At 44.1% G+C, this 829030-nt stretch overlaps 1 protein-coding gene across 3 annotated transcripts; it reads left to right on the top strand.

Annotated features, from left to right (window-relative positions):
* Positions 1-77440: 77440 nt before the first annotated feature.
* MPPED2 (metallophosphoesterase domain containing 2) lies at positions 77441-667839 on the top strand. 3 transcript variants are annotated; one of them, XM_085648294.1, is made up of 7 exons: positions 77441-77765; positions 118805-119045; positions 249818-249999; positions 425431-425656; positions 597772-597887; positions 651446-651559; positions 666584-667839. In XM_085648294.1, exons 2-7 carry the CDS (start codon positions 118918-118920, stop codon positions 666700-666702), a joined length of 885 nt encoding a protein of 294 aa, XP_085504420.1. In that variant the 5' UTR covers positions 77441-77765; positions 118805-118917; the 3' UTR covers positions 666703-667839. The 3 variants fall into 3 exon arrangements, with proteins under 3 accessions (XP_085504420.1, XP_085504419.1, XP_085504421.1); XM_085648293.1 differs by having other exon boundaries at positions 77442-77758; XM_085648295.1 differs by lacking the exon at positions 77441-77765 and adding an exon at positions 101608-101754.
* The last annotated feature ends 161191 nt before the right edge of the window (positions 667840-829030 follow it).

An 829030-nucleotide genomic window follows, 5' to 3' on the forward strand; every position in this document is an offset into this window, starting at 1 on the left:
GATCTCATGTATGGATAACATTATTCATACAGTGGTAGATATCTTTCTGAAGCAAGTTTTGGAGGCCAAACAATCATGCAACACGGAACTTTGGATTAAATGTGAACCCATCCTAAGACAAGACATTCAAGGTCTTCTTTGTAGAAATAGGAAGGTGTGTATACCAAGTACAGATTTATCTCCGGCAGAGCGGTAGCAATTGCACCAGACAAGAAATTGATTTGAAAAGAATGTGCCTTCTATGTTGGATAAAGACTAAGGGGTATATTCACAAGAATGCGTGATAAACATCACCAAAAAATGCTAACGCAACTGTACACATCGCAGCCCATCGCGGGAAAATAACCCCATGTTAACGTGGAATTCACAACACGGCGGTAGCATGCGATAGTCTGCCGAAAACACGACCAATGTCAGTGATACAACCACCCAGACGGAGATAAAAACACAAACCACAACACCAGAAAACATGCGATGAGCCCATTTGGGATGAGGAAAGCAGGGATAAGCACAGCCAGGACCACAAAACACACGGCAGGCGGGAATAAGCACAGCAAAAGCCTGAAAAGGTAAGACAGACCAAACAGAAAACAACAGCCAAACACAATGGAGGCTACCCGAGCCAGCAGACAACCCCACCAAACTCGTTGGCAACAAAACATTGTACATGGCAGGCCATCTTGGACAAGATTAATGAATGCAGCCTGAGAGCGGAGGAGGACAATGGCAGAAAACCAGAACACCAGCAATGATGCGTAAGGCACAAACAAGCAGAAACGCGCCAACAACAAGAAGGCAGCAATGCACACCGGAGGTGGGAGTCCAGCGCCACACCTGGAGCTGGATGACATGGAGGAAATGGTGTCCACCACATCAGTCTGGAGATGGTGGCAGGACTCAGGGACCGCAAACTGCACCAAACAACAGACACAACAGCAACAGGGAGAGGAACCAGCAGGGACTGGGGGACGAGGGGAGATGGGCACAATGGCACACATGCACAACTAAGCACAGCACAACTGCAGACAAACCATTCCCAAGAGTAATAACACCAACCAGGAGCACAAGTCACACAACCCGGCAATGTCACACCACTGAACAAGCACAGAAGTGAAGACAACACCGCCTGAAAGGGATAAGGGTGAGCCAAATCATAGATGAAGGGACATCTCACACACAATGCAGCACACACACATAGGAAGCAGAGCACCCCAACATCCAACACAATGTGGTACAAACACCAACTTGTGTACAACCAAACAGAGGACACAAGTGCACCCGCCTGTGGCCGGTAAACGGCCATACGCCACTGGCAAAGCACGAAACAGGGACATGATAATGCACAAGTACAAACACACAGTCCTGATGGGGTAGCAATGCACGCATGGCAGGAAGCCAGAGAGTCCGTGACACACACATTGGCATACAAATCAAGACACAACACAGTTGGAGACAAGTGAAAGTGCGGAAACTTTATCAACAAGTGCGAGTCAGTATGGGCAAGAGAAGTGCCATGATATGCAGACAAATACAGCAGCATGTCTGAATGAGGAACGTAGGAAAGCGCCCATGTCCACCTCGGGGGAGTCCCTCACCAACACAAGTCAGTTCCAACCTGCGTTGGTTTTCCACGCCTGGAACATGAGTCCTGGCCAATGCAGCCATGTCCACTGTCGTCTTGGGACATGTGACCATATCCACAACATGCAACCATGTGTCGGGACACGTGCAATGGCTCACATCCAGTTGTGGCTGCAGGTACCGTGTCACTCGTCCATGAACGCGAGTGCAGCTGCGTAGGCCAGCATCTCCTATGAGCGATTTTCGTCCACCACATCTAACATGTCGGTGACGTAATCCATCAGCTGACCCGGACAGATGTGCTGACTCCAACCACTGGACCCAATGTGCACCAAAGCCCAATCGGGTAGTGGCTCAATGTGTTCACTGCACACTACGACTCGTGAGATCTTCCAGGTCCAGTTTCCAGCCTGCATGTCAAACATCTATGCATGCCATAAGCAGTCATCCTGGTGACACTCCTGGCCGTGGGCCAACAGGGGGCGCACACACACGTCGTAATCCAGGTCAGCTACTGTTACGTTGGAGAGACAAACATCCATGGACCACTCGAATATGCACGAGCGACAATGCAACACAGGCTGTAAGCAGGTGACGTGTGCAAGGCGGAAGCTCAGCCGGTAACTGATCCATGCAGCAGATGTGCACGGTACAGCTCCATGTGACTGAAGTCGAGCATGTGTCCGGGATGGTCTGCCATTGCGTCAGTGGCTCTGCTTGAAGCGGCACTTGCCCCGAGAGAGTCCAGTGGATGAAATGGCACAGCTCGGTGCAATGAGCAGTGTCTGTGTGCAATGGGTGCAGGCCTTGGGTGGGGTGGGAGTACGTGTGAAGGCCATTTCACGCACGCCAACTACGACCAAGGACTACTGCGTGTGGGATGTGTACACATTGGTCTCACGTCAGGCAGTGTGTAGTGTGTGAGTCGCAAGCAAATGCCATCGTATCTGTCAGGGGGTGCTGGGCATACGCAAGTTCCTGCTCAGAGCTGCAGATGTGCTACTGCCTGATAGTACAGACAAAGGACCTTTCAACCCTACAGTAACTTCAACAGCTGCATGCATGCCGGAGACGTACAGAGGCCGGTCGTGGGTGTGGTGGGACGTCTGCGACCCTGGGATTCATGGATGATATGCCCAGCATGATGCACATGAGCGGACTCACTGTGTGTCACTTTGCCACACAGCTGCTCCTCCCTGCCACGGGCACCCACACTTGTGTGTGCTGCACGGTTGCATCATGTGCACTCCTACGGGACACCATTCTAATGTCTGTCCATGCATGTCCAGCGCCATGCCAACAATGCTGCGACGCTGGCCTTCAAAGGTTTGCGCCCACTTGGGTGTAGGCCAATGGTTCGGACTGGGCGGACACAGGTGTTCAGCCCATGGCTGGCTGGGATCGTGCTGCAAAGGAGGCCAGGCAACAGACTCATGCATCCACAAGACTGATACACATGACACCTGGCATGCATGTGCCAAGAACCCGAGTGTCCTCGTGCTCCTACATGTCTCCGTCCCTGCAGGCCCGCCCTCCTGGTACATGCCACATTGCAACATCATGTACTGTGGCCCTGGTGGCGACAACACCCCAAAACAGAGACACACTTACAGTACTTCATGCACCGGCCCAGGTCCGGACCACGCCCTGCCCCCCTGCCGAACCAGCACACGCAGCCTGTGCATGCAGGGGGGGCAGGTGCAGGGCAACATGTCCAGGGTCACTGCCAACGCTTAGGTGACATGGCAACGTCCGCAGAAGACAGCACACTGTGATGTTGCAGGTTCCGTGCCCATCATGCCGACACAATGAACACATGGATACACTTGCTCAGAAAATGGCTATGGGCAAGTGCGCACAGCCAAATTTATTATCAGGCACACTTACCGAGTGACACCTTTGTTGGATGTGTGTGGGGTGTGTGCACACCAGCCGGCAAAGGCTGCCTGGTGCAGTCAGAGACCTACAACAGTGTACATCGTAAAGGACACCACCATTCAACCATTAAGGCCCCATGATTTGTGCTGCACAGAGTTAGTAGCCCCGGATGCACTGCGTCCTGCACGGGCCTGCCGCCACGGGCCACTGACTTGCGGTGCACTGGGGCAGGGTCACGGATGCAGAGCAGGTTCACGGGATGACAAGGGGCCTTGTCGCGGAGTGTATAGATGGACAGTGGAAGGTGTACCCCCAGGGCAGGATGCAGAGGGCCGGCCCACGCTGATACAGTCACCATGGTGGAGATGAATGGAACAGACACATGTCAGACACCAAGTCTGGTCCAGCCAGAAGAAGATGAAGAAAACCACGAGGCCATGGGCTCTGACGCCACCAAGGTCCAACCAGAGGGTGCCCAAGACTCACTGCGCACAGAGTTAGTGGCACCAGTGCTGTTAGGGTATGCCTCCTGTGATGAAGCATGTTCAGTGGTGTGGAGTCCTCCACATCTTACCCAAGACACAGTTCCACATGTGTGACCTAATGGACCGCAGTGTAGGCCTGAGGCAGCGGTCAGCACGGGCCATTCACCGAGTGTCGCCGGCATAGGTTGGATGGCCCCACAGGCCTGCGTAGTTCAGGTTCAGTGGCACCACGTGACGTGGACTTGCGATGAACAGGGTTGATGGCACCAGGTCAGGTGTTGATAGTGTTCGGTCACCTCCATGACTGTGACCTGGCTTTCGTCCGGACTGAGCTACATCTTCCTCTTACTCCTCTCCGTGCGACCACTGGTGTGGACTCTGCCATTCGTGATTCGCAACTAGGTGCTGGATGTGGGACCTACTGGTCTGCAGGGTAGTCCTGGTCCCTCATCCACCTGTCACCGGCTGGCGTTGAACAGGGCTAGTGGCACCACGTGTCGCCAGCTGGTGTTGAACAGGGTTAGTGGCACCACGTTTCGCAAGATGCCCATATGGAACTATGCCTCACTGATCGGGGGGGGGGGTCTGGTGCTGTGGCTGCTGCTCCGGCTTTGGGGTCACTGCCTTTCAGGACTCAGGACACAGTTTCACATAAGGGACCTACTGGGCCGAAGATGACCCCAGTGTAGTATGCGAATGAGGATGGAGTAATGTGGGCCAGCGTCAGGGGGCCAGCGATGGTCTGAAAGGCTGCCAGGTTAGCGGCCCTCGGGCTTGGAGCTAGCACCTGCACGTGGTGGGCCCTCAGTGACACACCCCAGTGTCGGAAGGTGATCAGTGTGGCCTGGCTGCGCAGAGGCGGGCCTGACGGGTTCCGGGTCCAGCGGGCCGGGGTACGGCAGGCGCACAGGATCGCAGGCAACTCCGCTCACATTGACAGCATCGGCCTCATGGCGTGGTGAGAGGCGCCACCCTGGCAGAGACGTTGGGCTTTCCGGAAGTGGACTGCGCCCAGGGCTACGTGCTTTTTATTCACACCCCTACGCTGGCCTAGCGTACGCCGGGGCATCCCACTCTGTGCCGGCTTACGGGGGGGACGCAACAGGCAACATTTCCACGAACTCCCCCAATGGCCGGGGTGACATGGTTGCGTCCACTGTCTGCTACACTCCATACACCATAGGTGTATGTCGCTATGAATATGGGTGTGTTCTGCATACTGCGGTCTGTCCAGCACATCTCCGCCACACTTGGCATTGTGTACTTTCCCATTCATGGTTCTCCTGCCTCCTTCACACATGCCTGGTTGCCACTTCTCCCCACATTCGGCTAGTGTGTGGCTGAGGTGCCATGCCGTTGATGGCTCATGTGCAGGGCTTGCACAGGTTACTATTGTGAGTTGTTCTGTTATGTCTGGTGGCTGGGCATGTTGTTTTGCATGTTATTTGGGAATTGGTGACCTGTACATTGCCAGGGTTGTGACTGTAGTTGGCAATGACATTGTCAGGTGTTGGGTCTGTGAGGCTGGTCCATTTCCTGGGGGTCTGCTGTCTTTGTCTGTGCTGCCTCTGTGGTGGTCCGGGTGGTGGCGGTGGGTGATGAGGCCCTCTTGGGTGTCCGGGCCACATGGCATCTGTTGCCCTTCCTATGTGGCTGTGGGCTGTGCTCCCTTTTGTGGTGCAGGCTGTGGTCTGACTTTGCACCAGGTCAGAGCAGGTGTTATTTTCCTGCTGCTAACGCGCCTTATCGCCTGTTTTGTGTTCTTATCGCAGTTCTGTTTGGTCATTGTAAATGTTGTGGAGTGGTGTTGTCGCCGATTTTGGCACGGGAATGCCTATTCTGTATCTCATTAGCGATAGTTGCGAGGGTCTTCTGTGGTGATGTTTTTTGAGGCTGCTATCACGGTTGAACTGGTGCTGTGGGCTGTTAACACCAGCTTGTGAATGGTGAGATAAATTTATCGCAACTTTGGCTGCGATAAAGTGGCGTTAACTCCGCGATAGCTCCTTGAGAATATGCCCCTAAGTCTGGGCGGTGAACACCGCTCCACTGTGGAGTGGAGCGGAGTTTTTTTCTCGCTTGCTAACGTCAAGTTGGCAAGCGCAAGCGAGGAGATTCAACCTCCCAGCAAGATTTTTCCTCATTCACGATCGTCAACGTCAAGTTGGCAAGCGCGAGCGTGGAAAACGAACCTCCCTGCGAGATTTCTCAATGCGGGCAGTCAGATTTCTAATTGCGAGTGGTTGTGAATGCTCGCGACCGCTGGCAACCGGAGAAACCATCTGTTCGCGTTGAGAAAGCTGCTGCTCAAGTAAAAAATCTACTCGAGCGGCAGAAAGGAAGCAGTGCCCGCTAGCGCTGTGCATGGTGCTGTTCGCGATGACGGCATTTATCTAACACACTCCACCGCTTGCAGATCTCCATGTAGCATGGCGGAGTGTTTTTTTGCCCAGGCTTAATAAAGACGATGAAGTACCATTCCAGAAATTAAAGTAAAAGGCACATTATGCTTTGTGCTAATTCAGCAACAATCTCAGAGTTCTTAGGAGGTGTTTTTCAATAGAGATTATAATATTCACCAGTGCTCTTAGAGGTTCAGAGAACTGACTTGTGTATCCAGAAGTATAAATCTAGTTATGCGCTACTCTGTCTTTATCCATGAACTTCAAAAAGGGAACGGGCTTGTGGACAATGTAGGTAGTGAATCTGGAAGAGTAAGAATTGTCTTATGGAAATATCAGTGATTACAGAAATGTTGTAAAAGTTCAGACTCTGATGTGTGTTAATCAGATAAAAATAAGATGAATGTTCTTTTTCTTAAATTTAAGTTTATAACTACTTTTTGATTTGGACATGCACATTAAATTAAGACGCTCTTTGGAGTCCATGCAATGAAGAAACTTATTATAATAGTATCAGTGTCATTGCCAATCACTTTTGTGGATGGATTACTTAAGAAACTGGCACCTATCATTTATGTAAACAAGGTAAGAAAAAACCCGTTGCAGAAGAAATGACAGAACAACGCCGGAGTTAAGCTAACACACATAGCAGCAAAGGATATGCAAAAAGTAAATTCCAAACGGGTTTATGACAGTTTACTTGTTGGGCTTGCAGGTGACTAAAATCCATTCTATTTGGTTGATTTATGGCTTTGGTGGCTCAGAATGAAAAAAACTGGAGTATGTAAAATCTTGGGATCTATCTATGCAGCATAAATCATACTTAGAAAAGCAGAGTGGGCTATGGACAATACGGCCGTCTCCTAGATTAATGTAGAATTTAATATAGCATCACACATGTAAATGTAACATAAATTGATACTTGTATAGCACACTACTCACCCGCAAGGGTCTCAAGGCGCTTGTACGAATACCACAGTGGAACCCATCCTGGCTTTCTCTTTGAGGCATCCACTCCTGGGCACCCCCAAGGTGGAGGCCAGGCATCCTTAGCGTTGTGGGGGCCGTTGTGGAGATTAAGCAAGCTATTGCCCAGAGTTGCAGAGTGGGACTCCATGATTGGAATGGCACCGAGGCGAGAATTATCAGGTCCGTGGAATTTTTGAACCCAAGACCCACCGAGGCAGGGAATTGAACCCTGGTCCCGGGCTAGACCTCTGCATCAGGGTCTGCCGCTCTAATCATTGAGCCACACTTCTCCACTCCATCACCACAGAATACTGATACTTTGGTTGAGGTAAATTAATTTTCATAGATAGTGTCTGTCATTGTACCCCAGCAGAGTTATTTTTGCACTTCGCAGAGTTCCGCATCATCATTGTATGTGACCCACATTTGAAATAAAACATGTAATTACATATAATTTCACGTGTGTTGGTTAGTGGCCAAGGATCGTAACTCTTGTGACCATTCTGAAAGTCCTCAGTAGGTTACTAAAGATGGGTTTTGCATTTATTTTGTGTTTCATTCATATCTCGAAAGACAGATGGAAAGAGCAAGCAAGACTCTTAGGAAATATTTAAATAGGCATCCGGAAATTGAAGTCATTTATTGGCCTGATAAGGTTTACCTATCATACTGCAACACAGTACCTCAGGAGTTCCTCAGGGCTCTGCATTAAACCCCACTTTATTTAATATGTGTCTGACTACTCTTGCCCTACTCGCCGAGGCCCTTGGAGCAACAATAATCTCTTATGCTGATGACACACAGTTACTGGTCTACTGGGAGCAGGATGTAGATTAACCTGGCGAAAATATCAGAACCTCTCTGACAGTCGTTTACCAGTGGCTCCCACACCATCTGCTTAAATCAAAATATTGAGCTACTGTTTTTTGGTGTAAAGGCTCTGGAAACATGGCAGTCTTTGTGGCCATCAGACGCCCCCTCTCCAGAGTGCTAGGTGAATTTCGTGAGTAACATAGCCAAGCAGATTTGATGACTGTCTCTCCTTTGTTCCTTAGGTGAATGCAGTAGTAGGGATCTGTTTTGGACTCTTGCACGTTCTAAGAAAGTGTCTCCCCTCTCTGTCTTTTGATGCCAGGAAACAGGTGATTCAAGCCTTTTATATCCTCTAGACTTGATTATGGCAATGCTTTGTATTTGGGCCTTCGGGATTATTTTACTAATAAACTACAGGTGGTCAAGAATGCAGCTGCACTCACTCTCTTGGGCTTGTCTCTGAGATTCTCTGTGTCTGCTCATCTGCCGGCTCTGCACTGGCTTCCAATAAAAAAGGAGACTTCTATTTAAGACCCTTGTCTTCGTCCACTGGACCTTTAACCAGACGGGCGCTCGTTATCTCAGGACAAGGATGGGTTTCTATGTTCCATTCAGATGTCTTCGCTCTGCCAGTGGTTGTTTGGCCAAAATTCCTAGGATACGGGGTGTTAAAGCCAGAGGGAGATCCTTTTCCTTTCTGGGGCCATCTACTTGGAATAAATTCCCTCCTGAACCCCAGACCATCACAGACACCTCCTTGTTAAAAAAAATAAAAGCATGGCTTTTTAACCAGATCTAAACAGCCTAGGTCCCCTGTGCAGTGATGTCAGAAGTACAGAGCGTCAGGACACTCTCCGGAGTAATAGTGCACTATACAAATGCCCTTTCATTCATTCATTCAGTCTACCCTATCAACTTTCTCCATTGTACTGATTTGAAGTACACCATCTGTGCATTGCTGTCATCAAACATGTTGTCTTAGGATAGAGGTCTGTTTCTGCAATGGGAGCTCTTGCCAGGGGACTCCCATTGACCTTGGATTGATCAGTTTCTGTTGCAGAAACTAGGCCCAGCAACACAAGTGGGGCATTGTTTTTATGGGCACAAGTGGGGTAATGGTGGGTGGTGAGAATTTTGTACATTCCTGTGGATTCCAGACATTTCTATCATGGAATTTTAAGTAAAATACATTGATTCAGTAAAACTTTGAGGTTAGCAGAGCAACACAGGTAGGAAAAACTTGTGGTATACACACAAGGCACACAAGCCTGGATTGCCCTGCTGATCTAGTATTTAAAAATGTCTGTGGTTTGCAGGTTTGAATGGGTGGCGCCACAGCACGGCCCCAAATACAGCAGCTACCCTATTCCTTACCTCTCAATGTATCGCATTACGGGCTTTTGAGTCATGGTCTTTGGGCTCACCCAAATAAGTGAGGAACTGTTCTTATCGGGAGATGTGGGAACTCAGCATAGTAGAAAAATTGTGGCTCCCTGAAGATTCCAGAACTTTCCACCACAGAAACGTGAGGAAAATGTGTGTTTCTCACCAAAGTTTGTCATTTGCAAAGGCTTCTGGGTAAAATTGTCTGGTGAGAGCCATGAAAGTTACGCACCCCTGGACTCCCCTGCCAGCCTAGTTTTCAAAAATGTTCAGGTTTGGTAAGTTTGCCTGGGTTCCGGATGAAGAGCGGTCCAAAATCCACAGCTACCCACATGCAAAAAAGGGTCAATTTTCGGTGTAAACATGTAATGTGTCTATGTTGTGTTTTGGGCTATTTCCTGTCACTGACCCTAGAAAATGTGTTTTTGTAGTCAAGCTTTGAGGCTTAAAAGGGATTCTGGGGAGAAAAAAAACCAGATGAGAGCCTTGCAAGACACCCCACCCTGGATTCCCCCAGGTGTCTAGTTTTAAAAAATGTGCAAGTTTGCTAGGTTTCCCTAGTGCGGGCTGAGCTAGGGTCTAAAATCTACAGCTACCCACATTGGAAAAAAGGGTCTGTTTTCAGTGGAAAAATGTGATATGTCCATGTTGTGTTTTGGCCTGTTTACTGATGTGGGCACAAGGCCTACCCACACAAGTGAGTTACCATTTTTATCGGAATATATGTGGGAGCATAGAATAGTAGAACATTTGTTATTACCAATTGGATTTTGCTGTATTTGTGTCTTTCAAATGTAAGCCAGTGTATAAGAAAAACATTTAGAAAAATATCATCTAAATCTTATGCTATTACGGTTACCCACAATTCCAGAGATGTACAAATAACCACTGCTCCTAAACTCCATATCTTGTGCCCACTTAAAAAATACATAGGTTTCCTTGATACCCATTTTTCACTATACACCATTTGAATTGGTCTATACTCAGTACACAATGAAAAACCAGTGTTCGGTGCAGCTCGGTTATTGGCTCGGGGTACCTTGGGTCCTTGGAGAACCTATTTACCCTATATATCCCCGCAACCAGAAAGGTCTAGCGGACTTAATGGTACATTGCTTTTGTAAATTGGGACCACTGGGACCACTGCCTGCAATTAAAAAATATTTATGCATGCATTCACAAATGGGAAGAGGTCCCCTGGGGACCCCTTCCCATTTGCGAGTGCTTTACCACCCTTCTAAGAAGGGGGATAAACTGCGATTGTTTTGCGACCACAATTGCGTTCGCAAAACATTCTTACATAGCTTAAGGAGTCGTTATAGGAAGGGACGCCCTTGGAATGCCCATTCCTAATAGCGAGTCACTAATCCTATTTTCCGAGTCGCAAATTGATTTGCGACTGGAAAAATGGGATTAGTACATGGGCCACAGGTTTTTTGTGGGCGCAAACGTGTCTAACATCCATTTGCACATGCAAAAAACCTTTGTACATCTGGCCCTTAGTTCCTTTAAAAAAATTGTAATATGCATTTGTATGGTTTTACATTATGACATCTAATTAGGAGCTTCTGTGTTTCGGCAATTTCTCACCTAAGTATTATGTGGGGTGTTGACTTTTGTAGTAAGCATGCAGAATGTTACCCTGCCACCATTTTACCTATCTTCCCCTGGTGAACTGAACTTTTGTTGGTCTAAGTGAAGAAAAGTTTTCCTTAACTATGCCCGTGTCTGTGGGGTGTCTTTAAGTGCAGAAAGGAAATCAGCTTTGCTGATGCACTGTTTAGGGCCAGAAGGCCAAGAAGTATTTGAATTCTGGGTGAGAGTGAGTCTGAGGATTTGAATGAATTCGACATGTGTTTAAAAACATTAGACAAACATTATTTACCGAAGGTGAGTACCATACTGGAAAGATATCACTTTGGGAGGAGATTTCAAAAGTAGCAGGAGTCGGTTGAAGTGTATGTGACAGAACTTCGTAAGTTGGTGGCCACGTGTAAGTTCGAAGGATCCTTAGAAGAAAGGATCTGTGACCAATTCATGTTGGGATGTAATATAGAAAAAATAAAGGATGAGTTATGGTAGAAGGACGATCCTAAATTAGATGAAGTTGTTATGATTGCAAAAAGGATTAAACATTCCCTTGCGTGTGTGGAGGTTATAAAGTAAGAGAACGGCCTCATGACTGAGAAAGTACAAAATGTGAAAAAAACTGTCACAAAACATACAGAACATCTGAACCTAAATACCCCTGCACGTAATATTAAGAAAGGATTTAAAGGCAGGTGTTTTTGTTTGGATATGATTGGGCATTTGGTGAATGATCAAATTTGCCCTGCTCTGACATCTAAATGCCATACTTGTGGTAAAGAGTGACACCTAGCCAAAGTTTGCAGGTCTCAAAAGATAAAAAAAAAGACAAACAAGTAAAAGATGTGATCCTAGAAGGTGATTGTGAGTTTGGTGAGCTACATTGTGTAGAAGTAGTACTACAGATTGGACAGAATAAGGGTAAGAATCCTATTGATGAAGTTAAGGTGAATGGAAATAGTATCAGAATACTATTAGATTGAGGAGCAAAAATTTCACTCGTCCAAAAAGATTTTTATGACAAGACTGTGAAAGGGAAAGTAAAAGTATGTAAACCTGACATCAAGCCCCTGACATTCGGGGGCCAGCCTAAAAAACTGTTTGGTTAATTTGTGGGTGACATAGATTAGAAGGGCAGGTTGACAGCAGGTAAGGTTTACATTTCTTGCAGAGGTGATAGTATTATCAGCTGGATACATCAGGGTGATCTGGGTGTGCTGATGCAGCGTGGAATTTTTAAATCCTCCCTTCGTCACAGATCAAATATCACACTAGCACATTCACTCAATACATTCATTGGTGGGGCCCATAACACCAACACTCACACTTCATTGATCCGTTCTCACGGGAGAGATAGATTATCCAAACGCTGACATGAAAGGAATATCTTTCAATTAAAAGAACCTAATTTACCTGAACATACATTAAGTACTTTTATTAAACTCAGAGCCTCGAGAAATTCCTCTCATTTAGTAGACAGATCAGTTAGTTGATTTTGGATATTTGGTGACTCAATTCTTTAATCTACATTTAATCTTATTCTAATTTCTCTAAATAAATCACCCGACACATTTGTTTGTTAGAATAATCATTTTGTTTATCTAATCAATTTCAATTTCAATAAGTCATAAACCAAATCACCGAACATCATATTTACCTAATCTGGCTATTAGTCGTCCTCTAAGTCAATCAAGTCGTGGAAAAGTCTTTAATTCATCAAAGTCAGGCAGCTATTCAGTCTTTCAAAGATTCAGGATAACAGCTGTCCAGCAGTGTCACCATCCTCTTCGTCAGCATAACGTCAGGAAAATGAAGGTTCGCTCAAAAAGAAGGATTTTCTATTCGCTTTGTCTACCCACTTTTACAATGAAACTAACGTCACAATGTAACAAAAATCAGTTCTAGAAAGTCCTGATTGGCAGGTTTGGGGTCATTCGGTAAAGTTCTCACATAGTCCGTTAGTTTAAATCATCACACTTGCTTGTTCTTTTTACAACAAATACACCCTAATCTTATCATTAGTACTATAAAAATCACTCATGTTAATGGAAATAATATCTTTCCTAAAAAGGTACTACCTAATTTTACTAAGAAATTTTTAATAGCTGATACTTTCCTTCCAATCTTTTCCCATACACCTTCAACCTCCAGTGGTACAATTTCGTCATGCAATTCTGTAATATTTTTAATATAAATTTTCAAATCTTTACTTTTGTCAGGAATGTAAGTACAACAATGTTAAACTTTCAGCATTCCACAGACTCCACCCTCTTTTGCCAATAAGATATCAAGGGCAAGTCGATTTTGCATTACCATAGCCCGCATGGCAACCATTTCAGTGTTTACCAATAAAAATCCTTCAGCGGTGCTTGTTGACAAGAGATCCACTACTGTTGAAAGTCTTCTAATTTTGTTTGCATTCAGAGATATTCCCACTGCCGGTATCAATGCTCCAAAATATCACCTACAATTTCTGCCCAAGATTCTCTCTTACTACGTACTAAATTACTGCTTAAGTTATGTACACCATCTTCACCTCTATCCATGTGAAAAATCTTTGGAAAAGCCAGGCCTACATAACATGTGCCATAACAATGGTCTGGCAAATGATAATATGCCCTGTTCCCACAAATGAAATATAGTCCAGGAAAAACTGGATCTTTTCCACCTTTAAACCCCCATCCACCCATGATTGGGTATGTATCAATACACTCGCTATTCCCTACAAAATAATTATCATATGCAGTTTGATTCCTTCTAATACACTATTTCCCTTTCTGAGACCAGTCTAAAGCCATAGTTGGACTCGTTTCCCCTCTCAAGTGGTTTTCCATCTCTATATTCCATACTGTTTTCTCTACCTTTCCTTCTGAAGCATTTCTTTACATTTTCAGTCTCCTTTCTTCAACCATATCTAAAAATTTATTTTCCTCTTTCTTTGAACTGCAAGTCAAATTATTTTTAAATATATATTCTAATGTTAGTTCTTTAGTCTCTAAGAAAAATTCACCTAACACCTTTGCAGGTTTTACCTTATTTAACTTGTTAATTGATGGTACTTGTGAAAATATAGTATCTACATCTGAAAAATAATATTCTAATTTTCCTGTCTGATAAAATAAACTAGCTATTACACTACCTGTTATTCCATAAGTCACTGGAAGGTGATGATAAGTCACTCTCTCCGATACAGAAGCAGGTAACTGCATATAGATGTAGCAGTCCCTTACATCCATTGTTTTTACATATTCATACAACAGTTTCGAAAACACATTATTAGAAAAATTAGTTATAGACCTGTCTTTATGTAAATAGTTTTTATCTATTCTAGTTGGAACTACTTTTTGAATCTTCCCTATATTAGTTATGTTTTCACTATGTCCTTCTAATGTATCTATATTAACTTTAAATAAGATCAGTAGAGCAAGTATACTCCATAGAAGCATTAATAATCCTGTACAACAACAACACATTTTACACCATCTCTTCAAACATTTACATCTAACTTTTCTACTATCTATGTTTGCCATCTTCGCTAAAATGGACTGTGTCTTTTGACTTAGCCTCTTCTACTTCACAACTAGTTTTCTAACCCAAGGCTCTAAGCACCTACGTGGTTCTACCAGTTTTGTCTTTTTCAGTATTTTATTCTTTCTCTCAGTCATTTTCTTGTCTCATTCAGTTTGGCATTTCATCATTTTTCACTTTTCCTTCGTGATCAGTATACAGAATGTCCTGAACATTCGCTTCTTCTCTAATATCGGACAAGATAACTCTCAGGATTTCTGATTCTTCGTCTTCCTCAACCACTTCCGATACAACCACCTCTGGATTTCCTTGGCTATCTGCCTCTTCTTTTACTTCAGGCAGGGCCACATACGTCCATTCTGGTGATTTATTCTTCTGGTTAGGTTTTCTGGTTCTTTTGCTCTTTTTAATTTCAGTGGTTACTTCGTCTTTTGATTTCACCTGACTTGTCACTTCATTCACCTGTTCAGCTCTTGGTGAACTTACTCGTGTCAGTCGGTATCTCAACCTTTTTATTTTATTCGGCCAAACATCATCTTTCGCTGCTCTTTTCAATCTACTTCCTTTATCATTCTTTTCAGTACTCCAAGCTCTCTTTCTTAGAGCTCGAACTTCAGGTATTTCATCTTTGCTTTCTTATGACTCGGTTTCAACTTGCTTTTTATTTTCAACATTTTTTTTTTCACCACTTCTTTAGTTTTCCCTACTTTTGTCCCTCCTCGAATCTCCATAACGCAATCTTCCTGCTGACTACTTGTCCCTGTTTCTAACTGGATGTTGGAGTTCCCTACACCTCCTCGGGGGTCTTCCGCAATAATCTTTCCCTCTCTCTCTGTATCTGGCACCTGTCCATCTAAACGTGTTGTTTCAGGTGGAATTTCTCTCAATATTTCATCTGGCACTTCCTTCTCATGAATCTCTTTTATTGTTTCTTCACTGTCTTTTTCTCGTGTTTTCCCTTTGAACACTTCGCTCCTTGTTCAGTCTCTGAGTCTGAACTGGTATCAGAAATCTGTAGCCTTCTTGTCAGGGAAATACTTCTTGGAACATGTGTTAGACTTTGTTCTGCTTCCCCCCTTTCATGGTTTTCTTTTGTTTTTGGCTCTTCGTCATCTGACCCAGTACTGGATTCTGATTCATCAAAATACTCCTTTTCTGTGCTGTCCACTGGATTTGGAATTCTCAATGTATGGCTTGCATAGATCCAATTTTTCAATCCAGCACACTTTACAGCTGTTGTTGTGGTCAAGATGACTTGTCTTGGTTTTCCCCACCTCGGGACCAAACAGTTTCTTCTTCTGTGTACTTTTATTCTCACTCAGTCCCCTGGGCTTAGATCATGGGCTGGCTTCTTTTCAAGGGTGGTGGCATCCACTCCAACCTGATGAAACACAGAATGAACTGCGTCAGCCAAACCTTTACAGTATTCCAACACCATGTCATCAGTTATAGTCATCAGCTTGTTGACTGGTATAAACACGTGCCGCATGGCTCGTCCCATGATGATTTCATGAGGATTTAACCCTGTAGTTCTATCTGGAATTGATCTAAGAGTCATGAGTACTAGAGGCAAGACATTAGGCCATTTCATACCTGTGGCTAAACAAATTTTCCCTATCCTGTTTTTGATAGTACCATTCATTTGTTCCACCACACCAGAAGCCTCTGGTCGGTAGGCACAATGCAGTTTTGTGTTGTACATTCAATGCTTCACAAATCAGTTTTATGATCTCATTATGAAAATGTCCTCCTCGGTCTGATTCAATTGTCACTGGGAACCCAAATCTAGGGATGAATTCCCTCAAAAGTAATTTTGCCACTGTCATCCCATCTTTTCTTCTTGTTGGAAATGCTTCTACCCATCTGGAAAACAGACAGACCATAACCAAAACATACCTCAGTCTGTTACAGGGAGACATTTCAATGAAATCCACGTGCATTCTGGTAAAAGGCCCTCGTTCTCGACCTATTATTCCTAGACTCATTACTGTCTTTCTTCCTGGATTGTATTGCTGACATATTAGGCATCTCTGACAAACACTTTCTGCTACAAGTCTGAATTTTGCATTGTACCAGCTTTGTTTAAATGACCTGACGATAGCATCTCTCCCTATGTGTCCCTGTCCATGATACATCCGTGCCATGGCAGACATCATGCTATCAGGCATGACTGGTCTTCCATCTCGATAGACCCACACATGATCTTTCTCTCTGGGTGCACATCCTGCTTTACCCACTGCTTCATTTCCTCTTCTCCTGCCTCTTCCTGCAATTGTCTTACTTCTTCCCATGTTCCCACAGTGTTAGTAAACATCAAAGAGCAAGAAATCACCTCTCTTTCCTTAGCCCAATTAATTGAATTCTGATTTCGTGCACAGTATTGTGCCATTTCATTCCCGTATTTGTCACCAATGGCGATATAATCACCACTTTGACTATGGGCAGCACACTTCACAACAGCCAATTGCATAGGCAACTGCATCGCCTCAAGCAACTTTCCAACCACTTCAGCATTCTTAATGGGAGTTCCACTCGATGTCAAAAAGCCTCTCTGCAGCCATATTTGACCGAAGTCATGTACGACTCCGAATCCATACTGGTTGTCAGTCATCACAGTCACTCTCACACTCTTTCCAATCTTACATGCTCTAGTCAAAGCGACAAGTTCAGCTACTTGTGCTGATTTTACTCCTTTCAGATATGACGCTTCCATCACTGCTGCAACTGTACATACCGCATAGGCTGCACTTAACACTCCATCATCTGTTCTCAAACAAGACCCATCCACAAACAGAACAAAATCACTTTCTGGTAAGGGTACATCTTTAATGTCAGGTCGAGGTTTTGTACAGAAATCAAGTACATCCAGACAGTCATGAGGCAATAATGTTTAAGGATTCACATTCAAACATCTCACAAGACTTACGTTTGTGGCACCTAGTATAACTTTCTCATACTTAGTCAGCCGACTATGTGTCATATACTGAGTGCGACTCCTTGTTAAAAGGATTGTCACATCATGAGGTACGAACACTTTCACAGGATATCCCATCACAATTCCCTCACTCTGTTCCAAACTTCGGCATGTAGCAGCTACTGCTTTCAAACACCCAGGTAATGCTACAGCTACTGGGTCCAACATTGATGAAAAATATGCAATTGGACTCCTTAGTTTTCCATGCTTCTGTATTAGCACAGAGAGCACACATCCATTTCTCTCACTGCAATACAACTCAAACTCGTTTTCATAGTCAGGCATACCTAATGCAGGTGATTCACACAACCCATCTCTCAATCTTTTGAATGCTGCCAATTCCTGTTTGTTAAAATCAATGGGATCTTTCACATCGCTTCTTGTCAATCGTACCAAAGGTTTTGCAATCAACGAAAAATTGCTAATCCATTGACGACAATATCCAACCATTCCCAGAAACATTCTCACCTCTCATTGGGTCATGGGTGCACTCATTCTTTTTATGATCTTGATCCTATCTATCGTTATTTTTCTCAGTCCTTTTTCAATGTGATGTCCTAAATATTGTACTTCTTTCTTGCAAAATTGTAATTTTGATGGTGACACTTTAAGTCCTCCATCTGCCAAATGATTCAGCAAGGTTATCGTGTCAAGCTCACAAGCCTCACGGGTTTTCGACGCCACAAGAAGGTCGTCGATGTACTGGACTAATACTGAATTTTCTGGCATTTCTAGGCTTTCCAAAGACTTCTTCAATAGCTGATTAAATATCGAGGGGCTTTCTGTATACCCCTGTGGAATTTGGCACCAAGCCAAAATACGCTCGCTGAAACGAAATGCAAAAAAATTGCTGACTGTCATGGTGCAATGGGATGGAAAAGAAAGCATGGCATAGATCAATTACTGTATACCATTCTGCGTCATGATGAATTTGATATAGAATCACAGATGGATTTGGTACAATGGGACAACATGACACAACAATTTTGTTTATCTTTCTCAGATCTTGTACTATCCTGAATTTCCCATTAGGCTTTTTCAGTCCCATTATTGGTGAATTACATGGACTACTCATTATTTCTCTCAAAATACCTTGTTTTATCATTTTATCAATCACAGGAGTCACTCCTTCAATCATTTCAGGTGTCAATTTATATTGGGGAACATTTGGATAACTTACTCCTTCTTTTACTGTTATTTTTACTGGATCTACATTTCTCATTAATCCCACATCTTTTCCTGTGAAATCCCAAACTTCTGCCTTAACAGATTGTTTTAATTCTTTAGGTAATTCATTAGGGTTAAATACAGGTTTTAATAACCTTATTTTCCCTGCTTGTCATTGTCATTTTATACAGCACATCTTCACCTGGGGTTTCAAATGCTATCCCATCCGGGGTACAAAATATAGTGCAGTTCATTTTACACAACAAATCTCTACCTAATAGATTCACAGAACTGGTATCGCACACGACAAAGCCGTGCATTTCAGAAAATTTCCCTATGCTAACTTTCACTGGGTCTGTAAGGTAAGTTTTAATCTGCCTGTTGGATACACCAACTACTTGGATCGTTTCATCCGAGAGAGGAAGATTCTTAACATCAGCTGATCTTACTGTTGATCAAGTAGCACCAGTATCAACTAGGAAAGTAATGCTTTCATCATTAATCTCTCCATCTACAAATGGGCCTGACTGGTCTACTTCTAGAGTTGCGCCAAGTACGCACTCTTCTTCCTCCCTTCGGCACCGTCAATAACTTTCTTCTGAATCACTCTCATCGCGTTGCAGCCAATACTGCGAAACAGCGCTAGCGCGCGGCGGTTTATTTACCTGTTCTCCATTGTAGAATCCCGTTTCATTACTATAATTCTGGGAATTTTTGCTCTGTGGGAAAGGCAGTTTTGGCACCTGATTCTGTTGGGTAACAACCTGCTGCTGTCGCTGCGGTTGACCACTCACCTCATTCTGCACCTGTGGATTCAATGATGCATTTTCATCGTTAGTACTTGGGGGAAATTTACACTCGGATTTCCAATGCCCTATTCTACCGCAATTATGACACGGGAATTTCTTCTTAGCTTCCTCTATATTTCCTTTACCTTTCCCAGGACTAAATTTTTGTCTTGATTCTGTATTATTCGCTTGTTCTGCTAATTGAGCTTCCTGTCTCTCTGCTACCTTCACTTGTGCCCACATAGCCTTCTCTTTCAATTTTCGCTGTTTAGCTTCAATCTCATCACTGAAATATTTAGCATGTCTCAGTACTTCGTCTATTTTCTTATTTTGCCAGTCTACAGTATGCTGTTTTATCATCTCACTAATTTCTGGACGAAGACCATATACAAACCTGTATACAAAGTGACTTAGATCCTTTTCACTCAGATTTTCATCTCCACTAAACTGTTTAAAGGCCAAAATTAGCCTCTCATAATATGCATGTACTGATTCTTTGCTTTCCTGATGTGTTCTGTCAATTTTTACCCAATCTGTCTCTTTAGGTGAAACCTTATTTTTCGGAAAGGCTATAACCTGTTCGTATTTCTTCATTACCTCGGGGTCTGGAGCCCCTGTTTTTGGATCCCTTGGGTATTCTTGTGTTGGCCAATCTATCATGATTTTGCACTCTGTCCTTAGATCTGCTGGTACTATTATGTCAAACAAGCTGTTTAGATCAATCCACAATACTTTGGACAATTTTACAAATCTGTCCACCTATCTATACTACTCGACGGGTTTTTCACGTAGTCGAGGGAAGTCATTTGTAAATGACAACATATCTTGCCTAGTCCATGGGACATGTACATATCCTCCTCCTGGAATTTCTCTCATAGGGCATTCTGTTACTACCTTCTCTTTTTCTCTAACAGGGAAAGCCGAAAAGGTTTTATCTGAAGCATCATCTCGTTTTCGATACCATCTACTTTTCCATTTGTCCACATCTCCCCATTTTCTCAACAAAATAATTATTTCCTTAACCTGACTCACTCGTGCTGTGGTATTCATATTTTCAATGTCCTTTTCAGTGAAATCTATTCGATATGGTTTCTGTAGGGCTTTTACCTTTTCAATATCTATTCCCATTTCATTTGCCACTTCTTCTAATCTTTCATGGAGACTTTTTGCTCTCCAAGTTATGCTTTTACATAGGAATAACAACTCCTCATTCTGGTAGGTTTCTAACTTCTCCGTAGGGATAGTTCCTACAATTAACTCTTCCAGTACCATTCGTAGTTTGGCCACATCTATTGACTGAGATTCTTTATCTTTCTTTTGCAAGCTTCTCAACCATTCACTTAAATCCTCTGTAGATGGTCCTACTGACTTCTCTACATTACCTTGTCCAGGATCCTTTTATGTTTCTAATATTGACTCCACTGTTGTTATACGTCTTTCTGCATAATTCTGGCCTACAAACGGATTATTTGAAACATTTGGTTCAATCATACTTATTGTCTGTCTCCATGGATTATCATTTTGACTCGGTTTTGGCTGTTCAACCTGTTTATTGCTTTTATAAGGGACCGTTAAACAATGTTTGACATCTTTTTGTTTATCGAAAATAGGCATTACTGGACCTATTGTTACTGGAACTGTTACAGCTTCAAGATTTTTGGTCAATTCTCTTATTTTCTCTGTTAATTCTAAGGTTGTCTTTGCTAGTTCCGCTGAATTCTCACCATTTATTCTACTTCCAGATTCCCTTTCTACCTCTCTAATGGAATTGTTTTTTCCCAAATCCTGGAACTCTGGTTCAGATTTTATGATTCGTAAAGTGTCTTTCATTGGGGCACTTGGTGTTAATATTTCTGGTTCTGGCCGATATGGGGGTGGATTTTTATAGAACATGTCATCTAGAACATCGTCCTCTGATTCATTCACTCCATACCCTCTCGTTTCCACATTATGCCTCTTTTCTGTGCATTTTCTTCCTTCATTTTCTCCTGCAGTTCGTCCGGGAAACAAACCCTCAGTCATACTCGCATTCCGCCACCTTCTCATTTGATCATCATGATTTTCATGTCCGTATGACCTTCCAAACATGTATCTATACCTTCCGCCACTTCTCTGTCTTTCTCGGTCATGCATCTCATCTTCCCATTCTGTCAATGCTTCAAATTGTGTCGGTCTAGGTCTTGGTTCTAAATTCATAATTTTCTCTCTTAAATTTCTCAAAACTGCCAAATTAAATGAACCATGTTCTGAAAGAGCCAAAACTCCGTCATTTTCAGTATACTTGACCCAATTGTCTAACCAAATGTAGGTGTGATATCCATATTTCGCAACCATAAAGGATGCAGGGGTTTTCGGTGGAGGAAGTAATTGTCCTTCCCTAGTTACAATCGGTTTGTCCTTCTTAAACCACTTTTTAATTCTACCGAACCAGGACTTCTTCTCTTTTTCTGGCGGATCGTAATACATTTTTTTTTCTGTCTTTTCGTGTCTCACTAGTTTCTCCTCTCGATCGTACCGCTCTTCTGTCCAACTGTAGCGCGACTCACACTAACGCACCAATCCAGAACATCTACGTCACGCTGTAATTCTCCAATCCCAGCGTGAATCACACTAACGCCCCAATCCGGAGCGTCTACGTCACCTTGTGATTCTCCACTTCTAGCGCGGCGTACACTAACGCACCAATCCGGAGCGGTCTACGTTTCCGACTGACTAGCCAATCCCAGCGCGGTCGTTCTGACGTCAGCAGCCGCTGCCGCAGCTCCTGCTCTTTTCTACCCCTCCTTTACAAAATTCACTCGGTAAGGTTTGTTTCAAATTTACAATTCTGTTAGTAACAACACAAAAACACCACTATTGTCCGCTTCGCTAACCAAGGAATAGCAATAGACTTTTCTCACAACAATTCCGTCTTTCCCGAGAGCAGCACTTACCTCTGCCCTACTACGGAATTGTTACTTCCGTTTATAAAGTAGCACATCCCTCTACCTTACCCTTCTAACAAGCATTAGCTAATCATTTCTCCAGATTTAAGACACTTGGTTGGAGACCCAATGCTCCTGAGAAATAAAACTAGAGTTTCACAATTAACCCGAATGCCTTCACATTCACGCACTTTCACACGAGAAAATGTAGTACATTCACACAGAATCCTGTCTTTCCCGAGAACAGCGAACAGTCTGTCCTACTACAGAATTATGACATACGTTGATAAAGTAGAACTTCCCTCTACTTTACCCCTCTTACAAGCTTAGGGAGCACCTATTACCTTTCTAGTGATAAGCGTTATCGGAATGCCATTTGGACTCCTGGTACCCAAGACCAAAACTTCACAGGTGACCTTCGCTCTCATACACACTTCTCTCAAATGGAAAATGTCTCTAATGGCAACACACGACGATGTCATCGAATCGAACCCAGACAATGCGTCGTGCAACTTCAATCTTTACACGTTTCTCCCTGTGTACCTACAGGGCAACAACAATTCCGTCTTTCCTGAGAGCAGCGCTTACCTCTGCTCTACTACAGAACCGTTGCAAACTTCCGACTTCCTACATCCCAGAAGCCGTGCAAACAACATAGAACTCGGCTCGACTCACATAGAGTGTTAATACATAAACCAATATCAATCAATAACCAATAATCAATAAACAATTTACAAGCTTTATTCACCAAACTAAAACAATAACAACCATCATCCTGCTACCAGAAAAAATGATGTAGCATGGAATTTTTAAATCCTCCCTTCGTCAAAGATCAAATATCACACTAGCACATTCACTCAATACATTCATTGGTGGGGCCCATAACACCAACACTCACACTTCATTGATCCGTTCTCACATGAGAGATAGATTATCCAAACGTTGACATGTAAGGAATATCTTTCAATTAAAAGAACCTAATTTACCTGAACATACATTAAGTACTTTTATTAAACTCAGAACCTCGAGATATTCCCCTCATTTAGTCGACAGATCAGTTAGTTGATTTTGGATATTTGTTGACTCAATTCTTTAATCTACATTTAATCTTATTCTAATTTCTCTAAATAAATCACCCGACACATTTGTTTGTTAGAATAATAATTTCGTTTATCTAATCAATTTCAATTTCAATAAGTCATTAACCAAATCACCGAACATCATATTTACCTAATCTGGCTATTAGTCGTCCTCTAAGTCAATCAAGTAGTGGAAAAGTCTTTAATTCATCAAAGTCAGGCAGCTATTCAGTCTTTCAAAGATTCAGGATAACAGCTGTCCAGCAGTGTCACCGTCCTCTCCGTCAGCATAACGTCAGGAAAATGAAGGTTCGCTCAAAAATAAGGATTTTCTATTTGCTTTGTCTACCCACTTTTATAATGAAACTAACGTCAAAATGTAACAAAACTCAGTTTTAGAAAGTCCTGATTGACTGGTTTGGGGTCTTTCGGTAAAGTTCTCACATAGTCCGTTAGGTTTAGTCATCACACTTGCTGGTTCCGGTTTTAAAGACAGTCCTTTGTTTCGTGATTTTGGCGAAACTCCCAGGGTGTCCTTGATGGGTACTTCTTGCCTGGGGTCAGGATGAGGCCACTGTTGCTGGCGGTGGCGCAGGCGCCCTTCACCCGAAACCTCGTGAAATGGTAGTAGTCACGTCGTGTGTCTCAGTCAGCCATCTTTTCTTAGGCCCAAATGGTCAACTTAAGTAAAACAAACACAAAACGTAATTAAAACATTGAAATGGCTAATAAAATGTTAAACCCTCACTAATTCCCTTATGTGTAAGTAATTATCTAGCATGATAGCAACATTCAAAGTATTTATATTCACCCAGTGATGTCATCTGGGGCAACTTACAATTACGTCACAAAAGCAACATATATCATGCAATATTCTAATTTTCTACCATTAGTATGCGTACATATATTAGTATAAAGTTAATTTAGCCATGCAAATGCAAATCCCACGTGTAATTCTTTTGTTAATATAATTGGTGAGTTATCACTTCAAACAGATTAATAATATTACAATTAATAGATTATTTGGATTAATATAAACATGCAGAAAAAGGGGGGGTATACAAAGTTTTGTGTGCTATTAATTCCTGGTGGTGAAACATGCATAGTTCTCAAAGACATTGGTACTTGTAAGCATTCTGTAGATACCTTCTCTCATGATACTAATAAAACCAAGGATGAGCTGGACTTACGTTGTGAATTCAAACAGGTGTTTGGTGAGAAGTTGGGGTGTCTCTTAGACTACACTTATAGAATCACACTTAAAAGTGATGCAACCCCGGTCACATGCAAAGTGCGAGGTGTGCCTTTAGCTTTGAGGGAGTCAATGCGTGCTGAACTTAAGAAATGAAAGGATGAGGGCATTATTGTAGAGAACAAGGCAACAGAATGGCTTGCTCCAGTAGTCCTTGAACGGAAAAATTTGGGAGAAGTGAGACTGTGCGTCGATATTAGAGCTCTCAACCGGGCAGTTGTCGCTGACAAGTATCCTCTCCCGAACATTGCCGAGATGTTAACCCAATTGGAAGGTGCTGTTGTTTTTACGACACTGGATCTTAAAGCAGCATATCATCAGATCCGGCTTAATGACACATCTACAGATTTGATGGTGTTCATAACTCTGTTTGGGATTTTCAAGTTTATTAGATTGCCATTCAGCCTAAATTCAGCTGCCTCTGTGTTTCAGCGTGCAATGGAGGATGTCTGGAGAGGACTCCCTGGAGTTAAGGTCTATCAGGATGATGTCTTAGTGCATGGTTCTTCACAGCAAGAACATAATTGCAGGTTGAGATCTGTTCTAGAGAAGTTTATTCTTCAAGGTCTCGCATTGCTAGAGAATAAATGCAGGTTTAATCTTTCTGAAATAGAATATTTTGGTCACAAGTTAACTAAAGATGGGATTAAACCCAAGGAACAGCTTGTAAAAACCATTGAGGTTCTTCCAGTTCCAGGGTCTAGAGATGATTTGGTAACCTTTTTGGGTATGGCCGAATATTACAACAAATTCATGCTTCAGTTTGCCAGTCGTACTTTTGCATCGCGGGCTTTGTTGTAAAAAGGTGTAAAGTTTCAGTGGACTCCTCTGTGTGAGGCAGAATTAGTTGTATAAAGAAAGCCCTTAGCAATGCGCCTTCCTTACAGAGTTTTGATACTTCCGCTCTCTCTATTTTGATTACTAATGCAAGTGCCAAAGAGTTAGGGGCGGCTCTCAAACAAGTGAAAGATGGCAAGGAGGAAACCATCACGTCCTTATCCAGGGCCCTGGTAGGCCCTGAAATCCAATATTCAGCAATTGAAAAAGAAGCTTTGTGCATGTTTTGGGCTATCAAGAAAATTAAGAAATTTCTCTGGGTAAGTTACTTTGTTGTCACGTCTGACCACAACCCCTTGAAGGGTGTTTTTTGCAAGAAGAGACTGGAATCCATTTCATCTAGGATATGTAGGTGGGTGGTAGCCCTACAAGATTTTAGTTTTGCAATGGAGTACATACCTGGTACTGAGAATAGAGTTGCAGATTGCCTTTCCCTTCTGGTTACTGACCAGTTTGGTACTGGGATCAATGATCAGGAGACGTTATGGGAAGATGATGACTACAAGGTCTGTGAAGTCACGGAGAAAGCAGTCAGTGAAAATGAATGGAGGAAGTCTGATGTCGAAATTTGTGAAGTCTGTAAAATGGTGACTGAAGGATGGAGTGGGGAAAAGGATGTAAAGGACGAAGTTCGCAAATGCTGGATCGTGCAGAATCAGTTGTCAGTGAGTGGGGGCTTGCTTCAGAGTGGCACTAAGCTTATTCCTCCCGTATCAGTCAGAATGAAAATAATTCAGTTAGGACACCAAGGTCACCAAGGTTTATCGAACACCAAGGAGAGAATCAGGTTACAATTCTGGTGGCCGGGCATTGATGTCCAAGTAGAGTGTGTGGTGAGAGATTGCTTGGAATGCAGTGTGTGTGACAAAGAGTGCAACCTATGGAGATAGGAGAAGTTCCAAAAAGGAGTTGGCAGAAAGTGGCACTAGACATTTTAGGGCCTGTCACCTGCAGAACAAGTCAGTCATATGTTATCGTTTTGATGGATATGTTCGATAGGTGGCCGGAGATACAAGTTACACAGAGCATTGAGACCAAGGATGTCATAAAGTTTGTAGATGGTGTCTTCAGCAGAGAGGGTCTACCTGAGTACTTGTTAAAGGATAATGGGGCTCAACTGGTCTCAAGAAAGATGGGAGAGTTTTTGCTGAAGAGAGGTATCAAACACAAGCGTTGCTCTCTCTATCATTCCAAAACGAATGGCATGGTGGAGAGATTCAATAGAGTGTTAAGGGTGAAGGTATACTGACTGACACCTCACTCGGTCACAGGGAAAATGCCCTGTGAATTGTTCAGAGACAGAAGGCCCAACACACTTATGTTTCAGTCTTGGATAAGAGATAAGGAAAAGAGTGTGGATGACTCTAGGGCAGAATCGTGGATGGCTACACAATTCTTAAAGACCATCAAGAGGAAGAAGAGTTTTGATTTAAGACATGCTACTTCCAAAACTGATGTACAGGTGGGCTACAGTGTGAGAGTGAGGCAATCGCAGACATCTGGAGCTTCTAGGTATTCACCGCCTTTCAAGGTCATAAAATTGTTTCAGAATGCCGTCAAACTAGATGATAATCACATCTGGAGTCTTGGTAGGATTGTGGCGATTCGACCAGGGGTACAAACTAAGTGTGACTCACCTGTGGGAAGCTTTGATTTACAGTCACCTTTGCGTAGAAACACACACATCTGTAAAATCCCGAAAGCTTTGCCCGATTATGTCATGGACTAAAGTGAGCCTTGATTTTATGTTTTTTTCATGCTCTGATTTATAGTTTTCTTGTGTATTATTATAATATTTACGTTATCGTTTTTGTTCTGTTGTAGGGTTGTAGACCCCTTTCCTGTGAAATACAATCTTAAATGTTTGTTGGGGGGAAGATGTGTGGTATCCTGTAGCAAACTTGTAAGTTCTTAGAATGTTAACATCTGAAGAGTGGTGTTTGTACTAGATCTCCATCGAGTCAGTTGCTTGTTGGACTCCTTATGGATGGGACATTTTATATATCCAGAACCTCATCAATCAAGAAACTCTTCTACAATCACGTATGGGCCATCATCTGTATGTCTTCACAAAGTGATTGATGCAATCACATTTGTCAATTGACATGTTGGATTGGGGGTTCTCTGAAAGGATTGACATTGTTCTTAACAGCTTTGAACATTGCTTGTATCTGTTTACATTGCGAAAGGTAGTCTAATTGAGGTTTGCTGTGTCTGTTGTGGCGAGGGATCTGTACACAGATAATTGTAAGACTTCCCTTCATCTAGTGTGTATTATATCTTCCATGGGTGGACTTTGGCAGCGTCTATGTTCTGTGTTTTGCTCTGACTCCAGAAACCCCCTCGCCCCTGTCGTGATAAGTCTGCCTTTAATATCTGTGTTTTCTCCTCTGGCCTCTTCCCCGACTACTCCCCCCTCTTTAACATGTGTCCTTCTTTTCTAGACTTTCCTTTTGTTCAGGCTCAATCGCCACATGACCTCACCCCTCCTCTCCAGGCAATTTTATTTTTGCTTGATTTGTTTCTTCACAATGCCATGGGAAGAACGTATGAAATCGGGATATTGGTTGAGAGGGGGGCAAGCCCCACTCTGGCAACAACCACAGTCCTTATCAGGGTGAACCAATAAAGTCACCAAATTAACATGTGCCATGTGCTTAAACCTCTGGCAGCTTAGCTCAAAAGTAGTCTGCTTAACTTAGGGGCAATGTGTAAAGCATTCATGCAGCACACAAACAGTATTAAAGTGAAAACACAACACAAGAAAAATCACAAACCAATTGATAACATTTTACTTTATTTTTCGAAATAAAATGAAACCAGAATGACAAAAATCCAACCTTTAGAATCAGAAACATTTGATTTTAAAATTTTAAATGAAAGTAGCGCTTAAAAGTACAGACTGCTACTCGCGGCCATATAGTCACGCTAGATATGGGGAAAGTCACAAATTCAAGCCAACCGTGATAGAGATCTGGTCAGATAGAGGGCCCAGGTTAGTCCAGCTGAGAAGTGACCTTCTAAGTTTGGTGCAAAAAGTTTTGTTCTCTGTGGAGGAGGTTGCAAGGAGAAGGCTGAGTGCAGCGGACTGTTGTTGCTGTAGCATGCAAAGGAGGTCAGGTGTTGAAGGCATTCGTTGCTGTAACTTCACATTGACAGTTGTTGCAGGCTGTTAATGCTGTAGAATTAAGGTCAGGTCTGACATCGTCATAGACAGTTGTCGTCGGCACGAAGAGCATGCGCCACCGGAATTCATGTTAGCAGTCGTCATGAGCAGCAGAGTCTTGGCCAAACTTCAGGATTTTCAAATTCACTTAAGGAGGGGTACACTCTAAAGTCAGCCATGGGGGGGCGTGGCCAGGATGGTGAACGAGTGAGACGTCTTTTCGAGCCTCTCCGTCCACTTGCACTGTGTTATATTCTCAAGTTAGGCCCATGTTGCGAAGCAGCTTATTTCTTACATTGCCCTTGAAAATAACATTTCAACTGTGAACTTTTGCACACATTTGCATGCATGACAATGTTGGATTAGTTTCTCTGAAACTACTTTGTTTACACATCCAGCTTCGGACAACATTATCACGATGCCTTGAACATTATGTAGTAGGCCTCTCTATGCACTGGGCACAAAAGTCATCCTATCTTCAGCCATGAAGTGACAATACTATCTACATATCTAGAACATCACTAAACTAACCCGCATATCGAGAAGCCGCCTTTTATTATAAATAATAGGCATCGCTATAGATAAGCAGAGGAGGTATTTACGCTGACACTGAGGGTCCGTGCATGCTGAGAATCCACCAAGCACCGGTCTGACATTCAGTGAGGGGTGTCAAACTCAAGACCAAGACGAGGTCCTTCACTCTATCCCATCAGGTAATAGGGTTGGATCATCCCTTGAGGGTATTCTTGGCTCTACACCTACACACACTCTAGGTACCCTTAGAGTAGGGTTCACATAGTAGGAATACACTAGATTACTGCCTTGTTTATATGCTTTCATATATACAACTGTTTAGAACCATGGTAGAACTATATCTACTCTGTAGGTGCATGTAATCAAGTTTATCTGCTTCTGTCTACTAATCAGTGCAGCATACGTATTTTATGTAAGAATAACGTTGGTTCAAAAATATTATTGAAAACGTCCCACTGTGTATTCTCTGTATATTCGTCTGAGAATAAGTGAGCACGAGTGACTGAGCGAAAGGTTCTGTACTATTTCCACGATTCCTGAGAAATCAGGGTTGTCATGTTGAGTGGATGCCAGAAACTGTTTGCTTCCTGGTAGTTTAAGAGGGCTTATGGTGGCACTGTGTGCTAGCTGGTCTATACGCCAACATATCCTGCGGTGGTGTCTGGAATCAGTCTTAACACCAAGCCCTTAGTTTATGTTGTCCGAACAATGTGCAGATCCTACGGATTGGTAGGAACTACACGACAACTGCTTCACACCTGAGTAAGCGGCCCGACCAAACACAGAGGTGCACTGCCAGTAAAGCAATGATCACATCCGGAGAGAGGAGCAGCCTGTGACAAGATGGCGACACCCTGGCCTGGCACCTCCCCCGCCTAGCACCCAGGGCCTCTGCCTCCACCCTTGAAGACAGCGCCGAAGTAACCAAAGCAGGACCCTGCTACTCTGACAGCCTTTGGGGGGATGAATACTAAATGCACACTACACCTCCGTGCAGCCCAGCGGGGCCTACATCCAACTGGGGCCTCCCCTGGCTGCATAAAGAGAGCCACACTGCAGGCATTCGAGGGCCTGGGGGAGCAAGAAGAGTGACCTGCATCTGTACAGCTATGGTCCCTGCCCACTACTGTGACCATCCTGGGCCCTGAAGCGACTCCTGTGGAGGGCCCTGGCTGAGGTCCTTGTGAACATTCACCCCAGCGGAGGCCTGGCACAGCCATCGTCGGCCTCTGGGGTTGAAGAGAGAGGGCAGCTACCCTTGGACCGCGGCGCCGGAGCCTAGCAAGCCACCATCCCAACCTGCTGTGAATCCCTAGGGGGTTCCCCGTCGGGAAGCTGAGTCACCACAGCGACTGGGGTGACCCCCCACAAGCTGCACAGCCACAGGACAGGCTCAGTCCCCGAGCCTTCCCTGCTTTGAAGTGGTGCCGAGTTGCCCAGGCCAGGAACAGGCTCTGCCTCACTGGTGATTCACCAAATTTAACAAAGGGGCTTGATCTTTCTCCCCGCCCTGTTTCATGCCATTAGACCTTCAAGGGCCCTGATTGACAGCCTCTGATGTTGAGCGTCCCGCAATCCTTCATCAATGCGCAGCTGTACGCTTACACACAGACTGGAGGGAAGAGATGAGCCCTAAAACACCACACATTAAAGAGAGATCATCATTTCTGGTACTGACTCGGTCGCTTCCCCAGCCTTGAACCTCAAGGGCCTTGTGAGAATAGCCTGCACGTGCACGCGGAAGAGGCACGAGGCACCATAGAAGCACCTCCTTAGTCTCGGTGCTCCTTCCAACAAGCCTCGAGCCACAACAGCACAACCTGCCTTGAGTACAGCCTTACAACTTGAAGACCCCAAAGCTGATGACCTTGAACCATTGCCAATTTATCTCTGGGCATACCACCATACGAGTCCTCAGGGTTTGGAGGGGTTAGCAGATCTTTCCCTCCCTATTGGCGGCAAGTCCCCAATTGACAATAGAAGCTATGACCACCGGACAGAGGAATAAAGATCACATGCTGAAAAACATGCTCACTAAGCCAAGAGGGTCCCAGACTGGCAATCCTATACCGCCCTCTGGCTTGGCAGCCACGGCAGATATTGATGAGGTGGACGCCCTGGTCACTCGTCCCTTTCTGGAGGCCCTTTTTGCTTCAGATCTCCAGACCCTCAAGAAAGATCTCTCAACTGACGTTAAGCAGGTTCACTGAGACTTCGATAGCATGAGTGACAGAGTCTCCTCACTGGAAGACCAGGAAACAAGCCGAGTTGAAGAGATTGAACTGAAGATACCGATATAACACTATTCCATTTTATCCTGGAGGATTCATCAGAGACAGACATTAAACTTGATAGAGCACATAGAGTGAATACAATTCAAAGGTTTAAGCCAATGCTTTATCAAGACTTAGTTGCTTCCACACTCCAGAAGCACTGGGCATTTCGCCCTGTCACCTCCCACCTTAGATATGAAGGCATCTTTTACTCGTGGGGACACCCCTTCCAACTTATTTTTCGCCTGAGTGGCAAACTCCATCAACTTCGAAGCCTGTTAGCTCCTGGGCATCAAAGACAACCCACCTGATGCATCCCAATCTGGCCAGCATGAGGGAGAGGCAAACAGACGCCAATGATGAAGGAGTGCTGGGGCCTGGTCCACAGGGATTTGCCCTGACCTGGCGACTATGGGCAAAGAACGACAGGCAGTCCTAGAGACGCTATCCAGAGACTCTGCAGGCATAGCTGTGGCATGATCCTGGCCGTGAAGTTATTGCTCTATCAGGTGGATTGGGTGGGGGCCGGCGGCCCGGGGGGCTGGGGACTCCGGCCCACTACATACTCCCCCATACCTCTTTCCAGTAGGGTCTCTGACACTGGACACTGACTCCATTTGACAATGTAATATTGGTTGTTAACTTTGTTTCTCTATCTTTTCTGCCCACTTCAGGGGAAACCTACAGATAGCGGTCTCACTCTACTACCCGAACGAGGCCTTCTCTTGCTTGCTCACGCTTCACACCACAGAATGCATACGATGACCCACACTGTGTCACATAGTAGCCCCACAGAGAGCTATTTACCTCAGTACTATGCAACATAACCTACGGATTCTTACCTTTAATGTGAAGGGTCTCAACAACTCTGTTAAGCGCCGGGCCATACTCTCATTTCTAGAGCACTCTGAGGCACACATCTGCCTTCTCCAAGAAACACATTTACTCACCAGTGACTGGCACAGAATGCGCTAAAAGAGCCTTCCCGCACCAATTCTTCTCCTCCAATACCTCTAAAACTTCAGGTGTAGTGATCCTCATGTCCGGATCCTTTTTAGGTAAGATAGGCCCCAAACAGACTGAGATCAGAGCTAGATTATTAGCTCACTCTTTGTCACTAGGCAGCTACACTTTAACACTGGGGACTACATACATTCCTAACGAGGGTCAGGAACACTTTATTCTCCGCCCTGTGGCTAAGGTTATGGCTACACAGGATCGTCTGGTGCTCCTGGGGGCTGACCTAAATCTGGTTTTTAATAATAATCCGGACAGATTTGGCCAGTGCCCAGGGCAAACCGAGGCTCTCTCACAAGAAGGTGTGCTATGGCAGGGGGACTTAGGCTTTGGAGACATTTGGCGTACTCATTATCCACAGACACACAACTACACTTCCTATTCCCATGTGCATAAAACATACACCTGCATAGGTTATCTCCTAGGCAGACCAGGCATTCAATCTATGGTCACGGCCCAGAGATAGAGCCTCGCTCATTGTCGGACCACATGGCAGTGTCCCTCACTTTAACTCTTCTGCCATTGCAACCTCTACCCAGAACTTGGATGCAAGAAAGTCTCCTGCACCGACTGGCAGTCATTAGGCAAATCAATAAAGTGATAGTGGATTTCCTTGAACTAAATTATACTCCAGATGTCTCTATATCTACACTATGGGAAACCATGAAAGTGGTAGTTAGAGGGGAATTAATTGCAATCCCCGCAGCAAACAACAAGCTCCGCCAGGACAAGTGGGAGCAATAGTCCTGCCAGGTTTTGAAAATTGAACGTATTCACAAATGTACTGGGACCACTGAATTTGGTGTCAACTGGAAGCCACACAGTCACAACTGGTGGGCATCGATCATCGACTTTGCCACTTCTTCTATGTTGCCAGAAAGAGATGTGGACACGTCTTGGCTATTAGATTAAGAGTGCACAGATAGGCCACAGGAGTTCAGGCTAAATTAAAGGCAGATGGCTCAGAACATACTGGCGATGTCCACATCACTTCTGCCTTTCGAGAATTCTACAAAGAGCTATACACAGGGCAGGACCTACCTGAAGATAGCTCAGGTCTATACCTCCAGGAAGCCCATACCCCAAAATTGACACCGGCACAGGCGTCTGACCTAGATCGACCAATTTGGGTTAAAGAGGTTATCTCGATCATTGCCAGGCAGAATATAATAAAATCAACGGGCCCTGACAAATTGATTCTCTGCGTTCTTCTACAAAATATTCTGCATGACCTTGGCACCTCTCCTAACCCGACTCCATCAAGAGCCCGGCCTCGATCTTGCACTCTATGATGGAGTCTGCCATTATTGTCATCCCGAAACCAGGCAAAGATAAGAGCCAGTGTGCTTCTTATAGGCCAATATCCCGTGTAAACATCAATATCAAGCTTTTCACTGGCACTCTGGCAGCCCACTAAGGCCTCCTTCTACCAAACCTCATTGCTACTGACCAGGCGGTTCTTGTTCCCCATTGCCAATATGGCGATCATACGAAATGGACCCTACACTTAATTGACAAGGCCCAGTGATCAAAGCCTGACTGATTGCTATAGACACAGAAAAAGCAGTCAATTAGATCCATTGGCCATACCTAGAAGCTACACTTAAACTCTTCTGACTCTGTGAGTGCTTCTGGTCATGGGTTTTCAGCAAACAAGGGTGTTAGACCTGGCATCTTTGCCATGGTTTGCCCTGACTTTTTGCCTCTACCTCCTGTATTTTTGATGCTGTGCTGGATTTCATTTTTGCTGCCTTAGATCCTTTGGGCACTTTACCACTGCTGATCAGAGTCAAAGTGTAAGTGCTCCCTGTGTATATCGTTATTACAATTGGTTCTCCATAATTGGCATATTTGATTTACTGGTAAGTCCCTAGTAAAGTGCACTGAGTGTGCCAGGGCCAGTAAATCAAATGCTACTAGTGGGCCTACAACACTGATTGTGCCACCTCAATGAGTAGCCCTGAAAGGGTATCTCAGACCTGCCATTGAAGCCTGTGGGCAGTTTGTTAACCTGCCAGGTCGACCTGAAAAATGCACCCAATTGCCAGGCCCTAACCTTCTCTTTTCTGACATGTAAGACACTCCTATGGTACGTCCAAGGTACCCCCCTGAGCAGGGTGCAGTGTATGTGAAAGGTAGGTCATGTACTGGTGTGTGTGACATGTCCTGATAGTGAAATACTGCCAATTTCGTTTTTCACTATTGAAAGGCTATCTGTCACATAGGATAGAATGGGAAATACTTTGTAACACCTTACAAGTATAACTTCCCATTGGGACTAGAAAGAGAAATAAAGTTTAGGCTCTCTGAACTTAGAATTTAATAACAAATCTTTTAGTAAAGATGGTTTTTAAATTGTGTGTTTGAAAATTCCACTTTTAGAAAGTAAGCATTTTCTTGTTTAGCTATCCTGTGTGCCTCTGCCTGTTTGTGGACTGACAGTCTGGTTTTGGAGTGACAGGGGCTGGGGATATACATTCACTGTAGACAGCCACTGGGGGTTGGGTGGTTTGAGGTGTGCTTAGACCTTCCTGGATGACTCAGAGCTGAGCTGAATAGACCTTGGCTGCATTTAGAGTAGTGGAAGGAGTTTTCCTTGCACTTGAATAGAGCCTGTCTCCCTTGCACAATGCTGTCTCCACCCCCTGTGGTCATACTGCACGAGTGAGGACAGAACTGGGTTTGATTGGGCTCAGAGACACATCCGCACAAACAGAACAAAGACAAAATAGGTTATAAGTAGTAGACCTTAAACCCCAGAACTTTAAATCACTTCTGGACTCAAGAGGAACCTTTGCCAAGGAGAAGAGCTGAAGAGCTGTGAGGAGGAGTACTGCACCTTTGCTGTATGAGGTTGGCCTGCAGTTACTATTTCTGCCAAGGAAAGGACAAAGACTGGAACTTTGCTGTGAACCTGCTTGGAGTAGATCTCCAAGGGCCTGTGTGTGCTCAGGGACATAAAGGCTTTTCCCCCAGCTCCCCTGAACTCTGCTGCTGAGAGTTCTGACCTACCAGGAGGGGCCTGTTCCTGGCCTCTGGAGGTTGTTCCTGCTGTAGGGAGCTGGAAGAAAAGAAGAACTGGAGAAATTGATGCACTGCTGTTCTTACAGCTGTTTTTCCTATACAACACCGCTGTGCGAGAAGAATCTGCACGCATCGCCGCTCCAGAACTATCGCAGTGCCTGTCACAGCTTCAAGAACCGATGCATCGAGTGATCGCAGCTGAAGAAACTGACGCAGTGCCACTCGACGCGACCAAATTGATCGCCGACGAATCCCAGATTTCCACGCAACGCACCCATGCGTCAAGTTATCCTGACACATCACCCGCAGACCAGAATCGCCATGGAGTCGACGCATCACTTCTCCTGTGTTCAGCAGAACTGTTGCATCGCCTCCCCAAGGTCTCAGGAGCTGACGCATCTCTTGGTTTTCGACGCTTCCAATCTCTGCGGCTATTTGGCCTTGTGAATTTTGACGCACTGATGAAATGAAAATGTTTTGCTATTTTGTTTGTGCTTTGCTCTCGTGTTAATTTAGCATTCGCGGCACCATTTTATGTCCAGCTGCCATTTTGAATCATGTTGTCAGCCATGTATTCCCTGACTCAAAAAGCAGGCTGTGGAAATTTTCGTTTCTCCAAGGTTAGGCCTTGCTCTGCTAATGAATACACTGTTCTTATTAACGCATTCCTCTCCCATAGATAGAGGCTTTCTCCGATTAGCCTAACCGTAGACATGAACAGAATGACCTTGGTATGAAGAAAATGTGTGCCCGGCCTCAGAGTCGAAACTCATCTTACTGTACTCCTTTGTTTTAGCTGCACCTTCTAGCAAATATCTATTATGGGAGGGACTTTCTTGGTTTAGAACTGTACATAATGTATCTCTATGTGGGCTAAATTCAGTCCCTCTGCAGCAACCCTGGGAGGCTGGTCAGACTGGACTCCGCCTGAGTGTACCTGAATAATATATATACTTGGTTTGTATTCTCTAATGTCTGACCGACTCTTCCTTTGTATGGAAGGCTGAGAGGTGTTCGCTAGTGACCCGGGTGGCCCTAATCGGGTCACTTCCTTCAGTTGGCGCCCGAACAGGGACTCCATCAGGTGACCCATCCTCGCCCTTGACGGGTGTGAAGGTCAGGGTCATCGTCGGGTCAAACAGGCAGACCAGAGATCCCTGCACGAGAGAGTCCTGAACTCGCAGCTGCCTCATCTGTCTGACCGGTTGGTGCCTCGCCCAGCGGCCATCCCGACTGGAGTCCTGCATGGCGAAACCCTTGGATCTGACCGTTTGGTAGGAAGAGTCGGAAGTGGAGAATAAATTTGTGAGCACCAGGTGAGTTTGTTTTTGTTCTTTGTGGATATTGTACCATTTTGGTTTGTCTTTGGTACGGTCTGAGGACCGATTTTGGTTTGCATTTGGTACAGTCTGAGGACCGATTTGGATACAAAGTGCTTGGGAGCACTTTGCCCCGCAGCATTACGAATTTGGCTTACTTTTGAAAATGCCAGTGTTTAGTCGTTTTTTGGTTTCTTGTTGTCATTGTTGTTCTGCTGATGCTCAACTGGAAGAAAGTCAGCCAGCGCCTCCGGAAGGCACTCCAAATTTTGGTATGTATGTAAAACATGGCCGTGGCCCTATTATGTTTAGTACGTTATGCCACAAATATACAAGGGGCAATGCCGAGTTGCAGTGGCCATTGAGAGGGAACTTTTGATGAACAAAAAAATTGTTTTTTAGAGGAGAAGTTGTTTGCAAGAAGAAATAGACAGTCTGTGTTTGATTCCCTCAGAACATGGCAAAAGGAGGCTAAACAGCGGCGAATGAAAGCAGAGAAAGATGCCCGGAAGGGGAGAATCCAAACATTGACTCAGAAAGCTGGAGCACATGATAGAGAGAAGCAGGGGATAGGAATTGAACATGAAGATAGGTTTCAACTGAATATTGATATATCTTTTGTCGCCCAAGAGGAAAATTATGCTTTTGTGGAAGAATTGCTAGATGCTCGGCTCTCACCTCCGTATGCCCCGCAGAGGGTATATCCCATTCTTCCCCCACAGGCCCAGCTTCCCGGTTTTTCTGTCTCTGCTGTTTCTGCTACAGTTGCTAAATCTGCCTTGGCCACGGCACCTCCTGTCCTTTCTTTGTCTTTGCCGTCTGTGGCAAATACGACTGTTAGCATTCCTGCAACACCTATTGCTTCGGCATCCCTTTCACCAGCTCTTACACCCACGATCCAGCCAGCAGCGACGTTAATGCCCACTACCTCTGTTATCACTCCCACAGTGTTTTGGGACTCCAATTACGTGGCCCTGAGGATAGAGACTGGATGAAATTTAAGGAACGATTAGGGCGAACGTTGATACGATCTGACATGGGGGAGGCAGAGGAACAGGCAGTGGCTAATCAGGCTGCGCAGTGGGCCTGAAATCCCATTTATGGTGTGGAGGATTTGTGGAATGTGATGAAAGATTATGAGCCTTTTGTACAACAGCATGCCCTTAAACACATGTCGGCTTCTTTGATTAGGCTTTGGGAGTAGTGTTTCAATGATGCAGCACTGTAGATTATTTATGATATTAAGGATCATGTATATGTTGCTGATATGGCGCCTGGTCAAGTTTTTGGTAATGTTGCAACGTTGGTTGCTTATCGGAGTAGGCTGCTTGAGAAGAGCCCAAAGACGGTATCTCAGTTTCTAATGAGGGAGGTCCACCCAATATATCACCCTGAAATACCAGAGCTAATTGATTAGCACGATGTTGTTACTAGACCTGGGGTAGCGGCCCGTTTCCAAGAACAGTGGGTTTATACTCAATGGAAAAGGAGTGAGGTTTTGTCCCTTAAGACTCAGTTACCTGACCATAGGAAAAATACTACTGCATATTACAAAGAATTGACTGAGGCTGCTTCTTCAACAGTAATGACGCTTGCGGATATTGAAATGTTCTTTGGATTGTTGGTTCTGGTTGATATTTGGAGACAGGTACACACACAGGATCACGTTGCAGAATTGGGTGGTACCTGGGATCAAATTATAGTATGGGACCAGTAGAGGAAGCCTGTTGAGAAGCCTAAGGCAGAGATACTTGTTTTGCCTGGCAGAATTATCACATATATGCATTCTCTTATTCCACCCCGAAAGATTGATTTGGACAAGCTATCGGCTTGTCGCCAGAAGAAAGATGAGTGTGTCTGATTTTTTCACCCGGTTTGAAAGTGTGTTTCTTGATTATAGTGGACAGGACTTGTCGATTGAAGGTGGTGTGCGTTTGTTTGTTAGCAGATTTGTTTCAAACTAGCTCCCAGAGATCGCGACTCGATTACAGGCTTCCGAGAGTACTTGGTCCACCTCTTCTCCTTCTGTTATCTTGAATGTGGCGCATTATTATGAGCACTAAGAAAATGAGGATAAGGAGAAGATGGAGAAAGAGCATAAAGATTTGAAAACCAAGTTGTTGTTGCAACAGGCTTCTTGAGGGAATGGTAGAGGATGTGGTGGTATGGCCCGACAGCTTCCCCGTACTAGCAGGAATACTATGCCTGTAGGATCGAATCAGTGTGCATACTGTAAGGAGGAGGGGCACTGGCTCAGTGAGTGCCCTGTGCTTTTGCAGAAGGTGGCGGTCCCAAGAGGACTAAGGTCTCATGGACGAGGTCGTTGAGATGGTGGCCAGGGAGAGGCTCAGACCGTTGGGACATCTCAGGGTTGCACTGATAAGAACTACTTTGCCGACCCTCAGGGCAAACAGTATTATCATGATGACTATGATACGGATGAGGTGACTGGGATGTCTTACAGCTAGGACAGTCGGGAACATGCTGCGTGACCAGTTTTGATACATTAAGACCAGCGAAGTTAGTGAGGATGTGCATGGTTCGACTAAGGAGTTTTTGGTGGATACAGGTGCAATGGACAGCTCTATTTCTCGTCCCTTGGTCCCTGGGGTGGCTAAGTCTGGCCATAATAATGTTTCGGTAGGATTTTCTGGTGTACTGGTTGTGAGCCCCATTTCAAAAACTCTTGCGTTGACTATTGGTCCTTTCACTGTGGATTCGCCATTCTTATTGACGTCCAATTGTGGAGAGAATTTGATGGGTTTGGACTTGTTGAAGAAATTACATGCTATGATTTACTGCTCCCCAGCCGGCGTCTGTATGACGATGGGACCTGATGTGGTGTGCGCTAAACAGTGTCTATCCAAAGATGCGCCCCTCCCTACTGAATTTAAAGATGTGCCACCCACACTGTGGGCAATGGGCGACACAGATGTGTGTTTGTTGCAGATATCGCCTGTTTCGATACGAGTCAGGGGAGGTGCTATTTACCCCGTATTCCTCAGTATAAGATACCGCAGGCAGGTGCACGAGCTTTGATACAAATTGTGCAAGACGGATGCCTTCGGGTCCCTCTGAGTATCACGAAGATGTTTATCGTTTTGTGATTGATTTGCATGAAGCTAACAAAATAGTGATTCCTCAGTTTCCAGTGGTCCCTGACATTGCGACTTTCTTGACGATGATTCCTTCTTCTGCCAAATTCTTTTCTGTCATTGACTTAAAAAATACATTCTTCAAATTCCCATTCATCCTGATAGCAGATATCAGTTCGGGTTCACCCTTGCCGGTAGAAGCTTTAGATTCTGTTGCGCTCCTCAAGGCTATACAGAGAGCCCGAGTATCTATAGTCAGGCTTTGAAAGGTCAGCTGGATTCCTTGTCACTTCCTGCAGGTAATGTATTGCTTCAATATGTCGACGACTTGCTCATCGCCTCGGATACATGACAAGGTTGCAGAGACAGTACAGTCAAATTGCTGCTACATTTAGCTCAACATGGCCATAAAGTATCCCTTTCCAAATGTCAGTATTGTCAACAGGAGGCCACCTCTTAGGCCACCTAATGTCGAAGGAGGGTAGGAGATTGACCCCTGAGCGCATCAGTAGCATTGTTAAAATGTCTGTCCCGCAAACTCAGAAAGATGTGCGTGCTTTCATAGGTATCACTTCCTATTGCAGGCAGTGGATACCTGGATATTCGTTGCTTATTAAGCTCCTGCTTGCTCTAACAATAAAGGATGTGCATGAACCCCTGCCTTGGACGCCAGACTGTCAGCAGTCTTTTGAGCAATTAAATACTGTGCTTTGCTCGGCTCCAGTGCTTGGTACCCCTAATTACGCAAAATGTTTCGTATTGTATGTCCATGAGCTGGATGGTTGTGCGCTTTCTGTTTTAAAACAAAACTTTGGAGATAAGCATCACCCGTGTGCTTATTTCTCTGCTGTGCTTGACCCTGTCGCCTGAGCCCTCCCGAGGTGTCTAAGAGCAGTCGCGGCTGTGGCCATCTCAATAAGATAATCGGCGGGACTTATACTCGATACTGACCTTACAGTTATGGTACCCCATGCTGTGGATACATTTTTTAATAAGACAAGGATACAGCACCTCACCAGTGCACGTCTGACAGGTTACGAGCTAACACTCTTTCAAAAGTACATTAGGTTCAAACGATGTGCCACTTTGAATCAGCCACGTTTCTACCCCTCCCTTCTGAGAATGAGGAGATTGACATACTTGATTGTATCTTCCGGACAGAAGAAGAGACAAAAGGACGGATAGACCTGACTGATGTTCCCTTATCTGACCCCCAAGGGGAACTATATGTCGATGGCTCTTGCTTTAAGTTACCAGATGGCACTACAACTGCTGCATACGTAATTACAACACAGTGCACCGTAGTTGAGACATCACAAGTTCCCTATCAGACGGCCCAAGCTGCAGAGCTAGTCTCCCTTATTCGAGCCTGTGAGTTGAGCGAGGGACTGGTTGTTAATATTTATATTGATAGCCAGTTTGCATTCGAGGTCGCCCATAATTTTGGGTGGCTCTGGGCAAAGAGAGAATTCCTTACTTCCCACGGCACACACATTCAGCATCTCCCTCTCATGTATAGGCTTTTGTCTGCTTTGACACTACCTGAGAAATGGGCAATAGTGAAGTGCAGCGCCCATAAGAAAGTTACAGACCAGACTGCTAAGGAAACAACCCGAACAAAGATTAAAAGAATGTTTGTAGCAGGTCCCGCAACGTGGGTGGCCGAGTTCTCCATGCTTGAGGATACACTCAAAAATGTGACAGAGATACAGAGTGAGGCCACGGTGGAGGAATTAGCAGTGTGGCAAGAAAGTACAGCAAACCTGAACGATGAGGGATGTTGGATTGACAAGTCAAGGAAGCAGAGATCTATGTTGCCAGATGCATATGTTCTTCCTGTAGTCACTATGGCTCATGGGCCAGCTCATATCAGTGCTAAGGGTATTTGTAAGTTGTTAGACCTCGTATGGCAAAATGACCTCTCCAAGACAGCTCCACATTTAGTGAAATACTGCATGCAGTGCATGATGCATAATCCAGGCAAGGGTACCCACACACCACCCAATCAGTAAGTAAGTAATAAATGTATTGTTTTTGATTAATTAAAACCATTACAAAAATACACTCTGATAAAACATTTTTGGTAAGTTAGCCTTTTCTGTCAGTGCTCTTTTAAAATTCTTATATATTATAAAAATGCAGAAATGTTTGAGAAGAGCAGCGTTCCCAGTGTGGCAGTTTTTTCTCTGAGCCTCCCGAGTCTGTGCACAGATTACACTTCGGAAAGGTTTACGTTTTTTGTTGTTTTTTTACTTACACAGGGTGCCACCGGGCCTTGCTTGGATGCTACTAGTTTCAAGAACTTGACTAGCTTCCCATTTAACTGCGGGTCACTTGGGTTGAAGCAGGTAAGTACTCCTTGTATCCGGGTCCGTATGCCTCATTCATTAAAGTGCCTTTTTAGGATATCTGCCCTTTTCTCTTTTAGCTTAATGCAGGAGCATATTAAATGTTCGATATCTTCATTTCCAACTCTGCATAGCCTGCATAATTTCCCGCAATTCTCTCTCAGCCACGGTGGAAGATGTTTTATAGCTGAAAGGATTCCTAACCTGTATTTTAAAAAGGATTCTTTTGACTTCCTGGAATACCCCAAATCGAGGTATGCCTGTGGCCCAAATAGTTTGTAGCTGCTCAGAGTCATCCATGCATGGTTCCTATGTGATAAGGTGGCCTTGTCTTCTATGAAGGAAAGTCTCTTGATAACCTTATTTACAATATCCTTAAAGTGCAAGTGCGTTGTTGGAATTTCCCATAAGTCGGCTAGTCCTGTAGTGGCCAGTAATTCCTCCAAGTAGGCTTTGGCCTGTGAGATGGATGTATTACTCAGTTCCTGCCAGAGCCGGTGGTTCAGTGTGCTCCTGGGCGAATTCTTGATTTTATGCCAGCACTTATTGTACGAGCCCTGGCTTGCAAGGAGTTGCTTTGTTAGTCCAAACTCGAGTCGGATCTGTGCTGGAGAGGAATATGACGGGATGTTCAGCATAACTCTGAATGCCTTTGCCAAGGAGGTATCCAGCAGTAAGGCGTCCCTGCCTCTCAGCACTTCGCTGCCATAGGTGATTGAAGGTGGAATTTTTGCTTGTGCAACACGTAGCATTGGTGAAAAAGTTGGTCCAGTCAGTTTTGTTTTAAGTTGTCTTAGCGGTGTCGCGATCCTCATCCCTTTCCTTTTTATGTCCTCAAGCTGTTTCAAAAATTGGCCACCCTTGTCAATTTTGACACCTAAGTATTTATACTCGGTGGTATTCATAATTTGAGTTTTGCCCAGGGACCAAGCATGAGACAATCTTTTCCCATTGATAGTCAGGGTTTTAGTTTTGTTGATGTTAACTTCCAGGCAATGTGCAGCTGCATATTCAAGCAATGCGTTAAGTAGCCATTGCAGTCCAACTTGAGTATGGCTTGCTAAAACAACGTCGTCCACATATGACATACTGGAGATGGCTTCTCCTCCTAGTCGAGGGGCATGCGCATTGCAGGCACTTTGGGCTGATGTCATATCTGCTGTATAAAGGTTAAAAAGAGTTGGTGGGAGCACACAACCCTGTTTAAGACCTTTAGTTGTTAATATGCGCCTCGAAAGGTGGGAGCCGTTGCCTAGCTTAACCTGTAGCCATGTGTTGGAATGTAATTGTATCAGAAGATTCAGAAGAGATGGAGGAATCCCCCAGAGAGCCAATTTCCTCCACAGGTTAGCTCGGTTGGCGTCGTCAAACGCCGCCTTAAAATCCACAAAGCAGAAATGCAGAGTTTGTTTGGTTAATTTCGCCTCGTCAATAATTAGTGACATCGCTAATAGGTTTGTTGTTGTACCGGTCTCTCTGAAAAACCCTGTCTGACAAGGGGGAATTATGTTATGCTCTGACGTCCATTCTTGCAGCTCTGTTAGTAGAATTCCGGCAAAATATTTTGCCTTAACATCTAACTGTGCGATCAGGCGTTTTTTTTTTTGTTTGGGTTTTGTCTCCAGCTTTATAAATTGGTGAAATAATGGAGCCCTTCCATGATGCGGGCAGGCACCCAAACTGTCTAACAGAGATGAAGAGAGGAGTCAGAATTTCTGACCAGTATTCTGGAACTTGTTTAAAGAGAGCTGGTGGAAACCCGTTAGGCCCGGGTGCTCCTTCTTTCCTCCCTTTAGAAATGTGTTCCCTGACCATGGCGGCGTCGATTTCATTTGTTTCGACCACATCAGTCATCACAGTTTGGGTAAAAGGGGCTGGCTGGTTATCCTTGAGAGCGGGTAGTCCAGATACCTGTTGGAGAAAGTGAAATTCTAAATAAGATGTTGTAGTGAGGAGGTCCACGCAGGAAGGTTGTAATTAAAGATGATTTATTCAAGCAGGTAACAAGTAGTATAGTTCCAGACAACAGTTAGTTAAGTTGTGAAGGAGAGCCCGACCAGGAACAGCCTGTCTGCTGCTCAGCCCATGCCCAACTGTCACATCACCTCTCTGTGTCCCAACATTCCAAGGCTCATCCAGACTCCAACATTCTATTGAGTTCAGAGCACAGGCACTGGCTGAGCAGGTGGTGGAAAATACATTACAATATATATGCAGGATACTACAGATGTCCAAGTGTTTTCTGTGATATGCGAAATCAAACCGCCGTGTGCTGGTTTTAAATTTTGTTTATCGTTAACCAGAATCGGGCACTATTATTTCCTTTAGAATCGTAATAAATTTTGGCCCAGAATTCATTTTCATTTTGTTTGTTTCTGTCCCACTTAAATTTCCTAAGTTCGGCCTTGCTATTACGGAGCTGTTGGAGTAGGCCCTTATCCCCCGGCTGTAGCCTCAATGATCTCAGTAGTTTATTCACAGATTTTTTGAGGCATTTCAAGGTGGACCTCTGTGCACTTGTGGCCTTCCTTCAGCCATGGGGTCGTTAAACGGAAGGTATCGGACTACAGATGAGATGGTGTTCGCAAACAAGGCCGTGAAGGTTTCCCATATACCGGTAGGATTTCCAGTTGGAGAATCAAGCTCGATTAGCTGTTCTTTTGCTACCAAGAGCACCTACCCAGAATTTGCTATGGATGACTTGATTCTTTTTAAATGTATGCTATGGCATGCGTACATACCTGCTGTATTTGGAATTGATTTGTCTGGGAGTGCTTAGATTAGGACTTCCTGAGGCCGATGATCACTGTCTCCTTTATCTCCTAGGCAGTAGCCTATTATGTGTTGGAAAAATGGAAGAGACACTAGGGTGTAGTCAATTGTGGAGGTCATGTGAAATGAAGCGGCCGGCGGAGAGTCATCTATAAATCTTCCATTTAGCACCCTTAGGCCAATATGCTAGAGATCTTCTAGCAGCTCAACATCCCACTTATAGGTTTCTTCGATGATCGCTATGGGCTTGAGTTGGAATGATCCAGTGGAAAGACTGGACCTGGATATCTTCATTTTGAATGGTGCCTAGGAGGTGTTGATTGAATTCGCCGGACAGAATGAGGTTTGGTGTAGTATGTGAACTCATTTGTTGAAGCGGATGTTCAATTAGACTTTTTGATTCCTCTTTTTTGCGTTTCGGGTTTAAATATATGTTGAACCACAGCACCTCCTCTGTTTTTTCCTCTAAAGTTGAGTTGAGCCTTTGTGGAGTTTGCGGCTGGGAGGGGAGAGGGCAGTTCCTGCCCCCTATGAATTTTTGTTATTTTAATGTATGTGGCTATGCCGCAAGATAGACGCCCATATTTACATTTCCTTTGAGTGGGAGTGTAAAAGCAACTACATCCCTCTAGTTGCAAAGGCTCCTCTAGCCATGTTTCCTGCAGAAAGAGGATATCAAAAGATTTTAGGTAAACAAGGAGCTTGGCATCTCCCGCCTTGTTAGTCAGCCCATTGATGTTCCATGAACATAACCTCAGAGGTGATTCATCGGGATTTCCTCAATTCCTCATTAGGTCGCTCTGTCATTGTCGATGACTGGATGTATTGACGATTCTAGTAATCCAAAGATGATCGGAGTCAACGAGGTTGTTAAATGAAGTCCTCATTTGTGGGTTTGACGCCTGTTTACTATGAGGCGACCGTCCTAAGCTCCCCTGAGCACTGAGGTTCTGTTAACTCTGTGGCAGGGCGTTCCTTCTCATGATCTAACAAGCAAGGGGTGTGGATATCCTATGTTGTGATACACAGAAGATTGTATCCTCCAAGCTTTGAAGGTTTCCTGCTCTTCCAGAACTTTGTTTGCGATGTAAGTGGACCTCCAGGTTGCTTTAGTGGATTCCCTGCCTTGTGCTTTATTCGACTTTATAAATTCTATCGCACACCACCCAGTAATTTTGCACCTCCCACTTTCCCCTTTTAGGTCCTTCAAATGGACTTTATTGAAATAGACAAGGTCAATAATTTGAAGTATGTGTTGGTGGTTGGTGCTGCAAAGATACTCCTGAAGGATTTATTTCCTCGTTTAGGCTTGCCCTGTTTGATCTGGAGTGTTAACGGAAGTCATTTCAATGCCAAGGTTATTCAGCTAGTTGGTGAAGGACTACGTATCAGACAGTAGTTTCATGCTGCAAATTACCCAAAGTCAGCATGTTTAGTTGAGAAGTACAACGGTACTCTCTAACTGAAATTGGCAAAGATTCAGGAGACCACAGGGTTGCGGTGGCCAGATGCTTTACCACTAGCTCTTTTGTCTACAAGAACAACAGCACACTCCTGGACAGGATTGTCACCCTACGAGGTCGTGTTCGGACGCCCAGCAAATGTCTGGGGCGTCCCGCGTCCGTGTAGATTCTCTGAAATTGAGTACCCTTTATTGACTGATTACCTGTACCAGTTAACTGAAAATGTGCGCTCTATTCACCAACAGATCAAGGAATTGCTTCCACCTGTTCCAGAGGGTCCTGGTCATAACATCCAGCCGGGTAACTGGGTGTTGCTTCAAAATTTACAGCAGAAGAAGAGCCTGGAGCCCCGTTGGACAGGATCAGAGTTAGTCCTCCTCGTTACCAGGACAGCTGTGAAAGTCACTGGCCTAAAGAATTTGATTAATTTCAGCAACTGCCACCACGTACCCTTGCCCTTATCCTATGACCAATGGGTGAGGGATGGTATTGGGGATGCTGAGGGAGAAAAGATACCTCAGTTCGTCCCCTTCAGCGACGCGCAGCTTATATGGACCCAAACGGAGGCTGGGAATGATGACGTGCTAAATGCAGCAGTGTCCACTGAGATCCAGGCAATAAAAGAGCCCCTCTTCATTGACCCCTCTGTGCCTGGAGTTACCAGGTACAATTTGCGCCCCCGGTTGAAGAACGGTGCACCAAAGGAGAAGTCAGATTAGTAGGGATGGACTGTGCAAGTCAGGGTGTACTTTGTCGATAGTACCAACGGTGTTAGTTTAGGGTGAGGCGAGATTGGTGCATTGTTCTGACATTGGACAGGATAGATCGAACGTGCTCCCTTGGAGGGGGTACAATATCCTTTGAGATGTGGGATTCTTCGAGAGTTAGGACTGACCAGCTCCATCGCCGGTGCTCAAGAGCGCCAATGTTGATGAACAATAGGAGCCTGTACCAGTGAGGCTCAGGCGGACACTGGGAACAATTGCCTTTGCTATTTTTACTGCATTCCCCTTCTTGCATTGTAATGTATCCATTTGGTCGGTCTATTACTGACGAGAAACAGCCAATTGCACCACTGTGTCCAGTGCGGGGTTGGTCCACAAAAAAGTAAAATAGTTTTTGCCTCAATAGTTGGGATTGGGTTAATAATTGTTTTGGGAATATTCTGGTTTCTAGAGGAGAAGTATTCTGTGCATTCTTTGGTTGGTACAAAACCCATTCCCCCTGAACACATGTTTGTTACTTTGTCCCCTCACAAAGGACAGCACCGAAAGTCTTATACAGATAATGTGTTTATACAAATGTTGCACCAGGCTCATGAGGTGCCCAATAAAACTAATTGCTGGATTTGTGGATTGCTTCTCTCAGTGACTCATAAAAGTGATAATTTGTTGTCCATGCCACTGTCATACATCAGTAGTTGCGAGGGTTGGTTTGAATTGCTCAGTATGGTGCGTCCCCATCCCCAATTCTCTACCCTGGATGGGACACCTGCTGATCTTCGCACTGTGGTACAGAATGTACATTTCCATCACAGGGTTCCACCCGCAGGACCGAAAGGACAAGAGACGTCTGGTAAATTGTTCTTAAAGTCCTGTATGAACGCATACAAAAAAGTAAAGAACGAGACATGGTTTCGCATGGAAATGGCTGATTTCCAAGGGTTTAACACGTCAGAATATTTCCAATCTTTCCAGGCTCGTAATGTTACCGAGAACCAGCCAATACCAGTGTCAGTGGTAAACACAACCGCTAGTTTGTGTCCTGGGGACAAGGAGGATAAAGGTGGGGGAGAGCAGATGCAATTCCACATAAAGATGGAGAACGACCAATAGTCTGCCCTTAATACCACCCCCTAATGTCTATTTTGTCTGTGGATCCCAAGCTTATGTCTGACTTCCTAGGGGGATGGTTGGGCCGGTGTTATCTCTCTTTTCTCCTTCCCCCTGTGTATATAGCTCTGTCCAACTACAATAAAGATCATCGGTTGCAGCGTAGGAGTGCTTACTTGCCCCGAGTCAGAAGGGTCATTGACACAAAGGAAATAGATCAGACAGATACCACTGTACAACAGTTTGAGGATGCCATGAAGGGTATTTACCCTTTTGGGGCCCCATGTCTAATAGCCTTAACCTTTGTCAGTTAACAAGGGTTGTTGAAGGGGTTATTAATACAACAGCTGGTATACTGACAAACATTACTGCTGAGCTTCAGGCTATGAGGTTAGTTACCTTGCAGAACCGGATGGTGTTAGACGTCATACTTGCAGATAGGGGTGGGCCCCGGCGCGTCATTGGCAGTAGCTGTTGTGTGTACATACCAGACCACGCCCCTTATGTGTCTGCTGCCATACAGAAATTGCATAGGCTTTCATCTGACAAACCCCAAGAAAATGGTACTTGGACCCTCTCTGGATGGTTCTGGGGTATGTTCATGTCCTGGGGTTGGAAGATCCTTATCTTTCTAGCTGTGATTGCGGGTATTATCTTCACATGTTGTCTTTGTATACAATGCCTCCCGACCTGCTGTACTTATTGTATAAGTGTTCTCACCCCTAAACCGAAAAAGCCAGTCCCTGACACTAGTGCTGCCATCATGTTGCAAAAAGATATTGCCGACATGATGCAGATTGATGAGGGCATTTTTGATTCCACATCATCCCTTGCCACTTCTTTTTCTGATACTGAGTATATGTTGCTCCAAGTGTTGATGTCCTTTGGTTTTCAGAATGCTACACCTCTTTCCCCTCACAGATGGTTTAGCGAATGCTAAAAGGAGAGTCTGATGAAATGAAAAGGTTTTGCTATTTTGTTTGTGCTTTGCTCTTGTGTTAAGTTAGCATTCGCAGCACCATTTTATGTTCAGCCGCTATTTTGAATCATGTTGTCAGCTATGTATTCCCTGACTCAAGAAGCAGGCTATGGAAATTTTCGCTTCTCCAAGGTTAGGCCTTGCTCTGCTAATGAATACACTGTTCTTATTAACGCATTCCTCTCTCATAGTTAGAGGCTTTCTCCCACTAGCCTAGCCGTAGACACGAACAGAATGACCTTGGTATGAAGATAATGTGTGCCCGGCCTCAGAGTCGAATCTCGTCTTACTGTACTCCTTTGTTTTAGCTGCACCTGCTAGTAGATTTCCATTATGGGAATGACTTTCTAGGTTTAGAACTGTACATAATATAACTATGTTGGCTGAAGTCAGTCCCTCTGCAGCATTCTTAAAAAGCTGGTCAGGCTGGACTCCGCCCGAGTGTACCTGAATAAAATATACTTGGTTTGTATTCTCTACTGTCTGACTGACTCTTCATTTGTATGGAGAGGTGGTCGCTAGTGACCCGGGTGGCCCTAATTGGGTTACTTCCTTCAGCATCTACAGGTACTTTGTGTAGAATCACGCACCCATAGTTTTCTACGGACCCAGTTATTTGAATCCTTTGAAAAGTCATATTCTTATTACATGTATGTTGGATTTTTGTCATTTTGGTCTTGTTGAGTTTAGATAAAGATACTTTATTTTTCTAAAGTGGTGTAGTGTCCATTTGTGGTGTTATCACTGTTTGTTTTGAGTACAAATACTCTACATATTGGTTTTGGGATAAGTCTGTCGGCTCATGCCAAGCTACCCAGGGGGGAGCAGGGGTTATCTAAAGTGTGTATCCTCCTTACCCTGACTAGAAGCAAGGATCCCTATTTGGACAAAGGTACCTACCTCTGCCAACTAGAGACCCTCATGTCTAACAAAGGGCCATCCTGTAGTCATTGTTACAGTAGATGGGCAGACATCAGCTCCATTCCCTATATGCAGAGGCGCATGCCAGGTGTGCCCTCTCTCACCCCTGCTTTTTGCACTCTACATGGAGCCACTGGCCCAGAGAGTTCACGATCACTCATGGATTAAAGGGATCCCTTTTGGTAGGGAAGACCATAGCATCAGCCTGTATGCTGATGACATCTTAATGGCTCTGGAAGAGCCCTTTACCTCACTCCAAGCCTGTTTGACCAAACTGGAGGCCTTTGGGCGAGCTGTGTGAACATGCATAAATCCCAAGCCCTCAATCGTTCCCTTTCACCGGTCACACAGCTAGCCCTTTCATGTAGCTACCCGATACAATGGGCGATGACCCCCATCCACTATCTGGGTATATAACTGGCTTCTACTTCTAAGGAGACTGTTTCCCTCAACTATAAGATCCTGTACCAACAGATTAAAACAGACTTAATCAAATGGAGGCAATATCGCCTCTCCTGGCATGGCCCAGTGCCGCCCTGAAATTGAGAATCCTGCCTAAAATCCTATTCCTTTTTCAGGCTCTGCAAGTTGAACCTCCCACCGGTACCATCTAGGCCCTACAACGTGAACTGAAACACTTTGTGTGGGCAGACAGCCGCTCTCGCATGCAGAGGGAACTGAGCTACAGACCTTCAAATGAGGGAAGATTGGGCATCCCGAATCTTTTACATTATTACAAAGAAGCACCACTTCAGTACCTACTTGAATGGTCTCAGGAGGAATCTGAAAAACAGTGGCTGTTCATGGTAAGAGTGGTGGCAGAACATCACCTCTGCAAAATTCCCTTTTTGCATAATACAGCCACTGCAAGAAGCCTTTATTCGTCCCACATCACCAAAACCTCTGTAGAGGTCAGGAATCGAGTGAGTGAGCGAGGAGGTCTGACTATGTTCCCTTCTCCATTGACGCCGATAGTCGGCAATGTGGATTTTGTTCCAGGGCTAAATTCCACAGCATTTCAACACTGGCAACGAGTGGGATGCAAGCCCATAGGTCATTTGTTTGACGAGGAAGGTCCCCTACCCTTTGAACAACTCTGACCCGACTTTACAGTCCCTGAAACAGAGCGGCTACATTATCTCCAGATTCGACATTGGGTGATGTATCCTACTATCCACCCCAAACCACAGCACCCCCTTATCACCTTTGAAGAGTGGTTGGTGACCAAGGCATCAGACAGACACATCATCACCGAACTTTATGGCCTCTTGGGCTCATGTGCCCCGGAGGTCAAATCAACAGGTCAGCGGGGTTAGGAACTGGCAATTGGGCGCTCACTGACCCAGAAAGAATGAGAGGAAATATATTAGTGCGCGTGTCACAAGGGCCGTAATATATCCAGTATTAAAACAGCACCAAGATTGCCACATACTGGTACTTCACCCCAGTCCGCCTACACCGAGGGCATAAACCCGAGTGCTGGAGCGGCTGCAGTTCCCCTGGCACCTTACTGCATTTGTATGGGAGTGCCCAAAACTCACTGCTTACTCAACACAATTATTAGACAATGTAGACACTCACCTCAACACCCAGCTTCCTCCATTTCCTGCCTACACAATTCTTGGGTTGCCTGAGGCTCTCACCTTCTCTCTCAAATTCTGTAGAGGACGACAGATCGGACTGGCCTTGGGAGCAGCCTTACAGAACATCGTGACACATTGGGGGACAAGACAGATTCCTTCTTACCAGGGCTGGTTCCACTGCCTCTGGTACATACTAGGGATGGGGAGGTTAACCCTCACTCTCCCAGCACAGGGCACTTCATATTGTCTGAATTTCGTGAACTCACTTGCCCCAGATACATCTGCTTGCTCCGACAAACGAAGCCTATGGTAGACTTCAATCAGGAGAGTACTCAATAGGGCCATATGCTAAGACATGAGAGACTACATTTTCACCATACTCCATTATGCTGGGGTTTCCGGAGAGGAGAGGGGAGTTGTGGATTGTTCTGTTTCCTCATATATGTACTATAGATGGTTAGCGCTCTGAGCTCACATTTACGCTATATTTTTCTCTACTGAAAATTAATAAAGAGAAAGGAACTTGAAAGTCAGCCATGGGTCCAGGACCTGGGGGTCACCTCTTTGGGATCAGTACTCACTCCAGCAGCAGTCTGGCAGGTCCATTTGCAGTAGGTCAGCTGGGCAGTTCCAGGTTGGCCTCTGAAGCATGTTGTGTCTCGGTAGCTCACACAGGAGGTCAGCCAACTGATGATTGGAGTCACTCTGGGTAGCTTTGGATGAAGGCAAGCAGGTTTCATCTTGCTATTCAGACAGCAAGGTAGTCCTTCAAGAAGCAGGACAGTCCTCTGGCAGCAGGGCAGTCCTTCTTCTGCAACTTCCAATGCCCAGGAGTGTTCTGATATGTGGCCCTGGAAGTCCCAATATATATACCTCGTGTCACACTCTGTGTGGAGAAATCCTTGACCTTGCCCCAACACTGGTTCTGGAAAGCTTTTCCCCTTTCCCTGGTCAAAGCTTCATAGTGTCTGTGGTGACAAAAGGCAGGGCAGGCCTGGTGTCAAGTTTGTTTGTGTGTGCTGTAGGCAAAACCCTTTGAAATGTAAGTGAGGCTACGATGGACCATCCTCTACACAACTAAGCCTTTTTTGTCTCACTGTCTGTAAGTCATACACAAACTTCAACAGCAAAGTCATGTACAGTCATGAGACCCAGGATACCGGCAAAAAGGCATAGTTGGTTGGGAAAAGAACATGCCAAATACTAAAATAGGCATTTTCAGAATTGAGACTTGAAATCCAACTTTCTCATCAAAGAGAATAAAATTACAGTTTATTTATGTGTATATTGTATATCTCCTCTGCTCTCAATCTAAAGTTGCCACTCATTTAAAGTCATAAGATCACCCAGTGTTACTCCATTGGACAGATAGGCCTTTCAACAGTGAGAAATGACTTTAACAGTTTTCAGCACCCCTTGGACATGTCAAACTTAACCACATATGTCCTACTTTTTAAATACTATGCACTAAGCTCTATGATCCTTTGAAACAACCCTAGGGGTGACTTATAAGTATTAAGAAGGAACATTAAGTCCTGACCAAAGGCTTATTTGGCCAGGTCGAAAGAGCAGTTTGAAACTGCACTACAGGCTGCAATGGCAGGCATGAAACATGTTTTAAAAGGCTTTTTTAGTGGGTTGCACAAGTAGTGCTGTTACAAACTAGTAGTGTTTAATTTTCAGGCCCTGGGAACATGTAGTACCATATACTAGGGACTTACAAGTAAATTAAATGTAACAATCGTAGATTCCAACTATACCATGTTATAGAGTCACAGCACACACACTTTACCAGCAGTTAGCAGGGTAAAGGGCACAGAGTCTTAATGCCAACAAAAAATGGTTCAGCCACTGAAGTGAAAAAGCTGGGGGTGTGCCTCAAGGCGTAGTTATGGAAGAAGAATGGTGTGATAAAGTTGTTAATGATGAAACATTGTTAGAGGTTAGGGAGATATTGAATGGAAAAATATAATATAAATACTATGTCAGTGAATAAGGTAAAAATGTTTGGTTCATTAAGAAGTGCATTGTCTAAAGTAGGCAGTTTCATTTTTAGAGGTTCTGGGCTAATTCTGCTGGAAAAGGTTAAAGAATTGTTGAATTCAGTCACGGCCAGCATGACTTGCGGTGGGAGGGGTTGCGGGATTTAATTTAAAATAGAATTAAAAAAGTGAACTTACCTTCACCGGCTCGATCCCACGTCGTCTCTGCTCCTCTCCTACTCTCCGACCTGGCAGGAACCGGAAGCAGGCAGCCTCCCTCCCCTCCCCTAAGCCAATCACAATGCTGCAATGGCAGCGTTGTGATTGGTCGGGACGACGACCAGCCAGTCGCTTATGGGGAGGCCATTTTCGCCATGTAGGCTACATGGAGAAAAGGCAGAGTGCGCATGACTGGTTTAGCTGGCCCCAGAGGGCCAACCAAACTGTCAGTGCCTTCAGCAGTGGGAAAGCCACACCTCCCCTGCCCACCCCCAACCAAACCCTTCTGATTTCTCGCAGTGCGAGAAGCAGAAACATGAAATGGTATTTTTACCATTTCATGTTTCTGCTCCTCGTACTGGGAGAAAGCAGGGGGCAACACTCCTCGGCCCTAGTGAAGGAGCCAAACTGGTTGAATTTAACTCACTGAGGGCATTTGTGAATTGAAAAAGACTAAGGAATGTTTGAGAATCTATTTTTGGGGGCTAGGAATAGATCAGGAGATAGAAAGAACTGTGAGAGAGAAAAATAAGTGTTGTAAAGGTGATAAGATTCACAAAGTGTGAATGCTTCCCATGATTTGTAGACATTTACCATCAAATCTTTGGGAGGAAAGAGACCTTCATATATTAGGATATGTACTGGGGGAGAATGAAACAATGCATATTGTTGTTGGTGTTGATTGTTTTATTTTCTTGATGGCCAGAAATTAGGTGTGTGTCTGACAGAACCACTAGCACTGTCATAAACTTCTTGAAAGATAATTTTGAGAGGGAAGGGTTTCCGGATTAATTATTTTTTCTTTGTGTCATCATTTTTTATTATTGCAAGAGAGGTGTACAACAGAATTGCAAATGTAGGTACACAACAGTATGTCAAACATAATTGGAATACTATATTTACAGATTCATTATTAACTAACAGTGGTGTAGACTTAACCTCAAAGGAAATGATGTAATTTGTATGTGATAGAAGCATTAAGCACAAAACATCTGTGCTCTATCACCCAGTAACTAATGTTGTAGTAGAAAGTTATATTTACACTGTAAGGGAAGAAATACACATGAAAATGAGCAATGGAAGAAATTGGGTAGGATTTCTAGAAAAAGAAGATTGTGGAATCAAAAGGAAATCCTCATCCTGCCACAGGAGTGACACCTTTTGAAATAGCGGAAAGCCAATAGCAGGGTTAGTTTGGGTGGATGAGTTGGACTAAAAAGCTGAGTACTGTACGTTTAAGTTGTCATGTGGCTGAGAGAACAAAAAGACAGAGATCAAAACTATGGGGTAGAAAATTTAAATATGACGTATTGGAGGCAACTAAAAGAGTTGATTTTAAAGGAGAAAATTTGGCAGTGAAATGACTAGCTAAAAAAAAAGAATACAGTTTTCTGATTTTCAAACCAAGAAAAGCCATCTCTTTGTTTACAAATGCTACAAAATCTGGGTAATGAACAGAATTCCCGAAAGGGAACAAGACAGGGAGAAACATCTGGTGATATTAATAGAGGAAACATAATTCTCAAGGAAAATGTCTGGCAGAGAAGAGTACCTAATAATGGCATGGAGAGCAGACAAAAATTAATTGATTGATGAATTGAAAGTAAGAAAAAGACACATGCTTATCTCAAGGACTTTATTTTGAAGTGTCTCGTGTTAGTGCTGTATTTTCTAGTGTTCTTGTTTATAAAACTTTATAGTATGTTTTATTTATTTTTGTTTCATAGATGTATTTGTATCACGGTCTCTGAATTGTTTTTATTCTGTAAAGAAAGTTGTGTGCCATCTAAGCTACAAGGAGAATGTAGTGACCTTCTATCATTAAACGTAATGTCACAGGATGATAAGAGACAGTTGAGACCAGGTGATGCCTGGATGGTTTAAGTGGTTAGGAAGCTGTTCAAAATTAAAAGAAATATGCAAGCCTTCAATGTGTCTGATGTACTTTACATCTTCCCCAGTAAGGTTGTGTGGGGCTTTGGTTTGTTTGCTTTTCCTGTATTGTCGTCAGATGGCGCATTTTTACTCTGAGAGATCTGGAGAGCACAAAGAAATTGACTGTTTGGAGGATCGTGGTCTGTGTGGTGCATTGAGGCGCACGTGTTTTTTCATGCGACTGTTGTCTAAGTCATAGACTATGTTCACATCTGATCTATGACGAAGGGAGTGGGATAGCCTGATTAATGCGTCTTGGAGAGACTCCATGGGGAGTGACATGGTAAATGGAGGAAGGGATGACAAGATACTTGTCTAGTCCAGGGTTATCAAGGACTTTCATCACATTGAGGGTGAGATAATTATGATGAAGGTGATGGTGTTGTCTTTGGAGTGTGTAGGCTTGGTGATATGTTTTTTGATGTACAAGGTGTTGAGAGAGCAATGCGTTTTTGTTATCTTTGTGGTTGAATCTTAGAGGAGGCTATTACCTCCAAAGAATGTGGAATGGGTATTCTGCAAATACACAGATGTGATTCTTTGGTGAAGTTCTTGCTGTGCCTACGGGTTCTGTGCTTAAAGTTGAAGATGGATATCTTGGATGTTGGCAACGGCGGCTCCTCCGTAATGGCGGAGGCGCGTTTCCCCACTCATCAGAGTCATTCACAGAAAAATAAAATGATAATAAAACAATATTTTAGACTTGGCATCTTTTGCTGGGTTTCCCCTGAGTTTTTTTCTTTCTAATCTCCCGGTTCTGACTCTGCTTGTGCTGGCTTAGTGTTTCTGCGCACTTTTCTCACTGCTAATCAGTGGTAAAGTGCAAGTGCTCCTGTGGTAAAATGTGTTATGGATTGGTGTTTCTATGATTAGCCTGTCTGATTTATGTGTCAATCCCTTTTAAAGTGGCCAGTGCACACACTTGCCAGTCCCTCACCTTCCCTTTTCTTACATGTCAGCCACCCCTAAGGTAGGCCCAAGGTACACCTGTGGGCCAGGTGCAGTGTATGTGAAAGGTAGTGTTGAAAACTAAAACAGCGATATGATTAAGCATTCACTAAAGACATGAATTCTCTCCAGTTAAAGCATGTTTTTTGTCTTATGCTGACTAAAGTCTGAACTCCATTTTGTATTGTCATGTCTCCACGTGTTTTGCACGAGAAGAGTCCTACCTTTTCGCTAGTTGCTCATGTAATCTGTCTAGTAACAGCCTATAAATAGCTCCTTTGTCCGTCTGGCGCATGTCCAGACTTGACCACATCTGTTATCAGTTAGTCCTTGTTTGACCATGTTTTCGCGGGCTCAGGAAATTGTTAACTCCGCCCACATATTGATCCTGTATCGAAAATGTCCATAAATGGTAATGAATTTTGCTCTATGTTGTATCCACCCACTTATGAGCCCCTCTATTGTGTATAAAAGGGGACCACGTACGCAAGTTCTTTGTGCTACTCTACGAAATACTGAAGAGTGTTGTGTAGGTTGTAGGACCACCCTTAAGGGTTAATAAACTCTGTCTTTGTATTTGCAGTTTCCGTGCCAACTTCCTTCTAGCTTTTGTTACAGGAGAGCCAACCCTTGTATTCTGCGGTCCTAGCTGGGGTCTGTACTCATCAATTGGCGCCCGTCACGTGGGGCTCATCGGCGACTCGTATGCTCGAAGGACTGGTCGTGACGAAGGTGAGGAATTTGGCCGGGGATGTGATCACTGCCAGCGGCGTTTTTTTAGTCCTGGCATCCCGAGGTTTTCTTCCTTTCCTTCCGAGCTGACCATCTGGGTGGCGCCGGTCCTCGACTGAGACCTCTTCTGCCGGTTTGCCGTGTGACAGCCGTTTGGGCGAATTTTGGAACTTGGCAGTTGGAATCTGGACACTCTTGATTGGTAAGAACCGTTGTACGGTACTTGCTCCGAGTTTTGAAGCCTGGGTTGGCTATTTGAGTTTGATTTGTGATGACCGGTCATATTTTGTATTGATTATTGTGAGAATATATGCGTTGCAACACATATAGGCAGGTAATGTGGAGATATTTCTCCGGAGTTGTTTAAATTTGAACGGCGCAAAGTTTAAGTGCCATTTTTGATAATACTGCATATTTTGCATTATTTTTGAGCATGCCTGCTTTGAGCGCACTCCGTAAGTGGTGCTGCTGTTTTGGAAACCGGTTAAATCTCGAGGAATCTGCTCCAGCCCCCCCAGAGGGGACTCCTAATAGGGATATGTATGTGAAGCATGGTCTTTCCTCTATAATGTACAGCACAGTGTGGAGGAAATATACCAAAAAGGATCCTGAGTTACGATGGCCTTTGTATGGATTGTTTGATATGCGTAAGATTGAGTATGTGGAACAGTGTATGTGTAAACGGCGTGCTCGGCAAGATATGTTTGAATGTGTACAGTTATGGGTGAAGGAAGTGCGTGAGCGAGAGAAACGTGAGAAAGCGCTGATTGATAAAGAGCAACGGAAAAATGATCATGTGAGAGCACAGGAAGCGAAGCGTCGGGAGGAAAGAGAACTGGCGGAGAGACAAGAGAAAAAGCGTAGGTTGCAAGTCTCGGGTCAATATGCTGTCCGCCAGCCACTTTATCCTGTCCTTACTAATCTTGAAGATGATTTTCATTTATTAGATCGCTCTCCGCCCCCTTATGTTGGCGCGTCTGCCCCGAGGTCACAGGATTCTGGATCGGTTTTGGATAAGGTAGACACGCGGTCCATGTTATCAACTGAGCGTATGGGTGAGCTTCGGAAAATTTCTCTTCGTGCGCTTAAGGGCAGGCTATCTCTTACTGAATTATTGGAATTTTTGGAAAGTTGGCGGGATAGAGAAAAGTTGTATTTTGTTGAAACTTTTTCTGATGAAGTGATTACTGCCTTTCGGAAATATTCTGATGTTTTTGAGCCTGATGATGTAGTATCAGATTCTAAAGCATTACGTAATGGTGTCTTTTCTCCCTCTAAGGTACCCGATGCGGTCCGACGGCTGTTCGCATTGCGGGACGCGGCGTTTGAACTTAAAGAGAGAGCACGCCAAAAGACAGGGGAGAAGGAGCAATCGGATTCACACGTCGGCGGAAATCAATCATCTATCTTCTATTCAGATAAGAGCGAACTAGTGCATGCTAAACCAATGCGAGAGGCGGCACCTTTGTATGTTCCTCCTAAAGGAGCAGGAACTAGTCTAGACATGTCTTCCCTCGATGCTAAGGGATATTTTGTGTATAATTGGGTTTATACTCCCTGGCATAGGACTGATGTTATGGCATTAAAGAATGCATTGCCCGACCCCCGCAAGAATCCAGCGGCCTTTTATGAAGAGGTCGAAGGGGCTTTGAATTCTTGTACTATGACTTTGGCAGATATAGATTTGTTCTTCGGGCTTATTTTACCACCGGATATGTGGCGATCTGTGCGGAAGGTGGATGATCAAGCCGCTTTTAAGGCTAAATGGTCTGAGATTGAGGATGAGGATAGGGAGAGAAAACCCGCGCAAAAACCGCCCCAGCTTATTTTAGATCTTCCTGCTGCTATCTTGACTAAGTTGAAAACGATTATCCCCCCTAAAAAGATTGACTGGAATATGTTAGCCTCATGTAAACAGAAGGTTGATGAATCAGTTTCAGACTCCTTTACGCGCTTTGAGGAAACATTTCATGATTTCAGTGGTCAGTCGCTTACGGATGATACGGGTCGACATCTTTTTGTTGATAAATATGTGGCGAATTTATTACCGGGAATAGCAGCTCGATTGAAGGCGAGGGAAAGTTCTTGGTCCATCTCGTCTCCAGCATCCCTCCTGACTATGGCTCAGTATTATGAGCGTCAGGAACAAGAAGCGAAGGGGAATGAGGAGAAGAAATCGAAAGATTTGAAAACTAAGGTGATGCTAGCACAAGTGTATGGTCCGCCTCGTCGGGGTGTCGAAAGAGGTAGAGGAGGATTCTATGGTCCCCCTTCGGGTCGGTCAGATGTTAATAGAAATCAATGTGCGTATTGGAAACAGCTGGGTCATTGGGCCAGGGATTGTCCGGTACTATATGCACCCCGTCAGGGACGTGGTCAGGGACCGTCGAGAGGTAGAGGGGGCTTTTCGAATTTCAGAGGGAATTCCAATGATCGTGTTCGTTTTGAGCCTAACGTGCAGCAACGAGATAGACCTAATGTATTTGATCGGCAAAATCAGTATCAAATGTCTGGGAACGATCGCCCTGGGTACCATGATTCGCAGCATGCATAGGATTGCGTTGGGTGGGGGTTGGAATCAGTTGAAGTGCCGGTTGATCAGAGGGGTCCTTATGTTTCAGCAAATGTTCTGGGTTCTACTGATCAGTTCCTAGTTGATACAGGAGCTACTCGCAGTGCGCTGTCCAAACAATTGGTTCCGAGGGCTCCCCCATCTGGCTTAATGGTTACATCGGTAGGGTTTGATGGTACACTCTCTCGAAGCCCTCTATCCCGACCCCTTGCATTTCGTGTTGAACAACTTTCTGCACCTTGTCCGTTTTTGCTTGCCCCGAACACGCCTGACAACATTATGGGTCTTGATATGCTTAAGCGCTTCAGAGCTACGATCCGCTGCTCCCCTACTGGAGTATGTGTGATATTAAATGATAATCACCCTATGGCAGAACGGATGTGTGTGGTTGCAGAGGATGCTGTATTAGCTTCTCTCCCTCGTACTTTGTGGGCCACTTCGGATACTGATGTGGGACAGATGGTGATTCCGCCTGTCCACATTAGTGTCCAGGAGGGTGCGGTGTTACCACGCCTCCCTCAGTATCGTATTTCCCAGGAGGGGGAGGCGGCACTCATACAGATTGTGCAGGATTTGATTAAGGTGGGAGTAGTGGAGGAAGTTCCCTACAACGTCTGCAACAGTCCTATTTTACCTATTTTGAAGAAAGATACCGATACTAGGGTTTATCGTTTTATTATTGACTTACGGGAAGTGAATAAGATAGTGATACCTCAGTATCCGGTGGTTTCTGATATCACGACGTTACTTACTCTGGTCCCACCAACGGCGACCACATTTTCAGTTATAAATTTGAAAAATGCTTTCTTTTCGATTCCTATTCATCCTGATAGCCGGTACCTCTTCGGCTTTACTTTGAATAATAGGTCTTATAGATTTTGTAGAGTCCCTCAGGGTTATACAGAGAGTCCTAGTATTTACAGTCAAGCATTTAAAAGACAATTGGATTCCTTTGTTCTGCCTGATGGTGTCACCCTTATACAATATGTCGATGACATCTTGTTGGCGGCCGACACTCCTGAGCTGTGTGAGAAGTGCACGTTATCCTTGCTTTCCTTTTTGGCATCCCACAATCACAAAGTGTCGAGGAAGAAATTGCAATTCTGTAGACCAAAGGTGACTTATTTGGGTCACCTTTTGTCTAAGGAGGGGCGTGCACTCACACCAGATCGTATTCAAGCAATTTTGGACACGCCAGTACCTTCCACCCAGAAGGACGTGCGTGCATTTTTGGGTCTTGCTTCTTTTTGTAGGCAATGGATATTGGGGTTCTTACACATAGCTAAGCCATTGTTAGCACTTTTGACAAAAGATACCCCAATACCTCTTCCCTGGTCAAATGAGTGTGAAATTGCCTTTCAGCAATTGCGACGAGCCCTTTGTTCAGCACCAGTGTTAGGGACCCCTGATTATACAAAGCCCTTTACATTGTATGTACATGAGAAAGATGGATGTGCATTATCAGTTTTAGTGCAGATGCACGGCGACAAGCAGCGCCCTTGTGCATATTTTTCGGCTGTACTTGATCCTGTTGCCCGAACATTGCCTGGTTGTTTTCGCTCGGTTGCAGCGACAGCTGTGTCAATACGTCAAAGCGAGGGAATTGTGTTATCTCATAAGATGTTGGTATTAGTTCCCCATGCTGTTGATGCTCTGCTTAATCAGACAAAGACGCAGCATTTGACCAGTGCTCGTTTAACGGGATATGAGTTGACGCTTTTGGCTCCTCATATTACGTTAAAGAGGTGTGCAACGTTAAATCCAGCCACATTGTTGCCATTTCCGGAAACTCAGTCTGAAGCACGAAAAGCACATGACTGTATTCTTGTGACTGAGGAACAGACAAAGGGTCGTATTGATCTCCAGGATACGCCCTTTACAGATGTAGATGGAGAACTGTGGGTGGACGGATCATGCCTGAAGCTACCAGATGGTACGACTTCAGCAGCGTATGCAATTACCACATTACAAACAATAGTGGAGACAGCACGCATACCGCAGAAATCAGCTCAAGCAGCGGAACTGATAGCATTAACACGAGCATGTGAGCTCAGTGCAGGATTGTGTGTGAATGTTTATACAGAGAGCCGCTATGCCTTCGGAGTAGCGCACGATTTTGGCCTACTCTGGAAGGAGAGAGGGTTTCTAACGTCACATGGAGCACAGATAATGTACGTGGAGTTAGTTCACAACCTTTTGACTGCATTAACATATCCAAAGAAGATTGCTATAGTTAAATGTAGTGCCCATAAAAAGGTGGTTGATAAAGTTGGAGAAGGGAATGCTTTTGTAGACCGGGTGGCACGAGAGACGGCGATGCAGCCTGGCTCTACTGCAATGTATGTTGTAAAGTCACAGGCAGAAAGATGGCACGATGCTAGGAGAGAAGTGCTGGAGATACAGAGGACCGCTTCCGATAAGGAACGGGAGCAGTGGTCCAATGATGGAGAATTTGATGACGAAGGGTGTTGGAGAAGTAAGCAGATGGATAAATGGAAGTTACCCACAGCTTTTGTACAACCTATGGTTCAGATGGCACATAGACTAGCGCATGTCGGAGCTTCCGCAATTGTCAAATTACTCACACGAGTTTGGGAGCATCCGGAGATCGCTAGTACGGCGAAGAGGGTAGTGCAGACCTGCATGATTTGCCTGAGGTACAACCCAGGAAAGGGTACACGAACTCCAGCAGGAGGATTTGCAACACCCACTGCACCCTTTGAGGTTTTGCAGATGGATTACATTCAGCTTGAGCGCTGTAACAATCTGAAGTATGTTCTAGTAGTGGTTTGTGCCTTCAGCAAATGGGTTGAGGCATACCCTACGAAAGACAATACTGCAATGACTACAGCCAAGATGCTATTGAAGGAGTTCTTCCCTCGATATGGTGTTTGTAGATTGTTGTGGAGTGATAACGGACCTCATTTTATAGCAGACGTTATCAAGTATGTCCTGAAAGGACTGGGAATTACCCAGAAATTTCATGCAGTGTTTCACCCTCAGTCTGCGGGATTGGTTGAGAAATATAACGGTACTTTGAAGCTTAAGATCGCGAAGATCCAAGCTTCGACTTCTTTGACTTGGCCAGACGCTTTACCGCTGGCATTATTGTCAAATAGATCGATACCGCATTCTCGGACCGGTCTCACACCCTATGAGATTGTGTTTGGACGCCCAATGAATATTTGGGGTCCACCGAAACCGAAGTCAGTGTATGATGTACCTTGTGTAATGATGAATGATTATCTAGCACAGTTAACGGATAATTTGGTTTCTATTCATCAGCAGGTTCGAGAAGCGCTCCCTGATCGGTCCACAGGTGAAGGACATAACCTCCGGCCTGGAGACCATGTTATGATCAAGGTGTTTGAAAGGACGAACAGTCTGGAGCCGAGATGGGTTGGTCCTGAGCAGGTCTTGCTCGCAACGAGGACAGCTGTGCGAGTCTCCAATCGGAAGAACTGGATCCACTCCTTGCACTGTCGTAAAGTGCCGCCTGGATTAGTGGAGCCTGCTGTATTGACCGACCATCGAGAAATCTTGACTGCAGAGAAAGGCCGTGCTGTGGAACCGAACGACACTGAGGAGCTTTTCCTGGACCAAGCGATTCCTGGAGGAGGAAGATATCATCTCAGACAGAGGAAGTGATTTTTTTTCTGTATCCAGATACGTTGTCAGAACAGCCCTTAGGTTAGTGAAACGGAGAGCCAATGAGGCAAGGGGGGGGGATCAGCCCTGCATTAGTGTAGTGACACCCGTCTTGGCCCGCTGGTGAAGAAATCAACGGCTGCCTAAGGGGAAGAGTTCTGACAACCTTTTAGTTTCAGGAAGATATTGACTTTTACTGTAAAATGGAGAAGAAGAAGATTTTTTGTGCGACAAGTTTTATTATCATTGTAGCCATTGTTGGTACAACCACGTGGTTTGTTGAGGATGAGACTCCTGCCCGTGAGTTGCTTGTTTTGACTACTCCAGTGCCTGAGGAGCATTACTTTTATACCCTTCCGTATCAAGAATTGAAGCATCGTCAGTCTTATTTGAATAATACTTTCATCCAGATGTTGCATCATACCCATGTTGCTACAAATGCTACGAACTGTTGGATATGTGGTATGATGTCAGCTCATCAGAAGAAAGGAGGAACGCCGTTTATGCCTCTTCCTTTCTCTCATAATGGCTCTTGTAGAGCATGGTACACTTTGCTTTTTGCCACACGGAAACCTACAGTGGGACGACTACTTTTTAGACTTAATAGGGAATGTCATCAAGATAAAGAAGGCTATCCACAAGCGAATGGGACAATATGGGAGTGGGAAGAATATCGACCAGACAATGAATCAATCCCCTATATCTTCACGAACACCAGAGACACTGCTGGAAATGAACAATTTGTGATTCAAGTGGCACAAGCTCAAGCGGACCTGTGTGTTCAGAGTGTGGGTCATATTCCTGTTGGTGTTAGTGACTGTATTATTGTTTTGAATATAGATGGATTAAATAATAGTACTTTCTTAGCTTCCCATAATACATACTTCGTATGTGGGAATAAGGGTTATTATCGCTTACCAGCCCGCTGGTCCGGAGTATGTTATGTAGCGTTCTTATTACCCCCTGTATTCTTAGCGCCTGCATCCTATCATAAAGATTTGAAGTTATTGAACAATGTAACTGTAAATAGGTATAAACGTACTCTATCTATTGATGATGTTGATCAAACTGATACTAGCTTACAGCAGTATGTTGATTTTAACTTAGGATTGTTTTTCTTTGTTGGAGCTGCCCTAAATAGTAGGAAGGTTCGAAGACTAACAAGAGTTGTAGAGGCTGTAACGAATCAAGCTGCTGTTGCTCTTGGGAATCTTACGGAAGAATTACAAATCACTAGAATTGTTGCGTTACAGAATCGTATGGTATTAGATGTTATGTTAGCTGACAGAGGTGGAGCATGTAGAATTATCGGAAGTAGTTGTTGTGTATTTACTCCTGACCACACGCCATCAGTCTATAACGCCATTGATAAATTGCATAAAATTGCAGCTGAACTCCATACAGAAACTGGCACTTGGACCTTTTCTGGATGGTTTTGGGCATTGATCACTACATGGGGATGGAAAGGTTTAACTGGTCTCTGTATTATTGTAGCAGTTCTGTTTTCCTGTTGCATCTGTGTTCAGTGTGGTCCTTTACTCTGTTCCTTATGTGTGTCATTCTGTATTCCTGATAAGAAAGCTATTGCCAATGTCACCTATCAGAAACATTTAAACAAAGAGGTGGAAGAGATGATGAAAATTGACATATATGATGATTATCCTAATAAGCCGAATGTCTTCAGTAAATGCTGAAAGGGTCGCCTGTTGAAAACTAAAACAGCGATATGATTAAGCATTCACTAAAGACATGAATTCTCTCCAGTTAAAGCATGTGTTTTGTCTTATGCTGACTAAAGTCTGAACTCCATTTTGTATTGTCATGTCTCCACGTGTTTTGCACGAGAAGAGTCCTACCTTTTCGCTAGTTGCTCTTGTAATCTGCCTAGTAACAGCCTATAAATAGCTCCTTTGTCCGTCTGGCGCATGTCCAGACTTGACCACATCTGTTATCAGTTAGTCCTTGTTTGACCATGTTTTCGCGGGCTCAGGAAATTGTTAACTCCGCCCACATATTGATCCTGTATCGAAAATGTCCATAAATGGTAATTAATTTTGCTCTATGTTGTATCCACCCACTTATGAGCCCCTCTATTGTGTATAAAAGGGGACCACGTACGCAAGTTCTTTGTGCTACTCTACGCAATACTGAAGAGTGTTGTGTAGGTTGTAGGACCACCCTTAAGGGTTAATAAACTCTGTCTTTGTATTTGCAGTTTCCGTGCCAACTACCTTCTAGCTTTTGTTACAGGAGAGCGAACCCTTGTGTTCTGCGGGTCTAGGTGGGGCCTGTACTCATCAGTAGGACATGCTTTGGTGTGTGTGGCATGTCCTGATAGTGAACTACAGCAAATTTTGTTTTTCACTATTGCAAGGCTATCTGTATATATCCATAGGGCAGAATGGGGAGTTTGTTATAACATCTAATAAACATAACTGGCCCGGGGAATTGGGTGGGAAAATAAGTTTAGTATGCCTGAACTCAGAATCTAAAGATGCATCTTTTAGTGAAGGTGATTTTTACATCCCGTGTTAGAAAGTAGGTCTTTTCTTGCTTGGTCATCCCGTGTGCCTTTGCTGGAATTAGGATTGTGTGTCTGGTGACAGAAGGCTGGGAGCAGGAGTGGCTCCAGATAGTCTAGGTGGGTCAGGACAGGGCTGAATAGACCTTGGCTGCAATTGGGGAATGGGGAGGAGATTTCCTTGCACCTCAAAGGGACTGGTCTGCCTCTGACCATGCCGTCTCCAACTCCTACCAGGAAGTCACACCAGAGAAGGCAGAACTGGTTCTGGCTGGGCACAGGCACTCTCTGCCTAAGAGATCAAAGGATTTTGGGATATAAATATTGGGGCCCAGACCGCTGACTTTTAGAACTCTTTTGTATCAAGAAGACTGCCAAGAAGAAGAGCTGGAGAAGCTGTGAGGAGGAACTACCACTTTGCTGTGTGCTTTGCTGTGTTGGCCTGCAGTGGCTGCTTCTGTCTTGGGCAGTGAAAGGACTGGACTGAACTTTCTGCAATCTACTTTTGTGGGTTTCTCCAAAGGCTTGAGGTAGAGCTTGCCCCCTGTTCAAGACGTCTCAGGAACAGCAAAGACTTCAAGCTCTTCTGCCCTCAGCACTGGGGACTGTGTGTTTTGTGCTGCAACAGAGGAAAAAGCAACCTGACGCCATCTACGAGGCCGCTGCTTACTCCGTGTCCTGAAGGCACTGCAGAGGGCACCGCCGCAACGCGACCCTGGTCTCACCGACGACACCTGCTGACGCTGCCACCAAGCCGCTGCTCGCACCGCGACCTGTGGGCACCGCACTCCGCCCTGCCTCAAGACGACGCCTTGGTATCCCCGACAACGGCGCTCCACGCCGAAATCTACGCCGCTGCTTGCACCGTGGTTTGAGGGCACTGCTCGGAAAGTTACACCACGCACCGCCCTCATCCCGCACCGCAGCCTTGGCCTACCGACGCCGGCACCATCGACTCCAGTTCGTCGACCGACGACAGTGCTTCAGCCACGTCGACGACGCTGCTTGCACCGTGACCTGCCAGCACCGCCTTCACCTCGCACTGCGACCCTGGTCTCATCGACGATGCCATCTGATGCCACCATTAAGCCGCTGCTCGCACTGCAACCCGAGGGCTCCGCACGTCGCACCGCTGCACTTCGCACCAGAGCACCCGATGCCTGCCGACGCCAGATCTCCCGACTTCAACAGACGGGAGTTTGACCTGCAATGCTTGGGACCTCAAGGGCCCCGACGACTCCTGCACGGACCTCCGGACCTGCGCCTGCGGACGCTGTGCTTTCGGAAGCTCAACGAGAGGTCGCCGACGCCCTGCATTTCTAAAAGGTAATGTTTGCAGGTCTTACCGACACCATAGCTGGCCCACGACGCTGTAGTCAGCCAGAATTGTTTGGATTTGTTTGCTTAAGACGCTGTGATAGCCCCGGACAGAGCTATCGATATCAAGGAACTATTTTTCAAGCATATTTTGATAATTGAAGATTTTTAAGTACTGTATTGTGGATTTTTATCATTTTTGGTCTTGTCTTAAATATATATAGCTATTGGATATTTTTCTAAACTGGTGTGGTGTCCTTTTGTAGTGCTTACACTGTATTACTGTTGGTTATGTGCAAATGCTTTACACACTGCCTTTAAGATAAGCCTGACTGCTCGTGCCAAGCTACGAAGGGGGTGAGCAGGGGTTATTTTAGGAGTGTAACTCCCTTATCCTGACTAGAGTGGTGGTTTCTGCCTGACTTTGGCACATGCCCTAGCCGACCAAAAATCCCATTTCTAACATTGGTTGTCAGCGGTGAAGATAGGACTTACGTTTGCACTTGACTTAGTGATTGGTGTGCACTACTACCATATCGCAGACCATTACGTACCACATACTGGTTCTTTTTCTTTTTGGCCTATTTTTGATCTTGCCGGTTTGAACTTGCTACTTCATCATGCCTGAATCAAGAGCATCATCTGTTGCATCCCTGGAAATTGCCTTTGAGGAGGATAGGTTGGAATCCTACAATGTTAGGGAATTAAAATCAATTTGCAAAAACCTAAAAGTCCAAGTCAGAGGCATCACTAGGAAGGAGGAGCTACAAAAGGCGCTGAGGGCCTGGGTAGCAGCCAGACATGCCAGCGAGCAGTCTGGTGATCGCAGTGGAGAGATGGAGAAGCCTACTCCTAGGGTAGATATTTTTGGGAGGGGGGAACCCTCTAGGTCAGGCAGCAGTGGCCTGTCCCCAGAGGAGCTGGAGGACAGGCGGGAAGCAAAGAAGTTCGAGTTGGAGAAACTCAGGCTAGAAAGTGAAAGGGAAGAAAAAGGAATAGCCATGGAGGAAAGGAAGATGGTCTTAAATCATGAGCAAAGTCTTAAGGAGCTGGAGCTAAGGAATAGAGCCAGCTCTGATGGTGGCAGCAACTCATCAAGACAGGCAGACAGAATTGTGCACATCCCTAAGAATGTAGGCGAGGAATTCAAGAAGTGGGACGATATACAAAGGTGGTTTCAGGGTTATGAGGCAGCGATACACATGAATGGGGTCCCTGAGGAGAATTGGGGATCAGGATTGTGGCCTCTGTTTCTAGAAGAAGCAAGGGATACTTTAGTAGCTTTGGGTAAGGGGTATAACCTCACCTATGCTGACATGAAGGAAGCCCTTTTCACTAGATATGGTCTCACTCCTGAAAAATACAGGGATCAGTTCAGGTCCAGTAAGATGTCTGATGCCAACACTTGGTTGGAATGTGTAGATATGTTTTGCAGGTCACTGGATGCCTGGGTGAAAGGCAGTAATGTGACAGATTTTCAGGGGCTCTACAATTTGATTGCATGGGAGCACTTGTCTAGTCTATGTTTTGCAGATCTGCGCCAGCACCTAGTCGATAGTAAGCTGACTGACCCCAGGAAGCTTGCTATGGAGGCGGACCACTGGGTGACTACCCGGGTCCACAAAAAAGTAGTTGGGGGAGACTCAGCCAAAGGTGGGCAGGGTCCACAGCAGAAAAGTGGGGGGGAACAAGGGTAAAACACAGGAGTTCTCTAAAGGCCACCAAACTAACACCCAGGGTAAAGGTTCCCATCCCCTCGGAGATAAGAAGCAAGGGGTCCCTTCAGGAAAGCCTGCTGAGACTGGACCCCGCAAATGTTTTTCATGTGACCAGATGGGCCACATGAAGGGGGACCCCAAGTGCCCTAAGGGGGCACAGCCATCCACCGGTGGGCAGTCCATGGTGTTGACTAGTGTAGCGCTTGGGGAGGAAGAGTACCCACAGGAGGGTGGGGATCCCGCAGAAACCACCCTCGTCTCACTAGGGGACAGTGAGATGGTCCCAGAAAACCAGGTGCCCCCTAACACAAAAAAATACAGCACCTGGGTGACCATCAATGGGAAAAGGGTAGAGGCTCTCAGAGATACTGGAGCCAGTGTGATCTCAGTCCGGTGTCACCTGATCTCTGAGAAGCATTCCACCAAGTAATTGCTGTGGACAATTCAGAGCGCCAGTGTCTGGTGGCGCAGGTTCCCTTCGAGTGGGGGGGTCTAAAGTCCCTTGAGGGTGGTTGTGAGCCCTTTCATGCCTGTACATTGTCTTCTAGGTAACTACCTGGAGCAGTCCTTATGGAAGGATGTTGAGCTCAGGTCTCACTTGGAGATGCTTGGGTTGCCAGAGTGGACATGCATGTCCACTCGGTCAATGACGGCCAGAGAGGGTAATCAAGAGGACTTCGAACCTCAAACAGTGGCCCAAATTCCGGTCAAGAGAAAGGGCAAGGGGCGTGGGAAATGGCCCCTGATGTTCCCACAGACTGGGAGGAGGCGGACCTTGAGGGGGACGCCCCGGTGCCTACAGGGGAGCAGATAGCTGAACTGGGGGACATCTCGGAGCTGACCCATTGGCAGCAACAAGGGGGTCCCACCAGGGAGGAATTCTGCAAGGTGCAGAAAGAGTGCCCTTCTCTTGAGGGTCTGCGGCGGCAGGCTGCAGACCAGGCAGCTGGTGATCAGTACGGATCACATTGGATCTACTGGGAGAATGATCTCCTGTATAGTGAACCTAAGGTCGCTGATCCTGGGTCAACCTGTGTGCTGGTGGTACCCCAGCGTTTCAGGACCTTCCTACTGGGTCTGGCTCATGAGGTGCCTTTGGCAGGACATTTGGGGCAGGACAAGACCTTTGACAGGCTTGTCACCCACTTCTTCTGGCCCCAAATGCGAAGGCAGTCAGATGGAGATTGCAGGTCTTGCCAAACTTGCCAGGCAAGTGGTAAGAGCGGGAGGAAGGTCAAAGCTCCTCTCCAGCCTTTTCCAGTCGTTGGAGCACCCTTTGGAAGGGTAGGAATGGACATTGTGGGGACAATGGATCCCAAGACAACCATGGGCAACAGGTACATCCTGGCCTTGATGGACCATGCCACCCGGTACCCGGAGGCAATCCCTCTCAGAACAACGACGGCGTCAGTGGTGGGCCGGGCGTTAATGGGGATATTTTCCTGTGTGGGGTTCCCCAGAGAGGTGGTTTCTGACAGAGTGACCAATTTCATATCCAAGTATATGACATCCCTGTGGAAGCAGTGTGGTGTAACCTACAAGTTCACCACCCCTTACCACCCACAAGGTAACGGTCTGGTGGAGAGATTCAACCAGACCTTGAAGGGCATGATTAAGGGTCTAACTGAACCCATGAGGCATAAGTGGGATGTCCTCTTACCATGCCTTCTCTTTGCATACAGGATGTTGCCACAGAAGTTTTTTGGGTTCAGTCCCTTTGAGCTTCTGTATGGTCACCCTATGAGAAGACCTCTGAGTTTGGTGAAGGAAGGCTGGGAGGCAGCTTCCAGGAAAACTCCCCAGGATATGTTTAATTACATGCTGGCCTTCAGAAACCAAACTGCCCGCTTCAGGAGACTCGCTCATGCGAACCTGGAAGCCAGCCAGGAAGAAATGAAGAAGTGGGATGACCAGAATGCTACTCTGGTCGAATTTCAACCTGGGCAGAAAGTGTGGGTTATGGTCCCAGTGGAACCTTGTGCCTTGCAGGACATGTGGATTGAGCCATTTGAGGTGGTGGAGCGCAAAAGTGATGTCACCTACCTGGTGGATTTACAGGTTCCAAGGAAACCTTGGAGGGTCCTCCATGTGAACCGCCTCAAGCCCCACTTGGTCCGAAGTGAGCATGCTCTTGGTGACAGGTGATGGGGTGGAAGAGGAGAGAGAACCTCTCCCTGATCTCCTGTCTGCCAAGGAGCACGATGGGTCCGTGGAAGGTGTGATCCTCTCCCCTACCCTGACCCCCAAGCAACAGAGCGACTGTCGCCAAGTGTTGGGTCAGTTTGCCCCACTGTTCTCTCCGACCCCAGGTGTTACTCACTGGTGTACCCATGACGTGGACACCGGTGACAGCCCTCCTGTGAAGCACAAGATTTACAGGTCGACTGACCGGGTCAAGTCTAGCATCAAAGAGAACGTCTCTAAGTTGTTGGCGTTAGGGGAGATCGAGCCTTTCACTAGTCCTTAGGCCAGCCCAGTGGTCTTGGTTCCAAAGGCCGCTGCACCCGGTGCCACTCCAGAACTGGGGCTTTGTGTGGACTACGGCGGGCTCAATGCCGTCACCAAGACTGACACACACCACATCCCCAGAGCTGATGAGCTAATTGATCGGTTGGGAGCTGCCAAGTTCCTCAGCATGTTCGATTTACCATCTGGGTACTGGCAGATTGCCCTAACCGAGGGGGCCATGGAGAGGTCAGCATTCTCAACCCCCAAAGTACATTACCAGTTCCTGGTGATGCCCTTTGGGTTGAAGAATGCCCCTGCCACCTTTCAGAGGTTGGTCAAGCAGGTGTGGGCTGGACTCGAGGATTTCAGTGCGGCCTACCTGGATGGCATCGCAGTGTTCAGTTCCACTTGGGCAGAGCACTTGCAACACCTCAGTGAAGTGTTGAGAGCTTTGCAAAGGGCAGGCCTCACGATCAAGGACAGTTACTGCCAGATCGGGCAGTGTTCTGTGGTGTACTTGGGACACCAAGTAGGAAGCGGGCCAGTGGCGCCCCTACAACCCAAGATCGACACCATCCTGGCTTGGGAGCCCCACAAGACCCAGACAGAGGTGAGAGCCTTCTTAGGTCTCAACGAGTACTACAGGATGTTTGTTAAGGGCTATGGCACCATTGTTACCCCCTTGGCAGAGCTGACTTCCAGGAAGCAGCCCAAGAAGGTGACCTGGACTGAGTCCTGCCAGAAGGCTTTTGATGCCCTTAAGGCCGCCATGTGCACGGCACCCATGCTCAAGGCACCCGACTTCTCCAAGGAATTTGTCATGCAGACTGATGCCTCAGAGCATGGTGTGGGAGCGGTGCTCTCACAACTGAACGAAGAGGGCCTAGACCAGCCTGTAGTCTTCCTTAGCAGACTACTCCCCAGGGAACAGAGGTAGAGTGCCATCGAAAGGGTGGCTTTCGCTGTGGTCTGGGCACTAAAGGAGCTGAGGCCCTACCTGTTTGGGACTCACTTCCGGGTTCAGACAGACCACAGGCTCCTCAAATTGTTAATGCAAATGAGTGGTGTGAGAGGTGAGAATCCAAAACTGATTAGGTGGTCCATCTCCCTACAGGGAATGGACTTTACGGTGGAACACCGTCCTGGCACAGAGTACGCCAATGCAGATGGTCTATCCAGGTTCTTCCGCCTTAGTGAACAGAACTCCCAAGAGGGTGGGTAGTTCTCCCTACTTTCAGCTGGAGGGGACATGTGTTAGACTTGGCATCTTTTGGCATGTTTCCCCTGAGTTTTTTGCTTTCTGACCGCACGGTTCTGACTGTTTGTGCTCTTAGTGTTTCTGCGCTCTTTTCTCACTGCTCATCAGTGGTAAAGTGCAAGTGCTCCTGTGGTAAAATGTGTAATGGATTGGAGTTTCCATGATTGGCCTGTTTGATTTATGTGTCAGTCCCTAGTAAAGTACACTGCATATGCCGGGGCCTGTGAATCAAATGCTCGTTTGTGGGCTGCAGCACAGGATTGTGCCACCCACACGAACGGACCATAAAAGGTAACTCAGACCCGCCATTGCGGAATCTGCACGCAGTTGTAACTGCCATGTCGACTTGGCCAGTGCACACACTTGCCAGTCCCTCGCCTTCCCTTTTCTTACATGTCAGCCACCCCTAAGGTAGGCCCAAGGTACCCCTGTGTGCCGAGTGCAGTCGATGTGAAAGGTAAGACATGCCCTGTGTGTGTGGCATGTCCTGATAGTGAACTACGGCCAATTTAGTTTTTCGCTATTGCAAGGCTATCTGTTCCCCATAGGACAGAATGGGGAGTTTGTTTATAACATCTTATAAACATAACTGGCCCGGGGAATTAGGTGGGAAAATAAAGTTTAGTATGCCTGAACTCAGAATCCAAAGATGCATCTTTTAGTGAAGGTGATTTTTATATTCTGGGTTTGAAAATACCACTTTTAGAAAGTAGGTATTTTCTTGCTCAGTCATCCCGTGTGCCTCTGCTGGAATGTGGATTGCATGTCTGGGTTTTGGATGACAGAAGGCTGGGGAGCAGGAGTGGCTCCAGATAGTCTAGGTGGGTCAGGAAAGGGCTGAATAGACCTGGGCTGCAATTGGGGAAGGGGGAGGAGATTTCCTTGCACCTCAAAGGGCCTGGTCTGCCTCTGACAATGCTGTCTCCACTTCCTCCCAGGAAGTCACACCAGAGAAGGCAGAAATGGTTCTGGCTGGGCACAGACACTCTCTGCCTAAGAGATCAAAGGATTTTGGGCTAAAAATATTGGGGCCCAGACCCCTGACCTTCATAACTCTTTTGGCTCAAGAAGACTGCCAAGAAGAAGAGCTGGAGAAGCTGTGAGGAGAAACTACCACTTTGCAGTGTGCTTTGATGTGTTGGCCTGCAGTGGCTGCTTCTGTCTTGGGCAGTGAAAGAACCAGACTGAACTTTTTGCAATCTACTTTTGTGAGTTTCTCCAAGGGCTTGAGGTAGAGCGTGCCCCCTGTTCTCAGGAACAGCAAAGACTTCAAGCTCTCCTGCCCTCAGCACTGGGGACTGTGTGTTTTGTGCTGCAACAGAGGAAAAAGCAACCCGACGCCGTCTATGATGCCACTGTTGACTCCGTGTCCTGAAGGCACCGCAGAGGGCACCGCCGCAATGCTGCATCGCGACCCTGGTCTCACCGACGACGCCTGCTGACGACTCCACCAAGCCGCTGCTCACACTGCAACCTGTGGGCACCGCACTGCGTACTGCACGATGACGCGTTGGTATCCCCGACGACGATGCCACACGCCGAAATCTACGCAGCAGCTTGAACCATGGTTCGAGGGCACCGCTCGTAAAGTTACACAACGTACCGCCCTCATCCCACACCGCAGCCTTGGCCTACCAACGCCGGCACCATCGACTCCAGTTCGTCAGCCGACGACAGTGCTTCAGTCACCACGACGCCGCTGCTTGCACTGTGTCCTGCCAGCACCACCTCGAGCACTGCCTTCACCTCGCCCCTGGTCTCACCAACGATGCCATCTGATGCCACCACTGAGCCGCTGCTCGCACCGCGACCTGAGGGCTCTGCACGCCGGACCGCTGCACGTTACACCGCAGCACCCGACGCCTGCCGACGCCAGCGCTCCTGACTTCTACAGAGGGGAATTCGACCGGCAACGGGTGTGACTTCAAGGGCCCCGACGACTCCTGCACCGACCTCCGGAACCGACGCCTGCGGATGCCGTGCTTTCGGAGCTCATCGAGCGGTCGCCGACGCCCTGCATTTCTAAAAGGTACTGTGTGCGGGTCTTCCCAACACCGTAGCTGGCCTACGACGCCGCGGTCAGCCAGAACTGTCTGGATTTGTTTGCTTATGACGCCGTGATAGCCCAGACAGAGGTATCGACATCAGGGAACTATTTTTCAAGCATATTTTGATAATTGAAGATTTTTAAGTACTGTATTGTGGATTTTTATCGTTTTTGGTCTTGTCTTAAATATATAAAAATATTGGATATTTTTCTAAACTGTTTTGGTGTCATAGTATGAGAGCAACATCCGGATTGACTGGGGAGCCTGTGCTTTCCCAGAGACTGCTGGGATTGAAGGATTGAGGCGGCCATCGGCATCGGAGGATGCGAAAGGTGCATTTTTGTAATCATTATTTTCTCCCGGCTGTTCCTCCGTCCCCCTTTCATTTTGTGGCCGCTGCCACTGGATGTTGGCAGAGGGACATAGCAGGTAGGGAACGGGCCATCAATTGTTCTTTTTGCATTTGTCACCCCGAGTGGGACAGGTATGCCCAGATGTGAGTTCAATGCTCTCTATGCCACTGGAGACAAGCTAGCCTGACTGATGAAACCGGCCACAGGATGTGTGTTTCTGGTTCAGGGAGGACCTGGCCTAGCAGTTCGGGCTGGACTGTTCACATGGGGAGTAGGGTCAAGACTGATTTGCATATGATGTGGTTTAAACTGGAATGGCATGGGAAGCAAAATAACAATGGATTTAGGCCCAGATGTATGTACTGGGATGAATGTTTGACACGGTTCAACATTCTGCCTATCAATTGTTCTTTTTGCATTTGTCACTCCGAGTGGGACAGGTATGCCCAGACTTGGGTCCCATCCTCTGGATGCCATTGGAGTCATGCTAATCTGGGTGATGAGGGGTGAAACCCCAAAACTAGTCCCAGGATGCTTGTTTTCGGTCCAGGGGGATCTGGCCTGGAAATTTGGACTGGACTGTTTGTAATAAGGGTAAATAAGCCCATGTAGCCGAGGTGTAGATAGAAGATGAAGGTTTATTGTAGATCATAAGGTGAGCCCCACCAGGAGCAGCTCCCCCCATGGGGAGCAGGGTCAAGACTGATTTGCGTATGGCTGGGTATAAACTGGAATGGTATGGGGAGCAAAAAAAGATGTATTTAGGCCCAGATCTCTGTACTGGGGTGAATGTTTGAAATTGCGCAACATTTGGTCCATGAATTGTTCTTTTTGCATTTGTCGCCCTGAGTGGGACGGGCAGGTCCAGGCGTGCTCTCCATGCTGGTCCCAGGATGCTTCTTTCCAGTCCAGGTTCTTTTTGGTAATTATTCTAGGCTAAAAAACAGGCTTGGGGTTAGGTATATTTCAAAGCACCAAATCTAAAACACAGACTATAAATTCCACATGCATTCCTTACTGTAAAGAATAGAAAACGCAAGGAATTGTAAAGAAATCAGGGTTAGGGTTTATGAATAGATGTAGGGATCAGAGTATGTGTTTACAGTTGGGGTTAAATTTAGGGATAGGTTATTGGATTAGGGTTGGTTCTCACCGTTTAGAGATAGGGTGTAAATGTAGGATTTATGTTTGAGGTCGAAGACGGATTTAGATTTTTGGTTGGATTATGTGTAACTTGTGGTAAAAAAAAAAAAAAAAAAAAAAAAAACACTTGACTGTTACGCTTTCATAATACCTAAAAAGAAAATGGTTAAAGTCTGATCGTTTGGAAAAACCGCAGCTCGTGTTTCATGAACAAATTTCTTTTTAGAGCACACTGGATATTCTGATACTTTGAACTTAAATTTACTAATCTTTTGAAGCCTTGGAGAGCTCATGGAATCTGTTCTGGTGAAGTATGTGGTGATTCTATTATTTAAAATGAGTGCGGCTATAATGTATCATGGAGTTTTTTTTTTGTTTTTTTAACTGGTCCAATACCTCTGCCGAAAATGTGCTATTGTTTTTTTTTTTTAATAAGCGTTACTGGAGACAGCACGGACTCCTATGGCTCTCTCCGCCGAATTCTGCCCTCGCCAGAACACAGGAATAGATCACACGAGAAGCAGTTCTGCCGCTGACAGAAAGAAAAGTTATTGGCCCTTTTGCCCTGTCAGAGGGATGGTTCTCCGTAAGGAGGGGCAGAGATGCTGCATGCGTGAAATGAAAGGGTTGCAGCAGACGCTGCCGACTCCCCGAGGAGGCTGCAGCAGGCGGTGTGTGCAGACATTTCCTGGAGTTCCCGGTGCTGTGCTCCCTGACCCCAGTGGCAGTCCCCTCGCACTGCACCTCTCTCTCTTTCTCTCCACAGCTGCTGATGCCAGCGCCAGAGCGAGGCTGCTCCATTCTCTCTCTCATTCCACTCCGACCAGCCGGGGGACCTTCAGGGTCGAAGGTTTCGCCCTCCCGGCACCGACCTCCACCTCCAGCCGACCCCGGGGCGCAACCTCCCATGGAGGAGCTTCTCTAGCGGAACACAGGACATCGGGTAAGAGGTAACCAGAGAGAAGGGGAAATAAATCACAAGAGGGGAGGGGGAATACAAGCAGAACACAAAGACTTGGGTTAAGAGGTGGCTGCTTGTCAAAGAGGGCGCAGGCAGGGGCTGTCCCTGCTGCTGCTGCTGCAGAAACAACAAAAGCACGGCTGGGGCATGTAGTGTCTGCTTCTGAAATATGATATTCCGGATTGTATTTTTCATTTGGAAAGCGTTTATTAAAAGCTGGGACGTCCCCACGCACTCTCCCGCCTCGTTTGTTGTTTTTTCTTCTGCGTTTTTGCCGGAGGGATGCTTTTTTCTGTTGTTTACAGAGGCGCAGCCGGCAGTAGTGGTTGATGCCTGGTGAGGCGAAGGCCAGAGACCCGGATGAAGGAGCGGGGTCAGGCTGAGGGGTGCCCAGGGCTGTTGATCCGAGGCTCGCAGCCCGTTTGTTCCAGCAGCCTTCCCCAGCTCTGCGTGCACTGGTGGGGGCGGGGGTGACATCTCAGCCCGCCTCTGCCTCACAACCCCGGCTCTCCTTTGCACCCCGCGTAGATGAGATCCAGAGGCCGGGGGATCACGATCTCCGAGGCCCAAGCCTGCCGAGGGGGCGGCTCGGGGGTCACGGGATGCGCCTTGGCGGTGAAGCGTGGGGTGCGGGGCCAAGGGCAGCTCTCAGCCAGGGCTGCCTCTGTGCGAGGATGAGGGAGGAGAATAGATGCATTGCGAGCCGTTCAGAAAGTGAAACTAAAAGGGTCAGGGAGGGAATCCAGGACAGCGATGAGAGTGGGTGCAGGCGCTACTGCCGCTGCCGCCTCATTGTGCCGGGCGCCGTAGGAGCTTCCGGCAGGCGACGCAGTGTGAGGGGTGCTACCCCCTCAAACTGCAGTGCACGCGGGGTGAAGCAGCACGGAATACGCACCCCGTCTCCTCTCCGCGCAGTGCACTCGCGGTGGACCAGGGGATATAGGCAGAGTGCTCCCGGTCATCTCCTTGGAGTGCACCCGGGGTGAAGCAGGGCTAAGCACTGCTCTCTCCTCACCGTGCACTGCACCCGGGGTGATGCAGGGGACACGCAGAGTTCCTGTTCGCCTCTTCACGGTGCTTCGGGGTGAAGCAGGGCTTGAACCGGGAACTACAGCTTCCTCATTGTGCAGTGCATTCTGGGCATAGCAGGGGGCAGGTGGGTGCTTCTAGTTCCTCGCTGCTCTGTGCACCCGGGGAGATGCAGGGATGTCCTGTGCTCATCGGTACCGTGCAGTGCGTTCAGGTGAAGCAGGGGGCGGTCACCTGGTTCTTGTTTGCTCTTTATTTGGAAGTTCTACGCTGATGCTGGGAGCCGCTGCCTCGGAGTGTAGGGCTCTCGGGTTGAGGCATAGTGCTGTTTCCTCCGCATTGAGTGTGCAGGGGTGAGAATCGAATGCCAGTGACAGGCTTGCACTGAGTGCCGCTGCCTCTATTGATATATGTGGTGCCTCTCATTGCCTGGTGCACCATGAACAGCCCAGAAGGCACACTAGGCATGGGTGATGTGCGCCGAGTGCCGTCTTCTGTGCACTGTGCAGGGCACCAGGACTTCCTGTGCCGTCATGCAATGGATGGAAAAAGGGCCCTGCTGCACCTGCGCTGTGTGCCATGGCTGCACTGCACGCCGTCGGCGCCGCACTATCCCAAGACCGCCAGAAATGCTCGAATCAAATGCTGTGTGTGTGAGGTCGTACCCTGCACGTACTCTTACGTACCCTACGTTTGTTGGGCTTCACGAGAAGGGATGTGAGATCCCTGCTGCCCACGTCACTTAGGGCTGTGAAGCAGTGCTGCAAAAACTGCCCCAGGTGTGCCAGGGTAGACATTGGGCGACTGCCTTTACTGTATGTGTGCCGGGCTACCGAGAGAGAGTTTGGCTTGCCTGGTTATACAGTGGGGAGTACTCCTCGTTGTGTTTTGTGCTACGGGTGTTCCCCCAGTACGTCGTGGGTGAAAGTCCTCTAGGGTTGCTTAGACTGTATTAAAGCGCGGGGTGAGTGATGCTGAGTTCTTTGATGCACTAGAGGCAGCCAGGGGGGTGTATAGTGGGAGATACCAGTAACGTAGCCAGTATGTCCTGGACCCTAGTGCAAGAAAGAAAAGGGACCCACTGGCTGCTGCTTGAATGATAAAATAGAGCAATATTCAGGGTTCAGTGGGTGGCTCTGTATCTCGGTGCCACTGCACCTGTTGCACCCGTGGAAGCTACGCTCCTGGGAGAGACGCTTCTCTGCACTGTGTGCCGTAGCTGCCTTTATGGTGCCCGGGTATAACAAAAGTCCGTGATACTCGTCATTGTACTGTGTCAGCGGTACTCAGTGCCTTAGGCTGTGCCCACGTGTAGGCAGACTGGTTGATGCTCTGATCAGGTCGTGTGCCAGGCTAAGGCTGTACCGGGTTGTGATAGGGCATATAATGGGCGAGGTTCCTCATTTGTGTTATGTGGCAGAATATAGTGTGGTTCATACGCCGCATCCCGTTATCGTGAGGCTTGCCAGGCCTACTTAGTATGGGGAAACACAGCCTTTACAACAAGGTTTTTACCACGTAGTGACTTAACCATGCATTTTTAAGTACACGTTTTTACAACGTGTATGTTTTTACAATGAATGCCTTTACCACGCATTTAAGGTAAGTTGGGGGCATGAGGGGTCTCCCCCCCACTAATACATTGTTTTTAAATAAATAAACAATGCGTGGTAATGGCATCCATTGTAAAAACATACACGTTATTAAAAAAATGCGTGATAAAAAATGCGTGGTTAAGGCTTGAGACGTTTTTCCCTGCGTTGTTCCGTCATCCAACCCTTAGTATGACCAGCTGCCCCAGGGCACACAGCTGGTGATATGTCTCATTGTGCTCTGTGCCAGGGTTATCTAAAAGCGAGAGGCTGAACCAGGGCCGGTGGGATAAGATTCCTCACTGAAGTTTGCGTCTTTACAGCCTGGAGGGTATAATGCTGTGCTTCTCCATTGCATTTTGTTCCAGGTTGTCTAGATTGTGTCAAACTGTGCCAGGGAATTAAGTGGTGGATACTCCTTAATGTAGTGTGTGTTAGGGCAGCCTTGAGTGCACCAGGCCGTGGCAGAGTGTTGATTAGGTGAAATTCCTCTTTTGCTTTGTGTGCCTGGATTTAGTGTCCCATATGCCACATTGTGTTGTGATCCATGGAATGGAGCCCGTGGTACCCCTCACTGTGTTGTGTACTTGAATACGGAAGGGTTCACACCACACATTGTGTTGGGTAGCATGGTATGAAGTACGTGATACCCCTCGCTGTGTTGTCTGCTTGGATATAAAATGGGTCATGGACTCATTGTGTTGTGTAGCAGAGTATGGATGGGTGATAACCCTCATTGTGTTGTGTAGCCAAGATTTGGAGTTAGTGATACCCCTAATTGTGTTCAGCAGATTACCAAGTGGGTGATACCCCGCATTGTATGGTGTAGCAGGGTATGGAGTTAGTGAAATCCTCTTTGTCTCTGTAGCAGGGTGTGGAGTGGGCGTTACCTCTCTTTGTTTTGTGCAGCCAGGATTTGGAGTTAGTGATACTACTCATTGTGTTGTGTAGCAGGGTATGGAGTGGGTGATACCCCTCACTGTTGTGTATTTGGGTATGGAGTGGGTGGTACCCCTCACAGTGTTCTGTAGCAGAGTATGGAGTGGGTGGTACCCTTCACTGTGTGCTGTAGCAGAGTATGGAGTGGGTGGTACCCTTCACTGTGTTCTGTAGCAGAGTATGGAGTGGGTGGTACCCTTCACTGTGTTGTGTAGTTGGCTATGGAGTGGGTGGTACCCTTCACTGTGTTGTGTAGTAGGCTATGGAGTGGGTGGTACCCCTCACTGTGTTCTGTAGCAGAGTATGGAGTGGGTGGTACTCCTCACTGTGTTCTGTAGCAGAGTATGGAGTGGGTGGTACCCTTCACTGTGTTCTGTAGCAGAGTATGGAGTGGGTGGTACCCTTCACTGTGTTGTGTAGTAGGCTATGGAGTGGGTGGTACCCTTCACTGTGTTGTGTAGTAGGCTATGGAGTGGGTGGTACCCCTCACTGTGTTCTGTAGCAGAGTATGGAGTGGGTGGTACTCCTCACTGTGTTCTGTAGCAGAGTATGGAGTGGGTGGTACTCCTCACTGTGTTCTGTAGCAGAGTATGGAGTGGGTGGTACCCTTCACTGTTGTGTAGTAGGCTATGGAGTGGGTGGTACCCTTCACTGTGTTCTGTAGCAGAGTATGGAGTGGGTGGTACCCCTCACTGTGTTCTGTAGCAGAGTATGGAGTGGGTGGTACTCCTCACTGTGTTCTGTAGCAGAGTATGGAGTGGGTGGTACCCTTCACTGTTGTGTAGTAGGCTATGGAGTGGGTGGTACCCTTCACTGTGTTCTGTAGCAGAGTATGGAGTGGGTGGTACCCCTCACTGTGTTCTGTAGCAGAGTATGGAGTGGGTGGTACTCCTCACTGTGTTCTGTAGCAGAGTATGGAGTGGGTGGTACCCTTCACTGTGTTGTGTAGCCAGGGTTTGGAGTTAGTGATACCCTCACTCTGTGCCTGGATATTGATATAACCCAGCTACACAGTAGAAATCCACCAGCACTCACAGGAGCAGTTGCCCAGTATTTTATTGGGATTCGAGTACAAAGTGTACTCGAATCCCAATAAAATACTGGGCGACTGCTCCCGTGAGTGCTGGTGGATTTCTACCGCGTAGCTGGGATATTACAGCGCGATTTTCGCCTTTGCGCATAAAGCACCCGCCCACGAGTGAAAGGACACAGGTGATGTTCAGCAGCGAGATCTATCTATCCATCTATCCATCCATCCATCCATCCATCCATCCACACCCTTGTGGGCTTGGGTAGATAAGTGTCGGGTAATGGTGCCAACAAGGGAAATATTAGAAAATGTATTTAAATAAATTTAACGATTACATTATAGATGTCAAGCAATAACATCAACACTTAATGAAAAGCAAATTACTGTATATATACTCTAGAAAAAGAATGAAACAACACAAGCAGGTGTATTTCTTGGTTCATTATATTGTATTAAAAAAAATAAGATTGCATTTTGGGGTTCAAAACTAGGAAGATACTCCAGGAGCATTGATAATAGATCACAACCAATGTTTACACTAGAATTCACTAGTCATCGATGCATGTAAACCCAATACCAAACGTAAACAGAATGGAGAGACTGCCCTAAACATAGGATCAAATTCTGCCAAAAATATTCTTACCAACACTAAAAATAAAATGGGTTGGGGCGTTGACGTTTCAGTCTCTTCTGAAATGAATCTATGAGACAATCATCAGGACCAGATGTTTGAAGGAAGATCCAAGACCCCTCGCACATAAGTTGAGGAATCTGTAGAAGTATTCATATCGTGCACAAAACATGGAGAGGACAATTGTTGCAGGACTTCGTTTTATTTGTCATCGGTGCATTCAAAAGTCCATATAAAGAAATGTTGGTAGAAAACGGCTGCAATTCACCTGCGGCCCCTGTATGCATTCACTTAAGGTTGGGAGTAGAATTGGTCCCATCCCACGTTGGCTTGTGTGACTGGACTGGCTAGAATAGATCCGTGGTGCGAGGATAGAGTAGGGGGCTCCTCGTTGCATGGTGGGGGCCTGCTTTCCGGTACCTCGGAGGGCGTCGGAGGGTAGAGTGATGAAGTTTCTCGTTTGCGTTGTGTGCCTCTCTGAATACAGTGTGTGTGTTATGTGCCGGAGCCGCACAGAGAGGACGGGATGTGTGGTTAATGCGCCCTAATATTGAGTCTACCATGGCTGCCTTGTGTGAGTTCATGGTTTGCCAGGTTTTAATATATCACACCCTCAGTGTGCTGTGCTCTATGCATACACAAATGCCAAGTGTTGGGTCAAAGTGGGCGGTACTCCTCATTGTGCTGTGCATCGGGGCTCCCTGGTGGGCACATGCACATCAAACGACGTCCTCTTCTGTGTGCTGAGCATAATTCTTGCACCTGACAGCGAGTACATCAGGAACGCTTCTACGCCTTCCTTGTGCAGGGCACCAGGGCTGCCTGAGGGGCACATCGTGCATGGATGGTGCTGCGGCAGTCTCCTACTGCACGGCGGGGGTACTTTACACTAAAAGGGCCACAGTCAGGAGGCATGACGTGGATGCTGATCTCTACCTGGTGCGAAGTATGCCTGGGCGGTGGGCGCCGTCATGAGCACAGGGCAGGGATGGGGTGTGTAGGGATCGGCCGCTTCCGGGTGCTGGCTGTGAGGGGGGGGGGGGTGTCATGCTGCTCACAGCATGCGCGCGGTGAGCTCCGCGGAGACCACGGCAAGTAACGTGGATGCAAGCTGTCAATCTGCCTGGGAGACCTTAATACAAACAGAAATCAGACAGGTGGCAGGCAGCCCTGAGCCGCAGCCAGGGAAAGCAGGCAGCAGGGTGCCTCGGTCAGCGGAGGTGGCAAGGAGCTCAGGCTACTGGGAGGGTCGGGTACCAGGCATTAGGAGCCGCGGAGCAGGCAGTGGCGATCGAGACAGGCACAAGACGCGGCGGTGCATCAGGCGGAGAGCGGAAATTCAGGGGTCCGGAGCGGAATGGAGACAACAGGCAGCGGTGTCATGATAGACAGGTGTTCATTAGAAGACGGGGGCGGGGGGTGCAACTGTGTGTTAGGGGGTTGTGGAGAAGGCTGGTGTGCACTGCTGCATGGTGGAGCAACCAACTGTGCATGAAGAGTGGGAAGAGGCGGCAGCTGTGCATAGGGAAATGGGCGGAGCAGGCAGGTGTGCAGTAGGAGACAATATAGCAGTCACCTATCAAGAGATTAGTGGAGCAGGCAGCTGTGCTTTAGAGGATTGTGGAGCAGACGGGTGTGCGTTGCTGTATGGGGGAACAGGCAGCTGTGCATTAGGAGAATGGCGGGAGCAGGCAGCTATGTATTAGGAGAGTGGTCGGAGCAAGCAGTTGTGCTATAGGAGACAAGGAACGGAGGCAGTTAACTTTCTAGAGATTGGGGCGCATGCAGCTATGCATTAGAGTGAGCGCGGTAGGCAACAGCGTATTCTGTTAGAAGGCGGTGGAGCAGGCAGCTCTGTATTAGGACACGGGTGGAGCAGGCAGCTCTGTGTTAGGGGTTTGTGAAGAAGGCTGGTGTGCACTGCGAATCAGTCAACTGCTAAAAGATTAGTGGAACGGACAGTTGTGCATTGGAGGATAGTGTAGGAGGCAGGTGTGCACTACGGCATGATGGAGCACGCTGCTCTGCTTTAGGAGAGTGGGCAAAGCAGGCACTGCATTAAGTGATTGGTCGCAACAAGCAGCTGTGCAGTAAGAGGCAAGGGACAGGGAAGCATGCAGCTATGCATTAGGACACGAGGGAGCAGGCAGCGGGGTAGTAGAAGATAGTGGAGCAGGCAGCGATGTATTAGAAGATGAAAGAACAAGCAGCTATGCAGTTGGAGACAAAGTAACATATTTGGGGAGCTGTGATTCAGGTTTGGGGAGCGTGCAGCTGTGTAGCAGATTCTGGGAGGTGGCAGCTGTGTGACATATTTAGGGGGCTCTCACCTGTGATCCAGATGCTTCCAGATGCTGGGAGCGCACAGCTTTGATACAGATACGGGGAGCTCTCAGCTGTGATCCACATTCAGGAAGTTTCTTTGATCCAGATGCAGGGAGCTCACAGCTTTGATCCAGATGGGGGCAGCTCACAGCTTTGATCCAGATGGGGGCAGCTCACAGCTTTGATCCAGATGCGTGGAGCTCTCAGCTGTGATCCAGATGCGTGGAGCTCTCAGCTGTGATCCAGATGCGTGGAGCTCTCAGCTGTGATCCAGATGCGTGGAGCTCTCAGCTGTGATCCAGATGCGTGGAGCTCTCAGCTGTGATCCAGATGCGTGGAGCTCTCAGCTGTGATCCAGATTCGGGGAGCTCTCAGCTGTGATCCAGATTCGGGGAGCTCTCTGCTGTGATCCAGATTCGGGGAGCTCACAGCTTTGATCCAGATGCGGGGAGCTCTCATCTGTGACCAGATTCATGGACCTCACAGCTTTGATCCAGATGCTGGAAGCTCTCAACTGTGATCCAGATTCGGGGAGCAGTCAGCTGTGATCCAGATCCGGGGAGCTGTCAGCTGCGATCCAGATTCGGGGAGCTTTCGGCTGTGATCCAGATTCAGGGAGCTGTCAGCTGTGAGTCAGCTTTAGGGAGGTGGCAGCCCTGTATTTGGAAGCAGGGGGTCTTGTCGCTGGCTTTCAGGAGCTAGGGGAAGCAGGCAGAGATGTTTCAGGGTAAGGCGGTAGCAGGCAGCAAGGAGTCTGCAGCCAGAAGACAGCAGACTGAGAACCTTCAGAGTAGGAGCAGAGGCAGCGCGGGGAGCCTGGAGACACAAATAGCAGACAGTGGAGTGTCAGACTTGGGAGTAGGGACAGAGAGTAGGGTGTCTGGAGCTAGAGGAGCAAGGAGCTTGGAGGTGAGTCTTGGGAGTAGGAGAGACTTGGTGTAGGGGGTTGGGAATCCCAGGTAGAAGACAGTGGTATGAAAGCCTTGATGGCAGGGGCAGAGAGTAGAGTTTCTGGTGCCAGAGATAGAAGACAGTGGAATTAAAGCTGGGGGTGGCGTAATAATTTGTGTGGGGGTGGGAGGGGAAGTCTGGAACCAGAGGGAGTAGGAGCAGGAGTAGGGGTCTGGATTCAGAACAGAAGGCCCGAGAAATGAGCCGTGGGAGTAAGAGCAGGAGTAGAGGGTGTGGAACCAGAACCATAAAAAAGTGTAATGGGACCTGGGGAAGTAGAGCAACAGTAGAAGCAGGCAGCAGAATGGGGGCTGGAGAAGTATGGTCATGGAGTAAAGGGCCAAAGGAAGAGGTGTCAGAATGGCACCCGTGGAAGTGGGGTCATGAAGTAGAGGGCCAGAGGAGGAGGCAGAGTGACAGAAGCAGGAAAGTAAGGTCATTAAACGAAGGGCCTGAAGTCAGAGGAGGCAGCAGAAAGGAAGCCGGGAAGTAGGGCCATGGGCTACTGTGACCGAGGAAGAGGCAGCAGAGTGGGAGCCAGGGAAGTGGTGTCACGGAGTAAAGGGTCTGAAGCCAGAATAGGAGGCAGCAGAGTGGGAGCCATGGAAGTAGGGTCATGGAGTAGAGGGCCAAAAGAGAATGCAGTGTGATGGGAGCTGGGAGAAGAAGGGTCATGGGGTAAAGGGCCAGAAGCCAGAGTAGGAGGGAGCAGAATGGAGGCTGGGAAAGTAGGGTCACTGGGAAGAGGGTCAGAACCAGAGGACGAAGAGGCAGCAGATAGGGGACTGGGGAAGGAGGGTCATGGGGTAGAAGGCCAGAGGAGAAAGGAGTGGTATGGGGGGAGTGGAGTAGGGTCCTCAGTCAAAGTGCATTAAAAAAAGGAAGAGAGCTGTGATGCTGTGCACACTGAAGGCAGGGCAAGGAAGCGTGGGGGTGGGATGAAAGTAATGGCTAAAACAAAATATGCTGTAACTTTTTTCGGTCTTTCATCTTCAGGTCTGCACATATAAAATAACACACAGCTTAAATGTAAAATAAATGCAAGTTAAGTTAACCAGTGGGAAATGCACTATCGTACTTTATGAAACCTCTGTTAGTTAATGCACTGCAGAGGTCTGCGTCTGTAACCAGAAAGCCAAAGAACTGAATCGTGGTTGGAGCAGTGGTGAAAAGTTGGGGATGCCACAGGCCCCTGTGGCGCAGAGGCCTGTGTTGCACTCCTTTCAAAAAGCACACACTTCACAGCTCAGTTGGTAACTCCTCTCCAAATCCATTAAAAAAGAATAAATCTGTCATCAGGAAGTGTCAAGTGAGAGGGACATGGCTTGGCGCCGATGTGAGGAGAAGCGGACTCCGGAGCTCCGTCCGCGCCGCACCCCTGCCCGCAATGATCCTGACACATTGAAGGGGGCCCTTACTGGAATCCTGGTGGCGGAGGCTCTGCTACTTGTGCTGGGCGACGGTGGAGACTCGGCGCTGCCTTAACAGCGACCAAAACGCTGTTGTTGTCGCCGGGCGACTCCAAGGGCCGCGAACCAAAGATGGCGGCTGGGAGATGAGAAAGAGGAGGTTGCCGAGTGCTCACAAAGAGATCTGGGAATCTGAGAGGTTTTCTGTCTCCGGCGGCTGAGAGGAGCGGTGACTGAGAGCGTGGCTGGTGAGTGCGGAGCACCATGGCTGCCAGGAACCGGGTGTGCTCTGCTGAGCTTGAAGTTGCGCTCCGCATACAAAATGGCGACGCCCACTGATGGGGCTGGGCCCTTATGCCCATGGTGCAGCGGGACACTAAGCGGAGGTGAGGAGCGCGGGGCTCGGCAGTGGAACCCCCTGCTTGCAGACACAGCAGACGTCTAGTGCCCAGGGCCACGACAGGCAACAATATTAAGCTGGGCTTGGGGCATTGAGAGCACTGACCCGAGGTCTTCTGCGACGAGGGAGTGGCTGTAGGCGAGGTGGTGGGAGCCCACCGAATCCGAGAGGGATATCGACCTCGAAGCCCAATACTGTGCACTCTGACTACCGAGGAGGTTGACCAGTGCAAGCGGCGTACAGAGCCTGAATGCAGTTACCTGGTGGTGACAAAGTGCCCATACAGCACATGCGGGAGCCTTGACGTCCCCTTCCTGACTGCGAGTGGCCGCGAGGTGCAGGTGAGGGGGAGACCCTTCTGGTCGCCACCAAGGGCTGGTTTGGAGGACACAAGCGGTGGAGGCCAGTGCTGAGCGAGAGAGGTCAGAACTATAGAATTCACCACTGCGCTGGTTGAGAGGTGCGGGGGCATCATCACTCTGATCAGGAGGATTGGAGGGCCTCAGGAGTGTGCACTGAGCTGCCTGAGGGGACGACCACCCTGTTCCCCCTCCGAGCTGGCGATCTCGAATAGCGCTCTCTCCCTGCTGTGAAGACCCAGGGGAACGGCCTACTGTGCCGGCGTGCACTTCCTAAACGTTCCTGTGCTCCCTACCTGGAAGATCCGCGTGACCCATCGCAACCAGCCAGAATGGGCCGAGTATCCCACCGGAAGGGCTTCACGGCCTTGCATGTGGAAGCAACGGGGCAACAATCTGAGGATGAGGAGGAAGTGGCATAACGATGGAGGGACGAGGCAGCAGGGGGCCCCACACTGGTGGACATAATGCAGGCCATCACCTTCTAGAGAGAGGCTTTGGAGACCAATATGGACGCCATAGGGGTGGATCTCAACCTACTGAAGGACGACCATCGCAAGCTCAAAGAGCGGGTGAAAGCTAATGAGAAGTCCTTGGAGGAGGTTCTGGACGCAATCTCTACTTTGCAGCGCTCTCTAAAAGTGGTGGAGGACAGGGTCAGGATCTTGGAGGTGAGAGCGGAGGACAGTGAAGGGCGCTCTCGCAGGAACAACCTGCGCATAGTGGGGTTCCCAGAACGGCAGGAAGGAGACGACGCTGTTCAGTACATGGAAAACTGGCTTTGGGCTGTGATGGCTCCGGAGGGGCTCTCCCCCTTCTTCGCCCTTGAACGCGCACACAGGGTCCCAGCCGGACCTCCAAAGCCGGGTGCACCCCCGCGACCAATGGTTGTGCACTTGCTCCAATACCGCGACAGAGACCACATCTTACAGCTATCGCGGGGGAAGCAGAACCTTCAAATCACGAACGCCAGGGTGATGATCTTCCTGGACTTCACCAGGGAGGTGCAGAGGCAGCGCACTACCTTCCTTGCACTAAAGCGGAAACTCCAACAGCTGCAGGTACCATACGCCATGTTGTTCCCAGCACACCTAAGAGTAGTAGACGGGATCACTACACATTTCTTCACTACCCCGCAGGACGCATGGCAGTGGCTGGAGGCGCGAAAACCGAGAACAAGGAATGTTTCTCCGTCGAGCACTGCGGAAAGAGGATCACCTGCACATTTGGGGTCACAGAGGTCCATAACGCCGCCGGGACTCCAACTTGAGAGGGACAGGGCTGTGCAGGCGGTTGCAGAGATCAGCCAGGGTGAGACTAGCCCGAACTCTAATGTTACTAGCCATGGCAGGGGCAGACTTGAGACTTCTCCTACCAGCAGCACGAATGGGGACTCTGAACCTGAACTTCCTGAGATTACACCCCAGACGGCGGATTCACTCATGTGAGATGGGTGCTCAAAGTTGGGTGAGAAAAGACTAAGCTGGCGCCAGGGATTGGCTTCTGAACGTGCTGAACTCCGGGGGAGGAGGGAAGGTGGCACCAGACACGAGCTGTAGATGGGAGCTCCCCTGTTTGATACGGGTGGGGGCGGTGGCCAGGAGGGCTCTGGGTCCTATTGGGTCAGCACACGCCTCACCACGTTTAGTGATCAGTTGATTGTTGCACTAGTTTGGATGGGAGCTAGTTCGACTGTACCTGTCCTGGGGAGTGGGAGTTGGGGAGTTTAAGGGGTTGACGGGGTTCTTATCGAAGTCAGGCATGCCGCTAGGGAGGTTCAGGATGGGAAGACACTGAAGAACGTGCTATGGGATCCACCTTAGGTATTAAATGTATGACCTGGAACGTCCGGGGAAAGCACACTATGTTACGTCACCATAAGATACACGCTTACCTTGTGAGGAGAGGGGTGCAGATCGCACTATTACAGGAGACGCATCTCACGAAACAAAAGTGGGTGGCTCTACAACGCATATGGCGTGGGCTGGTATTCTGTACAGCTTATTCGGCCTTTGCAAGGGGCACTTTGATATGGATTCGTGCGGGGGTCCCATTTCAGAGTACTAGACAGCTGGTTGACCCAGACGGAAGGTAGGTGGTGGTTGCGGGGCGCCTTGACGGTAGGGACATTGTGTTGGGCAGCATCTATGCCCCCAACATAGATCTAGCTGCATTTTTTGCACATCTCTCGGGGCAGCTGGCGACCATGCTGATGGGATCGGTATTACTGGGGGGAGACTTCAACTGTACTGCGGACGTTGACCTGGACCACTCGCACCTCTTGCGGATGTCCCAGCAACCAGGCTGGCGGCGGCGGCGGGACAGGCATGGCAGCAGCAGTGGGGACTGACAGACACTTGGAGAGCTTCTCCTCCAGGGGATAGGGACTACTCGTATTTCTCTTCGTTGCATGACTTACATGTTTGCCTAGATTCAATCCTCTGCTCGCCTTACATACATGGAGGGATTGTTCACAGTGAAAACTTAGCTAGAACGATATCGGATCACAATCCGCTGTTGGTATCGCTGAATTGGTTGCGGGGTTGTCCATCTATTCCCACTTGGAGGCTAAGGCCGGAGGCATTGGAAGATCCAGTGTTCCGGGACACAATAGGCGCAGCGATAGAAGGTTATTTCAGGGTCAACACTGGGTCAGCGGCGAGTCCACTCTTAGAATAGGACGCCTTTAAGGCGGTGGTCAGGGGGCGCTGCATAGGGGAAGTGGTGGGAGTGCGGTAGGTGCTGTTGCAGGATGTCCAAAGCGCAGAGCATAACCTTAGGGATGTAGAGAGAGACCAGAACGACCTGATAAGCAGGACGATCTCCTTGCGGCTCACGAGGCCCTGGCGGTACAAATAAAACGATTGCGATGCTTTGACTATAAGGCCTACACTGCTCGGGCGAATGCCGACCGGGACAAATCTGGAGCACTACTGGCATGGCTGGCCAATCCAGCGAGGAGGGGGACGTCGATATTGGAGTTGAGGGACCAAAGAAGTGACGCAGTGTAATCTCAGTGTGCCATTAATGAGCAATTTCTGCAGTACTACACAGGTCTCTACCAGAGTAAGCTTGCCCCGGAGCTCCCCGGTGATGGGGATTTCCTGACCGATGTGGAACTCCCAAGGATTGAGGAGGTGGCGGCGGAGGAACTTGGCAGGGATATTGAGGTGGGGTAAGTGCGTAGAGCCATCAAGCACATGGCTAGGAACAAGACGCCGGGGACAGATGGGCTTCCAGTGGAATTTTATTCTGCATACGTTGACGCCCTGGCCCCGCGCTTGGTAGCCCTGTATAATAGCACGAGACAGGAGGGTTTCCTCCCGGCCTATACACGAAAGGCAATAATTGTCCCCCTTCTGAAACCGGGGAAACCGGCCTGGGATCGGACCTCCTGTAGGCCACTGGCCATACTCAACTTGGACTACAAGATACTGAGTCGTGTGTTGGCTAGTAGATTGCCGACTCATATGCCGACCCTAATTCACGTGGACCAAGCCGGATTTATTCCATCTCGGAACACAGCGATGAACGTTCGGAAACTCCTGCACATTCTAGGAGCAGATACTTATTGCAAGGAAGATGCCTGTATTTTCATGGTCGACATTGAGAAGGCTTTTGATAGCCTAGAATGGCCGTACCTTTTTAAAGTCCTGAGGGCGTTTGGATTGGGGGACCGATTTGTGGAGTGGATGGAGATCTTGTACAATAACTCCACTGCCAGGGTCAGGATGGGAGGACTGATTTCTGCTACCTGTCAAGTGGGCAGGGGTTTGAGGCAGGAGTGCCCGCTGTCCCCTCTGTTATTTGCCCTGGCAATGGAGCCCATGGCTGTCCTTGCCAGGACGGGTAGACACTATCAGGGGCTACTAGTGGAAGGACAGGTGCAGCATATAGTGCTTTATACAGACGACCTGCTTTTGTTTCTAGCCAACTGGGATGATGCGCTTCGGGGAGCTAAGGACTTGTTAGGCACATTGGGGAGGATTGCAGGGCTCCACGTCAACTGGACCAAATCGTGCCTGTTCCCTGCCAGCCCTGGCAGAGTCGGTATGCAGAATGTGGAGGGGGTTCCATGGGAGTTCAGCTGCTTGCCGTATCTGGGGACCCGGATCTACCACGACCCCGCGGATCTCCTGAAGGGTAATATAGGGCTGGCGATGGGCAGCGTTAAGAGCTGCTTCGAATTCTGAAGAACACTCCAGCTTTCTGTGGCAGGTAGAGTCGAACTTGCGAAGATGGTTACCTTACCCAGGCTTCTTTATCTCTTCGGGACGCTCCCCATCTGGATCCCGCGTAAGATCTTAGTGCAGCTCAACACCTTGATCACGGGGTTTCTGTGGGGCAGCGGGAGGCGGAGAGTGGCACTTATCACTATGCAGCGGCCCAGGGTGGAAGGGGGTTTTGCTCTGCCGGACCTTGAGGCCTACTATCACGCAGGGCAGCTCCAATGGTTTACGAAGTGGGAGGCGAGGCGAATCCAGGATGCTGAGTATTTAGGTGGTCAGGACCCGAGTTTGACCCAGCTTTCTCAGGTGCTGTTACGGTTGCCTGTGAGAGATAGAATGATTCCCCCTGATTTGCGTACAGTGAGACAGTGTTGGAATCGCCTGGCTAGAAGGGCACGGGTACGGATCCTGTACACGCCTGAGATTCCGCTACGGGTGTGTGAAGCACTGCCTCATGGGGGCGATTGGAGCAAGTTGCGCCAGTGGGAAGAAGCAGGGGTCGTCATTATTGGAGACTTGTTTGAGGATGGTAACCTCCTCCCCTTCGATGACCTCTTGGAGCGCCATGAGCTCCCACGGGGGGAAATTCTCTTCCATGCTGCTTTGACAGCAACCATTAGAAAGCACTGGCGAGAAGGGTTGTTGGAACTCAAGACGTTCCTGGCATGTCAGTACGTAGTGATGGCAGCGGGGATTTTTAAGTCGGTTACATGTCTCTATAGGCAGAGCACGCATGACTTGCGACAGCCTCTGGTAGCTTTACGTCTTAAATGGGAGGCAGACTTGGGGGAGGCCATCGGGGAGAGATCCTAGAACGGGCTTGGAAGGGCACTAGGAATGCGTGCTTTCAATGAATTCACTTCTATGTATTGCATAGGGCCTACCTAACACCGGGGAAATTTAACGTGTACTTTGGTGGATCGTCCACCTGCCCAAGGTGTAACCTGGAGGGGGCAGGGTTCCTTCACATGTTTTGGGAGTGCCCACACTTGGGAGAATACTTGAGAGTAGTGACGGCTGGACTGGCCACAGTGACGGAGAGAGAGGTAGCATTGACGCCTGGTTGTTGCCTGTTGCATTGGTTCCCGCATACTGCTAAGACAAAAGATACTAGTAAATTTATCGACTTGGGGTTGGTATTGGTAAGTGGGATCTTACTATTCACTGGAAGTCAAAGAATGCCCCCAACCTGCTGAGATGGAATAGGGAACTAGTGAAATGGGCGGAGAGTGAGGGGACCTGCAGACTATGAATGGCTACGCGCACTGGGAATGAAAAGTTGATGGCAATGGCGCGTGCATGGGTGGCACTGGTGCACTTGGTGAAGCACCCGCTTGAGGACGCAGAAGACCCGCTGGAGGAGGTGGGTGCAGCACTGGGCGACTGAATCCAGATGTTCCTTGCAGGCTCGAGCACAGCGTGGGGCCTGGGAAGGACTAGTTGAGGGCTTCCTTCCACTCTCTCCACGATATTGACCCCTGGGGTTTGGGATGTAGGGGACATGGAACACGGTGGATGCGGTAGGTGGCTATGAACTGACATTTTAATGAGGCAGCGGCATGCCTGAGGGGGCAGGATGGGTGGTGGGAGTTTCTTAGGGAATTGGGGAGAGGAGAGGGGAGGCGGGCAGAGGGTGACATTCACATGCGGAATCCTTCTGGGATGACCACTATGAGGAGGTGCTCAGTGATATTTAGATAAGGCTAGGCATGGGGAGGAGAGGTGGAATGGGGGGGGCTTACCTGTTGCCTACCCAAAGGGAGGATTGATAGTGGGAGGGGAAGAAGGACCTTATGACAAAGAACGGGGGGATAACTGCACTGGGCTTTAATTGCACTGTTTGATCATCTGTTGTGCCCTCTGGGCTGTTTTTCCTATGATGTCACCTTGAAAAACCAATAAAAATCTGTTAACAAAAAATGAGGAAGTGTCAAGTGATTCCATTGATCCAAGCCAATACCATCTTCCAAGAACCCTTTACATTTGCAGATTGACTCGTTGTGCACATTTACATTTCTTTCAGGCAGCAGGCACCCTGGAAAGAAGGCTTGTTTAGCTGTCCGCTCCAACAAGTAGATGGGGGACTAGGAGCTAGTTATGGTCCAGCCAGCACCCGTGCTCCTGATGCTAATCATGAAACCAAATGGGGGGTAACTGTTCCAAAATTGGGGTGCTGAAAGTCACCCACTCACCAGAAGTAGGGGAACAATTGGTGAAAGGAGGTACCTAGGTTAAGAACCCACTAGTAAGAGGCAAGCGCATGTCTTGTCTCTTGTTGCCCTCACACACCCCAAAGGGTGTCATGATTCATCATCGGGCATTGGCTCCTCGTTGGGCCGGCGCTACAATGCCCTATGGGTCTCCCGAAGGGTCACTTTAGCAGAGATCTTTTATAGAACAGCCGTCTGATGTGTGGGGTGAGGGGGAGTCCTATGTGAAGGGTAAACAAGTGTGTAAAAAGTTAAAACTGGCTACGCGATACCAGGAGTCAATATATTTATTTTGAGGGTACCCTTGTCAGAATAAAAGACCCCAAAGGTTGTGAGTTACTCCAACAGGCGTAATGTGGCCAAGTAACTAAAAGGTCAACATGTTTCGTGCCTCGTTGGTCACAACGATCGGTGGCGCTTCATCAGGACCAAACAAGCTCTGTTATGGTGGTGCAAGTGAGTGAAGGGGTCGAAAGGCCCTTGCTAAATCAGGGTGGGCCAAGTCTGTGAAACACTACAGCAAGACTGCAACTAGATAGTTGAACCGCTCCTGAAGGAACCTAAAATCATGAGGAGAATTTCTCCATGGGCTAGCGCGCAAGGTACCCTGCACCTAAACGGGAGTTTCCGCTGGTGTGCTGTCTCTCAGCACCTACCCGTCCTTACGTCTGCCAGCATACTGTTTGGTCCTGATGAAGCGGCACGGGCATTGCAGCGCCGGCCCGACGAGGAGCAAATGCCTGATGATGAAGCATGACATCCTTCGGGGTGCGTGAGGGCAACAAGAGACAAGACATGTGCTTGCCTCTTACTAGTGGGTTCTAAACCTAAGTACCTCTTTTCACCATTTAAAAAAAACAAAAAAACATTTTAAGTTGTCTGCCCCTCCATTGGTATCACAGGACGAGAGACTCCCTGCCTTACACTTCAGCTGAGGCATGTCACCTCTCGGAATTAACCGTCCCGGGGCGGTTATATTTTCATAGAAAGTAAGGAACTGTTTTCCTTAAATTAAAAAAGTATGGGCACTTCGTGCCCCGCTGATCACTCTCACTTCAGCCACTGAGTAGGGTCATGAGGTAGAGGTACAAAATTCAGAGGAGTACATACAAAGAATGGTCCCAGTATGCAAATTAGTGTGTATTAAAGAACAAAAACATTATATACATTTAGAACAGAATCGTGGTATTCTTTGACGAGCAGTGTTGTTTAATCACACTGAACAGCCTGTATTCCTCCCTGAGGAATAATTGATTTTGTGAATCATACCTTGTTCCACTCCTTTATCCTCACTTCATTCACTATACCCTCACCCTTCCCTCCTGGGGCACTGCTTTAAAAATTGTGTTAACAAATGTTATAATAATACAGGCTGTTCAGTGTGATTAAACAACACTGCTCGTCAAAGAATACCATGATTCTGTGTCTAAATGTATATAATGTTTTTGTTCTTTAATGCACACTAATTTGCATACTGGGTCCATCCTTTGTATATAGTGCTCTATAACCAGGTCCCAGTGACGTCATTTGGGTTTAGGTAACAAAATTCAGAGGAGACATCAGAATGAGAGAGAGGAAAGTTGGGTAATGGAGCAGAGAACCAGAGGAGAAGGTAGCAGAATGGGACCGGGAATTAGTGTCCCTGCGTAGAGGGCCAGCTAGAGGAGGAAGCAGCAGTATGGGAGCCAGAGGAGTAGAGTCACAGAGTAGAGGGTCAGAGAAGGAGGCAGTAGAATGGAGCCAGGAAGTAAGGTCACAGAGTTGAAGGCCTAAAGCCAGAAGACGAGGCAGCAGAATGGGAACCTTCAGATGGCACCACTATGGGACAAAGCAAACACATGGAGATAGTGGACGGAGCGCTGAAACTTTTCAGACACTCACCCCCAGTCACAGATCTGGGTTGAATCCATCCCCGTTCTTTAGCTCACTTTGCCACCCCAGTTCTCCTTGTGTTTACTTTGTACGCCCTAAGTTGGCAGGGTATGCCTGAAGTGGATCCCTTGCTCACTTTGCCACTGGATTCAAGCTAGCGTGGCTGATGAGGGCTGTTAGCCCGAAACTGGTCCCAGGATGCTTATTTCCGGTCCAGGGAAGACATGGCTTGGCAGTTCGGGCTGGACTGTTCCCATGAGGCACAGGGTCAAGACTGATTTGCATAAGGCTGTGTCTGAACTGGGGTTGTGAAGTGAAGTAAAGAACGATGATGGATTCAACCCAGATCTGTGACTGGGGGTGAGTGTCTGAAAAGGTTCAGCGCTCCGTCCGTCATCTCCTTGTGTTTACCACTATGATACACACACACACCTTATAAGTACTGATTACCACTGGCCCGAAATCAGACAGTACCTCCCAGTGGTACCCCACATATAGGAATGGCACTTTTGTTATACCCTGTAAGCAGGGATGGACACTGCTCTCTCGCCCTCCCTGCAGGCTATGGAAGTCACTGCTTGAATTTTCTACATCAGACTTTTCTAATACTAATACTTGTGAGGGCTGAGTGAATTATTTTCCTTTTAAATTTGATTCTTATTTTAGACATTTTTAGTGTAGCCAAATCGGCTATAATCTCCAGCTTCTCCAGACATTTTTTCCAAGAAATTAGTTAGTAAGTTTATTTGCTAGAAATGCATTTGCCAGTTGCAAGTCACTATGGAGTAGTTTCTGCAACGTGTTAAATAGGGACATTTCCTTCTTCCCTGAGACCGTGCGTTCACCGCGGTCTTCCAAGGCCATGGGAAACTGTTCCTCGTTGGGGCACCCTCGGAATACGTCTGCAGCCCCCCTTTGCACGGACAGCTCATCTTTTCACAGCTCAGGGGTATTCAAGGCGCACATGACTTGTGATCAGACATGCCCGGACAATGCTTTTTCACCAGCCTTCATCGGGCCATCGTAGCCCTAAGGGCATGGCCGGCTGCCGCCAGGTCTGTCCTGGAAGATGTGTGTGCTTCTGGGTACCATTAATTTATAATAAACCATATTTTCCAACCTTTTTGTATCATTGTTTCAAGCTCCGTCGTGATGTTGTAGCGCAGTCAGTTAGTTTGCTGTCCGTAAACGTGTTATTGTGAGTTGCTAAGTGTTGTGGGTAACATCTGTCCAAAGGTGGGGCGCTGCCGGCATTTCCTGAAGTGAATTAGAATTAGGGGCCAGTGCTTAACTGGTGGTGTTGAAGGAAAAGTCCCCTTCAGTGCCGGGGTTGGAGAATATCAAGCCAGTCGAGTGTTCTCTCCCTCAAACCTTTTTCTTTCACAACCTTCGCGCGCACTTTCCTTCTCTTCATGTCGATCTTGCAGGGGCTCTCTTTTTCATTATCGCAGTTTCCTGTCCTTTTGTGTTGTTTCTTTTCTCCCGCTTCCGCTCTCTTTCTCTCGGTCAGACTCTGATGGTGACAATAAGCCCAGCCACCTAACAGCGGTGCTCAGCACCTGCACAAATTAAGCACCGGAGAGCGCACTGGGTGGATTGGAACCCACCTACGTCGACTTGTCGTGGTGTTATCCCTCCCTCGGCGGTGGTGTGAGGCGCGAGGGTATGAAACAAACTCAGCCACACGTCGCTCACAAAAAGCACCGGCTCCGCAGTGTACTTTTTGAAATATGTATTTACTGCGCATTGCTGCAGTTCCAGACAGATTCCAAGATTGCTGTGATGGGGGTAGAGGGGCGATGCCGGGTTACTTGAGTTCAGAGGCGCACCCGTCGACGCCATACATATAATTCTGGGATCTTCTACTGTCAGGCTTGTAATAGTTGCTTTGGAGTTTTTAGGGTCCTTTCCGTGACGTTGCCGGGAAATATAACTAATATAACAGGTTTTTTTTTATTAAGGCTCGGGCTTGGGGCGAGAAGATCTGAACCGACAGCCACAAAGGAAGTGCCCTTAGCACTGTTCGAGGGCAGTGTCCCCCGTGCCCGGTGCAGGCATCAAGAAGGCTTCAGCCGCCTTACTTAGCATAACCAGCGTTTCATCTCTTCCTCTTTACTACTAGGTACACGTGAGTTCTTTTAAGTTGTAGTCACTTTTCATGTTCTCAACGCTTATCTGAGAGCATTTCAAAGCGCAGGTTTTACCATCACTCTCACGTTGCTAAACTGTTCCTGAGGCGCGTGCTTTGAATTTCGATTACGTGGACGCGCACCCGCTGCAGGTGCGCAGACCATCAGAGCTGCACGATCTCGGTTTGTTCCGAAGTCGTCCACCTGGGGAACTCATTTCTACGCGGAGCTCAGTCTCCGAGCAGTGCTTGGGGCTGCTCTGTACATTCGGTGCAGCTCGGGGGCAGGCTCTCGGGTTACAGGGGCCACGACCCCAGTCAAGGGCCCCTTTCATCTCCGTTAAAGGTCAGACGTGTCTGTATAATCGTTACTGCCCGCAGTGTGCTGAGGCGGGAGGTGTCTGCTTGCCCAGGAGGTTGACGGTTTCTCGTAAGGAGAGAACGCGTGCAAAATGTAATATTTTTATGACATTTGAGACCCAGCCCACACTACTATTTGATCCCCAATCGCACGGGGACAGAAGTGTCTGTGTGTGCAACTTCACAAGTGCCGTGTAATTCCGTGGTTCAAATATAAAGCACAGACCATTTAAATGTGTTTGGCAACGGTGGACAAAACTGTGTACAGGATAATAAAGCGGTACCTTGCGTCATAAGCGGCCGAACGGTTCCAGAGATTAGTGGCGGAGGTGACTGGTGACGAAGGAGACAGTACAGTAATCCCGCAAGCGTGTTGATTATAGATGGGGCCACTATAATTATGCGGCAGGGGCGAACTACATTTTGTGGCAGGACTGACTTATTTATGTGACAAGAAAAGGCAAATTATGCAGCACAATACAGCACATTTTGTGACAGTATAACTAGTTTGCCCAGGAAGTGTTTTGATAATGACAAAGGTTTCCCCTCTTTAGTATCAGTTTAACACTTTAATGAAGCAGCAGAAAGATGACCAATTAATCTTTACAAAGCCGTCCTACCACTGCGAGGCACACAATTGGCTGCGTTTTAGTATCCTTGGATCCCTTGGACAAGAAACTATTTTTTTGTTAACATCTGCAAATTATGCAATAGATGGATTATGTGGCAAGTGCAGCAGATCCATAATTCTGTGGAAAACATCGTAGCCACAGAATCTCATAATTGTAGTTGGCCTGCATATAGAGTTAATTGCAATCATTACTTCTACATTACACATATTTACTGTTTCAAGCACCGGGATTGTGCTCAGAATCACACAATGTTTGCTCAAGCGGCAGTGCAGAGTTTGCGTGGGCTTCAGATTCCAAGATTTTCAATTTAACCTCTAGCCCACACCTCCTCCTAATGCTCCAGAGTCTAAAAAATAAAAGGGATGTCAGATAGGTTACTATTATGAATGTTTGTATTTCCTGCCCTGGGTTTGGCATTGGAAGATATTGTCACCACCCTGGCTGCCTGCACTGTAAAGAAAAAATGAAGTAAAACCATTATTTTGAGCTATTCCACTCGACCACAGGAGTAATGAGGCTTGATTAGTGCAAAAAGTACTGACTCCGGGTTCTATTACAAGTGCCCCAGTCAGGGGATACACACCCGTTAAAACCAGATACCCCAGGGTTCAGAATTTCATGGCTGCAATAAACATTAACTATTACAGGATTTCTACCTTCAAATGTGGAGTAACATGCAGAATTTGGTGCTTTCTGCACCAAAATCCGTCTATCTCTCTTTCAAATTCTGGAAGGTTTGGCATGCTGAAATTTCTCCCCTACAGCCCTCCCTCGTAATGATTGGATCACGCCTGGCAACTACGAGGTAACTTCTGGCCTCCTTGGGGCCCTCAATTACTGAGACATTTGTCACAGGTCCTGTGTTATTGCAGTTTTCACTGTGATGACCAGCTCACTCCTGGCCAGCTCACTCCTGGCCAGCTCACTCCTGGCCATCACAATCGCTGTCTCCAGTCATGAACCTTTTACCCACAGTCATGGTTTTCAGTTGTGGCCAAACTTGTTCGATAAAAGCAAACCAACAGTGTAACATCCTTAATATATTAGGTTATCACACAAAGATCCAGAAATGGGAACAGTAATGGTAATACTTTTGATATAATTGGAGGAGGTCAGCTTAGTTTTCATTTGTGTGATCCGTGGCAAATTATTTCATCACTCTCTGCCTCCGTTCCTTTAAATACCGAGCCCGTTAAAGAGTCTGCAACCGGATTATGTAATATTTGTGGTCAGTGGTTCTTAACCTTTTGACTGCTGTGGACCCCCACTTAATCATTACTGGAACCCTGAGACTCCCACCGAGTCACTATTGGAAGCCAAGACCCCCCTGCCTAAGCAATTTCCATGATTTGAACCTCAAAACAATACACAAAAATGCAAAAACAAGTATAAACCAAGCAAATGCTCAAATATTGCAATATTTTGTCAAATTCACAATCAAATACAGAAAAAAGGTTTTTATATTATCAGTTTTGCTTCTCCATTTGGATATACTTATTTAGATATTATTTAATTTTGTAAAACATCTGCGGAGCCCCTGAAGAGGCCTCGCGGAACCCCATCGGTCTCCAGACCACAGGTTAAGAGCCACTGTCTTGGGTGAAATATTGTGCATTTGATCGTTTACATTGTTCCCACGTTTGTACATAATATACTTGTTGTTTTATTTACCCACGTCATATCTAGTTGCCATCACTAGCTGTAGCCACCCTCCTGGATGATGTCCTTATGCAGCCAGACATGTGTTCCTCTGTGCAGCGTCCTCACTGGAAAGAGTGATGCTCAGAGTTCTCAGATATAATTGCCGTCTTCTGGTTCGTGTCTGGAGGTCCTTCAATATTGATTGTGCCCGGTTCTAATCTACTTACTCCATTCATGATTTGTGAGTTAGCCTTACGTTTTATTGCTGATTGTAGAAAAGTGTGCTTACCGTCGCTGCACCTGTTCTTGCTGTCCTGGCTTATAATATGTACCCCGCTCATGCTGTCTGGGCGTAGCTTGTATGTCCCTGGAAGCGCCATGAAGCACATCTTTGTGAGGTACTCAACTGCCTACAGGATACCCATAATGGCCAAGTATCGTTTATTGGCACAGACTCATTTTACCTAAACTAACGGCCACATTATGGAACTGGCGCCAATGGCAGGCAGCTTTGCACCAACATGTCTACTGACTCATCATCAGTGCTTGTTTATTCATTAGTCAATTGGTGCGAAATTGTCTGGCGCGTCTGATATTTATTAAAGACACCCAAACCACCTAGAACCACATCCCTCTGCTCTTTCAATGTACATTTTGACAGTCCCGTATGTGCCCTCAACATTCCCGCTCTTAGCTGCCTGCTGTACAACTTCCATGCTGCTTCTTATGTATTTTTCCATGATTCTTTCTATGTTTTTTAGGAGCTTGTGGGACCTGTTATCTCTGTCCTTTTTGTTAATAACAATCTCTGTATGTCATTTGTTTTCTGTTAGTATCTTTTATTTAATGAACAACGTGTGTGCATTGGCATAGTGCCGGCCTTTGTGTGGTTTGTGGTAGGTCCATAAGATTACCACATTTAAAGTCTCTTGGATTGAAAGGTCCTGCATGACTCCACATTGAAAGCTCACCTTGCCTCGTCCTACACATCTATCTAATCCGCTTGTCTCTGCCACATTCTGTTGTTATTGGTTTGCTTCCTGATTTACTTGCAACACGGGTTCGGCGGGTGTTATTTATCAGAGTGCAGTTTTCACAGCCCATATTTTGCAGAACTAAAATGTCATTTACATGAATTATCGGATTTACTCCTGCATGTGCCTAGTGATTGAATTCAACTAGAAACCAACCGAAGTTTTGTTGTGTTTTTTTTTTTACATCTAAACACAATATTTAATTAATGGTTGTCATTTAAAATCCTCCTGGGCTTCAGTTTGTACTTTACGACTGCCTTCTAAGAATGTGATAGGCTCACGCCTGCAACAATCGTCTAAAAACCGGCCTCTAAAGTCCTGATCGCAGTTTGGCTATGACATCCCTACTCACCAGTCACAGGAAAGTGCTATCAGCACACTATTGTATTATTTATTGTACTTGAGTTGTGATGTCAAGTGCCTCTACCTGCTGCCAAAGCAAACTAACCAGCATTACAACTGTTGCTTACGAAAAGAGGTGTGGAACCTTTCAATGATACTTCTGAGCTATTGTTTCTCTGAAAGTCACTTTTTGGGTCAGTTTTTCCTAAAATGTGGGTGGGTAGCGAAGTAATAAATAATGATGTCTTTAAATTCGGTGTTTATCATGTCATGTTTTCTGCAGAGACAGCGGTCAAATGTCACGCTGTGTCTTCTGACAAATTGATGCTTATTTTTTTTTTAATCGGCTTTGGTGTTTACAAACTCCTCTCACTTTGCAGTCAGATAAAGAAAAGTACAGTTAATTATGTTACAATGTTGCTTTGGTACAGGTGTGTGAAAGGAAAGGCTGTAGACTGTCATCTTTTTGTAGCACTCAACAAAATGTATATACCTGTAAATGAACTGCGCAAGTTGGTTGTATGACATTAACCACTCATGCCTATACCATGTATTTTTTACAACGCATGCATTTACCACATATCTGCCTTTACCACACATACCTTTACCCTGAGGGTTAGTATAAATAAGGCAAGTGAAATATATATCTTACCTACTGGCGGTCACCAGTAAGTAGCTAATGTTAGGACCTAGTTTTCATAGGAAAAGCGTTTTTTTTGTTTTGCTGATAACTTTGGAGCAGTTTGATAAATCTTCACAAAATTTTTGAAACTAGTTTGCAACTTTCAAACTATAAAATCCTTGTAACCTTTGTTGTTTTAAAGGTTACAGAGACTTTATAGTTAGTAAATAAAATTAAAAAAAACTTTGAAATTCACTAAACACCAAAGGTTATAGGGATGCTATAGTTAGATTCAGATTTTACACACACACACGCAAAGCCATATAAATTGAACAGTTATAGTTACTTCAAGTGCCCTAAGGTAACTATAATTCACACCCTCGCCATGCACAGTTGTCTCATCAATAATTTCACTGTAAATCTTGCAGTGATATTATCAATGAGTCATAGAAGATGTCATAAATGATGTAATATGTGGGATAATTAGCATTTACCTTAGGGAACGGGTTATAGTTACTTGAGATAACTATAACTGTTGAATTTCTATGGTTTTCTGGGTGTAAAATCTTGACCTAACCATAACGTCCCTGTAACCTTTTTTTTTTTTTTGTGAGTTTCTAAGGTTATTTTTTTAAATTCTATTTCCCTGTGATGTTTATCATTTAGGATACACCCCTAACCCTCATTTAAAAAAAAAAAATATGGGGGGAACTCTCACAATCCCCTCTTTTATTAATTACCCATACCACCCTGAGCCCCTGCCCCTAAAAACCCTTACCACCCTGTACCCCTACCCACCCCATAAACCACAATATGCCCTTACCACCCAAGACCCCTAACCACCCGTAAACCCTGAAAATGACTTTACCACCCTGCGCCATTACCCACCCCTAAATGCTAAAATACCTTTACTACACTATACCCATACCCACCCCTAAACCCTAAAAACATCCTTACCACCTAATACCCATACCCTCCCTAAACCCTAAAAAAATAACCTTGCTAATCAATTCCCCTGCCGGCCCCTAAACCCTAAAAATACCCTGGCCACCCTATACCCCTACCAACCCCTTAACCTTAAAACACCCTTACAACCCAATACCCTTACCCACCCCAAAACCCTAAAAATACCCTTACAACCCAATACCCTTATCCATTCCTAAACCCTAAAATACCCTTACAACCCAATGCCTTTACCTGCCCTAAACCCTATAAACACCCTTACCCACCCCATAACCCTAAAAATACCCCTACCAACCTATACCCCTTCTGGTGGAACCAGCAGTGTCTGGTTGGCTGAAAGGATGCCCCCAGCCAGGCAGAATTACTACTCCCGTCAATGGCAGGTGATTACCCTCGATGTGCAACCTGTGCTCACCCTAAGGGTAGCTGGGCACTGAGCAGTCAGGCTTACTACAGAGACCATGTGTAAAGCAAAGGCACAGCAGCTACAGGCGAGAAATACACTGAGCATCACAAAAGAGACTTCACACAGGATGTATGTAATTTTTTTTTATATTCATCACACATATTCAATCATTATAACATGACCATTATATACTTTTGGGCATAAAACACATTCGGAAATATTACTAGCAGTACTAGGCCCGCTCATATTGTTGTGATATCACTATTATGCACACTGTGGACAATTCCTAATGTGGTCCTGTGTGCACACCTCAGTCTGCATTGGCAGACCAGCCTATGTTCTGTAACAACATGTCAGCGCCTCTTCTTAATGTGTAAGAAGGTGCACGCACTTCGACACGGGCTTGGCAGTGAGGACGTGTGCAGGGCCCTGAGGCTACTCCAGAGAATCAGCAACACCCCCAGCGTATCCAAGGGTGAATCCGAACTCTAAGGCAGGAGAAGCCCCGTGTGGGGGGTTCCTCATTACCAGGGCAGGGAGCATCCATATGTGACCACGCAGCCTTCATGCCTACCCCCCCCACCCCCCCCCCCTTGTGCCCATCAGGGCTTCTCTGAGGGGTTGCCCTCTGGGAATGGGACTGCCCACTCAGGGTTCGCTGAGGCTAAAGTGATGCCAAAGTAGGCAGGGGCGTTTTGGCACCCTGCAGGCCTGTCCTGGCAGACCCGATATAGGGTTGACTACTATCCAGTGAGTGGCACACTCAGTACTACATCCCACGCCTACCCAGTGCCGTACGCACCCTGGGTATATGGTGTACCTGTTTACAGGGCACACAGAGGTATGGCACCTAGAACCCATCGTATATGCACCCCAGCCCAATGCAGACGAGGCGGGTGCACACACCTTTCCTCAGCTGTACAGGGGGAAGGTGCCCAGATTCCTATGGTTATGAAGAAAGTCGGCAAAGACTAAGAGAAAAACGCAAAATGTTTTGGGTTATAAAGGCTGTTTCCCATGCAAATTCAATAGTTAAGAAAGCAAAATGAAGCACTGTTTCCTTTTAATTCTGAAGTGTGATGGAAACCAAGATTTTAATATGATCAAAACAAATCAAGATACTTTACTTGGTGAAACACAAAGGATAAATATTCATTAAAACCCAATTTCCACACATTATCGTTTGTGTGCAATGCAGTTTAATCAGTGAAACTGTATGCCTGTGGAACTTTAGTGGCCATTTCAGTAGAAAATGTGCTGTCTGTAAATGACAGTGAACGACCACACAATGCTTTAGTTACATTATAAAATTGAGAGCGTTTATTTTTTGTTTGGAACAAAAACTGTTGTGGCCCCCCCTATTGAGTATTGGGCTAGCCGTCGTCCTTACCAAGTATTCCGGGCATCGCACACTGATCCCTTCTCTCTGTGGAACATGGCGAGACCCGAAGAGCGGCCATTTTGCCAGGTTAGCGCTCTAGCAGTTGACGGGCACAAGCCGTTTAATGTGCCTGCCACTGTGGCCGCATAGCCGATGCACCGCCGTTGTGCCAAAGGCAAGCCCGTCTGCGCCCGGATCGCTGTGAGCACCAGGAATGCTGCCCAATTCAAACCAGGTATACACCTGATATAGGATCACTTACTTTCTTTTAATCAGTGTCACCACAATTGTGGTTTTTATCTAAATGTTGATCAATGGGCAGGCCTCATCTCTTGCAATAAATGCAGACTATCATTGAGCCCATTTACTATAGATGGTGAGGCGGATGTGGTCTCCCCTAATGTGACGCAGGGTGGGTTGATCAACGTGCGCTCTTTCGGCATGCACACACAAAACTTTTTGATCTGATCCTGGAATCCCATTTAGATGTTCTTTTTATTAGGGAAACATGGTTTAAAGACGGGTTTAACCCCGACATTGTACAGGCTCTTCCTCCAGGCTATCTAATTCACAGACAGGACCAGACTGAATCACGGGGAGGAGCATTGGCCATAATTTATCGCAACACGATGAAATGCTCCCTGTTTGAGCTCCCTGATCTAAAAGGAGCAGAAAGTTTAGGTTTTTACTTCCAAATTGATGGCTTACTTTCATATTCTGGAGCACTGATTCATTGACCACCTGGCCCAAATTGATCATTTCTTGAATCATTGGGGGATACATTAGGGTCCCTAATTTTAAGATATTCAAATTTTACACTATTAGGGGATTTTAACCTCCACTTAGATTGTATGAAGGAACATGGAGTTAGAAAATTCTTGGAGGCCATTGAGACTCCTGGCCTAGAACAGATGGTGTGTGTCCCCACACACTGTGCTGGACACATCCTGGATGGAATTCGCTCTAATCTATGCTCCGTACCTGTCAACACCCCGAGTCCGCTGCCTTGGTTACACCATAAATGTATTCTATTTAGAATCACATGGGCCCCATGTTAATACCCCACGGCCACCTACTACTAGCTCCCCCAAAACATTACGCAAATGGGGCAACATGCTAAAGGACCCAGATTTAGTTAATCGTGCATTAGGGCGTATACCCACCTTTTCAGGGATCATCTCTCAGGATAACCACAACTTTAACCATTGGATGATCACTCTTAGTAATATATACGCCCCCCCCCTAATTCGTTGAAATTGAAATCGACTACCAAAGTATCAGCCCCCTGGTATACTCAAAAACTAACTGAATTATATCTTCAGTGTAGACAATCTGAGCATTGAAAGGATACAATTCAGAAGACTTAACTCAGTTCAAAACAGCGTTGAAAGCATATCATAAACAAATTACAGTGGAGGAAAAAAAGTATTACACAAATCTAATTACATCGGCTGAATCAGATCAAAAATGTATTTTTAAAATCATGAAATCGTTCACCCATCCTAAAGTATTGAATCAAGATATCCCTCCTTCTCAAACATCATGTGACAATATTGCTAACTCTTTTTAACAAAAAATCCAAAACTTACAAATAGACTTTAATATGGGATATGTTCTTCTGGTAGACATTTTGTCTGTATCTCATAAGGCCACCTCTAATCCTCAAACCTTCCATACCATTAGCCTAGAAAAGTCATGCCAAGCCATCCTTTCCAGCAAGTCTGAGTCGTCCTTCGACACTTTCCCGCCGGAAGTGCTCCACGATATCATTGATGTTTTCAACCCAGTTATCAATTATATAATCAATTCTTCCCTGTTAACTGCAGATGTTTCCACTGATTGGAAAGTTGCTGCTGTAAAGCCCTTTCAAAAAAAGAGATTAAGGGATCCTACTACTCTCGCCAATCTACAGCCCATCTCTTTGTTTCCTTACCTTAGTAAGATCACAGAGAAATTAGTCAATAGTCATTTGACCACGTTCTTAGAAAAGATCAACATTTTGCACCCTCGCCAGTCTGGTTTTCGACCTAACTATTCCACCAAAACGGCTCTCCTAGCAATCACTGAGACCCTCAAATTTGCCTTGGATGTTGGGAAAAATGCTGTTCTGATCCTATTAGATCTATTTGCTGCATTTGATACAATCTCCCATGATATTCTAGAGCATCGCCTGAAGACGTGTGGCATTTCCCATCTAAGCTTGGCCTGGGTAAAATTATTTATTACTGATCGCAGGCAAGTGATTATGCCTGGTAATTACCAGTCAATTGAAAAGCCACTCAAATCTGGCATTCCACAGGGATCCGACCTCAGCCAGGTTTTATTCAATGTATATATGTCTCCCCGCATTGAATTAATATCCTCCTTTAAAAATTGAAAACACTTCTTATGCTGATGAAACTCAGTTGAACTTAGTGCTGGACAAAAATTCTACTGTTGCAAAATAGCAATTTCAACTTTGTCTCACAGAAGTCATCCGTTGGTTGCAATTTAACCATCTTAAATGTAACACTGAGAAAACTGAAGTTATATTATTAGGCAAGGTCAACTATTTCACCCCCAGTCTATGGTGGCCAAAAGATATCCTCCCCCCACTGGATACGGTGGAGGTGATAAAGAATTTAGTAGTAAAATTTGATACCTTACTTTCCTTTTGTCCACTAGTGCTAGCAGTAGCTGGGAAGTGTTTCTAGCTGATTAAAGCTCTCAAAAAAATGTTTTCACTTACTTTCTCTTACGGCGAGAAAATCAGTAGCCATTAGCCTTATCGCCTAGTGATTGGACTCCTGTAATAGTATGTATGCAGGGACCAATAGGACAACTCTGAAAAAACTACTGACAGACCGGTACAACATGCGGCCGCTTGACTGGTGCTGAATTTACTTCGCCGATCCTCAGCAACAGCAGCCCTCAAATCACTACACTGGTTGCCTATTCATAAAAGAGTGTTATTTAAAATTCTGCTCATCACCTTTAGAGCGAAAATAGCATTCGGTTCTAAATATCATCTAGCGGCCAGGTTTACTTCACATGTCGCATCGCGATCGCTTAAATCTTCTACTGCAAATCTTCTCATTCCGCCCCATTTCAGATGCAAAACCAAAGGTGGTAAATCGGTTGTGGTCCTTGGAGCTAAAGCCTGGAACCTACTTCCTGATCATCTTAGACACACTCACTGAGGACCCGCCTTTAGGAAACTGCTGAAAACCTGGGTCTTTGCAGCACTGGACTCCTTATGCTTTTCTCTAATCAGATCCCCAAATAGGTTCATATTAGCCTAGAGCGGGCATCTCCAAACTCTTCTGCAATAAGAGCTACTTATGTTTGATGAAAATCATGCTTAGATGCCAATATTACTAGTGTTGTATAGACAACATTACGTTTGTGGCCACCCCATGCAAGACTGCCAGCGATTACTACCTCAGTGCACCATTTAGGGTTGCCAGTAGTGAAGAACAGTTTTATCAGCTTGGAATGTAGATATATTTTGGAACTTCAACCATTTTTCCTCAAACATTATCCCATGAAAATACACAGTTTCATCTTGAATACACACTTTTCAATGTTGGTATGCATATGTTAATTCATTCAAGCAATTGCCTCTGATTTAGGAGGCTGGGCTGCACATAGGAGAGCTACTTACAGGTAGCTGGAGAACTACCAGTAGCTCACGAGCTAATTGTTGGAGATGCCTGGGCTAGAGCCTCCTTTGTTCTCCTTTTCGTATTGCGCCAAAATGCTCCTTGGATTGATAGTGGGCTTTATACATTTTTCATAACATAAAATTAAAAGCCTGCCTCATGTCCATTAAAGGGGAGGTGGGTTACAAAAATGTGTTGTTCTAAAAATTGGGTTGTGGCGTAAAAAGTTTGGGAAGCACTGCTGTAGGTGTTAAGGTGACATTTGTGGCAGCATGTTTATGTGTTGTGCTGCTCTAGTGCGCTACATGAAAGCTGGCATTTATCTGCACGGTGCCATGCTCTCTGAACTACAGTCACCATTGAAAGTGCCTTCATATGTTTTTGAAACAGATTAGAAGCTGCAAGTTATCGCGGTCATTTCACAGTACAGATTCCACATTTATTCTGCACATTCACGCGCACAAGTTATTCCAGTAATATGAGGGAGCAAAAGAACAATCATTCATGTGATCATGTGACCATGTATTCTAAGGATGTGGCCTTATGAAGGAACTTGTCCTTTGGCCTTGTTGTCTATGTGATCACAGAGCTGAGTGTCTTGAAATATCCGTGTAGCGTAAGGCTGGGGAGACTTTACTCAAACATTATATCAGATGTCCATTAGTTATTTTGTTCTCAGTATATTTAAACACTTTTTTTCTTTCGCTGATTGTCTGACCTCTAGAATTCACGGGTCTTACTTTATAGCCTTGAATTACAGGAACACATTTTGCACTGTACAATAATTCCTGCATAGCGCAATTATTTAAGCAAAATAGCCACAGTTTTATAAATCTTGTAAAATGCCCTGTAATGCCAATTGAAGATTTTGGTGACATTTACAAACCACTGAGCTTTCTGGACTAGTATATATGTTGCCTGAAACCCTCGATGGAGTTTCTAGTAGCTGCATTTGTACATGTGGTATTGTAGCATTTACTGGGGAGGCCAAGACTAGCGCCGTGTCATGGGGGCACTCAGTGAGGGTTATACTATCCGACAGTTGAGGAGTCTGTATGTATCCCTTATAATAAAAGAAATGCACGGGTTTTCGCTCTGAGGCATTAAGCGCAGCCATGTATTTGAATGCACTTTTCTGACTGTGAACAGCATTGATTTTCTTCCCTGCGCAATAGGGCAGTGGTTAGGTCTCGACAGCTATTATTTTATAATGAATATCAAGAGAATTGGTATAAGCCAGTGATGTTTACACGTGAGAGCAGACCCTTGTCATAGCCTCAGTCTTGCAAGCCCTGACACCAAGATGTCCAATCAGCTGTGCTGAGGGGGCACGGCCTGGATGGGGAGTGAGGAGGCCGCTGTCCCGTGCCAGCAAGCTTGTATGGCAAGCTCTGGTTTGGACAGTGCCAGTGGTTGAAAAAAATAGTACTTAACATGATAGTACGGTATAGTTTACACAGCAGTATCAGTTGAGATATTAAAGTGGTAGTTAGTACATCAGGTGTTGTATTTTGAAGACAAGAGTGTTCCATTTAGTTGGTAGAAGAGATCTACTCACCAAGGTTACTGAAGAGGTAATGAGTGGAGCAGGAGCCAGGCTTTTAGGTTGATATGGGTCAAGGGAGGGACCTTGTGACATGTCAGGTGAGGAAGGGTAAAAGGCCTCCCATTTTAATCTTCATTTTATTTAATAAAAACAGATTTAGAACATCTCTCCCTACGAAGATAACATCAAAAATAATTTCCAGAAAGCTACATGCCATTACTTTTGTGTGTGTCGGTATTAATAGGGACCGACTGCAAAAGAAAATACATTAAAAAAGGCGCTTACTAGTTTACAATCCCTAGATTTTCAAAAAACAAAACATGAGCAAAGCCTTTATTCTTTCAAATCTACCGTTCCCAAAATGTAAACTTGCGCCGTGCTGAATGTAGTTCTACTTTAGAGCGAGAAGAAATGGCCAGGAACGCATAGTGGGGAGGCCACTGGGATGTCACCACAGCACTATTATTAATTATAGCACTACTCTAATGTCATAAGTGTGATAACTGCTCAATTGATACCATGGCTCTGCAGTATATAGAACATTAGAGCGCAAAACCACATTTAGACTTCAAAACCTAGGCTACCAAAATATACACCTTTTTAAAATATTACCTTAAAAAATATTGACCCTCTACTCCCACTGTCGAACACAATAGACCCCTGATAACAAGGGCTGTAGCTAGATTGTTTTTTAATGTGCCCCGTCGTAAAAATAAGTTGGACATGTCTTTTGTGGTATTTAAAGGAGGTCGGCGCATTGAAAGGATGTTTATTATGTACGGTCGACATTTCGGAAGACTATATTTTAGCGTCTGTTTTTGCATATTTTTGTTCTAATGCAACCCACAAATGTCTTACTTATTAATATCCCGCATATAAACCTGGCGTTTCGGCCCTTGCCCCTGACACCCCTCTGCAGTGATTTATAAATCATCTTCTTTTCACGGTATTCCATTTTGCTTCCTATTTGCGTACGGCTTATTTATTGAATTATCATGGTTACTCGCCTCTATATTTGGCTGAAATGCGCCCTTTTCACACCGCACACAACCGCATTGTTTAAACAAGCACCTCCCAGCACCGCACTCCTTATTTTAAACGCTGTGCTCAAACTCTACCTCAGGTTGTTGGAATTATGGTCTTCCGACGGAGGAGCGGCCGTTTGCATTCCGCCTCTCGGAGAATGGGAGCCCTGTCGAGGTTCTTCGAGTCTCCATGGGTCCGTTTTTTCAAGCGAGAGCCTTGTTTAAAACGCTACTTCCACATTTTTTTCATGTGCGCCGTTTCGTTTTTACGATGTTTTATATCTGCTCGTGATCTTTGGGACGCACCAATCAGTTTCCTGGTTTTTATTCCGGCGCACTCGCCGCGCGCTCGGGCACGGGCCGTTAAGTGCCCTCGAATCACGGAGCAGAACAAAATCCGGAGCGGCCTGCGGTCCTCGGAGCAGGTGCTCGCGCTCCGCAACAAAACCCTAAAATATAGCTGCAGGGGGGATGCAGAAACCCATAACAATCCACTGCAGGGTAACTGTGTCGAAGCCCTTTAACATTTATACTGTATTACATAAACTTTTCAATATGCAAAACGTAGAAAACGCTCGTTGGCGCTGTCTAGCATGAATTGATGCAAACGTGTCTTCCTTCTACCTGCACTACTTAAACATTTTTTTCTGGGTAAGAATTTAGATAAAAACAGGTTTTAGCAAATAACGATTCGTGAATGACAAAAAAATGAAGCGACCGTTTATTTGCCTAATGTATGCTTTATTTTGTAGTAAGAAAGGGAGCTAAGTGATTTAGCCTCACGCTCGGTTTCAACTTGTAGATTTTAGAAGTGATGAACACTGCGTGTTCTGTATCTTTTAACCACTTTGAAAAAGGAGCACTTTTGGTTTGCTGCTTTTTCTTCTCATGCTTCGAAAATCTTCCTGTAATATTTCCTGCCAGTTTTGCGCCATTCCATTTCATGTAAGTAGGAAAATGGTGCTGAAGAACATTTTCTTTTGTTTTTGCAACAGGAAGCTGCCTGTAATCCAGCACAGGACTTGTTTTTGCAAACTGCAGTGGAGTCGTGCATTTGTGTGCAGGGAAATTTGGGTCTGTTTGGAAATTGGTCATTTGGCTATTTCACGACAGCATTTGTTTGCGTACGTTCCCCAAATCGCCATGATTTTTTTACCTGCCCCTACAGGACAAACTCTAACACGTCACTGTTGAAATTCCAGCCTTTTTTTTCTCCTTTGGCAGAACGCATTTGGTGCTACCTGCCAACATGAATGCCAGTGGAAGAGAAATAATCTCGCAGGCCTTCTAAGGTGGAACATGAACATCCCTCGCACAGTTATACAAAAGCGCACCTGTAGCCTCGGTGTTGCTGCGTGTACAGCATGTGAATTAAAAGCACCTAAATATGCTTTCAACTTAAATTTTAAATTCTGATTGCTTGCCCTGTCGTTGTTCACTCTGTTGTTTAAAATCCCCCTGCTGCCTCGAGTTTTCATCGAAACAGGTTCAACAGAAGGTACCACATCAAAGAAAAAGGTCATGTGACTTAACTTCCTGTGACTACATTGGCTGACAGTTCATCAGGGATAAATGTTATGTGATGTCACTTCCCTTTCCTCGCCTGGCGAATGGCAGAGCTACCCAGGCATTTCATTGGAATGTGTCCTTTTCACACACATACATTGCCGATGTTGAAGATCATATGTTCCCATACTGTATGATTATATTTCCATAGTGAAGTGCCATAGCACCTTTGTTAAGCATGTGCAAATTCAGTATGAGCACATACCACATACTAAATATATTTCCCCAAAAGACGTGGCACTGGAGTTAGAATAATTCCTTATCCTGTGTTGAGATATTTAAAGAAAAGTGCAGAGCTGTCAGAAAAGTAAGGTACAGAACAATATTTCTAGTCTTTTCTTTGTTCATTTGCAATCATTCGAGGCGTTCATGTTGACATAGGAAAACAAACCCGTCTCCCCATTTGTCTTTAACTGCTATAGAGACATCACAGACTAGACCGTCCTCCTTCTCAACATTTAAAATGGTGGCATGATTTGAGCGTAACTTATATATTAAACCTTCTTTCCTTACCACATGTGAGAAGTTGGCCTGGCATATGCTGGTCACTAGTTAAAGTGGCCACCTTGCACCAGTCCAATTCGACTCTTATGGTAGATAGGTTTAAGACAACCTTTTTAAAGAAAGCTATCCTAGTGGTAGCTGTGGAGAGCAGCCTTCAGGCTAAGTCTCAGAGGAATGTAAAGCAGTTTGTTTTACCTTATAATCTCTTGAACTACCAAATGAAAGGACACCACACAGGTATATATATATATAAAATATATATGTATTTATTTCTAGACAAACTCTACTAATCTCTTTGAGATGAGAAGTCAGGAACATATGCACAAATCAATGTTTCACAACAAATTAAGCACTTATATGGCTGGGTCCTAGGGGCGTACCAGACCATAGACTAAAAAAGAGGTTTAGGAATGTCGACTTGCAAGGGGACAAGGCCTAGGGCCTTTAGAATCGCTGGGGCCTCACAAATCCACCCAAGGCAGGTAAGTAAAGGACCCACGGGAGACGCGTGCAGTGTGACAACACAGCCATGGGTTCCCTATTGATTTCAATGGAGCAAGTCGCGGTTGGATTTTTAAAGTTTTAGGGTACTTCGGGAGAGTCTACAAGCAAGCCACTTACAAGGTAAGTACTTCGAGGGCCAACACCCACAGGAGCACTGGCGTGCACAAGTTACCTCACCCAGGGAAACCGGGTGCATAGGTGTCTTTTGGTGTCGGGTCGCGGCGTCGTTTTCAATGGAAGCCGAAGAAGATTTGCTGTTTGTGGAGACTGGAGAAGTGTCCGGTGGAATCCAAGGCTGGATTCAGAAGAAGGAAGACCTGAAAGCAGAAGGGACAGTGTTCAGTCACTTGCCAGTGACCCGGAGCCAGGAAGATGGATGCCTTCTGAATGTTATTTTACTGAATTGGAGCGGTTGAAAGTCCTTCTTTTCGAGTAGGCTGAAGTAAATGAACATTGAGGTGATAATGCTGATATGAAATCAGCTGGTTAGAAATGAGGAAGGAAGTATGGATTTGTTTTAGACATGTAGCACATAATGTGGCTTAAAGGGCTACAAATAACAAAAATAAGACAAATTCTTACCTAAGTCCAGTATCCTCATTCCACATCAATTTTCTCAGACTATCCATCCTCTCTGTCAATTAACAATGTTTTTTTGATTTTCCATTTAAGTGTATGACAGTGGATTGCCAAAGAGATGCAGGAAGCTATTTGCAGACTTATCACATATTTAAAATTAATATATTTGTGCTCCTGTTGGTAGTAAGACCCTTTAAATGACTGTTTGGACATTTAATTTTCCTTTTCATTTTTTTCCTCTTCCTTATGTCAGTAGTTGCACCTCCCTGCATGATTTTCCCCTGACTTAAATTCATTTTATTGTGAGTTAAAAATAAGAAAAACATGTTTAAAAATATATATTTATTTGCTATAAATACGTTACACAGTATACCATATAAATGGTTGCATTCAACGGTATTTAATGAAAACATATTTTAAAATAGGTGTTACTGGAAATGAAACTGAATGGCGAGGCTACTGTTTTAAAACAGTCAAATCTGCCATGAAATACACAATTTTCACAGATGTCAGTATATAATATAAAGGAATGGACAGAAATGGCTTCAAGAGCCTCATTTGTCTTCTTCAGCATCAAGTTTCCGCGTATCCGCACATTCGGTGAGGCAGGTGAACATTTTGGTTCTTTATTAGAACCATGTGGTCCTCTCAGGGCATAGTTATGGAAAGAGGGGGTAGTGATCTGTGGGTTGATGCTGTAATGAGGCTTGTCTTGCGTACTGGATATGAATCTCCTGGGTTGATATCAAACGGCTAGGAGATGATACAAATGCAGCATTTTAGCTGTGTACAGTTCCCTGATTTATAATATCCGGTAAAGCTCTTTCAGAACATTACTATGTGATGAGCCTGTATGTGCTAATGTTTGGATTTTTACATAAGTTATGCATACAAAACAAACATAACAGTGGACCCCTGTTGGATGCATCAACAATTTCCCACTTTTACCACCAGAACCAGCATATGCAGAGTTGATAAACACTTTCTAGTTACTTCATGGGCTCTGATAACCTCAACTTTCCACATTGGAACCCAAACTTAGCCATATTTACCTCAAACCATCTTAACAACGTAAGCTCCTGCACTGCCTTGCGCTAAAGCGAAAGAGAAACAATGCACTATATCTACTATATATGGCACATTTTTCTCTCCCCAGGACTGGCACACTTTTGGCTGCCATCCACCAATGCACACTCCCTTGCACCATAGTGCAGGGGTGTCCACAATGTCTAAAGTGCAGATTTTGTACCAGTATAAAACCTGTCCTTTAAGACATTTGCCACTTTGTATGTGTGTTGTACAATGCAGCACAAAGGCAAAACTGGAAAACGAAGGAGAAATTAAAACATTTTGCCTCATTATGGCTGCCTCAAGGAGGGGTATGGCTTTGGCTTCAAATCTCCATCTTTGAATGTTAGATAGAGATTTGCATCAAAATCTATGGAAGCACCCATGTACCACCCCCTTAACACAAAGCAGCATATAGCAAAACTTTGCTTTACTTTGGGGAACTTTCCAACGCAAATCTAGGTTTGCATTCAATACTAAATCCCACCTCAACTCTTCTCACCGGGTTTCTAATGTAAACCTGGCACACAGCGTTAGTAGATCTTGGCCTGAATTGCTATTCTCATTTTACTCTTAATAACACTTTGGTAAATTGACCACTGTGACAACCTTTCCTAGATGTTTTACCACTAGCTGAGCAAAGCTTATATCGCAAAATGAATGGCACGCTCCTATTTTGTGTAATTATCTCTGGGATAAACTGTATTTCTCCTATGATGTTACGAGCAATTAAAACATGTACAATAGAGCTGTCATTGTTAATCTATTTAAAAAACCTGAGTCTAATCTGAAATGTCTATTTTTGTAAGTTTCCTGATGTTTCAACTACTTCTGTCCATAATCAGTTGACCTCACATAACCTCTTTCTTGAATGCTCCAACCTGACAAGTGATAGCTGCTTGTCTGATGATAGCAACCCACTCATCAATGGCCACCTTGTATCCCTTCCTATCACCATAGCTGCCTGCGCAGACCTGCAGTGTACAGATGGAAGGAGAAGTTATGAGTGACCCAGAGTTCAGATAACATGTACCCTTCTTCTCCTGATACCTTCAACCCCATCCCACTCCTTCTGACCTTTAAAGTATGCGATCTGTGATTGTTATCCTATAACCTGTGAAATCAACCACATCTGTCATGTATTTGAAATAACCACACCTGCCTCACCCAACACCTTTCTAAAGTTGCCAAACCCTTTCTGCCCTTTATTAATGTGAAACTACCTGGTGTCTATAGACCATGCCTGACGTGCTGAGGCTGACCCTCAGCGCATGCTGCTGCATGCACTTGTAGCAACCACTGCACTTGCCTGCAGGTCATAGAATAATGGAGCTGCTGCTGCTGCTGCTGCTCAGAAGGGTCACTTGTCTCCTGCTCTGATTGGTGGAAATCTAAGTGGAGGTGGTAGCTACCGCCTTCCCTCTTCTTCCCTTGAGTCTGTAAAACCTGAGGACGGCAGCATCATCCTTTCTCTCAGCTACCCCAGGTGTGTTGAGACCTGGTGAGCTATGGGAAAGAGGCTGCAGGCCCTCCTTCCTCCTGAGAACAGAGATATCCAGTGTCCTCTATTGCAATGTCACAGCAGTGTACTAAGGCCCTTAGTTTTCACTCTTGGTTTCCACTGGAGGATAGGGAATGATCTCATCATGCTGTTAATCAGCCACTGCTTCAGAGGGTAGAAAAGGGAGGGAACTCTACATATGTGATGTCGCCAGGAGAGCTAGTCCCATAAAGTGCTCGTCACGCCAGAAGATGATCATCACGCCACCACACGCCTTTCAAACTCTAGTGAAACCTGACCAAACCAATCTTCATATATTCCTCTTAAACACACTGTTTTATGTGCAGTCTACCTGCCTGCTTTACAAATGAGATCAATAATTGTTACATATGGCACCAGCATTGTGGATCAATGCTCGTAGGGGCAAATTGTTAAGCAGAGTACTGTAAATAAAATTAGAAAGTTGCCAGTGGATGATGAACCTGTGCGTTCGTTGCTATGAATGACTGGAGCTCACTTAACCTTCTTACGGCCTGTGATGCAGATGTTATTAATAGGTTCTCCTCGCTCACAGCACTATTTGTGTCTTTCCTCCATTCTTTTCTCCAGCCTGTAGAGCTGATGACTTGACCGCTGGCCTCCAACCTCAGCGGAAGCACGATGCGCCCTTCCCTCCTTCGATCTGGAGATTTGTAGGTCGCTCATGTCTATAAGGCGGAAGCATGGCTCATGGAATTCCCTCACAGGGCAAAGTTACCATTTCAGTGGATGAATACAGCTCCAACCCGACGCAGGCATTTACCCACTACAACATTAACCAGAGCCGGTTCCAGCCTCCGCATGTGCACATGTAAGTACCGCCATGTCATGGCAATATTTTAGAAAACTTATATTCAAATGCAGCCAATATTGTCTCTTTGTAAGATGTGATAAATTGTTGGAAAGCAATTGAAGCTTGTGATATACACAGTTTATGATGACCTCACACTGCAATAACTAGCAGAGGAAGATTTGATCCTTTGATTACAAAGAAGCCAGCCACATATTAATCAGATTTCCGTTTGTATTTCCAGGTAATAGTGTGAAATTTGTTATTGTAAAACTTGATTCTTTTCCCAAAATTAAAAAAATATAATTCTTTTATTACAAAAAGCTGACAATTCCATAGAATTTTCTGAATGCAACAGTGGTTAGTCGGGAAATAACAAAGAGAGATTTTTTAGAACTTATCAGCAACTTCTTTTAGTTCAGAGATTTTAGAGTAGATTTTGTCTGTAGGGATTTACTGGAATATCTACTGTCAGTATATATTTTCCACCATGAAATAGCACTGATGTTCTTGGCTCATAAACATGTTTATGGGAGAAGCAGGACTGTGTATTCAACTGTGTATGGAAGGAGGAGAAAACACCAGGTTGATCAACTTTATGCCGTGTTAACACAAGACCAGGGACACATTTTGGATAGAATTCTTTTAATATTATTCCTCAAAGAGTTTTTGTGGCAGCTAGACTGCTGGGAGTATGTGGGCTCGGTTCTTAATGGTCAATTAAGCCTCTATTTGACAAGAAATGAGGGATTTCTAAGGTTCTGACCAAATGAAATCTCAAATTGTATTGTACAAAATGTAAGTGCTAAGCAAATTCCTAGTAGACGGACAGCGATTGTAGAGGTCTTCCTTATTACCTTGGTTGAGCAATTTGTCCCCCAAAGCGTGTCTGGTAAATGAGAAGAAAATAAATCAAAGAATTTGTGATATCCTTTGAAATAAAAGCAGATCTAATCAAAATGCACCACCATCTGTGTCGGAGAGAATGCGCAGGCTAATTTAAATCATATTATTCAGTCAGTGCATTTAATAAAGGGGTTGGCACCCTTCTTTCTATCGCCATTGACCGGACTGGGGAACAGCCCCCTTTTATTAAGGATTTTTTTAACTCCAGATGTGCTCTATTACCAGTGTTTGAAAGAAGCCTGGGCGACCTAAAAATGCATACTGCCCAGAACCCGTGTAAAGTCTTATAGGGCATAAGCTCCAGTATGGAAAATCCTAAATAATGTTGCCACCATCCACCTTCGTATGCACCTTGATGAGCTAAAACTCCCCAATATTTTGCCAGACTTGCGGGGTATTGGACCACAGAATAGTTGCGATACATTTTTAAATGTAGGCAGAAGTATCTGGTGTGTCTTTTTTTTAAATGTATATACGCAAACGTATAGCTCAACGAGCTGAAGCAAACGTCTCGCTTTGAATAATCTTCTCGATGTTTGTGTTCAGCAACCAAAGCAGCGCCAATTCCTCTAGTGCTGGATCTTTCATTTTTACAGTTTACAGAACTGAATGTAAGATTTCTTTCTGGAATTAGTATGTACATTTCCTGTGTTTTTTAAATTTTTTATCTGATTCTGAGGAGCATTTTGCAATAAACTGTTTTTTTTTTCCCGGTGTGTCCCTGATTAGCAGACCGGTAATTTTGGGGCTGCGCACTGGCAAAATAGTAAAGCTGGAAAAGGCATGCACTAAAGCATGCACTAAAGTTCCTGCGTTGCCAAGTCTGCAGCCGCTGATGACTCTATGGTTAGAGAGCTGAGTGGAGAAGCGGCATGGAGAACAGTAGTGAAGCCTGTACAATGGTGCCGCGCCCAGTAGGAGCCACTGACATCCAGTGGAATGGGCGCACTCCAGAAAGGCTGCTCCTAGTTGCTGATCACTGGCTTCTGCAGCTCCTTCAGTCGACAGGTGTCTATAGTCACATGCACTGAGGGGTTTGGGAAGGAGAGCAAGGTAGTGGCGTGGGCGTGAATTGGGTGAAGGCCATGATGGTGACAGCAGCATGTGGAGGCCAGTAAACCAGCACTGCCAACAGCCACTGTAGCTCTGATCAGGAGTCGGCAGGTCCAAAAGTTACCCTCTGAATGAACCTTAGTGAGGTTTTCTCTCAATGACCCAACAGTATTTCAGGGGCAGGGTGCGTGCCTGGTGCTGGTTTCATCATAGGAGATTGGCTGATTGGCTGCCAGCACTCGGCGCTGCTGCAGCATCATGTTTTCCAACTGCCTGTGTTTATCGTGTGGAGAACAAAACTCTCCAAGTGGGGTTTGAGTGAGGGCAAATAGAACCTTCCCCCTCTGTGATTCTACTTGCAAAGGGGAGTGGGTGAGCATCTTTTTATGAGCATTGTAAAAGCTTAACATACACATATATATATATTCACGAAGAAAATAAAAGTTAAAGTAACGTTATAGTTAGATGTATTTGTCAGTGACAAAATTAACGTTTTGAAACTAAAAGAAAAATTCAGAAATTCACCAGTTATTGTTGACATCGCTAACTATAACTTGTGCCCCGTCATGCTCTGCTTATGGCCTCACATATTACATCACTCATGACAAGTTCTTTGACATCATTTATGATTTCATTAATGACATCATTGATGACATTATCCAAGCTCCTTTTGTACACATAGCTCTATAAATGGGTATAGCATTAGATCTCTGACTGTGAGTCCAAATAGCTCAGAAGAATATGAGGCCTCATTAATGCCAGCACAGAAACGACTTCCTTAGGTGTAGAAAGCATGGGTATGTGCCACATTGACCTTATACCATACACTTCACGGGTAGCATAGTTCACATTAACAATCAACCACAGATAAATGGGAACCCCTCATTGCATATGGTGTTTAATATGTATACAACTGTTCAGAGAAAGCTCAGTTCCTAAAAATACTGAACGGCTGTCCCAAAAGGAATGCCCTACTATGGACAGGCTTTATCTGTATCAAATCCCTGACAGTCACCAAAACTACATTGAGAAATTAAGTTGATATGAGTAGAAAAGCACGTTTTTAGTAAGTGTCATTGAGGTTTATCAAACAGGGCCAAAGTTATTAGCAACACAAAAAACGCTTTCCCTATGAAACAGGTGACCAGATAAAACTACCTCGTGGCAACCGTCAAAAATGTAAACAGTATTGACTGCATGGGGTAAGCTTACCCTTTACCAGACTGTTTGCAGGCGGTGAAACTCTCATTAGAAATACACTACAGAGTATTAAAACGTATTAACTAAGAACAGTGTACACTCTATGCAACACTTGGCAAAAAAGACACTATTCACTTAAAATAGGCAAACGCTTGAAGGTGCTAAAGATTATACTAAATGCAGCCTTCATACTGTGGTTTACAGATAGCCCATGATCTGTAGCAAAACAAGCACATGTACATAGCTTGATACCTGGTGGACACAGTCTTCTATGTTAAATATACATTTTCATGGTTAGACTATTCTATAAACTCAAGGCTGCTAACAATACTTAGTATGTGATATATAGAATATTTGCCCTGCTGGAATCTTTTATTACAGTACCAATAAAAACGTGTATGGAACATAAGGAGCACAAATCGTCAACTGTTACCTACACATAAAGTTACTGTTCAATGCAAAGAATTATAACATGTTCAATACCTCTACACACCTATGAGGCATTAGAAGCACATGCATTTTGTAAACAGTTACACCCAAAAGCTGGTCACAGGCTATACAAGATTAGATAGAAAAGTAATATGGCATTTATCCGCCACTATGTAAACTATAAAACAAGCTAGCACCATCGTAAATTATGTCATAGAACAGGCCATGAGTGGTAATAATCAGTGCACGGCTGCGGCACAAGTATAGCTATCTATGCTATAACGCTACTTTAACCTTTGTGTTTTTTAGGTTTAGATTTATTTTATTGATTTCAAAGATAAATAAATCCACATATAAAGCCATCAAATGCTGTGGCCATCAATATAGAATCCTGCGGCAGGGATATTGCTGTGGCAAAATATACAGTAACACATGCAAAGAAACAACCCCCCCCCACCCTCCTCCAGAAACAAATGGGTAATCGTACGGGTGCGTTTCGTGTTCTACCAAGAGGTGACGCAGACAGAAGAGTTCCTATTGTGAAGCATGGGCGCTCGAGTCTGTTTGTGGGAGTGGGTCCGCTAGCTGCAAGATTCTCAAATATTTGGGGCTGGTGAGTTCTGTGAAGTCAGAGGTTAACAGTGTGAGGAAAGGTTCCCACAGATCATGAAAGGAGGCTCCTGCGCGAGCAAGGGGTAGCGAAATTCTCTCCATTCCTAATATAACCCATAGCCTATGGAGCCATCCCAACCGAGTAGGGACAGTCGGGGTACCCCAGTGGGAGAGTATATTTTGCAAGGCCGCCCCCAAGACTAATGCCTGCCCCTCTGGGACTTGAAGGGGAAGGTGAACCTTTGTTTTTTTGGGGGAATTTCTACGTTTTTATTTTTCCATTAAACAAAAACAGATCTTTTTTCGCACCTAATTATAATGCTACTTTAACCATTGGTTTTTCAGTGAATTTCCATTTATTTTTTTATTTTTAACATAAAGTAATATTTTATTACCATATGTAGGGATTCACCATATGGCTTTAAGTTTTTAAAGGGAAGGGATGCCCATGTGGCCACCCTCCCTGAGCCTAATTAAGCCCATTAGGCCCTGGGAACCTCTGGCTTTATGTTTATGTTTTTTAAAGTGGATGGGGGGTCTTATTGGGCCTGGGCACTCCGAGCCTTATTGGGCTGCTGGGTACTCTATTCCCCAGGATATTTTTTTTAATTTAAGGGGAGGGAGGACGTGTGGTCCCACCTCCCCAAGACCTATTAGGCTGTGGGAATCTCATCCCCTTGGACCATACCTATAAGTTAAAATGGGCGGGGAACCATGCACCCCCTCTCCGCGCCTCTTTTGGCCCTACGGATCCCTTCCCCCTGGGCTTTTATTTTATTAAAGGGAAAAGGGGGTTGCCATATATATAAGTTAAAATGGGAGGGGGGCTTCGCAGCTTCCTCCCCGAGCCTCTTTTGGCCCAGGGGACCCCATCACCCAGGGCCGTTTAACTTTCTAAATTAAAGGAGAGGGGGCCATGTCATCCCCGGGACCCTGAACACTTATGGTAGGAGCCCTGGTGGACACCCAGGGCACCCAACTATTAGTCGCTGGAGACCGCGGAGGAAACCCAAGGCCACCGGTGCCTCAACCGGCTCCCATTATGCAGCAGGAGCCAGCATTGCTCCCACCTGGAGGAAGCTGCTCCTAATGCTGCTCGCTCTGGGCAGGAGCAATATTTTGATCTGTTTCTCTGCCACTACAGTGCAGGCAGGAAAAACAGATCAAACGTCTGCTCCCAGTGGATGGAGGCATTTCTAAATCTCCTGATGTTTGCTCCTGCATGGTGCAAAATTAAAAAACGCTCCCGCCAAGTGAGAGTAAACACTCCTCATTTTCAATAATTTACCTAGGGGATTGGGTCCCCAGGGACTCTAGAGGCTTGGGGAGGGGGCCACGCATCCTCCTCCCCTTTATAAAGAAAATCAGCCACGGGTGGATGGAGGCTCAGTGAGGGGGGGGGGCTGCGTGGTCCTCCTCCCATTTTTTATGATTTCGGCCCTGAGGGTAGGCTCCCCGGGGCCTATAGCTTATAAATGTGGGCCAGCTGCCCTATTTTTTTTTAATTTACCTTTATCCTGTGAGAGTCTGGCAGGACCGCCAGTTTTTTTTGCAGATTTTGTTTCTTCCTTTTTGGAGCCAGAGGAGTCTCTCTAACTCCCCGCCCACCCCATGAAGCCTCAGGGGTTAAGGTATCCCTACCCTGTCCCCTTATATTATCATTATTTTTTAACTTCAGGACAGGGGACTAATTCCAGAATCCTGTAATGGTAGCCAGCAGCATTTATCTCATGTTGCTGGCAGCTTGTCGGAGCTCTCTCTCCCACGGTAACCTGATGACCCATGGTAAATACAGCTGGGTAAATCAGAATGCTCTAATTTTAAATTAGCACTTCCAATCGTCCAGATATACAATTATTTTTCAACCATAATTTCTCAAAAACTACTGAATGGATTTACACCAAATCATAAAAAGCACAATCTGCGAACCAAGATCTAGCTTCCTGACAAATTTGGTGCAATTCTGTTTAGCAGTTTTTGCTGTAGCCGTACCTAAAGAAATCTATGGAAAATTCGTGGAGATTTTGCGTAAACTTTCTATGCACAAACTAGTCTAAAAGTAGCACGTTTTTAGTAAGTGTCATTGAGGTTTATCAAACAGGGCCAAAGTTATTAGCAACACAAAAAACGCTTTCCCTATGAAACAGGTGACCAGATAAAACTACCGTGTGGCAACCGTCAAAAATGGCTAGCTATAAATATCTATATATCTATGTGTTTTTGTTCTGTATGTATATCTATATCTCAATCTATATGTTCACTGAAAAAAGCAAACTTTAAAGTGACTTAATAGGTGAAAATTTCAGTGACAATGTAGCGTTTTAAACAAAAAAACACCTGTTATAGCTATATCTAGTAAGCATCACTTGTGCCATAAAGTAACTCATGCCTCATGGACTCACCATCCTGGGTGAAACAGAAGCTGGCATTGCTTCTGCCCGACAGGAGCAGCTGTTTAAGCATGCTCCTGCCAGGCGTGAGCAATCTGTGTTTCTGTGCCCGCAAGAGCACGGGCAGGGAAACAAATGACTGCTCCCACCTGACTTGAACGTTTTTGCAGAAGGGGCAGACTAGTGTTCCCTGCCTGTGCTCCTGTGGGCAGTGAAACAGTGTTCCAGGGATGGTCTTTCTGGGACACAAAGAGAGCCGTCACCAGAGAGGGGGTTCTGGGGGCCTTAGTGGCTCATGGAGGGGGTGGCACCCCCTCCCTTTTAAAAATAAATAAATATTGGAGCCTGTAAAGGGTTGGGAGGAGGACGCACACCCACCTCCCCTTTAAAATGAATACAGCCCTGCGGGATTGGGTCCCCATTGCCTGCAAAGGCTCAGAGAGGGGGGTCCACACTTGCCCCTCTCCCCTTGAAAATCCTTACAGCACCAGGGAATGGGGTCCCCAGGGCCTGCATTATATTTTTACCCCAGTGGGTGGAGGACTCTTTGATGCTCGGGGGTGAGAGCCTTGTGACCCTTTCCCTTTCTTTTACATGGGAAATCCCGGGGTATGGGGTGCCTGGGGCCAAAATTTGCCATGGGAGGGGGGAACCCATGCATGCCCTACTGCCCAAATAATAATTTAAATTGACCCCCGGGACCTTGCCCACCATGCAGGTCACTTAAAAGTAAACAATACGGCGGCCACCATTTTATTTTTGTGTGTGTGTGTGATCTCGCTGTACAGAAAAACATAGGTTTTTTTGTCCCCCCCACAAGGTCTGGGGGCAGGGTATTCCTACCCTGGCCCATTATATCTTTTTTGTTGTTTTTTTTTTTAATACACTTTCAGGACAGGGGACTAAGTCCCCGAGTCCTCTTCTGACTGCAGCAACATTTTTGTTTATGTTGCGGCCAGCCAGTCTGAGCGCTCGCTCCTGCTGGAGCCTCATTCTAGTGTGAGCCTCACTCCAGCAGGACTGAGATTGCGCAAGGGGAAAAAAGGTTGCTCGTCCAAGTAGAATGCTTTATTTTTTAAGTTGAGCTCACCAGTCCAGATATACAAATATTTTTTTACCTTAATTACTCCCAAACTACTGAACGCATTTAAACCAAATCACAAAAGCATGCTTTCTGGACCAAGACCTACGTTCCTGACACATCTGGTGTGATTCTGTTCAGCCGTTTGGACTTCATTAGGGTTTTCAAATAAAAGTCTAAGGAAAATACATAGGGAAATTTGATTTTTAGACCGCCTTTTTTTACAATCCCTCACTTCACAGATCATCCCAAAACGTTTCAGGAAGCAGCTGAGAAGCATGAACATTTTTGGGAAAATTTCAGGAAGATGTGTCAAACAGCGCCAAAGTTATTAGCAAACAAAAAATGCTCTTCCTATAGAAACGCATACCTTACTATAACTTCCCAGTGACAACCGCCACTGGGTATTTTATATATATAAATTTAAATATATGGGACTCAACTTCGTTAATGCTGTTGCATCTGATCCTTAGGTTAGTCTCCCATAAAATCGCTTCCTCTTGCTCTACAGTATGGTAGAGATCGTGAGAGTGTCGAGGCTGGGGAGTGGTTTAGATGCTTTTATTGTAATATGGATAAGTAGGTCTGTGGACCACATGTCGTCTGAAGTTTTAGTCATCTGTCAGATTGCCCAGGGCTCTTCTTTGTCTCTGTTACTTTTGAGTTTCTTTTTTTATAAATGCACAGATGATACTCAAGTGATATCTAGGCTGACTAGTAGTCCGGAACAAAACCTGCTGGTTAAAACATTTGTATTTGCGGGGTTGGATCCTGGTTGACTTCGTACCTGCTGAATTGAACTGCCCCCAAAACTTTCTTATGATGACACTTGTTGGTGTAACACAGCAGCTGTAGGGTAATGCAATCTAAATTTCTCTGCAGAATGTGTCCATTTGTGTAGGAATCTCACCTTGGCATGTCGTTTCTCAAATTGATTACTGCCTTGTATTACTGAAATTAACATCCCAAATGCTGCAAGTTCTGCAATTTTTTACCACAATGGCTGATATGGTGAAAAGTAAGTGTGAACAGGAGGGGTGTGCGAATCACCAAAGTTGTGAGAATTGAAACTTAATACATGTTCTTTATCTTCTCCGTCTTTGAGAAGGTGCAAAATTTGGGACAAGAAGTCATCTTCAGTAGTCCCCAGAGGCAATTGGAAAATGTTCCCACGTCTGATATTTGCTCCTAAGGGGAGTGGTGGACTGGTGCAATTTGGCAACACACTCTTGGAGCCGCACTCGCCATGCCCCCTACCCCACCACTGTGTCCCCATGGCTCCTGATCCCCCTCACAGCATATATGATGTTTTCAATCATAGGATGACCTGCGCTTCACAGGCAGGACATCCAGGAACTGTAAAACAACCTAGTTTGAGCAGTGAGCGGGTAAACTTCAGCACAGACTAGTTTCCTGAGTTCATACAGCTTCCTTGGCAAAGATTTTCTCTTCGGCCATCTGAAGTGAACACGTTACCCCACACTTCAAAACCTATTGTGTTTGGGAGTCCAAGGACTGACTGGTTGTACGACTTTGACTATTCGTACTAAGATAGGTATGGTCAAACCCAACAGCCAGAATTCTCAGTTTGGTGATGGACATCCTATTCAACGTGTGAGTTCAATGGATGCAAAATTGCTAACTGGTGTAGTGTGCAATTCTCTCCTTGCCACTTGTGAGATGTTGGGAAACAAAAAAATGTTTTCGCTTCTCATTCATCTCATGTCTTTGTTTCGTTTGTACGCACTCAGGTGCTCATTATGGGTTTGTTGAATACCCTGTAAGAAACCCAATGATGAGAAATTGCAAAGTTGAATTTTCTTCCTCTTTCTGTTGTATTCTCTGCTTCATGAAACTGACCTCTGTGCAGTTTTTGCACTTGGTGCACAGTTTAGTTCCACCAAGATGAAGTGTTTCCAAAGTGATGGAAGCACTTTGTTTGTGTTGTTTTTAAAGTGTCGCCTATAGAAGTGGTAGGCAGTGCGCAGAGGCTGACATTGCAGAAAGATATTTTTTAAGATAAATAAAGCATCTTTTTGCCCAGGTTCGGTTTCTCAAATCTCTGGGGGCAACAATTCCACACATTTTGCCACCTTAATTGTCTTCAAATCACATCACCGTTTCCTCGGATGCCTCGCTTTGGATTTAGGTGATTGTCTCCTGACAGAGTCCTGACTCTGGTCTTTTGAGCGTGACTAAGCAGTTTGATTGCCTGACCGGGCAGAAGTTTTTCAATCTGACGGTTTACTTCTGCTCAGACTGTTCATTACTCTGGTCCCTAACCCGTGACATGGGATTGGAGAACTATTTAACACCAGATATGGCAGCGCCGAGAAACAGAAGGTCGTGTCTGACGCTTAAACGAATTGTGCCGAATATGGTCAAGTCAATTAGGTTTGTAAGGCACCTGTCCCTGCACAGGTGAATGGTTGAGGAGGCGCCGGGAATCTATGGTTACACAGTCACAATAACTCATTAAAATATGCATCTGTAATATGTACCACCCCCCTTGGCAGTCTCAAATGGAACTTGTAAACTAGAATGCACAGTTTAATTATGAGCCTGCCACCACGAAACGGGTGCATTTTGCATCCCTGTCTTTGTCAGATGTGCCTTTTAAAGTCCATCCAAGCTGTGCCTATGCATTGTTCAATTCTCCTATGCCCGGGTGTCTTGGATTTGGTTGTTACTGTGTTTGTCCTCGGCTGCAGTTGGGGGTCACTCTGAATGAATAGATAGGTGAGCACATCCATGCCGTGTGCATCAGGCACTCCCTGTTACAGAAGGTATTGAGGTCACTCACTCTCTTTGGGGTGCTGCAGGGACCAGATGGCTCTAGACTATTGTTGCTGTTCATATTGAATGAATGCATGAATTAAGGATGGATTCTATACGTCTAATGTGAGCCTGGCCCATCTGTTACAAAGGATACGAAGGTCACACGCCAAGTAATGGCAACGCAGGGATCACAGACAATCCTAAAAAGTATTTATAAAACCTGGTAACATTTAGGGAAAATAGGTTCAGAATTAGAAAGTTACACGCAATTTAATAAGTGGAATTACAAAGAAACTGCAAAATGCAAAAACACAGCACAGTGACACCTGTACAGGGACAACCAGAATTTGACAGAAGAAAGTCAAACTGGCCAGTACATGAAGTCCAAGTGTGCAACGGAAAACGAAATGCGAATTTAATGGAAAGAACGTGGATGTGTGCTAGAGACACTGCGCAGCAACTGCAAGTGGGGGGCTCCTTCTTCAAACAACATCCCTGATGACGTAAAGTCTTGGTGGAGGGCCAGGACTCGTAAAATAAAACAGAGTTTCTGCAAAAACAGACGAGAAGCAAAATACGGGGAGAAAAAAACACCAGGGCAACAAAGATGCCATTCTTCACAGCATCGTAGCAGCTGATGGGTTTACATAACTGGTATCGTTTTACACATAATTCCAGTACCCCCGGGTCAGATTTGTGTCCTGTCATTTTTTCCTGGTATGGTTTTGTTACAATATTTCATATCTTTTAAGTGATTTGCAAATTGGAGTAAGTTGCAAAATGAAATGAATACTTAGATGCGTATTACAGAAGAGGGAAAAGGCAGCAATACTTTAGATATGCAAACAAATATATATATTTTTTAATAAACGTGCACGTGAGCAGTAGGGTTCGTGAAGTCCCCGGGAATGTGACTGTACATCAGTACATTTCTCTGGGTAGGTTTGTCCCTGTATTGAAGAAGAGACGCTTCAAATGCTCAGATTCGTTATGTGGATATTGAGGGTTGTGCAAGTTTTAGTTTTTTTTCTGTGCTTCATTGTACGATCTCTTTCACACCAGAGTGTGTTGTAATCCATGGACACACATTACCAGGAGGTTACTTGTATGTGAACAGTGTGTAGCAGTTGCTGTTTACTCTGTTTCAGTTTGTTTCTGTGTTGTTGGGTGTGATTGTCCTTCATGTGCACTCGTGGATTTTGCCCGATTGTGGTAGTTAGCTGTATTTTTTGTGTTGCATTGTGTCACTTTCTTTTCAAGATGGCTTGCTAGCAATGGAAACTACCTGGATGTTGGAATGTGGTTCCAGTGAGTAGCAGTTGGTTTTTGTGTATTCTGTTCCGGGCTGGACTGGGAACTAAGGGCCAGATGTACAAAGTATTTTTGCATGCGCAAACGGGTTTGCGACCCGTTTGCGCATGCAAAAATACCTATGGGCCATGTACAAAACCTTAATAGTGAGTCGCAATTTACTTGCGACTTGCTAATTAGGATTTGCAACTCACTATTAGGAAGGGGCGTTTCAAGGGCATCCCTTCCTAATAGCAAGTCTGAGCCCTATGTATGACTATTCTGCAACCGCAATTACGGTCGCAAAACAGTTGCCATTTACCACCTACTTCAAGTAGGTGGTAAAGCATTCTCAAACGGGAACCTTTGGGAATGAATGGGAAAATAATTTTTAGGGGAAGGCAGGGGTCCCAGGGACCACTGCTTGCCCTTAAAAAATGAAACTAAAACTTTTTATTAAAAAAAAAAAAAAGCATCCCGTTTTCCTTTAAGGAAAATGGGCGGCATTTAAAAAAAACTGCTTTATTTAAAAGCAGTCCCAGACATGGAGGTCTGCTGAGCCCAGCAGGCCACCATCCCTGGGAGGGCCAGCCATTCCCAATGGGGTCGCAAATTGCGAATGGCTCATTAATATTCATGTGCCTTGCATTTTACGACCCCATTGGGAATCGCTAACAGTGTTTCTGACACTGTTGGACATTTGCTTTTGCGACTCACAAATTGCGAGTTGCAATTGTTCGCAATGTGCGAGTCGCAAAAGCAAATGGTCGTACATCTAGCCCGAAAACCTTTCGAGTTTTGCAGCTCAGAAAAAACAGTCTCCAATGGCTACAGCCCCCTGAGGAAATGCCTTATGGAATAAATGGCCAGTCGGGCACTGGTTCTATTGTGTGTCTGCTTCATTATAACAAGTCATCATAAAAGCTCTGATTACCTGCCCTTTGAGGAAGTTTGTGGCTTTGTAGTTGGAAATCTGCCTAACAAAAGCAGCCCATAATCCTGATCCTTGCCTGGTCAGTTTCCCTTTCATATACTTTCACTGAAGTATGGGCGTGAGGCTTGCAGCACATTTGTCCTGTTGGGTGAGTGGTTTTATACGGGTTTAAAAGCAGGCACACGTTGGGCAAGCATAACCTATTATATTAATATGGCTTGTTGATAAACCTGATCAATGACGTTCACTGGAAGATGCTGTTGCACTTGAAACCATGTATCTAACACTGTAATGTATAGGTGCTCCCCTCATGTTCCAGATTATTTAATTAATTCTGTCATGCAGGTTTTTGTTACTCCTGAAAACTGTTTCTGATCCTCTTAAGAGGGATCCAAAGTGCAACACCCCTGCCCAGTTCCAAATACTACTGCCTTGTTTTTTTTTGTATTCTCACATTTAGAAGTCGATTGCGATGTCAATAGCAAAGACTCTGAATGGCATTCGATTCGTCCCAATCTGATTCGGAATCCACCTTTCCGGCGAACTCTGACACATTTCTCAGCAACTGATTACGATGGCTGCAAAGCGTTTGTCCTGTCCGACTCAGTTCCGAATGACATTGGGAGTAACCGAGTTGTTCGGAGTCGAATAGTAGTTGTTTTATGACCGCATTTCCTGCCACAGGGTGCAAGGTTTTCTCCAACCACCCATTTTGATACTGGGAGCCAGTCACTCTTGTTCTGGACACAGGCTCCCATTGAAGTCAATGCAAGTTCGACCGAAGGATGTCCGGAAGCATCGTAATCGTTCAGTAGGACTAGCAGAACCCGATTCAGTCGGAAACGATTCCGTAACCGATTCGGTTGGAAGAGTTTCCAGATGACATCGTAATCGGCCCCATAGTAAAGCACAGCCAATTTATCCAAGCAGAACAAACAGTCACACGTCAAGTGGAAATATGAACACATTTTTATTAATAGCTCCACGAAAATTCAGTAGGTTGTCAAGTGGAAGCATTTGGATAACAATTCGTTCAATTCCTTCCCATGTTGGAGTCAGTACTGCATGCACTGCTTACTTTGAGCCAGTCATTGCCGGTGGAGGACACCGGCACTCATTTTTGGGGACCGGCACTTCTTACTCCTTATCAGACATTTCCAAGTGCAAGAGAGAGAAAAACATGTTTACGCTTAAAAAGGAGGAAGAGAAAGAAAAAACGCTACTAAGGGAGAAAGCAGGAACCTGCAAGAGTGAGATAAACGGACGGGGAGTGTCCGGGAGTGCATTAAAGAGGCCTTCAGGACTATGCAGTCTTTCTCATCAGTAATCTGGCAATCAATAGCTCCTGGCGCAGACACCTGAGCAGCACTTTGGAAACCGGCACTCTATAATTCACAAATTAAGCACTGATGCATGCTTGAATATATGGGTTCTCACTACTTTGCACCAAAGAAGTAGGTGCACTAAGCGATGTGCTTAAATGAGCTGCTTGGCTTTAAGTGCATATTTTCACATGAAAAACAGTGTTTCTTTCACTCTTAAAGGAAGACAGTAGTCAGTTCTACTCTTTGTTGATTTGCCGAATGAGCAAAGTGTCAAAGAAAAAAGGTGTTCACTGTTTTTCTGTAATAGAAATATGAATGTTGAGACAGTAGTGACCTCTTTTTTCACTGATAAAGATTCGTTTAAGCTCACTAGAAAGTGTCAAGCTGTGTGCATCCTTGTGAGGCGGCCTTGTACTTTAATCCCTTCCTTTGCAACGGCACTTCGGCGTGTTCATTTTATTTTTGTTCGTATTTTAGCTCTTTCAGGAGTGTGTCAGCTTATCCTAATAGAATATGATGATAGGTCTGGCTGTGCTTCGGAAGAGAAGGCTGTGCAGCCAGTGTGGCGGGAGGTATAATATCGACCCTCATGTGTTTGTGTCAGCCACCCCTTATGTCGATCGATCTTTCTGTCTGTCTGTCTTATGCGACTGCACAGAGAGTAACTGGCTTTTTGTTACTTTTAGTGAGAGTTGGGGGGGCCATGACCCGAAAGAGGTGGAGGTTCAAGTGGGTCACAATGCCCACTCACTGCATCAACATTCGGAATGAATAGTATATGATCTGCACATTAGTGTATATGGTTTGCATTGGTATGTGTAGTGTGCATTTCTTTTAACCCCTTCGCCGTGGCACGAATTTTGCCGCGGTGCTTGGGGGGTTTGGGGGCAGCGCGGCGCCGCCATGCTCGTGACGGAACCACTCCGTCATGAGCCACGGGCGCGCTGTGCTCACGACGGAGTTGTTCCGTCACGACTCCGCCCACTCGAGCTAATCGCCCGCACAGGCGGGGAATCAGCGCCGTGTGGGCGGAGCGGCCGCCAACGGCCGCAGCATGACGGAACCACTCCGTCATGAGCACACGGCGCCCGTGGCTCATGACGGAGTGGTTCCGTCATGAGCAGGGAAGGGGTTAAAGAAAAAACTAAAGGACTAAAGGAGATAGATATGTAAGTGCAACGAGGTCAAATCCCAGTGAGGAGGTCTTGTGAGGATTAGCACCGTTCTTTCCCTGTGTGAATCCATTGTAACATGCAGCCTCTGAGGAAGTGAAGCATGTTGTCTCCATGCCAGTTTCGCTGTACTTTGGGAACTGTGGTAATAACATTGAATTCCACCTTTGCACTGTAGTAGTAAATATTTGCATGTTACTTTATTAGTACAGTTGCTTTAAACAAAATGCATCAGTGGCCCACTTTTATTTTCACTATCAGGGCATAATTGTATATCTTACGTGGCACATATAGGCTGCATTCAGAATGCCAGGTTGTGCGCTGAGACATCGTTCATCAAGTCTAAGTTTAATTGGTGATGGTCCATACATATTACAGCCTCTACGTCACTGAGGCCAAATGCACCTCCACATTACGCCAGTGCAAATACTGTATCGCACGCTGTAGGAAATATCTCCGGATACAACAAGCAAAATCTAGTATGAGCTGGTATTGGCAATAAATATGGTTGTTTTTTAAGTGACAAAAACCTGAGGTTGCTTCATAGCAGTTTTTTTCATTAACTCATTATTGTTATCTTACATAATTAACAGTTAGCAATCTGAAACCTTCGAGAGCGTGCCAGTTGGCCTCAATATTTCCAATTTGCCCACAAAATGTCACCTCCTCCTCCCACCATTTTACTCGTTTGTCTGCCACGTGGCAGCAGACTGGTCCTCAGTGACCGGGAGCTGGTGGCGTTTGTTTATCGATGCTCTGGGCAGCAAAGCCATTCTGCATAGAGGGCTCAGCAAGATGATTCTGCGACCTCTATGATCGTCCAGATGGACACCGAAAACCAGTGTCGAGTAATTGCTAATCACATATTCACCATAGAGGGGACAATTCATAAATCCTTTTGGGGAGGTATTAGTCTGACACTTCATTAATCCATGAGTTACTCATGCATGATGTATGTGCTGCCCTGCTGAACCTGCCTACTTGGGGAGGAAACCTTGGACTGCTGCTGTCTTCTGGGTACCAATTCAGGTTTGGGGGAATCTGACTTTTGACCCATTGTTATACATAATATACATAGAGAGGTCTTCGGCTCTGCCAAGAGGAGTATTTCTCTCTCACATCATTCTGTTGGGTGTGTGAGGTATCGTTCCACTGTGTGAGGTATCAGTACTTGCACTGTGAAGCGCGAGGGTCTAGTTATTCTCCCAAAGGTACACTAAAGCATCTTGCACTAACTCATAGATGTATTGTATACAAAAACAAATAATTCTAAGGTTTTTTCACTGCTGCAAGATTTTTATGTTTTAGTCAGGACTCAAAATGCAATCCAGTTCTTTTGGCTCTGCCAGTGCTTAGTTAAAAGAAGCTGGCACCACTGCTCCCTGTGCTTTACCTGTCCTGTTGTGAGGCCGCAGCCCATGATATGTTGGTATTTGTGAGAGAAGGTTGGGCTGAGGCAGGTCATGTTGCCCTTGTAGTTTGTGTGAGAATCTTGTGCTGCTGCTGGCCACATGGAACATCAATCCGCCTCTGTTATTTAAGTTAAAATTCCGCCACAAAAGCCCAAGCTTTTTGGGGTTAGCTGAGAGGCCGCTTTATCACCATCCTCATATCTCCCAACCAGTCATAATAAAACTTGCATATGCACATGTATGTGTGTGTACATACCCATACAGGTCAACCCTCTCCACCTTTTTGTCTAAGTGGAATTCCCTTTTTTTTCCATCCACCTCAGCATACAGCTCTTAGCCCAGTTTTGCTATTGGGTCTCTTTAGTGTGAGTGAATGCATTGAGAAGGTGCACATCTTAAAATTGGTTCACTTAAGTATCAGCGCTAGTAGGTCAATTGATGCTTTTATTTTAGCTTTCATATTATATATTTTATTTACTTTGTGATGGGTCATTTTTATGTAGTTGTTTGCTAACATATGCACCTATCATTCACATACCAGCGTCTTTGTCTCTATGGGAGCCTGTGTTACAGCAGTAAACCGGCCATAACACATGCTCCCATTGAGAAATGGGAGATTGAATTAATCCCTGCACCCCGTGGCAGGCACCTGAGGGTGCCTGATACAAGGTGCAGGGATTAACAAGGGGGCACCTAGTGCAGTCTCCGCCCCCAAACCGGAGGCCACAAACACGCTTTCCGACAGGCTTTCCATGTCAGAAAGCCCGGCATGGGAAGCCTGCCGGAAACCATGCATCTTAATCCGGACAGCATAATACTCCATCCATATGGTTTATGGGCCGGTTCCGACTGCCGGGTGGGTTCCTAGAGTCGGACGCCAGCTGGAATGACCGGCCAGTTTCAATTCCGACTGGCTGTATTGTAATCAGCCGATCGGAATTGAAACCGAGGATGTCGGTCGTAAAGCCTCCGACCAAAGGTCGGAGGCTTTACGACTGACATCATAATAGGCCCCTTATAATGTTTACTGCATATATTTGCAAAACAAATACAAATAAATCACAGGCTTATTGCCTTTGCCAATGCTTGCTTACAAATTGCTTGAATCATACTAGGCAAGACGCTTATTAAGAGGTCTACTGAGTTTTAATTTGTTTTTGGGTTCCACTGATTACTGTATAACCTACTGATCCACCTGTAAGCATGGGTCTGCAGTCTGTGCAGCTTCATATCCTGGCACCGGCCAAGTATTTTAACTGTGTTTTGAAACCCTGTTAGGAATTCAGGAAGAATGTTTGTTTGCTCTAATTGGAAGGCTTCCAAAGTAAGTGACTTCTACACGATGATTAAACAAAGAGGAATTCTCTGTAAGCTGGTTTAATTTTCAGACATTTTTGATTATGTTTTAAGAACTTTTGAACGTAAACATGTGAAATCCTATGTGATTTCCCAAATTGTTACAGTACCTGTATGCACAGTTTGGTATATCTTATTGTCATCTAATGTACGTGTAATAAAACATATATTACATCACAAATTGAAAGTGATGAAAGAAATTCTTTCTGCCCCTGACCTAGTGGGTTATGGTAGATTCCTAGGGCTAGATTTACTAAGTTCTCATGCAGCGCAGTGCAGGAGCCGTAAATGCCGCTCTGCGTGAGAAGGAGAGAGCAGGAGAGCGCCAAATTTACTGAAATAAGGTGATCTACTCCCCTCTCCCTAGCGCCGTCGCTGAAATCAGCAGCCGTGCGCCATGCAGACACCTTTGCGTCATGGTGCAACGGTTTTCTACTGGAAGATTACCCTTCCAGTACAAAATACCATGCATAGATTGACTTCAACCCTTTTCCGACTTTGTATGTGTGCTTTAAAGTGCAGCACACATACAGTCGGAAAAGGAAGGAGAAATGAAAGCGTTTCTCCTTTTGTGCGCCTACTTTAAAAGGACGCCGTTTTCTGATGCTAAACCCTGTCTACTTTCTTTAGTTAATTGGGTTTAGCGTCAGAAACTGTGGGTGGTTGCATGGGCACGCCCATGCTCCGGCCCCTTGACGCTAAGTAATGCAAGGCAGGGCTATGCACTGCTTTAGATTACTTTCATGTTATTTCCAGGGCGAAACAAGTTTAGCGCTGGATAGTAAATCCCCAAAAAGATTTTGCACCGTTTTGCATCACTTTTGTGACTCAAACACAGCGTAACATCTCCGCAAATCTCCCCTCTAGTATTCTGAAGGGGTAATGGCTCAGTGGGTTACTGCTCTTGTTGTTATTATGCATAACCTTAAGGAGACACATTTGGATCCTGGTTGGCTGAGTCTTTCATCCTTTTAAGATGAAAAGCATATAGCGTTGTGTGAAACAATACTATACATTAGTACAAAGGTGCAGCTTATTTTGTGGAGTATTCTTTACAAAAGGCTTCCATTATACATAAATATGTGCCTGATATTGGGTCCTACAGATGCCTTCCCTGTTGCATCCCCTATAACAGAAAACAGTTTGTGTCCCAGAAAACAGGTTGTGTCCCTTAGTGCACATGGGATCTCATTGACCACCTCTCATTAGTGAACGACAGTCAGGCTTTCCCCCGTCACAGGCCCAGCCTAGCAGTAATGTTCCTCCATTTACTGAGTATTGGACAAAATATTGGATCAGAAATATCGAGTTGCAGAAATATCGGGGAAAACCTATCGTGATGCAAAAATATCATGATGCAGGAATATCACTGTTATGAATATCGATTCAATAATATTGTTGTTTTAATATTGTTTTCAACAATATAGTTGTAAAATATCATGTTTTAATTATCTTTGTGTGTTAGATCATATATGAATTAATTTTATGAATGATTGTATAATTGTTAATCATATTTTTAATATAGTTTGTAGTTTTAAGTGATTTATAAGTTTTAATTTAATTGCTAATAGTAATTTATATTGCTGTAGCGGGTTGCCAGGTTAATAGGGTGGAACATTAATTATAATTATTTAATAATTGATGATTAATTTATTATTAATTTAATTGAATAATAAGTATGTAAATTGTGTAATAAATATGTGTTGAGGTATATATTTGGTGCAGGCTGCTAGGTTTGTATGGGTACAGGGTGGGAAGTTAATTTAAGTAATGATTAACAATTTATTATGAATTTAATTGTGTAAGTTGTGTAATAATTGCATTTTTAATGATATATATGAGATACAGGCTGCTGGGTTTGTAGGAGTATAGGATGGGAAGTTAATAAGTTATGATTAATTAACAATTAATTATTGATTTATTTTAAATTATTTAATTGATTAATAAATATGAAAATTGTGTAATAATTATAATTTTTAAGTTATATATTAGGTGCGGGCTGTTGACTTAGAGGATATGGTGAGAAGGATTTGGCCTAACGGCTAGGTCGCTCGACCTCCGACCTGGGGTACTGGGTTTGAGTCTCGGTAATGACGCTGAACATCCTGTGATTCTGGGCAAATCACTTAATCTCCGCGTGCCTAACAAAGAATGAATGTGTTTCCTAATGTAACGTAACTGGTGCTATGTGAAGCTCTCTGATACCTGATTGGATTCGGGTCAAGTTTGTGCTATTTAAAACTCTGGAAAAAAAAAAAAAGTTAAATAGTAATTAACAATATTAATTGACAATTATGTAAATTGTGTAATAATTGTATTTTTTACATTATCTATTAGTTGTGGGCTGCTGTGTTTGTAGGGGATTAGGGTGGGAAGATAATTGTAAGTAATTAATTAAATTATTAATTAATATTTAATTGAATACTTATTAGGTTAATTGTGCTACATTTATTTATTTTACTTATATTTTATGTGGGCTGGTAAGTTTGTGGGGTTATAGTGTGGTAAGTTAATTAAGTAGATAAAAAGTCAAATTTTTAATTGATAATTTGTTTACTAATCATGTTAATTGTTTAATGTATTTTTATATTATATATATTTTTTGGGGTTAGACAATAAAGTTCATATTAAGAGTTTTATATTTGTTATAAATACGTAGGGTTATATTTCATATATGTTAAGTCTTTGAAGTGTAGTACTTTCCCTACTGCTGCACAGACTGGAGTGGAATTAGTAATTGTTACCCCTCCGAAGTCCAACACTTTTCCTACTGTTGCACAGACTGAAGTGGAAATAGTAATTTTTACCTCTCCGTAATCCAACTCTTTCCCTACTGTCACACACACAAGAGTGGAAATGGTAAATGTTGCCCCTCCAGACTGGAGTCCGAATAATAATTTTTACCTCTCCAAAGTCCAACACTTTTCCTACTGTTGCACACACTGGAGTGGGAATAATAAATGTTACCCCTACGGAGTCCTACGCTTTTCCCTATTGTTGCACAGACTGGATTGGGAATAGTATTCAATTCAATTCAATTCAATTCCACTTTAATCGATTACTTAAAATCATAAAAGCACAGAACAACATTTACATTCATAAACCCATACAGAATACAAAATACAATAAATAACACTATTGAATTCATCATACAACCAGTCATAAAAATTAATTCATTGCTCACATAGCTAAAGTGCATAAACAGGGATGATCACATGAAGAATAATAGGCGATAAAAACATACCATGTCTAGTCAAACAACAAAGATCTTGTGAGTCTGATTCTACCCCTCAACCTAACTGCAGCCACCAGAAAAGACGCTACACAAAAAAATTCCCAAGTATTGGATAACAATTGCAAATAAAGTAGGGCGGGTTTGGCCTGAGAAAAGCCCTTCTGTCTAAGTAAGGGAACCAGGAACTTCTTCCGAATCATAGCATAGTGTTTACAAAATACAAAGTGTAAAGTATCTTGAATAGAGTAGTTATCACAGGAGCATAGTACAGCATCCTCAGGTTTAGACCAAGACGGGTAGTCCCCCAAAGTAAAATGTATTAAGTTGAATCGGAATCTTGTCAGGAGCCAACGATGAAATGGTTTAGTGACTGTTTGCAAATAGGGTTCTAATGACAAAGTAGTTTTTATTAAGCAGTGAGCCCTTACTGAAGGTTTTTGTATTTCATTCCCTTCCCTTTCTATCATCATCAGTTTTATAAAGTTGATTTTTACCCATTTCAGATCAACCTTCCTAATGTTTTCCGGGTGATCATATAGCTCCTGACGTCCCAATTTGATAAACATATATTTGACGTAAACCAACCACTTGATATTACTAACTCTATCCAATTTAACACAGTCCCCTAGTATCTCTTGGTTGAGAGTTAAATCTGGATTAAGCCACACTCTGAGCCAGCAAAGTAACGGCGCCAAGCTCAGAGTGTCAGATAGAAATCCCAATCCTTGTTCCTGATGTAGTGAAAAATTAGGGGTAGATTGTGGTAATGAGAGCAGTTTTCGCAAAAAGCTATTTTCCACAACCTGTAGATCTAATTGGGGTTTATAACCCCAAATCGCGGAACCATATCCTGCTATGGCCAGACACTTAGAGGTGTATATTTTAATAATCGCCTCCATTGGTCTAGCCCCCAAACGTTTAACAAAGCCCAGAACAGCAGAAGTTGATCTGATTACTGCGTTCTTTTTTAACTTTTGTTGTGGGACCCAAGTGCTCCTTTCATCAAAAACTACCCCCAAATAAGTAAAAGAGGGGACCGAAGACACTATACCCCCATTACAGTAAAAAGTTCTTGGTTTTGTAGCTCTACGGCCTGTTGACAGAACATGCGATTTACCAATATTTACAATTAGGTCCAGGGACAGCATAAATTCGCCAAAAGAATCTAATAGACGCTGCAGACCTACCGCCGTCCTGGCCAATAAAACAGCGTCATCCGCGTATAGGAGAACTGGGATTAAAGTGTCTCCTACAAGCGGAATATCCAAACTTGCTTTAACCAGAGTTTTGTCCAAAGCATTAATGTATAGAGTAAAAAGCAGGGGTGCCATAATGCACCCCTGTCGGACCCCTCTCCTAGATTTAAAGGGTTTAGAGCATCTACCATCCTGGGACAACCTAATCGAGGCAGTGAGATCACGATGGAGATCCACCAGAAAATAGACCAAAGACGAATCCAGACCCATTTCTAGTAGAATAGACCACAGCTTTGACCTGTTAACCAGGTCAAAAGCTGAGGTCAGGTCCATAAATGCTAAGTTCAGCGTACCCTCCTTAGCCATAGTATATTTTCCTATGAGCATAAAAAGGTTCAAGCATTGATCCATAGTGCCTCGACCTTTGCGGAATCCATATTGTAAGTTACTTATAATTTTATTATCATCAGCCCAATCTGTAATCTTGCTTAAAATAACTTTGCCTAATACTTTAACGACCGAATCGATCAAGGAAATTGGCCTGTAGCACCTTGGATCACTCCGTTGGCCCTTTTTAAAGACCGGAATAATTGTTGAATGACTCCAAGATGGTGGAGGCCCAATCAAAGCCACGGCATTAAAAACATTGACCAAAATCTTTACCCAAAAACTGGGATTATGCTTATAAATGTCCGCTGGGACATGATCTGGGCCTGGCGCTTTATTGCTAGATGTGTCATTTATGGCTTTTTCTATATCCTTGATGGCAAAAACAAGAGGAGGTAAACCTTGCTGCGAAAAATTATTAAGCAGCAGCTCACAGGGATCATTAGATCCGTAGATCCCTTCAAAATGGTTCAACCATTGAGCTTCCGTAACATTATTTTCCTGGCAGCTGTTATCCAGACGTGTAAAGAGAGGAGTATTTACGATGGACCAGAACTTGGCGCTATCTTTTAATACATTGACCGATAGCAGAGCATCCCAGGTGACTGCTTTAATTTCCGATTTTCGCTTTTGAATCGCCAATTTATATAATTTCCTACAACTCGCTATCGAAGGCCTATCTAGCGGGGAGGTTTTCAAAGCTAGAATTAAGGCACGATGTGCTTGCGAGCAATTTTTATCAAACCATTTTTCTTTCGGTTCCACATATCCCTTAGATTTAGTAGATTTGGTAGACAGATCTATAGCAATCTGCGAACAGATACCCACAAAGGCTTCCAATATGGTAGCCTCCGAGTTTAAGGGATCATTACATAATGTTATGAATAGTAAATTTAACTGCTCTGAAGTCAGCTTTTCCTACTGTTGGAAGGACTGGAGTGGGAATAGTAACTTTTACTGCTCCAGAGTCCAATTCTTTCCCTAATGTTGCACATACTAGAGTAGTAAGAGTAAATTTATCCCCCCTCAAAGTCCAACACTTTCCCTACTGTTGCACAGACTAAGGCGGGAATAGTACATTTTACCCCCCGAAGTTCTATGCTTCCCCTACTGTTGCAGAGACTTGAGTGGGAATAGTAAATGTAATCACTCTGAAGTCCAACTCTTTCCCAACTTTTGCACAGACTTGAGTGGGAATAGTAAATGTAATCACTCTGAAGTCCAAGTCTTTCCCTACTGTTGCACAGACTGGAGTGAGAATAGTAAATTCTACCCCTCTGGAATCCAATGCTTTCCCTACTGTTGCACACAGAGGAGTGATTATGGTAAATGTAATCCCTTCGAAGTCCAACACTTTCCCTACTGTTGCACAGATTGGAGTAGGTATAGTATCTCTATTATTCCCAGACTTACATTTGTTTTTTTAATATTGTTAAACTATATGTAATATTATTTGTTTAATGTTATATTATATGTGTGTGTATTTATATTTTATTTTGTGTAACATTTATAAATATTTAATTTGATTTGTTAATTATTTTGTTTTATGTGTATATATAAATATGGATAGATTCATATACGTATATATATATATATATATATATATATATATATACACACACACACATTACCTACTGGCAGTCGCCAGTAGGTAGTTATAGTTAGGACCTATTTTCCATAGGAAATTGGCAACATTCTATTTGGAATAACGGTGGCGCCGATTGACGAATCTTCGCGAAATTTTCCAAATTTTTGGCCAGCTACGGTCCGCTCCTATCCTGAAAATTTCACGGTGATTAGTCAAGCAGGGGCCGAGAAAAAAAATATATATTTATACACATGTATATATGCATTTTATAGTAGTAAATAAAAAACACCTAAAATGTAATATAATATAAAATATATTTTTTATACTAGTGTTTTATTATATATCTACATATAAATATACAGATACATTTATATTTGTCTCAATGTTTATATAAGTACAAATGTATATATAGTATTAAATGTTACTTACCTTTATTTAATTTAGATTATATTAATGTTGTACATTAAAATATTTAGGATTTATTATTTTAAACTATGTGTGTGTGTGTATATATATCAAAAAACAATATTTTGTATGTCATATATTAGTGTGAAATTATATATTTTTGAAAATAATGTTGTACTTCTCTTTATAACTATAGGGAAACTATATTTTTGTAATCGATATTTTTGGCACAATATTTCTGTGTCACAATATTGTTGTGATCAAAATTATGTCAGAGATCCCACTTCATTGATGGAAACTTGTCCTCCCAAACCCCCTCGACTCTTGCTCGACTAAGGAAGCAGTCACGGATTAGCTCAAAGAAGTTTGGATGAAGGTTGAAACTAGATACACTACAACATAAGTATTACAGTAACAATGAAAACAAAATGTGCAGCCAGGGGTCTTTTTTTGCATCGAAAGAGCAACAACCTGTCTGTATATAAATATTTGTGCAGTAAGAAGTAACTAAACAGTGGACTAATATGGATTGAGTAAAGATCATGAAATCACACAAGAAAATACATTTGCAATTCTTGGCGTCCATGTTGCATGTAATATATACTGTCCATTCACACCAACGTATTTAGAACCATGTGCTACTTGTAGTACAATTGAGAATGCTCAGAATATCGATAATGTAGCAAAAATGGTAACTTCTAAAACATTGCAAACTTGTGAGAGTTCCAGTGGCATCATCTTGATGGCCGCATGTCCCTTCTGGGGAGGACTGATCTCAGTACTGATGGGAGAAAGACGGCAGGCTAATTCTCAGTGGAAGTTGTGGTATGAGCCCCAAGCTCAAGGTCACCTTCTCTGGTCATGAGGGGCCTCTCTTAGTTTCCTAGACCAGACTATCAAGCAAGTCATCCAGGAGCAGGAGCTCTACTCCACATGGCTTTTCCTCGGACCCAAGTTGTGGCTGGGGGACACTTCTTCTGGCACTGAGCTGTTGATGGGCTATTGATGGGTCTAGATATTGGCAAAGGGTCCCAGAGAGGAGGGAGATAGTCACAAAGTGAACAGTGGCTCAGGGAGGAAATGTACTCTTCAGGGAGCACCCCCACTCTGCTCACCTGCACTCTACCTTATAGGCACTCTGTGTCTTATTGCTCCTTATGCTCACTAAAGGATTCCACAATTAAATAAAAACTTGGGGATTTGGCTGCTCCTGTGGTTTTCTTTGGCCAAAGAGCATTCTACTCACATTCTTGCACTTCTTGTTCATACTAAAAAGATGTTTCCGGTCATCTAAAGGCAGCCCTAACAACAGGTGTACCAAAGATAAAGATAATCAGTCTTTCGTGCAGGCTTGCACTGATGCTCATGATCAGTATGGCCAAGGCAACCTATATAGTATTTGTGAACTTTTACATTCATAAAAGATAAACATAGGAGGTTCATTTTACTCAAGGGCACTGGGTGCAATAAACAGGTCAGTAAACATCTCCCCTGAGCACAGCTGCTGAAACTAAAAAACGAATGAGTGCTGCCACCACTCATGAACTGGGCAGAGACATCAGGACTTGGGATTCGCCTGTAAAACAGGTTTGGTAAAGGAGCTGAGGAGATCCCCACTCTTAGGGAGCAACAAGGCTGTCCCTAGTTAACACTAGATTTCTAGTTTGGTGAGTGCCATGGAGTCATGGGCTGCTGCAATTCAGCCAGAATAGGAACATGTCAGTGTTCGTGCAGGAATAAAGTTTAAACGTTGCTGTACATTTACTGCTGCAGTCTGTCTGGGGCTTTCATGATTAAAATGCTGGTCACCATTTCTTCAGACCTTTATTCTGGTATCACGGAAAGTATGTTTGTATCACGGATAGCATGTTTGTGTCATATTTTAGGCCATCTTTCCTTTCCTTCTTTTACCTCAGACTGAATTTAAGAAGACAGACGTAGGAAAAATCAAAAAGAAGGAGAAAGGCTAATCTCCAGTGTTAGTTCTTATTTCTGAAATAAAATATTTGAGGTCCTTGACATACTACATTTTGTTGCACTGCATTAAATAACCTAAACAAAATGGCATGTTATAAAAAGGACAAATAATCTAAACCATAACATGAATTAGAAAAAATATAGAACACATTTTTATTGCATATAACGTTTGTCTGTCTATTGCAGCCTCTTAATGTGGGATTATATCCAAGTATGAGAAAGCATTTGAAATTAGAAGCTTTCCTGTTGCTCCATTGGAAAAACTCATCAGCTCTTACAGCTTTGCCGTCGTGTCATATGCGGATGACACTGAAATGTGCATCTCTTTTGATGCCGATGGAGTAGCTATCAAATTTGAGGAATGTCTACTTAACATTGTCATTTGGATGCAAGACAATTATTTAAAACTGAACTCTGATAAGGCAGAGGTAATCCTCTTTGGTTCTAATGCTTCCTTCTGGAACACATCTTGGTGGCCTTCTTCGTTGGGTACCCTCGCTTGTCAGGTTCAGAAAGCAAAGTTCTTGGAGTGTGGTGCGATGGACACCTTTGCTTTTCAGATCAAATAAATACGATCACATCTTCATGCTTTCACCTTCTCAGGGTTCTGAGGAAGGCGTTCCCTTTTATTCCAGTAGATCTGCAGAAGATAGTCATTGTTGCATTAGCTCTATCAGAACTAGACTATTGCAATGTCCTTTGCTTGGGCATGTAAAAAAAGGTACACCTGAAACCTCAGTCACTCTAGAATGCGGCTGCTTGCCTGATCTTAAGGTTTCCTACAGTTTCTTCAATCTATAAGGGCCTTTGTGACTAAGCGTGGGTGTAGTTTGCGGAGTTCCGCGAAGTGACAAAAAAAGCCCGCCAAGCTACGTGGAGTACCACGAGCGTCAGAGTGGGTTACCTCACGCCATTCACACTGATTTTTAGTGCCAGGTGTTTGTTCCATGCTGTAAAATCAGTGCGGACGGCATCTCGCACAGTGCAAGAGGGTGCTGCTTCTTTCTGCTGCTCGAGTAGAAGTTCTAGTCGAGCGGCAGCTTCCTCAACGCGAACGGAAGGTTTCTTAATGTGAACGGTAGTGACCATTCGCGACCGCCCATATTGAGCAATCTCACAGGGAAGTGGTCTAGCATTGGATTTTCCATGCTCGCGCTCACCAACTTACCGTTGGCAAGCGTGAGCGAGGAAAAAAATCTGCTATGCTTCTCAAGAGTTTTTCGGAACTCTGCGGATCGCCGAGTGCGAAAAACTCAGCAAACTCCGCGAATGGAGCTGAGTTCACCGCCCAGGCTTATTTGTGACCTTCATTGATTACCGGTGACCGAGCGGGTCAGATTTAAAGCCCTTCGCATTGTTCTTTAGGCTTTTTATAGTGGAGGTCCTACATACTTTCTGCAGTCTTTTTCCTGGTATTTGCCGAACCACAATTTAAGATCCGGTACTGCTAAAGTAGTAACTGTTCCCAAAATCAAGAAAGCAAATTTGGGAGGAAGAAACTTTTCTTTCTTGGCCTGTAGGTTGTGGAACTGCCTACCCTTTGCTTTGAGATCGCAGTCCAATATATCTTCTTTTTGAAAATTGTGAAGGACATAGCTTTTCTCTGTTCATTATTAGTAGATTGATTACAGTCTTTTGGCAGGAATGCTTAGCACTAAAACGCCTTGGCAATTATGCCCTTTGTAAAAATGCTACTTACTTTAACCATGAAACAAACACCTGTGACTTCGACGAAGTGCAAAAACTAGGGAACATGGTCCACAGAGCTGGATACAAGCCAGATTTTCATTGCCTTTGTAGCTACGTTTGTGAGATGATGAAGGGTCACGCTAACAGAGCCACTTAGACACCGGAGAGGGTACAATAATCAGCCAAATGGTATTTGTCCCTGTTTTCACATTAGCGCTTATTTACAGCATGGCTCAAAATGCTTTTGCTTGTAGTTTGTGGTCCTACCTACCACCAACTCTTAGATAGTGGTAAGCACAAGTGCAAAATTGGAAACCAAAGCAAATAACTTGCACAATTGGGATGAATTTGATTTATGTGTGGTAAAACATTTCTTTCTGATGTAATAACATAATGCATAAATCAGAAAACGCCTAGTGAAATTTGCGGCAAGGATTATTGCCTGGGTTTCGTATCATATTTTAAAGGAGGCCCTAAGCATCCTGAAGGTGGGTCATTATATTGTGAGATAAAGCAAGAAAACACCTGTGTCCTAATGGGGGCTAGGGCAGCTGAAACAACGAGTAGCGTAAGTGGTGCGTCTAGCAGTGTGCGCTGGATCTGTCCACACATCTATGCATTAAGGACAGAAACGCAGGCGCATAATCCACCTCAGAGTCCACAACAAAACATCTATATCACTTAACCTGAGGGTACTCATTCAAGAAGCAAGATCCTGACAGTGGGGCTCAGGAAGTGAACTTTTTTAGGTGTGGGGATGGATCCATCTTGTTTTCCTTGCTGGAAAATTTGATTATGCACAATTGATTTAAAATATTGCTCTATCTCTGAAATGATGAAAATTATTGATTTAGTGGGTGGGGGTATAGCTTCCTTTACATTCTTTATCACGTCCCTTTTTACTGCTTTGTGTTTTTCCTATTCTGTTGATTCCCCTATTTAGAACATTTTTATTTAACATGTGTTGTGGCCTCTGTACCCTTCTCCCTCCCAAGTGCGGCACCAGATTTGCACTGCGGAGATTCAGTGGCCGAAGTACCAAAAGACTCCATCCTCAAACCAACCACCAACGTAATCGGATCAATGTTTTTTTTTGTATCACAATTCTCTATCAAAAATGTTTGTTTTTCAAAAGTACATAAGCAATTAATAACTTGTACAATTTTAATGTCAAGGAGTCTATCACCAGTGACTTCTCTGATTAGTTCAGGTGCCGCTTTCCTGCTGTTACTCATGTTCACATTGTGACAGTTCCGTTTATTCCACACCTTCCTCTGCGGTTCCCAGCCCCTAGAGCAGGCTGAGCATTGCAGGCTCCTTCAGAAACAAATGGCAGTGTTTGAAGAGCTTGTACCTTGCAGCTGTCACAGGTAGGACATTCATGGCTGCCGGAGCTTGCGCTGCTCTCAGCCAGTCACTTTAAGTATTCATCCCAATGAATTAAGAGCCGTCTTAGGACATTTTATGACTTCTGACTATCCTAAGTAATGCAGTGTCCTGTAAATCTGCCTTTATTGGTCTTCCTGAAACTGATTATGTGCCCGTGCGGCTGCCTGCCGTGATGCCGTAGATGCTTGTGTGGAGGTTGTGCCCAGTGGTTGTGAGTGTAGGTGGCAAATGCCAGGGGCGTAGCTTGGTCAGTAAGATTGGGGGATGTGAGCTTTAGATTTTCTGACAATCAGGCTTGCATATTCGGATGTCGGAGATTGAATCTTTTCTTCTCCTGCCTCACTTTCCCAGTACTGCTTTTTCATGATAAAAATCAATAACATTTATTGGAGAGAAAAAAAATGTGTCAATACATTATATGCCAAGAAGGGTGCATGAGAGGGGCTTAAGGGGCAGTGGAAAGGGAGAGGAATGCAGATTGCTAAGAGTACTAAGAGAGAAAACACATTATTTTGTAAAAGTCTATATTTTGAGGACTTTCAAAACAGAGTGTGTGTTTGCCTTTTTGTCTGTGTGTATGTAAACATCCCTGGTAAAATCCCACTGATATCTCATAAAACCTGACTGAAAGCATCTGTACCCAACTATTTATCAGAAAATACATTTATTAAGGTGGTGTAACTTCCAAACGCCGACCCCCAAAACTACGCCCCTGTTTGTATCAAGATTTTACCCTTGACAGAGCCGTGATCCTTATTCTGCCGAGGCTTCCTTGAGATGGAGGGTACTAGATTTCGGCCCTCTCCCATGAAAGAGCAGACTGTACCCCCTCTGCTGTGCTCGTGACACTGGTGTGGAACATTCCTCTGCAGTGAATTTTAATAATGTTGGCTTTGTAGTTTCTTGAATGCTTTGTTACCAATTATGCTTTCTGAGGTGTGTTTTTTTTTCTTGAAACTTCAGTGAGTGTGCGGACTAGAAGGAGACGGTGCGAAGTGTTTTTTTTGCTTCTTGAATAAGTTACGCTGATTTCACAACTTGACTCCAGGAAAAAAAACAGCATTGGCAAACCTAAAAGGCATGGCCTTGACAAGCTGGCGCAATGGTTATTTATTGCCGCAAAAATGAAAACAAGAAAAATGTAATGCCCCGCCTAACGTAATGGCCATAAGCTTCCAATAAAAATTGAAAATTAAAAACACAGCCAATGGCTGACTCCTTTCCTTATATTGTGGCTAAGCTGGGCAGAAGCAGATTGAGCATAATAACATTTGAACAGACCAGTGGCTGAAGAGTGCTGACTCAAGCCACTCTATATGTTTTTTTTTTTTGTATTTATGATTTTTGTAACTGCATGTGGTTTACAAGACCGCTAAACCAGTCTCTAGGCCATACCAAAACTAATGGCGTTATCTAACATAGATTTGGATATTTGGCCTTTGTTCTCTTTGTTGCTCCAAGGGGTTTAGTGGAGCTCTTGCATGACCATTCCTTTGCCACTTCTAATTTAAAAGAAGAGTTGGCAAAACCAGTAGGTCTGGCATTTGACTACCAGACAATTTGCTTTGGCGATGTTTGTTTTCTTGTCACGACATGGTTTATGCAAAACTTTATTGTTGCAAGAGGTGCCAGGACCTCGCTAACATAACAAGCAGTTGCTAGAAGCAGTGGTTAATTTGTAATATAAAAAGTGCCGGGGCTCTCCTCAGGAGAGAGCGCCAGCAGGAGTAATGTGCTGGTGCAAAATGCCTCCTGACTAGAGCCCCGGCGCTTATACTGGAGAGGACTTGGCCTAATGGCTAGAGCTGCAGATTTCGGAGCTGGGTAACCCGGTTCGAGTCTCCGCGTGCCTCAACATTCTGTGATCATGGTGAAAATCGTTTTACTTCCAAATGTGTGTGCCCTTAATTGGTGCTAGAAGCTCCGGTGCTGATGATTAGGTGCCGGTGCTGAGCACCGGAAAGCTCCAACTCAAATTAAGCACTGGCTAGAAGCAAACATATTTTGTTTGGTCTCAAACAACACACATTGCCATCGTAGTCCCTGGCACTGGAGGCATCTACATCGCGGACGGATGTGCTTCTTCTGAAAGAGCAGAACGCTATCACTCACAGTCAGTGCTTGAAATGGAAATATAAAAGTGCAGGAAGTCCTGGCCCCAGAGGACTGGTTTGCTGGTGAAAAGTGCCTGTGTAGCTGTTACGCTGCCTTCCAGTTTATATTGGCGCGAAGGTTTAATACAGAAGGAGGAGCACAATCATCCATCACAGTGTGTGTTGAGGGAGGTGTTCAGCAACTCATGGACAGGCTTTAGGGTATAGCTTCTGCACAAGAGTATTTAAGGGAGAAGTCCGCCCTTTATGGGGTGCCTTGACAGTGATCTGGGCCCACAGTGGCCTGAGAGTGGTCGGTCACACAAAGACGATCTGAAGGGAAGGTATTGGTCATATAATGGCCATAAACAAGACTGGCCAGACATTGGAAAATGTGCGAGGAGAGTAGTGGAAACAACCGCACCTTGGAGAATGAAAGATAACATAGGTCGCATAATTGTGGGACAGTATTAGCCACACATGTGGTTGAAGGGAGTAAACCGACTGCACATTACTTTGTGATGCAGGCTCAATCACACAAAGGGATGCTTTCAAGATTGATCAACCACACATTAGATGTGGGTGTCTGATGCCCTTTCTCCTCCGGGCAAATTATTTTGATATCCTAAAACATTAAAAAGAATTATCTGTTAAACTTTGGCAGCATGATGCATATAGACGCAACACTCTTAATTGGCCTTATGATAACTGTGCAGAGGCTTACCCCATAAATAGAGAATTATATGCAACGTACCGCACTCTGGTCGAGTCGCAATCCCGGCGAATTTTGTCCACCTGACCATGCCCCTGCACCCCCTGCTCATAAAAGCATACAGCGGCATATGTCCCCCTATTCCCAAACGACGACAGAAGGAGCTCCAGACAGCCCGAACGAACTCATTCCAAGTTTCAACCACCAGTTAAGCACACACACCGGTGGTTTTTAAATGACCAGCTCTTTGTCTCTCAGCACAGTCTCCTATTAAGCAAGCATTGAGACGCACGACGGCATCACATGTTCGCTGCAAGACATGCACTGACCAAACGTATATTCTCAACATGGATTTCTATATCCTTGCACGAACCAACAAAATGCAATGTATGATTGTATTGTTTCAACTAACTGCCATGCTTACAAATGCCTATGTGTATGCAAAGTAACATAAAAATGCCAATACAAATTATTTAAAAAAATAAAATAAAAATGATGACTGTGCAGGGTTCTCAATGGGACTCTGCTGGGAAGCACTGATGTTAACCTTGTTTTATGTCCCAGCTCACCCATTACAGGTTCATGCCTGAAGGAAAGGAGAATACAGGAAAATATTGTAGAATAATTCTGCCTCAGTTTATTGATAAAAAAAGGAATTGTTGAGGATGGATCAGAGGAACAACCCCAAATATCTTTTAATAGCAAACAAGAAAATGCCTCAGTTTTAGGCACTACCATGACTAATTTTGTGGCAGCTGATTAATTTAGTGGGGTAAAGTTATTTTCACCAGCATTCTAGTGGAGGGGCTGTCTCCTGACACTTTGGTAGATACATGTAGTAATTTATGACCATACCAGCGGACTTCCCCATTTGTACATAGTGTGCAGAAGATCACATGCGTACACAAGAGGAAGATACCCATGAATTCTTCATCGAGTTTAGTGGCATTCAGTGCTGCTGTGTTATTCTCTCCATGCTTTCCATCCTCTCCCCAGTACATCTCACCTAATTTCCCACTCACTTTTGAATTCTTTGTTGTAATGTTAAGTGCTTCTGGCTGGCTTTGTTGTTAACCATTGACAGCATGATGCATATAGACTCAACACCCTTGATCGGCCTTATGATGACTTTGCAGGGTTCTCAATGGGACTCTGCTGGGCAGCACTGATGTTTACCTTGTTTTATGTCCCAGCTCACCCATTACAGGTTCATGCCTGAAGGAAAGGAGAATATAGGAACATTTTGTAGAAGAATTCTGACACAGTTTATTGGTAAAAAAGAAATTTTTGAGGGTGGATCGGAGGAACAACCCCAAAAATCCTTTTATAGCAAACCAGAAAATGCCTCAGTTTTAGGCACCACCATGACACTGCTAATTTTGTGGCAGCGATTAATTTAGTCGGGTAAAGTTATTTTTACCAGCATTCTAGTAGAGCGGCTGCCTAGTGACTCTTTGATAGATCCATGTAGAAAGTTATGACCATACCAGCTGACTTTCCCAGTTGTACAAAGTGTGCAAAATTTCACATGCTTGCACGAGAGGAAGATAACCATGAATTCTCCATCGAGTTTAGTGGCAGTCAGTGCTGATGTCTTATTTTCTCGATGCCTTCTATCCTCTCCCCAGTACTTTTCTCCGAATTTCCTAATCACTTTTGAACTTTGTTGTCATGTTAAGTGCATCTGGCTGGTTTTGAATTCCCATCCAGTGAATAGAAGCTGGAAGGGCCTTTTGTGCTCAATGCCCCTAGACCAAACCAGTTTCATCAGGTCAGTTTGTGGCCTGACATGAACAACATGTAAACGATGAATGTAGACAAAGAGTTGCACACCTTCAGCTAAAGAGATCGGCTACCTGTCCATCCCCACATCTTATTTTCTGCTGGGCTGGAGGAAGAAGGCCCAGCAACAGTACTTGATTGGCCAGCAAGTATTCTGGATGACAATAACATGTATTTGTAAAGCGCATGTGCACGTAGAAGGGTATCTTAGTGCTGAATAACAGATGTTTATGGTTACCCAACAGTACTCATTTTATCAGTCACAGAAGGATGAAAGGCTAAGTGGACCCATCAGGATTTGAACCCGTGACCTCGAGGTCAAACACAGGCCCCTACAGTGGACGCATTAGTCCACTAATCCACCAGACCCGGGAGGCCTACGGGTAGCCATCGCGCTTTACAAATCCCATTTCATTCATTCATTCATTCATATGAGAGTGTCTGCTCATCTGTTGCAAGTATCCATTGAGCTGCAGCACAACTGAAACTAAAATGTACCTTGTCAAGTTTTGTTGCCCCCAAACGTTTAGGGCTACTGTGAATATGAGTGGTCAAACACCCATGTACTGGATAAAATAAGGCCCTTTTAAGTTAGTCACTGTTCTCCCTTTACTTCAAGAACTAAAGTGTGTAGTTGGAGGCTGGAAGCAGAGGCAGAATATTTGGCTGGTCTACTTTGAGGGTTGATTTGAGGAGTAAGGACTGTACTCTCTGGACTTTGCTTCAGCTATGCCTACAAGAAAAGAGCCTCATTGCCCTGTAAGAATCTGCCAAACTCTGTCTGAGTTTTATTGTGAGGAGATCTGAATCTTCGAATATTTGGAGCCTGTGAGCTCTGCTTAGCATGACCCGAGATGAAATGAATGAAATTATTATTTGTATAGCGCACGACTGCCCAAGGGCTCCTAGGTACTGCCTGCTGTAGAAGAAAACGGAGGGACACAGTACATACAAGGAGCCAGTCAAAAGAGAAGCTATTGAATGAAAAGCCATGTTTTCAGGCCTTTTCTGAAAGCATGAAGACCTACCTGTACTTGCCCTGAGGGAGGAAGGAAGTTCCATCTTTTTGCATTGCAATAGAAAAAACTTCTACCACCCTAATTAGCTCTTTTAACTTTGGATACCATAACATTGCAAGCTGGAGGGGATCGCAAGGGTCTGGACAGCTGGTACAAGGTACATTTTTGTTTCAAATATTCGGGGCCGATACCGTTAAAAGCTTTGAAAACAATGCAAAGAGATTTGAATACTATCAGCTTACCAAGCGGTAGCCAGTGAAGCTGAGCCAGAAGGAGAGAACCAGAAGGATATTTGGGAATTCTTAGTACTATATGTGTGGTGTTGTTTTGCAGGACTTGTAAGTTTTTTTTTAAAGTCTCTGCTGTATGTTGACATAAAGTGTGTTGCAATAATCAGGTTTTGAAAGTGCAAGAGGGGTAACCACCAGTTTCTGTAGATCTTGGGGAATGAAGGGAATAATATTCCCCAGAATTTTAATGGTTGAAAAAGAAGAGGTCCGCGCATTGATGTTTTTTCTCGAATGTCAATTTATCATCAATGATAATGCCAAGTTTTTAACTTGGGAGACTGGTGTAGGCAAATCACCCAATTCCTGTGGCCACCAAGTAGGGCAGAATGATAACTGAGAGAAGTCCAATTTCAGTGTGAGAGCCTGTGTGCTTCAGCTCTGTTGCTGCCCCTTCATAATCTGTAACTGTGATCCACTGCATGTCTGCATTCCACACACCTTTCTTCAAGTGATTGACTACTGTTAAAACCGATGACCTTGTGAGGTGTGCCACTCTTGCACTGTGTCTGCTCCTATGCCATTGTCCACTTGACACTCCTTTTTCTACTCCCCTGAAATGGTAAATTCACCTTCCACAAGCGACTTTGATGCCCGAGTGAGACCTTAGTGCTGCACCACCAAACAGTGTGAGAGGCCCGGTGTACCTCCGCTGCCACTTTTCTGATTCCCAAACCCGACTGCCATGTTTCACAGACCGTTCATCAGTGCTGTGAAGCCTTGTCAGGGTAGCTTGAAGAGATATTATGCCAGAAATCTGAAACTGGTACAGAACTGTAAACATCAGGCACAATGAAAAGCAGATGCTCTAGTTTGCTATAGTCTCCTGATAATATCAACTTTATTTCTTGTTAAATGCATGCACTCCTCATGCATAGCACCACAGAGTTAGAGTAATTAGATGCACCATCAGAAGGGTTGTTAATGTTATAACGTTTTTTTCTCACAATTCTTTATTGAAAGAATTTAAGATGCATGAAAAACATGAATTCATATAAAGTAACAATAAAAAGGAAATTCTTCAATATTATAGGGAAATAAAATAAGGAATACATTTAGTCCAAAGAATAGAAAATGAATGACATGAATTGAAGATGAGAAGAGGTAGGGAAGTGTGATAAAGGATTCCTAAATGGATAAACAGAAATTAAAGATATATATATATATATAGATAGATAAAAGGAAAAGAATTTGAAGAGGGTAGAAAAGAGTAGACTCCTTACCCGGATAAAGTAAGAATAAAGGAAAAAGAGGAAAGCAAAGATATAGGGTTAAAGGGGATGTGAGAAGAGTGGGAGGAATTCAGGGATCACTGAGAAAAGGAGCCCACACTTGCTGGAAAATATGCTCTTGATCCTGCTATTGGTATATAATATGTTCATAGGAAGCCGTTTGAATCATTGCTACCATCCATTCTTCCTGCGAAGGAGGACTGGAAGATTTTCAGTGTATTCGAATGCAGATTTTAGCTGTGGAAAATGCGGTGTGCAAAAGACGACGTTGCGGACGTGTAATGGTAGGAAGAAGACTTCTAGAATCATGTAATAAAATGATGGAAGGAGTGAGATGAGTACTAAGGGAAGAGACTAAACCCTGCAGAGTGTTCTCTATATATGTCCAAAAACTCTGAATAGAGGGGCATTCACAGAGTATGAGGAAGGTCACAATTGACTCCAAGACATCTCCAACATTTAGAGTGTGGTATTAGTCCTGCTCTTTGCAATTATAGAGGTGTCCAGTGCCAATCGTGCAAAGTTTTGAAAAGGCAGAACTTCAAAAGAGCCTCTCGGGTTTCGAAGGCTTCTAATATATCCGACCAGTCATCTTCTTCAATAGTGATGTGTAGACGCTCTTACCATTTCTCTTGCAGAGCTTTAAGAAATGGTTGTTTAATATAGGCGATGAATCAAAACACAATATAGACCTGCCAACACCCCTTTATGTCGACCCCAAGTAAGAAGATAATCTAGAATTGGTAAGCATTCAAAGTCCAGGGAGGGGAACCGAGACATCTTCTGAGACAGTGCTGCAACCGCAAGTGACACGTGGTTTGGTGTGGTGGGAGACCAAACTCTTCACTAAGTGAATCAAAAGAATTTAGCTCTCCATGTAGGATAACTTGATCAAGTGTATGGATGCCTCTTGATTTCCAAGTAGACCATTGGAGCGCTTGACCATTTATTCGGATACTCTCATTGCCCCAAAGTGGAGCTTTATAGTGTAAGCAGTGAGCGACTCAGAGAAGACGATGTGCACGTTGCCACGTTTGATAAGTAGCTTGCATTACTGGATGTGAGGGGTGGAATGTGGAATTGGGGATCCATAAGGGAAATAAAGGCCATCGCTTCGGTTAATTAAGGAGTGTTCCGTTGGAACCCACTTTGGAGGATCAGTCATACTCGGAAGTGAATAAACTAATTGTGAGAGGTGTAAAGCTAAAGAATAATTTTCTAAGGATGGTAATCCCAAACCATCACAAGAGCGGCGAGCCAATAATTTAGAAGCAGCTAGACGAGGGCGTGTGAATACCCAGACGAAAGATTGAATTCGGGTGTCTACTCTATGAAGTGTAGATAAGGGAACAAGAATTGGGAGCATACCAAGTATATAGCTACAGCGAGGTAAGGTAACCATCCTAACGTCTTGTACCCTTCCCCACATGGAAAAACCCAAGAGAGACCATTTTGCGAAATCAGTTTCCATTTGCGTTATAAGCGGTGAGATATTGTCTGAGATCATACTTGACAAACCTCTATTGACCAGAACTCCCAAATATCTTAATTTGGATGATTTCCAACAAAAGGGATACCCATCAATTGAAGCTTTGGTGGTACCGGGAGAAATCGGAAGAGCCTCACTTTGATCCCAGTTCACTTTGTAACCAGAGTTGGTTGCAAAACCATCAATGATCTAAGTAAAGCTGGTAAAGAGTGAGGGAGATCTTTTAACGTGAGGAAAATATCATCGGCATACAAGTATAGCTTAGAAGTACCACCTGCTATAGGTATGTCTTGGAGGTGTGGTGAATGCCGAATGAGTGAGGCAAGAGGCTCTATCACTAGCAAAAATAAAAGGGGGGGAAGAGGGCAACCTTGTCGGGTACCCCGTTGGATTGGAAAAGGACCAGAAAGAAATCCACAACAATTGACTTGGGCTGTCGGAGTGTCATATAAGAGACAAACTTTAGAGATAAATTGATCACCTAGGCTAAAACGTTTCATAGCTGCAAAAAGTTATTTCCAGTCAATACAGTCGAAATCTTTTTCTACATCCAGTGAGAGGGCAGCAGCATCTTCTGTCATCTTATTTGCAGACCATAAAGTGGGAGCTAGAGTTCAGAGGTGTTTTCTGGAGGAGCGACCTGGGACAAAACTAACCTGTGAGTGATGTATAAGAGAGGGAATAACTTTATGTAGACATGCCGCTAAGATACTTGCTAAACTTTTGACGTCACTATTTATGAGTGAGATGGGCCTGTAACTACTGCAAGCAAGCGGGTGTTTACCGTGTTTAGGGATGACCTCGATCAACGTTTTGTTAGAAATAGGGCTAAGTGAATGTGTTTGAACCGCCTTATGAAAGGCAGAAAATAAAGTATTAACTGTTTCTGTCCCGGTCCATTTGTAAAATTCCACAGGGAAGCCTTCTTCACCTGGAGATTTGTGATAAGGCAGTTTGGTGATGGCTGCAGCAATTTCTTCTTTGCTAATATCACCACCAAGCAGGGCTCTACCTTCATCCGTGAGGCAAGAGAGGTTGATAGCAGCCAAATAGGAAACCTTTTAGTCCTCAGTTACTGAAGTTTCAGGGGTGTAGAGTTTTTTTTATAAAAGGATGCAAAAGTGTCTCTACAATATCCTGTGGTCTTGTAAGAATCTCACCTCTTTCTGAACGTAATGCAGGAATGGGCATAGCTGCCTCACATTATTTCAATTTTGCTGCCAGCAAACAACCTGCTTTTTCTCCTTGTTCATAATGTCTGCCCTGTAGGCGTTGAAGACCATACTCCGCTTTGGAGGTGTCATAAAGCTTTTGAAGTCACTGAGCAAATTATCGTAATAAAAATGAAGTCTTTCTATACAAAAATAATAAAAATGAATTGAGAATTATATTTGTTTGTAACACATGCACTGTCTTAGCTATATATTGTACACCAGACTTCAAGCGTAACCCTTAACTCTTTGACCTTGCTACAACATGAAAGTTAAAATCTAAGAACGAGGTACTTCGCAGTTCGAGGAGCTCACAGTCGTACTTGGTTCCTATGTGTCTAAGGACAAAAACGCAGGCTGCCTTACTGCCTTTACGTAAAGCAGGTTGTGGTTGTGCAAATAGTGAGTACCACTGTGTAAGTATTGCCCTATATTAAACCCATAGGCAAAGAATATTTTGCCTGTAGTTTTGTTGCCCTAGGAAGTGGTCAGATTTACTTTTGCCCCTGCAGATTTAAAAAAATAAAAATAACACATACATAGGCAAAACATACAATTTGAAAATATTCAGCAATTTAAACTTGTAAAAAACAAAAGAATATAATAAATTATACATTATTATATTAAACATTAAACAATTAAAATTGATACAATTAATGAATATAAAATGAATTACAATTAGAAAAATAAATACATTGATCAACTAATTAACAATTAATTAAAAATCAACAATTAAAATATCAATACATTAATTTATTTAATTATCAATTTCATAAATGGAATACAAAGAATTCTAAATTAGTAACAATAATTTACATATGAAAACTCTTCCTACCCATATCCCCTTACATACGATTATATTAAACAACAATAATAATTATAACTGTAAAAAGATGATAATCTTACCTTCAGTATTAATTGGCACGATATTCAGACTGAAATATTTGTGACCAGATATATTTTTGATTCATTATTTTGATGGAATACCCTACCTGGGCAATAAAGGCGGGTCTTCAGATATCCATCGCAATGTTAGTTTTAAATTGGTTCTGTCAGTGCAGTTCTGGGGAGTGTTGGTTATCATTAATGCAACTCACTTTAGTCTGTGGTGATTACTGACCTATACTTTTCTGTTAGTGTTTGATTGAATGACAGTTTTTGTGTTTATGCAGTGCCTATGCAAACCTGGTAGAGATCCCTCAGCACAGATTTGTTGGAAGATTACATTTTTTATTTGGGGCACTGTCCCCACCTTGTAGATTTCTATGTTAGTGGTAGTTTGGGTTTACAGATTCAGTGCCTTAATTCTAACTCCACATGTTGGCACTGCTGCTTAGTGCTGGATTTGTTCAGTGCTGGCCCACAATGTTCCAGCTTGCGGTCTATGGCCATCTAGTCGAAACCTCCTATTCATTCCAAACCACCTTCAGCAGGTTCCACCCTCCATTCTTTCAGTTTACATTGCCCCATGATTGAAACTAGCTTCCTCTTGACATGTGTATTCATGTCACTCCCTGTGTTCAAGACTGTATTCAAACTTACCTCTTTTTACTTGAATATCATAACAGCTGTCATCCTCCGTGTAACCCTCCTCATTAAAATGGGCAACCCTACCCTCTCCATCAAAATTGAGTTCTGGAAATATAGATAGTTTATGTATATATCATGTGTGTCTGATCACAGCTTAATTTGAGCCGGTGGTTTCCGGTGCTCGGCACCAGCACTTTATTGTCAACACCAGCACTTATGACTTCTGCCACATGGTGGTGCTGTTTAGAGATGAGCACAACAACAGTTATTTATTAATAGGATACTGATTAAAATGACTAATTCTGATTAAAATGACTAATACCTTCCTCCCAAGCCTTTCCTTTAGATTTGGTGGCCTTGAATAGTCTCAATTGTCACACATGTAGGAGTGTGATGCTTAGTACTTGTGTTGGTACTGTCATTGGCAGTGATGGGTGGTGTAAGCTGCAGTGTTGTCTGGACGAGGGCCCAGGCACTTTTTGTTCCTACAAAATAAGTACTGTGTCTGATCTTCTTGTTATCGTCCAGGAAACCACACATGTTCTTAACAAGTGTACTAAACAAACCTGATAATAGCTAATGGACAGTTATCATGGTACTAAGTGCAGCTTTTTCAGAAAAATGGCTATTTTGCTGAAATACTAAAAACAAAATCTAAAAAGTTAGTATCTAGCTTGGCAGGGTTTGTATTTGTTGGTTTTTCAGTTGTGCTATTAGTGTGACTCCATTACATTTCTATTTCTTTACTGGTTGAGCACCTTTTTGTCATAAAATTGGATCTAATCTCGACTTTGCAGTGCACATGCCAAGCCAGTGCACTTTTGCACAAAAAACAGGTTGGGTTTGAAATTAACTGCATATGCAGATGACATAGCAGTTTATATCATCAATCCTGAAGATGCTAATAACGAGATTACACTAGAAGCCCAATGATTTGGTCTTTTTCAGGCTATAAACTCCATTTAAACAAAACTCGGACAATCTTGAATTATCAAACCAATATGGCTCCAGGAGCATTAGGCATTACACAAACAACAACATACTTAGGAGTATGTATTAGTAGTCCCGTAGCGGAAGTGATTACATAAAATTATGAACCGTTACTTAAGAAGGTGGTTGCTAAATTTCGTAGTTGGCATCGCCTCCCTATTAGTATAATTGGTAGGTGTAATATCGTTAAAATGGATATTCTCCCCAAAATGTTTGTATTTATTTCGTACAATTCCATTGAGGGTACCATTGGCATTTTTCAAACGCTTAGATAGTGCAGTAGGTAGTTTTATTTGGAGCTATCGACGTGGAAGGAGAGCGCTATGGTATATTAAGCTGTCATACAAGCAGGGCAGTTTTAAACTACCAGACTTTAAACTATACTTTTGGGCTGCATTTGCTGGACAAATACAAAGCCTGCTTCGAGGACCTAATATTGGGACAACTTGGTTCTCTTATCAGGTGTCTGTGGCCCTGACACAGGGTTTTTGTTATATAAAACGGCTGACCCCAACTACTATAAGAGGGTTCGTTTTAAGGTAGTTGGGGACATTGTCAGGATATGGAAGGATGTCGCTAAGGCATATTCCTTTTCAAAGCTACATGTGTATATTAGGCTTTGGTGGAACCCCACACTACCAGAGATATTTCACGACTCGGTTTGGAAAAAGTGGCAAAGTAAGGGTTTAGCACTGCTTGGGCACCTATATGATGGCCAAGGGTTTCGGACATTTGTCACTCTGAAAGAAGAGTATGGGATACCGTACAATACATTTTTTAAGTATTTGCAAATTAGAGATTACTTTAGTCGGGGACTTGGTTTATCACAGATGCCCTTTTCATCTGAGGTTTTGTCCGCATTTTTTCAGATTATAGGACGAGGGCACATAGGTAAAATCTATCAGGCACTGATAGCTTATGCAAGTGATGATGGGATGCAGATTGCACTAAAGCTAAATCGGATGTTGAATACAGTTATAACCAAAGAAGATATACAGGAAACATTGGAGACTATAGATTTAGCATTCGCATCCGTGAATTTGAACCTGCATCAGCATCGGGTTACCTTTATATACTCCTGAATTAATTTCTAAATGGGCTTTGAATCAGTCATTATCACCTAAACCATATTGCCCGAAATTTCAGGAATTCGCAGCCGATTTAAGACACATGTTTATTAGTTACCCAAGGCTGAGCACATTTTGGGTTGGTGTTAACCATGTTTATTCTATGTTAGTGGGTCATGATATCCAGATGACTGAAAGGGAAATAATACTGGGGACGATTGATGAACGGGGATGTCTTACTGGATTATCTGTTTCAATTATAATTGTATGTGCTCGCTTGTATATTGCTTGAGTTTGGATAGAAACAAGGAGCCCTAGCATTAAGGATGTTTGGGCCCTGCTGAGAGATATATATGAAATGGAGATGGCGCTTGCCAAAGCAAGATGCCCACGTTCTTGGTTAAAAGTTAAGCGAGTATGGTCCTGTATTCATTGGGATTAATGTCTGTGTTTATGCTAACAAATTTATTTTTCATGTTTTCTTTTTTTTGATTGTGTATTGTAAGCTTTTACCCTGTGTGCTCTCTCATTTTTATGTTGGATTGCGTTAATTGTAACTACTTATGTGTTTGTTTGTGATGTACTGAAGTATACTTATGGCTAATAAAAAAACAAAAAACAAAGTGTAAGTTCAAAATATATTTAATGCCTCATTGCAGCCATTCTTTGCACTATGGTTGGAGTCTTTGTCCACAGTCATTTTTTCCCTTTTGTGGGTCCTCTAATCCACTGTCTTCTCACTCCCAGTAGACCTCGCGGCTGTCTGCACCTCTAGGCTTCTGCGATGTGAGGGAGCCAGGGACTCAGTCACTAGGGGAGCAAAATGGCTGCAGGCAACAGCACATGTTCATGTTACCCAGTGACTGGAGGTACAAAATGGCTGCAGGCAAAACCACATATAACTCGGGCACCGGAGGGACATGGTGTCTACAAGCAGAAGCTCGTGTTAGACAACATACTGCATAACAAGTATAATGTCAAGTTTTAACATTGCAGATGCAAACACGCACGGAAGTACAGTAATTTTTCAGAACGTGTGTTAAGAGGGGCATGGGGGGGCTAAGAGTCTGCGTTGTATTGTTGGATGATTAGCTTTCTTGAAAGATTAAATTCGTTAAAAGCAGAAGTGGGCTAAAAGGGCTTTTTCTGTACATTTTTATTGAGATTTTATAAAATGAAACAATAAATATTTAATATGCTTACCATAACATGTTGAGAATGAGGGAAAAATGCAATATCAATAGCTACAAAATAAGACTTGAGTAATATACCTTGTAGCATAATATGAATACGTGTAGTTTACGGACAAAACGGTCTTTTAAAGCTACGTTACCTGAAAAATAATTCAACAAATTAAACAGGACGTTTTTCATGCACCAATAATCGGGCGAAGTGTTGCAACTATGGTTTTGTGCAAAAGCAGCTGTAAATAAGTGCCTTAACTAGGGCTGCCTTCTAGAACTCCCTCCCAGATACATCATCAGGAGTTAGAACAATTATAGTGAACTTCTCAGCACATCCACTGTGACCCTGGGCAAAGACCTGTTTAGTTCTGGACCGTGCATGGAGAGACCCTCAGATAAGTGTGGGATTCCTTCACTGTTAGGTACCTTTTGCTTCATCTTTGGTCTGTTGGATGTTGGTTCTTTTAATATATGTTCATAATAAGGACCCATATTTTTTATTTAAGCACGAGTTGGGCTTCCAGAAGAGTATATGTGCAGTACCAAATTTGAACATAAAACTGGGTGGCGACAACCCACTGCTGTTTAATTACAGCTGTCCATAAATTTTCCATAATTGATAAGCCCATTACCGCAAATTTTCTAGTAACAGTTTAAAATGGCACTGTTTATCACACACATATCAGTTCATAACCTGCAGCCTCTGCCTGTTGTGAAATCTAATAATGATGACTACGCATTTTACCATTTTTTATCAAACACCTGCTGCGTTTACCACAAGATGCCACTGACAGTACCACTTGGCACAGAAGTGATCTCCGCAGAGTAGCAAGTGGTATTTCTACCAGTATATGGCGCCTAATACTGCGTTGAAGACCAAGAAGAAACTGTGGCCCTATTTATGGCAGAGAAACAGAGCAAAACATTGAGGATCAAGATGGCGTGCATTAAATTACAAAACATCTCCTATATACCAAAAGCAGAAATACAACTGAGAAAAAAAAGAGCTTTTTAAAAGTTAAGCATCTGAGAGGCATGTCTTTGGGGCAGGACCACAGCTTTGCCTCAGCAGCCAAGCATTATATAATTTGCACAATGTCTAGTGTATTCCCGAGGGTATCAATGCAGCTTGTATTTATGGCACAGATATGAAGTGTGCCCCTTTGTCCAGCAGATGTATGCTTAGGAGCAAGAGGCACTACTCTTGTTTTATTGTGCTGAAAACCTAAGGTATTAACAGTTGCTTCTGTAATCCTCCTTTTGTGATGTCACCCGGAGTAGCGTACTTTACTTTTGAGGCAGCTTCTCTTTCATTTAATTTTATTCTCACTTTAGCTGCTATATTCAAAAACATGTTTTCTGCTACTGCATTGTTTAGGTTTCTTTTCCCAATAATACCTTGCAGACACTTAGATGTACTGAAGTGTGCATGCCTAGGAATCCCTAGGACAGCCACCCTTCCCATCTCTCAGCTGACCTTGTGGTCTCCGCAACCAGTGGTGGCTGGCATAGATCCAGGTGGGGGGGTGGGGGGGGGGGGGGGGTGTGAGGGGTTGTAAACAAATTTAACTTATCGCTGCATCTCTCCTCCGCGTCGAGCCGGAAAAGGAAGCACCCAGGCTCCCCTAAGCCAATCACAATGCTGCCAAGCAGCGTTGTGATTGGTCTGATCGCTATGGATCGGCGCTCAGACAGGGAGCACTGTCTGCAACTTTATTTCCACCCTGTGGGATGAAGCACTAGGGTCAGAACTTGGCAGCTAATTATCAATTTGGGCCTGATTACGAGTTTAGGTGTTAATTAAAGCACCTGGTAAATAACAATACCACAGGGTATGTTATTTATCGACTACGGTAAATAAAACCTATTACGAGTTTGTGGGGGATAACATGCGGACTTTGATGTTTAACACACCAAAATTCACATGATACGGTAAATGCCATATGATTTTTCCACTGTTAAATTTCAGCAGGTTTTTCCTCCCAAAATGTAACAACAGTTGAGGTATTTAACGCATCCGATATTTATAAGATGCATTAAATACAGCCACATTTGTAATTCCGACCTGTGCATAATCAAGGGTTTACTCACAGGTCAGAATTAACAGACCCACTTGTAATCAAAGCCCACAGTGTTTACTAGTTGTTAGCACAGGCTGGTGACGGAATCAACTAAGGCATTTTCATTAACCGATCACCAGATGTCCCTTTCAGAAGTGATGCAGTATGATGAAATATTAATATAAGCTAATCCCCAAAATGTTTCTGGAATCTATGGATGTGTCAACTGGGACTGGGAATCTGTCACATTATTCAGCTTTTAGTAGTCGTCCTGTTGGTGAGGAGAGGTCTTCTTCTCCATTGACACACTCACACCAGGGTAGCAGACTACCGGGAACCAGATGATTCATTCACACAAACATCATTCTGAGCACTTCGGGACTTGGAAGAGGCTATGGCACTTCTCTCCTAAAGCATGGTGCTCCTTGGCAGATCCAGGTGCATTGCCTGTTTCTCCTATAGTGGTGAATTCCCCAGCACAACTTAAGGGTATGATATATTACTTCAGAGGAAGCCTCACAAGATATTAGAACACAGGGTGTCTGGTGTCAGTACGGTAGGGAGGCCCTTTAGCAACAACGAAAACTCTCTTCCTCCATAGTTTCCAGTTCCACCTTCTGATAAACCTGTTCCAAATAGGATTGATTGTTAAGCTCTGTCATCCAATCCTCTGACAATACTGTATTTGTAATAAAAGCTTTCTCTGTACTCAGTCTTGGGAATTCCCCTAACATGCAAAACATGAGGCATAAAATACCCAAACTGATCATTAAAACTGGTAATACCTTCAAGCACATCCACTTTGAAGGGTTGTTTTTGTTCACTGTGCTGTTATAGGGAGTGCTCAACTATATACAACTCTGTGTTAGCCCCACCTCAAAGAGGCAATCCAACCCAATCTTCTGGGCCATGTTTCTTTTGAACACAGCCACCCATCTTCAGCACAATACTCACGATAAAGTATCAATTGGATCTTACAGAGGACGTGGACTTGCACTGATGTGTGTACATACTCAAAAGGATATGAAAATTATTTTGGCCATATTGGGAAAATCCTTCAAACTAATGGCTTCTTAACAAATCAACATTTTCCTTAGGAAGGTGGTGTTGCTAGAGGCCACCAAGTCAGCCCATAAATGTCTCTGGCTTCAAAATTCTATTTCCTTCAGAACTTTACTGAGATTTTTTACAAGGTATGAAGGTGCTCCATTCTCCTCATACTTTCCTGGATTATTTTGGGATTTCCATGTCAGCCAGAGCTTTCTACTCAGTTGCATGTTTCAGTTGGTTTCCCTCTCTGAAACTGAGGACATGTTACTGCATCTGAATATGATGCTTTCAATGATATTTTCCATTAATTGTACCAAAAAGATCAGAATCTATAAGGCCCTAATTAGGATGTCGGTTGGTAAGCCTCTGACCACTCGTCGGAGACTCACCGACCGACATCCCTGGTTTGAATTCCAACAGCTGTATTACGACTACAGCGGTCGGAATTCAAACCGGCTGGTCAATCCGGCTGGCTTCTAACGGGCTCAAGGAGCCTGTCGGCCAGTCGGAGCCTCTAACATGATCCCATACCGATGGCATTTCCCCCGTCGGGATGATGATGCTGGTTTCTGACAAGCTTTCCATGTCAGGCTTTCCAACATAGAAAGTCTGTCAGAAAGTGTCTTTGGGGGCCCCTAGCAGGGACCCCCTTCTTCAGCAGCTTCCAGTTGGTGGCCAAAGGGGCATCTATGGAGCCTTGAGGTGCTTGCCACATGATGCAGGGATTTACAGTGACTCCCATTTCCCTATGGGCGCTTGTGTTGTGGCCGTTTGTAATAGCGCAGTGTGTGTTCATACTTGACCGATTCCTTACTTCTGAAGTATTGATCCAGAAATGTAATTACTTATGACGATGTTTCTAAGGTATTATATGTCCTGTTTGCTCCTGGCTGCAGAGAGTTTCCAAGACACGGGATTAAAATACCACCCGTCACACAACACACTACCACTTATGGATTTCCGCGGACACTCAGGCTCTTAGTTGGCTAATAAATGGCATACCTATCCCTCCTTCCACCTTTGAGATCTTAATGTGTTTTCACCTTTTTATCTGCGGGGGATACTTTTCTTTCCACCTTTGAAAGAAAGAACCTTTAGTGAGTTTTGTTTTCAAGTTTTCATCTTTATGTACAAGGCACTTAGAACTATTTGTCAGTAATTACTTTTAATTTAATTTTGATCCTTTCTTCCCCTGTAGTTTTGAACAAGGTACAAACCCATTTTGTCTTCCTTTCTGACATTCTGAAACAGGCCACTTGGGCCCAAGGAATTATTTGACAAGTGAGAGACTTTGTCAGAAAAAACATTATGATCTTTTCCATCTGGTATTCCTGTGTGACCCGCAGTGAGGTGCACCCTGCTATTGAAGAGCCCCCAAAGGGTTTCAAAGCTACTGTGTTTTTTTCCAAACAGACTTTGCCTCCCTCTATCAAGCAGGTGCTTTTGTGGTTCTCAGTATCATTGTTTGTTGCAGCAGCATATTTAGCAGAAGTCTAGGCATAGGCACCTGGCCTTCCCTTTGACCCCGTTCATCTTATCACGTGCACATCGTTCACTCCAAACACAGTCTTGTCTGTCCTCTTTCCCTGCCTCTTCAAGAGGGCTCGATAAAATGTGCTTTTGTCAGAGACCTATAATCCCTCACCCTAGAGTTTGGATAAGATCACATTTATGTGTGCTTATGTAAATTAAGACGTACTCACCAGAATTTTAGACTTTGTCCGAATTGTGATGCAGATTTGTACTTCCCTTTATCCTGTCTTGAAATATCATTTGTCTACTGAAACTCTGGTTATCCTATCAGAATCTTTGTAAAGAAGGCTGGGCGCTTTGGGCTGTCAACACCATATTTGTGAAGAGATTGCACCAAACAATATATTTGCCAAAACGAGATTAAGAGAGTAGTAGTGAAGTTAGAAGTGTCCTAATAGTATCGTGCTTTCCAGGTTTCAAACTATATGAGGCAAAAAATAAATGAATCAAGCAAGGGGGGGCCTTGTTTATGAACTGGTGAGGCAACAAATAAATGAATCAAGCAAGGGGGGGCCTTGTTTATGAGCTGGTGAGGCAACAAATAAATGAATCAAGCAAGGGGGGCCTTGTTTATGAACTGGTGAGGCAACAAATAAATGAATCAAGCAAGGGGGGGCCTTGTTTATGAGCTGGTGAGGCAACAAATAAATGAATCAAGCAAGGGAGGCCTTGTTTATGAACCGGTGAGGCAAAAAATAAATGAATCAAGCAAGGGGGGGGGGGCTTATTTATGAACTGTTGAGGCAAAAAATAAATTAAACAAGCAAGGGGGGTCCTTGTTTATGAACTGGTGAACTATGAAAGAAGCAGAAACACCAGTGAGAAAAAGCAAACAACCTGTGCAATAAAGATAGAGTAAAACTCTAAGCAATAAACAAGAACCACCGATCACATAAATAGATGATCTGTTAACCTTACCTGCCTAACTTTACTTACACTCTATTCGTGTCATATAGTTGAGTCATTCAACACATAAAGTATATGTAGAGACATCAACAGAAGACATTAATCACTTAAACTATTAAAGTCGTACTATACACTTTTTTGGAAATCATTTTATACAAGTGGTCCGTAATTTTTAGTCATATGGGTGGTAAAATGTTTACAGTTTTATTTCTATATTTTTATGCTATTTCCAGCTGTTCGGCAACCTTTCAGTCCTAAATATTCATGCACACAGACGTAGAACTGTCTCAGAATAAAAAGTCTTCTCAGATATGTTCACTTGGTGCATCTTCTTTGTAAAGCAAACTGCAAGTGGGATGAATATCGTTGTTCACCGGTACAAATGTCTTGCACCACCTTGAAGGACATTTGTTTTGACGAGGATTGTGCTTTTGAAGTTTAAATTTGAGTACACCTTGTTAATGAATTCGTGGCTTATTGTTGCGGTGCCAGCATCGTTTCTATTTAAGGGTCCCCGATGACTTAATTATGCGAGAATGCTGTACCCTGTAATAGTTTGCGTGAGCTCAAACCATTTCTTACAGCCCACCTGTGGTACTTTCTGGACCTTCGTAGGGCTTCTTGTCTTTTAACATTCTCGATGTACAATGTACATAGGCAGAAGACAGAGCGAGCTCTGTTTTCGTAGTCTTTCTTCATTCTTAATTTTTTTAACGATTTTTTAGATAGGTTAATTTTGTATTGTTACTGTGTGTTCCTGTAGCTCCTTCACATATATCTTCTGGTGTCTATTAATTATCAGAGTATGTTTGAAAAGTATGAAATAAAATAATGCATTTGCAGTTATTTGCGTGCTGAGTTCAGCTCCTGTTGCTTATTAGTGTATTCAGTTATTTGTTGGGGACAAAAGAGCTGGAATAATGTAACCTTTGTGGCTCTCTCATTTAGAAGGATTAAGATAAAACAAATGAAATAGTTACTTTCTGTAGCAGCTTTTTTTAAAAAACACATCACTCTTAGTGAATGGATTTAATGGATACCTAAGCATAATGCTCCTCCCTGATATTACACACACGATATACCAAATATAAACATTGTTACGCTTTTCTAATACTTTTTTCATCTGTTTGTTTTCAAGGCTGGATTTTGACAGTGTAGCTGTCAAACAAGCACATTTTCTAAAAAATAGTAAGAGTGGGCTTTGAGTCCACCCCTTTTCAACCATTGGCTTTTTTTGACCAGCCTCTCCTAGTGATTGGATTGACACTGGGTTCATCCTTTCTTGGCTCACCCAAGAGGAGCTCTTTCACCTGATGCTATTGTCTCCTACGGTGTGTCTATCTACCTTGTCAGGAGTGTTTGCAATAAAGTTCATAAGACTGTTTTACAACTGCACCCCTTTCTGTTCCCATCCCTTCCACTTTTGCCCGTGTGTGCATGCTTCCCGACACCTCTCCCTGTTTCCTAAGTGAGTAACTCTTCCAAACCTCCCACTTTAATCCTCACTTCTTCCCCACCCTTTTCACCTAGGATGTCACTCCTTATTGTTTCTCCCTCCATTTCCTGTGTATCGCTTTTTGGTCCATCATCCAATTATTCCTTTTGTTCTCCTTTTCCCACATCCGCTTTCTTTGTGTTGCTACTCATTCCTTGCTCCTATCTCTGGGTGGCCTCAGTGCATCAGAAAAGAAAGTCAATCTGCAATGAGGGCTTATTTGCCTTCATTACATTAATGTTTTTTCTTTGCGAAATGAGCATCCGGTGGCAAAAGAAAGTGCATTATAGAGCCTCTGCTATTACAAAAATAGAGAAAGAATCAAATGAGTTTTATGAAGGCTCTATTACTGTCTCACTTTCATTTCAGATATAAACAAAAACAAGTCTGTAATAAATGCAAGCTTTAGTGTACTGACACTGTGTTTCAAAACACATTAATTCAGAGCTACTGGTTTTTAGCTATGATTGTTTAATAAATTACCACCTTCTAAGTTTTCAATAATTGCCACTTTATAAATTAATTATAAGTTGTACAGAGATAACAGTAATTGTTTAACCATTTGATGTTGCGTAAACTGACTCTCTGGCTCAGCTCTACGAGGTTTGCTTTCTCACCCACGAGTAATACAAGTGAACTTCCTTCAATGCACCAATGCTTGCATGTTAAAGGCAGGTTTGCATAGCCCTGCAAAACTCCACTCAATGCATAGCTGAAGTAGCATCAGTGTTTATGGGTTACTAACAGTTCCTAAACCGAGATCCAGGGACACCGTGGTGATCAGAAAAAAACCTTTTTCGTTCTCTTCAAACACACACAAGATGTGCTAAGGAACAGACACCTTAACGAAAAAGCTTGTTTATTGCAACTGGTGCTCCCTGTTACTGAGCTCATCTACAATAACTACACAGAACATGATTAAAATAGCACAAATGCATGTTGTGAAAAACTAAAATAAAATGAACATTTCTAAAATGGTTAAAATGTCATGTAAAAACCTAACACCCTAAAATCTACTTCTACGCGCTACGCTAAGAGAGCATGGAGAGTAGAATAACTTGCATCTAAATTTTCTCAGAGGGAATTAATGCACTGCATACCTTATTTGCAGCAAAACACTGTAACTATCAAGAAGACCGTGCTCCCTGCAAAAAGCTAGCATGCTTTCAGCATCAAATCCTCCCAGGCTCAGCCTCGATATCAGCTTTCAGTAGAAAGTGTGATACGGCGGCAGCATCTCTGGCAGGCAGGATCGTTTTCTGTTCTGGCAGTATCTTGCTTGTGATAATCTGAGGCGAAGGACCTCTCTAGACAGGTGGTCCTTTTATATTGTATCTTATCTGAGATGGAATTTTCAACTTCACCTTAGGAATTTTTATATAATCAATGAGCGTCAAGATGCTGGTCTAAGATGCATTCCTTTAAACTTTTAAGGTAAAAGTATGACAATTCAGACTACCCTGTTTAGTTCATATTCTAAATTGAGATCACAAGGTACTTGTTCCTGACTAATATCGCATCAGGTGTTTTGTTTATGCCTATATCTAAATGATTTTACCCTCACAGTTTTTGGAAATATAAGGACAGATTACATCTCAAAAGTACGTATGTTGATGATTCTGCAAAAATACAGAAAATTGAGTTGCGGCCTATTTTAAATGGAGTCTGACCTATGTCTTTATGTCACTTTGTGGATTTACTTATTGTATATTATTTTACTTATTCTACAGCACTCTGTAGACCACTGGTCTAGCCAGCACTTTTCAGAACAGTACTAACTAAATGATATACCAAACATACTTTAGAGCAGTTGAGAAAAGTAAACCATACATGTATAAAAAATAAGATAATGTTACTTTGTGCCTGGTTAGTCAAATATCAAAGTAAAAAAACAAAAGCAGATGTTTCTCCCGCTTACCTCTGGTGAAGAACATTTGTTCAGCATAATTTGACATGTTCATGATAGGCTTTCCTCAGGACACAAAATCTTAATACATAATATAATCTGTAATGCACCTTTTAGAAGGTGGTATTATTAACTGTGAAGTACCAGCTAACCGTTTGTAAATCAGTTGTGCAATATTCAAAATCTTTGGAGAGAAAATAGTGCGACTGCCAAAACTTGTTTATTCTAAGTTTTTATTAGTGCAAAATTATCATATATTAAGAGGAAAGTTTTTTAATGTAAGTTATGGAAACCTGTTAGAGAATACACTACTTCCTATTGAATTAAAAAATGGCAGTGCTGTGCTCTTGGTGATTTCAGGAATGACTTCTTTAAATGAGATTATTTAGGATGTGTCCGTGCATAAAGGAGTAATGTGAAGTTCAACAAGGTCCCAATGGTGTCTGATGTTCCGAAGTCCATTTGGTGAATAACTGGTTTACACCCATAATATGATAGTGCTTTTGTTCCTAGTGTACACAAAACAGTGACATGTGTGCTTGGTTAATTACAAATAGAGCATTCTTTAATGATACAATCCAAAGGAAGTACTTTGAATAAATGGATTACTTTTTTAAATGCTCAAGTCTACTGCCAGGACTGACAGCTCAACTTCAAAATGCCAATCTAGTGTTTGTATTTATGTATCATGAGCCAGTTGAGAAATTCTGTCCAGTCATCTCCCACTCATGGATTAATTTTTCATACTAGCACCAGATTAGTTGCAACTGTGTGAATTCACTTGTTGTATTATTTTATTTATTTATTTGAGGAGTTTTATAAAGCATGAACATGACCCTTCAGGGTATCAAGGCGCTGAACAAATAGCCGACAAGTTATACTTATAAATAAGGACAGAAAAACTGCAAAGTAACCATCGGTTTGATAGATTTATAATCAAAATTATCAACATAAAAATCATCCAGATGTATTTCTCAGGGTTGTTAATTGAGACATTTGTTCATCAGAAGCCTTTACATTTCTTTTTTGAAGGAGGTCGTTAAGGAGGTTGGTCCTGATTATGAGTGGCAGTGCATTTCCATATTCCAGGGGCTAAGCCAGTAAATGAGCGGTTGTAAGTTTTCTTTTAGTTGAGCTTTTATGGTTTCAGCATTAGGGAGTTGGTGCTTCTTAAGGAGCAATTGCCCTCGACAGTTTTAGTTTATTGGGCAGATATATGGGAGTGTAGTGGTGAGGAAATATGAATTTTGTGATCAGTTATGTCCCCTATCGTAGACCCCAACGGCTCCATGTACATGCTATAAGTACATGTATGTTCCCTCCTGCTCCAGTTTTAAAGACGCAAATATATGTGCGTCCACCGTCAACATGTCCTCTTTCAGATCCACCATGAATGGGTCAGATATTCCTTTTCTAAGTATGAAAGGCCACCGACTTTATGTGGTTCACTTTCCACATTTTACAGATTCAGGCGAGTAGGCCCGAATTCTGTCATCAAGCCTTTTCCTGCCTTCTGCCTCTGAAAGCTCCAGTCTGAGCCTGCATCTGTGACCATGAACTTTGTCTCACTCCCTGCGCGGCTAACGGTGCCTGATCCAGCCCGTCGCCTGCCAAAAACTGTATTTCACCTTCAAGATTATCTCCTCCGCCCCTCATCCGATGCATTCCTGTCTAGCAGTTTAGGTAAACATTCCTCCAGCTACCGTGCAAAGGGCCAGGCCTCGCTGTCCTCATGCAAGTAATTCATAGCCCTGTTACCATGGAATATTCCTACCCCCTCGCATCTAGTGTAGACACTTAGACGCTTGTACACGCACTAACAGTCAGTATAGTCAGTATAGAATAAGATTCTATCCTAAGAGACCTCTCTTTTTGGATAACACAGTTCTTTAAACATAGGATATTAGATATGATTTGGGATTAGGTTGACATAACCCCAGACTTCTGTCTCCACATGTAGAGCTAAATGTCAAGTCCCCTTCTCCCTCTAGTTGCACGTCAATCACACGTCATGCGGCTGCGCACGCATCTCTGCCAAATATTTCTGCTGACATTGCAGGATTCTCTTATGAATCCACCCACTTGTGACATCATGTATAATGACGTTTTCTAGTTACGCCTATTCTAGTTACGCATGCATATTTTATTTTTCCTTATCAGTTGATACGCCTACTGCATTTGTTTTACTGTAATGCCTTTTCTATAAAAATGATTACCTGTCAATAATATATGCCCTTCCTTCCTGAACTTTCGTGGTGATGGAATAGAACGCCTACAATTCGAATTGTATTCCTTTGTATAGGAATAAAGCCTTTTTAAAACCTCTAATACCACGGATTCTGCCTCTCATTTTACTGAGTTGTTCTTAATAGACTTTACCGCATAAAAAATAGTACCGGTAACGAAATATTTACCACAGTGGTGAAGGACCTCGTGTGTCATTTAGGCTATTTTCAGATGGATCCTTGCTTCGAACGTGAACCAGTGTAGAAGTTTTAGGTCTGGAATGATGTGATCAAATTTTATGGATCCCGTGACTAGTCTAGCTGCTAAGTTCAGCATGGCTCTTAGTGGGGCTAGCCTTGCGAAGGTCTGCAAGACTTGCACTCCTGTAATCTAATCGGGAAATAACTAGGGATTGGACTGCCAAATGAAAGTTAATTTAGAAAGCATAGTAAAGTTTATTACAATCTGTTTGAGATGCAATTTATTACTTTTTTATGACAATTGTAAAACTCTGTCGAGTACCTGAACTGCCTATAATATTGAAATTATGGCACATTATGGTGGCAAACCACTCAACCTTAAGTGTGGCGTTACACTCTTTTTATCGTCATTAGTTTATTTTTATTGTGAGGTATTACCTTAAGTTAGGAGGTCATCAGTAAACATTAGAATAATTAAAAACAACTAGAACATCCCCTTCCATAAGATTAAAAAAATAAATCTAAGGAGTAATGCCTTTCATTTGAGCTAAAGAAGTAATGGCCCTTGGGAGGCACCTTTTCAAATATTAAAAGGTCTAGCATAATGAAATTGAAAGTAGTTTATTCAAAGCAGTTTATTATCATTCTTTAAGGTTTGAGAATAAATGGTAAATATCATTTGGTTATGTAAATGGTTTTAGGACTATTTTTAAATGGCAGTAAACTGATTTAATGATGATGCTAATTGCCCTTATGCCTAAATAACTAATATTGTAACTTACCTTTATGATACCTCTTTTATTGACCTCATAAGAATAAAAGCCTTAATCTAACTGCTGTCATTCGAAATTGAAACCTGCAGGTTAAATATGCAGTACTGTGATGACCGGTTAACCCACTGAACTACCTTGTTGAGCTGTCTTTACCTGAAAGGAAAACTATTTATTGATCTAGCCAAGGTAAAAAGAGAATTTCCCTCAGTAACTGCAAAGGCAGGAGTTACCTTGGAGGTGAGGTACTGTAAACTTGATAGTTCAGTGACTCCAGTTGCATACAGGAGAAAGAGTCCAAAATAGAGACTCAGTTTCCAGACACTGACAACTAAAAACGTAGCCAAATCAAAACTGCTAGTCACCAGTTGTTACAATGAGGTTAAACACAGTTTTTCTCTTTTTGAACCTGGAGATGCTTTAGTAGAGATTCCTGGTGGGAACACAGTTCTTCTTGTGGGGCCATAAGTCAGCAGGATTTTAGTAGTAAAGGTTGCAATTTCTGCTAAGAGCAGGTGAGGGCCAGATGATAGTGTAACTCAATTACAAGATTGATAGAGCGCCTTAATTTTGTGTACACATGCTCACAGTGATAGCAATCCAGGATGACAGGTGCTCAGGAGAGAAAGCGGAATGAGGAAAAAATGGGACTGACACTCAATCTTCATGTGTGGCAAGAAGTCTGTCCGTACTGCATGCGTCAATAGTAAATGGATAGAACCATCACTAAACCAACATAATATCACTACGTGAATTACAAAACTTTGTGTGAACCAGCACCACAGCAAATGAAGAGGGGCTGATATTACAAGAGTCTTGGAAGCCATTAGGGGCTTACTTGCATGGAAACAGCAATGGACAATCATACATCTTACATTAGGTTGGCAAATAAAAGAGTGTAAGGCTATTTTAGTGAAAACAACCTTTTTATCCATATGTTCATCTAATGAACTGCTGATTTCTATGGACATTTTAGGAGATGCCTCAGTTACTGAAGGAGTTGAGAGTGGGCGTTGGTATTTCCTACCAAAGAAAATGTGTGCTTGGAAGAAATGCAGCTATTTCACCTCTCCTGTTGCATTATATTACCAGCACACTTTAAAAAATAAAGAGGATTATGGCTGGGGGTTCGAGATCTTGAATACCAATGTTCACTTGGTGTGCTCTGAAGTTGTTATGCAATGTTCTTGTGTGGAAGTTGTGAGGGGAAAGGTGAGCTATTGGAAGACAAATCCTACAAATAAGTGAGGGATGGGCTCTGGCACAGTAAGACTGGAAGTAGCACAAGCGTAGGTTGAGGGATGGTGCATGATTATGTTTTGCTATCATGTTCCGTTGTTTTTATGTAATCCACAGTTTATATTGACTCATAGACCTCCATCTGTGATTAGAAGAGATTTCCATAATATGAGAGCAGGCGGGAAGTGGGATCACATAAAGAATACTGTGAATTAGGACTGCAGTCAAGTATTGTGCTGCTGCACACATTTGCAAAGGGTACTTTACCCCTTGCAAATGAACCATCGCATATTGTGAGGGAGGACCCTGTTCACCACAGTGTAGTTTGATGTGTTTGGGGTGTTTCTCATGTCACAACAATAAGGGGAAGTGGGGTAAGGAGCTAAATGTAGGTCCAGTGATTCGTGGTCCTGAAAATGTGAATCAAGTTCTACAAGAGTCACAGTTCCTGTTAGAGAGATGTGGAGTGTAGAAAGAAAGACTGTAGTCGTTCTCAAATTATAGTGTCCGGGGACAGTGTGTCCAGGTCTTGGTGCCCTCACACACCCGAAGGATGTCATGCTTCATCATTGGGCAGTGCTCCTCATCGGGCTGGCGCTGCAAAGCCCTACGGGTCCTCCGAAGGGTCACTCTGTCGGAGATCTTTTAAGAGATAAAGCTGTAAGGGTGCGTGCGGGTCTGGGTGGCAGTGGTGTCCTAGTGTAAAGTTAAAAGATGGCTGAAGGGGTAGCCGGAGAATTTAATAGTAAGTAATCCCTCTGTCATCGGTAAAAAAACAAAAGCTTGTGCTGTTTGAGGGAGATAATGGCCCTCAGTAGCTAGACAGATAACATACCCCTAATGGCCATGTCGAAGGTCAACGTGTTTCATGCAGTAATGGTCTCAGGAGGAGATCCCAAGCGCTTCCTCAGGACCAAGGTAAATGTGCAGTGAGTAATAGTGTAGTGGCCTTTCAAAATAGATGTAGCGCCACTAATCAGGAGAATAATCTGGAACGACAAAAGCAGACAAAAAATAATAATAAAGATGTGGCACCCTATTAGAAGGGTAACATTAAAACTGGGCCTGGGTCCCCCATTGGTCAACCATGTGAACATGGTATCTTTCATTTACAGTTACTGTACAGTAAGTGATTCCAGTCGTGGGCTACACAAATCTAGTAGTATAGAGCTCAAAGTCACCTGGAGTGACTCAAGGGCCTCAAGGGGTAGATCATCGCCTCTTGTGCTTTACCACTTAATTCATTAAGATGCCTCTGCTCACTGTGGAGTTTCTCTAAGTTTGCAGTGGCACAAAGCATTCTGAATTGGCCTTAATGTGGCATGTTAGTGCAGTATAGAACTCCGCAAGGAAGTGTAATGGTGATACAAGGACATTCACAAAAACAATAGGTTTATATGCATGATAACACTTCATGATATTTAAAGTGCAGGTTTCAATTTGTATCTCTGAAATACAAAAATAAGTAAAATCGTATTTGCACACATAAACATGAGAATGTGATTACTCAGGCTTAACAAATGGCATGCCCATAGAGGAACATAAAAATTATTGTTAAGCTCAAAACTACAGGAAGAAAAAGAAAAGTAGCCCCACCAGTATGTTCATATACTAAAAATTCAGAAAGTGCAGCAGTATGTAAAGAAGCCAGTTATTTTATGTGTCAAACATAGACCTCCATATTCTGCTCCTAAAACAAAGAAATACCTCAGAATTATAGTTAACATTAAAATAACAGTGTACTTGGTTTGTTAGAGGCATTTAAGAGTATTCTAACAGCGTCAATATTAATTATTCCGTATACTTTTCTTCTGAGATATTTGTACAGAGGATGGGTACATTGTGTGATCCTTGACCATGTATATTCTTTTATCTGTCAAATGGTTGGTTTAAGGACATGTATAAACATCTGGGCCCAGAGTTACACAGAAATCACACCATGTAGCGCAGCAAATTAAGTGGCTGCGCTGTGTTGTGCGAACAGGAGAGAGCAGGACAGCTCAATATCTACTAAGGTGTGGCACTGTTCGGCTCTCTCACTGATGCACTTTAAGCTGCCATGTGCCAACGCAGCCACCCTTACACTGTAGGGCAAGGTTGTCAGCATAGTACTAAGCATAGGTTTTGTGCAGGAAGGGATCCCTTCCTGTACAAAAACTATGCTTTAAGGCATTTCCCTCTTTGTATGTGTGCTACCGTAGGATGCAGCATGTGAAATTGGTCAAAAGACTGCACTTAACAGATTTAATAAGTAAACATAAGTGCAAGTTTAACAACACCTCATCCATTAACATCCAAAAGCAACTGCCCATAGAACATCAGTCAGGACAACTGACATAGAATGTATGGCATCATTACAGTCTTCATTTATTTCAGATGAATGCAATTCAAAGTAGGAACCCTCATGCTGAAGGCAGCACACATGCAAAGAGGGAGAAATTCAAATATTTCCGACGTGCACTGGATTTTGGTGCAAATCCCTGCCCCCAGTTCTCCGTATAGAGGGATTTGCTGCAAAACCCATGGCTGGTTGTTGGAAGGGGGCATTCCATGTGAGTGCATGGGCGCTCCAATGCAAAGTGGTGCAAGGCAACACATTGCACAGCTTTGCTTTACTTGTTGTTATAATCCAACGTAAATCAAGATTTGAGTTGGAGTGTAAATCCCAACCTAACACTTCATATCAGGGTTGCCTCTAAAAAGTAAAGCAAACTCAATGCAAAGTCCTTGTAACTCTGGGCCCTAGCATTTTCTGTGGTTTCTCCCTAGGCGCTCTGCTTTTAACTGTTTTAAGCTGTTTTCATTCCCTAAGGGGGTCAGTCTTCTTTGGATGCCTCATACCAGTTCTTCTTCTGCCTGCCTCCTTATCCTGTTTGCTCTTGCACTTTCTCCAGGGCCGGACTGGGAACTGAAACCAGCCCTGGCAAGCAGCTCGACCGGCCCACAAGGAGCGTGGGGGGTGCTAGTGGGAAATAACATTCCCGCTGCCACTTTTGACACAGGCGGCCAATATTGCATCACTGCTGCAAAACCGGCCACCTGTAACAAAACCGACCCCCACCCTTCTGGCCCACCGGGGAACCGCCTGGTGCCCGCTATGGCCAGTCCGGCCCTGAGTTCCTCCCTCCTATCCCTGCACTTGTGCATCTGCCTTTATGGTATCCATGTAAGCTGGCTGCATTGTCTTTACAATTGCACATTATATTGTCTGTAACTTGTTCTCTGGATGCCACTTCCATATGATCCTGCAGCTGTCATTTGTGTTTCTCCTTTTTATTGAAAAGCATACTGAAAGTTATATGGGAGCAGCTGTCACTTTGAGATGTTTTAGCGAATTGTTATCCTTTCTTTTTAAATTCCTTCAATGTATTTATTATGAAACAAATCATTTCACAAGTGTACCTTGTGGCTCCTCGTTTCTGTGTTCCTCCTTCCTCTTCCCTCTTTTCTCCTCTCCCCTCATTTTCTTATTTACTTTTGCTACACATTGGACAATCAGACGTCTTGGTATATTTTTTTTTAATAAAAGTGGCTCTGGACCATTTTCAGGTTTTATAGTTGACCTATGTACAAAATGTGGAACTTTTTATATATCTACTCATGTCATAGGTTCAATGCTTTTGGATGTAAATATCCAGAGTAGAATTTGTAGTTTGTGCTTCAACGAGGAAGTCCAAACATAATTTCAACTAAATATTATATATAAATACTTAATATGTACTCTTCAAAAATAATTTCATACTTTACTGTGTTTGATTATGTTAAGGAATGTGTGTCCTCAGTGCGGAGTAAGATGGCATAAATTTATAATTTCACTAATAAAATTGGAAAATGTGTATTCCTCTATGCAAGTACTTTATGACTGGTTATGCTGCGGCAATTTTCAAACATTATAATGCAAAGTTTGGTAATGAGATGATCATTAGGTCTCGCTTAAGCGATCGCAAAGCGAGACTATAGGGCCTTTGAAAAGGGCTCCCAAAAAGCGGATTGCATGGCTAGCACGCGCACAATCACGCGCATCGTGCCGCCATGCAATCCGCTTTTTGGGAGCACTTCAAAGGGTCCGCTCCCCGCCCCCAAGCGCGCGTGCGCCACGCTCTGCCGGGCTTGTCTTGTTTTCCTCTTGATTGAAATCATCTGGTTTCACTTCCCTGACAAATGTATTGGGATACCCCACCCACCCCACCTTCCATAGCCCTCCCTCCGACCCCACTCTGCTTTTGTGCTCAGGCAGCTTAGCGAGGTTGTGAAGGAAAGAGCTGGTTAACAATGACTGGTTGCGTAATTCTGTGCAATGAATTGCTGAAAAAAGATCACAACGTTGTAGTTCCTTGGGTCTCAACCAGGCAGTGCACGCCGCCTCCACAACGCGGAACCGAAGCAGCGCCCATCCTTCCAACCAGCTACCTCCACTGTTCCCTGCAAATGCTCACTTCTCCCCAGCCAACAGCACGCCCTCATCCCTACTTCTCCACTCCGCAATCCCCGACGAGGACCGCCCCAGCACTTGCGCTCCCCCTCCCCACGCCATCCACCACACACGTGAGTACTCACTCCCCACCGGACCCCACGCAGCTCACCCCCGAGCCTCGACAGCAACGCACCCCCAACCACAATGAACGCAGCCTACCCCGCACCCTCCAGCCGCCTGTCCCCGACCACATAAACTTCTTGGCCCGCTTCTCCTCCCTGCCTTCCCCCCACCAAGCAGCGTTCAGTTGCAGCACCTCGCACCAACCCTCAGCCGGGAGCCTCCGGTCTCCACGCTCAGGCAATGGAATTAAGGAACTACTTAAAAAAATATAAAGTCTCCCATTCAGTTTCAACAAGAAAATGATAACCTACTACCTGGCAGCTCAAAGTTGTTTTTTTCATAGCAACATAGTTTGATTAAATAAAACGCTATTTGCATTTGTTTAAAGCAATTCAATAAATAACATTCCGAGCTTACAAATAAAAAAAAAAACTACTACTGCAGACATATTGAGGGACAGTTCCCTGTCGCCCAGGACTTTAAGTGGGATTTAAAAACTGGGAGCTCTAAGGGGCGTGGCCAATGTAATTAAGGGCGGGGCTTCAAACACGTGATTAAAACACGTAAACTAAAAATCTGTGTTTCGCATAGTGTGCGATACTACTGGTATTTTGCTATTTCTGCTAGGCAGCCAGATATATAATACAACTACTAACATTACACCTACAATAAACTAGGACTATTAACTTTGTCAATCGTTCTTAGATGCACATGCTAAATAAACAACCACTTTGGCTTCCTTATATATAATATTGCAAATGCTTCAGTTGTGAATTTATGAGACAGTGAAAGAACTAAAACGAGTCCCAGGAACATTGATCCTCACGCAAGATTGCTACCAAGCGTTGCTTTTTATTTTATTTTTTATTAATGTAAGTGAGTGAAAGGGAGCACTGGACACGCAGTGGCCCAAGCTTCCCACTTAAAGCACCAGTACCTGCAAAAATCCACCCAGGAAAAATAAGCATTGGCAGTGCCAATAGGTCTCACATGTGGGAGAGCTATAGGCTATGTACATTTACTTTATCAGTTTTGTACACCTGATTAGCTGCTGTGCAGCATGGCTGAAAGTTAGAAAAACAACAAGCATTTGCAATGCAATAGGTCTCGCAATTATGCAAGTTTGAGCTATTGGCACTGTAAATGACAATGCCTCTTATTTATGTTTTTGTTTGTAGAACATAAATAAAACGCATTGTCAATTACAATGCCAATAGCTCAAACTCCCGTAAATGCGAGACCTATTGCATTGCAAATGCTTGTTTTTATAAAGGTTTGCAAGTTATCTCTTTTTAAAACGTATATAGATTTTTATTGTGGATCACTAGTAAACCGTCTGTTTTTAACCTTGAATTCTACATTAAAATAACTAACTATGGGATGCATATTCTTAAGAATCTATGCATGTTAGTTGTGTGAAGTAGCAGAAAATGTCTGTGTGAGGATTTCCCTACATTGGTTGGTTGCATCAGCTTTTTTCAAAATCAACATTTTTGTCATAAATATACAGGTTGCAGTTTTGATTACGTGTAAATGCCCCAATGTACATCGCTTTTCCGTGGATGTTTTTATTAACTATCTTGGTGATAAGATATCCCGGCCACTGATGTGTATGCCACTGGCATTCACATGCTGTTGTCCATTGGCTATTCGCTAAGCCTATCATGTTTCGGAGGTTGATTAAATGAGTACCATTAAGTTGCATGATCACATCTAGCAGTGAACATCAAAAAGAATTTCTTTTGTTATGTGCTGTGTTTAAATAGTATCATTATTAGTTGTTTGGGATCTAATTGTAGATAGGAACAATTGAGTAGGTCTGCTACATAATTTGAATAATTATAAATTATTTTTTAATTTCATTTGCTTAATATTGTATATATACAAATGCATGCTACTGACCCCTTCTGGGATTCTCAGCGTAATACCTGTCTCTGCCTTATTCTCTAATGATGTGGTAAAGGATCAGTGTTCCTGTAATGCAGCATTGTTTTTGAGGTAGTTGTGTAAATACATCTTCCGAAATAAGTCCCTTTTTTAGAGGTTGATGATTCATGGACATTTTAAAAAGTAACATACACTCTTTGTATGTTCTTATGTTCCTTTGCAGTCAGGGTTTGCAGATCTGTATTGGTGTTGTAGAACTTAAACATTTCCCCAACAACAACTAATTCAGTATTTTCTTTACACTGGAACATAATTGGATGATCTCTTTTTGTTTGAAATATCTTATCAACTCCTGCTGCTATTTCAAAATGTGAGCAGAGTTCTTCATTAGCTCTGTCATTCTCCAAATCTTTACAATATATATTTACTTATGAGTGTATTTGTTGGTATTTACATAAGGGTAACCTGTCTGGGGACCAAAGGATCATTGTTTCTTTCTTTGTGTGGGATGGTTGGGGTGTTGCACAGTTATGTTAGTTTCTGTTTATTAACTGGAGATGAAGGGCTGTCTTCTTTGCTGTTGGTGGATTGAAGCCTGTTTATCCTTGACAGATGCACTATTCCTTTAAAGGGAGTGTGTTCAACTGTTTTCTGAACAAGACTTGCCCAAAGAATTAACATTTTGCATTTCTTTACTTTGGGACAGATTTAGAATTGGGCAGACAGGTTACTCTATCACAATGTGACCGATATCGTGTCCTACTTGTTGCAAGTGCATGATCTGGTTTAGCAGTTGTAATAAGGTTGATGGATATCCGTCCCGTTGTGACAGGATAAACCATTCGCCAAACTTTATTACATGCTCCATCACGTGTCTCGCTGACTAAGGGCCTGATTTAAAGTCCTCTAGCAAATATTGCTATCTGTGCTCTTTGAATATAATAATCAATACATAGTTGTCAGAAATTTGGTAATTAGTTGCGAAGGTGTAAAAGCCCCACAAGGACAACAAACACAGTCCATGCCAGGCTTAACTTAGAAGCAATGTGTAAAATATTTATGCAGCACACAAACAGCACTACAATGAAAACAAAACACAAGAACATTTCCAAACAGATTTAGATTTTTTTAATAAATAAAATTATAACAGAACGACAAAAATCCAATCATTAGATCCAGAGCTTTTGAATTTTAATTAGAATGGCTCCTAAAAGCACAAAGTGCCACTCACAGCTGTGTGTCACTCTAGACAGGGAGAAGTCACAAGTTCAGGCTGACCACCATGGGCAACGGATGGGGTAAAGGGACCAAGTTAGTCCAGCTGAAGAGTTGCCTTTTTAAGTCTGGCAAAAAGATCTCGGTTCATGTTGGAATAGGCCGCAAATAGGCGGAGGCTTTTGCTGCACAGAGCAGCTCGAGGGCGCAGTAGGTCAGTGATGTAGCGTGACGAGTCAATTGTCACCAGAGCTTCACGTTGGTGGTCGCCGTGGGCTGTTGTCACTAAAGCACGAACTGCAGGTTTTGCGTTGCCGGTCATCATGGATGGTTGCTGTTGGCATGAACTGCAGGTCTCGCTGAAAGTTTGCTTTGGGAGTTGTCACAGGTGGCAGAGTCTTGGTGCAAATGGGCCATTTGCAGTCCCAAAGAGCCCAACTTCAGGATTTTCACCTTTTTATTCTTGGAGGAGCTTCCATGGATGCCAGACGAGGCTCCAAGACCTGGAGAGCACCTCTTGGAGATCAGGGCTCACTCCAGCAGAGGCCAGCAGCAGGGCTCAGGGAGTTCCAGTTGCAGCTGGGCAGCACGTAGTCCGCTCTGGTGGTGGTGGTGGATGAACTTAAAGCATCATTAGACCAGGGGAAATCAGCGGCCTTACTCCTCTTGGACCTGAGTGCTGCCCTCAACATGGTAGACCACCACATATTACGAAGGAGACTCTCGGCCATCGATGTACAAGGTAATACGCTCAAGTGGTTGGCATCATTGGCATCTTTTCTGCACCACCCTCTCTAAAACAATGTCACTAAGGTGTGTGGTACCACAGGGTTCCTCACTTAGCCCTACACTATTCATTGTATATATGGAACCACTAGCGGAGATTGTCCAAGAGTTTGACATCTCCATGACGTCTTACATGGACGATACTCAGCTGGTGATTTCCCTGGACCCAAAAAACAATAGGGACTCCGAGATATTATCATCCTGTATGGAAAAAGTCAAGGATTGGATGACAAAAAGCTGCTTAAAATTAAAGGGAAACAAAACAGAGTTAATGGTCCTTGGGAACAAGCAAATTCCCAGGCCCTCCATAAGCTGTCCGGAATTTCTAGGCAGCCCTCCTGTGCCTAAAGAAATATTTAAAAATCAGGGGTTTTGGCTAGAAAAGGATCTTTCTATGGCGACACAAGCAAAGAAAGTCGCAGCCACTGCTTTGGACTAAGAGATCTCCGAAAAATCCTAGATCGAATTCCTATGCAGTGCAGGAAGATGGTAGTCCACTCCCTGGTCACTTTGCGGCTAGATTATGGAAACATGTTATTCCTACCGAAATATGTGACCCACAGGCTGCACGTGGTCCAGAATTCAGCAACAAGGCTGCTGTGCAATATCTCTGCTCGGGAGACAGTAAAAAAAAAACCTAAAAGGGCTACACAGGCTTCCAGTAGAGGCTAGAATCAAATTTAAGATTCTGGTCACGATGCACAGAGCTTTACATAATAGGGGCCCTCGGAAAATCAAGAGTCTAATATCCCTTAAGACCCCAAATAGGTATTTAAGATCAAGCTCAGAGGGACTTCTAAAACCAACTAGGGCCACAAGAGAGAGGTGGCGAGGAAGACCTTTTTCCCACCTACCCCCTAAACTCTGGAATTCTCTACCACTGGAATTTCGGACATTGGACAAAGTACTACAGTTTTGCAAAGCAATTTAAAACATGGCTGTTCAAGCAATACTTTTAAGGTCTCTCTGATTTCATTCAACTACGTGTCCCTTAGCGCTGGGAAGCCCTACGGCAGCCATGCGCTCTATAAATCCATATAATAATAATAGGCCTCTGGAAGCTTATGTCTCGCTGGCTCACACAGGAAGTCAGCTGACTGACCCCTGGAGGCACTTTGGGTAGATTGTAATCAAGGCAAGCAGACCTAAACTTCCTTCTTCAGACAACAAGCGAGTCCTTCAAGCAGCAGAGCAGTCCTTCTTCTGACTCTTCCACAGGTCCAGAAGTGTTCTGAAGAGTGGGTCTGAAAGTGCCACTTTTATCCTCTGTTTCGGCCTGTGGGTGGGAAATTCCTTCTTTATGTAACCTTCCCTTTTTCCGGGGTTTGGCACCAAACTGGCTATGTTCAATAAAATGACAGGTAGGCCTAGGTGTGACCTGCACTGTCAGTGACAGGGCAGGCAGCCTTTAAAAGTCAAGCGGGGGTGTGCAAGCCCGGAGGTTGTTTCTTTGAAGCTCAGGAGGGTTGAGTGCCAATACCCTAGGATATCCTGCTCAGGCTAGCAACACCATTCCCCACACCCAAGGCCCTTGTGTGACTGTGTCTGGGAGGAATATGCAAAAAACCACTGGAGAGCCATTGACAGTCATGTGACTGGACACTGACAGAAAGACATGTTTATTTTAGGAAAATGAATGCCAACTTTCTAAAAGTCCAATATTTAGATCAGTTTCTTAAAATCTGACTTTAACACTAAAGTGGATTTCAAATGACAATTTCTTTGAGTGTAAACAGTATTTTCCTATCTGCTCACAAACTGTAGTTAGCACTTATTAAATGTAATAAGGAAACTGAGTGTTAGTTTATGCGAGAGGCAGGCCTTGCAACACTGAGAAAGGAACCAGAACCAAAGCAAGGACATGTAAACTTAAAACCGTGTGTCTGACTTGTTAAGTATTAAACAACCTACCATAGGAGCTATTGGGGTCTACCTTAGTGTGGAAATGTGCCTAAAAGTGGGTCACCCTCTTGTCCACGGGTCCAAACACTAACAAAATAGAGATCGACACTGGAGTTGGAATAAATACCAAGTTTATTAATCACTCATAAGTGGGACCACATCCACACAACACTCTCAAGTGCTGCAGGAGGTAGTACACTGAATTCACAAACCATCGTGAACAGAAATGGAAAGAACAGTTTTAGAAATAGCTATCAGCAAACAAGGGCAGATGAATAACCACTTGGTCAGCAAAGTGAGAGGGGGAGCAGGAAATGCTTATGGCAGCAGTAAAAGGTCGACAATTAACATCTGAGACCAGGTGCACTGGCAGCTCCAAACCCCCAGCACGTACATTGCTTTAGCTGAGTCATGAAGTCAACTAAAATAGATAACACAAGCAGAGTGAAAAAGACGAGCAGCAGAGGACGGAAGAATTACGAAGGAAACTAAAATGGACACCACAGCCAAATTGGCTGTCGCTTATGCTAAGTAAAATTTTACACATTTCCACATTAGGGGGACTTATTCGTTTTAGAAAGGAATGGTGGCGCAATCAGTGCTGCTGCCCACGAGTAGCATTTAATTTACCAGCCCTGGGTACATGTAGTATCATATACTATATACTTGTAAGTGAATGAAATGATGTGCCAATTAGATGTATATTAATTTTAACATGTTTGAGGGAGTGATCACTAGCAATTCAGAAAGCAGGAGCAGTGAAGGCAAAAAAGTTTTTTTGGGGGGGACCCTGCAGAGAGAGTTTTAAGTCCAACACAGCTCCTCCAGATCCCTCTCCTCCATTGATAGAGATGCCCTTGCCAGTAGCTGCATCTCCTTGGTTTTTGGTCACTTGCACAATTTGTTCAGCAATAACAGGCTAAGAAGGCGAAAGGTTTGGGGGAATACCACATCAAGAATGTCAGGTCTAACAATTGTGCAAGTTAAAGGCTGAGCTGACGAAGAAACATAAGACATTACAAAATGCAAATTCATGAATACTAAGGCACATTTGCCATTTCCTGTATGTGGAATCAGTCTATGCTGGTTAGCACTGAAGCTCAGCATCTATCTTCAGATGATCTTGAAAGTACACCCTGAGCATGCATGTTTTCAGAACTAAACTACTACAACTTTTAGCCAAAATGAGCCACTGTTTACCAGTGCAGTGGACTTCTTCACCTAAAAGCTGCAAATAACATTGGCAGCCATGCACTAACTGCTATAAGTAACATGACAATTGAATATATGAAAATGTCCTTATTGTTTAGTCAGATGTTTATGTAGTAATCAATGTGGAAACAGATATAAATACACCTAAGTATTTATTTGAACTACATGGTCATGGAGCCAGTAGAGAACAGCACCACCAGGCTCAGCAGACAGGACCAACTGAACCAATACAGAAGATGCACAATTAACACTACAGCATTACTACAGTCTAGTCTTTTAATGTGCCAAGTATTCACCTTAGAAAGGAGCAAGTAAAGACTTGCCAGAGACGAAATAGAAATGTGGAACTGACTGCTTTGAATACTAAGAGACACAAATGTTTTTTTTGTTTTTGTATCTAAATTCTTTATTCTATTTTTCAAAGTTGAACAATTAATGATCATCAATTAAATGCCTTCATATAAACATAAAGTGACTGATAAATTCTAAGATATGAGCAAAAATAATAACAGAGCAAAAAAAAAAAGAAAAGATGTTACAAAAAACAAAGAATGTTATGTAACCAATATGTAGTAAAAAAGTGTAAACCCGTCAACATTAAGTATATATTTTAGAATCAAAATCATCGCGAACCTAGAACAGGGCCCTATATATGATCAAAATGATGTACAGTCAATTAATTTTTAGATCATTTTTTCAAAGTTAGCCACTTCAAATATATCTTCAATCCAGGAGTGGAGCGTCGGAATAACATTGGTCCCTTAAAAATGTAAGATATTAACTTGGGTAGGCTGAGAGCGGTGGAAAGCCTTTCAAATGTATGAATGTATATAGGCGGTAACTCTGAAGTGTCATGCAGAAGTGATGAATGCTTTGTGAAAAAGAAGTTAATAGAAGAGTGAGCCTTCAAGAAATTTTCATTCTGAAGACAAAATGTGCAAATGTGGGGGCATCCCCACAAAATATGAACTGTGTCGGGGTCCGTACTCTCCGTCGCCAATGGAGGAAATCAGGACTACGTTTAGCTGAGTGTAGTTTAGACCAGTGTCAACTGTGCAATATTTTGAAGTAACTGAATTTAAGATGGGAAGCCCTTTGTTATAGTTTTCTAATATAGTATCCCATTCTTTGTCCGTAAGTTCCATAATCAAACGTGTGGAGACCACCATGATCTTAAATTAGTGGAGGTTTCGGTAGAAAATAAAGAGTCAATTTGAATGCCATAGAGGCCAGAGACAGTACCCTTGAAGTTTTTCCAAGTGTGAATGTACCGTGCAGTTGGGCAATGGGATGTAATAGCTTCAGTTTTTGCCGCACTTAAAGCTTAAAGCACGAACGGATGAGATTTGAATTTATCTAGTCATTTGCGACAAAAGGAGGTTAAATTCTTGTAAATTTGAGAATAATTTCAAAGATTGTTGTTGTTTAAACACAGCAGCTACACTTATCTTATATTTACCCCTAGTAGACCAGTTGAGTTCAGCACCTTTGTATGTGATGTCTGCATTGTTCCATAACAGGACTTGAGAGTGAAGATAAGTATGAGTATTCGTAAGCTTATGTGCTTTTTGCCAGGCTAGTTGTGTGGAATAAAGGATGGGATCGGTAGAGTTTGTAAACTTCAGGCGTTTTGTGTAATAAATTGCTAGTTCCATATCAGATTGAAAAATAGATTGTTAAAGTTTAGCCCAACATGGAGTATACCTATGAGTGAGCAACATATAAATAGAATGAGCCAGCTGTTGTGCAATCCAATAATATTCTGAATGAGGAAGACGCAAGCTCCCTTTTGCTGATGAAGAGTGTAACTTTGAACCATTCAAATGAGGTCTGTCACAACCCCATATGAATCGGGAAATAGTGGATTTTAATGTTTTAAAAGTAGATCATAGGATCATTCCAAAGATATAGTTGGATTTTGGAATCATATGTTCATAATCTGTACTCTGCCTCACAGTGATAAATTCAGAAACTGCCATCATTGAAAATCTCTTTTGGTCTGCTGATACATAGGATTTAAATTATCTGCAATCATATCCGTCAGGTCACTAATAAGAAATATCTCTAATATTTTAACTTTGAGTGTAGACATTTAAACGGGAGGTCATTGATGGCATCAAGAGTAGTGACAGGAGTCAGTGTTAGGGCTTCACATTTTGTCCAATTTAATTTTATAATCAGAAAAACCTGAGCATGTGTTTCATTGAGAAATTAAATAATTTGATGATTTTTGATGTGAAAGTCAGAAGTATGCCACCTGCAAAATAAAAGGCTTTAATTGCCCCAGCGGTATTGTCAATACCCTTAATATCAGTATTAGACCATATGGTGATACCTAGAGGTTCTAAAGCCAAGAGGAACAATAAGGGAAAAAGTGGGCAGCCTTGCCTAGTACTGCGATAGATGTTAAAATATGAGAATGTAAACCCACCGCAAGTAACATCCGCAGTGGGAGAATGATACATACCATACTTTGCCAAAACCAATCCTCTCCATAGTATTGAATAAGTAACCCCATTGTCTACTCTATTAAAAGATTTTCTGCATCTAAAGAAAGAAGAACTTTCTCCTCTTTGTCGTTTCGCAGTTGCCATAGTAAATGTGAGATATTGCGGTGGGGATTAGTAGATAAATGACACGGAACAAACCCAACTTGGCAGGGATGCATTAAGGAGGTAATAAACAAACCAAACGATGTGCTAGAATTTTGGCTAGGATTTTAACATCTGAATGTATTACTTTATTAGTGAAATTGGTCTATAACTAGAGCATTCTAGAAGATCTTTATCTTGTTTAGGGAGAAACATATTACGGGCCATTAAAAATCAGAATGTAAATGTCCCAAGCGCAGTGCCTCGTTAAAGATGGATACCAATATCTGGACAGTGTAATTTCTAATAATTTTGTAAAATTCAATGGGAAACCTGGTGCTTTACCAGAGGCCAACGAGTCAATTGCCTTAAGTATCTTGTTACTTGTGATATCCCCTTCTAACTCTTTTTTTCTTTTCCTGTGTTATCTTTGGAAGACTAAGTTTGGAAAAGAAGGTATTTTCTTCTGAGTAGTCTGAACAATTTAAAGATGTATAGAGAGTTTTGTAGAATGTCTGAAATTAGGATAGAATCTCTGAAGGGCATGTAAGTAGGACACCATTAGGATTTCTGATAGCAGGGATCACTCTAGAGGATTCTTGTTGACGTAGTTGATAAGCTTACAGTCTGCCAGCCTTTTCCCCCTGTTCATGGTGTCGTTGACGAATACGAAATAGACATTTCTCGGCATGAGAAGTATAAAGATTGTTTAGAATGAATTTTGCTGACAGCAATTTCTTCAATACTACTGGGGATTGTGTTTGAGAATAGGTGGTTGTGAGAGTTATTTTACTTTTTGAGGTTGACCCTTGCGCTTTTTGTTAATTTTTTAGAAAGGGCCATATCTCTCATTATCAAGCCTCTCAATACTGTTTTTCCAGCATCCCATAGTGTATGAGCATTAGAAAACAAATGTTCATTATGTTTTGAAAATTGTTTCTCATATGAGCATAGTATAGGTTGCTCTTGGGGGGATTTATATAATGAGAAATTGAGTATCAAGGGAGATTTTGGGGCTCATGAAAGACCCAAGTGTATGCTAATATTGATGAGATATAGATCTGATAAGCTGCATGGAACTGTACTGGCTTGGGTCACCAATTGTAGAACAGAAGAGAATGCCAGGAAAAAAACAATTGTTGTACATATTGAATGTGGACAGGAGATAAAGGTATAGTCTCTCTCATTTGGCTGTAACAGGCTCCAGGGTTCCTGTAATGAATGATCATTAATGAAGTCCGCAAGCACATCTCTATCTTTATTATGATAAATGTCAGGTTTGCCAGATCTATCAATGAATGGATCAATAGTGATGTTCCAGTCTCCCTCCAATAGTACTTGTGTGGACCCAAACAATGTTAGTAATATACTATGATGTGATATAAAGTTAAGTATTTGTAGGAGCATATACTGGTCCCACTATTACAAATGAGTTACAGATTTGAAGTTTAACAAAGATACATCTTCCCTCAGTATCTTCCCATGTTTGCAATATTTTGTAGGGTAAATGTTTATCAAAGAGAATGGCAACGCCACATTTCCTTGTTGGTGCGGAGTCGCATGTATAACTTGGCCTACCCGGTCTCACTGTAACTTTTCACTTTCTTGTGGGGTATGGTGGGTTTCTAGCAGAAATGTGATATCGAGTTTATTGTAACCAATGTAAGTTAGTATATTTTTACTTTTGAAAAAGTGTGTCAGACCATGTACATTTTCCCTGCTCTCGCTCCAATGAAGCAAAGCAGGGTTTGCTGTGGCAGGGTGGGAGCTGTGCTCCCGCCCTCCCTAGCAAACAGCAATGTCCCGGGGGTGGGCACCCCGGGACATTGCAGGAGCCAGCCCTTGGGGGTGGCAGTCCCCAGGGTCATCAAGGGCTTCAGGAGGGGGGCCCCCTCCCATGTGTTTAAAGCCCTGAGGAGGTGGTGGTCCCCGGGGGTCCACAACCGACCCCCACATTTAATTAAAGAGTGACCCGGGGAGATGGTGGTCCCCGGGTCAGTATGGGGGGCAGTAGCTCCCCACTTCATTTTTTCGATTTTTTGCCCCAGGGAGGTGGTGGTCCCCGGGGCTTGGGGGGGCCCGCGTGGCCCCCGTACATTAATAAGCATTGCCCCCGGGGAGGTGGTGTTCCCCAGGGCTGCGAAGGGGGCGCGTGCTCCCCGCGCATTAACAAGTAAGCCCCGGGGAGGTGGCGGTCCCCGGGGCTCTGGGGGCCCCCACTACATAAATAAGCATTGCCCCCGGGACCTGGCCCATCCGGGGGCTTCAAAAAATAAAAAGCACAGGAGCCCGCGCTTCATTTTTTTTTTTCATGTTCGACAGGGTTTGCGCACACAGCACAACCCAGACGAAATTTTGGGCCTGGGGGTCCCTGTGGGACCCACTGAGCAGGCCTGGGGGTCAGGGTGTTCCTACCCTGCCCCCTTCTTTTGTTTTTTAACATTTCTCTTACCTTTTTACCCTCTCACGCGGCCTGAGGCACAAGATGGCTGCCAACACTTCCTGGTTTGAAGTGTTGGCAGCCAATCAGAGCCAAGCTCGTGCTCAGGTCAGGCTCTGCCAATCAGATCTCAGAATTCTCAAATATGTACATCTGTAAATCTTTAAATAACTCAAAAACTACTGAACGGATTTATACCATTTAAAAAAAAAGCATGCTTTCTGGACCAAGAGCTATCTGTGCCACATTTGGTGTAATTTGTTTCAGCGGTTCAGGCTGTAACCGTGTCTAAAGTTTCCTATGGAAATTAACATGGAGAAAACAGGTTTTGGGACCCCTCTTTTTTCTTGGCCCCCCTTTGACGAATCACATTGAAACTTTCAAGACAGGAGCTGACCTGAGTGAACAATTAGATTTGAAAATTTCGTGCAGATTCGTCAAACGGCGCTAAAGTTATTGCCAAATCAAAAACCGCTTTTCCTATAGAAACTAGGTTCTAACTATAACTACCTATTGGCGACCGCCACTAGGTTATATAAATTATATTTTTAATATTTTAAAGTTCTTTAAGTAAAGCATGCAATGCTGTTTCAGGAATGTCTTGTGAGGCTGCCATATTGGAAGGGGCATCGCTATTGGTTGGAGCGGTCAATAAAGCATTGCTGTATGATTATGTGTCTAATATGCTTAAATTTTGACATGGAACTAGAAATGATTGTAATAAAAATAGGGATAACTTTCTCCCTTATTTTAAACCTAATCCAGAATGGATTTTTTGAGGAGTGAGGTAGATGGAATACAATTATAAACCCTGCTGTTGATGAGACCAAGAAAAGAGAGGGCAAGGATGGGGGTAGAGTTGATCGCTCACCGTGGAATAGGATAGTGAAAGTTCATGGTTCCCTACAATTTACAGTGTTGTCCTCAGTTTCTCAGTAGTCACACACTATTCATATTATCTCTTCATTAAATTAATTAGATAAGTGAAGTAATCTTCATTCACATCTCTCTCCTCTCAAGTTGCTCCTTTATCAGTCCTCTGTGCCTCCCCACTAGTCATTGCTGGTCAACATCATTGCAGTGTACATTATCATAAGTCAGTGTGAACGGAGGAAGTTGAGGTTGTTATATTCTGCATCTATATGATCCAGTAGTGTAAAGCCATTCAATAGGCAGATATCAGTTAAGTCTTGTGGCGCGGGAGAAAGAAAAGTTCCTTGACAAATCAGCCATCAGCAACAATAAAAAGAGGAAGCAAAATATATGAGAGGATGAAAAAACTAAGATAATTACTGGGGGAATGCTCGAACAAATCAGTATGCAAAGGGGTACAGTAGGGAGACAGAAGTGCTCCCTCTTTAGCGCCTTGTTTCCTTTGTATCGGATGTACACAGGGAGTAGCGCAAGACCAAATTAGAGGCAAACAATGGAGCAGGACTCCGATGAGTCCTCTCTGATGTGATGAATGCTTGTGCATGAGCAAATTCATGCCAAGCACCAAGCTACACAGCAGTGCGCACTATGGCTCCTCAAGTGGCGTTGTATGGCCAAAATCAGAGTATCAGTTGAATGAGCACGTTTCCAATAAAACAAATGTTCACCGCAGAGTCAGCTTAGTTTCCGGTCTATGAAACCCACATCCAAGCATGGCCAGGCACGTCAAGGAGTCCAATAAATGGCTCACGTCTTGCTGCCCTCCTCGGAGCCTCAGAGGAGAGCCGCCATTGCCTTCAACACCAAGCTCCGCCCCCGAAGGGACACAAATGTTAATTAGAACAGAAAAGAACATTGGTAGTGACCATCTTAAGTGGAAAGTCACCCACATTAGTATTATTTTTCCCACTCACTTCTTTTGTTCACTGAATGAAGGGAAATCGTTGAGTCAAAAGCTGGGATAAACAAGAGTCTCTTGAAGATTTTAAATCAGAATTTCTTAGATCAATCCATACAAGGACGAGTGGTCAAAAAATAAAAGAACAGTACCCAATTAGTAATACCGTGATTTAATTTATTTTTCTTTTCGGTGGATTGTGTGGTATATAGTATATCTTTTATGAAATGAATGTTTTTTCCTGATCCATGTTTTACAAGGAGTTTTTGATCAAGGGTTGCACCCATTAAACAGAGCAATCAAAGTTCCTATTTCACTTCCATTAAATGACAGTGTCTTGAGAAAAGTGTGTGGTAAAAATGTACTATCATACTACTTTTGATACAAACATCAATAAATTGAACGCACAGGTCAATGAACAAAGAGGCTCCATTGTCATGACAGCTTGATTTCTGAATTATGTTGGTTTCACTAAATGAATTATATATTTATGAGAAGAGAAATAGAGTCCAGGCTTGAATACAGTCCATCACAAGATAGATTAGATATTGAATAGGAAACTTGACTGCTCGTTCCCCCAAATCCTCCCAATGGATTATTGCACATCATTTTTAAAGGCAGCATCACAAGACAGGAAGTTGCACCTTTGCTGCCTGTGCCTTTGATTACTATAGTCCTGTGTGAATTGGAGCTGTTTGACACCAATCTCCCAGAATCTTAGAATTCTTACCATGTTTCATCTGCGCACCAGGATAAATTATTAAAGGCCTTTATTTGGATACCTTGGAAGTAACATTTCTATTTTCTGGCTACCTTGGTGCAAGGAGGTTTTGATTAGCAGTTTTCACAGCCGATATTGATGCATTGAGTGATACTGCTAGGACACTGGATTCAGTGTAGGCAGAAGTGTATCTTAGCAGGATTGCACCACAGCTCACATGCGGAAAGTGTTAACATTCTTGAGGTGTAGGCTGATAAACTCACAACAAGTTCTTACTGGTGCTCAAAGAAAAGCTAGGAAGAGGACATTTAGACATTTCCCTCTTAAGTAAACTATACATCAGTATATGAATTTTTTCGCGATGAATTGTGGTTAAAGTGAACACTTTTCCTTCCAGCTGCTGCAAATTAATACCACATCTTTTATGGAGATTCAAATGGGTCCATTAGCATAAAAGTGCGTGATGTTGCTTCATCTGAAGCTAGTCCAAAATCATCTTTTTGTTTCCTTTATTACATTTACACAATTGTTATTTCCATCACCATTACCGTGTTTTACATGAGACTTGCAGGGCCCTACAAACATTGCCTTTGGAATAACCATTAAAGGCATTACTGATACAACTTGCTGGTATTTAAGGTGCTAAGTCTATGTGCAGTAAGACGTTATATAATAAAGGTTGCCTGATGACGGGAGTGTGTTCTTTGAAGGAGCTAAGAAGTGTTGTCCTCTCTAGAGCAGAATGCAAAGTTTTAGAGTAAAGTGCTGGATGTCCCTCCTGCACTATTACAATGTTGCTATTATTCCTTGTTAGGTTGTACATTGCTGACTATATTCCCTTTGATGGATGTGCAAATTATTAAAATAACGTGCAGGGTTACTCCGAGAACAGTCTGCGTTAATTATCAGGGCGTGTTCAATCAGCATCTACCAGCTGTCTGGGGCAGGTTCATCTTTCTTATCTTCGTTGTTGTTGCGTTGCTTGGATTCACTCAGCAGAGTTCTTACTTCTAGCATAAATGTTACTTATTTCGCCAAATCTGATGGGGCAGTGCTGGAGAAAAGAGCTGATATTGCCTCTGCACATGTCTGTACTCTTATGGACAGAAAGATCAATTTTAATAGTTTGCATTGTAGTAGCAGGGATGGGCGACATCATTTGGGGTGCAACAGGGACTCCTCTCTATTATTGCAAAGTCTGAATTTGATGATGTGTGCTAGGGATTTCCACCCTGGATTTAACTCTTTTGTCAGCTAAGGCACCAGCGGGCCCACTCGACTTCTTTTAGGTATTTCTTTCCCAGAGCATGATTTAGATATGTCTTTATTTTGTGCATCCCATATGATGCGGTAAGCGCTGACTGCATTTTGTTGCCCTTTTATCTGGCTATATCTGCTTCCCACAATAACTGGTGGATTTGTTTATTTAGTGCATTCTTCATGGCCATGCAACTTATGCCATTTGTTGCCCAGTTTTCGCCTTTTGAATATAGCTGTTCCGGGGCTGTTTTTTCTTCATAGATTGATTTAAGTACTGCCTTCATGGATCCTGCTGGAGCTTCCAGGCCTAATAGTAGAATTTCGCATTAGTGTCCAGACACTAGAATATTTGCTGTGTAAGATCAATCTCCAGGCAAATCAGAGTGTTGCACATGTATTTTGGTAGCCTGAAGATACACCTGTAGACCTGGCACTGGGTTTTCACAGCACACCATCTATTTGGCCTGGAAATGCTTGTTGTGCGTACTCTGCTATCGCCAATAATTTTACTTCCTTGGTATCATAGTTGGGTGACAGCTTCCCATAGAGTTTGCACAGAGCATATGTTGTCACATGGGCATTTATTTTCATCTTATGGTGGTGAATTGACAGCTTTCCTGTGCCGCTAATCCACACCCCAAGGTAGTTGTAGGTTCTTGCAGTTGCTATGGTCCAGGGTCCCAATCTACATCTGTTTGAGGCATATTGACCAAAGATCACAACTTAGGACTTTGTTTGGAGGTTAGCCACCAGGTCGTTGCATTGGTTGTAAATGTGTAAGGCACTCACTCCTTCCGTAGACCTGTTTTTGTATGGTCAGATATTACCAGGTCGTCTGCATACAGCAATAAATACACCTTTTTCAACCCTATTTTTAGGGCTCTTTGCAGATCGTTGCCCAAGTCGGCCGTATATAAATTGAAGAGTGTCGGTCAGTCCCCGGTCTGTGTGGAGTTTTTGGGAGACCGCATCCTACGCCAATTCTATTTTTACTGAGGTCCTGCTACAAAGTGCGATAATGGCGTTAAGGAGGTTGTCTGGGATCTCCCAGTTTTTAGTTTCCTCCATAGCTTTTTACGAGTGACCTTATCGAATGCAGTGGAGTAGTCTACAAAGCATGCAAACATTGGCATGCTATTTTTTCTGCTCCCTTGCTGTGCAAAGTAGGATAGAGAAACTGTATTATCAATTGTTGATCAGTACTAGCAAAATCTAGTTTGGTAAAAGGGTAGTATCAATTCTTCTAAAATCCATCTGGATAGTTCTGTTAGTAATGTGCTTGCGTTCACTTCACTTCCAATGTCAGAAGAGCAATTAATCTATTGTTTTTGGGGTCAGTGTTTTCGCCTTTCTTGAATATTGCCTGTAACAAAGAGCCTCACCATGAGCCCTGGACAAACACTTGCAGCCTGCATCCTGTGAACAGTGTGGAGAGAATCCCTGCCCAATATGCTGGATCCTGCCTAAACATTCCACCAGGGAGTCAATTGGGGCCCCTAGCCTCATCCTTTCTTATCTTTTTTATGATTTTATAGCTGTCTGCTTGTCCTGTGTTTTACATCCTTTGTCCTCAGTAGGCTCACTTTCCTTGGTTTTCTGTCAACCAACGGCCCATTCCTTTTTCCTTGTGGTGTCCCAACTGGATTTTCTGTGTGTAAATTTGCTACATGGGTTAATCATGCTTCTGTGGTCACAGATTTACGGCGGTCGGTTTTATCGTTTTCCAAGTGGTTGATATATTCCCTGAATTGTTGCTGTTTATTTTTTTGGGACAAATTATAGACGTCATCCTGAGATTCCATTGACAATGTAATGGAATCTCAGTGTGGATACCGAGAGGGCTGAGCTGTGGTGTGGATGTAAAGCTGACTGCTCTATTTTGTCATAGAATAAATACTTATCAACACCCTGCACCTCATGGTGGATTAACACATGACACTAATGTCTGTCCTAATATTCACATCCCTACTATGTACTATAATTTCGTTGCTAAAATAGCATAATTATGCATAATTAGACATTCCAAGAGGTAAAAGACATATTACATTTTCACTTCTTTCCAAGTATTTAAAATGTTGCCTTAAAGCTGATTACGCAATGCAAACTAGACAGCATGAGTTTGAGATTAAGTATGTCTGGAGGCAAGAACCTGGTTGTACACTCCTCTCAGATAAATACCGTCATTAGTTGAAAATATATTACTTTCATTGTGTCTGCTATTCTGAGATATGGGTTGGAAGGTTATTGGCCCAGAGCACTTATGATACCTGCACAAATCGAAGTTACAAGTCTCTCCTTAAGAACTAATACACACGTGAATTTAAATTAAGTTTTGTTAACCCAAACAGCTTTTTTGAGGATTGGAGAATACTTTGATCTCCATATGGACACAGAAAGACATATATTCATTCACAGTTTATCACACAGTGCTTGTGTGTGTACATGCAGGGAGATACAAACACACACATACAACTCACCTCCGTTGTGATTCAACAAGACAGTGTAGCCAGTATTCTGTTAATTTAGCTGACCATCTTCAAAAATGCAAATCTTTGTTCAGCTCTTTATTTGTTACAACAGAATATTGTGTAACTGATTTAGTTTTTGATATCTTATCTGAGTTTGGTTAATTGTCTTTTTGCAAAGCCATTTTGAACTCAAGTTCTAAGTACTAAAGTTCGATAAGTCCAGACATCATTAAATATTTTAAATGTAGCCAGATATCTCGCAGTAACAAATTTCATTGATGATTAGAAAACATGTAATTATATTTTTTTTGCCTACCTACCAGCTATCATTAAATTGTTGGGTTCTAATTGACATGTCTCTCTATCCATATCTGAAAATGGAACTTTCTTAAAATGTCAGTCTTGCCAACATGTGCTCTTTTTACATTTGCCTCTTTTCTTTTGATTGCCCCCAAGTAGGTTTATTTACAAAGTATAGCACAAGAACTAACATTTCAATGAAGCACTTATGCATTATGTTACCTAAAGGTGACACTGTTAGGTCCCTGCCTTTAAAAAGAAATTGATGGTTCCTTGTTTGCATGTCCTCTCTTATCTGCTACGACCTGCTGATTTGTAGAGAGGTGTGGTGCAGCAGCCAGGGCAGCTGACTTCGGAGCACAGGGTTCACGGTTTGATCCCCGGCTCTGGCGGCAGCTCAGCTCAGCTCAGCACCATGTGACTCTGCTCACTTAATTTCCACAATGGCCCCCAGCGCCTTGAGACCCGTATGGGTGAGTAGTTTGCGCTTTACAAATACAGATTTATTTCTTCTCCTTAATGTTTATATGTACAAGATTGGATCACTTCAACTGCTGATTATTACCTGTCTTATTTTATAGATTCCAGTTGTTTCAAAGAATTGACTTAAAATATTATCCAAAATTTGTTTTACCTTTTATTTTTTAAGAACATATTTTAGTTTTCCAAGTTTCAGCAGATACCCACCTACCTGCTTTAATGGTAAATTTTATGTATTCTCATTCAATTTGGTCACTAAAGTTTCAGAAATTGGTTCTCAACTATTTCTTATGCCAAATCAGACAGGAATTTTCAAATTTGGTTCCATTCCTTTCCTACTTTATATTTTTCTTTCTATTTATTTGTTTGCCTGTGGCTTCTTCTATAATGAATCCCCACCATTTTCCAGAGTTTCTTTTGCATAGTACAACATTCACAAATAATTTGGTGTTTCAGTTTTATGCTGTTTTAAATGAACTGTTGAGCCATGCTAGACAGAAGGAAAGCATGTGCAAAACATGAGTAGTGGTCTAGGAAGAGGTTTGCAATTGTTTACGTAAGTGGGATAGACTGATCAAAAGTTTGATGTTGGAGGACCTTTATGAAGAGGAACGGAGATTCACCCTCATTGTTGAATGAGGTGCTGTACAAGAGGTGTGTATGGAGAGGTTTCTGAAGTCATGGTGTGAAGGAGAGGGTCTGGCATTTGGAAGGATGTAATTGTAGTTCCTCAGTCTAAAGTTTGAGAAAGTCCCTTTCTAGCTTTTTTTTGCATTAATTGATTTCAATCTGGCAGTGTGTTGGCATCATGAAATGCTTACTATTTCTTCCACGTAGTGTGTTTCATAGGTAATGCAGGTGGTTTTGCAGATGGAGACTCTCAGAGACAGCCAATGCATGTCCACCAAGATAATAATGTAGTTGTACTTTTGCAGCCCTTACATCTTGGTAGCAGTATGCAAGACACTGCAGCAGAGTTGCTCCTGATTGGCTATAACTTTATTTAGTAAGCAGCAATCAGAATTCATCTTGGTACACACTCAAGATCAGAAGGTGGATGGGAGCACACTGCTTCACATCCCAGCAGAGTTCACCTCTTTGCATTATGGTGAATGCTGGTCACAATTAGCACTTACTTGACTATTAGTAGTAGTATTTCACCAACGTTGGTGCAGGTAGTGCTGTTCATCTCCAGACACGTCTCTGGATGTTATCCTTAATCAGTAGAGATCTAAACAAAGTTTTAGCAGGTGTTGCTGAGAATATTGTCACAGTCCTATCAGGTCTCAGTACCGCTCACAGGTGCACAGATGCCCAGATGCATCTCCAAAAGCTTGTTAGCTCACTGGCTCCAGGTAGCCTTTTCAAACAGATGGGGGATGAGAGCACACTGCCTCACCTCTCAGCAGTGTTAACCCCTTTGCATTATGGTGAATGAAGTTCACAATTAGTGCTTACTTTAATATTAGTAGTAGTATTTAACCAACGGTTGTGCAGGTAGTGCTGTTCATCTGTAGACACCTGTTTAAGGATTTTATCCTTCATCAGTAGAGATCAAACACAGATTTTATATGGGGAATTGTTATCATCAGTCTCTAGAAGGATTGAGCTAGTGACCTCTTCTGAACCCACACTTAACACACACATGCTGGTATCTTCATTATCAATAGATTAATTATAAGAATCCTCTTCTAGAACCTTTACTAAAACCTTCCTGTAGTTCATACTGTTCATCCTACCTTCTTTTTTAAAATGCCCGACGATTCCACATCCACAGCATCTTTGATAATGGACTGGCCATTATTTGTCTTTGGCAAAATGCCCAGCAAAACTGCACCTATAACATCTGAAATCCTGGAATATTCTGTTTGTTTTTTCCTGAAACTAGGCTTGGTCTGACTCAAATTATTTCCTCGAGGATTGTCTGGTCTCTTACTTGACTTAATTGTATTGACCACATCCTTACTATCCTGTTTTGTATCCAATTCAGATGTTTTCTTATTATCCGCCAGAACAGCTTTTGCACATCTGTCAGACAGTTCCAAATCAGGAACTTCCTGTAATGGAGACTACGCCCACGGCCCATAGTTTCTCTTGTATAGACGTATCTGCTGCATGCATAGCTATCTGGTCTCTGATTAGTTTGTCACTCAACAAACCAAACCAACACATCAAAGCGAAGTTCTTCAAGGCCGAAACATAATCCTTAATACCTTACTCCTTAGACTGTTTCCCGTGATAAAACATTTACCTGTCTATGCCTAGACATATGGTAGGGGCATATTACGCATCCAAGTCATCTATAACATGAAGAAAAACATCACCTTGACTTGGTTTTTTCCCTGTACGATTATTCTCATTTAATCAATTGGGATGTAAAGAATGTAGTAAAATGTTCTTCTTCCTTTCCGGTGTGAAGTCATCATCCTCATCCAAGGTAGAAATATAATTCATAAAGTATTCCTTCCACTCTCTCCATGTTATAGAATTATTACCAGATGTTGGTAAAAAGGGCCGTGGGGGCATGAAATTCAAGGTAACCGATGCCATATTGATTTGCTACACTGTACGTAAAAATGTTGAATGAATTTTGCTTCCAGAATACAGGCAGTAGCTGCAAAGTACACGGTGCACGTAGACAGATACAACTGTACAATATGCAATGTGTGTGCACATCGCATATTGAAACTTTGTTGGTGTGTCTTTGTAAAGCAAAGGCCGTATAGCGCGTCATAATTAGCAAAAGACTAGCCTGAAGCAATGTGATGCAAGAGAAAATCAGAATAGTCTATCGATGTTGCAGAACACCAGAGTGCACAGCTCAATTCCTCATTAACAGGCTGCAATGTATTAGGTGTACGATTACACTTAAAATGGCCAACACATTGTGCGTCAGTACGTGCCCTCAAATGCCATTTCCAAATCACCTATTATGGCCGCTGCAAAGTACATCAATACATTGCTGTGACGTATAATTAAACTTGAGGCAAAGAGCACTGTCACGGAACACTCAGGAAAAAAAAAACAGTTGACACTGGTGAAGCTAAAAAAAACGTTAAAGATGTTGTGTTTGTTGTAACAGTTTGGAACACTATAGCTCACCCAAATTTCGATGTTAAATTGTTTCATCCATGTATTTCCTCAGATGTCGAGTTCGGATACTAGCAAGTGCTATTACATTGTCATTAATGCGTGCCACCGCGAAGGTTCAATTCCAGGGCCACTCGTCGCCAAATTTGTAGTAACGAGTCTATAAATAAATGAGTCTAAAGCGTAATTTATTCTTCCAATATAGGCCCCAGCATGACTGAGAGCGAGAGTATACAGCTGCTCCTCTTATAGCATCTTATCCTCCTTTTCCTCATTTAACATTCAATATTACATCACAATATAGCTGATGACATAGGAAATTAACACTAAGGCAGCCTATATGGGACATGCTTATAACTAATATTACATTTCTAAATACCTCCATTACAACCCAGTGCATCTACAAAAACTCTTCAGCTGACTGCCTCAAGGGAGCCTTTTTAAACAGAAGGGGGATGGGAGCACACTGCCTCACATTCCAGCAGAGTTTGCCCCATTGCATTATGGTGAATGCAGTTCATAATTAGTGCTTACTTGAATATTAACAGTAGTATTTCACCAAGGTTGGTGCAGGTAGTGCTGTTCATCTCTAGACACGTGGTTCTGGATTTTATCCTTCATCATTAGAGATCAAAAACAAATTGTATCAAGGATTGCTGAGAATGCAAAACAAATTGTATCAAGGATTGCTGAGAATGCTGACACAGTCCTCTCACAGGTGCATCTCCAAATGGTTGTCAGCTTACTGGCTCCAAGGAGCCTTTTTAAACAGAAGGGGGGGGTAGCACACTGCCTCACTTCCCAGCAGAGTTCATCCCTTTGTAATATAGTGAATGCAGTTCATAATTAGTGCTTACGTGATTATTAGTAGTAATATTTTACCATTGTTGGTGTAGGTAGTGCTGTTCATCTCTAGACATCTATTTCTGGATTCTATCCTTCATCAGTAGACTCAGGATCAGTCATTCTTCAGATTTTGGTCTTGTCAGTAGTCTCCTACAGATAAAACATTATATCCAATGAGTCCATATTTGCTGGGTAATGACAAAACATGATTATATACAATTTTACACAATTAATTTCTTCTGCTAGGTGTCCAGTGTCTGGATACCGAGATGCAGAGGGTCCTCCCATTTTCTTCTCCTGCCCTGAAGTAGACTGTTCTTAGACAGACATTACTAATTGTAAACTCTGAATGTAAGGTTGAATGAAGCTCAAACCTCGCAGCTGTTGAACAGTATTTGATATTGCAGAGTGACTAATATTTAGCACATTCTTTTTTAAGACTTTGGAATCTGGCCACATCTTCAATTTTTTGACATTGACCAGATGAGGGTTTTAGGTTGAGGCTGTCTCAGTCTAAATAAGGCTTCAGTTTTGCTGTGTGTCCTAATAAGGGCAAAATAATTTGGAGTTGGGTTGTTGCAAATTTATATATATTTCCCCTTTAATGCCTTTGACTTTTAATTTCACTATTCCATTTTGTCTTCATCTTTTTTCTCTTTGTATTTTTCTTTTGTTTATCGATTTATTACATGATGAATTGTTCTATGTTTCTTGTTTCTCTTTTCTTTGGTTAGACTTGATTTAAAATGAGCTATTTGTACAAAAGTGCTTTTCTTATTTTTTATAATGCTGTTTATAATTTTACATTTTTCTGATTATTTGATTGCATGTGGTTCTGTTGTGCTGTTTAATTTTTAACCCAGTGTTGGTTGCTATTGAAGGGTACCAAAAATTTCTCTTGGATTAATGCAGGGATTATGATAACTGTTTGACTGACTGTGTATTGCAGGCACAAGAATCTCACTTCATATAAGAAAAATTATGAGGAATTGATTAAGTTTGTACGTTTTATACTAGGTGCTTAGAAAATACTTAACCTTAAAAAAATCTGAAATGTTGTCACATTCTTGTGGGAGCACAATGTGTTCCATGCTTTCTAACATCTTGGTGGTTAAATATAATAAACAGGACACAATCTTATTGACAACACTTGAGACCTCATTATTGACATTTTAAAGTTGTATGACCAAACCCATGCTAATGAAATGCAAAAGAAATGTAGTCTTGTCTTCTAAGTAGAGATTAGATACTTCACTAAAATCATGTGTTCCAGGGTAACCACGAACGGTCTTATTCACAAAGGTAAATTACTTCTTAAACTAATGTTTATGAAGGAAATTTACCTTTTTAACACCTGCTACTAATTCACAAAAATATTCCTGGCAGGCAAACGCCATTACATGAACCATTACATGAACCGAGATCTCCAGCACAAGTATGGAGTTCTCTGAGCCTGTAAATTCAACTCAAGCGATGGGAAAGTATGTGCTCCCAAGCGTGGCTAGCCTTGAATGTTTGTGAGTGGGATGTAATACGGAACCCTGCATGCATTTCCAATGCATTCCTTTACTCTGCAGTCAGTACCCTGACTGCAAAGTTACCACGCATTCCTTTACCGCGCAAGTTGTCGCAACGTCTTGCCTTAGGGGGCGCTGGAAGTAAAAAATAGTATAAATTACTATTCCAACTCTGGTCAGTGTATTAGTAGGGAAGATGTTATACTTAAAATCCAACACCAGTCCAACAATGCGCCCCCTAAAGCAAGTAGTTGTAACGACTTGCATGGTAAAGGAATGCATAGTAACGCCGCAGTCAGGGTAGTGACTGCGGAGTAAAGGTAGGTCGTGGTTTTCTATGCGGGGTAAAGGATGTTTCCCTTGTGAGTGTGCACAACCTGTTTGTTAGTCTACTTTCACAAACTCTTCTAATTCCCTATGGCACCCTGGAAAGGGTAGGCTGTAAACATAGGGATCCACCCTCAGATATATATGTACGTCAAATCCTCCCAAATTAAGTATGTATTCCTACAGTGGTGGAAAGTACACACAGGTTGTTTAAATACCTCTCACACACCAAACGGGCCCTTGATGTCATGCTTCATCATTGGGGTCTTCCCGCCCCTCTACGGGACGGGGCGTGCTACGACCTACATCTACGTGGGAGCACTGTTGTTGTTAGATAACTATGTGTCGTGTAGGGGTGTGAGAGGAAGGGTCAGGAGTGGATATGAAAGTGAATTAAAAAATACCTGGCTCGTTGGTCAAAAAACTTTAATATACCTAAGAGCTGGTATTATTAAAATGTGGGGAAGGAGGTGTATATGCCTCAATGAGCTATGCCTTCTATATCTGCCGACATGTTTCAAAGCTCCCTAAGCTTCTTCTTCAGGACCATAAGGATCCCTTCCTATACTCACATTTATAATAGTGGTGCGTGATCTATTAATCCTAATGGTGATATATGTCAAGTGTGAAGAGTATGGTGCAAGTGAATTCACTGCACGCAGTCATGAAGCCTCAATAGGTCGTAGTAGTCGTAGTAGTCGTTTACCTGCAAAAAAAGACGTACTTTACAAGACATATACTTTGTCCACGGTGAGCAATGGTGACCTGTAAAAAATGTGTGACTTTAGACTTTATGAATTTAGTTTTAGTGAAATAATGGTGATGGAGTGTCCTGGTGTAAAAATAAACAAAGGACGATAACCTGAGACAGACACACACAGAACATAAAGCACACACTCTTCAGGAATGGCGGTGAGTGGGACCAAAGAAGTTTCACTAACTGCAACAGTAGGAATGTGGTGTACATGATCACCTGTCCGTGTGGCCTGGAATATATAGGCATGACTACCAGACCCATCAAAGTACATACTGGGGAACACAAGAGTAACATCCATTGTGGGAGGAGTACAACGAAGACCCATTACCTGACCAACACACATGGAGTCGAGGATTTACAATGGACAGTGATAGAACAGCTTAAAAGGGAAAATGGCCTGTTTGAGAAGGAACAACAGTGGGTGTTCTGCCTTGGAACGCACATCCTCGGACTCAACGATGAGATACCCTGGAACCAGTTCCCCTCATGAGTCTGACATTTTGTGTGGACTTGAACTACCTTCACCTTTAGTTCCATCTAGTGACTTATCCCGATTCAGGGGTTTGATACTTTCCTCTAAAACCACTGGAACTTTTTACTGGCATCTCCTCATGTATCTTTCTAAACATTACCTCCTCTCTCTTTTGTCTACAGTATGACCTCTCTAAAACGTGTGCATTCCTGTTCCTTTTTAGTCAGCAGCAGAACACCTGCCCTTAATTTTTATCATGAGCATGTCTTTGGCACACCCCACTTTGTATTTTGTAAGTAAACTTTGCTCAACCATGCATTTGGAATTATCCATGGGCGATTGTATCCCCCCATATGCAATGACCACCCGGGTTGAGGTTGGGTGAGCGCTTCCTGTATTATTCACCCATCCTGACCCTGCTGCAGGTAGCGTGACTATCACATAAGACCCAGTATACTAACTTACCATGACCTTCGGTCTATTCCGGGTCGCCTTGAACATTTTATGCGCTAACTTTTTTTTTTACGCGGCCCTTCTATCTGAACCGCACTGTGGTATTTACGCAGGTAGGGGGTCTAGTCATTTTTGCACGCCTGAATCTTTATTCTCCTCACTTCCGGGTCACGCCCTGTTCACAATATGCGGAATTCGCATACAAGACCCCCCTTTTTTTGACCACCTAGTTGCTTTAAAAACCGGGTCCACTTTGCAAATATTCTATTCCTAAATGTGTGATCCTTCTGTTAAAAAGATCTTCCTTTAATTTATTTCTCTTCCGGTTCCCCATGGCAGAGCCAGCACAATCCTCCGAGTGAACATGCGGCCACACACAGGTGCTGCATACTAGCGATTCTCGCCACGTTAATTGAGGCAGGAACCTCAATTAGCTGCCCTATTTAAACCCCTCAGCTCAGTTATCCAGCGGAGCCATCGGACTACTCGATATTCCTCTCTTGTAATACCCATATATTTTTTCTCCTAGATAACCTATTAGGCACTCCTTCCACCCGGTCAAGGCTCAAGGTGCTTTATTCCTAAAATTTTCAAGTAGGTTGTTTTCCTTGCCTTGACACCGCTACAACGCAACAATATGAGCTGTGTTCTTTCGTAATCTCTATGGGCTGATTATAACTAGCCCTTTGGAATAGAGTGTGTGCTTTATGTTCTTTGTGTGTCTGTCTCATGTTATCGTCCTTTGTTCATTTTTACACCAGGACACTTCATCACCATTATTTCACTAAAACTAATTTCATAAAGTCTAATGTCACACATTTTTTACAGGTCACCATTGCTCACAGTGGACAAAGTATATGGCTTGTAAAGTACGTCTTTTTTTGCAGGTTAACGACTACTACGACCTATTGAGGCTTCATGACAGCGTGCAGTGAATTCACTTGCACCATACTCTTTACACTTGACATATATCACCATTAGGATTAATAAATCACGCACCACTATTATAATTGTGAGTATAGGAAGGGATCCTTATGGTCTTGAAGAAGAAGCTTGGGGGGCTTCGAAACATGTCGGCAGGTAGGAGGCATAGCTCATTGAGGCATTTACACCTCCTTCCCCACATTTTAATAATACCAGCTCTAAGGTATATTAAAGTTTTTTGACCAACGAGCCAGGTATTTTTTAATTCACTTTCATACCCACTCCTGACCCTTCCTCTCACACCCGTACACGACTCATAGTTGTCTCAGAACAACAGTGCTCCCACGTAGGTTGTAGCACACCCCATCCCGTAGAGGGGCGGGAAGACCCCTATGATGAAGCATGACACCAAGGGCCCTTTTGATGTGTGAGGGGTATTTAAACAACCTGTGTGTACTTCACACCACTATAGGAATACATACTTAATCTGGGAGGATTTGACGTACATATATATCTGAGGGTGGATCCCTATGTTTGCTAACTTGACTTTGGGAGGGTGTATCCGCCTCCACTACTCGTGCTGAGTAGTACCTTTCTACTCCCCATTTTGTTTCTTTTGATTTGAAGGGTAGGCTGTAGCCAGGAGCTGACATAGATCCCTTTCCAGGGTAGAATAGAGATGGATCAATCCCAGATTTTATGAGGGATATAGGGAAGGAAAACATGTTTCCCATGTAAGAAAGAAGAAGTGCTTTGCACAGTTGATAGTATTCACCTCTGTGCAGCGCTCTCTGTCTTTTAGAACAGTGTTAATATGATCCCACTGGAAATGTCAAACAACCTTCCAAGATGTGCACCTGGAAACCTGCACCTGCTTTTTTCCAGGTATACTTCAGGTAATATCTGAATTCCAGGAAGCTTGGAAAATATGTTCAGGTTGAGATCTCTGACAATATTTGTTCTTCGGGCTCTAAGTGGTCCTGTGCAAGAAATTCTATCTGCATGTAATATAAAGAAAATACGGGCAATGTTAAAAAATGCATATTTGTGCAGTGTAAGAGTGCTGCATTATACATCCCATTACAATCTGGTTCCCATGATCCACGCATAGGCTTGCTCCACACACTAACAAGTTTGTATGTCATTTTTGGGACGCTGCTGTAATTTTGATATAAAATTGTTGTCTGCTTTTGGGGTCAGAGGCATGCACATGCCTCTGTTTCAAATCAAGTAGCTAAAATACATGAAAAATTAAACATCAAGCATTAAAAGTATTTAATTTGTGTTAATCAACACTGTGGCATCATATGAGCGCTATCAGCAGGTCATGTGTTCAAATCTCTGCTAGGCCGATTTAACCTCCTTTTCTCTAAAAGGGAATATTATTACTGCTTTTGTTATTATTATTAATATTACTATTAGTAGTAGGAATAGTAGAGGTCGTAGTATTTATAAAACATCTTCATTGTAATGTACAGGACAAAAATACACATTCTCGGTGATCATTTATACATACCCCTGGCCTATCATTATATGTTCCTTGATATATGAATCAAAGTGATATAACTAGAGTGGTGTTTCTTTTGAGCACAACACATCCCAAACAATTAAATTAGAATGGCATCTCCCCAGGAAGTTCATCAAAGAAATAAAAGAATCCCACTTGGGATCTGTCGTCCAAGGAATGGAAAGACTAGCACAGTGTCTCTCACTGGGTATAAAAGTGCCGGTGGCTAAAATTGCAGCTTGCCCAGAAACAACTGTTAGAAACCGAAGACTTCTATGGCAGCTTGCAAATGTAAGCAGACCAGGACGTAGGGCGTGTAATAACTACAAAACTAGAATTGCACTATTAGGAAGGTTAGTAAGATTTGGGTGAGAGCATCCATGAGTACTAAGGTAAGCTGCATATATTTGTTTTCAACTGAATATTTTAGTTTTGCTGAACCCCGTTTACGCTCTGGTCTCTTCTAAGGACATTCTAAGGACAAATGTCTGTTTATTTGTTGATTATTTTGTGATGATCTCTTCAGCAGCAGCTGGTACAGTATCTCATAGGGTATATCATAAATTCTAGTTTTGCTAATTTTTTAAGTACAAATATTGGTTCAATTCTTTACTATTCTGGAAATATTCATTTGGAGTTAGATTTAGTTTCAGTTTTTTCACTTCACCCTACAGTTGTGATGGTCACTTTACTCCTATTCGTTTAATAATTCCATGGAACAAATGTGCACCTGGGAATTTTGATTCTTTTAGTTAGGGTAAGGAAAATGTCTATAATTTGGAAAAGAGTAGTGATTTTCACAGAACCAGTTTCCGATTGATCAGGGAGTAATAGCTCTCTTGGGTTTCTATTTCTCTCTTATGATTGGTAACCTAAGTGGAAAGTCCAATGCTCGATAGCCGATGATTTGCTTTGGGGCTAAAACTATTCCCTCACTACCAATTACGAATTCATTATATTTTTCTGTGAATATAAATCATTTTTGTTACGATTATGCTGATTCAGTATGACCACCATGCTTTAGAACTTTTCTTTAGCTGTTTCATTCTCCATCGGTTGAGAAATGCATTCACTTTTCAGCATTTTCTTCCTCAGAGGGTTTAAAAATCTACTGTTAGTTAACATTATCTGATTCAGCAAAAGTAGTAACTAATCGAGCATTGATTACAATATTGTTAATCCCTTGTAATCATACGGAGTCTTTCCTTCCCACCTCAATAAGCATAAACGCCATGAGCTCCATTGCTTGTTGATTCTTAACTTGTACTCCGTTTTTTTCCAACTTTTTTTTCATTTGCACCTCAGGCTCTAGGTTACCCTGTCTGACCAACCATGCCTTCCGCCCATGAAATCCCTACATTTCTTTGGTTTACGTTTTATAGTACATGCAGTTGTCACTTCCCCTTCTATGCTTCCGGTGGTCTACTTGCATTAATCTGTACAAATATGTTATTTCATGTCTTATCTGGTCCTTGCCGTAATTCATACAGTGATTGGTTTCACAGGTTATCAGCTACTTAGTTAACAACATTGTTTGATTCAACTGAATTCTTTTGTACTTTGTGCCTGATTTGTGCATGATATTGTATTGTTTTATGGAATTGCATGAATGTGTACATCCTTGCCTCCTGAACTCCTGGCACCATAGACTGGAGTGTTATTTAGTTAATTCATGATGCCATTGGTCGAAGTGCATTAAAAAAAGTTTAGGATCTGTGATGCTATGCACAAATGGGGGTGGGGTAAGTGTGCGCAGGGGCTGGGTAAATGGCTTGGCTGAAAAAATCTAAATATTCTGTAAGCTCTTTTGGTTTTTCACCTCTAGGTATCTACATGTAAAATACAGCTCAGCTTAAATGAAAAATAAATGCAATTTAAGTTAATCAATGGGTAATCCAATATCATACATTATGAAACCTCTATTAGTTAATGCATTGCAGGGGCTGTGTCTATAACCAAAAAACGACAGAAGTGAATCCTGGTTGGTGCAGTGGAGAATAGTAGCTTGTGTATGTTTAGTGCTATGATGTCCCAAACTGTGGCAGAAAGCACTGTAATAGTTTATTTTAAATGTGCAATACACACAGTTTAAGACAGGCTGTCATAAAAATGTGCAAAAAGGATTAAGATAGAAAAGTGCTTCCAACATACAGTTTTTAGTAACACCCAGTTTGTACGTGGTGCAATTATTTTTATAACTATCCTATAAGTACACACTTCACAGTAGCAGCTGGTAACTCCCTTGCCCTAGAACTCTAAAAGAATACATTTGTATCATCCAGACATTTCAAGAGATTCTGTCAATTAAAGCCAATATCGTCTTTCAGCACCCATTACATTTGTAGATTAACCAGCTTTGTACTTTTACATTTCTTTCAGTCAAGCAGGCACCCTGGCAAGAAGGCTTGTTTAGCTGTCTGCCTATCCCTTGGTTTTCACAGCACAAGCGGCTCCCTGCCCTTACACTTCAGCGGAAGTATTTCAACTGTTGAAATTAACCAAAGCTGTTGTCTTTTCACAAAAAGTATGGGAACTGTTTTTCTTACATTTAAAAAGTATGGGCATGCCGTGCTCCTCAGATCCTGTCCACTTCGACCACTGCATGGTGCCCAAGCCCTATGAAACTGGTCAGTTTCCAAAAAGGATGTGATTTGATACACCTGTTGAGCTGATTTCATGGTACTTCCAAAACTCACTCCTGATTGGTCCGCAGATAGAATACCAAGTTTGTGTGATGTGTCTTTATACAGTGAACAGAGGAAGCTTCTATCATTTGTATTTGGTTTCACCTAAGCACCTTGTATTCACATTTTTTTCAAATGTATTCTTTTTTTGTGTTGTGCTAGTTGAAGTAATCACATCTCCATCATTACTCAGAAACAAAAATGGCCCTGGCAGATAGACTGGAATCGCATCAAATCGGAATTTTGTATAATACCCCCCCAAAAAAACATTTAAACTCAGCCAGACAGGAAAAGGAACAGTTTGGGAGCAGGGTTCAATTTTGAATAATCGAGATCTCGGAATGTGAGTGTGTAGTCAATGAGCAAACTTAATCCTTAAGTAACTTTATTGAAGGTCCATCTCTAAAACCTAACGACTATTAGTCTGTGTCTGCAGAACTTTATTCCAATTTTACCTACTTCTTAATTCATTTAGAAACGGGAAGTGATTGCTTCCCATTAATGGTGTGTTTTCACCTTTGCCTGAGAGAGGATAGAAGATGGATTCTTGAACCTAGCATTTGCCCAGTGAAATATCCCCACTGTAGAAATGCTACCACTTTGGAAAAATGTAAATCTGTTCAGTAGGATGTGCCAGAATATGTCGTCTATAAAGGATGCAGTAACCCTGCAGTTTGGCGCAACAGTATTAATGGCTGTATTCAATCGACATAATTTAAATAGATCACTCTTGAATATTTAAAAAAATGTTGGTTTGAAGAGGGGTGGCTAAAGGTGAAAAGGAATGCTAATGCCATTCAGAGGAAGGCTAATGTATTTAATTCACCTCACCTTCTTGACAAAACTCAAAATTTGTAGGGAGGAATAAGAATCTGCATTTTCTTTGTAAGAATCAGGACTTTTATACTGTGAGTTAAATCATCTAGAGTAGCTTTGCACTGGATGTAGTCCCACATGCTGTTCAATGCACAACACTCAAATGGAGGTGGAAGGATACATCCACTGGCGGCTGCCACTAACAAAGGTGGGTGGGGAGGGTGAGGTGGGCAGAGAGGGAGAGTGAGCACGGTGGGGCGGGATGATAATTTTTAAAACTTAGCTGACGCCGCCGCCTCCCACGTCTCATCGCTCCTGCTGGCCTCTTCTGGGTCCCAGCAGCCCTTGGACAGACTCCCATCCAATCACCGTGCGGCAAATCAGCACTGGGATTGACCTGAGGGGGCAGGAAAGACGCTCCGCTCAGGTCATGGAATCTGTGGGGTTTCTCCAGCCCGGCTGCTGAATGCAGTTGGGCTTTAGAAACATAAGTGCGCATGTGTGTTTTGGTCAGCCTGAGATGGCTGGTCAAAAACACATGCATACTTTGGGAGTGCACTAGCACTCCTCCTCCCACCTCCCATGCCCCGCCCCTTCATGCACAAGCTGGCTCAGAGCCGGCAAACGAAAAATAAAACAATGCTATTTTTCGTTTGTTGGCTCTGCACCAGTGGGGTGACGCTCCTCAGCCATTAAGGAGGAGCCGTAACTGCATACATCCAAATATTTTATAGCATTAGCTGAAAAGTGAGTACCACAGAAGGCATTGTTTAAGCATATCTCAACCCCTTGGCTGACATAGACTGGTCGAAGAGAGCCAGTGGTTGATGGGGATAGACGCAAAGCCCACTGCATGCATATTGTAAACAAAAGATCTTTTTTATGCTATACTGTCAAAAAACAATATTAAAATGTGTATACCATAAAATTGAGAGCTTTAATTATAATATTCTAAATGAATAAATACCAAAAGCTACCTCAATTAGTACTGTTTTCTTTACGTTGTTTTTCATTTCATCTTAATTCTCTAGAAGTGTGATTTGCTCCAAAACTCTAGTTTGTTTCGGAATTAAAATAAGATGGCTCTACTTTTTTACTCTGAGCTCGTCTTTGATTACACTTGGTACTGGGTGCTGTGTGGTAATTTCCCGAGAAAGCAAAAGAGACACAATTGATGGACGGAATGCAGAACAAATCAAAACATTCACTCCCAGTCAAGAGATCTGGGTTAAATCCATCATTCTTTTGCTCACCATGCCACTGGAATCAAGCTATCCTGGCTGAAGAGGGGTGAAACTCCAAAACCGGTCCTAGATGGCTTGTTTGCAGTCCAGGGAGGACCTGGCTTGGCAGTTCGGGCTGGACTGTTCCCATGAGGCACAGGGCCACGACTTATTTGCATATGGCTGGGTTCAAACTTGAATTGCATGGTGAGCGAAAAAACTATGGCTTTAGGCCCAGATCTCTGTACTAGGGTGAATGTATGACATTGTTCTGCATTCTGTCCTCAACTGTTGTTTTTGCATTTGTCATCCCGAGTGGGACGGGTATGCCCAGACATGGGTCCCGTACTCTCCATGTCACTGGAATCAAGCTATCTTGGCTGAAGAGGGGTGAAACCTCGAAACCGGTCCTAGGATGCTTGTTTCCAGTCCAGGGAGGACCTGGCTTGGCAGTTTGGGCTGGACTGTTCCCATGACGCACAGGGTGAAGACTGATTTGCATATGGCTGGGTTCAAACTGAAATGGCATGGGGCGCAAAAAACGATGGATTTAGGCCCAGATCTCTTTACAGGGGTGAATATATGACATATATATGACATTGTTCTGCATTCTGTCCATCAACTGTTGTTTTTGCATTTGTCATCCCAAGTGGAACGGGTATGCCCAGACGTGGGTCCCATGCTGAAGAGGGGTGAAACCCCGAAACCGGTCCTAGGATGCTTGTTTCCAGTCCAGGGAGTATCTGGCTTAGCAGTTAGGGCTGGACTGTTCCCATGAGTCAAGGGTCAAGACTGATTTGCATATGGCTGGGTTCAAACTGGAATGGCATGGTGAGCAAAAAACGATGGATTTAGGCCCAAATCTCTGTACTGTGGTGAATGTATGACATTGTTCTGCATTCTGTCCATCAACTGTTGTTTTTGCATTTGTCATCCCAAGTGGGATGGGTATGCCCAGACGTGGGTCCCATGCTGAAGAGGGGTGAAACCCCGAAACCGGTCCTAGGATGCTTGTTTCCAGTCCAGGGAGGACCTGGCTTAACAGTTAGGGCTGGACTGTTCCCATGAGTCAAGGGTCAAGACTGATTTGCATATGGCTGGGTTCAAACTGGAATGGCATGGTGAGCAAAAAACGATGGATTTAAGGCCCAGATCTCTATACTGTGGTGAATGTATGACATTGTTCTGCATTCTGTCCATCAACTGTTGTTTTTGCATTTGTCACCCCGAGTGGGACGGGTATGCCCAGATGTGGGTCCCGTGCTCTCCATGCCACTGGAATCAAGCTATCCTGGCTGAAGAGGGGTGAAACCCCGAAACTGGTCCTAGGATGCTTGTTTCCAGTCCACGGAGGACCTGGTCTGGCAGTTCGTGCTGGACTGTTCCCATGAGGCACAGAGTCAAGACTGATTTGCATATGGCTGGGTTCAAACTGGAATGGCGTGGTGAGCAAAAAAACTATGGATTTAGGCCCAGATCTCTGTACAGGGGTGAATGTATGACATTGTTCTGCATTCTGTCCATCAACTGTTGTTTTTGCGTGTAGTAATTTCCCAGCATAAAAGTGGTAACCGAACATAAACTGGTAAGATTTTGAAGACCGTTTCCCACCGTTTGTGGAGTAGTGTGGCTCACTGGTTAGAGGCAGCAGACCCGGAAGCAGAGGACGGCCCGGGACCAGGGTTCAATTCCCGACGCGGCAGGGTCATGGACCAGGACCAGCGGACTCGATAATTCTCACCTCGGTGCCTACTCTAACCAGGGATCACACTCGGCAACTCTGGGCATTAGCTTGCCTCATCTCCACAACGGCCCCCCACATTCGCCAGGGATGCCTGGTTTCACCTTGGAGATACCCAGGAGGGACCATCTCACAGGGATAGCCAGGACGGGTTCCCCAGTGGTCTACAGCGCCACGACGCCTCGGCAGCAGTGCGCTTTACAAAAAAACACAAAAACACATACATACCCTGCAGAGTTCCTCATGTGACGTGCCAGAATAAGTGGGCCCTTTAATATTTAAAGTAGGTGTACTGTAATGGAGGTTCTGACCAAAATTGTTTATTCTCCAGCCTGCAAATCTGTAATTTGTACTGATTTCCATTGCATATTATTTGGAATGTCGTGAATGTTAGAAAATGCATACATTATTGTAAAGTGTAGACATATATACTGTGAGAATGTGTTCCTTTTTAGTGAGATGGGCCCTAAAATAGGGGATGTGCATGACTGGGTTTGGGAGTGAGACTTTATTCTGTACATACTGTTGCAGATTAGTTAATACATTTGTTAGGCCTTATAATTTTTTAATTTCACACTTTATGTAGGCTGCGGTTAGACATGTTTTCTTCATGCGTCCTTAAATTGGAAGCTTCAAAAATAGCACGAGTCCCCGTTTTATAGTTGTGCCTCCACGATTGCTAATTTTCTTCACCATGGGATCCTTTTTATGTCCCAGTGTGCTCTGTGTTTTCTAAGATTAAACTCCAAAGTGTCGCTATGCATGAAGCAGCACTGGCACTGCAATATCAGTGGGTTTTATTGCGCGAGTCATGGAATTAGACTGTTGTGGTAGTAAGGTGTAAAACAGCTATCTGTTGTGTAAAATTAAAGTTAATGATAATCGGGACAAAACTCCCTGTGCATATTTTAACATTTTGAAGGGGGAACACGGTATGCCAATTTCCGAATTGTAGCCTGTGATGCAACTTGTGTTTATTGGAAAAGTTCGATCAAGGTAAACCTAACTCCAGAGTCTAGGAGCCACACAATTAAACATTTCGGAATGTGGAGGAAGGTAATGCCATCCTCAGAAATATAATCTTTCCTTCACAGTAGGATTCCAAGTCGTCGGATTACAAATCTTGTCCATCAGTGCACTTCTTTCCAGCATGCCTCTTCACTCACATGCGCACGTGTCACTCGGTGTCCGCATCCTTCTCATGGGCACAGGGTAAAGAGAGCTTCTCACACTGAGAACACTACACTGATGCTGTGTCGAAATCCTTCCAGAGAGTACTTTTCCAGTGTATGTGAAGAGGCTCTTGCGATACATTGTGGCCTTTGCAACCACCCAATGGATAACAAGCAGCGCCATTTTACATCCACTACTTATGCCTAAAAACCATGCATGCCTCCACCTTTAAAGCCCCAACCCACCTTTCCGGCACCTTTCCCCTCCAGGATCTCAATTTTGGAAATGATTCCAGTTTTGGCAGGTCTGCTTCATGTCTACCCCCTGGAGCCATTTTGAGTGGCACTTATCAGCAGTGCTTCTTCTGTGTTTGGAATGCGGCACAAATATTTTTTGTGTCGCCTCACAATGCTGTTTAGGCAACGCACAGATCCTATACCCTATGCTCAGGTTGTCTGTATTGCAAAGATACCTTCTCAACTTTAGATGTTACATATTATTTGCACAGTATGAGTTGTTGTTTGCTAGCCTTAAAACCTTCATCTCTAAACCATAAAATTACTAGTTTTCACAGTTAATTATATATTTTTTTTATCTTGTCTGTCCCTTTTTTGTGTTTCATTCCTATGATGGTCAATGACATTTTTAATATTTAATCAAAATAATATAACGCGCAGCACGTGGACCGAAATCTCCGTAGCTCCCCTTCGCAGTTTCCAGTTGCCTTACCACACATGACAAATTAAGTTACAATGTCTGGGTGAACACTGGCCGGAAGTCATCATCCCCCGTGCACAACGGCGGCAGGATACCGACAGGGCTGTTGAGCGCGATCTGGGGCAGCTTCTTATAGATTTAGCCCTTCAACATAGAGAGAAAACTGACACGAGTAACATATGTACTGTTTTCAGTATTAAATGCAAGGGCTGTTCGACAGTTGACAGTCATGAAACCATAAACCAGTATTACAGGAGGAATAACTGGGCTGAAGGCAAGGCGGCGAATCAGTGTTTAGAATGTTGTATGTATTTTTGTCTATTTTGAACCTATTTTGAAATCCAGGAAGAGCTCTCACTTTGGCTCTGTGTTCTGTAGAAAAGAGACTCGCCGTCAACACATATGTACAATATATGTATAAATGGAACATTAATACGAAGATGTATATACATATGGTGTATTACGCCTCGTTTTCATTTGAAATAAATACTATGTGAGTGTCTTCCGTGGTGCTGTGATCCTTACCTGCGACGAACCTTTGAGGAATCAAGGGAGAAGTGAGAGGAATCTTTTATATATATATATATATATATATATATATATATATATATATATATATATATATCCAGGGCACAAGTCCTAAAAAAAGAAGTACGGGGACTGACCAGGTTAGGCAGTATGCAAGTGAGATCATGATGCGTGCCATCACAGCGCATGTTGTCACGACGCGTGACATTGCACATCACAGAAAGTGACGTCACTGGAAGTGACATCAGATATTAAGACCTCACACACAAGTTTATCAGGTATATCATGAGTACATTTAAGCATTATGAGATTTAACATATGAGATTTGGTGTTGGGGTTGTGCCAAAAAAGTGGCACAATATCTGGGCCTCAACTAATATATTTATTTTTTTAAACCCTGCCACAAAGAAATTGGCAATAAGGAGATGCATGGTAGCAGATCTGTTATGCGTAGTTGGTTGCAAAGTCCACATTTTAAAATATTTGATTGGGTTAAGGCATCTGCTATGAAGGTGCCCAGTAAATCTCAGGGATTTGTAATAATGGTGAGATAACTCTTGTGGTTAATGCACTTGCTGGAAAGATCTGTGTTTTGTTAAGTCCCAGATTTGAATCAAAGTAGTAGAGAAGGTAAATGGGTCTCCTGCACAGCACATCATCTAACACGCAAATGACAGGTTTTTATTTTATTTGGATAGTAAAGTGGGTTACTGCTTTTAACACATAGATTCTTTTGTTACCTGCAGTCCATAAATTGTATTCCTTCTAAAAGACCACAGAGAGGTATGAAGGACATGCAACTCCTACATCTTGTAACCCTCACTGTCTCATGTAACTCATCTTGTACATTGATTTACACATGTACTTGATTTATTGTCAATGTATAATGTATATGTCACGAAAAGAGCTCTGACACCCTGCGTTGGGTTGCATAGCGCTATAAAAGAAATAAAATAGTGCTATTGAAATTGTTATTTGTGTAACAGACCAAAACACATGACATTTTTACAGTGCATGCATCTATTATATACAGGTACTGAACAAAGGCAAAAGCTGCCTCTCTTAAGTTCTTGTGAAGAGATAACAAGCTGTGTGCCTTTGTTTCCCCTCCGTGGCATTTACATTTAAGTTTAAGGTTCCAGGCCGCCTCCAGTCAGGGTAATCAAACAAAAGGAGGCCTGATGGCCCCTTAACTTCGGCCAAACTAGAGGTGAAAATAACCTCCCTCGCTGTCTACACGTTGCTGCCTGGAATTGAAAGCAGAAAACGTGCAGGTGCTGCTGAACGTGTTCCAGTGTCTGAAAATTACACCGGGACAAGTTCAGCATATTTCTGTGGGGCTCAAGTTCTTGGCAGGGTTGCAGCGTCCACCATGTGAAAAGAATGGGTGGATGCCGTGTACTTGTGTGTACCCCCGACTTGTGCCGTATGTGTGTATGTGCGTGTGTGTGTGTGTGCATGCGCGCGGGTGTGTGTGTGTATATATACATATATTATCTACTGGCGGTCGCCAGTAGATAGTTATAGTTAGGACCGTGTTTCCATAGGAAATCCGCAACATTCTATTTGGAATAACTTTGGCGTCGATTGACGAATCCTCGCGAAATTCTCAAAATAGGTGGGGCGCTCCGCTCCGCTCCTACCCTGAAAGTCTCGGGGGGATTCGTCAAGCGGGGGCTGAGAAAAAGGGGGGGTCCCAAAACGCGTTTTCCCCATGCATTTTTCCATAGGACCGTTAGTCCGAGCTACAGCCCGAACGGCTGAACAGAATTACTTGAAATTTGGCAGAGAGGTAGCCCTCAGGTCAGGGATGTGCCTTTTGAAGGTCTCGTGTAAATCTGTTCAGTATTTCCTGAGAAAATAGCATTTAAATCAATATATATATCTATGGGCGCGCTCCGAGCGCGTACCGTAAGCTTACCGTACGCGCACGCTGCCGTGCGCGAGCGCGATTCTGATTGGTTGTTAGATCTCAGTAAACATTCGAATCGGTCGAAACCAGGAAGTGTCGGCCGCCATTTTGTCTCTCGCAGTCTGAGGGGGTGAAAAACAAAGGTGGATAACGTGAAAAGGGGGCAGGCTGGACAGTTCCTGACCCCCTAGCCTTTGTCAGGGGGTCCCAGAAGGACCCCCAAGGGCAAAAATTAATTTTAATTTTTTGTCGAAAAGTCGCCGAATGCGCGTAGCGTACGCGCACGGCGTAAACTGAGAAATTCCGCGAACTTCGCGTAATTACGCGTACCGTGCGCGCACGGCAAAAACATTTTTTCAAAAAGGAAAGCTTAAAAAAAAATTAAAAATTTGTGAGGTAAGGTTGGCTCTTAAAAGAGCCGTTGGGTTCATACAGGGATGGAGGAAAGAAAGAATGGGAATATTATGAGCGTCTACAAACGTGCTGGTCTATCTTATTGTTAATAAGAGAAATACTGGTCTCCCCAAAAACAATAAGACCACAACACCTTGTACACCTCATTGCAACCCTCCCAAATCGAGGGTTAACGTCCAGAGGAGCAGAAGAAGGTGATGCTCCCACCTCAGAGGAAGGGCTCAGCTGAGCTGCCGATGATGTACTCGGCTGAGCTTCTGAGGTTGGGCTCTGGTGACTTACTGAAGAGTTTTCTCCAGTATGTCGAGCAAAGGTCCTGGGATGTCTATCCCTAAGGTGTCTCATCATAGAATGATTTCCAAAGGAATACTTCTTCCTTGGATTTCCTCTAGATAAAACACGGTCACAAAGTGTGCAAGTGACCAATGGAGCATTGACCTTTTTCTCCCCCTCTGGAAAAGTAAAATACTCCCATACAAAAGAATTCTTTTGTTTCCTCCTTCTCTGGATGATGGTGGTGCTGCTAGCCTCACTCTCAGAAGAGGTCTGCTGTTCTGCCATTGTATCTCAATGTCAATTCAGCTCCTTCTCCTAGGGGATCTCAAGCAGTAATGAGGGGAATGGGTGTGGTGTGGGAAGTTTCTGGAACTGAAAGTAGTTTCAACCAATGAAAAGTGTTCTTTGTGGATCACATGACCTACCGTGCGCGCTCCGTAAGCTTACGGTACGCGCTCGGAAACAAGAACGCATGCGCGAACGTGACGCTTACGGAGCGCTTACGGAGCGCGTACGTAAGACGCACTCACGCATGCGCATTACACGCCCCTGCGTAACCGCGACGTTGCTTCCGCGTGTACGCGTACATCATGTACGTATCACGTAAGCGCGCTGTACTTATGACGTACGGAGCGCGTAGCGTCAGCTTACCGTACGCGCATCGTATCACGTAAGCGCACCGTACTTATGACGTACGGAGCGCGTAGCGTCAGCTTACCGTACGCGCATGGAAAAAAATGCATTAAAAAAAAATTAACCATTCCAAAATGCAGGATATAGTACATATATTATTTTATACATAGGTTTACCAAAAATCTCAAAAAAAAAATTGCATTTAAAAAACCGTACAAATTCACTGAAAAAACCATAGGTTTCACACACGTTATAGTTAGGAATTAGCATTTAAAAAACCTTGCAAATTCACTGAAAAAACCATAGGTTTCACATATGTTATAGTTAGCTGGACATTTCACTCGTAAAAAACCAATGAAATTCCCCCGTTATAGTTAGTGCAGGCAACTATAACTCACGCGACCGCAATCCTCTGCTGATGATGTCAGATATTACATCACTGATGACATATGTGTCTTTATGAAAAATAAATATTTGTAATATATGTATAGCTAAAGATTAATGGAAGAAGACATGGGTAAATAGGTGTCTAAATACAGTGATGTAATATCTGACATCATCAGCAGAGGATTGCGGTCGCGTGAGTTATATTTGCCTGCACTAACTATAACGGGGGAATTTCATTGGTTTTTTACGAGTGAAATGTCCAGCTAACTATAACATGTGTGAAACCTATGGTTTTTTCAGTGAATATATATATAAATAAAATTAAAATGTATATATATGTATTCGCTGAAGGGGGCAGTAGACTTGTTTCTGTTGCGATGCGAATATACCCATAGGATAGCCAATACTCGGAATGGAAATGCCTTTCTCGGTCATTATCCGCATCGCTTTTTTACAGGGCTGGGGAGACTTCCACAAATAAATAAAGGTGTGATGTGAAATTCAGTGCATGGAAAATACACTACACGTGATCGTGTTGTGCCACAAAACAGAAAGCTGCTGACCGTTTTTGACGTGCATTCACCGCTTGCTAATATGATCCATACTACAGGAATTTGCATGTTGCTTTTGTAAGATCCGAAGGAGCTTGTGTACGAACGAAACGAGTACATAAATAACTATAATTGCATCCTCGCTTCACCCAGGGAGCTCTCATCCTGAGTGGATGAGTGTACATTTACTCCTGAAGATGCCAGCCTCCCAACATTATTTTCACGAGAAAGCACTTTAACTTCATTTCACGAAAACATACAGAAATCTTTGATTTAGGCACATGCTTGCCTCACATAACCTCCTCCTTCTGTCTGTGTGTAAACTAAAGGTCACAATTTAGGGTAAATTCAAATGGTTTTTCTCTCCACTGACACATTTTATTTCCAAGATGATTGGAAGACACCACCTCCCACCTTACTAGTGCATATACATAAATAAATGTGAACATATAGGCGCAGGGGCCCAAAGTTTGTCTTAGGAGTCTACTGCGGGTGCTAACAGTACCAAGGATGCCTGTTTATAATCCACCTCACATGCTGCTTTACACCCGTTTTTAGGTTTCCCCTGCACATCGCTTGTGCTGTGCTTGAGAAATCTATTGTTTTTAATATGAACTTAAAATAAACTTACATCTTGCTTCCTCTCTTTCCTGGCTTTGGTCCCTATACATGCTACTACCTTTCCTTTATTTCTATTGGCTGTAGCATATTTTCCTTCATCTGCCATTGCTTGTTCCTCGTCTGCTTCTCCTATCAGTTTCCCACCTCCGAAATAATGTTAACATCCACTTTGGTGGATCTATATTTTCATAGATTTTTGCCTTTTACTCCTGCAGCATATTTATATAAAAATGTATCACCCGAAGAGATTAAGTGATTTGCATAGAATCACAGCATGTTGCGCAGCACCGCAGAGACTCGAACCAGGATCCCCAGTTCTCGAGTCAGCAGCTCTGGCCATGGCGTCACATCCTCTGCACTCCCATGTTATCTGTCAGGGAGCTTTTTCTTTCTCCTGGATGATCATTGATGAAGACAGCTCTTTATTCATTGCATAGGCGAAACTGGTGCATTACCAATGTTGGTCTCTCTTTGTCACTGCTTTCCTATATTTATATTCTTCTTCCTTTTTTTCTGCTCGTGCTTTGGGACAAAGCCTGATTATGAAAATTACGTCCTGGTCCTGAAAAATGAGTGCCAATGCCCAACACCTGGACCCACCTACAGAAATTTTAAAAATGACCTGCAGAAGATGTGTTTTAGACTCATTTGCACTCTTGATGCTCATCTGCTTCACACCGCTCTGGAGTACATGTTTTTTTTACAGTGAGAAATGCCATTTGGAATGTCTGTGGATGATTAAAATGTTGTTACTTTGTCTGTGTTCTGAAGATCCCCACTGCCCATCCTCTGAGTTTTTATAGTGCTCAAGTGTCACATGACGATATCTTCGGATTACATGACTTCTACATTCGAGATTCAACAGTTTCTCTTGGCCTCAAGGTACCATAGTTGAGGTGGGTGGGGGTCCAATGTGGCTGGAGAATATGGCAAAAAACATTGACATTGTAGCAAGAGCACTTTCACCCTATCCATCCTACAGACCAACACCCTTTGTGGGTTCAATATAAACTATACTGCTTGAATTGAGTTAGAGACTCAATAATATTCATAGTTTCAGTCTACAAATATCAATACCTCCTAGCAGTGCTGTTGTGTGACACAGTGCAAGTGTTCTTAGCATCTGCCGAATCATTGGCTAAATGAACATCATGAGTTGTTTCTCCTTGTTAGGTCGAGCCTAGCGCAGCGCACATGCACTACTCTAGGAGAAGGCCTCTTGGAATCACTTCAGACTTTCTGCAAACTTGTGCGTGTGGGGTTCGATTTTCTGCACTTGCTATTGGCCTTTGCGTGTGGCTTTCAAAAATGAAAGCACGTAATTGGCCAAAGGCTGGTGCATGTCCCACCTTTTCTGAAAATGTTTACTCCCACAGCGTCTAGCTGTTGGGAGCGAGCAGCGGCGCACAGTGTGCCATCTGTTGTGGATCTTGTTTCATTTCAAGACCTTGCAGCTTTCCTTACAAGGCGTGTCTCCTCCACCCTGGCCAAGGGACAGACCTCACTGCCACAAGAGTGCGCGCTTCTTTTCCAGCACTCGCATTCATGACAATAAGATACTAACAAGGCGTGTCCCCTCCACCCCGGCCAAGGGACAGACCCCACCGCCACAAGAGTGCGCGCTTCTTTTTCCAGCACTCGCATTTAATCTATGTCTACTCTCTTCCTGCACCATTATCTTTGTATTGGTATGTTATTGTCAAGACATTTGGCTGTACTCTGTAGTTGGGATCTATAGTCGCCTCTTTTTCTGTACCATCTTAATAATTGACTGCACCTTTTAACATTAGCGTTTTTTTCATCACTGTGGTGCGTGCTTCCTTTTACACCTCTGTGCAGCTGTGGTGCGTGCTACCTTTGACATCTCTGCACAGTACACAGCTGTGGTGCGTGCTTCCTTTCCCCCATTGCACAGTACACAGCTGTGGTGAGTGCTTCCTTTCACTCCACTGCACAGTAGTGGGGCGTGCTTCCGTTCACAACACTGCACAGTGCAGATATGTGGTGTGTGCCGCCTTTCACCCCAGTGCTCAGCTGTGCTGTGTGCTTCCTTTCACCTTATTGCACATTGCACAGCTGTGGTGCGTGCTTCCTTTCACCCCACTGCACAGTGCACAGCTGTGGTACGTGTTCCCTTCACACCACTGCATGTGCCCCCTCCATCAGACCCACGTGGTTCTCTTGTTTTCTGTTTAATAAACACATTTCAGACACAGATACCCAGGTTTCCGATGTTAGCATTTGTGAACTCACTGAACCTCGCAGTTTTTCTTACAAGCGGCATCCCTTCCTCCCCACCCGAGGGACAGACCCCACTGCCAAAAACTGGATTATAAAGCGCCCTGACAGAAGCACCAAGGCGCTGGACCTTGCAGCTTTCCTTACAAGGCGCGTCCTCTCCACCCCAGCCGAGGGACAAACTTCTCCGCCATAAGCTTCTGTGATAGTATGATAAAATTATTAATTTTCATTATTCCTTGCAACTTTGGCATTGACATTATTGCCCTTTATTTGTTAGTTTTTAAATCATCATCAGCAACATTTGTGCCCCTGTGCTGCCCAGACAGGAAGCACACCAGTACCACCACTGTAACAAACGTTCACAATGCTCTACAACACATATTAAAAATGTTAACAAAGCCAATAGCTCTGTCTAAACACTTATAACGCCCCAAAGGCGAGACCTATTGGTTGGGCCAATGCTTGTTTTAATATCTTCAATTTCTGCACAACATTAGTAAAGGTTTTGCTCGATATTTTACTGTAAGTTTGGAAATACATTTAAAAAATATTTATACAATGTCAATCATGTACTTTCTGTATGTAGAATATATTGCAAAACTTTAAAAACGTGATGGTTACTTTGTCCTCAATGATAATAATCTGAAATGAGTGTTATGAAAGCATCAGTGAGATGTTGTCTCCTGAACGGGATGTTAATATATGTTATTTTCTGTTACTATTTCTGTACTTAGAGATGAACTTGTTCTTTTTTCAAATTTACATTTCAGCACAATATCAGAGTTCCCTTAAATGAACCCCACTCTCTGATATCAGTATCTTTATTGTTTGGCAAATGGTTTAAAGCTTGTGGTTAATAGGTTTGTCAATTGTACGGGTGATCTGGATCTAGATACAAATATATTAAAGACTCATTATTTGGTTTGCAGGAAGAAGGCTGCAAAAGCAAGACCCATTGATTTCAAGGGACAAAAAATTACCAGCGTTCCCACCTTTCCCTATTTAGGTGTATTATTTGATCAACAGAACCTCTAGCTCTCCTGTAAGAGCAGGGTAATCCAGCAAGAATGGGACTGATTCTGCAGAAAACTAGTTGGGGCTAGGTCCACATAGTGCCTCTTTTATTATCCACGAGGAACTGGGCTTAGATTATATTGAAGATCAGGTTAAACTGGCTCCAATGTTACTTTGGCTTTCAATTTGGGTTGATGAGAGACCGTGGTTCAACAGGAGCATGATTGAGGACTGTTTGGAGTGCACCAAAAGATAATGTGGATAAATTATATTAAAACCACTGCCCGTTTCCTAGATTGTATAGATATCTTTAACAGGCCACATATTCTTAATAAGGCTGACCGGGTTCTTTTTAAGAAGTGGATTTTAAGCATATTTAAAGATGAGAGGGAAACTAGGGTGCAGTACTCCTACAGATCCTACTTGCTCCTGAAATCCTTTGTCGGCACTGAACCTTATTTTTCAGTAGTTAAACATCCTAGGGACATATCATTACTCCCAAAATTTCGTTTGGGTTCCATCCGGACAATGATCTGTTTCCCCCCAGGTCAGTTTGATCCCCACACCCTTTTAATCTGTCATTGTGATGATTGTTCTCCCCAAACCCTAATACATCTGGTATTATCCTGTAAATTTTATAAATTCCTGCTTAAAATGTACTTATTTCCACTTTTAAAAGAAAGGGGCTTTATGCAATTTCGACCTGCATTATTACATTAACAGCTTTTAATTGATCAGGTGGTGATGTTTGCGGTTACCGTATATTTAAAAGGAGCCTTACATTGGAATAAAATAATGTGTGCCTAAGATATAATGTTGTGAAAGATAGGCTGGTTCGTTATTTTTTAATTGTATTTAAACGTACATAGATTGTGTAACTTGAATGAAATGTACTTCATAGTATAGCAAGGTTTTTAAAGATTTTATGTGGCTATTTATTTTTTTATCTATTATGATGCATAATTGCATAAAGATTGAATTTGAATTGTTTGGTTAATTAAACCAGTAACAATGTTACATATGAACATTTAATAATTAAATATCAATTAAAACCCAATAATTCATAGTAATCATACCATAAAACCATACATTACCTCTCCCTGATCTGAAAACCGATGTGCACTCTTTTTCTGTTTTACTAGTCGTATGGGCCTTAGAGAGGCACAAGTAACCTTTAAAGGTGGGAGAACGAGAGCCTCCTGGGTAGCAGACCAACACCACCCAAGCTTCAACCATGTGCATCTATTTCGCATTTAATCCTCTCTTAATCTAACAAGAGAGCACTATAATCTTTGGCATTTTCTTATGTTGTTCCATGTCCGATTATGTTTTCTTAAGTTATGTTATGGGCATGATATTAGAATGTATATTTTGCACAGTATTTCCATTGTTACAGCCTCATAGCACTGTTGCCCTCTAATAATGACTTTGCAAACGGTTCCGAGTTTTCCATTGCAGTCGGGAAGTCAGAGATGGCGTTTGATTATGTTAGTCATTATGCTCGGGTTCACCTCTTGCCTTTGTTGTCGTTTCTTATGCACTGAGTTGCACATGTATGATTGGTGCCTGAAACACGAGCAAGAGAGCGTTAACAGTTTACAGACAGACGTTGGCCATCGTGTTTCAATCATACCATTATTAATTGCATCTGTTTCGGAGGAAGTACAAAAAGTAGATTTTCGTTTTTCTTACATGGTATTCCCTGTAACGAATTCCTTATTTTTGCTTTTTACCGTACTTTTATTTCTCTGAAATGCTTTGAACGTTTTAGATTTCCCAGAACATTATCAGAATGTCTGTATTTCTTTTTGAAAAACTACCAGAATGGTGGAATGTGAGTTCCTCTGTTTAGCACAGTGAATTATTGCTGTTAGTGAACAGCATGTCTCAGGATTTCATGGCAGAAACGCAGTGTTGTTGTCATCCTAAACTGAGTCTTAAGGCTCCGGTCAGAATTGTGTGGAGCTGTTTAGTACACTGCGGAAGTAGAGCCTACTTTTCTGTTCTAAACCTGTTTAAAATTGTTCTTTAACGTACGTCATGGTAGGAATGCTGTGTTTGCATATATTGTCTGCATATATTTTGTTGCCAATTGAATCTTTAATACCAAAATTCTAACGTTTGTTCCTTATTCAACATTGAGGGGTGCTGAGAAAGCACAAAGGCAAGAGACCAATACAGAGCGCAGTGAAGGAAGAAAGAAAGAGAAGTACATGGTGGAGACAGCTGGAAACGCATGTTTAACCCCCAAAAAAGTAGTCCCTCAAAAGTAAGGAGTGAAGGACACAAGAAATGAGGAAATGTGACAGGAGAGAGGAACAAAGTCAACAAAAGGAAGGAAAGCCCACACAAGTTGACAAGTTTCACTGTCAACTCTCTCCATAGAGTAAACACTGTTTACAGTACATACTTTTCAACTCATAGCAACTTACTTTCTCAATGTAGGTTTGTGACTATGAGCACTTTGGTGATTCCAAGGTGAAAGAATTTGTAAGTAGAGCAAACAAAATGAAAAAAGAAAATATCAGGTATAAAATGCAGAGGTAGAAATTAAAGAAAGTAGCAAAATGCTCCATTTTCTTTGATACCTATCAATTTGATTTGCCATCTTCTATGATTCCATGTTGGCGGGATTGCCTCATAAATTCATTTTTATCACTAATATTTTATGACACACACGCACGCACCCCCCCCCCCCCCCATTACTATTTCCGCACATTGCACTCTTAAATTAGGTCACTCTACTGTAAAAGAGCTTTAAAAGATGGTTTTCGCATGGGCCAGTTATAGGCAACCTTCATCACAGGATAGGCAAGTAAGACACTTCAGTGACTTCATCACTGGTCATTGAGCCGTGTTTCTAAGGATCTAATCTCACCAGTGTCTCTTTTGCTTTTTGCCCTTCCAATGGTAGTTACATGAGTGCCTTTAAAATAGGTGTCTCCGGTTATTAACTGCCTCTTTCCTGATGGTAAGAGAGGCATTTCATGGTAAAAACTCTTAATCCATCATCTGCTAGAACTCCTGCGCAGGGAGCAGAATTTTGTCCTTTGGAAGAAGCCTTTCTCCTTTTCTGACCATTTCGTTAAACATTATGTGAAAATGAAGAACCCCATAATGAACAAAACAGTGAATAAAAGGGAAAATTACAAGTTCTGAAATTAGTGACCCCTATGGATCAGGTAAACCCAATAAAAAATAGAGATTTTGTGGTTGACACCTGGAGGATGCTGGTAACCATGGCATTCTGTTTTGATTTTGGTCCTGGGTGTCATTAATAAAATGTGAAGGCTTTCAAAATCATGATTAGGTGTCAGTGAGGGCTGAGTGTTATGGTTGTGGTTCTGTTTTATGGTTGCGGTGTTGACACTTTAGTGATTTGTCAGCACTTGTTTTTTACCTTTATTATTAATGAAATGTAGAATACATTTCTTATCATACCTTCCAATTATTGCATTCTTTTCTTTCACAAATACTGTTGACACGTTGACAATGTAAACCTGGAAAAAAGGCTGCTCAGTTGTAAGCCTCATGATGATATTTAAGACACCAAATCCTGTAGCCAAAAAGTGTGAGCATAACTATGCTTCTATAGTTTGACATGGAGCTCACCCCATCTGGGTGCCTCAAAACTCTCTTGCAAGATCTTGCAGCTGCCTTCACCTTTGGTCCTATAAGTTTCTCCCACTCCAGCTTGTGTATATTCTGCCACATGACACAGTGCCTTAGAAAAAGTTGAGTTAATTGTAGTAGTTTTGCCTGATTTGAATGAGTTGCAGAGGTGTGCATCTTTTAAGCTAGTATTCCCCTGAACTTCTCCCAAATTCACATATGTATCTTTGGTGATATAGTTGTGCATTTACTCACTTGCAGCTGAATAGTTAGTGCTGTGTATTATTGCAATGCTGATTCCATTTTTTTAGTCTAAATTCAGTGATATGTCTGAAGGTGTTTTTCTTGGTTTTTATTGAGTTTGCTACTTCAATTATTATAGTATTAAAAAAACAAATAATCAGGCTTCATAGTTAGTTAAATACTTGACCTGAGGTGTGCCATTTGATTGAATACCATTTGGTTGTTGATGACACATACAGGTTAGTAACATTGCTTACATAATTGAGCGTAATGATGTGTATGACTGTGATTTGCACATCTCGTGGATAGCACAAATTCTAATTTCTTGTTATTGGTCCACATAGTCACATCAATTAATTCTCACTCCAGAGATTCTTTTGTTTCCCTCCTGTGGAAGGTGTCATAATGAATGCAGAAAATGAAGAAGGCCCACTCAGGTCAATAAAAGCACCAGCAGAAAGACGTGATCACAGATGTACGTGTTAAAGGAGAACTACAGACCTAAGCTGTCTTTGGTAGCAGATTTTTAAAAAAGAGCATAGGATGTAGTCAGGCCACATTGGGGGAGGGGGGGTAAGTACATAAGAGCTTTAGTAGAATAGAGGAATATAATTAGGCACAGTAGAAATGGAAGGTCACAGTCCTGCATTGCGAGAAGAGGTATCTGAGAAAATATATAGAAAAGGCAGCACAGAGGCGCAGAATAGGTGGAAGGCTAGGCTTTGCCAAGCAGCATATGTGTAGGAAGTAGAGCATTGTTAGGCTTCAAGTACAAGACAAGCCAAGGACCCCGGTGGTGTAGCGGTGGTGTCCAAGCATAACTAATGATTACATGTGCACCCGAGTCACATTTAGTAAACATGTGACTGGCTGTTTTTGCAGAAGTATATCCTTTTGACAATAATCTTATGCTTTAGCAGATGTTAATTTAATATTCAAATGTATGACATATTCATGGTTACACGAATATAAAATAAACTGTTCATCATATTGTAAGTTGAAGCTCAGATTTCAGTTACAAGGAGCTTAGCGACCTTTGGCATGTGCACTTGATTTTTAAATAAACTCTGCTATATTGTCAGCGGAAGTCGTTTCTTTTTATTTTCCTTTTGACCGGCAGCAACGTGCTGTGGCCAATAATATGTTTTATTATAAGAGGTGACGGATAATGCTCATAAAGAAATCATGAAATATTACATGAATCTTGAGTCAAAATAAAAGATTATTTTTATTGTACAGGGAATATACTTGATATAAGATTTTTGTTGAATATTTTAACCTGGCAAAACCAAAAGTATAGAATTCCAAACATACTGAAGTACTACGAATGTTGTGCACCAGAGGGGGACGCAAACCAGTGCAAGGGGGAGTGCAATATTGTAAATAATGCCATTACCACTTAATGTGCCAGCCAGTTCAGTAACTTACTCAGCTGTCTCCCACATCCTAGTAGGAACGGTTCAGTGGGTTCATGTACTTTTAGAGAATCCTGCTTGACTGTCCCATTTGCAATCCTTCAAAAAAATGTGCTGAATTGCTTTAAGGACATGGTTCCTCATATAACCTGTTGGCCATCTTACGCTTTGCCACACCGTAGGCTTTGGGTAATGTAGTAAAGTATTCAAGGCATTATTTTAAAAAGAAGTGTTCTATCTGAACCTCAGAGTTCTCCCTTGCTTTGGGTGCAAATATACAATTTTTCAGAAGTCTCAATATATTAATCATTTAGGTTTAGAAACGTTTGCCAGCTGCAGATTTCAAGTCTCAAAATGTTCATCGAGTAGACCTGGAAGTGTGTACCAGCTGCAGATTTCCAAGAGCAAATCAATTACCCATGTGTTGGCATTTCTGCTGGTATAATTGTACATGCTCAATGATGCCTGCTGCAATGCTATTGTTTGTTTTTGTATAATTGCCCTTTTTTACCTTCAGCAGGAACAATATATTCCTCATGGTGAAGTCCCCTCTGGTATAATCTTGCTACTTTCAGAAGTGCTACCTTTCCCTTCCCTCCATGGAAAGGGTTATACTCTAGGCCTCTTTAGTGGTGAATTATTGACCATTTCCATGGCTGTAGGGGTTCAGAGAAGAGAATTATTATTATTATTATTATTTGAAAGTTTTATAGAGCGCGGACAAGACCCTTGCGGGTATCAGAGCGCTTAACAGTACATCAAGTATTATACATAAACCAAAGACAAATTGAAGCATCTATATGCAAAACATGTTACAAAAGCAAGGTGATCAGGTACAATAGGACGCTATTCTCATGCGACAAACAACAGGAAGATGGGATGTCCAGATTGCTTAGTAGGTCCCTTGTCCTAGTCAGGGTAATGGCCACGCTGTATTAGTTCGTCACAGAACCATGGGCCTTAATCAGGTGAATTTGGCCATGAGAATTGATTTTACTTCCTTTTTGAATGAGACAATAGAGGGGTTAAGTCTGGTTTCGGATGGTAAAGCATTCCAGATTCTTGGTGCCATTCCTGAGAAGGTACGGTTGTATGTTTTTTTCTTGTTGAATCTCTGTGGTTTTAGTAATAGTTTTTCCGCACTTCTGGAAGATCTGAGCCCACCAGAGATAGTCAACTTCTGTGTTAGATATCTAGGTGCGTTGTGGTGCAAGGCTTTGTGTGTCATACACGCTATCTTCAAGTGAATTCTGGCTTCCAGGGGAAGCCAGTTCAGTGATTTGAGGTCTGGTGAGATGTGTACATTTCTTTTAGAGCCGGTGATGAGTCTCGCTGCGGCGTTGATTGAGGCTCTTAATGGTGCCGTAGTTGCTTTGGGTAGGCCGCAGAGGGAGACGCTACCGTAATCCACTCTGGGGATAACTAGTGCTTGTACTGCTTGCTTGAAGTCCTTGCTTGGAAGGAAAGGTTTCAGCTTCCTCAGTGTGTTAATCTGGTAGTTAGCTCCCTTTGTAGCGTTGCTGATATGTTTTTGCATATTGAGGCTACTGTCGAGGGTTATTCCCAGTGATTTGGCTGAGTCAACGATGATTGGTTGAACATTGAGTGCCGTCAGGTGTTTTATCCACTCTTGCAGTACAGGGACTTGGGCGGGTGGAGCTATAAGCAGGAATTCAGTTTTTTGGGCGTTAAGTTTGAGATGGTTTTTTGCCAGCCATATCTGGGTGTCCCCCAGCGTTGTGTTGAGTAGTTTGATGTCTTCTAAAGTGTTGATCTTGAGGTATAGTTGTGTGTCATCCGCGTACATGTGGTAGTGCACGTTAGATGCTTGAAGAAGTTCGGTGAGGGGTTCCATGAACAGGTTAAACAAAGTCGGGGATAAAGAGGACCCTTGCGGTACTCCTAGTGTAACTGGTACGGGTTTTGACATAGAGTTGTTGGCCTTGAATTGTTGTGTCTGGTTTTGTGTGAGATGTGGGTGTTCCCAAACTTCAGGGCGAGCCATGTCCTACACTGTCTATTTCCCATTTCTTGAGTGTAATTTATAACTATGCTGTATAATGTGACTGTGGTGCAATGTTGTATATATATTTAAAAGCCTACATGAATGCAAGGTAACAGTTTGCGAATACTTAGCAGATGGAAATTAATCTATTTGCATATGTAAGTGAGATCTAAGCTTTAACCGTGATGCAGCAGATCCACTTGTAGCTCAATGTTCTCGTGTGGTCACTATACTCCACTGGTAGTATGGGCATTTAATTGTTAACTGAAAGGAGCAAGCATCAGCAATGTATTACAAATTACAGTGAAACCAATTCGGCTCCACAGAAACGACTGAGAGGATAGTGTCCAAACCAAGAAGGTTTTGTTAACACATTAGTCAGAGTACGAAGCCATCAAGTAGAAAGTCAGTTTATCCAAAAAAGAATGTATATTAATATGGTGATGCAATCTAAATTTGTATAATATAAAGAAAAAGATGGAAAACAGGGCAAGGTAACGAGCAAAGAATAGGAACTAAATTGGTTCCATAAAGCAATTTCCATATTCTACATTAGCATTGAAAGTGGCAAGGGCCAGTTCAAGAAGAAGGTGTGAGCGTCATAAGAACCAAGTTAAGGTTCTTGGGGAAAGAGAGGGCTATTCAAGCTTTAAGCTCAATAACTGGGCAGGAGAAATCAGCAGAGATGAAAAAGGTATTCTCTCAGCGAGGTCAGGACAGGGCAGGGTTATCTAAAACTAAGCTAAGAAACTCATAACAAATAAGTAATTGAAAGTTCTGGAAGATTCTTCTTAACAGTTCCCACCAACCGGCCCAATCAGAAGAGATTCTTCTCTTGGAGCAGGTAAACTCCCTGTTTTCCCAGTGCTTGACAAATAAGGTACGCATCTGCACGGCCTTGAGATTAGCAACAGTGCGATCCATCTGGTAAAGGAGGATCTCTCCCATCCCCAAGCATTACATGTTCAAGCCAAATTCTAATTAGTTATAGCTATCCCACATTCAATACAATAATAATAAGCCTATTCTAACTAGCAAGATCTTTGAAAAAGCATCTACAGAAAGACAGAAACATGACACAGTGCATTTAACAATAAACAATTTGTATGACTCAGGCATGGTTACAAGTTAGGCCAACATTTGAACAACATGGCTTTCAAACAAGTGCAGTTAGCATGAGTAACTACATTGATTAGACGTGGTTATATATATTTGTGGCTCTCACTATGCTTAAATGCAGCCTCCTAATGTTATTCAATCCAGTATGGTGCACACAGATTAGTAAGGTTATCGTATAATGCGTACGTGTGATGTACGCATGCATGAAACGCTAAATTGCGCTGCACCAATTGTGACACATGCCCTCAATTTTGATTTCCTCTGAGCCATCTGCCAGGAGTGAGCAGCCCTCAGTGTTGCTTTATCCTACGAAAGAACTATGTTAGGAAGCCAATAAAAGCTTAATATTAAACCTTAAGTATGGTTTCATTGGACTTTGAATTTGATATAATAAAATTGTTGACCTTCATTAATGTTGCTTTGAAATACAATTTTGCGGTATTAAAAATTCATTTTAAGCCTTGTAAAACTGTACTGCTCTAAAGTTAAAGAAAATTCTTAGTGGACCTTTAAAATGATGGGTATTAAAATTAATGAACTAATATTTTAGAATCTTCAGGTTCAACCGAGTGTTCCTTATTCTATCCTTGATAATAAATTGCATTACTTTTGTGTAGTAAAACACATAAAAATGACACTAATTTGAACGATATTGGAATAGCATTTAATTTCCAAGTTAGTTTAAAAAAAAAAATCCACCTTCTTGCAAATGTTTAGGGGGGCAACTATCCTCATCCACCGTGATGGGCACTTTACCATTACTAGGAAGTTTCTTCAAAAGGCTGAAGTCCTGCATTTAAAAACACTTTGCAGTTTGAGGAGACAAAACCTACAGACATTCAAGCAGTGCATCACCTGTACTATTAGGCAAACATCCTGCGGACCATTGGGACCTACGTTAAAGTGGTTGTGTCTGCATCTTCCAGAAAACAAAAGCAGACACATATTCACATGTCTCTTCTCCACACAGAAACACCGACAACAAAGGTAAATTTCCTCCAATGAACTTGTACTGTATCAGGCAGAATAGTACATATGAAATGATGATTCCATCCAATGGCTGGATGGATATCCATCCAGCCATTGGCATATAGAGGTTGTGTGTGTGTGTGTGTGTGTGTGGGTGGGTGGGTGTGTATATGTATGTGTCAGTGTGTCTGTGTATATATATATATATATATATATATATATATATATATATATATATATATAATCTACTGGCGGTCGCCAGTAGATAGTTATAGTTAGGACCGTGTTTCCATAGGAAATCTGAAAATTCTATTTTGAATAACGTTGGCGCCGGTTGACGAATCCTCGCGAAATTTTCAAAACTAATGGGGCGCTCCGCTCAGCTCCTACCCTGAAAGTCTCGGGGTGATTCGTCAAGCGGGGGCTGAGAAAAAAGGGGGGTCCCAAAACACGTTTTCCCCATGCATTTTCCCATAGAACCTTTAGTCGAAGGTACAGCCCGAACGGCTGAACAGAATTACTTGAAATTTGGCAAAGAGGTAGTCCTCAGGTCAGGCATGTGCCTTTTGCATATATGGAGTCAATCTGTTCAGTATTTCCTGAGAAAATTGCAGTTAAAAGTACATAAATATCTATAGCCGCGCACTGTGCGCGCACGGTGCGCGCACCCTAACGTGCGCGAGCGTAATTCTGATTGGTAGTTACATGTCAGTCAACGTTCGAATCGGTCGAAATCAGGAAGTGTCGTCTGCCATTTTGTTTGTTTTGGGTGCGACAGTGAAAAAGAGAGGTGGCGAACGTGAAAAGGGGGCAGGGTAGAGAGTTCCTGACCCCTAGCCTTTGTCGGGGGCCCCTAAAGGACCCCGAAGGGTGAAAAAAACATTTTATTTATTGTTAAAAAAATCGCGGGGTGCGCGCACGGCGCGCGCACGGTGCGCGAACGGTGAAAAACCTTAAAAAATATAATAGTACATACATAACTTAGCATTTAAAAAACCGTACAAATTCACTTAAAAAACCATAGGTTTCACACACATTATAGTTAGGAATTAGCATTTAAACTATAACGGGGGAATTTCATTGGTTTTCTCGTGAACAAGGTCTCAGTGGAGACCGAAACGCGTAGAGTTAACAGAACTGGCATGCTGAAGAAATAATATGGAATAAAAATCAATTTGCATCACTGCACAACTGTCTCCTGACTCGTGAGTGCGCGGGGAAACCCGTTGTGGGAAAAAGGACAATTAGTAACGGCTTGGCTCTGCTGTACCTTTGACGCACCGTCAACAGAGCGCCCAGGAGCCGAAAAGTGGGCCGTTTTGGAAGAGAATATATATATATATATATATATACATATGTATATATATATATATATATATTACCTACTGGCGGTCGCCAGTAGGTAGTTATAGTTAGGACCCCTTTTCCATAGGAAATCCGCAACATTCTATTTTGAATAACTTTGGCGCCGGTCGACGAATCCTCGCGAATTTCTCAAAATAGGTGGGGCGCTACGCTCCGCTCCTACCCTGAAAGTCTCGGGGGGATTCGTCAAGCGGGGGCTGAGATAAAAGGGGGGTCCCAAAATGCGTTTTTCCCATGCATTTTTCCATAGGACCTTTAGACAGGGCTACAGCCCGAACGGCTGAACAGAATTACTAGAAATTTGGCAGAGAGGTAGTCCTCAGGTCAAGGAAGTGCCTTTTGTAGGTTTGGTGTAAATCTGTTCAGTAGATTCTGAGAAAATAGCCTTTAAATCAATATATATATCTGAGCCAGCTTACGGTACGCTTACCGTAAGCTTACCGTACGCGTACGGTGGCGTGCGCGAGCGCGATTCTGATTGGCTGTTACATCTAAGTAAACATTCGAATCGGTCGAAACCAGGAAGCGGCGGCCGCCATTTTCTCTCTCGCACTCTGAGGGGGGGGCAGTAAATAAAGGCAAAAAACATATAAAGGGGCTGTTTAGACAGCGCCCATGCACATAGCCATGTTAGTTGAGTCCTCAAAGGCCAAAAACGGTAAATTTTTATTTTTTGAAAATTTCGCCGATTACGCTTACCGTACGCGTACGGTGCGCTTACGCTAAAAATTTTAATAAAAAAAAAAAAACTCTCTGTGCATGGCATATTATTGTCATCACTTACAAATTAAATTTAACAGATTACCTATCACAAGGAAGCGCATAATATGTCCTCCATGTGCGCACGGTGCGTAACGTGGGCACGCGGTGCGCGTAGCGCACTGCGTGCCCACCTTGCGTGTACGGCACTAACTGCGTAAAGTGGGCGCGCGGTGCGCGAAGCGCACCGTGCGCGCACGCAACGAACTGCGTTAAGTGGGCGTGCACGCCACGAATGGCGTAAAGTAACTTAGCATTTAAAAAACCTTGCAAATTCACTGAAAAAACCATAGGTTTCAGACATGTTATAGTTAGCGGAAATTTTACTGATAAAAAACCAATGAAATTCCCCCGTTATAGTTAGTGCAGGCAACTATAACTCACGCGACCGCAATCTTCTGCTGATGACATATGTGTCTTTATGAAAAAAAAATATTTCTAATATATGTATAGCTAAAAATTTATGGAAGAAGACATGGGCAAATAAGTGTCTAAATACAGTATTAGCATCAGCAGAGGATTGCGGTCGCGTGAGTTATAGTTGCCTGCACTAACTATAACGGGGGAATTTCATTGGTTTTTTATCAGTAAAATTTCCGCTAACTATAACATGTCTGAAACCTATGGTTTTTTCAGTGAATATATATATATATATGTGTATATATATATATGTGTGCCAATTGTGTATGACATATCCTTATTATGCACTAACAAAATGGTTCTCTACAAATTTTGCTTTTGGAAAAAAGTTATATTCTTCTGCTTTGCAATGCCATTGGGTATAAGAAAGCTAAGCAAAATGTACATTTGTGTATATAAATTCTGCAAACGTTATCTATTTTGCATAGATCAGACTTGCAAAAAGTAAAATTGTACATATAAAATTCTGTATACATTTTTCGGCCTTGTAGGTTAGGGCTCGGTTAGAATAAAAATGCCTCGGATTTGTGTTTTTAAACGTATTTAACAATGCAGCAAAGGATGTTGCTGTCATAAAGTTAAACCTGCAAACTTTGTGAAGAATGAAAATCGTGAATATTACAAATGTCTGCAGAGGCTGTAGAAAAGCTTTGCACACCCCTGGAGCAGCCTGGAAATATGGGCCCCAACATCGATGCATTTATGAAAATGTTAGCTGATGGATGCAGAACTTTGGGTTAAATGGTGTTCTGTAGGTTTATGGCATTTCCACTGTAAACAATGGAGGAGCCATCTCACTAAAATGTGGCTAAATTGGTATCACATGCCCTTTCAACTAATGTAGAGAAAAGTACCATCCCATGATATTAGGAAACAATGACTGCCCTGGGTCCAATTTTAAATTGGTTGCTGAAAACTTCAGGCAGCTACTGGTGGATAAATAGTTATTAGCAATGGGCTAAATACAGTTTCAATCTATCTTCTATTGCATACTATATTCATATCTGACTATCTCATTCTGTCTTCTCATCTATAAATCTATTGCTGCCTCTCTTTTATTTAAAAAATAAATCTCTCAGAGGATTCTTCATGTTCCATATATCAGCACAGCTCCTTACTGCATTTTGTATCTAAAATCTTTGAGCATGCCATGCATATTCAGGTGAAATCTTATTTTGAAACAACGTACTTTTTGCTGAATGGTTTGGCTTGGCTTGGACCCTGGCTATGAAGAAAAGGAGAGGGACCCCTTGAGACCAAAGGAATAGGGTGCAATAAAGCAATGCCAACAAAACGATTTCCCTTGGACTATTCTATACAAATGAAATTGGCTACTAGTCATGTCTACTCATAATGGTCTATGCCATACGATCTCTAAACCACCTCACATACACTATACATTCCAAGGAGGTAGAATAGTAAGCCCAAGGTCACAATCAAAGTGTTTAGAAAAAATTGATCTATTTATTTTAAATTTATTTTAAAAAGTACACATGTTTAGTAAACTTAAAAGCAGAATAAAGCTATATTAAAAAGACTTGGTTAATTGTGATATTGAGTTAAAAAGCAAGGCAACATATAGCAAACATATAATTGGTGATGTTCATATGTCCCAACACTCAACTCATCAATACCTAACATAAAAACACACAATAGCGAACCTACACTTACTAACATAGAGAGTACACACAAAAGACAGTATACTTTGTCATTAACAGGTTACATACACATCCATAAAGAACAATGTGAGGCACTAGAACCCGATACCTCAAATTAATTAGTTGTCTGTGGTTCCAACCTTATAACGGATTGTGTCATGTAGCGTCGACATGTTTCGATGAAAGTTATTATAACACCATCTTTATCAAGACCGTATCTGTGACTCTCTCGGTCAAATGAATTTTTGAAGAAACTTTAGCTTCCTATTAAGGTGAATGGTAGAGCCTTTCTTAATTTAAATTCTCTCCAAATTGTTCGTGGAAAGAAGACTTGGGGAGTAAGTACCTCCGTCCTCCTATGTCGTGTCCTGTCGTTTAAGTACAGAGACTTATCTCAATCTCTATTCCAATCGGACGAGAAAATGTTTCTGGGACCAAGTCGTTAAAATCACTGGTGTTCAAATCACACACTTCCAATATAGTATCATGCTCTCTATCATTTTTTTAAAATCCTACAAGAACCGAGACGAAGACGGGACGTTTAGCTGAGGTAACAAGACCCAATTGAAGAAGGGTTGCCGGATCCTTGTACTAGCACAGCCAGGGACTTAGGACGAGTGTGGCAGGCTCCGCCCAAGAGAGCATGATAATATATTTGAAGTGTGTGATTTGAACACCAGTGATTTTAACGACTTGGTCCCAGAAACGTTTTCTCGTCCGATTGGAATAGAGATTGAGATAAGTCTCTGTACTTGAACGACAGGACACAACATAGGAGGACGGAGGTACTTACTCCCCAAGTCTTCTTTCCATAAATAATTTGGAGAAAATTTTAATTAAGAAAGGCTCTACCATTCACCTTATTAGGAAGCTAAAGTTTGTTCAAAAATTAATTTGACTGAGAGAGTCACAAATACGGTCTTGATAAAGATGGTGTTATAATATCTTCCATCGAAACGCATCGACGCTACATGACACAATCCGTTATAAGGCTGGAGCCACAGACAACCAATTAATTTGTGGTATCGGGTTCTAGTGCCTCACATTGTTCTTTATGGATGTATAACCTGTTAATGACAAAGTGTACTGTCTTTTGTGTGTACTCTCTATGTTAGTAAGTGTAGGTTCTCTGTTGTGTGTTTTTATGTTAGGTATTGATGAGTTGAGTGTTCGGACATATGAACATCAGCAATTATATGTCTCCTATATGTTGCCTTGCTTTTTAACTCAATATCACAATTAACCAAGTCTATTTAATATAGTTTTATTCTGCTTTTAAGTTTAGTAAATATGTGTACGTTTTTATATAACTATTAATAAATAGATCTATTTTTTCTAAACACTTTGATTGTGACCTTGGGCTTACTATTGTACCTCCTTGGAATGTATGGTGTATGTGGAGTGGTTTAGAGAACATATGGCATAGACCATTATGAGTGGATGTGACTAGTAGCCAATTTTATTTATTTAGGATAGTCCAAGGGAAATCGTTTTGTTGACATTGGACCCTGGCTATTCAATCCTTCTCTGTCTCTAATTTTCTACATTAAGATTGTCATCACAATCTTTCTTCTGGTACTGTTGTACTAGACATTTCTACAGTATTCCACTGGTGCATCATTCCACTACATTGACTATTGTTTCCCTTTGAGAGTCTTGTGTCCTGCTTGATGATAATGTCAAATTTTATCTAAAGGAATTTAGTAAGCATTCAGCCTCTATGTCATGCTAGTGTCTTTCCATGCTGAAATCCAGTAGCGGCTGCTACCAAACGGGCGTGGGTGGGGGGGCAGGTTCAGGTAGCGGAGGGCATTAGGAAAACGATTACCCGGCCGCCACCTCTCCTCTGTTCTCTTCTATTCTCCTGGGGCCGCAGGAAGCACGCAGCCTCTCAGACTCCCATGATCAATCATAACACTGCCTTACAGCAGCGTTATGATTGGTCTGAAACGCTGCCTTACATCAGTGTTGTGTTTGGTCTGAGTGCCATAGTGTGGTGCTCAGACAGGGGCTGGGAGGCTGGGCATGTTCTCCACCCCAGCTGTAATGCAGCCTGGTTGGAGAACATGCAAAGTGCACATGACATTTTGGCCAGTCCGAGATGGCCGGCCAAAATGTCAAGCACACTTAGGAAGTGCCTAGAATTCCTCCTCCAGCCTCTAAACAGCCCAGCCCTGCCCACCCCCAACCAACTGAGCCAGTTCGCTTAAACAAAATGATAATAACATTAAGTTATTATCATTTTAGTTTTCAGTTTCCAATTACTCAGTGGGGCAACGCTCCTCTGCCTTAGAGGAGGAGCCACCACTACTGAAATCCCTCATAATATATGTTCTTAAACATATTGTTTTGATGGAGTGTTCTTGTACTCTATTTCCAAATAAATGCTGTGTTGCAGTCATGAGTGACATTCCACACTTCCTACTTCCTCCTCTTACCCTCCCTGAGCCTTCAATGTATTCTGTGGCTGCCGTGCTGCTTGTCTGTTTTTTTTCCTGCAGCTTGGCTCACAGGTTATATTTCTCTGTCACAGCTCTCTACTTTAGAATTTCTTTTTTCTGGGTTTTTCCTGGCAGCTTTAGCCTGTTCTTTTTGTCACTGCACTACTACAACGAAAGAAACAGCAGTGCATATCCGGGTGGTTGGTTACATATAGTAGTAAGTTCAGTTCTATCTGTCAGGTAGCACTCTTTTGGTCTCCTAGAAGGATTCTCTTTCTAACTCATCCGCTGTTTACATGGTGTACCTCAGGGCTCTGTACTAGAAATTATCCTGTTCTCTGGCAATGCCATCTACCTGGGCTTGCCAGAAGGCCTTATCTCTCGGCTACAAACCATCTAGTATGAAGCACCCAGGTATATCTTAGGACTGACTAGGACAATGTCTGCATGTTTTTATCTGTAGAAGCTACAAGGGATACCACTCCATGAACAAATTATTTTTGTCTGTCTGTCAAAGTTTAGAGTCATTGGTGCAGAAGCCCATGCTTTCTCCTTATATATGCCTCCCCATTACTACTTACATTTCTACTTGGTATGTTAAAATTATCTCTAAATGTGAGTCACGTATCTTCATCTCATAAGGATTGTGCCAAGTCATGAAAAGAATCAGGGTATGAATTGAGAGCCCACAACACCACTCCGCGGTCAGTCTGCCACTACAATTATTGAAGATATTCATCGCATTGATAGATTTTTGTATCTTTCTGTAAAGAAATTGATTGGACTTTACCAGACATTGTATCTATTCCATATAGGGAAACTTTCGAACTGATAGATATTGTTATTACCAAAACAATACTATTGTTCACCTTTTTTGCTAGTGTGTGATGGGTCTTTTAGCTGTTGATAAAAGGTGGTTACATTCATCAGGTTTTCCTGGTTAAGGATCAGGGGCCTGATGTACAAAGGATCTGTTGCAAATCGTTGTAGCAAATTGTGCACCGACCACTAACACCTGTCACTGGTTTTTGCAATGTGTCTTATGTACTATTGGGTCATATTGCAAAATCTTGAGGTCTTGTAGATTGCAGAACAACCTGACTAATACATTTTATTCAGGCGTGTCACTATGTGCAACACCCAAGTTTGGTCACAAACACAGGCAAGATGGCCTACCAGAAACAGCAGACCACTATCCCTGCATTTACATTCTTAAACAGCAACTTTGCTTTAAAGTTGCCTTTGTTTCATAATGGAATCAGTGCTGTTTTTGGCACCACATCAGGGCTGGGGGGTGGAGGCAGTGGTCCCATTGACCACCACATGTCTCCAGCGCTTAATTTGTAAAACAATACTTGCCAGGCCCAAACTTTTGCTCTAAAGCTGTGTTGCACTGCAGAAGGTTGGGTGGTAAATGGCAAGGCTGTGTAGTCTGGATTCCCCCTTATGCATTTTCAATCTATCATCAAACACTCCCTGCCCCTCTATCTCACTCTTACATGTTCTTTTTTGTCTCTGTGTTCTCCCGTTGTCCCTGTTTTCCGTCTTTCTTTATTTCTCACCCCCCCACCCCTTTATGTGCTTTTCTCTCTCTCTCGCTCTTGTTCAGGGTCAAAGTCTGATGAGGAAAAATAATTGCCAGTGGGCCCCACATGGGCTTGTGACTGCATAATGGCTTTCTTGATCTTGCCCTAAATTATGTTTCCCAGTGAATAATGAGCCGTTGTGGTTTCCCAGTTTATAGTATGCCTGTACTATTTTACCAGAAATCGCCGGCCTCAGTTTCTGAGAGAATGGCCTGTTTGTTATGGAATTACTCATGGTGGTGTGATGCTGCATTTTCCAGCCACAATAAGAAAAAAAATACATTCAGATTCACACATAGTATTCGGTTATCACCTGTTTGCATTTGCACACAGTGCTACATATATCCAATGGGAAAAGTGAATCAATTTACTGGTTAAGAATAAAAGACCAATTTAATCTAATGGGGCCTGCTAGACATCAAATAAAAGTTGCAAGGTTTATTAAGAATCAACTAAATGGTTGTGTCTTGTAATTCCTTAGCTATCCAAAAAAAACTGTTGCTTACAACAGGGCAGCTAGGAAGCCTTGTGAACTGAAATTTTAACCAGGTTTGCTCACTAAAGTTAAAAGTGTCTTACTAACTATAGAAATATTATTTCCTCAGAAATGTGCTGAAGCAGAGGATAAAAACCTTTTTTTCCATTTTAAATAAAGTAATTAACAGTAAAAGCAAACCTATATTTTAAGTCCCTGTCTTTTCTTTAATACGTTATTAAAATCTGCCACTTCATACCACCTACTTATATACATTTGTATGAGGACTACAGTTCCCACAGTGGATGCAGTTTTTAAAAACAAATCTATAACTAAAAACTTGGTGATGCAGTGACATGGAGTCGGTTTTTAACCACTTGTGCACACTTTATGTGGGTGCCCTAACAAATCAAGTGCCCCTCAACCCGTCATGGGTCCCTATTAAATCCAAGATCAATGAATACCTGCGAGAATAAAGGCCGCTCATCACATTTTGCATGGGTGGGGCCTGATCATTTTCCATTTAGCCACTGCATTTTTGGTCCCATGGATGCACCGGAAACACCTATATTTTAGAAGCAAGAAGAAAAAAAGCATTCGCAATGCAATAGGTCTCGCATTTGCGAGAGTTTGCGCTATTGGCATTGTAAATGACAATACCTTTTATTTATGTGTTTTGAAAACCTGCAAGGGGTGCGTAAACACACGCTTTGTACTTAAAGACTTAAAGTTGTTGCTTACGAGACGCAAGGGTGGCAGTAACTGTGCCGCTTTCATTGCCAGCCTTGTTTCTCGTATGCGAAGACTATAAGTACAAAGTGCGTGTTTACGCACCGCTTGCAGGTTTTCAAAACACATCAATAAAAGCCATTGTTATTTACAATGCCAATATCTCAAACTCTCGCAAATGTGAGACCTACTGCATTGCAAATGCTTGTTTTAATTACATCTCGTATGTAAAGGTGGATGGCCTAGGTCTTTAAGTGGGCCGGGTCCTGCTGGTGCTCAGAACTGGCAGTTCATAAAAGCAGGTGCTGAGGCAGGTTTCTATTGGGCTCTCCATTGCTGCCTTTACCTTCAGGATGAACATTTTGTTTACTCTGCAACACTTCCACCCATCTCTGATTTGGTGTACCTTCAAAGAGACATGTTATAGTACTTTCATCCCCATCATTTCAGAATTGCAGCTTTTTCAATATTCTATACAACCAAGCCATAGTTGTAGCTTATTTATCTTATGCAACTAACAACCATTGGCAAAGCCAATAGTCCTAGTTATAGGTGTAAGGTTACTTGTTGTATTATATATTTAGATGCAATGACAGAAGCAGCACATTACCAGTTGGGCGGTACACTATACTAAGCACAGATTTTTAGTTGATGTTAAAGCCATGCCCTAATTACATCAGCCATGCCCCTTTGAGAGATATCCCCCCCCCCTAGTTTCTTTCTTAAAGCTTTGGTAGAGGCGATACTGCAAAAAAAATGTAATTACAGACTAACCCGAAGCCGAATTGCAAGTAGTGCAGACACAAGGAAGACATCTCTAGGGAAATCACCTTCTTGATTATAACATTATACAGCAATACATGGTGACCTGCACAGATTATGGGATCTACCAATACTAAACGAGCAGATATTGATCACTACAATGATGGTAAAAAGGAGTACTAACTCGGCACCGCCATATATGCACAAGCATATATATATATACCATTACACAGTTAAAGGTTAGTAGGTATCATATGGTGGGGAGGTGTGGTGCAGTGACCAAGGCAGCTGACTTCGGAGCAAAGGGCTCTCGGTTCAATCCCCGGCTCTGGTGGCAGCTCAGCTCAGCACCATGTGACTGTGGGCAAAGCTCACTTAATTTCCACAACGGCCCCAAGCGCCTTGAGACCCGTAAGGGTGAGTGGTTCGCGCTTTACAAATAATGATTTACATTTTACATTTATATAATTACCATAAAGTGCAGGCACTTTCGAAAATCCCAATAATAGCAGCAACTTTTTACCCTGTTCAACAGACCAGATAACTTGGCGCTTGGAAGGATAAAGGTGGGTAAGGTTCCAACGGGATTCAAACACAGTTTGCGAAGAAGCCTAGGCAGGCAGGCACTGTACTGTGCCCAATAAGCTGACTTAACCTACAACCCAGCCAAACACGAGAAGAGTAAGTGGGTTGTGAGAAAAAAGGCAGTAGGCTAGCAGAAGCAAAGGTGTGGAACGATACCAGTAGGTGATTAACAACTCCAAAAACACACAACTGCTAAACACTTTTTTGGTCTATCTCTATTTAGACAGATCATTTTTGGAGATCAACTGATGTCAAAAAGCGTAAAGTTATTCCAGTGTAGAAATTTTAAATGCTTAACAGCGCAAAGACTGCAGCGCTGTAACTATTCCAACTATTTGTGATGCTAGCAAAGACTGACGAGACCTTGGCGTGTGTGTACAATGAATAAATACTTCTGGGCAGGCCTACACCGACAGGGGGCAAAATAATAAAAGTGAAAAAGCCTACAACAAATTTCCCTCCGTCACCATGTCTAAAATTTCAATAGCTGTACATTGATGTGAAACCAAAGACCCCTCTAGCAATGCAGCCTGCGGCAGAGCAAATCAGTGGGATAAGAGCATATGACAAGAACAGACCCCCAGAATGTCAACAGGCTCTTTGAGTGAAAGTTCTCCGCTCATCCCTTTTCTTTCCTGCTCCCATGCAATGCGAGAGCTATCGCATTGCAAATGGATTGCAGCATCCGCGCTTTAGCTATACACATCTTAAGCTAATGCACGGATGCTGCGATTGGTTCAAACATGTTTTTTTCTATTTCTTTACTTTTGGACCACTCGCGGTACCCGTGCTTTAGCTTAAGATATTTAAAGCTAAAGCGCGGTGCCATGATTGCAACCAAAGTAAACAACTAGGGAAAACAATTGCAGCCTAGAGCTTTTTTTTCTATTTATTTGCTTTTTTTTACAATGACGGCACCCGCAATTTGTGTTAAACATCTTAAGCTAAAGCACGGCTGCTGCGATTGCTTCAAAAGTAAAGTAATAGGGAAAAAAAAGATTTTTTTTCGATTGCTTTACTTTTAAAGCAATCGCTGCACCAGCACTTTAGCGTAAGATGTTAAAAACTGAAGCGCGGGAGCTGCCATTACATAGAAAAAAACCATGTGGCTGTGTTCCGCGCCACAAATAAGAAAAGAAAGATGCAGTCAGCATGCCGTGCTGGTTATATAAAAAAATAAAGTGTTGTGGGAGAGCGTGTCCTACCTGCAACATCAGTCAGGAGAAAAACATTTAACAAAATAGTGCTCATCCGAGGCTGTATTTACAAAGTACCGAGTAACAACAGATGTAACAGGGGGTGTCTTAATGGAAGGTTACAAGAAGAGAAAAGGCGTTACTACGGAGGGACTACTAAGCCTATTGACCAATGAAAAGCCACCATTTGTAAAGGACAGTGACTGGAGCCAATTAAAAAGATGGGAGGATCTTCAAGTCCATACCTCAATACAGCATTACTCAAAGAGACGGTGCAAGTGCTGCCTAGGAGAGACCTAAAAATGCAATTCTTTTAATGTTGATTAAAATGTTTTGTGTTACTTGTTTTGAAATTAAGGCAGTTGAAATGACTGCAAACTCTAAGTAGTGAACAGTACCCAAGTAATGGTAAAGCAAACTACTACTGAATATTTTAGATCCTACACACATGCAACAGTTAGAATTTCGTTCCTTATGTTTTTTCACATGCAAATGTTAACCCAATTTCATGCTTTCATGTACTATAATGGGAATCCCCTTTTATAAACCCGGCTTGTTAGGTCTCGCCTGACCCAGCGCATGCGCTGGTCTGGTGAGACTTATTGAGAGGGCTCCAAAAAGTGCTACCAGGCCAGCCTGGAGCTACAGTGCACGTGTGCGGGCGCGCGCGCCGCGCTTTACCGCGATTACTTTCACTTTTGTGGCCGCAGGGCCGCTTTGATGTTTGGTCGCAATCGCGATCCCTTTCACTTTCATGGCCGCTTGGCATAGCCAGTAGGTCTCGCTTTTGGGACCTTATAAGTGTTTAGTTATGCAACTGTTGCATGGCTAAACACTTATAAGGTCCCAAAGGCGAGACCTGTTGGCTATGCTAATGCTTGTTTTTTGTATGGCGATTGGGAATAGATCAGAAAACCTGCGTGCACCTGTGTTTATTTCTTACATTTGTGAGGTTTGTAACAACGCGTCTCCTCCTGCACTGTGACCTGCCTCCAGGCCTGCGCTCCAGCTGCGCAGTGCTGTTCCCCGTAGTGCGTGTTATAAATGATTCTATTTTCGTATTATTTTCTCTGTCTGCAGTTTCAGCCTGAGAGACGTTGTTGGACTATTTGACGGTTAAGTGGAGATATTTTCCCCTGTGGTTTCCATGCTATGCCTTTTTAAATTGTAACTGGCCCTGTTTAACTGTCACGGGATATGTTTTGTCTGCCCTAGGGTCGACCCCATCCCATATGACACGCCGAAGCCAGCGGGCCACACACGCTTTGTCTGCATCTCGGACACGCACTCCCGGACAGATGGCATGCAGATGCCGTACGGCGACGTCCTGCTGCACACCGGCGACTTCACCGAGCTGGGCCTGCCCTCCGAGGTTAAGAAGTTTAATGACTGGTTAGGTAAGTGATTGCTGCGCGGCGCTGACCCCAATTAACCTTTTCTGCGGTCCAAGTGTCATTCCAAGCCACCTAATTGAATTTAAGCGCGCGGAAACCGTGGCTCGCTGCCGCTCGTGCACTGCCCGTCCCCTTGTTTAAATATCGGTCTATTAATATAAGGGGACTTGTGAAGTCTTCGAGTGACGACGCTGCGCGTGATCTCGCTGTCACGGGGCTGTTTATTCGAGAGAGGAATTCATAACTTGCACTGCCGCCCCGTAACAGGGTAACAGCACGAGCATGCTGCTAGGCTCTGCTCACTCGCGCTAAACAAAGATTATGTTATGTTATTGTCGGTGAGTTTTATTGCACTGTCGTGTTTTATTCTTTATTCTATTTTGATTTGATTATATGTTGTGGGCGTCTATTTCCATATCAGCGGTCGAAGTGCATAAAAAAAAGTATTGGAACTGTTATGCTGCATGCAATGGGGGCGGGTTCAGTGAGCGTGGAGGCGGGGTCAAATTGTGGTTAAAAAACTAAATATTTTGTAAGTGTCTTTGGTCTTTCACCATCTGGTAGCTACATATAAAAAAATGCGCAGCTCAAAAGAAAAAAACATTTGAAAAAGATTTTACTCAGTGAGAAATGCACACAGTACACTAAGAAATCCCATTAGTTCATGCACTGCAGAGGTCTGTATGTAACCAGAGAGCCACAGAATTCAAGCTTGGTTGGTGCAGTGGAGAATAGTGACTTGGGTATTTTTAGTGCTAGGAAGTCACAGTCTGTGACAGAAAGCAGTGTGAATATGTAAGTCATTATTTAAAACTTTGTGTAACACACAGTACAAAATGCGCAAAAAGGTTTAAGATAAAATGGTGCTTTTAAAAATTAGATTTTAGTAATACCCAGATCGTACTTAACCTCTTCCGTGCGCATTACGGCCGGAAGCCGTCACGTGTCACGGTGGGCGTGTGCGCACGACAGCTCCCGGCCGTCCGAATCCCCGCCCACTAATACAAACGCCCGCACGGCGCAGGAATTCCCCGCGCATGGAAGGGGTTAATGCAATTTTTGTTTTTACATAATTGTCACTTCAACACCTCTAAGTGCTATATAAATCCAATTGCAATTAAATGTAAGCACTTCACAGATGAATTGTTAACTATTTGCGCTACCACTAAAAAACAATATATCTTTGTCATCACAAAGCTTCCAGTGATTTGATCAATTAAAGACAGCACTATTTCCAGAGCATTCTTTACATTTGCAGTTTACCCTTTACATTTACAGATTAACTTGCTGCACACATTTCTATTTCTTTCAGCAAGCAGGCACCCTGGCAGGAAGGTTTGTTTGGCGGTCTGCACCGGCTTCGGTTTTCCAGCACAAGAGACTCACTGAATGACACTTCAGATAAAGCATTTTAACGATTGACGTTAACTGTCCCAGGACGGTTGTTTTTCTCCAAAATTTAGGGAACGGTTTTTAATAAATCCAAAAGTATGGGCACGTAATGCCCCTCCGATCCTGTCCACCTCGACCTCTTCACATGTTATATAGCACAAACTATGTATGATTCATGCAAATCGGCACACTGGATAGTAGTAGCATGAAGCAAACATACTCCCTTACCTCATCATGTGGCTCTGCTGCGTTCTTAACAGTGGCGTCTACCTTCCTTTTGGATCAAAGCATAAGCTCTGACGATGCCCGAATATGTATTGTTCTATTTCCCATTTTACGCTCGCTCCTCTGGTAGTTGTGTTTGAACTTCATCGTTATATTGTAATGAAAAGGCGACCTCTCCTGCTGATTTTTTTTTTTTTACAACAATTTTTTATGTCATACACATACAGCGGGGCCTTATTTGCGCCCAAACATATACATAGTCGGCATTGTACAGTGAACCACTGTAGGCAAAGGTCCCTATCAGGACAGACCATAATAGTGAGAAAATCAAAACAAGTACACAGAATAACATGGCCTAGAACTGTACATCTTAACTGCTCTTATCATAGATGGTCCACACGAACACTCATCGTTAAACTACAAGAAAAATCCAGGGTAGAGTTAACAAGCAGTGCATTCCAATAAAAGCATCCCATCCCCCCTCCCTCGCCTACGATGTCCATGCCAAACCTCCCCCCCCCCCCCAAAGTAGCCAATGGAGGTGAGGCAATCCACGCCCCCCCCGAGCCGGGCACTCTCCCCTGTTGGCCTTCGCATGTCAAGCAGGCAGTGAGGGCAACAGCCTGTATCAAGGCTGTGTCATCTTTTAACCACAGTGAGGTGCCCGACCCAGGATAACTAAGGCAGCTCATTAGAGGATCTCCTAGACAGAGGCCTAGTCATCACCCTCAGTCTCGCCCCCCAGTAGATCAACCTGTATCATATTCCACGCTCGAGCAAACGCCATAGGTCTCCTACTGACGTGCCTCCGGGAGCAATGCAGCTCGTTCCCATGACGCCTAGCACAGCAAATCCACCCTCCCCTTCAACTTGGGGACCCATTGGATGTTTCCAGTGGAATGTGATTCTGCACTTGGCAAGCACCAGGGCGAGGTCAATGAACTGGGTAGTGACATTGTGCTTAGCAGGTCGTGGAAAAAGGCCCAGGAGACAGAACCGGGGCTTAGGGGACTTTTCTGTTGTTTATTGTGAAATTCACCAACACACAATTAACGGGCAGTGTGGGGTGAGGCTACTCAGAAACATAAAGTTAGTAATATATAAACATATAAAATTCACAGGAAAATTCAATTTTAGAAATGAGAAGATAAGAGAGATTTTAACTAAAATTAAAGTAACAAATGAAGCAGTTTTTACATTTCCTGTGAAATTCCACTTTCATACATGAGGCATTTTGAATCAGAGTACTGAACATGCATTGACTATGCTAATCGGTCAGACTTATGAATTCAAGTGCCTTTTGTGTCATTGATGGGTTTAGACACACAGTAAGTCCTAATACATGCACTCTATTACTCCTCTTTGGTCTTGTGCATCCTTTCATCCATCCACTGACTCATTCCTGCTTTTACCTTTTTGACACAACCATAATACAACACACACAAACTCAACAACTTATGCAAGATATATTAAAAAATACAAGTAGGACAAAAATAGCATGCTGAAGTCTAAAAATGTTGGGCATAGGCTTGCAATAACGAAATTAAACATAGTAGCCGGTGTCCTCCTTGCTGAGGTATTGTAAATAGTATATATTTGTTTTATAGTTCTAGCATGGCCACCACATTTAGAAGCAACTCATTGGCTTTCTTGGATTGGTAAAACAGTGGTACACTATGGGCAAAAGCATTCCATAATGACCTCTTGGTTTAGAGGAAGTGGCCACGTGGAATGCGACACACTGCAGATGAAATGAGCAGCAAGCTAGCAACCCATTAGCAGTGCCTGGACAGCTGTAGTATCCGCATAAGAAACTAATTAAAATAAAAAGAGAAGCAAGGAAATGAAAGGAGGGCTATACAAGGAGAAAGTTGATAACTAAAGGATTAGCCAACCAGCCCTGACTTGAAACACATTAATTTTCAGGTGAATGTACATTTGATCAGAAAATAGTGCCATTCACAGGCCAGTGAATGATGTTGAATTAACAATGTCCCCATGCAGTAAGATGTCATAGTTGGAAGCAGAGGGCACCTAGATAGTTCAAAGGCAGAAGACATCTGACCCAAAGGCCCTCTGTGTATCAATATTGAAATGTATATTTATATATCTATATAGGCGGATATTCGAGCTAGAATTATTGCAGTGTAAATTGTCTACCCCTAGGGTTTGTCAGAGGTGCTAACCAACACCAACATTCTTCCCTACAAAGGTAATCTGTGACATTTAATGTAACAAAATACCCATCTGTATGTAGGCTTTAATACAGAGAAATACCAATCCATCCAAAAATGCTTATTGACTTTGACATGTGGTTTTCTAAATCAATATGTCTAGCCTACTGATTTTATCATAACTTTTCATAATAAACAAATCAGCCATTTGGCATCAGAAATATTTTTTTCCTAGTGAATCAATCAGGCCTCTAGCTTTTATCCTTGGCTTTTCACCGTAGCCAACTGAGGCCTCAAGTACTGAGCTTCAGCTTTGCCACACGGCAGCAGTCAGGCATACAGTCATCAAATTACACAGCATACAGAAGTAAAGATGGAAAAGCAAATTACAAATATGTACAAAACACAGTTGTCAAAACAATTTAAAATCCCTAATATTAGAGCCTAAAAAGGATTACCATAGTGCAAATCGTTTATTCCCATGGTTTGTTCAGGTGGCTCAGCTACACCAAAACCCTTGCCTACTATGGTAATCTGCGAGATTCCATGTAACAAAATACCTGCCTACAGGCTTTAGCACAGTGCAATAACAATCCATACTTAAAGGTCTGCAAAGCCTGCAAAAGTTGCCATTGATTTATCACCATAACAAACTCATGACTACTGTACTGAGCTGAAGATTTCCCTCAAGGCAACCATCAGGCATACAGTCATAAAATTGCAAATTTATAGAAAATTGCAGTTGACAAAGTAAAATACTTTTCCTCCTAACAAGGTATAACAAGAATTCTCACACTGCAAATCCTTTATATCCAAAGTTTGTCAGAGGTGATAACTAATGCCAAAAACCTTGCTATTAAGGTAATCTATGAGTTTCCATATAGCAAAAAAACCTATATGTACGCTTTTATTCATAGTAATAACAATCTATCCTTAAATGCCAATTGACTCTAACATATGCTTTTAACAGTCAAGATGTTAGGCCGACTACCTTTGTCATAACTTTTTGTAATAATACAAATCTTTTAATAATCAGACCTATAGCCATCATCTTTGGCCTGTGACCTCAACCAACTCAAGACTGCTGTACTGAGCATATGCTTTCCACAGGCATAAAGACATAACAAACATATACAAAATTACAGTTGGCAAAGAAAATATATTATCCACCTAAGAAAGCTTAACAAGGATTATCTTAGTGCATGTCTTCTATCTCCACGCTTTCTTGCTTTTCATGATAAGTAGATTGGGCCTGCTGGCTTTGTTATATAATTTCGTAATAAAGAAAGAAACCTAGGGAATGTGGCATGACTTTTCCCAATGCATCGATGATGCCTACGCCGTTAACCATTGGATTTACCAATTACCCAACAGTGGCCTACTCAAAAGCACACAAACTGGCAACCATTATGCATACAGTTAGAGAATTACAAATATATAGAAAAACACAGTTGGTAAAACAATATACAGCCACTCTCAATAGAGCGTAAGAAGAAGAATCGCAGTGAAACCCCCCACGGTTTGTAAAAGTGGGTGGCCAACGCTAAAACACTTTCCTAGTATGGTAATCTTTCAGATTATATATAACAAAGTATCTACCTATAGCCTGCAACACAATGCGACAAGACCAACTTTTAAAGGCTTACTGGCTGTAACAATTGCTTTTCACAGTAAATAAGCTAGACCAACTGCCTAGGTCACGACGTTTCGTAATAAGCAGGCAAGACCAACGTTATTGGACGTAACCTTTCCTAGTGCACCAATCAGGCCTATTCATTGTCCCCACAACCAACTCAGGCCTACAGTATTGAGGATAAGCCTTTCCACAAGGCAGCCTTAAGGCACACTGTCTTAAAATTAAAGAGGTGTACACATTTTCAGTTGGAAATGCAAAATAATATCTCTTCTAAGAGGGCCTATAAAGGATTCTCATAAAGCAAACCTTCTTTAGCCGTATTTTCTCGCATGGGGCAACCACATCAAAACCCATGGCTACTACAGTAATCTACGAGACTCTGTAATAAAATACCTATCTGTAGTCTTTCATATAGATTTGAAATAAAAAGAGAGGGGTCCCACTCTCCAAAGGGACAGGACACCAAGATAAGACACTTCTGTCAAAGGCAAAAATCCCTTTGGGCACCTTTAGTAAAGCATACAAATATCCTCAACCATTAAGCATACACTTAAAATACCTATCTGTAGTCTTTCATATAGAGTAATAGCAATCTACACTTAAATATCTATTAACTTTATCATATGCTTTTTACAATAAATACGTCAGGTCTAGTGGCTTTATTATAGGTTTTCATATTAAAAAGTTCAGTCCTATCGCCATGATCATTGGCTTGCTACTATAACCAACTCAGTCCTGCTGTAGCAAGTATAAACTTTGCCACAAGTGAAAACATACAAAACAAGTAATATTTTAGTGGAAATATGCAAATTAGACCAAATCCTATCCTGTGCCCTGGGGAACCAAAATGTGGGATGAGCCTATGCCCCTTTCTCAGTAGTACTCTGAAAAGTTTTTTTTGTGTACATAAGGTCAGGCGACAGCTGCACTCTCATGCCAGACCTAAAAATCCATGTAGATTAGTGTAGCCCTGGGCATTCAATACTGCTTTCATACACAAAATAGCACTCTAGAGTCTAAAGTTAATGATGAAATTTGAGGATGCTGGTGCTGCAATACATTCCTCATGACTAATCGCCCCCGCCCACAATCTGTGTTGCTGCCAGACAAAAACAAACACTTAAACTTTCTAGTTATCTAAGACTAACGGTATTACAGTGTCATATATGTGCCCCCTGAAAATTCAAGCTCACTCAGCCATACTGCTGGTGGCTCAGGCCGCTCGATAAATAAATAAATGCAGCTTCGTGGAGGGGAAGAACTTTTTCTGTGGAAGCATACAAGTTCTGCCCAACAAAACATGTACTTCTGGCTACCAACGTGTGGGCAGAGTCAAAGTCATTTTCTGTAGTACTCCTGAAAGCTTTTTTTAGGTCGAGCCTAAACAGCGATTGCGCTGTCAGGCGATCTGTTATATGTGCTTTGTGGCGATTGACTCCTCCTTTGCTTAGGATTGGCTTTTGTCTGTGTCATTAAAAAATGGTAGCCTGCAAATGGCTAACAGTTGCTGCATGTCCCACCTTTTGTCTGAAGTTAACGCCCATGGAGTATTGGCTCGGGACGAGCAGCGAAGCGCACGCTGATTGTGTGCCTTGTTTTCTAATCGAATCCATTCATCGGACATGGCCGGGCATCAGCACAGATGTCAGGAGGGTCAGTGTGAATTTGCCCAATGAGACAACACTTCTGTGTCATACAGAGACACACCTGTAGGCGGGCCGCTGCAGTGATCATGTTTTAAACAGGTCAGCTAACTCCCGCTGCTGCTCAGCCCTTGGGTTTATTAATACATGTGCACTGCACGCCTGCCGAGTTCTCGCATCCTTCTCTGCACCGGAACGAGCTTGGCACCAGGTGAACAATAATGTAGACTAGTCCCTGTTCAGCACGCGCCACACTGGGGAACACAGTCCCAAGCCCCTGTACGGTGTATGGCTGGAAACGTCATTTTAGGGTAATTATGCCAATAAAAAGCAGTGCTGACCCTCTCTTCACTCCTGCGCCCCCTTCCTTTCTAAGTCGGTACTTTTTTCAACTTAATGCTGTTCATCCAGTGTGGGAATCATCTCTTCGTATTTTCATTATATCTCCGCCTTCTTTTTTCTTCCATGCCCTTTCTACCTTACAAGTCTCTCTCCTCGCGGTAGTGCACCTTGTTCCGGTTAGGCTCGTCACATTTAATAGAACCCGCTTCTTCCTACTCTGTGTCCCTAGCCTTATATTTCGCCCCACCTAACAACCCTGTGCTACTTTCTTTCTTTAGCTCTACTCTCTAACCCTTAAACTTCCTCTCTGTAGTATTTCAAGTACTTAGAGCCTCTGCTGTGTGCGAGTAGAACATGTGTCTGCCTAGAGCACAGCTCTCCAGTAGGAGGGATGTGACAATCCAATGACCAGGGTGGGGATGAGCGGGTGCGAGCTCAGGATACCTTCCAGCCATTTGCCCCGCTGGGGCAGGTTGGGGGCCGGAAGAGCAAGTGCGAGGCAGGAGGGTGGGGTGGGGTGCAAATAGTCAGGACACTTGGAGGGAGGGGTGGGCCTGTCATGAAGGAGTCTGCTGCCCGCCTTTGTTGCTAGTGCAGCATGTGTTGACACATTTATTATCTACTTAAAAGTATCACTAGTTCTTTTTTTGGAGGAATACCACCATCCAAAGCCATGGACTCGTCCACCACTGTGTAACCATTTACACCAATTTGGAGGGCGAGGGTTATCTTTAGAAACTCGTAATATGTTTTACGCAACTGCAGTAAATTACATTTTATACCGCTGTGAGCTGTGCAGAGGTTTATTAGTTGTTGCTTCCCAGTCACATAGGAGACAGAATGACTTCTGTTTAAATGTTTGTCTGACCAGATTAAAAAAATCCAGCTTTCTCGTCTTTTGTATGTCTGCCACATAGGATTCTAGGCAGGTGTGGTCTGTTCCTCCCCCCCAAAAAAATTGGGTTGGTATGACTGTACTTTCTAGTTCAGTTTATACTCATTTTCTTTTGAGCAGTTCACAAACCATGTTTAACTTTTCTGTAACCTCTTTTGAGGATTATAATATTCTCTGTATTCCAGTGGGTAGGTTTTTTGGTCTTCAGTCATATGTGTCATATGCCATTTGGAACAATGATTTGGTGACAACATTATTAACAACCCAGCTTTCTTCTGTTAGGCGTGGCTTTATCAATGTTGATTCCTGCATTCACATGTCGAAGCCCAACGAGATTGGCCTGGATAGTGGCAGGCAATATTCTGTTGCTGGCTTTGCAATTGGTTAAGCAAGAGTGTACACGAGTACCATGGCCTCGCGCTACTTTAATCTGATGCTCGCTGCATCCAGGTTCTGTATTGGCATTATATTAATGCACTTTCCAGTTCCAGGTAATAAGACATGCATTTCAGAACTCTTTCATCTCTGGTTTCTCGTTACAAAGATGTGTTGCTGGTGACCCATTGACAGCAATTAATGTCAACAAACACATACAATGCATTGGTTCCTTCTGTCTAGTGGCTTCTTTTGGCTCAGTTGATGAATAGGGATTTATCCAAGAAAAGCACTACTGCATACAGTGCAGCTTAGCTGGAGCGATCTGACACTGCTAAATGTCCGTTCCCAAGAGAAGCATGTACTGTACAGCAAAGAAGGCACTGACACCATGTTCACGTGGGGCTCAGCGTATTCAGAGGCCAAGGATAGAATGAGCGTTGAGAGAGCACAATTGCCTATAGGTGACCATTCCCTAGAGAGCAAGAAGTTGGAATTCTACTTCTCACAATGCCACTCTGCTATACGCCACTCTACACTACTCCACTCAGCACCACTTTATGCCACTCCACTTTACCCATTCTCCCTATGCCACGATACTATATTCCACTCTGCTCTATGCCACTCCATTCCACTCTACGCCACTCAACTTCATGCTACTCTGCGCCACTTTCCTCTATGCCACTCTCCTCTGTGCCACACAGCTGACTTTTAGCAATGCCAAGCAGCAGACAACTTGCTGTACAACATAGCTAAAAGACATTAGGAAAGCCAATAGCTCTTTCATAGGTGAAAACCTATTTGCTTCTCCAATGCTTTTCTTTATTATCGCGTATGAAAGCACTTCCAAGTATGTGAGTTAAAACTACCAGTTGTACAAAAATAGCACTTTAAACAAGCCTATTAGTGTCCAAGCTTCCACGTTAAAGAACTGTAGATGGTGTAGCACCCAGGATAATGTGCTGCATGGCTAAATACGCATAAGGTCCCAAAGGCGAGACCTAGTGGCTATGACAATGCTTGTTTTAATTCGATGACATTACGTCTGGTGGCAGCTGCATTGTCAAGCCAGACCCAAAAACGAAGTGCTCTCACGTGCATCAATTAGGCGTACAGGGCCTGGAGTGAATTAATCTTGCCATGACTCTGTGGTGATACAATCTGCTCAGGGTGAAATGTCGAGTGAGTTGTCTTGTCTGATGGCTGTGAAATTATGTCTGTGAAGATTGGCTTTTAACCTAAGCTGGGACTTGAGCCCAGGCAGGAATTATGGTTGTTCTGAAGCTCTCGCCAGCATGTTAGTAAGGTTTTTGTGGTATGCATTAATGTCAGCACAGGGAAGCACATTTGTTCGCTCTATATTTTGTAGTAATGTGAAGGTCCAGTTTAATGTTAATGTGGAAAATTTTGTCATTTGTGCAGTTTTTTGACAATAAAAGGACTGAGGCACAGTGATTTGCCCAGGATCCGATTACATGATTCGGTCTGATTATTACTTGTGTTGTGTTATGTATTTGTGTTATGTTACTTAGTCTGCGGAGCACAGAGATGCAAATATAAGATCTCTGTGTGTGCCACTTAAAATAGCAATGAAGGATTAAAATATCTCAGTTAACAAGACTGTTGAGGAATCGGGAGCAAAGTCATCTTTCACCATATAAAGTTTTACTGGCAGACCACATCTCCACCCTGTGCATCGTTTTAAGTGTTCAACAATGTGGTATATTTTTTATTCATAATTATTTTGCTAATTGCATTTTAGATCAGAAATGTATTAGAGCACCATCCTACAAACCTTTCACAGAGGCTCTGTTTTTAGTGAAAGAATCGAGCAATGGTTAATCTGAGAATAATTAACAAATTGTTTGTGTTTTTATATTTTGAAATCAGAGGCTTCTCTTCATTGTCTGAAGAGAGTGACATGTGAAGCAGCACTAATCACAAATAATAGTTCTCCGTGTACCAGGGTTTGTGGAATGGTGTCCCACCAATGAGATAAGAATGCTATTTACATACAAAGTAACAGCATTTCTACTACATTGGTACTTTCGTTACTTTTTTCCCTTCCCAGATAGATGCCGTTACGTGGTCCCTCTCAAGTTAATGTGGTATTAGGATGTGTAGCTCTTACGCGTGTTATTTAATTACTACCATCACCTGTACATACACCACACATGCTTACTAGGTCTTTCTTTAACTTAATAGATAAGTCCCAGAGGGAAGGAGTGTCTGGCAGTGAAGTGACTTTCACACTTGGAGGATTAAACCTAGGGAAAGGCAAAAAGCATACATTTGAGGTGGACATATTTGCAAAATGATTGTGTATGATAAGCTGCTTTTGAGTTCCAAGGTTGAAAACTTAATAAGAAGCCTCTATTGTATGGGTAAGCAGTGCACCTTCAGTAATCTCTGAGTGACTTGGTCTGATTCAGTTAAGAAACAAGAATGTACGCTGCAATGTGTTGGTCTTGTACTTTACCCCTCGGACCATGCTGAGCGTGCCTCTTGGTGAGTGCTGCAATAGTCGAGTTTAGCTTGAAGGAAAGGTTACCCTGCTGTACAAAGCTCTACCATAGGATTAAAGTCCTCCACCAAAGTACCAGGTCAAGGAGAAAGGAGCTGTTGGCAACCACAGGGTTTATCAGAACTCTTGAAAGATAGTGTTGTCAAAAGGTCATGCATTCTGAACTCTGGTAGTAAACCAAGTATCAATACTATAGATAGGTGGAGAGAGGTGATCAGCATAAATTATGGATTGGATGCTCTTCAAGAAAATACTTATGTGCATTGAATTCCCCAAAGGGCATTTAAGGTTCAGAGAACATAAATTATGTGAGTCCAAATTCTACTTAAGTCCAACTCATGCACATTTTGCAGTACTTTCTGGTGAATGACAAGGACACTTGCAGGTCTCTGCAAGTCTTGCTTAACATCCTTTTATAAGCATTTAATTTCACTGAAAATGTCAATTTATGATTTTTAGACTGGGATCATAATAATTCCCTTAAACAGTGGTTATAAGTCTTGCATTGGTGTGTGGGCTGGCTTCCCATTTAGAAAATAAAGTTTAATACTTTGTGTCTGGTACTTAAAGCAATTGATCTATATCAACCCAATTTAATTCCTAGAGAATCCTATAGAATCCAACCTCACCTACCTGTTTATCATTTCTGATCAGCTGATACAATCAGCCTGTTAAATCCCGCCTTCAGTAAGTCTTCACTAAATGGTAGAGCTCTCTCAGTCCAGGCATCAATGTTCTTACTCACTGCCGTTTATCGAATGTATAAGTTCGAGGCATGTGGGCTGCTGAATTCATATCTGTGCATAGATCGCCGCCTAGTGTTGGGTCCGGATGTTTGCACGTTGTTGTCCTGGAAGAGTCTTCGAAGTATCCTGAGATAGGTGACTCCTCCCCTGGACCACAGTGCGCATGGGCATCCTCTCCATCCTCAGATTGTTTTTTTCCGCCATTTGGTTCGGATGTGCTTATCTTGACTCAAGTTAGGAAAATTTAGTTTTCAGGCCAAAAGGCCTTTAGTTTTCGTCGGTACTGTTCCCGATCGGTATCGACAGTTTACTTGCTAGTTTAGCGACCTTAACAACTTTTTCGGATCCGTTTCATCCGACCATCGACCTAACATCGACGATGGAATCGAGGACCCTATTCAAGCGGTGTCTTGTTTGCCACGCGAAATATCCACATATCGACGTCCACCCGGTGTGCAACAAATGCCTCTCGCCGGATCACGACGAATCGAAATGTATGGCCTGTGCCTGATTCAGATCCAAGAAGACTCTCCGGAATCGACGAGCCGCGAGACTAGAAGCGCAGCAAGCGGCACCGGCCCCGACCAACATCTTCAGCACCGAGGACGAAGATGTTGAAAGCGTGAAAAACATACACTCCAGCCCCGCTTCCGAACACGGTTCCAGATCGGAAGACGTAGATGAAGAGCTTTTCCACAGGGAAGAAGCCGACGATGAGGTAGGAGACTACGATGAGGCCTTAGGGGCCGAAGAAGGTAGCTCTGGTGACGAGCAGGGCCTAACCGTCCAAACGGAGGCTATCACAGTGCGTCAGTCTACGGCTCCGGTCGAGGGATCGCCTTCGGGCCTTACCCGAGATCAATCCCGCAGTTCTTTGGCCCCGCCCTCTGGCCCGGCCTCGGACATCCAGCGAGAGCCATTATTACCCAAAAAGACTGGTTTCCCTTCCACGAAACCGAAACCAATCGTCGCACCGGTTCAACAGAAACCGAAAGTGAAACTGACACTGGTCGGCTCGAAGACCACCACTCCTTCGACGCCAGCCAAAACCGTCGGCTCCGACCTCACCAAAAGGGACTTCGGTGCCGAACTCGCTGCAGCCGATGTCGGCGCCGATCCAAAGAGAAAGGCCATCGATACCACCAAAGCGCCTCGGCCCCCGGCACCGAAACAATCGGCACCGACCATCAAGGTTAAAATGGCCGCTCCATCGGAATCCACCTCGAAAGCAGCGACTACGGTCCAATCATCGACGCCGTCGACAGCTACTGCCTCTCCTCGACTCGATGAACCTGTGGGTCCAAAGAAGTCCACACCTACCTCTACAGAACCACTCGGCGCCAAAGAACCGTCGGCGTTCTCGGTGCGACAAGTTGCAGCGTCCTTGCAACGTATCAGAGAAAAGGCAGCCCTCCAGGCCACGTCGGGCTCCGAGACGAAAAAGGCTCAAAAGGCACCTTCGGCACCAACCAACATCACCTTTGGTTTGCCGCCATCCACGGCGCCAAAACTATTCGAGATCAGAACACGTGTCACCCAGACAAGGTCCCCATCTACTGAACACTCTCCTACTGGGACATCACCGTCCCACTTCATCGACGCCGACACCGGCAGGCTCATGCTCCGAAAGCGGAAGATCACTTCCGAGCAGGCTTTGGACTCTTACAGAATCCCGCTAAAGCAAAAAATCCCGGCGGAATCGGAACCAGTTCTTTATGAACGCCTCCACACCTCCTATCCAGATCCACAGTCCTTCTCTCCGACGCACTCCGACACGGACGCAATAGAGGACTACATGGGTGACGACACCACCTACCCCAGGGATATGGACCCTGAGGACCAGCAGGACCCTGATCAAGCTTGGGATGACCCTGTAGACCCGGGTGCCGCTATAGATACCCAGGACACGCAGCTTTATGGCGCAAAAACATCTCCCACAGAGGACACTGCTGAATTCAACGCCCTCATTGAACGTGCCGCAGCCAATCATGGAGTGCAACTCCACTCAGACACAATCGAGGACGATTTCTTGGTGGACACTTTCGCATCCTCAGAGAGGACTGTAAGGACTCTGCCCATGTTAAAAGGTGTCCTCAAGCCAGCAAAGGACATTTTCAAGGAAACAACCAGGGCACGAGTAATAAACCCCAGGATCGAGAAAAAATACAAGCCCGCACCTGGGGACCCTACGTACATTAGAGGCCAGTTACCTCTGGACTCCATCGTAGTTGCTAACGCTCGCAAACGGGCACACTCGCAGACAACTGGTGATGCTCCTCCCCCGGACAAAGAGTCCAAAGTGCTAGAGTCCTCCGGCAAAAGGATTGCAGCCCAGGCGGCAAACATATGGCGCATTGCCAATACACAGGCGCTCCTAGCTCACTACGATCGCTCACACTATGACACGTTAGAGTCCCTACTCCAACATCTACCAGACTAGTACAAAGAGGCAGCGGAGCTCCTCATCAGGGAGGGACAACTTCTCACAAACGCATCCATTAAGTGTGCACTGGATGCCGCCGACACAGCTGCGAGAGCAATAAACACCAGCGTCATGCTACGACGACACGCCTGGTTACGAATCTCCGGATTCAAACCTGAGGTTCAAAATAACATCCTCAATCAGCCTGTCAACCCCGACTACTTATTCGGACCAGAGGTTGACACCACCCTAGAAAAGATCAAAAAAGACACAGACACTGCAAAGTCAATGGGAGCTCTGCAAACGCAGACATTTCGTAGTGGCTCCTTTCGTCGCCCCGGAAATAGAGGAGCGGGTAGAGGACAGGGGTCACAGCAAACCTACAATAAAGGGGGCACACAGAGTACCTACGATAAAAACACCCGAGGTGGATATCGTGGCTCCAGCACAAAGGGCAGAGGACGCGGTTACGGCAATACCAGGTCCTCCCCCCAAAAAAAACAGTGACGCCCTCTCCCTTCCCCCCGACCACATAACACCTGTCGGGGGAAGACTCCAGCGGTTCCTGTCCACATGGAATACCATCACCACGGACAGGTGGGTCAAAGATATTATCCAACACGGTTACTGCCTCGAATTAACCTCCACTCCACCCACAATACCGCCAAAGCACCGTCCTATGTCCTCAGAGCACTTAGCATTATTACAGCAGGAAGTACTAAGTATGCTGCAAAAAGGCGCAATAGAGGTCGTGCCTGTCCACCAGCAAGGGACAGGGGTGTACTCTCTGTACTTCTTAATACCAAAAAAGGACGGGTCACTCAGACCTATACTAGACCTGAGACCCCTCAACCACTACATTCTCTCAGAGCATTTCCACATGCTCACCCTACAGCAGGTTCTCCCGCTGCTCAGACAGGGAGACTTCCTAGCCACGCTAGACCTCAAAGATGCGTATTTCCACATACCCATACACCCGTCACACAGAAAATATCTCAGGTTCACTATTCAGGGGCAGCACTACCAATTCAAGGTCCTCCCCTTCGGCGTGACAACAGCACCCAGAGTTTTCACAAAGTGCCTAGCTACGGTGGCTGCACATCTACGCAGGCAACACATTCACGTCTACCCTTACCTGGACGACTGGCTTGTTCAGGCAAAGTCAGCCCAGTAATGTGCCAGCCACATGTCCCGCACCATTCACCTTCTTCACAGTCTGGGATTCTCACTAAATTACCCAAAATCACATCTCCAACCCGCACACGTACAACAGTACCTAGGTGCGACCATAGACACTCTCGCAGCCACAGCTCAGCCAAATTTAGTGAGGATCAACGGCATGCAAATGCTGATCTCAAAGTTCAAACCCCAACACTCCCTTCCTGCGCGAGTGTTCATGCAGTTGATAGGCATGATGGCCTCCTGCATTTTCATAGTCCCGCACGCGAGACTACATATGCGCCCGCTTCAGGAGTGCTTGGCACGTCAATGAAATCAGGCTCACGGGCAATTAAAAGACCTAGTGTTGGTGAGCGGTCGGGCATACAACTCTCTGCATTGGTGGAATCCACAAAACCTTTGCAAGGGCCGACCGTTCCACGAGCCTGTTCCACAAATAATACTGACAGCGGACGCGTCTCTCCAGGGATGGGGAGCTCATGTACTCAATTACACAGTGCAGGGACTATGGACAATACAACAAAAGAAGATGCACATCAACCTTCTCGAACTGATGGCAATCTTCCTGGCAATGAAAGCCTTCAAGGTACACTTGTGCAACAAAGTCGTGTTGATCCGGACGGACAACATGACTGCCATGTACTACATACAGAAGCAGGGAGGAACGCACTCTCCACAGTTGTCTCATCTGGCTCAGAGCATGTGGAAGTGGGCCATTCAGAGGAACATATTCCTCATGGCGGAACACCTCCCCGGCAAGGACAACCAGATGGCGGATCTGCTCAGCAGACACAGCCACCAGATGCACGAGTGGGAGCTACACCCGTCAGTACTCCAACCGTACTTCCAACAGTGGGGTCATCCAGAGATAGACCTATTTGCCACAAGCGCAAACGCAAAATGCCAAAGCTTTGCCGCCAGGTTCCCACATCCACAGTCGCAGGGCAATGCGATATGGATGAACTGGTCCGGCAGATTTGCGTACGCTTTTTCCCCAGCGCCGCTGATACCGCTGGTGGCACGCAAACTGCGACAGCACTCACTGACACTCATCCTGGTTGCTCCAACATGGGCACGCCAGCCATGGTACACCGCCTTTCTGGAACTTTCCGTGGTGCCGCATCAAAGGCTGCGGATCAAACCCGCGCATTTGACGCAGAACCATGGAGAAATTCAGCACCCAGATCTGCAACAGCTGAACCTGGCAATCTGGCTCCTGAAGTCTTAGAGTTTGGCTACCTAAACCTGCCACCTGACTGTATGGAGAGTATTAAGGAAGATAGGAGACCCACTACCAGAGCTTGCTATGCAGCCAAATGGAAGAGGTTTGTCATTTATTGCAATAACAATGACATTAACCCGCTAGACGCATCCATTCAAAACATAATCTGTTACCTCTTACACCTATACCGATGCAATCTCAATACGTATCCATTTAACCGCAATAGCAGCCTATCTCCAAAACAAGCAGCACCTCTCTTTATTCAGAGTGCCTGCCATCAAAGCCTTCTTGGAGGGACTTAAACGAGTAATTCCCCCAAGACACCCGCCAGCACCAGTGTGGAACCTCAACCTGGTCCTCACCCGACTGATGGGTCCACCCTTCGAACCTCTCCACTCATGCGAGATTCAATTCCTCACCTGGAAAGTAGCTTTCCTAGTGGCAATCACTTCGTTGAGAAGAGTTAGTGAACTCCAGGCACTAACCATTCAAGAGCCATTTATACAGGTTCACGCAAACAGGGTCGTACTACGTACCAACCCCAAATTCATGCCTAAAGTAATATCGCAGTTCCACATGAATCAAACTATTGAACTACCTGTTTTCTTTCAGAATCCACAAAATGTCGCTGAAAGAATGCTCCATACACTAGATGTCAAAAGAGCCCTCATGTACTATATAGACAGAACTAAAGGCTTTAGGAAGACAAAACAACTTTTCGTTGCCTTTTCTCCACAACACAAAGACAACGCCATCTCCAAAGCAGGTATAGCCAGATGGATCGTTAAATGTATTCAAATTTGCTATCAAAAGGCTAAACGCACATTAACGATTCCCCCACGAGCCCACTCAACACGTAAGTTAGGGGCCTCCATAGCTTTCCTGGGAAACATTCCTTTACATGATATATGTAGAGCAGCCACATGGTCCACTATACATACATTTACCAAACACTATTGTGTAGATGTACACTCAAAACAGCAGGCAGCTGTAGGACAGGCTGTTCTCAAAACTCTTTTTCAGACCGCTGCAGCTGGCACTGGTAGCCGCCGCTAATGGGAGGTACTGCTATGTATTCTATGCACAGATATGAATTCAGCAGCCCACATGCCTCGAACTGAATATGCTACTTACCAGTATGCATCTGTTCTTGGCATGTAGGGCTGCTGACATTCATATCGCCCACCCTCCTCCCCGGCGCCTGTAGCAGCTGCAGCTCTCAGAATTACTGTATAGCATGGTCATCACTTTCTGTATCTACTCCATCACTGCCACAATGGCGAAAAACAATCTGAGGATGGAGAGGATGCCCATGCGCACTGTGGTCCAGGGGAGGAGTCACCTATCTCAGGATACTTCGAAGACTCTTCCAGGACAACAACGTGCAAACATCCGGACCCAACACTAGGCGGCGATCTATGCACAGATATGAATGTCAGCAGCCCTACATGCCAAGAACAGATGCATACTGGTAAGTAGCATATTCAATTGCCCTCCTTTTGTAAACTAGCCAAATCTTGCCTGGTCCCCAAATACATGGTTACTTCACTAAATCAACATTCTGGTTTCCTACAGCTCCAAGAACGCTTTGGGCGTAAGTTGCTCTTTATAAAAAAAAATATATATATATAAAAACAACTTGAGCCTCAAGTTCTTCACAAGCACAGTACGGAATGTTGTGCTATAAGGCTACAAACACCTACATCAAACGTTATCGTATCCATGTCTTGAGCTCTGTTTTTAAAAGGGAATGGTGAAATATTTGTAGGGAACACCAAAGGCACTTCTTGGGGTCTCTGAATGTAGCACCAATACTTTTCCAAGAGCACAATAGAAATGAAAAGGTGGTACCAAGACAAAGTACTTCACTGTTTTAAGGGCCAAGTCATGCATATCTTTGTAGAATGGTGTCTTTCAGTTATCTTTCCTTTTCTCACATGGAAAAGATTTAATATTCCAGTAAAACCTTCAGCAGAAAAAAAAAACTAAAATAATTTTCACTTCTAATTTATTTTAGCTTTATAAGCTAAACAAAAATACATGATATTTCAATTATTTACTAAGAAGAGATGAGAAAGCTATATTATAGTTTGGTAGAAAACTGCAGAGCAAAAGATATTCAGTTCCGTAAGCAGTTAGCTCAATATAGCATGGCTCTCTGTGGCCATGTTGCCAGGCATAATTAAATGGATAGGAAAAGGCAGATGTACAGTGAGAAAATCTCAAAACTAGAAATGAGTTAACTTCAATCATATTTATAATTATTAAACATGTCTACTTTTTGTTGTTAGGTGAAGCAGATGGCCATGAATAGTTCTATGTTATTTTTGTATGTAAAAAAGGAATTGAATGCACAATCCTGTATGCAATACAGTCTTAATGCTGAAACATATACAGACTTTAGATGATGATGTTCACTATTCTGAGATTGTTCGCTAGAAAACTGACAGAAAAAGTAGTTGCACAGCTTTCTGTTAATTGCCATCATTGGTGTGCAATTGGTATTCGAGAAGCTAAGCCTTATATTTCTCAAAATGTAAACATCACCGCTTCTCCTAGGAAGCAGAATTAAGCATCCAGGCTGCTTATGTACTGTCGTTTGATGAAAGAATGCCATTTGCCATTTTCACCTTTTGTCCACACCCCTTACATGTACCCCAAGGTCCTCTCAGCTTTAGATCTTTAGCAACTGTCAGATAACACAAAACTGATATGTGGGTGGTACTGTTTCATCCCAGAAAGCCAAAGGGTGCAAAGCTTTCCTCCAGTCATCGAGGTAAGCACCATAGTCTTCAACAGCCGGCTCCAATACCGCTACCCCAATTGAGTGCAAGCAAACAGCCACAGAATACACAATGCATGTACATTAAACACACATGCACACCAGTCAGACTGATCCACTCCCTATGCAAAGCCCTTGTCAAATTAACAGTTACTACTCTGTTATCTCAGTGATGCTCATGTTCACCTGCTACCTACTCAGACACTGATCCTAAAAGCAGTCCTCATCATCCACAACAATCTAGATTACTTCTTCATCACTGTAATATAACTAACACCTTCATCCTGGACAGCTGAGTTCCTCCTAGATGAATGCAGCACACTTGACTGGACTGCCATACACTCATGGTGGCATGGCCATCACCCACAGAAACAGCTCATTATACAAAGCACTTACGTAACATCTACTACCACCTTTCAAAGCCATTGCTACCACTCTGAGTCCCACTTAACATCTCTTTAGACACTCAACATATATTTCTTTATTATGGTCTAGACCAGAACTCAAAGGGCTCTGTTCTTGTATATCTCAGCAAACAAATATTCTACATAATATAATGAGGAACCTCTGTACCTGGGACTATGAGGATTGTTGCTCCATTATGTAATGTAATCATTCACAAAAATACACCCAAAAGCCATCCAGATGCACACTGCAATGAGTTCTCTGTAAGTAATGTTTACATATACCTTTTTGGCTAATTACTTTATAACTCTATTAAACCCTTTTTTCAAGATGTATACAGTCCTGGTCTCATCATTCCATATTTAAATTCTTAGATACACAACAATCTCAGATACAATTTTCTAGGAGACTTAAATCTTCTGGGTTAACCCTGCTAATTCTATGAATACCTTCTTCCAAATATCACTTTCTTGCATAGAAATCACCTCACATGAAACTAGATCCACTGACTCCAAAGGTAATACACATTTCCTCATCATTTCCGCCCTCCCCACTCTTACCTAGTTGTATGTAGTTCTGTAGAAAAACAATTTCATTGACTGTCATTACAGAGAAACAAATTCATCTAAATTGTTTCATGTTTTTTTTTTAGATGAATCCAATTGATCATTTTATTTAAACCAATCATGGAATACCAGTATTCCAAAATTGCCTTTTGAGTGTTATATTATAATTTTTTTATTAAATTCTACTAATCTTAAAAACGCATTTACTCTGTTGGTTCTTTCATAAGGTTTGCATCTACTCCTGTATCCCTTCTTATATATGTATATTCACTGAAAAAAAACAACGATTAAAGTGATGTTAAAAGAGGTAAAACCTTAGTTTACATACCACTGTGATGTTCTAGCTGGGTGACAGTCCCACAAAAACTGAGAAACCACTGAAATTCGACAGTTATAGTTCAATGCGTTTACTGCACATTGCACCTTTGTCATGCACTGCTTATGATTGTACATATTACATCATATTACAACACTGATTACATCTCACATTTCTTTGCTTGTAAGTTATGGTCATATTTCTATACCTATCTGTAACGTCAACTTAATCTTTGTTTTTTCCAGTGAATTTCTGGGTTGCTTGGATCATAATCTAATGTAGGATGTGTAACTCCTTGTGAGAGATAGCCCCACTGCAGATTATACATAGTGAAATGCAGGAGAGCCTTGTGCAAAAGACCTTGTTTCTGACTAGACCAACTTTGTGAACTCATCCAAGCTGACCCTGTGTACACTACACCTTTGTTTGTTTGTCAAAGAGATTGGATGTACAGTTTCTCCTTGGGATATTTTAATTTGTGGTGTTTTGACATTTTTAAAGAAAATGCAATTTTGAACTACTGTTTTTTTAACTTTGTATTTTTTTAAAGTTTATACATTTTCTAACAACACTTTTTATATCTTTAAATTTTGCCACATCCATGTGTTTGTGAGATGTTAATCTACCATGGCTTGGCAAATATTATTTTATTTAGTTCTCCAGAGCTCACAACCTTGAGGCAGTGCCTGCAGTACATAGCAAAATGCCGCATATTGTCATAATGCGATCCAGTGGCAAAGTGAGCAAGTGACCCATGTCTGGGCAAACCCTGCCAACTTAGGGCGAACAAAGCGATACCAAAAGGGATGACGGACGTAGCATTTGAGCAAATCAAACACTCGCCCTAAGTTGGCAGGGTATGCCCAGACGTGGGTCCCTTGCTCACTTGTCCACTGGATTCCAGATATCCTGGCTGATGAGGGTTATGAACCCGAAACCAGTCCCAGGATGCTTGTTTCCGGTCCAATGAAGACATGGCTTGGCAGTTCGGGCTGGACTGTTCCCATGAGGCACAGGGTCAGACTGATTTGCATATGGCCATGTCTGAACTGGGGTGGTGGAGTGAGCTAAATAATGATGATGAATTAAACCCAGATCAGTTGACTGGGGGTGAGTGTTTGATTTGCTCAAACGCTCCGTCCATCATCCCCTTTGGTATCGCTTTGTTCGCCCTAAGTTGGCAGGGTATGCCCAGACGTGGGTCCCTTGCTCACTTTGCCACTGGATTCAAGATAGCCTGGCTGATGAGGGTTATGAACCCGAAACTGGTCCCAGGATGCTTGTTTCCGGTCTAGGGAAGACATGGCTTGGCAGTTCGGGCTGGACTGTTCCCATGAGGCACAGGGTCAGACTGATTTGCATATGGCCATGTCTGAACTGGGGTGGTGGAGTGAGCTAAAGAATGATGATGGATGAAACCCAGATCAGTTGACTGGGAATGAGTGTTTGATTTGCTCAAACGCTCCGTCCATCATCCCCTTTGGTATCGCTTTTTCGCCCTAAATTGGCAGGGTATGCCCAGACGTGGGTCCCTTGCTCACTTTGCCACTGGATTCAAGATAGCCTGGCTGATGAGCGTTATGAACCCGAAACCGGTCCCAGGATGCTTGTTTCCGGTCCAGGGAAGACATGGCTTGGCAGTTCGGGCTGGACTGTTCCCATGAGGCACATGGTCAGACTGATTTGCATATGCCATGTCTGAACTGGGGTGGTGGAGTGAGCTAAAGAATGATGATGGATTAAACCCAGATCAGTTGACTGGGGGTGAGTGTTTGATTTGCTCAAACGCTCCGTCCATCATCCCCTTTGGTATCGCATATTGTCATAATGTCATCACCTCCAACATACTTTTTGCTCGCATGTCTATGCGATGATGAGGCGGTGGTGCCCAGGATGCAATAAAGGGGAGAACAGAGCAGCCTTCCATCCATCCTTCACAGAGTTTATAAGGGGGAATTGAAGTTCATACACAGGATCTCTTCTGGCTAAGGAGGAAACTTGGTTGAAGGCAGTAAGTGATAGTGTAACATCTCGCTATGTAACTTAAAATAAAAAATGTCACCAGGTTTATTGTATGATTTTAAAGCTGCTGTTCACCCTCACCCAAAATCCAGAGCACTCAACAAAACTGCACACGCCAAACTACATAATTACACTTCATGCCACTTAATTACACTCTACATATATCCACTAAGCTCCTAAACACATAATTACACTCAACAAAATTCAACTTCGCAACGTGCCCTATATTTACACTCCACATAATTCCCGACCAAAATATTCCTCTGTGCCATTGACACCTAGATTATTTTCACATTTGACAAAGGGGTGCCAGTTGAACAAAAGGATATAAAACCATGCCTTTTGGCTGTTTTCCATTGGATGAGCTTCTTCCAACTAAAGTGTAATACCTACGAATGCGAAGGTGCTCTTTGTGGGGCATAATTTTGACCTTAAGTTGGAAGTCCACTGGTCAGAGGGAACACCTCCACCCAATAGGCATATGGAAACAGTCAATAACCTGGGTATGAAATTTGATAACAAATTGCCCTTCCATAATCAAATTAATTCTGTGATTGGCAAGTGTTTTGGCATACTATGCATGCTCAAGAAACTCTTACACTTTTTGTCGGTCTCAATACAGATCAAAGTGGTCTTGGCACTATATATATATATAATCCACCAAACGTCCAAGCTTCTAGGGGCGCACTCCCAGCAGACTGCACCATCTGTTTTTCATTTGAGGAAAAACTCACGTTACTGCTCCTTGGTGCATTCTCATATGACCTGACGTGTTGTAAAAGCGCGTGCGATGTAATGGCATGCATAGTAATGGCTACGCGTTGTTACACCGCATGCGTTGTAATGCATGCAATGTAATGACTTGCAGGGTAAAGGTCGTGTTGTAATGGCTGTTAACCCCGCCTCCTACGTCACTGCCTTCATTAAGGCCGGTCAGGTGCCTCAGTGCCTGGTCAGTAGTGGTGGTGGCGGCATGGCACCGAAAGAGTATATGGGCGCGGCCTGTGTGCACCCTGCCCCTGTGCAGTGTGCAGGTAACTTGGGCTGTATTTAGTAGTGCGTGTGTGATGCACATGCACTATTAAATTCAACCCAACTACTGCACCTCTGTCTGTGTGTGTAAAAAGCACCACTGTCATTAGTGAGTTGAGGTCACCTCACCAATGGCAGTTGTGCTTTTTCTCCGCAGAGCAGAGGTCAGAATGCAGAGGTCAGAGTGCACTGTGCAGAGCAGTGAGTCTGACTCTGTCTCTCTGTCACAGACGCAGCCCTGGCAGGATGGCCTTCTAATTTTGTTGCTGGGTGCCGATTTTAAAAAAATTGGCCCCAGTAACAAAACCGGCCTCCTGTGAAGAAACCGGCCCCCACCTCTTCTGGCCTAAAGGGGGATTGCCTGGTGCCCGGCATCACCAGTCCGGCCCTGATCATAGCTCTAGTTATGTCTAGATTAGATTATGCTAATGCTATTACCTGGGTCTCCCTAAATTCCCACCAGCGCAGGCTCCAGCTTATTCAAAATCAGGATTCCCGGCTGATTTACACCCTGCCCAAACGTTGCCACATCTCTCAGGTTATGATGGACCTTCACTGGCTTCCACTTGTACAGAGATCAATGTTTAAAGCTTGTTGCATGGTTTTTAAGTCCCTGTACTTGATCTACCGTGCCTTCGTGAAGTCGAGATTTATTGAATACTGCCTAACTGGAGCTTTAAGATCTAGTAACTCGAACCTCCTGATGATTCCACCCTGGAAAAACAAAGGATTGTAGGGCGTAGGTTTGCCATTCTCGCCCCTCGGGTATGGAATAGCTTGCCTTTCGACCTAAGGGCCTCAATGGACCTTGCCATATTTAGGAAACTTCTGAAAACACAGCTTTTTAGATAGGCTTATTGCTAAGAAAGGTTGAAGGTGACTGGTTACCTAGCTCCAAGAGACCGTCTGGCAAATGTGCAGTAACATAACATAACATAGATCTAGCCAGACGAAAAGTCTTCAATGGTTTGCCTGGTACTGTGTTTCCTATAATAGGATCACTTTTGATGAGATGCCAATGTGTGGAAAATATTCTTCCTATTGTTTGGTGTTCTCTACTGTACCTTGTGATTGTTATCAACTCTTTCTGATTTTTGTTCAAGTTTTCTTTTCTCTTTGAAATGCTCCTCACAATCTTTTTGATTGACTTTACTAATGGCGCTACCCAATACTATATTGCTATAGCCTGGCTTAAAAACCTTTTCTTCAGTTCTTCTTGGAATCCTCCTAGTGTCTCTCTATGACTACAGTTCCTCAGCATTCTAAGGTTGAATGCATAGGGGATAGTATATTTAAGTTTATCCAGTTGGAAGCTATAAGCATGCAATAAATAGTTGTCCACTGTGAGTTTTCTATTTTAAGTTTTAGTATGGATATTGCCATTACTGACAAAGACTGTTAGATCTAAAAAATGTACCTCACTCTTGCTCATGGTGGTGGTGAAATGCAAGTTAAAATCGTTGTTAAGACTCTGCAAATGTTTTCACTGTCGCTTATGTCCCTCTCCATATGACCCAGAGATCATCAATAAAAAGGTTCCACAGTACCATGTTTTCAGACCATTTCTCAGAACATTCATTGGTAAGCATCTGCTCCTCCCACCAGCCCAAATTCAGATTTGCATAGCTGGGGTTGAAACAGGTTCCCATAGCTGTCCCTCTCTTTTGTCTATAGATCACCTCGTCAAAAAGGAAGAAATTATTGTGCAAACACCAATAGACCATTGATAATATCATTTTTGAATGCTGTATAAGGCCTAATGGTCTGTCAACCAAAAAGTGTTCGATTGCCCTTAAACCATCACCCTGGGAAATACTCGTATAGAGTGATGCAACATCCATCATGATAAGAATATAGGATTCTTCCCAATTTATATCATATATCCTTCTCAAAAAATTCCCAGTGTTTTGAATATATGAGGATCGATTCTGCACATACTCCTGTAAAAATACGTCTATATATTTGGACGTGTTCTCAAACAAGCATATTTGGCCTCCCAGAGGGTTGATAATGACACTGTGAACTTTAGGTATGAGGTATAGAACTGGTGTTATTGCATGTTTTACTTTGAAAAACAGGTACTCTTCCTGTGTAATCAACCCCAGACCTTGCCACTTTGCCAAATCCGCATTGTAAGATACTTTCACAGCTGGCACACATATATACATTACAATTTTTTATCCATTTTTTGGGGGTGAGGCTGTAAATCCCTAAGGACGTGTGGATCCTTGTTGGTCTCCCACATTCCTGCAGGGCTTGCAATCCTAGATCCACGTCCGTAAATCCGAGGGGGTGGGGGACCAATATTACTTTATTGCCCACTGTACAGGGATATACCCACTATTATTGCTGGTATAGCCCAGCTACGAAGAGCTGTAAGGCTATTAGAACAGTCTACCATTAGAGGCCAGAATGTTCTAACAAATAAAACAAAGGCCTTACAGAGCCCAAGGGGATTACCTCGGGCTCCGTGAGACTTTTGTCCACAGCAACAACTTTGGAATGTTGGAGCTCCGGGCTTCTACCGCCCATTAGAAGCCTGGAGCACTCCATTGTTTTCAGTAGAGCTTCCAATATTCCAAAGTTCTAATAAGGGTACTAAAGCTCTTGCTTGGGCTCAGCAAACCAGTATAGGGGCTTGTGAGCCTGGGGATCTTGCGGAGACCAGCAGAACTATGATGTGGGAACTGCATACACCACATAAAAAGTTCCTTCTAAAACTACTATTTGACAATTGGGGGTTGCTTTTTAACTCCCCTCCACACGAGCCAGTGGCCAGGGAGTGCCCTTGTCGTCTGTTCTGGCTCTATTCAACTTTTTTTTCTTCTTTTTTTTAGGATGTGGGATTGCATCCTGAAATAATGGTTGCACCAGAAGATGTGTTGTAGCCAGTCATGTGGAGCCTTCGGGTCCATGGACCCAGCTTTAGGACCAGGGACCTGAATGGGACGCCAATAGCATTAAGCTCCTTGATCCAGTGACTGGCTTTTATTTTTCAGATTTAGGTCTGTGGACAATCTGCGAACCCAGATTTGATGACTGTCTGGAGAATGAATAGTGGAGATACCTATACCTTTTAACCCCTTCAAGCCCACTCTACACATTTTTGTAATGCTTATTATTAACTACTAATAAGAGTTACACCGAACCATGCAAAGCCACTTCCATGAAAGTTCTAGTTTCATGCAAAGTTTGATGTGAGTACCTTCAATATTTTTCTATGTTAGTAATGAAAGGTTACCGACCCGCTCAGCTCTCCTGCGTTCATACTCCATTGTCTGCAGTCTCAGTACCGAGTTTGAGGACTATGGTCAAAGCATGAAAAGGATGTCACTGGGAAAGCTCAACTACTCAAGCAGAGTACATTTAGATTCTGCTAAATATACCTGCTGAGGTGCTGCAGAATGTTGAGAAGGAAATCAATCTATGTCTCAAAATCTTCACACTGTCCTGCATGTAGTGCAAAACAAACGTATGATGAAGAGAGCATAACTCTAGAACTGGTACAGCAAATATGGAAAACATTCAAACAATATCTTTGACTGGTAAAAATAATAAAAAGAAACAAAACCTGTTCCTTCAAGAAGAATCAGGAAAGCTCAAAGAGTTTGTCTCGATTATTTCATTGACTCTGCACGGCTGCCCAAAGCCAGACCCTATTGATGAAGGCTGTGCATATTGGGGATTGGATGCCATTGGCTCCTAGAGCTCAGCTACAGGCTAGTCCCTGCAGCCAACTCCTGATGCCCGTGGCCTAAGCTAGTGGACAGCAAGCAGGTTTGGCTGCCCCCATCGGGATGGCCGCTGGGTTTTGCCTCGTCTGGCCACAGACTAGCTCCTTCACCCAGCTATTCTGCAGGGGCAAAGAATCATTTCAATGAAGATGGATGTAGTTCGTTATCAGAAGAAACAGGAATTCACACAAAAAACTATTTAAGTTATAGCTGGGTTTAGGTTTGGTTATTACACTTAATACAATGGCCTCCTCAGAGCTGAAATGTCAAATCCAAAATATCTGCTCCTGCTATACAGGAACTGAACAGCAGCAGTGTAGAAAATGGTGAGCAAGAAAAACTTAAGCATAAACCTTACTCACATGAAACTCTCTGCTTTCAAAGGAATGCAGTCTGCTACTGCATCTGCACACTCCCACCTTGACCCTTCTCACATCATCTCCTAGTGATATGATTTCATAAAAAAGATTAACAGGATGCAATACAATGTAGATTATACTGTCAACCTTTTGCCACCTCCTTCAGATATACCAGCATTATATTAACTTCAACCTGACTTTAGCTGACTGAGATCACTGACTCTTTAAAAACCATCATACATGAAGACCTCATGTCAGCTATCATTTTCAAAATATTCCCCCAGTACCTCCAAATCTATATCTGAGTGTTATCACTTTACACACAATAGGCGAGCTCTCACCGAAAACAAATCAAATTCTCTATCTCCTCAAAGCATCTCAGTGACGCACAGTCACCTGGTCACCTACTACAGAACCCTTTCACCTTCCTCTGAAACATAGTAGGAAGAATCTAATAGGACTGTGATATTAAACAATTTCATTTGAGTAGGTTGAGTGGACAGGAGAGTTTAATGGTGAGTGATATTCAATGCTGTAGCAAAAATAAGAGCAACTATCATGGTTGGTGGATTTTTCTGTGCTTTGTCACAGGGAAGAATTTTGTCTGCTAGGACCGATGCAAATATGTGTGAAAAGGGGCTGTAACTCAAATGGATTTTTCTTCCCTAGTCTTATCAGGGTTAATATCCCTTCAAATTGACAGAGAGTAGATTGCCAATTTGTAGATATTCTGGTACACCCTCTTGCTGTATCACTCTGTCTATTGGGTCAACTGTTTCAGCCATCCGTCTAAGATTCGGTGTGCAAACAAGACATTTCCAGTCAGAATTTTGCCTGCAAAAGCTGAGTCTATTACAACGTATCATCAGTCACCATTACATGTAAAACATGGAATGTGTGTTCTAACATGGATTTAGCAACTGATTTATTTATTTATGCATTTTTATATAGTGCGAACTTTACCCAGAGGTGTCAGAGCGCTTTACAATAGAGGGAAGTATATAGGATCAGACATTATGGTTACATATTTACAGAGTGCAAATTCATAAAAAATTACAAAGTGCAAACTAAAGCACTTAGGGTTACAAAAGTACATATTCCACAGTTGAACGGCAGGTTGAGCTAGTTCTCCGGTGAGGAACATGAAACAGTCAAAGTCAAAGAATTTCTGTTAGCAGTGTTTTTAACCCCTTCGCTGCTAGGCCTTTTCCCCTCCTGTGCTAAGCCTTTTTTGGGCTATTTGGGGTAGTGCGCGCTTAGGCCCCTGTAACTTTTTGACCACATTAGGTATCCATGCCAAATTTGCGTCCTTTTCTTCCAACATCTTGGGGATTCTAAAGGTACCCAGGGTTTGTGGATTCTCCTACAGGGTTCCCAGAAATTAGTCAAAATACAGCAAAATTTTGTTTTTTTTGTGAAAAATTGGAAAAACGGACTGCAAATGAAAGCTTCTGGGTTTTTCTCTGCAAATGGTATCAAAAAAGGGTTTGTGGGGCTGAAATCACCATTTCTCCAGCTTTTAGGGAATGACAGAATTTTGTTAGAAAACCAACATTTTGTACACAGTTTTGGCATTTTTCTGGGACATACCCTATTTTTGCTATTTTTTGTGCTTTCAACCTCCTTCCAGTTAACGGTAGAAATGGGTACAAAAACAATAATGGATCCTGGAAAGCTATACATTTTTGAAAAGTAGACAAAATTCTGAATTCAGCAAGGGGTCATTTGTGTAGATCCATCAAGGTTTCTTTATAGAAACTTACAGGTAAATATAGGAAAAATTAAAAATTTGTTGAAAAAAGCAGCATTTTGAGTCAACGTTTTCACCTGTAACTTCTTCGAATTATGACATCTCTTTGAAAGCAATGTACCGTTACATCCGGTGGACCTTCCTGGTTGTGGGGACATATAGGACTTGTAGGTTCACCAAGAGCCCAACGAACCCAGAGTAGAAAACTGCGCAGCATTTTGTAATGTTTTTTTTTTTTGTTCCGGGTATATAGCAATTATTGTGGGAAAATGTATACATGGAAAAATCGGTATGAAAGACACCTATGTATTTCTGAAATGGGAACAAATTACAGAGTTTAGAAACAGTGCATATTTGTACATTTTCGAAATTGGGAATACTCATATTTGCATGACAATTATTGGTCATTTTTCAAAATGATTTTTTTTTTACACAATGTCTTTCATTTGGAAGGGAGAAATGCATCAAAAATCAATAGGTAATAACAGTTGCTTTACAAATCTGAACTACCCTAAGTCTCCCGATAAAAATGGTACCTCACTTGTGTGGGTAGGCATAGTGCCCACGACAGGAAGTGGCTCAAAACCTAGGGTGAACGCACCACATTTTCACACTGAAAATTTACACTTTATTTGCGAAGAGTCTAGCTGTAGTTTTTGAACCTTAGCCCTGCCGGCACCTAGGGAAACCTAGCAAACCTATACATTTTTGAAAACTAGACACCCAGGGGAATCCAGGATGGGGTGACTTGACTGCCTCCCACCATGGTCTGTTACCCAGAATCCCTTGCAAACGGAAAAAATTGACAAAAAAAACACATTTTCCCCACATTTCTGTGATGGAAAGTTCTGGAATCTGCGTGGATCCACAAATTTCCACCCACCCCGCGTTCCCCAAAGTCCTACGAGAAAAATGGTACCTCACTTGTGCGGGTCGGCCTAGTGCCCGCGACAGGAAACGGCGCAAAACGCAACGTGGTTTTGCAGTGAAAAATGACCCTTTTTTTGGCAAAGTGACTAGCTGTAGATTTTGAACCCTAGCCCTGCCGGCACCTAGAGAAACCTAGCAAACCTATACATTTTTGAAAACTAGACGCCCAGGGGAATCCAGGATGGGGTGACTTGACTGCCTCCCACCACGGTCTGTTACCCAGAATCCCTTGCAAACGGAAACAATTGACAAAAAAAACACATTTTCCCCACATTTCTGTGATGGAAAGTTCTGGAATCTGCGTGGATCCACAAATTTCCACCCACCCCGCGTTTCCCAAAGTCCTTCGAGAAAAATGGTACCTCACTTGTGCGGGTCGGCATAGTGCCCGCGACAGGAAACGGCGCAAAACGCAACGTGGTTTTGCAGGGAAAAATGACCCTTTTTTTGGCAAAGTGACTAGCTGTAGATTTTGAACCCTAGCCCTGCCGGCACCTAGGGAAACCTAGCAAACCTATACATTTTTGAAAACTAGACACCCAGGGGAATCCAGGATGGGGTGACTTGACTGCCTCCCACCATGGTCTGTTACCCAGAATCCCTTGCAAACGTAAAAAATTGACAAAAAAAACACATTTTCCCCACATTTCTGTGATGGAAAGTTCTGGAATCTGTGTGGATCCACAAATTTCCACCCACCCCGCGTCCCCCAAAGTCCTACGAGAAAAATGGTACCTCACTTGTGCGGGTCGGCATAGTGCCCGCGACAGGAAACGGCGCAAAACGCAACGTGGTTTTGCAGTGAAAAATGACCCTTTTTTTGGCAAAGTGACTAGCTGTAGATTTTGAACCCTAGCCCTGCCGGCACCTAGGGAAACCTAGCAAACCTATACATTTTTGAAAACTAGACACCCAGGGGAATCCAGGATGGGGTGACTTGACTGCCTCCCACCATGGTCTGTTACCCAGAATCCCTTGCAAACGTAAAAAATTGACAAAAAAAACACATTTTCCCCACATTTCTGTGATGGAAAGTTCTGGAATCTGCGTGGATCCACAAATTTCCACCCACCCCGCGTTCCCCAAAGTCCTACGAGAAAAATGATACCTCACTTGTGCGGGTCGGCCTAGTGCCCGCGACAGGAAACGGCGCAAAACGCAACGTGGTTTTGCAGTGAAAAATGACCCTTTTTTTGGCAAAGTGACTAGCTGTAGATTTTGAACCCTAGCCCTGCCGGCACCTAGGGAAACCTAGCAAACCTATACCTTTTTGAAAACTAGACACCCAGGGGAATCCAGGATGGGGTGACTTGACTGCCTCCCACCATGGTCTGTTACCCAGAATCCCTTGCAAACGTAAAAAATTGACAAAAAAAACACATTTTCCCCACATTTCTGTGATGGAAAGTTCTGGAATCTGCGTGGATCCACAAATTTCAACCCACCCCGCGTTCCCCAAAGTCCTACGAGAAAAATGGTACCTCACTTGTGCGGGTCGGCCTAGTGCCCGCGACAGGAAACGGCGCAAAACGCAACGTGGCTTTGCAGTGAAAAATGACCCTTTTTTTGGCAAAGTGACTAGCTGTAGATTTTGAACCCTAGCCCTGCCGGCACCTAGGGAAACCTAGCAAACCTATACATTTTTGAAAACTAGACACCCAGGGGAATCCAGGATGGGGTGACTTGACTGCCTCCCACCATGGTCTGTTACCCAGAATCCCTTGCAAACGTAACAAATTGACAAAAAAAACACACTTTCCCCACATTTCTGTGATGGAAAGTTCTGGAATCTGCGTGGATCCACAAATTTCCACCCACCCCGCGTTCCCCAAAGTCCTACGAGAAAAATGGTACCTCACTTGTGCGGGTCGGCATAGTGCCCGCGACAGGAAACGGCGCAAAACGCAACGTGGTTTTGCAGTGAAAAATGACCCTTTTTTTGGCAAAGTGACTAGCTGTAGATTTTGAACCCTAGCCCTGCCGGCACCTAGGGAAACCTAGCAAACCTATACATTTTTGAAAACTAGACACCCAGGGGAATCCAGGATGGGGTGACTTGACTGCCTCCCACCATGGTCTGTTACCCAGAATCCCTTGCAAACGGAAAAAATTGACAAAAAAAACACATTTTCCCCACATTTCTGTGATGGAAAGTTCTGGAATCTGCGTGGATCCACAAATTTCCACCCACCCCGCGTTCCCCAAATTCCTACGAGAAAAATGATACCTCACTTGTGCGGGTCGGCCTAGTGCCCGCGACAGGAAACGGCGCAAAACGCAACGTGGTTTTGCAGTGAAAAATGACCCTTTTTTTGGCAAAGTGACTAGCTGTAGATTTTGAACCCTAGCCCTGCCGGCACCTAGGGAAACCTAGCAAACCTATACATTTTTGAAAACTAGACACCCAGGGGAATCCAGGATGGGGTGACTTGACTGCCTCCCACCATGGTCTGTTACCCAGAATCCCTTGCAAACGTAAAAAATTGACAAAAAAAACACATTTTCCCCACATTTCTGTGATGGAAAGTTCTGGAATCTGCGTGGATCCACAAATTTCCACCCACCCCGCGTTCCCCAAAGTCCTACGAGAAAAATGGTACCTCACTTGTGCGGGTCGGCCTAGTGCCCGCGACAGGAAACGGCGCAAAACGCAACGTGGTTTTGTAATGAAAAATGACCCTTTTTTTGGCAAAGTGACTAGCTGTAGATTTTGAACCCTAGCCCTGCCGGCACCTAGGGAAACCTAGCAAACCTATACATTTTTGAAAACTAGACACCCAGGGGAATCCAGGATGGGGTGACTTGACTGCCTCCCACCATGGTCTGTTACCCAGAATCCCTTGCAAACGTAAAAAATTGACAAAAAAAACACATTTTCCCCACATTTCTGTGATGGAAAGTTCTGGAATCTGCGTGGATCCACAAATTTCCACCCACCCCGCGTTCCCCAAAGTCCTACGAGAAAAATGGTACCTCACTTGTGCGGGTCGGCATAGTGCCCGCGACAGGAAACGGCGCAAAACGCAACGTGGTTTTGCAGTGAAAAATGACCCTTTTTTTGGCAAAGTGACTAGCTGTAGATTTTGAACCCTAGCCCTGCCGGCACCTAGGGAAACCTAGCAAACCTATACATTTTTGAAAACTAGACACTGAGGGGAATCCAGGATGGGGTGACTTGACTGCCTCCGACCAGGGTCTGTTACCCAGAATCCCTTGCAAACATAAAAAATTGACAAAAAAAACACATTTTCCCCACATTTCTGTGATGGAAAGTTCTGGAATCTGCGTGGATCCACAAATTTCCACCCACCCCGCGTTCCCCAAAGTCCTACGAGAAAAATGGTACCTCACTTGTGCGGGTCGGCCTAGTGCCCGCGACAGGAAACGGCGCAAAACGCAACGTGGTTTTGCAGTGAAAAATGACCCTTTTTTTGGCAAAGTGACTAGCTGTAGATTTTGAACCCTAGCCCTGCCGGCACCTAGGGAAACCTACCAAACCCACGCATTTCTGAAAACTAGACACCCGGCGGCTTCCAGGGAGGTATGGCTTGCGTGGATCCCCCAACATTTCCTTACCCAGAATCCCCTGCAAACCTCAGTTTTTGCTCAAAAAATCACTTTTTTCACACATTTTGGGGTGGGAAAGTAGTGGCATCACCGGGCTCACACAAATTTACCACCACCCAGCGTTCCCCCAGGTCTCCCGGTAAAAATGGTGCCTCACTTGTGTGGGAGGCCCAAGTACCCGCGGCAGGCAAGGGCCCAAAACGTAGTGAGGCGACATCAAAATGGCCTATCGCCAAACCACCTGGTTTTGCAAGGGGGGTCACTTTGGTTTTTGGCCCGGTGCGCGGCGGCCATCTAGGGAAACCTACCAAACCCACGCATTTCTGAAAACTAGACACCCGGCGGCTTCCAGGGAGGTATGGCTCGCGTGGATCCCCCAACGTTTCCTTACCCAGAATCCCCTGCAAACCTCAATTTTTGTTCAACAAATCACTTTTTTCACACATTTTGGGGTGGGAAAGTAGTGGCATCACCGAGCTCACACAAATTTACCACCACCCAGCGTTCCCCCAGGTCTCCCGGTAAAAATGGTGCCTCACTTGTGTGGGAGGCCCAAGTACCCGCGGCAGGCAAGGACAACAAACGTAGTGAGGCGACATCAAAATGGCCTATCGCCAAACCACCTGGTTTTGCAAGGGGGGTCACTTTGGTTTTTGGCCCGGTGCGCGGCGGCCATCTAGGGAAACCTAGCAAAACCACGCATTTCTGAAAACTAGACACCCGGCGGCTTCCAGGGAGGTATGGCTTGCGTGGATCCCCCAACGTTTCCTTACCCAGAATCCCCTGCAAACCTCAATTTTTGCTCAAAAAATCACTTTTTTCACACATTTTGGGGTGGGAAAGTAGTGGCATCACCGGGCTCACACAAATTTACCACCACCCAGCGTTCCCCCAGGTCTCCCGGTAAAAATGGTGCCTCACTTGTGTGGGAAGCCCAAGTACCCGCGGCAGGCAAGGACAACAAACGTAGTGAGGCGACATCAAAATGGCCTATCGCCAAACCACCTGGTTTTGCAAGGGGGGTCACTTTGGTTTTTGGCCCGGTGCGCGGCGGCCATCTAGGGAAACCTAGCAAACCCACGCATTTCTGAAAACTAGACACTCGGCGGCTTCCAGGGAGGTATGGCTTGCGTGGATCCCCCAACGTTTCCTTACCCAGAATCCCCTGCAAACCTCAATTTTGCTCAAAAAATCACTTTTTTCACACATTTTGGGGTGGGCAAGTAGTGGCATCACCGGGCTCACACAAATTTACCACCACCCAGCGTTCCCCCAGGTCTCCCGGTAAAAATGGTGCCTCACTTGTGTGGGAGGCCCAAGTACCCGCGGCAGGCAAGGACAACAAACGTAGTGAGGCGACATTTGTTGATGTCGCCTCACTACGTTTGTTGTCCTTGCCTACCGCGGGTACTTGGGCCTCCCACACAAGTGAGGCACCATTTTTACCGGGAGACCTGGGGGAATGCTGGGTGGTGGTAAATTTGGGTGAGCCCGGTGATGCCACTACTTTCCCACCCCAAAATGTGTGAAAAAAGTAATTTTTTGAGCAAAAATTGAGGTTTGCAGGGGATTCTGGGTAAGGAAACGTTGGGGGATCCACGCAAGCCATACCTCCCTGGAAGCCGCCGGGTGTCTAGTTTTCAGAAATGCGTGGGTTTGCTAGGTTTCCCTAGATGGCCGCCACGCACCGGGCCAAAAACCAAAGTGACCCCCCTTGCAAAACCAGGTGGTTTGGCGATAGGCCATTTTGATGTCGCCTCACTACGTTTGTTGTCCTTGCCTGCCGCGGGTACTTGGGCCTCCCACACAAGTGAGGCACCATTTTTACCAGGAGACCTGGGGGAACGCTGGGTGGTGGTAAATTTGTGTGAGCCCGGTGATGCCACTACTTTCCCACCCCAAAATGTGTGAAAAAAGTGATTTTTTGAGCAAAAATTGAGGTTTGCAGGGGATTCTGGGTAAGGAAACGTTGGGAGATCCACGCAAGCCATACCTCCCTGGAAGCCGCCGGGTGTCTAGTTTTCAGAAATGCGTGGGTTTGCTAGGTTTCCCTAGATGGCCGCCGCGCACCGGGCCAAAAACCAAGGTGACCCCCCTTGCAAAACCAGGTGGTTTGGCGATAGGCCATTTTGATGTCGCCTCACTACGTTTGTTGTCCTTGCCTGCCGCGGGTACTCTGGCCTCCCACACAAGTGAGGCACCATTTTTACCGGGAGACCTGGGGGAACGCTGGGTGGTGGTAAATTTGTGTGAGCCCGGTGATGCCACTACTTTCCCACCCCAAAATGTGTGAAAAAAGTGATTTGTTGAACAAAAATTGAGGTTTGCAGGGGATTCTGGGTAAGGAAACGTTGGGGGATCCACGCGAGCCATACCTCCCTGGAAGCCGCCGGGTGTCTAGTTTTCAGAAATGCGTGGGTTTGGTAGGTTTCCCTAGATGGCCGCCGCGCACCGGGCCAAAAACCAAAGTGACCCCCCTTGCAAAACCAGGTGGTTTGGCGATAGGCCATTTTGATGTCGCCTCACTACGTTTTGGGCCCTTGCCTGCCGCGGGTACTTGGGCCTCCCACACAAGTGAGGCACCATTTTTACCGGGAGACCTGGGGGAACGCTGGGTGGTGGTAAATTTGTGTGAGCCCGGTGATGCCACTACTTTCCCACCCCAAAATGTGTGAAAAAAGTGATTTTTTGAGCAAAAACTGAGGTTTGCAGGGGATTCTGGGTAAGGAAATGTTGGGGGATCCACGCAAGCCATACCTCCCTGGAAGCCGCCGGGTGTCTAGTTTTCAGAAATGCGTGGTTTTGCTAGGTTTCCCTAGATGGCCGCCGCGCACCGGGCCAAAAACCAAAGTGACCCCCCTTGCAAAACCAGGTGGTTTGGCGATAGGCCATTTTGATGTCGCCTCACTACGTTTGTTGTCCTTGCCTGCCGCGGGTACTTGGGCCTCCCACACACGTGAGGCACCATTTTTACCGGGAGACCTGGGGGAATGCTGGGTGGTGGTAAATTTGTGTGAGCCCGGTGATGCCACTACTTTCCCACCCCAAAATGTGTGAAAAAAGTGATTTTTTGGGCAAAAATTGAGGTTTGCAGGGGATTCTGGGTAAGGAAACGTTGGGGGATCCACACAAGCCATACCTCCCTGGAAGCCGCCGGGTGTCTAGTTTTCAGAAATGTGTGGGTTTGCTAGGTTTCCCTAGATGGCCGCCGCGCACCGGGCCAAAAACCAAAGTGCCCCCCCTTGCAAAACCAGGTGGTTTGGCGATAGGCCATTTTGATGTCGCCGCACTACGTTTGTTGTCCTTGCCTGCCGCGGGTACTTGGGCCTCCCACACAAGTGAGGCACCATTTTTACCGGGAGACCTGGGGGAACGCTGGGTGGTGGTAAATTTGTGTGAGCCCGGTGATGCCACTACTTTCCCACCCCAAAATGTGTGAAAAAAGTGATTGTTTGAGCAAAAATTGAGGTTTGCAGGGGATTCTGGGTAAGGAAACGTTGGGGGATCCATGCAAGCCATACCTCCCTGGAAGCCGCCGGGTGTCTAGTTTTCAGAAATGCGTGGGTTTGCTAGGTTTCCCTAGATGGCCGCCGCGCACCGGGCCAAAAACCAAAGTGACCCCCCTTGCAAAACCAGGTGGTTTGGCGATAGGCCATTTTGATGTCGCCTCACTACGTTTGTTGTCCTTGCCTGCCGCGGGTACTTGGGCCTCCCACACAAGTGAGGCACCATTTTTACCGGGAGACCTGGGGGAACGCTGGGTGGTGGTAAATTTGTGTGAGCCCGGTGATGCCACTACTTTCCCACCCCAAAATGTGTGAAAAAAGTGATTTTTTGGGCAAAAATTGAGGTTTGCAGGGGATTCTGGGTAAGGAAACGTTGGGGGATCCACGCAAGCCATACCTCCCTGGAAGCCGCCGGGTGTCTAGTTTTCAGAAATGCGTGGGTTTGCTAGGTTTCCCTAGATGGCCGCCGCGCACCGGGCCAAAAACCAAAGTGACCCCCCTTGCAAAACCAGGTGGTTAGGCGATAGGCCATTTTGATGTCGCCTCACTACGTTTGTTGTCCTTGCCTGCCGCGGGTACTTGGGCCTCCCACACAAGTGAGGCACCATTTTTACCGGGAGACCTGGGGGAACGCTGGGTGGTGGTAAATTTGTGTGAGCCCGGTGATGCCACTACTTTCCCACCCCAAAATGTGTGAAAAAAGTGATTTTTTGAGCAAAAATTGAGGTTTGCAGGGGATTCTGGGTAAGGAAACGTTGGGGGATCCACGCAAGCCATACCTCCCTGGAAGCCGCCGGGTGTCTAGTTTTCAGAAATGCGTGGGTTTGGTAGGTTTCCCTAGATGGCCGCCGCGCACCGGGCCAAAAACCAAAGTGACCCCCTTGCAAAACCAGGTGGTTTGGCGATAGGCCATTTTGATGTCGCCTCACTACGTTTGTTGTCCTTGCCTGCCGCGGGTACTTGGGCCTCCCACACAAGTGAGGCACCATTTTTACCGGGAGACCTGGGGGAACGCTGGGTGGTGGTAAATTTGTGTGAGCCCGGTGATGCCACTACTTTCCCACCCCAAAATGTGTGAAAAAAGTGATTTTTTGAGCAAAAATTGAGGTTTGCAGGGGATTCTGGGTAAGAAAACGTTGGGGGATCCACGCAAGCCATACCTCCCTGGAAGCCGCCGGGTGTCTAGTTTTCAGAAATGCGTGGGTTTGGTAGATTTCCCTAGATGGCCGCCACGCACCGGGCCAAAAACCAAAGTGACCCCCCTTGCAAAACCAGGTGGTTTGGCGATAGGCCATTTTGATGTCGCCTCACTACGTTTTGGGCCCTTGCCTGCCGCGGGTACTTGGGCCTCCCACACAAGTGAGGCACCATTTTTACCAGGAGACCTGGGGGAACGCTGGGTGGTGGTAAATTTGTGTGAGCCCGGTGATGCCACTACTTTCCCACCCCAAAATGTGTGAAAAAAGTGATTTTTTGAGCAAAAATTGAGGTTTGCAGGGGATTCTGGGTAAGGAAACGTTGGGGGATCCACGCAAGCCATACCTCCCTGGAAGCCGCCGGGTGTCTAGTTTTCAGAAATGCGTGGGTTTGGTAGGTTTCCCTAGATGGCCGCCGCGCACCGGGCCAAAAACCAAAGTGACCCCCTTGCAAAACCAGGTGGTTTGGCGATAGGCCATTTTGATGTCGCCTCACTACGTTTGTTGTCCTTGCCTGCCGCGGGTACTTGGGCCTCCCACACAAGTGAGGCACCATTTTTACCGGGAGACCTGGGGGAACGCTGGGTGGTGGTAAATTTGTGTGAGCCCGGTGATGCCACTACTTTCCCACCCCAAAATGTGTGAAAAAAGTGATTTTTTGAGCAAAAATTGAGGTTTGCAGGGGATTCTGGGTAAGAAAACGTTGGGGGATCCACGCAAGCCATACCTCCCTGGAAGCCGCCGGGTGTCTAGTTTTCAGAAATGCGTGGGTTTGGTAGATTTCCCTAGATGGCCGCCACGCACCGGGCCAAAAACCAAAGTGACCCCCCTTGCAAAACCAGGTGGTTTGGCGATAGGCCATTTTGATGTCGCCTCACTACGTTTTGGGCCCTTGCCTGCCGCGGGTACTTGGGCCTCCCACACAAGTGAGGCACCATTTTTACCAGGAGACCTGGGGGAACGCTGGGTGGTGGTAAATTTGTGTGAGCCCGGTGATGCCACTACTTTCCCACCCCAAAATGTGTGAAAAAAGTGATTTTTTGAGCAAACATTGAGGTTTGCAGGGGATTCTGGGTAAGGAAACGTTGGGGGATCCACGCAAGCCATACCTCCCTGGAAGCCACCGGGTGTCTAGTTTTCAGAAATGCGTGGGTTTGGTAGGTTTCCCTAGATGGCCGCCGCGCACCGGGCCAAAAACCAAAGTGACCCCCCTTGCAAAACCAGGTGGTTTGGCGATAGGCCATTTTGATGTCGCCTCACTACGTTTTGGGCCCTTGCCTGCCGCGGGTACTTGGGCCTCCCACACAAGTGAGGCACCATTTTTACAGGGAAACCTGGGGGAACGCTGGGTGGTGGTAAATTTGTGTGAGCCCGGTGATGCCACTACTTTCCCACCCCAAAATGTGTGAAAAAAGTGATTTTTTGAGCAAAAATTGAGGTTTGCAGGGAATTCTGGGTAAGGAAACGTTGGGGGATCCACGCAAGCCATACCTCCCTGGAAGCCGCCGGGTGTCTAGTTTTCAGAAATGCGTGGGTTTGGAAGGTTTCCCTAGATGGCCGCCGAGCCCTGGGCAAAAAATCAAAGTAACCCCCCTTGCAAAACCAGATTAACTATTGTTACTACAGCGTGAGAATTTAGGAATAATACTGCAAAGAAAATGTGGCAGACAGTTTGAGGTTTACAGGACAATGGGGATAAAAAATATTTTTCAATTCACTAGAGAGACATCACCATGAACTCCCAAGGGTTTTCGACAATATCTACAGTTGGTGGGTTATTCTTACATGGAAAGTGTACCTTGGCAGAGAAACTAAAGACAAAGATTCCTGCACAACCATCTATTCCTCAAACACACACACATACTGGTTGGATTTGGCACGAGGGCGAGTCATGGTTCAGTGTATTAAATTTTATTAACAAGAGATTTCACAAAAATGAAATGCACTGTCAATAATTAAATTCACAAAAAACCAAACCAATGACTCGCAGCTCGTGAGCTGTAAAGCCACGTCAAGGCACCAACCACTTTACAGGTCATTCACACACCTTTCATACGTGATACAAACAAGACCATTCGCACCACCAGGTACAAAAGCAACACAGTACAAAAATCACCAAAAAGGGACAAGGTACACCCTGCTTCAGAAAGACAAATATTACTGCACAGCCATCTAACCCGCAAGCACACACACATACTGGTTGGATTTGGCACGAGGGTGAGTGATGGTTCAGTAGATAAAATTGTATTAGCAAGTGATTTCACAAAACATGAAATGCACTGGTAATAATTGAAAGGGCGAGAAACTGAACCATTGACTCACAGCTCGTGAGCTGTAAAGCCACGACAAGGCACCAACCTCTTTACAGGCCATTCATACACCTTTCATACGTGTGAGACATACAAAACCATTCACACCGCCAGCCGCGGGCCCATCACATAACAAAACTCACACCAGCACACAGCGCCATTCAAGGGCCCATCACTTTCACACGCCCACAATCCAGACACAGCAACTACACAGGCTGAAGGATTGCGTGGAGTGGCACTCAGCTAGCAGTGAGTGTAGTGACCAGCAGAAAGTCACTGCTCACACACAGCCAGCCAAGCACCAGTCGACACACACCGCTAGCCAAACGCCAGTCAACGCACACCGCTAGCCAAGCGCCAGTCCAGGCACACCGCCATCCAATCGCCAGTCCAGGCACACCGGCAGCCAATCGCCAATCCACCTACACCGCCAGCCAAGCTCCAGTCCACGGACACCACCAGCCAAGCACCAGTCCGCACACACCACCAGTCCACGCACACCGCCAGCCATGTACCAGTCCACGCACACCGCCAGCCAAGCACCATTCCACGCACACCGCCAGCCAAGCTCCAGTCCACGCACACCACCAGACAAGCTCCAGTCCACGGACACCACCAGCCAAGCTCCAGTCCACGGACACCACCAGCCAAACACCAGTCCGCACACACCACCAGTCCACACACACCGCCAGCCAAGTACCAGTCCACGCACACCGCCAGCCAAGCACCATTCCACGCACACCGCCAGCCAAGCACCATTCCACGCACACCGCCAGCCAAGCACCATTCCACGCACACCACCAGCCACGCACCAGTCCACGCACACCGCCAGTCCATGCACACCGCCAGTCCACGCACACCGTCAGCCAAGCACCATTCCACGCACACCACCAACCAAGTGCCAGTCCACACACACCAACAGCCAAGCGCAAGCCTACACACACCGCCATCACATTTTGGATTTTTTTAGAAAAAAAAAAAACACAAACAAATTGCAAATAGATACAAATCTTCTAACAGAAAATCAGCAACTAAATACATTGCACTAACACCAACCTTGAAACAGAATCATATTTTCCAAAGAATACAGACCAGGCAGTTCACTTTACCACTCATGAATGTTCCCAGAAATGTTTACGCGTGTGGTACGCTCTGAAACAAGCAGGGAGACACAGTGCAGGATGAGAGGGACAATCGTGGCAGTACATACGACTCTCCTTCCGCAAACCTCTTCGCCAACAGACTCTACATCTCCTACTGGGAAAATCTTTTGCGGGTGTGGGAGGAATGTGATCTGGAAAGTGGCGTTCTTTCAATCTAGCAACATCCTCCACCAGTCCAACTCTAGGAACACTTGCCTGTTCCACTACAACAAGGCTGCCTATTACAGACTCCTGAAACTTAGCAAAAGTCATCTTTGACTCAGGGCAAGAATCCTGGAACACAACAAAAGCATTAAACATTGCCAAGTGGAAAAGATGGATAGCCAACTTCTTGTACCAAATGTAAGCCTTACGAAGAGCAGCGTAAGGTTCCAACCTCTGATCTACTCTGTCAACACCACCCATGTGCCTATTATAGTCTAAAATGCACACAGGTTTGCGCACTTCAGCGACCTGACCCCAAACAGTCACAGGTGCAGTGCTTTCATCATGGATGGAAGTCAGCATGTAGACATCTCTCCTGTCTGTAAACTTCACAGCAAGAAGCTCCTGGCAACGCAACGCACTGCACTGTCCCCGCACAAGCTTTTGACAAACAAGTTCTTTCAGAAAACCTTTACGGTTACAGCGGATTGTGCCACAAGCAAAAGTGTCCACTTTGGCCAATTCCCTGAACAACCGCACACCAGTGTAGAAGTTGTCTACATATAAATGGTGGCCTTTGTTAAAAAATCCTCTACCAAGTTCCCAAACAATTTTCTCAGTCACTCCAAAAGTGGACGGACAACCAGGGAGGTTAAACCTAGATTCCTTACCGGTGTACACCCTGAAATTAGAGACATATCCAGTCCTACTGTCACACAGCATATACAGCTTTATTCCATAGCGTGCCCTCTTACTAGGAATGTATTGCCTAAAAACCAAGCGGCCCTTGAACAACACCAAAGACTCATCCACTGCAATTTCTCTACCAGGGGCATAAATCTCAGAAAATCGATCAACAAAGTGATCAAGGACAGGCCTAATCTTAAAAAGACGGTCACAATCAGGGTGATCTCGTGGCAACGCTAAACCATTATCAACAAAGTGCATCATCCGAAGCAGAAGCAAATACCTGTCACGACTCATGACTGCCGGAAAAATAGACGTTGCCATCAAGGGACTGCTAGACCAATATGAAGCCAATGATGGCTTCCTTAGCAAGCCCATCAAAAAAGTTAAACCCAAGAACTTCTTCATCTCTTCAACATTTGTGGGAGTCCACCGGGTAGCTCTAGAGTGTGGCTTAAGACTGGCACTGTTGTCCCTCAAAAACTGTTCGGCATACAAATTAGTCTGCTCAACAATCTCTGCCAAAAACACATCGTCCATAAACAACTGAAAAAAATTTACAGGCAAAAAGTTCTCAGTATTCACTCTAGACCCTGGAACACCAGTAAACTCTGGAAATTCCGGCTGCACCATGCCAGGGGCAACCCAGAGGTCATCACTTTCAACGGGAAGACTTGCAGCCCCAGCCTGCAGCCCAGATGCCTCTTGCCGCACTACACCAACGGGAAGCCTTGCAGCCCCAGCCTGCAGCCCAGATGCCTCTTGCCGCACTACACCAACGGGAAGCCTTGCAGCCCCAGCCTGCAGCCCAGATGTCTCTTGCCGCACTACACCAACGGGAAGCCTTGCAGCCGCAGGCTGCAGCCCAGATGCCTCTTGCCGCACTATCGGCACATCAGTCTCCTCCTCTAACACAGGCACTTCATCCGCACTAAGAGTATCTTCATCATCCGATGACCCCATACGGAGAGAAAACTCACTGCCAGAATCGTCCCCTGCCTCCTCTCCCTCAGAAGCAGAGTCAGTCTCTGAACCAATATCAGAGGAAGACTCAAACAGCAAACCAACAACCTGCTGAGCAGTCATCCTGCGGCTAGCCATTATACTTACTAAGATAGAAGACTGCACAAACAAGTCAACAACAACCAACAATGTGCAAACCAAGTAAGTAAAGAAATGTGTACCTTTTATCACAAAGATCAATGTACTCAAAAACTATACAATCCAATTACAAGAGACAGCTGCACTCACCAGAAACAAACTCTGCAGTGACACAGCAAAGACCAACGATATCAAACTAGAAAGAAGAAAAAAAAACAAATTAATGACAAGACAACAAAATACACATCGAGCACCAATGCAAATAGTTTTTGACACTCAAAAACCAAACATACTGCTATTATTACACCATTTGCAAAAAAAAAACAGGCAGAGAAATCAAACACATTTACATTGTACAAAAAAACAGTCTCTTACCAAACTACACAAACAGCAGAACCACCAGTAACAAAACGTCAACGTGAAAAGAAGAAAAGCCTTCACCTAGAACAAAAAAGTAAACAAAAAAAAACATTACAATTGGAAATCACAAAAAAAATAACAATAAACATTATAACATGCCATGTCACTACCCAAATGGTCAATCGGTTTGTGTGCCAGGTGGGGCAGAAAACACCAGGGAAAAAAAGGCTACTCAGTCCCGGGGCGGGTGAGCCAAATACATATAACAAATTGCACCCTGGAAGCGAGGGGTCACTTCTATTTCTAATTGAACTAATTCCCTGGTGTCTAGTGGGCTTTTCTGCCCCCAATGGGAGCAGAAACGGCAAAAAAATAAAACCGATCTGCCCCCAGAGGGGGCAGAAAAGTCTTCAAAAAATTTAGGGGCCCAAGGAAGCGACCCTTGCCCAAGGGGTCGCTTCCTACAATAATATTTATATCCCTGGTGTCTAGTGGGCTTTTCTGCCCCCCCCCCCCCCCTGGGAGCAGAAACGGACAGAAAGACGACCAATCTGCCCCCAGGGGGGGCAGAAAAGTCTTCTAAATAATTAGGCCGCAAAGGAAGCGACCCTTGCCTAAGGGGTCGCTTCCTACATAAAGAAAAAGACATCCCTGGTGTCTAGTGGGCTTTTCTGCCCCCCCTGGGGGCAGAAACGGGCAGAAAGACGACCGATCTGCCCCCAGGGGGGGCAGAAAAGTCTTCTAATTATTTTGCCACCCTAGGAAGCGACCCTTGCCCAAGGGGTCACTTCCTACATAACATAAAAGACATCCCTGGTGTCTAGTGGGCTTTTCTGCCCCCCCTGGGGGCAGAAACGGGCAGAAAGAAGACCGATCTGCCCCCAGGGGGGGCAGAAAAGTCTTCGAATTATTTGGCCCCCCAAGGAAGCGACCCTTGCCTAAGGGGTCGCTTCCTACATAACATAAACGACATCCCTGGTGTCTAGTGGGCTTTTCTGCCCCCCCTGGGGGCAGAAACGGGCAGAAAGACGACCGATCTGCCCCCAGGGGGGGCAGAAAAGTCTTCTAATTATTTTGCCACCCTAGGAAGCGACCCTTGCCCAAGGGGTCACTTCCTACATAACATAAAAGACATCCCTGGTGTCTAGTGGGCTTTTCTGCCCCCCCTGGGGGCATAAACGGGCAGAAAGACGACCGATCTGCCCCCAGGGGGGGCAGAAAAGTCTTCTAATTATTTTGCCACCCTAGGAAGCGACCCTTGCCCAAGGGGTCACTTCCTACATAACATAAAAGACATCCCTGGTGTCTAGTGGGCTTTTCTGCCCCCCCTGGGGGCAGAAACGGGCAGAAAGACGACCGATCTGCCCCCAGGGGGGGCAGAAAAGTCTTCTAATTATTTTGCCACCCTAGGAAGCGACCCTTGCCCAAGGGGTCACTTCCTACATAACATAAAAGACATCCCTGGTGTCTAGTGGGCTTTTCTGCCCCCCCTGGGGGCAGAAACGGGCAGAAAGAAGACCGATCTGCCCCCAGGGGGGGCAGAAAAGTCTTCGAATTATTTGGCCCCCCAAGGAAGCGACCCTTGCCTAAGGGGTCGCTTCCTACATAACATAAACGACATCCCTGGTGTCTAGTGGGCTTTTCTGCCCCCCCTGGGGGCAGAAACGGGCAGAAAGACGACCGATCTGCCCCCAGGGGGGGCAGAAAAGTCTTCTAATTATTTTGCCACCCTAGGAAGCGACCCTTGCCCAAGGGGTCACTTCCTACATAACATAAAAGACATCCCTGGTGTCTAGTGGGCTTTTCTGCCCCCCCTGGGGGCATAAACGGGCAGAAAGAAGACCGATATGCCCCCAGGGGGGGCAGAAAAGTCTTCGAATTATTTTGCCCCCCAAGGAAGCGACCCTTGCCCAAGGGGTCACTTCCTACATAACGAAATAGACATCCCTGGTGTCTAGTGGGCTTTTCTGCTCCCCCTGGGGGCAGAAACAGGCAGAAAGAAGACCGATCTGCCCCCAGGGGGGGCAGAAAAGTCTTCGAATTATTTGGCCCCCCAAGGAAGCGACCCTTGCCTAAGGGGTCGCTTCCTACATAACATAAACGACATCCCTGGTGTCTAGTGGGCTTTTCTGCCCCCCCTGGGGGCAGAAACGGGCAGAAAGCGGACCGATCTGCCCCCAGGGGGGGCAGAAAAGACTTCGAAAAATTTTGCACCCCAAGGAAGCGACCCTTGCCTAAGGGGTCGCTTCCCAAATTCAAAGAAACAAATCCCTGGTGTCTAGTGGGGCATCCCTACTCCACGATCGCGACGCTGTGCGCGATCGTGGAGCAGGAATGCCCTGTATTGAGACATCGGGGGAGAGGAAATACTCTTTCCTCTCCCCCGATGCCTCAATACAAAAGAAATCACCCCCGCGGCCCCCACCGGACAAGGGAACCTACCTGCTGCTGCCTTGGACGCGCTGGAAGAAATGGATTCCAGCGCGTCCAACGCTTCCTGATGACGCCGGCGCGCGCTGTGCGCGCTGACGTCATCAGAAAGCGTGGGGGGGCTCGGGGGTGGCAGCAGAAGCTCTTCCGCTGCCGACCCCGTAAGTGGGGGCACGATCGATGCACAAGGGGGGGAGCGCCAGCGCTTCCCCCAGGGGCTGTCCTCATGACGGAACGGTTCCGTCATGAGCACAGCCCAACCGATGCTCATGACGGAACCGTTCCGTCATGAGCATCGAAGGGGTTAAAAGAGAAGAGTTTTAAGGTCCTTTTTGTAGATGTGGAAAGAGGTGGTAGTGCGAAGTTATGGAGGAAGTGAGTTCCAAATTCTGGTCGCAGTTCCTGAGAAAGATTGTGCCATAAGACTTTCCCTTTTGAAAGTCGGAGGTTCGAGCAGTAGGTTTTTGGCATTACGTGAGGGTCTGGATCTACCTGAAACTTTGAGTTTGTTAGCTAGGTAGCTAGGGGTGGAAGTATGAATGGCTTTGTGGGTAATACAAGTAGTCTTCTATATTGATCTGGCTTCAACAGGAAGCCCGCGAAGAGTTATCAGCATAAACATGATATGGTTGTTTCTTTTGGCCCCATAGACAAAGCGCGCTCCCAAATGAAATATGTATTTTAAGGGTGAAAGGTGAATCTTGGGGAGGCCTGCAAGGAGGGAATTACAATAGTCACGTCTCAAGAGTACCAAAGACTGAACAATGTTTTTAGGGTCTTGTTCGGAAATTAAATATCGGATACCCCTGCAAAGGCATAGTTGGTAGCGTGCATTTTTGGCCATAGTGTTGATTTGAGACTGGAGGTTAAGTCTCTTGTCCAGGATGACTCCTAGGGATTTAGCACTCTCACCTATGGTAGGTTTGCAGTTAAGAATGTTCAGATTATCCATCCAAGATTGTACAGGAGGTGGGGAGTTTGAGTTTGAGATATGAAGTAACTCAGTTTTCGAAGGATTTAGTTTTAGGTGGTGAGATGTCATCCATTCATTTTTTTTCACAGCTCATTTTCAGCAAGAATGGCACCAACTCAGTCTTAGATAGAAAGCTGTTTGTCTTTCTGACCCTTTATCTAAACACTTATGCAGTAAAAATCAAGAAGATGATAGTTTTCGAGCTTAATATACCTATTGCCTATAAGGTCCTAGTATATAGTACCCAGTGTACCCATGGCCAGTAAGGTAAATGTCACAATTGGACTGCAGCACCTATTGTGCTACCACTAAAGTGATGTGACAACGCAAAACCTGTCTTCAGGCCTGCCAATGCAGCCTAAGTGTGCAGTTATAATCCTGCAAATTCGACCTTGAAATATAAACCTTTTGTGAGGCCTAAAACTACATATTTAATACTTAAAAGACACTTCTAAGGTAGGCCCTAAATGCCTATAGGGCAGGGTGCATGGTATTTCAAAAGTATGCCATGTGTTCTTCAGTTTGCGTGTCCTGGCAGTAAAAATCTCCAAAGTCATTAATCACTATAGCAAGGCTGGCTCTCCGATTGGAAGAAACTGAGTTACATTATAACATCCTATAATACATGGAAATAGCTAAACAATGGTACAAGGAATCAAATTAATAGGAATGTAAAATCCAAAATGATGGTGGGTGGATTTAAAATTACTATTTTGAAAATGCAACTTTTAGAATGATGGCATTTTTCCAGCCTAAAGCCTCTAGTAGCTTTTTCAGAGTTATTCCCAACTGTCACCTGGCAGCTTGCTGGAAGGTGTGAATAGCTCCCAGCAAAGGGAATAAAAGGGCCTTGGCTAGGAGGAGGGTTGACCTTCCTCTGACAGGATGTTGTTGTTGATGTGCCCACCAACTGCACAAGGTTCAAAGGGCCATCCCCTAACTTACACCTATATCTGACCCTGCTGTTGTCCAACTAGACAGAGTGGAGCCAATCCCAATGAGGGGAAACCTGTCCTAGACTAGTTTGTAGAGTTTGTTTCCCATTTCCCTAGAGACATGTTAGGAGTGTGCCCAGAGCTATCACCAGGGGAGGAAAGATTCTGCTATGTTGGATTGTTTAGGGCCAAACTCCCAGAAACTAACGTCAAAGTGGATAGGGTTTCCCCGTGGACCTTTTTCTCTATTGAAGAGGAAGTTTCCTCCACCCACAAGCTTGTCCAGGCAAAAATGTGGCACCCTTGGATACTTTCTTCAAACCATTACTGTATCTGAGGAAAATAGAGAACTGCACTTGCTGAACCCTTTGAACTTCAGAAAGAGGACACTGCCTATTGCTACCTGTGGATAGAAACACCAAGATCTGGACTTGCTCCTACTTGAGGCAACAAATGATGGACGTAATGCTGAATAAATCAAACATTCACACCCATTCAAGAGATCTGGGTTAAATCCATCTTATTTAGCTCACTACGCCACCCCAGTTTAGACCAAGCCATATGCAAATTAGTCTTGACCCTGCCCCTCATTGGAACTGTCCAGCCAGAGCTGCCAAGCCGAGTCCTCCCTGTACCGGAAACGCCTCTCGCATGACCATCAATCACTAGCTGAGAATAATTGGATGAAATTAAATCATATTGACAAATATCATACAGTGCAGTCTCACTTGATTAGCTTGTTGCTTTAATACGTAATGATATCTTAAAAACCTATTACTCAGTGGTTCATGGCATTATGTTTAGTAACCTAATTAAATGTCTGGATTTTCCTTGGAGTGAACCTGCCTCTTCTACCTCAACCAAAACTGAAAGTTTTCATGGAGTCACCACAATCATCCACATGTCTAGTAGAGTGCAAGAGGAACATTTACCTTTCACATATGCCCTCTATTACAGGTGTGGGAGAGGCATTGGCTACAACCTTAAATGTATGCAAATGACAATAAAACGTACCTCTAACTAGGAATGACCCATTGACGTCACGTAAGCGAAATCATATGTCTCAACCATGTGCATCATTAGTTGAAATAGTGCTTCATGTGTCTGAATTGAAACTAGACTGCCATCCAAATAGTGTGATAAGCTAATCCCTTTTTGACCTAGACCACATTTCCAGGACAAAATTCACTCATTTTTCTATAGAGTAAAAAAAAACCTGTGTAATATTTAATAGGAATTTTTTATTGAACCACAAATGAATGCAACACTGTGGCATCACCCTGTCACTTGTACAAGACATTTCTAATCTTTCAATTTAATTATTACGTGTAGCTAATCTGAAAAAGGGCATCATCACGCTGCAGATACTGCATTATCAGGTTGCCACAATGTGTCTGATCTTATTCAAACAAATTGCCTTGTTTTATTTTTACATCTAAAAGTGTTCAAATTAGAGCTATTGATAACATGTACAATCCTCTGTACTGTTCAGAAGTTCCATTAGAGCAGTGCCTTGGCTACATACAGCATATTATACCCATTACATGCCTCTGCATTCAGCCATATAACATGTGATCACAATTAGAGCATATACTGACAATCAAGCAGGAAGTCAAGGGTTCAGGAACTAGATCATAGATCACGTCTACATAGGCATCAAATGGCTCCTCAAACTAGAATCATGCAGACTGGCCTTAATTTTTGAGAACTCTGGATCCCAAGGGTAGCTACTGGATAATATCAAATAGGAGTTCCTACTTGTCATTTAGGCACATTCTAACTAGCTTCAAATCTGTGCTAGCATCAGTCTAACAACCTTCTGTTGATCCATAAACTTAATCTGGATGTTGCAGCCCCTGGCATGGCTGGAAGTTGGTAGCCGACATGCTGTAAGGTTCCTAAGTAATAATACAAAGGAGAGGTATTTATCAAGAATGGTGTGTGTGTTCCATATCCAAATTCCAAATAGCTGCAAAGACTATTTCAGAGTCATTGTTGACTAAAAACGTGACTCGCACAATGTGGAAATGTACCCAAAAAGTGAGCACACTGGTGCAGGGTCACCCTCTCGTCCACGGGTCGAAAGACTAACAAAAGAGAGATCGGCACTGGAGCTGAAGTAAAACAGCAAGTTTATTAATCACTCATGAGCGGGACCATGTCCACACAACACTCTCAAGTATTGTAGGAGGAGGTACACTGAACTCACAAACCATCGTCCTTGTATACATTTTTCTTGCAATGTAAGCATATGGACAGAAATGGAAAGAACAAGTTTAAACACAGAAATAGCTATCGCCAAACAAGGCCAGATGGATGACCACTTGGTCAGCAAATAAGGAGGGGCAGCAGGAATGCTTATGGCAGCAGTAAACGATCAATAGATAGCCTCTAAGACCAAGTGCACCGGCAGCTACAAACCCCCCAGCACGTACATTGCTGAGCCATGTCGAAAGAGGTCAACTAAAGTTGATGACACAAGCAGGGTGAAAAGGCGAACAGCAGAGGATGAAGGAAACGAAATGGAAGCCACAGCCAAAATGGCTGTTGCTTCTGCTAATGTAAAATATTACACGTTTCCACAGCAACACTGTTCTAATAAATATATTCATAATTTCTATTTAGCCATTTATGAATCTACTTGAAAATGTACCCAAATGGTGAAGCGTAAGTGCTCCACTATGCGAAAAACCATTGTGCAGTGCAGCCGCTGTCAGAAATGACAAAAAGACGCCCTTTGTAGGGTAGCCCCTCTTACACCATTCAGGTTGTGTTTTTCCTGTCTTGTGCTGTGATATTCAACAGGAAACTACTAGACAAGAAGAATGCTCAAATGTCTCCCATCTATTAGAAGAAAACTACCATCCATGCGGGACATTGGTATTTAATTACTGGACAGAGACTGCCTTAAATAGGGGGCGGGTTTTTGATTTCAATGAAAAAATAAAGTGCAGGTTGCCACCAAGGAATAGCGGACCAGTTAAAGGTTTTTTTTTCTCACTAAAGCAAGTATAGTTAACTAGTGTTGCCAAAATTAAAACACTGATTTTGTGCAAAATGTAAAGGTAGTGAGCTGTCACAGCTGAGGTGGTGGAAGTGGTGCCAACATGCTGAAGGAAGTGGTACCCCTGCTGCACCAGCTGTTGATTTTCCAGACTGCCTACCGAACCCTAAATGATTGAAGAGGATCTGGAAGAGGGATCTCTTCCCTGACCTAGTATATTCATCCTTTCCTCTATATATGGAGGTCTATCGCCCTGGTATTGTCTCTAGATATTAATGCAGAAAACATTCTGAAACGCAGTATGCTGTGCTTCTTATGTGTGGACAGCTATTAAATGGAGGCAGTAAGTATATGACTTGTTAAGAAAGCCTGGAATAATGTTCGGATAAATAGGTGACTGGATATTTTCTGTTCGACAGCATTAAAAACGATCTCCCATATTACCAGGTCTTTAACGGTGGTAAAGTATACTATGCGGTGTTTGACCTCACCAGAGGAATGGAGTTATGTCCAACAGAGTATTGTTGCTTGAGCTGTCACGAATTAATGATATTTGGAATCCGTGTTTTCCCCAGTTATTTTTCATGTTACTGAGCTTGATTATGAATACATCAGTAATGGCTGGCAGTGGCGGTATTACCAACCAAGCCCTTTCCGCCATATTTACGGCTCCTTTCTGACTCGGACCCCTATGGAGATAGCAGCAGAATATTGATTGTGTTTTGCTGCATGCCAAGCGTGTTAGCCCAGTGTTCTGATGTATGATGCTACTAACCCACATATCACCTGAAAAGCCAATGTTTTCGACTGGAATTATGTTTACAGTGTATGCAGACTACAGCACCTAAACAAGCATTGCCTAAAAACAGTAGGTCCAGTTTTACTGTGCCAATGCATGATTAGCACTTTAAAGCCAGAGAGTGGACGGCGTGCGCTATAACTGTAAAGTAGTCCCCCCTGCAGTTTATTTCAAGCCCGACAAGTAGAGGCGGAAGGATGCACTCAAATAACCAGTAAAATTAGGTGAGAAGTGTATACTCCAGTGGCCTAAGCCAAGAAGTGATTATCAAAGTCTCAAGTGAGTGGGTGAAAGTCTCTTGTTGAAGATAACGAGTGGGTAAAAGTACTGAAATAAATAACAGAAGGAATGCTTTAACAAAACCATACCTTAAAGCCTTACAATAATCACAGCAAATTAGACCACGTGCAATATATAATCTAAGATGTGTTAAGATTTTTTGTGTAGTGCAATGATGTCTTTTGTCAAATACTTTAAATCATGTCTTTCAGTGCTTTTGTGACTTTGTTTTTAAGTGGTCTATTTTTTTACACATTGTAACATTAGCTCCCCGTGAAGATGTTATTTTTTCAATTAAAATGAATTGTATGTATTAATGGGCGCAATCTCTACCTGTCTTTTGACATTTAGGACTTTGTCTTATTTTTGCCCTCCCCCTAGGCATCTAAGGCATGGATATGTATGTCTAACACCCTTTAACTCCATACTTTTGGAGCACACGAAGGACCAAAGTCTGCCTCTTCTGTGCCTAAGCATTACCCAAGCCCATAAATACTAAAAATACCAATTTCTTTGTATTATTACAGAAAGGTTGATTTGTTGTAGAGATTTGAGCACTGATCAACACCATTTATTTCAGCAATTCAGTTCAGTGATCTTGGTCAGGATGACTTTTCCATGCGGTTTCATGTGCATGTGCAAAACGGGAAAGATCTTTTAACATGGCAGATTAGAAGTTTTTCCTCTTTTGAGGAGTTCCTCTATTTTGACCCTTTCGCCTTATTAGTCTGACCATTAAAGACCTACACAATCATCTAACCCATACCCGAGGGAAGTCTTTACAGGGCTTTGGTGGAATTGTATATCCTTTTGGAGCTGGTACAGTCATTTTTATCTAAAACATTTGTGACTGTTAACTATGAAGACTAGTTTTACTTTCCATTATGGGAGCTTGACTTACTCCTATATTCAGACTCCTGTCCAGGAAATATACTTTTCACGAACGTTTGCATTTACAGCTGCTTCAGAGCTATAATTCATTTTTACTCCCAAATTGCCACTACAGGGATTTAGTATATTTGTTGTCCATTGTTGTTAGTAATTAAATCAATCTAATGTCCCTTCCCTGTGTGCTGTTTTCTTTTCCATGATCCCTTTGGTAAAATACCCTTGAACGTCTGATGCTTGTTTAGTTTAAATAGCTCCTAAAACAGTTCAGACTTTTTATTCCTGCATCCCATGTGAAACTAATTTAAAGGTCTTTATTGACCCATTTTCATATGGCTGCTGAACTGAAACAGCACAACGCCTACATATTCCTCCAGGCACAGTTCCAGCATCTCTACAAAACTGACATCCTGTGCAAGTGCTATGTTAGTTACCCAAGCAAGAAGTGCTAGTTCTGTTCTATAAATCTTGAAAGGCTTGGCGTGAGGTTTTGTGTGTACTATATGATATGGCTGGGGGGCCTTACCATGGAGTACACTCACATATAGCATCCTGGGCCCAGTCAGTATCATTTACTTAACCTTATCTCAACCCTGGGTAGTTGTGGCTGCAGCAGTACGGCTTGGCAAAATAACTTAGTAAGGTAGTTGACAGCACCAAACAACAGAATAAGAAAATTACACACCAATAAGGAGACACAACAACAATTTATAAATATAGCGCCTATTACCATACATTTTTAGAGAACTTGGCCATCAAAGTCCACTGGAGGGTTCAGGTGATACAGATTTTGGAAATTTTTATCAGTTTTAAATGCAACCGCAAGCAAGCAATTGTCAACAAAAAGTTTGTAAACTTTTCAAAAGATTGAAAGAGTCAGTGTGAGTACACCGGCCTGGTTTGGGTGACTAAATCCGGCAGGGAAAAGGTTTGCGTGGTCAGAAAGGATACTTTGGGAAGTTACCAGGCCACCACAGAATTTTTGAAGCAAGTACCAAATTCTATAGGACGACGTCCATAGACTTCAATGGACTGGTCTTGATGCTGAAGATGCAGGTAAAAGATGCTCAAAGCTGCTTGGCTCGCAGCCGACAGGTGTGTCTCTGTGGTGGGTCCTTAGTCCATAGGTGATGTGGGGCAACTTTGACCTTGTGGATCAGGGTCCCTTGAAGTCCTTTATGTTGCTGTAGTCGAATAACCAATGCTGCCCTACTGGTCTCGCGGTACCATGTTTGGAAGTAAAACCTTCGGTGGTGTCCCTTGAGTGTGATGAAAAGGACTCTGTCCCTTTCTGGATATGCATGCGAAGAGCATGGCCCAGTTGGTAATATTGAAACACTTGGGTGGCAGCCAGGTCGTATTCTCGCCTCAGCGTATCAAGAGTAATAAAAGCGACATCCCTGAGGACGTCTCCCAGATGTTCAATCCCTATCAGTCCCCAGCGTGAAAACTCTCGTAGGTTGGAAATCTCTGCCAGGTGATCGCTATGCCACAGGGGTATCATGGTTCTCGATCAGTTCTGCCGCCCTTGGTACATCTCGTCCTCAGTCCAGCACTGAGCCACTGTGGTCGTGTGGTCTGGGAGGACTTTCCTCGATGAGCCTGTGTAAAGGAGTGTCTCGAAGTTGTAGGACAGCATTATGTCTCTATCAACCCTATAGGCTGGTTCCTCCCAGCTTGAGTAGACCAAGTCATTGACCACCAACAGCTGCGAGGCCCAGTAGTATTTCTCAACATCTGGATTCTCTAACCCTCCATCATACACTCCCCTCTGCAGCTTGTGCAACGCTATGCCTGGCTCACCGCCTTGCCACAGTAGCAGTCAGAGCTCTTCCTCAATTTGCATAAAAAAGTCTGGATGAATGGAGTAGGGTGTATAAGAAGCGTGGTAGGGATATCATTTTATATAACTGCCCTTCCCATCAGAGATAGGGGAAGGGTGCACCAGTGCGCCATGTAGAGTGCCCCATTCTTGCCCCTTCCAAAATGGCATGACTTCTTCCTTGGTTGTCAGGAGCAGGGTATTCCACGCTTGAATGTGGCTACCAGTGGGCTACATTCTCACGGGAAAGCTGGTGTGGGTGCAGGTTTCCCTTCCTTGGCTCTGTCTCCTAATTGTCTGCAGGAACAAAAAGCATCCTGCTCATAGGTGTGGTCACAGGAAGCCCTTCAAAGGCTGCTTCCCCTTTGAAGCTCGCCTTCTGGGACATCGTGGGATAGGAGGTAACACCTCGCTCTGCGGCAACTGCCTCTGTTCTTGGGCAGTCAGAAATCCATCTGTGTGTCAGGGCCTTTGTGAGGCCACTGGACCAGCTGGAGTTCAGAGGATCAGCTTTCTAAAACTTTAATAGTGACTTTAAATCTGGCCTGGGCATCAGGTCTGATTTAATGCCACAATTAATTTGATACCTTACTCAACCTTGTTAGGTAGTCCCATTCAGAGGTTAGCCAGGCTGGGATGCCAGATGGTAACCCTCTGATAGCCTATGGGGCTACTAACGTTTCCACAGCAAAACAACAATTTGGAAGTGTAGCTGCTAAGACATATTGAAAATTATGCTGCAGTGGGAGGGGAGGATTGTGCAATAGATCATACCATGGGAAGGAAAGTCAGAGTGTGCGTGACATATGATGCGGCTAATTGTCGCATCGGGGTCTTCGAGGAGAAGAAGGGGCTTGTGCCCTGCAAAAAGTTGGTGGTTGTTAAATGTTGATGTGTTGTTGCTGGATTGGAGGCGGGGATGCTGTATCTACCACAGACGTTGTGTCAAGGCCACCCTCCACTACCTTGCAGGAGCAATGTCACGTTAATGATGCGGGCACAGGGCTTTAAGTAGTATGAAAAATGGGGGGGGGCCTAAGAGGGGCCAGCGAGAACCACTAAAAGGAAAGGATGCAAACAATGTCTCTTTCGGGACAGCTTAGGGCTGGAAGCACCTCAAAAATGGAGGGCAGTAGTCAGAGACGGCTCACAGCCAAAGAGAAGTGAGGGTCTCCTGGGGCTGTGATTGTTGGATCGGCAGACTGGGCTTTAGGGAAGAGGTACGGAAGAAGGATCATCTGAAGTAAACAAACATGCTCCCGCTGTCTGCCATGTCTGCAGAGACTCTAGGGATCTAGGAGCTATGTCCAGTGACACAGGTCTCGGCCACAGAACAGGGCCTGCACGCTCCAAGCGACAAAAAAATCATTAGGAAAGATACAGCTAATACACACTGACTACTATGCTCAGCAGGAGAGGGGCTGTGGAGTAACATTTAGAGTTGCTGACTAGGTTTGAGCTGCTGACTAGGTTTCAGTCTTGGCGTCGATAAAACTGTGCCTAAAAAAAGAAAAGAATGTAAATGCATAAAGTTTGTTACAAAAAAAATACATGATGATCATTACTAAAAAAATTAGGAATGCTGATTAGGAAATTAAACTGCTGATTAAGCGAACTGTAAACACCAGCTAAATCAAACTAAATAAGAAAAAGAGTGCGACGAAACAACCAAATAGGCAAGGAAGCAATAATACACATAACAGGGGCAGTCTCAAGGTCATCAGCAAAACAGCAGAAGGAGGAACGACTGAGAAGGATTCACCAAACAAGACACTGGAATTTCCACAAGTACACGGAACAACAAATGAAACGCATGGACGTGCCAAAAGCCCCCAGAACAGATGACGGCATGTCTCGAAGAGACAGCGCATGCACTGCCTAGGCGATACCTACAAATGTGGGACAGGCAATAAGAGACCAAGGGCCTTATTATGGATGCAGCGCATTTTCCTGGATTGAGCTGGGTGCACCTTTCAAAAGGTGCGCCCAACGCGATCCAGGAAAATGTGCCACATTATGATGAATGCACTGCCCCCAGGGTAGCCTCAAACTCATGCTGCGCTGGGTGCAGCACTTTCATGTGAAAAACTGAGTGGCTGCTTTAAAGCTGCTCTGTGTTTTCACAGTGCAGGCGGCAACACACCTGTACCTTTGAAGGGGATTAGAGATCCCCTTGCAGGTAGGTGTAGTGACTGACTTCGATCACCTACAAGGGGATGTCTGGGAGGTCCATGGGACCACCTTTACCCCGGCCAGAGGGCTACAATCAGGGGACACACTGACTGTGTGCCATTTTCTAGGTGGCGCACTCTCTGTGCGCCTACTGAGAGCTTCTTTGCCTCTGCGCCCATGTCTGTATTACTGCGTGGGTTCAGAGGCAAAGGGATTTCCTCTTGTTCACGGCCCCATGCAAATGAGGGAACGCCTTCTTGAGGGCGCACTGGTGCTGTATGTGCGCCAGCTCTTTCAGTATTACATACGGGGATACGCAAGCATCTGCGGCCCCTTCTGTAATACCAAAGTGCCCTGGTGCGCGCAAAGCAGGCGCAAACGCCCTTTGCGCCCCCGGTGCACCTTGTGTAATACGGCCCCAGATCCTGAAGGGTTCTACCAATGCTAAAGCGTCTTGGAAGTAATTCCAATAAGATATGGGACTGATCCCATATAGGGCATATATGTGCACTAATAGGGCCTATGCAGCAAACACAATTCAAAGATCTGTGTAGGGCGGTCATGAATATGGGTAGTAGCTTTATTTTTTGCATTTAGTTTACATAGCATTTATGGGATTCTGTAACGAAACTCGTATTTTAATGAATATTTGTGTGTTTTAAGGTATAATATCGTACATACAATTGTGGGGTCCTCTGTTGCTATAACAAAAAATCTATTATCTTCTTAGTTCATTAAAGTGAGCACAAATTAAAGCATGGTTGTTAATGTAATTAGAGGAAGGCTCAGCCACGAGAAGGAAGGATCACAGAGGTGCCACACTGGTTTAACACTCTGTGGTACCACTGATCAACAATCCTTGGTATTTTGCATAACTCTGAGCAGGCCTACTTAGAAACACTTTTCAAAGTTAAACTCAATTAAGTGCCTAGAGCAGTTAATACATTCTGGCCCTGCCACTTCAAATACACATTTCAACCCTGTATATCATTAGAGCCCATGAAAAGGTCCAATGCACTTCACAGGGCCGCAGACATCAGTGCTTGTTGAAACACAGGGGCAGCTAAATGAGCTTCTCGTCAGCGGTGTGATGTCCGCGGTAACAAGGGCTCCTGCTGCTCTGCTTTGTTCAGGGTACGGAAGGTGAACCCCCGCAGGCCGCCGAGCCGTAAATGAACTTTAATAATGAGCATGTGTTCATGAAATCATTTTCACCAGCGATGCTCTGATGCCCTGACTCGAAGCATTTACTTTTTGGTAGATCATTTGCACACGCCAGCCTTGGAAACCTCTGAGGGAAAGATCACGGGGTCCTTCTTATGTTATATGGCGACACAATTAAATAAAAAGGACAGGGTTTATGATATTATCTTGAAGTGTCTCAAAGCTTGCTGCATCCATGTGGGTTTTTAAATTAATGTGGAGGGCTTACAGTGGACATTAGTGTTTTATTTCCATGTACTGTTTAATTTTAATAGCACAGCTGCCCAATAGCCTCATGATATCTTTGACAACTTGAGTCAGAACTTCTTGCAGTTTAGCCAATCGCACTGGGCATGCTGGGATTCTTGAGCCCATGCTTGGTGTTAAAAGTGAAACTACAGATGCAAAAATGCCCTTATTACGGGCTAAAACGTCAGGTCTTGACTGCAGGTGTCAAATATGACATTGTGAGGGGATGAAAGTCGTCAGGTTTTTGTTGGAGCTGTGCAGTTTGTGACATTTCTGTGTGCACCTTATCTGAGAGTGCGCACATGCACAGTCCTTGGCTGCTTCTGTGGAAGAGGAAACCCTTTCACATGCTTACAAAAAGTTCTAGAGGGGGCATCCCCTTAGCTGTCATTACTATGAGGTTGCTGAATAGAGTCAGTAGATGTTCATGTTGGGAGTAGGGCAAAGATGGGGTCTACCGAGTACCCTTTTTGAAGTCCTACACACCCCGAGTCTCTTTGCCCCAAGTGTATGAGGGTACGGCAAATCTGCAGTCAACCGTTCCCATGAAAATAGGGGTGCGCCTGTAAAACGGTGGGCGTATGCGGGTCAGAAAGTACAAGAGCATGTTCCCTCACTTAGCTTCCTTCATCCTAATGGTCTGTGCAGAACACACACATCTTGTACAGGTAGCTTCCATGATTTGGAGGCCCCATAGCCTGCACACTGACAAGTACCGTTGGCATCAGAAGCAATATGATGGAAGCACACAAAGCGGTGTTCTGGCCAACAGATTATCAATGCTTGTGATGTCTGATCTGTGATTACAGATTCTGTTTATTGCAGTTGAATAACTCACATAGGATATATTAAATGCTATATATGCTACGCAGACTAAACCTCAGTCTTTCAGCCGTTGGTTCTAAAAGCAGCAAACTGGAGGTCACATATTCTCACTTAAAATGGGATTGGCCCAGCATAGCGACGTACTGGAAAGCGGTGGTGGATAGATACAGAGAGTATGCATCAGTCTCAATACCGTCACCTCCACAGATCTGCTTAGTGGGCATAGATTCAATCAATACAAATTATAAAGTAAAGAAGAAATGTGTACAGTTCACACTGTTGCTAGCAAAGAGACATGTAGCAATTGGTTGGTTGGGAGGCAGGGGTCCTCAAATAAAGAGTTGGATCTGAGATGTTCCTGAATAAACACCAGCAGAAGAGATCAAAATGAAGTTGACTACAACCAATGAAAAACTACAGGAAGATCTAGACCTCTGGAAAATGCTACCACAAAACTTGATTTTCACTACCAGATAACAGACTCCCATGAACCTCCTGTGATTTTGTATGTTGGTAAAACAAATAGATTGCGTATTGTTCTATTACTGCTTGGTAGCACACGTTCTGTGCTGACCTGTATTTGTGTGATGTTAACCTTACTGTAACCACACCTCCTGTAAATGCATGACAATCTTGCAGTGTTCTGTATGCTGTGACTATGTTATAACAAGGAACAAAAAGAAAATATAAATTGTTTTAATAGAAAAAAAAACAAGTATTGTCAAAACAACCAGATTCCACATGTGCAACATATTGGCTTTGCCAATGCTTGTTTTATTTATTCATCCTACATTCGAGTCTATTGATCATCATTTGGACCTCCATATTAGTTATATCGCAAGGTAAGAATATTACGGTAGTACTACTGCCTTATATCAGGTGGTAATTAAAATATTGAATTTCGTTAACAATAAAGAGTTATGATCAGGTTTTCTTAGCATAATGAAAAACTGAATTTCTAACATGAATTTGGACATATAAGGTGCTGTGTGGTCTCTAATGTCCTTTCATGAGAACTGAGAAAGATGCTAGAAAGACTTTAGCAAGGAAAAGTTATTTAAGTGAGGCGTATACATTCTTGTGCCAATCACTTAGGGGGGGAATTAATACCTTTTATATGCAAATCATACAGATATGTGCCAAGATTATGTTTGCAAAAGTGGTGCATGTAACATTGAGGCTCGAGAGAAATAAACATTTACAAGACCATGTAATGAAAATACATAGTTCTAAATATTGTTTTCACAAGAAAGCATTTCCATTTTACTCTGTAGTGACAATTGGTCACCGCCACCTGTTAATATCCATATGCACTAGTTTGACATTTTGTTAGTTGCTTTTAATTTTGAAAGATGATCTGAAGGAGCGAAGGGTCGATCTTAACTCTCCAAGCAGATATTGGGATTTAGTGGGACTTCTACACTCTCAGAAGAGAAATAAACATCTTGACAGTAGTACTGAGTTTCATCAAGCAATATTGTTTGATATTAGTCATCCAGATTCCAGGACAAAGATAGAATTTTTTTATGATGATATATCTCAGAAGGTCCTATTTATGTAGCAGGCGGTGGATGTGTGCATTGTACACGTAGATGTGTTACTAATCTAATGCAGAACTGAATGAGAAGATGCCTTTCTCATTTGCACCCTAGTCTGATGGAAATATCGTTCAAGATTTTAACCTCATATGCTAACAATATCTATCAGCTGCTTCAGAGACTCTGAAAGACAGCTGTTGCATGCCAGAATCCAATATGGAATCTGATACTCAATTTATTGAATAAAGGGGCAAGACATATTTTAGAGACAAAAGTGACTTCCTCAAATGTTCTTTTGTGAGGTATCTATTGCAGTCCAGGATATCTCAGTGTCCGACTCTTGCTGCAATGACTCAATAAAGGTGACTGGCCAGAGCTGCGGCATGAATTATTTATTCTTGGCTCACTCATGCTCAAACATGCACTAATGCTAGCCGTGGGCCTCAAGCAAGGTAGAACTCCAAAGAGTTCAAGCAGCAAGAGGTTTTCATTTTCTAAATGTGTATTCATAAACATAGTAATATACCTTTCATAGGTGCAAAGCTATGCAGCAGAAAGGGTTTGAAAACCTGGCACAAGATCTGAGCCCCTCACAGGGAATAATTATGACAGAGGGTGAGAAATTTAAGAGACGCAGAGCAGATCTCAACAATATTTTCATTTGCTAGACACATTATTCACCTTATGGGACTTTTTTAATCGGAAGCCATTCCACCCTCTCTGAACACTGATGTTTTATCTCACAGTATACCTCTTAAGTAATCCGATAAAACACACTAGTTGGGGCCCAACAATCCATGAATGTCTTTTAGCTTCTTTCTCTTAATGACCAATGCCTTTCTATTGGTAGAGGAGCAGCATCGCAGCTTGATCACCCCACCACCAGTCTTTATGGTCACTCTCAATGCGGTTCTCAAGGTAGGGCTTGGAGTCGTGAGGGAGCTTGATTTCACACCTTCCATAAGCCTTAATTGATCCTTGGGATGTCAGAACCAGTCTCGAGGCCTAGCCCTGTCTGCACAGCAGATGGATGCAGGCCTTTGTTGCTGCTCAGTCTTTCCACTCTAGCATCTTTTACAGATCTTCTTTGCCATCATGAATGGCCCCAAAAGGAGACTGCTCGAAACTCTATAGAGATTCCTCCTTGGGGAAAAGCTACCAGTCATCAGAGCCGACCATATTGCAGAGAAAAGGAAGGGATGTTTCCCTAACCACAGGTATACCACTCATCACTGTGTTGGTATATTCCCTAATTTTTGTTTTCGAAATTTCCACTAATATTGGTTAAATGCTGGAAGAATAATACAGTCTAACCTGGGTGCCACCAACCAGTCAATCGTAAGCTACCAGTAGCTCGCAGACACTTCTGAGTGGCTTGCAGCCTTCAGTTCATTTTTAAATAAGTGGCACTGGGTCAAAAAATAAGTGTTGTATTTTCCTTTTAAAGTTAAAGGGAGTCTGTGTTTCCTTTACATTATTATCATCAGGCTGCAGATTGCAGGGCCTGATAGTGAGCAGCCTTGATTCAGCTCTATGACCCTGGGTGGGGCGCAGAGGTGTGTCACTGAGGTATTTAAGCCATAAAATAAAGTCCTTGTCAACTCGATTGGAGCAAGAGAACAAAATTATGTTACTGAATGCTTTTAAATGGGAGAATCTTAGAATAAAGTGTTAACTTAGTGTTAAAAGTTAACTCTTAATTTTCATCCTCTCCCTTTCAAAATGTCCAATTTACAAACATTAGGCCTCTTGCTCCCAGTGCCCAGAAGACATGGTGCCACATTTAACACTAAAATATTTGTTAGTTTTTTAACTGGTAGACATTTAAATTGAAGAAGAATGTTTCTGTGAAACATTGTCTTAATATTTTCTCCACTTTCTGTTAAGCTATTTTACACTTTAAATTCCTTTCATGTGAACAAATGGCTACATTTTTTGTTATAAATGTGGCACCATCCCATGCTCGTTTTAGATTTCCATTGAAAATAGGCCACTTTAGAGACAATGGAGGTACAGCCCACTGTCGCGGGCACCCCCTGGATCTTGAGTGTTTAATGTGTGAGGGATGCTGTCCTCTCCCCACATGGTTTCCCCCGCCTTGTTCACCCTTCTTCTCTGCACCCCCCCCACACCCTCAGGGAATATGTACTGTACTCCTACCACTTTTACACACGCTGAGAGATAATAAGCAACAATGCTGTTGTTACACTGCTTCATTTTGTATCGTATTCTGAATTTATAAGGTCATTGACAGGCAACATTTGAGTGGTTCCTACAGAGGCTCTGCTCATGTATTTTATACTCCTACACCATTGTCATCGTATGACATGTATTGTGTTGAAAAAATGAATAAAACGGTTTGGGTTTTTTCCAATGTGGCACCATGTCCACAGACCACTGGGAGCAAGATTAATTTTTTTTCCATTTATAAGTGTCGCTATAACTTACAGCAGGCATCTTGCTCCTAGGCTGGTAGACACAGGGCCATCTTTATAGCTGAAAAATACAGATATTTTTTTTTATATGCGAGACATTTAAAATGCAGACATTTTTTCCATGTTATAAACATTTCCTGTACTTTAAATTTCTCCAATTAAAACAAGCATTGGCATAGCCAATAGGTCTCGCCTTTGGGACCTTATAAGTGTTTAGTTATCCAGCACAATATCGTTGGTGCAACAAGATCAACTGATGCATGGCTAAACACTTATAAGGTCCCAAAGGCGAGACCTATTGGCTATGCCAATGCTTGTTAAAGATTCCTCCCGATCAACCACCCAATTTATGCCATGTTTCGTTTTGACCATGTTCGTATTGTAATTTTATTGACCAGGACCAGTGCATCACACACAACACCGCTCAGACATGCCATAAACAACTGCCCTGGGCCCTCAGCAGCACACAAAACGACCATAGCCCTTTATGGCATGAAACAGTTACAGAACTCTGTAGAAGCAAACAACGCATGCAGACATGCCACACAGATGGGTGTCAACCTGGTAGCAACAGCACTTACAATAACCTACATGAATTTACAACACAACTTATCAAAGGAAGCACCATACACAGTACACAATACGCAGTCAATATACTACTTAGGTATCTTTATACTGACAACAGAATTCACCCATACAATGACCACATATCAATCACTAACACAACCATCCATATCTAACCAGAATTCATACCTATTTGCAATGACTTCACACACATACAAAATCACTGGTCAGTGCAGGAGCTATAGATGGCAAATAAACACTTTGCCAGACTTGCAGCAAAATCTCACCAGACAGTAGAACATCTAATTATCAACATCAACACGATAACAATTACTGCATTTCACAACGGATTCACGTCTGTGATGGAATTTTCAAAACCTGAGCATAATTATACCAAAAGCAATGCCATCGCAAGGCTATACGACTAGCAGAATGAGTGCCTTATATATACATATAACATTATAACATATCTGGAAACCTTAAAATCATCAGCTGCGCTACCAGACCACTGTACCCTGATCAAACGGCCACTGCCCAACTAAAAACCAGGGATAGTCAGAATCTGTCAAGCAGATGATAACTGGATGCTGGCACACTGGGCGCTATACGCAGGCTTCTAGCATATTTACTTCAATGTCTTCACAATCCTACTCACAGTACATGTCCACGTCGGTTTTGGTTTGGCGGCTCTCCGACCCATATGAGGCGAGGCATATGTACGTCTGAGCATTATCAAAGCCAACAGGGGCCACGGTGAGGTTGGACTGGTGCTCCACTGTGCTGGTGGCCCCACCGAGGGACGAGTCTCCGGTCCCCCTCCAGACGAAGAATACAGGCTTGTCGGGCTCGCAGCAGGTTACGGTGCAGACCAGCACCAGGGTCCCTCCATAAGAGACAGCAACCCAGCTCTTCGGCAGTAACGTGGCCTTAAAACCTTCCGCTAAAAGCACAAAAAAGTACCGAAGATTGAATGCACACGTCATTTTGTCTTGCACGTTTTTTTTTCAATCTCTTTGTTTAAAATAAAAATAAAATAGAACACTAACCGGAAAACATAAAGGGAAAGGGTGATGCAATCTAAGAAACTAAAGCTAATGCAAAATACAACAAGCGCGCGCACGCCTCGCACTCAAAGTAAAAAAAATAATTTAAAAAAAGGGAGGCAGCGTCCCGCAAGTGGTGCGCGCGAGAGCGAGCACCAGGCCATTTGTTTTGCATTATCGCACACGCGTCTGGGCACGATAATTCAAAACAGATGGTGCCTGTGTGGGTAACCGCAAGCAATAGGCCACACGCACAAGCGTGTGGTGAGCTTATTGAAGCCCCCTTACTATAAGTCTCGCCAGAGCAGCGCACGCGCGGTGCACTAGGCTCGACCTAAAAAGGGCTTGGTCAACAAATCCGAGTCAGATGACTCTAAACATAGAGGTCTGAGAATAAAATGGGCTAAGGTTGATCCAATGGCTTTTAAACAAGAAATCGTTAATAAGAACATAGATTCTTTGTTAACTTGTTTAACTGAGGAAGCCAATTGTACCACCATACAAGCTGGGTTTAAAAATATTTTCAGGTCTATCGCAGATAACTTGACTTCAAACAGGGTTATCTCAGAGATTCTGCTACATAGATGGTTTAATTCAGCATGTACTTAACAAATGTGATAAAGACTACTGTGATGGGCCGCATCTCAGATTCCTGGAGGTCAGCAACGATTGTCTCAGTTTTTAAAAAGAGGCAAGAGCACTAACATCATGCTAAAGTCCAATTTCCCTGCTAGATTCTAGTGTCAAGATTGAAGGTCATGTGCTTCTGTCCCGACTGGAAACCTGGGCTGAATAAAGTAATATTTTGACACTGGTATAATTTTATTGCAGACCTGGAATTTGCACTGTAGGTCAGTGTGTAAATTTGTATCTTATAGCAGGTAAACGTGCCATGGCCGAGAAGGGAGCTTTACATTTGACCTTTACAAGTGTGATCGATTTAGTAAATAGTTCAAAGTTATGGGTCATAATGGAAAAATGGGGATGAAATTTAACTCCTTACCCTCAAAAAACGCTTGCTTCAGGATTTAACAGTAAAACAGGGTTGTGGAATTCTTATAGCCCGATGCTCAGGATATTGTTTGGGGTCAAGGACAAGAAGTTTTCATTTTTATTCTGTTCTTGGGACAAGTAGGCCCAACCCCTTGCAGCACAAACCCTTTGGCTTCCAGATTACACTACTGCATTATGGAGCATGGAAGGGCATTGTCTGCAGTTAAGGGAATAGTTGTGCCCATAGGTTAATGCTATTCAAACTAGTAATAAGGTTTGTTAATACAAAGCGTTTTCTTTTTAGGGTGAGCGATCTAAGGAAATGTAAGTTCAGCCTGCACTACTGATAGTGGTTCCAGAACAAAAATGTTTACACACACATTTGCAAAGTTTAACAATACAAGGCTATGTATAATGCTTCCAGGATGCTCTCGGATTAGATGCAAATATATGCAAAAGCATGCAATCAAGACAGATGATTCTTTGCTTTATAAATGAGATAGCCATTAAAAAAATGCATCTAGGAAAAAAACGTTTTGCTAAACTACTGTGAAATTTTAAGTACCATTTCTTTGAGGCATCGTTTTGGAAAATGTGTTGATGCATGCTAGTATTTCCCAAAAATATTGATAATGAAAAAATCAGTGTAACCAGCTGCAACAAAATTATAGGTAATATGAAAATAAACAAGCATTCGCAAAGCCAATAGGTATGATTTTGGCGGCCAGCCTTTTGGCGTCAATGCGTGCCTTGTTTTGACATAGGTTTTGTAAAACTATTGTTGTGGGAGCAGCCGGGCCCTCATCATTATAACAAACATTGGGAAAAGCAAAATATTTTTGTTAAAAAAAAAAAAAAAAAAATTGCCACTGTAGTTGTTGTCACTGAACTAAACTACTTTCCGTGCCAATATGCTCCTTGTAAGAGAGCAGAATATTGTCACTCACAGTAATAGATAGCGAGAGAGAGAATTTTATTAAAAACAAAACGCCAGACCTAAATAGGGGCCCAATTCTTTGACAAAGTCACAAAGGGCACCCATGGTATATGTCCTTGCAGTAGCACAGATTTACGGCTTTCATAAATTCACAAGATTTTACAAAAGAAGGTCAGAAAATTCTACTCCTAGAAAATATTTGTGAACTGCATTTTAGCACTGGCAAATAATCAAGTGTAGATTTCCTCATGCGAAAATCTGTTGCACTGTAACAAGTTCACTTTCTCACCGACCACTTTTTTCCCCACGCCTGGAAAAAGTTTTACCTCTGAACTTGTCAGGAGTAAATTTCCAACCTTTCACTATATGGGAAAATATTAGAGACAAGCTGATGTTAACCCAAAAAACATGCAAGTTGGTAGGTTTGCACAGACTCAAAAGGGCTTTCCAACCATGGGGAACTATTGCTTACCGCTACTTCCAGCCCCGTATGTAGATCTCTGGAAAGGTGGCAAAACAAGGTACTTGCTATTATTCAAACCCTACTATGGTATGAGCTCTTGCATAATCAGAGAACCTATTATCAGAGCTCTTACATAATGAGACTGCTGCCATAATTTGTCGCAACACTATATGACAACAGAGGGACAATGTGACAGGACAAGTAGTTTTATGAACAAACCTGTCCCAATGACAAGTAGATATCTTATTAAATTACACACCCCTGAAAGGTCCGCTTTGGCCCCCACTGTGAAAACACATCTTAAATTAGATCTACATGAGGTGTTAGACAGGGATGCATCTTAGCTCATTTCCTCTTACTACCTCATATAAATGGGATCACCAATCGCTTAGTTGGCACAGGAAAGGATATGTCCCCAATGGGAAGCGTTCATTCCCATTATGCCTTATGCGGATGATGCGGTGTTGTTTGCACGCACACAGAAAACGGCCTACAGGTCTTACTGGATTCCTTTTCTTCCTAAATTGATTTTTTTTTGTGTTTGAAGATAAGTATGAATAAATGTTTGTAACTTTCTAACTGTATGCGAATATTTTATATATTGTACTTTTTTTTGTTACTTCTTGACTTTTATTGCTTCGGCCGAATAAAGATTTGAACTGAACACACAAACTTTTACATTTGTAGGTGTGCAAAAAATCAAATTTAATTTCAGTTCTGGAACACACATTTTGGCAGTAGATTTACTCACTTTAAATAATCTGAGTAAATCCTTTAACAAGTGCAAAATCACCTTTTGCATGTTTTATTAATTTTACTCCTAAAAAGAATCGGACAAATAACATTTTCACTCGGACAAACACTTGCAGGATTCAGCTTGTTGTAAAATTATATTATTGTCAATTTTTCTAGCATTTGGTATCTGCTCACAATGTTTGCAAGCAACAGAACTGAGGCATACTGAGGTGAAGCACTTAGCTCAAGATTACACAGTGTGGCCAAGTACAGAATGCCAGATTGTGGATGGTTTTGCTGATACGTAGTTGGTAATTTAGGCATTGGACCACAAGTGTAATCTTGGTTTATTAACAGTAACATTTTGGAAAATCGAATAAAGGGTTTGGAAAAAAATATGCAAAATTAATTCATGAAATGCTTCCTCTGAACAAGGGAATAATAACTAGAACACTGGCTTATCCAGAATTCTGCTATAATATTTTTCGCACAACTGTGTATGTTTTAGGCAATATCTGGCCGCAAACACTCTTCATAAGAAAAACGACAATAAAGACATGAGAACCACGGCAATGCTGATATGCCATCTAGATACTTTCCAAAACCATAGTACTTTGAAGAATTAGAGGGTGGCAACAAACAACATAACTCTTCCCTGCGGGTGTTTTAAAACAATTCCACTCAAATCTTTCTCCATTTACAATCTAGGAAGCCTTGAACAATGTTATCTGTTCCTCCCAATGCATTCACAAAGATTACTCACTTAACTGTTGCGTATAGTATTTTCTGTCACAAGTAAAACATATAAACTACTCACAGTTCGATCAGTCTGCTGATGCTGCCCAAATTCAGAGAGAAGTAGAACCCCCATTGTTGATGTTGTAGAGTCACCAAAGTGTAAACAACCAATGGACTCCACTTACAGGTTAGCAGAAACTCGAAAAAATGGAGAGGCAACCAATCCTGTCAAGCTGCTTGCTTCCAGTTCTATGAAGCGCGAAATTTACTGAATCCATTTTGAAGGAAGGGTGCACAAGGTACCAGGTCTTGTAGCTAAATCAGTGACTTACAACAAAGACCAGAGTTTTGATCGTTAATCCTCCAATAGGACAGTTTAGGTGTTCATGGCAAAATCACTTTGATAATGGCCAACTGGCTTTGTCTGTTCAAATGCTGTCCCATCCGCACGATTGAGTGCATAAAATAGACCTAATCTATATTTTTTTTCATTCTGAAACAAGGTGTCACTACGGGACCATGTCATTTTTACGACTATGGTACCGAGCCTCACAAACTTATGTTCTAAATCTCGCATGGAGCTAAATCTATTGAAGATTACAAAACATATTTTGTTTTAGTTTAATTAACAAAGTAATTATGTTAAGTTTAGAGGTTGATTATACCACGGGCACCTCTAAACAAGCATTGGCATAGCCAATAGGTCTCGCCTTTGGGACCTTATAAGTGTTTAGCCATGCAACAGTTGCACAACTAAATACTTATAAGGTCCCAAAAGCGAGACCTATTGGCTATGCCAAGCGGGCGTGCGGCCGCGAAAGTGAAAGTAATCGTGGTAAAGCGTGGCGCACGCGCCCGCGCACATTCACTGTAGCCCTAGGCTTGCCTGGTAGCACTTTTTGGAGCCCTCTCAATAAGTCTCGCCAGACCAGCGCATGCGCTGGGTAAGGCGAGACCTAAAAACTGCTGTATGTTTGTGTTGTACATGTACAGGTGCTACATATGGCAAAAGGTATGTCTGTTCCACAAGTACAAATGACACAGTCTCTTGGTCACCCATGCACATATATCACATTCATACTCACACATGTTCATACATACCCACAGATCACGCTCTAACTGACACACATGGCAGTCCTGTCATAGTGCCCCAAGTCAAAGAATTTTGTTCAAACCATAGTATCTGGCTCACCGGATATTAGGCTTAAAGTCGATGAAGCTGGGCGCGGGGGTGTCTGGTGACAATGCTTGAGTTGCTCGGCCTTCAGTGGGTCATATGATTTTCCTTAATCAGAAGTAGCACTTACTACAGAAAACGCTGGAGATCCCTGCATTAACTTCTTCCCAGCCAAACTTTTTTCTGCGAATGCTAGCATCATTTCTACCAAAAGAAGAGTTCCATATTGTTAAGCTATCAACCTGCCAGAATTCTTTGCTCCACCTCACCCCTCTAAAGAGGAGGACAGGCTCCATAACTTGTATCCTAAAAGTGTGCTCAGCTTTTACATTAACCATACCAAGAAACACTGGGTGAATGATCAGTTCTTTGTGGGGTTTTTTCAAGCGAAAAAAGGTAAGGCAGTGCAGAAAAGTACCATCTCCTGCTGAATCATGCCCTGCATTATGATCTGCTACAGAATGGCCAAAAAAGCAGCACCTTAAAGGACTGTGTCCTTATTCTACCAGGGTCAAAACTGATACCACTGCATTGGCACGAGCAGTCCCTGTTCTAGACATATGCAAGGCAGCTACATGGGCGTCCTGCCATATGTTCAGGAAGCAGTATTGCCTGGACAGACTGGTTCACCAAGAGGAACATTTTGTCCAGACTTTCTGGTTTGAGTCCATTCATAGACATGCCTCCAAATATGCTTTGGTATGTATTCAAAAGGAGAGGAATTCGCGGCTAGAAGTCTCTACCAGAAAGATCGTTACCAAAGGTAAGTAACTTGTCCTTCTGATAGAATGGGGAGGAAGGGAGGGCCGTTGGGGAATCTGCAGCTGAGTAGAGTCTCTGTGATTTGATTCTATCCATTAATAAAATCCCAAGTCTAGGAAACCCTTGAAACCAACTTATGTCAGCACATAGGGGTTACACCTACATAGGCCCTGCACATAATTTCCAGTGCAGAACGGCATCACTTAATACGCCGAACGGTGCCACCTGGCAGCACACTGAGGTACTGCTGAAAAGTTTCTGGATACAGTCTAATGCCTGGGGAACATTCAAAAGTTGAGGAATATGTGGTTAGATAGTCTCTACCAGAAAGACCATTACCAAAGGGAAGTAACTTGCTCTTTATGGGCCAGTCAGAATTCTTTGCACACATAAACCAAACTGGCATGCAGTAATTCCAGATCTTGTTTCCAAGAATCTACAGAATTTTCTTGTTGCCGATCCATGGCTGTGGAAAGTATTCTAGGCGGGTAGATTTTCCTCAATCACCTGTGTGATAATGTTTTGTCATATAACCTTTTATGGAGCACATTTCCATCAATTTGTTGGTCCTCTAAGAGCGTCACTGGAGTAGGCTTCACAAATGTGGTGTGCTTCCACTAAGTGGAGCTTTTGTAGGTTTTAACATTTATTTGTACTGTTGTTTTCCAAACTCAGTGTACTTATGAATTTACACCTCCCTCAAGTATTTTTTATTTTACTGTAGTTCTTATAATGTAGCTTACACCGTCACATGGCTGCCTCATAGCTTTTGAGAAGGGGAAATAATGCATGGAAGCAGTTCACACATAAGGGTCTGTGAATCGAATATTTGGACATTATATCTGTAGGATATAGGCAACCTAGAACAGGTGAGTTTGTGGACCTTAAGAAAGTTGTCTTGTGCCATTAAGTCCAAAGTAAGTAGTACAGTAGTTCCACAGGCTGCAACACAGTATGTATACATGTATATAATGTATACAATATAAGCCTAGCAACAGAGCTCTGTACATGCTGGGAGAACAAGTAACAGGCATACAGCATCCTGGGCACAGGGGTTGCAGTAATGTAATGGGGATGACTGCTTGGGCGAGGCTAACAGGGAAGGTTGGAGGCAGCAAACGGAATGGGAATACCGTGGCAAGTGATGGAAGAAGGAACTCTTAAACAACAAACCAGCTGTACCCTAACAGCTGTTGTACGCACCTTATCAGAGGGGCTGGCTTTAGGTTTCCTGACAACCGATAAAGGCAGAGGCAGCCTGGAGCTTTCCATAAAAAAAAGTTAGGCAGGTGGGCTTGATGTTTGAGCTATCTCTAATGCTGAGGCACTGTAAGGCAGTCAAAGCACGGGTGATGCAGTGGGTATGTTGAAGGCCAAGGACAGTATACACCGTTGGAATTTTGCGGCCTTTGGATTTCCTGATTGTATTGGCTCTGAGATACCTATAGATAGTGTTGATATTGCCCAGGCTTGATGTTTCTCCTTTGGTGACACTGGAGGAGTGTCGCCCAGATTTGATTTTCATTCTGTTTTTATAGGCCAAGGAAGGGGCACAAAGAGGATGGTCATTAGAATGTGAGGGTGGAAATATCAGTTTGCATCAAGAGCAGTTTGTCCATGATTGGTCCACTGAGACAGGGCAAACGGGACTGGATAGGCAACTGAGCATTCATGAACTCCACGTTTATGGTAGTCAGACATGTTGCAATAAGAGTAACAAAGATTCTTAAACACTCTAGTTGTAGAGGAAGAGTTAGGGATTTTTTTACATTAAAATAGGATTTCAAAGGAATAGAAAACAATTGACAATTAAGTGGGCAGTCGCGCTGTAACCTAAGTCTACACTTGAAGATTTTCCACTCTGCTGACAGTCTCCAGTTGTAAGATCAAGACTGATATGATACACTGTAGACACTACTAAATTCTGGATTATGGTAGTAAATTCTGTAAATCCCAGTAGTTGAGGAAAAAACCTTCTCAAATCATACAAGGATGGCTATCCCCAGCTGTACTTCCATATGCTGGTAACATTCCACTTTTAGGAATACCGATTGCTGGGGGCAGACACACGAAGGCCCGGCTAAATGATTGGGCAGATGCTGGTATAATGGAGGTTGGGTCGCTGTTTGGCGACGGTACCCTCCTTGATCATGACGCCTTTGTACAGACCACTGGTGTACCAGACCGACTTTATTTAACCCATGCAGCAGCCTCTCATTATGATAAGACGACATGGCACCTCAATGCACCGAACCCCTTCAACACAAGCTGGTACTATCTCTCTATTATATGGGGGAGGGGAGCCATCTTATTAAATGGTTATACGTTGGCATCCGGGCGCAAGCTTCCATTCCACTCACCGACCTTAGAACAAAATGGTCAGAGACAACCGACGTTGCACTGACCGATAGAGCTTGGGCGAGTATTCTAGAACATCCTAAGCGTGTATCCCGCAATGCCAGACTGAAATTCATACAATCCATGGTGTTACACAGATCCTACTTAACCCCGAAAAGAATTCACTGCATGTTTCCAGATGCCCAACATCACTGCCCACGCTTCAGACACGAGGAAGCAGGCTTTACTCACATGGTATGGGCCTGTCCCCACCTTTGTGTCTACTAGGGGGGGTCCCCACGGCCCTTGGGAGATTACACACTTACAGCTCATGGATAATATACTGGAGTGTCTGCTGGGCCTCCATAAGCACACAAGTGCTTTGAGGGCTCCACTGCGTTTCCTTGACCTTGCCCTCATACTGGCCATACGAGTGATCACCATGAGATGGAAATCCCCTAGATGCCCTACTTTACATGCATGGCAAGGTGAGGTGGTATGGTGCTGAAAGCGTGGCAATTAGACGTGAAGAGCAGCCGTGGCCAGTGGAGGAAGTTCTGTGGGGCAGAAAGGCGGGGCGGGGGAGGGGCAGGGTGGGGGGGGGTTACTAAAAACCAGAATATGGATAATTGGAGGTAAGTAATCTATTAAATAAATAAAACGAATTTCGTAGCGCGCGCTGCATCGCATTTTGCAATGCAGGGCGCGCAACTAAATTAGTTTTATTTATTTTATTGTTTACTTACCTCCAATTATCCATATTCTGATTTTTAGTACCCCCCACCCTGCCCCTCCCCCGCCCCGCCTTTCCGCCCCACGGATCTCCCTCCACGGGCCGCGGCTGGTGAAGAGGCCCGCAGGCTGCGTAAACATCCCATTTCTATGGAATGGGATCTCATGTTGGAAGGTTGTAAAGCACTAAATCTTCACCCCCCACATCTCACTCCTAGCCCGTAGTGTACCCAGTGTTCTGCGATCCACGGTTTAAAGGGATGCTCAGGGTCCTATACTCGCTTCTGCTGCACTCCAGTAATACCCCGCGGCTGGGAGCCCACACACATAACCAGGTCGAATACTATATAGGAAACGACAGGCCAGGAGGGAGGGTGGTGGGAGAGAGGTTGTATGTTAATGGGGTTGTTTAGTTATATATGTCATTGAACTACACTATATTGTATATTCTGTTTGTGCACCCATTTTTATTCGCCTTGAGACTGCCCTCGCCTAGTTTGGCATGTGCTAGCAGTTTTCTTTAAAAGTACATGAAGGAAATACGTGCACACGATTATAAAAACTCAGAAAATACCATGTTGCATTTTTCATGACATTCTGTATTCACTTGGTGGTGCTCAATAAAGTTTGTTATAAAAAAAAAAAAATACAAGGATGGCTATGCCTTTGTAGTCCTCTTTTGTGAGCTGGTTAAAAAATAACAACTGCCAACTATGTCATGGTAGCTAATTAATATTTTACTCCATGCTTTTAGATCCTGCAGCCCCAAACCTTTAGAAAAAGAGCTGTATTTTCCCTGTCAAATTATTTTCTGCCTTTATCTAGAATGTATTTTGTCCAGTCTCGGTAAATAATCAAGATTAAGTTTGCTTCAGGATTAGCTGGCATGTCCACCGTGTGGCTTGTGTGGCCACTTAGTGAGTGCATGTGTCTACTTAGGTAATATATTCACATTATTTTCGTGTGAACAGGTCCCCTGGGTTTTGTAAGTGCTGCAGCCACTTGGCCCTGCCGGCTGCTGATTGCTTTAAACTCTGTTAGTTCAGATGTATAATTGTTTTTATTATGAAGCCCTTATTGTAACTTCCATGACCCCGTACCAAGCAGGAAATACTAGATTATGCTGACTTTGCTGGCAGCCTAGCTGAAAGTAAGACAGGGATGGAAAATGCCTTTATCAGACAAGCTAGGGGCCCTAGCAATGCAGGTGCTGTATTGTGAAGGAAAACAATTGTACAGATGTTTGAAAGGGCATGTGCAGGGCTGTGTTCCAGTGCTTGAGCGACCAAGCAGAACGAAGGATTGTGCTTATGCCAGGCAAGCCTTTTTACTCGTGAGTTGTGTATTGTGCTACTGCCGTTCTGTTTGAAACCTTCATTTAGGGAAATACTATCATTTTCATTAAAACCGCATTTGTGTGTTTTTCCTGTCAAACCCTCTTCTGTAATAGAGAACATGACGGCTGCCGGGCTATGTTACATTTTCTTGCCTGTTCTTTTTTTTTAATAGCTATAGCTACACAAACTTTTAGTAAGTGTATTAACATTTTTAGATCTGGCATTGGACAAAACCTTTTAATGGTAATAAATTATATATACTACTATTCTTGGGGTTTTATCCAACACTCTTCGTCCGTTGGTCTGCTTTTGTGTCACGTTTCTTCCACCCACTACCAACGGGCGAAGTACATTAAACAAGTATGAGAACTGTGATGCTGCATACAAAAGGGGTCAGTGAGTGTGGGTCCGGGGTCAAAGGTGTGGCTAAAAACCAAAACACGCTGTTAGGTTTTTTTTTTTGTTCTTTCACTTTCAGGTAACTACGTATAAAATAACACATAGTTTAAATGAAAAATACATTTTTTTAAAGTTGCATTAATCAGTGGGAAATGTACTATAGTACATTATGAAACCTCTGTTGGTTGATACACTGCAGAGGTCTGTGTGTGTAACCAGAGAGCCACAGAATTGGATCTAGGTTGGTGCAGTGGAGAAAAGTGACTTGTGTAGTTTTAGTGCTACCAGGTCCCAGCCTGTGACGGAAAGCACTGTGCATATTAGTGCTGTGAGGTCCCAGCCTGTGACGGAAAGCACTGTGCATATGTAAGTCATTATTTTAAAGTTGCATTACACACAGCATAAGATAGACTGCCACAATATTATCAAAAAGTTTTAACATAATAAGGTGCTTCCAAAATATACATTTTAGTAATACCCAGACTGTATGCAATGCAATTATTTTTTATGTAACTCCCTTAAAAGCACGTACTACACAGCTCGCCTGGTAACTTCCGTGCAATACCACTCAAAATTAGTAAATCTTTGTCATCCCAAAGCTCCAAGTGATCCCATATAATAAAAGCCAGTAACGGCTTCCGAACACCCTTTACATTTGCCGATTAAACATTTGCGCACATTTCCATTTCTTTCAGACAAGCAGGCAACCCTGGCAAGAAAGCGTGTTTAGCTGCCTGCCCCTCTTCGGTTTTTACAGCACAGGAGACCCCCTGCCTGACGTCCTCAGCTGAAACATTAAACTATCTGAATTAACCATCCTGGGACGGTTGTCTTTGAACAAAAAGTGGTGGAACTCTTTTTTTTATAAAATAAAAAAAGTATGTGCACGTCGTGCCCTCCTATCCCGCCTACTTCGATCTCTGTCTGCTCCAGCATGGGACTCTCCGCCATTGGGTATCTTTACTGTGAGTGATGGCATTCTGCACATCCACCCACAAGGTAACTCCCTTTATCCCCTGAGACTGCGATAGCAATGGGCGATTGATGAGATCAAAACATATTTTTGCTGTTAGCCAAAGTTTATATATTGGCAAGGGTCTGACAGCTCCTCCAAAAATAAAGTTTAAAATAACAAGCATTAACAAAGCCAAAAGGTAGATAGCCTATATCAGATGTATGGACTTTGCGTGTGATAGTTTTAACTATTTTGGTAACTAATATAAAACGTGGATGCATTTAGGGCTTTTTAAAAGTCACCATTGCTCAAAAGCCTCATGATTTGATATTCCAAGAGTAGGGTGGCATATTTGAAAGAAACAACAGGACTGAACTTTCCTGAAGTCTGAACATAACTTCAAGCACGCTGAAGCCTCCACTGAATTCTAGGCACAATAATGTCTGAACTGTACATAAATCATGCCAATATGAACTTTTGTAATGTATGACAATTGAAGACAGGACCTTTTAGATACATGACACAATGTTTCGCTGCCCGTGACAGACAAGATCAATTAAGTTTAATTGAATAACGGATCTGAATTCAACTTCATTAAGGGTTTCAATTTGTCATTGTGTGCAGCCTACTTCCCAAAAACCTAGCATTGTGTAATATTTCTGATGATACAATGGCTTAAGCCATCCGTAGTGCCAACACTCTAATTGGCCAAGCTTAAATCTGATAAAATACTGAAATCCATGACTAATACTGAATGACATTCCTTCTAGCTTTCTCACTTGTCTTTAGTTATTGTTTGTGCTACATTCAAATATGTTGGGCCTGAATCACAAACTGCATTTTGTTGTATGTTAAGTAGTACTACATTTGTATTATTCACGTACTACAAACTGCTATTAATCCACAAAAGAGTTACTACTACCCTTAAGATGACAAAACAGTAGTAAATGTACTCGAGCCCAGCCTTGGAGTATATCAAGCACCACACATGTCCACTCACAGGTGCTGCAACACACTCCCATATAAATAGGGCTCCCGGTTTTATGGTATTTAATTGTTTTAACATTTCCATCTGTATTCATCCATATTTATTTTTTGGCCGTTTTATCTGTATTTATCTATATTTATTTTGTGTTTTGAGTATAAATGTATTTGTAAAACTGTACATTTCCATATTTATTTAAATGATAGATGTGCACTTATATTTTGATGTCTGTCATGTTTTAGCTATGCAATTTGCCAAATATTGCTTAACAGTACATCCACTGGCAAATATTAGCATTATACCACACATGTTTGTTGACACATGCAGTTATTTAACCCCTCCTGTGCCCATGACGAGTCCAGCTCGTCATGAGGCATTCCCTGGGGAATCCCTCTGGTGCGGCACCAGAGGGAGTCCCTTTAATTAAAAATAGCCTCGGGAGCTGGGGAAGAGCTTCCCCAGCTCCCGAGGCCCCCCCCCCCCCCCTTCACTGTAATGACGATCGCGCGCACGTCACGCCAATGTCATTACAGTGAAAGTGAAACTGAAATGAGCCAAGAGGCTCATTTCAGTTTCACTTTCTACGTGCTCAGGGGGCTATCTCAGCCCCCTGAGCACGTAGAAAGACGGAAGAGGTATCGTTGGAAAGGGGATCGTACCCCAGTGGATCCCTGCTTGGGGATCGCAACAGGAGGGCGATCCCCAAGCAGGGATCCACCCACTAGACACCAGGGAGGGGGGAGCGGCCCCTTGGGCAAGAGCCTTTGCTCCCCCCTGGTTATTTTGGCGCAATTTAGTCTTTTTGCCCACCCTGGGGGGCAGATGGGGGCATTAGCCCCAAATCTGCCCCCCCCCCGGGGGGGCAAAAAGCCCACTAGACACCAGGGAATTAAAAAATAAAATAAAAAAATAGGGGTGGGGGCTGCCCAAAACAGGCAGGCCCATGCCCCACCCCACACCCCAATTACTACAGTGTTTCTGCCCCCCACGGGGGGCAGATGGGGCATTGGCCCCTAAGCTGCCCCTTCGGGGGGGCAGAAAGCCCACTAAATACCAGGGAATAAAAAATATAGAAAAAAATAGAGGTGGGGCTGCCCAAGACGGGCAGGCACATGCCCCCCCCCACTGGCAAGGATCCAAAACGTAGTGAGGTGCACTACGTTTAGGACCCTTGCCTGTTGAGGCGCACTACGTTTTGGACCCTTGCCTGTCGCGGGTACTTGGGCCTCCCACACGAGTGAGGCACCGTTTTTATCGGGAGACCCGGGGGAACACTGGGTGGTAGGAAATTTGTGTCAGCCCGGTGATGCCACAACTTTCCCACACAAAAATGTGTCAAAAAGGTGATTTTTTTCAGCCAAATTTGAGGTTTGCAGTGCATTCTGGGTAAGGAAACGTTGGGGGAATCCATGCAAGCCATACCTCCCTGGAATCCCCCGGATGTCTAGTTTTCAGAAATGTGTGGGTTTGGTAGGTTTCCTTAGGTGGCCGCCGAGCACCGGGCCAAAAACCCAAGTGACCCCCCTTGCAAAGCCAGGTCGTTTTGAGACAGGCAATTTTCATGTCGCCTCACTACGTTGTGGGCCCTTGCCTGTCGCGGGTACTTGGGCCTCCCACACGAGTGAGGCACTGTTTTTATCGGGAGACCCGGGGGAACGCTGGGTGGTGGGGAATTTGTGTCAGCCCGGTGATGCCAAAACTTTCCCACACAAAAATGTGTGAAAAAGGTGATTTTTTTCAGCTAAATTTGAGGTTTGTAGGGCATTCTGGGTAAGGAAACGTTGGGGGATCCATGCAAGCCATACCTCCCTGGAATCCCCCGGGTGTCTAGTTTTCAGAAATGTGTGGGTTTGGTAGGTTTCCTTAGGTGGCCGCCGAGCACCAGGCCAAAAACCCAAGTGACCCCCCTTGCAAAACCAGGTCGTTTTGAGATAGGCAATTTTCATGTCGCCTCACTACGTTTTGGGCCCTTGCCTGTCGCGGGTACTTGGGCCTCCCACATAAGTGAGGCACCATTTTTATCAGGAGACCCGGGGGAACGCTGGGTGGTAGGAAATTTGTGTCAGCCCGGTGATGCCACAACTTTCCCACACAAAAATGTGAGAAAAAGGTGATTTTTTTCAGCTAAATTTGAGGTTTGCAGGGCATTCTGGGTAAGGAAACGTTGGGGGATCCACGCAAGCCATACCTCCCTGGAATCCCCAGGGTGTCTAGTTTTCAGAAATGTGTGGGTTTAGTAGGTTTCCCTAGGTGCCGGCAGAGCTAGGGTTCAAAAACTACAGCTAGGCACTTTGCCAAATAAAGTTCATTTTTTACTGCGAAATTGAGGTGTGTCCACGATGCGTTTTGCGCCATTACCTGTCGCGTGCACTAGGCCGACCCACACAAGTGAGGTACCATTTTTCTCTGAAGACTTTGGGGAACACGGGGTGGATGGAAATTTGTGGATCCACGCAGATTCCAGAACTTTCCACCACAGAAATGTGGGGAAAATGTGTATTTTTTGGCAATTTTTTAGGTTTGCAAGGGATTCTGGGTAACAGAACCTGGTGGGAGGCAGTCAAGTCCCCCCATCTTAGATTCCCCTGGGTGTCTAGTTTTCAAAAATGTATAGGCTTGCTAGATTTCACTAGGTGCCGGCAGAGCTATGGTTAAAAAACTACAGCTAGGCACTTTGACAAAAAAGGGTCATTTTTCACAGCGAAATTGAGGGGTGTCCACGTTGCATTTTGCGCCGTTTCCTGTCACAGGCACTAGGCCGACCCACACAAGTGAGGTACCATTTTTCTCGGAAGACTTTGGGGAACACGGGGTGGGTGGAAATTTGTGGATCCACGCAGATTCCAGACCTTTCCACCAGAGAAATGTGGGGAAAATGTGTTTTTTGGGCACTTTTTTAGGTTTGCAAGGGATTCTGGGTAACAGAACCTGGTGGGAGGCAGTCAAGTCACCCCATCCTGGATTCCCCTGGGTGTCTAGTTTTCAAAAATGTATAGGTTTGCTAGGTTTCCCTAGGTGCCGGCAGAGATATGGTTCAAAAACTACAGCTAGGCACTTTGCCAAAAAAGGGTCATTTTTCGCTACAAAATTGAGGTGTGTCCACATTACGTTTTGCGCCGTTTCCTATCGCGGGCACTAGGCTGACCCACACAAGTGAGGTACTATTTTTCTCGAAAGACTTTGGGGAACGCGGGGTGGGTGGAAATTTGTGGATCCACGCAGATTCCAGAACTTTCCACCAGAGAAATGTGGGGAAAATGCGTTTTTTGGGCAATTTTTTAGGTTTGCAAGGGATTCTGGGTAACAGAACCTGGTGGGAGGCAGTCAAGTCAACCCTTCCTGGATTCCCCTGGGTGTCTAGTTTTCAAAAATATATAGTTTTGCTAGGTTACCCTAGGTGCCGGCAGAGCTATGGTTCAAAAACTACAGCTAGGCACTTTGCCAAAAAAGGGTCATTTTTCACAGCGAAATTGAGGTGTGTCCACGTTGCGTTTTGCGCCGTTTCCTGTCGCGGGCACTAGGCCGACCCACACAAGTGAGGTACCATTTTTCTCTGAAGACTTTGGGGAACACTGGGTGGGTGCAAATTTGGGGATCCAAGTAGATTCCAGAACTTTCCACCACAGAAATATGGGGAAAATGTGTTTTTTTTGGCAATTTTTGAGGTTTGCAAGGAATTCTGGGTAACAGAACCTGGTGGGAGGCAGTCAAGTCACCCCATCCTGGATTCCTATGGGTGTCTAGTTTTCAAAAATGTATAGATTTGCTAGGTTTCCCTAGGTGCCGGCAGAGCTATGGTTCAAAAACTACAGCTAGGCACTTTGCCAAAAAAGGGTCATTTTTCGCTACGAAATTGAGGTGTGTCCATGTTACGTTTTGCGCCATTTCCTGTCGCGGGCACTAGGCTGACTGACACAAGTGAGGTACCATTTTTCACAGAAGACTTTGGGGAACGCGGGGTGGGTGGAAATTTGTGGATCCACGCAGATTCCAGAACTTTCCACCAGATAAATGTGGGGAAAAAGTGTTTTTTTGGCAATTATTTAGGTTTGCAAGGGATTCTGGGTAACAGAACCTGGTGGGAGGCAGTCAAGTCACCCCATCCTGGATTCCCCTGGGTATCTAGTTTTCAAAAATGTACAGGTTTGTTAGGTTTCCCTAGGTGCCGGCAGAGCTAGGGTTAAAGAACTACAGCTAGGCACTTTGCTAAAAAAGGGTAATTTTGCATTGTGAAAATGTCGTGTGTTCACGTTGGGTTTTGAGCCATTTCCTGTCGTGGGCACTATGCCTACCCCTACAAGTGAGGTACCGTTTTTATCGGGAGACTTAGGGTAATTCAGATTTGTAAAGGAACTGTTATTACCTATTGACTTTCGATGCATTTCTGCCTTCCAAATGAAAGACATTGTGTAAAAAAGAAGTCATTCTAAAAAATGACTGATAATTCTCATGCTAGTATGAGTATTCCCAATTTCGGAAATGTGCAAATATCTACTGTTTCTAAACTCTATATTTTGTTCCCATTTCAGAAATGCATAGGTGTCTTTCATACCGATTTTTCCATGTACACATTTTTACAGAATAATTACTATATACCCGGTACATAATAAAAAACCATTGCAAGTTGCTGCTCAGTTTTTGGCTCTGGGTTCGTCGGGTTCTTGGTGAACCTACAAGTCCTATATATCCCCACAACCAGTAATGTCCAGCGGATGTAACGGTATATTGCTTTCAAAGAGCTGTCATAATTAGAACAAGTTACAGGTGAAAACGTTAATACAAAAGGCTTTTTTATTCAACAAATTTTCAATTTATCCTATATTTAACTGTTAGTTTCTATAAAAAAAACCTTGATGGATCTACACATTTTGATAACACTTGCAGGGAAAAACCCAGAAGCTTTCATTTGCAGCCCGTTTTTCCCATTTTCCCCAAAAAAACCTACATTTTGCTGTATTTTGGCTCATTTCTGTGACCCCTCCAGGGGAATCCACAAACCCTGAGTACCTTCAGAAGCCCCATGATGTTGGAAGAAAAGGACGCATATTTAGCGTGGATACCTTATGTGGTCAAAAAGTTACAGGGGCCTCAGCGCGTACTACCCCAAATAGCCAAAAAAGGGCGTGGCACAGGAGGGGAAAAAGGCCTGGCAGCGAAGGGGTTAAAGAATTTCATCCTGTTTTTTAATTTCCCATACTGTCCATCTGCTCAGCTGTTGGGCTATAATTCGTAAAAGACAGCACGAAAAGTCACTTATAAGAAGCAAATTTTCTGTATTTATCCACTTTTCAAAATAAATGCAGACAGAAAACCCATTGTGTACCTGCAACCCCAACTCTTCATAAGTGCATGTAAGGGTATTCCTTTTGACCCTACTGCGTTTTTTGCCCCACATTCATATATTTATTAATGACCGTAGTTGCTTGATATATAGGTGTGGTATTGTGTATAGACTGCAGTGAAACAAAGACAGACATCTGGGTAACCCAATCGTTTTAGCTATTTCTATTCTCCCATCTACTGATAAAGGAAGTGATACCAGAATTCTAATAAGCTCTGTTTACTACGAATCAACTGTAGAGTGTTCAGTGTGTGCCATTGTTTCCCTGAGTTTGTCACCGTTACATAATCTATTCTCTAGATTACTGAGCATTTCTGTGTGCATTGGTGGAGCACCCATCTTTAAGTCATTTTGATGACTGCTGCACGTGTGCGTGCATGCACCATAGGCTTCTTGCAACGGTATTCCTTGTACTTTAAGAAAATTAATTCAGCGATGTCTGCCACAATCACATGTGTGGTAGTCCTATTTGAAGACAATTATTCAAAGATAGCCATTGCACATGTGTGGCTTCTGTCTTTGAATGTATTATTTTTATACTTTAAGGAAAATCATTCAAAGATGGCCACCAAGAGAGCTCATCCCTATGCAACATCATTTTTTAATGCATTATTTTGAAGAAAAAAGAATCGAAATGGGTGGCATACATGTGTCTGCCATCTTTGAATTTTTAAAACATTGAAGATGTTGTCATCTTTAAATCATTTTTTTTTTAATAATTAAGAAAATGGCCACCCCAAATATTTGTGAATGCACATGTGTGGGCAGCCTTGTCTGACAGTACAGAAATGGGTTGCACTTAGAGCAAATTGTGCTTGGGTGTCAAGCATTTGTTGCAAGATATTATATAATAAAATGACATACAGTAGGGAGGTTGGAGAGAGAAGTGTAAGAGCAGGGCAAGAGAGAGAAGATAGTCCCTTGTATGCATTGTATTACAAAGACTGACATCAGCATTATGAGGGTACATGCCATGCAATCAAAACCTGGTGAGACTGAATGCACTATGGGCGGGACAAAGACAAGAACTGGGAGTGGAGCCATGTAATCAGGAACAGGCTAGTAAAGTAAACAATAATTGCATCAAATCATGAAGGGGCTCACCAACGCCCAATCTATGTAATTTAGTGTTCACAGTAGGTCTTTGACCAAAGACACCAAGGGCATCTTGGGTGTTTGATCTGCAGTGAACATGGGACAAGAGATACATGAACAGCAATCGTGCTGTTGCACAATGTCTCTTTGAATTATATTTCTTTTGTTCCCAGAGTATGGTATTTTATGATTTCTCTCCATTGATGAAGGATCGGTAAGCTTTTGATCAGTAGGGAAATATCTGCTGATTTCAAATTTCATTACAAAGCAGACTCAATACTATTCCTGTTTTTCCACTTGGATCAAAAAGACAAGAGAAGCACATCAACAGTGAAAGTCCAACAACAGTGGTAATAAAAACCATGAAGAAATAACAATTGTTATTAAGAGGTTGCATTTGGGATGCTCATGTTGCACAAAAAGCACGTAGTAACTTTAAACTTAGAGTCTATTAATGTAAACATTTGCTCTTAGTCACATCATGCATTCTCCACTATCCTTAAATAGAAACATTAGGGGAATTCACTGCTTCCTTTTCTCTAACATCTATAATGCCGTTTTCCATTCCTCTGAAGGACATACCAGACCAATAAGGTATATCTATTTCTCTCTAAAAAACATTTAATTGAATTTACCACATGGGACTACTTTCCGATAGAGATCTGAAGTGATGAAACAATGTTGTCCTCTGAACTGTGAGGGTCATTTGTCTCCGAGGTTAGAAGTGGTTGTATACATGCTTACTTGTCGCTTATATTAAAACTCTAAAGTCCAATTAAGATATATTAGCCATTATCATTTATTTTTCAAGATGCAACGATGAGCAAGCACTGCAGAAAGGTCCTTTTTAGGTCCTGCTTGACGCCTGATTGTTCTGAATTATTCCCAATTTACATAAAATGGGATTTGGTTCCGCTCAGAAGAGCGTTTCACTCTGACCTCATGCTGTTAGCTGTTTCATATATTATTTTGCATCCTATATAGGGGGCTCCTATATATCTCAAAAAGTAAATTAAACCATCACACATTCAATATTTTATCTCACATTTCCATTGCAAAAGAATTATTTCTTTTCAGTGCAGAAGCCTTTTTATAATATTTTACCCGGAATTAAAATAAAATCCAACCCTATTGGCTTTGTCAATGCTTGTTTCATCAAGGGACAATGGATTGACCACTGGCATGTACCACATAAGTTAGCTGAAATAGTCAGTTGTGGTGAGTTGGAGTTATAGATAATAGGTTAACTGGCGAATGATATAGTTTTCTTTGTTTAATGTACTGCTTCTTCCGTAGGTCTAGTGAAAAACAAGGAACAGGTGCCTTGGGGAGAAATTAGCCAATGTGAGCTCAGCATTTTGCCACAACGAAATTAGTGGAGTCCTGTCAGGAGTTCATGTACAATTTGAGCCTCTATTCTATATTTTCAAGCTGTTTATACAGCTGTTGTAGTTAAAACTGGATGTTATTGATTGTTTTTGTATTACAGTTCATATTATGTGAATACAAACAATCCAGACATTTTCCTTAAGGTAATGTTCTTGTCAGGTAAACTTGCTATGTCAGAAAGAGGCGTCTACAAGTTGAACACACTTGAACCCTTTAGGCTGCCAGAGCCATTGTTTATAGAGTTCTGTACCCCTGTCTCTCTAGAAACCTTACCTGTGGAACAGATGCACTGTCAGCAGACAGGAAGAAGAGTACGCTGGAGCTGTGCCAGTGCTCGCCACCTTGAAGTCAAAGTAGAACAAGCTTGTGCCCCCTCAAACTACAATTGAGATCAGGCTGGTTGTGTGGCTGGAATCAGTGATTTATACTTTCACTTACTCTTGCTTGTTTTCTACTTCAATTATGGCCTAACCAACACACTCAAAAGAAAGAACATTTGTTTCAGAGCTCAGTTAATATTTGTGCATGTCACTTTTAAGATTATGAAGTAGTTCTTTAAATCCTGCCCCTTAACCTAATGATTCGTTAGTGCGGAAGGTAGCACATGCCTAATTTTGACTCAAAGCAGGAAGAAATCCATTATAAATCCAAACCCTTCTAAGTTGCTGTCCAATTTGCAATAATTACTGTTCAAAGATGATTATAGACTGCACATTATTAGCAGGAATAGCTGCCTTTTGTCCCCCCAGAGATCCTCTTGTGTGCTGCAGACATCATTTGCCATAATTTCCTTGGTTCACTCCAGTGACCATGGGGCTTGGGTGGGGGGGATGCAGGGAGACATTTCACAACACTTCTTGTGTAATTCATTGTTTCTTAGGCTCAGTGTGTAAGGGCATTTACCTACATAATGCAATTAATGATTTTTGAAAATCCAAAAGTGTTGTGGATTTGTAGCAGTCGTATGTTTAAGTTGAAATCAGGAATGTGGTATTCCTTGGGGAGGGGCGGCCTGGGAAAGTAGCACACTGGCAAAGCGTTGAACCTTTGTGGGTGTTTGCAAACATTACAAGTAGCTTACCTTACCCAGTTCACACACTTTTTATTAGTGCTGAAAAGGCCATACATAAGCAATGTGCAAATTAGTTTAAAAAAACATCCAAACATCCCATATCTGCATATTTATTTGGTAGAATGGGAATGGATTTCTTCACTTGGAGGTGGAAAACATGTTTTCAGTGCTTACGTACATGTCTGCAATGTCCTTGTGGACCGTCCGTCGTGTAGTGAATTTGTAGGAGAAAATCTATGGTAGTAGGACTCCACATGACAATTAGCGATTTGGGTAGATAACCTTATTTCATGTTTCAGGCATTTCTGAGCATACCGTAACAAACAAAACCTGAGATATGTAGTTTTCTGACCTTTAAATATTCCTTTGTGAATCAACTCCTAGTCTCAAGCGTAAAGTTCCATTGTATGAGGAGTTTAATAACGGATTCTCTACCTTGATGAGAGTCCTCTGATTGCAACTTTAAACATAATTGTTTTCCTACTGGGTGCAGAGCTGATATATAACTGGCTCCTGTCTGCAGGAGCAAATCAGGGGCATGCTTGTGCTGTAATAGGATCTAGGCACCACCTTTAGCCCCTCATATTTAAAACCATTTGTTTTACATTTCAGACTGGTATTTTCCTTCTCTTTGATTTACTACTTTTAGATAGGCAGTCAGTGCGTGTATCTTTTGAACCAAATACCTGTTTTTCATTGGGGCTATATGGTACAAAACCTACCAGATAATTGCTAGTTACCTTATCACATATTTTGCTATCAAGTGTATAATGATAGACTCTTATGGGCCCAGTGAAGGTTTTGCATAAAATCCAAAATCAGGTGAAAGTGCGCCCAATTTCGGATTCCAAGAAGATTGAAATTTGCACTTAAAAGAAATGTGTTTCCGTAGGCTAATGTCTCCAGATGCTACCTGCAAGAACTTGTGTGGGCAGCAGGTTAGAATGGGGCAAAAGGTGTGTAGTTCAGCATATGAAAAAACTGCAACTTTGATAAAACTACAACTTTACCACATTTTCTACTCGTCCCTGGAATCTGAAATTGGGAGCAAACTCCACCTGGGGTAAAGCCACAACAGTCTGACATCAATATTTCGCTAGAGTGGTTTTTATGGTCACAAAAATCATACAACCCAGAGTGTGTCCGTAAATGAGGTGTTTGCAGCTCTCGTCCTTGAGGGCTGTTAATGGGCCAGGCAAGATACCTACTGGGAGGCAAATGATGCCCGTTTTGAATGTTGTATGTAAGTTGTCTTATGAATATTTATGATGGATATCCTGTGATCCTGACCTCTTTGGGAACCACAGATACTTCCTGGTGCAATCTCTTGCTTCTCAGTTGCCTTCCACTGGTTTCTCGTTTGCAGCACAGGCCTAATTAGAGTTTTCTCAAAAGTAGCTGTAAAAAGAGTTGTGCAGAGAAGGTTCAGAGGAATTCTTCATCCTTCATGTGACTGTACATCCACCCTGAAATCCATTTGCTTTTGTTTCGAATTTCTGCTTTGTAAGACAGTTGTATGGAGGATTAATAACTGCATGGATTCTGGGGGATGGGGTAGCACGGCAGGGTTTAGTACTGTATAATGTGTTCAAAGAATTGTTATCTAGTCGTAAAGATTAGCAGGCTGTGTAATTCAATTTAAAACTGGTCGGCAGTGTCCTATCTGTTACTGTGCTGTCTTGTTTTTTATTGCCAGCGTTATTTTATGTCATCCGACTGTACGCCCCAGAGTCCAAAGCCCATACTATTTTACTAGCTTCACAGTTTGGAAAACATTGTTGATGAAATTAAAAAATTAGTTGCGACGAGTCAGAGCGAAAATCGCTTCGTGTTTGCACCACAGAAACCTGTAATGTCTTTGTTTCCCTGGGAGGTGGTGTTTGCATTTACGCTGGTATGGAGGGCACGCCTGTTCGGTGTGGGTCACATACAGCACCCTGGAGCGCATGCAAGTGTGCCAGACCCTAATTCTGCGTTAATTACCCATTCCGGGGTCTTGGCGAGTGCGCGTGTAATTATTGCGGTTTCTTTCCTTTATCTACAAGCGCGAGTGAGCCCGGGGAGCAGCGCTCCATGGCTTTTACTCCCTGGCGCGAGGATTTCCTAATTAACCCCTGTGGCGTCGGTGGCCCGCGCCCCGCTGAGCAGCGCAAATGATTCTTGCATTAGTGTTCAGGCTCGGAAAATGCCCAGCCCCTGGCATGCGGGGATGGAGCCAAGATGGAACAAGCATTGGCATAGCCAATAGGTCTCGCCTTTGGGACCTTATAAGTGTTTAGCCATGCAACAGTTGCATAACTAAATACTTATAAGGTCTCAAAAGCAAGACCTATTGGCTATTCAAAGCGGCCGTGCGGCCGCGAAAGTTAAAGTGATCGCGATCGGGATCACGATCAAACATCAAAGCGGCCGTGCGGCCGCGAAAGTGAAAGTAATTGCGGTAAAGCGTGGCGCGCGCGCCCGCGCACATGCACTGTAGCTCTAGGCTGGCCTGGTAGCACTTTTTGGAGCCCTCTCAATAAGTCTCGCCAGACCAGCGCATGCGCTGGGTCAGGCGAGACCTAAAAATAGCCAGTGTAAGTAAAGGGCACCGTTGCCCCTGACAGTACTTAAGGGTATTTCCGGGTCAGTATGGTCAGAGTTTTTTGTATTTGAACAGTAATGCATCATTTATGACGCTCATGTAACATTGTTGAATCAATACCTACACCTAACTTCCATTTTTTGTTTCTTGTGGTATTGTGACTAAAGGTAATTTAGCTTAGTAGAGACTTCGGAAAGTAAACATCGAGGAGCAGATGTCTACATATATGAAATGAAAATGCAAGCATATGAGAATGTATTTATCGTTGGTTAAACCTATGACTTTTAGTCAACCACCAAGCATCACCTCTCCTCACACTACCCACTGCTTGCTACAACTCACAACCAACAACAGACACAGACCACGAGGATGTGATCCTAGTCTTACATCAGCCACAATCCTGCGAGGTGGCAGATGAAACAATTTGCAGCGGTAACTTGTGCAGAATAGCTGGAGTGATACACTAGGACATGTGGTCGAGAAGGCATTTACACCAGGTGCAAGGGATAAACACATCTTGAGTAGTTTAGCATCATGACAAACTTGCAAGTGTTAACACGGTGAACAGCTTGGCTTAACTTCATTCTGTTAACTACGTTGTCAATTGATAAACAACATGCGCATTATGTTATTAATACTTCAGATTGTTTCATATTGGGAATTTAAAAGTTTGACGCCAAATGACCAGAGAGATCCACCTGAGATAAAGCCAGATCACAGACTCCCAGCATAGGGAGACACCATGATGTAAGGGAACCTAGAGGGAGAGTTAGAGGGCAAAGGTCAGCAGCAGGTCACCCTTCCCCTGAGAGCCACTGCCCAAGACCGCCTTTAGGCCTTGCAAGGGGCATGGAAAGTGCTATATACGTAACCAAACAAATGGAGTCCTCAAACCTTGGCAAGAAGAGACAATACCGGGCTGGTGCTGCAAGGCCATACCAATGGCTGAAAGAAGGTCATACAGACAGACATGTGTCGCACAACATCATTCTGTTTGATCTCTGTTGCAGTCCTCATTGGCATTAATATAACACCACATAGTGTGGAGTGCAGTAGTTCTGAGTGTGACACATTGGTAATATCTCACGAGCCACGTGCAGAAGCTGGATTGTTCTGAGTGTGAGACTTTAGTGATGTCTCAAGAACACTGTGCAGAAGCTGGGTGTCTCATAGAAAAAAGGTTTTATGTATTGCACACCAGAATGGTCCTGCGACATAATGATAGCGTACAAAAGTCTTTTTCGGAGTTCTGTGTGTGAATTCTAATCCTTACATAACAGTTCAAAGATAGCCAAGTAACTCTTTGTGTAGGAGTAAACGAATAACTGGAGACTAAGGCCCCCACTACAAGTGACCCATTGTTTTGAGACCCCCTGGTCATTCACAAACCATGGGTATTGGTCATACTGGGTTCCCGTTATTAACTTTGCATCACAAGTTGGTGCCCTGTAGTCTCCTACATAATGAGGAACAACATGCATTAATATGTGTTTATAGCTTGAGAATTTGTTCCTGGTAAAAAAGAATATGCTTTGACCATACTCAAGAATTCAAGGTGTGGTAACACTGCTATTTGTAATTCTTTTTTGGTCATTTTAAGTCAAAACAGGATTACCAGGTCACTTGTAATGAAGGCCCAAGTGGAGTTTGTAGTGTGGGAAATGGGCAGACTGCATAGGCTGGTAGACATTCTGTGCTGCGAAAATCTGCTTTGCTGTGCGTCACAATGTATACGTTTATTCAAACTTTTCAGATAACCTACGCTTAGGAATTCTACTATAAACTCTGAATGAAGAAACCACATAGGCACACACTACCATGCAATTGTTGTCCTCACTCTTTCTTTCTTGTTAATACTGTATGGGAAACAATGCAACTGTGAATGAGTAACTTGTAGGATATCAAACTGTTGGAACAATAGAAAAAAAAGGAAATTTGCCATAATGAATAAAAAAAACTTTTGAAATGTATAGTTGAATTATCCGTACAGTTTTTAAGAAACATTCTGCGAACTAAACATTCAATATTTTGTTTTTAAATGTGTAAAATATACGGAAATTAAATTGGGTCCTCAGGTAAAGTACTTCTGCCTACCAGACCAGTGTAAGAAGAAAGCCTGCCTTCTCCACTGACTGCCTGATCTCATGCTTCCAGTATGCAGAGAGTAGACTGGTGTTAGCCCGCTTTGGCTATTGACAATGTATGGCCGTCCCCTTCAGACATTACTTTGAGGCTTTGTCAAACACATCTTGGAGCACCCAAGAGGAGTGTACATTTCTCACTATGGCTGTTTGATGTTCCATTCTCCCTTTTGAAAAGTGTTTCCATAGCAACATATCATGAACTGCTTTACACTGAGAAGTCACTCAGTCATCACGAATTCGGGGCAAGATGTATTAAGTTATTTAATTGTCCCAAACCCTACGATTCGCTAAGTCACATGGTTTGTGTTGTAGTATGAAAGTCCACAGGAGACCAGGTTGTAGTTCCAAGTAGTAACTTTATTCAGATTGTAGTTACAAAGCTTTAAGTATGGCCAAGATGGTAAGTAGGCCTGTATGTACGCTCCACCAGGAGCAGCCTCCTAGCTGCTCAGCCTGCTGACACTAACTGACTCACATCAGGCACCCAACATTCCATGACTTAATCAACATTCCACTCATACTCAGGCTGAACAACAAGGGGAAAGAGGGAGCATAGAAAGAAGAGGAAAAGTCACCTTACTACAGTTTGCAAACCTTAAATTGCATTTTAATATGTACTAAACCCGTTTTATAATTCAGTAAGCGCTTACCAAATCGCTAGTTGGATGTAGAAATGCACACTGAATCTTAGCTTGGCAGGGTGTGGTCATGGATTCTGAACCCACAGTTACATTTGCAAACAGTTACAAACTCCTCAAAGGAACCCATTCGCGTAGGCGAAAAGGTTCTTTTGGGTCCTGTTCCCCTTTTGATTGTAAAAAAAAATATTGGGGGAGTGGGCAGTGGTATAGGGGACCATAGCCAACCCTTAAAACATTTAAATAAAGTATTTTTTTTAAATCCAGCCCATTTCCTTTAAGGAAATGGACTGCATTCAAAAACGTTATATTTAAATGTAATTACAGGCAGGGCGGTCTGCTGGCGCCAGCAGGCTACAATTCCTGCAATGGCATCCAGTCCGGGTGAGTCGCAATTTGTGACCCACTTCATGAATAGAAATGAGATTAGGTCAAATTACGAACCAGTCTGAATGGTGATTTTGCAAACTGAATAGTACACAGGTGAGTTCACAAAATGTTCATGTTATGTTAATAAGATTTATAGAGCAGATAGCTACCCCATCAACGGGGCTTCCCAGCGCTTCCCTCAGAATAAGAGTATAACACAACAGAGTGAATCAGTGAGAATAAGTACAACGAGAAGGCAAGGCAGTAACATAGTTAGCAAAAGGCAACGTTTTAAGCTGTTTCCTAAAGCAAAGATGATTCTGCGTATCCCTTTATTCTGGGGGCAAACTATTCCAAAGGGCTGGGACCAGGACCAGAAAGGTACGGCCACCTATTCTTTCTTTTTTTAAACTGAGGAATCATCGCCAGGTTTAAATTGGCTTAGCAAAGAGCTCTTGTGGGTGGATTGTATTGCTTGAGTCCAGAGAGAATGGGGGGCTCCTGATGCATTCTTGATCTTAAAGGCTGTACTTAGGACTTTAAACTGTATGCACTTCTCAACGGGCAACCAGTGGAGTTTCTCAAGGAGTCCAGAGGCGAAACAAAACTCGGATAGGGAAAACAGTAATCTGGCTGCAGCATTTTGGACTGACTGCAGGCTCATAATAAACAATTTCTTGCCACCTAGGTACAAGATGTTACAGTATTCCAAGTACGATTGAATAATCAGCTACCGAATTTGAGGTTGAAAGATACTAATACTAGGTTTGAGTTACCTCAGAAGGCCGAAGCAAGTTCCTGCAAGAGTTCTCACTTGGGTCTCAAACAAAAAGGTATCATCTAAAAGCCCAAGTTTTTTATGGGTGATTTAGGTTTTGGGGAAGGCCCACGGCCTTCTTGCCACCAGTGGTCTCCCCAGGTCTGAGTGTGCTTCCCTAACATCAGGATCTCGGTTTTACTAGTATTAGGTTTTAAGCAGTTTTTCCTATTTAATTGACCACTGCAAGCATACATCCCTGGAAATTAACTGTCTCTGGATACATCTGCAGAAAAAGTGACGATAAGTTGCATGTCATCTGCGTAAGAAATTATAGACACCAAAGGGCTCCACAATCTCTGCCAGCGGCCTGACATAGCTATAGAAAAGAGTGTGACTCAGGGAGGAACCATAGGGGACACCATGCTCCAAGGGTCTTTGCGAGGATAAACAGGTGGGGAGATTACCTGAAATGAGCTGTTGCTAAAGAAAGAGGGAAACCATGTCAAGGCCTTGCATCGTATACCTATAGCATGAAGGTGTTGGAGAAGCACCTTATGCGATATGGTATCAAAGGCAGCACTCAAGTCGAAGAGGGTAAGGGCCAAAGCACCACCTTGGTCCGCAGTTATACGGAGTGCCTCCGTCGCCGCCAAAGGAGCTGGTTCCATACTGTGGTAGGGCCTGAAGCCATTTTGAGGTATATCCAACGTATTGTTGACCTCTAAGAACTCAGTCAAGAGACTGTTGACGAGCTTTTCCACTACTTTGGCTAAAAAGGGAAGCAGGGAGATGGAGCAGTAGTTGTCAGGTTTAGTTGGATTGATAGATGCTTTCTTCAAAAGAGGAATTATTTTCTCATACTTCCAAGCTCGAGAAATGGTAGCCAAGGTAAGAGAGTGGCTGGCAACCTCTAGGAAGGATGGAAGAATGGACTCATGAAGCTTTAGAACTGTTTCCGAGTTGAAGGGCCATTGTGAGAGCCAGATTTCAATTGATTGCATAGGGCTGTTAAAGAGGCGAAGTCAAGTGAAGCTAAATCAGAAGCGAGTAGCAGAGTGCACCATTTATGCCCACTTCTTGCCTAACAATTCTTAGTGCAGCTGGCATAAGTTCTTAAGCACATACATGCATTAAATATTGAAAAAAAGAAATCCTTTTTTGTATTTTTTTCCACTTCGGCAGGCTCTTAATTCTTTGTTTTGGTGGGGGGGCCAGGGGCGGTGGGTGAGATTTTAAAGTGGTGGGGCGCAAACGAATTAGCATACAGCACCGTAGTGAGCGAGCGCAGCGAGCGAGCCCGAACCCCAAAAGGGGGTTTTGGGGGGTTACCCCCCCAAGAAAATTTTGGAAAAAAAGAAGAAAAAGCGTGCATTTTCAAGCAAATTTGAGAAAGCAGGAAGGTTAATAAAGCAATTGTGAAAGTGCAGTTATTACATTAATAGATGGCATAACATAGGTAGCTGCTTATTGAGTATTACCACAGAGCTTCATACATTCTGTCCTATTATGCTCAGGTGCTGAATTCAGACTATAAGACTCATGGAAATCTCAGCTCTAAGAGTAGATGTGTCCAACATAGTTCCAGGAGGGCCAAATCCACGCCAGATTTTCAGGATAAAATAAGTGTCGGTAGAATTAATCTAAATGCTACTCATTTACATACTAATTAGATATTTTGAATCTGTGATGATGGATCCGGCTCTCCTGGACCCCTGCTTTAGAAAATGGCAATTTTGTGTAACGTGTGTTGCTTTTTGCTGCACCCTAAAATGGATACCTTAGCTACCGTTAGGGAAGCACCAGCCTCAAATCAGAGATAACATCTAATAGAAAAACATAATAGTAAAGGGTACACTTATTTAAAGAGACAGCATGCATTTTACACAGGGCCGTCAGACAGAAGGGGCTTTTGATTTAGGACTGTACTTTACAAGGCCCTTCGTTGCTGCTTCAAATGTATACATTATAAAAACAGGTCTTGCTTGCTTTTGTGGCATAATCGCAACATGGCAGATAATGGCGGCCGCCTATAAATGGCACCATATATTAGTGTAGCCTTCAAACTTACATAATTTATTTCTAGTCTGAACGACATGGTCATGCTGCCGGAAAACCATCTTACTGCCTGATTTTACTGTCTTTATGATTACCAAAAGCACACGGTACTCCTCTGTGAAGGAAGATTTCAAATGGAGTCCCATCTCTGCTCCCAGAACCCTCGGAATATTTGTGTTGAGTGTCAAGCAATGAAACGTTAGTTGGCATGGTGCTTCAACATAAAACAAAACCAGCATTTGTCACTATGTTTCTGGCGTTTAGCACTAGGGAAGAATAGAGCAAAAACTGGAAACCCAGTGGGATTATCCTGCTAAAAATGTCATCTCCCAGACCCTTGTGTGTTAAAAAAAAACAGTAATAAATACATAAAAGACTTTAGAAAAATTGTCTGACAGAAAAATAAAATTTAAAGTCCTCCTTCCCCTGCTTTGTTTATCATGTCTGCATGGTGGCCAAAAGCATCTCAAAGTAATTTCCTCTGGCTCATTACATTTAATTAAATGCTGCAGGAGGTGCTCAATATTTAGTATAAAGGCAGAAAAAAATGGATGAGGACGCAATAACCTTCATGTGAAGAAAAAAAGAAAATTAGAACAACCCATACGCTGGCGAGGCATTGTGCATTTTTGTTTCCAATCGCCAACGTGCAGAGATGCACATGGAAAAAATTGCCCACCAAGCATATAGTTCTACTCATGTCCATCCGTTTGAAGTATAAAGTCGAAAATAAAACAAACAAACACTCAAAGAAAAATGTTCGTCATTCCATATAAAACATGTAAGAAAAACAAAGAAATTATACATATGAATCAATTGCCGCCATGAGACTCACTGAATCAAAGGGCATAGCGAAAATCCTCCTGTTCCCGACTCGCGCAAACTCGTGTCAATATCCAAACATTGCATTACATGTTGCCGGCCTACATTTTAAAAAATTCATTATAGCAGCCAAATGCAATTCCTATCACGTGCATTGTGCGCAGCATTCAGTGAAGTTTCCCATGTGGCGTACAGCTCGATAGCCTGGTCACATTAAAAAATACAGGCAAGTACCGCAACATGAAATGCGATGCTTGGATATTGACATGAGTCAAAAGGGCCATGTGAGCCAACACCAAAGTGTCTTCGAACGTTACGTAAACTACTGCTGTGGAGTGGCATGTAAAAGGCTTAGTGAATCAGGAATACAACACCCAGAATGCAGCAGAATGCAATAGGTAAATCCAGGGCCGGAGTTCAACACGAGATAGAAGACAACCAATCCCAGGTTCAAAAGTCAAAGGATTGAAAGCCAATGGGCTCAATGACTCAAAACAATGCCTACCACCCAAGCATAAACAAAAACGCCAAATTAACAAGTCCCACACTCAATCCAAAGACAGATGGCATACATTCAATCAAAGACCACGCGTAAGAAGAACCAATACCTCAGAAACCCACGGACAAACCGCAACTTTGAACGCTCCGGAAGAAACACCTCGCTGCAATAAAAAAAAAACATGAACTGGAGTCACTCTTGTCTGAGTATCTGTTAAGGAGTGCAGACATTAAAGACCATCTGTCTGGTTCAGAAGGGTGTGCCTGATTCCCGCTCAAATATCCTGTTCCCAACATAAAAATACTTGTCTAGGAGGAACATTCTTCTATTTCCAGAAAACATAAAATTTGGAAAGGCCCTAAGGACCAGTCTTTAAACATACTGACTGATTTCAACTGTTTAGTTCTGGTCCCACTCAATATAGCAGCAAAATGTCCACAGGCACACATTTGCACTTTCGAAAGCTCAAGATAAATATATAGGTAATGAAATGGTCTGAGGTAAAAAAAAAAAAACAATATTAATTACACCTGGGGTGCGGTATAATAGCTTGGGAGTGGAAAGGGATATACGGTGTGGGAAATGTAAGTGAAGGTGACAGAGGGGAGAAACAGATATGGAAAAACATTACAAAAATCCCTGACCACCAACATTCCTATGGTCTAAGGCTCACAATAAATACAAGCGAACATTTCCGACATGGTTTTTATGCAATAGCACACCTGTCCATCCCTCAATAGCCTAACAACAATCTGCCCAATATTGCAACACTTGTTCAGTTAATTGTTTTTCAACATGTCACATGAGTAGACGAGGGGAAAGAATAAGCTGGGAAATATCGAGTCTTTTTGTATTTTCTTACCATTGAATAAAAGTCTCCTAAAAACGAGTACAAATAACTGAATGCAAAATCAAAGTGCTGTCATTTCTCATAAGTCCGGAAAAATATGGTTTCGTTAAAATTATTTTATGTACTGCAAGGTTACAAAGTCCGTTCTCTGGTCAGTCCATGATTTTTCTAAAAACTGCCTTTGTAATAGGTAATCTAACCACAGTCGCGGCACTCGCGGCACGCAATTCTCGGGGGCGGGGGTTGGGGTTTAATGTAAAATAAAAAACTTGACTTACCTGATCCCGATCCCGCGCGTGCCACCTCTGCGTCCAGTTCCTGGGTCGGTTCGGACTCCGGAGCAGGAGAAGGTCTGGGCAAGTCCGTCTGCAGCAGGAACAACTTCAGACTGCGCGGCAGGTGTCTGCAGCGGTTGGATTGGCTGGCGCCACTGGATTCATTGGCTAGGGCACAGATACGGCCCGCCCACTAGGAGACCGGGGGGCTGCGACGGCCTCTCGGGTCCCCCCTCCCTCGCTCTCCTACTGAACCTATACTAGTGGCTGACAATGCGCATGTTCTGGCTGGTCACAACCTAAACCCGAGCATGCGCACTACGTTCTGCTATCAGATACAGTGACTGTCTGTCACTCAAACCTTGTTGAGTGCTGCTGCAGCCCCGCCCCCACCCCCTTCAGCGGCCGATTGCCACGCATGTTTAGAATAGTAGCGTCTGCCGTCTTTTATCAGCGGCAGCACGAGAGTGGTGCTTGCACGAATTAGGGCGATGTGTCTAGTGGGGCTACGCCCCAGCGCCCCAATGGACGCACCGCGGCTGGGGGGGGCTCACCTGGAATCCTCATCTTAAAGTGGCCCCGCAATTGGGTTGTCCCTTTGCAGATCAGGACTGCCTGATCCCAACATGGCCGGCCAAAGTTGCCATCCTTGTTAAACAAAAATGCATTTAAAGTGCAACACCATGCAAACGTCTGAGCAGAAGCCCTCCTCAGTCGGAGAGCAATAGTTCCAAAGATCGTGATTGGATGACAGCGAGCCATACCTGTAGTGACTGATTTCTTGTTCCTTGTTACAACTGAATAGTGTAAAAGGCTTTTTGACCAATTAGATGACAACAGCACTCCAGTCACGAGGAAGCACAAGCAAGAATGGTATGTGGAGCGATTGTAAAAAGAATAAAAGTGAACACTTTGGCTACTTAAAACACAGCATTAAAATATATGTGAAGCATATTACCCACTATATATAAATATTTGACCAATTATGTAAACCGAAATAACATAACAAAGGACTTTTCTGCAAAATTGAGGTTTAAAATGAGTTGAAAAAAGTGTCATTCTCTATGTAAGACAAGGCAACAATGTAAAAAATAATGTTCCCATTAACCAACAAGATGGCTGACCGAGTTGAGTTATCTCTTCTGACATCTGATGTACGTATTGTTCATACGTTTGTATCCCAGCAAGGCCAACACAGTCTTTTACCCTTTTGAGGGTGTTTGAGTTCCATTGAATTTGGTGATAATAACACATGTTATGATTTCCACCATTTTTAATACATCAAAAACAGCTGTATGAAAAATACGGTAATCACGTTACATGCATTAAAACTGATAGATTGGTCTTGTGGGGCTGGAATTCTGCAGGATGAGTGTGATGACATCATGCAATCAAGAGGTGATTACACAATGTTTATTACATAACGATGGATACGTTCTACTGTATACAACCAGTAAGAAAGCCTGTAAACAGAATGGTGTTTGTATTAAATGGTACGGATATTTTATATGCGATAACAAGTGCAGTATAAACCAGTTCTATGTGCACCGTTGTTGGTTCATGCTTCAGGAAATGTTGATATTGTTAGGTAAGTATTTTAAATAATTTCATGTTTGTTAGTGTATTATTTAAGCAGAATGATCTATTTTTATGGAGAGGCCTCAGAGTTACTGTGTCATATGCAGTGGTGTAACGTGGCATTTTATTCTTTTATCTCTTGTGATTACATCAACATTTATGAATGCTCAACTTGAGCAAAAATAGCTTACAGTCTAGCAGAAACTTAGTCTGGGGTACCGGCTGATGATAAATTGCAAATATGAAAGAAACAAAACTATCCTGTTTCATTCATTTTAGTGATCCTTGTTGTAGATAAATATTGGGCAGCCGGCCAAATATGAAAATGCTGAAGTACATGGCTTTTGAGATCATACAGGCCCGTTTTTGAGATGTTACCAGTTGATAAGGAGTGGACAAGATGGCATAGAATCAACGCTGAATTTATTAAAATGTTATTAATCTCAAATTTCTAGAGGATATTGACTGGAGCTTGTGGACAGCTATTCAGTACATCGTATTTTTTTAAGCTTGTAAAACAAAGGAATTTCCAAATTAGTATTGAGAGGGAGATTTGTAAATCCCAAAATATAAATAAACAACAACAGGGTCAACAGGGTAGACGATCTTTTGGACCAAAAGATGTCTTTGATTATGCCACTGATGATGTGTTTGTTATTATTCGTTATGTTAACCATGGTCATTGGTGATATTATGTGAGAAAGACCATGTTTCAAGACAGATGTATAGGGTGGGCCCCTGTACCAAGAGCTGGGCCTCACCACTTATTGGGGGTACTTCTACACCAGGGTCTACTATATTTGCTAGGGAGTGCAGACAAATTAAAGCTTTGAGGGCCATTACCAAACTGCGCAGGGGGCTCCATTATTTTGAGTTACATCACTAGTTTGGGGATCTGTTTAGGGTAAGGGTCAGAGTTGTTTGCCAACTACCTTCATTGTTAAATGTTATGTGTATTTGTAAAGTGCACTATCACGTGCTAGGGTATCCTTGCGCTTAGCAGGTGAGATTCTAGCCTCGCCTAGGGTAGACCGAGCTAGTCGAAGTGCCAGGTCTTCAGCTTCTTGCGGAACTTGAGAAGTGCGGAGAGTCTCTGATGTGTAGAAGAATGCACTTTCTGAGGTTTCAGATCCTATCCTTAGGTGCAAATAAATGTTTGTCATAGGGTTTTAAAGATTTTTGTACAAATGTTGCATGAACATGGTGCTAGGCATTAAACCCCAAATGTCTCTTCTGCTAAGTTATTTCGCAGTAAGTGTCATTGGTTATGCCTGCCCATTAATGTTTAAAATATGGGTAAAGTGGAAATTGCTTACTGTGTGTGACCATGGCTGAACTCAAGGAACTGGTTACAGCAAGAGGGGAGGGAAACTAGCAGCCCATCAGACGCCTCTCATGCCTAATTCTTTAAGGGCATATTAGTTGATATATCTGCAGCATCCTCAGCAGGGCCGGACTGGAAACCACAACTGGCCCTGGCAACGTGTTCCCCCGGGGAGGGGTGCCGCCGAGCTCTTTGCCAGGGCTGGTTTTCGGCCGATTTTGTTACAGGGCCGATTTTGCAGCTATGCCCCCAGGGGCCCAAAACCGGCCCCCACCCGTGCGGCGCACCGGGGGATTGCCCGGTGCCCGCTACGGCCAGTCCGGCCCTGATCCTCAGCAATAACCACCCTTAACTTCATGATTCTTCCCCTCAGCCATTAAGAATACCTAGATTAGGCCCCTCATCAAGAAAAAGAACTTAGACCCACTAGATCAACTAACTTCTGATCAATCTTGAGTGACTTCTTTTTAGTGTAACTGGTTGAAAGACCTGACTTCACTCAGATCTGTGACTCCATAGAAAGAAGCAGCATTTCTCTGACCACAAATCAGTCTTATGCCCAGGCAGTGGCACTGGTTCCACCATGTTCTCAAAATGACCTCCGACCGAAACAGTGAATGCACCACTACAGCAAGATCGATCATCTGTCTTTGACACAGTGCTCCATCAAACCCCAATAATAAGACTGAAGGATCTGTGCATCCCAGGAAGCATCGTACACCAGATTTAATTTGGGATTTGACAGGTCTGGGATCATCTCATTACCCGCATTCATGAATGCACCTTTCACCACCAACTCGGGCGTACCTTAAGGCTTCATCTTACCACTCCTGTTCAAACTTCACCTGACACCACTACTGGAACTTACAAAGTACTTCACCCTATCTTACAACAACTATGTAGATAACGGAGATCATCCTAAAACTGGAAAACCTAAAAGGATCTAGATTCATGAAGCCTTGACTACTACCTCCGAGCCATTAGTGAATTGATGCTGAATAATCACCTTAAACTTAACTCTTCACAACTGTGATCTGAACCTTCAGACAATGGAAGAACTGCTATCCTACAGCCAGCTGTCCTCATAAACACAATTCCCCATAAGCAACATCAAAAGACTTAACAAATTTGGGAGTGATTATTGCTTATACACTGTTTCTAGTCCCTCAAAGGAAATGAATCAAAAGTAACGCCTTCTGCGACAGACAAACTCTTGGATACAACTTCAATCATCCAAGCTACCTTAAGGAGATCAAGGTCATTATCACCTTTGTCATTGATAAACTAGATCATTATGTAGGAACCTGCTCCTCCTACTATGCAAATTGAAAAGAATTGTTAATGTTGAGGAGGGGTTGGCCTCACATATACAGGTTCACAGTTACACCAGTGTAACAACGCAAAAGGATGTTGCTACATCTGGCTCTGGCCCAGCTGCAAACTGGACTCATGCAGAACAGGATACAAATACCGAGCCATGTAAAAAAGGCCCCGTTCAGACACAGGCAGTTAGTTATTCACCGACCCCCGCTTTCTCCTAAACAGCCCTAACAAGCCACTGAGAGAAAGAGAAAGGAGAAAATTGGTTGTAAACAGTGTGATTTTACACCTCACACGGAAGGAGGAGTATGTCCTTCCTGCAAAGTGGACCCAGTCGGGGGGCTCAGCAGGTCACAATCGCCTTCTGAGAGCTTTCATCTGAAGATCGAGAAGCTGATAATAGAACTCCTCGAGCCTATCTCCTCCGGGCTGGACAAGATTGAACAACTAATTATAGACTATACAAGGGATGCCTCGTTTAAACTACCTAGTTCACAGATAATTACGCAAGGGGGGCTCGTCAGTTGGCCAGACAAACATGTTCCATCTGGGAGTGAAGCACTCACTCAAGAACCTACTAGACCTGCTACTGTCTCGACCTCACACCTAGGTTAGGTTCTGCAACATTGACAACTAAAGAGGTGGGCGAGCCAACTATTATGGGCAGATTGAACAGGGAGACCTTTGTTAAACATCCTCAGTCTATGCAATGAGGGAATTCCAGTCCCGAACTGCCCCCAGTGAACCAGAGCGAATCTACTGATAACTTTAAGTCCCAAAGTTATCATCAACTTGCCCCCGAAGGCAACTCCTTATGTTGTGGTACTGGGAAACGTACCTCTTCTCCACACTAACTCTTTGGAGAACTATTGGTTGAGGGCTCATACTTCTATGGGAATGCATCTTGCAGCCTGGATCAATATGGTCAGACAAGTGCACTAGATTGGAAGCACCCGAATGTCCCTTCTGGAAGACTGTGATTGTTAATTTTAATAGATCTGACATACAAGAGCGTGTTCTTGCTCAATCAGACAGACACAAGTACAACAATTTCAGCCTTGTCCTTGGGGTTTATCTATAGGCTGGATCATTTACCCCAAACTCCAGTTTCTGGACACATTCCCCCCAGCCTTTTTTGAATCAGAACAAGGGGTCAGCAGTATAATTCCTCATGGAAACCTCCAATCGCTTTTTACCACTTAGCCCCCTGTACACATCTGATTGACTGATTCAATATGACCCTGTTGTGAGCTCTTCACCCGGGACTTGCACTCCACCTGCTCTGGTTACAACCAATGGGTCCTCCAAAGTTTTAAGGCTCATCAGCTGGTACATAGCAGGCCTTAAATCCAAACTTAGTGACCCAGTGTGGACTAACTATGTGAAATAGTTTGGAGTTATATGTTTGCAAGAGCCCTGGGCATTATCCATTTGTTATTTGGAGGGATATAAGTCTACTTTTATTCCAGCATGTGAATTTTGCATGGGTTGGGCGAAAGGTGGACTAATAGTTTTTCTATAACTAGCTGTCCAAGGGGTTGTTAGTATCTTAGATACTAGGTCTCCCAAACTGCAAGCTCTTCTATTTTCTTTTGTAAGTGCACCCAAAACCTTGTTGTTAACTTTTTATAATGCTAAAAATTCCTCCCAGGATGCTGAAACATTTTGGATTCTGCATTTGGACCACACCCCTCAAGGCAATCTATACATTATATCCTTGATAAGTACTATTTAGTCCTCATTTTGGATAAATGTGTCCACTCTGTGGGCGGTGAGTTGATCTCGACCTTTACTGGTAGAACGTGTACCTCATTTATAGAATTCATCTTTGTTTTCTCACTCATTTTCTCTAACATTTTAGAGGTTAAAATCGGGTGTAGCCCCTACCATGACCATAACCCTAAATGTATTTCTCTATGCTCGGGTGAGGCAAGAAAGTAGAGCTCTCGGAGAGCCAGGGGGGACATTGATGCTCACTAGTCAAGGTAGAAGGCTGTTTCCACCAAATGTTCAAAAGAGATGGCAATATGTTTAAATGGGTCTTCTTATTCCAGAAAGATTTTGGATGCTTTCTCCCATATTGCCTGTGTAGTCTCCAAGTCTCTTAGTTGCCCTGCAGGCCCTAGAGCCCTAGTTGGCCCAAAATGGTTTGGGAAAGGGTGTTCACATGACTCGAGAGAGTTGAAAAGGGCCCTTAGGTCGCCCTTAGGGATGCTTCTCTGGTGGTTCAATGCCATCGTAACTATAATGCCATAGTGAGTAGGCTAAAAAATGAGATCAGGGATGCAGCATGGGATAATTTGCTTGACCCGTATTATTTAAGGGACAGTACCATGTTTTGGGCCACCAACAATCAGCCTTTTTTTGCTCAGGCAGATGCTCCTGCCCTAGTGCATCACTTTGAAGCAGATTGGGTTTCCCACTTCAAGGGGGTACTTAATGCTGGCTCAGTCTTAGCGAACTGCAAGCAAGTAGAGTTTCCTCAAGGGATATCCCACCTAGTTTTCACCAAACCTGAAGTAAAAAAGAGAATCCTTGACCTATCCAAAATCAAGGTGCCTGGACCTGATGGGATTCCTCTAGATCTATACTTGAGTGACATTGACAGCTGGGCCACTGTTTTAACCAACATCTTGAACGCCTCTGTAAAGGAAAGTCCTCCCCCTCCCTGGCTTCAACAGTTATCTACCCAATATACAAAAAAGGGGACAGGGATAGCCCGTTGTGCTACCCTGCTTGATGCTGTATTTAAAGCCGTAGGGGTGTCATGTTGGAAAGACTAACAGCCTGGTCCTGGGATCATAACATCCTTTCTAAGCTCCAATATGGCTTTAGACCTGGAAGATCTACTATCGATTAATGTTAGATTCTTTATCTAATCTTGAATAAATACACAGTGGCTTGAAAGGGATCTAACCAGTTAGCCTTTAGGGATTTAACCTTGGCCTTTGACTGGATTAATCCCGATAAACTTTGGAGAATTATCTTGGACATGCGGGTAAACCAGGAAATAGTTTACTTCTTGAGGGATCTTCATGCCCATACCACAGCTTCGGTCAGATATACCTCTGAATCCCACTGTACAGAGAGTTTTCATGCAAAGCGTGTTGTCAGGCAGGACCCCTTTCTATTCACCCTATATATAAATAAACTTGAACAAATGTTGGTGGAGTGGGGAATTGATTGCACGCAAGTAAAAGGTTGGCCCCTACTTTTTGCAGACAACTCGGTGCTTATGGCTAAAACGGCCAGGGGCTTGCAAGCCCTTAATAATAATGGGCTTTATGGAAGAGTTAGATCTCAGCTTCAATATCAGTAAATCCCATACGAAAGTAATTGACCCAAGAATTCCAAAGACTCAACCCTTGAAGATAGGCATTCAGACCCTCACAAGGGTCAAAGTTTTTCCGTACCTGGGTGTCCTGTGCAATGCCAGTCTACCCTGGAGGGCCTTATCTGACAAGGTGTCGAACCTTGGTTGGACCAACGCAGCTGTTTGGAATTTTGCTTTCAGACTGGGTAGGAGACTGATCAGCGCCCTGTTACAAGTCTATTGATCTAAGAGCTTCTCCAAAGCATTTTATGGGAGTGCCATCTGGGACTATACAAAGCATGACTCCCTGCAGGTGGCCAAAAACACATTTCTGAGACATCCTATTTGTGTTCCTCATAGTACCACCTCTTATATAATACATGAAGAGCTGGAGTAAGATATCTTACCGATAGTATAGCTCTCTGCCCCCTTTAATGTTGAGTTGATATCTGGGCCAAAGGAGCTCAATTAAATAGAGCAATACTGAGGGATTGTCTGTCTCCTAATTTTGTTTGCAAATTCCATGGTTAAAGTATATTAAGGTATCTTTTCAGACTTTAGGAAGGGGGGGATCTATTTAGCTGTCCTAACAAGATTGTAAAGACAGATCGTGGCTGGGTTAGTGCAAACCTTTTGAGACACAGATTACAGGGAAGAGAGTCTCTGGCTTTCCAGAAAGTGTTGGGCAAGGATATTTGCTTTTGAAAACCACCTTATGCATAGAACCCTACCTCACAGTTGTCACTACTAGTCATGCACAATTTCTGCTCAGTAGGTTTGGGCAAAATTTGCTACCTCAGTTACTTGCATTCCCTCTGGGTTGGCAAGAAACATCCTCCGTAGCACCCTGCAGCTGTGACCATGTGTCTCCACAGGGTACTATGCATTTTATTGTGTTTTGTAAATTTGATGGGATTCAAAGAAAGGCCTTTTTAGCTCCTCTTTTAAAAGCACAACATTTTGAACAAGCATGGCTTGCTCTCCTATTACTACATATGCTCTGTGTGGACATTGGTTTTAATGTTGCTAGTTTTTTAAAAACTGTAGTAAGATCAATAATTTTGATGAGAGACTGACTGCAGTCTGATATAGCTGCATGATCTGTATCTCTGCATCTTAAAGAGTTTAACTATCTTTATGATCTTTATCTGAGTGTGTATTTCTTGTATGCTTTTATGGTTTTTCATTGTACCCGAATAAAGTTTATTATTTATTGATTGAAAATGGACCCAAATTCTGTAGCATGACAACGCCATCACCTTCGTCCTTAGGAACGCATCACTCTAGTACTCCCAGTGCTTGATGGGCTCTCTATTGTCAGTTACACCACCTTCAAAGAACTCTCCATGGTACACAGGACCATTCAAGCAGAGTTGCAAGGATACTCTGAAACTGAACAATCCACTCTAGACATGCAACTCCACTGATCCTTCTCTTGAAACTACAAGAAAAAACACATCAGTGAATCATTTAAATCTACAAAATTATTGAATTCTCTCCTTCCCGCCCCTACCACCAAAGATCAGAAACATCAAAGATTGCTTGGAGTTGAGGAAACAAATAAAGAACTGACTTGTTTTAAAGAATTTACAATGATGGGAGTAAAGGCCCAATTCTCCCAACAAGAGAGAGCACATCTGGGGAACCTCCCTCTCCATTCTGACTGCAAATTATGGAATGCACTTGCAGCTAAAACAAGACGTAGTTATGCTCGCTTGGAATTCAGGTAGTAAAGACGCGACCCTTCTCCATCATACAAGGAAAAATAAAAAGGAGTAACAAATTGTGTTGCCCACAACAGGAACGTCTTCCCAGTTGAGGATTGTAAGCACATCTAAATGCATAACTATCTCTCATTTAATTATTTCTATTAAAGGCTAAACACACACAGCAACAAGAAGATTGAACTCCTATTCATATCATTAATGACACAAACACTTCCCACATAAGTCATACACATAACATAGACCCTTCCAACTAGATATAAATACATTGAGCACATTTGATTTAAAGTTCTGTATTTCACTTCTCTGCACTAGTCACTTAAGTCTGATGACCAAAGTCAGGATAAGAGCACAAACCAGGTCACCGGCTAGAACACCAAAATGCTTCTGACATACACCATACTGCAAATCAAATCCTACCAGACATGCACTCCTTTAGGCGTAGCATTCCATTTATCCTATACTGCACTTCTTTGCATCATCTGGATCGGACGTGACATACAAATGCAAATACCGTACAGTACAAAACTCATGGATTACAGTTATTGGCTGTGCCAGTCCTAAAAATGGCTCACGGTGACGGGTCTAGCTCCTTCACCATTGAGATTCTCGAAACACAGATCATTTAAAACTATATCTGGAGCAGCTGTGTGGTGATAGACTTTCTGGCTGGAGGAGAAAGTGGAATTATTGAACCATGATGCACAGATTTTTTTTTATGTGTTCCCATTTTGAAGATGAAGTATCAGTCCACAAGATACATTTACAAAAAGATGAAGAAACTTAAGATAAGCTACGATATTAAGAAAAAGACAAACTTGCCAAAAGAGGCTTGTGCATAACATTGCCGTTCACTGTGTAAATGTCCCGTTAGAAAGTTTAAGGGGCTTTTACATTTTATTTAACGGTTTTAAAGATTTATACTGCACAAAAAGGTATTAATGTTCTTTACAATGAAATAAAGAACAAATACAATATTCACAATATAGCTAGAATTAGTGGGTAAAATGCCAAACGGAGGATTTGTTTTAAAGTAAAGTTTTGTTGACTGTCATCTCAGGTGTGAGACATCAAAAATGTATGTCACCTGGACTGGATCTAGAATCGTCTCTTACATACTCTATGTGTTACTCCAAGTGGGAGGTTAAGGTTGTAAAGTAGTATGCCATCGTGTTCAGCCAACATTCAAGAATCCCACGTTGTGCACTTACTTGGAAGCAGGGGTGAGATGGCGACGACTCCATACTGTGCTTGTCTTCTGATGTACTGGTGTAATAGCAAGAATAGCCACAAATACATGTCATGTAGCCACACCGAGAGGTTGCTGTCTATCTAGGAAAGGCTAGATAAATTGTGGCGCTGTTTTGTACCGCCATAGCACTAACCAGATAGATGTAGGAAATGAATACCAACGTTTCTCTGATGAAGAGTGAAAGAGATTGGTTGAGCTTTCCTTAGTAATGATTTATGCTGAACATAAGAATCTTTTTCCAAAGGAGGGTTTGTTTACCTGAATACAGTAGAATGAGGTAAACAATTACTCGACAAGATAGGAGTAAATGTCGGTCATCTCGAATTTTAAATGTTCTTGATTAAAGAGATGATGTGTTATCCACCCCATCATTGTAAACTTGGGTGTTATAGAGATTGTTGTGTACTTTCATTTTGCTTAGCACAGTCTGAGATGTTTTATTCAAAACCACACTCGCACTTATTTTGCTAAGAGAATTGTTAACAATTAGGGAGGCATTACTGATATATTTGCATACTACTGATAAAACTGATGAGAGGGATGAAATTGGTAGCGTAATATTGGAGGCTGAATAAGTGAAGCTATTTTGTGAAATAGCCTTGTGGAGGACTGAAGCCTCCGAATGCGCCAAAGTGCTTCTTTGCATATTTTATGCCAATGATTCTAAACTAGGTCTTGATATACAAATGATATGATCTTAAGATTTATAGAATGCGTGATGAAGTTTAATTTTGTATATTACATAATATTATTAATTGTGTTTATTAATGATCGGTGGTGGGATCTGATTTATACCATTATTTTGTAAACATGAAACAAAACAACCCTTCCATTTATTCTGATGTTTTCTATGCGTTTTCATTTTAAAAGGTGATATGTCACAGCCAGTCCCTGGGAAGTTGCAAAAAAACACGAGGTTCAGAACCATGCACACCTTTTTCTTAGCAGCAAGTAGGAAAAAAACTCAGTGGACTAATGCTTCCATAGTAGAGACCAGTTGGTAACTTGATAGGTGCAAGATTGATCCTTAATGGGGTAAGCTCAGCCTCTCATTTTAAGTTTATTAAAATGAGTATAATTCAGTTATATATTACTAATGCAATGGGCCCTATTCACAAAAGTAAATTTAGCCATAAACCTAGGTTTACAATTACATTTACCTAATTTACACCTGCCAGGAATTCACAAAAGGATTCTTGGCAGGCACAAACCCATTTATCTATGTTGAGATCTCCACCACAAGTGGGATTTCTCTCCACCTGAAAATTCCCCTCAAGGGGTGGGAATGTGGGCGTTCCCTAACTTGGTTAACCCCAGACTTTTGAGAATGCTCACAAACAAGTAATTGTGTGAGCATTCACAAACTATTCTTTGTCCCTTTTCTAGTGTGTAAAGAAAAAACCTATTTACAACACAGTTGTAACCACATAAAGTCTTTACCACTCAGCATTTGCAACACAAATCTTTACCAGTCATATGCCTTTACCACAAATGATAAGTATAATTAAGGCAAGTGTGTGTGTGTATATATATGGGTTGGTAGGGATATAGGGTGGTAAGCATCGTTTTAGGGTTTAAGGGATGGGTAGGGGAATGGTATGGGTAGGATTTGTTTAGGGCTTAGGGGTGGGTAAAGGTATTGGGTTAAAATGGTATTTTTAGAGTATAGGGTGGTAGGAGTATTTTAGGTTTTGGGTAGGTAAGGGAATAGGGTAATAAGGGATTTTTTAGGGGTGGGTTGGGGTGTAGGGTGGTAAGAGTATTTTTAGGGTTTAGGAGTGGGCAGGAAAATGTGGTGGTGAGAGTATTTTTAGGATTTAGGGTTGGATAAGGGTATTGGATTTTAAGGGTGTTTTTAGGGTTTAAGAGTGGGTAAGGGTATTGTGTGATGAGGGCATTTTAGGGGTTTGGGTGAGTAGGGCTGAAGGGGCATAGGATGGTAAGGGTAATTAATTAATGGAAGTTTGGGGGTTGCCCCTAAATACATTTTTTAAAATTTATTTTAAAAAGTGTGTGAGGGAGGTTTGAGGAGTATGTGTATATACAAGGTCATAAATTATATAGATTCATGGACTTCAGTAATTTGACTGACTCCGGCAGTGAAATCTTTTGGAAAATCCAGTGGCAGGCGAGGAGTCCTGATATGCATAGCTTAAGGGAGCCCGAGAGTGGCTGTAATTAATTATGGTAACAACGTGGCAAAGAAGTGACTTTTCACAAATTGGGGTGAGTGTATTTGAGGCCGCTGAGTCTTAAGAACAGTATGGTAAATGCTGTACAAGTTTTAACCCACTGTGGCAGCCGTGATGTCTATAAAATCAGGGAAGTCGTTCTTTTATCATCATGCAGTGAACCTACTAATGAAAACCAGGTTCTGAAAATTTTAATGAACCCACAATGCAGTGTGTTTTTAAAAATGTGTGTAAAGCACTGAGAAAGGTGATCTTTGTGCCGAAAAGCGTCTGCCGCAATATTAAAGCAATAAGGACCCCATGAGTGCCAAGAATGGACATCTTTGAGCTGGAATATATATATATCAGCAGCGGGCCCCCTCCCGACCAGAGCAGGCCGTGATACATCCATATTAAGTTGCTCACAACATTAAGGGTGCCACACACAGCGTGTTATTTTCATTCTTTATTGCAGGACTCGCGGGGCAAAAACATCGCTTTTCCAGCATTTCAGTGTGCCAAACGTTCCTTGCGCGTTTCGGGCGTACCTTCGCCCTTCGTCTCAGGAATGGCTCAGTGGGGATGAAGCAGCAATGAGTGACATCGCACTCACAATGAATTTATAGTTTCCGCCCCACTGGGCATGTACATTTGATGCATGTTGGTCTTTGAAGTTACATACTACGTTAAATCCCAAATGGGTGTTGCAACGTGTTCCCCTAAATTGGAATTTCATACCGCAGTGGGTTTCTGTGAACTGCCAAAGTTGTTGCTCCGCTTATTCTCATGTCCATGCAATTCGACACGCTGTTCCAGGTGCGCCATGTCAGTCAAGGAGCTAGAGCTGCACCATCAGCAGTGGGGCTCCCTCCTGACCAGTGCAGCCCGTGATATATCCATATGAAGTTGCCCATAACATTAAGGGTGCCACAAACAGCGTGTTATTTTCATTCTTTATTGCAGCACTCGCAGGGCAAAAAACATAGTTTTTCTAGCATTTCAGTGTGCCAAAAGTTCCTTGCGCGTTTCGGGCGTACCTTCGCCCTTGGTCTCAGGAATGGCTCAGTGGGGATGAAGCAGCAATGAGAGACATCGCACTTGCGAGGAATTTATAGTTCCCACCCCAATGGGCGTGTGCACTTGATGCATGTTGGTCTTTGGAGTTACATTCTACGTTAAATCCCAAATGGGTGCTGCAACGCGTTCCCCTAAATTGGAATTTCATACCGCAGTGGGTTGCTGTGAACTGCCAAAGTTGTTGCTCCGCTTAATCTCATGTCCATGCAATTCGACACGCTGTTCCAGGTGCTCCGTGTCAGTCAAGGCGTTGGAGCCACACCGTCAGCAGCGGGGCTCCCTCCCGACCAGAGCAGGCCATGATATATCCATATGAAGTTGCTCACAACATTAAGGGTGCCACACACAGCGTGTTATTTTAATTCTTTATTGCAGGACTCGCAGGGCAAAAAACATCGCTTCTCCAGCATTTCAGTGTGCCAAAAGCTCCTTGCGCGTTTCAGGCATACCTTTGCCCTTGGTCTCAGGAATGGCTCAGTGGGGATGAACCAGCAATGAGAGACATCGCACTTGCGATGAATTCATAGTTCCCGCCCCAATGGGCGTGTGCATTTGATGCATGTTGGTCTTTGGAGTTCCATTCTACGTTAAATCCCAAATGGGTGCTGCAACGCGTTCCCCTAAATTGGAATTTCATACCGCAGTGGGTTGCTGTGAACTGCCAAAGTTGTTGCCCTGCTTATTCTCATGTCCATCCAACTCAACATGCTGTTCCAGGTGTGCCGTGCACCATCAGCAACGGGGCTCCCTCCCTCCCAGACAAGGCTGTGATATAGCCATATGAAGTTGTCCACAACATTAAGGGTGCCACACACAGCGTGTTTTATTAATTCTTTATTGCAGGACTCGCGGGACAAAAAACAACCCTTCTCCAAAATTTCAGTGTGCCAAAAGTTCCTTATGCGTTTCAGACGTACCTTCGCCCTTGGTCTCAGGAATGGCTCAGTAGGGATGAAACAGCAATGAGTGACATCGCGCTCGCAAAGAATTTATAGTTCCCGCCTCCATGGGCGTGTGCATTTCATGCATGTTGGTCTTTGAAGTTCCATTCTACGTTAAATCCCACACACATATATATATATGTCCCTAAGCAAGCTGCAATATATATATTTATATATTTCACTTACCTTATTTATACTTACCTGCGTGGTAAAGGCATATATGTGGTAAAAGCATGCGTTGTAAAAAAAGTATGGTAAAGGCATGCGTTGTAATGTCGTACAACCGTAGAAACAATAGTAATTTTATTCCAGCACAGTTGCTAGCTTAAATCGCTTTCCAGGATAGGGAGGGGAATGATTTACCCCAAAATATGGTGAGTTTGTTGTTGTTGTGAACTGCCAACAGAAGTGGGATCCCTATGGGAAAATGGCAACTTCACAGGAATCTTCCTGGAAACCTGCATCTGGCACAGCTTTCGTTGTAGATTACTGGGAATTTTGGTGAATCCCTAAAAGTTGTAACACTGCACTAGCACATAGGTGCAAAGTTAGATGTGCAGATATATGGCTTTATCTGTAAATTAGGCCCTTGGTTTTCACAGTGCTATAAGACTATATTCCAAGGAATAACGCTATTCATAAAAAAGTTGTTGTCACTTATTCCTACTTAATGGCTTTTACTTCTCTAGGGATCTGTGTACATTCTTAATTTTGCATCCCAATATGAATCGCGCTCACAAAAATTAATTCGAAGCCATTTGCATCAATATTAATGAGATTTTCGCCTCTTCAGTAGCTTTCCTTTAAAATGTCTGCTTTAAAAGGGGAGGTTGAAAAATGGACATCCTTTATGTTAATAAATCATGCTTCAATATAATTAGGCAGAAGTGCACCAGAACAGAGCGATGAGTGATGGGGTTAAATGTGCGTTAGTTATGTATGTTTTCTCCATGACATCATTGCGGCAACTAGCATTCCACAGAACAGAGGGCGAGGGAAACAGAAAACTGATTTTCATCAGTCTGAACTCCATGCCAGCTTCAGGACTAGCAACCAGATTACCATTTCTAAACGTAGTATATTACTAGGTGGATGTGCAGCTAGTTAAATAGACTAGGTAAACTATCGTAGTATAATATTACCAATTTTGGACCCATTATACCATGTTATTAAACGTTCATGCCGTCACTGTTACCGCACAGGGTTTTTGAAACACCACCACCAAGATACAATGTTAGTGTTTGCTTGTGGTATGGCGGTTGACTTTATTTAACTTTAATATACTGGGTAAATATGTTATTTCCTTATGTGGCTATTTATAGGGCCCGATCATACGCCATCAAGCATCTTTAAAAACGGGACACAGGAACAGCCATGGGGACTCACTTAGCTCAAGAGCAGGTTTCCAATTTTCCAGGATCCACCTGGCATGGGTTGTGAAGGAATTGCATCCCTTTTCTTCCTGGACGACGAACAGTCTCCTGCCCATTGGACTATGACTCTTTCCTCAATGTTGCTGCTAGGCCCCCTAGCTAGAGAAGACTGCGTGAATAAATGTATTCGAGATTCCACCGCACAAAGCAAAATACTTTGAAAATAATTCTCCTCTTAACTGGGAACAATGACAATTTTGGGAGCTTAAAAGGCACGTTGTGGGAACGTTTTCAGGAGTTCCAGGGCAATCAGGTTTATTTGGATTAAATTGTAACAGTGAGATGCTTTTACCTGTGTGGTCCTGGGGCTTACCTTACTTTGAACTCAAAACTGCACAGCAAGAAAACCCCCTTAGCGCTTAACCCTCAGCATAGCATGAGAGAGTGGTCCACTTCTTAGAGCGATTGTGTGGGGGTGGAGCTCTCAGCACCCAATAAACATATTATAATAAACAATAAAATATAATCCAGCCGGTGCTTTTACTTAAAAGGAAAAAGTTGTTTAATTATGACACGCTGTCAAGTACTACACATGAAATTCAGAGTGCAAAAATAAAATACACATTTCTCACTAGGGAGTGGTGGGGGGGCTGGTGGAGGGAGATAGCCATGCTAATAGTGGACTACTCTCAGATTCTTACAGGTGGTATTAGAAGATCAGTGTAAAACACATTTAGCCACCCCAGTGTTTAAGAGAACAATCTATTTTCACTTTCCCCAGGACAGCGATGCAACAGTACAAGAGTAGTAAGGTCCCGCTGTTTTTGAGCTGCTTGCATGGCCGTTATATTCTTAGTGCATTATATCTTAAGGCACTTGAAAATGGTGGATGGGATTTCTACCACGTTTGAACTGGAGTATCCCATCTGCTAAACTCTCAATCAGGCCCAAAGACTGTAAACTGAAAATGATAAGGTGGGACAAGAAAAGGACCCAGCTCCTTGGATAATTAATTGCAATGCCAGAATAAAAGGTTGAGCAGGTTATGAGCCTGATGTGGAGAATTATGGGCACCCTGAATGCCAGTAAGGTTAATTCATCCCTGCACACTTGCTGAAGCATATTTCCAAGGATGCGAGGTACTAAAAATATGTTATCAGCTCCTTGAGATTTATTTTGATTTAACACTTAGCAGTTAAGTAATTGATATTTATTATTGATTTGCAAGAGCAATCGTGGCAGGAGGAGGGAAAATGGGGAGGAGCCAAGAGTTATACACTGAGGTATATTGCAAATATATATTTTTTTGTAATCGGAGATTAAAAGATGTCAAGATCAGAGAGTGCTATATGTTGTTCTCCTTTAAAAAATACATGATTCGTGCACCTGACTGTTTAGCTAAATGGAAGTGAACTTCATTATCCGAAATTCTGAAAAACAGGTTAACATACTTTTAAGAATTACCTAATGCCATTATGGCTTAAGAAAAGTTGAAGTACAAAAACCGTACACCAGTTATGTCTACACATGAAAATTAAAGGAAACGTTAATACCTATGTAATTGGTAAGTAATTGTGCTGCAGACTTGGTTGGTGCAGTGGCACAGTGGACACTTGCGTGCACTGTCAAATGAGAAATAGCCACCCTATTTCTAATGCACCAAGTGCGGGATCAGTGCAAAGCCTTTGGGTTGGAGTCTTCCGAAACAGTTTGCAGGGGATTGCGATGGCCTGGTCGGCTTCAGGATGGGAAGGAACAAACGAGAAAGGGGCACTGTGGTCAAACTGTGTGGCAGCATACTCTGTCATAAACCCCCTAACATCTTAGTTTTGTGGCGTATGTTGCTCTTGGAGAAGGGCTGCAGAAATAAGTGGGTACTTGTTTCATTGGATTGATGCCCAGTTAAGTCTGAAGCCATAATCATGTACAACATAAGGCATTACCCACACCTCAAAATTTCCTCTGAAAATGAAATAATTCTTAGTTTATAAGATGAAGACCTTTACATTAACATTGTGAGTATGATCGTTTCAATAACTTAAGTACAGTTCAGTACAGTGTTCTTTATTGGTCATGAATGCTGCACTTTACATTTAACCGTTGTCGGGAATGCCTTAAGCAAGATATACCCTTAATATGTTGCACTCTAGCCGAGAAAGCATATGAAGCTACTTTTAACAATCAAAAATCTGAGAGGAAACATTTTATTTTATGACTTGCAACAGTAGATGCATCAGCTGAGGGAATAGGGAATAGACATGTTCTTTTGCTTTCAGTTGCAATCGACCTATGTTGATCACTGAATCCCTTTTTGAGGCAAGTCTCTTGCACATCTGGTGTATGCATCTGCAAACCCCTCCTTACACATGGATACTCTCATGAACGCTGTGGTCTCTTTTACCTCTGTCTACCATCTCCTCTGCCATTTCTCCTCTGTTCTTCTCTCCTGTCCATCCAACTGTGTGAGCCATACTTCTCTCCAGTTCTCTTTCACCGTTCTGTTTGTTGGAACTGCATGCACCACTCACTGTATTCCCTCTTTCAACCAACATAGTATTTATGTCACTTCTGCTTTCTTCATGAACTTAGTAACTGTGCTTGTTCCTGAGACACTTTCCTCATTGTATCTGTGCCCTTCTCTCTCCTGCTACTGATCCTGCTCCTTTTTTAGCTTGAAGCCTACCAGACAGCACAGCTGTCTGGTTTGCTAACCAGACACATCGAGACAAACCTATGCATCATTCTGGACAACAAGCTAACCATGACGACACAGATCAACGCTGCAGCCAGACTCGTCCTGGATCTCCCTAGATGAACCCACATCACCCCCTACCTCAGGGAACTCCACTGGCTCCCTGAACAGAAAAGATGCCAGTTCAAGCTCCTGATCCATGCATACAAGGCCCTACACCACTGCAGACCCGCCTACTTGAACTACCACCTGAACTTTTATCAGCCCAACAGACACCTCTGCTCCGCGTCCCGTTCTCAAATCCTCACTCTAGCATCCGACGTAGGAGATCCGGAGATCATTCCTTCTCCTACCAAGCAGCAAAGACATGGAAGGAGCTACCCTTTTATCTGCGGACCTCCCCATCTCTTTCAGAGTTCTGAAAATCCTTGAAGACCAGACTATTCAGCTAATCAACTAAATCCTGCCAGTGCCTGTATACCCTCACGGGTGACAAGAAGCGCTCTACAAAATCAACTGATTGATTGATTGATTGATCTTGGGGCATTCGGAAAACTTCCTGGGAATGTGTTCCACTCATTGCTTACCATTGGCTTTGTGACTTGCATTTTCTGGCAATCTACTTGCTGGCTTTATTTGTTTTAGGCTGTCCAGGATGGGTTTGACCCGTCCCTTGCCCAAACCGTATTTACTATATTCTTCCACCAGTACTGGATTTCTGTAAACAGGCCTTTAAATCGTGTTCTTATCTTGTCACATTTACTGTGCAGTCAAAGAAAGAGGTTAGAAGTCAGGCTCTGTCTTCCAAAGACCTTTGTGTTTAATATTCTTTCTCTAATTTCAAAGTGATACGTTTTGTGTGACAATCAGGATTGCTACTGATGGTGTGCTAGACAAAAGGCTGTACAATGCTATTTTTCTTTAGCACACAACAGAATTTAAATGTCTGTAACTGTACTGTGCAGATATTTTAGACTATATCCGAATAAGGACAGCACAAATGAAACACATTTTTTGGTACTTCTGAAGTGTGGTGGAAGCAAATATTTTAATTTGATTAAAACAAATCATTACACTAGGTGATGATATTTTCACACATTCTCGTTTGAGCACTGCATACTTTCAGCAGTAAAACGTTATATCTGTGCATATGTAATGGTTATTTCAATTGAAGATGTGTTGTCCGTAATGGCAGTACGCTACCACACCATGCAAACTCTACTTTATCCTGTTCCACTCTACTCTGCACCACTCCACGCCACTGCACTCTACTCTGCTCCACTCCTCTCTACTCTACACCACTCTACGTCAATGCACTCTACCCCACACTAATGTAATATACACCACAGCACTCTTCGCCACTGCAATTTGTGACAATATACTCAACTCTGTACCACTCCCCTTTATGCCAGTGCCCTTTATGCCAATCCACTCTTCGCTACTGGACCACTGCACTCTATGCCACAGTACTCTACAGTGCACCACGCCACTCTACTCTGAAACAATCTATTCTACACTACTGCACTTGGTGCCTTAGCACTCTACTCTACACCACCCTACTCTTCACCACCTAATTATATGCCATAGCACACTACTCTAACCACTGCACTCTACGCCAATGCAATTTGCACTACTTTTCTCAAAACCAATGCACTCTACGCCATTGTACTCTTCGTCACTGCGCTCTACACCACTCTACTATACACCACTGCACTCTACAACAGTCTGCTCTGTAACACTGCCCTTTCTGCCACTGAACTCTATGCCACTGCACTCTGCTCTGCCCCTCTCTACTCTACACCAAAGCACTCTATGCCACTACACTCTACAACACTCTAATCTGCATCACTCCCCACCACTGCACTCTACCCTGCACCACTTCACTCTATGCCACTCTACAACGCTGCATTCTCCGCCACTCTACTCTGTACGATTGCACTCTACTCTGCACCACTCTACTCTATGCCACTCTACTCTTCACCACTCTACTGCACTCTATGCCAGTGTACTGTACGCAAATGCACTCTACATCGCTCTTCTTTACACCACTGCACTGTAGGCTAATCCACTCTACTCTTGACCACTGCACTCTGACACTCCACTTTATGCCTCTGCACTCTATGCCACTGTATTCCACTCTGCACCACTCCCCTCCATGCCACTCCACTCTGTGCCACTGCAGTCTACCTTGCACCACTCCACTCTACACCACTCTATTCTACACTGTTGCACTCTATGGCAATGTACTCTACACCACTTTACTCAAAACCAATGCACTCTATGCCAATCTACTCTGCACCACTGCACACAATGCCACTATACTCTACTTTGCAACACTCTATGCCACTGCACTGTACACCAATTCACTCTACGCCACTCTACACTACTGCACCCTATGACACTCTACAGCACTGCAGTCTCTGCCACTAAACTCTACACGGGTCTACTCTGTGTCATTCTACTCTGCGCCGCTGCACTCTATGCAACCTCACTCTACTTTGCACCACTCTACTCTTATGCCACCTATTGCACTCTATGCCAATGCACTCTACCACCAAAGCACTCTATGCCACTACACTCTATGCCAATCCACTCAACGCCACTCTGATTTACTGTGCACTACTGCTGTCTGACAATGCACTCTACACCTCTCTATTCTGCACCATTCTACTATATGCTAGTGGAGCCTACCCCCCTCTACTATGCACCACTGCACTCTGGAGCACACCAGTCTAGGACAGTACACTCTACTCGGTACAATGCCATTCTGTGTCAATCTACTTTGCCCCACTGCACTCTTCACCACTACTCTATGCCACTGCACTCTACCCTGCACCACTCCACTCTATGCCACTTTACTCTACTCTGAAACAATCTACTCTACGCCACTGCACTCTGTTCCACTGCGCTCCACTCTACATTGCTCCACTCTACACCACACCACTCTACTCAAAACCAATCCACTCTACACCAACTACTCTGCACCACTGCACTCTATGCCAATGCACTATGCCACTGCACTCTACGACACTCTGTTCCGCAAAATTGCACTCTGGCCACTGAACTCAACGCCACTCTACTCTGCACCACTGCACATTAGTCCGCAGCACACTACTCTGCAACATTCAACTGTGCTGCACTCTACGCCACTACATTCTACATCACTCCACTCTACACCAGTCTAAATTACTCTGCACCACTCTACGCCACTGCACTCTACACAACTCTACACCTCTGCACTCTACCCTGCACCACTCCACTTTATGCCCCTTCACTCTACTCTGAAACAATCTACACCACTCCACTCCACTCTACGTTACTGCACTCTATGCCAATGCAGTCTGCACCACCTTACTCAAAACCAATGCAATCTATGCCACTGCACTCAGTACCACTGTACTTTACGCCACTTCATTCTAGGCCACTCTACGACACTACACTCTACGACACTCCACTCTATGACACTCTATGCAACAACCTCTATGCCACTCTACTCCACTCTATTCTAGGACACCCTATTCTACTCTGCTCCACCTTACTACTCCACTCAATGCCGCTCCACTCTACACCACTCGACTCTCCTTCTCCAACAATCTACATCACTCTTTGCCATCCCACTGTCCTACACTACTCCACTCTATGCCACTCCACTTTACCATAGTATACTCCACTCTTCACCACTGTACTCTACAACACTCTACTCCACTGAACACAACACCCTTTATGACACTTCACTGTTCTGTTCTACACCACTCTAAGACACTCTATGTTACTCCACTCTACGACACTCTACAGCATTCTACTCCCTCTGCAACACTCTACCCCACTTCACTCTACTCCACTTTATGTCACCCCACTCCACCCCACTGTCCTATACCCCACCAACTTTGAGCCAGTGCTGAACAGCAGCCATGCTGCAACACCATGGCTAAAACATATTGACAAAGCTCATTGTTCCTGCATCGGGGAGACGTATTCGCTTTGCCAATGCGTGTTCATCTCCCCGCAATGCCCACCCCATCGCTTTCACCCATCCCTCGTCGCACTTTCCCTTTTCCCACCCATTCAGCACTAATCCACTGAACTTGCATATTGGAAAGTAACATCATACATCATGAAAAGAATATTGCACTTGCAGGTGAAGGCAGGAAGGAGCCCTGTACAGCTAGAACACTCCTTTCTTTACATTTAAATAGTATGCAAAACTATTTTAAACAAAGCAGACTTGATTTTTATATCTTTATTTCAATAGTCTGAACATTTTACGTGTAAAAAAACAGGAGAAAAAAATGCTGTTAAAGAAAACATTCTTTTGTAGCATAACCTAACAACCATATGTTTCACTGTCATCGACCAGAGCAATGGACATCCAGCGTAGATTTATATACATGGAAAAAGGAGAAGATTGCAATGGGGAGAGATTCATTGTATGGATCGTTGTTTCTGAAGATTGCCTCCTCCTTTTGGACCGCAATGCATTTGATTATAGCTGTAAATAATATAGAAACAGAGAGATGGTTTGTAGGGACGGAGGAAGTGTGCAGTGTGGGACCCTGCTGATTGGTTTGCTCGCATCCCTGGCAAGGTACAAATCATTCAAATTGACACTGGATGTGCGAGGTTGGTAATATCCACTTCTGTGGAATGACTCTAAAATCAGGAGATTTCTTTTAAAGTAGATTGCATTATACTGTGAGAGAGGCTATGAAAGGAAAATAGAATTGCTTGGTGATGCCTGTGGAAATATTGTTTGATGGCAATAAAATGTTCTTTGGAAATTCCCTTCTGAGTGGAGAAAATGGAGTTTGTTTGCAGTAATTGCATTTTTGGGCATTCGCTCTCACACTTTTCAATATGGATTAAATCAATTGGAGCCCATGATTTAGTTTGGATTTGGAGAAAAGAACCATGGATATTGATTTGTGCTGCACTGAAAGAAAAAGCTTTCAAAGTTTAAAAATCGAGGTAGCTTCAATTTATTGGGTTAGTGTCAGCTTCTGTACTTTAGACTAGATATATGTTGGCAAATCTACTTTAGACGAAATGTATGGAGGTTGTATAAATGGAAAACATTTACCAATCTCTTACAGAAAAACAAACAGGAAAGAATTACATTTTAAATGTACTGTCCTATTTCTGATCGCATTTCAGTTTGTGGTGGTGAAATTCATTGTTTCATTTACTGAAATGTTCAGGTTTGCTATCTTTATTTTTTTTAGGCTGACTTTAGTAGATAGTTCCTCCCGAATAAGAAATTAATATTGTGTAACCTAAGAACTTATTTTATTTAATGTGTCTTTTATATTGCAATCAATATACTACGAACAAAGACATACTGGTGCATAGTCCACACAAATCTATGAAAATCTAGAACACTGATTTGTTTATTCTTAGGCTAAGTTTAGAGTAATAGGCAGAAGTACAGTACACCACCTCAGAAGGGAGATTTCACAACAAGCATTGGCAAAGCCAGTAAGGCTCGGCAATCCGAGAGCTTGTTTTGTATTTGATTAAAAGACAAAAGAAAATCATCAAAAGACATTGCCTCCATCTATTCTACTATGTCTGGCGAACTTTCGCATTACCTGAATGCGTGTGCATAGGAATTGACTTTCGCATTTTGGACCTTTTGGTCCCAACTTTGAGGGTTTAGGGGTTTCTCTCTCACCTGTGGCACCGCAATAATTATTTCTGTTGATTTACTGTACACTCTAAGCTGAGCGCCACTACTTCCTGTGTTAGTTAATACCCCCATCTTGTAGTAGTAAATGTATTTGTGTATGGCACTGGGGCTGTTTTTATTGATATACACAAATTCATTAACATTGCCCACGCCTATGGCTCTCAGATTGCTGAAACCTATTGGCCTTTCCAATGCTTTTTTTTTTAGTTCTGCGTGCGTGCGATGAGGAGCGTCTTTTGCTTAAAAGAACCTTGTGCGGCTTTAGAACAGGGCCGGACTGGGAACAGAAACGGGCCCAGGCAAATTGCTCAGCCGCCCCCTCCCTGGGATGAGGGGGAGTGCAGCTGAGCAGTTTGCGAGGGCCGGTTTCGGCCGATTTTGTTACAGTTGGCCGATATTGCCGACCCCCGTTAACACAAACGGCCCCCATGGGCCCAAAACCAGCCCCACCCTAGCGGCCTACCGGGGAAAAGCCCGGAGACCGCTATTGCCAGTCCGGCCCTGCTTTAGTAGACCGGTCAGTCTTTTCAAAGTGGCTCGAAAAAAGAAAAGGAGTGCAAAGGGGAGTTGCTAGTGGCACCTCGGTTACAGACCTGTTAATAAAGAAATTATAATTCTGAAAGTTCTAAGCATTTCGGGGCTCAGTGTATAACAGAAACAATAAAAAATATACAAATTGGGTTTTCCTCTTTCCAGCAGTGCCACATCTTTCCTGTACATTGCATGGATGCATGGTGCAATACTTTGCTGGCTCTATAAAACAATGGACTAGAGGGAAAATGGACCAATTTACTGACATTAGTTCTTCTTCAGAGCTACAAGAGACAACAGTCAAGCGCTTTGGGAGAATGTGTTTAATGCACCGCTGACGACTTCATTATTATGTTCTGTCTGCACTGACACCACTTCTGACATTTATTGGCAGGTGCACACACATGGCCGTGTTACTTGAGCAAGCACCAGCCCCGCCACCATCTTCCTTTGCAGCTGTTGGCCCTAGCAGGACTGTGGGACCACCTGGGGTGCAAGGGTAGAGGTGCAATAAAAAAAATGCTTATTTGAAGAACAAAATCACTACTCGTGAGTTGAGGCAAGACACAAACTTATCACTGCACACTAGAGCGACACTTAGATTGAGGAGCGACATTCTTGTTAACAGGGTCTGCAGGGCCGTCACCAACGAGCAGATGTTGACCACCAGAAGTTAAATAGGGGATGCCATAAAAATGTTGTTCCAACGGTTGTTATCTCGGCACACGTTCGTGTTAGGCTTTCGGGATTCTGAGACTAAGGTTGCTGAGCCACAAGAAGGCGTGTATTGTAGTATTGTGCAACAGACTCGACTAAATTATGCATGAAGACAGTGCTTAATTTGAGCAAGTGGTTTCCAGTTCTCAGCACCGGTACTTAATCATCAACACTGGCGCTTTTCATGAGCACCAGTTAAGGACACATTCATTTATGGTAGGCATGGGGAGATTAGGTGATCTGCAGGGCCGGCTTTAGCACTGGTGGTGCCCTGTGCGACAATGTGTGTTGGCGCCCCCCACTGACTCCCTCACTACCACCCTTTAACAGTGCCCCCTCGAGTCTCCATAACCACTCTCTCTCAGATGTATTTAATTAGTTAAATTGTGCCTCCTATGCCAGTGTAGGGTGTCCGAGTACATTACATCACACACACACATTACACAGAGACAATCAATCATAGGTGTGTAAATCAGTGTATAGGAAATGTAACAGAAGCCAGAAGACTACAAGGTGAGTCACATGTCATCCATACTGGTAGACATTGTAGTTTAAGAGTGCTTGGTCTGGAGAAGCACAAACTCATAATTTGAAACATAACCCCATGGTTTGGGGGTTACATTTAATAAGGATATTTTTTTTCTACCGAAATGAACCCTTTTTGAAACAGTAGAATAATGAAAGACCGGGGAAAAAATCATAACGCTCTAATCTATACCTTGCAGTTTGCATGCAGCTCTTTGATGACAGTTATTAGCTCACCGTTCCATGTTAGGATTTTAACATCTACACTGTTAGTAACAAAAGGATCTCTCTGACAACAGCACTGACCTATCTAAACTATATGCACTTTCTGATCTGCATGGTACACATTCTTTGCAGCAGGCATATTAACCCTCTGTGCTACCATAAAATGAGTTAAACTTCCACTAGACAAAACAACTTCTCTCTCCAGGAAGAACATTAATCACTGTAGTTATCTTGACATTTTTATTGTTGTATGAAAATTACAGGAGTCCGGCAATTCAGCAGCAGGTGCTTTTAAAACCATTAAATACTTCCAAGCACGGCACTCCCTCGAAGAGTCAACACCCGGTGCGATGGCACCGGTCGCACCGCCCTAGAGCCGGCCCTGGTGATCTGCCTAGAATCACAGGATGTTGAGCCGACGCCGAGACTCGAACCTGGTTCCCCAGCTCTGAAGTTGGCAGCTCTGGCCATTACTCCACATCCTCTCCCCACCTTCATGGTTAGTAGTTGGTTCTGCTGTAGGAAGCACTAACAGGAGAAATGGGCTGGTGCAAGCTGCCTCCTGACGAGAGCCCTGGCACTTATTTTATTTTACAAATTAACTACTGGGTGAAGAACTTAAATTATACAGGAACAGTTACAGCCAGAGAATTGCATAAATCCAGTAGCCCTGACTGTAGCATGTTGTATTTTCTACTCAAGCACAGCAACAAATTAAGCATTTGAAAATAAATTCACAGAACATTCCTTTCATTTCTTAGTATGGAACCCATTTGAATTGGGTTATAATGTCAATTTTAGCAGTTTGAGGAGAAATGACTTTAGTTTCCGGGGACAAGCCGTCCAGGTCGTACATGGCGGAAAATGTATGTTTTCCTGCCACATAATTGAATCAATCCTGCCATATAGTTTGGTCCTCCACTGCTGCATGAGCAGTGGCTCTGCCTTTAATGCATAACTTATAATATCCAGGTAATATCGCACCCAGAATTACAGATGACTCCCAGATATTGGTAGTACCAGGTGCAATATTGACAGCCCCCTAATACTGCAGTAATCGTGGTGGGACTGTGGCCGCCCCATTTGGGGCATTACAAATCACCATCAAGATTGTGTCTTCGGCGAGGCGCTGCCACAGCATCAAGATGGCTGCTGGTGTCTAAAAGCGAAACTACAAGCCCCAGAATACTTCGCATTGGACCCTTAAAATCCTGGACTAGTTGAATGTCACACTTATATAGGAAGTTGGCATTCAGGTTTTAATTTAACTAGTAAACAGTAACGTTTGCACAATGATATTTAGTTTTCTTGCATGAAAATAACACCTTATGCCCAGGTTATATTTAATGATCATTCAGCTGCACCAATGTGGACAATTTATCCTGTGATTTTTTTTTTCCAATTAGGCGAGATATGTTTACTTGCCATGGCTGCAGGCACAAACATCCGAACTGGCGTTTCAAACCATGCTGATTAAAATCAATTTGTTAAAAAACATTCATATTTCTATAGCACTGGGTGAAACAACGCTTTTCGTAAAAAAAATAAATAAATAAGTCTTATCATTTTTGTTACACAATACTACCAGCTAAAAAGAAAAGATCCCAAGGTATGCCCTTTATTGCTGCGCCGCGTTGCCCCAGTATTCAAAAGGAAAACTAAAATGAAAATAACACAGTTCCATCATAAATGGCTTCAAGACGGTGCCAAATTGAAACAAATTGTGTAAAATGGTCTTGGTGATAGCGGAGGTGGGGCAACTAACCAGTAAAATACAATTTAGTTTGGGGCAGTAAATAATCCATGTCCTCTCACACTGGATTTAATGTGGCAACACAAGCAAAAAGCATTTGTGCATGACTCGGTTTGCATGATAAAGCAGTGGTCCCCAACTTGTAGCTCTGCCCACAGCGCTATGAAATGCTGCTCGCTTGTTGATCCTTACCACTATATTGTTTGTCCGTGCTACGCTGAACAGGTATTTATTTTCTTTTATGTACTGGGCTGAAGAGGCCGTCTCAGTTGGTTTTTCTCTTTCCAGTTATTCTCTTGTCACGTGTCTCCTGGTTAAGTGTCTGGCAGAATCACAAAGGTTTCTTGACCCCATGGTCTGAGGCATTCAAACCAGGTTACCTTTAATGGCCAGCATTCATTTTAAAAAGGAAGCTGTAAGCATTCTGCTAAAGTCAAGCGCAGGAGCCAGCGAAAAGCCCAGTGTAAATACACAGTGACCCAAACCAGCATGCTGGGCAGCTGCATGGAGTCTGGTGTGGGAGAAGGGTGGCACGGGAAGGTGGCGGGTGAGGCAGGGGGGTTCTGCAATGTGGAAAAGCAGCTTTTCTCATGCAGTGGAAGCAGAGCATTCGAAGTGAGATGGGGAGGCAGCCTCGTCAGATTGAAATAAGGAGGGAGGAGACGCATGGGATATGTAAAAACCAAAATCAGTGCTAATGAGAACACTAGTGCTCCTGAGGAGGGCTCCTAAAGGAAGCAAAAAGAAGTTCCTAAATTAATCATAAATTGAAGGATGGTGGAGGGATACTGTACTTGATCAGTGCGTGTGGGTAGTGGAAAACACAGGAAGAGGCATGACAAATGCATGCCATGGACAAATGGGGGAGAGACTGCGAGAGCGACGATGGTGCCTGCAAATGGAAAGCCTATGGGCGGGCTGAAACCCACAAAGGAGTCACAGCATGTCCATGTCTCGGTTCAAGACAGCACATGTGCACCATCTAGAGCCGAGACCTAAAAATGGTGAATACGTAGGGGCAGATTACGATCTCATCCGGAAAGCATTCCTACCTAATCAGTTCCGGAATGCTTTCCGAATGACTCAAATTGGGGGTGTCCGACCGAGCGATTTGGATGCTTCCAGATACAATTCGGTCGGACTCCCATTGACTTCCATGGGAGCCTGTGTTCTGAACGACAACACAGACTCCCATTGAAGAAAGCGGTGGCTAGGGAAAGTCGTGCACCCTGTGGCAGGCACCCCCTGGTGCCTGCCACACTGTGCATGGTTAGAAAGGGGGTCCCTTGGGTAACCCCACTGGCCCCATTTGAAAGGCCCCAGGTGAAGGAGGGCATGCTATGGGACCCCAAAGACAGATTCCGGCAGCTGATTCGTTCCATAGAAACCGATTCAGAATGGCTATCCGAATTGGTCAGCGCCATTGCTGGCTCGGAAACCGAGTCCATAGAGCTGTACGATTCGGCTCCGAAAGATGTGAACTGTCTGAATGCCTTTTGGAACTGAATCGGACAGCCCTAACATTTTCCCAGCATCGTGATCAGTCGTTGGAAACTGTGTCAGACACAAGGGTTCTGAATTGGTTGGAAACAAAGGGTTCCGAATCGGATTTGGCTAACCTGAATCCAATTCGGAGCCCTTCCGAATGGCATCATAATTGACCCCTTAGGGCCCAGTTGTGATATCGGACGGACCGGAGTCCATCCAACATCGCACTGGAATTGGAACCGAATTACCTCATGTCGCCAGTTCCAGCCCAGCTATTAGCTTGCGATCGAACCCTGTTCGGTTGCAATCCTATACTTTGCTATGGGAGCATGCATTCCGAACAGAATGCTGCCCTTATAGCAAAGAGCAGAGGTGCAGTTTATCCCTGCACCCGGTGGCAGGCACCTTGAGGTGTCTGCCACCAACTGCAGGGATCAACAGGGGGGCATCTAGGCCGCCAGTCAGTGGCCTTGCACCCATGGGGGCCCTAGTGGGGCCCCCAAAGACAGTTTCCCAATGCCTTTCTGTGTCGGAAAGACTGGCACAGAAAGGCAGTGGGACGCAGGCATCGTAATCACTCGGCTGGAAAGAGCTGGCCGAGGGATTGCTGAAGGCCATCCGAATGAGCCCATCGTAAGCCATTCAGAACTCCTGTTTGGAATCCTTTCCGACCGACTCCATCAAAATGGGTCAGCCAGAAATTATTTCAAACAGGAGATTACGATGCGGTAAGAATGGCTCCGACTGACGGTCGGAGCCATTCTTACTTCATCGTAATCGGGCCCTTAGTGTTCAGAGGTGTCAGACAGGCCATGCAGTTGTTATTTAGAAGCAGACGTACTGTGGCAATTTATCAAGAATCAGAGTGGATACAGCTGCTGCAGTCCTGTTTTGGGCAACAATGCTATGTTTATACCAATAATGGATTTTTGTTTTCTAATATTTCGTGGCTATCTAAGCTTTTTGATTAAAACATTGCTAGATCCACCGGCGTCTGCAGACTCTCAAGTTAGATTTATGGTTGGGGCTACTGGTTGGACAGAATGGGCTTCTATCTTGTTATGGCCATGTTTTCCTAGTGTCGCTGGATAACCTGATAATTCATGGTAGGGCTTTTGATCAACTTGGTACAGTCATTACATTCAGGGGCCCTGGTGGTACTTTGGATCTTGACTACCTTTTCGTTATTGCCACCAGGAAACTGCAAATGTCTAAATCTTGGAAGCTACCAATCATGGTAGGGTTTTTCATCTACTTGCAAATTCCCAATGTTGGTGATCGCCCTCTGCATAGGGATTAAAATACTGCCTACTTTCTAAATAAATAAATGCATGATGTCAGTATTTTTCTAGTAAGGCTTTTCTTGCCATGTGCCCGTGCTGTCGTATAAAAAGGCTCACCTAATCTTGTTTCTACTTCATGCCTCTTAATTCCATCACCCTAAATTTCCTCTTTCTTTAGCTCACCCTTACAAGTTGTTTTTAATTCAGCTTTTCTTCTTTTCTCAGTGTTTTCCCTTCTTTCCCTTTCTTTTTTTTTCTCTTGGTTTGGGTCAAAGTATAATAATGTAAAATACATTGTGTTCTGGGGGTTGATGCCATCTTTTATAATTCAAAGTTTATTATGAAAGTAGCGTTTCATAAAACCATAACACATTTTAAAGTAATACAATATGCAAAAGATGTTATAAGAAATAAATAAAACTTACATTAATTATGGAATTGCAAATTAAGGCAAATGAAAAAACAATTGATACTTATACCTTGGTATCCCCTATATCTCAGCATCCCTCATAATTTCACATTTTAGGTCATCAAAAACACTGCTAAATGTATCTCCTCTTTGCAGTTTTTAAACGCACACACCCTGCTTGCTTAATCTAGTTTTAAGCAGAATAAACAACTATAGATGATTTAGTTACATTGATTTTCTTTCGGGCGTGATAGCATAACTAGCTATTAAGCTTCCTAGGAACTGTAACAGCCATGTCTCTTTTTAAGCCCAACGAGCACTGCAAGAATACGGAAAGGTGACGGTCGTTCAGCACTTTCAGCACAACTCCAAAACGTGTTTTCCTTCTATTTTACTAACAGGGTAAATGTTTGTTGCATTTTCCCAGAATCGTAAGAGGGCAATGTTATGCAGCATAACTGAATATGGCTTAGACACGGAATCGCTGTTGACTTTTCCAGTTTAAGAACAACGCACTACAATCTTTCCTCTTGTTTCGAAATATGCACCCTCAGAGGTGGACTATAGTCTCATCCATACAAGGCTGGGATCCAGTCCAGGTAGGTCTACTACACGCGACCAGCAGCGTTTTGACACAGGTGAAGGGCACGTTAGTGGAGACATTCACAGGAGATTTACAGAGTTACACGCAATGTGCAGAGCTCAGACGTTATGAATTATAAAGACATTTCACAGCCACTCTTGCCAAATATACATCCATGGCTTGCACCATGGTCTGACCTCTGAATTCTCTCTTGAAATGAGAAGCTGCTTGGTAAGAATAGATGAGTTTATTTAGAGATGTCCTTATCTAGGGAACCTGTGATAAACCTGCTGCTGTTTTCAAATCCAGATTTTCCAGGTGTAATCCTCTGCATTGGCTCCTCAATAAAATGGAGCCTTCTCTTAGATGTGTTTATACCTCAGACCTAAATCTTGGTTTTGTTAGAATTTCCCTCTAGCTTTTGTCATTGCACTAGGTGTAGGACATTTTCTACAGTTTTGCTATGTTCTTTGTAGGGGCTAGGAAAACATTATCTTCCTTGAAACTCGAGGATGAAATAGGTAGTTGTCTTGCCCACATTTCACGAGGGAAATGATTCCATTCTGCAAGCAAACACTCAAATGGCAGACAGACGCCTCAGAGTAACCGCGGCCAGATTCCAGGAACTTCCGCTAGATCGGTCTGAGCTGGTGGGCTCAAAGAAGCAATATAACTCCTTGGTCAGGTAGCACTAATCGAGGCGAATGCGTATTATGTTCTTGCTCTACAAGTTTCAATTCACAGTACTCATGTTAGAGAACCAGGCTCCCCAGTCCTACTCGGCTCGTGCACTAGCTCATGCCCTGTAGTGAAACTGGGGATCAGTTGATTGACCCCGAGAGGAAATGAATTAAAAACCGGTCAGGAGAGAATTGTTTCAACGTAGACAGAGCCTATGACAATGGGATTACTGAAAAGACTCAGCAGCAAGATTCATAGACTATTGAACAAGAACCTAATCTTTGGTTCAGGTTGGACACAAAAACTAGAGAAAATCAAAGGCTGTTCTAGGCAACCTAAGTTCTTGTATATTCCTACGTCAAAAATGCTAAATATCTTGTGAGCTCAGACTATAAGACCAATTCACTTACAGGACTATCCTCTTTTAATGACTTTATTCAGTATACCTAATATTACTATATGATCCTTACTGCTGCTCTGTGGCTACTGCTAGTACCAAGACTTGAAAATTCAATAAGACGTTGCAGCAGCTTTACAGTGTGTTGGGTGCATAAGGAACAAGTATGATATCTAAACAGGTAGCTAGGGTACCATTTTTTTTCACTTTCAAATGACATTAAGAGGAACTGCTGAAATTCCTTGCATCTGCACTGGAGGCCTCTTTTATGTCCAGCGTGCGCTGTACTAAGATTCCTGATGGGCTTGCAGTGAACCTGGAGCTGATACGGGTATACAAGAGCCGTGGATCATGCCGAAGTTTCAAGAGAAGCTCTAGGGGGCTGCAAGTATTGAAAGTGGGCTACTATCCAAAACTGAAAGAGGGCTTCTGAAATTAGGAGTCCGGGGCAGGAGTTCTGAAGATCCCGCTCTGAGGTGTTTCTTGTTGGCATCAACTACATGAATCCAAGCATGTACTTAATAGTGCAGCCAAAAACAACAACAAAATGTCACTGCTGGAACATGCAGTCCCTGAGTCAAGACTGCACCAAAGCAATCTCTTAAAACAAAAAGGAAGTTTAAACCTGTACTATTATGTACAGTCAGTGGCAGCACAGGATCAGAGGACTGACACAAGAAATGACAAAGGTGGAGAAGGCTAAAACAAGCAACCAAACAAGAACATTAAAGTTTGGGGCCGTTAAGCAAGAGAGAGAAGTCCCGAAAAGAGAACGAAGGTTGAGAAGTGGTCCTATTATAAGGAGGAAGAATTCCAAAATTGATCACAAGCCATATGGGAATGCCCATAAATGGGATCAGCCTTGGAAATGGATGTAGCCTAAAAAAACAGATTACTGGCTGAAGTTGTGCAGTGTTTATTAATTTCTGGAGGGGGTTGTCCGGTGTCCAGTTTATAATTAAATATTCGGAAGCAAGCACCAAGGAGAGAGGGTCCTTAAGCCGGATTTCTCAAAGATAAAATGTGTGTAATAGGACTATATTTTAAGAAATATGTCTTTGACCACCAAGTCAGACATCTTCTCAAATTCTCTAAATTAATTTAAAGATGGTAGTCATAGCTTGTTGGAAATCAGTTGCATATGAAGGTTTGACCCTCCAGTGGGGAACTGTGCTATAAAAAGCATCCCATTCATCGAGTCTGGACTAGGCATGCATTAAATAAGTCTATCTACAAATACATAGTCAGGAAGAAGGGCCATTTACGGGAGACAGAATAGGTTTTACTACCGTGGTTTGGTGTAGCAAAAGGGCCATATTCCAATTAGAGATAGACTGTCCCCAATCTTAGTCTCACCATAAATAAATAATGGAGTAGACCCACTGTGATTACAGTAAGGGGCACTTTCAATTTTCCTTTTGTTAATCCGGATGTCCCAAACTTGGCAGGGGAAGCATAAAAAGCTGTTACCCTGATGGACAGTGTACAGGTGAGATAACTGTAGCAAACAGATCCTGATTTTGTCCCTATCATACCTCGCAATAATTCCCAGAGGCAGATCCCATTCATTTCGCTTCTCATATCCACCTCCCCACTCACCCCCAATCAATGCTTGTTCTTCACTTAATCTTTTTTTTCTGGAGGGAAGTGACAGAAAATTGTCATGACCTCTCTGCTCATCATTTGCTGCACTGGAATGATGTTCTATTAATAAACGTACAATGGACAGTTGTTTGAAAGATAGCTAGTCCCAGAAATAATTAAGCAGTATTATACAATAGGGAGGGATCTTCCACATTGTTATTTATCAGGTGAAGTCAGAGGACCCTGTTTGGAGTCAGAGAGCTCGAGGCAAAGCCATGTGCTCTGTGCCACCCTGTCAATAACCACCTGAGAGCGCTCGCTGCCTTGGATAACATTGCTGTGGTAAATCAAAGACTTAAAATTTTAGGTGTTAGATGGTCTAATGTTCATGGAGCTATTTAGGTTGAATGCTACAAGAAGCATAATGCTTGGATTTTTGGGGGGTGATAAGGTGCCACAATTTTTGTCCCATTGACATGCATTGTAGTATATGCCTGGCTTTGAGGATGGCAAAGAGGGACAAATATAAATGGTAATAACCGATTTTAGTCCCCATATAATTAGTTTGTTGGTGGTATCATACTAATTTTAGGAACTATGGTGAGTTGGTAAGGTGCTTTTTTTAATTTATCTTTCATTTTTTTGTGTTTCTGCATTTTTAATAAAACTGTGACAATGTATACAGGCACCACTTACCATTTTTAAAACTGCTTGAGAGTACACTATGCATTGTTATATCAAAATACTTACTGGTCATACTAGTCAGGGCTATTGTAACAGACACCACCGCATCCCCCGCAGTGCAGGGGCCCCCAGTTTTCTATACTTAAATGAGGCCCCCTCCACTTCTCAGCTCGAGATAATGGGAATTGTGAGGGGCCCCTCACCTTTCCTTGCAGGAGGGCCAACTAAGGCTTCCTTACGTCACTGGTACTGGTCATATTGTATTAGCTCACACTTGCACCATGTACACTGACCAAAACGAGAGGTCCGTGCCCCACAGATTTTCCAGTGTTAGCATGTGCCTTGTGAATTTTACCCTATGAAAATGGTGATCCTCTGCTGGAATTTGATGGACCATGTTTGAGAGAAAACAGTTTTCTCTCATGATTTTCTCGTAGAAATCATAGAAGGTGCTTTAGAAGCTAAAAAAAACCTCTTTATTTGTAAATTCACAAATATCTTCCACAGCCATGTGAGACAAAAAGGTGACACTTAACTCCCAAGTGTTCTACTGCAGCCTCACCTCAGAATTCTAAAAAACAAGTAGTTCACATTCGATATTCTTGAGAAGTATGAGCCACACCTAATGCCATGTTGTTAAAATTGTAATGGCAGAATTGAAGGCATTAATTTCCTATGGAGGCGACTTTAGTAAGTAAATAAAATGAGGGGGTTCGTTTTGTCATAGAAATGATAGTCTATTAAAAGATAAAACGAGGGCACTTTTTTTTTTTATAGATTCCCAAATATTTTTCTGGCCCATGTAAGAAAAAATCGGCATGCTGAGTAAACCATACTTCCAACATCATCCGCAGTCTCTTCGTTTTTAATTTTTTTGTATTTATATACCATAACAGCAGCATATAGCAAGGATTATCACAGCAACATGTTCACCTCCGTCAGACCTCGGAGTAATAAAGTGCACTGTTAGAAAAACATACAAAACTACAACTTCAACAGTGGAATCACCAGATCTATCTCAGTCTATCATCAGTGGAGGACCTGTGAAAAAGACATTTGGAGGGTACTCTGTGGCACAGCAACGCCAAAACAATGAAGCGGATCCTATGTGCAAATATGGATGCAACATTTGCATTGATGCCTGTATATGTTTACTCACCCTCGCGGTGCCTCCCCCCTTGGGACACTGGGCAGGAGGGAGAGGGCAGCCAGTTGTGTACGGGGGACAAGTGGTCTTAATGGGATATACGGAGTCATGTGACTGTTCACCTAACACAAACTACAGCAGTCTCTTAGTTGACTCCCCATTGATCTAATGTTGCTGCACCACAGAGTTCTAATGAACTGCTAGAGTGCTTACATTCTATGTTCAAAACACAAATGCGGCATTCCTATGCATTATTTTTTTTTAAATAGGAGATGCTGAATTGAAAGCCTGTCCTGTAGAGCAGACACACTTAAATTAGCACTGGTGTGTTAATGGAGATAAGAAACAGCTGATTAAAATAAAAGTGAGGGTTTAAGTCATTGAAGGCATTATTTCTTTTTAAAGAGGATAACAATAGTTAAAATGAAAGAGATCAATTCCTACATCCAGAATCTGCTTTCCACATCTGTTTACTCAGGCTACTCATCTTCTCTGTCACTTAATTCCTCCCTAATTTTAAAATACTAACATTTGCTTAACCTTGTTTCATCATAGTTTTTTTAGGTCTCGCCTACGTAGCGCGCATGCGATGCATAGGAAAAAGACCTTTAGCCATCGGCACAGCTTTGCGGGCAAAAATGTGCACGCGTTGCATTGCTTCCAATGGCAACGCGTGCACGTCTGGGGTTTCCTTTGAGGGAGCGAGCTATCAAACCATATGTTTGTAATTAACTCGCTCACTCTCGCAAGGGAAACAGGCCCAGGCTCCCTCCTCTATCCCCTCCCCCTGCTGCTGCGCAAGGCGCGCACGCTTGTTTACATGGTAACAAGTGAGGTTTTTGATTGACAAGGTGCACACGTTTCTTTATTAATTCAAGCCAAAAACTTAAACATGGAAGCTCTGAATTTGATTGTAACTAGTTTTCGCACTTGCCTGGTGTCATTTGGGCGTTACTTCTTTATTACTTGAGCAAAGAGAAAACCTCTCCACGTGTAGTGGAAGTAAGTTCGTTGTTTTTACGTGCCAAGTCGATGCTGTTTGTTTATGTTGTTGACTATTTGTTGAATGGTTAAGGTGTGGCGTGCGGTTCACATTCCTGTCAAGCCTTTACAGCTGGTCATTGGGAGTGACCGATAAGGTTGCAGTGCTCCCGAACCGGCGGAATCAAAGCCGCTGCCATGTCATTGTTTCAATAAGCGTGTGCTGTTTGCTAGTTCTTGTGTGCGTTGCGACGGTTGGTCTTTTATTACTAGCACTGCGAAGGGATTATAATTACCGGCGCATACGAGCTAATTCCACAATCATTGTTTGAAAATAAACGGCACGTCAAAACACTTATCCAAGTTCACCTAGTTATCAGTTTAGAATGCGGGCTTTTTTGCTTTCTCACATATCAACCATACATTCAACTATTACAACAGATATTATTTTATACTGTGCCATCAATTCATCAGTTTATATATATTTTTTAACAAATAATCTCTCTCTCGCTCCCCCACCCCTCTAATCTATCTATACTAATCTGTCTATTTATCTCAATCTATCCTAACACCCGCCCTGGTTCAGTTTCCATATTGCAAGTGTTGAGAATAGCATGTACTGTTTGTTGTCATTGAATAACGGTCACAGTGTTTTGTGTTTGTTTCTTTTGTACTAGTTCAGTTTCCACATCATATTTTTGTAAAATACATTGTGTATTTTAAATCAAGGACATTGTAGAATTCATAGGTGCCTGCTTTCACCAGAGGGAGATCATGCATGACCACTGTAATAGTTTCCTTTGTGATTTGGGACATTGATAAACAAGCATTGGCATAGCCAATAGGTCTCGCCTTTGGGACCTTATAAGTATTTAGTTATGCAGCACAATATCATTGGTACAACAGCATCAACTGTTGCATGACTAAACACTTATAAGGTCCCAAAGGCGAGACCTGTTGGCTATGCCAATGCTTGTTTATCTTGCATTTAACTGTATGTGAGTAGCTTTTTTAGATTTTCAAGAAACTAAAGCCAAATCTCATATTTCAATTTTAATAGATTTTTGCTTCAATGGGTAGTAAGATCCTCTGAAGTAGATGCCATTTGGCCTTTTCTTGTTTTTCTTCACTTTTTTCCACTTTGTTTTGTCAATAGTTGCATCTCCTTCCATGTATATGCCCTGGATTCAAAATTGTGAGTTATATATAAAGAAATTATACAACACATTTAAAAACATACATTTATTGTCTATAAAAAAATTTGCTCTGCATAACTTAAAACTACTGCTTGAAGTAGAATTGTAAATCAGACTGAATATTAGTTTGCCATTTTAAAACAGTGAATATTGTCATAGACTGCACAATTTTCAGACTTGGATCAACTTAAATAACTATTTCAATCAAATGGAATGGAATTGTTTTGAACACTCAATTACTTCAAGAACGTGAGCAACAGACGTAGTAAACTTTTTCATGTACCCTTATGCACATGATAGTGAATTATTCTAAATCTGCCTTCTCCAGTGCAGGCCATTCTGTGCACTAGGTGAACATTTTAGTTCTCATTAGACTCCTGTATTGTTCACCAGCAGCTGTTTTGGGAGGAAGGTGTAGTGATATGTGGGTTGATACTTAAATTAGGCGTGTTTCAGGTAGTTATCTACTGACTAGGCTTCTCCGATGAGTATCTCGTGAGCTACTGGTAGCTCTCCAGCTACCTATGAGTAGCTCTCCTTTGTGCAGCCCAACCTACTTAATCTTGAAGCTTTTTGCTTGGTTGAAATAATATATGTATACCAAAATTGAAAAGTGAGTATTCAAGATGAAAATGCATGTATTTTCCAAAACCATAATCCCCGTACTATATTTAAAGTGGCTATTCGAATGACAAATCATGCAGCTTTGGGAGAATTATGACTACGGTTATTACCTTGGTGCCAGGGGCGTTGCAGCTGTGGCTGTTATGTAGTACCCTTGTAAAGGCATTCAAAACTGAAAAAGCATTTTTTAAATTAGTACTAGTAATCCTGCACCGAGGTGAGCACGGCTGGTAATTTTACATAGGGTGCCCACTAATATAACCTTTTCTTATGTGAATGTCACTAATATGAGTAGTAGCTCTGGGTGATTTTCCTTGAACAAAAGTAGCTCTTATCACAGAAACGGTTGGAGACCCTGAGCATTTTTGTAGTGTTAAGGTTTCCGAATAACAATTCTGTTTATTGTGAGCGTTGACACTTTTAACTGTCGTAAACTAAACTACAAGGTGGTGTAGTGCCTTAGATTCAAGCTCACGCAGGTCCTTTTGGCTGGTGTGGGCTCACTCATGAAGGAGAGACCCCTGCGCCTGTCATATCTAATGTGCTATAACATTTTTATAATGTAAAGCCATAATCTTCAGGGTAGAAACCACGATATAAATACAATGTAATACAAAACAGAAACATAAGTTGTATGTGCTACTTGCGCATGACCTGGGAAACCGGGTCCCTTTGAGAGAGACCTGTTTTTTATTTTCATGCATCTACCTACCTCTAAGCATTGTGCTGTGTATAGTGTATCGGCTCCCAGTATAGTTATTGGCATCCACGTACCAGCATGCTTGCTGCTGTTGAACTGAAAAGCAGGAAAGGGTCCAGCTACACAAGTGTGACTACAGTGTTCGGGGGACACCATCGCCGGCAACAGAGCATTTCTAAACTGCTTAGCTTTTCTGAAAGAAAAAAATAAGGGGCATATTATCAAGCAAGGAGTTAAAATTATCGCCGCACTGCGGCTAAAGCGGCGATAATGGGCTTGATTATATAGACTTGAGAATTCCAATAGAAGCCGCTATTGTCACCAAAACATGGGCTTCTATGGGAATTCTCAAGGGCATATTATCAAGCCCATTATCGCCGCTTTAGCGGCAGTTTTCTGCCGCTAAAGCGGCGATAATTTTAACTCTGTTTCTTGCTAATATGCCCCTAAGTAACTTATGTGCTCTGGTTTAAATAATAAGCCAATTTATGGTTCTTGTTAGAAAGGACCTACAGCCACCAGGCTTCGCGTGTCTGATTTCCCAACCATTTTTGTATTTTTCTATTTGTGTTTAGAGCTGGCTCCCCTGTGACGTGTGTTCTGCAGCCCGCACCTGCCGGCTCCCGGTGACCGCACGTGGCGCTCCTCGGTCATTGATTAACCCGTAATTACCGCGGTTCGGAGTGATAAACGAGCGCGCGGTTCACCTGAGCGCACATGGCTGCGCTCCCAGGGTTGAAGTCCCGCGCCGCCCGCCCCCTCCCGCAGACACGGGCCAGGCCCACAAAGTGCGGGTCACTCGGACGGGGCAGTGCATTAGCGGCCTCCGCTGTGAGCCTTCGCCAGCCAGTGTGAGCATTAAGGCTTCAGCTGTCAGGCCTCCGGGAAATTAATGAGGCCTGACTGTTTTGGAGTGAAAGGTCACAGGCAGAGCTTGCTCTTGTGTAACGTTTCTGTTTTTTGTTGTATCTAACAAGGTTTTCAACAAAAGAAACAAGTCTTTTGTGCTGCTTTGAGGTTCGTCGCGGGCCAGGCAGCCGGATCCGTGGACGGAATGTTAGGTTTTACAGAAGCAAACATTGCAGTATAGAAAAGCTTCCCAGCCGAAGGAAGGTTATTTACCCAAGTTCTGCACTTGCGTTTTTACAGTTATTTGATCGCATTTGTAGCACTCAGGGTTATTGGTTTATTAAAAGCGGGCTGCAGTCTCCGCTTCTTTTTCCGGGCATCCCTGCGGCACGCAGAGTAACAAAAGAACCGCCAGCAGCGAACTTTAAAAGACCATTCACAGGGGGTAGGAAATGAGATTACCGATAGAAAACGCGTTCAAAGTCTCATATGAATTTGCTTTTCATGCATTTTTTTCAAGGAGGGCTCTGCAGACACCTGTGCGGAAATGCACACGCTGTTTTTCCCCAATAAATAAAGCTCGAGTCCTCGTCTAATTTATTAGCTGTAGCTTGTCCTCCCCTAGAAGAAGAGAAAACGCTGCAGTAGATCTTGGGCCATCCGAATATTTTACACGGTGATAAAGTCCGCGTATATATTTTAAAGGACAAGCAGTGGCATGGACTGTACAGTGTAGTTCGGAAGCGTTTGCGTGAACCGTGCACACTGCGAACCGGACTTATTCATTTCCAGTCTTGACTTCCAGCTGTAGACCCTGGGAGCCGGCGTTGAGGTGTGATAAAGGATAGGATTCCCAGCTGCCTTTATGTCGCCGAGGTATTAGGATTGTAGTCCGACTCCGGAGTCGGTTTTTACATAACAATGCATTCTGGGAGCCGTAGTCTCGATAAGCCGCATTTGATAACTGCAAGAACGCTAATAACCGAGCTCCTATGTTTACTAGGTCCACGCGCATGTAGCGCATTGGCTCAAGGTTTTTAAAAACTAGACTTAATGAGCTATTCCTGCTTGGGATGTAAGTAATAATAAATCGTAAAAGGAAAAGCCTGCACGAGACACGTTGTTGCCTAGTGATATGAAACGTCTGTGTTTTTCAGTAATCAGTTTTGTGATTTCACACAACAGGAGCGCTGGTGAAGGGGAGCACGTGCACATTTTAGTGGCGGGATGCAAGCCCAATCGATCCCCTCCAAAAACCTGAACGTGTATTTAAGGTGGCCAAAGGTGCCTTGGGACACAGGGAGAGATCACAAAAGGCTCGGACTGTCCCGGCCGGTCCAGCATGTGCCTATCAAACGAAACCTTTTAGTTGCCCTGGCAGTGGAGCTCAGGCATGCCGAAGTGTCTACCCGACATTTCCCAACATAGAAAGCTGTACCTGTGTCATGATATCAAGTGAGTCACTGCCAATGGAAACTGTTCCAGTTTAAATGATACATTGCATAGTTTTAAGCGGTCATCCTGAAGATCTGTCAAGAATCTGGTGCTCCTGGACCTCGGCTGAACAACCATAATCCATTTCTATCTGTGTCAATCCCAATACCACATGATAGTCCCACTACCCCTCTCGCAATCATGTGGCAGTCCATGATCTAACGGAGGACATTCTTCAACAATGACAAAGTTGTGATAGCCCCAAAACCACTCACACCACTTGTCCTTGCAAGGTATCAACCCACAAGGTGTACATGCCAACTCCCCAGAGGCCAGCGGATCCCCTTTGTGGAGGAAGCAGCATTGGATACAATTCTCTCCTCACTGCAAAAAATGACAGGGATTTCATTCTAGTGATGGGTGAGGTTTTGAAAGACAAAGAAATTGTTTTACATCAGTGCAGAAACCCTCTATCGCTGTTGCACAGGTTAACAAGTAACTGGATGTCCTGTATGTTCAGTGAACCGGACTTAAAATCAAGACTTTACAGGTAGATGTTTCTGTTGAAGATGATTAGTCACAAATTATAGCCTGACTAATACCTTGCTTATGTGGCCTCTTCCATCCATACCATTGTTTTAGTACAGGAACACTCCCTTTGCTGCTGATGTGCGATGGGGAAGAAGCATTGCTTGGCACTCCTCGCTCTGAGTGGCATGTTGATCCTCTATAGAAAGCCCCATTCTAGCAAATGGATATATGAATTGGTGGAGACCTCCAGTTTCACCCTTCAAAGCCCTGTGGTACTCATTCACAACTTGTTGAAGTCAACACCGTGATCTAACGTAGGAACATGCCCATGCACTTAAGTGATAGCACATACTTTAGTAGCTGAATTAGGTCTCACGGAGCCAGAGGGGATTTTAGCACCGTCGGGATCTGTGAGGCCTTTGTTTTACAAATTAGAAAATTCTGCCCCCAGGAGCGGAATGCTCTAATAGCCTTAGAGCTCTCTGTTACGGGCTCTACTGGCCTTTAAAGGCCCGCTCCCTTGTTAAAGGCCTTTGTCTTCAGCTCCTACCTTTAACGCTGGAGCGGGCCTTTAATGGCCGGTAGAGCCCGCTACGACGGGCTCTAAGGCTATATTATTTTCTAAGGAGCAGGAGAAGATAACCACAACACATTTTTTTCCGACGGTCCTTAAGTAACATCAGGACTCCATTCATATTGATAGCACCCAGTAATCGCCTGTCAATGGCAATTATTTACACATCTCTTTTTTTCCCAGTTGTTCCAGGAAAGCTCTAATGTTATAGAAAATAAATAATTGTTGCTCCCTCCTGGTACCTCAAGTAGAGAAAATAATTGTGCAGGGTAGTTTCATGTGTTCTCTTCACTGGGTACCTGTAGTTGATAACTCCAATTTGCTTTAAGCATCCACCTACATTCCCTGAGTGAACCTTGGAAATTAATTAGGAAGGTGGATAACAACATCTTTGATTGAGAATTTCCTTTCAGGGTAGAGTCTTCCAGGAGTGCAAAAAGGTCCAGTATAAATTAGGCAAGATTTCCTTGTGTTTTTTTAACCCCTTCAGTGCCCGCCCCTTTCCCTGCCCTGTGCCGGCCGTTTCATTAGCGGGCGGGGTTTATGACGAGCTGGTCTCGTCATGGGCACAGCGCCACCGCGGCCCATGACGAGACCAGCTCGTCATGGGCATTGAAGAGGTTAACTAACTAGAATGTTGGAATGTGCTTACCCCGGTAAATTGGAGGTCACAAATTAGCCTCCATTTGAAGTGAAAAGGGAGACCACTGGCATCTTCTTGTTTCCCCTTTCCCCAAAATGCCAGGGGTAGTGGAAGGGACATCACACACCATTTGACCTTCACTCTGAGTCACACACACATATGCTTAAACCTCCACTCACATTTACACACTCTCAGGTAAACTCACTTCCCTACAATCATACATTCAACATACTTTTTAAAGCATTTTCTACGTACCTTAGCTGTCAGATAGGTTCATATTCCAGTTAATTAGACTACATTTTTTATTACACTAATAGTGAATATTACTACTCACTATTAGTGTAATAAAATGTTTATAGAAAACCGTGAAAATCGAACTCCAAATGACATCCATTAGGGTGAGCTGCTCCTGTGTTCCAGGCACTGATTTTGCCACCTCTGAAGCCAGGGGTCGCAGATGCAGTGCCAGGTGTAGCAAAGGGCAATCCAGGGGTTGCAGCTGCGACCCGTGGTGACTCCTAAATGACATACATGTCTGTGTGGCCCAAGTAAAGGATCAGCATGCCTGGAGCTATGGTGACTACTGTTAACCTTAACCATTCAGAGTGTCATCTGTATGCCCCCAAAACGCCCCCAGAGTCCTGCTTGGTCCTCCCTTCATGCCTGAAGGTGCTTCAGTGGGATACACTGTTGTGAAAAGACTGACCGTTGTAGTGTTTGCCTAGAAATCACACATGTTAACTTGATTACAAATTTCCCTACACAACATTTTATGAGAGTAAGTGGAGGGTTTGAGTCAGATGAGGCCATAGGAGTGTTCATCTGGCAGCAGCCAATGGCACGCCTTTCCCAAATACTAACGTTAGATATTTTGGACACATCAGAAACTAACACAAAGTACTTACATAACCCATAGGCAGTGGAGCTCAAATAGCAACCCAGGTGTATTAAGACTTGAGGCTGGTCTCATATAATGTGACCTCTTTTGTTAACGTTAATGAACAGTGATTTATTGTGAGTGAAAACCCTTGGTTAAGGCCAGTAAGGGAATGCTTATTGATTATGAAAAGATTTTGTTAAAACAGACAGGCAGTGCCTATTTATTGTGAAACCCTTTTATCAAAGCCCTTAAGTAGTGACTTACTGATGATGAAAACCATATGTCAAAGCCAAAAAGTATATGTGTTCATTTATTTTTTCACGTGTAGTGATTACTTGTGAGTAGAATAAAGTACTGTTTCTTTCTAAACACTTAGCCCTGAGCGGGGAAGAAGGCTGGGGTGGCAATCCTCTTATCCACGCAGTTCCAAGGGACAGTGATAGGGGTACAAGCGGAGGTAGCAGGTAGACTACTGGCACTGAGGATATCGCTGGGGGAGCGCATAGACACAATAGCCTCTGTTTATAGTCCCAATGAGCAACAGGAGACCTTTCTCTGAGACACGATACACACAATCCTGGAGTCCCCAGACGAGGATTTGGTGAAGGGGGGGGACTTCAATTTGGTTCTGAATGCCCATCTGTATAGATCAGCTCTCCGGGTGGGGCACTCCGGACCCATTTCTGGCACACTGCTGCAGAGGCTGGAGGAGGTCGGGCTCAGGGATGCCTGGCGACACCGCTTTCCAACAGCTCGGGAATACACCTTTTCTGCGGCACACCAAACGTATGCCTGGATAGATCTATTTTGGACCTCGCCAAGGGTCACGGCGGCCACAATGGATGTGTCTGTCGGGGCAGCGGCATTCTGGGACCACTCCCCAATTGTTTCATCTCTGCTTCACCCCAGGGGCTCCCCCCGGCAGAGGTCGTGGTGGTTGAACCATAAGTTGCTCACCTACGATGCAGACATTGGAGAGATACGGGGTGCTATCAAAGCATACCTGGAGGTGAATGATGTAGGCACTGTTGGGGTGGACACGCTCTGGGGCGCCCTGAAGGTGCTCACCACTCCCCTGGGCAAGCATTAGATTGCTCTGCTTCATAGGATTTAGTGCTAAAGTAGTACACAGTCCTCAGTTTATGGGGCCATTAATATGGTAGTCCTAGAACATCTGAGGGAAAAGGCTAAAATTGGAACCCAGTAACCCCTGATTTCCATGAGATACCATAAATCCATTACCAGAAATGTTTTAACAAAATCTACTTGAATTTAAACATTTTAAGTGTAGAATTTATATAATAAGGCTGTTATCACGAAGCACATTAACATACTTTATAATTGAATAATGAACTATATAAAATGTCAATGCAACAAAATATTTCTCCAAACAAAATAACAGACCGACTTGCGTGAGAAATCTCATAAGAATAAACACCAGTCAAAGTAATAAACCACCATTTACCCATGACATGACAGTGGCTCTCTTAAGCTGTAGGTCTGGGATCTCAAATACCTCATCAGATCTTATCCAGGGTTGTGACATAGAGGCTGTTGCACTCGTAAAAATCTGGTTTTTCCCAGCCCTCTATTTCACTAGTCCTACCAAACATGGTAACATCCGTCATCTACACAAAGCTGAAATAACTGTGACGTTGGGGATGTAGTCTTTATCTACAGTAAATCCCTTTAGTGCAAGCTGCTTGTCTCTAATAACTCTTCCTAATTCTAACACTATACAGTGGAGATTCTATGTAACTTCAATCTCCAGTGGGATAAGGAAGAAAATACTCACACATGCTCAAATCGTTTCTAACCAATAACAACTTACTACAGTATAGCACTTCCACTTCACATAGTAAGGGCTTCACCCTTGACCTCATAGCAGTAAAGAGGGATTGCATTAATGCCTCCCACACTCTCACATGGGGCTGGTCAGATCACTGACTGATTATTTTAAAAATCATTGTGAGAGCACTCACTTCTCATGCCAAACCTAAAAGTGTAATCATGTAATCGAGAGACGTCAAATACAGTGACAAAAATGCTTTGATGATACTTTCTGCACAGTTATCACAGGTGTCTAATACTGGCACTTTTAATTTAGCTTAGCAGTATAACAACATTTCCATCTCTATGGACAAACTGATTGCTTCTGAACTGAATAGATTGTATAATACTTCTAATTGGTTCAACAGTGATTTAAACAAAAGGCAGAACATCTTAAGAGGCACTAAAAGAGGATGGGAAAAAAACCCAAAATCTTTCACCTGCTCGAACACGAAAGGAAATTATATAGGTACATCCTATACAAAGCAGGATCCTCATTCCTAGATTTGTAGCTTACATGGGTGCTTAACCACAAAGGGTAATTTGTCTAGATTACACAGAGGTACATCACAGAAGCTGAACCACTTACACTGACTGAATCTATATATAATCAGATCAGGGCATTTGGGGCCAGCATAACCAAATATACCCCTCTTTAGTCCAGAGAGTATTGCATTCAGTAAGAAAAAACACACGGCAACCTGGAATTTATTCAACCCATTACCATAGATACATTTGAGAAAGTCATTAATAGCACCACACCGTCCAGTTTATAATCGTATCCTATATCAACTTCATTGGCTAAGGAACACTAGGATGCCCTTTCCCATCTATGGTTACATATCATTATCTCCTACTTAAATCAGGGCTCTTCACCAGGATCTTTTCAAATGGGACATATGTAGCCTCTCTGGAAGAAACCAAGCGCCAGGCCTGATGTGGTGGCCAACCCCAGACCCATCGCAGGCTTCTACTACTTCACTATGGTTCTGTAATAAAGTGTCACTAATCAATAGGAGTGCTGCACCAAAAATAATCATCTCCTTGGAGACCTCCACTTAGCTTATATTTTGCTGACAGAACTGAAACCTCCCATTTCAAAATTGCGGATGATAAACATTTTCTCTTTATTGAGGAAACCTCCTCTTTTCTGGGCCGCATTTTCTTTTTTTAATTGTCTTTATTGATTTTCAGCAAGTTATACATAGTTCCGACTTTGATAGCATTATTATGCATAATATAACCTTTACATTTAACAGAACAGTGTTGGTGGTGTGTCAAGCAGTACCACACACAACTGTCACAGAATGTAGTTAGTATTGCAAGCATACTATTCAAAAACATTGACACTAAACCGACATAACTTTTCTGGTCTTTCTAAACTCATTACCCAAACTTTATAGTGTTGTCAATGTAATAAACTTAAAACTCTTAAATGACAGAATGGATGTTGAAAGAACAGTCCTCGGATACTTTCGTTTATTTGCCATACAATTGATTATTCCTTCCATCTCACTTTAAAGTTCCATTCTGGGTACTTCCTATTTAATCTTTGTGAAGTCAATGGGTGATGTCTTGCCACATCAGGGAATCCCCTTTCTTCAATATATTAATCACATCATGCTATGTGGATATTAAAAATGAATGCTTGATTAGCCTCAGTCCTGTCCCTATAAAAAAAGAATTTTAGAATTGAATCACTGACATGAAATTTAAGATGGATTCATAAAAAAAAGAATTCCTTCTGTGCCCCACTTGATAAAGCTGCCACTTACCTACAATGGACAAACCAAATTAAGGAATTAGGCTTATCTCTTAAAACTCCCACATTAGCAAATCAAACATATCTTACTATCAATCTTGGGAAACTACTGTACCTTGATTTCCATTTTCATGTCAATATGACTTAATGATCTTGTTTGGGATGGAGGTCACCTAGTCCAGGCCAGGGTATGACTTGGTGATTCCAATATGGTTAAATTGTGGAGAGGCCGGTCCCAGCTGTATAATGCGTAATCAGGATGATGAAAAGACATTAACATGCCTGTTCTGGCGTGGTTATGCTATTGCTGAGTAGTTCAGTAAGCAATGTTGTGTGCAGAGGAATGCAGTGGAAAGAACTGATGGTCAAACAAGTAGAATGGTTTTACGTATCCAATTATTATATTTACAAATTGTGCATCAAGTGTAAAAAACAATAGAACAAGTTTATTGAAAAGGGTTTCTAAGACACCACATGTCAATTGAGTAACTAGATTCAGGCTGTGGTAATGTATTTTCGTATTTAGGTATATTTACAAGATCTTGTTCACACAATTTACAACTCCAAAAAGCTGCATTACAAGGATTAGTATTCCCAAATCTTAGTCGCATAAATCAGGATTTGAGTCTGAACCTAAATCCTTCATGCATCTGTTAAAAGTATGTGAGGATCGAGGAGTCATAATGTCAGGATTAATCTTGAGAACTTGGGAGTTACCGAGGATGGATAGATTAGTGGGCATTGGAAATGTGGCGAACAACCACAAATGTAAGTTTGTTTGTGTCCAAATAATAGCGCATGGCTTTTTTACACCCAATTTATGAACTTAATGTAGGTGGTAAAATAAGTGATAACACAGGACTAAATCTCCAAATTGCGCATGCATTAAGCATTCCCATTTTCGGGTTACTAGGGAAGGGATTTCTCTACACGGGAAGGGATTTCTCCACACAGAAATCCATTTTCATTGTGCAGCAAAAAGCAAAATATTAAAAGATAATTTTACCCAGTACATTCCGCTTCTGCGGACAATCTACTGATGTACACCTGGAAATGTAAGAATTGGATAGATTTCTGAAAAAGTCCTTTGGGGATCTTATGAATCCCAAAATATAAGGAAATCTATTCCAGTGTTTCCTGGAATACCTTTTGCTCACAGTCCTGCCATACTTTAAGCACTTCGAGAAGACTGTACATGCTCCCTGTAGGAAATTAAGTTATTTGTTGAGAGGGGGGAGATCCCCACTCAAATAAAAATAATAAACACCATTGTTATCAGGCTGAACCTCTAAAGTCCCTAAATGAACCTGTGCCTAACCCTCCGGTGGCTTAGGACAAAAGCAGTCAAGTAGAAGCAATGTATAAATTATTTATGCAGTACTCAAACAGTAAAAAAGTGAAAACACAAGAAAATTCTAAAACCAATTGAGAAAAATAGAGTACATTTTAATTTAAAAAAATAAAACAACAACAATCGAATAGAATTGGAGTTATACATTTTTTAAGTTTTACAGATAGCACCAAGAAGCACAAAGCACTAATCTCAGTTATCTGGTTGTGTTGAACTGGGTCATAGTCAAGAGGTTAGGCTGTTCGCAATGGAGCATCAGTCGAATACGGGGACGAGACTTGTCCCAGTAAAAGTTTACATTCTAACTTAGTCCAGTTCAGCGCCGGAAGACTCAATCGGAACTTTGTGTCTGCAGCAGACCACCAAGTGATAGTTATTGGTGTGAACACTAGGAGATGATGGACGGAGTGCTGAAACTTTTCAGACACTCACTCCCAGTCACAGATCTGGGTTGACTCCATCATCGTTCTTTAGCTCACTTCGCCACCCCAGTTCAGACACAGCTATATGCAAATCAGTCTTGACCCTGTGCCTCATGGGAACAGTCAAGCCCAAACTGCCAAGCCATGTCTTCTCTGGGCCGGAAACAAGCATCCTGGGACCGGTTTTGGGGTAACACCCCAACGTGGGTCCCTTGCTCACTTTGCCACTGGATTCAAGCTAGCCTGGCTGATAGGGCTGTTAGCGCTGGCTCTAGTCACACTCTGCTGAAGCAACACGCACACGATGATGATAAGCGGGCAGCATGGTTTGACAAAGTGAGTAGTTATCGAGTGCAGGTGGGTTCCGCTGTTCCACGATCTCACTTAAACAAGGTACGTGTTAAAAAAACTGCAATGATATCTAGTTTTTCCTTCCACATAGTGTAACTAGAGCCAGCACCTCTCCCTACGGTTTCCATGAGGCATGACTGAATCGAGTCTCTAGTAAGCTTGATCTCCCCACTACATGTCCGACAGTCTAGTAGCGCTAATTATGCATGCACACTTTTATTAACTCCTACTACAATACTTGCTCATTTCAGTTTTAGCAGCGAGACACCCACCATTAAAAATGTTGTGTGCAGCTTTTCACCCCGGGTGAATGATGCTTTATTGACACCATCAATGTGTGGTTTCACAAACGCACTGTACGCCGTGCATGGAGTGTGTGTATCACAGTGCGCACCACGTTTGATGACTCATACTGGAGCCCCGTACGAGAGGATCATAATGACCAACCTATGGTCTAAGCACACGTTATTAATTAGAACTACATGTGATTTGTTCATTTCTCTTTCAGATTTTTTCCTTTCACAGAATGCTGAGAGGGTACCATACTGTAAGTACACAATGTGGTTTATAATTGACTCAGAGTAGGGTACACCTTAGCGTGTGTATACCACTCGGGTCACTGATATAGGTCCTGAAGAAAACCTGGTAATATCGCCAATAGGTTGAAACATGTAGACCACGATCACCTTTTATTTGCACATAGATCCCACAGGTCAATTTAGCCTTCCGGGTATCTCACGTTGTTTTTAACCTTGTCTTATTGCCCCATATTAAATTCTTAGGGAGTTAAATAAAGACCATTTTAACTCACTATTTCACTCACCTGTACCACTGTTACGACTTACCTGCTCCACTGTAATCAGGTGTTGAAGCACACACGGGTAGCATTCAGCTACTCGGTGGGACCCCTATGATGAAGCATGTCACCAACTAGCTTGGTGAGTGAGGGGTCTTCCTAAAAAGGAGAAACTTTTTCTTTTTTGTATCCTCTTTATACCACGTCGATAACTGTTGTCTTCAGGGTATACTCCTTCATTTGTTTAATATTTAGGCAGAAAAATACCAACTTTTTGATGTAACTTTTTAAAGTGTAATTTTCGGAATAGTAATTTATGGAAGTAAATGAAATGAAAATACATTTAAAAAAACGCTCGAATGCCCAAGGACGTCTAGGTGCCAGTAGCACAGCAGAAGGATGGTTATGACAACTAGTTTTGGAGCTATAAGTTAACAAGCCAGGTCTTAAGATTCTTTTGAGGGGTAGGGCATTCCACCATTTGGTTGTGCCATACACAAGGCTTCTACCCCCCCATTCCTCAAAGCCTGCTTCTAAACATGGGCACTTTAAGGTTGGCTGCTGAGGATGATAGAAGTGGCCTAGCGGTAATATCTGGCCAGTTTATTTTTAAAATAGTCAGGGCCTTCTCTATGTAGGACCTTAAAGGCGATGCACAGTGCCTTAAAGTCTATCCTCTTATCAACTGGCAGCCAGTGAAGCGCCACTAGAGCCGCAGCCACTGAGCTTTGTCTAGATATTCCCAGCAATAGGCAAGCTGCAGAGTTCTGCAGAATTTGTAGTTTGCTAAGGGGCCGTTTCTGTAAATTGATTTACAGAACATTACTCTAATCTATTTTGGATAGAGTGAAGGCAGTTACCACTAGTTTCTTCAGCTCCAAGGGAATAAAAGGTAAAATCTTTCTCAGAATTTTTAACGTAAAGAAGGTGCTTGAAGTAATGGCATTTACCTTTTTGTCGAACAAGAGCTGGTTATCAAAAATCACCCCCAGTGGCCGGGGTTGGAATGGAGCAAAACTCCTCCGGCCACCAATCTGGTGACCAGAACTAGGTATTTCCCAGCAATAGCACCTCGGTTTTATTGGAATTCAACTTCAGACAGTTGCACGTCTGCCAGTTGTTAACTTCTTGCATGCAGTTGCTGAAGGTGCTTTAAAATCAGACTTTACAGTTAAAGAGGATTTAAAATTACTATTCAAAGGAGTGGAAGAAGTAGTTTTCTATCACTTCCCAAACGGAAGTTATAACTTATTATGTGTAATAAGGTACACCAGTGTTAGTCTATGGGAGAGCTAGCCTTGCTACAGGGGGGTGGTTCACTGCTAGGCAAGTATAACTTAAGTACACATGTCCTACTTTTTAAATACTATGCACCATGTCCTATGAGCATATATGGCCTACATTAGGGGCAACCTATAAGAATTAACAAGCATTGGCATAGCCAATAGGTCTCGCCTTTGGGACCTTATAAGTGTCTAGCCATGCAACAGTTGATGTTGTTGCACCAAGGATATTGTGCTGCATAACTAAATACTTATAAGGTCCCAAAAGCGAGACCTATTGGCTATGCCAATGCTTGAAGATACAGAAAAACAAGGTACTGTTTAAACATCAACTTTTGCCTAAAATGCTAAACAACTGAACAGCAACACCAGCTGCTTGGATGTTCACTGCATGGGCGTCACACTCAAAAGCTCTCAAAGCACTCAGGAAAGAAAACGAACAAGTGATGCAGAAGTCTGAAGACTGCCAAAGGAATGGGAGGGGCGAGGCAAACAGACCTGAAAGAGTTTGAGAATAAGAAGAGAGTGCAGAAGAGAAAATGAGGTGCAAATACTTACTTAGAAGCACCCACCAATTTAAAGCCATACCTCGCAGTTGAGGGTCTACATGGTTTATAAGTGGTTGATTTCGGGCAAGCAGTTCAGAGTTTTTGGCTTTCCCTCCTTCTGCACGTAGGAAGCAGAGCAATTCTTCTTCACTGAGCTCCTCCATTGGATCAAGGCAGAGTCAATGATCTTGCAGAGCCAGTTCTCAATACCAGAGGGAAATCTGCCTGATTAAATGGAGCAGGTGGCAAAGGAGTTCTCCTCCTATTTCCAACAGATGGAAGCCTCGGGCAAATCACCAAAAACATCTACTGCTCAGCAATCCATCCCAGGTGCAAAGGGGAAGACCTCAACCATCGGTTCCAGGCTTCAGCAGTCAGGGTGGGGCTTCAGGGCACTGCTCTAATTCAAAGTTGTGCCAGCTTAATGTAGAAGGAAGAATTTGTTTACAATGGTGTCCAGCTCTAAACTGCCATAGATAGGTTCAGCCACAAACCACGGAATCCAATCACTATCCAGGACACATTCCAAAAAGTGGTTGACAACGGGCAATCTCCAAATCTAAACAGTAAATTCAGTGTCCTGCAAAGATATGAAAGAAAAACTTCACAATCAGATCCCCACACACTGATTAACGAGAACTGCTGTATCAGTTATATGCACAATAATTTCTATTGTTGCAAATTTCTTGGTGTATACATGGGATTAACCAAATTGAGAGTCCTAAGTAAGAACGTGTACCAACTAAGTACTAGGGTCAAAACCATAAACCAGCTCATTCCACATCAAAACACGGGTCAGGTGAGACCCATTTACCAGTTAAACGAGGTTTCTCATAACCCTCCACGAGCTACCTATGCGCACAACAACACATGAGCAGATAAACCTAAGGCTCAGGACCCAAGACGGCAGATTACCCCTATGAGGGAAGATCCCTGGCCCAGACAAACAAGAGTAAGTCAGTATCATGGGCTGGCTTTCCACGGAGAACCATGTGGGCTCTAAATACGATTCTGCAGCTAGGCCCTGCTGGTCAGTATCATGGGACAGACACAGAATAACAAAACCGTTGGTTGATTGCTTCATGGGTTGGGTGTGCCTATAGAGTGTACCCAATCCATTTAAGGGAGTACTACGTCAGCCATGTACGTTCTCGGGGTCAGAACCACAAGGCAGCAAAACACCATGGGTCAGCTCTCAGGCTAGGTCAAAATCATGGGCCTTGAATCAGAACTATAAATAAAGCAAACCCCTCCGAGTCACAGCTATCAATCAGTTAAGCCCGCAGCTCGCCCTGTGGGTTATAAGTATAGTTTATTCAACCCTATGAGAGCAATAATCACTGCCAGTCAAAACCTCCGGGCAGCTAGCCCGCTCCCATGAGTTTATAAAACTTAACGCTGCGGGTCAGAACTTAAGACAGGCTGACTAGCTCCTCTCTCCGACAGTTGGTGCTCCCGGACATACCTCAAAGTCGCAGATCAAAACCCAAGCCCCAGCCAGCCCCCTGCCCGCCTCTGTTACAGGTGACTCCCTCATACCGGGCACACGACATCACTGAGGTGCCCTCATGCATGCGTGGGAGATACGTATCACTGCTGAAGCTGCTACAGTGAGGCAACCAGCCAGTGAGGTGGCAGGGATATTGCGCATGCGCGGGAGAGAGGATTCTTCACACGGCATGCGCAGACGGAGGACTCGGTCCTATGGGAATATAACCAGCTAGTTCCAAAAGGAGAGCGGATACAAGTTTGTGGAGAGAGAGAGAGGGAAGAAAAGAGTGTGAAAGTTAAGAAAGAAAGAGTGGAATATTGAGTAAAAACTGAAGATAATACAGAGAAAGGGTATTGAAAAAGAGGGAGAACAGAAGAGGGAATGTGAAAGGTGGACCAAAGAGAAAACAAGCGCGGCCACGCGGCCACGAAAGGAATGTGAGGTATGCAGCTGGCACCCGGCCACGCTGCTGCTCGCTTCCGAGCTCCTTAGGCGAGGGGAGAGAGAAGGCGGGACATGCAACCGTCTTTGGCCAACTGGGTGCTGTCTTTCTTAGAAAGACGCACACCAAGGCCAATAGCGTGTGAGCCAAAAAAAAAACACACGCACAAGTGAGTGGTCCGAGTTCGAAGTGCTTACTAGAAGCCTCGCAGGGCAGCGCATGCGCGCTGGCTTAGGCGAGACCTAAAAAGGAAGGTTTAGGCCTGTCAAAAGATTTATTTTGCCTGGTCGAAATTACAGTTCAAAACCTCCTTACAGGCTGCAGTGTTACTTTAGAGGGTGGCACAATGAGTGCTGCAGCCCATTTGTAGCATTTAATTTACAGGCCCTGGGTACTTGTAGTACCATTTACTAGGGACTTAGAAGTAAATTAAATGTGTCACTTAGGTGTACACCAGTTTTACCATGTTTGTGAAGGAGAGCTCAAGCTCTTTACCAGTGGTTAGTAGGAGTAAAGTGTGCAGAGTCCTAATACCTATAAACACAGGTTCAGCAAAAAAAAGAAAAAAATGGGTAGAGAAGGCAAACATCTGGGTGCCTACCATGCAAAAGATAGTAATTTCCAACACACCTTTATTTCTAGAGCAGCACGCTTCACAAAAAATAGAGCAGTGCAGCATTACTTAATACCCTGGAATATCCGCAATCAAAAATGGGTCACTTAAAAGCGACAGAAACTGAACTTAACAGGGACTTACTTCACAATTGTAAAAATTGTCAGAACTTCATGCTATGCCCGAAGTATGCTGTAAAAATAGCTCATTGTTTGGTTGCCTGTGAAACAGATTTCTTATTACCACTACACTTATTATGTGTTACCACTCTAATTGGGTGAAGTGAGTGCATTTTTCTGCACTGAACTAATTTTCAGAAGGTGTGATTGTGGATAAGATTGTCAAAAACCATTCCAGAAGCTTCAAGGACCCTAGAGTTATAAGCTTATTCTAATTTGTGCCTCATTTCCTGGAGCCACACAAAGTAAATACATTTCAGTATCTTATATAAAGAGTGATGGCGGAGGTGTATGTGTGTAGTCCGCTGAAGTGACAAATGCCCCTCAGCGTCCTATGTCGCTTTCAGTTTATGGTAATGCCAAAGATAGTTATTAATATGTATGGGGTGCATTTTGTTCAAGCATAAACATGTAGGGCCATCTATCCAATTTATGTTTGCTCTATATCTTTTCTTAGACGTCCACGAGTTCTCATTTTAGATAAGGACCCGTTTGAATGAGAACAAAGAGGTTTCGATGTATTTTTCATTAAATAGAAGCTGGGGCTACATTTTATTATTATTATTTTTAATAAATATATAAACCTGGCCTATTGGCAGGATTTTCATGCAACAGTTAATGAAAAAAGTCAAGAAAAATAATTAAGGTCAGCAAGACACTACAAGATAGTTAATATTTTGTCAGCATAACATAGAAGTTTGGGGAAATTATTGCATAAGAACTGCACAAACTATACTGGATCTCATAAAGAACTCTTCTGTGCAGTCACCGTCGGCCTTTTATCCACACGTGTTAAGCCACAGCAAAAAGGGAATTAATAAGGCCTTTAAAGTTTCAAGTAGAATCTACGTTTCCCATCCATATCTAGTGAGTTAGTTTCGAATGGGATAATTCTGCATCACGCAAACCTAAAAATAAAGCCTTTCTGTGGTCCATGTGTGTGGAAAACATCCTGTGCTCCCAGATATCATCCATATGCCCTGTATGAATGAACTTTCAGAAGTGAGATGGCTTAGCCAGCTTGATACCAGAACATTACGTGGCCATCTCAATCCATCTCGGTCTGTGAAAGTTTCATCAGAGCCTGTAGCGTAAAGAGGTTGGTTCAGTTATTTGGAGCTGGGTCCATGGTGTTGCCCACTCTGAAGGAATACACTATCAGAGGTGCCGTGCCTGGATAGATAGATGCATCAGACCCTATTTATAAGTGTTGACTTTACCGTGGCTAGCTGCAGAGTATGCCAGCGAGTCTTATCTGTAAAACTGCTTTATTTGTCTTGTGGAGTGGTTACTTTTACTTGTAGTGTTTCGGAGCAGTAAAAAAATGCAAGAGATGACCAAGAAGACGCAAGTCATTAAATCGCTCTTAAATTTCTTCCATTGATGTACATTACAATTTGATAAACATCAAATGTAACTGGTATGACTATTTAGAGAATAAATTGTGGAAGAAGCGACTCTAATGTTTAGAAACAGTTGGATACCTGTTGCAGCCTGGCCAACCTGTACCTTTTTGAGTATGGCTCATTAATTTAAACTCACACGCCCACCCTGAGGTTTATTGTGAGATCCTTAGGCTAAACAGTGTTCCATTCCACCTATTGATCACAACTGTGGTTCCAATACAGGATGCATGTCTTGTACATATACTCATGCAGTCTCCTCTCCCCATCCGGATGCAGCATGAGTGATGGGCCTTCATAGACTTTACAAGTAAAAGCTCTCTCACCCTTTAAGGAAAGCAGATCCCTTTGTGTACCAAAGCCGAACACTGGCGTATTAAACCTCAGAAACTAAGTGTTTCCCTTCCAAAAGATAATCTAGTACCCTTGAACGAGTAAAGGTACATACTCCTCACATTGGTACGGTCAGTCGTGTCACATAAATGTCAGGATGAGGAGGAGGGGGAATACAGCACGCATGAGAACTTGTTATCGATTGTGGTACTGTTGGTTGCAGCGAGTTCAGCTGCATGTGAACGGCATGTAGGATATTTTTGGCAGCATCCAGAGCTAAATTTAGGTTAGTTTGGGGCATTTCAAGTCAAACAGGACTATACTTATGCCAATGTATTCTGCCACTGGCAGCCTTTAACAGGACCATGGGGCCCTGGGTGCATTCAGCGCCTAAGTTTGATGGTTCTTTGCAGTGCTTAATTTGTAAAATATGAAGTGCAGGTGCTCAAATGTTTTTGGGAGGCCACACCTACTTTTCTTCGGCTCCACCCATTTCCTCCACTGGATCCACCCATTCGATTAGCTCCTCCCACATCCTCAACTGCCACTGCTAAAAGTCAGATGTAATACTCAATCGATCTGAATTTCAGCAAGGGAGCCTTCCTCATAGTAAGGTTTTGAGAGGAGGTTCTCCTGCCCTGTGAACATTTTGAAAAAGATTAAACCAAAAGTGCATTTAATGCAAGATTAAGTAAAGCATGTGAAATGTAAGCAGAAACAACATGGTTACCTTAACGATCTCTCACTCACTATTCAGAAATCAGCAAGCGGTTTTACTTGAAAACTTAAGAAGATGACTACAGGGCCCTGAAGGGAACCGTTTCACTGCCCATTGCTTATATCCTTGCAAAACATGAGCAGTATGGTTTAAAAAGACCACATCCATAAACACAGAGCCATTGTACACATTTTGTTTTCCAATCCACCCATCAACCAGGTATTGCAGTACCTCCAGGAATGGTACACTTTCCCACCTGGGGACAACAATGCTGTTCACAGAAAGACGAAAGTAGCGCTTCAATGCAAGTCTGTAAAGTGAGGCTGAAGTTTTTGGATGTGAATGAAACCAATCTGGCCATATTGCAATCCTCTGTCTTGCTTTATTTAGTTATGTATTTATTTTTCATATTTAAAACCTTTTATTTCTCTCCCTCCCGAGGCTGCACTTTGGAATAGAAAAATGTTAGAAAAAGGGCATTTCCCGCAATATTGTTTTTCTTTTTTGGATCCATTTCACTGGGAAGCAACTAAATGAAAGAAGGAAAAAAAGGTTGTGAACCGTGTTTTCAAGTCACGGTTTTCAGTAAGTGAGGAGCAAGACAGAAAGAGAGGGAATATTAGGAAGAGGGGGGGGGGCAGCTGCCAGCAAAGAAGAGGACATTGTCTGTGTCTTCTCTGGGCAGTAATGAAGAGACAGAGTCCTTTTCCTTCTCTGCCCTCCCCGAACGTCCAAGAAAGCAAGCCGAGCCTTATCTGAAGGCCTTTACTATTTCTGCTGTCCTGGGACACAGTTTTGAAAAGAAAAAGTAGGGGAACGGAATCCTTTTAATAAAAAAAGTAGGGGCACGGTGTGCCCATCCGATCCCGCCCACTTCGACCACTGTGTGGAAGCCATCAGCAAGCATAAAAAGTTCTGCAAAGCAAATAAGGCACCCGGCTGGAAGCACTCTTCTCCCCACACCAAAGCCCAAAAAAGGGCTGCATGAAGTTCCAACATCTATAAATATAGGTGAGCTGAGTATGAACTCTTCCTCGTGAGAACACTTCCCTCCATCCATCAACTTTCATTTGTTTTTTTGTCATCCTTTATCCCTCCATTTGTCCAGGCGTCCAGCACCCAGTTGGCCTGCATGTTCACTGGAGCCAGAAAAACCTAGCAATGGACTGAGTGATTCCAGTCTGTGCTGTCGGCTCGCACACCTTTTGATTCCATGGATCAGACAGCAGCCTGCCACCTTTAACAAGTGCTGTCCTATGGGATACGGAGCTGCTCATCCGAAGTTACTAGATTTTAGCTGCAGGATTGCAGATCTCCATTTTACAGCATAGAGTTCATAGTCTAGGAGTGATCAGACACATGCTGAGAACATTTGGCTATGGTGTTGAATCCTTTTACCGGTTTAGGTTTTACCCTTTTTAAGTCATTGCATCATGTTTCAGGAGTGTTCACAATCATTTAGTATACAGGCCAAGTGAAGAACACCAGAAAGTGAAACCAAACCAAACTGCATTTTGTGGGGAACGGCCTGAGAAGTGAAGAGTCAAGACAGAGTGCAGTCTTAAGCAACCAATGTCAACACTATTTTGGGAAGTACTTAATAAACATGGCAAAAAAACGTAAGTCACAAAGGTAGGTCAGGCGTTTGGATAGCATCAGATATTTTTCAGTGTTAAATGCTTTATGGTAAAAATTGAGACTATTAACTAAATTGTAACATAGCAACTCTACTATCATCTTGAATAAAAGCCATATAATATGTCTAATAAAACAATAAGGAAAAGCATTATTGTCAAACAATTACCCCAGCTTATATCTGAAATTTGGTAAAAATTGAATAGAATATCAACATATAGCAACACCATAAGAACCTTCAGGTGAGGCCTGCATTTTGACCAGGTGTAGGCTGCTACTGAGAGATAACCTCAAGCTATTCCGATCCTACTGGATAAGGCAAAAGCTTCTTTATGGCTCACAGCACCATGGGACATGAACAAGGACAGGAGTTTTTCCTTCACAAAACAGCATAAAGCAGGTAGTCGCTTCCATCCTTCCATTCCTTCTATTCCTCCCAGGTTGTTCCATTTCATCCCTCCCATATTCTAATGGCACACACCATCACTGTTCGCTTTGGTGTACCACTTTGAGAAATAAGCTTTTATTGGCAACACCCTAAGTCTAGGCTTTAATTACCAACAGCGTCAGCTCTTTTGAGGAACTAAATATTTTAAGAATCAAGATCTCTTTCAAGTGAGATAAAAGGCTTATGTTGTGCAGTACTGTGGATTTGAACCTAATTCATCCTGCGTGGCCGCGGCTGCTGTGCGCCATGTTTGGACAACAAAGCGACTGTGCGTACACGCCAGGCAGGGCCTTGGCTTTCTCTCTACTCGAGTCGTCTCTCTACATACAGTAGCGGCAGGCAGGTCCGTACTGCGGCAGGCCCCCACCCCTCCCCTTATTAAAAATCACATTGTACGGATTGGCATTGGTTTAGGTTAGGAACTTGAACCCGGGGACGGTCAAAGACAAAAGTGTGTGTGTCCGATCTACTGCCTACTAAGGCTCACCATAATCACCAGCAGCAGTACACACAAGCTGCTGGCTGGACTTCCGTAGGACTTCTAGCACTGCCCAGTGACCGCATTATTTCTCTCTGGGCTCCACTAGCTAGACAAGGTGGAAAACTAACAGAAGCTACTGCAGCAGAAAGCCCGGCCCTTGGAAGCTGCGGCTTTAAAGCCAGGCCTGCCCATTTTTTCACCTTCTAGCTCCATTACAAGCTGTCCCAGACGCTTCAGTGACCTTCACTTAACAGATTAGCACTTGTGACGCCCCCCAATGCCACACCCACGTGGTAGAACGCACTACTGGGACCTATGCGGATGCCCTGGAGAAATCCTGGCTCAAGTAAACAAGCATTGGCATAGCCAATAGGTCTCTCCTTTGGGACCCTATAAGTGCTTAGCCATGCAACAGTTGATGTTGTTGTACCAAGGATATTGTGTTGCATAATTAAATACTTATAAGGTCCCAGAAGAGAGACCTATTGGCTATGCCAATGCTTGTTTTATTTTGGGTAGGAGGGGGTATCTCGAGGGTTGTGCAGTGGGAGTAAAGAGGCCCAGTTTTTAAGTTTTTCTTTTTACATATGACATATAGCTCCCTCAATGCTCCTCTCCCCTGCGTATATGTTGGGAGCAGGGTCAGATGATTAGGGAGGGCCATATAGAACAAAAAACTATAGAGTGGGGAAAATATGAATAACGGTGATGTTTTTCACTTTAGGGTTACTGGCATCCAGTGGTCGAAGTGGGTGGGATCTGCAGGGCACGGCGTGCCCCTACTTTCTTTCATTTAATACAGTCCGTTCCCCTACTTAATTATTTTAGATGTGCGTCCCAGGAAGGCCGAAATAGCCCGGCTGTTCAAGGATGGGCAGGCACAGAAGGAAAAGGGCTGTTGTTTCCTTCTTGCCCAGAGAAGTCAAGGACAGTGTCCACTTCTCCTGCTCCACCGCTAGCAGCCGCCCCCTCTCTTTCTCTTATTCTCTACCTTTTTGTCGTGCTCCAGGTCTCTTGTTGAAAACCGTGACTTTTCTTTCCTCTGCTTTCCTTCATTCGTTCCTCTGCGAAATGGATCCAAAAAAAGAGGAAACACTTTTGCTGCATATGTCTTTTTCTGACATTTTTCTATGCAGCCTCGGGAGGAGAGAAAAAAAGGTTTAACATTTGAACAATAAATACATAACTAAATAAAGCAAGAGAGAGTGGTCGCAAATTGTATTGAAGCATTAGATGACGTGCATTGTATGAGCATGTACCCCTTTTTCGGTTTGCTTCCTGGCCTCAAAACACCAACAGTTGCTCAGGAGACATTTGAACTGCATTTACTTCACGAAGCACGAGCGCGTTGTAACACATAATCAGAGTGACCTCTATGAGAGAGATTCCAATCTCCCTGTATGTGCCCGGCTGTGTGTCTGGCTAAATGTCGTTCCGCACTTTCCATGTGATGCGGTCCCTTTAGAATGCAAGGTAGCCGGTAGCTCCTACACATTAAATGCCCCCGCTTCTGGGCGCCGAACACGCTGCTGGCTATGAAAGGCTCGCTGGAGGCTTGTGTGCTTGGAGAGGCTTCCCGAAGAGGACTTGTGTCATGTGGACAACAAAACGCACACTAAATTTTATTTATGCGTTTTTATATAGCGCGGGCTTCCCGAAAGTGTCAGAGCGTTTCACAATCGGAACAATAACGTTAAATGAGGAGAAAATTACAAGTGTGCATAATACAAGAGCAAACGTTACGTTACATGAGGAAAAGTGACAATTGTGCAAGTAACAACAGTAAACAGGATACTGTGTCGGTGTCATAACTACTTAAGTTAACCTCAGTCTTACCCGTTTTCTGCTGTGGTGGGCCGGCCGGCAGGGACTCGGACACAGCCGGCTGCGATTAGGCCTGGTCCGAACGGGTGCAAATACTGCTGGCCTGCTGCTGCTTAATTGTACCAGACACAGTACTACTAGTAGTCTAGTACTGGCTGATCGATGCCCTCAATTCAACCGCGCCACCAAGGTCGTCGGGTCGGGCGCCATGGGCGCCGGGGCCCACTTGAAGAGGATGACTCATCATGGCGAGTGAGCTCAGCTGCCTGTTGCGCGCTGCGGTGGTTATGCTGGGGCGTGCCAATGTGTAAAAAAAATCTGGCACGTTGTCGCACAGCCCCTAACCAAAATCCAGCCCAAAAAACGCCCAAACCATTGTCCTCCTCCGGCCCGCCCACAGCAGCAAGTAAATGGCTAAGGCCGGCACGGCACGCAGTACGATGATGCCGCCATCATGACATCATGTGATCAACACCGTTTAATTTGAATAATAATACAAACTACAGTGTGTGTGACTCTGTGACTGACTCACTCACTCCTCGGGAGATGCATGCAATGCGTAAAACACGATGAGGCACGGAACGAAAGTCTAACAGTGAGTACAGACACACATTAATGTACGTTTAAGTTAAATTGAAAAATGTGACGTGCGCCTGGTGGGCGCAGTGCAGCCGAGTGTAGACCCGGCCCTGTCAAGTAAGTGCTAAGCACCGGAAAGCACCGGCACAAATTAAGCCCTGGTTCTTTGACTGCTGCATACGTTGATGAACTCTATAGTTCTGGGCGCTATACATAATGATGTCTTTGATGCGGATGTATGACGTTACAACGCACACTTTTACAACGCATGCACTTACAACGCATTTTTTACAACGCATAATCCATTACAACGCATGACATTACAACGCATGACACTACAACGCATTTTTAAAAAATACCTTTACAACGCATTACCATTACAACGCATACTACCTTTACAACGCATACCATTACAACGCATAATATTAAATTACATTTAAGGTAAGTATTAGATAGTATAGGGGTAAAAATTACTATTCTAACTCCAGGGGGTGCAACAGTAGGGTAAGTGTTGGATAGTGTAGGGGTCAAAATTACTATTCTAACTCCAGGGGGTGCAACAGTAGGGTAAGTGTTGGATAGTGTAGGGGTAAAAATTACTATTCTAACTCCAGGGGGTGCAACAGTAGGGTAAGTGTTGGATAGTATAGGGGTAAAAATTACTATTCTAACTCCAGGGGGTGCAACAGTAGGGTAAGTGTTGGATAGTATAGGGGTAAAAAATTACTATTCTAACTCCAGGGGGTGCATCAGTAGGGTAAGTGTTGGATAGTATAGGGGTAAAAATTACTATTCTAACTCCAGGGGGTGCATCAGTAGGGTAAGTGTTGGATAGTGTAGGGGTAAAATTACTATTCTAACTCCAGGGGGTGCATCAGTAGGGTAAGTGTTGGATAGTATAGGGGTAAAAATTACTATTCTAACTCCAGGGGGTGCATCAGTAGGGTAAGTGTTGGATAGTATAGGGGTAAAAATTACTATTCTAACTCCAGGGGGTGCATCAGTAGGGTAAGTGTTGGATAGTATAGGGGTAAAAATTACTATTCTAACTCCAGGGGGTGCATCAGTAGGGTAAGTGTTGGATAGTATAGGGGTAAAAATTACTATTCTAACTCCAGGGGGTGCATCAGTAGGGTAAGTGTTGGATAGTATAGGGGTAAAAATTACTATTCTAACTCCAGGGGGTGCATCAGTAGGGTAAGTGTTGGATAGTATAGGGGTAAAAACTACTATTCTAACTCCAGGGGGTGCATCAGTAGGGTAAGTGTTGGATAGTGTAGGGGTAAAAATTACTATTCTAACTCCAGGGGGTGCATCAGTAGGGTAAGTGTTGGATAGTATAGTGTAATATTATGCGTTGTAATGGTATGCGTTGTAATGGTAGTATGCGTTGTAATGGAATGCGTTGTAAAGGTAGTTTTTAAAAATGCGTTGTAGTGTCATGCTTTGTAATGTCATGCGTTGTAATGGATTATGCGTTGTAAAAAATGCGTTGTAATGGTAGTGCGTTGTAAAAGTTGCGTTGTAAAGGTTGTTCCCCCTTTGATGCAAGGTGGGGGAAGCCTTGTATTGATAGGATTAGAAAGGGAATACATGGCATTAAGCCATAAGGTCTCTAGGACTCAACAATTTTCACAGATTATGATACATGAAAACACTTTTTGAAAGTTAACTTTTCAGTCAGTTTAATTTAAATATATTCAGTTTGTTAATTTAAATATATTTTTGATTTAAAAACGGATGAGAGCCGGTTCTCAAAGCTATGATGAGAAACACACGGTTGGCCCCATTGAATGTTAGCTTGCTGAATACCAGGGCTGGTAGTCTTGTACCCACCTCAGGCCTCTTTAGTCCACTGCCAAACACTCCCTGTCCCTTTCTCACTCCTGCAGGTCCCTGCTTTCCCCCGTTGGGAAGGTTCCCCCATCTTTCCTCTTTGTGCGTTTTCTCCCTCTTGTTCTTGGGGAAGTGTTTTATGACAAAAAATAACTGCCGGTCTCCAAAAATGAGTGCTTGTGATCCCCACCGATAACCACCAGCTCTAAGGAATGGCTTCAGTTTTCACAATTTTTCCCTTAAATTGTGGTATCTGCATCAAGTCCTCCTGGCCATGCAAAACTGCTGTGCGTTATATTGAGGGAGCAGCGGGAGAAAATGCTACACAGCAGGGAGCATATTCAGGTACTAGGTCTGCACCTATAATGTGACCGACACCACATTCTGCCACTGGCCATGGAACACAATCTTGGGTGATCCTGCAGCATAATCTTGAGAAATTGCACTTGCGGCAACACATGATCAAAATCTGCCTGTATGAAGAGAGGCTGAGCTGTGAGGTACAAACTGAGGATGGCCGCTATGTAGAGAATGTGACATTAATCACAGACCCCATAATAATGAGTGTACTGCATTCAGCCCTTAATATGGTTCAATATCCATTAATGATGTGAGCGAGTTCTTTATGCTGTACGTCAGTGTTTCAGTTATTTTATTAGTGCAGGACACGGTCCTTTATGCAGCAGGACAGGTGATTGGCCAGACCAACTGATGATGAAAATGTGACTGTTTAATGGTGGGTGTGTGATACAGGGAGCTCCAAGCTTTTCTGTAACTAGAGCTACATCTGATCGATGAAATTAGCCCTGAGCTACTTAAAACTTTGGCAGATGTTGCAGTAGAGATCACACCAGAGACAATTCCAATAGCGGCCGCTCCGTGCAGGATTACTAATAGTGGCAACCCACTTGTATGTCACATGATTGAGGGATGCTAAAATATATCCAGATGTTTGAATAATGGAGAATCATAAAGATACAATTATAGGTGAGTGTAAATTTACTATTCTAAATTCCACATCTACGTACATTAAATCTATCTATCTATCTATCTATCTATCTATCTATCTATCTATCTATCTATCTATCTATCTATCTATCTAGATATGTATATATAACTTCAAGATAAGTAGCTGTGGCGTTACGGATGTAATAAAACTTTAATTACCTTTATATACTTACTTTCATGATATTGTTAGTTTATATTCTGAATGCAATATTTTGGCTGTACGGTATTTAAAAATCGATGTTGTAGTAGAACACCAACCATGCCAATGCATATTAACAGCAGTGTTAGGAAAAGCATTATCGTAACAAAAAGCTTCCACTGGACTAATGACATAACAGTCATAGCAGTAATTACCTACTGGCACAAGCAAAATACTGTAAGATACAATCTCCACAACTCGATATGATCAATGTGTTTTGGTCATTTTGTTTTCAAATATCAGCAAATCTTCTCAAAATACATTGTTTTCTAACAAATATGCACTTTACATTTTTTATTAAACCCACTTAAAGAAAACCTCTTCTTTTCTTTCCAAAGTGACCTTCTTCAACGTAGCTAGAGTAGACTACATGAACTATGTACTGTGCTGGGCTTCATTTCAGGGAGCTTCTTCCAGGGTATTGGCACACTGTCAATGACTCCTGCGATACCTGTTTGATTCCCTTGTGAGAAGCCCCCTTGCCTTTTGGCTTTCCAGAAGGTTATTTGTCTGGATCTGCATCTCCTTCCAACCTCAGTGTAGGGTGTTGGTTATGTTCATTACAGTTATAAACTTGATACAACTGCAACACCTTATAATGATTGCTGTGTTTTTTTTTACTGACACACTTGTTACTTAAGAAGCACAGGGGGTGTGAGGTTTGTTTTATTTTTCTGTGAAGGGGGCAAGTCCCTCTTGGACATATGGAAGGCCGTCTCATGGGCTGTGTCCTTATCGTTTGTTTCCCATTACACCATGATTGCTAGTGAGCGTGGAACCTTAGCTTTAGGGACCAGAGGTTACCCTGTGGGTTGGATCTTGATTATGCACTTTGTCTCAGATATATGTTGTCTGGCTGTTACAGATGTGTGTTTGTAGTGGGATTAGGGCAAACATGCTGTTGCTGTATACTCTAAATAAATTATGGACTGGGGTGAGGAAGGAGAGAAGTTGCTAAATTTAGCATTACTTGCCGATTATCTTAACCACTCCAATGCATTCTTCGTAAACTCAGTCAATACAATCCACATTCCCACAAAGAGAATTCTCTTTATTGATCTCAACTATGCCATGGTAGGCACATACTAGTTGACCAGTCTATACTATGATAGGGAAGGGGCCTGTTCAAGGGAAATTTGATTGAGCTTTTTATGTGTACTGTGGTGTGATGGTCTTGAAAGGTGGACATTTCTCACTGAAGTAAGGAGTAAATGAGAACTGTAATTATGAGGATTACCACTAAGTAATCTGAGTTTTGCCTGCTTAATGTGAGGACAGTCAAAAAGTGTGTTAAAATTGTGCTACCATGGGACTGCACCCACTAGCACTGCACTTTTCTATAGTTAGAAGAGGCTCACAGAGGAGCGTCAATGGGGGGAGAAGGAACTTGCCAATGTTGATCACTTTGTGCCTACAAAATAGGAACATTCAATGTAGGATTTGTGAGGCAAAGGGAGACATTGATCTGCACATTACGGATAAAAATACATATCATCTAAGTGACAGTGTGGGTGGAATAGATATCTAACCCCTTTCAATTTAATAAATGCAGGAATGGTGCCCTTCTGAGTGAAATCACGTCAGTACCATGCGGTTCAATGTGCATGTAGTGATACCTTGTCATCACAGCATGACAAATTCAGGTTTTAAATAGGGCACACAATTATCAGTGAGAGGCATGTTCTCTTGTACCCAATATTTTATATGATCACTCATATGTATTTTGATCTGGCAGGAATAATGATCAGTTCAGCATAAGTCTTCAAGGAATGAATACTTAATATAACTCATGCCTTTTTAGTAAGCGATGGGCCTCTAAATCGGTGCAGGGCTAGTCATCATTTAGTCAATATGAGTGCAAAGCCAAAAATATCTAAAATCTGGGTGAGACCTCGTGATGTACCTGGCAGAGGCAGAAAAACGTAATATGATAATGTAACTTCAGCCATGAATTCTATAGATTCTAATATATGTTACTAAAAATACCTGCTTGGGTAGCAAGACCAGGCTGGATGGATGAAGTCTGCATTCCAAGTATGTCAACTATTACAAGCATCCCCAATGTCGGGAGACATCAGTCTTGATTTCTTAGGTGTCTAATATACAATAGCCAAAATATTTAAAGGGGTTGTAATTCGATGTTTGAGACTTGTTTGGCTGTAGATACACATGCTCTGCATACTTCTGCCATCTAGTGTTGGGCTCGGATGTGTGCAAGTTGTTTTTCTTTTAAGAATTTTTCTTGAGTCACAAGGTAGTCTGACTCAAACTCTTTCTTGCAATGCACACAGCTCCATTGTTAGATTGTTTTCTTTTTCAGCCATTGGGTTTGGACTTGTGCTTCTGTCTCTGCTCCAAATCGACTCCATCACGGTGATCGTTATCTAGTTTTCTTATTCCCTATCTCTCGGGCGGTATTGTTTACAATCGCATTGCCCCTCTTCTCGCGTATCGGGTCGACATTTCCAGTTACCGCTGGAAGCAGTGTGGCGGTCAACTTTTGCTCCCGGACGGGCCTTGTCCATCGGGGCCATGCCTCTCGGGGCCTATTTTTCCTTCAGTGTGGTTTGTTCTTAACATGCCTTCTCTATGATGGAACAGACCCCATTTTGATACTGCCTGTGGCGTTGTGCCAAATACTCCTGGGTCGATCTCCACCAGGTCTGCTATCTCTGCCTCTCACCGAAGCATGATAGGCCTCTTGTGATGCGTGTCCATTTTTTCCATCTAGGAAGACCATTCAAGACTGCTAGGCCCGTCACCTCGAGATGTCACGCAGGAGTGCAGTAGATATCCCAGACCTCTTCGGGACCCAGGATGTTCAGAGGGAACATTATCCAAGCCTTCGGCTGCTGACAAGGAGGCTTTCACGCCTGAAGAAAGTTTGGCTCTGACTTTGAGATTGAAGCTCTCCCACTGGCTCAACAGGTCGTGAGTACAGCTCCTCCTCCCCCTCAGCACCGCTCTGAGTTTCTATTCAACAAAAGGCATTCAGCCATTCTGGAACCACAGAAGCAGGCTTCTGGGCTGCCAGTGCCTTCAGGCCGTGGTCCGCACTGACAGTCCACTTCGGATACCATGCCCAGCGGCAACTTGGCCCGAAGAAAATCTCAAAACCGAAGCGCTTGACGCAAGCTGACCCCGTCTTGGCACTGACCTGACTATCAGATCTGAAACCATTTGTCTCGAAGCACAAGTCGACGTTGGTGCCGAAACACTTGCCTCCGATTGGAAGAGCATCCCACGAACCAGTCAAACAGGTCCTTTAGAAATTACAAGAGCAGCTCAATGCCCGAAAAAACAGATTGTCATCCACTCTCAAACAGGCCGCATTTTCACACAGCCTCCAATGCCGGATCCGAGGCCTTCCAAGAGACAGCTCAGTTTTTAAGAAGATCTTAAGCTGTCTCCTCTTCCGAAGTAGCAAAAGAAAAATATAAAGCAACCACCTCTTCCGGATACCGGACATCTTCCACCCTCTTATACTGCATCCAGATCCCCATCATCCTCTTCCCCTCCACCTCCTTTACCTAACCTACTATCCTACACTCTGACACAGGAAGGCACACTGGGGGGACACTTATGATGAACCCCTACACGGAGACCCTTCAAACTCATATGATGTAGTTCCACCTGCAGATACTGATCCAGATGTCTACCCTATCTGACCTTCTCCACCAGATAATACAGCCTCTTACCATGAGGTTCTTTGTAGGGCTGCTGCTTGTCACAACATAGAAGTGCATAAGGAGCCCATTGAGGAGGACTTCCTCCTCAAGACCCTGTCCTCTGCACACCGCTCCATGCAGTATCTGCCTATGCTTAAGGGGATGCTCAAGCCAGCCTCTGATAGTTTCAAGGAGCTAGTTAAAGCGTAAGTCATTACTCCACAGGTTGATAAAAATACAAGGCCTCCCCTTCAGACCCTCTATATATTAGAAGCCAGCTCCCACCAGATTCCCTAGTAGTTCATACCACTACTAAGAGGGCGAATGCTCAGGGCACTGGTGTTGCTCCCCCGCCAGACAAAGAGAATAACAGAATAGATGCGACTGGTAAGTGAGACAGATGTTTAACAGCATCTCCTCAACCTGCCCTTTAATGGGTAACATCTCTTTGGCCTCAGGTTGTAATGCTGGAGAAAATGTTTCAAAGATAGAGAAAAAGCAAAAGCCATGGGTGAATTACAGATGACTTCCTCACGGAGGTCCTTTCACCACTTTGCTTGTCGCGGAGGCTTCAAGACCACCTCCCCTGAAGCCTGCACGTCTTTTCAGCACCAGCTTGCCCTACCAGCTTCCACCAGGGGCTATTTCAGAGGTAAACACAAAGAGATGATGGACGGAGCGCTGAAACATTTCAGACACACACCCCCAGTTACAGATCTGGGTTGAATCCATCATCATTCTTTAGCTCACTTCGCCACCCCAGTTCAGACCCAGCTATATGCAAATCCGTCTTGACCCTGTGCCTCGATGATGGATTCAACCCAGATCTGTGACTGGGGGTGACTGTCTGAAAGGTTTCAGCACTCCGTCCATCATCTCCTTGTGTTTGCTATTTCAGAGGTGCCTATTGTGGAAATGGCATTAAAGGTAGAGGCAAAGGTAACATCTCCCAAGGAAGCCACTCCATCCAAACAATGACTTGCCACTCCTTCCCCCTGATCACACAACACCTGTCAGGGATGTCTGCAGATTTTCTTCCCCGCTTGGCAGCATGTCACCTCAGACCAGTGGGTGCTAGAGATCATCCAACATGGTTACCACCTAGAGCTCACCTCCACACCATCCAACATACCAATGTGCAGATACACCCTCTCCCCAGAACACCAACATCTGCTTTAGGAAGAAGTTCAAACGCTCCTCCTCAAGGTTGCCATAGAACCTGTCCCACAATGCTACAAAAACAATTAAAGGGCTCAGGCGTATATTCCCTATGCTTCCTCATTCCCACCATAGAAGGGTCCCTCTGGCCCATTTTGGACCCCAGACCCCTAAATGAGTACATCCTATCAGAACACTTCCACATGGTCACCCTTCTGTATGTCATACTTCTGTTGCAGCAAGGTGACTTCATGTTGGCACTCGACCTCTAAGACGCCTGCTTCCACGGTCTGATTTATCTGGAGCATCGCACTACCTCAGGTTTGTGGTAAGTGGTCAGCATTACCAGTTCAAAGTGTTGACTTTTGGGGTCACCATTGTACCCAGAGTCTTTACAAAATGCCTTGCAGTAGTAGCAGCGCATCTGCAAAGAGTTGTATTTTCATACTTGGATGATTGGCTGAAAAAGATGTCAAAGCAACTAGAGTGTTGTGCCCACACTCAAGCCACAATAGACCTACTGTACACTTTGTGCTTCACCATCAAAGCTGTAAAGTTCCATATCCTGCCCCTTCAAGCTCAAATGTATCTGGTAGCTATCCTCAATGCAGAGATTGTCAAGGCATATCCCAGCCTTGCAAGACTACAGTCTTTCTAAGCGTTGTTGTCTCTTTTACAACCAAATCAACAGGTCACAGTAAGGACAGTCATGCACCTGCTAGGGATGATGGCCTCCTGAATAGCCATAGCATCTCATGTAAAATTGCACATGCGTCAGCTGCAGGAATGCTTAGCACAGCAGTGATCTCAAATGTGGACCGTTGGGAAGACCTAGGGGCCGATTCTGATCCTGGAAAAACGCTGTACAAATCGTGGTATGGAGCGTTTTCTCCATACAACTCGTACTTGTAAGGATTCCCCTACAACCTAGGAAGTACGATCCGTACAAATAGACGCTCTCCATACAAATTGTAAAAAAGACCATACAACTCGTAAATACAAGCGATTCCGATTCGGATTGCCCTGCACGCGACGTTCACATGTATTCCCGGCAGCAGTTTACAACCCGTCAAGTACGATTCGTACAAATGGCACTCCGTACGGCTCTTTTTTTACAGGAGCCAAAAAGTGCCGGGAAAACATTGTACGCCCCCAAAACAGTACGAGACGAACCCCCCATGTACGCGTCGTACAGCCCATGAATACAGGGGTACGGTGCGTATGTACGGTGCGTACCGATGACACGGAAAGTGGGGTACAGTGCGTATATACGCGCTGAAGGGGGTACTGGTCATGTACGCACCATACAAGCACCGTACCCCAAAATCGCTTGTGTACGCACCGTACCCCAAAAGTGCGTATGTACGGTGCGGACCCCAAAATCGTGTATGTACGGTGCATACATTCCCGATGTTGGGGTATGCGCCTTGCATGTGGGGGACCCCTGTACGCCTCATACCCCTATACGACCCGTACCCCAGTACGAGTCGTACCCCCAGAACGAGTCATACCAGGGTACGAGGCGTATAGGGGTTCGCTTCGTAGCCCGGTACAAGTCGTTTCCCATATACAGGCCATTTTCCATACAAATCGCATGCTGACAAACCGGTACGAATCGTACTTGTCGGGTTGTACTCCCTTTTTACAAATTGTATGGTCTTTTTTACAAGTCCGTGTCGTACAGCTTTTCCCGATCCGATTTGTAAGGATCGGGCCAATCTGTATGTATTTTTCCCGTACAAATCGTACTACACGGGTTGGAAGGGACTTGTACGATTTGTATGGAAAAAAAATACGGATCCGATTTGTATGTAAAATAAAAGTCCAGGATCAGAATCGGCCCCCTAGTGTTGATCAACCCTGGCACCCATCACTCTCAGCAATGTTGAAACACCAGCAACTTGCTTCGGGGCTTCCCTTACTTGGCCCAGTTCCGCAGATCACTGTCACAATGGATGCATCTCTCAGTGGATGGAGGGGGCACGCTTACAAAATCTCACTGTCCAGCACCAGTGGGGTCCCACTCAAGGAGACTTCCACATCAACAATCTGGAGCTGATAGCTGTGCATCTAGCCCTCAAGGCCTTCCTTCACCACTTAGTGGGCAAGGTAGTCCTTGTACGGACAGACATCATGACAGCCATGTACTACAATCAGAAGCAGGAGGCACCTGCTCCCCTCAGCTTTCTCAGCTCAGGATCCACCTTTTAGCTGCATACCTCCTGGTAATGGACAACAACCTTCTCAGCAGGATGCAGCAACAAGTCTAAGAGTGGGAACCCGAAGCTGCAGTCCTTCTTTGCTACTTCCAGCAATGGCTGTTTCTGGCTGTTGACCTTTTCACCACAGCAGAAAACTCAAAATGGCCAAACTTCGGCTCCGGAATCCCACACCCACCGTACATGAGCAATGCACTATGGATGAACTGGTCAGGGATATTTGCCTACGCTTATCCATCTCTGGAAGTTGATATTTTTTAGTTTCCACTTCCAAATAAAGAAGCCAGTAGTCTGAGGTCTGCCAAAGCAACTTGTATTTAATAGTAACTCGCGGGCACACATCAATCACAGAGCACGGGTGGCTAGTACCATAGTGGACAATTTACATCTTTCTGCAAGAGTTTTTATACAGTTTGGCATGAGCTGGGGTTGTACAGAATATTTACAGACTAAACAATCCTTAATTAGGTAACAAGGTTAAGATTTGTTTCAGATCCTCAAATACTAACATACAATGAATCAAATGAACACAAACATTATCAGTGGACATTGCTAGTTCCTTAAGACATTGGCAGATAATGACACAGATTAGCATAAACTTTTACAAGTTGACATTGCTTGTTCCTTCTCCTACAACTGCAGACAATTGAACAATCAAGTATAAATACTGCTAGATTAGCCTCAGATGAGCAAAGGGAAGGTATGTCAACACCAGGTGTGCGAAAACATGAGCAAAACAAGTCTGTTTGTGCTGGCTTGAAAACACATCAGCAAGTTACAAAAGTTTGTGATCAGAAATATTCAGGGAATTACAAATGGAAGAACGGATGTTCATAATAACATATAAAAATATGTTTTTCACACACTTCTCCCCCTCATTCCATTCCTGGTTCGGAAGCTGAGGCAGACTTCTGTCACTCTCATCCTAGCCACTCCCACCTGAGCTAGACAACACTGGTCCACCACTCTCCTCGAACTTTAGGTGTTTCTGCACAAGAGGCTCCCCAGCAGGTCAGACCTTCTAATGTAGAACCATGGAGCAATCAGACACCCCAAGAGACTCAACCTTGAGATTTAGTTCCTGAGGTCTTAGAATTTAGCTATCTCAATCTACCCCCAGAATGCATGAACATTCTTAAAGAAGTGTGCATGTCAACTGCTTGTGCCTACTATGCTGCCTAGAGATGTGTTTCCTACTGTCTCCCAAACGATATTGACCCACCAGCAGCCATAGTTCAGAACATCGTTTGTTACCTTCTTCACCTTCAAATGTGTGATCTAGTTTTCATTCCATTTAGCTACACCTGTCAGCTGTAGCTGTATATCTCACAAATAGACAACATGTGCTGCTATTCAGAATTCCAGCCATCAAAGTTTTTGTGGAGGGACTCAAAATAGTAATTCCTCCCCGGGTAACCTCAGCTCCAGTGTGGGACCTTAATACTGTCCTCACAAGGCTTATGGGTCCCCCTTTAAGCCCCTCCAGTCACGTTCCTTACAGTTTCTTTCTCAGAAGGTAGCTTTTCTAGTAGCCAGCACAACACTTAGAGATATTAATGAGCTCCAGGCTTTAACGTTAGAAGAGGCTTTCTTTCATATAAATAGAGATAGGTTGGTCCTTCTTACCATCCCTAAATTTCTTCAAAAGGTGGTTCCACCTTTCCACCTTATCCAGTCTAGAAAACTTCCAGCTGTCTTTCCACAACCTGACTCAGCTGCAGAGAGGGCTGTTCATACCTTAGATGTCAAATGGCCCCTAATGTACTATATAGATGAGCAAAACCATTGTGAAAAACTAAGCAATTGCATATTGCTTTTTCTGAAAAACATAAAGGAAAGGCTTTATCAAAATCGTGCATAGCAGATGGATAGTCAAATGCATCCAAACCTGTTATGCAGAAGCTAAAAGAGTTTTTCCTGCTCCCCACTAGATCCCATTCCACCAGAAAGAAAGAGGCCTCTATGTCACTGACATTTGTAAAGCAGCTCCTTAGTCTACACTACCCACTTTCACAGCTCCTCAACATGCATATATAGGACAAGCTGTACTACATACCCTTTTTCAGTCTTCTGCAGCACCCACAGACTAGCCACTACCAGGGCCAGACTGGGTACCGAAACCGGCCCTGGCAAACTGCTCGGCCGGCCTCCCCATCCAGGGTGCTGGGGTTGCGGCCGAGCTTTTTGCTAGTGCAGTTTTCGGCCGATTTTGTTACATGGGGCCAATATTGCCGGCCCCGGTAACAAAAACAGCCCCCAGGGACCCAAAACTGGCCCCCACCCTGGCGGCCCAACGGAGAAATGCACAGTGCCCGCTACGGCCAGTCCTGCCCAGACCACCGCTTAGGAGAGGACTGCTTTCAGACTATGCACAGCAGGTGTATCTACAGCCACACATGCCTCAAATGGAAACTGTTACTTACCCTGTGAGCATCTGTTCCTGGCATGTAGTGCAGTAGATTCACATGCTCTCACCCTCCTCCCCAGCCTCATTTGGCTGTAGCACTTACCATTACTTTCTGCTTGTCTTGCGTGGCCATCTGTCTCTATTTCTCTAGCTTTCTTGTGGCACTCTGCTCCAGTCATCCTCGCCTGTCGTGCATAGTTCCTTGTGAATTGAGAAGAATTCTTTGAAGAAAAACAACTTGCACACATCGGAGGCCAACACAAGATGGCAGGAGTATGCACATCATGTGAATCTATAGCACTTAATGCCACAAACAGATGCTTACAGGTAACATTGTCCTTTCTTCTGCTCGTCCAGTGGCATTTACTCCAATTCTGTCATATGTTGGTCATCAGTTTCCATAGCAAATTCCTATGGGGCACTTATAGAAGGACAGAAGCAAAGCTCATAACATTTTCCTTAAGTGTATTCTGTAGATGATGACACCATATGGTGATGATGGATGTGTTTTTGTTGAACCGTTTACATTTTTCAAGAGCTACAAGAAGTTATTGAGGAGGGGAAGGTGCCCCAATGGGGACCAAACCATTGTGTGATTAAATTGCAAAGTAATTGGAAAGTCATATTATTCACCTACGAAATCGTGCTGCTGCTTTACATTGGAACACATTTGCAGAATGGATAGACTCCCCAATGGGGTGCCCGCGGCAGCTTGTCAGTTTTACTTTGAGAATGTGCTTAAGACAGCCTCCTTGAGAGAAGCGCAGTGACAGGTATGAGCTGTGTGCCTCACATTCGTATCACAATTGTGAAAAAAATTCCTCTGAGTGAGCATAAGCACCTGGGCTTGACTAAGTGATAAGATTTTAAAATCTGTGATGAGATTCTATTTCTGTAAATCTGGGATTTGTTGCTCGAATGTTATATTTAAACTATTTCATCAGCCAGCATATGTTGTGATTTAAGATATACATTTCTAATGTGTAAAATGACAGGCGTACTATGGTTTGCAGTGCCAGCTTTCATTACAACCAAACATTCCCTGAATAGAGAAACTTTTGTAACTGTCCCATTTAAACCATTTCAAGGAAGGGGGCGTCTTTCACGGGGTCTAAATGAACCTGCCTGGTGCCGCGAGGCTGCTGTGTTCCTGTAAACTCAGAAGGCTTCCCTTTGCTAGCGTTTCATTTCCAAAGGAGACTAGTAGTTATTTTTCTCATGTTCGCATCTCTAGACAAGGATGCCTAACTAACCTCAGCACTGTTTCTCCTTTCAGGAACCCTGCCCTACGATTACAAAGTGGTGATCGCCGGGAACCATGAGCTCACCTTCGACAAGGAGTTTATGGCTGACCTTGTTAAGCAGGACTACTACCGCTTTCCGTCGGTCTCTAAATTGAAACCAGAGGACTTTGACAATGTTCAATCACTCCTGGCAAACAGTATATATTTACAAGATTCAGAGGTAACGGTCAAAGGATTCCGAATATATGGCGCGCCCTGGTAAGTTTGTGATAAGGGTTCCTTATTATGTATTAAACTGAAAAATAAGTATTTTCTGCGGAGCTGAGTGTTGCTTTTGTGAATTACTTTTGTGGACAATATCTTATGATGTGTCAGTCCTTCTGGAGAAAGTTGTTAATTTCATATCAAAGACGACATGAACTACTGTCCTGTAGCAGGAATGACTATTGTGAGTGTTTATTTTTGACACAATTATTATTTTTTCAAATATTCTAGAATTGTCTTTCTTTGTCTGAAGACTGAGAACTAAAATCTGATATCCCTCAGTTCGGAGAGTGAGAGATATTGCGTGCGCACAGGTGTGCAAACTCAAAAAGGAGGGGCAGCAGAGACAATGGAAGTGATGCATAGAAGCATGCAAACACTGCTCTTACAGTGGGCTTTGAACTCCGCATCCAAAAACCCCACAAAGACGAGAGGATAATTTTGATACGTTGTAAGTTAAATTCTGCTTTTTAGGAGAGAGTGAAAATTATGAATAGTAATTGGTCCACATCCCGTTGGCCCTGTACAGCAAATAGGCCCAGGCGCCAGAATAAAAGTAGCCCCCATTTGCAAATCAGGTAGTTAAAACAGAGGTACAGGATTGCAAATTGAGGCAGATTTCAGCTTGTAAAGTCATGCTGTATCAGTATTTTGCAAGGTATGCAAGATTTCAGGCTGCTGCAGAAAATCTTTGCTTTAATACCACTGAAATTAACAGTACAAGCTGGCACAACAGATCATAACACAAGTCCACAAACAGACACAAAAATAGCCAAGGCACGGACTTGTCAGACCAGCCCGTCGGGTACTGCATGACTGACCTATAAGCCAGTCCAACCCTGCAGCGGCTCATTTCATGCAGGGCCGTAGCTTCCAGTGGTGCAGCCGGCGCAATTCACCGGGGCCCAGAGGTGGTAAGTGGCCCAACTACAGCAGTCCTTTGAGCCCTGAGAGGGCACCTAAATAACCATGCTGGAGTTACAAATCTGAATGAGGAAGAGCATTAACGATGACTCTACATTTTGTTTTTATCTTGTAACAATTGCTTTGTGTTCAAACACGGAGTTCAAATGTCAGTCTAGTCGTCTGACAAATTGCTGCTTATTCGTTAACATTGCGACTGGTGTTTACTTTTATTTTGCTTACTGCAGTGTGTGTGGATTTTGTAAAGTGAACTATGTGGAAATCTTGCAGACAGGTAGCCCTGTTGCGATTCTCTGTGGGTGTAGCATCTTGCACCATCTTACTATTCTCATTTGTGGGGCTCTTTTAACTGTCTTAACCTTGAGAATACTTTTTTGATATGTTTTTAGAAAATTCTGTGAGGGCAATATTGTGGGGAAAATCTGTTTCCGCAATCTTGTTTGAAATGAGTCAAATCTGGTTTTAAATGTTGCACCTTGCACTTTAGAGCTTACCTATCATTTTTAGGTCTCGCTGAGCCCAGCGCATGCGCTGGCTCGGAGAGACATTATGTAGGTGACATTTTTAAGTGCTGCTGGCTGGCCTAGCACTTGCGTGCACATGAGCGTGCACGCACGCAGCTGCCATGGGCTAGGCCAGCCAGCAGCACTCAGAAACGCCTTTAGAGCGTCATCGCGAAGACTTTCGCTTTCACAGCGATCGTGATCGCGATGACTCGTGGTTTTTTGGAAAGCATTGGCCGTGCGCGCACACAACTCCTGCTTCTCCCGCTGCGCGCGCGGCCAATGCTTGTTTTCTTTACCATGTGCTGTGCATGACGTGACACCTTCGTTTAAATGCTGTTTCCGCATTGCATGTGTACCTTGTGTGACTGCCGAAGTTCTGGCACTTGTATATTATCAGACTGCGGTGATGTGTGCCGCCCATGCGATAGCACCCTCATTCAAGTGAAGTTTTTGCAGTGAGTGCTGAAGTTCTGGCACTTCTGGTGGTGTATCTGATTGAGGAGGGCGGTACTATGCACGCTGTGTCCTCTTCATATAAATGGTATTTCTGCGTTGCTCGTGTTCACTAAACGACTGTGGGAGTGGTGGGAGTGTTGCGTCACATGACGGCCACCGACCCTGTGCTTACCCCGCCGCGTCACCTTCCTGTAAGTGCAGTTTCTGTATTGCACGTGTGCACCATTTGACTGTGGAAGACTCAGTGCAGTGGCACGTCACCGGACGGTAGTGGCCCCGCGCTGTCCGTGCCACGTCGCCTTCCCGTAAGTGCTGGCTCTGCATTGCACATTTTCACTATCCGACTGTGGCAGTGGTGGCAGTTGCACGCCACCGGACTGCAGTGGCCCTACGCTGTCCGCGCTGCGTCAACTTCCTGTAAGTGCTGACTCTGCTTGCACGTGTGCACTATCCGACTGTGGGAGTGTCACGTCACTGGACGGCAGTGGCTCCGCGCTGTCCGCACCATCTCCTTCCTGTAAGTGCTGGCTCTGCATTGCATCTTTGAGCTGAGTTCTGGGCCTTTCTAGTCCGGTACAGACTCCACACACATTTAAATATCTATTTGATTGTGGAGTGAATATGTGCACAGATGCTTTGATTGTGGAAACCGTGATGCAGAAGCGGACGCCGCGGGGGCCTCCTCTCCCAGCCCACGCGCTGCGGCGCCACAATGAGTGTACTGATTAATGGCACGGGGCTGGGACTTCCGGCGTGCACGCGGTGGAGAGATATTACTATTAGTGTTATTAAAATCAACCCTATAGAAAATGCCTACAGTCAGTTCACGGCGGGTGCTAGGAAAGCAACTCCGAAAACTCACAGCAAGAACAAATGTTAGAAAAATACCAAAGAAATATAAAGCGCTGCTCTGAGGGCTGGCCCCAGGGAGTGTCCCAGGACCCCATGTATCAAAGGGGTCAGAGACGTTATAAGGGATGGGCAAAGTGGGCTCTGGCCCAGGGCGCCAGGCTTACAGGTGCCCCTCATAGAGCCAGCTCAGTTCTGCAGAGTCTTGCCCTGAGGACCATGAATTATTCTTAAATATATATTTTTAATATTGTTTTCAATGTGGGTGATGTATGAGAGTCTATTGCAGCCATATTTGCAGATAAATGTGTTTGTTTCAGGCAACATCCATACAAAAGTTCTTTTAAATCAAAACAGGACCTCGTATATCTACAGGCTCTCACATAGGAGAAATGGGTTCATTAATATTACTGGCAACAATCTATGTTACAATATTAACAAGCATTTGCAATGCAATAGGTCTCGCATTTGCGAGAGTTTAGGTTACTAGCATTGCAAATAACAATTCCTTTTATTTGTTTTAAAAACCAAAACATAAATAAAAGACATTGTAATTTACAATGCAAATAGCTCGAACTCGCGTAAATGCGAGACCCGTTGCATTGCAAATACTTGTTCCTTTTACATCTTTGCTCCTCCGCTCCCGGTCTGCTGAGGGTTTCCCATTTGTGCAGTGGGAGCTGGGACACGTCTTTGCTTGTTCAGGGTGCCCTGACGGCCACCATCTTGGACAGCGTGCAGCACAGCTGAGTGGCATTTCAGTGCTGTCAGCGTTTAAAGGCAAGTGGGAAAAAAAAAGTAGGGGAACTTTGGGTGGAGAATTAGAGGGCGGAAATAACCTGTGGATTGGATCAGTGGGCGGAGTTAGAGGTGTGGCCAGGATGCGCAAAACATCCCAATCTTTAGTATTTGTTTGGCATTTCACTGACCAGTTACAGCTTATTATGTTATTTAATTCAACCAATGGATAACGATTAATATGAGTTATTGACATTAAAATAAATTCACAAAGTGGGATATGTTTCTAAACACAGAATGTCCCAAATATGCTTAAAAGTGGAAGCACAAGCCGTTTGTTTCCGAGCCATGGAGTTTCTGTCGTCAGCAATATACACAGAGACAATCAATTTTACGTGTGTAAATCACTGTATAGGAAATGTTACCTAAGACAAAGGACTACAAGGTGTAGGAGTTACATGATAACCATACTAGTAGGCAGTATAGTTTAATATTGATTGATCTGGAGAAACACAAACTCAGAATTAAAAAAATTAATACCATGATTGGGGGTCCTCTTTAATAATCGTAATCGATTTCTATCCAAATGAACACTTTTTGCAACATTAGGATAAACAAAGGCTTAGGGAAAAAAACATAACGCTCTAGTTCACACCTTGCAATTTGTATGCAGCTCCAAGATGACAGTCAATAGCTCACTGTTCTTTGTTAGGATTTTAACTTATAAACTGCAAGTAACAAAAGGATCTCACTGACAAAAGCAATAACCCACTGACCTATTTGCATTATGTGCACTTTGTGATGGGCATGGTACATTTGCTTTGCAGCAGGCACATTAACCCTCTGCGCTATCTTTCCATGAGTCAAAACTTCCACTAGACAAAACTCCGATCTCGTTCTAGGAAGAAGTTTATTCACCGGCGTTATCATGCCATTTTTATTATTGCGGAAAATTGCAGGAGGCCAGGAAGGAGGCAGCAAGTGCTTTTAAAACCATAATATACCACGCCCCCACTCAAAGTCAGCACCCGTTGCGGTCACACCGGTCGCACCGCGCTAGAGCCAACTCTTCTCAGGGGTCCTGTGACCTCAGTGTCAGAGTCACTGTTGCTCTAGGGTCTCCTACTTCGTAGGCCTGCCCGCAAGACTGGAGGTGAACATCAGTATGAATTGTGGTGGGCAAGCCTTCAAGGTGAACCCACATTTGACACTGCTAGGGTCCACCTGCTAGGGCTAAGACACCAGCGCTTCTATGGTCTTGCGGGGCCTTCTAAGGTCTAGCATGGGAATGTGCTCCGTCAGGAGGATGGTCTGGGGGACTGGTCATGAAGGCTGAACCTGGTTCCCTAGTTCTAAATTCGGCAGCTCTGCCCCCAGTGCTACATCCACTCCCTCACTGAACACCATACTGCCCCACTGAGAGAAATTCACACTGCCTTCAACTACAATCCAATTTGACCTGCTATAAACAACTGGTGGCGACTCAATTCAAATTACGCACTAGGCAAGAGCAATATGCTGCCTAAAAGAAAAAGTAACAACATCCAGGAAAGAACAAACACTCGTGGGGTATGAAAGATTAGATAAAGCATGTGAAATGTAAGCAGGAACAACATGGTGAACTTAACGCTTTTACAGTCATTATTCAGAAATCAACGAGTATTTTTGCCTGAAAAGTTAAGGACATAACTACAGGGCCCAGAAAGGACCCATTTCAATGTCTACGGCTCATATGCTTACAAAACGTTAGCAGTATGGTTTAAAAAGACGAAATTAGTGAACACAAAGCCGCCGTACACATTTTGTTTTCCAATCCTCCCATCAACCAGGTACTGCAGTACCTCCAGGAATACTGTTCAAAGAAAGACAAGAAAACAAAAGTAGCGCTTCACTGGCATACTCTGTAAAGTGACGCTAATGTGTTTGGGTGTGAATAAAACCAATTGGCCACTTTAAGAACACTCTGTCTTGCTTTTAGTTATTTATTTTCATATTTTGAACCGTTAATTTCCGAAGCTGCACTTTGGAATAGAAAAATGTCAAAAACGTCATTTCCAGCAAAAGTGGTTTTCTTTTTTGCATCTATTTCACAGGGGAACAAATGAACGACGGGAAGAAAGAGGGTGAGAACCATTTTTTGAGTCACGGTTTTCGGTAAGTGAGGAGGGACGAGACAGAAAGAGAGGGAATAAGAGTAAGAAACCGAGGAGGGAAGGGGACACTGTCCTTGTCTTGTCTGGGCAGGAAGCAAGAGACGGAGACCTTTTCCTTCTCTGCTCCCTGACTGTCCCTGAACAGCCTCTAATGTCGAGCCTTCTCTGCAGGCATTGGATATTTCTGACATCCAGGGACACAGGTTCAAAATAAACAAGCATTTACAATACAATGGTCTCGGCATAGTTAAAGTTAGAGCTATTGGCATTGCTCATGACATTATTTTTGTTTATGTTTTTGTTTTTAAAACATTTAAAGAAACAGCATTGTTATTTACAATGTCAATAGCTTAATCACTCAAATGCGAGACCTATTGCATTTGCACCCACACAGAGCCACCCACCCACCCACACACGGACCATCCACCCACAGAGCCACCCACCCACACACACACAGAGCCACCCACAGAGCCGCCCACCCACAGAGCCACCCACCCCCACACACAGAGCCACCCCACACACACAGAGCCACCCACCCCCACACACACAGAGCCACCCACACAGCCACCCACACACAGAGCCACCCACACAGCCACCCACACACACACACACACAGCCACCCACCCACACACACACAACCACCCACACAACCACCCACCCACACAACCACCCACCCACACAACCACCCACACAACCACCCACACAACCACCCACACACACACACACACACACACACACACACACACACACACCCATGGGTGCTGGTGTGCCCTACATGCATTGTCAATAACTGCTGCAACACTCTGACAGGGGCAGTGGCATTGAAAGCTGCATTCTGGTGCCTGGGGTGCCCAGGATTGTGAGAGATCGACAGCGGCCTGTATCATGGCTCTCCTAAAATGGCGGATTGAGATTGTGTGTGGGGGGTGGGAGGGGCCTGGGTGAGAGAAACCGATATTACAACGAACATTGAGAAAGGCACGACTCCCTCCCTAGAGGGTCAGGTGCCTGTCAGTAAAAATGCAGTATTTATCTAGCGCTTACTGCCAAAGGCTTGTGGCTTCGAAGCAGTGAAAAGCAGGTGCTGTTAGTATGACATCGCGATTCTGGTCGATTTATCGACATTGGAAGTATGAAACACCTTAGTGATTTAAATTACGGATTACGTCAGACATAGAGGAAGGCAATTTTTTTAGCCGGAGGTGTACTTTTTGAAGGGGACACTGTCCTTGTCTTGTCTGGGCAGGAAGCAAGAGACGGAGACCTTTTCCTTCTCTGCTCCCCGACTGTCCCTGAACAGCCTCTAATGTCGAGCCTTCTCTGCAGGCATTGGATATTTCTGACATCCAGGGACACAGGTTCAAAATAAACAAGCATTTACAATGCAATGGCCTCGGCATAGTTAAAGTTAGAGCTATTGGCATTGCTCATGACATTATTTTTGTTTATGTTTTTGTTTTTAAAACATTTAAAGAAACAGCATTGTTATTTACAATGTCAATAGCTTAATCACTCAAATGCGAGACCTATTGCATTTGCACCCACACAGAGCCACCCACCCACACACACACAGAGCCATCCACCCACAGAGCCATCCACCCACAGAGCCACCCACCCACAGAGCCACCCACCCACACACACACAGAGCCACCCACAGAGCCGCCCACCCACAGAGCCACCCACCCCCACACACAGAGCCACCCCCACACACACAGAGCCACCCACCCCCACACACACAGAGCCATACACACAGAGCCACCCACACAGCCACCCACACACACACACACACAGCCACCCACACACACAACCACCCACACAACCACCCACCCACACAACCACCCACACAACCACCCACACACACACACACACACACACACACCCATGGGTGCTGGTGTGCCCTACATGCATTGTCAATAACTGCTGCAACACTCTGACAGGGGCAGTGGCATTGAAAGCTGCATTCTGGTGCCTGGGGTGCCCAGGGTTGTGAGAGATCGGCAGCGGCCTGTATCATGGCTCTCCTAAAATGGCGGATTGAGATTGTGTGTGGGGGGTGGGAGGGGCCTGGGTGAGAGAAACCGATATTACAACGAACATTGAGAAAGGCACAACTCCCTCCCTAGAGGGTCAGGTGCCTGTCAGTAAAAATGCAGTATTTATCTAGCGCTTACTGCCAAAGGCTTGTGGCTTCGAAGCAGTGAAAAGCAGGTGCTGTTAGTATGACATCGCGATTCTGGTCGATTTATCGACATTGGAAGTATGAAACACCTTAGTGATTTAAATTACGGATTGCGTCAGACATAGAGGAAGGCAATTTTTTTAGCCGGAGGTGTACTTTTTGAATTTTTAATACCCACCTGGTGAAGTGCTTCGCTCACAAAACTCTCCCGTAGGTGGAATTTGCAAACTCCGGCTGTATCTTGGCCTGGTTCTAGAGCTGTTCTGGAGCTGTTTGTGGGGTACTCAGCTGCGCCGTTGGTGAAGCGGTGCTGCCCAGACAGCCAACCTTTACACCCCCCCCCCCCCCCGAATGTGGAACCCACATCCTCAAGGGTGGTAAACACACCACACGCCCCACACTGTCCTTTCCCCGCCCCAGCCACACATCTGCAGCGACAGCCTCTGCCATACAAGCACACCCCCTCGCACGTAGGGCACACTGCGCCCACCTCTACTCCAGGCCTCAGCCGCCCACTAGGCTGTCTGTCACTCCATGCGCATCACTGCACGCCAGTACCCACACAGGCAGGCCACATCACAACCATAACCTACTCCTCCACCCGAGTCTTCCCAAGGGGTGGCACGCTATCACCCATAAAAGCGCTCTGACGCATCGTCAGGAGTGGAAAGCGCTTTATAATTGTAAATTTCGCTATAACACAAGTGTTTCTCCATTGAACCAGTGCCCTCAGCGCGCACCCGTTCTGTCGCATAACCAACCAATCTGACGTCACTTCAGGTTTAGAGCCATTCTCAGACATCTCTTCATTTGAGGTCATTTGTAAGGCGCTAACTCGTCTCCCCCTTCACTTAGGCACTCTGCCTTGAAGCCGTAAACATCTCTTTGTACATATTTAGGGCTTTTGCTCCTGCTCAGAACGCCCATAAATAATTAAATACACGTTTGTTCGTGCTCGGCTTGTTTTCAGTTAATGCAGAGACCACTTTCCCACAGGAAACGCTTGCAGCCCCTGCGCAGGAAGTGGGCCCACTATGGAGTGCAGCGCGAGCCGAACAGTCTCTTCTCAGGAGAGCAGGGATTGGTTAAAAGCGCTCTGACCGTGAACGCTCGCAGCTGCACGAGTGACTCCGGATTTCACCTCCCTGAAGGCGGTGAAAGGAGGGACAGTGGAATGTGAGATCCGGGGGCTTCTATCGAAAGAAATGGTGGAGATGCCTTTTGATAGAAACGTTTTCTTTGAAAACTTTCCGTTCTAGATTTAACTAACTGTTACTAGCATTTTGACTAGCATTCTGTGGGGAGAGCCCGGGGAAAGACACGGCAGGGGAATCTCAAAAGTCGAAGTATCCTGGCCCTGACAACTCATGGGTGTTTAAAGGCCACACAAAGGAATAAGGTGTAACTCCTCCCCCAGACACAGAGCCATGAACACCGCCGCCTTTCTCCGAGGTCAAGCAGAAATGCCTCGGAGAAACGCAGCGGCATTTTCGGATTCGGGGGCGTGTTTTTCTTTCTCTCCTCTTGCCATTGGCTGGAATGTTTACATTCCAGAGGAGAGAAAGAAAGTAAAAAACGCGCCCCGAATCCGAAAAAGACGGGGCTTCTTTGGAGAGACAAAGCTCTTCTCCAATGGCTGACCAGCATTTAAGAGGCCAGCCAAAGGAGAAGAGGGAAGAAGAGGGGCGGGTTAAAGCCCCACTTCTAAAACATTAAATCTCGCGAGCGAGACTGCGCAAGCGCAGCCTTCGCTAGCCGAGACCTAAAAAGTAGGGGAACGGAATCTATAGATCCCACCCTCTTCGACCACTGGCAGCCTGGCACCAACACACAGCAGACAGTTAGCCCAGTTTTGATTATATCTGAGGCTAACGTGTTGCACCTTCACACTGTGCTCCTTTGAGGGACCCTTTTTACTCTATTAACCTTGAGAATACTATTTTTTGTATGTTTTTAGAAATCTATGTGGGGGCAATATTGCGGGGAAAATCTATTGCTGAAATCTTGTTTGAAATGAGTCAAATCCGGTTTTAAATATTGCACCATGCACTTTGAGGCTTACCAATCGTGTTTGCCTTTGACCTCTTTACTCCTCAGCTCCCCGGTCTGCCATGGGTTTCCCATTTGTGTAGAGGGACCTTTGATTCGTCTTTGCCGGTTCAGTGTGCCCGAACGGCTGCCATCTTGGACGGCTTGTGGCACAGCTAAGCGGCATTTCGATGCTCTCTGTGTTTAAAGGGCAGCCGCTCCCCAGAGGCAAGCCCATCCAATCCCGAATGGGACCAGGGGCCAGGGACCCGGCCTGTTTCAAGTCAGATAGTATAGCCCTTTCACCTGACCAATTAAGAGCACTGCGTCCAGTTTGCCCAGAGGCATGCCAGCCATTGATCAACCTCTTGTAAACATTCTCTCGTTTCATGCATTCTCACAGACTATATTGCTGGTGCTGACATTATTAAGAATGCATGCATCATTAATAACCCCTAAGTAGAGGAGGAGCCTAGCGCGCAACCAAGATGGCCGCGTAGGTGCGAGGCTCCCGAGGACCTCCGCGACCTCCTATCACTATCCTGAACATATCCTGTCCCAGATGAGGGGACTGTGTTGGTGAGCCCGAGCTGAGGTGGCGCCCGTTTTCCGCTTCCAAATCGGACCTCGGACACCGACTTTAACACCGATTGAGGTTTGCGGCCTTCTCCTAGCCGAACCCCGGATTTGCGTTGTGGGGCGATCCAGTGACGAAGTGAATAACAGCGGCGGACAGGGCTTGGTGGCTCGCGTAACCCGCACTTTCACTTTCGCTTTCGTACCCTCCTTGCTGTCTATGCGAGGTTGGGTCACGGGGCTTGGTGTGTTGGTGTGGCCTCGCTGGGGGACCCTGCCTGCCCGCCGGCTGTGATCCGCCCCGCAGATCTGGGGTGGCACCCCCCCGGAGCCCGTGGACCGGCTTGCCCGCCCTTCACGACGTGGCTGGTGCGATCGGGAGACTGGGACCATGGCCACGAAACAAGATGGCGATCGGGCAAAGGTAAAATCGACCCGGCGTGGCGCAGCCCATCAGTCCAACAGCATGGATCGCTATACCCTCCAGAAGGGATCTCCTGAGGTGCCACGTAGGTCCCCTGAGGGCCCTACTGATGCCCCCGATCTGCCCACGGATCTGACTCTGCGGGATGTCATGGGCGCCATCGCCGAGATGAAGGCCTCTGTGGGCCAGCGTTTTGACACACTGGCGCAGAAGATCGACTCGGTCCTCGTAGATGTTGGCCTGATAAGGGCCGATCTCTCCAAGACCAACGACCGAGTCGATTCTTTGGCCCACACCGCATCGGGCCTTACGACAGATGTGGCGGCCCTGCAAACGGAGGTGCGCCGACTTGCTCGGGCGAGTGCGCTGATGGATCGTCGCCTGGAGGACTCCGAGAGTCGGGCCCGGCGGAACAACATCCGTATCATCGGGGTGCCTGAGGGATGTGAGGAAGCGGCGGCGGACCTTTTCGTGGAAGACCTGATCGTTACCCATCTCCAGCCACGGGGGCTGAGTAAATTCTTTGCTGTGGAGAGGGCCCACAGGGTTCCCGGGGGAAGGCCTAAGGTCGGAGCCGCTCCGAGACCTCTCATCGCCCGGATTTTTAATTTTCGGGACAGAGACGCTATCCTGCAATCTTCCAGACTACAGGGACCGATTAGACTTGATAATATGGACATTAATTTCTATCCTGATTTCACCCCTGCGGTCCAGAAGCAGAGACTGAGCTTCCTTGGTGTCAAGCGCCGTCTTCGGGACCTAAATCTCAAATACGCCATGCTCTTCCCAGCTAAGCTGCGAGTGGAGGTGGAAGGTCGCACACACTTTTTTGATCGTCCCGAAGCGGCCGGGGACTGGCTGGATACTCTGTCTGGAGATCTGGATCGGGGTGGTGGGGGGGGAGCGGCCGGGGGAGAGGGCTCGCCGGATCAAGACTGAGGGACTAATATTAGGCCTCGCTCGGGACAAAAATGATGCCACTTTTGACTATACGTCGGATTGTTTAAGTTCCCCTCCTATGGAGGTTGTGTGGGGTCTCTTGGGGGTTCTCCCTCCTCCTCTGGGGGTCTAGTTAGTTTAACTATCTATGGGGCGACAGGCACACTGCACGTTGGGGGGGCTGTTTGGGCTCATGCAGGGGTGCAGGGAGGGGGGAGTTTTGTTGGGGTGGGTGGGCAGGGATGGGGTGTTGTTCGTTATTATCACAAGGCAACCCTTTTTTTGTGTTGGTTCTACTGTGCTCTCGGGGGGACGAATGATGGTTTTTGTGTATGATGGGGGGTAGGGAATTAACTTTGTTGTCTTGGAACGTCAATGGACTGGGGGACAGGATTAAACGAGGTGTGGTCCTACAGTATCTGAAGCGACTCTCGCCTGATGTGGTCTTCCTGCAGGAGACACACCTTATTGGCAATTCCTTCTGCGCCATGAATCGGCGTGGCTACCGCCTCGTGGCCCATTCGGGCTTCACGTCAGGCTCAAGGGGTGTGGGTATCATGGTAAAGAACTCGCTCCCGTTAGAAATTGATGAGGTGCTCCACGACGACAGGGGACGTTACACTGTCTTGGTGGGGAGAATGGAGGGCAAAGTGGTTGTCTTTGTGTCAGTGTACGTCCCACCGGGGCTGCAGTCGACCACCTTTGCAGATCTGGGGCGCCTCCTCCTTGGCCTTCCGGGGGGGCTTCTGGTGGTGGGGGGGGATTTCAACGCGGTGGTTTCTGGGACTGTGGATCGTCACCCCCCTAGGGACCTCCCCCGGGCACAGGCGTGGCTATCCGGCCTCTTGGATACACTGGGATTGGTGGACTGCTGGCGCTTAAAACATCCCACGCAGCTGCAATACACTTTCCACTCGGGGGCCCATGGTAGTCTCTCACGGCTTGATTATGTCCTTGTCCCGGCGGCCCATGTCGGGAGGGTGGGGGAGGTGCGCCATTTGGCACGGGGTATCTCGGACCACTCCCCGCTATTGTTGCATTTTGATGTCTTTCCGAGGGCTGAGAGTAGGGTGGTCCCAATCAATTCCTGGTACCTGCGCGACCCCACCATTCGCGCTGACTTGATTAAATCCCTCCAGCGCTATTTTGAGGAGAATGTGGGGTCAGTGCCTTCAGCTATCTCCCTGTGGGAGGCCTTCAAAACAGTACTTAGAGGGGAGGCCCTGTCCCTTATTTCCCACGCCCGGAGGCGCGAGTGGGAGGAGGTGACCCGGGTGGAGGCTGAAATAGCTGAGCTGGAGGGTAATCTAGAAGATGGGGTGACGGATGCTGCATTACATGTCCTCCAGCTCAAGCAGGCGGCTTATAGGGCCCTCGTTACGGAGGCGGCCAGGGGCCTCAGTAGGGAGCAACAGGGGCGACTGTATGATGTGGGTGATAAGGCTGGTAAACTGATAGCGTGGTTGGATAAAAAGGAGAGAGCGAATCGTGTGGTCCCGCTGATTGAGAAAACGAATGGTGTATGTGTAACTGAGCCAGAAGAAATTGTCTCCTGTTTCGCGGAGTATTTCCACGAGGTGTATTCCCCGGTCTCTTCTTGCTCGGAAGAGGATTCCCGTGCTCTGCTCAGGGATATCGCGCTGCCTTCCCTGTCCGGGGAGGACAGGGTGTCGCTGGACGCCGCTCCCACCTCCGACGAAATCGCCCTCGCCATACGCTCGGTCGCTTCTGGCAAGGCCATGGGCCCGAACGGTATCCCTATCGAGCTGTATAAGCTGCGACCGGATACATTGGCGCCTCACCTCCGCGCAATGTTCCTCGCGGCCCACTCGCTGGGCTCCCTCCCGCTTGACCAACGTCTGGCTACAATTGTGGTGATCCACAAGGAAGGGAGACCTCGGGATCGGGTTACTTCCTATCGGCCTATCTCACTACTGAATGCGGAGCCCAAAATTCTCGCTAAGGTACTCGCCAATCGGCTGGTCGGTGTGGTGGGAGATCTGGTTCATCAGGACCAATCTGGCTTTATTCCCCATCGCAATACAGCCCTTAATCTGCGGCGTTTGCATGGGGTGCTTGCGCGCGTCCCGTTTATACGGGAGCCGGCCATTTTGGCGTCCTTAGACGCCACCATGGCGTTTGACACGCTTGAGTGGCCATACATCTGGGCGATGCTTGCGAAGTTCGGGTTTGGCCCAGGATTTATCAGTTGGGTCAAATTGTTGTATGCGGGCCCATTGGCGCAGGTGGTCGTGAACGGAAGAGTATCGGCCCCGTTTGAGCTGGGCCGGGGCACGCGACAGGGCTGTCCCCTGTCGCCGCTTCTTTTTGCGCTTGCCTTGGAGCCCCTGGCGGAGTGGCTGCGGTGGGAGCCTTCCATCCGTGGTCTCCGTTGGACCCCCGAGTATGAGGACCGCGTATCCCTATACGCTGATGACATCCTTCTGTACCTAGCCTCCCCACGTAAATCGCTTATAGTCCTCGTTGATGTTTTACACTCGTTTGGTCGTAACTCCGTTCTCGTCATCAACTGGGCTAAATCGTGTGTGTATGTTCTCTCTGGGGAGGCTCCTATTCTCCCGCGGGGCTGTCCGATCCAGATCGCCCCGCAGGGATTTCGGTACCTGGGTGTCTTCATTACTCTGGACCCGGAGGCCCGGTATGAACGGAATCTGCTCCCCCCCCCTCCAGCGTTTGCGGGTAGATGTCGCACGCTGGCGGCGCCTGCCGCTTTCGCCGCTCGGCCGGGCGGCACTGTTCAAGATGATGTCTCTGCCGCGTTTTCTGTACGCTCTGCAGAACACTATGGACTTGGTCCCGGCGCGCTACTTCCGTGAGGTGGAGAGTCTGCAACGCCGCCTGTTCTGGGACGGGAGGCCGCGTATTGCTCTGGCTAAGCTGACGCTCCCATGGTTTGACGGGGGGATTGCCCTCCCGGATATTAAACGGTACTATTGGGCCTCCCAGCTCGCTGCCATTAACCACGGCCTCTATGGGCCCGCCTTAAACCCGGCATTTGAAATGGACAAGATGCTCCTGCCAGGTGGCGATTACAATCGAGCGCTCTACTCTAGCGCGCCCGACGCTCGTCTGACGGGCCCCACGCGTGTCATGGTGCAAGTCTGGCACGCGGCCAATGCAGCTATGGGGTGGAAGGACCGTTTGACCCGGGCATCACCACTATACGCGTCTGAGCAGTTAGGTTCCCTGTGGACCTCTAAGGGCTTCGAGAAGTGGGACATAATAGGTATCAGTAAAGTGGGGGATCTTTGGACGAGGGGAGGATTTAAAACGTTCGATATGCTGCAGACGGAATTTCAGTTGCAAGGCAGTGAATACTTCCGGTATTTGCAGGTCCGACATGCGCTGGGCTCCGTCTTCTCGGACGTTGCCTCCATCCCGGAATATTCCCCCCTGGAAGATAGAATGCTGGATGGGCACGTCCCAGACAGCACGATCTCACTTATATACAAAAAGCTGATAAACGACCGCTCGGGCCTGTTGACTGCCCTTCGTGCGACTTGGGTTGCCGACGGGCTGGAGTTGGACGACGAGGACTGGACCTCCGCGGTGGCCTCCCCGAAGGAGGTGGCCATACCGGCTCGCCTCCGCTTCGTCCAGCTCAAGATACTCCACCGGGTCTACATGACGGGGCCAAAGCTTCTGCGTATGGGCTATGCTGGAGATGGGTTGTGTAAGCGTGGGTGTGGTGCTTTGGGGACCTTTATGCATATTTTGTGGGAGTGCCCGGAGGTAGAGGGGTTCTGGTGTGGTGTACATGAGGTGCTGCGACGGGTTACGCATGTGGCGCTGTTGCCTGAAGCGAGGAGATGCCTGCTGAATGTGTGGGAACCGACTGATTACTCAGCGCCGCAGACGTGGTGGGTGACTCTGGGATATATGATAGCCAAGCGTGATATTGCTCAACTGTGGGGATCCCAGAGGCCCCCGACGGTCTCGGCCTGGAAAGAACACATGGACTGGTGCATGTTTCGCGAAAAAGTGGTGTATGTGGCGAGGGGTAAGCCTGGGACATGGGTGAAAGTATGGGGCCCCTGGAACGCCTACCGAGGGGGTATCTGCGCGCCACCGCTGCTGCCTGATCCCTCGCCAGCCCCATCCCCTTAGCCGACTCGTTCCCCCGCTGCCGGGCATTGGGTTCCCCCAGTCCTCGCTTTGCTCTCTTCCCCCTCTTCACACTTCTGTGTATAGTTGGGATCCCCCCTCTTGGGGAGCACGTGCTGCTATTTTTGATTGTGGGTTGCCTTGTGGGTGTGGTTTTAATTTTTGTTGTTCTTAATTTAAAATGAAACCGCATAATGGGGCCTGGATGCTGTGGCTTTTGACATTGTTATCTACTGAGAAATGCTCCTCCTGTAATACCACGTGTTCCATAACTGTATGTCGTATGTTCCTACCATTGCTAGCGGCCGGCCGGAAGGTTGTGGGCCCATACTTGTATACTTTTAAGACCTGTAATAAACGGTTTCAAAAAAAAAAAAAAAAAAAAGAATGCATGCATCCCAGAGATAAAGAATAAGCAGACGCTGACAAGGAGCTGCCTGATTAACAGCCGCTTCCATTGCTTCAACATAAATTGCCACACTCTGGCTAGCCATCAGCTTCACATCCATGATTTTCTGTTGTACGTGGCCCTTGATGCCCTGTTCCTAACATAAAGTTGGCTTCATGAGGCATCTCTGCCAGATGTCATAACCGCTCTCCTTCCTAACTAGGATCCTCAGACGGGATCGTAAAGATAATATAGGAGGCGGCATAGGGATTGTCTATAAAGAAATTTATCAGTGTAAGACAGAGAAGCCACGTTTTCTGGTTTGCGAAGATTTTTTTTTTTCCCATGGACTCACACCCAAATATACGATCTTTGGCATCCTATTTTAATGCCCCCCCCAGCCATGCTGAGTATTGGTCTTATAAAATCCTCAATGCAATTTCTCCTTTTACACTTAAAAGTGGCAACTTCACTTTGCTTGGATACTTTAATATGCATCTTCAGGGTGCCACCTAAACACTCATTCAAATGCTCATAAAGGACCTGGATGCCATGAGTCTTGACCTAATAAATTCTTTCCCCACTCATAAAGCAGTTCATCATTAGGTATGCCCATTCCGCTATTGTGATCCGACCACTTTGCAGTGCCTTTCTCTATATCTTTTCTCTCTTCACCCAGTTGGACGGTAGCTAGGCCCATAGTTATGACCAGAAACTGGGCTAAATTTGATATCTTCATCTTCAATTCATGACTCCAAAAGATCCCACCTCAGCTAACGCAGAAGGTCGATCTAGATCAACCTTTGATCGATTACTGGCTCCGAAATTCCTTAGATCCTTAGATACAACTTTGCAAGCCATATTGAAACCCCTGCCCAAGCAGCACCCCCTGGTTCAACGAGTCCTTACAGGCAGAAATGAAACTCTGCAAGTCATTAGAAAGGATCTGGAGGAAGCAATATGACATAAATTCAAAAACAATATACAAATTAGCTCTGAACCGGTACCATTCGTACTGCAGGAATGCACTCACCTTGTTCTACTCAAAAAGGATTTTCAAGCACAAAACTGCCCCTTAACACTTTTAAAAGTGGTCCGAGACCTGTCTGACCCCAGCAACACCGCTCCTTCTCCCTCAGTGACACAAGTTCGTTGTGAGGAGCTTTCTGGCATCTTCATTAAGAAGATGGCTGGCATTCAGTTCACTCTGGCCATGACATAGAATGACTACACCCACCTCAGGATCAATAGACTTAGCCCTAACTTTAGTTTAACCCACATAAGGGAAGAAAACCCCTCAGTGATAGGCAGTTTACCTGCTAGACTATAGTCCCTACTTCCATTGGACTACCCCCATTTGATGGACTTACTCCAGTAAATCAAATCAGGTTTACCATTAGATCCTCTTCTCCCAGCCAAACTGAACATTTTAAACCCGCTTTTAATTCAGCTGGTGGTCAAACTCTTAAATTCATCCCTACGTGATGGGCATTTGCAGAAAGCATGGAAGCATGCCATGGTCCTCCCCCTTGCTAAATAAATCTCACTTGGATATGGACAATTGGTCCAATTATAGACCCATTTCATTGTTACCCATCTCCTCTAAGATGCTAAAAACACATGTAAAGCCCAGATTACTTAATTTGTGGAGACCCAGGCCGCTCTTCAACCTTCTCAGTCATGCTTCAGAGCTGGGCACAGCAATGAATCCCCCATTCTAGGAGTCACATCTAAGGCAGCTCCTGTACATGGGTGGCACAACAGTGCTTATTTTATTAGATCTCAATATTGCTTTCGATTCTTTGTCCCATGATATTAGTTGAAAGACTGACCCAACTGGGCCTCCAAAGCATGGCGCTTCCTTGGTTATCCTCCTTCTTGTCGGATTGCACTTTCCAGGTCTTTTTGACAAGTGCAGTGTCTAGATCACACCCACTCACCTCATGAGTTACCACAGGGATCCTCCCTCAGCCCTATGCTTTTTAACATCTATATTCGCCCTCTGGTGGACCTGGTGGAAAGCTGTGGACTGACACTGTTTTAATCCGCAGATGACATCCAGATTACCTTTCCTGTAACATCCGGCCGGAAAGTTAACTTGGAGGATTTTAACTCCTTCCTCTGTCTTGTCTCCACTTGGATGAACATCAACTCCCTGAAATTAAATGAGGAAAAGACCGAGGTGAAGGTACTGGGTAACAACCCCCAGCTTTGGGAGCCCCACCATTGGCCTGCCATGCTGAATATGCCACCCACATCCACTGAGAAAATTAGTGGCTTAATTCCACCTTGCCCATGAAGCCACAGACTTCCAAAGTTGTCTTCACGTGCTTTGCCGCCATGAAATGGCTCAAGAAGATACTGTGGATACTTCCTTTTTCTGCTCTAAGAACAGTTATCCTAGCCTTGATGCCATCTAGGCTTGACTACAGCAATATCTTGTCCCTATGGGCAGATAAGGCAGTGAGTGATAAGATGCCTCCAGGTGGTCCAGAAACTGGCTGCAAGGCTCCTATTTCACCTACTTAATTACTCCCCTGCATCTGTATTCTTCACCAACTCCACTGTCTCCCAGTGGATAAGCGTATAAATTTCAAAGCACTCTGCTTCATGCACAAAATCAATGCCAGCATGGGACCACGGTACTTGCAAAAATTGATAGTTCCCTACCTTCCCTCTCGTGCCTTGCACTCAAGCAACCAACATATTTTTACAGTTCTGAGAGTCAAAGGAACCTGGATGGGCCGCCGCTCCTTCTCGAATCTGGGACCCAGGTTATGCAACTTCCTTCCCGAGACGCTATACTTGCCTATCTGTCTTTCTCAAGGAAATAAAAACCTGGCTTTTTTAGTCTCTAAAAGCTGCTCTACCTGTCCCCTAAGCACTAGAAAACCCTCCAGGTAGCCATGCGCTATACAAGAACGCAATAATAATGTGAAATGAAAGGCTGTAGGATGTTGTTTTCTTTTTAAACACAACAAAATGTAACCACCTATAAATGAACTGTAAACGTTTTGTGTAATAACTAAACAGGAAAGTACAAACAAAGCTCTTGTTCATTATTCTAAAGTATCATTGGAAATAAATATTTTAACAGGATCAAAACAAATCGAGACACTTTACTTGGTCATGCTCAAACGACAAATATTTGCTGACGCCCATTATCATTTGTGCGCTGTGTAGTTTTATCAGTAAAATTGTATGTCTGTACAAATTTAGTGGTCATTACAATGGAAAATGTGCTGTCTGTTAATGTCAGTGGCTACCACACCATGCTTTAGTAAAATATTTTTGACAGTGTGTTCCTAAATGCAGCAACATTTACATATTACACCACTACCTCTCTCATGCTGAGTGGGCGTGGTTTATTTGCAACAATTGTTCCTTGTGTGATGCTTGGATTTTTCAGAATCCCTATGAGTTAAGTGATGTAATATTGGTGGCAACATCATTAGTCTGAAAATTGTTCCAGTGTCATTGCCTACTAGGGCCACAGAAGCTCTTACAGCACTGGGAGCTTGCTCTTAGCTCCGTCCGATACCCTCAGGTGCAGGAGTTAGACTCTGCGCAGCAGAATATACTGAAGCACCTGCAGGGGCACTACGTAGGACTCATTGAATGGCTGAGTGGTGCACAAGCTCACTTTTTCAAATGCAGAGTGTACCATTCGGCCCTGGCTCCCTGATACCAGCAGAGGTCAAAGAAGAAGTCATACTCATACTGCTGGGTGGCTTCTGAAGTCAAGACAGTCACAGTAATCACTGTGCTCACCCTGACGGATAGAGGGCAGACAATGGCATTTAGCAAAAGAACATAGACTTATTAAGGACAGAGTGCTGGAACCTGGAAAATGAATGATTTGAGAGTTGTTTGTTTCATTTTATGATGAAAAATATGCAAGTAATTTTAAGCAACTTCTTGGAGTAGCTAATGCACAATTCCTCCTTATTAAAACCAGATGTAGATATTCTTCTGAAATACGTGGAAACTGACCAGAATCTTGGAACACAAGATGTTGCTCCCTAGAGGAAGCAAGATAATGAGAGAGGTGGAACTCGAGTAACTGGTATACACATTACGTTAGTAGAGTTCGGCGAGCCAACTAGTTTACCGGGAGAGCCGAGTTAAGGGTCTGTCTTGGCTCTAAGAGCCCAGGCATGAGCTGAGCCATGGGAATATTTGGCATGGAAATATTATTCAAAAATATGATAAAATGTCTTCAAAAATCAATAATGCATATTTCTTTGCAATAATTTTTACCTCAGTACTTCAAATTATATAACTCCATTTAGAGGCATTTATTAAAAGTGATCATTTTTTAAAAATTCATGTTCCCAGCCCCCATTACAATGAAAATACCATTAGTGCTCTCAAAGGCAAATCAGTTGTCTTGTGCACCCTCTGTGTGGGTTGCATTTCTATTTTACACGGAGCAGCATCATAGTCCATTAAGTCAAACACACGAGAGATTTTTGTACAGCACACATACTCATGTATTTCAAGGTTTTCTCTTATGCAATAATAAAAAAAAATAGGACGCAAAACAAAATCAATTGCCAAGGAGCACGCAATTTGGTCATGTGGTGACGTGGATTGATCCCAGGTTTTCTGGTCTCATACTGTGTAGTTCAGCCACTAGATTGGTTCCCGTTCTCACTCCTGTTTGATGTTAAAGTTTAATGCTTTGTCTTTCCTTCTTGGTGCACGAGGGAAGAGTGTGGGTAGCAGGCAGAAGCTAAGCTCATTTTGGTCTTGAAGGTACAAGATGAGTTTGAGCTGAACCAGAGTCTGGCATCCAGCTTGAGCCTTCAGTGGCTTTACCACTTGTTGACTTTACTTTGGGTATTTTGTATCTGAAATAAGCTTCCAGAGTGACCCTTGTTGTGTATGTGAGGATATCTTAGCTTGCTCTGCTGATGACCATCTTGTACCTGTGCTGCATGGAAGGGGAGCTTATGATGCTGCCAAATGTGGCACATTGTGTGTGTGATGCTTTCCATGTTCTGCACATGTGAGGGAAGCTTACATTGTTTCTGACCAGATAGGTATGTGTGCTGTGGATATGAGGGAAGCATGAACTCCTTCCAGGTGAGGTACCTGTTTTGTGTGTGGAAATATTGCTATGTGTGTGATTCAAGCATGCACTCATACACTCCAGTGCCTCTTTACTTTGTACCTAATTTAAAATGCTACATCTTCATTGCATCTAAGGGATGCATTAGATGGTTCTGCCCAGTGCCATTCTTTTATCCTGTCTTCAAAGGAAGTTTACAGTGGCCCTTCAATACCACACTTGTTCCAGGTCTTTGAAGGAAGTTTGAACAGGCTGGCCCTGTAGTACCACACTTGTTCCAGGTCTTTGAAGGAAGTTTGAACCGGCTGGCCCTGTAGTACCACACTTGTTCCAGGTCTTTGAAGGAAGTTTGAACAGGCTGGCCCTGTAGTACCACACTTGTTCCATGTCTTGGAAGCAAGCGTGCACTGGCCCTGATTACCACATGTGTTCCATGTGTTGTAATGAAGCTTTCACTGACTAGTCCTGCAGTAGCATACTTGTTCCAGACTTGAATAAAACTTGCACTGGTTGGCATTGCAGTTGCATCCTTGTTCCATGTCTTTACTGGAAGGTTTTGATGCTCTTGACCAGTGCTTTTTGTCTTTTGCATATGAAACATGGAGTCCATGCACTCATGCTCCCTGCGCTCTATCGTTTTCCATGTGTTCCAGCTCTGACCAAAAGACTGGATTAGAGAAGAGCTATTAATCAGACCGGGTCATTCACATATTCGTTCAGCCCTTCAAAACCGCAGACACACAACTTTGCAGTGGATTTGCCCTGTTCAGCCATTGACTTTGTTTAGTAGACAACCTCTTGCATTTAGAATGTCAGATAGTCTGAGTAACAGTAATTTGCCTTCTTACTCTGTGTTACTCTGGACCTCAGGATATATTTATTATAGTTCATCCCTCAGCAACTCACCTGCAGATGCATGCTAGTGATAATTGAGTAACGAGAGTACCAGCAGCCGCACTGCCAAATAAAAACCACAACGTTTCTTACACCAATTATGTGTTAAACATAGTGGGGAACCAATAAGGGAAGTAGATTTCTGAACTTGTGCCAATGACAACAAGTGCCAAAACCTCGCTTTTTAGATCCAGAGGTATATGATACCTTTTATGTGCCTAATGTGGCTTACAATCGGTTATTAAAACAAAATTGTATAGCACAGAATTCAGTGTTTGGCAAGCACTATAGCAGGTACATTTATATTTTGCTTGGGGGTTGAAAAGTCCTTGCACCATTTCTGGTATTTACCCATAGTGTATTTGAGCTAAGCAGTGGTGTTGTGATCTGCGGTAGATTGTACCTATGTGTTTAACCCTGGTGGATATATTTTGGTGTGACCGTACTTTCTCTAGATCCGTACTTTCTCTAGATCTACTTGATGTGGGACCAATAGGCTGTTTGTTGCAGTTTAAGTTGTATGGCCAATTTGTATTTTGCTTTCCCAAGGACCGTGCTTGATTCCAACCCCACAGTACCTGAAGTTTTCATAACAAGTACTTTTGACCCTAAACCCTATTGGCACGCTGGCATCGATGCATCCTTTGATCCATCTTTGTACATTCAGCACCAAGCGTTAAGAGCCTCAGGAATTGAATTGCATGTCTATCAACTGGACACGTAAGAACATCTTCACCAATACTCTTAGCCCTTTTAGTACAAGCTGCATTACAACATTCTTACTCTCTTACCCTCAAATTCCAATACATATCGAGTTGAGCCCTTACAAAGAGGCACATTTGCTGGTGTCTCATTATTTTAATTTCAGTTCACTTGTTATTCATCTTTGCTTCCAAAATAGCAGTGCAAGAAAGTTCCAGTTTGTAGCTGTGTCCCCAAACATGGAAGACTGTGCAAGAAAGTATTAATTATTATAGTGGGATGTGAATTTGATATTGCTGATTCTTCTCTCATGCTGGACTACAAACTTATGATTTTATGTGTTTCCTTAAGTGCCTGGTCGATGTGGTTTTCACACATATCTAGCATATGGGTTAAATACACACCAGCCGATGCTCTCCCTTCCCTGTTAAGGAGAAATATTCCCATAATCATATTCAGCCGGTCTCTACCATTCTGTGGAGTGAGGTGATGTCATCACAGATATCACACAGCCGAAGACCTGCCTTTAAGAAAAGCCAATAATTCTACCAAACATACACTAACTAAAATGCTGCTAATATAGAAATAACATCTGACTTAGTTAACAGCAATTATTCATGCACTTAGAAAACTCACATTGACACCATATAGATCTCAAGAAACAAATGCCTTCCGTTGCATGACATTGCCATGCTGTCTGTGACATGTTAAACCAGAGATCTCGAAAGTCATTTTCTCTAATTGTCTTGCATGCGGAAAAGTAACACACAGGATTTACCTGTGTGCCTATATGTGATTGGCACTATAGTGTAATGTAGGCCCCCAGCTGCTGTCATGCAAAGGGCCCCAAGTTGCATTTTGCCTACTTCTCTCAGTGTGGTGGTGTGGCCATAGGACATTACGCTGCAACCCAAAGCCAAGTTTGCCAGAGGGGTTTATTCCTCAGGATCTAAAAGGTGTTAATGTGGTTGTTTCTTTTGTGTTCGGATCAGTTAATAACTGCTTATGATCAATCTTGTGAGTAACGATTCTTGCCGAAGCGAGGAGTATTGCTTTTAATGTAGGCCTTTCACATTGCCACGTTAGTTACAGCTGGTTCACAAAGCTGAGAGACAGTGTGTGCTCTCACAAATACAAAAAGAGAGGCCCTAAATGGGCTTGGCCCTACTAACATCCAGGGCCAAGCAATCGGCTGCCTCTCGTCTTATCCACTGACACCACTTCAGTGGTCTTAAACTGGCTGAAAGTTCCTTGGGAGTCCATCATCCTAGATCCTGAACCATGATCGGTGCCAAGCTGAAGGCAACTAACTTGAGTTCAGGAAAGCTGAACTTGTGAGAGCGGCGTTAATTGATACCAAAAGCGCCAAAGCCGTTTCTGGGGTCGTGCGCAGGCTCGGACTGGCCCAGGGCACTCTGGCAGTGCCCGAAGGACTGGTCTCGCCGATCAGTGTATGGGCTGGTTTTCTCGCAGTATGTATGTGGGCCTGTTTTGTGGACTTCTAGGTCGGTTTTTACTGGTGATTTCCCTATTATGACCACAAACATGGCCTACAGCAAGCCCAAATGCATGCAGTCTCCCATACCTTGCAAAACACTTTTATAGTGTGTCTGTAGCAGTTGAACCTGCCCTGTTTTGGAAACACGGACCACGTTTTTAGCTCTCTGAGTCACCAATGGGGGGCACGCTTTTATTTCTATTTGGAGCCTGGGCCCATTGTCTGTCCCAGTTCCTTACTGGTCATCTCTCCATCTTTCTGAATCCCCCTTCCGGGCGCTCAGAATTCATTCACCCAGGTGCTAAATGAATGTCAGATTAGATGCTGGCTAGAAAGCACGCTGTTTGGACAACAGTCGATCCAATGGACGTTCCCTCGCTTCCTTTGTGAGAGATTGCATTGATGGCTGTGCAAAAGAGTAAATACAAGCACATGCATCGCGTGTTCACGCTCGCCCACTTTGCTCTAAACGTTTTAAGTGCAGTTTACGTCGGTGCCTGGTATATCATTCAACCACCGTGGCCACTTATGTGTAGCGTTTGCTTAAAAATGAAAAACTTTTTTTTTATTTGTTGTCAAGTTCGTGGAAAATGCTCTCTCTTCACCTTTTCCGTGCCTCCCCTCCCCCGACTGCCTTCCGAGACAAGAGGAAGGGGCATTGTTCCTCTGTATCCTGCACCTTTGTCAAGTTTAAGCCCCCCGAAGAAGAGAGGGTACAAAGCCGCCCCTCCCCTGCTTTCCATGAATGCTGCTAAGCGCTTCCCAGAGGTGGAATGTGATACACCAGGGTGAGGCGGAGGTCAAGAACAAACGGCCCCTCTGACCTTGCGCTTAAATTAGACTCCGAAGCAAGCTGGAGTCATTCCGGAGGAAATGTCCAACATGCCGGAGCTTAAAAAAAAGACGAGATAAAGTGACCTCTGGCTGCAATTAGATAAAGCACAGCTAAGGGGGTTTATTAATGCTAGTATTCTTCGACAGGAGGCCGTCTTCACCGGATCAGGTTGCGCTGTCTTGGCTCTGGGGATGCTGAGCACAGGTGATGCATGTGTGAACCTGCATGGGATATTTTGTAAACTCATTGATCGGTTAATCTTATTTCTGGTCTCTTTTTCGATCAACAGACTGGCTGGTGGGGACTTTAGTTCCTGCTGAAGTAGTGATCTGGCTTTAAATTACTTTTAGTTGTCAGTAAAGTGATTCCTCGCCATGCTTCTCACTTTGGAGCTGACTGTTAATGCAGCAGGTTCAGAGGTAGTTGAAGGGCCCGCTTGCCTCAATGGATGACTGTTTTTTGCTTCCTTGTCGGTTGCACGGGGCCATACAGATGTGCTTTCACTAAGACCCATGCCACCCTGGCTATAACAATGCCCGAGTATCTCAACAAAGTGTTACAAACCCGTCAGCCAATCAGACTGGTGCCTGACATTCCAGGAGTCTTCATCCCAAGAACTCACAGTTTATAGGCAAATCACTCTAACTCCGGAATCTAAAATGGTCTGAAACCGACCTGTCCTGCTCCATTCATGGCTTGTAACTTCTCTGGCAGATTTCTGCCAGAGAAGAAGTGGGTGCCACTGAAAGGCAAGTACTGCATGGTCTAGTCTGGAATTCCAAGATGTCTATAGACTGTTTTGTCTGACCAAAAATGGACGTTTTGTGGTGGTGGGTCCGAACAGGAGAGACTTCTAATCTTTGACATTATGTTCTATGAATTTTCATGATTTTAAAGATTATTGTATATTTTGTGTTGCTAATGGTCTTATTATGACTCTCTTCTCTGCACATTTTTAACTTGTTTGTTGTTGTGTCTTTGTGCTTTTATGGTTACTATGTCATCCGAATAAGGTTTCTTTGATCTTGAATTTGAGAGACTTCTATTAGTGTATTCGTTTATGTAGTACAAGTTCAGAGTTCTGTGGGTGAATGTCTAAACTCCACTCCTGCCCCTATATTTCTCAGAGCAGAACGTGCTGATGTGTTTGTCTAAATAGCTCCAAGGCTAGTCCCGATAAGTGATTTTTTTTTAATATTTTCTCTTTAGCCTGCCCAAAATGCTTTTTGATGTGTATTTTCCAATTACCAGCTCTTCAATGCATCACAGGGTTTTGCTGACAGCCCTCAAAGTTTTTGAATTGGAATACAAATTAAGAGGAGATATTGAATGTGATGATAAGAAAACCAATTGGCAGTTCCATGGATCGAGATACTCATTGTTAAAATGGCCTAATTTCTTTTATTTTCATAGGCTTACTTGGTAATTAACTGGGCTTTAAAACGGAACAAAATTTCCCTGCTCAGCAAAAAAGTTGTTTCGTGTTCCTCCTATGTAGATGGGAAAGCGCTTTCTAGACCCAGAGGGTCGGTAAACTTGGTAGCAGTGGGGTGCCCGAGCCCACAAACACAAGGGGCTCTGAATTCAGTAGCATAAGTCAGCAATTGAGACATATCTTGGCAGCGGGTACACATTTCTGCCTGTGCGTTAAGTCAATAGTCAAAGCTGTAACATGGCTGTGTTTAAAAGCACAAGCTCGTGTTCCGTTTTTCTTGGCACCTGCTCCTGCGCCTTCCAAAATGGATGGCTCCGTTTTCCAGGTCTAGAATTGCCAAGTCTTGTTTACATACTGAACTCTTGGGGAATGTCATTCGACTTTCTGTATTAAGTCAGTTGACATTGTACCCTCGTGTCCCAGGAGACTCTTCCATTTTACCCTGAAATGGAAGCCTGTGTTTTGATTAGACGAACTTGAACCTCTGGTGTGTCGACGTGCAATGCATTTCCCAAATAGATTTGTTTTCTCTGTTTTTGCTCCTGAATAATTCGTGAGTAAAGGAACGTTTTCGTTGCCCAGTCTCCACTTGTGAAGGGTTTTGCATTATAAAATGAACTACAGTATAAATATCTGGCATGATTTTATGGAAACAAAAAGGGAAAGAAAGCAGTACATTCTCAAACACACACTTATCTGAACAAACTTTTATCAAAAAAACATACTTTAATAGATTTTTGATCATTGATGCTTTGGCATAACAGAAATGCCAAAATAAAAGCAAGGGCATTGCCCCTCATCTCTTGGTTTGGTTGTTAAATCTGTAGCATAATTATCAATAGTGCAGTAGGTGCACCTGCACCGGGGCCCACTCCACAACAGTTATTGGCTGTTTTTTGAGTTGAAGATTTGTCTTTCAATTATTGTGGTGACATGGGCTGTTTATTTCATATTTGATGCAGTGCAAAGCTATCCTTCCGGTGTCACCTACAAATGGTCACGTTAACACAATACACATTACACAGAGCCTCACACACCATCCAGCTTCCAACACAACTGCGTAGTCTTATACTTGATGGATCACACCCAGATCAGTGAGTAGTACAGTCTAGCACAGTGTCAACATACCGGCTACTATAAGGCAGGTAAACCTAACACAACCTTAAACCGACAACACACAAACAACATTGCCTGATATAACACCAACATGGGTTGTGATGCATATACAAGAATACTATGCCAACGCAAAGCATTAAATAATTACCACCATTACAAGGGAAAAGTCCTTAACCACACTCACCCATGCACATAAAATATAACACAAAGTTCTTCTAACATCAAATTCACAATATTTTCCCACTAAATCGTATGCAAATTGTTGACGCTTGACACTGTGCACATACGCTTTTAACTGCTCATAACCAGGTGCCAAGAAAAAAAATGCATGGTCAAATACTGTTTTCCAGGTGTGATTGGATGGCTTTCCCAGAACTGCACCCAGATAGTGAAGGCGCTGCATACTCTCACAGTAGAGGCGGGTGCTATACAAAGTCAGATAACAAAGAGCCAGTGGAGCTCTTTAGTGAGATGGTTTTTTAGAGCAGAAGCATATTAAACATGCAGTGCTGTGAACACAAAAGTCTTGTGTGTGGGGATATTAAATGGAGGACAAGAACTGATGATGCGAGGGGAGCTGGGTGGAACATAATGTGACCATACTGGATAGCACGTTGGACAGTTGGTTCTCACATTGCACCTATTACAAGTTGAGGCAGGGGGAGTTAAAACCACTTGATTCTATTTGGATCAGCCGCCCACCGCGGGACAAAGACGCCAGCCACAAAGTAAACCATTGATACTTCGCGATTCAGATAAAGGGTGTTAGAACAGTGCTGCCCATGTCATTTTGTTTGGCTCTAAGGTCGACAATGAGTTGTTGATCAGCTGGTCTGTGTTGTCTGGCCTTGTGTAGCGATAGTGTATTTTGGATCTTGATGCCAGTGGCCCCGTATGTTGACATCTGTCAATGATGTAAAGTACATGTCCAGCAGATCAGCACCTTCAAGCTGAGGTAGCGTTAGTTGGTGTCCTGTTGATCCTCTGTGATTTCCGCCTGAGTTTGCCAAGATACCATCTAAGCATGAAGGCAATCGGGTAAGACATGCACCATTCCCACTCATTCTTCCCCTGCTTCCTCTCACACAGTGTAAAATGTTGAGTACCCTCACCATGTCATCTCTGTTGACAGCTGGACATCAGAAATTAGCAGCAATAATTCTGGTCAGATTGCATACTGTGCGACAGAAACCGCAGCAGCAGAGTATGGGCAGTGAAGCCACAGGCCACACTCTCTAGTAGGCATAGAAGATTAGATTCAATAAAACCTGCATCTTCTGAAGGGAGAGCAACGGTATAGGAAGGTGAAATCATGTTGTTTGGACCTTTGAATCAAATCTTACTTTACCTTTTTATTACAACTACTGAAGCTGCATTTTAAGATGAGTTCTTCTGCCTTAAATTACTAACAACGCATTTGCTGAGACATTAGAGAGGTTTTGGAACCAGCATTTACCAACCATCGAAGAAACATAATTGCACAGAAATGTTTCCATGTGGCTATGTGAAATCATGCTACAATAGCGCATCTGGTTCTTCTCTGCCACTAACTAGTAGCATCTGCCAGTCCCTCATGGCAGCAGTGAGCACTGATCTTTAAAAAGTTACCCAAGAGGTCCTGGGTTGCTACCACGAAGGCAACGTGTGTGTCCATAGTGTATAAGCCTCTTCATGGTAAAGCTGTATGGTTATCTCTGTCCATGTCGCTGCCACATATGTGGCCTGTGTACTGTTTTATACATGACTGTTGAAGTTAGAGGATACGGTCTTCATACAAGAGTCTGTAGCCACTAGGGTCGGAATTTCTTTTAATGATTGGTCTTTGAGACGCACTGTTCACATCCACCTAAAAATAAACACTTTTTACAGTAAAATAGCTGGTTCAAAATGCACTTTTATTTATTTAGCTATTTATTTATCTTTCAATAACTCCTGTTTAGCTTGCCTGCACTTGGGTGATTTATTTTGAATAATGATTTATACACTCAAAATGACTGCCAAATGTGTCGATGCCAAGCATCAGAAACCACCAGCTCAAATTAAGACTTTTTCTTTCTACATTGTTTCTAACATATTCCGATTGCTTACCATCACAGAAAGCCTTCTCTACTTATACTTCTAAAACCCTGCACTGGTATTATATAATCTATCACAATGTAAAAGAAGTAAATGCATGCAATTGTTTCTTGAGAGCACAAGATTGATGGCAATTAACTAACAATAACCACCAGATTAACCACTAACTCTGGGTTACAGATTAGTATGCTACTCACTGTAAAACACTTCAACTCCTCGTCAGGGGCAGTAAGCACTATATAAATCCAATTACAATTATGCTCCCAGGATACAGCAATAGGAGGTAGCTCCTTTAAGGGCTCTGTAACTCCCTCTGTGCTTTCAATCCAGACCACACACCAACATTCTATTACGTCATTCATTCTCAGTATTCCAGACATCAGCTCACGCATATAAGGGTTGGGAACACACACAGGATATACTACAATGAGTCCTTATTATCCACCCAGAAAGTGGCAGTTTACTTAAAGGTCACACAGTAGGGTTCAATAGATACTCCTTCATACCATGAGAATGATCTCAACTTGTTTCAGGTGTTCGCCCATATAGAGGGCTTCTTCTTTTAGTGGATCCCTAAAGTAGGCATTTCTAATGTGTGCTCTCTGCTAAATTGACTAGGATTTATCGAGTGAAAGAAGCTCGGCCACAGTCAGCGTTCCTTATTGTCATTATGGTTCTGCAGGAGAAAAAACTAAAATTGTGGTCAGTGGTAGAAAGAGGTAGGAAAGCATCCCCTGACCTAGGGAAGGTTATGTTGGGCATGGGACCTAGAAAGGTAGATATTGCCACCCAGAAATGATTGAATAAAAAGCTCATGGTTATCAGTGTGTTATTCATGGTGGTGCCTCTGGGTATGAGATCCAATGTAGACATGAATTTTGATTATGCCCTCTTCAAATTTACATCAGGCCCATTGAGTGAAGCCATTCACCACAATAGATTTTCTGCACCGTTGTGGCTCTGTCCAGAACAGTGGATTCAAAAGTCACAACTTCCACTGCAAATGCACAGAGCCAAAAGTCCATGCTGAGTTCTGTGGACATATAGCCTTGGGGCTTAATAAAAGGCAAGGCCACGCGCCCGGCCCTTGATGTGCATCACCAGCATCAGTGCAATGTGAGGTACACCGATGGGTATAGGTGCATGACCTGATCCTGTATGTCCATAATGCCACATGCTTTCAGTAGATAACAGATAGGTCAGCAAACAGTTTGCAGCCCCAGTAAAGTCATTGCTGATGCCAGTGGTGTTCTAATATGTGATGACACAATGATGTCATTAGTTATGTTTGTGATGGTGTGTGATATGTGTGAGGTTATAAGCAGTCTCAGAAGGGAGAGGTATGATTCTGTTGTAATAACTGACACATTTGTGCATTTCAGTTTTAAACAAAACATAATGTTTCTTCAACTATAACATTTTATCAATGGTATGTGAGTGATTAGCCACAGCTTGAGAACAAACTCGCACATAGGTGTGTGTGTCATGGGCCCAAGAGTTAATGAGTCGCATCATTGTGCTCTATTTTGTGACTACTGGTCCCACTATGAATTTTTTCTGTGATAATAGGATAAGCATACAAGTGGTCGATTTGTTTGTAATCGGTAGGGAAACATGCTTTTTAATTAAAAGGCAGCTGACTGATGTGACGGTGAGGATGGCTTGTTTCTTGTAAACGTGCAGCTCAGAGTGTAATGAATGTAGATCTTTGTGGATTCAAGGCGCAGGTGCATAAGACAGCCAGAGTTGTGTTGGTCTCACCTGCCCTTTTCACCCGCACAGTGATTGATGCCGTTGTATGACTTTTACCGTGTGCATCAGCACTTGCCTGTGTGCACGCCATCTGGCAGCCGTGTGTCTGTGGAAAAGCACTTGGAGCTTTTAGAAACCCATCCACGTCATCAGTCGCCAACAGAAAGACTCGGAAACTACCTCTAGTAATGCATCATTCCGCTGGAAGATTCTGTTTCGGTTTTTAATCGGATTGTTCTGCGGGCTCACAGAGAGATTGATGGTCCTGATATCCGTGGACTGATCAACCTTTCAGAACCGCACCTCCTCTCGTGTTCGGCCGAGGGACGCCGCTTTGATTTATCTGCAGAGTCCTACAATTGGGGCGCAAGCACCCGCTGTTGTCTCCTCGTGCTTACAATCCGGCCAGGATCGTCCCCACCTTTGCCTATTTGTATTCGGCGGCGGCTGCCGGCGCTCTGCCCTCGTGTCTTTGTGCCATTAATCTGCCCCGCAGGCCTGGGCCGGCGATTACTCCGAAGAGGCGATTTCTATTAATCAGACCACGGCTCTGGATGCTCTCTGTTGTAGCAGCTGGTGTTCTTCTCATGCTGGGGTTCATAGCAGCTGTTCAGGGTTTCCCTGTGTACAGATCAGCCCCTCGGGCGTGTACTGAAGTGTGTAGCGGAATTTAAAAAACATTTAAGGAACTTTGCCCTCCAGTAGTCTTTGAACGCCAGGGTCGTGACATTTTTTTTAAATGGTGAAACTGATGCATATGGTAGGTTACCAGGGAGCTCCACATACATTGAAGATCATATATCAATATTTTATCTTTCTTTATAGCAGTGGTTCTTAACCTCTGGTCTGTGTAACTCTGGGGGGTCCGAGACGCCAACTCTGGGGGTCTGCGACTGATCAAATAAATATCTATATATATATATATATATATATATCTCCACCTTCATGTTTAGCTGCACCCAAGCCTCTTCCACGGCGGGCACACAGCAGGGGTAGCTACCCCCATAAATCCACAAAGAAACCAATGCGCAACTCCTCGGTAGAGGCGAAAATCAACACTGGAGCCATGGCCTCTGTTCCGAAGTGTGTTTATTTAGTCAACACTAGGTCAAACGACATTCGGAGTTACCTCACTCCTTCACAGGCCCGTGAAAAAGGAGTGATGTAACTCCGAAACGCGTTGGGCCTAGTGTTCACTAAATAAACACACTTCGGAACAGAGGCCACGACTCCAGTGTTGATTTTCGCCTCTACCGAGGATTTGCGCATTGGTTCCTTTGTGTGTATATATATATATATATATATATATACTGAAAGGTTGCCTTTTCTTGAGATACACTCTCGAAGTCGCTTCGTTGGAAAAGCACAAGCCGTGCTGCAGGACACGCGGTACAGGTTTCTGCCTATGCGTTTCGGGCACACACCCTTCTTCCTGGGCAGTTCATATAAAAATCAGCAAGCGTGAGGCCACCAAGTAAATCCTCATTTAATTAGCACCAAATGCGGAGCATGGTCACACTTTTTTCCTGTTGGAAGGAGAGAGACTGGTAACTATGTTCTACCAGCTAGCAGGTGCTGGCTATGTGACCGCCCTCTCGGTCTGGTGCTACGCGATTTTCCTGCGAACATTTTGGTATTTTGCTGGACACAGCATTCGCGTCGCCCCCCTGGTGCTGACTCAGCGCATGGGGAGAGAGGAGGCAGTATGTATCTGCCTGATAAGGGGGACCTAAGAGGACTTTGTTACCTGCCTTCCGAACAGCAGCGGCTGTGGAACGCCGACCAACCGGAGTTGGAAGCATCACTTGGTGTTCAGTGGGTCCCTTCACTGCATGTGTCCCTGCGGCGAACTACGATGACCAGCATGCAGTGGGGGAGCAGGCACAGCACAAGGAGCTTCGCACCTGTGAGGCAGAGGAGGGGCGTGATCACGTGACTGGGAGTGGTCACAGCTGATAAAACACCACAGTAATGGACCCCTGATAAGGATACAACTGAAACGAGCACGGAGAACTCCATTTGAAGGAAGAAACGCGTCTGCCGAGCGTTTCAGGGACCCTTTTTTATGCTTGTGCATTGACAAAAAACAAAGCCGCTTTTAAGTCCCCCGGAGCATGGTCACACTTTTTTCCTGTTGGAGGGAGAGAGACGGGCCCGTGAAGAAGGAGTGAGGTAACTTCGAAATGCGTTGAACCTAGTGTTCACTAAATAAACACACTTCGGAACAGAGGCCACGACTCCAGTGTTGATTTTCGCCTCTACCGAGGAGTTGCGCATTGGTTTCTTTGTGAATCTATATATATATGTACATGTATCTATATATATATGTACATGTATATATATATATATATATATGTATATATATATATATATGCCTCTATGCCTGAAAGGGTATTTTTTTGACTTATACTGGGTGCTCCCTTGTGTCTGGACAAAGCTATACCTCTCTGAAGAGCTCTAATTAGAGCGAAACACTGTGTCAGGGGTTGCTTTTACTCATTTCAGGTTGGCTTGGTTGGTATTTTACCAATTCAAAGCTGTAATACTGTGCCTGGAGTGGTAAATGGCTTTTGTCATTTTACAGCTCGGCAAGGTCAGTACTGTGCTAGTCCTATGCTTAAAGAGTTTGCTGTAGAAATGGCAAAAGACTTTGTCCATTTCTATATCGGCGTGGATAGCACTGTGCTAATCCTATGCTTAAAAACTTTGATAGAAAAGCAGACATTTGAGGTGAGCAGATCTAGAGTGTCGCTGGTGTTGAGAGTGCTCTATACAGGAGCTGCTTTCCACCTAAACTTGAGAACTACCCAGAGTTCTCTACTTCTTTTTTGCATAATTTATTCATCACTCTATGCCTGAAAGGGTATTTTTTTGACTTATACTGGGTGCTCCCTTGTGTCTGGACAAAGCTATACCTCTCTTAAGAGCTCTAATTAGAGCGAAACACTGTGTCAGGGGTTGCTTTTACTCATTTCAGGTTGGCTTGGTTGGTATTTTACCAATTCAAAGCTGTAATACTGTGCCTGGAGTGGTAAATGGCTTTTGTCATTTTACAGCTCGGCAAGGTCAGCACTGTGCTAGTCCTATGCTTAAAGACTTTGCTGTAGAAATGGCAAAAGACTTTGTCCATTTCTATCTCGGCATGGATAGCACTGTGCTAATCCTATGCTTAAAAACTTTGATAGAAAAGCAGACATTTGAGGTGAGCAGATCTAGAGTGTCGCTGGTGTTGAGAGTGCTCTATACAGGAGCTGCTTTCCACCTAAACTTGAGAACTACCCAGAGTTCTCTACTTCTTTTTTGCATAATTTATTCATCACTCTATGCCTGAAAGGGTATTTTTTTGACTTATACTGGGTGCTCCCTTGTGTCTGGACAAAGCTATACCTCTCTGAAGAGCTCTAATTAGAGCGCAACACTGTGTCAGGGGTTGCTTTTACTCATTTCAGGTTGGCTTGGTTGGTATTTTACCAATTCAAAGCTGTAATACTGTGCCTGGAGTGGTAAATGGCTTTTGTCATTTTACAGCTCGGCAAGGTCAGCACTGTGCTAGTCCTATGCTTAAAGACTTTTCCTGTAGAAATGGCAAAAGACTTTGTCCATTTCTATCTCGGCGTGGATAGCACTGTGCTAATCCTATGCTTAAAAACTTTGATAGAAAAGCAGACATTTGAGGTGAGCAGATCTAGAGTGTCGCTGGTGTTGAAAGTGCTCTATACAGGAGCTGCTTTCCACCTAAACTTGAGAACTACCCAGAGTTCTCTACTTCTTTTTTGTATATATATATATATATATATATATATATTACCTACTGGCGGTCGCCAGTAGGTAGTTATAGTTAGGACCCCTTTTCCATAGGAAATCCGCAACATTCTATTTTGAATAACTTTGGCGCCGGTCGATGAATCCTCGCGAATTTCTCAAAATAGGTGGGGCGCTCCGCTCCGACCCTGAAAGTCTCGGGGGGATTCGTCAAGCGGGGGCTGAGATAAAAGGGGGGTCCCAAAACGCATTTTTCCCATGCATTTTTCCATAGGACCTTTAGACAGAGCTACAGCCCGAACGGCTGAACAGAATTACTAGAAATTTGGCAGAGAGGTAGTCCCTAGGTCAAGGAAGTGCCTTTTGTAGGTTTGGTGTAAATCTGTTCAGTAGATTCTGAGAAAATAGCCTTTAAATCAATATATATATCTGAGCCCGCTTACGGTACGCTTACCGTACGCGTACGGTGGCGTGCGCAAGCGCGATTCTGATTGGCTCTTAGATCTTAGTAAACATTCGAATCGGCCGAAACCAGGAAGCGGCGTCCGCCATTTTGTCTCTCGCACTGAGTGTTATTTATCAAACATGATGCCCAAAAACATGTTACGGGGCTGTTTTGACAACTCCCTCCCACATAGTCATGTTGAGGGAGTCCCCAAACATCCCCCAAGATCAAAAACGCTTTAATTTTTTTTTCGGCAATTTCGGCGAGTACGCTTACCGTACGCTTACCGTAAGCGTACGGTAAAAAAATATAAAAAAAAAAAACACTATCCACACTTTCCCCACCCCCTGTGCTTTTTGTGGCCGCAGGCCACCAAATGTACATGGCATATTACTTGTGTAAAAAAACTATATTTTGGCAACATGCAATTATAAAATCGAAATAAAAAAAACACTATCCACATTGACCCCACCCCCTGTGCTTTTGGTGGCCGAAGGCCACCAAATGTACAGGGCTTATTAAAGTAGATAAAAACCGTGCACGGAACGAACTGCGTTAAGTGGGCGCGCACGCCTCGAATGGCGTAAAGTAACTTAGCATTTAAAAAAACGTACAAATTCACAGAAAAAACCATAGGTTTCACACACGTTATAGTTAGGAATTAGCATTTAAAAAACCTTGCAAATTCACTGAAAAAACCATAGGTTTCACACATGTTATAGTTAGCGGAAATTTTACTGATAAAAAACCAATGAAATTGCCCCGTTATAGTTAGTGCTGGCAACTATAACTCACGCGACCGCAATCTTCTGCTGATGACATATGTGTCTTTATAAAAAAAAATATTTGTAATATATGTATAGCTAAAAATGTATGGAAGAAGACATGGGCAAATAAGTGTCTAAATACTGTATTAGCATCAGCAGAGGATTGCGGTCGCGTGAGTTATAGTTGCCAGCACTAACTATAACGGGGCAATTTCATTGGTTTTTTATCAGTAAAATTTCCGCTAACTATAACATGTGTGAAACCTATGGTTTTTTCAGTGAATTTGCAAGGTTTTTTAAATGCTAATTCCTAACTATAACGTGTGTGAAACCTATGGTTTTTTCAGTGAATATATATATATATATATATATATATATATATATATATATACTGAAAGGTTGCCTTTTCATGAGATACACACTCGAAGTCGCTTCGTTGGAAAAGCACAAGCCGCACTGCAGGACACGCGGTACAGGTTTCTGCCTACGCGTTTCGGGCACACGCCCTTCTTCCTGGGCAGTTCACATAAAAATCAGCAAGCGTGAGGCCACCAAGTAAATCCTCATTTAATTAGCACCAAATGCGTCTCAGGTGATTTTCATCCACAAGGTTTTCTGGGACTGGTAGTAACAGTTTAAAAACCCTTGTGGGCTGCCAGTCAACCTTTATAAATAAAAATAACAGTTCTCATTGGCACCAAAGCATGACACATGCAGCGCATGCTTAGAATAATCCAGCAACTCCGTTCCGATCTCGCTGCTCCAATAATTCAGCACGGACCCACAAGGGTATAGTGGCGGTGCATTCTCGTGGATGCAGGCAGGGCCACATTTACATAACTGAAAGGTTGCCTTTTCTTGAGATGCACTCTCAAAGTGAACTGCCCAGGAAGAAGGGCGTGTGCCGAAACGCAGAGGCAGAAAACTGTACCACGTGTCCTGTCATACAATAGATTATTGTTCCAATGTGTACCTATGTACTTACTCCTTGAAAACCTAATAAAGATTTACTGTGAAAAAAGGGAAACAAGGGACACAATAAAATCAGTGAACTTTCTAAATTCAAGAAACCCTTCCTGGTCTTTTGGCCACGATAAGCAGGACATTTACACAATATTTCCAGATGCTATTAACTAAGGTATGACATTTCTGAATTTGAGAATCAATGTAGTACAGCTGTAGGGAAACAGCAGAAAAACCTGTTTAACTAAAAGCACAAAGAAAGATGTAAGCCCCAAGTAAGTGTTAGATAGTTAATTAATGTTTTTTAATATGAATCCATTGCATTGATGTTCTCAGCAATAGTTTCTTTACAGAGTTCTTTTTACCAGTCAATGTTCAGACACAGTAATATTATAAATGTTTAAGGCAAAAATAGAGTGACCAGATGCAAAGCCAATGAAAGGAGGATTAAAGTATTGTATAGTTAACATAATATGGACATATGTTTGCATTTTTTTTATATCGTGGCCATTAACAGATAACTGGGGGAAGGCAAAGGAAGTGTGTAAATGTTTCATATAAAACTCACTATTAAGCGAAATAAATTCTTTAAATTCAGAGAGACAACGTTATTTTTCATTGGGAACTAGCAAATGCAATTGTTTTTAAAAACATTTCTTACTTTTAACAATCTTTGCACTGAACCTCAAAGGAAGCTCAATAGTCAGCTAATATTCAGCTCCTATTTTATTTGCTCAGTCCAAATCTTGACTTAGATCCAGAAAATAACTTGTTTTTCTGGTAAGTAGAGCAGAGGGTTAAGTTTACTGTCTACAAGTAACAATCCACCATCATGCTTGAGGCTGGCCTTCTTTGAAAGTGATGGTCTGTTGATCTTTCCTTGGCTTTTGGGAGCTGTGTTATTAAGCTCTGTTTTGATCTGGCTGACATTTCAGGTTTAGCATGAGGTAGATATCTGCCTCCGCTAATCCCTAAACTACTTGTGAAACGTTCCAGATGGAGCTATCTGTATTGTAAATAAGGTGTTATCAGTATCTGCTACTGTTGTTCGAGGGGTGCAGAAAATCTGTTAAGTGCATCAACCTCTTTCACAACTATTTGAGAGACAAGCCAGGTACTTTTCAGGTTATATCAATCCATAGAAGCTTGTGAGAAGCTGGGCTCTTATTTGTAGCAACTTTTCAGTCATATTTTTTTTCACTCAAAACTGCTCTCTTTTTAATTTATATTTATATTCTCTTCTTATTTATATCCGACCCAAATGCAATTGGTGAAAAGTTATTTTTGGTGTAAAAATCATAAACAGCTGCAAGCTTGCATGTGTTTTACAGCCAATTATACACTAGGAGGTTATTTTCTAACTCCCTTGCAATATTTTTCTGGCAGTTGTCAGACTCCGGGGCCACGGGGCAGTCAGGGTCTACGAGGTCCCAACAGTGGTAGTTGAGGTTGTTTTCCACGTGTCTCCTAGGATTTCTCCTACTATGCCTCTACAAACTGAGCCACGTATTACTCGTCCTGCACTAGGCTCTCAAGGTACTGAGGGTGAGCAGGCCAAGGCTTCTCGGGGAGATTGTGTGGGAACAAGAGCTCAGAACTCAACAATCAACCAACAGTCGCACTAATTAAGTTCACCAGCTCAGTGTTTGTCTTTGTAAAAACGACTTTATTACTACAGCAAAACGCATTATGATCAAGTCTGTCTGCTCAGATGCACAATTGTATTGACCAGGCACAGGTGTAGTTTAGTAGGTCTCATCAATCAGAGTTCAGCTCAAGATTTAATTTCCAAATTACAGGGATTGCTAGGCAGTAGTCACAGTTGCTGCTGCAGAACATGGCCTACGCAACTGCTTAAGGTTTTTACTTATTTATGCTATCACAATCAGCTGGCACTAGCTGGTGCTGCTGTTTTTGGTGCTCTCATCAGTGCCTCCCCCAACAGAACAGCAGGTGTGTTTTTTCATAGGTTTGGAGCTGCAGCGAGGAAGCAGCATAACAAGATGCTCGGTGGGTCAAGGCAGAAGTAGCCTCCAGGTCAAGATTTGATGGGTGTTCTTGATGTAATTGCGGACTCCAACCCAGGAATCACACCGGGGGTTGTACTTCTTAGGTCAATTGTTGCCTCCAAATGAGATCGGTTCCTGCTTCGGTGGAGACAATAGCTCAACCTCAGTATTCACAGAGGGGATCGTCAGCTTCTACAGCAAGTTGTGCATACCTCAGGTGATACCCCCCCCCCCCCCACTTCTGGGAGGCTGACTGTCATGCTCATGCATACTCCAGAACTGCTCACACAAGAGTCCTTAGAGTACTCTGCAAATTACTAGTTTTCCGAAGAACTACATCAATTAGTACCAAATCTCACAGATAAAGGTTATAAATGGCTCCTAAATTCAAAGAAACTGGCATTTCTATTTGTGGCACATTTTACTTGTCCAAGTACCTTTACACATTGACAGACTGATATAGATACCCCTTGTGTTCAGGCAGGAAATGGTCTTCAATTCAATGGTTCCTTTCGGATCGCTCCACATTCAGAAGAACCAATGATGACCACAGAAAGCAAAAAGCAATGGACTCCTATAATAGAGAGAAATGTGCCTATGAGGATGACCTATCAGATACTATGCCAGTGCGAACGAGGGTCACAGACCCAGTTGGCTTCTTACTGAAATACAGTGGTAAGTCTCTACCAATCAAAAATGTGTTAGAAATTCAGTGCACTCAAGTGAAGTTTGCAGGATCGGTGTGAGTTCTGAGAAGCCACTAAGAAGCCATGTATGAACTATTGCTTCCCAACACCTCTACTTCCAGTCATTGCTTTTTTAACCTGCACTTAAAACATGATGTGTTTTCTTCATACGTGTTAAAAGGGATTGAGGATAGTTCTACTTATCTGATGTTGTTCATGCAAGAAAAGAACTGTTTGCTCTTTCAGATATTTAATTTCATTAAGTCCCAGCATACCGTGTGTTGGATCCTTTTCTTGTACCAGTGCACCTCTGACATCTGCACTGTTCAAGGATGCCTAAAATTGAAACCTTGTACATAAACGTTAGTACACCCTTGTACTTTGTAGGATTGTTATCCAGGTTTTCGTTGCTGCGTTGAGGCAGGGCTTTTAGTGGCATTCCTGAGTTTTTGGAGGTTTGGGGGAGATGGTTATTCAGTGCTGCTATATGGGGTGAATTATCAGGTTAGGTGGTGTTTGCCTGAACATCTAAATGTTCTTGGGGTTTTTGGCGCTCTTCCTGTTGCAAGCCTGTATCTCAGCTGATTCATAAAGCAACAGGCTCCTATGTTCCAGCGAAGATGATAAACCATTTCTGGTCTTGTATTCTTGGAAAATTGAAGAAACCTTCAGACCTAGTGCTCAGTAATCAGATAGAAGAGAAAACATAGAATTTGCATGTATGTGTGCAATGTATGTAATGGTCACTGTAAATCACAAATCTGACTAGAGTGGAACACAGAGCTCCACAATAGAGGGCACCCTGAAACATGAATCCGGATAATTTATGATAAAGTAGGGGGTTCATGGTTGATGATTCTTATTCTGTGGGTAAACGTGTTCAAAGAAAAAGAGATTGGAAGTATCAAAGATGCTTTTATTTTAGAGGAAACTACAGAGAGCTGGCAGAAGCTGCCATCGTGCAGTGATTGTGCCCTAAAACACATGTGCAAAGACGGGCATGAAGACCTTCAAGAAAAAGCCTGAGATAAGCCAGGTGTTCTTCCCCTGAAATATGAGTTGGTGCGAAAAGAAGAAAGAGAATACATGAAAGCTGGTTTCTCTGCCTCTCACCAGCAGAAGCATACAGCAAGAAGATGATGCAGAGTCACAATGAATGCAGAGGTGGATATTCAAGAAGAAAAAATGCATGAAGAAGATGGGGATCTTAATGTGGCTAGCAAAGTGAAGAAGATTGAAAAGGGCAGCCATCTTCATGATTAACCTTGTTCCAAAACATACATCTTTGCCATATATCTACTCTGCAGCAAAGGCCGCACCATAACACCAAATGTAACTACCCCACTATGGATTTAATCTCCACTCCCAATAATGTAATTATATCAGTGAAAGGACCTGCAGTTTTCTGATGCACCATGGAGACAGCAAACTCCTGCAAGATGATAATAAAAGCTGACAAAGATTTACCAGAAACTGCAGGTCACCTAAAGAGGAAGTCACCTAGGTAATGGATGACATGAAAGCCTGAGTTTGTGGGAAAAAAAATCCCCTCAGCACTTGAGCTAAATTATTGAAAAAATGCCAGGATATTTATATTGCACAGCCCATGGAAATGCATTTGTCAAAGTAATGAGTTATTATATTTAAAACCCCCACCAGAATAGACAATCATCTGGGTGGAAAGCAGGCACTCTAAAGGACAATTCAATGCCGGCCTTGGCCAGCAAAACGCCAAACCACAACTCCCTTAACTTAACGAAGGCCTGATCTAATGAAACGGAACACACCGAACAAGCCTTGAGATCAATGACATCATTAAATGAAGGGTCTTTTGGGGGCAGAGGGATTATGGAACAACCAGTACAGGCCCTTGTCTTCCTTATGGACTTTGAATGCACAGTGGCCAACACACAAAACACTTCAGTGGTGAAAAATCCAACGAATCAACAATTCTTTTGCGACTTTAACACCACAACTTCTCGGTGCACTAACACGGATAGCGGATTCCTACAGTATGCACAAATAGTTTCTGAAGCTAGTTTCCTAAAACCTTGGGAAAAATGCATGACCTGCCCTTTTCTGTGTTTTGGGTACATATTGAGCCATGGCAACAGTTTTTCTGTCTTTAATGGCGGGGGTAATGGATTCCTAATTTGTGGACTTGCTGGGCTCCTTTCTCTTTTTGTTTAGCCTTTTTGAAGCACTGAAATTCAGGGACCCACAAAACGAGCAGATGCGCTTGAACTTGCAAGAGCCGGCAGGGTGGGTTAACATGTTTGTATTGATGGCCCATCACAACCTCCTTTTTGCCCCCTTCTCTATTTGGTGCTTGTGAAAGGAGGGTTGATTGTAGGTGAAAATCCTGAATGAGACAGATTCTAGCCACACTGTATCTCTCTGTTGATAAACTCTCACAGGAGAATAAGAGCCCTGGAGGAGATCACTATCGATAACGACTTCGGCCCAGTCGACTCTGCTCTTAAGCCAGGGACATACCCAGTCTGGATCCCCCCCACCTTCAACTCAACTGAGTCATGACAAGACATAACTAAAACACAAACCATACTTGAATTCACACATTTGCTAGAATACAGTTATCAAAAGTTACAGTTAATTCAGAAACTTTTTAATAAGTCACATTTACAACCTTATCTATGAAAGCACCACTCTATATTATTTACACTTGCTCGTTAACTGTGTTTCACAGTTACTTACAAATTCCATTTCATCCTTGCAGGAAGGCAAAACTACCCGCTTCTCAAGGGACAATTCCAAACCTTCCTCTCCTGGGCCCTATCATGGTACCGCTCCTCCGAGCCACCAGGTTATAGGGAGCCTATCCTTTCTATTCCTTGCCATGAGATCATTCGCTGCAGCGCCTTGTCACTCACAACTCTCTGGTATGGCATCTCCAAAAGTCCTGGAGCGAGATAAAGCATTAGCTGGATTACTATGAATAATGAGTACGTGCCTCACTCGAAACAAGATATTGTCTGAGCATTGCTGCAGGTCTCTGCCACAAGTGAAGCCTGATCCCCAAGAGTTTCCCCCCAGGTCCAGGACCCTTGGCTTGCATCAGAGTGCACTCCTCCTGCGTAAGTTATGGTTCCACTAGAACACTGCAGCGTGATACAACTCAACCCAGGGCCTCACCTTACAACTGCTTACAGCTCCCGAAAGGCGGCCTCATCGGAACTGATGCATTGACACAACTTGATGCAGGACCGTGCATTGCAGCTCCAAATTGGAAGCCTCATCGAAACTGATGCAGCACGATGCAACCCGATTCAGGACCTCATATCACAGCTCCCCTTTGAAACCAGTGCAGCACAGCGCAAAGCAACACCTCGCATTAAGAATATAAGGTACTATTCTCGGCAGAACTAACCTGTATCCGGCCCGCACTCCATCACGGTTTGCCTGAACTTGTGACTTTGTTTGTTCCAGTGTGACCAGATTGCAGCAGTGGGAGCTTTGGGCTTCTAAGAGCTATTTTTTTTACCAAAAACTTTGCCATTTCATATCTCCGGTTCTACCAAGTGGATATTGTTGTTTGGGTATTATTTTATTTATTAGAACTCTATTTTCCTAAATAGGCTTGTGATTTTTCATTTGTTGATTTTTAACATTATTACTGTTTGTGTGCTGCATAAATACTTTGTACATTAGCCTCTAATTTAAGTCTGACTGCATGTGTGTATTGCTATCTGGGAGCTGAGCACAGGTTAGTTTAGTGCCCTTTGTGGTTCACACTGACAAGGATTGTTGTTGCCCAAGTGAGGCTTCCATCCCCTCAACCAACACCCCAGTTTCTTATGCCACCTGCTGCCCATATCTGTCTGTAAAGCATTGTGCTACTGATGTGTTCCTTTTCCCTCGGGTGGGTGGTGTACACATATTGAGAGTACACATTGTTAAAATAAAAGTGATTGAGATATGACCAATTTCAGAAGTTCTTTCAATGTCTTTATAACCAATACAAGACGTTGTTACTGCACTGAGGAAAGGTCTGTACCTAAGGGCTAGAATAAACACATTGTGGCTAAGGGATACAGTAGTTGCGGATCATAATTAAAGGTGTCATCTAAAAGATTTAGCAAGAGTGCAGAAATTATCCTGAGTACTCTCCTGAAAGGTCTGGGAAGGCAAATGGACCAGAGACTGGTCACTGCATTGCTCACGAGGAATTTCCTTAAGTGTGCCTTTGTTTATGAACTTGATCTGGAAAGGTATCAGTGAAAGCTTAGTGGGAAGGGAGTTCTATAATTTTAAAAGTCACTTCAGAGGGTTACAGTGTATACTCATAACTGGTCATGCTACACAATTTGGGTGGGGGTGGCTGGAAGGAGGGGTTGAGCAGTATAGTTGACGCTCCTCGCACGAGTGTGCTTCGGAGTGGTTCTATACCAGATTAAATATAAGCAACATTTCCAGCATCCTCAAACGCGACCGCCTCTTCCTTTTGAAGAGTGGCAAAAAAATAGCAACCTATGTTTCCAGGAATACACGGAAATGCCAGCACTGGCTGTACCAGGTGATGGTGTGTACTTGATATATAATATTTTCATTTATTGGTTTATCTCCTCTGCTCTCTGAACATTGTAAAGCGTACCCTCCCTTTTCTGGGTACTACCCTATCGAATATGATAGTATTGTTATTTTTGCTCTGCACTCTGTAAATTTGTAAAGCGCTCTGACACCCACAAGGGTCATTTTTGCGCTATAAAAACTATGTAAATAAATAAGAAATACTTCTTTACTTGTGAGTTAGTGCAAATGTAAGAACCGAAGTTGCCAGACTGCATTGGGAATGCATGCTGATCTGTGGTCACTGCTCTCCTCGCACCCACAGTATGCCACACAGGGCATTGGATGCCTTCCCATGTGTTCAGATTATATTTTCATACTCATAACTGCCGGGCATCTAGCTTCCTGAACCTCCATTTGAAAATGAGTCTTATTTACTGTAGATGATCAACAGTTAGGCTTTACACGCTGGCATCACCACATTATTTTAAAAAAGCTTTATAAATAAATGTTATGCATTTTTTTTTTATTTGAGTGAAATGCTGCTGAGTAGAATGAGAAATCCCAATGAAAGATTCATTTAATTATCAGGTAGTTTACCCCACAACATTGCTTATAATTGTCCATATTTTAAGTTTTTTTCTTTACATCAAACAGAAGTGCTCCAAGTTTTCTTGGTAGAAATGAAATCACAGAAGCAGCACAGTGGTAATAAGAACAGACTTGAAGCATTATCGAGCACCTGAGATGTAGATACAATAAACTCGGGGTTGATATCCTGAACCACGACTATCTGATTTTAAACCGCATAATTATCCAAACATTTCTTCAAAACAATCCGGCTTAAATCGGGTATACATCTCCGAGACTGTGGCTTATCGATCAGACATGCTTAAATATCTGGGAGATGTGATGGGGGATCAGCCATGCTACGAGGTTGAAGCACCAGCAGTCCTCATGGGAAAAGAGGTAAAGGATTAAAACCGCATAATAAATCCTGATTTGATTCAGAAGTGAAGGAGGGCAAATTTTCTCGCAATATAATATGTTGTTTTAAAGCCTGGTTTAGGATAACAATGAGACCTGCCTGGCGCCATTGGTCAGAAACGCATGTTTATAAAATATGCTTTTAAATGAAAGTCCTTGGCTATGTTCAGTGAAACATTCACTCTGACGGCATTCTTTGCATCAAAGGTTGCGTTGAAATACAGGGCTCGCATTGTATATTTTTTCAGGCATCAATCACGGCCAGGCTCCTTTGTCGGGACAGGCATTGTGATCGTATTTTTATCATTTCCTTCCTGCACGCCAGACTGTTAAAATAGTACACGCCGGGGTCAGGAATATCTTAATGGATTGGGTTCCCAGAGATATCGGTGACCGGCGGAAGAGTTGTGCAGACATTTCTTCCTGGGCTGATAAAGCAGATAAGCATTGGCAAGGTGTGGAAAGAGAGCACGCAGCCGAGAGCAGGCCCCGGCCCCGGCCCCGGCAGGAACAGCGGGCGCATTGTGGGGAGCCGAGATGCGCAAGGGCACGGAACATCATCCAAGCAAGCAGTTAAACACATCTTAACCTCTGCCGAGAAACCATTAGTTCTTGCCGATTAGGGACGTCACGGACACCGCTGTACATCGCTTCCTCGGCTGCATGCAGGGCTCGCGTTTGCGGCATCTCTTGTGTAAAAAAAAAAAAAAAAACTCTAATAAGCAGCCGTGTCATTCTGCTAGGATACGGTAGTCATCGTTTGTTTTGATTTAGAGTGAAACCACTTTAATGGCTTAAATATTCAACCTAACAATACATTGCACTGTTGCTAAAAGTAAAAACTGTGGGGTGGTATTTTTCTTATTGATTTCACATATTCCTACTCTAACCGCGTTTTTAAAAGTACAAATGCTCTGCGATAGGGAACTTTCTTATGGGGGAGAGGCGCTGGGTGCATTTTTAACTGCTGTTCGGAGTGTGCCATGGACCCCATAACCCTTTACAAACCCCCACCTGGGCGTGATTTAGTTCTTTCTTTTGTTTTATTGGAGAGATTTTTTTACGTTTGGATTAAAGCCCGGACCATTGTATATGTTAGCAAGGAAATCAAAGTACTTATTTGTCATGTACATTGTGCCTCTGCCTAGGAGGGCGGTGCATTTTTTTTAACATATTGCTAACCCCAATCCGACTGGCTCCCGCTATGTTCCAGCACAGTACAGTTCTGTTTTTTGTTGTTGTTGTTTTTTTTGCTGCGTAATGACAGGAGACTTGATCATCAGTTTACAACTAACATGAGACAGCCCGAGTTCCCGCAGGGTTTTCCGTGGTGATATAGAAACCACCTGAAAACCACAACCCTCAGCTTATCGCGCTACAGGTGGCCTTTCAAAGGTAATGCATCAGACATCACCACTTTCCTTTTTAGTTAAATTGTTGATCTAGTTAAATTACCACCTGCAATTATTTGACCGCTTTCCTTTTATGTATGTCTTTGTAGTTTAATTTCTAAAATATTTCATATAAGTTAAATGTTAAAATAGGGGCTTTCGCTCTGCACTGTTTTGTGGAAAATAACCATTCTCAGGCACTTGAAGATTTTCACCACCAGATACAATGCAAGTAATGTGAAAATTGTCGCTGAGACACTCGCTTTCAAAGTTTTAAAACATTCTTGAATAGACAATTGAACAGAAGGCTATTGGGAGTGCTGGACACACGCAAATCTCTCCAGAAAGGTTTCTCAGCTCCTTTCAGAGTTGTCTATCCAACTAATGCACTTTGTTAGCAGATGTAGCTATTCAGATAACTCACTGAGCTAATACTGACTGGATTGCATACCATATCTGCTTCCAGGGTGGTTGTGATGCATAGAAGGATAGGTGGGGCCGGTCACAAGAACTGTATTTAATTTGAAAGTTTTATGTAGCGTGAACATGACCCTTGTGGGTATCAGAGCGCTTTACAATTGTTCAGAGAGCAGAGACAAATTAAACCAGTAATATAGTGGGGAAAAATACAGGATAAGGCAGCACCCAGATGAGGGAGGGTACGACACAATATCAGGACCAATAGATAAAATACAGTATGTGTTGACATCAATCAGATTGCTTTTACACCCGGACACACATGGTGCTGTTAGCTGACATTTGCGACGCATTAGAAGATATAACTGAATGTTATAACTCTTTGTTACCTGTGGTGCACCTCAGTAATCACCACTAAGGAATAGGTTCTGTGGCAGACCTATAAAAAGTAAAAAGTTCCTAAGGAAGGCAGTAGTAACTCAGTCAAGAGAGTAAGCTAGAGCTAATGTGGCTAGATTGGCTTCGTGGCTGCAAACAAGATGGTCCCCCCAAAAGTGAATCCCCAATAGCCGTTGCCCTGCATGGACTGTAACACACCATGGCAAATTTTAAGATGATGCTGTTCATAGTTTAGGCCTTAATATTAATTGTCAAGCATCTAAATAGAGCAAAGTCTATGATCCTGGATGTTTCAGCAAAGGTTTTGATTTTGGAGGCCTTAGTTTATGGATCTTTCTGCTGTTGTGAAGTCGCTTATGGACAGTACAGTGTTCTTCCCGGTAGTGCACCTGGGGCCTATGTAGAGGGCTTGGAGGGCATTTCAAATGGTGCTAATTTATGACTGTTGGTGGTGCTGAGGCTTGTTGGACATGTGCTCCTTTCCACCACAATCCACAGTTTCTGAGGTAGGGACGTTGTTTCTTCTGACTCTTCCTGCTTGGTCATAGTGTGCAAGGCTTACTTACAGGCTCCCTACCAAGAATGTGACGAGAGTTGTGGAATCAAATTAAACTGTGATCACTCTGCAGGTGGCGTGTAACGTAAAAAGAAATTGTTGGATCTGAGAGTGACTATTATGTGATTGAGTGCAACACTCAGTGGAGTGAAGATACTAGTATTTCCTGATAACAACAAGTCGATGCAGGAGAAGTGACTACAACTGCGTGTCAAGAAGGAAGTGTTTGCACTAAAACTAGATATATCCCTGGGTACCAAGTTAAGTGGAAAGTGTTATTAAGGATTATGGTGCGTGTCTTTACACAGTTTGAGGCAGCAGAATCCTTAGTGAATATGATGTAGATATTCATATCCAACCTCAAAAGGAATAGTTTAGTTACTGCTCAGTTCTGGGAAAATATGAGAGGGACATGGGAGGAGATTTTGTGGAAGCTAAACGAAGACGTATATCTTACTATTACTTTTCCACTAAATCTTATTTACAATGTTCATCAGGACAACAGTATGTAATTTTATCATATTTTCTTAAATTACTTTATTTTTATGCTAATCTGTAGTCTAATCTTTGTTTATAAGATGGCTGCCATGTTCAACTATTGTCAGAGGCAGCAGTCCACCAAAATTATACCGCTGACATATTTTCTCTTTTTCCATAGAAAGTTGTTTCTCATTGACATCGGCAGTGAGGGGCAAAACAAAAGTGCTTTTACGTCACTGGTTGAGAGGAACGATGGAAGGGCCTTTGATGGCCTGTGCCATGGCGATGGGCTCTTCTCTACATGAAAGTGGGAGTGATGCTGGACATTCTTGACAAACGCTCGGTGTGGCTTCAGCACCAGGTTAACAGCAAGCATAAGCAACTCCACACTTATAGCTGAGCTTCTCCATGGCAGCAATATGCAGGAGACAGCACAGACTTCACCCTCACTGGTAGCGAGGACCCGCATCCAACACCTCTTCCCTCGAAGTGTCTGTCATCACCATGGAACTATAGTAATAGAACCCAAGGAAGGGTCAGCACAGCATAGCATCATCACAATTAGAAAAGAGGTGTGCTCTGGCCAGCAATCGGGCAGTAGGATCAGATGAGCCACAAACTCCACATCACTGCCTGGTCACCATACAACTCTGTAGTCTACGACTGGCATAAGCAGCTGGCATTAATGCATGGATCATCAAATACCAGAATATCAGCTGAGGTGCAATGCCAGCAGGAACCAGACAAAGGTAGCTGATGGAGTCAACAGGTGGACTGCAATGCGCGTGGTTTTAAAACTGCAGATGCAGGCATTAAAAGCACACAGCCAATAATAGGTCATAAATGGAGGAGTGTACATGGAACATACATTGACAGTGTACACTTTATTTTATTTTATTTATAAAGCACCTGAATCATCCCTAAAGGGGTATCTCCGTGCTGAGGAGGTGCTGCGGTAGGCCGTGATGAGGGACATATTAAAATAGTGCAGTTTTAAGGAGCCTTCTGAATTGGAGGTGATCAGAACATTGCCGCAGATGGATGGGAAGCTGACTCCAAAAGAGAGGGGCTAGATGAAAGAAAGCTTACCCACCCATGCGCGATTTCTTGAACTACGGTACTAGAAGCAGAGATTTGGTTCCCAAACGGAGTGACCTAGGATGTCTGTAGTGGTTGAATTTTTTTGCAAGATAGCTGGGGCCATTGCCGTTCAAGGACTTGTGCACAATACAGCAGATTTTAAATTTGATTACATTTGAGATTCGTTTGCGTACAGGGAGCCAGTGAAGTTGTTGGAGGAGGGAACGGGAGGCAGTTATAGAGGGGGCGTTCGTGATGAGGCGTGCCACAGAGTTTTGGACCACCTGTAGTCTGCTCAGTGAGGCCTCATTAGCTGAGACCAGAAGAGCGTTGCAGTAGTCCAGGCAGCTTAGTACCAATGCCTGGATGAGAGTTTTCCTTGTGGATATCAGGAGGGGAAGACTCGGTGTAGTATGCCAATCACATGAAAACAGGAGCCAGCGGTAGTTGCTGTATGCTCTTTCTTGGTCAGATCCTGATCTAGGCATAAGCCGAGGTTCTTGACTACAGTATTGGGCTCTGGAGAGTCACCTAGATCCGTCGGCCACCAATCTGGTGACCGCATCAATGGTGTATCACCAAACAACATATTCTTGGTCTTCCCTGCGGTTAGCTGGAGGAAATTGTTCCTCGTCCAGCTAGCTATGGCTATCATACCTTCCGAGAAGGAAGACTGGGCATTAGATACCATGCCACTTGATGCCTGAGGCTTGAGCCGGGCAGATGCTTTTACTTGATTCTTAAATATTCTTGTGTGATATTACTCCCTCTGTGTCCTACCCCCCCCCGCACAGCGCGCGGATTTATCGCAGCGCGTGTCTCCACCAATTGAGGGTGGAGGCATAGATTCGTTTAATTTTTTAAAAATTACCTCCTGCACCCCCCCGAATTCCGCGCTGCTTGGACAGCACCTCAGCCTCCCCCCAGAGCAACCGGCCAGTTCAGGGCGGTCTTGCCGGGACACGGAAGGAATACGGCGGCGGCCATTTTGGGTAGGGCTAGATAGTATAAAAATAGTAGAAGGACTCCGTTCTCGAGATACCATGCCACTTGATGCCTGAGGCTTGAGCCGGGCAGATGCTTTTACTTGATTCTTAAATATTCTTGTGTGATATTATTCCCTCTGTGTCCTACCCCCCCCCTGCACAGCGCGCGGATTTATCGCAGCGCGTGTCTCCACCAATTGAGGGTGGAGGCATAGATTCGTTTAATTTTTTTTAAATTACCTCCTACACCCCCCCGAATTCCGCGCTGCACGGACAGCACCTCAGCCTCCCCCCAGAGCAACCGGCCAGTTCAGGGCGGTCTTGCCGGGACACGGAAGGAATACGGCGGCGGCCATTTTGGGTAGGGCTAGATAGTATAAAAATAGTAGAAGGACTCCGTTCTCGAGATACCATGCCACTTGATGCCTGAGGCTTGAGCCGGGCAGATGCTTTTACTTGATTCTTAAATATTCTTGTGTGATATTACTCCCTCTGTGTCCTACCCCCCCTGCACAGCGCGCGGATTTATCGCAGCGCGTGTCTCCACCAATTGAGGGTGGAGGCATAGATTCGTTTAATTTTTTTTAAATTACCTCCTACACCCCCCCGAATTCCGCGCTGCACGGACAGCACCTCAGCCTCCCCCCAGAGCAACCGGCCAGTTCAGGGCGGTCTTGCCGGGACACGGAAGGAATACGGCGGCGGCCATTTTGGGTAGGGCTAGATAGTATAAAAATAGACGGCTATGACTCCGCGCAGCGGACGCGCTCAGCGGGCACGCCGCATTTACGCCGGAGTCAAGCCAGAGTCCAGCCCGTCTGCGCCCGTCCGCGCACAGGCCGGGCACAGGGCCAGGGACCCTGTGAAAAATGTCATACCCAGGTGCTATGATAGACAAGATCTGCTTGCCTTACAAACAAAGCCCTGCTGTGACTCAAATAAACTCGATCCCTCATACTGGGCAGGCCCAGTGAGCTGCCAGGCCTGTCGCCACACTTTTCTGTGGTCTCAAGTTTCGGCCTTCTCAACACCCCAGGACAGCTTTAAAGCAGCTCTAATAAATGCCAGATCGGTACCGAAGCATGCCCAGCATATCCAGGACTTATTGATAGATGACAATTTAGATTGTCTCTTCATTACGGAGACATGGCTTAAACCCTGGTGCACCCCTGATGTGGTTCACACCCTGCCTCCTGGATATGGTATACAAAGAGTAGATAGAGAGAATGAACAACGTGGTGGAGGAGTGGCCATTATATATAGGGACTCCCTCAGCTGCTCGACGATACCACTGCAAGAGCTAACAGATGCAGAAGGGATGGGTTTCATAATTAAAATTAATGATAACTTCTCCTTCTCGGGGACTTTGATCTATCGCCCACCAGGACCCTGTGCTGGCTTCCTGGGTAACATCGGAGAGGTGCTCAGCCCATTGATACTTAGGTATTCTAATTTCACTCTGATGGGTGACATAAACATCCACCTAGAGTCCACAACCGATGCACCTGCTGCCTCCTATCGGGAAACCATGGAGGTCTTGGGCCTCACTATTCGAGACACCCTAGCCACCCATGAGGCAGGGCATACAATAGACTGCATTGCCACTAACCTAGACACTTTGACAACTAACCCCCTTAGACCCCAAATTTGGACTGACCATATGCTGATTCCTTTTATGCTTCCCCTTATGTCCTACCGAGAAAACGATCATAAAAAGGAACACAGCAAGGTCACAAGGGATGAATGGAAAACGATACTATCCCACCCAGAACTTATAACTATAGCCAGAAACTGTAGACCTCAGCTGGTAGTACCTGCAAATCCCATCAGTTTCAGAACATGGATGAATGATCTGAAAGGTACAGTTGGGCAGGGAAAAAACAGAACGAGGCAGGGTAGAAAGAAAACATCTGCACCCTGGTTCGATCGAGATCTCAAAGATAAACAAGGGGAGCTTAGAAGAGCTGAACGAAGCTGGCGGAAAAACTACTCTAGCCTAGAACGTAGCAAATACAAAAGGATAAAAAATGCCTATCATGCGCTAATTAAACAGGCTAAAAAAAGGTACTTCTCGTTGGCAATAGAAACAGCCAGCAGCAAACAAAAGGAAATATTTAAAATTGTAAACGGCTTTAATAAGCCTAAATGTTTAGCGCAGGATATCCCGCCCTCGCAGGCACTCTGTGACAAGATCGCAGATTTCTTTGAGGGAAAAGTACAGGGGCTGACGAAGGATTTCGATGTCCCTATATTAGAGCCAAGAACAGAGGATGATATAGTGAGGCAAGGGGCCACGCAATTGACAACTTTCCTTCCAGTTAGCCTGGAGGATACCAAAAGAGGAATTCTGGCAACAAAATCCGGATCCCCCTTCGACCCATGCCCAGTTAGACTTTTACACCTCATTGTGGACATTGCCAATCCAATAATAAATGCCATTGTCAACTCCTCACTGTCCACAGCCAAAGTCCCCCCAGAGTGGAAACTGGCAGCGGTAAAACCACTGCAAAAAAAAACAACTCCCTGACCCCACCACATTGTCGAACCTACGACCCATCTCACTTCTTCCGGCCCTGTGCAAAGTCACAGAGTCAATTGTAAATAAACAACTTACTCGTTTCTTGGAAGATAGTGATGTATGGCACCCCAACCAGGCAGGTTTCAGGGCCCAGCATTCCACCGAATCGGCCCTCCTGTTCACTACAGAAACTATTCGCTCAGCCCTAGACCAAGGCAAGAAGGCCGTCCTGATTTTATTAGACCTATCGGCGGCCTTCGACACGGTCTCACATGCCATCCTATTAGACCGGCTAATAACATCTGGTGTCACAGGGACAGTGCTTGAGTGGATAAGAAACTTTTTAAGTGACAGGAGGCAAGTGGTGACCCTGGGGGAATTCTGCTCCAGTGAAAAAGCGCTGCTGACGGGAGTTCCGCAGGGTTCGAGCCTGAGCCCGACCCTGTTTAATGTTTATACTGCACCCCTGATAAAACTGATATCGTCATTTGGCATAGACGCTATAGCCTATGCCGATGATACACAACTTATCCTGGTAATGGATAAGGATAACCAAGCCTGGGAGGAAAAGCTCAAAGGTTGCCTAACGGTCACCTTTGAATGGATGCGCCTAAATCATCTGAAATGCAACACAGGTAAAACAGAGATCATGCCTATAGGCCCAAAAAATGAGTTCATCCCACGATTATGGTGGCCAGAAAAAGCTGAAATACCACCTCATACAACCAACTCGGCCCGTAATCTGAGGGTGCATTTTGACTCTGACCTGTCTTTTAGACAACAGGCAGCTAGAGTGGCAGGCATGTGCTTTGGGGTAATAAAGGGACTGAGAAAGTTCTTTGATCTTTTGCCCTTTGAAGCAAGGAAAACAGTTACGGTTGCACTTGTAACATCGCGCATCGATTACTGCAACAGCCTCTATGCTGGTACAAATAAAGCTGTCACATACAAACTTCAGATGGTGCAACATGCAGCAGCGAGGCTGGTTCTAAAATGGCCGAAAAGATCATCTGCAACTAAAGCCCTCAAGGCATTACATTGGCTGCCCATTATAAAAAGGGTTTTGGTTAAAGTACTGTTAATTACTTTTAGAGCTGTTCACAACCTAGGCCCGTCCTATTTGAGGAAAAAATTCAGCAGATACTGTCCAACCAGAGCATTGCGTTCTTTAACGGCCAACCTGCTTACCGTCCCGAGTTTCAGACTCAAAACTCGAGGGGGCAAATCCCTGGCGGTACTGGGAGCAAAAGCATGGAATACTCTTCCCCCCCAGTTGAGATTACTGGATAAAGAAATAGATTTCCGTAAACATCTAAAAACCTGGATCTTTAATCTCCAAGATATAACTGCCAGAAGCCTAGTGTAATTCGGGTCTCGGTCAAGTAAGCATAGGGACTACCTAACATCTGGTGGTCCTTTCTGGGCGCCTAGATGCTCCTTGGAGCGATTGCCGCGCGATACAAATTGGCATTTACATTACATTACATTACATTACATTAGGGGCAGATTTATTGAATGAGAATAAAAGCTGAGTGTTGTCAGCGTATTAAATTGGTATGAAGCCTAGTGTTCTGAGTAAGTCCGCTAGGTGGGCCACATAAATGTTCAATAAAGTGGGACTGAGACCTGAACCCTGAGGTACTCCCTTAGTTAGTTCCATAGTCTTTGATCGAAAGGGACCTAGGTTGCTAGACTTAGTGCGGAGGGAGAGAAAACTCGCCATCCACTTGAACGCCTGTCCTCGGAGTCCGATTTCTTTGAGTCTCCTGATTAGGATCGGATGGGAGTCCATGTCGAAAGCAGCTGATAGATCCAGCAGCATGAGAAGTACCACTTGTCCGCTGTCCAGGGACTGGCTGATGTTATCAGTGACAGCAATCAAAGCCAACTCAGTGCTGTACCTAGGCCTAAAACCGGATTGTGATGGATCAAGGCATCCCGTGGATTCGGCATGGTCAGATAAGTGTTTGTTGATGTGTTTTTCCAATATCTTACCCAGAGGGGTAGAAGAGAAATAGGGCGATAATTGGATAAATCGTCCATGGGGGCCTTGATATTCTTGCGGATGGGAATAACTTGTGCCCAATGTTCCCTCTAATTATTTTCCTCTGTGTGCGGCAGAGTAATGTCTCTGTGCGCTGCAGCCAAGGCTATGTGCGCCAAGAACCTGACCACGCGTGTAGACCAGGGCTTTGAGTGGGATCAAAATACTGGGGGATCTTTCAAAGGGGCGTAACCAATGCAATTAAGGGTGTGGCTTAAAAGCAATTAAGCTAAAAATATGTGCATTGCATAGTGTGCCACCCTACTGATATTTTGCTGCTTCTGTCATTGCATCCAGATATACAATACAAGTAACATTACACCTACAAGAAGCCAAGACTATTGGCTTTGTCAATGGTTGTTTTTTGCATCAAGTTGTATATAATATTGAAAATGATTCCGCTCTTGTGGTTAGGGTTGTGGCTTAATACTCGAGCTGTCGATTTAGGAGATGGGTTTTTAGTCTCGGGTCAGCCTAACATCCTGTGATTCTGGGCAAATCAATTAATTTCCCCATGCATACAAAAAAATATATAATAATAAATCATGTAAAGCACTCCCATACTTTTGGGTTGAGTTCGCACTATATAAAAACTTGCTGCATTTCTTTTCTAAATGTGGGGTAGAAACCATAACCGATGGAGAAAGAATTAGGAAAATAGTGGGAAAGAGAAAGGGAGAGCAGAAAGGAAGAATGAAATATAGGAAATATGAAAAGAAGGAAGAAACTGTGACAAGAAGGAGAGGTCAATTAAAGGGACGGATACAAAGGTGAAAGGTTTGAGAGATGGAAGAGTAAAGTTATATTTGCATGGGTGGGTGCACGTAGGAATGGATTGAAGGATGAATGTTTGGGTAGATGGATGGAAACCTGGATGAAAGGGTGAAAGGATGGGTGATTGATAAAAGGTGGTTGAAATGATGGATGGGTGGATGGATGGATGGATGGATGGAATGGTAAAGGAAGGATGGATGAATTAGATGAAAAGTCAGACGGATGGGAGCATGAATAGACAGGTGAAATGGACTCTGGATGAAAGGCTTAAAGGGTGGAGAGATTAATAGATAGGAGGGATGAAAGGACCTCTTCTAGGGAGGACAAACCTTACTAGCTTCACTCTCCTGATGGCATTTGAGGTACCGATCAAATTGGGGGGGGGGGGGGGTATTTTAGTTTGCTTTTTGCCTACCCCTGTGTCCACAACATGTCTTCGACAACGGCTAAAGGCTGTCTATAGGCAAGACCTGGCATTTTAAAAGCGGGCGGCGGCGAGAACGCGTGCGCGCTTCACACGGGACCCTGCGTGCTCGGTGCCTTAAAGGTGCGCAGGCGCGTACGTTAGAGGGAACACTGGTGACCACACTCTGTGGCCCAGCACAGATGAAAAGCACTATCTGTCTTCCTCTTACTTTCCTCTGGCGTGCAGACTCACACTAGCAAAAGCTGAGGTCCGGTTTTCCCTGCTTGGTGTGATTCACTCTAGTCTATGCCACTCCACTCAAATAAACTTCACAACACCCCAATCTACTTAAATTCACTCGACTCTAGTCCACTCAAATCCATTCCACGCTTCTCTTGTCCTTGCCACTCCACTCTATGTACTTCAATCTACGGCGCTCAACCTCACTCTGCAACACACTAACTTTTAGCCATGCTGAACAGCAGCCACACTTGTGTACGTCACGGTTAGAACATATTACCCTGCATAGGTGAGAACTATTGGCTTTACCAATTAATGTTTTGTTTGTTTCTAACCATAAAAATGGATCAGTCTAAGGTTGGCATACACAAATTTACTAAAATAACCCATCCCAAATATCAGGGGGGAAAATGAAATAAAAGCAGACTACCTTTTCCTACTAGTTATGGCCCTGAAGTGAGCTACTTTGTAGGCAGGTGTGCACTGAAGAGAGACCACGGCCGAAGTGGGCTGACTCATTCTGTGTTTTTCTTTTTTAATTGCTGGCTGAGTAATCACAAATCTGCTGCTTCTTTTCATGTCAGTGTAAGGGAAGAAATGATTCTGAACATGTAATCGATGCGTTTTATAAAATCCTGCACAAAAACAATTACACTTCAGTTTATCGGAGTCAGGGTTACATTTGTTTGGGCGATAGCTAAGGTAACTGCAAAATAAAAGCAGCAAACACTCTGTGTCTGTTTGAACACTGATTGTTTTTCTAGTGTACGGGTTCAACATCCATGTAAGAAATTTGTATCCTTGACTGCTGTGAGTACTGGGCTAGTTCTACGCCATGTTTGAACATTTGAGATGTTTCTGATCCAGAAAGGAGACAGCAGGGAGGCCGCTTGGAGGAGGAATGTAATTTTTTTTTTGAAAGTGCACTGTTAGCACATTGTATCCTATTTCTGCCCGAGAGAAGGGCCTGTGCGAAGCTGCAGCGGCCACAGTGCCTATGTTTGGTCGGCCCGTAGCCAGTGCACGGAGGCAGGGTGATGCACTTTTTTCCCCCTCGTGCTGCTTCTCTGACATCCTGCTGTTGTGGTGTGCAGTGTGTATTATCATCAGAGACAGAGCCTCGGCAGGCAAAAGCAAGCTGTTAGGAAGCAAACTTTGTATTATTAAATGTATATTGCGCACACTGCGTCCTAGCAGTCCAAGTGCCCGTGGCAAGGTGTCACACCGAGCTGCGGCTGTGATGGTGGCTTCTGGAGCAAGCATGACCGCGCTTTGTGGCCCCTCCGTAGGTTTCTAATACACGGATAATCTGTCGCTTACATTACTGATGTGACCACTCTACATTGGAGACCTGGGACTGTGCTGAGACCATGTCTTTGGGAGTTCTGCATTGGCAGAGGGTTGGCTCCCTAGCTAACCAAACACGCGATCAGAGACGGACAATCGCATCAAGATTCACAAACACACAAGTAAACCGTGGTAAGTAGCAGTACAAGGTTCCCTGCCGGAAAATGCATGTGCGACACAAACCCACACTCGTCCACCCTCCTCCACTCAACCGTGCAGCAGCGATGCCAGTTCACCAAAATCCCAGTGGAGACGGAAGTGACGTCGCGCCCTTTAACAGCCCCCCCCCCCCCCATGACTTCACCTGATTGAGCCTTTATTCCAGCCTCCCCTGTACTGCGTAGGGACATGGAGAAGGAGGAAACAGTAAACGTGGTGTACTCTTTTCTGTTCCTTCTGCTGCCTCATGACCTTCGAGTAAGGGTAATGCAAAATGGGCAGTGCCAGCCCAGGGTACCAGCTGCTGCCCTTCGGAATACAAACTCATATCACTGTGAGAAAAGGGAGTGCCTCAGGCAACCGGGAAATTGCCGTTTTTCACCGCTCGCATTTAAAAAGCGGCCGGCGACGAGAACGTGTGTGCGCTTCACAAGGGTCACTGCGCGCTCGGTACCTTAAAGGTGCGCGGGCGCGCAGCCGCGCGGGTTAGAGGGAACTATGCTTGTGCCCCATTCCATTCCACAGGGAGATGTCCCTCTCTCAATGAGAGATTGAGAATAGAGTGAATATGAGCATAGTGGAGATTTTGGCTGGAATACAATCCAGCGGGGAGCCTGATTTTACTGTGAATAGCAGTGATTCCACTTCATCATCGGTAAGAGGAGGAAAATGTTCCAACAGCTGTACCTTAGTTTGAGCGGAAGGGCAGCAGGGAGCCAAGACCTGCTGCTAATTCCCGGCTGCGGTGATTTTAACATAAATCAGCTCAATCTTCTGTGTAAAGTGTGTTGCAATTCTATCACAAAGTGCTTGAGAGGGAGCCTCCTTATTGTCGCAGGCCTTTAGATTGGTGAAAGATTTGAGGATTTGGTATAAGACTTTAGGGGCATTCCCTGCCTGATTGAGCTGTAGCGCGATAAGAGCCCATCAGGCTATTTTTATATTTTTGTGGTATTGGGTCAGAGCAGTCTTTATCCTGGCTATCATGGGAGCGAGTCCAGCGTCTTTCCAGAGTCTTACACCACCGTTTTTCCGGCCGTAAATCGTACAAAACCCAGGCTGTCTGGGGACTCCTGTCCGGGCTAGGGTGTCGTTTCAAAGGTGCAAGATGGTCAATGGCTATTTTTATAGTGGAATTGTAACGAGTCAGGCATTCCTCTACATTATCAGACTCCAGGTTCCAAGTAGTTGGAATAATATCCTGAAAAAGGTTTGGGGTGATTTTATGCCATTGTCTGCGATGGTAGGGAGGGGCAGGCAGGGGAGCATCTTTGACCCTTGGGCCCTTAATATGAAGATCAATTAGTGCATGGTCTGTCCATATAAGTGGGCAGGGGGGTTCACAGAAGATATTGGGAGAGTTGGTGAGAATAAGGTCTAATGTCAGGTTCGTGGAGTTATGCTACATTATGTGTAGTTGTATAACGCACAACTCACCCGGGAGGGTAGTCTGACAGGGAATTTGATCAACAAATACGACTTTTTTTCAGGAGGACAAGGAATTAAGAAAATGTCAGCTACTTTGCCTGCTTGCCCTTTGCATAATTAAAAAAAAACCAGCACTCAACCATTTCACATAATATATGTCACAATATGAGAGTTTGTAGACAACTCACAGTTATTTTTATTTCACTGTTAAGAGAGAGACATGTTGGGGAGAGTGTTTGGGGTTAATATCAAGTTAGTCATGAAGTTGGTCCATCAGTCGTGAAAATTAAAAAATAGGTACAATTGTCATGAGTTTGTTGCTTATTTCTGTTTTAAATTATTTGTTAGGTAGATTTATTGCAATTTTTATAAAGCATCCTCCATCCTCCTCTTGTGCAACTAAATTCACTTATTTTTCAGCAACATCTTTCCACGCTCTTATATATACCAATTAGCCACCCTTTTCACTCCCAAGCCATATAGAATCCCCTTCTTCCACCTGCCACCCTCCCTTGGAAGGGCCACCCGTTAAAAATAAAACACAGCAGTTAATAAACCTAACTGGCTTTTAATGGAAAATAACAGACAACATAGCAAATGATCAAATACTATTGTCATTTCAAGTGGTGCTGTATCAATTTTCAGATTAGGGGTGCTGCCATCAGTGTTATATAACTGAAGTCATAAGGATTGTGAAAAATCAAAGCATCACTCAAAGTGGAGCATATGAGGCACGCAGATTTAGCAGGAGAGTGGTACGTGTGCTGATGGTGTGTTTTGGAGCACACTTTTATAAATATATTATCAAAGCATGGTGTGGTAGTGCACTGTCATTTACAAACAGCACATCTTCCATTGAATGGTCAGTAATTTTGCATAGATCTTTAGTTTTACTGCTAAAACTGTAGAGTGCACATACAATAATGTATGGGAATCGGGTTTCAGCGAACACTTTCACATCGCCAGTTTAGTGTGTTGATTCGCTCACACTTCAGATTTACAAAATATAGGTTTCATGTGTGTTTTCCTAAGTGCTGACATATTTTTAAGTATTTGTACAGATTATTTACAGGTATAAATATTGTTGTGTGTTACAAACAATCGTCCCACTATAGCCTTTCCTTTTACACGCCCTGTACCGCAGCAAGATTGTCGCATAGTTCACTTTATATAATTCTCCCACTTTGCAGTCACAGAAAAAATGTAAAAGTCACTCTCTATGTTGAAAGAATAAGCAGCAGTTTTTCAGAAGACATTTGAGCTCTGTCTTTGAAGGCCCAGCAAATGTGACAAGATAAAAAGAAACTTTAAAGGCATCTTTACTGCTCATTCATCTTCTGAACTCCAGCATGGTTATTTTGGGGTGCTGCAGCACTCCCCACATCCCTTCTTTTAAGCGACTATGGTCATTTTAACTGACCAGGGCTTTTGCTAGAAAATGGTCATTTGGAGCATAAAGCTCAAATTCAGTGGAAATTAGACCGTACGTGTGCGCTTTTCCCAATACAAGACAGTGGAGGTTAATCACTTGATAGTAACTTGTTACTCTAAGTGAAAACTTATCTAAGGAGCAGGTGGGAAGATATTCTCCCAGAGGAAGTGTGAGAGGTTTTGAGGAGAAGATATCATGGATCTATTCAATACTAGGTTCATTATTCTCCAAAGTCTTACTTCCACTTACCAAGTCTGAAAGCAAGATTGCGCTGCGAGGAATTGTGCAAAGGCACACCCTAAGCCACGTGGTTTCCAGGCTTAGTACAACCATGAAAATTAGCAAACATATTCAAGAGAAGCTTTAAACAGCTATAAAATGACATTCAGATTCTATTAAAATTGTTGACATTTCTGGGTTATGTCTGTGAATACAAACCCTATATTACGAAGGAGTATGTGAACATAAAACTGCCCCATCCTTTTCCCCAGAGAAAAAATTGTTTATAGCAGTTTAATCGAATACAGTGTGGTAGTGTGTTACTATGCATCTCAATCTGATGTGTACAACTATGAAGTCAATTGACCGTGTGAGTCAGATGATTGACGTTTGACACAGATCTCCTGGGATCTTTTTAGCAGCAACGTCTCATATTTACAGATTTACAGATTTGGTGACTAGCTGTCTTGGACCCTTCCAGGATTTCATATCAACTGAGCTACTAAACATCTACAGATACTGCTTTTTGATAACATTTGCTGCTGTACTGTGGGGCTACACTGACCTTTTTCAATAGGCCCAAGGATTGTTGTGCTAAGGTGGGGAGGGCAGCCTTATCTTAATTTGAATGTTTCTTTTGCAATTTCATTTATAAGCACTAGCCATTCATTGTGGTTTGAGCTCCCCTGGGCACACTGAAACGTTAACTTGCACTCATCTTCTCCAACACTCCCTGCCACTTAACACCTATGCACGTGCATCAGCGGTTTTTGTAGCAATGGTTGCTGACCTTCAAGACACCGCCGTGTGTATCAGTTGTGTTCTCCGACGTGTTCCGGCTCTTCACACTCATGCACACATCAGCTGATTGTGTAGCTATATATGCTGGCTTTCAAGACGTCGCTGCGTAACAGTGCCGTATTAAACCCTGTGGAGGCCCCTAGGCAGTTGAAATTTCGTGGACCCCCTCACAAATTATCTCCTAATGCGCAATGCACCGGCTTTTTATAAAAACTGACAGCTGCCAGAAGATAAGTGTTTAAGAGACAAAGAAACTGTTAAGTGAATCTGATGTCTCTGGTTTAAGTACTTTAAGTTGTATTTTTATCTGTTGTCGCGGGGCCCATAGGCCAGTACCTACTTTGCCTATTTGGTAATCTGGAACGGCTTTGTCAGTCAGCTGAGTTTAAGGAACCCAGTCATGCGTTGGGATATTGTGACTGTACAGTCTGGATGCAATGGTGCACACTAGCTAATGTTCACGTCTAAGGACTCACCTTTTCTCTCCTTGATTGTGTGTTTTGCCTCCAATCCTCTCAGGAATATCTTCAAGAGACATATCTTCCTTGTTTGACTAAAGCATCTGTGTTCTGTTTCTGTGCTTTGGCACCATCTACTGGATTCAACATGGATTTGGATTTATAGCAGTTAAAGCAGTAATAAGTACCAACAGCAATTGGTACCCTAATTCACATAAAGTACAAGAAGAAAAAGAAAGTGACTGTAATAAAGAAGGTATCAACGGTAAATGGATATAAAAAAAGAAATTCACATAACGTATAAGATAAAAAGAACGTGGCTGTTGAAACAGTGATTAGCACACTTAAAAAAAATATCTAAAGTGCTGAAGATCAAATGTTATGAAAGGAAATGTTTAGCACGTAAATACCGGGTAACACCGTATTGTTTAAGGGATGTATGGCAATGCAACCCATGGCTTTACCACGCATTGCCTTTACCACGCAGTGCCTTTAAACCGCAAGGTAACTATATGGTAGGTAAGTGAAACTCATATGAATTTATATATAGATTGACATCTTTCTTTTTTGGGACTCCCCAAACCAAATGTTTTTACATTATTTTTATTCTGCCTTTATAACCTTACTAACTTAAGCCTCAACCCACCTGTAAACTGTAAAATATATCCCTAGCACCCTTTGCCCCTACCCACCACAAACCCTAAAAGTTCCTTGCCACCCTGTATCTCTACCCACCCCTAAAACTTCCATACCATCCTATACCTCTACCCACCCCTATACCCTAAAAATTCCTTACCACCCTATACCTTTACCCACCCCTAAACCCTAAAATAAAATTTCAACCCTATATGGCTACCACCCCTAAAAATGTCCATGCCATTCAATAACTCTCTCCACCCTAAACACCAAGAAATACCCTTACCACCCAATACCTCTACCCACCTCTAAATCTTAAAGATCCATTACCACCCTATACCTATACCCACCCCTAAACCCTAAAATTACCCTTACCACCTACTCACCCTAAACCTTAAAAATGCCCTTACCACCCTATACCCCTACCCACTTAAACACTCTAAAAATGCCCTTACCACCCTATACCTACATCAACCCTGAACCCTAAAAATCCCCTTAGCACCCTCTAACCCTACCTACCCTATCCCTAACATGCCCTTACCGCCATGTACCTCTACCACCCGATACCTCTACCACCCTAAGCATTTTAAATACTCTTACCACCCTATACACCTACCCATCCATAAATGCTAAAAAACACCATATTCTATTACCCACCCCTAAATCATAAAAAATACCCTTACCCCCTATACTCCTACCAACCCATAACCCTTAAAACACCCTTACCACCCAATAACTTTACCCACCCTTAAACCCTAATTTATACACATATATATATATTCACCGAAAAAAACAAAGGTTACAGGGACGTTATAGTTAGACTCAGATTTCACTCGTACAAAACCAGTGAAATTCAGCTGTTATAGTTAGCTGAGCTTGCTGTAACTTACACCCCCGGAATGCATTGCTTATGACCTCACGTATTACATCACTTGTGACATGGTCAGTGACATCAGTGATGACATCATCCACAGAAGCACTTACACACTCACACACCTATACAACTTCTCATACATCCACTCACATGCCCACACAAACTCACCTACTCATTCCCAGACCTATACAAGTACTCACACAACCACTCACTCATCCATAGAGCTATTCATACACCCAGTCACTTACCCATACAGCCACTCACACAGCCATAATGTTCCTGTAACCTTTGTTTTTTTCAGTGAATTCCCATGTTTTTTATTGTTGTTTCCTGGCTATAACGCCCCTGTAACTTTTTTTTAAAAGTATATCTCTAAGGAATTAAAACATTTATTGCCTAAATGTAACCACTAACCTTTGACACAGAGTGTGTGAGTGATGGCATGAGTGTCTCAGTAAGTCCATGAGTGGGTGTGTGATTTTCTGAGTGGATTTGTCAGTTAGTGTGAGAGTGTCTAAGTGTGGTTGTGTGAGTGCCTGAGTGCTATCTGTTTTGCCCTCTTCTGCTCTGTCTTGCCTCTTCTGGCCTCTATTTTGCCTTTCCTGCTCGTCTTTCTGCCCTCTGTTTTGCCTCTATCTGCTCGTTGCTGACCTTTATTTTGCCTCTCTCTGCTAGTTTCTTATCTTTATTTGCCTCTTGCAGCTGGCTTCTGACCTCTATTTTGCCTATTTCTGCGTGCTTCTCAACTATATTTTGCCTCTTTCTGCTTGTTTCTGACCTTTATTTTGACTCCTGCTGCTGGTTTCTCACCTCCATTTTGACTCTTTCTGCTCATTTCTCACCTTTATTGTGCATCTTTCTTCTCGTTTCTCACCTTTATTTTGCGTCTTGCGGCTGGTTTCTAACCTCTATTTTGCCTCTTTCTGCTAGTTTCTCACCTTTATTTTGCCTCCTGATGCTCTTTGTTGAACTTTGATTTGCTATTTCTTTCATTTCATCTTTCGGCTTGTTTCTGACCTTTACTCTTACTCTTTCTGCCTGTTTCTCACCTTTATTTTGCCTCTTGCTGCTGGTTTCTGTTCTCTATTTTGCCTCTTTCTGCTCGTTTCTCACCTTTATTTTGCATCTTTCTGCTCGTTTCTCACCTTTATTTTGCCTCTTGCTGCTTGTTCCTGATGTTTAGTCTGCCTCTTTCTGCTAGTTTCTGCCAGTTTCTGCTCATTGCTCACCTTTATTTTGCCACTTTCTGCTTGTAGCTGACCTTTATTTTGTCTCTTTCTGCTCATTGCTGACATTTATTATGCATCTTTCTGCTTGTTTCTGACCTTTATTCTTCCTCTTTCCGCTTGTTTCTCACCTTTATCTTGGATCTTCCTGCTCTTTGCTGATTTTATTCTGCCTCTTTCTGCTAGTTTCTGACCTTTATTCTGCCTCTTTCTGTTAATTTTTCATAGCCGGCTGCCCGCCTCCTGCGGGAGCTGGCATTGCTGCTGTATGGAGGGTGCTGATGAAAAGACAGCTTCCTCCATGCAGGAGTAATGGTTCATCTCTTTCCCTGCCCTCAGGAGCACTTTGACAGCTCCTGCCCGCTGCAACCAGAGTGTTTGCTTTTGCTTGGCGAAAGCAGTCAAAGCTCCCGCCTAGCAAAAGCAAACAGCTATGTCCCTGGTGTGGGCACCCCGAGATATAGCAGGAGTGATGTCACTGACCATGTCATGAGTGATGTAATATGTGACGTCATCAGCAGTGGATTGCGGGCGCGCGAGTTATAGTTAGCTGAACTAACTATAACGGGGGAATTTCAATGGTTTTGTACGAGTGAAATGTCCAGCTAACTATAACATGTGTGAAACCTATGGTTTTTTCAGTGAATATATATATATATATATATATGTTATCAAGCCCGACATGGAGGCGAGTAAGGGACGCTAGAGGAGTATTCCAGCTCCTTGAGCGAACACTGGGACTGTATACTTTTAAAATTGCACTATTGGGGCGCAGTACCAATAGCTCTTCTGAAGTGCATTTATTTTAATAGAGGACTGTGATGCAGTAAAAAACACACTGGCACTACAGCTCGAACTTACCAAAATTGCAAAATACTTTTGAAGTGCATTATGGGCAATGAAGGAATAGTGAGCAACACGAATTTGCTTGCGCAGAAAGTATGCCCTTCCAATGATTAAGGCTGATTTAGCAGCTGAAACGCGTCTGTAGATGATTAAAGACTGCCGCCCCTTTCAACTAATAAAAGCATACATGTTTCCGGAGTTGGGCGTCGGCTCATTTTTTCCTTTGGTGTTGCCACAGCAGAATGCTCTGAACCTGTGTCGCTGATGCCGCCCTGCCAGGGTTGGAGGCCCCCCGTATCAGAGGAATTTGGTTGGATATATATATATATATATATATTACCTACTGGCGGTCGCCAGTAGGTAGTTATAGTTAGGACCCTGTTTCCATAGGAAATCCGCAACATTCTATTTTGAATAACTTTGGCGCCGGTCGACAAATCCTCGCGAAATTTTCAAAATAGGTGGGGCGCTCTGCTCCGCTCCTACCCTGAAAGTCTCGGGGGGATTCGTCAAGCGGGGGCTGAGAAAAAAGGGGGGTCCCAAAACGCGTTTTCCCCATGCATTTTCCCATAGGACCTTTAGACACAGCTACAGCCCGAACGGCTGAACAGAGTTACTTGTAATTTGGCAGAGAGGTAGTCCTCAGGTCAAGGAAGTGCCTTTTGTAGGTCTGGTGTAAATCTGTTCAGTAGTTCCTGAGAAAATTGCATTTAAATCAATATATATATCTGTAAGCGCGCTCCGTGCGCTTACCGTAAGCTTACCGTACGCGTACGGTGCCGTGCGCGAGCGCGATTCTGATTGGCTGTTAGATCATAGTAAACATTCGAATCGGTCGAAACCAGGAAGCTGCATCCGCCATTTTCTCTCTCGCACTCTCAGGGGTGGAGGAATAACAAAGGCAAAAAACATGTAAAGGGGCTGTTTAGACAGCTCCTAACCACCTAGCCTTGATGAAGGTGTCCCCAAAGAACCCCCAAGGTCAAAAAATCAATTTGATTTTTTTTTGAAAAATCGCCGGTTACGCTTACCGTACGCGTACGGTAAAAATTATTTAAAAAAAAAAAATTATCCACACTCTCCCCATCCCGTGAGCAAATGGTGCCCGAAGGGCACCACTTGCGCATTGCATATGCATATTTGTGAAAATTTAAAAGATTTCCTTTCACAACGAAGCGTATAATATGTCCTCCATGTGCGCACGGTGCGCGAAGCGCATCGTGCGTACATGGCCCATCCAGCGTAACGTGGGCACGCGGTGCGCGTAGCGCACCGCGTGCCCACCGTTCGTGCACGGCACTAACTGCGTAAAGTGGGCGCGCGGTGCGCGAAGCGCACCGCGTGCTCACTGTGTGCGCATGGTGCGCGAAGCGCATCGTGCGCGCACGGAACGAACTGCGTTAAGTGGGCGCGCACGCCACGAACGGCGTAAAGTAACTTAGCATTTAAAAAAACGTACAAATTCACTGAAAAAACCATAGGTTTCACACACGTTATAGTTAGGAATTAGCATTTAAAAAACCTTGCAAATTCACTGAAAAAACCATAGGTTTCACACATGTTATAGTTAGCTGGACATTTTACTGATAAAAAACCAATGAAATTCCCCCGTTATAGTTAGTGCAGGCAACTATAACTCACGCGACAGCAATCCTCTGCTGATGACATATGTGTCTTTATGAAAAAAAAATATTTGTAATATATGTATAGCTAAAATTTAATGGAAGAAGACATGGGCAAATAAGTGTCTAAATACAGTATTAGCATCAGCAGAGGATTGCGGTCGCGTGAGTTATAGTTGCCTGCACTAACTATAACGGGGGAATTTCATTGGTTTTTATCAGTAAAATGTCCAGCTAACTATAACATGTGTGAAACCTATGGTTTTTTCAGTGAATATATATATATATATATATATCAAACTGCTCCTGCAGATCTTCCGACCACATCCACCATGCGGGGTTGGTGCTGGTACAGACGCCCGCAGGACCCTTGTATATATTTTCCAAAGAGCCTCGCACAGCAGCGGAAAGGAAAGCCGCACTCCAGGGTTTAAAAGAACAATGTTTTAATGGACTGGCACGTTTCGACCAGTGTGGTCTTTGTCAGAGTCACTTTCCCAACACAAACGTGCTCTATTTTCTACTAAAACAATGGGGAAACAATAATGGACATGGTAAACAGACTCATGGGAATTTGTTATTCACATGATTACATTTCCTAGTGGGAAAAAAGACTTGTGTTAGACCGTAAAAAGTTGTGTGTAAAAATATACAGAAAGTGCATGTAATCACTTCATAATAATGCTTGGAAAATAAATTACAGCTCCCTTATTAATTGTAAATCTGATTCAGGCACAAAAAACAGGGTAAGCCAAACTCCGTGTTGCCAGCCAGTGCCGGATTTCACAATGTAACGTCCAAACTTTTGATAGACAAAAAGCACTTTCCATCTAGACACATATTTGGTACTTGATACATTACTCAACAGTAGCTGCTAGGTGGTTAACGTCCTCTCTTCCAACATAAACTATCCCCAAAAGCCCAAGGTCTTTACCAAAAAAGACATACAATGTGCAAGTACCCAAATAAAGGTGAAAAAGGAAAATCAACCTATTAATTATTTAGAGAATAAAACACAAGCGCTAATCTGGGTGCAAATTCTCCCTTTCATGACACACATATAATGTAAAGTCCCTTTCTGGTCTTGAAACCAGAATCGGGGTCTTCCATATTGGACTATCCTAGGTGCACGTGGAGCACCTCGTCGTGGTTGATAAATGTTGTGATTTATCAAGTGCAGCTTCCTCTTAGGTCCTCGCCATCTCTTTTTGCTGCCTCACATTTTATTATATACTGTTTTTGTGTGTCTCTGTTTACTAACACCCAAGCACAAATTTGACGTCCAGGTTTATCTATATAGCTATCAAAATTAATTGGTGGGGCTTTTGGGAATTTCTGTAAGCGGATCCCATGTCTCTGTTAAAGATTACAATGCACATATGATTTTTGTGAGTTCTCGATTTTCGAGTGCCTCTCTTTAAACAAAGTAAACATTCTCGTTCTTCTAAAGAAAGAACCTCTGCGCGTTCTCCTTAGTTTATTCCATTTCCTGTCTTTCCCATCCGTGCACTGCGGAGCGCTGTAAAGCAGGTGGTGCGGGGACGGTCTAAATTGATGACCTTGATGAGATGGAGAATCTCTTTTCATAGTACCGAGGGGACACCTGTGTGACACAGGTGCATGTGTACACAAAGACATTGAAAACTCAAGGCACAGGCCTGGCTGTTTGGGTATTCCTTAAGGATTTAAATTGAAAGGAATAAACTCAATTGCACAGACTTTAAATGCATCTCAACAATCCAATTTCCCCGAGTAAATGCAGATTTTTATGTGAAACCCAGTCTCGCACTCTGCCATCTTAACTTAGCAGTGAAGTATACGCTGTCATTTTCCCAGACTGCCTCATTTCGTGAGGATTTTTCACCTCATTACCAAGCCCTTCATAACCCTTCACATTGCCAGCTGAGTTCTTCCAAGATTCATTTCTCCTCCTCCTCCCTTTCCTCCGCGCCTCAACCTTTTCACCGAGTATTCAACCTAATTATTGTACGCTGGATTGTGATAAATTAACCCCGAGAATAAAAGGAAGAGCTGGACTAAAGAGTTTTTCTGTAAAAGAAATTCTTCTATTAAGAACTGGTCTGCTCATATGTAACTACTTGACCTTTGATAAATGTGGTTTAGAAGCTGAGCTCAGACAATTGATTACTCTGACAAAATTGGACTAGCTGGCTTCTGAAAAATAGAGGGGAAACATTAGGTTAGTTCTTTATGAAGCTATCTAAAGAGTTGTCATTTTTCACTTGCACAGCATCTCAGAAATGTGCTTTAATGTCCAAGCAACAGTCTTCATGGTTTTCTTGAATTCATTAGTATAGATTTTTTTCAAATTATTACTGCTGTTTCTCTCTGGTTACGACTGTGTATTTTATTGTGTTTCAAGAATAGTTTTTCATTAAAGTTGGGGGAATGATCTCAAATGTAATGATATTTTTTTTATGTGGGCTTCAGTTCCGGCATTTAACATTTTATGCATTCAGGCTATTCTGAGACCTAATATTGTTGTTGAGTGGGATTCTGTCTAATATTCCCGTTTCTATCACATCACTTACTCCTACTGATCCTCATTTCTTCCTTTACCTTTTTGGTCTTCTTTTCTAGCCTATCATCTTGATATTGCCTTATTGGTCTGACTTTGCCGTTACCATACCTGTTAAATTTGGTGAGCCAGAGTGGGCTTTGGTTCAGCCCCCTACCAACAATTGGCTTGCTTGTTTTAGCCCCATTCAGCTATTAGGTTACAGCATTGTATCACGCATCTTGGGTCAGTCCTCAGGGACATTTCAGTGTCACCGTCGCTCTATTTGCTGTTGGGTGTATCTTTCCCCCTTCATCAGATTGCATGATGGTATATTTTACATCTGAAAGTACTCTGTCCATGCACTTTTTGCCTTAATCCATTCTTTATCTTATACATGCATTCACTAAACGAAGCCACCCTTTTACATTTCAGCAGGCTTTTTATAATTGCATTTTTCAGTGCTCCTGAGCCTACTGTGGTCACACACTGCTCTCAATAAACAAGTCAGATAAGTGCAACACAACATCCCATCTGCAGATGCTTTGCTTGTTTCCTTTAAGATTCATAGCCCCTGGAAACCAGTTCTTTCCTCTGCTACCACCATTTTTATTGCCACTGGGCTATTTCTTTAGCCACTGCCCCGTCAGTGCATGTTGCACCTGGTTTATCCCCTTACCTGTTATTCACTTTCAGGAGTTGAGAACTAGCGCCTGCCCGAACTCGATACCTGAAGATATAGTCGCTGTAATCCTTGGAGGCCTGACTGTAACACAATTTTTTATATTTAGCATAAATACACATCAATTTAAATAAAAATAAAAAACGCACCTCATTCAGACTCAGTAAGAGAAACCTTCCTGTAAGGCTGTCACTGTCAGCTTTCTGTATACTCTAGCTATTTATGTGCTCCCAAAATATTTTCTTAACAAGACCTGTTTTTTTGAAGGGTTGATGGCAGAATGATTGGTCCACTGAGCTTCCAGACCTAGCCTTAGGAGCCATTATTTAATATGAGCTAGACAAGGAACTATTGTGTCCCCATACAAAAGGATGAGTTCACAGAGGCATTGCCTATGCGATTCAAGCTCAGGGCATGATCATAGCCTAACCCAGTTTACCAACGGTCTCACAGTGGCTAAATTGCCAATCCCCTTAAAAGCTAAGTCAAAATTCAAGAGGACTAGTGGTGTGAATTGGAGGAGAGATAATATGGACCTTATAAAATGTTTTTCTGGACCGAGAAACAGTCCATAGTACCTGTGCCTCAAACCTCAGCCTCAGAAAGTGTAGCCGACTGTACCGCAACCTTATAAACCTCCGCTACTGGAGAGACTGCGCTCTGGTTATAATCCCTGTGCATCGTACTGATAACAGCTGAGTTATGCAATAAAATAGCCCTGGACTTCTCGATATGGGATGACCTTGTCATGGACCTGCTGAACTTTATACCAAGATAATCGAAGTGTTTGACTTCCTCGAGTACCTAAGACCCCAGTGTCCCTACAAAAGGACCTGTGTGGTCTTAGAGTCATGAATTTAGTTTTCTTGAACACCCTTTTACTACAGGACTCCTGCAATTTTTTTAACAAGTTCTGAATCCCCACGGGTGTTCTGGAGATCAGAAACGTATCATTGGCAAACAGCAGGCCAGGGACGGGGACACCACCAAGTTTAGGTGCGTCATTTATGCATTCATGGAGATAATTAAACACATAGTTGACATAGACGAAAACAGCGTTGTTGCTTATACGCAGCCCTGGCACACCCCTGTGTTATGCTAATTCTCTGTGTTAGTGCCCCATCCCTACCCCAGTGCATTTGGGCAAAGTCACTCTCATGTAACCTCTCCCAGATCCCTACCAGGGTTGGAGGAGCCCTGATTGACTTGAGAGTGGCCCAGAGATTAGCTCTAGAGACCAGTTAGAATGCTGCTCTCAGATCAATGAAGGTAACATATAGATGATTATTTGCGATCTTAATGCTCTTCCGGAGTATCAAGGAAAATCCTAAATATTTGATTCACAGTAACTACCTTGGATCTAAACCCAACCTGTAACGGTGAGAGGACATCAAAGTTGGTAGCCCATGCCCGGAGTTTGACTGAGACCTAGCGGCAAAACACCTTCTGGAAGATGTCAATAAGGCTTATAGGCCTATAATTGCTTGGATCTGATCTGGCACCATTTGTAAAAAGTGCAGTAATCACTGCTTCTCTCCATGAATCAGAGATTGGAGCGCCTGACATGATGCAAGTGGACAGGATGTTGGTGTGAGGGGCCCAGGTCTAAATCTCAGATTAGTAAAGGTCGCCAGGAGTAAAGTCTAGCCCCTGTGCTTTCCCCGGTTTTAGAGCTAAATCAATTCCTTAGTATCTTCTAGAGAGAAAGTAATAGTATCAAGCATCACTAGATCTGTGTTAACCTGCGCGTGCAAGACCGGGCTAGAAGGCAGCTGGGCTTGGTAAGGTGTGCAATAAAGATTACCAAAATGTTTGAACCAGATCTGCGAATGAATATGATGGGCAGTAGGAGTTCAAACTTTCAAGCTGCCATGGGCAATTATATGCCAAAAAGAGGGAACATACTTTCTTTTGGGAGCTTCTACTAGATCCTGCCAATTGTTCTCATCCCAACTCTTCTTACTGGCCTCTGTTACCTTTTTGTACATGTCCCTTGACTCGCAAATCTGCTGGGGGCATAATGATCTAATAGCAGTTAGTAGATTTGATTTGAACTGTCTGCAGTCTTTAGAGAACCAGGGGGTAGATTCAGAGGTGGCCCTCTTATGATTGCCAGCGCCCAGATGCACCACAAAAAGAGAGCTTAAGGAGGAGAAGAAGTGGCCATGAATAATAGTAATGGGCATGTGTGAGAGGCTGGCCTGGTATATGATTCCCACTAATGGAAGTGGGCACCCTGCACCAAGCCAGACAACCCTTGTGTTGGTTTGAGAGGTCTAGACAACCTTAGAAAGCTCTCTAAGTGGTAACTGTGGAGAGCAGCCTTCAGGCTTAGTCCAGAAGGAGTTTAAATCAGCTTGTTTTACCAGAATGCAGTCTTGTATGCATAGATTAAGTGAAAAAGAACCACACAATGTTTTTATAAAAATATGTATTTATTATACAATACTCTCTAACACATACAGATTTTGCTTACTTGGAGATATGCACAATGCACACAATACTTTGCATAGAAATCACATAAATAGCCCAAAATACACAGTAGACCCCGTGGGTGGGGGAGTGGGAAGCCAAACCATATACTAAGAAAGTGGTATAAGAACCACGACTCGTGTCAAAACAATGTCAAGAGGATGTAGAAGTGCCAGGGACCCAAGGAACCACCCAAGGGAAGTGACTTGTAGCTCCACAGAGATTGTGTGCAGCGTGGGAACATGACAGCGTTCTCCGTACAAATCAACATGCAAGTCGCGGTTCGAATTTTGAAGATTAAGGACCCTTCCCAGTGGACCCTGAAGAAACCCCGTGGAAGACAGAAGGTTGGAGAGCCACCCCACCTGTGGATACCCTAGTACCCACGTTACCTACAGCAGGGCAGCCGGGTGTATAGGTGTGAAGTAGTGTCGGAAACCGCCGTCGAATCCAATGAAGGACTTCATGAAAATGCTGCTGCTGGAGAAGGAGGAAGTGTCCGGTGGAATCCAAAGGTGGATTGTAGTTGAGAGGTATTTGCAAGCAGAGGGGACAGAGTCTATGTCACTCAGGAGTGACCAGGAGATCTGGAAGACGAATGCCCACCGATGTCAAAAGTTGCAGGAGAGTTGACGCTGAGGAAGACCAGGAGCTGTGCACGAGCTGTCCCACGTCGGATGTCGAGAGTTGAGGGGTCGGTGTCCGGCTGGAGCACCAACCATCCTTGGCAACTGCAAACAATGTAGAAGTCGATGAAGGTGCAATGTCAGGACCAGCAAGGTACAGGGGACTCACCACAAGCAGGGGAGTCAGGGCAGTCCCGAGCAATCAGAGGAGCCCAAAAGAAACAAAGGTGAACCTCAACAGGACCCCCAGTCCAAAGGCACTGGAGTCGCTAGAGGACCTGAAACAGCTGAACAAAAGATGCAGGCCACAATGAAAACTGTGGATGAAGACTTTGGTCACTGGAGATGCTTGGATGCTTGAAGTTGGGGCTACTTGGATCCCGAAGATCTTGGTAGAAGGAAGCCAACAAGCCTTGGCAAAGGCAAGTCTACGCAGGGCACAGGTGTACGGTTCTTGCGGCTCACATGAGGGATACTGGCTTCAAACTTGGTGAGAGGGCAGGGCAGGCCACGAGAGCTGTGGAAAACCACCACCTGTGTTGCAGAACCTTTTGGAGTCCGTAGGATCTCAGGATCAGCAGACCGGTCCGCTTAGTTGCGGTACCTGCAGATGCAGGGAAGTGACTCCTTCACTTAAAGGGAGATTCCTTCAGGTGTTTTGGATGCCCACCAGCCTTGGAAGGTTCCTGTATGGTGCACAGTCATGGCCGATGCAGCAAACTGGAAGGGAGACAAAATCACGCACAAACGAAGTCCAGAGTGCCCAGACGGTAGAAGTAGAAGTGGTGTCTGACTTGAAACTTGTCCCGTGACGAATCTAGGGACCTACACCCAGGTAAGCCCTTAAGTACCATAAAGAAAGGGTTGGGACGATTCAGGGGACCCTCCAAGGGCAGGGTCTGGACAGAAGGGAGGTTAGTCCCATGTCCTTAGTCCAGTTTTGTGCCAGAGTGGGAGCTAACGGCCTCCCAGAGCTAGTTTGAACTGGACTATGCACGGAGGCACCAAATGTGCCCCTCATCCAAACTTAGTGGCGCTGGCAAGCGCACCTACCTGACCCAATACTCTAAAAACTGTCTGGGAGATGCTCACACCTCCCTGTGACAGGATACCTATTGTTCTGCCTTCCCCTGCTCGAGCTTGGCGCAGCAGGAGGGCAGAATCGTGTCTCTGGTCAGCAGCAGCCATGTTGTGCTGTCCGGGTCTAAAAAGACTGCCACCGGGAGAACTGAGAGCCTAACGAAGGCCCGTTCCAGTGCTTGGAATCATACCTCCCACATCGGGAAGTATGATTCCAACATGTTTGATACCAAACATGATAGGATTTGTTTCAGCCAATTTTGAGATGGTCATCGCTTAATTATGGGGTGCCTCTCTATATGGTATATGGCTGCTTCACTTACAACCCAGGAGAATGGACTCCATAGGCTGTAGGGGTGTCCTGCTCATACAGGGGCACCCTCACACTTAGAACCAGGCACCATGCCTTCAGGATTGCAAAGGCCCGCTATAGCAGTGACTTATAGGTTTTAAGTGCAGTGACCTTAGATATAGGAAACCTCTATCTTTAGGTAGTGGTGCTAGCACCAGCTTACACAGGCTGCAATGGCAGGCCTGTAGTTACATTTTGAGTGGTCTCCCATGGGTGGCATAATGCATGCTTCAGCCCATGGTGGACCTCTTGGTTACCTATGTTCTGGAAACCTTAGTACCAAATACTAGGGACTGATAAGGGTACCCCAGTATCCAATCTGGGATGTACCTAAGTACTGATATAACAATTTGGGGAGAAAGGAGATAGACTTGGGTCCTGATTAGCAGGATCCCAGTCAGACTAGTCAATAACAGCTTAGCACCAGGCAAAAAGTAGGGGTCCCCATAAAAGCAGATCCTACTTTCCTACAGGATGTCATCTATATCGACACCTTCATATGGAGTGAGAGCTAAATCGTACCGATTATGGATAGAAGCAAGCTGCAAATGGCAAGAATTAATTGTAGGCAACTTAAGGGCCCTCCTGGAATTCCCAACAATTACATCCCAAGGTAATCAGGGCTGATCCAGAATTTCATACAGCTCTTCATTAAGTGTTCGGTGGAGAGGATTGTGATCCCTCTCTGGTCTAACAGGAACATAAAAGTCCACCAATCATTCCCATAAGTCGAAAGATAACAATATGTAGTTGAACCTACTTTTGTTTAGGCCCCTGATGAATGTATACACCCTAATCTAGTCAGAATCTGCCTTGTCATTACATGCCTGAACCCTATGGGCAATAGTGAACACGGTCAATTGCGCGGCCACTACAGGGCATATTTTTAAGGAAGGGAGCGTTCAATCCCAGAATACCCAGGGCCAAATCCCCTGCTTTAGTTAACAGCAAGTGGTGGTAAAATTGCCCGATGATGAGATTAGGTTTGTTCATCAAGGACTCTAGGTGATTGTCATAGACAGACAGTATAGGCGAGGGACAGTTGTAACCCGCACTACGGCTGTAGATGTTATAAATATTAATAGAGGGCCATTTACTGGCCCTTACAGACAACCTTTAGATGTTGGCGACTCGATTTGGAGAAGCTCAATATTCCAGTTAAGGGAAATTTTGACCCACATCAAAAGGCCCCCAGAGGGGCGACCAGAGGAAGAAGGGAGTGCGTCTACTGAAAAGTTTGCAAAGCTGGATGTATGAACTGACTCTAAGGCCCAGGTCCCTGGAAGAGGCAGAGATGAAAAGAATCGATAAAATTGCCCCATAATGGGTTGCTAAACTTACTTTGTAAGCCTGCCAAATCCCAGGAGAGAATCTGCAGTTGTCCTCTGGGTCTTGATTGATCCAGTGCAGTGCTCAAAGGTCCGTCCCTACCCTCCAGAACAGCGTTTTGCTCTGCTGCACTTGGGGACAGCAAAACTGCAGGGGCAGTCTTGATTTGCACCACAACAGGGTTACCGTGAACGACTGCAGGTTACAGTCTGTCCACACCGCTCAACGGTCGTTCTCTTCTAGTGGCACCCTCCCTTGATCGTAAATCACAGACTCTTCCATTTGTGTCACCAAACACAAGCTGAATCCCAGTGTCTATGATGCGCATATCTTGCGCTTCAATTGCCAGCAAACCACCGAGGATCTCCCTGGAGCCCACTGAGATGATAATGGTATCATGCGACTCAAGCTCTAAGGAGTATCTATGGGCAGTCAGAATATTTTGCATAATGATTGACTTACACTGGTAGTGGCTCCTTAAACAATGTAAAACTTTATTGTGTAGAGATTGCCGGGCCTCGAAGAGTTCCCTACCCAATTTCAGTATATTAATTAGCTTGAAGTTGTAGCGGCCCTCGCCTGAGCTGAATTGGTATCTCTGGACAGGTAAAGCCACAAGTGTCACTAAACATGAATCCCGCCTGAGCCCCACTTCTAAATGGCAATCCAGAAAAACGTAGGGCAATAGTTTTACTAGGACCTGCTAGACTAAAATGACCAGGTATATTACAGCTACGGCTGCAGGCCCCCTTAGCAGGTGGTCCAAGTTCCCCTCTCTGAAGCCTAATGGTCAGAGGTAAATGATCGGAACATACTGGTGCTTACCTTGCAGTATCCAGAGGTTCCTTGGTTCTAAACTCCCCAGACATATCAGGCATGTGGGTGGAGGGGAGAGACTAAGACAGGGTCAGACCGGCTACGGTTCCCTACTGTGAATTGCTCGGAGCTAGCACTCGAGTTGCAATATTCAGTTTGCATTCCAGGGATTTGACCACCTCTTTTAAACCAGCTATTTCATCATGCAGTGCCATAACTATTTATACAGGTTAGATGTTGTGTTGTGTGATCAAGTAGTTATGTGAGCCTCCGTGCCCCCACAAACAGCTATGGAAGACCCTCCCGTTGCACTTTCCATCAGAGGGGTGTACCTGTTGGAACAAACCATTACCGGTTCTAGTGGGGGGCAGGTGGCACACCAGGGTGGGGTCACCATCTGTGTCAGTAATAGGTGCAGAGTGTGGGTGATTTGTTTCTGGCCCTAAGTCCCCTATTGGGCTTCTTTCCAAAAATATCGGAAAGGGTAACTTTAGCACTCTTCCCTGATCCGCAAGTCATACTATGTGCGTGATGGTTCAGTATTGTCTCAACCTCCTCTATCAAGTTGTTAATTTGACTGAGGGTACTGGAACCTCTGCCCTCCTAGCACACTTGTTAGGTTTGTTGAAGGGAGGGGCAGCACCAGAATCTTTCCGTTTGCCCATAGCTACCAGCTGGTCATCAAAAGATGTGATAGCAATCAGTTCGCACCCGAATGATTCCAAGAATCACTATTTAAACCATTCCCCAGGGCTAACTGGTCCTACCTCCCAACTTATAAGCAGAGTGTGCTCCTCCCAATAATCCAAGTGTTCCCCCAGCCTAGATGATAATGCTGATGGTGTGTTACCAGGGACACCCTTGTGTTTTACTAACGTAGGATTTTGAATGATGCGTAGTGGACAGCAACGTTAATCGGTGTGAATAGTCAGGCAATAAACCAATCTTTATAACCAATGTACTTTCCCCATTTAGGCCTCCACAGACACAAGCAGTCTATGTTACGTTATGTTATGTTAAACTTTGTTTGTAGAGTTCACGCACACCAGGTTGGTTTCTTGGCGCTACTCTGACGGTGTTGGACTGAGATGTTACTAGAATGCCTGTCTAAATAACCATGTTTTTAGGAGTTTGCGATAGGTCATGAGGTCTGTGCAAGATCTGATCTCGAGGTAGGGAGTTCCAGCATTTGGGGACTAGAGTGGCGAACCTTGTCCCACCAACGTGTTTTAGTCTAAAGGGAGTTATGGTCCGAAGATGCATATAAGCATTTCATAAGGTGCGGGTCGGAGTGTACCTGTTGATCAAACTGTTGATGAATTTTGGGGTTTTGCTATTCAGGGATTTAAAGATAATGCATCCTACCTTAAAGGCGCATCTCTGGGTTATTGGAAGCCAGTGTAACATCATCAAAAGAGGGGAAATATGTTGGCGCCTGTTTTCTTGAAAAATCAGTCTGGCCGCCTGGTTCTGAACCATTTGAAGACGGTGGGTGAGATAGGCCGGGATGCCAAAGTATAGTGAGTTGCCGTAATCGATGTGGGATATCACCATAGCGAGTACTGCCTGTATTTTTGCTTCCTGTGTAAGGAATCTGCTGATTTTCTTTATTTTCCTTAGTTGAAAACAGCATGTTGAGATCAAGGATCCAATTTGAGTGTTCATGGTTAGGTCATTGTTGATTATGACTCCCAAAGTTTTGGCAGAAGTGGAAGGGATGGGAGGCTGTCCCAGATCTTTAGGCCAGAAGTGGGAGCTCCAGGGGTTCAGTGAGTTTCCCGTAAGGATCACTTCCGTTTTGTCCAGATTTAACTTTAGGTGGTTGCTGTTCGTCCAGCCCAGTATACCCTGATAGCTCAGCAAGGCCAATGATAACACAGATAATTAAAATGTTAAACGATGAACACAACAGAAGGTATGGGAAAACACACCACTGGAACAGTGCACAACTAGTTAGCGTTTATGGAGCATGGGTAAAAATGCACTTTAACGAGTCATTCATTGAAATCCATGAAAAGATGTACATGACTCTGCAAAAGCGAATAGTCCCACCTTGACCAAATAGTGACCCAAAAGGTAGACATGGGGAGGGGATATGTCAGATAGAAAATGAGGACAGTACCTGAAGATGTAAAATATAATGGTCCTGGAACTGCTGTCAACACCTAGTCGTAGGACCAAAAGGTGTGACCCAGCCCCCTCCGGGCTCCGACGGGCGTGGACAGCCCTCCCTTGGCGCGGACTTAGCCCGGACACAGCCCGTGCACGTCCCGCGGTGCAGAGGTGTTTTAAACACTGCTGGAGGAGGTCCCACTCCCTCAGGCACCGGTATATGGGCTTGCCTCCTGGCACTTGGACTGTTGGGGGATTTAGTCCCCAGGTCCTGACAAGGTTCACAGGGGTTAGTGACCCCAAGCCTAGTCTCCACTGATGCCCGTGAAGCCGAGAGGCAGAGGAGTTTTTAATGCTGCCGGAGAAGGCTCCACCCTGTAAAACACCACTATGTGGGCTCGCCTCCTGGCATGTGGATTGTTGGGGGATTGCGTACCCAGGTCCTGACAAGGTTCACAAGGGTTAGTGACTGCAAGTCTGGCCTCCAATGAGGCCCTACATTCACAACAACATTTGAGAAGAGTTTGATCAAAATACCTTTTTGTTGATTGTCCTTGCAGAATAGGATGAGGCCAATTCCCACACTCCACTTACTAGGGCACAATAAAAAGAATGCTTATTAAAGAACAAACCCTCTCAAATGAACCTCCTCCCAGCTGCATCCTAAGTCTTATGTTCATGCTGTCCAAAGAGAACATTGAACCAATGCACCTCTGCGTTTTAGTGCATTGTAATATTAGCAGAAGTGGATTATGTGTCCTTACAGTTTAGCCATGGCATGACAGGGTCGGCATAATATCAGTGACAGGTAATTTTTAGGTCTCGCCTATGCGGCGCATGCGCTGTCTCTCCGAGACTTAAAGTAATCTATATTGTTGAGTGAAACTCTGCCTATTGGCGGCTAATATATCCTGCTGCTCGCCATTTGTTTAACCTTGCATTGCTCTTCTTATCTTGCTTATGGTTGGCTCGCGATGTGAAACGTCACTTCCGTTTTTCTCCCTTTTTGCAGGAAGCGGCACCGACCAACTACTGTTTAGTTACGCTGCTGGGCTGTTATTATGCCATTTAGGGACTACTTCCTTGTTATCATTCTGCTAAACAAGCGGCTGCCTTTGCGCAATGGCGACTGGCACGCTTATTGCTGTAATTCTCCTTTCTCTCAGCGCGGCTCCAATTTCACGGCCGCCGTGCTAGTCAGCAACTTTTTTTCTCCTCGGTCACACCAAACTGCCAGCGCCCGCGACAGTTAGTTGTCTCTTGGGGATAAAAATATTCTCTACCAACGGAGCGAGGCACAGCAACTCCGAGCAGTGCTCTAGGGAGCCGGAGCCATCCGCTGACGTCAGAGGCCAGCGGCATTAGCGGCTAAGAGCAGCAGCTGGAGGTGCCAGGGCCGGTGCAGGGCAGAAGCGGAGCTTCTAGCAGCACATCACCCGGGGGCTGGATCCCGGGGCCCATTGGTGGCAGCGGAGGAAGGTGCGCGTCCGGCCACACCGGCATAGCCAGCATGGGTACTGCCAGATAAGTCAGCTGAGTGAAGACAGGCTCCACACAAAACGGTGAGTGAGATGTAGCTTGTGGTAGGAGACAGCGTGCAGCCTGGTGCGTGTCTCTGCAGCTTCCCGTCTGCTTTAATGCGCTCCATGTGCTGCTCTCTGGCCTCTTCATCCTGTGAGCCGCGGGTTGCCACAGAAACGTGTGACATGTGGCTTGCGCACAGAGCCAGCCGGGGCTGCTGCTGTGCATGCCCAGTGCCGGCTGCATGGTGTCCTGTGTCAGGAGCGGAGCAGCGGTGCACACCTGGGACTGCACAGAGGACCTGAGCACGGGACTGCACACGGGAGCTGCGCGTGGGCCTGCTCTTAGGGTCTGCCCAGCACGGGCTGCTCTGGCGAGGAGCTGCCCTCTGAAGCATCGCACAAGAGTTGAGCACACAGAATTCAGAGGCAGTGACCCGGGGACAGGTACAGAGATGCACACAGGAGCTTGTGAGGTTGTTTTCGTCGGGGCAGTGAGACGCTCTAGGCTTGGATAAGGGTGTCCTTATGGCTTGGGCACCAGGACCCATGAAGTGGTTTTAGGGCCGGTGAACGGCCCCTGCCTGCAGGGAAGAATGCTCGCCTAGCTGGCAAGCCGCAGCTTACAGGAAATCCTGCAAGAAGGCTTCACCGAGGTAAGAGGTGCTTCACCTGTGAATGCATGTTTGTATAGCAGCATATATGTCCTTACCCCACAGCCGACGTGCCTCCAGCAGGCCATGTAATGTGTACTCATGAATACATGCTACAAAGACTTCAGGCAGTCACATTTTGTACCAAGTTGTGCCACAGTCATGCCATATTATAGCATGCTGTACTTTTTTTATTATATAGTTGAGCATTGTCGTACTATGCTACTGTACGCTACAATGTGATATGTTATGCTAGGCAACTTTGTGTTATACTGTGTTGTTATGTAACGTTAATCTGTGCTTCGTCTGGCTGTGCTAAGCTACACAATGCCTTTTATTTATGTGTTGATTTTTAAAACATAAATTAACCCCTTCAGTGCCCATGACGAGCTGGACTCGTCATGGGCTGCGGTGGCGCTGTGCCCATGACGAGTCCAGCTCGTCATGAACTCCGCCCGCTAATGGAAGGCGCGGCACTGGGCGGGGAAAGGGGCGGGCATGCAAGGGGTTAAAGGCATTGTAATTTAACAATGGCAATAGCTCAAAATCTCGTAAATGCGAGACCTATTGCATTGCATGTGCTTGTTACTCTGGTTTCTGCACCGTCATCCTTTTTCTCGTGCAATTTTTTATTGCTGTGCTTGACTGAATATCCCTAATCATGTAACCTTGTGTTGTCGGTATTAAGATTTTGAAGTTAGAGCACAAGATTTGCAATCTAACTGTACCATTAACTTAACCACTTCGGAGTGCAAAACCCGTGCAAGACAAGACCCACCACAACTCATCTGATCATTATCCACAGCAAATAATACAACGAGAAAGACATCCGAAAGGGAATGTATCATGGTCATGCTGTGGCAGCCGTGAATAATAAGTAGTTTGTTCAGTTTGAGGCATCAGACAGCATCCTAGTATCCTAGACACGGGGATGATGATCCATGAGTGATTAACACACAACTACTGAAAAATGGATGGTAACGATTTGCTTAAAGCAGCCATCAAGCAAGAAATTACGCTGAGAACTACAACAACCACAAAGGTTTAGTCACGAGTCATCAAAAAATACTACAAGAAGCAACAAAACGCTAATACATCTAAGAAAGTAAATCTTACCCAAAGGGCTAGACTAAATATGAATATCGATAGGAGCACCGCAATTCTGCACAAACAAGATCTATATTCTGAACAAAATTAGAAAGATATACAAAAAAAGAAAAAAATCTGTAAATCTTTAGCAAAATGTATATGCAGTTGAGAGCAAAAGCTAAGAAAATAAAATAAGGAAATACTGTCCATGAAAGCGACGTGGAAATGCTGCTTTATGCAGACAGGCAAAGTGGGTAAAGAGCAGGAGGCGAATCACTATCAAACCACGCAACAGGTGACAATGAAAGGTGGTGTAACTCAGTCAAGTGAAGTCAAAACCGGCTAAGCACTTGCTCTATAAAACCCTCATCTCAGCCAGCAAGGGGTAAAGCAGTTGAGAACTGGCAAAGTGAAACGGGTGCAAGCAAACACTTTCACTTTCAGGGACATCCAAGATAACCTGATACTGCAGCTGAGGGCTCTACAACAGAATATGGTGACATTGGAAAATGTTTATCCCACCATAGGTAAACAATGTGGCTGTGCTAGTGTTTGTAGGACTGCTTATAGATTCCACTTCCACCATTGTACTATTCTACCACCTGAAACCTACTGTAGTAATTATGTTTTATTTCTTTTTATATGTTCACATTTCTATATTTCTTTTAGAATGTTAATTTATACTTATAAAGTAGGAATGAGTGAACTTCTGAATCTGGTTCGTATAGTGACCTCTGGAAAAGTCCTGTTGTTCACAGAGTAGAGCGCTGAGAATGGGTGCACCTTTTAACGATGCTATATACCGTCTCTAGAGCAGTTGCTTGTATCTGCGCCCCTCATTTCAAGGGGGCTTTATATATGGGCATACAGGATCTATAACACCCCAGGTTCTATGTGCAACAGGTAGATATTGTGTTTTTGCACCCAAATCTACTAAGTAATAGAGAATAGACTGTTAATTCTGGTTTGTACCCATTTTGCTTATGTCAATACCATTTGCTCACAGGTTTGCGCAAGAAATGAAGAGCATGTGGTCCTCTTGGAAGGAGCACAATTAACTCAGAAGAGCAGTTTGCACTCTCGTCCTAATGAGAGTGCTTAATTTGAGCCACTGGTTTAGGGTGCTTGCCACTTAATTGTCAACACCGGCACTTATGACAGCTGCCACAGAGTGGCGCTGTTTGTGTCATTTAAAGATGAGCAGAATAACAGTTTATTAATTCATTATACATTAAAACAACTAATACCTGCCACCAAAGCCATTCTTATAGCTTTGGGGACACCAGACAGTTTGAATGGCCTCACTTGTAGTCGTATGATTGTTAGTAGTTCTGTAGGTTCTGTGATTGGTTGCGCTGGCAGTAGCAATGGGCGGTGCAAGCTGCGGTGGCCTCCTGAGGAGCGCCTTGGCACTTTTTTTTAAAATAAATTAAGCGCTGCCTAATGGTTGCTGATTCGAAAACTTGTGCAAGTAACACTAGCATATTATTCTATATAACTGGGCGATATATTTATGGGTAACTGTAAGGAAATACTTTTTGACACCAGTTGTACGTTAAAAAAGAGCATTTTAGAAACAAGGGCCCACAAGAAGTACACAAGGAAGCAGCAGAGCAGACATGTGGTGCACTTAAAATACTTTGCAGAAGCACACTAAACAAACCCTAACCAAACTCAATATTACAGCTCGTTGGCTTTCCTGTCTTTGTGCAGACCACACAATGAGTGTTTCCATTCCCACACAAGAGCCTAGACGCTGGCTCGTACAGTGCCTTTGTGAAAGCTGGTCCTCCTAGGTGGTATTGTTTTTCTTCTCAACAAATGCCCTATCTTGTGGACTTGAGTGCAAATAAATGACATCATGTTTTAGTTATGTTTTCTTTTGTTGAGAAGAATCAACCATTAGTTGTTTTCGCACTACTCCGTTTGTGAAGCTGCTCTGATATCCCTGCAACAACATTGTTACATGTGTTACCGTCCATATGTACTGATGTGGAAGGAGAGGTCTACAGTAGTATATATCCTAACTGGCCTATTGAGAGCAGTGTTCCAAATGTAGACTGTGCTAACAGTTGAGGTTCTTTATTCTGAATGTATGTTTTTAAAATGTTCAAAGATAGAAACATTCATCCGTATTAGTCAAAGACTTATTTTTAGATCCTTTTTGGAAATATTACTAATAAAAAGTAATGGGAGAGGCACAATTTGCAAATGTAAATATTACTGCACATTAAAAAGGTTGGGGAAAAAACAGCCTGCATCCACGTAGAGCTTAGAAATACGCCGTCTTGACCACTTTTTGAATAAATTCATTCTAGACAGGTTCTTTTCAAGTCTGGTTTAAAGTAAAAGTATGTTGTATCATATGGAAGCTGAAGTTCCTATCCTACCAATGTGCATGCCCTATGACCGTGATTGCCAGTTACATCAGTTTTCACTGGTAATATCACCTTAATAAAAATCTGTGGTACAGAAAAACATCAAGGCCTTCAACAAGATCCAGAATATACTTTCTTTATTTTATTTTTTACCTCAAACCTGAGAAATCTACTACCAAACAGGCACCCTTACAGTAAGTACCCTCTACATCTGAATTCAACTGATAATTCCTAAGTGTACTTTACTTAGGAAGTTTTCAAATGCTTTGTTTTATACATTGATTAGTGCATCTAACCACATTTTACTGACTGGGTTCGATGTTTTTAAATGCATTTAATGTTTGGAACTTTATGCTCAAAGTATTTTAAACTTACCTTGTGACCCAAAGAAAGCTGTCCTGTAATGAAGGCTTTAAAGGCAGGAAGAACAGGTGTTGGCAGGTGCCAAGTAATTTTGTGAGATCAGTAACTTATTCCTAAGGACTTGAACCTCCCAGGGGCATGCACAGGTCCTGTTTCACCAAGGTTGCTCCAACTGCAATCTAAGAATTCCACATAGGCATTTACAGAATCAAGTTTTGAGACAAATTTAGTTCTAAAGTTAATGTGTAAACATGGATAATCCTCCATTATTGTGGAGCCAGGAATACATGGCAGGTCCTGTGCCAAGGAGAAGAGGATGCCCTCTGCATGGATATTATTGGGAAGGGTGAAAAGTGATGTGATGCGCGTGACATAGGTGGCTGCACTGCAGTTTCATCGTTCATCTGACTGTGCAGGAATGATCGGTTTACACTTTCTGTGCAATTGTGAAGGCTGCATATATGGAAACTGATGGTGGCCAAGGTGGAGGCTGCAGTAGCAGCACAGTGGGCCGCGGGACAACTGCCCGTGGTGCCTGAAGCCTTCAGCATATCCTGGAGGGCAGCATCTATGGACCTCCCCACAGCAGTCATCCCACAATGGAGATTGTGTAGACCAAGTTGGTGAAAGAAGTGCAGGGCATAGGATGGAAGTCCCCTTTTGGGAGAATCCCCTGCCTCGCCATAGCTTTTCAATGTTAGTCATAATACTGAAGAAGGCAAAAGGCAAACTTCAACCAATTCAGAACCTGTCCTGGCTGCCAGGTGATGCAGTGAATGCCTACAATAAGGTGTCCTGCTCAGTAGTGTTTGCTACCATGGACAAGAACACAGCCATGATCAGATGATGTGGTGCCATGCAACTGATAGAGCAGTGTAAATGTTATAATCATACACATTAACCCTACCATATCATATATTGGATTTTTCCACTATAACCAAAGTTTGGGCCCATGGAAACTCAATAACCACTTCATCAAGTCCTCCGATAGAACTTTGGTAGAGCTAATAGGGACTCGACTATAAGAGACGGGTGCTATTTCCTTCATGAGGACCTATAATTAAGAAAATGCCTAACTAACAACCATAGACACAATATGCAATATGTCAATAATTCATCAATAAAGACAAACTCCGAATACTTATCAAGTTACTTTTATCTAAATATTTCAAATATGAATGGTCAATCCACAAGTACAAAGGAATCATCAATTCAGTGTCATTTCAATGTTACAGGTAAGTACACAATAAGGAATTACAGTTCTTTGACATATACATCATATAATCAATAACAGCACGAGAGGAGGGAGAGAAACAAAAATAATTATTTCATTGCAATATCAATATGCAAATCAGATTTTCATACGAACTTAGATCAATTAAAACTAATGCACAGAATGCAATAGTCAGAAATAGCTAACCCTTTGGCTGAAAAGGTATAGCTTGAGCAACATCAGCAGCTGATGAAGTCAAAATTAATCAGTATAGTCTCTCTCAGGAATTGCATGGATAATAGCCAGCCAGCGTAGCATAGACAGTACAGCAGCAAAGTCTCTCTTCTCATATAAACAGCTACTGCCAAATTCTTTTCTCACAATAATAATTACAAATGTTCAAGAATCCAACCCCCTTAAAGTTTCCATTTTTACAATTAACTCGATGTTTTTGGTCAGGCTTATGAGGTGACCATCTTCCGAGCCCCTTCATCCGGATTTCTCTGTTAAAGTTCATTGTTTAAATTAATGTCATCATCCCTCTTCGAAAGCAGGAAAATAAATTGTTGTTACTTCATGTCCTCATGCTCGCTTCCACATCAGCTTGTTACATAGTCAACACAATCATTCATAGAAAGAAATACTTGAATTGTAGGAAGAAAAATTCCTAGTGATACGCTTACATTTGTGCACAACTAAACAAATAAATCAGCTTTTGTGGAAATTATGAGGACAAAATACATTTCTCTAAGGCCTAAATTAGAAAAGAAAATACTTTAGCAGGATTTGAGGCCTTCTTGGAGAAACCATAAAATTGTTGTTTTTTCTAAAGAAATAAACACACTTCGGTTAAGGGAACACAAGAAAATACATAAGAAAATCGTTTTTAAAGATTTTTAAAGATTTATTATTCTAATTAAGTTTGTAGGCATAATCTAATTTCTTAATGCAGACTTATTATTAATCAATATTTTCTTGTTATGAGAAAAGGATAAACATTCAAGAAATAATTTTCTGTAAGATTTTCTATTACTATTTCATTGTTCTATTTGTAAGGGTTCAAAGCATATTTATCAAGTCTCTCCTTCATACTATTTGTCTTTACATAAAAACTCATATTTTCATTTGCTTTCTACACAGAAATCATTTCAGCTTTTGATTACTAAATGTGTCATTTCTTGCTTGCACATTTTCACGTTCACGTTATTTCTTTTAATGTTCCCGTGTTCATAATTTTCACACTGTTATTCATGTTTTGTTAATAACACACTTCTGAGCAGATTTGATCAAGCAAGATTTTATTCGCAAAAATCATGCTCCATCACAACTAAGAAAACTTGTCCAATAGTGGCTTGTGGTCAATACATTGAAAGAAGGGCAAGGGGCCACGTAGAGCATTCAGTAACTGGGATGGTTGTGCAGCCTCGAACAGACAAGTATTGTCAGTGTTGAAGAAGTATTTGCGGAACAGTGGTTGGTCTGGAAGGTGTTGTGTGACACATTTGTTTAGCACAGATGCTGTGGCAGTTTGGTATAGGTTGGGTGATGAGAGAACAGGTTCAATAAGTCGGGCAGAGGGAAGTTGAGGCATATGTGAGGTTATGGGAGGCCATGGGAGGGTCAGGTATGAGAGTACTAATGGATTTAATTTTGACCGTTAAGGGTATGGTGAGGCGATAAAGAGGGTGGTGTGGCTGTGCGGCCACTCAAATATGAAGTGGGCAGAAGAATATGGAGGGCAGTCATATGAGCAGCAGCTGGGATTGTATGATAAGGCTCTGGTCAGCTGCTATAGCCTGAGGAGATCTTGGGGCCAACTTTCCTCGACTGTGGGAATCGAGAGAGAAGGGACATTAGATTGATTTACCTACTGGAGAATTACCTAATTCCGCTGACTGGACTAAAGTTTCTGAAAATAACGAAAAGCACATAAGGATGTTTAGGGACAAACAGAATGGTATGGAAACTGAACACTTTATTTCCTAGTGATGGTCTGGAGAGGGGCCCTTAAGGTATCAGCCAGTAACAAGGCTTGCAAGGAGGTTAATAGTGAAAGATTTGGTCTTTGTAAAGCACTAGAAATAGACATGTTGATATTGGATACAGATACCTCATAATGATCAAGCATGAAGGGGTGCATATGTCCTTGCTGGCGAATAGAATTTATTTGATTAGAGTCATGGGGGTGTTTGAAGAATGGTCAGGGAAGGTAGTCAATAGAGGGAAACGAGGAGACAGAAAAAACAACCTAGAAAACAGTTTTTCTGGTGGTGATAGAAGAGAGAGCTGCCTTTACGCCATTGGGAGAACAGGAAAGGCCAATGGCTGGAGCACTAAAACAAAGTAAAAAAGCATTTTAAAGAATAGAATTGTAAACAGCCTGGTCCATGTGCGGGCCGACTGAGCAAGAGGTTGATGGAGATTTTGCATGAAGGAACATGAAGTTAAGGGTGGGACTTGATAGTAGGGTTAGTGTTATCGGGGGATTTGAGTCTTAAGCAGCGGGTAATATTTAAGGGAGGGTGAAATCCTAGAGTTTATTAGGCTGTTATGGATATTTAAGGTGCACGGCTAAGTCAAAGGCTGGTATAAAGAGAGTCCTGCTTGGTTCCAAATAAAATGACCAAATAAAAAAGTGCCACAATGACAAAGCAGGAGCACAGAATACAAATACCTAGTAAGACAACACAGCTGCAGCCTTTTACAGAGCCCCATGCCATGGATAGATTTCCTTGAATCAATGTTATCACACAAAATCTACCCATACTCACACTGACAGGAACAATAATCGCAGAATAGGAACATTTGTTCATTTGATTTGTGCATCCTGTTTTTTCATAATATAACTAAAACCTCATAATAATTTCTCAGGGCACCAGTAGCTACCCTATTGGAAAAATACGTTTATTCATATGCCAGTATATTCATTTCACCACAGGGTGACTAGTTAGGGCTTGTTTTCGTTCTGTTGCCATCTCCTTTATCTTGTAGCTATTCCGTTTCAACAAACATTCCTCTCTTAACCACGCTTCCAAAGACGACCTGGAAAATCTCAAAAATGTTGTTTTAAATCTTAGTTTTAGTGAATATTTGCTTACTGAATGTTTGTGTTTTGTGTCACTTAATTTACGCTATTATCATCAACTCTATTGAAGCTCAGGCTGGGTTAATACAAATTGTGATCATGACTGAGGTCACCCTGTGTGTTGTTGAATGCTGTTATACAGCTGTTTATCCCAGTAAACCTATTGTAAATGTGTCTAGCTCTTTAAATGAGGCTGATATTTAATAGGGCTTGAACTATGGAATTGCTTATTTTATCAGCTGTGGTCTTGAATTTGAGGTGCATATTTTCTTGTTCATGCTTTAAAGCGGTTTTAAAGCCATTCAAAATCAAAGATGCACCGTAAAACACCATGTCCATTTTTAAATGTGTTTTTTATTTGCTGTATTAAAGAGTGTGCTTTCAGAAAATGAGTAGAGACAAATATTTCATTCTATTCCATCGGTCACACCATGAATGATGATGTCAAGCATCTAAGGCTGTCTACCGACAGCTACAGCTGTCTAGAAGGACTCATTCAGACATCCTTTAAAACAGAATAAGAAGTACAGTGAGCGGGCTTTGGGTCAGCCTCCTTCAGCTACTGGCGTTCACATGTTTTTATTGGTTTGCCCATTGCTTGGATAGGCTGTCCATCAAGCAACAGGCAGATGAAAGCAATGCTTCAATTCCTCTCAGCCACTGGTAATTGCTCAGTGCTGCATTCCAATTAACTATTTTTCACCCCCTGGAGAGGGACCAGGCCATGCCTCCTCCAGACAAGAACACAAGCAATCACAGACTGATTTCAGCCTTGTAATGCCCCTTCAATGAGGAATACTTTGAGGCATGTGGATTCGATTCCTTGAAATAATCTCAGCCAATGGCAATCGATTAGTGCTGCATTCCAGTCCATCATTTTGCACCCAGTATGCCACTCTGGACAAACACCAGATGTCCATAAATCTGTGTTGGTCCTGTTCCAATAGGAACAGTCCATCCCGAACTGGCAGGTATGGTCCCATCTTGATAGGAACAAGCGAGGTACAGCTTGATTGCTGTTGCTTAGTGGGCACGGCACCCATGTGAAGCAATCCCTGTTGACGTCATGGATGATTACAGCGCTCCTTTTGTATTCCCACTGTGATTTCTGTGATGGTAGTCATTTTTTTTTAGAACAGCTAGTGTGTGTTCTTTAAAATTACCGTGAGTCACCCCATCAGCCTAAGTGTTAAGTGACATTGCAAGGGTGCCATGGGCTCGAAGCAGTAAATGAAAATAGCCTGCTTCCCTTTGGGTAGTAAAATGCAACCGTAATGGAGATGCTAACTGGGCCATCGCACCTCTGAGCTCTGGTACCTCCTAATCTTTGTACTCAGTACACTCATGATAGCTACACTACTGGCAGTAGTAGTAACGATACCTAATTTGTGATATCAGTCATACAGCTAGCTATTTTGCTAGTAAGATCTTGAATGCTCCCAACAAATCTGAAGAGATTTTAAAAACTGTCTCTGAACTTTCAAACCCTGATAGAATCACTTTACCCATCACATCCTCTCAAAATCTCTGTGATTCACTCAATTATTTCTTTATCAATAAGATTGAGACCGTCAAATAGAGTAGCCTCTTTAGCCTCCTGCACAATACTTTGCCATCTGACAATATAAATACAAAAATCTTAGATCCTTCCCTGAGATCAGTAAAGAGGACCTAGTGGACTTAATGACAAAAGTCAAATCGGGGTCTCCCAATTATTCCTGTCCTCTAAATGTCTTAAAAAGGGTATTTACTCAGCTAGGGGAGGGCCATAAGACTGCAACTGTGTTTTGCTGTCGCGTAGTGGCACGGACGCCATACCCTCACATGCGGATTGGACACACAAGCTCTGGGACTTGTTAGCCATGGAAAAATTAACAGCTGTAGCAGACCACACACTGCCCAAATTTGGAAAAATGTGGGGACCCTGCCTGAAATACCTGTCTAATACATTTAGGGAGCTTACCTGCCTGATATATTTGTGGGTGCTCCAACTTACGGCGGAGCACGACTCATAAGAACTACACATGAAGGGAGGGACACATGGTTCATTAGAGGTACCATATGTAAGAACATGGAGTGGTTACTTGGTTTATATGCAACTGTTTATGTACGATTTTGTCCCCCTACCCCCCGTTTTCTCCCCCCAGCCAGTTGTGCGCTGCCAGTTATTGGATATCGGCAACTGTACTTGTACCTTCTTTTCAAATGAAAATAAAAATAGATACAATCCTAAAAAGGGTATTTACCCATTTTCCAGACCTGGTTTTATCTTTTCTTAATCGGTCTCTCAATCAAGGCATAGTCACTAGTTCCTTAAAAAAGGCAATTGTAGCCCCCTACAAAACCCAGCCTGAAAAACTATTGGCCAATTTCTCTCCTCCCCTATTTGGCAAACTTACTTGAGGGACATGAAGCTTGTCATCTCTGCTCCTTTATAGAGGACTCAGACTTCCTTGATCCCTTCCAAGTGGGCTTCTGCCAACCTCACTCAATAAAAGCAGTGATCCTCTCGGTAGTTGATGACATGCAAGAGGAAGTGGATAAAGGCAACACTCCAGCCTAGTACTCCTTGACATGGATGACTACAATCTGTTCTGCTGACTCTGTCATAGCTACAGGGCTTCAGGACTCCGCAATCAGCTGGATCATCTCTTTTCTCAAGGACAGATGTCAATCAGTTCGAATTTCCCCAGGGCCGGACTGGCCACTGCAGTCACCGGGCATTTCCCCGGTGGGCTGCCTGGGTGTGGGCCGGGTTTGGACCCCTGTGGACCGTTTTTGTTACAGGGGGCCGGTTTTGCAGCATTGCTGCAAAACCGGCCCCCTGTAACAAAAGCAGCAGTGGTGAGACGGAAGTGGTGCTGTTCGCTATCAACCGCCCCCTCCCCCACCCATGGGCCGGCCTAGCTGTTTCCCAGGGCCGGTTTCGGTTCCCAGTCCGGTCGTGGCTTTCCCTCTTCAATTCTCCTGAAGTCCAATTGAATTGTGGGGTACCACAAGGCTCCTCTCTTTCCACTCATCTTTTTAATTTATATATCTGCCCCCGAGCTCAATCTTTCCAAAACATGAAAGTCAAAACTTTTAATTATGCCGATGACATGCAAGTCCTCTTTACGATTGACAACACTCCTAATTCCAAGTTGCATTTACAAGCCACCATGCTGTTGCTCAGGGATTGGATGAACACCAACCATCTAAAACTAAACACTGACAAGACAGATAGTAGTCACCAAAAATAAGTGCGACCTTTGGAGTACCTCCTTTTAGCCCAATTAGATGGGATTCCCCCCCTCTTCAAAGAAGTCGATTAGCTTCAATATTGACAAGAAGCTATCTCTAAAAGTGAAGCTTGGTTCATGCTTCTTCCAACTTCGCAGTATTAAGAAGATAAAGAATGTTCTTACTAGTGATGCCTTGGCCCAAGTTATAATAGCTCTGGTCATGTCAATTCTTTCTACTTGGGTCTCCCCAAACATCTTATGTAGAGGCTCCAGTTGATTGAAAATCAGGCTGCTTGGCGGATCTATCAAATTTCCAAACACTGCCATATTTCTCAACTCACAAAAGTTCTTAGCTGGCTCCCAGTTGCACAGAGATCTACGTTCAAAACATGGTACATTATTTTCAAAGCTTTGCACACAAAAAGTCCAGATTTGATCAAATCTTGGATTCATAAGTACTCCCCCACTAGAGAGCTTACATCCACTCATTTATACTTGTTTAAGATTCCCCAATTTAGGAGGTAATAGGACAAGTGGAGTCAGGCTCTCAGTCACTGCTCCTCATGCCTGGAACTCCCTGCCTTGGGAAATTAGGACCACATAAAATTATGGGAAGTTCAGACAGATGCTGAAGACTTAGCTCTTTAAGCAAGCATATTAATAAGTATCCTGAGCTGTGTGGAGACTGTTACCTAGCTCCAGAAGATGGTTCGGTGTCTGTGCACTTTAAAAGCTACAGTAACATAACATAACATTATTAAACTTGATGTGTTACTTTGTTACTGTGGTGTTTGTATTTTTCACATTGCTGACCTTAATGCTCACACCATTCACTGGCATTGTACTTCCAATGACTAGGCCCACTGCTCCCTTCTCCACCGCCCCCCCCACACACAGATGAACTACTAACAGAGTTGTTTTACCTTACAATCTTGACCTGTAAGGGGGAGAGGAGTGAGGAATTTACCAGTGAGGGTATCTTGATTTATAATTGTTGCCATCATATTTTTATAGCCACCATTTGCCATTATCCCATGTCATGCTATTTAAATGTTTTAGGACGAGAGCACACATGCAGAACTGTCACAAAGTACAGTGTTTTGGATGTGAATATATTGATTTTATAGAGATATGGATAGTGCAGGAATGTGACCAATCAGAATCTAGACTAGGCGTTAAGCTTGTCTTTAGCAGTATCAGTGTCTTCTGTAATTATTCGAAGAAAGGCAGTCAGTAGGTCAGATTTCCAGGAAAGTGCCAGCCCTGTCAATCAGAACTGTAATGGTCTTCTCCAAGTCCAGGGTCAAGCAGAGAAGTAACATCTCATTGTCAGACACAGACAATGTGTGACAGATGCAGGCACAGTGATGTGGTAATACAGCTTTGAAAGTCCCCAAGTGAAGTTCCACGCATTATATTGTATTGCAAAATAGAAGCTGCCTGTTACTAAATCTGTAAGGTGAATGAAAGCAAATTAGGAAAGTTGGTATATGTCGGGCCATAATAGATAATGGCACTGAACTTTACTGCAGTAACATCAGAGTAAATAGGCGGTGGTCTGCAGACCAACTTAATCGACTGTGGAATAAATCCATCTTCTACGTCACATTTCACTTCCATTATACAATACACAACAAGCTTAAACTTTAATGAGCTTGATGAAAAATAAGAGTAAGCTAATCAAATATGAGCATCTAAATGTTCACAGATTGGTGTTTCCATCAATCATCAACCATGACTTTCTCATGGTTAATCTCAGTGGCTCACCAGAAAGCTACAGCATGAAGTGTTGATTCGGCGTAGAAGTATCACTTGGTGACATAGCTATGGTGCCACTCATCCCACCAGTCACAGTGTTTAGTGGCATAGCAAGGGTGCCATGGGCTGCAAGGAGTAAATGAAAATAGCCTGCTCCCCTTTGGGTAGTGAAATGCATCCGTAATGGGGGTGCTAACTGGGCCATCACACCTCTGAGCTCAGGTACCTCCGCATCTTTGCACCCACTGCGCTCATGATAGCTAGACTACTGACAGCAGTAGTAAAGATACATCATTTGTGGTATAGTTCATACATTATTAAACGTGATGTGCTACTTTAGCATTGTAGCGTTAGTCAATGATATTGTAGCTCCGGTTGCCAAATGCGTCTGAACTTGCCATGCTTGCAACACAGTGGTCTGGGACAGTGCTTAGCAAAGTACATAATTTCATATGTTATTTTGACAATTTGTCGCTTTCGTCAAACATCCAAAATTTGGGTCATAGCTCTTTGATTGTGATTATATGTATGTTTGCTTCAATGCAAAAAAGTTTTGTACCATAACTCTGCAAGCGGTATAAGGCACTGTATTTTATTGTGGCATGAGCTGCTGTATTAATAGCTAAAATGTGGTGGGAAACATGCCCTACATTTTGCACTATTCACCAGATTTACCTTGATCAGGCTTTGCATATATTAAAAAGATGCATTTCACCACTGGCTCAGCCCCATATCAGTGCCGCAATTATTGCATTTATTCTGACATGTCATACTATTATTAACTTCTCACAAAAGAAGGGCAAATCCATTTGTCATCAGGCCAGATGAGGTTAGAGTGGTGCAAAATGGTGAAACATGTTTTGTTAGAGGTATTTTTTCACTAACAAGTGCACCTTTCACTATATTCATTGGACCGTATCACGTCAAATGTTTGGGGTCGATTATTGAAAGTTGCACAATGTTAGCACCATGTAATGCATTTCCATTGTTGCCACTGTTAATTCAAACAATCTCTGTGCACTAAGAGTTAAAGCTAATAAGGTTGGCATCTGGGACGTGATGGTTGGCTGCAGAGGGGCAGTATCCTCCCTTCTGAATTGCAGGTATTTGTATGTCAATGTTTAAAGTATCCAAGGCAGAAAAGCTACTGACCTTGTACTAAAAGCGGTAACAACTCTCAAATCTAGGTTAGGATTCCTACATGCCATGCGATATCTCGAACCGAGGAAGAATAGAAAAATGACAGTGTGAGACACTGCAGATCGCAGGATATACAGGATGCGCACTAGTGGGTAACAGCCTAGTAGTAGCATTGGTATAATGCCTCATTAGGAAAGGTGCAATGGTGCCCAAAACACGATTGCTATTTTACAAAATGCCTCACATATGTTTGACAGATTGAAATTAAAAAATGAAATATAAATATGTTTTTCAAGAGAGATCTTTAAATATTGATCTCAATTTCGGCATTGAAACTGTAAAAAAAATCTACAAAGATCATTAACAATGTAGACTGTGAATAGACTGCGCATGGTAAAAGTATGTCTTGTGCCTTTAAATGGAATATTTAAAGAATTTTGCTAGCCTTTCTCCTTTGCAGGGTAAAATTAATGGACTTTGCGGGCAGCAAAACAAATAGATACAGATCAGATCCCAGGGTGCAGCTTAGGTGTGGGTAGACTGGGTGACGTAGAATGCGCCCCGTGGGGCCCAGCTCCTGAATACTATAAATGCTTAAGCTCCTTTGACGAACTCGACCACATCTCGTCAAACGTTTAACTTATTTCATGATTTTCTTGCATTGTTAAAATGTATGAAACACTCATTCCCCTGTGGCACAGATGTTGTGTTTCCATTGGATCAACAGCGTGATGCATCTATGAATTTGCTTCCGCATTGAAATAATGTAAATGAGCCTGTTAAAGACTTAAGAATAGAATTAGTTCATGAGCTCGTCAAAGAATTTTTTTCGAAAGCTCAAAGTTTTTTAGGTAGTAGATTTGGGAAATATGTTTTTTAAAAAGCATTAATTTTACTTTGCCAAACCCCAGTCAGAAACTTCCCTTTCATGGGGTTAGTTTGTTTATGCATTCAGGACAGGAGAGACCGGACAAAGGAGATCGTGCCGCACTGAAAGAGGGTGGCAGCTTCATCTCCCCCAGGAACCTATGGGACCCTAAATGACACTATAAAGCAGAGAAAAGTGTTCTCTTCCAATCCGTAAAGAGTCAAAATGGAACATAGCAAAAAAAACAGGGGACAGTGTTCGACCTGACTTGGGAAACTCCAAAAAAGGGACCCCACATACCATTAGTCCTGACAAAAGCCAATGACCCGGAGAGGGCGCAGGTGGGCTGAAACATGAAGACCATTTTTATGGTGATCAGGTTTCACTACTTGACGTGAGGGACACATTGTATATCCCAATATCACATCTACCTTTCATTTTTAATCTTACCCTTATCTAAAGTTTTATTAAAGCACTTTTTCTAGATAAGAGGTAATTTTAAATTACGATTCCACATTTGTATCTCACACAATCTCTCGACCAGTGAGATCACCTCCTGGTGGAGGAAATAAGACTCAATGATGACGCTATCAGCTATGAGTACGTCGATGGCCAAGCATATACCATTGACCGAAAATAGCTGTTGAAGGTCCCACAGAATTTTTCCTATTGAGATCCCTCCAGCTGAAACGGTCCCACTCCCTACTTTGAGTTTTTGCTACAATTTACTTGGGAGCTGAGTGGGATTACAACCATACAAGGCTTCTCTTTCCCTCTGTTGATGAATTTTATAAGTTTGTTTATCTCACCTCGAGCTTGGAACTAGTTGCAGCCTTAATGGTTTCTGTCAAATGATGTCATTAGGTCAGTTTATGCAATGGGGTCACAACCAATTCTAATGTAAGTAAAGTATCTTCTTCATGTAATCTCAACATTGTGAAGGGCTTGATCAGCCTTATGCTGATCTCCAGGCATGTCACTTAAAAGTCACTGTATGTTTTCTGGATCCTTACCTCATTGAGCCTGAAAGTCATGCACGTCTACTGAGGGGTCTCCCTGTTTACGTAGTTGAGACCATAAATCTTGGCTCTGAGGTCGAGGATGGCATGCATAGTGCACCCCTACTTCACAGAGTGGCTACTGCCCTCTCTACTCAGATTGTGGTAGACTCATAGTGGGGGCAGCATTACATCTATTATCAGGGGTGGGCTACTAGTCACCCTCATGCTCAAGCCTGTGCAGACTCTCTTGCCTGTGGTCCTGTTACCCTTGTCTACCTTGGATGTGTGTTTGGAAGCTAGTTGGTTTCCTTGGGGAGGATGGTGACTTGAGCCATTGAATGTAATGTGAACAGAACTGTTATGGACATTCCAGTTCCTCCATGCTGTTCCCTATTGCTTGGAGAAGCCTGGTTGGCTGGGAGTAGACATGTGCTCTTATGTGTGTTTAGCTGCACTAACTCTGCTATGAGAGACCCTTCCCCCTTTCTGTTGGTTGATGGCCAGGGCCGCCTGGCCCGGAGTTAATTAAAATTCCTCTCTTGGGACTAGGCCGGGCTGGTACAATGGGAGACAGTAAATCATCCTTTGCATGCCTTGAACACGTAGTGAACATGCCACAAATGTGCCTCACAATTGAAGGGGAACCCAGGACTCAAAAGTCGCAGACCCTCTGATTGGATCAGCCAATCAATCATACGTGATTAAAGTCTGGCATTAGTGGTCAGCTTTTGTTGAAGACTTGAAGACAAGATAAGAAGCTTGCTCACCATGTCTGAAACTTGAGGAAATTTTTTTCTGTGACTGGTGGATTATGCTGCAAAGGAATCTGCCCGTTTGACAAGAAGCAAGGGCATCATTCAGCAACATCCGTCAGACGACCATCAGTCTGTGAGACGTGTGCAGCTGCTGGTTTGCAGGACAAGGAAATTGCAAACAGGTGCTCAAGATAAGGAGGCTTGCAGCACATCAGCGGAGGCAGAGGGAGATGGGGAAGCTTCTTCTCAGTCTTTGAAGGTGAGATCATTTTACCCATACCCCTCCCTGTACTGTGGAAGCCTGTGTGGTACTTCCAGTTACAATCTGTAGTTGGTGAAGAGTGGCCTGTGGAACAGGACCCACCTTTCTTTTTGTGACATCTATGGGTATCAGGGTGTACTGCCACTCTGGTCAGCCATTACTCTCCTACAGCTAGCCAGTGGCTACTGGATTAATGGAACTCCAGTAAACTGTGCCAAGACATCAGGCACCTGTAATCAGATCCCTGATGCCAATGGGTCCTCACTCAGGGCTGGAGGGCACTTCTTTTTTTTTTTGGTGGCAAGTTAGGAGCCGACCAAAAACATTTGACTTAACATCAAATGCTGAAACTACCTCATTTCAATACAACAATTGGTATCATGGCTTTAATGAATGAGAGCACCTCTGTGCAACATGGTCTTTAATTTGCAATGCTAATTGTGTGTCTACATGTTGACTGTGTTTTTATAGTGCTTAGTGTCTAGATGCTATAATACTGTTTATTCCAGAGGGTTGTAGAGACATTTGGTTTTCACAGTTTATCCTAGTTTTATGTGTAGTATTTTTCTCTTGTGTGTACTTTTCCTTTTACAAAGTAAAGCACTGACTGTGCTTTGATTTTATCAGCTGGTAGTACGGTGTGCACCGTATTCTGAATGTCCAAAACCACCTCACCTCCTTGAGAAAGCCTTGGACTGCTCTGTCTCACTACCCAGAGAGAGTCAAGTGCCGGAGAGGAGTACTTGGTTATCCAGTTTTGGGTCCACTAGTACTGAGGCCCCAGGACACCAGAGGGGAACATTCCAGTTGATGCGATTGAAGCACAGAAACCCTGAGTGCTCTGGTGCCCGGGAAGCTGGTTCTAACACACTTATACCCAAGAGCTATCAAAATGTATGTGTCCTGGACATACAAATAAAGAACACCTATGTACCTGCACCCCTAAATCTGATTTTTTCCCAAAGTGTCTTAACTCAATTAGAATTGAGCATGTCTATAACAGCTGTGCTTCTCCCCTCAACTAAATGACCATCGATATAATATCAAGACACCTTTTATGTCTATACACTCGAAAGATAGTACTCCTACTATGTTTATAGCAACAAATAGTTTTAATTAATTGTAAATGCTGCACTGCAGTGAGGGGAAGGGATTGCCCATGGGACTTTGAAATAAAGCAGCCCTGCCCTTTAGTGGTGTTGTCTCCATTGCCAGTATTTACTGTTGGGTAGAGGCTCCTGCCCTCTGGCGCAAGACTTTACTCTAGCCTTATAGCCCACCGTAGCGGGCTTACGGCTATTAAAGGCCAGCTCCAGGCGTTAAAGGCCCGAGCCGAAGGCGAGGGATTTTAACAAGAGAGCGGGACTTTAATAGCCACTATAGCCCAGCTACGGCAGGCTATAAGGATATTAGAACATTCTGCCACTAGAGGGCAGAATGTTCTAACAAATTGAACAAAGGCTTTAGAGAGCGCAAGGGGATTGAAATTCCCTCAGGCTCCCTGAAGCCTTTGTTCAGAGCCACAGCTGTGAACAAAGAAGCATTGGAATGTTGGAGCTCCGGGCTTATACCAGCCATTATAAGCCCGGAGCTACTCCATTGTTTTCAATAGAGCTTCCAACATTCCAATGTTCTAATATAGCCTTATAGCCCGCCATAGCGTGCTATACCGGCTGTTAAAGGCCCGCTCTCGCGTTAAAGGCCCAAGACGAAGGCGAGGGTACTTTAACAAGGGAACGGGACTTTAATAGCCGGTATAGCCCTGCAGCGAAGGGCTATAAGGCTATTAGAACATTCTGCCACTAGAGGGCAGAATGTTCTAACAAATTAAACAAAGGCCACATTGGCATGTTGCTCTGCGGGCCTTTACCAGCCCGTAGAAGCAGGGAATACTCCATTGTCTTCAATGGAGCTCCCAGCATTCCAATGCTCTAATAAAGAATAGTCAGAATGTATGGGGGTAGGGATGTGTAATATAGGTACTATTGTGGTGTGATTTAATTGCCCAAATTTAGCTGCCAGTATTTTGGGTTCACTTAGCATAGGACTGAACGTATTTCCAAAATGCTAAACGTTTCCTTTCCGCCTGAGCTCAAAGGCAGAACTTGTAAATAAATAAATGTCTGCAGGGAGCTTCACTTAGCTTATCACTCATGTAGACTTGTGAGAGGGATCTCTGTGGGGTCTCCAGACACGTCTGTGTAAATGCTGTTATTAAGTTGTTGAAGCCCTCCCATAATCATCCAGTTTTTGTTAAGTGACAGAATCCAGTAACCTTATCACACAAATAAAGTGAGCTCAGGAAATGTTTGTCTTCTCCTTTCCCCTGCAAAATCAATACATGGACTTTGGAAAGATAAGTGGTGGATTCAATATTTACATCATCCATGCTACAAGTCACTGGCACATTTTTAGGCTGGAGCAGCTGGAGATGCCCGTTCTGTTCCACATAATTGCAAAACATTGTCCTCTTGATTCTAAGTGAGAAAAAGAAAGGAATATGCAGCCAGTCACTGTATTACACCCTGTGCTCACTGGAACACTTCCCCCTGATCCTGGCTTCATCATCTGACCAGATTGTAAAGCGCTGTGATACCCCTCGGGTAGTGACAGCACTATATAAAACTCTAAAAATAAAATAAATGAAAATAAAACTCTATGATCCTATGCAAACCACTTTAGTTCACTGTATCTGATGTTCCTTTCCAGCGAGTATCTTGAAGTAATTTTGTTCTGTATGTGCACTATGTAAACTTAACTAGTGTATGGTTAGTAGGCAATATTCCTTTACAAATAGTAGCGATTTTGTGCATATATATTACCAGTGCACACGACCAATTCCTTCTCTTGGTTCACTCATGGCATGGGGTATTCTTGAATTTTTCCAAGTTCATGTTTAGAAATTATACCATATAATAAATGTCATTCACTGAATGGAAACAATCTAATGTACCAAATATAACACAGATTTTAAATAATAACATTTTTTAAAACGTTTTATACATGAAGCTTAAAGTGTGAATTGCAGACCAAATATTTCAATGTGGTGGCTCGCATTTTGTTTCTTGAGGCCAATCCATATCCCTGGTTCAGCTCCTGCTCTGCTTTCCCTCTGTATTGACTTATCCACATCTATTGTGCAGGTTACTCAGACGTGTCCGAGGTGATCACTAAAATATTTGAAAGTAAATCTGGAGGAAGATTGTGCATGCTACCATAAGAATCAAATAAGCATTGCAAAGAGATTACATTTGTGGAGGGTCATTGCAGGATCAAAAGGCAAACATATGTGAATGGGCACATAGGAAAGTTTTACTAGAAGCGTTTTTGACAAAGTGGAGGTTTAGAGAGAAGAATGGACCAAAATCAGTTCTGGAGTGTACCCAGTACTTGGAAAAGCAGAATCTGGTGGATAAAACAAGTGAAGCATGTTAAAAATATATCTGCAAACTTTTAGAGAATAGTAAACACGGGCGTAGTATTCTTGGCTTGGTAGTTGCCCTTGGTAGTAGGAAAAGTATCTGCATCATTTAAAAGTGGTGTATTTTACACATCCTTAAAGGCATGCCGGTAGCCTGGTAATGCAGCCACCCTAGAGCCTAGTGGTCAAGTGTTTCAAACAACAGGCACTCCTTGTTACTAGATGCCCCTAGACACATATAGTATCTCGAACCAAAGTAGTTATACACTGCTTCTCAAAATTGCATTGAAGAACACATATGCCTCATAAAATGTAAACTGATTACCACCACAGACTCCCACAGTTAGGCTCATCATGGTCCCTGAAGTTTACTTTTGTTTGCTGGACTCAGTGCGCATGGTGAGGGTACCAGAGGGAGCTCACTGTCTAGGAGGCACACCTCGTCCACCTTCACCACTAGAAGAGTGATAAAAGGACTAGTTTCAAATGGGCATCTTAACCGTTTATTGGCCCATTGTTCAGATACTTGAAACACCAAGGCCCGGTTTTCTTGCTAGAGAATCGAAACCACTTTAATTCTTACCAACAGTCTCTTGTGCCTTTGGCGTGTATGATAATGGTGGTTAGGTTGCTTTAAACCGTCTGGCGGCATTTTGGGGTCTGCCTACTGTTGTGAAGCTTTATAAAAATGTACAAAACAATGCAACATGTATGATTAAAGAATGACTATCAATACATGTCTCAATATGAGTTGTGGAAATGTCTAGCGCAGCCCTCAATAGTTGCTCTACATGCCTTGAACTCTTCTTTCTCATAAATGGTCTAATATGAATTATATCAGTTGTCTCTGGTCTGAAAATCTTAAATACTGTATAATATAGCATCACAGTGTCCAATAGTGTACTCTATTCAAGCTGTTGTGATTCTATCCTGGTAATCCTAAGCTAAAACATGTTTTGGTACAAACACCAGACTTAACATTTTATTGTTCCATAGTTACAGAAATGCCTACAAAATTCTTGTCATTGTGCACTGTGTTGTGTGACGCTCTAGGGTTCTGTGTAGCGCCGCAAACTTCCTTAGGATCGGTTTTGAAAACAAAATCAGCCCTGGCAAAAAGTGCTCAAACCAGCCCACGCTGCAGGAGTCAATGCCTAGAATGGGGCCACAGGGACATGGTGGCCTTTGGGTCATGACAACTCAACCTTCTCTGAAAACAACCCTTTAGCCCGTGGACTATTGTGAAAATGGCAGAGCGGCAGAACGGCCAGTCCGGCCCTGCCTGAGGGTCTGAGAACACGAATGAAACCCTGGTTGCAGCAGTCTGGGCCATGTGTATTTTTAGGAAATTCTTACACATTGAGAATTGAATATTTCCCATTCTTGCTATTATTGTCAGCTTGCCACCTAAGGACACATTCCAGGATCCATGCTTGCTAATTAATTTACTTTTATTTATTTGTGTTTTATAGAGCATGGACATGACCCATTAGGGTATCGGAGCGCTTCACAGGGTTAGCAGGTTGTATACAAATAAGACAAAGGTAGGGGAGTGGGACATTTTGGATCAAAAACAAGTACCAACATTTTACAAGTCGAAATGTAACGAAGGTCCAAGAATATAAGTGTGGAGTGCCAGGAGGTGCAGGGTAGATAGCATCTGGTCAGTCCAGTCTGAATGTTCACAGATTGGTGTTTCCATCAATCATCAACCATGACTTTCTCATGGTTAATCTCAGTGGCTCACCAGAAAGCTACAGCATGAAGTGTTGATTCGGCGTAGAAGTATCACTTGGTGACATAGCTATGGTGCCACTCATCCCACCAGTCACAGTGTTTAGTGGCATAGCAAGGGTGCCATGGGCTGCAAGGAGTAAATGAAAATAGCCTGCTCCCCTTTGGGTAGTGAAATGCATCCGTAATGGGGGTGCTAACTGGGCCATCACACCTGAGCTCAGGCACCTCCGCATCTTTGCACCCACTGCGCTCATGATAGCTAGACTACTGACAGCAGTAGTAAAGATACATCATTTGTGGTATAGTTCATACATTATTAAACGTGATGTGCTACTTTATCACTGTAGCATTAGTCAATGATATTGTAGCGCTGGGTGCCAAATGCGTCTGAACTTGCCATGCTTGCAACACAGTGGTCTGGGACAGTGTTTAGCCCAGTACATAATTTTTATATGTTATTTTGACAATTTGTCGCTTTCGTCAAACATCCAAAATTTGGGTCATAGCTCTTTGATTGTGATTATATGTATGTTTGCTTCAATGCAAAAAAGCTTTGTACCATAACTCGGCAAGCGGTATGAGGCACTATATTTTATTGTGGCATGAGCTGCTGTATTAATAGCTAAAATGTGGTGGGAAACATGCCCTACATTTTGCACTATTCACCAGATTTACCTTGATCAGGCTTTGCATATATTAAAATGATGCATTTCACCACTGGCTCAGCCCCATATCAGTGCCGCAATTATTGCATTTATTCTGAAATGTCATACTATTATTAACTTCTCACAAAAGAAGGGCAAATCCATTTGTCATCTTGCCAGATGAGGTTAGTGTGGTGCAAAATGGTGAAACATGTTTTGTTAGATTTACTTTTTCACTAACAAGTGCACCTTTCACTATATTCCTTGGACTGCATCGGGTCAAATGTTTGGGGTCGATTATTGAAAGTTGTACAATGTTAGCACCATGTAATGCATTTCCATTGTTGCCACTGTTAATTCAAACAATCTCTGTGCACTAAGAGTTAAAGCTAATAAGGTTGGCATCTGGGACGTGATGGTTGGCTCCAGAGGGGCAGTATCCTTTCTTCTGAATTGCAGGTATTTGTATGTCAATGTTTAAAGTATCCAAGGCAGAAAAGCTACTGACCTTGTACTAAAAGCGGTAACAACTCTCAAATCTAGGTTAGGATTCCTACATGCCATGCGATATCTCAAACTGAGGAAGGATAGAAAAATGGCAGTGTGAGACACTGCAGATCGCAGGATATACAGGATGCGCACTAGTGGGTAACAGCCTAGTAGTAGCATTGGTATAATGCCTCACTAGGAAAGGGGCAATGGTGCCCAAAACACGGTTGCTATTTTACAAAATGCCTCACATATTTTTGACAGCTTGAAATTAAAAAAAGAGTACCAACATTTTACAAGTCGAAATGTAACGAAGGTCCAAGAATATAAGTGTGGAGTGCCAGGAGGTGCAGGGTAGATAGCATCTGGCCAGTCCAAGGTGTAGTAGTAACAGAATAAAAACAAGGCCGCTGAGGGTGAGTGCAATGCAAGAATTAGGAGAGGAATTTGCCCATTAGGAAGGTTTTGGCTTCATTTTTAAAACGTGCCAGAGATGGAATTCTTCTAATGGCGGGCGGGAGTGAGTTCCAGATTCTTGGTGCGGCCCCAGAGAACGCACAAATATAGGTTTTTTCCTTTTGAAAGCGCAGAGACTGCAGCAAGAGGTCTCTGGAGGACCGGGAGTTTCTGGCTCCTCCAGACACCACGCTTTTTTGTAGGTGAGAAATGCAGGGGATTTAGTGTATAGAGCCTTGTGAGTGATACATGCCAGTTTGAGTTGGAGTTTGGCGGCGGCGTTGAGGCAGGCTTTTAGGGAGGCCAGGTGTTAACACGCCCAGCCACAAGTGTCACTTGTTCGCCTGGCCAGGATGGCGTACGTGGTGCCCACCCCACCAACAACTGCATCTATACGGGACTCTAAAAAAATATTGTGAGAGACATTCCTGTTGTATGTGCCATGCATTGTGGTTTTTGGTAGAAGTCCATTTTTTAGCTGCTTGCTAAACTTTTCACTCGCCCTTGCGCTTTGTGCATCTGTGTTTAACAGGCCTTTCTACTTATCAACTCCCCACACAATGACGTCGCCCCTCGCGCCTCGAGACTGGCCGCTTTCTGTGGTTTCCTCAAAACCTCGCACTTCATCAAACTCGGGCTGCTTGACTCGCTCGCGCCAGTCTATCGCCACTGCTAATAAACAGCAACACGAGCAGCATATATCCTGGTTCCTGTCAAAGCCCTGCATTCCTGGGTGAAATGAAAGTCCCATTAACATGCTCCTTCTCATTGCCTGTGACAGCTTGATCAATTAGGTCCCCTCTTTAGATGACCTCCGCACCGCAATGACAAGAAGGTGAATGGGAAATGAATAGTCTGCCTAGATAATGGGTTACTGTGCGCCTCGGATATGATCAGATCGCCCTGGCTGATAGGCATGCAGGAAGCTGATAACCTGTATTCTGTTCCTGCAGAGGGCTGTGAATAAAACATATACAATGCACAGCACTGTACGGAAATTAATGGCTATGGCAGTGGACAGTATGTTGTAAATAATGTGGTGATTTGGTGCATGCTGCTGATTAAAGGAAAACATACAAATAGTGGAATACAAAGGCAACTAAAGGGATTTTCATGCAAGCCAAGTCTTATTTTTTATATGTACAACATTGTTTATTCCCACATCTTGAGAGATGGAGCTCCTGTATTAACCACCTACAGTTGTAGTACCCCAGAGCCTTTTGTAACAAGCACTGGCAAAGCCAAAAGGTCTATCTCATCACTGAAAGGGTCTCCACCATGGCATCCCACCACATGCAATAGGTTGAGGCGGGTGAGCAGATATGAAGCGTAAGGAGCCCGCTTCACAGGTCATAGTGCCTTTTCATGCAATGAGCCAGTCAGCTGCCCTCCGCCCGCTGCTGTCATAGATTTAATACTCTAGCAATCTGCAGGACATTACAGTCATCGCCATCATCTCCCTGCTCTACGTAAAGATGTGTTTGGTAGGCATCAAAAGCCGAACAAGTCACTTGAGATGGTGATTGTACAACACAATGACCACCTGACAGAGACGTCATTTACATAACGAACAGCTGTGCAGAAACGGCGAGTTAAGATGAACGTCCTTCATATCCACCAGCAATACCCTTTTGCCAGCTGGATCCCGAGGCAGTCACTCTTGAGGCTGGCACTGTCACGTTGGACTGACAGATGTGAGCAGTATCCCTCAGCCTGACACTGTCTTCACCCAATGAAATGATGGTCACAGGCACTGAAGAGACTCCGGGTCAGCTCCACCAAAGTACTTGGAAATCCGGCACAAGAGACTGAAGCAAGAAGGTTCTGGGGATGACTTTGAAAAGGCGATAAGAGGCAGGCAAAGTACTCGAGCTAAGTTAATCAGAAGAATAATGTCTAACTAAAGTGGAACTTGCCAGGATTGTGCAAACTTAAAACACGAAGCTGATGGAGACTGATGAAAAAGTGGGATAGCTGGACAAGACAAGGATCATGTAAAAAGCTACACAGGAAAGAAAAGGTAAACCGAGGAAGGGATATCTGGAGCAGGGACTAGATAGTTGGAAAGTGGATGCGAGGAAAATAACAAGAACTCCATACTGGAGCTTCTGAATGCTGGATAGCAACTGAGAAGCAAAGTGGAGGAGTTACAGCTTCCTTATGCAGCAGAGGCCTAACTAGAAGAGCCTCTGTGCCAGACTGAAGCCCTTCTCTTGTTCACATGGTCAGTTGATACAGATATGGTGAAGATGGTGACTTTCTCTCTGGTGCTGTGGGCCACGAGAGATTAAAACAAAGAAACTTCTGCCAGTGCTGCTGTCTTCCACAATCAGGAGCACTGACCTACTCCATGGACTCGAAGACATACACAAGTCATCGTGCTGCTCCTGCAGCTAAGACTTCGGACCTGGTACCAGACAGGCGCTGTTGTACAATGTGCCCAGTCAGCATGAAACTCCTTCACTGTACAAGGCCTCTAGGCACATCAAAGGGTGAAAGGCCAGAGGAGGAAGACTTTGGTGTAGAGTGTCAAGATGGGAATGATGGGGCCAGCTGGTAGGTGCAAAGTCCTACTTGATAAATGAAACGGGACACACTACTGCCAAGACAGGCCTTTGAGCTGTCGAGACTGAGGCGAAGTAGCATTTTTTGAAGGTTTACATCCATTTGAAGTTCTTGTAACAATTGTTGCAGTGGCAGTAGATTGAAATTAATCCAAAATAACCTGATTATATTTTGGTACAATTAGGCCTGCAACAAACAGTTGAACTGGAAACCCGCTGAAATGCATCTGCCAAATGAACATAGAATGCTACTATGCCTGTGTCATATTGCAATATAAAAACCTGCATAATCTACATAAGATTGAAACAAACATAAAACATTTGTGTCAAATATCATTATTTACTTCATATATGTATTGCTGTGTATATTGGTGACTACATGCTGTCTGGTGACGCGTATGTGAAAGTTTCACATTAACAAAGGTGTGTACGATGGAAGGATCCACGGTAGTGTTGTCATAATGATGCACACATGAATGTTAACATTCTGTTTGGGGCGGTAGTATCCGGTAGAACAGCAGTCACAGACGTGACCGTGATCCACAGTCAGGGCCGGACTGGCTACCGGGCGTTTTGGCATGCTGCCGAGCTTGGGGCTGATTTCGTTGATGGGGACCTGCGTGTGCTAAACGAAATTCGTTTTGCTTTGTTTATTTCGAAGCACACGCAGGTCTCCATCAACGAAATTAGCACCCACCGCAGTGACATCAGCCCCCAGCTCGGCAGCATGCCAAAACGCCCGGTAGCCAGTCCGGCCCTGTCCACAGTTACCTCCCTTTTAGTGCAGGCAAGGTCTTTATCAACCACAGAAAGCTCCATGTGAGGAGCACATCTGTGGGAAGCACGTGACAGTGCCAAGCTGCCAACATTTATTGTGTGTTATAATATAGTATGATAGGTACAATTTTCACACTGCTAGGTAGCCCTGAGAATCCTGGCTCTATGGGCAACACAGTCTGAATTAATATATAGGACAATGAGGAAGATGGCTGTGAATTATGGCATCTTTGCATCAAGGACATGACAGTAGCATGCCAGGGCATTAGTCTGCCAAATCACTTGGTGTTGTGAGCTAAAAAGGGTGTAACTGGCACAAACTACGAAGTGCCAAGCGCTTTGTACTGCAGAGAAGTGAGAGGAGCAGACTGTGCCCCAGATCATTTGAGCTAAAGGAAACAAGAGATGTGGGGCACAAATAGAAGACAGGCACCCATCACCAGTTCAGGGAAGTTGGGCCAACAGAAGAGCCAGTGGGCTTGAGAAGGGTAGGGGTGCACAGCATCCCAAAGTTAAGAGTAAAAGAAAATTTACCAGGTGTCGGCATTCTTGGAGTACATTGAAGTTCAGAGGAGGGTTGTCTGGTGCACTGACTATAACGGGAGCAAACGTGGTGTTTCACCACAATAGTGAAAGAACTATTGGCCTGATGCATCAAAGGGTTTTGCCTATTCTGTGTCTATGGGAAAATGTGTTCATGCATATGGCCCTGTCTGCTTACAAAAAAGAAACATCATGCTGCAGATGCTGACATCCGCAAACAATCAAATATTACAAAAGAACAGTTTGCTCTTAAAAAACAAAATCTTGCTGCCAATGCCAGAGCATGACAACAGAAGGCTTCCTTTACAATTGAAGATGGAAACTGCTGCTAACAAAATAAACATTTGCAAAATAGCATGGGTTGATGCCAAACCTTTACGGGCAACACAGGAAGCTAATGAGTGAAGCTGGTTCAACCACACAAGCCAATGGCTGAAGAGGGCTGACACAAATCCCCTTTCCATATATTGTATGTTGTGTATTGTATTGACATGAGGTCCTGCACATAGCTAAAACTGTCTGTAGCCAGATCTAAAAATAACTAAAAACGAAACTGGCACATTGCGACGTCCACATAATATAATCTGAGGAGCGAATTCCCCACATGATTAGCATGTTAATCTCACACCTCATCATCTAATATTTGTGTGGCCAATCAACAAGCTTACATTCTTCCCAGTATAGTTTCCAATATGCAGCATCTCATTTTTGGGCATGGTACTCCTTGCCCACACTTGCTTTGGATTGGCATCTGACACTTTTGCATATTTGCCAGATGTGCGTTTCTGGCTTCAGGAGTTCTATAATCCATTCAGTGTTTAATGTTGGCAATGACATTCTTGGTGTCAGAGAAGAACATGCAATGAAAATACTTTCTTTACCTTTGGGAGTACCATCTGGCAACATCTTGTTGTTTTTGGTTTAATTAATCTCTGCCTATGTAGAAGGGAATCCAGATTCATGAAAATCCCTTTCACAAAATAAGCTGCCTATCTTGTACCTAATCAGCATAGCCACAAGACAGGCAATGTCAAGCAACCCCAGGCATATTTTGGACACATTTGACTGACCATTGAAGTGTAGAGTGGGGCTTCAGGCATTTAGAGATGTTTGCTAAGAGTAGGTGATTTTATTGTTGGCGTTAGTCACGGTACTGATCTCAGGACGAAATCGGAATGTGGAGACCATAATGACAGTCTGTATACTGATCGTATTCGATCGGTGTCTGATCTGTTGATGGGTTTGTGCAGAGTTTCAGCATGGAATGCAAATGGACTTCATAAACCTCAAAATCTTAAAAAGAAATACACACCTATATCATTTCTTTAATTATTTGAAGCCATTTTAACTCCTTATTCGGTGCATTTATGTGACAGGGAGAAACAAACAATCGACAGCAAGACACTGAACACGAGATTTTCTCCACTGCACACAAAAATGAAGACCTTGTGATATACTCATCTAATACCTTCAAATCAAGGATTGAAGCACGTTCTTTTGATACCTTTGGCAGGTCTGGACTTGCTCCTATTGTGGTCAAAATGTCATGGGTAGATACATTTCTACACAACACATCCGTTGGCTTGATTCTCTGAATGAGAACACCAGCAGTCTCCTAGACGAGACAGAACCTGGTGTGGTTTGTGATGGAGGGATTTCGCTTCTCCCTGTTGGTGCTGTAATTTAAATTTCTGTTTAGATTTTCATTTCCTAAACCCTGATTATTCCTTCCAAGAGTTTTAGTCCGCTCAAGTCTTCAAAAGGGAATCTTTCTCCTGCGGAGCCTTGCAGTCTACAGGGATTTAGATTTTATCATCTATCCTAGACTCCCAAATCTTTCTCCAGACCCAAATACATATGCCGTACTCAGCTACACATCTCTCAAAGACTATAGGAAGTATTAGCACTCAGGTTTTTATTTTTAATCAGGCAGTTTACTCGCACATCTAACTGAAAATCAGGCATTGATTTTGAGGGTGATGTGAATTGTGGGTAGATATGAAATTTACTAGGGATGCTTAAAAAATTAGATAAGGATTTTGTTTTAAATCATTTTGAAAGTGTATTTATTAGTATTGTTTAGGGTGTTTTTAACCCAGAAATTAGAGGCAAATTAGCCACGTAAATGACCGCATTTAAAATTTAGGACCTTTAGATCAGTTGAAATGTTTGAAATCAAATACATTCAGACCTGACACAATGTCATCAAACCCTAGGTAAAGAGATTAAACTATTTCTGAAGAACTGAGCACTAAAGAAATATAGTTGGGAATGGTAACATATTCCTGAAAAAATATTTATTCGTAGTAATGAAACCTTTTTCATAGTATGTCAGATTTGTGTGAAAAAATGTGTATTACATTATTATTGAATGTGCATGAAGGTCCCACGCCCAGTTGTCACAACACTGTCATTTAAATGGCAGAATGTGAGCCATTTGTAAATATGCATATCATAGATTAGATAAAACACCACACACTATATGTTATAGGTCTATTCCAAGTCACCATAACGTTCTGTGAATTTACACGGTAATGCTGCAAAAGCTTTCAAGATTCTTTGAATGTGCAAGGTGGAATGATGTACCCCATGTATAATGTTTTTAGGTCGTGCCCATACCACAGTATCTAGGAAGTAAAAATAACATTTGTTGTACAGACTAATCCTAAAAATAATTTAGATGCAGATTTTTTACACACTCTTTTTTCGATGGCTTTTTAAAAAAAATATGTAATTTAAAAGTTAACACCTTACTCTTGGTCTAATTAAAGCTACAGACCAGGCTCTTGCGATGGTGTTTCTTATTGATGAATGTAGTATAGACCTAAGAATCTCGACAGTTCCAAAGCTGCATGTCATACAATGGCACTTATGTATGCAACAATAGTGCTCTATTGAAGAGAGTGATGTATTCAGGGCCCTACTGAGTACACAATGAGTTCGAAGATGGGGCCAAAATCTGTTTCTTTTCACATCCATACAGGACAGGTCATGTAGAAATGCATCCTCTCTAGGCACAAGAGCAGTCTCGGAGAAATGGGTTTTATTTTATGTCATAAAAGATAGACTAAAATCGATGCTTATTTAGCCATAATTCAATTGTTTGCAATATGAAAGGATTCATCTGGTTCTAATGAAATTATTGGGATTATTATACCGTGCACCCTACAGCTGAAAGACATTGCTTTGGTGCATGAGTCACTGAACTGTTCTATAAATAGTTTTCTGCAGGATAAAATACAATATTTATATTTTGCTCACCTGTACTGATTTCAACACATGGAGCTGGTGCTGTTGTGCAGGCAAATTTAGTTAGTGAAGTTGCAGAATGACACATTTCAGAAATGTTTTGGGCAAGGCAATAAATATTACCGCATGGGTGAAAATAATATAGAAAGCTCTCTTGTACATAATTCAGTGGATAAAAAGACATTTTAGAAATCGTATTATATTGCATTTGCATGGGTGATGTATAGTTGCTGTCAAATTTATGCTGATGGTTCTGTGGCTTTGACTTTGATTTAAAGATAGACACTTGGGTAATTGGTTCCTTGTCTTTAAATTTGATTTCCTTAATAGCATTTCATTCTTATTGCATTCTTTATGAATCGTACAAGCTTTAGAAAGGAGGTCACTCAAAGTATTTCAAGGTATTATCGGCGGCAGTGACTGGATGAGTGTGGGGAGCATCTGCTTTCAGTTTTATTTCTGCGGTTGAATTTACTTAATGCAACACGGGTCTACAGGGGCCCTTGTAGGCCATATTTCTCTTTTGAAAGTTATCAGTAAAATGCATAAGGGTGCTGATGTGAATGCTGTTAAAGCTATGTCTGCACCACTCTAGCATCCTATTTCATGCAATGCTTTATCATCACAGGCCACTACGTATATTTGGCTGGAGAAACCATGTCTACCCAAGTTTTGTTCTCATAACTCCCCATGGCAACAGGTCATCTTTGTTCTCAAGGCGCCTGGACCATGGTGGGGCGCTACACTGGCTTACATGGGTGCAGCTGCAATGCTAATGGCAGGTCCACCAGGCAGCCTTTGAGTGCCTGGAGAACCTGGAGTTTCAGCCACCAATGGGTTGGACATGCCCGAGTTTGACCACACATTATTCATGTGCCTCCAGCAGTAAAGGAGTAAAAATGGAAATCATATCAATCACTGGGGACGGAGATAATCCTAGAGATTATATGCCTCGTTGAGTGCTGTCCCCATACTTACAATTCCCATTAAAGAGGACATCTGGGGATTCAATGAACCCCCATTATGAACATGTACTAGATCTGGCAGTAGTGTCACAGATTCTCTCATGCCCATATATGAAGATGACACATGGAGAGAGGAAATACCTAGAACAGACATGCCCCAGGAGTGATTGGCACCATTGTCCCTATCCCAGCTGAATGAAGCTTCTCAAAGAAATAATGCATCGTTGAAGAGTGGTCTCTGGGGAAAAATACACAACCGCCTTGGCGTCTTTGCCATCCCTAGCCACAAAAGTGCTTGGGCAGAGGAAGCAGCAGAGGTTTGGCTAGCAGAAGTTACAGCCTTTTACTACCCAACCCTAACCTGACCTTAGTGACCTCTTCAAATTGTCTCTCTATTCCTAATTGTTTAGACAGAAACGTGCATGTGATGTTGTAGTCATTAATGGCACATTCACCTTGTGGTGGGTGCAAAAAACACAATTCTTGCCACACACAACTCCGACTTGAGTTCTGCCTTTCATTTTGTACAACTATTAAAACCTGTGTACGATTACCTTTTAGTAATTTTCCAATCTCCAGTTTCTGTGTACGTTATGTTATAGAAGATATTTGTGCCTTCATTGCATACAGCAGCAATACACACTTTCCCCTAATTTATAATTACAGCCCAATATATAAAAAGTGTATCTTCCATATGATCTCTCAATCGTCAGCCTAGGATTTAATGGTAAATCTACCTTTTGAAGACTATTTTTAGAGGACAAACACACCACCTTGCTGAAATCTGCACTCAAACGGAAGTCTTCTCTTAATGGTTGGTCCATTCGCACACTGAGCAAACTCACTATATAAGAGTTCTGATAATAACCTCTCTGATTATACCACAGAGGATTCTATAGTAGGGTTTGAATAATAGCAATTTCCTTTATTTTGCAACCTTTCCTCAGATTTACATACTGGGTTTTGAGGTGGCAGTAAACAATAGTTCCAGGATTGGAATGCCCTTTTGAGTCTGTGCAAACCTACTAACTTGCATGTTTTAGTGTTTTTCACCAGCTCATCTCTAATCTTTTCCCCGTTTTGAATTTTGCTCTTTGATTTTTTACCCCTGACAAGGGCTGTAGTAAAACTTCTTCCAGGGTTGGGAAAAAAGTGGTTGGAGGGAAAGTGAACTTGTAAATGCTTAACAGATTTTCATATAGTCAACTCTACACATGCATATTTGCTTGAGCTAAATATTTTCTAGGAGTACGATTTCCTGGCCTACTTCTGTAAATTCTTGCGGATTCATGAAAGCCACAAATCGGCACTAATGCAAGGACATGTATGGGCGCACTTTTGTGAGTTTCCTAAAGAATTGGGGCCCTAATTATGTCTGGCCTTAACCAAGAGCTTTTGTTTTACTTAAAATTTTATTTTTCTCTCTCTCGGTTGGTTTCGCAGTGAGTGGCAGCATTCTGCTCTTTCACAAGGAGCATATTGACACACCAAGTAGTTTTGTTCAGTGCTAGGAACTATTGATGCAATATGTACTTTTTAACCTCAAAAAATATGTTTGCTTTTTGACAATGTTTGTTCTACTGGTGAGGACCCAACAGCTTCCACAACAATAATGTATACAAAAACCTTGTCAAAACAAAACACGCATTGAAAAAACAAAAGTCTGCCCGCCACTGTCTGATCTTTTGGCTTTGGAAATGCTTGTTTATTTTCAATTTTCCCATAGTCTTGTTAAAACGGGTTGCATTGATGTTCCATTATAAATATTTTTGGGGATATACTAGCATGCATTACACATTTTACTAAATGATGCTTCAAAGAAATGGTACCTAAAATTTTGCAGTAGTTTAACAAAATGTTTTTTCCCCTAGCTGCATTTTCTGTCAACATTTTAATGTGTGTACACATTTTTATACAGGCACCACTGTCAATGGTGCAGTGTAATCTGGCAAAAGGTTTGTGTTGCAGGGGGTTGGGCCTACTTATCCCAAGGACAAAATAAACATGAAACTTTGTTGTCCTTGAACCCAAACATTATGTCCTGGACGTTGAGCTATAGGAATCCCATATCCTTGTCAAAAGATTAGACAAAATTGAAAGTGGAGCCAGTGAAGTGAGGTAAGGGGGGGAGATATGAAAGTAATTGGTGGGTGAATATAAAAAGAAGTAAATGAAAGGGTTGAAAATAGACTGCGGTGGAGGTGGAGCTAGGTAGTAGCAGGGTGGTACAGACAGAACTAGATTAATAGTAATATATCTGAGAAAGAACAAGAGCAGTAATTAGAATTTTAAATACTTGAAAGATTGAAAATGAGACATTCTACATGTGTATATGTACAAGCAACAGAGTAGATGTGACTGGAGAAAGTGTGGAATATGGCTAATGAAAAGGAGAATTAAGACCAGGAAAATTACATTTAGTCAAGGAAGTAAAATTAGAAAAGAACGGAATTCCTGTTTCAGCTGGATTAAGAAAGAAAATAAAATGGCATCCAGTCCTTCCTTAACTGAAGAGAACAATTCAGAAAAAATGTCATTGTTTGACGTAGGATTGGTGGAAGAGAAAACAGCAAGAATCTAGGACTCATGTTTTAACCAGCTAGATAAAATTATGTCAAAAGTGGTAGAATTAAAAATGGGCTTATGAAAGGAGGCTTGTCTAGGTTTGTGAGCCAAGGTTATATGATTTACTACCTAGAGACCAGTTTCAGTGGAATCAGTGGTGCTTATACCTTAATTGACACTAAAACAGAATAGAATATACATCAATATACAAATACCAGCTGTTTATGGACAACATGCTTAAGAACGGGAAATCTGAAAACAGCTCAAATATGAGGAGGATGAGAGGTCGGAGAAAAGATTTTTTATGAATATCGACAATGGTGACATCAGAGAAATATTCCGGATAAAAGAAAGAAGAGAGTGAACTAGTCTTTGGGGGAGGGGGATTTACAAAGAGGACTAAAGTGGGTTAAGAGACAATAGTGGTCAAGATAGTGGCTGAGATGAAAGATTAAAAAGATGAAAATAGGTAAGAAAATACAAAGAGAAAAGGAGAGAAAGATGAAAGAGATGTGAGCCAGAATATCAGTGACTGTAGATCCCATAAAAAGAAGGTGGAAGAAGGAAGGTGCAGGAGGTAAGGCTATAAGTTGGAAATCTAAAGAGGAATGTATTCATATATTTCAACTTATGTAGTTGAGTATATAGGAGGGAAAATAAATGATTTTAAGACACTGGGGTTTTAAAAAGAAGAGGGAGATCCACAAAAAGTGTTGAAGAGGGAAAAGAGGAGTGACTTGCAGCTTTGGGTGAAGATTTGGAGTTCAAAGAGGTTATGTTTTTGATGTAGCTCGTTGGTTGAAAACAATAAAAGTAACAAGTAAGTTCAGTTTGGTGGATAAAGAGTTGTGTGTCTGTCCTAGATGTTGATGTACCTACAAGGGATGAGGAGGAAGATGAATGAGGTGGGGCATGACAATCGTTTGTGCCATGGTTACAAGAAAGTTAGGTGAAATACTAGTACTTTTAATTGACATTGACAGGAAATTGGATACGTTTGGTAGGCATTGGTGTGCCCACACCACTAAACCTATTCGGTGGATTCCAATTTCGTAGCTGGCAGAGGGGACATAGTAAAAACTGTTGTTGGATATAAATGGCCATTCATGTGTTTTATATGTATATTCCAATTTTGCACAAGTCATGGTTCATAATTGTTCAGTGTGGGTAGCTAGAGGTGGCGTTTTTTCCAAGTGTTAATACCAACATGGTGGTGAGGAATTTATTTTATGGAGATAGCACACCTAACCATAACAGTACATAATCGTGCCTTGCAGTGTTGTGCCCTGATTGTGTCATGGATCAAGCAGGTCATTCTCATCATGCTCAACAAGATACTCCTCCAGGAAATCCAGAATCAATGAGCTAATGAAACATCCAGATAGTATATAGAAGAAAAACATTCAAGTGGCGTTAGAAGGCTAGTTGGGATGGGAATGTGTGATAACAGATGTTTTGGGCATCCAGCACTTCCAATGATATTGTCACTTCACCTATAGTATATGAAGTGATGAGAGGTGGAATCGAAAGAAGCAAATTGAAGCACAGTAGAGGAGCAGTAGAAATTTACGAGCATGATTTGTTCAAGAGAGTGATCAGAAGGCATATCAGAATAGAGGAAGGTTTTGGTGTTCGGGAAATGAGTTTATGAAGTTGTTGTCAAGAATGGGGATTAAATCAAGTTATAAAGGCCATAGCATCTGCATGAAGATTGTTGGAATTTGAATAAACATTAAGAGTTAAGTAGGTCAGAGTAATTCATCCACCCACCTGGAGGTTGGCAGTAAGTGGAGTATTAAATATATGTCAACAATGAAGTGTTATCTGCGTTAGTGTAGTAGGGGAATACAATATATGTGTGTTGCAGTGATGGCCTAGGTTTTCCGGTGAAGTAATTGGTTGATGTTAAGCAGTTGGAGATCATGCTGCAGTCTAACGGAGGGAAGTGCTGTGTACACTTGTTCTTGCAATACAAGCATAAAACTGTACAGTGAGCCCCACATTCTTCCTCATGACACAACACAGATTAACTAGTTTGTTCCTCACTAAGAATAAGTGAGTAGAACTGTTGTATATGGGTTCTTTTAAATATATTCATGTTTTATGGAAAACATTTTTTTCCAAAATAAACATGATGATGAGTACCCTGTGGAATATTGAAGCATTACTTTAAGAAACACAGCTTTAGAGAACAAAATGCTCATCGCATAGAAATTAATTCTCAGGAAAATGTATCCTATTCACATCTACATACCAAGTGTAAAGTAAAAAGGAATTCTTCATTCATATAGTATGAATCACATTAAACGTGCTTTCAAAAATTAAATCCAGATTATCAAATGAAAATGTAATCAATAATTTGAAACATTCCTGCTTCTGTTGCTTATAGCTGGGCAGATATTTGTTTGAAAGCTACTTAAAGATTTAGGAGGTTTGCCAATGCAATGATTCCTGCATCTGTGGAAATTCATATTTTCTTAGCCCTAATGGTTTATTGCTGAACCAAATCCAAATCATTACAAGACAAGTATGAGTTAAGTCCAGTTTATTCAGTTAAGCGTAGGAAAACTCTCCGTCTTTTTAACTTCATTTAAAATGAAAGTGTTGTGGTACTTTTATTCGTCATTTTAGTTACCCTATTTATATTGCTCTTACCTGGACATTGCAGGACGCGGGAGAGTCCGGGTCAGCGGCAGTATCTCGGGGGCAGCACAAGTGAAGGCCGACATCGCCAAGAGTCACCAGTGCCCGAACTACTCGCGCCGCCGCCCCGGGACTACACTTACCGGTAGGCTAAGCGGCGGCGCGCCCCTGTGACACCAGAAGAGCGCCAGGAGGCGCATTTAAACAGCGCGGCCCCCGGCAGGAGCGGGGGTGCTTTTACCTGGACATTGCAGGACGCGGGAGAGTCCGGGTCAGCGGCAGTATCTCGGGGGCAGCACAAGTGAAGGCCGACATCGCCAAGAGTCACCAGTGCCCGAACTACTCGCGCTGCCGCCCGGGACTACACTTACCGGTAGGCTAAGCGGCGGCGCGCCCCTGTGACACCAGAAGAGCGCCAGGAGGTGCATTTAAACAGCGCGGCCCCCGCGTCGCGGGACGCGAGCGGAATGCCGGGCGAAGCCCGGGCAAAGGGCGGGCCTTTTGTGGCCCTCAGAGGCCAGAGGTGGCTGGGCTGGGCCATGGACCTTGGCTCCGTCTCAAAGAATTTATAAACTAAGTGAGTCTCTTATATTTCGTCACTAGAGTAAAGTGCCTGTGTTTACCTATTGTGGTTATTTGCGTTGTATTGTGGCATATAGGCAAGTTGGACCATGTCTAAGTCTAAGACCGACAAAACTGTATCTGGGCTAGGAACATGGACAACTACCTGGTTAAAAAGGTGAACCAAATTAATAATGAGCGTAGGGCCTCATTAGGTCGAGGAGATCACCCTGTTCCACACGAAGAGGTGCCTTTCCCACCGATGGACCAGGCTGTAATTGATATCCTGGGGGGGGCATTAGGGGCACTATTACGGCTGAAGCACAAGTCCATGCTGATTTAAATGATGTCCTACCTGAAATAATTAACGAATCACCAGAAGAAGAAGAGCTACCACACTCCCCTAGGCCAGTGAGACTATGCAGAAAGGCACAAACTAAACGTGGGGGGAAGAATAGCAAAAAAAGAGCTGAAAAAGGCCATTCTGTCCCGAATAGCGCTGTGACTTTAACTGATCGACAGGAAGGTATAAGTGTGGTTGGCACAAATCTAAACATAAATACGGAGCAACTTGCCCTTTTAACTCATTCCATAGAAGCAAAGATAGAGGCAAAAATCATAGAGCTGATGAAACCCCTGATATCTAAAATAGATACAGTGGCACTAGAAGTCGAGAGATTGGGTGGGCTGCTAGCAACACACCTGGCCTCAGCAGCGTCAGGAAGATCTAAGGTGGTGGACAAGAGACCAGTTGCTGAGGGGCAGGGAGCTGGTAGAGCAAACTTACAGCAAACCATCCAACCAACATCTGTAATTGAGCCAGCCCCACTTGAGTCTATCCCTACAATCACTCAGAATAAAAAGGCCTCAGTAGATCTTGAGGGAACGCCAGCTCCCAGGTATGCAAAGAAAAACCGCTATGCTAACCTCCCTCCTGATTGCGCACCTTATGTGGTTGTTCTTACAAATGTCCCCCCATTGTGTGTCATCCTCATCAGGCCTATGAGGAACCCCATGATTCATTAAAAAATAGAACAGTATCATGGTTGAATAAAAACTGTGGGTTTCCAGTCACATTTGCTGACCAAATATTGTCAACAAGGAGGGTGAACTGGATTGGAACATCCAGAAAATCAACAAATGGAGACTGTATTATTGTTAATTTTAAGCATCCCCAACATGTTGCCACAGTTTTATTAAGAGCGGCATCCTTAGTTTATAATGTGAATAGTATATGTGTACGCCCACTTGGTTACTTCTATACCCATCTGATTAAAGACCCTCTGAATTCTGGGTCATTTCGACCATTCACTCCTATTCAGCCACCGACCCCTAACGGAGCATATTTGTACAATGTTGGTAATCAGTGTGGGAAAGGGCTCAATATTGTAATGCAGAATAGATTTGATACTCTCTCAGGTCTAGAGTCATGCGATTGACGTGAGGAATTTGTGGGACAGGAAAATGGGAGATTGGAGGAAGTGGGATGCGCAGAGACAATCCAGGCAAAAATGAGTCAGTATAATGTAATCTCATGGAACATTGCGGGTCTGGGCACTAAGATGGAGGATTGCATTTGGATTAGGTACATTAAGCAGTACCAAATCATCTGCTTGCAGGAGACTTGGTCTATTGACTGTAACCATTTTCCCGAAGGGTACAAGGCTTATTATGTCCCTGCAATAGCATCTATTAGGGGCAGGCCCAAAGGGGGATTGGTTACATTCATCTCGGTTGCATTATCCTGTAAAGTACGTAGAGTCTCAACAAGCAATACTGGAATTATTGGTCTAGTTTTAACGGGGGAAAACTGTATGGCCGGTGTGGTTAATTTTTATAATGCTATTAATTTCTGCTCAGCTCCTAGCCAGATAGCAGCATTGAATGTTTTCATCAGTAGTTCTATGAAAGACTGTGCCCATAATCTTCTGATTATGGGAGATTTTAATGTTCATCCCTGCGGGGACCCTCTCTTTAAAAGTATCACAGATTTGAACTGTCCACGATCCGCGATTTTCATTTTGAACATATAACTGAGGGGGAACACTTAAATGATATGCTTAATGATCTGGACTTAACGGCGACAATGGCATTGACTGACCCTACTATGCGTTTTGAGATACCGACCTTTAAGGGTCATGGGAGGGGTACCTTCATTGATTATGTATTATTAACATCATCAATGCAGTCCTTTGTGGGTTCCTTTACTATTGAAGTCAGTGAGTTCAGTGATCACAACCCACTCACTGTACACTTGAGGGGCCCGTGGTTAGTCAAAGAAGGAATGAATCTCTCTCCAGGTAGGGGGAGTACGACAGATGGGAGACGTCGTTTAAGATGGTCCAAGATCACCCCAGATTTGCTGTACAAAGAGATTAAAGTCGCCTGTGCAGATGAGATTACGGTTTGTACGCAAGAAGGTGCACAGCCACACAATGTTCTTAATGCTTTCCAAAGTTTAGCGGATAAGGTTTCAAAACTGCTGTCAACTGCAGCAAAGAAGTTGGAGATCAAGGGATCTAAATGGTTTAATCATGATTGCTCAAAAGCTGCTAGAAATTTAAGAATAGTACTGGCAGCCAAACCAAGAATAAAGGCAGAAGTTCAGCTATGTCGCAAGATATATAAAACTTCTATCGCCCGACACAAGGAATTCCTTAGGGAAGAGGCATGGAGTGAGATTCTTGATCCCTCTACTCTGCAGTGTAGCACTAGATTCTGGGCAGTAATGAGGAAGCCTTTTTTGGTCCAGGAGCCGGGTGACGGCTTAGAATGCCATATTCCTAAGGAGGACTGGGAAGCACACTATAAGAAATTGTACTGTTGCTTGATGGATGAGTCTCTTAGCTCTGCCTCCTCTGTCAGTGGTGAAACAATTAGCTTTAATAGAGGTGAAGTTATTGAGGGCATTGTGGGTCTAACAGCTGGTAAAGCACCAGGGCCTGATGGGATCCCTCCGGACTTGTACAAGTCCGAGCCTAACTTTTGGGCACCCATATTAGAGTCTGTTTTTAATGCTGCTGTGAAAGATGGGTGCCCGCAATCATGGGGTGTTTCTACAATTGTCCCGGTTTTAAGAAGGGGGGACAAAGGTAGTCCACATTGTTATAGACCCATTTCACTAATAGATTCTATGGTTAAAATTGTAGGAAGAATTCTATTGCAGCGACTCTCTGACTGGGCAGAGGCAAAAAACATCATGTCCATTTCTCAGTATGGATTTTGCAGAGGTCGCTCTACAATAACTCAATGCCTTAACCTCTTTTTAATATTAAGTAAGTACACTGTAGTTCAAAGGGGTACCATCCATCTCGCCTTCATGGATTTGTCCTCAGCTTTCGACAGGGGAAAGCTGTGGCAGTCCATGAGGGAGAAGGGGTAGACAGTGGTGTGGTTGATTTTTTGGCTGATCTACATAACAACACCAGAGCTAACGTGAGATACTCCCAAGATCTGAGTGTAACGAATAACTTAAGTATTAGAAAGGGCGTTCGTCAGGGATGTATCTTAGCCCCCTTCCTTTTTAATTCTTATATTAATGAGCTAGATAGCGTGCTACAGAATGTCCCGGCTGACTGTCCTAGAGTCGGTAGGCGGGGAATTCCTATACTTCTGTACGCAGATGATGCGGTTTTAATTTCGAGAACTGAGAAGGGACTTCAATCTCTCCTAGATGCTTTTAAATTGTTCATGACAGATAGAGATGTTTTGGTTAACAATTCCAAATCATTTGTCATGCAAGTAGGTCAGCAACCAAGGAGGACATTCACATTTAAAATCGATGAAGCTATAATCCCCTTAACAAAAACGTTTTCTTACCTTGGGGTCCTCTTTGATACCAAACTTAATTGGGCCCCTCACCTTGCAAAAAAGAAAGGAGAATTCGTGAGGGTTAATGCTTCTATTTTTAATTTTGCTGCCAAATTGGGGAAAAAACCCATTTGTGCCATGTTAAAACTGTATAATGCAAAGTCAGTTTATGGCAGTGAAATTTGGGGGTATGTTGGTGGTGAGCAACTGCAGATTGCTGATAACTCTTTTTTGAAGCGTCTTCTATGTGTCCCTGCAGGCACGTCTAACCTTGTCGTACATAAAGAGCTAGGGGCGCAGTATTTAAGTGACATGTTCTCTTTACGTCCCTTGACCTGTTGGCTTAAATTATGGTTGAATCAGGATATACCACTAATGCATTTGATTGTGAGGGATTTTCTGGGTCAGGATAAGGTAACGTGTACCCCTTGGATAAAATATCTGAAATCCAACTTTGCTAGGCTTGGCCGACCAGAACTGTTTGAATACCCGAGTAAAATTGTAAAAGGGGACTTGGAGCTCATTAAACGGGCCTTCCTTATGGATAGGAGGACCCGGAGGGAAGGTGTGGAGCTCCAGAAACAAAGTGTGAGGAAATTTGCCATGTTGAAAACCTGTGAAACTATAGAACCGTACCTGACCGGCTCACTGACCTCCAATAAAACATTTTTGCTGACGAGGTTCAGGTTAAATCTCTTCCACCATCTGTTGATCAGACCAAAAACATACATTTTTAATAAAGCGGCAGCATCCTGCGGCTGCGACGGAAAGTCTCCGCAGGACATGCTGCATTTTATATTTTTATGTAAGTTTTATGAATTCCCACGCAAGCGCTATTTGGTAACTCTTTTAAAAAAACTTGATTTTACACAAATCAGACCGGCACTAATGTGCTTACAACTCCTGCATAGTGACAGTATCCTACATATGAAGGAATTTTTAAAATTAACTGTCAAATTGAGGAACTGTCTGGACCAGTAATGATTCACTGTGTATTTTGCACTATCTATGTCCTCATCTTTAGTAATGACTCTATTTTGGGGAAGAAAGTATAGATATTCACTTTTGGCACTTTACCTGAAATGTGTTTACTTTTTTCTTGTGACATATATTTTAAATTGTATATGCTCTTTTATGGTTTGCAAAAGAACCGAAATAAAGTATTTTATATATATATATATATATATATATATATATATATATATATATATATAGCTCACTTTTTTCTTTGTCTACTTTGCAAAAACATTATATAAAATAGTATTTTATATTTTCTGTACACTGAGCCCCACCTCTTCAAACAGCTGTTATGTCACTTTCCTGTCCTGCTCTTGCAAATAAGTAATTCAAAACCTGATTGTGAAAAATAGAAAACTTTGTTTAATGTAATACTCACATCCTCAGTAGTCCATTGTGTTCCCTTGTGAATGCCTGGATATCCACCCCTGTCACAATACAAAGAATCCTGATTTAAGGTTAAAGTTCATTTTGTGGACGACTAATAGTCATAAGCTGGTCTCCACAATGCTAATTGATTCATGAAGGATCTCTTCCTGTCATAGCCCAATGGACCTGCCTGTAGGTCCAGCAATGGAAGCAGTCTACCTCTGCACTGATAAATGCAGACTTAATTCGGTGCTTGTGAATAAGTGAGAAAAGTAGTGCACTTTCTGATGCTGTGTCAGTACATTGAAGAAACACCAACACATGAGTAATTGGTAGGTTTCCAGTTCCTGCGTTGTTGTGTTTACAGAAGCTCTTACACAGTCATGCTTCCTAACTGGGTGAACCCGGTGCACAGATGTCATTTCATTTGCTGACTGATAGCTGTTTGTAGATGGAGCAATTGAAAGTGCCTCATGGGATCCATTATAGAGATGGTAAAGGCAAATAATTGAGTAGCCTTATTTAGCACATGGAAAATGCTAATATTTAACAACATATCATTCAATTCCCAATTATATTCCAGAATAAAAGGATGTATGACTTCCAGAGCATTGTACATGATCAAAATGATTCTTCAAAAAGGCAAGTACATTCTACGCCAATGTAGAGAATGTATGCCATTACAAAGATGAAACTCTTTGGTTGTACTGTGAAAGACTAACTTAAAAATATTCGCATGAAAGGTCATTTAAATTTCTAACATTAGAGAGGACCTAGCGAGCAAGCAGGGAAAGCACTTTTAGGATTGAAAAAGAAATTTGAAATGGTTACTAAGGACCATTTGAATGAATTAGGAAATACTAAAGATGAGAATTGACCATAAATTATTCAGATTTGTGTGCTGGAGGAGGAGAAAATAGGTGTGCAGGTTTTGTAAATTGGGCAGCTCAAAACACCTCTGCCATTGTGCCTTTGTTTGGTCACTTAGAATGCTCTCATGGTGAAGGTGGCAATGGAAATGTCCCCAGACACTCGTGTCCTAAAAATTAAAAACAAATAGGATAAAACAGGGCAGGTTAGGGATACCCTGCCCCTGGACCTTGTGGGGAATTGTAATAATCCTGCGGGAGCCAATGACATCACCCATCTGAAATATCATTAGCAACAGTAGATTGCATGGTGCAGCCGCAAGTTATAGCTACTTGAAATAACTATAACTTGTGAATTTCAGTGCTTTTTAAAAATTTAAAATGTTACATTTAAACCGACATTTTCACCTGACTATATCATCATTTTAACCTTTGGTTTTCAGTAAATATATGTATTTGCTGTGTGTATGTAAGTATACGTGTGTGTGTGTGTGTGTATATATATATATATATATATATAGTCAGTCAGTCAAATAGCTTTATTTCGATATAAATATCATAAAAGCATCATGATTCAACAGTATTACAAAGAAGAAGATACAATTTATTAAGATTAATAAAATGTAGCAATGCTGTATTTCAAGACAATTAAAATGTAAAGCTATTTCCTCCATATAAAAGGATTTAATTGTATAATGTTCCTTATCGGGGACAGAATATAACATTGCAGATTACAATTGTTCGGTATACATGCTTGCAGGTTTTCTGGATCAGTTTTCAAGGTAAGTCAGATGTACACCATACATTACCCTGTGCTCACCCTCTGGTTGCTTGGCACAGTGCAGGCAGGCTTAACTTAAGAGGTAACGTGCAAAGTATTTGTGCAACACTTCAAACAGTGAAAACAGCACAGAAAAAATACCACACTTAGTTAGAAAAATAGAGCTTAATTTAATGAACAAATCAAGACCACAGCAACAAAAAGTGTGTATATAGATTGAGAAAGGCTGCTGAGTCAGCCGAAACGCATCTCTCTCATCTGCTGGGTCGGAGGAGGTTCTATCAAATAAAAAACCCTAAACCAGCAACCCTCGTCTGCGTGCTCTTTTCCAGTTGGAGTAAGGGGTTGGTTTGGATATTACTCAGCGTTGGTGGTTGACACTGTTCACGCACCACCAGTCGTTTTGGGCTGTCAGATGTAACAGTAATCTGGATAGAGCAGCATGGCAAGTGCTATACTGATAGCCCCTAGATGAGCCACCAGGAAGAGGATTTGAGGATGACAGCAGTGTGGGAGGCTTGTCCTTGACGCGAGGAAGTCTGCTGACATTCAGCGCAGGGTCCAAGTTTCTTGATATGCCTCACTTAGCATATCGGTGGTTTTCTGGTGACTGGGCACCGTTGAAGCAATTGTTGTAGCGGCGAGGACTGTTCTGGCTTACTAATTTGTGTACATGGAACTCTCCCGACTTACATATTTGTTTATTCTGTGCTATTTTAAAAATGGAGACTGTTTTACATTGGACGCCTGCAGGCCTTCAACTGATGTCATTAAGCCTACACGGAGCTTCTGTCCGGAGTCATGAAATGAAGCATTGTAACTTTGAACTGGCATTATCTCAAGTCAGATCCAACTGCTTCCAATGTCACAGCGAGTGTTATTACATTATACTGAGCATGTCTTTTGTGTCAGTTTTGTGCGTAATATGAACTACAACAGTGCAGATTACTAAAATAAGGCATTATGGGACTGGCAGTCCGTGCCGATCGAAATGCACAATAATGTCGAGGTTGACAAAAATACGCACTTATGCGTTTGTTATGTATTTGCTATAGTTCATTTGAACTGTCAAGCAATGATTTTATAATGTAATTGAAAGGCGGTGCTTGTGTGTTTAAATTCAGTTCGGGACGTGATGTAGCAGTACTTTGTTACATTGCTAAGCCAATGAGGCTCTGTTGATAAAGAGTTGCCGTGTTGTCAGGCTCCCAGGGGGAGAAAAAATAGCAGTCCAATCAAGTCCCTTACATGGGTGGTATTTTAGCATCACTGTTTATTCATTTTAAGATGTGCTACCTGAGAGGGTTGGCGCTATGTTTTTTTATATAAAATGTTATGTTACAAAAATAGCGAATGTTCCTAACACAATGAAAGATATGGCAATGCATTTCTTGTGTTTCAATACATTTTCAGTTGTATATAATCAACAGTGGATTGTTCATGCATTAGGCAGATATATAATATACCTCAATGCAGTATGCATTCCGAAGATCATTTGTTCCACTGGGCACATATATATTGACTGTATTATATGCTTAATGTATTTAGATACATTTTAAGTGTTCGCTATTTCACACCATGTGATCAGTATTTCTTCCATGTTTGTTAATTGGGACATGCTATATATGTTGAAACAAGATGGCGCCCACTAGATTGAGAAAGGCTTCTGAGTCAGCCGAAACACGTCTCTCTCATCTGCTGCGCTAATGAGGCTCTGTTGATAAAGTGTTGCTGTGTTGTCAGGCTCCCGAGGGAAAAAAAAGAGCAGTCCAATCAAGTCCCTTACATGGGTGGTATTTTAGCAGCACTGTTTATTCATTTTAAGATGTGCTACCTGAGAGGGTTAGCGCTATGTTTTTTTTATATAAAAAGTTATGTTACAAAAATATATAAATATAAAATATATACATGCTACTGGCGGTTGCCAATGGGAAGTTATAGTTAGGACCAAAGTTTCTATAGGATAAGCGTTTTTTGTTTTGCCAATAACTTCCGTGCACTTGACGAATCTCCACAAAATTTTCGTCAAACTTACCCATTTTGGTTCAGCTGCTGTTCTGAAAGTTTCAGGGTGATTCATGAAGCTGGGGTTGAGAAATATATATATTACAGTTAAAAAAAACACATAATTGCAAAAGAATATATATATATATATATATATATATATATATATATATATATATATATAAAATATATATATATATATATATATATATAATTACCTATTGGCGGTCGCCAGTAGGTAGTTATAGTTAAGACCTTGTTTCTATTCAAAAAGCGTTTTTTCTTTTGCCAATATCTTTGGCACCGTTTGACGGATCCACACAAACATTTCACAAACTTAGGTCCCCTCTGGTCAGCTCCTGTCTTGAAAGTTTCGGGGTGATTACTCAACTGGGGGCCGAGTAAAAAGGGGTTCCCAAAACACGTTTTCCCCATGTTAATTTCCATTGGAATCTTTAGACAAAGCTACAGCCCGAACTGCTGAACGGAATTGCACCAAATTGTCCTTGGTTTAGAAAGCGACCTTTTTTTTTAAATGGTGTTAATCCATTCAGTAGTTCCTGAGAAATTTAAAAAGAAAAATATTAATATCTGAGCACCGAGGAGGGTTCGCGAACCCTCCCGGGCACGAGCTTCACTCTGATTGGCTGCCAACACTCCAAACCAGGAAGTGTTGGCAGCCATCTTGTGATGGTAGAACCGAGTCACAAGAAAATAAAAAAAAGAGGTTAAAAAAAAATAAAAGGGGGCAGGGTAGAAACACCCTGACCCCCTAGGCCTGCTCAGGGGGTCCCACAAGGACCCCCCAAAAAATGATTTTTTAAATAATTTCGGCAGAAATCGCGATGGGGTCGCGAATCCCACTGAATTATTATTTTTTTTAAATGAAGCGCGGGCTCGTTTGCTTAGTTTTCAATAAGTCCTTGGGTGGGCCAGGTCCCGGAGGCAATGCCAATTAATTAGTGGGGGCACCCGCAGTGCCGGGGACCGCCACCTCCCTGGGGCTGTGAACAAAATGCGTGGGGGGTCCCAATCCCCCCACGCTGCCCCAGGGACCACCAGCTCCCCGGGGCACTAAATATGGAAAAGCGGGGTCCGCTACGTACCCCCGAGCCCCAGGGACCACCACCTCCTGGGGGCTTTGTACTGGTAGGGAGGGGGGCCACGCGGTCCCCCTCCTGGAGCCCTTGATGGCCCTGGGGACCACCACCCCCAGGGCCGGCTCCTGGTGTGCCCGCCCCAGGACACTGCTTTCTGCTATGGCAGGATGGGAGCCATGTGGCTCCCGCCCTGTCATAGCAAACTCTGGTTTGGATTTTGGAAGCGAGAGTAGGTTTCCTGCTCTCTCTTCCAAAATCCAAAGCAGATTGCTTTTCCACAAGGGGAGCTGCATGGAGGTACCTGGTGGGCTAGTTGGCCCCCAGGGACCTTCAGGATTTCAAGGGGACTTAATCCCCGAACTTACAACGCGCCAAGGGGCGCTTTTGCACACTTGTCACATCAGGCCCCACCCCCTCCCTTCACCACTGTGCAAACGGGCCCTCTGGCACGTTGTAAATTGGGGGATTAAGTCCCCTTGAATCCTGAGAGTCCCTTGGGTCCAACTAGCCTACCCGGTACCTCCAGTAAGCGCCACAGAGCTGTGTTGCAGAGAGGTGTAAAAAGGGGCGTGGCCTTGGACCACCTCTCTGCAAAGCAGCTCTGTGCCACTTACTGGAGGTACCTTGTGGGCTAGTTGGTCTCTGGGGACCCTCAAGATTCAAGGGGACTTAATCCCCCAACTTACAACGTGCTAGGGGGCACGTTTGCACAGTGGTGCAGGGAGTGGGTGGGGCCTGATATAAGAAGTTAGCAATCCTGCTGTGTGGGACTTACTGGTGGTAATAAAAGGGATAGTTGGCCCCAAAGGTTGACGTTGGAGGCTAACCACTCCTCCTGTTACCTCCAGTAAATCCCATACAGTGGGATTGCTAAGAGGTGTTTCGGAGGCCACGCTCAACCTTCTCCACCACTCTGGAAACGCGACTGGTATGTTATAGTTAGAAATTAGCATTTAAAAAAACCTTTGAAATTCACTAAAAAAACATAGGTTTTAGGGACGTTATAGTTAGAAATTAGCATTTAAAAAACCATTGAAATTCACTGAAAAAACCAAAGGTTTAAGGCACGTTATAGTTAGAAATTAGCATTTAAAAAACCTTAGAAATTCACTGAAAAAACCATAGGTTTCAGGGACGTTATAGTTAGTTGGACATTTCACTCGTACAAAACCAGAGAAATTCAGCTGTTATAGTTAGTTCAGCTAACTATAACTCGCTCCACCGCAATGCACTGCAGATGATGTCACATATTACATCATTCAATACATATATCTTCCCCCAAAAATATGTATATATATATTTTTTTTGGTAGAAAACTGCACTCCCATACCGGTAGCGAATCAAGCTCCATCACCACACGAATCCTATCCGCCATATTGCTAAACTCGTAAATGATGCGCATTTTGTATCCAACGAGTTTGGGGCACCGCGTCCCGCGTAACATCATATACACATGAAGTCACCCCAGGTACTACTTTGGTATCCAACTGGTACGCAGTACCAAGCCACGCGTTACGTCATGTACGTATGGGGTCACGCCTGCTGCGCGTTGCGTATTTGACGAGTACACGCTGCCAGGCCCTTTGTTATGTCACAGACGTATAATATCGCGCCGGGCACGCCATTCCCTTTTTTTTTTTGTCTCAAAGTTTATCTAAATAACTTTAAACAGTATATGAGAGCACGCGAAAATCGAAATAATTTAAAACATTTATATATTTCTTTTTTTGAAAATTTTTATTGTGCAGAAAGAAGGGTACAAGCACGGGCCTACAACCACCGGGGCCGGCCGCTAGTAGGTAAAAGTTCAGACAGTGCAAACACAATGACTGGCCCACCGGGGCTCCGCACCCTACAGAAGATCAGACTGCACATAACGGAAATCAGGATACACCCTTTTAACATAAATAACAACTTAGAACAAAAGCGAGGCAAGAAAACATGAGATGGGCGTCGGGCCACAGCAGGGGGCACTTCCATACCCGACCACCCGATGGCAGTCAAGAAGAAGGGGAACTAAGAGGTAGGGGGGGGGGAGAAACGGGAATACCAAATCTATACTCAAATGTGCCAGATAAGTAAGGAACCATCAAGGATCAGGGGGACAAGGCTACCTCAGACGTTTCCACCAGGGGGGGAGCACAAATACTTCCACGATACACATTCCACTGCCCCAAATTCTGCTCCAAGCCCCGGGTTTACCACGAGCCACATACACAGTCTTTTCCCTGAACATGCACCAGTCCATGTTCTCCTTCCAGACAGACACGGTGGGGGCCCGCTGCGAACCCCAAAGCTGCGCTATGTCCCTCTTTGCTATCATGTTCCCCAGGGCCGCCCACCGAGTCTGGGCCGCGTTATAGTCATTGGGCTCCCACACATTCAGAACACAACGACGCACCTCCGGCAACAGCGTGACCCCGGTGACTCGCCTCATAACCTCATGCACCTGACGCCAGTATTCCACCACCTCGCGGCACTCCCACAGGATGTGGAGAAAGGTGGCACTGTGCCCACAGCCACGCTTACAGAGCCCGTCCTCAGAAAACCCCATCGAGACCAATCGGGGACCCGTCACGTAAACGCGATGGAGGATCTTAAGCTGGACCAAACGGAGACGGGCTGGGATGGCAACCTCCTTAGGAGATGACAGCGCGGACTGCCAGTCCTCGTCGTCCAACTCAACCCCATCCCCCGTCCATGCCTCCCGTAGACGCACCAAGAGGTCAGCCCGATTATTTATCAATTTTTTATAGATCAAAGAGATAGTGCTATCGGGAACGTGACCGTCGAGTATGCGGTCCTCGAGGGGCGAAGAAACAGGGACCGTGGTCCCTTCCCCAAAAACCGAGAGCAGGGCATGCCGAACCTGAGCGTAGCGGAAAAACTCCCTCTCACTAAGCTCATACTCGCTCCGGAGCGCCGCGAAGGTCTTGACCGCGCCTTTAACCCACAGATCCCCCACTCTGCTAATGCCGATCGTGTCCCAGTGCTCAAAGCCTTTCGTCATCCAGAGGCTCCCCAGGCGGTCTGAGGCAAACAAGGGAGTAGCACACGTTAAACGCTCACTCCAGCCCATCGCTACATTCGCCGCCTTCCACACCCGTACCGCAATCCTAGTAGGGCCCGTGAGGGTCCTACCAGCAGATCGGGAGTAAAGCGCTCTGTTATAATTACCGCCGGGAAGCAGGAATTTATCCATCTCATACGCCGGGTTCAGACCAGGAGCATACGTGGCATGGTTAATTGCCGACAGTTGGGAGGCCCAATAGTACCGTCTAATGTCAGGAAGCGCGATGCCCCCGTCATACCAGGGGAGAGTAAGCTTTGCCAGAGCGATACGCGCCCGCCCGTCCCAAACCAGTCTCCTCTGCAGACTCTCCACCTCCCGAAAGTAGGCCACCGGAATGACATCAAAGGAGTTCTGAAGTGCGTAAAGAAATCTGGGAAGGGACATCATTTTAAACAGGGCCGCGCGACCAAGCGGAGACAGGGGCAACCTACACCACCGAGCCGTATCCACCCTCAAACGTCGGAGTGGAGACAGGAGGTTCTGCTCATAGCGGACCGCCGGGTCCAACGAAACATATATCCCCAGGTACTTAAAGCCGGATGAAGACGTTTGGATAGGAAGTAGAGGCGGCAAAAGGGGAGGGCCACCAGAGATAGGGTACACGCAAGATTTGGACCAGTTAATTATCAAACCCGAGTTTCTCCCAAAGGAAGTGAGGACATCAAAGAGAACATTAAGCGACTGTCGCGGCGAGGTGAGGTACAGAAGAATATCATCCGCGTACAGCGAGACCCGATCCTCGAAGCCCGGGGCCCACCGGATCCCTCTGATAGAGGGCTCCCAGCGGAGCCAGGCGGCGAGCGGTTCCAAGGCAAGAGCAAAAAGCAGAGGGGACAACGGGCACCCCTGCCTAGTGCCCCTCCCGAGAGCAAAAGGCTGAGAAGCCCGCCCATTGACAACCACCTGAGCCATTGGTCCGGCATAAAGAAGCTTCACCCAGCTAATGAATCCCTCCCCAAAGCCAAACTTCTCCAAGACAGCCCAGAGGAATGGCCACTCAATGGTATCAAAGGCCATCGTGGCGTCTAAGGAAACCAATACGGCTGGTTCAGAAAAGTACTCCGCCCTAGCTAGGACGCCGTGCAGACGCCGCAGATTAAGAGCGGTATTACGGTGGGGGATGAAGCCGCATTGATCCGGATGAATCAGATCACAGATAACGCTCAGCAAGCGGTTGGCAAGGACTTTAGCAAGGATTTTGGGTTCTGCGTTTAAGAGGGAGATAGGCCTATACGAAGCACAGCGGTCACGTGGTTTACCCTCCTTGGGAATCACGACTATAGTCGCCAGACGCTGGTCGGCGGGAAGGGAACCCCTCTCGATCGACTCCTGAAACATACGACGAAGGAAAGGCGCGATTTTATCCGGGCGTAGTTTATATAGTTCGATCGGCAGGCCATTGGGGCCCATGGCTTTGCCCGAGCGAAGGGAGCTAATCGCAGTAGCAATCTCATCTACGGACAAGGGGGCATCCAACTGCTCACGGTCCTCGACGGATAAGCCGGGCAGGGCAATATCCCGTAGTAGAAGATGAGAGTCGTCTTCATCTCTATCAGACACCGGGGAATACACCACCCGGAGGTGGTCAGCAAAGCACTCCACAATCTCGCCAGGCTCAGTCACACACACTCCATCCGCAACCCGGAGCTCTGGGACCACACGATTCACTCTCTCCTTCCTATCCAGCCAAGCAATCAATTTACCAGCCTTGTCCCCAGCATCATACAACCTACCCTGCTGCTCCCTATACATGGTCTTGGCAGCGTCAGTGACAAGGGACTTATACTCGAACTGCTTCAGGCTGAGGGCATGTAGCCCATCCGGAGTGACACCCGTCTCCAAGGCCGCCTCCAACCCCAAGATGTCGGTCTCCAGCTTCACCACCGCCTCCATCTTAACCTTCTTAGCCGCCACTATCTGGGATAAGGCCTGCCCACGGAATACTGCCTTAAAAGCTTCCCACAGGGACACTGCGGACATCACCGACCCATCATTCTCAAGGAAGTATTGGTCAATCGACTTGACCAGACTATAGCGGATCGTGGGGTTCCGCAGGTACCAAGGGTTAATAGGAGCGATCCGCCCAGCAGACCGCGTCCCAGTGTCAAAAAGCAACCACAGTGGGGAATGATCAGAAATACCCCGGGCCAGGTGCTTAACCTCTCGAATCCGGGCAGTCTGGGCCGCGGGCATAAGAAAGTAATCCAATCTGGAGAGACTCCCATGCGCCCCAGAGTGAAAGGTGTACTGACACTGTGTAGGATGCATTAACCTCCAGCAATCGACCAGACCGAAGGTCTCCAAGAATCCGCCAAGCCACGCCTGCGCAGCAGGAAGGGCCCTGGGCGGGTGGCGATCCCGGTCGCCCGAGACTACCGAATTGAAATCCCCACCCATAAGCAGAAGACTGTCAGGAAGCTCAAGCAGCATTCGACCCAAGTCTGAAAAGGTGGAGTTCTGGAGGCCCGGGGGAACATAGACAGAGACCAAGGAAAGGGACTGCCCCTCCCACCGCCCAGTCAAAGCCACATAGCGCCCTCTATCGTCCGGGACTACCCTGGTGATCTCCAGCGGAAGTGAAGAGCGCAGGAGAATGCCAACCCCTCTAGAGCCAGTGGTGAAACCAGAATGGGCAACGAGTCGGTACCCCCCCCTGTTCATGGCATGACAAACGTTACCCACCAGATGCGTCTCTTGTAAAAACACCACATCAGGAGACATACGTCGCAAATACTGCAGCACAACACCCCGTTTGATACGGTCCCCCAATCCATTGACGTTCCATGACATCAACCTCAACCCGTCCCCCCCCATCCCCTCCAATCGATCAAGGGTCCCCCAGCAGATAGCGCAACGCCCGAAACTGGAACAGAACAAAGACCTCGCATTAAAAACAAAACACACAAATCAAAACCTCCCAACCCCCCCCAACTTCCAACTCCCCCCACCCTGCACCCCTGCGACCCGAAAAACCACCCCAACTTGCAGTGTGCCTGTCGCCCCATAAACCCCATTCTACGGAAAGACCCCGGAGGAGGAGAGGGACCCGTCCCCGACCGCCCCCCACATAGATCATAATGAAACAAAATGCAAAAAAGAAGTTGAACCCAGCCGAACAGTACAAAATGGCAAAGTCAAGGACCAAAGTCACTCCGAGGGAGACCCGCCACCCTCGGTACCATCAAAGGGCCCAGGCCGGTCCCCGCGGCCCGGCAGCGAATCAAGCCAGTCACTCACAGTCGCGGGAGAGTCAAAAAAGGTTGTCCGATCGTCGTGTTCCACTCGGAGCCTAGCAGGAAAAAGCATGGAGTACTTGAGACCCAGGTCGCGGAGGCGACGCTTTACCCCCTGGAAGCCCATCCTCTGTTTCTGGACAAGTTGGGTGAAGTCCGGGAAAAAGTTAATAGACGCATTCTCATGGCGGACCGGGCCATGGGCCCGCGAGGCCTGCAAAATCACATCTCGGTCTCTGTAGTAGAAAAGTTTGGCAACAATGGGCCTCGGGGGGGCCCCCGGCCGCGGCCGACCGCCCGGAACTCGATGGGCCCGCTCCACGGCAAAGAACTTACTCAGGCCGGCGGGGGCAAGCTGCTTGAGGATGAGCTCCTCCACCATGAGATCCACCGGGTGGTTGTCGGAGGTCTCCGGGACGCCTATGACGCGGATGTTATTGCGGCGGGCCCGTCCCTCAAAGTCCTCCAGCCGCCGGGCCATCAGATCGTTGGCCGACTTGAGGTCGCCGAGAGTGGCCCGCTGGTCCGACACATCCGCAACCAGGGTGGACGTCCGCACGTCAAGCGATTGAACCCTCTCGTTGGTCTTAGAGAGATCCGCCCGAATCAGTGCGACATCAATAGCCACCGTGTCGAGTTTACGGGCCAAGGCCTCGTATTGCGTAGCAATAGTCTCCTTGATGCCGTTGATGGCGCCCATAATGTCCTGCAGGGACGGATCCGAAGAAATGGACGGGCCACCACCAGCTTCGTCCGAGGGGGCTCCGGCCGCTCCAGGGGACCCTCTTCCTTGAGTATAGCGGTCCATGTTGTTCGTCTGGACCGGTCCCCCGCGGAGGGATGTCTTAGTCTTACGCCCCTCGGGGCCCCCCTTGCCACCCATGAAAACCACGCTCACCAACGGGGACCACCGGCCAAGCGTCAAGGGGGCACCGGCCACTCAGTCAGAAGCCGCACCAGATACCATGATGCGGCCGGGCGAGGAAACCAAAGTCAACGGGCACACTGGTGGCAGGCGGAGACAAGGGCATCCAGCAGAGATAAACACCCAGCCGCTCCAAGCAGTTACGATCTCCAGCCCCTCAGGGATCCAAAAGTGAAACCGAAAGTAATGGAGCGGCCACTGGCACAGGTCCGCTGCCGCTGTTGTTCAATTACGCCCCGGCTCCACAGGTCACCCTCGCACCGGGCACAGCCATCGATTGGGCCTCGAAAGTTCAAACCACCTTAGATCAGGATTCCCAGGTCCGATTCGGTTTCTGAAAGAAGGTCAACGTTCAGCCAGAATTCGCCTTCCAGTTTCCGTCAGCCAAGTCAGGATAAAGTCAGGATAAATTCCGAGGAGCAGCGAGGGTCCGGGGAGCCCTGTGCTCACGCGACCATCTTGGATGCGCGCTAGGCTCCTCCCTCCATTTATATATTTCTAACTGTAATAAACTTATATTATGATAAATATATTTTGTCAAAATCGCGTCGGGTGCGGCCTCCTTGCGCGCTCGGTGCACGATTGCCATGTGACCTTAAATAAAAGCATTTGATTGTTTCATAACATTTCCCATTGCAACAGTTGTACAACCCCACCCATTTTACTCATTCTCTCTACAGCGTTTGATGAGAGACACCTCTTCTGCTTAGAAAGCTTTTTTGAAAAGTGTTTTCCTATATACACATATCTTTTACTACACACAACATGCAACGATCATCTAGATCAATATTCATGCTCTGTACATTAGCCTTCCACGTGTGATTGCCATGCATCTGAAACGTTCCATCAAAAAACAAATATGTGTTACATAATGCCCCTGGTGTGTGTGTCTGCACATTATTGTGCTGCCTTTCGGCCTGGGTATTGCTGGCTCTAAGGAGCATCATCAGCCATGGGCAGACTGCACATCCTAGATCACATGCCATCTCATTAACGATAGTTTCCGCCCTCCCGACACATGCTACACTAATCTAAATTGCACACTCTGCGAGGTCAAAACTACAAAAGAAACACACATAAGTACACTTCCTGTCCAGGCAGGAACTGAACAATGCCCAAGTCCCCGGAATACACACCCCTACGCTGGCCTGGCATACGCAAGCCCAGCCCACTTTGCGTACGTATAAATAGGATAACCACGACGCCACACGTCCCTCTTCTTCCACACTACCTCAAATGATTTGCCGCATCCACCTCGCATATCACAATGCGCAATAAAAAAAAGAAATGGATCCATGAGGTGTACTCCATCCTGCCAATAAAAACGGGCTCTAAATTGTGAGCCCTACTGCCCGTCACCTACGAAAGGGATCCATGAGGTGTACACTCTCCTGCAATCAACACTCCATCTGAATTGTGAGCACTCCTGCCCGTAGTGTCTGCTCACACAACAACGACAGCAGGTAAGCAGAGCGGCCTGGGTGCACAGGGCCTCCAATTGAGCATGCGGCGGCGAGAGGGGTGGGGTGCTTCAGCCGAGCTGCGCAGGTCCGAACAAACGATATTGCCATGTGTTATGATGTGATCTTTGACCTCATTCAGTCACATCTCTGTCTCATTTTAAAGACCTGCTGGACTGTACTGTAGGCCTGAGCTAGCGGACAGTGCTGCCCTACAGATGCCTGTTGAGGGTGGTTCTGTGGGAGGGGTGGGTTTCATCACCCTGAGTGCACACGTGCGAAAAAGCGATTTTGCAGTGCGTAAGGATGTGATCTCTGACCTCATTTAGTCACATCGGTCTAATTTTAAGGACCTTCTGGACCGTACTGTAGGCCTGAGCCAGCGGGCAGCGCTGCCCTACAGACACGTGGCGTTGGCTTTTAGGACACTGTAGTGAGCTCATTACTAAGTGTACATGCACACAGGCTCCTGTCACTGCATTACCCGCGCACATTATGCTTCTAGCATGCGCTCTGTTCCTTTGTATGTGAACGTTGGCATAACATATTATTATTTAACCTTGTGTATTCTCGTGCACTCCAACTCCTCTTTGAACCACGATTACCACTAACAGTTGGTAGATCGTACTTCAAAAACGAAGGATGCATTCAACTCCTATTTTCTATCAAGTTTGAAATAAACCTTCATTTACCCCCAGACGTTTCCACCATTAAATTGTTTCTCCCTTTTCACACATTCCATTGATTGCCACAAGAAGGGCAGAGCGGGAGTGGACCCCGCAATGATGCCCTGGCATTCTGACACCTTCCATCGTGGTATCAAGACACCTTCTCCGACCGGAGACCTGGTCTATCGGACAAACCTACCCCGGACTAGGAGCTTGCACCAACACGTCGTGGGACACACCAGTGGTGGCAGGTGAGCAGTGAAGCCTCGGTGTGCAAGACCTACAATTGAGCACAGTGCGGGGGAAGGCATTGGGGTGCAGCACCCTGGGTGCACAGGTGCATGCACGTGATTTTCCCGTAGCTAATAATGTAGGACTATATTATCAAACCACGGCGATAACATTATCACCACTTTAGCGACAGGAAACTGCCGCTAAAGCGACGATAAAGGGTTGATAATATGCCCTTGTAAATTCCCATAGAAGTCCAGGTTCACACCAGAACCTGGGCTTCTAAGGGAATTCACAAGGGCATATTATCAACCTCTTATTGCCACTTTAGCGGCAGTTTCCTGCTGCTAAAGCGGCAGTAATGTTATCGTCCTTCCTTCATAATATGGCACATAATCTCTGGCCTCATGTATTTAATTTTAAGGACTTGCTGAACCACACTCTTTCTCGCATACCCCAGCGTCCTAGACAAACGGGTGACGGAGGGTCAATACTAAGGGCTGGGTGCAATAGTCCAACGCTCTGTCTCCTCCCTCTCTTCTTTTGACTCTCCCTCCCCTTCTACCCGCTCCCCCTCCCTTCCATTCTCACTATGGTCCTTTCATTAGGACTACCTTTCTTTACCTCTTCCACATAGCACACATACTTATGTTTCATTTTTGTCTTGCAGGTTTCCTACGCTGCTTCCACTGGAGTCCAACCCAAGTTTTTTTATTATACTGTTCAATTAAAGTTACATTATTATTTATTTCTGTTTTAATAAAGGATACTTATTTTTTCAAATAAATAACTGAGTGTATAGGTCTTCTTTTTCTGACGACACTTGTCTATTGTGAAAATCATCTGTTTATAGGAGATTTTAAGGACCTACCAAACATAATCTAACTGACTATTAGACACATGAAGCCTGGGTAATTGTACAACTGCAAGAGTTCTATGAGTGTATAACTTTATAACACCATAAGTACTGCCCGTGTGATTACAGGACAAATAAGGCACTAACTAGGACCACCGAGGCTTCAGGGACTGCCGAGGCCCACCCTGCATATTTAAATAAAGACCCGGAGTGTGGCGATCCCCGGACTTCAGTTGGCCTTGAAACCCCGAACAATTAGTAAACAATACCCGGGAAGGTGCCGCTCCCCTAGGCTGCAAAACGTCTCTGTGCCCTTCAGCACCTAATTTTACATGTGACATTAAGATCCCCAGTCCTACAGAGACCCCGCAATATAATAATTGGATTGGCCACGGAACATTACCCACCCACCAGAGGCCTCATTTAAAAGAACGGGTGAGACCCCGCTTTTTTTGTTTTTTGTTCTTTTCTCTCCATTTTTACCATCCGCATCCCCTCTATTACAGCGATACAAGGTTTTCCTCCTCTTGCTTCAAGTAGTCGAACAAGTATTTGCTATCACAGGGTGGAAGCCATGAACCACCCTCTAATAGCAAACACAAATGTCCAGCGAAAGCACACCCCGGGACATTGTATGAGCTGCGCCTGAGAGGTCGCCCTCCCTACTACCATGATGCATTTGTTAGTATAAACACATACTGACACTACTTACACACGTGTAGTACAGCGACCAGAATGTAGTGAAGAAGTAGAGGAAGCGCAAAATCTAAAAATATTAATCCTACCAGAAGTCGGATGACATAGTTCAATGAGCCGACAACCCTGGCATGAGTAGAAACAGGTACATGAACAAAACAGGTCTTCAGCACAACGCAAGCAATTTTGAAATATTGCTGAGTGGTGCCTTCTTTTTGCCTTCTCCCACTCGTCGCCAAATTTATGAAGTGAAGAGGCAGACAGCAGTGAATCCAATAAGTAGATTTATTACAAGAAAACAAGACACCTGAAACATCCACCAACAGGAGCACACAGCAAAGCAACCGTCTAATCCAGCACCATGTACAAACTCCGCAAGGTTCCCCTCATGACAGCCCTACATTCTAACATTACATACTGAGGGCCATATTATCAAGGAACGGCGTTAAAATTATCGCCGCTTTAGCGGCAGGAAACTGCTGCTAAAACGGCAATAATGGGCTTGACAATATGCCGTAGAGAATTCCAATAGAAGCCCATGTTCTCGTGTTAACATGGGCTTTTATTGGAATTCTCTACGGCATATTATCAAGCCCATAATCGCCGTTTTAGCGGCAGTTTCCTGCCGCTAAAGCGGAGATAATTTTAACACCGTTCCTTGATAATATGCCCCTTAGATTCTAGTAGAATTACATACTAACATTCTACTATGACTTACAATGGAATACTACACAGAGCACATGACTTTACAGCAATGAGCTCATAGTTTAATCCACGAGTCTTGACACCGGTAGGGGTAAGCCTTTCGCTTCCCACTCCCTATATTGTATAAACGTAAACTAACACTTCTTCCACAAATATGCTACAGCGCCCAGAGCACATCACTTTACAGCAATGAGCTCACAATTTAGGCTCATGGTTTAATCCCCGAGTCTTCACACCAGTAGGGATGAGTAGTTCGCTTCCCACTCCCTATATACTATAAACGCATACTAACACTACTTACACACTTATACTGCAGCGGCTAGTATCCTACACTGCCCAGAGCCCATCACTTTACAGCAATCAGTAGGGGGTAGGCGTAACTACTTCGCTTCCCGCTTCTAGTATACTATCAACACACAGTAGCGGTCAGTAGTTCGCTTCCCACTCCCTGTATGTTATAAACACCTACTAACACTACTTGCACACGTATGCTACAAACACCAGACCACATCACTTTACAGCAATGACCTCATGGTTTAGACTCTTGGTTTCATACCCGAGTGTAGCACCGTATCATGTCACCACCATGCCACTCTGAGCAACACCGCACTTTCAGACCGTTAACAGTGATAACTACCTACTGTCGACTGCCAGTAGGTAATCCAGAACAAATTACAATAGTTCCTTGATTCTTTTAGCTTTCAAAAATTCTCTCTATTACCATCTGTCTACTTTTCCATATAAATAGTTTTTTAAATATTCAAGTACACATCTAAGTCCGAAATGCAACGTATTCTATCAACAAACTTTCTAGAACATTCTACAACATATGGAGGTTAAAAGTTCATCAATTTTTTTAAACCTAACCATATTTTTTTGCAACATTTTCTCGAACATTTAATGGCACGTGCAGGTTAAAAGTTCACGATTGTTTTAAGTTCGAACAGTGCCTTCCAAATGCAAGTAGCAGGTGTGGTTGAGATGAGCAAAATTTATCCTATAATATGTACGTGCAAACTGCTTTTTCTTAACCAATCACAAACATACTTTTCCACAAAATGATTGTGCACCCTACTTTTAAAAAACAATGATGTTTATCTCCCAATCAGGTACCGTTTTGTATGCGAAAAGAAACTAGTTCCCCATCTTTAAACATATCTCTTATTCTACGAAGGAACTGCATGAGCTACAGACATCTTTCCATACCTTCCAGCCATACCTTCAAAATGCTAGTGTGGATCGTAGGACATAGCTATGTTTTCTGGTGCAAGAGGTATGCAGAACAGAGACGTATTGACTTAGACCTAGGTTTACAAAATGTGGACATTAAATGGTTTGGACAGAGAGGATTGAAGTGGCACCAATTGTTGCCTTTGGTTAAAACCTGTTTGCATCTCCAACACCCTGACCTCATGATTGTGTACTGTGGTGGAAACGACCTTAGCACATTGACTGGGGTAGATTTGGAAATGCTTATGAAGGACACCTTTGGACAATTGATGTTACTTTTGCCTCAAACTGTCCTTGTATATTCCAATGTATGCCAAAGACAGAAGTGGAAATGGTCCAAACAATTTTGTCCTCAGATTGAAAACTCTTGGAAAAAAGTCAACAAAGCGATCTCTGCACACCTCAAGAGACCACAAAATGGGGTCCATATACAACAACAACATACGTTTTGATATGGCGGATATATACAGAAGTGATGGAGTACACTTCACAGATCAGGGAAACCGAGTTTTCCTGAATAACTTGAAGCTGTGCATCCGCACTTATATGTAGCTCCAACTATTGAACACAAGGGCTCTTTTTAGAGCCGCCCTATAACTTACAACTTAGTTCCGCTATTTTAGGGCCAGATAACGCCAACTCCCACACCCTTGCCAAAATGTATTCTCCACACAGCTGTGTCGCAGCGGCCAGACCATCTCACTTTGCAGCACAGACCTCTCGCTTTGATCCCCAGCTCTACTCACCCATAGGGGTGAGTAGTTTGCACTCTAAGCACCATACACAAGCTGCAATGTTCTAAACAAAAGTTCATCCAAGTACCTATAACTACATGCTGACACTACTTGCACAGATGTGGCACAGCGGCCAGAACACATGACTTCACTGTGTCACACAACATCATGGCCACCAGGCTAGTTAACATCGGCCTGAAAGACGTGGCTTTAGCCTGGCTGAGGAGTTTCCTAACAGACCGCACCCAAAGGGTCACATTGGGGATATATCGGTCAGAGGAGAGGGGGATCTCTAAGGGGGTGCCACAGGGCTCCTGTTTGTGCCCATCTCTCTTTAACATCTACGCAGCCCCCCTAGCTGACATCATGAGATCCCATGGCTTTATCCCCGTGTCATATGCTGATGACACCCAACTCCTCTTTCCCTTTAAAATCCTCACTGCGGAGGTTAGGAATGCTTTTGCCCAGGGGATGAAATCTGTGGCTCACTGGATGGCGTCTAACTTCTTGCAATGTAATGTTGCAAAGACAGAAGTGATGCTATTCGGGGAGGCCAAACTCCTGTGGACTCCTGACTGGTGGCCTCAAGACCTTGGCCCAGTTCCTGAGCCCAGACAGGTAGTGTAAAAACCTAGGAGTCCGACTGGACCAGGAGCTCTCCCTAAAACATCACGGCAATCAAGTGGTGGGCTCCTGTTTCCACATTATTGGCCTGCTGCGGAAAGTGTTCCCTTTGCTGCCAGACTCCACTAGAAAAACCTTGGTACAGGCTCTAGTATTAAGTCGTTTAGACTATTGCAATGGACTACTATTGGCGGCAAATGAAGGAGTAACTTCTAGACTCCAGGTGGTCCAGAACACCGCTGCTCGCCTGGTCTTAAATCGGCCCCCTCGTACTCCCTCCAAACCTCTTTTTAACAAGCTTCATTGGCTATCTATCAAACAGAGGGTGAAGTTTAAAATCTGTTGTGTCATACACAAATGTCTGCATGGGAGAGGCCCTATTTATTTGTCTAACAAATTCTCTCCCTATGTACCCATCCGCTCTCTGAGATCCAGTGAGCAGGCTCTGTTATGTGTACCCAGAGTGAAAAAAGCAAGACAGGGAGACAGAGCCCTATCAGTTGCTGGTCCAATTCTATGGAATAGCCTCCCAATATTCTTAAGGCTGTGTGATGATCACCTCCCTTTCAGGAAACAATTAAAAACTTTCCTTTTTCAAAACTAACACGATATACTGCTTGGATCCTCTTTTTTTCCCTCTTTGCATTATGGCCGACCAAAGGCGCGGAGATACTCCTTTGGGAATCGATTCCAGCGTGGTACAAACCCACAAATAAATAAAAATAAATAAATAAATATGACACACAAATTGGGCTCAAGCTTTAATTCCCGACTCCGGCAGCAGCTCAGCATAGCAACATGAGACTCTAGACAATACCTCACATATATTCCGTACCCCAGGACTTTCATACCAGTACGGGTCAGTAGTTCATCCTAGTAGGTATAAACACATCCGGACACTACTTCCACAACTGTTGTGTAGCGGCCACGGCACATGACTTCACAGCATAAGACACACAATTTGGGCTCACGCTTTAATCCCCGAGTCCCTCACCAGCTCACCTTATCAGACTCTACCCAATACCTCACTTAATTTCCGTAGCCCACCACTTACACACCCACAGAGGTTACAGTGCTCCTACCCTCCTATTTCCCACTTCTTTCCCCCTTTTTTCACCTTACTCGCTTCAACGGAATCACAAAATGGCGGCCAACACTTCCTAGTTGCAACCGCTCACACCCCTCGCAGCCAATCAGCAACAAGCTCTTGCTCGTAACGCCTCAGCCAATCAGATGGCAGAATTCCCAAATATCGATATCTGTAAATTTCGATATCTCTCAAAAACTACTGAACGAATTTACACCAAATAAACAAAAGCCCGCTTTCTAGACCAAGACCCTTCTCCCTGCCAAATCTGGGGAAATTTCGTTCACCAGTTGGACCTGTAGCCTTGTCTAAAGTTTCATATTGAAATTAACATGGAGAAAACACGTTTTGGGACCCCCCTTTTTTCTCGCCCCCCCTTGACGAATCACCCCCAAACTTTCAACATAGAAGCTGATCCCAACAAAGAATTTGTTTTGAAAATTTAGCGAAGATTCGTCAATCGGCGCTAAAGTTATTGGGAATAGAATGTTGCCATTTTCCTATAGTAACTAGGTCCTAACTATACCTACTGGTGACCGCCAGTAGGTAATATATATATATATATATATATATATATATATATATATATATATATATATATATTCACTTAAAAAACCATAGGTTTCACACATGTTATAGTTAGCTGTACATTTCACTCGTAAAAAACCAATGAAATTCCACGTTATAGTTAGATCAGGTAACTATAACTTGCGCGCCCACAATAAACTGCTGATGACGTCACATATTACATCACTCATGACATGGTCAGTGACATCACTCTTCACATCAATGATGACATCTGAAATGACACATTGTGGATTGCGGTCGCGCAAGTTATAGTTACCTGATCTAACTAAACGTGGAATTTCATTGGTTTTTTACGAGTGAAATGTACAGCTAACTATAACATGTGTGAAACCTATGGTTTTTTAAGTGAATTTGCAAGGTTTTTTAAATGCTAATTCCTAACTATAACGTGTGTGAAACCTATGGTTTTTTCAGTGAATTTGTACGGTTTTTTAAATGCTAAGTTGTGTATTTATTATTATTTTTTTTTCTGGTTTTTCACCGTGCGCGCACCGTGCGCGCGCTGTGGGCACTCGGTGCGCATCGCGCACCGAGCGCCCACATTGCGCAGTCCATACCGTGCGCGCCTCGCCTTTTTTTGCACAGTAACAATTTTTTTTTCTCCCTTGCGGGTCCTTCAATTTATTTAATAAATTTGATTATTTCTTTTTTTTTTTTTTTTTGCCGTGCGCGTTCGGTAAGCTTACCGTACGCGCACTCGGCGATTATTTTTTAAAATTAATAAATGTATTTTTCGTACTTTTGTGTCCTTCTTTGACCCCCTTTCAAATGTTATTGGGTTTATAACTCACTTCCTTGCCCCCTTTTCACGTTATCTCCCTTTTTTTTCTGTGTGAAACACACAAAATGGCGGCCGACACTTCCTGATTTCGTCCGATTCGAATGTTTACAGTCATGTGACAACCAATCAGATTTGAGCTCGCGCACGGCACCGTACGCGTACGGTAAGCTTACCGTAAGCGCACGGAGCGCGCTTACAGATATATATATTGCTTTAAATGCTTTTTTCTCAGGAACTACTGAACAAATTTACACCAGACCTACAAAAGGCACTTCCTTGACCTTATGGCTACCTCTCTGCCAAATTTCAAGTAATTCTGTTCAGCCGTTCGGGCTGTAGCTGTGTCTAAAGGTCCTATGGAAAAATGCATGGGGAAAACGCGTTTTGGGACCCCCCTTTTTTCTCGGCCCCCGCTTGACGAATCACCCCGAGACTTTCAGGGTAGGAGCTGAACGGAGCGCCCCATTAGTTTTGAAAATTTCGCAAGGATTCGTCAACCGGCGCCAAAGTTATTCAAAATAGAATTTTGAGATTTCCTATGGAAACACGGTCCGAACTATAACTATCTACTGGCGACCGCCAGTAGATAATATATATATATATATATATATATATATATATATATATATATATATATATATATATATATATATATATATATATATCCTCATTACTCCGTCACCACAATCCGTTGGAAAGACGAAGATAGACCCGGAAATCGGTGCACATTAGAAGTTTATTTTCAAACGCCCTACACCACCATATATATATCTTTATATACCTCTATATATATATATATATATATATATATATATATATACTTGGTATAAATACATTCCAAGTTTATGTAAGATTATAAATACATTGATTATTTAGGCGCTTAATTAGCACCTTCTTGTTTTAGGATTAATTTTTTTATTTTATGTAAAAAAAAAATCTAAAATGTTTACTTTTCATGCACCTTGCTCTTTGGTATCTCAACTTTGCTTACCATTTCATTGCTTGAATATAGTTCTCTTAGAAAATAGCCAAAAAATCCTTGGAAAGCATGTGTTAATTTTGTATCAGGTAGTTTTTGACAAGTGATGTATGCATAGGCTGCTTCATAGCTGATACATGAATTGAAGCTGTTACCTTGTGTGTTGTGTGTTTTTCGAACCACATTAGTTGGACGTGGTTTGCCGAAAAGCGTTGTTGCAGGGTGCTGTAGAGCCCTGTTTAAAAATGCAGGCACCTTGGAGAAAACATGGCGCGCTGTGTCCTCTAGGGGACATCTTGTGTTTGACGCTCTGTAGGCTGGTGGACACGCCTGGCCTAGATGATGAGGGGAGAGCTGAGCTGTTACGAGCGCCAGCGGCCGGAATGACAGCTGCATGGCATGTGGCAGACACTGAAGAGCAGAGAGATTCAATTCGATCTGAGCAAATCCGTTCTCTTTGATTTAGTTTGATGTGCAGGATAAAATAGGCTCCGTGTCCTTTCCAAATTCTTGCCTGCAGTAGACAGGTGGTTTCACGCCAAAGCAGCCACACATCAAGTTATTCTAGATGTACATTATACTCGAGTTCATCTGAGTGCTCATTCGCTGTAGTTTATTTAGGCATACCACATTGATTAAATTAATGGAGTGACTGATGTTAGTTACTACGAATGTTCAAATTTTGTTGTTTTCCTGACTAACCAAAGTTGAAAAAATACTTCGCACTTTGCTTTCGCAATCCACAAAGCCACCTTATCAAAAATCCTTTGCAGTCTTTCGAAATTATTTATGTCTGCTTGTGTAGGCTTATTTTAATAGCAATGGCACAGTGATTGGCTCTGTTTGCTCAATGTAAAGGCTATTATATGGCGCTGAGATTGAAGGAGAAACCCTGCTCTTCTGATCTGATCTTCTCATAGATTGCAGCCAGTGTGCAATGAAAACATTTGGTAGATGATAGATGCCTTCAGTCGTGGCCACCTTAAACAAAAGGTGGTGGGGCGGGGGAGGAAGGAAAGGGTGGGGTGGTAATAATAATAATAAAAAATAAACTTAGCTTACGGTGCCGGCCACCTGCAGCGTCGCGCTTCTTCTTCTCTTCCTGGTCCCGGCAGCCTCTGGGGCAGACTCCCATCCAATCCCCGCCCTTCTCTCTTGCTAGGAGAGCAGCACGGGGATTGACCTGAGCGGGCTGAAAAGATGCTCCGCTTAGGCCAGGGAGTCTATGGGGGTTTCTCCAGTTGTTCAATGTAGCCTGGCTGGAGAAATCTTAGTACATGTGTGTTTTGGTCGGCGTGAGATGGCCGGCGAAACACATACGCATACACATAGTACTCCTCCCATGCCCTGCCCGCCCCTCCCTGCACAAGCTGTCGCAGAGCAGGCTAATGAAAAATAAAACGATGCTATAGAACATCGTTTTATTTTTCATTGGCTGGCTCTGAGTCAGGCAGTGTAGCAATGGTCCCCTGCCATTGCGGAGGAGCCGCCGCTGGATGCCTTTGTGTACCTGCAGCATGGATTTTGAAACTCTTGTTCAAAGACCTTCAACGAGGAGAATGTTCTGGACCTGATTCTACGTTTGTTACCTGCTTACATCAGATGCTTTTACGAGTTTTCTGACTCTGACAGGGTTGCTGGGTTAAACTAAAAGTTCTGATTAAGCATATGGTCATAACGTTTACAGTCTTCTAAACATGGGTCTGTACCATGTGCTCCCTACCCTAAATATGATAGACAGGTGCTATACGCTGACTTAAAAAGAAAAGAAAAGCTTGAAACTAGGGATGGGAAGAAACAACTCTCACTTATTCAGCGCCATCCATCTATGATTACCAGTAATAATATTAATAGTTTTAGCCATATTATAATGTATTTAGCCGGTCCTTAATAATTTCTGATATCATAACAGACCTATTTTTTAAGGTTTTTGATGTCAGCTATTTGTTGGTCTAGCCTTTTATATTGCTTTTTATTTCTGCTTTTTAACTGAGTATTATTATCAGTCATTTGCACATAATTCAATGGCATGTTGGTATTTACATAAGAGTCAAGTGCAATCATGTTTTAAATTTTACCAATATATGTATTTTGCAGTTTTTTCTGGTGCTTTTATTCGGTCTATATGGACCGAATAAAGAAATACTGACTGACTATTTACCAGTATTACGTACCACGACAGAATAGCATTGTTGTAATATCCAAAAATTTTGATCTTTCACAAGTAGACAATGGGTTGCGGTGAAGCTTTTCTTGTGCCTTGATTCTTGTTGATATAGCTTTTTCATAGGAATATGTGCATGGTCAAGTCCCATGGGATTCTTTGATTCTGGGCACATGATTCACTTAATTCTGCAGAGACACTCTGGAGCTTCCAGACGTCACTCTCTCAGAGCTGTGCAGGCCCTTCACTAGTGGCGGTGTGAACGGCTTCCTTTTATTTTGCTTTGGCTTCTATACAGGCCTTGTCCAAATGGCAATTGTCTTTTTCATGCAAGAAGACATCCAATCCCCCTACTCTCTCTCCCTCAAAGTAGGGTCCAAGCAGCATCTCCTCTCAGTCTCAATTGAGGTTTCCAAGTTTCAAGTTCCGCACCTAGCGATGGGAGTTGGCAGCGTGTTGTGGCCTCTGGCTATATTATGTATTCTTCCCACAGTCTTGACGCTCCCTGCTACTCAACCAGTGAGGGAGGTCATTATATGGCTGGAATGTTGAGTGTTTGTGCTTGGCTGAGTGGACAGTTGGAGTGAGAGGGGCAGAGCAGCAGGATGCTGCTGCTGGTGGGTCTTTGTCTGTAACCTACAACTAAGCTAATCATTTTACATCTATATGACCTACAAGAATCCATCTTCATTGTATTTTAATTGTAACACTGAAAAAGTGCGGAAAAGAAACTGTGTGAGGAACAAAAAACTAAGAAGAAACTAGTGGAACTGCTGAAAAAGCTAAGTATGACAAAGTAAAAATGGATGTATGACGTTACAACGCACACTATTACAACGCATGCACTTACAACGCATTTTTTACAACGCATAATCCATTACAACGCATGACATTACAACGCATGACACTACAACGCATTTTTAAAAAATACCTTTACAACGCACTACCATTACAACGCATACTACCTTTACAACGCATACCATTACAACGCATAATATTAAATTACATTTAAGGTAAGTATTAGATAGTATAGGGGTAAAAATTACTATTCTAACTCCAGGGGGTGCAACAGTAGGGTAAGTGTTGGATAGTGTAGGGGTAAAAATTACTATTCTAACTCCAGGGGGTGCAACAGTAGGGTAAGTGTTGGATAGTGTAGGGGTAAAAATTACTATTCTAACTCCAGGGGGTGCAACAGTAGGGTAAGTGTTGGATAGTGTAGGGGTAAAAATTACTATTCTAACTCCAGGGGGTGCAACAGTAGGGAAAGTGTTGGATAGTATAGGGGTAAAAATTACTATTCTAACTCCGGGGGTGCATCAGTAGGGTAAGTGTTGGATAGTATAGGGGTAAAAATTACTATTCTAACTCCAGGGGGTGCATCAGTAGGGTAAGTGTTGGATAGTATAGGGGTAAAAATTACTATTCTAACTCCAGGGGGTGCATCAGTAGGGTAAGTGTTGGATAGTATAGGGGTAAAAATTACTATTCTAACTCCAGGGGGTGCATCAGTAGGGTAAGTGTTGGATAGTATAGGGGTAAAAATTACTATTCTAACTCCAGGGGGTGCATCAGTAGGGTAAGTGTTGGATAGTATAGGGGTAAAAATTACTATTCTAACTCCAGGGGGTGCATCAGTAGGGTAAGTGTTGGATAGTATAGGGGTAAAAATTACTATTCTAACTCCAGGGGGTGCATCAGTAGTGTAAGTGTTGGATAGTATAGGGGTAAAAATTACTATTCTAACTCCAGGGGGTGCATCAGTAGGGTAAGTGTTGGATAGTATAGTGTAATATTATGCGTTGTAATGGTATGCGTTGTAATGGTAGTATGCGTTGTAATGGAATGCGTTGTAAAGGTAGTTTTTAAAAATGCGTTGTAGTGTCATGCGTTGTAATATCATGCGTTGTAATGGATTATGCGTTGTAAAAAATGCGTTGTAATGGTAGTGCGTTGTAAAAGTTGCGTTGTAAAGGTTGTTCCCCAGTAAAAATAGATTGAATCCTGTAAAACGCCTGTAAGGAAGAATTGCGCCTGGTAGCCCCACTAGTGTTTATGTACATCAGGCAGCCAGCAGTCCAATGCATTTTTACAGGCCAGTGTAATGTGTGCAGCAGATTCTGAGGGCAGCTGCTCAGTTAATGGGACTTTGGTGTCAGCTAGATTAAAGATGCAGGATTTCATCATTGGGCCAGTCATGCTGGAGGGGAATGAACTGGCAGTGTTGCATTGGAAGAATTTGTGGTGAACCAGCAGCACTGTTATACAGATTTGCAGCAGTTTATGAAGTTAACTGGCAGATCTAGCAATGCTTATTTTGCAAAGGCGACTTTGGCCCAGTGCGGTGGCACACTCATTTGGACAGGAATTACGTCTAAAGGTAATTTCATGAACTGTATTTGGGTGTGCCGTTGCATCCATACTTTGAAACTGACTCACCGCAATGGCTTGACTCGAGTAGCAGGACTATACGGTGACTGCGTGTTGCAGCACTGAATGGTTGGGGCGAGCTCAGACGTCGGCTCATGCAGTGAGCTCATAAGCCTGCAAGAAGCCTGCTTTAATGTCCCTGGATTGGTCTTTATGTGACGCGTGTCAACTTGTGCACGTCACACTTCAGGGTACTATGTGTCCTATGTGTCCCTGCTCTGGATTGGTGTGACATGCGTCGCCTTGGCACATCACACTATGATGAAGTCTGAGCTGCAATTCCTGATTGGCGTGATGCGCGCCACCTGTACTTCCCAGGAGGCAGCTGTGGGAAGCTGTGTCTGAATCTGCAGTGTCCAGGAATCGACTTATGTAGGTGTGCTGCTGTCATGAGGAGTTAGTTGACAATGGAGCCGCATACATGTCATGAGCAGCACATGGGTATAGAGCCCTATGTCATGTCGGGCGTTTGAGGGCACGTACACTCAGACGTGTTGTGGAGCGCATTGCCATGGAGAGTCTGAGCAGCAGTGACTTTGAAAATCACTGAAAGACTAGAAAGACCAGGAAGGAGCTACTCAGCATTTGGGAAGACAGTATGGCGAGTCTGCACAGTGGTGACTATTGATGTCACTGAAGGAGTAGAGTCATCCACAGACCGCAAGCAGAGAAGTGAGATGGTTACTGACAATTGTGTTCAAGTATTTGTAGTAGTGCGTGATCCTCAGCGCTCATGTGTTTAGTTATTTGAGTGCTGTTGCTAGGTTATTCTTTGTCTGTAACCTACAACTAAGCTAATCATTTTACATCTATATGACCTACAAGAATCCATCTTCATTGTATTTTAATTGTAACACTGAAAAAGTGCCGAAAAGAAACTGTGTGAGGAACAAAAAACTAAGAAGAAACTAGTGGAACTGCTGAAAAAGCTAAGTATGACAAAGTAAAAATGGATGTATGACGTTACAACGCACACTATTACAACGCATGCACTTACAACGCATTTTTTACAACGCATAATCCATTACAACGCATGACATTACAACGCATGACACTACAACGCATTTTTAAAAAATACCTTTACAACGCACTACCATTACAACGCATACTACCTTTACAACGCATACCATTACAACGCATAATATTAAATTACATTTAAGGTAAGTATTAGATAGTATAGGGGTAAAAATTACTATTCTAACTCCAGGGGGTGCAACAGTAGGGTAAGTGTTGGATAGTGTAGGGGTAAAAATTACTATTCTAACTCCAGGGGGTGCAACAGTAGGGTAAGTGTTGGATAGTGTAGGGGTAAAAATTACTATTCTAACTCCAGGGGGTGCAACAGTAGGGTAAGTGTTGGATAGTGTAGGGGTAAAAATTACTATTCTAACTCCAGGGGGTGCAACAGTAGGGAAAGTGTTGGATAGTATAGGGGTAAAAATTACTATTCTAACTCCAGGGGGTGCATCAGTAGGGTAAGTGTTGGATAGTATAGGGGTAAAAATTACTATTCTAACTCCAGGGGGTGCATCAGTAGGGTAAGTGTTGGATAGTATAGGGGTAAAAATTACTATTCTAACTCCAGGGGGTGCATCAGTAGGGTAAGTGTTGGATAGTATAGGGGTAAAAATTACTATTCTAACTCCAGGGGGTGCATCAGTAGGGTAAGTGTTGGATAGTATAGGGGTAAAAATTACTATTCTAACTCCAGGGGGTGCATCAGTAGGGTAAGTGTTGGATAGTATAGGGGTAAAAATTACTATTCTAACTCCAGGGGGTGCATCAGTAGTGTAAGTGTTGGATAGTATAGGGGTAAAAATTACTATTCTAACTCCAGGGGGTGCATCAGTAGGGTAAGTGTTGGATAGTATAGTGTAATATTATGCGTTGTAATGGTATGCGTTGTAATGGTAGTATGCGTTGTAATGGAATGCGTTGTAAAGGTAGTTTTTAAAAATGCGTTGTAGTGTCATGCGTTGTAATATCATGCGTTGTAATGGATTATGCGTTGTAAAAAATGCGTTGTAATGGTAGTGCGTTGTAAAAGTTGCGTTGTAAAGGTTGTTCCCCAGTAAAAATAGATTGAATCCTGTAAAACGCCTGTAAGGAAGAATTGCGCCTGGTAGCCCCACTAGTGTTTATGTACATCAGGCAGCCAGCAGTCCAATGCATTTTTACAGGCCAGTGTAATGTGTGCAGCAGATTCTGAGGGCAGCTGCTCAGTTAATGGGACTTTGGTGTCAGCTAGATTAAAGATGCAGGATTTCATCATTGGGCCAGTCATGCTGGAGGGGAATGAACTGGCAGTGTTGCATTGGAAGAATTTGTGGTGAACCAGCAGCACTGCCTCATCTCTACAACGGCCCCCCACAGACGCTGGGGATGCCTGGTTTCACCTTGGAGATACCCAGAAAGGGACCATCTCACAGGGATAGCCAGGACGGGTTCCCCAGCGGTCTATAGCGCCGGGACACCTCCTCGTGAGGTAGCTGTTCGCGCTTTACAAATATCAGTATTATTATTATTATTATACAGATTTGCAGCAGTTTGTGAAGTTAACTGGCAGATCTAGCAATGCTTATTTTGCAAAGGCGACTTTGGCCCAGTGCGGTGGCACACTCATTTGGACAGGAATTACGTCTAAAGGTAATTTCATGAACTGTATTTGGGTGTGCCGTTGCATCCATACTTTGAAACTGACTCACCGCAATGGCTTGACTCGAGTAGCAGGACTATACGGTGACTGCGTGTTGCAGCACTGAATGGTTGGGGCGAGCTCAGACGTCGGCTCATGCAGTGAGCTCATAAGCCTGCAAGAAGCCTGCTTTAATGTCCCTGGATTGGTCTTTATGTGACGCGTGTCAACTTGTGCACGTCACACTTCAGGGTACTATGTGTCCTATGTGTCCCTGCTCTGGATTGGTGTGACATGCGTCGCCTTGGCACATCACACTATGATGAAGTCTGAGCTGCAATTCCTGATTGGCGTGATGCGCGCCACCTGTACTTCCCAGGAGGCAGCTGTGGGAAGCTGTGTCTGAATCTGCAGTGTCCAGGAATCGACTTATGTAGGTGTGCTGCTGTCATGAGGAGTTAGTTGACAATGGAGCCGCATACATGTCATGAGCAGCACATGGGTATAGAGCCCTATGTCATGTCGGGCGTTTGAGGGCACGTACACTCAGACGTGTTGTGGAGCGCATTGCCATGGAGAGTCTGAGCAGCAGTGACTTTGAAAATCACTGAAAGACTAGAAAGACCAGGAAGGAGCTACTCAGCATTTGGGAAGACAGTATGGCGAGTCTGCACAGTGGTGACTATTGATGTCACTGAAGGAGTAGAGTCATCCACGGACCGCAAGCAGAGAAGTGAGATGGTTACTGACAATTGTGTTCAAGTATTTGTAGTAGTGCGTGATCCTCAGCGCTCATGTGTTTAGTTATTTGAGTGCTGTTGCTAGGTTATTCTTTGTCTTTAACCTACAACTAAGCTAATCATTTTACATCTATATGACCTACAAGAATCCATCTTCATTGTATTTTAATTGTAACACTGAAAAAGTGCGGAAAAGAAACTGTGTGAGGAACAAAAAACTAAGAAGAAACTAGTGGAACTGCTGAAAAAGCTAAGTATGACAAAGTAAAAATGGATGTATGACGTTACAACGCACACTATTACAACGCATGCACTTACAACGCATTTTTTACAACGCATAATCCATTACAACGCATGACATTACAACGCATGACACTACAACGCATTTTTAAAAAATACCTTTACAACGCACTACCATTACAACGCATACTACCTTTACAACGCATACCATTACAACGCATAATATTAAATTACATTTAAGGTAAGTATTAGATAGTATAGGGATAAAAATTACTATTCTAACTCCAGGGGGTGCAACAGTAGGGTAAGTGTTGGATAGTGTAGGGGTAAAAATTACTATTCTAACTCCAGGGGGTGCAACAGTAGGGTAAGTGTTGGATAGTGTAGGGGTAAAAATTACTATTCTAACTCCAGGGGGTGCAACAGTAGGGTAAGTGTTGGATAGTGTAGGGGTAAAAATTACTATTCTAACTCCAGGGGGTGCAACAGTAGGGAAAGTGTTGGATAGTATAGGGGTAAAAATTACTATTCTAACTCCAGGGGGTGCATCAGTAGGGTAAGTGTTGGATAGTATAGGGGTAAAAATTACTATTCTAACTCCAGGGGGTGCATCAGTAGGGTAAGTGTTGGATAGTATAGGGGTAAAAATTACTATTCTAACTCCAGGGGGTGCATCAGTAGGGTAAGTGTTGGATAGTATAGGGGTAAAAATTACTATTCTAACTCCAGGGGGTGCATCAGTAGGGTAAGTGTTGGATAGTATAGGGGTAAAAATTACTATTCTAACTCCAGGGGGTGCATCAGTAGGGTAAGTGTTGGATAGTATAGGGGTAAAAATTACTATTCTAACTCCAGGGGGTGCATCAGTAGGGTAAGTGTTGGATAGTATAGGGGTAAAAATTACTATTCTAACTCCAGGGGGTGCATCAGTAGTGTAAGTGTTGGATAGTATAGGGGTAAAAATTACTATTCTAACTCCAGGGGGTGCATCAGTAGGGTAAGTGTTGGATAGTATAGTGTAATATTATGCGTTGTAATGGTATGCGTTGTAATGGTAGTATGCGTTGTAATGGAATGCGTTGTAAAGGTAGTTTTTAAAAATGCGTTGTAGTGTCATGCGTTGTAATATCATGCGTTGTAATGGATTATGCGTTGTAAAAAATGCGTTGTAATGGTAGTGCGTTGTAAAAGTTGCGTTGTAAAGGTTGTTCCCCAGTAAAAATAGATTGAATCCTGTAAAACGCCTGTAAGGAAGAATTGCGCCTGGTAGCCCCACTAGTGTTTATGTACATCAGGCAGCCAGCAGTCCAATGCATTTTTACAGGCCAGTGTAATGTGTGCAGCAGATTCTGAGGGCAGCTGCTCAGTTAATGGGACTTTGGTGTCAGCTAGATTAAAGATGCAGGATTTCATCATTGGGCCAGTCATGCTGGAGGGGAATGAACTGGCAGTGTTGCATTGGAAGAATTTGTGGTGAACCAGCAGCACTGTTATACAGATTTGCAGCAGTTTGTGAAGTTAACTGGCAGATCTAGCAATGCTTATTTTGCAAAGGCGACTTTGGCCCAGTGCGGTGGCACACTCATTTGGACAGGAATTACGTCTAAAGGTAATTTCATGAACTGTATTTGGGTGTGCCGTTGCATCCATACTTTGAAACTGACTCACCGCAATGGCTTGACTCGAGTAGCAGGACGGTGACTGCGTGTTGCAGCACTGAATGGTTGGGGCGAGCAGGGCCGTTTCTACCATTAGGCAAGACTAGGCGGCCGCCTAGGGCGGCAAAAGGGGGAGGGCGGCTAAAAACATGAGATTAATGTTATCCTTCAAGTGCAGTCATACCAGGGGGAGATAGTGATGGAAGTAAAAGGGAGGGGGCGGCATTTTTCAATTCTCGCCTTGGGCGGCAAAACACCTAGAAACGGCCCTGGGGGCGAGCTCAGACGTCGGCTCATGCAGTGAGCTCATAAGCCTGCAAGAAGCCTGCTTTAATGTCCCTGGATTGGTCTTTATGTGACGCGTGTCAACTTGTGCACGTCACACTTCAGGGTACTATGTGTCCTATGTGTCCCTGCTCTGGATTGGTGTGACATGCGTCGCCTTGGCACATCACACTATGATGAAGTCTGAGCTGCAATTCCTGATTGGCGTGATGCGCGCCACCTGTACTTCCCAGGAGGCAGCTGTGGGAAGCTGTGTCTGAATCTGCAGTGTCCAGGAATCGACTTATGTAGGTGTGCTGCTGTCATGAGGAGTTAGTTGACAATGGAGCCGCATACATGTCATGAGCAGCACATGGGTATAGAGCCCTATGTCATGTCGGGCGTTTGAGGGCACGTACACTCAGACGTGTTGTGGAGCGCATTGCCATGGAGAGTCTGAGCAGCAGTGACTTTGAAAATCACTGAAAGACTAGAAAGACCAGGAAGGAGCTACTCAGCATTTGGGAAGACAGTATGGCGAGTCTGCACAGTGGTGACTATTGATGTCACTGAAGGAGTAGAGTCATCCACGGACCGCAAGCAGAGAAGTGAGATGGTTACTGACAATTGTGTTCAAGTATTTGTAGTAGTGCGTGATCCTCAGCGCTCATGTGTTTAGTTATTTGAGTGCTGTTGCTAGGTTATTCTTTGTCATTCTGAGTTTGTTGCCCATGTTTATAGGTGTATTGGGAAGGTGTAATGTGCTTTATTACTGTGCTAGAGTCACTTATGCTGAGTGACATGTTAGTGTCTTGAGACTAGTTTTCTCTGTCTTGTTTGTTATGCAGAAGGAGGAGACTGGGTTGAGTGACATTTTAGTGATGTGAGATTAGTCCTTTGGTCCTTCATTGGGACGGTATTTTTGGCCTTCCTTCCTAAGGGGTTTAGGATGTAGGGGCAATGTGTTAAGCCCTGAGGTTAGATTGCCATACTTCCTAAGGGGTTTAAGATAAAAGGGCAGTGTGCTTAGCCCAATGTTTTAGGGGGTATCTTTTACATCCCAGTGATATGTCAATCCTTCCTAAGGGGTTAAGGATGTGGGGCAGTGTGTTAAGCCCAATGGTTAAGGGGGTACGTCGTTTCATCTCCAGTGATATATGTCAATTCTTCCTAAGGGGTAAGGATGTGGGGGCAGGGTGTTAAGCCCAGTAGTTAAGGTAGTAAGTTGTTACAACCCAATGCAGTAGAGGGTAGGTGAAACCCTGGTCCTGTTTAAGTGAATAGTGATGGGGGTACGTGGTTACACCTTAATGAGTGTGGAAGAAGCCCTGGTTCTGCTTGAGTGTTTTGTGGGGGGTAACCGGCTGGTCCTGATAGAGTGTATATGTTGTGGAGGGGAATGAGTAGTTTGTGTTCCCTGATGAAAGAGTAGAGTGGTTTTGGGTTATCTGTACTTGTATTGTAAATTTGTGAGATGTATTGATTGCTGTGGATTTTACCATCTTACATCCCATTGAAGTTATGCAGAGAGTGATTGTTTAACTTTTTCTGTTTATTTTGTTGTATGGTATTTAAAGATTTGTTGAACGTTTTGTGGGTGGGATTTTGCTGTCTTTCGTCCTGCTGAATTTTCAGTTGTTTCCATAAGGGGGAGATTTGTTGTGGCCTCTTGCTATAATATGCATTCTCCCCATAGTCTTGATGTTTGTTTTCTGCTGCTCAGACAGTGAGTGAGGTCATTGTATGGTTGGAATGTTGAGAGTGTTTGTGCTTGGATGAGTGGACAGTTGGAGTGAGAGGGGCTGATAGCAGGATACTGCTCCTGGTGGGCCTTTATCTGTACATCTAAGCTAATAAACCTACATCTATATAACCTATAAGGATCCAACTTCATTGTACCTTGATTGTAACACAGTATTTACCCTAACCCTGGAACGTTAGAGAGCTTCTTCATCACTGCTGGTGTAGAAACTTCCTTACTTGTAGAGAATTCGAGCAAAATCCTGGACCCCTGACTGGAAGTTGCAGACAGTAGCTCTGAGATTTTTTGTGGGCAGTTCTACAACTTTTGCTTATTACACTTAGACTAAGCCAGCCAGGGTCTTTGTTACAAGGTGCTAGCAGAAAGGTACAATGCAGCCTTTCAAGAAAGACCCAAAACGATGGTGCAACAGAAAGTGAGGGTGTCACTCTTCCTCTTAACCTTTGTGGGGGTAGTTCTTCTGTTGAACAGTGGGCTTGGAAAGGTCTGAGAAACTCCTGAGTGCCCCTTGGTCACCAATCCTGTAATCCAAAATGTCTAACACATTACACAGTATTGCGGTAATGCCGCATAGGGGCCCTGCAATTCATATTTGCTGTCTGAGCTTTTTCCCACAAACCTTTTAAAGGACCACTTGGACATAGAAAAAAACAAAATTGATTCTGGCGTGGCAATGGCCACATCTATCACACATACCACACCCTTCTTCTACCCATACAAATAAGTATACACACCCTGCATCTATGTCACAAATAGACAGATGAGGGAACCTGTTGCCGGGAACTGGCATACCAGAGGCGAGAAGGTGACTCTCCATGGCACAAGCAGGTAAAAAGACTTGCCATATCACAATAATCTTTATCGCTGCTACCACTGTCAATCCTCTGTAACCTAGCGAGATGGCAGTCATGATTCTCATTGCCCCTCCAGTCAACAGAGCTCTGCTCAGTCTCTCAATCGTTGCCACAAAGGCCTCACTACACTCATCATTGTCATGTGTGCTGGAGTGGGGGATCAGACATTTATGATGATCTTGAGGCAGGATAGCACATTGTTTTAAGCAATGCAGGGTACCTGTCTCAATCCCAGCACTTTATGTCACCACATAGTCTGTCAAAATTCTTTCTTCAGTCTCTCAATTTAGACTCGAAAGAGATGGTTCTTTCTTGGACCTTGCTGCTTCTTGACCTATTAGCCTATTTTGCATCCAGGTTGGTAGTGCCTTGTGCTTTTTGTTTTCTTCAATTCTCAATTAAAGATCTTGAAGAAGTTGAATGAGACCATGAGTCACAGGCTGGGTAATGCTTTGCTGCAGACAAAATAAAGCCATAGATAGTTTTAATTTTGAAAAAGAGATATCTCTTTTATTAGTTATTGATGTTTCTGCACGATATGCGCAACCTCTTGCTTTCTTTCGGTGAGGATTATTTTTCCTTCAGGCAGGAGGGAAATGCAGGGTGTGGGAAATTATCAGTGAGATGATAATAGCTCCACAGTGGATGGGGATTGCCCGATTACTTACCAGTCATGTTTATTTCTCAGAGTCCAGGTCTTACATTTGAGAAGTTCTCTGCTCCACAGAAAAATAGTTAATCGGTTGCCCGTTTACCCAAAAGTCACTAAAAGGGAGGAACTTACACCAGCACTTCTTGTTGTTTACCAAACCTTGAGATAAGAGAAAACACAAATCATCAGCCCCCTGGGCCTGGTGGAGGGGAAGGAGGAAAGTGGGAGAGAAGGCTCAGGATTGTATTGGGGAAGACCTGGACTCGAAGTAATGTAGATTACCATTAGGTAACCAGTCTCTTACCTCCTCGTCCATCTTCCTCTGACAGTTCTTACATTTGTGCCAATACTGAAGCAGAAAATGATTATTTCATTTCCTCTCATACAAATATTCTTATAATATATCTTCTCTTCAATAAGAGTTCTTTACCACTTTTATGACATAATATGAATTAAAAATAGAAGACAGTACATTCGTGTCAAAGTTTGATGAGAAACCTCCACTCAACCATAAATGATAATGTGAAAAGAAGGTATCTGAAGATTTCCATGTAGCGCACAACAGATGTCTCTGGGTGATGCACCTTTGAAGGATCCGCAAGAAGTCAACATTCCTTTGTGGATCTTCCCTGAACCTGATTTGTGAATTCTGAATCTAAAATATCATAACTCATGATGATGGCTTATTTGATCCAACTCAACATGGTTCATGAGGGTGGTTGAGTATCCCTATTGGAAATGCAATGGTAATAAACAGAGATTCTACCTTTTGAAAAAGAATTGCTCTATGCGGGTAGATGGATGAGCCTCTGTGCAGATATAGTGTGTGTAAACTTGCCTCATTAATTGAGGAAGGATTCAGATAAAACACAGGAAAGACAACGTCCTCTGAAGAATGAAAGGTAGATGGCATTTTAGGCAGGAAGAGGCGGCTTGGACGGAGCACCATATTATCTGGGGAAAAAACAAGTTAACAGAGAGAGGGAAAGTAATGCTACACCTCCTCCTGAGTATATTGCTACCTAATATACCGTCTTAGGAATTAGGAATTTTAACTCGAAGGAATCAAGCGGCTCAAAGGGAGGACATGTTTATGCATGAAGGACTAATGACAAATCAAAATAGAGGACTGAAGAATGAATTTTTGTTTGCCAGAGAAAAAACTCCTTAACAGGTGAGATGCTAGAGGAGCCACTGGAGAAATGTTTTTCCCCCCTGAAAATCTTAATAGCTGCCTATTGGCTTCTGATGGTAGATACTGCCAGCCACAACAAGAAACCTTCCCATTAGAAATACAGAATCTTATCAGCATCACAAGTAGTAGGGAATAGATTATTGCTGTGGCACCATGATTCAGGGTCAGGGATGACTGTTTGAGTTACAAGCTGAAGGCCTCTTGGAAATCTGAATAGATTCTTCTACTTCAGCTAAGCTAAGATAACAGGTTTAGTCTCTGAGCAGCCATTCGCCCAGATTGAGATGCCTTTTAGAAACCTGATGTTAGAACTGGAGGTCTCTAGTTGGCTGAGGCAGTTACCTTAGTCCAAATAGGGACCCTTGCTTCTAGTCAGGGAAAGGAGGGACATCCTCTTTGCTAACCCCGGCTCACCCCTGGTAGCTTGGCACGAGCAGCCAGGCTTATCTTCAAGGCAATGTGTAAAGTATTTGCAACCACACTCCCAGTGACACAGTGATAACACCACAAATGGACACCACACTGATGTATGTAAATAGAGGTATCTTTATTAAGAAGAAAAAAAAGGTAAGAACAAACAATAAGTATACAACATCTGCGTATTCAGTATATTTCACTTTGCCGGTTATTAGACCAACAAACACTTGTAGGTTCTTGCGGTATTAATGAGCAGTTCACTATGTTCAAATGCAGTCCTAATGCAATGTTATGCAGTTCGTATTGTCAGACTAATGCAGTTCGTAATGCAAGAATAATGCAATCCTCAATGCAAGTAATCAGGCAGTTCATGATGCAAGAATAATGCAATCCTAAATGCACGTAATCAGGCAGTTCGTAATGCAAGAATAATGCAATCCTTAATGCACGTAATCAGGCAGTTTGTCATGCAAGTATAACGCACTCCTTAATGCAAGTAATAAGGCAGTTTGTAATGCAACAATAATTCAACTTTCAATGCATATGATCAGTCAGTTCGTAATGCAAGAATAATGCGATCCCTAATGCACCTATTCAGGCAGTTCGTAATGCTAGTATAACGCACTCCTTAATGCAAGTAATAAGGCTATTCGTAATGCGAGAGTAAATCAATCCTCAATGCACGTAATCAGGCAGTTCGTAATGCAGGAATAATACAATCCCTAATGCAAGTAATAAGGCAGTTCGTAATGCAGGAATAATACAATCCCTAATGCAAGTAATAAGGCAGTTCGTAATGCAGGAATAATACCAGGCCAATCGACACGATTAACGCGGGCACCACTAGGCCCCAACCACAGACAACTGTCCTGAACTTCCAAGGGCAGCCCTGGAACTGCCGGGCAGGTAAGGGCCGATCGAGGAGTCAGCGCTTCTAACGCAATGCAGCGGGAGAGAGACGGGAGCACTCCTGTACTCCTCCTGCACGCCTCCCCAGGCCACACAAGCTAGCGGCTCCCGACCGGAGTCCAAGCCTTACCTGGGGGATGCGCTACCTCACTCTCTCCCCGCTCATCGGACGTTCTGCTGGGTGGTCCCGATGACGACGCACCTCCGATGCAAGGCGACGCTGTAGCCGGACAGGTTACGGCACTGCCTTCTCCGTTGCTGACGATCTTGGGCAGATTCCTCTTGTTTACAACGATCACAATTACTTCACAACTTCCTTAGCTTTATGAAATCCTTCAGCACGTTGTGGCTCGGACCAGCGGCGATGATCTTGATCCACAGCCTCCTTTACGATGAGGGCTCGGGCCACAAACAGCTACACAGCAGGATGGACGATGATTCACGCTACAGGGGCACTGCAGTCACTGTGCACTTTCCAACCAGCACCACGGACCCCACGGCAGTCTCAGGCTGCACACGCACAAAGCTTCGCTGTGACTTGGATGGGCTTCAAATCACACAGTCCCGGGGCAATGCTTACGAAGGTCTCAGGCTGCAAAAAGCACACAGTGACGCTGAGACTTGGATGGGCTTCGGGTCACACAGTCCCGCGGCAATACTTACGAAGGTCTCAGGCTGCAAAAAGAAAATGCACACAGCGCCGCTGAGACACACTTGGAAACTTTGATGTTCCTGAGTTTCCACAACAGGGAGCCAGCTCTCCTCGGTTCCTTGGAGACAAGTTACTTCGGGACACTGCACACACCAAAGTCCTTTCAAGTAGGGGGACAGAGCACACAGCAAAGTCCCTTAGCTTCTCCTTAGTTAAATCAGCAAACTGCAGGCCAGCCCCAGAACACACAGCAAGGGTCAGTCCTTCTCTTCAGTCTCTCCAGCTGTTCTTCTTTGGCAGAGTTTTCTCTTGACCACGAAGTAGTTTCTATCCTTTTCAGTCTTGATCAGTCCAACATTCAGGGGTTTCAGCTCTCATAGTTATATCCCTCAATGTCTTTGAAGTCTTTGCATTCAGGGGGCACTGACCCCTGTCCAAACCAGTTCTGGGAGTCTTCCTGCCAGTGGCACCTTCTCCCTTTGATAGTGAGGGTCAGGTTCCTCAAACACTCGGTAGGAGGCGGAGTCATTGTTTTATTGCAGCAGCCCAGGCCTCCTCACCTCCAGGTGGCTACTCATCCCCCATACACTCCAGATGCAGGTCAACCTGTTGCTGTCTCACCTACCCCTCCCCTCGGTAAAGACACTTCCCCAGATCCTATCACTTTCAAATCCAGACAGTCAATCCACAACCAGGCAGAGACACACAGAAGTGTTAGAACAAAAAAAACAGCCACTTCTAAAATCGTGGTTTCTAAACACACAATTCAAAAACCATTTTCACAAAAAGATGTGTTATTAAATTGTGAATTCAGGCAAACAAAACTTCACCTCTCCATCTTAAGCCCTATGGGAAGATAGGCTGGAAACCTATCACACAGCCTTCCCCATTCTGTCCTATGGGCAAGATGGCCTTGCAACAGTGAAAAATGAAATGGAGAGTATTTCACTGTCAGGACATGGTACACACCTCAGTACATGTCCTACCTTTCAAAGACACTGCACCCTGCCTAGGGGGGGTACCTTGGGCCTACTATAGGGGTGTCTGATGTGCATGGAAAGGGAAGGGTAAGACCTGGCAAGTGGGTGCACTTGTCAGGACAACATGGCAGTTAGCAAACTGCGCGCAGGCACTGCAATGGCAGGCCTGAGTTCTCTTTTGAGGGCTACTTATGTGGGTGGCACAATTAGTGCTGCAGGCCCACGAGAAGCATTTGTATTGCTAGCCCTGGCACACAAAGGGCACTTTACTAGTAAAACAAATATACCAATCATTGAATCACTAATCCATACTACTTTATACAGGGACCACTTGCACTTTGACATTGATCAGCAGTGGCAAAGTACCCAACGCATCTAAGTTGGAAACACCATGTCAGAAAAAAGGTCTAGGGGGAAGGCAAAAAGTTTAGGGAACCGTAGCCAAAAAGGGCCAAGTTCGACACCTGAGATAGGGTTGGACAACTCAAGAGGGGAGGCATAAATTAGTAGGGAGGATGGATGCCATGTTCTTAACCATCTTTGTACAGTCAAGAGCACCTTAGCCCCAGCCTCTCACATATTCTTTTTAACCCAGGGAATTAGCTAAAAAGCACTCCAACAGTAAACAATTCCCCAGGGCCAAGGGAATGAAAGAGTATATTTTGCCCAGGTTGTTGTGCAGAGAACCAGGGAACAAAACTTTGGTAACAGGGAGTTGGACTCTGGTACAAAGAGGTCCAGTCAAGGATGTCCTGAAATATGAGAGGAAAGAGGCATAGACAGAATGACAATGGAAATATTCAACTGGGCAGGTCCACTCTTCTTCCCTGGAAGATAAACTGCTGCCAGAGGGTCGAGATTCTGTTGTGCCACCAGGCATAACTCCTGTGAAAGGGGAAAGATAGGTTGCTGCCTCCCCCCAGGCAGTTTAGGTAAGCTCTGACCACCTGATTGTCCATCTGAACATAGACTGCTTGGTTCTTGATCAAGGGGAAAATGAAGCTGTGCTGCTCAACCTGCACCTAATTACTTCCAGTTGGAGGTAAATCTCTAGTCTGCTCTGAATTTTAGAAGTTCCCAGAGGTGGCCCCAACACACTTAAAAATGCTCACTAGAAGAAGTGGGTACTAGCTCATGAACTCTGTCCAGATTTGATGAAATGAGCAACCACGGAAGGCCTAGAAGAATATGAGGAGTAACTGGGTTCAAAGTCTCATAATTCTGGGGTGTAGGACCTGAGTGCTGGAGAATATGTGCGCAATAGGGTGGAGATGAAGACAGCTCCAAGGAAGATTAGAAAGAGTTGAAGTCATCGCCCCTTGACTCATGAATCAACGTCTTGCTTAGTCTGGGCCTTCCTAAGAAGGCATGTTAGGTGCCTGTCCCTTCTTTTCGTTGTTAGGAAAACCTGTCCTAGGTGCAACATAATGTTTTCCATTCATTAGCCACCACCTTAACTCATCTACAAACATATTAAAACACTCACAGCAAATGCACTCTACTCATTTACTACAAACAAATACTAACTATATGTCATTGTCTCGACAGTCACTACAAAACCCCACAAACCACATCTATACACCCTTCCACCTCAACTACCACACAATGACACCTTCACCTTCACTCTCACACAAAACATCAATCTGCCCTATACCACTAACAAATTTACCCATCACAAACTCAACACAAAGCCACACTATACATACATTTATCCCATCCATCCATACACTCCCTGTTCCTACAAAATACCCCCTTTCTGTCACCATCAAATCTATACTCAGCCCTCCATCATATCATCCACCAACACCCTCCTACTCTTTTTACCAAAAATGCATAACCAAACATTCCTTATATTCCACTACACCAAACATATTACCTCTTCCAGGTATTAAATCTAACGCAAAAATAAATAACCCTAACCCATCCCCTTTCACACACCACATACACTCTTTCTCAAAACACGTCACTACCCCCTTTACCATTCAGCTTCCACTCACCTACAGTACTTTGCATAAAAATCCTTCTCAGAAAACCACTACATCAATATCTCCTATAATTACTCCACAAAAACAACATATAACATACATACCAGCACAACAAATTCTCTCATGCACAAAATTTCATAGTACATTTTGTAACAAATTAGAAACATAAACCCATTCCCACCCTCATGACTACAAAAATAATTCATATCCTAAACCATATTTACTCCCAAATTCTCTATCTTCACCAACACCTACCACAAATTCTCCAACACAACTACTCACGTTCACCCGTCTCGTCCATTGCACAATTTAGAGCCTTAAAACATGACCCATATGCTCCACCACCACCCCTAACCCATACACCTTCCACCCTAAACAGACCCAAACAAAATAAACAACATGCCACTCTTCACAACTCTGCATCTCCATGTAAATTACACAACAAGGCTACTCTATAAAAACAACACAGCTTACCAGCTCGCTTTCAACCACCATCTCCATCACCCGCAGATGCAGACTCAACAAAGTGCCTTCTAAGTCTGCTGGACGAGGAATATGATATAGAAAAACAACACTATTGCTACCCTCCTACAGTTAATACCAGCACTAATGACACACTTGCTACAAGTTCAAAAAAATACTGCTCACTCTTCTTGACTGCAAAGTCACACTACCAGCAAAACACAATCGCTAAACTGCTTACTAATAAATGCTTGATCACTGTTAAAAATCAAGCACCACATCTACGATCTACTCACTGACACACTCTTCATAAATGAATCATGGTTGGCAGATGAAATAGCTCCAGTGTTGCATGAAGCCATTGCTCCAGGCTATCAAACTATCATAGAAATTGGTATAGGCAAAAGAGGAGGTGGACTAGCTATTATATACAAGCAAACAATAAAGCTCACCACAGCTGACAACATTTCTATACAAGATTATGGGGCCCTCATCACCAGATTCAACCCTATACAAACTTCCTCCTGCTTTACATACCAATACTTAGCAATGCAACATTCCCAGACACATTTCTAGATGCAGTTTCAAACCTTACAACACTACACTCCACCCTATGCATTCTTGGTGACTTAAAGATTTGGTTTGACAAACCCAATATGCCCCATCCCAAAACTATCTTCACTGGCCTAGTCTCACTGAACCTACATCAGATCGTACACAAACCCACACACATTGCTGGACACATACTAAATGCAATTTTGGCAAATCTAGAACTAGTTACCTTTCAAAAGATTACTTCAGTCACATGGTCAGACCACCATTTGGTAGCTTTCCAACATATAACACTACAAATGAACACCCAAGACCACCTTGCATGCATCCATCTATCAAGCGTGGAACAAATTCAATTTTGATTACTTAAAATCAGAACTAACAGATCTATACAATAAAGCAAGACAGCAGTGACACATCCTCATAAAAGGAGGAGATTGTTATAGCTAATTTCCATTGGGGGAAATACCATATATTAAGTATAAAATACTATTAAAAAACAGAATTAAAATATCTTACTTGTATATCAGCTAAGGTAACATTCTGTTTAAAAAAATAAAAATGCAGGAAGTGCTGGTGTAAACTCCTCTTTTTTCGAGACCGGTGGGAACAAAGCAGCTATGATGGTGCAATTTTTTTCGTCAGCTAGGGAACTTCTCAAATGTAAGGACTGTTCAGGAAGACAGGCGAGGAGTTAATGGACCATTTGTTTCAATAAAGTATTCTGGTATATGAAGCTATGCTTCCAAAGCTTCATTCCCTGCAACAACCTTCTTGACTCCCTCTGTTTTATACAGGAAGTTTATGGCACTTGAGTTTGCTGATGCTAATTGTGAGAGATTGCAGAGCATTTTCAAAAAGCTCAGTGGGACCATTGAATTGAGAATGGGACCCTTTAACCTGCTTCTCATACTGGAGTAATGACACACCGGGGTTGAAAATCATAGCTTCAGTCGAAATTCATGGGTAGCAAGTATCCTGTAAACAATCCTGATAATCCTTTCTCAAAACATCATCTGGTAGTCAGTCTGGCCTCTGAAGCTGTTGGTGTCTCCAGTTTTCCTAAAGAACATTTCTCTCTTGTTGCTAGCGATTAGGGATAGTTTCTTCCATCACTGAATTCTATTTGTGTTAATTTGTTGTAACCTGTGTGAGTACATTGTGTCCATCTTTCAATCCTGCTATGTTTCTATTCTGTATTCCATTAGAGCTCTCCAAACCACATTCTGGTAGTTCTTCCATTCTGTGACTGCCATTGGGTTGCTACTTGTATTAAGCTAGAGTAGTTTGAAACTACTTTTCCACCTAGCAAAGACTGGAATCCTTCCTGAATTCTAACAGCTCAACAAGTTTATTTCACAGACAAGACAATACCTGGACAGAAAATAATGGTGTCAGTCGGATAACAGGTTTCTGCTCAGTAGATTTCCAGGGTTCCAACTTCCAATTGCCTTTTTTGGGGGGGGGGGGAACACCAGAGAGACCATGCATTTGTGATAGGGGCAGTACTGTCCGGGTAATGGCTGTGTTTTGATGGATTGCTATTCAGAAGGATTTCACAAAGTTCCATCAATCGTGGATGTTGATTCGGCGTCTATAGGGACCTATGTTTATTCATATCAAAGCGATTCGGGTTTAGTCTTGCCAGTTGGCCCTTTTCAAGCTGCAGAAAGATTGTGTCAGAACATGACCAGTAATTAGTCCATGTCAACAGCTAAAATCCTTGTTGAAGTCCTCTTGCTGTTTAGTTTATAAGGGTTGTGCTTAAAATGCTACAGAGCCTATTGACCAATTTCCTAGAGATAATACACCCCTTGCATCTAAAAAAGTATATTCCTTTGTTTCAGTACATCAAATTAAATCTATATAAAATGGGGTAGTGCTTGGGAGGCTGGATAGGGTTGAAATATTAAGACCTGTATCTTGGGTCAAGACCACGGAGAGCTATGTGACCTCTGCAAATAGGCTTTAGTTGTGATCTCTATATCTTCTTCGCCAAAAGCAATTTGGGTACTTTGAAGGTAGGTGGCATAATGCCAGGTTGATTGAGCTAAAGTTAAGTCTATTGCAAAGGTTTGGGCGTTTTGTAATTTGTTAATTTGTCCATTTGGTTATTGACATCTGTCCTCCAAGTATTGAGGCATTTCTTGCAACCATCACAGACTGTACCAGATCACAATACTGCATGGAGTTGCTTAAATTCTCTTGCAGGGGTTGTGACAAGAACATATTCTGACGTACCCATAACTCAGCATTGATAAACCTCAGTAAATTGGCCCCTGAAAATAGCTACTGCACAAACATTGTATCCTCTTTGAATTATATGTTCCCATCAGCCCTGCAAGGAAGCGGTTTTTACATTGAAGGACTGGTATTCAAAGTCCATTAGGGAGCAGGCTTATAAAAATGTCCAGTGATTTTGTGCACCTAAGCACTGCTAAAATGTTACTTGTTACGGCATGGGGCTTGGTCTTGCAACTTGTTTATTATATTATGGCATTTTTCCATTAACTTTTATCATAACTTTAGGGATTTTGAAACATGATAAATTTGTATTGGTGGACTGCAATTGTCAAAACGAGTCTGTATGTTTTATTATATTTCTTCTTTTAAACGGTTTTTTACATTGTACCTCATATGGTTCTATTGAACCGAAATAAAGGAAACATGATGATATGGCATTTTTTTCTAGCCCATCCACAAGGTGTGCAGCAGATGTGTTGTTTTTTTGACAGTTTGATAACAAAGTACTAATGAAGTGAGAGTGTAAAGGTCACTGCATGTCTGCAATATTTTATAAATGCTATGAGGAAACTGACCCATTAAGTTGGATGAGAACTTCAAAGTTTTGCATAGTTCATCCTGTTTTTTCCATGCACTGGTTATTTTGGGTACTTTTAGAATTACATTTTGCTGTCTTTTGAAGCACGTTTAACTTTAGAACTTGTGCAAAAACAAGGTGACGGTGGAATGCTTAAATTAATCGCAGCCACTGGCAGTTGCTCGAGGCTGCATCCCAATCCATTGTTTTTGCCCACCATGCTACCCCAGTTTGGACCCTGCCATATGCAAATCAGTCTTGACCCTGCTCCTCATGGGAACAGTTCAACCTGAATTAATCTCTACCACTGGCAATGATGGACTGAGATGCGACCCTACCGATAGCCAGTGGCTGAGATTAATTAAAGCATTTTATCTAGTACCTTGTTTTTGTTGCAGCTGACACCTCAAGTGCGATGGGTATGCGCAGACGTGGGACCCAGGCTCACTGTGCCACTGGAACCAAGCTATGCCCAGCTGGAGAGCCCATAACCAGGGTTAAACCAGTCCTGGGTTTCTTATGTTCTGGTTCAGGTGGTGCCTGGCAGTTCGGGCTGGTCTGGTTCCTCGAGGAACAAGGTCAAGAATGATTTGCATATGGCTGGATCCAAACTGTGGTAGCATGGTGGGTGAAAATTGATGTTAGGGATGCGGCCCAAGCGATTGCCAGTGACTGAGATTAATTCAAGCATTTCATCCACCACCTTGTTTATGCTTTAATTTTAGAACTACCACCTACCATTTTGAAACTTGCTTGATTTTCTATTCAACTAAATATAGAAGCATTAATGTTGGAATTTGTATACCATTTAAGCAAGACATGTATAACATTTTAGTTTGTTGTTTTCTCCCCCTTAAGGACACCTTGGTTCAATGGATGGGGCTTTAATCTTCCAAGAGGCCAGTCGCTACTAGACAAGTGGAACCAAATCCCAGAGGGAATTGACATATTGATGACACATGGACCTCCTCTTGGTAAGTGTGGCAAAGAAGGATATACACATTGATTTTAAAGTGAAAATCACCTACTAAAAAATGGAATGACACATGAAATATTTAAATATTTTATTAGGGTGTATGTTAGTAATTGAGCTGCCAGGGTTCTTTTGAAAAATTATGATCTATTGATTCTTGGGGCCACAATATGTAACTGTCCTCTATGGCTCTGCATGAAAACCTGATAACTGTTTAATGGTTGAAAAGTCGTGTTCTGTTATGCAAATGTTCTGAATTGAATGTTGACTCGTTTCTGTGCTAAGTAAATTTACCACTTCCTGCATTAAATATTCCAGTTTTATTTTTTAACTGTAGGATTAGGGTCATGAAATAATGAGTAGATCAATGGTCCCTACTTTGTAATGAAGCATTGATGATTATGCCCTATGTTTCACTTGAGCAATAATAATTCAGGTGAAAGTTGCTATCTGACATTTATGAGCAGGTTTCAACAGCAAAACACCACTTTTCATACCTGTTAATTCTATTTTTTACCAGAACTCTGTTTGTGAAAAGATTGTTATCATGTTAATGTGAATTATATTTATAGAGCACACGTTCACCCATGGTTTCTTGGCGCTGACTGATAGAGAGCGGTGGATGGTGCAATATGAGAGGAGTAATCAATTAGAAACTAAGAGCCAAAGGCTTGTATAAGTAGCCATGTATTGAACACTTTCCTGAAAGACACCAAATCGCATTGGGAGAGGAGATCAGGTGGTAGGGCGTTCAATCATGCTGGTGCTAGCACAGAGAATGTTTCCCCCCCCCCCCCCCCCCCCCATTTAGCAGTATGAAATATTGCGACTACTTCTAACCTTGCTGAAGATGATCCGAGTGTCCGTGAAACTAGAAACTCGTTTGGATACAAACTGAGGGGCCTGGCCATGTAGTGCTTTGAAAACTAAGCAACAGGTTTTAAATTGAATCTGTTGTTGGATTTTAAGCCAGTGGAGTTTTTTCAACAAAGGTTCAATATGGGTTCTCTGCAGGGCTTCAAAGATGACATTTAGGTAGGCCAAGATACATTGTGTTAGAGTAATCTAGCCTTGAACCAATGACTGCCACCATAATTATTTCAATGCCAACAGTGAGAAAAATATACATAATATAAGTATACTTTTAAATGGCTGTACTGATATGTGTTTTCAAAGAGTTTTGATGGGTTCAGGGAGACGTCCCATCTCCATGGACCAGAACTGGTTGGTCCACAGTGCCTAATTTTTATTCATCACCACCATTTCAGTTTTGTAAGCGTTTAGTTTAATCGGTTGTTTCCCACCTAAACATTAATAAAATTCATGATAACCTGACATTTTTGCTGTCAGGGGGCATTGTCATCTAGACAGAACAGAATCTGGGAATCGTCATCATAGTTCTACATATGACAGCCTCTGTGAACCAGCTCATATATTAGAGGTTGAATATATATATTGAATAAGTGTAGTGATAATGGCCATCCCCGTAGTACGCCACATCTATGCTAATTGCCTCTTCCAAAAAAAAGGATAGCAGCGCTGCCCGTGATCTGTTCTCCAAATATGATGTGAACCATTTACATGGAGTCTAAATAATACCCGAAGCTTGGACATGTTGTACGATGTTATGGTCTATCAAAGTCTGTGGATAAGTCAAGTAGTATCAAGGCTGAGGTAAACCTCTCATCATGATCCGATCTAAGATCATCAATGATAGATAATATCATGTTTCAGTGTTGTGTCTGGGACACAACTGATCTTGTTGTTTTTGGAGATAATGTCTTGCATCTCCTACCACATGTGCCTCCGATAGTTTAGCGCAGTATGGCAACAAAGAAAAAGGATGATGGTTCTTCAGTAATTCTGGGTTGTCTCCATGTTTGCTCAAACAGACTCTGCGACCAAGCACTAATCCATAAACCCAAATCCCACTGTCAGTGCTGTATTCAAGAAGATGTTGCATGTCATCTAAGTAAGAACTTAGCAGCTCGAATTTCAAACTTAAGCCAAGATTTACTAAGGCTTTGCACTGATACGAAGCGGCACATACTGTTTACTGTGCAATTCTCAAGGTATTTGTGCTGAAATGTGCCCCTTTCTTACTGCAGATAGCAATTTGAGCCGCTTGGCACACTTTGCATCAGGGGGGTGTTACTGAGGTGCATCAGCACAAAAACCCACAGGTGTTGAAGCAAAGCCTGACCTACTGAGATAGACTGCCTGGGCTCTGCTTCAAACAATAGGCAGAAACAGGGGGAAATGTGTTCATTTCTCCCCAAAACGGGCACATTGTTTATTGACTGAGGTGCACAAAACACATAAAGTGTCACACTTGCTGGATGAGTTTGTCTATGCAAATGAATTTGTACTGTAAGGGTATGCTTTCTGACATATCCTCTGCTTAACAGCTCACTCTCACCTCTGCACCATGGTGCAGGAGTGTGTATGAAAGCCAAAGCAGGGAATGACAGTCGCATCAGGCTAGTGTGGGTAGATTAGGCTCTGTGTTTTTTTACTTTTGTGCAGTGCAGGAAATGTGGCTGCTGTGCTGCATGAAAAATGTGTAAACCTGGGCTAAAATGTTAAAATTAATTGTTGATTATTTCTTGTGTTTAACAAAATTAATTTTTATATTCAAGGTAACGGAAATGAAAGGGTTCAAAGTAGAAAACCCGAAAAAGAATCCAAGGATAAAAGAGTAGAGATTATAAATAGTGCCCATTAGAGACCTTAAAGGTCGCAGATTCACCACAGGCTCCTGCTGACTGGCACTTCCTCATTCCAACCTGGATACCTGCACTAAGCTTGAGAGTACATCACTCCTCCCTTTGTTGATCTTAATTGACTTATCATGCAAGGTCGTGTCCTATTCAAATTCTGTTGTACCATATACAAAATCATATTAAATAATAAAAATAGAACATATCAGTGATAAACTCTCTAAGGGGAACTGCTCAGCCCACAGCCAAGGCTGTAAAAAGCTGGCGATGCCAAGCTGCAGGTATGAAAGAAAGAATTTGGGGAGTGAAAGTGGGGTACAAAGATCGTCCGGAACGTACAGGAGTCCAGCATGAAGTAGGACTGAGGCTGTCTGAAACTTCGGGAAAGTGTCTTTTAAAAATCAATACTGTTTTGGCTACGCACCTGGTACAATGCGCCTTTAAAGGAGAGGAGTGGACATGTTGCAATGTCTAAAATGACAACAGTCCTGCTGAAGCTGCTTCTTGATTTTGTCTCCCTTGCTCACCATTTCATTGCAAATGCTTCTTCGTTCCAGTTTTTTCTTCAAATATGCTTCTCCCTAGTGCCTTTGAATCGTATGACTGTCCTACAATCTTTGAATTGCATCTGTCCACTGTTAAAACTAAATAAATAAATAGTTCCACTGATATCATATACTCTCCACTTGTCTTAAGACATGCTCGCAACCTCTCCTGCTGAATATTAGCTCATATGTAATTTCAACTCGTCATTTATTAATTGTGATGCAATACAGCCAGGTGGTGTCATTTGAGCAGGGGGCGTTCAGCCACAAAGAGCTTAAGGTCCACTGATATAATTTGTGTCACTGGAAATCTGCAAAATCATGAAACTATCATGTAGTTTTGCAAGTCCTGTAATTTATTCATGGCGAAGTGTGCAATTAGTGAATGCTTTCCTTAATATCAAGACTTCTACTTTATTCCGATGTTAGAGCATATTCACAAAAACTTTCAGGTGGGCAGGAGGTAGTACTTCAGGAGTTCTCTTTTACATACTCCTAGATGCCTTTGTACCTAAGCCTTGGGACTTCAAATTCCCTATTAGAACAAGCATTTACTATGCAATAGATCTCGCATTCACTCGAGTTTGAGCTATTGGCATTGTCAATGACAATGCCTTTTATTTATGTTTTGGGTTCTAAAACATAAATAAAAGGCATTGTCATTTGAAATAGTAACAGCTTAAACGTTCGCAAATGCGAGACCTATTGCATTGCAATAAAGGGCCTTCTCAACCGATTGTTAGATTGTAAATATCAGAGGAAGAGACCGGCCTGAGACGTCTTCAAAGTAGTGATAAATAGTGCAGTGAACAAGATGTGTAAGTGTTGTAAATTACACAGACACAAAGTGTCAAATGGGACTTACATATGATAAGAGCTATAAACACTAACAAAGCACTCCAACACTTTTCACTCTGTGATTACACTGTCGTGGCTCAGACGGAAGAGCGGAAGGGGGTGGCTATTTCCTGCCCTCTTCGTGATTTGAGTGTGCAGTGTGGCATTGCATAATTTCATTGCTATCTTTGGCCTAATAAAAAAACACTCCAGCTGTAGTAGGGCCCTTGCTTCATCTCCTGGTACAGGGCAGGCCGTGCTTTATGGCAGGCATGGATGGAGGCATGGATGGAGAGAGCGATGGCCTCGGCTGCATCTCCGGTCTCGTACAGTGCCCCTGTAATTACTAGTGAGTGAGAGGCGCTGATGTGGTGGTATTGGTATTGGTCGTGGTGGTATTGGTATTGGAGGTGGTGGTGGCATTGGTATTGGTGGTGCTGGTATTGGTGGTACTGGTGGTGGTAGTGGCATTGGTGGTGGTGATATTGGTGATGGTGGAGTTATTGGTGGTAGCGGTATTGGTGGTGGTGGTGGGGTATTGGTGGTGGTATTGCTGGTGGTTTTAGGGGTGGTGGTATTGGTGGTGGTATTGGTATTGGTGGTGATTTTGGTGTTGGTGTTGGTGGTGTTATTGGTGATGGTATTAGTGGTGGTGGTATTCGTGGTGGTGGTCATGTTGGTGGTGATGGTATTAGTGGTATTGGTGGTGGTGGTATTGGTGATGGTGGTGGTATTGGATTGGGGGTGGTATTGGCTTGGCGGTGGTAGTATTGGTGGTGGTGGTATTGGTGGTGGTGGTGGTTTTGTGGGTGGTGGTATTGGTGGTGGTGGTATATTGGTGGTGGTATCGATGTGGTGGTGGTATCAATGTGGTGGTGGTATTGGTGGTGGTGGTATTGGTAGTAATGATATTGGTGGTGGTGGTAGTGGTGGTGGTATTAGTGGTGGTGGTATTGGTGGTGGTATTGGTGGTGGTATATGTATTGGTGGTGGTTGTGGTATTGGTGGTGATAGTATTGGTGGTGGTATTGGCGGTGGTGGATTGGTGGTAGTGGTATTGGTGGTGGTGGTATTGGTGGGGGTGGGTGAAAGTGATTGAAAGCAGACGCCCATGTTACGAGACGGCTGTGCTGCTTAAAAAAACACAAGCGGTTTCAGCTGAAGCAGCGCATGTCTGGCCTACAGTAAGAGAAACTCAATAAAGTAAATAGTGCTTTCAGACTAAATAACCGGTCCCGTGTAACAACTGAAGTAAAAGGGCTAGTCGCCATGGGAGGGTACAAATGAAGACAAGGCCTTTTAAGGAGGGACTAAGAAGCCTATTAATGAATCCGAAGGCAGCATTTTTGAAAGACAATGACACAAGCCAATACAAAATATGGGAGGAGAGTGAGCGATATATACAGTCAATAAATACTTTTCTGCTTCAAATAAAATCCTGCTGAGTGCGACTGTTTCCTGTGTTGCCTGCAGCGCGAGATATCGACATATATATATATATATATATATATACTGATGCATACATGGGCCCCCTTTGCCTAAAGTTTTTCCTACCCCCACAGGTCCCCTTCAAATGGGGGTGCCACTGCACAACTGAAGGGTTCCTGGGACTCCAAGGCACATTATGGTGTACCATGCCACCCACCTGAGAAGGGGTTTGGGTAGGCGCACACCAGATTGATTTCCTGCCTGGAGCGGGCAGGAAGCTGCCAGCTTTCTGCTTGCCAGGACGTAGGTTTTGGAAGGCAGGGATACGGCTACCACAAGATTTTTTAAAAAGGTGATAAGTGCCTAGGGAGGGACCGCGGGTCCCTAAATAAAAATAAAAGTTTGTACTGCAGCATGGGAGATGGTTTTCCACGCTGCCCTTACAAAAAGAATACATATATATATATTCACTTAAAAAACCATAGGTTTCACACATGTTATAGTTAGGTGGATATTTCACTCGTAAAAAACCAATGAAATTCCCCTGTTATAGTTAGTTCAGATAACTATAAACATTTTTTTTTTGTTTTTCACCGTGCGCGCACGGTGTGCGCACCCCCGCGATTTAAAAAAAAAAAATTCTGCCTTCGGGGTCCTTCAGGGACCCCCTGACAAAGGCTAGGGGGTCAGGAACTCTCTACCCTGCCCCCTTTTCACGTTCGCCACCTTCCTTTTTCACTCTCGCACTGAAAACAAACAAAATGGCGGCCGACACTTCCTGATTTCGACCGATTCGAACGTTGACTAACATGTAACCACCAATCAGAATTACGCTCGCGCACGTTAGGGTGCTCGCACGGTGCGCGCACCCTGCGCGCGTATAGATATTGATATGCTTTTAAATGCTATTTTCTCAGGAAATACTGAACAGATTTACACCAGTCCTGCAAAAGGCACTTCCTTGACCTTATGGCTACCTCTCTGCCAAATTTCAAGTAATTCTGTTCAGCCGTTCGGGCTGTAGCTGTGTCTAAAGGTCCTATGGGAAAATGCATGGGGAAAACGCGTTTTGGGACCCCCCTTTTTTCTCGGCCCCTACTTGACGAATCACCCCGAGACTTTCAGGGTAGGAGCTGAACGGAGCGCCCCATTAGTTTTGAAAATTTCGCGAGGATTCGTCAACCGGCGCAAAAGTTATTCAAAATAGAATTTTCAGATTTCCTATGGAAACACGATCCTAACTATAACTATCTACTGGCGACCGCCAGTAGATAATAAATATATATTCTTTTTTTGTGAAGGCAGTGTGGAAAGCCATCTCCCATGCTTTAGTACAAACTTTTTATATATATATATACATATATATATATATATCAAAGCTCCATCCGTAAGGATATGAAGCACGCAGATATTTATTAAACAGTTCTCCAAATGCATTTCGGCGTGATGCCTTCTTCAGTGTTTGAACTGCTCAAACATGGTACTTGGTGTCCTATCTCGGTCACGCAATATGCAACCACTAAATCCTAGAGCCACGGGTAATACCTTAACCCTTCCCCTTGTCCTGAGGAGGCCAAGAAGAATTTAAAGGCTGAAACGCGTCCGCGTCGACAATTGAGTGAGGAGTCTTTATAAAAACAAAAAGTGTGATTTAAACCATTTTGTGGCACAATAGAGCAAAGGGAAAAGAGGCTTCTTCCCCTATGTGCTCAAAAGACTACCTCTAAGTGTATCACTCAGAATCAATGAGTGAACACTATTTATATAAATATTAGTTGGGTATTGGCAACGTAAAGTTGATGTCACAATTGTTGTTGTGTTGTTTATACATGTATTTTCCTCCGCACCTATCTTTGTTTGCATGTGATAGTGTTCTATACCCAGGTTTAAGAGGGTAATTTGGGTAAACCCCTTGTGTATTGGTATATCAAAAAACAAATGATGCAGCACAAGGATGGAAACCTGGCCACCAATAAATAACCTCAAATGATACATCAACGCAGGATGAGAGCCAATACCTACAGAGTAAGGCTGAGACCCATAAACATGAGTCAGCTTATCAAACACAGTTTGGATATGGGCATTATACAAAACATATTTTTATCATTATGGGCACCCAGGACACCACCAGCATAGGGATCCACTCTTCTGTGCTTTGATTTGTTTAAAAATAAAAACAACAATAAGTGCCAGGCCCTTTTCGGGTGGCCTTGCAGCTTATGCACCACCTATTGCTTCTGCCAGTTCTTCCAATGACAGTACCAACATTACTAATAACCATCTAATTTCTACAAGTGTGACAATTCTGACTACTCCAGCCCACCCACAGCTATAAGAATGGCATTGGTGGCAGATGTTCTTTTTTTAATAGATATTGAATTATTAAACACTGTGCGTCTGCTCATCTCTAAATTTGATAGCACCCCCAAGTGGTAGACTGTCATTAGAGCCAGTGTTAAAAATAAAGTGTTGGTGCTGAGCACCTGAAACTACCAGCTCAAATTAAGCACTGCCACTCTTCTGGAAAATGCTAGCAGTGTTAGAATTCTTAGCAACAGGCACCACAAGCAGATGGTAGGAATGGTGGATGCCATTACTCAATCAGCCTTTAGCAAAAACGTATTCCTGGGCACACTTTTTAGCAACTCTCTGGCTCATGAGCTAAGTTTGCAGTATGGAAGAACCCTTATAACATAAATTACAAATAAAAATCCAGTTCAGAATCAAAATGCAGTATTGCACTTTTGCCGAGAAGTGAAATAAATCACTTTCATTGTACCTAAACTGTTCAAATCATCCAAATTCAGAATATGTTAAACTTTTAAAACGCCTCAACACTGTTTAGTAATGCAGCAGTATACGTAAGCATGGTTCCACTTTAGTTTTCAAATGCACATCTACATTACTGCTAAATATATGGGGTCTAATTAATGAAACAATTTATACATTTATACCAATGACATACTCCTAGTTACCGATGTAGATGTAAATGTATGACTTTTAGGAATTCACAAATCTGCTTTCAAGATGTGCTTCCAAAAATGTCATTTGACTTTGTTGTTTCCCCAAAAAGCAGCTATCAAACAGTAGAACTCTGGAACGTCAGCCCGATTTAGAAAAAAACATTTATTTATTTCAAAATCCTTTTCTGAAGGAATAAACCCTTAACCTACTCTCAGGCCAGGTGGTATTGTCCATGAAAGGTACAGCAGACAGTCAATCTTTCAGAGAAGTTGGCTCAGCATAGGGTGAATGTGGGCTCTTCAGAGAGCAAGCGTAATAACACTAGGGGTCTCACTTTTAGGTATCTTGCCATATGTAACAGCAGAAATAGAACATCTCCTTTTCTCAGCCCTTGTGGGTCACCCTAGAACACTTGTCAGGGCTCATTTCTATAATAGAAAATGCTTATTTTTTTATATTTTGTGTTTTTTCTTATTTTTAACAAAAACTAAAGTGGTATTATGCATCTACATAATCACTCCACTCCACTATATACTTCTGTTTGGTGATTTCTTTTCATGATGGGATCTTCATTCAACAAATAGTCCCTGCCATATGATAACATCTATGAACCTCTTGCATTTCAAATGAAGCACTCCTTCAGAAGCTTAACATTATGCCTAAAAGCATGTCAGTGAGAGGGAAAGACTTCATTAATGAAGTCCATTAGAGCATTTCCATAGTCCAGGCGACTGATAATAAGGGCCTGGATAATTGATTTTCGAGATCTGAGTAGAATCCATCGAAACACTTTCTGTAGGTCGTGCATAATGCCAAAACATGTACCTGAAATGTGGTTTACATGTTCCTTCATTGACAGTTTCTCATCTACTATAATTCCTAGATTTCTTACTGTTGCCTTTGGAATGGGAATAGGACCTAAACTAATGGGCCACCAGTCATCTGACCAGAACTCATGACCTTTCCCAAATTGTACAACCTCTGTTTTAATTGCATTGAGTTGTAGACAATTCTGATGCATTCATTTGGCAATATGATTCATGCAGTCTAGGAATCTTATTTTCGTCTATTCCAGCTTGAGTTCCATTGTGATGACCAACTGCATTTCATCTGCATAAGACATGACATCAAAGCTATATGATTTTATAACTTGTGCAAGTGGTGCCACATGTTGATTGAAAAGAGTAGGGCTCAACGCCGATCCCTGAGGCACTCCCCTGTCCAAGGATATGATTCTTGAGACATACGACTGTAGCTACACCAAATGTGTCCATCCATTCAGAAAGATCTTTAGCCAGCCAAGGGCTTTCCCTCCGGCACCTATCTCTTCTAGTCTTTTAGTTAAGACTACATAGGAGATGGTGTTGAACGCGGATGACAGATCCTATAGGACAAGCTTTGCAGAGTGTCAATCGTAAAGAGAAAGTCTTATGTTGTCTAGTACTTCCACTAAGGCTGTGTCAGTATTATGCATGCACGGTAACCTGACTGGGAAGGGTCGAGCATTTGTCGACTTTCTAAGTATGGCATCAATTGTGTGTTCAACAATGTTTCCATCACCTTCCCGAAAAAAGGAAGTATGGAGATCTATTTAAAATGTCCTAATTCTCTTGGATCTGCCATTGGTTTGTTAAGAATATATTTGACCCTCGCCGATTTCCATTTTACTGGATATACTTCCAGATTTAATGACAGACTGAGCAGGTTTGTGAGGCTGTGCAGTAATACAGGGGCCAGGGTGGACATAATATAGGTAAGAGCGAGGTCTTACGATGATCCATACCTAACCCTATTTAGCACTAACATCCTCTTCTGTTACCATCGTAAACTCCTTCAATAATACTTTACGGGTAGTTTACATCCTCCTACACTCCCTATTCATTTATTCTTCCTTCTCCTTAACAAAGGTGTTGTAGATTTTTGTTATTTTGTCCTCAAAGAAATTTGCCAACTCTTCTACCAAGTCCTTGGAGGCTGGAATAGATGCCTCACAGGATTTGGGATTGATAAATTCCTTTAGAAATCTAAACAGTTGTCTATTGACAATATGCACTTTCCTGGCACAATTAATGTTTTCAAGGTATTGTCTGTGGCCCCTTTTGTAGGATAATCTATCCTCATTTTTTTCCGATGACCTCCATTTGCATTCTAATTTCGTACACATCGTCTTTTCTATCCTCAGGGTATCCGTAAACCATGGGGCCAGCTTAGTCATATGCTTAGTTTTTTCTTTGTCCATCGAGACAGGAGCTATCTTGACCAAGGCTTGAGAGATGGCACTTTCAGAGGCTTCGAGGGCCTCATCCAGACTATTGTGACCTGCTAAAGAGGGAGGGCAAAAATGCGAGGTGAAAGTGGCTAGAGGATTTGTTTGTTTCTCCATGGCCTGCTTGGTTTTGGGGCTGGGACCAGCCCCTCAACTTGAAATCCTGACTGAAAGTGGAATTTGATAGCGTAATGGTCAGACCACAACAGTGGGGAAGTGGGATTGACCCTGATGTTTGATTCATTGGTGAACAGTAGGTCTAGGGTGTGCCCTGCAATTTATGTAGGTCCAATCCCCTTTGGATATAGACCTAGTGACTTTAGGTCTGTGATTGGACTGGTAGTGTCGGGGTCAGATGTTAATTCTGTGTGATAGCTAGTCTCTGACCATTAAGAAGTTATCTGCCATGAAGATATGTGGGGCTATAAATTCAGTCAAATTTTTACTAAAGTTTTGCTCTGGTTCCGAGGGTCTGTACACCCATGATCTGACATGTCCCCAAACAATGGCCGAAGCCAAACTCCCTCCATCTGAATCTGGGGAAGAATCGTTGACTAAATTACCTGACAGGTGGCTGTAGCTAGATCTCAAATGTTTCTATGCTTTAACCCCTTCCCCGCTCATGACGGAACCACTCCGTCATGAGCCACGGGTGCCGTGTGCTCAGGACGGAGTGGTTCCGTCATGCCGCGGCCGTTGCCAGCCGCTCCTCCCACGCGGCGCTAATTCCCCGCCTGTGCGGGCGATTAGCGCCGTGGGCGGAGTCATGACGGAACCACTCCGTCATGAGCACAGCTCAACCGTGACTCATGACGGAGTGGCTCCGTCATGAGCACAGCCCCACCGCGCGGCCCCCAAACCCCCCCCAGCGCTGCGGCGGAATTCCTGCCGCAGCCAAGGGGTTAAAACTCAATTCTCATCACTTTTTGTTTATTTTGACCATTCTTGGGATTTTATTAATTTATTTTGTCAATAGTGATATCTATTTCTATAGTCACTCTTTCCAATTTTTTTAATTTCCTTTAATTGGACATCGCTTTTTAATCTCTTCTGCCGTATTAGTTATACTGTTTTTTGTTGTTTTTTTTGCTTCCCAAATGGTTCAAGCCATGAGGTTGTTCATGTTATCAAATAACTTAGTTGTACTTGAGCCATGTTAGTTAGCGCAAATCTTTGTCTGGGTGCAATAGGACATTTTATATAGCATATTAGGCATTTTGTTTCTTCCCACTACAAGAAAGGTCTATCAAAAAGTGTCTTCAAATATGCGTTATTTCAAATTATACACCTCTCTCCAATCCAAGTAATAAGAAGGAAGAGGTTTTTGTTGTTAAATTCCAGCTGACTCATTTTATTTTCATTATTACAAACTCTGTTTCATTAAAGGCACACAGAACGGATTGCCTAGGCAAGTACTCCAATGCTTTTGCTTCCAATTTGTTCCCTGGATTGCTAAGTAAACACCATTTCACTTCCAAGGGAGCGTTTTTTATTCATAACTTTTTTTTAAAAGATCGCTGAGCATGACAGATCCATATTGGCTCGTAGGAGTTAAGAATTAACCTTAGATAATTATGAAAGTCACACATGATTCTTGAAAAATGTATGCTGATGGAAAACCTCTTATGCTATTAATACACATTTCTGGGGTCGTCATCATGTGATATTTGGCAGCAAAGTTATGCTTCTTCAGAACTAAGGCACTTAACGAGGGTCAATGACAAATATCTTTGTTAATAACGTATGTAATGTTCCTTAATGCGATTAGAACATACTCCCAGAGAGCACCAGGGTTTTGTAAAACTACTTCACTGTCATACTATTTAATATGAACAAAACCAGGTGCATGTCCTGATGTACCTGTTAAGAATGTTGTTTGATTGGCATTATATTATTATACGATAAGTACCTTAAGACAAATTAAGCAAGACTGTGCTGTGGGTAGACCATGGCTGTGAAGCTAAAGCAGAACCTAAATGTGATTGATGGTCCTTTGGGTCAGCAACAGATGAAAACTATATTATTTATGGATCTTTCACTTAAAAAAAATAATTATGATTATTATTATTGGAAGATGTGTTATGGGGTGATTTAAATCTCTAAGGTTGTTCGTGATATATTTAAATTTCCCATTTCCATGTCATCAGAGAAGCATTACTTGCCACTTACTATTTGTTTATCTTATAAGTTCCATTCAAGGGATTACAAAATGTGTGCCAGACTTCATTTTGTCTATTGACAAATTAATTAACATTTGCAAAAACAACAATTGATGGACAGAATGCAGAACAATGTCATACATTCACCCCAGTACAGAGATCTGGGCCTAAATCCATCGTTTTTTTGCTCACCATGCCATTCCAGTTTGAACCCAGCCATATGCAAATCAGTCTTGACCCTGTGCCCCATGGGAACAGTCCAGCCCGAACTGCCAAGCCAGGTCCTCCCTGGACTGGAAACAAGCATCCTAGGACCGGTTTCGGGCTTTCAGCCCTCGTCAGCCAGGATAGCTTGATTCCAGTGGCATGGAGAGCAAGGGACTCACGTCTGAGCATACCCTTCCCACTCGGGGTGACAAATGCAAAAACAACAATTGATGGACAGAATGCAGAACAATGTCATACATTCACCCCAGTACAGAGATCTGGGCCTAAATCCATCGTTTTTTTGCTCACCATGCCATTCCAGTTTGAACCCAGCCATATGCAAATCAGTCTTGACCCTGTGCCCCATGGGAACAGTCCAGCCCGAACTGCCAAGCCAGGTCCTCCCTGGACTGGAAACAAGCATCCTAGGACCGGTTTCGGGCTTTCAGCCCTCGTCAGCCAGGATAGCTTGATTCCAGTGGCATGGAGAGCAAGGGACTCACGTCTGAGCATACCCTTCCCACTCGGGGTGACAAATGCAAAAACAACAATTGATGGACAGAATGCAGAACAATGTCATACATTCACCCCAGTACAGAGATCTGGGCCTAAATCCATCGTTTTTTTGCTCACCATGCCATTCCAGTTTGAACCCAGCCATATGCAAATCAGTCTTGACCCTGTGCCCCATGGGAACAGTCCAGCCCGAACTGCCAAGCCAGGTCCTCCCTGGACTGGAAACAAGCATCCTAGGACTGGTTTCGGGCTTTCAGCCCTCGTCAGCCAGGATAGCTTGATTCCAGTGGCATGGAGAGCAAGGGACTCACGTCTGAGCATACCCTTCCCACTCGGGGTGACAAATGCAAAAACAACAATTGATGGACAGAATGCAGAACAATGTCATACATTCACCCCAGTACAGAGATCTGGGCCTAAATCCATCGTTTTTTTGCTCACCATGCCATTCCAGTTTGAACCCAGCCATATGCAAATCAGTCTTGACCCTGTGCCCCATGGGAACAGTCCAGCCCGAACTGCCAAGCCAGGTCCTCCCTGGACTGGAAACAAGCATCCTAGGACCGGTTTCGGGCTTTCAGCCCTCGTCAGCCAGGATAGCTTGATTCCAGTGGCATGGAGAGCAAGGGACTCACGTCTGAGCATACCCTTCCCACTCGGGGTGACAAATGCAAAAACAACAATTGATGGACAGAATGCAGAACAATGTCATACATTCACCCCAGTACAGAGATCTGGGCCTAAATCCATCGTTTTTTTGCTCACCATGCCATTCCAGTTTGAACCCAGCCATATGCAAATCAGTCTTGACCCTGTGCCCCATGGGAACAGTCCAGCCCGAACTGCCAAGCCAGGTCCTCCCTGGACTGGAAACAAGCATCCTAGGACCGGTTTCGGGCTTTCAGCCCTCGTCAGCCAGGATAGCTTGATTCCAGTGGCATGGAGAGCAAGGGACTCACGTCTGAGCATACCCTTCCCACTCGGGGTGACAAATGCAAAAACAACAATTGATGGACAGAATGCAGAACAATGTCATACATTCACCCCAGTACAGAGATCTGGGCCTAAATCCATCGTTTTTTTGCTCACCATGCCATTCCAGTTTGAACCCAGCCATATGCAAATCAGTCTTGACCCTGTGCCCCATGGGAACAGTCCAGCCCGAACTGCCAAGCCAGGTCCTCCCTGGACTGGAAATAAGCATCCTAGGACCGGTTTCGGGCTTTCAGCCCTCGTCAGCCAGGATAGCTTGATTCCAGTGGCATGGAGAGCAAGGGACTCACGTCTGAGCATACCCTTCCCACTCGGGGTGACAAATGCAAAAACAACAATTGATGGACAGAATGCAGAACAATGTCATACATTCACCCCAGTACAGAGATCTGGGCCTAAATCCATCGTTTTTTTGCTCACCATGCCATTCCAGTTTGAACCCAGCCATATGCAAATCAGTCTTGACCCTGTGCCCCATGGGAACAGTCCAGCCCGAACTGCCAAGCCAGGTCCTCCCTGGACTGGAAACAAGCATCCTAGGACCGGTTTCGGGCTTTCAGCCCTCGTCAGCCAGGATAACTTGATTCCAGTGGCATGGAGAGCAAGGGACTCACGTCTGAGCATACCCTTCCCACTCGGGGTGACAAATGCAAAAACAACAATTGATGGACAGAATGCAGAACAATGTCATACATTCACCCCAGTACAGAGATCTGGGCCTAAATCCATCGTTTTTTTGCTCACCATGCCATTCCAGTTTGAACCCAGCCATATGCAAATCAGTCTTGACCCTGTGCCCCATGGGAACAGTCCAGCCCGAACGGCCAAGCCAGGTCCTCCCTGGACTGGAAACAAGCATCCTAGGACCGGTTTCGGGCTTTCAGCCCTCGTCAGCCAGGATAGCTTGATTCCAGTGGCATGGAGAGCAAGGGACTCACGTCTGAGCATACCCTTCCCACTCGGGGTGACAAATGCAAAAACAACAATTGATGGACAGAATGCAGAACAATGTCATACATTCACCCCAGTACAGAGATCTGGGCCTAAATCCATCGTTTTTTTGCTCACCATGCCATTCCAGTTTGAACCCAGCCATATGCAAATCAGTCTTGACCCTGTGCCCCATGGGAACAGTCCAGCCCGAACTGCCAAGCCAGGTCCTCCCTGGACTGGAAACAAGCATCCTAGGACCGGTTTCGGGCTTTCAGCCCTCGTCAGCCAGGATAGCTTGATTCCAGTGGCATGGAGAGCAAGGGACTCACGTCTGAGCATACCCTTCCCACTCGGGGTGACAAATGCAAAAACAACAATTGATGGACAGAATGCAGAACAATGTCATACATTCACCCCAGTACAGAGATCTGGGCCTAAATCCATCGTTTTTTTGCTCACCATGCCATTCCAGTTTGAACCCAGCCATATGCAAATCAGTCTTGACCCTGTGCCCCATGGGAACAGTCCAGCCCGAACTGCCAAGCCAGGTCCTCCCTGGACTGGAAACAAGCATCCTAGGACCGGTTTCGGGCTTTCAGCCCTCGTCAGCCAGGATAGCTTGATTCCAGTGGCATGGAGAGCAAGGGACTCACGTCTGAGCATACCCTTCCCACTCGGGGTGACAAATGCAAAAACAACAATTGATGGACAGAATGCAGAACAATGTCATACATTCACCCCAGTACAGAGATCTGGGCCTAAATCCATCGTTTTTTTGCTCACCATGCCATTCCAGTTTGAACCCAGCCATATGCAAATCAGTCTTGACCCTGTGCCCCATGGGAACAGTCCAGCCCGAACTGCCAAGCCAGGTCCTCCCTGGACTGGAAACAAGCATCCTAGGACCGGTTTCGGGCTTTCAGCCCTCGTCAGCCAGGATAGCTTGATTCCAGTGGCATGGAGAGCAAGGGACTCACGTCTGAGCATACCCTTCCCACTCGGGGTGACAAATGCAAAAACAACAATTGATGGACAGAATGCAGAACAATGTCATACATTCACCCCAGTACAGAGATCTGGGCCTAAATCCATCGTTTTTTTGCTCACCATGCCATTCCAGTTTGAACCCAGCCATATGCAAATCAGTCTTGACCCTGTGCCCCATGGGAACAGTCCAGCCCGAACTGCCAAGCCAGGTCCTCCCTGGACTGGAAACAAGCATCCTAGGACCGGTTTCGGGCTTTCAGCCCTCGTCAGCCAGGATAGCTTGATTCCAGTGGCATGGAGAGCAAGGGACTCACGTCTGAGCATACCCTTCCCACTCGGGGTGACAAATGCAAAAACAACAATTGATGGACAGAATGCAGAACAATGTCATACATTCACCCCAGTACAGAGATCTGGGCCTAAATCCATCGTTTTTTTGCTCACCATGCCATTCCAGTTTGAACCCAGCCATATGCAAATCAGTCTTGACCCTGTGCCCCATGGGAACAGTCCAGCCCGAACTGCCAAGCCAGGTCCTCCCTGGACTGGAAACAAGCATCCTAGGACCGGTTTCGGGCTTTCAGCCCTCGTCAGCCAGGATAGCTTGATTCCAGTGGCATGGAGAGCAAGGGACTCACGTCTGAGCATACCCTTCCCACTCGGGGTGACAAATGCAAAAACAACAATTGATGGACAGAATGCAGAACAATGTCATACATTCACCCCAGTACAGAGATCTGGGCCTAAATCCATCGTTTTTTTGCTCACCATGCCATTAATTAACATTGGCACTTACTGACTCAACGTTTTGTGGTTTGCAGTTTGAATAATCAGTTTTAACTGTAGTTTAAGACTGAGACTGATTTAGAATTTGGTGGATGCCAGACATCTGCCAAAAAAGCACTGCATTACTTGCCTGCTCTGCTAAAACTCTATACGGTCTTTCTGCACTCTAAAGAGGGTGGATGGGACTTGCTCTGTGTTTTGGCGGCTGTTCCACATCCGCCAAACTCAGTTTAAGGCACTACATATATAACTGCTGGGTATCACTGTGATTCCACAAAGTGGTGGCGACATAATTCCTCTTGCTCTCTTTAGTAAAAGCTCCTGTTTTTGACCTGTTATTTTATTTCAACCTAATTATTTTCTTCCCCTTCCTTCTCGTCCAACATTTTCAGCCTTCGACTTTTAGTCAAAGCACAAAGACAAAGAATTTACCTGATGCACTTAATTAATGAAGTCCGATTTCTCAAAGGATTTCACTCAAAACATACAACTGTAACTGTTTTAGAAGCATCTTTATATTTTTCAATATGAAAGAAGCATCTGTTATATATTTTTAAAAGCTCTGTGCATGTCTAAGTCATATAGCCTTAATTATATCACTTAGTCAACTTTCTGTGTTTCTATTTATGTATCTGATTAAATTTGATAGAAGTGGGGTAGAGCTATCTTTAATAAACGTTTGTGGATTCAGACGCATCTGGGGTGCCATGTGGCATTTAATTCCCAGCCCCCTACCGTTTACCTGTGCACCAGGCTAGTAATATTTTTATCGTGGTTAAATATTTTAAGTTTTGCTACTCAGTGCACACCCCGTCCGCCATCCATTAATGGAAGCCTTGCACTCAATTGTAGTTAATTGTGGTGCTATTACAATACAACGAATGTTAAAGCTGTGTCTCCATCAATATAGGTTAAAATGTTATCTATAACCATTGCTTATGGGTTGTTAGGCTTGATATTGTATCAAATCTTGGATGAAATGAGTTCCATACTAATAAGCTTCATGGAATTGAAATAGAGGTGTCTAGGTTTCAATTTTTCTGGGTGCACATTGTGTATGGTTACTGGATGTAGTAGCTCTGATTGCATGCAAGTCACAATATTTGATATTTGATGCTTGGGAAGGTTTGAAAAAATAATCAGCAATATAAAAACACTAGGATTTTCAGTATTTCTAATCCAGTGATTACTGAGCCACTTACTTCGATCTCAAAATATTTCTTTACGTAATGGAGATCGCTCTACAAGAGCAAAGAATGATCCACTTTAACCTGTTAAGTCATCATCAGTCTTTGTGTTAAATGGTATTGCACATTTGTTTAGCTTTTAAGTCCCTTAATATAATCCACAAAAGAGGATGTTATAGTAGAGGTAGGGAAAGAATAATGCTCAGAGCGTGGTTTGATAAAAGTGTTGAAGCTAGAAGATTTCTTGCAGCTTCACAGAGCTCATTTGCATAGCAAGAGGTATAATTTCAGAAGGAATGTACACTAAGAAGAATTCTAATGTTATATATTGAATGCACTCAGTTGATGAGTGGTAAGACAGTCCTTTCAAAGAAAATACATTATTACTTTGAATGGGCCACAATCTTTGCACAATGCAAGGTCTAGAAGAAAAGAGCTTGTCATTTAACCCAGCATCGAAACATATGTGAGGTATGCTTGCTTTTTTCAAAGTAATTCATAATATTAATACTATTGCTTCCAATATATACCGGTAAGGGTAAGGCATTTAAAAGAAATGATCATATGTAAGAAATTGAAAAAATATATCATGACATGGAGTGACCTTTCTAAGGCTAATTTTAGTGAATTTGTTGTGTGTGTTTTAAGAGTTGGTGTGCTAATATTTGTAAACAGAATGTTTGGTTCTTTCTTTAGGAATGTTATTCTTTTCAATTTAAAAGATCTTAATGGTGTCAATGGTGTGATATGCTTGTCCTTGGAAGAAATACAGAATCCCTTAATTCCCTTAATTCAAACTAGAGAGCCAGGTATAACTTAGTTGTACTTGAGCCATGTTAGTTAGCGCAAATCTTTGTCTGGGTGCAATAGGACATTTTATATAGCACATTAGGCATTTTGTTTCTTCCCACTACAAGAAAGGTCTATCAAAAAGTGTCTTCAAATATGCGTTATTTCAAATTATACACCTCTCTCCAATCCAAGTAATAAGAAGGAAGAGGTTTTTGTTGTTAAATACCAGCTGGCTCATTTTATTTTCATTATTACAAACTCTGTTTCATTAAAGGCACACAGAACGGATTGCCTAGGCAAGTACTCCAATGCTTTTGCTTCCAAATTGTTCCCTGGATTACTAAGTAAACACAATTTCACTTCCAAGGGAGCGTTTTTTATTTATAACTTTTTTTTTTTAAAATCTCTGAGCATGACAGATCCATATTGGCTCGTAGGAGTTAAGAATTAACCTTAGATAATTATGAAAAATACATTATTACTTAGAGGTATGCTTGCTTTTTTCAAAGTAATTCATAATATTAATACTATTGCTTCCAATATATACCCGTAAGGATAAGGCATTTAGAAGAAATGATCATATGTAAGAAATTGAAATAACATGACATGGAGTGACCTGGAGTGACCTTTCTAAGGCTAATTTTAGTGAATTTGTTGTGTGTGTTTTAAGAGTTGGTTTGCTAATATTTGTAAACAGAATGTTTGGATCTTTCTTTAGGAAGTATTCTTTTTTAATTGAAAAGATCTTAATGGTGTCAATGGTGTGATATGCTTGTCCTTGGAAGGAATACAGAATCCATTGATTGACAAGACTGTTCGAAGGATATTTTCTAAAAAAAAATTCAGCACTGCATCTGCCCTTATTTGCTGCTGTTTCGTATGTTTATTCTCTTCCTAGGATTCCGTTTTTTCTACTTTTTCATTCTTGCTTTCTGGGTAATCTTGTGTCACCATAAATTATGAATACGAGCTCCTTGATAGACTTTTTTCTGCATAACTAAAGGTAGCATTTTAATGCATTGGTTGGCATTTTTACTTTTTGGTTCTATTGAATTATATGTTTTAATAATACTATTTTACATTGATTACTTATTTGATGTAATCCTTTAATGCTAAAATGTAATGCTATGGTACAGTGAATATTATAGAAATATAGATTCCAGAAACATGAAAGGCTAGGTAATCTAGTTTAAAGTCAAAACATTTGTACCACATTCTTCAATATTCATTGTTCTTCTTTAAGAATCCTATTTCTCACCAACTGATAAAAGTAAGACATTGGATAGGTGAGGTTTTTCCCCATCTGCATGTCTCAGAGGGGGCCTAATTATTTCCGTATGTAACCTAATTGATGGGATCTTCAAGAATCAGTTTGCAATCTATACATAGCCACTTTCTAAAAAGCTTTCAGTACTGTTTCAGGGCTATACCTAGATTTAGTGTAAATTCAGGCATACACTGACTTAGTCTCCTGTGATGATAGCGTTTTCATGGGACCAATTTAGTCCAACCTGCAATAGACACACAGCAACAACAAGGATTCGCTACAGCCAGCTCCCTACAGGAGATCAACCCCTCCTGTGCTCAGTGTCTCTGTCTTTGGCACACTCTAACTCTGTAATTTATTTCTCTCTCTCTGCCTCACAACCCTCGTCTTTTTTTTTAACCCTTTGTAAAAATCACAAATCACATTTTATCAGACTGGCAGACAAATCCCTACATAAAAGGATGGATGATAATTTGATTTGCAAATTTCACTAATCTCTAAATAACATGTTATTGGGCCATGTTTATTTTCACTGCATGTGTGTGTGTGTGTATCAATATTGTGATGTTCCCCAGAATTCTTCCCAATCTGTTTTGCTGGTTGAATTGGTATACTCCTGATTGGTATATATACATTGTCCGTAAACTACTATATGGTACAAAGTATACTCCAGGTGCGGAAGTTAAATGCTACTCGTGGATTGCAGCACCGTTTTTGCAATCCACTACAATGGTAGTACGAGTGTCAACATGGTTTCAGGTGTACCATTGTAGCCTGACAGCAGCAGTACACAAATTGCAGTTCACCCTGTTAAAGTAAACTCTTTTGGCAGGTCAAAACCTTCCTTTTAAATATTAATAAGTCACCCCTATGTTGGCCTTGTTGCCCACAAGGCGGGGTGAATGGTATTTAAATGTAGAAATGTAATGTTAACATGTTGTTACAGTGACTAGCACCCAAACTGCATTTTCACTGCAGGAATGCGGGCTGGCTCATAGAGAAACCCTGGGAAGGCATACTAAATATTAATTCTGCTATCTCAGGGTAGGGACCAGCTAAAAATATGTCACATTTTTAATACGCTTTAAGGAAAAGTAACTTTTAGAAGGTTTCCTTAGAGATATAATCAGAGATGTCATCAATGATGTAATTGGTCATGTCATGAGTGATGTAATATATGAGGTCATAAGCAATGAATGGCGGGGGCGCAAATTATTGTTAGAACTATAATTGACTCATTTCAGTGTTATTTGGCTTTTAAACCTTTTTCTTTCCACACCTGACTAGAACATTACTATAAGCCATGTTTTTTCAGTTCTTTTTTTTTATGTAATGGAGGATTATATTACCATACCTGACTATTTACATTAGTTTTTTCTTCACAGAATTTCTATATATTTTTTTAACATACTCAGACAACACCTCCACTGCACAATGCAATCCCCTGCTGGTGGCGAACCCATTGCAGCCTGCCCTCTGTGGTCAGCTTTCTGCCCCGGCTCCCCTCCTGCTTGACCTCCATTTTCCATGTGTGTGCCGCTGCCCTCTGTGGTCAGCTTGCCACCCCTGGCCCCCTCTCTACTGCCCTCTGTACTTCATGTGTGTGCCCTGTCCACTCTTGCTATGCCTTCTTATTCCATTTAGCTGTTCATGCCAGCCTGCCCTATGTGGTCAACTTGCTACTCCTGCCCCCCACCCAGCTCTCCATACACTTGTCCTTCCCTCCTGAACTCAATGGTCTATTGTGCTGACCCAGCCCATGCCAGCCTTCTCCTTGTGGTCAGATTGTTGTCCCTGCCCCATTCTGGCTACCTTCTGTTCACCATCTGTATTTCTGCCCCCCACCCAGCTCTCCATACACTTGCCCTTCCCTCCTGAACTCAATGGTCTATTGTGCTGACCCAGCCCATGCCAGCCTTCTCCTTGTGGTCAGATTGTTGTCCCTGCCCCCTTCTGGCTACCTTCTGTTCACTATCTGCATTTCCTGCCCCATCTTGCCAGCCCTGCTTACTGCTGCTGCCCATGCCAGCATGCCCTACATGGTCAGCTTTCTGCCCCTGGTCCTGCCAACCTCCTCTCTGCCCTAAGTTCTCTGGGTGCTTGCCTCGGCCCACTCCCCCGCCCTCCATGGTTCATTGTGCTGCTCCTGCCCATGCAGACCTTTCCTTTGTGGTCAACTTGCTACCCATGTCCCTCCTCCTCCCTCCCCTTTGCTGTTTGAGTCCCTTTTCTTGTCCCCTCCTGCCCTGTGTAGTCTGATGTGCTGCCACTGCCCCTTCCACGTGCCCTCTGTGGTTTGTTTTTTGTATCTGCCACCTTCCCCTGCCGGCTGTTGTCCGAATCCATGCCTCAGCCCAGCCCTGCTTGGTCCGTTGTGCTTCCACTGCCCCTCATGGTTAACTTGCTGCCCCTGCCCTCCTACGTCCTCCTTTGTCAGTGTACATGCCCCTGCCCCCTCCTTCCTGCCCTGCATGGTCCATTAAGCTTCCACTGCCCCCCACCTGCCGTGCATAGTCTGTTGTGCTACCACTGCCCTTCCTGCCTCCCTTACATGGTCAGCCCTTCTCCCACCACCTTCCATATATCGTGTTCACCATGCCACCCCAGTTTAGACCTGGCCATATGCAAATCAGTCTTGACCCTGTGCCTCATGGAAACAGTCCAGTCCAAGCTGCCAAGCCAGGTCCTCCCTGGACCGGAAACAAGCATCCTAGGACTGGTTTTGGGGTTTCACCCCTCTTCAGCCAGGATAGCTTGATTCCAGTGGCACAGTGAGCCCAGGACCCACGTCTGGGCATACCTGACGCACTTAGGGCGAGAAAGCAAAAGACACACAATTGATGGATGGAATGCAGAACAAATCAAAACATTCACCCGCAGTCAAGAGATCTGGGTTAAATCCATCATTCTTTTGCTCACCATGCCACCCCAGTTTAGACCTGGCCATATGCAAATCAGTCTTGACCCTGTGCCTCATGGGAACAGTCCAGCCCAAACTGCCAAGCCAGGTCCTCCCTGGACCGGAAACAAGCATCCTAGGACCGGTTTCTCGGTTTCACCCCTCTTCAGCTAGAATACCTCAATCATGCCCTCCGATGTCCGTGCAACGGCTCCCTCCAGCTCTTCATTTTCCGTTATGTTGCCGCTGCTCCTCCAACCAGCGTTGTGTGGTCTGGTGTGCTGACATTGCCACTTCCGCCAGCCCTGTGAGGTCGGCTTGCTGCCCCTGTATCCTCACCCCTCACCCCTGCCCTCCATTGTCTCATTCATTGCCCCTACCCCTCCATCCTGCCCCTGTAGTCCGTTATGTTGCCACTACCCCTTTCTCCTGCCTTACATGGTCTGCTTTACCGCCACTCCCCCTTCCACTTACCCTGCATGGTCCTTTGTGTTGCCTCTGCCCCTCCCGTCTGGCCTGCACAGTCAGCTTGTAGCCCCTTCACTCCATTTTCTGAGTCTGTGCCCCCTACTCCCTACCTCCTGCAATGTTCTAAATGAAACTAATAACATTATGTTTTTAAGAGAAAAGTGTGACAGACATGAAGTCATCTTGATGGAATCGATACTGTAAAACCTAAAGAATTTCCTCAAGAAATGAACAAAATAAGAGGGTTCTTTTTCTGACAGAATTTATGGTTAGTGCTCCAGAAAGCTAAAATGAGGACACATTTTCTGAGTTCTTGTTTAGCAACAAAGGTCTTTTAAACAATTTTCTATTTTTATGTTTTTTTATCCAATTGATAACTTGATTATTTGTTGCACAAGTTTCTGGAGTGTTTTGTGCACTTCTATCATTGGGAAACATTTGGGTGATATTTGAGCTGTATTTGGGCTCTCTTTCTCGGTCAGCCACCTTGGGAGACTTTTTGTTATCAAGCTCCCTCATTCTTCATTTACTGTCATATTCTCTATACAAAATGCTTTTCATATTTATAGCTTTGATTCCATCAAGATGATGATCAGGTGTGCCACACTTTTGTCATAAATGGAGAATGTTAGCACTCTAGTTGCTCATTATATCACTGCTGTAAATGTGCAGCTGAGTTAACGTATGCTGCTGCTGGTATTGAAAGTACATTTCAGTCTGCTTGTCAATGTTGTACTCATGACCCTACTTAGAAAATGTATCCTCATTTTGATTTTTACAGCACTAACCTTTATTTTTCATGACACAAGAATGCCCCTGATTTTGCTAATTTGTAAAGGAAATGTTTAAATGTTTTGGACTTTGTGTGTTTACTGCCAGTTTCTGCTTTTGAGGTAAGGCTGCTGCGATTCATCTAAGGTAAGGGGCACTGGGATGGTTACAAGTGAACCTGTGTGCACACGCATGTGTGCAAGCTGCGCATGAGAGACAACCGTTGTACGCAGCCTGGTAGCTGCATGCAGATAGCATGCCTGGAAGAAGGTTATATATAACCTACCAAAATACCCCTTTTGACAGTCCTAAGCCTTCCTTTAAATATTAATAAGTCACTGCTAAGTAGGTCTTATTATCCACAAGGGCATGATATTTAAAAGTAGGACATGTAGAAATTAATGTTGGGTATGTCCTTACAGTGAAGTATCCCAAAAGCTATTTTCACTGAATCAAGGCTGTCCACTTCTGTAGGGAAGCATTGGGCTCCATTGCTACATGTAAATAAATGCTGCATTTGGATAAGCCGCAGTTAGAGAAACAATTCAAGCACTCATTTTATAGGTATCCAGTTTAATGGGGAATTCTGTGCACCTATTAAGCAACGGGTATTTTTAAAAAGTTCCCATTTTTCTGCCAAACACTTGTAAGTATTCAACTGTCACCTGGATGACAGCCATGCGGTGATAATAAGAAGCCCATAGAAAGAGAAAATGGCATGAAGCTCTGCAACAAAAACAAAGCAGCATTCATGGAAGCACCCCATAATGTCCTGCTAGGGCCTATATGCAAAGGATTCTTTCGTTGTGGGTGCCTAAAGGAGGAGTAGGGGCACCACTAACTTCAAAAGTGTTGTGGAGGGTGGCTTCAGGAGTTGCAGCAGCCCTCACTGTTAAGTGGTATTCAAGCATTTCCAGAGCTGGGGCTTGGTTCTGTTCAGCTCGTGAGTTAGTGGTTGATGTTATGGCTGCATATGTGACCTGAAGGTATAGAAGAAAGATTCTGACACACGTCATTGTGATTTCCATTGCTTTGTTTAAAATATGTTGCTGACAAAGATTTTTTGTGAACATTACAATGCATGTAAACTAATGATTGCTTCATGTGGTTACGGTTCTTATAATTTGGTGACCCTTTAGCAAAGCCAATAGGCTTGCCTTATATATTAATGTGGGGGCCCCTTGACAAAGCCAATATATATGCTTTATTTCAAATGACAGCCTCTTAGATTGTGATGTTGCACCTGGTATAGATAATGGGGTTTGGAAAATTGGGTTACTGTTTGACTGGGGTGTGAGCCCTGGTCAAGCAGTGACCACAATCCTTGTCAGGGTAAGGCACAAGCAAACCCCTAATGAACCTGTTCTCAACCTCCTAGTAGCTTGGCACAGCGCTGTCAGGCTTAACTTTAAGGCAATGTGCAAAGTATTTGTGCAACACTTCAAACAGTGACAACACCACACAAAAAGAATCCCACACCAGGTGAGGGAAAAAAAGAGCTGGAACTAATAAAAAAATCAGAAATAAAATGACAAAAATCCAATTGGTACGACTGGACTAATGACTTTTTAAAGAATAAAGGGTAAAATAGTGCCTAAAAGCAAACAGCGCAAACTGTAGCTATCTGGTCAGGCTTAACCAGGTCAAAGTCAAAAGTTCAGTCCGAGTGGAATGGAGCACCGGTCGGATGCAGATTAGTTCGCTGAAGTTTTACCTTCTCAAGTTTTGTGTCAAGATCCCAGCTCACATTTGAGAAGGCCGTGGAGAACAAGCCGAGTGTCGTGGTTGGGCGAGCTGGTGCTTTGCGTTAGCGGGTCCCCCACGAGCGTTCGATGCTGCTGTGTGAAGAGAAGGGCTGGCAGCAGCCTGCCATGCTTTTTGGTGCAAGTGGTGTGGTCTCTGTGAAAATGAGCCTAAAAGCTTGATTTGAGCATGCTGAGCCACACCAAGGGTCCAGGACCTGAGGGGCACCACTTGGGGGTTAGGAGCTTGCTGTAGCTGGGATCTGGAGGTGTTCCTTTTATGTCTCTGAGGCTCAGATCTGGAGGCCATCAGGCTAGCCCTTGCAGTCACTCTAGGGTCCTGGGTTCAAGATGAAGTTGCATTCCAAGTTATTTTTCCCCAGGAAAGAGGGCAGCAGGTCATTAAAGCAGGGCAGCCGTTTATTCAGAGCAGTAGTCCAACAACGTGGCAGCCCAGCAGTCCTTCTTCCTGGCAGAGTATCCACAGGTACAGAAGTGTACTGAAGAGGTGGTGTCTGAGGTCCTGTATTTATACATAGGTGTGCCTTTGAAGTGGGGAGGAGGTTCTCGAGGCAGGCCTTTGAAGTGCATAAATGTCCTGCCTTCCTGGCTCCAGACTAACTACAAGGGGTATGCAGCCGCTTGTGTGGAGGCAGGATACAGCCTATTCAAGTGTGAGTAGGGCAGTGCTGTGGGGGTCGCGACCCACCAGGGATCAAATGTAATTGGGATTCTCATCAGAGGTACTGTCAGTTGCCTGATGTATATATTTGTAACCTAATGCATGTCATTTAGTAGTGTATGTATAATAAATGTGCCTTTCCTTTTTCAAAGAAAAAGCACTCAATGTTATGCTAGCAAATGGAAATTACTAGCCCACACCAGCTCCTCTTAGTAGGCTTTGGGGCTTTGGACTGCTATGCATCACTACCCTGAGAGAGTCAAGTGCTACAATGGGGTACTTGGTTCCCATTAAGGAGTCTATTTTGGACCTGCTACTTATGTAGGCCTCACATATTACACAACTAATTACCAGAAACTTACAGCAGCTTTGAGTCTATTGAGATAGCTTGAGGTGTGCCACGTGTTGTCATAATTGACAATGTTAGTGCTCTAGTTGTTTATTATAGCACTGTGAGAGGCTGCAGTAGAACACTAGAGATTCAACTGTTAGATGGTTCCTAAGAATGTAGTAGAACTGTGGATTGGATCAACAAAACAAGGACTCAGTCTTCCTATATCATCAGTAAATTTTGAACCAGCTAGCTCACAGTACAGCATCTAAACTCTGAAACCTCCAGAGCTCTAGATGCAGTCAGCAGCCTCGAACCTGACCACCCTTATTCCCAAGGAATTTGTGGAAACAGATCTAACCCTTTTGTTTGTCACTTTTGCATCCCCAAGGTTTCACAAAGAGAAGAGACAACAATAAAGTTCCAAATGTTTATTCAAAAGACTTAATCCTCGTATATAAAACAGGAACTGCAATTATTAGACGGATGAGACACATCTTAATAAGCATTATTAGTATGTTGAAAAATATGAATAATACGACTAAGTTCATTATTCCTAATATTACTCCTGGCATCCTGCTTCAGATGAATGTTGGGGCGCAACTCATTCACAGCTCTCTGCAGCATCCATAATAACGCCAGTGTGTTGTGCCTCTCTCCTCAATTCAAAATGGGCACTGTTTAAATATTTAAACACCGGCCATATCTCATTCTGCACAAGACTCAGAAAAATAGCTTTACTTAGTCTGGGGAAAAGAGTTGTCTCCTGTGAACACAAAACAAATCAAGGACATCGCGTTCTAGTATGTTTCCCTGAATCTAACACTACAGACTACAATAATGTCTAACTATAGTGGCATTTTGTCATGTTAGTGAAAAATATGTTCAAACCACCATAGCGGAAAGTTGCTAAGTTAAACCAGAAAACTAAAATGGATATAAAATGTAATTCCTATAATAAAACTGGCAGGTTGCTACTGTTGGAAGTGCATGTTTAACTCAGTAGGTCATACTTTATTCTACATGGCTGAGGAAGATAGTGTGAAATTACAGAAAATATGCTTCCATTTTAGCTTCTAGAGCACCTTCTGTAACCTAGTGCTGAGTTGTTCCCGGAGGACTTTATACTCAATGTGCTATAGCCCAAGAGGCTATCCAACTTTTTTGTGTGTAACGGGCTCACAGGGCACCTGTCCCCCTCCTGAGACCCAGGGTGCCTCCAAAAACAATCCTCACTTGCATCTGCAATTGCAGGGATGAGAATGTGATTCTCCAGGCCACCCATGCCAGGGAAACACTCCAGTTTGAAAATGCAAAGATACAGATTTACCCCTACTTCACAATTAAGGTCCAGCTACAGAGACAGAGTTTTTGGGAGGAGAAGAAGAAACTGCATGCAAGGGAAGTGAAGTACATGATGCTGCTCCCTGCTTACCGCAGGGAGCTACATGAGGGAAAATTCCTGGAATTTTGGTACACCTGAGGAGATGTGGGGCTAGCTTGGGGCTGCTGCACGGTCGTAAGTCGTCGAACTGGGGATACCAGGAGGGAACGGCGACCGATGGTTCTGGGACCAGAGGTGCGACCGTGCATTGGAGGGAGTACCTGGGTGGAGGGTGGCAGGTTTGTAGGGTTGAGACTCTTGATACCGACGGAGAAGCAGATGAAGTCTGAGGTGAGGATGCTGATGTGCTTGCGGATATGGGGCACATGAAGCCTCTTCACTCCCCTGACTGCACCTCGACTGCTTGTTATGATGCCTGGCTTGGCCACATTACAGACACATGGTTGCCTTATGTAAGTACTGTGCAGGTTCCTAATCAAAACAGCAGGAGGATGCCTGCGGATGCAGTAGTTATTGCTGTCAAAGAGGATTGTGACTAGTCACACGAAGGAGGTCTTGTTAGCATGAGGGATATGCTTCTGATGGAGCGACAGTCACCCTGTAAATTGAGGTTGACATACAGTTTGAAGCCTGTCTTGCCTGGGGGTTCGTTGGTGGGGAGTTAATGTTACCATGTCATTAGCACGTCTATGCTTTATGATACTGGATTCACTACATGTCACTGTGGGCACTCCATGCCCTGGAACTTTGCGGGCTTTCTCTTCAGTGCCTTTTTTAGCCGTGCCCCTATGATGGTGGAGAGTGATGCATTAAATTTATGTCCTGGAATGAAACTCACATGAAGGGTACTGAAATTAAAATGTTGAATATACAGGGATATAGAAGGTCAACTCATGCAGGCTGTATCTCAGATTCAAGAGGGGTGTGAATCCTGTTGAAAAAATCTACACCGTTCACCCTGCAGCATACTTGGATTGATAACCAAGAGAGATACGTGGCCCAAAGTGTCACATGGATAGGGTTGACTTTGAATGTGTGTACAGTATATGTTCCACCTACAGTGATGGCGCAGCCCCTTAGGAAGTTGGGGGAGATCCTGCTTCCCGAAAGGGGTTCTTGTTCTGGGGGTTGACCTTAACCATATCCTGGACACTGCAGTGGAACATGGCACTCCAGGAGGTGGGTTCCCTCTACGTGGGGAGTGGCAGCTTTTTTTCGATGCCATGGGTCTGGGAGACATTTGTAAGGCTCTTAACCCCAGAAAGAAACACTTCACTTATCACTCTGGGTATCACCACTCCTCCACGAGAATTGACTTTCCTTACCACACTGCCTGGGTTCCGTGATGCTAGGATTCTGGCGCTCTGTATCTCGGACCATGCACAACTCTGGGTGGAACTCCGAGGCCCGATCGCAGAGCCTAGGTGTGGATGGAGGCTGGACCCCTGTTGCCTAGGTAAAGAAAAGATTATGGACTAAATTAGAAAAGGTACCAAATCATATTTCCAAGAAAATGCGGGTATGGTGCAGTCTGTGGTTACACTATGGGAGGCCTATAAAGTAGTCCTGCATGGTGATACCATGTCCTTGATAGTGGGGGGAAAAAAGGAGGAAAAGGGAGTTGGGCTGACAGACTTGAGGAAGAAATATTGACTCTGGAGACTAATGGGAGCGCTCCACTTACACCAGAGCAGCGTCATAGGCTGAAGAAAAAGGAATTTAGGGACAGGGCAGAGAACTCGAGTTGCAGCAATGCTTTGGCTACACAGAGAAGGGTACACGAGGTGGGCGATTAGGCGAGATGTCTACAGGCATTATTGGGCATGAGAGAGAGGGAGAGGAACTGGGTCCATGAAATGCGAACAGCGACAGGAGAGGTAATTAAAGGCACGGGGTAGATTGTGAATGAATTTGCAGCCTACTACTATTCCCTCTACAGTAAGTCCAGTGCGTGGTCTGATATTGATATTAGGGAGTTTCTGAGAGGCCTGAAGGCAGAGGAGCTTATGATGGAGGCACGGCATGATATGGGGGGGGGACATTTGCGATGACGAGGTTGTATTAGCCATCAGGGAAATCAGAGGGCCCAAACGGCCTACAGGCAGAGCTATATATGAAACTGGTAAGCAACCTGGCCCCACATCTATGTAATGTGTTCCGGGTTGCTAGAAAACAGGTTGTCCTTCCCCGTGACCAGTGGCTGGCTACTGAAGTAGTGATCCATAAGGAGGATAGGCCATGACTCCTATAGATCAATCTCACTCTTAAATATGAAGTTCAAAATCCTTGAAAAAGCTCTTAGCCAACCAGCTGGGGAGGGTGATACAGGTGGGTTGAGTGACGCTATCCAAGGCTGGTTTCTTTTCACTTTGTGGGATCTATTAGATATTAATTTATAAGGCATAGGGGATCATTTCAAAGTTCATGAAACAGAATTACTGATTCAAGGGAAATAGATATATACATTACATTGTGAGCGATCCTACGTATTTACAGTAGTAATTGATGAAAAGTGCCGCCCATTGCCAGGTCTTTTGTGTTGGATGATAATGCGAGTGGAGGGTGGCCTGGCATATACTACCCCTCTATAGCTCCTTGTTGGATGAGAGGGTGATACAGGCACTGGTACACCCTTATCAATCTGGCTTTATGCCTCATAGAAGGACACAAATAAATTGATGGCGATTATATGCTTGCATTGAGGGCACGGAGGCCGGGAATAAGCCAGCGCGGTTCCTGTCCTAAGATGCAGCCAAGGCATTGGACACCCTGGAATGGGATTTCTTCTGGGGCGTCCTGGTGAGAATGGAGTTTGGCCCTAATTATATCGGGTGGATCTAGCTACTTATTGCGAACTGTTGGCACAGGTAAAAGTCAATGAATTATGCTCTAATTTGTTCCTGCTACTCCAGGGCATCAGACAGAGGTGCTCATTGTCGCCGACGTTATTAGCCGTGGAGCCCCTGGCATGTTGTGTATGGGCAGACCTGCTGGTAAGCGAATTGGACTGGGGAGGAAGCTGGGAGGACAGAATATCCCTTTATGCTGATGATATCCTCCTCTATGTGACTTGTCCTGGGTCTATCTTTCCCCGGGTAAATTCATGTATTTCATCTTTATGAGACCCACTCAGGCTTTTGGATCAATTGGGGGAAGTCCCTCCTTCACACCTTTTGTGCATGGGCTACAGGTCAGCACTTCTTAAAGGAACTAGCAGTGGAGCATATGGGCTTTAAATATCTTCGCTTTTATGTTATTAGGAGCCCTGATCACTTGCTTTCTGTCAATCTGTAATCTGTACTAGATTGCTTCTGAGCTAGCACTGGAGGAGGCTTCTGTTATCGCTTCTTGACAGGGTGGCTATGTATAAAATGATGAGCTTGCTAAAGCTCCTATATGTTCTCCAGAATTAGCAATATCGGGTTCTGCCCAAGTACTTTGGACAAGTTAACCAGACTGTTAGGTCTGAACAGCTAGGATACCACTCCTTAAACTCATGAGGGGGTGGCATGATGGAGGCATTGCCCTTCCTGATGTGGAGAAATACTACAGCGCTTCCCACTTGATCCTGATCAATGAGTGGGTTTGTTTGCCCATCAGGAGGAGCCCTCGATTCGGGCAGTTGGTAGAGCACTAGGGGGCTATCTGAAAGCACTATAATCCAAGGGAGGCTACAGGTCGCTCACTCCCCAGGGTTGCAGCATCAATATGGTGGATGGCTACTAGATTCCCCAGCTGACAGGGGAAACCCACGTCGATGACACCACTCTGGGACAATGATATGTTGGTGGAGGTGAGGAAGCTCAAGGGCTTTGCTAAGTGGGACTTAATTGGGATCAGTGGCATAACAAAAGCCCTGCAGTCTCTGCGGTGCGGGTGGCGCGCGAGATCCAGGGCGTCCCCTATGCACTATGCACGGGTGGTGGCTGAGAGCTCCTGACTGGGTCCTTAGCTTGGGGGACCCTCTATGTACTTTGCAAGGGGGACCCCTCAAGTTTCGTTATGCCATTGATCGGGATTTTTGTTCTGAGAGACATGTGGAGGGGGAAGCATGGCATGTTAATTCACTCCTCTCAGACTTCCTGACCGAGAACGACACACTGGACCCCTCTCAGAATGGGTTTCGACCTGGTCACAGCACAGAGTCTGCTCTCTTGGCCGTGACAGAACATCTCTGGTCTGTGTTAGACGCTGGCAAAACGTCGGCACTGAACCTGCTGGATCTCAGCGCCGCGTTTGACACAGTGTCTCATACCATTCTGCGATCATATACAATATATAATGGACCAAAGAAAAGAGATATTAGGAACTGTAGCACCACGAAATTGAAATGTATTGTTATTTTATTAAAAATACCTGTATCAAAAATTGTTTACAACATTGTATCCATTAAAAACACTTTACACATCATAATAAACATTTACATAAAAGACAAGCATTGATAATAGTATTTGTTCACAATGATTCTATTAGCAATTATTGTCGATGATCATGAGCGTTATATGAAATCAAAAATTGAATAAAACAAATTAAAATTAAAAACTGTGTCCTGTTGTCGACGCGTTTCGGTGTAATTTATGGTAAGCAACACCTTCTTCAGGACCCACACCTTAAATGCAAAAAACTGCTCACTATATCAAATTTGATCAATCTACGAAAGAAGGATACATACAATTAGATTACATCCGCGTGCTCAGAAGGACATTTTTTCTTTGGTTCAATATAATTGATAACAATGATCTCACGCAGTGTAGATACACTCAATTATCCATGTTGAGCGTAAGAGTACAATTTCTAAAAGTAAACTAATAATATTACAATATTGGAAGTAGAATAAATAATAATATGCCTAATATTGCTACACCCCGTCTCACCGGTCAATTATTGCAATCATCAGTGAGAGAAGGTCTCAAAGCCAGATATCTCTTGAAATATGCCACACCATTAACTTCAAAATAAGAATATAAGGATTACTCTATTATCATTGTGGTAATCCCATTGTATATCTCTTCCCTTTATCCTGTATTTCTCCAATTTATGTATATAAAGGTCTCATGGATTGGAACTCGTATATAATTAGAGTTTAGACTCATCCCATACTCTTAGATGTACTTATATAAGGGATATAACTTCTTCATTCTTACCCTTTGCGGACCAAGAGGGGATATCGATTTCCTCCGTCCTATTTAGGCAAATAGATAAATAATATACAATGTATTTTTTATTTTTTATTTAATCATGGTAATTAGTATACATCTGAACCTATTGTTTAATCAACTATTTTTTGCTCTTAACTCACCCGTAGTCATACATTTATTTCCTCTCTGTTTTCTTATCGATGCTTTACATATTCGATATGTGATTAGTAGAGGGTATCGAGTTCATGAACCCTATTAAATCAAGGAGTATATGTACTAGAATTAATATACATAGAACAATTCGGGCCTATTTGCTAAAAAGTAATTTAGATGAATTAACTCACCATGCAAACACAGATTTGTATTGTATATTATTCTTAGCCTTCCTTTTAATGTCGAAAGCTTCCGGTGCATATTTTCACTTTTTATAATACCGGTAATACTACTGCCTTTGTTCAATTCAAGCAGAAGTTAATTCCTAAAATTAAAAAATATAAATAAAAATAAAAAGTCTATATATATGAATGATAAATTCAAGTATATTCATCAAGGACTGTTAGGTTAACAGTATACGACCTAACATGCCAAGAATTCCTCACTATTTACTTAATGTTTTTACAAAACTCCCTTGAGCCCAGCTGTCTGTGAATCTATTCCTGTTTCCTAACATTAAATATACCGTCAATGCAATTTATTGAAACAAAGGCATTGCACTGTAATATCGTTCACTAACACTACCTAAGTGACACCCCTTCCATGAACGACTACTACATGTCTATCTAATGAGTGCTCGACTAGAAAAGAGTAATCTATTTATTAAACACTCTTTCTGAAGCTCTGTGTCGATTTTTAAAAAACAGACTGTTCTGACTAAGAAAAGAAAAAACCCTGTTTTTTTTTTTTTTAATTGTATTCATAGTCTATACAGAAAGTATCTGCCTTAAGATTTTAAATCAACCTGAGCCGCCGAACTATGCATACTACGCCTAAACTCCTTACCGTATAAGATGCGCAGCGTCTCTGCTACCGGGATTCACGATGGCTCGTCAAAGACGGCGTCTCCATGTCATTTCCGTTTAAATACTGTGTCACTTCCGGGGATATGCAAATTTTCGTCTCGTGCGGCCATTTTAGTAGTTTAAGCCCAAATATTTTACCGAAACTACTCAAAACTTTATTAAATCAGAAAGAGCGTTCTAAACAACATCTAGTTGATATAAATGAGCTCTATTTGGAGAAATAATTCCAAACGTTCTATTACGAATAGCCAAAATAAATATATCCTCAATATGGTTTCTAAAACGGAAGCCATCGCGTTATAAAGTCGTTCACTAGCAATATCTAGATGGTAACCTTTAAAAGGAACTACTCCTGACAATCTAATTAGGAAATACTTGACTAGAGGCTGAGAATCTAATTCTGGGACACCCTTACTAAAGCACCTTGTCTTTCTAGATCACAAACTGGGTTGGCTTAAAAAAGAAAGAAAGAGAATGAACGGGACAATACTCCTGTTCTTAAGAATACTCATGGTGTATAAAGAAAACTATTATCAGCCTTAACACTTAAATCAATGCACACAGGCGAACTATGCGTTATTTGTCTAGACTCCTTACCTTATTGGACGCGAAGCGTCTCTGCTACCGGGGTTCACGATGGCTTGTCATAGACGATGCCATCGTGTGTCAGCCATTTATATACTATGTCACTTTCGGGAGTTTACGTGTTTGCGTCGCGTACGGCCAATTTAGTGTTTTAACCTCTTGAGTGCCCATGACGAGATGGTCTCGTCATGGGCCGCGGTTGCGCTGTGCCCATGACGAGACTATCTCGTCATGAACCCCGCCCGCTAATGAAAGGGCCGGCACAGGGCGGGAAAAGGGCGGGGCACTCAAGGGGTTAAGACCACCTATTTACCCGGAACCGCTCAGAGCTTTATTCAGTCAGAGTGAGTATTCAAAAAAATCTAGGTATTTTTAATAAAATAACAATACATTTCAATTTCGTGGTGCTACAGTTCCTAATATCTCTTTTCTTTGGTCCATTGTATATTGTATATGATTTCATCACAGGAGTCTTTGAACAATACAAAAGGGAAATCTTTATTTTTTAACACTATATATACCCGGTCCCTTTTGGCAATACCTGGGAAACTCTCTTCTTCTTTTTTTCATACCATTCTGCTACAACACTTGGAGGAGGCGGGGATTATAGGCTCGGCCTTGAAGTGGTTCACATCGTTCCTTAGTGAGAGGTCTTTTAGAGTTTTTGTCCCCCCTTTTTCCTCAGGCATCCATTCCATCAAACAAGGTGTTCCACAAGGTTCCTCCCTCAGTCCCCTTTTATTCAATCTCTATGTCCAACCGCTGGCAGCGGTGGCTAGAAACAGGGGACTGACCATGGTCTCCTACGCCGACGACACTCAGCTGGTGGTAGCACTCTCTAGCGACACCAAGAGGGACGCCCTGAAATTTCAGGGTGACCTGGCGGTGGTCGCTGAATGGATGACCGCTAACTGCCTCCGGTGCAAAAACAACAATTGATGGACAGAATGCAGAACAATGTCATACATTCACCCCAGTACAGAGATCTGGGCCTAAATCCATCGTTTTTTTGCTCACCATGCCATTCCAGTTTGAACCCAGCCATATGCAAATCAGTCTTGACCCTGTGCCCCATGGGAACAGTCCAGCCCGAACTGCCAAGCCAGGTCCTCCCTGGACTGGAAACAAGCATCCTAGGACCGGTTTCGGGCTTTCAGCCCTCGTCAGCCAGGATAGCCTGATTCCAGTGGCATGGAGAGCAAGGGACTCACGTCTGAGCATACCCTTCCCACTCGGGGTGACAAATGCAAAAACAACAATTGATGGACAGAATGCAGAACATTGTCATACATTCACCCCAGTACAGAGATCTGGGCCTAAATCCATCGTTTTTTTGCTCACCATGCCATTCCAGTTTGAACCCAGCCATATGCAAATCAGTCTTGACCCTGTGCCCCATGGGAACAGTCCAGCCCGAACTGCCAAGCCAGGTCCTCCCTGGACTGGAAACAAGCATCCTAGGACCGGTTTCGGGCTTTCAGCCCTCGTCAGCCAGGATAGCCTGATTCCAGTGGCATGGAGAGCAAGGGACTCACGTCTGAGCATACCCTTCCCACTCGGGGTGACAAATGCAAAAACAACAATTGATGGACAGAATGCAGAACAATGTCATACATTCACCCCAGTACAGAGATCTGGGCCTAAATCCATCGTTTTTTTGCTCACCATGCCATTCCAGTTTGAACCCAGCCATATGCAAATCAGTCTTGACCCTGTGCCCCATGGGAACAGTCCAGCCCGAACTGCCAAGCCAGGTCCTCCCTGGACTGGAAACAAGCATCCTAGGACCGGTTTCGGGCTTTCAGCCCTCGTCAGCCAGGATAGCCTGATTCCAGTGGCATGGAGAGCAAGGGACTCACGTCTGAGCATACCCTTCCCACTCGGGGTGACAAATGCAAAAACAACAATTGATGGACAGAATGCAGAACAATGTCATACATTCACCCCAGTACAGAGATCTGGGCCTAAATCCATCGTTTTTTTGCTCACCATGCCATTCCAGTTTGAACCCAGCCATATGCAAATCAGTCTTGACCCTGTGCCCCATGGGAACAGTCCAGCCCGAACTGCCAAGCCAGGTCCTCCCTGGACTGGAAACAAGCATCCTAGGACCGGTTTCGGGCTTTCAGCCCTCGTCAGCCAGGATAGCCTGATTCCAGTGGCATGGAGAGCAAGGGACTCACGTCTGAGCATACCCTTCCCACTCGGGGTGACAAATGCAAAAACAACAATTGATGGACAGAATGCAGAACAATGTCATACATTCACCCCAGTACAGAGATCTGGGCCTAAATCCATCGTTTTTTTGCTCACCATGCCATTCCAGTTTGAACCCAGCCATATGCAAATCAGTCTTGACCCTGTGCCCCATGGGAACAGTCCAGCCCGAACTGCCAAGCCAGGTCCTCCCTGGACTGGAAACAAGCATCCTAGGACCGGTTTCGGGCTTTCAGCCCTCGTCAGCCAGGATAGCCTGATTCCAGTGGCATGGAGAGCAAGGGACTCACGTCTGAGCATACCCTTCCCACTCGGGGTGACAAATGCAAAAACAACAATTGATGGACAGAATGCAGAACAATGTCATACATTCACCCCAGTACAGAGATCTGGGCCTAAATCCATCGTTTTTTTGCTCACCATGCCATTCCAGTTTGAACCCAGCCATATGCAAATCAGTCTTGACCCTGTGCCCCATGGGAACAGTCCAGCCCGAACTGCCAAGCCAGGTCCTCCCTGGACTGGAAACAAGCATCCTAGGACCGGTTTCGGGCTTTCAGCCCTCGTCAGCCAGGATAGCCTGATTCCAGTGGCATGGAGAGCAAGGGACTCACGTCTGAGCATACCCTTCCCACTCGGGGTGACAAATGCAAAAACAACAATTGATGGACAGAATGCAGAACAATGTCATACATTCACCCCAGTACAGAGATCTGGGCCTAAATCCATCGTTTTTTTGCTCACCATGCCATTCCAGTTTGAACCCAGCCATATGCAAATCAGTCTTGACCCTGTGCCCCATGGGAACAGTCCAGCCCGAACTGCCAAGCCAGGTCCTCCCTGGACTGGAAACAAGCATCCTAGGACCGGTTTCGGGCTTTCAGCCCTCGTCAGCCAGGATAGCCTGATTCCAGTGGCATGGAGAGCAAGGGACTCACGTCTGAGCATACCCTTCCCACTCGGGGTGACAAATGCAAAAACAACAATTGATGGACAGAATGCAGAACAATGTCATACATTCACCCCAGTACAGAGATCTGGGCCTAAATCCATCGTTTTTTTGCTCACCATGCCATTCCAGTTTGAACCCAGCCATATGCAAATCAGTCTTGACCCTGTGCCCCATGGGAACAGTCCAGCCCGAACTGCCAAGCCAGGTCCTCCCTGGACTGGAAACAAGCATCCTAGGACCGGTTTCGGGCTTTCAGCCCTCGTCAGCCAGGATAGCCTGATTCCAGTGGCATGGAGAGCAAGGGACTCACGTCTGAGCATACCCTTCCCACTCGGGGTGACAAATGCAAAAACAACAATTGATGGACAGAATGCAGAACAATGTCATACATTCACCCCAGTACAGAGATCTGGGCCTAAATCCATCGTTTTTTTGCTCACCATGCCATTCCAGTTTGAACCCAGCCATATGCAAATCAGTCTTGACCCTGTGCCCCATGGGAACAGTCCAGCCCGAACTGCCAAGCCAGGTCCTCCCTGGACTGGAAACAAGCATCCTAGGACCGGTTTCGGGCTTTCAGCCCTCGTCAGCCAGGATAGCCTGATTCCAGTGGCATGGAGAGCAAGGGACTCACGTCTGAGCATACCCTTCCCACTCGGGGTGACAAATGCAAAAACAACAATTGATGGACAGAATGCAGAACAATGTCATACATTCACCCCAGTACAGAGATCTGGGCCTAAATCCATCGTTTTTTTGCTCACCATGCCATTCCAGTTTGAACCCAGCCATATGCAAATCAGTCTTGACCCTGTGCCCCATGGGAACAGTCCAGCCCGAACTGCCAAGCCAGGTCCTCCCTGGACTGGAAACAAGCATCCTAGGACCGGTTTCGGGCTTTCAGCCCTCGTCAGCCAGGATAGCCTGATTCCAGTGGCATGGAGAGCAAGGGACTCACGTCTGAGCATACCCTTCCCACTCGGGGTGACAAATGCAAAAACAACAATTGATGGACAGAATGCAGAACAATGTCATACATTCACCCCAGTACAGAGATCTGGGCCTAAATCCATCGTTTTTTTGCTCACCATGCCATTCCAGTTTGAACCCAGCCATATGCAAATCAGTCTTGACCCTGTGCCCCATGGGAAAAGTCCAGCCCGAACTGCCAAGCCAGGTCCTCCCTGGACTGGAAACAAGCATCCTAGGACCGGTTTCGGGCTTTCAGCCCTCGTCAGCCAGGATAGCCTGATTCCAGTGGCATGGAGAGCAAGGGACTCACGTCTGAGCATACCCTTCCCACTCGGGGTGACAAATGCAAAAACAACAATTGATGGACAGAATGCAGAACAATGTCATACATTCACCCCAGTACAGAGATCTGGGCCTAAATCCATCGTTTTTTTGCTCACCATGCCATTCCAGTTTGAACCCAGCCATATGCAAATCAGTCTTGACCCTGTGCCTCCAGCAGAACGCCAGTAAATCTGAGGTATTTTTGGTGGGAAAGGACCATGGACTTTGGAGTGAGCTTTGGTGGCCAGAAAATTTGGGGAGTGCCCCTCCTCCTAAGCAAGTTGTCAAAAACCTGGGGGTCTGGTTAGACTCATCGTTCAGCTATCAAGCCCAAACGAAAAAGGTAGCAGGGACGTGTTTTGGGCTCTTGTGGGGGCTTAGACCCACATTGGGGTTATTTGACCCCCCCGATGTGCCAGACTATTATCCAGACAGCTATAATGTCCAGATTGGATTATGCCTGTTCCCTGTATTTAGGGACAAATAAGGCCGAAATTGCTCGGCTACAACGGGTCCAGAACACAGCAGCCAGATCACTGATTGGCTTGCGCAGGTCTTGTCCGGTGTCACCCACAATTCACCGACTTCACTGGTTACCGGTGGCCAGGAGAATAGAATTTAAGGCCCTTTGTATTACTTTTAAGGCCCTGAAATTTAACACTCCTAGTATTCTGGCCAACCTGGTTACTCCCTATGTTCCTACACGCCAGCTCCAGTCACTTGGACAGCACTTGGTGAGGGTCCCTAGGTTCCAGAGAGTGCGGGCAGGAGGCCGTTCCTTCCACAGCAGGACAGCCCTCCTTTGGAACTCACTGCCCACTCACATTCGAAACCATACTAACTATTTGACATTCAGAAAGACCATAAAAAACCACTTATTTCCCAGCGTGTAGCTCCTGTCTCCTTCCGCGTTAGTTGCCTTGCTGACAGCACCGGGACGCCCCTTTGCTGGGGCAGCTGTTGCGCTATACAAATGGCAGTAACATAACATAACATAACCTGGGAGACATTACGGGAGGAGTATGACATGGCACCCGAGGAGTTCCTCCAATTCTATCAGTTGAGGCATGATTTGATGGTGCTTCTGGAGCAGAACACACTATTGGAGGATGCCTCTCCTCTTGAGGATATGTTGTTGAGTGAACTGCTGTGTACAAGGGCGATCTCCCTTACTTACAGTAAATTGATCCCCTGGTGAAGCTTCAGGAGACCTGGGAGGTCGATGTAGGATCTATGGAGTATAAGGAATGGGAGGAAGCGATTCGGTCACCCGGGGAAATGGCCATAAGAGCATGCATTCGATTAGTGCAGTTACACTTATTGCACAGATCCTGTACAAGTGTGCTTACGCATAGGATGGGGTACGCTTCCTCTGACAGGTGTAACAGGGGGTGTGGGTTACTAGGGGGCTGCTTGCACACACCTTGGGACTGTCCGAAGCTGAGGAACTTCTGGGACAGGGTTTGAGAAGGGCTTAGACAGGAGGCAGGTCTCTGTACCGGGACCACAGTTAAAATGGTCCTGTTGAACGTGTGGGAGAGGAAACCCCAGGCAAGTACCCCAGATTGCTGTCCACTCTGGGATTTGCAGAGGCAAAACAAAATGTTGTATGCTTATGGGATGCGGCCGAACCACCGTTGGTGGAACAATGGCAAATGGATATGGATTAGTGCAGGGCTGCAGTATGTCAGGTCTAAGTGGGAAAGGATCTGTCAAATGTGGGGCAGCTATAGGGGCCTTAGTGATGTACGGAATTAATTTTAAAACAAATGCAGACCATATTAGAAGTGCACTTTAGAATACATTTAAACCATTGCAGAAATGTTTTCACATAGAGAAACAATAACACACAGGAAAATGTGCTTGCTTTAAACATGAAAAACAATCACTTTAGAATGCATTTCAGTTTTAATAAAATAATACTTTCACATAGAAAATAGCACATAGGGAATATATGCTTACCTATATATGAAAGTAGCGTAAAGAAACCTTTTGTACTAGGCTGTCATTCTTAAATGTGCTTCTACATTTAGGCCCCAGCCTTTTCTTTTGGCTCTTGCTCATAGCTAAGTAGACGTTTATTTAGAACATTTTGCCTAGCACCAGCATCCTGCTAAAGAATGTGCTGACTTCAATCTTATGTTTCCTTAGCTTCATCACACCATATTAGTTAATTTATATAACGTTGAACCTTGCTGTGACTTCATAATTAATAGACTATTAAAATGAACAATAATTTAGATATACTTTATGTATGCTTAACTAGAACATCATTGATATATTTGTTTCAGAGCATCTAACTAGCCTTTGTATTCACAATAGACCCTGAACGCAGCTTTTAGCTTAGGTAAGAAGGTTCTCATGAGAACTTTCCTCCATGTTACCATTAGCGGTAACAGTGTTTTACTATATACCGGCTTGAATGTTTGCTGTGGGCTTCGAGAAGAGAAACAACAGATGTTGACAGCCCCAGCGGATGAGCAGTTTCCTTGGATGAGAGAATCGGACACCTACTTAGTTTTGTTACATTGATGTATAATTTTATATTAATGAGTATTCGTAGTGAGTTATGAGAGATTCCTTCTGCCCGCATTCTGACCTTTGAGTTCTACTTGGAGATATTTTTCCTACATGGCTCTGCTATGGGAGAGTCACTCTATTTCACCCTCATCCTTTGTTGCCGACAGCTGCTGCTAAAAGTGACTTTATTCTGGCTTCTCTGATCAATGCTACTGCAACGATCATTCCTCTATCAATGATATTCTGACAGTTGCTACTAGAGCCGTGGGGACCTTTGCTGAGATTCCAGAAGGACTATTCATGGGAAGTTCTAGTCTCTGAAAGCTTGCACTTTTCTGAAAAGGAACTCTTCATAAGTTTCTCTGCGTAGAGTAGGTTAGGCTCTTTGCTAGTTAGTGACAATGTCCTTTATGGAACACTCACTATTGGTTTATGCTGTCACTAATCAACCTCTTTACTCTATATTTCTGTACACTGGACTAATCTGAGTAAAGATGACAAAACCATAATAATCCTTTAAGATGAATACAGCTTTTAAAAACAAAACGTATCCAACCTCTCATCTTTGACTGAACATTAAGAATCTGGCAGTTGATGATATATGCATCACTTGTGATTTGTTTCAGCTCGATTCTCACCACGGTGGCAAAGGTCCATCTGATCTGTCAAGCACCATCAAGATTTCCAAAGGCCGAGATCTGTAGGTCAGGGTGTTTAGTCTGAAATACCATTTGGCCAATTCAGGCGCTAACAGTGACGATCCTTTAGTGATGGAATGAGGATATGTTTTGTTCTTGTACATTGTGGATGTAGTATATATGTTGTATGTGAGGGGATGTCTGAGGGGTTAGAACGGTGCATCCAGGGAAGTTGCCAGATACACTGTTACTGTATCCTGCATGATACAAAGTGCCGACATGGGGTTTTGGTTGTGTATTTTGAAAAAATAAAAATTCTTTTTCAATACTTTATGGAGAATATAAACATTATTGGCACTTAATATCCTATTTTGAAAGAAGATATTTTGTCACAACAGCCCCAGTGTTGCATTTCTTATATAATTGGGCTTGTAGATTTGCACAATTAAACCTTAGATTCAGAGTGTCTTTTAAAGCCATACTGTGTGAAACAAAATTACACAGTTTATTAGAATCCATTTGCATTTTCTTTCATTTTGCCCTTTCAGTTTATGAACAGAGTAAAACGCTGTTTTTATGTGCACAAGGTTTTGTGAAATTCTTAAAATCTCTGACAAATACAGTCAGCACTCAGGTTGTAAAAAACACATAAGTGACGGGGCTCTTGTCAGGAGGTTACTGCAGCTTGCACCACACATTTCCCCTGGAGGCAATGATAGTAACAACACAACTACTGGCCATCACACTCCTACAAGTGTGACAATTAGAACTAATTCAGGCCCCCAAAGCAATATGAATGGCTTGGGCGGAGGGAAATAGTAATTTTTAAAAATATATTGAATTAATAATTAACTGTTGTGCTCATCTCCCTGTGGTAGAGTAGACTGTAACAAACGCCGTTGTTGACAATTAAGTGCCGGTGCCGAGCACCAAAAGAAAACTGCTCAAATTAACCACTGAATACAGCCTACCTCTGTATACAGTCGGCCGCATTCTGTCTACTGGTTGCTCACTGGGACATATGCACCACAGTTTTCAGCTCCGTTGCAAGGATGTTCAGAGCCATAGGGAAAATTACACATTTACACATGGATGAACGCCTCGTCGGTGCCCGCCATATCCATCCCGGACGGCTACAAGATCACCCGCAGGGACCGAAACAACAAACCAGGAGGAGGAATCGCCATCGTCCACAGGAACACCATCAGAATCTCGACCAACACCAAACACTCCCTCAGCATGGCCGAACACCTACACTTCCAGATCCATGTCAATCACAACACCACCCTCAGAGGAACCCTCGTCTACAGAACCCCGGGACCCCGACCGCAGTTCAGCGACTCCATCACCAACCTCATCAGCACGCACGCCCTCGCCTCCACAGACTACATTCTCCTTGGAGACCTGAACTTCCACCTCGAGACCGCAAACAACAGCAACTTCACAACCTTGATCTACAACCTCACCAACCTCGGACTCAAGCAGCTCATCTCGACACCCACCCACTCCGCCGGACACACCCTCGACCCCATCTTCTCCGCCAGCAACCAAGTCGCCTTCAGCCACACCACTGAACTCCACTGGACCAACCACCACTGCATCCACTTCTCCTTCGACAAACACACCGCACACAACCAATCGCAACGAATCTCACACCGCAGCTGGAACAAAGTCTCCGAAGACCAGCTCATCACCACCCTCGCCCAAGGCATTTCATCCGAGCCCTCAGACACCAACGCAGCGGCCAACAACTTCAGACAATGGATCGATGACTGCGCCGACACCCTCGCCCCGATCAGAAAACCCTCAAATAGGCGCACCGACACGAGAGCCATCTGGTTCAACGCCGACCTCCAAGCAAACCTGCCGAAGACTCGAGAAGCAGTGGTGCTACGACCAGACACCAGACAACCACGCAGCCCTCAAGAACGCCAGACGCAAGCACCACCAACTCATCCGATCTGCCAAAACGACCACCTTCAAGGAGCGCATCGATAACAACGCACACAACAGCAAAGAGCTCTTCAACATCATGAAAGAACTCGCCAGCTCCAATGACATCCCGCCGTCGCAAGAACTCTGCGACTCCCTGGCCACCTTCTTCCACCGCAAGATCGCAGACATCCACAACAGCTTAGACACCGACGACAGATGCCGACACCCCCAACTCAACGCCCACCAAACACACTGACCTCCTTCTCTCCTGGAACAACGTCAACGACGAAGGCACCACCAAAATAATGAACACCATCCACTCCAGCTCACCTTTAGACCCCTGCCCCCACCACATCTTCAACAAAGCAAGCTCCATCATCGCACCCCAACTCCCGAAGATCATCAACAGCTCCTTCGAGACCGCTACCTTCCCGGAGAGCTGGAAACACGCCGAGATCAACGCCCTACTCAAGAAACCCAAGGCGGACCCAAAAGACCTCAGAACTTTCGACCCATCTCCTTGCTCCCGTTCCCAGCGAAAGTCATTGAGAAGACCACCAACAGACAACTGACCCACTTCCTTCAGAAGAACAACATCCTGGACTCCTCCCAATCCGGCTTCCGAAGCAATCACAGCACCGAAACCGCCCTCATCGCCGCCACCGACGACATAAGGGCCCTGCTGGATAACGGCGAGACCGCCGCCCTCATCCTCCTTGACCTCTCGGCTGCCTTTGACACCGTCTGCCACCACACCCTGCGCACACACCTCCACGACGCAGGGATCTGCGATAAAACCCAAACTGGATCACCTCCTTCCTCACCGGCAGAACCCAGAGAGTCCGTTCCCCCTTGTTCCTATCTGAAGCCACCACGATGACCTGCGTCGTATCCCAAGGATTATCCCTCAGCCCGACACTTTTCAAAATCTACATGGCACCTCTCGCCAACATCGTCCGAGTGCACCACCTCATCATCTTGTACGCCGATGACACCCAGCTGATCCTCTCTCTCCCCAATGACCCGGCCACCGCCAAATCCAACCTCCATGAGGGAATGAAGGCCGTCGCAGAGTGGATGAAGACCAGCCGCCTATAACTGAACTCTGAGAAGACGGAGGTCCTCATCCTCTGCTAAACCCCCTCCGCATGGGACGACTCCTGGTGGCCGGCCACGCTGGGAACTGCCCCGACACCCACCATCCACGCTCGCAACCTGGGGTTCATCCTGGACTCAACGCTCTCTATGACCCAGCAAGTAAACGCGGTCTCCTCCTCCTGCTTCAACACCCTCCGCATGCTCTGCAAGATCTACAGATAGATCCCCACTGAAACCAGGACAGTCACCCAAGCCCTCGTCAGCAGCAGGCTGGACTACGGCAACGCCCTCTACGCGGGAACCACGGCCAAACTCCAGAAAAGACTTCAACGCATACAAAACTCCTCCGCACACCTCATCCTCGGAATCCCTCGCCACAGCCACATCACCGCCCACCTAAGAGAACTGCACTGGCTCCCGGTCAATAAGAGGATCACCTTCAAGCTCCTCACCCACACTCACAAAGCACTCCACAACGCCGGACCAGCATACCGCAGCAAACGACTCACCTTCTACACCCGAACCGCCAGCTTCGCTCCGCGGACCTCACCCCCACCACTGTCCCTCGCATCCGCCGAATGACCACCGGCAGCAGATCATTCTCCCACCTCGCTGCCAAGACATGGAACACCCTCCCCACCCACCTGCGACAAACCCAGGACCTGCTGACCTTCAGGAAACTACTCAAGACCTGTATGTTCGATCAGTAGCCCCCTCTAGCACCTTGAGACCCTCACGGGTGAGTAGCGAGCTTTACAAATGTGATTGATTTATTGATTGACACATTGGTGTTTGAGTGCTCCTTTTCCCCTAGCAAATAACATTTTAAGACATTTATTTTATTCTCTGTACCCTCTTGTGGTTGCAGTGTAAGGCTAGTTCCTATGTTGCCCTGGCCTCGACTCTTGTTGAACTTCCTCTATAGTACATATAACTATAATAGGATCATCAAATTTCTATAGCGCCCAAGTATCTCTGTACTGTCTCTTTGCATCAGCTAGCCTCACATGCAATATGTAACCATTGTCTATTGCACTTGGCACCCAAAAAAGTATATTGTGCCCAATAAGCCATATGTTAATGACATTTGGGCAGTAAACGGTTGATGGAGTTTCAAGAGTTCAACATATATACCTGTCCAAGCTGGAAGAAATCTGTATGTGAGGACTTTCTGGAAGAAACAAGGTTGTGTGGAGACAGTAGGTTGTCCAGATGTGAGTTCAACAGTGTGGTCGCAGCACTCGTGAATGACCCTTGTTAAGTTTTAAATATTATTCTGACTTCTGCGGCAGACGCTCTCTTATCGCATAACCCCCACATCATTTCTCCCTTTTAATCCGTTGTTTACATTACTACTTATTTTTTTATTGAGGAAGGGCATGTCCTCCAATGGACCAGTCACTGAGAGCGCATCGCACAGGCTACGAATATTCAAGTTCCTTTGACTTTATTGCACAAGCTTTAAGTGGGTGCTGGGCATCCGCAGCATTCCAGTGCTTGATAAAGGAATGCTGTCCCAGCTCAAGGCCACAAACATCCTGTTCTCTCAGTCAGTCCAGCTTTCATTGTGGTGAAAGCAGTAGTTATGTGTCTTACGTCCGAGACCAATAAACTCCTTCTGGTTTTACAAGTGAAGTACGCAAAGGAAGTCTTTAACAAATGAGTGGCTCGGCACCAAAAGGAGCGATGTTCACGTTGTTTTTCTGGCTTTACAATATTCGGAATGTTCTTGTTTATGTTGTTCCGTCTCCGTATTGCAGAACTTTTCAAAGTTTGCTCGTCGGTGAATTTATCTTGCTCTCTGGTACTTCGCTTCTAACTTAGTTGTCATCCTTGACCGAACCACTTTTTTTTTTAAGTAGAAGCTTTTATACTTGCTGGCCCCTCTCAGATCACAAATGAAATAATTTCTACCAACCTTGTCCATCTTGCTTTCTTAGTGGAGCCAGTAAATATCTACTAAATATATAAAACTTATAGAATGGGTGGCATCAAACTTCCTTGGGCATGTATGTTACTAAATCGATATCTATCGAATCTACCCAGAGCCATGTTGCAGCAAATGTATCATCTCATTCTCCCCTTTTAAGCTAACTTTTACCACTGTCAAGACCGCCACTGTTTCGATCTTACAATGCACATATAAAGACAGGGATATTTTCTTTTTTACTTTACTCGATTTATTTTTATCCAGGTTATTATCCTAGTCTTATTTTGATATTTGACCTTTAAATTATTTTAAATTATAATTAATTTCATATACAATTTGAACAAATGAGGGCCCTAGCCAGTGGGTGTTTGGCAACCAGTGGAGGCCATGACTTTGCAGGTTAAAATTGCAACAGAATATTTTTGATTATTTGGGGTATATGTGACAAGGGACAAAGGGAGCTTTTTTGAAGTCATTTGGAGACACTGCTGAACCACTTTAGAGCCGAGGTAGTATGTTGGAGGACACCCTCCCTAGCTCTGTTTGGAAAACCAGCCCTTTTTAAAATGACTGAGCTGCCCTTCTTCCTATATGCACTGCGTACTGTGTGGGTGCCGGAGACATATTATTACAACTTTGAGTGATAGCCCAAGTATTCATGTGCGGTTGGAACTCACAGAATTTCACTGATTGCCTTTCATAAAGGAGTGTATGATGGTGGTATAGATCTTCTGGATATGCATTACTATTATCTATTCAAGTCGTTGTGGGCTCCCTCCGGGGCTAGCTATCACTTCTGGGTGTCTGGGGTGATGGGCATCATAGAATATTTGTTAACTTGTTGTTGGTGATAGCAAAATGAGGTATGGCTCAGGCAGGCGGCAGTCTCGTGGTACCTTTGTAGGATTAACGGAGCCGGAATCTAGTCAAGTGTATGGAGGCAGATAAGGTGATCTAGATGCTTCCCAGATAAATTTGATAACGCATGGGGAACATAAAGACAGCAACCTGGTCTTTTGCTAACCTAAAGTAATGTAGGACAATTCTTTATTGTTGTTTAAGGGGTGGGTGTGTATGACGAGATGTTATCGAATTTGAGGGGGACAACACTGACATTCTTAATTATGTTATGGCCACAAGAAGGCTATATATAGCCTGAGGTTTTGAAGTTTGGTTTATTTTTACGTACATTAAAAAGCAAAACCTTTAAAAGATGTCATTAAACAAAACAAAATATTAACCCAAACATTTAATTGAATGCCTTCATTTAGTTTAATTTATTTGTTTCAATAAACTAACCTTTAAATGTAAGTTTATGTAATTTATTTGCAGTTATTTTGAGGTCGAAATCTAACTTTAATCTTATTATTTAAAATTAATTCAAATACCTTTCATTTATTTGTATTGATTTATTAAGCAAACTTAATATTTTAAATAAGCAAATCTAATATTTTGGGGGAAGGGGCAGCCCATTTTTTTATTTAAATTTGTGTTTTTAATTCTAATAGCTTTGTTATTTTAATTGTATTTTTTATTTAATTTCAGTCTCAATGTAATCATGTTACTTACTTTGGTGATATGAAATGTAGTGACCAAGATGAAAGGTCACTACCCAGTAGTGGTCACATGTTGTAATGATGAGGATCTGCTTGTGGTGCAATCACTCACTGTAAGGAGAAAGTTGTGTCTGGATAATCGTATCCATCATTGACAACCTTTTCAGCTACCACCTCATCTTGGTAACAGTTGTTTCTTGGAGACTGCAGTCAATTTTTATTTATTTTATTTATTGTAAATTGGATGTAAGAGCCTGTGTAAATGAGTGCTGTAGAAAACGTTAGGTAAATTATTTATTATCGTTATTTTCAACTTTAATCGAATAAAGCTTAATGAGCCTTTAACCAGATAAAACTAGAGGGAAGTCCAAGAGATCACTGTCTTTCTCTCCTTTGATTAAATGATCATGACCTCCTCATGACCTCTTCAATTTGAAATATGTACACCCTGAAGATAATTCGGATTTAGTGTTAGACAATTGTACACAGTTCACCACTGCAGTTTCAGCATTTTTTCATGAAGTTGGTATATTCTAAAGGCGACCTCGGACTTTGAGTCTCTGGTTCGTCACTTGATTCCAGTGACTTTGTATTGCAGCGCTGCACTCTATGAAGAGCCTTCCATTGGAAAGACCTTTCAGCTTGAGGGTGAAGGACCTATTTCCACAAAAGGCATTCTTCTCCACTCTCTGTAGTCCCACTGGCTCCCAGTGATGATGTTTGCAGTTCCTTAAAGCCAATGATGTGTTTTATATTTCTGCCTTGATTTCTTCCTCGATATTTAGCCTTCGCTTCATCAACCTGTCCCTTTTGTTGTCCTTCTGGGAAGCATGCCTGTCCCAAGGTAGCATCAAGATTTGGGAGCTATCAGTGGAAGCGCAGAGTGACCAGTGCTTCTGGAGCATTGCCAAACTGGAGCTAGTAGTTACTTGCCCCTTTCATTGCTCTCTGCTTTAAAGCTATTGATGCCTTCTTCATTGGATAGTGGTGGTATGGGTCCTAAATGAGTGTGTGGTTGTAACTAGCGATTGAAGGGTAAACTCTGTTTTATCCAGGTCATATCTCTTTTCTTTGAATCTGCTTTCAGTAGCTGTTACCCAGATATCTACCTAGAACTCTTCGTTGGGGCACAGTTCCCTGCCCTTATTAGAACAGAGCTGTCTGCTTAAGTCCACTTTTTAGTTCTTTAATTTTACCTCCAAAACGAAGAGTTTTGTTATCAGAAAGTTGAATGTGAACTCTCGCAATTTTGAGACCCTCCTTTCCTCTCCAACCCCACACAGGTACCTCAGGTGGAAAGGGCAGGGCAGAAAGGGGGGCTGCGGGGGCTTCTCTTTAGAAAGCTGTAGTTCGGGGGGAACAAATCAGGGTAGATATGCGCTCACTACTCAATTTGTTTAGCGGTTTCTCTGATGGGATTCCGTCAATCAAACTATGGTGCAGCTTTTAAAGGGTTTTCACTGTTTCCTCGTATCCCTCCGTATCAGATTCCTCATCCCCTCCCTTACATTTTATGCACCTCACTTAAATAATCCAGGCAGAAGACATTTGCTGTAATTGATGTTCTTTTTTATGGCTGTTCTATTTTAACTGTAAAACTAAGTGGCTTTTACTATAAAATGGTGAATTAGCACCGACCTGCCTGGCTGTGCTGCTGCGCTCTTCCTGCAGCTGACTGAGGAGCTGACAGAAGCCTGGTGCTCTTAAGAGTTTTGACCCTGTATAAAGGGCGCACATTGTAACACGAGAGGGTCAGATGCGCTAAAGGGCTTTGGGTGTCAAAGGCAGCCCTGCTCCCAGGGGCAGGTTTGACCAGCACCAATTGCAACGCCAACAATTGGCTTTGCAATTTGTCACAGCGCATTGCGGTTGCACCATTGTGATTCACAAGGGCGCAGGAGACGTGGTATGCCACCTCCATGCCTTGTGCAACAAAGTGGAGCATCGCTTAGTGAGAGCTCGTGCGCTCCTGAAGCAGAACGTGATTCATAGCTTCCCAAGCAGACAAGGGCCCTGTGCAGAGTGCAAGTAGAGGATGGCGTGAGCATCTGCGAGCATGGGGAAACAGGCACGGCTGCCCTCAGCTGCTGTCTGCCTTCCTAGACGCGTCTCTCAGTGTGTCTCGTTGTCACTCTGCGCCCTCTGGTCCTTTTGAGGATAGGTGGTTCAATGCCCGCACGAAAAGCCGATAGAGTGGTCTGAGCCAATGATAAGCCGCACAGCAGTGCTGTTCTAAGGCCACCTCATGTCAGACCCGAGTGCCCTGTATATTGAACATGAAAACCGCACTAGTCACACTGAAAATGGCCTTTCTGGTTCCTAAAACGGAGGGAAGGTGACATGAAATCGTGGCAAGAAATTGTATGGATATTGCAGTGGTAGGAAAAAAAACTTTTATCATTGTTTTAAAATATCAATCATATTTTATTCATCAGATAGGTCCATGGTTACCAGGAATCTATCCAAGGCTCAAGTGGGACACACCTAGGAAAGATTTTCAGAATGACCAAATGATTTTAGATTTAAGCCACATTTTAAAAAAAGAATTGAAATGTAAAAACGTACGTAAATATCCTATTTGGGTAATTTGGATATCCTGAAAATTCGATTTGCACCCATCCCTCCAGGGCCTACACTGGACAACTCTGGCCTAAAGTAATGATCGCACCATAAACTATGGGGCCGATTTAGGAGCCGGTTTGTGCCGCTTTTGCACCACGGAATGTGGGGCAAGAGTAACAACATTTGATTTATGAAGCCAAGCAAGGCCCCTTTGCGTGGCCCTAAGTGGCTCCATAAATCTGGAGTAAGGCAACGCAGTGCAAATCGCTGTGTTGCCTTACTCTGTCCTTGCATTTTGTGGGCGTTCCCATGCAACTCCCATGGTTTTCGATGCATTTCTGCATTTACCAGAACTGGTAGACCTGGAAATGCGCAAAAAAGAAACGTCTTCCCAGGATGGGCATAACCAGGAGAAATATCTGTTTTTGCCTCTATGTGCGGTGCATTCGGCAGCACACATAGAAAGAGGAATGTGCCTCTCAGGATTGTTTTTGTGCCGGAAGGGGCCCCTTTAGTGCACAAAAACAATCCTGCATACAGCACAGGTACCCTTGCACCAGATTGCAAGGGTGCCTGCAGTAGTGCTAGGCTGTCAAAAGGGCACCAGCGCAGGAGAAAAGGTAGGAGTGTGCGCTGTATTGCCTTAAATACTGCACATGCCTGCTCTTTCCTTGTCACGCAGTGCAGCGTCGCATGGTGAATTGCTGCGCTGCACGGCATAACAAGTTCGTAAATAGGCCCCTATATATTTTGCACGCTGCAACGCTAAATATGGAACTTGGGTAACTGTGCTTTCCTTATAACTGTTCGGACTGAAATGTACAGTGTAGATTTCCCCTTATCCTGCCCTTGATGGAGTACATAGGACTTATTTGATCCATAATGTAGAGTAATGTTTCCAGCACACGAAATTCTTCCAGTATCCCCTTGGCCAGAAAGGGACATGGAGGGGAGCAGGGTTTAAGCATTGCACCACTGCCGGGAAATAACGCTCTGGACCTTCTATCTACGAAAATACGATTCTCAGCCTGTAGCTTAATCAATCAGACGGCCTACGGAAAAAATGTTAATTAGAGAAGAGAATAAAAAAAAAAAAAAAAAAGCGCACGAACCCTGGGAAGATAAAGTGGCACAGAAAAGTTTCTTAAAAGCAATTGCAGGCTTTAATGGGGAGGTTAGGATTACAGATAACGCAATAAACCTGCGGTGAATTATGGCTTCCTGAAAGCCTAAACGAAACCATACCTGAATAGAGAAAATTAACAATATCGATTGCATTTCGCCTTAGGTTTTCGAGACTGGGTTCCAAAGGAACTGCAGAGAGTGGGCTGCGTGGAGCTCTTAAACACAGTGCAGCGGCGAGTGCGACCCAAGCTGCACGTCTTTGGTGGAATTCACGAAGGTAAGAAAAAAATGCCCGCTGCCTCTCTGAATAAATGCACTGACGCAATTTTAAGACAAGCATTTGTATTTTCTCCACTAACAGCATTGAAAGGTACTTTTTATGTGTAAGTTATATTTCGCTCTCCTTAGCTCTTTTTCATATATACACAATCTTAAATACTACATTCCACCTCCAATATATGGCACCATTCCTCTCCATACAACACGTACCATGAAAAAATACACAGAACAGCAGTTAATCACACAACCTGGTACAATATCAACCACAGTGTGCAGCTGTACTCCTTACCACTCCTGTGTAAACTGCTCCACACCACACGATGTCACACCATATGACCTCATGCTTGCAACACAGCACCCTCCACAGTACTGCATCACTTAACACCCTGTGTCCATTTATCCCATCAAACTGCAACATAAACTGTGTTATCACACAATACTATACCATACAGTGCACCATTCCCATCACATCGTAGCAAACCAGATTTCATCATAACTGTACGTACGCAGACGCAGTGTGGAACGAAACCAAGTGCTCGACTGGAAACCAAAATCAGCCCTGGCTAGAATGTTCCTATCAGTCCACTCTTAAAGAGGCCTTCACAACGAAGTGGTAGAATGGCCAGTCCAACCTTGACAATAACACAGGACACTAGATTGTACAGACTTTCAAGGGAATATAACTAAGTCGGGCCAGTGAACTCTGCTCCACTCATGGAGTTTGCGGAGATTTCCGCACTCGGCGTTACGGAAGCTCGTGGAGTTTCGAAAAACTCGGAGCAGAGTTTTTTCCCTCGCTCAGGTTCGTCAAGTTGGCGAGCATGAGCGAGGAAAATCCACCTCCCAGCGAGATTTTCCCTCGTTCGCGATCGTCAACATCAAGTTGGCAAGTGCGAGCGAGGAAAATCAACCTCCCGGTGAGATTTCTCAATGCAGGCGGTCAGATTTCTCATTGCGAGTGGTCGTATGCTCTCGTCCGCTCGCGTTGAGAAATTGTCCACTCGCGTTGAGAAAGCTCCCGCTCCAGTAAAAATCAACTCAAGCGGCAGAAAGGAAGCGGCACCTGCTTGCGCTGTGCATGGTGCTGTTCGTGAAGATTGCACAGTGCAGACAAGCACCTGGCACTGAAAATCACAGCGAACAGCATTTATCCAACGCACTCTGTCGATTGCGGAGCTCCACGTAGCGCGGCTGAGTTTTTTCCACGTAGCTGAACTCTGCGAACTCTGCCCAGGCTTAAATATAACACTGTTGAATGCAGACAACATTTTGGCTGGGCTGATGCTTGAGCAAGGACAGTGAACTATCCTCGATGATGCTTGATTTAGTATTTTGCTATGGTAAGATGGCTTTTGGGCCAAGGTGACAGGCTGGGAAGATAAAAAGGCAGGGAAGACTCACAGGTTGGGAATGGATCTTGATTTTGGGCAGAGGAGAATTAAACAAGTGAGGTTCTGTACCTGTGTGGAAAAAGGGGGCACTAAGGATGTCTCCCAGTGGTGGCTAGCTTTACTTGAAGCTAAGGGCAATTTTTTAGGCAAAATCGGACAGCCATGTTCAGCTTATTTATTTACGACAGAGAAGATGAGGGGAAAGGAAACAAGAGTTTACAGGACAAAGCACATGATATTTTGTAAGAGAATACGTGTGAAACACATATAGGTATAATTGCAAAAGGAATTTATAGTAGCTGGTATTGCACTGGGACGAAGATGTGCTTGACCCTCCATAGTACAGACACATACATACATCAACTAGTCTAAATACCCAAACCACCAAAGTCCCCTGGCCTACAGCTCATCACAATCACATACTTACCCCTGCTCATGCTTCTACAGCGTCTCAACAGCCAGATGCCACTCCTACAGAAACCATGTATTCTCAAATAAAATTCCACTACATTTTGTGATCATGTAGTTAAATATTGTATTAGTTTATGCTGAGTTTTATTGATTTATCATATTTGAGGTAATCGATCAACCCCCTACCTATGTATGTATTGTTTTTATATTCTACCACTTGCAGCATTGTTGTGGTTTTCTGCTCGGCTAGCTGCCACAGAAACATTTAAGTTGTAGTCGCCGTTGCCCAACATGGTGAGCCGAGAACCGTGTTTGGGGAAAAAGAAAACCGGTGTAGTGGGAAGGGTGAACCTACCACCCGCCCATGTGGGACCCTCTGCAATAAAACTATTATAAAAGATATTTTAAGTATTTGTATTTGAGAAGTATTTAGTGCCGTACTGCTCCACTTTGCAATCAGACAACCATAGAGACTGGACGCAGGGCTTGGCTAGAAGGCAGGTCCTGTGCCTAACTATGCTGCATACAGCTGAAGGCCGTACACACAGAGGGTAAGGTGCCTTGAGTCCCTGCATCCTACCCATGCTGGACATAACTAAATATCATTTAGTTTTCTGCCTGCAAAGAATAGGGCGCGGGGCTTGTCCAGAAATCTGGAGTTGTTGCCAACCCCTGCTGATCACGTCTAAAGACCATGCGCAGTGGATGTTGGCTGCCAAACGAGGGTTGGCTGCAGGGCCTAAGGCTGTGTGCAGTGGTGTTGGCCGCCTGCATAGTTTTAGGCATAGGGAGTTCTTGGGCGTAGTATGTAAACAAAAACAAAGTACACTGAAGAATGCAAAGGTTAAATTTAAGTTATATGAACGTATGGTTAAAACACCTCTGCTTAAAAAAACCTTAGAAATTCACATATATAACATAGTAAAAATGCTGCTATGGTTATGATATTAAACTGAAAAAACACTGAAATTCAGTTATAGTTTGAAGCGCAATCCATACCCCACACAACAGCTTTGCAAACCATAACTCGCATACCAAATGCAATGCTTATGACCTAACAATATATATACCAATAAATAACACCTAGAAGGGAAATGTAATTAAACACCAACATATAGTTGAACCAGTTAATGATGTAATATTCATAGTCCTCTCTGTCAAAGTGGTAAGGGTAGTATAACGTTATTGAGCAAGGGATTGCCTTCGCTGTGCCAGAACTCTCTTAAACGTTACTCCGTTGAAATTGAAATAATATACTCTTTGCTGCTTCTAAGGTGTAGGTAAAGAGAAAACTCTACGATAACAATCTGAAATTCTTTATATGCTACCGAAATCACAAACATGACAATGAGCTCTGGAGTGGATGTTAAACAGTAAAGTGAAACAATATGCAAGTCTAGGTAAAAGCAAAGCTCTGCAGAAGTGAAATCTGATCAGTCTATGACAACACACTTTATGTCCTGGGCCACTGAAATTATGCGATTCTGCTGCCTTTTTTTTTTTCATAATTATGGATTTGCTGCATTTGCCACATAATCCATCGTCTGCTGCATAATCTGCCGAATTAAACAAAAAGAATATTTCTAATTTAAACAAATAAAAGGTACCCAAAAATGTGTTTGCATGCAGTTGAAGGCCATGCACAAAGATTAACTAGTCATCATCCAGTTTCCTATATCTGTATATGGCTTTTGAACTGGCCCTAATGAGGTAAAATATTTGCCCAGACAGTATTACAACATGTACAAATTCCCCAAAATGTGCGATGTTATGCTCCATAATTTGTCTTTCCTTGCTGCATAATTTAGTCAACCCTGCTGCACAATTTGGTTCTCCCCTGAAACATAATTCCAGTGGCCTGTCCAGTGCTTAATTTGAGCCGGTGCTTTCCAGTGCTGAGCACCGGCACTTAATTGGTTTCCGTGTCTCGGCACCAGCACCTTATTGTCAACACCACACTTAGGGCAGTCTGCCACAAGGTGGTGCTGCTCTTGTAATTTAGAGATGAGCAGTATAACGGTTGTTCAGGAAAACAATGTAGATTAAAAAATTGCTCAGACATGCCTCCCAGCCATTCCTTTAGCTTTGGCGACCTGGAATAATCTGAACTGTCACATTTACATGCAGGAGAGATGGTTAGTAGTTTTTTGGCAGCGATGACTGGGGCGATGGGGGGTGCAAGCTGCAGTGGCCTCCTGGCCAGAGCCCTGGCGCTTCATATTTTACAAATTAAGCACTGGGCCTGTCTATGGCTCAGCTGACAAATGAGCCCACATGGACCTGTATACCCACTCCCTCAATGGTCATATCTATACAGTCTGAGTCATTGGTGTGACCCCACCTTTCGGCAAATTAAAGAAGATTTTGCTTTTTGCTTCTGTCATTAGACTTATTTTTGTATTTCTTTCCCTGTGCCATTGTCTTTTGTTTACACTGTGAATTGTATTTGTAATTGATTGTTTTGTGTAACTTTGTGATCACTAATTATATATTGCATTTTGTATTGTTGTATCTTTATGTTTTTCTTAACATTTTGCAATAAATGATTTTTCAACTAACTGTTGTGGGTACCATTTCATCATTATCTTTTCTGTCCTAACTGTTGAGACTTATTTGTATGTAGTGACAGTGTTTTTTGTTCTTTTTTTGTATGAATTAATTTCCTGAACCATTGTAGCTGTTATACCACCTTTCAAAGGCCACTTGCCCCACATTAAAGTGCCATCTGTAGCTTACCAGTGAAGAATCTATAGGTGTACTAAGCATTTTTCCAGTCGCAAACATCCTGATTCACAGAATTGGGCCATTTGCGACTTGATAAATGCTTTTTCAGATGTACAAAATGCAATTCGGTGACTTATTACTGAATTCCATTTTGCATTTGTGATTCGATATTTGGAAGGGGTGTGTTTAGGGCGTCCCTTCCAAATACTGATTCAGTATGGTATATATTACAGTTTTGCGACCGAATTCCAGTCGCAAAGCCGTAATAATTTACCACCAGTTGACAGCTGGTGATAACCCTTTCGCAAAGGGGAAGGTGTACCTAAGGGACCCCTTCTCCTTTGATAATGTAAATAAAAATATTTGTTTAAGAGCAGGCAGTGGTGCCACAGACCACTGCCTACTATTGAAAAATGAAACTTCAATGTTTCATTTATTCTTTTTAAATGCATCCTGTTTTCCTTAAAGGAAAACGGCCTGCATTTAAAAAAAAAAAAAGGATTGCTTTATTAAAAAGCAATCACAGACATGGTGTCTGCTGACCTCAACAGGCAGCCATCCCTGTGACGGTTGTGATGCCAAATGGGTCACAAACTGCGACTTACCGCCTTAATATTCAGGAGGTAGGTCGATTTTTTAAAAAAAACTAAAAAACAATCCAGTATTTGTAAAGCGCAAACAATTACCCGAAGGTGTCAAGGCGCTGGGGGCCATCGGGAAGATTAAGCAAGCTATTTCCCAGAGTCACATGGTGCTGGGCTGACCTGCCGCCTGCTCTGGGGATCGAACCGTGAGCCCCCGTGTTCCGGTGTCAGTAACCCTGGCTGCTGCGCCACACCTCTTCCGTCCCGCAAGTAATCCCTAAATGAAATTCAAAGATTTTTTTACTTTAGGAATACAGATTTCCGAATTGTGATTCGTAGAGAATCGCAATTAGGAAATTGGTATTCCTAATACTTGTACATCTGGCCCATAGTTATCTCATTACAGATAAAAATAGCATACACACAGACCAGCAGTTTGTGGGGCAGCCACACAAAGAGCAGTTCTCTCCTGATACACAGCCATATGCTAAGACCAGAAACCATGACACGTGTTTCTGTGTTTAAAAGGCCTCAATGTTTTGGCGAGGTGAAGTGGAGTTGAGCATTTGGCACAATAGAAAACATGTTTTGTTGAAGTGTACAGCGGTAGAAATTAGAGTTCTCATGATAAAAGACTGACAGCCACAGAGTGTATTTGAGAGATGTAGTCTGAATAGGCAGCAGATTGAAAGCCTCCATTATAATGCAGAATCTTAATTGGTAAAACACAGCTGAGACAATGTAACACTTTGCAGTAATTGCACAATATGCAAATGCAGTTTTCAGGCAAATGAAGTCAAACAAAGGAGCCAACAGTCTGTGAATAACAAATATCGCTGCAGTATTCAGCTTTAATATGTTATGGACTTAACATTTTGTAATGAGAAATAAATACATTTTGGAAGCTCATTTTCTTATGTAATGTATATGAAAATGGTGACAGTTGTCCTCCAATAACCCCAGGCCAATTAAAGAAGACACAGGAACAGCACCTTTTGGATGCTTACTGCAGACCTAGCCAATACTATGCAGCCCAAGTCACCCGTTGGGCAGCTTAATTGCAGGTAGCTAAGTCTTGTAGATGCTTACTCACTGAGGGTGTGTGTGCTAACCACAGACACTTCTGCACACATATGTGTGTCCACGCATGCATGTGCAAATACAGTTGCAGGCTCCATTGTTACATGCTGGTGGGTTGGCAGGGACATAGTAATGTAAATGGCTCATTTGTTATGCAGAAATATACCACGTTGTGCTAAATGCTGTTAATCCAAAGTACAGGGGAGACTGTGTTGTGAACCCAGTCTATCATGGAATTCTTCGCCCCAAAATGTCTTCCAAAGGCTGAGCCTGTGCATCATGAATTGTGGTCTACTTTGTTTCCGTAGCACATGACTGCTTAATATATATATATATATATAATTTTTTTTGCATGTGTCTATTGAGCTCCCGTAGAGTTTGATGACATTATACAATTAAGTACATTATAAACAATAAATATTAGCTTTATAAGGAGTCTTTTGCTAGTCATCGTACGCATGACCCCGCTACTCTACCATTTTTTTCTGGCACCAATGAAAGGGCAGGTGCACAGGAACTTGTACATACTGATGAAAGATGCCTTTCTCAATGTACAATCAGCCTTAACTTTCCATGCAATATGAATTAATACACACAGCGGAAAATTATTTTTGAAATGTTTCTTGTATGTCCCTCAAAGCATCCCTACATTCCCGGTGCATGAAGAACTGGGTGTGGGTTACATTACTGGTGTCAAGACCTTTTGCCCTCTTTCTCTGTGGCTGGATATATAGTTAATTCCCAGGATTAAACTAAGTAAGGAGATTTTAAAGGACTGTTTGTCCCTTGATGACTCACTTCACATTGCTTGGCTTAACTCCATAAGGGACTCCCGTCAGACTTAAGGCAGGGAAGACTTATTTAGTTCCACAGATGGGATACATACAGCAGACCGCACATGTGTAAGAGAACATTTCTTTAGGCAGAGGTTCATGGCTACAGCAGAGATTGTCCTAACGAAGCCCTGTGCCTGATGACACATTGTGTTGAAAACTGTGGCAATCACAGAGCCATACCACCTCTTTGTTAAAAGTATGTACGATCGCTTTTTGTTAACTAGGTTCTGGCTGGACATATCTACTAGCTTATCCACGTGGCAGTGGGGTAACTTAAGTTGAAGGGGCCCCCCTGCAAGGTACACAGAGGGACCCCCGCTCCAGATTTAATCCAGAGCTCTCCGGTGTGAGTACAGTGCTGAGCGGGCCCCCTGCAGCTCGGGGGCCTGTGTTACGCCCCTGCCACGTGGCAAGAATAGGGATCCCAAACTTACATCCTGCGGCTGCGACAATAGGTCTCAGCAAGATACCTTGCTTTGTAGCATGTTTTGTAATTTTTATGTGATGCCCCGGTAGGCAGATATCATTTGTATTCTTAAAAGGGCACATTTTTCACAAGTTCGACTGGCCCTAATGTGTCTACAGTATGTTCTCTGGAGATATCATTTTTAACGTACTTCGTACTTAGTTTTCTCAAAGTTGCTGTAAGGTTGAGAAATAGCTGTGAGTAGGCACCCTATGAGACTGGTAACCCCTCTTAAAGATATACTGTATTAATTGTGCCCACCTATTTTGAATTGCTTTTATGCTTTTTATATTGCATGTAAATTTTTAACTGTATTTATTGTGATTGGATTTTGCCTGATGTTTTATCTTATGGGGCCCTGCTTTTATGTTTTTTTCCCCATAAAACTGAATAAAGTTTTCTTTGGTTGATTGATTATACACATCGGACATTCATGGGTACTTGTTCATTGTAAATTTGAGTTGTTCTTATTTCTTCAACAGTACATAACATAATGGATCTGGGAATCAAACCTATGTCTTTCTAAGTGAAACCGCTTTTAAGAACTACAAGACTATATCACCAGTGACAGTATTAGCATCCTGCAGTGCTATTTTGCATTAAAATGCCGACCTAGACAGATTTATTGGAAAGGCTTCGATGCCACAATTATGTAGCACACTCTGCACACGCAACATCTGATAGATCGGGCCGAATGCTCGCATGGCTGTTACGTCAGGAACAGGCTCGCCAACCCATACACGTTCTCCGTGACGACATGGGACACTGTTATGCTGGCAACGTGAAATACACACAGCAATGGTGAGACACTAAACATTACAAAAACCGTCAAGTCGCTGTGACAGAGACCAATTGAATGGCTTTCTGAAATCATTGAACCTCCCTAAGATAACACCAGAACAACGCATGACGATCCAATCACCCATGAGGAAATCCGGGACCCTATCACAGCTTTAGCGACAGGTAAGACCCCCAGACTGGACTGGCTCCCTGCTGAATATTATAAATCATACTCCACGACACTGACCCCACACCTACACGTCCTCAACAACACGGCCGTAGAAGAGTCAAAACTCCCTCTATTGATGTGTGAGGCAAGACTAGTGTCTCTATTGAAACCCCACAGGGACCCCACTGACCTGGGCTTCTACAGGCCATTAGCCATCCTGAATGTAGACTTCAAGATACTGGTGAAAAGTCTAGCTGACAGGTTAGCTCCTGTAGTCCCTACCCTAGTCCATACTGATCAAAATGGGTTTGTACCCTCACGGAGCACCTCCTTAAATCAGAGGTGCTTCTTCAGAGGCGCTATATATGCAGCACACCACTGGCCACACTCTGTATGTTCAATATAAGACCTAGAGAAAGCCTTTGATTCCCTGGAGTGGGAATTTTTGTTTGCTGCGCTAGCTAACTATGGTCTTGACAAATACATTACCGGCATGGTTAAATTGCTGTACAGAGAGCTGACGGTACAGGTGAGGACGAGCCCATATATATCAGAGCCAGTTGTGGTGGGACGGAGAACCAGGCAAGGATGTCCGTTATCCCCTCTTGTTTTCTCTCTAGCCATAGAACCCTTGGCAGAGGCCATCCGTACGGAAGTGGTTGGGGGTATCCCGCTCGGAGTTGGAGTACACACATTCTCCCTATATGCGGATGATATCATGGTGTACATCAGGGACTTCCGATCGAACCCCCACACCACTAGCGTGCATCTTGAGAGATTTTCTGGCCTCATTGGGACTGAAGGTCAACGCGGCCAAGTCCTGCTTGTATCCCTTCACTGTTGTATGTCGGGACCCGATATATATACTCAATGGAGTACGTGTGCAGTTTAAGCTGATACCTTTCGCTACCTAGGCATGCGTATTTACCAACAACAGGCAGACCTACTAGACAGCAACTTAGGCAGAGCGTTGGCTGCCATCTGCTCTCAAGTATCCTTCTGGGGCACACTTCCACTATCAGTGACAGGCTGGGTGGCCCTCACTAAAATGGTGATCCTACCACGACTCCTATACTACTTTGCAAATTATAGCCCTTATACATCTCTCCATTGTTCATTTACACCATAGAAAAGATAATCAGAGACCTTATTTGGGTAACAATCGTCACTGGGTAGCTATCAAAAGCTTTATCTGCCTAGAGATCAAGGAGGTCTAGCAGCGCCAAACATGGAACAATATTATTTGGTGGCGCAGCTGCAGTGGGTGGCCAGATGGCTAGCTGAACACCAACTCTGCAATACAGCAACCACACAGGGGAACAACCTTTACAACGCAACTTTTACAACGCACTACACTTACAACACATTTTTTACAACGCAACATCCACTACAACGCAATCCATTACATCGCATGACACTACAACGCATTTTTAAAAACTACCTTTACAACGCATTCCATTACATCGCATACTACCTTTACAACGCACACCATTACAACGCATAATATTACATTGCATTTAAGGTAAGTATGCACCCCCTGGAGTTAGAATAGTAATTTTTACCCCTACACTATCCAACACTTACCCTACTGTTGCACCCCCTGGAGTTAGAATAGTAATTTTTACCCCTATACTATCCAACACTTACCCTACTGTTGCACCCCCTGGAGTTAGAATAGTAATTTTTACCCCTATACTATCCAACACTTACCCTACTGTTGCACCCCCTGGAGTTAGAATAGTAATTTTGACCCCTACACTATCCAACACTTACCCTACTGTTGCACCCCCTGGAGTTAGTATAGTAATTGTTACCCCTATACTATCCAACACGTACCCTACTGTTGCACCCCCTGAAGTTAGAATAGTAATTTTTACCCCTACACTATCCAACACTTACCCTACTGGTGCACCCCCTGGAGTTAGAATAGTAATTTTTACCCCTACACTATCCAACACTTACCCTACTGTTGCACCCCCTGGAGTTAGTATAGTAATTTTTACTCCTATACTATCCAACACTTACCCTACTGTTGCACCCCCTGGAGTGAGAATAGTAATTTTTACCCCTATACTATCCAACACTTACCTTAAATGCAATGTAATATAATGCGTTGTAATGGTATGCGTTGTAAAGGTAGTATGCGATGTAATGGAATGCGTTGTAAAGGTAGTTTTTAAAAATGCGTTGTAGTGTCATGCGATGTAATGGAATGCGTTGTAGTGGATGTTGCGTTGTAAAAATTGCGTTGTAAGTGCATGCGTTGTAAAAGTATGCGTTGTAACGTCATACATCCACCACACAACCACACTGCTCTCTAGCCGCCCTGACCCATCTATTTTACCCATGTGTTAAATCAAAAACACCTGAGCCTTTGCTACTCAATATGGCATACAGATGTTATAGCAGGTGCTTATATATCACCCGCTCCACCACACTGTACTCGTCAGCATTAATGCTCCGAGCCAAACCCAGTGGACATGCCATACCCTCAGCAACTGAACTGCGCAGCTGGTGGGAGACTGGATCCAGAACAAAGGAGACATGTACCCAGATGGTGTCCTACTACCATATGCCGCATCGGTCAAAGAAGACGGGTTACACCCAGGCCAATTCCTGCTACTTCAATCCCTCCTGGTAGCACTCACTGCTGAATGGGGCACATAACTAACAAACCTCCAACACACCTCACGATCCAATACTTGCGCATGATAGGACGTGGTGAGCACCTCACCAGGTGGTTTGCCGTTTTCCTTAGGCAGCACACCACAATCACGCTAGCACCACTGAGGCTCCAATGGGAGGGAGACCTAGACCGTTCATTTGCGGACCCCAAATGGGCTGCTGTCTTAGAAGGTCCCACGCGCATCCTCCAAAATATGCTCCATCGCCACATACAATACTACATCACACAGAGAGCATATCTCAACCAAAATCAACAGATATTTCCATCGAGTTGATGCCGCCTGCCCTCGCTGTCGCCTTGTTGTTGTGGGGATGCCCCTGTCTTCGAATATAGTGGCACACCCTCCAGACGATGTATGGATCGCTTCATTCCTTTTGAGTGGGAGATTTACATCCTACACCTTTATAGGAGAAGTAAAAAACAAAGTGACATCTCACTTTCTAGACTTAGGACTGGCAGTAGCTAAGCGGCTGATCACTAGGAGATGGAAGACCCCTGAGCCCCTACATGCACTGGCTTGGGAGCATTCCTTATTGATATGGGCGGAGAGTATAGCGATACACCGAGAAGACATATTAGGGATCCGTAATACCCCACTTGCTCCAAGCTGGGACACAATATTAGCCGAGCTACACAACGTTCATATCACTGAGATAGGCACGCCAGTGTCCAATGACACTACACCGTAGAACATACGCCTGGGGAGGTCTGAGGGGCCTAAATGGACCCCAGACGAGAGTGTATGACTGGTGGGTGCGCTCATGCAAAGCTTAGTGCTGGTCCCAGAGCATGCACCCCAATAGCCTAGCATGACACACATAGGAGGAGCGTAGATACGGGGGACCAGGACGAGCTCCAGTCTGACACACAACCCCTGTTATGTTTTACTTTGTCCCTGTTCATTCCTACCTGCCGCCGCAGTTCGCAGACCACCACATAAGGGACACTCACTGAAATCACTAACAAGCTGAACTTGGATGCTAAGTGACCGCTGACTGCACCCCGAAGTTAATCTGTGATACATATTTAAGCCGGGCATGTGCACTCGACTACTGTTCTTGGAAGCGCAAACATGTCCTGGTTGTATTTGCATCAATGTACACCGCTCACCACTGTATCCATCCTTTAATAGCTGATACAAAATGTGATTTACACTGTATGTGTTAGTTTTATTAATCGAAAACCAATAAAACAGATTCAATAAAAAAAAAACAGACCTATGTAGTTTAAATATTATCTATTCTACATCATTGTGTTAAAGGCTGTATGATGCTGTATATCCATTATGTAATATTTAGTAAGAGACATGGAAATGTAATTGCCAATTAAATGCCTCCAACTATTTTGGTGTTCTCACTCTACAAATAAAGGGCTCCTCCAGGGCCTCTTTGGATCCAGGCCAGTAAGAGTGGGGTTCCTAGGAAAACGCTGCAGCATGTTTCTAAAAGATCTGTTGCAGCCATTTGTCGTACCACAACATATTCCATATTGTGAATGTCTTAGCATCTCCCAATTCAGTACATTAAAAGGAGATGTAGACGTATGAACAATTTATATACTAAACAATAGTGACAGAAACCCCAAAACTCCTCGAAAGTTAAAAAATCACATCCATACTCGTGTCTGCTTCACTACATGCACTCTATCGCATTCATACCCAGACATATTAAAAACATGACATGATATACCACCAAATTAGGGTTCCAATGAATCACTACTGAAAGCCAAGTACCCCCGCCTTAGCAATTTTGTACGACTTAAAACTCAAACAATACAGAAACAAGAATACATCGAACAAATATAGATATGTTGAAATATACAATTTAGTTCACAAATATAAAAAATGCATAAAATATAAATGTTATTTTAATGGGAAGGTTGGAGCTTTTCAAAATGTACTTTTATTTCTGAAAGATGAAGTGCTCTGCAAAGTAACTTTGTGCCTGATTATGAGTTCAGCGGACCAATCCCTGGCACTGGTGCGGAGGTCTTGAGGCAGCAATATGCTTGGCATGCTGCTGCAGCAATGCCAAGCATAGTACGAGTTTCCTCACTGTGATGCCTAACCACAATGGTGAGACCACATTTGTTAGGGTGGCGGTGAGGAAACAAAGGGGGTCCCACAGGGCCCCCTCGTGCCTCATGACCCACAGGGATGCAGGCAGGGGGGCACATGGTGTTCCCCCCCTGTGTGCATGCACCTCCTTTCCTGCACGGCATGGACTTCATAGTCCATGCAGTGCAGGAAAGGGCTTTGACGTTCCCATTGCGGTGCTGCCGTGGGTATGCCAAAGGACCGCCCACCAGACCAGGAGAAAACGCCTAATCTGACCAGCAGTCGAGTTTGGCGGTGAAGGAATTGGCGTGCTGTCCCGCGCCTGTACCGGCAAACTCGTAATCAGGCCCTTTGTATTTTTTGCTTTAATGCATGCGCTCTCTTTTGTTGGTGCTCACCAGGGGTTCATTTGAGGCCACCAGTCTCTCTTCTAGATTGTGTTTGCTGCATTTGCACTACTCCCACAAATCAAGATAATGAAACAAACTTACTTTTTAGCATACAATTTCAAATGCCTTTGCATTGACAGAGCGTTTTATAATATTCAATTTTGCTTTTTTTATGTATGTATAATTTATTAGTATGCTAATTTTGATTAATTATATAAGCAGTCATCAGCCCTGCTGAGTAGGTATAAGGGATCCCAGGGGTCCATGGAACACGGATTAAGAACAACTGCACTAGGCCTTTGAAGTGTTGGTTCCATAATTCTGTTTTCATATAAAGATCTGACAAGGTGAGAAGCCTGCACTTTTTCTGTATGGGAAACCCTCCCAGACAAATCAGTCCCCGCCTGTCCACTGGCATAGCAGTTTGGTGTAAAGCTGACGAGGACATGCCTTAAACAGAAGCCCCTGCCTGGCAGTTCAAATCATTTCATAATGCGGCAGAAGTTTCTTCCAATGTGTAGTTCCCTACACTAAGGTGAAAACGTCTCGGTGTCATATCGCTGAATGAGGTACCTTCAAAATGAATACATGGATTGATGTTTGTTCAGTCATTTTAGTTTGAACTAATTTTATTGAGGGTAACAAATATGCTGTTTATATTCAGATGTCTCAGTCCCCACAGTAGTTCCCTGAGTGCTTGAAAGACAGCTCACAAGGTTTGGAGTACTGTTAAACTATTGCTTCTCCATCCTGTAGTTTCTTGTGTTTGCCTTCTTTTAGCAGGATGAAGAGGCAGGCAGTAAAGGAAACTTGAACATCATATGTTGTTTCATTGTAGCCTATAGAACATCACCCCTCATCCAGCAGCATTTTGGGCATTTTTATCATCCTCACAGGAAATATTCCCAAGATGACGGACACCTGAGTGACCACAAAAGTCTCTTTCAGTCATCATAATTATCAAGCCTTTTGTTAATTCGAGCACTGTCCCTGCATACAGTATAATTGCTTCTCTATGTGCAACTTCTCGGAAAACTGCATTTCCCCTTGCTTTGGGCCTGCTTGCCGTTTTGTTGTTGTTGGTTGATAATTCACTGGGACCAAAGCCAAGGCATATCAGGATGAATTTTATGCACAACATCAGTGGCCTCAATGTACAGTTTTGAGCCGTGATATGCCCAGTGAACGTTTGCTAGAAATTACTTTTATTTTCTGAGATTTTGTCTTTTATTTTTGTGGGTTTTTCATCTTTGCAAGTCATCGGAACATCACCATTCTCAATGGACTAGCACCACAGAAGAGTTATTACTGATTTTGCAGAAGGTTTCTAGTCAAATGATACATGTTGTATGTTATAGCAGACAGACTGCCACTATATCCAGTCTTTCTATGATTGTCATTTGTAATTTTCTTTTTACTTTACAGTAAATGTGTTGTTTTCTGCTCACAGGTTACGGTCTTATGACGGACGGCTACACAACTTACATCAATGCTTCTACGTGTACTGTCAGCTTCCAGCCAACCAACCCACCTATTATTTTTGACCTTCCAAACCCTCAAGGTTCATGAAGCACTAATGCTGCCAGAAAAGGTGGGCGGGGTGGGTGGGGTGAGTCATTAAACTGCCAATTTTCTAATCATAAACTTACATTCTTTTTATTGTACGTGTTTATTTCCAAAATCGGTGTTACTTTGCTTCTTTCATATTTTATATCCTGGAACCAGCATTTTAGAAGTTGTGCTTTAAAAAATGCATCATCCATTAAATGAAAAGGTAAAGAAAGCATTTGGAAGTTGTAAAAAAATAACATTTTTGTTAACAGAAATATAATCGCCATTGTAAATTGTTAGTGGTCTGTAAAGGACAGCCAAGCTTTCTTTCATGAAGTGAGCTAATATACATACAAACATAAAATGTACATATAATGCTAAAAATGCAGGTAGCATTACAAAAACTACCCACATTTGCACAACTGTTACCTTGTTTTGTAATTGTTAATTTTTTATGTGTAGTATATATTTCATTTTGAAATGTTTCTTTCAGTGATAAAACAAACTTTATAAGGGTGGAACTTATTGCCTCATTTTAAGTGTCTTTTCTTTCACATTATGTGTCATTTTTGTGATATCTTTTTTTATAAATTATTTTAGCTTTACTGAGTACAATGCTGGACAAATTTAAAAAGCAAATGTGTCATGCATTACAGCGTGTAAATGCAAACTTTTTAAATATGAATTTATATAAATATATATAATATGTATTTTTTGTGCATTGTTGCAAGACACGGGGGACAGCTTATTGGAAGTGTAGATGCTGTACATCTCACCTAAATTATGAAGGATGCAAGATATTTCCAATAGTTTGAAGCCGTGAAGAGCTTGAGCTATCTGTGTGCGGTTTCTAGCATGTAAAGAATGAAACGAAAACAATCAAGTCGAATTTAAGGCTCTATTGTCCTTTGTATTTCAAACTTTTTACATATGTATTTTTTTCATTTTTATTTTGCACTGTGTGTAAATGCAATCTTCTAGCACAAAATGATTTTGCAGCTAGTTATTTCTGTCCCAGCACTGTAAATGCTATTTTGCTTCGTTATGTTTTTCGTCATATTGTTAATGGATTTTAGAAAAGCGTTTGATTCCTTAATCTTATTGTGATATATATCTAGCGGCCTTTATATGCAAATAAAATTGCAGACTTTTTAACTAACGTGGCATGTCTGGTTCTTGGCATTTGTGTGCAACGTTATTAGCCCCGCGAGAGGTGATTAGAATAATTGACACCTTTTCTAATTTTCCATGAATTTTTATTGCCGTTGTTCACCGTATGGCAGTTGGTCGATAAAGCACTCAGTGGACTTTTCCTTCCATCAAACGGCCATCTATCTTTTGTCAGCTTTCAGAAACTGGAGATTTCAGCTACAGACACTATAATTCAATGTGAACTGAGTTTATGGCAGTTAAAGTTCATGCTATAGTGTTCTGACTACTGTGAACAATAATTGATTATGCAGTAAACTTTGGCACTTCTAGGCTGATTCAGTGTGTATGCGTCTATGAGGAATTTTCCAAAGGAGATTACTGAAAACATTCTGTGTGGTGTTTTCTTGCGAGTGCTGTCATTGAAGCTCCCCAGTATTTTATGTTTTGAATAATTACTTGACATTACTATTAAAATGTTGTCTTGGGTACATATCAGGCACACGGCCAGTCTCCAAGTTCTTGGTCATTCATGAGGACATCCAGTGAGCGATTTCACGGTAGGTGTCAAAGTCCAACTAGTCACCACTAACCAAACAGACGTTCTGAAATTTTTTTTTTTAGTGGATAGACCCTTAAGGTCCTTTATATTCCTTTATTAATTAGCTAAGGAAATCCACAATCAAATGATACGATAAAAAAGCTGGCCTTCTTATCTAACAGGTATATCTTTTACTAAAAGCTTTTCTTATGCGGGTAGCAGCACAGCTATTCGACTTTCCAAGTAAAACCCAATTGCAATCTCTATAAGTACTTTAAAGTAGCACCAGAATGGTAAGAACCTATTTTATTGTCACCATACACCAATGTACACTTAAGAATTTGGGCAATTCGAGGTGTATTTTAATGAAAAACAATTAAGAATAATGTGATATGCTATTATTTTCAATTGATTATTGTAAATGTTCAGTATATTGGCTAGGATAAAAAGCGTGCATAAACTTTCCCAAAGCTATTTACTCCATGCTTGAGAAAAGGAATTTTAAAATTGAATCATTGACCTGTCTCTGGTATTGTGTGGCTCAAGTGAGAGGCCTACCTCACAGAAAAGCGTATAAAATATTTTAGCAGCAGCAAAACAACATTACAGTCAAAAAATCAAACAGCAACATTGCTGAACCAACTTAGTAGAATGAAGACTGCTGTAATGTTTAAATAGTTGATACAGAGGACAAGAAATGATGTTATATGGTTCCTATGAATTAAGTGGACAACATAAGCTTCAGAATATTGGAACTCCGTTCACACGTACTATCAGAAAATCTTGGCCTGGTTCCTAGCTAGCTCACAGTGCCCCTTCTGAACTACTAACCTTTTCAGGGTACCAGATGGTATCAGCAACCTTAAACATGACCACTCTTTATTCCCCAAGGAAATCTTGGAAACAGATCTAACGTTTCATTGATGATTTTTGCATGCCCAAGGTAAAACATAAGAAATGTCTGACTATGACTTTTCAAACATTTATTGAAAATTGTATTGTTGTTTAGAAAGAGTGAACTGCAACTATTAGGCAGAAGAAACAAAGCATTGTATCTAGCATTACAAGAATGGTGAAGAAGATGAACAGTTCAACCATACTCCTACCTAACACTATCTATACTATTGAGAGCATAGGGGGAGTATTCTTTGCCAGATCCATTGAGATAACCTAACCCCCTTACCCAAGTAGGATGTGTCAGGAAATCGGCCTGTGCAGAAAAAGTTATTGTCCTTTGCAGGATAGAGGTAAGAGTCCACAGGGCTGCATCTCATTCACAGTGCGTCGTGTTCCATTACATTCCCAGCAGAAGTGCTCCTCTACCGACTGTAGCACAGAGGCCTTTTATATAACTAAATCACTGTTCTAATAGCACTGTGTTAAAGATGCAGAGCTGATGCGATGTTCTGTCTGGAGTCATAGAGCTGTCTCCAACTGGGCAACCAAATACAAGGGCATCGCATTCTATGTGCCTAGCCTTGAACAGAGTGTACAAATAACATGATAATGCTGGCTAAGATATGAACTGCATGTATAACAGTTTCTCAGTACATTATGGTGTAAGTGTAAAACAGGTACAAACATCACCTTTAGAAAACGAAGTCCAGCTAAAACATGCTACTTAAATGGAGACTCTGTTCTGGACCTGTTGTACCTTTCCCAGCACCTCACAACACCCTTCACTTGGCTGAAGAAAGGCTGAGCTAAAAGCATAATAGCTAGCCTAAAATGTTAATTAAATGCTAATAAAATATACTTTAATAAAAAAAGCATATGAAAGCCATAACAAATGACAATTAAAAACATGCAAATACTAAAAACCATTAGAGGTCAAATTGATTTAAGAACAAGGGACTGAATTAAATATCTAGGAGGATCCTGAAATGTTTCCCATGCTCTGAGTGTCCGTCGGGTCCAGGAAGGAGCCTGCATCCACAGTCACCTTAAGAGCAAATTCCAGGCAACAAACCTGGTTATATTCAGCCCAAACAGTAGATGCTGATGGTGTAGTGTAACCGCAGTAGGAGAGGTAGATTCTAGGAATTCATGAGCTGAAGGAGCCATGCTGGCTGGAGATAATAGCTTAAAGTAAGCATTCTGCAGCAATTACAGTCTCATTGGACAGCACTGAAGGTGAGTCTTAATGGACGTACTGGCAGATCCATATCTGTAGATTGAACCAATTGCATGTGTGGGTAGAAATAACACATTACTACAACAAGTCACGACCCTGGAATCCATCACCACATATAGCACTCCCAGCTTCATCCCATAACAACCTTGGTCATTCAGTATCAAATAGCTTCCATTTGTACGCAATCTGAACACTAGCCGAATTAAGGAGACTGGGACACCCTTCAGATGACACACCAAATTGGCCATGGATGCATGGCATGCCCCATGAAGTGCAACCTATTTACAAGCTAATTTAATGAGTGAACTAAGTTTCACATTCATTTCTGCTAATGAAACTTCAATTTCCCCACTCAAACATTTGAAATTGGAGGGTAAAACCCAAGTTTCGTGAACAAAACTCTCCCCTAAAGCTTCATATCTGCCTACTTGAAAGTGTTTCAGACAAGATGTAAACTGAAAAGTTGATATAGGTAATGTAATAAACCCATGGATCAACCATACAGCAGATGGTGTCTTGGCTACTGTGAGAGACAATTTTCATAAATGCTCTATGTTCAGCATTGTGTAAGTTGCATCTCTCTTTGCCATCAGTCTTTATGTGTGTGTTAAATAAGGCACAAATATTCTGTTGCATTTAGCTATTTCCATGACACACATCTGCAAGGTGCAACTCAGTTGCATAATAGATCTCATTTGAATGCCGGAGAAGGGATGTTTCATTTTGTATTTTATTGAATGCAGATGATACAATATTATTCAAAGAATAAATGTGAGTCGACAATGTAGTCATGCAATTATCTACAACTGTCGATGCTTTCTCCAAATTAACCATGTCAATTTGTTTTAAGCGTTCAGCAGCTTCTTGCTGAGATATTTTCCAAAGTTCATTGTAAGTGGCATATGTGAACCATTTAGAACGTGGTGACCTAGAACCCAACAAAAAATCTTGTAAATCCATGTCATCGGAAAGAAGTCTACTTTAACTGCAGATAAAGTGGAATGCTTTAACCCCTTGTATGCCCATGACGAGCTGGACTCGTCATGGAGCACAGTCGTGCTTTGCCCATGACGAGTCCAGCTCGTCATGAGGCATTCCCTGGGGAATCCCTCTGGTGCGGGCACCAGAGGGATTCCCTTTGATGCAAAATAGCCTCGAGAGCTGGGGAAGAGCTTCCCCAGCTCCCGAGGCCCCCCCCCCCCCTTTCACTGTAATGACGATCGGCGTGCACGTAGAAAGATGGGAGAGGTATTTTTGGAAAGGGGAGAATCTTCCCTTTCCAATGGTACCCCTCCCCAGTGGATCCCTGCTTGGGGATCGCTACAGGAGGGCGATCCCCAAGCATGGATCCACCTACTAGACACCAGGGAGGGGGGAGCGGCCCCTTGGGCAAGGGCCTTTGCTCCCCCCAAAAAATGTGGGCATTATTTAGTCTTTTTGCCCCCCCTGGGGGGGGGCAAAAAGCCCACTAGACACCAGGGAATTTTCCCCCCCAAAAAAATAGGGGTGGGGGCTGCCCAAAACGGGCAGGCCCATGCCCCCACCCCAAATTATCACAGTCTTTCTGCCCCCCCGGGGGGCAGATGGGGCATTGGCCCCTAATCTGCCCCTTCGGGGGGGCAGAAAGCCCACTATACACCAGGGATTTGTTTTCAGTTTTTTTAGGGTGGGGGCTGCCCAAAACGGGCACGCCAATGCCCCCACCCACCCGCCACCATTACAGCCTTTCTGCCCCCCCTGGGGCATTGGCCCCCAATCTGCCCCCCGGGGGACAAAAAGACCACTAGACACCAGGGAATTGTAAAAAACAAAAAGAAAATAGGGGTGGGGGCTGCCCAAAACGGGCTGGCCCTTGCCGCCACCCCACCCCCCAATTATTACAGTCTTTCTGCCCCCCCCCAGGGGGGCAGATGGGGCATTGGGGGGCAGAAAGCCCACTAAACACCAGGGATTTTTTGCGCAATTGTGTTTAGGGTGTGGGCTGCTCGAAACGGGCACGCCAATGCCCCCACCCTCCCCTCCACAAAAATGACAGTCTTTCTGCCCCCCAGGAGGCAGATGGGAGCTGTAGCCCCCAATCTGGCCCCCCCTGGGGGCGCAGAATGCCCACTAGAAACCATGGACTTTTTTGTTTTATTAGTGATGGGGTAGGGGCTCCCCAAAATGGGCATGACAATACCCCAACCCCAGAGAAATTCCAGTCTTTCTGCCCCCCCGGGAGGGCAGATGGTGGCAGTGGCCCCTGATCTGCCACCTGGGGGGGGGGGGGGGCAGAAAGCCCACTAGGCGCCAGCGAGTACGCAGGCTTTTTTTATGCGTGGTCATACCAGTGTCCCCACCCCCACAAAAAATAGACAGTCTTTCAGCCCCTTTAGGGGCATATCAGGATGAAACCCCCTTCCCCGATTCCCCCCCAGGGCGGCAGAAAGGCCACTGGGCTCCGGATTTTTTTTAGCAATGTGCATACCTGTGGATTTTGGGCCCTAGCGCAGTTGGCACGTAGGCAAACCTAGCAAACCTGTACATTCTTTAAAACTAGACACCGAGGGGAATCCTGGATGGGGTGACTTCACTGGCTCTCACCAGGTTCTGTTACCCAGAATCCATTGCGAACCTAAAAATGTGTCCAAAATAACACATTTTCCTCACATTTCTGTGGTGGAAAGTTCTGGAATCTGCGTGGGTCCACACAATTCCACCCACCCTGCGTTCCCCAAAGTCTTCAGAGAAAAATGGTACCTCACTTGTGTGGGAGGCCCAAGTACCCGCGTCAGGCAAGGGCCCAAAACCTATTGAGGAGACATCAAAATTACCTATCACAAAACAACCTGGTTTTGCAAGGGGGGTCACCTGGGTTTTTGGCCCGGTGCTCGGCGGCCACCTAGCGGAACGTACCAAACCCACACATTTCTGAAAACTAGACACACGGGGGATTCCTGGGAGGTATGGTTTGCGTGGATCCCCCAACGTTTCCTTACCCAGAATGCCCTGCAAACCTCAAATTTAGCTGAAAAAATCACCTTTTTCGCACATTTTTGTGTGGGAAAGTTGTGGCATCACCGGGCTGACACAAATTTCCTACCACCCAGCGTTCCCACTGGTCTCCCGATAAAAACGGTGCCTCACTCGTGTGGGAGGCCCAAGTACCCACGACAGGCAAGGGCCCACAACGTAGTGAGGCGACATGAAAATTGCCTACCTCAAAACGACCTGGTTTTGCAAGGGGGTCACCCGGGTTTTTGGCCCGGCGCTCGGCGGTCACCTAGGGGAACCTACCAAACCCACACATTTCTGAAAACTAGACACCCGGGGGATTCCAGGGAGGTATGGCTTGCACGGATCCCCCAACGTTTCCTTACCCAGAATGCCCTGCAAACCTCAAATTTAGCTGAAAAAGTCTACTTTTTCACACATTTTTGTGTGGGAAAGTTGTGGCATCACCGGGCTGACACATAATTCCTACCACCCAGCGTTCCCCCGTGTCTCCCGATAAAAACGGTGAATCACTCGTGTGGGAGGCCCAAGTACCCGCCACGGGCAATGGCCCAAAACTTAGTGAGGCGCACTACGTTTAGGACCCCTGCCTGTTGAGGCGCACTACGTTTTGGACCCTTGCCTGTCGCGGGTACTTGGGCCTCCCACACGAGTGAGGCACCGTTTTTATCGGGAGACCCGGGGGAACGCTGGGTGGTAGGAAATTTGTGTCAGCCCGGTGATGCCACAACTTTCCCACACAAAAATGTGTGAAAAAGGTAAGGAAACGTTGGGGGATCCACTCAAACCATACCTCTCTGGAATCCCCCGGGTGTCTAGTTTTCAGAAATGTGTGGGTTTGGTAGGTTCCCCTAGGTGGCCACCGAGCACCGGGCCAAAAACCCAGGTGACCCCCCTTTGCAAAACCAGGTCGTTTTGAGGTAGGCAATTTTCATGTCGCCTAAATACGTTGTGGGCCCTTGCCTGTCGCGGGTACTTGGGCCTCCCACACGAGTGAGGCACCGTTTTTATCGGGAGACACGGGGGAATGCTGGGTGGTAGGAAATTTGTGTCAGCCCAGTGATGCCACAACTTTCCCACACAAAAATGTGTGTAAAAGGTGAATTTTTGGGCTAAATTTGAGGTTTGCAGGGCATTCTGGGTAAGGAAACGTTGGGGGATCCACGCAAGCCATACCTCCATGGAATTCCCCGGGTGTCTAGTTTTCAGAAATGTGTGGGTTTGGTAGGTTTTTTCTAGGTGCTGGCAGAGCTAGGGTTCTAAAACTACATCTAGGCACTTTGCCAAAAAAGGTTCATTTTTCACTGCAAAATTGAGGTGTGTCCACGATGCGTTTTGCGCCGTTTCTTGTCACGGGCACTAGGCCGACCCACACAAGTGAGGTACCATTTTTATCGGAAGACTTTGGGGAACACGGGGTGGGTGGAAATTTGTGGATCCACGCAGATTCCAGAACTTTCCACCACAGAAATGTGGGGAAAATGTGTTTTTTTTGGCAATTTCTTAGGTTTGCAAGGGATTCTGGGTAGCAGAACCTGGTGGGAGGCAGTCAAGTCACCCCATCCTGGATTCCCCTGGGTGTCTAGTTTTAAAAAATGTATAGGTTTGCTAGGTTTCCCTAGGTGCCGGCAGAGCTATGGTTAAAAAACTACAGCTAGGCACTTTGCCAAAAAAGGGTCATTTTTCACAGCGAAATTGAGGTGTTTCCACATTGCGTTTTGCGCCGTTTCCTGTCGCGGGCACTAGGCCGACCCACACAAGTGAGGTGCCATTTTTCTCGGAAGACTTTGGAGAGCGCGGGGTGGGTGGAAATTCGTGGATTCACGCAGATTCCAGAACTTTCCACCAGAGAAATGTGGGGAAAAAGTCTTTTTTTTGGCAATTTTTTAGGTTTGCAAGGGATTCTGGGTAACAGAACCTGGTGGGAGGCAGTCAAGTCACCCCATCCTGGATTCTTCTGGGTGTCTAGTTTTGAAAAATGTATAGGTTTGCTAGGTTTCCCTAGGTGCCGGCAGAGCTATGGTTCAAAAACTACAGCTAGGTACTTTGCCTAAAAAGGGTCATTTTTCGCTACAAAATTGAGGTGTGTCCACGTTACGTTTTGCGCCGTTTCCTGTCGCGGGCACTAGGCTGACCCACACAAGTGAGGTACCATTTTTCTCGGAAGACTTTGGGGAACGCGGGGTGGGTGGAAATTTGTGGATCCACGCAGATTCCAGAACTTTCCACCAGAGAAATGTGGGGAAAATTCGTTTTTTTTGGCAATTTTTAAGGTTTGCAAGGGATTCTGGGTAACAGAACCTGGTGGGAGGCAGTCAAGTCACCCCATCCTGGATTCCCCTAGGTGTCTAGTTTTCAAAAATGTATAGGTTTGCTAGGTTTCCCTAGGTGCCGGCAGAGCTAGGGTTAAAAAACTACAGCTAAGCACTTTGCTTAAAAAGGGTAATTTTGCATTGTGAAAATGTGGTGTGTTCACGTTGGGTTTTGAGCCATTTCCTGTCGTGGGCACTATGCCTACCCCTACAAGTGAGGTACCATTTTTATCGGGAGACTTAGGGTAATTCAGATTTGTAAAGGAACTCTTATTACCTATTGACTTTCGATGCATTTCTGCCTTCCAAATGAAAGACAATGTGTAAAAAATAAGTCATTTTGAAAAATTACCTATAATTCTCATGCTAGTATGAGTATTCCCAATTTCGGAAATGTGCAAATATCTACTGTTTCTAAACTCTATATTTTGTTCCCATTTCAGAAATACATAGGAGTCTTTCATACCGATTTTTCCATGTACAAATTTTTACAGAATAATTACTATATACCCGGTACATAATAAAAAACCATTGCAAGTTGCTGCTCAGTTTTTGGCTCTGGGTTTGTCGGGTTCTTGGTGAACCTACAAGTCCTATATATCCCCACAACCAGTAATGTCCAGCGGATGTAACGGTATATTGCTTTCAAAGAGCTGTCAAAATTAGAAGAAGTTACAGGTGAAAACGTTGACACAAAAGGCGCTTTTTTTCAACAAATTTTCAATTTATCCTATATTTAACTGTTAGTTTCTATAAAGAAACCTTGATGGATCTACACAAATGACCCCTTGCTGAATTGAGAATTTCGTCTACTTCTCTAAAATGTATAGCTTTCCAGGATCCATTATTGCTTTTGTACCCATTTCTACCATTAACTGGAAGGAGGTCGAAAGCACAAAAAATTGCAAAAATAGGCTATGTCCCAGAAAAATGCCAAAACTGTGTAAAAAATGTTGGGTTTCTGACAAAAGTCTGGTATCCCCTAAAAGCTGGGAAAATGGTGATTTCAGCCCCTCCAACCCTTTTATGATAACACTTGCAGGGAAAATCTCACATGCTTTCATTTGCAGCCCGTTTTTCCAATTTTCCCCCCAAAAAATGAAATTTTGCTGTATTTTGGCTCATTTCTGTGACCCCTCCAGGGGAATCCACAAACTCTGAGTACCTTCAGAATCCCCATGATGTTGGAAGAAAAGGACGCAAATTTGGCGTGGATACCTTATGTGGTCAAAAAGTTACAGGGGCCTCAGCGCGCACTACCCCAAATAGCCAAAAAAGGGCGTGGTACAGGAGGGGAAAAGGCCTGGCAGCGAAGGGGTTAAACATTGCTAGTATAACTTTCATGTGCCATAGGTGATAACCATCCATGAATGTTGTAACTGCATGTATCGGGGATCTGGTCTCCTAGCTTCAAAACCCATTGAGGTGCTTAAAAACATGAGTTACAACTATTAGTGGCCGAGTAGCGATGCGTCGAGCGCAAAGTAAGTTGTTTAATTTATTTATTTATTTAATATTACTTATTCCGTCATCTGTCGACTTCCACCACCCCCGCCCTGCCCCACTGCGCCACCGCTCTTACTTGTGCAAGCCTCTGCTGTGCGTAATTGAAAACTGTATATGGAGTACTAGCTCTGTATAAATAGTGATGGGCATAGTGATGATAACTACAGATTTCACCGTAATTCGCAGAATTTTAAATACAAATCTTCAGTTTCAAATATTGTATAAGATTTTAGTTTAGAAAGCATGGATCCATGAGTAATTATTTCATATATAGCAAACTTAAACACATATGGAATCTGCAAAGTTTTTGTAGTACTGAAAATATCAAATGGGACCTTATCCTGAACAATAACATCAGAGACGAGAAATTGAGAAATGTTCACAAGACACAGGGCTCTTTGCACTTTATGTGAAGAAGAATGAGGCTTCAGTACCTCAGCTACCAGTTCTGCAGTACAGCGTTCTGAAAGGTAATGTCTATTCAGAAGCAAGAAAAAAAAGTCAGTCAGTCAGTCAAAAGAGCTTTATTTCGACCATATGGTCATAAAAGCACATAAAAAAATACAATACATTTTGATAAAAGAAAAAAACATTAAAATATGTCATTATAGAGTTTGTGTACATTGGTGCTATAATAATAAAAATAAAAAATAATAGTACATATCTAGTTTGTGCACAATGTTCTAATTCACACTTAAGTGCGCTCCCTCGCAACAGCACTCGGTATTAGACATGGATACAAAACAATGATCACAAAGGATATGTGTTCTACCTTGAGTGCGGGAGGGGTCCAAGTATCGCGTATTAAAACAAATAGCCAATTCATTAATATATATAAAACTCCTGTCAGTTGTTAAAAAAGCTTTTGACTTTATCTATCAGATGTATTTAACAATGTTAAAAAGCCACGTTAAAACAAGTAATATAATACATTTAAAAGAAAGAAGAACCCAGAAGAAAAAAAATTGCGGTAACAATGAACATACAATGGATACGTGCAAACATGGCATAGCAGCGTGTATAAAGGGTACTGGGAACTAGGAGTTTCCTGCAATAGTTTTTTTTAAAATAGCTCTGCGAATACACCACATCGAGAAGAGGCACCTAGAAATGGCGAATACAATAAGTGTATCCGTTTCATACTTGAGGAGCCTGTACACCTCTATGTAGTGTCTGATCCCCATATTTCTGCAAAATTGTAACACCCACTTAGACCTTGGCCTTCCATAGAAGAAAAAATAGTAACAAATCCAATCTAAACGAATAGGAAAAGTAGTGAAATTGAAATCCAAATATAAGACCATGGAGGAATCAGATAAATCTGGTCAGCCAAAGAAGACATGCACGTGCACTATGCAGTGAAGTATGCAAGGACTTTGAAGAAAAATCATCAATGTTGGCAAAGTAGCCAGAGGCGGTTTGTGCAAAACCAGGAACCTCACGTGGTAATGGAGAACTAGTAGACACCTCCAAAGGTGGTTGATAATAAACAACTTCATTGTTAGGAATAGCAGTGGAAAACTGTAAATTCACATCTGATGTGCATCCTGTATCAGCAGTAGTAACAGCATGTAGTAAAACTTAAGAATCTGAAGTCCTCAGCCAGGGATTAGCAATATTTATATTATTTAATCTTTTTAGAGGAATTTTCTGTATGGTAGCAAGAGGAGACCGGTAACTACCAAGGTGCCCTCGTGGCATACTGTGTAGGACTGGCTACATGGTGTAGCTTGACCAAATCCATTGAATTGAAATGTTTGTTTCTAAAACCAGCAAGCTGTGGCAAAATCACAGTTTGGGTACCATGAATGCCAAGAACTTGCACCAGTGCTTGGTATGATGAGCCAAATTCCTTTATGTTCATAATCTTCTCTCAAACTAGATTCCTAACTTCAGGAATCCTGCCAGAAGCTGCTGGTTGTTCTTCACTTCGTCAGTGGCAGAACATTTGGAAATTTAATTTTAGCGCCTATCCCAGAAGTCCTGTAGTTCCTGTAAGATAGCAAAATGTTCGTTGATGTCAAAAGGCGTAATTGCTGCCACTGTGCCAGGGTTATCGGGGTATGCCAGGGTCAAGTGATGGATCCAACTACGACCTGAACCTAATACTCTAGCTGTTAAGGACTGCTACAAGCCATGATTTTTCCTTTCCACTATCGAATTTTCCTCAGGATGATAGGGGGAGGAATAATGCACACCGACACCCAGTATTTCCATGACATCGTGGTAAGTCTCAGAGGCAAATGGCAATCCCTGGTCCGAGTGGAATGCTACTACTGCATATGTCCCGATAAAGACTTGCAAATCTTTAATAACATTTTCAGCGTCAGCAATTGCTTTGGCCATCCCCATAGAAATCTAGAACTTGAATCTACGGCCAGGAGAATAAATTTAAACGCACCAATGCAGAGGTCCACAGTGATCCAAATAGACATATGTTAGGGGCTTGTTTTGAAATCAGAAGGGGTGTCTGCAGTGGGCGAGCTGCGGTGGAATCTGTAATTTTCTCGGAACTCCTAAAGTGCAAAACACTGTCAAGTCTCTGCTTTCAGGTGCTATATTTTGTCATAAAAAGCCATTGGAAATTTCCATAATTGTTTTATATTTTTTTGCACTATGTTGTTTATTAGAGCGGTGCTATGTGAATTTTGAATCGCAAATGTGTGTGTATGACTGTTAAGTGTCTGTAGTCTAAGACTAAGTGATAGGAACGATCCAGTTTGGCTACCGGAAATAATGGATTGTTCATTGCTGAAATGTAAAGCTCTACTACGCCTTGATATTCTAATTGTAAAATAATTTCCTTAACCGGCCATTTTGCTTCATGTTTAATCGGATATTTTGGTTGCATCTGTGGGCTGGACCTTATGGGTAGGAGGTGATAAGGCGAGTCCTTATCCCAATCTACATGATTGCAATATAATGCTGGGGCATGTGCAAGAGCCCATTCTGTGGCCTATACTTGTTTTACAACTTCAGGAACAAGAACAGAGAAGGAAGGTATTATGACATATTCTTCTTGTGGGACTTTTCTAACAAACTCAGACGGCCAATCCATTTCAGCCAAGAGATTGTTATAGGTGGTGTTAGAAATGGGATTTCTGGTTGGCTAAGGCTTGTGCCAAAGTCAGGCAGAAACCACCACTCTAGTCAGGGCAAGGAAGTTACACGCCAAAGATAACCCCTGCTCACCCCCTTGGTAGCTTGGCACGAGCAGACAGGCTTATCCCTGAGGCGATGTGTAAAGCGTTTGCGCGCGCACCCAGCAACAACACCCAAGGCCCACCACAAAGGAAACTCCACACAAGGTATTCTATAAAAATAGCCTTTGTATTATACACAACACATCAGATAAAAACACACACTTTACAATGTGCCAACAGGCACGGGCAGAATTTACAAGGGATTATATATACAGGGGACAGGGCCACATGGACCACTGTCCGGAATTAGCACTTTGTAGAAAATAGCACTTAGAACGTAGGAATAATACTTTTAGAACATAGCACATACAATCACTGTAGCACTAACTAGAAAATGTAGCCCACAACCAGTAACTACTGGTATCAGGTAAGTACCACCTACGCAACCCTAACCACCTTAGGAAAATATTGCGCAGGGAATCAGGACCTCACTAGCACCACCTGTACTAGGGAGAAAACAACCACCTAAGTATCACAATACCTGTAGGGGTCTAAGCACATAAACACATGATGCATAAAATACATTCAGAGGTGTAAACACAATTTAGGAAAGAAAATATCATGAAGGCATTGCGCAGGCGCAAAAGTACGTATCTGAAAATCACCAGGTACCCTAGGGGAGGGCACAACACAGCAGAACTGTCCCCAGGCCAACTGGCCTCTGAGGGGTGCAGAAATGGCCAATATCCAACTGTCAGGGCGCGACTGCGCAAGCCAGGTGCACAATGCACAGGGGCACAACCTAAACGATGCAGCTGCCCACTAAGTGCTGGGCAGCTGTAGGGACTGGGGCCGGGGCACCTCTGGGCCCTTAGCACTATTAGGGCATATGTTAGAGCCTCTCTGGGCTCTGAATCAAGAATATGGCCCAAGATAACGCTGGAGCGGCCCGCTGCCTTCCGGGGCCGCTCTGATGATGAACAAAATGCCCCCGTTACCGTGGGAGTCCTGCTCAGGGACTCAGCACAGTGAAATGCCGCCTTGGAGCCTCGCAGGCTCTATACACTGCCCGTGTCCTCGTACGTTGGAGTGGCCCGCTGCCTGCCGGGGCCGCTCTGGACATCAAGGGACTGCCACGTATGGGTTGGAGTCCCGCTCGGGACTCTGAAGCAACAATGGCCCCAACCGTTGGAGCTACACGGAGCTCTACACAACAAGGCTCCTCTTAGGTGGGGGGCGGCCCACTGCCAGACGGGGCCACCCTGCCTTCGTGCCTCCGCTACCCTCGCTCTCGAGCCCCACTCACCTGGGCTCTCTGGCGGGACGTCTCCGTGGTGGTGGCGTGGCTCTCCTCTTCCGCGTCTCCCGGGCGCTTCGAGACCCTCGCGGTGGGAACCAATCGCAGCGCGGCCGCTGCAATGACGCGGCGGAACGGGAACAAATCCCGGCGCAGCTCCAAGGATGACGCGGCGGGAATCCCCGAGGCCTGGGACCAATCCCAGCGCGGCTGCTGCAGACGCCGGAGAGCCCGGCACTTGGAACGAAGCCCCCGGGCCAGCGGCGGTGAATTCTCTAAACTTCGGCAAGAGGGGTGGGCTCCCTCGAGATGATGAAAATAATATCCCGCGGGGTGGGCACCGGCGAACAACGTTACCTGCGGGGTGGGCACCCGCCAACGGTGAAATATAGTCAACAACGGGGTAGGCTCCCGTTTAAGCACATAAGCAAAACGGCAAGGTCCCTGGCGGGGTGGGCACCCGCTAGGGATATTAATCTCCTTAATAAGCGGGGTAGGCACCCGCCAACGGCAAGGAGGAAATAAGCGGGGTAGGCACCCGCCAACACGGCCACAGCAGGGGAATCCCTATGTCGGGGTTCCCTCGTGAGAGATCGCAGCTCAGCGCTGCTGGGGTCCCAAAGGAAGCGCTCCTAGCGCTGCAAGTAAAATGAAAGCGCTTCCAGGCGCTTTGGGGAGAATAAAAGAAAAAGAGAAGGTCCAGCAAAGTTTTAGGAAGGGGGCAAGGCTGGGCCAGGGGCCAGCTCACTGGGCCCTCCAGGGCAGGGAGGCAGTCCCAAGTGGCGGTTCCTCCCAGCCTCCAGCAGCAGCAGCCCCCTCCTGTCAGGATCCAAAAAGCAGAACAGCCTCTGTGGGGACCCAGCCCCATTTTTATACAGCAAAGCCCTTTGTTCTTGGTTCAGGGTGAGGGGGAAAACCAGTCGCAGCTGGTTGGGGAGCACCCTTGATGTGCTCAGCCCCTCATTCTATTCACTGGCAGGGCTAGGGTCGTCAGTCGCACCACAGGGGGCGGAGCCAGCATTGTGTGGGGAAAACCCTGCCCTATTCAGGACCCAGGTGTACTCCTCCCACCCATCTAGCTGCTGATCTCCCCATTCACCACTGGGTGACTCAGCCTGACTCTGGGGAATCCCTAGCCCGTCACATGACCTCAGCCAGCCAATCATGCGACAAGGCACACATTTCACACTGCACACCGAAGTGCCGACTTCTAGAAGTGGCACTTCCACACTAGGTACATGCACGCCGCACACATCATCGCGCAGCATTCAATCACACGAGTCCGCACATACCAAACTCGGGCCTGCACACCCCACGCATCAGGAACTACTAGGGACACATACATTCCCCATGCATTCCTATGGGAGGACAGGCCTATCTCACCACATGCACTCAGAGCGCGCACGCACTTTACCCTGGGACACAGGGAAAGTGCGCAGAAACCAAAAAATCACCACACCAAGTCACCAGTAAAAAGCAAAAAAGTTCAGGGGTGAACCTGCCAGAAGGGCCAAGTCCAACACAACCCCCTTCCAGCCAAAACGCAGGGCAGCCCAATCACCACCGTGATGGACTTCCCTGCTTGGGGCGATAGAACACGGACGCGGGCCCGCAACTGCAGGGACACCCTCCGGTTCTACGCCACGGTGAACCCATGGAATTCTTTTTAAAACCACTGTCTGGACCAACTGGGCTACCCCACTGGTACTCCCAAGCTGTCCGCGGCCAAGACCAGGCCCTAGGCCACCCAGGTGCCACCGGTCTTTGCCTAATCACAGAGTGGGGGGTAGTAACCCCTGGCACATAGCGGCCATTCTCCACTCTTCCTCTCTGCAAGACAGGACTAGACTGCCACTGGTTCTCCAGCCTAGGGTCTACACCCTCAGGCGGACCAGGAGTCTCAGGGAAGGCTCTCCTCCCCCCACCTCTTCTCCTAGGGTTCCTCCTCCTCCGGCGAGGGGTACACCTAGAATGCCATTCCAACCCAGGGTTTAACCCCTCAGGTTGTACCGGGGCCAGAGGTGGGCTCTCCCACCCTCTGCACCCCCTTCCAGAACCCTGCTCCCTACCAACTGGGGCCGTACCTCTGGAAGAAGAACCGGTCGGGACGCTGATTACAGACGTCCCACCCTTCAGGTCAGGCTGATCCCGAACCTGGCCTTCCAACCTCCGGCGTAGAACCTTTGGTGGAATAATCGCCTGGCACTCCAGGACTTTGGGGGATTTACACTCCATCCCCCTGAGGCTATCAAATGACACATATGTCGAGCGACTGTCTGTCTGGCACTGATCTCCCGTCCCCTGTCCACCTGACAGTGCGCGGAGATCCCCCAGAACAGAAGTGGTGTCACCCTGGTCACTACACGGGATCCTAGCCCAACTGGGAAGTCCCTGACCCACCGGCTCTTCCACTGGGGAACTCATCCCCCAATCACTCACACTGGACTCCTGTACCCTCCCTACCGGAGCGGTACTGCCAGACTCTAGAACCACAGGAGCCCTGTTTACAGGCGCTCCAGGTCCTCTACTCACTAAGAGATCTTCCTCAAGTGGACTAACAGGACAGCCTAGGTCCCCAACTTGGTGTTCCCTCATGAAACCAACCAAGTCCTGAGGCAGGGTTTCGGGTGTCTGGGGACCCTCGGTCACCCCCTCACTCCTGCTCCACTGAGCAAGGCAGTGAGCCCCTACACCCTCCTCGCTATCCTGGGACCTAGCTGGGCTACACTGAGCCTCCTCCACCACACTGGGCTGGAGGATCTCTGACCCACTATTGTTGGAATCACTCACTAATGACTCTAGAGAACCTCTGGCCCTTTCCCAGCGGTCTGCTTCCTCTGCAAGTTCAAATGGACAAAAAGAGTTATACCTCAACAGGTGTTGGCGCAACCCTTGAGAACAACTACTGAGCATCTGCTCTTTGATAATCAGACTATACAGTCCTTTAAAATTCTGTTTCGTGTTTACCCTTACCCAATCATACAGTGCATCATCACATTCCCCCACAAACTCCTCCCAAGAATGGTGGGACAGCTGCCTACTGGCCCGGAACGTCAACCTATATTCCTCCTCCTCTCGGGAACAAGGTACCACACTCGGGGAACTGGGAATGGGACTCTCTGTACTGCACTCTATATCGCTGCCACCACTGGACTCCACCCTCACTGGGGAATCCAGAAAACTACCACTGTGCTCAGGGGACAGGGAAAGGGATGAGGCGCTATCTCCTACGCTGGACCCAGCAAGGGACTCCCTACCTACGGGGTCCTCACTCTCTACTGGCGTCCAGGTACTGTCATCTTCTTCTGAATCTTCAGGGCTCCCCACAGACCCACCACCCTCCAGGTGTGTGGCCCGGGCCCTTTCTTCCTCACTGCGCTCACGTTTCCATTCAGCTGCTTGCCATCCAATCATGTGGTTCCTCAGTTCGTACACAGTGTCTGACTCTCTCACCCCTATGTTTCTCTCTCTACAGAACCTTTCCAACTCCTGCATACTGTAATAAACTAGATCACTGGGATCAAAAGCAGGCTCCATTCTGGCAGACGTTCTAGAGAAAAGATCACACAGGGAACCTAGGGGTCTGCGTTTAACACAGGAGTACACAATTCACAAAGGATTCAGCAAGCTCTCTATCCCAGAGAACTCACACTCACTTGCCTAGTGCCACACACCATTCATCCACACACAACCCTCCCCTCGGACTGGTAAGGCAGTTTCTACCACCCCTGATTCCTCAACCTGACCACCACGTGACACAGGTACCAACTCTGGGCGCAGGGCGGGGGACAAATGTACAGGACACTATTACGCTGCCACCACTGGATCCCACCCTCTGGTGAATCCAGAAAACACAATGCACTAAGGGGGATGATCTACCCTCCCGAGCTAGGGACACCTAACTCACAGTGCACAAGAAACACATTTCCAAAGAAATGACATTTAAAAACAAACTTAAAACAATAATCCCTATACCATGTGATTATCTAAATGCAGAGTTTTGTAGTGCGGCCAGTTGCCACTGCGGTACAGCGCAAACGCAAGTCCAAATCCCACCGCTGATCACCAATGTTAGAAATGGGATTTCTGGTTGGCTAAGGCTTGCGCCAAAGTCAGGCAGAAACCACCACTCTAGTCAGGGCAAGGAAGTTACACGCCAAAGATAACCCCTGCTCACCCCCTTGGTAGCTTGGCACGAGCAGACAGGCTTATCCCTGAGGCGATGTGTAAAGCGTTTGCGCGCGCACCCAGCAACAACACCCAAGGCCCACCACAAAGGAAACTCCACACAAGGTATTCTATAAAAATAGCCTTTGTATTATACACAACACATCAGATAAAAACACACACTTTACAATGTGCCAACAGGCACGGGCAGAATTTACAAGGGATTATATATACAGGGGACAGGGCCACATGGACCACTGTCAGGAATTAGCACTTTGTAGAAAATAGCACTTAGAACGTAGGAATAATACTTTTAGAACATAGCACATACAATCACTGTAGCACTAACTAGAAAATGTAGCCCACAACCAGTAACTACTGGTATCAGGCAAGTACCAACTACGCAACCCTAACCACCTTAGGAAAATATTGCGCAGGGAATCAGGACCTCACTAGCACCACCTGTACTAGGGAGAAAACAACCACCTAAGTATCACAATACCTGTAGGGGTCTAAGCACATAAACACATGATGCATAAAATACATTCAGAGGTGTAAACACAATTTAGGAAAGAAAATATCATGAAGGCATTGCGCAGGCGCAAAAGTACATATCTGAAAATCACCAGGTACCCTAGGGGAGGGCACAACACAGCAGAACTGTCCCCAGGCCAACTGGCCTCTGAGGGGTGCAGAAATGGCCAATATCCAACTGTCAGCGCGCGACTGCGCAAGCCAGGTGCACAATGCACAGGGGCACAACCTAAACGATGCAGCTGCCCACTAAGTGCTGGGCAGCTGTAGGGACTGGGGCCGGGGCACCTCTGGGCCCTTAGCACAATTAGGGCATACGTTAGAGCCTCTCTGGGCTCTGAATCAAGAATATGGCCCAAGATAACGCTGGAGCGGCCCGCTGCCTTCCCGGGCCTCTCTGATGATGAACAAAATGCCCCCGTTACCGTGGGAGTCCTGCTCAGGGACTCAGCACAGTGAAATGCCGCCTCGGAGCCTCGCAGGCTCTATACACTGCCCGTGTCCTCGTACGTTGGAGCGGCCCGCTGCCTGCCGGGGCCGCTCTGGACATCAAGGGACTGCCCCCGTATGGGTTGGAGTCCCGCTCGGGACTCTGAAGCAACAATGGCCCCAACCGTTGGAGCTACACGGAGCTCTACACAACAAGGCTCCTCTTAGGTGGGGGGCGGCCCACTGCCAGACGGGGCCGCCCTGCCTTCGTGCCTCCGCTACCCTCGCTCTCGAGCCCCACTCACTTGGGCTCTCTGGCGGGACGTCTCCGTGGTGGTGGCGTGGCTCTCCTCTTCCGCGTCTCCCGGGCGCTTCGAGACCCTCGCGGCGGGAACCAATCGCAGCGCGGCCGCTGCAATGACGCGGCGGAACGGGAACCAATCCCGGCGCAGCTCCAAGGATGACGCGGCGGGAATCCCCGAGGCCTGGGACCAATCCCAGCGCGGCTGCTGCAGGCGCCGGAGAGCCCGGCACTTGGAACGAAGCCCCCGGGCCAGCGGCGGTGAATTCTCTAAACTTCGGCAAGAGGGGTGGGCTCCCTTCGAGATGATGAAAATATTATCCCGCGGGGTGGGCACCCGCGAACAACGTTACCAGCGGGTGGGCACCCGCCAACGGTGAAATATAGTCAACAACGGGGTAGGCTCCCGTTTAAGCACATAAGCAAAACGGCAAGGTCCCTGGCGGGGTGGGCACCCGCTAGGGATATTAATCTCCTTAATAAGCGGGGTAGGCACCCGCCAACGGCAAGGAGGAAATAAGCGGGGTAGGCACCCGCCAGCACGGCCACAGCGGGGGAATCCCTATGTCGGGGTTCCCTCGTGAGAGATCGCAGCTCAGCGCTGCTGGGGTCCCAAAGGAAGCGCTCCTAGCGCTGCAAGTAAAATGAAAGTGCTTCCAGGCGCTTTGGGGAGAATAAAAGAAAAAGAGAAGGTCCAGCAAAGTTTTAGGAAGGGGGCAAGGCTGGGCCAGGGGCCAGCTCACTGGGCCCTCCAGGGCAGGGAGGCAGTCCCAAGTGGCGGTTCCTCCTAGCCTCCAGCAGCAGCAGCCCCCTCCTGTCAGGATCCAAAAAGCAGAACAGCCTCTGTGGGGACCCAGCCCCATTTTTATACAGTAAAGCCCTTTGTTCTTGGTTCAGGGTGAGGGGGAAAACCAGTCGCAGCTGGTTGGGGAGCACCCTTGATGTGCTCAGCCCCTCATTCTATTCACTGGCAGGGCTAGGGTCGTCAGTCGCACCACAGGGGGCGGAGCCAGCATTGTGTGGGGAAAACCCTGCCCTATTCAGGACCCAGGTGTACTCCTCCCACCCATCTAGCTGCTGATCTCCCCATTCACCACTGGGTGACTCATCCTGACTCTGGGGAATCCCTAGCCCGTCACATGACCTCAGCCAGCCAATCATGCGACAAGGCACACATTTCACACTGCACACCGAAGTGCCCACTTCTAGAAGTGGCACTTCCACACTAGGTACATGCACGCCGCACACATCATCGCGCAGCATTCAATCACACGAGTCCGCACATACCAAACTCGGGCCTGCACACCCCACGCATCAGGAACTACTAGGGACACATACATTCCCCATGCATTCCTATGGGAGGACAGGCCTATCTCACCACATGCACTCAGAGCGCGCACGCTCTTTACCCTGGGACACAGGGAAAGTGCGCAGAAACCAAAAAATCACCACACCAAGTCACCAGTAAAAAGCAAAAAAGTTCAGGGGTGAACCTGCCAGAAGGGCCAAGTCCAACAGGTGGTTGTTAAATTTTCCCAGAAAATTACTTTGATTGTAAAGTTAAAGTTAGAGAAAAGCTCACCTGTAGTGGCTACTGACAAGTATCACAGTGAAATAGTCTCCTGTGGCCCGCACGGTGGCTCCATCCTTATGAGCACACCCACAGCCACATCAACATAGAGAGCGGAGTGAGAAAATGAAATGTGTACAGAACCATGGGCGCCATCTTTAAATGGTAAAGTGTTCCAAACCCATGGAAATGATGCAAATGAAATTGTATATAAGACAAAGCATGCAAAATAATAAATAAGTAAGTGGGTAAGTCGCATCAAATAAATATTGATTAGGCAAAATTACTGTGACGTTGCCGGTTAAACCCCACAGCCGTAGTGATGATAAAAAATTATTTGCAATAAACATGTGTTAAAGAAGACAGTTTCGTCAAATGGACCTGTCCCTGTGGGCATGGCAATTGTTACATGATTCACATGCATGTAAGTTTCAAGCGACATATTTGTTGAAATCAAACATTATTATTATTATTAATTTATAAAGCGCCAGAATCACCCAATCAGGGTATCTCCACGCTAAGACTGCCATAATCAACCAAGGAGAGACAAATCAGAACAGTGTATTTTTTAACAGCTTTCTAAACACCAGATAGTCCGTACATTGATGAAAATGGATGGATTCCAATAGAGTGGGGCTAGGTGGTAGAAGGCTTTGCCACCCAAACAGGTTTTTGTGAAGAGCGGGATATGGAGATGTGCTTTAGACCCAGAACGGAGGGGCCTGGAAGGAAAAAAACTGACAAATTAGTCATTTAGGTAAATGGGACCCAAGTTGTTTATAGATTTGTAAGCAATACAGCAGATCTTAAATTTGATCCTCTTCTGCACCAGTAACCAGTGCAGTTTTTGAAGAAGGGGAAGAGACGCTGTTCTAGGGGGGGCATTGGCCACCAAGCGGGCCGCAGTGTTCTGGACAACCTGCAGTTTGTTTAAGGAACTTTCATTAGCTGAAATTAGCAAAGCGTTGCAGTAATCCAGACGACTTAATACTAAAGCCTGAATCAGGGTTTTCCGTGTGGAAAGTGGCAAGAAAGGGAAGACTCTTCTGAGAAGAATAAGCTTGTGTAAACATGCTCCAGCGTTAGAGGTGATATGCTCCCCCAATGTTAGTTTGTGGTCTACTCGGACTCCTAGGTTTTTTAATAACTGTTTCAGACTTGGGGCAAAGCCACGTTCCTCTGGCCACTATCTAGGGGACCACCTTACTGTTGCTTCTCCGAACAGCATTATTTCTGATTTTCCTGCATTGAGCTGAAGAAAATTATCTGTCATCCAGTCCGCGATGACTTTCATACCCTCCGAGAAGGTGGTCTGAATGTTGGAATTGGCTTTATCAAAGGAGAGTAGAAGTTGGGTGTCATCAGCATAGGATATAGGAATGAATCCTAACTTCCTCTTTAGTCCCGCCAAGGGAGTAACATAAATGTTGAATAAAGTAGGGCTCAAACAGGAGCCATGTGGTACGCCCTTGGTCACTGGTGGTCTGCGAGCAGAAGGGGCCCAGGTTAATGGTCTGGGTTCTATCGGGCAGGAAGTTAGACATCCATTTCAAAGCATTCCCTTTAAGGCCTATGTCCCCAAGTCTCCTGAGTAGAGTCTGGTGGGAGATGGTATAGAACGCTGCAGACACGTCAAGCAGCACCAAAAGTACCGCTTGACCATTATCCAACAGCATTCTGATATTATCAGTGACTGCCACCAACGCAGATTCTGTACTATGTCTGGGTCGGAATCCAGATTGAGAGGAATCCAAACAGTTTGAGGATTCAATGAATTCAGACAAGTGCTTGTTGATGTGCTTTTCCAGGAGTTTGCTCTGTAAGGGGAGCAAAGAGATGGGGCGATGATTGGGTACATGGGATTGGTAAATGTTTTAAAAATCTGGTAGAGAGTTCTCGGAGTGTTCCCTGCTTGTTCAAGTTGCGATGCAATATGCGTTTTGCGGGCGTTTTTCAGGTTTTTTTGCTACTGAGTCAGTGCATACTTGAATCTTTCTTTATCTTGCGGGTCATGTGAGAGGCGCCAGTGACGTTCGAGTTTTTTACACTGACTTTTTTCCATGTTGACTGGTGGCGTTTAGTAATGAGAGGCCACAGTTTCAGACGGACTAGGTGGTCCATAGTGGATATCAAGCTGGTATTAAAGGAGGTTAAGTGCCCCTCTACACTATCAGAGTCCGAGTTTTGTGGTGGAGTAAAAATATCTTGGAACTGTGTGGGCGTGAGTTTATGCCCCTGTCTATACTACCTTTTTGAGTGTTGTTTAGGAACAGTATGTTCCTTGGGACCGTTAATTCGGAACTCAATCATTGAATGATCTGACCAGGTCAGGGGGCAGGTTGCCCCATAAAAAATGTTGGGGGAGTTAGTTAGAATTAGATCTAGCGTATGTCCTGCCAGATGAGTGGGCTCATTATTTATTTTAATTAGGTTGAGTGTGGACAGATCAGTCAGAAGTCTGGAAGCCTCTTGATTAGCAGGATTTTTGCTGTGCATGTTAAATTCACCAAGAAGTAAAAAATTCCTAGTTGCGATAACATGTGGGGAGATGAGTTTCATAAGTTGTAGAGTGAAGTTAGAGAGTGGTCCCGGACGACAGCTGAGTCGTGAGTGTAAATCAATTCTGAAAGCTAAGATCTCCAGCATGTCATTGCAAATTTGGTGTAAGATGGAGATATTGATGGGGTCTCTATAGACGATGCCTATTCCCCCCCCCACCCTATGCGGTCTGTCCAGTTTTTGGATGCAATAGCCATCTGGAAGTGCCACTGCAATTGCGGGGTTAGAGCAGGGTTTAGTCCAGGTTTCTGTCAGAAACCCTATATAAGGGCTTGTGGAGGAAAGCAGATCCCAAATATTGACTGCATGTTTGGGCAAAGATCTGACATTAGCCAAAAAACAGTTCCAGCCTCCGTTGTTGTGGAGGATCTGGGGAGAGCATTTCTTCACGCTGGTGCAGTGGGGTTTATTTATTCCCTGATCAGTAGTAGTTTTATAAATCTGGGGCTGTGCTTGTTCCATACTTTGGAATCTGCAGGATCTACATGAGAAAGGTCCTACTGCTTCTGCGGATGTGATGCATGCCATATTTCCTATGTGTCTAGAGGAATAATCGTCTTTAATCCCGACCAGCTCCTGACTAGTTTAGGTATTGAGAACATCAGTCCTATTTGTTGGATTTGGGGCCAAACCAGCAGGGGTTCCTGCTTCTGGCGATGTCCGGGCCTTTGGCACGCCAGCGGCGCGTCTGCTGCGCAGCGGGCCATGCATCAGTTTATTTAGAGAGGTGGGCAGCTAGACTGCTAACCTCAATTTTGGTATCCGGTGGAAGTGCTCGTGGGTCACTTCCGAAAGGTGGCACCTCCCTCCACACAAACGGAACAATCCACGGTGGAGCGGAGAGGGACACAATTTAATTACAGTGCATACAGGTCAGCAAACTGAGTAGTTTTACAATGTTAAAAGTAAAATTTGAAACATGCAAGCTAATGATCATCAAAATTATGAGCCCTTTCCCAGGCGCTCCACAAATTACAGTACCTAGCGTACTGAACTAATTAATTTAAAAGAATGCAGGTAAAATCAATGTAAGAGTTAAAGGAACCCTTTACCCGGGGCTCCACGAGCTGCGGGGTTGAGTGTACTGTTCAAATAACCTTGGTAGCCTTAAGCACGTCCCCTGCGCGTCGGGCCAGGCATCAGTTTATGTTGAGTGGTGGGCAGCTAGACTGCTAACCTCAATTCTGGTATCCGGCAAAAGTGCTCCTGGGTCACTTCCGGTAGGTGGCACTGATGGAGCAGGGTTTTTACTTTTAAACCAAATACCTGTTTCATTTTCGTATGTCATTATTAAAAGTACTACTGATTAATTAGTAATTACTAAAGATTTGTCGAGTCTTGTCTAACCAACCTTATTAACAGAAGAATTACATGTGGGAATGCTATTGCATGGCTAAAATAATAAGTGAACTAAGTTGGTGAGCAAATTGACAATATAGATGTTGCTTATGTGATGTTATTGTGTTTTGCGCTTATAATTAATATGCATTAATGGCTTTTGATGTCGCAAATGGCTAGATAAATACATACACATAAGGGTATTAGCGGGGGAATAACACTGTATAATCATTTCCATGCAGTAATTATGTTTTTGTGTTTCCTTTACTTAAGTTGACCATTGTGGCCTACTGTAAAATGGCTACCACCCGCAGCCTGTATTTGAGTAGACGAAAATTGAAAGGAGGCTTTGCGCTGACTGCGACCTTGTCCTCCGATTAAACTGAAAAGCCATGAACATGACGACACATCTGGGAGTGATGCCAGATGCCCCTGAACATGAAGAATTGTTGCAAATCCCAAATCCGACCTGATGAACTTATATTGGTCCCATGGATGAGATACATTTTATCCCAAAGAGACATCCGTAGAAGTAACAAATTAGTTATGGACTTCTAATTTCTATTCATTATTTGAGACTATCAATACGTGAGAAAATCCATCGTTGTAACCTAATGTACCAAGACGACATAATTTCCGGCATTCGACTGTTTTGAAAAGATATGTTTGCAACATTTGGAATGTAAATTTGGTATAAATATTAGTAGACTAGAGAGGTCTAGCGCCACTTCTTCCCGAACCAATGATCAGAGGTCCCGACGCTGACGGAGAGGACGGTGACTCTACATGACGGCTAGAGAACTTTAACTATTTGATGAGGACCGTTTCTGACTTAGAAAACGACTTTTAGCCAGAATAGGTAAATATGGAGAAAATGATCTTGCATTTAATTGGCTTTTCTTACAATTTTTAGATAAACAATATTCTGTTTGAATTACTGTGTCGGGTGGTTATTTTATTGTCATGTTTATTGAATATTTAGAGTGTTAAGATGTTTTCACCAAATCTATAGCAACTAGTTGATGCCATTGACCTCAGGGTACATGCAGATTGGTTAGGTATTGAAAAGTGTTTCCCCTTATACATGGCACGGATAGAGTGGTAGGATGAATGTTGGTGTTATGGGCCCCACCAGCGTGTGATGTGTGTGTCCGCGTGTGACTGCGAAATCACTCCGTCCGTGGAAGTAGAGGGGATTCGGAAGCTCCGATCTGCACCAGTTTCTTGGTAGCAGAATGATGGTTAACTATTGTCTTGATCTGGTGAATTTGCGTGTATATAATCTCATTGATTATTGATTGATATTGATATATGTACTAACACTATATGTTGAAGTTGTGTTGAGTTTTATGTAGTGTGTACGGCTTCTGGGATGTAGGAAGTCGGTGACAGTTCCGTAGTAGAGCAGAGGGAAGCGCTGCTCTCGGAAGAGGCGGGATTGTTGGCCCTGTATGTAGACAGGGAAAACGGGTGACAATTGAAGTTGCGCGTCGCATTGTCTGGGTTCGATGAGGTAGCATCGCCGTGTGTTGCCATTAGAAACGTATTTTCTGTGTGAGAGAAGTGTATATGATAGCGAAGGTTATCTGTGAAGTTCTGGTCTTAGGTAACAGGGATCCTTATGGCATTCCGATAACGCTTATCACTAGAAAGGTAATAGGTATTCTCTGAGCTTGTTAGAAGGACAGAGCAGAGGTAAGCGCTGTTTTGTTAACGTGTGATACAGTGGCGGCTGGTGCATAGGGGTGAATGCGGCGTTGCCCCACCAGCCTCTGGATGAGGATCGGGGAGGAAGACAAGACCCCACAAGCAATGCAGCAGCACAACAATAGACAATAGTCACAAACTACAATACAAATTAAATTGTCTGTCTGACTGACTTTTTTTTTCCATGGCACGGACGACGACGAGTGCTTGCATGTGCGGGCCGGGGCGAGGAATATTGCTCGCCCTGGAAGCACATGTGGAAAGAGTGATGTCAACATGAAGGGAGTGGCCAAAGAAATCGGAAAATGCCTGGTTTCAAATGGGGCGCCTGTGCTGCGCCCCAGGCGTCTTCAGCATTGCGCCACTGAAATCAATGGCAAGGGGCAGGGCAGTGGGCGGCCTCACCGGAGCACGCCCCTTTCCTTCGCGCCAGTCCCAGGCCTCCTGATTGGACAATGGATGGGAGGCGGGAGCTTGTGCATTGCTCAGGACGGACACCGGCACCGGCGGCCACAGTCACAGCCCCGCACTGCACCACACTCTCCCTCCAGCCTCTCACACGCCACAGATTCGGATCGGATGGATCATTCGGATGTGTTTCTTGAGCAGAGATCGATCGATGTCACTTGGTAAGTGGAATCGGATCTTGTAAAATAAACAGTGCAGTGGGTGGCGCAGAATATTCACGAACGTGCGGAATAAGTATGGTGTCTACCAGCGCAGCAGATATCCCCGCCACGGCCGCCGTGCCCCCGACTCAGAAGCCACTGAATCCAAAAGTCCGGCTGGACACATAGGGCGGCACATCGACCCGAGTAGCTGTTCACAGTCCTCGCAGTGAGCCCAGCCAGGGCCGTGATAAGTTCACAGGCACACGTGTAAGTGAGCACTTACGTGTGTTCTTTCTAGCAATGGTTTTCAAGGGCGCATAGAGGGAAATTTTAAACAAACTAAAAGTTATCAGACTGCATATACTGCTCTCCTGTGACGGGGTGAGCTAACCTGTCTGGAGCCCGGCGGCGGCGCTGCTGCTGCACCGCGAGGACACCTTCTGGGTCCATATTTCAGAAGGCGCGCAGAGTGAGGCAATATGTTTTCATTGAATGCCTCTTCCTGGTTTTGCAATCAGCTGCAGAGCGGAGCAGGCAGATGGGAGATGCGATGAGTAAAGCCGGGCGATTGTGTGATATGGATCACGGATGGCACTTACAGACTAACATACGTCTCAGCAGCAAGCAGCCCCTCAGAGTTGCTGTCGACCAAGATACAGGGCTGTTTAGGATTTCCAGGGCAAACCGCACAGAGGCACACTCCTGGCAAGCCCCGATGCCACAGACTAAACTGGATTAATGTAGGATAAAAAGCTCCGGCATGCGGAGCCTCAATCAGTGGCAGCGCGATCTCAGCTCTCTAGCACCCCCAATGCACTTATATTTGAGCCCAATTTTGGTGACCCCACGAAACACAAATTCAAAGGGCTCTCTTATCTTGAAACAAATGTTTCAGACTTGGGTAGATCCCATGAATTTTGAGTCTGCCTTTAACAAACACTCACAGGAACGTTATCTGCATCCGAAAGGTTTCACAAGGGAGACGAGGACGACGAGATTGGCAGCGTAGGGCAGCAGCACCCCGCCCCAGGAGCCAGCGCCTCCTGGGCATCCTCCGCACACCAGAAGCAGGTGAGCTTTTTCCAGCCTCGGGAGTCTGCCAGTCACAGTCTGCAGCTGCAAGCAACTCCTGTAAGTAAGGCACTACCTGCTGGGGGCGCGTAGATAATGGTGAAAAGTGACTTATGTGGTGTCTGACGAGGCTGGCCTTGTGTTCCTGAGGAAGGTAGACCCCCTGTAATAACAGACTAGCTGCGACTTCATTTGCAGATTGTCTTCCACTGCCGAGCATCTGAGCGTAGGTAACTTAAATTCCAGTTTCCCTTACTCTTCTTTGCCTGTCTCCCTTTACCATTCTCGGTGTTTCTAAACCCCCTCTCGTTGTCACCGCTTCTGTCAAAGTGTCCTGTTACCTGATACTTGCCTTGAGTGCTAACTCGTGACCAACCTGTTGTCAGGATGCACTGCTTAACTCGTGGCCTGTCAGAGGTGGCAAGGATTATCTGTCACGATATATTACACCTCTTGCAGCAGGGAGCCGGGTCGTATACAACATTGCACGTCCCACAGACCTGGGTAGTGCGTAGCTGTGGTGCTGGATTCGGTGCCATTTGTTTATGAACGGGAATCAAATGCATGTCTGGCAGATGCTGTTAAATTGGTAATCAGTGGGAGGCGGTGACTGAACAGCAGTTTGATGCTCCTTTTCTGTTTGTTCCTTTGGCCCCCCTGTCCTGCATCCCTCAATCAAGAACGGGACAAACTGTGTTTTTGTTAGAGGGAAATGTTCGCAGAAAGAAATCGGTAAAGCAGCCACTTGTAGGGAGGGATGTGACTTTATTGCATGGAATTCACTTGGTATTTGTTATTTTTAGGTCTGTGATGGGCTGTCTATGGTTCTAAGGTGAAATGGTGGGCTAAGCGGTGTTTATTCCCAATTATTATGAGACAAATTGGTTTACTGAATCAGTATCGTATATCAATATTCATATTTTTGTGTTAGGGCATGGTGCCGGCAGAAGTTCTTGAGGTTGGTTGTTTGGCTGCCTACACACAAAATGAAAGCAGCAGCTAAAAATGTGTAATCCCAGTGTTTGAAGAAGCCAGGTGTATGAGGGTAGTGAAACAGGCTTTCCAAACATGAGGGTTGCTAAGAAACCTGCAACAGGTGTGGCTGGCGACTGCACACCAAGCTTTGTCACCCAAGTATCGTTATTTCAGTTTCCTTTATTTAAATTCAGAATATATTTTTCACAGAACTGTACTACATTTGCAGTTTGCAATTCTGTTTTGGGCATTCACTAATTATGATAACCATATTTGGCCCTTTGACTTTTGAGGTTGAATGCTTTTCAGTCGAGCATCTACAGACAATTTGAATTCTAGTGAGTGCTACGTAGTCACTAGTAATTTGCTTTAAAATGCACCATTTGTCCACTCTTTTTTCAAAATTTTCTCACCCCCGTAGGTTGTTTGAGCTCGCTAGCTACGCTCGCGCGCTGCAGTGCAGTACAATTATTATTTTACGCCCTACCACTTTCAAATCTCACCAGCCGCCCCTGGTGTGATATAATTCTGTAGTAGGACAGACTGTTCGCTGTTCTCGGGAAAGACAGAATTCTGTGTGAATGTGCTACATTTTCTGGTGTGAAAGTGCGTGAATGAGAAGGCATTCTGGTTAATTGAGGAACTCTTAGGAGCATTCCGGAGAAAACAGTTAATTGGTGCTTGCTAGAAGGGTAGAGTAGAGGGATGTGCTACTTTATCAACGGAAGTAACGATTCCGTAGTGGGGCAGAGGTAAGCGCTGCTCTCGGGAAAGGCGGAATTCTCGTGGGAAAGGTCTTTTGCTGTTCTGTGGTTAGCGAAGCAGACAATGGAGATGTTTGTATGTTGTATCTAACAGACTCGTAAAAGTTGAAACAAAGTCTACCGAGTAGTTTTGTAAAGGAGGGGTAGACGAGAAACAGGAGAAAGGAGCAGGAGCTGTTGCAGCGACTGCTGACGTCAGGAAGACCACGCTGTGATTGGACAGTGGGTTAGAACGGTGGAAGCACGGTGATTGGTGTGCTAGTGTACGCCGCGCAAGGATTGGGAGACATACAGGGTGACGTAGGCGCTCCAGGATTGGTGCGTTAGTGTGAGTCGCGCTGGGATTCGTGGACTGAGTCAGTGACGTAGACGCTCCGGATTGGTGCGTTAGTGTGAGTTGCGCTGCAATTGGACAGGAGATCGTACCGTTGGAGAAAAGACAAAAGGGTTGCGGGAAATAAGAAAATGTATTACCACGCTGAGGAAAAGAAAAAGAAATCCTTGTTTAGTAAGGTTAAGACCTGGTTTGACAAGGATAAGAGTATTGTGACTAGGGAAGGACAGTTACTTCCTCCGATAAGAACACCCGCATCCTTCATGTTTGCAAAATATGGGTACCATACCTGTATTTGGTTAGACAATTGGGCAAAGTACACTAAAGAGGATGGAGTTTTAGCTTTCCCGGAACATGGCTCATTTAATCTGGCCATATTAAGAAACTTACCGGAAAGGATGATGAGTCTAGAGCCTCGGCCTAGGCCGACGCAGTTTGAGGGGTTGACTGAATGGGAAGATGAAATGAATGAGCGAGAAAAGCAGAGGAGTGGAGGAAACTACCGGTATATGTTCAGGCGAAAGTATGATCGCGAAACTCATCATGATCGGATGACAAGATGGCGAGATGCCAGTATGACTGAGGGATTATATCCTGTAAGGACTGCAGAACAGACAGAAGGGAGAAAGTGTACAGAGAAAGAACATAATGTGGAAACAAGGAGGTATGGGGCGAATGAGTCTGATGATGATGTCTTAGATGACATGTACTACAAAAGACCACCCCCGTATAGACGAGAACCAGAAGTAGGAACACCAGTTACCCCAATGAGAGACACCCTGCGGATTATAAAGATAGAGGTTACAACCCCTGAGTTGAAAAGCAGTAGTTCTCTTGCGGAAAAAGAGAGAGAAAGAGAGAGAGAAAGGGAGAATGAAATTGAGGATGAAAAGACAAGAGAACTAGCAAGAACCACATTTGAATTGACAGAGAAAATCAGAGAACTGACTAAAAATCTTGAAGCAGTTACGGTGCCTGTAACAATAGGACCGGTTATGCCTATTTTTGAAAAGCAGAGGACTGGTGAAGGTGGCTTAACAGTTCCATATGTAGGCAACAGACTGGTTGTTCCTCCAGAAAAGATAGAAATGAGATCGGGAGAAAATCAGTGGAGATCAGGAGAAAATCAGTGGAGACATACCATATGTGGAGGAGAGTTGAATGAGCAGACTAACTCGGGTTTGAATTCTGGTTGTGTGGAAGGGACAGAAAAGAAAGAGAGGGACAGATTGCGGAAAAACCCCGAGGAGGTGTAGGGAACATCGACAACAAGCTAGGTGAAGGGACAAGTAGACAGCAAAAAGATTGCGTGTCGGAGACCCGAGGAGGGACAGAAGTAGGGAAATCTCAATTGGTGGAAAAAGAGACTGTTGGAGAAAAGGAAGTTGTTGGAGAAGGGAAGATTGTTGATGAACAAGAGGCAACTGAGACAGAATCTGATGAAAGTGAAAATGAGATACATGGAGGACGAGTTCTGAGAAAGAGAACTTGGATTGGAGAGAGAAACAACAAAGAGGGAAAACAAAAGAGAAATGCTAAAGGAGATCTTTGGCCCAACAAGATAAAGAGACTGAGATATCGACTGACACGAGTTAACTCTTCGAAAGCTGAACAGGTGAACGAAGTGTCAAGTCAAAACCAAACGAAAGAAGAGGAAACAAAGATATCTGAAGGAACTAAAAGAATCAGAAAACCAAACCAGAAGTATAAGTCACCAGAATGGACGTATGTGGCACTGCCTGAACAAGGAGAAGAGGCAGACAGTCAAGGAAGTCCAGAGGAGGCTTTACTGAAAGTGGTTGAGGAAGAAGAAGCAGTGGGAATCCTGAGAGTTATCTTGTCCGACATTGGAGAAGAAACGGATGTTCAGGACCTAATACAGTTTGATGATGATGAGGAAAGAGTGAAGAGTGATGAAAATCCAAATTGAATAAATCCAAGAAAGTCACTTGAAGAAGAAAGTGAAGCAGTAAATTAAGAACTAATAGATTGTGATAATCTGGTGGGTACTTGCTGCCCTAAGAAGTTCAGTAGTGGAGTAGAAGAGGCTAAGTCAAAAGACACGGTCAAATTAACAAGATGGCTAACACTGAGAATAATAAAAGTAGATGTACCTTCATGAGAAGATGGTGCAAGATGTGCTGCTGTTGTACAGGATTATTAATGCTACTGTGGAGCGTGCTTGCTCTACTGATCTCTTTTAGAGTAACAATAGACACTTTAGAAGGACATACTGAGAACAGGACTAACATAGGGAAAAGTTCACAGAAGATAGTTCCAACTAGAACTAGCAATGTATATATACATAAGGATATGTCTATTAATGATTTTTCTAGCAATGTGTTTTCAAAATTATTGTACGAATACGTAAAGAGAATGGATGTAAGGGATTGCTACATCTGTATGCAATTACATGCCGATGTTTCGGAAGGAGTGACTTATCACCTTCCGGCTACGTATGGAATTTCATGTAGTGTGTTGATTAGTATTTTTTTATCAATTAGGGAAATTAGATTATAACATGTCTAATGTAGATAATATTCTTGGGCAACTGCCTATGAATAAAGAACTGAATCCTGCTAAAGAAGCTAACACTTTAGGTGAGATTTTTATAGAAACTAGAGAATTAACATTAGAATATGTTTTTAGAAGTAATTTAACCTGCAGTTTGAAAGAAGAAGAGAAAACTTTCCTAGACATGGTTGAGAGAAGAAGGTTCAACATGCATAAGAAGGCAGAAGGACATAAGATGAGTGAAACAGTGTGGGACATTGAGAAAGAAAAAGAGTTGAAAAATGGAGCCAGTCCAACTATGGCTATAGATGCACCGCAGAAAGGCAAACTATGCATTACCAGGAAGAGATCCCAGTATGATTATTATTTCATAGGGACTAGTGAGTGCCATGATACATACTTTATTGCAACCGGATGCGGATTTAGAGGAGGAGAGGATCCAGTTTTCCTGGGAGTATATCATATTTGTGGGAACAAGGCTTATTACAGGTTGCCTGACCATTGGTTTGGCACATGTTATGTTGGCCTGGTCTTTCCAAAGATTTTTCACATGGATAGAGTAGAAAATGCTGAACAAACTAATCCATTAACACACTACAGAAGAGAAACATGGACAGAAATTGTAGGAGATATTTTTGGAGCTTTAATTCCAGCAGTGGTAATTTCATTGAATGCATTTGGCATTCGGAAGCTGTCAACAGTGGTGGATCGCTTGTCAACAAGCACCGCTGGAGGCTTTCTTTTGGTAAATACTGAAATGGTTGCTTTACGCGCTATGGCGATGCAAAATCGACTTGCCCTTGACATTCTATTGGCAAAAGAGGGTGGAGTCTGTGGAATGCTGAAAGTTAAACATTGTTGCACTTACATTCCTGACTAAAGCAAAGATCTAAAGGTCTATATCAAAAATATTACTGATTTGCATGAAGAATTAGTACCACTGGAAGCTGAAAGTATCTGGACTAAGATGGCTAATAAGATGATTGCTATTAAGAATTTTATAGCTAAAATAGGTAGTACTATATTTGGTAAGGTATTATTTCCATTAACGTGTGTAATTGTTGCATTATTAATTCTTAGATTAGGGTGTATGTGTTGTAGATACAGAAGAAATAAAAATAAAATAACACAAGAAAATGTTAAAAAGAGACAAAAGAAACCAGAAAGAGATCCACAAGAAATAGAATTAGAAGAATTGAGAGAAAGTATGTATATAGAAACTAAAAGAGAAGATGATAAGGAAACAAGAGTTTAAAAATGAACAAGAAGACATTTTGAATTTCTTCTAAAAGGGGAATTAAATTGATTTTGGGTTTTGATTTTTGTGGTGATAAGATATCACCAAAGGGGGGATTAATGGAGCAGGGTTTTTACTTTTAAACCAAATACCTGTTTCATTTTCGTATGTCATTATTAAAAGTACTACTGATTAATTAGTAATTACTAAAGATTTGTCGAGTCTTGTCTAACCAACCTTATTAACAGAAGAATTACATGTGGGAATGCTATTGCATGGCTAAAATAATAAGTGAACTAAGTTGGTGAGCAAATTGACAATATAGATGTTGCTTATGTGATGTTATTGTGTTTTGCGCTTATAATTAATATGCATTAATGGCTTTTGATGTCGCAAATGGCTAGATAAATACATACGCATACATACGCATAAGGGTATTAGCAGGGGAATAACACTGTATAATCATTTCCATGCAGTAATTATGTTTTTGTGTTTCCTTTACTTAAGTTGACCATTGTGGCCTACTGTAAAATGGCTACCACCCGCAGCCTGTATTTGAGTAGACGAAAATTGAAAGGAGTCTTTGCGCTGACTGCGACCTTGTCCTCCGATTAAACTGAAAAGCCATGAACATGACGATACATCTGGGAGTGATGCCAGATGCCCCTGAACATGAAGAATTGTTGCAAATCCCAAATCCGACCTGATGAACTTATAATGGTCCCATGGATGAGATAAATTTTATCCCAAAGAGACATCCGTAGAAGTAACGAATTAGTTATGGACTTCTAATTTCTATTCATTATTTGAGACTATCAATACGTGAGAAAATCCATCGTTGTAAACTAATGTACCAAGACGACATAATTTCCGCCATTTGACTGTTTTGAAAAGATATGTTTGCAACATTTGGAATGTAAATTTGGTATAAATATTAGTAGACTAGAGAGGTCTAGCGCCACTTCTTCCCGAACCAATGATCAGAGGTCCCGACGCTGACGGAGAGGACGGTGACTCTACATGACGGCTAGAGAACTTTAACTATTTGATGAGGACCGTTTCTGACTTAGAAAACGACTTTTAGCCAGAATAGGTAAATATGTCGGGTGGTTATTTTATTGGCATGTTTATTGAATATTTAGAGTGTTAAGATGTTTTCACCAAATCTATAGCAACTAGTTGATGCCATTGACCTCAGGGAACATGCAGATTGGTTAGGTATTGAAAAGTGTTTACCCTTATACATGGCACGGATAGAGTGGTAGGATGAATGTTGGTGTTATGGGCCCCACCAGCGTGTGATGTGTGTGTGCGCGTGTGACTGCGAAATCACTCCGTCCGTGGAAGTAGAGGGGATTCGGAAGCTCCGATCTGCACCAGCACCTCTCTCCACATAAACGGAACAATATGCAGTGGACCGGGCAGGGACACAAATTAACTACAGTGCATACAGGTGAGCAAACTGAGTAGTTTTACAATGTTAAAAGTAAAATTTGAAACATGCAAGCTAATGATCATCAAATTACGAGTCCATTCCCAGGAGCTCCACAAACTACAGTACCTAGCGTACTGAACTAATTAATTTAAAAGAATGCCGGTAAAATCAACGTATGAGTTAAAGGAGCCCTTTACCAGGCGCTGCGGGGTCAAGTGTACTGTTAAAATCACATTGGTAGCCTTAAGCACGTCCGCTTAACTCTGAAAATGCATTTTACCTCAAATATAGGCAGGTTTCTCTACTTCAATAGAGCCACAAGGTACACAATGAACAAATTATTAATGCATGTCTGATGTAATCTATCACTCGCATTTGGCAATAACAACCAGTTAATATGTCTGCTAAGTTGGGAATTATGGATGCTAACACATGGTCATAGATTGTAACTTAGACCATCTCTAATTAAAACAGTCAGCACAAATAGTTAGCACCCATATTGTGTCACCTTGTTCAATCTTTTAAGAAAACAAACAGTCTCTGTCTCTAGGCTGAGAGCTACTGACCTCAATTTAGTGATCCAAGTGGCTTCAAGTTTCCGCAAGGAGTGTGCCTGTCTCCACCTCTAGGGTGGTCTACAGCCACCCCCAAGCCATGAAATCTGATTTGTGGTAAATCCACTAATCCATGACTTGTGTTTAAATGAGCCGCCATTGGATAGTTAATATTGCCATTCCTAATAGCTCTTATACGTCCTTGAATACTTTCTTTCAAAGGTCTAACCGTACTGCCAATATGAATACTGTTACACACACAAATGACACATTAGACCACAAATTTTGTATTGCAGTTCATGAACGTTTGAATTTTACATTCCATGGTAGTATTATATTTAAACTTTTTGATCCTGTCTACAGTGTAAGGGCAAACATTACAGTGTCAACATCTATAAAAACCCACTGGTGGAGAGCGTAACCAATGTGTCCCTTCCTTTCGTTTTTTGGGATTAGAGAAACTTGAACAAAGTATGTTCCGTATTGTTTGCCCCCTTTTGTAAATAATACTGTGTCTGTTTGTGATGACATTATTCACGATAGGATCGACTTTTAGAATATACCGATTTTTGCTGAGGATTTTGAACAACACGTGAATCATGGAATTATAGGGAGTAATGACTGACACCATTTGTTTGTATCATTTTTCTTCTTAGTTTTTTTGGTCAGTAAGCAGTTAGGGTCCAGAGCCATTAGCCTTTTCTTAGCCTTCTCAGTTATCTCCTGGCTATATCCTCTGGCCTTAAATCTCATCAATACCTTACTCATTTCTGATTTAAATACCTCTTCCTCGCTGCAGTTCTTTCTTATGCATGTTAATTCTCAAAAGGGAATAGACTGAATCTGTGATTTAGGGTGTGCCGTGTGAGCTTGCAGTATTGAATTGCAAGCAGTCAGTTTCCTATAACGAGCAGACATAATTGAACCATTTTTGACATACAATTTGAAGTCCAGAAACGAAATCTCCAGATCATAAGAACATCATCTATATAGTGGCTCCAGAATACCACATCGTTAATCAGTATATTGGTGCACTTGGACCCTATAAAGGTTTTTTCCAGCCAACCCATAAAAAGATTTACAAATGAAGGTGAAAATGTGGACCCCATGGCAACTCCTTGATATTGTTTAAACTACATACCATTGTGTAAAAAACATTATTATCAAGAACCAAAGTGATCATCTCAATCAGCATAGTTGTATGTTCCCATAGTGGGGCATCCCTAGTGGAAAGAAAATATATGACAGCCTCAATCCCTAGTGCAATGGGAATTGATGTGTAAAGGGAGCTGATGTCTAGTGTAACAAACCAACATTCCTCTGACCAATTAGAATCCATAAGTTGGTTCAGAAGATCTTTAGTATTATGCACATACGAGGGGAGATTGACCACCATAGGTTGTAAAAAATGATCAATATATTCAGAACTATGTTCAGTGGGTGAACCTATTCCTAAAATGATAAGTCTGCCCGGCAGAAAAGCACCCGGTTTATGTATCTTAGGCAGGACATAAATACATGGTGCTACTGGATATGGCACAAACATGTATTTATATTCTGAGTCCTGCCCTCCAGGTGTTGCCCGCCCCGTCCTGGACCCTTGTAAGTGGTCCTAAAGGTGCACAAATAGCCTAAATCTAAAACATGCGTCTTTTAACTTTTCCAGCCAAAAAGTGCCCTGAGATCCGAGAGGAGACCGGGACCTAGCTGCTTGCCTATCCCACCAATGTGTAAATCCAGTCAGTCAGACGTTGGTGTAACTCCCAATACCTTCTCCCCAGCAACAAGTCCTGTTAAGTGGTTCCTCGCAGAAAGGGTATCCGGCCGCATGAAGCCCTTGTCAGCTACAGCCTGCAATTTCATCCTGCTGGAGATTTTTGTCTTCCCAAAAAAGAGACTAAGGGCCTGATTTAGATCTTGGTAGACAGGTTACTCCGCCACAATGGTGACAGATGTCCTGCCCGCTGAAATATAAATCCTATAGGATATAGGGGTATTTATATTTCAGGATACGGGATATCCATCACCATTGTGATGGAGTAACCCATCCGCTAAGATCTAAATCAGGACCTAAGTCTGAATGTAGAAATCTTCATCGCAACTTCTTCTAGTGGCTTCCGGATGATGACAACTCCTCCTCGGACTCCGCCGATTGCCTTACATTCTCAAACATTTTTATGCCAATTTTTTCCAAGTCCGAAGGTAAGCGGAGACCGGGCCCAATCCACCCAGTGTATCCGAACCACCCATACCTTTTGATCTTGCCCCGGTCTCGCACAACTAGATTCTGCTGGTGGAAGTTTGATCTTTTATGTACTAGTTTTTACTAAAAACTGTAAAAACTCATAACTCCCGGTCTATTATTGGGTTTTTGGCATTTTGGTGTAAAATAATTGATTACATTTTCTATTTTTTCTCTTTTTCCAAATTGATGTGGGATTTTTCCTGTGTTGTCACTTTATTGCTTTGTATGTGCTGTAAAAATACATTACACATTGCCTCTGAGTTAAGCCTGACTGCTTTTGTGCCAGACTACAAGAGGGTTGAGCACAGGTTGATTTAGTGACTTTTTGTGGTTCACCCTGACAGGGATTCTGGCTGTTGCTTGAGAAGGGTTCATACGCCCCTCAGCAACAAAAAACTGTTTTAACCTCTCTTGAAATGTGACCCCTCTCAAATCCGCTGGGGTAGGAAATGTCATAGGTGATAAATGGGAGTGTGAAATATACAATAAATTGCAGAGTACATGAACAAATAGGAAACCTGAAAAGAAAATAATGAGGTATGATTAGGTGATGTCATTAGTGATGTCACTGAGGATATTGTTTGTCATATCACTTTAGGAGTAGACATTGATATAGTCAGCCTATGTGATAGCCAATGCTGTGGTTGTTTAGGACTTCCACTGAGGGCACCACATACATATTAAAAAAAAGCTGAGACATTACTGACCTCCAGGAAGAAGAACTGGTGACAGTGGTAGTCACAGGGAAGAATTATGCCTTCTTGAGGTGGTGTGTAAAGTTGGAGCGATAGCAGCAAACCAACAATTCTTCATTTTGTCGTAATGTACAAACATGATGTGGTCTGCAGAATCAAAAATTCAATTACATATTTTTTTCTCCGGGAAAAGCACAATAGGTAAGAAATAATCATTGCCATTTAGCATCAGGATTGGTACCAGTATGGTACGTACCAATTAATTAAAAAAATCCTAAAGTATTCTTTTACTCCTAGGGTCTATGATACAAGACCATAATTAGGTCAGTGTTTGTCCTAACAATGACATTTTTTTGTAATTGATGACGTAGACAGGATTGTACTTTGTAGCCCCTTTCATTCAAAAGGCATTGCTCTTTAGAAAACCATTATTCGGATAGTGATCTGGCTGTACATGGTATTGCTCTCTCTTCTTTCTTTGGATTAAGTTCACTCTGCATCTTCCTAATTTGGCCCTTGATTGTGCTTCTGCTCTTCTACTAAAGTTATCTTCCTTTGTCTGAAAAAAGGAGTAGTATCACCTTTTCAGTGATTCAACTGACCATTTGCAGTTCTTTGCCACTGGTACATGGTCTCTCACTCTGTTTTCAGCAAGAGGCAGAAAACCTGGCTATATTCTTCTCTGAATTGACGCAACTAGTTCCAGTGGTGGCTGGTGAGATTTGAAAGTGGCGAGGCGAAAATAATGATTGTACTGCATTGCAACGAGTGAGCCCGACAACGTACGGTGGGTTCGGGAGGGTTCTACCCTGAGAAACATTTGAAAAAACAGTGGACAAATGGTGCCTTTTTAAGCACATTTGAGAAAGCCGGAAGGTTAATAAAGCAATTGTTAATTGCCTTGCTATGTCCCTGTCAAACACCAACACAACCTTGTATGTCTCTCTTCTATGTTCATCACCTTGCTATGTCCCTATCAAACAGAAGCCGGGCCCTGCATATCTCTCTCTGTTCTGTTCATTGCCTTGCTATTTCCCTGGCAAGCAGCAGCACAGCCCTGTACATCTCTCTTCTATGTTCAACGCCTTGCTGTTCTACCAGACACGGATAAGGGCAGTAAACAATTTAACCTGTGAATCCGCTAAGATCCAATGCATGTTTAAGTCAATCCATTTGTTCTGATCCCCGGTCACTTGTATCTCCACAAAGCAAAAAAGAGTTAGTCTCCCACGGTATGCCCTTCAACGCTGATTATTATCCAACTCAATGGCACTCCTTTTATCACCTTTGGAATGATGTACATTTGAAAGTTGGTGTTCTCCACTCACAACTTTTTTCTAAAAATACTGTAGATGTGTTTTTCCAAGTAGCAGGCAGCCTTTGAGTAGTAAGTTCCATTTAAAATCTAAATTACCAATTCCAGCAGACTTTGCCTGAAGAAATTTAGCGAAAGGTGAAGTATTTAATGCACCCAGTAATTGGTTTTTACCAGGTCCGTTAAATACCACCTACCTCAGAATTCTGTCCCCTTTGCAAACAGGAGTTTGTCTAGGGCATGAAAAACAGCTACCAACTCGAAATCCGAGCCAGAGAGTCCTATTTCAGAACTTCTCTTGCTTCACTGTATGCCAGGGTAAAAAAAAACACACGTTGTGCCCACAGTGCTTGTCCTTACGCACATCAGCAGAATTCCAGTACAGCCCACCTCAGAGTCCAGACTCCTCCAACCAGGCATGGCCACGGAGTAGCATGGTACCATCCGCAAATGCACCTGGTGTGACGTGCCATATAAATACCACCAATGCACCTACCAAAGAAAGATAATGTCAAAAATTAGAGTGTCAATAACATTAAAACCAAGCTGACAAGTTACCACAAATTATGTCTTTGAAAACACCATTACGACATGAAATCTGCCAGGCTGTATCGGAGGTTGCATCTGGTTGTAAATACCTCTGCCGGGTGTCTGCACAAGCCTGTACTGAACGGCACTGCATCACCTTTTAGCGTTACACGTGCATTCAGGGCATTTTTTTTTATTTCTTATTCTGGGTGTTGTTTTGTGTGCGCAGAGGCATGTCTTTCAAACACGCGCCTCTGTTTGTTTGAGGACGGGGAGAGGGTCAGTCCCTTTACACCCAGCCCATCCCAAGGGATTTGGTTATACTGCCGTTTTCTGAGTGGAACGGGTGTATTAATTTAATCCTTCTGTCAATTATCATTATAAACAGAGTGCTTCTTTTACCACATCCGCCTTCCACATCCCGCCAATCAAAACTTCCGGGACACACAATGCGCAGCTATGCAGAACTTGTGAGTGCAAGTTTAATAAGCTATATTTTGACCCACGAAAACATAATGTGAAAATTTGGCCTACACTCGCGCACAAAGAAAGTTGCAGTACTCAAGCTCCTAAGAATATCAGTACAGTTCCCTGAACTCCTGATACTTGTAAAGCCCTCTTAATGCTTGTGCTACATAAAACAAAGAAATAATGAAAAACTAAAGACGAGGCTCGGCCGACTGAGACTCGTTACCCAGTACCCAGCAGCTGCCAGAGGGCAGGGTCCGAGAAGACGTCCAGGAGGTCAGTCACGGCCGGCATTACGGACGGGTGGGGGGGTGAAATGGGGTTGTCGCAGGAGGAGGCGGGAGGGGTTTAATTAAATAAAAATATTAAATAAACCTTACTCGGCTTCTGGATGGGTCAGACGATTCTTGACTCCCGCCGTCCTGCGCCAATTCCTGCAGCTCCTCGTCATCAGGACACTAGAAAGGCAGCCTCCCTCCCTCCCCTCTGCCAATCACAACGCTGCAATGGCAGCGTTGTGATTGGTGAGGTGCAGGGGAGAGCGCCCCAGCCGTGCCATTTTCTTCTGGATTTAGAAAAAGGGAGTGTGGGCGGTCGTGTTCGAGGGCAGGGGGGGAGTGGCTTACCCACTGTTGTGGGTACTGACTGTTGGGCCCCACAACAGTGGGTAAGCCACTCCCCCCTGCCCTCGAGCACGACCGCCCACCCTCCCGCCCCCAACCAGGCACTTCTACTTTCTCGCAGTGCGAGAAGCAGAAACATAAAATGGTAATTTTTACCATTTTATGTTTCTGCTTCTCGCACTGCGAGAAAGTAGTGGGGCGACGCCCAAACGCCCCAATGGAGCAGCCGCCACTCACTAATTCTATAGGCTTTCAGAAGACTTGGTTTCCTCTTTTCACCTTTTTCTGCCAAGATGCCCATGATGCAAAAGAGAACTCTATAACTAGCATTTGCAATACATATATATATATATCTTCACTGAAAAATCTAAGTAACGTTATAATTGGGGGAATATGTCAGTGACAATTTGATCCTACACTGAAAAAAACACACTTTGCATTTTAAATGTCCATATAAGTCCTTTTTATTGCATGTCCTTCTTAGGAACACTTGAAACAATTCATCTCCAGTTTGTATGATATTCACATCATAAAACCTTCAAATACTTGATTAAAAATCTTCATCAACATGCAGTGGTATAAACAGCCAAGCCAACACGTGTTTCGCAAAAGTTTAGCTTCTTCAGGGCTGTTGATAAGAAAACACACCACTATTAGCAACTAAAATTACACATGTAGTGATCCAATAGGACTTGTTACATGTAGGACACTTGTTTAAACGTCAAGGAAAATACATAATTTCGGATGGAACAACAAAAGTATAAGTTTGTGAAAACGAGGTCTTAACATATATAAAAACAACAAGGGGAGGAAAAAAAACAACAAATGCCTAAGTCAACAGACTATGGTATAGGGAGCCCAGCCTTGTGCACTGTAAATCCCATTGAACAACAGAACATACAAGTTCATTAAGTGTGGACATGTGAAATTATAATAAATTGAAAATTCCATCTTACATATTTACATTTGTACACCTGAATTATTTTTTAAAATATTTTACATAGGGTTTTCACCCAAATACAATTATCAATTTTTCACATGGCATACCATCCTTATTGCCTCAATAATCACAATATGTATACCAACACAACTCAAAATTTAGATCTTTCGAAATCCTCACCTAAAAAACATGAAGTGGTTTGCCCTTGGTAGCAGTAAAGATTGCCCCTAACCTAGTGCTTCATCAAATAGTTTCCTCCAATAGCTTAAAAAAAAAAAAAAAAAAAAAAAAAAATATATATATATATATATATACATACATTTTACTTGTACAAAACCAGAGAAATTCGGCCATTATAGTTAGTTAAGCTAACTATAACTTGCGCTCCGCAATGCACTGCTGATGATGTCACATATTACATCATTCATGAAATTGTCAGTGACATCACTGATGACATCAGTGATGACATCTCAAATGACAACAGAAGTCCAGAAAGACGAAGAAAAGTTCAGAAAGAAGTAAGAGATATGCATAAAGAACCAACAGAGGTGCAGAAAGAGGCCTTGTTTCAAAGTCATCCTGTGCCCCAAACTTTTTACTGACTGGTACTGGAGGTAACTGACTCTGACTAACCAGGCCCGGAGCCAGTGCTATGCTGAAGGACACTTAGAATACAGCATGACCTCCCTTGTAAGGCCCTAGTACAGAATAGCAAAAGGCACACAATTGATGGACGGAATGCAGAACAAATCAAAACATTCACCCCAGTCAAGAGATCTGGGTTAAATCCATCATTATTTTGCTCACCATGCCACCCCAGTTTTGACCTGGCCATATGCAAATCAGTCTTGACCCTGTGCCTTATGGGAACAGTCCAGCCTGAACTGCCAAGCCAGGTCCTCCCTGGACCGGAAACAAGCATCCTAGGACCGGATTCGGGGTTTCACCCCTCTTCAGCCAGGATAGCTTAATTCCAGTGGCACAGTGAGCCCTGGACCCACGTCTGAACATACCCGGCACACTTGGGGCGAGAAAGCATAAGACACACAATTGATGGACGGAATGCAGAACAAATCAAAACATTCACCCCAGTCAAGAGATCTGGGTTAAATCCATCATTCTTTTGCTCACCATGCCACACCAGTTTTGACCTGGCCATATGCAAATCAGTCTTGACCCTGTGCCTTATGGGAACAGTCCAGCCTGAACTGCCAAGCCAGGTCCTCCCTGGACCGGAAACAAGCATCCTAGGACCGGATTCGGGGTTTCACCCCTCTTCAGCCAGGATAGCTTAATTCCAGTGGCACAGTGAGCCCTGGACCCACGTCTGAACATACCCGGCACACTTGGGGCGAGAAAGCATAAGACACACAATTGATGGACGGAATGCAGAACAAATCAAAACATTCACCCCAGTCAAGAGATCTGGGTTAAATCCATCATTCTTTTGCTCACCATGCCACACCAGTTTTGAACTGGCCTTATGCAAATCAGTCATGACCCGGTGCCTCATGGGAACAGTCCAGCCTGAACTGCCAAGCCAGGTCTTCCCTGGACCGGAAATAATCATCCTAGGACCAGTTTTGGAGGATTCACCCCTCTTCAGCCAGGATAGCTTGATTCCAATGGCACAGTGAGCCCAGGACCCATGTCTGGGCATACCTGGTGCACTTAGGGTGAGAAAGCAAAAGGCACACAATTAATGGACGGGTATGCCCAGACGTGGGTCCCGTGCTCTCCATGCCACTGTAGTCAAGCTATCCTGGCTGATGAGGGCTGAAGGCCCGAAACCGGTCCTAGGATGTTTGTTTCCAGTCCAGGGAGGATATGGCCTGGCAGTTCGGGCTGGACTGTTCCCATTGGGTGCAGGGTCAAGACTGATTTGCATATGGCTGGGTCCAAATTGGAATGGCATGGTGAGCAAAAAATGATGATGGATTTAGACCCAGATCTCTGTACTGGGGTGAATGTATGACATTGTTCTGCATTCTGTACATCAATTGTTCATTTTGAATTTGTCACCCAAGTGGGACAGCTATGCCCAGACGTGGGTCCCGTGCTCTACATGCCACTGGAGTCAAGCTATCCTGGCTGATAAGGGCTGAAGGCCCAAACCCGGTCCTAGGATGCTTGTTTCCAGTCCAGGGAGGACCTGTCCTGGCAGTTCGGTCAGGACTGTTCCCATTGGGTGCAAGGTCAAGACTGATTTGCATATGGCTAAGTCCAAACTTGAATGGCATGGTGATTAAAAAATGATGGATTTAGGCCCAGATCTCTGTACCCGGGTGAATGTATGACATCGTTCTGCATTCTGTCCATCAATTGTTGTTTTTGCACTTGTACATAATAGGGCAGGGGGGATTAAAAGTACCTCTAACTCAGAGGTGCAGAAAGAGGCAATAGAGGTGCATAAACAGGCAGGAAAGGTGCAGAAACAGAGAATAGGGGTGCAGAAAAGACAAGCGAGGTGCAGAAAGAAGAGCAGTGCAGAACAAACCAACAGAGGTGCAAAAAGAGGCAAGAGGGGTGCAGAAAAAGGTAGGAGGGGTGCACAGAGGCAAGAGTGTTACAAAAAGAGGCAGGAGGGGTGCTGAAAGAAGGAAGAAAAGTGCAGAAAGAGGCAAGAGAATTACTGAAAGAAGTCCCAGAGGTTTAGAAAGAAGCAAAAAAAGTACAGAAAGAGGCAAGTGACGTGCAGAAAGAGGCAAGAGATCTGCAGAAAAAATCAACAGAGGTGCTGAAAGGCAAGTGAGGTGCAGAAAGAAGGAAGAGAGATGCAGAAAAAAGGAAGCAAAGTACAGAAAGAGACAAGAGAATTGCTGAAAGAAACAACGGAAGTGTAGAAAGAAGCAACAGCAGTGCAGAAAAAAGCAAGTGTGGTGCAGAACGAAGCAAGAGCAGTGTAGAACGAAGCAACAGAGGTACAAAAAGAAGCAAGAGGGGTGCAGAAAGAGGCAGGAAGGGTTCAGAAAGACGGAAGAATAGTGCAGAAAGAGGCAAGAGAATTGCTGAAAGAAGCAACAGAGGTGTAGAAAGAAGCAAGAGAAGTCCAGAAGGAGGCAAGAGAATTGCTGAAAGAAGCAACAGAGGTGTAGAAAGAAGCAAGAGAAGTGCAGAAAGAGGCAAGCGAGGTGCAGAAAAAAGCAAGAGCAGTGCAGAAAGAGCCAACAGGTGCTGAAAGAGGCAAGTGAGGTGCAGAAAGAGGCAAGAGATCTGCTGAAAAAAAGCAACAGAGGTGCTGAAAGAGGCAAGTGAGGTGCAGAAAGACGGACGAGAGATGCAGAAAGAAGGAAGAGAAGTGCAGAAAGAGGCAAGAGAATCACTGAAAGAAACAACAGAAGTGTAGAAAGAAGCAACAGAAGTGCAGAAAGAGGCAAGTGTGGTGCAGAACGAAGCAACAGCAGTGTAGAAAGAACCAACAGAGGTGCAAAAAGAAGCAAGAGGGGTGCAGAAAAAGGTAGGAGGGGTGTGGAAAGAGGCAAGAGAGGTACAGAAAGAGGCAGGAGGGTTGCAGAAAGAAGGAAGAAAAGTGCAGAAAGAGGCAAGAGAATTGCTAAAAGAAGCACCAGAGGTGTAGAAAGAAGCACGAGAAGTGCAGAAAGAGGCAATTGAGATGCAGTAAGAAGCAAGAGCAGTTTAGAAAGAACCAACAGAGATGCTGAAAGAGGCAAGTGAGGTGCAGAATGAGGCAAGAGATCTGCAGAAAAAAGCAACAGAGATGATGAAAGAGGCAAGTGAGGTGCAGAAAGAAGCAAGAGAGGTGCAGAAAGAAGGAAGAGAAGTGCAGAAAGAAGTAACAGAGTGCAGAAAGAGGCAAAAAGAGTGCAGAGGGGTGCAGAACAAGGTAGGAGGGGTGCACAGAGGCAAGAGTGTTAAAGAAAGAGGCAGGAGGAATGCTGAAACAAGGAAGAAAAGTGCAGAAAGAGGCAAGAGAATTGCTAAAAGAAGCAACAGAAGTGTAGAAAGAAGCAAGAGAAGTGCAGAAAGAGGCAAGAGTGGTGCAGAACGAAGCAAGAGCAGTGCAGAAAGAACCGATAGTGGTGCAAAAAGAAGCAAGAGGGGTGCAGAAAAGGTAGGAGGGGTGCAGAAAGAGGCAAGAGAGGTACAGAAAGAGGCAGGAGGGGTGCAGAAAGAAGGAAGAAAAGTGCAGAAAGAGGCAAGAGAATTGCTGAAAGAAGCAACAGAGGTGTAGAAAGAAGCAAGAGAAGTGCAGAAAGAGGCAAGTGAGGTGCAGAAAGATACAAGAACAGTGCAGAAAGAACCAATAGAGGTGATGAAAGAGGCAAGTGAGGTACAGAAAGAGGCAAGAGATCTGTAGAAAAAAACAACAGAGATGCTGAAAGAGGCAAGTGAGGTGCAGAAAAAAGCAAGAGAGGTTCAGAAAGAAAGAGAAGTGCAGAAAGAAGTAAGAGAGGTGCAGAAAGAAGCAAAAAGGGTGCAGAAAGACATAAGAGGGATACAGAAAAAGGCAAGGGAGGTGCAGAAAGAGGGAAGAAGGGTGCAGAAAGAGGCAAGAGGGATACAGAAAGAGGCAACAGACGTTCACAAAGAGGGAAGAGAGGTGCAGAAAGTTGAAGAGATTTGCAGAAAGAGGCAAGAGAAGTGCAGAAAAAGAAAGAAATGTGCAGAAAGACACAACAGAAATGCAGAAAGAGGCAAGAGAGGCGCAGAAGGTAGCAATAGTGGCTTGCACACCAAGAGTACCAATTTAACACCTAAATGTAGCAATAAGTAACAGGTGACCATTCTAGGTTTGCAAAGGGCCTTCCACCATGCTGTAACACTTGTTGCTGCATTTTTGGTAACATTTGAACCTTTTGAGCTAGAAACAAGGCTTTTTTTGCTCAAATCTGCAGATTAGGGAGCAGATGAAGAATTATGTGGCTAAAGCAGAAAATGTATAATTGTTCGAAAGTCGGTGCAGCCAAACAATCACATAATTCCATTGGCCCTACTCATACCTCTGACTAGGTCCACAAGTGCTCCTCAGTGATTCCTTTTTTTTTCGTCTCACTGAGTTCATAGTTGAGCTTCTATGGAAACGAGGAAGACTAAACCTGAGGTTACCACTCCACAACACAGACTACCATACCACATAATTACTCTCCATAACACATAATCCCACTCTACACACATACTTCTATCCACATAATTTCACTGCACAACATACCACATAATTCCACTGCACACAATGTACATCCACTCCACTCCAAAAAACATTAGTAAAAACTTTTACATTTACAATGCCAATAGCTCAAACTCTTTCATATGCGAAACCTATTACATTGCAAACACTTTTTTAACTAGTGGTCACATTTACAGAGTGGTGGAGAAAAGGTGGTGGGCCTCCGACCAGCACTCAGGAATTCCGCTGCGTAGGATTTACAGGAGGTACCAGAAGGGCTTCTTGGCCCCCAAAGTAGTAAAGTGGACTTCATCCCCATTCCGTAGTCTGCCAGGAGGCATGTTTGCAGAGTGATGTAGAAAGGGGGCATGGCTTCCGAAGACGTCTTAGCAATCCTACTGTGTGGTACTTAGTGGAGGTAACAAGAGGGGTACTTGGCCCCCAAGGACATCCTTGGGGGCCAACTACCCCTCCTATTACCTCCAGTAAGTACCACACAGCAGGATTGCTAAGTTTTCATAACAAGCCACACCCCCTTTGCCCACCACTCTGCAAACGTGCTCCCTGGCGCGCTCTTGGATGGGGATTAAAGTCCCCTTCGCTGCTGGGGGTCCTTTAGGAGCCAACTAGCATACCTCTTACCTCCAGTAAGCCCCACACAGTGGGATTGCTGAGAGGTGGACACAGACCACGCCCCCTTGCTCCACCACTCTGCAAATGTGCTCCCTGGCACGTTCTAAGTGGTGGAATTAAGTCCCCTTGAATACTGAGGGTCCCTGTGGGCCAACTAGCCCACCATGTACCTCCAGTAAGTGCCACACAGCTGGATTGCAGAGAGGTGGTCCAAGGCCATGCTCCCTTTTTACACAACTCTGCAAACGTGCCTCTTGGTGCACAGCTGCTCGGGGGATGAAGTCCACTTGTGTCCTGAGGTCCTCAGGACACAAGAGGACCTCATCGCCCCACCAGCAGTGCACCAAGAGTTGCGTTTGCAGACAGACCTTGTGCCACTCCCCTCGTGCAGGTTTCCTGCTCTCGTTTCCAAAAGCCAAAGCAGAGTTTGCTATAACAGGGCGGAAGCCGTGCTCCCGCCCTGTCAAAGCAAACAGCAATGTCCCTGGGGTGGGCACCCCGGGACATTGCCGGAGCCGGCCCTGGGGGTTGGGGTCCCCAGGGCCATCAAGGGGCCCTGGAGGGGGGCTGTGCGGCCCCCTCCCATCATTTGTAAAGCCCCAGGGAGGTGGTGGTCCCTGGAGCCTGTAACGGATCCCCAAATTGAATATTTAGTGACCCCAGGGCTTGGGGGGCCTGTGAAGACCCCCACCCAATTTTAACAAAACCCCCGGAGAGGTGGTGGTCCCCGGGGCTTGGAGGGGCCCGTGACGCCCCCTGCCCTTATTTGATCAAACCCCCCGGGGAGGTGGCAGTCCCCGGGCTGCGGGGGGCCACGTGCCCCCAGCACATGAAATATGAAGCCCTGGGGAGGTGGCAGTTCCCGGGGCTGTGGGGGCCCCCATGGGCACCCACACCTTAATTTAGAATTGCCCCCAGGACCTGGCCGACCTGGGGGCTCTTTAACAGACAAAGTGTGGGAGACCGCGCTTCGTTTAAAAAAAAATAATTTTGGCTGGATTCACGCACCCAGCGCGAATTCGTCTGAAATAATTTTTTTTTAATGATTTTGTTAGGCCTGGGGGTCCTGGTGGGACCCACTGAGCAGGCCTAGGGGGTCAGGGTGTTTCTACCCTGCCCCCTTTTCTTTACTTTTCACTTTTTTCTACCTTTAGCTTGTGACTCGGTTACCTAGTCACAAGATGGCTGCCAACACTTCCTGGTTCGGAGTGTTGACAGCCAATCTGAAGTCAGCTCGTGCTCGGGAGGAGTCGCGACTCCTCGGTGCTCTGATATATAAACTTTTATTTTTTAACTTCTCAGTAACTACTGAACGGATTTACTTCATTTAAAAAAAAAAAGGTCGCTTTCTGAACCAAGAGCTACCTTTTTGCCAAATATGGTGTAATTCCGTTCAGCAGTTCGGGCTGTAGCCTGTTCCAAAATTTCCTATGGAAATTAACATGGAGAATATATATATATATATATATATATACACTGACGAAGGCCAGGGTGCCGGAACATGTGTGTTAGTTTTCCTTTTGGAAACAGAATTAAAATGATTTTTTCGATCGAGCTGGAATGCGCAGCACGTTGTCTTTGATGGGACGTGGTGATTTGGAATAGTAATTGCGGTATCGTCCACGCGATCGGCGCACCCGCACTGTGGAGAGCGAGGGATCTGGGCGGTTTCGTGTGTATCTATATATATATATCTACATGTATATGTATATTAACACAATCCCTTCCTATCCTCCAAAACATTGGGCACAATTACCAATTTTACTGCTCAGAAAAATGTATTTAATAAAATGCTGTTATGACGCATTTCAGGCAGTCCTGGCCTTGATCACATATGCGCTACTTTTTTAGAAGACAGACTTAAATACACTACATGGTGAGTAAACATAGACAAGATACTGTGCAAATCACTTCAAAAGTGCAAAATCTTTTTTCAGTTTTCTTCGTTTTGTTTTGCAAAACATAAAATATATATAAAAGTGTTAATATATATTGGTACATCACTGTTACCATATTTAGAGGGCTGGTTAAATCGATACACAAAAATCTTATTTAAAAAAGTTACTTCCTATTGGATTACTGTTTTGAAATGCAAGTTTAGGTAAATTTAAGGAGTTTGAAATTTTCATCTCGACATGCCAATAATAAAGGATCATTTTCCATCAATCTTTACTTACACCCTTTATAGATTGTTATCATTGATTAAAGGCTATTGCTTTTTCTCCGTATGTACCCCCATACAACTGTGGAAACCATTACCACGATAATTTACAATCTTACTGGATTGATCCATTTATGTTAATTTATTAATGGGTCACAGTCAAAAATCAGTATAGCCTCCGTCACTTATGTATAACAGCAATGTTCAATTCTAATAATCAATACAGTCCACATCTCAAAATTCAATAAAATGGCTTTCAAAACCCAAACTATTAAATAACATTCAATTCCAAACATAATCAGTTCTAAGATTCTACAATCAAATCACATCTAAAGCTGTGTTAATTTCAATCACAGCCGTCATGTAAAGTGCTTAAGTGCAGAGAGCAAAATAAACCCACATCATGTGATTACAGTGCTTAATAAAGAATTAAATGCATATGGAAACGAAGCGCTGATATTATTTAAGGGAGAGACTAATTCATCTAGTGAACATTAAATTGCCTATACCTTATATCAAGGCAGTAATAAAAATGTGTAAAAGTCATATTCTTGGTTTAAGCCATTGGGAGATCTAGAATCAAGATTAAAAATATATTTAGTCCCCAACTGCCTCAACATACGTTCTCAGTTACCACCCCTTACAAGTTTTGAGATTGTGTCATGACAATATATTTGATGTAATTCAGATTACTATTGTGTTTTTCAGTAAAGTGGTGTGCAACAGGGTAATTCTGGTCCACATTCGTAATCGCTCTAAGATGTTGATTGAAGGATTCTCTGGTGGACCTGTAATTTGAGTCTTCCTACATATTTCAGTTTACAGTCGCACTCCAAACCGTAAACTGCATATTCAGTTTTACAGCTGAATGTGCCTCTGATTTTCTGTGGTTTTTCATTAAATGATGTGGAGTACTCATGGATGTTTTTACCAGATTTACAGGCGCTGCATGTCGAACATTTATATAAACCATTTCTTGGTTGTAGCCAACTTCTTTTCTCTACAACCTCTAAGCTACTCTTTATTAGGGCATCTCTCATAGGTGGAGCCTTCCTAAATGCAATAGATGGTTATTTATATATATTGTCACAAAACTTTCCAAAAATAAGGAAATTCACTTTAGCTCATTCCTGGAACTTTTTGGAGAGACCAGTCAAGCGGCGGCTGAGGAAAACGGGGGTCAATAAAGCCAATTACCCCATGCATTTTTCAGGAAGCTAGATCTTGGTCCGCAGATTGTGCTTTTTGTGATTTGCTGTAAATCCGTTCACTAGATTTCAAGAGATTAAAGTTAATAAATATTTGTATATCTGGATGGTTGGATCTTCAAGAGTCTCTCGAGGGTCTTGTGGGAGTGGCAATTTAAAAACAGAGCATTCTGATTGACCCAGGGAGCTTTATTACCCTTGGGCCAATTCGTTCCCATGGGAGTAGACTCCTGCAGGGGAGAGTGCTCTGACTGACTGCCAGGAACATAAGAAAATGTTGCTGATAGCCATTACAGGACTCAGGTACTTAGTCTCCTATCCTGAACTTAAAAGAAAAATTATATAAGGGGACAGAGAAGGGATACCCTGCCCCCACAGTCTCCAGTGGAGGACCCAGAAAGGCCAAAATTGTAAATAAAATAAAAATCAGCACCCTTCCCCAAGCATTTTTCAGCCCCCAGACCTCATTCCCTGGGGTCCAGTTTATTTTTTTAGGGGAGGGGGGCGTGCTGTCCCCTCCTCGAGCCATATTCTGGTCTAGGGACCCCAGTCCACAGAGCCCAATGCTTTTGATATGGTGAGGGGGGCAAGCGGCACCACTCCGAGTCATTTTTGGCCCGGGGATCCCATACCCTGGGGCCCAATTTCATTATTTAGGGGAGGGCGGCATACAGCCCTCCTCCCCGAGCCTTATTCGGCCCTGGAGACCCCATTCCCTGGTGCTCACAGTATTAATCAAGGGCAGGGGGCCACGTGGCCCCCTTCCTGAGCCTTCAAAAGGCCCTTGTGACCCTATCACCAAGGGGCAGCTCACTTGATGTGTCCCCGGAGCCCATCTCTAAGTTAGATTGGTTCCCCTGCCTGCACTGGCATTGCTAGGGAAACTTGTGTTTGCTCTCGCCTGGTGGAACTAATTTTGAATCTCTCGTCAAACGGGAGCAAACACAAAGTCTGCTCCCAGCAGGCGGGAGCTTCAAAAATGCTCCCACCAGCTGAGAGCAGACTTGTACTCTGTTTCCCTGCCCGCAATGATGTTGCCAGGCAAACAGAACAAGATACTGCTCCCACCCAGAGGAAGCAGCAAATATATCTGCTCCCTCTGGATGGAGCAATGCCGGCTCCCGCACCACACAGGTAGCCGACTGGGGTCGTGGGACTCCCCCCCTCCCCCCCCCCCCAGCCCCAACATGTTCATTGTGGGTGCCATAGGTCTTAATAATTGCAGCCCATGACCAAGGTCCAGGAGACCGAAATGCGTCGGGCGCGTTTGTTAAGCAGACTCTGCTTTGTGAATAATCAGGAATTTTTGCCACTTGAGAGTGCGACCTCATTTCTTTCACCGTACGAGGAGGGAAGTTGGCAACTTACAGCGGCGGAGCCCTGCCGAAGAGGGATGAACCACCACGAGGCAAGTTTTTAAGTGCTCCAAACTAGCCCGTAAGAGGGTTGCATCAGGGGATGATATATATATTAATACACATATGCATGTGTAGTATAAATTCAGAGTTATTGAAAAAACCAAAGGTTACAGGGACATTATAGTTAGGAAATAGAATTTTAAAAACCTTAAAAATGTACTGAAAAAAACTAAGGTTACAGGGACATTATAGTTAGGTTCATATTTCACTCATACAAAGCCAGAGAAATTCAGCAGTTATAGTTTGTTGAGCTTACTATCACTTACGTACCGTAATGCACTGCTTATGACCTCACATATTACATAAGTCATGACATGGTCAGTGACATTACTGATGACATCTCAAATGACAACACTGGTGACATCACTGATGTCATCATCTTACATCCCCATACAACATCTCATACACCCACTCCTACCCAACTATTGACAATAGGGGAGGAGGGCACCCGCTCTGCACTAGGACTACAGGGGGAGTTTAAAGGCCCCTGCAGTGTCTGCCAGCTCCTCACCTCCTGTGGGAGCCGGCAATGCTTTCACACACAGGGAGTGGCTAAACATACAGCTCCTTCTGTGTGAAAGCAATTCGTCTCTTTCCTTGCTCGTTTGACAGCAGGTAGGGAAACAGACAAATGCTCTGCTTCCAGCTAGCAAGAACATTTTCACTGCTCTCGCTTGCTGAAAGCAGAGGGTTTGCTATCACTTGGTGGGCGCGGTTAAAGTTGCCACCAGCCAGAGCAAACCGCTATGACCCGGAGGTGCACACCCTGGGAAATAAAGGAACAGGCCCTGGAGGATGGTGCTCCCCAAGGCCATTATTGGGTCCATGATGGGGGCCACGTGCCCCCCTCCTTTCATGTAGTAGGGCCTGCCCTGGGGAGGTGGTGGTCCTCAGGGCCGAGAATGGCCTGGGAATGGGGCAACGCAGCCTTTACCCATTTTGGTCCAGTGGAGGTGGTGGTCCCTGGAGTGTCTGCAAGACCCTCCTATTTCTTTTGTATTAGCCTCAGGGTGGTGGTGGTCCCCGGGGGTCCGCGTGGTCCCCGCAACACATACAATATTAGCCTTGGGGAGGTGGTGGTCCCCGGGGCATAAGAAAGGGGACCCAGTGTGCCTCTCCTTTAAATATCATTTTACCCTGCATGCCCACGGGACCTGGCCCACCTGGGAGCTAAATAATAGAGAAGAGCAGGAGCCTCTGTTCTTTTTTATTCGGCCAGAGCTGTGGCTCCTGTGCAACTCCCGCCAAAATGATTTTCTTTTTTTCTTTTTTGCCCTGGCCAGAGGCCTTAGGGGTCAGGGTATCTCTACCCAGCCCCCTTCTCTTATTTCTAAAGGTTTTTCTTTTGGGGACCCAGCTGAAGCAGAGTCTCAAAATGGCTGCCAACACTACCTGGTTTGAAGTGTTGGCAGCCAATCACATTTGAGAAACTTAATCCAAAACTACTGAACAGATTTACGCCAAATAACAAACAGCACTCTTTCTGGACCAAGAGCTAGCTTTCTGCCAAGTTTTGTGTAATTCCATCCAGGAGTTCAGGCTATAGATGTCTTGAAAATTTCCAATGTAAAGAAATATTGTAAAAACACCTTTTTTGACCCCCCCTTTTCTCAGCAATGGCTTGATGAATCACCCCAAAACCTTTCATGCATAACACTTTTTTGGGAAATGTTTGTGAAGAATTGTCAATGCGGCGCCAAATATATAGCCATGTATATGTATGTACTGAAACTTGCTTGCTGTAATGAAGCATAATACAGATAGACCAATGTTTGATGATTAAGGAAATCACTTTTCTGTTAGATGATCATCACTGTACCCTTTCTGGGTGTTGTCCATTAATGAATAATTGAGGGCATCTTGCTTTGCCTTTAAAAACATTTGTGTATCACAATATACATTTCTCCTGCCCGTTTTTCTGGTTTCTTGATGTTATTGCTTTGATCAAAATGTATTGAAGGAAGCCTACTTGTTAACATTAATGTTTTTTTAAAGGGAGGACAAGGACGGGATAATACAAGGAATGGAGTTCTCTATGGTTGCGTTTTGAAATGTGCATGAATTATTTGTCTCATTTAAAGTTACTGGCAATATTGATTTATTCTAAATTTAAATTAATCTACAGATTGACATAATAGAGGTTGGTTAATTTAGGTTTGGAAGACCAGAGGCACTGGAAAAATCTGACTAACCTCTATTTAAAAGATAAGTGACATTTTTTACATGTGCTCTGGACTTGCCCCAAGTTGTTAAGATATTGTCTACCAATGTTCAATCTTTGTAAAAAAAATATAAAGAAATAACTTTAAACCTTTAATATTTATACTTGTCTTATATCAGATTTGAAATTGAAAAAGCGCAGTTTATTGATTTTTCCATAAATGTACCTGATGCCAAGCACTCTAATTAAATTGTTTGCCACATTTGAAAAGCCATACCACAAGTGCTAATAATAAAAGGTGGTATTTGTTTTACTGCTTGTGGCCTGATCCCTTTTTCTGAGTGTACAAGTGAGGCTGCACTCTGCAATGTCTTGACTGTTTCCTTTAATTTCCAATTCAGACTGTACTTGTTGTGTTTGTTGCAGTGTGTGAATTTGAGCTACCATAATGTTTCGCCCTCCACACAGGCATCTATTCCGTTTGATAGGTGGAGCCCATTATCTCTGTTTCTGTATGTAATTATTAAAACTGAATGTATGTGAGCTAATTTAAGCTCAATATCTGTAAGAGCTACATATATGTACTTCTGTCACTTATATGCATATTTAATTATAAATGTAGACTGACCCCAATCAGAAAAAGCAAGCAGTGTAGCAAGACTGTTTGTTTAGCTTTTCATAAAATGTCTTCTATCATTGTGAGCAGTTTACCAGTGATACTTAGACTTTTACCTTGGTGTGAGCACACCTATTGTTTTGCTCTCTCTCTCTTTGTTGTTGCCCTTTGATGTAAATCATAATCAAAAAAACAATTCTCTTATCAGAACAACAACAGTAGAATTAAGATTAATTGATATATCAACCCCATCGCCTTTGTGGACGAAAGATGTTTTTGGCATTCACTCATAAGTAAGATTAAATTGACTACTTGGCTCTGCTCACAGTTCCAAAACCTTATATGCCCAGTAACCTTTCAGACCTACATATAATCAAATCCATCTAAAGGGTAGCAATTTCTCAGTCCTCAACAATCTATATATTCATACATTTTTAGAAGACGAGAAATCACAATAAAATTACATTCCTTCTTGTATTTAACAAAACACATTTATATTTATTTACAGATATAAAGAAATATACTTTCTCATACATGTATTACACATTCAACCTTATAGGAGAACATTTGTGTAAGTATCTTGCATGCAATTTTAGCAAAGTCTTTCCAATAAATGACCCCCTCACCCCCAAAGCAACATCTGTTAATGTTTTCTGGCCAGAAAGTTTATTTTTTTAGGGGTCTATCTGATGGAGATTTGATTTAAGAGCAAACTCACTTCACTAGTCCATTGTTACATTTCAATTATTTAAAATCAGTATGTACTCCTCAGATTACTGTTTACTTATCTATGTACACACAGTAGCTTATCATACATTTGTACAATGTAATTTAAAAGGGTTTTTAAAAGGAAGGTGGTCATGACATCATCACGGTATCCACCAGAGTGGCAAATACTTCTGAAAGGGTCAGTTTCTATCACAGAATCACAGATATGGCAGACTTGAAGGAGTGTGTTGCTGCGAGTGCTTCAAAGGCTTATGGATGAGGGAACCTTGCAATTTTCCGGGGGTAAGTTAAGCTTGTTGAGCTCATCAGTTAGAAAGAACACAACTAAGGTATGACCTGATCATAAGAGATTCCTATAATCCAAATTAAGAGTTTTGGAACCTGGGACAAAACACACAAAAAATGTCCAGCCCCATATATAATGCTAACATTATTCTTTTATGAAACACTAAACATTAGGAAAATTCGAACTTATGTTTTGCATAGAGTCTTTACCCCCTCCCATTGATCAGTACTCCAATCTGGTCTATACTATTCTTTACAGTTAGAGCATGCCCACTGGCAAATGCTTCTATATTTGAGCTCTGTTTTATGGTTTAAAATTACATTTTAAAAGATTAAAAAGATGTACACATTTAATATAATATAAACACTAATTATTATGGTAGAAATCTACTACGCTATTGATTATAGAAACCTGTTTTTAGGTTGAAGCCTACTAGGCAGCACAAGCACTGTCTGTTGCTAAAGATATTGTAGCTCATCAAGAACATACAGGGGCTTGGAACCCACCCATTGATCACCATTGGTTGGCTTTCCTTAGCCTTATTTGCCTGCTTGTTATCCATGTCCCAGCCAGTCAATCTTGTGTTTGACCCTACCAGGAGGTATTGCCTCTCTACATCTCTTTTGACTGGGTGCCTTTGCTGCTTCCACTGCTTGCTATTAAAGAGCTTCTTGTTTCTTTTAAGGTAAGCAGTCCATCAAAGTGTGTGTTTTCGAGATGTATTCTTTGTGTAATTCTCTTCCCCAGTACTCTGTCACATGTCTGCTTCTCTCTACCCCTTCCATGTTGTGCTTTTTCCCTGTTACTTCCCCCACCCATGACCTACATGCACCCATGACCATCACACCCTCCATCTCTCTTGCCCATTGCTGCTTCACACATCGGTGCCCTCTATGCTGCTTCTCCCAACCCCAGTGTTGATTATGCCCACCACCCTCCCAGGTTTGCTTACATTCCCCTGCCCTCCCCTGTGTTGCTTTTGAGTTCCCACCCAGACCCGCGTTTCCCCTCACCTGCACTCATGTTGCTTCTGTGGCTAGTGTAGCTTCCACCCTTGTTGCTTCCACTCCCACCACCTGTTTTTTAAAATATTTTTTTTCCACGTTTCATGTTTTTTTCTTTACTGGTCCAACTCGGAACAGTATCTAAAAAGAAGAAAAAAAAACACCTGCATAATTTTGAAGGTGTGCAAAGCATGCCGTAAACGCCTGCATAATGACATTGGCACCTGTGTCAAAGGCCTTTTTCTTTAAATCTTTAGCCATGCTGCAAAGCATTGGGTATGCTGTGCAGCCTAGCTACTAGAAATTTGTAAAGCCAGCAGGCCTCAATGGCGAGACATATCAGCTTTGCAAATTCATGTTAAATCTGGGGTTTGCCAAGTTCTTTTGTTTTTCGAAACAATCATTAAAAAATGCTCACATGCTTGGGCTTTCATCCAGTCCTCTTTGTGCATTGGTACATTGTAGAGTTGTATACGTTTTTGTGTATTTAATATTAAATTTGCATTATTAACAATGTGCAGAATAGGAAACTTGAATTTGCATACACTTATATGATGCTATTGCCTTTGAAACTTTTTTGATATGACCTGTTAAGTGCATTTTCTTGGCTTATGCTAATTAGGCCATGACGCCAACCTGGTTCAAAATGGATGTTTCATTCTGCTCCTGCTCATTCACTGTCTAACATTTCTGCGAAACGTAGTCAAGCAAGTCATGTTTGTTTACTACCAAAAGACACAGCTCTCAAAGAAGACTCCCTAGCAGGGGCTCAGTAATGTAACTTTCCTTCATGGTTTCTTCCGCCTGCATGCAGTATTGCATTTATTCACAATGGTTCACTGTTGTTTTGTAACTAGTTGGTTCTAACATCCCCAGATGATATTAGCACAGAGAGGTTGAATTCATATTCATATAGTGGAATAGTGCTTAAGTTGTAAGGCATTCTTTTGCTCACACCATCATGAATCTACACTCTACATTATTGCTTTATGAGAAGATTTTACATGTAAACCCTCGAGTTTGGGGGCGAGTCAGAAGATTTTGCATGCTACTAGGGATACTGTCCGATTTCTTCCTGATTTTTCTGCTCATTTGGGACTTAGAATATTTTTCATTTTTCCTATTATTCTCTAGTGCCCTATTACTGAGAGCCTTCATGGCAAACACGTTATGCATTTGGAAATTGAAAGGTTTGTATTGTAGCTTTTGAATGTTTGTAATAAATTCTTTAAATTTTTCCAATTCCACACTAGCACTCACTCATTGTCTATCTTTAATAAATTGACTATATATTTTATATGCTGTTTTGTACCTTCATGGGACACATTGCCTCATGAAATTGAGATTTTACACCATCCCCGATCCACCTACAGGTGTGTGTGTTAATAAAGTGCTTCTTGGGGAGTAAGAATTTAGGGGTACCCTGCGCTCACAGTATCATTCAGATTTTGCTTCCACACACCACAGCATACAGTCTGGACAATGTGTAAGTCCTCTTCAGGCATTGGTTCCCGTTTTTAGGTCTCGCCTAGCATTGCAGCGCGCATTCGCTGCACGCTCTGCGAGGCATATTGTAGTAGGGTATGTTTTAGAAGTGGACTGGAAGCCCCACCCATCTTTTTCATTGGCTGGCATCCTCGTCCATGGTAAATGCTGGTTTCCCATCAGGACTGGATCGTTTACTTGTGGCTTCTGCTGCTGCTGCGAGAGCGCTTGCGCGTTTTTGCAGTAAAACTGCTGTTTTAAAAACGTTATATATTCTTCTTGTTTGTTTTGGTCATTTTGACCCTTTTTTAAATTGCCCCTTACCTGCACCATAAATCGTGCCCCTTCACCGCCGTTTTGGCGGGTCTGGTCTTGGGGTGGGTGCCTGGTTCGTTTTTGGCGGACATCTTGGAGTGGGGTGAGTGGATTGAGGCTTTTCCAGCTGACAGCGCTTGAATGCACATGTGACGCCTGGGAACACCTATTTAGGGCGAGTCCCTCCTGCTTTCAGCCCCTGACAAGGCGGCTGCTGCTGCGAGAGCGCTTGCGCGTTTTTGCAGTAAAACTGCTGTTTTAAAAACGTTATATATTCTTCTTGTTTGTTTTGGTCATTTTGACCCTTTTTTAAATTGCCCCTTACCTGCACCATAAATCGTGCCCCTTCACCGCCGTTTTGGCGGGTCTGGTCTTGGGGTGGGTGCCTGGTTCGTTTTTGGCGGACATCTTGGAGTGGGGTGAGTGGATTGAGGCTTTTCCAGCTGACAGCGCTTGAATGCACATGTGACGCCTGGGAACACCTATTTAGGGCGAGTCCCTCCTGCTTTCAGCCCCTGACAAGGCGGCTGCTGCTGCGAGAGCGCTTGCGCGTTTTTGCAGTAAAACTGCTGTTTTAAAAACGTTATATATTCTTCTTGTTTGTTTTGGTCATTTTGACCCTTTTTTAAATTGCCCCTTACCTGCACCATAAATCGTGCCCCTTCACCGCCGTTTTGGCGGGTCTGGTCTTGGGGTGGGTGCCTGGTTCGTTTTTGGCGGACATCTTGGAGTGGGGTGAGTGGATTGAGGCTTTTCCAGCTGACAGCGCTTGAATGCACATGTGACGCCTGGGAACACCTATTTAGGGCGAGTCCCTCCTGCTTTCAGCCCCTGACAAGGCGGCTGCTGCTGCGAGAGCGCTTGCGCGTTTTTGCAGTAAAACTGCTGTTTTAAAAACGTTATATATTCTTCTTGTTTGTTTTGGTCATTTTGACCCTTTTTTAAATTGCCCCTTACCTGCACCATAAATCGTGCCCCTTCACCGCCGTTTTGGCGGGTCTGGTCTTGGGGTGGGTGCCTGGTTCGTTTTTGGCGGACATCTTGGAGTGGGGTGAGTGGATTGAGGCTTTTCCAGCTGACAGCGCTTGAATGCACATGTGACGCCTGGGAACACCTATTTAAGGCTCCTCCCCTAGCGCAGCGGGATCGCGCAGCGGGCGCGTCCTCGCGTGGCCGGAGTCGTGCCAGAGTCCTGCCCGTCTGCGTCCGTCCGCGCCCGGTTGCGCTGGCTTCGCGGCGATATTTACATCAGGTGCATCTCTAACCATGCTTATGTATACCAGGGAGAGTCTCCTGGCATTTAATACCTGTCTGCCTCCCTGCGCCGAAGTCCGCGGTGACCCTTTGTGTGGCCCCCATCGCTGTGCTTGTGGCGGCTGGCTACTCGAAGCCCCTTCCTGTCTGGGGTCTTGTATAGTGCAGCCTGCCATAAGCAGTAAGGTCTCTTCGCGACATCTCACCATCTGGAATTTAAACGTCAGATCGGCGGTCAAGCATTATCAGGATATTGCTGATCTTGTGGACAATGACCCCCCTGACATCTTTTGTCTGACAGAGACATGGCTGCAAGACACCGATTCTACGGTATTGAATCTGGCGTTCCCCGTTGAGTATTCCATCTACACGCTCAACCGCTCTTCGAGAGGGGGTGGCGTCGCTCTTGCTGTTAAATCGTGCTATTCTTGCGCCTGGAGTGTGCAGAACATCACGGGCTGCGAAAGCGCCCTGTTCAAGGTTGCGGTTACTCCGCATTTTACCTTGTCAGGATTGCTGATTTACCGTCCACCTGGTAGCTCAGTGGCATTTCGAGAGGCTCTCCCTGAGGCGGTTAGTTCACTAGCAGTAGGGTCTGCCAATTTTTCTATCATTGGTGATTTGAATCTCCATTTTGACACTTTGTGTCTTTCTTCTGTGGGAGGGATGGTGGCGGACCTTGAGGCCCTTCAATTGTTCCAGCTGGTCTCGGACCCCACTCATAGTGGTGGCCACACTCTGGACCCCTTTTTTTCTAACTTAGAAGGGGTTACAGTGGCCCCCCCCCTCCCCCTGACCTGGTCAGACCACTCACTCGTGACCATTCACTGTAGTCTTGATGAAGCCCCACTTAAGGTGCCACTGCGAGCCATGCCCAGACGGCGCTGGAGCAAATTAAAGGCGGAAGATCTCCACCGCCTTCTTACTGACGACCCGCTGGGTGCAGTGGAGAACGTGGAGTCTGGTTATGACCATTTCTGCGGATGGGTAACCAGGGCCCTCGACTCCCTTATCCCGATGGTTTCCAGTAAGTGTGGCTCCCGCGCCCCCAGTCCCTGGTATGATGGCAATCTGAGGGCTCTGAAAAGTGTCTGCAGACGTACAGAGAGAGACTGGAGGAAGAGGTATGACAGCAGCAAAAAAACCCTGTATATGGCTGCGGTCAAGTCTTATCACCGCGCGGTTTGTAGAACCCGGGCTGAATACTACGCTCTGGAGTTTCGCAATAGTGGGAATCCTGTTAAAACCATCTTTAAGGCCCTTAAAGACCTTGTGGCAAGGAAGCCGGCCGGTAACTCCATCAGCTCCAATACTCATTGTGAAGCGCTGGCGGCTTTCTTCCTGGAGAAGGTCCAGACCATATATAGGGCCTTCCCCTCCTCCACTGCACAAACCAGTATGGGGCCTCCCATCCGGTTGGATCAGGTGGTGCTAGACTCTCTCCCCTCTCTCTCTTTGGAGTCTTACACGGCCTTGGCTCTCCGAGTTAAGTCGGGGTCGCCGGACGACCCGCTCAAGCCACCTATGTTCAGAGACCAGGTTTTTGCTCGCCCGGTTTGCGACTTAATCAACACGTCGCTATCATCAGGCCAAGTGCCTTTGAAATGGAAGCATGCGGTAGTAATGCCCATTTTGAAAAAACCATCTCTCGACCCTACAAAATCGGAGAACTACCGCCCGATTTCACTTCTCCCGTGGCCAGCCAAACTCGCGGAGGCGCATGTCAACACCGCCCTCTCTGGTCATCTGTTGCGTGCCAACATTCTGGACGACACCCAGAATGGTTTTCGGGCTGGCCACAGTACGGAGACAGCACTGTTATCTATGGTCGAGCACCTTCGGGTAGTTCTGGATGCAGGTCAAACGGCGGCGCTTGTTTTGTTAGACCTAAGCGCCGCCTTTGACACGGTCTCCCATGACATTCTCCTGCAACGTCTTGAGGAGATAGGGGTGATCGGCACTGCACACCAGTGGTTCCGTTCGTTTCTCAGGGATCGTTCCTTCTGTGTGGCGTCCCCGCCCTACCAGTCCAAATGTCATCGTCTGTCTCTTGGGGTCCCACAGGGTTCCTCACTGAGCCCCACGTTGTTTAACATCTACGTGAGGCCGCTGGCTGAGGTTGTGAAGCTCTGTGGTATGACCATGGTGTCGTACGCAGATGACACCCAGCTAGCGGTCACGATCAGCGGGGACTCGGGGGTGGATGCCCCAAGATTCAGAGAAGGACTCAGGGCGGTGGCTGGTTGGATGACGTCCAACTGTCTCCAACTTAACGCCAAAAAAACGGAGGTGATGATCTTTGGGAAGCGGACGGACCTATGGGGAGATACTTGGTGGCCCTCTGAGTTGGGGCCGACCCCCACTCCGGTTGCGGAGATCAAAAACCTTGGTGTTTGGCTGGACCCTTCCCTCAACTTCGTTGGCCACACCAAAAGGACGGCGGCTTGCTGCTTCGGCATCCTGCGCAATCTGCGCCCTGCCCTTAAATACTTCGATGCCGCAACTCGTCAATTGGTGGTGCAAGCAACGGTTTTGGCACGGCTGGACTATGCCAGCTCCCTTTTTATAGGATTAAACCAGGCTGAGTTAACCCGACTTCAAAGAGTGCAGAACGCTGCGGCCAGAGCGATCATAGGTCTTCCTAGGTTTTGCTCGGCCGGTCAATCTTTGCGAGCCTTGCATTGGTTACCCGTTAGGCAGCGGATCCACTTTAAAGTTTTGTGCCTTTCCTTCAAAATTCTGAAGGGCCTATCACTTCCCTTACTGCACCAACTCTTGCGCCCTTACATCCCGGGCCGCACTCTGCGCTCGCTAGACCAAGAATTAGCGGTAGCCCCTCGGTTCAAACTCAGTCGGGTGGGGGGTCGCTCTTTTAAGGTGCGGGCAGCCGCACTCTGGAACGCTCTCCCTTTGAAACTCCGGACCTTTGGTGACCTGCTCTCCTTCCGCAAGGCCGCTAAAACTCATTTATTTTCTGAGCTTTGTTAAATCCTGCACTCCCCAATTTCTTAATAATTATTTCTGTTCCCCAGTTGTGTTGTGTTCGCCACCTTGTCGGTGCGCCGGGACGCTCCTTCGCTGGAGCAGCCGTGCGCAATACAAATAGCACTAACATAACATAACATAACATTTACACGGTCTCCTTCATTAGTCGGAAGACACTATGTTTTGTCAGTCGCAAGTTGAACAGCTTGAAAGGCGGACAGTGGTCTTAAACCCACATGCTGGTTAAACAAGCATTGTCTGAACAATGGCTATCCATGACAGCCCTGTGCCTCGCATCTCCTGAAGGAGAGGGTAGGAGCGCGCAGGCACATGACAGCGTCTTGCAGCCAGCGCTCCCCGCGGAACAGCACTTTTTATTTAAAGAGCCATGCGAAATTATTTTACTTAGTAAAATACCGGCTCTTATTTGTTTAAAGAATGGTATATATCACAGTTAAAAAGGTTAATACCCTAATCAAACACGGAACTCAAGTGTATTTTAGGCAATGCGGTTTTAGGCGCAGCCTTCTTTGGTGTGTGGGAATAAAAACCCTTCATTTCTAAAATGTGCAGCAGTGCATTCGCCGACCGAGACTTGGACTCGCTTTACTTGCTTACCTCAGATATATAGTTTTGAGATTTCAATTTTAAAAAAAGAGTTCCACAGAGCTGACCAGGGCAGGTCTGAAACACAGATGCAACAAAACCGGTACAAGAAAATCATTATTAATTTTATTCTTAGTAACTTTGTTATCACTGTTCGTTATTGTTATTACTCACATTAGTAGCAGGGGCAGTAGTATTATTTTTGTTTTCTTTTTCTGTATTATTATTGTTATGTAGCTGTTGCTTTCCAGGCAGACTCTTGTTCCTACACTATGTATGTGAGTACTGTTGCCCATTAACGTGCAGCTCCTCCACCCTAGCTGCAACAAACCTGCTTGCTCCTTTGGGCTGGAGGATGACAAACAACATATTTGTACAAAATAAAATCGAAATGAAATTGTGTTTACAAAAAAGAATGAAAACAAATGTTGCTGATAAAGGCTGTCCGAGCATTGCGTAGTGCTTGAGTCACAACGTTGTGACCCAGGAGTTCAGGGAGGCTGCGTGTACGCGCCTGTGTGTCTGTGCACCTGGGACAATCAAGGTAAGTAGGTATTAGTCAGGGCCGAACTGGCCATAGCGGGCACCGGGCATTTTTCCTGTAGGCCGCTAGGGTGGGGGCCGGTTTTGGGCCCCTGGGGGCTGTTTTTGTTACCGGGGGTCAGCAATATCGGCTCCCTGTAACAAAATCGGCCGAAACCGGCCGTCGCAAACTGCTCGGCTGCACTCCCTCTCACCCCAGGGGGAACCAGCTTGTAGTGTTCGGCACGCGCGAGGTGTTCTAGCCTTCCGCGCTGCCGAGGTGCGCTAGCGCTGACGCGTGACGTCAGACGCTAGCGAGTTAATAATAAAGGGGCGTGACCTCGGCGAGTTAGTCCGGAGCCGCGTGAGTAACACAACGATACCGGCTCCCGTGTATTATTTAGCGCGCTCGCGCTGCCATGCGTTCTAGGACCTTAGAACCATTACACTGGCGACGAGGGGTCAATTGAGCCCTGCTGTGCTATTTTGGGTGCCCCACATTGCACACCTTGTCCTCCCATGGTGCCTGAGCCTATGTGTGCTGCTCCCCTCATGGTGCCCTGCCTGAGCCTACTGTGAGGCCTGGTGGGGAACACTGCAGGTGCCCGGAGGATCCATCCTGACATCGGAGGTGACGCTGGGTGTGCCCCGGTGCCCCAATCCACAGCCTGGAAGGAGTATGTCTCGCCCAGGTGATGCCGCACCTGCCCCCACGAGGTGTTTGACGACGGCCGCGCCCTCCTCCTGATCCAGGCCCATGCCAGGGGTGATCGCCTCGAACCAGAAGCGCCTGAGGGTCCCGCGGACGACGCTTGGAGGTAGGCGCGCCCACCAGTTGGTGCAGCAGCGCGAGGAAGGCCAACACACAACGCCCGGAGGGAGTGCACGCCTGGTGGCGTCGACGCAGAGGAGAGGAAGCTAGCCTCCACCGCGTGCTGCGCACGTGCCAAGATGGCGTTGATCCCCGCCATTGAGCCGTTTGTCGTTGATGGTGCCCCGTCATCCCTCGCCCCGCGCTGGAAGGATTGGACAGACCGCCTGCAATTTTACTTCGAAGGGGCTGGCATCGCGAGGGAAAGGCGCAGAGCACTGCTGCTCCACCTAGGAGGCAAAGACATCCACCGCATCTACAAAACTCTCGTGGAAGCCACGCCGAAAACGTACCACACACTGCTGAACGCGCTCAACGCCCACTTTGAGCCCATGGCGAACAGGGACTATGAAAGGTTCATCTTCCGTCAGGCCAAACAAGAGGCAGACGAATCTCTGGATGCGTTCCATGGCCGGCTGAAGGAGCTAGCCAGCACGTGTGGGTTTCGCGACGAACAGGAAGAGATCCGAGGGCAGATCATACAGGGGTGTTACTCGTCTAAGCTTCGCGTCACGGTCCTCCAGGAAGAAGGAAAGCCCCTGGCGGACATCCTCACCCTCGGACGGTCGAAGGAGCTATCGCAAGCGAGAGCCTCGCACATGGAGGCAGCCCTACATCGCCCTGTGAAGACGGAGCAAGTGCAAGTGGCGGAAACGGTGAACGTAGTGCGGCCAAAAGGGAGGCAAGCCGGAGGAAAACGACAGCCGGAGGCAAAGAAGAAAGACTGTGGGTACTGTGGCGGGCAACCCCACCGCATGCAAGACTGCCCGGCCAGAGGGAAAAAGTGCGGCGCCTGTGGGTGGCTGAACCACTTTGCGGCGGTGTGCCGGTCCACCAGAGCCAAGAAGGAGGCGGCCCATGCGGTACGCGAAGAGGCAGACAGTGAAGACATGGACGACGACACCGGGGAGTACCCGGTCCATTATGTGTTTGCAATCCACCAACCACAGACGAAGAAGCGCAGACTTCCGAAATGTCGCATACTAGTCCAACAACAAGAGGTAAAGGCGACAATCGACACTGGGGCCTCCATCGAGCTGATGGCCGCCAACGTCTACCACCAACTGCGAGCCAAACCCCCGCTGAGAGAGGCGAAGATTAGGGTGTTCGCATACGGCCAGAAGACACCCATTCCCCTCATCGGGTGCTTCCAAACAGAGCTTCAACATGGCGAGAGGAGCATCAAAACCACTGTCTATGTCACGGAAGAGGGCAGCGGGATGCTGCTGAGCGGGCAATCGGCCGAAGAGTTGAGTTTAATATCATTTGCCATGGCAGTTCTGGATGAAGAACTGGACACCATCCTGGAAGAGTTTGGGGAAGTCTTCAAAGGCATCGGATGCCTGAAAGGAAAGGAAGTATCCTTACACATCGACCCGCCAGTGGCGCTGAGGCACCAGCGGATTGCTTTCCACCTGCGGCAGAAGGTGGAGGAGGAGCTAGAGGCCCTGGAGAGACAAGGCATCATCGAAAAGGTCAGTGGGCCAACCCCGTGGGTATCCCCGATCGTCATCGCCAGGAAGCCGAAGCAGCCAGGACAAGTCCGCATCTGTGTGGACATGCGCCTCCCCAATGCTGCGGTCAAGCGAGAGCGACACCTGACGCCCACTATTGATGACATCCTGGGAGAGCTGAACGGGGCCAGATGGTTTTCAAAGATGGACCTACGGTCAGGCTACCACCAGCTACCACTTCATCCGGACTCGAGGTACATCACTACTTTTTCCACCCATGTGGGCCTCAGACGATATCGGCGCCTAAACTTCGGCATTTCGAGTGCCGCCGAGGTATTCCAAAATACCATCAGAGAGGTGCTCAGTGGGCTCCCCGGTGTGCTCAACGTGAGTGACGACCTGCTCATATACGCGTCAACCATAGAGGAGCACCACCAGCGATTGAGAGGGGTCCTCAAGAGGATTCGGGAGTCAGGCCTGACCCTGCACCGGGAAAAGTGTCAATTCCTGCAGAATAAGATCAGTTTCTTCGGGTATACCTTCTCGGACCAAGGGGTGGCCCCAGACCCGGAGAAGGTGAAGGATGTCCAAGATGCCCCAGCTCCGACGAACATATCGGAGGCCCGGAGTTTCCTGGGCATGGTCAACTTCTGCGGCCGCTTCATTCCGGACCTCTCCAACCTCACCAAACCCCTCAGGGAGCTGACCAAGTCGTCCACCACGTGGCAGTGGGGCCTGGAACAGGAACAGGCGTTCCAAGCGATGAAGGCGGCCCTATCCGCGGACACTACCCTGTCATACTTCGACCCGGCAAAGCCCACCAACATGGCAGTCGACGCGAGCCCGTTCGGGCTGGGAGCGGTCCTGACACAACGCCAGGACAATGAGGAATGGGCCCCCATCGCCTACGCCAGCCGGTCCCTGACCGAAACAGAGCAGCGGTACTCTCAAATCGAGCGAGAAGCCATCGCCATCCACTGGGCATGCCGGTACTTTCATGTGTACGTGTATGGACATCATTTCACGGTGACAACCGACCACAAGCCGCTCATTCCTCTGTTCCAAGGGTCGTCCTCGAAGCCGCCGCCCCGGATTGAAAAATGGATACTCCAACTGCAAGGGTACGACTACCGGGTGGAGTACAAACCAGGGGCCACGAACCCAGCGGACTACCTGTCACGACACCCGCGGAAAGCCACGCCAGAGGAGAAGGAGGAGGCCGAGGATACGGAGGAGTATGTCCGGTATGTGACGGAGCGGTCACGACCCCTTCCAATGAGCCTGGCCACAATAATAGAAGCTTCAGAAGGCGATGAATGCATGAGAGCAGCAGCGGAGGCCGTCAGATCGGGGGATTGGAGGACAATTCAAGCCTCGCTCAACAGACGGACACCCCAAGCCAAGCTGACACTAGAGTCGTTCCTGAAGGTGAAAAGTGAGCTGTCCGTTGACGCTCAAGGATGTCTCCTGCGGGGTCCAAGACTAATCATGCCGGCCAGCCTCGCTCAACAAGCGGTGGACCTCGCCCACCGGGGACACCAAGGAGTAGTAAAGACAAAGGGCAGGCTCCGAGCCAAAGTATGGTTCCCAGGCATGGATGCGATGGTGGAACAGACGGTGAGAACCTGCACGTGGTGCCAAGCCGCGGGACCGCCGGAGCGCCCGCACCCAGTGGCGACCGACGACAATCCTCAGCGACCTTGGGAGTGCGTGAGTGCCGACTTCGGACATCTCCCCGATGGGCGGTATGCGTTGGTCATCATTGACGACTTCACCAAATACCCAGAGGTCGAAATCGTGGGGAGCCAGACAGCCACGGAGGTGATTGCGAAGTTTGAAAAAACCATCGCCACTCACGGCATATTCGGGGTGGTCAAGACCGACAACGGACCGCCTTTCCAAGGACAGGAGTTCGCAGAGTATCTCAAGAGCTGGGGGATCACTCACCGCAAGATAACACCACGGTGGCCCCAGGCCAATGGAGAGGTAGAGAGGTTTATGAGGACACTCAATAAAACCATTCGCATCGCCATGGCTGAGGGATCTCCACTGGAGAGAGCGATCTACAGTTTCCTGCGCGAATACCGTTTGACCCCCCATGTCACGACCGAGGCAGCGCCAGGAACAGCCACCATGGGGAGAATCGTAAGTGACACGATCCCACACCACCCTACTTGGGTTCCGGCACAAGCCACCAACGAAAAGACATTAGCCAACCGGAGGCGCTCGAACGACCACGCCAGCCTGCGAAGAGGAGCGAAGGAGTCCAGGATACAACAGCAGGATCGAGTATACGTGAGGGACCGCTACCCAGGCAGCAAGTTCAGACTTCCTTTTGAACCTCAACCATGGGTGGTCACCCGCCGGACAGGCACGATGGTGACCGCTCAAAGAGGTGCGGAAACAGTCACGCGAGATGTGTCCTTCTTTAAAAAAGTCCACCCAGGAACACCACCACGTCCCGGGGCCGAGCCCGAGGGGCCGGATCCCGACCAGCCGAGAGGAGATCAGGAAGCGGAGGACGGTCGGTGTGAGGATGGGGGTTCCCAGCCCGTCCCAGCCACCCCAGGGGGTAACCCGCCTGGCAGCTCCCCAGCCCGGGTAGAGCCGAACACCCCAAGGCGCAGAACCCCCGAGGTGGTCCCTTCCAGAGGCGGCCCGTCCCGCTACAACCTGAGGAAGAACCCGGCACCGTCATCCCAGCTGGCGGACTATATGGTGTGACCCGTAAGGACTGGCGGACTGGTAACAGATCCATCGTTTTGCTTTAATGTTTTGCTTAATGTTTATAAAGGTTGGAAGGAGTGTAGTGTTCGGCACGCGCGAGGCGTTCTAGCCTTCCGCGCTGCCGAGGTGTGCTAGCGCTGACGCGTGACGTCAGACGCTAGCGAGTTAATAATAAAGGGGCGTGGCCTCGGCGAGTTAGTCCGGAGCCGCGTGAGTAACACAACGATACCGGCTCCCGTGTATTATTTAGCGCGCTCGCGCTGCCATGCGTTCTAGGACCTTAGAACCATTACACAGCTAAGCAGTTTGCCAGGGCCGGTTTCTGTTCCCAGTCCGGCCCTGGTATTAGTAACTGGTGACGAACGGACTCCACCGAAGCCACTCATCCATAGCGCCTTCGAAGCCTCGAGTGAAGCGCCTCATGGGAAAGATAACAAATAACCTGTGTAAGTACCGGAGTGGCGTAGCACCAGTGAAGGAGGGTGCGTTTATTCGATGCTTCCAGCCATCTCAGAGACGATACGCTATAGAAATGATAAGGCACACACTTTCTGGCTGAGGCTTTCTTTACACTCTGAAGAAATGTTAAAAAAAAAAGATGTTGAATAAATCGTTTCAAAGGCGTTTGTGATCCGATGTTATGTGTGAACGATCTAGGTAAATAGAGCAAATGATTTTACATCTACGGTAAACAGTTTTGGCTCGCAGCCCCAGCAACAGCTCCATGTTCACCCGCTGCCCCGGTGAAGTCACACAAATGAGCGAGTTAGGCAGCTCAGAATAAAAGAGCCGTAACACAATTCCAAATCGTAAAAACTGCAAACCTTGTTTCCGAGTGGTACGTACAACGTCACTGGAAATATCTTTCTGGGACTGCACAAGTGCACGCCGTTGTTGTGGGTTAAGCTAATAACTTCGGTGGCATGTGGCTAGGCGCACAGCACATATGTGTGCATGTACATGGGGTATGTGGCTGCACTCATGAAACAGACACTTGTACAGTAGTAGACACCAGGCGCGCAACGCCCATTGGGCTCAAAGGGCTTCAGCCCCCCACCCGTCGTGTGTGTCAGCCCGGCTGAGACAGCTTCCCAGGCACACACCCAGCCGCACCCGAGTACTTCAAAGGTCTTTAAAAGACAATTCACTTGTTAACAAGGAATTTTTGTTCTTTTACCCCTTCTAGAGCCCCTGCATCTTCACTCTTCCGATTGCTGAAAGAATTAGCGCCCCCCCCCGAAATTTTTATTTCGCCCCCCCCTCCTCCCCCCACCCCCTGGAAATTTCACTCTAGTTGCACCTCTGGTAGACACAAATATCCGCACACAATTTTTGCGTGTGTATGCGGGAATTTCTATGTGCGATTGTCACTGTGACTTTGTATTACAGGTGCAATGGGTCGCTTAAAACATACTGCAATTATATCGGACATTTAAATAATTGCAATATTTATAACAATCCATTCAGCGCCCAGAGATGGTGTCTTCCGCTGCCAGCACTATACCATTCTCTCATTCCCTCCCTCATGAGGTCGCTGAGCCTGGTCCTGTGATCTACAAATTATCAAGCATTTGCAGTTCAATAGGTCTCGCATTTGCGAAACTTTGAACTACTGGCATTGTAAATGACAAACCTTTTATCTATGTTTTGGTTTTGAAAACATATAAATAAAAGGCATTGTCATTTACAATGCCAATTGGTTAAAATGTTGCAAATGCGCGACCTATTGCATTGTGAATGCTTGTTATAAGTCAGGGCTTTCTGCCTCAGCACAATGCTGCCATTGTGTCAGAAATAGTTTAGTTCACTGCTAGTGGGAAAAATGTGTCTTTTTTTTTTTTGCAAGGCTGTCTCATTATTCTCTTATTAATTATGTTCTTTTCCTTCACTTCTCTACTACTAACTTTCCCTGCTCAGCCTGAATGTGAGCTCTTTCCTTCTGCTTCCTTCCAACAGAAACCAAACTTTTTTACATCCAAAATGAACCTGCAGTGCCCTCAAAGTTCATTTATCCTTTGAGCTGATTAAGATTTCTCAAAATGTAGATGTCCCTAGTTAAATAGTTTTTTTAACTTAACATTTAAAAAAAAAAATATTAACTGAAAGATATATGAATGCCAATATGTGCTTACACTCTGAGCCAAGCGGTAGGTAGCAAGCGCTGCAAGAAAATTAATATTTCAAAGACTCTTATAGCGGAGTTTTCAGCCTAAAATATTGGGGTTACCTGGGGGTGCTGGAGCACCTCTAGGTCCATTGCCACTGTCAGATTGTTTTTTAGGTCGAGCCTGGGCAGCGCATGCACTGCTCTGCGGGTCATGCTGTATTTGAGTGTGGACTTTCAGCTCCGTTCACTCTCTGCTCATATTTTTCATTGGCTTTTGTGATTGTCCTTTCTAAATGCTGGCTTCTGATTCGCTAATAGGCTTGTTAGTCCCTCCTTGGTACTGCCTTGTCTTCATTTGAAACCTCCCATGAGAACTGGCCCTTTTACTTCAGTTGTTACCAGGTACATCTTCTTTAGTCTGTAAGCACTATTTCCTTCAATGAGTTTCACCTACTGCAGGCACAACATGTTTTCCTGCAACATGCTTTCACTTTCCAAGCAGCCTGGGACAATGGCAGCCGCTTCTTTCAACTGGAATAGGTCTCGCATTTACAAGAGTTTGAGCTATTGGCATTGTAAATAATAATGCCTTTTATTTTTGTGTTAATCATCAAAACAGATAAATAAAAGACACTCTCATTTACAATGCCAATAGCTTATAAACTCTCGCAAATGCAAGACCTATTGCATTGCACATGCTTGTTTCTTTGGGTGTGGGGTTCACACAAGTCACCATTAGATGGGGTGGCGGGGGACCCCGTTGGTCTGCAGCTCTGACCCACTCTTCATGCGGTGTATTAATACTTCTTTCTCTAGGCTGGATCATTGGCAAGGCAGGGCCAGCGATAGGTGTCCGTGGAGGAAGGACAGGTGATTCCAGAGGCGAGCGGGGTGTCCTTGGTGTTGGGGTGGTGGGGATCCAGTGGTGCAGTGTCTCCTCTACTCTCGCAGACATTTGAAATCTCTCATTGCTTCCTGACTGTGTTGCTCTTTCCTGAGGATACATGGAAACCTCTGTAATATTTTCTGACTTTACTCCTATATTTGCGTGAATAATATCTTTTGGTAATGCCTTAATGTTTACATTGAAAACATGATGCAGCTGCGTGCTTACAGAGAGAGCAGGACATGTCCTTTTAATGTCTGCAGATGGATTTAGTCTCCTTACCTATATGAACTAACACTGGGTGGGAGGAGGAACACAGCTTGGCTGCACCAGTGATTTAGAGCACGCTGCCTTTATACGGGACAAACAGAACAAGACTGTTCTCAAACGCCATAACAATCTGTCTCGGGGATTCCTTTCCGGCCCAGCGGCTTTGAGAGATTGTTTTGAAAGAATGTTGTGACCAGAGTAGATTTTTCATGGGCAGTGATTTCTGTGTCTCCAGAGCAGTGACGGCATGCAGTCAGTCAGTTGTTGAATCAACAGAAAATAGTTTTGAAAATACGAATACTTCTATGCATGACATACAGTAAATAGGGAATGCACTAACATATCAAGCATATCTGGTCAGTGGTGCATACCTCCCTGATATGCAGCCTCACAGCACAGTGTGGATGCCTGCTTTCTTTTAAATTCAATAGTGTGCACTAGAACTCCTCGTAGGTTTTTATTGTTACTTCAACGCCTCCCCAGGGGTAGGAAGCGCTATAGAAATGCAATGTCATTTAAATTCAATGGGGCAGATTTATGTTTGATTTGCGCCTCATTTACGCCGCCGTTGCGTCCCTTTTGTGACGCAGCAGCGGCGCAAATCCTGCGCCATGGTGCGGGGTATTTACAACGTGACGCATCTTTGAGATGCGTCACGTTGTAAAGCCCTGCGCCACATGTAGGCGTTCCAGGGCAGGTGGGGGCGTTCCGGCGCAGGAACGCCTCCTAAAAGTGGCTGAGTGAAATCTACAAGATTTCACTCAGTCACTTTTGAGCCCATGCTGCGTCAAAACCCTGCGCCTGCTTGAAGCAGGCGTAAGGATTGACGCAGCATTGTGAAGATATGGCCCCCCAGAGCATTGCTGGAGCTGCGTCGCACTTGCGACGCAACTCCAGCAATGCGCCACTTTTACGGCACAGATGCGTGACGCATCTGTGCCGTTTTTGCCCCATGGTGCGCCGCATTATAAATGCGGCGCATCCATGGGGGCGGAGCTGGGGCGCAAAATAACTGGCGCATCCCTGCTGATATGCAGGGATGCGTCAGTTATTATAAATATGCCCCAATGTATCGCGTATGCAGCACGCAATCTGCCGTGAGTTGCATGAAAACCTGATCGTATACGTTTGTTTTCAAAGCCAATCGATGCGTCTTTCTGCAAGTGGCATTTTTTATGGGTGTTGTATACCTTTGTTTTCAAAACTGACTGATGTGAGAGACATTTCCTTTGTTTGATGTCCATTCTGCAAAGCGTGTTTGATGCCTTCTGTCTCTGTGGTGTCTGTCCTAGCCTGCCTCTTTCTATTGTAACTTTACAAAACAGGACAAAGGGGGCATTATTGCTGGCATCATTGCCAGCAGTAATGCCGGCATCTTGGCACACCGATAGCTGGTGTAATATCTCAGTGAGTTAACGCTCATTTGTGCTTTCTGCAGTATTATGAATGGCACAAGTTTGAACACTAGCAGTATATCCGTATGCGGTTGGCTAACCGAGTACAATTAGATTAGGTGATTGTAAAACCTAGTAGAGGACCTAGAAGCATAAGAGCGGCATGACGAACAATATATAACAGTAGCATCAGAAGGGCAGTGTAAGGCACAACATATGAAACAAGTTACATTTATTTATAATATTATCAGTGCTAAGCAAATGGATCGCCTCCAGCAGCAGACAAAAGCATTTCTTCAAACAAGAATGTACCAAAGGATGTTAGTCTGCTTTAGGAAGGACAGTTTTATTACTACCTACCCTGAAAATGTGTCAAACGGTTGCAGATTTTAAACACCAGCAAAGGTCTTGGGATAACGAAAATCAGTCAGTACTCCATGGAGGCAATCACATGCCTCACCCCAAGAAGCTGCCATGACCCTGGTGAACCTGCCCTGGTCCCCCGAGGAACTAAAATCCCCATGGAGAAACAAGTATGCTTGGAAAATGCCAAGACTGACCCATCTAGTGCAGGGGATCTTTGGGGCTTCTTTCCCAAACTAGCACCAACACAAGAAACCAATATTCTGAAGAACAAAGCATCTTGGTTTATTCCAAATAATATGTAAAGTGTGTCTAATGTGCACAGAAGATATCCCAATTCTCCACTGTCCTCAAGATCGAATACTAGCAAAATAATGCCCTATGAAACATAAAATTGAGAATGCACCCTCCATTCTTAATTTCATGTGCCCCCAGACCAGGTCACAGAACCACCCTATCCAGAACAAAAACTATAATTAAGGGGAAACAAATCAACAAATATTCTACTTCCGCTAATGCTCTAATGAAAGTTATAGCACTTAAAAAACGACGTTAGCTCTAAACCAAGACAAAGAAGCAGAAAATATAGTTTCAGATGTAATATTTTGGAAACCTTGCAGGGCCACAGAAGATCCCCTGAGGGAATACAATAATGAACAATTGGTTACCAAATGTGAACTTTTTAAGTAGCATGGAAGCCTAAAGGAATTACAGAAGCGTCGGAACACCAGCATTCTCCAACAGTATGAAGGGCAGCACTGTGCTCCATTTGTTTGGTAGGAGAGAAACCTTTTAAACAACGTCTCTGAGGTAATCTAGAATAAGAAAAGGATCACAAGACTGTGGTAAAGGGCTCCCGCCTTACACCAGGCTTCACAGTCTGTAGTTGATGGATGACAGGACTCTTGAATGTCTAGCTTTATCCCACTAGAACATCCCTGCAGTTGAAGCCCCCTCCTTGCAACTTCCAAGTCTACAGTTGAAGTCAGAAGAGAGCGTGGTTTCAGAAAAATAGGAAATGCAGGACATAAGGGAACAAAGACAGACAAAAGGGAGGTCACACAGCCATTCGAAGAATGACTGGAAACCAACTGCGGTGTGCTGCCAAAATGGGGCCATTAAGACACTATTATTGCCTCCACCTGAAATATTGTCCAGCACCATCAAGAAGGAATTCTGAGGAAATGCTTAGATGAAACTCTGAGGCCAAGTTAGAGACAGGGCATCCACTCTTTTATGAACAAAACGTCAGAAGGAGAGCTGCTTCTATGTGGGAACACTATGCATAGATGTGCCAACAAATTTCCCTCTCCCAAAAGAAAAGTGCAGAGAAAGCAGGTGGATTCATGTCTAGTAAAAAAGCTCTTGAGCTATCTGAGCCAAAACAGGACTCCTCACTCCACCACCATGAAGATTTATGTATGAGTTGACTACTTTAGTGTTAGACCTGGTATCATTGGCATGGGTTTCCCCAGTATTTTTGCCTTTGCTTCCTGTTATTTTGCTGTGTGTTGGACTTCATTTTGCTGGTTTAGATGCTTTGGGCACTTTGCCAATGCTGTTCAGTGCCAAAGTGCGACTGCTTCCTTGGTCAATTGTTGTTATGGATTAGTGATTCCATGACTGGCATGTTTGATTTACTGTGTTGTAAGGAAACAATGGCTCGTGTGGATTAATACTTGTTAATATAATGTATAATACATGATAACAATCCAAAGAAGAGGATTAAATGTGATGTCAGAAAGAAAAGCACAGCCATACACATTAGATCTTTTGTAGAAATTTTTTTCTTTATATAATAAAAAGGTTTTGTAGGAAGTGGACATAAATTCACAATACAAATTGACAATATTTATACGAATTTCAAATAGTGTCCCAGTGAAAAAATTAACCTAAACAAACAAGTAACATAAAGTGCAACATACAGAAAGGTTTAAATTTTTCATTACAAAGGCAATCAAAAACAATTAATAAATCCAATTATCAACACTCAATCATTTTAAGTGTCGAAAGAATGATTCGCCTTTCACGTCAACGGCGTTTCGACCCTATGACAATTAGAGGGTCTCGTCAGGACAGTCTAATATAGGGACACCTACGAAAGAATAATAACGAAAAAATCTTGTCAGAAAAAATGCTCTTTTATCTCTAAGAAAAAGGGTTTAGAGGAGCATTGATATTAAGTCTCTCTACCTGGTCGTCATAGATGATATGTAACGTTTTAGTGTGCAGTGTCACCGTGCTCAAAGTGAAATAAAATACTCACAGGGACCCAGCCGGGTGCTGTGTGAGAACAATGAAAAAACTATTAGTGCCAAACTCGATATCGTAAAAATGCATGATTATCAGGGTGCTCAAGCTTTCTACTTACCCCTGTGAGAAGGGACTCACGAAGAGGCAGTAGCCCAATGGTTGGATATCTAGTGTTAAATGTACTCAGCGTGAGAGTCTGATTACATAGAATAACGAACTGGAGCCACAAACGCGAGCTGCTGGATAGCTGTCGCTTTTGTTCAAAGATTCCGATCGACTGTAACAAAGTATGAAAGGGAAACATAATAAGCTCCTGGGGTAAAAAACTAACCAATTGTCTGCAGAAAAAACCTGTATAAAACGACAAAACAGAGCTGTCCCTACCTCTCTTCGATGCTTCTGGGTGTACGAATCTCCCATGTAGTGCTGCAGCAGGAGAACGAAGTTCAGTCTGCTAGGTACGGTCGCATTGATTGGTGGGGATACTTTAATACTTAAACATGATTGGCTGGCGGTCGGCCAATCCGGAATCCACATATACAATGAACCAGTGGAAGAAAGTGTGTCACGTTGCTAAGTGACCAGCACATTTTGTCGTTCCAAGTGAAAAACGTCTTCGAAACATTGGCAATAAAGTTGTTAGTAACTCGATGACTCGAGGTATAGAAAATGATGTCGCGTTGGAAATAACAAAGGGTCTCGTATTGTTAAACTAAATGTGACACATATTGGTATGAGTGGATGAAATATCTGAAGACTCGTAAGAAAAGTGCTGATATCAATAAGTGGTTATTGTAGAAATGCATCTAGACAAGAGTATATCGTATAAAGGACCCGTCGTCAATGCTCCATTAAATCAGGTGAGAACATTACTCTGCCATGCACTGCTGAGTAACCAAATGCATTATATTAAAAGACGTACCGAGTCCAAACGTTTGTGGGACTTTGTTAATAAAGTTGGCACTTTAGTGATTTAAAGAACAAAATTTAGACCAGAGAATAAAAAATAAAAAAATAAAAAAAATTTTTGCGTTAACAATAACGAATTTCTCGTATCGTTAACCCCAATGTAACTCATACTGGTATAAATGGAAGGGGTATTTGAAAAGCGTGAAAGAGTTGAAGTGAATATTTGGACGCACGTAAACAACAGCAAATTTTATAGGAAGCCCAACGCCAAGTCTCCATTAGATTATGTGAGAATATTATGATACTATACACTTTATGCATTCTTTCAATTGAGGCTGACAATTAATTCATACATGACGTTTGATACAGGAAGGCTAGCTTCATATCTTCAATAAAAGAAAATATGTATATCAAACAATTGTTATCTGTACAAAAGATATGTTATTTTATATAAACCATTATTCCTTTATACAAAACATTGTCTTTCTTTGTAACAGTAAGTCATCAAAGATAGAATATCTTTGATTATACATAGAACCTGTGTCAGTAGATATCATGCCCTACAGGTATATCATCTCATATATATACACAATCTAGGTTTACACATTGCTGATTACTCAGTTTTAGAGACACAAGACGTTCTTACAAAAAACCTTTTAGGACTTTGTTCAAGACTGTGTGGAAAAGTATGAGGCGTAATGTATGGGCCAACGGCACTTTTAGGTGAGGGTGGTAATGAACCCACGCCATTCCTCAGCTGAATTCAATCCTTGCATTATAGAGTTAGTACGTTCGATCCATCGGCATTCTAATCGTTGTAATATCTGCGATAGATCTCCACCTCTTTTAGAAGCGGTCACTTTGTCTATCACTTGCCAGCGGATGTCGTTTGCTGTATGGCCCTTCTCTAAGAAGTGGTTAACTAGAGGGGCGTTGAGGACCGAATTCCTAATCCTGCTACGATGTTGCCCTATCCGTGCTTTAACAATTTGTTGGGTTTGTCCGATATAGGGTAACCCACACGGACACAGTATGCAGTAAACCACATTTTTTGTATTGCAATTTGCAAAAAAGTCTAGCTGCTGATCGACTTTGCCATGTGAGAATTTTTTAGTATTAGCCGTAAATTCACAAGCAACACAGTTGCCACACTTGTAGTGGCCTTTTACATCTGGCAAACCCCAGGCTGATTCCAATGATCTCATACTTTGGGATGGACTCTCCATTGATGACCTAACGAGATGATCCTTGATATTCTTGCCTCTTTTGAAGGCAAACATCGGAGCATCAATTCTGGAATCTATGTTTTTAATGATGTGCCAATTTTTTGTGATTAACTTACGAATTGAATTCGTATGTATACCAAAGGTGGTAACACAAATCAGTTTGTCTACTTTGGATTTCGCTTTTGGAATGAGTAGTGTCTCCCTTGGGCAAAACCAAGCTCTTTTCAGAGAGTTCTTAACTAATTTTTTCGGATAACCCCTTAATAGCAGTTTATCTCTCAGAATATATGCCTCTCTCATATAGTCCTCTTTTTTGGTACAGTTGCAACGTATTCGCAAAAATTGTCCATGGGGTAGTCCATCTCTAAGGGCACGCGAGTGGTGACTGTTGTAAGCAAGTAATGTATTCCGCTCGGTGGGTTTTCTGTGTAGTGAAGTGTACAGTTTCCCATCATCATGTGATATGTTTAAATCTAAGAAAGCAATGCATGAATCATGTATGGTGGATGTGAACTTCAAGTGTGGTTGGACAGAATTTAAATAAAGAACAAAGTTGTTAAACTCAGGAATAGTGTCAGACCAAATCAAAAAAATGTCGTCTATATACCTTTTCCAACAGGTAATCTTGGAATGGTATATATTGTCGTTATTCAGGACAAACTTATGTTCTAGATTGTCCATAAAAATATTTGCCAGATTCGGTGCAAAAATTGCGCCCATGCTGGTCCCGGAGCATTGTTGGTAATATTTGCCCTCTGACATAAAATAATTGTGTGTCAGTGCAATCTGTAGGAGTGCAATAATGAAGGAAGTGGGAACCCGGTGAGGTTTTGATCTTGTCTCTAGTAAATCCTGGATCACCTGTATACAATCCTGCTGTCAAGAACGGCAAAACGTGTTCCTGCACGGTTTCCCCTGGTTCTGATCGCAAAAGAAAACTTTTCAATTACCCTTGGAGTCGGCTGTTTCACTTCCCTTCCTTCAGACGTTCCCAAAAGAAGACTAGTCAGTTAAAAACTATTACCAACAGGGCGCCCGTTCTCAGGGCGGTCTGTGGGTTAGCGGTCTAGTGTTTGACAGGCAGATGTTTGAACGTGCGCGCGTTCCCTGACCGCGGCGCACTTCAACTGTAGAAATTTGTGAGGAGGCTGTGTCTTTCGAGTCTCTCACAGAACTTCAGAAAGTATTCGTTGGGGGTTGAGAAGGATATTCTTCGCTGCTCAACAGATTCCGGAGGTGGAGTTAGAAGTCTTCTATCTCATCTCGTGTCACAAGAACTTTCCTGTTATTTCCAGTGAGTGGAAATTCTCCAGAGTCTCTACCAGCGGTGTCTTGTGGAAGGTCTTTCAAGGCAGGAACTATTACCGAGAAAAGGTCAACAGTCATTCCTCGGTGAGTGGCCTAATGCTTAAATGCGTATTGAAGCATTAAACAATTTGAGACTGCCAGGCTACTGATATTCCCTACTACGTTCCTGGTAGTAGAACAAGAAGCAGTCCCCATAGACTTCCTAAATCATTGTTTGGGGTTCCTGACAGAAATTTCAAGAGAGTACAATTCAGTCTACTGGCTTTTAGTTTCCATGAGGAACTTTCTTCTGCAGTGCCGATAACAAGAAAAGAATCTACTTCATCTCGTTGTATGTTAAATATATATATATATATATTGCTTACCACCAATTGCCGCAGCAGTAATCATCAGGTGCAGCAGTACCATCAAGCGCAGGAGCACCATCAAGCGCAGCAGCAGTCATCAAGCACAGTAGCGCTTGCTTAGCGCGGAGCACAAAAAAGGCAACTAAAAGAGAGGGGCAAATCCACAGTAGAGATCAGGTAAAGGTCAGGGCGTAGGGAGTGGGTAGGGAGTAGTGAGGGCCTTTAAGGGGACTTCCACTAATTCTCTGTTAACTTAATTCACAGATGCCAGAGTAACCACCCTAGTCCAGGAGAAGCAGGCATACTAGCCCGGGAGAAACAGGCATCACAGTGGAGTCTCTCTATTATCCCATTCCCCTTTCCCCCTTCTTGCTGGAAGTGAATTTTATTCGCTGTAGCGAGGCAGGGGAGCTGGGAAATTCTCGTCAATTGAGTCCAGGTCTTCAGTCCAGCTGTTCCCGTGGAGGAAGGGAATTTCAGGTGCGTGGTACCTTCTTTCGCTTGTCTTGACAGATTGAAGTGCCATTCAACTAATCCCACCTGAGCAGTATGGCTGAGGGTCTGGATGTTAAGACATTGGCAGCAGTGCTAGAAAGAATTCAGGAACAGTTAAATGTCACCATGGAGGCAAATAAGACTCTCAGTGAGGAGGTCAGGAAGTCTAGTCAGGAAGCGAATTTCCTTAGGCAGAGGGTGGAAGAATTGGTTTCCGGAGATAGTGCTGAGTTTAAGGCCCCTAAATCTTTCCATTTCTCGCCCACGTCATCTACGTCTGAACTGACCACTCAGGTTATCCATGCCATGTCTCCCACTATACCTTTGGCAGCCCCAGAAAGATTTACAGGTGATCCCCATAAGGCGCAAATTTTCCTCACCCAATGCTCTTTGCATTTCCTTTGCAAGCCTATCGTTTTTAAAGAGGACCAATCCAAGGTGGCCTTTGTACTGTCTTACCTGAGCGGAGATGCGGCAGCCTGGTCTATGCCGCTTGTGAGTTGCAATGACTCAATTCTGTATAACTTTGAGGAATTCAAGGAAGAATTTCTTCGCATCTTTGATCGGCGCACAGTGTCACAAACGACAGACAATGAACTTTTGGATCTCAGACAAGGGAGTCGGGAGTTAGTAGCCTATATTGCCCAATTCAATAAACTAATAGTGGAAACCAAGTGGCCAAAGGAAAAGAGGGCGGCCATTTTTTATCGAGGACTGAAAGATGAAATAAAAGATGGGTTGGCACAAATCCCTAGGAGACCCACAGATGTGTCAGAATTAATGGACCTTGTACTTCAGATTGATTCGAGGCAAAATGAGAGGCGGAGTGAGCGTCGCAAGGAGGTACGGCCTTTCCTTCCGCGTTTCGACAGAGCCAGGTCTGATCCGGTTAAGTCATCTGAGACAACTTCGGGGGAAGAACCAATGCAAATTGGGTCAATTAGAGGCCCATTAACTAAGGAGGAAAGGGAGAGGCGACGTAATGGAAAATTGTGTATGTATTGTGGAACTGCCGGGCATTTTGTCAAGGAATGTTCACGAAGGCCTAAGATTAGCACAGTGCCAAAAGACAAGCCCCACCAGTAGGAGGAGTTGCTCTGGTGGGCGCAGAAGAGAAGTCAACTCCAGATCCACAAATGCTTGCTAATACCCTTCAGTCCGCGGCCCCTCATTTGATTATCCCCTGTGGGATAAAATTTGGAATAAAAGCAATGGAGAACATTTCTGTCATGATTGATTCTGGGGCAACAGGGAATTTCTGCGACATAAGATTTGCCAAATCCCTAGGAATCCAGTTTGTCCGCAAAATCAAGCCAGAACCGGTGCGGGCTGTTGATGGAACAAATCTCTCTTCTGGCCCCATCACTTGGGATACTGAAGAGATCATCTTGGAAGGTCCAGGGAGCCATAGGAGCATTTTAAAGTTTGCCTTGATTGATGCCCCTCAGTTTCAGCTCATTTTGGGTTTGCCCTGGCTCACGGAACACAACCCAAGGATTGACTGGGCAAGAAGATCGGTGGAAATGAGCTCGGATTATTGCAAGGAACATTGCTTTCAAGGAGAGGAAACCCATCTCCAGCCCTCCCAAGCAACGTTATTGGCAGAGCCGTCTTTGGTGGTCTGTGCTTTGGAGGTTCCAGCGATTCCCAGCGAATATCTGGATTTGAGAGATGTTTTTGATGAACAGGAGGCCAATAAATTGCCCCCACATAGGGAGTATGATTGTACCATAGAATTGGAACCAGGGGCACTCTTGCCGTGCAGTAGAATCTATGCCCTCTCTGAAGCTGAGAATGTACATCTGAAGGAGTATCTGGATCGATATCTAGCTAATGGATTCATCCGACCCTCTCAGTCTCCGGCATCTTCTCCTTTATTTTTCATTCCGAAGAAGGATGGGAAGCTTCGCACATGCATAGACTATCGTGCCTTGAACCAGGTGACAAAGAAGAACCGATACCCGCTACCACTGATTTCGGAACTTTTAGATCAGGTGAAGGATGCTTGCATCTACACTAAGTTGGACCTTCGCGGAGCCTACCATTTGGTTAGAATGGCTGAGGGGCATGAGTGGAAGACAGCTTTCCGGACGCGATTCGGCCTCTTTGAGTACCAGGTAATGCCATTCGGCCTGTGCAATGCCCCAGCTGCCTTTCAGCATTTTGTAAATGATATCCTTCGAGAATTCCTTGACCGCTTTGCAGTGGTATATATTGATGACATCCTTGTTTTCTCTGCTAATATGGAAGAACATGTACAACATGTGCGCGCCATTTTGAAGAAGTTGCTAGATCATCAGCTTTTTGTCAAGTTGGAAAAATGCGTTTTTCACACCACAGAGGTTGAATTTCTGGGATTCATTTTGTCCCCTGAAGGAGTGGCCATGGACGATTCCAAGGTAAAAGCAATAAGAGACTGGCCCCCTCCACAAAATGTCAAGGAAATACAAAGATTCATTGGATTTGCTAACTTCTACAGGCGATTCATTTCAAATTTTTCGGAGAAAGTTCGTCCAATCACTCTCCTTTTGAGGAAGAAAGAACCTTTCGTGTGGGGACCAGTGACTGAGGAAGCCTTTCAGTCTTTAAAAAGGGCCTTCATTTCCGCTCCAATTCTGCAGCATCCAAACATAGAGGAAGCATTTTATGTGGAGGCGGATGCTTCTGATCAGGCGATTGGAGGAATTTTGTCGCAGAGACATCGAGAGACTGGCCAACTTCATCCCGTTGCTTACAGGTCACGGAAGTTAACAGCGGCTGAAGTCAATTATTCCATTGCAGACAAGGAACTTTTGGCAGTGAAAGATGCTTTTCAGGACTGGCGACATTACCTATTAGGGGCCAAGCATGAAGTAACAGTCTATACAGACCATAGAAATCTGCAGTTCCTGAAGTCAGCGCGAACACTTTCGCCACGACAATTGCGATGGTCGTTGTTCTTCGCAGATTACAACTTTGTTTTGACATACAAACCTGGAGCAGACAATGGAAAGGCGGATGCCTTGTCCCGGCTAAATTCAAGTGAGCAAAGAGAAACTTCCCGAGAAGTTCACATAATTCCTGAGGAAAAGATTATTGGGGCGATACTCTACTCAGAATTGGAAGAGAAGATCAGAGATTCCATGTCACAAGAAGATCTGGCAAAGTGGTTGAAAGAGGACCCAGAGAGAGAAAGTAGAGATGGGAAACCCTATCATCACGGAGTATTGTTCGTTCCACAGGCTGATCTACAAGAAAGAGTCATACAGCATTGTCATGATGATCCTTTGGCCGGCCACAAAGGGGTCACGAAGACCATTGAATTGATCAAACGAGACTTTTGGTGGCCCGGTCTGGAAGCTCAGGTGAGACAGTATGTGGCATCTTGTGCTAGTTGTGTCAAGGGGAAGGCCATAAGACAAGCCCCACAAGGGTTACTTCAACCTTTGCCCATAGCACCAGCTCCTTGGCACACCATCTCAATGGATTTTATTGTGGATCTTCCTTCTAGTCAGGGGTTGTCCGTTATATGGGTGGTGGTAGATCATTTCACCAAGATGGCTCATTTTGTCCCATTGAAATCCCTTCCAACTTCAACTCAGCTTTCCACTCTGTTTACTCAACACATAGTCAAGGCACATGGGATTCCAAAGGTGGTCATATCCGATAGGGGTCCTCAATTCATTTCACGATTCTGGAGAGCCTTCCTAGGCAAATTAGGGGTGGACTCTCGTTTGTCCACCAGTTTTCACCCACAGACTGATGGGCAAACGGAGAGAGTAAATCAAGAACTGGAGCAATATTTGCGCTTGTACTTGATGGATCAGGAGGGAGATTGGCCTGAGTTAATTTGGGCAGCTGAATTTGCGTATAATAACGCAGTTCACTCTTCTACCGGATTTTCCCCGTTCTTTTTGAATTCAGGTCGACACCCCAATACCTTAGTGAATAAGTCTGAAAGTCTAGTACCAGCTGTGGAAGAGAAGGTGCGTAAATTACAAGAGACTTATAAGGTAGCAACTCAGAACTTGATTAAGGCAAAGGCAACACAGAAGGTGCAGGCAGACAAGAAAAGAAGGAAGAATCCCGTTTTTGAGCCAGGGGACAAGGTTTGGCTATCCACTCGATACATGCGCCTCAAGGGGAATCGTAAATTCCAGCCTAGATTTGTAGGTCCATATGAGGTAGAAAGGATGATGAACTCAGTTACAGTGAAACTCAAGCTTCCCATTAGTCTAAAGATTCACCCAGTGTTCCATGTATCATTAGTAAAGAAAAACCCCGTGGGTATGAGAATGGGTTTGCCTCCAGCTCCAGTTCACAGACAGGCTGGAGAAGAATTTGAAGTCAAGAGGATTCTAGACTCAAAACTGAAGAAAGGAGAAGTTTTCTATTTAATTGACTGGAAAGGGTTTGGTCCGGAGGATCGTTCTTGGGAGCCCAGTTCAAATATCCATGCCCCCAGATTGGTTCGTGAGTTTCATAGGACATATCCCAATAAACCAAAGGAGAGCGGAGGGGAGTTCTTGGTGGGGGGTACTGTCAAGAACGGCAAAACGTGTTCCTGCTCGGTTTCCCCTGGTTCTGATCGCAAAAGAAAACTTTTCAATTACCCTTGGAGTCGGCTGTTTCACTTCCCTTCCTTCAGACGTTCCCAAAAGAAGACTAGTCTGTTAAAAACTATTACCAACAGGGCGCCCGTTCTCAGGGCGGTCTGTGGGTTAGCGGTCTAGTGTTTGACAGGCAGATGTTTGAACGTGCGCGCGTTCCCTGACCGCGGCGCACTTCAACTGTAGAAATTTGTGAGGAGGCTGTGTCTTTCGAGTCTCTCACAGAACTTCAGAAAGTATTCGTTGGGGGTTGAGAAGGATATTCTTCGCTGCTCAACAGATTCCGGAGGTGGAGTTAGAAGTCTTCTATCTCATCTCGTGTCACAAGAACTTTCCTGTTATTTCCAGTGAGTGGAAATTCTCCAGAGTCTCTACCAGCGGTGTCTTGTGGAAGGTCTTTCAAGGCAGGAACTATTACCGAGAAAAGGTCAACAGTCATTCCTCGGTGAGTGGCCTAATGCTTAAATGCGTATTGAAGCATTAAACAATTTGAGACTGCCAGGCTACTGATATTCCCTACTACGTTCCTGGTAGTAGAACAAGAAGCAGTCCCCATAGACTTCCTAAATCATTGTTTGGGGTTCCTGACAGAAATTTCAAGAGAGTACAATTCAGTCTACTGGCTTTTAGTTTCCATGAGGAACTTTCTTCTGCAGTGCCGATAACAAGAAAAGAATCTACTTCATCTCGTTGTATGTTAAATATATATATATATATATTGCTTACCACCAATTGCCGCAGCAGTAATCATCAGGTGCAGCAGTACCATCAAGCGCAGGAGCACCATCAAGCGCAGCAGCAGTCATCAAGCACAGTAGCGCTTGCTTAGCGCGGAGCACAAAAAAGGCAACTAAAAGAGAGGGGCAAATCCACAGTAGAGATCAGGTAAAGGTCAGGGCGTAGGGAGTGGGTAGGGAGTAGTGAGGGCCTTTAAGGGGACTTCCACTAATTCTCTGTTAACTTAATTCACAGATGCCAGAGTAACCACCCTAGTCCAGGAGAAGCAGGCATACTAGCCCGGGAGAAACAGGCATCACAGTGGAGTCTCTCTATTATCCCATTCCCCTTTCCCCCTTCTTGCTGGAAGTGAATTTTATTCGCTGTAGCGAGGCAGGGGAGCTGGGAAATTCTCGTCAATTGAGTCCAGGTCTTCAGTCCAGCTGTTCCCGTGGAGGAAGGGAATTTCAGGTGCGTGGTACCTTCTTTCGCTTGTCTTGACACCTGCTGTGGTATGTTCGTGTATAGTGAAGTGATATCCAGAGTCGCTTGTCGATCTTTTATGATGTCATATGGTCTATCTTCTAAGATATTGATCATATGCATAGAGTCTCTGACATAAGTTTCTTGTAGAGGAACATAATCTTTGATAAAGAAATCTATGTATTGACCGATAGGTTCAAGAACTGAACCACATCCTGACAGTATAGGACGGCCAGGAGGGTTAGTGATATTTTTGTGTATCTTCGGGAGAGTGTACAGAACCGGAGTTCTAGGGCAGTCGATATTGAGGTATTCAAATTCCTTTTTGCTTAAAAAGCCTTCTTCAAGGCCCTCTGTTGTTATTCTTAGTATCTCTTTTTTAATATCAGCAAGGGGATTCATGTCTAATCTTTTGTAGTGTTTTTCTTCCCCTATTTGTTTCCTAATTTCAATGTCATAGTCGTCTCTGTTCTGTACAACAATCCCGCCGCCTTTATCAGCAGGTTTCAATACAATTGATTTGTCATTTTTTAGTGTCAATAAAGCTTTACGTTCATCTAAACTGATATTGTATGGGATGAATCGTTTGCTCTCTTTTAAATTATCAATCCCTGTTAGAATTACCTTCTCAAAAGTTAACAATTCAGGTGGCATCATACCATTACTGGGATAAAAAGTTGAAGGTGTTTTGAGGCTTGTACCAGAATTTTTCATGGGCATATCCTTCTCCATAAAAAATATTTTTAAACGAATTTTTCGGAAGAACTGGTAGATCTCTGTCTTCAGATTGAAAAAGTTGGTACGTTCGGTTATTACAAAAGATAATCCCTTACTCAATAATGAGATTTCTGAAGAGGATAGGAGGTGCTGGGACAGGTTAAAAATGGGAATACTTTCTGCCCCTTTATTTACTGACCCTAGTAAGGTTGGGGTCCCCATTGATAATGTTTGTTGCGGGTCTGACGTTCTCCTGCATATTGATGCCATGTTCTCCCCCTTCCTCTCCTCTTGTTTCCTCGGTCTAAAAAAGGCTGACCAGGGTGATTGTCACTGCGGCTTGGACCGGGTTGCACGTCAGAATCACTTGATCCTCCGGAGGACTCTGAAAAAGTGATTGGTTGATTCCTTCTAAACCTACCCCAAGTGTTCTGTCTGTTGAGGGTACCAGTCGTATTGTAGTAATCCTCTTTCAAATAAGGATATATCCTTTCCTTTGAAAAGCTTTTGATGTCTTTTGACACTTTCTCGGCTTTTTTCTTTATTTCAAATGAATTAAAATCCTCTAATGATTTATTGATCTTGTCTAGAAGGTTTTTAGTTTCCTCTAAATTGTCGGCCCCCAATAGTTCTTTTTCTAATTCCTCAATTTCTTTTAGTTCTGTCTTAGCGTGATCAAGTGCCGTTTCCACCCCCAGCACCATCCAATGGCGGGAGCAGGTTGTGGAAATACCACTGAAACCACCTTTAAATTTAGGATCGTCGCGGAAAATGCCAGGAACGTTTCTAACCACCAATCCTTGGGGAATTATCCCAGCCTTCAAGTATTCGGTCAACATACGTGCATGTAGTTCTGTTCTCACATGTTTCTTTTTTGCTTTCTCTATCTTTTCTAATAACAGTTGGCGGGGACTTAAGGTAGAAGAGACTTGATTAGAAAATAAGGAAGGTCCACTAGTCAGTTTAGCAATATATTCTTCAGTGTATAGGGGTGCTTCTCCCTCTGACATCTTAACCCAAAAGAAACGTGTAAACCCTATGAATCATAGGGTGTAGGAAAAAATCTTGTGTAAGGATAATGTCCTTGCGGTGCCACCACCGCTCTAACTAATTAATTAGGAAACAAGGAAACCCTACCCACAAGGAGCCTGGGTATTATGTGTTGTAAGGAAACAATGGCTCGTGTGGATTAATACTTGTTAATATAATGTATAATACATGATAACAATCCAAAGAAGAGGATTAAATGTGATGTCAGAAAGAAAAGCACAGCCATACACATTAGATCTTTTGTAGAAATATTTTTCTTTATATAATAAAAAGGTTTTGTAGGAAGTGGACATAAATTCACAATACAAATTGACAATATTTATACGAATTTCAAATAGTGTCCCAGTGAAAAAATTAACCTAAACAAACAAGTGACATAAAGTGCAACATACAGAAAGGTTTCAATTTTTCATTACAAAGGCAATCATTAACAATTAATAAATCCAATTATCAACACTCAATCATTTTAAGTGTCGAAAGAATGATTCGCCTTTCACGTCAACGGCGTTTCGACCCTATGACAATTAGAGGGTCTCGTCAGGACAGTCTAATATAGGGACACCTACGAAAGAATAATAAAGAAAAAATCTTGTCAGAAAAAATGCTCTTTTATCTCTAAGAAAAAGGGATTAGAGGAGCATTGATATTAAGTCTCTCTACCTGGTCGTCATAGATGATATGTAACGTTTTAGTGTGCAGTGTCACCGTGCTCAAAGTGAAATAAAATACTCACAGGGACCCAGCCGGGTGCTGTGTGAGAACAATGTAAAAACTATTAGTGCCAAACTCGATATTGTAAAAATGCATGATTATCAGGGTGCTCAAGCTTTCTACTTACCCCTGTGAGAAGGGACTCACGAAGAGGCAGTAGCCCAATGGTTGGATATCTAGTGTTGAATGTACTCAGCGTGAGAGTCTGATTACATAGAATAACGAACTGGAGCCACAAACGCGAGCTGCTGGATAGCTGTCGCTTTTGTTCAAAGATTCCGATCGACTGTAACAAAGTATGAAAGGGAAACATAATAAGCTCCTGGGGTAAAAAACTAACCAATTGTCTGCAGAAAAAACCTGTATAAAACGACAAAACAGAGCTGTCCCTAACTCTCTTCGATGCTTCCGGGTGTACGAATCTCCCGTGTAGTGCTGCAGCAGGAGAACGAAGTTCAGTCTGCTAGGTACGGTCGCATTGATTGGTGGGGATACTTTAATACTTAAACATGATTGGCTGGCGGTCGGCCAATCCGGAATCCAAATATACAATAAACCAGTGGAAGAAAGCGTGTCACGTTGCTAAGTGACCAGCGCATTTTGTCGTTCCAAGTGAAAAACATCTTCGAAACATTGGCAATAAAGTTGTTAGTAACTCGATGACTCGAGGTATAGAAAATGATGTCGCGTTGGAAATAACAAAGGGTCTCGTATTGTTAAACTAAATGTGACACATATTGGTATGAGTGGATGAAATATCTGAAGACTCGTAAGAAAAGTGCTGATATCAATAAGTGGTTATTGTAGAAATGCATCTAGACAAGAGTATATCGTATAAAGGACCCGTCGTCAATGCTCCATTAAATCAGGTGAGAACATTACTCTGCCATGCACTGCTGAGTAACCAAATGCATTATATTAAAAGACGTACCGAGTCCAAACGTTTGTGGGACTTTGTTAATAAAGTTGGCACTTTAGTGATTTAAAGAACAAAATTTAGACCAGAGAATAAAAAATAAAAAATAAAAAAAAATAAAAAAAATTTGCGTTAACATTAACGAATTTCTCGTATCGTTAACCCCAATGTAACTCATACTGGTATAAATGGAAGGAGTATTTGAAAAGCGTGAAAGAGTTGAAGTGAATATTTGGACGCACGTAAACAACAGCAAATTTTATAGGAAGCCCAACGCCAAGTCTCCATTGGATTATGTGAGAATATTATGCTACTATACACTTTATGCATTCTTTCAATTGAGGCTGACAATTAATTCATACATGACGTTTGATACAGGAAGGCTAGCTTCATATCTTCAATAAAAGAAAATATGTCTATCAAACAATTGTTATCTGTACAAAAGATATGTTATTTTATACAAACCATTATTCCTTTATACAAAACATTGTCTTTCTTTGTAACAGTAAGTCATCAAATATAATAATATAATATAATATAATATATATAATATGTATAATCAAAGATATTCTATATTTGATGACTTACTGTTACAAAGAAAGACAATGTTTTGTATAAAGGAATAATGGTTTGTATAAAATAACATATCTTTTGTACAGATAACAATTGTTTGATAGACATATTTTCTTTTATTGAAGATATGAAGCTAGCCTTCCTGTATCAAACGTCATGGATGAATTAATTGTCAGCCTCAAGTGAAAGAATGCATAAAGTGTATAGTAGCATAATATTCTCACATAATCTAATGGAGACTTGGCGTTGGGCTTCCTATAAAATTTGCTGTTGTTTACGTGCGTCCAAATATTCACTTCAACTCTTTCACGCTTTTCAAATACCCCTTCCATTTATATTAGTATGAGTTACATTGGGGTTAACGATAAGAGAAATTCGTTATTGTTAACGCAAACATTTATTTTTATTTTTTATTTTTTATTCTCTGGTCTAAATTTTGTTCTTTAAAGTGCCAACTTTATTAACAAAGTCCCACAAACGTTTGGACTCGGTACGTCTTTTAATATAATGCATTTGGTTACTCAGCAGTGCATGGCAGAGTAATGTTCTCACCTGATTTAATGGAGCATTGACGACGGGTCCTTTATACGATATACTCTTGTCTAGATGCATTTCTACAATAACCACTTATTGATATCAGCACTTTTCTTACGAGTCTTCAGATATTTCATCCACTCATACCAATATGTGTCACATTTAGTTTAACAATACGAGACCCTTTGTTATTTCCAACGCGACATCATTTTCTATACCTCGAGTCATCGAGTTACTAACAACTTTATTGCCAATGTTTCGAAGACGTTTTTCACTTGGAACGGCAAAATGCGCTGGTCACTTAGCAACGTGACACGCTTTCTTCCACTGGTTCATTGTATATGTGGATTCCGGATTGGCCGACCGCCAGCCAATCATGTTTAAGTATTAAAGTATCCCCACCAATCAATGCGACCGTACCTAGCAGACTGAACTTCGTTCTCCTGCTGCAGCACTACACGGGAGATTCGTACACCCGGAAGCATCGAAGAGAGGTAGGGACAGCTCTGTTTTGTCGTTTTATACAGGTTTTTTCTGCAGACAATTGGTTAGTTTTTTACCCCAGGAGCTTATTATGTTTCCCTTTCATACTTTGTTACAGTCGATCGGAATCTTTGAACAAAAGCGACAGCTATCCAGCAGCTCGCGTTTGTGGCTCCAGTTCGTTATTCTATGTAATCAGACTCTCACGCTGAGTACATTCAACACTAGATATCCAACCATTGGGCTACTGCCTCTTCGTGAGTCCCTTCTCACAGGGGTAAGTAGAAAGCTTGAGCACCCTGATAATCATGCATTTTTACAATATCGAGTTTGGCACTAATAGTTTTTACATTGTTCTCACACAGCACCCGGCTGGGTCCCCGTGAGTATTTTATTTCACTTTGAGCACGGTGACACTGCACACTAAAACGTTACATATCATCTATGACGACCAGGTAGAGAGACTTAATATCAATGCTCCTCTAAACCCTTTTTCTTAGAGATAAAAGAGCATTTTTTCTGACAAGATTTTTTCTTTATTATTCTTTCGTAGGTGTCCCTATATGCTGTCCTGACGAGACCCTCTAATTGTCATAGGGTCGAAACGCCGTTGACGTGAAAGGCGAATCATTCTTTCGACACTTAAAATGATTGAGTGTTGATAATTGGATTTATTAATTGTTTATGATTGCCTTTGTAATGAAAAATTGAAACCTTTCTGTATGTTGCACTTTATGTTACTTGTTTGTTTAGGTTAATTTTTTCACTGGGACACTATTTGAAATTCGTATAAATATTGTCAATTTGTATTGTGAATTTATGTCCACTTCCTACAAAACCTTTTTATTATATAAAGAAAAAAATTTCTACAAAAGATCTAATGTGTATGGCTGTGCTTTTCTTTCTGACATCACATTTAATCCTCTTCTTTGGATTGTTATCATGTATAATACATTATATTAACAAGTATTAATCCACACGAGCCATTGTTTCCTTACAACATATAATACCCAGGCTCCTTGTGGGTAGGGTTTCCTTGTTTCCTAATTAATTAGTTAGAGCGGTGGTGGCACCGCAAGGACATTATCCTTACACAGGATTTTTTCCTACACCCTATGATTCATAGGGTTTACACGTTTGTTTTGGGTTAAGATGTCAGAGGGAGAAGCACCCCTATACACTGAAGAATATATTGCTAAACTGACTAGTGGACCTTCCTTATTTTCTAATCAGGTCTCTTCTACCTTAAGTCCCCGCCAACTGTTATTAGAAAAGATAGAGAAAGCAAAAAAGAAACATGTGAGAACAGAACTACATGCACGTATGTTGACCGAATACTTGAAGGCTGGGATAATTCCCCAAGGATTGGTGGTTAGAAACGTTCCTGGCATTTTCCGCGACGATCCTAAATTTAAAGGTGGTTTCAGTGGCATTTCGACAACCTGCTCCCGCCATTGGATGGTGCTGGGGGTGGAAACGGCACTTGATCACGCTAAGACAGAACTAAAAGAAATTGAGGAATTAGAAAAAGAACTATTGGGGGCCGACAATTTAGAGGAAACTAAAAACCTTCTAGACAAGATCAATAAATCATTAGAGGATTTTAATTCATTTGAAATAAAGAAAAAAGCCGAGAAAGTGTCAAAAGACATCAAAAGCTTTTCAAAGGAAAGGATATATCCTTATTTGAAAGAGGATTACTACAATACGACTGGTACCCTCAACAGACAGAACACTTGGGGTAGGTTTAGAAGGAATCAACCAATCACTTTTTCAGAGTCCTCCGGAGGATCAAGTGATTCTGACGTGCAACCCGGTCCAAGCCGCACTGACAATCACCCTGGTCAGCCTTTTTTAGACCGAGGAAACAAGAGGAGAGGAAGGGGGAGAACATAGCATCAATATGCAGGAGAACGTCAGACCCGCAACAAACATTATCAATGGGGACCCCAACCTTACTAGGGTCAGTAAATAAAGGGGCAGAAAGTATTCCCATTTTTAACCTGTCCCAGCACCTCCTATCCTCTTCAGAAATCTCATTATTGAGTAAGGGATTATCTTTTGTAATAACCGAACGTACCAACCTTTTCAATCTGAAGACAGAGATCTATCAGTCCTTCCGAAAAATTTGTTTAAAAATATTTTTTATGGAGAAGGATATCCCCATGAAAAATTCTGGTACAAGCCTCAAACCACCTTCAACTTTTTATCCCAGTAATGGTATGATGCCACCTGAATTGTTAACTTTTGAGAAGGTAATTCTAACAGGGATTGATAATTTAAAAGAGAGCAAACGATTCATCCCATACAATATCAGTTTAGATGAACGTAAAGCTTTATTGACACTAAAAAATGACAAATCAATTGTATTGAAACCTGCTGATAAAGGCGGCGGGATTGTTGTACAGAACAGAGACGACTATGACATTGAAATTAGGAAACAAATAGGGGAAGAAAAACACTACAAAAGATTGGACATGAATCCCCTTGCTGATATTAAAAAGGAGATACTAAGAATAACAACAGAGGGCCTTGAAGAAGGCTTTTTAAGCAAAAAGGAATTTGAATACCTCAATATCGACTGCCCTAGAACTCCGGTTCTGTACACTCTCCCGAAGATACACAAAAATATCACTAACCCTCCTGGCCGTCCTATACTGTCAGGATGTGGTTCAGTTCTTGAACCTATCGGTCAATACATAGATTTCTTTATCAAAGATTATATTCCTCTACAAGAAACTTATGTCAGAGACTCTATGCATATGATCAATATCTTAGAAGATAGACCATATGACATCATAAAAGATCGACTAGCGACTCTGGATATCACTTCACTATACACGAACATACCACAGCAGGATTGTATACAGGTGATCCAGGATTTACTAGAGACAAGATCAAAACCTCACCGGGTTCCCACTTCCTTCATTATTGCACTCCTACAGATTGCACTGACACACAATTATTTTATGTCAGAGGGCAAATATTACCAACAATGCTCCGGGACCAGCATGGGCGCAATTTTTGCACCGAATCTGGCAAATATTTTTATGGACAATCTAGAACATAAGTTTGTCCTGAATAACGACAATATATACCATTCCAAGATTACCTGTTGGAAAAGGTATATAGACGACATTTTTTTGATTTGGTCTGACACTATTCCTGAGTTTAACAACTTTGTTCTTTATTTAAATTCTGTCCAACCACACTTGAAGTTCACATCCACCATACATGATTCATGCATTGCTTTCTTAGATTTAAACATATCACATGATGATGGGAAACTGTACACTTCACTACACAGAAAACCCACCGAGCGGAATACATTACTTGCTTACAACAGTCACCACTCGCGTGCCCTTAGAGATGGACTACCCCACGGACAATTTTTGCGAATACGTCGCAACTGTACCAAAAAAGAGGACTATATGAGAGAGGCATATATTCTGAGAGATAAACTGCTATTAAGGGGTTATCCGAAAAAATTAGTTAAGAACTCTCTGAAAAGAGCTTGGTTTTGCCCAAGGGAGACACTACTCATTCCAAAAGCGAAATCCAAAGTAGACAAACTGATTTGTGTTACCACCTTTGGTATACATACGAATTCAATTCGTAAGTTAATCACAAAAAATTGGCACATCATTAAAAACATAGATTCCAGCATTGATGCTCCGATGTTTGCCTTCAAAAGAGGCAAGAATATCAAGGATCATCTCGTTAGGTCATCAATGGAGAGTCCATCCCAAAGTATGAGATCATTGGAATCAGCCTGGGGTTTGCCAGATGTAAAAGGCCACTACAAGTGTGGCAACTGTGTTGCTTGTGAATTTACGGCTAATACTAAAAAATTCTCACATGGCAAAGTCGATCAGCAGCTAGACTTTTTTGCAAATTGCAATACAAAAAATGTGGTTTACTGCATACTGTGTCCGTGTGGGTTACCCTATATCGGACAAACCCAACAAATTGTTAAAGCACGGATAGGGCAACATCGTAGCAGGATTAGGAATTCGGTCCTCAATGCCCCTCTAGTTAACCACTTCTTAGAGAAGGGCCATACAGCAAACGACATCCGCTGGCAAGTGATAGAGAAAGTGACCGCTTCTAAAAGAGGTGGAGATCTATCGCAGATATTACAACGATTAGAATGCCGATGGATCGAACGTACTAACTCTATAATGCAAGGATTGAATTCAGCTGAGGAATGGCATGGGTTCATTACCACCCTCACCTAAAAGTGCCGTTGGCCCATACATTACGCCTCATACTTTTCCACACAGTCTTGAACAAAGTCCTAAAAGGTTTTTTGTAAGAACATCTTGTTTCTCTAAAACTGAGTAATCAGCAATGTGTAAACCTAGATTGTGTATATATATGAGATGATATACCTGTAGGGCATGATATCTACTGATACAGGTTCTATGTATAATCAAAGGTATTCTATATTTGATGACTTACTGTTACAAAGAAAGACAATGTTTTGTATAAAGGAATAATGGTTTGTATAAAATAACATATCTTTTGTACAGATAACAATTGTTTGATAGACATATTTTCTTTTATTGAAGATATGAAGCTAGCCTTCCTGTATCAAACTTCATGTATGAATTAATTGTCTGCCTCAATTGAAAGAATGCATAAAGTGTATAGTAGCATAATATTCTCACATAATCTAATGGAGACTTGGCGTTGGGCTTCCTATAAAATTTGCTGTTGTTTACGTGCGTCCAAATATTCACTTCAACTCTTTCACGCTTTTCAAATACCCCTTCCATTTATACCAGTATGAGTTACATTGGGGTTAACGATACGAGAAATTCGTTATTGTTAACGCAAATTTTTTTTTATTTTTTATTTTTTATTCTCTGGTCTAAATTTTGTTCTTTAAATCACTAAAGTGCCAACTTTATTAACAAAGTCCCACAAACGTTTGGACTCGGTACGTCTTTTAATATAATGCATTTGGTTACTCAGCAGTGCATGGCAGAGTAATGTTCTCACCTGATTTAATGGAGCATTGACGACGGGTCCTTTATACGATATACTCTTGTCTAGATGCTTTTCTACAATAACCACTTATTGATATCAGCACTTTTCTTACGAGTCTTCAGATATTTCATCCACTCATACCAATATGTGTCACATTTAGTTTAACAATACGAGACCCTTTGTTATTTCCAACGCGACATCATTTTCTATACCTCGAGTCATCGAGTTACTAACAACTTTATTGCCAATGTTTCGAAGACGTTTTTCACTTGGAACGACAAAATGCACTGGTCACTTAGCAACGTGACACGCTTTCTTCCACTGGTTCATTGTATATGTGGATTCCGGATTGGCCGACCGCCAGCCAATCATGTTTAAGTATTAAAGTATCCCCACCAATCAATGCAACCGTACCTAGCAGACTGAACTTCGTTCTCCTGCTGCAGCACTACACGGGAGATTCGTACACCCGGAAGCATCGAAGAGAGGTAGGGACAGCTCTGTTTTGTCGTTTTATACAGGTTTTTTCTGCAGACAATTGGTTAGTTTTTTACCCCAGGAGCTTATTATGTTTCCCTTTCATACTTTGTTACAGTCGATCGGAATCTTTGAACAAAAGCGACAGCTATCCAGCAGCTCGCGTTTGTGGCTCCAGTTCGTTATTCTATGTAATCAGACTCTCACGCTGAGTACATTCAACACTAGATATCCAACCATTGGGCTACTGCCTCTTCGTGAGTCCCTTCTCACAGGGGTAAGTAGAAAGCTTGAGCACCCTGATAATCATGCATTTTTACAATATCGAGTTTGGCACTAATAGTTTTTTCATTGTTCTCACACAGCACCCGGCTGGGTCCCTGTGAGTATTTTATTTCACTTTGAGCACGGTGACACTGCACACTAAAACGTTACATATCATCTATGACGACCAGGTAGAGAGACTTAATATCAATGCTCCTCTAAACCCTTTTTCTTAGAGATAAAAGAGCATTTTTTCTGACAAGAGTTTTTTTCTTTATTATTCTTTCGTAGGTGTCCCTATATTAGACTGTCCTGACGAGACCCTCTAATTGTCATAGGGTCGAAACGCCGTTGACGTGAAAGGCAAATCATTCTTTCGACACTTAAAATGATTGAGTGTTGATAATTGGATTTATTAATTGTTTATGATTGCCTTTGTAATGAAAAATTGAAACCTTTCTGTATGTTGCACTTTATGTTACTTGTTTGTTTAGGTTAATTTTTTCACTGGGACACTATTTGAAATTCGTATAAATATTGTCAATTTGTATTGTGAATTTATGTCCACTTCCTACAAAACCTTTTTATTATATAAAGAAAAAAATTTCTACAAAAGATCTAATGTGTATGGCTGTGCTTTTCTTTCTGACATCACATTTAATCCTCTTCTTTGGATTGTTATCATGTATTATACATTATATTAACAAGTATTAATCCACACGAGCCATTGTTTCCTTACAACACATAATACCCAGGCTCCGTGTGGGTAGGGTTTCCTTGTTTCCTAATTAATTAGTTAGAGCGGTGGTGGCACCGCAAGGACATTATCCTTACACAGGATTTTTTCCTACACCCTATGATTCATAGGGTTTACACGTTTGTTTTGGGTTAAGATGTCAGAGGGAGAAGCACCCCTATACACTGAAGAATATATTGCTAAACTGACTAGTGGACCTTCCTTATTTTCTAATCAGGTCTCTTCTACCTTAAGTCCCCGCCAACTGTTATTAGAAAAGATAGAGAAAGCAAAAAAGAAACATGTGAGAACAGAACTACATGCACGTATGTTGACCGAATACTTGAAGGCTGGGATAATTCCCCAAGGATTGGTGGTTAGAAACGTTCCTGGCATTTTCCGCGACGATCCTAAATTTAAAGGTGGTTTCAGTGGCATTTCGACAACCTGCTCCCGCCATTGGATGGTGCTGGGGGTGGAAACGGCACTTGATCACGCTAAGACAGAACTAAAAGAAATTGAGGAATTAGAAAAAGAACTATTGGGGGCCGACAATTTAGAGGAAACTAAAAACCTTCTAGACAAGATCAATAAATCATTAGAGGATTTTAATTCATTTGAAATAAAGAAAAAAGCCGAGAAAGTGTCAAAAGACATCAAAAGCTTTTCAAAGGAAAGGATATATCCTTATTTGAAAGAGGATTACTACAATACGACTGGTACCCTCAACAGACAGAACACTTGGGGTAGGTTTAGAAGGAATCAACCAATCACTTTTTCAGAGTCCTCCGGAGGATCAAGTGATTCTGACGTGCAACCCGGTCCAAGCCGCACTGACAATCACCCTGGTCAGCCTTTTTTAGACCGAGGAAACAAGAGGAGAGGAAGGGGGAGAACATGGCATCAATATGCAGGAGAACGTCAGACCCGCAACAAACATTATCAATGGGGACCCCAACCTTACTAGGGTCAGTAAATAAAGGGGCAGAAAGTATTCCCATTTTTAACCTGTCCCAGCACCTCCTATCCTCTTCAGAAATCTCATTATTGAGTAAGGGATTATCTTTTGTAATAACCGAACGTACCAACCTTTTCAATCTGAAGACAGAGATCTACCAGTCCTTCCGAAAAATTCGTTTAAAAATATTTTTTATGGAGAAGGATATCCCCATGAAAAATTCTGGTACAAGCCTCAAACCACCTTCAACTTTTTATCCCAGTAATGGTATGATGCCACCTGAATTGTTAACTTTTGAGAAGGTAATTCTAACAGGGATTGATAATTTAAAAGAGAGCAAACGATTCATCCCATACAATATCAGTTTAGATGAACGTAAAGCTTTATTGACACTAAAAAATGACAAATCAATTGTATTGAAACCTGCTGATAAAGGCGGCGGGATTGTTGTACAGAACAGAGACGACTATGACATTGAAATTAGGAAACAAATAGGGGAAGAAAAACACTACAAAAGATTGGACATGAATCCCCTTGCTGATATTAAAAAGGAGATACTAAGAATAACAACAGAGGGCCTTGAAGAAGGCTTTTCAAGCAAAAAGGAATTTGAATACCTCAATATCGACTGCCCTAGAACTCCGGTTCTGTACACTCTCCCGAAGATACACAAAAATATCACTAACCCTCCTGGCCGTCCTATACTGTCAGGATGTGGTTCAGTTCTTGAACCTATCGGTCAATACATAGATTTCTTTATCAAAGATTATATTCCTCTACAAGAAACTTATGTCAGAGACTCTATGCATATGATCAATATCTTAGAAGATAGACCATATGACATCATAAAAGATCGACTAGCGACTCTGGATATCACTTCACTATACACGAACATACCACAGCAGGATTGTATACAGGTGATCCAGGATTTACTAGAGACAAGATCAAAACCTCACCGGGTTCCCACTTCCTTCATTATTGCACTCCTACAGATTGCACTGACACACAATTATTTTATGTCAGAGGGCAAATATTACCAACAATGCTCCGGGACCAGCATGGGCGCAATTTTTGCACCGAATCTGGCAAATATTTTTATGGACAATCTAGAACATAAGTTTGTCCTGAATAACGACAATATATACCATTCCAAGATTACCTGTTGGAAAAGGTATATAGACGACATTTTTTTGATTTGGTCTGACACTATTCCTGAGTTTAACAACTTTGTTCTTTATTTAAATTCTGTCCAACCACACTTGAAGTTCACATCCACCATACATGATTCATGCATTGCTTTCTTAGATTTAAACATATCACATGATGATGGGAAACTGTACACTTCACTACACAGAAAACCCACCGAGCGGAATACATTACTTGCTTACAACAGTCACCACTCGCGTGCCCTTAGAGATGGACTACCCCATGGACAATTTTTGCGAATACGTCGCAACTGTACCAAAAAAGAGGACTATATGAGAGAGGCATATATTCTGAGAGATAAACTGCTATTAAGGGGTTATCCGAAAAAATTAGTTAAGAACTCTCTGAAAAGAGCTTGGTTTTGCCCAAGGGAGACACTACTCATTCCAAAAGCGAAATCCAAAGTAGACAAACTGATTTGTGTTACCACCTTTGGTATACATACGAATTCAATTCGTAAGTTAATCACAAAAAATTGGCACATCATTAAAAACATAGATTCCAGCATTGATGCTCCGATGTTTGCCTTCAAAAGAGGCAAGAATATCAAGGATCATCTCGTTAGGTCATCAATGGAGAGTCCATCCCAAAGTATGAGATCATTGGAATCAGCCTGGGGTTTGCCAGATGTAAAAGGCCACTACAAGTGTGGCAACTGTGTTGCTTGTGAATTTACGGCTAATACTAAAAAATTCTCACATGGCAAAGTCGATCAGCAGCTAGACTTTTTTGCAAATTGCAATACAAAAAATGTGGTTTACTGCATACTGTGTCCGTGTGGGTTACCCTATATCGGACAAACCCAACAAATTGTTAAAGCACGGATAGGGCAACATCGTAGCAGGATTAGGAATTCGGTCCTCAACGCCCCTCTAGTTAACCACTTCTTAGAGAAGGGCCATACAGCAAACGACATCCGCTGGCAAGTGATAGAGAAAGTGACCGCTTCTAAAAGAGGTGGAGATCTATCGCAGATATTACAACGATTAGAATGCCGATGGATCGAACGTACTAACTCTATAATGCAAGGATTGAATTCAGCTGAGGAATGGCATGGGTTCATTACCACCCTCACCTAAAAGTGCCGTTGGCCCATACATTATGCCTCATACTTTTCCACACAGTCTTGAACAAAGTCCTAAAAGGTTTTTTGTAAGAACATCTTGTTTCTCTAAAACTGAGTAATCAGCAATGTGTAAACCTAGATTGTGTATATATATGAGATGATATACCTGTAGGGCATGATATCTACTGATACAGGTTCTATGTATAATCAAAGGTATTCTATATTTGATGACTTACTGTTACAAAGAAAGACAATGTTTTGTATAAAGGAATAATGGTTTGTATAAAATAACATATCTTTTGTACAGATAACAATTGTTTGATAGACATATTTTCTTTTATTGAAGATATGAAGCTAGCCTTCCTGTATCAAACTTCATGTATGAATTAATTGTCTGCCTCAATTGAAAGAATGCATAAAGTGTATAGTAGCATAATATTCTCACATAATCTAATGGAGACTTGGCGTTGGGCTTCCTATAAAATTTGCTGTTGTTTACGTGCGTCCAAATATTCACTTCAACTCTTTCACACTTTTCAAATACCCCTTCCATTTATACCAGTATGAGTTACATTGGGGTTAACGATACGAGAAATTCGTTATTGTTAACGCAAATTTTTTTTTATTTTTTATTTTTTATTCTCTGGTCTAAATTTTGTTCTTTAAATCACTAAAGTGCCAACTTTATTAACAAAGTCCCACAAACGTTTGGACTCGGTACGTCTTTTAATATAATGCATTTGGTTACTCAGCAGTGCATGGCAGAGTAATGTTCTCACCTGATTTAATGGAGCATTGACGACGGGTCCTTTATACGATATACTCTTGTCTAGATGCATTTCTACAATAACCACTTATTGATATCAGCACTTTTCTTACGAGTCTTCAGATATTTCATCCACTCATACCAATATGTGTCACATTTAGTTTAACAATACGAGACCCTTTGTTATTTCCAACGCGACATCATTTTCTATACCTCGAGTCATCGAGTTACTAACAACTTTATTGCCAATGTTTCGAAGACGTTTTTCACTTGGAACGACAAAATGCACTGGTCACTTAGCAACGTGACACGCTTTCTTCCACTGGTTCATTGTATATGTGGATTCCGGATTGGCCGACCGCCAGCCAATCATGTTTAAGTATTAAAGTATCCCCACCAATCAATGCAACCGTACCTAGCAGACTGAACTTCGTTCTCCTGCTGCAGCACTACACGGGAGATTCGTACACCCGGAAGCATCGAAGAGAGGTAGGGACAGCTCTGTTTTGTCGTTTTATACAGGTTTTTTCTGCAGACAATTGGTTAGTTTTTTACCCCAGGAGCTTATTATGTTTCCCTTTCATACTTTGTTACAGTCGATCGGAATCTTTGAACAAAAGCGACAGCTATCCAGCAGCTCGCGTTTGTGGCTCCAGTTCGTTATTCTATGTAATCAGACTCTCACGCTGAGTACATTCAACACTAGATATCCAACCATTGGGCTACTGCCTCTTCGTGAGTCCCTTCTCACAGGGGTAAGTAGAAAGCTTGAGCACCCTGATAATCATGCATTTTTACAATATCGAGTTTGGCACTAATAGTTTTTTCATTGTTCTCACACAGCACCCGGCTGGGTCCCTGTGAGTATTTTATTTCACTTTGAGCACGGTGACACTGCACACTAAAACGTTACATATCATCTATGACGACCAGGTAGAGAGACTTAATATCAATGCTCCTCTAAACCCTTTTTCTTAGAGATAAAAGAGCATTTTTTCTGACAAGAGTTTTTTTCTTTATTATTCTTTCGTAGGTGTCCCTATATTAGACTGTCCTGACGAGACCCTCTAATTGTCATAGGGTCGAAACGCCGTTGACGTGAAAGGCGAATCATTCTTTCGACACTTAAAATGATTGAGTGTTGATAATTGGATTTATTAATTGTTTATGATTGCCTTTGTAATGAAAAATTGAAACCTTTCTGTATGTTGCACTTTATGTTACTTGTTTGTTTAGGTTAATTTTTTCACTGGGACACTATTTGAAATTCGTATAAATATTGTCAATTTGTATTGTGAATTTATGTCCACTTCCTACAAAACCTTTTTATTATATAAAGAAAAACATTTCTACAAAAGATCTAATGTGTATGGCTGTGCTTTTCTTTCTGACATCACATTTAATCCTCTTCTTTGGATTGTTATCATGTATTGTACATTATATTAACAAGTATTAATCCACACGAGCCATTGTTTCCTTACAACACATAATACCCAGGCTCCTTGTGGGTAGGGTTTCCTTGTTTCCTAATTAATATGTTTGATTTACTAGTCAGTCCCTAGTACAGTGCACTCAGTGTGCCCAGGGCCTGTAAATCAAATGCTGCTAGTGGGCTGCAGCACTGATTGTGCCACCCACACAAGCAGGCTTTCAAAGGTAACTCAGACCTGACACTGTGGTGTCTGTGTGCGGTCTAGTACTGCCTTGTTGACCTGGCAAGTGCACCCACTTCCCAGGCCCTAACCTTCCTTTCTTTTCTTACATGTTAGTCACACCTAAGGTAGGCCCAAGGTACCCCTGTGGGCAGGGGCAGTGTAAGTGAAAGGTAAGACATGCCCTGAGGAGTGTGGCATTCCCTGATAGTAAAATACTGCCAATTTCGTTTTTCATTATTGTAAGGCTATCTGGAATGGGGAGTTTGTGATGAATACAGGCCCCAGCTAGGCCCGCAGGACACAAGGGTTCGCTCTCCTGCAATGGAATCTATAAGGAAGTTGGCACGGAAACTGCAAAGTACAAAGACAAGGTTTATTAACCCTTAAGGGTGGTCCTACAATCCATACAATACCCTTCAGTATTGCATAGAGTAGCACAAAGAACTTGCGTACACGGTCCCCTTTTATACACAACAGAGGGGCTCATAAGTGGGAGGATACAACATAAGGCAAGGAATGTTACCTTTTATGGACATTTTCGATACAAGATCAATATGTGGGCGGAGCTGACATACTCCTTGAGCCCGCGAAAACATAGTCAAGTAAGGACTAACTGATAACAGATGTGGTCAAGCCTGGGCATGCGCCAGGCGGACAAAGGGACTATTTATAGACTGTTACTAGGCAGATTTCAAGAGCAACTGAAACGGAGATAGGACTCTTCTCGTGTTGAGCACGTGGAGACATAACAATACAAAATGGAGTCCAAACTTCAGTCAACATAGAGAAAGAGACATGTGTAAGGCAGGAGAATTCATGTCTTTAGTAAATGCTTAATCACATCGTAGTTTCAATTTACAACAGACGACCCTTTCAGCATTTACTGAAGACATCCGGTTTGTTAGGATAATCATCGTATATGTCAATTGTCATCATTTCTTCTACTTCTTTGGCTAAACGTTTCTGATAAGTGACATTGGCAATAGCTTTCTTATCGGGAATACAGAATGATACACATAAGGAACAGAACAAGGGACCACATTGGACACAGATGCAACAAGAAAACAGAACTGCTATAATTATACAGAGACCAGTTAAAACCTTCCAACCCCAAGCAGTGATCAATGCCCAAAACCATCCAGAAAAGGACCAAGTGCCGTTTTCTGTATGGATTTCAGCTGCAATTTTATGCAACCTGTTGATTGCATTATAGACTGACGGTGTGTGGTCAGGGATAAACACACAGCAACCACTTCCGATAATTTTACAAGCTCCACCTCGGTCAGCTAACATAACATCTAACACCATACGATTCTGCAATGCAACAATTCTGGTAATCTGCAATTCTTCCGTAAGATTCCCAAGAGCAGCAGCGGTTTGGTTTGTCACAGCCTCTACCACTCTTGTTAACCTTCGAACTTTCCTACTATTTAGGGCAGCTCCAATGAAGAAAAACAATCCTAAATTAAAATCAATGTACTGCTGCAGGCTGGTGTCAGTCTGGTCCACATCATCAATTGATAGAGTACGTTTATACCTATTTACAGTTACATTATTTAACAACTTCAAATCCTTATGATAGGATGCAGGTGCCAAAAATACAGGAGGCAACAGAAATGCTACATAACATACTCCGGACCAACCGGCTGGCAAACGGTAATAACCTTTATTTCCGCATACGAAGTATGTATTATGGGATGCTAAGAAGGTACTGTTATTCAACCCGTCAATGTTTAATATGGTAATGCAATCACTAACACCAACAGGAATATAACCCACACTCTGGACACACAGGTCCGCTTGAGCTTGTGCCACTTGAATCACAAATTTGTCTTTTCCCACAGTGTCTCTGGTGTTCGTGAAAACATAAGGAATCGATTCATTGTCTGGTCGATACTCTTCCCATTCCCAAACTGTCTCATTCGCTTGCGGATATCCATCTTTATCCTGATGACATTCTTTATTGAGTCTGAAGAGTAATCGTCCCACTGTGGGTTTCCGAGTGGCAAAAAGCAAAGTGTACCATGCTCTACAAGAGCCATTATGAGAGAAAGGAAGAGGTATGAATGGCGTTCCTCCTTTCTTCTGGTGAGCTGGCATCATACCACATATCCAACAGTTCGTAGCATTCGTGGCAAGGTGGGTATGATGCAGCATCTGAATGAAAGTGTTATTCAAATAAGACTGACGATGCTTCAATTCTTGATACGGAAGGGTATAGAAGTGGTGCTCCTCAGGCACTGGAGTGGTCAACACAAGTAACTCTCGAGCAGGAATCACATCCTCCACAAACCATGTGGTTATCCCAACAATAGCTACTGTGAGCATAAAACCTGTTGCACAAAGGATCTTCTTTTTCTCCATGTCAAGATAAAGAATCAATATCTTCCTGAAACTAAAAAGTTTGTCAGAACTCTTCCCCTTAGGCAGCGGTCGATTTCTTCACCAACGGGCCAAGACGAGTGTCGCTACACTAATGCAGGGCTGATCCCCCCCCCTTGCCTCATTGGCTCTCCGTTTCACTAACCCAAGGGCCGTTCTGACAACATGTCCCGATACTGAAGGATTCACTTTCTTGGCCTCAGATGATATCGCTTTCCTCCAGGAGTCGCATGGTCCGGAAAGAGCTCCTCAGTGTCGTTCGATTCCACAGCACGGCCTTTCTCTGTGGTCAGAATCTCTCGTTGATCGGTCAATACAGCAGGCTCCACCAATCCGGGCGGTACTTTGCGGCAGTGCAGGGAATGGATCCAATTCTTTCTGTTGGAAACTCGCACAGCCGTCCTCGTTGCCAGTAAGACTTGCTCAGGACCAACCCATCTCGGCTCCAGGCTGTTCGTCCTGTCAAAGATTTTTATCATGACATGGTCGCCAGGCCGGAGACCATGTCCTTCACCGGTGGACCGATCAGGGAGCGCCTCCCGGACCTGTTGATGAATAGAAACCAAGTTATCCGTTAACTGTGCCAGATAATCATTCATCATTACACAAGGTACATCATACACAGTCTTAGGTTTTGGTGGACCCCAAATATTCATTGGACGTCCAAATACAATCTCGTACGGTGTAAGACCGGTTCGAGAGTGCGGTACCGACCTAATTGACAACAACGCCAGCGGTAAAGCATCTGGCCAAGTCAAAGACGTCGAAGCTTGGATTTTAGCGATCTTGAGCTTCAGTGTACCGTTATACTTCTCGACTAGTCCTGCAGATTGAGGGTGAAATACTGCGTGGAACTTCTGGGTGATGCCCAGACCCTTCAAAACATACTTTATAACATCCGCTATGAAGTGGGGTCCGTTATCACTCCACAGAAGTCTACAAACGCCATATCGAGGGAAGAACTCCTTCAACAGCATCTTGGCGGTAGTCATTGCAGTATTGTCTTTCGTAGGGTATGCCTCAACCCATTTGCTAAAGGCACAAACCACTACTAGAACATACTTCAAATTGTTGCAGCGCTCAAGCTGGATGTAATCCATCTGTAGAACCTCAAAGGGTGCAGTAGGTGTCGCAAATCCTCCTGCCGGAGCTCGAGTACCCTTTCCTGGGTTGTACCTCAGGCAAATCATACAGGTCTGCACCACCCTCTTTGCCGTGCTAGCAATCTCTGGATGCTCCCAGACTTGGGTAAGCAATTTTACAATTGCGGAAGCTCCAACATGTGCTAGCCCATGTGCCATCTGAACCATAGGTTGTACAAAAGCCGTGGGTAATTTCCATCTATCCATCTGCTTATTTCTCCAGCAACCCTCGTCATCCAATTCTCCCTCACTGGACCATTGCTCCCGTTCTTTATCAGAAGCGGTCCTCTGTATTTCTCGCACTTCTTCCTTTGCATCATGCCATCTTTCTACTTGCGACTTCACTACATACATGGCAGTAGCACCAGGCTGCATCGCAGTCTCCCGTGCCACCCGGTCTGCTAACGCATTCCCTTCTCCAACTTTGTCGACTACTTTCCTATGGGCGCTACATTTAATGATAGCAATTTTCTTCGGATATGTCAATGCAGTTAAAAGATTATGAACTAACTCCCCATGCATTATTTGTACTCCATGTGACGTTAAAAACCCTCTCTCCTTCCAGAGCAGGCCGAAATCGTGCGCTACTCCGAAGGCATACCGGCTATCTGTATAAACATTCACACACAATCCTGTACTGAGCTCACATGCTCGTGTTAATGCTATCAGTTCCGCTGCTTGAGCTGATTTCTGTGGTATGCGTGCTGTCTCCACTATTGTTTGCAATGTGGTAATTGCATACGCTGCCGAAGTCGTACCATCTGGTAGCTTCAGGCATGACCCGTCCACCCACAGTTCTCCTTCTACATCTGAAAAGGGCGTATCCTGGAGATCAATACGACCCTTTGTTTGTTCCTCCGTCACAAGGATACAATCATGTGCTTTCCGTGCCTCAGACTGAGTCTCGGGGTATGGCAACAATGTGGCCGGATTTAACGTTACGCACCTCTTTAAGGTAATATGAGGAGCCAAAAGCGTCAGCTCATATCCCGTTAAACGGGCACTGGTCAAATGCTGCGTCTTTGTCTGATTAAGCAGGGCATCAACAGCATGGGGGACTAATACCAACAGCTTATGAGATAACACAATTCCCTCGCTTTGGCGTATTGACACAGCTGTTGCCGCAACCGAGCGAAAACAACCAGGCAATGCTCGGGCAACAGGATCAAGTACAGCCGAAAAATATGCACAAGAGCGCTGTTTGTCGCCGTGCATCTGCACTAAAACTGATAATGCACATCCATCTTTCTCATGCACATACAGCGAAAAAGGTTTGGTATAATCAGGAGTCCCTAACACTGGTGCTGAACAGAGAGCCTGTCGCAATTTCTGAAAGGCAGTGTCACACTCATTCGTCCAAGGAAGCGGGATAGGTGTGTCTTTTGTCAAAAGGGCTAACAATGGCTTAGCTATGTGTGAAAACCCTAGTATCCATTGCCTACAAAACGAAACAAGACCCAAAAATGCACGCACGTCCTTCTGCGTGGACGGCGTCGGCGTCGGCGTGTCCAGAATTACTTGGACACGATCTGGTGTAAGTGCACGCCCCTCCTTAGACCCAGATAAGTCACCTTTGGTCTACAGAATTGCAACTTTTTCCGAGATACTTTGTGATAGTGGGATGCCAAAAAGGAAAGCAAGGACAACGTACTCCTTTCACACAACTCCGAAGTGTCGGCCGCCAGCAAAATGTCATCGACATATTGAATGAGGGCGACACCCTCGGGCAGAACAAAGGAATCCAATTGTCTTTTCAAAGCTTGACTGTAAATGCTAGGGCTTTCTGTGTAGCCCTGAGGGATTCTACAAAATCGATAAGACCTATTATTTAAAGTGAAACCAAAGAGGTATCGACTATCGGGATGAATAGGAATTGAAAAGAAGGCATTTTTCAAATCAATAACTGAAAACGTGGTCGCCGTAGGCGGGACCAAAGTAAGCAACGTCGTGATATCAGAAACCACTGGGTACTGAGGTATCACGATCTTGTTCACTTCTCTCAAGTCAATTATAAACCGATAGACTTTGGCATCCGTATCCTTTTTCAAAATGGGTAGAATCGGGCTATTACAGACGTTGTAGGGAACTTCCTCCACTACTCCCACCTTAATCAAATCCTGCACAATCTGTATAAGAGCCTCTTCCCCCTCCTGCGAAATACGATACTGTGGAAGGCGTGGTAACACCGCCCCCTCCTGGACACTAATGTGAACAGGCGGAATCACCATCTGTCCCACATCAGTATCCGAGGTGGCCCACAGAGCACAAGGGAGGGTAGCTAACACAGCATCTTCTGCAACCACACACATCCGTTCAGCCAGGGGGTAATTGTCATTCAATATCACCCGCACTCCAGCAGGGGAACAGCGGATCGTAGCTCTGAAGTGCTTCAGCATATCAAGGCCCATAATATTGTACGGCGTGTTCGGGGCAAGCAAAAACGGACAGGGTGCAGAAAAAGAATCAACCTGAAATGTGAGGGGCCGTGAAAGAGGGCTTCGGGAGAGTGTACCATCAAACCCTACCGATGTAACCATTAAGCCAGATGGGGGAGCCCTCGGAACCAATTGTTTAGACAGCGCACTACGAGTCGCTCCTGTATCCACTAGGAACTGATCAGTAGAACCCAAAACCTCAGCTGATACGTAAGGACCCTTCTGATCAACCGGCACCTCAACTGATCCCCCATCCAACGCATTCCTATGCATGCTGAGAATCATGGTACCCAGAACGGTCAATCCCCGACACTTGATACTGGTGTTGTCGATCGAAAACATTAGGCCTATCTCGTTGCTGCCCGGCAGGGTCAAAACAAGCGTGATCGTTAGAATTCTCTCTAAAATTCGAGAAACCCCCTCTACCTCTCGGACCACCCTGATTGTGTCCCTGACGCGAAGCATGCAACGCCGGGCAATCTCTGGCCCAGTGTCCCGATTGCTTACAATACGCACATTGATTCCTGTTCAAATCAGATCGGCCCGAGGGAGGACCATAAAATCCTCCCCTACCTCTATTTACACCCCGTCGGGGCGGACCATATACTTGTGCTAACATCACCTTCGTTTTTAAATCCTTCGATTTCTTCTCCTCCTGCCCCTTCGCCTCTTGCTCCTGGCGCTCATAGTACTGAGCTATAGTCAGGAGGGCTGTCGGGGTCGCGGTGGACCAAGAACTTTCACTCGCCTTTAGGCGAGCTGCGATCGCCGGTAATAAATTCGCCACATATTTATCAGCAAAGAGGTGTCGACCCGTATCGTCCGTAAGTGACTGACCACTAAAATCATGAAACGTCTCCTCAAAGCGCGTAAAGAAATCTGCAACTGATTCATCGCCTTTCTGCTTGCACGAGGCTAGCACATTCCAGTCAATCTTTTTAGGGGGGATAATTGTCTTCAACTTGGCCAGAATAGCAGCAGGGAGATCTAAGATAAGCTGAGGTGGTTTCTGCGCGGGCTTCCTCTCCCTATCCTCGTCCTCAAGCTCAGACCACCGAGCCTTAAAAGCGGCAACATCATCCACCTTCCGCACAGAGCGCCACATATCTGGTGGTAAAATAAGTCCAAAGAACAAATCTATATCTGCTAAGGTCATAGTACAAGAATTCAAGGCCCCCTCGACTTCTTCGTAAAAGGCCGCTGGATTCTTGCGGGGATCAGGCAACGCATTCTTTAACGCCATGACGTCAGCCCTGTGCCATGGAGTATAAACCCAATTATACACAAAATATCCCTTAGCATCGGCGGAGGTAATATCTGAGCTAGTCCCCGCTCCTTTAGGAGGAACATACAAAGGCGCCGCCTCTCGCATTGGTTTGGCATGCACTAGATCGCTCTTATCTGATTGAGAGGTGGATGAATGGCCATCTCCGGCACGCGAATCCGACCGCTTCTCCTCCTCAACTTGTTGGCGTGCTTTCTCTTTAAGGTCTTTCGCCGCATCCCGCAACGCAAACAGTCGCCGAACCGCCTCAGGCGCCTTAGAGGGAGAGAAAACACCATTACGCAATGCTTTAGCATCTAATACCACATCGTCAGGTTCAAAGACACTGGAATATTTCCGGAAAGCAGCGATCACTTCCTCGGAAAAGTGGCCCAAAAAATACAACCTTTCTCTATCCTGCCACGACTCCCAAGAATCCAACAACTCAGCAAGGGATAACTTGCCCTTAAGTGCACGATAGGAAACTTGCCGAAGCTCAATCATTCGCTCAGCCGATAACATGGACCGCGTGTCTACCTTACCCGAACCCGATCCAGAATCTTGTGGCCTCGGGGCAGACGCGCCGACATAAGGAGGCGGAGAACGATCTAATAAATAAAAATCATCGTCATGATTATTAAGGACAGGATAGAGTGACTGACGAACAGCATATTGGCCCGAGACTTATAACCTACGCTCTTTCTCTTGCCTCTCCGTCTGTTCTCTTTCCTCCCGACGCTTTGCTTCCTGCGCTCTCACATGATCATTCTTCCGTTGCTCTTTATCAAACAGCGCTTTCTCACGTTTCTCTCGCTCACGCACTTCCTTCACCCATAATCGCACACATTCAAACATGTCTTGACGAGCACGCCGCTTACACATACACTGTTCCACATACTCAATCTTACGCATATCAAACGATCCATACAAGGGCCACCGTAACTCAGGATCCTTTCTGGTATATTTCCTCCATACTGTGCTGTACATTATGGAGGAAAGACCATGCTTCACATACATATCCCTATTAGGAGTCCCCTCAGGTGGGGCTGGAGCAGATTCCTCGAGGTTTAACCGGTTTCCAAAACAGCAGCACCACTTACGGAGTGCGCTAAAAGCAGGCATGCTCAGAAATAATGCAAAATATGCAGTATTATCAAAAATGGCACTTAAACGTTGCGCCGTTCAAAGTTACACAGTTCCGGAGAAATATCTCCACATTACCTGCCTATATGTGTTGCAACGCATATATTCTCACAATAATCAATACAAGATATGACCGGTCATCACAAATCAAACTCAAATAGCCAAACCAGGCTTCAAAAACTCAGAACAAGTACCGTACAACGGTTCTTACCAATCAAGAGTCCAGATTCCAACTGCCAAGCTCCAAAATTCGCCCAAACGGCTGTCACGGCAGGACCGACAGAAGAGGTCTCAGTCGAGGACCGGCGCCACCCAGATGGTCAGCTCGGAAGGGAAGGAAGAAAAACCTCGGGATGCCAGGACTAAAGTGCCTCTGGCAGTGATCACATCCCCGGCCAAATTCCTCACCTTCGTCGCGACCAATCCTTCGAGCATCCGAGTCGCCGATGAGCCCCACGTGACGGGCGCCAATTGATGAATACAGGCCCCAGCTAGGCCCGCAGGACACAAGGGTTCGCTCTCCTGCAATGGAATCTATAAGGAAGTTGGCACGGAAACTGCAAAGTACAAAGACAAGGTTTATTAACCCTTAAGGGTGGTCCTACAATCCATACAATACCCTTCAGTATTGCATAGAGTAGCACAAAGAACTTGCGTACACGGTCCCCTTTTATACACAACAGAGGGGCTCATAAGTGGGAGGATACAACATAAGGCAAGGAATGTTACCTTTTATGGACATTTTCGATACAAGATCAATATGTGGGCGGAGCTGACATACTCCTTGAGCCCGCAAAAACATAGTCAAGTAAGGACTAACTGATAACAGATGTGGTCAAGCCTGGGCATGCGCCAGGCGGACAAAGGGACTATTTATAGACTGTTACTAGGCAGATTTCAAGAGCAACTGAAACGGAGATAGGACTCTTCTCGTGTTGAGCACGTGGAGACATAACAATACAAAATGGAGTCCAAACTTCAGTCAACATAGAGAAAGAGACATGTGTAAGGCAGGAGAATTCATGTCTTTAGTAAATGCTTAATCACATCGTAGTTTCAATTTACAACATTTGCTTATAACGTCTTATAAGCATAACTGTCCATGGGAACAAGATGGGAAAATAAAGTTTGATATGCCTGAACTCAGGATGTTAAAATGCATCTTTTAGTGAGGGGGATTTATAAATTCTGGGTTTGAAAATACCACTTTTAGGTATTTTCTTGCTTTACCATCCAGTGTGCCTCTGCTAGGTTGTGTATTGACTGGCTAGCTTTGGAGTAACAGGGGCTGGGGATGTGCATTCTGTTCAGACAGCCACTTCGAGGGTTGAGGTGGGTCCTGCCTTTCCAGGGTGAGTCAGGGCTGGGCTGAATAGACCTGGGATGCATTCAGAGTAGGGGGAGGATATTCCTTTCACACCTGAATGGGCCTGTTCTGCCAAGGACAATGCTATCTCCACCTTCTGCCAGGAAGCTGCACCAGAGAGGACATAACTGGTTTTGGCTGGGCAAAGAGCTTCTCTGCCACAGAGAACAAAGGATTTTGTATTATGAAAAGAGGGCCCAGACCCAAGACTTTTAGGTCACATCTGGGAGTCAAGAGGAACCTGAGCCAAGGAGAAGAGCAGGAGAAACTGAGAAGGAATACTGCCCCTGTGCGGTTTGCTGTCTGGGGTTGGCCTGTAGTGGCTACTTTCTGCCAAGGAAAGAGAAAAGGGCATTGCTGTTTGTTGTGTCCCCTGCTTGAGGAAGATCTCCAAGGGTTTGGACCTGAGTTTGCCTACTGTTCTAACGTCCCAGAGATACGAATCCATCACCCCCAGCTCCCCTGAACATCCTTGCTGGGAGTTCTGACTTGCCAAGAGGGGCCTGTAACTGTTCTGGGCCGCTGGAGGTTGTTCTGGCTGTTGGGAGGTGGAAAAGCAACATAACAACGAGAAGCGTGATGCATCCGCACCTGTTTCTGAAGCATCGCTGAAGAAATTGTCGCAGCGTCAGACCGCGCTTGTGAGACCGCCGCATCGAGTGCCCCAATCCCTGAAGTCTGAGATCACCGCACCGTTTCTGACGCAAGCCCTCCTGTGCGGCTGCAAGAATCCACGCATCGTCCCAGACCTTCGTATCGCACAAGGCACCAGGTTTGTCGCATCGTTGGGGGACGCAGTAAGAAACCGATGCATCACCTACCATACGACCCTTTTTGTTTGTGTGCGCAACGCATGCAAGGTACTTTGTGTGAAAAGTGTTGCATCTCCAATTTACTTTGAACTGAACTATTTCTACTATTTCTAGTGATATTTTTATTACTGTATTATGGATTTTTGTCGTTTTGGTCTTGTTTGGTTTAGATAAAGATGACTTATTTTTCTAAACTGGCGTGGTGTCCATTTGTAGTGTTTCCACTGTATTACTATGTGTGTTCACAAATGCTTTACATACTGCATCTGAGATAAGCCTGTCTGCTCGTGCCAAGCTAACAAAGGGGTGAGCAGGGGTTATTTTATAAGTGTATCCCCCTTACCCTGACTAGGAAGAAGAGTGCCTACTTGGACAAAGGTGCAAACCCTTGCCAACTAGAGTCCACTGTTTCTAACATTGGTGGCCAACGGTGAGGATCTGGACTTGCATTTGTGTCTTACATACAGTGATTGGTGTACACTACTAGTAGAGTGCAGACCATCACGCAACCACATACAATTGGTGGAATTATTTCCTTGTTTTTTGCAACTTGAGAACTGCCAATTTTCACCATGAGTAAGCCAGCATCACTTGCATCTGTGTATATTGAATTTGAAGAGGATAAGGCTGAAACCTACATTGTGCCACAATTGAAAGCTGTCTGCAAAAAAAGTAAAATCTCAGGAAGAGGCCTCACCAGAGAGGAGGAATACCAAAAGGCCCTGAGGGCCTGGTTGGAACCATGGAGTGCCAGTGAGCATACCGAGGAGCCTATGGAGGAGGGAGAGAATTTAGATGGGCAGCAGGATGGGCTATTGGGCCTGCCTGGAGGGAAGTTGCCGTCTGGGGGGCAGCAGTGTTTCTTCAAAGGATCTGTCTCCAGAGGAGTTGGAGGACAGTGAGAGAAGCAGAATGCATGAGTTGGAGCTTACAAAGCTCAGGCTGGGGAAGGAGTGTGACATGGAGTGTAAGAAATTGCAGTTAGAGAAGCAGAAACTGGCAATAGAAGAGAAAAAGATGCTCTTAGAGCATGAAAGAGGGTTAAGGGAGTTGGATCTGAAAGCAAATAGTATAGAGTCCGATCCCCATGGTGGCAGCGCACCATCAGTGCTTGGGGACGGGAGGGTATACATTCCCAAGGAGGTTATTAAGGAATTCATGAAGCATAAGGACATTGGTCAGTGGTTTAGAGCATATGAGGTAGCAATGAGGTCCTACAGAGTCCCTGAGAAAGACTGGGGAGTGGGGTTGTGGAGGCGCTTCCTAACTGAGAGAAGGGAAACCTTGCTAGTATTGCCCACTGAGGATCAGATGTCTTATGCCCCCATGAAGGAAGCCTTAGTAAGGAGGTATGGGTTGACCCCAGAGCTATACAGACAGAAGTTGAGAGCCTGTAAGAAGCCGGAGTCAAGCACTTGGGTGGCGTATGCATCATATTTTTGCAGAGCGCTGGATGGATGGGTGAAGGGTAGCCAGGTGAATGATTTTCAGGGGCTCTATGATTCGGTTGCATGAAACCACTTGTCGGATAATTATTTTTCAGAGCTATGCCAGCACTTGATTGACAGCAGGCTGACTGACCCCAGAAAGCTTGCTGTGGTGGCGGTCCGCTGGGTCAGTACCAGGGTGCAAAAAGGGGTAAACATCCTTTTGTATGCGGTCATTACATCGCGTACCATTACTACGCATGCGTTACAACGCATGTGATGTAATAACGCGTAGCCTTTACTACGCATGTTATTACTTCGAATGCGCTGTTACATCGCATGCGTAGTCATGCGTGTATGGATGACGGGAGTCGAGGAGGCAGCAATGACGAATTGCAGTGAGGAGGAGGCCAGAAAGATGGCGTGGTGGAAGGAGAACAGGTGACAGCAGCATCGAAGGAGGGGCTCCGGGCACCCACCGAGGAGAGAGAGGTAAGAGGGACTGTTTAATTTTGTAGGGTTTGTGTTTGAAGAGTAGTGTTTTTAGTTTAAGGGTAGTGTTGTGGGTCGTGCAGGGTAGTGTTTGTGTGTAGGTACAGGAGTGGGGGATGGGGAGGGTAGTGCAGGGGTTAGTATTTTAGGGATTAGTGTAGTGTTGTGGTGTTTGTGTAGTGTAGGGTAGTGTGGGGGGGTCATGCAGGGTAGCGTTTAAGTGTAGGGAGCGGACTGGGAATAGGGGCAGGGTCAGGCTTAGAGTAGTGTTTTAGGGTTTAGAGTAGTGTTGTAGTGTTTGTGTGGTGTAGGGTAGTGTTGTAGGGTTTAGGGTAGTGTAGGGGGTTGTACAGGGTAGTGTTTCAGTGTAGGGGATGGACTAGGGGTAGGGGCATGGTCGTGCTGGGGGTAGTGTTTTACGATTAAGGGTAGTGTAGTAGTGTTTGTGTAGTGCAGGATAGTGTTTTAGGGTTTAGGGTAGTGTCAGGGGTTCGTGCAGGGTAGTGTTTAAGTGAAGGGGATGGACTGGGAGTAGGGGTAGGGTAGTGCTGGGGGTAGTGTTTTAGGGTTTAGGGTTTACGGTAGTGTTGTAGTGGTTGTGTAGTGTAGGGTACTATTGTAGGGTTTAGGGTAGTATCGGGGGTCCTGCAGGGTAGTGTTTGGGAGTAGGGACAGGACTGGGGCACAGGGTAGGGTCGTGCTGGGGGTAGTGTTTTAGGGTTTAGGGTAGTGTTGTGGTGTTAGTGTAGTGTAGGTTTTAGTAGTTAGTGTAGTGTCGGGGGGTTGTGATGGGTAGTGAATGAGTATAGGGGTTGGAGTGGGGGAATGCGTATGTTCATGCAGGGGGTAGTGATTTAGGGTTTAGGGTAGTGTAGTGGTATTTCAGTAGTGTAGGGTAGTGTAGTGTAAAAAAGGGGTTAAATGTCTTTTTTTAATATGACACTTTATTCCGCATACCATTTTTATTACTAGGCAAGTTTTTACTTCATATACATTAACACTTTCAATGTAATGGTATGCAAACTAAAAACTTGCATAGTGACGGTTATTGCTAAGTATTAACCGCGTAGTAATGGCATGCAAAGTAATGGCATGCGAAATAACGTGTCATATTCCCAAAAAGGTTGTGTGGGAGACTTTGCCAAAGGTGGGCAGGGTCCCCAGCAGAAGAGTGGGGGGCAAGGGTAAACAGAAGGAGTTCCAAAAACGGCCCTAAAGTAATTCCCAAGGGAACCAAGGGAAAGGTTCCCAGCCTCCCACTGAAAATAAGCCAGGGTCCCTACAAGTAAGCCTGTTCAGAAGGGTCCCAGGGCATGTTAGAGTTGTGGTCAGGTGGATGGACTAGGGGTAAGGGCATGGTCGTGCTGGGGGTAGTGTTTTACGATTAAGGGTAGTGTAGTAGTGTTTGTGTAGTGCAGGATAGTGTTTTAGGGTTTAGGGTAGTGTCAGGGGGTCGTGCAGGGTAGTATTTAAGTGAAGGGGATGGACTGGGAGTAGGGGTAGGGTCGTGTTTGGGGTAGTGTTTTAGGGTTTAGGGTAGTGTTGTAGTGGTTGTGTAGTGTAGGGTACTATTGTAGGGTTTAGGGTAGTATAGGGGGTCCTGCAGGGTAGTGTTTGGGAGTAGGGACAGGACTGGGGCACAGGGTATGGTCGTGCTGGGGGTAGTGTTTTAGGGTTTAGGGTAGTGTTGCGGTGTTAGTGTAGTGTAGGTTTTAGTAGTTAGTGTAGTGTCGGGGGGTTGTGATGGGTAGTGAATGAGTATAGGGGTTGGAGTGCGGGAATGCGTATGTTCATGCAGGGGGTAGTGATTTAGGGTTTAGGGTAGTGCAGTGGTATTTCAGTAGTGTAGGGTAGTGTAGTGTACAAAAGGGGTTAAATGTCTTTTTTTAATATGACACTTTATTCCGCATACCATTTTTATTACCAGGCAAGTTGTTACTTCGTATATATTAACACTTTCAATGTAATGGTATGCAAACTAAAAACTTGCGTAGTAACGGTTATTGCTAAGTAATAACCGCGTAGTAATGGCATGCAAAGTAATGGCATGCGAAATAACGTGTCATATTCCCAAAAAGGTTGTGTGGGAGACTTTGCCAAAGGTGGGCAGGGTCACCAGCAGAAGAGTGGGGGGGCAAGGGTAAACAGAAGGAGTTCCAAAAACGGCCCTAAAGTAATTCCCAAGGGAACCAAGGGAAAGGTTCCCAGCCTCCCACTGAAAATAAGCCAGGGTCCCTACAAGTAAGCCTGTTCAGAAGGGTCCCAGGGCATGTTAGAGTTGTGGTCAGGTGGATCACTTCCAGGGGGACCCTAGGCGTTCCAAAAAGATTACCACTTCACCCGCTGGTGCACCGCCCCAGGAAATGGCTAGTGTAGCCTTGGGGGAGGAGTCAGGTGCCCAAGAAGGGGTGGGTGTTCACAGAATTGACCCTGGTCTCTTTAGGAGACAGTGAGATGGTCCCAGGAGCTCATCTGCCTGATAACACCAAGAAGTACAGGCAGTGGGTGACCATCAATGTCCATAGTGTGGAAGTCTTTAGTGACACTGGACCCAGTGTGACAGCTGTCAGTTGTCACCTGGTGTCTGAGGAACAGGTGGTCTACCCAGCAGTTGCAGCTGACAGCTCAGAGTGCCTCTGCAAAGAGGCACAGGTTCCCTTTAAGTGAGGGGGGGTCTCAGGTACCATGAACGTATCTGTGAGGCCAGTCATGGCTGTTGACTGTCTGCTAGGCAAAGATTTGGAGAGTTCCCCTTGGGAAAAGGTGGAGGGGAAATCTCATTTTGAGATGTTGGGTCTCCCTGAGTCGGCGTGTTTGACCACTCAGTCTATGGATGCGGTAAGAACAATCAAGAGGACCTGTAGCCTGAAACAGTGGCCCAATTGCCTGCCAGATAGAGAAGAGGCAGGGGGTGTGAGAAACCAGCCCCCAAATTTCCCACGGTCCAGGATGAGTCAAACCTTGAGGGGGATGCCCTGGAACCTACAGGGGAATAAGTGGCGCATTCTGCCAGGAGTGGCAGGAATGCCTTTCTCTTGTTGGTTTGCGGCAGCAGGCTGCAAACCAGGCAGTAGGTGTTCAGTCTGGATCACACTGGATTTACAGAGAGGATGGTCTCCGGTATAGTGAGCCTAAGGTTGTTGAGCCTGGGTCAGCCCAAGTGCAGGTAGTTCCCCAGCGCCTCAGAGCCTTCTTACTGGGTCTGGCTCATGATGTGCATATGGCGGGGCATTTGAGACAAGACAAGACCTTTGAAAGTCTTGTCACCCACTTTTACTGGCCCCAAATGCGTAAGAACTCTGACAACTATTGTAGGTCTTGCCAGACTTGCCAGGCAAGTGGTGAGAATGGGAGGATGTGCAAGGCTCCTCTCCAACCTTTCCCTGTAGTCGGCACCCCCTTGAGAGGGTGGGTATTGACATTGTGGGGCCTCTTGATCCCAAGACAGCCATGGGCAACAGGTTCATCCTGGTCTTGGTGGACCATGCCACCTGGTACCCGGAAGTCACCCCTCTCCGGACTGTGACGGCCCCCATGGTGGGTCGTGCATTGATGGAGATTTTCTCCCATGTGGGGTTCCCCAGAGAGGTGGCGTCTGACCAGGGCACCAACTTCATATCCAAGTATATGAAGTCTCAGGAGTGCGGTGTTACCTACAAGTTCACCACTCCTTATCACCCTTAAGGTAATGGGCTGGTTGAGAGATTCAACAATACTCTGAGGGCATGATTATGGGTCTTGGTAAACCCATGAGGCGTAAGTAGGGCGTCCTCTTACCATGACTGTTGTTTGCGTACAGGGACGTACCACAGAAGTCCTTAGGGTTCAGTCCCTTTGAGCTCCTGTATGGGCATCCTGTAAAAGGACCTCTAAATCTGGTCAAAGAAGGCTGGGAGAAAGCTCCAATTAAACCTCCCCTGGATGTAGCTACATGCTGGCCTTCAGGAACCAGACTAAGCGCTTCAGGAACCAGACTAAGCACTTCAGGCAACTCGCTCAGATGAATCTGGAAGCCAGCCAGGAATTGATGAAACAGTGGTATGATCAGAATGCCACTAATCGAGTTTCAGCCTGGTCAAAAAGTGTGGGTCATGGCCCCAGTGGAGCCTTGTGTGCTCCAAGATAAGTGGACTGGGCCATTTGAGGTGGGGGGGCGCAAGAGTAAAGTCACCTACCTGGTGGACTTGCAGTCTTCAAGGAACCCTTTGTGGGGCCTGCATGTGACCCGCCTTAAGCCCCACTTAGAGAGGTCCCAAGTGGGTATGCTCCTGGTAAAGATGCTGGAATATAAGAAGAGACTGAGCCTCTTCCTGACCTCTTGTCTGCTAAGGAGCATGATGGGTCAATGGACGGTGTAACCCTCTCCCCCGCCCTGACTCCTGAACAGCAGAGTGACTGCCGCCAACTGTTGGGACAGTTTGCTGCTCTGTTCTCCCTGACCCCTGGTGTCACTCAGTGGTGTGCCCATGATGTGGACACTAGGGACAGTCCTCCTGTGAAGCACAACATTTACAGAGTGACTGACAGTGGCAAGGCTTGCATCAAGGAAGAGGTCTCTAGGATGTTAGCGCTAAGGGGTGATTGAGCCCTCAAACAGCCCTTGGGCCAGCCCAGTGGTCTTAGTCCCAAAGGCTGCCGCACCCAGTGCCACACCAGAAATCCGGTTCTGTGTGGACTTCCGAGGGCTCAATTCAGTCACCAGGTCTGATGCACACCCCATGCTCAGAGCTGGCAAGCTCATCGATCGGTTTGGAGCTGCCAAATACCTCAGGACGCTTGACTTAACGTCTGGGTACTGGTAGATTGCCTTAACTGATGGGGCAAAGGAGAGGTCAGCATTCTCAACGCCAGAGGAGCACTCCCAATCCCGGCTAATGTCCTTTGGGTTGAAGACTGTCCCTGCAACCTGTCAGAGATTGGTCAACCAGGTGTTGGCTGTACTGGAGGATTTTAGTGCCGACTACCTGGATAACATCGCAGTGTTCAGTGCCACTTGGGAGGAATATTTGCACCACCTCTGGGAAGTGTTGAAGGCGCTGCAGAGGGCAGGCCTCAAGATCAAGGCAAGCAAGTGCTAGATCTGGCTGGGTTCAGTGGTGTACTTGGGACAACAGGTAGAGAGCGGCCAGGTGGCGCTCCTGCAGCCCAAGATTGATACCATTTTGGCTTGGGAACCCCCCAAGACCCAGACAGAGGTGAGAGCCTTTTTAGGACTCACTGGGTATTACAAGAGATTTGTCAAGGGTTATGGCTCCGTTGTTGCCCCCTTGACAGAGCTGACTTCCAGGAAGCAGCCCAGGAAAGGGAACTGGAATGGCACCTGGCAATAAGCTTTTGATGCCCTAAAGTCCGCCATGTGCGCGGCGCCTGTGCTCAAGGCACCCAACTTCTCACAGGAATTTGTGGTGCAGACAGATGCTTCAGAGCATGGTGTGGGGGCTGTGTGCTCACAGCTAAATGAGGAGGGCCTAGACCAACCCATAGCCTTCATTAATAGGAGGTTACTTCCACCGGAACAGCGGTGGAATGCGATTGAACGTGAGGCTTTTGCTGTGGTCTGGGCACTGAAGAAGCTGAGGCCCTACTTGTTTGGGACTCACTTCCAGGTTCAGACCGCCTACAGGGCCCTCAGATGGTTGATACAGTTGAGGGGTGAGAATCCAAACTTGTTGAGGTAGTCCATTTCTCTTCAGGGGATGGATTTCACAGTGGAACATCACCCTGGTAAAGAACAGGCCAATGCTGATGGTCTGTTCAGATTTTACTGCCTTAGTGAAGAGAGCGCCCAAGAGTGGGGGTAGTTCTCATAACATTTCAGCTGGAGAGGACACGTGTTAGACCTGGCATCATTGGCGTAGGTTTACCCTGTATTTTTGCCTTTTACCTGTTATTTTTCTGTGTGTTGGTCTAGATGCTTTGGGCACTTTGCCGCTGCTGTTCAGTGCCAAAGTGCAAGTGCTCCCTTGGTCAATTGTTGATAGAGACTAGTGATTCCATGATTGGCATATTTGATTTACTAGTCAGCCCCTAGTACAGTGCACTGTGTGTGCCCAGGGCCTGTAAATAAAAGGCTGCTAGTGGGCTGCAGCACTGGTTGTGCTACCTACACAAGCAGCCTTTCAAAGGTAACTCAGACCTGCCACTGCGGTGTCTGCGTGCAATATAGTACTGCCATGTCGACCTGGCAAGTACACCCACTTGCCAGGTCCTAACGTTCCTTTTCTTACATGTTAGTCACCCCTAAGGTAGGCCCAAGGTACCCCTGTGGGAGGGGTGCAGTGCATGTGAAAGGTAGGACATGCCCTGATAGAGAAATACTGCCTATTTCATATTTTCACTATTGTAAGGCTATCTGTCGCCATAGGATAGGATGGGGAGTTTGCTTATAACTTCTTAAAAGCATGACTGCCCATGGGAACAAGATAGGAAAATTAAGTTTGATATTCCTGAACTCAGCATGTTAAAATGCATCTTTTAGTGAGGGTGATTTTTACATTCTGGGTTTCAAAATACCACTTTTAGAAAGTAGATTTGTTTTGCCTAACCACCCAGTGTGCCTCTGCTAGGTTGTGTATTGACTGTCTGGCTTTGGAGTGACAGGGACTGGGGATGTACATTCTGTTCAGACAGCCACTTGGGGGGTTGAGGTGTCTCGTGCCTTTCCAGGGTGAGTCAGGGCTGGGCCGACTAGACCTGGGATGCATTCAGAGTAGGGGGAGGATATTTCTTTCACACCTGGATGGGCCTGGTCTGCCAAGGACAATGATGTCTCCACCTCCTGCCCCTGCCAGGAAGCTGCACCAGAGAGGACAGAACTGGTTTTGGCTGGGCAAAGAGCTTCTCTGCTACAGAAAACAAAGGATTTTGTATTATAAAAAGAGGGTCCCAGACTCCAGACTTTCAGATCACATTTGGGAATCAAGAGGAACCTTTGCCAAGGAGAAGAGCTGGAGAAACTGAGGAGGAATACTGCCCCTGTGCTGTTTGCTGTGTGGGATTGGCATGCAGTGAATACTTTCTGCCAAGGAAAGAGATAAGGGCTTTGCTGTTTGCTGTGTCCTCTGCTTGAGGAAGATCTCCAAGGACTTGAAACTGAGCTTGCCTCCTGTTCTAAAGTCTCAGGGATACAAAGACTTCACCCCCAGCTCCCCTGAACGTCCTTGCTGGGAGTTCTGACTGGGCAAGAGGTGCCTGTAGAGGTGCCTGTAGCTGTACTGGGCTTCTGGAGTTTGTTCTGGCTGTTGGGAGCTGGAAAAGCAACGCAACAATGAGAATCTTGATGCATCCGCACCTGTTTCTGACGCATCGCCTTAGAAATCGTCGCAGTGCCTGCCCACGGCTTGAGAAATCGCTGCGTGCCGCATCGAGTGCATCAATGTCAGAGATCACCGCACGGTTTCAGACGCAAGCCCTGCTGGCCGGCTGCAAGAACCCACGCATCGTCCCAGATCATCACATCGAGGCTCCTGGTCTGTCACATAGTTGGGGGACGCAGTAAGAAACCAACGAATCACCTTCCCTGCGACCCTTTTTGTTTCTGTGTGCGACGCATCCAAGGTACTTTGTGGGAAAAGTTAGCACTGCAATTTACTTTGAACTGAACTATTTCTACCATTTAAAAGTAATATTTTTATTACTGCAGTGTGGATTTTTGTCGTTTTTGTCTTGCTTGGTTTAGATAAAGATTATTTATTTTTCTAAACTGGTGTGGTGTAAATTTGTAGTGTTTTCACTGTATTACTATATGTGTACACAAATGCTTTACACACTGCCTCTGAGATAAGCCTGTCTGCTCGTGCCAAGCTACCAGGGGGATGAGCAGGGGTTATTTTAGAAGTGTATCCCACTTACCCTGACTAGGAAGAAGGGTCCTTATTTCGACAAAGGTGTGAGAAGTTGGCCTGATGTATGATGTCACTAGTTCTAGTGTACACCCTATATCAGTCCAAACAACCCTTATGGTGATTGGTTGTAAAGTCAACCTTATAGACCAGCTATCCTAGTGGTAGCATGGACAAGAGCAGTCTTAGGCTAAACTCTGAATGGCATGTGAAGCCAGCTGTGATACCATATATAATCCCTTGAATAGCAAATGAAAGGACACCACAACAGATATATATATAAAATAAAGTGTATTTATTCTAGTCAAACCCTCAGCACTCTTTATGAGATTAGAGGTAAGTACAACACAGTCTTATTTATGCATACATTAAGTCACACAGGTAAGTAATACAGTTAGGCCCTAGTGGCCACGCAAACCATATACTAAGTAAGTGGTATAAGGACCACTGTCACGGAAATAGGATAGGCCTAGGCCTAGGGAATCGCTGGGGCTACACTGCACTAGCAACAGTTAGGAAGTGGGAGGCCCACGGGATTCAGGTGCAGAGTGGAAACACTCACGCGTAATGCGTAAAAGTCGATAGAAATAGTAGTTGTTAGCAATTAACAGTTTAAGGACACTTCTGAAGCAGCTAGAGAGTCGAGACTCGGAAACTAGACCCTAGGATAGTCACTACCCTTGTGAGCACCGAAGTACCCAAGTTACCTAGCCCACGGACTGCGGGTGCATAGGTGTGAACTTGCGTCGGGTTTCGTCGTGGACTTCTATGGATGCCTGAAGGAAAGTTGCTGACAGGCAGTCAGTGAAGAGTGTCTGGTGGATCCCAAGGCTGGGATCAAGAAGAGAGGAGACCTGCAAGCAGAAGGGACAGAGTCAAGGTCACTAGCCAGTGACCACGTGGAACCAGGAAGGAACCAGGCGATGTCGTGAAGATAGCAGGTGAAGGTGAAGCTTGTCGCGGCAGCCACGAGGACCAGGGAACGTCGAGGACGACCAGGACCAGGAGGCGAGCTGTCCCACGAAGGCTCTTGCTGTCGGCGGCGTCGAAGTTGGACTAGGACTCACCAAGCCTTGGCAAGCGGAACCCACGAAGAACGGAGGACTTGCTTCTGGTGCAGACCAGGAAGGTCTGGGGTGCTTCTCTTTTGCAAGGAAGTGGGAGCCAGTCTGGAGGAGCCAAACCAGCAGTGAAGATTTCTGGATGCGTCGTCACAAAGGCCACTAGCCAACGGGCAAGCAACCGGACAGGCGCGGCAAGCAGGAAAATGCAGAAGGACCCCACGCAGGACTCGTGGAGTGTGGGGGGCTGATCTTCAGTGCAGATGGTGCTTGGGGTTGGGGCTTCTCAATCCCCGGTGCACAACTTCAAGGGTACCTCAGAAGCTGCGCTGGAAGATACTCGCCACTTTTCCCAGGCAGCCGGTCCCACGTCTCTCGTCGCCTCCACGGATCTCAGCTCGGCTGTGGATGTGGATCAGGGTTGGAGAAGTCTGGAAGTCAAGGCTCTGGTCGGGCTCTGCAGTCGGTCCCTCGTAGAACTTCAGCAAAGCAAAGGGGTAGTCTCTTGATGGTGCCTGTTTGCACAGGGTAACCACTCCTTGGCCACAAGGGATATTCTTCAATCTTCTTCTTTCGTCGAATGTCGAAGGTCCAGAGTTTCTGTTCAAGTTGCAGGTTCAGGATAATCTAATCTCCTGGGGCCCAGCTACCACTCTTATACTAATCTGGGGGGCTGGGTTACCTGCTAGGTCACGCCTTATGGGTGGGACCTGGGAGGGGGGTGGTTACACCCCCTTCCCTTGGTCCAGTTTCGCGCCAGGATTGGGGCTGGAGTGCCCCAGCACCGGTTTGAACTGGACTATGCATGGGACACCTTGTGTGCCCCAGGCATGTCTCATTCCTTTCAGCCCTCCCTGCCCCAATACACTAAAGTCTGTCTGGGGAGGTGCTAGCACCTCCCCAAGCAGGAAACCTATTGTCCAAGCCTCCCTTGCCGGGATCACTCCCAGCAGCAGGAGGTCAGACTTGTGTCTGTGGCAGCAGCATCCATTTTGTGATGCTGAGGCTTTGGTTAGAGTTAAACAGCAAAGTAGGATTTTAACATGTCTCTCCCTCTAGAAGGGGGGAATAATATCCTCATCACCAGAAATGGTATGGGGGTATTATTCCAGAGTGTTAGACACCTTACACGACATGTTTTGATAAAGCCAAACCATAGTTACCATAACCGTTTAAGATTATAAGGCACTTTAAGAGTATATGGTAGGCTATATCATAGAACAGCTATAAGGACATGGTTCTGAAAACTTCAGACAGGCTCAGCTCATGCTAGAGCACCATCTCACATGTTACCAAGCACTCTGCCTCCAGGATTGTTAAGGCCTGCCATAGGAGTGGCTGATAGGTGCACATGTGTCTATTTTAAGGGTAGATATAGGTATACTATATCTAAGCAAGGGGTGATTACACGACCTTGCCCCAGCTGAGTGATCAGCCAGTTGTGTCTGATTGGAAGGCCAGACCAGGGGTGGCATAATACATGCTGCAGCCCCTGGGAGGCCTAGGGTACACCTATGCCCTGGGTACCTAGGGTACACTGTACAGGGTCCAATAAGGTGATCCTTACCAATTGGGAATGTACCTAGGGTACATGGAGTCCATTTTAAAGAGAGAGCAGACAGCCTAAGACCCTGAATGGCAGGATCTCAGGCCAACTAAGTCGAAAAACCAGCTAGACACTAGGCAAAAAGTTGGGGGGTAACCATAGTCAGATATCCACCTTCCTACAAAAGGTACAAACTCTTGCCAACTAGAGACCCCCATTTCTAACACTTAGTATCTATGTGAACCAAAATTAACTATCCCTAAAGGTGATGACCAACCCCAAGGAGAGCCTATTATACTGCTGACATTTCCCTCCTGAGTCAAATGGCTCAGTAACTGGAGATCTTCCAGTGTGGACTCCCAAACATTAATAGCAGGCATATATTGTCCGGCTAAGATGAACTGGTTGAGATAAAAGTCCCCTTTTGAAGGAGTTTTGGAATCAGCCACCACACTGGAGCTTGAACAACTGAAGAAGGAACCAGTTTTTCATACTTGATCCAATCCAGGCTCCAGTGAGCTATGGGATTATCTACACTTGACGTGAACTTTTCCCCCAAGGAACCACAGTTGGGGCCACCTGATGATTGCACAGAAAATTCACATTCTCCTGTAATTGTATTCTTTAATCTTCTGGAAGAAACATTAACCCCACATCTGTTTTGTAAAGGGTGCCAATAAAAAATGTCTTTCTTAGCTAGGACCAGTTGAGATTTTTGCTGTGTTCAAGAGAAAGCCTAATCCCTCTTGTCATTTGCAGACCTTCAAGGCATTGGACTCTGCCTTAGAAAAAGATGGAAAAATGGTTCTGTCGGGTTTCAAAGAGATTCAAAGAAAGCGCATTAACATGTCACAAGAGTATCTCAGAATGCCTAGATAGAAATGATACTTTTGTAAACAATAAGGCACAAAACTCAGATTGCTGTATAGTGCGTACGTTTTATCCAAATGTTAGCATTCACATTTATTACACATACATTGAGAGCAGTCAGTAAGATAAACGATTTGTGAATAAGGTGATGGTGTCATTAGTGCTCAGTGAACAGTGCAATATATACAGGGTGGTGAAGGTATTTACATGTGGGTAATGGGCCGGATATAATAAATAAAGAACAATAGGGCTGTTGGAAGGTGATTCTTTCCTTGGGCAGCACCTTTGGATGATCCGGGCCTAGTGTGGTTGTCGACGTTTTGACCCTGTTATGCTCGCTTAGGAAGTCAAAAGCGGGTCTTCATCAGGACTGGAGTTGGGGTGGGGGAACAGCCTACAAGGTTAATGAGGGTATTATTTATCTGGCAGAGATATGAAATCCGTCACGACAATTATTTGATAATTGGTGGGAAACACTCACCCTAAAAATGCCCAGGGAGAATCCTGGAACAAGTACAGATGGTACGATTACTGAAACCACTGGTGGTGGTGATCTATAAAATAAAAGATGTCTAATTAAATATAACATCTGCAAGTGCCACCCTAGTTCCGCGCTAGGAGCAAAGTGTTGCCTACAATTGCAGGAGAGTAAGTATAGGCTCAAGAGCCTCAGCGCTTGAGGGACTTAAAGCTGTAGCCATGGGTAATAGTCCACATGGGAATGCGGTAAGTGCGCCCGTACTACGTGGGAAAATTAGCACGTTAAAAACAATTCAGCTAGTAAGGAAGCACAGTAAGGGTCTATTAAAGTCTGTGCGTCCATTCTGGTTACCTGATCAAACGTGAGGACTAAGTGGTTGTTAAGCCATGGGCCCTGGAGTTACTTGGGATAGTCGGGCTCAAACGCGGTTCAGATTTAACACGGTGTAGGGCGATTCAAAGACTGTTGCTGCCGAGACGGTCTAGTAGCCGTTCAACAGGTACTGAGAGTACTGTGTGATTCAAGGGCTGTCGCTGCTGGAGCGGTCTGACAGCCGTTGCTGGGACGGTCTGATAGCTGTACATTAGGTATTAAGAGTCGATGTGGGCCCCACACCTGTCGCTGTATAAAGAGCTGCGCATTTAATGGCTGTAGCTACAGTGACAGCCATGCAAAAAGGCACTGAAAGAAGGGTAAAGAGGGCGCTGTGGGGCTAAGTGTGGGATCGCACAACCCCCACCTAAGAGGGAGCTGCGGGTGTGGCACTCCGCCGCGTATCTTACCTTGAGAAGCGGCTGTAGGTGAATACGTGGGTCGACGGGAGAGCGTAGGCAAACGTCCTATCTCTTTGCTGCAAAGTCAGGGAATGGCACTGTTCGCCGCTCAAGTATATATGAGCTAAGCGGACGTTGCGGACGTGCACGCATGCTCGCATGCGTGGTGGTAGTCTGCCTAATTGAGAATCCTATGATGCATCGGAGATTCTGGAATCATAGAGCGTGGTCTGCGTAGAGGCATATGTAGTGGTGTGTCAACATATGACAGTTGCTAGTATCATATAATACTGATAAGGCTACGCAATATTCAATGTGGTACACCCGTTTGGTATAAGTGCATTTAAAATTAGCAAGCTCAAGCAAGTACAGTTAAGAACATAGAAAATAAACATTCAAAAGCATAATGTCATATACAGTACGGTTGGCCTACGCGTGTGCGTTTGATGGAGTAAAAACATTCACTGATCTGCAAAACTCTGAGATGGCATGCTCACATGTGTACATTTAAGATTAAGGTATAAGTGGCCTTAGGACACATTTCGGTGATGCTTAAAATATATTGCATTACAATAGATGTGGGGCCATATGTAGAAAGCAAAATTGCGATCGCAAATGCCGAAATTCGCCGAATTTCGGCGTTTGCGATCGCAATTTTGCTAAGTTTTATGTAGGAAGGCAAATCTGCGTGCAAAATAAGGAATTGCTAAAATTGCGATTCCTTATTTTGACATTGCATTTAAGGAATCGCAAATTTTGCGATTCCTTAAATGCAATGTAAGAAGCACCAAAAAAGTGCAATTTGGCCTTAAGGAATCGCAAATTACCACTACAGGTTGGTGGTAATTTGCGATTTCTTTCAAAAATGCATCTTTTTGCATTTTTCAAAGTGGCATGTGGTGCACACACATGTCCTTAGGGCATGTATGTGTGCCACATGTGCACCCATGCTCATTTCAGGGGTGCAACAGGGTGTCCTTTTGACACCCTGGCACACTTGAAATTGCATTCTCAATTTGTGATTCTCTAATTGAGAATCGCAACTTGAGAATGTCTTCCCATTCATTCCTATGGGCCTCTAGGCCCATAGGAATGAATGGGGAGGTATTCCTTAATTGCGAATTGCAATTTGCAATTCGCAATTAAGGAATATGTAGGATTCGCAAAATTATTTGCTAATCCTACCTACATTCCATTTTGCAATTCTCTAATTGCGATTCCCTAAAAATTGCAATCAGAGAATCGCAAAACACGTTCTACCTACATGTGGCCCATAGTCCATTAATCGGCAAAAAACTGAAATTGCATGCTCACGTGTGTGCATATGAAATTACGGTATACGTGACTTTGGAGCACATTTTGATGATGCTTTAAGTACATGCAATTACATACATTACAGGTGGAGTACACATTACGGTGATGCTTTAAGTATATATTGTTACAAATGGTAAGGTTGGCCTGCTCGGTATTTTTGATAAAATAGATTAAAATACAATGTAAGGGAGCCAATTCACTGAGCATGAGTGAAGGTAATCTGTGGTAAGCCTATTTAGACGCGTGAGGTGTCAACTCTGAGCAGAGGTGAGCAAGGAAAAGCAAGAAAAGCAAGGGTTTGCAAGGTGTCAACTCTGGGGGAGAGCATGGATGCAGTATAGAGGTGGTTGACTCAGGTACAACTAGTGAAGGGCATGCGGTAATGTCAGAGTTGGCCCATCTGCTTCGCTGCCTCTTCATGTTCATTTAGGCCGTTAGCCACTGAGTTGAGAGAATGAATCCACCTGCATTCCTTATAGTTCAGGGATTTGGTAACAGAACCACCTCTTGGGCGGGGGAAAACTTTTTCAACTACTCGCCATCTAATGCTTTCTGGGGAGTGATTGTGGGAGGTGAAATGTTCCACTAGTGGCGCTCCCTGAGTCTTGCATCTGATTCTGCTCATATGTTGAAGGATCCTGACCTTCACCTTCTGAGTGGTCTGGCCTATATAAACAAAGTTACATGGGCAACGGATGATGTAGACCACATTCATACTGTTGCAGTTCGAAAATGATGTGAGTTTTTGCGTCTGATTACTGTGTGTGAAGCTAGCCCCTTCCATGGTCAAAGAACAAGCTTTACATTGCCCACACTTGAAATGCCCAATTATGGGAGGGAGACCCAGTTGACTTCTAAGATCGTGTTGTTTCGGTGGTTCCAGGAATGCTTTTACCACATTGTCCTTGATATTTCTTCCTCTCTTGAAGGCAAATAACGGGCTATCTGTGCAGTTTAGTTCGCTGGATACCAGGTTCCAGTATTTTTTGATGATTTTCTTTATACCATTGCTTTTTTAATTGAATGTGGTTACAAACACAATATTCTCACTCTGGGTCTTCTTTTCTTTGGTTTGCAGTAAGAGATTGCGTGGACAGTACCAAGCACGCTTCCTTGCCCGTTTTAGTAGTCCAATCAGATAACCTCGTTCTCTTAGGTGTTTAGTTAGGATATCGGTTTCCTTGAAGAAATCCACTCTGCGTGTGCAATTCCTCCTCAGCCTGAGGTATTTTCCATAGGGTAGGTTATCCCTCAGGTTGCGTGGATGGTGAGAATCGTATTTCAGAAGTGTGTTCCTTTCTGTTGGTTTTCGGTAAAGTTCGCAGTATATGAGACCCTCTTCAACTCTGAATGTGAGATCTAGGAAGTCAATGGCTTCATTGTTGTAGGACATAGTAAATTGGATGTCTTCCGATCTGCTGTTGGTCCAAGCTGCAAACTGATTGAGTTTGTCTTCAGTGCCTGACCAAATCATAATGACAAGCAGTGATGGACTTAATGAATGGATTGTCTGTGCTGTACAGATGTTCCTCCTCATAGTCGTCCATGAAGATGTTTGCCAGACTTGGAGCATAAATAGCCCCCATCGCCACACCTTTGCACTGGAAATAAAACTGGCCTTTGAACAAGTCGTCCTACAGGAAACTATGGAGCTTCTGGAAGGAAGAAAATACATAAGCCACAACATCAGCAGAGAAGAAAAACTGGCATTGACTACTCTACGCGAAAATGACACTATCATCATTAAGGCGGCTGACAAAGGTGGAGCAGTGGTTGTACAAAACACCACGGACTACATAGAAGAGATTGAACACCAACTGGGAGCCTTAGACAGCTATCTTCCTATACCAAGGGATCCCACCATGGAGATCAGGTCCCTGATCAGAGAACTCACTGAGGAAGGCCTGAAGGACGTCTTCCTCAGCCAAATGGAATTGGAGTTCCTGAACAAAAAGGAGCCCAGAATCCCTACTATATACACCCTCCTGAAAGTGCACAAACGCATGGAGAAGCCACCAAGGAGACCCATAGTCTCGGGATGTGGGTCCATCCTTGAGCCCTTTAACCAGTTCATTGATCATTTCCTTCAGCCCTGGGTAATAGAAACAAAGTCATACGTGAGAGATACGATGCATATTATTCAGCTGCTTGAGGGCCAGGCATTCAACACCCAGTCGCAATTTCTTGTGACACTTGACGTCTCGTCCCTTTATACATCGGTACCACAGACTAAGGCCTTGGAGGTGGTCAAAAGTACTCTCGACAAACGCCCAAGACCACACTGGATACCCACTGATTTCATAATCAAAATGTTGGGGATAGCAATGAAGAAGAATCACTTCGTGTTCAGAAACCAGTTTTATTTCCAGTGCAAAGGTGTGGCGATGGGGGCTACTTATGCTCCAAGTCTGGCGAACATCTTCTTGGACGACTATGAGGAGGAACATCTGTACAGCACAGACAATCCATTCATTGAATCCATTACTGCTTGGAAAAGATACATTGACAATGTCATTATGATTTGGTCAGGCACTGAAGACGAACTCAATCAGTTTGCAGCTTGGATCAACAGCAGATCGGAATACAACCAATTTACTATGTCCTACAACAATGAAGACATTGACTTCCTAGATCTCACATTCAGAGTTGAAGAGGGTCTCATATACTGCGATCTTTACGGAAAACCAACAGAAAGGAACACACTTCTGAAATACGATTCTCACCATCTGCGTAACCTGAGGGATAACCTACCCTATGGACAATACCTCAGGCTGAGGAGGAATTGCACACGCAGAGTGGATTTCTTCAAGGAAACCGATATCTTAACTAAACGCCTAAGAGAACGAGGTTATCCGATTGGACTACTGAAACGGGCAAGGAAGCGTGCTTGGTACTGTCCACGCGATCTATTACTGCAAACCAAAGAAAAGAAGACCCAGAGTGAGAATATTGTGTATGTAACCACATTCAATTCAAAAAGCAATGGTATGAAGAAAATCATCAAAAAATACTGGAACCTGGTATCCAGCGAACTAAACTGCACAGAAAGCCCGTTATTTGCCTTCAAGAGAAGAAGAAATATCAAGGATAATGTGGTAAAAGCATACCTGGAACCACCAAAACAACAGGATCTTAGAAGTCAACTGGGTCTCCCTCCCATAATTGGGCATTTCAAGTGTGGGCAATGCAAAGCTTGTTCTTTGACCATGGAAGGGGCTAGCTTCACACACAGTAATCAGACGCACAAACTCACATCATTTTCTAACTGCAACAGTATGAATGTGGTCTACATCATCCGTTGCCCATGTAACTTTGTTTATATAGGCCAGACCACTCAGAAAGTGAGGGTCAGGATCCTTCAACATATGAGCAGAATCAGATGCAAGACTCAGAGAGCGCCACTAGTGGAACATTTCACCTCCCACAATCACTCCCCAGAAAGCATTAGATGGCGAGTAGTTGAAAAAGTTTTCCCCCGCCCAAGAGGTGGTTCTGTTACCAAATCCCTGAACTATACGGAATGCAGGTGGATTCATTCCCTCAACTCAGTGGCTAACGGCCTAAATGAACATGAAGAGACAGCGAAGCAGATGGGCCAACTCTGACATTACCGCATGCCCTTCACTAGTTGTACCTGAGTCAACCACCTCTATACTGCATCCATGCTCTCCCCCAGAGTTGACACCTTGCCAACCCTTGCTTTTCTTGTTTTGCCTTGCTCACCTCTGCTCAGAGTTGACACCTCACGCATCTAAATAGGCTTACCACTGATTACCTTCACTCATACTCAGTGAATTGGCTCCCTTACATTGTATTTTAATCTACTTTATCAAAAATACCCGACTAGGCCAACCTTACCATTTGTAACAATGTATACTTAAAGCATCAACGTAATGTGTACTCCACCCGTAATGTATGTAATTACATGTACTTAAAGCATCATCGAAATGTGCTCCAAGGTGACGTATACCGTAATTTCATATGCACACACGTGAGCATGCAATTTCAGTGTTTTGCCGATTAATGGACTATATCTATTGTAATGCAATGTATTTTAAGCATCACCGAAATGTGTCCTAAGGTCACTTATACCTTAATCTTAAATGTACACACGTGAGCATGCCATCTCAGAGTTTTGCCGATCAGTGAATGTTTTTACTCCATCAAACGCACACACGTAGGCCAACCGTACTGTATATGACATTATGCTTTTGAATGTTTATTTTCTATGTTCTTAACTGTACTTGCTTGAACTTGCTAATTTTAAATGCACTTATACCAAACGGGCGTACCACATTGAATATTGCATAGCCTTATCAGTATTAGATGATACTAGCACCTGTCATATGTTGACACACCACTACATATGCCTCTACGCAGACCACGCTCGATGATTCCAGAATCTCCGATGCATCCGATGCATTATAGGATTCTCGATTAGGCAGACTACCACCACGCATGCGAGCATGCGTGCAAGTCCGCAACGTCCGCTTAGCTCATATATACTTGAGCGGCGAACAGTGCTTTTACCTGACTTTGCAGCAAAGAGATAGGACGTTTGCCTACGCTCTCCCGTCGAGCCACGAATTCACCTACAGCCGCTTCTCAAGGTAAGATACGCGGCGGAGTGCCACACCCGCTGCTCCCTCAAGTGGGGGTTGTGGGATCCCACACTTAGCCCCACAGCGCCCTCTTTACGCTTCTTTCAGTGCCTTTTTGCACGGCTGTCACAGTAGCTACAGCCATTAAATGCGCAGCTCATTATACAGCGACATGTGTGGGGCCCGCATCGACTCTTAATACCTAATGTACAGCTATCAGACCGTCCCAGCAACGGCTGTCAGACTGCTCCAGCAGCGACAGCCATTGAATCACACAGTACTCTCAGTACCTGTTGAACGGCTACTAGACCGTCTCGGCAGCAACAGTCTTTGAATCGCCCTACACCGTGTTAAATCTGAAGCGCGTTTGAGCCCGACTATCCCAAGTAACTCCAGGGCCCATGGCTTAACAACCGCTTAGTCCTCACGTTTGATCAGGTAACCAGAATGGACGCACAGACTTTAATAGACCCTTACTGTGCCTCCTTACTAGCTGAATTGTTTTTAACGCGCTCATTTTCCCACGTAGTACGGGCGCACTTACCGCATTCCCATGTGGACTATTACCCATGGCTACAGCTTTAAGTCCCTCAAGCGCTGAGGCTCTTGAGCCTATACTTACTCTCCTGCAATTGTAGGCAACACTTTGCTCCTAGCGTGGAACTAGGGTGGCACCTGCAGATGTTATATTTAATTAGACATCTTTTATTTTATAGATCACCACCGTCAGTGGTTTCAGTAATCGTACCATCTGTACTTGTTCCAGGATTCTCCCTGGGCATTTTTAGGGTGAGTGTTTCCCACCAATTATCAAATAATTGTCATGACGGATTTCGTATCTCTGCCAGATAAATAATACCCTCATTAACCTTGTAGGCTGTTCCCCCACCCCTACTCCAGTCCTGATGAAGACCCGCTTTTGACTACCTAAGGAAGCATAACAGGGTCGAAATGTCGACAACCACACTAGGCCCGGATCATCCAAAGGTGCTGCCCAAGGAAAGAATCACCTTCCGACAGCCCTATTGTTCTTTATTTATAATATCCGGCCCATTACCCACATGTAAATACCTTCACCACCCTGTATATATTGCACTGTTCACTGAGCACTAATGTCACCATTACCTTATTCACAAATCGTTTATCTTACTGACAGCTCTCAATGTATGTGTAATAAATGTGAATGCTAATATTTGGATAAAACGTACGCACTATACAGCAATCTGAGTTTTGTGCCTTATTGTTTACAAAAGTATTATTTCTATCCAGGCATTCTGAGATACTCTAGTGACATGTTAATGCGCTTTATTTGAATCTCTTTGAAACCCGACAGAACCATTTTTTCAATATTACGTTATACCCAGGTTCTGAGGGACACAGGGTCACCCCATTTTGTGTATAATTAGAAAAAGATGGAGCAGAACTTCACGAGTTGTGCAAGTAAACAAATAATCAAACTCCTAACTGAAAAGAAGCCACCACTAATGTGAATACGGTTGTGAATAGTCTTGGTGCTGACAAACACTGGTAATGCATCCCCCCCATTGTGAGCCTCAATAACTTCTGAGTATTTGATTGTATTAGAGTTTGGAAATAAGCTTCTTTTAGCTCCAGAGTCACCTGAAAGTCCCCTGGTGAGATTAGTGGCTTGAACAAAATCATCTTGAATAATATGTGTCGATCAAATCTCTTGGTCCCTTTTAAAAATTAGATTGGGTGAAAGACTTGGTGCAACCCCTCCCTGCATAGACCCTCTCTTCTGCTCCAGCATAGAACATGTTGGCTCTAGTCCAGCTAGCAATTGCAGTGGCAGCGGGTGCTCTCCAGGTGTGGGCTGTTTCTCTTTTGACCACTATTAGTCCCATTGCAACCATCTTCTATCGTGCCCAACTTGGTTGACATTATCCCCAAAAGTGCAATTTTGGGATCTGCCACGCAATCCTTTCTGCTTATCCAGGGCAGCCCCTCATTTTGAGCTAGTAAGTACGAATTAACGGGCACTCTCATAATATATGAAGGAAAGAACCCACGCTAGAGAACAGTGTTTTGATGTAACTATAGACAAGAAAGAGGTGTAACTCTGCACAGCCACTCAGATGGAGGTTGAAAGAAGTTAATAAAATATAGAATGTCCATCACTGATGATCTCATGTACAGAACTAGAGTTATCTATGACTGGACAAAAAATTACATTTTCAACCTCCCACAGGACTTGACACAAAGTCATGCTTTGATAGTTGTTCATGTTGATTACGCTACGCTGAGCTTAGAACCAGAATAGTCTGACAACCTGGACCCTGAACTTGAGCACTCCCACAAAAAGTAAATTGTACTTCAGGATCCCCTTGAACAACTCAATAACAGAAATAGGACCAAAAATATGAATATGCTTGATTTCTCCTAATATGATTATTTTAGGAGTATCTAGTGGATTTTTGGATACGTTAATTAAAGTCAGGACCAAATAATTGAGGAGCAATAAAAATAAAATGATTGATTACAGCCCACTGACAGCTTTTCAGTCTCCATAATTTCATCCACATATGACTGCCTGTGAAGCTCCAGCAGCAGCAGCAGAAGATCATTAGAGATCAAAAGGGATACCTGATTTAAAAAAGCATTAGCAGTTGCATTACCCAAGTTGTTTGAATATTGAGCTACCCAGTTTTTCTTTCCGGAATATAGGGTACAACTATTTTTCTAGAGTGCTGTAAGGAAGCAGCAATGTGAGCTTTGGCACAACATGGCAGGGAAATGGCTGCAGCATGAGTTGGTAACCATATTTGAGCAAGGTGCCATAAAAAGGGTAGTCAGGCAGACTCATGAGGCAATACATCAGGTACATCAATTATAGACAGTCTCAAAAGTGCAATAAAAATCTTGCGGAAACGCTATGCTATGGCAAGTGTTAGGGGCGGGCCAAGTAGGGTTCAGTATGGTGAAAGTCCTTATTTCCAGCAGCATCTTCTGACTGACAATAGTTGGGGAAAAGGTAGCAATCCGTCTGGTGGTGAGAGAGCCCTGTTTCCCTGTGGGTTTCCACTCCAGAACAACATGTAGATGTGGTTGGTTCAAATTTGCAGGCTATGAGTGAAGCTTCATAATTAGGCAGGCCATATCAGTTTTAAACATGACACAGTTCCTTTGCCACATACCACAGTAGCTGTTCCTGTTGATCGGTGTAGTCAAGTGTTATTGCCTTCACTGCATCCATAATCAATGTAACATGGATGGGGCTTGAGAGGCAGCTATGGTGTCCAAAGTCCATAGTAAGTGGAATGTAGCTTTGCTGGCAGCAACCATGCAAGTGTTTCCACTACCTATGCACTCCCATAAAAAATCTAAAGTGTCTTTGCTCATTTACCTGTGTATATATCAGCAACACATTCTCTAGGCTAGTGCTACCGTCCCCTGCTCAGTGGTTATTACAGGGCAGTAAGTGTTGCAGCTCTTGCCTCCTGCCTGGAGGGTATTTGTGTAGACTGTGGTAGTGTCTGTCCATGGATGTCCACTTTAGGAAGCTGTCTGTTGATGACCATGTTACAGAGCATGAGGCAGAGTCAGAGACAGCAAGTCACCTGCCAATTGGTGTCTGCAACTGGCTACTAAATAGACTCTGATGCAGATATCTGAATCAATGTTTTAGTATCGTAATGTCCTGCTCGATGAGCATAATGTCATCATGTTTGCGAAGGTATCTCACCTCTGTTCCTTAGTTTCTGATATGGGGTGAAATTGACCATGTTGTCAGAGAGTATCCACTGCCATCTGTCAGTTTAGAAGAGGGTCATGATTCCTGAGTTGTTGGGCTATAATTTAGTGGCACTTAGGCTGTTTGCTTTTGTGAAGAACTAACCTTTCAAGACACAATGTAAGACACAATTACAGAAACTTTATCTGCATTTCACTCACACTCTACTGACATCTTGGATGGCTGCATCATGGCTTGTTTATATATCGGAAGCACTTGAATATGCATTCAAGTGTATACTATTATCATTCACTTCCTGGATGTTCAGGCTTCTGTATCTTTTGCAATTGAAAAAAGTGAAGTTAGTCTCTTGGGCTTCTTAATTGTGTTGTATCTTCAATCAATGTCCACTATAGTGACACAGTAGTTAGCTTATCCTTGTTGTATCTGTTTTGTGCACATACTTCACATGAAAGCAAAATTGGGGTTGAGCAGACCCATCACTCAGCATCCTTTTTTGCTGAAGAGGGATTGTAGCATTCTTTCGGAACTAGCCTCTTAAAAAAAAAAATATTTTTATTAGCTTCATCAGTAGTTATGCATACAGTACCAATCAGTGTTATTTGACAATCACATACAGCGTCATTACATTATCGAGGGAAAAAGAAGCAACAATTACAGAATAGCTACATCTCGGTCGCCACTTCGTCTCAGTTCAAGTTCCGCCGATGGGGAGATACATATAGTCCCACGGTAGGCATTCCACTTGCTCCATTTCTTGTCCCATTTCTTAGGGCACCCACGTGTTGTAAATACTTCCTTTTCCGCAATCATACATTTGTCGAGCTCTTTTGGCCACTTCTGGATAGATGGTGAGTTTGCTGCCCCCATCCCCTGGCTATTTCTTGCTTGACAAGGGTATAACCTAGTGTAGCCAGCTACTGTTCTACTTCTGTGAGGTCCGTGGCCATCCAGATATTTAGTAGGGTCAGCCCTGGTGTAAGAGTTATTGCTTTCCCTAATGCAGTCTGGATATGAGTCATACCCCCTCCCTAGAACTAGCCTTTTGTGCAGGATCACCCCAGGATTTGCCTTCCTTTGCTGAACCCGTTTTTGTTGGCCTTTAGGACTCTAAACACTTTACTTCTGCTATCCAGTGATAACATTAGTTTAGGGAGCAGATAGAGAAATACTTCTTCCACTCATTTGAATTACAACTTAAAATTATTTTCAGTGTTAGATGTTTATTACTATTCTGAAAATGCCACTTTTAGAAAGTATACAAAATGTGATGGATGGAATGTTTGAATTTATCACAGTTATTTTGCACACCATGCCACCACAGTTTGGTCTCAGTCATATGCAAATGAATCATGACTCTGCTCCAGTAGGATTAGTCCAGACTGAGCTGCCAGGACAAATCCTCCATCAACCGAAACACAAGCAACCCAGGACTGATTTTGCTCCAGTTAAGGCTCATCAGCCAGGTATCGCTTGATTCCAGTGACAGAATAAAGAATATCCATCTATGATGAAAGGACGGTTGCATTTTTGTGCCTAAACCAAATGTGCCTTTCTGCCAGGGTCCAGGGTCACACGACTGTTATTGGCTCTCCATTGGTGTGATGGTGTAGACCTTCCAAACTGAGGCCAACAGGGCCTTGTGCGGGTAAGGGTGTTCTTCTCCTGCGCAGGTTGGCCTGCAGAGTTGTACTCAGACCTTCCTGAGCTGCAGACTGTAGCCTGAAGACTGCACCCACCCCCTTCCTGACTTCTGAAACTGCCTGACCTGTCATCGGCAACTGCCTGACCTGTCACTGGCAAATGCAGCTCACATCTGGGCCTGCCTGCCCTTTTGTCTCCCTAGATACACTGAAGACAAACCCAGGGAAGAGGGAAAAACTGACCAAAAGCAGTCTAGGGTTAATCAAAGGGGGTGATCGCCACACAATGGCTAGTACTGGTTATAAAAGTGGCCCCCTGATCGGGGAGTGACTATGGCAGCCATGTTGAAGGTCACTTTTTAAAATGCTCCAGGACATCCTCAACCTTCTTCCTCCATCTTTGCTAATGAACAACATTTGTAAAGCAGATACCTTCAACGTGGATCTCTCAGAGCAGTCCTGACCATCTGTGAAACTCATCTGTACTAGATCATGGCCTGGACAGCCGAGGAAGACTGCTCCTTGGGTTTGCCACCCAGTGAGGCCTAATGAGCTGATGCAAACCTCCATACTGTTGATGTTGCGTTCTGCTGCCTGTGCCCTGATATCCTTGCCAGCCCTGGGTGGGCCTTGGTGGTAAGGAGGGCAGTTACTGATGCAGCAAAATGGGGTGCTGCATTTGTGGCTTTTGGTGTTGCTTTTGCCCCGAAGTGCCACTTGTCCCACTGTAGCCACATTGAGCGGCTGAGATGCTGCAAGATGAGATGGCATGGGGACAGTTTCGGGCAGGGTTCCTGGTCTGAGGCGAGGCCTGCTGGAGCAAGCAACTGCAGCGAAAAGCACCAGCTCATGATTCAGATGTAGGGGGGCACTGGATGGTACCACCTAGGAAGATGAGCCATTTGGAGGAGGAAGGGACCCAATGAGCGAGGCTCACCCAGGAGTCTTAAACTCACCCATTTTGGGTTTCCCGAAGTCCAGAGTCCTCCCTTCATAGTGAGAGTTCTGCTCCGACCATGCCTTCTGGTCTGATGTGGCCCATGGGCTCCAGAATGAGCCAGTGGAGCCTCTTCTCTCCCTCTCCCCCACACTGATAGCCGCTTCACTGTCTGCCTGGCCCCTCGTACTCTCTTGCTGGGTTAGATTGCAGCACTAGGGCGGCTGAGAACCCTGCCTAAATGGGGTGGCGATGGGCTCATGGCCTGCTCTGGTATTGTTTGTATCTGGACTCGATGAGGCAGGCTGCACCAAACTTTCTATGCAATAGGCGAGTTCTTCACCTATAATAACTTGTCTCAACTAATTTGCCCCTAGATCTGTGCTGATCCTGAGGGGCTAAGTTGACGGTGTTGGCCCCCTGCCATGTTCCAATGTCTGTTGATGCCATGGCCCTGAGAGTGAAATCCCCGAGTGAAACTTTCCTGCTGGAGTAGTGAACAAAATCTTACGCTCCTGTAGACTGTTGTTGTGGTTACCCTGTCAGGTGCTCTTTGTTATCTGATTTGTTGTGCTCCACTTGAACTTTGCCCAAACCAAAATCGACAAAGCCACTACCCAGCCTTCGAGTGTCAATGGTTCTCAGACTGGCAACTCTTCAAATCAGTATCTAATGGACCCCCGAAGTCATTGGAGCTATTTTGCTTCAAGCCACAAGAGAAGCTATAGAGACAAAGATTGATGAAATTGGGGTGAACGTGTCGTTACTCCATCAAGACATTCGTAATGTCACTGTTTAAGTCTCTGAGGGTTGTGTCATGCTGGAAGATTGTATTGCAACCTTTAAAATAAGCATGTATATGTTACTCTCCTCTAACAGAAGACAGGGCAGAAGATGCTGAAAACAAATTGAGGCATAATAACCTCAGATTTGTGGAGTTTCCCGATGAAGCTGAATCCACTGAAATTCATGGAGCTCTGGCTCACGTCCAGGATCCCTAAAGGTTCCCTCTCCAAAAGGATTGTCATCAAAAGAGCCTACAGATTCCAGGAAGCCTCTAGACATCCTTTAGTTGTCTGATTCATGCATTTCTTGGCCTGTGACACTATCTTCTGTGAAGCACTAAAGGTCAACATTTTTAATCCACATGCAATATGATTTTCCCAGACTACACAAAATTTGCCCAACAGTGGAAGAAATCCTTTGAGGCTGCCAAATAGAAACTTCAGGCCATAAACTTATTATGTATGCTGATTTCCCAGCTAAACTAAATGTAATCCATAATTCACAGGCCCACTGCAAAAACTTGAAATGGCCTTGGACTGGGAGGCTGAGAGAAAGGGCAATCCATGATATTTCCCCCTCCTCCTGCCCTGAGACAGACCCCGCTTGAGCGACAGAATCAGTTAGCTTCTTGTCTTTCTCAGGCTAAAGCCAAAGGGGAGAACCAGATCCTTCAGGCCGGGGTCGCCCTGAAAGGTCCCCTGTTTCATCTAACATTAATCAAAGTCACTCTCAAAATTATTCCAGTAACCAGCCTTGCATATCTCTTACTTGAGATGACTCCACAGATGTCCATTAAGCCGAACCACTCAAAGGAAATCTACAAAGTCGAACAGTCCCCAGTACTCTGGGAGCCAGCATGCAGAAGTCAGTACTCTCAGGTATGATTTGCAGCAGTTACACCCAAGTGTGCAGTTCTAGCTGATTCTACATGTTATTATTATTTGCCAGATTGTCCTAGCTTTATATCCTAAATATGAGAAGATCCAGTGCAAATGTACTATTGGAGTTCTTATCTTGTTTTGTTTTATGGGATTTCATTGGGCGGCTGCTGCTTCTGGGGTTCAAGTGTGGGGAGGAGCTGTTAGTTGTTATGTTGTTTTCTTGTGTTAGAATTGTATATTTAGCTGACATACCAAGCATCCATCTTTACACAAATATTTCCTACCTCCAGCTACATAGGCCCCTTGATCTTCGGCATCCCAAATCCGGTTAGCCAGGAACATTTATCACCATTACTTGATACACCCACAACCCCCATGACTAAATTTGCTTTGATGTCCTGGAAAGTCAACGGGCTACTTGATCATGTCAGAACAATGGCTGTCCTCCAATACACCAACTGGACTACACCCACGGTCCTTATGCTGAAGGAAACCTACCTACTGGGCTCGTAATGCCCTTTTCTATGATACTTTAGAGCCTTTCATGCAGGATTCATTAGAGTTCCTGTGGCATGGGACTCCTTCTACAGGGATCCTTTCCCCTGGTGGTGACTGCCATAACCTCTGACCCTCAAGGTAAATATATTTGAGTGGAAAGGTTCATTGAGTGTGTGAAGTACAACTTAGTATGTCTACGTCTCTATCCAGGCACCTAGGTTGGCTTTGGAGGCATGTAACACTGATATGTTGAACTTCTCAAAGGGAACCACAATTATTTTATGGTTTTATGCTTATAAATCGAATAAAGTTTTGAATTGAATTGATTGGATTCCATGCCTCGTCAGCTACAGACTGCAGACTTCACCTGCACAGTCCTCTTACCATCTGCAACGACCTCCCCAGGTTTCCCCCAACGCAAATCTCTGACCGGCGACCAGCTCTTCGCACCAACTACGATCTCCTTGTATTGTCCCACCAATGTGAAGCTCTGGCTGAGACTCCTCGCATGGAACTGGACAAAGTTAGAAGGCAAACTTTCCACTGAAATGAACCTGGTCTCTGTATCTGACCCTTGTTCCTAAACCTTTGATTTTAATCAGTCCAGCACAACCAGATAACCACAATTGCCACTTTGTACTTCTTGGTGCTATTTTTACTTAAAATTAAACAAAATTATAACTCCAGGTCTGTTGATTGTATTTTTGTCATTTTTGTGTCATTTAATTTACTAACATGTACAATTTTTTATAAATAGTTTTGGAATCTTTCCTGTGTTGTGTTTTCATTTTACTACTGTCTGTGTTCTGCATAAATACATAATGCTTCTATGTTAAGCCTGACTGCTTTTGTGCCAAGCTACAAGAGTCTTAAGAACATGTTCATTCAGTGACTTTTGTGGTTCACCCTGAAAAGAATTGTGTTTACTCTTTAAGTGGGGCTCCAACCCCTCTCAACTAATAAACCAGTTTCTTACGCATGCCAACTATCTCTTAAATACTCTTGATGGACCCAGCGGCATAGCATCAAAACACACACTGAAAGTTTGCATTTTCAGTAAGGATTTTCTGTTTATTTATCTTGGGGTAGTGAAATAAGAATATAATAAAGATTAGGAGGACTACATTAGCGTCCTTATCAAATCTAAATCTCTCCATGCATTCATTCCCAGTTGGTATACTCACAGAATATTCTTTATCAGAACATCCTTTTCATCTTTTCCTTTTCTCATCTTTTCCCTCTTGATGTTCTATGTGTATGGGGTATGTGTTGTCAACTGGAGCTGCATGTATATGTGGTTGTGGTCTTGTTGCAAGTTGTCTGCATCAATGTAGTCCTTGGTGAGCAATTTGTCCGTGTATTGAAAGTGGAGTGGGTTGATTGTTGAAGTTAGCACCTATGTCTTATTTGGCTTACTTGGAGCAGTCCTGGAGATAGACCAGAGTGGCCCATACATTCACGGTTAAATGAATGGCCACCTGTTAGACCTGACATCCTTAGTGTGGGTTGGACATGGCCATTCTTGAAGGGTTATCCCCCAAAACTTTCTGGCCTCCTATATTTATTCTGACCTGTTTTTGTTGGTTTTAGGACTCTGAGCACTTTATCACTGCAAATAAGTGCTAAAGTGCATATGCTCTCTGTGTAAATTGAATGGATGATTGGTTTATCCATGATTAGTATATTGTATTTACTGGTAAGTCCCTAGTGAAGAGCACTATGTGTGTCCAGGGTCTGTAAATCAAAGCCTACTAGTGTACCTGCAGCACTAATTGTGCCACCCACATGCCACCTGAAAACATGTCTCAGACCTGCCACTGCAGTTTCTGTGTGTGCAGTTTTAAAGTGCCATGTTGACCTGGCCCAAACCTTCCATTTTATTACATGTAAGACACCCCTCAGGTAGGCCCAAGGTACCCCAAGGACAGGGTGCAGTGTATTTAAAAGGTAGGACATGTAATAGATGTCCTGATCATGAAACACTGCTAATTTCGTTTTTCACTATTGCACTATTGCAAGGACTATCTCGCCCATACCTCAGACATTATGCCAAGAAGAAGAGCTGGATGCTATAGGAGGGTAACTGCCACTCTACTTGTTGATTTGCTGTGCTGCCTTACTGCTTGCTGCTTCTGTCTTGGGCAGTGAAAGGACTGGACTTTGTTTTCTACATCCTGTTTGCCAAGGTTCTCCAAGGGCTTGTGTGTGCTTGCCTCCTGTTAAGAAATCCCAGGGCCATGAGAGACTCCATCTGCAGCCCCTGAAGTTATCTGTTGGAAGTTCTGACCTGCCAAGTGATGCCATTCCAGTTAATGGCTCTTGGAGGTGGCTTTTGCTGCAAAGACCTAAGAAAATCCATGCATCGACCTCCAGGGCCTGTTTTGCCTGACGCAGCACCTCCATGCGGTTGAAAATCCAATGCATTGCCGCGGTGCAGCCGAAGAATCAGCACAGCACTTGCCGTGTTACTGAAGGGTCGCCACAGCCTGAGTCCTGAGCTCCATTTCTTCCATGTCAGGCACCTGCTCTGACTCTGACGCAAGCCCTGCTGTGCGGCTGAAAAAAATCGATGCATCACCTGCTCCACGGCTCGAAAATCATTGCAGCACCTGCTTCACCTGCTTCACCTCTGCCGTATTGACCAAACGCATCAGGATTTTTTGACGCTTCTCACCTGTGCGCCAAGTTCATTATCGACGTTGCCCAGCAGTACAGTACCTATGCCGCATGTCCTGATATCGGTGCATCACCTCCCCTCACAGTAAGGAACTGACGCATCACCTCAGTTGGCAGTAAAGAACCAACGCATCTTCTCACCTGTGGTTAAGGAACTGGTGCATCACTTGGCTTTTCTGCTGCTTTGCATTCTCTGTGCCTGTTTTAATCTTTGACGCATCCCAGATACTTTGTAATAAAAGTTACGCATCCATAGTTTCCTATGGACTGAATATTTTAAACATTTCAAAAGTGATATCTTTATTTGTGTATGTTGGATTTTTGTCATTTTTGTCTTGTTTTAAATATTGGTTATTTTTCTTAACTGGTGTGATGTCCTTTTGCAGTGTTTTCACTGTGTTACTCTGTGTGTATGTACAAATGCTTTACACATTGCCTCTGAGATATGCCCGGCTGCTCGTCCCAAGCTGCCAAGGGTTTGAACAAGGGTTATTTTAGCTGTGTAATCCCCATACCCTGCCTAGAATAAGGGTCCCTACTTGAGCAGGGTGCAAGCCACTGCCAACTAGAGACCCCGATTTCTAACTGTGTGGTATTTCCCAAACCTTTTGCCTTCATCATTCCTGCTTGCTGAAATCATTTTTTGTTGGCTTTAGGACTGCGCATTTTACCACTGCAAACCAGGGCTAAAGTGCTTGTGCTCTTTCCTTCAAGCAATGTAAAATTGACCTACACCTAATTGGCAGCTTTAATTTACTTATAAGTCCCTAGTAAATGATGCTACCTATACCCAGGGCCTTGAAATGCAATGCTGCTAGTGGGCCTGCCAATCATTGTGCCTCCTATTAAAGCAGTACTTTAAAACTGCCCTACAGGCTGCAGTAGCAAGCGTGAGATAAACTGCTATTTCGACATGGCAAAAGCAATATTATGTCAGACCTAAACCTTCCTTTTCAGGTCTCGCCTGCGCTGCGTGCATGCGCTGCATAGGAGGACCTTTAGCCGTCGCTCTGCTCTTTTTGGAAGCATCGTGCTTGTGGCAGCATCCACCTTGCGGGAGCAAGCAGGGGTGTGCCCACAAGCACGAGTATGTGCTTCCAAAAAGAGCCGACTGCGCGCGCACGCACACACACACCCCTCCCGGGCCAGCAAACACATGATTGCAGTGCCAGCAGTGTGTTTTGCTTTAAAATAGCAGCATTAGTTATTCACTCGTGCACGGCTATCACTTACTCTGTGTTTTGCTTTTACTATGACAGTTTTCTCATCACTTCTTCCCTTGTGCTCTATCTTGCTTTTTTTTTTTATCATTCACTTGGTGTTTTGCTTTTACCTTTTCTCACTATATGTCCACCACCACCACCACTACCATGTCCACCACCACCACCATGTCTATCACCACCACCACCATGTCCACCACCACCACGTCCACCACCACCACATCCACCACCACGTCCACCACCACCACCACGTCCACCCCAAAGCCCACCACCATGTCCACCACCACCATGTCCACCACCATGTCCACCACCACCTCCACGTCCCCCACCACCACCATGTCCCCCACCACGTCCACCACAACCAGGTCCACCACCACCACATCCACCAATACCACATCCACGTCCACCACCACATCCACCACAACCAGGTCCACCACCACCAAATGCACCACCACCACATCCTCCACCACGTCCACCACCACATTCACCACCACCACGTCCACCACCACCATGTCCACCACCACCACGTCCACCACCACGTCCACCACCACCAAGTCCTCCACCACCACCATGTCCACCACCACCACATCCACCACCACATCCACCACCACATCCACCACATCCACCACCACATCCACCACATCCACCACCACCATGTCCACCACCACGTCCACCACCACCACTTGCACCACCACCACCACCACCACCATGTCCACCAACACCACCACATCCACCACCACGTCCACTACCACCACCACGTCCACCACCATGTCCACCACCATGTCCACCACCATGTCCACCACGTCTGCCACCACCACCATGTCCACCACCACGTCCACCACCACAACGTCAACCACCACCACATCCATCACCACCATGTCCACCACGTCCACCACCACCATTTCCACCACCACCACCACATCCACCACCACCACCACCATCACCACATCCACGTCCACCACAACCACCACGTCCACCACCGCCACCACATCCACCAACACCACATCCACCCCCACGTCCTCCACCATATTCACCACCACATCCACCACCACCACGTCCACCACCTCCATGTCCACCACCACGTCCACCACCACCACATCCACCACCACCACCATGTCCACCACCACCACATCCACCACCACCACATCCTCCGCCACCACCATGTCCTCAACCACATCAACCTCCACCATGTCCACCACCACCACGTCTACCTCCATGTCCACCACCACCACATCCACCACCACCATGTCCACCACCATGTCCACCACCATATCCACCACCACATCCACCACATCCACCACCACCACCATGTCCACCACCACGTCCACCACCATGTCCACCACCACCAGCATGTCCACCACCACATCCACCACCACCATGTCCACCACCACCACCACATCCTCCTCCACCACATCCACCACCAGCACGTCCACCACCACCAGCACATTCACCACCACCACCACATCCACCACATCGACCACCACCACCATGTCCACCACCACCACCACTACATCCACCACCACCATGTCCACCACCACCACGTCCACCACATCCACCAGCATGTCCACCACCACCACGTCCACCACCACCATGTCCACCACGTCCACCACATCCAACACCACCACGTCCACCACCACATCCACCACCACCATGTCCACCACCACCACGTCCACCACATCCACCAGCATGTCCACCACCACCACATCCACCACCACCATGTCCACCACGTCCACCACATCCAACACCACCACGTCCACCACCACATCCACCACCATGTCCACCACCACCACCACATCCTCCTCCACCACATCCACCACCAGCACGTCCAACACCACCAGCACATTCACCACCACCACCACATCCACCACATCGACCACCACCACCATGTCCACCACCACTACATCCACCACCACCATGTCCACCACCACCACGTCCACCACATCCACCAGCATGTCCACCACCACCACGTCCACCACCACCATGTCCACCACATCCAACACCACCACGTCCACCACCACGTCCACCAACACCACATCCACCACCACCACCACGTCCACCATGTCCACCACCACCACGTCCACCACCACATCCACCACTACCACATCCACCACATCCACCACCATGTCCTCCACCACCATGTCCACCACCACCACCATGTCCACCACCACCATATCCACTATCATTACATCCACCACCATGTCCACCACCACCATGTCCACCACCACCACCATGTCCACCACCACCACGTCCACCACCATGTCCTCCACCACCACCATATCCAGCACCACCACGTCCACCATGTCCACCACCACCATGTCCACCCCCACCGCGTCCACCACGTCCACCCCCACCATGTCCACCACCTCCCCCACATCCACCATGATGTCCACCACCACCACGTCCACCACATCCACCACCACCACCACATCCACCACCACACTGTCCACCACCACAGCCACCACCACGGCCACCACCACATCCACCACCACCACATCCACCACCATGTCCACTACCACATCCACCACCACATTCACCACGTCCTCCACCATCACGTCCTCCACCACCACATCCTCCACCACCACATCCACCACCACCAGCACGTCCAGCACCACCACGTCCATCATGTCCACCACCACCACGTCCACCCCCACCACGTCCACCACCACCACGTCCACCCCCACCACGTCCATCACCTCCCCCACATCCACCACGATGTCCACCACCACCACGTCCACCACATCCACCACCACCACCACTCCACCACCACATCCACCACCACACTGTCCACCACCACAGCCACCACCACGGGCACCACCACATCCACCACATCCACCACCACCATGTCCACCACCACGTCCACCACCACATTCACCACGTCCTCCACCATCACGTCCACCACCACCACATCCACCACCACCACCATGTCCACCACCACCACATCCACCACCACCACATCCTCCGCCACCACCATGTCCTCGACCACATCAACCACCACCATTTCCACCACCACCACGTCCACCACCATGTCCACCACCACCACGTCCACCACCACCATGTCCACCACCATGTCCACCACCATATCCACCACCACATCCACCACTTCCACCACCACCACCATGTCCACCACCACGTCCACCACCATGTCCACCACCACCAGCATGTCCACCACTACGTCCACCACCACATCCACCACCATGTCCACCACCACCACATCCTCCTCCACCACATCCACCACCACCACGTCCACCACCACCAGCACATTCACCACCACCACCACATCCACCACATCGACCACCACCACCATGTCCACCACCACCACCACTACATCCACCACCACCATGTCCACCACCACCACGTCCACCACATCCACCAGCATGTCCACCACCACCACGTCCACCACCACCATGTCCACCACATCCACCACATCCAACACCACCACGTCCACCACCATGTCCACCAACACCACATCCACCACCACCACCACGTCCACCATGTCTACCACCACCACGTCCACCACCACATCCACCACCACCACATCCACCACATCCACCACCATGTCCTCCACCACCATGTCCACCACCACGTCCACCACCACCATGTCCACAACATCCACCAACATGTCCACCACCACCATGTCCACCACCACCATATCCACTATCACCACATCCACCACCATGTCCACCACCACCACGTCCACCACCACCACCATGTCCACCACCACCACATCCACCACCATGTCCTCCACCACCACCACATCCAGCACCACCATGTCCACCATGTCCACCACCACCACGTCCACCCCCACCACATCCACCACCACCATGTCCACCCCCACCATGTCCACCACCTCCCCAACATCCACCATGATGTCCACCACCACCACGTCCACCACATCCACCACCACCACCACCACTCCACCACCACATCCACCACCACACTGTCCACTACCACAGCCACCACCACGGCCACCACCACATCCACCACCACCACATCCACCACCACCATGTCCACCACCACGTCCACCACCACCACCACATCCACCACCACCATATCCACTATCACCACATCCACCACCACCATGTCCACCACCACCACCATGTCCACCACCACCACGTCCACCACCATGTCCTCCACCACCACCACATCCAGCACCACCATGTCCACCACCACCACGTCCACCCCCACCACATCCACCACCACCAAGTCCACCCCCACCATGTCCACCACCTCCCCAACATCCACCACGATGTCCACCACCACTACGTCTACCACATCCACCACCACCACCACTCCACCACCACATCCACCACCACACTGTCCACCACCACAGCCACCACCACGGCCACCACCACATCCACCACCACCATGTCCACCACCACATCCACCACCACATTCACCACGTCCTCCACCATCACGTCCTCTACCACCACATCCTCCACCACCACATCCACCACCACCAGCACGTCCACCACCACCACGTCCACCATCACAGCATCCACCATATCCACCACCACTACCACCATGTCCACCACCACCACATCCACCACCACCACCACCATGTCCACATCCACACCATGTCCACCACCATGTCACCACCACATCCACCACCACATCCACCACCACATCCACCACCAACACCACGTCCACCAGGTTCACCACCTCCACCACTACCACCACCACCGTGTCCACCACCACCATGTCCACCACCAACATGTCCACCACCACCATGTCCACCACCACCATGTCCACCACATCCACCACCATGTATACCACCACCACATCCACCACCACCAGGTCCACCACTACCACATCCACCTCTATCACATCTACCATTACCACATCCACCACCACCACCATGTCCACCACCACCACCCCATCCACCACCATGTCCACCACCACCATGTCCACCACCACCATGTACACCACCAGTCCACCACCATGTCCACCACCATGTTAACCAGCACGTCCATCACCATGTCCACCACCACACCACCATGTCCACCACCATGTCCACCACCATGTCCACCACCACATCCACCACCATATCCACAACCACGTCCACAACCACCACATCTACCACCACGTCCTCCACCACAACCACGTCCACCACCACCACGTCCTCCATCACTACCACGTCCTCCACCATTACCACATCCTACACCACATCCACCACCACAATGTCCACCACGTCCACCACCACCACATCCACCACTACCACGTCCACCATGTCCACCACCACCACGTCCACCACCACCACGTCCACCACCACCCCCACGTCCACCACAACCACCACCACAACCATGTCCACCAGCACGTCCACATCCAGCACCATGTCCATGTCCACCCTCACCACCACGTCCACCACCACGTCTACCACCACCACATCCTCCACCACCACCACATCCACCACCACCACGTCCACCACTACCAAACCTACCACCACATCCACCACCACGTCCACCACCACATCCACCACCACCACCATGTCCACCACCACCACATCTATGTCCACCACCACGTCCACCACCTCCTCCACCACCACCACCACCCGTGACACTGGAGGGCAGGGGTAATAGGAGTGTCAACCCCAGCTGTACATGGGACATTTAAGGATGCATTGGGTGTGAGAAGATGGGAATAGGGGCTAGAAGTATTACACCAGACCCAAGATACATTTTGAAGAGGCGTAATGTCACAGGGGCTCCTTTAAAAGCACTCGCAGCATCTCTACCTCACAGTGGCATACCTGCATGAGCCACTCACTCAAAACAAGCATTGCCATAGCCAATAGGTCTCGCCTTTGGGACCTTATAAGTGTTTAGCCATGCAACACTTGATGTTGTTACACCAAGGATATTGTGCTGGATAACTAAACACTTATAAGTTCCCAAAGGCGAGACCTATTGGCTATGCCAATGCTTGTTAATACTTGTAAATCACCTCTAAAGTAGGCTATAAATGCTGATAGGGCAGGGCACGTTGTAGTTAAAAAGTAGGACAATGTGTACTTGAGTTTTACATGTTCGGACAGTGAAAAGTTGTTTTTCACTGTTGAAAGGCCTATGTCTCCCATTGACTAACACTGGGTTGCCTTATTGTAGTTAATACGTGCTAATGTTAGATGGGAGCAGATAGAAACATGCTGTTTACACTCAAACAAGTTGTAATTTAAACTCCTCTTTAATGGTGAAGTTGGATATTAAGTTACAATTTTGAAAAAAACACTTTTAGAAAGTTGGCATTTTCTTGTCTCAACCAACTGTTCCTTCCTGCCAGTGTCCTGGGCAACATCACTGTGAATGACTCTGCTGTTGGGGTTTGTGTATTATTGCTAGACAGTAAGACAAAGGCGGCGTAGGCGTTAACAGGATGGGCCATCAGGATGGCTGGGGAGGGGCTGTACCCAGCCCCACTTACACTTCAAAGGACTATGCTTACAACACACAAAGTGGAACCTAACACCTTGCCTGCCTTGGGTATTGTCACCCCAGTCAGTTTGGAGACCAGAACCAATGTTGGGGGTTGAACAGGGAGTCCCCTCACTGAAAATTGGCACTAGGTATAAATTGGACCTCCATAGCCACTCTTTAGAATACTCCTGTATCTGTGATAGAATCAGAAGAAGGACTGCCTTGCTGTCTGAAGAAAGAAGATTGGCCATGTTTACCCCAATCCCAGGTTATCTACAGTGACTCCAAGGGTCCAGTGGCTGACCTCCTATGTGAACCACAGTGACACAACAAGCTTCAGAGGCTTCCCTGTAACTGCACGGCTGAGCAGAGTTTTGGCTCCCTGCGAACGGGTCATGACGACTGCCAATGCGAAGCTCCATTGGGACCTGCTCTTCGCGCTGACAGCGACAATCTGCAATGACAGGCAACGTGAGACCTTCACTCCCCGCTACAGCAACAACAGCCCACGACACTCAACCTGCTGTTACCCCTATAAAATCCTCCTCCTCGTGGCCTCCTCCAACACAAACAGAACTCTTAGTGTTGGGCTTGAGAATGTAAATCCTAAACAAGACTAACCTGGTCCCTGTATCCGACCTGCGCTCCATCGCGGTTGCTTGAACTTGTCACTTTCCCTTGGTCCAGCATGACCAGTTGACTCAGAATGGCACTTTGAGGTCTTAGGTGCTGTTTTCCCTAAAAACGTAAAAATTTAATAGATGCGGTTTTACTGATTAGATTTTTGTCATTCAAGTATAATTATATATATGAAAATGTACTCTGTTTCTCAATTGGTTTGGGATTTTTCTTGTGTTGAGTTTTCACTTTATTGCTGTTTGTGTGCGGCAAAAATACTGTATATTGCTTCTGACTTACACATGACTACTTTTGTGCCAAGCTAGCTGAGGGTTAAGCATGGGTTAATTTAGTGCCCTTTTTGTGGTTGACCCTGACAAGGATTCTGGTTGTTACCTGAGTGAGGTCCTCCCCCCACCAATATCCCAGTTTTGTACACCACCCCATTCCGTTCTTGATAGATACAGGTGCTACCATCTCTACAGTTCATTCTGTGGAGGTTCCAATCCTACCCCTCTCAGGGAGCAATTTCAAGTTGTAGGCATTATTAATAAACAGATTATTAATCCAGTTGCAACTGGTGCCACTTGTAAAACAGGATCAATAGATCATATTGAGTGAATTGAGCCATGTCAATTTGTTAGGGAGACACTGGCTTTGCAAAATTAACTGTTTGATATATTCTACACCGGATGGTGTTGCACTTGAATCCATCTGTGTTTAAAATTAAACTACATGACTCACAAGTTCAGCTGCACTCAGTTTAAACTAAAGATAATATGACTCTGGATTTAAGACATATTGTCAAAGAAGAGGTCTGGGATTTGTCTAGTAAAGCAATAGGATGAATTAAAAGTGCAAAGCCATTAAGGATGAAAGCGAAACCAAATGCAGTTTTCCCTAGAATTAAACAGTACAATCTTTCAGGAGAGGAAAAAGAAGGAATGAAGTCTGTAACTGAAAAAAATATTGAACAGGGAATTCTTCAGGAAGTGCTTGATAGTCCTTGCAACTTTCCTATGATGGTAACTTAGAAAACGAGCGGTAAATGGAGAATTGTGCAGGATAAATGAATAATAAGACTTCTTTAAGTGAATTGTGGAACCTCCAGGAGGAAGCCCCAGAAGATGAGAAAAGAAAATGGGAAATGGGTTGCAAAATTAATTATCAGAACATTTTCATAATTTACATAATGCCTGATTATAAATATGTAATTCCTGACACACAGCGGCAGCTCCTCCACTATGGCCCGGGGTGTCTCCCCCAGCACCCTTAAAAACATGAAAAATAAAACGAATATAAAACGGGTTTTATTGGTGTTTAATTTTTCTTGTGCTGAGTCTTGGGCCGTGGTGATGTCAGGGGCTGAGGGGGACTGTTGAGCATTGCCTTCACTTTGCATGTGGGTTTCGCTGGCCGAACCCACATGCACAGTGAAAGCTCTCTCCAACCCCAGCTGGATTGCTGGGGTTGGAGAGACCAGTCTGTCCTGGAGCATAAATCATCGGCGCTCAGGCCAATCCTGAAGCTGCTCTCATTTGACCGCAGGGAAGTCTCGGAGCGTGTGCCTGCTTGCAGTGAAGAGGAGAGGAGCAGAACAGCGCAACACAAAGCTGGAGGACGACAGGTAAGTTCTTTGTTATTTTTTGTGTTTGTCTCCCTTGTCCCATATCCACCCCCTGCCCTGCCTCTTTTCCCTGGCACAAGCCGATCCTGCTGACACAATGTTGAATTACATAGCTGGGTAATTTCATAATCAGTCACATGCAGGGAGAGATGCCAAGACATATACATTTAACGAATACAGGTCAAAATCTAAATTCAATGGTGTTTCAGGAGATTGGTGTAACCACTGTTTGATTTGTCTGAGGGACCATTTACGAGATTTCAAGCAAATTTTATTGAAATGCCAGTTTACAATGGCCTTAAATACATTCTAATAATTGCCTGCTTGTTCTCTAAAGGGCTTGAGGCCTATCCTACCCAGAGATCGGACAGCTTGACAGTAGCTAAGCTCTTATTAAAGGAATTATTAGCGAGATTTGGCCTGCTGACCTTCATTGAGACAGATCATTGTTCTCATTTTAAAAACGAAATTTTGCACTTGATCTGTACACTTCTTCAAATTGACCAAAGGTCCCATTTTAGTTCTCATCTTCAACCTTCTGGATAGTTAAGAAGATGAATGGGATCAATAAAAACAGGTCGGACAAATTATGTACTTCTACCACACTGAAGTGGCCTGACACCCTTCCTCTTGCCATAATGATTATCAGAAACACCCCAGACACACAAAAAACTGGTTTCTTGTCACATGAAGTGTTAATGGGCAGAGCTCTGAGATTGACCTACACTCCTTCAGCTTCACTTGTTTCAATATCTGAGAACATCTGTTGCAGTTGGGTTCTGGGCATTCAGTACATCTTGATTTCTTGCTTTTTGGATAACCTGTTTTTTAAATTTTATTTTTTTACTGTGGTGGAGTCTCACTATATGTGGCTGACCCACGGTAATCACATGGCAAATGGACCGCGCGTGTTTACTACCAGTGTCTGCCTTTTAAGGTAAGGCATGGTGGCTGGTTTCACTTGAACACGTTTGCTATTTTTTTTTTTTTGTTGCATATTTATATAGCGCGAACTCGACCCGAAGGTATTGGAGCGCTTTACATAGCACCGTATTTACATTACACATTCAGGCATAAATTCACATGTGTGCGAGTTGCACGTGAGAGACTACTGTTGTGCACAGCCTGGCAACTACACACAGGTAGCCTGGCTCAGTGGGGACTTGCAGGGTAAGCTATTGACCTGGGGTAGGCCTTATCATATCAGTGTACACTAATAGGGAAAGTCAGTGTGATTTACTGTTTAGTCTGTAGTGATACTCTATTATAAAAATAGCAAAAACACTGCCTTAAAATGCAAAATATGCTTCCCTTTGGCCTACAGAGACAATTTACGTATCAAATTTGGGTGCAACCTGTGCGGGAAAATCAATTCTGCAAGTTCCAAAAAGATATCTGTACATTTTATGGGTCAGTCAGAATTGTCATATTACTCTGGTTCCGCTCAGGATTAGAGCCCAGGTCTTTTGTCACCCTTCTGTGCCAAGTTAATTATGTTTCTCTCGAGCAGAAGGAACAAATGCCTCCACACAAAGAGAGCAATGAACACTGCTTCACCCAGCCCCTGAAGAGGAAGAAGGTGGGGCTGAATGATCTGCATCAATCAATCAGCTGTCACACTGTACCATTGATGGGCCTCCCCAAGCCCACTGAATAAAAGAGGGAGCCCAAACCTCTGAAGCCATCACATGAGGTGGTTTCCCTTTAAAAATCTAGTGAGAAAGGACCTGGCAGTGGTCAGCGAAGGGTAGAGCTGAGGCCCCCAATGAGATGGGACTAGTGACTCCTTGATGTTGTAATTTTTTACTGTCCCAGCATGCTGTGTAGGGGGTTGGGATAGAGGTGGAGAGGTGGTATGGCACCCTATGATTGGCTAGGGGTGCCTGGCCTCTGGAACCATCCTCTCCCCTTTAAAAACTCTTTCACAAGGGGGAGGCTCTCTCTTGCTTGGTGATTTCTCTGTGTTTCTCTGCTGGACCATGGGACTGTCATGGACAACTGGAAGGATGAACCCCTTGTTGCCCACCAGGGACTCTGATTCAGTTGACCCAAAGACCAGTAGATCTCCCCCAAGGGCCAATGAGGCGGGCCTCCTTACAACTGCCCGAGGACCAGTTGGAGGAAAGCCGTGGACTTTTGCACCCAGATACAGACCAAGAGGAAATCAGGCTCAAGGATTCAGGAGAACCAGTTCTCTGATCATCACACCCCTTTGAAGGTGAGGGGTCTGCTGCAACTAGTAGCTAGTGTGCATCACCAGGAATAAAATGAGCCCAAGATAGTCATAATCAGCCCAACGGGGCTCGAGTTATGACATGTTAAAGTTTGGTGACCTTTGACCTTTTCTTTCTGATGAAGTGTGTGGGGCTCTGCTGCTGTTTCTTACCTTACCTCTGGGGGGGGGGTCAGGGCCTGGGGATCGGCACAAGATTTGTTTAATTATTCCTCAGGGAGGGGTAGTGCATGGGCCACCTCCATGGACTCTCTACAGGCCCAGGGACCCCAGGCCTCGGGCCATTTTTTCACGTCTGCTACCATGTGAGGTCCTTTTTAGTACAAACAGTCTTCTTTCATAATGAAGTAACTGCAAGTGTCATTGAATTTATATTCCATTGTAACTGTTGTGCTTAGCTCAATTACTGTACTCGTTAATGTTAATTTCAGGATAAACTGTTATTTCAGTGGATTTTGAGCATGGTGCTGCACTACGTTTAATTTTGTGTTTACTCACAAGAGTTCTTTGATAGACACATTGCCTTCCATAGACTTAAAGTAAAATAATGATAAGATTTAAACAATAAACTACATAATAAAAAAATCTGAAATTTGAACTTTGATGAAGGAGTGGCATCACCATGCATATTGGTTCTACAATCCTGCGTTGATATTAAAAGAATGTTTTCTGTAGTTTTTGTTCAGCGTTTTAGAGCATGTATTATTTATTATAATTTATTTTCTAAAATGAGTGGATAAATTTACCTAATTTCTGTATCTATTTTGTGTATGTCTAATTGTTAAAAACTGTCAATTAATAGTTTGCATAAGTTATAATTTTTTTATAAATTTTCATTTTAACTATTTATTTCAAATATTTATTGAGTTTTTAACAGAATAAGATTATACAATGGACATATTCATGTACTGTATAATTTCCCTTCAATACCCAATAAACTGCCAGTGAAAAGTACAGTTCCGCATGACGTAAGGGAGTCGTAATATCCATAGTACCCCTTCAGATCGGTACTTGTACCTTATCATTAGATGTGCTGAAATTTCTTGGTCTTCTCACTAAAGTCTTCTTCACTTCCCCCTCCCCGTATAGTAAACTATAACTGTTTTAGGAGAGAGAGAAAGGCAGGAGGAGGACAAAATTTAAATAAACAAGAGGAAAATAGAAAGGTGATAACAAAGGAAAATATGTCAACTCAGCTCAGAAATGCCTAATTAATGCTGTTGTATCTTATCTCTGCTGATTGTTATAGAGGAGCTTTGGATTATCAATATGGACACCCAAAGGGAGCTCAACTGAGCCGGAGAGTGTAGTGCTCTAGAATTGGAACAAGTGTAGTGCTCTTGTCCTCGGGGAGCATGCTGTGAGCAGGAGACCTCTAGAAAGGAATCATATCAAGGGGCCCGTGCATATTCAGTCATCCCTTAAATATGTCTGCCATCCTTGTCATAGACAGTGCCTGCCATGGCCGCATGTGCCATTGTGTCAGGAAGGGGGCCTCTGTCTTTTTCCAGGCTGCAGCTATCACCAACTTGGCTGCTTCCAGGCAGAGCCACATTATAGCCTTATCACTATTGGGTTGATATTGCAGTGTTTCGTCTTGAAACCCCAGTAAAGTACATTGTGGCGTATCTGTAATAGGGTAACCTAGAATCTCTTTAATTTGTGCCAACATTTCCGAACGGAAGGGCCTAATGGTTGGGCAGTCCCATCAAATGTGACGAAAGTCTCCCACTAAACCACAACCCCACCATCAGAGGTCCGATGTCTCCAGAAAGATATTCTTCAGCTTCCTCGGGTAAAGATAACAATCGTATAATAGCTAAAAGTGGGCCTCCTGAATACCTAGGGAGTGATTACATTTAGCAATGTTGTTCCACAGCCTCCTCCACTCCCCATCTGAAACTGCTGTCCCCAGGAAATCTCCGCAGAAAGCTATGTGTCTCGACTGGGCAGAGTGTTGGGTAGTGAAAAGGTTATATAGGAACGTGATAGTGCCCCTAGTCAACAGCGCTGTCTTTACAAATTGCTTGATTAGAGTAAAACTCCTTGTCGCTGTCTACCGAATTTCAGATGTCAATGCCCAATGTTTCAACTGTAGATGGTGGAAGAGTTTTGCAGCCCTCAGATTGAAATTCCATCTACAGTTTTCGAACG

The sequence above is a fragment of the Triturus cristatus genome, chromosome 3_2 (assembly GCF_964204655.1).
Source record: "Triturus cristatus chromosome 3_2, aTriCri1.1, whole genome shotgun sequence".
Classification (NCBI taxonomy): Eukaryota; Metazoa; Chordata; class Amphibia; order Caudata; family Salamandridae; genus Triturus; species Triturus cristatus.

Excerpts from the sequence above, each read along its gene's own strand:
- MPPED2 (XM_085648294.1), top strand. The coding sequence starts at position 118,918 with ATGGCTCATGGAATTCCCTCACAGGGCAAAGTTACCATTTCAGTGGAT. Across the intron at positions 119,046-249,817 it reads CAGCCTCCGCATGTGCACAT|GGTCGACCCCATCCCATATG; the intron begins GTAAGTACCGCC and ends TGTCTGCCCTAG. Across the intron at positions 425,657-597,771 it reads CGAATATATGGCGCGCCCTG|GACACCTTGGTTCAATGGAT; the intron begins GTAAGTTTGTGA and ends CTCCCCCTTAAG.